The sequence below is a fragment of the Leucoraja erinacea genome, chromosome 6 (assembly GCF_028641065.1).
Source record: "Leucoraja erinacea ecotype New England chromosome 6, Leri_hhj_1, whole genome shotgun sequence".
Classification (NCBI taxonomy): domain Eukaryota; kingdom Metazoa; phylum Chordata; class Chondrichthyes; order Rajiformes; family Rajidae; genus Leucoraja; species Leucoraja erinaceus.
In genome coordinates this window covers 59,729,732-60,703,949 of record NC_073382.1, presented here as the reverse complement: position 1 = coordinate 60,703,949, position 974,218 = coordinate 59,729,732, and the positions used below count along the sequence as shown (strand labels likewise).

Sequence of the window (974,218 nt, the reverse complement as noted above, 5' to 3'; positions counted from 1 at the left end):
CACTTTAGTTTACAGTCATGTGTACTGAGGTACAATGAAATGGTTTTGCTGTGTGCTATCCAGTCCTAACCTTGAAGATGAAATACCATTTGTATGGGCATTCACTGGCACATGGTGTCAATGGCCCAGATATCGCTTGGTTAATACATCTATTCCAACTTACCAGAAAGATCATTTTAACTTCATCTTTCCTGATCTGTGACTCCCTAACAAGAACGAATGATCTTTTCAACTTATACACACTGAACTGTTTTTCTCCCGTTATGTACTATGTTTACATATCCTGTTGTGCTGCAGCAAGCAAGAATTTCATTGTCCTATCTGGGACATTTGACAATAAAACACTCTTGACTCTTGATTACTAATACTTTCAGGGCATTTTCTGACATAACCACAACAGGCAGTGTGCTAAAGGGAATAGATTATAGGACTCAAAACAAACGTTCTGTTTCTCTAAAAAACAAAGTAAAAAAAAGGAAAATTAAAAGGAAAAAACAGAAACAACATCAACCTCTCCCAAAACCAGCATAATATCACCAGAGAATTGTCACTCGATTCCCCTCACCTTAAAGATTATATGGTCAGAATATGTTGATTATAAAGCTATCAAAATTACAGTTGCTCCTCATGTCAATAAGTGGGTAACCAAATGGAAGGTGTCCTTTATAGTTTCTCTATCAACATCCTCTCTCATCATTCCAATAATTATAAGCTACCATTTTGGATGATTTTTGTCTATCCTGACGTGGTGGCCATTGATTGAGAAATGAAATATAACCTATAAGATTATAAATTTTAGATAATATTCTTCCATTCAAATAAATTATCTGATGTTGTTTCATTCAGTACTTTGATAGTTGTGCAGAAGAGTGGATGGAATGCTGGCGCAGCGGTAGAGTTCCAGCCTTATAGCGCCAAAGACCCGAGTTCAATTCTTTTTTTTTTCTTTTTTTTTTTTTTTTTTTTTTCTTTTTTTTTTCTTTCTTTTTTTTTTATTAGAAGTTAATACAGCGCAAAACAGTACAGTGGAACCTAATTTTAGGTGCCAACTATGTCATACTGTAATCCATTCTATGTACAACCTCTAGTTTCATGTTTTGAGAAGGAAGTAAGCAAGACAAGAAAAAAAAACAATAGGAAGGGGAAAAAGAGGAAAAATAGATAATAGAGATTAGAAAAACGTGAAGTGTGTATATAAAAAAAAAGAAAAAGTGGAAAGTAGAAATAGGAGAGAAGGCCCCATGAAAGAGAAATTTTCAAATCTGTATTCGGAGATGTAGATCTATCCGCGTCATGAACTGAAATCAGCAATCTTTATGATACTGCTGCATCACATGATTCCAAAAAGTCGATGAAAGGAGACCAACTCCTTAAGAATTGGTCATATTTATCTATTAGTCGGAGTCTCATTTCTTCAAGGCGTGCTATGTCCATCATATTCCTAATCCACATTTTAACAGTTGGTATAGTTGTATTTTTCCAAAATTTAAGTATCAATTTCTTTCCAATTATTAATAATTTAAAAAAAAACATTTTGGTCTTTATTTAAATTGATATCTTCTACTATTATTCCAAATATAATCCATTCCGTTTTAGGTTCTATTCTTGACTTGAAAAGCTTTGTAAATATATCGTTCCAAAATGTATTCAACTTTGTACATCCTACAAATGAATGTGTTATATTAGCGTTTTGAAACAAACATTTATCGCATCTGGGAGAGACGTTTGGATAAAATTTATTCAACTTCGTTTTTGAATAATATAGTCTATGTAATAATTTGAATTGTATTAAATTATGTATTGCATTAATAGAACAATTATGTGTGTTCATCAGATACTTTTCCCATCTATCCTTCGAGATCTTTATCATTAGCTCATGTTCCCAATCTTCTCTTAGTGCTTCTGTTGAGGGTAATTCTCTATTTAATATATTATTATAAAAGTATGATATTAGTTTTTGTGAATCAGCCTTAATATTCATTGCTTCTTCTAAAGGGTCTAAAAATATAGTTTGAAATCTATGTGTATATTTCTTCATAAAGTCACATACCTGTATATATTTAAAATATTGATTATCCTTCAATTTAAATTTTAATTTTAATTGTTGAAATGATAACAGTTTGCCCATTTCATACATATCCCCTACTTTCCTAATCCCCAGCCTATCCCATTGTTGATATGTGTTGTCGATGAGAGAAGGTTTGAATGCGGGGTTGTTCAATAGTGGGGTTAGTACTGATAAATTATTTAATTTCAAGGATACTTTTATTTGTTTCCAAATTCTTATTATATTGTGAATAATTGGGTTCTTCTTATATATTATACTATTCAATTTTATCGGTGAGAGCAAGATCGATTCCTTTATCGTGTGGATAGCACTCCTCTTTCTCCATTCTTATCCACACCAACTGCTGAGTGGAACTATCCAACCAGTACATTATGTTCTTAATATGGACTGCCCAGTAGTAATACATAAAGTTAGGTAATGATAAACCCCCAACTTCTTTAGGTTTACACAAATGCTTTTGTTGAATTCTATGTGCTCTGTAATCCCATATAAAATTAATGATAGTAGAATCTAGTTTTTTGAAAAAGTATTTTGGAATATATATTGGGATCGCTTGAAACAAATATATTAATTGTGGTAAGAAAGTCATTTTTATAACGTTAATTCTACCTATCTAAGAGCGGGAGCGTTTTCCAAAATTTAATCATATCATTCAGTTTATTTAATAGTGGCACAAAATTGGCACAAAATAATGATTTGTGTCTTCTCGTAATTTGAATACCCAGATACTTGAATTTTTCTGTTGCAATTTTCAAAGGGAATTTTAGTAAGTGTCTCGAATCCTGTGGTTTTAAAGACATAATTTCGCTTTTATTCCAATTAATTCTATATCCTGAAAAAGAGCCGAATTCCTCAATTAGTATTAATAAGGTGGGTGTATTAGCAATATATAAAAGGATATCATCAGCGTATAATGAAATTTTATTCTTTGAGTCCTTAGTGTTATATCCGTGAATATTTGGGTGATTTCTAATCCTTTCGGCCAGCGGTTCTATCATAAGGCCAAATTGCAATGGTGATAAGGCACAACCTTGCCTATTACCCCTTGATAAGTAAAATTTTGGAGATAGCATATTGTTAGTTAATATTCTTGCCGTAGGTCTATCGTAAAGTAGTTTAACCAATCTAATAAAATTCTCTCCCCTTTTAAATTTTTGGAGTACCTTGTATAAATACTGCCATTCTAGCTGATCAAATGCCTTCTCTGCATCCAGTGTAACAACTGAAATATCTTCATTGTCCTCATTGTGAGAGTACATTATATTGAAAAGCCTTCTCAAATTATTAAATGATTGTCTTTTGGGTATAAATCCCGTTTGATCCGTATTTATTAAATTGTTAATATAATTATTTAGTCTTCTAGCTAGAATCTTTGCTAAAATTTTCTGATCAGTATTTAGAAGTGAAATATCTCTATAAGAACCCGGTTCATCTAAATCTTTATCTTTTTTTGGTATGCGTTATTGTTCCTTCTGCAAGGGTTTCTGTAGTTTATTTTCGGTATAAGCCTGCATGTATAAATTGAATAATCTTGGTACAATTGACTCCTGAAATCTTTTATAAAATTCATTACGAAAACCATCTGGTCCTGGGGTCTTCCCATTTTTCAATGAGTTTATTATTTGTTTTATTTCTTCACTAGTTATCCATGCTCCTAATTGCTCTTGTTCTAAACTATTCAATTTTGGGAGATTGCAATTATCTAAAACATTTGTAATTTTACTAACATCTGTATTTTAAATGTATATAAATTATGATAAAATTGGGCAAACCTCTTATTAATATCCTTTGGCAGTGTTAGAAACTCACCCTTATCCAATTTAATTTTAGTGATAGTTTTTTCCTTTTCTTGTTGCTTCAGTTGCCTCGCAAGTAATTTATGTGGCTTATCGCCAAATTCGAAGTGTGCTTGTTTTGAAAATTTGGAATAATCTTATTACTCTTGTCGATAGTATTCTATTGATTTTATATTTCAATAAAGTTATCTTATTATGTTTATCTATGGTTGGGTCAGTTGCATTGTCCAGTTCTAGTAATTTTATTTCCTGTTCTATCCGCTGAAGTTCTCTTTTATTTTCCTTATTTTGAAAACTTTGGTAAGAGATTATGACGCCGCGAATATATGCCTTGAAGGTTTCCCATAATAGCGGTGCAGAAATACCCGGCATGTCATTTATTTTGAAAAAAAATGTGTTTGTTCTTTTATATACTCATAGCCCTGCGGGTTATTTAATATATGTGCGTTGAATCTCCAAAAAGGTTTTATACCCAGCATTCCCTCAATTTTAAGTATAAACGTCAATGGTGAATGATCAGAAATAATACTATTATGATATGATGGTTTATTAGTATACGGGATTAATTTTGTGTCCAATAAGAAATAGTCAATTCGTGAATAAGTTTTATGAACTGAATGGTAAAATGAATATTCCCTACCACTTGGATTTGCTATTCTCCAAACATCAGCTATGTTGTTATTTTTTATATAAGTATTTAAAAATTCACAGGTCTTAGTTTTAACAAGATGCTTCCCTACCTTTATTGATTTATCTAAGTATGGGTCTATAACACAGTTAAAATCTCCCACCATTATTATATTTTGATAATTATGCTCTGCGATTAAATCTATTATTTTCTTTAACAATTGTGGGTTATCAAAATTAGGCGCGTAAATATTAATCATAGTTAATGGTGTATTGTAAATTTCTTCCGTGACTATAACGTATCTTCCCTCTTTATCAGATATGAATTTATTTAATTTAAAAGGTATACCCTTCCAAATTATAATGGCCATGCCTCTTGCTTTAGAGGTGAATGAGGAGTAATAGGTTTGACCTATCCAGTTTGCCTTTGAACTGATCTGAGTTTGTTGTTTCAAATGTGTCTCTTGTAGGAAAGCAATATCCATATTTAATGATTTTAATTGTGCCAGAATTTTACCCCTCTTAATTGGCTCGTTCGCACCTCTGATGTTCCAACTTCAGAAAATGAGACCTCCGATATTTATTCGACTATTATCTTGCATTGGCTATTATTACCAGACTGTATGATTCATGTGATGCAGCCAAGTACCTCGGAATCCCGATTCCAGAGTTGTCCTTCATAATTTCTGCAGTAGTTTTACATCTCCTGACACTATTAAACATAATTAAGGGAAAGAGAAAAGCATAACGTAAAGTGTTGATAAAAATTGTTGTCATACAACACATAATTGTGAATAAACAAAAGAAGTGAGTGTAATTCATCAAAAAAGCGATATCTTACAAAAAAGCCACCAATGGTAGCTCGGATTGTTTTTAAATTGACCTTCGTCGATGAGATTATGCACTAGGCCTTATAGAGTTCCAGCCTTATAGCGCCAAAGACCCGGGTTCAATTCTGACTATGACTGTTTCTAGGGAGTTTCTACTTTCTCCTCGTAACCGCATAGCTTTCCTCCAGGTGCTCCAGTTTCCACCCACATTCCAAAGGCATACAGAGCAGGTTAATTGGCTTTGGTAAAATATTGTAAATTGTCCCTAGTGTGTAGGATAGTGCTAGTGTACGGGGTGATCGCTGGTTGGCGCGGATTCAATGGGCTGAAGGGCCTGTTTTGGCCCGGTTCTCTAAACTAAACTAAAGTTCTCACAAATGCTCAATGAATGAGGCACCTTGCAATAACATGAACAATAAAATCAATTTTTGATACAAAAGGAGGCAGCATGTTTGCAAAATGCACTCACATCAGCAACAGAAAACCTTAGTCGTAAAATGAGATGAAAAAGTTCTGTTTACTCAACTGTGATAAATCTTAGCACCAATGAACTCTGAAATGGTGGGATTATTGGTAGCCTTTATTTCTTACTTTCTTCCCCGGTGATTGCATTCTGCAGAAGTTATTTAGTGCATGTTCTAAAGGGGCGTTTCTATTACAAAACTTCTGATGAACGGTGCTACATCAATAAACTAACTCGCAGTCTGTTGTGGATTTCTACCGGAGATATAGATTTATCTATTTCAAGAGTTCAATTAATTTCCAGCAGGTATGTCACCTGAGAAGGCCCTGTAGAGTAAGCTGAAGCTTGGTTCGGCTGTGCTTTGTTTGAAACCTGCTTGTTCATAGCTGACGCATGTATCATTGCAAAAACAAGGTTAAAAATCTCAAACTGGCAAACATTCGTTTTTTCTGGCGATCTGCTGGTTGCAGATCTTTAATGGGATGGGATTGATAAAGCAATTAAGTACCTGCCCTAGAGCTGTAAACTTGTTGAGTTCGGTTGACATTACCCTAATTTTAGGTGAGACATTTCCTTGTCATGCAGACGACACTTTGATGAGCTCAAATCCCACTGAAGCAGAAAAATGTCACTCTCAAATCCAAGTGAAGACCTAATGTTAAACAGCTCCAAATACTTACGGCCATTCACTGGGCCTTCAACCATTATTGAAATAAAAATAGATATGGCATCAGAAGGTCACAGCAAGTCTAATCGTAACCTCTTGCACCACCAATCTCATGCTTATCTTTAGAAGGTACACTTAGGTGCGGTACTTTTCTTTATTTCACATATTTATGGTTAATTAATGACTAAAATTGCCATGTGCTTTCAAATACATTCATCATTTAATGGAGATGCGAGGAATTTATTTAGCCAGAGGGTGGTGGATCACAGATGGCTCTGGTAATCATTTTTAAAGATTTATAGGTTCTTGATTAGAAAGGACATCAAAAGTTATGGGGGGAAGGCAGAGGAATCGTGTTGAGAGGGAAAAATAGATCAGCCAATAGACTCGATGGACCGAATGGCCTAATTCTGCTACTTTGTCTTACAATCTTAATTTATTTTTACTTTTTGGGAAGCAATTATTTATGTTTTAAATTATTTCTGGCACAACCAGAAGGGGTTTGATGGTAGCTCAACAACTGCAAGATATTCGGGTAACAGAAGGGTGTCGATCCGAAATGTCACCCATTCCTTCTCACCAGAGATGCTGCCTGTTACTTCAGCATTTTGTGTCTATGTTTGGGTAACATATGGCTTTCCTGGTTGCAGATCTTTCTTGAGATTCACAAAGAAATTAAGAACGACATTGTGGTGTGGTGAATGTGGTAATGCACACATACAATAGTAGACCACCTTAAAATGATAACATTTTCAGCACAATGCATGAAAGTACTGTGCTTCACAAAAATATATATTTGTGTGACATTTACAGTCAACGTGGAAGCACTAACACTCAAAAAACTGTCACAAGTTCCTTGGGACCTCAGTGGCATGGACTTGCTCTTTCCTCACCTCAACAGCTGTCAGATATTCGTTCAAGGGGATCTCTGACATCAAAGATAGACACAAAACGCTGGAGTAACTCCAGAGGAAAAGAACAGGTGACGTTTTGGGTCGAGACCCGTGTTTTCACCAAGCTGGTTGAGCAGCCGATCACATTCACACAGTTTTCTGGGGAAATGCCCAAATTTTCCAGTGTAACTGTGGAAAAGTGTGACAATACGCCGATGAACATTGAAAACTCAAAGTCGCAAACTGGGTGGGGGGTTGCTGCTAATTCTCCAACTGTGCTTCAATGCTGCACTCCTGAAAACCACCCCACCACTAATGTTGGGGGAATCTAAGCAAGTATCGTGCATCAGGTTGGAACTGAAAGTGCTTGGCCATGAATATCAGTGAGCGGTTGGTATTCAGATGGATTTAATTAGTTGTGTTTTAATGTGATTACAATTTTTTTTTAAAGGAAATTCAATTTCAATTCAATAAAATTAAGGTAATGACAATGGCATGTACGAGGCTTTTAGGCCGACATATGGATGTGCATGGAGGGATATAGATCATGTGCAGGCAAATGAGATTAGTTTAGTCTGGCATTATTCATGTTGGGCATGGACATTGTCAGCTAAAGGGTCTGTTCCTGTGGGTTACTGCTCTGAGTATGTTCTACATAATTGTTTTTGTTGCTTTAAGCATTTGTTTACTGACTTGATAAGTCTGGATAGGTCATCTTTCATGGCTGTTAATGTTCCTCATCTTTAGAGAGTCATTGTCATACAGTGTGGAAACAGGCCCTTCAGCCCAACTTGCCCACACTGATCAACATGTCCCATCTATGCTAGTCCCACCTGCCTGCGTTTGGCCCATATTACTCTAAACGTATTCGTTCCTTAAACATTATAGCGATACTTGCCTCAAATACCTCCCCTGACTGCTCACTCCATAGACCCACCATTCTTTGTGCGAAAAAGTTACCCCTCGGATTCCTATTAATTCTTTCCCCATCACCTTAAACCTATGTCCTCTGGTACTCTATTCCCCTACTCTGAGCAAAAAGACTCTGTGTTTACCTGATTAATTCTTCTCATGATTTTGCACGCCTCTATAAGATCACCGCATAAACCTCTTGCACACCAGGGAATGGAGTCCTAACCTGTTGAACCTCTCCTTTATCTCTTCCCCGAGTCCTGGCAGTGTCCTCGTAACTTTCTCAGAACACACATTCAGATTCTCTTCCCCTCCCAATAGGATTGCACAATGTTGTGAAAGCCCCTTTTCATGCCTGGAGCCTCACGACAAGGGATCCAGCTGACTGCACTAGCACTCATGATTCTGATCATACCTGGTAAACCATAGCTTGATACTGAAGTCAGAATTGAGCAATGATCAGCCATGATGTAAGAACACAGGCTGGAGAGGCCGCAATGCCTCTCTTTTACAGTGTATTCATCCAAGAATGGACCAGGAAGCTTAAGAGATATCAGCATGATTTACAAAGCAAAGAAAGTTTAAATTGAGTTTCAAGCTTTATGGCCCAAACACAGGCCATGGGAAAATGGGAATAGCTGAAAAGAGGCATCTTGGTTGGCAGGCACGAGTTGGGTTGAAGGGTGGCATGGTGACGCAGCGGTAGAGTTGCTGCCTGCGCCAGAGACACGGGTTCGATCCTAACTACAGGTGCTGTCTGTACTGAGTTTGTACGTTCTCCCCGTGACCTGCATGGGTTTTCTCCAAGATCTTCGGTTTCCTCCTACACTCCAAAGACGCGCCAGTTTGTAAGTTAATTGGCTTGGGTTTATATACTTGGTGTAAGTGTAAATTCTCTAGTATGTGTAGGATATTGTTAATGTGTGGGGATTACTGGTTGGTGGGCTGAAGGGCCTGTTTCCCCGCTGTACTGTATTTCTAAACTAAACGGCCCTGTTTCTGCCCTGTATGATTCTATAATGGAGCCAAGTCCCTTTCTGTGCTTTGTTGGTATAACAGTTGGGAGCCACCTCTCAGAGCTTGCACGAGGTCAGACCTGGGTTGGAAGCCCCTTCACTTCCATGAAGATTCAGGATTATGGATTTGAATGAGAGGGCAAAGCCCTTTAAAAAAAAAAAAAAATGTAGTTTAATGTTTTAATTATTTGTGCCTTTGGGTATTTTATTAATTTCTATTTTTTCTTTAATTACTTACTTAAATTTTAGTGCATAAATGTCAGAGACATATAGAATTTGTTTTAAAAAAAAATGAAAGCTCTTACAAATGGATAAGTTCTGCCCCCAGCTTTGTTTTTGCTAAAACCCATCACTGGGGTGGTGGGTGAACACCTCTGCACTACAGCTGCCCTGGTCTCGGTTATGCTCAGATTGTGCTGCAGAACATGAGCAATAGCAGTGAGATGGGCCAGGGTCAATGCATGGAGAATGTTTGGGTGGGGTGTAGTCACCTGGCTGCTTCTTGTTTTATCAATGGCTCTATGTTTTTTTTTAATGTCACATGTCAGTGAAGCACCCAAAATGTCACCCGTTCCACCTGTCCAGAGATGCTGCCCATCCCACTGATCTACTCAACCAGCATTTTTGTGTCTATCTCTGGTGTAAACCAGCATCCACAGTTCCTTCCTACACGGTGACATGCATTGTTTTTGCATACAGTTCTCACAAGACTATCCCTGTACATAAACACAATCCCCTGGTTAGTACAGACTGTACAGACCAGCCCACTGAGTCCATACACAAGAGGCGCCATCTCGGCACCATTTTACAATCCCAGCTGTAGCTGGCCACAAAGGACTGTTGCAACTGTCGCCTCCACCCATTGGTCCCGTGACCTTTGTCCTTCTCCTCTTCAGCTCTTGTTTCCCAGGGGGTGCCTCCTGCAACCGACCTCGAGGGTGTAGAAGGTGAGACCCCCCCCTCCCCCGGTCTACTTACCAGGCCCTTTGTCCAGCGTCCGCCACCATTGCCATCTCCCTCCACCTCCCACCACCTCCTCTACGATTCCCGGTCCATGGAGCAAGCAGGGGCTGATCTTGGCAGCCTTTTTTTTGTTATTGAGGAGAATCATTGATCTCTGAAATGATGCAAGAGGAAAAGATTTATTGTTGGCAATCAGGAAAGGGAATGGACAGGTTCCTGCAGATGGACAACAACTTGAATTATAAAATGTGGAATGCTTCTCCAGGTTCGCAGTCACTGTGGGTTTCCAGGGCTTGCTTTGCTGCATACATTCATAAGTGATAGAAGCAGAATTAGGCCATTCGGCCCATCAAGTCTACTCCACCATTCAACCATGGCTGATCTATCTCTCCCTCTCATCCTCCTGCCTTCTCCCCATCAGCCCCGACGCCAACTGCATTTGTTGGAACAAAATTATTGCACCTAAAACACATGTTTTTTTTTATCCACGGGCATCTGTGAGTGTAAACCTGGGCTCAGAATGGAATGCACGATGTTGAAATAGCACTATTATGCTGGACCATATTTAGTTCCTGTCTTCCTTTCCATTACATTTGCAATCAAAGCTTAATGAATCAAATTCCATAGAGCGTGGAAACAGGCCCTTTGGCACAACTTGCCCACACCGACCAACATGCCCCATCTACGCCTGTCCCACCTGCCTGTGTTTGGCCCATATCCCTCTAAACCTATCCAATTTGTGTACATGTCTAAATGTTTCTTAAATGCTGCTCTTAGTACCTGCAGAAACTACCTCCTCTGGCAGCTCATGACATACACCTGCCACCCTTTGTGTGAAAAAGTTAACCCTCACATTCCTGTGAAATCTTTCTCCACTCACCTTAAACCTGTGTAGTCTGGTGCTCGATTCCCCAACTCTGGATAAAAGACTTACTTACCCGATCTATTCCTCTCATTATTTTGTACATGTCTGTAAGATCACTCTTCATCCTCCTGCACTCCAAGGAATAAAGTCCTAGTCTGCTCAACCTCCCCCTAGAGCTTAGGCCCTAGAGTCCTGGCAACATTCTCGTAAATCTTTTATACAAACTCCAGTTTGACACCTTTCCTATAACATGGTGAACAGAACTGAACACAATATCCTAAATGTGGCTTTACTACTGTCTTATACAACTATAACATAACCTCCCAACTTCTATATTTGTACGTACTGGATAGCACGTAACACGTAACAGAAGCTTTTCACTGTACCTCTGTACACGTGACAACAAACTAAACTAAACTACTTAGTGTAGACACAAAAAACTGGAGTAATTCAGTGGATGAGCCAGCATCTCTGGAGAAAAGGAATAGGTGACGTTTCAGGTCGGGACCCTTCTTCAGAGCCAGATTGTAATTGTAATTACAATTACAATTACAATTACAATTACAGAACCCCCTGAAAAGTTGCATGTGGGGATTTATTTGAAGTTTGCACAAATAAATTTTAGTTCAGAGACCAGGATTAGAATGTTCTATTTACAAGAGCACAAAGCCAATACAAGGATCCGTGGATAATAAGATCCCATGAAGACAGAGCAGTGAGAGTAAATGAGCACTAGTACCAGGAAATTGAATTTCACCTTCTTAGTGCTCCAAACTGTTGTGTTTTGCACAAGAAGGTGGGAATTTAGATGAAAAGACACTTGAAACATGCTTAGGTGCTTTAACCCAAAGGATGTACACAAAAACTAGACTTATGTGATTCCAAATATGACCAGGTTCAGTTTACTGCTGTTTCAGACACTTTGATGTGCATCTGTCTGGGAAGGATGTCAGTTCTTAAAAGCGTCAAAATCCCGAAGCACTGAGCAGACCAGGCAGCATGTGGAGAGTGAAACGGCGTCTACACTTCAAATTGAAGTCCCTTCATTTGGAATTTTAATAATCTTCCTCCATCTGAATTGTACCCCCCTCACTGCGCGGAAACAGGACATTCGGCCCACTTAGTCCACGCCGACCAGCAATTCTCGTACACTAGCACTATCCTACACACTAGGGACAATTTACAATTCTTACCAAAGCCAATTAACCTACAAACCGGTATGTCTTTGGGGTATGAGATGAAACCGAAGTACCCGGGGAAAGCTCATGCGGTCACGGGGAGAACGTCCAAACTCCATACATGCAGCACCCATAGTCAGGATCAAACAAAGGTCTCTTATTTATTTTTGGTACCTAGACAAAAACAATGATTTGAGTACGAGGTACCAACAACAATATTATGATGAATTTAGATGAGAGGGAAATGTGATCCAGGATACTTGGAGAAAATCCAGTGCTCTGTGTCAGTCAGTAGCACGAGATCGCTGACATTCACTCGAGCAGATGGACAGATCCTCTGTTTCGTGTCCCATCTGGAAGACAGCACCTTTGACAGCACAGCATGCAATTTCTTCACCTTTGCAATGAAATATCACCTTAGATTAAGTGCTCAACTCTCTGGAACAAGACATGAACTCACAAACACATGAGCAGTGAGCCAGACTGGCATTTCTATCACACACACACACAAAAGTTAACCCTGGGTGTTGAAATTCAGGGTGAAAAGTAAATATAGCTGACCAAAATATAACCTTCCATTTTGTAAATGAGTAAGCCACAATCAATACACTAAATATAAGCAAGTTAAAAACAGAAAATTATGGAGTAGTCAGGCGGTAAAGATGGAGATATAAATCAAAGTAATAGTGGGAATTTTACAGTCAATGGAACAACTATAGCTACCTCCATAAACAAAGAAAACTAATACTAAGATCGACCAGTTGGTATGGAATACGTTTCCACTTCCTCACAAGCTCAAAGGGATCCAAAGCATTCAGAAACAGTCAATAAAGAGTTGTGAGGAATTCTTTGACTCAAGAAACCAGAAAGTAAAAGAGTGCCGATATTTAACTAAAGCAAAACAAATTCTGTGGATGCCAGAAATCTGAAGTGAAAACGTAAATTGTTGGATATTCTCAGTAGGCTTGGGGACATCTACAGCGTTATCATTTCCAGTGAATTTCTTCAGCCATGATCATATTGAATGGTGGTGCAGGCTCGAAGGGCCGAATGGCCTACTCCTGCACCTAATTTCTATGTTTCCTTTGAAACTCTGCCAATCCCCAGCTGCTGAAACATTTTACAAGCAAACCAAGGATTGCAAAATACAGGTGGACACAAAGTGCTGGAGTAATCAGCGATTCAGGTAGCATCTCGGGAGAACATGGATAGGTGATGTTTCTGGTTGTGATCTTCAGACCGATTGTGGTGGGAAGGCAGAAAGCTGAAAGAGAGGAAGGGTAAAGTCTGATTTGTGATAGATGGATAGCTCTGAGGGTGATGCTTGATAGGCAGATGGTTGGACAATGGCCAGATTTGAAAAAAGCAAAAGGTGTGAGATAAGTATAGACGAGGTGACAATTGTGAACCCAGAAGAAGGAATATAGATGGAAGGGTGCAAGTCCAAGGGAAAAGAGGAGGAAGGGAAGGGAAAAAAGAGGGATTGATTGTAGGTTAGTCACCAAAAATTGGAGAAATTCAATGTTCACACCATTCGGTTGTAAGCCACCCATGCAGCTTGCATGTGGCCTTGCTCTGGCAATAGAGGAGACCCAGGACAGAAAGGTCAGTATGGGGAGGGGAGTTAAAATGGTTAGCAGGGAGGTCCAGCAGGCGTTGGGAGAGCGAACACCAGTGGTCAGCAAAGCGTTCTCTGAGTCCATGCTTAGTTTTGTCGATGTAATGGAATAACGAATGTTATAGTTTCACCAAACACGCCTACTGGATCTCCATTGCTAACCATTTTAACTTCCCTTCCATTTCCATAATGACCATTCTGTCTTGGGCCTCCTGCATTGCCAGAGTGGGGCCACACAAACAGGAGGAACTACCTCATATTCTGCTGGGGTAGCTTACAACCTAATGTGTGAACATTGGATTCTCCAATTTTATGTAACCAATCCTGAAGCAGCCCCTCCTTTTTTTATTTCCCTTCCACCCCTCTTCTCTGGGCCTCAAATGAACGTGCACCTATTTCTCTCCTTCACACTTCCCTTGTACCTCTATTCCTCCCTCTGGCTTCACAATTCATACCATTTCTATTGTTATACCTTTTGCCATTTCATCTCTGGCCTTTGTCCAACCACCTGCCTATCAAACCCCCTCCCCCCCCAACATCTATCCCCACTCAACTGTATCCATCTATCACTTGTCAGGCTTTATCCTACCCATTCTGTCTTCCAGCTTCCTCCTCCCACCCTCACCACAATTAGTCTGAAGAAGGCTCCTGATCCAAAACATCACCTATCATGTTCTCCAGAGCACAGTTATCTTACGGAATCTATCTCTCCAATAAAAATGGGTACTGATGTGCAATGAATTTAATTCATCTGATCTTTTCAAAACATCTAGAATTCTAAACTAAACATAAATCTGTAAGATGCTGCCTGACCTACTGACTTACTCCGGCACTTATTTTGGTAAACCAGCACTTGCAGTTCATTGTTTCTTCAAAACGTAGGGGAATCAAATCAATTGAATTTACATTGTCATAATCACACCATTTAAAGTATTAATTTTATTTTAATTCTGAGCAGATTCTTTTTATAGACATTTTATACAATCGTCTGACAGATATTCTTTGTGGTTTGAAAATAAATCAATAAGACTGCTGTTTTGATGTGTATCATTACTGGATGCTGTAGTGGTAATGATAACAAAACTGTTGCCATTCACTATTAGCATACCAAGGAGCTGACTGCGGCCTCTGGATTTCTGTGCATGTGTATTCTGATGCAGAAATACCGCTATTACTTTCACAGATGCAATGCACCTCCATAGACTGTTGGTGACATTGTTCTCAATTGGTTCAATGGTTCATATTGTCATGTGTGCACTGAACAGTGTAATTCTTTTTGCATAGATCGCACATGCACCAGTCGCCATATTTTGGCGCCATTTACAAAAAGTTCCATGTTCACACAACGTGCTCATGGACTGTAGTGGCTCCCAATGCAGGTGAACCCCAGGCTGCTGCAAGACCCCCTCCATTTGCTTGGCCCGCAAACGAACGTCCTTCTCCTTGCCCGATCACCTTTGTGACCAGGGGCGCCTCCATGCAGCCGACTTTGAAGGCACTGGAGGCATTACCCTTCTCACCCTTGACTCCAGAACTGCTCCACCATGTTTGAGGCAAGAAATAGAGAACGTTTCCCAATCGAAAATGGAATTTGATTATTGTGCTTTTAAAAGAAAACCTCCCTGCTCTGGGAGACGATTGTGTAGGAAGGAACTGCAGGTGCTGGTTTACCCGAAGATAGACACAAAATGCTGGAACATCTATGGGTAGAAGGAATGGGTGACGTTTTAGTTCAAGACCCTTCTTCAGACTGAAGAAGTCTGAAGTGTCTATCTGGTAGAAGACTGGTTAGTTTAAGCTAGTTCCTCATCTTTGGATTATCTTCATCATCCACGGCAATCAAAAGACACCACTTGAATTCACCAGCAAAAATCTTGCCGTATAAAGTGCGTGAACGTTCGATGTGCTAATGCATAATTACTGCTTGGGAATCTATCTCTCCAATAAAAATGGATACAGGGTATGTACGGTATATGCAATTAATTTCATTCATCTGATTATTTCAAAACGTAAGGAATTCTAAACCAAGCATAAATCTTTTTTTAAATGACAGTGATATTTCATTGTGCAGACATATTTGTAAACTCCAATCTTTACCGAATTCTTTCTCATTTGAGAAAGATAATCTGCAATTCTGCATGTGGGAATAAGAATGGAAGAAATAGAAGTGGTAGAACATTTGGTCCTTCAGGCCTTGCATAAGTTCATAGGTTCTTGTTCTGTTCAGTGTCACTTTCCTGCACTAACCCTACATGAACCTTCAATATTTTTAAGGTGGTTGATTAAAAGCTTGATTGAACAAAACTGGAAAAAAATAGTCAGAATTGTTGCTGCTCTGCACAAAGTTTCTTTCCACCTCGACTAAAAGGTGTTATTGATTCTGATTAAGAATTTTTGCTGATGTAGAGCTGTGTCATGCTTTCAGACTGACGGGACGGGCCAGTAAGACAAAACCAGGAAGATGTGGCCACTTACAAAAGGCCACTTTGCAGCAGATTTGCTTTTGTATTGAAAGATAGTAACAGGTTTTTAAATATCGGTGTTGCTTTGAGTTCAACTCCAAGCTTCTGGAGATGATCAGATGTCCTGTGCATCCTTGCAGATGAAGGTAAATGGATGGTCAATAGAAGGTGGGAAGAAGAACAGCAGCAAGGCATTTATTCAGCAAGTGGGCTAAATTAATTTGAGGGATTTGTGATCATTACAGAGAGATGATATTTAGTAAGGCAACATTGGAGACCACCATGGAGAAACAAGTAGAGCTGGAAATTAAATCATGTTAGAAGAAAAAGACCAATAATAATTGCTACAGGTGATTTCAATTATCCAGAAATAGATTCAGATCAGAACAAGGTACCGCCAAGGGAAATTCAGGCAGGAGTGAGAAGAACAACTTAAATGGATTAAAACATGACACCCTTTTAATACTGAAAGTAGCAGTAAAGCAGCTGTTATTATGGATTATCATTTAGTAAAACCAGCTAGAAGTCTGTAGTAATATAAATGCACCAAGTGAATAAAATATTTATTTCCTAGTTTTTTTGCCAAATGTACAGAGGTGGCACAGTGGCGCAATGGTAAATCTACTGCCTAATGCCACTTAGGAAACCTGAACGGAAACCTCTGTGACTGCGTGGGTTTTCCCTGGGTGCTCCAGTTTCCTCCCACACACCAAAAGCATACAAATTTGTAGGTTAATTGGGTTTGGTAAAATTGTAAAAATTGTCCTTGGTGTTTAGGATAGTGTTAGTGTATGGGGTAAATGCTGGTTGGTGCAGACTCGTTGGGCCAAAGGGCCTGGTGTTAGTGTGTGGGGTAAATGCTGGTTGGTGCAGACTCGGTGGGCTAAAGGGTCTGTTTTCATACTGTATCTCCAAAGCAATGTCTGAGGAATATTGAATGTTTAAATTATATAAAAAAGGAATGCAACAATAATATAGTTGCAACAATATGAAGGATATATACAATTACTATTATTCTACAAACATCCACAATTAAGAAATGACCCTCCACGTACTTTATTATTGGCATTAATCATGTTTTAGGAGAATTGAATAATGCGGCACTGTGGAAAGACCGCATTCATCAGGATACTGTTAAGTACCAGGCTATAATTTGAGCTAAAGACAGATTCTGCAGTTTATTTAAATCTGCAGCAAACTCAAGGTTACTCTGTCAAAGATCTCGAAATACAATGACAATAACTGTAACCTAATCACTTTTCCACTTGTTCTCAGCTTTTGATTAACTGCGTCCATATTTTGTACTTGAACAAGCTGGGACAATACTAAAACATTTTTAGTATTGCCTGCAATTTGTGGCCACAAGTCATATATCAAAACTGTTGACCTTGAACAGGAGTAATTCAGGAAATAAACCATGAGGAACACCAATGTACACCTCTCCCTTGAATTTTAACTCGCCATTTCGAAAGGATACACAAATCTTTCTGCCAGTAATCTTGTTCAGCTTTGCAACTTGCCACTCCATTCACCACAGACCATTTTTAAACTGAGCCACCATGATTGCAATCCCACTTCAAGATCATGTATATTTTGTTTGGAAATAGAATGTGGAAACAGGCCACATGTCCACGATGACCCGTTCACACTGGTTCTGTTATCCCACTTCTCATCCACCCCCGACACATTAGGGGCAAATTAAGAAGGTCAATTAATCTACAAACCGTCATTAGAATCTGGGAGAAAACTGGAGCACCCATAGTAAGCCCATGACATTACAGGGAGAACATACAAACTCCATATAGACACAGCATCTCTGATCATGGTGGAACCCAGGTCTCTGGTGCTTAACCAGTTGCGCCACTGTGCTGCGTTCAATTTATGAAGATGTTAAATACAAAAGGTCACTGGATGGGATCCACTAAGAATTTTTTACCATGCTGCTAACAACCCACTTTATTCTGCAAGTCAACCAATTATGTGTCTCTTGTAAAGCTTCTTCATTGAAATGTGCTTCTTTTATTCTCAATACCAGCTTTTCCAGCAAACTACATTAACGATCATATTGAAATCTGACTGTACCAGTTCCACTCTGAGCTAGCTTTGTCATAATAGTTTGAAACTGCGTTAGGGAGTTGAAAATGCAATGATTCTGATTGAATTATAATTGTTGCAGAGCTAAAGCAAGCAACCGCCTCTGACATGTACAGCTCAAAAGCAAGTGGTCTTTCTGAAGCAGCACCACTTCACCCTCTGCTGAGCTGCTAAGCTTCTCACTTCGATATTTTTGGTGGATTTTGGAACTGTTACATCAGTAATACTAATGCACTGGTGAACCAAGTGCCTTGTATCATGAAAACAAATCTCAGAGACCTCTTCTTGTCACAGAATATTACAAATTGTTGCAGTGTTGCAGCTGATATTGCTGCTGCCTCACAGCGCCAGAGACCTCTGGTGCTGCCTGCATGGAACCAAAAAAAACCCACAATCCCAATCTATTTAAATTTAAAGGTTAAAAATTTAAAGGTTTAAAAATTAACACACACTGTAGGTGCCAAAATGGTGCAGCAGTAGAGATGCTGCCTTGCAGCGCCTAAGACCCAGGTTCGTTCTTGACTACGGATACGGTCTGTACGGAGTTTGTACGTTCTCCCTGTGACCTGCATGGGCTTTCTCCGAGATCTTTGGTTTCCTCCCACGCTCCAAAGACGTACAGGTTTGTATGTTAATTGGCTTGGTATAAGTGTAAATCTGTCCCAGGTGTAATTAGGATAGTGTTAATGTGCGGGGATTGCTTTCCCGGCATGGATTCGGAGGGCCTGCTTCTGCATGGTATCTTTAAACTAAACTAAACTAACATGTTTATAGTTGTTGCTTGCAAACTGCTTTCTGGGTTTGCTGAATTAATAGGTGAGAGATAAGCGTGCATGATCCAGAAGCCATTGCTGAGATTGGTTTTATAGGTTGTTCATGGTTGAGCATTAAATATCCCAGAATATCTGCCTTTTCTACGTGGTAGACAAAATGGACGAAGCTGATGGCTTCACCCTGATATTAAAGAATGCAAATCAAGGCAGGTTAGGACATGACTCTTAGTGCAGAGAATCAGGAGGTAGAATTGAGCTGAGTGAAATGTTGGTGTTACATGTAGCTCACAGCAGCTCTTATAATAACCGTAGGATCGATAGAGTTGAACACGGGACTTTAGGGCAGCATTGGGTCATAGTGTCATACTGTGTGGAAACAGACCCTTCTGTCCAATTTGCCCATGCCAATCAACATGCCCATCAACACAAGTGCCACCTGCCTGCATTTTGCCAATATCCCTCTAAACCTGTCTTATCCGTGTATGTGTCTAAATATTTTTTAAACGTTGTGATAGCACCTGCCTTAATTACCGAGTGTTAAGGTGGAGCTCGGACTGCTACAACACTGGGAAAGAAAATACAAGTTTTACTCTTTGTACAGGCTACTTTTGTCTCTTCACTGGCTGCACACCCCTTGAGGCAGAAACAGATCATAAGAAGATCTCCCTCTAACTTAACTGCAGCAGATAAAGAAGAATTAGATTTAGTAGTTGTGGGTGTTGGATTGATTGACACTTGCTTCACACATTGATCCTTTGCTGTGAAACAACACCTGGACAGGTTGGACTTCTTTGCTCTCTGAGGATAGAGTAGAGCTGAGGGGAAGAATCGAGGGGCAGTGGCGCAGAAGTAAGTACAGTTGCACTTGATTGTGACTACGGGTGCTGTTTGTACAGAGTTTGTACGTTCTCCCTGTGCCACATGGGTTTTTTTCTGGGTGCTCCGATTTCCTCCCATTCTCCAAAAAACGTGCAGATTTTTAGAGTAATCGGCTTCTGTAAATTGTCCCTCTTGTATAGGATAGAACAAGTGTACGGATGATCATTGTTCAGTGCGGACTCTAACTATCATCCAAAGGTTGAAAGGTTTCAAAGGTCTGTTTATTGTCACTTGTACCAATTAAGCTACAGTGAAACTCGATTTACCATACAGCCATGCTAAAAAAAGCAACAAGACACACAACTACATAAAAGTTAACATAAACATCCACCACAGCGGATTCCCCACATTCCTCACTGTGATGGAAGGCAATAAAGTCTAGTCTTCTTCCCTCTTCATTCTCCTACTGTCGGGGCAGTTGAACCATCATCTGTCAGGGCTATCGAAGCTCCGGCAGTCAAAGCCCCCCTGATCAGTGTGGTCGAAGCTCCTGCGGCCCTGGAGCTCCCGAAGTGGGTCCCTAACCAGGGACCGTTAGCTCCACAATGTTATGTCCGCAGGCTCCCGCAGTTGGAGCTCCCAAGGTCGATCCCCGACGGGGACTGCCAGCTCCACGATGTTAAAGTTCTCAGGCTCGATACTTTTGTAGTTGTAGGTACAGTGGCAGTGGGGTCGCCATGTCGTTGTAGGTAGTCGAGGTAGCCGTAGGTAGCTTTAATTAATCTCCTTTGTTGACCGGGCATTTACATTGGCTCATTGGGGAAAAAGTCATAAGCACAAGTTTTCAGAACCAAGGAAAACCAACCGGTAATGTTAAATGCCCGCTAAACTTCACAGCTGTGTGTCTCGGGCTTATTAAAAGTTGTCTGACTTCTTAAAAGTGTCCCCACTATTTCTCCCCCCCTCCCCGCTCTTTTAAAGGACTTACCGTACACTGTGCTAGCCGTCCTTAACCTTCCTGTTCATCGCGGTGTGTGTCTGGATCACCTTGGCTTTGCACCGTGTGAATTTCAGACAGCGCTCCCCCGCTTTCCCTGGCCCCCGCCTTTGCAATGTGTGTGTGTGTGTGTATGTGTGTTCCGCTCTGACGGTCGCCGTTCCAGTTCGTGGTTTTTCAGGCGAGTGCCGCGAGCTTGAAGGTCGCAGGCAGTCTGCTGAAAAGTCGCCTAGGTGGGACAGGCCCTTTAAACATACATTTAACACATAACATAAAACGTCAAAGAAGGAAAGGACGAAAGACTGTTGGCGAGGCAGCCAATGCGGCGCCACCTGGTGGTAATAGATGCTGCACATTGTTAAATTCGTTTGTTTTTGTTTTATAGATGGTAGCATGGAAAAAGGCCCTTCGGAACTAGTGTACGTTAGTTTATTGGTAGGCGCTGACTCGGAGGGGCGAAGGGTCTGTTTCCACGCTGTCTCTCTAAACTAAACTAACCAAATTCTCCCAGGCTGCAGATAATCAGGTGGCTGCTCCAATCTAACTTCAGCCATGGCTTCCAGCTTGCTGCTGCATTCCCTGAGATGATTTCCTCCACTGGTCCCAGCTGCAGAGAGTCTTTTGAAGGGATGCAGACTGGTCTTAATTTAGCTTGCTTCAGTGCCAGCCGCTCGGGTTGCTTTCCATGGCACTGCACTGAGCCAACAAACAGAGCACTTAGCACCAGATGGTCATTGATAATGACTACACAGCATGGATTTCACGTGTAAAGGTGTGCATTAGCCATGCATCACACTCTCAGTGCTCGTTTTCGAGTCCAATCCAACACAGCCTCTCCGCACTGTTCCCTCCTGCCGCACATTTCAGTCCTCCAGACCCAACCCTGTAGCTTCCACCATCTAACACATTTATTAACTGAGCTAAAATGTACTCCCTTCAAATTACTTGTGTATCATATTTTGAAAGTCAAAATTAAATGAGCGTTCCCTTTCAACCTGATGTGCCCAGACCCAAGAATCTTTGTGAGTTGTGTTCTCCAATTTCTTCCTTGTAGTCTTATTATCCTTCTCATTAGTCTCTGCTTTTCATTGAAGCTCCTGTCATGTTCTACAGCTCGCTTTTGACTGTCTGAAAAGGGGTTTTGACCCGAAACATCACCCATTCCTTCTCTCCAGAGATGCTGCGTCCCGCCGAGTTACTCCAGCATTTTGTGTCTATCTTCGTTTTTGACTGACAGCTTCACTACAGGGCAATATTCCGTTAGTCATCACCATTGCATTGGCAGCTTCTGAACTACAGTTCCTGCACAAACTAATTAGTACAACGAAAGGAAACGATGCAGATTTAATTGATATTTGGCAGCAAAATCACTTCATGCAGATTCCACAATACCGTCAAGCATTCTGCAACAACCTCCAACAGCACGACAAATAGAATTTAGAAAAATAACGATTCTTCATTCTACAAGTTTCCTCCCGTCTTTTGTTTTGCACTTAAATGCGACTTCAATTATAACATGTTCCCCATGGTCTTGCTCCATTCTTTACTTTATCAGCTGAACCTCATCCTCGCCCTACACGTACACACACATGTATGTCAATAAGTTCTTCTAAAGCTTACCTTCCTTGTCTAGTTCAGTAAAAAAACACTGTCAAGCACTGGACCAACTAAACTTTATTTTTAGATTGAACAGCAAATTCCCCTATACGAAATCTAAACCACCACGGGTTCGATCCTTGTCTCTGCCTGGCCAAGCCCTTCAGCCTCGTGCAAGCAGACACACTCCAAAAAGTCACACAGTCCCAACCGTTCCTCCAGAAGATCGACATCGATCTAAAATAGGGCTACCTTTTATAGGTCCACGAACCTTGAGGGGCCGAACTCCATAGGGGTGGTCTCTTTACAGTCCAATCAAACATATTAATTATATATTAATTACATCAATACATTATTGACAGTTCCCCAAACCAATTACAGAGTCTTCCATACAATGTTTCTGGCAGAAGCTTCTGGAAGGAAGCTAACTAACTGAATAATGCAACATTTACCCGGGAACTCAAAACAATCCTGCCAGGATGTAGCCAGAGTGGAGTGGTCGTGGTCTAGCACGATATCACACGATATAACGGGGGTAGAGTAAAGAGTTCCCACGGTACTCGGCAATTCTGTCATTTGTGCGAGTGACTTGTCCGTCTCCCGATCTTTCCCGAATGAACATCGTGGACTGTAGTGTAGTTAATCACGTGGCACAAATGATGTTACTTTGTTGTCACACACTCTATTCGTTTTTTTCACCCGAGCTCTTTAATGAGCTGAAGAATAATCTGTTTTTTTAGACAAATGTTGTTTGGTGTGATGCACCTTCTCTCAATATGTGCAAGAAGTCGTCTTTTTATTTTGTCAAATATGAATAAAGACTGTATCTCACATTGACCGTGATTATTGTGTTATTTTATGATCTACTGAGAGGTGAAACTTTCAGTCTGAAGAAACTTTCAGCCCGAAACGCCACCCGTTCCTTCTCTCCAGAGATGCTGCCTGTCCCGCTGAGTTGCTCCAAGCAACTGGTGTCTATCTTCAAAGGACTGACCAGGACTGCCTCGCTCTCTCTCTCTCTCGTCTGTCCATTCTCTCTCTGTAAATGCTGTCTGGCCCGCGGAGTTCATCCATTCACGCCTGTGTGAGAGGGAGGGAGGAGAGAGAGAGAGAGAGACGCACACACAAGGTGGATGCGAAATCTTACCTGCCTGTTTCAGTGACAGACACCCACCGCCAGTAAATGAAGACACCCCCATCTTTCAGACAAAAAGAGACACACTGACATTAATGAAATGCTTAGCTAGTTTTATTAGATTTGTATGTAAATAGCAAACTGGCTGGATTCACTCTATCCAACTTCCGGGTTCACCGTTGGCAGGAGTTCCCACGGTGACCGCAAGAGTTACTACCGATATCGCACGGGACACTTCGTTCATAAAATGTTGCAATGCTTAACCACAAGTGCACAAGACACTCTTGGACAAATTCAAACATGTTTGAATTTTCTCCCGAGTACCCAAGGTACACGATTAACTGCCGTTAGCGCCACGGTGGTCCACGAATGCCGTATTGTTACCGCACGAGGTTCCCACGATGTCAAACTCTGGTTACCTCTTGCGTCAAGTCGCACCGTGAAAAGGGGCTTTAACGCGTTTGCCAATCAACAAGCAGCAGGATAACTGTCTTGCAACATTATTTACATTATTTACAATTCCTTTGCAGCAATCCAATCGTATCAATGCATTTAAGTTTATTTACAGAATTTAATGCATATTATCAATTAAGGGGAAATGAGAACACCTGGATCTTTCACCATCCTGCAAATCAATCTGAGGCTCAGACTGGTCGGCGTCATCCACAGTCTATAGATTTCCACTGACAGAGGTTAAGCAATTCTGACAAATGCAGGGATCCTCCATTTTATGGTGTCTTTAATTTGGTCAATATAAACATTCCCCCATTTTATCATTTATGATAACTTTCATCATTAATGATAACCCCAAAATACAATGACGACAGCTTCACCTTCACTCTAACAAATGTTCTAACAAAAAGTTGCTGATGTATTTTCCCAGAATTTCATCCAGCTTCCCGAGTTTTCGCGGGCGTAGCTTCATGATTCCCATCTGATGAATCTTCACCTCCCGAGTTTTCAAGTGCGCGAATCCCATCCATCAATCTTGATAGTTTATCTGTGCTTGATCCATAATAGTATAAAGTTCCTAAGAGAACCTGGGATGAAGTAAGATAACAGTCCATACTTTCACTGATACTTTTACAGTGATGGAGATGTATCCATGCATTCCTTCCATCCACTTTCACTGCTGTTGGAGTCATTAGAAGAACCTGGTAAGGCCCCTCCCAACGAACATCCAATCCTTTCCTCACCCAATTCTTTATAAGGACATCGTCTCCAGATTTCACTTTAATGGGAGTTGCTAACAAAGGTATCCCACTCTAGGCTGCTCTTACTCTACAATGTGAATCCCTTAAAGCTCTGGTCAAAGCTAGAATGTAGTCGGTCATCTCCGCAGTCATATGGTGGAAATTGATTATTTTCATCGCATTCTGGTTCCAAGGTGTTTTCATGGGTATACCATAAACAATTTCAGCTGGGCTTAATCTAGATTTTCCTGCAGGCATGACTCATATGAAATAGAGCTATTGGGAGGAATTTAATCCATCCAAGTCCAGTCTCCACCTTTAATTTGGCTAGTTTTAAGGTCTGATTTGTCCTTTCTGCAAGAGGTTGATTTGATTCTTGGGCATCCAGTACCAACATTTAAAAACCTTCTCCTCATGCTTGTTCTTTTTACAATCCATGTTCTCGGGTTATCTAAATCTAAATGTTATTAGTTATTTATGTTATGACATTGGATGGAAGCTGCATACCAAATCTCGTTGAGCTTATGTGCAACGACAATAAAATATATTATTATTATTATTGTTATTATTATTATTATTATTATTATTATTATTGACAATAACTTCCTTTGCATGTCAATCCCATTGCCCACCATTGATAGCAAGTACTCAACTCACAAGCTCCCAAACTTTCAGCCTCTCTCCTTTTAACTCCACTTTTAAACTTTTAAAACAAATCAAAATCTTTGATCAAGCTGTTAACATGATTTCATTTTCTTGTTCACTGCTACTTATGTTCGTTAGGATGCAAACTTATGGAACTAAAGGCTGACAAGTCCTCTGGATCTGATGGCTTGTATCTTAGTGTCATGAAAGAAGTAAGAGAGGAGACAATGGAAATATTGGTTGTAATCAATGAAAATTCCATACATTGTGTAGAACACCTGGCATGGTAAAATGCTAGAATCCATTAATAAGAAGTCAACAACCTAGATCATCAAACAGTATCGCCACAGATTTATTGAAGGGTAGTTATATTTGACATATTTGCGAGAACCTTTTTGAGAATGTAAAGGGGCTGTCCCACTTGGGCGACCTAATCCGCGAGTTCAAAAGAGTGTCTTCGACCTTCAAGCTCGAGGGCACTCACCTAGAAGGCATCGAGCTGGATCGACCATCCGTGTTGAAATCGCGAGCTGGATCAACCGACCGCACACACACAAACACATCGCAAAGGTAGGGGCCAGGGAAAGCGGGGGAGAGCTGTCTGAAATTCACACCTGCGATGAAGAAGAAAGTAAAACGGCTGCACAGGAACGGTAAGTCCTTTAGAGAGCATGGAGGGGGAGAGAAGGGGGGTAGAAGACACTTTTAAGAAGTATAATAAAGTTTAGCGGGCATTTTACCTACCGGTAGGTCTTCCTTGGTCCTGAAAACTTCAATGAGCCAATCAAAATGCCCGGTCAGCGAAGGAGATTGCCTATGGCTGCCATCGACTGCCTGTGACTAAATAGCGACCCCACTCCACTGCTCTACGAGTTGAAAAGACCCATGCCAACCAAATTTTACTCATGGAAAATGTTTTCAACATGCTGAAAAATTTTCCGCATCCTAGCTGGGGGCATGAGTATTCGGGAACTTCCCTTGAGCATGAAGGAGAGTCCCAGCAACCTCAATGGACCTCCTAGGACCATGTGTCGACCATGCTGCGAGGTTGAAGACACTCTCTAAACTTGCAGATTAGGTTGCCCAAGTGGGACAGCCCCTGAACAAAAAAGATCAATAAAGGGAAACAAATAGAGTTCGTGCATTTGGATTTCTGAAAGTAATTTGATAAAATGTGCCCCTAAGAGGTTATTGCATTAGAGTGCACAGAGTTGGGAGTAATTGTAATTGGTAAATGGTAATTAGAATTGTAATTGTTTTATAATGTAATAATGTAATTGGTAAATGGGTAACTCACGGAGAACCAAGAGCTGGGAAAAATGGATCAATTACTGACCAGTGGGGTTCCATAGGAATTGGTGCAAGAGCCTCAACTATTTGCAATCTATATTAATGACTTGAATGAAAGGACTCGGGGGAGTGTCACCAAATTTGATTTTGCAAAGAATGAGTGGATGGGCAAGTTCTAAGCAGAGTACAAGGGGAGTACAAAATGCTGGAGTACCTCAGCAGGTCAGGCAGCATTGTTAGTGTACAGGTGACAGCTGGTCAACGTGGATGTGGTGGGCTGAAGGGCCAGTTTCCATGCTGTATCTCTAAAATCTAAAGTAATGAGACTTGAGGAGCATGAGGAGAGAACAGGAATGTAATGTAGATGCCAAGATTAAATCAACTATTATCTTATTGAATAAGAAAGCTGCCCCTATTGTCCAACTTCTGTTCCTGTTTCTCATGTTCTTGTAGTCTTAGCATCAACGTTGTTTCAAGCTCCGAAAAAGTGGAAGACTACACGTTAAAAATACTTTCATTCCCTATCAGTTTGAAGTGATACTTCTCTTATCTAGACTAACAAGAATGTCAAATACCCCTTTAGGTCTGAATAAGTTGGGCAGGGATTGTATTATATTAACTCAGCTGAAATTCTTAGAGAATAATTGTACATAAAATTATCTGAATCAACTGCATGGCACAGCCTCAATACATTCTTTAGACCAATACATATGGTTTAAAAGGAATCATTTTTTCATTGGTTAGCCATATTTTTTTTAAGTGGTTTGTATGAACAAGGTAGAACTTTTAACAGATCAACAAGCAAGATGCTGGGGAATTGTTTCACCAACCATGCAAATTTATAGCATTTCCATCTGTAAGAGTCCATATTTGTCTAATCAAATCCCCTTCTGTTATAGAAATATGTCAAATTAACATACACACAATGCATTTGACCCATTTCTTCAGCGCACAAAAAGAAATTGCTACTAAGATAAAAAAACATCCATCTGGTTGCTGTTTCCCTAATTTCCACCACATCAAATAACATCACAGGGTGGCACAGTGGTGCAGCGGTAGAATTGCTGCCTTAAAACGGCAGAGACCCGGGTTCAATCCTGGATACGTGTGCTGGCTGCACGGAGATGGTCTGACGGGTGCTGGCTGTGCGGAGTTCCTGTGACCCTGTGGGTTTTCTCAGGGTGCTCTGGTTTCCTCCCACACTCCAAAGGCATACAGGTTTGGAAGTTAATTGGCTTTAGTAAAGATTTTAAATTGTCCCTAGTATGAAGGATAGTGCTAGTGTATTTCTGGTTGGCACAGATTTGGTAGGCCCAAGAGGCCTGTTTCTGCACTGTATCTGTAAAACTAAACTGAATGAAAATGTTTCAGTTGCTTTTTGGTCTGTAATTTGTGGTCAGCACCACTCCTTTTATAGTTCCCCGTGAACTATATCCTGCTATTGTGCACCATCCTTGACAACCTTGTCTACATAGTGCCCATTACAGGTGGATTCTGCCGTGTCTTAACAGGACCAGCATATGTGTAGGAAGCAACTGCAGATGCTGGTTTATACCAAAGATTGACACAAATGCTGTAGTAACTCAGCGGTACAGACAGCATTTCTGGAGAAAAGGAACAGGTGATGTTTCGGGTCAAGACCCTTCTTCAGAGTCTTGAACAAATCTGATTGAAGAATCCTCACCGAAGTAACAAAATCTAAACCAGAAACTTTAAACTGTATTTTTTAATTCAATGTAATTCAATGTAAAATTATGGATGAAGTTAGGTGAGGATGAGAAGGATGGAATGACCAAAGAGGGGAATAAATTCAAAGAGAAAACATAATTGTGGCTTTAATTCTTCCTTTAAAAAAAATAACAGTTGAAGTAAAACAACAATTGTGTTTTTTTTTTTTCATTGAATCTTTTATCTTTATTTCTGAAGGAATGAATCTCCATCATTACAAAATTAAATTTTCAGTGTCAGTGAGGCCATTGGAAATAATTAAGGCCTGTGACACCATTAAAATGTCACCTCCATTTCAATGAACAAGTCTCAGCTTTTCGAAGATGTTTAATAACTAGGAGTCAAGTCTTGAAACACCATCTCATTTGTTTTAATGTCAACTTGATCATTGATTTAGTTCTTAAAAGTGTGATAAAGAAATCATTATTATTTCGAACTTCCTGTTTAGGCACAAGAACGAATTATTGCAAATAGTCTCCAAACTCAAAAGACTTGGTGACATTATTTATGCACTATTATTGTCTATTTTATTTATTTATTTTTACATATACACTGATTTTTTTTTTTTTGTTCATTATGGGTTTTAATGATTACTATGTTTACATATCTGTTGTGTTACAGCAAGTAAGAATTTCATTGTTACGTTTCGGGACGTACTCAGACCCCATTGTTACATTTCGGGAAGTATTCAGACCCCTTCACTTTTTCCACATTTTGTTACGTTACAGCCTTATTCTAAAATGGATTAAATTCATTTTTTTTTATCATCAATCTACACACAATACCCCAGAATGAAGAAGCAAAAACAGGTGCTTAGACATTTTTGCAAAGTAATTAAGAAGAAATAAATGAAATAGCACATTTACATAAGTATTCAGACCCTTTGCTATGACACTCAAACTGGAGCTCAGATTCGTCCTGTTTCCATTGATTATCCTAGAGATTTTCTGCAACTTGATTATAGTCCAGCAGTGGTAAATTAAATTGCATGGACAAGATTTGGAAAGGCACACACCTGTTTAGGTAAGGTGCCACAGTTGACAGTGCATGTCAGAGCAAAAACCAAGCCATGAAATCGAAGGAACTGTTCGTTGACCTCCAAGACAGGATTGTTTTCCGACACAGATCTGGAGAAGGTATAAAAACAATTTCTGCATCATTCTTAAATGGAAGAACTTTGGAACCACCAGGATGATTCATAGAGCTGGCCGCCCGCCCAACCTGAGCAATTGGGGGAGAAGGGCCTTGGTCAGGGAGGTGACCAAGAACCCACTGGTCACTCTGACAGAGCGCCAGAGTTCCTCTGTGGAGATGGAAGAACCTTCCAGAAGGACAACTATATCTGCAGCACTCCACCAATCAGGCCTTTGTGGTAGAGCAGCCAGATGGAAACCATTCCTCAGTAAAAGGCACATGACAACCCGCTTGGAGTTTTCATAAAGGCACCTAAAGGACTCTCAGACCATAAGAAACAAGATTCGCTGGCCTGATGAAACCAAGATTGAACTCTTTAGCCTAAATTGACCCTGTGTTAACCTACATATGACAAATAAAACCGAACTGAACTGAATGCCAAGCATCACACCTGGAGGAAACCAGGCAACACTCATCACCTAACCAATACCACACCTACGGTGAAGCATGGTGGTGGCAGCATCATGCTGTGTGGATGTTTTTCAGTGGCAGGAACTGGGAGACTAGTCAGGATCGAGAGAAAGATGAACGGAGCAAAGTATAGAGAGATCCTTGATGAAATCCTGCTCCAGAGCATTCTGGACCTCAAACTGGGGCAGAGGTTCACCTTCCAACAGGACAATGACCCTAAGCACACAGCCAAGACAACACAGGAGTGGCTTCATGACAAGTGTGAGAATGTCCTCGAGTGGCCCAGCCAGAGTCCGGACTAGAACCCGATCAAACATCTTTGGAGGGATCTGAAAATAGCTGTGCATCAACGCTCCCCATCCAAACTGACAGAGCTCGAGAGGATCTGCAGAGAAGAATGAGAGAAATTACCCAAATACACATGTGCAAATACAAGAAGACTTGAGGCTGCAACCGCTGCCAAAGATGCCTCAACAAAGTACTGAGTAAAGGGTCTGAATACTTAGGTAAATGTGATTTTTTAAAAATACTTTGCAAAAATTTCTAAAACCTTTTTTTAATCAATTTTAGAATAAGGCTGGAACATAACAAAATGTGCAAAAAGTGAAGGGGTCTGAATACTTTCTGAATGCAGTGTATGATAATAAAACACTCTTGATTTTTGATAAGCTCTGCTCTTTTCTTATTAGATATAACCATCTCCCATCAATGGAATGTGCAGGAAGGAACAGCGGATGTTAGTTTAAACTGAAGATGGACACAAAATGCTGGAGTAACTCAGTGGGACAGGCAGTATCTCTGGCAGTCTAAAGAAGGGCCTCGACTTGAAACATCGCCAATTCCATCTATCCAAAGACGCTGCCTATCCCGCTGAGTTACTCCAACATCTGTGTCTATTTCCCACCAATGGAAGATGGTCAGGGAATATAATGGGAGCAGTAGATTGTGCTGAGCTCTCAGAAGAAACATACCTTAATTATTCATCGCTATGCTGGCGCCACTGACATTTGACATGTGGAGTTCACGCATTAGGCATTTAAAACAAAAATAAAACTACCAGATTTATTGCAGCCGGTGGCTGGGCAGAGCCAACAGGTGTTTGTTTGTATGTTGTTCAACCAGCTGTTCGAATCTTAGATTAGCACGTTGGTATACCGGGCGACAGCAGATCATGCAAAGCTCATGCACTGTTCAAATGCAACTACATATAACTACATACTTGTGTAGGCAGCCCAGAGCAAAGTAGCAGCATTGCAGCAACAGTCAAGGGAAAGCCTGAAGATAACAATCATTGAATTGGAGATGCTTTGGCCAGTTGCAGCAGAGCTGGAAAGGAGAGAAAATGAGGCAGCAAACCTGTATTGTTCGAAATACGGAATAGACGTGGAGTTTGTGGAGTGATGTTATAAGGTCATAAGGAATGGGAGTAGAATTAGGCCATTCAGCCCACCAAGTCTACTCCACCATTCAATTATGGCTGATCTATCTCTCTCTCCTAACCTCATTATCCTGCCTTCTCCGCATAACCTCTGACACGCATACTAATCAAAAATCTCTGCCTTAAAAATATCCACTATAATTACTATAATATAATTATTATAATGTAATTATAGTAATCCTCGCCCACACCAGCCTGGTATTGAGGCAAATGTTCATGTTTTCTATTAATTCGTGAACTAAAAGCTGAATAAATATTTAGCACACAATGAAAAAGTTACCAATTGCATGAAGACAATGACTGATTAACCCTCACACCCACCCTTTCCTTGCATCCATCCTGTTCTGCTGCCAATTGAGAAGGAGATTAGGCATTAATTAACATTTTGGACACAGGTGGTTTAATCCATAATTAATTTTGGAATAAATTAAACTTCAATGTAATATTAGTCACATAGCAACAGGTTTAGAAAATGCATAATGCAGAATAATCAAAGCTATTTCTGTCATTAAGTAAGCCCATCATTGAAGTAGTATAAGACACTTTACTGTTGCAACATATTGCAGCTGGAAAGGCATATCAAAACAAAATCAAGGAAAAATAATCAGTCACAAAGCATATTTTCATTGTAAATATTACATCCTTGAACTGATGTGAGCATAAACTGTCATAATTAATGATTGCTCACTAACTTCATAGCTTGCAGCAGAATTTGTTTACTCAATTGTTTAGTAGGTACAGGATTATATACTCAGTGCTGAAAGCACGGTAGAATTAATGAGTCTTTTTGAAGCCGTGTCAGATTGGTACATTGCAGGAAATATCTCAAGATGTTGACAGAGTTATTAATCAAGTAACATAGATGCACACCTACGGGCGTTAGGGGAGGAAAATAGGTGGGTTTAGAAGCATGCCTTCAAGGGGTTGAAAATGAGGAGCTGAAGGATTTTGCAGTTGAAGGCTTGATCACTATTAATGGGGCAAGGAAAACCCAATGGTGAGCAAGAGGCTAGATGAAGCAGTACAGGGATTTCAGAGGGTTTTGAGGCATGAGGAGGATACAGACATTTAGAGTGGAGAAGGGTAGAGTGAGCAATGCCACAGGACTTAAAAACAAGTTGAAGAATTTAAAATATGATGCGCTGCTCGTATCTTTGTTATTTCACACCCTGGAGCCAATGTAACCCAGTGGGCATGGGATTGGTGTGCACATGAGTATTTATAATTATAGGCCAATCAGAAAAAAATGATGGTACTGTCACGTTCAAGAGAACTGCTGCCTCACAGCTCCAGTCACCAGTTTTATTCCTGACTTTGAGTGCTTTCTGTGTGGAGTTTGCATATTCTCCCTCTGACCACGAGGATTTCCTCCAGATGCTCTGGTTTCCCCCTACATCCTAAGGGTGTGCAAGTTAATTCATTTTAATATCCTCCATTGCCAAAGTGATGCCACACATAAAATTGAGGAACAGCGCCTCATATTTTGCTTGGGTGGCTTACAACACAGTGGTATGAACATTAAATTCTTTAATTTTAGTTAACTTATACTTACATTCCTCTCCACCCCTTCCACTATTAAATGTTGGTTAGTCAGTTCCACAGTTTGTAATGATGTAAACCTCTTGGGGTCACACCATTCCTAGCTAACAGTCGATTAGCTAACCTGAACTATCCTGCCTGATATCATCTGTTACCGGCCCTGATTTGTCCTGCTCATTTCTTGCTTCAACTTCCTCCCCCCTACAATCAGTCTGAAGAAGGGTCCCGACCCGAAACGTCACCGATCCATTTTCTCCAGAGATGCTGCCTGACCTGCTGAGTTACTCCAGCATTTTGTGTCTTTCTTTGGTATAAACCAGCATCTCCAGTTCATTTTATATTACCATAAAATTCCCCCAGTGTATAATACATTGTGGGAAGTGGGGGTGGGGGGGGATTGGTGGGAATGTGTGGGGAATAAAATGTGATTAATGCAGCATTTGGAGCTAACATTGATCCAAACCAAGGAGGATTGGAGCTAACATTCATCCAGACAAAATGAAGTTGGAACTTGCATTCATTCCAACCAAAGATTGGAGCTAACATCCATCCAGTCCAACAATCTAGAAATGCTGTAAATGTCAACCGAGTCAAACATTGCTGAATCATTTTCATGTGGGAACGCAATAACCCAAAAAGCTTAGTTGTATTTATAGACAACTTTGCAAGCCATCGCAAGAGTGTTTACAAACAAAGCTTGACACTAAGCCACATGGAGAAGTGAGTGCAGGTGGCATTTTGGTACAAAGAGGTAGTTTGTAAGGAGTGTGGGAAATAAAGCTGCTCTGATAACTTTTGATTATTTTGTCACATAGGCATTCAACGGGAATTTAACTCACCAACGTGCCTTAGGGATGTGGGAGGAAACCATAGCATCTGGTGGAAACCCACATGTTTATGGGCAGAACATGCAAACTCCACACAGGGAATGCCATTGTCAGGATTGAATCCAAGTCCATGAAGCTATGAAGCTGCTGCACCACCAAGATACCTAGAAAAAGTAAAGACAAGGATATTTTGAGCAGAGACGAGTTGAAAGAGGGGTAGAGTTGAATTCTGTTCAAGAAGGAACTGCATCCGGTAGGCGGCGCGCCTCTCGTCATCAGCGGCCTCTGCAGCCCGTCCGCGTTTTTATTATTTTTTGTCTATGTTTCTATGTAGTTTTTGTTATTTTTTGTTGGGGGTGTGTGTGTGGGGGGGTGGTGGGAGGGAGGGGGTAACTTTTAAATCACTCCCTGCACGGGAGACCCGACCTTTTCTTGTCGGGTCTCCGTTGTCGTTGGGGCTGCAACGAGGAGCGGCCTCCAACAGGAGAATACCGGGGACTCTGGTGCCGACGACTCACCGTCACCATCGCGGAGCTGGCCGAGTCCAGAGCGGGTGGAGCGGTGGTGGAGCGCTGCTGCTGCTGCGGCCAAACCTCAGGAGATTCGGAGGCTGCAACTGCGGGTCTGGCGGACGGCGGCACCGGGAGCCCGCGGGTCCCTGGAGTGAGACCGCTTTTCAGGGCTCGCGCAACGGCGACTTCTCCCGCCCGAGTTGCGGGGTCGAAGAGCTCCTGGAGCGGGGCCTGACATCACCGCCCCGTGCGGCAACAGCGGAAATTGGAGGAACAGCACCTCATATTCCGCCTGGGGACCTTGCGTCCGGATGGCATTAACATTGAATTCTCCCAATTTTGCTAGCCCTTGCTGTCTCCTCCCCTTCCTTAACCCTTGCTGTCTCCTCCCACCCTCCTATCCGCCCTCGGGCTCCTCCTCCTCCCCTTTTCCTTCCTTCTCTCCCCCCCACCCCCCGTCAGTCTCAAGAAGGGTTTCGGCCCGAAACGTTGCCTATTTCCTTCGCTCCATAGATGCTACTGCACCCGCTGAGTTTCTCCAGCAATTTTGTGTACCTTAGAGTTGAATTCTGTTCTGGAGCTGCAAATAGGTTGATTTTATGTTGATGTGGGTATGTGAACCAAACACCATCTTGGTACCAAACATGGTACCAAACTTGGAAATACTCTAATTGAGTTTTAGAAGAAGTGGTGAAGGAAGGGAGAGCAATGAACAATATTTAAATATAGTAACAAATATAAAAATGAGACATTAAAACTCCAGAGAGCTTCAATATTATTATCTACGGTGTGAAATAAAATGTTTTAATCCTATTTCCAAAAGTAAAATTCAGAATACTTCTGTTTCCCATCTGCATTCGGCTACCTATTTATAAAGACATGACAGCTGCTGGTGTCACATCAATTGTCATGAATTTGCAACATGTTTGGTTCTGTTGCAACACTAATTAACACTTAACAAACATAAAAGTACATGATTTATTTTTGTACCTATCAACATGATGCTGACTCAGTGTTAGTTGAAAGATCCTACAGTTTGTTGTGCCAGTCCTTACAACAAAATGTTTTGTATTTGTGTTAAGTGTTGCATAGGTCACTTGAGTTAGTTTATCTTTGCATTACCATATTGTGAGTCAGCGCGACCATATAACGTACTATTGAAAAGAGCAGTGATCCATATAATCGAGTTAATAATGACCAAGCCTACATTCTCTCATAGGTTTTGGACAATTCATTCTTTTTTCTCATACTCTGGCATTCTGAATGAATAATCTATTTGTCAACTTATCTGACTAACATGGATCAATAGTGCATCTATTCAATTATTGGATTGTGTTGAAAAACACCAGAAATCCTGTTATTAACTTTAAAGGAAAACTCACTTCGGCCTCCAGTTGCATAGGGCAAATTCCTTTGGCATGCTGAGATTTTATGTGCATTTATTTAAACGCACGCTTTTAACATTTCTTTAAATGTATTCCATTGAGCTATTTCACCCATGGAATTCAAAATATACACGTTTAATGATTTTTATCTTGGGGTAGATTATTATTTTGAGTGACTTTGGAGTCAAATGTTCAGAAAAGTGGTTTGCTCCAAAACACAATCTTCCAGAAATGGTATTGTTCCCTTTAACATACAGTAGTCACCTAACTGGTCACAGGTAGGTAAAGTCCTGTGAGGATAGAGGCAATGCTCCTCTCCGCCGCCTCCGCGCATTCCATTCTCTAGGCCCTCACCCCCTCATCTTCACCATGGACGTCCAGTCACTCTACACCTCCATCCCCCACCAGGATGGCCTCAAAGCCCTGCGGTTCTTCCTCAACCAGAGGAGCAACCTATACCCAGCCACTGACACTATCCTACACACTGGGGACAATTTACAATTTACAGACACTCTCCTCCGCTGATCCTTACCCTCAATAACTTCACATTTGACTCCTCCCATTTCCTCCAAGTACAAGGCGTAGATATGGGCACACGCATGGGCCCCAGCTACACCTGCCTCTTGGTCGGGTACATCGAACAATCCTTGTTCAATACGTACCAGGGCCCCATCCCCGACCTCTACCTCCGTTACATTGACGACTGCTTTGGGGCCACCTCCTGCACCCACACACAACTGTCTAACTTCATCCACTTCACCACCAACTTCCATCCGGCACTCAAATACACCTGGACTATTTCCGACACTTTCCTACCATTCCTTGGCCTCACTATCTCCATCGCAGGTGATAGACTTCTGACCGACAAAATTCTTGAATGCTCCTCTCTGCTTCTTTTTTGCAAAGTCCACTCAAAACCTAGCACAAATCATTCATGCCCCGGGGCAGGTGTGCTGTTTGCTGGAGCTGGTGATTGATTTGTCCTTCACTGTATATATCCTCCTGTGCTCTGGAGAGCCTGTCAGTGCTTTTATTGTCCAGTTTGATTTGCCATGCAGAAATTACAGTTGTCAATTGGGATGTAGCATTCCCAACAATAATCTTTTTATTCTGTTGATATGAGAAGAAGGAAAATGAAGAAAAGATAGATTAAAGGCTTGATGGAGGTGAACACAGAATTAGATGTTCCTTTCAAGTAAATTGGATTTGTAAATGAAAAATCATTATAGACTGTTCAGGACATGAGAAGCTCAAGCAAAAGATCTTCCTGCTGAAAACCAGGCTGGAGTATGAAAGGAACGGTGAAAACATTCTGGCCTTTTCTCCCCCAAACTAACAACGTTTTCCCTACAGTCAGTCAGAGCCATTGGTGCTTTCAATTTGTTGGAATTACATTTTCTTCAGCTGATACTTGGTGATTTCAGAAATAAATTTTCAGATGGGACTCTGGAGATTTACTTTACTTCATACTTTAAACTTTAGAGATACCGCGTGAAAACAGGCCCTCCAGCCCACCAATTCCATGCAGGCCAGCAATCATCACGTACATGACCACTATCCTACACACTGGGGACAATTTACAATTTACAGAAGCCAATCTACCCACAAACCTGTAAGTCTTCGGCGTGTGGGAGGAAAGCATAGTACCCAAGATAACCCATGTTGTCACAGGGAGAATGTACAAACTCTGTACAGACACACCTGTAGATCTCGAGGGAGGGATGTCTGCTGCCCAGAGGTGTATGGATCCGGTGTAGGAACAGATATAGTTAGATAGGATGAAATATCCCAGATAGGATATTGATGCATTTCAAAAATCCTCTCTTCAAATTTCTAGCAGTATGCTAATCATTAACGGTTTGTTTTTACTTCTACGTTTAACTGTAACTCAAAATGCCCAGGTTGGCAATATTAGGAGCAATGATGAAACAGCACAATCTTCAAAAAAAACACATAATGTTTTTCAAGGGTGTTAACTTGTTCATCACTCATCTCAATAGGTTGCATTTCCTTATTTTTGCTGAGAATAAGTTATTTTGTGTTGCTACTTGGTTAATAAATAATAAGATTAAACGAGAACTTACCAGTTTGAAGTTTGATCGTTAGTTTATGAGGAGTAACGTTGAGGGATTACGTGAAGACCCCGCCAGGACGCATGCGTGTCATTCTTCAAAGCAGTGGTGTAAAATCACAGATAACTGTAATGACTAAACATAATAAGATTAGAGAAGAGATACCAGTTGAGTATATGATCAAGGGTGGGAGCGGAGGGCACGTAATCCCTCAACGTTACTCCTCATAAAATAACGATCAAATTTCAAACTGGTAAGTTCTCATTTAATCTTACTATTTTACTTCGGAGTCACGTGAGTGAATACGTGAAAAATTTAAAGCTCTGTGATTTCATGCCATGGATTAGACATCAATACGATATTGAAAACCCAACGATAAATATATTAACACCAAATTATAGCCCCTATTTATGGGGTAAATTATATTACAGAACTTAAAATTGTTTCTGCAAATGTTCCAGGTTCAATGACTGGTTTGTTATAAAATCGTTGGAAAGTTTTCTCCGTTGACCATCCTGCTGTCTTGAGGATTTGGTCCATAGGAACATCCAACTTCATAGCTGCCGATGTAGCTGCAGCCCTGGTGGAGTGAGATTTAAAATGCTAGTGTCTACTCCAGCCTTTATTAGGACCTGTTTTAGCCATCTGGAGATGGTCTGGACTGTCACTGTTTTGAGTGGCTGTTTGTAGCTGATTAAAAGTGACATTTCTTTCCCTCTGATGATCTTAGTATACTCCATATATAATAGTAAGTGTGTTACAATACAGAGACGATCATCTGTTGGGTATCCCCTGAATTCTGTTTTTATGCCTGGTGACCCCTGTCTGTTCTGTTTGACTAATTCATTGATGTGAAAAGTTAAATTTCCAGATGAAATAGTCATGTTGTCCAGCCTTAGTTTCTGTAGTGACTGGACCCTATGTGCCGTGACCAAGGCCATCAGCATGACTGTTTTCATAGTCAGTTTCTGTAGGGACAGAGCTGTAGCTGGAGACCATTTTCTTAACATGGTCAGTACAATGCTCACATCCCATATTTGGGAGTACCTGGTTCTTGGGGGATTAACATTAAAATGCCCCTCATGAGTTTGGTTACCGGGGTGTGTCCCAACAGAATGCCGCTCTGTTCCTTGCCACAGGTATGTTGACAGAGCACGTCTGGCGCAGTTGATGGCACTATGACTGAGCCTCTCACCGTAATGGAGGCTTGCCAGGAATTCCAGAACAGACGGGATGTTCATAGATCTGTGGGTGATGTTTATTGTTGTGACAGTACTTCCCATTTCTTGATGACACCAAGTCCTGTTTTTTGGTGGACTGTCTGTGGGCCGCTGAAATAATATGCACTGTTCGGTCCGTCAGTCCCAGGTGTAGTAGAGGTGCTTTCAAACTCTGCAAATTAATAGGTTTATATAATTATGACATGGGTAACTTCCCCTTGTTGCGGGATGAACCAGTAAATTAGGTCTATAATGGATGGTGATGCATGGTTCTAATACCATGTCGAGTATCACCGGGACCCATGGTTGAGTAGGCCAATCGGGTACTATCAAAATACCAGACACGGAGTCTTGCTGTATATTCCTAAATACCCGACTGATGAGGCAGAAAGGAGGGAATGCATAAATAAACAATCCCCCAATGCAGCGAAAATGCATCTGTTGCCACTGCCCCAGGTTCTGGTTCCCATGAACATAATTCGATAGCTGGTGTGAGCCTGGATGCGAATAGGCCACATTTAGCTACAATTTAATACTCTTCTTGAAAGCATAACATTGCAGCTTACAGACAATGGGCGATAGGTGCAGGAGTAGGCCATTCAGCCCTTCGAGCCAGCACCGCCATTCACTGTGATCATGGCTGATCATCCACAATCAGTACCGCGTTCCTGCCTCCTAGCCATAACCTTGACCGCTATCTTTATGAGCTCTATCTAACTCTCTCTTGAAAGCATCCAGAGAATTGGCCTCCACAGCCTTCTGAGGCAGAGCATTCCACTGATTCACAACTCTCTGGGTGAAACGTTTTTCCTCATCTCTGTTCTAAATGGCTAACCCCTTATTATTAAACTGTGGCCCATGGTTTTGGACTCCCCCAAACATGTTTCCTGCCTCTTGCATGTCCAATCCATTAATAATCTTATATTTCAATAAGATCCCCTCTCATCCTTCTAAATTCCAGTGTATACTAGCCCAGTCGCTCCATTCTTTCAACATATGACCGTCCTGCTATCCCGGGAATTAACCTTGTGAACCTACGCTGCACTCCCTCAATAGAAAGAATGTCCTTCCTCAAATTTGGAGTTCAAAACTACACACAATACTCCAGGTGTGGTCTCACTAGGGCCCTGTACAACTGCAGAAGGATGTTGTTACTCCTACACTCAACTTCTCTTGTTATGAAGGCCAACATGTCATTAGATTTCTTCACTGCCTGCTGTACCTGCATGCTTACTTTCAGTGACTGATGAACAAGGACACCCAGATCTCCTTGTATCTCCCCTTTTCCTGTGGTTGCCACCAAAGTGGATAACCTCACATTTATCCACATTAAACTGCATCTGCGATGCATCTGCCCACTCACACAACCTGTCCCGATGTTGGGGGAGTCCAGAACCAAGGGATACAGTTTAAGAATAAGAAGTAAGCCATTTAGAACGGAGACGAGGAAACACTTTTTCTCACAGAGAGTAGTGAGCCTGTGGAATTCTCTGCCTCAGAGGGCAGTGGAGGCAGGTTCTCTGGATGCTTTCAACAGGGAGCTGGATAGGGCTCTTAAAAATAGCGGAATGGCCTACTCCTGCACTATTGTCTATTGTCTATTGTCCAAGTCACCCTGCATCCTCATAGCATCATCCTTACAGTTAACACTGCCACCCAGCTTTGTATCATCTGCAAATTTGCTAATGTTACTTTTAATCCTTTCATCTAAGTCTTTAATGCCTATTGTTAATAGCTGTGGTCCCAGCACCGAGCCTTGTGGTACCCCACTAGTCACTGCCTGCCATTCTGAAAGGGACCTGTTAATCCCTACTCTTTGTTTCCTGTCTGCCAACCAATTTTCTATCCATGTTAGTACCATACGCCCAATGCCATGTGCACTAATTTGGTTCATTAATCTACTATGTGGGACCTTATCAAAGGCTTTCCGAAAGTCCAGATACACTACATCCACTGGCTCTCCCTTGTCCTTTTTCCTAGTTACATCCTCAAAAAATTCCAGAAGCTTACTCAAGCAAGAGTTCCCCTTCGGACTGCTGTTTCGGACTGATCCTGTTTCTGCTATCCAAACCTGCCGCTATTTCATGTTTTATAATTGACTCCAGCATCTTCCCCACCACCGATGTCAGGCTGACTGGTCTATAATTCCCTGTTTTCTCTCTCCCTCCTTTCTTAAAAAGTGGGATAACATTAGCTACCCTCCAATCCACAGGAACTGATCCTGAATCTATAGAACATTGGAAAATGATCACCAATGCGTCCATGATTTCTAGAGCCATTTCCTTAAGTACCCTGGGATGCAAACCAACACCATTTCCTGCCTAATGTGAATTTCCTTCAGTTGCTCTGTCACCGTAGGTCATCTGGCCACTAGTACATCTGGAAGATAGTTTGTGTCTTCCTTAGTGAAAGTACCTGTTCAACTCGTCTGCCATTTCCTTGTTCCCCATAATAAATTTCTGTCTCCAAGGTACCCACATATGTCATAACAAATGTTTTTCTCTTCACATACCTAAAGAAGCTTTTACTATCCTCCTTTATATTCTTGGCTAGCTTACCTTCATACCATCTTTTCTCACCATATTGCCTCTTTAGCTAACTTCTGTTGCTCTTTAAAAGTTTTCCAATCCTCTTGCTTCTCGCTCATCTTTGCTATGTTATACTTCTCTTTTATTTTTATACTGTCCTTGACGTCCCTTGTCAGCCATGGTCGCCTCTTACTCCCCTTAGAATCTTTCTTCTTCTTTGGAATGAACTGATCCTGCACCTTCTGTATTATTCCCAGAAATACCTGCCATTGTTGTTCCACTGTCATCCCTGCTTGCGTCTCTTCCCAGTCAATTTTGGCCAGCTCCTCCCACATGGCTCCATAGTTCCCTTTGCTCAACTGTAAAGCTGACACTTCTGATTTTACCTTCTCCCTCTCAAATTGTTGTCAAATGTATCATATTATGGTCACTACCTAATGGCTCCTTTAACCTCGAAATCCTTTATCAAATCCGGTTCATTACATAGCACTAAATCCAGAATTGCCTTCTCCCTGGTCGGCTCCAATACAAGCTGTTCTAAGAATCCATCACGGAGGCACTCCACAAACTCCCTTTCTTGGGGTCCAGTACCAACCTGATTTTCCCAGTCTACGTGCATGTTGAAATCTCCCATAACCACCGTAGCATTACCTTTGCGACAAGTCAATTTTAACTCTTGATTCAACTTGCACCGTATATCCAGGCTACTGTTTGGGGGCCTGTCGATAACTCCCAATAGGGATTTTTTACCCTTATAATACCTCAGTTCTATCCATACTGACTCTACATCTCCTGATTCTGTCACCTCTCGCAAGGGCCTGAATTTCATTCCTCACCAACAGAGCTACCCCACCTCCTCTGCCCACCTGTCTGTCTTTTCGATAGGCCGTATACCTATTCTGTTCCCAGCCCTGGTCCTCTTATAGCCCATGTCTCTGTAATTCCCACAACATCATACTTGCCAATTTCTAACTGAGCCTCAAGCTCATCCACTTTATCTCTAATACTTTGTGCATTCATATATAACACTTTTAATCGATTACTCACCTCATCTTTCACATTGATTCCGATTTTGCTTGTCCACACTCTCCTATCCCTTCGTGAGATTTATGCCCCGTTAATTCTGGTGTATTTCTTAACTTTTCCTATACTCTCTTTCCCTTTAACTCCATCCTTGTATTTCTAATTTGCCTCCTGCTCCTTCCCCCCCCCCCACTTTTTCACTATTTAGTTTAAACCCACCAGTATCAGAGGGTAACTAAGCAGAAACAGTTTCCATTAATAGTTGGTTCAAGGACATGGTGGGCGAGGGCTACAGTGTTGACTTTAATTAGCCCTTTTATTGGAAAAGAATGGCAATGATTGCCAAAGATACACTGCTCAGTCAGCAGCAATGCCTGCCTGCCACTGAAATTATTTGTTCACATAAAATAATTTGTTTTGAAAGACTCAGCTGGACGGGGATATTTTTCACTCTTCTACCCCGAGCACTGCACTGTGGGCTGTCTCTTTGAAGTACTTTGCAAACGTTGTTTTATCTCTAGTGGCAGCTGTCACTTCACATGCCTGCACCCATATCTTTGTGCCACCTCTGTCTACCATGAAGGTGCCTCATTCTTGATGTATTTTGTAAAGTATGTCTAAAGCCTCCGTGTATATAAAGGAGATTCTGTCACAACTATTCAGATCTATTTTTGATGAGGTCAATGCATATCAAGTTTTATTTTTCAAACTGTGATGCTCTAGAAATAGAACAAGGAGAATCATGAGAAATAATTAATCATTGTACATATTCAGGATACTGAGATGCAGTATTATTGCTGCTGATCATTCAAGACCTCCTTTTGTCTTCCTGAATTAAAGTTATCAAACATCAGTGCATCTTTGTAAATACATTAAATGGAAATTATGCCTCAACATTTGCATTTTACCTTAGGTTTCATTAAAGCCAGAGTAAAAGACAGCTCCATTGCAATTTCTTTCTTTATGCTTTGTACTTAAAATAATCATTCAGTGTACCATTACTTGCTAATGCACACAAGCTTGAAGTTTAGATGATGACTAATTTAATTGACATTTCAAAATAAAGGAAAACACATTGGAATGCAACAACTCAATTTCTAGGGAGACACCAAGATCAAAATAAATCATCTTGCAAACTCTGAACAGCTTTGACAGAATTTTGTTATTCTGTTTGGAGACAGAAGATGTATTTGACAAAATCATCAAAATTTAAGCAGCTTGAAAGTGATAATAATGAAGACTGATAATGTTGCTCCTTCAGCTACAAGATGATACTTAGCTGCACGTACATTGCAATTGCTACAACTGACCACCAGATCAGATTAGTTTATTATCATATACACCAGAGTGTACTGAAACTCCTTATATGCATGACGCTCACAGATTAAGCAGAATGGACACGGTAGTGATAAAGACAACAGTAACTACAATGAAGAATGCAAAACAACAGAATGGTGCAGGATTGTAGGCAATCTGAAGTAGTAGAAAAAGAATTAAAGTACAATAGCAAATAACCAAATGAAACAGGAATAAATTATGTTACTTCAAAAAAGCACCATATTGAAATCTAGGATTCGATCTCTTAAATCTGAGAGATACTGAACCTTTTTTATGCAAGTTCAAAACTCAATAATATTTTGATTTGAGATTATTTAGCTATTGTAATAATGTTAAGTTTGATTTGAATGATCAAACTAGTCAATGCTATTTAGCGTGTTTTCCGTCACATCATTGAGTAACTTTAAAGCTGCAATATGCTTTAAATTTTGATTTTGAACAGTCTTTACCAGAATTAACAGCTGAATGAAAAGATTAATCTTTAGTAATGGTGTAGCATGTGATGTTTCAACTTTTTTTGATCTCATTTAAGTACAATTGTGATGTATTTATCCACATGCAAGGATTGTCTCTTCATTTGGGGTCAATTGCAAATCAGCAATCCCAGGATTTTAGGGATAAGAAGACGAACAAAATAGACTCCATCCAGAGGGAGAAAAAAATGTATTCATGAGGATTTCTCTTGTAAACATGCAACAACAGAAAAATTGACATGAAGAAAGTCAGAACAAGTGTAGTCAAAGGGCAAGTAGCTGCAAAGAACCTGCAAAGCAAAACATAAAAGTTTGGATAAAAGGCATTTTTACGTTGTATAGATTGGAAATGATGGCCATGATCTTCTACAAGGTTTGGTTCTGGGATTGCTATTGATTAGCATTTTTAGAGACGTTGAACTCTGGGTTCAATGTGCAGGTTTAGGATTAAAATATATACGGTGCTGGAGTAAACAGTTTTTGGATGTAAGGAAGGTACCTGATTATAATCAATACTGAGAGTACTGCAACAAAGTAATGGCTCTGGTTTTACAGGATTTCACCCAGTAAATGCTGGCAGTTTCTCATGTGGCTGCATGTAACCTCAGGATTTTGTGAAAATGTCCAAGTCTCAAAATTGCACAACACTTCAGTGCTGGTCACCTACACTGAAGGAGAACAGTGTTTAGTTTAGTTTAGTTTAGTTTAGTTTAATTAACTCTATTGTGATCCTGTGATCATGTGGGTTTCATCTAGGTGTTCTGGTTTCCTCCTACATCCCAAAGACGTGCAGGTTTGTAGGTTACTTGGACTCTCTAAACTGCTCCGAGTGTGTAGAGAATGGATGAGAAAGTGGGATATCAGAGAGCCAGTCTGATTAACAATTGGCATCGTTTCCATGCTGTATCTCTAAACTAAAACTAAAAGGTTAGATATGAAGAAGTTATCTACTTTTATTTACAATTACATAATGTGTATTGCGATTTTTATCAAATAACGATAGGCACAAAGTGCTGGAGTAACTCAGTGACTAAGGCAGCATATCTGGAAAAAAAGGATAGGTGATGTTCTTCAGACTGGAAGAAGAAGGGTCCCATTCTGAAATATCACTTATCCTTTTTCTGTGGAGATGCTGCCTGAGCAGTTGAGTTATGCCAGCTCTTTGTGTCTATCTATCTATATTACTAAAAGTCTGTTCTTGACCGGTTTTGGCCATCTGTGCTGCGATTTCCGAAGAGAACGCCACCACCTACGGCCGTAATTTTTGGCCACCTTGCTCAAAGCCCCCCTCCGTCACATGTGTGCCGAGGATTTTTCCCGTCGATTAAAAATAACAGAGATATTAATGTTTTTACAAAATTTCCCATTCTCTCTGCTGCCCCCGCTGGCGGCAGGGGGGAGGGACTATAAAACCAGGAAGTGGTGTGCCTCATTCACTATTCAAGATGGAGGAAGGCAGAGGGTCACGTTTCTCTGAGCTGTGAATAACACTGAACACATGTCTACTCAAATGTAAGTGCCCTTAGTGGTTCTAAAATGCTTACAGAATGTGTCTATTGCTTCTAAGCTTGCAAAAAATGTCTATTGGTTCTAAAGTTTGCAAAAAAATGTCTATTGGTTTTAAAGCTTGCAAAAAAATGTCTATTGGTTCTAAAGCTTGCAAAAAGTGTCTCTATTGGTTCTAAAGCTTGCAAAAAATTTCTATTGGTTCTAAAGCTTGCAAAAAGTGTCTCTATTGGTTCTAAAGCTTGCAAAAAAATGTCTATTGGTTCTAAAGTTTGCAAAGAAAATGTCTATTGGTTCTAGAATTGGTACTAGTGCTCCAGAAAGTCCCCGCCCCTCCCCACTCCCCTCCCCTCTCCCTCCCTCTCCTCCCTCTCCCTCTCCCCCCCCCCTCCCTCCCTCCCCCTCCCTCCCTCCCCTTACTACTTACTGCAAATGGTGGCGTGGGAGCTTTGGTTTGAAGTTGAAAGGCACTACTTGCTGCAAATGGTGGCTTGGGTGCATTGGCTTGAAGTTGAAAGGCACTACTTACTGCAAATGGTGGCATGAAGTTGAAATGCACTACTTATTGCAAATGGTGAATTGGGAGCTTTGATGTTGAAAGGCACTACATGCAAATGATGGCTTGGGTGTGGCTTGAAGTTGAAAGACACCACTTACTGCAAATGGTGGCATGGTTGCTTTGGCTTGAAGCTGAAAGGCACTATTACTGCAAATGGTGGCTTGGGTGTGGCTTGAAGTTAAAAGGTACTACTTACTGCAGATGGTGGCTTGGGTGAAATGGCTTGAAGTTAAAATGCATTACTTACTGTAAATGGGGGTGTGGGTGCATTGGCTTGAAGTTGAAAGGCACTGCTAACTGCAAATTGTGGCTTGAAGTTGAAAGGCACTACTTACTGCAAGTGGTGGCTTGGGAGCTTTGGTTTGAAGTTGAAAGGCACTACTTACCGCAAATGGTGGCTTGGGTGCATTGGCTTGAAGTTGAAAGGCACTATTTACTGCAAATTGTGGCATGAAGTTGAAAGGCACTACTTCATGCAAATGATGGCTTGGGTGTGGCTTGAAGTTGAAAGACACCACTTACTGCAAATTGTGGCATGAAGTTGAAAGACACTACTTACTGCAAATGATGGCTTGGGTGCTTTGGCTTGAAGTTAAAAGGCACTACTGTAAATGCACTTCCTGTTTGCACTGTATATTGATTTTAGATAAAACGCTACCACTTACGGCTGTGATTTTTGGCCATCTTACTCAGCCCCCCTCCGCTGAGCAGGTGCAGAGAATTCTTCCCATCAATGAAAAATAAATGTGTTATTAGATTTTTTTTAAATGTTGAGAATTTCTCTCCTGTCAATCACTCCATGAAAGCCACACCTTTTCCAGTGGGGGGGGGAGGGAGGAGTTATAAAACCCGGAAATGTGGGTGTGGCTCAGTCTCTGCAAGATGGAGGAGGGAGAGGTCACGACTCACTGTCTTTAGTGGCTTTGCACCCTACTTCAAATGGTATGAAACTGCACTTGAATTTGGTGGCCATGCACCCTGCTAGAAGTGGTAAGAAACTGCACTTGAATTTGGTAGCCTTATACCCTGCTTGAAATAGAATTTCAAGGATTAGCCGTGTCAACTACCAGCCCACCAGCCGTGAGTGAGTGAGTTGCCAGCACAACAGGCTTGATTGATTGAGACGCCAGCCCAAGAATCCATTTGGCGCACAATTTGCATACTAGCCCTCTGGAAACCTGTCCCTTCAGCCCACAACACCCATACTAGTGCTCCAGAAAGCCCCCCCCCCCCCCCCCCCCCCCCCCCCCCCCCCCCCCCCCCCCCCCCCTTCCCCCCCCCCCCCCCCCCCCCCCCCCCCCCCCCCCCCCCCCCCAACTGGCCACCAATATATTAGAATTGGTGGAGAGGTGGAATAGTGTGTTGGATGCCCAGCCCTCCTGTGTGATGCTGGGACCCAACTGGTCCCACTTAGTCTAGTCTTTGTTATAAACCAGCATCTGCAGTTCTTTGTTTCTGGGATGTAGTGCAAGCCTTTGATAGGACCATTGATTAATTCATTGTATTAAAATATTAATATTGCAAATGTATTATGATCAGCTAGTTTTTACATTGACTAAGGACGTTATATTCAGTACATTGTATTTAAACCAGTGTATTTATTGCTTTTACAAATAAAGAAGGGCACTTAACTTCTCAAGAGAATATGAGAATGTTTTCATTCCTTGATGCTGTGACCCCATTGAAATAAAAACCATTTGTGCACCATTATTATCCATAAACCTGCTGAAGTTGAACTGATGTCCATCATATCTGAATCAGTTGTAGTAATGGAGAAATTGCTTTTATTTCTAGATATTGGTGAAAACAATATAAACCTATTGGATGTTGCTGCACTGGAAATTGCATGGAGGATATTTATTTCCATAGAACACGGACAAGGTAGGCAATGTGGTTTTCTAGACAATTATTTCCTGCTCTTTCTTTTGCTAAGGGTTTTCTGCCTTGTTGCTCATGAGTTGTCGCTTCTATTGGAATAATCTATTGAGCTTGTAGTTGTTGCATCAATGTCACTGGAATGGATATCATGCAAGAATCATCTTTATTGCCATCAGTATTACTTTGTTTAAACATTTAGCCCAAAATGTAACATAGAAGCTGGAGGCTAATTTCTGGCTGTTTGCTATGAACTTACTTCAATTCAAAAGATTGATCTGCAAAATATCATTGAATTCCCTTCTCCATTTTAGCTTTGTTCTGAGAAAGTGCCTGCGTAGCATTCGTCTGTACTGAAAGTACAGGAGAGTTACCGATCAGCCGACAAATGAACTGAGAGGTTGTTTCGCAGGATTTATAGTTCACATTTATTGTTTGGTAATATGATTCCATAGGTGAGATGACTCTTTTTGCAGGGTAATCGGTTTTGCAAATAATGCAATACATGATGACACTTTCAAATGAAGTTCCTGCAGAATTATGGAATTTAACATCTCAAAACATGTACATATACATCTTGTACGTGTAGCATTTCAAATGATGTACTGTACTGATATTGGTTTGCAATCATATGCGGTTGAGCCATGCTTTGTTCTGAAGGACAGTGCCTTGCTTTGCTCGATATAATTCCTAATATTGATAAAGATAGTTATGATCAATTCACTTGAAAAGCTGCTTCAGTATTCTGTAAAAAAGTAAGGACTTGCTTTGAAAAGCCTGGGAATATTTTTAAAGCAATCTTCTTGGATTAATGCAATTAACCAAATACTGGTGGATAACGTTACAATGTAATTGTTTATCAAATTGCTTTGCATACAAGTAATATCTGTATAGTCAGTGCATTTAAGACTCAATCTATTGCCATTGATTCTATCATATTGAACAGAAACGCAGATCGATAGCACAATCTAATCCCATAAAACACAAATTCCCTTGCATACTCCACTTTTTGTCATCCATGCGTTTTTCTGTATTCTGTATTCACAGATGGATGAGCCCTCGTCAGATTTATTCCATGGTCTCTGTCGGAGCAAAAATGGAAAGGCCACCCTAAGTTAGTGTTCGAATTACAAGTGATATAATAAAACTGGTGCACACCAGGAGACCAGTCAAAGCTCATCTCCCAAGTGTGGCTTTGGGACAGTTTTTATATTCTCAGATGGCAAGATTACTCAGAAATTTGACTAACAATAAAATGAGGTCTTGCACAGAAAGTTGACAAACAGTAAAACGAGGTCTTGCACGGATTGTAACTCAGAAAGACTAAATTATTTGATGAACAGAATGAGATGATTATCCACAAATCTAACTTTGTTAACAGTAGATCCAATTTTTTGGTACAATGATGGGTGTACACAGTAACATAATCAATGAACTTCCTGAAACTTGGATGTTACCACTGCTGCATTCCATGTCTCCATTTCTAGGTTTTGTCTGCGTATCCCTGTCACCACATTAGTACAATCCACATCCCAATTTACTAATTATTAGCAGGTACACAAAACTACTGGAGAAACTCAGCGGGTGCAGCAGCATCTATGGAGCAAAGGAAATAGGCGACGTTTCGGCCCGAAACGTCGCCTATTTCCTTCGCTCCATAGATGCTGCTGCACCTGCTGAGTTTCTCCAGTACTTTTGTGTACCTTCGATCTTCCAGCATCTGCAGTTCCTTCTTGAATACTAATTATTAGCACTCACTATTCTTTACATCAATCTCAATTGGAATCGTCTAATATGCAAAAAAAACCATCTTATATTATTCTTCAGAAGCTTAATGTACACAGTTTAAATGGAACTGATTGTAGCAGAAACCCTCTCAGATATTTTAAAATTTTGAATTCTTCAGCTGAATGGAGATTTGTTCTGGTGTTTTGCCAAGTCTCGCAGCAGTAAAGTTCTCTCACACAGCTAGCCCTGTGTGCTGTGTGCTATAGAGCAAGACTTGCACACTTTCTACAGCATAAAGGCCTTTGTGGGCTGTTGTAAAATGAAATGTCAGGTGGAATGCATGTCACATGGGAGAGAGAGTGGTGGGAAAGAAGACGAAGGCAAGACCTTGGAAAATTGAATCAGAAAATTGTGAGTTATCAGGAGCATGGCAGAATGGAGGATTGTTCAAAGTGGGATCAGGGAAAGGAGAGACGAATGATCAGTGGAACGAGACATCAGTGAAGGAGATCACTGGAGTTCAGGGTTGGGGTGGTCAGACAAGCAATTGAGAATGGTCTGTTGGGTTGTCATGTGCTGGGTAGGGTCTAGTAAGCATGCAGACAAGGTTTAGTCTGCGAAGATGTGCTTAGATATGATATATTGCACTGGCATTTGATCGGGCAAGGGTAAATGTGTTTACACAATTGTATAGTAGCTGCTTAATGGACATGGAATTGGACAGGGTCTTGCGATTCAATATGCAATCAAGCAAGGTCTGGCGTACACACAGCATCAGGATATTGAACAAGGTCTGGCCGTGAGAAAAGTGATTGGATTTGAATGATGAGTGGGAGGTAGTCCAGTTGTGATCTTCTGTGGCAAGGATCTCTGGCAGAATGTGTGGTGTAGAATAAAGATGATAACAAAAGCCAAGGAAACTATTCAAAGAAGGACCGTCTGCAACATGACACACATGCACAAGGTTTTGTTTGCATGGGAACAAATCGGATCGGGTTGTGTCCCATTCATGAAGCAAACCTCAATACTTCACCAAAGACCTGCTGTACTTTTAGTGCTCACACTAATGTGCGACTTCTATTCACAAACTGAGATGGCACAAGTGATATCAAAGCATTTGATGTCCAGCAATTGTATTCATCATAGGGATGGTGATTCAGGCTCATGTTTCAAATGTGCACGACAAGCATACGAAGGATATCAAAATCGCTCAGATAGCACACACAAATGTTCCAAGAGAGAAGTTCATAGCAGACATTTTGCCATGTGACAGACAGGAATATGCGTTAAAATGTGACTGATGTCGTAAAATTCAATTGTTTATATCCATTCCAATGTAGAAATAACTACAAAACAAAACTAAGAAACTGGCAATGTTAACAGAAGAGACGGAAAGAAGTCTGTTCAAAGTCATAGAATTAGTGGCAGCACTGTTGGGTATTGTCTCAATCTGCAAAGAATAACAAACTAGACCTTAGAATGGAAGTACCACACTGAATACTTTGTACGGATGAATGATTTGTAAAGCTTTGATTGTGGATAATTGAATACTGAATAGTTTGTTTCATTTGTAGGTATGTTACAAAACTTACCTTCAGCGGCGCTGCAGTTCTGTCACTGGCCGTGTGCGTTACTTTGGCGTCTTTGAGGAGGGGGGCGGGATTAAAATGCTTCTACCTGATGCTGAATAATCGTTCCGACTGTCGTTCTCTGAATTTTTAAAAAAAAACCGCAGGACAAATTAATGGCTGGAGTAAAATAAAAAAGCGACTTCTAACGCCATCAACGCCAACAACGGGACGGATCTCACGTATGGGACAAAACATAATATGTCGTCTATTTTACATATTAACTTGCTTCTTAGGATTACTTTAATCAAAATTTCATCGGCGAAAATGTCATTATGTAAATATACGAACCGGCAGTGTTTTTCCTGCCAATATAGGGTTTAAATTCACCGCAAACCACAACGTTCCAATCGACCGCGTTCCACAAAACCCCACTCGCAAGATGATTAAAATGGCCATTAATTTACGGGAATTAAACATTAAATTCCTTCCATTTGGCCTATAAATTCATGACAATGAGATTTTAAAATCATGTTATATTGTTAATTCTTTTGTGAATGTTATTTGGACACTTAGGCTATTTAAAAATTGGATAAGAAATTCTTCTTAAGAAATGGATAAGATGGAGCCTTCCTTTGGTCTCTGGCACTAATGAGTCTGTTTCAGTGATTTTCTTTGAAACTGCTGACCTCCTTCCTAGTGGTTGCATGCCAGCCAGTCCATCACTGGCACAGGTTCCCAGTTTTTTTGGGGCTAGGCCTGGATGCTGGATGTGTTCCTTGATGCGGTCTTTGAACATTTTCTTTGGGCGCCCTGGGTTCCTTTGACCCTGTGACAGAACTCCTCCGTACAGCAATTGACCAGGCATACGGGATTTATCTGGATCACATGGCCTGTCCATCAATGCTGAGTCGTTACTATCATTGCTTCGATGCTTGTGAAGCCAGACTGGTCCAACACTTCGACGTTGGTCAACCTGTCTTGTCAGTGAATGCACATGATGGACCGCAGAGAGCGCATGTGGACAATCTCAAGCAGGTGGATGTGTTTCCTGGTATAAGGTCCATGTTTCACATCCATACAGCAAGCTAGAGAGTACTGTAGCTGTGTAGACGTTCATCCTAGTTGGCAGCTTGATGTTGTGGTGGTTTAACACAAGTGCTCAGTCGGCCAAATGCTTGACTGGCCTTGCTGATCCTGGTCAATGTTTCCTTGTCCAGCGAGCCATCAGAATATATCATGCTGCCCAATAATTTCCGGTCCTTGATCCTGCCACAACCATGAAGTATGCCACTATCCAATAATCACCCTCACTTAAGGGTCGTGAGTACCTGGCATGGTCTGCCTGGGGTAGTGGTTAAAACAGATATGTTAGTGGCATTTAAAAGACTTTTGGATAGGCATATGGATATGCAGGGAATGGTGGGATATGGGCTATGTGCAGGTAGATGAAGTGATGGTCTTGGCATCGTGTATGGTGCAGACATTGTGGGCCGAAGGGCCTGTTCTTGTGCTGTTCTGTTCTATGTTCTGTGTATCCGCTCAGCCTCTCCAATCTGTCATTATAGCTGTTGTCCCTCTTCGCAAAAATAAAATTGGGAAAAAAAATGTGAATGCCTTTACACCCTTCCACCAATAAGATGACATGAAATTAACACTATATTCCTTTTACTCATATTTTTAAATCAATGAATCCGTGCATTTTTTTAAACATGTTGTTATTTTTAATGTTTAAATCGTTATTTCTAAATTTTTAGTTGAATGTACTTTTCAATCATTTGCACATGTATTTATTCAACAGGAAAAGTATTTAAAGTTATTTAAAAGATTGTTTGCAGGATTTACATGAACATCTTTTTTGAGGCAAGGGTCAAGATCAGCTTGACAGCGAGATCTGATACAGTCCATCCATTTTTAGTTTTAATTTCATCTACCTGTTTGAGAATAATATTTATTTGTGTTTTCTTGGTTATCTCCATTGGAAAATCATTCTGTGCAATCTTCAATATGAAGGCTGTATTCTGACAACTTGTGTCTGAATTCGTACATGGTAACCTTGACAACACATCTGCAATCACATCTTGTTTTGAAGTTCTATTTTTGACAGTCGTCATATTGAGGTGAGAGAGTGGTCACCTATTTTTGACTGTGTAATCGCACTCGAGCTGAAAGTGTGATCACCTTTACACGCCTAATGTAGCCATTGTCTGTGTTAGCAATATCTGACCAAGGTTGCCTTCTTTGGCACTTGCGACTGTTTTGTAATCATTTTGATTATGCAGGAAGTAACTGCAGATGCTGATTAACACCTGAGATGCTGGAGTAACTCAGCGGACAGGCAGCATCCCTGGATAGAAGGAAAGGCTGATGTTTCGCATCGAGACCCTGCCTGATTATGTAGATAGCAATCTATCCCTGACACAATAAACTCTGAAAATCTAGTAACCAATTGTTCAGATATTCCTATTGTTTGGTGGCCAGCTCCATTTAAACACACCAGGGCCCCGTTTCCCACACCCGATAAACTCTCTGGGGCCTTCTTCCCCACGTTCCATTTAAACTCACTGGGCACTCTTTCTTCCTCTTCTTAAACTCATCTGGTTCATTTGAAAATGCATTATGCTTCAGTGTATCCCTGAAATAAAGTGACTTTAAAGTTTATGGAATAATACTAGGAGTAATATCCATCAATCCAAAAACCTGTCAATCTGGCACCACTCCGGCTCCAAGAGTGCCAGATTATTTGAGTTGTGCTCTAATACTTTGAGAAGATCTCGCACTGTAAACATAATGTGTGAAGGAAGTTCATATATTTGCCTCTGTTAAAGAGCAGCCCAGTGGTAGAGTTGCTGCTTTCCAGCGCCTGAGACTCGGGTTCGATCGTGACTATGGATGCTGCCTGAACAGAGTTGGTATGTTCTTCCTGTGACTGTGTGGGCTTTCTCTGGGTGCTTCAGTTTCCTCCCACATTCCAAAGGTGTACAAGTTGGTAGGAAAATTGACGTCCATAAATTGTCCCTAGTGAGCATGATCAAACTAGATTCAGGACTGCTCATTGACCGGCATCGCCTTGGTGGGCCGAAGGGCCTATTTCCATGCTGTATCTCTAACTTAAACTAAATTCAATAAAATATTGCTGATCTTATCCATGTGCATATGGCAACTCAAGACTGGTGAAGACTTTGACGTATGAACTATACATATAAATCATGTGAGGCACATACTGTTCTTGATGTGCCATTTCTCAAGCTCAGTGCCACTTTGCGGCCTTCAATAGCTGAACAGTTTTGTGTCCTTTTCAGTGCTTTGAGCATAATATTTTTCCCTAATCACCATGGATTCCATTCCCAAAAGATTAATTTCATTCCAGTTTATCTAATTCTTCACTTACCTGGTTTTCAATATCTATGGGAAATGTTGAGGCTTACACTGTATCTCTTTTCCACCTATCTTGGAACAATTAAGGGCCTTATATTCGTTAGTATCCATGCAGGTAGCCTGGAACATTACTACACACTGAACAAATAATATGCCTGAGTTATCTCATCCTAATCCCTCAATCAATCTTTGACTATCAAAGTTGGCAAATTACTGCAATCAGGACTGTAGCGGCCGATTTTTATATAGTTCGAGAAATTAACCCTCTAGCTGCTAAATGGATGAGCATGGTTAAGGGGAATGTCTTCGAAACGCATGCGAGCTCACCCACAGAGACCTTTAGAGCTTCTTCAAAGATAAGTCTTCCAAAACACAGTATTTTGATGAATAAATGCATTATTGTTGATAGAAAATAGTAAGATACATCCAAATTTCTTCCGACTCATTACTACAATCTTCATCGAACTCCAGCTTATCGTTTTAAACATTAGAAAACTCCTCGTGTCTTCATTAAACTTCGCATGATCTCCTTTATACCTTGCATGGTCAAAGGGTAAACCTTCTCCATGGTCCTCCAAACTGAAACTGCGCAAGATACATAGCCCAAAACACGCCCAAAAAGACGTCATAAATCCCACCCACAATATAAAGGGCAGTTTAAAATTTAAAGGCACATACAATCATCAATGACATGCAAAACAAGCCAAATGGCCACTACATACCGGCCCCTAATTGTTCCGAGTATATAATGAGGCAATTACTAATAAACATCAAAAAAGTAGCCATGAAGGCTTAACATATATCAAAAAACAAAAGGTCAGGGAATTAAACCCCGGTGGACCCTCGTCAGGAAATTGAACCCCGGACTACTGTGTGACAGGTGGGAATATTAAACACTATACTAACGAGGAAAAAATAGTCTGCACTATATATCCGCAATCAGTATTCTTCATCGGCTCTTCCATCTTCACTTTTGTCTTCTGGAAGCAAGCATAACTAGGTTATTAATCTTATTAAAACACTGGTTTAAATTTAAAGTCATCCCTTGTGCACCAAACCCTTAAAATCAGGCATGATACCCAGTATATAGTCCAAAACATAATAGTCCAATGTTTTGACAGCATGAAACTTCTTCCTCCATGCCCGATCAATTCATAAATGTGTTGTAACAGTAATGTTGAAGTGTGAAAATCCTTCAAAAGAATAACAGGATCTTTAGCAATAAAGTTCACCATTAGGTTTGATTTAATGTCTGGATCATTAGCAGAGATTTCAAATCCCAGCTCAAGCTTTGCCCATTCTCTATCTGACTTACAGAGAGATTTTAGTTCATTGATCCATCTCTTTTCACTTAAGAAACAGTTCACTGTCAGTTCTCTGGAAACCTCATTCAGAGAATTTTCTTTTGTGTTAACATATTTCAATTGTACAACATTAGTAACTCCTAATGCTCTTTCCATTGGCAGGTCGTCTTTGTCCAAATCCAATTCTATGGTTTCTTTGGCTCTATCATCCAGTGGAATGCTTTCACAATTATCGCCGTTCCACTTGGAAAGTGTGAATAGAAACATAGAAACATAGAAACATAGAAATTAGGTGCAGGAGTAGGCCATTCGGCCCTTCGAGCCTGCACCGCCATTTAATATGATCATGGCTGATCATCCAACTCGGTATCCCGTACCTGCCTTCTCTCCATACCCTCTGATCCCCTTGGCCACAAGGGCCACATCTAACTCCCTCTTAAATATAGCCAATGAACTGGCCTCAACTACCCTCTGTGGCAGAGAGTTCCAGAGATCCTCCCTTATTGCAAAGAGAAGTCAGTTCCACTGGGAGAATTGCTTCCTGCTCAGTAGACATGGATTTTAAGCAATCATCCTTGGAGAAATTATTCTTCAAAGAGATTCTTGCTTCATGAAATTTAGTATTCTCGCCAAACTTGCGTTTCAAAGTCTGGGTATGTTGCTCTGCCATACGACGATTATTCGGCAGACTAACATTTTCTTGTTTGAAAGGTAAGTCTACACAAAAGTGTCAGTCAGTCTTCACTGAGAAGTTCAATATCCATGATCTTCAACTCTTCATTGGACATCTCTTCAGATTCCTTGCTGGTACTTTCATTAAAGTCATGATGGTATTGCTTCATCACCGGCGTTTCTAATTCATCAGTAAATATTTGATTAACAGCAATGGCAGGACAGTTCCTCTGATTCTCGTTTTCATCGTTCCTTTTCAAGGAGCCATACATAACTCATCCAAGTCGGGTTTTCATAGCATACGGTTCTTCACCTTGGCTCCTAACAATCTGTATAGGTTCCAACACCTTTAAAACATTAGTTCCAATAAGTAGATCAACACTAGAATTTATTTCAGATATCTCGACATTCTTCAGGTAAGGCCATTGTTTCAAGTCTTCATGTCTTGGTATATTTTGATGACTAACAGGCATAGTTCCATGTGTAAACACTTCAGATATTGGTATGAAATTATCTTCATCCAGACTGGATATCTCCATACTCGTAATGTAATAACTCGTGCTCTCTTTATCTTTAGTCATGGTGCGTAATCGAATCTTAGTCTCTTCTGTGATGTTCAGTCTTCTCTTCAGGTTTTCTGTGCAAAAGGTAGTCGAACATCCGCAAATCCCAAAAAAGCATATGTTTGCAACACTGTATTCGTCTTGATATTCCTTACCTGTACTGGTAAGATAGAAAAGTTACAAGCTTCAATCCCGGCCCCAATATGAACAGTCACTTCAGGCGAGGTGATAGCATCACTAGTAGTGGGCTTCTTCTGTTCTGTTTGCTCTGGTTCATCGTCTTCTATTTGCTCTGATAGCTCATCATCTGTTTGTTCCAGTTCTTCTTCCCAATACTCTGGTAGCTCTTCTTCAGTGTGAAGTGCTTCAGGATGATATTGCTTGCACTTATAACAAATCATATCACTCTTACATTCTCTCACCATATGTCCTCTTTTCAAACATCCAAAACAGATTCCCTTCTCTTTCAAGAAATCCATATTTTCTTCATAGTCTTTCATCTTGAATCTTCGACACCATCTTATGGTGTGACCAACTTCAAACAACAACTTCACATAACAAACAAAATGCTATTTGCTTGCTAGTAGATACATTTATTTTCATTCCATCTGTCATTTCCACAGGTCTGGTTGTGATAGCAAAACCACTTTTCTTAGACAATAATAGACAATAGACAATAGATGCAGGAGTAGGCCATGCGGCCCTTCGAGCCGATTCAATGTGATCATGGCTGATCATCCCCAATGATCCTCCAAACTAAAACTAAAAACTAAGCTTCTGCGTAAGAAACATAGCCCAAAACACGCCCAAAAATACGTCATAAATCCGACCCACAATATAACAGGCAGTCTAAAATTTAAAGGCACATGCCATCATCAATGACATGCAAAACAAGCCAAATGGCCACGACAAGGACAACCAGGGTAGTTTTATTTAGTGATACACTAAACGTTTTATCTGATTTACATCATTACTTCCGTAAATATATTTCAAGCTCAATATACTCCTCATCAGTGGATTCCGGATGTACATATCTGGATGTGCATCTTGCCCTTAAATTGAGCAATCTCCTGCTCTATCGATGATCATGTGTAATGACATTTTAACCATGCTTATGTCCGATAACCATTCTGCTTTCCACTATTGTAACCGTTGATAAAAGTTACTGTATCACAATTTTTAATTGTTTCAATAAGCTTCAGAGCTGTGTCACAGCAAGCTGTGAGAGCTTGCTGTGAAAACTTTCCTTCTGAGGAATAATGTGGCACAGCGGGAGAGTTGCTGCCTTACAACATCAGACACCTGGACTTGACCCTGACTATGTATGCTGTCTGTACAGAGTTTGCACGTTCAGCCTGTGACTGCATGGGCTTTCTCCCAGTGCTCCTGTTTCCTTCCACATTCCAAAGATTTACAGGTATGTAGATTAATTGGCTTCTATAAATTGTCCCTAGTGTGTAGCATAGAACGTGCACGGGTGATCATTGGTCGCCACTGACTTGGTGAACTGAAGGGCCTGTTTCCACGCTGTATCTCACAACTAAACTAAACAAAACACACTACTGCTTTTGACACCTACTTTGGATTGAAACTTGAACGCCAAGGTTATGCTTCCATTTCCTGATCGTTTTGTGTTACCCTATGTGCAATGAGTTGCTTCTGTTACACTGATGTGCAGTTCTCTGGAAGTGGCGGTGCTGCCTAAGCAGCTGCGGCTCGCCTGCAGTCCATTTGTCTTTTTTCTTTTTGTCTGTTTTTTGTCTTGTTTGGAGTATGCTTTTGGTTTAATTTTAGTTGTGTATATGTGGGGGATGGGGGAAACCTTTTATCTCTTCCTTGAACGGGGACCTGACCTTCTCCTTGTCGTGTCTCCATTTTTGCTGGGGCCTAACATCGTGGAGCTGGCGGCCTCCAACTGGAATCGATCTGATGGCTCCGTTCGCAGAGCCTGTGGACTTACCATCATGGAGCTGGCTGACTTCGGAGGCTGTGGTGGCGCTGTGACCCAACTTCGGAGCTTCGGAGGCTTCGGCCGCAGGCCCTGTGGACGTTAAAATCGGGAGCTCGCAGGTCCCTGGTTGGAGACCGATTTTCGGGTGCTCCCGCAACGGCAACTTCACCCGCCCCGAATCGCGGGGTTTGAATCGGTCCGTCGCAGGGCTTTTCATCACTCGGTGCGGCTTAGTCGGCCGGGGGAATTACCATCGCCCGCCGGGGGCTTTAACATCAAGATCCTCGATCACCTCGATGTTTGACTGCCTGACCGCGGGAGAAGAACAGGGAAGAGATAAGACTTCTGCCTTCCATCACAGTGAGAAGGTGTTTGGAGATTCACTGTGATGGATGTTTGGGTGAAACTGTGTTAATTGTGTGTTTGTTTTTTCTTTTTGCTGTTATGACTGCAGGGAATGAAATTTCGTTCAAACTTTTGTTTGTTTGAATGACAACAAAAGGCATTCTATTCTATAGCAGCAATTCGCACCAGTCTCACCAGGTTTTGTAGATGCTGCTTTGGGAAGTGAAGTAATGGCTCTGTGACTGATTTCTGCACAGCCCATTGGGCTCTTTGCAAGGAATAAATCAGAACGGCCTTTTGCTCTTTTATTCTTTAACAATTACTCCAACATTGTAGCAAAGGTACCAATGAAATCTGAGCATCCCTCCTTCTTTCCAGCAATCATTCTCCAAGCTAAATACAGGCATCAATCTACTTGAGAGGTAGAAGTCAGCCTTCTGTTCCTTGCTTGAAATTCACATATAGATTAGCTCTCAACTTGACTTTCTGAAGACATAAGTGGTTTGCAGGCACGACTCCGTAGGCACTTTCAGCGTTGGAACCAATGACAGATTTTTACCCTTTGAAATCCAATGTCTTCACAGTAAATGGAGCCATTTGCAAGGAATTCTATTTCACTTCACCATGAATACATCTTGTTGTGCAGCCTTCGGCCATCCCAAAGTGCTTTAGAAGAACCACTTATAAAGTGTACTTATTGTTGGAATATTGGTAATTTTGATGTAACCAGTATTGATGCATCAAGTGTAATGGAGTCTATTGCAACCACCAATTGTTTCCTAACATGATTCTTTGAAGGAACAGCCGGAAATATTAGGATTGTTCCAGCCAAACAATTTCTCACGTAATATAAGAGAAATCCCATCAGCTGAAAAAGTTAAATGTCTTTGCGTGCTGACTCATTGCAGGTCAAAGGTGCTTTATTGTCACAGGTACAAACCCACATTGAAATTCTTGTTTGCATACTGTTCAGTTAAATATTGCCATACCTAAGCACAATCTCCGAGTAGCAATGTGCACAGAAACAGTCCACCGAGCCTGCATGCAAGAGACGCCACGTTTTGGCCAGCTCCAAACCCAGGCCAGCTCTAGGCTGTTACAGGGCCTCCTCGGAAGTGTGGGTCAACCTGCGGAACAATGTCCCTCTCCTCGCCCATCCATCTTTGCACCCTGGAAGCGCCTCCCACAGCTGATCGTGAGGGCACAGTAGGCCAAACCCCGGTCCGTCCCCTACCGGCCTTGCTTCTTGCCCAGCGCCAACTCCATCCTCTGGTCTTTGGGCCTGCTCGATAGCTTCCCCCCCTACAAGCCACGGCATACAAGCACCCAACCCAGGCAAACCCCAGGCTGCTGCAGGGCCTCCAACCATTGCCTTCCTTGGACATCTGGATCATCCCGCAAATCAACGTCCCTCACATATCCAGTCCACCTTTGTGCCCCGAGGACGTCTCCCACAGCAGACCATGAGAGCGTAGAAGGCCAGACTATATTCCATCATTTGAAGAAGGGTTTCGGCCCGAAACGTTGCCTATTTCCTTCGCTCCATAGATGCTGCTGCACCCGCTGAGTTTCTCCAGCTTTTTTGTGTACCTTATATTCCATCATATTCTATCTTACTTACGTATTTCTAAGTTTAACATACACCTGTGGGTCTCTTCGTAATAAACCTAACAAATAAACATAGTTCTGTCATGATTATATATTAACATGGGAAACATCCCACAATATTTAGAGAAAACTTAGGTCGGTTTAGTTTAGTTCGGTTTTGTTTCGTTTAATTGAATTTGGTTTAGAGATGCAGCGTAGAAACAGGCCCTTCAGTCTACCGCGTCCACGCCGACCAGTGATTCCCGCATACTAACACTATCTTAGACAATAGGTGCAGGAGTAGGAAATTTGCCCTTCGAGCCAGCACCGTGATCATGGCTGATCATCCACAACCAGATACCTTGACTCCGCTATCTTTAAGAGCTCTGTCTAGCTCTTTCTTGAAGACATACAGAGAACCAGCCCCGCCACCCTCCGAGGCAGAGAATTCCACAGACTCACAAGGTTTTTCCTCATCTCTGTTCTAAATGGCTTACCATCGGGAACATGTTTCCTGCCTCTAGCGTGTCCAAACCTTTAATAATCTTATATGTTTCAATAAGATATCATCTCATCCTTCTAAATTCCAGAATATATGAGCCAAGTCGCTCCATTCTATCAACATATGACAGCCCGCCATCCCGGGAATTAACTACGCTGCACTCCCTCAATAGCAAGAATGTCAATTTGGGAGACCAAAACTGCACACAATAGTCCAGTTGTGGTCTCACCAGGACCTATTTGCTCCTCTACTCAACCCCTCATGTTATGAATATGCCATTTGCTTTCTTCACTGTCTGCTGTACCTGCATGCTTACTTTCATTGACTGATGAACAAGGACCCCCAGATCCGTTGTACTTCCCCTTTTCCCAACTTGACTCCATTTAGATAATAACCTGCCTTCCTGTTTTTGCCACCAAAGTGAATAACCTCACATTTATCCACATTAAACTGCATCTGCCCACTCACCCAACCTGCCCAAGTCACCCGCAATCTCATAGCATCCTCTTCACAGTTCATACTGCCACCCAGCTTTGTGTCATCAGCAAATTTGCTAATGTTACTTTTAATCCCTTCATCTAAATCATTAATATATATTGTAAATAGCTGTGGTCCCAGCACCGAGCCTTGCGGTACCCCACTCGTCACTGCTTGCCATTCTGAAAGAGACCCATTAATCCCTACTCTTTGTTTCCTGTCTGCCAACCAATTTTCTATCCATGTCAGCACCCTACCCCCAATACCATTTGCTCAAATTTTGCCCACTATTCTCCTATGTGGGACCTTATCAAATGCTTTCTGGAAGTCCAGGTACATAACATCCACTGGCTCTCTCTTGTCCATTTTCCTAGTTACATCCTCAAATAATTCCAGAAGATTAGTCAAGCATGATTTCCCCTTCGTCCACTCTAGGGACAATTTACAATTTAACCAAGCCCAATTAGCCTAGAAACCTGTCCATCTTTAGAGTGTGGGAGGAAACCAGAGCACCTGGAGAAAACTGCGCAGGTCACAGGCAGAACGTACAAACTCAAAACAGACAGCATCCGTAGTCGGGATCGAACCTTGGTTTCTGCCTCTAAGGCAGCAACTTTACCACTGCACCATTGTGCCACCCCACTGTGCCACCAGACATTGTAAATGTAGGGTAGAAACTATGTGAGAATTTAATGTTCTTACTAAATTTGTGTTAAAAGTGTACGTCATTAAACCATGCTGTGCTTATGAACTTGCCTGATAGAAACAGCACCCTGCCGTTTTAACAGCAATTTTTGGAATCAAGGCATTGTCCTCTTTTTAGCCAGATACAACATTTTGAAGATATATGGTAGCTAATAACAAAGGGGACATTTAAAAATGTTCAGGCAAGTCATTTGTCAGCACTGCAGTCTACACAGAAACGGCTGGTTTGACTGCCCTGGAGTTACAAGCAATGCCATGTGTGATAAGTGTAAAATTTCACAGGACTTTACACCATGGTGAGTTACAACCCAAAAAGTTATACGTCAGAAAACAAACTGTGAAAGAACAGGATGCTGAAGTCAATTTTAGTTAGTTTTCAACAAGTTATTTTTGAAGGGATAAAGATGCCTTCTGGCATTTAGTTTGTTCGCAATTTAATCCACGGTGTGGTTTATTTGAATTGTAATTTAGCTTTCTCTTTTTGGCATCCAATCTTTCAACGATGGAATAAAACCAGGTGATGAGTGCTGCTTGTTAGTCACTGCTGCCCTGTCTGAACGAGTTGGGGAAATGAGTGAGGGCAGTAGGCAGAAAAGGAAAACCCTGCTGAGACTGTGTGATGGAAGACGTGAGACAACTAAGGAAATAGTTATGGAAGTAATCTGCAGATCTCCACAGATACCACCTGATCTGTGAAGCATTGCTAATATTCTCTTTTATTCCTGAATTCCAGGAACCACGTCACATTTCCAGTGTTCTCATTCACCTCCCTTTGGTTGCACTCCTTCTCATGAACTGGCAACAATTGGAGCACAGTACCCCACAATGTCTGTACCAAACAGGATACCAAGATAAACTACTCTCATCTGCATCCATTTCCCTCCATTCCTTGCATCTACAAGCGCCTAACAAAAAACCTCTTCATCACCACTATCATATTTGCGTCCGCCATCATTCCTGGCAAAGCGTTTCAGGCACTTATTATAACGTTTTGCACTGTTCAGTAACAAGCCATTTTAACTCTTACAAAAGTGCAGATTCTCAACCCATAAAAAAAGGCAGGATGGTTATAATTCATGAAACTCAACTCTGTTTTCTTATGAGGTGAACCTAGAAAATACCAAAAAGTCTGGGCACGTGCAATTGGACAGGTGGGGATTCCGCCAAGTTGCACTTTGGGCAGTGAGGTGCTGCCGAGGAAATCCTGAATGTGTCCTGTAGCCATGGCTGGATCTTTGGGTGGAATGCCTGCTAGTTTGCTAAAAGACCAGCATGCCCCCACAGTTTAAGATTAATGAAGAAACAAACGGTGCCTTGTGTAAGTTTAAACGCAGAACAGATGCTTGCTGATTATGTACATATAGGAAATGACAGGACTGCACTGCTGTGGAGCAGGTGAATTTAGAAAACAGCTGTTTCCTTGTCCCTGAGACTGATTCATAATGTTATACAACATGTCACAAATTCCCTTCGGGGACGATATAAAAGCCGGGGGGGGGGGGGGAGAAAAGCAATGTCTGGCTGTTGCCGTCTAACGATTCTAAAATATATTCTGTCAGGAAACTTGTTTTCAACAGTTCCCATATTTTGGCTTTATATTATTGCCTTCAGATCTCAGGCCATGTTAATTTTGATAAATTCTTGCGTTGCGTATTTACCACAGCATTCACGTCACATTGAATTTGATTGAATGGTCAGATGTCGGGAACATTGTTAATTTGCCCTCATGGTTGATGGGTGGGAAGAGGTCTTTTGGACTCTGCAGCTGGTTTTATCAACAAGCGGATGATTAAAAATCCAACTGGTAGCAGAGGGCTAATGCAGTTATTGATGTTTTCTGCAGGGAGTGCAGCTCGGTAATTCAACATGCTTGACCTGGTGTATGAAAGGTATTTCTAACCAGATATGTAATTGTTTCAGAACTCGATAGAATACGAATCATTCTGATTTAAACTTACTGTGATTGCTGAAACTGCAAAATCAGGCATGACATACCTATGTCATTTTCAATCAATAATACGTGGGCAGATCTTTGATGTTGATTTTCATTTAACTATTTTTTTAAATTTCTGTGCCTGAATTTCTTGACTAATGCTATTTGAATGAAAGAGCATAATATTTAGGCAGCACAGTGGTAGAGCTGCTGCCTCACAGTGGCAGAGACCCACCTGGGTTTGATCCTGAGTACAGGTGATGTCTGTGAGGAGTTTGTACATTCTCCCTGTGAATGCATGGGTTTTCTCTGGGTGCTCCGGTTTCCTCCCGCATTCCAAAGACGTACAGGTCCGTTGGTTAATCAGCTTTGGTAAATTAGCACAAGTGTGCAAGGTCAGGGGCTGAAAACCCGGGGGGGGGGGGCAGAGGGGACACGTCCCCCCCATGTTTTGAGAGATGGGGAACATCCCCCCCCTCCCCCCAAGTTTTTGTGATCCCGATTTTAAAATCTCCGCTTTCCGCGAGGCAGTGGGGGTGGGACTGATGATCGAGGGCACAATGATTGGAGGAGGGAAGGAGTTGGGAGGGGGGGGGGGGGGGAACCTGAGGAAAGAGTGCGGCGATTGGAGGAGGGAGACATGGCACAGACCTGTGCCTCATCCACAGGCAGGATCGATCCCAGCCGGGTCTCCAGCGCTGTCCCGAGTGCCCCCCCCCCCCCCCCCCACCAGAGAGTGGCCAGAGAGGTCGGGAGTCAGGCTCTACCTGTCCCGCCAGGTTAACCTCCTTGGCTTGCGGGAAATATGGCCAGCGCGGAGAAGCAGCGCTGGTGTTCTGTCAGTTCAGACAGGGCTGTAGTTAACCCGGTGAGACAGGCAGAGTTGAGATTGAGCCTCCGAAGCCTCGAGCGTGTGTGTGAGTGTGCACATGCGCGCGCGGCCATCAAAAATTGTGTCCCCCTATCCCCTCCATGTTTTGATAGCGAGTTCTGCTCTTGTGCAAGACGTGAAAGTGAGATAACATAGAATTAATGTATGGGTGATCGATGGTCAGCATGGACTCCGCGCGCATAAGGGCTTGTTTCAACGCCAAACTAAACCAAACCAAACCAAAATGTGTGAGGTGTTACCTTGAAGACAACTGTGCTTGGAAACTTCTGATATTTGGTCCATTTATTCTTCTGCACTCAGTTAAAATATTATAGTGAGGTCAGAAAAGTGGCAGCAAATGGTACATGTTGGCTTATGTACTTGCCTTTATTTTGCAGAATAGTCTCGTTCAGCTTGTAACAAGAACTGTCAGATACAATAGGAACAAACAAATGAGAAACAGAAAGACAGGGCCAAAGATTAATGACACTATGTTTAGTAAAATAAGATCATTGCAATTTGGGGATTCTATAATACATTGCGTTTGAGTTGCCAGCTCTTTGACCATGCTTTTGTCTTGCTGGCCCAGGAATGCCACTGCAAATGTTAGCACCACAACAACTCAAAACTTGACAAGGGCATAACTGAGAAATGCTAAAACCGGCCATGGGGAACACCTGGCAAAATGCATTAGTCAATACAATCGCACAATTGTCGGGACATGAGGAAGAACTTAGAGTCATACAGCATGGAAACAGGCCCTTCAGCCCAACTTCAGCCCGACCATCAATCACCCATTCCCACTAGTTCAATATGATCCCACTTTTGTATCCACTCCCTGCATACAGGAGGGGGGGGGGGGGAATTTACGGAGGCCAATGAACTGACAAATGCCCACGTCTTTGGGATGTGGGAGGAAAATGGAACACCTGGAGGAAACCGAAGCAATCACAGGGAGAACGTGCAAACTTCACACAGACAGCACCCAAGGTCAGAAACAAACCCAAGTCTCTGCTGCTGTGAGACACCAGCTCCACCAGTTGCACAATTGAATTGGGTCATATCTCTTTATTGACTATCGAAAGGCATTATGTGCATTACAGAGACAGAAAACATGAATGACTAATACCTAAAATACAGTAGATGCAGCCACTTTTCTATTGTGGCGTTTTTTGAATTGGCAGTTACTTTTAGCAGCTGACAAGCAAAGACTATCTATACAATTAATGTTTGACCTCTTTAGTCAGTGGGTATATACACATTTACAGCATGAGAGGAACAGGTCGGGTAAACACACAATCTCTTGTCCAGAGTTGGGGAATCGAGAACCAGCGGACATATGTTTAATCTGAGGCGGGGGGGGGAGAAGATTTAATAGGACCCTGAGGGATTAATATTTTACAAAAAGGGTGGTGGGTGTATGGAACGAGCTACCGCAGGACACTGTTGAGGCAGGCACCATCGCAACATTTAAGAAACATTTAGACTGGTACATGAATAGGATAGGTTTAGAGGGATATGGGCCAAATGCAGGCAGGTGGGACTAGAGTGGATGGGATGCATTGGTTGGAGTTGGCCGAAAGGGCTGTTTCCACACTGAATGACTGTGTGTTCACCTTTCCCAGCATGCTAATCTGGATATTAAGATATGGAGGGCAGATCTTGATTAACAACAAAGAGGAACCACATTTGACCTGGCATGTACAGCCACAGCAAATAAAACAGCTGCGAGGATCTCAACATGTGGAACAGCATTGGGAGAGCTGGGACGCGCAATGAAGGAATTGTTGACATTTCAGGTTGAGACACTGCATCAGGATGAGAGTGGAGCGGGAAGGCAGCCAGTAGAATGAGGGGAGAGGAAAGGATGAGTCAGGGGGCCAGTAGATGAAAGGTGGTCACGAAGGGTGAGCAGTGACAGGAGGACTCACACAATGCATGTTGATGAGAGGAAGAAAATGTTTTTTTTAGTCAGAGTGCTTTGAAGAGATTTTGCAGTGGATTTAGTCAAATTGAGACACAAAAAACTACAGATGCTGGGATCTGGACAGAAAACAAAACTGCTGGAAGAACTCAGCAGGTTACAGCCAAAGTTAAGGCCATTGATTTTCTTTGCATCAATTATGCAATTTCCATGAGAGTTGAGCACTGCGTGATGTTCACCTGGCCACAAGGGAAATCTATAAACTTTGTCTCAAGGAGCAGCCATTGTTTAACACGCCTAGAAATAACAGGATTCATAGAAACATAGAAAATAGGTGCAGGAGGAGGCCATTCGGCCCTTTGAGCCAGCACCGCCATTCATTGCGATCATGGCTGATCGTCCCCAATCAATAACCCGTACCTGCCTTCTCCCCATATCCCTTGATTCCACTAGCCCCTAGAGCTCTATCTAACTCTCTCTTAAATCCATCCAGTGATTTGGCCTCCACTGCCCTCTGAGGCGGGGAATTCCACAAATTCACAACTCTCTGGGTGAAAAAGTTTTTTTCTCATCTCAGTCTTAAATGGCCTCCCCTTTATTCCAAGACTGTGGCCCCTGGTTCTGGACTCGCCCAATATTGGGAACATTTTTCCTGCATCTAGCTTGTCCAGTCCTTTTATAAATTTATATGTTTCTATAAGATCACCCCTCATCCTTATAAACTCCAGTGAATACAAGCCTAGTATTTTCAATCTTTCCTCATATGACAGTCCCACCATCTCAGGGATCAATCTTGTGAACCTATGCTGCACTGCCTCAATCACAAGGATGTCTTTCCTCAAATTAGGAGACCAGAACTGTGCACAATACTCCAGATGTGGTCTTACCATAACCCTATACAACTGCAGTAGAACCTCTCTACTCCTATACTGAAATCCTCTTGTTATGAAGGCCAAAATTCCATTAGCTTTCTTCACTGCCTGCTGTACCTGCACGCCAACTTTCAGTGACTGGTGTACAAGGACACCCGGGTCTCACTGTACCTCCCCCTTACCTAACCTAACCCCATTGAGATAATAATCTACCCCATTGTTTTTGCCACCAAAGTGGATAACCTCACATTTATCTATATTATACTGCATCTGCCCACACACTCAACCTGTCCAGGTCCCCCTGCAACCTCCTAACATCCTCTTTGCAGTTCACACTGCCACCCAGCTTTGTGTCATCCGCAAACTTGCTAGTGTTGCTCCTAATTCCCTCTTCCAAATCATTAATATATATGGTGAACAGTTGCCCCAACACCAAGCCTTGCGGCATTCCACTCGCCACTGCCTGCCATTCTGAAAAGGACCCGTTCACTACTACTCTTTGCTTCCGGTCTGCCAACCAATTTTCTATCCATGTCAACACCCTACCCCCAATACAATGTGCTCTAATTTTAGTCACCAGTCTCCCGTGCGGGACCTTATCAAAGGCTTTCTGAAAGTCTAGATACACTACATCCATTGGCTCCCCTTCATCCATTTTACTTGTCACGTTCTCAAAAAATTCCAGAAGATTAGTCAAGCATGATTTTCCTTTCATAATCCATGCTGATTTGGACTAATCCTTTTACTGCTATCCATTGCCAAAGGCCCTGTCCTTCGAAACTGGAACCGGCCAGATCAGCCCACGACTGAAACCCCAAATAACCAACAGCCAGGTCCAGACTTGGTGACGTCCTAACTTCATGTTTGGCCCTGGTACGGTTTCCCAGGCTCCAGATTCAACCTAACCCTATGACTCCCCATTGACCCCAACTGGTCCCCATCACATCCAACAGGATACAATGTCTAGCCAGCTACTACTGATGACCAGTGGCTTTCCCTCATCCACTAGCATCCATTGGCGGCGCGACTCACCCGTTGCAGCCTGTTTGTCTTTTTTTAATTTTTTGTCTAGTTAAATGTAGTGTTGGTGTTTTTTAATACTGGTTTTAAATGTGTATATATGGGGGGCGGGGGAAACTGTTTAAAATCTCTTCCCTGTCCGGGAGACCCGACCTTTTCCCTGTCGGGTCTCCGTTGTCGTTGGGGCCTAGCACCGTGGAGCGGCCTCCAACCTGAACGACCCGGGGGCTCGGGAGACTGCGGAGCTGCGGACTACTCACCATCATGGGGCTGGCCAGCCTTGGAGCGTGGGGAGCGGTGGTGACTCGCTGCTGCGACTCGATTCCTGGGGCTCGGAGGCTCCAGCAACGCAGCCGCAGGTCCGGTGGACTGGGACATCGGTAGCTCGCGGGTCCGGGTGGAGAGAGACCGATTCCCGGAGCTCCCGCAATGCGACTTCTCCAGCCCATGTCGCGGGGTTGGAACGACCCGGAGCGGGGCCGTACATCGGCCGGCGCGGCTTCATGGCCATGGGACATTAGCGTGCCCGCTGGGGTCTCCAACATTGTGACTTTTAGACCAGGAGCGGGGCCGTAAATCACCCGGCACGGCCTAAAATGGCCGTGTGACTTATTACCACCCACCTGGGGCTTCGACATCGGGAGAGAAATGGAGAACAGGGGAGAGAAAAGACTTTGCCTTCCATCACAGTGGGTTCACTGTGATGGATGTTTGTGTGAATTAAATTGTGTGTATGTCTGTAGGAAATTGTCTTTGGTTGTATGGCTGTGGAAACGGAATTTTGTTTGAGCCTCACTGAGGCTCAAATGACAATAAATATTGTATTGTATTGTACCAACCCACTCCATCACACCCAGCTGTGATCTAGGGGGCTATGTTTTAGCTTGCAGTGAGTGAAGAAATTATCCCATCTTATTGACTCTGCAGTGAGTGAAGAAATTATGAAGAACGTTTGTCGGCACTGGGTCTGTACTCCCTGGAGTTTAGAAGAATGAGGGGACCCTCATTGAAACATACAGAATAGTGAACGGCATGGATAGAGTGGATGTGAAGAGGATGTTTCCACTGGTGGGAGAGTCTAGGACTAGAGGTCATAGCCTCAGAATTAAAGGACGTTCTTTTCGGAAGAAGCTGAGAGGACATGTATTTAGTCAGAGAGTGGTGATTCTGTGATATTCTTTGTCACAGAAGGCTGTGGAGACCGTCAGTGGATATTTTTAAGGCAGAGATAGATAGATTTTTGATTAGTACAGATGTCAGAGGATATGGGGTGAAGGCAGGAGAATGGGGTTTGGAAGGAGAGATAGATCAGCCATGATTGAATGGCAAAGTAGACTTGAGGGACCGAATGGCCTAATTCTGCTCCTATCACATGACCTTATAACTTGCACGGTGGGGTTCACCAGTCAGTGTCGACATGACGGAAGCCTCGGGCCAGAACCTTTTTGTTCCAACTTTCGCCCCCTATTCCAATCAGTCTGAAGATGGGTCCAGACCATAAAATGTCACCCGTCCATTCCCTCCCAAGATACTGCCTGACCCAATGAGTTCCTCCAGCACTTTGAGTTTTGCTCACAATTCTAGCATCTGCAGTTTCTTACGTCTCGGGTTCCACCGGAATTTGGTTTTGCTCCAAAATATAGTGCCTCTAGTGGATTTAGACTGTATTGACCCAGTCTAATGCAGGGAATAGAGAGTTGTGTACATTGATCCCACACAGTGCATTGCTTTCACTTGGTCAACTAAGTCAGATGTGAAAGGGTTAAAATCTGTCATGAATTTGAGACATTTTGTTCCAGAAACCAATTACACTCCTGTTCGTAAATAAGATGGGATATGACATGAGAGATTGCTTAAAGCTCTTAGCTTCAATGTCAATAAATGGATTCAAGGTTTGTACAATCAGGTTTTCATTTCATTGTACAGTACCGTGTTAAACCACAAGTAAATGCGGTGAAATCATTTGCATCTTTTATGCATCCCATAACTTCACATACAGCACACGGCTTAATAGGACCTTGATTGGGCCAACTTGGCATATTGTGTGCAGTTATGGTTGGCCCATGACAGGAAAGGCATGAAGGCTTTGGAGAGGGTATAGAAATCTCGGAATGCTTCCGAGATTAGAAGGTATTAGCAAAAAAAGATGTTGGACAAACTTGGATTGTTTTCTCTGGATGACTGAAGGGAGACCTGGTTGAATTATATAAAATTAAGAAAGAAATAGATAAGGTATACAGTCAAAACCATTTTCCCAGTGTGGAAAGGGGGTATAGATTTAAGTTGAGAGGGACAACATTTAAAGGAGATGTGTGCCAGTTTTTTTTATACACTGAGAGTGGTAAATGCCTGCCAGGGGTGGTGGTGAAGGCAGATATGATAGTGGCATTCAAGAAGCTTTTAGATGGACATGTGGATATGCAGAGAATAGAAGGATTTGTAACACGTGCAGCTAGAGGAGATTTATTTACAGTAACATGGCATCAGATTTGGCACAGACATTGCAGTGCTGTTCTGTTCTATGTTCTCTGTATACAATCACTATTTCTGTTTTCTGAAACCAACAGTCGAGATAGGAGACCAAATGTAGATGTAGCTGGTTTGTTTCACATTTCTTAAATTGCAGAGTTCACCTCATTTGAAAGGACACAATAAGCCTTTTTGCATAGAAAATAACAAAAGCATGCTCCCATCTGGCAAAAAAGACTTTTCAGATCAAGATTTTATCTCTGGCAGATCAAGTATTTTCTTAGAAAGACGGTAATACCCAAGGATGTATCAACTTAACTTTTTGTCCATTCTTCCCCATCTTCCAGTGTTACCTGGTAGAAACTATGTCCCAATGTTTGTGACCGAAACCAAGTGTACATGAGGTGATTGTATTGTGGAGCACTTGTTCTCTGACTGCAAAAGGCCACCTTTTCTGATCCTAATAAAGATACTATAGAAATGCAAACTGTTTCTCATAATACAAGGTTTTACCTGAGTTGACGTGGACCATCACGGTTGAAAACTTGATATATAACCAAATTATAAACAGCAATTGTAGGTTAACCTGAATTATTGTATATTTTGATTTTTAATTTCCTGTTTTTATTTTATTTTATTATGAACAGCAGCCTTTGTATATGTTGTAGAGTTCAGCTCTCTATCAGAGAACAGGATCCAATTGTTATTGCAATAACTGAATGTCTTCAGTGGAAGCATTATTAACTTTATAAAGTTAAGTATAATTCCACATAGTTTTTCTTCAAATTCTCACTCTGTATCTGTAAAAATTATGTCATGCTTTGGTTTGAATATCTGCTCTTAGATTCAATTTTCCCTGTCTCAACCTAATCAGACACATAAATCAATAAAAAGTACAATAAGGCTTTGAACAGTATTGATTTTTTTGGATTGAAAGATACAGAACTGAAAGATAGTTCACTGAGTCCACGCTGCCCATTGATCAGCCCTTCACACTAGTTCTTTATTATCCCACTTTCGCACTAATTTTGTGCCTTAAACACTGGGGACAATTGATTAGGCTACAAACCTGCACATCTTTGGGATGTGGGAGGAAGCCAGAGCGCCCGGAGGAAACGCACGAAATCACAGGGAGAGCAAAGATCATGGAAACGGGTCCTTTGGCTCACAGAGTCCACGTCGACATTGATCACCCGTTCACACAAATTCTGTGTTATCTAATTTCTCATCTACCCCCTACACATTGGGGACAATTTACAGAGGTCAATTGATCTACAAACTGCCATAGGGATGTGGGCAGAAACCAGGGCACCCCGAGGAAGTCTATGCAATCACAGGGAGAACGTGCAAACTCCACACAGACAGCACCTGTGGTGAGGATCGAGCCCGGGTCTCTGGCACTGCGAGGCAGTAGCTCTACCAGCTGCACTACTGTGCTGGTATTAGAAACAAAGAAACATAGAAAATAGGTGCAGGAGTAGGCCATTTGGCCCTTCGAGCCAGCACCGCCATTCAATATAATCATGACTGATCATCCAAAAACAGTACCCCATTCCTACTTTCTCCCCACATCCCTTGATTCCGTTAGCCCAAAGAGCTGTATCTAACTGATGAATTGATGAATGCAGGTGAGATCCCTTACACAAACTTAGAAACCTCTGCTGTCGATACAGCAGCTTGATGAGCCTCAATTTTCAGGAGTGTAGACTTGCTTCAGTTCCTCCACCTACACTGATGAGAGACTGTGCTGAAGGGCTGATGCTGCAGTCGTTGGTAGTATTAAATAAGAGGCACAAAGAAAGGGCAAGCACAAAAATCATCTTTTCCTGGGAGGAGATGTCAAACTGTCATGTTAAAATGTGCTGAGAGCCTCGGTGCTTATAGTTGCTGTGGCAACTGTTGTGCCATGTGTCTGCACTTATGTGTTTTTCTGTTGATAATTGCAAATGTGAACAAGTGCCAGGTTGCACTTTACACCTGCTTGGCATGTAGCCCTGTCTTAATTGGATGCACTGAAGCTGCAGAAAGAATATTCCGGGATTTAAAGCAAATTGACAGGTGCTGATGCTCAGACCTTTAACACCGCAATTTAGATAACAAGAAGACTTTGACCTGCCTTTTATTTCAACAACACTAACAATATTCCATCTGTTTCTAGAAAGCGCAGCCTTTAAAAGTGCAAGGCTTAATGTAACAAATAGTTAATGCATTCACTATTTTGATCTTCTATTTGCCTTCAGTGTTGCACACTACAAACAAAGAAAAATACTCCTATTTTTCAGTGAACATTTGATGCTTTATATTTGTAAACAACATCGATTTAAAAGTTGCCTCCTTTGGTTAACTTTGTCATTGAACATTGTGGAGTAAATAATGAGAAGGAATCAGAAGTACATCTCCTGATGATTGAACTATAGGTGCCATAGACTATGATAACCATGCCCACAGTAGAGTCAATCGATTTCAGACAAATAATTGCATGATCAATCAGAATTTGAACAAGTATAAACCTATAGAGGTAGCACAGTGGTGCAGATGTAGAGCTGCTGCCTTATGCCCGTCCCAATTAGGAAACCTGAACGGAAATCTCTGGTGATCTTGCCCGCGACCCAAGGTTTCCATGAGGTCGCCAGAGGTTTTGGTCACATTGGTTGAAAGTGGTTTCCGCATGGTCGAGGCTTCATCTAGGTTGCTTTGATTGTTTCAACAAAATCAAAACCGGCCTCGACTAAAAATACGTTGCCGTTTGGTCGAAGACAGTGGAGTGGGGTTGCTATTTACTTACAGGCAGTCGAAGGCCATCTCCTTTGCTGACCGGCCATTGATTGGCTTATTGGAGTTTCCAGGACCGAGAAGACCCGCCGATAGGTAAAATGCCCGCTAACTTTATTAAACTTCTTAAAACCAAAGATCCTATAGCAAGCAAGATAGTCCACTCGATGAAAAAGATGTTGTATGGTCATGGGCAGATTCATGGGTAATTTAAGGCCCCATTTCCACACCAAAGATCCCATAGGATAATAATGTGGAGACGGAAGCCGGTTACAGAAACATCCTCATAAAAATAAAAGTTATTTGGTAAAACTCTTCTCCTCATTTTCAGAATTTAAATTTATTAACACGAACTGCACCCCCGCAACGTTGATTACACTGCGAGTCGGGTCGGGTCGGGTTACGGAATTGGATGAAAAAAAGGACCACGTTCCGTTTCATTGCGTACTACATGTCAGCCCATTGCATTTAGCAGGAGTGGTCTATCTTGTTCTGCTATAGGATCTTTGCTTAAAACTGCCTCCATTGCTTCTCCCCTTCCCCTTCTCCTCCCTTCTCTCTCCCCTTCTCTCTCCCTTCTCTCTCTCCCTCTTCCTCTCTCTCCCTTTCTCTCTCCCCTTCTCTCTCCCCTTCTCTCTCCCTTCTCTCTCCCCTCTCTCTCTCCCCTTCTCTCTCCCCTTCTTCCCCTTCTCTCACCCCCCTTGCGCTCTCTAAAGGACTTACAGTGCTTCGTGGCAGCTGTTTACCTTCCTCTTCATCGCGCAGACAGTGCTCCTCCGCTCTCCATGGCCCCCACCTTCGCTGTGTGTGTGTGTGTGTGTGTGTGTGTGTGTGTGGTCGGTAGCAACGAACCTATGGGATTTTTGGTCGGTAGATGCAGCTCATCCAGGTCGAGGTTTTCCAGGCAAGTGACCAAAACCTCCGGCGACCTCATGGAATCCTTCGGTTGTGGGCAAGGTCACCAGAGGCTTCCGTTCAGGTTTCCTAAGTGGGACAGGGGCATTACAGTGCCAGAGACCAGGGTTTGATCCTGACTACAAATGCTGGCTGTACGTTCTCCCTACATGGGCTTTCTCTGGGTGCTCCAGTTTCCTTCTACAAGCCAAAGACACACAGGTTTGTAGAATAATTGGTTTTGGTAAGTTGTAAAAAAAATTGTCCCTGGTGTGTGTAGGTTAGTATATGGTGTGATCACTGGCTGGCATGGACTCAGTGAGCCGAAGGGCTTGTTTCCACGGTGTATGTCTAAAGTCATAAAGTCTAAATGTCCAAAGATTGCAATGTTTAAAAAATGCCCTCTCCCCAAACGTTGTGTTAAAATGGTGATAAGTGATGGGGCTGGGGTTGGGTATGTGGTAAAGTATGTTTCGGATATCGACATCCCTCTTCACCTTTCACAGAGATATTATTTTGCAAACAAGTGACACGTTTTTTACAGAGCCTTGCCCAAAATGGGCACAACTTTTACTCTGGGCAATCTACTTTCAGATACTATGCCAGGTTAGACTGTATTTGATTTAATAATTTTAATTAGTCGTTCATTTTTTGTTGATATATTTTTATTGGTGCTTATTTCATTCATAATTACTACACCGAACAGTGCAGCACAAGAACACGGTGTCTGTGCCCATAATGTCTGTGTCAAACATGATGCCAAGTTAAACTGATCTCCCCTGCCTCCACATAATCCATATCCCTCCATTCCCTGCATATCCATGTGCCTATCTAAAAGCCTCTTCGGTGCCATTGTTACATCTGTTTACACCACCGCCATCCCTTGTAGTGCTTTCCAGGCACCCACCAAACAAAACATGCCCATCGCCGTTACATTTTCCTCTTCTGATCTTAATCCTACGCCTTCTAGTCTTTAACAATTCCAACCTGGGAATAAATAGTTCTGACAGTCTATCCGCTCATAATTTTATAAACTTCTATCAGGCCTCCTCTCAGACTCCGATGCTCCAAAGCAAACAATTCAAGTTTTTTCCAACCAAATGGCATTTGAGAAAAAAAGCAAGAAATTGATTTCCTTGGAGATACCAGACATCCAAGTTTTTAAACCCTACTTGGAAGATATTAGTGGCAAACAATCCTCAATGTTTTGAAGTTTAAATTACCCTTGAATATTTGTGAATATCGTGAAAATGCAGAAATGTTGAAAGATAATGCAATATAGTAGGAAATCTAAGACAAGGACTTTGCTGGCCGCCAAGGAGTTTTGTGGCCAGGATATGTTCTGGCCCATCCTTATTACTTGATCACATTGTCCAACACATTGACACCATTCAGGGCCTTGCCTCCCCATCTCAAATCCAATGACCAACTCAACCAACAACATTGGCCTTCGAGCTGCTGAGAAGGAAGATATTGAGCATTGATATTGAATCCCAACTACATGAATTTGTGTAATTTTTGTCTGGAGGGCTACAAGGAGCTCTGAGGGTTTTCTTCACAAGTATCTGCCATGCAGGATTTATAAAACCGTGTGCTTGTTAACTCCAAGACAAACCATTCTTCGTTCTTTATCAAATGAGATTTGTTTGTGAAATGATTCCCATCAGCAACTACAACCATTATGCATCTTGCCTTCAAGAGGTGCAGACTAGTTTTAAATGGTGTACAATTGTAACAATTTTGAGGCTCCACTGATGTTTATCTAATAAGTTGTCAGTAGGGAAACAGTCTGTTGGAGGAACTCAGGGGGTCAAAAAGCATCTATGACGGTGAAAGGAATTGTCTATGTTTTGTGTCGAAAACTGTGAGGGGCGAGTTCACAAGTTCTAGAAGTAGAATTAGGCCATTCTGCCATCAGGCCTTTGTGTCTACTCCGCCATTCAATCATGGCTGATCTCGGATTCCTGATCCCATTTTCTTGCCTTCTCCCCATAAGTAATCAAGAACCTATCTCTGCCTTAAAAATATCCATCGAATTGGTCTCCAGAGCCCTCTGTGGCAATGAGTTCCACAGATTAACTACCCTCTGACTGAAGAGGTTTCTCCTCACCTCCTTTCTAAAAGAGCGCCTAAATGAGTGTTGGCGTCATGCTGAACACATTATAATGTACAAAAAGCACATAATTTGGCATGCAGTCTGCATGCTACTCACTGGGTATGAGTTATCATTGCTTCACAAACCCCAAACCCCTTTGCAGGCCTCAGCAATATTACCCTCCAGTAAAGCCAATGATAAAAATTAATAATCTTTAAATAGATTTATAACAATCTTCCTGCAACTTTAAAAATCCATCCAATGAAATAAAACCATCAACATTTTGATGAGAAACAGAAATAATCTCTTCAGAAAGAACGTCCAAGTATTCAGATAAGAAAAATATTTAACTATTAATTGGAAAATCTTGATACAATTGCAGAACTGTTGGAGTCAACTTCGCAATCAAAACTCTAGTCTCTGGTTAAGGTGCCTTGCCACAAATATAAAGGATAGCCAATGCCATATTCTGCAGAATTGTAGTATGGTAGGGTACAGGTAACTGTTTGGTCTAAGGTGTACCAGCTCCTTGCAAAGGTATCAGATTAATCTATCTGATCTAATTCAAGTAAACTTTCTCCCAGACTTTCTCAAAGGCTTGTGAGTACTCCATGAAGTATAGAGGCCAGAAGAGATATGATACTCCAAATGCGAACAAACCAGCATTTTATGAAGTTTAGTAGAACCTGGTTGCTTTTGTAGTCTGAGCCTCTGTTTGTAAAGCAAATATATGCACTTGTGTACATATGAGTGCATACACCTTAATACTGAGATATATTTTGCATGCTTAATGATTACGTTTTATTAAAGATTGATAGCTTGCCTCAGTTGCTGGAGTGCAAACTTTTCTCCTGGACTTCATATCGTTAAGGCTGTTTCCAGGCCGTTCTGAAGCAATGTTGCATTGTCAATGGCAGTATATTTGAATTTGTATGGATGAGAATTTAAGCATGTCGGCATAAAAGCTTCCATGCAAAATTCAAAAGCAGAGTCATTGCTCCAATATAATTACTCTCTCACTCGAAACAAGGTTAATCAGATGAAAATCATATTTTTTTTCATGGGACTTTCTTGTGCACCAATGGAAAATTGTGACAAAATAGTGTCGCAATTCAGTTCTTTAGATGTACAGCACTTAGGAACATTGAGAGGATGTGATTATACACCATGAAATTGCAACCTTTTCTCATCTTTGAGCTGAGTTCAACCCATCCAACAAATGAATGAATCACCCTAACGAGGTATGCTCCATATTCTCATTCAAAGCCCATGTGAAATGTGAGCACAGTTGGATTTAAATCCATTTGAAGTAAAAAATATATATTATTTTCAATCAACTAACAACTTAGATGGATTATATTGTAACTGTTAGAATTGGTAGGTTTTCATTTCACTGAAGAATGGGAAAGGGATTCTGTATATTAGTTTCTTCTAGTTATAGTTACACATTAATTATTTTTTTGAAGTGGCCAGTATGTGTTGTGTATATACATCTTTTTAAGCTATTGAACAAACTCTGAGGTACTTTTTGGTGGAAGCTGGTTTGGTGAGGACATGTGCTCCATCTGAATGTTGGCTCATTGTTAGCTTTTGCTAGTTAGTGCAAAGTCTGACATTTAATCACAAAATACTGAAAGGCAAATAAAAAGCTGCTAATAAACAGATAGCAGCCCAGATTTAGAGCCTTAATCAAAGCCAAATCATTCAATATGGTTTAAATTTATTTGCTTAAAAGTTTAGTTCATTCTGGTAATGTTTTTTAGTATGTATCACTATTCTGAATGATGGGATATTTCTGTTATAACTTATTCTGTTATTATTTTGAATAATGAAGGGCCTGGATAGAGTGGATGTGGAGAGGATGTTTCCACGAGTAGGGGAGTCTAGGACCCAGGCCCATAGCCTCAGAATAAAAGGATGTACCAGTAGAAAAGAGATGAGGAAGAATTGTTTTCGTCAGATGCTGGTGAATCTGTGGAATTCATTATCACTGACAGCTGTGGAGGCCAAGTGAAATTGATATATTTAAGGCAGATATTGACAGATTATTGATTAGTAAGGGTGTCAGGGGTTATGCAAGGACGGAGGAGAATGGTGTTAAGAGGGAAAGATAGGTCAGTCATGATTGAATGGTAGAATAGATTTGATGGGCTGAGTGGCCTAATTCTGCGCATAGAAATAAACATATTTTAAAAAACACTAGAGATAAATCATATGTCTCTGCAAAGCATAAATTAATTAAAGTCAGAATTGAAACAATTACACACGAGTTCAGAATTTATCTTAATTAATATTCAAAACTCTCTTCATTTTCTTTGACGCAATCACATTTTTTGTTTTGTTTTTCACCCCAGTTTCACCCAAAATGTTACACTTTCAGCCTTTATTCCAATGTCAGGCTTTGATCAGTGCATCATACAAAATAGTGGAACTGCTCAGTAATCAATATGTGCATTCCTAATGATCAGATCTGGTACTCCGAAAGTGAAATTAATGCAATTGTTAATTCTAAATGGTTGATTTTTATTTCTGGGTTATAAATTTACCAGTGACAAAAATAAGATGTCATTTTCTAAGAAGGCTGGGGGATATGGACAATATTCTCATTTGTCAGTTCAAACCAACAGCAATCTCTAATGGTCTTTGATTTTAGGATATATCAGTGTTTTCAGATAACATTCATAAATTGACTTTGTGTTTCTGCTAAAACTGAATTTATGAAAAAGTAGTTACAATGGAATGTGGTTTCACATAAATTTTATATTAAGGCCAAATCTATTGTAATCAATTTAACCAATTGTAATTCTGAAGTGCCAGAGTTAGAATACCACACAAGGGCTGCAAGGTGGGTGAAACAGTGAGAAAAGAAGGGTCTCGACCTGAAACGTCACCCATTCCTTTTCTTCAGAGATGCTGCCTGTCCCACTGAGTTACTTCCAGCATTTTGTGTCTATCTTTTGGTGTAAACAGATATAGCTCTTAAGACTACCAGAATCAAGAAATATGGGGAGAAAGTAGGAATGGGTAACTGATTTTGGATGATCAGCATGATTATATTGAATGGTGGTGCTGGCTTGAAGGGCCAAATGGCCTACTCCTGCACCTATATTCAATGTTTCTATGTTTCTAAACCAATATCTGCAGTTCCTTCTTACAGATAAATATCAGTGATTGCTTAGAATGGCAAAATTTGACGACAATTAAGTAAATCCCCGATCTCTTTTGCCACTTATTCGCAATTGTTTCATGTGAATATCAAGAAGTTTTTTTATAAGAGAGTGCAATTGTCCTACCAAAGACTGGTAAATCCCCACATCATTTGGATTCAAATAGCATTCAATATAATCAAGCTTTCAGTCATTGTATGATGAAAAGTTGTTTGGTATTCACCAAGTAACAGAATATATATTGACTAATTTTAGAGTGAATAATTTTAGATTTTATAACGTCACATTATATCCATGATATCCTTTCTATGCAACAGAATGAGTCAAGAGTGTGTAATTGTTGTATGTACCAGCAGTGGTAAAATTAATTTCTTACTTGGTGCACCTTAACAGACCAGTTGACGCAATAATAGAGAGATAAATATATAATTATCAATAATACAATCATTTAATAGTAGTAATACTAGGTAATCATAGCAGTTTATTAACTGAAGTCTGTCGGGCAAGCAAAGTTACAGTCTATAGAAGACGATAGCTGCTGAGACAGTGGTTAGTATTGTCAAGTGTTCAAGAGCTTGTGGTTGCTGCGAAGAAGTTGTTATTAAATGTGGTGGTCATGATTTTCAGGCTCTTGTGCCTGACAAGGGGACATGACTTCAGAATTAAGGGACTGAAGTTTAGGGGTAACATGAGGGGGAACTTCTTTACTCAGAGAGTGGTGGCTGTGTGGAATGAGCTTCCAGTGAAGATGGTGGAGGCAGGTTCGTTTTTATCATTTAAAAATAAATTGGATAGTTATATGGACGGGAAGGGAATGGAAGGTTATGGTCTGAGCGCAGGTATATGGGACTAGGGGAGAATATGTGTTCGGCACGGACTAGAAGGGTCGAGATGGCCTGTTTCCGTGCTGTAAATTGTTATATGGTTATATGGTTGTGCTTCTTCCAGATGGTAGTAGCGAGATGAGAGTGCGACTGTGGTGGTGTGGATCTTCAATGATCAATGGCTACCTTTTTTGATGCAGTGTCTCCAATAAACGACTTTGATGGTGGAGAAGGCAGTACCTGTGATGGATCAGGCAATGTCGACAGCTCTCTGTCCACCTCCTTTGTTTTTTGGCGTATGAGGTCTCGACCCCAAAATGTCACCATGTTCATGTTGTCCAGAGATGCTGTTTGACCCATTGAGTTACTCCAGCACTTCGTATTTTAGTGCAGGTTCAGTCAGTAGATGAGGGGTAGATGATTGTGCTTACCCACCAAGATCTATGAAATCCATGAGAAAATTTCTGGCAAACGTTGTCCAGCAAGATTGAAAGTTTCATTGGAATCCCTGACTTCTTCACACATACATCGTTTCCCAGTAAGATCTAGCCCTTCATATCCAATAGACATCCTAATGTTCCCGTTTGATAATTTATTCATATTATAAATCAGAATAGAATGCGTGCGTGTGTTTAAATTTCAGGCCCTCATTTTCGCAAGTGCATCATTGTTCTTGTAATTTTTATCTTCTGACTCCAGATGGCCAGTAAACTCTGCTCCATGTGTGTTACTAAATTTCATTTATTAAGCCCAATAATCAAGTTATGCGGAAGCTGAAAGCCTTTTATTGCATTAAGAACAGAAATTTTTTTGTTGAAAATAAAAGCCCCAAGTTCAATCCCTGCACGAGTCAAATCATCTTTACATCACATTTTCAAATATTCTGTAAAGCGCATGTAACGTGCTTTACTGTATATTAGCATGCGTATCACCTATAACATGCCATGTTTTCTGACAATGTAAGTTATGAGCAGAACATTAACAATAATGTATGCATTATTCCATTCCTACCTGGCATTTGTGCTGTTCAAAATTGTTTGAAATTGGAGCTGTGCAAAGAGCAAGTCAATGTATATGTAGAGGATTGTCCACGAGACCCATTTGTTTTGCACAATGTAGACACCTAGAAGAGGTAAAGACGAATTTGAGCCGCATTTTAATCATACCTTCAAAATAAATACCATGATGTCGACCTATGAAAATTAATACCCTTCAACAAAATCTGCGCCATTATATCAATTATATTATCTATAATAATAAAATTGAAAGTGTAAAGTAGACTACCAGAGTCTGAAAAAGGGTCTTGACCCGAAACGTCACCCATTCCTCCTCTCGAGAAATGCTGCCTGTCCCGCTGAGTTACTCCAGCATTTTATGTCTATCTACCATAGTTCTGTTGTCAGCTGTAGTGGCTGCTTATTGAACAAGTGAATTCCTCCAATAGATAGAACTGGCTTTGCACTGAACTCTTTATCCTTTCCTTATTGAGGGACATCAGATGTGTTCCTGATGAACGGACGCAGTTTTTCAGTGCCATCGTGAATGTTTCTTCGCCATTTGTGCAATCGTGTTCTAGACATTCACAGGAGTCGGTGAGAATTACATTTTTGCAAAGGTGATTTAAGAACATCTTTGAATCTTTTTCTCAGTCTATCCATCAATGTTATTTTTCCTGAAAGAGCATGTCTGTTTCATAGTCCATTATTGAGCACATAATCAATGTGGCCTGTCCATCAGATTCAGCTGAGTGTAACGAGGATCTCATTGCTGGGGCGATTAGTCTGGGCGAGGATGCTGACATTGCTTTGCTTGCCCATCTTGTGGATAACATCCCTCCGGAGCTGTGAGGCATTGGCCAGAGGTGGTCTATAACTCGACGGCACAGATGCACAGCGGTAGAGTTGCTGCCTTACAGCGCCAGAGACCCGGGTTTGATCCTGACTACGGGTCCTGTCTGTACAAAGTTTGTATGTTCGTCGCATGGCCTGTGTAACTTTTCTCCGGGAGTTCTGGTTTTCTCCCATACTCCAAAGACGTACAGGTTTGGTAAAATTGTTACTTGTCCCTAGTGTGTGTAGGATAGTGTTAGTGTGTGGGGATCGCTGGTCAGTGTGGATTCGGTGGGCCAAAGGGCCTGTTTCTGTGCTGTATCTCTAAAATAGCCTAAACTACGCTCAGAAGGTGTACCTTTGACTCAAACCAGCATTTGCAGTTCTTTCCTATACTCAGAAGGGATGGGAAGATGAGAAATAAAGCAAGACCAAGGATAATTGAATTCAGAAATATCTGAATGTGTTAAGTGACGGAATTAAATATTTATCAACTATCATGACTGAAGAAGTGGTCTTATGCCCATAAGGTGATTTTTTTTAAATTCTGTTGAAATTGGATGTTGAAAATGGAATCGACACATGAGTTTAGATAAATAGTTTTCGTTTTGGATTTAGAGACACAGCATGGAAACCCTTCGGCCCATCAAGTCTGCATCGACCAATCATCACCTGTTCACACTAATTCTATCCTACACACTAAGGACAATTTATAGAAACCAATTAACCTATAAACTTGCATGTCTTTGGAATGTGGGAAAGACAGCACTGAAGGTCAGGATCAAACACGAGTCTTTGGCACTGTAAGACAGCAGCTCTACCGTTGCACCACTGTGTCGCTATTACATCATCATCATACTTAATTACTTTCCACACACTCATTGGGATGTATTATTAATGTAAGCATGGGCCATTTGTGATAACAGCACCCCAGAGGTTTTCCAAAGAAGAAAAACAAGTTAAGGAAGGATTTCAGGGAATAAAGTCATTGTTGGTGATATGGCAATGTAGATTTAGGAGCAAAGCCAGAAGAATTGAACCCTAATAATTGGAAATGTGAGGGAGCAGCTCCTTTAACTGTATCACTGTACCAGGGGTCACAGCTTAAGGATAAAGGGGAAATCCTTTAAAACCGAGATGAGAAGAACTTTTTTCACACAGAAAGTGGTGAATCTCTGGAACTCTCTGCCGCAGAGGGTAGTCGATGCCAGTTCATTGGCTATAATTAAGAGGGAGTTAGATGTGGGCCTTGTGGCTAAGGGGATGAGAGGGTATGGAGAGAAGGCAGGTACGGGATACTGAGTTGGATGATCAGCCATGATCATATTGAATGGCGGTGCAGGCTCGAAGGGCCGAATGGCCTACTCCCGCACCTAATTTCTATTTTTCTATGTTTCTATTTTAAGGAACAGATGACTCGGCAATATGATACATTTCCGATGCAGAATTAAAATACAATCTTCTATGCACCAGGGTATTTAGTAAGTATCACTATGATTCAGTATAATCTGTTGCATGGTCCAACCAAAATGTTCCATAACTTGAAAATAAATTGATGCTGGCAACACACAATATTGGTCTCCTGTCGAATCTTCTTACCAATGTGCTGGCAATTAGTGCCGGCTAGATGCAATTTAGGTTAGTTCAGTTCAGTAAATTTCAGTTTAGTTCAGTTTATCTTAGAAATGCAGCTTGGAAATGGAAGCTGAAATGAGAAATGCACAAATTGAGAAATCTATTTGCCTGTAAATAAACGTTTGCCATGTGCCCATGGACAGGGCATACTGACTGGTGAAATGGATCATGATCACTGGAAAAATATTCTTGAGCTATTAAATAATTCTCCGAAAATAATTCCCTGTATATTGCTGAGTATTACAAGCTCACATTCAACACAACAATGGGGAAAATATTGTATTGGCTGATACACTTCACAGAGCATCATCACCAGGGATTAGTATCAGTAATTTTATACGTTGGAACAAACCAATGCATCATGAAACTCTTCCAACTGGAGCTGCATGTTGGGACCTTCAAGCCATGCTGTGGACTATCTGCATTAGATGCAATTTGGGGTTGTCATTCAGGGAGAATGATCGCGAGTCAGGGCAGTGATGCCTGAATGTCTCCCTTTACGTTGACTTTGAAGGCAAATTAACTGCACAAGGAAAAGTAATATTCACAATATTGGTAGGTACTGATCTTAACTAGCAAAGAGCTAGCCAGTTGCTCAAGCTTGTTTTCTTTAAAACCTTATGTCGATGATAATAAATTAGTTTCTCCAAAATCTCTCAAAGTGTGAAATTTGTTTGACACATCAAAGTGAGGCAAGTAAGAAATCTGGACCTCAATTGTGGTTCCACCATTTGTGGACCTTTGCCCATTAGAGATGATCTCTGAAGGTTACGTGTCCATGCTCTATGCGTTATGCATGATTATTTACAGCGTTTTCCATCAACCTCTACTGGCAGTGTTTCGAAACATATTCAGATAATGTTTGCTCGGTTTAGAATTGCAATCATTATGGTTACTTATGGTGAAACATCTGTAGAATTTGCGAAGGCATGGAGTTTTCAACCCCGATGGCTTGATAGTTGTATCTACAATCATATGTCAAGCTATGAATACTGTCAACATTTTTAACAAGCTGTAAAGAGTGCACTGCTTCTGAATCTGCTGGATTGGTACAAAGTACCAAGTTAAAGAGGCAACTAGTTCCTATTGCAGATACACGTGCTACAAGGTTGATATTCTATTGAAGAAGAGACGGGTAGATTGATTGGAATAAATGGTCGTCTGAGATTGTGAATTGTTGTGGTATGTACTGTAAATCACCAGTCCACCGTCCCAAAGAGTACAGAGCAAGAATAATGGCTGCTGATCCCATTAGTCAAACAAAGGTTGGTGATCTTAACATTGGACATCAGCACATGACGAATGAGTTCCTGCTGTGATTGTGGGCGTTTGCAGTAAACAATGAAACATCTTTTTTGTGAGCAGAAAGATGTGAAGCGATCTATGGTCTCGCTAAGTAAATATCATTACAGTGGGCAGTAAGGTCACATGAGTAGCTTTATTTATTTACTATGTTCTGCAGAGTTCTTGAAAGAGCTTCTATGCAACAAAAAAAATTATAAAACAGTTGGTCTCCCTTAATTCAGTTTACGTGATGTCGAAGTAAATTTCTCCTTTGTAACTATGCTTACAATAAAATAATTGACACAACCATGGAGAATTTATGTAAAATTTTAAAGATCCTCAAGAACCAAATCACCATGTTGGTTCTAACAGTGGATTAGTCCCTTGATGAGTCTCTGAATTGATACCACCACATGTCATACGACAAAGCTAGAATTTTCAGCCTACAGAATTCCAGCAGGTTATTGATGGTCAGAATAGCTGGTTCCACTAGTTGAGTGTGGAAGCCAGGAGGGGCAGAAATGGTTCCTTCAACCACTGCTTGTGATTCATTTTCATGGATTTTTCCTGGACCCAGCACACGGATGCAATTATAAAGAAGGCACATCAGCGACTCTACTTCCTGTGAAGATTACCGAGATTCGGCATGTCGAAGAGGATTCTCCTAAACTTCTACAGGTGCACGATAGAGAGCATTCTGACTGGTTGCATCGTGGCCTGGCTCGGCAACTTGAACATCCAGGAGCGAAAAAGACCACAAAAAGTTATGACCACTGCCCAATCCATCACCGGTTTTGACCTCCCCACCGTCGAAGGGATCTATCGTAGTCACTGCCTCAAAAAGGCAGCCAAAATCGTCAAAGACCCACACCATCCTGGACACAAACTCATTTCACCATTGCCATCAGGAAGAAGGCACAGGAGTCTACAAACTGTAACGTCCAGGTTCAGGAACAGTTTCTTCCCTACAGCCATCAGGCTATTAAACACAATAAGCTCTGAGCTCTGAACTGCAAAAAAATGATATTATTATTGTTAGAGGGCTTATTATTGTTAAGGGCTTGGACACGCTGGAGGCAGGAAACATGTTCCTGATGTTGGGGGAGTCCAGAACCAGGGGCCACGGTTTAAGAATAAGGAGTAAGCCATTTAGAACGGAGACGAGGAAACACTTTTTTCTCACAGAGAGTGGTGAGTCTGTGGAATTCTCTGTCAGATGGCGGTGGAGGCAGGTTCTCTGGATGCTTTCAAGAAAGAGCTAGATAGGGCTCTTAAACATAGTGGAGTCAGGGGATATGGGGAGAAGGCAGGAATGGGGTACTGATTGGGGATGATCTGCCATGATCACATTGAATGGTGGTGCTGGCTTGAAGGGCCGAATGGCCTACTCCTGCACCTATTGTCTATTGCACTATATTTATTATTTATTTAACTTTTTCTTTTTTTCTCTCTTCCCCCATTCTGCACTATGTTTACACATTCACATATTCTGTTGTGCTGCAGCAAGTAAAAATCTCATTGGCCCATCCAGGACATATGACAATAAAACACTCTTGACTTGCTGTTCAAACTCACCCAAGACCCATCAGTTAATTCAACCACAAATTCCCCATTGATCGACAAAATGATAACAGATACACGCAACCCCTTCCATTCTCAAACCCTCATTACCATCACATGAAACCTTGCTGGCATCGGAATCCTTAATGTCACCTTCTGCCAGACTCTGAATAAATATTGTGTAGGAAGGAACTGTGGATACTGGTTTAAACCGAAGATGGACACCAAATGCTGGAGTAACTCAGCGGGCCAGGCAACATCTCTGGGGAGAAGGAATGGGTTGAGACCCTTCAGATTGAAGAAGACTTGTTAGAGGGCTTATTATTGTTAAGGGCTTGGACACGCTAGAGGCAGGAAACATGTTCCTGATGTTGGGGGAGTCCAGAACCAGGGGCCACGGTTTAATAATTTATCCATCACTGATGAACAACCAGCCAACATTAGACTTGTACCTTACTGTCAAAGTGAATGTTTTGTTTTATGCATCTTTTGACAGAAGAATTAGTCATGTGGATGTGAACAAATAAAATGGCACAAATACTGAAAAACAGTCCTGTTTTATGACGGTATTATCTTGAGTAAACAATAGCCAGGAAATAGCGTGAAAAGTCCTTTATCATACAGCTGTAAGCACACACACAAACAAAAATCGATCGTTTCTGTAGTGGAATAGGATTGTGAGGATTTAGACTTTAAATCACACACTTGACTGGACAATACCAGACCCAGCACGGGTACCTTGAGAGTATTATTTCTGGATCAGAAGGGCATGACATGCCTTGATTCCCTGTGCAACACTTCCTCTAGTCTCGCTTGGTTGACTTTGTTCAAAGCGCAGCCACCCATCCTCTCCCCTCCTTGACATCATCCTTCGAACCACTCACAACTCTGACCTCCCCTCCATCCAAACCAATCCCATTGCACAAAAGAACACATCAATCCACCCCACCCAGAATTATTTCAATGGAAAACCTACTTCGCAAATAAATGTAACCTCATAGCCTTATGGTGTACATATTGGAGCAAAACACAATCTGTGGAAGGAACTAATCAAATCAAGTAACATCTGTGGGGTGAAAGGGTTTGTCAATGTTTCAGGTCAATGTTTCAATGGTCCTTTATTGTCACGTGTACTGAGGTACAGTGAAATTTGATTTACCATACAGTCATACAAAAAAGCAACAAGATACAAAACTACATAAAGATTAAACATAAACGGCCACCACAGCGGCATATGAGAATCCCCAGGGCCCAAAGTATAAGTGGAGTCGCACAGCCATCAGTTCAATGTCCAGGCCACACACATGCTCCTTCACCGTGATGTGACCAGAGTTGTACCGACCGCTGCAGTCCCAGTCCGCATGAACAGTTGGAAAGCCGTCCACACTCGCACTAGACTCCAGGATGTCCTCATGGAGCGATGACCCCTCAAGCACTGAGATCACTGCACTCATGGCAATCCCACCGAGTCCCCACCAGCGCAAGCAACACGTCCATCTTGTTTTCCAGCGACTCACATTCCTCACTGTGATGGAAGGCAAAACGTATCCCTTCTTCCTCCTTTTCTCTCGCGGTCAGGGTATTCAAAGCATCCGAAGTCGGAGTGATCGAAGCTCCCGCAGTCGGCGATCGAAGCTCCCGTGATCGGGGCGGTTGGAGCTCACGAGATTGATCCCTAACAAAGGGATCGCCAGCTCCCAGATGTCAAGCCGCAGTGCAGACTGACACGGAAAAAGTTGCATCTCCGTCAGGTGAAGAGGTTAAAAAAAAATTCCCCAACAACCCCCCCCCACCCATCTCCCACATAATCCAAAATTAAAGATGCATTAAAACATACAAGTAAAACAAACTAAAAACAACAAAAGAAGAAAGGGATGAGACAGGCTGCTGGCGAGGCTGCCACTTACGGCGCTACCCATCGAGGCCCTGCATTAGGACTGAGGGTGGAGTGGAAAGATAGTCTGTATAGAAAGGGGAGCAGGAGTGAGACGGGGGCAATTAGAGGACCGGGGAGGGGGGGGGATTGGAGAGAGGGTGGAGTGGGAGATAGAGTTGGTGAATGATAGTTTGAAGCAGATGGAGACAGATGAGGATAGGGGAGGGTGAAGGTGAAGACAACAAGGAGATTGAGTAGGTGGTAATAGAAAGGCTCCTGGTGCTGGTATGTAATAACTAAGTAGGCAATAAATATAATTGGAACAATTAGGGGAGAGATGATCGGCAGATATAACCAGAACCAGGTACATGGGTGAACAACAATTGGTGATGGGGAGCTGAAGGTGGGAGATGGGGAGGAGGTGGGGTGTGGGAAACGTGACAAGAGTGTATGTATTGGACTTTGTTCAGTTGGACAATGTAACCTTGTCTTGCAGCCAGCAGAACCTGCTTGTCCACAATTAGGAATATATTTTGACTTTGAGCTGATGCACAAGGAGCTACAGGTATTATATTTTCTGCCGTGCTTAAGTCGAAAGCTTTTATTCAGCCTTGGCTCATGCTTCATGTTTCTGTTGTTAGATCACTTTTAAACGATTTAATCTCCTGCCCACCCTCACACCTAACCGCTCACTGGAATTGAAATCCCCTCCCTCAATGGTTATATTTTTAGTCTACAGCAGACTTTGCTTACCCTCTAGCTTATCTGTGATAGTGAAAGACATTTTAACAGACAGAATTGAGTCTCGCACATAATAATTTGCTTGGGAGATCTGAGGAATGGCTTTCAATTGCCTGGCTTTGGTGGGTTTACTTGGAAGTAGTCTTTCAGCATCATACATACCAGGGTCATAAGAACACACAGCCATCTGACCTGTCATGGTTCAAATGAAATGGAAAGTCGTGCAACATTGACAGAACTCTTCTCCTGTGAAGAGAAGGATAAAATCCTCTCCCTGACCAACGGACATAATAGTGCCCATGTGAGTAATCAAATAGGAACAGGAAGTCCTCAAGTATCATGGTAAAGTTTTCCTCTTCAATCAACATTTGCAAGGAATCATTTATTTTTCCCATTTTTGTTCACCTTTTGTTTACAACTTGACTGTGCCATGCAAACTTACTGATGACGACATTTCAACAGTGTCCAATTATCTGATAGCAGTTTTGAAATACCTCGGAGAGAGAAAAGATAGGCTGCAGTTCCATCTTTTTTGACTGACGGTATATATGCCGTGGGTTGCAGGAGATGGAATGAAAATGGCTTGGTCATCGTTGTCATCAGGAATATTCAAAGAACATGGAACAGTAAATCACAAGAATAGGCCATTCGGCACAATGTCTGTGTCGAACATAATGCCAAGACTATCACTTATAACCCACATCCCTCCATTCCCTGCATGTCCTTATGCCACTCCAAAGGTTATTTAAATGCCATTATTGTAGCTGCTTCAACCACCACCACCCCCGGCAGGCATTCACCGCCCTTTATGTAAAAACACTTGCCATGCACATCTCCTTTAAACGTTGCCCCTCTCAACTTGAAATTATGCCCTCAAGTATTTGTTTTTTCAACCCTGGGAAAAAGATTCGATCTGCACCCTATCTTTGCCTCTCATAATTTTATATACTCATGCCTGATCTATCATTTGCGAAATTATAAATGATAGAGACAACCTCTTGTACTTCCGGTGGCGCTGGTGCCAGCAGCCTCCACCTACAGCCCGGTATCTTTTTTGTTTTTTTGTTTATTTTGTTATGTTAAAAGTGTATTTTTTTGTGTTTTTTTGTGTTTTTATGTGGGGGAAGAGGGCACGGTGCGGGGGATACCGTCCTTCAGCCGCTTCCTGGTGAGGACGCGACTATTATTCGAGTCGCGTCCCCCCCCCCCCCCCCCCCCCCCCCACAGCGGCCTACCTACCTGGATTGGCGCGGCCTTTCCTGCCGGGATCGACCGGAGCTCCAGCAGCGGCGGGACAGCGCTGGAACATCGCGGGGCTGGCGATGCCTTACCGGGGGTCGCCGTCTGGAGCCCGGAGTGCTGGACCTGCTGCACCAACATCAAGGAGCTGCGGTTTGCAGAGCTCCCAACGCGGGCGGCGCTGATGGACAGCGCGGGGTCCTGTGACTCTGCCCAGCTCGACCTGCGGACTCAGGAGCTGCAGACTCCGGCAGCGGGAGGCGGCTGATCAGGAGGTCCGGGCCGCTGAGGAGGAAGATGCTCACCGTCGGGGCTCGGCGTCGGCGTTCCACCAGCCCGGCGTGAGGGCCTGAACATCGGGCCACCCGGGGCGGCGACTGCAGGTGCTCGGAAGGCCCCGACTACGGATGGACATGGAGGGGAGGCTGGCTGGACTATGGTGCCGTCCTCACCTGGGTGCCATTTATGTTATGTTGTGTTGTGGACTTTTTGTGTTCTTTTGTTAAATTTTTAATTCAATTTCAATTTTATTTTTTTAATATGTTTTATTATTTATTTATTATTTATTTTTATTATTTTTCTTGTGATTTTTTTTAACGATACTGATGTACGGGAAATTCATTTCGTTGTCTCAAAGTGAGGCAACGACAATAAAATTTGAATACAAGAATACAAGAATACAATCAATTTTTGTTTGTGTGCGTGCCTGTGTGCATATACGAGTTGTGGAGAGTTTGAGAAATAGTTTGTATTCATGCATAACTGGTTATATTCCTTCCTAATTTTAACAAAGACCCTGTTGCTCAGCACTCAAAACTTTTTAAAAGCATCTAATGTTTTCTCAGCAACAATTCCATTAATCCCACATTAGAGAAAGATGAGACAATTTTGTCTGTTCTCAGAAGCAGGCTGAAGAAGTAACTGTGCAGAATAATGCATGAAATAACCAGCAGGTATTCAAAGCTGAAGGTGCTGCCTGACTGAATTGGCATCTTTGTTTCAAAAAAGGGCACTGCATGGATAACCGATAGTGGGTCCTCCTCTCCCATACCTGATCTATAATTGCATTCGAGAAATAGTTTGTTTTGATGACCAACTGAGTATATTAAAAAGCACTAAATTTAAGAATAGATCTTGGGAAAATATTAAACACTCATTAGGAAATAGGAATCAAAATTACCTTGTCGCATTAGGTCTAACTGTGGGAATCATATGTAAGTTCTATACATAAACAATCTGGATACAGAAACCAAAAATGTAAATTTATTACAATTCCTACAACACAAAAAATGGAGACAATAACCACAAAAAATTGACAGAACAATCTCAATTGACCAAAAAGGATTTACAATGATTATTCAGTTAGGCTACCAATCGTGAGTGGAATTTTGTGATGATAATTGTAATGTGTTGCACCCAACCTGAATAATATGCACCACAAATGTCACAGTGCAAGGAAAATGACTGGGAACTTTAAAATGGACCTTATGTAATCATCAAGATGACAAAGTGATTTTAAAATGTTAACTAAAGCATAAATTGTAAGAGTCAGGCCAATAAAATGTAAACCTCCAGATGTAATGCTATGGTTTGTTATTCACAGGGGAAGGAGGGTAATATTTTGAATACTGATTCAAAAGATATAACAAATCGCAGAACACTGCAAAAAAAAAGCAACAAAATTAATCCCATCTGTAAATTATAAAGAATGCAGAGCTCTAGTTCAACAAGCCATCAATGTAAAGGAGGAGATGTATGTTGTTGAATACTTCCCTACACCTTTCGGTGTACAATGGATAAAATGTTGACTGGTTGCATCAAAGCCAAGTTCAGCAACCCAGGAACGAAAGAGATTACAAAAAGTGCTGCACACCACCTGGTCCATCATGCGTACTGACCTCGCCACCACAGAAGGGAAGCAGAGGACGTGCTGCCATCTTCAACAATGACCCACACCATGGTGGCCATGCTCTTACTTCACTCCTACTATTGGGAAGAAGCTGTAGGTGTCTGAAAACCATGGCCACCAGATTCAAGAACAGCTTCTCAATAACCATCAGGCTCTTGAACACAACACAACACTAACTGATGAACGAAGGACTGTCTTGTGTTGCACTAAGGACTTTGGACTTTTTTTACAACAGTATTAATTTATTGAATGTTTTCTTTATTATGTGTTATCTATGTGCATTGTGTTCCAGGCCTGTTATGTTGCTGCAAGTAAAAATGTCATTGTTCTGCTGTTGATACATATGACGATATCAAAACATGATGATATCAAGATACTCTTGATACTATCTTGGCATGATTCTTGACTACTCAAAGCCTGAGGCCTGTTGATTGGAGGTCCTAAAGTTCTTGTATTCAGTAGTGGCTTAGGAGTTGACGGTGCAAAAGACTAGAATTGGGTAGTGCATAGACCAGAGTGGGAGGATGGGGGTGGAGGTCTGGATCTGATGAGAAGACCTGATAAGGGGTTGGTGAAAGAACTGTGCTTGAATGGAGGGGGAATGAAATATCATACAGGAGTTCTGAGGGGAGAAGGAGATAAAGGGAAATGGAGAAGGTGGCAAAAGGGGAAGATTAGAGGGAACCAAAACAGGAAGGGCTGGAAAGACTGGAAGTCAGAATGTCAGATAAAAAGGTAAGAATCATGGGAACAGCCCTGTGAAAAAGGAAGGGAAGATATGGAAGGACAAGGGGGGGGGGGGGGGGGGGGGGGGGGGTAGAATGATGACTGTAACAGGCTTATTAAAATAATGAATGATTTCTGGTGCCCTTTGTAGCTGGAAGATGTTTGCTGGGCAAATGGAAGCTGTCATCATAATGAACAGTCATACAAAATGTAGTACCATGTTGCTGTTTTTATCCTAAGACTAACGGAAATGGTTCCATACCTGAAATCTTTCCTGCATTAAATATAGACTAAAGCAGGATTTCAAAAAATAACAGCAGGAATCCTTTTTCTTTAAACATTGCAAAGAAAAGTATAGGTGACGTTACGTTTTGGGTTTGCTGTTGTAATTCTTGTAATTGATTCAGTGGCCCAGACAAGTTTTCTATCCTTGATGGATTGTGTAGTTTTAGTTTAGTTAAATTTTGTTTAGGTTAGTTTATTGTCACATGATTGATGGACAGTGAAAATATTTTTGGTTGCGTGCTATCCAGTCAGCAGAGAGACCATACATGATTAGGACCATACAGATACTGGATAAAGGGAATAAGGAAGGTATTAATGCACAGTGGATTTGTAAATCACAAGCAAGTGTGCACAAATTGCAAATTAAGGCACCTGGAATGGCCAGAAATGTAGGAGTGATAACGTAACATTAACTCATTGTAAATAGGTTTCCAGACATATAGTAGAATCTCTGGCACACATTCATAAATTAATGTGAACGTCAGAGGGAAAAATTTCAATGGAGATGTGAAAACGTACACCTCCTAATTCAGGGATGGGTGCTTGACAGCTGTTATCAGGCAATTGAATCATCCCACCACAACCAGAGAACAGTGCTGAAATACTATCTACCTCTTTGATGACCCTCAGACTATCCTTGATCAGACTTTGCTGGCTTTACTTCCAGTCATATCACACACATCCATATTTTAACACAAGTACCAGTCATAGGGACTTCTGACCCTAAACAAACATTGTCAGCATAACATAAAAATTTCACTTGATAAACTTTGAAGAAAATATGAATCATATATTCAGCACAAAACAATATACCTGTAATGTTTTCAGAATTAGAAGAGATGTATTCCACAATTTTTCATATGTTGGATCACACACGTGACAAAAAATCCAAAATGGAAAAGACTAACCATGTCTCCACCAACATGTAGAAACTAAGAACTGCAGATGCTGGATTGTACCAAAGATAAACATAAAGAGCTAGAGTTACTCAGCGGGTCAGGCAGAATCCCTGGAGGAAAAGGATAGGTGATGTTTTGAGTCGGGATCCTTCTTTGGCCTTCTCCTGAAATGTTGCTTTTACTTTTCCTCCAGAGATGCTGCCTGTCCCGCTGATTTACTCCAGCACTTTGTGTCTATCACTGGTTGACATTGCACTATCTACCATGGCTCACAGCTATCCCTGTACAATGCCTTGGGAAATGGATTCCAGACATGGTACCCAGGCTCTAAGTTACCTCCAGCCACTGCACCTCCAGTTCCCTCCAATTTACTTTTAGTCTGAAGAAGGGTTCCGACCAGAAAAGTCACCCACCCTCTTTCTCCAGAGATGCTGCCTGACCTGCTGAGTTACCCCAGAACTTTCTGTCTAACTTAAACTCTGAGGCAAATTCAGCAGACAAAAGGAGAACTATTTTTCCATCTTTCAACACCAATATACTTCCCACTGATTCATTCACAACTCCCTGTTAAAATTGGAGTTCTTGATTTCTATTTGTAATCAACGAAAGAAAATCACAGATCTCACATCAATTCTCCCTCTGCGAGCAGCCGAAGCTGAACTATGATTATCATTAATTTTAGATGAATACCATTGCTTATCTGAAATGAAAAGCTCGAGCATTCATTCTCTGTTTAAATTATAGTCTTTTGCAGAAATCAAAGAAATCTTGAATGACATAGAGAGACAACATTTTGCTGAAACACTAACCATGCTAGGACATTTTGCCAGTTCTTTCCAACATTCATGTTAAATATATTCAGTCTGTACCTGCACTTTAATGTGGAGTAAGTTATTGAAGTAACTCAGTGTTAAAAATATTACAATTTAATGGCTGAATTTAATCACTTCATTATCAACCATGCACTTAATCCAGTGTTAAATTTGTTTGGACTCGAGATTTGAGCAGTGAAGGAAGATATCTTTATCTGTAAAAGCATTTACGGTAATGTTATTGGTTGTATGGATTTTGAAGACTTGACATTTACCAGTTCAATAATGACTACATGACAGTTTTAATGTTAAGTATTGACATTAAAAGTATGACTCAGTCGTGACACAAAAACCTAACTTAAAATAAAATAAAGGATAAATAAAGATGTTGCTCGCATGCATTAAAAGTGTAGCTCAGTTCACCACTCCAAGCATTGTTGCCATTCAGAATGCATATAATGACCAACATTAAGCAGTCAATGGGGATTCCTTTCTGGCCTGAAGACATTGCCAGCAACTTGAGTGATCTGCAAACTGTTATTAGCAGCAACAAGCAATTAAACAAAAACTTACTGGGCTTTTAACACTCTACACAATACGATTAAGATCACAGCAGCAGCTTTGGAGAGCATTGTCAAGTATTTTAAAATTGCTGTTGTTTGTTTGGATCATTTGAGATGCATGGTAGGCTTACCCGTATGATGGGTTACAGGATGAACTGCATTCAATGAAAATACGTGTAGGAGTAGGCCATTTGGCCCTTTGAGCCAGCACGGCCATTCAATATGATCATGGCTGATCATCCAAAATCAATACCCCGTTCCTGCTTTCTCCCCACATCCCTTGATTCCGTTAGCCTCAAGAGCCATATCTAACTCTCTCTTGAAAACATGCAGTGAATTGGCCTGCACTGCCTTCTGTGGCAGAGAATTTCACAGATTAACAACTCTCTGGGTGAAAATTTGGCTTGGTGGTAGGTGTCAGAGGGTGGTAGTGGAGGGTTGTTTCTCTGATAGAGGGTTTATGGCCGGGAGTGTGCCTCATGGATCAGGGCTGGGTCCACTGATCTTTGTAATCTCTGTTGATTATTTGGATGGCAAAGCAGTTAACGTGGTTAGTAAATTTGTGAATGACAAAGCTGGTGGTATAGTGGATAGTGAGGAAGGCTATCAAAGTATACAAAACGATATGGAGCAACAAGGGAAGTGGGCCAAGGAATGGTAAATGGATTTTAACGCAGACAAGTGTGAGATGAAGTATTGTAGTCAGTCAGACGAATGCAGGAACTACACAGTAAATAATGTGGCCTAGAGAGTATTGTAGAGTAGTGACACCTTGGGCCACAGATACACAGTTCCCTGCAAGTGGAATAAATAGAGAGGGAGGTGAAGAAGGCATTTTTATGTTTGCCTTCATCAGTAAGAGTGTTGAGTACTAAAGTTAAGGCGTAAGAAGGAACTGCAAATGCTGGTTAACCGAAGATAGACACAAAAAGCTGGAGAAACTCAGCGGGACAGGCAGCATCTCAGGATAGAAGGGAAATTAAAGTATCGTGCTGCAGTTTTACAAGACATTGGTAACTTTGCATTTGGACTATTGTGCACAATTCTGCTGTAGGAAGGATCGCATTAAGTTGGAATGGGTGCAGAAGAGATTCAGCAGGATGTTGTCAGGACTTGAAGACTTGCGTTCCAAGGAGAGGTTGGATCGGCTGTGATTTTTTTTCTCTGGAACATGAGAGGCTGAAGGGTGATCTTTTCGAGATATACAGAATCATGAGAGGCAGGGATAAGGGTAATGCTCACAATCTTTTCTCCCCAGTGTAAAGGAGACCAGAACCAGAGGGCTTAAAATGAGGGGACAACAACTTCATTTAGAGCACATAAGCCACAAACTGCCAGAGGAAGTTGTGGAGGTGGGTACAGTGCTAAGATTTAAAAGACATTTAGACAGGTACATGCATGGTAAAGGTTTGGAGAGATTAGAGCCAAGCACAAACAAATAGGAGTAGCTCAGCTGCAAACACTAGTTGGCACGGATGAGTTCGGCTGAAGGGCTTGTTTCTATGTTTAATGACTCTTTTGACTCATGGGGAAAGACCATATGATCAATCATATCAGTAACAAATGAAACATCAATGTTTTTGAGCCACAGTTTCCAGTGGGCAAGAGGCTCAAAGTCAGAGTGGACAGCTGAAGAAAAAATACAGCTGAGAGAAGTATTCCTGAGTTTTCAGAACAATTACTTTTTCCTGAAAAGAGAAGGCAACAAATATGGAGTTTCTTACTTCTGGGGATCAGTTTGTAGCACCGTTAAAATAAACTCTTTGTCACAGAAATAATTGAGACAGATTTAAAATATATCACACCTTGTTCTTTTGACCCTAAGTGTTAGGTTTGGCTCAATGATCATACTTCCCCCTCTTGGGTTCAGCAGATTAATTTGAGTCACCATTAATGAACAAAATGAGAGCTAAATTGCAGTGGATGGAATGCTAAATCAAAACTCTGACAGCTCTCTCAAATTAATCGCAGAGATCCAATGGAACTTTGAAACTTGATATCCTACCTGAGATTTATATTATAATGTCACTAATGAAGGTTATCTGACCATTATCTCAATACTATATATTGGTCTTTGCTGTATACAAATTAACTACAGGAAATTCATACATTGCAATTATCGTTAAGATTCTCATGCAAGTAACTGCTATGTAGACTTTGGATATCTAGAGATGTAAATAGTGTTCAGTTTCTATACATTTCTTTTTTTCAGCTTGTACTCGCTAGAATTTTGAAGATTGAGGGGGGATCTTATAGAAACTTACAAAATTCTTAAGGGGTTGGACAGGCTAGATGCAGGAAGATTGTTCCCGATGTTGGGGAAGTCCAGAACAAGGGGTCACAGTTTAAGGATAAAGGGGAAATCTTTTCGGACTGAGATGAGAAAAACATTTTTTACACAGAGAGTGGTGAATCTCTGGAATTCCCTGCCACAGAATGTAGTTGAGGCAAGTTCATTGGCTATATTTAAGAGGGAGTTAGATGTGGCTCTTGTGGCTAAAGGGATCAGGGGGTATGGAGAGAAAGCAGGTACAGGATACTGAGTTGGATGATCAGCCATGATCATATTGAATGGCGGTGCAGGCTCGAAGGGCCGAATGGCCTACTCCTGCACTTATTTTCTATATTTCTATGTTTCATTCTTTCCCTCTCTCATTCCTCATCCAGCCATCCTTTATGGAGCTTTGATTTTATGATCCAGAAATACAATCTATTTATGTCTATATTATAAATATGTAATTGGTAGATATGTTCTTGCCTCTAAAAAAGGACACTAAATGCTGAAGTTACTCAACAGATCATACAGCAACTTTGGAGAACATGCAACGTGGTGCAGGTGTAGAATTGCTGCCTTACAGCACCAAAGACCAGGATTCGATCCTGACTGCTGGTGCTGTCTGTATGGAGATTGTACATTCTTCCTGTGACTGCATGTGTTTTCCCTGGGTGCTCCGAATTCTTTCCAGATTCCAAAGACATGGAGGTGTGTGGGTTAATTGGCTTTTGTAAGTTGCCCTGAGTGTGTTGGATAGAACTAAAGTATAGGTGAACTAGAGCATGGGCGAACAGCTGACAGCCAACCATATCATCTCTGGGTGCCCGCTCTACCACCCACCAAATGGAGCTCAGGGCCTGGCAGACATTGACGCAGAGAGAACAACCTGGCTGCTCAACACCCGGCTTGAGATCTAACTATTCCTTTGGTTTATGTTTCATTCGCAAGAAGAAGAAGAAGGTGATCACTGGTCCGTGTGGACTCGGTGGGCCGTAGGGTCTGTTTCCATGCTGTATCTCAAAACTAAACTAAAGTAAGCATGCATAGGTGATGTTTCAAGTTGGTACTCTTCTTTAGACACTGGACAATCCACGTTCTCCAGAGATGTTGTCAGACCCACTGGGTCACTCCAGCATATTGTGTCTTTTGTTGGTATACCAGCATCTGCAGTTCTTTGTTATTACATTACGATCTTGTGCCTTATAGATTGGTTTCTATCTGCCTGGCATACAGCACCATTCCCCTATCTCCAAAATGTGTGTCTAGAAAAGGCACAGTATCTTTTAAACTCTTCTAAACGCTTCACAAAATAGAATAAGGTAAGAACACATGAATAAACATTGTAAATTCTAATGTTCTTAAATTGTACTGTGCTCACCCGAAGGTGAAAATGCACTCAACAACGCATACTGTGAAGCAACTTGTTACTAAGGAGAATATAAAAATGAAACGGGCTTGCAAATTGAAGAATTGGCTGCAATTCTTCAGGGGAAAAAACACTAAAATATTTGATTAAAATCTACATGCTGTGGTGTGCAACATTATATATTATCATAGTTGAAGAGTATGAACTGATGATGAAGCTTTCAAGCTAATTACCTTGTTAGTCAAATCTCACAGTGGTAACAATTTCTGCTGTACCATTCTTTGAACATCAATAGTACAGTAGACAATTGGTGCAGGAGTAGGCCATTCGGCACTTTGAGGCAGCACCGCCTTTCAATGTGATCATGGCTAATCATCCACACTGGTGAACCTACGCTGCACTCCCTCGATAGCAAGAATGTCCTTCCTCAAATTTGGAGACAAAAACTGCACACAATACTGCAGGGGTGGTCTCACTAGGGCGCTGCACAATTGCAGGAGGACCTCTTATACACAACTCCTCTTGTTATGAAGGTCAACATATTAATAGACAATAGACAATAGGTGCAGGAGGAGGCCATTCGGTCCTTCGAGCCAGCACCGCCATTCAATGTGATCATGGCTGATCATCCCCAATCAATACCCCGTTCCTGCCTTCTCTCCATATCCCCTGACTACGCTATTTTTAAGAGCCCTATCTAGCTCTCTCTTGAAAGCATCCAGAGAACCTGCCACCACTGCCCTCTGAGGCAGAGAATTCCACAGACTCACCACACTCTGTGAGAAAAAGTGTTTCCTCGTCTCCGTTCTAAATGGCTTACTCCTTATTCTTAAACTGTGGCCGCTAGTTCTGGACTCCCCCAACATCGGGAACATGTTTCCTTCCTCTAGTGTGTCCAAACCCTTAATAATCTTATATGTTTCAATGAGATTCCCTCTCATCCTTCTAAACTCCAGAGTGTACAAGCCCAGGTGCTTCATTCTCTCAGCATATGACAGTCCCGCCATCCCAGGAATTAACCTTGTAAACGTACGCTGCACTACCTCAATAGCAAGAAAGTCCTTCCTCAAATTAGGGGACCAAAACTGCACACAATACTCTAGGTGTGTTCTCACTAGGGCTCTGTACAACTGCAGAAGGACCTCTTTGCTCCTATATTCAATTCCTCTTGTTATAAAGGCCAACATGCCATACGCTTTCTTCACTGCCTGCTGTACCTGCATGCTTACTTTCATAGACTGATGTACAAGGACCCCCAGATCCCGTTGTACTTCCATTTTTCCCAACTTGACGCCATTTAGATAGTAATCTGCCTTCCTGTTTTTGCTACCAAAGTGGAAAACCTCACATTTAACCACATTAAACTTCATCTGCCATGCATCTGCCCACTCCCCCAACCCGTCCAAGTCACCCTGCATTCTCATAGCATCCTCCTCAGTTCACACTGCCACCCAGCTTTGTGTCATCTGCAAATTTGCTAATGTTACTTTGAATCCCTTCATCCAAATTGATGTATACTGTAAATAGCTGAGGTCCCAGCACCGAGCCTTGCGGTACCCCACTAGTCACTGCCTGCCATTCTGAAAGGGACCCGTTAATCCCTACTCTTTGTTTGCTGTCTGCTAACCACTTCTTTATCCATGTCAGCACTCTACCCCCAATACCATGTGTCCTAATTTTGCCCACTAATCTCCTATGTGGGACCTTATCAAATGCTTTCTGAAAGTCCAAGTACATTACATCTACTGGCTCTCCCTTGTCCATTTTTCTAGTTATATCTTCAAAAAATTAGGATTAGTCAAGCATGATTTCCCCTTCGTAAAACCATGCTGACAGACCGATCCTGTTACTGCTATCCAAATGTTTAGCTATCTTATCTTTTATAATTGACTCCAGCATCTTCCCCACCACCGATGTCAGGCTAACTGGTATATAATTCCCTGTTTTCTCTCTCCCACCTTTTTTAAAAAGTGGGATAACATTAGCTACCCTTCAATCCACAGGAACTGATCCCGAGTATAGAACATTGGAAAATTATCACCAATGTATCCACGATTTCCAGAGCCACTTCCTTAATTTCCCTGGGATGCAGACCATCAGGCCCTGGGGATTTATCAGCCTTCAGACCCATCAGTCTATCCAACACCATTTCCTGCCTAATGTGGATTTCCTTCATTTCCTCCGTCACCCCAGATCCTCTGGCCACTAGTATATCAGGAAGATTGTTTATGTCCTCCTTAGTGAAGACAGATCCAAAGTACCTGTTCAACTCATCTGCCATTTCCTTTGTTCCCCAGAATATATTCACCTTTTATGTCTTCAAGGGTGCAACTTTGGTCTTAAATAATTTTTTCCTCCTCACATACCTAAAGAAGCTTTTACTATCCAGCTTTATATTCTTGGCTAGTTTACCGTATCTCATATTTTATTGTCTTTTTGGTTATCTTCTGTTGTTCTTTCAACTCATTTGCCATTTCCTTGTTCCCCATAATAAGTTCATAGAGTTAACAACGGCTACAAATAGTTATATACCAGTGAGCTTAATGGCTTAATGATAGCGGTTCCATTCTGCTTGCAATTGTGAAAACTACTTATGTTGGAAAATAATTGCAAGTAACTCTGAACTCTTGCTTTTGTTCGGAAGAATAATTCAATCCATATAATTGTGCTCTATTATTTCTTCCCAGCTGCTTTTAAAATGTACTGATTAAAGTCCCCATGGATCAGAAGTCTTATCAAAATTAAACTTAAAAATGATTTTAACATTTAACTTTATTATAACTATGAATTTATCATACTCAAAAAGTAAAACCAGGCTGTTAATTAAAAGCATTTTAATCTGCAGGACTGCATTTAGCAAAATATAGAACACAATCCGTTAACTGCAAAGTAAATGTGTGCTTTTGATATGAATAAGCTTTCTCAGCCAAGCTATCATGGGCCAAATCTTTTAGCACATCTTATTAAAAATACAGCACTAATTGGCATTAATTCAAAAATCTCTCGAAGGTCATTAAGAGCGTGGCAATGGAATCATTATGATTATGAGAAACTGTAAACAACATTGCTGCCTTTAACATGGTTGCTCTCAAAGTGCTTGAAGCTTTTGTTATGTAGGAGTCAAAATGACCACAACGACAGCAGGATGGGAATATGAACAGAATCAGTAGATTCACAATCACATGTTACCCCGTTATTCTAACTTCCAAATTCATCCCCTGATTGACTGAGCAAAGGTAAAACAATGAAAGAATTGCAGTTTTTAGCTTCAGAGATACCGTGTGGAAGCAGGTCCTTCGGCCTGCCTGAGATTCCCGTACAATCAGAAAATCCTACACACATTAGTGACAATTTATAATCTTCACCAAAGCCAATTAGCCTACAAACCTGTACGTCTTTGGAATGTTAGAGGAAACGGGAGCACGCTGTGAAAACCCACAAGGTCACAGGAAGAACGTACAAACTCCATACAGACAGCATCCGTAGTCAAGATTGAGCCCGGATCTCTGGTGCTGTAAGGCAGCAATTCTGCCACTGCACCACTGTGCCACCATTATGAAATCTGATTAAAGTCCAATCACTTTAAGTTGCTGTGGCACTTTGCAAGCTGGTTTGGAATTGGAACCCATGCTGGCACCTCAGACACTTACTTGAATCCATGGCTTAACAAAATGCCATTTAATGAAAGGGTGGTCACATACTGTGAAATGCAGTTTTATTTTAAGACTGTGAAATCAGCATTTAAAGAAACATTAATGAACCTTTACTGAAACAGTAGCTTCTCAGTAAGACCAGGGCATTTTGAGTTTGCTTTCCAAGGGTGAAAAGCCTTATAACCTCAATATTTAATTGACAATCAAATTTAGTGTACATTTTCTGAATAGAATTTGACGAGAAGTAATTATAGTTGAAGAAGTAAATGGAATTACAAGATTTTCGTATAATAGTAACTCCCGAGTCAGAATTAATTAAAATGGGACAGGAAAACATGTCAGTGCCAGTTATACTAAACCAGGACCAAATGCTGGGAAGGTAATTTTCTGATCTGGGCAAACATCCAAGGGGAGGGTTAGTCTTCTCATTTTCTTTATGCATTGACAGCAATATACTAAGGCTGTACTCAGGGTCAATTAAAGAATATTTCACCTGAGCTGTCAGTATCAAAACTAGAGTTAGTTGTTAAATGGGTAAATGCACAGTGAAGTTATTTTTTTTTGCATACAGTTCAGTGGGCTGAATGATGGTGCTGTGGTAGAGTTGCTGCCTTACAACATCAGAGACCCGGGTTTGATCCTGACTATGGGTGCTGTGTGAAAGAAATTTGTATTTCCTCCCACCCTCCAAAGACATGCAGGTTTATAGGTTAATTGGTTTTGGTAAATATTAAATATTGTCTCTGGTGTATAGTACAGTGCTGATGTACTGGGATCGCTGGTCGGCAGGGACCTGGTAGGCCAGAGGGCCTGTTTCTGCACTGTATCACTGAACTGAACTAAACTAAACAGTGAAGCATTGCCGTGCATAAGCACAATCCACGATTAGCAAAATGTACAGAAATAGACCACAGAGACCGCATGCAAGAGGTGCCACGTTTTGCTGCCATTCCGAAGTCTAGGCCTTGTAGAATGGAGCCTAATCCAGGTGAGCCCCAGGCAGCTGTGGACCTCCAGCCTTCCCCTTTGTCTGATCGTCCAGTGATCCAACGTCCCACTCCTTGCCCCTCCACCTTTCTACCTCAGGGGTGCTTCCTGCAGCCGACCTTCAGGGCAAGGAAGGCCCGACCCTGGTTCACACCAATACTGGCCTTGTTCCTTGCATCCGCCGTCGCTGGCTCTCTCCTCTCTGGTCTTTCCTCTTCAGGGGATGAACAGGCATCTTCCTTCTCGGGCTGTAGCCCGCTGGGTCTTCAGTAAAGACATGCAGCAGCTGGTAGTGATGTTGGCTTACAGTGCCAGAGACCCAGTTTGATCCTAACCTCGGGTGCTGCCTGTGTGGAGTTTGCATATTCTCCCTGTGACCGAGTGTGTTTCTTCCAGTTTCTCCTGTTTCCTCACACATCACCTCTGTGAACATTACCCTTAGTGTATTGGGAGGACATGCAAAAGTGAGATAACATAGAACTAGTGTGATCGGGTGATCGATGATCAACAAGGATTCAGTGGGCCAAAGGACCTATTCGCATGGGTTATCTTTCCATCAATTCAATCAATTCCTAAGCCGTATTTAATTTTTACTGGCACACTTCCACTGGTTAGATTTTTATTTCAAATGGGGGTGACCTTTCCCCAATCATCAAATAATTTGCTTAAGTTCTGAGTTCTGAGAAATGCAGTTATTTTTAAAACTACCTCACAATTCATCTCAGTTCTGGAGACTTTGTTTGATTCTTTTGCAGAACAGTGTAGCCTTTAAAGCCTTGGACAGAAATTCCAGGGGGGACAGAGGGGACACGTCCCCCCCCCCCCCCATGTTTTGGGAGGCGGGGGACAATCCCCCCCATGTTTTGTAATTTGGTGAAAAAAACAATTAAAAATCTCTGCTTTCCACGAGACAATGGCGGTGGGACTGATGATCGAAGGTGCCGATTGGACGAGAGAGAGAGACGTCGACCTGCAGGCGGGGGGGGGGGGGGGGGCATGAGATTCAGCGCGGTGATTGGAGGAGGGAGGGAGGTGTCGATCAGAGGCTTTGGTAGGAGGGTGGGACTGAGAATAGAGCGCGGTGATTGGAGGAGGGAGACGTTCTGGTGGAGCAATGATGATAGAGCAGAGCTTGAATCGTCCCGTCCGCGGAGCGTTTCATGGCCCAGCACGGTTTAAAATCGGCCGCGGGATTTTTCCATCACCCCGTGGTCAAATTGCTGCGTCGAGGCGATCGAGGCTCCCGATGTTGAAGCTCCCGCTGGGTGATGGAAGATCCCATGGCAGGTTTTAAGCCATGCCGGGTGATGAAACGCCCTGCGAACGGGCCGATTCAAGCCTCACGATTCGGGGTGGACAAAGCTGCTATTGCTGGAGTTCGGATTCGGTTACCAACCAGGTCAGCTCCCACAGGGCCCAGGGCTGAAGCTTCCGAAGCCTCGCGCGCATTCGCATGCGTGTGCAGCGCCAAGACATTGTGTCCCCCCCATGTTTTGACAGTGATTTCCACCCCTATTCAAAGACACATTATATCACTGACAACAACTCTGTGAACAGCCAACGTGTTGACAGCCTAACTCAGTTTCAGACATACACGAAGAGCACAGATATAGACCCTTCAGCCCACTGAGTCAGCGCCGACAAGTGTTTACCCCATATACTATCCTACACACCAGGGACAGTTTACCAATTTGTACCCAAACCAACTACCCTACAAACCTGTACGTCTTTGGAGAGTGGGTAGAAACCAGAGCACCAAGAGAAAACCCACACAGTCACAGGGAGAATTGAGAAATTCCATACAGACAGCACCCATAGTTAGGATGGAACCCAAGACTCTGGCGCTGTAAGGCAGCAATTGTACCGCTGTGCCATGTGTACAGGGTCTTGGTGAGACCACATCTGGAGTATTGCACACAGTTTTGGTCTCCAAATCTGAGGAAGGACATTATTGCCATAGCGGTAGTGCAGAGAAGGTTCACCAGACTGATTCCTGGGATGTCAGGACTGTCTTATGAAGAAAGACTGGATAGACTTGGGATTGAGAGGGGATCTTATAGAAACTTACAAAATTCTTAAGGGGTTGGACAGGCTAGATGCAGGAAGATTGTTCCCGATGTTGGGGAAGTCCAGGACAAGGGGTCACAGCTTAAGGATAAGGGGGAAATCCTTTAAAAAACCGAGATGAGGAGAACTTTTTTCACACAGAGAGTGGTGAATCTCTAGAACTCTCTGCCACAGAGGGTAGTCGAGGCCAGTTCATTGGCTATATTTAAGAGGGAGTTAGATGTGGCCCTTGTGGCTAAGGGGATCAGAGCGTATGGAGAGAAGGCAGGTACGGAATACTGAGTTGGATGATCAGCCATGATCATATTGAATGGCGGTGCAGGCTCGAAGGGCCGAATGGCCTACTCCTGCACCTAATTTCTATGTTTCTATGTTTCTATTTGCCAGTGTGGTGCCCTGTGCCTGTTGTCAATGTAATGGAATAATGACTGAAATTTGCTATAGATATTACTGCAAATCTATTTTATGACATTTTTGCTATGTAAAGCAGAGTAAACTGCACAATGTAATCCAGACTGTTGTTACATATCATCCCACATAAATGAATAGTTCCCTTTTCCCTTTTTCAAACAGTCCTGTAGCCCCATCTTATGTTAAATGCTCCAGAGCCAATAGTCAGTTTGTTTTCTTAATGTAGTTTAGACCTACAAGTTTCAAAGACAGCAGAACAATAATAGTTAATTGGAAGGTAAAATTAGAATTTTTGTCAAAGGTTTTAAACACCTATTTTCCAGTTTGCATGCATAATGGTGTAAGACATTTCCTAATTGGTAACCCATTGAATTTCACTTTATGCTTACCTTGCATGGCACAGGTCAAAATCTAATCACTTGCTTACCTCACAATGTCACAGGGAGAATGTGCAACCTCCACACAGATAGCACCTGAGGTCTGGATCGAACCCCGGTCTCTGGCGCTGTGAGGCAGCAGCTCTACCAGTTGCACCACTGTGCTGCCCATTAAGTTCCCCTCCATTTCACCTACCCGTTCACTCTATTTCACCCCTTCCCTATTGCCCACCTTCCTGTGTCACCAGTCTAGCGTGTGTGACCACCACAGCAGAAATACTGCATTGGCACCACTCTGATTCCCAATAGGCTCTGAGCCAACGAGACACCAGCTGGGAGTTCAGACAGCAGATGCCGTCTCTCAGGAAGTAAGTCGGCTTTTAATAAGTCTTAAATGGAGAAAACCATCAATTTATGATTTCTTAAAGCAAGGATATTCCTATTTCAGAAGTTCTTATTCACAAGCCTTTGTCGAATGTTAGCTGTTCAAGACTGTAAGAGAGGCAGTTGACACTAAGTTTGTCACTGGGCACAAAGGTAGACACAAAAAGCTGGAGTAACTCAGCTGGGCAGGCAGCATCTTTGGAGAGAAGGAATGGGTGATGTTTCAGGTTGAGACCCTTGTTCAGTTGGGACCTACATGCAGTCTTGTCTTGCTGGATTTTCACAGCAGTACGTTCGGAAGCCTCCTCTCCAATCTTGTGCCAAACAAGGCCAGAGAAGAGACATAAGAGATTGCAGATGCTGGAATCTTGAGCTAAAAACAGTGCTGGGGGAACTGTTGGGACCTGAATCATCTACTGTCCATTTCCCTCCACAGATGCTGCTTGACCCACTAAATTAAAAAAGATGAGCCCCACGATATAAAAAATCCACTGATCTGATAAGGGCAAAATGAAAGGTATCTTAAAAATGTTTTAGTTTAGTTCAATGTGTATATTCATTTCTAAATGTCTGAATCATTGTTTTAATAAATTACTTCAATGTTATAGTTTTTAAAGTCCTCAATCTCTGAATTTTCTTTTCCAAAAATATAATTGAAAGGTTTCTCGCAGGATAGACAATTCTATTTCTCTAATTTATTTCTCAAATCTATACATGTGAAAATAGGCTAGTTACAAGTGTGATCAGAAAGGCTTTTGGTACATTGGCAGAACATTGAGTGTAGTAGTTGGGACGTTGGTCACGTTGCAGTTGTATAAGACGTTGGTTGGGCAACTTTAGAGTGTTGTGTTCAGTTTTGGGCACCATGTTAGAGGAAAGATGTTGTCAAGCTGGAAAGGGTACAGAGAAGATTTACCAGGATGTTGCCAGGACTCAATGGCCTGAGATATAGGGAAATGTTGAGCAGGCCAGGACTATATTCCCTGGAGTGCTGGAGGATGAGAGGTGAACTTGTAGAGGTGTACAAAATCAAAACAGGAATAGATCCAGCAGACGCACAGAGTCGCTTGCCCAGAATTGGGGAATTGAGTACCAGAGAACATAGGTTTAAGGTGTGGGGGGGAAAGATTTAATAGGAAGCTGAGGAATAACTTTTTCCAGGCAAAGGGTGGTAGGTGTCCAGAATGAGCTGCCAGAGGTGGTAGATGAAGCTGATACTATTGCAATGTTTAAGCAAAATTTGGACAGGTTTAGTGGGATATGCGGCAAATGCAGGCAGGTGAGATTAGTTTAACTGGGACATGTTGGCCGTTGTGGGCAAGTTGGGACGAAAGGCCTGTTTCCACGCTGTGAGTTTATAACTCTATGACTCTAAGTTACTTGGAGATGGAGAGGAAAAGGACAGCACAAAGGGGAGATCACGAATAGAGTCAGTCAAACAGAAACAGGCCTTTTGGCCCAACTTGTCCATGCTGACCAAGATGCCACATCTAAGCTAGTCCAATTTGCCCACATTTGGTCCATATCCTTCTGAACTTTTCATAGAAACATAGAAACATAGAAAATAGGTGCACGAGTAGGCCATTCGGCCCTTCGAGCCTGCACCGCCATTTGATATGATCATGGCTGATCATCCAACTCAGTATCCCATCCCTGCCTTCTCTCCATACCCCCTGATCCCTTTAGCCACAAGGGCCACATCTAACTCCCTCTTAAATATAGCCAATGAACTGGCCTCAACTACCTTCTGTGGCAGAGAATTCCACAGATTCACCACTCTCTGTGTAAAAAATGATTTCCTCATCTCGGTCCTAAAAGTCTTCCCTCTTATCCTTAAACTGTGACCCCTAGTTCTGGACTTCCCCAACATCGGGAATAATCTTCCTGCATCTAGCCTGTCCAAACCCCTTAAGAATTTTGTAAGTTTCTATAAGATCCCCCCTCAGTCTTCTGAATTCCAACGTGTACAAGCCGAGTCTATCCAGTCTTTCCTCATATGAAAGTCCTGCCATTCCAGGAATCAGTCTGGTGAACCTTCTCTGTACTCCCTCTATGGCAAGAATTTCCTAACCATGTATCTGTCCAAATGGTGTTATTGTATCTGCCTCAACCCATTCCTTGGGCAACTCATTCCAGATAAGCACCACTCTCTGAGTAAAGAAGTTGCACCTCAGTTCCCGATTAAATCATTCCCCTCTCACCTTAAATCTATATCCTCTGGTTCTTGATTCCTGTATTCTGGGACAAGGAAATTGTGTGTTCATCCTATCAATTCACCTCATGATTTTAAACACCTCCACAAGATTATCCTTTAGTCTCCTGCACTCCAAGGAATAAAGCCCTATTTTGCCCAACCTTGAGTTTTGGCAACACCCTTGTGAATCTTCTCTGCATTCTTTCCAGCTCACTTCCTTCCTTCCTATAGCAGTCTGAGCAAAACCTAACACAATTGAATTAATGGATAAATGAGAAAAGTTAGAAAAAAAAACAAAAAACATAGACACTTGAAGTGCAAGTTGCTGCATGAAACTGAAATGAAAAGGTAAATGTTAGAAATGCCAATAGATCAGATGATGTCTGTCGAGTGAGAAAAACCGGGGTAATAGTACAGATAGATGACCTTACAAATGGATGAACATTGATCTAAAGAGAAAGCAAGCTTGAATCATCTGAATTTGATTCTGAGTTCCAAAGTGTGCAATGTGCTTTGACGGAAGATGAGGTGATGATTCTTAAGCATATGTTACATAGAAACATAGAAAATAGGTGCAGGAGTAGGCCATTCGGCCCTTCGAGCCTGCACCGCCATTCAATATGATCATGGCTGATCATCCAACTCAGTATCCTGTACCTGCCTTCTCTCCATACCCCCTGATCCCTTTAGCCACAAGGGCCGCATCTAACTCCCTCTTAAATATAGCCAAATGAACTGGCCTCAACTACCTTCTGTGGCAGAGAATTCCAGAGATTCACCACTCTCTGTGTGAAAAATGTTTTCCTCATCTCGGTCCTAAAAGATTTCCCCCTTATCCTTAAACTGTGACCCCTTGTTCTGGAGTTCCCCAACATCGGGAACAATCTTCCTGCATTTAGCCTGTCCAACCCCTTAAGAATTTTGTACGTTTCTATAAGATCCCCCCTCAATCTTCTAAATTCTAGCAAGTACAAGCCGAGTCTATCCAGTCTTTCTTCATATGAAAGTCCTGACATCCCAGGAATCAGTCTGGTGAACCTTCTCTGTACTCCCTCTATGGCAAGAATGTCCTTCCTCAGATTAGGAGACCAAAACTGTACGCAATACTCCAGGTGTGGTCTCACCAAGACCCTGTACAACTGCAGTGGAACCTCCCTGCTCTTATACTCAAATCCTTTTGCTATGAATATGAATGTTGGGCCTCATCAGGATTGCAACATTGCAGCCTTCGGGATTCATCAGATTTAACAATTTCAGGCAACTCACTTTCTCTATTTCCATTTAACAAACAGCAAGAGTCCCAGCACCAATCCATGCAGTATACTACTGGTACACACTTCTAACCCTCCACTGATAGTTGTGAAATCCTAAATAAGTGAATCCTTTAAGAATTCGTTCAGATTATATAAAAGGGCAACTAATTTTGCAATAAGTAACTTTTCACTCAACATAGAAGCAAAATATTGCAAACTGGTAGAAATCTGAAATAAAACAAGAAATTATGGAGATAGTAATCTGGTTAAGGTACAAATAACAAACTACTGGAGATAGGGCGGCACAGTGGTGCCGTGGTAGAATAGCTGACTTACAGCGGCAGAGACCCGGGTTCAATCCTGACCATGCATGCTGTTTGTACGGAGTTTGTAGGTTCTTCCTGTGACTTTGTGGGTTTTCCCCACGTGCTCCTGTTTCCTCCAACATTCCAAAGATGTACAGGTTTGCAGGTTAATTGGCATTGGTAAAGATTGTAAGTTAGACAGTAGACAATAGGTGCAGTAGTAGGCCATTCAGCCCTTCGAGCCAGCATCGCCATTCAATGTGATCATGGCTGATCATCCACAATCAGTGCCCCATTCCTGCCTTCTACCCTGACTGGGCTATCTTTAAGAGCCCTAACTAACTCTCTCTTGAAAGCATCCAGAGGCAGAGAATTCCACAGATTCACAACCCTCTATGTGAAATTTTTTTTCCTCATATCCGTTCTAAATGGTTTACCCCTTATTCTTAAACTGTGGCCCCTGGTTCTGGACTCCCCCAACATCGGGGACATGTTTCCTGCTTGTAGCGTGTCTAAACCCTTAATAATCTTAGATGTTTCTATAAGATAACCTCTCATCCTTCTAAATTCCTGAGTATACAAGCAAAGCCGCTGCATTCTATCAACATATGACATCCCGGGAATTAACTTTGTGAACGTACGTTGCACTCCGTCAATAGCAAGAATGTCCTTCCTCAAATTTGGAGACCAAACCTGCACACAATACTCCAGGAGTGGTCTCACTAGGGCCCTATACAACTTCAGAAGGGCCTCTTTGTTCCTATACTCAACTCCTCTTGTTATGAAGGCCAACATGCCGTTCGCTTTGTTCACTGCCTGCTGTACCTGCATGCTTACTTTCAGTAACTGATGAACAAGGACCCCCAGATCTCGTTGTACTTCCCCTTTTCCCAACTTGAAAAATTGCCCTGAGTGTGTAGGGTAGTGCAGGTGTACAGGGTGATCGCTGGTCGGCGCAGGCTCGGTGGGCTGAAGGCTTGTTTCCATGCTGTATTTCTAAACTAAACTGGACTAAACATCATCTTCTGCCTCCAATCACCAAGTCATTTACAGATCCAACGTGTTAAATTGTTCTGGATCCCATGAGCTCCTACTTTCCGTGACAGCCTTCCTTGTCAACAGCTTTACTGAAGTACATGGAGATTACATTAACCGTACCTCAGTAAATTTGCAGACGAGTCAGCCCTCAAACCATTCAGTCAACACAGTCAGAAAGATTTCCCATTAATAAACCCAGAAAGCTGACCCTTGGTCAATTCCTACCTCTCAATGCAGATTAGTCTGTCCGTCAAAATGTCTTATATGGCCATCTCATATTTTCTTCAATTGCATTTTATTATTGAGTATTGATTACAAAATGCACCTTTATGTTTTCAGGTGGATTCGGGCAAACTAAAAAAGATTCAATATCCAAAATATACAAAAGCTTGAAACACTGCAGATGTTATAAAACTGAGATATTAAAAAAATTAAATTAAAATTAAAATTAAATTAATAACATGTAAAATTATTTTTAAATTAAAACTCAGCAAAATTTCACATCATGATTGTCACCATGTATATTTTTTTTATGCTGACTATGTCACGCAGCAAAAAAGCATTTCACTGTACCTCGGTACACGTGACAATAATAAACAAAACTGAACCGAACATCAGTTGCCTTTCTTCAGAATCAAATGCAAGGTCTTCATTGAGGACCATGAGGATGCCAGTACCCTATGTGAATTGGTTACATTGCAGAAATTAAAACAATGACACAAAGGGAATATTGAGAAATAAAATTGTAACTTTTTTAAGTGATTTCATGTCAGTTTTGTTTAAATTGATGTAAAATAACACTCAGGTGGTTGGAATGTTAGCACCTTCTCGCACAGTGATATATCACATGATCATAAGATCATTAGAATGAGGCCATTCAGCCCATAAAGTCTACTCCGCCATTCAATCATGGCTGATCTGTCTCTTTCAATCCCATTATCCTGCCTTCGCCCCATAACTTCCGACACCTGCACTAATCAAGAATCTATCTATCTCTGCCTTACATATATATCTACTGGCATTGCCTCCACGGCCTTTTGTGGCAAAGAATTCCACAGATTCACCACCCCCTGACTAAATATATATGAATTAATAGGATAATCAAGAACAACCTATAGTGGGTGTGTGTCAACATCACTCCTCCAGATCATAAAAATAGTTGAGTCATTTGCATTGTTGCTGCTGCCTGGGTTTAAATATAGCCAGAAGTCATCAAAGACATAAAAACTAAACACATTTTACAGAAGGATCTTGCAGTCCAAATCCATAACTCCCTGACAATGGCAGTTCTTGTAGATAGAATGGTAAAGGAGGTGTGTGTTATGCTTGCTGACATTGGATGGTACATTGAGTATAAAGGGCCTGTCTCACTTGGGTGTCATTTGCACGTCACGCATACGGTGTGCGAGGATTTTGAGAATCCTAAAATCCTGGAGCGCCGTGCGCTACTGCGCGTCACAGCCTGCATCACCACGCCTCAACAGACGCCATGCACACGTAATGCACGGCATACGCATGTAATGCACGCATCATGACATGCACGTCATGCGTTGTGACACGTAAATGATGTGTAAATGACGTGCAAATGACGCCCAAATGGGACAGGCCCTTCAGAGTCAGGAAGTCAAGATACAGCTTTAGAGGACTTTGGTTGGGCCACATTTGGCATGTTGCATGCAGTTCTGGTCGCATTATGAGGGGAAGGATGTGAATTCTTTGAAAAGTGCCTGGATTAGGAGGTGTTAGCAATGGGGAGAGGTTGGACAGACTAAGTTTGTTTTCTCTGGAACGTCAGAGGTTGAAGGAAGACGATGGAAGTTTATAAAACTATGAGAAGCATAAATAGAGTGGGCAATCAGAACCCTTTCCCCAGGGTGGAACGTTCAAATACTAGATGGCATGGAGTTTAGGTGAGTTGGCAACTTTAAAGGAGAAGTGTGGGGCAAATTTGTTTACACAGGGTGATGGATGCCTGCTATAGACTGCCATGTGTGGTGGCTGAGGTAGATATGATAGTGGCATTTAAGAGACTTTTGGATAGGCACATGGTATGCAGGGAGGAAAGCGAGATATGGGTTATGTGCAGGCAAATAAGAGTTAATCTGGACATTATTTTTGGCACAGACATTATGGCCAAGGAGCCTATTCCTGTGCTGCACTAACTGAAGAAGGGTCTCGACACAAAATGTCACCCATTCCTTCTCTCCAGACATGCTGCCTGTCCCGTTGAGTTACTACAGCTTTGGTTTAAACCAATATCTGCAGTCCCTTCCTACACATACTGCACTGTTCTATGCTCTATATTCTAAATTGGCAATTCATTTGGTAACCTTGCGGGTCCGCTTTAAAAGTAATTAACGGCCACACAATAATACGTTGGGCTGAGATGATGACTTTGTCCTTGCAGAGGTGAAGTGTGAGTGACTGCAGTTGACACTCTGGCGTCATTTGCCTAACTGTGGCCTCCATGAACCCTGGTAATACTGGAGTGAATGGGCATCAACAGTTAAACAGTCCAGTGGTTGAAATACTAACTCTCACAAAAGGAAGATGGTTGTGGTGGTGGACATGAATCATCACTGCAGAGTTCTTCAGGGCAAGTTGTTCTAGGCTCGACTTACTTCAGTCGCTTCGGCATGGGTATGTTGGGCCAAAGGGCCTGTTTTTATGCCATATGACTCTATGGCATGCAATGGCCTTATAGATCCCAATTGGATATATTCATTGATGGGTGCAAAAATAAACCAAATTTATAACACCTCAAAAAATGATAAAGTCTATTCCTGCATGTGGCAAGATCTAGTTATTATCCAGCCGCTTGCTGATAAAAGACAAATAACATTCATACTTTAAGAATGTCAAGCAATGGCCTTCTCCAAAAATGAAGAGACTATCCAGTTAACCCTGACATTCAATGAATCATTCAATGAATCATTCAATGACCATTACTGAATCTCCCACCGTCAACATGTGGAGATGATCATTGACCGGAAACTTAGCTGGAAAAGACACATCAATACAATAGTTAAATGAGCAGATCTTGTGTCCTGTGGCAGGGTCTTGTGCAGCAACTGATCGGCTTCTTAATACCTAAGTCACAAGTTGAGCATGTGGATTAATTTTCTCCACTTGCCTCAGCATCGAAAAACTATCAGGAAACTTGACCTGTCCATGATTGGTCAGCACGTTAAACGTTCATTCCCTCCACCAACAGTGCAAAGGGACTGCAACATGCACTAAATATTCAGTCAAAATCACACCCTAAATGCCTAACATATAGCACCCAGAAAGGTAAGTTGGCATGCGCAAGGGAACATCTTGCAGACCTCATGTTCCCCTTCAAGTCATACACCATCCTTATTTGAAAACAAGGGTCTGCAGATGCTGCTTTACCAAGGAAAGACACAACATGCTGAGGTAACTCAGCGGGTCAGGCAGCATCTCTGGAGAACATGGATAGGTGATGTTTCGAGTCGGTACTCTTCAGACTGATTGCAGAGGTACTGAGATAAGAAAGTAATGAAGGGGCAGGACAAAGCCTGGCAGGTCATCTAGGCCTACTATCTGGAACATACCTTCCAAAGCATTGCAGAAGAGCTTCAGAGGTTCAAAAATATGGTTTGCCACCACTTTCTGAAGGGAGTTTCGAATCTGCTTTTGACAGTGATGCAACATAGGAGGTTTTAAGGGTTGTATAGCTTTCACCACACAAAATAGCATCACCTTACAATGACAGGGAAAATCAACTTCTATTTCCCATCCATGAGATTTTGGAATTTTGTGTCCACTTTTGTGCAAAATAAGCTTCAAATGGGGAGAGAATCAAGAAATCAGAGGTTCAAAGGGACTTGGGAATGCTGGAGCAGGATTCCCAAACAGTTAATCTGCAAGTCGAATCAGCAGTAAAGAAAGCAAATTCAATGCTAACATTTATTTCAAGAGGGCTTGTATACAAAAATAGGGATGTAATGTTGAGGCTCTATAAAAGGCCTGTCCCACTTGCGCGTCATTGGCTCGCAAATTACGCGACCTCGTGGTCGCTTGAGGCGTACGGGCACCGTATGGCCACGCGGGGCCGGTTCCCACTTAGAAGCGCGGAGGGGTATGGAGTTGTGCGGGGCTCCGAAATTCTTGCAGTGAACAAAATCTTCGCATACCAAAGGCCTGTCGGGGAACTGACGGCCAAAGTGGGACAGGCCCAAGACCCTGGCGCGACGCAACGTCTCACCTTCAACAGCAGCAGAAGCAGGCCAACGATCGCCGAACTCGGCCTGGGGCTCATGGCCGTTGTGGTCCGGATCCGCCCCCACTTCTACTCCCAGTGCGGGGCCAAGAAAATTGAAGATAGACACAAAATGCAGGAGTAACTCAGCGGGACTGGCAGCATCTCTGGAGAGAAGCAATGGGTGACGTTTCGGATCAAGACCCTTTTCAGACTGAAGAAGAGTCTCGACACGAAACGTCATCCATTCCTTCTCTCCAGAGATGCTGCCGGTCCCGCTGAGTTACTACTGCTTTGTTTCCATCTTCAAATGACGTCACACGCTCCAGATGGCTGTGCATACGCATGTAATTGCACCCAACTTTCGTTCTAATGCCTCGACTCAGCGCAACCACGAGGTTGTGTAATTTGCGTGCCAAGGACACGTAAGTGGGACAGGCCCTTAAGGACGCATTTGGAATAATGTGAGCAATTTTGGGCACCATATCTGATGGAGGATGTGCTGGCTCTGGAGAGGGTCCAGGGGGGTTTGAAAGAATGATCCTAGAAATGAGTAGGTTAACCTATGATGAGCATTCGTCAGCACTGGGCCTGTACTTGCTGTAGTTTAGAAGAATGAGGGGGGACCTCTTTGAAACATGCGGAATAGCGAAAGGCTTGGGTAGAGTAGATGTGGAAAGGATTTTTCCACTAGTGGAAAAGTTTAGGACAAGAGGTCATAGCCTCAGAATTAAGGGATGTTCTTTTTGGAAGGAAATGAAAAATGTCTTTAGTCAGAGGGTGGTGAATCTGTGCTTCTTTGCTACAGAAGGCTGTGGAGGCCAAGTCAGTGGATATTTTAAGGCAGAGATAGATACATTCTTTGGAGAAGGCAAGAGAATGGGGTTAGGAGGGAGTGATAGATCAGCCATGATTGAATGGCGGAGTACACTTGATGGGCCAAATTACCTAATTCAACTCCTATCACTTATGACCTGACGACCTTATGATTTTCACTGTGAAGGAGGAATCCACACATGGGAGACCAAAACCTCCATTGGGACATTCCAACAGGAATGCAACGTGAAGAAAGTTTCAGAGGACCTTAACAGGAAGAAATTATCTTGTAGTGTCCTAACAATTACATAGTCTTCTGCAATTTCAGTGCTCTAAGCCACCCTGAGGTCCAAAACAGGGTCCACAACCTTTTTAGCACTGGCTGACTTGGCCAGTGCTATATTTCATTTAATGACCCCTAAAAGTGGTTGTGAAGAAATGTAAGACCTACCAAGGCCTAACCTGCATAGCATTTTTCTGATAATACATAGCAAGCATTTGAGGATATCCTAGAAAAAGTAATGAGGTGACATAAAGCCTCAATGACAGAATACATATTTTCCGTAATTATCTTGCTCAATCTTGGAGGGAATCAATCATCTTGTCAATCATTAAGCTTTGTGATGAGTGAACAGGATTAAGTTATATGCTTCAGACATGGAGTTAGCCTTGCTTGTACAATTGAGGTGTAAATTTAAAATCATAGCTGTATTTCTTTACTGCCATAAATACATAAATAAATCGCTGTCTCAAAAAGTTCAAGTTCAAGTTTGCGCTTATTCTCACTTAACCAATTAAGGTACAGTGAAAATTAATTTACCATACAGCCACATGAAGTGAAAAGCAACAGTACACAGCCACATAAAATAAAATTTAACATAAACATCCACCACAGTGGAATCCACATTCCTCACTGTGATAGAAGGCAATAAAGTTCAATCATCTTCACCCATGGTCGGGGCCTTTGAACCCTCCGCAGTGCTGCTGCCGACAGTCCGATATTCAAGCCCTCGCGTCGGCATGATGGAAACTCCGGCATCGGGACAGATCGGAACACTCCGCAGCATGGAGATCCCGAATCGGCCTCGTCTTGCCAGAGGCCGCGGCTTCATGGTGTTAAAGTCCACAGGCCCCACGGTTGTAGTGTTTTCGCTGGCGATCCTCGGCAAAGAATCGCCTGCTCCATGCCCGCGGCTTAAAGCTCCGGGCTGGTCCCCAGCAAAAGCCACACCACTCCATGTTGTAGGCCGCAGGGGGGGGACAGAGATGCGACATGGAAAAAAATCGCATCTCCGTGGAGGTAAGTGGCTGAAAAAAGTTTCCCCCGATCCCCACCCCCCGCATAAAACACACCAAGAAACATTGCAACATACATTTAAGACATACTTAAAATAATAAAAACAGAAGGGATGAGAGACTGTTGGCGAGGCAACCATTACGGGCGCCACCCATGTATTAAAATTGACTGCGAGAGTGATCTTTGTAGCTGAAACCTAAATTAAAGTAATAATTTTTTCATAGATATTCAGTGTTTCATAGATATTGGATTGTTTGGGCTAATAATTTGAATGTACAGAAGTCCTTTAAGTCTGCTTACCTGCAAGAATTCTCAATGTGCATTTCTGACAGGCAATACTGTGCCGTACATTCCCAGGCAGAATGAAACGGGTGACTTTGAAGAAAAGCCTCTGCAAAATGGTAACACTCTCTTTAAATTTGAAAGACAGACAGATCTGGGTGGAAGGAAGATGTTAACTCTCCTCCGCTGAGCGTTGATTGACAGTAATCATCTTGTATGTTTCGGTAGATGTGGCTTCCATTACCGGAAGAACAATGACGGCCATTGAGATGAGAAGCAATTGATTTGCAGCAGCACATGATTCACCAGAATATTAGAGTAGGTTCATCAGAAGGGTCAGTGTGGACCATACCTACTCCTGTTACTTACATTCTTATATAATTCTCACTTTTTAATCATTCGAATAGTGAAGCTAAATAATCTATTGAAAAGAAGCATGTATGCGAGATGGCTTTATTGCATCTGTCATGTCTCATTTATGACAGATGTTAATGGCAACCATAAGAGTGATTCTATTTTTAAGTAAATTACTATTCTATTTTCTCGTTCTTAGATTCAACCCTACTTCATTATGCGTGTTCTGCAATTTAAATTTAAAATCATTGCTGCATTTCATTTCTGCCTCAAATGCATATATAAGTTGCTGTCTTAAAAACTGACTGCAAAAGTGATCCTTGTAGCCGAAACCTAAATTAAAGTACCAGTAATAATTTTTCATAAATATTTAGTGTTTAATCACAACTAGAAAGATGGCTTGGGAGTAAAATGTCAGTCTAACCGCAAGGAAGGTTTTACACACAGTTTCAAGCAAGTTTTACACAGTTTTACTCAGAGAGTTTCAAGCAGGTAAAGCACACTGAACCTTTTTTTCTCCCGTTATGTACTATGTTTACGTATTCTGTTGTGCTGCAGCAAGCAAGAATTTCATTGTCCTATCTGAGACATATGACAATAAAACACTCTCGACTTGAGTTCCTTTCAGCTCAACTATCCTTTTTCAGTTCAGATCACATATTTTACAATACAACACAATACAATTTATTTATTGTCATTTGAACCTCAAATGAAGTTCAAATAAAATCTGGTGCCCATGGTAAAAAGTCAAGCAAGGAAAGGCTGGTCTCAACAATCAAGAGAGTCAAGGGTGGTTCTTTGGCATATGTACCGTTGATGAAACAATAAATTTCATACTTGCTGCAGCTTTACAGGCCCGTTAACACAAAACACACAAATAAATATACAGTAATCAATAATGCAATAAATTAATAAGTAGTACTAGATAACCAGAGCATAATACTGCAAACATGTCGTACAACCAAAGCCACATCCATTGCGGTGGATGTTGTGGTTAGAGCTATGCAGTGTTCAAGGGTCTGATTATTATTGGGATGTAGCTGTTGTTAAACTTGGAGGTCATGGTTTTCAGGCTTCTGTAACGATGGTAGTAGTGAGATGCTTTATGCTTTATGCAGCATTCTCGTTGAGTTATTTGTTTCGACGGGTGGTAGGTGTCACTGATGAGGCCAATTCTTTGTTGCCTTTCTATAATTGCCTTGAAAAGTCATCTTCTTGAACCTTTTCCTTCAAGTGAGGCTGCTCTCAGAAGCGGAATCTATGGCATGGGTCAGAAATACTGAAGAAACAGCAGTTTATTTCCAGAATACAAGATGGCATGTAGGGGTAATTTAGTAGGAGTAGAAGTTATTTTTAAAGATGTTATATTTGGGGATCTGCAAAATTCAAAGTATTCAGACCAAGTCAACATGGTGTTGAGAAAAGGATATCATGTTTGACCAATTTAAGGAGGTTCTTTGAACAACTAACATTCTAAGGGTAAAAGGGAACTGGTGAATGTCTGCACTCTTCTTTACACGACATGCCACATCAAAGGTTATGGCAGAAAGATCTAAAGGTACGAGGGAGAATACAAGTATGGACAGAATATAGGAAACGTCGAGTAGGCAAAAATGAGTCTTTTTCTGGTCGGCAAGATATAATAAGTAGTGGGTTGTGAGGATAGCTACTCTGACCTCAACTTTTTATTGTTTCTTTAAATGATTGAGCTGAAGGCACTGAAAGTATGATTGCAAACTTCGCTGAAAGGGAAGTAAGTTGTGAAGAGGGTGTAAAGAAGTTGACAATGGTATCAAGATAAATGGGCAATCTGGCAAATGGATTGTCATGTGGGAAATGTGAAATTGTCCATTTTGACAAGAAAATAATATAGAGACAAACTATCTAACTGGTGGGAGATCATGGAACTGGATCACAGGGAGTGCTGGTGCAAACATTTATACAAGGCTGGTAAGTAGGAACAACAAGCAATCGGGAAAACTAACAAAAGGTGGGTCCCAACCGGAAATAACATCAGTCCATTTCCCTCCAGAGTTGCTGCCTGACCTGCTGAGATCCTCCAGAAATGTGCTTTTTTGCTCACGATTCCAGCATAAGCAGTCTCTTGGGTCTCCAGAATATTACTGGTATTTTCCAAGGGAATCAAATGCAAATGGCAGGAAGTTCTGCTTCGATTCTAAAAGGCATTGATGAGACCACATCTGGCATACTAATATTGGTTTCTTTTTTTGGGGCGGGTTGGAAATATGTCGGAAGCAGCTCAGTAAAGGATTACTAAAGTAAAACCTGTAACAGGAGTCTTATCCTTTGAGGAAAGATTGGAGTTAGGCTTGTATTTGTTTGAATGAGAAGAATATAGAGATAGAAAAAGGGGTTAGTGTTTAACAATGAGGGATCTGCCATTTAAGAATCACGATGTATTGAACTTGTTTCTCTCGAGGAATTCTGGGTCTTCGAAATTCTCTCCTCGAGGTCTAGTAAAAGCATGGTGTTTGAATATTTTAAGGCAGAGGAATGGGTATTTGATAATCAAGGAGGAGAATGGTAAATATCAATAGATAGGCATGTGGAGTTTAGGTTGCAGTCAGAACAGCCATGATCTAATGAAATATTTAGGTTTCTCAGCCTAATCCTGCTCTTAAATCATATGTCTTGTACTCAGACTCACAGTAACACATAACCAGAGGTCATCAAAACTGGTCTACATCCCAGAGTAAAGCAAACAGACCCCCTAGGGTGATATCAATGCTGGGGTCAGAAGGGACACAAACCACTGGAATTTTTCTGGGAGGGAATAAGGAATGCTGACTCCAGCAGAGTCCTCCTGAAAAAATACTTAGAGCACACTCTTGGCATAATGAACGCATTATTTTCTCAGAGCTACCAAACACAGGACTTTGTGATAACATTCCCAATCCAAGCACCGTTACGTTGTGTGATTGGCCACCAGGATGTTTGCATCCCCTTTGCCATGAGACGTTGGACTGATCCACTCTTCTATCCCCATCAGCCTGGTCATAGAACAACAGAAAATCATTATTCAAAGTGTCAAAGGAATTGCAAAGTTGCTTCTCCTCAAACAGCACCTCACAGAGAACCTGCCAACTCAGATGGGTCTTTAAAATCTCCATGGTATCCAGACGGCGCTGGATTCTGGCCAAATTAGCAGCTGTGAAGAAATCCTGGATGTCTCTGCCAGTAAACACCAGAGCTGACTTGATCCAGATTCAGATTCAGATTCAGATTCAAACTTTATTGTCATTGTGCAGTGTACAGTACAGAGACAACGAGATGCAGTTAGCATCTTCCTAGAAGAGAGACATAGAATATGAGCAATAAATACATATATTTACATGCATACAATCATAGTAGTGCAAATTTTTTTTTCTAGTGGAAGGAGTGCCCGGGGGGGGGGGATTGATTGGCAATCACCGAGGTACAGTGTTGAGTAATGTAACAGCCGCAGGGAAGAAGCTGTTCCTGGACCTGCTGGTCCGGCAACAGAGAGACCTGTAGCGCCTCCCAGATGGTAGGAGGGTAAACAGTCTGTGGTTGGGGTGAGAGCAGTCCTTGACGATGCTGAGCGCCCTTTGAGAATGATCAGGAGAACCAAGAGGTAATTGACTGTAAACACACGGTGTCTTTGGTTCAGAAATTGCACCATGCCTGAAGGAAAAAAAGCCTGCAGACACCAGATGGCTGAGAAAACCCATGACTTAAAGAACAGGTGGGGAGAGGCAAGAGGTCCAGCAGTTTGCTGATAACTGTGAAGCGCATGGATTCTTCAATATTGTCATGTTCCTCCACAGCCCAAATGCTCAATGACCCATAACACTGAGATTAGAACAGAAGGTACTTTTCATGAACAAGGAGGCAGTTAGCTGCCCTGGAAGGACCTCTTCCAAGAATCTCTCAGCCTTCATCCTTGATGTTAACCAAGTGAACTATCCCGTCTATCCGTCTACTGCCCCAGACCAAAGAAAGCTGAAAATTACCATATAATGACCAAGAAAGAACAAGACCTTGGGAGCAGTCAGTTATACAACCCAGCAATAAAGGACAAGTTAGCAAGAATATGGCAAGATAGCAGATGGTACAGAATTACCATCCAACACGCATTGTTGAAATAGTTTATATTCCTGCAGAAGATACTGATTGAAAACTGATTGGAGCTTGATTATATGGTGATGATAAAACAAAACATTCTTAGTTTCTACTAGGAAGCATTTGCTCGGTTGAGATTGCAATGCTTTTGGTACCTGGTGACAGTAAGATGTTACAGACATTCATACACTCTGTTCACACTATGTTTGTGTGCAACAAAGATTGTATCTGTCTCTGTTCAACAGTGAGAATATTCAAGAATCACCAGAAAAACAAAATTTGTACATAAGTGAACTTGGTATCAAACTTCAACATGGATATTTAATCTTTATAAACTGCAAACAATCATGGATTTTAGTTACAAAATGAAGTGAAAATAATAGTGTCGTTCATAAAATTGAAGGATTTAACCTTTATCAATAACCACGAATGATATCTGTTACCGTTTAGCTGGAGGGTGAGGTGACGTCGGTCAGACTGAGCAAAGCTGACTTTAGACCTTAGAAATGCATGGCAATTGTGTTTTTTTGCTGGAGAGACAACTTCAAAAAGCAACCTTCCATTCAAACCTCTACACTGCAGTTCTGCAAAATGCCCTTTTTGCTGTGGGTCATTCCTCCACTTTCTATCATGCACATGTTGTTCCTTTCTTCATCTACATATGAGAGGAAATGAGTTGGGTTCAGAGCAATGATAATATTGCCCTTTCAGTTGACCCCCAACTTGTTACTTGCTCAGGTTCAAAGTGCAATTGAACTTCAACTCTATGTTCAATGAAGGCATGAAGATTGAGTCTGAGTATAAATTAGCAAACAAAAAGGCAGATCCAATGTAGTCTAGCAGAACCAGCAAACATAATGGAGTAGAGTTGAAGTTCAAGTGAGTTTATTGTCATGTGTCCCTGTATAGGACAATGAAATTCTTGCTTTGCTTCAGCACATGGAACATAGTAGGCATTTACTACAAATCAGATAAGTGTGTCCATATACCATAATATATATATGTACACACATGAATAAATAAACTGATAAAGTGCAAATAACTGAAAATGGGTTATTAATAATCAGAGTTTTGTCCGAGCCAGGTTTAATAGCCTGATGGCTGTGGGGAAGTAGCTATTCCTGAACCTGGTTGTTGCAGTCTTCAGGCTCCTATACCTTCTACCTGAAGGTAGCAGGGAGATGAGTGTGTGGCCAGGATGGTGTGGGTCTTTGATGATACTGCCAGCCTTTCTGAGGCAGCGACTGCGATAAATCCCCTCGATGGAAGGAAGGTCAGAGCCGATGATGGACTGGGCAGTGTTTACTACTTTTTGTAGTCTTTTCCTCTCCAGGGCGCTCAAATTGCCGAACCAAGCCATAATGCAACCGGTCAGCATGCTCTCTACTGTGCACCTGTAGAAGTTAGAGGGAGTCTTCCTTGACAAACCGACTCTCCGTAATCATCTCAGGAAGTAGAGGCGCTGATGAGCTTTCTTGATAATTGCATTAGTGTTCCCGGACCAGAAAAGATCTTCAGAGATGTGCACGCCCAGGAATTTGAAGCTCTTGACCCTTTCAACCACAACTTTGATATAAATGGGGCTGTGGGTCCCCCTCCTACTCCTTCCAAAGTCCAAAGTTTTGCTGGTGTTGAGGGCCAGGTTATTGTGCTGGTACCATATGGACAGTTGCTCAATCTCTTCTCTATACTCTGACTCATCCACATCAGTGATACGCCCCACAACAGTGGTGTCGTCAGCGAACTTGATGATGGAGTACGCACTGTGATTGGCTACGCAGTCATGGGTATAGAGTGAGTACAGCAGGGGGCTGAGCACGCAGCCTTGAGGTGCTCCCGTGCTGATTGTTATTGAGGCTGACGCATTTCCACCAATACGAACAGACTGTGGTCAGTGAATGAGGAAGTCGAGGATCCAATTGCAGAGGGATCCAATTGGAGAACTTAAACAACATCCACTTCAAAAGGTTTACTTAGAGTTATGTAACATGATAAATAGTGGAAAGTGTTGCTGAGACTCGAGTTTTATTATGGAAGTGATTAGTTGTTCATCTTTGTTTTATTCCTCTCTAAACAGACTGCCTCTGGGTGTGGTGTTGCTCACTTCAGTGAGGACAACGAAGATACATAAAAGCATACTTTCCTTTGGATATGTTGAGAATGGAGCCAACTTTTGCTGCAGGTGACAGGCAGGTGTCAGTTAGTCGCCTTCTGCCTTCTATCAATGACGTTAAACATGTGTAAGAAAGAACTACAGATGGTGGTTTCAACTGAAGATAGACACAAAAAGCTGGAATAACTCAGCGGGACAGGCAGAACCTCTGGAGAGAAGGAATGGGTGATGTTTTGGGTCGAGACCCTTCTTCAGACTAGGTAGGGATAAGAGAAATGAGAGATATAGGCGATGATGTAGAGAGATAAAGAACAATGAACGAAAGATATGCAAAAAAGTAACGATGACATAGGAAACAGGCCATTGTTAGCTGTTTGTTGGGTGAAAATGAGAAGCTGGTGCGACTTGGGTGGGGAAGGGATAGAGAGAGAGGGAATGCCGGGGTTATTAGAGAAATCAATATTCGTACCACTGGGCTATAAGCTGCCCAAGCAAAATATGAGATGCTGTTCCTCCAATTTGCATTTAGCTTCACTCTGACAATGAAAGAGACCTTGGACAGAAAGGTCTGTGTGGGAATGGGAAGGAGAATTAAAGTATTTAGCAACCGTTAAAATATAACATATAAATCCTGGGGGGGAACTGTTCCCCCCCCCCATGTTTTGTGACCTGGGCACTACAGCCACTCCCAGGTCAGCTTGCCTGCCTCGGGACTGGCTGTAGTGCCCAGGTTGGCTGGCATGTCTGGCTGTAGGCCCAGGTTGCCTGCGTGCCCCGGGACTGGCAGCAGTTCCCAAGTCGGCTCGATTGGCCCAGGTCTGGCTGTACCACCAAGGTCGCCTGCGTGCACCGGAACTGGCTGCAGTTCCCACGTCGCGAAAACTAATTGAAAAAAAACCCACCTGCGGGCCGGCTGATTTTGGGTTACAGGCCGGATCCAGCCTGTGGGCCATAGGTTGCCGATCCCTGTCCAAGATGTGCCCCTCCATGTTTTAAAAGCGATTTCCACCCATGACCTGACGTCACGCAACTCCAACCCAGCAGAAACTCAACCACAAAGAAAAGTTGTTCTATATGGTGGTTTATTGAATGTTAAACATTCCAGAAATATTGTCAAGATCTAATGTTAGTAGACACAGAAAGTGTAGGACCCACCAGAGAATTGTCAGGAGGTCCAAAATGTAATTAACTACAAACACACGGCATCCTTGGTTTGGAAATTACACCACAACTGCAGACACCAGATGGCTGAGAAAACCCTTGAACTTAAAGAATAGTTGTTGGGTGAAGAGAGGGCAGTGTTCCAGCAGTTTGCTGAAATTATGAAGCGCACGGATGCTCAATGTCTAAATGTTCCAGGACTCAACACTGAGAGACGAGAACTGAGGATACTTTTCATGAACACAGAGGCAGTCAACAACGTTGAGAGGATGTAGCAATGGTTCAGCACGTCACTGAGCATCCTTGGAGAGTGGAATAGACTTAATAAATGGTTTCCAAATAAATGGTTGACAATTATTTCTGATCAACAACCATGTTTTGCCAGAGGATGTAGACTCTACTTTCAACTTTCAACTTTAGAGATACAGCATGGAAACGGGTCCTTCAGCCCACCAAGTCCATGCTGACCAGCGATTCCCCATACACTAAATGCAAATTAACCTACAAACCTGTACGTCTTTGGGATGTGGGAGGAAACCAGAGCACCTTGAGAAAACCCACGTGGTCACAAGGAGAATTTACAAAGTCTGCATAGGCACACCCATAGTCAGGATCCAACCTCGGTCTCTGGCGCTGTAAGGCACCAACTCTCCTACTGCTCCACCGTGCTGACGGGAAATGTTAACTGGAAGATGATTTGGATGATTTAAAACACATCTGTACCACAGGTTTTTCTATATTATTAAACATATTTTGTTTTTGCCTTTTTGCAAGCACAATCTGCAGCAAAAGTACAGGAAGATTATTTTGAGACAATGATTCTGCAGTGCTTTGAAAAGCTTACTAATTTCTAATGTCTGTAGACTGTATTGGTTTGGTTTCATAACTAGCAATGGTGGTAATGGTGTTTATTGCACCTCAATTCAGAAGATGTTACAATATCTTCCGAAGTGTCCTCAGGAGAACTGTAGGACTTGGATGCAATATTTCTTGTATCCTGTAACTCACTTTAGGAGCAGCATGTATGCAATATACTCTGAATATTTGGGCTTTGAAAACAATTCCTGCATGGTATAAAGTCGGTTATGATTCAGAGATGTTGTTCCCTGTCCTAAACCAATGAACCAGTCTATTTATTAAAATAATACAGAAATAATCTTCAACTCAATGTTAAATCAGTGCTTAAATGGTAATGAATTGGACAACTGTGGAACAACAAAAGATAAATTCAGCCACAATTTAAAACTCATCAGAGAGCCATTTTGTTTTTAATTGCAAGAAAGCATAATTCTCCAATATTGTTAAATTTTTATTATGGTATAAACTCACAATTTTCTATTGAGCCTGAAGGTGATTTTTTGTTAATCAACAACATTGTTTATCTTGTTCTGCACCAGCGGCAGCTCTGGAAATACGATGCTTCCAAAATATGGATTTACAAATGTCAACTAAGCCACATATTAGAAGGGGATTAAAACATGTTTGTGTGTCATTTGCCATTGGCATCCAGAATGATTTCCCCGACTCTACCTTCTTTTTCAATGCAGTTGTATGAGCGTCAGTTCACGATAAACACGTTCCATAGGAATATGCTAGTCCATCGATTCAAGAAAGTACTACAAGTGCCAGAGACCGATATGATTTTCCATCCATGTAAACAACATAAAGGATTTTTATTTGTCAACCTGACCCACATCCAAATGCGAGATGTTTGAGGAGAATCAATATTTTGATTCCCCTGAGGCCAAACTGTCATGCATCGAGAAGTTAACGCTAGCTCAGAGCTACAACTGCTCCATGAGATCTACTCGTATTCTCTTAAAATCTACAGAGATGATTGTTTTCTTTTGCATCGGGAGTAAGGTTCAGTTTTGTTGTTGATCCTTTTCCTCATGAAGCATTAATGAAGTAGATGATTCTCAGTTGGGTCTCGACAACATCTACCTTCTGAGAAAATATTACCAACTGAAGGCTGCCACAGGCAGCCCGGAGGCTGCACCACTTGTGCTGCAGATCTTACCATAGAGCTGCAAGGTTTATAAGCCCAGGAAGGTCACCATCGCCGAGCTGCCTTTGCTCACTGCTGAAACACATGAATATGGATTTTCCTTTTGCAAGTCCATTATTGTCACCTTACACTCCCAACTCAACCCAATTCTCAACAGTGAAGCCTTCCACATGAAAATGCTGTAACACAGGGTGTGGAGTTTGAAAAGATACTTTCAAGGAACCAAGAAAATGTAACTTCATAGAATTCAAGACACCATACATTATCTAATGCATGCTCCCTTATGTCATTCACCTCTGAATGGAGATGCTGTCTCTATGGCAGGCTGGACCCAGCACAAGTTCTCTGGGTACCCCTGCCCCAGAATCATTCATATTATTTTAGTTCCCCAGAATTAAGTCCAGAATTGATTGGTGAAGCAGAGGAATTCTGAATTTTGTTAGTGCCGATGTGGGCAAATTCCAACAGTTTTGTTTTTTTGTAGTTTAGAGATACAATGCGGAATCAGGCCCTTTGGCCCACTGACTCCGTGCCGACCAGCGATCCCTGTATACTTGCACTATCTTAAACAATTGTGACAATTTACAATTTTTACCGAAGCCAATTAGCCGACAAACCTGTACGTCTTTAGAGTGTTGGAGGAAACCGAAGCTCCCAGAGAAAACCCACGTCGTTATAGGGAGAACGTACAAACTCAGTACAGAAAGCACTCATAGTCAGGATCAAACCTGGGTCTCTGGTGCTGTAAGGCAGCAACTCCACCTCTGCACCACTATGCTGCCCTGTGCAATTCTCTGCAGAATAGCCAGCATTTGGTATTAGTACTGGCATTGGTTTATTATTGTCACTTACTGAGGTGCAGTGAAAAGCTTTTGTTTGCGTGCTAACCAGTCAATTCAAATCATATTGTACATGAATATAATCAAGCCGTGCTCAAATACAACAGGTGGTGAAAAGGGAGAAATGCTAGAGTGCAGAATATAGTGTTGGAGCATCATAGCATTACTGTCACAGAGAAAAGGTCTAATGTTTACAATTAGGTTGGTTGGAAGATTGGGACTACACCCTAGCTGATGGAAGAACATTCAGTAGTCTGATAACAGTGGGGAAGATATCCGTCTAAACCTGTCCTATCCATGTACCTATCTAAATGTTTCCTAAACGTTTCGAACATGAAGATCAAATTTACGGAGATGGAACGAAAGTGTTTTGGGATTTAATGGGGACAAGGGAATGGAAGAGGAAAAGACAAAGATGTTCCTAATGAAGCTGAGGCAACACAGCCAGTAATACTAAAGTATAGGGTGGAGCATTTTAGAAGGGCTTGATGTAAGAACAGAGATTGAGGAATGGGGAAGTGGAGTGGAGAATTTCCTTTGGGAGTGATTATCAAGCCAGCATGTCAAGGACATAGAAGCGCTGTGTCTTTTGTAATGGTACTCATCCATTTGACAGAATGGCACATCGAAATAAAATAGTAAGATTAAACGAGAACTTACCAGTTTGAAGTTTGATCTGTATTTTATGAGGAGGAACGTTGAGGGAATACGTGAAGAACCCGCTTCCAACGCATGCGTGTCATTCTTCAAAGCAGCGGTGTGAGGTCACAGAAACCTATAATGACCTAACATAGTAAGATTATCAAAGAGATACCAGTTTTTGATATGATCATAAGAGGGTGGGAGCGGAGGGCACGTATTCCCTCAACGTTACTCCTCATAAAATACAGATCAAACTTCAAACTGGTAAGTTCTCGTTTAATCTTACTATTTTACTTCGGAGTCACGTGAGTGACTACGTGAAGATTTCAAAGCTCTGTGACCTCATGCCGTGGAACGAGTCCATGCTTCACAACTGCCTTGGGTATTGGGAGAGAGCATCATTAGTAATTTTAAAAACACACTTATACAAAGAGTTGTGTGGTATAACGAAAAAATATATAAATTTTTTAAATTGACAATCATAGCCCTGTAACCTTTCGGGCAAATTATATTGTTGAACGTAAAATGTCACGCATGCGTTGGAAGCGGGTTCTTCACGTAGTCACTCACGTGACTCCGAAGTAAAATTACACAGCATTATTTCACTTTCCAGTCATGTGACACGTATGTTTTGCTTGAGCAGCTCACAACCCAGCCGTATGGTGGATTTCTCCAATTTCAAGTAACCGCCACATTCCTGCATTTCCCCACCCTAGTCATCCTGTTAGTTCAACTGTGCACATTCTTGTATCCCTTCATTGTCACCTCTTCCCCAGCCAACAATGGGCCATTATGGCCTCCACCCCTCCTTGGTAACCTGTGCCAGCCCTACTTTATGCTGGCCTTTTCCTACCTCCAGTTCATTCCCCTCTACTTTCAGGGTGAAGAAGGTTCCCGATCTGAAATGTCACCCATCCTTTTTCTCCAGAGATGCTGCCTGACCCGTTGAGTTACTCCAGCACTTTGTGTCTATCTTTGGTATAGACCAGCATCTGCAATTCCTTTCAACACACTGTGTATTAATCACACTTACCAGCACTTACTAGCATTTTAATCTAAGAAAGTCACAGGTGCCATGTGTGGTCCATGAGCTTGTATGTCAACAGAAGGCTTTTAACTCCAGCCAGGAGCAGTTACATATGTAAAAGCTTTTGGTGGGTGCCTTTGCTTTGGAATGGGGATTTAAGTGACAGTCGAGATTGTAAGGACCTTTTGATGGGGTGACACAGTGGTGTAGGGGTGACACAGTGGCTTAGTGGTAGAGCTAATGCCTTACAGCGCCAGAGAATCAGGTTTGATCCTGACAATGGGGCCTGACTGGACGGAGTTTGTACTTTCTCCCCGTGGCCGGCGTGGGTTTTCTCCAAGATCTTCACTTTCCTCCCACACTCCAAAGATGTACAGTTATGTGTTAATTGGCTTGGTATAAAATGCAAAATTGTCCCTAGTGTGTGTGGGACAGTGTTAATGTGCGGCAATCTCAGGTCGGTGCGGACTCGGTGGGCCGAAGGGCCTGTTTCCGCCATGTATCTCTAAACTAAACTAAACTAAACATCTTACATGCCTGTTTCCATTGGTGTGTTACAATTATATATCGCGGGTCAGCTGCCAGACAGGGATTTGGCAAGCTGTCAAGAGGAATGATGGAGAGACAGAGTTTAATGTCAACGTGGGTCAGTAATCCCATGAGGAGCTAATTTAATTGATTTGGATCATGTCACAAAGGGACTGCCAAATGACTCCCTGGAGGATTCTAGATGTAATCATATGATGGAAAGAGAAACCATTGCTAGAAATACCTGGACTGTGAATGCCGAGCAAGCATGGAACAAGACACGGTCAGACCTAGGAGCTGGGTATCAATTGTGATAATCACTTAAATGCATTAAAAAATTGCAAAGGATTGTGCTTCAAACAGAGCTTGTCAAGGTTTCCACCATTACCCAAATCTCTTTGGATAATTCTTTAATCATGATGAAGAACAAAAAGCATGCATTTTTCCCGTCTTGACCCCATGAAACAAGGATCAGGAAAGCTTCTTAACATTATCCTTTTATCATTACAATTAAATGCCAGAAAAAATACCAGGTAAATGTACTGTGTCTGTCAGCTAGGATTTATCAATGAAAAGGTTAGAGCAATTTAAGCAGCTGAATGTTACAGGGCTGTGAGCATGGATGAAGCCAAAGGCTTAATTATGTTATGGGTCAAGACACTGTGTATTCTTTCAATGTGAAACCAGTGTTTCCTGGCATGAAGCAACAATTATCTGCTGGCAGACTTTACAAATAATACTAAGTTGTAATTGTATTCATTGTTAATTGTTGTCTTAATTTCTTTCCTTGTTAATTTACATCAGCATCAAACTATTATCAAGGCAATACAATCTTAATTTGCCAAATCATCCAGATTTCACAGCATTGGCAATGCATGACACAGGTGAAGGAACATAGCTGTCCACTCAATGGTTATGTCATTTCACCCTATTACAGTTTGTTCCATCCATTGCTCTCCCCACCGTCTCGACTACTTAAACCAACTCGCCTTCTTTGGCCCAAACCCTCCTATCTTTTCTAACTCCCCCCCCCCCAAACCTCCACCCGTAACTAGTTTAGTTTAGTTTATTGTCACGTGTACTGAGGTAAAGTGAAAATCTTTTGTTGCATGCTAACCAGTCAGCGGAAAGATAATGCATGATTACAATTGAGCCATCCACAGTGTACAGATACTTTTTTGATGAAGGGAGTAAAGTGAATCACATTTAGTACAAGATAAAGTCCAGTAAAGTCTGATTAAAGATAGTTTAAGGGTCTACAATGGATCTACTGACTGAAGAAGGGTCCTGACTTGAAATGTTGCCTGTACATTCCTTCCACACATGCTGCAAGACCCGCTGCATCCAGCACTTTATGTTTGGCTCAAGATTCTTGCAATTCCTACCTTGTCTAACTTACCCTCTTTCTCTGCTTTCATTAAAGCTCTTTGTCCCAAAATATTAAATGTTGGAAGAGAGGCGAGGACGAGACAAAGGCTGGCAAGTGTTAGGTGGATACAAGTTAATTAACATATGGTTGAACAAAGCCAGAGATGAAAAGACAACAAATGGGAGATAAGATAAGGATAGAAATGCAAATTGTGAAAGCAGAGGAAGGAATATAGATGGAAAGGGATGAGGGAAAGGAGAAATGGGTGCATATTCAGGTGGACCATTGAGAAGAGAAGGGGAAAATGAGAGGGAGGAGGGTCAGCGTTAGTACCTAAAATCAGAGAATTAAATGTTCATACTGTTGGGTTGTAAGCTACCCAAGTGGAATATGAGGTATGGTTTCTCTAGTTTGTGTGTGGTTTCACTCTGGCAATGGAGGAGGTCCAGGACAGAAAGGTCAGTATGGTTAATGGGAAGGGGAGTTAAAATGCTTTGCAGCCGTGAGATCCAGCAGGCCTTGACGGACCAAGCACAAGGGTCTGGCAAATGCGGAACTGGTCTTCACTGCTATAGAGGAGGCCACATCAGGAGCACTGATTGCAATGGACAAGTTCAGAGGATGTGCACGTGAACCTCTGTCTCTCCTGGAAGGTCTTCTGGGTCCCTGGATGGGTGGGTGGGAAGATGTGAGAGATGAGGTATAGTCCCAACTTCCCTTACCTGTATCTGCCTATCACTTGCCAACTTCCCCTTACCTGCTATCCACCTGTTACTTCCCAGATTGTGTTGTGCCCCCACCTCTCTTCCAGGTTCCCCCCCCCTCCACACCACAATCAGTCTGAAGAATTGGGTCCCAACCCAAAATGTTGCCCAACCATGTTCTCCAGAGATGTTCCCGGACCCTCTGATTTCCCCAGCACTTAGTATCTTTTTTTATAAAACAGCATCTGCAGCTCCTTATGCCTTTATTTTTCTTCTCCCTGTCCTGACATCTTCTTTGTTGTAATCTTGAGTATTTTCTTGTGATTTGAAGCATCCTCAAACACAGTTAAAGAAAGCAATAGGAAAAGGCCATACATATATTCTACCAAAACCTTTTATTTCACCAACCAGTTTTAGAACCAACCAATTTATTTTGGGAATACCCATTTTCCTTTTGATAGACACAAAATGCTGGAGTAACTCAATGCGACAGGCAGCATCTCTGGAGTGAATGAATTGGTAAGTTTCGGGTCGAGACCCTTCTTCAGACCAAAACGTCAACCAGTCCTTCTCTTCAGAGATGCAGCCTGTCCCGCTGAGTTACTCCAGCATTTTTCACTATGCGATAAGTGTGGAGAATACTGAAATGCAAGGGCAGTTTGAGATAAAGATGGAGGCAGTGTTGGGGCTCTTGAAGAGCATGAATGTGGATACATTTCCAAGATATGATGGGATCTATCCCAAGTTATTGAGAGATGCAAGAGAGGAGATTCCAGGAGCGTTGTTATTTGTTCAATGACACCGGATAGAAGTATATAAAATATGAGGCATAAACCTTTTTCCCCAGAGTGGAAATGTAAAAGACAAGATAACATAACTTTAAGGTGAGAGGGCAAAGTTTAAAGGAAATGTGTGGGACAACTTTTATATACAGAGGGTGGTGGGTGTCTGAAATGTGCAACTTGAGGTGGCGCTGGAGGCAGGTGTGATGGGGGCCTTTAGGAGGCTTTTAAATTGGCACGTGAATATGCAAGTTATGGAGGGATATGGGTTATGTGCAGATTGTTGAAATGAGTTTATCTTGGCATCATGTTTGGCACAGACATTTTGAGCCGAAGGGCCTGATCCTTTGCAGTACTTTTCTATGTTCTATGTTCTACATATGTACAATTTTCCTGTAACCAAAGAGAGGAGACCGAGAGCAGCACAGACCAGAAAAGCCACACAAAAGTTTCCAACTTAATTGCGCCAGAAAACAAAAATTCCTGCAGATACCTTTTGAGTACAAGCACAACAACAAAATACTGATCGTGATAGACTAATATTTCCTGTCCTCAAAAATAAAGCTGCTTGTGCCTTTCAATAGGGAGACAAACAGTTGATATTTCTGCAAGAACTCATTAGATTTTCTGACAATTACTTTATTTATCTATTTATCCTCCACCATTGACATATGTCTGGGTTTCTCCTGAGCTCTCATTACTTGCAAAGCAAACTGATGTGTCACTTAACAGAAAGTCTCAATTCAGATACCTTGTTGACAGTGTCAACTGGCTGGGCTGTGCAACGGCCCACTCCGATTAAGTCGATGACAGACTGAGGTAGTTGTTATGGACACATGTCATGGATGGCTCCTACGTTCTTCTGTTCCAATCAGACATGGAAGACATTATAAACCAGGCACACACTTCTAAATATGATACGACACAAAAAGGTACATGGAAATTTGAAATAAAATTAAATTTAAATTAAATTAAATTAAATTAATCAAATTTTGTTTCAGCCATTTCATCCATCTGTATTTTTACATAGCAACTCTAAGCAGCAACTCTAGCCCTTCACCACTGTGCCGCCCCTGTTATTAAAGCCTATCCCCCTGTTAATAAAGCCTAAGCCACCGGGCATATTCACAATTCGCTATTCACATGCCATGAAACAGACAATGAAGCATGATATGCTTCTAATTTTCACATTAATCCAGATGAATTATTAAATCCTGAGGCAGGCTCTTAATCTAACATCTGTGATTTGGCTAACAGCTTTAAAATTTCAAAAATATTGGCATAAAGTTCACAGAAAAGTTCACCGGCCTTGAAGGAGCTTTAGTCAGAAGGTGGTGAATCCATGGAAGGCTGTGGCGGCCAGGTTAATGGATATTTTTAAGGTGCAGATTGACAGATTCGTGATTAGTTGGGGAGTCAGGGGTTATGGGGAGAAGGCAGGAGAATGGGGTTGAGAGGGAAAGATAGATCATGATTGAATGGGCCAAATGACATAAATCTGCTCCTATATAATGAATTTATGAACTTATGAAGAGATACCTTCTCTGATGATTGATGAGCTCAGTGAATCTGCGATCTTGCTTGAACACATATCAATCCCATATTAATTATGTAAAATATTCATGCTACAAATGTTATGGTTGGGTGCCAAAGAGCTCCAGAGATTGTAATAATGTCAGTTTAAATATTGGTGTGTAAAGCTTGCAGTAGCAGCAGGATCATGTTTGTGTTTTTTCAGGAGCCATACAGGCAACTAAATGGACAGCACTGAAAATGCTTCCTCACTAACACATCGAGAAAAACTCATATTTCAGTTTTGGCTTACAAAACAGTCCAAACAATTTACATGCACCGTTTAGTCAGAATTGCTGTCTCTATCATTATATTGTCAAGCAGATATGTTGAGCACACTCTGACTAACTAGCAGTAAAATAAATGGCAATTGTGTTCAATTTATCTACCTGATATCTTATGAAAAATGTAATTGGCGTGGAACAGGGAAGTTATTGTTTCATACCTTCGTTGAAAGATTGCACCTTTGATCGTGCAATGATCCTTGTCAAAAACACAAGAATGTCCACTTGGTTAACCTACTACTCATCACCAAAACTACACCACAAAGCCACCATTTCCTATTTTCTGAGAGAACCGACCAGCACAGCACAATCTAAGAGTTATTATTCTTTCTCTTCTATTTCACACTGTGGACGATTAAAGAATCTGCACGGAACTTTCCAATGGAGCTGTTCCAGCAATTCAAGCTATCTTCAAATATGTTTATTAAGTTGTGGATTTCAGCATTATTGAACCCATAAGTATGACAGTAAGTTGTTCCACTACCTCAGCCATTTGGATCTGCACAGAAATAAGGTGAAGTTATTTTAAAATTCAATGTTTGTTAAGCTGAATGATAAACAATAATCACAGATTCAGATTCAGATTCAATTTTAATTGTCATTGTCAGTGTACAGTACAGAGACAACGAAATGCATTTAGCATCTCCCTGGAAGAGCGACATAGCAAATGATTTGAATAAATAATAATAAGTGTCCGGGGGGGGGTGGTGATTGGCAGTCACCGAGGTACGTTGTTGAGTAGAGTGACAGCCGCCGGGAAGAAGCTGTTCCTCGACCTGCTGGTTCGGCAACGGAGAGACCTGTAGCGCCTCCCGGATGGTAGGAGGGTAAACAGTCCATGGTTGGGGTGAGAGCAGTCCTTGGCGATGCTGAGCACCCTCTGCAGACAACGCTTGCTTTGGACAGACTCAATGGAGGGGAGCGAGGAACCGGTGATGCGTTGGGCAATTTTCACCACCCTCTGCAATGCCTTCTGGTCGGAGACAGAGCAGTTGCCATACCATACTGTGATGCAGTTGGTAAGGATGCTCTCGATGGTGCAGCGGTAGAAGTTCACCAGGATCTGAGGAGACAGATGGACCTTCTTCAGTCTCCTCAGGAAGAAGAGACGCTGGTGAGCCTTCTTGATTAGAGTAGAGGTATTCAGGGTGGTGAATCTGCAGAATTCATTGCCACAGAAGGCTGTGGAGGCCCAATCAATGAATATTTTTAAAGTGGAGATTGATTGATTCCTGATTAGTAAAGCTGTCAAGGGTTTTGAGGACAAGGCAGGAGAATGGGGTTGAGAGGGGAAGATGGATCAGCCATGACTGAATGGCGGAATAGACTTAAAGGGCCTAATGGCTTATTTCTGCTCGTTTAACATGAACTTATGAAGAGCTGCCTTCTCTGATGAATGATGAGATCAGTAAAGCTGAGATCTTGCTCTAACACATAGAAACATAGAAACACATATCAATCTCACATTAATTATGTAAAATATTAATGCTACAAATGTTTTGGTTGAGTATCATATAACATATGAACTTCTGAACAATAAGGGAGATGATCACATTATCTTTAATCAATTCTTATCTGACCAGCAAATATACAAACTGGTAAGTGAGAAGCAAGTGGAGCCCACTCAGCCCCTTGCACTCCTTTCTATCTGCACTTCCTTTTCCCCTTTGTCTTTTAAGAATCTAACTCTACTTGAAAAAGATTCAAAGACTCTGCTCTGCTTCTGCTTGTGTTTGAGGAAGATAATTCCCAAGACGAACAGCCCTCTGGATGAATACAAAAAACCTGAACACTGTTTTAATCGTGACCTCTTTATTAGATCCCTTAAAATCATTCAAGTTTTCTCACTTCTGTGAGTCTGGCAGATACAAACTTAAGTAAAACATAGTACTGGAGGGACTGATGAGTCTGAAGTAAATTTTGACCCAAAATGTCATTCATCCATTCCCTCCACAGATATTGCCCGACCCCCGACCTGCTGGGTTTCTCCAGCACTTGGCAATTTGCTCAAGATTCCAGCATCCGTGGTTCCTTGAAGCAAAGAACATGCATCAAACATGGACAAATGGGACTAGCTTAGATGGGGCATTCTGATCAGCATGGACAAGTTGGGCCGAAGGCCCTGTTTCTGTGCTGTATACCACAAACTTAGCTTGGTTAACCTTCCCCCCTATACCTTAAACCTTCTCTGAACTGTGTCCAATGCACTAATATCCTTCCTTATACAGGGAGACAATACTGTACACAAATTCCAGATGTGGTCTCATAATTATCTAATAAAACATGCGTAACCTTCCATTTTTGCATTCAATCTTCTGTGCAAGGAACAAAATTACTCAGCTGGCGGTCCTAATTGCTTACAGTAATTGCAAAATAGCCATTTCCAAATCACAGACTAGAACACTCAGATCCCTCTGCACATCAAAGCTCTGCAATTTGTTTCCATTTAGATAATATGTGTTGTTTTTTTACTCTGCCAAAATGGTCAATTTCACATTGCCAGAGACCCAGGTTTGATCCTGATTACGGGTGCTGTCTGTACGGAGTTTATATGTTCTCTCTGTGCCCTCATGGGTTGCCTCCGGGTGCTCCGGTTTCATCCCACAGTCCAAATATGTGCTGGTTTGTAACTTAATTGGCTTCTGTAAATTGTCCCTACTCTGTAGGATGGACTGGTAGACTGGTCGGCAGGGACTCGGTGGGTAAAGGGCCTGTTTCTGCGCTGAATCTCCAAAGTCTAGTCTAATGTTGCAGGAATTCAGCCACGTCTGCTGCCTCCAAATGAGCACCTGATCCTATTTCTTTATTCTGCCTCCATTTATTTCACTGAAATTCTGTTTTTTTCTCACCTCCAAAGTTCATATCCCAAACTGATGAGATTCTCCTGCCAAGGCTCATGTAGAAGCCTTATTGAGCAAATCGTGTTCAGCAGTCCCAGGACAACTAGGATTTTAAAATGCTCTTTTGTATTGGGACCCATAATTTCCTTTGTGTTTCATGCTACCCCACCTCCAGGTCCAGGTTGTCATTCCCAAAGTCCTTGAGATCCTGGCCGTGATAATCTAATTCCCATTGGCCCCGAACTTCCAATAGTCACATGGTCCCACCATAAAGGGTCCAGGTTCCTGTGCCATTTCCCTGCTCATCCCCTAAACATGTTATCTCCCAAGACTGCAAAGAAAGCTCCAATCTTTAACACCCAACCCAGCCCAACTAAACTGCAGATGTTGTTTTATGCCAAAGACATAACAGAAAACACGCAGACACTAAGTGCTGGAGTAACTCTACGGGTCAGGTAGCATCTCTGGAAAAGAAGGATGGGTGACATTTTGCGCAGGGACCCTTCTTCAGACTGAAAGTAGAGGGGAAGGAGCTGGAGGTAGGAAACGGCTGGAACAAAGCAAGGCCGGCAACCATGTGCCTATGTACCCATATACCCAACCATGTGCACAACTATGTACCTGGTTGTGGCCAGGAACAACCCACTCCTCACAGACAATTACTTGAAGTCTACACTACCCTGTCGACCTATCAACCCTGATCTCTGACACTCCACAACCGCCCCAAAGCAATCCAATCTTTCCTGCAAACCCTGATCAGTAGGCAGTAGTAGGCTCCCCTGGGTCATAACTGACCATGGGTGATGCATCCTAGTTGTTGGCTGCGTGCTCTAAACCTTGGCTAGAGCAGTGTCGCTTGTGGCTGAAGAGACCAATGTGGGAGCGACAGTCTCTGTCGCAAAGGTCACATTTGTGTGTGGTCTCTGGTTTGTTGAAGTTGCTGCGCTCCTTTCTGCGTGCGCTCAACAGTTTCTCTTCCCCCGTTTTGGTTCAGGGTACCTCTCCACCTCGTGCGGTCAGCTGCAAGGCTCTCCCAGGACCCTGATCATTTATTAGCAAAATATGATTCAATAAATCTATTTTAGCAAAGTCACATTAACATAATTAGCATTTTGCATAACTGCTAACTGCTGCTTCACTGTGTTTTCTTGGTTTGTAGAAGAATCAGCACATCCCACAAATAGCCTTAGATGGTACTTAAAAATGGTACTTCGAAATAAAAGCTCGCATCACACCTCAGCAACCTGATAATTGGAAATTTCAATTAATAGAACAACATTTTCTGACTTTAAAAGAGTAAAAGTTTGGGCATAAACATTCAAAGTTTCATTTATATTACTAGTTTTAAATCAAACCGTTTTCAAGAGGAGAATTGAAAAAAATGAGTGGTTAAATATAACATTCTTTTAAAACTAAACATTTTAAAGACTTTCCACATTTTGTCAGGTGTTATCAAGAACCATGACTACAAGAATGATGACTGTGAAAAGTGAAGAGCTAAAGAGTTTCATTCATATGGATCCGTAATCACAGGCTAATTAAGTTTAGAGATACAGTGTGGGAACAGGTCGTTCATCGTTCCACCCGATGAACATGCCCATCGTTCCACCCCGACCATCAATCACTCCTACACCAGTTCAATATTATCCCATTTTTGCATCCTACACAATTTTACTGAAGCCAATTTTACAAAAGCCACTTAACCTACAAACCTGCATGTTTTTAGAATGTGGGAGGAAACCAGAGCACCCGGAGAAAACCCACGTGGTCACAGGGAGAACGTACAAACTCTGCGCAGACAGCACCAGTGGTCAGGATTGAGCTCTCCTGCTGCGCCACTGTGCTGACCAGCCTGGAAGTCTCAACTTCAATGTAGTGTAGAGCGCAAACAACTCACTACATTAAACTAAGAGAGAAACATGCTGCAATTTGAAACGTTGCAATTTATATCTAACCTTTAGGTGAGTGGGAATTTTTCTCACATGTGCCAGTTTTAAGATATTAATGCATATTAATTATATACAAACAAAGGCAAACATCCATAAATGGAGAAGAAATTTTAACCTTAACATTGGTGGCAGGGTGGCGCAGCAGTAGATTTGCTGCCTTACAGCGCTTGCAGCGCCAGAGACCCGGGCTCGATCCCAACTACGGGTGCTGACTGTACGGAGTTTGTATGTTCTCTCCGTGACCACGTGAGTTTTCTCCAAGATCTTCGGCTTCCTCCCACACTCCAAAGATGTACAGGTATGTAGGTTAATTGGCCTGGTGTATGTGTAAATTGTCCTTAGTGTGTGTTGGATAGTATTAATGTGCGTGGATTGCCGATCGGCGCGGACTCGGTGGACCGAAGGACCTGTTTCCGCACTGTATCTCTAAACTAAAAAAAAACTAAAATTAAAAACTATAGTAGTGATCAAAAAGTTAAAAATATGTCTGCAGTTCTCATCAGTAACTGATTGGGAGAAGGAAAAAAGGAAATGTCCTTTGTCTTATTCAAATGGTAAATTACATTAACATGATAACCAATTGATTGCTATAAAAATTGGGATATTTTATATTGGGAGCAAAATGCTCTTTGTTGGGAGATTGCTAAGCAGTGAGATTTGACTTTATTATTTATTCTACTATTTTATATCTTCATTATTATTTCATGCACACATACAAAGTACTGTCATCTGAAAAGCTCACTCGTTTTATCAAGAAAAAAACTAAATCATTTAGGAAAATTCAAAAGCATTCTATTGGAAGGTCCAAGATTTTATGACTTAAGATTTGATGTGAAAGTAACAGTGAAATTTAATAACCCCCGTTGTACTGAACAGCTTGGTCAGCTTGCCCGTTACAACACAGGGGCCAGGAATGTGCTGAAACCCTGATGCTATCAACCTGACCTGCAGCTGCTGGACAGGCTGAGTACAGAGACTGGGCAGAAAAACTCCAATCTGAGGGTTAAATACACTGGCGACACAAGAAACAGCAGGTGCTGGAATCTTGAGTGCTGGGGGAACATCTCAACGTCTGTGGAGGGAATAAATGGATGACATTTTGGTCAGGAATGCCCTGACACAACACGTTCATAAATTAATAAGTTGAAGGAGCAGAATTAGGTCATTCGACCCATTAAGTCTACTCATTAAGTCTAATTATTTAAAATAAAACTTGCACCAAAAGCAGAATGGATCATTTTTGGAATATCGGAAGGTAACCCCGAATTAAACGTGTTTCAAAAGAACTTACTTAATTACGGGCTAATAATGGGAAAAAAGCTTATACTCAAATTTTGGAAAAATGTTCCAATACCAACAATAAAAATGTGGATTTCAAACATGTTCGAAACACTACACTTGGAAGACTCCTCCTAGCAGGCAAAGCAGACCACTTCCAAAAGACGTGGTCTGCATTTATGGAACTATTACAAGCATAAGGTGCAATAGTAATTTAAAATATAAATGGTACCAGGATCTGGTAACGGGGGGTATAAAATATATATTTTTTTAAAACACAGTTGGTATATCCTTTTTTTGCGAGTTTTGTGTTACAATAGAGTGATTGTTTTTCCTTTTGTTTTCTTTTCTTTCTAGGGTCTTATTTCCTTTCTTTACTTCCTTCTCTAACTTCTTCCCTAAGGGGCTTTCTTCTCCCAACACTTTCCTGCACCTTCATGATTCTTGCTAACTTTCCTTACTTCTTTTATTTCTATCTTTTTTAAAGCTCAAAAAACGAAGTGGTACAACAAATGTAATAAGATATATCTGATGTGTATTATTGTAATTTACTGTACTTCTAATTAGAAAAAATAATAAATAAATAAATAAAAATAAAAAGTCTACTCTGACATTCAATCATTGCTGATCTATCTTTCCCTCTCAACACAATTTTTCTTCCTTCTCCCCATAACCCCTGACACACGTCAAGAATCCATCAATATCCACCTTAACAATATCCATTGACTTGGCCTCCACAGCCTTCTGTGGCAATGAATTTCACAGATCCACCACCCTCAGACAAAATAAATTCCTCCACATCTTTCTAAAGATAGGTCCTTTTATCTTGAGGCTGTGCCCTCTGACCCTAGACTGTCCCACTAGTGGAAACATCTTCTCCACATCCACTCTGTCCTGGCCTTTCACTATTTGGTCATTCAATTAGGTTCCCCCTCATCCTTCCACATTGTCTGTCCATTCCCTCAGTAAATGCTGCCTGACCTGCTGTGTTCCTCCAGCACTTTGAATGTTGTTTGAATATACTTCACATCCAGCGGCTCACCTTTAGATATGTACAGATGTTTTTCTATAAAAATGTAACAATCTGTTTAATGGCTGGGTTTATATTCCTCTAATGACACATAACTTTCCCAGCCTCACAAATGAACTATCGAAACAAGGATCACAATCCTCTAGGCAGCGGGATTTTAACATATTTTGTTCTTAATTTTTCTTTGGTAATGATTTTGCCTCTATTCTAATTTTATCTTTTTTTTCTCTGTTTGTTTCTGTACATCTAATTTCATTTGAATTCAACCCTTATCCCATGAAAGCTTACATTTATGCTACAAAATAATTCAAACTGGAGGATGAAAGAAAGTTAAACAAGAAGACATGGGCATTATGCACCCTCAATAAAAGCTGCTGAAGTTAATGAAATATCTCACTTAAAAAAGAAGTAAAGAAAAATGAATTATTAGTATCTACGGGACAACTTTCTCTCATTTCTTGCAGAAGAAAATAATGACTGCTGGATCGTATAACAGACAATAGATTGATAATAGAGAAAGTAAATTGGAACGCCACAGTAGTAATCATCACAATATTGCAAGGTTCAAGGTTCAGATTGTGCGTGGTGTAAGTATGACAAAGGCCAAGGTAATAGATTGAAAACAGCCTTTGTGACAACTTGAAATTGAAATTAATTAAGGTAACTTGGAAAAACACCTTGATAAACAGGGAAATAATGAAGGAATTGAAAAAAATCATGTCAAATTAAAAAAACATATTACTCTGAAGCAAGTTAATTATGCTGCACCATGGATGTATAAAGAATTGAAAGGAGATTTGTATCTTAGGTAAAAGGCATTCTAGGTACTGAGATACCAAAGGAGGGAAGAGCAACAGAGAATATGGAGGTGAATTGTAAAGAAGAGCTTAAACACAGTCCTATACTGTGAAAATCAAATTTTCAAGAAATATAATGAGAAAATAAAAAAGTGTTTAATAGTAGCATAACTCACGAGTAGGCCATAGTTTCGAAAGTCTACTCCATCATTCGATATTATGGCTAATCTCTGACTCCAATTCTACTATTCAATGTGATCAGTGTAACCCATGATTCTCATAGGTACCTTAAATAGTAATATTATGTGATACACACAGAGATAAATACATCCCTTCGCTTTTCAACACTTAGTTCTCTTTTAACAGTTTAAACAATTATGTTTTTCTATTCTCTACACAAAATTAGATAATTTCCCACTGCCTCTTCTGACTCACCATCTATAATGTGGTTGTCCACTCACTTCGCCTGCAGCTTTGCAACTGTTATGTATACATTACACTCTCCACTCATCTACAGCACTTCAAGTCCCCCTCCCATTCCGTATAGCACTTCAACTCCCCCTCTCATTCCGTATCCGACATTTCAGTCCTGGGCCTCCTACGGGGCCAGAGTGAGTCCCACCGCAAATTGGAGCAGCACCTCATATTTTGCTTGGGTAGTTTACACCCCAGCGGTTTGAACATTGACTTCTCCAATTTCAGGTAGTCCTTGCTTTCTCCCTCCTTCCCCTCCTCTTTCCAGCTCTCCCACAGCTCACTGTCTCCACCTCGTCCTTTCTTCTTCCTGCCCTCCCCCCACCCCCATTTCGGTCTGAAGAAGGGTCTTGACCCGAAACGTCACCTATTCCCTCGTTCCATAGAGGCTGCCTCATCCGCTGAGTTTCTTCAGCATTTTTGTCTACCTTCGATTTTTCCAGCATCTGCAGTTCCTTCTTAAACATCTATTTACATAGTTTAGATTAGTTTAGAGTTACAGCCCACTGAGTCCACACCAACCATTGACCACCCTGTCACACCTGTTCAATGTTTTCTCACTTCCTCATCCACTCCTTCCGCACCAGGGGCAATTGTACTGAGGCCAATTAACCTCCAACCCCACATGTCTTTGTTCTGTGGGAGAAAACTGGAACACCTGGAGGACGAACATGTAAACTCCACATGTGCGCTCCTGAGGTCAGGATCGGACATAAGTCTCTAGCTTTGAGGCAATAGCTCTATCAACTCTCCCAAAAGTTACAACTTCCCAACACAAAAATTACCTTTCAATGGTTTGTCTCGGTTTTCCATCCATTTGGCAATCCTGATAGCAACTGGTATATTACTCAGTCATAGAAATAAGGAATTGCAGATGCTGATTATCACAAAAGGATACAAAGGGTTGTAGTAACTCAGCAGGTCAGACATTATAGCAGAACATAGAAATTACGGTGACAGGAGTAGGCCAGAAGGGTCCCTTCGAAATGCCTGCACCGCCATTCAAGAGATGCTCATGGCTGATCATCCGCACTCAGTATCCTATACCTGCCTTCTCTCCATCCATGACCCCCTAATCTTAGGGAGTGTTTGAACGGTTCACCTTACTGATTCCTGGGATGTCAGGACTGAATTATGAAGAAAGACTGGGTAGACTTGTTTTATACTCTCTAGAATTTAGAAGATTGAGAGGGGATCTTATAGAAACTTACAAAATTCTTAAGGGGTTGGACAGGCTAGATGTAGGGAGATTGTTCCCGATGTTAGGGAAGTCCAGGACAAGGGGTCATAGCTTAAGGATAAAGGGGAAATCCTTTAAAACCGAGATGAGAAGAACTTTTTTCACGAATAGAGAGTGGTGAATCTCAATACTCCAACAGAGGGAGTTAGATGTGGCCCTTGTAAGGCTAAGGGGATCAGGGGGTATGGAGAGAAGGCAGGTACGGCATTTTCTGATTTTGGACGATCAGCCATGATCATATTGAATGGCGGTGCAGGCTCGAAGGGCCGAATGGCCTACTCCTGCACCTAATTTCTATGTTTCTATGTTTCTATGATCCCCTTAGCCACAAGGGCCACATCTAAATCCCTCTTAAATATAGCCAATGAACTGGCCTCAACTACCCTCTGTGGCAGAGAGTTCCAAAGATTCACCATTCTCTGTGTGAAAAATCTCTGCAGAACATGGATAAGTGACGTTTCGAGACAGTTCAGTATGAAGAAGGGTCTCTATCTGAAACGTCACCTCTCCACGTTCTCCAGAGATGCTGCCTAACCTTCTGAGTTACTACCGCACTTTGTAACCTATATTGCATTATCCACATTTCCATGAGTCCTAATCTTATAAATTTGTTTGAACAATGGGTTCTTAATCATCCTGAGCAGGAAAGATATGGAAGGGAAAACAGGGGTGGGTGCAGTTTTTGATTAAAGAGAATATTGCAGAATTGGATAGAGAAGTGGTGCTGGATGATCAATTGCAGAATCTGCTTGTTTAGAATTAATAAGCAACAGAGGTGTGACTGGACTATTGGGACTATTTAACCTACGACCCTCTGATGGGAAGAACATGTGCAGAGAAATTGCAAAGAAGAGCAGAAGTTATTCAGGAATAAAGATGAGGAATTTCAATAATCCAACAATAGAGGGATATCTACAAAGTAAGGAGAAAAGAGGAGGAAGTGTGTGCTCACAAGCATTTTCTTAATTTCATGATACTGACCTTTCAAGAAAGGTGGCATTGCTGAATTAGTCTTTTAGAAATAAATTAAATAGAGTGGAACAAATATCGTGGAACAGATATTAGAAGAAGGGTCTTGACCCAAAACGTCACCCATTCCTTCTGTCCAGAGATCTTGCCTGCCCTGCTGATTTACTCTAGCATCTTGTGTCTACCTTTGGTGTAAACCAGCATCTGTAGTTCCTTCCTACAGCATCCTGGAACAAATATTAGGATGGCATAGTTGCACAGCAGTAGAGTTGCTTCCTTACAGAGCTAGAGACCTGGGTTCAATCCTGACTATGGATATTACGGCAGATGTTCACCTGCACTTCCTCCAACTTCATCTATTGCATCCGCTGCTCTAGATGTCAGTTGCTCTACATCGGTGAGACCAAGATTCAAGATTCAAGATTCAAGAGAGTTTATTGTCATGTGTCCCAGATAGGACAATGAAATTCTTGCTTTGCTTCAGCACAACAGAATATTGCAGGCATAAATAATACAGAACAGATCAGTGTGTCCATATACCATTGGATATATATACACACACATAAATAAGCATATAAAGTGCAGTAGGCTAATTAAAGCTCAGATTTTGTTTGAGTTGAGTTTAATAGTCTGATGGCTGTGGGGAAGCAGCTATTCCTGAACCTTGTTGTTGCAGATTTCAGGCCCCTGTACCTTCTACCTGAAGGCAGCGGAGAGATGAGTGTGTGGCCAGGATGGTGTGCATCCTTGTTGATACTGACAGCCTTTTTGAGGCAGCGACTGTGATAGATCCCCTCGATGGTAGGGAGGTTAGAGTCGATGATAGACTGGGCAGTGTTTACAACATTTTGCAGTCTTTACCGCTCCTGGGCGCGCAAGTTGCCGAACCAAGGCACGATGCAACCGGTCAGCATGCTCTCTACTGTGCACCTGTAGAAGTTCGAGAGAGTCCTCCTCGACATACTGACTCTCCGTAATCTTATCAGGAAGTAGAGGCGCTGATGTGCTTTCTTTATAATTGCATCAGTGTTCTGGGACCAGGAGATATCTTCGGAAATATGCACGCCCAGGTATTTGAAGTTGTTGACCCTTTCCACCATCGACCCGTTGATATAACGGGACTGTGGGTCCCCATCCTACCCCTTCCAAAGTCCACAATCAGTTCCTTGGTGTTGCTGGTGTTGAGAGCCAGGTTATTGTGCTAGCACCATTTGGTCAATCGGTCGATCTCTCTTCTATACTCTGACTCGTCTCCACCAGTGATACGAATCACAACGGTGGTGTCGTCGGCGAACTTGATGATGGAGTTTGCCCTATGACCGGCTATGCAGTCACGCATATAGAGTGAGTACAGCAGGGGGCTGAGCACTTAGTCTTGAGGTGCTCCCATGCTGATTGTTATCGAGGCTGACACATTTCCACCAATACGAACAGACTGTGGTCTGTGAATGAGGAAGTCGAGAATCCAATTACAGAGGGATGCGCAGAGACCCAGTTCTGCGAGTTTGGTAACCAGCTTAGAGGGGATGATTGCATTAAATGCCGAGCTGTAGTCAATGAATAACAGCCTGACATATGAGTTTTTGTTGTCCAAGTGGTCCAGAGCGGAGTGGAGAGCCAGCAAGATTGCATCCACCGTTGATCTGTTGTGGCGGTAAGCGAACTGCAGTGGGTCCAGGTTTTTGTCGAGGTATGAGTTGATTTGCTCCATGATCAGCCTCTCTAAGCACTTCATCACCGCAGACGTTAGTGCCACTGGTCGATAGTCATTGAGGCACATCATCTTACTCTTCTTGGGCACCGGTATTATTGATGCCCTTTTAAAGCAGGTGGAACCTCAGACCTCAGAACTGATAGGTTGAAAATGTCCGTAAAAACTGCAGCCAGTTGGTCCGCACAGGTTTTCAGAACACGACCGGGTATACCATCAGGTCCAGGCGCTTTTCGAGGGTTCACCCCTTTGAAGGATCTTCTGACGTCGGCCTCTGTGACTGTGACTGTAATGCCATCACGGCGAATGGGGGCTTGGGAAGGCACATCAGTATTCTCCCTATCAAAGCGCGCGTAAAACGCATTGAACTCGTCGGGGAGTGATGCTTCGCTGACATTTGAGCCGCCTCCTGATTTTGCCTTGTAGGAGGTGATTGCATTCAAGCCCCGCCACTGTTGCAGAACATCCGTCTCATCCTCCAACTTGTAGCAGAAGTCCCATTTGGCCTTTTTGATGGCCTTACCAAGGTCGTATCTAGCATTCTTGACCTCTGTATCTTCGGACATGAATGCCCAGAATCTGGACTTCAGAAGAGTGCGTATCTCATAGTTCATCCAAGGCTTCTGATTGGGAAACACTCAGAAGGCTTTTGTTGGAATGCAGTCCTCCACACATTTCTTTGTGGTGTCTGCAACAACTGTGGCGTATTCGTTGAGGCCCTATGCCGAGTCCTTGAACATTGCCCAGTCTACAGACTCCAAACAGTCCTGGAGTTGTTCCTCAGCGCAAGGGTAGACTTGGCGATCGCTTCGCCGAACACCTCCGCTCAGTTCGCAATGACCAACCTGATCTCCCAGTGGCTCAGCACTTCACTCCCTCTCCCATTCCGAATTCAACCTTTCTATCCTGGGCCTTCTCCATGGCCAGAGTGAAGCCCGCCGTAAATTGCAGGAGCAGCACCTCATATTTCGTTTGGGCAGTTTGCACCCCAGTGGTATGATCATTGACCTCTAATTTCAGGTAGTCCTTATTTTCTCCTCCCCTTCTCAGCTCTCCCTCAGCCCTCTGGCTCCACCTCTTCCTTTCTTCCTCCGCCCCCACCCTCACATCAGTCTGAAGAAGGGTTTTGACCCAAAATGTTGCCTATTTCCTTCACTGCATAGAGGCTGCCTCACCCACTGAGTTTCTCCAGTATTTCTGCCTACTATGTATAGGACAGGTTTGGAGGGATAAGGATCAAATGCTTACAGGTGGTTACACAACTAGTGTAGCTGGGAAATGTTGACCGGTGTGGGCAAGTTGGGCCGAAGGGTCTGTTTCCACACTGTATCACTCTATGACTCCAGAATTGGATTATTCTATAAAAAATAATTGTTTGATGGTTGGTGTGTTCTCAGTGGAGGGATTTACATACTGTAATTACATACTGCCTATTTACATACTGTATCGCTTCAAGGCCATGTCACCATGTTCAGTGGCTGGGTTCTGTAATGCCATGCCTGTGGTTGTAATGGAGGCATAGCCAATCTAGCATTCAAAACAGAGCACAATAGCTACCTGAAAGTAACCGCAGGGTGATAGGGCGACACATTGATGCAGCAGTAGAGTAGCCAGAGATTTCTCCTGGGATCGGATAATTGTTAATTCTAGATAGACACAAGTGCTAGAGTATCCCAGCAGGTCAGACAGCATCTCTGGAGAACATGGATAAATTAACTTTCGAGACGTTTAAGTCTGATGAAGAGTCTCTATCCAAAACAACACCTATCCATGTTCTCCAGAGATGCTGCGGACCTGCTGTTACTCCAGCACTCTGGGTGACATTTCGGGTCAGGACACTTCTTCTGACTTAATTCTATCTCTAAATTGATTCATACTCCCATTGGCTGATTGGGTGCTACATTTTTAAAAAGAATCATCTATACATTATGACACAGCAGAGGGCATTTGGCCCATCAAATTCATGCCAGTTCCTCCATCTCATCTGAAAAGTTTCCCTCTTCTTTTCTCTTTCAATTTTGAAACCGATGATTGATAATGAATTTTCCATCCTTTCAGGCAGTGGGTTCCAGACAATAACCATATCATAAATATAATTGCTGTTCCTCTTGGAACTGCTCATCTTTTAGACTAATATCAACAATGTTTTGAATTGGTATGCCCCTGCAGGCTTTAGAATCAACTAATGGAAACAGCTACCCTCCATCGAACCTTCTCTCCAGTGATGTTGTCTCACCCGCTGAGTTACTCCACATTTTGTGTCTATCTTTGGTTTAAACCAGCATCTGCAGTTCCTTCTTACACACTTCTCTAGATTTGCCTTTGCAACTGAAAACCCACATCCTGAGGATATTTTCAAGGTCTTGACACTCCTCCCAAAATGGATTGTCAAGAAATGTAGAATTTATTTCCTATATACTTTATGTCTTCCACTGTTATAATACGTGTCTAAGGTCTCAACCATTTTCATATTCCTCTTCATAATTTGCTTGTCTTCTCTTATTTTTATATTTCTTATTCATTTAACATTTATTTTGTTCCCTCACGATATTTTTCTCGATCACCTTTTATTAAATTTGAAAATCTTCCTAATGTTATGGTAGTACAATAGCCTCTTCTTTTAGATTACACTGTTCCTGTGGGAATGTATCATTTTGAGTAGTGAAATATTTCTTTACATTTCTTAAATAATGGATCTAAATTGATGCAATCAATGTGTGTGCACGTCAGTCATATTTGGGTGAAGTATACGTAGAACTGTGAAATTGAAAAGATAATTGCTCCTAGTAACGTAATTTAAAAAGTTGGTCCCAACATCACAAATGGATATCCTGCCAAAGTGGGAATGCAAGAGGTCACAGCATTAACCTAAGTTGCAGGAGGCTACGATATAATTATGTGAATCTCAAAAGCTAGTATAATGATGAAAGGAAGATTTATTATAAGTATCACATATAAAGATGCCAGATGCAGCTGCTGGTCATAGATATTTCTAAATATTTTTTTGAAAAAGCTTGGCCTAATTGTAACACTGCAGACAATGAAGATTTAAAGTGGAGTGGAATATAGAAGTGTTGGTAGAGGGAAGAATAAGAATGAGTGGCAGACTATGGCCCATACCCCCCACCCGTTTGTGCAGCTGAACGAGAAAAATGGATGAAAAGGCAAGAGATTGCACCTGATCTCAATGGAGGGCTATTGCAGATAAGTGGTGATGCAATGAACTTGCAGGTTGTCATGGCGAGTGTACATGCATCATTGCAAGTGAGAAAAGGGAAGAATGGATGCCCAAACATCCTGCTGTGTCTGTTCTGCAGCCCAGTTATCATCAGCAGTGTGTGACCTCTCTATTGCCATTCATGTCAATGGGTAATTGACATCAGAGTTTACAGTCCAGTGGGGTACATTCTGCTCTTGAATGTCTCACTTTTATCGTAAATCAGCTTCTCCTGCTAGAAGGTCCACCAGAAGGTTATTCTGTTGAAATGTTTGAATATGTATGGGGCAGCTTATTATAGTGGGACTACTGAGATGAAGTGCAGGGAAGAGCTCTTAGATACTGTAGCTATTAGATCAAAGCTATCTAATATCTGCAAATTTTTGCTTGAATTTGTGGATTTGGACTGGTTACTTGTGCCTGAAAGCACATGTGCAGGCAAAAGTAGCTCTGAATTCATGAATTCAAGCAACATTTAGTCGCTATTTGATAGAACAGTGGAAGTGGATAGATGATCAATTCTTATGCATATGCTCCCAGAAGGTCACAAATGATGTGATTGGAAACATGGCTGCCTCTGCTCTTCTTGGACTGGATGTGGATGACATTGGTTGATCCATTCAGTCTACTTGGCCAATTTGACATAGAATTCATCAATTTTCTTGAGCTGAAGACCTTCATCTAATCCCGTTATGCTTCACAAGCTTTTTTAACATAATACATGAATGATTCAGGGGGCATGCATGATGTAAAACTATCTGTTTTTTCAATAACTTACTCTACTGCCACCCTTTACGAATTCCCCTTTAAGGAATGTGAAGTAGACTTTAACTACTTATCATTCCATCAGCTTTCCTGTGCACTTACCAGAGGAACTGCATAGTGGAGGATTATTACAGGTTAATCATACAAATACGATTTAACCATGATTGCCGTGATCAATTACCCATTTGTTATTTTTGCTAATAACATTATATTTCCTGTTGAAATCCAAATCAGTTCTCAGAGCCTTCTGATTTACATATATGTATTTCGCTGTTTCTGTGCTGTTTTGGTACCTAACTGGGTTCCATGACTGCATGGTGTTCGGATGTGAGTTCCACTCCTCCTTGCTAAGTGGAATCTTTAACATTACAATTCTGACATTTATCCTGGCAAAAGGCAGCTTCTGTAAGCAAATCTATCCCCTTCTAAACTGAAGTTCACAGCCTGACATGTGTCATAAATAAGCAAGTGTGCCAAATATTACCGATTTATCTCCTGACTGCTGCATAATCCATCAGAGACCAAAGGTGGTATTCGCCAGATATTCTTGCCTTCACTCTAACACAATGAATAAGAATACTGCTGGATGATTAGATTTGTGTTAAAGCAAACAGATTTATTTATCTGTAAGGTATTAGACACAGCAGGTGACTAATGAAATAATTCCACTGTGCCCAATTAGAACTAGTTAGAAAACAATACAGATAGTCTATAAAAGGTTAATGTTCCACGGAACAATTATGCAAGAGTTTTGGAGGAACAGACTCTCAGAGACTTCTCAGTGCAATGGTGTGCATGGTAATGTGAAATCCACACATCCAGCTGTCAGTTGGACTGAATTAAAGATTACTGGAAAAATCCAAGGTCTTTCTACAGCAGTTCGGTCTCCAAAGGCAAAGACATTCCATGAAGAATTGTTGCACAGCATACTAATAAGCAATTTGTCACAAATTATGCATGTTCTGCACTTGCTAAAAACCTTAAACAATTGTATGTTTGGAACTTAAATCAATGAATAGGGGACATTTTCCCATGGACAGCTTGACTCTACTTTCAGTTTTGAAGATTCACAAGTAAAAAAAGCATTCACTTTATTTATGATATTTTAACAGAGATTTTTTTTAAATTTGAAACAGATGAAAAACTGCTTTAATCACACTTACTTGCAAATGAATGTACTCCCAGATTTCATGTCCTCCAAAATAAAGCAATCAGATGGGAGATTGCTCAGTAGCTAATATTAAAGGAAGACACACATCTTCTATGTTTTTTATCTTTCCATGTTTCTAAAATATATTTGATGAGCAATGCTATCATCTGATCTGCTGCAATTGTTAACCTCAATTGAAAGAGGAATTTGGATAAGGACAACAAAAACCTCTTCACAGAATATTTATAAATGTCGATTCCAAAGACTGAAGACTTAAGTTAGTACATAAAATGCAGAAAGTCATAGACAACTGCTCAACATTATCAATAAAATTTTGTCCGGAATACCAGAGTGAAATGGGAGGCCTGATTGAAGTAAATAGTTATGAGATACAGAGACAGGGTAGATACAGTTTTCCCAGGATATAAATGTCAAAGACTAGAGGGCATAGGTTTAAGGTGAGATAGGCAAAGTTTAAAGGAGACTGGACCAAGTGGGACCTATTTGGTCCCTGTCACACGGGAGGCTTGGTCCCCCAAAGCAACCCATTCCCCAATGCAATATTCCACCACTCACCCATAGCCCCCAACTGTGCAGGGGCGGCTCATTTCCCCTTATTGACCCTCCCTCATTTGAAACTTTAAAAAAAATGTGATTGCACTTGGCTGCCAGGACTCAGTGTCTTGGGATTGCAACATTGTAGCGGGCAGGGCTACAATCTCATTGTTACGTCATAGCTGCAACTACCAGTGCAGATGGAAGACATTTTTTTCAGTGGGATTTTATAAAATTAGAAATGTTAATAACGTGTAAAATATAACATCAATCTGAACGAGACTTGATACAGTACACCACATGACAATGGTGAGTAAGGGGTCCAAAAATTGTAGTGCTCTCATGTACCGTTTTGGCGTAAGTCAAGTCATGACAGACACTCATGCACGTAGACAAGATGAGAGTTTTAGTAGTATACAGATAAATGTGCAGGGTATGATTTTCACATTGGTGGGTGCCTGGAATGGAGTGCCAGAGGTGGTGGTGGAGCAGGCATGTGCCATCAGGGTAGGAAAGGTAGGCAATGCCTACCCTGACTAAAATGATAAAATGGTAATTACTAAATACAAATAGTAACGGCATGGGAGAATTATGCCTAAGAGATCGATCTCTTAAGTAGACATAATTCTCTGTGCCTTTCAACCGCAGCACTTGCAGCACGCGAAGCTCTGTGCAGCCCATGTGCCGTCAGCGCTGCTTCAAGCCGTCAGATTTAAGCAGAGCGGTGGGGAGGGCAGGAGTGTTGTGAGGGAGGGGGTCAGGAGCATTCCACTTGCGACGCTCCTTGCACAGAGGCGTGCAATGCCACCGCATTGAGGCCGGGGGGAGAAGTAGCTCGGGTGGCTGTGAGCGGCCGCCGGGCCGGACAGCAGTACCAGCCGCCACCTTAGCTCCTTCTGCCAGCCCCCGCTCACCCCTGGCAGCTCTCCGTCTAAAAACCTCTCTCCTGCCGCTCGCTGGCCTCACTCATGTCAGCTGCTTCCCGCAAATCCTTAAATTCCAACAGTGCGATTGCGTTTACTCGGCTGTGGGAATTTAAGGATTTGCAGGAAGCGGCTGACATGAGCAAAGCCGGCGAGTGGCAGGTGAGAGGTGTTCAGACGGAGAGCACTGCCATAGGTGAGCGGGCCGGCAGAAAGCACTGAAGTGGCAGCCAATTCTGCTGTCGGGTTCCTAAGACTGCTCGCAGCCACCCGAGCTGCTTCTATCCCCGGCTACAATGCGGTGGCGCCTGGAGCCCGGAGTGCCGCGGCAGCAGTGAGTGAGTGAGTTACTGGCATTATCCCCGACCCCCTCCTTCTCAACACTCCTGCCCTTCCCGCAACTTTACCCCTGGCACAGACTCTCCACACGCTGTAAAAGGAACTCTCCCCCCCAATTGGGCTCTTGAACAAGTGTTGTCATTCAATAAAATGACAACTGATTCAACTTTTCCCTGTACTCCCGTTTTTCCCACCACCTCTCCACCTGTCATCACCCTTCACCCATTCAGTAATTCAGAATAAAGGAGACTTGGAAGCCTTGGGGAAATTTAATTGTTACTGTCTTTATATTTATTTTTTATTTTTACGGAGAGAACAATCTGCGCATGCGTGGTTTAAGTTTTTTTTAAAAAGCCGACTGACTGCCTACCCTGAGTAATCACTCACAATACAATACAATACCATTTATTGTCATTTGAGCCTCATTGAGGCTCAAACGAAACTGCGTTTCCACAGCCATACAAACCAAGACAATATCATACAGACATGCACACAATTCAATTTACAAAAACATCCATCACAGTGAACCCACTGTGATGGAAGGCAAAGTCTTTTCTCTCCCCTGTTCTCCATTTCTCTCCCGATATCCAAGCCACAGGCGGGTGATGCTAAGTCCCACGGCCATTTTAGGCCGCGCGGGGCGATTTACGGCCCCTCTCCCGGTCTAAATGTCACAGAGTTGGAGCCCCCGGCGGGCACTGGAATGTCCCACGGCCATGAAGCCGTGCCGGGCGATGTACGTCCCCGCTCCGGGTCATTCCAACCCTGCGACACGGGCTGGAGAAGTCGCGTTGCGGGAGCTGCGGGAAGCAATACTACGGCACCTGCCTGAGGTGGAGGAGGCAGATATGTACATCAATATGGACCATGTGCAGGCAGATGAGATTAGTTTAACTTGACATCATGTTTGGCACAGACATTGGGGGTATAGACACAGCCTGTGCCCGTGCTATATTGGTCTATGTAATAAAATTGGATATGACAAATTTCCTGTCTTAAATCATCAACTCATTTTCCATTATTCATTATTCTTGTTCTTTAATTCAGAGTAATTTGCAAATCCTTCAGGCCTGCTTAGGTGACCTTCAAATAAATTATTTTTGAGTTGTGGACGAGGCGCACCAAATTATATAAAATTGCATTGTCAATATTGGTGATTTATAAAAGATGGTTGGCATACCAGACCTCTCACCTTGAACTGTGAGAGTCAGTAATAGAAAAGACAGAAGGAGGGAAAGGGGAAAGAGGAGTATGGTCCTTCTGTGAAATAAAGAGAAGGACGAACCAGCCAAAAGATTGCAGTGGAGGTCTGACATTGCAGTGTGCACAATGTCCATTAAAACATAATTTACATTGGACCTTCCAAATTCACCATTGTTGAACATTTACCAGATTCAAATTCTACTGTGCTTCTGACATTCACTTTCACATTGAGCATTCAGAACATAAGCACATGGAAAGCATTGTACCTTACTATGTGATCAATAGAGGCATAAAGTTATATGGCACAGAAACGGGCCTTTCAGTCCACCATGTCCATGCCAACCTTTTTGCATTCCGTAAAGAAGTGGAAAATGCCACGCTGCCTCTACGTCTGTCCATTTCCTCAGCTAACCCTGTCCATCTATTCATTATTTTGTGCCTCCCTCTTCCAAACACAAATCAATCAAGCTTTCTTTAGAAACACAATTACACCTCCATTGATAGGCATAAAATGCTGGATCAACTCAGCTGGTCAGGCAGCATCTCTGGAGAAAATAATAGGTGATGTTTCGGGTCGAGACCCTTCTTCAGACTGAGGATCAGGGGAGAAGGAAACTAGAGGTATGAAAAGGTACAAACACCTCCATTGAGTTGCTTTCCTGGGTAATTCATTTCATTCTCTCCAAATCATTATTGATGTACAAGCACACTGAAAGCATTCATAACTTACTGATTTTTGACATGAGTTTCCTGGTATTTACATACTTTGGCATGGTGAAAAATATGGCTGGGTCAATCTTGTGATTTATCTTCAAGATTTTGACAGCTTCAATTAATTTGCCCCAAAATCTTTTTTTTTTTTGCTGAAGAAAAAAGAACTTTACAGTTTGCCTCGGGAAATTAAACAATTCCACCAACATAAAGTAAATCATCTTTTGGCTGCATACCAAAAGATTTTAGTTAGAATCAGAAACAAGGAACTTTACAAAAAAAATGTCAAAGTGCTGGAGTAATTCAGTGAGTTAGGCAACATCTCTGGAGAATACAGTTAGGTGACGCGTTGGGTCGGGTCCCTTCTTCAGACTGATAGTGTGGGAGAAGAAAGTTGGAAGAGAGGAGGTCAGGACAAAGTCTGGCAGGTAATGGGTGGATAGGGTTAGCTCAGGAAAAGGACAAACATAGTGGCAGTGTGGCACTTTCTATCTCTTTAAGGAATGCAAAATGTTGGCATGGACATGGTGGCCTGAAATACCTGTTTCAGTGTCATATCAATTTATGGTAATAAAGTTATAAGGTGATAAATAGGTTGATATAGGTGGGGTTGTTTTTTTTGATAGGCGGATTGTTGGACAAAGGCCAGAGATGAAAAGACAGAAGTTGGCTTGAAGGATTGACGTTGTAAATTGTGTAGATTGAGGAAGGAACAGTGGTGGAAAAGAGCAGGAGGGGAAAAATAGGTGTAAATCCAAGTTGGGCACAGGAAGAGAAGAAGAGGGAGAAGGTATATGGGGGGGGGGGGGGGGGGGGGGGGGGGGTAAGAGAGAGAGTGAGGGTTATGTAGTTACCTATATTTAAAGATTATATGTAGGTACCAAATGGTTTTAGTTCATTTATTTTAAATTCTCATTGGGGCAAGGAGCTGGAAATTCACATCCTAATGAGCAGTTAGTAACTGTGTGCAGAAAGTAATTCATTGGCCTCAGTGTTAAGTCTCCAACTGATCACTGGTGGTGGAATTGGTTCCAATAGATGGTTTGAGAGTCCTTGAATGATTTAATACAGTTCATTCTGCAGGTGACTGAATTGCTGTCAGGATACATTTGTGGTGACCTGTATTTCCAGCTGCCTTTTCATAAAGACACTTCACAATTTATAATTGCCACGAGTGTGTGGAAATTCCAACTTGTGATCAGACTTCCATTGGTGAGAGCTGGGCTGTGCTGTGTGTTATAATCTTGCTGCCTCCTCTCCCACATTATAATCCCCATTGCTGGTTTCCTAACTCCACTGCTCATTGTCATACAGAATCGACAAGAACCACATTAGACTGAAGTTCAATGCAAATGAGAACATTATGCTTGATTTCGCTTGCTTCACCGCTACTGCTGCCAACCACTTAAAATTAATACGAAGATCTAGTGAAATCACAGATCAAAAAAGGAACTTGAATGTATGTAGCACATTTTCTTAACCAGATATATGGTTCGGTTGCAGACTGTTGTGAAGAATAAAGACATTAAAAGGGCATTTGGAGGACACTTTGCAAATACTGCAGGTGAATCTTTTGGAGACGCATCAAGCACATATTCTATACATTTATGCATATGGACATTCTTATGGTGCTTTATGCTTATGAATGGAGGTGAGAGACTGATGGACATGTGCACCTTCTGCCTCCCCTCCAGTTCCTTAAACCTACCCACTCCCGTCCCACCCTTGATTGTGCAACGCCCTGATTGTACTCTTAAGGCTGTAAAATCCAGGAATAACTCTTTTCCAATGACTAAAGGGCCTGTCCCACCAGCATGCGATAGTATGCGTCTAGCACGACCAAACGTGGTCGCTTGAGGCGTACGGCTTCGCGGGGCCAGTCCCACTTCGATCGGCGGAGGCGTATGGAGTTGTGCGGGGCTGGTCCCAACAATCCTGCACTGTCCGAAAATCCCGCGCAACAACGTCCTGTCGGCCCGCAACCGCATTGAGGCCGTACGCAGCCGCGTCGAGGCCATACGCAACGTCTTGATGTCGTACGCAGCATCTTGACGTCGTACGCAGCGTCTTGACGGTGTTCACCTAGCGCATGGTGTTGTGCGATGACGTCACCGCCCGGCGTGCCGTTGCGTGATGACATCACCTCCCGACGCCGTGCGACGTCCAAATTCAGTCGGCCCGCCTCCTGCCCAGCTGATTGGTGAGTTTGATGTCCGGACCAGCCCTGCACAACTCTACACGCCTCCGTGGTTCGAATTGGGACCGGCCCCGTGAGGTCGTACGACTCAAGCGACCACGTTTGGTCACGCTGGACGCATGCTATTGCATGCTGGTGGGACAGGCCCTTAAATCTTTCTCTGTTGTTTCCCATTTGAGAAAAAGAGGGAATTGAATCATACGCTGCAAGTCTCCTGATACCATTCATTATTCGGGTGACCGCACTGCCAATGTCATCCATAAGTTACCTTGGTGCTTCCATATCTCTCCAGTCACCGTCAGTATCATCTGCAGTATCGCCCACAGTACTTTGTGCAGATATATCAATCAACGAACACATTGTTGAGCTGGGATGTCCTTTGTCAGTGTTTGGGAGGAGTATCAGTGTGCTGCTCAGTTGCACCATGTTCCTGGATGTTCCAGAGTCCTTGTGATCATTGAACAGCTTGCTCCCCTTTTATCCAACCAATTATTTATTAGTTCTCATCTTAAAGCGATGCTGCTTCTTTAAGAGTATATCTGCATTTTTTAGGGGGTGGTGTATACCTGATGGTGCTGAGAAACATTGATGAATGATAGAAATTTACGCCACAGAGGACCATTTCATTCATCACACCCAGGGCAGCATTTTCCTGGACCATTTTCAAATTATTTTTGCAGTACTGCTATCCTCTCATTTATCTATTCAACTCTTAAAATATGCAATTGTCTTTTTTTTCTCTGGAATAACACGTAATATTCTTGGACATAAATTGAGTCACAACTTTTTCTGAAGCATTTGATTTCTCCAAATGCTAATTTTAACTCAATGATCACTCACTCATCAGGAAGAGGAAGATCGTTACTCAGTCTGACAAAGTCCCTTCATTATTTAGGATTAAATCAATCTTCCCTTGTAAAAATAATTGTGCTATCTCGTCACAGCAACTTTCCCATCTGCCGTACTGCCTGGGTAAAATTGCATTGCAATAAGGACAGGAACATTTGGGAGACAGCATTATGTAAAGGGAAACAGGATTAACGTTACAGGTTGAATACGACTCATCGAACCTGGAAAAGTGAAAAATAACTTTTTCAAAATTTTATTCAAAATTAGACACAAAATGCTGGCGTAACTCAGTGACTCAGGCAGCAAGTTTGGAGAAATAGGTAGGTGACGTTTTGGGCTGGGACTCTTCTTCAAACTTACCAAAGATAGATACAAAATACTGGAGTAACTAAGCGGGTCAGGCAGCATCTCTGGAGAAAATGGGCAGGTAGCGTCTCAGTTCAGGACTCTTCTTCAGAGTTGTATTCACTTAGATTTATTCACACTCTCCAAAACCAGTTTCCCAGTCCTCAGTCAGAAGAATTAATTAATTAATTAATTAATTAATTAATTAATTGATTAATTGATTAATGTTTATTGACCAAGTATTCATATACAAGGAATTTGCCTTGGTGCTCTGCCCGCAAGTGACAACATGACACAGTGACAGTTAGGAATGATACATAAAACATTAAACATTAATAATAAAACATTATTGATTAAACATGTGCATTAAATAAAATACCAGAGCAAAAGGAGGCTACAGATTTTTGGTTATTGAGCAGAGCTACTACTCGTGGTAAAAAGCTGTTTTTATGTCTGGCTGTGGCAGCTTTTACAGTCCAGAGTCGCCTTGCAGAGGGAAGTAATTCAAAGAGTTTGTGACCAGGATGAGAGGGGTCAGAGATGATCTTACCCGCTTGCTTCCTGGCCCTTGCAGTGTACAGTTCATCAATGGAGGGAAGGTTACAGCCAATAAACTTCTCAGCTGATCGGACGATTCGCTGCAGCCTCTGGATGTCGTGCTTGGTGGCTGAGCCAAACCAGACCATGATGAAGAAGGTGAGGACAGACTCTACGATGGCCGTGCAGAATTGGACCATCATTGCCTGTGGCAGATTGTGCTTCCTCAGCTGCCGCAGGAAATACTTACTCTGATGTGCCTTTTTGACTGTGGAGTCTATGGTAGCCCCCCACTTAAGGTCCTTGGAGATGATGGTTCCCAGGAACTTAAAATACTCCATAGATGTGATTGTGGTGTTGTTGGTGGTGGGTGAAGTCAGGGGAGGGGGAGCTCTCCTAAAGTCTACTATCAATTCCACTGTCTTAAGGGCATTGAACTCCAGATTGTTGCTATGGCACCAGGATGCCAGTGTGTCACTTCCTGTCTGTAGGCAGATTCCTCCCCATCCTGGATCAGTCCAATCAGGGTTGTGTTGTCTGAAAACTTGAGAAGCTTGACAGAGGAGTCAGTGGAGTTGCAGTCATAGGTGTAGAAGGATCCCAACCTGAAATGTCACCTATCCATGTTCTCCAAGAATGCTGCCTGACCACCTGAGTTACTCCAGCACTTTGTGCCTGTTTTTATTTCAGATTGCTATCACCTGTATTTTTTTATTTTTAGTAATTTGCCTTGTAAACTGTTCCTCGTGTACAAAGGCTTTATACCCAACACTGGGCTTAGAACTCTAACTAGTGTGGCCTCCCCGGCTTTCTGTATCACAATCAGTGTTTTTATGTTCAATGTAGCAATGTTATAAAATTTTGAGATTTAAAGAATCAAGTCTGCAATCGACATCTCCTTTGGCTGTGGCTTGAATGATGTTAGTCACGTCTTTGTCAAACAAAAATCTATCAATATTAGTTTAGTTTAGAAATACAGCTATGGCCCACTGAATCCGCACCGACTAACGATCTCCGTGCACTAGTTCTATCCTACAGACAATGTGGGAAGCCAATTAACCTACAAACCTGCACGTCTTTGGAATGTGGGAGGAAACTGGCACACCCGGAGGAATCCCAGAGAGAACGTGCAAACTCCGTACCGTCAGGATCCAACCCAGTTGTCTGGTGCGGGAAAGCAGCAAATTTACCACTGGGCCACCGCAATATCCTCCATCAACATATTTACTCAATCCTCACAGTTCATCAATTCTACATCAATGCCTTCAATTCAGAAGTAGAAATGCACCCATCACTGACCTCTGAGGCAAATACCATTAAACCCTTCTTCAATCTTCACTCATTCCTTTCGATCCATAAAACATGAATCCAGGCTGCAATGTTTTCAGTCAACCAAGCACATGACAAGTTTCATGATAATCTAATTCAACCGCTCTGGAAATGAACATGTATCACATTCATTGCATTTGTTTCAAATAGAAAATGTCCTTGGTATTGGTCTTTGACCGGCTCACTCCTTTTTCTTACACTCAATCTGAAGGAAATATTAACCTCCAAAAATGGATAGTTATGGGCCTGTCCCACTTAGGTGACTTTTTAGACGACTGCAGGAGACTATGCAGTTGCCACATGGTCGCCACATGTTCGCAGGTGGTTGCCGGGGAGTTGCCTTCATGGTCGTGAGGAGTTCCCGCATTCTGGGAACTCGTCGCGGCCTCATTATGGTCACCGTGAATTTTCTAACATGTTGAAAAATTATCGGCAGCTAGAATGAAGCGGCCATGGAGGGTTCCGAGAATTCTCGAGCCGTAGATAGGTCGCCAGTTGGTACTAATGGGTTGCCAGGAGGTCGAAAGTTCTCGGAGGTTCTCGTAAGTTGTAGCCGGTGGTGACCGGTGAATTTCATTGGCTCATTGGGAAAAAAAAGGTTAGCAGTAGTTTTCAGAACCGGTAATGTTAAATGTCTGCTGAGCTTCACAGCCGTGTATCTCTGGCTTCTTAAAAGTTGCTCCACTCCTTCTCCCCCCCCCCCTCTTTTAAATGACTTACCGTTCACAGTGCTTTAACCGTCTTTTTACAGCGCCAACCTTCCTGTTTTAGACAGCGCTCCCCCTGCTTGCCCTGTCCCTGCCTGCATAACGGGCTGGTGAAGGAAGCAATGTATTGTGTGTGTGTGTGTGTGTGTGTGTGTGTGTGTGTGTGTGTGTGTGTGTGTGTGTGTGTGTGTGTGTGTGTGTGTGTGTGTGTGTGTGTGTGTGTGTGTGTGTGTGTGTGTGTGTGTGTGTGTGTGTGTGTGTGTGTGTGTGTGTGTTCCACTCTGACAGCAACTTGACAGTCGCCGGCAGTCCGCTGAAAAATCGCCTAAGCGGGACAGGCCCATTAGGGTTTAGAAGTTGTAACCTGAACCCTAACTTTCCAGTAGAACATTGGTCTTGATTTTGTGTATTTCTCATCTTACCAAATTCTTTCATCCTTACACAATCGATGAGTTACGTCTTCATCCTGTCTTCATTGATGGGACGGCGGTGGAGAGAATCTAAAATGTCAAATTCCTGGGCATGCATATCTCTGAAGATCTATCCTGGACCCAGCACAATGTGGCAATCATAAAGAAAGCCCTTCAATGCCTTTGCTTCTTTAGAAGATTGAGAAGAATCAGTATGCCGATGAATACTTTGTTGAACTTCTACAGGTGTACAATGGAGTCCATATTAGCTGGTTGCATCGTGGGCCTGGTTTAGCAACGAATTAAAGCCCAGGAATTAAGAAGATTGCATAAAATGGTGAACACGGCCCAGTCCATCACAGGAATGACCTCCCCACCATCGAAGGGATCTATAGGATTTGCTGCCTTTAATCAGTCAGACAATTATTGGATCAGATCATCACCACACCACCCTGGCCACACTCCTGCCATTGGGAAGAAAGTATGGGAAATTAAACTGTAAAGTTTAGGTTCAGGAACAATTACTTCCCAACAAACATCAGGCTGTGAAACACGACAAGCAAATAAGCTCAGGATTTCATTGTTCCATTTCAGGACAAATGACAATAAAACACTCTTGACTCGAGTTTCTTAAATATGTTCCAAACTTTATGTATAGGAGCTATTCTTCAACTCATATTCAACTCAGTTGAATAAAGGGGACTCTGGGGCCATGAGGGAGGAGCTGGCTGGAAAGATACACTAGCAGGGATGACAGTGGAACAAAAATGGCAGGTATTTCTAGGAATAATACAGAAGGTGCAGGATCATTTCATTCCTAGGGGAAAGAACGATTCCAAGGGGAGAAAGGGGCGACCATGGTTGACAAAGGGACGTCAGGGACAGTATAAAAATTAAAGCGAAGAAGTACAATGTAGCAAAGATGAGCGGGTAGCAAGAAGATTGGGTAATGTTTAAAGAACAACAGAAGATAACCAAAAAGCCAATACGGGGAGAAAAGATGAGGTACAAAGGTAAACTAGCCAAGAATAAAAAGCAGGATAGTAAAAGGTTCTTTAGGTATGTGAAGAGGAAAAAATTAGTTAAGACCAAAGTTGGACCTTGAAGACTGAAAAAGGTGAATTTATTATGGGGAACAAGGAAATGGCAGATGAGTTGAACAGGTACTTTGGATCTGTCTTCACTAAGGAGGACACAAACAATCTTCCTGATATAATAGTGGCCAGAGGATCTGGAGTGACGGAGGAACTGAAGGAAATCCACATTAGGCAGGAAATGGTGTTGGATAGACTGATGGGACTGAATGCTGATAAATCCCCAGGGCCTGATGGTCTGCATCCCAGGGTACTTAAGGAAGTGGCTCTAGAAATCGTGGATGCATTGGTGATAATTTTCCAATGTTCTATAGACTCAAGATCAGTTCCTGTGGATTGGAGGGTAGCTAATGTTATCCCACTTTTTAAGAAAGCCGGGAGAGAGAAAACAGGGAATTATAGACCAGTTAGCCTGACATCGGTGGTGGGAAAGATGCTAGATTCAATTACAAAAGATGAAATAGCCGAACGTTTGGATAGCAGCAACAGGGTCAGTCCAAGTCAGCATGAATTTACGAAGGGAAAATCACGCTTGACTAATCTTCTGGAATTTTTTGAAGATATAACTAGGAAAATGGACAAGGGAGAGCCAGTGGATGTAGTGCATCTGGACTTTCAGAAAGCATTTGATAAGGTCCCACATCGGAGATTAGCGGGCAAAATTAGAGCACATGGTATTGGGGGTAGAGTGCTGACATGGATAGAGAAGTGGTTGGCAGACAGGAAACAAAGTAGGTATTAACGGGTCCCTTTCAGAATGCCAGGCAGTGACTAGTGGAGTACCGCACGTCTCGGTGCTGGGACCGCAGCTATTTACAATATACATCAATGATTTGGATGAAGGGATTCAAAGTAACATTAGCATATTTGCAGATGACACAAAGCTGGGTGGCAGTGCAAAACTGTGAGGAGGATGCTATGAGAATGCAGGGTGACTTGGACAGGTTGGGGGGGGTGGGCAGATGCATGGCAGATGAAGTTTAATGCAGATAAATGTGAGGTTATCCACTTTGGTAGCAAAAACAAGAAGGCAGAGTACTATCTAAATGGTGTCAAGTTGAGGAAAGGGGAAGTACAACGGGATCTGGGGGTCCTTGTACATCAGTCTATGAAAGTAAGCATGCAGGTACAGCAGGCAGTGAAGAAAGCGAATGACATGTTGGCCTTTATAACAAGAGGAATTGAATATAGGAGCAAAGAGGTCCTTCTGCATTTGTACAGAGCCCTAGTGAGACCACACCTGGAGTATTGTGTGCAGTTTTGGTCCCCTAATTTGAGGAAGGACATTCTTGCTATTGAGGGAGTGCAGCTTGCACTTTTGCTATTGAGGGAGGTTTACAAGGTTAATTCCTGGGATGGCGGGACTGTCATATGCTGAGAGAATGGAGCAGCTGGGCTTGTACACTCTGGAATGTATAAGGATGAGAGGGGATCTCATTGAAACATATAAGATTGTTAAGGGTTTGGACACGCTAGAGGCAGGAAACATGTTCCCGATGTTGGGGGAGTCCAGAACCAGGGGCCACAGTTTAAGAAAAAGGAGTAAGCCATTTAGAACGGAGATGATGGAGGTGTTGCATTGCTAGTCAGGGAAGATATTACAGCAGTGCTTTGGCAGGATAGATTGGAGGGCTCATCTAGGGAGGCTATTTGGGTGGAATTGAGAAGTGGGAAAGGTGTAGCAACACTTATAGGGGTGTATTATAGACCGCCAAACGGGGAACGAGAATTGGAAGAGCAAATATGTAAGGAGATAGCAGAGGTTAGTAGTAAGCACAAGGTAGTGATTGTGGGAGATTTCAACTTTCCACACATAGACTGGGAAACACATTCTGTAAATGGGCTGGACGGGGTTGGAGTTTGTAAAATGTGTGCAGGATAGTTTTTTGCAGCAATACATAGAGGTACCTACTAGAGGAGGGGCAGTGCTGGACCTCCTGTTAGGAAATGAGACTGGACAGGGGCGGAGGTATGCGTTGGGGAGCACTTCGGGTCCAGTGATCACAATACCATTAGTTTCAATATAACTATGGAGAGGGTCAAAACTGGACCTAGGGTTGAGATTTTTGATTGGCGAAAGGCTAACTTTGATGCGATGCGAGATGATTTAAAAGGAGTGAACTGGGACATTTTGTTTTATGGGAAAGATGTAGAAGAGAAATGGAGGACATTTAAAGGGGAAATTTTAAGAGTACAGAATCTTTATGTTCCTGTTCAGTTGAAAGGAAACAGTAAAAATTGGAAAGAGCCCTGGTTTTCAAGGGAAATTGGACATCTTGTTCGGAAAAAGAGGGAGATCTACAATAATTATAGGCAGCATGAAGTAAATGAGGTGCTTGAGGAGTATAAGGAATGTAAAAAGAATCTTAAGAAAGAAATTAGAAAAGCTAAAAGAAGATATGAGGTTGCTTTGGCAAGTAAGGTGAAAGTCAATCCAAAGGGTTTCTACAGCTATATTAATAGCAAAAGGATAAGGAGGGATAAAATTGGTCCATTGGAGAGACAGAGTGGACAGCTATCTGCAGAGCCAAAAGAGATGGGGGAGATATTGAACAATTTTTTTTCTTCGGTATTCACCAAGGAGAAGGATATTGAATTATGTGAGGTAAGGGAAACTAGTAGAGTAGCTATGGATACTATGAGGTTCAAAGTAAAAGAAGTACTGACACTTTTGAAAAAATAAAAAAGTGGATAAGTCTCCAGGTCCTGACAGGATATTCCCTAGGACATTGAGGGAAGTTAGTGTAGAAATAGCCGGGGCTATGACAGAAATATTTCAAATGTCATTAGAAACGGGAATAGTCCCCGAGGATTGGCGTACTGCGCATGTTGTTCCATTGTTTAAAAAGGGTTCTAAGAGTAAACCTAGCAATTATAGACCTGTTAGTTTGACTTCAGTGGTGGGCAAATTAATGGAAAAGATACTTAGAGACAATATATATAAGCATCTAGATAAACAGGGTCTGATTAGGAACAGTCAACATGGATTTGTGCCTGGAAGGTCCTGTTTGACTAATCTTCTTGAATTTTTTGAAGAGGTTACTAGGGAAATTGACGAGGGTAAAGCAGTGGATGTTGTCTATATGGACTTTAGTAAGGCCTTTGACAAGGTTCCTCATGGAAGGTTGGTTAAGAAGGTTCAACTGTTGGGTATAAATGCAGGAATAGCAAGATGGATTCAACAGTGGCTGAATGGGAGAAGCCAGAGGGTAATGGTGGATGGCTGTTTATCGGGTTGGAGGCAGGTGACTAGTGGGGTGCCTCAGGGATCTGTGTTGGGTCCTTTGTTGTTTGTCATGTACATCAATGATCTGGATGAAGGTGCGGTAAATTGGATTAGTAAGTATGCAGATGATACCAAGATAGGGGGTGTTGTGGATAATGAAGAGGATTTCCAAAGTCTACAGAGTGATTTAGGCCATTTGGAAAAATGGGCTGAAAGATGGCAGATGGAGTTTAATGCTGATAAATGTGAGGTGCTACACCTTGGCAGGACAAATCAAAATAGGACGTACATGGTAAATGGTAGGGAATTGAAGAATACAGTTGAACAGAGGGATCTGGGTATAACCGTGCATAGTTCCTTGAAGGTGGAATCTCATATAGATAGGGTGGTAAAGAAAGCTTTTGGTATGCTAGCCTTTATAAATTAGAGCATTGAGTATAGAAGCTGGGATGTAATGTTAAAATTGTACAAGGCATTGGTGAGACCAAATCTGGAGTATGGTGTACAATTTGGGTCGCCCAATTATAGGAAGGATGTCAACAAAATAGAGAGAGTACAGAGGAGATTTACTAGAATGTTGCCTGGGTTTCAACAACTAAGTTACAGAGATAGGTTGAATATGTTAGGTCTTTATTCTCTAGAGTGCAGAAGGTTAAGAGGGGGACCTGATAGAGGTCTTTAAAATGATGAGAGGGATAGACAGAGTTGATGTGGACAAGCTTTTCCCTTTGAGAATAGGGAAGATTCAAACAAGAGGACATGACTTCAGAATTAAGGGACAGAAGTTTAGGGGTAATATGAGGGGGAACTTCTTTACGCAGAGAGTGGTGGCGGTGTGGAATGAGCTCCCAGTGGAAGTGGTGGAGGCAGGTTCATTGGTATCATTTAAAAATAAATTGGATAGGCATATGGATGAGAAGGGAATGGAGGGTTATGGTACAAGTGCAGGCAGGTGGGACTAAGGGGAAAAAAATTTGTTCGGCATGGACTTGTAGGGCTGAGATGGCCTGTTTCCGTGCTGTAATTGTTATATGGTTATATGGTTATGAGGAAACACTTTTGGTGAATCTGTGGAATTCTCTGCCTCAGAGGGCGGTGGAGGCAGGTTCTCTGGATGCTTTTAAGAGAGAGCTAGATAGAGCTCTTAAAAATAGCGGAGTCAGGGGATATGGGGAGAAGGCAGGAACGGGTTACTGATTGGGGATGATCAGCCATGATCATATTGAATGGTGGTGCTGGCTCGAAGGGCCGAATGGCCTACTCCTGCACCTATTGTCTATTGTCTATTGTCATATCTGTTTCGTATTATTTCATGTCTTATGAAATGACGAATCAGACCTATTTCATCATTGTTAAAATAGAAGCTAATTTATAAACATATATTGATTTATTTCAAATTTGAGAAATTTATTCTATTTACACATCACATGCTGAGAGAATTGTCACCTTCCATGGGGTAATGTCTTCCACATGAAATAAATCTCTCTTAGGTCTTAAATCTTTAACCTCTTAGGTCACTCGTCCTTTTCAGACTGCTATGAATTTTTGAAGGAGAAAAAGAAAAACATGTTTGAGTTTTGTGCCAGAATTCTTCCCCTTTGAAATAGTGTTGAATCGCAAGCCTTTCAGGGGAGAGCCCCATTCTTATTATTTCATCAAAAGGGAAACTGCCATTTCTGGTTTTGGCTGTTTTTACGTAGAATGGCTTATTTTCCACTAATAGATCATACAGGTATCTATAAAAAAAATGGATGTTCCTTTTGGAAGGTGATGAGGAATTTATTTACGCAGAGTGTGGTGAATCAGTGCAATTCTTTGCCACAGAAGGCTGTGGAGGCCAAGACAATAGATATGTTTAAGGCAGAGATAGATAGATTATTGATTAGTAGGGGTGTCAAGGGTTATGGGGGAGAAGACAAGAATTGGGTTAGGAGGGAGAGATAGATCAGCAATGACTGAATGGCAGATTAGACTTGATGGGCCGAATGTGATAATTCTGCTCCTATCACATGACCCAATTACCACTTATTTGAGCCTAAAAGCAAGAACTGGAATAAAAGCTGTAATAAATGCAGATGCACAGCAATGTTTAGATTTGTGTCTTATCCAAGAAACTTTGAACTGGAAAGGATTTCATTTGATGTTGGTTTTTGTGGAGATTCATGCAGGGATAACTTACAGATTATAATTCTGGAAATTTACTATATTAGGTATTCACAGAAATGGAATTAATTTCATTAACTTTAGTTTTCAGATTAAGCATCTTTTAGATTTTAAGGTGGTTAGTGTAGGTAGTTCTTTAAACATGACTGGAATTGAAGCTGCGATGCACCTGGAAAGTTGCAGCATAAACCTAATAGGTTTATTCTTCTTTTCACAAAAAAAACACACGCTAGCCATTTTAAACGTGCTGCTCCTTTTGATGTTTCTGAAGCATAAAAAAAAGGAATCTCAGGTGCATTTGACACAAAATCACTATGTGCTGCCTTCATTGTTAAACATGTAAAAAAGAAGATAGACTCTACCCAGAACTGCTGAACTTTGTAATATGCACAACAATGTGAATATGCTGATGACATCCTAACTTCTCATTTTAGATTAGGAGCCCCTTGACTCTACAATCTGTGTAACACAACAGATGCAAAAATCCAGAGTGTTGCACCTTGCATTGCAATGTTCTGTACAAACTTCTGTGCAGTTAGGAAATATCCAGGGATATTAGTCAGGAAGAAGAAAACCAATGCAGTGGTAATGATGACACAAGCTGAGGTGTAACATCCACATCATTTGCTTTGACTGTGTCACTAATGATAGTTGCCTGTGATGTGTTGAACCATTTCCCAACTGTAAGAGATTCAAACAAATGATCTGTGGCCAACCTTTGACTTCCGATGTGTCTTCCAGCAGTTACTGTATTCTGCCAATTATGCGCTGCTGCATTAAACAATGTTCCCATGGCAATAAGATCAGTGATCTGACTGCCTGAAACCATATCACAGTGTGGTGCACAAAATGAAGGATATTGAAATTCAAATTCAAATAGAACAGTTGAGAAATGCACAGGGGGTCCATCAACAGCTGGAAAGGGAAGAAACCTGGTGATATACCAAATGCACATCAGAATGGGTAATCAGAAGGTAAGTTAGTCTCTTTAAAGGAAATGAGCAAATTGAAGTGGATGGGTGGGCAACAGGATTGAGCAATGAAGAGTGAAATGTCCAAATCATTTTTTCAGTAAAGCTGAAGAACGAAGTCAACAGCTGAATTGTACCTGATCGGAGGATGTAGAATTATGAGAGGCAAAGATAGACAGTCAAAACCTTTTCCCCTGGGTGAAAAAGCCAAAGACTAGAGGAAATAGCTTTAAGGTCAATGGGTCAAAGTCAAAGAGATGTGTGGGATGTTTTTCTACACAGAGGGCCTTGAATGCCTGGAACATGTTGGCAGGGCTGGTGGAGAAGACAGATACAAGTGTGATGTTTAAGGGGCTATTAGATAGGTACCTGTATATAGACAGAGGCTGATTAGGGATAGTCAACGGTTTTGTGTGTGTGTGTGTGGTGGGGGGGATCGTCTTATGAATCTGATTACGTTTTTTGTAAACTAACCAAAAAGGGTGATCAAGGCAAAGCTGCAGACATTGTCTATATGGATTTCAGTGAGGCATTTGATAAGGTTCTGCATGGTATCTTGTCTCAAGATGTTTGTCTTTTCAAATCTGGCCTTTACCCAAGCATCTATCCACCAATTATTCGCCAGGCTTTGTTCCATCTCACCTCTCTTCCAGCTTTCTCCCCCCAACCACAATAAGTCTGACGAAGGGTCCCGACCTATACCATCACCCATCCCTGTTCTCCAGGGATGCTGCCTTACCCATTGAATTACTCCAGCACTTTATGTCAATCTTTGCACTGTATTCGGTGTTCACAATGGAGGAGCTAAATGCAGCTTGGGTGACAGCTTGGCGATACAGCAGCGTTCAGTTGGTGGCGGCAACACTAATCTTCTCATTGCCTTCTATTTTAATTCATCATCCCACTCTCATTCTAACCTTTAAGTCTGTGATCTCCTGTATGGTTACAATGAGGCCCAACACAAGCCTAAGGCACATTGCTTCATCGTCTGTCTGGGCACGCTACAGCCTTCTGCACTCGAGATTGAAGTGTTCGACTTCAGATAACTTCATTGCTGTCTACCTCAGTTGTCCATCTGCCTGACCTGCTGGGCATAACTTTATATTCTGTATTTTGCGACTCCCACGCTCTTTGGTCTATGTTCCTTTGTCCATCTGTTAACAGTTTCTAGAGTTTATTTCCATGGCCCTCCTACTTTATTCTATCAGAGGCATCCCTTTCCCCCATCCTGCATAATATTTACCAAGCTCCTTTTGCCCACTTCCCATCTATGATGAAGGTTCCTCGACACAAAATGTCAGCGTTGTTTCTTTTCCTTCACTTGCGGCCAAACCTGCTGAATATTACCAGCTTTTTCTGTTTTTATTTGACCACAATTTTCTTGCCGAATTTTGTAACCACGTTGGGATTATTTTTTCCATTCCAAGTGCTTCATTTTTACAAAGAAGTGTATTATGTAATATTATCAACCATTCTATTACCCTCATCGATCTTGTCTATTACAGCTTCAAAGAAATTCAATCACAAAGTCCATGAATAATTTTCAATAAACATATCTGTGCTGATGTTTATATATCAATGTTTTTCATATTGACAATTAATTTTTCTCCAGATTATTGATTTACAAAGATTCACCATCATCAGCTTTAGCCTAACAATCTTGCAATAACAGAGTAAATCTATCTGCCTTCCTTGAAAGAGAGTAAAGGTATAACATTTGCAACCTTCCATCCTCTGCCATTGCACCAAAATGCAAGGAGAATAGAAAGATTGTCATCAGAATCTCTACAACTTCTCTCATTTTTTCCTCAAAAAATCCAATCATAATGATTTTTCTAACGATTTTTGTTAATCTTTGCTGGACTTTATTTTTGTGCTATCCAACCTTCTCCTTCACTATAGCAATTGTGGTGTCCTCATTTTGTACCTCAATCATGCCCTCTACCTGCACAATAGATCTTTCTTTTGTGCTTTAATGGTCACACCACTACACTGTCTAACAATGTTGTATTGTGCATTGTGAAGTCTGCTATCTATTTTCATATTCTATCTTTAACCTCATCTCCTATCTCACTTCTCACTTATCATCAGCTTGGTTCTCTTGTGTATTATGAACCTAATCTTTGACAGAAGCTTTCTTTTTCTACTTCATTTTAATCTTTGTCTTGTGTCATCAATAGTGTTGTAAATAGTTTCCTCTTCACACTCCAACCCCCCTACCACCTCCCACACACAACCTTAGTAGAGTTTCAATTAGCCCAAACTATTGCCTCTTTGAAGACCTCCCATTTTTAATTTTTGTGATTAGAGTCGTTGATCCCCTTTCAATTTGTGGAGATTAAACCCACAACCATATATGAGTCTAAAGACGGGTCTCAACCCGAAACATCATCTGCCCCTGTTCTCAGGAGATACTGCCTGCCTATAATGAGTCGAGTCAGACACACACCAAGATACAACACATGTTTATTAAAGTCCACTTACAGTATTGGTCTGCAGGACATTACAGTAACTAGCAGCTACTCAGACTGACTTACGTAAGTAAGCTTTTGGTAATATGAATCACATATTAGGCAGAACAACTACTAACAAGCACTACAATTTGATTAGTAGAAAATACCTTTCCTTGTAGAAAACATCTTTCCTTGTAGAAACAAAAGAAAGCACAGATACGTGGGAACATGATGGCTAAACAATATAGGAGCCGGAACGTTAATAACACATAGGGAAAGCATAGATAGTTACACAAAATCACCATATCTAACGGGTGGCCTGCGAACCCGCCCAGCACGTGTGCGGTACGAGTCCGTATCTCCTCCTGTTACCGGAGAAGTTACCGGGAGGGAACCGGGGATGTGGCCGGGGACCCGCCGGGGAGGAGGGTAGGCGAGCTAGGCGCCGGAAGTCACGGCGAGGCCGAGGAGGATACAGTCTCTGATAGTGGAACAGCAGGACCGGTTGTGGGAGGTTGTGGGACGGTACACAACACATGAAACCTCTGCATGTGGAGTCGCAGGACGCGGATCCTTCACTGGAAGGAGATGTTGACGGTTGCGTCTGTAAATGTTAACCAGGCAGGAGCGTGGTTCTTTGGCAGGGCCGTGGATGTGACCCAGTAGTCCTTGTTGGTCTGGAGGTGAACCACCTTTCCACTGGTGAGAGGTTTATGTGGCTTACTGGATTTGTCGAAAAAATATTTTTGTGGATCGCGCTCGAATTGTATTTGTTGCTGGACCTGTAGATGGAGAACAAACTTGTGGCTGCAAGAGCTGCTGGGAAACAGGCAGGGGAGCACGGGTTTGGCGAGACATCAGTGATTGGGCTGGGGAACCCAGTATGGGATCCTTTGCAATGTTCCTTAAATTGAGCAGGTCTAGGTAGACGTCCGATTTAGCAAAGTATGAACGCTCCATTAGTTGTTTTGCGCTTCGGACGGCTCGTTCAGCGAGTCCGTTGGACTGCGGAAACTCAGGGCTACTGGTAATATGTCGAAAGCCCCATCATTGTGCAAAGGTTTGTTGGAGTTTGTACATTCTCCCTGTGATAGCAGCGATTTAATCTGGATGCTCCAATTTCCTTCTACATTCCAAAGATGTGCATGTTTGCAGGTTAATTGGCTTCTGTAAATTACCCTCATGTGTAGGATAGGATACGGGTGATTGGCGTGGACTCGGTGGGCCAAAGGGTCTGTTTCCATGCTGTATTTCTAATCTCTAAACTAAACTAATCTGATGAAAGACCATATACACGATTTCCCTCTCCATGGATGCTGTCTGATCTGCTTGATATCTCTCGCATCTTCTGTACATATTTAACTACTGCCCATAAATTCAGAATGGGAGCAATTAAATAAAGCTTGTAATGAGAAAACTGCAATGAATGGATGCAGTCATCTCCAAAACTGCATCCACTTCTGAAGGGGAGGATGGTGTGGGTGGTGATGAGAATAGCTTCAGATGGAATTCCTGCCATCCCTTGTTTGTGGAGGATTCCTGGGACATAAAGCCATTCTATTTTTACCTGATTCAAGGGAAACAATAGGATTATTTTGGACTCTAAAATATTAGGTAAACCCTAGTCCTATTTCTCAAGTATGTCTTGATTCTTGGCACAATTATTCACGAATGGAACTTCCTTGAATACAGTGATATCAGCCAGTTCAATCCAACCATCACCTTTACCATCCCTTCTACAGGCAATTATATCTTGCAGAATTTTCACCAGTAATAGTATTCAAAGTCCTCCAATTAAACAACTGGTATGATTAAAAAAACTTTGTCTTGGGACTCCATTTAGGAGCCATCCACTCTAAGCTTTTTTATGGTCACTGTCTGAACTGCACAAACTGAGCTCACCCCATTTAGAACCATAGCAAGTTCTTGACCATGCACCAAGTTTCAGCTCTAATATGTTTCCATCACTGGCCATCATCTTCAATGTTAGTGAAACTCCCACCTCCGACCTGCTGCTGAGACTCTAATTTATTCCATTTTGGAATACTCTCTTTTAAAACTATAGTAATATCCTAATTAATTAGGCATTTCCTGAAACATTGCAGAAAGAGGATTTTTGTACCAAATAAAAAGTGAAGTACTTCAAATACGGGAAATCTGGAACAACGATAAAGGAACCATTGACTATGCACCTACAGAGTACTGAACCTTTTCAACCCTCTAGTTTCTTCATATCTCTAGTTTCCCTCTCCCCTCAGTCTGAAAAATGATTTTGACCCGAAATGTCACCTATTCCTATTCTCCAGAGATACTGCCTGAATGTTCAATCAATCAATCAATCAACCTTTATTGGCATCTTGCAAGCAACAGTTGTACAGTGCAAAATGAAAAGACATTTCCCAGGGAATAACGGAGCATCGCACATGAAATTTAAAACGTTTCACACATAATAACACTAAAAACAATCCAGTCCCTGATGGAACAGTATAAATAGTTAAAAGCAGGTAAAACAACAACGTTAAAATACAGTAAAACCAATCATAAAAATGTCGGGGGCAGCTGATTTGAGTGGCCAGTGCCAGTTATTAAAGTGGCCAGTGCCAGCCGCAGAATAGAATAGAATAGTTTATTTATTGTCATTGTAACATGAACCATGTACAACGAAATTTAAAAATGTCAGCCAGTCAGTGCACCATTCAAACATTTCTAAAAGCTAACGATACATACAAGATAAAATATTAAAAGATAAACAACTAAAATAAATATCATGAAAATAGCACACATAAACACCCAACCCTCCATCCTTCTGTCGATTTCACAGTGTACCACAGTCCCTTAGTCTGTATCGCCCCTGCGTTCCTTGGCAGCTACATTTAGTTCTTTTATAGCAGTGGGGTAAAAACTGTTTTTTAGTCTGTTCGTCCTTGTCCTTGTAGATCTGTACCATCTGCCTGACGGCAACAGTTCAAACAGGGAGTGTCCGGGGTGGGAAATGTCCTTTATAATACTCTGGGATTTTATGATGCAGCGGGAACTGTGTAAGTCCTCCAAGGTAAGGAATCAGCTGACTGTGAGTACAGAGTGACTGTTTAGCAGCCTCACAGCCTGTGGTAGGAAGCTGTTTAGCAGTCTTGTAGTCCGGGCTTTGATGCTGCGATATCTCTTGCCTGATGGCAGGAGATCCAGGTGTATGTGGAGGGGGTGCAGTTTGTCCTTAGCAATTCTCTGAGCTTTTTTCAGACAGCGGCAGACAGAATGTTGATCTACTCCAGAATTTTGTGTTTATCTTTGGTGTAAACCAGCAACTGCACTTCGTTCCTACACCTACAGAGAGTCCATGGTTTTGATTTGTACTCAGAACTATAACCCAGAAGGCAGAGTATTTAATTTTAATTCTCTCATTGTGATATGGAGTCATTTTAAATCTTTATCACAAAGTGCTGGAGTAACTCAACGATTTAGGCAGCATCTGCAGAGGACATCTATTGCCATCTATTCATGTTCTCCACAGATGCTGTCTGACATGTTGAGTTCCTCCAGCAGTTTGTGTTCTACGCAAGATTCTAGCATCTGCAGTTCCTTGTGTTCCAAATCTTCAACTGTTGGTTCTATTCACAGATATTGACCATGTTGAATTGTGTTCTGCAGATGACTGTATCTTTGCTCATTGCATAATTATGCACTGCCCGATGAAAGACTTTATATAATGCTGGGTATAAAGTGTCACTCAATGCCAAAGCGGTTCGATGTGTAATAAATCCTGTCCCTTTAAGACCATTTTATCCATTGGAGAACAATTATTTTCCACAGATTGACAGTTCCTAGTTAAGTCTCTAAGTCCTCCTGAAAATCACAAGCCAACAGGGGTGTAAATGATGAAGTAAAACCAGCTATGGCTTAGCAGCAGACTTCAGACTTTGGATTTCAGAGAAAAAACAGCGTGGCACCAGGCCCTCTGGCCCACTGAGTCTGCATCAACAGTGATCACCCCATACACTAGCACCATTCTATGCAGTAGGAACAATTTACAATGTAAAGAAGCCAATCAACCTGCAAACCTGTACGTCTTTAGAGTGTGGGAGGAAACCGGAGCACCCGGAGAAACCCCAGGTAGTCACAGGTAGAACGTACAAATTCTGTAAAGAAGGCATCTGTAGTCAGGATATACCGGGGTTTCTGGTACTGTAAGGCAGCAACTCTACCTCTGCGCAGCTCTTAACAACAGTAGTTCTAACAACATTGAGGGCAAGGTCACGTGTTTAAATCACACTTCGGGGACATGAGTATTTAAGCTAGGCCATGATTTCACTGGTGTTATGTGGGAATGCTCTATGTCAAATGGACTTTGAATCAAGGTACATCCTAAACGAACATCAATTATTCCCTGATACTAATGAAAGATCAATGTCCTGACCAAGATTTAATATCTCAACCAAAACCAACTTGAATTATTCAATCAGTTACCGAGCTGATTATTGAGGAACCTTGATGTATGCAAATGTATTTTCATGCTTCCTCCGACTGGGACTTGATTGGCCATGGTGCAACTCAACATCATAAAATTATGAACACAACTAAATCTATGCAATCTTATTATTAATATTTTCATTCCTTTTACAAAGAAGTGCAAAAATATGTGATGAAGTACACCATGCCTATATATCCTAACTGTTCAGTAATAATTGACTCATTGGCTTACGTATTGATTTATTTATTTATTTTTATTTCAAACAATATTTCAACATTTTGCTCACTTGTTATCTGAATATATCCAGATATATATTTTTCTGCTCGTTGAAATGTCCTTGCTGTTGAAGAAACAAGGAACTGCAGATGCTGGTTTACCATGGAAAGACACAAAAGGCTGGAGCAACTCAGCAGGTCCGGCAGCACCCCCGGATAACCTAGATAGCTAACGTTTTGTGTTGGGACCATTCAAATTAAGTTTAGTTTGATTAAGGTTCCCAACCTAAAATGTCACCTATCCATGTTATCCATGGGTGCTGCCTGACCTGCTGAGTTACTCCATTGTTTTGTGCCTTGCACTTGACCAAAGCCAAATTTGGATTTTTAAGCTACCCTTCACAAAACCCAATGAGTGGCATAAAAGTTAACTGAACAAGTTATGAAATAAGTTTGGCTTCAGTTGCTGGAAATAAACACATGAAAGAACATCAGTTGGGGGGCACTGTGGCCCAGCAGTGGAGTTGCCACCTTACAATGTCAGAGACCAGGGATCGATCTTGACAACAGGAGCTGCCTGTAGGGAGTTTGTACGTTCTCCACGTGATCCCGTAGGTTTACCCTGCATGCTCCCGTTTCCTCCACCACACGTGGTGACGTAAGGTTTATAGGTTAATTGGCGTACAGGTATATAGGTTATTTGGCTTCGGTAGAGATTGTAAATTGTCCCTAGTGTAAAGGATAGGGCTAGTGCAGGGGATCGGTGGTCAGCGGGGATACGGTGGGACGAAGAGCCTAATTCTGCGCTGTATCTCTAAACTACACAAATCAGCCACACAGCTGCATGCACCTCTGCATGTTCATGAATCAAGTACATAGAAGTGAGCATATCAAAATGTGAAGGTAGACAAAAATGCTGGAGAAATTCAGCGGGTGAGGCAGCATTTATGGAGCGAAGGAATAGGTGACAGTTCGGGTCGAGACCCAAAACATCACCTATTCCTTCGCTCCATAGATGCTGCCTCACCCGCTAAGTTTCCCCAGCAATTTTGTCCACTTTCGATTTTTCCAGCATCTCTAGTTCTTTCTTAAACATATTTAAATGTGATGCACGTCTAGCTGCAGCTACCAGAGACAAATATGCTGCGTTTGTCATCACACCGGTGGTTGGTACAGTGAATCTGGCCAAAACAGTTTTTTTAAAGATTTTGGAGCTATATCATGAAGGTGATTTGAACAAATGCCATATATTATCTCATAGTTGGCCAAAAGTTTGTATACCTTTTGAAGTATAAACTCTCCTGAATGCAAAGAAGTGGGGAAATACAATGAAGTTCAAATGGTTCCTTGTTAAATGCAGCAATACAGAACATTGCAATTCGTACTTGCAGCAGCGCTGCAGGTTTTTAAACACAGTGCACTCAATAGATAATATCATGAACAAGCATTCAAAAAGATATATTAAATAAGTTGGAATATGTAAAGGAATATACGTGGTATATTCTGTCTGAAACATTCTTTTCTACTTAGTTAAAAATAAATATTTTTATTGTTTGTGTGGATTATGTCAATCTATTGAAGCAGTTTTGTAACAATTGTATGTCTACAACAAATAAAGGATGTGAAGAAAATAAATGGTTTACCACTGGTATTTGGAACATTTTTGAAATTTGAAGATTGCATTTGTTTGGATAATCAAAAATCCAATTTTCTCAGAAAGCATCACCAGAATACCTTTTTAATTGGCATCACTGATCCATGTTTCTCTTTATTTGATTTAGCCGAAATAAGACATTGCCATTATCAGAATATTAGTTTTTATTTTAAAAAACATCTGATTTTCACCTGTTATTTGAAGCGGCGTTAAAATTGCTTTATTATCAGAGCGGTATGTTGTTCGATAACCAAGAAGATTATGGTGAATCATTAACTAAAATCATTGTTTTGGGGGGGGGAATAAAGTGGAAGATATTGACACGATTGCGGTCGATGCCTTCTTAAATCTACTTTGCAATGGTAACATTTCAGTGTGTTCATCACAGCGGGTGGATTTTCAAAGCAGCATGTTCCTCGCTATCACAGGAACTATGAGCAAACTAGTTCCCAAGACACAGATAAAATCTTTTAACAACATTGCTGCAAGTCACAAGAATGCAAATAATAGTTAAAGACTAATATATTTCTCCTCTGCTTCCCATTCCCCTATTTTCTACATTTACCCTCTGATCCATTGGTTGACAATTAGTGCACACTCCATGTCAGTGTTCGTGGTTGTGCCGGGCACAAATTGAACTTTCTTTTACAGACAAGGCCATGAAATTGAAATGTCACTGGAGAACCAGCAAAGGAAGAGATTAGGTATCAAAGTGGCAAAGGCACACTTTTTAGAAGGTCATTTTCCTTCACAAAGTTGGAGGAGCAGAGAGATTGATTGACTGGTTGACTATCTGGTTGGCAAGTGAAGGCAGCTGTGCATTGGTATAGCTGAAGTTGTTTGGTTTTGAAATGTGTTTACTTTCATGGGTCCAGCAGTCACAGCTAATGGACATGATGCTGATTTGATTTCACAGATAGTTTAATTGGTCTTTACTTTAGCATCGAAGATAGACACAAAATGCTGGAGTAGGACAGGCAGCATCCCTGTAGAGAAGGAATGGGTGATGTTTCGGGTTGAGACTCTTCTTCAGGCTGAGAGTCAGGGGAGAGGTAGACGCAGAGATAAGGAAGGGTAAGGTGTGAAAATGAGACATCAAAGGAGATGCGGTTCTAGGAAAATTTAGAATAGATCATTGTTAGCAAGATGAAGGTGACAACGAAGCATGCAGAGATCTTTACTTTAGAGATACAGCACAGAAACAAGCCCTTCGACCCACCAACTCCATGCTGACCAGCGATCACCCCATGCACTGACACTATCCTGCACATTAGGGACAATTTACCATTTACAGAAGCCAATTAACCTACAACCCTGTACGTCTTTGGAGTGTGGGAGGAACCAAATTCCCAGACCAAACGCATGCAGACACAGGGAGAACATACTAACTCATAAAAGACACCACCTATAGTCAGGGTTGAACCCTGGTGTCTGGCGCTAGACAGCAGCTCCACCGCTGCGCCACTGGCCCACCATTAAAATTATAGTGCTTCCGAATATAGCAGTGAGAGGCATAATTTTCTTCATGTTCTCATGTCTACCATCTCCTAATGCTTTTACTACATTCCGTTTTTGATTTTCTCAATTTCTGCTGTATTTAGGAGTCTTCGACTGCACAGCATTGCATATTTAAACTGTAACCGAGAAAAGAAATGCACAACCATATTTGCAGCTGAACTGAGTACTGAGGATGTATATGCAACCAAGAACTATGCCTCATCAATCATTTTACGCCTTAATCTTCTTCTTCTTGCGTATGGCGTGCACAGCCTAAAGTTGTAGGACAACTTGTTCTATTTCATCGTACAGGTGCACAACCTTTTATCCGAAGATCCAAATAACGAAAACCTCCGAATAGCGACATTTTTTCAGTCCTTGAAGAAAGGTCCTTGAAAATGTTCACCGAGGGCGGCCCGCAGAGGTGACAGCGGAACCTCCGGTCGGTCCTCGAAGAAAGGGGAACTAAAGCCCCATTCATAAAAGAGAAGGTGAGGGTATATTGCGCGGGAGGGTTAATAATTGACAATCTGCTGCTGCCTGCCCACTGAGGTTAAAAAGTTCCCATGGTAGACTCACGATACACAGTGTGTCGTGAGTCTTGCGTGGGAACTTTTTTAACTCAGCTTGCAGGCAGCAGCAAATTGTCGCTCCCTTCAGTTTCACCCCACCTACACCCCTCTGCTTCCCGGCCATGTGTGTGACCTCTGCCCTCCCCTCTCCAGCTCCCCGCGCATTGCACCGGCGCGGGGGCTTTGCACTGTCTTCACGTCGGAGCCAGTGCCAGTCACCGGAGACGTCAGGACCAACAGGACACCGACCCCCAGGCCCACTGCAAGCACGGAGATCCCAGAGACCCACAGCCAGCAGCAGCCCAGCCCCGCTCCAACTCCAGAGGAACACGCTCTCCGCTGTCCCCGTAGGGACAGAAGCTGATGGCTCGGGCTGTGACGTCTCCGGCGACCCCCCTGTACAGGAGCTGAGACTGGGAACTGTGGGGTTGTTTGAGGGAGGGGGCAAGGGCGGTACAGTTCCCAGTCTCAGCTCCATTCTAGGGGGTGACCGGAGACGTCAGGACCAATGGGACACCGACTGCAAGCACGGAGATCCCATAGACTCACAGCCAGCAGCAACTCTAGCCCAGCCCCGCTCCAACTCCAGAGGAACCCGGGTTGCGGATGAGGGGGCGCAGCTCGGGCTGTGGGCGAACTGCCACTTGGCGCTGTAGCGGCGCATCGGGGAGCGGGTTCCTGTTGGTCCTGACGTCTCCGGCCGTCCCCCTGGACAGGAGCTGAGAGACGTCAGGACCACCAGAAGCCACTCCCCGATGCGCCACTACAGCGACAAGTGGCAGTTCGCCCACAGCCCAAGCTGCGCCCCCTCATCGGGACACCGACCCCCAGGCCCACTGCAAGCACGGAGATCCCAGAGACTCACAGCCAGCAGCAACTCTAGCCCAGCCCCGCTCCAACTCCAGAGGAACCCGGGTTGCGGATGAGGGGGCGCAGCTCGGGCTGTGGGCGAACTGCCACTTGTCGCCATTACGGCCCATCGGGGAGCGGATTCCTCTGGAGTTGGAGGGACAGGAAGACACAGCGGCTTTTGAGAATGGTGGGCAATCACTTCCAAAGTTCTGCCCACACACTCAGTACACCTCTCCTACACTTGTCTCCCGCACTAAGATCATCTCGCAGAGAAGGATCCCAGCCTAACCGTCCCTATTCTCTCCTATTCTGCAAGAAAAACCTACATTGAAGACTCAAACTCGCGATCGAGTAACTGCCGGGATCGAGGCGCAAACTCGCGACCTTACGGATACGAGCCGAGCACTCTACCACTGAGCCAGCCGTTAAAATCTACGCTAAAAATCTTCCATTCCGAAAACCGAAAAATTCTGAATTACGAAAAGTGTCTGGTCCCAAGGCTTTCGGATAAAAGGTTGTGCACCTGTATTTGATTGTGCACGCCAGGTTGATTGCATTCGTTGAAACAGGCGGACCACGTGAAGGTTGCAATCTCCCACCCCACATGCCTTAATGGACAGCAAGTAGAAGAACTAATGGAATCTACACTGGCAATACGTTTGGGATAAAAATGTAGGAAGGATCTGCAGAAGGAGCTGCCTGTCCCGCTGGAGTAACTCAGCGGGACAGGCAGCATCTCTGGAAAGAAGGGATGGGGAAAAAGTCCCAGAGATGCTGCCTGTCACGCTGAATTAATCCAGCTTTTTGTGCCTATCTATGTTTGGAATATAGCTAGCTTGATGAAATAGGATGACAGGAATTAATTGTAAAGTACCAGAGAATGGGATTCTAAAGGAAGTTACCGATTGGCAGTGGGCAGAGCAAATATTGTAAAGTGCAGGAGATTGCGACCTTTTGTCCAATGCATGGAATGTGGAGATGTTTCTGAGTGACCATGATGATTTTGAGGAAGGATGCAGAGGTCAGGACAAGATAGACATCAACACCAAGTGGAAGGCAATGTTCTTGGCAGTAACACAGGAAGTATAAAAGGCAGATTTATCAGCAACACAAACAATGAATGGTATCAATCACAAGAATACTGTAAAAACTTTGACGAGGCATTTTAATGCAACAGCTTCATAATTTGTAGAGTTTAGATTTAGTTTAGTTTATTGTCACATGTCCTCAGGTATAGTTACCTATAGCTTTTTTCTTGTGTGCTCATAATTTACTATGTTTTTAGAGCAGAATTAGACTATTTGGCCCATCAGCCCTTGTAACAGCGAAGAAATCGAAGGTAGACACAAAATGCTGGAGTAACTCAACGGGACAGGCAGCATCTCTGAAGACGCTGAGTAAAAAAAGGTCACCATGGAGTTACTCCAGCATTTTGTGTCTATTCACGGGATAACTATTGCCTGATGCTGCTGACTCGGTGGAAATCCTGTAGATTCCAAGTGAAATGACAGGCACCACAAAGTAATGTATCGGTGAAGAAGCTGTGTCTAACTGTGGCCAATTATGTGAAACAGCTGATACTGATGGAGAAATATTGTCTGGACCCATTGTGGCTGGACAGATATCCATAGACAGACAGACAGACAGACAGACAGACAGACAGACAGACAGACAGACAGACATATCCATGGACAGACATACAGTACCATAATAATGCTATAATAATGGCATGGTACCAGTACATGTACAAAACCTAGTGAGCCACAATGAACACCAATGCATGTGCTCATATAGTGGGATTGTTGGGTACAACTTGTATCAGAGATCAAAGTACAATCATTTTGCCTGAAACTTGTTCCTTTGGTCCTTAAACCTCAGATCAAGCAGGAACTGCACAGATTAGGAATGGACAAGCTGTTGGTGAATTAAATGATTGTGTGATACCATTAGCTTTGGCTCCTAAGAGTGGACAAGATCATGCGAGGGGAGATACAAGGGATTAGAGATGCTGGAATCTTGAGCATCTTCTCTTGGAGAGAGAAGGGTCCAGACCCAGAACATTATGTCCATTTCCTCCATAGATTACGCTTGACCTATTGAGTTCCTCCACCACTTATTTTTTTGCTCAAAGTGTCACTCTGCTCCTTTCGCCTCTTTGTACACTCATCTCCCGTACTCAAGTCCCCCATTTCCATTTTCCACCCGCTGTCTCTCCTCCCATCACCCTTACCCCCCCCCCCCCCCCCCATCCTATCCTCTTCCACCCTCATTCCTCCTCTGGCTTTACATTTCACTCCTCCTCTCCTCTTGATATGTGATACCTTGCTCTAACCTTTTCACCTCCAGCTTTTTATCACTTATGGGTCTGTCCCACTTAGGCAATTTTTCAGAGGAGTGCCGGCGCGCACCTGAATAACCGGGAACTGGAACGGCGACTGTCAGAGTGGAACACACACACACACACACACACACACACACACACACACACAACACACACACACACACACACACACACACACACACACACACACACACACACACACACACACACACACACACACACAACACATCACAAAGGCACACACCAGGGCAAGCGGGGGGAACGCACACACACACAAATTCCCATGGTGCCAGAACAAGCCAAGCGTGATACAGGTGATACACACACACCGCGATGAACAGGAAGGTTGGCGCTGTAATTAAGACAGATAAAGCACAGTGTATGGGAAGTCCTTTAAAAGCGGGGGGAGAAGGAGGGAGAAGGATTGGAGACAACTTTTAAGAAGCAAGAGATAAGCAGCTATGAAGTTTGGTGGACATAAAACATTACCGGTCGGTTCCTTGGTTCTGCAAACTACTGTTTACCTTTTTTTATCCCCAATGAGCCAATTAAATTCACCGGTCAGCACCGGCTCCAACGTACAAGAACCTCTGACCTCCTGGCAACCCACTTGGACCTCCTTGCGATCCACCTCCGGCTCGAGAATTTGCGCTACTCTCCAAAGCGACTTTAATCTAGTCGCCGCTAATTTTTCAACATGTTGAAAAATTCTTGCCAACCACAATGAGGCCGCGACTGGTTCCCAAAATGTGGGAACTCCTCATGACCATGAAGGCGACTCCCCAGCAACTATCCACGAACATGTGGCCACCATGTGACAACTACAAAGTCTCCTGCAGTCGCCTAAACAGTCGCCTAAGTGGGACAGGCCCTTAACTCCACCAACTTCCCAATCAAACACCCTCCTCACACGTATCCACTATCACTTGCCATACTTTCTATCTACCTCAATGGTGACCCTCAGAATATCCTTGATCAGACTTTACTGGCATTACCTTGCATTAAACATTATTCCATTATCATGTATCTATACACTGTAACTGGCTTGATTGTAATCATGTATTGTCTTTCCGCTGACTGGATAGCACGCAACAAAAGCTTTTCACTGTACCTCTGTACACGTGACAATAAACTAATCTGTAAACTATAAGCACCAGGGAACCAACATTGTAATGATGGCATACAGCAAATAAGAAGAAGAATTCATGGGAATCTCGGATTCCTTCAATGAACACTTTAGGGATGCCTGAAACACTGCTACTGTTGAACGCAGGTTAAGGAAACATGTAGATCAACTAAATTTATAACTGTCGACAGTGTAAATATCCGACTGGTATATAATTATGTGCATTTGAATGGTTACTAACAGAAAATAATTACTCAGAGATCTTCTTTACAGGAAAGCAAGGTAGTATACGTTGAATGTGCATGTATACCTTTAACAGATACGTGTATGGTATTGTGTGATTTTTGATAAGCTGCTGTTGTTCATCTTTTGTTTAAAAACAAATTCAATTTATTTTGTCTTACTGAACAGCAATACGAAGAGTCTTTGGACAACCTGATATTTTGTTTTACTTCAGTTCTTGCTTTCAAGTTTGCATTATAACCTGGCTACTTTGGTGAATTTTTTTTTAAAAGCGCAGCTGATGAAGCATTGAAAATCTATAGCCTTTAAATAAATAGGTAATATTAATTCCCATTATTTACTCCCCTATCTTTTGAAGTCATAGGAACAAAATTAGTTATTTTAATGAGGGTGTTATAAGTTTCACTGTGAGAGACTATGATTGGTGTTATTTCCTTCTCTCTCAGTGGGGAGTTTGTATGCATTTCTCTCAGTGGGAGTCTTATATGCCACTGTCTCAGTCAGTGTTGTGGTGCTGCTTTTCTCTTGCTCAAAGAGTGTTCAGGGTGTTACATATCCATCCCTCACAGTGGGTTGTTTTTGTGTGTCTCTCTCAGTGGGAAACATAGGGGTGTTATATATTTATTTCTTGGTCATGGAGTGCTACAGCTGTTTACTGCTTTGCTCTCAAGGATGAGAGAGTCACCATTGTTTTTCTAAGTTAGGGATATATGAGACTCGATTCCATAGTGTCAGACATTGGACATAGGGGTACCGTCTGCTCCTCTGTCACACAGGTGCCATTTACTGCTCCGATGAGTGCCAAATGTAAAGGTGTTGCATGGTTCACTAGCTCACTGTATGTTTGCACGCAATCTACTGTGTAATATCCCTCTCTTCCTTGTGAAGCATGTGGGTATCGTGTGGGCCTGAAGTCTACCAAAAGCCTCACAAACGCCAAAGTAAATCACCTCAACTCTGCCTTAAATGGGCAGCTCTTTATTTTGTTTTTAAAGAGCCCTCCCGTTCCAGATTCTCTCACAGAAACAAACACTATCTTTACGCCCACCCTTTCAAGACCACTCATTCAGGATTTTATGTTCCAATCAAGTCCCTTATCATGAATCACACACATTTTGCAAGCAGGAGCAGCTAGTGGTTAAAAAGTCAAAATACATAATGGGATAACATGAAAGTAGTGCAAATGGGTGATCTATGTTCAGCGTGGACTTGCCAAAGGGCCTGTTTCCACACTGTCTTTTAAAAAGTCATGTACTCATCCTGGATCTCAAAACAAAAACCTTCACAATAACAATTTGTCAGCTTTCCTCATCATTTGCTGTGCCTGCATGCTAGCACTTTGCAAATCATATGCTCAGATACCCAGATCCTTTTATGGCGATCAAGCTTGAAGCTTGGGAGTATATAGGTTATGTGTCTGAGCACAAGATGCTGTTTTGGAGATACAGCATGGAAGCAGGCCCTTTGACTCAACGAGTCCACGGCAACCATCGAATACCCATTCACACTAGTTCCATGTTATCCCAATCCCTAAGGGGCAATTTACAGAGGCCAATCAACCTACAAACCTGAATGTCTTTGAGATGTAGGAGGAATCCAGAGCACCTGGTGGAAACCCACGTGGTCACATAGGGAGATCGTGCAAGTGCGACAGATGTAAATGTGCTACGTAGTGTATATATAGATGGGCCAATAGAGTCTGACTTTACACTGCTTTCATCTGTCCAGGATTACGTCAGTGTAATATTTCCACCTTTAAAGACACAATTTGTGCCAAATTCGCTATCATTCAACATTAATTGTGATGAAAGTGAAACTCACGATTTGCAAAATATTAGTTTCAAACTGTTACTGTGAATAATTAAACCTATAAGTGTTACATGGACAATTTTGTCAAATGCCAAACATCAAAAGCATTTGATTTGATAAACTCTGCAGGCAACTGTGATAACTTTGCTTTGTGTTATTGGCTCAAAGAAAATAATGGCCGAAAAAGAGTCAATGCTGAAAGATCACAGTAAAGTCTCCATCCCACATTGGATTGGATCACTGAATGTTGTGATACTGCAATTTACGTTTCATAGAAACTAGGTGCAGGAGTAGGCCTGTGCACCGAATATGATCATTAAACCAACTCAGTAATCCCGTACCTGTGGCCATAAGGGCCACTACATGAACTGGACAACCCGCTTGGCAGAGAGTTCCAGAGATTCACCACTCTCTGTGTGAAAAAAGTTCTCCTAAACATAAAAAAGCAGCTTTGACCCCTTGTTGATAAACTCTGAAACATCTTCCTGCAACTGTGATAAGAATTTTTGCTATAAGATCCCCTCTCAATCTCCTAAACTCTAGAGATATGGCTCAAAGACAAATCCCAGGAAATCTGGTGCTCGCACTCCCTCTATGGCAAAAAGAGTCAATACTCCAGGTGTGGTCTCACCAAAGACCCTATACAATGCACTGAAAGATCACTGCAGTAAAGTCTCCAAATCCCACATTCGCTTTCTTTTGGATCACCTGCATGCCTACCTTCAATCACTGGTGTACCATGACACCCAGGTCTCGCTGCATCTCCCCCTTTCCCAATCGGCCACCATTTAGATAATAGTCTGCTTTCCCGTTTTTGCCACCAAAATGGATAACCTCACATTTATCCACATTATACTGCATCTGCCAACATTTGCCCACTCACATCCAAGTCACCTTGCAGTTGCAGAACCTTTGCATTCCTTGCAACTGTATGAATTATAAACATGCTCCTAATTCCACCAACTAAATCTAAAACACATTTGACTTTGTAACAAGTTGGCCTGTATCCACAATCATCAGTTGCATCATGCTGATAAATATTTCATTTAAACAAACAGCATTGCAACCTAAAATGTTTCCGTAGTATACGAGTTAAATTATTTTTAAATTACTGCTTGTAAAGATAGGGCACATTTCTTGAACTGGTCCCAGCCTTGACTAGTATGAACAAGTGATCTACTTCAGAAGGAACACAGCCTGTTGGTTCAATTTATAGGACCATGAGGAGCAAGTGTTATTTTCCATACTCTCCTAAACCTACATGAACTATTGTTCTATGATGCTTTAGCAGTAAAGAAACACTTCCTCCCAGCTCTCCCCCTCCCCTACCCTTCCCCCTGCTCCAAAAGATAACACTTCCTCAGATCCAAATCATCCTGTAGCAAATCTTCCTCCAACCTCTACCATGTTGCTTGCCTGCTGAAGACAAATTAGGTCATGTTTCGCAATATGACATGGAACATAGAATGGTAGAGCAGAGTGAACAGTTTTGGGTCCCATATCTGAGGAAGGATGTGCTTGCATTGGAGAGGGTCCAGAGAAGGTTTACAAGAATGATCCCAGGAAAGATTGGCTTCACATATGATGGGAGTTTGATGGCACAGGGCCTGTCGTCACTGGAGTGTAGAAAGATGAGGGGGGACCTCATGGAAATGTACCAAATAGTGAAAGGCCTGGATAGAGTGGATGTGAAGAGGATGTTTCCACTAGTGGGAGATTCTAAGACCAGAGGTCATAGCCTCAGAATAAAATGATGTAGTTTTAGCAAGGAGATGGGGAGGAATTTCTTTTGTCAGAGGGTGGGAATTTGTGGAATTCATTGCCACAGAAGGCTATAGAGGTCAAGTCAATGGATATATTTTTTGAGGTGGAGATTGATAGATTCTTAATTAGTATCAGGGGTAAAGGGGAGAAGGGAATGCTGTTGAGAGGGATAGATAGATTTTCCATGAGTGAATGGTGGAGTAGACTTTTGTGGGCTGAACTCCTATCACTTATGAGCACCGGAACGGGCATATTGCACCACAATGTTTGTGTCGAACATGATGCCTAGCTGAACTGATCTCTTCTGCCTGCACATGATCCATATCCCTCTATTCTTTGCATTTCCATGTGCCTATCCAAAAGCTTCTTGAAATGCCACTATTGTGTCTCTCTTCACCATCACCCCTGGCAACGTGCTCTGGACTTGTTGTCAGGATAAAGGCCACCCAAGTCCACAGAACACTGTTGCCATCTCTCCTCGTCTGACTAACATGTTCCTGGCTTCTATTGCCAGAAGAATCCGTTTCCCAAAACATTTTTTTTAAATTGTATCCCGAAATTAAAATAAAATCCATGAACTATTTTTATTTAAACCACTTTTGCCTTTGCTCAATGCAGAAAAATAGCACAGCGGGTCATAAACAGCTCTGACCTACCGTGATTACAAGCAGCATGCCTCATTAAAGCCAGAATGGTGGATCTCCTGTGGAGTCTCTTTTGAGGCTATGTTGCTGTTAAAGTATCATATAATATTGGGCTGAATTTCTGTCTACTCATGAGAAAAAAGCAGAAATATCCACCATTTCCCCCCCAAAGAATTGCTCAAGGACAAAACCAGAAAAAAAAACATTGATTCCTGTAACTATGTCTGACTCCAGCATTTTTTTTCTCTCTCTGCTCCATCTTCCCGTCTTTCTGTTCATCTACCAGAAATGTGTGGGTGGGAGAGAAAATGAGGAGCTGGATTCAGAGTTAGATTGGGAAGAGGGAAGCACTTGGGGGAGATATACTCAGTGAGGTGAAAGGTATTGGTTTCTAAGCATATTTTAATAAACTCAACCTGCATGGGATTCGGGTATCAGGCTCATGCTTGACTCCTGCTAAAAGTGCAGCAAGTCAACAGAAATCTTAATTGATAATAAGTCAAATTAGACGAGTGTATTGTCAAATACATAAGTCTGGTGAGTTACAGGTACAGTGAAAAACTTGCTTGTAGCAGCATCACAGACACACAGACAACATAATTATACATAAATTGTATAAAACAGTGAAAAGAAAAATACATCAGTGTAACTACACAATAGAAACAAATCCATGGTAGTGCAAGAGATGGTCCGTAATATTATGTTGCTCAGATAGGATTATGATTATGCAGTTCAAGAACCCAAAAGCCCAAGAAGTGTGGCTGTTCCTGAGCCTGGTGGTGAGGAACTTCAGGATTTTGTATCTCCTGCCTGATGGTAGCAGTGAGAAGAGGGTCTGGTCTGTTATCCATAAAAGATCAACCCCCCCCCAAATATTTGACTGGTTTCAATATATTTACAGAGAAATCTATTTACATGGTGACCAATGTATTCACCTGAGTAGTAAATGGAGACAAATTGAACTGCAGATGCTGGAATCGTGAACAAAATACAGTGCTGGTGAAACTCGGCAGGTTAGACAGCATCTGTGGTGTGAATAGACAGATTGACCCTTCTTCAGATTCAGACAGGAAGAAGGGCGCTGACCTGACACGTCATCTGTCCATCCCCTCCACAGATGCTGTCTGACCGACAGAGTTTCTCCAGCACATTGTTTTTTGTTCACCCAAAGCAATTGGAAAATGTTATCCCATGGCATTTGAATAATTAAAAAGTTGGACGTTAAATGCCATAATATATCAGAAGGGTGGAAGCATAATTCTATTGTTCCACCACTTTGTCTCCCTACCAATATTATTGTGATCACACATTGCATTAATTATTGTCATCACACATTGCCAAATGTGGCCTTACCAGCACCTTATAGAGCCTCACCATAACATAGCATCCCTGTTTTTGAATACAAGCCCTCTTGAAATAAATCCGAGCATTTAGTTTGCTTTCTTTACTACCAATTCGACTTGCAGATTAACTTTTTGGGAATCCTGCACCAACGCTCTCAATTCCCTTTGCATCTCCGATTTCTGGATTTTCTCCCCATTTAGAAAATAGTCTACGCCTTTATTCGTACTGCCAAAATGCATGACTCCACACGTTGCTACACTGTATTCCATCTGCCAGTTCTCCACCCACTCTCCCAACTTGTCCAAGTCCTTCTGCAGAGTCCCTGCTTTCTCGACACTACATGCCCCTCCACATATTTTGTAGCATCTGCAAACATGGCCAAAAAGCCTTCAATCCCCTCGTCCAAATCATAAATATCAATCATTAATATACAATGTGAAGAGTGGCGGCCTTGTCATAACTCATCTCACAACTCTTCATTTACCAATATTACTGGCGGCAATCAAATGAAAATGTTAATCAAATAAAAGACAAATGAATGCATTTACTGGAAATTTGTAATAAAATGAAATCAAATTCCAAACAACTGGAAATATTAAGGAGAACAGGCAGCATGTTTGGAGAAAGAAGTTCAGGTAACATTTACGATCAATTAATTTCCAATAAAAAGTAATCAGTCTGAAACATTACCTTCATTCTTCTCCATATTCTATTGCCTGACCTGCTAGTAATTTGCAGCAGTAATCAGATATTTCAGACTTAGCTTGCAGCTCTGACTATTTATTTCCATGCAAAAACATAATGAGAAAAACCCATGTAAGGATTCAAACAAAAAGCTGAAGTTCTTTCAAATGAAGCTCCAAATGGAGTTATATATTTTGAGCAAAATACAAAGTGTTGAATGAATTATATATCATTATATAAGGGACAAATATATCACTATATAAATGGTGTTAAGTATTTGATCAGTGTGTATTTAATAATAACTCATAATGATGCATGCAGCAACTTGACTTATCTAAGTTCCAATCTCTTAAAGTTAGTTAAGTGGCCTCTGAGTGCCAGCACTAGATCTTGCTCCATACCTCCTCTCTGTTGGCTTGTCAAACAAAGAAGGCGATTAAACAGGAGAGGGTTGAAAAAAAACATACATCAATACAAGTACTTGTCACTTTTCAATATTCCATATTTGTCTCGTTTGCCTGCTCAAGAGCATGGATTAAAATCAGGTAGAATGCAGCAAAGAATTGGACTAGAAGTGTGTGAGTGACTGGCATTATTTAAAATACCCTGCTACAGGTCCACCAACAATTTTCTGGCAACTGATGGTCTGGCACCTCCTTTAATCCAGAGAAAATTACAACAGCAATGCATGCAACGCGTACTCTTTCAGGGAGTGTGCCTCCATCCTGATAGTTAATTGTTTACTTGGATATTTCTTTGTTAATTGTTAATTCTTTATTTAAGTTTCTAGCAGTCCATGGTGCTTTTTAGAGACACAAGAGAGGTATAATTAGTGGGTCTAAGATGTAAGAGGCTGCAACGTGAATTGGATAGGCTGGATGAGTGGGCAAATGCATGGCAGATGCAGTATATTGTGGATAAATGTGAGGTTATCCACTTTGGTGGCAAAAACAGGAAAGTATTATCTGAATGGTGGCCGATTAGGAAAGGGGGAAGATGCAACGAGACCTGGGCATCATGGTACACCAGTCATTAAAAGTAGGCTTGCAGGTGTAGCAGGCAGTGAAGAAGGCGAATGGTATGTTAGCATTCATAGTAAAAGGATTTGAGAATAGGAGCAGGGAGGTTCTACGGCAGTTGTACAGGGTCTTGATGAGACCACACCTGGAGTATTGCGTACAGTTTTGGTCTCCTAATCTGAGGAAAGACATTATTGCCATAGAGGGAGTACAGAGAAGGTTCACCAGACTGATTCCTGGGATGTCAGGACTTTCATATGAAGAAAGACTGGATAGACTCGGTTTGCACTCGCTAGAATTTAGAAGATTGAGGGGGGATCTTATAGAAACTTACAAAATTCTTAAGGGGTTGGACAGGCTAGATACGGGAAGATTGTTCCCGATGTTCGGGATGTCCAGAACAAGGGGTCACAGTTTAAGGATAAGGGGGAAATCCTTTAGGACCGAGATGAGGAAAACATTTTTCACACAGAGAGTGGTGAATCTCTGGAATTCTCTGCCACAGAAGGTAGTTGAGACCAGTTCATTGGCTATATTAAAGAGGGAGTTAGATGTGGCCCTTGTGGCTAAGGGGATCAGGGGGTATGGAGCGAAGGCAGGTACAGGATAGAGAGTTGGATGATCAGCCATGATCATATTGAATGGCGGTGCTGGCTCGAAGGGCCGAATGACCAACTCCTGCACCTATTTTCTATGTTTCTATGTTTCTATGTTTCTATGTATGGTTGAATTATTATTACGTGACATCTGTTGGTCCGGCAAAATGGATAAACTGGCAAGACTCTGGAACCAAAGGTGCCGGAAAATCGATGGTGTACCTGTATTCTATTTCTGCAAATGGATCAGCTGTGACATAGAATATAAGAGCAGAGATGTCATGTTGCAATATAAACCACTGGTTAGGCCACACCTGAAGTATTGTGTGCAATTCTGATTCTCACACTATAAGGATATGCTTGTGCCGAGATGGTGCAAAAAGGTTCACCAGGATATTGCCTGGATTGAAGCACTTCAGTTTCAACTTGCAATGTGGTGACACAGCCTAGTAGCGGTAGAGTTGCTGCCTTGCGGCATCAGAGACCTGGGTTCAATCCTGACTACGAATGCTGTCTGTACGGAGTTTGTATGTTCTCCCTGTGACCGCATGGGTTTTCTCTGGGTGCTCCTGTTTCATCCCTCAGTAAAAAGACGTACAGGTTTGTAGGTTAATTGACTTCGGTAAAAAATTGAAAATTGTCATAATGTGAAGGATAGTGCGAATGTACGGAGTGATTGCTAGTTGGCGTAGACTCGGTGGGCAGAAGGGCCTCTTTTTGCGCTGTATCTCTAAAGTCTAAAGACTAAATCATATGGAGAAACTTAACAGGCTAGGTCCTTGTAGCTGAAGAGGCTAACCTAATAGAGGTGTACAAAACTTTAGTTTGTAACAATCTTCTTTCCCATGATGGGGGTGTCTAAAACAAGAGGACAAAGGTATAAGGTGGGAGTAGAAGGTTTTGGTGAGTTCTGAGAAGGGATTTGATCACACAAAAGAGTAGTTGAAATCTGGAACATATAATCAGTTAGTTACCTAATTGTAGCAATGTTACAAAATGTTGAGATTTAAAAAATCTGTAATTCGTCCCATCAGATAAAGCATAAAACGAAGTTTAATTTGACACCTAATTCACTTTCATATCTTCAGTATTAAAAAAGTTATGGCCATTTTCATACGGAAATTAGCATCTTGTTCCCTATTGCTTTTTCATTCGGAGCTTAACACAAAAGCTGTGATCGAAAACAGTGAAAAACCCATAACTTTCTTAAAAATTAAGAGAACTGAAAGACATTTTCAGTTGTTATAGATTGAAGCATTCTGAAACAAATATGAAACAATCTTACTTAGATGACTTGAAATTAAAGCATATAATTAGTTAGTTACCTAATTGTAGTTAATTACAAAATTCAATTACAGGTGCACAACCTTTTATCCGAAAGCCTTGGGACCAGACACTTGTCGGATTTCGGACATTTTCGGATTTCAGAATGGAAGATTTTTAGCGTAGATTAGGTAGGTAGCGCGGGTGGCTTGAAAAGTCTGGAGCAGCTGCCTCCTCCCCGGAGACCGGGAGAATCATTGCATAAATGTTAGTCAGTTAGTTTGTGGGGATTTTATGTGGTGGTGGTGGTGTAGGGGTGAAGGGGGAAACTTTAATTCTTAGTCCCCTACCTACCTGGTCGGCGACTCCCAACCTCGCGGAGCTGGGGGCTCCGTCCGGCCGCGGGCGGCGCCGGTTGTAGCTCCGACCCCGGCAACTCTACCCCTGGCTGCGAGGCGGTCCAAATCCAGCGCGGCCCGCGGCCGGACGTCCCAGCTCCGAGAATGTCGGGAGTCGGCGGCGTCGCAGCGCTGGGATACCAGCGGGGAGCGAGCAATGCCTTACCGGGTCGCCGTGCGGCAAGCTCCGGAGCGCTGTGGGCCGCCTTCTTCCAACATTCGCGGAGCGTCGCTGGATTTGGAGCCGCGGAGCTGGGGGCTCCGTCCGGCCGCGGGCGGTGCCGGTTGGAGCTCCGACCCCGGCAACTCTACCCCTGGCTGTGCGGCTCCAAATCCAGCGACGCTCCGCGATGTTGTGTGTCGGCGGCCACAGCGCTCCGGAGCTTGCCGCACGGCGACCCGGTAAGGCATTGCCCGCACCCCGCTGGTATCCCAGCGCTGCGACGCCGCCGACTCCCGACATTCGCGGAGCTGGGGCGTCCGGCCGCGGGCCGCGCTGGATTTGGAGCGCCTCGCAGCCAGGGGTAGAGTTGCCGGGGTCGGAGCTACAACCGGCGCCGCCCGCTGCCCCACCGGCCACAGCGCTGCGGAGCTTACTGCATGGCGACCCGGTAAGGCATTGACCGCTCCCCGCCTCTCCGACCAGGTAGGGGACTAAGAATTAAAGTTTACCCCTTCACCCCCCTTCACATAAAAGCCCTCCAAACTAACTGACTAACATTTAAGCAATGATTTACAGATGTTTAAGCGTCTCCCGGTCTCCAGGGAGGAGGCAGCCGCTACAGTAGTACAGACCTGGGTTGACCGTGGGTCGTTTTGGGTCAGGTTTGGCGCCAAACGCGAGCTTTGGTGCGCAGACGACATCTGGAAAAAATGGCCGGTTTTCGGAGCTTTTCGGTTTCTGGAACACCGGATAAAAGGTTGTGCACCTGTACTAGATCTAAACATCTATCCATTTCCTAAGAATAGATTAACATTGTTAAATAGCCTAAGTGTCCAAATAACATTCACACAAGAATTCACAATATAGCATAATTTTTAAATCTCATTGTCATGGGTTTATAGGCCAAATGGAAGGAATTTAATATTTAATACCTATAAATTAATGGCCATTTAAATCAACTTGTCTGTGTGTTTTTCTGGAATGCGATCAATTTGAATGTTGCGGTTGTGGTGACTTAGTCCCCCATTTCTGCAGGAAAAACACTGCTGGTTCGTTCGGGGAAAAAAATCCGTTGTCGTCCTTGACGGCTTCAGAAGCTGATTTAAAAATCACTCCAGCGATTAATTTGTCAGGTGAATTTTTTTTTTAAATGCACAGATCGGCCCTCGGAACGATTCTTTAGCAAACGCTTGCACTCCAACAAAATATAATCCAGGACCAGAAAACTGTGTTTTTAACCCCCCCCCCCCCCCAAACGCGCCCCCAGGAATCAGTCTGGTGAACCGTCTCTGCACTCCCTCTATGGCAATAATGTCCTTCCTCAGATTTGGAGACCAAAACTGTACGCAATACTCCAGGTGTGGTCTCACCAAGACCCTGTACAACTGCAGTAGAACCTCTGCTCCTATACTCAAATCCTTTTGCAATGAAAGCTAACATACCATTTGCTTTCTTTATTGCCTGCTGCACCTGCATGCCTACCTTCAATGACTGGTGTACCATGACACCCAGGTCTCGCTGCATCTCCCCCTTTCCCAATAATGCCTGAGAAGGTGGTGGAGGAAGGTACGTTCACAACATTTAATAAGCAACCAGTCCCAGGACTCGAAACATCTAGGCATAGAAGTCGATGAACCAAATATGGATAACTAGTGATCAATACTGATAAATATAATGGTCAGCAGGGGTAGGGTGGGGTGAAGAGCCAGTTTCTGTGCTACACAACTCTATGAATCCATGACTCTAAAAACATAGAACATAGAAAAAACATAGAAAAATAGATGCAGGAGTAGATCATTCGGCCCTTTGAGCCAGCACCGCAATTCAATATGATCATGGCTGATCATCTAAAATCAGTACCCCGTTCCTGCTTTTTCCCCATATCACTTGATTCCTTTAGCGCTTAGAGCTTGAAAACAACCAGTGAATTGGCCTCCACTGCCTTCCACAGATTCACATTATGTGCATGCATTCAATTATGACATGCACAAGATATGTGTAAATCCAATATTTATTTTAAGTCTATGCGTGAAGAAGAGACTAGTGAAGAGATAGGTTCCTGCTAATCCTTCTGGAAATTGGGAAATCCAACTCAGTAGGACCAAACCTTAAGGAAGTTCAACTTAAAATGGGGAAAAAAATGTTTGAGATCTTTAATGGTGAAAATGCTCACCCTTTTATCAAAGAAAATCATCACCTTACCAAGGCTCAAATAAAAGGCTTGTTATCTGAAATGTTAAAACCATGTCTGCTGCTTTTAACATTTTCTGGTTTAGAAATCTGGTTTTTGAAGAATATTTTTTGTCTATCCAGAAATATTGTTGTTATCAATGTAAATTTTGCAGCCACAAATTTAATACAGCAACATTTTACTAGATCTTTCGCATTGTGACATCTCAAATTAATGTTCAAAGTTTAGTCATATAAACTGCGACCGATGTCATGAACATCAATTAACATCAGTAAGGTCATTGAAAGCAGACTCTCTCTTCTACTTTCACTGACTTTTTATTTTAATTGCTGATTTGTTCTGCTGATGGCTTTGAAGATGTGTTGGAAAGGTGTATTTTGCCCTTGTGCGTCGTCGATAGATAAATCATTACATGGTTTATAAAATACCAAGAGATGTTAACAATGATATATAAATGCTAGTAGTTGCAAAAAAAATGGGCTGTGGAATGCAGTTTTTCAAATGAATCTAAATATTTAAGCATTGATTCCAAAATCGGCGGCATTGATCTTTCGTGGATGATCCCAAATTAAGTTGTCAGGGCAATTCTGATGAATATTTATAATTAAATCTTGATCAACATATTGTGGCTGTACTAATCCCTAAATGTTTTGTAATTTGTCTATGCCTTAAGTGAGTTTTTTTGTTACTTTCATTATTTATGGTACACTTTGTTTTGAAGGCAGAATTGTAATGCTTTTGACGGTGGTGTATCTCACGTCCCCATCTTAGCGACACCTCTGTGGTGCAGCAATAGAGTTGCTGCCTTACAGTGCCAGTGACCCGAATTTGATCCTGACTACAGGTGCTGTCTGTACGGAGTTTGTACGTTCTCCCTGTGACCTTGTGGGTTTCCTCCGGGTGCATGGTTTCCTCGCACATTCCAAACACGTGCAGGTTGGTAGGTTAATTTGCCTCTCTAAATTGTCCCTAGTGTGTGGGATTGGAATGGTGTATGGGGTGATCGCTGGATGGCATGGACTCAATGGGCCGAAAGACCTGCATCCACGCTGTATCTCTAAAATTAAAACTAAAGCTAACACACCAGTCATTTCTAGTTCATTTGTTTGCAGTCTGCTTTGCTTCATAACATCTGCTCCATGGAGCAGCAGAAAATTTAAAGATTCCACACGTTGTTCTTTGCATGCTGATTACTTGAACTGATTTTCAGCAGTTCAATAAGGCCACCTTCTTAAGGGCAATTAAATTCTGGCTCAGCCTGTGAAGCTGATGTCCCTTGAATGAATTTAAAAACACATTTGCAGTGGAGACCCACAAAGTGTGCACTTTGGGTTTCTGAGGGAATGATGTAGGTGCAGGGGATTGAGGCAAAGTGCCTTATCACCATTAAAACCACAATTTAGATAAACTGGAAAGAGCACTGAGAAAATTTACAATAATGTTGCCAGGACTTGGGGGGCTGAGCTATATTGAGAGGTTGGGCAGGCTAGGGATATTCATTGAAGTGCAGGAGGATGAAGGGTTGTCTTACAGAGGTGTATAAGATCAGGAAGGGAATAGATAGGGTGAATGCACATAGTATTTTACTGTTTAGAAGGGTATGAGCCAAATGCAGGCATGTGGGACTGTATAAATGGGGTATCTTGGTCGGTATGGGCAAGTTGGGCCAAGGGGATTGTCTCTGTGCTGTATGAGCCTATGATTAAAATCATGCCTAGCAAATAAAGTGCTTTGTGCATGGTAATAAATGACTAATTTATACCATTTAATAGAGATGTTTTGTGGGTCTGCGAGACAATAGCTGTAGTGATTAACCTGAATGCAAGTTATACTTCAACATTTATTAATTGGAATTTGAAACAGCTTTATTCTTTCATTTATTTATTGATTCTTATAAATGTCTAGAGGAAGTTTCAAATACTGAATGAGATAATAACAGTATTTTTTTTACTCTACAATGAAATAACATCATGAAGAACTTAGTTAAAATACGGGCTCTCAGTCCAAAGCATACTGATTAAATCTTGTCTCAATCAATGACCTTCTTTCAGCTTCTTGTGCCGAGTCTCACTGGTTTTGCCCTGGTTTTGTGATGCCGGCACTCATATCTCGCATGCGTGTTAAGACATAGAACATTTCACAGAAGGAATGGAGACAGCTTGAGCCTACTTCAGACATTTAAAGAAATTAGCATTAGTACTGGGGAAAATAATGGGATATTAAAACAATAAATGTCCAACACGTGATGTGAAATATCCAATGATACTGATGAAGATGCCCATGGAAAATATGGATGAACGGGATGTCATATTCCAAAATTCCAATGAATTTAGAATGGATCATGCAGAGTGGATTCAATGCAATAGTGCTTTATTTGTCACGTGTGCAACTGCACAGTGAAATTCTTTTTGCATATATTACACATACGGGCGCCGCTATTTTTGGGCACAATTATTCAGTATAAACCTACCAAAGGTGAGGAGCGAGAATAAAGAGAAAAATAGGCCAGTTGACCAATAGTCAGAAAAATGAGGAAATGCATTATTAAGGGAGTGGCAGCAGCACAGTTCAAAAATCTTAACATGGTTGGGCAGTGTCAACATTAATTCATGAAAGGGAATTCATGTTTGATAAATCTCTCAGCATTTCCTGAGGTTATTATTTATGGAACAGATAACTGATGGCCTGTGAATGTACTGTATTTGGACATTCAGAAGGTGCCACACAGAGAATTTTTAAATTAGAGCCCACGGTATTGTGGGGTAGTATATAGGCAGGGATTAAGGGATGGATGGAGGACAGAAAACAGAGTGCAGATATAAAGATATCATTTTCCCATTGTGAGCTGCTGCAAGAATTGATGCTGTGGCCCCAGCAATTCTCAATCAGCATCAATGATTTGAATGAGAGGAGCAAGTGTGATATGGCCACATCGGCTGATGATACAAAGCTAGGTGGCAGTGTGGGCTGTGAGGAGTATGAAGAGGGGCTTGAGAGGCACATGTTAAGGGAGTGGGCAAGAAAGGGTGCATCATGGAAAAATATAAGATCATGTATGTTGGTGGAAAAAATTATCTTAGAGGATGGTTGCTGAATATAATCGAGACTGAAATTGTCAGATGTTTCAATATTTAGGACATCAAGGAACATTGGGCTAACGTGGGAAGGTTATGCTGAGGTTTTGTTTGAATTGATTGAAAGATACTACATGGAAACGACAAGGAGACCTGAGTTCGATCCTGACTACGGGTGTTGTCGAAGCGGACTTTGTGCGTGACTGTGTGGATTTTCTCTGGGTGTTGTGGTTTCCTCCCACGTTCCGAAGACGTGCAGGTTTGTGGGTTAATTGGCTTCTGTAAACTGTACTTAGTACGTAGGATAGAACTAGTGTGCGGGTGATCGTTGGTCAGCGGCATGGATTCGGTCGGCCTGTTTCAAAGCTGTATCTCTAAAACTGAAATTAATACATGTTGAACAATCATTATTACCTGCCTCTAAACAAACTCTTGTGGGCTGTTGCACTGCTGTTCAGTGATGTCTGTTATGGATTGTCACGCCTGCTTGAGTTGTCATGATCCAGAGAATCACTGATCTCTGTGCAGGAAACATCTACAGCTCAATGACAGATGATAGCATCTTCATTTCTAATTACCACCAGACATGAAAAATATCTTGACCTCAACTAAATGTGTTTTCTATTTTTCCCTTTCAAGCTCAGCATTTTGCATTTATCAATTCTAAGTACCAAAAAAAAGCTAAAGAAATAATGACACACAAGATTACTTTTTCGGAAGTTTCACAGAGTTGTGAATGTAAAATATTTGACATATAGTCATACAGCACGGAAGCAGGCCCTTCGGCCCAGGTTGCCCATACCAACCAAGATGTGCCTTCTACGCTAGTCCCACCTACTGTACCTGCAATTGGCCCATATCTCTCTGAACCTGAATGGAAGGAACTGCAGATGCTGGTTTACACTGAAGATAGACACAAAATGTTGAAGTAACTCAGCGGGACAGACAGTATCTCTGAAGAGAAGGAATGGGTGACCTTTCGAGTCGAGACAAGAAGGGTCTCAACCCGAAACGTTATCCATTCCTTCTATCCAGAAATGCTGCCTGTCCCGCTGAGTTACTCCAGTATTTTGTGTCCATCTTCCCTCTGAACCTTCATTTATCAAACTAACATTTAGGTTGAATACAACAGTGCACTTTAAGTCTGCAACCCAGCAGCATAAACATTGCATTCTCCATTTTCAGGTAACCTGCTCTCTCCTTCTCACTCCTACCCTCTACCCTGGTCCTCTCCCAAATATCCCTCTTCCCACCATGCCAAGCCCCCGGCTCTCTATCGTCTTGTATCCATCCCCTTCTCCACATATACCATCTGCCCATCCTCCTCCCACACACTCCTCCCACTGGATCCCCCTAGCATATGAAGAGCGTTTGACAGCACTGGGCCTGTACTTGCTGCAGTTTAGAAGGTTGAGGGGGATCTCATTGAAACTTACAGAATAATGAAAGGCATAGATAGAGTGGATGTGGACAGGATGTTTCCATCGGTGGAAGAGTCTAGGACCAGAGGTCACTGCCTCAGAATTAAAGGACGCTCTTTTAGAAAGGAGTTGAGGAGGAACTTATTTAGTCAGAGGGTAGTTAATCTGTGGAACTCAGTGCCACAGAGTGCTGTGGAGGCCAAGTCAGTGGATATTTTTTAAGGCAGAGATTGACAAATTCTTGATTAGAACAGGCGTCAAGGGTTATGGCAGGAATATGGGATTAGGTGGCGGAGATTAGCCATGATTGAATGACAGAGTGGCTCAATTGGATGCATGGCCTAATTCTACTCTGATAACATGAACTTGTGCACATATCTCTCCAACTCCTAATGCCCACCCCTCCTCTCCCTCTGTCTCCTTATTTGATTCCACTCTTCACTTTTCTATCCTATCAATATTCTGGAATCTGCAGCCTTTTGTTCTCCACATCACTTCCCAACCTTTGTTGGTATCTCTAACCTTCCTTTCCTCACCTGACAGCTAACTGTCAATTAACACCATAGCTATAATCATGAGTGCAATAGATCAGGTAGATGCACAGAGGCTGATGCCCAAAGTAGGTGAATTGAGGACCAGAGGACATAGGTTTTAGTTGAAGGGGAAAAGATAGGAAGCTGAGGGGTAACTTTTTCACACAAAGGGTGAGGAGTGTATGGAACAAACAGAGGTGGTAGTTGAGGCAGAGACTATCCTAATGTTTATGAAGCAGTTAGACAGGTACATTGATAGGACAGCTTTGGCGGAATATGGACCAAATGCAGCAGGTGGGACTAGTGTAGCTGGGACATGTTGGCTGTTGTGGGTAAGTTGGGCCAAAAGGCCTGTTTCCTCACTGTATCACTCTATGACTCTAACATCTCCTTGCCAGTATCCACCTATCACTTGCTGGGCTCTTGTCCAACCCCTCTCACCACCTGTTTACACTGGCCAGTCCAGATGAAGTCTTGACCTGAAACATTAACTGTTTATTTTCCTCCACATATGCTGCCTGCCCTGCTGAGTTCGTCCACCAGCTCTCTTTTTAGCTCCACATTCCAGAAACTGCAGTTTCTTGTGCTTCCAATGCCCTTGGGTATAATTTTACTTAACTATGAACTACACAGAGTATTATAATTTAATAGACTGTCATAAGAAATTGGTATAAACTGTCTATTAATATCCTGAAGCTGTGAAAGCCATTTTTTAAAACAGGAATAACTGAAATTTCTACAATTGTTTTAGATGGAATCTGCCATGTGCCAGGTCAATAGACAATAAACAATAGGTGCAGGAGGAGGCCATTCGGCGTTTTGAGCCAGCACCGCTATTCAATGTGATCATGGCTGATCATCCCCAATCAGTGTCCTGTTCCTGCCTTCTCCCCATATCCCATGACTCTGCTATTTTTAAGAGCCCTACCTAGCTCTCTCTTGAAAGTATCCAGAGAACCTGCCTCCTGAGGCAGAGAATTCCACAGACTCACCACTCTGTGAGAAAAAGTGTTTCCTCATCTCCGTTCTAAATGGCTTACTCCATAATCTTAAATTGTGGCCCCTGGTTCTGGACACCCCAAACAACTGGAACATGTTTCCTTCCTCTAGCGTGTTCAAACCCTAACCAATCTTATATGTTTCAATGAGATTACCTCTCATCTTTCTAAACTACAGAGTGTACAAGCCCAGCTGCTCCATTCTCTCAGCATATGACAGTCCCGTCATCCCGGGAATTAACCTTGTAAACCTACACTGCACACCCACAACAGCAAGAATGTCCTTCCTCAAATTAGGGGACCAAAACTGCACACAATACTCCAGGTGTGGTCTCACTAGGGCTCTGTACAACTGCAGAAGGACATCTTTGCTCCTATATCCGATTCCTCTTGTTATAAAGGCCAACATGCCATTTGCTTTCTTCACTGCCTGCTGTACCTGCATGCATTCTTTCATAGACTGATGAACAAGGTTCCCCAGATCCCGTTGTACTTCCCCTTTTCCCAAAATGACGCCATTTAGATAGCAATCTGCCTTCCTGTTTTTGCTACCAAAGTGGATAACCTCGCATTTATCCGCATTAAACTTAATCTGCCATGCATCTGCCCACTCCCCCAACCTGTCCAAGTCACCCTGCATTCTCAAAGCATCCTCCTCACAGTTCACACTGCCACCCAGCTTTGTGTCATCTGCAAATTTGCTAATGTTATTTTGAATCCCTTCATCCAATCATTGTAAATAGCTGTGGTCCAGCACCGAGCCTTGCGGTACCCCACTCGACACTGCCTGTCATTCTGAAAGGGACCCGTTAATCCCTACTCTTTGTTTCCTGTCTGCCAACCATTTCTATATCCGTCAGCACTCTACCCCCAATACCATGTGCCCTAATTTTGCCCACTAATCTCCTATGTGGGACCTTATCAAATGTTTTCTGAAAGTCCAGGTACACTGCATCCACTGGCTCTCCCTTGTCCATTTTCCTAGTTACATCCTCAAAAAATTCCAGAAGATTAGTCAAGCATGATTTCCCCTTTGTAAATCCATGCCGACTCGGACCGATCCTGTTTGCTATCCAAATGTTCGGCTATTTCATCTTTTATAATTGACTCCAGCATCTTCCCTACCACCGATATCAGGATAACGTCTATAATTCCCTGTTTTCTCTCTCCCGCCTTTCTTAGAAAGTGGGATAACATTAGCTACCCTCCAATCCACAGGAATTGATCCTGAGTCTATAGAACATTGGAAAATTATCACCAATGCATCCACGATTTCTAGAGCCACTTCTTTAAGTACCCTGGGATGCAAACCATCAGGCCCTGGGGATTTATCAGCCTTCAGTCTATCCAACACCATTTCCTGCCTAATGTGGATTTCCTTCAGTTCCTCCGTCACCCCAGATCTTCTGGCCACTACTATATCAGGAAGATTGTTTGTGCCCTCCTTAGTGAAGACAGATCCAAAGTACCTGTTCAACTCATCTGCCATTTCGTTGTTCCCCATAATAAATTCACCCTTTTCGGTCTTCAAGGGTCCAACTTTGGTCTTAACTAATTTTTTCCTCTTCATATACCTAAAGAAGCTTTTACTATCCTGCTTTATATTCTTGGCTAGCTTACCTTCGTATTGTCTTTTTGGTTATCTTCTGTTGTTCTTTAAACATTACCCAATCCTCTTGCTTCCCGTTCATCTTTGCTACGTTGAACCTATTCGCTTTAATTTTTATTCTGTCCCTGACGTCCCTTGTCAGCCATGGTCATCCCTTTCTCCCCTTGGAATCGTTCTTCCTCCTAGTAATGAACTGATCCTGCACCTTCTGTATTATTCCTAGAAACACCTGCCATTTTTATTCCGCTGTCACCCTGCTAGTGTATCTTTCCAGTCAACTTTGGCCAACTCCTACCTCATGGCCCCATAATCTCCTTTATTCAACTGTAACACTGACGCCTCCGATCTACCCTTCTCCCTCTCCAATTGTAGATTAAACCTGACCATGTTATGGCCACTACCTCCTAATGGCTCATTAACCTTGAGGTCCTTTATCAAATCTGGTTCATTACATAACACTAAATCCAGAATTGCCTTCTCCCTGGTAGGCTCCTATACAAGCTGTTCTAATAATCCATCATGAAGGCACTCTACAAAGTCCCTTTCTTGGGGTACAGTACCAACCTGATTTTCCCAGTCTACCTTCATGTTGAAATCTCCCATAACAACCACAGCATTACTTTTGCTACTTGCCAATTTTAACTCCTGATTCAACTTGCGTCCTATGTCCAGACTACTGTTTGGGGGCCTGTAGATTAGTCCTATTAGGGTCTTTTTATCCTTACAATTCCTTAGTTCTATCCATACTGACTCCACATCTCCTGTTTCAATGTCACCCCTTGCAAGGGACTGAATTTCATTCATCACCAACAGGGCAACCCTAACCTCCTCTGCCGACCTGTCTGTCTTTTCGATAGGAGGGAGACCCTTGAATATTCAGTTCCCAGCCCTGGCCTTCTTGCAGCCATGTCTCAGTAATTCCCACAACGTCATAGTTGCCCATTTCTAACTGAGCATCAAGCTCATCCACTTTGTACTTTGCGCATTCATATACAGTACTTTGACCTCCGTATTCACTTCCCCCATCGCACCGTTCGCAATTGGCCCTGACCTTACTCTGTTGTCCCTTCTCGAGCTTTCCTTCCCATTAATTCGAGAATCTTTTGTAATTTTTTTGAATTTTTCCTGTAGCCACTTCCCCTTCAACTCCATCTTTATACTCCCAATTTGTCAATCCCTCCCCCCCACTATTTAGTTTAAACCCACACGTGTAGCCCTAGCAAACCTGCCTGCCAGAATGTCGGTCCCCCTCCAGTTAAGGTGTAACCCGTCCCTTTTGTACAGGTCACCCCTACCCCAGAAGAGATCCCAGTGGTCTATAAATCTAAATCCTTGCTCCCTGCTCCAGCCCCTCAGTTTTACCATTGGGTATCACATGTGAAACATAACATTTGGGCAGTGAACACAATGCGTTTAGAACGTACAGGCACTCCCCGATTTAGATTAATAGACAATTTATGTAAACTCGCACGTACGTAAGCAATTCTTTCAGCCCACTGCTTTATTTAAGAGTTGTGTGTCTCTGTAGCAGTGCCCTACTGTGCATGTGGACATTTCCGCAAGCCAGTCAGCTGGTTTCATGGGTGCTCCCATGTGCTCTCTGTGTCGGAGCTTCCACCTGCTCTCCGTGTCATCCCACGGGTCTCCGTGTTGGAGCTCCCACATGGTCTCCGTGTCGGAGCTTCCACATGGTCTCCGTGTCGGAGCTTCCACATGGACTCCGTGTCGGAGCTCTCACATGGTCTCCGTGTCGGAGCTCCCATCTGCTCTCCGTGTCGTAGCTCCCACATGGTCTCCACAGTGGAACTCTGATGTTGTCTCCATATGTGGGCTCCCACGTGGTCTCCGTGTCGGAGTTCCCACATGGTCTCCGTGTTGGAGCTCCCACGTGGTCTCCACAGTGGAACTCTGATGTTGTCTCCATGTGAGGGCTCCCACGTGGTCTCCACGTCGAATGGTAAATTTACATGTGCGGTAGCACTTGTTTCCAAATGTCGTAACATCTGTCTAACACAAGGGTCTGCAGGACAGAACCCTGATGTAAATCGGCGAGCATCTATATTTGGCCAGAAACCACCTTACCTTCAATGGTTATTCTTCCTTCCTCCATCAAACTGTCTGTTTACATCTTTCAGTTGTTAACCTGAGGTGGATGTTCTACAAAATCTAAACTGCAGAAACTTACATCAATTCAGTCTGGCCCGTGTTGCTGGTGTAATTGGTTCTTGCTTCTCTGACCAAACAACAATCACAAGAGCATTCATGGAACTCAGATTTATTGTAAATGTTTCACAGACAACTATTTCCAATGGCTATACGGCTATACGGCTGAAATCGTGCAAAATCAATATCTGAGAAATATAAAGTAAAAATAGAATAATATTTGTACGTTCTGCATACTGTGTGATTAGGAAACAATTTAATTCATTGATTTATCATCAGGTGAGATTTCATTTCTCTCTCCACAGATGCTGCTGCAACTGTTTTTCTATTTCCAGATTTATAATGTTTTACTTTATTGTGTTAATAATGTTCATAATGTTTATGTTTACAGTGTTAGCAAATATAGAATTTTCTTTTAAAGTTCATTTTTCAAAGTTATTAAATTTGAAGAGGTGACATAACTGCAACAAAATGCAACATAGTCATAGAGACATAGAGCGGAACAGCATGGACCAGGCCCTTCAGCCCACCTTGTCCATGAAGACCACGTTGGCATCCTGGGCTTGGCACATTTGACCTCATTTATCCCATAGCCCTCTCAATCCTTTTGGAGGATATTTACACTTGCAGCATTAACTTTAAGTATTAACAAAAGCCTTGCCTTGCTCCTCATACTTATGAATCAATGTGTCAGTAAATATTTTCCCTGGGAAAAAAAAACTTTGAGGGAAAAATTGGCGATTCCTAATGAACCAGCTGCATAATTACGTTATGTAATTTTCTGTTGCATTTGTGTGCTTAGAATTAGTCACCACCATGTTGCTGTGACTGGTGATTCACTGTGACTGGTGATTCACTAATAATTTACCACAGAGAAAGGACGCAAAGATTATAGTGTCCACACATATAAAGGCAAAACGTAAACCGCTGTTGTGACATTTAAAGGAAAGATTGATAAATGAGAGATAAAATAATTACCTGAAAATGAATGGAAAAATACTTACAATTCCACCTATTGCTGCATGTGATGTTTAAACTACACATGTGCTTCTTTAGCCCTCGTTGTGCAACCCAAAAAAACCCATACCTTCCTCCCTCAAGTGTTTACCACTTAAATTCATTCATCTTAAAGCCCCGTATTAACAGTAAGTTGCATTCATGCAGTATCTTTGGGTTGATAAACATCCCTCAACATTTCACAAAGGAACAACAGATTTTGTGATCACACCGAACAGTCTTTCTTGATTGGCAACATGGTCAGAGCTTGAGTAATCATTGAACAACTGTAATTGTTATCTTTCATAATTTCACATGATTACATGTTATTAAGCTCCGCCCCTTTATAGTGTTTTGATAATTTAACTATTGGCTTAACTTGCCGTGATGTTGTAAAGCACGAGAGCTTGTGAACGCTTTTGTCTATCTGTCTGTCAAATGCAAAAATCTGAATGTTATGGGTGTAACATTAATGTTAAGACATTTAACCATTAATCATATTGTCTGTAACTGGTGACTTGTCTGACAGTGAAAAAGCTATTACTGTTTACAGCAAGATAATTTACCCACCCCCAAGAATTATATTTGTACAAAAGGGTAGAGCCAAAATTATCCCCTTGGATATTTTGCAAAATCTGATTTAATCGGAAAGAACAATTATGTGCAGGTAAGTAAATGATGATCTTGGCATCATGGTCGGCACAGACATTGTGGGCTGAAGGGCCTGTTCTTGAGCTGTATTCCTCTATAGACACAAAATGCTGGAGAAGCTCAGTTGGACATGCAGCGGGACTTTGTCACCCACCCCTTCTCTCTGGGGATGCTGCCTGTCCCGCTGAGTTACTCCAACATTTTGAGTCTATCTTTGATTTAAACCAGCATCTGCAGTTATTCCCTACACCGTATTCTTCTATGTTCTATGTTCTAATGCCTCAAAAAAATAGCATGAACCATTTACGATAAAACAAAACTTCATTCACACTTCTTCACCAAGCAGTCATTTAAAAAGTAAACTTGAAAGTAACCCAGTTGATCGGTCCAGATTTGTGGATACAGGAGACATTAATATTTCTTCAGGAAGGCCTACTTCATAGACATTAAATGATCTCCTTACCACAGTTTCCATCTGACTTTCTGAGTGTTTTCAGCATTGAGTATTTTTCTTTTGGATTTCCAGCATACAATGTTTTAGCCGAGAATCATTTAACATTCCAAAGTGATGAAAAATAGCCTGACCTATCTAAAACCACATGAAAGCTGCAAGCTATATCCACCACATTCTTTGCAAATCTTAATTTATATGGTTGTGCTGGTTCATTGTTTCTACTGGACACTTCAAGCCATCAAATGCATATTTGTGATGTTTCAGAGTCACAGAGAAACAAGTTTTATTTTAGTTTACTTTATTATTGTCACATGTACCGAGGTACGGTGAAAAGCTGTTTTGTTGCAGTCGATGAATGGGGAACCGGGGTACAGGTACCGAAAGGTACAGTGAAAAAGCTGTTTTGTTGATAGATTATACATGATTACAATCAAGCCGTCCACGGTGTATAGATACAGGATAAAAGGTATATAATTTAGTGCAAGATAAATGTCGATAAAGTCTATTAAAGATAAATCAAAGGTCTCCAATAAGGTAGATGCAAAGGTTTGGGCACCATTCCTGCCGGTGAGAGGGCGGCTCAGTTGCCTGGTAACAGCTGGGAAGAAACTGTCCCTGAATCTGGAGGTCTGCATTTTCAAACTTCTGCACTTCTTGTCTGATGGAAGAGGGGAGAAGAGGGAGTGACTGAGGTGACACTGGTCCTTGATTTATGCTGGTGGCCTTGCTGAGGCAGCGTAGCATGTAGACGAAGTCCATGGAAGGGAGATTGGTTTTTGTGATGACCTGGGCTATGTCCACAAATCTCTGTAATTTCTTGCGATCTTGGATGGCGCGATTCCCAAACTGTGCTGTGATGCATCCCGATAAAATGCTTTCTATGGCACGTTAGTAGAAATTGATGAGAGTTGTTGGGGACTTGCTGAAGGAAGCCTTCCAAGGAAGTAGGGACGTTGGTGTGTTTTCTTGGCCATTCCTTCAATGTGGCTGGTCCAGGACAAATTGCTGGTGATATTTATTCTTAAAAACTTGAGCTTCCAACCAGCTCTATTCTGGTGCCATCAATATATTTATGTGCATGTGTACTAGTTTTCTTCATAAAGTCAAACACTACCTCCTTGCTATTACTTCCATTGAGGGAGAGGTTGTTGATTTGTCACCAGTTAGCACAGCTCTCCATCTTCTTCCTGTAGTCTGTCTCATAATTATTTGATATCTACTCCACTACGCTGGTGCCATCTGCAAACTTGTAAATTGAGTTGGATTGGTATATGGCTGCACTGTCATCAGTATATAAGGCTCACATAGGGGGTTGAGAAAGCGTCCTTGAGGATCATCATAGAGATAGGGGATGAAAATGGACAAAAATGCTGGAGAAACTCAGAGGGTGAATCTATGGAGCGAAGGCATTGGTGACGTTTCGGGTCGAGATCCTTCTTCAGCCTGATGAAGGGTCTCGATCCGAAACATCACCCATTCCTTATCCCCAGAGATGCTGCCCGTCCCGCTAAGTTACTCCAGCATTTTGCGTTTATGAATAGGAGTTTGACATACGTGTCCTTCTTATCCAAGTGCTCCACGGATGAGTGTAGAGCCATGGAGATGGCATCAGCCAGGGACCTGTTGTGGAAATGCAGATACATGAGCAAAACACAAACTGTTGGATTAACTCAGCAGGTCATGCAGCATCTCTGGAGGACATAGAAAGGCGATGTTTTAGGTTGAGAGCCAAAGGAGGACTTTGTTCTCTTTCAGAGGAATGTCTAACAGTTTACAATGATTACCTACAGAGCCTCTACAATTCAAATCAGGTCCTATCAACATGCCTTTTGATATTAAAGTTGGAGTGAAGTTGGAATTAATCATCTTTTTGCTTCAGGTGTTTGTTTGACACCTGTGATTTATTTTGATCATCCAATAATTCACCCCATTTTATTTGGTAAAAGGACTGTCTCGGTGTTATTGAATTTGGATCATTGGGTTTGTATGCAATGATCTTTAATCCAACACCGTCCACTAAATTGTATGCAGGTGACATATTATATTATTACCCTTTGTATCTTTTGCAAGATGCACCAAAGAAAGGTTTTTAGATTGAGCCACATAGTCTTGTATTTGCCAGCATTACATATCTAAAAAAAGTTGCTTATTGCAATTATTGCAATTATTTCTGGTCAAATCACACCATTCTGGATACTTCCAGTCACAAATCACTCTGATGCTTTTAATTCAATTTCTGTATTGATCACCCACTGGATGACACCATTCCATATGCAATGAGAATTGCTCAGGAAATTAAATAACATTGTTGGTCCCTTCTAATACATCAGAGTGTTGCTGCTTCAGATTAGGTGTCCTGCAATGTTTATAATGTATCATTTTTCCTTGGCTCCCCCGTCAAATGCCACACTGGATGTATCCGTCTCACTATGATGAGTCCCACCCAATCACATATCTGCTCAATATCCCGTTGAATTACTGCAGCACTTCGTGTCTTCCTCTACTTGCTTTAGAAATATAGAAAATAGGTGCAGGCGTAGGCCATTTGGCCCTTCGAGCCAGCATCGCCATTCAATATGCATTGTGGTTGATCATCCAAAATCAGTACCCTGTTTTCCTTGATTCCATTAGCTCAAAGAGCTCTATCTAACTCAATCATTGCAAAAGTAAAAGCAGATTGCCCAATGAGCTGCTGCTGTGCAAAAGTCCCAAGGTGCCCTTGTAGTAACATTAAACTTGCATTCATATATTACAGTCATAGGCTCATGCAGCACGGAAACAGGCTCTTTGTCCCACTGAATCCTCACTGACCACCAATCACCAATCCTCAGGTCTCTGGAGTGAGTAATAAATTCACATCTGCCTGATATGTGAGAATTCGCCTTCCGTGCCCAAGGCTTGTCTCATGTAATTAATGGCACAAATCTAATTTCTTATTGTCAGGTAACTTCTGCACTGTTTATATTGTGCTTTTCCTGAGATCTTTCAACTTCTAAGATTTATCTTCTTTTACATTATTTAGTGTTGCAGTTGGATGTAGATTATACTTCTTTATGCAAGTTATGTGTTGCTAACTGCAGGGCTGTCGCATGACATCAACTACATGATGGCCCCTTATGGTTTCTAAACTCTACCTGAATGGCCTCATTGGTTATCCTCCCACCTTTCAACAGTAATGGATTCCCTACAGTCTGTTGAATGATCAGACCCACACATAGAGGTTATAACTCATAGTCTTTATTGCAGTACAAGCGGAGGGAACACAACATGCCTTCATCACGGTGGTCTGCATCAAATCTAAAGAGAGAGCGTGACGCACTGGCTACAGGACCGGTGTGCCCGGGGTAGGGATGAAGATCTGGCCTGGACTACATCAGCAATGTGTAGCATGCATAATCTGTGAGGTGTAAATATAGTGATATATAGTAAAGACATACTAATCTTCCTCTTAAAGAATTAACTCCTAATAAAATAGATATGATAATTGCATGCAAAATATAGGTACTACTGATTACATAAAGTACATATAATATGTGTAAGTAAGCTGGAGGGAAGTTCAAACGTAAGCCCTGTACTTTAGGGTGGGCTTGCAGAAATTACACCAAGGCGGTCGTGACCCTTTTCGGTTTGTAGACGGACCACCGGTCTCTTGGCTAGTGGTGGAAGTGGTCTGCCTGTCTTGTCATACCACCTTTTTTGAACGTTACGCTTTTGTTGTAGTCTGGACTGGATTTCGGATGGTAGGATCACAACACTTCCAAGCTAACCACTTTCAGCACAGCCTTTGGACGTTACAAATTCCTGCGTTTGCCATTCGGCATAAGCTCGGCAAGTGAAATATTTCAGCCCACTATTGAACAACTATTTGCAGGTTACCCATGCCCCATCATTGTTCATGACATTCTTGTCGCTGGACAAACATGACACAAACTTAAAGAAAGTTTTGGACCACGCCAAAGAGATCAACCTCAAGTTCAACCCCCTAAAGTGCAAATTCAGAGTGTGAGGTGAACTACTTGGATCATGTGTTCACCAGTGACGGCCTCAAATCCAATCCATCAAAGACTATTGCAATTAATGAGTTACCAGCACCCACAGACGTGCTCAGCCTGCAGAGATTCCTTGGCATGGTAAACTACTTGGGGAAATGCATTCCAAATTTCAATGAACTATCGGCCCCACTGCGCCAGCTTCTTGTGTATGGCATACACAGCCTAAAATTGTAGGACAACTTGCATGTCATGTTGATTGCATTCGTCGAAACAGGGCAGACCACGTGAAGGTTGCAATCACCCACCCCACTGCGCCAGCTAACCCACAAAGACACTGTTTGGTCCTGGCATACACAGCAGCAGAGGGCGTTTGACACTCTTAAACAAAAAATGTTGTGCCCCCACCCTCACCTACTTTGATGTTAAGCTACCTGTCACACTAAGTTGTGACACCTCGCAGTGCGGTTTAGGAGCAACTTGCCTCCACAATGACGGCGACAGCAACAGGCCTCTTGCCTATGCTTCTTGCACCATGACCGACATGGGACAATGCTACGCTCAGGTTGAAAAGGAGCTGCTAGCGGTCGCTTTTGCTTGCAGGAAGTTTATTGACTTTATCTTCGGAAAAACGGTCAGGATTGAGACTGACCATCAACCCCTAATCAGTATTCTGAACAAACCGATACACGCTTCTCCAGGATGCCTGCAACGTATGTTGCTACAGCTACAGAAGTATGACATTGTTCTAGCTTACAAACATGGCAAGGACATGCACCTGGCTGATACCCTGTCGCATGCTCCACAGCAGACGTGCGAGAAAGCATTCACGGCTGAAGACGGCTTAGTTGTCATGACGGTCTCCAATGTTTCTTCATCCTGTTTGAAGGACCTGGTAGCCCAAACTGCAGCTGACGATACCTTACGATCGCTCTCCTCCGTCATTAAGCATGGGTGACCAAACAAGCAATACAGATTACCACTCACATCCGGCCCTTCTTTGCCATTCGTGATGAACTAGCACTACAAGAAGACATTATCTTAAAAGGCCACAAAGCTGTAATTCCTGCCTCACTACACAGCAAATACTTTGATGCTATCCATGCAGGACACCCAGGCGCAGGGGCAACAGGGGCGAGCGAAAAGCATGTGTTTCTGGCCTGGCATGGCTGATTATATACGTGAGAAAGTAAAGTCCTGTGCAGTGTGCAACAGTTTGGCACCACACCAACAAAGGAGCCACTTCTCTCACACCCGGTTCCTGACCTCCCATGGTACACATTGGCAACTGGCATTTTTGAGTGGCATTCAATTCAATTCAATTCAATTCAATTCAATTCAATTCAATTCAATTCAATTCAACTTTAATGTCATCGCACAAATACAAGTATGAGTACAACGAAATGCAGTTTTGCGTCAGTCCGTAGTAGTTGTACATAAAGAAAACAAAAAAAATAGAGAGGGAAGATACAGAATAATCAGGAAATACAGAATGATTAAACAAAGGGGACGGAGGGACCAGAGAAATCTATCGTCGGGACTCCGAGTTCAGCAATGTGATTGTGTTGTTGTAGAAGCTGTTCCTCATCCATCCTAGTACGTGACCTGATGTGGCGCTCCTGTACCGTCCTGTCCCTGATGGGAGGATGGGCGGTAAAACAGTCCATGGCTTTTGAGGGGTGTGAGGGGGTCTTTTTGATGATCTTCCCAGCCCGTCTCAGACACCGTTTTGGGGGTGGCCTCCTCTGGTCTGGGTCAACATCCATGGCGGGGTGCGGGGCATCCAATGATCGTTGTGCTGCGCGGTTTTCACCACCCGTTGTAGTGAAAACTCAGCCAGCAGCATCTATGGAGCGAAGGAAATAGGCTCAGGGGTGGGGGTGGGTGGGGACAAGAAAGGGAAAAGGAGGAGTAGCCGGAAGGCTGGAGGGTGGAGGAGACAGCAGGGGAGCTGAGGAAGGGGAGGAGTCCGCATCCCCAGTGCAGCTGCGGAGCCACCGGGAGGTCAGCAGTTATTGCGGACCCGGTAGGTGTTCCAATGAAACGGAGATCGCCAAACCTCCGCTTGTCTGAAGGTGCTGACTATCTATGTAAAGTGACAAGTGGTGTACCATGGGATGCAGGGTAAATGTTGGCCAGTAGTGTGTCCCGTTGGAGGGTGGCGAAACACGGGGATTGTGTTGCTCGCGGTGAGTCCCCCCTGCAAGTCGGGCTGTGAAGCATGGGAGTTCCTGAGCACAGGGAGCCCTGTTGCGACCGGGAGGTCAGCGGTGTTCAGGTGTTATCGAAACGAGGAGCCCAAAGGTTATTGACGCCTGGTCCTCACCATAAGAGTGCTGAGAAACGAGCAGCAGTGCAGCAGCATCTATGGAACCAAACGTTTCGGGAAGCAGGTGGTCAGGATACTGTCTATGGTACAGCGGTAAAAGTTGGTCAGGATCTGGGGGGACAGGTGGGCTTTCTTGAGCCTCCTCAGGAAGTAAAGGCGCTGCTGCGCCTTTTTGATCAGCTTGGAGGTGTTGAAGGACCAGGACAAGTCCTCCGAGATATGTACTCCGAGGAATTTATCCCCAAACCTCTACCTCCGCTACATCGACGACTGCTTTGTGCCACCTCCTGCACCCGCACACAACTGACTGGCTGTCACCACCACTTGCGGACTGGACCATCGCTCGATTCCTTGACACCTCACTATCTTGCAGGGGTGATAGAATCTGGGGGACACGGTACACTTCCTCCCACTGACTCCCACTGGTTGTAGACGCGCTCCACCTCAGTCCCGTTTATATGGATGGCGGTATGACTGCCTCCTCTGGTCTGCCTGAAGTCAACAATAATCTCCTTCGTCTTTTTGGAGTTGAGGATGAGGTTATTGTCGGCACACCAGGTGGTCAGGTGCTGGATCTCCTCCCTGTAGGCTGACTCATCGTTGTCGCTGATCAGTCCTACTACCGTGGTATCGTCAGCAAACTTAATAATGGCGTTGGATCCGTTCTTTGGGATGCAGTCGTGGGTGAAGAGGGAGTAGAGGAGAGGGCTGAGCACACAGCCCTGTGGCACTCCGGTGTTCAGTGTTATAGTGGAGGAGGTGAGGTTATTGACCCTAACAGACTGTGGTCTGTTAGTGAGGAAGTCCAGTGTCCAGTTGCAGAGGGAGGTGGAGATGCCAAGTCCACTGAGTTTGGTGATCAAGCTGGCGGGGATGACGGTGTTAAAGGCAGAGCTGAAATCAATGAACAGCAGCCTGATGTAGGAGTTGTTGTAGTCCAGGTGGGTCAGGGCAGAGTGTAGGGCCGCCGATATGGCGTCCTCTGTAGACCTGTTGGTCCGGTAGGCAAACTGGTGGGGGTCCAGTGTGGGGGGGAGGCAGGCTTTGAGGTGAGCCAAGATCAGCCGCTCAAAGCACTTTGCAATGACAGGGGTGAGTGCCACTGGGCGGAAATCGTTGAGACTCCCTGTAGCTGACTGTTTGGGCACTGGCATGATGGTTGATGTCTTGAGGCAAGTGGGGACAACACCCTGGGCCAGTGAGAGATTGAAAATGTTGGCGAGGACTGGGGATAGTTGTCCAGCACATGCCCTAAGCACCCGGCCAGGGATGCCATCGGGGCCGGCAGCTTTGTGCTCATTCACCTTGCTCTGTGCATCTTGTACAGCAGAGGTGGAGAGGCTGAGAGGTTGTTCATTCGGGGGTGGAGCAACTTTAATGGCTGGGGTTTTGTTGTCCCGGTCAAAGCGAGCATAGAAGTAGTTTAGCTCGTCAGGAAGGGAGGCGTTGTCTGGAGGAGGGGTGTTAACTTTCTGGTAATCGGCAAGGGATTTGATTCCTTGCCACATGCGCCTGGGGTCAGAGTTGTTGTGGAAATGCTCCTCAATCCGCCGTTTATGATTAAGTTTTCCCATTTTCAGATTGGCCCTGGATGAGCTGTATCCCTCAGCGTCGCCAGATCTGAAAGCGGCATCGCGAGCCTTCAGTAGGAGTCTGACCTCCCTGCTCATCCACGGCTTCTGGTTAGGGAAGGTCTTTATCTCCTTGTGGGTAGTGACATTATCGGTACAGAATTTTATATAGTCCAGAACTGTTGAGGTGTACGAGTTGATGTCCACTTGTGAATTGGAGGTGGACTGAGTAGCAAAGAGACTCCAGTCTGTCTGCTGAAACTGCTCCTGTAAGTCAGAGACAGCCCCCTCAGGCCAAACCTACACTGTCCTCATGGTAGGTTTCACACGTCTGATCAGAGGTGTGTATTTGGGGAGCAGGAACAGGGAGAGGTGATCAGACTGTCCAAGGTGGGGAGGGGGAGGGCTTTGTAGGCTTCAGTGATATTAGTGTAAACTAAGTCCAGAACATTGTTTCCTCTGGTTGGGCAGGAAACATGCTGATGGAACCTGGGGAGTACAGTTTTAAGGTCGGAGTGGTTGAAATCACCCGCAACAATAAATGCCCCCTCTGGGTGAGCAGATAGATGTTTGCTGATAGCAGCTTGCAGCTCTTCCATTGCTAGCCTGGCATTAGCGTCCGGGGGAACATAGACTGCAGTGATAACAGTTGATGTGAATTCCCTGGGCAAATAGAAGGGCCTGCACTTTAACATCAGGTATTCCAGGTCAGCAGAGCAGTGACTACCAATCTTAACAACGTCCGTGCACCATGTGTTATTCACATAAATGCATAGTCCGCCGCCCTTGGTCTTACCGGAGTCCTCCACTGATCTGTCGGCCCTGAAGACAGTGCGTCCCTCCAGCTCAATGGCGTTGTCTGGGATGTTGTCCTTGAGCCATGTTTCAGTGAATACCATGGCGTTGCAGTCGGCGATCCTTCTGTGTGTGGTGATCCGCAGCCTTAGTTCATCTATTTTACTCACCAAGGACCGGACATTCGCGAGGAAAATGCTGGGCAGAGCTGGCTGGTGAGTATTTGATTGCAGCCTAGCTCGATGGCCTCCCCGCTTCCCACGCCTTTGTTTGCGGTTCCTGCGCCGCCTCCGGACACTTCCTGTCGGGGGCGCGGACCCGCTAGACCACGGTATCCTGGTGATCTCCGGCGGCAGATGAAAGTCGCTTCTGGGGCGCGTTGTGCAGAGACGGCCGAGCTCCAGGAGCTCCTGACGGCCGTACAGAGTCTTCGCTCCAGTGCTCCGGTCGAAAACTAAGGTAATCATTAACAGAAAAAAAACTAACTTACAAAAACTACGGAGACGCAGAGCCTCGCGTTGTGCATGCGACGCCATCTTGGAATCCATGTGTAGGCAAACAATACCTGGTTCTAGTCGACTCGTATTCCGGATGGTTTGAAATTGATCTACTCCATAGCCCCACCTCTGCAGGGGTAGTCCAGAAGCTGGCACGCCATTTCTCTGTTCACGGGTCTCCGTATGAGTGACTGTCTGACAATGGCAGTCAATTTACCAGCCAGTACTTCAAAGACTTTGCTATACGCTGGGGTTTTCGTTACATCACCAGCAGCACCGAATACCCACAGTCAAACGGGCTGGCTGAACGTGCCGTCAGGAGTGCCAAACAAGTGATGGAATGATCCCACAGAGCAGGATCAGACGTATGCCTAGACCTGCTCAACCTACACAACATCTCTCGTGACCCTTTTCGGGTCTTCAATTGGAGGCGTGGGTTCGTATCCCACTTCTGACCATGTTGAACGATCAGACACACACATAGAGGTTATAACACATAGACTTTTTTGCAGTACAAGGGGAGGGAACACGACATGCTTTCATCCCCGTGGTCTGCATCAAATCTGTAGAGAGAGAGTGATGCATTGGCTACAGACCCAGTGTGCCCAGGGTAGGGATGAAGATCTGGACTGGACTGCATAAGGAATGTGTAGCATGCATAATCTGTGTGGTGATATATGTATAGTAAAGACATACTAATCTACAGAATCGTACAGTCATACAGTGTGGAAACAAGCCCTTCGGCCCAACTTGTCCATGCCGACCAACATGCCCCACCTACGCTAGTCCCACCTGCATGTGTTTGGCCCATATCCCTCTAAACCTATTCTATTGATGTACCTGTCTAAATGTTTCTTAAATGCTGCAATAGTCCCTGCCTCAACTACCTCCTCCCACAATTCGTTCCATACGCCCTTAACCTTCTAAATCTGTCCTGTCCGTGTACATGCCCAATTTTCTCTTAAATGTTATGATAGTACCTGCTTCAACTACCTACTATGGCAACTTGTTACATACACCCACTACCCTTTGTGTAAAACAAGTTACCTCTGGTTCCTATTAATGTTGATTATCCTTGATTAATATTGAATATCCTTGATTGATAATGCAGTGCCAGCTTCTCTTTTCATATCCCAGCATGCATAATTGTGCTACATCTTGTTGTATTGCATTGCTATATCTTGCAGTGTTATGCAGCATGACCTAACTATTTTAGCAACAATGTCATATCCTCATGTATTAATCAATGCACACTGGTGTTACAATGATTCAAACCCGTCTTGCATTCCACCCTGGTGCATCTCTAAATAAATAAAAATAAGGACCAAGGAACTGATTGTTAACTTCAGGAAGGGAAAGAGAGAGAGACTGTGCACCTATCTGCATCAGTAGGATGGGAGATTGCAACCTTCACGTGATCCGCCCTGTTTCGATAATCAAATATGATCAAATTGAACAAGTTGTCCTACAAATTTAGGCTGTACATGCCACACGCAAGAAGAAGTGGGCATTATAGGGAGTGAATAATTTCAAGTTCTTGGACAAACACATATCTGATACTCTGTCCTGAGTAATAACAAAGAAAGCTCATCAATGCCTCCACTTCCTTAGAAGTTAGAAAAGATTTTGCATGACACTGAATACGCTATTGATCTTCTACATGTATATGTGGCGAGCATACTGACTGGTTGTATCACGGTTTGTTTCAGTAATTCAAACACTGAAGGATGCTGCAGGAAGTGGTGGACAAGTGATAGTGACCGACCATCATCGAAGAGATTTACAGAAAGGGCTGCCTCAAGTAGGCAGCTGATGTCATCAAGGACCCACTCCACCCTGGGCGTGCTCCCATCTTGCTGCTATCATTGGGGAAATTGGAATCAGGAGCTTGAGCACTGTTAGCTATGGTTTAAGAACAGCTTCCAATCAACTATCAGGCTCTTTAACCGCTATAATCACAACCCTACCTCAACTCCAAACTATTATGGACTTTGCACACAAGTTGCACTGCATACTTGACTGGCACTTTTATAGTCTGGTTTACCTAGACAGTGCACAGTGATGTTTTGGAGATCCAGCGTGGAAACAGGCCTTCCGGCTCACTAGGTCTGCACCGACCAGCGATCCCCGCATATTAACACTATTCTACACAAACTAGGGACAATTTTTATATTTACTAAGCCAATTTACCTACATACCTATACATCTTTGGAGTTACTGCCTTACAACGCCAGAGACACGGGTTCGATCCTGATTGCAGGTGCAGTGACTACATGGATTTTTTCTGGGTGCTCCGGTTTCCTCCCACCTTCCAAAAAGAAAAATGCAGGTTTGTAGGCTGATTGGCTTCTGGAAATATTGTCCCTATAGTGTGGGATAGAACAAATGGGTGATCATTCGTCAGCATGGACTCGGTTGGCTGAAGGGCCTGTTTCCTCACATATCTCTAGACTAAACTAAAAATTTATTTATTGCTTATTCATTTGTGGTGTGGTTGCATTAATGTGTCAGTAAAACAATGGCAAGGAAAAAATTATGTTTCCATTGCATGCAGCGATAAAACATGCTTGCCTCTTGACTCATCATTGTAATCAATACATTTTTTTGGTATTGATCTTCATTTGTACTTTATAATACATAGCTGCTTTCTACAAATTAGTCCAATACTTCTCAAATGCGCAGACTTGGCTTTGTTTCATAGAGGTTTTATAGCGAATGAAAGTGCATTGCAAACCTATAAAATAAAAAATAAACTGAAAGGCAAACGCAAGAATATAAGAGCAAGGTGGGACCAGATAACATAAAGAAGTATAGAATGTAGAAGAGTTCAGTACACAAGCCCGGCAGTCCTTGATGCCTTGAAGGACCATGTGTCAATTTGAACCCATCTACCCTGCACATCTTGGCTGAATAAGTGCATGTACTGTGCAATTGAATTGAGGTGTTGAATCCATCATAAATTGTGATCAACATTTCTTTCCGTGCAGGGCGCAAGGCTTTGAATTATGCGCTTCAGCTCAAACGATACAGAACGCGCAGCAATGCCATCCGTTAAATTGCAATCCATGTCTGACTTTGCAACATTATATCTCCGATATAGCCTTGGGAAACCTGTTCATAGCAGACATGGTTGAATCATTCTTGAAGAGAAAGCATTACCTATGACATTGTTGGGAGGTTATCGTAGATTATTAAATGCATTCAGTTCCCATTCAATAGTGAGCAGATTTCCAGCATTTTGCGGGCGAGGCTTTCCACATTGTTTTGTAGGATTTGGGAAGATGATTATGATAATAATGATCCCCGTCTACTGATACTCTACTCCACCTAGCAGAGCTGGTCCTTACCCTTAACAACTTTTCGTTTGACTTCTCCCATTTCCTCCAAATACAAGGGGTAGTTATGGGCATGCGCATGGGCCCCAGCTATCCCTGCCTCTTTGTAGGGTACGTCGAACAATCTTTGTTCAAGGCGTACCAGGGCCCTGTCCCCAAACTCTACCTTCGCTACATCGACGACTGCATTGGTGCTACCTCCTGCACCCACACACAACTCACTGACTTCATCCATTTCAACACTAACTTCCATCCGGCACTCAAATACACCTAGACCATTTCTGACATTTCCCTACCATTTCTAGACCTCACTATCTCCATCGCAGGTGATAGGCCACTGACCGACATCCACTATAAATCCACTGACTCCCATGGCTATCTGGACTACACTTCTTCCCACCCTGCTTCCTGTAAGGACTCCATCCCCTACTCCCAATTCCTCTGTCTACGCCGCATCTGCACCCAGGATGAGGTGTTCCACACCAGGGCATCGGAGATGTCCTCATTCTTCAGGGAACGGGGATCCCCTCTTCTACTATAAATGAGGCTGTCACCAGGGTCTTCTTCTATACCTCGTAACTCTGCTCTCTCACTCCCCCCCCCCCCCCCCCCCCCCCCCCACTCGTAAGAAGGGCAGAATCCCCCTTGTCCTCACCTTCCACCCTACCAGCCGTCACATACAACAAATAATCCTCCGACATTTTCATCTCTTCCAATGGGATCCCACCACTGGCCACATCTTCCCATCTCCTCCCCTGTCTGCTTTCCGCAGAGACCTCATCCTTCTGTAACTCCCTGGTCAATGCACCCTTGCAACCACAGAAAAATCCTACACTTGTCGCTTTCCCTCCGCCCTTGACTCCATTCAAGGACCCAAGCCATCTTTCCAGGTGCAGCAGAGGTTCACCTGCACTTCCTCCAACCTCATCTATTGCATCCGCTGTTCTAGGTGTCAGCTGCTCTACATCGGTGAGACCAAGCGTAAGTTTGCTTCGGTTTGCATTAACGTACCCGATCTCCCAGTGGCTCAGCACTTCAACTGCCATTCCAAATCCGACCTTTCTATCCTGGGCCGCCTCCATGACCAGAGTGAAGACCACCATAAATTGGAGGAGCAGCACCTCATATTTCGCTTGGGCAGTTTACACCCAGCGGTATGAACATTGACTTCTCTAACTTCAGGTAGTCCCTGCTTTCTCCTCAGCCCACTGTCTCTGCCTCTTCCTTTCTTCTTCCCCTCCCCATCACCACATCACTCTGAAGAAGGGTCTCGACCCGAAACGTTGCCTATTTCCTTCGCTCCATAGATGCTGCCTCAACCGCTGAGTTTCTCCAGCATTTTTGTCTACCTTCGATTTTCCAACATCTGCAGTTCCTTCTTAAACATGATAATAATGATGATACTGATTTATAATGATGATTATTGTCACACATATCCATGTACATAGGTACAGTGAAATTCTTTATTTTACATACAATCCAATAAAATCATACTATAGGTAAGCACAATCATAGATAAATACAGGTCCAATTAATGCAGTGTCGTAGTTAACTTCACCGAGCCAATACACAGAGTTGCCACATTTCTGGCGCCCACAAATTTCAAAGTTCTGAAGCGTACAGTCTTATCTTGGCCTTATCTTGTCCTGTTCTCCTGGCTGCACTAATCCTCTCCTCCATCCGCCACCACCTTGTCCAGTGTCCACCACCATCACCAACTCCCTTCACCCTCCTTCCTGGTTCCCGGTCTTCATGGTCGAACAGGAGATGAGCCTCGGACAACTCCAGGTGAGTTCCCGGTTCCACGGTGGGCAAGCCGGCCTGCTGTCGGGGTATGGCCATGGATTGTCAGGAGCTTCTGCCACCTCTCGTGGATTGTCAGGAGCTTATGCTGCCTTCCTGCATTGTGCCATAATTACTGTCCCATTGTCTTTGGCAACCATTACAATGTCTAATTAGGTTCTGTACATTGTACATTGTAGATAAGGGTGGAGGTTTATTCATTTATATGCCTACTTGGGCATTATTCATGGTTGTAGAATTACTTTAAGGGCACCAATAATGACACGTGGTACACAAGTAACTTTACACTCTCTACTAAATTCCAAAACAATATCCAGAGTTAATGTATGAATTGCACTCAATGTCAAAGTCATGCAGCTTCCACACATGGTGAATCATTCATAACACGCATTGTGCCACCACGTCCCCTTTAAGCTCTGCTCCTCTCCTGACCACAGGCAAATGAGCCACAGCCATGTCCAATTAAGGCTCATTGGACCAATTAACCCAATACTACAAACCCACCTCTTATAAACTCTGGAGTCCAGTGGGAAAGGGAGTGAAAAGGTTGTGGGGATGTTTCTGGATCTGCTTGTTGGCCTTCCGATGTATAGTCCATTAGGTAAGTTCACTGTACTGTGAGCTTGTGCCATGGAGTTCATTATGGATTTGGTGTTATGACTGATGCTGCTGTACATGCAAGTTACAGCCCCAGCTGCTGCTGCTTGGAGTTCTGAAAGGGAATTGATATGGGACTTCTGCAAAGAGCCATTTTTGTACATGTTCTTAAAAATTCAAGTTAAATCCATGTCATCATGTGATAGAACTATCAATTTAATCTTCTCAAACAAAATATTGATCTTTTAATTATTATCTCAACAATCCCCATTCTATTTTATTACCAACCATGTATCCAATCAAATACTGATTCTATCCTTTCCAAAGAGGCCAAGTGTCACAACTAATTGCTTTTGCTTGGAGGTTTTTATTTCTCTCTGCATATCTATTGGCAGTGAGGAAGAGCTTTACATTGAGCATCACCCAAGACCTCTTTAATTATACATCTACATCCTTGTTTGTGCTCCAACTGTCTCATCATTTGTGTTTCTCTCTTACTTTGCAACCACCTTTTTATCCCCCTTCAGTCAAATGGAGCTAAATCCTACATCTCAACTGAGAGCTAAAAGTTCATGAAATCGAGCACTTTGAACTCGTTGAATGACAAGAGACAGGACAAGAAAATGATCACTGACTCTTTGTGACCAATGAAGTTTGAACCTTTCATATCTCTATTTCACATATGAACTGCATAAAAAGGGTTGTGTGCACTGGCAACCAATGTTTCTGCATGCGTTTAGGATTGCAATCAAAGACAATTTTCCCCAACTCTGTAACACTTACTCAGATATTGAGCATTGTATACCATTGATCCACTCCACCTTGGAGTAACAACTTTGATTTTGCTTGAAATGTTAGTTTGCCCTTGATTAGGTTTGATTATGATTGCTTCATATTGACTAGAAAATTACAGTGAATGATCACTAATAACACCCCTACTTTTTTTTTTCCTCTTTGCCTTTTCTTCTTTTGAAGAGTATAATATGAATGACCCATTGTGAATTGTCTACCATATATTTACTTCAGAAGTGATGTGTTATGCCTTCACTTAACTGTTCAAAATATTTTTGAAATTTGGTTAGCCCCTTTTATGTTTGTCAAGTGGCTGGTGAAATATTGTAAATGATTCTCACAATAGTAGAAGTCCAGTTCAAAAATTATTTATGGAAATGCAACCAAAGAATGATCCGAATGGCCTACTCCTGCACCTATTTTCTATGATTCAATTGCAATAGTTGTGTTCTCACTTTTTCAAAAGGTTCTGCGTTCAACTTCCTTCTGATAAACGTGTTTGTGTTAAGTGTGTCATGATATATGGGCTGCACTGGCAATGGGTAAATGATGGGTACGAAGCATTTGTGATCTGACGGAATGGAAAAATGAACTCGGGAAGTGTACTCTAGTGTTTTGATTCCCATTACGCTGACTTGCATGATGGCACACAGAGTGAAGGCTTGTCTATCTCCGAGGAGGCATTAATTCAGAGGTTTATCTGTCTATCCAGAGACCATCATGACCAGGTGGCATTATTCTGGGCTGCTATGCATCATTAACCTGGTGCCCTAACCCCCAACATTAATTTTCAAGCAGTACCATAAAAACAAATCAACAGATCAATACTTGCATGTTAGACACAAAATGTTAACATAACTCAGCGGGACAGGCAGCATCGCTGGAGAAAAAGAATGGGTGATGTTTCGGGTCGGAACCCTTCGTCAGACCTCTCAGACATTCTGACCCGAAACATCACCTGTTCTTTTTCTCCAGAGATGCTGCTTGACTCGCTGAGTTACACCAGAAGTTTGTGTCCGTCTTCGGTATAAATTAGCATCTGCAGTTCTTTCCTACAGCACTTGCATATTATTGGGTTCTTGCTTTTTGTACATTGGCTGCCTATTTTATCTATATAAAAATATTTTGTTTCAATTAGCTCTGATATGCTTTGGAGTGTGAATGGTGCTTGTAGACGGTCACTTTTGATTTCTAAAAGTGTGGATTTGGTCTGTGCTACTCTGGTAGAGCTCATTCTTCATTTGTTATTCTCTTCTACTTGTGTGACTGAGGTCAATGTGTGTTTGATCTCCTCCAGTCAGAGCCCAGGGGATGTGACCCAGCTCTGAGAATTAGTTTTGCCTGAGGCAGAGTACCTTTTTAAACTCTCCAGGGGCGATCTGTGCTGGTATTTTACGTTTAGCCGTGCAATGCTGTTGTCACAGGGACGAAGTCGAACATTTTGGGTTCTGTTTCTTCTACCTTTTTGAACTGGCTTGCTTGATTGAATTTTCTCTTTGCATTTCCCACATTTATCATGTTTTTCCAGTAACATCTTAATCTACACCTCTGCATTAAAATGGCCTTAAGCAAAGTTGGATGTCGTGACCATACTACCTTAACCCTCCTCTCCTTTCTTGAAAATCATGAGAGGAATAGATCAGGTAGATGCAGAGTCTCTTGCCCAGATTTGGGGAATCGAGGACATGGGTTCAAGGTGAAGGGGAAAAAATGTAATGGGAATCTGAGGGGTATCATTTTCACACAAAGGGTGGTGGGTGTATGGAACAAGCTGCCAGAGGAGGTAGTTCAGTCTGGGACTATCCCAATGTTTAAGAAACGGTTAGACCGGTACATGGATAGGACGGGTTTGGAGGGATATGGACCAAACACAGGCAGGTGTAGCTGGGACATGTTGGGCAGTGTGGGCAAGTTGGGCCGAAGTGCCTGTTTCCACACTGTATTACTCTGACTCCTTTTACAGTCTTTGACATGGGCAATAGCAGCCTCCTCCATCTGCTATCAAAGTTCTCTAAACTTTGGCTCGTGAGACTCTTTGGCTTCTGGTGACCATTGCATCTAATTTAAAGTTCTCATTTCCTATTTTTAATTATTTCTGGGTCTTGGACTGTAGTGTACTTGCCTGTTGTTCAACGATGTTACAAAGTAGTCTGGAGCAATGAAGGTAACTCCTAAACAATCTTGACGGCATTTGGGGTTTGGCTTATTACCTGATGGCAATGGACGCAGATGAGGTTATAGCTTAAAGCGCCGCCCCCCCCCCCCCCCCCCCCCCCCTCCCGCCCCTCGGTGATTTGGAGCTAACCCACAAAAAACATCTCACCTTGTGTGTGCAGGCTCCGGAGCAAGCCTTTGAGCATCAGTCATGGTGTCGGCACAGCACAGAAATGGTCCCTTCAGCCTAACTCGTCTATGCCAACTAAGATGGCCAAACTTGGCTAATCCCATTTGCTTGCATTGCTCCATTTCCCTCAAAACGTTTCCCATCTTTTACCTGTACACATGTCTTTCAAATCCATATACCCACCACACTCGGTGTTTAAAAGTTAGTTTAGTTTATTGTCACATGTACCGACTGAGGTAGAGTGAACATTTTTTCCTGCATACAAACCAGTCAGTGGAAAGAAAATACAATCAAGCCATCCACATTGTACAGATACATGACAAAGGGCATAACGTTTAGTGCAAGGTAAGGTCAGATTAAATATTGTCTGAGGGTCTACAATGTTAGCACAATACTGCTCTCTGGTTGTTGGTAGGATGGTTCAGTTGCTTGATAACAGAAACATTTCTTCCCCAAAAAGCAATACCTCGCACTTGTACGAATTAAACTCCATGAACCATTTCTTGACCCATTTGCCCAGCTGATCAAGATGCTGCTGTCATTCTCTAAATGTCATCTGTAAATTTACTAATCATTCCTTGTATGTTCTCAACCAAATTGTTGACCAATCTTTGGCCAGTGTTCTATCCTCAGCCTTAGGATAATATTTGCTTCCTTTCTTGGCATAATTATTATATAGATACAATGTGGAGACATGCCCTTTGGCCCACTGAGTTCGTGCCAACCAACAATCATCCATAGACTTGTTATATCCTGCACACTAGGGGCAATTTATAGAAGCCAATTAACCTACAAATGTGCACCTCTTTGGAGCATGGGAGGAAACTGGAGCACCCGGGAAAAACCCATACAGAGCAGCTTCAGCAGTGGTCAGACCTTCAATACTTGGCATTGTGATCTCTTGATTAGACAATGATATAATCTAGCATTGTTTGGATCGAGAATATTGGCATGCCTGCATCTCAGACTAAATAGATGATGATTATGACAAGACAATGTTTCCAACATAATCAGGAGAAAAACTCTGTTGGAGTTAACTCCCCATAGACCTTGCCAATCAAGTTGTGCCAGAGGATTGCATCTATTCTTACCTTGGCATTACAGATTGCTCAGGAGGGCCGGTTTGTAATCCTCTGAGATACAGGCCTGGGATTTTTCATGGTCTGAATAGAATATTCTGCTTATTTCCCTGTTTCTCATTAAATGGGTACAACCAGACCTGCTGAGTGCTGAAAGCATGTTCTGCTATTATTACCTCTGCTTCAGTTTCTTCGTGATTGTTAAACTCTCATTTTCATCCGAATGTGAAGAAAAAAAAATGGACCCAAAAAAAATGTATGTACCAAGTAAGCAGATTATACTTTTCCAGGCGAAGGTACCAAATTAAATGTGTGAGCACCAGCAGAATGGTCAATTAGCATCACTGGAGAGGAGATGGGGCAATGAGCAAGGATTGAAGAGAGTAATTTCATGCCATGTTTAGATATTAAGAAATATCTTTAATGTCAGATTTTACATGCATTTGCATTGAACCAGGTCTGATTAATAATAAAAGGGTGCCATAACAAAAGTTGAAGCTCTTTCAGCTTTAAGTTTGAATTCTCTTGATAGTAAATAGTGGCAGTGAATTGAGATGAACAGGATACAGATTAGCATAAATAGGTTACTGACAAAAAGGGACACGTGTTGCTGGAGTAGCTCAATGGGTCGGGCAGCATCTCTGGAGTACATGGATAGGTGTTTTGAGTCTGGACCCTTCTCCAGTCTGGCGAAGAGTTCCGACACGAGACAACACCTATCCTTGTTCTCAAAAGATGTTGCCTGACCCGCTAAGTTACTGCAGCACTTTGTGTCCTTTTGTGCAAACGAGCATCTGCAGTTCCTTTTATCTGCATAGGTTATTGATACTATCTTAATGACATGTGTAGGAAAGAACTGCAGATGCTGGTTAAATCAAAAGTAGATACAAAATGCTGGAGTAACTCGGCGGAACAGGCAGCATCTCTGGAGAGAAGGAATGGGTGATGTTTCGGGTCACCTATTCCTTCTCTCCATAGATGCTGCCTGTCCTGCTGAGTTACTGCAGCAGTTTGTGTCTACCTATCTTAATGGCAATTTGAAATGAACATTAACTGTAATGCACATTATGTACACCTTCAACTAAGCCACTTACCATTTTTACCAGGTAATCGGAAGCAGCCTTCTTTCAGTCTACGCTATTTTTGATCCTGGTTATTGTAAATTAATAACCTCTTCATGCTAAGGGGTGGTGGGTATATGGAATGAGCTGCAGTGAGAATGGAGGAACTGTTTGAAGTAGGTACTATAGCAACGTTTAAGAAACATTTAGACGGGTACATGGATAGGACAGAGTTAGAGATATGGGCCAAAAGTAGGCAGGTGTTGGTCAGTGTGGGCAAGTTGGACCGAAGGGCCTGTTTCCACACTGTAAATAACCTCACATTGGAGCCCATGTGTGATCAGCACTTGTGATGTTGTGAAGTGGACTGAATACCCAAAACATCAAACGGTGCTCTTTAGTCTGAACCAGTCTGAAGAAGGGTCTTGACCCGAAATGTCACCCATTCCTTCTCTCCAGAGAAGCTGCATGTCCCGCTGGGTTACTGCAGCTTTTTGTGCCTGCAGTACTCTTTATAAATTCTGGATGACCTGTTGCATGTTTACAGGTTTTGTTGTGCTAACTCAAATGTCTAGCTTCTTTAACTTTATTTTCAGTATCTGAAGCAGCAATCCAAAAATTGTTATCCCATTACTTTTATCCTTAGCTTGCTTTTAATAACTTGAATACAAGCATATATGCAGCCAACTTTAAAAGTGTGAAAAATGTTGAAGCTTTTGGACAGGGCTTTGTACCAATTGCTTTTGCACTGCAGGCTGCTTTTGATGTTGTTTTTTTTTCCCCCCTTAGCAACTCGTCACTGATTTGCCTTTTATCCATTTCAGTGCTGAGGTCTTAGTTATGTGAGAAGATACGGTGTCATCACCAGGTTTGTGATACTCACTTGGATGATGGGGAAGAAAGAGATGAGAGTTTTTGGTCAGCTCCACAGGCTGTGAAATTGATTTGTACTTTTTTTTTCTAACCCCTCCCAGAAGGCAGTCTCTTCGACTGTCTTGGTTTCCAGTTAGGTAGAAATATTACAGGCGGATGTTGATGCAGGAAGCTAAAATGGGTGGGGAAGTTGCAGAGAACAAGTGGCCAGGAGGATCAGCACTTTCATGAATGAGGGCAGAATGGATGGGGGAAAAAAACGGCTTTAGGAGGTGGAGGGTTCGATCCCTAATCCAAGTCTAGTGGATCTTTGAATGGAGTTCAGGCTAGTTTGGAGATACAGCGTGGAAACGGGCCCTTCAGGCCGACCAAGTCCGGACCGACCATCGATCACTTCTACACTAGTTCTGTTATCCCACTTTCGAATCCTACACACGAGGGACAAATTTACAGAAGCCAATAAATCTACAAACCTACATATCTTTGGTGTGTGGGAGGAAACCAGAGCACCTAGAGAAGCACATGTGGTCACAGGGAGAATGTGCAGACTGTGTCTGGGAGTGGTCAGGGTCTAACCTGGTTCTCTGCCGCTGTTTGGCAGCACCTCTACCTCTGCGCCACTGTACTGCCCACGGGTGGGGAATGGGAGTGCTGATCGCAGAGGGGAATGTAAGGAGCAAGGTTTTTTTCTTAATCAAACAAGGAACAAAGTTGGGTGGGTGAGCTGAGATGAAATTTGGCTCCTTTGCCCCACAATTAATGATGAAAAGGGACTTTAATTCCATAAACAATGTCCTTTATCTTCCATATGTCTCAAAAAAGCCAACCATGGAACACAGCTGACATCTCATCCATTCTTTCTCATTGTATTATTCAAAAGTTTTTTAAATGAATATTTAAATGGTAAGCCCACCTCTTTGGACCGACTCCTGACTAGCAGACTCCTGCTATGCTTGGCTTCTCTCTGTGAAGATAGATGTGGTCTGGGTTGATGTTTTTAAATGTGTACATATCAACGCAGGCAGGTGAGACTAGTGTGGATGGAGCATGTTGGTAGGCATGGGCAAGTTGAGTCGAAGGCCCACTTTCCACACTATGATCTATGACTATTTTGTTATTAGGTTTTACCCAAGAACATTTTAATTGATCTAATTCCAATGATGCAAATCTGGATTCCTAATCATTTTGACAAATATAGAGGCGTGGGATTGGGGAAAATTCTGTGATGATATTTCCAGATCTGAGCGCCACTATTTTAAGATGGTAGCTCAGTGTGTCATCTTCACTCCTTCATTGCACTGCTATCAACTGGAATCAGACTATGCCCAGACCCTATCTTTTGACTTTCCAACTTTCTGCTATTCCACGACACTGAGCCCCAGTTCTCTGAAGTGAAATCTTTTGATACACCCAATGGAGGCTGTGACCCTGATCTTCACCAGGACTGCTGTGAACCCAGGCTAGTCATCTCCCCATCCTCAGCTCTCTCATTGTCCTACCTCAGCCGCCAGGCCTTGATGCTAGATCCTATTCAGTGTTAGAACATTGCACTGCAATTTCAACACAACCTTTCTAATCCCCAAGCATTTCCCCTAATATAAGCTCAGTTTTCACTTTCATTTATGTGGAAAGGGCAACGGAGTTAATATTTAGTTTAATGTTGAGTACAGCGCAAAAAAAAGGCCATCCCCGCTCACTAACACCGCCCCACACATACTTGGGACCATTGACAAAGTTTACCAAGCCAATCAGCTTGCAAGCCTGTACATCTTTGCAGTGTGGGAGGAAACCTGAGCTCCTGGAGAAAACCCACGCATGTCATGTGGAGTAAGAAAAAGGTTATTGGCTTTTAATATATTTTCAACATGCTATGATTGTGTGAGTATTTTAATGTTAAAAACAAAATACAGCCAAACAGGGCAGTGCTCTTTCTGTTAATTCCGAGTTTTATTCAATAGTTTTTTTGTATCTCAAAAATTACACAACTGATGACACAAAATGTAGAAGTAACTCAGCGGATCAGGCCGCATCTCTGGAGAACACGACTAGATGATGTTTTGGGATGAGACCCTTCATCAGACTGATTATGATGGGGGGTTGAGGGAGGAGGAGGCTGGGGAAAAAATGGGGGTAGTACTGTATTATTAAAATGATTCACTGGTGAAAGGACAATAAGCATATCCTTCAGATTTGGAAGGTCTACACTAGACATCCAATGAGACAAAATGTATATTTTTAATCGGGAAGACTACATTTGAAAGGTTGGTGTCACTGAGCAAAATTGAAATGATCAACCTCCACCAGTTATTCTTCAGTTTATAAAGAAACTTGCTTGATATGGAATTTCAGAATAAAACAGATTTAATCCTAATGTAATAATGTAACAATTGGTGCTGATTATTCAATATTCAGTAAAAAATTCCCAGGTGACAGACTGTTTTTGCATTAAGGTTCATATTGATTGAGCCTGAGAACTAGCTATCATGGTGATGAGACTCCGAAGCTATTGCCATGGAAAAGAATTAAACCCTGTGTCATTGATAAATGGGAGGAGGAGGTTCCTAGTTAAACCCTGCTGTGACCAGCTGCAGTTTTCCTTGCTTTGTTTCCCAAAATCGACATTAATGAATGGTTTTAGTGTATAGACATTGTCTAATCATATGGAGCTGTCAACAGTGTAATTTACACCTGTACTTCCTCACTACTTGCTCTTTTAACCTTTTGGAATTGCATGCCATACTGACTCGAGAGACCAAAGTGAAAAATGTTGTAGAGACACAAGATGCTGGCATCTGCTGTAAATATAAAGGAGGGAAGCTGAAGGAACTACACAGGTCGGACAGCATCTATTAAGGGAAATGGTCTATTGACATTATGGGTCAAGACTTTACATCTAGACTGATAGTATAAAGATAATAGAGCCCATACAAAGTGAAGGAGGATGGGGCAGGAGTGCACAGGTGGATACAGGTGAAGAGGGGCTGGTTTGCAGAGACGGAAATGAGATGGAGACAGTGATAGAAGCTGGGAGCTGATGAGGAGAACTGAATATTCATTTGGCCAATAACTCAATCATTTGTGGAATTTGTATATTTAAGTTGCCAATCCCTCAACGGATAAGGATCTCAATGAGCCTTCACTGCAAACAATACCATATTTGTGCTGTGTAGGAAGGAACTGCAGATGCTGGTTTAAACTAAAAACAGACACAAAGCTGGAGTAATTCAGCAAGTTACTTTGCTTCTCTGGAGAAAAGAAAAGTGACATTTCAGATTGGGACCCTTCTTCAGACCTGCCTGATTAAAATTTCTGCACTGGTGCTAATCACCCTATTGGGTGCGTTAAAGTAACTTGTACCGAAGATGTGTGCACAAGTGGTGGTGGACACTGACTGACGATGTCACCTGTCCCTAGAACAGAACAGCACTGGAATAGGGACTTTGGCCCACAATGTTTCTTGCAAACACAATGCCGAGACCATCTCTTGTCTACCTGTGCATAATCCATATATGCCTGTCCAAAATGCCACTAATGTATCTGCTTCAACCACCAATCCTGGCAGTACATTCCTGGCACTCACCAACCTCTGTGTAAGAAGTTGCTCTATACATATATTAAACTTTGCCCCTGTCAGCTTAAAGCTCTGCCCTCTAATATCTTATTTCCCATCCTGGGGGGAAAATGTTCTGACTATCTACCCTATCGATGCCTCTCATAATTTTACATACTTCTATAAGGACCCCCCTCCCCACAACCTCTGGGTTCCAGAGAGAATAATTCAATTGTGTCCAACCTCTCCTGGTAGATAATACCCCCTAATCCAGGCAACATTTATGGTAGATGTCTTCCAGAGATGCTGCTTGTCTCACTGAGTTACTCCAGCACTTTGTTTTATTAAGTCAGCATCTGAAGTTCTTTGTCACAAGCATGTTTAATTTTAAGTCACTGTGGCACCTGCACAGGTTTGCCCCATAGCCTGAGGAACATTCTCCAAAATCCAACAAATTGAATTCCACCTACACAACTAAATCGAGAAGTGTGGCTGCTTAAAGAACAGCGATGGAAAGCTACCAGGGAAGAGGCTATAAACTACCAAAATGCTCCTAACATTGCAGGAGGCTGAGTAGAGCATGATCTTGGAGAGGGTTGGAGGGAAGAGATGTTGTCTACTGCAGAATCAGGAGATCCTCCTGAAAAGCACCTTGCAGCGTTGCTTTTTTCTGTTACTGTTGGCTCCAGAACTGATCACCTGATTAGTAGAAGAATCTTCCTATCTCTGATCGTGGTTAGTGTCATGTGCCTAACAACATGGCTGCCGGCATCACTCATGATACAATAGATTACTTGTACATTGGACGCTTATTGCAAAAACGTTTGCCTGCAAAACCCAAATAATGGTACCATGCATTCATTTCAGAGTATGGTGTTCCCCAGATGGCTCGGTAGCTAAATGTATGAATAGGAGTCCACATTCCTTACCAGTAGTTTATGCTTAACTAATGGAGCTGAATTGGAATGGTGCTGGAGAAACTAGGTGGGGCAGGCAGCATCTGTGGAGGGAATCCACAGGCAACATTTCAGGCCGGGGCTCTTCTTTAGAATGATTGCAGGAGGAGGAAGAAATCTGGTAAAGCAGTATTTGCTCAATTAGAAAGGCAGTCAAAAAACATTCAAGTCTTCCACTTGGGGAAAATGTGCATCTGTAGCCACAAAAGGAACGGAAACTGCAGATGCTGGTTTACCGTGGAAAGACACAACATTCTGTGGCATCCCTGGAGAAGATGGATAGGTGGTCGAGTTGAGGAAAGCTGCCTGACCTGTTGAATTACTACAGCTTTTTGTGTCTTGCCTTCACAAATAGATGATGTTATAGACTTGATATCCTTATCTTGCCCTAATTTGGTATCGGTCGCCAAATCCAAGGAGAAGATGTATGGATTTTTAAAAATAATTATAAATAAAAGCACCACACTTATTTGCTGCTCAGAATACTGGCAACTTTTTTGATCGTTTAGTTTTTGATAAAGTTTTTTTTTTCAGGTTTACTTTGTGTTATAGTAATGTTACCTTTGCTCACATATATCAAAGTTCACGGCAAAGGTTGAAAGCGGAAAGTAATTGACCTGTGGTTGTTGTGAATGCAAGACCAGGATGGGTTCTTTATGGGGTCAGAAATACATTGTATCTCAACAGTGATGTGCCTTATTACAGAGAATCCATCTGCTCAGTTCTGCGTTGCAGTCACTCTCAGCAGGATAAAGGACCCCCAAAGCCAAAATGATACTGCCGTAAAACTAGAGTATGAGACCACACAATGGAAATGTTTGAATAAATGGGACAGGGACACAATTGCGAGAACACAAGTGATTGAGGTCGATTTTGCCTTGACTTTCCTGTTCTGATTGGAAATTCCAATCATGTTTATCATCTACCAGCGCTTAATGAATTGTGTCTACACACTGCACAATTCCTATATGAAAATGGATAGGTGACATTTTTGGTTGGAAACCTTCAATTTCCAGGCAAAATTATAGGGTCCTGACCAGAAGCCTGTCCATTTTCTCCACCGATGTTGCCTGACCTACCTGCCTGACAGCATTCTGTGTCGTATCTTGGTATAAACCAACATCAGCAGTTCATTTTTATTACAATTGCAACATGCATTTTTAGCTTGGTTCAGAACTTGAGGAAGGGTTTCGGCCCGAAATGTTGCCTATTTCCTTCGCTCCATAGATGCTGCTGCATCCGCTGACTTTCTCCAGCATTTTTGTGTATCTTTGAGGAGAGAAAATGCAGCTTTGAGAATGAAGAAAGAATTAATTTGTTAATGTCAACTTTTTGCTACTTTTAATCTACTTTGGCAAAACTTTATCCTCAGTTTTCATTATCAGTAGTGTAATGTCTAGATCTACATATTCGTGACTCCTCTCAGCACCGCCCAAATGACTCGGCAGCAGAAAGACATCTGTTAAAAATAAAACTGACATAAAATCACTATTCTTTCAGCTGATTATCAGTTTAAGGAGAATGTGATACCTTGGATGATCATTGTGAGAGGAACAAACACATGTTGTTCTTTTGGTTGATGTTCTATAAATTTGAAGGAAGTGTCTCTGAGTATTTCGTGAAGATGTTCTAAATTTACTTTTTCAATCGGGTGAATTAATTTGGAACATAGCACAATGACAACATTCTCAAGTGTTTTGCTACTGAACATTCTTCATTTAGTTCCATTAAAAAGCTGTTTCTACCTCCAATTTGTTTATCCGAGATTGTTGGACTGCAAGGACTTGTGAATGAAATTGTCCAAAGTGTGGTACAATGAGTAATAGTAAAACACCAGATTACATTACACAGTGCCTAATTTGCAGTGTCCATTCCTTACCATACAAGGCCTTGGTGAATTTCCTCCTCTGTAATTTCCAGACTTGCTGCATATGTACAGCTTTTATAGCCCCCAAATAAATGTCCTATGGGTGCAGTCATATGTGTGTCCTGCCAAGAGTTGGCCTTAAATAGACAATGCTGGAGTAACTCAGCAGGACAGGCAGAATCTCTGGATAGAAGGAATGGGTGGGGTTTCGGGTCAAGACCTTTCTTCAGACTTAAGAGAAGAGTTTCGACCTGAAATGTCACCCATTCCTTCCATCCAGAGATGCTGCCTGTCCTGCTGAATTACTCCAGCATTATGTGTCTATCTTCAGTGTATTTGCAGTTCCTTCCTCTACAAGAGTCACCCTTGCTTAGTTCCAACGATCCAAAATTTTAATTCGTGTTTTCCTATTGTGAAAACAATTCTTACATTTTAGTGAATGTTCTTAGGTGATTTTCCACATGCAGCTATTGGAATTTTTTGTGTCGGGCATAATATATGCGACTATCAGGAATATATTCAACGATGAAACAAATGCCGGCAGATCAGGCAGCAAGAAAGGGATCTGTAGGGAGTTGACGGATAGGGTAGACGGTCAAACCGTTTCTCGGAAAGTTTTTATTTTTCACAGGGTGGTGGGTGCCTAGATCGCACTGCCATAGGTGATGGTGAAGGCAGATATGATGGTAGCATTGAAGAGACTAGAGAATAGGGACATGTGTATGCAAGTATATGAATTATGTGCTGGCAGATGAGAGCTGGTCTTGGCATTATGTTCCACACAGTCATTGTAGGTTGAAGGGCTTGTTCCGGGGCTGAACTGTTCTATATTTTATGTTTTATGTGCAGCCAGAGGAGATTAGTTTAACTTGGCATCATATTTGATATGGACATGGTGGGACAAAGGGTTTGTACCTGTGCCGTACGGTTCTGTGTTCTACTTTGGATTTACAGCATCTGCAGTTTTCAGTCCGAGTGTGTGTCTGTGCTGTACCCAGGATTGCTTGTTCTAGCATAAAAGATAGTTTGGACTTTGTGCATAATTGGATCTTCATATCCCCATACCAAAATGAAAACACACATTGAACAATTTCTGTATAATTGCTAAATGAAACTTCTCTGTTCAAAAGTCACCAGACACTGTTAAATATCTTACACTTTACATTTTGAAACACAAGCAGAATGCAGTAGGTATTGATTGAGCAGTCAATATTTACACTGACCTTGTGTTGGCATCCTTTCTCTAACATTAGGGCAGCTACAAGCATCTTTAGAAATTGGATTTTCAGTGCAAAAAGAAGTAACGGTTTAAATTTGTGTCCAAAGTATAACATTTAGGGATAGGGTGCAGCATTTTTTTAATGAAAATAAATGAATAAGTTTTGATGGGGGCAGCAGTGGTGAAGCTGGTGGAGCTACTGCCTCATTGCGCCAGAGACCCAGGTTCGATCCTCATTTTGGGTGCTATCTGTGTGGAGTACGCAGGGATACGGCGTTCCCCTACACTTCAGTTTCCAGTTTATGTCTAATTTCTGTGCTAGAAGGGAGTCGGTTGTTAAATAGGGATTTTTTTAAAAATTTTATTTTAAACGACCATGGATAATCATTACGAGTCACCACTGCACCAGCCATGAGACAAATGATTTGTTAACTACCACTGTTAGCACTTGTTAACACCCAGTAGTTAACACTTAGTTGTGCAATGTGTCATTAATACATCAATCCACATTCCTCAGTAAATGTAATTGTGTTTTGACCAAGTATTAATGACGCTGGTTTGACGGTCTGAGGAACGATAACTGGGGTTTCCAAGAGATATTTATTCAAAAGTTCGATTTCCAGTATACAGGTTCTGTAGACACGTCTGCCCATAACAGTGGTCAGCACTGAACTAATGTGCGCAAGCAAAAACCATGCGAAACAAGCGACCCCTCCCGGGTCATGTGACCGCGGCTTCCGAACGCCGTGCTCGATCTCTGCATACGCGAGCAGGCGCCGCTACATGGCCCCCTCAGAATCCGCAGTATGGAAACGCACGGGTAAACGGACAGTTCGACCGGAACGCGTAGTCTGAGGTCGCGGGGCGAGCGTAACATTAGGGACCGGCAGAACAGGACCGGAGGGACGCGAAAATCGCGAACGAGGGACGGGCGTAACAAAGGGGACCGGAGAAACATGACTGGGGGTAACGGGTGCAGAGGGCGGCAAAACGGCTGGTGGACGTCCTCTACGCATGTAGTAGCCACTGTCACTGGGCTATCCTCGTGTGCTGACTTAAGGCGGCTCACGGAGACAAACTCCTCCCTGCCACCCATGTCCAACGTGAAAGTTGTGACACCAGTACTGAGCACCTTGTACGGACCCTCGTACACCCGCTGCAACGGCGAGCGATGAGCATCTCTACGGAGAAAAACATAAGCACAATCCCGTAACAAAGTAGGCACGTGCACCGAAGACGAACCATGCCGGGAAGTGGGAACCGGGACCAAAGTGCGCGCCCGCTCGTGAAAGTCCACTAACAACGCTGAAACCAGGACTTGGTACTGGGAGACAGGCAAGAAATCCCCGGGAACTCTCAAACCCGAGCCCTAAACCAACTTGGCCGAGGAAACTTTGAGGTCCCCCTTTGGCGTTGTTCTTATGCCTAGGAGGACCTAAGGTAACTGGTCGACCCAATCTGGGCCATTGAGTCGAGTTTTCAACGCGGACTTGAGGTGCCTGTGGAAACGCTCAAGCAACCCTTTGGATTCTGGGTGATGAGCGCTAGTCTGATGCAGCTTCGCGCCATACAGCTGTGCCATACTGCACCACAGGGTGGACGTGAACTGGGGCCCACGATCGGTAGTAATATCTGAGGGGACCTCGAAATGAGCGATCCAATTGGAGACAATGGTCCTTGTGCATGCCTCAGCGGAGGTATCCGTTAACGGTATTGCTTCCACCCACCTGGTAAACCTGTCCACAGTGGTCAGTAAGTTAGTAGCCCCGCGCGAACACGGCAAGGGACCGACCAGGTCGACATGGATGTGCAGGAACCTGCCGTCTGGGACGGCAAAATCCTGGACCGGCGGGTGCATATGTCTCTGCACCTTGGAAGTCTGGCATGAGATGCAGGAATGAGCCCATGCTGCAAACTGCTTCCTTAACCCGTGCCAGACGAACTTCGCCACGACCAAGGCAGAGGTGGAGCGAATGAACGGGTGCGCTAGGCTGTGGATGGTGTTGAAAATCTGACGCAGCCAAGCAACTGGGACAATGGGACAGACTTTGCCCGTGGAGACGTCGCAAAGGACTTGCACGCCGGCGGCGCCGCAGCTTTAGTCCTGAGTCAGCATTGCGGTAAACCTCCATACCGGCATCTGCCTGTTGGGCTGCGGCCAGCTCCTCGTAATCAACACCTAGGCTAAGCGCTGAGACTTCGGGCAGCGCTGGACGGGACGACGCGTCAGCCACAACGTTCAGCTTTCCTGCCACATGCCGAATATCAGACGTGAATTCGGAAATGTAGGCGAGGTGCTGTTGCTGTCTGGCAGACCAGGGGTCAGACACCTTGGTCAAAGCGAACGTTAGCGGCTGTGAAAGCGCACCCCTCCAGGAAATAGCAAAAATGGCGGATCGCTAAGTAAAGTGCGAGGAACTCCCAGTCAAACGCTATAATTCGGGGGCTCGCAGCTGCCTGCTGAAAAATGCTAGCGGTACCCAGCGACTACCTACACGTTGCTCGAGGACAGTGCCTACCGTGACGTCGAAGGATCTACGGTGAGGGCAGTTTGGGCTGACGCCCTAGGGTATTCCAGCATAGTGGCATTGGCCAATGTGGTTTTAGCCCCCATCGAACCCCTTCTGTGCCTCCTTAGACCAGACCAGTTCCATGGGCTTACCGGCCAGGCATTTGAACAACGGCAGCATGACGGGACAAATCGGTGGTAGAAGTTAACCATCCTGATAAACTCCTGTAGGCCCTTGACAGATAGAGGCCTCGGGAAGCGACGGATAGCGTCTATCTTCTCGGGCAGCGGCCGTGCGACGTGGCAGGTAATGTTGTGGCCCAAGAATGAAATGGAATGCAATCCAAACTGGCACTTCGCAGGGTTGATCACCAACCCGTGTTTGTGCAGCCGTTCGAAAAGTAGTCGGAGGTGCCTGACGTGCTCTGCCTGTGAGCTGCTGGCCACCAGGATATCATCCAGGTAGATGAAAATGGATGGCAAACCCCGGCCGACCTGATCCATTAGCCTATGGAACACCTGAGCAGCGTTCTTCAAGCACAAAGACATTCTGAACCATTCAAAAAGGCCAAAACTGGTCATGGTGGCCGTTTTAGGGACGTCGTCGGGGTGGACCGGGATTTGATTTTACCCGCTGATAAGGTCGATCTTCGAGAAGGCCCCACCTTCCAGATGGGCTGAGAAATCCTGGATGTTCGGGACTGGGTACCAATCAGCTGTGCTTACTGCGTTCAAATGCCTATAATCACAGCAAGGTCTCCAACCCCCCGGACGTTTTGAGCACCATGTGTAACGGGGAAGCCCAGGGGCTATCCAACCGCTGGACGATCCCTAGGTCCTCCATAAGCTGGAACTCGTCTCGTGCGATGCGCAGTTTATCGAGCGGGAGGCTGCGGGCGTGGACCGGTGGGCCCTTGGTGGGAATGTGGTGGACCATGCCATGATGGGGCACGGCCCCGTCGAACCGGGGCATGAGCAACCCTGGGAAGTTGGCGAGCAGGGCTGCGAAAGGTTGCTGGATCTCAGCTACCTCGTCGAGTTGCTGTAAGGGCGTTGACGGGTTGCGCGGCTTGGCAGGGAATAGGCCCAACACGGGGACCATGCGTCCACCTCTCACATCGATTAACCGGGAGAACGCGTGCAAGAAATCGGCCGCCAGGATCGGTTGGGCGACGTCAGCAACGATAAACTTCCACCTGTACTGGCGGGTGTCGAAATTTAGGTTCGTGGTCCGCGTACCATAAGCGCGAATATCACTCCCGTTAACGGCTGAGAGGACGGGTCCTACCTTACCGGCACGAATATCTCGGGGGCTCGGAGGCAGGATATTAGCATGGGCACCGGAGTCCACCGGGAAGCGGTGGCCGAAATGGGCGGACGTAGAGGCGTTTGTTTGGGCCAATCGCGTTCGCCTCTATGGACGATTGGCTGGGGCATTTCCCGGATACGAGCAGGGGCTCCAACATCTTCGAGTCCGTATAGTTGGTGGTAGAAGCACCATCTGCGTTGACTGTAGACCGCTGGCCGCGGCGATTCTTCTTCGGCGCTGGGTTTCTTCCTCCTCCCATCGATGTTGGCTCGGTTGCACCCGTTTGTGACCAGGGGACGGGTGAATGCAAAACCGATTCTGCGGGAACACTCTCTTCCTGCATAATTCTTCTTGTCTAACGACGGCTAGACAGGTCGGGGTCACAAATTTGGCTGTCTGAAGAACGACAACTGGGGTTGCCAACAGATCTTTATTCAAAAGTTTGATTTCCAGTATTCAGGTTCCTTAGACACGTCTGCCCACAACAGTGGTCAGCGCTGAACTAATGCATGCAAGCAAAAACCGCGTGAAATAAGTGGCTCTTCCCGAGTCACAAACCCGTGGCTTCCGAACGCCGGGTTAGATCTCTGCGTACCCCAGCAGGCGCCTCTACACCGCGTTTGAACAAAATTCCCAGGAGAATTTCTTAACCCAGTCATTGAGGCGGGGCTGGATTTAGATGAAGAGAGGCCCTTGGCTGTTCCACTTGCTAGGCCCCTCCCAATCCCCCACCCCCAGGACTAGAGGAAGATGGTCCACCAGATTGACACAAATTTGCAGCCGAGCGTGGCCAATGAGATAAGGGGCTGCAAAGCTGTGCTCGTTTATTTATTTATTTATTGCCAGTGTTAGTGCTGAGTTATTGGCTTAAAACGCTATTATTCTGAAATGGAGGGCAAGGGAAATTACTGAAGGGTTGTTTAGAGACTACAGTACGTTGTGACAGCATATGAAAGACAGCCCTATGTCAGTCAAAAATATTATACACCTTGCAGGGCTCTTTTTTTTTTTTTTGCCTGTCGTCACCCGGGAAACCTTGGCAGCTTTAAGTTGCCAAATGACAGTTTAGGTGGTCATTTAAGACAGCTTGCATGAGGCAAAAGATAATGTACTCGGACCAGTCGGAATTATGCTCAAAGAAACATTCACATTGTTTCTGCTTCAAATAAAGTGATAAACTAATCATATTAGCCAATCAAGGCATGATATGTATATACCACAATGACATGCAGCAAAATTATAATACAGTATCTCAACTCTTTTTACACATTACAATTAATGCAATTTATATTATTTCTTTCCACTTCCAACCAAAAATGTGGTTTGATTATTCAGCCTATGATCAACCTTGGTGAGACCAAGCGTAGGCTTGGCGATCGCTTTGCACAACACCTCCACTCAGTTCGCAATAACCAATCTGATCTCCTGGTGGCTCAACACTTCAACTCCCCCTCCCATTCCAAATCCGACCTTTCTGTCCTGGGCCTTCTCCATGGCCAGAGTGAGGCCCGCTGCATATTGGAAGAGCAGTGCCTCATATTTGCTTGGGTAGTTTACACCCCAGTGATATAAAGATTGGCTTCTCTAATTTCAGGTAGTCCTTGCTTTCTCCCTCCCATTCCCAGCTCTCCCACATCCTATTGTTTCCGCATCTTCCTTTCTTTTTCGTGGTCCCCACCCCCACCCCCGCCGACATCAATCTGAAAAAGTTGTCTATTCCTTCGCTCTATAGATGCTGCCTCACCTGCTGATTTTCTCCAGCTTTTTTGTCTAGCAATTGGATCCAACCACAGGCCACATCTTCCCATCTCCTCCCACGGCGGCAGGCGTGGGCACACCGCGACGCCCTGTGTCTTCCTTTCAAGGGAGATGCTAAAAATGCATTTCGTTGTCTCTGTACTGTACACTGACAATGACAATAAATTGAATCATTTCATTTCATTTTCATTTCATGTTGGCTTTCCGCAGAGACCGCTCCCTCCGTAACTCCCTGTTTGTCCCTTCCCAACCAAACCACCCCCTCTCCTGGCACTTTATTAGTTGTGGAGGGAATGGATTAGGAGTTGTGGAGGGAATGGATTAGGAGTTGTTTCGGGCCAGGATTCTTCTTCAATAGGAAGGAACTGCAGATCAAAGATACTAGAATATTTGCTGCCGATCAGGCATCATATTCTTCTGATTTAAATCTGAATTCCGATGTTATTGTTATCCTATTTGTCAATTTTTTGTGCCCGATTATTTGGCGGCCAATCAACCGCTGTCTCTAAGGGGATTGCATCCAATCGACCAGCTTCCCTTAATTCCCGTCCAATCAACAAATCTGTCTCCTCCCATCCAATCAGCCGCTGTCTCCAAGAGCATTCTGTCCAATCACATAATGCGCTGGTCAATCGGCAGCCAATCAGACACAGTGTCCGAGGGGCATTGTGACCAATCACCAACCTGCTTCCCTCACTGAAGCAGAGATAGCTGCAGCTAACAAGGAGAGAGGGAGAGATGCAAGAAAGCAGCTATGACATAATACACAATAAACTATATTACAAATACACAAACAATTTGTGCATTCTTGTACTCTTACATGGGTATGACAGGACATTAACCCATCCACCCAACCCCCCCCCCCCCCCCCAAGTTTCCTTCCCAACCTCAGCCTCACAGACCTTAGCGTACCCCTAATTCCTACAAGCCATTTCCATCACTGATTGAAATGCAGGGATTGAAAGAAAATGGCCTATATTTAGGATATGAAACATTTTAATGTTTTCAGATGACACCACTTCTTGCTCCCACTTCCTAATCAACTCTGTCCCATCCACCCACCATTTTCTCCATCAATGCACCTCAAGTTTAAGTGTAATGTATACCGAGGAGGTCAATTATATGACAGACCAGGTTAATGGTAGACAATCTTTAATCACTGCATTAATTAATGGTGAAGGATCAAGAACATAGAAGCATAGAAAATAGGTGCAGGAGTAGCCCATTCGGCCCTTCGAGCCTGCACCGCCATTCAATATGTTCATGGCTGATCATCCAACTCGGTATCCTGTACCTGCCTTCTTTCCATACCCCCTGATCCCTTTAGCCACATGGGCCACATCTAACTCCCTCTTAAATATAGCCAATAAACTGGCCTCAACTACCTTCTGTGGCAGAGAATTCCACAGACTCACCACTCTCTGTGTAAAAAATGATTTTCTCACCTTGGTCCTAAAAGACTTCCCTGTTATCCTTAAACTGTGACCCCTAGTTCTGGACTTCCCCAACATCAGGAACAATCTTCCTGCATCTAGCCTGTCCAACCCCTTAAGAATTTTGTAAGTTTCTGTAAGATCGCCCCTCAATCTTCTAAATTTTAGCGAGTACAAGCCGAGTCTATCCAGTCAATCTTCATATGAAAGTCCTGACATCCAAGGAATCAGTCTGGTGAACCTTCTCTGTACTCCCTCTATGGCAAGAATGTATTTCCTCAGATTAGGAGACCAAAGCTGTACGGAATACTCCAAGTGTGGTCTCACCAAGACCCTGTACAACTGCAGTAGAACCCCCCCCTGCTCCTATACTCAAATCCTTTTGCTATGAATGCTAACATACCATTCGCCTTCTTCACTGCCTGCTGCACCTGCATGCCTACTTTTAATGACTGGTGTACCATGACACCCAGGTCTCGTTGCATCTCCCCCTGTCCTAATCGGCCACCATTCAGATAATAGTCTACTTTCCTGTTTTTGCCATCAAAGTGGATAACCTCACATTTATCCACATTAAACTGCATCTGCCATGCATCTGCCCATTCCCCCAACCTGTCCAAGTCACCGTGCATTCTCATATAATCCTCCTCACAGTTCACACTGACACCCAGCTTTGTGTCATCTGCAAATTTGCTAATGTTACTTTGAATCCCTTCATCTAAATCATTGATGTAAATTGTAAATCGCTGTGGTCCCAGCACCGAGCCTTGCGGTACCCCACTGCCTGCCATTCTGAAAGGGACCCGTTAATCCATACTCTTTGTTTCCTGTCTGCCAACCAATTTTCTATGCGTCAGCACCCTACCCCCAATATCATATGCTCTAATTTTGCCCACTAATCTCCCATGTGGGACCTTATCAAATGCCTTCTGAAAGTCCAAGTACACCATATCCACTGGCTCTCCCTTGTCCATTTTCCTCGTTACATCCTCAAAATTCCAGATGAGTAGTCGAGCACAAGTTCCCCCTTGTAATTCCATGCTGACTTGGACCGAATCTGTTACTACTATCCAATCCTTTGCTCTCCTCTTCCAGGTTTTCCTTGTTGATTTGGTGAGAATAAATGGGTTGAGGATGCATGCTTTACAAATGAGCGTTTCAGCCGTTCTTGATTTGTTCACATGGCATAGTTGCAGTTCAAACCAATTCAATAAACATTTCCTAATGTTGAAGCATATAAATTCAGTGTCATCTCAAATTGTCTGACCTGGTGGGTGGTGGTGGAACATCCAAAGTATTTAAAGTGGAGATGGACAAACCGTTGATATTCTGACCCTAATAGAGGGCTGTGGAGAAATGTCACAGAAGAGCAGTTCAGGCCAGTGTAGATCAGCCATGAGCACATTCAATGGCAAGACAAGTTTGAAAGAACTGATGGCCTACTCGTGCTTCTTTATTCTTTTCTTCTTGTATTAAACAGGCACAGAATCTATACCAATCAATAAGAGAGGCACAGCTGCTCATAAGCAACTGTTTTGTGTTTTGACTGAGAAATCGCCAATTTACCTTCTCGGTCAACAGCAAAGAGGCAACCAACAGCTAAGTGGTCTGCAATGACCTATTGGAAGCTACTCGGAGATGTGCCAAGACTGAGATATACCTTAATGTAGAGAAACTAAACTAGTTTTGAGAAACAGTTCAGTTTAGGGAAACAGACCCTTGGACCCAGAGAGTCCATGCCAAACAGTGATCACCCGCGCACTAGTTCTATCTTACACACGAGGCACAATTTACAGAAACCAATGAACCTACAATCCTGCATGTCTTTGGAATTTGGGAGAAAACCGGAACACCCAGACAAAACCCATGTGGTCACAGGGTGAATGTACAAACTCTATACAGAGACCACCCGTAGTCAAGATCAAACCCAGGTCTCTGCCCATGTAAGCCAGCAACTCTACCACTGTGCCTCCACAAAGGATGAACATGTAACATTTCTTCAAAATATCAGATTTATTTATGTAACAACTTTCAATGGTCTCAGCAGTTTTTTCAAATCCAAAAAAGATGGTATGTTGTAAATAAAAGTAAAGCCCCATTCCATCTGTAGGATCAATGGCTTTGGTGGATGTATTGAGAAGGGAATGCTGGCTCTGCAGGTCCCCCCCCCCCCCCCCCCCCCCCCCCCCCCCCCCCCCCCCCCCCCCCACTCCAGTTTCAGTCAAAAACCACTGAGTCAAGCACTTGCTCAACTAATCTTTATTTTGACAAAACACAAGGCAGATGGTGAAGGGAAGGGGTAGTTGCTTTGTAAAAAATTGATTCTGTCAGTTTGCATCTTGTAACATTCACCCATTGCACTTGCATCCTCAAGTTGTTGATTAGTTAGATCTTAATCAGGTTAATGGGAAATGACGCGGAAGAGAACTCGTGTGCTGCAGTAGTTGTCTATTGTCTATATAACAGCAGACTGTTGAAATCAACACTACGTTAATAAGCAATTAGTAAGGCCAAAAAAAGGAAAGCAAAACTTTGCTCATTCTATCTGACAATTTTGGAAATTATTTTGGGCTAAGTTATTTTTAACAAGTTTGTTAATGCTGGAGGAACTGACCCTTCAGACTGTCGTCCTCGGGAGATATAACTTCTAGATATTCTTTAGTCATGTTCTATCTCAACTCCTCTTCAATAACTGTATGATCACTTCTGTAGTGTATCCAAACTCTCAAACTTCTATATTCAATTGAGTGTTTGGTTCCGAGTTCAAGTAATCTGCAGAAACTTTTTTTTTTTTTTTTAATCTCTCCCTTTCTCTTGCAAGATGGTTCTTAAAACAAATACTACATAGCCTCTCTGGTCTTATTTTATCATCTCCTCCCTGACTGCAGGACTCAATCAATGACCTTTTGATGTTAACTGAAGGGCTTATCTTCAGAATATATACTGGCACCTTGCGTTTTACGTGAAGGGTACGTGCTTGAAAAACAGCGCGCAATTCAAAAACATGAAAATGATACATTTTTGCAGAAAGCTGTCGGCTGTAAAATTTGAGTGTGAAATTTAAGAGGAATATTCCAAAAATGCGAGCCAGTAAATCAAGCTTCGGTATTGAAGGAACACGCACTTTATTTCAAAACGTGTATAAATCAAGCAAGCGAAAAACACGAGGTGCCTGCATTCCGATATTTACTTCATTTCAATTGTTTTTTTGTTTACCTTTCCTTGCAGACCTTGCCAGAGGAACTGGTAAGGGGCACAGTTATAACATATAAAGACATCTAGTCAAATATGTGGATAGAATAGATTGGGGGATATGGGCCAATGGCAAGCAAATGGGGCTTTTTCTAGAAAGTATAGACCAGTTTGGTCGGAGAGCATGTTTCCTTGGTCTTAAACCTCTCTAACCACACCAGATTGGCTCTTCCCTCATCATTTGTGCAAGATTGTATCCTATTGCATTGATCTGCAGCTCAGAAAACCTTGAGTCAATGCTAAATAATGAGACAATCTACTTTTCATCACTTGTTTCTTCAGCTGCTCTTTCATCATTATCTGCTGATCTCAGCTTCTCTATAAAAGTTTAAGCATGACGAGGGAAAGAATAGGTCTCCCTAAAGATCAGCGTGACTGTCTTTGTGTGGAGTCACAAGAGATGGGAGAAATACCAAAGGAATATTTCTCATTTGTTTTTACTGAGAAGCTCATGGAAGCTAAGTATTTAAGGCATGGGAGCTTACCAAAGAGAAGGTATGGCAGTTTTAAGGCACATTAAGATGAATAAATCCCCAGGATATGATCAAGTGAATCCTTGGAGCTTGTGGGAAGCTGGGGGGGGGGGAAATACTGCAGAGGCTTTTGCTGATTTTTGCATCATCTTTACCACAGGTGAAGCTTCAGCAGACTGATGAGTGGTTAATAGTCATAGGCTCACAGTCACACAGTGTGGAAACAGGCCCTTCGACCCAAGTTGCTCACACCAACCAACATGTCCCATCTACGCTACCCCATCTGCCTGCGTTTGGCTTGTATCCCTCTAAACCTACCCTGTCCATGTATCCAAGTGTTTCTTAAATGTTGTAGTACCTGCCTCGACTACTTCCTCCAGCAGCTCGTTCCAGGCACCCACAACGTGTGTAAAAAAAAAATAATAATAATAATAAATAGAAATAAAAAGTTAGCCTCCGGTTCCTATTTAAATCTTTCCACCCTCCCCTAAACCTATGTCCTCTGGTTTGCATTCCCCTTGTCTGGACAAGAGGCTCTCATTATTTAAGAAGGGCAGCAAGAACAATCCAGGAACAAGGTCTATCAGCAGAGTGGCCGTGATCCTCGGCCCCAACTTTGTATACCCAGTACACAAAATTACATTCTCACTTTATTGAATCATCAGAAATAACGTATTTGTCAATGGGTTCTTCAGATATTTGTTGATATCGGTGATTATATTTGCCGGCTGGTTTCCTTATGCATTGCCTTGATTCCAAAGTCTTGCTTTGCTGCCGACAAATAGTTTCTCCCCTCGGCTCAGCATCGACTCGAGAGATCTCAATCAACAGTGAAAAGCATTAGAGTCTAGGCATGCAATGGGTGCTCCTTCAAGCCAGAAGAAAACACAAGTGTTCATTGCCACAATTACCAGTCCCTGCTTAACTTATTTCCCACTTTAAAATAAATGCAACAGGCATGTAACTGCTTCTTGTGCAGAAGCAGCACTTGCAGCATCCAATTCTTTCAGCTGTGGTAAGCACTGAAAATTGCTTGGTTATTTGTGACTGGAACAAATACAAATAACTTCATTACCTGCTCTTATTGAACCGACAAAGAAAGAAAAATGCAAGTCCAACGGTTGAAATAGCACTGGATTTTTCTTGTTACCAAAACCATTTTTAGCAATCGCCTTCAAGCAATTCTCCCGAAAGCAAGTTATTTTCAATAAGAGGCCTCCTGTCGTCATGGTAATTCAGGTGGTCTGTTATCTCAACTGAGCAAGAAGGCTTTATACAAAATGTTTTTGTTGTAAACCAAGGGGAGAGAGGTTCTTTCTTATCCCTACTGCATGTGATATCACACTGATGAGATCATCTGACAGATTAAATGGGCTAATTGAGTTATTTGTTTGTACAAAGAGATTGTGGCCTTGGCAAGAAGAGACAAGCCACCAATGAGTGGAAGAAGACTTTAGGCTAGGCAATGACATTTTCTAAGTTTTTGCTTTCAAACTTTCCTTCCAAATGTTAACACTAAGCTTGCACAAAAGGAAATAAAAATATATGAATTGAAAAAAACTGCAGCACCTCTTTGGATGCACATAAGGTACAGAATCATTATCTGAAAGATGCATTTGTGCAATTCATCATATTAAATAAATACTAAATCTTGAAGCATCTGATGAAATCATTTGGCGATTATGTGGAAGATGCCTCTGAGTCATTTCACTTGGTAAATTTGACAACATAAGCGTTTTCTGCATTTTCACAAAGGAGCATTAATAATTTAATTCAACTGAGAAACATTTGCATTACCTTTTTCAAAACATTCCTGACGTTTTCAATGTACCGTGCAAAGGATTTTCTTCAGAAAGTTGTAATGGGATGTCTTGCTAAATGCTCGAGTCCGACTAGGACTTTTTTAAATTTCTGGATTTTTCACTGAATTAAATATATGCAAATTGACATGATCTCTCTTGCATAACTTCGTCATGATAGAAATACGTGATGCATTTAACCCTGTTATTATTGGTACCAGTTAATTGGCTGTTCACCAATTGAACGATCAGAAAACTGAGCCTTCCAAGGAGATTGAAGAAAGTCTAAATGGTTTGTCATGTGAAAAAAAAAATACAAAGGAGAAAGAACTTGCATTGTCAAAAACATCATGATTCGTGTGTATCAGGGGATGTAGAATTTGATCTACTACTTGCTAGTATCATTGTGTTCTGTTGGTATACCCGACAACATAAACCTGTGTCTCATGGTAATTAATTCTTATTGATCCTATGGAAGAAATTTGAAGCGGTTTGCTGTGCTATGACATATGGAAAGTCTGAGGCCTTTCTTCAAGAAACAGCAAGGCCACTGACAAGGTTCCACATGGTAGGCTGCTCTGGGTGGTTAGATCGCATGGGATCCAGGGAGTGCTAGCTGACTGAAGAGAGAATTGGCTTCATGGAAGGAAGCAGAGGTTGATAATAGTGGAAGGTAGTTTTTCATGCTGGAGGACTGTGACTAGTTAGTGGTGTGCCTCGGGAATCAGTACTGGACACAATGCTGATTGTGGTTTATAACAACGATTTGGATGAGAATAATTAGTATGTTTGCAGGTGACGCTCAAGTGGGTGGTATTGTAGAGGGTGAAGATGGTTATCAAAAATTACAGAGGGATCACTTGCTGGGCAAGTGGGCCAAGGAATGACTAATGCAGATAAGGGCAGGATGTTAGATTTCGGGAAGTCAAACCAGGGTAGGAACGTCACAGTAAATGGTCGGGCCCTGGGGAGTGTTGTGGAGCAGAAAGGTCGAGGAGTACAAGCGCATCGTTCCATGAAAGTGGTATAACTGAGTGATAGGGTGGAGTGGCCATATTTGGAATATCATGTTCAGTTTGGTTCTCAATTCTATTGGAAGGATGTCATTAAGCAGGAAAGAGTGCAAACAAACAATTTACGAGGATGTTGCCGTGAGGGCCTGAGCTATGGGGTGAGGTAGGCCAGTCTGTGACTTTATTCCTCGGTGTGCAGGTTGCTTATCGGTAATCTTATCGAATTGAAACCTTGAGCAGAATAGGATGAATGCAAATTGTCTTTTGCCCAGAGTAGGGGAATCAAGAACCAGAGGACATTGATTGAAGGAGAGAGAGGGAAGATTGAATAGGAATCTACGGCACAGCTTTTTCCATACAGGATGCTGGGAATATGGAACGAGCTCCCAGAGGTAGTTGGCGCAGGTACTATCACAACATTTAAAAGACATTTGGACATGTACATGGAAAGGAAAGGATTAGGCGAACATGGGCCAAATGCAGGAAAATGGGACTCGTGTAGATGGGGCAATCTGGTTGGTGTGGGAAAGTTGGGCCAAAGGGCCAATTTCCATGCTGTATGATAGAAACTCCACACTCCACAAATAGAACATAAGAAGGTTATATTGAAACATTTCCCTAATTATACTTTTAATAGAACATCGAAGGATGCAGAAAAAGAGTGGGATAGCATATGGAGGATGTTGAAGGAGGTTGCATTGTTGTGATGTGTTGGGACTTCTGGGATCCTTTTTTTAATTAGTGAAGAAAGCTTTTCACTGTACCTTGGTGCATGTGACAATAGGCTAAACTAAACAAATGTTTCCAGTACCTTTGATGGAGAGACTGTAACTCAGCCGAATGGATGACAACCTGTGCATTTAAGGACACTTCATTTGCAGGGAGCTTTATGTATTATGTGGTTTTCTGCACTGCCAGTGTGCAGTGGGTATTGGGAAACAAATGACACTTGGAAATTCAATGATGACTTACTAGAAAGCTTGTAGTTAAGAGAGAATATCCAGAAAGATTAACTTCCCATGGAGCTATGAACAGGAACATGTGACTGAATGGTCACAAAAATCACAGTGGGTGTGTGGACCCCAACCTGTGGATTTCCTGCTGCAGGAGGTTTAGTTATCTCACCAGATCTGGCAGGTTGAGTGCAGAACAAGATGTGTAGGTAAGAACTGCAGGTTCGGGTTTAAACCGACGATAGATATAAAATCATAATTGTAATTTATTAGCCAAGTAAATTTTGCAACATTTGGTTTGCCATGCAATCATAACAAAAGCAACAAAACACAACTAGCTAAAAAATGGACATAAACATCCACCACAGTGGCTCCTCCACATTCCTCACTGTGATAGAAGGCAATAAAGTCTTATCTTTTTTTTTCGGGGCATTCAAACTCCTGCAGCTTGGAATTCCCCAAATCAGTCACTCACCAGAGACTGCTTGCTCCATGATGTTAAAGTCTGCAGCTCCCACAGCTTGGAACACCAAATGCCGATCCCTGGTAAAGATATCGCCCGCTCCAAGATGGCAAGTCCGTAGGCTCTGTGGTTTTGGAGCTCTAGAAGCCCCAAGCAAGAGGCCGCCAACTCCACGATGTTAGGCCGCAGTATCTAACAATTTGAGGAAGGACATTCTTGTTATTGAGGGAGTGCAGCGTAAGTTTACAAGGTTAATTCCCGGGATGGCGGGAATGTCATATGCTAAGAGAATGTAGGGGCTGGGCTTGTACACTCTAGAGTTTAGAAGGATGAGAGGAGATCTCATTGAAACGTATAAGATTGTTAAGGGCTTGGACACGCTAGAAGCAGGAAATGTGTTCCAGATGTTGGGGGAGTCCAGAACAGGGGCCACAGTTTAAGAATAAGAAGTAAGCCATTTAGAACAGTGACGAGGAAACTCTTTTTCCTCACAGAGTCTGTGGAATTCTCTGCCTCGGAGGGCGGTGGGAGCAGGTTCTCTGGATGCTTTCAAGAGAGCTGGATAGGGCTCTTAAAAATAGTGGCGTCGGGGATATGGGGATCAGGCAGGAACGGGATACTGATTGTGGTTTCATCCATGATCACATTGAATGGCGGCGCTAGCTCGAAGGGCCAAATGGCCTACTCCTGCGTCTATTGTCTTATGACATGCAAAATGTTGCATCTCTGTTAAGGAAAGTGACAAGAAATCACCCCACCCCACTCACCACATAATACAAAACTAAAAATAAACTAAAACATTTTTATGACAAACTAAAAACACAAAAGAAGGAAAAGACAGACAGAAAAGACAGACCATTGGCAAGATCGTTGGAGTAACTCCGCAGGGTAGGCAGCATCTTTGATGAGAAGGAATGGGTGATGTATCGACCCAAAATGTCACCCATTCCTTCTCTTGAGGTTGAGTGCAGTGGCAATCTGCGTTCCTATTTAAAAGACACTTGGATAGGTTATTTTGAGGATGTAACTAGGAAAATGGACAAGGGAGAGACAAGGATGTAGTATACCTGGACTTTCAGAAAGCATTTGATAAGGTTGCAGTGGGAGATTAATGGGCAAAATTAGAGCACATGGTATTGAGGGGTAGAGTGCTGACATGGATAGAAAATTGGTTGGCAGACAGGAATCGAAGTGTAGGGATTAACGGGTCCCTTTCAGAATGGTAGGCAGTGACTAATGGGAGACTTGGTGCTGGGACCGCAGTTATTTACATTATATTAATGATTTGGATTAAGGGATTCAAAGTAACATTAGCAAATTTGCAGATGACACAAGGCTGGGTGGCAGTGTGAGCTGTGAGGAGGATGCTATGAGAATGCAGGGTGACTTGGACAGGTTGGGTGAGTGGGCAGATGCATGGCAGATGCAGTTTAATGTGGATAAATGTGAGGTTATCCACTTTGGGGGCAAAAACAGGAAGGCAGATTATTATCTAAATTGTGTTAAATTGGGAAAAGGGGAAGTATAACGGGATCTGGGGTTCCTACTTCATCAATCACTGAAAGTAAGCATGGGTACAGCAAGGAGTGAAGAAAGCAAATGGCAAGTTGACCTTCATAACAAGAGGAGTTGAGTACAGGAGCAAAGAGGTCCTTCTGCAGTTGTACATGACCCCAGTGAGTCCACACCTGGAGTATTGTGTGCAGTTTTGGTCCCCTAATTTGAGGAAGGACATTCTTGCTATTGAGGGAGTGCAGTGTAGGTCGACGACGTTAATTCCCGGGATGGCGGGACTGTCATATGCTGATATAATGGAGTGGCTGTCTTGTATACTGTGGAATTTAGAAGGATGAGAGGGAATCTTATTGAAACAAAGATTATTTGTTTGGACACGTGAGAGGCAGGAAACATGTTCCTGATGTTGGGGGAGTCCAGAACCAGGGGCCACAGTTTAAGAAAATGGGGTAAGCCATTTAGAAAGGAGATGAGGATAAAAATTTTCAGAGTTGTGAGTGTGGAATTCACTGCCTCAGAGGGCAGTAGAGGCTGTTTCCCTGGATGCTTTCAAGAGAGTTTGACAAAGCTCTTAAAGATGGTGGAGTCGAGGGATATGGGGAGAAGGCAGGAACTGGGTACTGATTGTGGATGATCAGCCATGATAACATTGAATGGCGGTGCTGGCTTGAAGGGCCAAATGGACTACTCCTGCACCTATTGCCTATTGCAAGGTATGGAGAAATATGAGCCAAATGTGGGCAAATGGGATGAGCTTTGATGGGACATGTTGGTCAGCATGGGTTAGTTGGACTGAAGGACCTGTTTCTGTGCTATGACTCTCAACTAGTCAGCCTTCTTAACTGCAGCTCAGCATGTCACACATGCATTTAGACCAGGCCACAAAGGCCCTCACGGGTGTTGCCGAAGATTATTTCAGCTGTGACTGCCCAGAAGCCAACTGCTCCCCCTCGGCCTGCTGAAGCTGCTATGTGGTAGGATGAGCAAGGCGAAGTGTAAACGTTGTTTGCAGCTCAATGATGCAAAGATTATGTGATACTTTAATGTCACATGTTCTAGGTACAGTGAAATACTTTGTTCTGCATAGAAACTGGTGAAATCAGACAGCAGACCTCGCCCAAGCAGGACGCGCGCGTCGCCATGTTTCTGGCAATAACAATTAGAAAAATTCACCCAACAGACTATCTTCTGTCTGCTTCCTCACATGGCCCACCATCTGATCCCCTCTTCACTCCCAATGGCCATCCTCATTCTCTGTGGCCGGTGGCTCTGAGACTAGTTCAGAGTCTGCGGAGGATGAGCTGAACCTCGGGTTGGATGGTCCATCCTCGGTGAGCGAGTCCTCAGTCCGCGGCGGGTGAGCCTTGGTCATCTTCACGGTGGCCATCTTCACGGTCTTGTCCCCTTCTTGCCGTGGTACTCGTGGCGTGTGGCTCGCAGCTCGTGGACTTTTGTATTATCCCACCAGTCACTGGACATTGCTGACACACCCAGCAGTTATTTTTATTCATCTCTAATTCCTCTTGAACAAAAAGCACTGCTGAGATATAACAGACAAATTGAAAGGCAATGACAATAGAGGGTCAGATGTCACATATTGGCTCCAAACAAAATCAGAAAAATCACAGAAATTTGAAATGAAAAGACGGGCCAAAATGCCAGAAGCACTTCACGGGCCAGACAATACTCTTGGAATGAGAAACAGAAGAAGTCTCTGAAAACTTTTCAACGTGGAACATTATATCTTTCTGCTTGACCTGTTGAGTGTTTCCAGCCGCCCTTATTATTTTGCATAGAGCCTAGACTAGGAAAGCAGATGTCTTCCTTAAAGGAAGTCATTGGACTTATGGGTTTTTACAACCGAGTTGTTTCATTGCCATCATTACTGACATTTGCCTTTCAAATCCAAATGTCAGTTTAGCTTGGATCAGATTAGTTTATAATCATAAACACCAGGGTGCAATGAAATTCCTTGTTGGTGTGAAGCTCATGGAGTACACAATATACACGGTAATGATAGATATAACAATAAATGCAATGGTGATTGTAGAACTCGGAATGATGCAGAAATTGTAATGCAATCTGTGGTAATGAAATGAAAATAGTAAAGTGGAAAAACTTAACTGAATGAGGTAGAGTAAGGGTACAGAGCAGCACCGTTTGAGTTTAGAGATGCTGTATGGAAATGGGTCGTTCAGCCCACTGAGTCCATACTGACCAGCACTCACCCCGTACACTACCACTATCCTACACATTGGGGGCAATTCAAAAATTTACAGGAGCCAATTAACCTACAAACCTGCACGTCTTTGGAGCGTGAGAGGCAAACGGAGCCCTCGGAGAAAGGAGGGTGAACGTACAAACTCCGTACAGACAGCATCCGTAGTCAGGATCAAACCCAGGTCATTGGCGCTGTGCGACAGCAGCTCTACCGCTGTGCTACCTCTACGGAAGGGAATGAGAAAGAGGTGATTTGCTTGGGAATCTGATGGCTGGGAATCCTGTATCTTCTCCCAAAACATAAAAGGGAGAAAAGGAAAAATGACCATACGTTCAGCCTTCCTGATTCAATGCACCGTGAAGATGGACTGAATGGAAGGAAGTGATAAGCCTGCAATGGACTGGAATGTGTTCACCACAGTCTACAGATTCAGGCAGTCGAGAGCCGAACAATTCCCTTACTAGGTCGAGATGCATTCGGGCAGAAGTTCTTTAGCCAGGAATTTCTCATGGATTCAGTGCTTTCTGCCCATAAGGAATTTACTTATTGTCACATGCACTGAAATACAATGAAAAGCCTTTTGTTGCATGCCATGCAGTCAGAAGACTATGCATGATTATAATCGAGCCGTCCAGTGTACAGATACAGGAGTAGAGGTTTAAAAGAGGAGAGATATTGTAATGAGTGATTGCAGATGGGCTTTTGGGACCAGCATGCAGAGTGGCTTGGCTTGTGCGTCATTTCACTCTCTCCTTATCCAGAGGGTGGTGAATTGGTGGGATTAATTGTCACAGACAGCTGTGGACACCGTCATTGAGTATTTGTAAAGTGGAGATGGACCAAATTCTTGATGAGCAAGGGCGTAAAAGATTATGGGGAGAAGGCAGGAGAATGCGTTTGAGAGGGGAAAACAGGTCTACCTTGATCAACCAAACGGCAGAGCCGACTCAATGGGCCAAATGGCCTAATTCTGCTCCTATGTCCTATGAACGTGTGAACTTACGAAGTTTGAGGGAATCCTTGTGGACACGCAGAATGACATGGCGAGTGGCTTTAAGCTGTCAACCATCTCTACAGCAGCTCTCTTGATGTGGATAGGATTGTGTTCACCACACAATGTCTCCCTCCACCTTTCCCACCCCCCACATCTTTAGGCCAACGATCAACAACTTTCATGCTGTAAGTAAGGTCTAGGTTGCTGCTCTTAACACCATGACACAAGGTATCAAATCACTTCCTTGCACTCCGGCTCATCCAGCTGATGATGGAGATATAATTGGCAAAGATTGAATTGGCACGATATATGGCATGAATATCATGGGTTTCCAGGGACTGCAGCAGGGGCGTTTGCACATTGCACCAGTGTTGGGTCAGGATGGAGGAAATGTGATGGAAAATTCTACCCAACAGAGGTTTTGCTGGTCAGGAAGTCCAAAAACCAGATGCAGATGGAGGCCCCAAGGCCAAGGTCTATGGATTTTAGTGATGAGTATCATCAGTAGTATAGTGTTGCATATTAAAGCTATCATCAATAAATTACTGCAATAATATAGAACCATGTGGCCTAATAGCATGAGCCTCTTGATACTCACCTGTTGGCACAGTAGACAGTAGGTGCAGGAGTAGGCCATTTGGCCCTTCGAGCCAGCATCACTATTCACAGTGATCATGGCTGATTATCCACAATCAGTACCCCATTCCTGCCTTATCCCCATATCCCCTGACTCCGCTATCTTTAAGAGCTCTATCTAACTCTCTCTTGAAAGTATCCGGAGAATTGGCCTCCACCGCCCTCTGAGGAAGAGAATAACACGGATTCACAACCCTCAGTGTATAAAAGTTTTTCCTCATCTCCGTTCTAAATGGCTTACCCCTTATTCTTAAACTATGCCCCCTGTTTCTGGACTTCCCCAACATCAGGAACATGTTTCCTGCCTCTAGCTCAGTGGTTCTTAACCTGGGGGTCTTGAGCCCCTCTGGGGGTCGTTTGGGGCTTTGCCGGGGGTCATGAAGGGGACACAAATAACATATCAATTTGTTGAACCCATGTTTAGGAACCTAACAAAGGTACATACCACTTACAGTATTTTGTTCACGGATGCGTATACTGGAGCCAAAAAGGTTAAGAAACATAGAAAATAGGTACAGGAGTAGGCCATTCGGCCCTTCGAGCCTGCAGCGTCATTCAATATGATCATGGCTGATCATCCAACTCGGTATCCTGTACCTGCCTTCTCTCCATACCCCCTGATACCTTTAGCCACAAGGGCCACATCTAACCCCCTCTTAAATATAGCCAATGAACTGGCCTCAACTACCTTCTGTGGCAGAGAATTCCAGATATTCACCACCCTGTGTGAAAAATGTTTTTCTCATCTCGGTCCGAAAAGATTTCCCCCTTATCCTTAAACTGTGACCCCTTATTCTGGACTTCCCCAACATCGGGAACAATCTTCCTGCATCTAGCCTGTCCAACCCCTTAAGAATTTTGTAAGTTTCTGTAAGATACCCCCTCAATCTTCTAAATTCTAGCGAGTACAAGCCGAACCACTGCTCTAGCTTGTCCAAGCCTTTAATAATCTTATGTTTCAATAAGATCTCCTCTCATCATTCTAAATTCAGAGTATACAAGCCCAGCCACTCCTTGAGAAATCAACTCTCTTGTTATAAGCCATGTGCAGAGTGCACCCTCGTGTGAATTATCACTAACTGCTCTGCCACATGTCGCACCTTAATCAACAAGGTTGGTATTAAACCTCTCAAAAGTTTCTTTCAAAGACCGACATCATTTCTATGGAAAACAACTATTCACTGCAGCTCAGTGGAGCAATTATAAAGCTGTCAATTTATAATAAGATTACCAGTGAAATTCTGGTGACTTAGCTGTAGCAGGGTTTCACTGATGAGTGTCGGAGCGTTCAGGAAGTGTCTGCCCTCGGTTATATCCCAACATTGAAATTAATGTCACATTAGCATCCTGCCCCTCTTGCATCTGATTCCCGTTTGCTGACTGATGTGCTCTCATTAAATATGAAAGCTGAGGGTTTGCACTTTGTTTTACTGGCAAAGGTGGTTTTAAGCCAACGACAAATAATAATTGTTTAAGAAGGAACTGCAGATGCTGGATAGATGCTGCCTCACCCGCTAAGTTTCTCCAGCATTTTTGTCGACAAATAGCAATTTCTGTTTTGACCCCCACAGCCCTCTGAGAAATAGATCAATTTTTGATGTGGTGGAAATTGTACCTGGCACAATATCCTGTTTTTCATGCAACTCCGAAATTTCCCAGGTCACACAGAGAGCGCAAGGGCAGCACATTTGCGAAGAGGTAGAGCTGCTGCCTCAGAGCGCCGGAAACCAGGATTAGATCCTGACCTCGGGTGCTGCTTGTACGGAGTTTGCACGTGACCACGTGCATTTTCTCTGGGTGCTCCGTTTTCCTCCAACATGCCAAAGACGTGCGGTTTTGTAGGTTAATCAGCTGATTGATGATCGGTTTGGACTTGGTGGGCCAAAGGGCTTATTTTCATTCGGTATCTCTAACCTAAATTGAACTAAGTTAATGACAAGCCTGCGCTTCAGAGCAAGGCAAAACCAAACTGTACCAGCTACTGTATGAAATCATGGTTAAATCATCTGATCCGACAGCACTGTTGTGATGATTCCACCACATTCAATGTTTGTACCATTGGTTTAATTCAAGTGACCAAATGGAATCTGTGTCAAACCTTCCAGACTAATGTCCGAGCACAGATTATCCAAGTAGCTGACGCACTTGTTAGGAGAGCTGGGGAATTTGTACAATTTTGCATGAATGCCATGCAGCTTCATAACAGAGCCATCAAGTTTCATCACATTGTTATATTCCCCCCAAAGTGCAGAACACAGAGGTTGGCAGACAGATGGTACTGTAATCTCTCATTGTTGGCTCCTCAGCCTTCACAGTCAATAGGGAAGCCGCATGCTGAATTAATAGATTCCATGCGACCTGATGCAAATCATCTTTATATTAATCCTGTATTTACCGCAAGCTGGTCAAATGTATTCACTCAAGGAATTTTGTCCCCTCTAAACTCTAATAGAGATAGTGTCAAACAAGCAGATTGCTAGTGGCTGACGAGGTCATTTGCTGCCATTGTTAATAGTTCCACAAAGGAACACTTTAAGGAGCCACCATGTCTCTATCAAAGTTGTCACAAAGCCATGGGGATGGTTTTATTGCTTTGATAAATTAGGACAAGCTCTTCGGTATGCTTCAGAGTAAATTTAAAGACCTTATTTCTGTTAAGAAATTGAATTGGAAACAGGCAGCAAAAACGAAATAAAATAGTGTTACAAGGTTATCTTGTAGCAAAATGATATTAGTTGAAAATCAGGTACTTTAACCCTATATAAAAAATTGTCTTATGCCAGCTTGTTTTTTAAAGACTCAGAACTGGGATACCAAGGTGTATTTGAATGTTGTGAACAGCAGTCAAACAACAGCTCGTGCTGTTTGAGATAAAATTGCATCCTCATGTAAAAAGGTGTTGGATTACGAAACATCATCTGAACATATTCTCAGGTGTGAAGCTGTCGTGGATGTGTGTTTTATCACCTGCAAAGCTTTGGGAGCATTTAAACAGGTATTGTCCAATTCATTCCCAAACGAAAATTGGTTCATTATATTCTTCCTGTTCCTGAACATTGTGGTTAATTTGCGTCATAACATTTCAGCATGTAAAACAGAAACCTTGCGAAGAAAATTACTGTGATGAAAATTCATATCCTAAAGTACATATCCTAAAGTATTTTCCTTGCCAATACGAAAGTTGATCTCCAACAATGTAACCGTTTCCTGCTCCTCCAGACAGCTTTTCTCAACGTGTCAGGAGCAACTTAAATATGAGCTTTTACATGGTTTAGTGGTTTCTTCATAGGCCATGGTAATCCGTTGAATGTATGCCAACAATACCGCATTGTGGCATTATATAATAAAATCACTCTTGACATGCACACACTTTCTAACAAAAAGGTGATTAAGAGTTGACCGTCTTCCTACATTCTTAAATTGAGGAGCTTGAGGGGATCATCAAAACTGTATACTCTCTGGTCAATGTAACCATCGATACCGCGTTGTGGCATTTTACGCATTGAGCAATTGATGGATCCTACTGTGATTGCTCATTAAAGGAACTTTTATTTTAAAATACTTAATCAGTTTTCAAAGCGAGACCATGAAACAATTATACTGAAGCAACAAATTCTAAAACCAGATGCATGTAGTGACAAGTTTAATGTTTTATTTTAAATTGTATTCACATACCAGTGAGCTATATATTTGAATTGCATTCAGCATATTGGGATTTTGCAAACTTCCTTGTTAGATGCAAGTTGGGTTTTGACAGTATGTCATCATTGAAATCAAAGCCTTGGTCAATGACATTCAAATGTTTTGTGTTCAGCCAAGAAATTCACTCTGGCAAATGTGCCTTGCAGATGCTTTTAAGGTTTTTGTCTGCAGTGTGCTGTTAAATTAATGCATTTGAGTGCAAATTCGTTCAATTTCCTCTGTGCATTGGTTTATTTGAAATTTTCACTTTTCTATAACATGCTACAATTCTATACATTTAATCCCAAAATATAATCTGATGGTTAGATTATCCCTAAAGCACGCTGTTAATGAACTGAATCGGTCAATTGTGTGTGTTATAATCCATAACTAAGTCTTAATCATAAATTTCAGAAATATGATAACTGCATCTGTTGGAAATAACAGATTTCTTGAATTACCATCTTACTTGGACCATCTTTAAACATTATGTTTATTTACAGTAAAGACTGGAACAGAATTTAACAGTAGATGCATATAATTGTTACAGTATTCTATTAACCCCAGATCACTTAAAAAATATACTTGCAAGAAATTTCCTTTCTAATGGTTTACCTTTTCATTCTTTTGACTTTTTTCTGCTGAATGCTAACCCACCATTACTTTGCAATGTTTACCTTATTTTAGCTCCTTCCCTGGATTAAAGAATGGCACAATGTTTGGTGCCTCCCTTCCTCCACACCACATATTCCCAGTTTCTTCTTTGTCTGACAACTACAGAGTCGTGACAAGAACAAATGTCAGAGGATTAATGATAAGGTACACTGAATTAATGTTCTGTTTTTAATTTGAAAACACAACAGGGAGGTTTGTTGATTTGACACATGTTGCCAGGTCACCAATTCATTCTGTATCACTGGCTTTTAAAAAAAAAATCATTGTCACGAAGTTCTGGAGCGACACTGAAACAGGCCCTTTGGTCCAACACGAACATGCTGACCAAATTGCTTAACCAAATTTGTCCCTTTTGCCAGCGCCTGGCCTGTATTTCTCCAAACCTTTCCAATCCATGTACCTGTCTAAGTGTCTTTTAAATGTCAAAATTGTACTTGCCACTGCCTGGCAGATAGTTCCACGTAGGCACCACCCATTATGTGGGAAAATAAATTATCCCTCATATCGAAACAAAGAACTGCAGATGCTGGTTTATACCAAAGATAGCCACAAAGTGATGGAGCAACTCAAAGGATCAGGCAACATCTCTGGAGAAAAAGGATGGGTGAAGGACAACTGAAGAAGGGTCCTGACCCGAAATGTCACCCATCCTTTTCCTCCAGAGATGCTGCCTGACCCGTTGTGTTACTCCAGCACTGTGTCCCTCACGTCCCCACCTGTTACACTCCAGTCGATCCAGCTTCCCCTTATAATTCTAGACCCAGTAATATCATCGTGAATTTACTTGCACTTTTTAAAGTTTAGTGACAGCAATGCACCTAGAACGCTGAACAATACACAGTATGTGGCTTTATCAATGTCTTGTGCAGTTGTAACACGATATCTCAACTTGTGCACTGAATACTCTGACTAATAAGGCGAGCATGCCAAAAGCTATCTTCACCATCCCATCTAACCAAGCTGTCATTTTCATTGAAATATGTAACTGCACCCAAAGGTCTCTCTGTTCTACAACACCCCCCAGGCCTCTGCTAAGTATTGTGCAAATCCTGCTCTGGTTTGTTCTTCCAAAATGCAACAGCTCTCATTTAATTGAATTTAACTCCGTATGCCCGCTGATCCAGATGGCTAAGGATCCATTAGATCATTTTCACTGTTGACTATACCACCTCTTTCATTATTTGCAAACTTGCTAATTATGGCATCTATGCTTACACCCAAACCATTAATATAAATGATGAACAACAGTGGACTCGGCACCAATCCCCTGCGCTACACCACTTATTACAGGCCTTGTTACAGGCATCAAAACTGTAAGCCTCAAAGATGCTAGTTAGCCCAGAAGCATCCTTTATAACGTTTTTAATTTGCCCATATCCTCGTCCATATCCACCAAGAGTTATTAACCTTTAAATGCTTCCCCTCCATATCTTCCTTTAGCTCTGTCCTCTTCCTTTTTCTGATATTGTCTTCATTCTTAATGCACTTCCTTTCCCTGCACTGGTGCTACCCTTTCAGTTACCAGGTTGCAACCCTTTTGGTGTGCTCTTTGGTCACGGCCCTCTCCCCAAAAAAAGATGTCAACATTCTGACTTTCAACCATTTGAATGCCCTGGAAGCAAGCCTATGAATCTGGGTGGACCAGACAAATATTTAAAATGTTGATGGTATTCTGTTATCGTCCTCTTCATGATCAAAACTAGAAAATAGGAGAGGCGATAAGCTGATGGAGAGAGTACAGAGAGCATTTATATACCTTGGAGTGCAGGAGGGTGATGTTTGTACACGTCTATGTGTACAAAATCATGAGATGAATAGATCGGGTAACTGCACAGGGTCTGTTGCCCGGAGTAGAGGAGTCGAGCACCACAGGGAATGGGTTTAAGGTGAGGGAGGAATGATTTAATAGGAACTTGAGGGGTAACTTTTTCACACGTGTGGTGGGTGTGTGGAACGAGCTGTTGGAGGAGGTAGTTGAGGCAGGTCCTATCACAACATTTAAGAAACGGTCAAACGGGTACATGGACAGGACGGGTTCAGAAGGATATAGATCAAATGCTGGCAGTGGGACTAGTGTAACATAGAAATTAGGTGCAGGAGTAGGCCATTCGGCCCTTCGCGCCTGCACCGCCATTCAATATGATCATGGCTTGAGGGGTGATCATCCAACTCGGTATCCTGTACCTGCCTTCTCTCCATACCCTCTGATCCCTTTAGCCACAAGGGCCACATCTAACTCCCTCTTAAATATAGGCAATGAACTGGCCTCAACTACCCTCTGTGGCAGAGAGTTCCAGAGATTCACCACTCTCTGTGTGAAAAAAGTTTTTCTCATCTCAGTTTTAAAGGATTTCCCCCTTATCCTTAAACTGTGATCCCTTGTCCTGGACTTCCCTAACATCGGGAACAATCTTCCTGCATCCAGCCTGTCCAACCCCTTAAGAATTCTGTAAGTTTCTATAAGATCCCCTCTCAATCTCCTAAATTCTAGAGATTGTAAACCAAGTCTATCCAGTCTTTCGTCATAAGACAGTCCTGACATCCCAGGAATCAGTCTGGTGAACCTTCTCTGCACTCCCTCTATGGTAATAATGTCCTTCCTCAGATTTGGAGACCAAAACTGTACGTAATACTCCAGGTGTGGTCTCACCAAGACCCTGTACAACTGCAGTAGAACCTCCCTGCTCCTATACTCAAATCCTTTTGCTATGAAAGCTAACATACCATTCACTTTCTTTACTGCCTGCTGCACCTGCATGCCTACTTTCAATGACTGGTGTACCATGACACCCAGGTCTCGCTGCATCTCCCTTTTTCCTAATCGGCCACCATTTAGATAAAGTCTGCTTTCCTGTTTTTGCCACCAAAATGGATAACCTCACATTTATCCACATTGTACTGCATCTGCCAAACATTTGCCCACTCACCCAGCCTATCCAAGTCACCTTGCAGTCTCCTAGCATCCTCCTCACAGCAAACACTGCCCCCCAGCTTAGTGTCATCCGCAAACTTGGAGATATTGCCATCAATTCCCTCTTCCAGATCATTAATATATATTGTAAATAGTTGGGGTCCCAGCACTGAGCCTTGCGGTATCCCACTAGTCACTGCCTGCCATTGTGAAAAGGACCCGTTTACTCCTACTCTTTTCTTCCTGTTTGCCAGCCAGTTCTCTAGATGGGACATGTTGGTTAGTGTGGGTGTTGGGCCGAAGGGCATGTTTCTACACAGTCTGATTATGACTCTGACTCTCTCTAGCCACAGCTTGCAATTAGTTTTAGTGATGCAGTGCGGAAACGGGCCCTTCTGCCCACCGAATCCACGCTGCCCAGTGATCCCAGCACATTAACACTACCCTACACACACGAGGGACAATATACACACACACACCAAGCCAATTAACCTATAAACCTGTATGTCTTTGGACTGTGGGAGGAGACCGAAGATCTTGGAGAAAACCCATGCCGGTCACGGCGAGAACATACAGACGGCACCTGTAGTCGGGATTGAACCCCGGTCTCCGGTGCTGTAAGGCAGCAACTCTACTGCTCCAGTTTGCAGGTTCACATCAATTTCCACTGTTGCCACCTTGCAGTGCTGCCAATCAAATATTAATCATTGGCATGCTGAAAATTATTGACTTTTCTTCCTCCAAGGCTAGTTCAACAGAAGTTCATGTGTATCAATATCACATTGTTTCTTTCAGTTTGCCCTTTCGAAAAATTATATTAGCAGGTTCAGAACTCCATTCGAAGTACAAGGAAGAAAATAAAATAAACCGCCTCATTCTTCAGACACTTTCCTCTGAGTCTAATCCGCTGCCAACCAGATGAAATGATTGAGTGTTTTCAACCGCGTGTGAGCCCCGCAGTTCTAGATCAGCTTTATGTCGTCTGACACACGAGCAAACGAGTTCCAGATCAAGGCAAATGTGGCACCAGTGGCGAATACGGGATTGGAAGATGGAATGGAGATGAGTTTAGTTTTGTTTAGAGATACGGTACAGAAACTGACCCTTCGGTTCACCAAGTTCAGCAGCGGCACGGTGGCACAGATATAGAGTTGCCACCTTATGGCGTCAGAGACCCGGGTTCGATCCTGACCACGGGTGCTTTCTGTATGGAGCTTGTACATTCTCCCTGTGACTTTGTGGGTTTTCTTCGGGTGGTCCGGTTTCTTCCCACTTCTCAAAGACATGCTGGTATTTAGGTTAATTGGCTTCTGTACATTATCCTTGGTGTGCAGAACAGAACCAGTATGATGGTGATCTCTGGTCGGTGCTGTCTCGGTGGGCACAAGGGCCTATTTCCACACTGCATCTCTAAACTAAACTAAACAGCCGGCTTTGCTGCATGGTGATTGTATTGGTCACTATGTTTAGAGTTTAGTTTAGAGATGCAACATGGATACAGTCCCTTCAGCCCACTGAGTCCATGCCAACCATAGATCACACTAGTTCTACATTATCTAACTTTTGCGTCCACTCCCTGCACACACTAAGGTTAATTTACAGAGGCCAATTAATCAACAAACCCACATGTCTTTGGGATGTGGGAGGATACCATAGCATCCAGGAAAAAAAACGCAGACCGCACCCAAGGTCAGGAGCCCGAGTCTCTGGCACAATGAGACATTGACTCTACCAGTTGTGCCACTGTACCACCCAGTCAGTGCTAATTGTGCTATTCTATAGCTGGACCCTTTAGTTGGCTAGTATCATGAGCCAGCAGCTCTGGTTGTGACTATCTTGAATGACGTGGTGCTGGCCCACAAGTTTTAAAGGCTACAATGTGTGGCCAATTGAACTTTTATAACTGAGGATAATGTGGGACACTGAGAGAGAAACAGAAGAGAGCATGCTCGTTTTTCCTTCCATGATTTATTATGTAAAAGAATATGTGTGTTATGATTGTGTTTATAATTTGTTTGGTTGTTTTGGTGTTTGTCTTTTGCACAAAAGTCCGCGAGCATTGCCACTTTCATTTCACTGCACATCTCGTATGTGTATGTGACAAATAAACTTAACTTGACTTGACTCGATGGAGTGCTGGAATCTTTGTAGAGAGGAAGAGAGGACAAAAGATACCCAAATTCTGCAGGACATATGGAGATCCTCCAGACCTACACTTAAATGGAGATACGAAGTACTGGAGTAACTCAGTAGGTCAGATAGCATCTCTGGAGAAAATGGACAGGCAACAATTTGGGTCGGGAGCTGCCTTCAGTCTGAAGAAGTGTCCCAACCTGAAATACTGAATTACTCCAGCAATTTGTAACTTTTTTTCGAAATTAGCACCTGCAGTTCCTTATGTGTACACACACACAAATTACTTTGCAAATAGGCCACTTGGCAAGACCTGACCAGCAATTTTACATCCACTGCAAATTCCTTACCAACTGACGTGATGCCCAAATAATTGGTGTAATCAATCCAAATGATATGGCCCTTGCCAATAATCTCTATCTAATTAATCAACAACTGCGAATATTTTAGCAGAGCAATGGTAAAAAGTAGAATAGTTGTTTTTCCAACAAAATGTGGAGCAGTAATTATGATACAGACATGCTGGTGGGAAGGGGGAAAGGTCAGGAACTCCACACCAGTTCAACCGGTAAAATAAATGACAAATTTCTTCAAGATTATATCATTATTTTTTTATTTATTTTTTAAGCTTGACACAGTGCCACTGAATTAGAGTAGGTGGTTGATGGAAAACCAGAAACACTTGACCAATCAAAAGAAGATGTTGCCTTCGCGTAAACTAAATCAAACAGGATGAAAAGCTGTGGCTGCCGGCTGGGATTTGGCTTTTATCCATTAAAGGATGGATGAGGGAGCAACTTTAACAGTATGTGAGTGGCAGAATAGCGTCTTGTAAAACTGAACAAGTTTCTCTCTCGTGTGACTGCATAGATGTTAATAAGTATGTGGAGTTTCTAGTGTTCACTCCTCCAACAGCATTCCACCTTGTATTAAGTTAAGGAAACAAGAGCATCTAAGTGCAACTTGCTGGCCCTGATTTTCACTTTCTGGAACCCATTGACATTCTTTGGCATTTTTTTTGTGGAGAGGAAATGTCACACATTTTGACAATGTGAATTTAAAAAAAGTGACGCAAGGATATAATTTTGAGACAAATTCAAATAGAGCCTGATTAGCTCAGCCAGCAAATCCCGTGTGTCTATTCATAGGAGGCATCTGTTCATTTTCCAATTGGTACTTTTGTTAGATTAGATCTCCGTGACTGCATAACACTTCTTTTGCTATTGCATTCCTGATGAAGGATTGTTTTCAAACATTAATTTTAGGCACCGGGCGATATTTGGCACTGCGTCTACTAATTACAGAATAGTTCTTGGTAATGGTAAATACTCATTATTAAAGCCACAATAAGCAGAGTTGCCAGTGAGTACTGAGGCTGTTATGTGTCTAGCCACTTCCAAGAGAGACCCGAAGATTTGCAATATCCCACAGTTCACGATTAATTGCAGTTTATGATATGCCTTTTAAAGAGAGTGAAATGCATTTAACTTCTACATGACAGAGCCCAGAGGCAGAGGAGGACCCGGCTTTTCTAAGATGATGGGTTTCCTCATGATTGAACACGTTGCTGAGCTCTCTGGGGTGATCTTACAGACTCCACGTGACATTTCAGAGGTCTACAGCAACAAGAAGTGACTCCAATGACTGAACACCTAGCTGGCTTGTGACCAAAGCTGGTGAATCGCATGCGGTGGCACCTGGTATCCTATCAATTGTGGTGGTTTCTGTTTGAGCCTGTCCATTGTGAGAGCTGCATTAGCAGCACCATAGTAAACACTGTTTTACTGGAGGTTATGAGGGCTTTTCATTTTTGCTCAAGAGTCCAGGGTATAACATGCAGGAATGTAGAACGCTGGCCGATTGGGTGTGAGAGAGCACACAGGTGAGATGCTGAAGTGATACTCACTCAATCTGGACCACTCTTAAACAATGTGGCAGTACTTAGTTTCATACATACAGCATGGAAACGGGGCCCTCGGCCCAACTTGCCCTGGCCACCAACGTGCCCCCCATCTTCCCTGGTCCCACTTGCCTGTATTTGGTCCATATTTGTGGGCAGAACACCAAGGCAAATTCCTTGTATGTGTGAATACTTGGCCAATAAACTCCATTCATTCATATCCCTCTAAACTTATTCTGTCCATGTACCTGTCCAAATGTTTTTTAAACATGTGATGGTAGCTACCTCAACTACCTCCTCCGGCAGCTCATTTCATATACCTACCACCCCTTATGTAAAAAAAATTGCCCTTCATATTCATAGTAAATCTTTCTCCCCTCACCTTAAACCTATATCCCCTGGTAGACACAATGTTGGAGTAATTCAGTGGGACAGGCAGCACCTCGCGAGAGAATAATGGGTGATGTTTCGAGTCAAGACGCTTCTTCAGACAGTCATGGGAGAGTGAGACATAGAGATAAGGTGTGAAAACACAGATCAAAGGGGATGAAAATAAAGGAAAATGTAGAATGGTTCATTGTTAGTTGTTTGGGAATGTTAGTTTACCAGTGCTTCCATAGATGATGAACTTGCAATACTCAAGTAGATTGTGTTTCCACTGAGGGGCCATTAAAGAGTTATATTTTCATTTGAGACAACAGCACTCTCAACTGCAGGTTCATTTTTATTTGTCATCAGTGGAAATATTGCTAAAGCAATTTGGAGCATGTAATTTCCCAGAATTTCCCACATGACATATTTCTCTCACCGTACCCTACCCTCGGCCTACACTGTGATGACCTTATTGATTAGTTGTACTATGCAGAACGATCGATTTTGAAAGAAGGTTTGAAGGTCAACCATTTATCCCCATCTCAGCTGAGGAAACTGTGCTTTATCCACAGAGGAAAAAAGCAAACTTAAGATTTAACAAGGTGGAAAATATCTCAAGACAGCAAATGTCACACCAAGCAAACACATCTTCCAGCGGGGTGTAGCCAGAAGTGCAGTCAGCAGTCTAATGTTAGCAGCTCTATCACAATGCAGACACCTCTGCACATTAATTATGCTGGTCGGCTGAGAGAGGGATAATGCTGTGAACCATAATAAAATGCTTTTCCATTGCATTTGAAGAGAGGATATGTTTTCCTAGGTCAGTCACGTCAATTGATCGGAAATTGAACGTTCCATTGATTGCACTCATTTGAGCTGGAAGTGCAAATATATATTTATATTACTAAAAGTAAGATCTTGACCACTCCCTGTTTTTCTGTTTCATGATTTTTGAAGAAACGCTGCCACTAACGGCTGTGATTTTTGGCCATCTTCGCGCAGGATAAGAGGAATTTTCCCATCGATGAAAAATAAAAGAGTTATTAATGTTTAAAACATGTTGACATTCTCTCTCTTGCCCCTGCTGGTAGGGGGAGGGACTACAAAACCCGGAAGTGTTGTACCTCACACTGTCTCTGCAAGATGGAGGAAGCGAGAGGGCCACGTCTATCCGAGCTGTGAATAACACATGAACACGTCTACTCAATTATGAGTGTGCTTAATGTGGTTTGAAAATGAAAATGTGGTTGCTTTGAAATGCTGCACTGCAAATGGTTGTTGGTGGTGGTAACTACTTTGAAATGCTGCACTGCAAATTGTTGTTGGTTCCAGTAACTGCTTTGAAATGCTACACTACAAATGGTTGTTGGTGCTGGTAACTGCACAACTTCCTGTTTGCACTGTATATTGATTTTAGATAAAACGCTTCCACTTGAGGCTGTGATTTTTTTTTTGGCCATCTTACTCAGTCCCCCTCCACCCATCAGGTGCAGAAGATTCTTCCCATCAATGAAAAATAAAAGTGTTATTAGTGTTTAAAAAAATGTTGAGAATCTCTCCTGTCAATCACACCATGAAGGCCACGCCCCTTCTGGTGGGAGCGATTATAAAGCCCTGTGGGTGTGGCTCAGTCTCTGCAAGATGGGGGAGGGAGAGATCATGACTGTCTGAGCTGTGAATCAACTGAACACACCGAATGTCTACTGAGCAGTGAGTGTGGTATTTATGTTGCATTTTGTGTGGTTTTATGGTAGTTTTACCCTGCTTGAAATGGTATGAAACTGCACTTCAATTATTTTGCCTTGCACCCTTCTTGAAGTTGTACGAAACTGCACTTGAATTTGGTGGCCTTGCACCCTGCTTGTTATGGTCGGAAACTGCACTTTAATTCAGTGGCCTTGCGCCCTGCTTGAAGTAGTAGGAAACGGCACCTGAATTTGGTGGCCTTGCACCCTGCTTGAAGTGGTATGACACTGCAATTGGATTTGGTGGCCTTGCACCCTGCTTGAAATGGTAGGAAACTGCATTTGAATTTGGTGGCCTTGCACCCTGCTTAAAATGGCATGAAACTGCATTTGAATTTGGTGGCCTTGTGGCCTGCTTGAAATAGAATTTCAAGGAATAGCCGTGAGTCAACTGCTCGCCCACCAGCTGTGTGAGCTGCCAGCACATCAGGCTTGAGCGACAGAGCTGTCACCCCAAGAATCCAGTTGGCCCACAATGTCCATTCTCAGCCCCTTCAGCCCACAATACTCATACTAGCACTCCAGAAGCCCCCCCCCCCCACTGGCCACCAATATTGGAATTGGTGGAGAGGTGGAATATTGCGTCGGGTCCCACTTAGTCTAGTACTTGACTTTACTTGTTAATGATCATTCAACAAGATAGTTTCATATTTCAGTTGTGTTATCTGTGCAGCATGCATTAGATTTTATTTCAATTTTACATGTTATTACTGGTGAAAGGTTTACGCAGAAATGGGTTGAAATTCCCTTTTTGAGATTTATGGGTCAAACAGTAGCACTTGTTGGTACACTTCTGACCTGCCGTATGCATCTGTACAATTTTGCATGCAGTGGAATTTTATTCTACATGCATTCATTTTGCATATGGCAATGAGGGCAAACACAATCGTAGAGAGCATTTTTTTTTTACTACATTGTATTGTATTTTAATGACCACACAGCCAGGCTGGTGGAATGTTACATGTTTACAATATACAGAATTATATTAATTGATGGAGCTTCCACCTTTTATGGCTTGGCAAGAACATTTACAATGTAACTACATTGTGTGGCATTCTGACCAACAATTCTTTTTAATCGTGTAATGAGGCATAATTGACAAAAAAATGTATTTACAAGATTTGCGTTGTCAAAAGAGAGAATACCCAGGTGTCTCCAAAATCATTGAAATATTAATTATAATATTCCTATGATAAGTTCTTAAATGATTGCTATTTTAACAGCAGTTGTGCATAATGGAAAAGTAGCTGTCAAACGATTCTCATACTAGTGAAAGTATTAAGGAAAGTGCTTAGCATTTAGTAGTGAATAAACGAGATCTGTCGTTGAAGCCTGGCTATTCCATTCTAAACCTTTCTTTTTCCATTAATAGGCTAAAATTTTTGGAGTTGGTATAATGTGGATAAATGTGGTATAATGTGGATATCCATTTTGGTGGCAAAAAACGGGAAAGCAGACTTATCTAAATGGTGGCCGATTGGGAAAGGGTGAGATGCAGCGAGACCTGGGTGTCATGGTACACCAGTCATTGAAGGTAGGCATGCAGGTGCAGCAGGCAGTAAAGAAAGCGAATGGTATGTTAGCTTTCATTGCAAAAGGATTTGAGTATAGGAGCAGGGAGGTTCTACTGCAGTTGTACAGGGTCTTGGTGAGACCACACCTGGAGTATTGCGTACAGTTTTGGTCTCCAAATCTGAGGAAGGACATTATTGCCATAGAGGGAGTGCAGAGAAGGTTCACCAGACTGATTCCTGGGATGTCAGGACTGTCTTATGAAGAAAGACTGGATAGACTTGGTTTATACTCTCTAGAATTTAGGAGATTGAGAGGGGATCTTATAGAAACTTACAAAATTCTTAAGGGGTTGGACAGGCTAGATGCAGGAAGATTGTTCCCGATGTTGGGGAAGTCCAGGACAAGGGGTCACAGCTTAAGGATAAGGGGGAAATCCTTAAAAACCGAGATGAGACTTTTTTCACACAGTGGTGAATCTCTGGAACTCTCTGCCACAGAGGGTAGTTGAGGCCAGTCCATTGGCTATATTTAAGAGGGAGTTAGATGTGGCCCTTGTGGCTAAGGGGATCAGAGGGTATGGAGAGAAGGCAGGTACGGGATACTGAGTTGGATGATCAGTCATGATCATATTGAATGGCGGCGCAGGCTCGAAGGGACGAATGGCCTATTCCTGCACCTAATTTCTATTTCGTCGGGTCCCACTTAGTCTAGTACTTGACTGGTAATTTATTGTCGCCATGTTTCTAACTGTAATGCCTGTATAGCCACTGACTTGGCTATCTGGCCACATTGTAATGAGCTCGTCTGACCCTGTTCTTTACCATTCACCATGGCTGCAAAGCACTAAGTGGAGCCGTCAGGATTAATTTAGCTGTAATCTGCATCCTCTGCACATGAAATGGCCAGTTATTTACTTGCAGGATGTGGGTAAAATTTTTGTTTAGGAAAGCAGTCACTTTCAGAGCTGAGAAAAATCTGCTATTTCACAGTAATGTTCCTGTATTACATTTCCATTATGACCCACTAAAATATAGACATGAGATCTTGTGAAGAGCACTGAGCAAAATGCTTACCTTGCACAAGTCAATTGAGCACATTTATCTTCTCCACTCATGGGAAAGGCAAGGTCTTAGAAGAAGCATGAGCCCATTCATATCGCTAATATTGAAACAATATTGAATATTATTATTTGGTTGCTTGCCACAGACAGCTGTGGAGGCCAAGAATGGGCATTTTTAAAGCGGAGATTGACAGGTCCTTGATTAACAAAGGCATCGAAAGTCATGGGGAGAAGACAGGAGGATGAGGGGGAAAAATAGATTGGCCATGATTGATTGCTGGGGCAGACTTGATGGGCTGAATGGCCTAATTCTGCTCCTATGTCTTATGAGCGAATGTTTGGTTATGAAAAAGGCATGAGACCTTTGAGCATTGTTAATCTTAACTTTTTATAACTAGGTAAACAAAAATGCTGGAGAAATTCAGCGGGTGAGGGGCAATATCCATGGAGCGAAGGAAATGGCCAACTTTTTCGGTAGAAACCCTTCTTCAGACCCGAAAAGTTGCCTATTTCCTTCGCACCATAGATGCTGCCTCGCTCGCTGAGTTTCTCCAGCATTTTTGTCTACCTTCGATTTTCCAGCATCTGCAGTTCCTTCTTAAACTTTTTATAACTAGTTTCTGCTTTGTCTCATTACCAAAACCTGGCCTGAGTTATAGCGAGGGTCAAGGTGTTGGTGTTAGACCAAGTGAAACATTTCCGCTCCCACTGGTTGACAATCTTTTCTAAAATGTATAAAAATGAATCCAGTTGTGAAATTATAATATAGTAACTCTAGTGATCTCAACAAAGGTTAAGTGTTGCAGTATTGAAGAAGTTAGTTGAAGACGGCTAGAACACCTTTGATATTGTTTTAGTTGTGTACATTATTGGTGAATGTTATCTTGGTGTTGGTGTTGAACATATCTGAAGCACAGTTCTTTGTAACCTTACATTACACTATGAGTATTGGAAATAGAGTAGAGAAAGGGAGCACAATGCTGATTTATTTGATCTGAAGTGTCTTTCATGTGAAATATCAGAATGCAAAATAAACTGTTCAGTGAAGCAAAAAATAGCTTGGCTGATACTTGAATAAATGCAGCAGAATTCTACTATCTATTTATCAAACATCAACACTATGTCCCAGCTTTAACGATGATACAATTGGTATCTCTTTCACACATTTATCCCACAACTAGAATATTAACCTTAAATTGTTTGCCAAACTATTTGTATGTAAGAAGAGGGCAGAAACACGAATGGACTGGCAACAATTGCTGCAGGGATTTTGTACTCTACTGTCGAATTCAAAGTTGTATTGTTAGATAAATGGTACACCACACCATAAAGGTAAGAAATATGTGGGTGTATTAGTGGGACTTGCTGAGAATTGATCCCCTCAGAACTAAGTGCTTCTTTTCTAGTGTCTAGGTGTAATGACCGAGACCACCCTGGAGGGTAACTAGTCACAATGAAGTACAGTTGTCGATTCAGGGCATGACAGATGAGAATTAAAGAAAGTTTTATCTCCTTTTGTTAAACTTCCCTCGGGGAATTTGGAATAGACAGTGCTTCTTTATTTAAGTGAGTCCTTTGGTCAATTTGGGCTTAGTGTTGCAAATCTGATTATCCACTCAGGGAGGTATTGCTTGTCATGATCGATGTTGCTGAGTTGAGAGGAAAAAAAACACTTCTTTTGATATGGGAATGATCATTTTAAATGGTTGCTGTGGATTGCTGCTTTGCCACCAAACAAGTTCTGACCATCTTTTTCCACCTTGGTCTTGAGTCGTTAACTATCAATTTACACTTTAGACTTTATAGATACAACGCGAAAACAGGCCCTTCGGCCCACTGAGTCTGTGCCACCAGCAATCACACCATACACTAGCACTATCTTACACACTAGGGGACAATTTATAATTTTACCTCGGCCAATTATCCTACAAATCAGAACGTCTCTGGACTGTGGGAGGAAACCGAAGCACCCTGAGAAAATCCACGCAATCATAAGGGGAAAGTACAAACTCTGTACAGACAGTACCCATCGTCAGTAAGCAAATCTACAGCTGTGCCACTGCACCTCCCTCAATAAACCATGGGCGCCCAGCACACTATGATAACATTAGTCCCATCCTTCCACACTACTACGTGTTCCACAATACTACGGGGGGATCTTTTCGAAACTTACAAAATTCTCCAGGGGTTGGACAGGCTAGATGCAGGAAAATTGCAGGGGCGAAATGTAAAAATGTAAACCCGGGGTTGCACCCAATCAGCTGCTTCCTTTGGTCCTCTTCCACCAATCGGAGGCTTCCACCAGACTCCTTCTCTGGAACGTTGCCGATTTTGGTGTCGGGTAATCCTCCCCTCGCACCAACGGTGATGTGGCCCTTGTGGCTAAAGGGATCAGGGGGTATGGAGAGAAGGCAGGTACAGGATACTGAGTTGGATGATCAGCCATGATCATATTGAATGGCGGTGCAGACTCGAAGGGCTGAATGGCCTACTCCTGCACCTATGTTCTATGTTTCGATGACTCACCAAGAGCATTGAGTCAGGAGACTGCCTCATAATATATTTAAAAATTGTCTCTCGCCAAATTGTTCTTCTGTTCCTATGATTTTACATGTTAAATAATTTTACTCATGTAAACCTTGTCCTACCAGTGTATGTGCTGTAATGCCACCTGTGGCGAAAATTTGTCATTGCATTGTTAGTTAAGTTTTTTTTTTATTGTCGCGTGTACAAAATTTGCAGTGAAATTATTTTATTTGTGTGCTCTCCAATTTTAAAAACTCAACATGAATGCTATTGTGGAAACAGACCCTTCAAAACCTTTCAAGCCATCCACGGTGCAAAGATAAGGGGTACAGCATTCAGTGCAAAGATATAACATTGAAGTTTGATAAAGTCCAATCAAGAATGTTCAAAGGTCTCCAGTGCAGTGGATGGGAGGTCAGGACAGTTTATGATCTCAAACAACTGAAATTTCCATTGACAACAATTTAAGGACAGAAGTTTGAAAGCAGTTTTTATTGACAATTTAAATAATGATCTTTAAAAGAACAACAAAATTATTACTCTGTATGCTGGTGTCATCACTCCCTTCACGATTACATTAATTCATGTTGTATGATCGTCACTGAAATGGCCTGCAATCATTGGCCAAGCCTCAGTTCCTTTGAACTGAGTGGGTTATCAAACCATTTAAGAGGACAGTTGAGTTTCAACCACACGGCTCCCATTCTGAAGATGTTGGATGGACAAGGTGAAGACAATATATTGTAATTCTAAAACGTCACCATTACCGGTGCTGTGTCTTTCAGCTAATTTTATTTTTTAATTGACATAATTCAATTTCCCCAATGTGATTTGAAACAATGCCCTGTGTAACAATGCCTACAGTAAAGCAACCACTAAATGCATGGTGCAATCCCCAGGATAACACAAGTGATTGGGATTAAAATACAAATTCATTTCGCATCACAAAGTGCGCTGACTGCATTATTCAATCAAAGTATAATACAGAGAGGACCAGTAGGGTAGCCAGTCTGAGGAAGGGTCTTGACCCAAAACGTCACCATTCCTAACCAGGGATGCTGCCTGTCCCGCTGAGTTATTCCAGCATTTTGTGTTTATTTTCGATTTAAAGCAGCATCTACAGTTCCTTCCTACAACCTGTAGTGTATATCCTGATGTTAAAAGCGCTCTCTTTTAAATGGGCATTGCAATATGTCTTTGGATGGAGATGAGAAACATTATCTTGAAGAAATAATTTATAAGCCTTAAGCAACAACAGTAACACAGACATTGTGTAAATCAGTACTCATGAAACAAGGGCAAGATTGTAATCACGGGAACTTTAATCCATACATAGGTGGCATGAGTTGCATTAGCTGTAATAATGTGGCTGACAATCATGGAGTATATAAATGATAGCTTTTAGATCGCTATGTTCTGGAGTCAATGAATGAACAGGTTATTTCAGATTTTGGTTTTGAGTAATTATAGAATCACAGGGTCATAGAGTTGCACAGCATGGATACAGACCCTTCGGCCCAACTTTCCCACCCCAACCAACATGTTCCCATCTACACTAATCCCACCTGCCTGTGTTTGGCCCATATCCCTCTAAACCTGTCTAAAGGTTTCTTAAATAAATATCCTAAGAAAATATTAATTGATGATCTCCTGAAGAGTTATTTAGGATGTCTAATAGGGCACAATTGTACATGAAAATGTAAAGCGATTTAGTTCAGTCTAAAATCAGTCTAACATTTTAGTGGAGAAACACGAGTAGAGGCAGGAGGTGTGAATTGTCCTGTGTGTAGACTGGGAAACTACATGGTAAGAAATAATGCAACACAAGTATTGATAGCATTAACATGTAGTTCATTAACCAGGGCATCAATCCCTTTCAAGGCATATCAAAAGCAGACCTTTTTAAGAGAGGATAAAGAAAATAATAAAGGAGAAATTATTTTGGAAGTAAGGAAGTTATGGATACATTTTGTAACCAGTGGATGTGGTGCAGTCCTTTGATAAGATATCGTATAAGAGTAATTAGAGCACAGTGTTAGGGTAATATACTAGTTATGATGAGGATTGGCTAATAAACAGAACACAGAGAGAAAATAAGATAATTTTCAGGAGATCATGTAGGCTTAGGTGGACTGAATGGAGATGTTCAGCGAAACTATCGCCGACCCTGTGCTTGGTCTCGCCAATATATATATATTTATGAGTCCACACGTGGAATAGTGGATCCAGTAGAGGAGGTTGGAGGAGAAGCAAGTGAACCTCTGTCTCACCTGAAGACTGTCGGGGTCCTTAGACAAGAGTCGAGGGAGGAGGTATTGGGACAGGTGCTGCATCTCCTGCAGTTGCAGGGGAAACTACCTGGGGAGGGGGTGGTTTGGGTGGGAAGAGATGAGGTAACTAGGGAGTTGCGGAGGGAACAGTCTCTGTGGAAAGGGATGGAGATGGGAAGAAGTAACTAGTGGTGAAATCCCATTGGAGTTGATGATAATGTCAGAGGATTATGTGCTGTATGCAATGGCTGATGGGGTGAAAGGTTAGGTTGGGGGAGTGGGGGGGGGGGGGGGGGGATTCTCCATGTTGCGACTGGAGGGAGGGGGAGCAAGTGGAACTGCAGGATGCTAAGGAGACCCTTGTGTGGCTTATTGTATTTGAAGATGGTATTATCTTATTATCTTATTGGATTTAAAAGCAAGCAAAAGCTTTTCACTGCATCTCAGTACACATGGCAATAATAAATCAGACCAAACTAAATAAGGAACTAAATAGTTTACTCCCACTTCAGTTATTGTGAGTTATTTTTTTCCCCTCTCAGCATTACAATTTATTTTGAGTGAAAATTGAGATTCCACTGTGAAACTACGTGCTGTTAGAGTTGAAAAGATAGGAAAGAATAAAAACCCAAATAACCTCACTACAGCACAGATCAGTGAATTAGTATTCTTACTCGAAGGCTGCTGGGTGCACATGGCTTGATCATTTACATTGGGAATTGAAAGAGAACACTTTTTTATTGCCGGTCCAGTTTTGACATCTTTGGCTTTGAAAAATAAATTTCCTCCCTCTGTTCATTTTTCAGCAGAAACTAATCTAAACAGGACAATCAAATGTCCAAAGCTTACAAATGTACAAGGAATGGTGAACAAAACCGAAACTCTCTTTAATTAAAAAAAAAAAAAAACTGAAAATGCTGGAAAGATTCAGAAGGACAGGCAGCATGGTTGAAAGGAAAGGCAGAGTGAACATTTCAGTCAAACAACATTGAAAAAGCACAGAGCACTGGAGTGTCTCAACGGGTCAAGCAGCATATGTGGAGGGAATGGACAGGCAATGTTTTGGGCCGGGACTCTTCTGTGTTATTCCAGCACTTTGTTTTGCTTAAGATTGCAGTTGCTTGTGCCAACATTTAAAAGCCATTTAGACAAGGACTCTGGTAAAAATGATTTGGAGGCATCTGTTAAACACAAGAAAATGGAACTAGCTTGGATGGGCCTCTTGGTCAGCGTGGAGGGAGGGGGGTGGGGGGCTTACAGAGGCTAATTAACCTAAAGCCCCTGTCCCACTTTCACAACCTAATTCGTGACCTCTGACGCCCTTAAACGACCTAAAAAAATTAAGGTCGCAGTAACCTACGACGTCCTACGACTATGTACAACCTCCTATGACCTTCCACGACTATGTGTATGACCTCCTATGACTATGTTGAAGACCTCACATGACAATGTTGAAGACTGGCTTCGACCATGTATGTTTTACTGCTGTTTGCAGTAGCCCTTTTGCTTCAGCAGCCTTTTAAGAAAGGCAGAAGGGGACGAGCAAGGGTGAAGAGGAAGCACAAGAAGAGGTCTCAATGGGTGGATGGAGATGATGTGATGGACTGTCCCAGTACACCAGATGACTGGAAGAGAGTGGCGCTGAGCTCTGACAAAAGATTGAACTTTAAGCGCGCATGTGGAGCAGTGGAATGGCAAGCATGTCATTCTTGTCCCTGTCCCTGTACCCCTCATTTTCCTTTTCGTACAGGATGGCATTCTGCTGGAACCATTCCTCAAGGTCCCCCTCCTGCTGCCTGGTGATGGTGTAAGGCATAACCTTCCTCCAACCCTCCCTCACCACCAATGGGGCATCTGCCTCTGATGCTGTGTCAGACACAGGAGAAAGGGCTGCTTTGCTGCCTTCAAATGAGGCAGTGAAGGATGGGGTTGTGGTGGAGACATATACTACCACCCTGGTCTCCTCCTCGGGTCTTTCATGCAGGGCTACCTCCTCCTGCACTATCACCTCCTGTGGCATCACCTCCTGCCACTCCTCCTCCTGGGCGGGCAACACCTGCATAGCCATTTCTTTTTAGGGTTGAGCCCTCCTCTTGCGCTGCTGCCTTTTGGTGCCATCTCTAAAACACAAGTCTCCTCTCCAAAAACCTCTCCAGCTATGAATGAACATGCCTTGTAGTGACAGAGGTGACGTTCTGCTGTTTAAGTAACCTTTTTTTTCTACTGACCATTTTTTCACCCCGGAACCATTACCTTTGTCTGCCTCTGACTACCGACGATCACCTATGACTAGCATCACCACCTACTACGACCTACCTACGAGTAAAAAGTATCAATTTTTTTTTTTCCATGCTGTCTTTTTTTTTTACTCGTGGACTTTTTTTTTATCAGGCTAGAAAAAACGCCGCGACCTACTTGATGCCACGAGTACCTAAGACTAGCATCATGACCTACGATCTACCTACGACCTTGTGGCGACCATACTGCGAGTACGAGTCGAGGGCAAACGCGGCATAGGTCACGAATTAGGTCGTGAAAGTGGGACAGGAGCTTTACAACCCACATGTTTTGGGGACATGAGAAAAAACCGGGGCACGTGGAGTGAATTTACATTTTGGGTCACTTTACTCACTGACGTGGGAGAATTCCCTTAATATAGTACAACTGAGTTCCATATTGGGGTTTCTTTAGTTTCTAGATACAGTATGGCCCTTTCACCCACCGAGTCCAGTACTGACCAGCGTCACCCGTTTCAATTCAATTCAACTTTAATGTCATCGCACAAATACAAGTACGAGTACAACAAAATGCAGTTTTGCGTCAGTCCGTAGTAGTTGTGCATAAAGAAATAAAAAAAATAGAAAGAGAGAAGATACAGAATAGTCAAAAAATACAGAGTAATTAAACAATGGGGATGGAGGGACCGGAGAAATTTATCGTCGGGACTCCGAGTTCAGCAGTGTGATTGTATTGTTGTAGAAACTGTTCCTCATCCTACTAGTACATGACCTGAGGCTCCTGTACCGCCTCCCTGATGGGAGGAGGGCAAACAGTCCATGGTTGGGGTGTGAGGGGTCTTTGATGATCTCCCCAGCCCATCTCAGACACTGTTTTCGGTGGAGGGCATCCATGGCAGGGAGCGGGGCACCAATGATGTGCTGCGCGGTTTTCACCACCCGTTGTAGTGCCTTCCTGTCCGCAGCAGTGCAGCTGCTGTACCATACCGTGAAGCAGGTGGTCAGGATACTCTCTATGGTACAGCGGTAAAAGTTGGTCAGGATCCGGGGGGACAGGTGGGCTTTCTTGAGCCTCCTCCGGAAGTAAAGGCGCTGCTGTGCCTTTTTGATCAGCTTGGAGGTGTTGAGGGACCAGGACAAATCCTCCGAGATGTGTACCCCAAGGAATTTATAGCTGGAGACGCGCTCCACCTCAGTCCCGTTTATTAGGATGGGGGTATGACTGCCTCCTCTGGTCTGCCTGAAGTCAACAATAATCTCCTTCGTCTTCTTGGAGTTGAGGACGAGGTTATTGTTGGCACACCAGGCTGTCGGGTGCTGGATCTCCTCCCTGTAGGCTGACTCATCGTTGTCGCTGATCAGTCCTACTACCGTGGTATTGTCAGCAAACTCAATAATGGCGTTGGATCCGTACTTTGGGATGCAGTCGTGGGTGAAGAGGGAGTAGAGGAGAGGGCTGAGCACACAGCCCTGTGGCACTCTGGTGTTCAGTGTTATAGTGGAGGAGGTGAGGTTATTGACCCTAACAGACTGTGGTCTGTTAGTGAGGAAGTCCAGTGTCCAGTTGCAGAGGGAGGTGGAGATGCCAAGTGCACTGAGTTTGGTGATCAAGCTGGCGGGGATGACGGTGTTAAAGGCAGAGCTGAAATCAATGAACAGCAGCCTGATGTAGGAGTTGTTGTAGTCCAGGTGGGTCAGGGCAGAGTGTAGGGCCCCCGATATGGCGTCCTCTGTCGACCTGTTGGTCCGGTAGGCAAACTGATGGGGGTCCAGTGTGGGGGGAAGGCAGGCTTTGAGGTGAGCCAAGATCAGCCGCTCAAAGCACTTAGCAATGACAGGGGTGAGTGCCACTGGGCGGAAATCGTTGAGACTCCCTGTAGCTGACTGTTTGGGCACTGGCACGATGGTTCACACTAGTTCTATCTTATTCCACTTTCTCATCCACTCCCTACACATTAGGGGCCAATGTTTTACAGAGGTCGATTGACCTACAAACCCACACAATGTGGGGGGAAACCAGAGCACCTGGAGGAAGCCCGTGCAGTCACAGGGAGAATGTATGAACTCCAAACTCACAGCACCGATACACCTATATCTATACCTGTATAGCTATATAAATATCTATATAGTTACTCTTCTTAACATGTCATCTCTTTTTAAATAATGTAATATAACTCTTCGTTAACCAGCACACCGTTCAGGTCGGACAAGTGACAGACAACAGAGCTTTTACTATTCAATCCTTTCCCTGGAAACTAGAGTACGCTTTGCTCTGAAGAACCTCTTTTAAAATGTTATTTTGTGCCAATGGTTCAGGGCATTTTTCAGATGTCATTTCATAAAATGGCAAAAAATAACTCTAAGAAAGTGGCAGATGAATGCTTGTGATTGTGTATTTCTTCCTTGAATGCAGAAGAATGCCGAGGTTGAGCACAATGTGGTCAAGGTGTTGACATGAGGGATCTATACCAGCAAGAATTTGACGTCAGTTGCGGAGCCTTGAAAAATAAACCTGCAAATGACGAGCCTTTAGGTGCTGGGAGGCAGATGCCTTGTTGAATGTGTGGAGGAAGATGTGAATTATTTGTTATCACGACGCAGTGATGTTATAATTCTGAAACTGATTATTGAAGGGGGTGAAGTTATGGCACGACTGACAGACCGTTGCTTTTAGTCGATCTTACTCTACATATTGTGAGTTGATCATGGAGATGTTGTTTTTTCTTTGTATTGGCACCCTTCCAGATTCCCTTGGAATAGTGTGAATTTATCCTTTAAAGTCAATGTTCTAACTGGTGGAGAAAGTAAGCAGGATGCAACCATTTGCTTCATTTCAAATTTTTTACAGACTATAGACAGAATTATTTTGATCCAATTTTCAACTCGCAATTGAGGATTAAGTTATGGTCTTCATGATCTGACAAGATTGTATCATGCATGCACTAAACATGGCCATATTTGCTGTATTTTCTCATCAGATACTTAACCAGACTTGTCTCATAGTTTCCTTTAAAAAATTATATCCAACTCCCCTTTTCCCTTTGTCCAAGTCCAATACATGTCCTTATCTATCATGCCAGTTATTTTTTTTTGTTGAGCTCGTTCGTGTTGCATTTGAATTGTCAAAGTCTTCTCTCTGACTTTGAAACACGATTGAAATAAATTTCAGCACAAATATATTTACATCCTGGGAAATTAGTATAAATGCACAAGAAGAAAAAAACTGAGGCTTCAAAGCAATTTTTAAAAATTTGACCAATGTTTCATCTCAGCGATTGTTTGGAGTGTGAACATTAGGTCCAGTATCAAACTTTATTGTCGTGCATACAGTAAACTCCTTTATTGCTCTATTTCTGAATGCTATACAATAAGAGCATTAAGAGGAGGAGCAGCCTCTAAGGAAGTACTATACTTGGGTCTCCCATAGATAAAGGGCCTTTAAGCAATGCGTTACATGGTCATGGTTTATCAGAGAGACTTATAAAGGAGTTGGTTGTATTACGAGAGTTTTACGGCCGTATTTTAATTGCAACATGAATAGAGCTCTCCTCTCTTTTATCTTTTAAAACTTTGCAGTCTGCTCACTCAGCACCATACATCAATTTCTAACCAGGAGGTCAAGACAGTAAAGGCTTCTCAATAAAGAGCAATCAATGCTGCTCTATGGTTAACTGGCAGGGGCTGTGATACAGGTCGAGTCATCCATTCAGTGGAATTTTTATTTTTGCCTCGAGACAGAGCGTGGTGGGGAAAAACGATGATCACCATCTTACTGGGGCAGTCCTGACTGAGAGAGAGAGAGTCTCTTCACACATGCCAAATGTAAAAAAAAACAGACACTAAGCTCTCAGATCCTTGAACTTTATTGATGCTTCTGTGCCATCTACATTTAGAGCTTTTATTGTCACATTAGACTAAGTGGGACCCGTTGGGGCCCATGTTCACACGGGAGGGCTGGTCCCCCAATACAATATTCCACCTCTCCGCTAATTCCAATATTGGTGGCCAGTAGGAAAGGGGGGGGGGGGGGCTTTCTTAAACGCTGGTATGGCGTTTAAGTATCGGGAGAGACATGGAGAACAGGGGAGAGAAAAGACTTTGCCTTCCATCATGGATGGATGTTTGTGTGAATTAAATTGTGTGTATGTCTAGGAAATTGTCTTTGTTTGTATGGCTGTGGAAACAGAATTTCGTTTGAGCCTCACTGGGGCTCAAATGACAATAAATTGTATTGTATTGTGTTGTATTGTATGGGTATTGTGGGCCAAAGGGACTGGGTTCCAGATGGCTAGTATGGACAATGTGGGCCAAATGGATTCTAGGGCTGGCAGTTCAGTCACTCGGGCCTGGTGGCCTGGCAGCTCAGTCACTCAGGGCTGGTGGGTTGGCAGTTCACTCACGGCTATTCCTTGAAATTCCATTTCAAGCAGAGTGCAGGCCACCAAATTGCCAATCAACTCATTGCATTGTCATTAAGGGCTAACAAATCATTTATTGCAAGTACATTGCAGACTTACAGTTCAGTTGATTCACAGCTAAGAATCACAGTTATGGACTTTCCCTCGCGATCTTCCAGATTGACCGATTCACTTCCAGGCATCCGGAGTTTTATTGTCCTGCCGCCCCCCCCCCCCCAGAAGGGGCGTTACCTCCATCATGGTAATGTACAAGCGAGAGGACCAATCAGCTGATCTCAAGACTTTTTAAACACTCATAACTTTTTTATTTTTCATTGATCGGAAAAATCCTCGGGCTGCCTCAGCTGAGGAGGACTGAGTAAGATGGCCAAAAATTATAGCGATATATGGTGGCATTTTTTCTAAAATCAATATACAGCGCAGACAGGAAGTGGTCAAGATGAGACTTTTAGTTGTATGGATAGATGTGTGAAGTGCTAACACATTGAAGTTCCTTACCTTGCAGACAGTCTAGTGGAGTATTACCATACACCCGATCCGTGATTAGCAAGTGGACAGAAATACTATACTGATCCCGCATGCAAGAGTGTTTTGGCGCAATTTTCAAAGCCCACGCTCTAGTTCTTATCAGCGGCCCTTGTTCATTGTGAATTGAAATATTTTCCTGATCCATAATGGCTGGAGATAAATTAATTGGAATGTCTTTGGTTCGTTTTGTTTCATCTCCTTGGAGTCGGAGTATACTTGTGTTCAGCATAAATAATTGTGCTTCCACGCTTTTTAAGCTCATTTGTTGTGAACATTTTAAAATGCTGTCTCTTGGCTCGAAGAATATAAGACGAGTGCCCAGTTTTCAGGCGTGAAAATATGCCGTTGCTTTAAGCACAGGTTCGATATTTTTGCAAATTGCTTTTGAGACCTCCAGCAATGTTTCTGATACATTATCCAGCATGTTCTATTTTATATTAATTTGTCCCAAAAAATCATGGGAATGAGGAACAAATGTTACCTGAAATTTCAACCGAGGTGTGTTTGATACCAAGAGAGGATTTGTGTTCAGGAGCAAGGATGTCCTACTGCAGTTATACAAGGCCCTTGTGAGGCTACACCTGGAGTATTGAGTGCAGGTTCGGTCTCCTAATTTGAGAAAGGACATTCTTGCTATTGAGAGAGTTCAGGTTCACCAGGTTAATTCCCAGGATGGCGGGACTGACATATGAAGAAAGAATGGATCAACTGGGCTTGTATTCTCTGGAAATTAGGAGGATGAGAGGTTATCTTATAGAAACATATAAAAATTCTTAAGGGGTTGGACAGGCTAGATGCAGGAATAATGTTCCCCATGTTGGAGTCCAGAACCAGGGATCACAGTTTTAGAATAAGGGGTACGCCATTTAAGACTGAGATGAGGAAAGACCTTTTCACCAAGAGAGTTGTTAATCTGTGGAATTCTCTGCCACAGAAGGCAGTGGAGACCAATTCACTGGATGTTTTCAAGAATGAGTTTGTTATGGCTCTTTTGGCTAATGGAATCAAGGGATATGGGGAGAAAGCAAGAAAGGAATACTAATTTTGGATGAATAGCCATGATCATATTGAATGGCAGTGCTGGCTCGAAGGGCCGAATGGCCCACCTGCACCTTTTTTGTATGTTTCTATGTTCCATCATGACGAAATGTGTCAGAAGGAACTGCAGATGCTGGTTTAAACTGAAGATAGAAAACGCTAGAGTAACTCAGTGGGCCAGACTGGAATAGGTGACGTTTCGGGTCGAGACCCTTCTTCAGTCACCTATTCCTTTTCTCCAGAGATGCTGTCTGACGCGCTGAGTTACTCCAGCTTTTTGTGTCTATGTTTGTGTTCTAGCATGAGTTCTTTACGTAGAAGCCTGATACATTGGGTGGTCTCAAAGAGACGATTAGAAATACTGTAGGAGCCACCATTTATCATAATCAGGGCATCTTCTATTCAAAGAACATGTTGTGTCCTGTGCTTGAAATCAGTGGGAAATATTTGTGTCACCATACAAGAATATACATAAATATCAATGTTTCTATCCCTCGTACTGCAAAGTTTGTGGGTGAAGCTTTACAAACTGTTTCTTACCTACGGAAGGGTAACACTGGCTGAAACAAGCTACCCATCAAAGAATAATCTTCACTTTTTCCTGTATTTGTTCTATAAATGTGAGTGTCTTTGGGCATTGCTGGCATTGATTTCTTAAGCCAACCCATTCTTGGAAAGATACTGATAACTCAAGCCAAACACAAAGTGCTGGAGGATCTCAGCCAGCCAGGCAGCGTCTGTGGAGGGAATAGACGGGTGATGCTTTGGGTCAGACCCCTTCTTCACACTGATTGTAACGTGGGGTGGGGGGGAAATCTGGAAAAGAGAGGTGGGGGAGCAGGGGCATAGAAGTGGGGAGCAGAGAGTGTAGAGAGAGGTGGGGGAGCAGGGGCATAGAAGTGGGGAGCAGAGGGTGTAGAGGTGAGGTGGCACAGTAGCATAATTATAGAGATACTGCCTTACAGTGCCAGCGACCAGGTTCGATCCTGACTATGGGTGCTGTTTGTACAGACTTTGTACTTTTTCCCGGTGCTCCCAAATTCCAAAGAAGCACAGGTTTATAGGTTAATTGGCTCCGGGTAAAGTTGTAAATAGACCCGACGGTGTGGGATAGAGCTCGTGTGCGGGGCAAACACTGGTCGGAATGGTCTCTGGGACCAAGGGCCTGTTTCCATGCTCTCTTTCTAAAGTAAACTAAACCAAATAATCAGAGCGTGGGGCACAGAGGTGGGGAGGTGAAAGAAAGATGGTGTTACTTTCAGGGAGGGTGTTACTTGAAGTTTGAGGTGATCACCCTTTTTAATTACTGCTGTCAGAATTTGGCTGGCACTACTTTTGAGAGACAGCACGGAGACGGGCCCTTCAGCCCATCGATTCCATGCCAACCAGCGACCACCCTGTACACTAACACCATCCTACACACGAGGGACAATTTGCAGCTTTTTACTGAAGCTAATTAACTTAAACCTGTACTTCTCTGGAGTGTGAGAGGAAACTGGAGCACCCGGTGAAAATCCATGCAGTCACAGGGAGGACGTCCAATCTCCATACAGACAGCACCCATAGTCAGGACCAAACCCAGGTCTCTGACTGTGAGGCAGTAGCTCTACCGCTGCACCACGGTGCTGCCCCACCAGCACAACGAGTTTCAGAGCGTTCCTGGATTTCTTCTTGTCAACCGGCACCTGCACTATGCTTTACCTCCCGGCCTGAACGCAGGTCACTTTTACCCAGTGAATGACCAAACCTTCTCACTCTTCCTGCATAAAGTCCCAGAGTTCAGTCCTTGGAGCTCTGGAAGCATGTATATGCAGGGTTTGATTTCGGATGATGGTTAGGGCTAGGGTGAAACAGGTGGTTTGGAATAGAATGGGGAATGATCAGGAAATCAAAACCACAGCCTTCAGCAACTGATGTCAGTGGTCAAAGTAGGGATAAGGGCCTGTCCCACTCGGGCGTCATTTGCGCGTCATTTACACAACGTCATTCACGCGACGTCATTTACGCATCATGACGCACGATGCGCGTGTCATGACGCGCACGTAATGCACACATGGCATGTATTATGCGCGCATGGTGACGTAGGCAGTGACGCACGGTCACACTGGGATTTTGGGATTCACAAAATATTCGCGGGCCACCTACGTGACGCGCTAATGATGCCCAAGTGGGGCAGGCCCTTTATCGTCATCTCTGTGCTCAACCAAGAATGGTGAGGCTTGAGAAATAAGTAGGTTGTAAATCAATATGGATTGTGGAATGAAGAGGCCTGTGTGAAAGTGTGAGCGTTCCATTAGTTATGGGCTCAGCAATCGTGAATTGTACCTTTATGCCATTGAGTGATGCCTAAAGGGCCTGTCCCACTGTACGAGGTAATTCAAGTTTTCCAGAGTTTTCCCCTGATTCGAACTCGAAGAATGTCCTTAGTTGGTCTGTAGGAGTTCGTGGATGTCACGTAGCGACTCATACGAGTAAAAAGTAACAATTATTTTTCATCAAGTATTTTTTTTTACTCATGGACATTTTTCACAGTGTTGAAAAAACGTCACGAGTTTATCGGATTTGCCGAGTACCTACCGTTACTCGTACGAGCCGCGACGAGACCTTCACAAACTCCTACGGACCCACTACAGACATTCTCCGTGTTTGAATCGGGGGGGGGGGGGGAAACTCAGGAGAACTCTTAAATTACCTCGTACAGTGGGACAGGCCCTTGAGCTGTATCAAGCCCTTTGTTTTTATTCCAGCCACATAACATCTCATCTAGCAAAAGCATAGAGAATATGTCACTGAGGCTTACTCGTATGTTCAGCTGATTAAACTTTAGTTAGACTTTACAGAGACAGCGTGGATACAAGCCCTTCAACTTAATGAGCCTGGGCTGCCCACACGCTATCCTACACGCTGGGGACAATTTACAATCTTGAACGAAGCCAATCAACCTGCAAACATGTATGTCTTTGAAGGTACACAAAAATGCTGGAGAAACTCAGCGGGTGCAGCAGCATCTATGGAGCAAAGGAAATGGGCAACGTTTCCGGCCAAAAAGTTTCTTTTGTGAAGATTTTCCAGCATCTGCAGTTCCTTCTTAAACACATCTTTGAAGTGGGGGAGGAAACTAGAAGACCCGGAGAAAATCCATATAGTCACAGGGAGAACGCACAAACTCCGTACAGACAGCTCCCGTAGTCAGGATCGAAAATAGGTCTCTGGTGCTATAAGACAGCAACTCTACTGCTGTGCCACCCCTGACGTGTGTCTATCTGAACGGCTTGCAATGTGTGTAAGCGGGTGAGACATGGATCTGAGGCTTGCAGCAGTGCTATTGTGTGAGGGTATATGAAAATACAATACGAGCCTGGATCTCCAACACTCGGTGAGCTGAAGGGCCTGTTTCTGCACTGTAACTCTAAACTAAACTAAAGATGCCAGCAGGCATGTGAAGTGTGAATGTACTGCTTGAAACATCATGTGAAACCAGTACTGCCGTGGATGGGAGACAGTAGTTGAAGTTGCAGATGCTGATCTGGTGAAGTTCCTGAGTTTATTGAATCACCACATCCAGATCCTTTGGGGTTTGACTCAGTTATCAGGTCCTTCTGCCATTTGGCACATACTTGTTGGGCTCCCAAACCCTCTGCACCCATTTCCTCTCCACTCTCTGCACCAAACTCTGACACACACACACACACACACACACACACACACACACACACACACACACACACACACACACACACACACACACACACACACACACACACACACACACACACACACACCACACCCACACCCACACCCACACACACACACACGGCCTACCCCTGTGTTGCAGTCCTTGTGTCTCCCAGGGCCGTCGCAACATAGAACATAGAACTTTAGACATCCGGTGGCGCTGTTGCTAGCTGCCTCCACCTTCAGTCCGGAATCTTTTTGGTTTTTTTGTTATGTTTGAAGAGCGCTTTTTGTCTTTATGTGGGGGGAAGAGGGTATGGTAAGGGGGATACCGTCCTTCAGTCGCTTCCTGGAGAGGATGCGACTATTATTCGAGTTGCGTCCTCACACCCCCCCCAGCAGCCTACCTACTGGATTGGCGCGGCCTTTCTGGCCGGGACCGACCAGTGCTCCAGCAGCAGCGGCGCAGCGTTGGATACATCGTGGGGCGGGCGATGCCTTACTGGGGATCGCCGTTTGGAGCCCCAGTGTGCTGGGCCTGCTGCACCGTCATCGCGGAGCTGTGGTTCGCGGAGCTCCCAACGCGGGCGGCGCTGATCAACATCGCGGAGTCCTGCGACCATCCGGCTCGGCCTGTGGACTTCGGGAGCCGCGGACTCCGGTGGGAGGTGGCTGATTTGGAGGTCCGGGATGTTCACCGTCGGGGTTGCATCGTTCCCGGCGAGAGTGCCTGCACATCGACTGCGAGTGCTCGGGAGGCCCCGACCATGGGTGAACATCTGGGAAGATCGGAGGGGAGGCTGGCTGGACTATGTTACCTTCCTCAACTTTGGTGCCGCTGTGGGGTTATGTTGTGTCGTGGACTTCTGTGTTTGTGCTTTTTAAAAAATTTTAATTTACATTTCTGTAAGGAAAATCCATTTTGTTGTCTCTGATGAGATAATGACAATAAATTGAATACAACAACAGTACAACAACAAGAACAGTATAGGACAGGAACAGGCCTTGTGGCCCACAATGTCTGTGCCGAACATAATGGCAAGTCCAACTCTTATCCACCGACACATTATCCATATCTCCTCATTCTCTGCATATTCATGTGCCTAGCAAAAGGTCTCTTAAATGCCAATATTGTGCTTGCCTTTGGCACCACCCTTGGCATCTCATTCCAGCTACCCTTCAATTTTTGTGATAAAAAAATCTTGCCCCAAATTTTCAAAGGTCTTTTATTGTCACATGTGCCAATTAAGGTACCGTGATATGTGCATTACCATGCAGCAATATAGGGGGGGGGGAAAGCAACTAGACAACATTATAAAAGTAAACATAAACATCCACCACAGTGGATTCCCCACATTCCTCATTGTGATGGAAGGCAAAAAAGTCCAATCTTCTTCCTCTTTATTTTCCTGCGGTTGGCACAGTCGAACCATTCGTCGGGGCGGTCGAAGCTCCTGTGGATTGGAGTTCTCGATGTCGGTCTCTCACCAGAGACCGCGAGTTCCATGGTGTTAAGTCCACAAGCACCCACGGTTTGAGCTCCGAGGTCAATCCTTGGCAAAGGGGTCAGGGGGCTCCGCGATGTTAATGTCCCGTAGGCTCCCCGCGGTGGAAATCTCAAAAGTCATTCTCCAGCAAAGGCGGCGACTCGATGTTGGGCCACAGTTGGAACGGAAATACGATACGGAAACAAATCACATCTCCGTCAGGGTAAGAGATTAGAAAAAGTTTCCCCCAACATAAAACAAGCTAAAGAACACTAAAAACATACATTTAACCCACACTATTAAAGCACAAAGCAGGAAGGGACAGACGGACTGTTGGCGAGGCAGCCATCGCTGGTGTCACCCGGTGGAAATATATCCCCACAAATGTCCTTTAAACTTTGCCCCTCTCCGCTTAAAGCTGTGCCCTCCAGTATTTGTTCTTTCTATCCTGGAAAAAAGGTTCTGAATGTCTACCCAATCTATGCCTCTCATAATGTTATATACTTCTATCAGGTCTCCTAACAATCTCCAGCCCTCCAGCGAAAACAATCCAAGTATGTACGACCGCTCCTTGTAGCGAATATTCCCTAATCCAACCATCATTCTGGTGAATGTCCTCTGTACGCTTCGCAAGGGTTCCACATCGTTCCTGTATTGGGGCGACCAGAACTGCACGCAATACTTCAAATGTGGCCTAACCTAAGTCCTATAAAGCTGTATGATGACTTCGTGACTCTTATCCTCAGTGCTCTAACCTCTAAGAGTAAAGGACCTGTCCCACTTGGGTGTCATTTGTGCATCATTTACGCAACACCATTTATGCGTTCAGACTAGCTTGAAGCAATGCAGGCTACCTTTTATGGAGTTGATCCCCTACTGAGGCCATAAGCTGATGGATGGTGTGATTATTATAAAGAGCAGGCAAAAGGGAATCACAATGTTGGCGGCTCTCCTCACTCAAAGAGGCAGACAATATCGAAATCCATGCATACCGTATAACACTGGTAATGTAATGAATTATGCCCTTGTCAGACACACTGTGGGTGGAAAAATCATTTGTGGGAATCCAAGCATCCACTGGCATTTTATAATTAAATGATTATAATGTTTGCATGATCTCTCAAAGGCCGAACTGAAATAGAGATTAAATGGGTTGTCGATTGTATGCTTGAAAGAGACTTTGTCAAATGACAATTGATGTATTTTTTAAAGGTCTGTTCAATGACTTCAACAATCTCTAAATGTTGTGAAATAATCATTGTAATGAATATTTACTGGATAGCTCTAGTTTACTGTTGAAACAAGGAACGGCAGCTGCTGGTTTACAAAAAAATGACAAAGTGCTGGAGTAACTCAGTGAGTCAGGCAGCATCTCTGGAGAACATAGAAAGGTGACATTTTGGGTTTAGTCTGAAGAAAATTCCTGAACCGAAACGTCACCTACCCATATTCGCCAGAGATGCTGCCGACCTATTCTGCATGACCTACTCCAGCACTTTGTCTTCTTCTGCCGTCAAGTTTCTTGATTGTTGTTGAAGCTCGTACAAGCAGTTGTGAAAAATATCTCATCATACTCCTGACCTGAGCTGGGAGGAAATGAACAAATATTGTGGAGTTAAGAGCTCGAGTGTTTTATTGTCATATTTCCCAATCAGAACAATGCAATACTTACTTGCAGCAGCATAATAGAAAATGTAAACAATATAATAAATGAAAACAAAAGTCAGCGCACACACATTCATACATACATTTAATCAAAGGGCGGATGAGCTCCTAGCGAGCCAACGGCCATCCACACTTCAGTAGCAGTTGCGATCACTGTCGTACATAGCATTGTAAGGAATGATGATAATGCGCACACCAATATAAATATATATGAAAACCAAACAAACAAACAATAATAATGCAAAATGACAAATCCAATGCCATAGGATTCTTAGCCTCCACCTTGGTCCTGTAGCCACATGACTACTCCAATTCAATTTTTGGCCAATGGTAACCCCAGGACATAGATAGTTGGGGTTCAGTGATGGAATGCCATTGAATGTCAGGGATGGTAACTGGATAGTCTCTTGTTAGGTATCATCATTGGTTGACGTTGTATGTCATGAATGTTGCTTGCCACCATTCAGCCCAGGCCTAGGTATTGTCCAGGTCTCAGTGCACTTGGTCGTGCACGACATCATTATCTGAACAGTCATGAATGGTGCTGATCATTGTGAAACAGCTGAAGATAGTTGGGCCGAGGAAATTACCCTGAGGGACTGCTGCAGAAGTTCTCTATTGCTGTGATGATTGATCTCCAACCACCATCACTGACTTAAGGTCATAGAAACATAGAAACATAGAAAATAGGTGCAGGAGTAGGCCATTCGGCCCCGAGCCTGCACCGCCATTCAATATGACCATGGCTGATCATCCAACTCAGTAAACTGTACCTGCTTTCTCTCCATACCCCCTGATCCCCTTAGCCACAAGGGCCACATCTAACTACCTCTTAAATATAGTCATAAGGAATAGTAAAATTAGGCCATTTGGCCCATCAAATCTACTCTGCCATTCAATCATGGCTGATCTATCTCTCCCTCCTAACCCCATTCTCCTGCCCTCTCCCCATAACCTCTGACACCTGTACTAATCAAAAATCTATCTATCTCTACCTTAAATATATCCAGTGACTTGGCCTCCACAGCCTTCTGTGGCAAAGAATTCCACAGATTCACCACCCTCTGACTAAATACATTTCTCCTTACTAAAATAACGTTTTTTAATTCTGAGACTATGACCTCTAGCCCTAGACTCTCCCACCAGTGGAAACATCCTCTCCACATTCACCCTATCCAAGCCTTTCAAGAAGTACGTTTCAATGAGGTCCCCTTTCATTCTTCCAAACTCCAGCGATTACAGGCCCAGTGCTGGCAAACGCTCATCATAAGTTAACTTGCTCATTCCTGGTACAAGGTATGATTCCAACTAGTGGAGGGTTTTCTGTTGACTCCAGTTTTTCCAGGGCAGGATCAAGTGGTGCCTTGATGTCAAGGGTAGTGCACTCACTTCACCTTTGGAGTTCTGCTCCTTTGTCTATGTTTGAACAAAGGACGCAACGAGGGGTGGAGCTGAGTGACTTTGGTGGAACCCATAATGAGCGCCTGTGAGAAGGTTGTTGCTAAGCAAATGTAACTTCATAGCACTATCAATGATTCCTTCCATCACTCTCCTGGTGATCGAGAGTAGACAAATCTATATATCCATAAAACTCTGGGGCCATCCGACCGACTGCCGTCCGGCGCCCTTCCTGCCTTTCAATTTGTGCCCGATACTCGCAGATGTCCAATCGGAATGGCCGATGCTCGCAGATGTCCAATCGGAACGGATCCATTTGCATGTACGGCTGCCGGCTGCATTTCTTTCTTTGATTCATTGCCACGCCCAATCCAGACGCTCAATCTCCGAGATCTTTTCCATTTCGGTAGAGATTTCACTTTTCTTTCTAAGTATCCGCTCCTCATTACATTTCGTCGTGTTGAAGTGCATGTTTTTAATCAAACCCTTCTCCCCCCCCCCACACACCCAAGTGTTTCAAAATTAACTGGCTTCTCCATTTACATGTCAGCTTCCAACACACTTCGAAACAAAGTTGCAAGACAGGAACACTCTGAACTTTGCACTGCTGCAGCAGGCAGGGGAGGTGCCATTGGATTTTTTTTTTTAAATCCACTGCTGAGGGAGGCAGGGCAGTGCTGGAATCTTACTTTTGGGAACGGCTTCAGTTCCATTGGAGGAGACGGGTGCATGGTGGAATATTGGGTTGGGGGATCACACCATTGGGGGAGCAGATCTGCACTTGGTCTAGTGGACAATAATTGGCTACGTTGGATTGTATCCTGCTCTTGTTGACGGGATATAACTGGGTATGATAGGGTTACAGCCATACAATAACCACTTGGACAATGACATGACATGTTCTGGAACACAAGTGTTCAATAATACTGCTGGATGGTGGTCAGGGCCCACAGCCTTTACTTCATTCAATGTTTTAGACTTTAGAGGTACAGTGTGGAAACAGGCCCTTTGGCCCACCAAGCCCACGCCGACCAGCCATCATCCCGTACACTCACACTTTCCCACTATTCTTTCCCTCACAACATGAGGCATGCCTTAGATAGGCACAAAAAGCAGGAATTATTCGGCGGGACAGGCAGCATCTCTGGAGAGAAGGAATGGGCGACGTTTCAGGTCGAGACCCTTCATCAGACATCTGGACCCGAAACATCACCTATTCCTTCTCTCCCGAGATGCTGCCTGTCCCGCTGAGTGACTCCAGCAATTTGTGTCTATCTTCGGTGTAAACCAGTATCTGCAGTTCCTTCCTACTCATGAGATATACCTTGTGCTGCTGCTGGTATATCCTCCTGTACTCCTCATTAAAGAACAGTTATTCATTTAGTTTGATGATGAGGGTAGAGCAGGTAATACAGATGCTGATCAAGCAATACCTTGCAAAAGGGTCAAGCTACACATTTTTCATTATCCAATGACCAATTCATCAGTCATGTGTGGAGAACTCTAACATCAACCCTAGGGCAACATTTAACCTGCAGAGTTTTTTTTAATGACTGTATGGTGTGCTGGCACCTCTAAAAAGTTAAACATCATTACTTAGTTTTCTGGGCACATAACATGTATATTTATTTTTCATGCCTAATGGCAGCATTTTGACAATTATTGAGCTTTTTGGATTGAATTTGACAAAATTGTTTTGGAATGGCACATTAAATCAGAAGTGTAGGTGAAGCCAATGGGTGTTTTGTTGTAGGGAGGTTTGCATTGCATAGTTCTACAGGGCACGAGGCCTTCATTTTTATGATTTCTAACTTAGGGGTCATTTCATCATGTGCTAAAAGGCCTTTGCTTTCTGTCCTCTGCTCATTCAGAAAAATATCAGTGTCATTTTAAGTCTTGATTTAAGGCCACGTGTCTGCAGGGAGTGACTTTGGGTGTGCAGAGGAGGATTGGAGAGGTTGAATGTGAGTCAAGTGCTGCATACTGATGGAATTGTGGTGCAGCGGTAGAGTTGCTGCCTAAAAGCATCAGGGACCCGGGTTCAATCCTGATTACGGTGCTGTCTCTATAGAGTTTGTACGTTCTCCCTGTGGCTGCATGGGTTTCTCTGGGTGCTCCAGCTTCCTCACATATTCCAAAGATATGCAGGTTTGTAGATTAATTGGCTTCTGTAAATTGCCCCTAGTGTGTAGGATGTGAAACTGGGATAACATAGGACTATTGTATGGGTGATCGTTGATCAGCACAGACTATGTGGCCTAGCCCAAAGCTAACAATGGCCCATTTCCTTTATCATCATTACTTTTTTTTGCATATCGTTCATTCTTTTGTTCTATATCTCTCTACATCACGATCTATATCTCTTGTTTCCTTTCCCCTGACTCTCAATCTGAAGAAAGATATCGACCCAAAACGTCACCAATTTCTTTTCTCCAGTGATGATGTCTGACCCGCTGAGTTACTCCAGCTTTTTGTGTCTATCTTTGGGTGAAACCAGCATCTGCAGTTTTTTCCTACACATATTGAGTACAGAGGTTATGATATTATGTAACAGTTGTATAAGGCATTGGTGAGGCAGTATTTGGAGTATTGTGTTCAGTTTTGGTCACTGTGTTTTTGAAAGAATGTTTTTAATCTGGAAAGAGTGCAGGAAAGATGTTTGCAAGACTTGATGGTCTGAGCTACAGGGAGACGTTGGGTAGGCTAGCACTTTGTTTATTTGTGTGCAGGAGGCTGATGGGTGATATAGAGAATTATAAGATCATGAGCAGAATAGATGGTGCGAATGCACAGAATCTTTTACCCAGAGTAGGGGAATCAAGAACTATGCAACACCTCGCACTTCTCTGTATTAAGTCCAGTGAGTATGAGTTTTGTGCATCTCTTATTAAAATAACTAACTCACAAAGACTAGGAATATAAACCAAGTTTAAAATAAATCTATATTACTAAAACTCTGTTCTTGACCGGTTTTGGCTTTCTGTGCTGCGGTTTCCGAGAGAACGCCGCCACCTACGGCCGTCATTTTTGGCCACCTCGCTCAGAGCCCCCCTCCGCCGTATGTGTGCTGAGGATTTTTCCCGTCGATGAAAATTGACAGAGATATTAATGTTTTTACAACATTCCCCATTCTCTCTGCTGCCCCTGCTGGAGGGAGGGTGAAGGACCATAAAACCAGGAAGTGGTGTGCCTCAATCAGTCTCTGCAAGTGGTGTGCCTCAATCAGTCTCTGCAAGTGGTGTGCCTCAATCAGAGCTTTGAATGACACTGACAAATGTCTACAGCACTGTGAGTACCCTTAATTTGGTTTGAAAATGAAAATATGGTTAGAGGTAAAAAAAGCACTGCCTGCAAATGGTTGTTTGGGTTTGGGTTGAAGTAAAAATACACTCTCTCCCCCCCCCCCCCCCCCCTCCCCCTCCCTCTCCCCCCCCCCCTCTCCCCCCCCCTCCCCCCCTCTCCCCCCCCCTCCCCCCCCCTCCCCCCCCCTCCCCCCCCCCTCTCCCCTCCCCTCCTCCTCTCCTCCTCCCCCCCTCCTCTCCCCCCTCCATCTCCTCCCTCCCCCCCCCTCCCTCTCCTCACCCTCTCTCCCCCCCCCCCCCCCTCCTCTCCCCCCCCCTCTCCTCCCCCCCCCCCCCTATCCTCCAATCCCCCCTCCCTTCCTCCCCCCTCCCCTCCCTCCCTCCCCACCTCCCTCTCCTCCCCCCCCCTCCCTCTCCTCTCGTCCCCCCTCCCCCACCATCCCTCCCCTCCCAAACTCCCCTCCCTCCCCCCCCTCCCCCCCCCATCTCCTCTCCCCCCCCTCCCCCTCATCTCCCCCCTCCCCCCTCTCAGCCCTCCCCCCCTCCCCCCCTCCCCCCCCCTCTCTCCCTATTTCCCCCTCTCCCTCCCCCCCCCCTCCCCCCCCCCCCCCCTCTCTCCCCCCCTCCCCCTCCCTCTCCCCCCCCTCCCTCCCCCCCTCTCTCTCTCTCTCCCTCTCTCTCTCCCCCCTCTACCCCCCCCCCTATTCCCTCCCCCCCTCTCTCCCCCCCACTTTATCCCCCCCCCCTCCTCTCTCTCTATTAGCGTGAGTGCAGGAGGGGGGGGTAGTTAGTGTGTGATGCTGCAGGCCGCCTCCCCCCCACAACCGCACGTTGGTGGAACAGACCCAACGGGTCTGCACTTGGTCTAGTCTACTCTTAAAAATTGATAAAGTGGTGGAATCATTAAGCTTTTTAGATTATTAGTTATTATTCTTCATTTCATCATCTGACCTTGAATAACTGTACAGAATTGTTCAACATGATAGAACCATGAAAATTGCTTTCAAAGTTCCTAAAGATAGTTTCTCTTATTCAATATAGTAACTGTATAATCCTCAGATTGTATCAGTAATGATTAGTTTTCTTCATTAGTTCGGGTTATGTTTGAGTTTTGTATCAAAGGTTAAGGTTTGAAGGCTGGAAAATGGTGTTGAGAGGGAAAGATAGATCACGAATGATTGAACGGCGGAGTAGACACAATGGGCTGAATGGCCTAAAACTGCTCCTATGACGTGATCTAGTAGTTCTGGGTCATTATATTTGTTAAGAGGCAATAACCCCTTTGTAACTGATGCCATGAGAATGTGAGGAAATGAAACAAAGCATCAAAATCCTCAAAATGTATAGCTAAGGCAACTGAAGATAGCTTCATAGTGGTAGTTTTACAACACTAGAGCTATCTCCACTTGCTATACTAATACCGTAGCACACCAGATTATATAATTGCACTAAGGGAATAAATGTAGCTATTGATTTCTGAATCAACTTCCACTTATAATTTGAATTAAATCAATTAAAATGACTGATGGAGACTTGGTGTTAAATTATTTAAGAGATGGCTTTCCAAAGTAATGTTATTTATTCTGTATTGGTATCAGGGTCTGAAACATAGGGTTGCTCAGTTAGTGCAGAGACAAAGTTACTGTTCATTAGCGATCATCTGATTTGAGTATTACACATGTTGATCCATCTTCATCAGTTTGGTTTCATATGTTTAGGTTAGAGATAGTGCAGAAACAGGTCCTTCAGCCCACTGAGCCTGACCAGTGATCCCCATATACTAGTGCTATCCTACACACTGGGGACAATTTACAATTTTTACCAAAGCCAATTAACTGACAAACCTGTACATGTTTTCGAGTGTGGGAGGAGACCAGAGCAGCCAGAGAAAACCCATGCGGTCACAGGGAGAATATACATACTCTGTACAAACAGCAGCCGTAGTCAGAATAAAACCCAGGTCTCTAGCGATGTAAGGCAGCAACTCTACTGCTGTGCCACCCCTGAAGTTAGTTTCTGCAGAGTTTCTCTTGAGCCAGAGGCAGAATTACAGTGTCCGTTTTAAATAGTTGTTTTTATTTATTGCACGTAGATGAAACACCAGATGTTGGGATTGATTTTAATTGAGACAATCGACAAGCTTAGCGACTGTAAGGTACACAAAAATGCTGGAAAAACTCAGCGGGTGCAGCAGCATCTATGGAGTGAAGGAAATAGGTGACGTTTCGGGCCAAAACCCTTCTTCAGGCTGATGTGGGGGTGGGGGGAGGGAGAAGGAAGGAAAAAGGGAGGAGGAGGAGCCCGAGGGCGGGGGGATGGGACGAGACAGCTCGAGGGTTAAGGAAGGGGAGGAGACAGCAAGGGCTAGCAAAATTGGGAGAATTCAATGTTCATGCCATCCGAACGCAAGCTACCCAGGCAGAATATGAGGTGCTGTTCCTCCAATTTCCAGTGTTGCTCACTCTGGCAATGGAGGAGACCCAGGACAGAGAGGTCGGATTGGGAATGGGAGGGGGTGTTGAAGTGCTGAGCCGCCGGGAGTTCAGGTAGGTTATTGCGGTCTGAGTGGAGGTGTTCGGCGAAACGATCGCCCAACTTCCGCTTAGTCTCACCGATGTAAATCAGGTGACATCTAGAGCAGCGGATGCAGTAGATGAGGTTGGAGGAGATACAGGTGAACCTTTGTCGCACCTGGAACGACTGCTTGGGTCCTTGAATGGAGTCGAGGGGGGAGGTGAAGGGACAGGTGTTGCATTTCTTGCGGTTGCAACGGAAAGTGCCCGGGGAGGGGGTGGTACGGGAGGGAAGGGAAGAATTGATAAGGGAGTTGCGGAGGGAGCGGTCTTTGCGGAAGGCAGACATGGGGGGAGATGGGAAGATGTGGCGAGTGCGGGGTCACGTTGGAGGTGGCGGAAATGGCGGAGGATTATTTGTTGTATTTGCCAGCTGGTGGGGTGAAAGGTGAGGACTAGGGGGACTCTGCCCTTGTTGTGAGTGCGGGGATGGGGAGAGAGAGCAGTGTTGCGGGGTATGGAAGAGACCCTGGTGCGAGCCTCATCTATGGTGGAGGAGGGGAATCCCCGTTCCCTGAAGAGCAAGAACATTTCCGATGCCCTGGTATGGAACATCTCATCCTGGGAACAGATGCGGCGTAGGCGGAGGAATTGGGAGTAGGGGATGGAGTCTTTACAGGGGGCAGGGTGGGAAGACGTGTAGTCCAGATAGCCATGTGAGTCAGTGGGTTTGTAGTGTATGTCAGTCAGAAGTCTGTCCCCTGCGATGGAGGGGTCAGAATTCTGCCCCTGCGATGGAGACTGTAATGTTGTCGGTCCATTCCTCCTTGCGATGAGGGGCAGCCGCTGTGTAATGTGTGCAGATTCTTCTTTGTGGTTGTTACTAAGTCCAGTGAAAAATCAAACAAAATCTTTATTGCTGGAAGTTGACTCAACTCGCAACAGTGGATGGTACAAAAATGGTACCTGAACTTCTTAAAGGTACACTGACACTCATATAAGCCACACATGCAGGCTACGATCACCCAACCTCCAAGTAAATAGCGAGAAGAGGTTTCAGAAGTCAACAATGAGAGGGAGGGGTCTGGAGCAGGGCAGCCTTCCTCTTCGGGCCAGGAAGAACTTTCTTACAACTCAATGAAAGAAACTTATGGAGTTTCATGAAAGTATTTTTCTTTCTGTTTTCACAATAGTTGCAAACAATTTGAACTCAGACAAACTGCTGTGGTTCCCGACATAATCATTAGTTACAAATACAACAGTCCTCTGGAAGTCACACATTTTCAATTAGTATCAATCTATGAACTTCCTGCCTATTTTTACAACGTTGCATAATTGCGACATCCGACTGATTCACATGATGATCGGCAGAAGTGGCATGAACATGAGCTTGGTTTTACTTTCAGACCATGTAATCTTCTATGAAACTTTTCAAAGTTCAAATTATCTCTTGCAAGCTGTAATCCAGTTATTTAAATAACACACGCTTTATCCTCTATGGTTTTTCTGACTGAACCGCTCTGGAGAGAAGGAAAGGGTGATGTTTCTGGTCAAGACCCTTCTTCAGACTGAAAGTCATGGGAGAGATAAAAAGTATAATGTAGAGATATATACTGTAGAACAAATGAATGAAAGATATGAAATAAAAGTAACAATGATAAAGGAAACAGGCCATTGGTAGCTGTTTGCTTGGTGAGACCGAAAAGCTGGTGTGACTTGGGAGGGGAGGGATGGAGATTGAGGGGAAACTGGGGTTACTTGAAGTTGGAGAAATCAATATTCATACCACTGGGTGTAAGCTGCCTAAGCGAAATATGAGATGCTGTTTCTCCAATTTGAGTTTAGCCTCACTCTGACTATGGAGGAAGTTTAGGACAGAAAGGTCTGTGTCAGAATGAGAAGGAGAATTAAAGTGTTTAGCAACCAGGAGATCGGGTAGGTCCAAGCGGACTGAGCGAAGGTGTTCAGCAAAACGATCACCCAGTCTATGTTTGGTCTCACCGATGTATACATATCTTGTCCACATCTTGAACAACGAATACAGTAGATGAGGTTAGTGGAGGTGCAAGTGGACTGAAAGGACTGTCGGGGTCCCTGAACAAAGTACACCACTGGTTATGATGCTGGAGAGCTGCACCCCAGAAACCAATGCAAGAGGGTTGGTAGAATTGCATATTTGATTAGACCGTGCTTTATAACACAGCAGGAATAAAATATGAAGATAGACACAAAGCTGGAGTAACTCAGCAGGACAGGCAGCATCTCTGGAGAGAAGGAATGGGTGACATTTTGGGTCAAGACCCTTCTTCAGACTTACAACGTGATTGAATTAATCAATAAGCTTCAACCAACTGCTTTGTTAAATTCATCTCCAAATTATTTGATGGTAAAACACTGCCAAGTTGATCTCCTGTGCCATTGCAGGTTCATTTCCTCTCATTTCCTACTAGATACCTTTGCTGTAAATCTCCCTGCTCTAAAATTGCTTCATTCTGTGAAAGATATATTGAACAAGCAGTGCGGGCAACAAATGCTTCTTTATGTGACAACACCTGCCCACTAGACGATTCTACTGCACAGCAGGCCAGAGGTATTATATGCAAATGAAGCGACTTGGCACAATCTGTTCACTCAAACCCCTTGGGGGAGGATGAGAGTCACGGACCAGTTGGGTGGAATGGCATGACTCTGTATTCCTAACACTACTTCATATTATTTAATTTATACAACATGCTTTGATTTGCTCCTGTTTTCGCAAAATGAAATCCTTTTCTTATTTAGCCTTGAATTTCATATTCATTGAAGACCAATTGATCAGTTGGCCTGCAGAGTTCCAGCTGATGATAATAGGGGTCTGAGATAAGAAACCATTTCATTTTCCAGCTTGAACACTTCTTGATTCGATAAGCACAATGAGCATTTTTTTTGTTCAATGAAAATGCCATTGTGCCAGAGAGTTTGTAATGCAGCAGAATTTGGATTCAATTGGAAATAGCCTTTACTGGCAATAAAACAGGCGCACAGCAAACATTTGAAAATGTATATTTCAGGATCTGGCTATTGCTGACAAGGTCAACATTTGTGTTTCTCTGATGATTGCCATTGAGGAGGTGGTGTAGGGCTTCCTTTTTGAACAGCTCTCGGGCTTAGAATGAAGGTAATCCCATAATTGAGTCAGCAGTTCCAATATTTAGGTCTGGCATTTAGTTTAGTTTAGTGATGCAGCACAGACACAGGCCCTTCGGCCCACCAAGCCCGTACCGAACGGCAACCCTCGCACATTGACACTATCCTACACACACCAGGGACAATTTTAGATTTATACCAAGTGTTGTGAGATAAATGAAACTTTCACTACTCGTAATTAACTTAACTTTATTTAAGCTTTAAGCAACTTATTTCTTTAATACATAAACTCAGAAACGTCTGGCAAACATGGCTGATTCCGCAGGCTTTTCCCGCCCAAAATACTTTGCACATGCGCACACTCCGGAAATGTCCTGCACATGCGCACACTCTCGAAGAGCTCCGCACATGCACCCACTTCACCAAGCTAATGTATTGTGTGCAATTTTGTTCTAATTTGAGGAAGGACATTATTACTATTGATAGAGTGCAGCATTGGTTCACCAGGTTAACTCCCGGGATGGCAGGACTGACGCATGATGAAAGAATGGGTGAACTATGCTTGTATTCGCTGGGATTTAGAAGGATGAGAGGGCTTCTTATAGAAACTTATAAAATTCTTGAGGATTGGACAGGATAGATCCAGAACCAGGGATTGCAGTTTAAGAATAAGGGGTAGGCCATTTAGGACTGAGGAAAAATGTTTTGAATGCCAGGAGACAGTGTATTGATAAGGGGTTGGTATTCAAATTGGCAGGTTGTCATAGTGCCTCTGCAGAGATCCCTCAAGGACCTGTGTGGAGCCATTGATCTTCTGTTACCAAGATTTTCATCCTAATGAGCCTGTCCCACTAAGGCGACTTTTTAGGCGACTGCAGGAAACTATGCAGTCGCCACATGGTCGCCACATGTTCATGGGTGGTTGCCGGGGAGTCGCCTTCATGGACGTGAAGAGTTCCCACATTCTGGGAACTAGTCACGGCCTCAATTTGGTCGCCGTAAATTTTCAACATGTTAAAAAATTAGTGATGACTAGAATGAAGCCGCCATGGAGAGTAGCGAGAATTCTCGTGCCGTAGGTCATCAAGTCAAGAGAGTTTATTGTCATTGTCATGTGTCCCAGATAGGACAATGACATTCTTGCTTGCTGCAGCACAACAGAATATTGAAAGCATTAATACAGAACAGTTCAGTGTGTCTATATAGCAAAGACCATATATATATATATATATATAAACATAAATAAACAGATATAGTGCAATAGGCTGTTATAGTTCAGAGGTTGTTTGATGGCAAGTTTTATAGCCTGATGACTGTGGGGAAGAAGCTGTTCATGAACCTGGATGTACCAGATTTCAGGCTCCTACCTACTACCTGATGGCAACGGAGAGATGAATGTGTGGCCAGGATGGTGTGGGTCCTTGATGATGCTGGCAGCCTTTTTGAGGCAGCAACTGCGATAGATCCCTTCGATGGTGGGGAGGTCAGAGCCAATGGTGGACTGGGCAGTAGTCACAACTTTCTGCAATCTTTTCCACTCCTGGACGCTCAAGTTGCCGAACCAAGCCACGATGCAACCAGTCAGCATGCTCTCTACTGTGCACCTGTAGAAGTTCGAGAGAGTCCTCTTTGACATACCGACCTCCGTAATCTTCACAGGAAGTAGAGGTGCTGATGTGCTTTCTTTATAATTGCATCAGTGTGCTGGGACCAGGAAAGATCCTCGGAAATATGCACGCCCAGGAATTTGAAGTTCTTGACCCTTTCCATCATCCCGTTGATATAAACGGGATTGTAGGTCCCTATCCTACCCCTTCCAAAGTCCGCAATCAGGTCCGCACCAGTTTTGCTGGTGTTGAGAGCCAGGTTATTGTGCTGGGAGCATTTGGTCAATCGGTCGATCTCTCTTCTATACATCTTCTATACATCAGTGATTTGTCCCACAACAGTGGTGTCGTCGGCGAGTTTGATGATGGAGTTCGCACTATGTCCGGCTACGCAGTCATGAGTATAGAGTGAATAAAGCAGAGGACTGAGCACGTGGCCTTGAGGTGCTCCCGTGCTGATTGTTATCGAGGATTACACATTTCCACCAAAACGGACAGACTGGTGGATGGTCTGTGGATGAGGAAATCGAGGATCCAATTGCAGAGGGATGCGCAGGAGGTCCTAGTGGGTTGCCAGGAGGTCGATAGTTCTCGTATGTTCTTGTAGGTTGTAGCCAGTGCTGACCGGTGAATGTCATTGACTCATTGGGAAAAAAACGTAAGCAGTTTTCAGAACCAAGGATACAATACAATACAATACAAATTTATTGTCATTTGAGCCCCAGTGAGACTCAAATGAAATTTTGTTTACACAGCCATACAAACAAAGACAATGTCCTTCAGCATACACACAATTAAGTTCAGAGAAAAATCCATTGAACCCACTGTGATTAGGGCTTTTTCTTCCCCGCTCTTTTCTCGCAGTCCAAGCCCCAGGGGCGGTGATTGAGTAAAGGTCATTTTAAAATGATTTACGGCCCCGGATAGACAGAGTTGGACCCCCGGTGGATGGTGAGCTTTTGGCCACTGAGAGTAGGGATGTAATTCAAACAAGGGCACATGACTTGAGAGCTAAGGGGGAAGGGACTCCTCCCCCCGGACCCGCGAGCTCCCGATGAGGGGGAACCGGACCTGAGGCTGCGTTGCTGGAGCCTCCGAGCCCCAGGAGTCGAGTCGCAGCGTGCGGGCTGGACGTCCCTGCAAGGCTGCTGGTGCGAAAGCAGCGAGTCACCACCGCTCCCCACGCTCCGAGGCCGGCCAGCCCCACGATGGTGAGTAGTCCGCAGCTCCGCAGTCTCCCAAGCCCACGGGTCGTTCAGGTTGGAAGCCGCTCCATGCTAGGCCCCAACGACAACGGAGACCCGACAGTGAAAAGGTCGGGTCTCCCAAACAGGGAAGAGATTTTAAATAGATCCCCCCCCGCCCCCAACATATACACATTTAAAACCAGTATTAAAAAACACCAAACACATTTAACTAGCCAAAATTAAAAAAAAGACAGACAGGCTGTAAGGGCCGCTGCAACGGGTGAGTCGCGGTTATATGGTAATATTAAATGTCTGCCGACATTGTTGTCTGGCTTCTTAAAAGTTGTCTCCACCCCTTCTCCTCACCTCTTTTAAAGGACTTACCATACACTGTGCTTAAGCCGTCTTAATTACAGCGCCAACGATCCTGTTCATTGCGGTGTGTGTCTGTATCGCCTAGGCTTTGCACCGTGTGAATTTCACTAAGAGAGCGCTCCGCCGCATGCCCTGTCCCCCACCTGCATAACGGGCAGGTGATGTGTGTGTGTTCCACTCTGACAGTCGCCATTCCAGTTGCCGGTTTTTCAGGTGACTGTCGGCAAATTGACAGTTGCTGGCAGTCGCCTGAAAAATCGCCAAAGAGGGAGAGGCCCATAATGATAGCACTGAACAGTCTACAAAGTAGCCAAGATCCTGTTACTCAGGATCCTAAAGTTCACAGGCCAAGGAGAAATTAGATGATCACGAGGCATGGTGACATGAGAATTATCCAGGGGATGATTGGGTTAATATATAAGGAGTGTTAAACAACTGAGCCTGTACTTTTGAGAAAGCTGAGGGTGGATCTCACTGAAACCTGCCGAATAATGAAAGGCCTAGATAGAGTGGATGTGGACAGAATATCTTCGGTGGAGGTTGTTCACTAATTTTGCTTCTGAGCCTTACGGTCTTCTGGTACGTTTGAACCAGAATATAAAAGTTTACAGTATTGATCTCGTATTGCAGCTAGGAATGGTAGCAAATTAGAGCAGAGAGAGGTGGTGGGAGTGCGTGAGACAGTGTGGTCAACATAGTAGACACAAAAAGCTGGAGCAACTCAGCGGGACAGGCAGCATTTCTGGAGAAAAGGAATAGACAATAGGTGCAGGAGTAGGCCATTTGGCCCTTCGAGCCAGCACCACCATTCAATGTGATCATGGCTGATCATCCCCAATCAGTACCCCGTTCCTGCCTTCTCCCCATATCCCCATGACTCCGCTATTTTTAAGAGCCCTATCTCGCTCTCTCTCTTGAAAGCATCCAGAGAACCTGCCTCCACCACCCTCTGAGGCAGAGAATTCCACAAACTCTCCACTCTCTGTGAGAAAAAGTGTTTCCTCATCTCCGTTCTAAATGGCTTACTCCTTATTCTTAAACTGTGGCCCTGGTTCTGGACTCCCCCAATATCGGGAACATGTTTCCTGCCTCCAGCGTGTCCAAGCCCTTAACAATCTTATATGTTACAATGAGATGCCCTCTCATCCTTCTAAACTCCAGAGTGTATAAGCCCAGCTGCTCCATTCACTCGGCATATGACAGTCTCGCCATCCTGGGAATTAACCTTGTAAACCTTCGCTGCACTCCCTCAATAACAAGAATGTCTTTCCTCAAATTAGGGGACCAAAACGGCACACAATACTACATGTGTGGTACAACGGCAAAAGGACCTCTTTGCTCCTATATTCGATTCCTTGTGTATAAAGGCCAACATGCTATTTGCTTTCTTCACTGCCTGCTGTACCTGCATGCTTACTTTCATAGACTGCTGTACAAGGACCCCCAGATCCCGTTGTACTTCCCCTTTTCCCAACGACACCATTTAGATAGTAATCTGCCTTCCTGTTTTTGCTACCAAAGTGGATAACCTCACATTTATCCGCATTAAACTTCATCTGCCATGCATCTGCTCTACTCCCCCAACCTGTCCAAGTCACCCTGCATTCGCATAGCATCCTCCTCACAGTTCACACTGCCACCCAGCTTTGTGTCATCTGAAAATTTGCTAATGTTACTTTGAATCCCTTCATCAAAATCATTGATGTATATTGTAAATAGCTGAGGTCCCAGCACCGAGCCTTGCGGTACCCCACTAGTCATTGCCTGCCATTCTGAAAGGGACCTGTTAATCCCTACTCTTTGTTTCCTGCCAACCACTTCTCTATCCATGTCAGCACTCTACCCCCAATACCATGTGCCCTAAGTTTGCCCACTAATCTCCTATGTGGGACCTTATCAAATGCTTTCTGAAAGTCCAGGTGCACCACATCCACTGGCTCTCTCTTGTCCATTTTCCTGGTTACATCTTCAAAAAATTCCAGAAGGTTAGTCAAGCATGATTTCCCCATTGTCAATCCATGCTGACTCGGACCAATCCTGTTACTGCTTTCCAAATGTTCGGCTATCTCATCTTTTATAATTGACTCCAGCATCTTCCCCACCACCGATGTCAGGCTAACTGGTCTATAATTCCCTGTTTTCTCTCTCCCGCCTTTCGTAAAAAGTGGGATAACATATCCTCCTTCTGTGTCCTCCTTCTGTCCAGAGATTCTGCCTGTCCCGTTGAGTTACTCCAGCATTTTATGTCCATTTTCAGTTTAAACTAGCATCCGCAGTTCCTTCCTACACATTTGATCACCATAGTTCTGTGTTAATACCAGTGAGCTGACGAGGAAGCTGACCCAGGATTCATGCACCTGTTCACCATCCAATGACCCGTGCTGGTTTGAAGTCTTTGCTGACTAATTTGTCTGCCAGTGGTAATTATCTAAGTGCACACACAAAGGATAGCATTTGAGAAAGATAACAAATAAACTCAGATGCCTGTGGAATGATTCTCCAACATGAGTCAGCACCTACAGGATGTTTATTGCTCTAATAAATGGTTACAGAAGGAAGAGATCTCTGAAGTAGCAGAATTGTACTTGGGAATATATAATTGCTGTTCACAACCATCACATTATTTGTATTGATTGATTTGTTTTGTTCCTTGCCCTGCTCTGTCAATACAAATGATTTTAAATGATTTGATTTTGCTTGGTGAAAAACAAATGAAAGAAAATGCATGAAAACAAAATGCTTGATCTTTGTCGATATGATGTCATTATGTCATAAGTGATAGGAGTAGAATTAGGCCATTCAGCCCATCGAGTTTACTCCACCATTCAATCATGGCTGATCTATCTCTCCCTCCTAACCCCATTCTCCTGCCTTCTCCCCATAACCCCATATGTCGTGTGACAACCACCTATAATCAGAGTCGGGAATGATTTTTCTCTTTGTGAACAACTGCTAAAAGGCTCCCAGTATTTAAAAAGGAATATCCTGGTCGAGATGCAATCACCTTAACAGTGCCAGAGTATTTCATTAGTCCTTCAGCAAACCATTACAACTCCAATTATCCCAAAGAACCAGTTACCGTACTGAAATATTAAATCCTGTTGCAACTAGTCCCATGAAATGAGACATAGAATATTTGTATCAATGGGGTAAAATCGTCCATGATTACCAAAGAATTCTCTCACCGTGATATCGTATTTTTCAGTCTTTTGGGCAGAAATGTGATCCTTCACCATCTGAAATACTTGAACGGGTCACATAAGGGATTGGAACTGAAAGTCTATTTGACCTATCATAGAGTCATCGTCATACAGTGTGGAAACAGCCCTCTTGGTCCTACTTGCCCATGCTGACCACGATATTACATCCACAAAGATCCACCTGCCTCCATTTGGCCCATATCTCTCCAAACCTATCCTATCCATATACCTGTCCAAATGATTTTTTTAATGTTTTGATAGTACCTGCCTCAATTATCTCCTCTATCAGCTTGTTCCGGACACCCACCACCCTTTGTGTGAAACTGTCTTGAATTTGTGCTGCTCGGAGCAATGTTGCCTAACTCCTCAATGTTTCTGGGATTGGAGGAAGCCATTACTTGTGAATAATTAAGATGAGAGGAAATCCTATCAAGGGATGCTGCTTACTGTTGTGAAGATTCGCTGTCATGTAGCAGGAGGAATATTTCCACTTTTCTTCTGTAGATTTTCTGATCTGAATCCAAGCTGGACAATCTCACCACTCACCAGGCCAGAGGGCCTGGATTTTCTGCTGCTGTTTGGAAGGCTGTAGCTTTCTTCAACGGAGTGATGCAATGGTAGAGTTACTGCCTTGTAGTGCCCGAGACCCAGGTTCAATCCTGACTACGGGTGCTATTTGTTTAGAGTCTGGATATTCTCCCTGTGACCACATGTGTTTTCTTCCTACACTCCCAAAAGATGTACAGGTTTGTAGGTTCATTGGCTTCTGTAAGTTGTGAACTGTCCCTGGTGTGTAGGATAAAGCTAGAATACAGGGTAATCACTGGTCATTGTGGACTCAGTGGGCCAAAGGGCCCGTTTCCACATTGTATCTCAGCTGGGATAGGCTGGGTTTATTTCCCTTGGAGGAGAGGGAGCAGAGGGAAGACCTGACGGAGATAGATCAAATTAGGAGGGACATAGACAGGATCGATCATGAAAATCTTTTTTCCCTCAAACAAAGACCAAGTCTAAAATCTATGAGGGCATAAATTTAAAATTGGTCAGATTGAGAAGGGAATCTGAGGACAATCTTTGATGTGCCCAGAAGGTGTTTGCAATCTGAAAAGAACTATCAGAGCGAGTGGTGGAGGCACTGCATGAGTACTTAAGGCATCAACATATTAAAGGTGTTTAATCCATTAAAGACCAAGTATTTGTAAATGGGATTCGTATAGATGGTCAGCATGAGCATGTTCTGTGCTGCATTTCTCAATTACCCTGTTAAATGAAGCAAGATTAGTGTGGTTCACAGAGTTTGATCTTATCCTCAGTTGCTCTCTGTGTAAAGTGTGTACACTTTCTCTGTGACCGTGTGGATTTCCACCAGATGCTCTGATTTCTTTCCACATCCCAAAGAACACTGGTAGATTAAACAGCAACTGTAACTTACCATTTAGAGTTGGCGTCAGGGAAAAATAATAAAAGGGGAGTTGATGGCATGAGGGAGAGACGATGAGTTACGGGGGTAAAGGGAAGGCAGGAGAGGGGAATGGAACTGATGGGATTGCTCAGCTTGGAGCTGGCATGGTCAACCTGCTCCAAGAGGAGGATAAGAAGGCAGTCAACACAAGGCCAAATCTACACAGGGTCTTATGAGTGCAGCCCTACTACAGATATATCAGCAAGGAGCAAAGTGCCACGCGCTTTGAATAAGACATCCTCATTGAGGTAGTCCATATGCTCCATAGTTTCAACTGCAGATCCATGTGAGGAATACTATGCTCCTGCCGGTTTGCTCACAATATCCAAGGCCACCATATACAGGGGTTTTCCATGCTGGAGATGGAGGTATCTGTGGTGGGTCCCATTTAATGGGCCGTTGCCTGTGAGAGGTTATGTTATCTATTCCTAGAGAGATGGATAATCTCAATCTCCTTGATGGGCCCACCCCTATCTTGATTCATCTCCATCAGCATCGTGATTCATCTCCATCTTTATGAATCTCCATCTCCTTAATGAATCCATCGCCATCTCTTATTGATAGAAACTTAGAAACATAGAAAATAGGTGCAGGAGGTGCAAAAATAGGTAATGGATAATTTCAATCTCCCTGTAAGGAACAATAGGCAAAGTAAGTAGTAAATATGGACTTCCCATTGGTGCCATATATCATCAACTTTACTCGCCACATTCCTAGAGCAACTAATGAGCATAAAAGTAAAGAGCAAATGGAAAAGATTTTTCCCAAAGATAGACACAAAGTGCTGGAGTAAATCAGCAGGACAGACAGCATCTCTGGAGAGAAAGGATGGGTGACGCTTTGGGTCAGGAACCTTCTTCAGAGGGAAGGAGCCGCTGGAGATCCCATTGAGAGATGCAAGGGCTGGTAGTAGGGTGAACCAGAGTAATGCCTCCAGCACCTTCAAGGCCGGATGAAGGAGGCACCTCTGGGACTCGAGGATTGCCGGGCGAGGAGAGGGCCATCAGTTCATGGGCCGAAATGGTCGAAGGTGATGGAGAAAAGTCCTGCAGAGGAGCCTGGGGCTTACATGGATCAGGAACTGCTCCAGTAGACCCAGCACACTGGCGCACTTTGGACTGTAGAAACTGTAGAAACTACGCTAAAACATGGCGGTGCCTGCAGGTGTAAATATGCAAAAAGGAATTTAATTGTGTCATTGCATATGTGACCAATAAAGCACCAGTGAACCACTGAGCATCAGTAGATTGAGAAACCTCAATTCTCAGCATTCTAACAATGGCTCGGTTAGGTGAGGCAGGTGTGAGCCATGTCTGTCAAACAGAGCACACCCTGGGGGAGATGAGTTTTAGGTTCTTTTTTTTTTAAAAACACAAAGTGCTGGAGTAACTCAGAGGATCAGGCAGTATCTCTGGAGAACAGGGAGAGGTGACGTTTTGGGTCAGAACTTTTCTTAATTTATTCTCTTTCGTGCCTCTCACTTTCTGTCTTTCAAGTTCATCCAGCTTGTTTTCAATAGCTTGGATGTTTGCCAGGAGTATCCTGGGAATGGGAACTAGCAACACAGCTTGTGCTGAATAGTTGACTTTCAGTGGAAGGAGCAGGAGTTGCCATAAGAAGAGGACCTCGAGCCATGCTGGGCCTCGGTGGCAATACCTTAGATACTGATATTCAGACGAGCAACCCTAAGAAGCCCTTAGTATATGTTGCACCGTGGATGAATGATGCACAGTGGTAGAGTTGCTGCCTTACAGAGCCAGATCCCTGGTTTGATACTAAACAATGAAGGAATAACCATATAACCATATAACCATATAACAATTACAGCACGGAAACAGGCCATCTCGGCCCTACAAGTCCGTGCCGAACAACTTTTTTTCCCCCTTAGTCCCACCTGCCTGCACTCATACCATAACCCTCCATTCCCTTCTCATCCATATGCCTATCCAATTTATTTTTAAATGATACCAATGAACCTGCATCCACCACTTCCACTGGAAGCTCATTCCACACCGCTACCACTCTCTGAGTAAAGAAGTTCCCCCTCATATTACCCCTAAACTTCTGTCCCTTAATTCTGAAGTCGTGTCCTCTTGTTTGAATCTTCCCTATTCTCAAAGGGAAAAGCTTGTCCACATCAACTCTGTCTATCCCTCTCATCATTTTAAAGACCTCTATCAAGTCCCCCCTTAACCTTCTGTGCTCCAGAGAATAAAGACCTAACTTATTCAACCTATCTCTGTAACAATAGTGGGATATGGGCCATGCGCAAGTAGAAGGGATTAGTTTAATTTGGCATTGTGGTCAGTGCAAACATGGTGGGACCAAGGACCTTTTCCATGCTATTGGTTGGACAGCCAGAGTGATGATCAGTTACTGGAATTGATTGTGGAAGAACACAATCAGGCTGGAATTGGGTCGGAAGGAACTGCAGGTGCTGGTTTAAACCGGATAGAAAGCTGGAATAACTCAGCGGGACTGGCTGGAACTCAGGAGAGAAGGAATGGGTGACGTTTTGGGTCGAGACCCTTCTTCAGACTGGTTAGGAACAAGGGAAAGGAGAGACATAGTCTATGATGTAGAGAGATAAAGAACAATGTATAAAAGATATGCAAAAAAGTAACGATGAAAAAGGAAACCGGCCATTGTCAGCTGTTGGGTAAAAATGAGAAGCTAGTGTGACTTGGGTGGGGGCAGGATGGAGAGAGAGGGAATGCCGGGGCTACCTGAAGTGAGATATGTCAAGGGATCTCAAAGGTGAAAGGGCTAAATTAAAATGTTAAAGGTAATCCAAGCATCAAACCATGAGGCAATGTACCAGGTTACCAGGACCTTTTTAACGTGCAACTAACAGACATGTGCATTGTGGAAGTTTGTTTCTGCGTGAGTATCTTGTGCAATTCACCAACTACACGTGCAAAAAAATATTTTAAGTGACTGATGCGTGTTGAATATTGTTTGATGCCAAAACACGTGTCCGGGTGTAAGCACGCAGGCCCTTCAGTAAAAATAATGGCCCGTGTAATCTTCACACTAAAGTAAATATGCTTGCTTTCAACTTAAATCCTGACCTGTTGCTCATGAAACATCGCACTACACAATAGAATTTCTCGACCAACGTGCCTTAAATTTGTGCAGGTTTGGTTATGCTGCCCAATTCTTTCTGTATAGTAGTTCAACAACCACATCATTTTGCGACCTAGGCCAGATAAATATATACTTTCCACACGTACCTTCTTAATATGTGATTTGACTGGTGATTTGAGTAAACAGGAGATGGGGTAAGCCTTAACGCACACCCTTTGTGCTTTAGTGAAGCAGTTCAGTGAGCACACAGGGAAACGGCTCACACAAATTCATCTGTGCATAATAAAGCAAAAAATAATAATCAGGTTGTGTTACCTGCATTCAATGGTTTGGTTTAATTAACATAACATAACCCCTCTGTAATCAGTGCAAAGCTTAATCCAGAGCTGCCTCTCCTAGCTGTCTTCAAATTTTTGAATACCATCTGAAACGGCTCCATGAGACTAACTCGGTCATGACCCTTGCATATTTAATATCAATTAGACTACAGAAGAGGCAATGAAAGTATGCACTTGTTTAGTTGATCTAAAATTAAGTTATCTTTCATTGTTTTTAATTTGTTCCACCTTCTGAAATTGAATCTACACATTTTAGCCCTGCTATTCTGCTGAAACAATTGTAGTGTTGTGAACATAAATTATATTGCTTCTGCCCCCAGTGTTTAGCCCCCCAGACTCAAATATAACGAATATTGATGAATACTGTGGATAAAAACTGATGGTTTTGATGCAAGGAAAAGCATGAAAAGCAGTACAGCTGCTGGATCTGCAGCCTCACTGCGCCAGAGACCTGGGTTTGATTCTGACCTGCTTGGAGTTTGCACGTTCTCTTGTGACTGCATGGGCTTCCTCCGGGTGCTCCACTTTCCTCCCACATCCCAACGATGTGTGGGTTTGTAGGCTAACTAGTCCTTATTAATTGCCCTTCGTGTGTAGGGAGTGGATGAGAAGGTGAGATAACAAAACTAGTGGGAACGGGCAGGTTTACATTAATAAAAATGTATAATAGTTTTAAATGGCAAAACATATACAAAAGACGTGCACATAAAATATGGAAACAATAAAGAGGCACAAATGCAGAAAATATAAAATGTAAAACATAAGATTAGGAGAATTATAATATAAAATTAGAGAATTCTGCCAGTAAGCAAACAGATTTAGTGTGTCTCTGGAACTCTAGCCCTTGTAAAGTAGTTCAGCTTTCCCCCGGATATTCTGCAGTTATCTGCTCCAGAGGTTGATCCTTGAATTACTGCACCTTTGTTATCCCATCTGTTTTCTATTCAAACAGAAATGTTGAGACAACTTTACTGCTCCATTAAAATGTGAGAGATTTTAAGATGGGCTTTATATTTTTGAATGCTCAAAATATATTTAATTTTGTTTTTTTCACAATAATTCTCCTAATGTAGCTGCAAGTTTCTTCGCTCGGGTGTTGTTTCATTATAGCTTGTTTTGCAGATTATAGTAATTACTCTTTTAGTGTTGAAAAGTTATTTAACTGCAGTCTTGTCTTTCGATATGAAATTCTGCAGCAATAACACACTTTTGCTGCTAATTCACTCTGAAACTGGTGGAGAAAACCTTGAGAGGAATAGATCAGGTAGTCTCTTGCCTAGAGTGGGGGAAGCAGGAATAGGTTTAAGCTGAGAGAGGAAAGATTTAATAAGAATCTGAGGGGTAACGTTTTGTCACAAAATGTTGTGGGCGTATGGAACGAGCTGCTGCAGGAGGTAGTTGAGTCGGGTACTATCGTAACATTTAATAACATTTAGACAGGTACATGGATAGGGCAGGTTTAGAGGGATATTAGTCAAATGCAGGCAGATGGGACTAGTATAGGTGGAATACGTTGGTTGGTGTGGGCAAGTTGGGCCAAAGGGCCTGTTTCCACGCTCTATGACTGACTGTGAGAAGCTGCCCTTCATTTTAAACTCAAACTTCCAAGAAATTCCTGATCGTTGTCCTGGCATAACAGCAGTTCAGGTTTTGTGATTAGTAACATGTGCCTCTCCACTGTAGCCTTCTGAACTGTTCAATGCATTTACAATTTCTATCCTTTTCTTCCCTCCTGCTTCTACTGTCTTTGGCAATGAATTCCACAGTTTCACTAGCCTCTGACTAAAGAAATTCCTCCTCAAATTTCCAAAGGTATGTCCTTTTATTCAGAGGCTTTGGCCTCTGTCCTAGACTCGCCCACTAGTGGAAATATTTTCTCCACATCCATGCTACCCAGGCCTTTTACTATTCCGTAGGTTTCACAGAGGTCCTCCCTCATCCTTCTAAACTCCAGCAAGTACAGGTCCAGTGGCAGCAGATGCTCATCATATGTTCACCCAATCATTTATTCTTTTGTTTACATATTTGACTAATTTCTGAGGAAATTAGTGAAATTGTTTCAAACAGAATCACCTCCGATCACTAATCAAGCTGACACAAACATTGCGTATTTTATTGTGCTTGAGTATTAGTATATTTTATGTAGTCTATTATCCGACCTAATTGGATAGTATCCAAATCAAAGCTTTTTACTGGACCTCGATACACGTGACAATAATAAACAATACGATACGATGGAACTTTATTTATCCCTGTTGGGAATTGATCTGCCAAAGTTCATGAAACACAAAATACATGAAACATGAAATTAAACTGACAAGTGGAAAGGATTGGGGGTGTGCAAAGATTGGGAGGGGGGAGTCAGTCTACCCCATGACAGAAGGGGGAGCAGTTGTACAGTTTGAAAGATAAACAGTTGTACACCTGTACAGCTTGAAACATAAACCTAAATGAAGTCCAGAGTATCATGGAAAAGTTAAGACATGGCTGAGAGTTTTGACAAGAAGATGTGTTAAAATAATGTTTCAAAAGTGAAAAGAGAAATAAAAACGGGGAACAGATTTTGGACAAATCACAGCAAGTGGGGATGGCGCAGCTCGAGGCTTGTTCATTATCAGTGCGGTTACAGACGTGAGTGGACGCTCAAGGAGAGAAGCCAGTTGTGAGGTTGTCATGGTACATTGTCTACAATAGAACAGGTCTCACACAAATAAACATCACAAAGATCTTTCTTCTGCTTGCTCTGCCTTTGGAGAGACAGCAGGGGGTTACGTTTGAGTGGGGAACATGTGGATTGGGATTCTTGGAAGGTCAAAGTCAGTTGGTGGAAGGCAGTGGGGAGGTGCACAAATGAGGCTCATAGGATAGTGGAAGTGAGAGGTGTGGAATGAATGAATAGAAAATGTAAAGGCAGCCCATTTGAAAGTGGTTCCTTGTGACAGAATCTATGGCTTCGGACCCAGTCAAACAGATCTGGCATGCACAATTGAATTTGAAGTAAGTGTACTGAATGTCATTGCATGTATCTGCAAGTGCCCACTGATTGTGTAAACCCATCACATGTAAAGGATATGGAACCATTTTGCATTGTACATATACTATGCAAAAACATAATATGGCACAAATACTAAGATTTAATGAAAGGTTTTTGCGTGCTAGCCAATTAATTCAGATAATATTACACTGGAATACAATCAAGCCATACACAATTACAACAGGTCGGACAAAGAGAAAAATACCAGAGTGTAGAATATAGTTTTTAGTATTATAATGTTGTAGTTCCAGAAAAAAAAATCCTGTGTCTGTGTTGAGGTAGGTTGGAAGATTGGGACTGCACCTAGATTATAGAAAAAGTGTTCAGACGTCTGTTAAAAGAGAGGAAGAAGCTGTTCCTGAGTCTGGTTTTACATGCTTTCATGCTTTTGTCTTCTGCCTGATGGAAGCACGGTGAAGAAGAAATGACGATGTTAAAAGGTCCTGAATTATGTTGGCTGTTTACCCCACACAGTGTGAAGCGCAGATGGAGTCAATGGTGGGGAATCTGGTCTGGGTGATTGTATAGATACATAGACAAGAGGTGCAGGAGTAGGCCATTCAGCCCTTTGAGCCAACACCGCCATTCAATATGATCATGGCTGATCATCCACAATCCGTACCCCATTCCTGCTTTCTCCCCATAACCCTTGATTCTGCTAACCCAAAGAGCTCTATCTTACTCTTTTTTGAATACAGAGAGTGAATTGGCCTCCACTGCCTTCTGTGGCAGAGAATTCCACAGATTCACCACTCTCAGTTTGAAAAATGTTTTTCTCATCTCGGTCCTAAAAGACTTCCCCCCCGGCCGGATTTACCTATAAGCTAGACAAGCTTAAGCTTAGGGCCTCGAGGTCTAGGGGGGCCTCCGGCCAAGGCAGGACACCTACCATTCAACTCTGGGCAGGCCCCCCTCTCTATCTCTCTCTCTCCATCTCCCCCCACTATCCATGTCCGGGCCGCCGGGCTCCGCTCGCTCCTCATCCTCTGGCACGTCCTCCCCCCTGCACATGCGCACAACCACGGCCAGCACATCATTGGCTGCCCCCATGCGCACATGCGCACTGCAACGGCAACTGGTCGGCGCTGGGCACTTTCTCCCTTGCTTTGAATTGTGGGAGATTTGGCCACCATGGCTGTCCGGTCGCTGCCTCGCCGTCAGTGCTGAAAACCAATGCTGAGTGGGCCTCACAAGTGGAACAGCTTAGGGCCTCTCTTCATCTAAATCCGGCCCTGCTTCCCCCTTATCCTTAAACTGTGACCCCTTGTTCTGGACTTCCCCAACATTGGGAACAATCTTCCTGCATCTAGCCTGTCCAACCTCTTAAGAATTTTGTAAGTTTCTATAATCTCTACCTTCTAAATTCTAGTGAGTACAAACCGAGTCTATCCAGTCTTTCTACATATGAACGTCCTGACATCCCAGGAATCAATCTGGTGAACCTTCTCTGTACTCCCTCTATGGCAAGAATGTCTTTCCTTATTGCGGATGTAGGCAAACGGCACTGTATCAAGGCTGTCTGGGAGGCTGGAGTTAATGTGCCTCATGACCAGCCTCTCAAAGCACCGCATGATAGATTTGATAACATTTCTAACGCATAATATTCTCTCACATAGTACTCAAGTTTTTGCACAACTCAAAAGCATTTCTGTGCCAAGAATTTTGAAAACGAATTATTAAGAAATAGGATGCCAATACACATCAAGGAAGATTGAGATATTGGACATGATTAGTATGTAACAGGTTGCACCTTTATACTTGCAGAGCATCAGAGGCCATCAATTGAGTAGAGAGACATTGAAAGCATGTATTAAGCTGAGGTGAAAGGAAGCGGAGAAAGGGTGATGTTGGAGAAGTGGATATTAAAAATCTCAAAAGTAATTTTGAACAGATAGATAGAAGTTCTCTGAGTGACAAGGAGTATTCTTCCCTCAGTTATTACCGCTATAACCAATTACATTAGTGTTAGGAGAGGTTTGTATATAAACCAAATAGCTTCTGTTTGCTTGCAGAATATGAGACAATGCACCGTGGAAGAATCCTTTAGTGAAGAACATAATAATATCTGAAATGTGATAAATGAACAAACTACTATTATTTCCAATGTGATGTGGCATATCGTTGTGAAAACCTATTTAATTTTATATTTAGGTTGCAGAACATTGTGAATGAATCATTCTCCAGAATTCTGCTATTTCTCCTTGGGTAAGTGATCAAAGTCTTGATTATTTGTGAACCTTAATGTACTGGCTACATTGTTATTGAAGCAATGCACGAACAATTGGTTTGGTTGTGTGCTCACTAATAAAACTTCAGTTGAGCTTAAAGTTAGTGTGGTTGAAGCTTTGTCCATGCCTAGGGTCTAATTGTGGAATTGGGAATGGGTGGTGGAAAGAGGCAGGAAAAAAAGGTCTTGCTGTTGGATTGACATATAACTAGGTGACCAGGAGTGTTAGTTGAGGGCTCTATGGGTGTATATGATGTATAGTGATTGATTGGGGTGGGAGGAAATGAGCACATCAGGAACAAGATTGGGGACACGAAATATTGAATGAGGAGAGAGGCAGGGTAAGTGCTTTTGGTCAGCTGGAAACTAGGGGGGGGGGGGGGGGGGGGGGGGGGGGGGGGGGGGGGTGAGGGGGCTGGTCCAATCAAGGATATTTGGAGGGAAGGTCAGTGTGTCAGAAAGGCTCCTTGGATCCGCTGCAGAGCCAAACAACCCGGCGTGCCAAGAGCAACCTGTCAGGCGGGCCACACCACCAATAACACCAGTGGGCACACCACAGGGAACAAAGATGGACCCGGGAGGCCGGCGGGCACCTTGTGGGGCGGCTGGCCTGGTTCGTCACTGTGAGAAGATAAGACTGTACTAAGAAATTCTAAAACGTTGTCAGTGCCAGAAATGTGGCAACTCTTTATGTCCCACCTGGTTGAAGTCTGCTGAATTATTTTACTGGATTGTATGCAAAAACGAAGAATTTCACTGAACCTAGATACATGTGATAATAAAGTATCATTACGGGAGAATGAAGGACCAAGGAAGAGATTCAGGAGTCAGAAGAAATCAGTGAGTTTGAATTGTTGGTGGTGCTTGTGGAATTGCAGTTCATGGCTGTCAAAAAGGCCAAATGTAAATTTGTGAGTTGCCTTTGCAGTGTTCCAATCCAACACTGTGTGGTAATAAACACATTAGTCCTGGTATACACAGTATCAGCATTTATCAGAATGATTATGCATTATTTCCCTGCAATGCACAAAAAGGATTGTTGCGGAGGGGATAGTATGGCCCAGTGTGCAAGTGATGCAAATGTTACGTCTGGCTGAATCATGGCTGTGGTGCCGGTAATATTTCTGCGGTTATTTGACTTGGAAATGGTCACAACTCAATACCAGTCCTAAAGATGGATTAATTCTCAAACACATAGCAATGAAAGGCGCAATGCTTTTCATTTGACTTTCCAAGTGTAATTGTTTGTGTTGCGTGTTTACTTTGGGGAACTATAAAGTAATGTTTTTCAACATAAGATTAAATCACATCTGTTTCTTTGCTGATTTAATGATTAGGTTTTGTTTGCTTGTTGAATGAATCTTGTAAAATCATCCCAAAGTCTGAAGAAGGGTCCTGACCCAAAACGGTACCTATCCATCGGATAGACACAAAATGCTGGAATAAGTCAGCGGGTCAGGCAACTTTTCTGGAGAAAAGGAATAAGTAACGTTTGGATCGAGACCTTTCCATGTTCTCTGGAGAGGCCGGCTGACCCACTGAGTTACTCCAGCACTTTGTGTCCTCCACCCAAATTGTGAGAGCAATTCTGGTCATCCCATTACAGGAAGGATGTAGAGGCTTTGGAGACGATGCAGAAACAGATTACCAGGGTGCTGCTTAAATGAGCGGGTATTAGTTATAAGAAGGGGTTGGACAAATTTGGATTGTTTTCTCTGGAGGGTAAGAGGCTGAGGGTTGACTTGATCTAAGTACATAAAATCATGAGAGGCATAGACAGGGTAGACAGAACATTTTTGCCAAAGTGGAAATGTCAAAGACTAGGGAGGTTTTTGAGATTTTGTGGTTACAGGGGGCAAGTTTAAAGCAGATGTGCAGAGCATGTTTTTTTACATACAGTGATGGATGGATGGATACCTGGAACGCACTGCCAGATTTGGTGACTTAACCAGATGTGATAGTGGCTTTTAGAGTCATAGAGTGAAACAGCATGGAAACAAGCCCTTAAACCCAACTTGCCCACACTGGCCAACTTGTCCCAGCTACCCTAGTCCCACCTGCCAGCATTTGGTCCATATCCCTCCAAACCTGTCCTATCCATATACCTGTCTAACTGCTTCTTAAATGTTGGGATAGTCCCAGCCTCAACTCTCTCCTCTGGCAGCTTGTTCCATACACCCACAACCCTTTGTGTGAAAATGTTATCCCTCAGTTTCCTATTTAATATATTTTCCCCTTCACCTTAAACCTACGTCCTCTGGTCCTCAATTCACCTACTCTGGGCAAGAGACTCCTTGCATCTACCCGATCTATTTCTCTCATGATCTTGTACACCTCTTTAAGATCTCCCCTCATCCTTCTGCACTACAAGGAATAGAGTCCCAGCCTGCTCAACCTCTGCCTAAAGCTCAGACCCCCTAGTCCTGGTAACATCCTCGTAAATGGATGGTTAAGAGGCTTTTTTGATAGGCACATGGATATGCAGGGAATGCAGGGATATGGATCAAATGAAAGTTAGTTTAACGGCATCTTCTTCAGTACAGGCATTGTCTGCCCCATCCCCTCTTCCAGCTTTGTGCACCCCTGCAAAAATTCTGTCCGACCCGAAACGTCACCTATCCATGTTCTCCAGAGAGAACCCGCTGAGTTATTCCAGAACCTTGTGTTGTTTTTAGTGAGCCGAAGGACCTGCACCTGCACTGTCCTGTTCTATGTATGTAAGAAGGAACTGCAGATGCTACTTTAAACCGAAGGTAGACACAAAAAGATGGAGTTACTCAGGGGGGCAGGCAGCATCTCTGGAGAGAAAGAATGGGTGATGTTTCAGGTTGAGACCTAAGGGTCTCGATCCAAAACGTCGCCCATTCCTTCTCTCCAGAGATACTGCCTGTCCCGCTGAGTTACTCCAGCTTTTTGTGTCTATCTGCTGTCCTGTTCTATGTTGTATACATTCCATGTATAACCTGCCTCAGACTGGTGCAGAGTGACTGCAGTTGGGCACGTTGCTACAACATCTTGAGGCAGAATTCACTGTAGATGGAAAGTGACAATGATGCCATAAGGTGACGTTCTTGCCCTGCAGGGTCAACCTGCTTCATTTCCTTCCACATGCACTGCACAGATTTTATTATGTTGCAGTATTTATTTGTCATTTAAATGACACGGGGATACAGTTTGACTAATACTTTTCCATTAAGAGAAGCAGTCACCATGGTTCTGTTTGAAAAGTTACTTTACTGGCTTAATATTTTATTCTTCTGCACCACTTCCCACAACTCTATGTGTAACCATTTCATAAGTATTACCATTCACGCCGGGTCTTATTCAGACTGAGCATTACTAATCAGGGAGAGAGTGAAAAGGAAATATCATCTGTCCTGGCACACGCATAAGACCGCAAAATTATATTCTGTATCTGTGAAGATATTTCATTTTATTTTGCTTCCCAAAAATTATTGTTACATTAATTATATGTGAATTAAAGAACACCATTAGCACTCTATACACTGCTGTGTGATGGTGGGTGGGGGTAGGGGGGGTTGAAGTGGCTAGTCAATCCTGCAAAGGTTACTAAATCTCTTCAGCAAGTGATGGCATCAAAAAGGACAAAGAAGGTAGACAAAAATTCTGGTGAAATTCAGTGGGTGAGGCAGCATCAATGGAGTGAAGGAAATAGGCAATGTTTTGGGTTGAAACCCTTCGATTTTCCAGCATCTGCAGTTCCTTCTTAAACAAAAAGGACAAAGAACTGAATTAGTCTCCGTCAAAAATGTTTCCCTTGGAAACTTAGTAACACTGTTTCAAGCCAGGCTAAAGTACAGGTGGAATTCGACAGGTCAGGCAGCATCTATGGGGGGAAATGGACAGATAACAAGACTCTTCTTCAGACTGATGGCATAGTGGAGAGAAAACTGGAGAAGAAAGTAAAAAGAGAGTAAAGCGTGGCACAGTGGCGCAGCTGGTAGATCTGCTGCCTTACAGCACCAGGGACCCAATTTTGATCCTGACCTCGGGTGCTGTCTCTGTGGAGTTTGCATGTTCTTCCTGTGACCGCGTGGGTTTCCTTCAGGTGCTCTGGTTTCCTCCCACATCCTAAAGATGTGCGGGTTTTGTCAGTTAATTGGCGCCAGTAAATTGCCCACAATGTGTGGGTTAGAGGTGGAATCTTGGGGGAATTGACAAGAATATAGGTAAAATAGAGTGTGTGAATGAGGTGTAAATGAATGTGAATAAAATAGGGTGGTTGGTGTGAACTCGATGAGCCAAAAGGCCTGTTTCCATACTGTATCTTTCTGAGAGGCAAGGGTGGGGCAAAGCCTGACAAGTGATAGGCGGATGCAGGTGAAGAAGGAAGATCGGCAGATGTGTGGAGATAGTGACCAAGGCAAAAGGTGAAATGGAGATAATCGGGGGCTGACAAGGAAGGAAGAATGTAAAGCAAGAGGGGTATGGCTGGATGGAGAGAGGGGGAAGAGGGAGGATAAATGGGGAGTAAAGGACTGAGAGTAGAGAGGGATGGAAGTTGACCAGAAGGAGGAGGGGAATGTAACAGTGTAGAGGTGAGGATGGTTGAAAGATGTGCAGGGGGAGAGAGAGAGAATGAGAAGGGAGATTAGGAAATTGGAGAATTCCGTTTTTATACCATTGGGTTGTAGGCTATCCAGCAGTAAATGAGGAGCTATTCTTACAGTTTACACGTCCTCACTGGTAGTGGAGGAGGCCGAGGATAGAAATGTTGGTACGCGAGTGGGAAGGGAGTAAAGATGGTTAGCATTCAGGAGCTCCAGCAGGCCTTGGCAGACAGAATGCAAGTGTCTATTGGGTCTACGCTTGGTCTCGCCAATTAGAGTGAGCCCCTCTCTCACATAAAAGGGTTGTTGGGTAATCTGGAGTAAGGGAAGTGATGTAGGGGCAGGTGTTATATTTCCTACAGTTGCTGGGTAAAATCCCAGTGAGGCTAAGGGATTGGGGGAACCAAAGAATTACACAGAGAACGGACTCCAGGAAATGGGTAAGGATGGGAAGGTGTGACTGGTGGTGGGATCATGTTGAAGGTGGCAGAACTGTCAGAGAATGGCGGCTTGGACGGAGATGCTGGTGGCGTGAAAGGAAAGGATGAGGATAATTCTATCCTTGTCCCATCTGGATATAGATGGGGAGAGAGCAGAAGAGACAAGGGAGAAGGCTCCATCCACAACAGCTGAGGGAAGCTAGTTTTACTGAAGAAAGAGGACCTCGGATATTCTACAGTGAAAAAGCATCGTCCTGGGAGTAGATGCACTGGAGACGGAGAAAGTGAGAGCAAGGTTTGTTGTCCTTGCAAGAGACTGGATGGGGGGGCCGTGTAGTCAAGATAGGATATTTCTTAGGTGTCATAAGGACTTGATATATGGACTTGGATAAAGATATAATGCAATCTTGACTTGTTCAGGATTGCAATGTTTTGAACAATAACCGTAAAGTGAATAGTTCATATCTCACTTGGGATAAATAATAAACGAAATTGTAAAAACTACAGATGCTAGATGTCTGAAATTAAAACAGTAAATAACTAAGACATTCAGTAGGTCAGACAACTGAAGAAAGAAAAAGGTCATTTAACATTTCAGATCAAAGACTTTTGTCAGACTGGGTAAGAGAGCAAATGGGTTAATACAATGATACTTTATTGTCCCATGTATCTTGGTACAGGGAAATGCATTGTTTTGCATACAATACACAAAGTATGCAATGAGTCGCCACGTATAGGCCACAGACAAAGTTACAAAAATATTCATTATAGTCCCGATGGTCAATCGTGTGTGTGTGTGTGTGTTCCGTATCTCCACTTTTTATGTAATTGTTGAAAAGTTATAAACGGAAATGAGGAGACGAAAGATGTCACTGAAATAGCAGACAGATTCTCTTGTCTGACAGATGTTCCTAATGCCACCCAACAAGGTGCTAATTCCCAATTATCAGAAAGTGAAAGGTACTCAAAGACTTGTCAAACACTCATTGATGTTTATCCAGATGACATGAACAACACTTTGTATACAGAGCTTCAGCAGTTCCATTCATATGTTCTTCATAAGTTTAAAACAACCAAGAAAACATCTTTCACTCACATGGAACTTTACAACACAATTACAGAAGACAAACTAGAGAGTGCCTTTCCAAATGTTGAAATTGCCTTAAGAATATTTTTAACATTAATGGTCACCAACTGCACAACAGAGAGGTCTTTCTCACAACTGAAACGTATAAAAAACCCAAATAGATCAGTTATGCTTCAAGAAAGACTCAACTCACTGTGTATATTAATAATTCAAGTAGACATTCTGAGAAGTATTAATTTTGAGGATGTTATCAGTGATTTTGCGAAAATGAAATGTAGAAAAATGCCTTTCAGGTCATGAATATTGGAACTTTGATACATTTAACTTGTGAAATATTAAAATAGATGTTGTATTGCATTTTTGTAGAACTTTATGTTCTTTATTGGCTTAGTTTGTACAGTATATTGTGTTATCATATGAATGCATTTTTGTACCGCTGCAACCTGCATTGTATATCTGGTCAGACATGTCAACAACTAAAATGGACTGGATCAGTGTGGAAAGGAGGGGGGCACCAAGATTGGTCAGTGCTTAGGGCACCAGTGAGCCTTAATCCGCCCCTGGGGGGAGATGTTGTTAGAGCAAAGGGAATATCTGTGATAGGATGATGCCGAGGTTGCTTTGAGGATAAGCTGTTGATGACTTGTTGGGTTAACTTTAAAATAAATAGTACTTCACAAATTATTATTATTATTATTATTATCTTATTATTTTAAAACTATAGGCTGCTTTTCATTTCAACATATTCAAAATGGTCATATTTTCCCTACATAACCCATTTGATGCACTGTATGTAAAATACTTTAACATAATTCTTGACAACATCTGGAGTTTTACTAAAGTAAAAAAGTAATTATGTGCTGGAAGGAACTGCAGATGCTGGTTTACACTGAAGATAGACGCAAAATGCTGGAGTAACTCAGCGGGACAGGCAGCATATCTGGATGGAAGGAATGGGTGATGCTTCGGGTTGAGACCCTTCTTCAGACTGATCTGAACAAGGGTCTCCACCTTAAAAGTCACCCATTCCTTCTCTCCAGAGATGCTGCCTGTCCTGATGAGTTGCTCCAACATTTTATGCCTATCTTTGGTAAATTATCATATTGTTGTGAGATGCCCAAGGAAACTTCTGTGGTTCCTATTGACAGGAATCAGAATGGCCATTTTTTAGCAATGATCACCAACTCAAGGATTGGAGCACTACTAATTTTAATTGATGCTTAGTAACGGAATGCGCTTTGAATAGTCACAAGAATAACACTTGTATTTTTTAATTTTTAAGATGTTTTTACACGTCCTAAGTGTCACTAACTGTGAATGTCAAGTACTTTTAGAGGCAGTCAGTAACACTGACACATTTGACAGCTGGTTAGCCTTGGGGCAAGCTTCACCGGTTGTCAAAGCCTTTCTGTCAGGACAGCCAGCTGCCTGTGCTGAGGCAGCCTTATGCTGCACTGAACCCTGACTAAGTGCTAGGAACCCAGTTCCCAGCAGGAGACTGCGACCAGCAATTTCAGGGCAACAGAAGATCTATCTAAAGGTGCTGCAGCAGCCCGCGTGGTGGATTGATAACCATGTCTTTAATGTATAGAAAAACAACGGATGTATTATGTATAAAATCTTCCACATTCTTTACCAGGTCGCTTCCTCAATGAACTTGAAGTATATAAATTATTAATTTGACTTGTTTCATATCTAAGATTACTTACAACATATCGTTAATTGAAATTAAAATTTTAGAGCTGCATTTTTTATTCCTAAAATGGAAGATGTGAATGCAAGCATTAGCAAATAATAATGGTGTTTCTTTTGCAAAATAGAGTTGTTGAAGTGTTTATGTGCAGACTTCATTGCAGATGATCTTCAGGTCAGTGCTATACACTCGACTATAATCCAGATAGTTATGATTAATACTCTTTATCTCTACACAGAAAAGTAACAAACAAAATAATAAAACAAGGGCACCCTTACAAAAGTGAAACATGATTCTCCTTTAGTATTTTTCAGCAGCAGAGATAGCATTCATCTAATCATTCCCCAAATACCGGCCCTATTTACTGTTGTAGGTAGGTTGAATGGTGCATAGCAGTAACTTATTTATGACTGCAGGAATGAGTGGATGCGCAATGATTCCAGCTCAGTCCCTGCTACAAATGAGTCAGTTCTGGCTAAAAAAAGGGGAATATCTGGTGCAAAGTGTTATTAGTAGTTAGCACTATTTCCATAAAACACCCCCCACCCCACCCACCCCCCCCCCCCCCCCCCCCCCCCCCCCCCCCCCCCCCTCCATCTCAGACATCTACACCACGCGCTGCAGGACCCCACCCACCCCTCAAAAACTTTCCTCCCCCCTCCCATCTGGCAGAAGGTACCAAAGCATACAGTCCCTCTCATCCAGACTCTGCATCAGCTTCTTCCGCCAGGCCATCCGACTCCTCAGCGCTCAGGGACTGAACTGAATACACCCTCCACCCTCCCCACTCTGCACTGCACCCTTGGCACACTTGGTTTGTGTACATTGCACTCTGTTGCACTGTTGTCTACTGTCCTGCGTTACTGTTTTGTACATTTTCTATTTACTTTGTTGCACTTTAGTCAGGAAGGTTTGCACCATGTGTATGGCGTAGTATATCTATATATGTAGCATGTTGTCCAATTGTGTTCTATGTAGAACCGAGGTTCCAGGGAAATGCTACCTCATTGCACTGTGTACTTTGTATATGGCTGTAAAGACAATAAACCCTCTAGAATCTTGAACTGTGCCAGAACTTTATAGCTCAACTTTATATTCATAGTGGAAAGGGGTTAGTATGTGCACCTACTTTGTCCTACTGATAAGTCGATCCAGCATAAATGCAGCTACAAGTTAGTGTATTGAACCGCAGAGGATTCTATCTTTTTTAAGAGAGCTTTTCTTTGACATCGTTTTGATACCTGGCTCCAGGTTCTGTTTCCATTTATCCTGCAACTGCAGGACCTGTCTGCAGTTATTTGCATTAATGTTGCACCTCAACAAGAACCACTTGGATTTATTCAGCACCTTGCACACCGCGAAGCTTTACTGAGGCTTCATCAAACAATATGTGACACCGAGCCACAGATGGAGACATCAGAGCAACAGCTTTTTCTTTTAACGTCTTTTTGAAGAACAAGGGATCAGGAGCCAGAGATTTTGAGAGAGAATTCCAGAATATAAAGCATGTACAATTAAGATCAATCGTGAAACTATTCAATTCAGAGATGATCAAGAGAACAAAATTGGAGGAGTACAAATATCATAGTGGTTTAAATGGCTTGTATGGTTTATAAGAAGAATAAAGTGGAATAAAGATATGGAGGCAATTGAGGGGGTTTAGAGACACAAGAAACTGCAGATGCTGGAATCTTGTTTGCAACATAAAGTGCTGGTGTAACTCAGTGGTGCAGGCAGCATCTCTGGAGGACATGGGCAGGTGATGTCTTGGGTTGGGACCCTTCTCCAGACAGAGGGTCCCATTCTGAAACCTCATCTATCCATGTACTCCGGTGTCCTCCTGGAACAGGGGCTGAGAGATTTCCAAGGATGTTGCCAGGACTCGAGGGCCTGAGATATAGGGAGAAGTTGAGCAGGCTAGGACTTTATTCCTTGGAGCGCAGGAGGATAAGAGGTTATAGAGGTGTGCAAGATCATGAGAGAAGTAGATTGGGTAAATCCCCAGAGTTGGGGAATCAAGGAGAAGAAGAGGATATAGATTTAAGGTGGAGGAAAGATTTAATAGCAACCCGAGGGGTAACTATTCTACACAGAGGATGGTGGGTGTATGGAATGAGCTAGTTGAGGCTGGCGAGTAGTTGAGGCTGGTGCTAAGATAATGTTTCAGAGACATTTGGACAGGTACATGGATGATAGGTTTAGGGAGTTATGGGCCAAGTGGGACTAGTGTAAATGGGGCATGTTGGTCGGTGTGAGCAAGTTGGGCCTGTTTCCACGCTGTATGAATGTATGATGCTGGTGTAACCTACCAAGTTACTCCAGCGCTTTGTATTCTACAGTGGGAAGTTTTAATTGGAAACCAGTAGAGTTTTATGCATCCAGCGTTGTAGCATATATCAGAACTGCTTCGGCATTGTGTTAAACCCTGATCAAGAATGTATGTATATAAAATGATTAGTTCAATATTTCTGGGTCATCAATTAGATTTATTTCCCTTCCAACTGATTCAGCTTCTTTTTCTGGGATGTACCACGGGTGTTTGTATTGGTTGTGAGTTTCTGTGTTTGAAATAATTGTTAATGGGCATGAAAGTTTACATTAGATTTTGTCAGTGTTTATTTTATCTGCTGAAGCCCATTTGCAAATCAAAAAATATAATAATTTATGTGGACTGGTGCAATTGAATATTGCTTAAAATTACTTCTATTCATTTGTGCAGTCTTTCATGTGTATAATGTGATAAAAACAAAAATAAACACAAAATGCTGGAGTAACTCAGCAGGACAGGCAGCATTTCTGGAGAGAAGGAATGGGTGACGTTTAGGGTTGAGATCCTTCCTCAGGTTACGATCAGAAACCAATGTCATCCATTCTTTCTCTCCAGAGATGCTGTTTGTCCCATTGAGTTGCTCCAGCATTTTGTGTCTGTCTTCAGTTTTAAACCAGCAACTGCAGTTCCTAATTACATATAATGTGATGAATTTGATCTGGAAGTGCGGGCAGATTTCCGGGTGGATCCAATTTCCAATTAAATGTTTTGAATAAAACAATGAAAATACTGCCGTATATTAACTTGTGCTGTACCAAATTTGTACTGGAAATTCCAATGCATTGATTAATCAACTGAGTTGAAAACACTCAGCTGAAACTCCTGAAAATAGGGCAGTACAAAAGAGCATGAGCTTTTCCCCCCCACTCTCTTTAGCAATGTTACAAAATTTTGAGATTTAAAAATCAAGTCTGTAATTTATCCCATCAGATAAAGCATAAAATGAAGTTTAATTTGACACCTAATTCACTTTCATATCTTCAGTATTAAAAAATGTATGGCCATTTTCACTCGGAAATTAGCATCTTGTTCCCTATTGCTTTTCCATTGACTTAACACAAAAGCTGTGATCGAGGACAGTCAGCCCATAACTTTCTTAAAAATTAAGAGAACTGAAAGAAATTTTCAGTTATTATAGATTGAAGCATTCTGAAACAAATATGAAACAAACTTGCTTGGATGACCTGAAATTAAAGCATATAATTAGTTAGTTACCTAATTGTAGCTAATTACAAAATGCAATTACTAGATCTAAACATCTATTCGTTTCTTAAGAAAATATTAACATTTTTAAATAGCCTGTGTCCAAATAACATTTACACAAGAATTCACAATATAACATGATTTTAAAATCTAATTGTCATGAATTTATAGGCCAAATGGAAGGAATTTAATGTTTAATTCCCATAAATTAATGGCCATTTTAATCATCTTGCGAGTGGGTTTTTGTGGAACGCGATCGATCGGAACGTTGCGATTGCAATGAATTTGAACCCCATATTGGCAGAAAAAACACTGCCGGGTTGTATGGGGCCAAAATCACTTTTTCGCCAATGAAATTTTGATTAAAGTCATCCTAAGACGCATTTAAATGTAAAATATACGACTTACCTTATGTTTTGTCCCCTACTTGAGATCCATCCCGTTGTCAGCGTTGATGGCGTTAGAAGTCGTTTTTTTTATTTTATTCCAGCGATTAAATTTTACCGCAATTTTTTATTTTAAAACTTCCGAGAACAGAAGTCGGGACGATTTTTCTGCATCAAGTAGCAGACCGAGAAAATATATCTCGGACAGGCAGGAGAAAACGTCATTTTAATCCCGCTCCCCTCCCCTCCCCTCAAAGGCGCCAAAGTCGCGCACACGGCCAGTGGCAGAACTGCAGTGCCACTGAAGGTAAGTATTGTAACATACTTACTCTCTTTGTCACCACAGGATTTCTTCATAAGGTGCTTTCTGTATAATATTAAGCAACACCACTCTGGAGCTGGACATTGGGTGAAAGATGTAAAGGGCACTGCACCATTTCTACCAGTTTTTGGTTGAAAAACTAATCCCAGATTATAGTGGGTGGGTTAAAAACCAGAGCACAAGATCAGTATTGGAAGATTTAAAAACAAGCAACTGCAGATGCTGTTTCACAAAAAAAGGCTACAAGGTGCTGGAGTAACTCAGCGGGTTCTCTGGAGAACATGAATGAGCTAAGTCTGAAGCATCCTGAAACAAAACATCACCTATCCATGTTCTCCAGAGACGTGTACACACTCTGTGTTGAATTCATTGCAATAGATGACGGTGAAGGCCATGTCATTGGGTATTTTTAAAAGCGGAGATTGATAGGTTCACGTTTAGTAAGAGTGTCAAAGTTTACAGGAAGAAGGCAGGCGAATGTGGTTGAGAGGGGAAAATAGGTCAGCCGTGATCAAATGGTGGAGCAGACTTAATGGGCCAAATGGCCTAATTCTGCTCCTGTGTCTGATGGTCTTATGGTTTGTATTTGAAGATTCTTCATTTCCTTTGTCTGTGCCTGTCTCTCTATTTGGCTGACATATTTCCCAGAACAGATCCTAGCTCAATATGAGAGATCTTCTGGAGGATCCATATTCAGATCTCAGACTATTTATGGAAAAATTGTTTAAGATCTGGTTTCTTGATTATGTAAACCATTTCATGTGTAGTAATCCTCACATGTGTTAGATTCGATCCACGGTCATAGTCATGCACTCCCTGAAATTTTGCTCATGGGATAGTGTAATGTGTATACAAATTTGTTTGTCATGGTTTTTCCTGGTGTTAACAGCTGCTGTTGCACTTGTATGCAGTTCATCCCAATATGTTTTCCCGAGTGTATATTTTAAACTGAGCTTTCACCATGTGCTTGGTTCTTAAAAGGGTTTAGCATTGGTACCTTAGCAGATGGCATCAACTTCAATATTGATACTGAGATGAGCAAATCGTTTGCAAAAAAAACATTCCTACTTTTTCATTCTTTGTTTATTGTGTGGATGATTTGTACCCACTATATGTCATTCAAATGACCAATTCTTCATTGGTGTATAATTTAGGATTGAGTGAACAGTCAAACTATACTTGCTCTGTAAATTTGCTAAATTCTGGATATATACTGGTGCTAATCATTGATACAAGTTACCAGTAAGTATTGCACTGCCACCATTCCCTATTTGCACACCCCATCCCCCTGTCAGCATCAACATTCTTCCACCTGTGTTGTCCTTTTCAGAATCCTACCTGTGATCAAACAACTCCTCGCAATCTTGTCTTATTCAGTTTTCACTGGGAAGAAAATTCTGTTTCAAAAGCCCAAAGAATGCAATAATAAAGTAGAATAAAAGAGCATTCAACTATCAAAAATAATTGAAAGCGTACGAAGAATTCTCTTTTGCATTAAGTATATGTTTTTTTAAGTCAACTTAATTTCAGCAAACATTTGTTCTTTACAAAATATTATTTTTCTCAATTTTTCTTCGTGGCTGAACTTTGAACACTCTGCATTTACTCGTTGGCCACTTCAATTTCTGGGATACATTTTTGATTGAAGGGGAATAATAAATTATATAACGGCACAAAACTGATGGAGATAGTAATAACTTTAGACAGGAGAAAATCTTTAGTCCAATTCCCCCTCTCGGTTCATTTCCTTGAAGGTTTGTATTAGGATCTCTTATTTACCTATTCTCCCAATGATCTGTTCCACATGTGTGATACTCAGTTGCAAGCAGACTTCTTTCTGGATTTGCTATTTTCTTTGTTGCTCTTAATTTGTGAATTTTATCTTGCGCTTCAATTACAAAAATGACGGGACAGATGTTTGGAACCAGTGTGCCCCAAAAATTCTATTATGTTAAACATACCTATTGAACCCACTCAAGATAAAATAATTATGGAATCCATCTTCCTTACTCTGTCGGCTAAGGTAATTCTGGGATCAACAGAGTATCCTACTTGAAGTAGAGAGACAATGAACCAGTAATCCCTTCAGAGCCAAATATGATCATAAATGAATGCTGAACATCATTATGCATAATCCCTTATTTTTTAACAGCCTGCAATGGGAGTCTTAAAGACTTGTCCAATGAAACCCGAAGATTTCATCTGGGACCTAAATAGTTTCTTATTTAGCATAACATGGACCAGGCATTTTTAGCCTGCCTTGTTCCTAGACAAGTTGGCAGAGGTTATGGAGAGAAGGCAGGAGAATAAGGGTTAGGATGGAGAGATAGAGCAGCTATGATTGAATGGGGGAGTAGACTTTATGGGCCAAATGGCCAAATTCTACTCCTATCACTGATGATCTTATGATTACACGTAATTCCCTGCTTGAGGCACGAAAGTGGAGGAAAGACACAGGGCTTATGAGGGAATAACAAATATTTCTGATAATTCTTTGGCTCTCTTCTTTGTATCAATTTTTGGTAGATCACATGGGCCAAATGTTATCATCCTGATCATCTTCGTAATATAATTTCTACTCCAGTCAGCTGTTTCTTGAGTCAACTTTTCATGAGTCAGTGAGTCATCAGTTCCAGCCAGCAATGTATTCCAGAAACTCACTAAATTTGTGGGAAATAACTGCCTGGAGTTCAAACTATTCCTACTCTTACATTGTTCAAACAATTTCCTTGGTTTCTCCCAATTTGGTAAAATGATTTATTAATTGCCACACTAGCGGAAACTTTTCAGAGACCTTTGTCACAACTGTTGTAAGTTTCTGACTATTAACTATTGACATTTCTGAATAGATATTTGTTTGAATTAGGATCATTTTGTAGTTTTCGACAACTTCTTTGAGATATCTCTATGGTATGATAATTTTCACAACATTGGAGGAAAGGTTCATGCTTTGAGACTACGTTCTCAATGGTTCCTTATTATCACATGTGCCAAGTATAGTGAAATTATTATTTTTTTGCATAAAGTTCAGTAAAATTATTGCCATACAAAAGTCCAATTCCAGTTTAAGTAAAGAAGTACAGAACAGCCCACTGGCTCCATGTGCAAGTGTCGCCAGGTTTTGGTGCCTTTTTCAAAGAACCAGCTACAGCTGGCCATACGGTCAGTTGCAGCCGTCGCCTTCATCCGGATCACCCAGCGAATAATAAAAACTGATATCTAAGTGGATGTACGTGACGCAGGATTGCCTTTGCATCATTAAGCTGCCATTGTTGAGTTAAGGAATACCCTGTCTCTCTTGATCATTGCTCCATGATTCCAACTCTGGAACAATGGGAGAAGGCAGTTCTGTGAGCATTCCAGCTGTGATTGGTGTTGTAGCCCTTGTATTTGTACCAAGTGCGGGAAACAAATCATTTTGTGTGATATTGCAAAACAATACTTGTGAATTTTGGTGAGCATAAATTAAGTTGCAGGTTAATGATAAAAGATAAGACTTCATTTAGTGAAAAACAGAATTAGGAAATCTCACGGGATTCAGATGACCTGCTGCCAGTTTAAAATGCGGCATAGTATGAAAAAACAGTGTATTACTACCATTATATTTTCTTAAGAAGTTCAATATGTGTTGCTTGTAATGTTTTAAACATTAAAGTTACTTTTTTGTGAGGCATACCAGTTCTTGAAGTGAAAATAGAGTTTGAGAAATGTTGTTGGTGTTAACACAAAAAGGAGCATTGGTGAGGATAATTGTCACATGAACAGCTGCAGATTACAGTGTTTACACAGTTGGCAAACATTTTGCTCCCTTCTCTCTGAGAGATTGAAAGTCTCAATTTTCCTTCCCTTCCCCCATCCAAACCTGAAGACCCACATCTACATTTGAGAAAAGGAATTTTCACAAAATGGAACTAAATAATGCCACTGAGGATTTTCTTCAATTAAAGCATGGAATCTCCCCTGCAGACCAATTAATGGTGGATGACTGTACTAAAAGATCAGTTGAAGAAGCAGCTCTGAAAGGAGTTGCAGGGGAAAAATAAGTTAGGATTTATTTTGCCCAACCCCCACCCTGTCTTTTCTCTAATGATTTCCTCCCCCTTTGCAACCCCTAGCAAATGCTGAAGGATCTTATGCAAATCCCATATTAACTGAACCTATTCACCAATTCATTCCTGTAGTTTTACATCTGAAAGAATGTTTAACTTTTCACTCCGCTATTCACAGGCAGTCCTAGAAACCTTAAGTCTGTTTGAGATTAGCTTGAAAGATAATACATAGGGCTTGTATAGGTCTGTAGCTGGCTTCATTCTTGGTCACAAGGCAAAATAATATAGGCCAGCAGAAAGAAAACTTTTGACCAAAGCATCTATCCTCTGAATATAGTCCACATGGTACATTTTCATTATTATGCATAAGCAGAAAAGCCCTTTGTATCTAAGTTGTTTAAATGGGTGTCTTGTACTGCAGACATATTCAGTTTTCAATCAAGATTAATGAAAAAGATAAGTTAGTTCCTTCCCAGCTTAAACCAATTTATGATGTTCAAAATTACAATGACTTGGTCAAAAGAAAAACATTAATACCATACCAGACTATATTTTTAAAAGATATACTTGACAGATATGTACAGCCACACGAAGAGAGACTGGGGAGGGAGGGGAGTCTTTGTAAGCTTCTCCAAAACAATCAAGATATATTCAATGTTTTTAAAGTCTTTATTTTCATTCAGGGAGAACCCATTCTCAAATCTCAGCTGCAGGTCTCCTAAATTAGAGAACACCAGATGTTTAACCTGATGCAGCGTGACCTTTCCCAAGACAAGTATTTTTCCTCTAGCTTATAATTCAACGTTAACAATGTGCAGGGGGCAGATGTGATTGGCAACATAGCTTTGCAAGTCATCAGTTTCACAGTTTTGCTCCCTTCCATACACGACGCCAGCAAAGTACTTTACAAGATATTTCACGCCTTTTAATTAGCTTTCACTAAGATTCCGTTATGGATACGAAGTGGCAAATGAATGATAAACAGCTGGAATTCGTATAATTTTGTCGAAAGGTTAAAACAGTGCAATGTTGAGGTAGAAATATGCAATATCAACTGATGGAGCTGGTTAATAGACTAATAATGTCACTAAAACAACAATACTGATTTCACTAATGCCTTCAGAGACTACTTCTGTTCAGCTTCTTTTGAAACCGCAGATTTGCAAAACTATTCTTCTGAGACAGCCGAGTGTCATACAATAACAATTGAACAGCAGGGACCTATAGCCTGCAGTTATTTATTAAAGCACTACCAATGGTACAGCTCATGGGAGATAGTTTTTAAAAAAAAACTCGCGGTGACCATGTGATACTTGTGACAGCCTTAATATCATTTTTTTACAAAAGTGATATTTGTTAAAGACTGCCCAAATGCAATTTCCCCCCTTTCCCTTCTTGTGCCTTGGTATGAGCCGACATTAGGCTACATGTGTGCTTGTCATTCTGCAACATGCAGGGATTGGCTGCTGCCCCCCATTCATTTAGCGAGTGAGTGTATGTATCTGAAGCTTGGATTCAGCCGAGTGTTTGAGTCTGTGCGGGGAGCGCTTAATGCTTGAGAAGGATCTACATCTCCTGCGCAGTTGTTGTCTGATTAGTTCTTGCCATGAAGCACGTTGCATGATGGTGTTCAAAAGGACACGAAGGGGAAGCATTCCTATCAACTGCAGCACGGTTGTGGGACAGCCGCTGCCTTCGGAATGGTAAGACTGATTCGAGATCAAGAGTATTGTCTCTGATGTGAGAAACGGCGAGGAGCACACTGGTGTGTTGCCTGTGTGCCGCTGCACATTCCTGTGCCAGTGTGATATATGTAGGGTTTTTGCCCCTTGAAGATGCTGACACCAAACTACATGTAGTAAACCGGCGAAGAACCCCTTGTTATTTTAACTGGAATGGCAAGTTTCTTCATTTAGTAATACAAGCATATTTTACTGCCGCCTGCGCTCGCCTTTTACTGCAGCATCTTAAAGCTCGTAATTCTGTAACGTGCCCTCCTGAAATAGGTAGGTCATGAGTCAGAAAGTTAGTGTTTTTCAAAACGATGGCTTGTTTTGGCTGCAATTGTGGATTTTTTAAAACATGTTAGAATCTAGTGCATTTGTGTGCTGTGTTGTAGAACCGATGCAGCAAATCTTAAATCTCCAGTCAATAAACACGAGTCTGCAATTAAACTCTTCTCCCCTCCTGCCCTTCGTGGATGTGCAATGCTGTGTTGACTTGTTGTACAGGGGGGGGAGGCGGTAGATTAAACTTCATGAAGCCAAAAGGGAGATCAGGACTTTTAGGCATTTGTAGCAGTAGCAGGGTGCTTCTTGGATTAAAAACGAACATGTTTTGTAATCTTTTCCAAAAGGGTTGTGTACGTATCACACATTTAGATTCGCCCCTTCCTCTCAGAGTCAATGGTCTGAGATTAAAAAGTCTGAGATGCAAAGTTACATTGATTTCTTTCCTACCTTCATTGAAGTAAGTCTTTAAGCAAAAGGCAGGAGAGAAGGATTGGGATGAATTCTTCGATTCCAAGTTTGCCAGTCGCTGTGTGCGAAGACCAGAGAGAAATAAGTGATGCGTTTGTGTACTCAGTCATGTTAGCTTTATTATGTTAGCTTTGCTAACAGGTTTTAATCTTGCTTTGAAGATCGCGTCAGGGCTGCCTGTAGAAAATGCAAGAATTGATATTTTGGCATTTTCTGATGAGCTTACTTACTCGCGGTGAATAATTGTGTTTGTGTGTTTTGCACTTCCCCCTGACGGACAAAAGGGAAGCCTTTGGAGGTCAGGACGAGGAGGGTTTGCGAAACCAGCGCCGGACAATAGAGAACTGTTGTTGCCCGCTCAGTCTTTCCTCGTCTGCCCAATTACATCTCGACGATTAGGCGAGATTTGCCTCGCCAGCGTGCGCTTGTTGCTTTGCAACGGTGGAAGCAGAAGTGAAGTGGTCATTCAGTGTGTGATGGATTCATTCCCCCACTGTCCGCGGACCTGTGTCTAACCCCGGCTGTGTCCAGATGGCTGGGCAGAGCGGCTGAAGATTTTAAACCTTCCTGCGTAGCTGATGATTTTAAACCTTTTTCTGTTCTGACACGACCATGCAGCTAAGCAACCGGCTGCTTCAGGCGGAAGGGGAGCAAAGTGCCGGCTACCAATACCTGCCTTGTATAAACAAAACAAACAGCACGGCGTTTGTGAATCTTGCCGTCGTCCCAGCCCCGTGTGACAGTATTCATGTGCGTCTCCCCTCGGCTCCTGCCTCCCTTCGCATCTGTGTTGAGCTCTGTCTCTCGGCCTCTCTGTCTCTCGGCCCTTCGAGACTGAAAGGAAATGGTAATCATGATTAATGGGAGAGTTCTTCTCGCACTGTAGATTTATTTGCAAAGTGGCACATGCTGATTCCATCGCCAGTGTTGATTAGAAGCGGCAGCGCTATGACAAAGCTGCTGAAAGATTTATTTAGCAGAGGGGCAGCTGCTTGCAGCGATCAAGCCCGGCAGTTGTGTGCAATTGGTCTCATCATGAGACAACAACAGGTCCGGGTTTAAATGTCCGTGATCCGCAGGAAGAAAGTTGCAGCACCTTGGTACTTCACCCCAAGTGATGAAAGACAGCATGCCTTTAATCATAGAAGTTGGTCTCAACACAGCGTACAAGAGGTAGGAGCTGATCATTAGGAAGCAGCGAGACTCAATGGGGGTACAGAGTGAAAAGGAAATTAGCATGAGTATACTTTACAAGCCTGGGAATTAAGATGCCTCATTTAATTTACTGTTCTGCGTGTTGGGGCTTTAACTCTGGAGCTCTGTCTATCAACATTAATCATGCCTTTGAAAAGGCATTATTGATAATTTATTGCATTGATTAAATTGATCAATGTATAAACAAGCTTTATTTTAAGTTTTGATTTTTAGAGAAAAACATTATGTTATCGTTCTGATAATTGGACCAGAAGATACATTCACAGTTAGTGCCTCCCAGTGGTGTCTAGAAATTGCATCATTACTGTTCAGGAAGTCCAGGATTTTGTGCTGAAATTTCTAATTGCAGTGATGTTAGCCAGCAAGCAACTTGCTGCTACTGCAGTGTCACTAAAACTGAAAGGGAGCATGTTGAAGTTTATTGGAAACCTATGTGGAAATAGACTTGTCAAATGCTTCCACGCGAGCCACACTTTATACCATACTATCTTGACAGAAATGGTATACTCTTGCACAGATATCTAATTTCCTATTGCTTGCTTATACCTGAACAAATGTTTTTCCAATGTGTAGGAAAGAACTGCGGATGCTGGTTTAAATCAAAGATAGACACAAAATGCTGGAGTAAGTCAGCGGGACGGGCAGCATCTATGGAGAAAAGGAAAGGGTGACATTTCAGTCTAAAGAAAACCCATGTTTTTCCAATGTTCTGGTTTCTACAATGTTGAGCCCTTTCATGATCATAACTTATGTTAATTGATATTGAGTATTAATTGACAGCTGTCATTTTAGATTGCAGTTGTGTCTGATCCCATTGCTAAAGCATGGTTTTAACAAGGTGTTAAATAATAGTTAGGAATAGGAACTCTGGACGATTTGCTCCTTCATTCAGTTGTGTTGGATGTTATATCCCACATTTTCCTAAAATACGATGAAAGACAGACCGATTTGATTAAACCACTTACAATAATACACAATGTAGTAATTCTCTAAATCACGAGGAGCAAGATTCCTTCACACTCTTTGAACGTTAAGAACATTCTGTTCTTTTAACACTGCATCTTTAATTTGGATGTTTTATGGTTCCCAGCAAAGTTAAAACAGTGCCCAAAGGTTGTTTGTTGCTGCTGTTTACCATAGATGTTATTTTAATGCAGGAATTACATTCTTAAAACTAAATGACGTTCTAAACAAAGTCAGTGATATTGCGCAGGTTGAAATTTCTGAGCTGTTGGTTATGCGTAGCATAGCTCTAAATCTCCAGTATTCGAGCGATATTCAAGATAATGGTGGTAATAGCTAAAGGATTTTGTTTCGGCTGCATACATTTTCTGCATTTTTGTTTTGTGCTCAGGAAATTCCTTTCTCAATTCTAAGGTTGCATATTTGTCTCGTCAGGAGTGGTTTACAGTAAATAGATAAAACAAATCCTTTGATAACTCTAGGTAAGGTTCTCCACGGGACCTTATGCAGGCCTCAATTATGCTTCAATTTCAGCCAACAGAATCCAACTGAATGGACACATTCACACTTTAATTAGCAACGTACATAAATACATTGCTTTAATGTTTAAAACATAGTAAATAAATGAGCATTAAAGTTTGCCCTGCAGTATTCCTGTGGTGACTAAAATTTAATTCGGAGTTACACCTGTCATCATTGCAATAGTTTTCATCTCCGATAGAATCTAACTTTCTGATTCTGTAATCAGTACAAAATGATTTTCTTTCCGCGAATGTTGGCTTTCATCTATTGATTGATTGGCCAGAAGATGCTAATTTTAAAAGTGGCTGCAGGAGAAAGAATATGGTGCATATATTTTAAAAGTATTTCATTAATTCCTTGATTAGAAATTATCTTTAATTTTCATTTGATTTTGCTTGGAATTGGTGGATCGGTAAAAATGTAATTCCAGAAGTGAATTTAGAACTAATTGAGTCGTCATAATTTTCTCATTATTTTGAAACTTTGCCTGGTTAATTACCAAATTGAATTATATTAGATGTTAATATTGTGTTATTAAAGTAAAATAATTTCCCAGAGTTTCAAGAATAGATGTGGCGTGTTAACCAAAATGATCTGCTTGTGCACAACATCCGTTAATCTGAATTTCTACCTTCTGCATTTTTTTAGTTACTAAAATTATATCAGTGGGAAAATGGATACCTGTTTTTACAAAATGTTAAATGGTCAGCTAGACATAGCTCACAAGACCTACACCAACCCCAAACCAATTAGGAGCAGACACGGGCATTCGATCCAATTTGTGATCCCAGCTACAAAGACAGATGTGTACAGCAATTCGTTCTTCCCCCGTACAATTAAAGCATGGAATAATCTCCACCAAACTCTAGTTACCCAACCAGATGCAACTAAATTTAAAGTAGCACTTTCTTCCCAATAACCCTTTCTGGCTTAATCCCTCCCTTCACTACCTCCAGTTTAAATTCCAGTAGGAATATTTTGGAGGACCAAGTAACCAAGAACCAAGAATAGAAGATTAAACCTTTATCACGCTTGGAGTTTGTTAAAATCCAACTTGTGCAACAAGGATAAAAGTATAGACACAAAATGCCGGAGTAACTCAGCGGGACAGGCAGCATCTCTGGAGAAGGATGGGGGAGATTTCTGGTTGAGACCTTTCTTCAGATGAAAAGTATTCCATGATTAGGTGAACTGATTTTAGGCAGCGTTATAAAATAACCTCTGTTTTGATAATAAACATTCCATTACTTATTGAGAACGCAGGATGTATTCTGCGGGAAATTAGCACATTGCTTGGTCTTTTATTGATAGTGAGCTAATCTCTGAACAAGGAAGAGAAAACTCAAAAACTAACCCAAAATATTGTCCATCCACAGACTCTGCTTGACCCTTTGAGTACCTGCAGCAGTTTTTTTTCCTCAAGTTTGCAGCATCTGCATCTCATGCGACTCAGAAGAGAAAACATTCATATTTCTAACGATCCTATAGTTTATATAATCCTATTTGTTTTATACGGTTGCTTGATTGAAAATATTGTTTCCATATCCCATCAGTAATATTATATGGAGTGTTAGAAACTGCAGATCATACTCCTCCAGGCAAGAGATGAGTTGTGTCTGACATTTATTATATTTCTGAACAATGCATTGTTTTCTCCTTTGAAATCTCCGGTGTTACTTTTATGATATTTAAAACCAATAACATGGTTGTTGACATTTTAAAACTCAGTTTTCTTTTGCATCATTTGAATCAAAGTAATATAATCAAAGCCATTCATCAGAATGGAGCTGCATCTTAAAAGCATTCGCAACAGTCTGACTAATGATGCCTTAAATGTTTTTTTTATAAAAGTCCCAACAAAGAACTTTTTAAAAGGTAGGGTTTGCAAAAGACCTTTAGGGAACTTATGAAAGCCAATAGTGCAATTCTCTAAACTTGTGCAAACCTGTACCAGACGTCTCAGTATGTTTTTGCAACGGCATGAAAGGGTATGTCATGTCATAAAGTACAGAATTGGTTTGATTAATTATGAATAATGGGAATCCAATCCGTATAGCCTTGCCTGGGTCATAGAATATCTTTTCGGATAAAATGGAGTCTTTAAATGCAAGCATGTTATCTAGTTTGTAAGTAGCGATATTTTCATCTAGCTGACCCCAGGAGATGCTGTGAGTCATGTAACCTACACATTTTTGGAAAATATGGTTACCCTCTCATTTTTAATATTCGTACAAGAACACACAGTTCTCAATGATGTGTAACTGGATTGAAAATAATGAGCTTGTAAGCTTTATCATTTCACACCAGGCTACATTTCAAATATAGAATCATTGAGTGCGGAAATAGGCCCTTTGGCCTCATGTGGATGCTGAGCAATATGCCCCATCTGAGCTAGTCCCGTTTGGACTGGGCTACATCCACTACTCTTAGCATTTCTTGGGGTCTTAGGCAGAGCTGTTGCCAAACCAAGTTGTGATGCATCACAATACGATGCTTTTTACAATGCACTTGTAAACGTTGGAGTCATTGGAGACATACTAAGGGTTGCACAGTGGTGCAGCGGTAGAATTGCTGCTTACTGCCCCTGTCCCACTTAGGAAACGTGAACGGAAACCTTTGTGGACTTTGCGCCCCACCCAAGGTTTCCGTGCAGTTCCCGGAGGTTTTTGTCAGTCTCCCTACTTGCTTCCACTACCTGCAACCTCCGGGAACCGCACGGAAACCTTGGGTGGGGCGCAGAGTCTCCAGAGGTTTCCATTCGGGTTTCCTAAGTGAGGGGATTACTGCACCAGAGATCTTGTTTTGATCCTGATCACCGGTGCTATCTGTTCGGAGACCCTATATTCTCCCTGTGACCACAGGCTTTCTCCAGGTGCTCAGCACAACTTCTGTGAATTGCCCCTCGTGTGTAGAATGCAAGACTGCAAAAACATTGAACTAGTGTACGGGTGATCGTTGGTAGGAGCGGACTCAGAGGGCCGAAGTTGCTGACTGTATCACTAAACTAAAAATAGTCTTCTGAGGAAGTAGAGGCATTGATGTGCTTTCCTGGAGGTAAATATAAAAATTAAATGATGCCTGGTTTTGGCATGCTAATTTAATGGGTCTTCACATTTTTGATTTAATGAAATTCTTGCTTTGCTTCAGCACACAGAACATAGTAGACATTTACTACAAAACAGATAAGTGTGTCCATATACCATAATATAAATATATACACACATGAATAAATAAACCGATAAAGTGCAAATAACAGAAAATGGGTTATTAATAATCAGAATTTTGTTCGAGCCAGGTTTAATAGCCTGATGGCTGTGGGGAAGTAGTTATTCCTGAACCTGGTTGTTGCAGCCCTCGGGCTCCTGTACCTTCTACCTGAAGGTAGCAGGGAGATGAGTGTGTGGCCAGGATGGTGTGGGTCTTTGATGATACTGCCAGCCTTTTTGAGGCAGCGATTGTGATAAATCCCCTCGATGGAAGGAAGGTCAGAGCCGATGATGGACTGGGCAGTGTTTACTACTTTTTGTAGTCTTTTCCTCTCCAGGGCGCTGAAATTGCTGAACCAAGCCATGATGCAACCGGTCAGCATGCTCTCTACTGTGCACCTGTAGAAGTTAGAGAGAGTCTTCCTTGACAAACCAACTCTCCGTAATCTTCTCAGGAAGTAGAGGCGCTGATGAGCTTTCTTGATAATTACATTAGTGTTCTCGGACCAGGAAAGATCTTCAGAGTTGTGCACGCCCAGGAATTTGAAGCTCTTGACCCTTTCAACCATCGACCCGTTGATATAAATGGGGCTGTGGGTCCCCCTCCTACTCCTTCCAAAGTCCACAATCAGTTCCTTGGTTTTGCTGGTGTTGAGGGCCAGGTTATTGTGCTGGCACCATATGGACAGTTCCTCCCACACTCCAAAGAAGCATAGGTTTATAGGTTAATTAATTTCTGTAAATTGTTCCTAGTGTATCGGATAATGCTAGTGTACTATCACTGATTGGCGCAGACCCGTTTCTGCTAAAGAGCCCATTTCCATGCTGTACGTCAAAAGTCTAAGCTAAACCAAAATGTGAAGTGAAGAACAGAGCTTGTGCTTCAAAACAACGACTTTTCATCAGAAATGCCTGTCTTTGGATGAGCAGTAGTGGTGAGCTAATCAAAAAAGCAAAATAACACAGATTCTGGAAATCTGAAATAACACAAAATAATGACATTTCTTAACTGACAGCACCTGCAGACAAAGAGTAAAAAGCACTGATTTATGATTTCATTTTCACTTCTGGTAGAGTAAATATTATCGTCAACTTTATTTATTCGAACATGAATCATGTGCGTAAACTGAACTAATTGCTGTAATATGTTTAAGGTGAATCAATGGAAAGGGGAAATGTTCGTTCGGTTGTGATTTCTGCGTGTGGTAGTGGATCCTGGTCGGTGGGTCTTAAAATCATCATCCTGCTGCTCTGAACAATTGAAAACATGAGACAGTGGATCTGATTAATTTAGTGTTCTAATCCCTAAGCCTTGTGTGGCAAACCGCTTTGCCAGTTATCACTAAAATCCATTTCAATTTCACGCAATCTTGAAGCTACGGCCAAGAATGTGTGCCGACATGTCTACTTCCTCAGAATACTCAGAGGAAGCTTGTCGTGTGTTCAAAGACTTACCTACTTCTGCAGATGGGTCACAGAAAGCATCACAGCTTGGTTTGGCAATAGTTTTGCTTATGGCTGCAAGGAGAGTTGGGGGGTGCATCCCTGTACGATACACAGACCAACTGCCCACCCTTGACTCCATCTACACTTCACACTGCCGCAAGAAAGAAGCCAACAGGAACAAGGACCTTTCCTGACCCAAAACATTGCTTATATGTGATCGTCAGAGGTGCTGACTGACGCACTGAGTTACTCCAGCATTTTCTGTTCATAACGTCGTAAGGTCATAAGTGATAGGAGTAGAATTAGGCCATTCTGCCCAACAAGCCGACTCTGCCATTCAATTATGGCTGATCTATCTCTACCTCATAACCCCATTCTCCTGCCTTCTTCCCATAACCTCTGGCACCTGACATCAAGAATCTATCTCTGCCTTAAAAATAAGTATAACCACACCTGATCCTACTTTTGATAAACTGTTGCAGATTAATTCCTTTCAAAAGGGTCACTAGATGGGAAAAGTCATGACTTGCCCTCGCAAATGCAGGAACATTGAGGTGACTGTAAGTAACCCATCCAAACTGGCCTTAGCTAAAAGTTCAAAGCAGCAGCAGACTATACGAGTTGGTCATGTGGATTGACTAAGTGAGCCATGGATTACTTTATGGATGGATTTAGTGCAGATAAAAAAATGAATATTTCAGGTGAATAAATCAGATTCTGTGGCAACAACAATGGTGTCGTTGGGCAGGATATTTTTTGCAAGGTGGATGTAGTAATTTCAACAGCAGCACTTGCAACCAGTGCAGATTGTTTATATAAGATTTTATGGTTCTTTCATTTCCAGTCTGCAAACATCACAGAGCGCAGGTAAGCTGCTTGTAGTCTGTAAAGCATATGAAGTCTTATGTTCCTCTGGGAACAGCTGTGACTCCCATTTTAAGTTTTTTTTTGTGTTAATCCACTTCTCAAAGAAAAACATACCGAGGTATATGTAGTTGCAGTCTTTCTCCTGAGGAACTTGCTTGTAGAAGTCATTATGCTGTTTGTTTTTAAGTATCTTGAGGTTCCCTTAAGATGAACATAGCTCTATGAGGATTCATTCATTCATTCGCATTACCTGCATGATTCTTGTATCCTTTACAGAAAATTCAGAATAGAGCAGTGAAACATGATTTGAGAAGGAGAAGGTTAAATCGGAAATGTCAGTGATGCAGTTGAACAAAGGGGACTATGAAGGCATGAGAGAGGAGCTGGCCAAGGTAGACTGGAAAGGGATCCTAGCAAGAATGATGTTGGAACAGCAATGGCAGGAATTTCTGGGCATAATCCGGAAGACGCAGGATCATTTAATTACAAAAAGGAAGAAAGATTCTAAGGGGAGCAGGAGGCAACCGTGGCTGACAAGGGAAGTTAGGGATAGAATAAAAGTAAAAGAAAAGATGTGTAACACAGCAAAGAGTAGCCGGAAGCCAGAGGATTGGGAAACTTTCATAGGAGGAAATAAAACAGGCAATACGGGCTGAAAAGATGAAGTACGAGGGGAAGCTGGCCAGGAATGTAAAGAAGGACAGTAAAAGCTTCTTTACTTATGTTAAGGGAAAAAGAATAGCAAAGGCAAATGTGGTCCCTTGAAGGCAGACACGGGTTATTATGGGCAACAAGGAAATGGCAGAAGAGTTGAACAGGTACTTCGGATCTGTCTTCACTAAGGAAGACACAAACAATCTCCCAGAAGTACTGGAGGACAGAGGATCTAAGGGGGTCGAGAAACTGAAAGAATTTTTCACCAGGCGAGAAATAGTATTGGGTAGGCTAATGGGACTGAAGGATGATAAATCCTCTGGGCCTGATGGTCTGCTTCCCGGAGCCCTCGGGGAGGTGGCTCTAGAAATAGTGGACGCATTGGTGATCATTTTCCAATGTTCAATAGATTCCGGATCCGTTCCTGTGGATTGGAGGATAGTTAATGTTATCCCACTTTTTAAGAAAGGAGCGAGAGAGAAAACAGGGAATTACAGACCAATTAGCCTGACTTTGGTGGTGGAAAAGATGCTAGAGTCAATTATTAAAGAGGTAATAATGGGGCATTTGGATAGCAGTAAAAGGATTAGTCCAAGTCAGCATGGATTTATGAAAGGAAAATCTTGCTTGACTAATCTTCTGGAATTTTTGAGGATGTGACAAGTAAAATGGATGAAGGGGAGCCAGTGGATGTCGTGTGTCTGGACTTTCAGAAAGCCTTTGATAAGGTCCTGCACGGGAGACTGGTGACTAAAATTAGAGCGCATTGTATTGGGGGTAGGGTATTGACGTGGATAGAAAATTGGTTGGCAGACAGGAAGCGAAGATTAGAACGGGTCCTTTTCAGAATGGCAGGCAGTGGCGAGTGGAGTGCCGCAAGGCTCGGTGTTAGGGCCACAACTGTTTACCATATATATTAATGATTTGGAAGAGGCAATTAGGAGCAACACTAGCAATTTTGAGATGACACAAAGCTGGGTGGCAGTGTGAATTGTGAAGAGGATGTTAGGAGGTTGCAGGGTGACCTGGACAGGTTGAGTGAGTCGGCAGATGCATGGCAGATGCAGTATAATATAGATAAATGTGAGGTTATCCACTTTGGCGGCAAAAACAAGGGGGCAGATTATTATCTCAATGGGGTTAGGTAAGGGGGAGGTACAGCGAGACCTGGGTGTCCTTGTACACTGGTCACTGAAAGTTGGCGTGCAGGTACAGCAGGCAGTGAAGAAAGCTAATGGAATGTTGGCCTTCATAACAAGAGGATTTCAGTATAGGAGTAGAAAGGTTCTTCTGCAGTTGTATAGGGCTCTGGTAAGACCACATCTGGAGCATTGTGTCCAGTTTTGGTCTCCTAATTTGAGGAAGGACATCCTTGTGATTGAGGCAGTGCAGCGTAGGTTCACGAGATTGATCCCTGGGATGGCGGGACTCTCATGAGGAAAGATTGAAAAGACTAGGCTTGTATTCATTGGAGTTTAGAAGGATAAGGGGGGGTTCTTATAGAAACATATAAAATTATAAAAGGACTGGACAAGCGAGATGCAGGTAAAATGTTCCCAATGTTGAGCGAGCGGAACCAGGGGCCACAGTCTTAGAATGAAGGGGAGGCCATTTAAGACTGGGGTGAGAAAAAACCTTTTTCACCCAGAGAGTTGTGAATGTGTGGAATTCCCTGCCTCAGAGGGCAGTGGAGGCCAAATCACTGGATGGATTTTAGAGAGAGTTAGAGCTCTAGGGGCTAGTGGATTCAAGGGATATGGGGAGAAGGCAGGCACGGGCTATTGACTGGGGACGATCAGCCATGATCTCAATGAATGGCGGTGCTGGCTCGAAGAGCCAAATGGCCTCCTCCTGCTTCTATGTTCAATGTTATGTAAACTTTATTTTTACGAGAAAGTCAGTAAAGACCAGAATTATTTTGGTAACCTGAAAAGGCATAAACTCTGCATCTTTTTATGAAGCTACTGTATTTATCTCATTGTATGTGCATGACAAGGTGACAGACTGCCAGCCCATGTACACACTGAAATCCTCATTATTATTGCGCTGTGTATAGTATATTACTACTTAGCAAAATATAATGCACTTCACTGCTGCCCCTAGGGCTATGATTTGTAGTCTACTGCAACTTGCATATGACTGAAAAATGATGCGTTATTAAGATGTGCTAAATGTCACGTGTCATTAGCAATGTTTACACATGCTCATTATATGTTGCTACTTAGCAATGTCAGTCCACCACTATTCTGCTACCATTGTTCTGGGAGTTTTTTTAAGTGGTTTGTGTTGTTTATTTAAATCCCGTTCCCTTTTTGTTAAGGAATGTGAAAATGAAGAACACGATGGAAAATCAGTACATATTCAATTTGATCAAACCATGGGTTTATAACTTGGTGTTAATAGACCTAACATACATTTACTTTGGTACTTGACATCAATTTACATTGTGGTGATTTGTAACTCTAATAGTGTCAGGGCACTGGATGAGATAATTATTCTCCCTGATCTAGTAAAGAGAATTCCATTTAGACCTGACTTGCTATTACAGACACTCTCCGGCTTGCGTAAGGGTTACATGCCGCTGATCCTTGCGTAAGTCAGATGTGTAAATGCTGCTGCACATGTGTAAATTTATTGTTCGACGCAGGGACCATAGGGGAACTCTGACACTGAGACCAAATGACCATCAGTGGGCTTAAAGAATTGCTTACGTAAGTGCGAGTTTACGCAAGTTGCCTTTTACAAAAATCTAATTTTAACAGAGATCTGGGCCTTTTGGTCAGGCTTTACATCATTGTTATTGTTGCATAATACCACAATTATTTGACTATCCAAAGTGAGAAAGAAATAGGACTTTTAAGCCATCAAAGTTCATCCTCAATGCTTGGAGACTCCTTGTGAACACATGTTCATAAGATCACATGTGATAAGAGTAGAGTTTAGCCCATGAAGTCTACTCTGCCATTCAATCGTGGCTAATCTTTCTCTCCCTTCTAGCCCCATTCTCCTGCCTTCTCCCCATAATCTATGACATATGTACTAATCAAGAATCCTATCTATCTCAGTCTTAAATATATCCACTGATTTGGCATCCACAGCCTTCTGTGGCAAAGAATTCCACAGATTCACCACCCTCTGATTAAATAAATTCCTCATCTTCTAAAAAACAACGTCCTTTAATTCTGAGGCTATGAGCTCTAGTCCTAGGCTGTCCCAGTAGTGAAAACATCCTCTCCACACCCACTCTACCCAAACCTTTCACTATTCTGTACGTTTCAATGAGGTCTCCCCTCATTCTTCTAAACTCCAGTGAGTACAGGTCCAGTGCCATCAAACTGTCATCATATGTTAACCTACTAATTCCTGGGATCATTCTTGCAAACCTCATCTGAACCCTCTCCAGAGCCAGCACATCCTTCTTCAGATATGGTGCCCAAAATTGCTCACAATATTCCAAATGCGGCCTGACCAGCACCTTATAGAGCCTCAGCATTACATCCCTATTTTTTTGTATACAAGCCCTCTCAAAATAAATGCTAGCATTGAGTTTGCTTTCTTTACAAACTTTGTTGAGATACAACACTGTCCAGTCCCTATTCTTCTGGAACCCTCATCGTTATTGTTATTTTGCCACCCTCCATACAAAAATCGCAATCTCTTGTCCTCAATTCTCCTCCAGCTATGTAACCTTTTCCAACCCTAAATTCATTTACCTTCTACTATCTGGGCTCTAAGCTCAAATTTCCTGCCCACTCAATATTGACCATCTCTCCATTCTCCAGCCTTAAAACCTATTTCTCTAATTTTAATATCTTGTTATTTGGTTGCTGCCAATTGTGACTGCCGATGATTCTAAGAATTGCTTTTGGATATTTTCCAAGGAAAAGTTCCATTGGAACTTGATTGTACATTCTCTTGGTGATAATTAGAGGTGTGTGCTAATATTTAGCAGTGATTCCCAGCCGATACTGGCTCAACTGATACTTGATATAATCCATTAGCACGGGTAGATTCTCTTACAATCTATCCTTGAATTAAGCTTCTGTGGAATTGCTACAGTTCTGCTACAACCCAGTACAGCTGGCTTCAAAATCGCCTCCTCAGTTACACCAGAGAGTATGAAAGCAATATGTTTTCGAAAGTGATTCTGTCAGCTATCTGCAAAATCTTAATCTTAGTAGTAGTTAAAATCAATACAAAGCCAGCAAACTTCACTGTGTGTAGAATGGAACTGCCGACGCAAAGTGCTGGAGTGCTTCAGACTGAAGAAGGGTCTCGACCCTGAAACGTCACCCATCCTTTTTCTCCAACTTCACTTCATTCCATGCTGGTACATAGACATGTTTAAGTAGGCAGATGGTTATTTGGTTGGTGGGAGTGACTGAGCAAAGGATGGCTATCACTGGTGCAGACTTGGGCTCTGTATTTCCAACATATTGCTGTATGTTTGCAGTTGCAAGTGGGAGGTTTTGCTTTGATATTTCCAAATACTCTGATGCCTTGGCACTGTGAGCACCTATTAAAAGCTGATCAATCTTTGCAGCTAGCATCAACTTGTCCTGGTGGCAAGGCCATTAGAAGACTGAAAGGGATGGACTGAGCGAAGGCATGTAAAAGCTGGAGCAGGTATTCACAGCATTTCATCTACCAAATGTTATTTTCAGTGCATGGATGAAATACATGGTAGCTCCATTTTGACAGATTATTTGGCTTCTTGTGATTTGCAATAGGGAAGAATGCAAACAGGTTTTAACTAGCAGTGATTTTTGAAATGCAGCAGAAATTCATGTTCAGGTTGAAAGTTCTTAGCAGCAAATTGTGGCAATGATTGACAAAAATGCTAGTTTCTTCGCACCTCGTTTCTTCTTCCTGTCATATTCCCAACCTATTAGGCGATTAAAGAAAATCCAGTGGATTATTATATCAATTTTGCAAAGGCATTACACTGTCATTCCAACCTTACATTGCTTTTATTTAAATTAAATAACTGGTGCTGACACATAGAATTTACCCTTTGGCCATGATCTTGGAATGGGATATGTCTTGCTCATTCTTCCAAAGCCTCTTATGCCCCTGTCCCACTTAGGAAACCTGAACAGAAACCTCTGGAGACTTTGCGCCCCACACAAGGTTTCGGTGCAGTTCCTGGAGGTTGCAGGTGGTTGCCGGAGGTTGCAGGTAGTGGAAGCATGTAGGGAGACTGACAAAAACCTCCGGGAACCACGCGGAAACCTTGGGTGGGGCGTAAAGTCCCCAGAGGTTTCCGTTCAGGTTTCTTAAGTGGGACAGGGGCATTACTCCTGCAAGATTTAACCGATGGAAATTGGGAAAGATGCAATGGACTGTGTTAGTGCATTGTGCTGTGGAAGGGGCACTGTTCTGGGTGCCTGGAAACATTAAGTTACCCCTCCTGACAAGTTTGGAGCCGTTATTACTTTGTTACATGATACTTGTCACCCACCATAGTAGCATTATTGAAACGGATTTGTTTTGGAGCATTACACATATTCAGTCTCTTGTAGTTTACCTTTGGTATTATCAGAATATGCTGCATGTGATTGTTAATGTATGCAGCACCTGCCTTTTGTGTGTGGTAAACTACCTTTTACAAATGAGGGAACAGCAAATTGATATTCTGTGTTGCTGTTGTTCGCTGAGCACAAATATATATCACCGCAGGACAGTTTTGCTGTCATTTAATTTTTTTTCTTTCTGGATTCTACCTTTTTTTTATCTGTCTGTGTCAAAGGTAGTGAGCAGGCTTGTACTATTTTTGGTTAACTCATATTCCACAAAAATAAATGTATCCAACATTTTGGTATAGCTTGCTGAGATCTTGGCATGCCGAATGTTCCTGTGCTTTGATCTTTGTACAGTTTAACAAGGCTATTTGTAGTGTACCACATTGATTTTAATGTGGTACACCACAATTTTACCCTCGGTGTACATTGTCCAGAATGGAACAAACGTTGCTTTGCATTACCACTTACTGCATCAGTTTTTTTTTTGAGATGTAACGGGGCCTGGCTATTCAGCATGAAAGGGCTCTCTGTGACATGACTGAGCATTTAACTTGGTTACTCGTGGATATGGAAAACTGCCTGGAGTTTGGCACAAATTGACTGTGTCGCTGAGACCGCAGATGCCTGGTGAAGTGGATTTGTCAATTGTACTCCACCTGGTTGCTTGCTGGAGTGCGATTGTTAAATCTCCTGTCCTCTGCCCGTCTGGGTGCTGCCAGACAGCATCAACAGAATGTTTCACACCACTGATCGGATCAGAACTGAGTCTTTCTCCCATCAGCTGCACAGTTCGGTCTAGATTAATTCTTAGTTTTATTTAGAGATACAGTGCAGAAACAGGCCATTCAGCCCACTGTGTCCGCGCCGACCAGTAATCCCTGCACACTAATGCTATCGCACTCGCATACTCACACGACAATTTACAATTTTACCAAATCAATTAACCAACAAACCTGTACGTCTTTGGAGTGTCGGAGGAAAACGGAGATCCCAGAGAAAACCCACACAGGTCACGGGGAGAATGTAGAAACTCCATACAGACAGCACCCATAGTCAGAATCGCTTGGGTCTCTGGCATGGTAAGGCAGCAACTTACCACTGCGCAACCTGCCAATCCAGCGGGTGTGATCAGGAACTGGAGGGTTTCCCGAATGTTGCCTTTCTAACGTGCAACCTCTGGTAAGGTTCCAGTACCCTGGCTGCTGGCTTAGATCTGAGAATTCAACTTGACCTTGTATGCATCAGCATTAGATAGTACCTGTCATGTTTTTGTGAATGGCACTCATCGGGACTGCGGTGTCTCTTTCTGTATCTCCAGGTATCTGCCAAGTATGGAGTAGGGCACACCATTCACCTTCATTTACCTTCGTTCAGGTCGATATCCCTATTCATTAATATATATGCCTGCCATTCTGAATCCGAGGAAGGGTCTCAACCCGAAACATCACCTATCCATGTTCTTCAGGGATGCTGCCTGACCCGCTGAGTTATTCCAGCGCTTTGTGTCTTTTTATTCCAGCCTTTAAGTCGAGGGGCCAGGTGTGAAGTGTATTGAGCTCAGCACTGCTGAGCTTTACCCTTGTGCTCAATGCTCAGCCCAGCAGCTAAGTTGGGAGGTCATGTGCTGGCTTCCGACCTCCAAAATGATCCATACTTTTACACTGCAAGTGAAGAAAATGCTGTTCAGTGCAATGCTGACGAGAAGCAGGATCTAGTCCTGTATTTTCCAGCTTATCCTTTAAAAATAATAACTGCACTGTATGATCATAAAGCATGAGAGGAGAATGGTGCAGAATTTCTTCTCCAAAGAGATTCTCTAAATAATGTGGAATTGTTGTCTCGGCTACGCTAAATCAACCCGCTGAAATGAACCACCAAGATGAGTGATGTTGAATATTGCATGATTCCTAAAAGCTGCTTTCTTTATTTGCAGCTTGTAGTTGAAGTCTTTCAGCAGTATAATTCAGAGTTTGTCTGCAATGCTTTTATCATTTTGATAAGTTGCTTTAAACTGGATTTGGACAAATAATTGTCAACTTACGGGTTATTTTGGAGAAAGAGCTGGAGATTGCATTATAGCTGGAGGATGTGGAGAACGTATTTTAAGTAGAGTTGCAATTTATGATAGAACAATAACAAAATTGTATCAAAATCTTGCTATAAATGTGTGTGTTTCAAAAATATATCTGAATAGCACAACGGAGGCTACCCTATAATGGAACACTCAGGCAATGAGAAAGTGATTTGCAGCATCATTTTCAGTCACAAATATTCTTCTGCTGTAGCCACGGGGTAAATAAGCTGTAGTGGCAGTTTCCTCGCCGTTACCGCAAGACTTCATGGTAAAGGATTGTATTAGTGTTCAGATAACCAGCTGGAAGCTGGACAAACAGTTCCATCCAAGACCACAAGAAATTGCAGCGAATTGTGGATGCAGCCCAGTCCATCACGCACGCAAACCAACCTCCCTTCCATTGACTCCATTTATACCCACACTGCCATGGCCAGGCTAGCAACATAATCACGGATGAGTCGCACCCTGGCCACTCCCTTTTCATCACTTTCCCATCAGACAAAAGGTGGAGAAGTGTAAAAACACACACCTCCGGATTCAGGGACAGTTTCTTCCCAGGTATTATTTGGCAACCGAACTATCCAACCACAACTGGAGAGCAGCCCTGAAGTACTGTCTCCCTCATTGGAGACCCTTGGAATATATTTGATCGGACTTTACTGGCTTTATCTTGCACTAAATATTATTCCCTTATCATATATCTACACTGTGAATGGATGGATTGTGATCATGCATTGTCTTTTCACTGACTAGTTGGCATGCAACAACAGCTTTCCACCGTACCTTGGTACACATGACAATAAATTTAGCTAAACCGATTACCATTTCCATTCTCATGCTTGCACAGCGCTGCAAGAGACACAAGAGAACAGAGCTGGAATTGAACCACCGTACCTTGGTCAGGCACACATGACAATTCTGTGGGTGACCATTTTAGCTAAACCGATTACCATTTCCATTCTCATGCTTGCACAGAGCTGCAAGAGACACAAGAGAATGCAGATGCTGGAATCATGAACAAATCACAAAGTGCTGGAGGAACTCAGCAGGTCAGGCAGGAGCATCTGTGGGTGACCATTCCCTCACCAAATGCCTGACCTGACTTCCTCCAGCACTGATTTGCTGAAGGTTTCCATCTAATCTTTTATTTGTGTGATGGGTGTATGGAACAAGCTACCAGAGGAGGTAGTTGTGGCAGGGACTATCCCAACATTTAAGAGACAGTTAGACAGGTGCATGGATAGGACAAGTTTGGAGGGACACGGATCAAACAGTCCTAATGGCCTCTGAGAAGAAACTCCTTCTCATCCTCGCTGTTTTCTCAGCATGGCAATGGAGCCGTTTTCCTGACCGTAGCAGCTGGAACAGTCTGTTGCTGGGGTGGAAGGGGTCCCACATGATCTTGTTGGCTCTGGATTTGCACCTTCTGATATACAGTTCCTGCTGGGGGGCGAGTGTAGTTCCCATAGTGCGTTTGGCCGAATGCACTACTCTCTGCAGAGCCTTCTTGTCCTGGGCAGAGCAGTTCCAAATTGTGATGTTTTCAGACAACATGCTTTACACAGCCGCTGAGTAGAAGCACTGGAGGATCCTCAAAGACACTCTGAATTTCCTCAATTGCCTGAGGCGGTAAAGGCGCTGCCTTGCCTTACTCACCAGTGCGGCAGCGTGTGATGTCCATGTCAGATCCTCTGAGATGTGGACTCGCAGGTATTTAAAGCAACTCACCCTATCCACAGTATCCCCATTTATCTTCAATGGTGTGTATGTCCTTGGATGTTGTGCCCTCCTAATTCCACGATCAGCTCCTTAGTTTTTTTGACATTCAAGAGGAAGCTGTTGTCCTGACACCAGAGTGCCAGATCAGCCACCTCCTCCTGGTAGACCATCTCATTGTCATCGGAGATCAGGCCCACCACCACAGTGCCATCAGCAAACCTGATTATAGAGTTGGAGTTGAACCTAGCCACACAGTCATGTGTGTACAGGGAGTACAGTAGGGGGCTGAGGACGCAACCCTGGGGTGATCCTGTGCTCAGGGTGAGGGACTTCGATGTATTTCCTCCCATCTTGACTACCTGGGGCCTGGTGGTGAGAAAGTCCAGGACCCAGGCACACAAGGGGGTGTTGAGCCCCAATTCCAGCAGCTACTCAGCAAGTCTGGTTTGAACTATTGTGTTGAAAGCTGAACTTGAGTCAATGAACAGCATCCTCAGCTCCCCTTCTGGCTGTCAAGGTGAGAGAGAGCAGTGTGCAGAACCTGGGAGACCGCATCATCCATGGATCTGTTCAGATGGTATGCGAATTGTAGCGGGTCCATGTTGCGAGGGAGGAAGGCGCAGATATGTTTCTTGACCAGCCTCTCAAAGCATTTCATGATTACCGAGGTGAGGGCCACCGGACGGTAGTCATTCAGACAAGCTGGGGAGGCATTTTTTGATGTACAATGATGCATCTTTTGAAGCAGGCAGGGACCACGGACTTGACCAAGGAGAGGTTGAATATTGTCGTGAACACCGGAATTTGCAAGAGAAAAGCTTAAAGTTTTCAGAAACATATGTCTCCTAAAGAAATAAAGTACAAGGAAACACACACAGGGAATGGATGAATCAAAACATAGAAACGCTAATCTGAACCTGCATAGCTTAGTTTATTGCTTTGTGGCAATTATAACGCTGGAGGAAATTGTATTTGATATGATTTTGTGTTGAAGAATGGATAGCTGAATATAGCCTGTTCTTCGGCCAGAGGTAGGCGGCGCGACTCTCGTCAGCAGCGGCCTCTGCAGCCCGTCCGCGTTTGTATTATTTTTTGTCTATGTTTCTATGTAGTTTTTGTTATTTTTTGTTGGGGTGTGTGTGTGTGGGGGTGGGGTGGGAGGGAGGGAGTAACTTTTAATCTCTCCCTGCACGGGAGACCCGACCTTTTCTTGTCGGGTCTCCGTTGTCGTTGGGGCTGCAACGATGAGCGGCCTCCAACAGGAGAAGACCGGGGACTCTGGTGCCGACAACTCACCGTCACCGTCGCGGAGCTGGCCGAGTCCGGAGCGGTGGTGGAGCGCTGCTGCTGCTGCTGCTGCGGCCCGACCTCCGGAGATTCGGAGACTGCAACTGCGGGTCTGGTGGACGGCGGCACCGGGAGCCCGCGTGTCCCTGGAGGGAGACTGCTTTTCAGGGCTCTCGCAACGGCGACTTCTCCCGCCCGAGTTGCGGGGTCGAAGAGCTCCTGGAGCGGGGCCTTACAGCACCGCCCCGCGCGGCTTGGAATGGCTGCGGGACTCTGCGAGCGCACGCCGGGGGCTCTAACACCAAGACCTGGTGTGCGACCTCGCACCACCCGGCGTGGCTTTAATGGCCGTGGGACAATCGCCATTGCCAGCCGGGGGCTTTGACTTTGACTCTGACATCGGGGGGGGGGAGAGTGCAGTGGAGAGATAAGTTTTTTTTGGCCTTCCATCACAGCGATGTGATGGATGTTTATGTAAATTATGTTGTGTCTTGGGTCTATTTGTTTGTAATGTATGGCTGCAGAAACGGCATTTTGTTTGGACCTCAAGGGGTCCAAATGACAATTAAATTGAATCTTGAATCTTGCTCTTTCTCTATGGCACATTCTTAAGCTGTGAAGTTTATGCTGAGTTTGAGACAGAATTCAAGTGAGATATAATAAACTCTGTAATTTAGCTTTGGCTAAGTTAAATTATAATGAGATTGAGATAAGGAATAGGATGTGTGTGAAGGGGAGTATTTGCTTGGAGAGGAAAAGAATCAGATTGATGGATTTGTTTATAGAAAGTTGAGGAAGCAGATGTAATTCTGATGTAATTGTCTGAGTTGTGAATTTACGCTTTGTTCTGTAATATTTGTAAAAGGCGTTGGAGAGAGATTGGAAATACAGCTCCCAGAGATAGGAGGAAAAGGGGCTGCAAAGTAGAATGAAGCTGCATCCTGACACCAATCACTTATTAATTAAGTTGACAGATTTACGACCCATGTATGCTTGGTTGGGAGATGTGTGTGGGATTTGAACTTAGAAACTGTAATTCAGCAAACTCATATAATTAATGTTTTAATACATAGGTAATAGTATTTTAAACTGTGTAAGCTTGTAGTGAAACAATTTATGAAATGTATTGTGTCTTAGTAGGACTGTAAACATTAGACTTTGTTTAGATTTATAGAAATATCTTTCTTCTTGGTATGGAAAGTATGTATGACTTGTGTGATCATTGTATTACATATGTATCTTATATTTTGAGGAGTGGCCATTTATAATTGAGCCTACTGGGGTTTTGCTGTGTTGAAATAAAATAATTCTAAACAAAGTTATACCACAGGCAAACGAAGGTTGTAAAATGAGGCCAGGGAAGGGGATCATGTGACTGATGTTGTAAATCACCGGAAGGACTCAGATGATTGGTTACTATTGGTCATACCCTCTGTATCTGAAACGTCTAATACCTATATAAATGCCATGAGTTCTATCAAAGTTACTCTTCTCTGGACCCGCCCCAGAGCATCAGCTCTGTGTCGGAAGGTTCAGAGACTGGTCTCAGCTGAATAAAGAATCGATTTCAACATCCTCAAGCATTTGAGTCATTTCGATTCCCCTTGACCATCCCGCGCACTAAGCACTAGGGGAACCTGCATCCGTGCCGCCTCTGACGTGGACTCGCCCTGGTTGAATGGATTTAAAAACATCCGTTTTAATCCCTGCCGTATTAAGGACCTGTTTTCAACCATCCAGTTTTGTCTTTAGATTGACAAAATAACTCAGTTTAACACGAGTTCGTGTTTTGATGTCTACATAGCACATCGTGTATGGCCGATAGTGCCACGTCGGTGTCCACATGCAGTGGAATGTAGACGGCTGTGACGATCACTGAGCTGAACTCCTGAGGAAGGTAGAATGGGCGGCATGAGATTGTCAGATGCTCCAGGTCCAGTGAGCAGGAACGGGAAAGCATCTTGATATTTCCAGGGTTGCACCAGTTGTTATTGGTTATGAAGCAGACTCCTCCACCCTTGGATTTCCCAGATGCTACTGTTCTGTCAGCACAGTAGACAGTGAAGGACTTGGTTGGGCAGATTAACTGATCCGGCACCAGTGAGGTCAGCCATATTTCGGTCAGGCAGAGTATGTTGCAGTCACTTATGTCCCGCTGGAATCCGATTCTCGCCCTGAGGTCACCCAGCTTGTTCTCCAGGGACTGGACGTTCGCCAGAAGAATGCTGGGTAGAGGAGGATGAAAGGCTTGGGCTCTCAGCCAATTCTGAATCCCCCCCCCCCCCCCCCCCCCCCCCCCCCCAATGTTTTCCCCCTGGTTTTCCTTGGAGCCGCACTCCCATTGTTGTTGCCGTGGCGCTCTCTGTTGGCCATGCTGGATCGGTGAGTACAACATTCAAAAAGTCTCCATTATCGCTAGAGTTTAGGTTTAAGAGAGTTTCCCTGTCATACTTTGTTAGTGCTAGGGAGTTGGTACTTAGAAATAAATTAAAAAAGAATACGCAAGTTAAAAATACGCACAGTTTCCGCGGAGCTGCCACGACGGCGACTGGACAGGGCCGCGCCATCTTACAGCTTCCACACTGTATCACTCTATGACTATCTCAATCGTGGCTGGCTGATTGAAAATAAGCATAAGTCAGCCTGAGTTTTTGAGCTCGTTGGTATGGCGATATTCTCTTCGGTAGACTATTGCAGCATTTTGATCTAGTGACAATAAATAATCCGCATATTTCTAAGCCTGCAAGGTGTATTAGTGAGAGAGGAACTTGGCAGTTTATTACATTGGTTTCCTGCCCATCGACCTTCTGGAGTCCATCAGTTTGAAAGATGCTAATAAACAGGCATTGATTAGCATCAGTGCACTGTGCAGATGGTGTACACTGTACCATTATGAGAGTTGGAGGAGATGAATGCTTAAATTGATGGTTGACATGTACTCAACTGGGCTGCATTGTCCTCAGTTTAGTTCAGAAGTTACAGTGTCGAAACAGGCCTTCCTGCCCACCAAGTCAGGGATGTCAGTACACTCGCACTATCATGCAATTTACAATCTTTACCAAGCCAATTAACCGACAAACCTGTACGTCTTTAGAATGCAGGAGGAAACCGGAACACCCAGGGAAAACTCGCGTGGTAACTGGGAGAACGTACAAACTCTGTACAGACACCAACCGTAGTCAGGATTGAACCAGGGTCTCTGGCGCTGTAAGGCAGCAACTCTACAGCTGTGCCAACGAGCGCTATCCTGTTGCGTCGAGCTTCTTGCACTGTTGAAACTGCACACATCCCAGCTGGTGAAGTGAATTCCAATTCAGTTGTGGCCTTTTTCTTGGAATGTGCAGGAAAGAACTGCAGATATTGATTTAAACTGAAGATAGATACATAAAGCTGGAGTAACTCAGTGTGACTGGCAGCATCCCTGGAGAGAAGAAATGGGTGACGTTTCGGGTCAAGACCTTTTTTCAGACTGAAGAAGAGTCTTAGACATCACCCATTCCTTCTCTCCAGAGATGCTGCCTGTCCCGCTGAGTTACTCCAGCATTTTATGTCTAACTTTGGCTTGTAAGGTTGGAGACTCTTTGAGTCATGACATGAATCACTTGCAGCATATCTGACGGACAGCAGTAGCCACAATGTTTATACAGTCGGACAAGTATGTTGTACCCATTACCCCAAAAACCATGATGGTAACTGACTGGATGATGGCAATATCATTTGAATGACGGAGGGAGGTCGATTTCAGCAAAATATCCCCATCACGTTTAATTATAATTTCCCCATAATGTTTAATTTTCATTCTCAAGATCACTGTATAGTCAAAAGTGTTCATTAATACGGTTGGTCATTAATTACAGAGAAACAAGAGCAATATTTCACTGCTATCCCAAACAAAACTATCGGTGATCTGCTTTTCAAACAGCAGTATGCCCTTGCCCCTTGCATCCATACTAGCAAACAAAGAAGTCCAGGACTGAATAATAGATTTGGAAACAAACAATCTGTCGGTACACTCACCACATGGGGTTCAACAGCAAAGCCCAGTCTTGTTGTGATTTGTATTCCCACCACTAGTCCCGGTGAAAGGCCATTTCCGAACCTGTACCAAATTATTTTTTTTTGATGCAGTATCCAGGATCCCAATGATTTTGATAAGAAATAGAAGATTGAGGTGAATATTACAAGATTTTTAATTATAGAGCCTGCTTTAATGTAGCACCTATTAAGTTATAGCAAAAAGTGACACGGCTTTTTGCTAATTAATGGAACCCTTTCCTGGAACTTGTTAACTCTCTCAACTTGTTTCCGGACTCGGAAGAGGACTGAGTGCACTCTATCACTGCTCTGTCTTATTGCAGCTGCTATCCCCTCAACACCCCCCCTCCCTCCCCACACTTTTTTTTTCTTCTTCGTTTTTTCGTTTTGTTTATCTTATCGTATTTGTGTGGATGTGTACGTATGTGAGTGTTGTTTGTCCCCGTTTGGTCCCGACCTGATTCGGGTGGATCGAGGGTGGGTAAGGGTAAGGGTTTTGAGAGTCGTTTACATACTGTTGTACAATTATGTCCTGACTATCACTGTCTGTTATCATTGTATGTATGCAAATTGCTGTGAAATTCAAAAATTCAAATAAAAAGATTTAAATTAAAATAAAAAATGATTGCAATTTCCTAGAGATTTATACATATCAAACAATTGTATATGTTTTCAGCCAGTCCAGTATTCTCAGGTTTCCGGAATCTCATTGAAGATAGACACAAATGCAGGAGTAACTCAGTGGGTCAGGCAGCATCTCTGGACAAAAGGAATCGGTGATGTTTCGGGTCGAGACCCTTCTTCAGACTCCATCTCGACCTGGGTCTCGACCTGAAAGGTCACCTATTCCTTTTCTCCAGAGATGATGCCTGACCCGATGAGTCACTTCAGCATTTTGTGTCTATCTTTGGTCTGCAAATCCTTTTGAATTCCAATTTTGTCCATCTCCGTCAGAGTCTTGTTTGTTTCCCGATTGCCTACCTTTTGTTCTTCTAAACTCTTGATGAGTAAAGCTCTTCCTACACAATTATTATCAGACTAGAACTTGCAGAAATTAAACCAGTGAACATTCACTGCAATATTCCCAAAGCGAGACCAGCCTTCTGTGAGTGTGAAACCAAAAACTGTGGAGTTCTCCACATGTGGTTTCACCAAAGCCTTGTAAATTGTGGCATGATGTATGTACTCTATTAGTAGAGGATAATGCGTCCTGCACCTTCTTCATTGATCACAGCGTGGGCAATTTGATCTCATCAATGTGTTTTAATTTTTTTTCAATGCATCATCATTATTTATTTTATAATCTCTCAACTAAATTCAATTCCAACTTAATGCAGCCAACCTACTTCCCGATGCAGTGCAATTGGCTTTATTTAAGATGCTCCGACATTCGGGCATCACTTTCGAACGTGGTGTAAAATGTTATCATCGGTATGTGCTGGAGGATTTGGTTGACTCATTTCATGGAAACAGTATAAATAAATTAGCTTACACAATGTGAACTTGTTCAAAATCCATAATTAAATGCATTGTGACTGGCGTGAGGAGCTTCTAGAGAAATGTGCACGGAACTTGGGATCTTTATCCTTCAGGAACAATGGGTAGAAAAGGAAATGGGAGATTCCCAAAAGATACAATAACTAATGAACAAGAAATAATTCTTGTATTATAAATATTTACTGATGAATATGTGAGCTGCTCACCCTAAATGCTTATTAGCTTTTGAATTTAAAGAGAAAAAAATTATTAAAAATTACCAAGAAGGTATTAGAAATTACCAAGAAGTCTGATGCAGACAGAGATTAATGCTAACCACATGACAAAGGAGATTTTTTTTTTTTTACGCTGGCAAATTGAATTATGATCAATAGGTCATAGGGTCATAAGTGATGGGAGCAGAATTAGGCCATTCGGCCCATCAAGAATTATCCACCATTAAATCATGGCTGATCTATTTCTCCCTCCTAATCCAATTCTCCTGCCTTCCCCCGATAACCCTTGAATCCCATACTAATCAAGAATCTATCTCTGCCTTAAAAATATCCATTGACATAGATTGACCCATCATATAGGTGTTTTGCTGTATGCAGAAATTGTCAAAGGATCTGAGAGCAGCAAATTTGATCTACTGTTAAGGAGGAGATAGTGGGATGCCTCAATGTGGACATACATATTCTTAAGTATGGTTCATTCAGAATAGAGAATACCCTGCCTGGGTAACTTGGGAAGCCTAAATATAATGGGACATGAGGATCCAGTCTAAATATAAATCAGTGTGGAACGCAGAGGAAGGGAAATGTTAAAAATGAGTAATGCCATTAGATAGTTAAGTCTGTGATAGTTTCCATAGTAATTAAAAAAAGGTTTTAAAGCTTGTTGATCCATACACTATTCTCTCAAATGAAAGTTTTGAGGTTGAAATCTATTGTAATGTGACCTTATGCTGCGAAATTTTCCAGCGTGCAACGGAACAACTGTTTGCAGAATTTCCCTGTGCCATCGTTGTTGACGACATCCTAGTTTATGGCTGCGATATGACCGAACATGATGCCAACCTACGTAAGGTCCTGGACCGTGCCAGTGATTATCAATTTAAAACTGAACCCTCTGAAATGCAAGATCAGGGTTCCCAAAGTCACCTACGTAGGTCATGTATTCACCAGCAATGGACTAAAACCTAATCCGCTGAAGACTGCAGCAATCAACGAGCTGCCAATGGCAACTGACGTCACCAGCCTACAACGATTTCTAGGCAGGGTCAACTACCTGGGAAAATTTATCCCCAATCTCAGTGAATTGTCAGCCCCTTTTCATCAACTGACCTGGTCCTGGTACCCAAACCACCAGCGAGCTTTCGAGACACTGAAACTCCAGCTGGCAAGTGCACCCACTCTGTCTTACTTCAATATCAACCTGTCTGTCATAATTACCTGCGATGCATCCCAGTATGGACAAGGCACAGCATGCCTGCAGACCTCCTTCAACGGCTATGTCATGCCAGTATCCTACGCTTCATGCACCCTGACTGATACCGAACAGCGCTATGCGCAGATAGAGAAAGAACTGCTCGCCGTAGTTTTTGCCTGCTCCAAATTCAAAGTCTTTATTTTCGGCAAAACATTTATGGTAGAGACTGATCACCAACCATTGGTCACCATCCTGAGCAAGCCGATCCATGCAGCCCCAGCAAGGCTTCAACGCATGATGATGCAGCTTCAATGGTTCGATTTCCGCATTGTCGACAAAAAAGGTAAAGACATGCACATCACAGATACTCTATCTCGAGCACCACGCGCTACCAGCGAACAATACCCATTTGAACAAGTTGAATTCTCCGTTCTGAAAGTTTCCTACGTTCCAACTGACCGCCTGCGCTGCTTCACCGAACAAACTGCCGCAGACAAAACCTCCCAGCTACTAACTTCAATCATCAAAGGAGGGTGGCCAAACAAACAGTCCAACACTCCCTCTGAACTGTGACCCTACTTTTTGGTACGTGACGAATGTGCTGCAGGATGGTGTGATAGTAAAGGGTCACAAGATGGTAATCCCCCCCCCCCTGCGAAATGAGTATTACGAGGAGACCCACGGTGGCCACCCAGGCGTTGAGGCCACCCTACAACGCGCTAAAGAAATTATCTACTGGCCCAGATTGACCGAGTCCATTCGGGACAAAACAGAATCATGTAAGAGGCAAGCGCCATATCAGCAAAAACAACCCCTGCTGTCCCAACCTGCCCCCTCTCTACCATGGTCATCCGTGGCTGCCGATATCTTCGACTGGCACGGGAAGCACTCTCTCGTGTTAGTGGACTCGTACTCGAGTTGGTTCAAAATTGATTTTCTATCAACCATCTCCTCCGAAATAGTCATCCAGAAACTCCGGCAGCACTTCTCCGTACACGGCATTCCAGCCCGCCTCCAGACTGACAACGGGACATAATTCACCTGCCAAAAGTTCAAAGACTTTGCCAAGCGCTGGAACTTTAAACACGTCACTAGCAGCCCAGAATACCCACAGTCTGATGGACTTGCCGATCGCGCTGTTCGCAGCGCTAAACAACTTATGGAACGCTCCTATCTGGCCAAGTCCGATGCCTACCTGGACCTGTTGAACTTGAGAAACATTGCCAGAGACGATGTTTTAGGCTCTCCAGCCCAGCGCCTGATGTCCCGCCGAACGAGACCTCCGCTGCCAGTGACACAGGATCACTTAAAGCCCAACGTTTTCAGCCCTGCTGTAGTACAAAAGCAAGTACAATCCAGTCGAGCAGCACAGAAACGTGCCTACGATAAAACCAGCAAACCACTTAAGCCACTGATCCAAGGCCACAACCATCAACAACTCCTTCCAGTGAAGGAACGACGTCCGGCACTCCAGGGTCCTGACGCACCTCCATTGAACTTTAGTGATCGCTGTTCCAGCCGTTCCAGTACCTGCTGCTGCTACTACCCAACGCTCCCCGCGTCAGTCTGCTCCCCCTTCCCCTTTTGTAACCGGTTCACCGGTACCACCGCGATGGTCTTCCCCTACAGTCTCTCCCCAGAGGCCCCCGGGCTCACCCAAACCTGCCCTTAACCTTTCAGAGGAAAAGGTTGATGAGGCAGCTCCTTACCATACTAGGATGGGCGGGTTAACAAGCCGCCTGGTAGATATGGCGATTATGTGTAACCCCATTATTATTAGATTTGGCATTTTGCATTTAACAATTTATTTACTCATTGTAGTGATAACGCTTTATCTACTTTTCACTTATAGAAGAAGAGATGTAGATTGGCTATAGCATGTTAGCCAATTAGAATGCTTAGTAATTATAACCCCGCCTAATTATAACATTCATCGTGTTAGATCCTGCCCACTGTCTACCAGTTAGAGTAGCAGTGTGAACGTGTGATGACCTACTTAGTAGTTAATGACCTGATCAATAAAGATGCTTGTGTTTCAACCTGTGTGAGTCTGAGCTCTTTACAAGATGGTTGTGCTTTGAAATTGCCTGGTTGAAGTCGGCAAAAGGGGAAAAAAAGCATTTGCCTCGCCTCAGCACATCATCTTCCTGACAATTTTTCCTGATTTATCAAGAAAAAACGAACCATTACATGTGCAAAATCTTTACTTTTTAAAAATACGCACCACTCTACTAAATAACTGGACCATGAGGGTGAAATACTGTTTGAATACTATATGTACCATGTTTTCATTTGCACTTTTTTGTGGACAAGCATACTGAAATGTGCACGCATCCAACATTTAGAATTTCGAATGATTTACTACAGAATTATGCCAGTCTGCCCATCATGTTTGTGCTGACCCATCAACAACTATTTAACTGCACAACCTCCCAGGTTATTTTGCAACAGTGCAGCAAATATTACCTTCTATATTTCTAAGTTTGTTCCTGGAAATATTTGCATCTTCTGCATGATATCAGATGAGGAAAAAACAATTGTAATTTTGTATGCACTCCCAGATGTGCATAGAAAAGATGACAACCCTGAACCCCTCTGTTTTATTAGTTCACCATGAGACCAAGTAGATAGGCAATAGCTGAATGACATAAAAATTAGCTGAAGTAAGCTATATGCCACTTTGCTACTTCTGTAGCTTTTTAATAGAATCAATTGAGGGTTGGATTACTTTTTTATTTCAGCAGATGTGCATGCCCTCTTTTACGTAGGCTGTACCAAAGCAATATTAATTGTGTCTGAAAGAAGCCATCAATAAAAAGTCATTTCAAAACTAGAAAGCAGTGTTATTCTGGTTGTGTTTATGGTTGTCTTGTCAGAATAATCTTGTCATGTTGACATTTTTCCCGATCAATACTCCAGATTTACACAGCCTGACAAAACGCATTGTCTATCGTGACTGCCCTGCCAGATTTTCTTAACCTGCAACAGCAGCAGAAATTACAAAACAGTAATCGTATACTCATTTCCTCTTCCCCGTTAAAGACCAAAACGAGTGCAATTGACAAAAATCACATTTCTGTCATAAGAATATATACCAGTGTATCATCTTTTTGTTCAGGCATGTCCTGGTGTTGAAATGCCAGGTGTTGGGTACAGCAGCTGAATAATAGCACACCTTTCTATCTGATCTTATTTTGCTTGATAATCATAACCGGAACACAGGAAGAGTAACCATAAATCTCTTAACGTGCGGCTTTTTGTTCTAACCTAGATTGGATTGCAGGTGCAACCCAGTAAATGTGCCCCTTTCACAAGCCTGTAAAATGTCCCCCTGTCACATTGTACGAGCTCTGCAGATGAGGTCACTGCTAAAGTACGCTGAGGTGAATCGAGTGTGTTGCCAATGAATTGAAGTTAATGCACAGGGTTTAACCGGGCACGAGCCAATGTACTTTTCACCTACTGTCTCTTTTTTATTAACATCATCCGTTTCACATAAGAAACCAACCAATCATTAGGTTTGAGTAAGGCATGCTGGGATTGAATTAGATTTTCTCTTTATTGGGCTGAAGTCAATTAATGTTGATCTACATCTGAGAGCGAGTGGATGGTCTAGTTACTTCAGTTGGTAGCTCTCACAACTATGGTTGAAGATTTGAGGTAAACTCAGTTAGTCTGACTATTAGCTTGGGATTTTATTATTATTGAATAAGCCCTGTTCTGTATCTGTGCATCTGATGTCTATGTTATAGCTTATTTTGCAGGTAGAGTAACTTGAAGTAATGGTGTATTGGAAACCCATGTTCAATGCTACTGATTTCTAAAAGACTCCCCCATATCCTACCTCCAACTGATTGCATTTTAATATGATTGCTATTTGCAGAGTCACTTCTACCACTGTAGGAGTGTACTTATCAGTTTTCTGACTCACTGTTTTGTGATTCAGTCAGTTACCCCTGTAATTTCACCCCTTTAATTTCTTCTGTATGCTGAGTGATTTCTGGCTTCTTGCCCATCTCTGCTGTTCACTGCTCCCCAACTTGTGGCTATATCCTCAGTGGCATTAACCTCAAAGTCAGGAATTCCCTCCACAAACTTCTCCCGACCCATCTTAATTTATTTTTAAGGCCTTCTTTAAAACCTGCCTTGTCAATGTAAAAGAAGCCTGTCTTTTCTCATTAATCAATGAAATCATTGTATTTTTCAGCACAGAAGGAGGTCACCTAGCTTAACGTATCCTGGGCTTGTTTTGTTAGATTTATTCAGGACTAATTGCACAGCTCTGTTGAATATCCACAGCCAAGTGCCTTTCTTCATTCGAATGAAGCAAGTTAAGTTTATCAAAAAGGACGCTCTCGGTGAAATGGATGTAGTAGCATCAGAATTATTTTGTTGGAATTTAGTTACAGCTAATACATGGTGAAATGCTTTACTCTGTGGCTTTGCATACAGGGAAATGTAACATAATACATTGATATTTTAGCTGGAGGGAAGCTGCTGCTATTGTGGAGCTGAACATTCACTTTTTGCAACGGTGGTTGAACAATCCACTGTTTTTTCCATTCTAATTGCCATATTGTCTTGGCATTTTGTTACAGGTCCACCATAGACTTTCCAACCAATTATGATCCGGCACTTCCTTTAATCCAGACAAAATTACAAGAACACACTTGAAATCCCCCCCGGAAGTCCCCCTGAAAATGTGACGCCTCGGCGTGAGGCAGCCGATGTCAACATCATCGGGACTTCCACGGCCGATCGGAGGGTCCAATTTGCCTCCTCAAGCAGATCCGTTCCCATCGCTGGCTTTGCAGGCCCGTATCCTCCCCCCCACCAAGGCGGTGACCTCTGCTGGTCTAGTGAAACGGTGGACCTGTACAAAAGTCAGGCTTTTGAGCAGACACCCAGCAACCGATTTTCACTTTCTCTGTGTTCATCAGTATTATTTCCTTAACATACGTGATTCTGTTAGTAGCTGCCATGTTCGATTAGGGCTCAATACAATTAAATAATTCTAATTTCCAAATTGTAGAGTTTCTGCAGGAATTTCTCAATTCAATGTTAGTTTATTCTGGGGTTCCTGAGCATAATTAGTCAATTGAGGCATTACTAGGAATTACAGATTGTAGTGTAAAGGGCCTGTGCCACTTGGGCGTCATTTGCGCGTCATTTACCTGACATGCTAGAAATTGGGTGGCGCGCGTGGTGAGGCGTGGTGGCGTATGCAGTGACGCGAGATAACGCGCGGCACCCCAGGATTTTGTGAGGCCCAAAATCCTCGCGCGCCATCTGCATGACATATCCCTTGCGCACGCTGACGTACTAATGCCGTACGCTGATGTACTGACGGCGCACGTGTAGCGCGTTGGTGATGCATGGTAACGCACGGTGACTCACAAGCGTTGCCTATGCTAATTTATTGTGCGTCAACGTCCGTAACCATGCGCCGCCCGTACGCCGCCGGTGCACCATTTGCGCGTCATTTGAACACCGCATTACATGACCACCCAGTACAGAGCGCGCGTAGTTTTGAAAATTTTTCACCATTGTATCTTTGATTTTCACTGGGAAAGTTTTTGCCACGGAGATTGGACTAGGTACGAACGACATCGCAAATGGCGCCCAAAGGGGGCAGGGCCATCAGGGGCACTTGGTGCGTGACTGTCGTACTGCTAGACGATTTTAGCACAACGGTCGCGCGTCAGTCACTACAGGCCTGTCGCGTAAATGGTGTGCAAATGGCGCCCAAGTGGGACAGGCCCTTAAATACTTAGTGCATGCATCCTGCTGAGATGCAATGCCTCTTCCCCATTTCACCAGTATAGAGCCAATCTCCAAACGCATCTATTTAGTCACGATTTGTTGGACAATAAATTGATAAAACGACATTGGGAAAAAAGCCCTCGACTGATGTATTTTACAAATTTAAAGATACACTGGAGAGAAGCTGAAGTTCTTTGCTGATAGAATCCAAGAAATCCCAGAGGTGGGCGTTCAATAGAAATTTAATGAGCATGGGCTGCCTTTGTGTCACTTGAAGCAAGTCCAATTCCTTTCATCTGACACCTATTTTTGTTGAGGGGAATTAGAGCAACATATATTGAATGTAATGAACTGGTTCATTAAATTCTCTTCAAAATGATTTTTGCCTTTTAACTCTGTGAACCCTAATTCTTCAGTGAAGTTTGAACATTTTCAAATTTAATGCATGGAATATGATGCCATATTGTAAATCCCAAAGTATATAATACTAAATGATAGAATTAAAAAAAAAAAATACAACTTTTATGAAGTCTGTGTTTTTTTTTTTTTTTTTTAATGTAGGTTAGTAAAATTGCAAAATATTTTATGTGGATATGCTAACTTCATATTAAAGTGAATATTTACATTATCCCCGAATTTTTTAAAGCGTATCAATTTTGCTTTGAATATATTCTGTGACTAATGGTGAGTGAGCAATCAATGGTTCTGGTTCTTACCCAGAAGAAAACCACGTGGTCAAAGGGAGAACATGCAAACTCCTCAGAGATAGCACCCGAGGTCAGGATCGAACTCGGTCTCTGGCGCTGTGAGGCATATGATTAGTTTATCACTCAGTGATTTGTATTGTTGCAATATCTCAAAGTGTAAAGTTGGGGAACAGATTTCACTGCACCTTAGTTGTTTAAGTGACAATAAACGTGGACTTGAACTTGAATATTGAACCATGATAATAGACAATTGACAATAGACAATAGGTGCAGGAAGTAGGCCATTCGGCCCTTTGAGCCAGCACAGCTGTTCAATGTGATCATGGCTGATCATCCCCAATCAGTACCCCGTTCCTGCCTTCTCACCATATCCCCTGACTCCGCTATTTTTAAGAGCCCTATCTAGCTCTCTCTTGAAAGCATCCAGAGAAACCGCCTCCACCACCCTCTGAGGCAGAGAATTCCACAGTCAATATACATACATGATGTATGACGATGCAATACAGCTGAAGCAGCTTGCATTCAAACTGTCTGGATGATGAGGAATACTGATTGGGGTACTGATTGTGGATGATCAGCCATGCTCACATTGAATGGTGGCGCTGGCTCGAAGGGCCGAATGATCTACTCCTGCACCTATTGTCTATTGTCTATAATAGTGAATTAATTTTATTTCATTATAGATTCTGCAGAGATAAAATGTGGCACATGTATGTTTAGGGAATGGAGGGATTTGGACCATGCATAGTCAGATTAGTTGTGTTCAGAGAAGCAGCATGGAAACATGCCCTTTAGCACACCAGTCCATGCTGAACATTGATCACCCGTTCACACTGGTTCTATGTTATCCCGCTTTCTTATCCACTCCCTACACACTATAGGTATGTTACAATACGTACCTTCAGCGGCACTGTAGTTCTGCCACTGGCTGTGTGCGCAACTTTGGTGCCTTTGAGGCGGATATTCACCAAGGAGAAGGATATTCACCAAAGAGGATATCGAATTATGTGAGGTAAGGGAAACAAGTAGAGTAGCTATGGAAACTATGAGATTCAAAGAAGAGGAAGTACTGACACTTTTGAAAAATATAAAAGTGAATAAGTCTCCAGGTCCTGACAGGATATTCCCTCGGACATTGAGGGAAGTTAGTGTAGAAATAGCAGGGGCTATGACAGAAACATTTCAAATGTCATTAGAAACGGGAATAGTGCCGGAGGATTGGCGCACTGCGCATGTTGTTCCATTGTTTAAAAATGGTTCTAAGAGTAAACCCAGCAATTATAGATCTGTTCGTTTGACGTCAGTGGTGGGCAAATTAATGGAAAGGATAATATATATAAGCATCTGGATAAGCAGGGTCTGATTAGGAACAGTCAACATGGACTTGTGCCGGGAAGGTCATGTTTGACTAATCTTCTTGAATTTTTTGAAGAGGTTACTATGGAAATTGATGAAGATAAAGCAGTGGATGTTGTCTATATGGACTTCAGTAAGACCTTTGACAAGGTTCATCATGGAAGGTTGGTTAAGAAGGTTCCATTGTTGGGTATTAATGGTGGAGTAGCAAGATGGATTCAACAGTAGCTGAATGGGAGATGCCAGAGAGTAATGGTGGATGGCTGTTTGTCAGGTTGGAGGCCGGTGACTAGTGGGGTGCCACGGGGATCTGTGTTGGGTCCACTGTTGTTTGTCATGTACATCAATGATCTGGATGATGGTGTGGTAAATTAGATTAGTAAGTATGCAGATGATACTAAGATAGGTGGTGTTGTGGTTAATGAAGTAGATTTTCAAAGTCTACAGAGAGATTTAGGCCATTTGGAAGAGCGGGGCTGAAAGATGGCAGATGGAGTTTAATGCTGATAAGTGTGAGGTGCTACATCTTGGCAGGACAAATCAAAATAGGACGTACATGGTAAATGGTAGCAAATTGAGGCATGCAGGTGACCAGAGGGATCTGGGAATAACTGTGCACAGTTCCCTGAAGGTGGAATCGCATGTTGATAGGGTGGTAAAGAAAGCTTTTGGTGTGCTGGCCTTTATAAATCAGAGCATTGAGTATAGAAGTTGGAATGTAATGTTAAAATTGTACAAGGCATTGGTGAGGCCAATTCTGGAGTATGGTGTACAATTTTGGTCGCCTAATTATAGGAAGGATGTCAACAAAATAGAGAGAGTACAGACGAGATTTACTAGAATGTTGCCTGGGTTTCAGCAACTAAGTTACAGAGAAAGGTTGAACAAGTTAGGTTTTTATTCTTTGGAACGCAGAAGGTTAAGGGGGGACTTGATAGAGGTTTTTTAAATGATGAGAGGGATAGACAGAGTTGACGTGGACAAGCTTTTCCCATTGAGAGTAGGGATAATTCAAACAAGAGGACATGATTTGGGAATTAAGGGAAGTTTAGGGGAACAGAAATTTAGGGGTAACTGTGTGGAATGAGCTTCCAGTGGAAGTGGTGGAGGCAGGTTCGATTTTATCATTTAAATATAGGATAGGTATATGGACGGGAAAGGAATGGAGGGTTATGGCCTGAGTCCAGGTAGATGGGACTAGGGGGAAATAAGTGTTTGGCACGGACTTGAAGGGCCGAGAAGGCCTGTTTGCATGTTCTCCCTGTGGTTTTCACATGTTTTTTTTTGAGGTGCCCTGGTTTCCTCCCACAACCCAAAAGCATGCAGTGTTGTAGGTTAATCGGGCTCTGTAAATTGCCCCCAGTGTGTAGCAATGTTACAACATTTTGAGATTTAGAAAATCAAGTCTGCAATTCATCCCATCAGAAGAAGCATAAAAAGTTTAATTTGACACCTAATTCACTTTCATATCTTCAGTATTAAAAATGTTATGGCCATTTTCATAACTTTGAAATAGCATCTTGTTCTATTTCAAACAAGAACATTTGAAACTTCAGTGTTAATATCTTACACTAAATGTTGGATCTTTTATCCATTATCTGTGCTTGTTATCTTGATTGTTTTCAGGTGTAGTCTTTTCTTTGACTGGTTAGTGTGGAAACTGAAGCTTTTCATTGCACCTCTGTTCATGTGACAATAATAAACTAATCTGAACTAAAACTGAACTGAAATAGATTTGCAAAGCAAAAATATGAACATGCAAACTCTGCACAGACAGCACCCAAAATCGGGATTGAACCCACGGCTCTGGCACTGAGACATGTGGTTAGTATATCTTGGCATCAAATTTGGCATGGACATTGTGGGCTGAAAGGCCTGTTCCTGTGCTGTAATTTTCTCTGCTCTATACAATAACTGTGTCCATTGGCAAACCTAGATGTGATTATTGTTAGTTCACTAAGCATCCATATACTCCGAAGCTGGTACGTAACATATCTTCTGTAATAATGATATGTATTAATATGTACTATTTGTCAGAATCAGTTATTTTAACCCAGGTTTGACCTACTACTGAGGTATGTTTGAAATATTCTGAGCCCAACTTTAGTTTTTGCATATGTAATGTTGATGAATTTGAAAGAGTTCAAACCACGTGACAAGAATGGCTTGGGAAATTCAATGTGAAAGTCCTGAAAGGAGTTCATTTTAACAGACTCTCCATTTCCCCAAAGAAACGAAAATCTATCTCCCGTGCCAAATGAAGATTTCATTAATTTAGTAACTAATTGTCATTCTGTGGAGCCCTGCTTTATTTGGGAGTCCTCTTGCACACTAATTGTTCCCTGCAAACAACATAATTTATGCTCCCATCAATCGTGAGTACTGGAATTTAGTGCAGTTTGCAAAGCCAATTTGGGAGAATCTCATCTAGAAACAGTTATTCTTCACTTGGTGATGCTTAGTACTTAGTAACATCTACTCTTCTAGTCTTAACTGCCGCATAATCATATTGTAGATACTAAGAAGTAGCAACTTCCAAGTGTGAGTGGAGTAATGGATCACCGAAACATTCCAAGTCCCCATAAGAACTCCCAGTGATGGATCTGTGCAGGAGATTGGTTCAACATTAATGATAATGAAGCATTAGGCAGTTGGAAATTGTCTCTCTGTTAATGTTTTAGTGTTTTATGTTTTATTCTTAATGGTTTACTGTATGTCGTGTTGTTACTTGCGAGCAGAGCAACAAAGGCAAATTCCTTGTATGTGTGCATACTTGGCCAATAAACGTATTCATTTCCCTTCGTGAAATTTGAAACTTCAGTGGTAATATCTTGCACTAAATGTTGCACCTTTTATCTATTATCTGTGCACGGCTTGATTGTTTTCAGGTGTAGTCTTTTCTTTGACTGGTTAGCGTGGAAACTGAAGCTTTTTATTGCACCTCTGTTCATGTGACAATAATAAACTAAAACGGAACTGAAATAGATTTGCAAAGCAAAAATATGAATATTACTCCGGATGGATTACAATTTAAATGAATAGATTCCTGTGAAAGTTCTTGCAATTTTTGATATCGTTCTTTATAAAGGAACTGGGTGAATGGACACTGATTATAAATGAGACTGAAGGTTATACGAATATGATATGGAGATAGTATTGGTGAAACGCACAAAGGAATCCTGTTTCATTTGAGTAATGGGATTTTGGAAAGAATGGATTGCATCTGGAAGCATAAAATAATGCGCTCTGGTATATTATGATGGTTCATGTTGTAATATTAGAATAATGAAGATTGTAAAATTGAACCAATATGGATTATGATATTAGATCAATGCTGGCATGTCACTATGTTATTTTGGAAGAATCTTTAATGTTGCATTTTGTCCTGGAGAATTTACTTGCAATTTTCTGCTACCCCGGTAACATTGGAAATTGGAGTAGTTCCATGATTTTGTAAATTGTTTCATGACCATTTTGGAAGTAAATAACCCTTCCCAGTGAATATTCCATTTTTTTTGGTTATATTATGAGAATATTATGAAAAAGAAGCTGATGATCAGATATATATATTTAGTTTTTGTTTGAGTGTTTGCAGGAAGTTAAGTTGCTGGAAGTGGCAGCATTGTTAATTGCTTCCACATAATGTTGCCTAAACTGAGGCAGTTGTGTGTTAACCAATCTTTAATTGTCTTTGGCTGGTATGATGGATATCGAGGCTTTTGCAGAAAATAAACTCTACTTCTACTTATATAATGCAATGCTTTGCCACTTTGATATCTGCTTCCAAGCTGTGCAAATACTCCTATAACACAGGAACTGTTAATTCACCATTCAAAACTATTTAAATGTGGGTTTTCAAAGTACCCATTTCAAAATAATCATATAGCATTTCCTGTGAGGAAACTTTAATTCTCTTGCAGATACTATATAATCATCTCTGAAGAATAACACACCTGCAGTAACTGAATGTAACCCAAAGTTCTACAAACTAAAATTAAATATGGTTCCTATTTCCAATGTTAAGAGCTCCCGGGAGCGTAAATACCAATTCATGATTAAACAAACACGACAGAATATTCTCAATCATTTGTAAATATCCATTTCAGAGCCATGAAATTGAGTTTGTTTTATGTTGTAAGAACAATTTCCGATCAAGCAAGTTGCGGGTTTTTGTGGCTGTTTCTAAGACTGTAAAACCCAAATCCTTTCAGGATATTGCAATGAAAATAAATTTGCAAACTATTTTGTCTATAGCATCCCTGCAAAAATTATAGGTGCACAACCTTTTATCCGAAATTCCAAATAACGAAAAACTCCGAATAGCAGACATTTTTTCGTTCCTTGAAGAAAGGTCCTTGAAGACGTTCACCGAAGCCACTCCCCAATGGGCCGCTACGGCGACAAGTGGCAGTTTTCCCACAGCCCGAGCAGCGCCCCCTCATCGGGACACCGCCCCCAGGCCCACTGCAAGCACAGAGATCCCAGATCAGCAACTCCAGCCCCTCTCCAACTCCAGAGGCACACGCTCCCCGTAGGGGCAGAAGCTGATGGTGTGCAAGGTACGTCTTGTTCTTGGGGTGGCGCAGCTCGGGCTGTGGGCTAACTGCCACTTGTTGCCGTAGTGGCCCATCGGGGAGTGGATTCCTCTGGAGTTGGAGGGACAGGGAGACACAGCGGCTTTTGAGAATGGTGGGCAATCACTTTCAAAGTTCTGCCCACACAGTCAGTACACCTCTCCTACACTTGTCTCCCGCACTAGGATCATCTCGCAGAGAATGATCCCAGCCTAACCCTCCCTATTCTCTCCTATTCTGCAAGAAAAAAACTACATTGAAGACTCAAACTCGCGATCGAGTAACTGCCAGGATCGAGGCGCAAACTCGTGACCTTGCAGATATGAGCCGAGCACTCTACCACTGAGCCAGCCGTTAAAATCTACGCCAAAAACTTCCATTCCGAAAGCCGAAAAATTCCGAATTACGAAAAGTGTCTGGTCCCAAGTATTTCGGATGAAAGGTTGTGCACCTGTATTTTTTTAATCTTCCAGTGTAAATGATGGTAGATTCAAGAGTTGAGAGTCAATAATGTTTTATTGTCATATGTCCCAGATAGAACAATGAAATTCTTACTTGCAGCAACACAACAAAATATTTAAACATAATACACTGTAAACAATATAATAAACACGAGAGAAAAAAAGCTCAGTCTGTGCGTGTGTATATACACATACTCACAAATATACACGCACGCACACACACATCATACATATATACACACACACACACACACACACACGCACGCACGCACGCACACACACACACACACACATGCTGAATGGCTATTGGGAAGAAGCTCTTCCTGAACCTGGACATTACAGTTTTCAGGTTCCTGTACCACCTTCCTGATGGCAAGGGTGAAATGAGTGCACGGCCAGGGTGGTGCAGATCTTTGAGGCAGCGGTTCCGCTAAATCCCTTTGATGGTGGGGAGGTCAAAGCCGGTGATGGACTGGGCAGTGTAAGTATGGCTTGCAAAGCCACCTTTTATCTCCCAACCCACATTGCTCTTGGGGAAAATGGAGGTCAGCAGTGTTCCTGTATTTAAGGCAATTCTCCTATAGTGCTTTAAGTAGAAGCTGTAGAGTTTGACACAGCTGTGACAAAAAGGTTTCTAAGTCAGGATAGTAGTTGAGTGAGTTGATTGGTATGGAATGACTTGGCTCCAACCCCTCATTTGATCAAAATACTTGACTAATGGTGAGGGTGAATAGTTTTACAACACATTTTATAACGTCTGGCATCATTTTGCTGGGTAGTAATTGGTCAGCTTTGGATTGTTGTGGTTAAGACGTGCCTTGGCCATTGAAGAGGTAGTTGCAGGAATGCGGCAACACGACTGGAGACTTTGCTTGTTGGAGTTCATCTTCAACCAAGCAGGAAAACATTGAATTCTCCAATTGATGGTAATCTCTGACAAACCCACCTCCCCTTTCTCACCCTTCACGTGCCCCATTCTATTTTATGCCTTGTGCAAACAACCATTGAATTAAGAAGTAATCCGTTGAAAATTGCAAGCGATACAGTCAATAAAACTGAATAGAATCAGTTCTGGGGTATATATTTGATTTCAGTTCTAAGCACTAATTGGCTCTTCACTGCTCCAACCTGTATGGCAGGTGGTGAGTACCTCAGCAATAAACCTTCTTGCCTCTTGTTTAGCTCCAGTGATCAAAGACTAACATCTACAAGAGAATTGTGGAATAGCTTTGCAAAGGGGGAAGTCAATTGGCCAACTGAGTGTGAGCTGGCTCTTTTGAAGAGAAATCCAGGTTTATCATTGTAAATGTCTCTCCAAGTGTTCAGCTTATTTCCTTTTTTTTGCGGGTTGTTTCTGAATCGGTCTCCTTTATCCTAAAATCCAGCCTATTCCAAATCCTCTTTGCATCTTGCATTTAAAATACAATTCTCGCGTCTTTGGGCATTTACACAATTACTTATTCTGTGGCCTTCATTTTTGATCCACATGAAATATAGGAGAAAAAAAATCTGTCCAAAACCATTTATAACATGTAGAAACAATGAACTGCAGATGCTGGTTAATACGCAAAAGGATACAAAGTGCTCGAATAACTCGGCAGGCCAGGCAACATCTCTGGAGAACATGGATAGGTGACATTTTGTGTCGAGACCCTTCTCCAGACTGGGTCACCTATTCGTGTAAATTGCTCGTTCTAAACTTCCCCCCCAGTCTAGTTTCAGTCAAAAACACGGAATCAAGCACTTGAACAACTAATCTTTATTTTAACAAAGCACAATTACAATCCAACTACTGTACCTATCCCATCGCAGGTTCGATCCTTGTATCTGCCTCATCAAGCCCTCTAGGCCTCGCTCAAACACTCCAGAAGGTCACGCAGTCCCAAGTGCTCTCCCAGAAGATTGACGCTGGACCTCGTAGTAGCGGACTTTTATATGTCCTGGGTCCTCGAGGGGCCGAACCACATGGGGGTGGTCTCTTAATAATCCAATTACAAATATTGATTAACCCCATATATAACAGACATTTCCCTAACCCAATAATACAGCAGCTCAATACATTGTGTTCAAACAGGACTTCTCAAGGAAGCCAACTTAGAAACATTTACCCTGATCTGCAAGAAACCCAGACAAGGCTCAATAACTCATTCAATCAACGCTTGGCAAAGGAGAATTCTGCAACATTATTTACAATTATTATCAAGGTGTATGTCTGATTTGCAGCCATCCAATCCATTCTATGCATTTTGCACCTAATTAACAGGGTCTGCAGATGTTCTTATTTTTTCTTGCAACTTGCATCTAGGCTCTAGACACACTGGCACCACTCCACAGCTTGTCCCAATTCTGCAGAGAGCAATTGCAATTTGACCAAATCTCCCATCAACCCTGCAGCTTTTACCCCCTTTTAAAGTTCTACCTCTCCAATTTGGCCAGGATTAACATTCATATTCTCCAGAGATGCTACTTACCTGCTGAGTAACGCCAGCACCTTGTGTCCACTGTATAGTCATGGGTGGCTTCAAAAGTACATTAGACTGATAAGAAATAACAATTCTTAAAGGTGTGGGGAGAGAGAGAGAGGAATCTTGCACTGACATAGAGTGAACATTTATACGTATGTCAGACTTTTGAATTTCATGATATTATCGTAGCTCGTTTGTGTGATCAATCAATCAATCAACCTTTATTGTCATCTTGCAAGCAACAGTTGTACAGTGCAAAATGAAAAGACATTTCCCAGGGAATAGCGGAGCATCGCACATGAAATTTAAACAGTTTCACACATAATAACACTAAAAACAATCCAGTCCCTGATGGAACAGTATAAATAAATAGTTAAAAGCAGGTAAAACACAACGTTAAAATACAATAAACCAATCATAAAAATGTCTGGGGCAGCTGATTTGAGTGGCCAGTGCCAGTTATTAAAGTGGCCAGTGCCAGTTATTAAAGTGGCCAGTGCCAGTTATTAAAGTGTCCGTGCCAGACGCAGAATCAAGTGACTGTGAGTACAGAGTGACTGTTTAGCAGCCTCACAGCCTGTGGTAGGAAGCTGTTTAGCAGTCTTGCAGTCCGGGCTTTGATGCTTCGATATCTCTTGCCTGATGTGGAGGGGGTGCAGTTTGTCCTTAGCAATTCTCTGAGCTTTTTTCAGACAGCGGCTCTGGAACAGTTCTTGTACTGAGGGTAGGGAGGCGCCAATGATCCTCTCTGCTCCCCTCACTACCCTCTGCAGAGCCTTCCTGTCCGAGCAGTTGCAGGTCGAGTACCGCGTATTTATGCAGTACGTGAGTACAGACTCCATCGTACCCCTGTAGAAAGTCCTGAGGATGTTGGAGGGGAGTGAGGCCTGTTTTAGTTTCCTCAGGAAGTGCAGTCGCTGATGGGCCCGTTTGACGGTCCCAGTGGTGTTCCTGGACCAGGTGAGGCTGTCTGTAATCTGCACACCGAGGAACTTTATGCTCTCCACTCTCTCCACTGCAGTGCCACTGATGTTGAGGGGTGTATGCTTTGGCTGCGCCCTCCTGAAGTCGACAACCATCTCCTTCGTTTTGTCGACATTTAATTCTAGATGGGGTATTTGTAACGTGTGGACGGCCTGGTAAAATAAGAAAGTTGAAGTTGTTCAGCAGGTCAGTCAACAGCTGCTGGGGAGGAAGGTAAGCTTTAAATTTCCAGTTGATTGAGATTATCGACAAGGATGTGAAGCTGAGGTGGTTCTGTGGTTAGCACTATGTGCTTTAAGATAGATCCTCAGCCATCTTAGTTTAGTTTGAGTTTAGAGATCCAATGTGGAAACGGGCCCTTCAGCCCAGTCCACGTAGACCAGCGATTACCCGTTCACTAGCTCTACGTTATCCCACTTTCTTTGCATCCACTCCCTACGCACGATGGGCAATTTGCAGAGGGCAAAATCACCTATAAACCAGCACGTCTTTGGGATGTAGGAGGAAACTGGAGCACTGGGAGGAAACCCGTGTAGTCAGACGGAGAACGTGCAAACTCTGTACAGGCAGCACCCGAGATCAGGTTGGAACCCGGGTCTCTGACGCTGTGAGGCAGCTCCTTTGGCTTGTGTTTTTAAAATGGCACAGCTTGAAGTCAATTGAAGGCTAATTGCTGTTGCCAAAGCATCTTCCATGAGTGGCAGCTACATGTCAAACCCTGAATTATGACATGAAGGAAAGTCCAGGTTCGATCAACCACACTGACATGATTGACTTGATTTCACAATTGTGACACTGATGTTTTTAATAAGTTGTTTAGGTAGGGTTTGTTCGTTGATTATTATGATATTATACGAGCTATGTGTAAATATTATATGTGCATTGATATGCAGCGTTTGAATAGACACAAAAGGCTGGAGTAACTCAGCGGGACAGGCAGCATCTCAGGAGAGAAGGAATGGGTGACGTTTTGGGTAGAGACCCTTCTTCAGAATGTTGCTTGCACTATTTCTTGATTTGCGTATCCTGGCCAAATACATTGTATTGGAAGCAATATCTTAACATCATTTCTGATCTTGAAAACCTTTTCAAAAAGTTGTGAGCACTGCCCAGTCCATCACCGGCTCTGACCTTCCCACCATCGAAGGGATTATCAGAATAATCAGAGACCCACACCACCCCGGTCACACACTCATTTCACCCCTGCCATCGGGAAGAAGGTACAGGAGCCTGAAAACTCTAACATCCAGATTCAGGAACAGCTTCTTCCCTACGGCCGTTAAGCTATTAAACACTACAACTTCAAATAAGCTCTGAACTACATAGACTATTATTGTTATTATCGCACTATTATTGTTTTTTGTGTATTTTTTGATTGTGTGTGTATTTTATATATATACTAGACCAAGTGCAGACCCGTTGGGTCTGTTTCCCCAACAGCGTTTGCGGGGGGGGGGGCTGCGGCATCACACTCCCATTAACCCCTACCTAAACACACCGGTGGGGGGAGGAGGGGTGAGAAGAAGGGAGGGAGGAGGAGGAAACGGGACAGATTTGGGAGGGAAAGGAGAGCAGGGAAGGGGGTGGGGGAGGGGGATGGGGAGAGATATGGGGAGGGAGGGGAGGAGGGAGGGGGAGGGAGAGGGGTAGGGGGAGTGATGGAAGAGGGACAGAGGGGTAGGAGGAAGGGGGGGGTGGAGAGAGGGAAGGGGGTGGGGGAGTGAGGGTGGGTGGGAGAGGGGTGAGGAGAGGGATACATAGAAACATAGAAATTAAGTGCAGGAGTAGGCCATTCAGCCCTTCGAGCCTGCACCACCATTCAATATGATCATGGCTGATCATCCAACTCCGTATCCTGTACCTGCCTTCTCTCCATACACCCTGATCCCTTTAGCCACAAGGGCCACATCTAACTCCCTCTTAAATATAGCCAATGAATTGTGGCCTCAACTACCTTCTGTTGCAGAGAATTCCACAGATTCACCACTCTCTGTGTGAAAAACGTTTTTCTCATCTCGGTCCTAAAGGATTTCCCCCTTATCTTTAAACTGTGACCCCCTGTTCTGGACTTCCCCAACATCTGGAACAATCTTCCTGCATCTAGCCTGTCCAAACCCTTAAGAATTTTATACGTTTCTATAAGATACCCCCCCAATCTTCTAAAATCTAGCGAGTACAAGGCGAGTCTATCCAGAGTTTCTTCATTTGAAAGTCCTGACATTCCAGGAATCAGTCTGGTGAACCTTCTCTGTACTCCCTCTATGGCAACAATGTATTGAGCATTGGGCATTGTGACATCACACGATGGAACGTGCATCAGGGGATGGGTCTGGTGCTGCTTCTATGGGTGAGAAGCCAGTTTATTTTTGAAATATTGGGTGGGGGGGGGGGGGGAGGATTTGATTAAAAACGTCACACGATGGAAACAAATCGAAAGGCAGAAAGGGCTCCGGACGGCAGCCGGTCGGATGGCACGAGAGTTTTATATATTAACTAGACCAAGTGCAGACCCGTTGGACATTGTGACATCACACGATGGAACGTTCAGCGGGTGCTGGTGCTCCTGCAAAGGCATATGTAAATGATTCCATTCCGATTGGACATATGTGAACATTGGGCATTGTGACATCACACGATGGAACGTTCACCTGGGGCTGGGGCTGATTCTATGGGTGAGATGCCAGTTTTTTTTTTTTGAAATATTGGGGGGGGGGGGGGAAGAAGGATTTGATTAAAAATGTGTACATAAATACGACAAAATGTAATCTGGAGTTTCTATAAGATCCTCCCTCAATCTTCTAAAATCTAGCGAGTACAAGCCGAGTCTATCCAGTCTTTCTTCATATGAAAGTCCTGACATCGCAGGAATCAGTCTGGTGAACCTTAACCATATAACAATTACAGCACGGAAACAGGCCATCTCGACCCTTCTAGTCCGTGCCGAACACGTATTCTCCCATAGTCCCATATACCTGCGCTCAGACCATAACCTTCCATTCCTTTCCCATCCATATAACTATCCAATTTATTTTTAAATTATAAAATGAACCTGCCTCCACCACCTTCACTGGAAGCTCATTCCACACAGCTACCACTCTCTGAGTAAAGAAGTTCCCCCTCATGTTACCCCTAAACTTCTGTCCCTTAATTCTCAAGTCATGTCCCCTTGTTTGCATCTTCCCTCCTCTCAGTGGGAAAAGCTTATCCACGTCAACTCTGTCTATCCCTCTCATCATTTTAAAGAACTCTATCAAGTCCCCCCCTTAACCTTGTGCGCTCCAAAGAATAAAGCCCTAACTTGTTCAACCTTTCTCTGTAACTTAGTTGCTGAAACCCAGGCAACATTCTAGTAAATCTCCTCTGTACTCTCTCTATTTTGTTGACATCCTTCCTATAATTGGGCGACCAAAATTGTACACCATACTCCAGAATTGGCCTCACCAATGCCTTGTACAATTTTAACATTACATCCCAACTTCTATACTCAATGCTCTGATTTATAAAGGCCAGCACACCAAAAGCTTTCTTTACCACCCTATCTACATGAGATTCCACTTTCAGGGAACTGTGCACAGTTATTCCCAGATCCCTCTGTTCACCTACATTCTTCAATTCCCTACCATTTACCATGTAAGAGGAGAGAAGTGGGAGAGTGGGGAGGAAGGGGTAGAGAGACTGGTGGAAGAGGGACAGAGTGGTAGGGGAATGGGGTGGGGGAGAGAGAGATGCGTGGCAGAGGGAGAGGGGTGAGGAGAGGGACACATAGAAACATAGAAATTAAGTGCAGGAGTAGGCCATTCAGCCCTTCGAGTCTGCACCGCCATTCAATATGATCACGGCTGATCATCCAACTCAGTATCCCGTACCTGCCTTCTCTCCATACCCCCTGATCCCTTTAGCCACAAGGGCCGCATCTAACTCCCTCTTAAATATAGCCAATGAACTGGCCTCAACTACCTTCTGTGGCAGAGAGTTCCAGAGATTCACCACTCTCTGTGTGAAAAATGTTCTTCTCATGTCAGAATGACAGTTAGTGAAGAATTTGAATAATCGCTGAGCGTTCTCTATGGCAACAATGTATTTGAGCATTGGGCATTGTGACATCACACGATGGAACGTTCACCGGGGCTGTGGCTCCTGCAAAGGCAGATGTAAATGAATCCATTCCGATTGGACATCTGTGAGCATCGGGCATTGTGACATCACACGATGGAACGTTCACAGGGGGGCTGCTTGTGTGGGTTAGAATCCAGTTTCTTTTTGAAATATTGAGGTGGGGGGGGGGGGGGTGGGGTGTAGGATTTGATTAAAAAAGTACTTAAACACGACGAAATGTAATGAGGAGCGGATACTTAGAAAGAAAAGCGAAATCTCTACCGAAATGGAAAAGACGTCGGCGATTCTGCGTCCGGTTTCGGAGTTGCGGAGAATCAAAGGAAGAAACGCGGCCGGAAAGCCGTACATGCAAATGGATCCATTCCGATTGGACGTCCGCGAGCATCGGGCATTGTGACATCGCACGGCGGGAACGAATCGAAAGGCAGGAAGGGATCCGTACTGCAGGCAGGCGGACGGATTTGACTTTTATATTATAGATAGATAGATAGATAGATAGAAGATAAGATATATATATATATTAAATGCAGAAGAGTCAAGAGAATTGTTTTATTGTCATATGTCCCAGATAGAACAATAAAATTCATACCTGCAGCGGCACAACAGAATATCTAAACATCGTACACTGCAAACAGTATAATAAGTGAGAGAGGAAAAAAAGGTTCAGGGAGTATATATACATATACTCACAAATAGACACCTATGTAGATTGTATGTGTAGATATACTCACTGAACCTTTTTACTCACTTGTTTATTATACTGTTTGCTGTGTACTATTTTTACATATTCTGTTGTCCTGCTACAGCTATGAATTTCATTGTTCTATCTGGAACATATGACAATAAAACACACTTAATCCTCTTGACTCTTCTCCATTTGATATCCCATTTCTGTGCACACGGAAGTTGGTGTTTGCTTGTCATCCACCTGCTGCTCACCGATGGGGTCAGATGTCTGTAAAAGGGTTTGGACCTTTTAATGCATCTTGCGAAGGCTGATTTTGCTTCTAGGTCCATTTTGTGAATTCATAAATAATTTTTACCTCCTTATCTAAGACAAAAGACGTACACCATGAACAGCTGCGTGACTGCACATCTACCCCAACTTATCCATCACCCACAATTAGGTAACGGTTCTGAATTGTTTGTAATGGACCAGAGGCCAAAACATGTACTGCGGTAGATTTGCCTCAGACCTTCACAAAGAGGTTTGACGTTACTTTATGGTTGGGCTAAGTGTACAATTGACGAATACTGAGCAAAAATTGTCAGGGTGTAAGGCTTCCATTATTGAAACTATAGATTGAAGTTCAGTTCTGTCATTTTGAGAAAATACATCACATTAATTATTTTTGTAGACTTTTTTAATCTTTAAATATGTTGAAACAAATACACTTAGCTGGAAATTTAATGGCGATATTTATTCCTTACAGTGATCACCTGTTGTCTTTCGTGAGACAGACTTTAAATGCAATGTTTTAACTGTAAATCATATAAAATATAAATTATAAAATATCATAAATTGATGCTTTGATGAAGGGCTATGGAGTTATTTGCATACATATTTAAAATCAGGGGCTTTACATTTTTGTAATCCATTAATCATAGCTGCGTGATTGCTATTTTCCAACCAAACTTTTGTATTATAAGCACATAGTTGTACCAAACAGATTAAATATTTAATTTCATCCTTGTACAGATTTATTATCGTAGTAAGATTTTGATTGTCTGTCATTTGTCTTGGCATGGGTGACCTTTCTAATTCCTTAATCATCTTGACATTTTTATGATATTTTTTGAGATGGGTATTAAATTAATTTTTCTGTCATAGTATTATTGGGTTGCCATAAGCAACATTTCTTGTGATAAATAAAGAACGTGGCATTTCAGCCTTGCCCTGTTTTCTATTTCAGTCGGAGGCTGAGAATGTAACATCTCCAAGAACCAGATTTATTGGGTAGAGTCACCATGGAAGAGGTTGTGTAAGATCTTTATGTTAATGCAGGAAGAAAGATGCAATGAAATAACATTATTTATGTATCTACTGCTCCTGCTTTGAGGGAGGGAAGGACAAACAACCTTAGGATCTGGAATTTTCTGCTGAAAATTTAATACTGAAATATTGTCCATAAATAATTCATGGAATTTGCCTGTATGGGAAAGAAGTGTACAGAAAACTATTTTCTTTTTGCGGGGGGGGGTGCAATTTGAAAAAGATGGAACATATAGTGGATAGAGAATTTAAACACAAATCTCGATACATGCAATAATATGGCTTTCAGTGAGTATATTTTATAAACTCTATGACTGTGCCCAGTTAACCAAGTCGTAAATTGAAGACCCATGAGCAGAATTGGGTCATTTGGGCGATCAAGTCGACTCAACCATTCAATCAGGTATTTTTCTTTCCTTCACAACCCCATTCTCCTGCCTTCTCCTAATAATCCCTGTTACCCTTATTAATCAAAAATCTGTCAATCTACGCCTTTAAAATATCCATTGACTTCGCCTCCACAGATTCACTACCCTTAGACTAAATAAATATCTCCTTTCTAGAGCAACATCCTTTTATTCTCAGGCCATGGCCACTGGTCCTAGACTCTCCCACTGGAAACATCCTCTTCACATTAACTCAATCCAGGCCTTTCACTGTTCGGTAGGTTTCTATGAGGTCCCCCCCTCCCCTCATTTGCAGACTTCATTTGCAGTAATTTGGTGTAAGAAGCAATATGCCTGTGATCTTGCCCCTGATTAGTAACACTATCGTACTGCTGGCAGGTTCCACTCTAGCTCCAAAATTTCATTCCTCAATGTCTGAGGCGAAATAATTAAGAAACTAAATTAATATTTAAAATGTAAGGAGTGAACTGAAAATTTCAAGAGGAATGAAAAGAATTGTACCAGTTACTGATTCATTGTCTGAGATTTTGAAAAGAGGCAGCAAAGTGGTGCAGAGGTCACTCGGTAATGAATGTCCAGATGATGGAATCTAGATGATATGCGTATTGTGAAAATAGAAGCACTTGAGAAAATAGGAGCAAGAACAATCCTTGATTCCCTACATCTGTCCACATGCTGAACATGACCATGGCATATCTGCCCCAGATCTCATCTTTTCTTTGTCAGGATCCCTCTCTCTGCAACACTCCCCTGGTCTCTACCATTCACTGTGAAAGTCCTGCCCTTGTTTGACTTCCCAAAATGCAACAACTCGTGCTTATCTGAATTAAACTCCAATAGCCATTACTTGGCCCACTTGCCCCGCTAATCAAGATCCCACTGGAATTCTTAGTAACCACATTCATAGTTTGCGATACCAGCCTATGTTGGTGTCACCTGCAAACTTACTAACCATGCCAATTTATAGGTGTGGCGGCGCCTTGTGGCAGCTGCTCGACTGCATCCGTCTGTCTTTTCCTTTTTGTTTGTCCCGTTTGATGTATGTTTCTGGTTTTAGTTTTTATCTGTGTAAATGTGGGGGGCGGGGGGGGGGAATGGGACTTTTTAAACATTTAAATATCTTCCCTGTACGGGAACCCGACCTTTTCCCTGTCGGGTCTCACTTGTCATTGGGGCCTAGCACTGTATCGCGGCCTCCAACCGGAATCGACCTGGGCCTCCAGCCGCAGAGCCTGCGGACTCACCATCGGGGATGTTGGCCGGCTTTGGAGCGTGGAGAGCTGTGGTGGCGCGTGGCTGCGACCCGGCTTCGGAGGCTCCAGCCGCAGGCCCAGTGGACGGTAACATCGGGAGCTCGCGGGTCCCTGGTGGGAGATCGCTTTTCGGAGCTCCCGCAACGGCAACTTCTCCCACCCAAATCGTGGGGTTGAAAACGACTCCGAGTGGGGCCTTACATCGTTTTAACGTCTGCGGGACTTGCCATCTCCCGCCGGGGGCTCCACCATCAAGACCCGGAGCAGGGCCTTACATTGCCCGCCGGGGACCTTAACATCGGGAGAAGAGTAAAGTACAGGGGAGAGGCAAAAGACTTTGCCTTCCATCACAGTGAGGAGGTGTTTGGAGATTCACTGTGATGGATGTCTGTGTAAATTGTATTAATTGTGTGTCTTGGTTTTTTTCTTGTTCTTATGACTGCAGAAACAAAATTTCGTTTGAACTTGGGTTCAAATGACAATAAACAATATTGTATTGTACTTTGTCATCCACTTGCCTGTACTGCCGACCCCTTCCTGAACTTCTGTTGTGATTACTCACCTTTGCACATCCCTTCTTCCTTTCACATTCAATGTCAACAACTTTCACCCAACTGCACTTTAGTATTGGAATTTCCTCCTTCTCATCCTCCAACTCTTTGAATCCCATCACTATGACCACACTTTAGGTCCTTTTTGAGAGCATTGTCCATAATTTTGAAAAAAAAATTAACATTGCATATTAAGCTTTTCACTGTACCTAGGTACATGTGACAGTAAATAATAATTGACTGGGGCAGAGGGCGGCCAAATAATATGGTCAAACTTGGAAACACTCAATTTTGGATTACATTTATTTAAAATGTTTGAAATTTTATATTAGCCCTGATTTCCATTTATTTTATCTTGGCAGACATTGTCATGCTACTTTCAAATCCCCCTCTAAGTTCTCCCTACCCTTACCTAGTTCCAAATATTTAACAAAGGATTCATTGATTAGACATTCAACCTCTGTCCCTAATTTTGTCACATCATACTATTGGTCAGAGCTACTATTCTTGTTAACCCTGTGTAACAATGATGGTCATTTCAGTTAATAGCCATGCACTGTTTAGAAGTTGTATTGAGTGCAACCGGACCATTATGCTCTTTCATATTGTCCATAGACATGGACTAAACATCCAAACCACGATTGATGCAAAAGACATGTAAGTTACCAAAGAGCAAGCCACACAAATGTACTGTTTATGTCAAAAACTATGTTATCATTCATTTGGCCGAGACAAAGTTCTGAATTGTATCCGAAAGCTGAAGGAAACATTTGACTAAAATAAATTGGGACCAATTTGCACACATCAGCAGAAACAAAGATGTGAACCCAACCCAATGAATTAAAAATGCTTTATAGAATAGGTGGTTCTCCGAGAAGGGTTCCCTTGACACTTGTTTTGATACGTACGGAATTATACTATTTCAATAAAATATTATGAAATTTGCAGTATCTGAGAGGACCATTAAATTATTAGGGAGCAAATCAGTTTTGTGGTCCATTGGTAATTTCATTTAATTCTGCATGCAGGTTGAAAATTGTGTATTATTAAAATGCAAACCTTTCTAAATGGATTTATTATAACATTATATTCACAATACAATGCAGCTGAGGGGTTAGCTAGTCAGTTTCATTTGTGAATACTTTATGGGCAAATGCACCAACAGATGCAATATTAGTTTAAAAATTTAAAGTTTGCCAAGTTTGATTAAAATGTCCACATACCAGAACTTACTCCACTTTATGAAAGCAACTGGCTTCCTGAAATTTTTACAGCATTACAAAAATCAAAGCCTTAAAGAAGAGCATTAAAAAAAAAAAAAAAAAAAAAAAAAATGAACTCTTTTTCAAACATTATGTTGCAGAATTTCACTTGTCTTTTCGAATGCTTTTAATAACTTGGCTGTAGGTTTCAAACCTAAAATTCTATATTTTTGAGAGACCATTTGCAAACTACAAAAGTATTAGCATGGGAAGTGGCAGGTACAGTTGCCGCAGCATAACATTAACTGAGAATCTACTTGCAAGACCTCAGGAACTCCATATTATTTGTGTTATATTCTGCCTACTTTTGTACTTCAGCATTAGCTTATCCAGACTGCCTGTTGCTGTGTGCTGTACCTAGGTACATGTGACAATAAAGTTGTCTTCCTTCAAATGGCGTGCACAGCCTAAAGTTGCAGGTCAACTTGTTCTATTTGATCTTTTGTTTGTGCACGTCGGGTCGATTGCATTAGTCGAAACAGGGTGGACCACGTGAAAGTTGCAATCTCCCACTCCGACAATAAAGTAACATTGAATCATTGAATTGTATCTGATGTTGCTTGGGTAGAAGTTTGAAAGCAGTAAGTAAAAGGATGAACGTTCAAAGTTTTAAAAAAAAATGTTTATGACTAACGACATTATATCAAATATGGAGGGGAAAAAAAACAAAATAAAAGTTTATTAAAGCAAAGGTTTTATCTGTGGTTCAGAAATTGTATGTTTCATTTAAGCATCTTCAAGTTAAATCATTTTAGCTTTGTATTGATCATTTGGGCTTGAATCTACTGCAAGTTCAATTGTGCAGTTGCTGTGGTAGAATCTATGCTTGAGGTTGATCAAGTTTCTGTTTTCATTTTCTCTTTTCCTGAAAACAATGGGTTAAGATGACTTGACTTCGGTATTCACACTTGTTATAGTATTTTTCCAATCCGTCGTCAGGAACTATTTAACCAGTACGGAAACAGGCCCTTTGGCCCACCGAGTCAGTGCTGACCTGCGATCCCCGCACACTAACACTATTCTACGCACACTCGGGACAATTTACAATTTTACTGAAGCTATTTAGCCTACAAACCTGTACTTTGTAGTATGGGAGGAAACCGGAGCTCCTGGGGAAAACCCACACAAGTCACAGGGGAAGCGTACAAACTCCATACAGACAGTAACGGTAGTCAGGATCGAACCTGGGTCTCTGGCGCTGTAAGGTAGCAACTCTAACGCTGCGCCACTGTCGGACTTTGCATTATTAAATTTCAGTCATCAATAGGACTTGCCTAAATTTTCTCTCCCCTTTTCAAAACAGCCAACAGAAACTATTTAACTTCCCACTTCTAACCATTCCATCTCCAGTTATTCTGGGAAGATCGTGATCAAAAGTGACTTGTCAAGTAACTGATGAAATATCAATATTTTTGTACGACAAAGTGAAAATGCACACACATTGCAAGACATTGTTCATTGACATGAGAAGATGAAGGCTGGTTTTCAGGTAGCCTTTCAATGAGAATATTCGAAAATATGTGTCGGCATTCTTGGGCAGAAGCACAGGAAATTCCAGATTCATGGAGGCTTTAGTCAGAAATAAACAACAGGCTGGGTTGGGTAAGCCATGTTGGCTGAGAACTGTGGGAAGATTGCTGGCAATGGATTTAACGGGTGTCTGATGTGGTGGAATTGTTCTGTCTGAGCCTTCCAGCCTTAAACACATTATGCAGTAGTCCACTGGTATTCCAAGGGGAATGTGAAACAGATAATCAGCATGGCTCGGAAATCCGTGACAAGAAGTGCAAATTCTTTATTCGTTTGTTCATATACAGTGCCCTCCATAATATTTGGGACAAAGACACATTTATTTTTTTTGCTTCTACGCTCCACAATTTGAGATTTGTAATAAACAAAATCACGTGGTTAAAGTGCACATTGAAAGATTTTATTAAAGAGCATTTTTATTTTTATACATTTTGGTTTCACCATGTGGAAATTACAGCTGTGTTTATACATAGTCCCTCCCATTTCAGGGCATCATAATGTTTGGGACACATGGCTTCACAGGCATTTGTAATTCCTCAGGTCCTCAGGTGTGTTTAATTGCCTCCTGAATGCAGGTATAAGAGATCTGTCAGCACCAAGTCTTTCCTCCAGTCTTTCCATCACCTTTGGAAACTTTTATTGCTGTTTATCAACATGAGGACCAAAGTTGTGCCAATGAAAGTGAAATAAGGCCATTATGAGACTGAGAAACAAGAATAGAACTGTTAGAGACATCAGCCAAACCTTAGGCTTACCAAAATCAACTGTTTGGAACATCATTAAGAAGAAAGAGCGCACTGGTGAGCTTACTGATCGCAAAGGGACTGGCAGGCCAAGGTGATGACAGAAGAATTCTCCCTATAAAGGAAAATCCCCAAACACCTGTCCGACAGATCAGAACACTCTTCAGGAGTCAGGTGTGGGTTTGTCAATGATCATTGGCTGCAGAAGACTTCATGAACATAAATACAGAGGCTACACTGCAAGATGCAAACCACTGGTTACCTGCAAAAAATAGGATGGCCAGGTATTAGTTTACCAAGAAGTACTTAAAAGAGTAACCACAGTTGTGGAAAAAGGTCTTGTGGACAGATGAGATGAAGATTAACTTGTATCAGAGTGATGGCAAGAGCAAAGTATGGAGAAGAGAAAGAACTGCCCAAGATCAAAAGTATACCGCCTCATCTGTGAAACACGGTCGTGGGAGTGTTATGGCCCAGGCATGTATGGCTGCTGAAGGTACTGACTCACTTATCTTCATTGAAGAGACAATCTCTGAAGCTAAGGAGCTGATTGTGGATTTCTAGGGCACAACAACCGAGGATGTACACGCCACTGCGGATAAATGGGTCTACTGTGGATAGGGTGAGCAACTTTAAATACCTGGGAGTCAACATCACAGAGGATCTGACATGGACAACACACACTGCCTCAGTGGTGAGAAAGGCAAGGCAGCGCCCTTACAACTTCAGGCAGCTGAGGAAATTCAGCATCTCTCTGATGATCCTTCGATCCTTCGATCCTTCTACTCGGGTGCTGTAGAAAGCATCCTGTCCGGTAACATCTTGATTTGCTTTGGGAACAGCTCTGCCCAGGACAGGAAGGCTCTGCAGAGAGTAGTGCGTTCGGCCGAACGCACCATGAGAACTACACTCCCCCCTGCAGGACCGATGGGAAGCAGATCCAGAGCCTCCGCTGTCACACTGCAAAAACAGAGAGGATGAGACGGAATTTCTTCCCACAGGCCATCAGGAATGTAAACTCTAATCTCACCAGAGACTAATTTACTGTTGTGTCTTTTTTTTAAATGTAAATACTGGTTCTACTGGTTCTGTTGTTCTATTGTTTTGCACAATCCCATAGGCATTGCCACTTTCATTTTACTGTATGTCTTGTATGTACATGTGACAAATAAAGCTGACTTGACTTGATGGTAGTCGCATAATGAATTCTGAAGTGTACAGACACATCCTATCTGCTCAAGTTCAAACAAATGCCTCAAAAATCATTGGCAGGCCGTTCATTCCACAGCAAGACAATAATCCCAAACGTACTGCTGAAGCAACAAAGGAATTTTTCAATGCTTAAAAAATGGTCAGTTATTGAGTGGCCAAGTCAATCACCCGATCTGAAACCAATTGAACATGACTCTTATATGCTGAAGAGACAACTGAAGGGGACTAGCCCCCAAAACAAGCATAAGCTAAAGATGGCGGCAATAAAGGCCTGGCAGAGCGTCACCAGAGAAAACACCCAGTTACTGGTGATGTCCATGAACTGCTGTAATTTCTACATGGTGAAACCAAAATGTATAAAGATGGCCTTTATTAAAATCTGACAATGTGCACTTTAACCGCATGTGATTTTTTTTTCTATTACAAACTCAAATTGTGGAGTACAGAGGCAAATAAATAAATGATGGGTCTTTGTCCCAAACATTAACGGACACTAAGTCAAATGGAGCAATATTTTATGAAGAATCCATGAGGAAATTGAAGGCGATGGTTTTGTCTGCCAACTGTGGCACATTTAATGAAGTCTCTTTATATTAATTCCTCTTCTAACGGTTTATTCGGTAACAATGTACTGTGGAATGTTATCAATGTCATCCATGAAGATTGAGGACAGTACTCAGTAAACTTGGCCTGTTTCTGTTACATATTCCATCTCTACTCTAATATTGTACATAAAAATACACTTTTAGGACTAATATTTGAATGCTAAGAGACTCTAGTCTTTGTTTGAACCAATGTTTATAATCTTTGTGTACCATTGTTAGTGCCATTGTAAGCAGACCCTTTGTGATATTTTAAAAGTATAATCCTGTTGTGTTTGACGGACTCTATGTTGAAGTTGAAACGTACAGTATTGGCTTAGAAATGTGTTTTTATTTGAAGAGGTGTGTAAAACTGATACCACATGGAGACCCACGCCCATTTAACTTGGCCTTTTCATGTGTTAGTCCACAAATTTCATGCGTGCACTTTAGTTTTACGTGACAATTGCAATCTTTTTCCCATTAAATTGGGTTAAGCACTAATCATTTCAAGAGCCCTGCACATCCACTGAAGCTAACCATGACTAATTAACATACAAGCAAGGGGATCTGATGATTACATTATTCCATTGTTTGGAGGGCTGCCAACAGAAATGGCAACACACAGTGATTTTAATGACACCAAGCTTCAGAGGTTGGTGGATGTGATGGTCAGTGAAATTGCCTCCTGTAATGTGCTGAAGTCCTGGACTGATCCATAGGCCAGGAACTGCAGATGCTGGTTTATAATGAAGATAGACACAAAATGTTGGGGTAACTCAGCGGCCTCCTCTACTTTCAGACTGAGAATGTTGCTCCGAACCGAAACATCACCTCTTCTGTTTCTCCAGCAATATTGCCTGACGCGCTGCATTACTCCAGCATCTTGTGGGTTTCAGAGGCCAGAAAGACCCTTTACATTGACCTTTACCTCTGCTGGTAGTGCAGACCAGCCGTCAATGTCTCGCGAGAGCTCTGCCCACAGAAGGATCTCACCATTAGCTTAGAAGACCAAAACCTCTGGCTGTGCTGCAGGATTGTCTGCTGAAGATGAGAGAGGAGATGAATTGGAAAAACTCTCGAGGGATGGGCGCTCTAGAACAGATACTCTTTTGCCCACTCTTCTTCCATATTATCTATAAGGGAGTTCTAAACATTTGGCCACTTACCTGCTTCTGTTCCTGCTGAACTTCCACTTTTTCCATAGCTACAGTTCCAGATTTGCTGCGATGAAAGTTAATCGGACTGTTTGGATTAACCTAAACATTTTCCACCATTTCTGGTTTCAGTCTTTGGATCCACTGTCATGTAACCAGCTTCTTTCCAGCTTTTTTTTTGCTTCTAAAAAAAACTGCAAGAAATCAATGATCCTGTAACTAGCGCAAGACTTGACAGCTGCTTTTCCAGAAATGGTTCAAGCTGGGAGATAAATCTCGGCATAAAATGTGAATCAATTACATCAAGTGTTTCAATAATGCATTGAGATCCCTCAGTACCCTCATCTTGAATGGTCCCAGAGGATGGATCGTGATCTGCTTAAACTCCAGTGTGGAGTTGGCTGATGAGGCTCTTGCACTGGGCATCCTGGCATTGACTATAATGTTTCCTGGTGCCGTCCTGAATGCTCTTTCTCCAGGTAAAAATCCCTGGTTCAGGACTTTTTCAAGGAGGTTTGAGCACATGCTTGAAACATTCTCATGGTCTACCAGATTGAGCTCTTCCCATGACTAGAGCACAGAATGATGTGTGTCCTTTGGCAATCTGCTGTCAGACATACCAATAATGTAACCTGTTCAATGTAGTTGACTGAATATCATCAGGACCTTAGTTCTTGGGAAGAAAGATACAAAATGCCGGAGTAACTCAGTGAGTCAGGCAGCATTCTTGAAGAAAAATGATGTTTCGGATCAGAATGGAATGTTGATCGTATCAAGTACCCTTTATTGTCATTCAGACTTTTCAATCTGAACGACATTTCGTGCCTTGCAGTCATAACATAGAATAAAATAACAAAAAACACACAATAAACACAGTTAACATCCACTACAGTGAATCCACCAGGCACCTCCTCACTGTGATGGAAGGCAAAAATCTTAAAGTCCTTGTCTCTTCCCTCCTTGTTCTCCCTCTGCGCTGGGGTGATCTAGGCCTCCAACGTTGTGACCCCGCCGGATGATGGTAAGCAGGTCCCGCGGCTGAATCCGTGCTCCGCGAACGGGCTGGTTCAAACTCCATGGCCCGGGGCGGTTGAAGATGCGAAGCTCCCGCCCTCCAGTCCAGCGGACGAAGCTGTTGTTGCGGGAGCTCCGGAAAAACAGGTCACCAACCTGTGGCCTGAGAGCTCCCGACAATGTCGTCCACTGGGCATGCAGCCGAGCGTCCGAGGCTCCGAAGTCGGGTCACCAACGCCGCCACAGCCCCGAAATTGGGTCGCCAACGCCGCCACTGCAACGCCACCAGAGCCGTGAAGTCAGCCAGCCTCATGTTGGTAAGTCCTGGCTGGCTCTGCCTCCGGAGCCTCGAGGTCGGTCCCAGTTGGAGGCCGCCAGCTCCACCATTAGGTCTCAGCGCAGACGGAGACAGGGGATACGACAAGAAAAGGTTGCACCCCCGCCCCCCGAAGACACACACCACACACCACACACACACACATACACAACCTAAATAGACTAAAATTAACTAAAACAGATTTCAATATCAATATAAGTTTTATTCGTCACTTAGTGAAATGAATTTGCCAGCAGCGGTACAATGAAAAAAACACACAAAAATACAATAAACTTTTTTAACACAAACATCCACCACAGCATTCATCACTGTGGTGGAAGGCACAAAATGTGGCCACTCCTCCTCCATTTGCCCCGTGGTCGGGACTTCAACCCTCCGCAGCCGCCGCTGCGGGCGTCCAGAAGTTCAGACAAGGCAAAGTCCAGATAAAGTCGAGGTAAGTCCTGAATCGTTGCTTCCCCACCGGAGACCGCGTCTTCAGGTTGGTGTAGGCTGCAGGCCTGCGGTCGAATATTTAAAGCTCCCGCCGCGCCGCAGCCAGAAGCACCGCAGACCGCAGGGCCGGCAGTCAGAGCTCATCCCCAGGGATCCCCAGCGAGGGACCCCGCTCAGAATGGTAAGTCCCCGCCGCATCCGCGGTAGAAGTTGGCCGCTGGCCTGCAGTCGGAGCTTCTTCTCCTCCCGGGTCACAACGAGGGATCCCAAGCTACGGACGCAGCGCCAGCTGGAGCTCCGCAGACCGCGGCTTCTGGCTGCCGCGGGCCAGCAAACGGAGCGCTCCCCTCCGGCGACCCCCGGCAAGGGCTCGCCCGCTCCCGACGAGAGTCCGCGCTGCGCCCACTGCTGAAGCCCCGGGCGCTTCTCCGGGAAAGGCCGCCCGATCTTCGATGTTAGGCCATGGGGGAGGCGACATGGAAAAAGTCGCCCCTCCGTGAAGGAGGCGACTGAAGTGGTTTCCCCCTTACCCCCCCACACAAGACACACAGAGAGGCATTAAGAACACACATTAAAACGCATTAAAAAGATTTAAAAAAGTTGAAAAAACTAACATGCTGCTGGCAGAGCTTGCAGCTTGTTTACAGCGCCCCCACCGACCTTAAGTGATTAAGTTGTTGTACCTTCTGTTGTACCTTGAAGACTCTCAAGTTTTGTACAGACATAGAATAAGAACACAAAACTACCAATGATCTCTGGTCTTGCCAAGCTGAAGGCAGGTTTAGTTTGGTTCCACTGAAAACCCCGTCTTTCACTGCACAACTTTTGCAGTCGATTTGCTGACATCTGACGTAAAAAAGCTGGAGGAACTAATTGGTAATATTCAAGTTAGGCCTAATGGGTTAAAATCTGCAGGGCCACCAGTGATAGGAAAGCATTCCACTTCAAATGGCAGTTAAAATTCAGAGCAGGGTATTTCAGCACTTTTCATCATTGATTAAAATATTAAACGGCATGAAGATCTTAATGATGCAACTTAATGTACAAAATCAATGAGTGTTTTTGTTCTTCTTGTAACATTCCTTTATTTTGTTATTTTTATTCAGTATCGAGTTAAGTAAGCTAAAGCAAAAAAGTGCCGCCTGTAACACGCCACAGATCAATTGGCAGGACACAGAGAACTGGACCAATATGTACACACTGGCTAAAGGCTTCCTGTGGTGAACTGTATAGTTGGCTTGGAGATAAAATATTCATTATTTAATCAGGGTGAGAAGACTACTCGTTAGTAAAATAAATGTGTTTGTAATTCATGGCGAAATGAGTGCAATGTTATGAACAGTGCCTCTAAGTATTGGAGAGAAACCTTTCTGCATTTTTTCATCAAAACCTTCCATCACGTTCTGCCAGCAGCATGTTAGTTTTTTCAACTTTTAAAAATCTTTTTAATGTGTTTTAATGTGTGTTCTTAATGCCTCTCTGTGTGTCTTGTGTGGGGGGGGGTAAGGGGGAAACCGCTTCAGTCGCCTCCTTCACGGATGGGGCGACTTTTTCCATGTCGCCTCCCCCGTGGCCTAACATCGAGGATCGGGCGGCCTTTCCCGGAGAAGCGCCCGGGGGTTCAGCAGCGGGCGCAGCGCGGACTCTCGTCGGGAGCGGGCGAGCCCTTGCCGGGGGTCGCCAGAGGGGAGCGCTCCGTTTGCTGGCCCGCGGCAGCCTGAAGCTGCGGTCTGCGGAGCTCCAGCTGGCGCTGCGTTCGTAGCCTGGGATCCCTCGTTGTGACCCGGGAGGAGAAGAAGCTCCGACTGCAGGCCCGCGGCCAACTTCTACCGCGGATGCGGCGGGGACTTACCATTCTGAGCGGGGTCCCTCACCATGGACCCCTGGGATGAGCTCTGACTGCCGGCCCTACGGTCTGCGGTGCTTCTGGCTGCGGCGCGGCGGGAGCTTTAAATCTTCGACCACAGGCCTGCGGCCTACACCAACCTGAAGACGCGGTCTCCGGTGGGGAAGCAACGATTCAGGACTTACCTCGACTTTATCTGGACTTTGCTTTGTCTGAACTTCTGGAGGCCCGCAGCGGCGGCTGCGGAGGGTTGAAGTCCCGACCACGGGGCAAATGGAGGAGGACTGGCCACATTTTGTGCCTTCAACCACAGTGATGAATGCTGTGGTGGATGTTTGTGTTAAAAAAGTTTATTGTATTTTTGTGTGTTCTTTTTCATTGTACCGCTGCTGGCAAATTCATTTCACTAAGTGACAAATAAAACTGATATTAATATTGAAATCTTTATTTCATTAACTCAATGCGGGCAGCACGACAACTCAAAATGGCTGCCACCACACAATCTGACTGCACACTCAATTTGCAACTGGGGTAAGCGACATGTTGAGTACACAATTGACCCACCAAGCTTTGTGGCAAGAATACCAGAAACCAATAGGTGGGTCTGTAACAGAGGCAGCATTTGGCATTCCCTGATCCGCAACTTGCGGAAGATGTTGTTGTCTTCTTCAAGTACTGAATGCCTATCCGTTGTACAACCAACACCCTATCAAAGATATCCCTCTATTTATTTCTCCCCTGAGCCTGCCATCAAATGATGTGATGTGTAGTCTATCTTCTGTACAAAAATTATTTGGGACATAATTATGAAGAATTTTACGTAACCGACTTAGGCGAGATGAGGATATATCATTGATGGCAAAATGTTGACAGCATTCAGTCTGCAACAGTGCCAAGGTCTTCCCACCAGGAGCTGCACAGAGATCGAGAACAGTGTGACCAGGCTGAATATCCAGAATGAGTACTGGAAGGAGTGAGGCAGCATCTATTAGATAATATTCCAGCATTCTTAAGCTTCCTTATCTCGCAAGTTTAAAACATGTCGTATCTCCTCTTGGAAATGTGAAACATTTAAGGTTTAGGCTAACGGATAGACACTGTTTAGTTTCCAGGGAAAATGGGGATTCTCGTCCCGATTCACCACCAGCCAGTGAAGGATCAGGACAATATTCAGACATTTGAAATTTGCAAATGTCTGAATCTCAAGATTTGCAAGTCGTGAGGTAAATTCCAGATTCCGCGTGGTTTTCAGCCTGCCTTTGGTGTGCAGCCCGGCCCCTGGCTGTCCCTGCTGCCGTACACAAAGTATTTTGCCTGCTGCAGTTCCATCTGATGGATCACCTTCTCCACGTCCTTGAAACTTTTGAAACCCGTACACGCCCCGTAGAGGACGCCGACACAGACAGAGAGCCAGAGGTTGCCGAGCTGTGGGCCGCAGCCCATGTCCAGTTTCTGCAGTGCCAGCTGAGCGCCTCAGACACTGGGCCGAGACAAAGCCAATGTGAGCGTCCCTCTGGGGCAGCCGCCGCCACTCGTCCAGCCGCTCGCATAAAGTCTTCAGGCAGAGATGATGCTCGGATGTCAAGTGCGCTCTCCCCTATCAGTTTTGAACCCGACCCGTAACTCTTATACGGCGCGCACTCAGCCAATGAAGTCGAACATTGGCGACTTTGTATATTACCGTAATTATACGGCCAAGCAAAGCAAATGGTGCACTGGCAGGATCATGGCTCACATTGGAACCAAATTGTGCACCGGCCAAGGACAAGAAGGACAATGCCAATGGTATGATGACCAATTAAGAAGCCGTGTTCCTCCAGCAAAGATTGAGAACCTGACCAGAACCAGACCAGAACCAAGCAGTTGGACACCCCGGTGCCGAATCGTGTGGGTACTGGAGTGTCTGACTTGCCCCTCCCCAGGAAGGTCCGCCAGACTAACTCCCCGCCGATCTGCCTGTGGTCCCTCGTTGATGGACACGTTGCAATCGTGGTATTCCTCCAAGCCGAGTCATTCAGGAATAGAGACGTTCAAACTGGAAAGGGGGAGCGTGCACATAAAGACAGAGATAACTATACACAAAACTTCTCCCTTTGTCCTGTGGTGCAGCACCACCTGCTGCACAGGAGGAGCAACGGGTCCTCCCACCCCACACGGTCCACCAAACATCACAGGTAGTAGAAGTGGGAAGAAGTCTTCATGGCCTCTGTCCTTCCTAGCGCGATTGGAGCATACAGGGAGATTTCTTCCCATACATTTAGTAATCTGAACGACTTTCCCATAATTACTTTACTTGGCATCCCAGACAGTTTGGGCACCGCAGCATCTACTGGGGCCAAATACCATGTACATGATGATACCCTGGTCTGCATTCATTATCTCAGCTTCTGTAGAATTGAGTGAGGACCTCCCCGCACCCCCACCCCACCGGCCAGAACTAGTGACAGCAGGGCAGGCCATGGACCCCGGTCAACTTCCCCGCTCAACTTCCCCTCTCTTCTCCCAATGACTTGGGCAAAGTTAAAATCCCCTCGTATTTGCCAGTTGTACTCTGTCTTCTACTTGAAGCCTGCTTGGGAAAAAAAAGTGGCATTTTGCATTCGTGTTTAGAGTACCAAGTGCCATTGGTCTCCAGGTCACTCCTTGTTTGATTAATTGGCAGCAGACAGCATCCATACTGCTTGTTTACACTTGCCCCATTCCGCGAGGAGGAAGAATATGCAAGATTATTGCTATGAGCATGCTATATTAAGCATTTATTTGCTCCTGCTGTTATACCTGACATAAATTACAGAGTGGGACTGTGGACTAATTGCCTTATTTAATACTGTCGGGTTAGACCACAGGAGGTTCAATAAAGTGAGGACACAGACAATTGGCAGAATAATCTGAAAGGGAGATGAGGAGAATTTGTTTTATACAACTGTTGTTATAATCTGGAATGCATTGTATAATGGTAGCACATTCATGAGTAACTTCCAGAGATGAAGTGGATGTGTGTGTGGATGGGGGAAAGTTGCTGGGTTGAGAGGAAAGAGCAGGGAATCTGAAGTAATTGGATAGTTCTTTCAGAGAAACAACACAATGAGCTGAAAGACCTCAAGGAACTGGAGGCTGGAATCTTAAGTAGAGCACACAGTGCTGGAGTAACCTAGCAGGTCAGGCAGCACCTCTATAGAGTGACATAAAGCATTGGAGTAACTCAACGCGTCGGGCAGCATCTCTGGGGAACATGGATACTTGGCGTTTTGGGTCGGGACCATTCTTCATGCTGATTGTAATAAGCAGAGGGGGTGGGGGAAAGATGGGGACAGGACAAGTTGCATTGCCTCCTGTGCTGTAAGATTCCATGATTCTGAATATCAGGTTTTCTTCCCCAATTGTATGAAATAAATCATTAGTTTTATTTCTGCTTTCTGCTCAATGGTCAAAATGTAATCTCTGTATGAGAATGGCGTCTTTACCTTAACACTGATAAAACAACAAAAATATATGTGGAGTACTGAGTGAAAATGGGTGCAATGAATACCCAGGCAAAATGCTTTTATTAGTCTTTATCCAGAAAAATTATAACATGGCCGTAATATTTAATTAATACGTGTACTGTCAGGGTTTTGTCACTTCTTCAACTTTGGTTTTGTTGTGATAGTGAAAGAACGGTGTCCTGCATTGTTTGGGTGCAACAACTAATGGTTTAGTTTAGAGATACAGCATGGAAACATGCCCTTTGGCCCATTGAGTCCGCGCTGACCAGCGATCACCCATACACTAGTGCTATCCTATACACTAGGAACAATTTACAGAAGCCAATTAAACCTGCACGTCTTTGGAATGCAGGAGGAAACTGGAGCACCCGGCGAAAACCCAAGTGCTCATAGGGAGAACATACAAACTCCGTAGAGAGAGCAGCCGGAGTCAGGATCGAACATGGGTCTCTGGTGCTGCAAAGCAGCAACTCTACTGCTGCGCCACTGTGCCACCCCTTTGTGTATGGTGGCAACAACACTTTCTGGAGCTTTTGAGAGGAAGGCCGGTGGTACAACTTACAAGGATGGGACGTTTGAGTGTGGATCTTAAAATGTAGGGTGACAGTCCTTGTACAAGGGAACTATGTACAATATCAGCAAGGATTGGTGCCGAGCATGGCACTGTTGTGAAGAACTATTTTCGATTTTATCAGCTGATGGAACATAGTAAAGACGTGTCAAATCATAAGCTTAATTTGGCATTTATCTGCCAATGGCTGCACATTTTGGTGTGATTTTATTTTTGTGTATCCCCTTGCAATTGTCAAGAATGCCTCTCATGACCAAAGTGTAACTGACATCTGTAACGTGCTACTTTTTATTCATTGGACATAATTAACAGTCACAGTGCCTGGAGGGTAAAGACTATCCATGTATAAAAATGTGAACTGAAACTGTCAGTCTGCACATAAGTAAAGATGCATTCTGTTCAACAGCGGTGGTGCTGTCATCTTGGTGTTTTATAGATATCCTTGCCTATCAGTAGATGAGGCATCTCCAGAAAATGTGAGTTTAGGCTTTGGTGATAGTTCTCTTTTCTCTAAAATCAGAAGAATCTCGATTCAGATGTTGTTTCTGTCTGTGTGGGTTTTAGATGCTCCCATTTCTTCCCACACTCCAAAGACGTACAGGTTGGTAGGTTAATTGGCTTTGGTAAAATTGTAAATTGTCCCCAGTGTGTAGGACAGTGGTAGTGCACTGGAGGATCACTGGTCGGCTCGGATTTGGTGGGCTGGAGATCCTGTTTCCACGCTGTATCTCTAAAGCCTAATGTCTAAAGGTGGTTAGGTTAGAAAAGATTCCAGGGCACCATTATGAAACGCACACAGGTCATTCCCCATGTCTAGCTTATACTTCGTATCATTGAAATAGTTGTTCTGTTCACTCTTGCATTAAAGTTTGTTGCAGCACGCTACACTGTTTTATTTCCTACATTACGAAAGGGACGACTCTCCAAATGTATTTCTTTGCCTGTTAAGCAACTTAAGGATGTGCAAGGCAAAATACAAAGCAATTTTTTCTTTAAGGCAAATTCTCAATGTTCCATCAATAGGATGAAGACATTTGTGAAGGTTATGGTCGATTTTTTTAAAATACAAGAATTTCCCAGGTTGATTATGTCTTTTTGTGAAAACATTTTTAATTTTATTTTCTTCATATTTGTGGTAATATCCCTTTAGGATGCAGAGTTTATTGATTACACAACCTCACCACACAACAACAATAAAACTTCAAATTAAATGACATGAACATTGTCATCACACTTGTCTTCAATTTTCTTTTCATCTTTTCACATAAATATTGCATGGTCCTTCCATGTTTAAAGTAACAAAATGATCAAAGATGTAAGAGCGAGAGAGCTGACAAGATGACAATTAGATAAAATAAACAATATTCTTTATTTTCTGTTTCTGGATGTAGTTTTGGAGATATTAGTTGAATGGCAATGTTTTATCCAATGCTAACAAAATAACAAAAATCAGCAAGTACAGTAAACCCTTGTTTCAACGGACCTCATTACAATGGATTTTGGTTAATAGCAGATGGACCTATTGTCAACTGCTGACACCACCCCCAGCTCGCACCACACCCTAGCTGTTTACAGCCCCAACTAGCCACGTTGCCCCTGGTTCGTACCAGCTTCCCGGCTGTTTCCAGGTCTGATTGCCCACTCCACCCCAACCCGCTCCACCTCCCGGCCACTTCCAGGCCGGACCGTCTGCCCCCACCGCCGGCACACACAGCTTCCTCAGCTGCTTCCAAGCAGCACCTGCCACCGCCAGCTGCACTCTAACTGCCCGCGGGCCACGATCATTGACTCCACCGATCCTCTCCTCGCACCCGGACACCGGCAGGCTGGGACCATCAACTCACCTGGATTCCAGGCCCAGTTCCGGACTGAGAGACTGAAGAAGGGTATGATCCTTGTTCAAGAGAGAAGCTACCTAAACTGCTGAGTTACTCCTACACTGTGTCCTTTTGTGTATTAACCAGCAACTACAGCTCTTTGTTTCTACTACTTATACAATGATAATACCTGACTCAATTATAGTGGGCAGTCGGCAATAACGGACACCTATGGTCTGTTTTAATGATTGTTTACTGTCATAGAAATGTATTTCTTGTTATTTTGCGTGCAGTCTCATTGGTTTTGTTTTTGATTTGCGGCATCTCTAGTTCTAATTAGGTTCTAATTTTGATTCCTCAGACACCAAAGAATTGAATTAAATGGTTAGAATATTCAATAATAGTAGAGTCCAAATGTAATAATAACAAAATTATATCTGCTTAGACTGGATTGCACTAATAGAATTACATCCTTCTGTTTTCTTGGGTTACTACGATCTATTGCAATGCATTGGTAGACAAAAAATGCTGGATTAACTCAGCGAGACAGGCAGCATCTCTGGAGAGAAGGAATGGGTGACGTTTTGGGTCGAGACCCTTCTTCAGACTTATAAGAAGCTCTCCTCTTTCTACAAAATAATGCAATGCATTTATGGCCTCCTCTATGACATAAATAAGACTATCTTGAAACCATGCAATCCCGTGGTGTTGGTGATCTCAGACTGACCAGACATAGAGTTGTAGGATCCCCATTATTATTTCCTCCCCCCTGAGATAAGGAAATGTCCCAGTGTTTGCAACCATGGGCAAAACCCATGGCCACGAAGAACCAGGATGAGTTGGAGAAGTGTGACTACTGTCAATAGAATGGAATATTAGTATTATCTTCAAGACAGGGAATGAGTGAAATTTATTTGAGGTAGGGGAAAGTAAATCTCAAGCAAAGAAAACTGCATCTGTGTTGAAAGCAGTCTGCACAGATGTATGCTATTCCTCAGACTTTGTTCTCCTGGATTCACACTGCACGTCCCAAATCCTTAATATTGCATCTCTCTGAACTGGATTAAAATGCAGATCCAGGATGACAATTGATTCGATAATAACCGTTCATGGTACTTATACTGCCATTTCTTTTAACGATAAGCTGTGAAACCAAACTTGGGAAATTATTAACTTCCCTTTCAATGTCTTTAAAATAATAGGAGGGGGATTTTGAAATCCATGCCCAACATTATCAGCAGGGGCGGAAGGGTCGGGCAGAGGTAGTTGCTGCCTCGCAATGCCAGAGACATGGGTTTGATCTTGACTTGGCGTGCTGTCTGTACGGAGTTTGTACGTTCTCCCTGTGACTGCCTGGGTTTTCTCTGGTGCTCCGATTTCTACCCACACTCCAAAGACATACAGGTGTGTAGGTTAATTATTTAGTTTACTTCAGTTTAGAGATACAGCGCGGCAACAGGCCCTTCAGCCTACCGAATCCGCGCCGACCAGCGATCCACACACATTAACACTATCCTACGCACACTAGGGACAACTTACACATACAGCAAGCCAATTAACCTACAAACCTGTACGTCTTTGAAGATCTCGGAGAAAACCCATGCGGTCACGGGGAGAATGTACGAACTCCGTAAAGACAGCACCCGTAGTCGGGATCGAACCCGGGTCTCCGACAGTGCAAACAACTTGGCTTTGGTAAAAATTGTAAATTGTCCCCAGTGTGCTAATGTACGGGGATCGCTGGTCGGCACAGACTCGGTGGGCCAAAGGGCCTATTTCCGCGCTGTATCTCTAAAACTAAAACTGAACCAAATTAGCATCAGTCATTTTTAGCTTTGTATGCCATATTAGGGTGGTTATTCTGTGGCTAGTTTAAACTTTCAAATGTTACATCTTTCCATATTTTACCCATATCTGCATTTCTATAGGAAACAACTGCAGATGCTGATTTAAATCGAAGGTAGACACAAAATGCTGGAGTAACTCAGCGGGACAGGCAGCATCTCGGGAGAGAAGGAATGGGTGACGTTTCGGGTTAGATTGAAGAAGGGTCTCGACCTGAAACAACACCCATTCCTTCTCTACAGAGATGCTGCCTGTCCTGCTGAGTTACTCCAGCATTTTGTGTCTACCTTCTGCATTGCTATAAATTTGAACATGCATTAATGCAGTCAATTATTTTCCATCCTCTATTCTTTGCCCTGGAGCATTTACAACAGGAACACATATGTCAGGCTGTTGTTCATCGACTAAAAATTTTCGTTCAACATCATCATCCAAACTCATTGTCAAACTCCAGGAGCTAGGTCTCTGCTCATTCCTATGCAACTGGATCTTCAAATTCCTCAGCGGAAGACCTCAGTTGGACTGAAACGGGAACAACATGAGCGGAACTCGCTAGCAAAACATGGAGGGGACGGGGGACACAATTTTTTGGCGGCCACGCGCGCATGCGCACACTCACACACGCGCGCGCGGCTTCTGAGGCTCAATCCAGCGATAAAAGAAGCTGAACTCTGCCTGTCTCACCGGGTTAACTGCAGTCCTTTAGTGGTGTGGAGTGGCGTGGAGGAGTGTGGACTTCGTCCTGCACTAAATCTTCGTGCGCCACCGGCCTGTCGTGTAACTGATGGCTAAAGTGGGACAGGCCCAAGACCCTGGCGCGGCGCAACGTCTCACCTCCAACAGCAGCAGAGGCCAGCAAACGATCAGCAAGCTCAGCCTGGGGCTCACGGCCGTTGCGGAACCGGATCCGCCCCCACTCCTACTCTCAGAGCGGGGCCAACACGATTGAAGATAGACACAAAATGCTGGAGTAACTCAGCGGGACCGGCAGCATCTCTGGAGAGAAGCAATGGGTGGCGTTTTGGGTCGCGACCCTTCTTCAATACTGAAGAAGAGTCTTGACCCGAAACATCATCCATTCCATCCATCTATCTTCAAATGACGTCACACGCTCCAGACGGCTGTGCGGATGCATGATGTCGCACGCGACCGTCACGCGTCAGTCACTTCCGGCCTGTCGCGTAAATGACAGCCAAGTGGGACAGGCCCTTAAGAATTTCATTGTTGTGGTCCTGGTGCATGTGATTATTAAACAATCCTAAATTCACTTGACTCTTGCTCAGTGTCGTGTCAAATTTCAATACTCTTTAAGGATTAATTCCCAAGTCAATTTATTAATTGCACAACTCTGCGTCGGCAAAGATTCAACTTAATTGCAATTTTATCAGGAGGTCCACTTGGAATCCCAGGATGCTGGAGTAATTCAGCAGGTCAAGCAGCATCTGTAGATGAGATGGATAGGTGGCATTTCTGGACTGAAGAAAATTCCCTACATGAACGTTGCTTATCCATTTCCTCCACAGATACTGCCTGACCCACTAAGTTACTCAAGCACTTTGTGTTTTGCTCATGATTCCAGCCACCGAGGTTCTTGGTGTTTGATTGGAATCAGTTGTGTGTCAAATTTAGATTTCCTTATCTTTCTAAATTATTTGTGCACACAATGGGCTGAATTGTGCTGAATCTTTGGACTAGCCTCCTGCATATTTCCTTTGTCCATTTCCTTGTGCACCTTCCTGATTTAAGTTCCAGTTTCACTGCTGCAGCCATTCACCAAGGACCACAGGTACTGACTAAGCTTCGGATGGCCGATCTTGTAGATCAGCCCCACACTACTGTGATCCTTTAATAGCTTGCTGGCTTCTGAGTTTAAGAAAACTCCTGACTTCCATGTCGCAGTGTGCAAGTGCGGAAATCAGTGATGCACTGACAAGCAGTTTCTTCAGCCAATCTTTCTATTTGGTTCTGCCAGCAGCATTATCTTGCATTAATTTAATCATTTGACAAGAATTGATTTGCTTGTAAAGTTGAACTTGTGCAGTAAGTTTGATTTATTGTACAATTGAGTCATGTGTAGTTTAAACAAATATTTATCTTAGATTTGCAAAGCTTAAGCATATGAAATCAAAATTTTGAAATCGCTTATCTTAATCTTTCTAATTGTTTGTTTATTCAACCTGGTCATGATGACAAAGCATGTCTATTAGTGCTATCTATTTAGTTTTCAGTCCACGTCAATATGGACCGAACATGCAGTATACTGCATTCAATTTAATTGCAATTTTCACATAATCTCAAAGGCATTGCTAATCTACAAGACGAAAGTGCCCTTTTTATTTCTGCATGTAAAGACTACCAATCCTTGTTGCAAATTTGCTGTTGTACTTTACAATGGTCCTGTACCTCCACGATTGGCCTGCTGATGGCAATTATGAATGAGATGAGAACTCTATCTCAATATGTCTGATCACACAGTGCAGACTCGTGTGGCATGGGCTGACGATAATACACAGTTTGTTGAAAATGATCACAGGAGTGAAGTTTCTGAACGATGGATAGGGAAACCTCTCTTTTCAATTCACTGCCCTTTCCTCTCACCTTCATCAGGGATTATTGAGAAGATATTAAAACAAATCCAGGAAAGAATAACAGGATTGAGTGCTGCTGAGTAGTAGAGGAATCTCATGGATTTATGAAGGGATAATTACATTTAATTAATCTTGGAGTTGGTTGAAAAATGTGATGAGACAAATTAAGGTGTACGAGTTATATTTGCACTTCCACCCCCCGCCCCCCATATCCCTTCCCCTTCATTTGTCTTGTCTCTCTTGCATGTTCTCTGAACACTGAAAATACCGCTTAATTTTTTGCCTGGAATATTAGTTTTCTGCAATTGGATTTTTACCCTTTGAATTGTAGTAATTCCAGTGGCTTGACTCCAATGTGTGCTGTGATAATCCCTCTAAAGACTAAATGATATTTGGATGATATTGTGGTTGGAAAAAAAGAAGTTCATGCATGCAAAAGCCAGTGATGCTTGCATCCCTTGTGAGTTGCCTGATCTTAATGAACTTATAAGCCAAAAGACAACAGCAATCATCGTCCTACCCAAAGGACTACTTCGCCTACTGTTAATTAATCCATCAGCCATTTGAGCTTGATGAGCTGGTTAGAGCTCGGGAATATATTGTGCTACAAGCCCTGCCTCACTCTCAATCCATAAAATATTTTGAGCCATCAATTTCCATAGGTAATATTGAATTTATGTCCTTATTCAACACTGGAATTCAATGATACTCCATCTCCTGAGAAGTAAGTTAATCTTCTAAGAGTACTCCTGAAGCATATTTTCTGGAAATGGTGATAAGAAGTTGAGATTCTGATATTAGTCATTTTGAAAAGGGTAATAGCAATGACATTTGTGATGAACTATCATGAGAATACATTGCGGCACAAATTATACCTTCGCAACATAATTGCTTAATGTGTTGGTAAATGGAACAGATTTTAAGGACCTTTTGTCCTTGGACGTGAAAATGCTAAGAGTTATTTTCTGGCAATCATGGATAATCAGAGGCACTGCTTAATTGTTTCTATGCTTGGGATTTGCTTTGCAGCAGTACTTATTCCAGCATTGAATCTGGTGCAGAGGTGACAGGAGATGCTGCTTTTTTGGATTGGATTGGATTCAATTTATTGTCATTGCACTTTTCAGTGCAACGGAATGGTTTAGCCTGCAGTCATAACATAGAATAAATAACAAACACTCAACACAGTTTAAAGTCCCAAAGTCATTGTCTCTTCCCTCCTTGCTCTCCTTCTGTGCTGAGGCAATCCAAGCCTCCGATGTTGTGACCCCGCCGGGTGAGGTTTTCCCTCCAGCTGTAGATATTTAAGCCAACTCACCTTGTGCAAGTTGGTGTGTTCAGTGTTTGTAAATGAATGCGTACAACACAATAAGAGACAGATATGCAATATTAGTTTTTTGATGTAAAAATGTCCATCTTTTTTTGTTAAGAGGCTAAAACAGAGATTTTGGGGGCAGTTTGTACATTGATTTACATAACCACTATATTCACCCAAACATTGTTTTAAGCTGTATTTATATAAACCAAACACAATCAAATGAATAGAAGTTTAGGGCATCTGGTGGAGCTTCTGAGACATTGTAGAGACATGAAGGTTAATTGGCCTCTGTAAATTGCCCCTAGTGTGTAGGGAGTGGATACGATAAAGAGTTAACTTGGAACTAGTGTGAACGGGTGATCGATGGTCAGCATCTGGACTCGGTGGGTTGAAGGGTAAGATTCCAAGTTGTATTTTTCAATATTGTTGGCAGGGTAGCTGATGTGCTGAAGTTGCTACATGCAAATCCCTGCAACCATATTGCCATTTACTGTCAGGATCCTGATGGTTTTTGGCTCAATCGTATCTTCTTCTTCTTTCGTATGGCGTGCACAGCCTAAAATTGTTGGACAACTTGTTCTATTTGATCTTCCATTTGTGCACGTCGAGTTGATTGCATTAGTCGAAACAGGGCGGACCACGTGAAGGTTACAATCTTCCACCCCGGCTCAATCGTATGAATTGTAGCTGTTGTAATACATTGCTGAGAGGTGGGGAGTACTGGATAATTTGCTACAGGAGGCGGTTGCACCCGTTTTTTGTGTGTAACTCAGTTTTGGAGATACAGTGTGGAAACAGGCCCTTTGAGCCCACTGAGACCAACAATCACCCCTACACTCTTTCTATCCTACACACTAGGGACAATTTACAAAAGACAGCTGACCTACAAACCTGTACATCTTTGGGTTGTGGGAGGAAAATGTAGCACCCGGGAAACAGAGCACACGTACAAAGTCCATACAGACAGTACCCATGGTCAGGATCGAACCCAGGTCTCTGGTCTTTTGAAACAAAAACTCTACTGCTGCGCCACTGTACCACCCCTCACAGTAAACCTGTATTTATTCGGTCCGAGACCAATTTTTATCACTATCAATCACTTGGGTAACGGGGTACAGGATATTGTGATGAAAGAACCTCAGCATTTGACCTGCTCCCAATACGAGGGGAAAGAATGTGTACAAAGTCTGTAGACACGGGTCTTCTGGCCACACGCCGTGGTATAGGAGACCTTTTAGGAGGTGATGCGGCTAGAGGTGCGGGAGGAATTGAAGCAACTGTGTTGTAAGTGGTAAGGGAGTTTTGATAAAGGATCACTATTCTTTGTGCCTATTGATGAGAGTCCCATAGGCTGTCCTTGCTGCTACTGGGATTAACAACGCTTCCCTAGACTAGATATGTGCGGAGAGTGAGAGGGTGAGGATGTAGTTTGTGTGGTACATGTAGGAACCCATGATATAGGTAGAAATAGGCATATGGTTCTCTCTAAGGACTCCAAAAATCAAAATTCAAACATTTGGCCGTTTGGATATTCCTTGATCAATGAATATTAACTTTAAACATTTTTTTCCTTGGATGCCATTTAACCATTTAAGGTCCTTCTCAATTTGTACGTTCATCATGAGGGATACAAAAACTGCTAAAGATTGCACCACCCTTCTCCGTGGAGGTCATGCTCAGAGTTGGTAAACTTAATCTAACAGAAAACTAGAGGGTTCTGAAGAGATGTTCAAAGGGCGATCAAAGGAAAAAGTTTTTTCTCACCTCAGTCTTAAATGGCCTCCCCTTTATTCTAAGACTGTGACCCCTGGTTCTGGACTCGCCCAACATTGGGAACATTTTTCCTGCATCTAGCTTGTCCGGTCCTTTTATAATTTTATATGTTTTTATAAGACCCCCTCATCCTTCTAAACTCCAGTGAATACAAGCCTAGTCTTTTCAATCTTTCCTCATATGACAGTCCTACCATCCCAGGGATCAATCTCGTGAACCTACGCTGCATTGCCTCAATCACAAGGATGTCCTTCCTCAAATTAGGAGACCAAAAAACAAAAGAGACCAAAACTGTACGCAATGCTCCAGATGTGGTCTCACCAGAGCCCTATACAACTGCAGAAGAACCTCTTTACTCCTATACTGAAATCCTCTTGTTATGAAGGCCAACATTCCATTAGCTTTCCTCACTGCCTGCTGTACCTGCACGCCAACTTTCAGTGACTGGTGTACAAGGACACCCAGGTCTCGCTGCACCTCCCCCTTACCTAATCCCATTGAAACAATAATCTGCCTCCTTGTTTCTGCCGCCAAAGTGGATAACCTCACATTTATCTTTATTATACAGCATCTGTCACGCATCTGCCTACCCACTCAACCTGTTCAGGTAATCCTGCAACCTCCGAACATCCTCTTCACTGTTCACACTACCACCCAGCTTTGTGTCATCTGCAAACATGCTAGTGTTGCTCCTAATTCCCTCTTCCAAATCATTAATATATATGGTAAACAGTTGCGACCTCAACACCGAGCCTTGCGGCACTCCACTTGCCACTGCCTGCTATTCTGTAAAGGACCCATTCACTCTTATGCCTCTGTCCTACTTAGGAAACCTGAACGGAAACCTCTGGAGACTTTGCGCCCCACCCAAGGTTTCCGTGCGGTTCCCGGAGGTTGCAGGTGGTTGCCAGAGGTTGCAGGTAGTGGAAGCAGGTAGGGAGACCAAAAACCTCCGGGAACTGCACGGAAGCCTTGGATGGGGCGCAAAGTCTCCAGAGGTTTCCGTTCAGGTTTCCCAAGTGGGACAGGGACATTACTCTTTGCTTCCTGTCTGCCAACCAATTTTCTATCCATGTCAAAACCCTACCCCCAATACCATGTGCTCTAATTTTAGTCACCGCTTTCTGAAAGTCTAGATACATTACATCCACTGGCTCCCCTTCATCCATTTTACTTGTCACATCCTCAAAAAATTCCAGTAGATTAGCCAAGCATGATTTCCTTTTCATAAATCCATGTTGACTTAGACTAATCCTTTTACTTCTATCCAAATGCCCCATTATTACCTCTTTAATAATTGACTCCAGCATCTTTCCTATCACCGTAGTCAGGCTAACTGGTCTGTAATTCCCCGTTTTCTCTCTCGCTCCTTTCTTGTGGCGATCTAACCAATTTGACCATGTTGTTTCTCACCTCTTCATGAATCAATCTTGTGCAAGGCATAACCTGAAAGACTAGGCCACATTTGTCATTGGAAAAGGTCTCTAGACATCTGGTTAGCATCAAGGACATGGCAAATAATATCCACATACACTATTTCATGGTAGCGCCCCATGGATCACTATCATTATTAGTTTGAAGGTTTATTACCTACTGCATGTAATGAGGCATGTCTATTCAGAATCAAACAATGACGTCAAGTTTGCTTTATTGTCATATGGAGTGGCTGAGCTTGTACACTCTGGAGTTTAGAAGGATGAGAGGGAATCTTATTGAAACATATAAGATTATTAAGGATTTGGATGCGCAAGTGGCAGGAAACATGTTGGGGGAATCCAGAACCATGGGCCACTGTTTAAGAATAAGAGGTAAGCCATTTAGAACGGAGATGAGGAACAACTTTTTCACACAGAGAATTGTGAGTCTGGAATTCTCTGCCTCAGAGGGTGGTGGAGGCCAGTTCTCTGGATACTTTCAAGAGAAAGCTAGATAGGGCTCTTAAAGATAGCGGAGTATGGGGTTATGGGGAGAAGGCTGGAATGGGGTACTGATTGGGGATGATCAGCATTGATCACATTGATTGGCGATGCTGGCTCGAAGAGCCGAATGGCCCACTCCTGCACCTATTGTCTATTGTCTATTGTTCCCAGACAGAACAATGACATTCTCACTTGCAGCAGCACAACAGAATATGTAAACATAATACTCTTGTAAACAATATAATAAACAAAGTTCAGCATATACATAATGCACACACACTCATTCACTCACTCAATCACACACACACACACACACACACACACACACACACACACACACCCCCACCCCCTCACACACACCCACACACACACCCACACACACACACCCACACCCACCCACACACCCACACACACACACATTAATCTCACACACACTCACACATTCTCACACACACACACACACACACACACACATTAATCTCACACACACTCACACATTCTCACACACACACACACACTCGCACTCGCACTCACACCCACACACACACACACACATTACATAATGCACACACACACTCTCTCTCACACACACACACCAATCACGCACATGCACACACACACACACATACACACACCCACACACACACACACACACACACACACACACACACACACACACACACACACACACACACACACACACACACACACACACACACACACACACACACACACACACACACACACACACACACACCAATCACACACGCACACATACCAATCACACACACACACACCAATCACACACACACACACACCAATCACACCAATCACATACACACACCAATCACACACACACACACCACTCACATATATACACATCAATCACACACAATGTAGTTCAGTTTATGTGGAGGCAGTAGGGAAGAAGCTGTTCCTGAACTGGGGCATTATTGATTTCAGGCTCCTTTTTCTTTTTCCCAAAGGCAGGGGTGAAATGAGTGCATGGCCAGGGGAGCGTGGGTCTCTGAAGATGCCAGTTGCCTTTTTGAGGCAGCAACGTCTGTAATTCCCTTTGATGGTGGGAAGGTCAGTGACCGTGATGAAAACCTCTTTCAAACTCACCAACCCAATCTTTGGGAACTTGGGGCATGGTGCAATATCAAAATAAGCACAGAGTATATTGTTGTCTCTTGGGATGATGTAACTGCGAGCGATAGCAAATAGCCCATGGAGGTAAATTATAACCAAGCAGAGTGTGTGCACAACTCCCACGGTTTTGCCCTAACTGGAGCACCTAGAGGAAGCTGGAACAGTGGCAGGGAGAACATGTATACTGCACACAGACAGCACCAGGGGTCAGAGTTCCTGGGTCCTTGCCACTGTGAGGAAGTGGCTTTATTAACTGGAACCGTACCACCCAGGAAAATATAACCTCAGGATAAGGAGCTGGGAATTTTGGACGGTCATTACATTTTTCTTGTGAAAGAGTTGTACAATTGAAAGAATTTCAATGTCTAAAGCCTGTGTTTGCTCAGTGAAGTATTTTCAAGGCTGACATCTGCGGTTTTGGATGTTAAAGGGAATCTGGCTTGTTGGGGCTTGGGTGGCAAAATGAACAGGATCCTGCCTGGCTTTATGTGCACTCATCATGGGGCATGCTTTTTATTATGCTGTAAAAAATGCTTCGTAAATTGAGAAGTGCTTTAGTGAGTCAATGGCATCCAAGCAAAAATGTGTAAATTTCATATTCATAAATCAAGGAATACCCAAACTGTCAATGCTTGCATTTTGATTTTAAATTTCCATGTCGAACTGTCTATTTCTAACTATATCGTAGGTTCCTACATGGACTCCATCAACTAGAATCTCTCTCTCTCTCTCTCCCCTTTACCTCTCCCCCTCTCTCTCTCTCCCCCTCCCATTTCTCTCCCCTCCTCTCTCTCCCCTCTCTCCCCCCTCCCCCCCCTCTCTCCCCCTCTCCCCCTACTTTTCCCTCTCCCTCTCCCCCCCCCTCTCTCTCTCCCACCTCTCTCTCTCTCTCTCTCTCTCTCCCCCTCTCTCTCCCTCTCTCTCCCCCTCTCCTTCTCCCAAGGAGACATTCTTAATTCCAGCAGCAGCGAACACAGCCTTGTCCTAATCAAAGTAATGAACAACTCTTTAAGAAGCTGTCCATTTGTGAGTTTCCAAAAGTATTTACAGCATGACTTTGACAATTATAAGGTGTAAGAATGTAATTAAGAGCAACACAATTTAGAGTGATGAGCTATTGGCAGGTAAAATTGAGATCATTAGGTAATTAAAGTTAGATTGCTTATGCACCTGCTTGGTATGTTACAAATCTCCATTCCCACTTTCCTGGGAAAATGACACCACTATTACACCACTATTAACATGAGACGTTGCAGTTATTCATGTTCCTCCACTTTTAAATAGGCTTCACTTTCTGAGTAAATTGATAGTGTTTTCTACACCACATATTGTTTACAGTGAGTCTGTGGTGCAGTTGCAACCAAAGATACTAGATGAGCAAGATAGACCACTCCTACAAAATCCAATGGACTGACGTGTAGTACGCATCGGAACGCAACGGAAAGTCACTTCCACCATTTTAGGAATAAGACCCCGATCCCCGTTATGCCTCTCACAGTTTAATCCATGTCAGTCCATTGAATTTTGCAGTTTATCTTGGTCTATTTTTGCCTTCTATGATAGACCATTATGATCTTTGTTTATAATAAATAAGGTGCTTCTTTATAAAAAACATTTTTAAAGGGAAACTGCGTATAAAATGGACGGCAATGTGCAATGAAAGGTCTCTGGACCATATGCATTCGATGATCTTTGGTTTAGTGTTGTGGGGGAACGGTGTGTGTGTGTTTCTGTGTGTGAGTGGCAATATAGAGATAATAGATTTCAAAGTTCCTCATGGATCAGAAGCAACTTTGATTTAAAGCAACTCATGGTGTACATGAGCCATTCTCATGATGTACAAGCGATAAAGGCAATTATATTTGCCTTTATATTTTGCCTATAAGATATAAGGAACATAAGCCAATATATTTGCCTATATTTATATATTAGAAACTCGTATATATTATATATATGATGCACACACATATATAAATGTGATATTGATGTATATAATTATATAACACACATATTTCCCTAGTTTCTTATATATATACATAGATAAACACATATATTCATTATGTATATATATGATGCATATATATGTGTGATATATATGTATATAAATATATAACACACACCTATGTATATTTTTCTAGTTTCTTTCTTGTGATCTCTAATTTGTTGAACTTTTTTTTCTTTCATTCAACCTCTCTCTCTGAAATTGAATTGAATTGAATTGAATTGAATACCTTTATTGCCATTCAGACCTTACGGTCTGAACAAAATTTCGTGCCTGCAGTCATACATACAATCATACAATAATAAACAACAATAAACACAAATTAACATCCGCCACAGTGTATCCTCCAAGCACCTCCTCACTGTGGTGGAGGCAAAAATCTTAGGGTTACTGTCTCTTCCCTCGTCTTCTCCCTCTGCGCTGAGGCGATTCCCCACCGGGCGATGGCACAACAGTCCCGCGGCTCACCGAACCCCACAAACGGGCCGCCTCAAACACCACGGCCCGGGGTGGTCGAAGCTGCCGCCCTCCAGTCCAACGGACACAGCCGCTGGCCCGCGGCTGAACCCAGGACTCAGGACACCGCCGCCAGAACGCCGTCCCAGCCACCCGAGCACCGTTCCAGCCCCAAGCCGGATCGCCCTCACGTGAGTGCCGTTCCTCTCTCGAGCTGGGCCACTCCGACGAGAGTGCCGTTCCACATCGAGCTGGGCCACTCCGACGGGAGTGCCACAGCCCCTCACGGGAGAGTCTCAGCCCCTCGCCAGGCCGCCCTTACGAGAGCGTCACAGCCCCTCACGGGAGCGTAGTTCCAGCCCGAGCTGGGTCGCCTTCACGGGAGCGAGCCCAGGGTGAGTCCTGTCAGGCTGCCTCCGGAGCCTCGAGGTCGCCAGCTCCGCCATTAGGCCTCAGCGCAGACGGAGGCAGAGAAGGGGGAAACGACAAAAAAGTTGTATTCCCCCGAAGGGAGCGACAGCAAGCCCTGTTTCAAAACCCCCCCACACACACATAAAAACAACCTAAAAACCAAAAACATAACTAGACAAAACGAAAAAAAACAACACAAAAGAGTAAAGACAAACGGACTGCAGGCGAGCCGCAGCCATTCACCAGCACCGCCAAATCTTAATTTTGTGAATAAAATATAAATGAATACATGCCAAGATATTTTCATTCTATATTAGTGTAAAGGAATATAGTGTATACATACCTACATTGATGCAGAAGTGCGAGCTTTAGACATGAATGCTATGCATTGCTACCATAGTTTAGTTTTTAATTTAACATATTTGAGGTAAATCTAACATATATTTGAGGGAAATTACCGTATTTCCCGGCAATGAAGACGCATCACCATTTGAGTTGCTAAATTTTGAAAAAAGGATGGCGGGACAGGATCGAGGGTTTGGTTTAGTCCAGGGATCCGCAGCCTTTTTTGTATAGGGGCCTGGACCCTCCAGGACTAGCTGCAGTTCCCAGGTCACACGCGAGCCCCGGGTCTAGCTGCGGTTCTGCTGTCCGGTCCCAGCGGTCGCTCACAGCCACCCGAGATACTGAGTGAGTTTTTAATGTGAATATCTCATAACAAAACATTTGTGGGTTAGCAGTATATTGCATCAATCCACTCAGTTTTAAATAATTCTACAGCAAAATTCATAAAAAAGGATAACACTTTTTATTTCTGTCATTTATGGTAAGATTTACATCATTCATTGTTTTATGTGTGAGATATACAGGATGTCCAGAAAAGACGGCAGTTCTTTGACAAGTACTCCGTAGTTCGGTGTCGGATATCTTGTCAACGAGTATTCTGGACTCACTGTCGACATCTGAAATTACAGTAAAATATCATATAGAATTAACATAAGAACAAATCTGATTATAACTACATAACGGCAGAATGGATGAAATGTCACTTAAATTCAATTGTTTTCAGGGATGGGCAGAAACATGAATATTGAAGATGCATTTTTCCTCTAATAGGTCAATTTATCTTAAATGTAGAAGAGCTTACAATACCATGCTGCCTTACAACAAGAACAAAACTAAAAATGTACAGCAGTGTAAAAATTGATACCTTTATTATTGTTTAAGAAGGATCTGCAGATGCCTGAAAATCGAAGGTAGAAATTCTACCAGCTTTTTTGTCTCCCTTTATTATTGTGGTAAGTCTAGATCAATAAAATAAGACTTTCTAATAACTTGCTCATGTACCTAAACATCTTATATAATATAATACTTTGTCGGGATCATACAAATAGAATATTATACGTTTGTCACCATACATTGAGAAGGAAATTAAGGCTTTAATGTGTGTTCCTCGTGGCTTGTCGTTGTTCCCATAACACCATTTATCATGTACTTTAAACACCATTGACCCGTGTACATTGTGTATATTTAACACCATTTATCCTGTGTTTTAAACACTATTTCAAACTGGCTTAAACACAAGCCGATTCGGGATCTCCGCGGCTTGGAGGTCCCCAATCGGCCGCCTTCTACCGGAGACCGGGGTTTCATGATGTTATAGGCCATGGGCCGGCGGTCGGAGCTCTTCTCCGGCGAGGAATCCCAGACTCCATGAGGGAAAGTGCACGCTGCCCCCGCAACTAGAAGCTCCGCACACCGTGGCTTCAGGGTGTTCTAGTCCGCGGCCAGCGATCAGAGCAATTCTTCTGGCAACCCCCGGCTCCGTGATCTGTGCTATAGGAAGAGAGCGTGCAGGCCACACGACAGAAAGGTTAAATGGCTTGCTACGCTTGTAGATGTGGATGCCATGACAGAAAAAAATTACCCATGAGCCCATGACTACTACGGCTTTTTCGTCAAGTGGCCTATCTTGCTCCTCTAGTATCTTTGGTTGCAACTGAATGTACTTCTTTCAATAGCTGAATGTACATCTTTCAATAGCTCAACTCAATGGTGCTGTCAGTAAAAGCTTTTTAAAAATAGAGGACCAAATGTTGCTGGAATTAAACATCATAGGGAAGGCCTTGTGAGATTAATTGTTTATTCGTAAGCTAAGGGCAGCACAGTGGCACAGCTGGTGAAGCTGCTGCCTCACAGTGACTGGCTCCCTGGTTCCATCCTGAACTTGGCTGCTGTAAATGTGGAGTTTGCACGGACTCCCTGTAACCACGTGGGTTCCCTTGGGTGCTCCAGTTTCCTCCCATGTTCCAAAACAGGTGAATTGGCTTCTGTAAATTTCCCTTGGTGCATAGGGAGTGGGTGAGAAAGTGGGATAATGTAGAACTGGTGTGAGGGGATGATCGCTGGATGGTGTGGACTCGGTGGGCCAAAGGGCCTGTTTCCATGCTGTATCTCTAAACTAAACTAAAATATTGTTTTAGGTAAGTTGTTGAATGTGGAAGCTGATAAGAGTGCAAGTGCAAATGTTGCCTGCTCTTCTGACTTTTGTTTAAATACCCCAGGTCAAGATTAGTGTTTGGTATTGTACATTGTGATCATGGCTTGCTTTGCTTTCACATCCATGCTGTACAGATGAATCAAACTGTACCATTAATATTGACACGTCCTTCCCAGAAATGGTTGTTATCTGGTTGTGATTATTGATTTTATTAAGTTCTTTAATTCATAATTTGAATTCTCTACAGTCACCTGTCGGGGTTGCTTCAGATGTTTAGCTTATGCATGTTAGTTTGGTAAATAAACCAACCTATATTTTTCTCTTGAATTCTGCAATCTATTCAGCTGTAGTAAAGTACAAACGTTCCTTGTATGCACAACAAGGAATACAAAATAATAGAGGTGCTTGGAGGAGTGGCTGTTTCGTCTGTAAATGGTTGAGTACTTAAGAGTACAATGGGACTATTTAGTAGCAAGGGCTGCATTTAAAGTGGCTGTGTGTGTCGGTGTGTGGTCCTTTCTATTGCAAGTTGTGGCTCTCCCATGGTTTCTATCTTTACTAAACCCCTTTGTCTGAGTTTCCAAATGGTATTTGTCACATAACCGCAGGCTTTTCATGGAGAGAAATATTTTCCTTCATTTGCAGTGCCCTGCTAATGATGTTAAAATAGTCAATGTGAGAGTGCACCAGCAGCCCCCGTACATGTTATCAGCTCTTTATTAAGGATATCAACTTGATTTTCAACCGAGGATCAGCAAAAGCCACTCAGATTGCTCTTATCGGTTTTCTTAGTCTGTCTTTGGGATTCTGATTTTATTTTTGTAATATAGTCATTGAAGTGCTATCTTGTCATGTCTGTTGCTCTGGTACACAAAAATGCTGGAGAACCTCAGCGGGTGCAGCAGCATCTATGGAGCGAAGGAAATAGGTAACGTTTCGGGCCGAAACCCTTCTTCAGACCTGTCTGTTGCTCTGTGCTGATATGACCTGTAAGCTGGAGAATGCGAGGACCATGGTTTGCGAGTTAACCTGCAGCGATTTGTCCTAGTTCGAGACTTAATGTTCATGTTGTGTCCTTGCTGAAGTGATTCCACCAGCCAGATAGCAACAGCCACATTGCCTCAGCACATCAGCTGGCATGCAATTTTGTGAATGACTATCGCCAGTTGAAGTGTGTAACTGAAGCTTGGATGAAGAACAGCTAGCACCTAATAAAAGCATTGTGATCCTGCGGTATGAATGTTAATTTCTCCCTGTGACCACGTGGGTTTTCACCAGGTGCTCTGGTTTCCTTCTACACTCAAGACGTACAGGTTTGTATGTTAATTTGCTTCTGTAAATTGTTCCTAGTGTGTGGGGATCGCTGGTCGTTGTGGAATTGGTGGGTCAAAGGGTCTGTTTCCGCGCTGTATCTCTAAACTAAACTTTGGCAAGATTGAATTATTTTTATGGAATGTTATTGTCTCAGGATATTTAATATATGATCTGTGGCTCACAAGCGGGTAACTCAGCAGAAAGAATGGGCTCATTGGGTTTATTAGTGTTCTTGCACTATGATAATGTGCTCTATGACTGTAATAACTTGTTACAAAGCTAATAAAATGTATGTAGAATATATTTGGCATCTGGTAAGAGCATAGATTTTTACATTACATTCTCTTAAATGGTGTATCAATGTCTTTCTGCAAAGCACATAGCAACAAAGTACACGGTTTAACAGCTGACAGTTTGATTTCTCGGTCCCATTCTTAATTTGGTCACATTTCATATAATACATAAACCACTTAGATATTGTGAGTTAGCCACTTAGTGTGGAAAGAAAGCATCGATAATCTTGCCTTTGAAATTAATCCCTCCATGAATCACGTTGTTATGGTGAGCAGATGGCAAATGTAGACTGAGTTTCTTAGTTTTGCAAAGGTATCAGACTATATTTAAAAATAAAATAAGCATACAGTTTTCCTGCATTACTGGTTGCAGATTGTGATTGTTGTTCCATTAAATAACGGCCCGTACTTTGCTCCGGCCTCAGACCCTGTAGACCAAAGATCCTATAGCAGAGCTATAGGATCTTTGCTGTAGACCATGCAACGGGCTGGATAATGAAACTGGTTCCATGGAGCAGGCGAGGTGGGTTAATTACATCAACAATACAGTTCTGTCATGCAAAACTGATAGTGATGATCACCAGCACCAATTGACCGGGGACTCTGTGAAAAGTGTCATTAACTTTAAACAAATTAATTTAGCTTTATAATTTAAGAAGCTCACAGTCGGCTGATCGACACATGCCTCCTGGAACGCTATCTACTGTTTCTATCCTGGGAACTCGTCTGTCCTTTCGGGTGAGGCAGAGTGTCACTTGCACCTCATCAGGTCATAAATGACAGGAGCAGAATTAGGCCATTCAGCATTCTCTGTCCCAGAGAGCCATGTGTTGTTGAATGTTTTCAAAACTGGAACAGGCACATTTTTGGTGTATAGGGCCATTGGGAGGTTTAGGGAACCAAAGGTCAAGCCCAGATCACCCGCAATCTGATCTACAGGTGTATCAGGTTCAATTGGTTAAGGTCTTTATTTCTGTTTCCCTGTGAATCTTGTTTGGTTTAGTCTGGAGATACAGCACAGAAACAGGCCCTTCAGCCCACAGAGTCCGTGCCGACCAGCGATCTCCACATATTAACACTATCCTACACAGTCTAGGGACAATTTAACATTTATACCAAGCCAAAGTGTGGGAGGAAACCGAAGATCTCGGAGAAAACCCGCGAGGTCACGGGGAGAATGTACAAGCTCTGTACAGACAGCACCCGTAGTCAGGATTGAACCCTCTGGCGCTGAAGGCAGTGTAAAGCATGCAACTCTACCGCTGCGCCACCATGCCGCCCACCTTGTGTAGGAATGAACTGTAGAAGGGTCTGAAGAAGTGTCTCGAAACCAAAACGTCATCATTCCTTCTCTCCAGAGATGCTGCCTGTCCCTCTGAGTTATTCCAGCATTTTGTGTCTACCAAGGAACTGCAGATGCTGGTTTAAGCTGGCTTTTAGATTGAAGAAGGATCTCGACCCGAAACATCACCCATTCCTTCTCACCAGAGGTGACGCCTGTCCCGCTGAGTTACTGCACCATGTTGTGTCTATCTTCCTGTAAATACTGCTCCTTACTTTCAGTAATTAACAAAACTAAAACTGCATTTAACTTGCCGAAAGCGACAAATATGTTCTCCACAAGGCTATGTTTACTCATGAAATACTCAAAAGCATTTCTGAAACAAATTAGCTGAGAAACCTGAAGTAAAATGATCAACATAAACAAATTGGTGTGATAAAGGATCAGCGCAGACCAGGCACAGTGGTGCAGCGGTAAAGTTGCCGCCTCACAGCGCCCGATACCCGTGTTCAATCCTGACTATGGGTGCTGTCTGTACGGAGTTTGTATATTCTCCCTGTGACCAACTCCAGTTACCTCCCACATTCCAAAGAAGTGCAGGTATGTAGGCTAATTGGCTTGGTATCATTGTAAATTGTCCATAGCGTGTTTAGGATAGTGCTAATGTAAGATCGGAGTGGACTTGGTGGGCCGAAGGGCCTGTTTCCACGCTGTATCTCTGAACTAAACTAATCACAGACCAATTATCCAAATTGCAATGTGGAGATACAACTTAGCATAACAATGGATGCTGTGAAGTGAGTCAGAGTTCGGTGGAACAGAGTTGAAACGGAGAAGAGATCATGTTGTGGAATAATGTAAAGGGAACATAAAAAACATGAGTGTTATGTGTGATAATTGAGTAGGAAGCATAAGAGACAGTGGATACAGAAGAGGATTGCAAGTAATGATGTGAGAATAAAACATGAGGTCGATATGGTGTAAGTGATAAGAGGAATTTCTTAATTTTAAAAGTAGAATAAGGTTTGGAATGGTGAGGCTAAGATTTAAATAACATGTTAGACACAAGATGGAACATTGTGAACGAGGGTTGGTTTGTATGCAGTTCAAAAAGGGGGATAGCAATTTGTTCTTTGCTGCCAACTACAATTAGACATATCATTAACTACCACTTTACATTCCTTTTGCTGAGTTTTGCAAGAAGACGGTAAATTAAGAAAAACCTACTTATCGGAAAATAAGGTAGACAAAAATGCTCGAGAAACTCGGCGGGTGAGGCAGCATCTGTGGAGTGAAGGAATCGGCGACGTTTCGGGTTGAAACCCTTCGAGCGAAGGAATAGGCGACGTTTCGGGTTGAGACTCTTCGAGCGAAGGTAAAGGTGACGTTTCGGGTCAAAGGTGCGTGGCCATGCCTGCGGCTTTGTGCAAGATGCAGTACAGCCAAATCACCTTGCAGGTACCGGAGGTAGAAAAAAATACTGGAGAATCTCACTTCAGCATTTTTTTCCTACCATCAATTTTTCCAGCATCTGCAGTTCTTTCTTAAACATTCCAGGTACCGGAGATGACGGATGTCTGCGGGCTGGAGGATTGAGGAAAAAAAAATGCCTGCGGGCCGGATGATATCGGGTTATGGGCCGGATTCAGGGCCGGATGCAGTATAATGTGGATAAATGTGAGGTTATCCATTTTGGTGGCAAAAACAGGAAAGCAGGAAAGCAGGAAAACAGGAAAGCAGACTATTATCTAAATGGTGGCTGATTGGGAAAGGGGGAGATGAAGCGAGACTTGGGTGTCATGGTACACCAGTCATGGAAGGTAGGCATGCAGGTGCAGCAGGCAGTAAAGAAAGCGAATGGTATGTTAGCTTTCCTTGCAAAAGGATTTGAGTATAGGAGCAGGGAGGTTCTACTGCGGTTGTACAGGGTCTTGGTGAGACCACACCTGGAGTATTGCGTACAGCTTTGGTCTCCAAATCTGAGGAAGGACATTATTGCCACAGAGGGAGTGCAGAGACGGTTCACCAGACTGATTCCTGGGATGTCAGGACTGTCTTATGAAGAAAAACTGGATAGACTTGGTTTATACTCTCTAGAATTTAGGAGATTGAGAGGGGATCTTATAGAAACTTACAAAATTCTTAAGGGGTTGGACAGGCTAGATGCAGGAAGCTTTGTTCCCGATGTTAGGGAAGTCCAGGACTTTATTTCACAGCTTAAGGATAAAGGGGAAATCCTTTAAAACCGAGATGAGAAGAACTTTTTTTCACACAGAGAGTGGTGAATCTCTGGAACTCTCTGCCACAGAGGGTAAAGTTGAGGCCAGTTCATTGGCTATATTTAAGAGGGAGTTAGATGTGGCCCTTGTGGCTAAGGGGATCAGGGGGTATGGAGATCTCAAGGCAGGTACGGGATACTGAGTTGGATGATCAGCCATGATCATCTTGAATGGCGGTGCAGGCTCGAAGGGCCGAATGGCCACCTCCTGCACCTAATTTCTATGTTTCTATGTTTCTATTCAGCCTGGGGGCCGACCCCTGCTCTAGATGCTGCCTCACCCGCTGAGTTTCCCCAGCATTTTTGTGTATCAGAAAGTAATGTTCCCCAGTTTCTGACAATCGGTCCATTTTTATAATTCCATGAGAAATGGTCTGTGCATTGGATGAATGTTTCCACTTGTATGAAACCTGTGTGTGAATTGATGTTTAACGTTGCTGTGGCAACTGAAGTTAATGCAATTAGCTTTTTGAATGACGTTGTGTGTTCAAGTGTAAAATGATTATCGTGAAAGGCATATAAGGTTGCAACTTATTAGTTTAGGTGACTTCAGTTACCCACTTTCACTTTCTTCTCAGATGATGGCCACATCGAAATATTGCTCCGTTATTTATTTTGAAACATGATTTATATCACCACTCGTATGCCATAGAAGATCCCTCTCTGGCTGTGAGTGGGAGGTCAGTGTGATTCCTTTCTGGAATGATATTGAGCCGCCTTGCATATATTTTACACACTACTTCACCTTTTTACTGCAGCCCGGCTGACTGCAGTCCAGCCTGTTTGACTGAATCTTGTTTCCCGCTCCACGATGGGTGAAGTTCTATTTTCAGATTAAATTAGTCGCTGACATTCACGAACAGCGCATTTCTTTGGATAATATGACACTGCTCTGATTTTTATCACTCAATTAATTTTAATTTGCCTTTGCATGATTTGCTGGGGTTTGGCATCTGCTGGAACAAATTTAAAGCGCACCCAAAACCAATCGAGCATGATATGACCCAAATCTAAGCACATATCAGGTTGCTCGACTTCAATGGTAAAATCAGACACTGAGAAATGGAAAAGGAATCCCGTGTAAAATTCATTCCCCTGGCCACTTGCAGGAAACTACTCTATCATGTCCCACAACACGGAAGCTTTAAGCATTAACTAAAGATCTGGCCCGACCTGACCTGATCCAAGAATGAGGGCAGATGGATGCAAAGTGCTGGAGTAATTCAGAGGGTCAAGTAGCATCTCTGGAGAAAAGGGATGGGTGACATTTCGGGTCGGGACGCTTCTCACTGGCTCAAGAGGAATTATTCTATATGAATAAGTATTCTGAAGAAGGGTCCCTATCTGAAACGTCACCCATCCTTTTTCTCCAGAGATGCAGCCTGACCCGCTGAGTTACTCCAGCACTTCGTGTCTCTCTTCGGTATAAACAGCATCTACAGTTCCTTCCTAGACAAGAATGAGGGCATGCGTTTTTGATACTCCACCTGACCTGAACCATCCTATGGTGCGCTGATTGGATAAGGGACTCAAGTTAAAACTAGTCATACCGCTGGTCAATGCCGTTGCAACAATGGATTCTATTCATGGTGTGCAAAGTAATTATATAGGATGGGTAGTTCCACTCAGAATTTACTGTAGAAATCGCTGTTTGTAGCACTTTCTCTGTGCATTAGTGTTCATGATTATGAACCATCCTCCAGTTTGTTGCAGTTATTTCCAAAGGTACCTGTCCAACTAACTACTGTTGATGATTGCATATTCATGTGATAGGAGTAGAATTTGGCCATTTGGCCCATTGTCTACTCAGCCATTCAATCATGCTGTCCTACCTCTCCCTCCTAACCCCATTCCCCTGCTTTCTCCCCATAATCTCTGACATACTGATCAAGAATCTATCTATCTCCACAGCAGCCTACACTTCTCTTCATAGATTCCAAGTGTATAGATATGTACTACCAGGCATTTCAAATCAGTTGTACTAATCTCCCCACAATCGAAGATATCTATTGGAGGCACTGCCTCTAAATGACAGCCAGCATCATCAAGAACCACAGCTTTCATGCCCACGCTCTTATTTCACTCCTGTCCACAGTAGCGCAAGGGCGGCACAGCGGTAGAGCTGCTGCCTTACAACGCCAGAGATCTGGGTTTGATCTTGACTGCGGGTGCAGTCTGCATGGAGTTTGTCCGTTCTCCGTGTGACCACTTGGGTTTTCTCTGGGTGCTCCACTTTCCTCCCCCACTCCAAAGATGTGTAGGTTAATTGACTTTGGTAAAAATTGTCGAATTGTCCCCAATCCTGCGGGGTAAAGCTGGTGTACGGGGTGATTGTTGGTCGGCGCGGACTCAGTGGGCCAAAGCACCTGTTTCTGCACTGTATCGCTAGAGTAAAGTATAAAATCGGGAAGAAGGTATAGGATTCTAAAAACTGTGATGTCCAGATTCAGGAACAGCTTCTTCCCAACAATTATCAGATTATTGAACACTACAACTAATGTCTGAGCAATTAACTGCCTTGATTGCACAAGGAACTTGGTGTTTTGCACTATATTTGTTCATTGTTTCAATATATTGAACAACTGTTTAATGTGTTTCTGGTGTCAACAGAGTACTATGATAACATATCTGTTGTGGTGCAGTGGTACGGCCTCGCGGGGCCGGTCCCACTTCGATCGCCGGAGCTGTATGGAGTTGTGCGGGGTGGGTCCCGACATCGCGCGGGGTTCCGAAAAACTGACCATGTTCAAAAATTCCGCGCGGCAACGGCCTTCCGGCCCGCAGCCGCCTCGACGCCGTACGCACTGCCTGGACGGGCGTGCGCAGTGTCTCGATGCCGTATGCAGCGTCTTGACGGTGTACGTCACGTGCAAACTTCGCTCGAACTTCACGTCACTCACTCGACCTCCGCGCGGCCCCCGCTTCTGGTTTGGTCGCGCTTGCCGCATGCAGGTCGCATGCTCGTGGGACAGGCCCTTAAGAATGTAATTGTTCTGTTTCAGGACATGTGACAATAAAACACACGGCTCTTAAATCAGTAAGTGTAAGTCATCAGCTTTGAATTTTTTGTGAAATTTCATGGGATAGAACCTATCCACTTGATGAGAATATCCTTGGACAATGAATAATTATCTTTTAAAAAAGTGCAGACTTTCCATGAAACTTGAATTTTATTGTAAAGTTGCTGTTGGTTTGCCGTTATTGAGCTCAGATCTTGACTGATACATAAGCAGACTCCAGGGAGATGAGGGTGAGCAATCAAATTTAAAAAAAAGAGCAGAAGGGTGCACAGCTCAGACTCGAGGGACGCGCTGGAATATTAAAAGGTCTCCAGTGACACAGCCTGGTGCTGCTGAGCTCTCTCTAGCTCCTACTTTTCACACAAAGAATTCTCACTGCAATCCTCCTTCTTGTGCTGAATCACAGGATGCTGATCAAAGTGGCAGCTGCTTAGTTAGTCCTGCAATCTGCTGTGCTGAAGTCCTCCTCACTTCATGCACTCAGGCACTCCATTCCTCCCCTGCACTCTCTCTCTAACTCCAGTCCATTGTCATTTCCTAACTTTTCCAAAATAATTCCTCTTTCATTTATTTGGCGTATCTTTAAAAAAAAAGTTCCAGTTTCGTTTCTCCATTGATGAGATAAAATGTATCTCTGGATAAAGCAATGGTGTGTTCACAACACGCTCCATTCCCATTCTTGCACTTATATTTGAGTGTAAGTGAGCCCATGAGGGGTCTGCTGTTATAAATAATAAGCTAAACTGCAGAAAATGATCATGAATCGTTCAGCATCGCCAAGGACTTCTCTCACCCCAACCATGGACTGTTTGCCCTCCTACCATCCGGGAGGCGCTACAGGTCTCTCCGTTGCCGAACCAGCAGGTCGAGGAACAGCTTCTTCCCGGCGGCTGTCACTCTACTCAACAACGTACCTCGGTGACTGCCAATCACCACCCCCCCCCGGACACTTATTATTATTTATTCAAATCGTTTGCTATGTCGCTCTTCAAGGGAGATGCTAAATGCATTTCGTTGTCTCTGTACTGTACACTGACAATGACAATTAAAATTGAATCTGAAATCTGAATCTGAATCTGAATCTGAATCTGAAATCTGAATCTGAAACATATTAGACCTAATAAGCCCTTTTTTAAGTCAATTTGCACAGTGTGAGCATTGGTGTTAGTCATAGGCTTAAACCAGGTTTGGATTTTGTAGTGGGTTTTTTTCTTGGATTGTGTTTTTTGACTTGGGTTTGAGATTTGACAAGTTTATGAGAATGGTATGTTCAAATTAAAAGGCACGCTTCTACTTAATTAACATTTATTAACTATCAGAAAATATTAGGGAAGGAGGTTTTACTTTATATACTTATACTGCCCTGATTAATGACCGGAAATCTGCTGAATGGAATGTCTGCTTATTGAGTAACAAACACCTAATACTTTACACTTTACAGTAATGCAATAAAAGACCTGCTTTTGCCTAATTTTAAATCTTAAATCCAATTTCCTCTGCAACAAAATGATCTGGGACCTCAGTTTAAAGGACAGGTGCTATTGTGCAAGCATTTAAAAGGGGATACAGAGATTTTCGATATTGCAGAACAAAAAATATTTTCAGTTTGTGGTTACGGTATGAAAATATTCTATATTCTCTCCATTAATATACCCATCAAGATCCTGGAATAAGATGGGTTGTTCTCCATTTCCAAGGTGCACCACCTGTGCACCAGGATAAATCTCACCTGACTGAGATTAATTGAGTTCAATGACCAAACGTTCAAAGCTGACACCTTGCTCATGATCACTAGTAACCTCCTGTGTGCATTGGAGACATGGACAATACAAAGTCGGCTACTCAAAGTACTCTAGATATACCAGCACTCCTTTTTCGGCAGAATTATAAAAAAACAAACACAGTGTTAGCGAACTAATATCAGCATCCTTCCCGAGTGCTAAACACACAATTTTAAGGTTATAATCATGTTCGAATGCACTTTGATGGATAAACTGTATCACCCTCATGCCTGATGCCAGACTCCTGAACGTTAACTCTACCTTGTGCTCCATCACAACAAGAGATTTTCAGGAGAATAGAAAACACTTAAAGAATGTTTGCGAAGCCCTGTTGAAGAAATATAACATCCTCTTTGACTGATGGGAATAACTGCCGATCTTTGGAGAAAACGTTAGAGTTGCTGGCTTACGAATCGAGAGACCCATGTTCGATCCCGACTATGGGTGTTATCTGTCTGGAGTTTGTACGTTCCCCCGCGACCATGTGGATTTTCTCCGGGTGCTCCAGTTTCCTCACACGTTTCAAAGACATGCAGGTTTGCGGGTTAAATGGCTTCTGAAAAATTGTTGGAGTCGTCTTGATGGGCTAAAGCGCCTGTTTCCACTGTATCTCTTACGCTAAACTAAACTAAACTTCTTCGTGGCTGGACAAAATGGAGTCATGGAGTGAAACGGCCTAAATATAGGCCCTTTGGTCTAACTTGACCAACATGTCTCATCTACACTAGTCCCATATCCCTTCAAACCTGTCCTATCCATGTACCTGTTTCATTGTTTCTTAAACATTACAATTGTCCCTGCCTCAACTACCTCTTCTGGCAGCTCATTCCATACACCCACCACCCTTTGCCTGACAGAGTTACCCCTCAGCCTCCTATTAAATCTTTTTCCCTTCAGTAAGTTACTGAACAGCAGAAGGCACTAAGTTGGGAGTATGTAGAAGCCATGCAGATACAGCAAAAGGAGCAGACAATGGTTCAAACAACCCACCTTCTGCCCCATCTGTGACCATCTCTGAATTTTACATATGATCCTCCAGCCACTTCAAAATCCATAGAAGAGGAGTGTGAAAGCAAGTCATCATCAGTGCTGTGGAAATGTGTAGGAAGGAACTGCAGATGCTGGTTTAGACTGAATATAGACACCAATTGCTGCAGTAACTCAGCGGGACAGGCAGCATCTGTGGAGAGAAGGAATGGGTGATGTTTCTGGTCCAGACCCTTCTTCAGACTGGAACTGCCTAAGACGGAGGAGCAACAAAATTCAGTAAACCTCACTGTGGGCATTTTGCAGGTTTTCAACAGCAACCTAATGGAAGCTCATCACTCAACGTGCTTCGGTCATGGATCGTCAAGAACTCCTGATTCATTCTTTCGTTAGTTAAGGCTGAGTATCTATTGCTTAAGGTGGCATTCTTCATTCTTAATAGATCTTTTCCAATTATCGTTTCTGCTCCAGGTAGAATAGCTTTTACCTTTGAATGCTTAAGTTGTCAGCGAATAGTATCAAAGGATGCTCCGGTTCACACTAAGCATGAATTACTGTGCTCAGGAGCAAAGTGGCTTTGATCCCTCTTAATTGCCAGGTTGAATGCACTCTGTTGGCAGCATTACCTCATGCGGGCAATGCATTAGCTACAGTGTTTTCCACTGTGCAGCAATTTATTTGCCAGATTGAATAAGGCAAAGAACGGGCAAAATTCCCAGGCTTCAACAGAGACTTAGCATCTGCCCGGGATTCTGTTGGGAAGTGCAAATAAATGAAGGGTCTCCTCGAAGCACTGTGGGCAGTTAACGACGACAATCACTTGAATTAATGCAGCCAATTTAACGCAGCCAAACATCCCAAAGCCCTTCAGAGGAGTGATGTGTGACATATAAAGGACAATGAGGTGCAGGCTGATGATCAACATGTTAATATAGTCAATGTTTTAAGGACCATCTTAGAGGGAATACCAGATTTCAGTAAAGGACACAAATTCCATGTTCTACGTCTATGAATGCCCAATGTATGTGTACGCCTCCATACGATCAAGATCCCATAATTTCTACAAACAGCAGGAATTTCCTCTCGCTCTCCACTTTAAGTTATTGTTCTCGCTAATCGGTTTTGTGTGCTTTTGGTGTCGTTCATTGGAGGTCATTGTGTCTATTTTCTGATAAGTAAGCTATAGAGGTGGATGTATTTGGAATGTTTAACGGACAGGGGAAGATTGAGAGTAACATGGGCCAAACCCAGGCAAAGGGATGGCCCATATCTTGAATGGACATCTTGGTTGACATGAGTTAGGCTGAAGGCCTTGTTTCCATGTTATACGAGTCTATGATTTGAAAGCGTTGGATCGGACTTCCAGACATGCATGTGGCAACTACCGGCCGAGCTATTGGCAGCCGACTCGTTTGTGCTCTGCTGTTGGGGAGCAGGACGTGGGTGTGAAAGTATTATTGGTGGAGATGAGGGGCACCTTGGAGATGGTAGGGAAGAAAATGGAAGAAGGATTAAACAACAGTTTGGGGGAATGGAGTCTCCTTTGCTATGGAGCAGCACAGTTAGGTTGTGTAATGCAGTAAGACGCAGTGTTGTCAATAGTTTGCTGCCACAGCGATCATTGAGGCCACAATTTGCATCTAGTGCACTGAGACTTCGACATTTACATTCTGCGCTGTCTACAAAAGGGCAGCACTTGTAAATCAATGCAGGGAGACGTTAGTGAAAATTAATGCCTTGGTGAAGACCTTCAAGTCATGTATCGTTCATGATTTTCTGCCTAATGTGCTCCTTGTACGACGAGTGAAGATTAAAGGTCACCCCATTTGGATCCACTTCCTGTTCGTAAGTCAGAAACATGAACTGCACAAGTCGATGATGTCATTATCTATGGGAAGTCACCCAAGCACTGTGGTGAATTATGACAGGAAACGCCCAATCCCATTTCTCAAAGGATGAGACTTCTTCTGACAGTAACCCGATCCACTTAAAGCATTCACGAAATGTCCTGAACGTGTCGTTTGCAGTTAAAGGAACAAGTACAAATCATTTTATCACTAATCTGATTTTGTGGGTTATGCATCTGGTAACAAATTGATGTGATTCGAATGGATTATAATTCCAAGAACCTAATACAGGAAGGGCAGGCATAGAAACAATGTCATAACCTGGTCAGCTCTCACCAATTGTACTGCCCCATCAAAAGAACTGTGGTACCTTAAATATATATATATATTTTTAGTAAATTTATGACAGAAAAAACCTTCTAGTTCTGTAATCCATGAATATAATACTAAGAAAACATGGTTATTTCTTCTAATTAATATCAATATGATCTAAATATCTACACAGTTGCATAATAGCATTTTTGTGACATTCTCTCCCTCTGTTATTACCCATTTCTCCATGTAAACCATAAGGAATAGCTAGTGTTTGAAGTTCAAAGGATTCCAAGTCATGTTCTTCTGCCTGAATTTGACATTTTCTAGTTTATTTAGTTGCTCTTGGTGTCTGTTCGTGTATTTAAATAAAATACTTTCTGAGGTTTTCACTGATATTCAAAGCTTGACATGTCATATAATAGTATTCCATTCATCATTGTGCATTACCATTACATCATAAGATTCAAGTGTTTAATTGTTTAAGAAGGAACTGCAGATCGTGGAAAAATCAAAGGTAGACAAAAGTGCTGGAGAAACTCAGCGGGTGCGGCAGCATCTATGGAGGGAAGGAATAGGCAACGTTTCGGGTCGAGACCCTTCTTCAGACGGGGGGTGGGGGGGCGGGAAAAATAAAGGAAGAGGCGGAGACAGTGGGCTGTGCAAGAGCTGGGAAGGGGAGAGGAAGGTGGGAGAAAGCAAGGACCACCTGAAATTGGAGAAGTCAATGTTCATACCGCTGGGGTGTAAACTACCCAAGCAAAATATGAGGTGCTGCTCCTCCAATTTATGGTGGGACTCACTCTGGCCATGGAGGAGGCCCACGCCAGAAAGGTTTACATTGGTACAGATAATTAAACAATGAAATTCTAACTTGCCACAGCATACCTGGCCTATAAATGCAATACACATAGTTAATACATAACAAACAAATTCAATCAATTAATAACCACAATACAAGTGCAAAAAATCCAATGTCCTTAATGCAACTAAAGACAATCCATTGGTCCATAAATTGAGTTTAGTGCTGTGTCATGCAGTGTCATGTTCAAGAGCTTGATGGTTGTTGGGAAGAAGATAGTCTTGAACCTACTGGACATAGTTTTCAGAATCGTAATAGCTAATTGTGAAATAGCCCCTTTCAGCCCTGTCTTTGTCACAAATAAAGTAAACCCTTGCAAAAACGGACCCCTATATCGCGGATTTTGGTCCTGAGAACCTAATCAATTTCTTCAGTTAAGGAAATGCAGAGAGTGATTCAGTATTTGCACTGAGATTTCCTGCAATTCCACTAGTTTCTGGACACTTTGCCACCAAGACTACTGTGGGATGTTGAGAAGAACCTTGTAGACATTACTGACAATCATGTAGGACGTTAGACAAAAATGCTGGAGAAGCTCAGCGGGTGAGGCAGCATCTATGGAGCAAAGGAATAGTTTTGGATGTTTCGGGTCGAGACCTTTCTTCAGACTGATGTGGAGGGGGGGGGGGGGGTGCAGGAAGAAGAAAGGAAGAGGCGGAGACAGTGGGCTGTGGGAGAGCTGGGAAGGGGAGGGAAAGGAGGGAGAAAGCAAGGACTACCTGAAATTGGAGGTCAATGTTCATACCGCCGGGGTGTAAAGTGCCCAAGCGAAATATGAGGTGCTCCAGCATTTTTGTCGATCTTCGATTTCTCCAGCATCTGCAGTTCTTTCTTAAACATTGTGTAGGAAGGAAAAGCAGACGTTGGTTTACACCGAAGATAGTCACAACGTGCTGGTGCAACTCAGCTGGTCAAGCAGCATCTCTGGAAAAAAGGAACAGTCTTAGGAAGGGTTCTGACCCGAAAAGTCATCTGTTCCTTTTCTGCAGAGATGCTGCCTGACCCACAGAGTTGCTCCAGCACTTTGTGTCTATCTTACTGACAATTGCATTGTTTTCATTAATATTCTTGGAAATCTCAATCTGAGATTGCCTGTTTGCCTGGTATAAAATAAATGCATTCTCCTCATTGCAAGAAAATGGGCATATCCCTGTCCAAGGAAGTATAAAGGCAAATTGCTGGACACAGTCTTGGGGCGGCCTGGCACATACGTAGCAGTGGTGAAGGATGTCCAGCTGAAATTGCATCTCGCCAGAAGAAACAATTGGTATGCCGTCCATTTTTTGTCCGGTCCAGGCCATTCCGGCAATTCGAGTAACAGGATAACCTGTCGTGTTGTGGAAGAAACACCAGCACTTGGTCTCAGGCCAACAGATTTACAAAAAGGGGTGGCCCAGTGGTGCAGCAGTGGAGTTGCGGCCTTGCAGCATCAGAGACCTGGGTTCAATCCTAACAAGAGGTGCATTTTGTATGGAGGTTGTTCGTTCTCCCTGTGACTGCGTGGGTTTTCTCCGGGTGCTCTGGTTTCTTTGCACACTCCAAAGACGTACAGGTTTGTAGCTTAATCGGCTTTGGTTAGTCGTAAATGCAGGAGAAGACTCTCACAAGCTGCAACAAAACGTGGTCTTGCACCCAATACAGCAAAGACACAGGTGATGAGGATCCACTCCAAAACCACCAACACTATCTTTATGCACAGCACTGCTCTAGAGGAGGTAGAAACATTCACGTACCTAGGCAGTGTTGTGGACATCACCGGAGGGTCAGAGGCAGGCATAAAAAGTAGAATCAATAAGGCTAGGGTGATGTTTAACATGCTCAGGAAGATTTGGAGCTCAAAACACATCTCAATCAACACCAAAATACGCATCTTTAACTCAAAGTGAAACAGGTGACGCTGTATGGATCAGAGACATGGAAAAGAACAAAACACACTACAAACAGGCTGCAAACATTCATTATTACCTGCCTTAGGAGAATACTTAACATCTGGTGGAGAGACAAAGTAAGCAATATGGACCTGTGGACCTGTGGAAAAGAACAAGACAGGTGCCCATTGACTTACAAACTTGAAGGAGAAAATGTAGTTGGATTGGATACACCCTCAGGAAACCTGCCCCAAACATCACCCCTGAAATGGAACCCCCAAGGAAAAAGGAAAAGAGGTCGCCCAGGAACAGCTGGAGAAGAGGTGCCCAGACAGAAATGTCTGAGAGTGGGCTCAACTGAGGAGGTCTCGAAAGAACTGCCAACATCTGAGTGAGGTGGAGGACATTTGTCAATGGCCTATGCTGGTCTGCACAGACCCGTTGAGCCAAAGGGACTGTTTGCGCGCTGTATGTCTAAATCAAAATGCTTAAAGATATTTAAAATAGCCATTAGATGACTATTTTAAATGTAAAATGAAAGGATGAATATATTACTGTTTATAAATAACACATGAACTAAAAGGCCAACTGCACAGTGCATTATTGAATGATGCCTGTTTTGGATATTATACACACATAGCTTTTGTGTGCTAATTATTAATTCTAATCGTACTGGAATCTGTTGCTCTTAAAGTTCCATGCCCCATTTTACAAATGGCAATACAGGAGCTCAGGAACATTGCCTTCCTTAGTGGGCGTTCGCCAAATAATTTAGGAATGACACTGATATTGCCGATGGCAAGTTATTTGCCTTCTCCATCACATTGATACATTTAGTGCAGCTAATCCTATTATCAGAAGGAAATAAACATGATAACGGAAAAAGGATTCAATATTTTTATCTTCTATTACAATCTGAGAACCCATAACATACATCATTTTTATAACATTACCGATAACATTTTTTTTAATGTACAAGCTTTACCTGTGCAAATTATTTATTTTAAATGAAATTAGTTTGTTTTAAACACATTCATTTCAAAATCAGATTTTTTATTTTTTGAGATGTAAGTCATTGGTGTCTGATGGGTCTTGGAACCTGCATGTTGAGCTATTCCATGTCAGAAGAAACATGAATTGCTCAGGGAAGAAAATGGATTTGTGTCATGCTTTTCAAAACCTCATTCGATCCCTAACCAATGAAGTGGTTTTTTTAAGTGGAAATCAGTTTACATACAGCAATATCCCACAATCATCAATGAGATCATGATCTATTTTTCGTGATATTGGTCAAGCGACAAATCTTGACCAGAATGCTGAGTTGAAGTGTCATGCTCATTGTATTTTAATTGTGCCATGGAATCTTTTATATTGAACAGTCTACACTAGGTGACGCATTGAAGTCCCTGGAGTGAGACTTGAACCTTGGAGGGGAGATCATTATCAAATGAGTCTGCATGTATATGCAAGGTCTGTTAGGCATCTTTTCATCACCTGTACAGTTAGTGCCTTGTGTGAAATTAATAATTATTTTATAGTGAGTGAATAAGATGCATTTAATTCATAGTCTTTACGTCATTTGGTGTAGTTTATTAGTGTTAAGATATTATAATATATATTTATAATATATATATTTATAATATATATTATAATATAGTAATATTAGTATTAACCGTCCTGACTAGAACTCAAAAATGTTTCAGGAAAGAAACTTGCTGCCTGCCTGCCACTTGTAACATGTGAATGCTAAACTTCACTTCCAAAATTTTCTTCCACTCAATTCAACCAAACTGGCGTTTAGTAAATGACTGCAATGTGAGTGTGTTTCTACCTAGCGTGTTTCGCGTCTGTAACTAAAGATGAATTTTAACCTCAATATTTGTTTCCCTGGGTGTTGATTTAAAAAATACACAAGCTCCTTTATAAAAAGCTTTTTAATGTTTTTAGCTTCGCAACACAATGTTTTGATGCAGTGTTTCATCCAGTGAAGGCAGAGAACGGATGGTGGGAGGATTGCTTACAACTAACTAAATTTAGATTCCTGCTGCGAACAAAAAGAATAAGATTTTGGATGTTTAATGTACCAGTGAGACTGCAAGTGTAGTGCCACTTGAGAATATTTCCATCAACATGGAATTAAATGTTTCAAGTGAAAAGCCCATATCCCATAAGAAAGGTATCACAAATCACTCCTGACTGATGCTGTACAAAGACCATCTTTAGTACAGTGACAGATGCATTCAGCAGAATAAAACAAGCTGGATACATCAGGTTTAGTAAACCTGTAATGAAATAGGTGTGATGATAACATACCGGGAGCTGGTCCGTATCTGCAGCTGTTTATATTTCAGATGCCACTGTTTCTTTAGGTTAGTTATTAACTAATGCTGTAAGTTTAGATTTTGCAAGACTTCCAAATATTCAGTCCAAAATTGAACTGGTGAATGAAATTGAATGGGAACCTGAGGGGTAACTTATTTACACAAAGAATGATGGGTGTATGGAATGAGCTGCTAGAGGAGATAGTTGAGGCAGGTTATGTGATTTTTAAGAAACATTTTCACAGGTCCCTGGACTGGAAAGGTTTAGAGGGATATGGGCCAAATGCAGGCAGGTGGGACTCGTGTCGATGGGGCATGTTGGTCGGCATGGGCATGTTGGGCTGAAGGGCCAGTTTCCACACTATGATTCTATGCTCCCTTTCAATCAGCGCAAGGAACGCAAAAATTCCATGTCATTAGTACATGAAACATTGCAATAGACTGAATGAACTGATTGATGTGCTATTATCAGTGTAATATGCTATGAATGTGATCGCGTGCAAAAAACATCTGCAGTTCCCCACGATGACCTTGGTCACCTTTACTGGTTTGATTCAGAAATCTGCTTGTTCTGTCAAGGACACAGCACATGAGCCTAATTACTTGTAACTTGTACATTATCAAATTATAAGAGGGTTTTTCACTCAAATTAGTAAAAGAACATGGTTACGCCATGTGCAAAGCATGAATTTTTCAGTGTTCATTTTTCATTTCATTCAGGGATTTTTTTTAGATTGTTATCAGTGACAAAATTGAATCACTAAATAATTTGAACAGATGCGTCGAAAAGCCCAAATAAATTACAATCGGTGTTACAACAGTTATGGACCATTTGAGGCTTTACATAAATTATTCCTTTGGCAAAAATTTCACGTTTGTTTTATAAATTTTCTCACCCCATTTCTTGTCTTCATCCTTCCAGTTCACTGCTGTCAACCTGCTCACCAACGTATCCAATAAACAAACAATTTAGGTTAGTGTTCAGTGTGGGTTTTTTGAAAGCCACATGTCGTATTCCTAAAGCAAAATGTAAGTTTTATTTGGTTCATGTTTATTGCTGGTATGAAGATATTATTAGTAGCAGAAATTTTATATCGCAGATTCCAGGTTGGCCATTTGTGTTTCTTTCAGTCTTTCAGTAAAAAATCTCCTCATTCAAGGTTTACCCGTGTGTGATCAGTAAGCCTGAACAACCGGATAAAGAGCGGACTTTCACTTTAGTTTGATCCAAGCTCCACACTACAGTAAACATGCTGAATTGAAATCTGAACCTATCCAATATTAATCTTCTGGGTGAAATTCCCATTATTTGACAGATATTACAACACAAGAATGTTATCAGCATGAGCAGCTTTAGGAGTTCAGTCTGCATTAAGAATTTTGGAACTTGTCATTCAGAACAACAGGCACAATGTTTAAAGTGCACAATAGATGCCAGATCACTTTCAGTTTGTGCTCTGATCCACATTCAGATATGTAACGTAAATTTTGCCAACCTTTTGGTTGGGAAGGAGGTCCGTGCAAATATTATTTACCAGACAATGCAAATAGTCGGTAGATTGTAACTTTAGTCAGCCAGAGGTTTGCCTGGTCCTTTTCGCTCTGTTCGACATCCTCCAATTTAGCATGAGAAAAACAAGGAACCCATTCTTTTTTCATGTAGTCGTGCCTTCTTCCAAATTGAAGTTACTTCCAGAATGATTACCGCAACTACCAAACCATTTTTAACAGATGAAAGCTGGTTACGATCACTGTGAACGAACTCAAAGTGGTGCCAGTCAATCTCACAAGCAAGAGATCAATTCCCATAACGTTGACGTTACCACTAACCGAATGCTGAAATCATTGACATCATTCATCTTGTGCATCGTTTGCTTATACCCAAAAGGAAGGATAGGGGTAATTCACTCATCTAGTCCATCTGCCAATGCATGTATTAGGAATAGAAGCAGGATCCTGGTCCATCTAGCTTTCTCCACCATTTAATAAGATTATAGTTGATTTGAGTGAAACCTCCACTCTGCATTCCATCCCTACCCATCGTAACTTTTAACTGCCTCTCACCTTACCCGCCCACCTCAGTCTTATTTATCAAAGAATGTACAGGGCTCTCACTTAACTTTTTTCCCCTGTTGCCAGCCAGGCAACCTTGGCAGCTTTTTAGGTTGCCAAATGACAGTTCAGGTGGTCATTTAAGACGGCTTGCATGACGCATGCGATAATGTGCTCGGACGAAGTGCGTAGTTACCAGTCGGAATTATGCTCAATGAAGCATTCACATATTATTTCTGCTTCAAATAAAGTCACAAACTAAACATATTCACCAATCAAGACATGATATATACCACAATGACATGCAGCAAAATTATAATACAGTATCTCAACTCTTTTTACACATTACAATTAATGCAATTTTTATTATTTCTTTCCACTTCCAAACAAAAATGTGATTGGATTATTCAGCGTATGATCAACTTGTGTCAATAAATCCTGGACCATGATAACATATATGCTTAACCATGCACACTACAGATTGATGCAAGCATGTTCTCTGTGAAGGACCGAAAATTATCATGACATGGCCATAGCATGGGTCGTTATTGCTATTGGTACAGAAACACTATCGCTTCCCACATAATTTATCTACAACAAAATATACATATACAGGTTGCAAAGAATTTTCTAAAGGCAAATGCAGCAAATTTTATGATAATAGCTGTTAAAAACTGACTATACCCATCTGACAGGTTATACCCAGTTTGTAAGCAACAAATTTAAAAAATTTTTGTTGATAAACGCTTTTTCCATCATTCCACCAGAATTAACGTTAAAATTTCAACTGAAATATCTCCTGACCAAATTTGTGATGTATATGACTGACTGTAGAAGTAAAACCTGGATAAATCCAACATTTTGTTGTGAATGTTGCTCATTAAATAACGACAGTACTGATATTCCATATTAAGAACATTGATTTGCCGTTATAATGTATTCTGTAATAACGTGTCAACGGTAACAGTGACAATCGAACACTGCGGTTTTAATGTTTCACATGTTCATATCTGTATGGATTAAAACAAATACAGGTGCACAACCTTTTATCCAGAGTTCCGGAAACCGAAAAGCTCCGAAAACCGGACATTTTTTCCAGGATGTCGTCTGCACACCAAAGCTCGCGTTTGGCGCCAAACTTGACCCAAAACGACCCACGGTCAACCCAGGTCTGTACTACTGTAGCGGCTGCCTCCTCCCCGGAGACCGGGGAGACACGTAAACATCTGTAAATAATTGCTTAAATGGTAGTCAGTTAGTTTGGAGGGCTTTTATGTGACGGGGGGGGGGTGAAGGGGGAAACTTTAATTCTTAATCCCCTACCTGGTCGGAGAGGTGGGGAGCGGGCAATGCCTTACCGGGTCGCCGTGCAGTAAGCTCCGGAGCGCTGTAGCCGCCGACTCCCGTCATCGCGGAGCTGGGGCTGCGGGCGTCTGGCCGCGGGCGGCGCTGGTTGTAGCTCCGACCCCAGCAACTCTACCCTGGGCTGCGCGGCGCTCCAAATCCAGCGCCGCCCGCAGGCCGGACGCCCGCAGCCCTAGCTCCGCGATGTTGAGAGTCGGCGGCAACAGCGCTCCAGATCTTACCGCACGGCGACCCGGTAAGGCATTGCCCGCTCCCCGCTGGTATCCCAGCGCTGTGGCCGCCAACTGCCAACATCGCGGAGCTGGGGCTGCGGGCGTCCGGCCACGGGCCGCGCTGGATTTTGAGCGCCGCGCAGCCAGGGGTAGTGTTCGCCGGGGTCGGAGCTCCAACCTGACGCCGCACGCGGCCGGACGCCCGCAGCCCCAGCTCTGCGATGTTTGGAGTCGGCGGCCACAGCGCTCCGGAGCTTACTGCACGGCGACCCGGTAAGGCATTGCCCACTCCCCGCCTCTCCGACCAGGTAGGGGACTAAGAATTAAAGTTTCCCCCTTCACCCCCCCCCCCCCCCCACCACATAAAATCCCTCCAAACTAACTGACTAACATTTAAGCAATGATTTACAATGATTCTCCCGGTCTCCGGGGAGGAGGCAGCCGCTCCAGACTTTTCAAGCCGCCCGTGCTACATACCTAATCCACGCTAAAAATCTTCCATTCCGAAATCCGAAATATTCCGAAATCCGAGAAGTGGCTGGTCCCAAGGCTTTCGGATAAAAGGTTGTGTACCTGTAATAACATTGGGATTTAAAACATATTTGATTGCTTTCTGTTATCAAACATATTCAATGTTCGCTCTGAAGACATTTCCAGTACAATAGGGTCGGGGGGGGGGGGGGGTGTGTGTGTGTGTGAATCAGGGCAGGATGGATAGGCGATGGTGGGTGGGGGGGTTTGAGAAGGCAATCGGTGCGGAATGGATGGATTGAGGCAGGTGAATTAGTACGTGTTGGTTGGAGTAGGTAAAATTGTGAGGGGAGAGCGCGGGGGATGACAGTGGGGTTGAATGGGGGGATCTGTGCAGGATGGATGGGGGAATCAGTGCAGGATGAAGGGGGTATGGCAGTGCAGGATGGATGGGAAGGGGGGGTCAGTACAGGATGAATTGGGGGACCAGTGTAGGATTGATTGGGGAGGGGCAAGAGAATCAATGTGAGGTGGATAGGGAGATCAGTGCAGGATGAATAGGGGGGGGGGGGGGGGGAGTATTTGAGGAAGGGAGCAGACGGGATGTGAGTGAGTACTGAATAGAGGCTGGAATGGGGATCAGTGCGGGATGGAGAGGAGGGGTCTCAGGATAAGGGGGGTGGAGGGGGGCTTACAAGAGAGAGAGAGGAAGGGGCAGAGGAGGTAGGAAGGTGCACACTCACACACAAGGCTTCGGAGGCTCAATCCAGTGCTAAATGCAGCTCAACTCTGCCTGTCTCGCTGGGTCATGGCGGGACAGGCAGAGTTGAGCTGGGTTAAACGCTACTTCGCTGCGCTGGCTGTGGGCCTGGGGGCACCGCTCCCGTCTGACTCCCGACGTCTCTGGCCACCCCCGGGCGTGGAGGGGGGGGGGCTCTCGAGTGGGGACGGGGATGGTCCAGTGGCGGTTCAGCAGCGATTGCAGCGCCGGAGAGCCGGGATCGATCCTGGCTGCGGTGCGGGTCTGCCGAGAGTGTTTTGGCATGTCTCCCTCCTCCAATCACCGCACTCTATCCTCAAACTTTCCTTGCCTTGACATTATGTGGAAGAGAGTCTCAGAATGACTAGAATGTCCAAAACCAATTCCCAACAGAATTGTGCTCTCCTCAAGTTATATGAAAAACCCAAACACATCATTAACTGGGATTCTCCTTGCTGTAAGGCCCAGCCCCTTCCGAGTAGTTTCGCAAATTCCATTGACTAATTTTCATGCATTGACTTTTAGCTGACCTTCACCCCTTCCCCCACATAAAAAGCCTTGTGAAACTCAAAGAACTACAATCTTGGTCAGAGGATGTTTCCACTGTGCATTCATCCTTGAGTTGTCCAATCCAATTTCTCTCTTGGAACTTCACCCGTATTACTGCCCCTCCCAATTGTGTGAAATAGTTTCACCTACAATCAAAATATATTCTTAAAAACAAATGAGTATGCCCCTGCTGTCTCTTTCTGGTAGAATTTTAATTCTTACTTTTTCTTTCTCACAGAAATGTTGTCCCAAACACTGTATTTGATTTCAAGAGAGGCTTTCAAGCATCTGGCTCTGTTAGACTGTATTGAGTAAGTTTTGCACTGTTTAAGCTTTTGACATTGCAAAATGGATAGTGTGACACGCATTCCTTTTTAATAAGCTGTCCCTGAGTTCTTCCTTATGTTTGTGACATACAATATAGGACACACTTTAGTACAGGGGAAGCCCAGTGTGCAAGTTATTTCTGTAAAAAACATCAGTGTGTGTGACCATTATTAGGGTGCAGACAGACATTGTGTCCATTGAGTTCCCACAATCAACCAGAGTCCGTCTACGCAACCCGAACCTGACTAACCAATGCAAACTAACAGAGCACAGTCTGAAGAAAGGTCCCGACCCAAAACGTCACCCATCCTTTTTCCCCAGCCTGATCCGCTGAGTCTCTAGCACTTTATGTCTATCTTCTGTAAATGCCAGCGTCTGCAGTTCTTTTCTACAAACCACCGTATCTGTTGGGTTTGTTTAGGTGTGTCTATTCTGCTGAAGCATTCATGTATAGGTCTGAAGAACGGTTTCGGCCCGAAACGGTGCCCATTTCCTTCGCTCCTAGATGCTGCTGCACCCGCTGAGTTTCTCCAGCATTTTTTTGTGTACCATGTATAGGTCATGTTCAGCTTGAGCAGCCTGGCTCAGTACTTTATTCAGTTCAACTTGACTGGTGTAGCTGGTTGGCAGCTCTGTAAGGCAGACACTTGGCCAGGGGATAGAAGGGGATCTTGACTTGGGGTGGGAGGTTGGTTCTCTAGGGTTGATTTGGAGTTTGACTCACCGTCAGTGTCAAGGGCATGGATGGGGAATGATCCCAGGCTCAGGGAATGTTTTATTTTTCAGACTCCTGATTCAGGTTTGCCGTGGAGTCATAATCACATTATGACATCTGCCATGGGTGGTGGTGGTGGTGGTGGAGGCAGACATGATAGTTGCATTTAAGAGGCTTTTAGATAGCCACATGGATATGCAGGGAAAAGAGGCCAATGCATTGAGCAGGCAGATAAGAGTTGGTCTTGACACCAGACTCAGCACAGACATTGTGGGCCAAAGGGCATGTTCCTCTTCTGCATTATTGTCTATTCTATGAGTGAAGGAGGCATAGTGGTGCAGCTGATAGACTCACTGCGTCACACTGCCAGACACCCGGGTTTGATCCTCATCTCATTTACTGTCCATGTTGGGTTTGCACGTTCTCCCTGTGACCATGGCGGTTTCCTCCGAATGCTCCGGTTTCCTCCCTATCCCAAAGACGTTTGGGTTTGTACTTTAATTGGCCTCTGTAAATTGCCCTGAGTGTGTCGGGAGTGAATGCGAAAGTGGAATAACATAGTTTAGTTTAGAGATACAGCACGGAAACAGGCCCTTCGTTCCACAGTGTACATGCCGATCAGTGATCACCCCATACACTAGCATTATCCTACACATGAGGGACAATTTACAATCTTTACTGAAGCCAATGTCTTTGGTGTGTGGGAGGAAACTGGAGCACCCAGAGAAAACACACGCAGTCACAGCAGGAATGAACAAACTCTGTACAGACAGCAACCCAGGCAGCCCCAAACCCCAATTCTACTGCTGCGCCACCATGCCACCTCTAATGTGAAGAGGTGATCGCTGGTCGGCTAGACGCTGTGGGCCAAGGGCCTGTTTCCATGCAGTATCGCTCAACTAAAAGGATGAAATTCAAAAGGTGAGTGGGGGTACAACAAAAGAAAGGGCAGAGAGGAAGACCAGAGATGGGGTGGAGGTCGTGCATGATTAGAAAGCACATCACGATGAACAGAGCAATGAACCATGCTGCATATAGTGTGTGGCCTTTACAAAGAGTCTGACGAGCAGCAGACTTTATTCACTATGGAACAGTAACAAGATATTTACAGTAGAGATGAATCAAGGAGGTGCTTAAAAATTTATGAGATATATTACATAAAACCATATGCCTCCTCCACTTCTGCATTAAAAATGTAAGGTAGTTCGGCATTAAGCATTCCATTAGCCAGAGTGTTTTCAGGCAGCAAATTTTTATAACTATTATATCAGTGGGAAGAAATTTATATCTTCAAAATATTTGGTATTCCTAATGATGCCATCAAATCTCCCAATACACTGCATAAAATAAGAGCTGTTTCCAATTTATTACTGCGAGGTGTGTCCTCTGAAACATCCTGTGAGCGCAACACCCTTGCAAACAAACCGCATGAACTGCCAACACATGAATTGTGCATCCTGAAAAGGCGCTGAGTAAGGGCAACAGGGCTGTCTTTTCTCTTGCCGTCAGAATATCAGCTGGCAGTTGACACCCCTGAAGCATTCAGTCCAATTGTCAGGCAGAACCGTGCATGCCCTCTCTACCTTCTCTATCCCTGCATCCCCCATCCCTCTCCCCACATCCCCCTCCCCACATCCCCCTCCCCCGCCCCGCTGCCCAGGAAGTAGCACATTTTACCTTGAAGAGGTTAGGCGGCAGCTCCCAGCCACTTCATCCCATTTACCCATGCACCATGGCCCCACCACTGAACACCAGGCCATTCTCTCCAAGACTCACAGATCCCAGCATTTCAGGAAAACTGCTCTTCGCAGCCTCCAAACCAAAGATACTAGAGGAGCAAGATAAACCACTCCTACAAAAAGCAGTAGTAGGTCATGGGTCATTTTTTTGAGCCATCTTGGGAATCAAAGATACGAGAGGTTTGTCTGTCATGGTGCTGTTCTGCTATGAAGTGCTTAAATTGACAATGTAGGTGACCCGACCTGTCTTTCTGCAGGTTCCCCACTAAAAACAAAAGGTGAGCAAAAAATTATTACTTTCTGTCGTGTAGCCTGCCCGATCTCTTCCTATGGCTCAGATAGTCGAGTCCTAGATAAATAAAGTACAGGATAAATGGTGTTAAATGTTCACAATGCACACGGATCAATGGTGTTTAAATACAGGATAAATGGTGTTAAATGTACACGGATCAATGGTGTTTAAAATACATGATACATTACGTTAAATATACATGGATAAATGATGTTAAATGTACACGGATCAAGTCCTGGCAACATCCTCGTAAATCTTCTCTGCACTTTCTCACTTAATGACCGAGTATTTTCTTTGTTGTGGGAGGGCAAAGTTTGTCACATAATTTCTTTCTGCCTCTCTGATCTCATACAAATTCAGCTGAACATTTTGACTCTGTTGCACATGTTCAGCTTCTATATCTAAGGGAACAACGACATGCCATGAGGAGCACACATTAAAGCCTTAATTTCCTTCCCAATGTATGATGACTGTAACCATATACAATTCTATTCTTATGATCCCAACAATGTATTATATTATATATAATTTAATTATATATAACATAATACCCCCACAACACTGATCGTAGAATGCATATGGTCCAGAAACTTTTCATTGCTCATATTTTCGCTCATATTGCTCATTTTATACGCAATTTCCCTTTTTGTTTAAAAAAAAGAAACAGGATTGTCCTTATTTCTACCTATTCTTGACCCACTGAAGTAATCCCATATCTCCACTCAATTGCGTCTCTCCTTATCCAGCCCCTTCCCACCTGTTAGCGGGACTATACCTTTTTGTTGTTTATTATTAATGTTTAAACATACCTGTGGTGCTGCTGTAAGTGAGAATGTCATTGTTGAAGACATGTGATAATAAAACACTCTTGACTTGACACCAACAATATGATGGCCTTAACTTGGTTCCTTTCGTTTTGTGTCTACATTTGCATACCTGTGGTCACACCTTCATCAAAGTAACTCCATAACACCATCAAGGGCGTACGCGGTGATTGCTGGTCGGCACGGACTCGGTGGGCCAAATGGCCTGTTTCCACGCTGTATCCCTGAAGTCCAGAGTAAGGTCTAAGGTCTATTTAGCCTATTTAGTCTGTATATGGGCCAGTGATGTGCTGCAAGTCAGATTTTCATTGTACTTATGTCTTACGGTGCTTGTTATAAGACAATAAACTTGAGATGACGACTGAAAATGTTAGGTAATATTATTACACAACAGATGCATATGTGGCAAGTGGTGTCATAAGATTGACCAAGAATATCTGCACAATGTCAGTATTGCTAAGAATAAATTCTAAGTTGAAATTATTATTAAAATCAATGTTCTTGAGCCAAAAAAAACAACTGTATTTCATGTAGATTATCTATGCTTGAGGGTCATAGGCATCATGTAAAGATATAAATATTCCAAAATTGTACCTTTACTCTGGCAGGATACAGGAATATATTTCTGTGGGATTTGCATTACTCATTTATGAAGCTTTTATCATGCCAAACGTGATAACCTTGGTTTCAATGTAGTGGCAAGTCAGCCAGAATGACCTAGTAAATACTGGGTAGTTGTACAATGGAAGTATTAGAATTATTTTTTTAATGACATCTAGTCATTGATTAACCCTTTAATAATGGATTAAATTTCAACCAGGAATATACTGTAAGCCAGTGAGCTGAACCAGTTTATGTTTCTGTAAGATTACTCAGACCTTCAGTAAATACTGAAATGTTTCCACTTTGAATTAAAATTTTCATTGCACTGAAATAACTCAGCAAGGAAGATAAAACTTTATCGCAGGCCCTGATTGAAATCGATTATCTCTGTAATGAAAGAATGCTCAAAATCTTTCAATACAGCTGAGAACAAGTGGAATAAATTAAATGTCAAGAACCTCATCTCAGCTTTGACTTCATTTCTATAGTATGTCTTCCTCAACCCACAGTCTAGAATCGGAAATCCTTCTCAAGTCATAGAGTGATACAGCATGTAAACAGGCCCTTCAGCCAAACGTGCCCACACCGACCAACATGTCCCATCTGCACTTGTTGCACTTGCCTGCATTTGGCCCTTATTCCCCAAACCTGTCCGATCCATGTACCTTTCTAAATGCTTCTTAAACGTTGTGATAGTACATGCCTAAACTACCTCCTTGAAAGCTCGTGCCATACACCCACCACCCTTCATGTAAAAAAAGTTACCCGGCAAGATCCTTTTAAATCTTTACCCCCTCACCTTAAACCTATGTCCACTGGTTCTCTATTTCCCAACTCTGGGCAAAAGACTCTGTGCATTTACCCAATCCATTCCTCTCATGATTTTGTATACCTCTATAAAACATCTCGAAAACATTACCCCTCAACCTCCTGTGTTCCAAGGAATAAAGTCTTTGCCTGCTTAACCTCTCCCAATAGATAAGTCCCTCAAGTTTTGGCAACATCTTCATAAATCTTCTTTGCACCCTTTCCGACTTGACAACATATTTTTCCTGTAACATGGTGACCAAAACTGAACACAATACTCCAAATGTGGCTTCACCACCATCTTACCTAATTGCAACATGACCTCCCAACCTCTACTCAATACTCTGACTGATGAAGGCCAATGTGCCAAGAGCCACCCTAATGCCACTTTCACCGGTGAGCCATTCGTTGCCCCGAGGGCCTGTATATTTCTCCTCTGCCGCCACTGACTCTACACAAATGTTGCCAACCTCTTGGAGCAAAAGGGCACAGAGGCACTGAAGACCAACTTCTCTAATTTCTCAGCTTCCAAAACTTATTGGAGCAGAAATTTCCCTTGAGTACTGCATCAATATTTATGTGCTACCTGAGTTCATTGTATTTGGAAAAGTGATTGCAGACGTTCTATTTGAATCATTCATGCATATACACAGGGAATACAGCTAAGTGTGCAATGTTTCATTTTGGAAAGTCTAACATGGGCAGGACCTATACAGTGAATGGTAGGGTTCTGGGAAATGTTGCAGAGAAGAGGGATCTAGGAGTACAGGTCCATAGTTCCTTGAAAGTTGCATCATAGGTAGATGGGGTGGAAGACATGGTCCATAATTGCAAAAAAAGGGACTGGTCAGTTAATATAAGATACATGGATATTTCTTCTCTCAGAATTCACTGCCTCCAGGGGTGGCAGATTCCAGAAAATTAGATATATCTGAGGTGGAGAGAGATTAATTTTGGTTTAGTTCCATTTAGAGATATAGCACCGAAACTGGCTCTTTGGCCCACCGAGTCAGCACCAATCAGCGATCCCTGTACACTAGCACTATCCTACACTCTTGGGACAATTTACAATCTTTTACCGAAGCCAATGAATCTACAAACCTATACATCTTTGGAATGTGGGAGGAAACCGGAGCACCCGGAGATAACCCATGCAGTCACGGGAAGAACGTCCAAAACCGTACAGACAGCACATATAGTCAGGATTAAACCCAGGACTCTGGCGCTGTAAGGCAACAATTCTACCGCTGCGCCACCCTACCGCCCAATATATGAAAGAGTAAGGAGTTGAGGGCCATGGGGAACTGGCACAGGAAAGGATTTGAGATCAGCATACATCAGCCGTGATCATATGAAATGACAAGTTAGCCTTTGCCAAGGGGGGGGGGGGGGGGGGGGCAACTCCTGCTCCTATTCTCTTGTATTCTTGCATCATTCCTAACTTCCAGGTTACGATGCCTAGATATTGAAGTCAGGAGCAAGCTAACCTGTAAAGCTGCAGTTAGCCAGAGGTTCAACTGCCAACAGAACATAAATATTTTCCAGATGTTGAGCTCCGTGTATTGGGATTTTCTCTACTGGTGAAACAGCAAGTGACCTTACCATTCAACCTTTAACCTTTAAATTTGGTTTGACATGCCCTTTTTTTTTATTGCATTGTGGAATCTTATTCCTTAAAAGCAGGCACTGCACATGATTTATTGGTAAGGGCTGAAATGTTACTTTATTATTATAACAATGAGGTTGATATTAGCTAATCAGTTTCCTGATTATGTAGCACACATTTGTGCTCTGTTCAGACTAACTTTTGATGTACAATACGCATTTTGCCTTTATAGCTGAGTTCTTAAATTTCAAGAACATGGTCAAAACCTTTGCTTGAACCTACAGTATGTGTCATTTGTGAGTGCTTAATATCAACATTGTGGAACATAAAGGTTGATGAGCTTAGTACAACTCTTATGGTTATTTCCAAAATATCAAATTGACAACTATGCAAACATTTTACAATGCAATGAACAAAAGCCTGCAAGTTAGCTATAATACAAATTCTGTTCATGTTGTAATGAAATAACTTGCATATAGATAATTATATTTTGAGCTCGCGTTGCCCCAATGCACCCAACAGCCAAAGAAGTACGACACTGGGTAGCGATGGCAGCCTCGCCAACGGTCTGTCTGGCTTTTCATCTTTTTTGTTATTTTTAGTGTGTTTTATAAGTTTATGTTAATGTTCTCTAGTTTGTTTTATGTGGAGGGTGAGGGTCGGGGAAAACATTTTTCAATCTTTCACTTTGCGATGCGATAGTTTTCCGAATCGTATTTCCAGTTGCTCTGCGGCCTAACATCACGGAACTAGTGGCCTTGCTCGAGACTGTCTTTGAGCCCCACCGCAGGGCCGTGGACTTGCCATCAGAGCCTGCGATCCCTTGCCTGGGATTGACGCTCCAACCGTGGCCTGCGGATATCACCATCGAGGAGCTCGCAGTCTCGGGTGGAGACCAATGTCGAGAAGCTCCAAAGTCGCAGATGGTTCGACCATATAAACCATATACCATATAACAAATCATATACCAGCCCCAACGCGGGGTCCAATGGTCCGGCGTGGGAAGTTGAGATCCCCCCCCCCCCCCCGATGCGGGAGCTTGATCGCCCCAATGTGGAGGGCCCGACTGCCAGCTACGGGAGCCAAGATCGTCCTGACAACGGAAGGCTCGAGGCCCCCGACCACGGGAGAACAAAGGAGGGAAGAGATTGAATTTTTTTTTTCGCCTTCCATCACTGCAGAATGTGGAGGAGTCACTGTGGTGGATGTGCATGTTAAAATGTATTTTGTGTGTTTTGTGTGGTATGACTATGGCAATTCAAATTCCTCGTATGTTGCAAAACATACTTGGCTAATAAAGTATGATTATGATAAGTTGTCAAGCCATTGTTGCAACATGAGAAATTTACTTTAGTTTAGAGATACAGCATGAAAACAGGCCAGTCGGCCCATCAAGTCCACGCCGACTAATGATCACTCGCACACCAGTTCTATCCTATACCCTAGGGACAATTTACAGAAGTCAATTCACCCACAAAGCGGTCACAGGAAGAACATATACACGTGCGGCGGCAGGCAATGAACTTTTGTAACTTTGTCGGTGCCTAAACGGGGCGGTATAATTACTGCCTAGATGAGGTCAGCTACATAATTTTCCTGGGTTGAATGCAAATCAAATCATTTCACTGTACCTGGGACAAGCGACAATAATCATTGAATCAACCACCTTTGTGGTCTAAGGGGGATAAACCTGGCTGGTCAGGGTGAGCCACTGCTGCACCTCCTTTCTCACAAGCTGGTTATGAAACAACAAGCCTTTCCCCTGAAGTATTGATGTGCTTGGATAAATCTGAGGCTGCTATTCCTATTTTAATGTTTAACACTGTTGGATTGTTGTGAGATCTTCAGTGGTAATGCAATAAATGAATCTTTCAGGTTTCTAACAGACGAAAAATTAAAAAAAAAACATGGAACGAGGAACAATCTCTGATGTGAAGACTGAAAATTAGTTATTTATTGCAGAAGTTCAGATAGGAAATGACATTGCTAAGGCTGAGACCCAAATATGCAGTATTTTATGCATATGCGTAAAGGAAGTAAAATTTCAAGGCTTTAGCTCGTCATCAACTTTGGATAGAAGATAGACACAAAATGCTGGGGTAACTCGGGCAGCATCTCTGGATGGAAGGAATGAGTTATGTTTCGGGTCAATACCCTTCTTCAGACTGCAAGTAGAAACATTGGATAAATCGTTAGGAAGGGACAATAAATGTCACTCATGCCCACATCACCAATCAATGTTTTGTAATCTCTGTAAGAATCAAGAAATATTTAATTTGAGACGTGTTACCAATGTGTGCCTCATATTGCTTACAGCTTATGAAGTGTTTTTTGAAGTTAGTTTGTTGAATTGTTGGGGAAAGGCTGGCATTCCTGTGCAGCAGGTTCCAATGAACAGCAATGTGGTCATGATTAGACCTTCTGACACTATTTTGCCATCAAGGTTGAAGACTTTTGTCCAGGGCAGTTGGGAGAATTCCTCTTGAAATAGTGATGTAGCATCCTTTATAACCATGAGGGAGGGAACAAAGAAGGTGTTAGCTTCACATTTCATTAAAAGGCAAGAAATTAAATAAACTCTTGTAAGAAAAATATATAATTAAGAGCAAAGAAATTAGTTTCAAATAAATTAAAGAAAAAGCTTTGATGTACTGATTACCAGAATTAATAGTTGGGATTGAGTTACAGTACTTCACATGTTATGGCCCAACTGATTTTATGTTTCGCAGAAGTCAACAGAGTTTATTCTATAGTTTCATGTTGCAGAAAATAGGTTAAAATTACGTGCTCTCCTGCTGTATAAATTCATATTAGTGGAACTAAAGTTTGGACAAGGAGTACAAAGTACAGCTGCTTCTCCATGGATGTCTCCAGCATTAGATATTGATGGTGAATATTTACCTCGTTATTTTGCAAATAACGATTGAAGAGTCAAACTTGTAATTCCACCACAACTTTCAGATTCCTTCACAAACCAGTTTAGAGTCTACACTATTGCAACCCGTCAAGTGACGAACTGAATTGTAATTCACATTAATGTTTCTATCATTCTGATCATAAGAAGGGTCCAATTATCCTGCAGACAGTCCAAGCCATGACTGTTTAATTAATACTCTGCTACTGCACAGCCAGTCAAATGTATACAATTAGAAAACTCTTTATTTCGGATGCAGATTGCTTCAATTACATAGATTCTTTCGAGGTTCTCAATGGAGTAAAGTTTCTGGAATGGAAATAGCTGTGATGGCAAAGTTTTACGTCTTGATGGAATTAATTATCACATGAATATAAACATCAAGTTTGATCTACAATTAGAAATGACAGAACAATAATGGACATATATCAGTATTGCTTTTGTCAGAAGCGTTTGCAGGTCTGTTTTCGGACACAATATTTCTGACATGGTGATGGCTGTGTCTGAGTTCAGGAAATTATAAATTCCACTGTTTCATTAAATTGCCACACTTTGTTCAGATGTCGATTTTAAGTAGGTTGAAGCTTAGATCTCATATTAATGATTTGCAAACCGAGTTGATTTGTTTTGGATAATTAAGCCAATTCTGAGGAATAAATACTAAGTGTCTCGTTTTCACACCTTACCCTTCCATATCTCTGTGTTCCCCTCTCCTCTGACTGTCTGTAGAAGGGTCTCGACCCGAAATGTCACCCATTCCTTCTCTCCAGAGATGCTGCTTGTCCCACTGAGTTACTCCAGCACTTTGTGTCCATCTTTGGTGTATTAACAGCATCTGCGGCTCCTTCCTTCACAAATACTGAGTGGTGTTGATTGATGCTTTAAAGCTGATATGGAGGGAGCAGCCATCTATGACACAAAATTGAATCTGTTGAATAGGTAGCTGAATATTAATGATGATATGTTATTTGAATTTACTGAAGAATTTATTCAAGCCTTCAAATAATTATTTGTTTCATCAACAGTGAATGGAAAAATTGGTTTGAAGTGAACACTGATAGGATAACATTTGGTATGCATGTTTTGCAGTGGTCAGGGTTTTGCAGAGGTAAATATGCTTGCAAAAGTAGATAATTGTGGAAAAATGCGGATTCGTCAATTCTTGAATGTGCCTGTGTTTCAAGTTTTGACTACATTTTTGAATCAAGTTTTGTGAATCAAGATTTTTTGAACATATGGCAATGCTTAAAGGAAGACTGTGAGAATTGAGCTTTCATACTTGAACAGTTCGTAAATATTGCTTTCAGGGTTGCCCTGAGGAAGATTTGTGTCGAGATATGTAAATCAGATGTTCCCGAGCATGACCCCACTGAGCTATGTACCCTTGAGCTCACAGTGTAATTTGGTCTCTGTCCATTCATGGGCAACAAACTTTCCCTTTTCAACTTTCTATGTATCCTAGCTACTGACTTCCATTCACCGGGCTCTTTGTTCCGCGTTCAATCTGTTGCAGCCCTTGAACTTCATCTGTCGTTTGATTTGGTCTTCAGCTCTCACTCAGTCATATATCCAAACATTCAACAGGTTTCCTTCCCGCAGTGGGAATCACAGTGGGGGAGGAGGCACTGAGGTTGTCTGTGATGACAATCACAACATAAATATTTTAACAATTTCATGAATAGATTATTAATGTTCGTGGTTTTAGAAACTTCTGGAATCTTGAAGCATGTCCTATCACAAATTAAAAATATTTAGCACTTTTTTAAAAATGCACTCAATTCATGCCACCAGCATAATCAAAGATGAGTTTCACCCATCAGGCATGAGGTACGGAAGTGTGAAAACACATATCTTCAGATTCAGGGACAGATTTCATCCCTATCAAACAATCCTATCACCAACTAGAGAGTGGTCTGCCTTAGCGTCGATTTCATTGGAACGCTCGGGCAATCTTGAATTGGACTTTACTGCACTCTATCTAGCACTAAAAGTTATGCTCTTTATTCTGTATCTATGCACTGTCGACGGTTTGATTGTAATCATGTAAAGTCTCTTCACTGACATACACGTGGCAATAAACAATAAACTGAACTAAACTAAACTGAAATTCAAGGCAAAAATTTGTTGGGCCATTAGGCCCCTGTGCTCACAATGTCCTCACAATCCAATTCAAGATCTCTGCCTCCCACATTGTCAGAGTGAGCGTAATCGCAAATTGGAGGAACAGCATCTCATATTTCGCTTGGGCAGCTTACAACGCAGCAGCATGAATAATGATTTCTTTAACTTCAAATAACCCTTCCATCCCTCCCCCACCCAAGTTGTCCTCGCTTCAAAGTCGTCTTGGGTCTCATTGTCTGTAACTCGCTTTCACCTAGTCCGTAGCTAACAATGGCCTCTTTCCTTTATCATCGTTTATTCTTTATCATCAACTAAGGAATAGTAGGGGTAAAAAGACCCTAATGGGACATCTGCAGGCCCCCCAAACAGTAGTCTGGATTTAGGGTACAGGTTGAATCAGGAGTCAAAATTGGCATGTAGCAAAGGTAATGCTATGGTTGTAATGGGAGATTTCAACATGCAGGTAGACTGGGAAAATCAGGTTGGTATTGGACCCCAAGAAAGGCAGTTTGTGGAGTGCTTCCGTGATGGACTCTTAGAGCAGCTTGTATTGGAGTCTACCACGGAGAAGGCAATTCTGGGTTTTAATGTTATGTAATGAACCGGATTTGATAAAGGAACTTGAGGTTAAGGAGCCATTAGGAGGTAGTGACCATAATATGGTCAAGTTTAATCTATAATTGGAGAAGGGTAAATTGGAGGTGTCAGTGTTACAGTTGAATAAACGGGATTACAACTATGGGGCCATGAGGGAGGAGCTGGCCAAAGTTGACTGGAAAGATACCCTAGCAGGGATGACAGTAGAACAAAAATGGCAGGTATTTCTGGGAATAATACAGAAGGTGCAGGATCAGTTCATTCCAAAGAGGAAGAAATATTCCAAGGGGAGTAAGGGGCGACCGTGGCTGACAAGGGACGTCAGGGACAGTAAAAAAATAAAACATAAAGTACAAAGTAACAAAGATGAGTAGGAAGCAGGTGGATTGGGTAATGTTTAAATAGCAACAGACAATTCGGGGAGAAAAGACAATACGGGGATGAGGTAATCGCGGGCACTGGAGGAGGGAGATGGCAGCCCGGCCATCAAGGGCTCTTAAAGATAGCGGAGTCAGGGGACATGGGGAGAAGTCAGGAACGGGGTACTGATTGGGGATGATCAGCCATGTGGTCAGAATGGCGGTGCTGGCTCGAAGGACCGAATGGCCTACTCCTGCACCTATTGTCTATTGTTACTTTTTTGTGTATCTTTCTATATATTTGTTTTATATTTCTTTATATCACCATCTATATCTCTTGTTTCCCTTTCCCCTGACTCTGGGTCTGAAGAAGGGGCTCGACCCTGTCTAATCTTCAATTCAATACCTTATACTCTGCTCTCCTGCTTGGCTTATTCACTTACAATTAACAATTAATGATCCTTCAGAGTTAAAGCCGTTGCAGGGAAACTTGATAAATTCATGATTTACAATTTCTAAAACATTGGTTATAAAATGCTCCATATCTGTAATTCCATGTAATCAAATTCCCATTGAGTTTCCTATCTTAATTGTTATTGTTAGTCCTAACAATATATTGAGAAGTATATTCTGTACTCTGTATTTTCCCTTTTGCTTTAACTATTATACTTGAGTTTGACGATTGTAGTTATGTATAGAGTTATCTGATCTGACTGGATGGCATGCAAAACAAAGCTTTTCACTGTACCTTGGTACGTGACAATAATAAGCCTAATCTAACCTAAATATACTGGAAGAATCATACAATTTGACTCTCAAATAAACATAAAAAGGTAGAGGAACAAAATTCAACTCTCCTGGGCACCATGAACCAATAGTTGATTGTTGTATACTTGTACAGTGGTTGTTCCTTCAGTAAAGACAATTCTGCATGTTTAACTCAGAGATACAGCATGGAAAATGGCCCCACAGCCCACCGAGTCCACGCTGACCATCAATCACCTGGTCACACTAGTTCTGTGTTATCCCACCTTCTCATCTACTCCCTGCACACCAGGGGCAATTAACAGAGGGCAATTAACCTACAAACCCCCACATCTCTGGGATGTGGGAGGAGACTGGAACACCCGCTCACAGGGAAAAGCTGCAAACCACACACAATAGACAATAGGTGCAGGAGTAGGCCCTTCGAGCCCCTGAGGTCAGGATCAAACCCAGGTCTCTAACGTAGTGATGCAGATTCTCTGCCAGCTATGCTATTGTGACGCCTGCCAACATAACTGCCAAAATATATGGTATGAGTGAAGTTGCTGGTGTTGAGGTGCTTCTAATTCACGAGATGCAGAGATCACTAGCAAGAGGCTCAAATTGTTCAAAATGAACTTTGAACTTTTCCTGTGAGCCTTGATTGCTGCCTCCAGTCGGGCTGTCTTCTGACTGTGTGAGTTCCACCAACTTTGAAGAGATATCCAGCTGGGAATTGAAAGGGCTTGAGCTTCATATCGAGAAATCATCTATTCACTGCATCAGCTGAACACTGGCTGCTAAAAATTAGCACTGGCATAAATTAGCACTGAAGTGATTAGGTTTGTCCTTGAGCACGTTCAGTTTTTCTGAGGGGAAAAAATATCGAAACATGCATTGTTAAGATTTCAGACTCAGGAATTCAACCTTTTAAGTCTCTCTGTCTCTACGTCTCTTTCTGTATGAGTTATGCTTTGATCATGTCTTCAACCACATGATCGAATAGTGCTTTATGCAGTTGTGTTCTGGTGTTGAATCCAACATGGGGTTCATGGGGAGGGCAGATACTGACTTGGGTTCTTTAACTGAGGAATCTGTTCACTGCCAGAAGTTTATTTATTTGGTTGTAAATTGTATGGCTGAAAGGAAAAAGGCACGAATGAGATAAACTATATTTTAATGATTTGAGATTGGTTTAATATTAACTATTTAAAAATGTCTGGTCAACTTTATTTCATTTTAATTTTTTTTTTTTTTTTTTTTTTTTGCATGTCAGGCACATTCCAGGCATTAAATTAAATATTAAAAGCTTTGACACCACAGAAGGGTAGGGGTGGAGTTTTGCCAGTTGGCATTGGTCTCAAGGTAACTCTCGTATACGGGGGTGATTCTGGCTCGCCCATGATACCTGATACCATCCTCAGAGTCAACATGTTACAGTTCAGCATCTGAGGACCACAGCAAAGGACCGCCCAACGTTGAGGGGCAGGGTTCCGTGGTCAGTATTGAACCCGGGTCTCTGGCGTGTTAGGCAGCAGTTCTACACCTGCCCCACTCTGCTGCCCAGTTAGGCTGCATCTGTGGAGAAACATCTATTCTGATGAAAACTATTTAGATTGAAACATTGTCTGTTTCGCTCATCACAGATGCAGGCGGACCAATGATTATTTCCACCATTTACTTACTCCTTTTATTTCAGATTTGCAGAGTGCTAGCAGTTTTCTTTTGCATCACCGATTTTTTGATGGCTTTAGTTTAGTTTAGATCTCAGTTTAATTTACTTTAGATATACAGCGTGGAAACAGCCCAGTCAAGGCCGACCAGCAATCCCCATGCACTGGTAGTATCCTATACACTGGGGACAATTTACAATTTTTACCAAAGCCAAATTAACCTACAAACCTGTGAGTCTTTGGAGTGAGGGAGGACCCACGAGGGGAAAACCCACGCAGGTGGGGGGGGAACGTACAAACTCTGTACAGACAACACCATGGTCAGGATGGAACCCGTGTCTCCAGCACTGTAAGGCAGCGATTCTACTGCTGCGGGTTTCGTTTCCAAAAATGACTGGATTCTGACAGAACTATGTGTAGTCTAAGCAGGGGTAGATTTGTAGAAGGGAATTAATAAAGGTACTGCGGCATGATCTGAATCTTCTGCTGCAGTGATCTTAACAGGCACTGCACGCTCAGACAAAGTACAATTTTCAGTTTCATGTTTCAGTTCATTACAGTGAGATGAACTGAAACTGATTTTTACAACGTGAAACTTGATACAAAGTAAACCACGCTTTTAAACATATTAAAGTTACTCCGAAAATACAGCTCACCCATGAAGGAATTTTCAGTATTTTATGAAAAGAACTTAAAATTGATCCTTGAAATTAAAGTGTTTGATGCCATTACAACAGCGACGACAAAGTATCTTCTGCCTGATAACGATGATCATCAACAGCTGCTACCCTGCAATTAATTTAGAGGGAGGTGGAAAACTCTCAGTTTTAATCCTTCAGGGAACAAATAAACAGTGACTCGAACTTCTATACTGTAATGTTTGCTGGCATTCATACCTATTCCAGAAGCCAACTAATTTATTTTGACCTTCGTTGATAATTATGAGCAATATTAATCAAAATACCTTATTTGCAGGTATCTACAAGCTTAGCTCCAATGGTTTTCAACACGACAACACAACACAACCTCATTCTCAGGATTGTTTTGAACTGAAACTCTCATTAGTGGTAATGTGTGCATATAGAATATAGTACCAGCCTACACGCTGTTTAAACTATGGTAGACACAAGAAAATACAGATGCTGGTTCACCAAAAAAAAGACACAATGTGCTGGAGTAACTCGGTGAGTCAGGCAACATCCCTGGAGAACATGGTGACATTTTTGGTCAGGACCCTCCTTCAGATTTTCCTTTCTACGTATTCCTTTCTACACATTTTGAGAGCATCCTCCTCCTTCAGACTATCATAAGTATGGTATGCTGTACTAGCTGTGAAAGGGATATTTTAGTAAAACCTTTTTCATACTTTCTTTACTTTAACACACTAGTTTAGTTTGTTGTCACGTGTACCTATGTACAGTGAAAAGCTTTTTGTTGCATGCTAACCTGTTAGTGAAAAGACTATACATGATTACAATTGAGCCGCCCACAGTGTAGATACAGGATAATGGAAAATCATTTAGTGCAGGATAAAGTCCTTTTAAAGATAGCATGAGCAGCTCAGGATCACTCCTGTTGTTGGTAGGATGGTTCAGTTACCTTATGGGACTAATGGGACTTCAGTCCCACAGGTAGTGTGCTAAACATGGCTTTAGTTTCTTCTTGCTCCTAATAAGTAATTTACTTATTTGTGGTTAATTATTCTGAGTAATCTTTTCAATGTTCTCTCACTGAAAAATATCCCTCTGCTGTCACCAGATATACTGTTGAATGCGGATTAGGGACCTCCAAACGGACTGCAGGGCGATGGATCAGAAAGCCTGAGGGACACTTGGGTTACTTTGATCTTCCTCCTTCAGCGTTAGCACTACAGATTAGCAGCCAGTCATCGGATCCATCTGAGCCACACACTGTGCTGGAATCAAAGAATAGCGTAGAGATGCCGGATAGTGAAGGATGATAACTCAATGTGATTTAGCACCACAATAATATTCTATTGCTAATGTTACACTGGTGCAGATAACAGGACACTCATTCTGGTTAATGCTGGTATAGTGGTGCTGCGGCAGAGTTGCTGCCGTACAGAGGGTTCGATCCTGACTGCGGGTGCTGTCTGTACAGAGTTTGTCCATTGTCCCTGTGACCTCGTGGGTTTTCTCCGGGTGTTCTGGTTTCCTCCCACATTCCAAAGACATCTGGTTTATGGGTTAATTGTAATCTGTAAATTGGCTTCAGTGTATAGGATACAAAACTGGAATAACATGGAACTGGTTTACAGGTGATTATTGGGCATGGACTTGTGTGGCCAAAGGGCCTGTTTCTGCACTATATCTCTAAAGTAAACTAAACTGGTAGCTTAATGTGTAGGACGGAACTGCAGATGCTGGTTTACATCAGAGATAGGCACAAATGCTCGAGTATCTCAGCAGGACAGGCAACATCTCTGGATCGAAGGAATGGGTGATGTTTTGGGTTGAGACCTCTTCTTCAGACAGTTATTCAAACTGGTAGCTTAAATCAGTCCAGTAGATAGAGTGCCATGTGTTTAGTGCGGGTTTCCCATGATTTGCTTCTTTGGTATAAAACGCAGGAAGTACTTCACCAGTTTGTGGATTTTCTCTCTGATTTAACACATTTCACTATTTCAGTAAATTGCACCACTGAACACTAGGAGCAGGCAGTAGCATCCAGGCAGACTAATGTGGTTGGCACTAAGCTGCCCTCTCTGAAAGGTCGTGGCATGAAATTTGGTTTAGCGTGAAAGCACCAGAATGTTTGGGGAGCAACAAGCCACCTGCACCAGACACTGGGTACCAGTTTAAACTTGAGCCGATCTTTCTGCTGTCTGCCAGAAACATGTTGGCCTCCCAGCAGAGCGAGATGTCCATCAGGAATGTTGCCAATTGACCTATTCCAGACTGCAGGAATACGTGTTGAGGGACTCGCTGAAGCTTGGTGCAGCCAACGCCAAGCCTCTGTGGGGGAGGACCACAGTCTAGGGTCCTTCTGCTGCTCGACATTGTGGTCTGGTGCAGACACCCCTCAAACAAGGGAAGTGATATCACCCGCAGGGGGCCACAAGAGTGCCAATGGTGCTGGGTATACGGATAGTTTGCGAACACTACCGAATATAACAATAGTGAATGTATAGTCGCTGAGAATGTTGGAAGAGTTGTTGCACTGTCCTTGTCTTGTTTATTTTTTTTATTCGGAGTAACGTTTATCTTTGGAATTTTTAAAATATGATCTTCCTGCAGCAACTTGGACACCTTTGCTCTCTCCAACCTATTTGGTGACGCCCTGTATCGCATAGGATCTTCCAACAGTAATTCAGCAGGAAAGCTTTGACTGCCAATTACATTTCATATCTCCGATGAACAGCCAGACAAAGCTTTCAAACACTCTGTCATAAACATCCTGTTAACATTTTGAATAATTTTTAACAATTAAAATGATTTACATGTTTAAATGGCGGCACCGTGGTGTAGCGGTAAAGTTGCAGCCTTGCAATGGCAGAGACCCGGGTTCGATCCCGACTACGGGTGTTATCTGTACGGAGGTTGTACGTTTTCCCTGTGACCTGCCATAGGTTTTTTCTGGGAACTCCGGTTTCCTCCCACACTCCAAAGGCGTACAGGTTTGTAGGATAATTGGCTTAGTAAAACTGTACATTGTTCCTAGTGTGTGTCGGTTAGTGTTAGTGCACTGGGTGATTGCTAGTCAGTGTGGCCTCAGTGGGCTGAAGGGCCTGTTTCCGCAGTGTATCTCTAAACTAAACTAAACCTTGAAAACAAATGGAATATTGTAGTTAATTTAGAGAATTAGAAAATGTATATTACCTGAAAGTTCCTTTTATTAGCTGGAGCTGTTCATTCCTTTGAGATAAACAGAATGGCTGAATCTGTGCCAGGTCTGTGACGGGTTCCAACATTGGTCCACAGCTGGCAAACATCCAGCGAGGACCTTTCAAGAAATGTTGAAACTTCGCAATGGTTCAGAAATCGTGAGCATCCTGACCAGGCTCAGGAAAATGCCAGCCTTTGTGCATTGAATTAACCGCATTCCTTTTTAGTTAGCATTGCCAATGACTGCTCAGGCCTATTCTTCTGGCACTCTTTTGCTTTCCAACTTGAAGAGCGTTTTTAGGGGACATTCTTTGCCCATGAGAGCATGACGAACAAAAGGAGAAATAAGAATTGAGAAATAAAAAGAACGAAACAGAAAAGGTGGTGGAGAGATGGTTTTGTTCAAACCATTCAACTTTTCTCTGTGGCCCACATGGAACAAGCAGTTTGCTGTTTATTTTATTGTGAAACGCTGCCTGAGTTTCTCAGCTGCCCATTGAAATCTGTTCAGATCAAATGTGAAGTTGGCAGCTCGATCATTCACTCCCGCTTGTAATGTATAGTTTGATTAAGTAGTTTGGACACAGTGCAGTAAATTGTACAGTATTTAGTTTTCTATCAGGATGAAATATTCTAGCGCACATTAAAAACATTATGTTATTAAAAGCTACATTTCTCAGAGTTGAAGATTTAAAATATTATGTAGAGGTTAACATAAGTAAACAATTGCAAGTTAAATGATTTTTTTTAAATCATCAGGCTTACTGCATTTTCTATAATTCTGTTATAATGGTGCTTTATAAAATTAAGTTGTTAAAGTGCCGTTTGGAGGCCGCAGTCTCACACTAGAACTGTGTATCTTGGAGAAAGTGAAAAAACTTGCAGGAGGCAATTCCACAGTGGCTGAAGTCCAAACGCTTGTTAGAAGTTTGAAGAAAAGCGCAGCAAATGTTTCCAATTCTTCCATTCCTCCCACTGAGCCAGTTCTTTGTGATCGTGATAACTTACTCTCACTCTGATTTTGTACGTTCTTTGCTGACTGGGATGGAATCTGCTGATTCTGCTCATTCTTCTATGAGGAAGTTGATAGGACAGAGAGTCGATGTGATGATGTGTGTGGATGGATGGTTTGGGAGGTGGTGTGCTCCTCTATCATTTACCCTGGGCTTCTGAGTGCTCCCCACATATGAATAGATGATCCCAGATGCACTTTCTCCACTATGAGCCGTGACGGCCAGTGATTCTGAGAAATTAGTGGGGATCTTGCATTTTATTCAAGGGAGCTCTGAGATAATTTTTGAGTTTTTTTTCCCTCTAAATTCGCAAACCTCAGTTTAATTTATTGTCACATGTCCTGCGGTACAGTAACATACTTTTGTTGCAAGCTGACTAGTCAGTGGCAAGACTATACATGATTACAATTGAGCCATCCATAGTGTACAGATAACAGAAACATAGAAAATAGGTGCAGGAGGAGGCCATTCGACCCTTCGAGCCAGCACCGCCATTCATTGTGATCAATAACCCGTGCCTGCCTTTTCCCCATATCCCTTGACTCCACTAGCTAGTCAGCTCTATCTAACTCTCTCTTAAATCCATCCAGTGACTTGGCCTCCACTACCCTCTGTGGCAGGGAATTCCATAAATTCACAACTCTCTGGGTGAAAAAGTTTTTTCTCACCTCAGTCTTAAATGACCTCCCCTTTATAATGATAAAGAGAAAAACACAAACAATGTTTCGTGCATAAAGTCCAGTAAAGTCCAATTAAAGATAGTTCAAGGGTCTCCAATGAAGTAGGTAGCAACTCCTGACTGCTCCCTAGTTGGTGCTGGGATGCTTCTGTTGCCAGATAACAGCGTTCTCTCCAAGAGAATAGTATTCTCTCCAAGGCCAACAACCCCAACGTTAAGGCCCAAGTTCTGCACAGCCCTCTCTTCTGGACAGGCCATGCTATTGTCAAATAGCTATTCAGGGGGTCAGGAATGTTAGTGACGGGATGGATAGAAATCTGTGAATGCCATCCTTTGTGGGCGTCCGACGACTAATTTAGGGATTACACTAATATTGCCGAGGGCAAGTTATTTGCCTTCTCCATCACATTGATGCATTTAGTGCAGCTAATCCTATTACCAGAAGGAAATAAACATGATAAATGGAAAAGGATTCCATATTTTTATCTTTGAATGTTAATTGGCTTCTATAGATTGTAAGTTGTCTCTAGTGTGTAGGATAGTGCTAGTGAATGGGATGATCGCTGGTTGGCGTGGACTTGGTGGCTGAAGGTCCTGTTTCCACACTGTATCTCTAAAGTCTAAAGGACACTTATTGCATTGATATTAAGTGTAAAGGAATTTGATACTTAACTCACATTTGAGAAGGAGCATATAGACTTTACATGGGGAGAAATGACTGATATCAGTGCAGTCAACCAATTTCCTCAATAGCTTTTCAGATCAAATCCCAAAATCCGTCAAATTTAGCAATGAAGAACTCTAGAAAAAAAGAGACAGCGATAACATAGAAAAACATGAAGTAAATGGCATTGTGGAAACAACCAGTGTGCTTGTCACTGAAGTTGCAAGTTGTGGCGGGAACTGGCAGGAGTCCAGTCGAAAACTAGTCGGACACAGGTTGTGTGCTCTAGACGTGTTTATTCTTCTGCATACAGCTCCTTACTCCTCAGCAGACACGGGTATTGCCCGGCCTTAATTAACAACTCAGATACCGACCCCATGACTCGCGCCTCCCCCACCAAGACGCCTCCCCCTAGAGCCGATGGTTCGTCGTGACCTTGGGTTGCTACCAGGTGCTGCCACATGACCACCCCCCAGAACCAGAGGCACCGAACCGCACAGGACCAAGGACACGTCCCGGGGGCTTGGTCGGTTCGGGAGAATCTCCGAGAGTCCGGAACGGTGGACGCCCGCGACGGGGAGGTTGAGCCCATGGACTGGCTCGCTCAGGTCCAAGTGGGCCGGTTTCAAACGAGACACAGACACCGTTTCACGGCGGCCTCCCATGTCCAAATCAAATGACTTGTGGGAGTCACGGCGAAGAAAAACGCACGGGCAGTCCATCAGTGGCAGCGGCACATGGGAAGGGGCCAATCCATGACACGACGTTGGGATGGGAGATAGGGCGGATAGTGCAGTTAATAAAAACAGGATAAACACATATACCTTTAAAAATTAAAATGACCATATCTAAAATAGGCCTAAAAATTGAAATAAAAACAAACATTCAGACCGAACAGTGGCTTTGCTTTGACAAGTGCCTAGCTGTCAAAGTATGGGCGAGGTTAGGTGTGTTGGTGTATGATATATGGGGAGGGGACACAGTCTGTTAACCAGTCTTATTGCCTGTGGAAAGAAGCTGTGTAGCATCCTGCTGGTTTTGCAGCTGCTGCTCCTGTACCTCTTCCCAGATGGCAGAATGGAGAAGATGTGGTGGGATGGGTGATAAGGGTCCTTAATAATGGAGATGGCTCTGCTGATGCTCCGCTTGTGATAGATCTCCAACAGGAACAGGCTATCTTCACTATCCTGTTAAGTTGGTTTTGCTCATAAGCCTTGCAGCTCCCAAACCTGTAGGTTGAAAAATGGCATGAATAGAGAACTCAGTGGCTTCAGTGTTTATAACTCCTGAAATGACTGGTCATTCAGACTTGCACTTGGTTTGTGTTGTGCCACTTATGAAGATTCAATGTACGATGTAGACAGGCTGCCGTCTAATGGGTCTACAATTGCTGTTAGCTCTTTGATTGATATCCAGCCTTCAGCAGAAGCTTTTTGTCTTGTGGCTTCTGACAACCACCACACACTCAGATGGAACAGTTCCACATTGCAGCCTGTTAGTTATAATTTGTTTGAATATTTTCAGAAGAAGGAAAGCACACAGTTCAATTAGCTTTGCTTACATAAAGTAACTTCAGTCTGATATTCCCACCATAGGGTAGCTGCGGATGTATTTAGCTTAAAATTATTTTTGGAGTGTTATCGAGGATCGTTGCTGCCACGCCTCAGTGGCTCAGCTCTCCAGAGCTTGACTGTAATTATGAAACACATTTGGATAAATCAGGTGTGCTTCATCAAGTCTGGTACAGCATAATTTACTAAATCTGTGTGGGAATCCTGTTGACAGTACAACTTAATCTAAAATTTATGCGGCTACCCTGAACATTCTTTGGTGTTTGTAACTGGCAGGGCTGCTGTGCATTGAACTGAATGAGGCCTCGCTGTTACAGGCCGCCAGCATGTCCCGATCTTTGCCTGCAGGGAGTTATTTATCATGGGCTTGCAAGATTCAGCCACAGCGTTTCTGACAGAAGTATTATAAATACATGCAGGGGAGGCTCCTATATACCAGCCAAAACCAAAGGGCCGGACAAGCAGAAAATGCTTTAATCATGCTTTCATGTACAATTATGCATAACCTATGATTTGCAGCTCCCAGTTCTTTTACAAAGTGATGTTTCTCTATTTTTATGTCTTCATGTAACCACCCACATATCAGAAGAAACATAAATTAGCACCATTAATCTAAATGCACATATTTAGTAAAAAGTTCTTGACCTGAAACACTAACGCGATTTCACTCTCTGCACATTTTTAAATTTCAGCTTTTCAGTATCAGCCCTTTTTTTAATTGCTTTTAAATACAATTTTAATTACCTGAGCATAATATTGTTCTGGGCCTTAGACTTTTTAAATTGTGAGAAACAGATAGATAAAGACCCTTCGGCCCAGCGAGTCCACAACAGCCATCCCCGTTCACACTGGTATGATGTTATCCCACTTTCTCTTCCACTTCCCACACTTTCGGGTAACATTTTAATGAGGGCCAATTAATTTGCAAACCCGCATATCTTTGGGATGTGGGAGGAAACTGGAGCACTTGGAGGAAACCCACGAGGTCACAGGGAGAACGTGCAAACCCCACACAGACAACTCCACGCGCCAGATGTCAGGTTTAACCCCAGGTATATGGTGCTGTGAGGCAGCAGCTCTACATGCTGCACCTTGATAAACATTCATCATGAGTGCTGGGAAAGTAATTAAACGTACTCGAATATGCTGGGTTGGATGATTGTGGGTGGGAATCCTTCCTGATTTGCAGGTCTTCCAGTGTCATGTTTGGAAGTAATGTCATTCATGGAGATACTTCAACTAAGGGAATCCTAAAAATCCACAGTAGATAGTTAGCTGACTGTTGGCAAGGCCAGGCACAGGGATCAATAAACAGACCGTCAAAACGTGTAAAACAAGATAAAGGTTAACCACCATTTTTCAGTATGTTTAGTTTGCTTACAATGAGTTATCATCCTAATTAAAATACTAACTATGTCCACTGCATGTGGAATAGTGGAGTAGCTGTTTCACAGGACCAGAAACCCTGTTCGATCCTGATCTTGGCTCCTCTTTGGGTGGATTTATCACCTTCTTAATTTGACCACATGGGTTTCCTCCAAGTCTGCTGGTTTCCTCCCATGCTCCAAAGACATGTTTCTTTTTTTGTTTAATTGCCATTGTCAATTAACCCGAGTGAATTGTAGAATTAGGGGTGGGGGGGGGGGAGGGGATTTAATGAGGAAATACAGAGAGATTAGATTAATGTAGGATTTATGTAAATGAGTGATTGATTGTCAGTGCAGATTTACTGGGCTGAAGGCCTGTTTCTAGGCCTGTTTTAATGCAATTTTCCTGGACACTCCCTCTTCTTCCCCTCCCTCATCAGGCAAAAGGTACAGAAGTGTGAAAACGCACACCAGAGTCAGGGGCAGTTTCTTCCCAGCTATTATCAGGTAACTTAACCATCCTATCACTAACTAGAGAGCGGTTCTAACCTGCCATCTACTTCATTGGAGATATTTGGACTTTAATCAGTCTTTACTGGACTTTATCTCGCACTAAACGTTATTCCCTTTATACCTGTATCTGTACACTGTGGACAGCTTAATTAGAATTATGTTTAGTCTTTCCACTGACTGGATAGCACGCAACAAAAAAGCTTTTTACTGTACCTCTGTACACGTGACAATAAACTAAACTATATAGATGTAATAATGAATTATTCGGTAACTCACTATTTTATGTTTGTACAGCTAGACGGGCTGTTCGTACTTTGATGGAAATGAACACAAGCCGTCAGGATATTTCAATAATCCATGTGATGTTGTAATATCCCTTTTAGATTTAAAAAATAAAATCTACTCATAATAATATATGCAAGAAATACAATTCAATCAGTACATCTTTCTTTACATTCATTGTGTCATCACAAAAAAGCATTCTACTTACAATGCATCAATGTCACTCCTGTAGCCTTTTGTTGCCCCTTATTCCCATTACCCATCTGCAGTTGCAGTGAATGGTTAAGAGACATATTTATATCGTGCCATTCATGACCTCAGCATGTCCAAACCTCTTCACAGTCAACGAGGCTTTCGTTTGAAGTGGTACTGTTGTGGTAATGTTAAAGCTTAACTTTAATCTTAAAAAAACATTGATGTCCCACAGACAGCAATGTGATTACCACCAGATAATTTGTTTTAAATTTGTGGTTGAGGAATCAATCTTGGCCAAACCGCCAAAGTTTCTGCTGCACTTCAAAATCCCAGGATGATTGGGGCCCCCCAATTTGCATCTGTTTAACATGTGACCATTCCTTTTCCCCACCACTGACATCCTTCCCAGGTTTATGCCTTCACTCGGTGCCTTCAAACCCAAGGCGACTCTCTCCAAAGTGACATTTAGCATAGTCATCGCTAAGGTTGTGAGAGTAGCTGGGCCTCTCTGAAGGAATTCCTTGAGATAAATTCAAACAAACCTCTGAGAATTTCACTACTTGAACAAATGAGTTCTGCAAGTGCTTGATTTCAAATTTTAATTCACACACGTAAGTGACAGGAAATTGTTGATATATTACCATTTGAATTCCTCTTGAGGGTAGATGGGGATAGTGGACGGATGGTGGATAGATCATACATTTAGTTTAGTTAGTTGTCATGTGTACCGAGGTACAGTGAATAGCTTTTTCATTGTGTGCTGTCTGGTCAGCGAAAGACTATACATGATTACAATCAAGCTGTCCGCAGGACACATGATAAGGGGAATAATGTTTAGTGCAAGATAAAGTCCAGCAAAGTCTGATTGAAGACAGTGTGAAGGCCTCCATTGCTATGATGTGTGATATGTAAGTCGTATTATTAAATTGATTTTGGCCCAAAATATGTAGTGAGATGAAAGAGTGCCACATGAGCTAGGGAAAAGAGGAGGAGGTAGCAGCATGTGGTGTGGAGTGTACAGGAAGAGAGGTGTGAGGAGGGGGAAAGATGATAGCCATTGTGGTATGGGATGGGGGGAGGACAAGGGCCAGAGTGTGATGAGAAAGGGGAAAAATGAGGACCAATATGGTGAGGAAGGAGAAGGAATTTACTAGCACGAGTAAGATTGCTGGCGTGAGATGGGCAGAAGAGGGATAAGAAAAGGGATAGGAGTTGCTCTCTGCACCTACGTGGACACATTGAACTGCAGATCTGAAATTTGGTTACTTTGGTCAATGAAAGCAAACATTTGAAGCAAATTTCAAAGTGCAAATGTGAACGGCCTATACCACAGAGGATGATTTTCTACTTTGAAGTTGTTATTATTGGGACTTGATGGACCAACAGTCTGAAATAAACTTAAAGTAGACATAAAATGCTGGAGTAACACAGTGGGTCAGGCAGCATCTCTGGAGAAAAAATAATAGTTGACGTTTCAGTTCGAGACCCTTCTTCAGACTGAAATTATAGGTGGGGTGGGGGTAGGGGGGGGGGGGGGGGGGGGGGGGGGGGTGATTAACTGGAGGTGATAAAAGGCCAGAAAAAAATCTGGGCCAGCAACAGGTGATCTCAGGGAGGGTGGAGCCCATAATGGCCCTTTGTTGGCTGGGGAAGATGTGATAAGAGGGATACAAGGATGCGAACAGTGGAACTGGTAGGATGATGCGGGTGGGGGATGGGCGATAGAGGGTAGTGGAGGAAATACAGGAGTTACTTGAAATTCAATTCAAACTTGAAAAGTCTCAACTGGAGTGGTCTTTGTGAGATCCAGGTGGTAATAATGTTATCACCACACATCTGTTGTCTGGTTTGGTAGAGGATGCATGAAGAGAAATGAAGTGTAATCTTGCTGCGTTGCTTTTAGATTGTATGTATTGCATTGTGTATCTGAATGCCACTTGTCAATGGTCTACAAATTCTTCTGAAGCTTTATCAGTAACTCAACAGGACAGGCAGCATCTCTGGGGAGAAGTAATGGGTGACATTTTGGGTCGAGACCCTTCTTCATGTTTGCTTCATATCAGGCAGAGATCTCTGTGCTAGTAGATTATGGATTGTGATTTTTGTTGCAGTCTTTAGCTACCAGATGGACACGCTCATTTTATATGTAAAGTGACTGATTGTATATTTACAATGATTGTTTTTCTAATCGAATATGTTTCTGAATAAGTCATTGCATTTTATTTGGCTTTAGTGTTGTGGGCGCTGTGGGTTATAGGGCTTATCTAAATTCTGATTTCTCAAACAAAGCGATATTCAATTTTGATCTTCCATATTTAATTTTGTAACATAATGAGTCTAATTGGTCAAGCACATCCTGTCCAAATGGAACAACAGCTACTGGATTTGAATATGTCAGGGGTATATAATCAGTCTTTGTCCTTTTCCTCCCATGTATATACAGTTTAGATTGGATTTCTGTCATGTACATGCAAGATTTATGGGACAGCAAAGCTGCTCGTCTCAGAAGAGTAATTTGATAGTTATCTCACAGGTCGATTAACATATAACTAAAGCACAACAGGAGCACCATTTGCTAATTTCCTTCTTATAAATGTCACCACTGTTGGGCTCTGTAACCATGATGGCTTCAAGCACATTTATTTGAGCTGATCAACGTATTCATAAAACATAGCATGGATATTAGTGCAGGTTTTCAGTGACTGTAGGTTGTCATTAACTGCAGGATTTGTTAATAGTCCACATTTTCAAATGATGGAGATATTTTGGAGTGATGTTCATGAAAGAGGACTAAAAACATCCCAATATTAACCAGGGTCAACGAGGGACTTTAGGAAGAGAAGAGCCTAAAACAATCTAAAACTGGGCATCATGGTGGTGCAGCGGTAGTCACTGTCTTACAACGCCAGAGACCTGGGTTTGATCCTGACTACAGGTGCTGTCTGTACGGAGTTTGTACGCTCTCCCAGTGACCGCATGGGTCTTCTCCAGGTGCTCCAGTTTCCTCCTACACTCCAAAGACGTGCAGGTTTGTAGGTTAATTGGCTTCGATAAATATTGTAAATTGTCCCTTGTGTGTAGGATAGTGCAAGTGTACGGGGATTGCTGATTGGCACAGACTCGGTGGATCAAAGGGCCTGTTTCTGTGCTATATCTCTAACTGAACTAGAAAGAAAAAACGAGAAAAAGTAAAAAAGGAGGAGGCTGACATGTTCTCTGCATCTCAGCAGCTTAAAATAAGTGGCTATAGAGACCGTGGACATGATGGTTGTAATCTACCAGAATCTTCCATGCTGTGGAGAAGACTTGAGAAAATTGGAAAACCACAAATGTAATTATTTAAGAAAAGGGAGACCGAAAGCAGGAAGTTAAAGGTTGAGTAGTGAAAATATGTCATTGGCAACATTTTGGAATTCTTGATTACGGAGGTATTAACAAGGCATTTATAATATTATAAAATAATCAAGCAAAGTCAACATGGTTTTCTGAATGAAAAAACACATTTGGCAAATTTGCTAGTTGTTTGAGGATTAACAAGAGGGAAATGGATAACAGAGCCTGCAGGTGGAATACTTTGCAAATAAATGTATTGAGGTGCTGCATAAAAGATTACTATTCATAGTAAGAGCATAGATTTTGGGTGATACATTGGTATTGATAGGGTGATGGCTAACCAAGAGAAAACATGGAACTAGAATAAATGGATCGCTCAATGTCTGAATGATAGTTAGTAACCAGTTGACGCCACTGGGCTCAGTGATGGAATTTCAACCATTTATAATCTATATAAATAACTTGGATGAAGAGATCAAGTGTACCGTAGCTAATTTTACTGATGATACAAAGAAAGGCGGTGTAGCAAGTTATTAAGAGAAAGCAGATAATTTATGAAGAAATACAGATAGGTTAGGTGAATAAGCAAGCAGTCGGCTGGTGGAGTTTAATGTGGAAAAATGCAAGGTTATCCTCTTTAGATGGAAAAATGAAAAAAATAATCTGTGGAGTGAGACAGCAAAATATTATGTTTCGAGATGATCTGGGGGGCTCATAGTATGTAACATAAGTCAACATATAGGTAGGTGCAACAATTAATTAGTCAGAATGATTTATATTGCATACAAGTAGAGAAGTATTGTGGCCATTTTATTGAGTGCTGGAGAGACCGCAGTGTGAGTGCCACAAATGGTTTGCTCTTCATATATACTTGCACTGCTTGCATTTGAGCCAGTGCAAAGAAGACTGTTTGATTTGTGGGATAAAAGGGTTGATGTATGGAAGGTGGTTGATGAGATAGGGCCTATTGAATTGTTATGAAGTGTTTCATATTATTCAAACATCCTGAGGGGGTATTAAATGGGTGGGTGTGAGAGGACATTTACCCTAGTGGGGTATCTAGAACTATGGGTATAGTTTCAGAATAAGATGGGTTCATGAATTTTTGGAACCCACTACTGCAGTGATAAGGTTCACTACTTTAAAAATAGACAACTGTAGGGAGCTGTAGAGGCACGACTTCTTGAAATATTTTACTTCTCTCGGGAGTTCATGAATCCTTGGGATCCCCTACTGCAATGATAAGGTTCACTACTTTAAAAATAGACAACTCACAAAAATGTTAGGTAAACCAACTCAAGCTTTACTGATCATCAGCCGGTGGAAGTGACTGACGGGGATACACCAGTCAAGTAAGCAAGTGGTGTTGAGGATTTTATCGAGTGGAGAAGCAGGCATGAGAGGGGTGATTATCCAACTTCTATTCCAATTCAGGTGATAAAATCACAGCAGGAAATCAATATCAATCAATATCAGTTTTATTCGTCACTTACACAGAAAGTGCAAGTGAAATGAATTTGTCAGCAGCGGTACAATGAAAAAGAACCCCACAAAAACACAATAAAAAAATGTAACACAAACATCCACCACTAGACCCCAGGCCCAGGAGGCTGCGTCAGCTGGAGCTGCAGACCGCGGCTTCAGGCTGCCGCGGGCTAGTGAACAAAGCGCTCCCCTCCGGCGACCCCCGACGAGGGCTCGCCTGATCCATGACGATAGTCCGTACTGCACCCGCCGCTGAAGCTGCAGAGCGCTTCTCCGGGAAAGGCCGCCCGATCCTCGATGTTAGGCCACGGGGGAGGCGACATGGAAAAAGTCGTCCCCCCCCCCCCCACACAAGACACACAGGGAGACATTAAGAACACACATTAAAACACACTAAAAATATTTTAAAAGTTGAAAAACAAACACTGTGCTGCAGGGCTGCCAGCTTGCAGCGCCCCCACTGACCGACAAAACAGATCCTGCACCAATAGGCAATCCAACCATGCCTGTCATTTGTGAGACTTATCTCTGCACAATTTAGCTCAAAACCATTCCCTGCGATATTGCTGAAGGAATAGAGAAAGCAATAGAGTATTTCCTTAACTGATAAGGTTCATGAATGGAAAACAAACAGCAAACGGACAGAGATGAAAGCAGAATTAAAGGACGCAATTCCAGTCAAATCAGGCACAGAAAAAATGGGAATGAACAATTAAGAGGGTGGTTGATGAAATATAAAGGAATGTATAAATAAGGACCTGCGGATGCTAGTTGACAAAAATGAGACAGAGTGCTGGAGTAGCTATGGCATGTCAGGAGATCATAGATAGGTGACATTGTGAGTCGGGACCCTTCTTCAGACTGGAATGTTGGGGAATAAGGAATGTAGGGAACAAAAAGCCAACGTTACTGATTTGATAGTTTTTTTAATTAAAACTCCGAAGGAATAGCCTTTTTAGACGCAAAAAAAAAGAATCCCTGTGCCCAAGGCATTGGCTGGCATTCATGATTCAATGCAGTGTGAAAGGTTACTTGGGTTTGTAATGACAATGTTTAGCAAGAAGTTTAAAGGATAATTAAAGCAAAATGTAACAAAAAAGCTAGGCTAATAAGTTGTATGAAGTTAATGGATGAACAATGACATCTGCATCGCATTTTGAGTGTTGACATTAACTGTTCATGGAGCTGCTAGACTCATTTCTCGCAAAGAGTAGCAAATGCCTTGCTTTTGTTTTACCAACTTGTTTTGTGTTGAATAGGTCATTGGTTAGTTTAAGTTAACTAATGTCAGTATTATTTTTGAGTTTTGGTTCATGCAACACAATTATATTTCATTCCATTATTGATGCACATTCAGTATTTTTTCTTCTCTGCACCAGAAAATAATGTCAAGTCCTTTATTGCTTCCTGTTTCCTTCCCACCTCCTCAACCCACTCAGCTTAATGTGAGTTGTTATGGTTTCTGTTTCCATCATGAATTTGGAATTTGAATTCTGCAGCCTTCTCACTTTGAAACCTTTAACGGTGAATATGATTAGTTTAGAGATACAGCATGGAAACAGCTCCTTTGGCCCACTGTTGCAACCAGTGATTCCTGTACACCAGCAGTATACCACACACTAGGGCCAATTTACAATCTTTACCAAAGCCAAATTAACCTACAAACTTGTACGTCTTTAGAGTGTGGGAGGAAACCGGAGTACCTGGGGAAAATCCACTCATTCACAGGGAGAATATACAAACTCCATACAGACAGCACCCATAGTCAGGATCGAACCTGGGTTTCTGGTGCTGTAAGGCAGCAATTCTACCTCTGCACCACTGTGCGCCTCTAATGACCCAAATGAATGTTGGCCAATCCCATTATAGATCTCTTGCACTTAAAATTTAGACAGAAATACAAGTTTCAAGGCGGCTGTGGTGCAGCTGGTAGAACTGCTACCTGACAACGCCAGAGACCCGGCTTCGATCCTGACCTTGGGTGCTGTCCGTGTGGAGTTTTCATGTTCTCCCTCTGACCGCATTGGTGTCCTCCAGTTTCCATCCACATCCAAAAGACATGCAGGTTCGTAGCTGAATTGGCCTCTGTAAATTGCCCCTGATGCATAGGAAAGTGACAGAACTCATGTGAATGGATGATCAATGGTCGGCGTGGACTCGGTGAGCTGTATGGCCTGTTTCAGTGCTGTATCTTTAATTAACTACTAAAAGATGGTTTGAGTGTTATTCTTGTTTCTCTGCTGTTTATCAGATCAGTTTTGTGATGCTGTAGTTTGATTTTTTTTCCAGATAGATGCAGTCCTTCACTTTGTAGCAATTTTCCATAATCATCCATGCGCTAAGTGGCAAGTGAGCTTTCCGTCATGTTGCCATGCGGTACCTAAGCAAGTGCCTCTGCCTGTGCATTACCTAACTAGCAAGTGAGCTTTCCGTCATATTGCTGTGCATGTCTTGCATCATGCTTGAAGGCATAAAATTAAATACCATGCTAATTCGCAAGTTGTATTTCTGTTAATCTCAATTACCTGTACAATTATTTCAACTCTTAATCCTAGAAATTTGGATTTCACCCTTATTTGCTGTGCTGAATGGGTGTTGCTTTTAATTCCATTGCCCAATAAGAGGACCCTTTAAAAATCACAATATGTGAAAGTGCGAGCTTTGAACCATGTCGGTCGTATTAAAAGATGGCCCTCACAATTCCTGGGAAGCACTTGAGAGCCACGAAGATGCTTTTCCCATGGCAGGGGGAGCATCCGAAGGCTGACATTGAGATGTGGGAATATTGAAAGGAGGGGCTTTAATATGTGTGGGCAGCCCTATCTCCTATCATCCTCCAGACGGACTTCTGTACAGTGGGTGGCCCCACACCACTGCAAGGCTCTGGGGTCAATGTTCATGCAGGCATTTGGAGCCTCTGTGGAATAAACACTGGGAGACCCAGCAATGATGTTTCAATCAAGTGGAACAATGGAGAATCGGGCAGGCAAACGCATCAAGCAACACATAAGTGTTTCAGTCAGGATCCTCTGACAAACGACTCCGCAGTGAATAGCTGTGGTGTCTGCTACTTACTTTCATGGGAGTTAAAGTTAAAGGTCATAGGTTGCACATTAGAGCTATCTGTAAGTCAGAGATGAGTTTTACATATGTTGATGCTGTTATCATCTACACTTATGTTGCTGAGGTGAAATCCATTCTCTCTTTGGGCAGGACTTCATTGCACATGGACTCAACATATGTGTAAAATCTTTTATCTGTGTGATTTATGTATTTAAGCACAGATACTGTGTGTTCCAATTTCTAGGTTGTGGTTTAGTTTAGTTTGGAGGTACAGCGTGGCACACCGGGTCTCGCCGACCAGCGATCCCCATGCACTAGCACTATCCTACACACAAGGGACAATTTACAATTGTTTTACAAAAGCCAATTAACTTACAAACCTGTGCCTCTTTGGAGTGTGGGATGAAGCTGGAGCACCCGGTGAAAACCCACATGATCATGAGGAGAGCATACAAACTCCATACAGACAGCACCCAAAGTCCGATTCGAACGCGAGTCTCTGGTGCTCGCAGCAAGGCAGCAACTCTACCATTGTGCCACCGTGCGGCCCTGTGATGTTGGACTTCTCTCTTGAAATAGCCTCGTCTGACTGAAGTTGGGCTGCATCAGCTCGCACTATCCCTGACCCTCTCCAAATGCTCCCCTCAGTTTCCTGTGCCTGTGATGCCAGGCACCATTGCTGTTTTCACCTGTGTCACCCTTTATATAGAATAGAATAGAATAGTTTCTTTATTGTCATTGTAACATGAGCCATGTACAACAAAATTTAAAAATGTCAGCCAGTCAGTGCACCATTCAAACATTTCTAAAAGCTAACGATACATACAAGGTAAAATATTAAAAGATAAACAACTAAATAAATATCACGAAAATAGCACGCATAAACACCCAACCCTCCATCCCTCTGTCGATTTCACAGTGTACCACATTCCCTTAGTTTGTCTCGCCCCTGCGTTCCTTGGTGGCTACATTTAGTGCTTTTATAGCAGTGGGGTAAAAACTGTTTTTTAGTCTGTTCGTCCTTGTCCTTGTAGATCTGTACCGTCTGCCTGATGGCAACAGTTCAAACAGGGAGTGTCCGGGGTGGGAAATGTCCTTTATGATGCTCTGGGATTTTTTGGTGCAGCGGGAACTGTGTAAGTCCTCCAAGGTAAGGAGAGGGCAGCCGACAATCCTCTGGGCGTTGTCAATGGCCCTCTAGAGCGCTTTCCTCTGAGCCGCTGTGCAGCTGGTGTACCACACGCATACACAGTATGTTAGTATGCTCTCAATGGAGCACCGATAAAAGGACAGCAGCAGCACCGATAAAAGGACAGCATACTCTACTCTGCAATGTGTGGAGGAGGCATACTAATGTGTTTACATTTTATTGAAGACACTTTTCTGATTTTAAGATGTCTGGTTGTAGCAAAAACACTCTCTGATATCGATAGCCAACTTTTGGACATTATCGACAGATGATAACGTTTGACCTTTATCATTTGACATTCATGCTGAGCTGAAGAATTAACTTTTGATCTGATGTTTAAATATTTTCTTCTATTCAAACACAGTTATGGGGATTGATTGATTGATTGAAAGATCCAGCATGGGAACAGGCTGTCTAGCCCACTGAGTCCACACTGTCCCTCAATTTCCCGTTCACACTAGCTCTATATTATCGCACTTTCTCATCTCCTCCCGACACATTAGGGCCAATTTAGAGAGGCCAATTAGCCTACAAACTCACATGTCTGAGATGATGTTTGCATCAGTCATGCTAGGTTTCATGAATAGAGGTTCACTTGGCTAATTTCCTCCCAGTGATGCTTATGTAACATTGGATCATAGTCTGATATGAAGGTTGCAATTTTCAATTATCATTAGGAATTAGAGGTAGACAAAAAAGCTGGAGAAACTCAGCGGATGAGACAGCATCTATGGAGCGAAGGAATAGGCGACAATTCGGGTTGAGACCCTTCGGTCAGTCTGAAGAAGGGTCTTGACCCGAAACGTCGCCTATTCCTTCGCTCCATAGATGCTGCCTAACCCGCTGAGTTTCTCCAGCTTTTTTGTCTACCTTCGATTTTTCCAGCAGCTGTAGTTCTTTCTTAAACATTATAAATTGGAGTCAGTTCAGCAGATCCTACTTTACATCTTTTTCTTGATGTTGTGTATAGGTATAGTCAGGATGTGGTGACCTCTGTTAGGTTGTGGACTTTTTATTTATCTGTTGAAGGAGCCCAGGGGCCCATAAACCTGGTTTATGGTGTTAATACAGTATTCAGATGGCATATGCAGAAAATGAGTATCCTTTTAACAGCAATGTTAGTATGTACCCCTGTAACATAGTTATTTCTAATTTGTGTGGAAATAGTTGGGACAAACACATATTCACAAACTTCAACCCACATGGATGCACAAAGTGAACTCCTGTATTCTCTGTTCCAACAACAACATATTTAGCCCAGAAGAGAGATCATTACAAAAAGATATTTAACTATCACTGCGGCTGTGTTTCACATAAATATTCCTGTGATTTGGTTCCAGGATAGCATTACTTGGCATTGTTACAGTTGTACTGTTGCATTAGCTGTTGGAGTGTTGGATTTCAAGATCAATATGGAATTGTTTTCCTTTGCTTCATGAGGAACAGGTTTGCAGGGAGCATTTTAAAATATGTATTTGCAAACATTTGACTGCCAATCATTGTGGCTGTTGTTTGCAAGTTGTTTTTTGGCAACAGCAACAATTTCTGCAGGCACAAACTGAAACAGTAAAGAAATTGATGATTTCTTTCACGACTTCCAGCTCTGTGATGAGAAGCATTTTGAATTGAATTGTAACATCCACGGCAGGCATCACATGGGTAATTGTTTTTAAGGCGTAATACAAGAACATGACCTGACAACTGCTCTTTAATGAAAATTGAGTAAAAGCAGCTTTTGAAATTATATTTAGGAATTCATTTGATAACATTGAAATAAGTATGACAATGTTCAAGAAAGTTCTTGCTGGAGGCATGGTACACAAAATATTTTTACTCCATGGTATTTTTACTTCACAATTCAGGTTATATTCCCACATTAAAATAATTCATGCCCAGACCCATTCAACTCTGCCGAACATGAATGGACGTAAATCATCCACAACCTCAAGGAAATACATAAAAATTAGGTAACTTGGAGAAGTTAATGGCAATGTCTTGAGGCAGCCCATACTACAGTCGAGGTGGCATGGTTGCGCAGTGGTAGAGTTGCTGCCTTACAGCACCAGAGGCCCATGTTTGATCCTGACTCTGGGTGCTGTCTGTACGGAGCTGATACATTCTCCCGATGTCCGCGTGGGTTTTCTTCCAGCGCCTGCTTTCCTGCCAATGGCGTACCGGTTTGCAGGTTAATTGGCTTAGATAAAAATTGTAAATTGTTCTTAGTTTGTAGTATATTGCAAGTGTACGGGGTGATCTCTGGTCATTGCAGACTCGGTGGGCCAAATGGATCTGTTATCTCTAAAGTCTAAAGGTGCTGCATATTCTAAAATATATGAAGGTAGATAAATCACCCAGCCTGATCAGGTATATTCAAGGAGACTCTGGGAAGCTGAAGAAATTGCAGGACAGATTAAGATATATATGACTATGACTGAGATATATGAATCATTGGAAGCAGGGGAGGTACTGGAATATTAGGACAGGAGCTAAATGTGTGCCTATTTAAAAAGGACTGCAAAGGGAAACCTGGGAATTATACACCAGTATGCCTAATATCTGTGGTTGCAAAGTTACCGGAGAGGATTATGAGGGGTAAGGTATACATGTATTTGAAAAGAAAGCAGGGATAGTCAACATGGTTTTGTCTGTGGCAGATCATGGCTACTGGTCGTAGTTTACCTGGACTTCTGCAAAACATTTGATATTTTTCTGCATGGTGGGCTTCTCTGAAAGGTTAGATTTTATGGGATCCAGTGAAAGCTGGCTGACTGCATACGGATCGTTAGTAACTGAAGGTGATGATGGAAGGTTGTTTTACAGACTGGAGGCCTGTGACTAGCGGTGTGTCCAATGGGTTGACACTGTTTGTCATCTATATATACGATTTGGATGAGAATGCACAAGGCATCAATTGATCAAAGCGATCAATTTCCCTCATATCGTATCGCATGATTAGTAAATTTGCAGATTACATCAAAATAGGTGGTATCGTAGACAGTGAAGATGGTAATCAAGAATTTCAGCAGGATCTTGTTGCGCTGGGTGACACTGCATGGCATTCACTGCCCGGTCTTCAATAAAGTAAATTCAATTGGTCCCCTGATCGCGCTGACACAGGAGTAAGCTCCACCACCCACTGTCCTGTTATCCATCGCCCGCTGACCCACTCCGTTCTATGATCTTTGCTCTTGAGCTGGTCCCCTCACTGTGTGGTCTACAGTGAAAGACACTGCAGTGAATGCCATGCAGTGTCACCCAGAGCAGCAAGTGAGGCCATGTCCTGCTCCCAGCGGCAGTCAGAATTTAAGGAACGGTGGCCGCTCGCAACTACTTCCCTCCCCTGCCACAATGGGTGGCTCCGTGAGTGAATTGCTGTCATTATCCCCGACACCCTCCTTCTCAACGCTCCTGCCTGTGCTGACCCGGGCCAGACTCCCCACCCGCAGTGAAAGGAACTCTTTCCCCCCCCCCAATTGGTCCCTTGAACTAGTATTGTCATTCAATAAGATCACAACTGATTCAACGTCCCGGTGTGCTTTCGTTTTTCCCACCAACTCTCCACCTGCCATCACCCTCCACCCTCCACCCATTCAGTCATTCAGAATGGAGGAGATCTGGAAGCCTTGGGCAAATTGAATTGTTACTTTCTTTATTTTATTTTTTATTTTGAGCGTGAGAAATTCCATGTCCCGCCAGCCTTTTTTCAAAATTTACCAACTCAAAATCGGGATGCGTATTCGACGTAGGTGCGTCTTCATTGCTGGGAAATATGGTAGTTCCCTGAATGTAGCGTTGCAGATAGAAAGTTGATGAAAAAGGCTTTTGGCATGTAGTCCTTCATCAGGGAATTAAGTATAGAAGTTGGAACATTATAACGTCTATTGTGTCACAATATCAATTTAACAAATGTGGTATGAAGACAAAGATACAAGCAACGAGAAAACATTTTAGAATTCTAAATTTCTGGCCACAAGGAAGGCACAGACGAGAAGCATATGACCATCAATTAATTTAAGAAACATCATAATTAAATTTAGGGACTAAAGTTAATAGCATCCTCGAGGCAACACATAAATATTTGTTATTGAGAATAACTCAGCCCATAAAAACAGATATTTTGTATATAAATCAATGGCACTCTCTGGCTGCTGCATTGCTATAATGTTACCAACAACTTTTCAGTAGCATTGCTTTTTATAGGTTAGGAAGTTGTCCATTAATCCAGAAGGACAGAATTGAAGACACATCTGGTTGAAGAAGGGCCTCGACCCAAAAACACCTTTTCTCCATAGATGCTGTCTGACCCACTGAGTTACTCCAGCCTTTTTGTGTTTTTCTTTGGTTTAAACCAGAATCTGCCGTTCCTTCCGACATATATCTGGTTGGTGTTGCTGAAAAGCTAGTGGTAAACTCACTGTTCCATCCAATCAGCTAACATATTGAATTACTAATTTTACATTTCACAATGACAATAGTGATTCATGAGGATTTGCCCAATCCAAAGTATAGAATCTCAGCATCAATGACATTGAAATTCAACCGAAACCTAAAAGGGGGGGGGGGGGGGGGGGGGGGGGGGAAATGCGCTGCTCATTTATGCTCCGTTTAATAACCTGGTTGGGGAAGGGTCAGCAAAAGTGATGGACATAAAAGATTGCAATGGGATGTCCAGCAAAACCAAAGGGAATTAATTCTGGATTTAAAATATTTCTAATAATTTTTGCCTTTTAAGATTAGGAGCTGTAATGTTCAAAGACTGAGTAGAAAGTGCATCATTAAAATTTCAGTTCGAAGTGAAAAGTCAACATTTAGTGAGTAGCATTTTATCATCTGTTTTGTTTCTGCTCTGAAGGCACCAGTCTTGGTTTATTGCTGCAGATTATTCTGAGCAAAATTTATTTGTTGAAAATCTGCAATAGACGTGGCTTATGCAGCCATGAAATGGTCATGGTAATGAACTTCTGATTGCTTTTATGAAGGAATTTAATTTTGACTGAAATATAAAAATATTTTGAGGCTCGCAAATAGAGGCTCTTGATTACAGGGTTATACCCATTAATCAATAAAAGCTTTATGGCTGTCAAAAGTAGCAGACGGCAATTTAGGTTAACAAAGAGACCTTTTTTCCCCACAAGAGATTGCTTGTTTCACCGAATCCAAAACATTTTTGTGTCAAGTATTCTTTTACTTGTGCCTTGAATTGACGGCAAATTTTTGAAGAAGGTGCCAAAGATGAAAGCCTCCATTGCCGAGTCACCTAGGAATATCTGAATGAAGCTTCTGTTTGGCTGTCGTGTTTTGTCAAATGTCCCAGATAGAACAATGAATTTTTTACTTGCAGCAGCACAGCAGATTGTGAAACCATAGTACTCTGTAAGCAATATAATAAACGAGAAAAAAAAGTTAAATGTGTGTAAAAATACATATACATACTCACATATATACATATACACACATGCACACACATGCACACATGCACACACATGCACACAAATAAACAAACAAAAAACGAACAAACAATAATAATGCAATAATAACAATAATACAGGTGCACAACCTTTTATCCGGTGTTCCAGAAACCGAAAAGCTCCGAAAACCGGCCATTTTTTCCAGATGTCGTCTGCACACCAAAGCTCGCGTTTGGCGCCAAACCTGACCCAAAACGACCCACGGTCAACCCAGGTCTGTACTACTGTAGCGGCTGCCTCCTCCCTGGAGACCGGGAGACGCTTAAACATCTGTAAATCATTGCTTAAATGTTAGTCAGTTAGTTCGGAGGGCTTTTATGTGAAGGGGGGTGAAGGGGTAAACTTTAATTCTTAGTCCCCTACCTGGTCGGAGAGGCGGGGAGCGGTCAATGCCTTACCGGGTCGCTGTGCAGTAAGCTCCGCAGCGCTGTGGCCGGTGGGGCAGCGGGCGGCGCCGGTTGTAGCTCCGACCCCGGCAACTCTACCCCTGGCTGCGAGGCGCTCCAAATCCAGCGCGGCCCGCGGCCGGACGCCCCAGCTCCGCGAATGTCGGGAGTCGGCGGCGTCGCAGCGCTGGGATACCAGCGGGGTGCGGGCAATGCCTTACCGGGTCGCCGTGCGGCATGCTCCGGAGCGCTGTGGCCGCCGACACATAACATCGCGGAGCGTCGCTGGATTTGGAGCCGCGCAGCCAGGGGTAGAGTTGCCGGGGTCGGAGCTCCAACCGGCGCCGCCCGCGGCCGGACGGAGCCCCCAGCTCCGCGGCTCCAAATCCAGCGACGCTCCGCGATGTTGGAAGAAGGCGGCCACAGCGCTCCGGAGCTTGCCGCACGGCGACCCGGTAAGGCATTGCCCGCACCCCGCTGGTGCGGAGCTGGGGCGTCCGGCCGCGGGCCGCGCTGGATTTGGAGCGCCACGCAGCCAGGGGTAGAGTTGCCGGGGTCGGAGCTACAACCGGCGCCGCCCGCGGCCGGACGGAGCCCCCAGCTCCGCGAGGTTGGGAGTCGCCGACCAGGTAGGTAGGGGACTAAGAATTAAAGTTTCCCCCTTCACCCCTACACCACCACCACCACATAAAATCCCTCCAAACTAACTGACTAACATTTATGCAATGATTCTCCCGGTCTCCGGGGAGGAGGCAGCTGCTCCAGACTTTTCAAGCCGCCCGCGCTACCTACCTAATCTATGCTAAAAATCTTCCATTCTGAAATCCGAAAATGTCCGAAATCCGACAAGTGTCTGGTCCCAAGGCTTTCGGATAAAAGGTTGTGCACCTGTAGTCTATATCGTTCAGAGCTTAATTGAGGTTGTAGTTTTAGAGATACAGTGCAGAAACAGGCCCTTTGGCTCACCAGGTCTGCGCCAGCCAGCGATCCCCGCCTATTAACATAATCCTACACACACAAGGGACAATGTTTACATTTACCAAGCCAATTTACCTACATACCTGTTCGTCTTTAGAGTGTGGGAGGAAACCGATGATCTCGGAGAAAACCCACGCAGGTCACTCACGGGGAGAACGTAGAAACTCTGTACAAACAGCACCCATAGTCGGGATCGAACCCGGTCTATGGCGCTGCAGGTGCTGTAAGGCAGCAACTCTACCGCTTCACCACCGTGCCACCCGTGCACCAACGTGCCGTGTTTAATATCCTAATGGCTGTCGGGCAGAAGCTGTTAATGAACCTGGATGTTACAGTTTTCAAGCTCCTGTACCACCTTCCTGATGCCATGGGTGAAATGAGTCTGTGGCCAGGGTGGTGTGGCAATCAGAGTCGTTGTACCTCGTCTCTGAAAAATCTACAAATGGTCAAATAGCATGTGTGTTTTTTGTAATAAAGCTACAGATGAAAACAAAATGTGAGTGCATGCTAGAGTATCAAATCACTGGCACCCTGGCACACTATTCATCAAAGGTTTGAATGTCTCTTTGACCTCGCAAACCATTGGCCATCACAGTTTAGCAGGCTCAAAGTAGAAAGGAGGACACGGGTTGATGGTTAAAAGCGAATGAAAACTGCGAGAGAAATTCATCCATTTCAATGCTGACAATTAAGAATAACAGAGAACAAAGTGTTGGAAATTATGTTGGTGAAGATTACCCATTCTCCCCTGCAGCTCAAACAGCTTATCAACATGTCTATGTTCTCCAAAGATACTGTCTGCCCCACTGAGTTACTCCAGCGTATTGTGCCTTTTAAAAAAATATACATGCCTATACATATTCAGTGAGCAGCTGAACCAAATATTCCCATGTTTAATCAGCTGACCCCAGCTCACAGGCCATTGGGGATACTCTTTCAAATGCACCGAGAGAGAGAAACTGCTGTAGTACATTTTGATGACTTGAAATTTGTATTGTACATTACTCTGATGCTTCTGAAGTTTGAGAGCTTCCCTTGTGGGGTATGAAGATAAGTGTCATCCCTATATAACACAGTGCTATGGCTGTCTCATTGAGGTGTACCTTGCAGATCTCTTGTGGTTTCTCACAACTTCCAACATTTAGCCCAGCCTGTCCAACCTGGGCAGCAACTCTGTCTTGTCTACCACAAGACAACCAACATTCTGCCTGGGTCAGGGGACTTGTTAATTAAAGGATCCTGCAGTGATGTGAGGTACAACAGGCGCAGCTATGATTCCAGAGGTGCCAGGGTGATAAACAAAAGTGGTTATAGGAGGCCTTTGTGCTCCTGGCAGGCAGTTATAAGGAAGGTCACAGTTAGGACATGAGTGCAATACAGTGCAGCCAAATGCCTGCTCCTCGGGACTAAGGGAAAAGTCGACAAAGTCTTCTCTACTTGAGTATGACGTTTGGCTGACCCCCATATTGCAACAATAAGCAGTAAACTGAGATGTGGCAGGGATTAGCAACCCATAAAAAAACCTGAGAAAGGAAGCAGGAATTCACCGTGAACTTGATCTCCATGGACAAAGCGATCAAGCCACAGGTATCAAAGGTATTTTATTGGTCACATTCAGATACACCGAGGTGTAATGAAGTGAAATGCTTTTTGCCATTTTGCAGCACACAAAGAAAGAATACAGACATAACACCAATGAGAGTCTTAAACACAAAGAACATCCCCCCACAATGGCTCCCACCATTAGGGAAGGCACAAAGTCCAGTCCCCAACCCTAGTTCACCCATAGTCAGGCCTATTGAGGCCTTCACAGTTGCCTCTACGGAGGCCCGATGTTCCTGGCCGTTCTCGCCGGGTGGTGGCGCTCCGGCGTCGGGAGAGTCCTCACAGCGGCATGGGAACCCTGGAACGGCCGCCTCCGTACTGGAGGCCGCGGCTTCCGAAGCCAACAAGGCCGCGCCGGTTGGAGCTCCACAACATCGCGAGATCCCAGGCTCCCGGTGTAAAGTTCAGCTCCGCCGCCCGCAGCTGGCCGCTCCGCAGCTCCGCGATGTTGTTCCCGGCGGTCTCAGCTCACCGAAGCTCCAGCGCGGCGACCCAGGCAAGGCATCGCCCGCTCCACGATAGCGCTCCAGCGCTGTGCGGTCCGCGACAGGAAACGCCGCTCCAGGCCCGCTGGTAGGCCGCGAGGACGGGTCGAAGCTGCAGCCTGGAGAAAAGCTGCCTCTCCGACCAGGTAGGGACCCTGGAAGGCAGTTTCCCCCTTCCCCCCCACACAAAAAAGTCTAGACATCCAAACAAAACACTTTAACTAACTAAAAATAAAAATAAAACGGTGAAAAGACAGACAACTGCTGGCAGGGCAGCCATGCACAGGACAGCGCCCCCTTATCCTGGTGAGGGTGTATTGGATGTTGCAATAGATTAAAGCTGTGAGAATAAAGACTGGAGCATGACACTTGGCCCTTTAAATTACAGTGTCATGAGAAATGTGGTGAGTAGAAGCTGGTTGTGCTATGAGTAAATTAGAATAGAATAGAATAGAATACATTTATTGTCATTGCACGATACTGTGCAACGAAATTCCATTGCATCTCCTTCGGTTTAAAAAGAACAAATACATCAGCCATTGACTCACATATACACAAATCAGTAAAAAAATAATAAATAGGTAATAAAATATTTTAAAAGGATATTTCGCATTATCTTGCACCCCGAATTATATTGTGCTTCCCCAGTGTTCTCTGTTAGAATTAAGTTATTTTATCTCACATGGGTAAATGTTTGATCCATGACTGTCATGGGTCAAACATTGAGGTTGAAAATCATACTGGAGACATCTCGAACTTTGCACAATGTTGATGTTACTGGGTGGATGTAGGGGAGAGACAGTTTTACATCAGTAAAAGGGAGACAGACAAAAGTTCTGCTGAAAAGTCAGGAGTTGATTTTTCCATTCGGCATGGAGCAACTTTAAGCTGTGTGAAGGAGTTGCTAACTCCTTTGTTTGGTTGTGTGGTGTTGACGGCGATTGCCTGGCCTGTAATGCCTCTACAGTTAAATTATCTGTTGACACTTTACGTAAAAGCTTGAGAAGAATCGCCAATTGGACAAGGTAGCAGAGGGTTAATGGTGCCTCTTGAACCCTACGCCAGGAATAAATCAATGTCTTTAGCAGGAGGCAGAGGATAAAACTGTAAAATTACTTTCTATTCCTGTGTTCTTTTAAAGAATTGTAGGCTTGGAGTGGGAAGGCAATTGGATTCATGCACTTATACTTTGAATTAACATAGAAAATAGGTGCAGGAGTAGGCCATTCGGCCCTTCGAGCCAGCACCGCCGTTCAAAATCAGTACCCCGTTCCTGCTTTCTCCCTATTCCTGGATTCTGTTAGCCTTAAGAGCTATATCTAACTCTCTTAAATACATCTTTGATACATCATGAAACATGATGAATAGATTTTGAATACATTTTATCATAATGTATTGATGTTGAACACATTTATTAAAATCCCGATCAAAAAGTTTCGCAATTTGTTTAAAGCAGTTCAACATCTATGCTATAAGGGTAAAGAAAGAACATTTCCATTTCTAATATTCGTGTTATAATGTCCCAATGAGTCATTTTAAGCAGAAAGTAAACATACTTAGTGTGATGTTGCAGTTGAATTCTTAATAAGATTTCATTACTTGAACTACGTTTGATTTGTAGGTTTGTACACTTCACTGAATATCATTTAAATCTGGTCCGACTTGTTCTCTTTGTTGTAACTGAGCCAAACAGAGGATGCCTTTGAAGAAACAGGCCAAGTTTAGTTTGCAGCTCTTGTCTGTTTTGTCTGGTTTCGACAGAAATCCTTAGATTCATCCATGGTAGCTGTCAGCACTTTAAGATGAGAGTCAGCACTTCAAACCATGAAAATGTGTTAGTATTTCATGATGAAAGTCAGTGGGTTGGATCCTAACTACGGGTGCTGTCTGTATCGTGGATAGGGGAGAACCAGTGGATGTGGTGTATCTGGACTTCCAGAAGGCTTTCGACAAGGTCCCACATAAGAGATTAGTATACAAACTTAAAGTACAAGGCATTGGGGGTTCAGTATTGATGTGGATAGAGAACTGGCTGGCAAACAGGAAGCAAAGGGTAGGAGTAAACGGGTCCTTTTCACAATGGCAGGCAGTGACTAGTGGGGTACCGCAAGGCTCAGTGCTGGGACCCCAGCTATTTACAATATATATTAATGATCTGGATGAGGGAATTGAAGGCAATATCTCCAAGTTTGCAGATGACACTAAGCTGGGGGGCAGTGTTAGCTGTGAGGAGGATGCTAGGAGACTGCAAGGTGACTTGGATAGGCTGGGTGAGTGGGCAAATGTTTGGCAGATGCAGTATAATGTGGATAAATGTGAGGTTATCCATTTTGGTGGCAAAAACGGGAAAGCAGACTATTATCTAAATGGTGGCCGATTGGGAAAGGGGGAGATGCAGCGAGACATGGGTGTCATGGTACACCAGTCATTGAAGGTAGGCATGCAGGTGCAGCAGGCAGTAAAGAAAGCGAATGGTATGTTAGCTTCCATTGCAAAAGGATTTGAGTATAGGAGCAGGGAGGTTCTACTGCAGTTGTACAGGGTCTTGGTGAGACCACACCTGGAGTATTGCGTACAGTTTTGGTCTCCAAATCTGAGGAAGGACATTATTGCCATAGAGGGAGTGCAGAGACGGTTCACCAGACTAATTTCTATGTTTCTATGTTTCTATGTATGGAATTTGTGCGTGCTCCCTGTGACCGTGTGGGCTTTCTCCAGGTTCTCCAGTTTTCCCCCACACTCCAAAGACGTACAGATTTGTAAATTAATTGGCATTGGTAAAGTTTGCAAATGGTCCCTAGGGTGCAGGATAATGCTAGTGTATGGAGATCGTTGGTCGGCATGGACTCGGTGGGCCAAAGGGCCTGTTTCCGCACTGCACCTTTAAACTCTCCTTGAGTTATTGCCCCTTGACAGACCATTGGGTTCAAGGATGACTGGCGTCCACTTCTGTTATGTGGGTTCTTCGGTGGATGAAGAGTTTGATGTGGGATCTGTGACTTTGCCACAGGTGGGATCAATGGTGCTTGACTGGGAAGGTGAGTGAGCTGTTTAGAAATGGGAATAGTCCCCGAGGATTGGCGTACTGCGCATGTTGTTCCATTGTTTAAAAAGGGTTCTAAGAGTAAACCTAGCAATTATAGACCTGTTAGTTTGACTTCAGTGGTGGGCAAATTAATGGAAAAAGATACTTAGAGATAATATATATAATCATCTGGATAAACAGGGTCTGATTAGGAACCGTCAACATGGATTTGTGCCTGGAAGGTCATGTTTGACTAATCTTCTTGATTTTTTGAAGAGGTTACTAGGGAAATTGACGAGGGTAAAGCAGTGGATGTTGTCTATATGGACTTTAGTAAGGCCTTTGACAAGGTTCCTCATGGAAGGTTGGTTAAGAAGGTTCAATTGTTGGGTATAAATGCAGGAGTAGCAAGATGGATTCAACAGTGGCTGAATGGGAGACGCCAGAGGGTAATGGTGGATGGCTGTTTGTCGGGTTGGAGGCAGGTGACTAGTGGGGTGCCTCAGGGATCTGTGTTGGGTCCTTTGTTGTTTGTCATGTACATCAATGATCTGGATGAAGGTGTGGTAAATTGGATTAGTAAGTATGCAGATGATACCAAGATACCAAGTTGTGGATATGAAGAGGCTTTCCAAAGTCTACAGAGTGATTTAGGCCATTTGGAAGAATGGGCTGAAAGATGGCAGATGGAGTTTAATGCTGATAAACGTGAGGTGCTACACCTTGGCAGGACAAATCAAAATAGGACGTACATGGTAAATGGCAGGGAATTGAAGAATGCAGTTGAACAGAGGGATTTGGGTATAACCGTGCATAGTTCCTTGAAGGTGGAATCTCATATAGACAGGGTGGTAAAGAAAGCTTTTGGTATGCTAGCCTTTATAAATCAGAGCATTGAGTATAGAAGCTGGGATGGAATGTTAAAATTGTACAAGGCATTGGTGAGACCAAATCTGGAGTATGGTGTACAATTTTGGTCGCCCAATTATAGGAAGGATGTCAACAAAATAGAGAGAGTACAGAGGAGATTTACTAGAATGTTGCCTGGGTTTCAACAACTAAGTTACAGAGAAAGGTTGAATAAGTTAGGTCTTTATTCTCTGGAGCGCAAAAGGTTAAGGGGGGACTTGATAGAGGTCTTTAAAATGATGAGAGGGATAGACGAGAGTTGATGTGGACAAGCTTTCCCTTTGAGAATAGGGAAGATTCAAACAAGAGGACATGACTTCAGAATTAAGGGACAGCGGTTTAGGGGTAACATGAGGGGGGACTTCTTTACTCAGAGAGTGGTCGCGGTGTGGAATGAGCTTCCAGAGGAAGTGGTGGAGGCAGGTTCATTGGTATCATTTAAAAATAAATTGGATAGGCATATGGATGAGAAGGGAATGGAGGGTTATGGAATGAGTGCAGGCAGGTGGGACTAAAGGAAAATAATTGTTCGGCACGGACTTGTAGGGCCGAGATGGCCTGTTTCTGTGCTGTAACTGTTATATGGTTATATGGTTATTATGCAATCCTTGCACAGTTGGCGTGAGGGTATCACTTGTTTCCATCATTGAGACTTGAGGAATTCAGTGCCTTCCCGGATACATTTTTTTCTATTTTGCCCAGTCTTAGGTCAGGAATTCATATCAGTTACTGAGAAGATTACATTTTACTCAAGCAGACTTTTAGAGCATCTGAAGATAGACACAAAGTGCTGGAGTAACTCTGCGAGTCAGGCTGCATCTCTGGAGAAAAAGTATGGGTGACCTTTTGGGTCGGGACCTTTAACGGACTATCCTTTCTACACATTCTATTCGACACATTTTGGGAGCAGCCACCTCTGTCTCTTGGGATTCTCTTCCCATGGTGGAGCTTGCAATTGAGTGCTTGTTTTGGGGGCTCTGGCATCGTACCCATGGATGATGTGGCTCACCTAATGAAGCTGATGAAGTAGACCAGATCTTACATATGAAGTGCGAATCAAGGTTTATCGAGGCCTAACCACCAAACTCTACATCTGTCAAGACTTGAAACAAGCTTTCATATGCTTCACTGTGCGCTTAGACAGTCGGCACTGCAAAAAGATTTATAGCTACATTTTACAGTTTCTACACACTGCCAGCTATTAACAGCCACCACTGATTGCATGGCACTCAGGCACAATTCCAAATCATCCAAAATAACTGCATGACGATCACTGATGTGCTGACGCATTATTTTGTAAGAACTGCTGCCACACGACTGGAGACATTAACAGTTAAGTGGTAGTAGTTTGTTATGGCCACATCATTTCAATGTCAATGGAAAAGATAGTGAGGTCAACTTGACCCCAGGCTGCCTTTGACACCCTAAAGTTGTACTTTGGAATGTCATGATAATTCAAGTGTAAATGTGATTGTGTGCCGTGACAGCATGAAGACAGTGTAATTGCTGTCAAAATAACAGACTTTGACGTGAATGACAAACTTTGTACAGTTAAATGCCAGCTGGACTGTTTTGTTTTTTGCGTTTATGTGTATGTGGAAATGTGTATATGTATGTGTATATGTATATATATGTGTGTGTGTATACGTGTATATATAATATATATGTATGTGTGTGTATGTGTGTGGGTATGTGTGTGTATGTATATGTTAGTGTGTATGTATGTATATGTGTATGTATGTGTATATATGTGTATGTGTGTATATATGTGCATAGATAAATGTGTATGTGTGTGTGTGTGTATGTGTGTGTGTGTACTTGTGAATATATATACACCAAACATATTTTCTCCCGTTGTGCTTCCCCCTCCTTCATGGCGGTCCCCTCATGCCGGGTTCCCATTGTTTGTTCCCCAACTGCGGCGTCCTCACTCCACATGGTCCGTCCTCGTCCGTCCGTCCGTCGGCACCGCACCGACCTCTCCACTATTACCGATGGGTTCCTTAAATTGAACTCTGTAGCACTCCACCAATCACATTCTTCCAATCTGAAAAAGACTAATTTATTCCAACTCTCTGCTTTCACGGTTAATTTTCAATCCATGCCAGCATACTCCCGCCAATATTATGAGGCTGTCCTTTATGTGCACGCCTCATGCCAAATGCTTTTTGAAAATCTAACTACACTACTGCTTCTCTATCAACTCTCCCTGTTACATCCTCAAAGAACATAAGCAAAGAAATCTCCCCATGTGATTTGTTCCTTCCTCTTCGATTAAACATTTTGCCAGCAATAGATGTGAAACAAATTAGCCTATAATTCCCCACCCTTTGTCTTTCTCCTTTCTTGAACAAGGCAATCACATTTGCTTTTTTCAATCCTTTTGAACCCTCCTGGAATTCAGAGACTTCTGTAAAATTTCAACCATGTATCCTGCACTCTCTGTAGCCACTTCCTTTAAACCCCTAGACTACAAGCCATCAAGTCCTGACAATTTGGTTGCCTTTAATCCAGTGGGAGCAATTCTTATGTTCATCCATGTTATTTGAAATAAGCCTGCCCGTGATCACTGCGACATCCTCTATAGTGAATAATTATACTATAAATTGATTTGCATGTATCTGCTTATTGTTTTGCTCCATAATGTTGAGTGGAATTTTATTGAGGAATATAAATCACCAACTTGGCAGCGCTGGCATCAAATTGATGCAAGCTGATTGACACCGCATCTGTCGATCTGTATTTTCCCAACAAACCTCTCCCCCTCACTTCTTTACACTTGTTATCAGCCCACTCCATTTTGTCCTGATGCAGGGTTTCAACCCGAAACGTCAGCAAATCTACCCCCACCACCCCACACAAATGCTGCTTCACCCGCTGTTCTTCCAGCAGATTTCTTTGCTGCTCCAGTGTTCAGCACTTGTAGTCCCTGTGTCAGCATTTTTCCAATAACTATTGGCTTCAGATTCTTGAATGCTCTGCTCCCTGAAACATAATACAATGAGGGACTTGGCTGGGGGTGGAATAATATATAAACATTTGGAGAATAAACCATCTCTCACATTACCTCTCCTGATCTCTCCACCTGAACCAAACTGCCAGCATAGTACTTGTCAGCAGTTTGGTATTTCGTCCGAAGATGGACACAAAATGCCGGTGTAGCTCAGAGGGTCAGGCAGCATCTCTGGAGAAAAGAAATAGGCGATGTTTTGAGTTGAGACCTTTCTTCAGACTGATTCAGGGGAGAGGGATACTGGAGGTATGAGAAGGTACAAATGACAAGAAAATGAAAGGTATGAAAAGAACAAATCAAAACAAGCAAGAATGATCAATGAAAAGTGGAGCCCACAATGGTCCATTGTTGGCTGGAGAAGAGGTAATAACGAAGGGGTTTCCTCCTGTTGGTTTAACAAGCAGACATATTTGCAGTTACCCCATCTGTGAAAGGCAATAGAGACTGCTGAGTGGATTGTTTATTGTCCTAGTAAAGAGGCTGTCACACTTGGGCGACCTAATCCGCGAGTTCTGGCGAGTTTGCCCTCGACTCATACTCGCATCATGGTCGACACGAGGTCGTAGGAGATCTTCGTAACTCTCCTTCATGCTAGAGAGTGGTCTCCGCGTACTCGAGTCCTCAGCTAGGTCGTGGCGTATTTTGAAACATGTTGAAAAATGCCCGTGAGTAAAAAAAGGTTGCCATGGAAAAAACCTTAGCTTTTTTTTACTCGTAGGTATAGTCGTAGTAGGTCGTAGTAGGCTGGCATGTTACTCATAGGTAATCGAGGGTAGTCGAAGGTAGTCGTAGATAGTCTTCATCATAGCCGAAGGGAGGTCAAAGGAGATCAAAGGAGGTTGTCTTCACTCCCCACTATTCAGTGTCCAATTTTCCCGAAGGTAGTCGAAGCTAGTCTTCAACATAGTCGAAGGAGGTCTTCTACATAGTCGAAGGAGGTCTTCAACATGTCATTTTTCCAAACTCTCCTAAACTCTTCTAAACTTGCCAATTAGGTTGCCCAAGTGGGACAGCCCCTTAAGATTACTTGCAACTTCAGTGACAAGTACACTGGTTGTTTCCTCAATGCCATTTCATATTTTTCTATGTTACCACAGTTTCTTTTATTCTAGAGACCTTCATTGCTAACTTTGACGGATTTTCTTGATTGTTCAGAAAAGTAATTGAGGAAATTGGTTGACTGCACTGATATCAACCATTTCTCCCCATGTAAGATCTATATTTTCCTTCTCAAATATGAGTTAAGTTTCAAATTCGTTGACACTTAATATCTCTACAATATGTGTCCTTTAGACTTTAGAGATATAGTGTGGAAATGGAACCTGCAGCCCACCAAGTCCACACCAACCAGCGATTATCCCGTCCACTAGCATTATCCTACGCACTAGGGACAATTTACAATCTACAGAAGCCGAACGTTCAAACCAGCACGTCTTTGGAGCGTGGGAGAAAACCGGAGCACCTGGAAAATGCCTGCGCGTTCACAGGAAGAATGTGCAACCTCTTCAGACAGCGCTTAGGATCAAACCCGGATCTCTGGTGCTGTGAGGCAGCAACACTGCCGCTGCACCACTGTCCTCTGCCCAATATATTGATGTAATCACAAAGAAAGTTAATCTGTACTTCTTAAGACATTTGAGATTTGACATCCCATGATCGAAGGGATCTACAGGAAGTGCTGCTTCAAGTATCATCAAAAACCCATACCACCTTGGCCACGCTCTCATCTCACTGCAACAATCTGGAATAAGGTACGGGAGCTTGAGAAAGTTACCTCCAGGGTCAAGAATAGCTTCTTCCCATCACCCATCAAGCTTTTGAACCTCCCTGCACAATCCCAACAACAACCCTACCTCTGTGCCAAACTGCTCTGGATTTTATACAGATCGTATTACGTACTTCAGCTTGCCCTATGATGTTGATACATTAATGTACCTGTAGTGCTGAAAGAAATAAGAATTTCATTGTTCTGATTCTGATGCATTGACAATAACCATATAACCATATAACAATTACAGCACGGAAACAGGCCATCTCGGCCCTACAAGTCCGTGCCGAACAACTTTTTTCCCTTAGTCCCACCTGCCTGCACTCATACCATAACCCTCCATTCCCTTCTCATCCATATGCCTATCCAATTTATTTTTAAATGATATCAACAAACCTGCCTCCACCACTTCCACTGGAAGCTCATTCCACACCGCTACCACTCTCTGAGTAAAGAAGTTCCCCCTCATGTTACCCCTAAACTTCTGTCCCTTTAGAATGAGACACTCTTGACTCATGTTCTCCAAAGCAACAGGAAATGCATTGGAATGGTTGGTTTTCTGTGCTGTGAAATTTTAGAATTCAGTGTAAATTACTTCAGACTCTTTATCAGAGGAAGATTTATAATACATCTCTCAAATTACACCTTCAAAGTGCGGCAAGTTAATCAATCGTGGCTTGTCCCATCAGCCACACATGGAGTGTTTACCATTTTGCCTTTCAAAGTCAAGGAGCTTTATGCAGAAATTGGTGGTGTAACTCGCGATAAGATTGTTCTCGATGAACTACCAGGTTATTGGGTCGGAGAGGCACATTCCAGACCTTTGGTTGTGAGAGCTTACTTAGATTTAAAATGTCGAGCCTGTGAAAAATATTTGAGCAAAACCCTAAATAATGTACTTTACTATATGTGTCATGTGCTGCCTATTTTGCAAGTATTATCTCTTGCTGCTATGATTAATAGAACCTAGAACATCAATGAGTGCAGAACTGGATCAGGTCCCACAGCCCAGGATGGCTGTGATGAACATGACACCAAATTAAACCAATCCCTTCTGGCTGCACATGATCCATACGCCTCCCTATCCATGTGCTTATCTAAAAGCCTCTTTAAAAGCTACTGTTGTATCTGCTTCTATCACCTGCCCTGGCAGTCCTTTCCAGGCTCCTATGACTCTCTGTGTATTAAAACAAAAACGTAGCCCCGCACATCTACTTTAAAGTATTCCCTCTCTTATTTAAATATATGCCCTCTGGAGTTTGACATTTCCACCATGGGAAAATAACTCCGAATGTCGACCCAGGCTTTGCCTCTCACAATTTTATAAAGTTCAATCGGTTCTCCCTTCAGCCTTCGATACTCCAGAGAAAACTATCCAAGTTTGTCCAACCTCTCCTTTACAACTAATATACTCTCTAATCTAAGCAGCATTCTGGTAAATTGCTTCTTCACCCTCTACAAAGCCTCCATATCCTTCCTGTAATGAGGGGACCAGAAATGCACACAATATTCCAAATGCAATCTAACCAAATGTTATAAAGCTGCTAAGTGACTTTCTGACTGTTACCCTCAATGACTGTTACCCAGACTGATGAAGGCAAGCAGGTGTATGCCTTCTTTATCGCGTTATCTGCTTGTGTTGCAATTTTCAGGGAACTGTGTACTTGGACTCCAAGACACCTCTGCACATCAATGCTGTTATGGGTCCTGCCATTACTATCCCTGTAACTTTGACCTCCCAAAGTTCAACACCACACACTTACCTGGATTAAACTCCATCTGCTATTTCTCCGCCCGTATCCGTAACTGATCTATATCCCACAGTGTCCTTTGAGAAACTTAGAATTACCCGTGTCAGCATAAATCAAGTACCTTTAATAATGAATCCGTTTATGTAAGATGATAACAAATGGGCTTCACTTCAAAGAAAGTCAAATGGGTCAACAATGAAGTAAGGTTAAGCCTAAAAGTCTTGAAAATCAACTGTACTGCAGGTTCTATCGTTTGCAGATGAATAAATCTACGTATTTGAAAGTTTGATGTAGGCACCACAATCTGATGGAGCGATTCTTCTATTATCGCTGTGCATCTGATTTCACTGTTTCAAACACTCTCACTGAGCTGGAAAGGGTCTGTTCTCTTCCTGTACTGGAAATACAGCATTACTTCATTTCAGAGCAATTGTAGTCTGCTGAATTTCCAGCAGGACATAATTTGTTGCAGAAATCAATGCCGTTATATTTAATTTGAAAAAAACAAATGATTTTCATCCACTTGGTCCTATCTTTTCCCTCTCCAGTGCTCTGCAGATGAATTTTGAGGCCCTTCTATACATTTCTAATTGCAAAATGCCTAACAGTTCAGATACAGCATCACAGGGAGCATCCTTAACACTAAACGGCAACCTTTTTTTCCTGTTACATTTGCAATGTTGAATCTCCACATAATTAGGATTATAAGACGTACAGGTTTGTAGGTTGATTGGCTTGGTAAATGTAAAATTGTCCCTAATGTGTGTGTGATAGTGTTAATTTGTGGGGATCGCTGGTCGGTGTGGACCCGGTGGGCCAGGGCCTGTTTCCACGCTGTATCTAAACTAAACTAAACTAAACTATAAGACAGGAGCAGAATTAGGCCATTTCGGCCCATATAGACTACTCCGCCATTCAGTCATGGCTGATCTATTTTTCACTCTCAACCCCATTCTCTTGCCTTCTCCCCATAAACCTTTGACACCCTTACTATTCAAGAATCTATTAAGCTCCACTTTAAAAAATAACTAATATCTTGGCCTCCATAGTCGTCTACAGCAATGAATTCCACAGATTCACAACCCTCTGGCTAAAGAAATTCCTCTTGGTCACCATTCTAATGCCCCTGTCCCACTTAGGAAACCTGAACAGAAACCTCTGGAGACTTTGCGCCCCACCCAAGGTTTCCGTGTGATTCCCGGAGGTTTTTGTCAGTCTCCCTACCAGCTTCCACTACCTGCAACCTCCGGCAACCACCTGCAACCTCCGGGAACCGCACGGAAACCTTGGGTGGGGCACAAAGTCTCCAGATGTTTCCGTTCAGGTTTCCTAAGTGAGACAGGGGCTTAAAGGTGTGTCCCTTTATTCAGAGGCTGTGCCTTCTGGTTCTAGATTCTCCCATTACTGGAATCATCCTTTCTATGTTCTCTCTATCTAGGCCTTTCATTATCCGGTAGGTTTCATTACATTACATTAACACAATCATACCCAGGATCATTGTCATACACTTCCTCAGGACCTCTTGGGCTCCATCAGCATTGCATACATTTCTTACAAGTTAGTCTTTCCGATTTTTCTTCTATTTAAATTGATATATCATTTAAGGGTGAGAAAAGCTATGGGTTCAATTGATGACATCTTTACGACCTAAAATATCAGGCTGCTTGTTTGCTCCTGGTTTCAGGCTATTGGTATTCCTTCAAACTGAAACCATTGCTATTTAAGAGTCAAAAGGCATGTCCATACACAACCACTGACCTCCTGAAACCGAATCTCACTATTTTAAATTGCTGGCTGAGGTTGTCTACTTGTCATTTTTAAGTACATCTATCTGCAACTTTCAGATGTTATAAAATTGTCATATAAGTCTGACAACTCTTTGGGTGTTATATTTTCATGTAAAGTGCAAATGATTACTAAAACTTATTGAAGCCGTAAATTAATAGAATGGAATTTGCAGTAAAATTATGGGTTAAATTTAAGCCAGGGTTCCTGTTGCGATTGTTAATACCGGCATTTAACTTGGTATGATAATGGGAGTAGTGGAAGGAAGAAGTATTGTTGAAAGGAATATTTACACCTCGTTCCCCAAATGTTTAATTAATATTGCAGAGATTTCTGCCTCCATTGGATTCCTCTGCTCCTGAATGCCAGAGGTTGGGGGAAAACCAGGCAGAAGGATATAAAATTATCAGGCATGGATCGAGGAGGCAGTCAGAACCTTTTTCCCAGGATGGATATATCAAAGATTAGAGGGCATAGCTTTTTGGTGAAAGGGGCAAAGTTTTTAATACAGATGGTGTTGGGTGCCTGGATTGTGCTGCCAGGGGTGCTGTTGAAGGCAGATTCAATAATACAATACTATACAATAATACTTTATTAGCCAAGTATGTTTTGCAACGTATGAGGAAATTCATTTGCCAAGTCAGTCATACAAATAAAAGGCACCAGAACACACAAAACACATTTTAACATAAACATCCACCACAGTGACTCCTCCACATTCCTCACTGTGATGGAAGGTGAAAAAAAAAAGTAATCGCTTCTCTTTGTTCTCCCGCGAGCCTTCCGTTGACGGGACGATCTTGACTCCCGTAGCCGGTGGCGTTTGGGCCCTCCGCGCCGGGAATATGGATATGTAGGGAATGGAGTGAAATGGATCATGTGCAAGCAGATGAGATTAGTTTATCTTGGCATCATGGGTGGCACGGACATTATGGGCTGAAGGGCCTGTTCCTGTGCTGTTCTGTTCTATATTCTTTGCTCTGTGCTCTCTTTTATATATATAGTGAGTTGGCCTCAAACTCTCATTATTAGTCTGCTTGTTCAATGAAGTTCTGAATGAGCAAGTATTTGTGGGCACTCTTTAAATGCTGCTAGCCTTCCGTGGCCACACAAGGGTAAAGTTCATTTATATTGTGAGAATTCATACTTGCTTCTGCCAGGTCTTAAGGTGTGCTTGTGTCAACATAAATCAGGTGGCTGGTATCAAAACAATAATATCCCTGAGTTCCTTCCCAGGATCATCAGTAAATCATTTAATTCATCTCAAAAAGAAGAAGCATTGCTGTATCTATATCGGTGGGAAAGCCCGTGTGATCACTGTCATGCAATTGGACCATATGTAGACTTATCGTGATCTAGTTTGCCTCTGTAAGATGGTCCCCAGCAAACGCAGAAAATAAATATAAAAACTGCTTGCTCTGTATCGGACAGGAGAAAACTTACTGCACACAATCAATAACCTGCTTCAGTGTGCACCATGAGAATCCTCACATCAAAGTGCACCCATTCGGCACATTTGCAGTTTGATGAAATATGTCTCCTGGGCTCCACTAGAGAGCCTTCCAACTAAAAATGTATCTGTAATAATAGTATGTGAAACAAGGAACTCTACTCATAAAGAGGAAAGGACTTAACCTTGACAGTATTTCCTTTCATGTCAACCTGAATGAATAGCCATGTAAGTCTTAAACGTTGCCCCTTTAGCTTATATATTTGCTTTTTATCTTCCTTGCAGAATATCCCTCACAGCTAATTATTGATGTTGAGAACTCAAAAGAGCAAACCATGGATATAAAAGAACGTAAACCCTACCGATCTTTAACTAAAAGCAGACGTGAGAAAGAGCGGCGGTACACCAGTTCTTCAGTGGAAAGCGACGACATCAAAATGCCTCACAAATCCTACAGCTCCAGTGAAACGCTCAAAGCTTATGACCAGGACCCAAGGTTGGCCTACAGTAGCCGTGTCAAAGACTTGGTTCATCAGGAATCGGATGAATATAGCAGACCAGGTATTTTCTTTTTCCAGTTTGTGTTTACTATAAATTATGTACAAAGTACAAGTATAAAGAGTGAAACCAACCTGTTCTGAGGAATAATAAAATTGCAAGAACTAAGATACTGCAAAAATATATATCATAATTTACACTGGAAAGAGATTTTACAATGCGTAACTCAATGTGCTTCTCAGGTGAAAATCGCTTGATAAATATATCCCAATCCGAAAATCTCTTACATGTGTGTTAACATGTATCTATTATGGGAACTAGCACCTTAACATAAGATAAACTATCGTAGTTTACAGTATGTCTGATGAACAATGGCTTGTTCATCAGACATAGGAGCAGAATGATGCCATTCGATTGTGGCTGATCTATTTTTCACTCTCAAGGCCATTCTCCAACCTTCTCTCTGTAACCTTTGACACGCTTACTAATCAAAAACTTTAAAAATACCTAATGATGGTCTGCACTACCGTCAGTGGCAATAAATTCCACAGATTCACCATCCTCTGGCTAAAAAGAAAAAATCCTCTTCCTCTCCATTCTACCATGGACTATGGGTAAATTGGTGAGATAATTGTGGAAAGATAATCCTTGAATAAATGCAGGCTCGAATGAAGTAAGGGTCTTGCAGTTGTGTACGAGTAGTATGGTTGTTAAATGATAATGATTAGAGCAGGAAATAGAAGAAAGATATCAAAATTAATACTGATTGTTACAATTAAGTTATAAGAAAAAGTACAGTGACAGCTAGTATTTTTTTAGGGACAGTGCACACTTGTACTATGTTCCAGCACCTCTAAAAACATATGAGTTAGATTGATGTACGGCAACCTAAAGCATTGCACAGACTACTTTCTGCAAACCAGCATCTTTTTGTCCACTAAAAAAGCACCGATCGTAGGTAATATGGGACCTTTCGAATGCAGACACAGGCAATATTTCAAATAAAAATATTTATTAAAGGCCATGTGATAAAGAATCATATATCCAAGTTTGCTATTGACACAAAGATTGGTGGCATTGTCAGTAGTGTAGATTGGAGCATAAAATTGCAGAGTGACATTGATGGATTGAGTGAATGGAAAAATCTGTTGCAGATGAATTTCAAGACAGGTAGGTATGAGATTGTCCATTTTCGATAAAAATGTATAGATCAGACCAATTTTTTCATGGTGAAAAGCTGTGAATGGTGGAATTCCAAGGAAAGTGAAGGCTCCATTTACAGGCACTCCCCGACTGACAAAAACGCCCACATAAGAAAGCAATTCTTATGCCCACTGCTTTATTTCCAAGTTGCATGTCTTGATAACAGTGCGCGACTGCGCATGCGGCCATTTCCGCATGCCAGCCAGCTGTTCTCATGGGTGCTCCCACGTCAGTGCTGCCATGTGAACTCCTTGTCACAGTTGCCACGTGGTCTCCACGTCGGAGCTCCCATGTGGTCTCCACGTCGGAGCTGCACCGTGGTCTCCACGTCGGATCTTCCCCGTGGCCTCCGCATCGGAGCTGCCCGTGGTCTCCACGTCGGAGCTGCCCCGTGGTCTCCACGTCAGAGCTGCCTCGTGGTCTCCACGTCGGAGCTGCCCCGTGGTCTACATCAGAGCTGCCTCGTGGTCTCCACACCGGAGCTGCACCGTGATCTCCACGTCGGATCTTTCCCGTGGCCTCCGCATCGGAGCTCCCGCATGGTCTCCGTGTCAAAGAGTAAATTTAAGTGTGCACAGTAGCACTTCCGTTTCCGACTTTCATACCAACTGACTTACACAAGGGTCCGCGGGAGTAACCCTTATGTAAGTCGGGGAGCATCTGTACACAGCTCACACAATTGAATTAGTTCATGACTAAACAAAAAATATCACTAAACCAATACGAGTAGTATTAATTATTGATCTAGAATAAAACATGAAGAAACATTTTATATATCCTTTCAAGTTTAGTTTTTAATTCAGCGTGAAAACTGGCCCTTCTGTCTATCGAGGTCGTGCAGACCAATAATCAACAGTACTTTAATTCTATCCTACACACGAAGGTCAATTTACAAAACCCAATTAACCTGCAAACATGCACGTTATTGGAAATGGAAGGAAACCGGAGCACCCTGCGAAAAAACCCACACGGTCACAGGGAGAACATACAAAGTCCATGCAGACAGCACCCATAGTCAGGATCAATCCCTGGTCTCCAATGCTGTAAGGCAGCAACTCTACCGCTGCACCACTGTGCCACCTTGGATAAACCTCTAGTTATACTGTATTTGCAAAAGCATTTACTGTTCTGGGTATTCTTAATTGACATATTTATTGGCTTTGGAAAGAAATTCAATGCAAATTCCTGTGAATATAAATTACACTTGCATTCCCCAGTGTATAGGAAGTTGAAACATAACTTAAAACTGAGAATTTAACAATTGTGACAGAAAGTTGCAGGAAATACAGGACATATTTATATTAATGGGGGAGTTTAGCACACAGGCCTTCAGAGAAAAGAAACGTTCTTCACTCATATATCAGCGGAATGTGGAAAATGGCCCCAATGAAAGCAATGGACGTGAGCTCAATTAATAACATTAAGTTTGAAGTGGGAAATTCTTTACTGCCTAAGACTGTAAATGGACAGAGAGCCAACACAGGAAAAGATGTGGACCAGCCGTGACCTTATGGAATCGCAGGTTTGAGAAGATGACCAGTTTAATCCTGGCTCTGTATTCCAATGAAAGAATATGGTACATCTGACAGATCAAACAAATAATCCTGCAAAACCATGCTGTAGATAAGCAGGATCATAGAAAATACTAAAGTCCAATGATTGTAGTGTAATAGTAGACTTCACTGAGACAACACACAGAGTTGGCATGTTTCTAGTGATCACAAAGTTTCAAAGCACTGAAGAGTACGGTCTTATCTTGGCCTGAAATGCCCATTGCCCTGGTGGCACTGATCCTCTCTTCCCTCCACTGCCATCTTCAAAATGGCCCTTTGTCCAGAGACCAACCACCATTGTTGACTCTTTCCTCTCTGGTTCCTGGTCTCGGGGTCAAGCAGGAGATGAGCCTTGGATGACTCCAGGTGGGTTCCCGGTTCTGCAGCTGCTGAGCCAGGGAGCTCCAACCACCCCATGCGCCTTGCTGGGAGCTTCATGGGTAACCCTAACTTACAAGACTTTGCATCTTACTGGGAATTTATAGAGAATAAACAGCGGCCATTGAAACATATTTGAGTGGGTTTAAGGTAATATGAGAAGTTTAACTGAAATTCTTTCTGGCTTATTTCTGGCTCTGTGTTCTAGTGAAAGAATATGGTACATCTAACAGATCATACATTGAGTAAGGAACATAGTTTGGGCTCAGACAGGATGCTGGAGTTTTACATCTGCAGATTTATCATGAACAAGGTAGATGGAATCAAAGCTGCAGGAAACATGATGGATTATAACAGGAGGAAATAACACAAATCTCAAGTTTGTTACAAATTACATTTGCATCTATGACAGTAAAAATTCTATTTTGACTTTCTGTGGATTGATTACAGTGAGGAATAAAATTGCTTAAGTATCCCATTTTAATGGAGGTTGTTGTCAAATAACGAAACTACTTCTGAACTGAAAATATGGATTTCATTTTAAACGAAGCCAATCGCAAAATGTGTTTGCCAAATTTTCATTTGCACAAATTTAAATCAATAATTTGACATCTGTTTGGACTTTTGTAAAAGGCACAAAATGAGATTCCATGAGAATTGAATGAAACTTGAACAATTAACTAACAGAGCAATCTGCTGAGCCATCCAAACCAATCTAGAATGAAGTATAAAAATTGACCATCTCTTTACTGTGAAAAATTACATAAAAATTGTAACTGTAGCATGTGAACATGTCAAATAATTCCAAGTCTAGAATTTCCCCCAGGGGGAAGTATATTGGATGGAGTGAAGAGACTGCAGACTTAATTTGACTGCCAATCCACAATCAAAGCTCCCAAAGTTTGACACAAAGCTTGCATCTAGATTTTAAATCATCGGGACATAAACCTTGAAAAAGACTATTCATCTTTTTTGAGCTTATTAAACTGTCATTTCCTCAAACGATGATGATGACAGTGATGATGATGCTTTATTGTAACGTACTTGTGTATCTAGGCAAAGTGAAATTCCTTGTTTTGCTTACAATCCTGCAAAAGACATACTATAGATAAGCACAATTAGAGAAAGATCGAAAGTGCAACGATTCCTGTGTAATAGTAAAGTTTACTGAGTCGGTGCACAACGATTTGCCATGTTTCTTGTGCGCACAGTTCTCAAGAGTGCAGCATCTTGGCTTAAAGGCCCGTTGTACTGGTAGCACCAATCTTCTCTTCCATCTGCCGCCATTTCGAAAACAGCCCTTTATCCGGTTATCGCCACCAACCCCCTCCACTCTGCTCCCCATTCCCGGTCTTCGGGGCCGCGCAGGAGACGAGCCTCAGACAACTCCGTGTAGGTTCTCGGTTTCGCGACTGGCCAGCCAAGCTGCTATCTAGGTATGGAGAAGGGAGCTTCAGTCGCCCCTGTTGGGAGCTTCACGGGTAATCCTAACTTGCAATACTTTGCATCTTACCGGAATTTGCAAGAAAATAAACAGTGGGCAGTGAAAAATGTTTCAGTGGGTTTAAGGTAATTTGAGGACAGTTTTACTGCAATGTATTGCCTGCAAAAAAAAATAACGGCGGTCATAAAATGCATGAATTCGGGTGGTTTCACCGAACACGTACTTTTGAGATGCGGACAGCTTGGTGAAATTTTGTTTCCAGGTTGACTCTTGGTCAAGTGGATCAGCCAAGATTTATTCAGCTCGGAATCATTTTGATAGTTTTTTCTCTGCTTTGTTCCAAGGTCATTATTCCCTCTGAGCTGATCAATGGGTGTTTTTATGTTGTCAATGGCTTTTTTTTTAATCATTCCCATAATAGAATGCACTAAACTGCACACTCTACTCTTAAATATCGTTGAGCCAATGTTCAAAACAAATCCATCATTAATTCCTTTGCATTCTTTGTCCCTTACTGAAAACTCCCGAAAATTAGTTGTAAAGCTACTGAATTTTGAAACAAAGAGCTTTTTGCAGCTTTCCATCATGCCAGTAATTTCTAAGAATTGGACATGTACTACGTAATTTTTTAGAGATTACAGAGTAGAAACAGTCCCTTCGGCCCACTGTGTCGATGCCAACCACCATTCACTCGTGCTATGTTATCCCACTTTGGTATCCTACATACAAGGGGCAATTTATAGCAATTTATAGCGGCAATCTACAAATTGATCAAAAACACTGATGCCATTTTTCAGTTTTTCATCACTTACGTTTTTCCAGATCAATATGCATCTTACTTGTTGCTGAAAAAAATTGCATTTAAAATAAGCTCGATGATGGAAATCTCTAGTCTGTTCCATCAAACGCAGATAGAAAAAAACTCCTAATGATTCATTGGCTACTCCTGTTGAGTTATGCCCTTTCTAAAAGGGCACTGAGGACTCAGGGTATGAAATCAATTTATCTCACAGCACTTATTGTGAAGAAGTTTGATCTTTAGACGTTTGCGGCAGTATGTTTTTTTCCATCATAATTTATGACAAAACTTTCTGGAGACAACTGCTAAAATTGAGATTCATAGCAGCTAGAGCATTTAGAGCATGCAAAAAAAAAACTCAAAATGAATGTTGATGGTGCCACACATCAGCAAAATTAACCTGAACTAGCGGTTCAAAAGGACGCCAGAACTGCTGAACCCTTGGAATAATCATTGAATGCTAATTGTTTATTTTGCTCCCTTTCTAGAAAATAAACCAGTATTAAGCAGGTACACACCTTGCTGGTTTATAATCAGTATCAGACTTGAAGAAGACTATATTTTAACATCTTGTTTTCATTTTATCGAGGGAGACCATATCTGCCATAGCCAATTCGGGTGACAGGGAGATGAAGAATATGATAAAGAGTGAAAGATTTATCTTCCTTCCTTTCTCTATCAAATTTCCTTTTATCTCTGTTCCAAAAGATTAAATCTTTATTTCTCTTGATTTTATATAGACAATGAGGTCTGTAGCTTTTAGCACAGCTGGAAGATAGTACACTGAACAAAATTAAACTGATTCCGAGCTTGACATCCCCATATTTTTCTTGAGAATTGCTTTGCTAGTGTTGGAAGTGAGCATGATATATTTTCATTTTACACATGAAGTGGTGTGTGGAGGTCAGTTCAGGAGCATCTAACTGGTTGAAGATAAAAGCTACCTACTGAAAGGTTCAGTCACATTTAACCAATTTCACTAGAAAATAAGGCATTGTTTGCATAGGACACATGTTATTAACATGAAATCGGACAGGGATGAAAGAACCTGTGAACTGAAAAATGTCACCCAGCTCTGTGGTGAGTGTTGTGAAAGTAGCATCTCGTCCTATAGGTTTTATGATATTTCTGCCTTTGCGCATGTTGTTACATTAGAGTCATGGAGCGATACAGCACAAAAATGTGCACGGTGGCCAGGTCCATGCTGACCATCAATCACTCATTTACGCTAATCCTATATTCATTCCTTTTCTATATCTAAGGCCGAGGAATTCTTATGATCTGGTATGTGCGTGCAATACGGCACATGCACGTAAATCAATAGCCTATACATGGCCCATAAAGGAATGGTATAATATCTTGTGATCTGTAAATTGGATTCATACAGAGTTGTAGAGCACAGAAACGGCCCCATGTCCATGCCGACCATTTTGCCAATCTACAATAATTTAATTTGCCTGCATTGCGACCATACCCTTCTATGCCTTGCCTGATTATGAATGTGTCTGGATGCCTCTATAAACGTAGTAATTGTATCTGGTTCCATCACCTCTTCTGAAAGTGCATTGCAAATATTAACCATTCTCTGTGTAAACAAAAAAATCTCCTCAGATCCTCTTTAAAACTCTTTCCTTTTGCATTAAATCTATGCTCTCTTGTTTTTCAAACCCTTTCTGTGGGAGGGAAAACAACTTGAACTATCTCCCCAACCTTTGCTCCACATAATGCAATATACTTCTATCAGGTCATCCCTCTGTCGTCTTTGTTCCAAGTCTGGCCTCTACAGTCACTCCGTATAACTAACATCCTCCAATCTAGGCAACATCCTGGTGATTCTCCATGGTACTCTCCACAGTGCAATGACATCCATCCTATACTGACCAAAACTGTATGGAATATGCCAAAAGTAGCATAACCATTATTTCATAATGGTTGGAAGTTATGCTACAACTTTGTTTCATGCCCCAATCTATGAAGGCAGGTATGCCATATGCCTTCTTTACTACCTTGTCAACCACTTGTGCTATCATGTTCAGCGAATTATAGATTTCAACCTCTTGGTCGCTCTGTTCATCTCCATTCCATATTGGAATTACTGCCATTTATTATAAATACCCAATCTCTAATATTTGTTTTATTTTGCAATGGACATTGTCTTACGTAATGCTGCTGCCATACATTTTGCAAATGATGCACTGTTGCTTCATTCTGCTGATTCTTATTATCAAATGCTTCATTTATGTTGTTTCGTTCCTCAGCTTAGCTTTCCAATCCAGCTACATTTGTCACAATCTTTCAGGCTGAATTTGATATCTTAACAAAAACGCATCTTGACGGTGACATGTGTTTTGGTTCTTTCCTCTACTTGCACTTTCAAACTGTTGAAATGCAATGTGACAAGCATTGCTTGCATACCTATTGATTATGATGCCCCCTCTTTTCTTCCATGCAACACCATTGTACATTTCAGCATTTGCCAATCCCTCTTAACAAAGGTCAGCCTTGGAGATCTTGTGGGTCAAACTTTGCATGGCACCGCGGCCTTGCTGAAGTCTGTGCAAACAGGACATTATTCACACACTCTGATATATTGACAAATGATTTTCACAAGGAAATTTGCCCAGCACTGTACCTGAAATGTATGTGGGAAATCTTTCCTATCTTCATTCTTTTTATTTACGCCTTTAGTGCTGAAACAAATTTCATCCTTCAATATCTTTTATCCATCTTTAGTTTAGCTTTGTTATACTGCACGGAAACAGGCCCACTGAGACAGCGTCGGCCAGTGATTCTCATACACTAGCATCATCCTACATACTAGGGAAAATGTTATTATTTTACCTAGGCCAATTGACCTACACACCTGCACATCTTTGGAATGTGGGAGGAAACTGGAGCAGCTGGAGAAAACCCACGTGGTCACTGGGAGAACGTACAACCTCCTTTAAGACAACTTAAGGGGTTGGACAGGCTAGATGCAGGAAGATTGTTCCCGATGTTGGGGAAGTCCAAGACAAGGGATCACAGCTTAAGGATAAGGGGGAAATCCTTTAAAACCGAGATGAGAAAAACTTTTTTCACACAGAGAGTGGTGAATCTCTGGAACTCTCTGCCACAGAGGGTAGTTGAGGCCAGTTCATTGGCTATAATTAAGAGGGAGTTAGATGTGGCCCTTGTGGCTAAGGGGATCAGGGGGTATGGAGAGAAGGCAGGTACGGGATACTGAGTTGGATGATCAGCCATGATCATATTGAATGGCGGTGCAGGCTCGAAGGGCCGAATGGCCTACTCCTGCACCTAATTTCTATGTTTCTAACATGCGTAGTCAGGATTGAAACTGGGTCTCTGCCGCTGTAAGGCAGCAACGTTACTGCTGCGCCACCCCCCATCTGTTTAAGTTGATATTTTACTCGCCGCATCTTCCAGTAAAATAAATCTTTTGTCCAAAGTTTGACCTCTTCGCAATCTATGACATCCTACCTTTGAACTGTCACCTCTCACTGGATGTGTGCAACTGGAGGTTTTATCATCTGACCTTCTTTCTCCAGATAACTATCCCAGTTACCTTCAAAAATTATGATCATCATTTATTTACACTTTTGCGTTCCTTTGTCTTCCTTCACTGAAAAACAATCGAACAATGTCCACAGTGTTTCCGAGCCACTATTCATTCTTTGCCGAAGTTCATCCAGGTTGCGAAGAAGCTACTATTTAAGAAACTGTTCGAGGAATAGGAACATTTGTTCAGTACTATCAACAATAAATAGATATATTGATTCACCACAGTTATTTATGTTGTTATCTCTGGTGCTGAGGTAAAGTGGGGAACTCTGCAACAATAGTAATCTTAATTAAGTAAGAGAAAAACATCAGCCTGTACAAAGCCAGTGTATTTTTTTTTTTTGATTTGCTGAATGTTGTGTTTCAGGAACAAATTTTTCTCTGCGCGAGTTGGGCCTGACTGAAGCAACACCTCATCTCACTGCTGGATATCATGCAGAACTCGGTCTGCCTCACCGTGGATATTCCCTGAGCACAGGCTCCGATGCCGACACAGAGACGGATGGAGTCATGTCTCCCGACAATGCTATGAGACTCTGGGGGAGAAACGTGAAATCCTCGCGCAGCTCCTGTTTATCCAGTCGAGCAAATTCCGCACTTACTCTCACCGACACTGAGCATGAGAATACAGAAAACGGTAAGAAGCCAAAGGCAGACTTTTATTCCCCAATTTTTTAATCGTGGTTGGTCATTACCAATTGCACTGCAGTAGTACCTGTTGATTGATGCAGTTGAACCAGACTGTGCAGTAATTTTATTGCAGCCTCTGAGCTATTTCCATGTTCCAGAAGTTTTTTTTCCTCTGAGAAGCAACATGATATCAAACACATCATCACAATCCCTGCATAGGGCTTCTATTACAATGAAAATAGTGTGCCTTTTGCTGTCTTCTTCCCTGGGCAAAAAAACCCAATGTATTTTAAATTGAAGGAGAAGTTTATGCTCTATCATATATACCGGTACTTGATGATATTATGTCCTAAACATTTAGTGAATAGCCTGCTCAGTTTATTGAGGTTTGGTTGTTTTCACTTTGTAATAATACACATTGTTCAATGCCTTGCAACTGTATCTTTTGACTGGTGGCAGACCAATATCCCTCTGGGATAAATAAAATGGTACTGTATTGTATTGCAGCACAGTAGCGCAGCGGTAGTGTTGCTGCCTTACAGCGCAAGAGACAAGGTTCAATCCTGACTATAGCTAATGTCTGTATGGAGTTTGTACCTTCTCCCTGTGACCTGCATGGGTTTTCTTCAGGAGCTCCGGTTTCCCCCCATACTCCAAAGCTTACGAGTTTGTGGGTTAATTGGCCTGGTAACATTGTAATATTTTCCCTAGCGTGTGTAGGACAGTACTAGTGTGCGTGGTTGCTGATTGGTGTGGACTCGGTGATCGGCCTAGACTCGTTGGGCCGAAGGGCCTGTTTCTGCACTGTATCTCTAAACTAAACTCGACTAAACAATGGCTAAAACCAATAGGTTATATGGATGGGATGTTAAATCAGCCAGCTCTCTCCTATATTGGCGAGATAGCAGTCCTTTCTCTTTGCATTTTGTTCCCTCCATCAATATTATGCAAATACACTGCTACCTCTTTATGCTGGAATATATACAACCTTCTACTTCAACCTTCATAAAGGCACTTTGAATCTCAATCCTGCCCCTCCAATGAATGTTTAAACAGCTCATCGATCAACCTGCCCTTTGATCATCCCACATTTTATTCAATATCAGACATTTCTCCTCCCATAATTCTGACACATTCTACGGGCATGGGTTTTTCTGCTGAATGGCTCATTGATATTTCTAAAAATCAGGCACTGTGAATCCATTGAGGTATAAGTCTTTTTATAATTACAGGTACTAAATGCGTAATGTAGCAGCACAGGCATGTTGAATTATTCTCTTTCCCTGAAATATTAAAAAAGTTAAATTCAATATTTTAATTTTTATAGAAACTGATCTCAAGTTAATCAATACCCTAGAAGGAGTAGACTAATCCTGGCCATTAAAATAGATCAAATCGCCATTCCACCTTTCATCCTACACTATGTGATTTATGCATATCTGAGCAGCAGTAGACCCTTCAGACCCTAAAACTTGCCTTTCATTGGCATAAATTAAACCTTTCCTGTATGCTTGCTTATCAATTCATTTAGTTTAGGTTTTAGTTTAGTTTAATGATGTAGTGTGGAAACAGGCCCTTTGGCCCACAGATCACGCTGAACAGTGATCCCCGTACACTATCATTATCCTACACACTAGGGACAATTCATTATTTTTTCCAAAGCCAATTAACCTACAAACCTGTACATCTTTGGAGTGTGGGAGGAAACTGGAGTACCTGGAGAAAACCCACGTGGTCACAGAAATAACATACAAACTGCACCCATAGTCAGGATCGAACCTGGTTCTCTGGCTCTGCGCCACTGTGCCACCTCAAAATATTAAACTCAAAATTCAAATTTGCAATTGAGCCAACATCAGTTGTTGTTTGTAGAAGAACATTTTAAAATTTCCACCTTGGAATTATTTCCTCAGTCCACTCCTGTAATATCGGGCTGTACTATTTAGTCAGTGTTTCGCAGTGCTCGGCCTCCCAACCAGTGGAGACATTTTCTCTTTGCTAAGAACACTGCTCTTGGATACTTCACCAAATTACCTGCCACTGTTTCAGACAAATCTGAAAGCTTAGACAACATCTGACATTGCAATTTCAAGCCACTTACTTACTACCCATCAAAGCTATCTTTGGAGCTAGTTTAGTCGCTTTCAAAGAGTCCTGTCATATCTTGATTCCTTGTCCATCAATCGGAGAACTCTCGGAGCTTTCAATCTTCTTGCACTCTATATCTTCATTGCATTAAATACTCCTTTTATTTACCTTCCATGATGGTCTATATGTGTTTGCTCGTCGTTCTTTTCCACTGTAATAGTTATTTCTCATTGCATGCTTATGAGTAGATCTTCAGATTTTGTGGTACACAGCAGTTTGGTTAATGGTGATCATAATGGAAGAACATATCAAAGTAACAAACATATTGTACCAATTAAGTTATGTTGAATATTTATACTACTCCAGGTCATCACTAGTGCTTGTTAACACATTTTTGATAACTCTGGAAAGACTTTATAAGGAAATTGCGTTTCACGTGGAAATTGACAGATTATTTTTTGGTGGTACAATGGGAAATGTGGTTGAACTGGTTGCTATAATAGCATATAGATAAGACTCGAGCCAATAACTATATTCTGCTCTTAAATGAATGGTAAAATTAAAAATATCAGTCGAGAGACCATGGAGATGGACCCTTCAACCCAACTTGTCCACACTGACCAAGTTGCCAACCTAAGCTCGTCTCATTTGCTTGCATTTGGCCCTTTCCAATCAATCAATCAATCAATCAACCTTTATTGTCATCTTGCAAGCAACAAGTACAGTGCAAAATGAAAAGACGTTTCCCAGTGAATAGTGGGACAACTTCCCCACAATACCTTTTCTTTACATGTATCTATCAACATTTATTTTAAAGTTTCCTTTTAAAGTTTTTTAAAGCTTGAAATTGTACCCGTCTCTAACACTTCCTCTGGCAGCTCATTCTGTGTACCCACCACCCTCTGTGAAAATAAATTCCCCTCGGGCCCTTTGTAAATCCTTCCTCTCACACCTTAAATGTATATCACCATCTGATTCCATCTGCCCATTTCTCCCTTAAATGGTTTCCATTGTCACTTTCCTTACTTAGCAGATTCCACCTATTGTAGTCTTTGCTTACCTGTTCATCCCCTGCAGCCTCATTCTGCATCTTCACTCCCCTCCTACCTTTACTCTCCCCTCCTCTCACCGTGCTCTATTTGCCTCCACATTTTCCCTTTGTCCACCTTCATCTATCACATTTTCCCTTTGTCCGCTTCCACCCGTCTATCTCTGCCTCCATCCCGTTTCTCCCCAGCTGTCTCCATCTCCCTCTGATTCCTCACCCCTCCTTGGCCCACCTATCATCTTCCGCCCCCTCCCTCTCCAGTCCCTTCCTTCTGTTTCTACCGCCCACCTTTCCTCTCCATTCTCAGTCCTGACGGAAGGTCTCAACCCGAAACATCGACAATTATATGAGTCAATAAATCTTGGACCATGGTAACATATATGCTTAACCATGCACACTATAGATTGATGTAAGCATGTTTTCTGTGAAGGACCAAAAATATCATGACATAGTCATCATAGCATGGGTCGTTATTGCTATTGGTACAGAAACACTCTCGCTTCCCACATAATTTATCCACAACAAAATATACAGGTTGCAAGGAAATTTCTAAAGGCATTTTATGATAATAGCTGTTAAGCTATGAGACCACACCTGGAGTATTGCGTACAGTTTTGGTCTCCTAATCTGAGGAAGGACATTCTTGCCATAGGGGGAGTACAGAGAAGGTTCACCAGACTGATTCCTGGGATGTCAGGACTTTCATATGAAGAAAGACTGGATAGATTTGGCTTGTACTCGCTAGAATTTAGGAGATTGAGGGGGGATCTTATCGAAACTTACAAAATTCTTAAGGGGTTGGACAGGCTAGATGCAGGAAGATTGTTCGCGATGTTGGGGAAGTCCAGAACGAGGGGTCACAGTTTAAGGATAGAGGGGAAATCTTTTAGGACTGAGATGAGAAAAACATTTTTTACACAGAGAGAGGTGAATCTCTGGAAATCTCTGCCACAGGATGTAGTTGAGGCCAGTTCATTGGCTATATTTAAGAGGGAGTTAGATGTCGACCTTGTGTCGCCCTTGTCAACATCGGGAGAAAAATGGTGCAGGGGAGAGAAAATACTTTGCCTTCCATCACAGTGAGGAGGAGATTCACTGTGATGGATGTTTGTGTAAATTGAATTGTGTGTGTGTCTTGTAGGAATTGTCTCTGTTTGTATGCCTGTGGAAACTGAGTTTTGTTTGAGCCTCACTGAGGTTCAAATGATATGTAATAAATATTAAATATTCAATTCAATATTCAATATTCAATATTGTGGCTAAAGGGATCAGGGGGTATGGAGAGAAAGCAGCTACAGGATACTGAGTTGGATGATCAGCCATGATCAAATGAATGGCGGTGCAGGCTCGAAGGGCCGAATGGCCTACTCCTGCACCTATTTTCTATGTTTCTATGTTTCTAAAACCGACTATACCCATGTGACAGGTTAAACATTACACTAACTGACAAGAGATGGCCAAAGGACATAACTGCAGCAAATGTTCTTTTGGTAATATGTTTTAAGGTGTCAAAATGTCACATTACCGGACATTCAGATTAAATGTACATGTTGTGAACCGCAATGAAGATACCCAGTTTGTATGCACCAGATTTTTAAAAAAATTATTGATTTTTCCTGTTTCCATCATTCCCACTTCAGAATTAATGTTAAAATTTCAACTGAAATATCTCCTGACCAAATTTGTGATGTATATGACCGACTGTAGAAGTAAAACCTGGATAAATCCAACATATAGTTGTGAATGTTGCTCATTAAATAACAGTACTGATACTCCATATTAAGAGCATTGATTTGCCTTTAAAATGAATTCTGTATTAACTTGTCAACGGTAGCAGTGACAATCGAACACTGCGGTTTTAATATTTCACGTGTTCACAATTTAATTAATCCATCTTTATGGACTAAAACAAATAATAACATTGGGAATTAAAACACATTTGATTGCATTCCGTTATCAAACATAGTCAATTTTCGCTCTGAAGACATTTCCAGCATAGTAGGGTCACAGAGGGGGGCTGTGAATCAGTGCGGGATTGTTAGGGGAGAGCGCGGGGGATGTCAGTGGGGTTGAATGGGGTGGATCAGTTCTGGATTGATGGGGGAGTATCAGTACAGGATGAATGGGAGTAGACAAATGCTGGAGAAACTCAGCGGGTGAGGCAGCATCTATGGAGCGAAGGAAGTAGACAAATGCTGGAGAAACTCAGCGGGTGAGGCAGCATCTATGGAGCGAAGGAAATAGGCAACGTTTCAGGTCAATCCTTCTTCAGACTGATCCCCCCATTCTTCTTGAATGGGGGGATCAGTACAGGATGGATGGGGGGGGGGGATCAGTGCAGGATGAATGGGGAATCAGTATAGGATGAATGGTGATCAGTACAGGATGAATGGTGGGATCAGTACAGTGTGGATCGGAGGGTCTGTGTAGGATGAATGGGTGGTTCGCTACAGGATGAAAGGAGCGATCAGTAAAATATGAATGGGGGGGTTCAGTACAGAATGGATGGGGGGGATCAGTACAGGATGAATGAGGGGAACAGTACAGGATGAATGGTGGGATCAGTACAGGATGAATGGGGGCGGATCAGTACAGGATGAATGGTGGGAGGCAGTGGGGGGAGGCAGTGAAGGATGGATGGGAAAGGGGGTGAGTACAGGATGAATTGGGGGACCAGTGTAGGATGGATGGGGGGTGCCAGGAGAATCAATGCGAGGTGGATAGGGAGATCAATGCAGGATGAATAGATGGGGGGGGGAGCACAGGGGATGTCAGTGAGGACTGAATAGAGGCGGGAATGGGAATGTGGAGAGGAGGGGTCCCAGGATAAGGGGGGCTTACAAGAGATAGAGAGAGGGTGGAGATGGGGTTGAAGGAAGGTCAGCACTCATCGGACAGGGATGGTATCATCGCCCCGCTGCTTTGGCCGTCCCTGTCCACCGCCAAGTGCCGCCACCAAAGGGAGAAGCGGTTGGGATCTCATCGCCACCGCCTCCCCTCCTCCACCAGCCAACAGAAGGTGCGGGGCCGAGTGGTGCAGCTGCTTCAAACGGCGGAAGGAGGCCTCCCCCTCCCTCCCTCCACCCGGCCTGGGCGAGCGGGAGGGTTTGTTTTGAAAGCGGCATCGCCGTTAGCGGATTGGTAAGCAGCAGCCGCTATCAGGGCGGGCGGGCAGGCGGGCGGGCAGGGTGCTGGAGGAGGAGGAGCTGCTATCGCTGCCGCTGTCACTGCCAAAGATCCGATAGGATCTTATAGGATATTTGGCCGCTGCTGTGCGGGGTCCGTCATTCGCACCGACCCTTCGTCACCCCACACCCCGTATCTTTGCCCTGCACGACAGTCGTCGCCAACACAAAACCTCACATTCCTTTTCTCCAGAGATGCTGCCTGACCTGCTGAGTTACTCCAGTATTTTGTGTCTATCTTCGGTATAAACCAGTATCTGCAGTGCCAGGCCGGGCAAAATGACTCGGCATTTAGGTTGCCCAGCGGCACTTTGGGTGACCATTGGCACCTGGGCAACCGCTAAGTTCGAGCCATAGTGATGGGTCATTAAATTCATCAGACCAACGTTCCACAGCTTTTTTAACATTGGTGGTGAGGGTTAGAACATATAAATTCAGCCATTTTTATGAGCATCAACAGAATGACATATCAGTTAACACTGTAGTTATAGTTTTCCTGTTTGAAAATGGATATTCAATCATTGAGAGCATTAGAGAAGGGCTCTGTACTTGACCCCAGAATTGAAGAGAAACTCATAGTAAATCAAGGCCTGGAAATAACTGAGTTCAATGTAAGTTTAAAAAAGGCACTAGGATGTTATTGGGATTAAGGAGGACTTGGTGGTTCCATCACAGTACATTAATATAACATGTGAGAAAGCTGTTTATGATCTCCTAGATACTTGATCTGAGAAATATCCTGAATTCTCAATTAACTAACATGTGACCTCAGTTAAGAAGGGTAGGAGGAATACACTGGGAAATTTTAGACTGGCCAACAGAACAGCACAGGAACAGGCCTTTCAGTCCAGAATGTCCCTACAAACATGATGGCAAGTTAAACTAACTCTGCTGCCTCCACTTGACCCATATCCCTCCATTCCCTACATATCATGTGCCTGTCAAAAGCCTCTAAAATGCCACTGTTGTGTCTGCCTCCACCACCACCCCTGGCAATGCATTTCAGGCACCCACTGTTCTCTATGTAAAATATAGTTTTGAAAACAAAAAATGTACAAGAATCTGTTGTTGGGAAGTGACAGGAAATATAAATGGGTATGATCAGCAAAGACCCATCAGATTTGTAAAGGGTAAACTGAGAATAGAGAAACAGTAGGCCATTTGGCTCTACAAGCTCGCTCTGCTACTCAGTACAATCATTGCTCATCCTCTTTCTCAATATTGTCTCACCCCCAATATTGTGGTAACTTTTGAATCCAGAGATCTCTCTAATCTCTCCTAATCTAGGGAAAGACATTTTTGCCATAGAGGGAGTACAGAGAAGGTTCACCAGACTGATTCCTGGGATGTCAGGTCTTTCATATGAAGAAAGACTGGATAGACTCGGATTGTACTCGCTAGAATTTAGAAGATTGAGGGGGGATCTTATAGAAACTTACAAAATTCTTAAGGGGTTGGACAGGCTAGATGCAGGAAGATTGTTCCCGATGTTGGTGAAGTCCAGAACAAGGGTTCACAGTTTAAGGATAAGGGGAAATCTTTTAGGACCGAGATGATGAAAACATTTTTCACAGAGAGAGTGGTGAATCTCTGGAATTCTCTGCCACAGAAGGTAGTTGAGGCCAGTTCATTGGCTATATTTAAGAGAGTTGGATGTGGCCCTTGAGGCTAAAGGGATCAGGGGGTATGGAGAGAAGGTAGGTACAGGATACTGAGTTGGATGATCAGCCATGATCATATTGAATGGCGGTGCAGGCTCGAAGGGCCGAATGGCCTACTCCTGCACCTAGTTTCTATGTTTTCTATGTTTCTAACTCCTTGTGTACATTCAGCAACTGGGCTTCCATCACCTTTGGTGAGACAAATTTCCATGGGTTCTTGTGAATCATTTTAGATAGAATTTCCATTCTTCAGACTGTTGAAAAAAAGGGGGTCACCTGTACTCACTTGCCCACCTGCATTTGATACATTTACTCACTCACTCAACTTACGTAAATTAACTTGAAGCTTCTTTGCATTCATCTCACAGCCCACGATCCCACCCAGGCTAGTATCGTGAGCAAGTAAAAAATATTGCATTTGCTTCCCTCATCCAAATCATGAGCTGGGGCCAAATCCCTGCATTAGCCTATCAGTCACTACCTCCCACCCTTAGAAAATCTCATTTAATTCCGCTCTCGATCAATCTGTTTCCAGTCTAAGGTAGAGTGCCATTCCCATTCCAATATTCTCTAATTATTTAGTTTAGATTAGAGATACAGTGCGGAAACAGGCCCTTCGGCCCACCGAGTCAGCTCCGACTAGCGATCCCTGCACATTAACACTATCTTACACCAGGGACAAATTTCACATTTACACCAAGCCTATTAACTTACAAACCTGTCTGTTGTTGGAGTGTGGGAGGAAACCAGAGATTCTCGGAGAAAACCCTCGCAGGTCATGGGGAGAATGTACAAACTCTGTATAGATGTACCCATAGCCAGGATTGAACCCAGGTCTCTGGTCCCGTAAGCCCTGTAAGGCAGCAACTGTACCGCTGGGCCACCATGCCACCCTTTTATTTATTACATACAAACTTATTAAAATTCAAATACTCCACACCCATTGGTTGTCCTTTAACTATTCTACTGTTTGCATCCTCAAAAGCTCCATCCATTACATTAATTAAAAACAACTTATTTTACATAAGCCCTCATTGCCTTTGTTTAATCCTAATGATAATTTATGTGAACTGTTCCCATCCTTTATAATAATCTAGCATTTTTATCTCTAAGAAATATCAGTGAATTTTGCCCATGTAGCTGAATGAATAGAGTTTATACAGGCTTTTAGAGGCATTAGATTCCATGTGATACTGTTTCAAATAAAGACTTGTGAGCACCAGAGGCAAACAATTAGCTTGGGTAGATAATTAGAAGGTGAGAGAGGGAGAATGGGGATAAGTGATATATGGTCAAGTGCCTTGAGGCCTCAGCTATTCACAGTGTTTATGAACCACTTTGGAAATGGAACAAAGGATCAATTGTTTAAATCAAGGCTGTGGAACAGCAGTCGAGCGATGGAAGCTGAAAGTTGCAAAGTCACACTGGCAGATCAGATATTTGTGCAGAGCTATGTCAGTTGAAGTTCAATGTATAAGGAGAGTACACAAATAATAAGGCAGTTAGTTGTAGGAGGTTTCAACTTTTCACAACATTTAAATATTTAGAAGAGCACTTGAAACATCATAGCATGAAAGACTATGGGACAAGTGCTGAAAAATGGAGCTAAATGTTGATTGGCACTTGCTGGTTAGCACAGACTCAGTAGGCTGAAGGGCCCATTTCTTTGCTGTATGACTCTATAATCGTGACCAGTATGAGGTTATTGACTTTGAATCCAAATGGGATACTTCAGAGTTTATATCAAAAGCCAGGATTTATGGATGAGCTGTGAACATCTGGCACATGTGATGAATAAATCTATCTTGTATCTTGTATCTTGTAAGTATGTTGTTCAAAGTACATTAATCAATAATCACAGAGAGGTACATAAATAACTGAAGGAATTTCTACAAAGCTAAATATGGGTTATGAATAAGACTACAGCTCGGAGTTCAATACTATCATCCCCTCCAAACTTGTCACCAAGCTCAGGGAGCCGGGTCTCCGCGCATTCTTTTGCAACTGGTTCCTCAACTCCCTCATCAACAAAACATAATCAGTATGAATAGGCAACAAAACTTCCTCCTAGATAACCATCACCACAGATAACCATCAGTACATTACAGCTGTGTACTGAGTCCCCTGCTCGACTCACTCTATACTCATGACAGTGTAGCCAGACACAGTTCCAACTCCATCTTTAAATTTGCTGACACCATTCTTGTAGGACCAATTAAGGTAATAATGAGGCAGAGTATCAGAAGGATGCTGATCATCTATTTGAATGGTGCAAGAACAACTTTGCTCTCAACATCAGTAAGACCAAGGTACTAACTGCTGACTTTAGAGAGGAAGGCCAAGTGTTGTCTTTGATGGGTCTGTGATGCAGCGAGTCAAAAACCAAGTTTCTGGGCATGCATATCTCTGAAGATTTGGAACCAAAACATTGAAGCAATCATAAAGAAAGCTCATCAATGCCTATATATCCTTAGAAGATTGAGAAGATTCTATATAGTCTCATGACCGTCTATCGGTGCACGGTGAAGAGTATATTGACTGGTAGCATCACAACCTGGTTTGACAACTAGGATGCCCTGGAACTAACACCTTACGAACTAATGCCTGACTAACTCCTGCCTCCACCATCGAAGGGATCATAGGAGGAACAGGCACAGTGTCAACAAGGACCCACACCACCCTGCTCTCATTTCATTCCTGTCATCAGGACGAAGCTATAGGAGTCTGAAAATGGTGACCCCCAGGTTTAGGAACAGCTTCTTCCCAACAACCAAGAGTCTATTGAACACTGCAAACACCAACTAAACTTTGAATTACGAACTGTCTTTGTTTCACTAGGGATTCCAAAGATGTGCAGGTTTGTAGGGTAATTGGCTTCTGTAAGTTGCCTCTCCTGTGTAGGATGTAAAAACAGGATAGTGTATGGGTGGTCAATGGTCGGCATGGGCTTGAAGGGCCGAAAGCCTTGTTTCCACGCTATATCTCTGAACTCGAAACTCCAGACTTTAGTTTTGTTTTACACTAATATTGTGTTTTATTTATTAAACTATTTTTTGTCTGCTTATTACATTATCTACTGAGCGCTATGTTTACAGACCTGTTATGCAGCTGCAAGCAAGAATTTCATTGTTAAATACTCTTGACTCTTATAAAAACTGTTCATCCCTTGAGTATAAAATATTAAGAGGCGATGTAACTGAAGTGTTGAAGGTAATTGAGGGATAGAGAGTGTGTCAAGTCAAGTTGTCACATCTATAGCACATTTAAAAAACAGCTCTCGTTGGCCAAAGTGCTTTACATTGGTGGACAATTTTGATAATGGGGGAGTCCAGAACAAAGATGCCAAAGTCAGAGAACGGTGTCAAACATACGGACAGTAGATATTATGAAGTAGCCACCAAAAAGCTGTTCATATTGAATCAATCAAAATGTTTATTGTCAAATTTTGTACGCATCTCAATGCTGTGATATATTGTGCTCTGATTACCCATGTAGATGTGTGAATATGCTATGATCCTGTTGCATAGAATAGTCATGAGCAATGCCTGCTTTGTAACTATTATTATTCTTCAGCTGGACATTGATCACGTCGAAGGGTTGAGTGTTATGGGCCTGTCCCACTTACGTGACTTTTTCCGGTGACTGTCGGCACCCGTCATAGGTCGTTGCAGGTCGTCAGAAATTTTCAACATGTTGAAAATTTAGCAGCGACCAGAAAGACGCTACGACTCTTTGGGTGACTGAGGAGACTACTTACAACCATACAGGCGATATGTCGTGGGGTGAAGCCTGTATGGTCGTGAGTGGTCGCTCAGAGAGTCGTACCTTGTTCTGATCGCTGCTGCAATTTCAACATGTTGAAACTTTCCGGCGTCCTGCTGCGACTATGACGGTGCCGGCAATTTGCGTAAGTGGGACAGGCCCATTATGCCGTGCAAATAAACCATATACAATTTAGACTGTATACATGCATGGCTAGTAATTAGCCTTTAGATACTTGTAGCTTGCATAGTGCATAGAAAACTATTGGCAAATTAGAAGTCCCAAAAAAGCTTATCAATGCATTTACCCAGTTTTATTTCCGGTGTTAGTTTCTTTGCCATAAATTTAACCTGGTAACTTGGTCCTTCAGATAATCAGGCAGGCTGGAATGAGCAGGAAAGATGGAGAGATGGGTGCATGATGGCAGTGTAGTAGTGAGCTTGAGTGTTCACTCACTGCGTGGGGCAGGAGCGATCCTGGTATTTGAGGAGTACATTCCCGAACTTTGCTATAATGAAGTCACTGGCGATGATGAATGCGGCATTGTGTCAAGAAAGTTGATGACCAAATACAATGCATCCTGTGCCAACTTGGCATTGACTTGGGGTGGTAGTTAATAGTGCATGTGATTTGTTTCCAAGGCATAACACTTAACCCATTTTATGGCCATGTGTTCCAGTTCAGGTGAGCAGAATTGAGCGAAGACTATCACATCAGTGGTAATGTTGAGGGTGCCCAGGTCTACTCCCTCCCACCAGTATCCCGTTGTGCCACCATTTCTAGTCAATCTGTATTATCAGTAGTGCAGGACCAAACCGTGAATTGTAATAGAGGAGTCTGATCAAAAAGCAGACACTGCTACCTTTCCCCATGTCTGAAGATTCCATTTAGCTTTAGTATATTGTCACATACCTAGGTACAGTGAAAAGCCTTTGCTGCTAGCTAACGAGTCAGCAGAAAGACAATATATTAGTACAATTGAGCCATCCACTGTGTACAGATACATGAAAAAGGGAATAACGAGAATAACTTTTAGTGCAAGATAAAGCCAGTAAAGTTTGATCACGGAAAGTCCAAAAGTCTCCAATGAGGTAGATACTAGTTCAGGACTGCTCTCTAGTTGTGGAAAGATGATTCAGTTGCCTAATAACAGCTGGGAAGAAACTGTTTATGAATGTGTTTTCACATGTCTATGCCTGTTGCCCAATAGGAGAGGGGAGAAAAGGGAGTGGCCAGGGTACAACTCGTCCTTGATTATGCTACTGGCCTTAACGAGGCAGCGTGAGGTATAAATGGAGTCAATGGAAGGGAAATTGGTTTGTGTGATGGTCTAGGCTGTGCTCACAATTCTCTGCAATTTCTTACAGTCTTGGATATAGTTGTTACCAAACCATGCTGTGATGCATCCTGACAAAATGCTTTCTATCACATCTGTAAAAGTTGGTGAGAGTTGTTGGGGGCATGACAAACTTCTTAAGCCTTCTAATGAACTGTTGGTGTGCATTCTTGGCCATTCAATACGGATGGTCCAGAAGAAGTTGTTGGTGATATTTACTCTTAGAAACTTTGGAGCCGTCAATGTAAACTGGGGTTTGTGTACCACTTCGCTTCCTGAAGTTGATCACTATCGTCTTTGTCTTGCTGACATTGAGAAAAGGTTGCTGTCCATACAGTCGATGGATAAACCCTCAGGTCCTACAGCAGGGTCAGGGGAGTTATGGATGGACCATGTTTCAATGAAGCAAAGAACAGAGCAATCCCTGATCTCACTTTGAAACAGCAGCCTCTCGCTAATCTCTTGAAGTGTATAAAAGTCATCCTTGATGTCTACTAGAGAAGTATTAATTAAAAAAATAATTATATTATTCCATCTGGAGTACATTTGTACGTTCCATAAATATGATCTCCCGTTGTTTCAGCATCATGAGGCACCTGGTCTTCAACAGTTTAATCACCACCCCCCCCCCCCCCCCCCCCCCCCCCCACATCAAATAAAAATTGAAAAATCTAAAATGTTGAAATAAAGAGCAGGAATCATTACAAATACATGGCACATCTGCCAACAGATAAGACGGGCTAGAATTTTATATATGGACCATTAGGAATGAAAAGTAAGTGAGTATTCAAATGAACTGAATAAAATGAAAAATGGGGTGCTCTAGATGGAAACTTTAATAGGTGAAATATTCAAATAGTTTTATTCAACAGTAGTAATGAAATGGAAACGGGCAGAAAATGCACGAAGATAATCCCAATAAGACAATAAAAATTCATTAAAGGGATAAAAGTGCATGAAAAATTAATGAGAAAACCTGCAAATATTGGAAATCTGAAATAAGAATAGAAGCTATTAGAAGCTGCATGTGAAATTTAGGGAGTGATTTAAATAAGTTGTTAAGATGATTAAGGGAGTGAATATGAAGACAAGGGGTGTAACTATGATATGATTTGAGTCATGGAGCATGGAAACAGGTTCTCTGACCCATTATGTCCACGCTGTTAATCAGACACCCATTTGCATTAAAGAAAGACACAAAATGCTGTAGTAACTCAGAGTGTCAGGCAGATCTCTGGAGAACATACATCGGTAACGTATTACACTATTTTAGCCTAATTTATTTTATTTGCACTATCTTACTCTATTTTAATCCGTTTACATTGTTCTCCCCACATTCATATTATCTCCCGCCAAATTCTGGCACTCACCTACGCACTAGGGGCAATAGATTGTGGCTAATTAACCTACACAACCACATATCTTTGGGTAGCAATGTTACAAAATATTGAGATTATAAAAATCAAGTCTGCAATTTATCCCATCCGATAAAGCATAAAAACTGATTCACTTTCATATCTTCAGTATTAAAAAAGTTATAGCCATTTTCATACTCGGAAATTAGCATCTTGTTCCCTATTGCTTTTCCATTGACTTAACCCAAAAGCTGTGATTGAGGACAAAAGCCCATAACTTTCTTAAAAATTAAGAGAACTGAATGAATATGTCAGTTATTATAAATTGAAGCATTCTGAAACAAACATAAAACATCTTACTTGGATGACCTGAAATTAAAGCATATAATTAGTTAATTACCTAATTGTAGCTAATTACAAAATTGACCGTTGTGACGGAAATAGTAATAAATACCCAGACTGCCTTGAAAATTCAAAAATGTGATATTCTCAAGATCAGAACTTTAATATTATTGTATTATATGCTGTAAGTCCATAACAGATTGGTAAATAAATTACAATTTCTAACAATAGGCCAAGTCTTTATGGAGAAGATCAGTTGCTAGCTGGTACATTGGCATATCATAATCAGTAGCATCATCATACTCCTCAGATTGTAATCAATAAGCAAGTCTGTACACCTTGTTTTTCCTCAACTTTTCAATTTTGGCATTGTAAACTACAGGTTTTTGCTCTTCAAACCATGCATGACATGCCTTTCTGCCCACTACTTTCCCATTAAGAATGTCCTGTTGATTCCATTTCTTAAGAAAAGGATATTTTTTAAATAGCCTAAGTATCCAAATAACTAATCCCATTCACACAAGAATTCACAATATAACATGATTTTTAAATCTCACTGTCATGAATTTATATGCCAGATGGAAGGAATTTAATGTTTAATTCCAATAAATTAATCTGGAAACATCCACTCAATATAATCAAAATAATAATTTTTTGCACAATACTTGTGGCTAAAATTGTTGTGTATATTTAGTATAAGAATATTGACTATGGATAGACAATAACACAAAATATAGACGATTTAGAAGCTCTTATGACATGATTGTCCAAAAAAAAGAGCTTTTAAATCATCTTGCGAGTGGGTGTTTCTGGAACGCGATCGATTGGGACATTGCGGTTGCGGTGAATTTGAACTCCATATCGGCAGGAAAAACACTGCTGGTTCGTATGGGGCCCAAATAACATGTTTACAACGTAAAATTACATTAAAGCCATCCCAAGAAGCAAGATTATATGTAAAATAGACGACTTACTCTTTGTTTTGTCCTGTCATTACGACCCGTCACGTTGTGGGCGTTCAAAGTCGCTTTTTATTTTAATCCAGTTATTAAATTGTCCAGCTATTTAAAAAAAAAGGTAACGGAATTCCGATCGATTATTCTTCATCAGCTAGCAGACCGAGGAAATCCCTCCCCGACAAGCAGTACAAAACTTCATTTAATCCCACCGCCACCCCCCCATGTTCTCCAAAGATGCTGCCTGACCTGCTGAGTTACTCCAGCACGTTGTCTCCTCTTGTGTATTAACCAGCATCTGTATTTATTTGTTTCTATAAATGTTGGGGGGGGGTGGCACTGATGGCTGCAAAATGTCAGGAAAAATATTGAGAAACATAGAAACATAGAAACATAGAAATTAGGTGCAGGAGTAGGCCATTCGGCCCTTCGAGCCTGCACCGCCATTCAATATGATCATGGCTGATCATCCAACTCAGTATCCCGTACCTGCCTTCTCTCCATACCCCCTGATCCCCTTAGCCACAAGGGCCACATCTAACCCCCTCTTAAATATAGCCAATGAAGTGGCCTCAACTACCCTCTGTGGCAGAGAGTTCCAGAGATTCACCACTCTCTGCGTGAAAAAAGTTCTTCTCATCTCGGTTTTAAAGGATTTCCCCCTTTATCCTTAAGCTGTGACCCCTTGTCCTGGACTTCCCTAACATCGGGAACAATCTTCCTGCATCTAGCCTGTCCAACCCCTTAAGAATTTTGTAAGTTTCTATAAGATCCCCTCTCAAAAATTCTAGAGAGTATAAACCAAGTCTATCCAGTCTTTCTTCAGAGAAGAGAAATGAATGGAGAATTCTAGGCATGCCAATTAGACGAGGCAAAAAAATGTTTGACAGCATATAATACAGAATTATTAACGTTCATTTTCAAAGGGAGGAATATTGTAAGTGGAGAACTATTCAGTAATGAGCTGGTTCTCAATTGCTTACTTGACATTAACTATCAGTGCTGAATGAAGAGTGGGTAAGGCTCAACAGCTTCAATCTGACAATACCAAGCTTTTTATGAACTATTTCTGCATTTCCCTCTTACTAAGTCATTGAACCATTTTGTCTCCTGGGAAAATAACATAACATGTCTGTGGAGATGATGCATAATGTTCACGAGCAAAATACAGACTGCTGCATGAGCTCAGTGGGTCAGCAGCCACTATGGAAGCAAAGAGATAGTGGACATCTCGTGTTTGCATCAGGATAGGGAGTGTGGAGGCCATGTCAATGGATATTGTTAAGGCAGAGATTGACAGATACGTGAATAGTACAGATGTCAGGGGTTCCGGGGAGAAGACAGAAGAATGGGGTTGAGAGGAAAAGATAGATAAGCCACGATTGAATGACAAGAGTAGACTTGATGGGCCAAACAGCCTAATTCTGCTCCTATAACATGAACATAAGATTGGGAGTATAGAGAGGTAAGAGGGAGGGGAGAGGCAAGGGCAGGCAAATGGGTAGAACCAGCTGAGGAGGGAGATGCTGGGCAGATGGAGCTTAAGTGGAAGGAGGGGGGGAGGGGCAGGGAGTGGTGTATCTGGGAGACACCAGTTGGGTGGTGGTAGAGAGAGATAGAGAAGGAGAGTAAAACCCAAGGTTGGTAGATGGAGCCAGTTGGGGGATAGGGGAGGGTGGAGTTGGAGGCAGAGGTGGAAAAGTGATAATTGAATGGTTCAGCAACCTGTGTTTACCCCCTCCTTTGGCTGCATTCTCGGTCTCAGAGACTAGTCCGTACACGAGCAGAGAGAGCTGCCCAGCCACAGATCTTTCAGAAGAAGGATCCCGACCCGACACCTCTCCATGTCCTCCAGAGATCATGAATGATCTGCCAATCTACTCCCAACATTTATGTGCCTTTCAAAATATTTACTGGAGCCTTGGGCGTATTTTTTGTAATTTACAGCACCTCGAGTGTAAGTACCATTTGATTTGGTGCCTGTTACACAAGTAGATCTCTAATGCCACAATAATCTATGACGTCTGACGTGACAAAATCGTGAGCCAGGTCCACCTCCCAAGTGGCCAGTGATAGACAATAGGTGCAGGAGTAGGCCATTCGGCCCTTCAAACCAGCATCGCCATTCAATGTGATCAAAGCTGATCATCCCCAATCAGTACCCCGTTCTTGCCTTCTCCCCATACCCCCTGACTCTGCTATTTTTAAAGCCCTATCTAGCTCTCTCTTGAAAGAATCCAGAGAACCTGCCTCCAGAGAACTCTGCCTGAGGCAGAGACTCGTCACTCTCTGTGAGAAAAAGTGTTTCCTCGTCTCCGTTCTAAATGGCTTACTCCTTATTCTTAAACTGATTATGAAGGGGGCATCACATCCTTGCCTTCTGCATCACACCCAGAAATGTGAAGTTCATTCAATAAACATCCCACCCTGCCACTGGACCCACTGACTGAATTCAGTGGTGGCTCCAGAATGTGGGAGCTGAGGACAGGATGCACTTTACATCTGATCCCTCAGCTGGTCTATAGGTGGTGATCCCAATGATTGAAAGTAGACGATGACCCTCTGTGAAATGGTAAGTTCTTCTAAATGTTTTAATATACTTTTCTTTATTTCACCTTTTTTATATATTATGGTAGGTTAGGAATTTTTTAATAACATTTATTACTTTTAAATAATTTAATGTACATTTATTCATAGCTATTTAAATGTTTTGCCTGTCTCTGGATATCAGATATTTAACAATAACAAAATACTTTTGACAGCAGTGTCAGGCAAACTTGGGGATAGAGCAGAGTGTTTCATTGCCTGAGCCCACTTGTCACATGTAGCAATCTTTTTCAGTTCACTGCCTTTGTAGAATTTATGTATAATCATTGTCAAATTTTTGTTCGAGACTATTCGAGACGAGGAAACACTTTTTCCTCACAGAGAGTTGTGAGTCTGTGGAATTTTCTGCCTCTGAGGGCAGTGGAGGCTGGTTCTCTAGATACTTTCATGAGAGAGCTAGATAGCACTCTTAAAGATAGCGGAGTCAGGGGATATAGGGAGAAGGCAGGAACGGGATGATCAGCCATGATCACATTGAATGGCGGTGCTGGCTCAAAGGGCCGAATGGCGTACTCCTGCACCTATTGTCCATTGTCCAATTTACAGGGGTTTGTGTGTGTTGTCTGAGACCATGTGCTTGTGATGCTACTGAAACAAGCTTTTCATTGTACCAGTAGCTCACCGTCCTTTTGCATATAGCAAAAAAACTTGACTTCGTCTTCATGTGTTACCATTGAGTGGAGACTCCATGCAGTCGATTTCATCGGTATCTCGACAGGTCAGTGTGGTTGCAACACTGAGGCAGGAGTCACACACCTCTGCCCCAACAAAGAGATAATACAAAACTGTACGACAGTTAGAAGGAATCTTTCAGTAACGAGGATCTTTAACCTTGACCAAATTATCATTATTAAAATGCAAAATACAAAGAATATTGTGATAGAGAGAAAAAGATCAGATGGATTTTTTCTGATACGCAGAAACATTCAGATGTATTGAGATCTAAGACTGGAAACAAGTTTTTACCCCACCAAGATGAGTGAGACGCCAGAAGTTGCAGAAACCAAAGTTATATTTGTCTTCAATGGGGTTGTTTTTTTTATTAAAAGCAGGAGAATGGAAAAGAAATAGAACAACCTTCCTGTAAAGCAGTGACCAGAACCGCACGCAATATTTGAAATGCGGCTTCACCAAAGTTTTACAAAGCTGCACCATGACTTCCTAGTTCTTATTCTCCGACCAGTGAAGGCAAACATATCATGCACCTTCTTTACTCGCTACTTGTGGTGCTACTCTCAGGGTGCTATGGACTTGGACCCCAAGAACCCTCTGTACATCAATACTGTTAAGGACACAAAAGGATACAATGTTCTGGGCTAACTCAGTAGGTCAGGCAACATCTCTGGAGGACATGGATATGTGACGTTTCGGGTCGAGACCCTTCAGACTGAAGATGTATATCGACCCATAAAAACACCATCTGCCTGAACTGCTGTATTACTCCCGCACTTTGCGTCCTTTTGTATATTAACCAGCATCTGCAGTTCCATGTTTCTACAATGCTGTTAAAGAACCTGCCATTAATTGTATACTTTTCCTTTACACTTGACCTCCCAAAGTGCCACACCTCATGCTTGCCGGGTGATATGTACAATATATAACAAAAATAATTTATTTTAGGAGTGGCCAGAGTTGATAATAAACGCTTTAAGTGTTGAAGAATGAGTCTGATTAAATGAGGATTAATTGAAGCTAAGAAGTAATGACTTTTGATCGGAGTTGCAAGAAGTCTGTTGTCCTTTAATTACTGAGGGAAACTTGATTTCTATTGATCCAAATAAAATGGAAGATGTCAAGTGATTTGTTGGTTGTACTCTAAGGATGCCAAAAGTTTTAAGTGGTACGAACATGTGACCTGAAGGAAGTTAATCAGCATGGAATGAAACCACCCCTTCCACCAACAGAATAAAAGTAGGAGAATATGTATTAAATGTAGCAAAAATAAAGTGTGTTAAAAAGGAATGAAAGCACTGCAGACAAAAAACACTGCAGATGCTGGAATGTTAAGCAAAATACAAAGTGCTAGAGGGACTCAGCAGGTCAGTCAGCATTTGTGGATGGAATAGACAGGCGATGTTTTATGTCCCGACCCAAATCATCATCTGCCCATTGCCTCCACAGATAGTGCCTGACCCACTGAGTCTCTCCAGCTCTTTGTCTTTTGCTGAAGAAAGCTATGCCTATTGGCAGTGATGAAAGGCCATTTAAAATCTTTGTTGGATCTCCACTCAGGCATTGGGGTTATCCAAGCAGTGACAGGTAATTATCTGAAGTATTCAAAGGCAGAACTCCTTCAGTGAGAACCGTAGAGACCAAGATCACTGGGTTTATTTAACAAGGCTTTTTTTTTGTAATTGTTTGTCAATCATGCAACCATATTTCACTAAAATAGCCCAGACAAAAAGGAAGATTTGCTTTATCTAGCCTCTGTTTGATTTATTGTTCCTTTAAAACCGGAAAGGATAGAAAAACAATTTGCACAGGCCTAAAAATAAATTATACTGAATCCAATGAGTTCTGGTTAAACCTAAGTGGGATGTAAAAACTGATCTCTTTGAACTCGAGTCGGTGTGAGGATCTCTGGGATTGTCTTGGCTGGTTTGCAAGGAATTTTTAGGAGATTAGTTGGAGAGAGAGAGAGAGCGCAAAGATAAATTGTTTAAAAATTTGAATGGATCGTTTATACAAATGCTGTCACAGTAAATTCAAGGTAGAGAATTATTGTGGATCAAATCAAGTTTAATTGCACAGGGTTCGGTAAGTGGCTGCAGTGAAAGACCCTGTGTCAAGCCAACCCATTGCAGTAGCCGGAATTTATTAGAATGCAACTATTCTGAGACCAGCATCAACAGTGGTGCAGTTGGGGGAGCTGCTGCCTCACATCGCCAGAGACCCGGGTTCGATCCTGACTTTGGATGCAGGCTGTGTAGAGTTTGCCCGCCCTCCCCGGGACTGTGTGGCTTTCCTCCAGATGCTCTGCTTTCTTCCAACATCCCAAAGATGTGCAGGTTTGTAGGTTAATCTGCCTCTGTAAATTTGCCCCTAATGTATCGGGAGTGGATGATAAAGGAGGATAACGTAGAACTCGTGTGAAGGAGTGACCACTATGAAGGTCGGCGTGGACATGATGTGCCAAAAGGCCTGTCTCCATACTGTATCTCTCAGCTAAAATCGTAGAGGGCTGGTGCAGAAGAAGTGAGTGGTTACATTTCTAGCCGCCAAAAGATAAAAAGTGAAAAATGAGTTTAATTTGTTGTATTTCATCTATGTTTAGTGGAGGCTGAAATGATGAAGGGGGTCACTGAATATCAACACAAACGAGTATGTGTAGAGGAAATGTAGGCAGTAATTAATAGTAATCGCACAACATATTTTGTCTTTTATTTATAAAGCATATAGTTCCTCGCTGGAAGGTGAGGTATATCTGGATCTCCAGAAAATGGGTGGGCATTTTTGAAGTTGTTGGAAGTTTATTCATGCCTAAAATTATTGTCTGAGCAACTGAAGCTAAAATATTTCAGAAGAAGTAAAGTAAAAAGATTGCAAAAGATAATGATGTTCATTTTTCCAGCTGATGGTCTGATCTGAATGATCTAATTTTCTCTGGGGAGATGTGGTAGTTTTTCAGATTTTTCTTAAATGTCAATATTTTTAGCCATGCTACACGGCATTAATGCTACACGGGATTTGAGGCATAACGTTCAGGAAAAAAAAAATACTCTGTCAAGGTGACGGCTTGCAGTTATATAAAGGAAATGTTAGTTTAGCAGGCCACACTGATTGTCGATGCCAACTTTGGTATACGCCATGTGATGAACTGAAATCACAGCAAAATGAATCCAACAGCATCTAATTTATGGGCTAATCTATTTCTCATAGATTGTGATATTCATATTGTAGATTGGGAAGATGGTTGTCAAAAATTGCAGCAGTATTTTGATTGGTTGGCCAGGTGGGCTGAGGAGCGGTTGATGGAATTAAATACACAGAAATGTGAGGTGTCGCATTTTGGGAAGACTAACATGGGCAGGACCTACACATTGAATGGCAGGGCTCTGGGGAGTGTTGAAGAGCAGAGGGATCTGGGAGTGCAGGTGCATAGTTCATTGAAAGTGGTGTCATAAATAGATAGGGTGATCAAAGAGGCTTTTGGCTCATTGGCCTTCATCAGTCAGACAATAGAGGTTGGGGGGTCGTTGCAGTTACATAAGACATTGGTGAGACCGTATTTAGAGTATTCTGTTCAGTTCTCTGCATCATGTTATAGGATAGATGTTGTCAAGCTGGAAACAGTGTAAAGAAGATGTATGAGGATGTAACTCAATGGCCTGAACTATAGGGAGAAGTGGAGCAGGCTAGGACTCTATTCCTTGGAGCGCAGGAGGATGAGGGGTGATCTTGTAAAGGTATACAAAATCATGTGAGGAATAGATCGGTTCGATGCATAGAGTCTCTCGCCCAGAGAAGGGGAATCAAGAACTATTGGACATTGGTTTAAGGTGAGGGGGAAATGATTTAATAGGAATCTGTGGTGTGACTTTTTCACACAAAGGGTAGTGGGTGTCTGGAATGAGCTGCTGGAGGTGTTGTTGAGGCTGGCACTATCGCAACATTTCAGAAACATTTAGACAGGTACATGGATAGGACTGGTTTGGAAGGTTATGGGCGAAACGCAGGCAAATGGGACTAGTGTAGATGGGACATGTTGGTCCATGTGGGCAAATTGGGCCGAAGGGCCTCTTTCCACCCTGTGTGACTATGACTGCATGTTCCTATTTGTGAACCATTTCCTGATGGCTACAAATGCAATGCCTATTTTTGTGTGACAAAGCTGCCTTTGTTTCTTATTAATTTAAATAATCCTATTTAAATACTTGGTTTTATGGCGGATTGTAAAAAAAATATATGATTTACCAAAAGGTGGAAATGGTTTGACCTTGTATATCAATTGCAAAAAAACCCGACATTTTCAACTAAAGAGTGAGACATTCAACTAAAGAGCGACATTTTCAGTCTACAGAGTGATTTAGGCCATTTGGAAAAAATGGGCTGAAAGATGGCAGATGGAGTTTAATGCTGATAAATGTGAGGTGCTACACCTTGGCAGGACAAATCAAAATAGGACGTACATGGTAAATGGTAGGGAATTGAAGAATACAGTTGAACAGAGGGATCTGGGTATAACCGTGCATAGTTCCTTGAAGGTGGAATCTCATATAGATAGGGTGGTAAAGAAAGCTTTTGGTATGCTAGCCTTTATAAATCGGAGCATTGAGTATAGAAGCTGGGATGTAATGTTAAAATTGTACAAGGCATTGGTGAGACCAAATCTGGAGTATGGGGTACAATTTTGGTCGCCAAATTATAGGAAGGATGTCAACAAAATAGAGAGAGTACAGAGGAGATTTACTAGAATGTTGCCTGGGTTTCAACAACTAAGTTACAGAGATAGGCTGAATAAGTTAGGTCTTTATTCTCTGGAGCGCAGAAGGTTAAGGGGGGACCTGATAGAGGTCTTTAAAATGATGAGAGGGATAGACAGAGTTGATGTGGACAAGCTTTTCCCTTTGAGAATAGGGAAGATTCAAACAAGGGGACATGACTTCAGAATTAAGGGACAGAAGTTTAGGGGTAATATGAGGGGGAACTTCTTTACGCAGAGAGTGGTGGCGGTGTGGAATGAGCTCCCAGTGGAAGTGGTGGAGGCAGGTTCATTGGTATCATTTAAAATAAATTGGATAGGCATATGGATGAGAAGGGAATGGAGGGTTATGGTACGAGTGCAGGCAGGTGGGACTAAGGGGAAAAAAATTTGTTCGGCATGGACTTGTAGGGCCGAGATGGCCTGTTTCCGTGCTGTAATTGTTATATGGTTATATGGTTATAATGTTGCCTGGGTTTCAACAACTAAGTTACAGAGATAGGTTGAATAAGTTAGGTCTTTATTCTCTGGAGCGCAGAAGGTTAAGGGGGGACCTGATAGAGGTCTTTAAAATGATGAGAGGGATAGACAGAGTTGATGTGGACAAGCTTTTCCCTTTGAGAATAGGGAAGATTCAAACAAGAGGACATGACTTCAGAATTAAGGGACAGAAGTTTAGGGGTAATATGAGGGGGAACTTCTTTACGCAGAGAGTGGTCGCGGTGTGGAATGAGCTCCCAGTGGAAGTGGTGGAGGCAGGTTCATTGGTATCATTTAAAAATAAATTGAATAGGCATATGGATGAGAAGGGAATGGAGGGTTATGGTATGAGTGCAGGCAGGTGGGACTAAGGGGAAAAAAAAATTGTTCGGCATGGACTTGTAGGGCCGAGATGGCCTGTTCCGTGCTGTAATTGTTATATGGTTATATGGTTATATGGTTAAAGGAAACTTAACTGTGTTTTTTTCTCACAGTTTACAAAAAGTAGGTTTTAAAGTGTTATGATGCATCAAGGGTCTTAACATGTTGGTATTGAAAACAGTGTGGGATAATGTCTGACTGGCTTTTAAATGTTTAATTCTGATGCTGTAAAATTGGATGTGTTGTTCACTAATTTACAACCAGACTTTATATTATTTACATTTTGTAATTGGAGGGAGCGTAAAAAGACTTAGCCCAAAAGAACACAAAGTGCTGGAGTAACTCAACAGGTCAGGCAGCATCTCTGGAGAACATGGATAGATGACACTTTGGCTCTCGTTTCAGGCAGCACAGTGGCACAGTGGTAGACTTGCTGCCTAAAGGGCCTGTCCCACAAGCATGCGACTCCATGCGGTAAGCGCGACCTAACGTGATCGCTTGAGCCGTACGGCCTCGCGGGGCCGGTCCCACTTCGATCGGCGGAGCCGTATGGAGTTGTGCGGAGCTGGCTCCGAAAAACTGACCGTGTTTAAAAATTCCGCGCTGCAACGGCCAACCGGCCCACAGCTGCCTCGACGCCGTGTCACTCACTCGACCACCGCGCGGCTCCCGCTTCTGGTTTGGTCGTGCTTGCCACATGCCGTATGGCTCAAGCTACCAAGTTAGGTTGCGCTTGCCACATGCAGGCGCATACTGGTGGGACCGGCCCTTTAGGTCGCGCTTGCCGCATGCAGGTCGCATGCTCGTGGGACAGGCCCTTTACAGCACCAGAGACCCAGGTTCGATTCTGACTGCGGGTGGTGTCCGAAAGTAGTTTGCATGTTTTCCCTGTGACCGTGTGAGTTTTCTCTTGGTACTCCGATTTCCCCCCACATTCCAAATATGTGCATGTTTCTAGGTTAATTGTAGGTTAATTCTAGGTTAAAAAACTGCCCCTAGCGTCTAGTGTGTGGGTGATTGTTGGTCGACACGGAGTCAGTGGGCCTAATGGGCCAGTCCCACTTAGACGACTTTTTAGGTGACTGCAGGAGACTATGCAGTCGCCACATGGTCGCCACATGTTCGTGGGTTGTTGCCGGGGAGTCGCCTTCATGGTCGTGAGGAGTTCCCGCATTCTGGAAACTAGTCGCGGCCTCATTATTGTCGCCGTGAATTTTTCAACATGTTGAAAAGTTAGCAGCGACTAGAATGAAGCCACCCATGGAGAGTAGCGAGAATTCTCGAGCCATAGATGGCTCGCCAGGAGGTCGGTTCTCAGAGGTTCTCGTAGGTGGTAGCTGACCGGTGAATTTCATTGGCTCATTGGGGAAAGGTAAGCAGTAGTTTTCAGAACCAAGGATAAATGACCGGTAATGTTAAATGTCCGCCGAGCTTCACAGCTGTCTATCTCTGGCTTCTTAAAAGTTGTCTCCACTCCTTCTCCCCCCTCTCCCCTCTCATTTAAGGGACTTACCGTACACTGTGCTTTAGCCGTCTTTTTACAGCGCCAACCTTCCTGTTCATCGCAGTGGGTGTCTGTATCACCTTGGCTTTGCACCGTGTGAATTTTTTAGGCAGGGCAAGCGGGGGGAGGGGGGGGTGCGTGCTGTGTTAAAGATTCACACGGGCTGGTGAAGGAAGCGGTGTGAGTGTGTGTGTGTGTGTGTGTGTGTGTGTGTGTGTGTTCCACTCTGACAGTCGCCGTTCTAGTTCCCGGTTTTTCAGGCGACTGCCGGCAACATGACAGTCACTGGTAGTCAGCTGAAAAATCACCTAAGTGGGACAGGCCCTTTAGGGTCTGTTTTCACGCTCTATCTCTAAAACTAACACTTACGTACAGAAAATAATATTATAACCAATTATGGCATTCGGAGTATTATTAAAATAATTAAAATAAAATACTGACTGGCTTGTTTATATCCAAAAGTACTTATTAAAAACTCAGATAGTTTATGACAGAACTCTTTTATCCTCTCTACAATGTCACCTTAATTCTTCCCATACTGTTTGATCAACAACAGATGTAATTAATTCAGAAACGTTTTAATGGAAGGATTTAAAATTATTGAAGTATGTGTGCAAGTTGAAATGATTGTAAAATAAATGAGAAGGGAGGTTTGGAGAAATTTCCTCGCAAAAATGTCTGTTTAAGAATGAAATACATGAATTGGAGTCTGAAAGGGATATTAAATAAATAAAGGAAGGAAAGATGCAGTGGCAGGGAACCTGACAATCCCATGGGATAGGTTTGTGATTGCTGAAACTAAATGTTGGCATTGTCTCATGGATTGTTTGAACTACTTCTGTGCTGTAAATGTTTAAGACGTATGGACTGTAAGCAACATTTCATTCCAGCATGCAAGTATTGAGTCATAGTCATTCAGTGTTAGAATGTGTCCTTTGGCCCAACTTGCCCATGCCGATCAACATTCCCCATCTACACGTCCCACCTGCCCGCGTTTGGCCCATATCCCTCAAAACCTGTCCTTTCCATGTACCTGTGAGATTGATGGGTGTGCTGAAGAGACAGCATGTTGATGGACTGTAAGGCCTCATTGGTTGTATGGAACTAGAGAAAGATGAAAATACTTTGATCATATTTAATGTTCCTCTGTTGTGGAATTCTTACTTTAAAAGCTCCTTCGTATTGTGTGTCTCACAGTGTGAAGGATGCACACCTGTTGCCAGGTTTCTGGCAGTTCTTATTCTACATTGAACTTTGCAAGTGCAACCATTCCCAGCACCTTCTCAACCTCTGACCTTCCTTCCCCTTGGCTTGTGATGGAGAAGCTGAGCGTAGTTTCTTGCTATCTATTGCTGACCCTTGCTAAACAAATTACCAGTTGGTTCAGTACAGTATTGAGTTGGTGAAGAAATGCATCTTTGAAAATGCTTTGATAGAACATAGCTAAACCTTTTATTTTCGAGATACTGCACCTAAATTGGCCCCAGCCCACCCAGTCCACGCTGACCAATGATCACCCCCTACACTAACACTATCCTCAACACTAGGGACAATTTTATAATTTTACCAAAGCCAATTAACCTACAAACCTGTAAGTCTTAGGAGTGCGGGAAACCCAAGCACTCGGAGAAAACCCACAAGGCCACCGACCGAGAGAACGTACAAACTCCCTACAGGCAAGACCAGGATTGAACCCTGATTGAAATTTGCCGACAGGTTTCCACTGCTTCATCAGACTTTACTGGCTTTACCTTGCACTAAACATTATTCTCCTATCATGTATCTACACTGTAAATGGCTCGATTGTCGATTGTATTGTCTCTCTGCTGACTGGATAACGTGCAACAAAAGCTTTTCATTGTACCTCGGTACACGTGACAATAAACTAAACTGAACTACCCTTTTTGCTTGACACAAACAGTAGTTTGCTCTCAATAAACTCATTATTTTTAAGAATGTAACTAAACATACCATTAATTGTCCTTAAATTTGCATCAGAGTGTTAAGTCTGCTAATTAAATGTGTAAGTACATTTTTAATGATAATTATTAATAGAATGCCAATCAATCCCATTCTCATTTAAGCAATTCCTGCATTTAATTAACTGCTACTTGAGAGTGTAAGGAAGAATTAATCTTTCCTTGAATCACTTCATACTCTTCACCTATCCATTCTTTGATTCTCCTTATTTCTCTTTCGATCCCATTACGATTTACCCTCCTCCATTCACACTCGTTCTCTTTATAAGTTACCTTGCGAAGGAACGTTACACTGAAACATGGTGAAAACTCTGTGCACAAGCCAGCAAGATGTCTACAACATTTAAAGTGTGGATGGCATAGCGACACAGTAGTTGGTACTGTTGCCAGATAGTTGCAAAGATCCAGATTCAATCCTGGCCTCGGCTGTGTCCATTTATAATGTGCATATTCTCTCATGACTTTAAGTTTCCTCCAGGTGTTCAGATCTTCCTTATCCCAAAGACATGCAAGCAGGTTAGCTGTCCACTTCTCCATCACTGTAAAATACCATTTTAAAGGTTGGTGGCAGGAGTGAAAAAGCTGAGTTAAAGGGCATGTGAGCATGAATAGGTCACACGGAAATAAGTGGGGGCACAGAACTGATGGGAATGCATGGGCAGCTTGCATGGACTTGATGGGTCATATCCATCACTTCTATATCATTAAAAAAAATATGCAAAATAACTATGACAATTTTTTTTAAATCATGCAGCAAGCTCAACAAAAGGGCTGAGAAAAACTGGAAGATACATTATTTTCATTGAATGGGGATAATTTATCATGCTTTTCAGTAACTGGTGTGGAATGCTTTCCCATGTCCAAGCCAAGAATCAGCATCAAATATATAAAGGCTATACACAGAGGGGTTAAAACGCATGCAGGTCCATAATTTGGATAAAGCACCCTACTATGGCAGTGATATCTCCATTTCTAACATCTTCTGCTCTAATGGTCTCTGAGCATGATTAAGATGTCAGATATGTTTAACACTGGAACATTAACTGTATAAGCATTCTTAGAACAAATCCTTAGTATTTGTTGTATTGGTGCTTGAGTAAAATTAATTCCCTAATATTCAGCTATATCTCATTGCTCCCTGTGAATTGGTGAATTATCTTTGATCTTCACTTCAGCAGCACAATGTGCAAGTGATCTTTTGTTTTAATCTGTGTGAATTAATGCCCATGATAATCTTAAATGAAGCAATTTCATTGTTGTGCTTGGGACCCATTGGAACAAGATCAATGGATCATGAGACGTCAGGACTGTTGCAATCAAACGTATAACTCCTGCTTCAGACTGGTGTGTGATCTGGTTGAAGGATTGTGGCACGAGAAGCAATCAATTATCACATTTTTTATTCAATAAAAAGATTCTTAATTGACCAGCGACTGATCTTAAAGGAATGTGAAAGAAAACTCAGAAGACTGGGTCTCTGCCTGCCTTTACGTAACTGGGTGTTCAATTGCCCCATGTACAATCCTGAATCAGTTGAAATTGATTGCAACATCTCCTCCTCACTGACCATCATATGCACAAGGCTGTGTGCTCAGTCCCCAGCTCTACTCTCTCTGTGTCCATACCTGTGTAGCCAGACTCAGTTCCAATGCTATCTTTAAATTCACCAAAGATTCCACTGTTGTTGGACAAATAACGCGTTCCTTGAGGTTCCTTTTCATGTTCATAAATTAGAGGAGCAGAATTAGGTCATTTAGCCCATCAAATCTACTCCGCCATTCAATCATGGCTGATCTATCTTTCCCTCTCAACCCCATTTTCCTGCCTTCTCCCCATAACCCCTGACACTCTTACCAATCAAGATTCAGTCAATCTGTGCCTTAAAAATACCCATTGACATGGCCTCCACAGCCATCTATGCCATTGAATTCCATAGATTCACCACCCTGTGACTAAAGAAATTGCTCCTCATCTCCTTTCTAAAGGTACACCATTTTACACTGAGGCTTTGGCCTTTGGTCCCAGACTCTCCCATTACTGGAAATATCCTCTCCACATCCACTCTATCCTGGCCTTTCACTATTCGGTAAGTTTCAATGAGCCCCGCCCCCTCATCCTTCTAAACTCCACTGAATACAGGCCCCGTGTCATCAAATGCTCATCATATGTTAACAAATTCATTCCTGGGATGAGTCATAGTACAGGAGGGAGATCGATAAACTACTTGAGTGGTGTCTTAACAACAATCTTACACTCTCAACATTAGCAAGACCAAGAAGCTGAAGAAGGGTCCCTACCCAAAACGTCACCCATCCTTTTCCTCCACAGATGCTGTCTCACCCGCTGAGTTACTCCAGCACGTTGTATCTAAAATTAAATGCTGCTTATCACGCCAAACCTTCCAGCAGCTGCTTGCATCAATATTGAATAATTAAAATAGATCAGATTTTCTAAGCTGCTTTGTACATGAATACTTGCAGTGGGTTACACCTCTGAACGTCTCGGATCAGGACATTTGCTTCTATTAACATCAGCCTCGCTGGCTCCGCACTTTGATAATCAGAAGGGTGGGTCCTCTTCATTACCAGCTAAGTAAAGAGCAAGAAGTCAACTATCATCAGTGCTCTCTGTATATTGAGCAGACTTTGAAATTTCCACTTGGAATAACTCCACTGAGATTGGTGTGAGATGTTCCAGGAGAATCTATCATCAGTGAACGAATAAAGACCTACACTGGTGGTGAGGCATTATAAGGCCGCATACTTAAATCATAAAGGGCATGTCCTACTTGCCGATTTTTTTTCGGCGACTGCCGGCATCATTGACTGACGTATCAGGGCACCGAAAAATTTGCGGTGTGATATGGCGGTGACGTGTTGTGATGACATATGACATGCGGTGTTTTGTCAAGTGTCGTAACATTTTTTGTCGCTGCTGCATTTTGAAATGTTCAAAATCTTTTGGAGACACTGATATGACGCCAAGTGGGACAGGCTCTTTAGCTTTAACTGCAGAATATGCTGTCACACACCAAATAGCAATCCTTTTTTTAAAATTATATCTATATATTGTTTCCCAAAAATTAACACAAATTATAATTTTGCATTCATAATGATTTTTGCCTAGTGTTTAATTATTTGTGAAATGGATTGTCTGAATTATGAAAATTTAACAAATGCAAACTATCGAGAGGCCTTCAAAACTAATCATAAATTAATTTTTATGATGATCATGGTATGACTGACAAGGGCAGCACTTGTTGTGCTTCGCTAATTGCCTTTAGGAAGCTGGCAGTGAATCAACCTTTTGACCAGCTGCAGTTCTGGTGAAGGGACTTCCACAGTATGGTGCAGGCGACAGTTCCAAGATTTGGACCCAGTACCGGTGAAGAGCCAGTTATAGGGCCAGCGAACGGAGAGCTCCCCTCCGGCGACCCCCGGCGAGGGCTCGCCCGCTCAGGGGCGGAAACCCTGGTGGGGGGGGCAGGGGGGACTTGTCCCCCCTCTGTTTTGAGGGTGGGGCATGATTCCCCCCCATTTTTTGTAATCCGGATTTTAAAACCCGGTGAAATCTCCGCTTTCCGCGAGTCAGTGGGGGTGGGACGGTACACAAAAATGCTGGAGAAACTCAGCGGGTGCAGCAGCATCTATGGAGCGAAGGAAATAGGCAACGTTTCAGGTCGAAACCTTTCTTCAGACTGAGAGTGGGGGTGGGACTGCTGATCGAGGGCGCCGATTGGACGAGAGAGACGTCGGTCAGCAGGCAATAGGGCAGGACATGATGATTCAGCGCGATGATTGGAGGAGGGAGGTGTCGATCAGAGGCGGAAGTAGGGGGGTGGGACTGAGGATAGAGCACGGTGATTGGAGGAGGGAGACGTGGCACAGACCTGCGCCTCATCCGCAGCCAGGATTGATCCCGGCTCTCCGGCGCTATTCCATCCCCACCCGAGTGCCCCCCACGCCCGGGGGTGGCCAGAGACGTCGGGGGGTCAGATGGGAGCTGTATCCCCCAGCTCAACTCTGCCTGTCCTGCCAGGTTAACCTACAGCCCTGCCTGGACCTGCGGGAAATATGGCCCAGGTTTACAGCCAGCGCGGAGAAGCAGCGCTAGTGTGCCGTCAGTCCAGGCAGGGCTGGAGGTTAACCTGGCAGGACAGGCAGAGTTGAGCTGCATTTAGCACTGGATTGAGCCTCCGAAGCCTCGTGTGTGTGTGTGTGTGCGCATGCGCGCGCGGCAGTCAAGAAATTGTATCCCCTCTGTCCCCCGGTCCCCTCCATATTTTGATAACGATTTTCATGCCTGGCCCAGTCTACAGACTCCCAGCAGTCTTGGAGTTGTTCCTCTGCCTCCCACGACCAGCTCTCTGCAGTCCTCACCTCTGGGGGTGCGCTCTTCAGCACTGCCTGTATGCAGGTAGAAGCAACACCGCTGAATAGTTGGATTTTCCGAAGTGAGGGCGAGGGATAGAGCGATAGGCGTCTTTGATGGTCGTGTAGCAGTGGTCGAGGGTGTTTGATCCTCTGGTGCGGCAGGAGACTTGTTGATAGATGTTTGGGAGTGATTTTCTCAGGTTGGCTCTGTTGAAGTCCCCGGCTATGGTGGTAAACGCCTCGGGGTAAACTGTTTGGTGTTGGCCACGGTGTGCTGCTCCTCCAGTGCCAAAGGGACGTCTGTGTAGGGTGGGATGTAGATCACGGTCAGGATGATGGAGGTGAATTCCCTTGGTAGGTAGAAGGGGCGGCACTTCACCACCAGATGTTCGAGGTGCGGAGAGCAGGAGTTGGACAGAACTGCCACGTCTGAGCACCACGAAGAGTTGACTCGTCTTAATGTGGGGCTTAGACTTTTGCCTCAGAAGCAATGAAGCTACAACTGAGGCCAGTTGACAAGCAGGTTGATCCCTTGGCTATCGTCCACTCTTTCATAAATGTTCATAACCCATCGGCATTTTGCCATCACAGCAGGGAAAATGAACAGTAAATAATCATCCTGATCAAACATGAATGCAACGCGGTGGAAGAAGTCAAACCAATGCTGTGACAGGCAGAATGATTCAGTAAGTGCACTAAGAATGACAAATAATTACTAATGCCACATTTTGTATTAAATTCGAGAGGGGAGGTAATTGAATTGTGCATATGTAAATGATTCAGCATTTGAAATTTCGAAAGGTACCTTGTGAAATATTCTGGAGCAATCATGAATATAACATCAGCATTTCACTGTAGCATAGTCTTATGCTGAGGAAAGATTAGCATAATCTATAGGGGTCAGATCCACTGAGTATATGCACTTTGTGCAGTTACATCAAAAGTATTGATCATGGCTTCTCCACTTTGCACTCCCCATGTTTTTCCTGATTGTGAAGGTTAGTTTTTATCCTCTTCAGTGTTGTTTCTCTAATGTGTTAGACAATGCAGAACTGCAGATTGAAGTAAAAGGTTTCACAGAGCATGAAATATTGGCATATTTTCAAAGATTTATGAACATTTGTCATAAGCTTGTACAAATAGCAAATAATTTTTCACAAGACTCTTCCATGGATAAAAATAATTGAAATATTAGATCCCTTGGTGAGGTTTTATCTTGGATGTCATTGAATTAGAGAATATTCTTCAAATTCCCCTTTGCCAGGGAAGCAAGTTAATGCTACTTGAGTCAACAAAGAGGAATTTGGGATTCACTGGATTACCATGCTTATTATTTTATCAAGTTAAATTGGCCTCTGGTGTTAGGGAAGTAGTTTAGTTTATTGTCATGTGCACCGAGGCACAGTGAAAAGCTTTTGTGTGCTAACAAGTCAGCAAAAAGTCAATGCTTGATTACAATCGATCCATTTAGAGTGTGAAGGCTTTTTTGCAATTGCCTCCCTTCCATTGGGAATTATTGTGAAGATGAAATTGGTACACCAGCATTAGGATTTGTATTTGACTATCTTCTAAATGGGGGAGAGAATCCAGAAATCGGAGGTGCAAAGGGACTTGGGAGTACTGATGCGGGATCCCCAAAAAGTTCATCTGCAAGTCCAATCGGTAGTAAAGAATGCAAACTCAATGCTAGCATTTATTTCAAGAGGGCTTGTGTACAAAAACAGGGATGTAATGTTGAGGCTCTATAAGGCGCTGGTAAGGCCGCATTTGGAATATTGTGAGCAATCTTGGGCACCATATCTGAGGAAGGATGTGCTTGCTGGCTCTGGAGAGGGTCCAGAGGAGGTTTACAAGAATGATCCCAGGAATGAGTAGGTTAACCTTTGATGAGCATTTGTCGGCACTGGGCCTGTACTCACCTGCACTGTATATGTCTGTGACTGCAGACTAAAGTTACAAGTACCATTTTTTTGTAGATAAAATCATGGCAAATATTTGAACAAAATAAACAAAAACACTGCTGGAAATGGTTAGCAGTGGCATTTAATAATCAGGCGGCATTTGGGTAGAGAGACACAGTTAATGTTTAATGTTGATGATCTTTCTTGAGAAATATTTTCCTTCAGGTTTGCAGCATCTGCAGATTTTTGCTTTTGGATTAAAATGCACAATCTGAATATAATCTTTGCATGGAATTTCTACCTTGTAGCTCAGCCTGAGAATTATTTTTAATTTAAATCTAGTGTTTCATTTAAGGAATGATTTTAATGTTTGCCTTGGTTTCATTTGCTTGCAACCGTTACTAAATACTAAAGTTCCTGCTGCAGTTGAGTAAAATGAACTTGTTCTGGCTTCAATGCAGCTCTTCCCTTATTTGGTTAGCTGCTGTAATCTATTCCACTCATTCAGACAGCCAGCCTTCAGAATATCTCACCTTCTTCTATAAGAAGCTGTTTTTAATTCTTGAGGGCGTCAAAAATAACGCACCCTCGATAATCTTCACTCTCACTGTTTCATGATAGCATTACGTAATACTTCAGAATACCTTCTGAGCATCCAAGTTTGTTGAAATGGCTTGTCCATTCTTTGTCGTTAAAGCAATGAAGTCATGTACTATTCTGATCGTAGAGAGCAGTTGAATAAAAAAGTTATCTGTACTGCACAGCTACATTTTGCTATAATCAGATTTCTGGAATGGCTGTCTGCTGAATGCAAAGTCGACACGATGAAAAATGAGCCTGTGTCGCCTTGTCTTATGATTGATTGTGACAACTTGCAACCTAATCCCATCATCATCTGTGCAAACCAAATTACTCCCAAGAACTTGGCTATTCACTGTCCCGGGATGGAAATCTGTTGTGGTTATGCTATGAGTGATGTTTTCATTTAGAGATACAGCACGGAAACAGGCCATTCGGCCCATCGAGTCAATGTCGACCATCCACCAACCATTCGCACTAGTTCTACGTTATCCCATTTCCTCATACACTCCAGACCCACTGGGGCTAATTTTACAGAAGCCAATTAGCCGACAATCCCGGATTTCTTTGGGATGTGGGAGGAAACAGGAGCACCCGGAGGAACCCCATGCAGTCACTGAGATAATTTGCGAACTCCACACAGACAGCACCTGAGGTCAAGATCGAACCCGGATCTCTGGCGCTGTGAGGCAGTAGCTCTACCAGTCGCGCCACAGAGACTGGCAATGTGCTTTGTATCAGAGTTTTGCAGTACTGGGCCCTATCTGCAATTGTGTAATTTAATAAAAAGCTTCTTTCTCTGTGCTCTTTCCAGCTTAATAACATCCTTCCTATTGGAGGGTGGCCAAAACTGAAAACAATTATTCAACTTTGAGAATGCTTGAGTTAGGTGAACTAACAGCCAACCAACATTGTGAAATTGACTCCACAAGCATGAGGATCTTATGTAACACTGGCCAAAAGCAAACCTGACAGTGAGGCCTGGGTAGCAGGCATGGAAAGCACAGCAGGAGGCTAGATGAGACTAAAGCCGATGGGGAAGGCAGTGCATGTAGATGGCCCACTGTGCCCACATGCTGTGCACCTTGGATTTATTTTTTAATCCATGTTCTTATCTGGAGAAGCAAGGAACTGCAGATGCTGGATTCTTATGTAGAATGCAAATTGCTAGAGTCACTAAACAGGTTAGGCAGCATCTCAGAAGGATGTGCGTAGGTGATGTTTCAGGTCCGGACACGAAATGCTATCTATCCATGACTGAAGGTGGGTCCCGGCACGAAACATCATCTATATTTTCCAGAGATGCTGCCTGACCTGCTGAGTTACTTCAGCACTTTGTGTCCTTTCATGTACTCCAGAGATGCATCCTGACCCACTGAGATACTCTGGCCCTTTGTGCTCTGCAAATGTTCTCATCTGCTTTATGTGAGACCAAACCCTCGTCACTTTGTGCAGGCTTCTGAAACTGTAAACACAGCGACACTAGTCCCAGCCAGTCACCAGAACCAGGAAACCATAACACAGAAACGAAGCTGATAGTAAGCTGTCAAGCATGCCTCTTCAGAACAAATGGAAATGATTGATGTCAGCAATTTGAATAAATAAACCTGCATTTTTTCTGCACAGAAATACTATCGCCATCTGCAAAATGTACTGTGCAGATTGACAGTGCCAGGATGAGAAGTGGTGGGAAATGTAAAGTGAATAATATTGAAATGATTTCAAAGCGATTTGGAACAATTTTGAGGTTATAATGCGATTTTTGCTTCACCTTTGCAACTAAATGCAGCATCAAATATCTTTATTATATTACTGCCCTATAATCACCTACCTTTCTAATTTTACTCGTGCTTTACACAGAACTTTTCAACGATTATTGAATTGCAAGGGATCTCTTTTCTCTCCACAGTAAAGCTCCAATAATCTACCTTGCTCAGAACTTTGGTTGTGCCAGAATCTCAGATTTTCTGAACTACTTCCAGATATTTCCATTAATGACCCAAACGCACTTTTAATTTACCTTTTTTCAGATGTTAAAGAGCCACCTTATAATTTTTCCAGTAAACCAGTTAAGTTTAAAGGGAGCTCGGAAGTGTAAAAGGAAGCCAGAGTCTTGTGAATGGATAGGTTGCAAGGGGGTAGGGACGCTGGTCAGTCAAAAAGGAATGCATCAAGCATCGCCTGGAAGCTGGATGTTGAACTACCGGGATTTCTGAAGGGTTGGATAGCAGATTGTCGGAGTTTTACTGCACCTGGATTTGCTCCTTTAACTGAGGCCCTTAAACTGATCACACCTGCCTGCACATCATCCATATCCCTCTATTCTCTGCACTTCCATGTCCCTATCTAAAGGGTTCTTCAATACCTCTTTCATATTTGCCTCCCCCATCACCCAGACAATGCTTTCCAGGTCCCCATAACCCGCTGTGTTATGCCCCTGTCCCACTTAGGAAACCTGAACAGAAACCTCTGGAGACTTTGAGCCCCACCCAAGGTTTCCGTGCGTTTCCCGGAGGTTTTTGTCAGTCTCCCTACCAGCTTCCACTACCTGCAACCTCCAGCAACCACCTGCAACCTCCAGGAACCGCATGGAAACCTTGGGTGGGGCGCAAAGTCTCCAGAGGTTTCTGTTCAGGTTTCCTAAGTGGGTTTCCTAAATTGAATCTGACAGGGGCATAAGAAAACTTGCCCAGCACATCCCCATTAAACATTCTTATTCTCACCTTAAAGCTATGCCCTCCAGTGTTGGCCATTTTCACCTTGGGAAAAAGGTTCTGACTGTCTACCCTATCTATGCCTCTAATCATTTTATATACTTCTGTCAGGTCTCCCCTCGATCTCCAACCTCCTCCTGACCTTGGACTTAATTTGTTAATTGGCAGGACAGATTATCTTGATGCCACGTGTGATCGTAAATATGTCTCTTATGAATACTTCTTGACATTGATATACGTTTCACCTGAAGCCATCCTACCTACTTCTCACTTTAAATGTTGCAGGTTAAAGCATGTTAATAATATCTTGAAAGGTAAATGTAGATGAAATCTTCTGGAAGATTGGAATTTTTTACTTGTACCTTTCAATCATTTTGAACTTTATTGTGTATCAAATAATTTGCTCAAAGGAATGTGAAAGTAAGTGAAATTTAACCCCAGCATATCAAGTAACAATTGTAAATCTATTAACGAAAGTGTAAAATACAACCTTCAAGAACAGTTGAGAATTATGGAGTCATGCCAAAGCAAGCTACTAACATCACAAGTTACTGTCTGTTTCAACAAATTTCAACAAAGAATGGGAAAATTATATTAGTGCTTATTTTTGTTTTGCATTTACTATAATGTTGAATGTCAATATTGGTGACTATTATTGATACCAGAAATAAGCTCTATGCTTGTATAAAGCTGGTGTATTTGTATCACAAAGGAAGACACAAAGTGCTGCAGTAACTCAGTGGGTCAGGCAGCATCTCTGGAGAACATGGATAAGTTACATTTTGGCTCGGGATCCTTGAAGACCCGAAACATCACATTTTCCAATCTGACTCTACTCCAGCACTTTGTGTCTTTCTTTGTAAACCAGCTCCAGCAGTTCCTTGTATCTCATTTCTACCTGTCTCATGTAGAGGCTTGAAAGCAGAACTTGTATTGTTGCAACCTAACCACTTCATTGCAAGAATCTATGTATTAGTAAAATGTGCATACTTGAAGTATTTCAGTCATCACGTTAGTATTCATTAATTATTATTAAGCCAGATGTATACCAATTACAGAGCAGCCTTTCCGTGTAATATAAATAGATTAGTTTTTGATCTGGTGAGGGAGAGTTGGTGAACAGTTCTCGGCTTCTCGTGTTTCCCTCCTTTGGGGCAAATTTCATTCTCATCGCAGATTGAATGTGCGTGACACTGTCGTATTCCCTATTAACATGTCCTTAAGGATCATATTTGCAATAAGTTAGTAAGTGGTGATGTGGCTGTGTGTGCATGTTTATGCTTTTCAATTTTATTTTTAACATCATTGCACTGATAACATGTCTGGTATTATTCGCTTTCCCGTACTTGTTTTATTTTTGTTCCTTCTTTCTCTTCCAGTTTTTTTTTCCATTTCCATTGAAAAATTTAACTCGTATAATGTATGCTCTTTCTTTGATTCTGACAGACTTGTTTAAAGATAAATATTGTTCCTTTTTTCAACTCAGTCATTTGCAGGGCATGGAAATTGTCAATAATGCTGACATTAGTTATCCATCTTTATTTGCCCCTGAGCTTAAAGAGTCAGTTAAGAAAAAAGGATGTCGGGGGTTATGGGGAGAAGGTAGGAGATTGGGGTTGAGAGGGAAAGATAGATCAGCCTTAATGGAATAGCGGAGTGGACTAATTCTGCTCCTGTAACTTATGAACTTATGAAAAAACACAAAGTGCTGGAGTAACTCAGTGGGTCATGCAGCATCCCTGGAGAACATAGCTAGGTGACATTTCTGATTGGCCATCTTTTCTGACGCAGTTAACTACATGTGTAGGAAGGGACTGAAGATAGACACAAAAAGCTGGAGTAATTCAGCAAGACAGGCAGCATCTCTAGAGGGAAGGAATGGTGACTTTTTGGGTCTATTGCAACAATCCAAGTTCTGCTTTGAAGCCTGTACATGATACGTGCTGCCTGTCCCGCTGAGTTACTCCAGCATTTTGTATCTATCTTAAGTTAACTACATATTGAACATAGAACCAGATCCTTTAAAACAGACTGCCCTTTCAATTTTATGTTCATAAAAGAGTGTATTTTGTTTGTCTTTACAGTAGGGATGAGGCATGTTTAGTCAGTGTTTCATGCTTGGTGAATGTTGTCCCCAGGGATAATCATCTGTTCTTTCAGTGGAACGTTACAGTGACTCATGGGTGCATTGCTCGACGAGGTATGTCCGATCACTAACATCTTCTGCAAAGACCCAGCTCCCACTGTCACAGCCATCCAGCAATATGACATTGTCATCTCTGAATGCATCTCTGTTTAGGCTTTCCCTGTCAGCCACGCTCAGTTGCTCAGAAGTGTGTTGTGTATCTGCTGGAAGGGTTTGTCACTGCTGATAAAAAACAAACTGAAATAAATTCACAAATGTACAATTTTGCAAAGTGCCTATAATAATATGCAGCCATTTTAATGTCTGATTGTTCCAGCATTTAACTTGAGACTTGTTATCTAGTCAGGTATTTTTATCCAATGATACTATTTACACATTTCAGCTTCATATCACATCACATTGCTCTGAAGAGTCCTTGTGTAGATATTTTTCTGTACTGATAAAACAGCAATGTAAACTTGACTTGACCCATGCTTCAGAGAAGTAAACAGATTATGATGCGATTCCAACTCTCTTCCCAGCCATGGAAGAAACTACAGCAAAAAATGAAGCCTTTTGGTTCATTACATTTGCTGCTGAGCTAAGACTTCAATAGGCTATCGACTTTAATTCCACCAATGTACTCTTTCATTTAACCGTACATTTTTATTCTGAAGCTTAACAAAGTATTTCTTAATAGTTGACCTATTTCCTGCCCGCATAACTGTGTGAGCATTTTGACTAAAGATTCTGCTCTGCGTTTGTTTCTTCCGTCCTATGGATTTTGAGTTGTATCAAACATGGGATCTGATGCAGGTATACATTAACGACTGTAATTGTCTGATGAAGAGATGTGCAACTGATGCCACATGGAAGAATGCAGAATAGGCAGTTCAGTGCTGCCATCTTGTACTGCAGTACATAATCTTGCGCTTTCTCGTAATAATGACACTGGTGCAGTTGGTAGAGCTGCCGCCTCACAGCGCCAGAGACCCGGGTACAATCCTGACCTCGGTCTGTGAGGTTTGCACATTCTTCCTCTGACCACAACTTTCCTCCGGGTGCTCCAGTTTCCACCCACACCCCAATGGTGTGCAGGTTTGTAGGTTAATTGGTCTCAGTAAATTGTCCCAAGTGTGTAGGGAGTGGATGAGAAAGAGGAATAACATAGAACTAGTGCAAAGGGGTGATCAATGGTCAGCAGGGACTCGGTGGGCTGAAGGGCCTGTTGCCATGCTGTATTTCTAAACTAAAGTAGCTGAACACAGACACTTCCTCTCATTAGTCTGACAACGCTATCATAACTCTGCTCATGTTTGTTGCTGATTGATTCCTCCTGTTGGCCCTTAATCTTGTAGTTATCTAATGATGTAGGAAAGGCACAAAATGCTAGAATAACTCAGTGGGTCAGGTAGCATCCCTGGAAAACATGGATAGGTGATGTTTTGGCTTGGTACAGCTTTTGCAGACTGATGAGTCTGAAGAAATATAGAAAATAGGTGCAGGAGTAGGCCATTCGGCCCCTCGAGCCAGCACTTCCATTTAATATTATCTCCTCGAGCCAGCACCACCATTAAGATGGGTCCAAAGCAGTCTGAAGAAGAGTACTGACCCAAAATGTCATCTATCCATTTTCTCCATAGATGCTGCCTGACCCGTTGAGTTACTCCAGCATTTTAGTTTAGAGATACAGCATGGAAACAGGTACTTCGGCCCACCGAGTCCGAACCAGCGATCCCCGTACATTAACACTATCCTACACACATTGGGGACAATTTACAATTATTTGCAATTATACCAAGCCAATTAATCTACAAACCTGTACGTCTTTGGAATTGTGGGAGTAAACCGAAGATCTTGAAGAAAATACACGTGGTCACAGGGCAAATGTTACAAACTCCGTACAGACAGCACCCATAGTCGGGATCAAGCCCGGGTCTCTGGTGCTGAATGCGCTGTAAGGCAGCAACTCTACCGCTGTGCCAGTATGCTGTCTTTTTTGTGCCTTTCGTTGATAAACCAGCATCTGGAATTCCTTGTTTCCGCCATGTAATGTTCTGGATTTCTTTAAGGTTGTTTGGAGGAGTGTTACAGGTGCTGTTGGACTTTGTACTGACTTTTTAGATAATGTGGTAACCAGCTGCTGCGAGCAGCAAACGCATTAGCCCGTTCACACTACCTTTATGCCTCTTCCCTTTCACATGACCCAACGTGCAATTTGCTTGTCGATATTAGAAGAGCAGATTGACAGTGAGGGTAAAAGCACACTGAAATTAAAATATCCACTACCGGTTTGGCAGGTAGAAGTCAATGGGAATGGAGTAGTACCAAGTGCATGGTTATGCCATCTTAACTCAAGTTACATCAAGTTTATTGTCAAATGCACAAGTGCGGTGAAGTACAGTACAATAGAAAGCATCACAGCCAGGTAGATCCAGCTGCTATGCAGGACATAATTATACGTGAAATATTATATTTGGGGGAGCACAGTAGCAAAGCGATATAGTTGCTGCCATTACAGCAACAGAGACCTTGGTTCGATCTGGACTATCGATGCTGTCTGTGCGGAGTTTGTACATTCTTCCTGTGACAGTGTGGGTGTTCTCTGGGTCATCCGGTTTCCTCCTAGAAAGAAGTACAGGTTTGTAGGTTAATTGGCTTCGGTAAAAATTGTAAATTGTAGGACAGTGCTGGTGTAAGGAGTGATCGCTGGTTGGAAATAGAGCCTGTTTCCCGAGTAGTTTCCCAGTTAGATTTTGCTCATAGGGCTAACGGAATCAAGGGATATGGGGGGAAAAGCAGTAACGGATACTGATTTCGGATGATCGGCCATGATCATATTGAATGGCGGTGCCGGCTTGAAGGGCCGAACGACCTACTCCTGCACAAATTTTCTCTGTTTATATGTTTCCGTGCAGTATCTCTGTATGTCCATATGAAACAGGGAAAAGAAAAAGACTGCATGCAAAATACATTAATGCAAAATCACAAGATCGTTCAAGAGGTGATCCATGGTGTTACATTGCTGGGGTGGGATTGATTGTGCAGGTCGGTTCATGAACATAATGGCTGTAAGGAAGTAGCCACCTCTGAACCTGGTACTGTGGGAATTCAGGCCTCTGTACCTCCTGCCCAAAGGTCGCAGCAAAAAGAGGGCGGACCCCGGGATGGTGGGAATCTTGATAATTGATGCTGCCTTCTTGCAGCAGAGCCTTATGCAGATGCTTTCAACAGTTATCCACAGCTTAAAGATCATTGTGACCAGTTTTGGGCCCCATCTCTGAGGAAGGATGTGCTGGCATTGGAGAGGGTTCAGAGTGATTGGGTAAACATGTGATGAGCGTTTGACAGCTCTGGACCTGTACTCACTACAGTTTAGATGGATGAGGAGGACCACGTGTAAATCAAATCAATCAATCAGTTTTATTCATCACATTGCACATAAAGTGCAAGTGAAATGAATTTGTCTGCAGCGGTACAATGATAAAGAACACACAAACACAATACAAATGTAACACAAACATCCACCACAGCATTAAACACTGTGGTGGAAGGCACAGAAATTGGCCAGTCCTCCTCCATTTCCCCCGTGGTCGGGACCTCAATTCTCCACAGCCGTCGCTGCCAGCGTCCAGATGATAAAAGGACAAGGTAAAAGTCCAGGTAAGTCCAGGCACTTCCTCATCGGAGACCGCGGCTTCAGGCTGGCGGTCGAAGATTTAAAGTTCGCGCCACAGTCAGAAGCACCGCAGATTGCACCGCAGACGTTACAGCATACGTAACTTCATCTTAGCACTTTACTCTAAAAGTGAGAGAGAAAGGGCAGGGAGGCTTCCTGTTAACCTAGTGTGCATAGCTACAAAGTATGACATAATCTATATCCTCCCTCTTAAAGAATTAAATGTCAGTACAAAACCATTGACTAAATAAGGTATGCATAGCAATTGATAATAAACTGGAGGAAAGTCAAACATAGCCCGGGTACTTCACGGCGGGCTTGCAAACATGTCCAGGATGTGTGCGATAAAGACCATCTCCATTTTTCCCCACCGGGGACAGAGGCGGTGGCTTCACAGGTGAGGGAGACTGAATCAGCATTCCCGGTGATGAAACAGGGGACTGGTGCAGGCAGAATGGGCGTCGCCACTGGCAAAGCAGCCATTGCAGAAGTGGGTAGTTGTGCTGGTGTAGGCGGATCAATGCCGCTGGACACGGACGGAAGTACACTTGGACGGTCTGGATAATACGGAGTTGGAGCTGGCTCATTCACAAGCAGGATGTGTTGACGGTTACGCCTGTAGGTGCTGCCATCGGCACTGACCAGATATGAGCGTGGCTCAGAAGCAGTTCCAGAAATTACACCGATATGGTCATGACCTTTGTCGGTCTGCAAATGAATCACCTGCCCCTTGGTTAATGGTGGCAGTGGCCTACTTGTTTTGCCATACCACTGTTTTTGAATGTCACACTTGTGTTGTAAACTGGACTGGACTTCCGATGGTGGAACCACCTGTGGGATCAATGCCTGATCCGCCACAGGCACCATGGCTCGGGTCTGCCTCGACAATAAACGTTGAGGGGGTGAACCCAAAATGGGGTCACGGGATATGTTGCGTAAGTTGAGTAGTTCCAGGAACACGTCGGAATTAGCTCTATGAACGTTCCATGAGCTGTTTGGCACTCTTGACAGCCCGCTCAGTTAGTCCATTCAACTGTGGATATTCAAGGCTGCTGATGATGTGGCGAAAACCCCAGTGTGCAGCAAACTCCTTGAAGTGTTGGCTAGTAAATTGACTGCCGTTATCAGATAACAGTATGCACGGAGCTCCTTGGCGAGCAAGCTTCGAAACTACCCCGCGAGAAGTGGGGCTGCTAAAAAAGTCATTGTCGAACCATCCTGAATACGAAGCGACAAGTACCAGGTATTGTTTGCCATGCCACTCAAATACGTCAGTTGCCACTGTAGACCACGGGAGTGCAGGTACCGGATGTGAAATAAGTGACTGCTTTTGTTGATGAGGTGCCAAGCTGGTGCACATTGCACAGGACGCCACATTCTCTGTGATGTATTCGGCCATGCCAGGCCGGTAAAATATGTTTCTTGCCCGTAGGACGGTGGCTACAGTGCCTGGGTGCCCTGCATGGACAGCGTTAAAATACTTGCTGTGCAGTGAAGCAGGAACCACAGCCATGTGTTCTTTTAAGACAATACCATCCTGTAGCACTAGCTCATCACGGACGGCAAAGAAAGGTCCAACTGGCAGCGAATCGTTGTAGTACTTGTCTGGCCAGCCGCGCTTAATGACGGAGGCGAGCGACCATAAAGGACTGTCAGCATCAGTGTGGGTAACCAAGTCCTCCATACAGGACAAGGGAATAAAACACACAGTCATTGCGACAAAGTCATCATCTGGCAAGGAAGGACCCTCACAGGTTTTCCGGGGTGCACGCGATAGAGTGTCAGCCAGGTGCATATACTTACCATATTTGTAACTCAGAACAATGTCATATTTTTGAAGTTGCAGCAGCATCTGCTGTAGGTGCACTGGAGAGGCGTGAATCGGTTTGTTAAAGATACTTATCAGAGTTTGGTGGTCAGTTTCAATTGTGACCGTTTGTCCGAAGATAAATTTCTTGCAGGCAAAAACAACCGCCAACAGCTGTTTCTGAATTTGGGCATATCGTCGTTCTGTGTCAGTCATGGTGCGCGAGGCATAGGCTTATTGCTGTTGCCATCATTTTGAAGACATGCTGCGCCTAGTCCATGTTGTGAAGCGGGCAAGTCAGTGTAATCGGTCGTTTAGGATCAAAGTAAGCGAGAGTAGGAGCCAAGACATCTGCTGTTTAAGAGTGTCGAACGCCCACTGCTGTTGCTCGTGCCAGGTCCAAGCAGTGTCTTTGTGTGTAAGCTGGCGCAAAGGGGGCTGATATTTCACTGAAGTCTGGAATAAATTTGCTCCCATCTGTGGGTGCTGGGAGCTCATTGATAGCACTGGTTTTCGCCGGGTCAGTTTTTAGACCCTCTTTATTAAACACATGGCCTATGTATTCCACCTCACTTACCCTGAATTTGCATTTTTGAGGGTTTAGCTTGAGGTTGATGGCCTTGGCGCGATCCAGGACCTTCGTCAGATTAGCATTGTGTTCTTCAACAGTTCGTCCCGCAATGAGGATGTCATCCACTGCAATGGAGCATGGGTAACCTGCAAACAACTGCTCCATAGCTTGTTGAAATACTTCACTAGCAGAGCTTTTGCCAAAGGGCATGCAAAGAAATCTGTAATGCCTGAACGGTGTGCTGAAAGTAGTTAACTTGGGGGAGTTGTGTTCCAGCGAAATCTGCCATACTGAACTCTCGGCATCTAGTACTGTGAATTAAGTTGCCTCAGCCATCTGCGCTGCAATCTCATCCACAGTGCGCATGGGAGTGAGGTCATTTAATGGCTGTGTTTAAGTCCTTAGGATTGGATAGAGTGGACTTGGAGAGGATGTTTCCCCTGTGGGAGACTCTCGGACCAGAGGCCAAAGGGTCAGAATAAAAGGACGTACCTGTAGAAAGGGGATGAGGAAGAATTTCTTTAGTCAGGGTGGTGCAGCTATGGAAGCCAAATCAATGAATATTTTTAAGGTTATGGGGAGAAGGCAGGAGAATGCGGTAGAGAGGAAAAGATAGATTAGCCATGATTGAATGGCAGAGTAGACTTGATGGGCCGAATGGCCTAATTCTGCTCCTTTGACATGAACTTACGAAAATAAATTGTGGTTTGAGGGAGGAAACGGTTACTTCCCCCCTCAAGGTCTGTGGATACCCTCATGGTTTCAGCAGCAGCGGTGGTCATAGTCTGGTTCTCCAGTCTTGGTGAGCACCGATGTTTTTGTGCCCACAGAGTGTGATCTCTCCACATTAGCAAGGACGCCTTCTGCCCTGATATTCCACCAGCTCGTCCCACAAGCGAGAAGGGAATGTGTCAGTGAGTGCCATGCAAAGTGTTTCAGCGATGCCTCGCCTTGATTGAGTAGTAAGCTGTCAGATCCAGGTGCAAGTTTGCATCATAGCTAAGGGCGAGATTAATCTGTTGTGGTGATTTATTTTTACAAGGCTATTTCAGTTTAGTTTATTTTCACATATACCGACTTACAGTGAAAAGCTTTTGTTGCGTGCTAATCAGCCAGTGGAAAGACAATATAGAGTATACAGTGTATAGATACATGATAAGGGAATAACATTTAGCGCAAGGTAAAGGCAGTAGAGTCCGATCAAAGATAGTCTGATAGTAGTACAGGACTGCTCTCTGGTTGTGGGAGAAAGATCAGTTCCCTGATAACAGCTGGGAAAAACTGTCCCTGAATCCAGAGGTGTGCTTTTGCACATTGTCTACTTCTTGCCCGATGGAAGAGAGGAGAGTAGAGGAGTGGAAGAGGAAGGCAGTGAACTGTGCAGTGTGTGAGCCCTGGCATGCAATATGCTGTTTGAACTTGCAATCATTGATCGTAAGTACATGTGAGAGGTCAGTGAACATCTCGCAGCATTTCACCCACATAGTCAGCCCTTGACGTCAGGCATTGATCTTCACAGTCATCTGTGCCATTACCTTTGCAGATTTACACAGAGATCATCCTGATCCCGTACAAAGTAAATCACACACCACATCCTCCTGCATCCATACTCCCTCTGGAGTGTTTGCAATCAAGGGACCTGATCTCTCCTGTGCAATGCTATTCTCGAGTTTTTCAGGTCACCTTCTGTTGTAGAATGCCCACCATTAACTGTTGCAGCCACTGTGCAGATGTCCTTAGAGAGACAGGATTAGCTTCAGGGGATGAATTTAGCTTGAAGCAGTGCTAACCAATATGTTTCCTTCTGAGGATCTGGCAAAGAACAGCTTGGTAAGTGCACTGTGTGAAAGCTGTTGGGTATTGCTGCTCAGTAAGGCAAATAACGGAGGGAGATGCATCCTTTATTGAAGATGATTCACTCTCAACAGCTGTGGAAAGCACTGTGCTATAACAGAACCAATAGCACAGGGTACACACAATTCTTAAAGGTACACAAAAACACATACACACCAGAGTATTCAGGTGGTCATAACAATTTTATAAATGAGTGGGCAGCACACAATAGATCACATTAGGCGGCACAGCAATAGAATTGCTGCTCTACAGCGCCAGAGACCCGGGTTCAATCCTGACTAGGGGAGTGCTGTCTATATGGAGTTTGTATGTTTTCCCTGGGAATGTGGGGGTTTTCTCCGGGTGCTCTAGTTTTCTCCCACATTCCCAAGATGTGCAGGTTTATTGGTTAATTGGCATCCGTAAATTGTACCCAGTGTGTAGATTAGAACTAGTGTACGGGGTGGTTGTTGATTGGTGCGGACTCGGTGGGCTTAAGTGCCTGTTTCTGTGCTGTATCTCCAAGGTAAACTAAACTAAGCTAAATTTGCACTGCTGAGCATTGAGATCCCTATACCATTTAGTGCAGGGTAGGTTATTGAATGGAGCCATAAATTTGTTCTGACAGCTTTTATTTTTGAAAATATATTTTATTACATCCTTTAAATTTTGTTTTAGTTTAGAGATACAGCGCGGATACAGGCCCTTCGGCTCACGGAGTCCGCGCCGACCAGCGGTACCCACACACTACACACACTGGGGAACATTTACAATTATAACAAGCCAATTAACTTACAAACCTGTATGTAATTGGAGTATGGGAGGAAACTGGAGAAAAACCCATGCAGGTCACGGTGAAAACGTACAAACTCCGTACAGAGCACCTGTAGTCATGATCGTACCTGGGTCTCTGATGCTGTAAGGCAGCAACTCTACAGATGCACCGCCCACATTTTGTTTGAGTGATAATGCTAAAGCTTCCCCCTCTTCTGATTAACTTACTAAATAGTTTCAACTATCCAGAGATGATCCGCCTGAGAGTCCCCCCCCCCATCACAGAAGCCAGTCTTCAGCCAACTTGATCCACGCCCTATGATATGAAACAGCAATGGCTACGGTACCAGATAACATCTGAGTTGCAGAACTGAAGATATGCACTCCAGAACTAACTGCACCTTCAGCTAAGTTTCCAGTACAGTTACAACACGAACATCAACCATACAATGTGCAAAACTGACCAGATGTTTCCACACTTCCAACATGGCTGCTGTTCTGATCTCCTCATTACTGGAGGGATGTGGAGGCTTTGGAAAGAAGTTTACCAGAATGCTGCCGGGATTGAGTGGTATTAGCCACAAGGAGATGTTTGACAAACCTGGAGTGTTTTCTCTGGCATACTAAAGGCTGAGGGGAGACCTGCTAGAAGTACATAAAATTATAACAGGCCTAGATAGGGTAGAGTGGTCTGGACCTGTTTTTATTCCCGTGTGGAAATGTCAAAGAACAGCGAATGTACTATCTGGCATGGTGGCACATTGTTTCAGCGCCGAAGACCCAGGTTCGATCCTGACTGTGGGTCTTGTCTTCAGGGCTGCCAACATTGGGTGAGAGTTGAGAGTAAGAAATTGCGAGAAACCAAGCCCGAGGGAGAGCATAGCAACCGGGGGGGGGGGGGGGGGGGGGGGGGGACTGAGGAGGTCCCTCTGATGACATTTCCTGCAGTAGGCAGCATGGAGATTCTTTTGCAATCATCACTATTGTATTAGACACAGTGAGAGTCTGAAGAAGGGACTCGACCCGAAACGTCACCCATTCCTCCTATCCAGAGATGCTGCCTGTCCCACTCTAGCATTTTGTGTCTATCTTTGGTGTAAACCAGCAGTTCTTGCCTACACATCACTATTGTGTATATCGCCAATTGTAATCGGTTACAATTGTGACGTCCTTGGAGCGAACTCTCATCTCCCTTTCCCAGGTGTACAGTAGAAGAGGTGGATGTGACTTTGCACATAAAGGTTCTCGCGGCAAACAATTGGAACTCGACTGGAGCTCCTGTTTGAATCCTTGTTCGGTTGATGACTGAAGAACCTTTGTCGATCAGGGCCAGCAGCAGGAATGGACTGGATCATGTGCTGTGGAATGGAATCAAGAGCATGTGTAAAGTCATAGCTGTGGAGCTGTACAAAATGCTCTCCCTCTCCCCCTCTCCCCCTCTCTCTTCTCTCTCTCCCTCTCTCCCTCTCTCCCTCTCTCCCTCTCTCCCTCTCTCCCTCTCTCCCTCTCTCCCTCTCTCCCTCTCTCCCTCTCTCCCTCTCTCCCTCTCTCCCTCTCTCCCTCTCTCCTCTCTCCCTCCCTCTCTCTCCCTCCCTCTCCCTCGCTCTCTCTCTCCTCTCCCCGCTCTCTCTCCCCCCTCTCCCTCTCTCCCTCTCTCCCTCTCTCCCTCTCTCCCTCTCTCCCTCTCTCTCTCTTTCTCCCTTTCATCCTTTCTCCCTCTCTCCCTCTCTCCCTCTCTCCCTCTCTCCCTCTCTCAAGGAAATCTCTCCCCCTCTCCCCCTCTCTCCCCCCCTAATAGCCTGAACTCTACCATCATCTGTTCTTTAGTTCTCTAGTTCACATTTGCTCTCCAGGAACCTGCAGATCTTTATTTTCTTTGCTCCCACTTCCCCCTTCAACTCCTCTCCCAGTGTAGATAAATCTCTTGCAGCGCTGATTTCGACAACTACACATCACTTAATGCTATAGTTTTCAATGGGCTGCAAGATGTTCACTGGACGAGGACTGCACCAACAGAATAGAGTACATTACCACTAAATTTATACGGAACATTGAGCAACTGCATGTAATATATTTTAAAATAAATGCAGCAAGCTAAATCCATTTTTATGTTTCATCTTTCTTAATTTTTGGCCTACTGAAACACTGGCTTGTAAGGAAATCATTTATTTGAGCTCCTGCTGTGAATAAAATAGGCCACTGCAACAGAGGAGAACTCTCACTCTCCGCATGATACAAGGTTGACTGCAGCTTGCAGTTCCCTGAATCTTTATCTGCTTTCAGTAGAGCATTTGGACCACATGCCAAGCAAGTTTTGACAGCTCGTCCAGCTTCCCTCTCTCCTGACAGAAACTTGATTAGCTTTACTCAAACACCAAGTAATTTTCTGTCAAAAACCTTCTGATGAAGGACTTTACTTAAGGAATAATATGCCTCTGAAGTGATTGAGATACACAGATTCAATGTCACACTGAGAAGGTGTTGTTTAAATCAAAGCCAAGTCTGTCTCCAGACAACTTCAGTGTTTTTTTCCCCATACTCTTTCTCTCTCTCTATCTCTCTCTCTCTCTCTCTCTCTGTCTCTCCCTCTATCACCGTGTGTCTCTCTGTCCCTCTGTCTCTCTCTCTCTCTCTTAGTAAAAAACTAGGTTGTTCACTGAATTCTCAAAGGAAAATAAGAAGTGAATCGATTGACACTGATGACTGAGGAGGAGGTCAGACTATTGAATACTTAATGCGTAACTGGGGCTTGTGTCCCTGCGTGTTTTCTCACCTCCAATTCTCTGCGCTGAGTTTTCACAGTTCACAGTCAGCCCACTGAAGGACATGACAAAAAGATGTGACGATAAAGCAACAAAAAAAGTTGCAGGCCAATTTACAGCTCCAGAGCTGACTGTAGCCATGGTGAAATAGGCTCTGCATGTATTGAGTGATAGAGCCGTACATCACGGAAACAGGATCTTCGGCCCAACTCACCCATATTTACCAAGATGCCTGATTTAAGCTTGAACTTGACACGCCATACATTTATTATGTACCTGTCCAAATGTCTTTTAAATGTGGTCACTGTATCTGCCTCTGGAAGTTCCATGCACCCAAAACACTATGTGCGAAAAAGTTGCCCTTCAGGTTCCAAAGAAGGGTTTCGGCCCAAAACATTGCCTATTTCCTTCACTCCATAGATGCTGCTGCACACGCTGAGTTTCTCCAGCATTTTTGTGTACCTACAATTAAATCTACCCTTTCTCACTTTAAATCTCTGCCCTCTAGTTCTTGATTCACCTACCCTGGGGAAAAGACTTAAACATTCACCCTATCTATTCCTCTCAAGATTTTATACCTATATAAGGTTATCCTTCACCCTCCTGCACTCTATGGAACAGTCCTTGGCTGTCCAAGCTCTCTCTCTCTATAGCTGATGTCCTTCAGTCCTGGCAACATCCTCATAAATCTTCTCTGATTTCTTCCCAATTAAATGACATCTTACCTATAGTGTGAGTCAAGTGTGTTTAATTGTCATATGTACTGTCACTGGAACAATGAAATTCTTGCAGCAGCTTAACAGGCTTGTAAACAGATAAATGTAATAAACAAAACAGAAATCACAAAATTCCCCTATTTTCTTACGATGGTAGGATCAAAGTGAGAGCGTTAGGGTGATGTGGGCCTTTGATGATATTAGCTGCCTTGTTGAGTCAGTGCCTCAAGATCCCTTCAATTGTGGGGAGGTCAGTACCTGTGATGGACTGGGCCTGGTCTACCGCTCTCTGTAACCTCCTTCGATCCTGGGCATTCAAGATGCCAAACCAGGCTGTGATAGAATCAGTTGCGGGTGCTCTCTACCGTACACCTGTGGAAGTTTAGCAGAGTATTCATCAACATGCGTTATTAAACTTCATTTTGTAATTGAAACAATGTCCTGGGCCCAGGACAGATATTCAGAGATATGCACGCCCAGCAAATGCATACCCACTATTCGTCCCACAACTGTGGTATTGTCGGTGAATTTAAAGATGGCATTGGAACTGTATCTGGCAACTCAGTCCTGGGTATAGAGTGAGTAGAGCAGGGGACTGAGTACACAGCTTTGCAGTGCTCCTGTGCTGATGGTTATTGAGGAGGAAGTGCTAGTGCCAGTTCATGTTGATTATGGCCTAATGTTGAAACATGGTCACCAGACTGAATGCGATGTAAGTGCAGCCTCGCCAAAGTCTCGTACATAACTGTAACATAACATCCCAACTTCTATACACATTTCCTTGACAGATGACGGCCAACATGCCAGAAGCCTTCTTCACTACTCTGTCTACTTGTGACACCAATTTCACGGGAGTATGTACTAGTACTCCAAGATCCCTCTGCTCCACCACGCTCCCCAGGGTCCTGCCATTAACTATGAAGATCCTACCCTGGTTTGACTTCCCTAAATAACTTCCATTTGCCATTCCTCAGCCCACTTGCCCAGCTGACCAAGATCCTTACGCTATTCTTGACAATCATCTTCACTGCCTATAATACCACCTATTTTATTGTCATATGCATACTTACTAATCATGCATTCTCATACAAATCATTGATATAGATAACACACAGCAAAGAGCCCTGTACCAAACCCATAGGCTGCCGACTAACCACAGGCCTCCAGTCTGAGAAACAACATTCCACCATCACACTCTGCTTTCTACAATGTATTCTGTACCCAGTTAGCTAGTTCTCCCTGGATCCCATGTAATCTAACCTTCCAGAGCTGCCTACTATGCAGAACCGTATGAAAGGCCTTGATATAGATTATGTCTATGTAAGCTGTGTCTAATGATGATTAATATTTCTCAGCCAGCACTCCAGCAATTTCTTCCCACAGTGTTCTTTGATATATCTGATCAGACCTGGGAAATGTATTGAACCTCATATAGCTTAGGACATCCAGCACCTTGACTGGAATATGGACTGTCTTCAAGACATCCCCATTAAATTTCCCAAGTTCTCCCGTCTTCAAGTCTTTCTCCATGATAACATTAGAGGAGAAACATTCATTGGGGACCTTGCTCATTTACTGCGGATCCACATATGGATGACCAAATTGGTTTCTGAGAGGTCATATTTCCCCCTCCAAATCTTTTTTTCCTTAATATATTTACAAAATCTCGTAGGATTTTCTTTAATCTTATCTGCCATAATTATCCCCCTGCTCCTTTTTGCTCTTCTGTTTTCCTTCTCGAGTATTCTGCTCAATCCCCTATATACCTCAAGGGTACACTTGATCCCAGCTGCCTGAACAATGCCTCCTTTTTTTCTAACCAGAGCCACAATTTCCCTCATCACTCAGGATTCCTTCCTCTTACCAGCTTTGCCCTTCACTCTGACAGGAACATGCAGACTTTGAACTATTAGTAAAACACTTCTAGAAGCATCACACCATCCAGTAGTCCCTTTGCCAGCAAACAACCTACTCCGATCAACTTTTGAAAGTTTAGTTTTAGTTTTGTTTAGTTTATGATTGTCACGTGTACCTAGGTACAGTGAAAAACTTTTTGTTGTGTGCTATCCAGTCAGCAAATGGCTGTACATGATTACAATCAAGCCGTCCACAATGTACAGATAGAGAATAAAGACTGCGACGTTTAGTGCAAGATAAAGTTCAGTAAAGTCCAATTAAGGACAGCGCAAATGCTCCATTTCCTGTCTAAGTTGGTCTTTTCCCATTTAGAGCTTCAAATTGTGGACCAACCCTCTCCTTATCCTTGACTATGAAGAATTAGAATAGTTGAATCATCCGGTAAAAAACATGGTGAAATATTAGTAAGAAGGAACTGCAGATGTTGGTTTAAACGAAATATTGACACAAAATGCTGGAGTAACTCAGCAGGACAGGCAGCATTTCTGGAGAGAAGAAATGGGTGACTTTTGGGTCTTCAGACTGAAAAAGGTGAAAAATTAGTATCTTTGTCCTCCCAGGGGAAGGACATATTCTACGAGAGAGTTCGTTGAACAACCAAACCAGATCCGCTGTACCCAGAGCTGCTTTTGATCCTCAGCTTGACATGAAATTGTCTGCATGCTGATCATCAATTTCTCACCAAAGGCAAGGAGAGCCAGCAGAAATTATTTGATGCTCAAGATAATGAAGCTGTGGTTTAGGATGAGAGTCATTTTTCAAGTAATCATGCTATGATTAGGAGGCAATGGATTGTGCTTATCAGAGGAGAAAATGTGCAATAGCTTTCTGACAGAGTGTTTGAATAAAATTATAACTATGGCTGACACCAATAGGTATTGTGAGGGAGACATTTCCTTGAGCAATCCAACATATTTATGCAGACCATGATGGAGAATCATTGAAATTCCAGATGCTAAATAAGGTTCGATACTCCAGAAGCACTGATTTGAAGGCACAATAGGTTGCAGATGCTGGATTCTGGTGCACGAAATAAACCACTGAGACAACTCAGCAGGTGATGTTTAGGGTCAAGGCCCTGCATAAGGAATGTGGAAGATAGCCAGCAGATAGAAGTGGGCAGCACGGTGGCGCAGCGGTAGGATTGCTGCCTACTGCGCCAAAGACCCGGCTTTGATTCTGACTACGTCTGTATGGAGTTTGTATGTTCTCCTCATGCCCGTGTTTTCCCCAGGTTTCCTCCCACACTTCAAAGAGGTACAGGTTTTGTAGGTTAATTTGGCTTTGGTAAAAATTGTAAATGATCTCCAGCATGTAGGATAGTGTTAGTGTACCGCTGGTCGTCGTGGATCGGTGCTATTTCCGCACTATATTTCTAAAACAAAATCAAAGTCAGAGAGAGGGGTGAGATGGAGGCTGCAAGGTGATAGGTGGAACCAGATAAATAGGGAATGGTGGACATTTGGGGAACATACATATAAGCTAGATTCATGCAGCGTTGGAACAGGCCTTTCAACCCACAATGTCTGTGATGGGCATGATGCCGTTGAACTAATCCCTTCTGCCTGCACATGATCCATATTCGTAGGCGGCGCGACTCTCGTCAGCAGCGGCCTCTGCAGCCCGTCTGCGTTTTAATTATTTTTTGTCTATGTTTTTATGTAGTTTTTGTTATATTTTGTGGGGGTGTGTGTGGGGGGGGGGGGGGGTGGGGTATGAGGGAGGGAGGGGGTAACTTTTAAATCTCTCCCTGCACGGGAGACCCGACCTTTTCTTTGTCGGGTCTCCGTTGTCGTTGGGGCTGCAACGAGGAGCGGCCTCCAACAGGAGAAGACCGGGGACTCTGGTGCCGACGACTCACCTCACCGTCGCGGAGCTGGCCGAGTCCGGAGCGGGTGGAGCGGTGGTGGAGCGCTGCTGCTGCTGCGGCCCGACCTCCGGAGATTCGGAGGCTTCAACTGCGGGTCTGGCGGACGGCGGCACCGGGAGCCCACGGGTCCCTGGAGGGAGACCGCTTTTCAGGGCTCTCGCAACGGCGACTTCTCCCGCCCGAGTTGCGGGGTTGAAGAGCTCCTGGAGCGGGGCCTGACATCACCGCCCCGCGCGGCTTGGAATGGCCGCGGGACTCTGCGAGCGCACGCCGGGGGCTCTAACACCAAGACCCGGTGTGCGACCTTGCACCACCCCGCGTGGCTTTAATGGCCGCGGGACAATCGCCATCGCCAGCCGGGGGGCTTTGACTTTGACTCTGACATCGGGGGGGGGGGGGGGGAGAGTGCAGTGGAGAGATAAGTTTTTTTGGCCTTCCATCACAGCGATGTGATGGATGTTTATGTAAATTATGTTGTGTCTTGGGTCTATTTGTTTGTAATGTATGGCTGCAGAAACGGCATTTCGTTTGGACCTCAAGGGGTCCAAATGACAATTAAATTGAATCTTGAATCTTGAATCTTGAATCCTTCCATCCCCTGCATTCTCATATACCTATCTAAAAGCCTTTTAAAAGCCACTGTTGTATCTGCTTCCACCATTACCCCTGGAAGCATGGTCCAGGCACTCAGCGTTCTCGTTGTACACATCTCCTTTACACTTTATAGAAACTAGGAACTGCAGATGCTGATTTACAAAATCAGATATAAATTTCTGGAATAACTCGGTGGGTCAGGCAGCATCTCTGGACAACATGGATAGGTGACGTTTCTTCACACTCAAAAAGTTGAAAGAAAAGTCTAGCCTCAAAAAGTCTAAAGAATGGACCCAACCCAAAACATCACCGTTCTATATGAAGCTATGAATATATGAAATGCCAAAATAGCTTATCTTTTTACAGAAATAGAGGCAATACTCTTTAGTTAGCAGTGAGCTACATTACAAAACAAAATGGAGCAAAGAAATTGATTATGCGAGAAATCCCCAATGTTATTGAGGGAAAGAAAACCAATAAATGGAGCTGAGACACAGATCACCCAGAATCTAATTGATGGAACATGCTCAAAGGGCTGAATGGCCTGCCACTGTTCAGATTGTAACTTATTGAATGGGTAGTGGTGGTAGTATATTGTACTCCTTTACTGCTACATTCATTGTTTGTGTGTGCAAGAGGAGGTGACAGAGATACAGTGAAACAGTGTTCTTGCCCACCCTTTGAATGTCTTCATATCAAATACTGCTTTCAGTCAGCTAGATAAGAAAACTATGACCTGTGGATTAGATAATATTAACCAGTCTCCACTGAAATGTTGTTGTATTTTACTGTGCGTGTATCCTATTCAGGGGTGTATTGCTTGCTCTTTGTGTATTGCTTGCTCTTTCTCCGCTCAACATCAGAATGTCAGCCCATGTAGTCAGCTTATGCAAGGCTGGATGATGAATCCAAGCATATTTGATCGTGTTTAAGAAGGAACTGCAGATGCTGGAAAATCGAAGGTACACAAAAAAGCTGGAGAAACTCAGCGGGTGCAGCAGCATCTATGCAGCGAAGGAAATACGCTCCATAAAAATTCGGGCCGAAACGTTGCCTATTTCCTTCGCTCCATAGATGCTGCTGCACCCGCTGAGTTTCTCCAGCTTTTTTGTGTACCATATTTGATCGTGTCCTGACTGATTGATCAAGTGGTGAACATAATTCATGCATATTTTTGAAGGCTTCGAACTCAGATGTTTTATTTGTTTTATATGAAGAATGACAGCCTTGACAGGGTTTTGTATCTTTTTTTTATTTTTTATTATTCTTTTTTTTTTTTTTTATTTTTTTTATTTGTTTATTTGTTCCGAACAAGTAAAGACATAAATAGGAATAAATAACAACAACATAATCGAAGTAGTCAAACAATTGGACATTCCAGGCAATATTTGCAAAGCAATGAAAAGCATAAAGCAAAATTTAAATGTCCAACACTTTTTCTTTACAAGCTCAAAAAGGAGTGAGAAGAAGAATAACTTATTTAATATCACCCCTTCTCCCTAAACCCTTCTTCCATATTTAATAATTATCTGCAGTAAATTGTCTTAAAACACCTTTCAAGAATGTCATCTGGGTGACATTCTTTTCGAGGATTTCCGCACATATTTGAAAAAGTGAGTTGACCTTATGGCATTTAGCGTTAAGAAAAGGTTAATCCTGAGTTAAGCTAATGATTAGTTAGATTAAACTATGACAGCAAGATCAAAGGGAGGTAAACTATTAGTTCACAATGCACCAGACTGTGTAGTAAGGCACTCACGGGTGTTCCAGATGGGATAATGGAAGCAAAAATCGTCAAGAGTATGGTGTTGTCATCTCTCCCGGAACGGAACAATGACATACTTGTAGCAGCACTACAGATATGTAAACAAAGTACTCTGGAAACAGTATAAGAAAGAACAAAAATAAGCTCAGTGAATATAAAAGAAATAAACAAGTAATGATAGTGCAAAGGCAAATACAATGTCCTCTAAGTCTATGTAGTGTTTAATAGTTTAATGGTTGTTGGGAAGAAGCTGCTCCTGAACCTGGACGTTACAGATTTCAGGCTCCTCTACCTTCTTCTTGATGGCAGGAATGAAATTGGAGTGTGGCCTGGGTGGTGTGGGTCGGTGATGATGCTGGCTGCCATTTTGAGGCAGCAACTACTGTAGATCCCTTCAATGGTGGAAGGTCAGTACCAGTGGTGAACTGGGCAGTTTTCACTGCTTTTTGCAATCTTTCTTGTTCCTGGATGTTTGCATTACCAAACCAGTAGACGTTGAAGAGAATATTAGTCAACTTGCTGAATCTCCTCAATCTTGAAACTAAATAGTCATTGATTGGCTTTTTTTAAGATTGCATCAATGTACTCAGTCCAGGACAGATCTTCAGATATACACGATCAGGAATTTTATTCGTTTTTTGACTCTCTCCACCACTGTCTCATTGATGAAGACAGGTTTGTGGATCTTTGTCCTTCCTCTTCTAAATCTACAACCAGTTCCTTGTTTTTACTGACATTGAGAGCAAGGTTGTTGCTCTGGCACTATTCAGTCAGTTGATTGATCTCCCCCTTGTACTGTACTTTGACTCATCATCATCCATAATTCGTCCAACAACGAGGGTGTTGTCGGCAAATTTGAAGGAGTTGGAACTGTATCCATGGTTCTATGCGAAAGTGGAATCACTCAAGGAATACAAAGAATTGACAACGATATCAGACTGGCTCCCATCAAAGTAGTTGATATGGTCTCTTTTGTCCCAAATTGCATTTGTGATCTTTGCTAGACTGCCAGTGTACCGTGATAGACATTGTACATGAGAACACCCTGAAATTGCACACGAGTCTGAGGGGCCGCATCACTTTATTCCAGGAAAGGGAGGAAGAACTTTCTTGCAAGATGACAAATAATTTTCTGCTGCAGTGAGAAACATAGAAACATAGAAAATAGGTGCAGGAGTAGGCCATTCAGCCCTTTGAGTCTGCACCGCCATTCAATATGATCGTGGCTGATCATCCAACTCAGTATCCTGTACCTGCCTTCTCTCCATACCCACTGATCCCTTTAGCCACAAGGGCCACATCTATCTCCCTCTTAAATATAGCCAATGTCACCCCTTGTTCTGGACTTCCCCAACATCGGGAACAATCTTCCTCAATCTTCTAAATTCTAGCGAGTACAAGCCAAGTCTATCCAGTCTTTCTTCATATGAAAGTCCTGCCATCCCAGGAATCAGTCTGGTGAACCTTCTCTATACTGCCTCTATGGCATAAATGTCTTTCCTCAGATTAGGAGACCAAAACTATACACAATACTCCAGGTGTGGTCACACCAAGGCCCTGTACAACTGCAGTAGAACCTCCCTACTCCTATACTCAAATCCTTTTGCTATGAATGCTAACATACCATTCGCTTTCCTCACTGCCTGCTGCAACTGCATGCCTACTTTCAATGACTGGTGTACCATAACACCCAGGTCTCGTTGCATCTCCCCTTTTCCTAATCGGCCACTGAAATCTTCATGCAGTGCTTCACAAAATAATCACTGTTGCAAATAGTGCAGGTGCAGCTGACATACACTCCGCAAGGGGAAGGAGATAGTTATTGACTTCAGGAAACAAGATGGTGCCCATGTCCCAGTCAGCATCATTGGAGTGGAGATGTTCAGATGCTTCCTGTTTCTGGATGTAACGATTACAACTCACTTGCCATGGACCAACCACATTGAAGCTATCGTCAGGAAAATGCCACTTCCACCTCAGAAGAGGGAGGTTTGGCATGTCTCCAACCACTCTCACCAACTTCTACAGATGCACTGTAGTAAGCATCCCACTGCGTTTCTTCACAGCTTGGTTTGGCTGTAGCTCTGCCCAAGACTGCAAGAGGTTACAGAGATTTGAGATGAAATGTCCAGTCCATCACACAAACCAGCTGCCTCTCTCTCTCACCCCCCCCCCCCCCCCCCCCCCCCCCCAGACATCGACCAGATAGATCAGCCATGATTGAATGGCAGAGTAGATTTGATGGGCTGAATGGTCTAATTCTGCTCCTATGATCTTATCAACATAATATTCCCACTGGAGTATGGAATCATTGTCCATTGATATCACAAAAGGCAAATTAATTACAGAGACCATTTGATTCACAATTTATTTATTTCACTGAAATCTGTCAGCCCTTCCACATTTTAACAGACCTATGATTGATTCCTTAGTTTTTGCATCGCTGGTTCCAAAGGCCTTGGATTCAAGACTTGATCCAAATTGAACATCCATCACCCAGCAACCAGTGAGTGCCACTCACCTGCCCAGGGGCAGTAATACTGATCTACTGTATTCTTATCCTGCCAGACAGGGCATCAGCAGCAACCTTCATCAAAATCCCAATGCAAAATGCCGTAGTAACTCAGCAGGTCAGGCAGCATCTCTGGGGTAACATGGATAGATGTAATTTGGGTTTGGTACCCATCATCTGGACGGTCTTAAGAAGGGTCCCAACCCGAAATGTCACCTATCCATGTTACTCCAGACATGCTGCCTGGCCTCCTAAGTTACTCCAGCACTTTGTGTCCTTTTATGTAAACCAGCATCTCCAGTTCCTGTGGCTTCATCAAGGGTCAGTATGATGGCACACCGGTAGAGTTGCTGCCACAGCACCAGCGACCCGGGTTTGATCCTGACTACAGGTGCTGTTTGTACGTTCTCCCTGTAACTGCGTGGCTTTTTTCTGGGTGCCTCGGTTTCCTCCCATTCTCCAGGTTCGTACAGGTTTGTAGGTTAATTGGCTTTGATAAAATTGCAAATTGTCCGTAGTGTGCAGGATAATGTGGGGTAAATGCTGGTCGGCGTGGTCTTGATGGGCCGGAGGGCCTGTTTCTGCGCTGTATCTCTAAAGTCTAAATCTAGGTGGGAGTGGTGGCAAGGGGGAAGAGTGAAGTGTGTGTGCTCTCATTCTTTATCCAGTAAGAGTATCAAGTGATTATTAGTCACGTACAGATCTCATTGAAAACCAGGGGCTGCCTCATCGTCTTCAGCTCCTGTGTTTCTGTGATGTGTTAGCGTAAACACTTTGATAAGTACAAGCTTTGGTGTCTGAATAATGCTTCTGAAACTGATCTTATCTGAGGAAGAATAGAGATGACAGCAATGTCTTGAGAATACCAGTAATAGGAGGGGAAGTGCATCAATTGAGATCATGCTTCAAATAAATAACGTGTAATTTTACCTGCCTTCATCGTGGTGTGTGGAGACCTGGAGAGAACAGTCTGCTCATTATCTCCCACGGATGTTGAAGAATATGCACTGATATCACATTGTTTGTGGCCCTGCCACAGATTAGAACCATGATCACCCTTTCGGAGGTGGGAGAGTGCTGAAATGCAACTGGCTGTTTGGATGCCCATTTCCATGGGAGGTTGAAAATAGAAGAGTGGAACAGAATAATACCCCATGGGGCATTTTTTTTTTAGCCTGCTATTGGCCTATTCTCGCCAGGTAGATGCCAGGAATAACAAGGTTTGATAGGTTTTAATTTGCATGAATGCCAATGGCCCCTTGTCGATGTTAAGTGGAATTAATGTTTTTTCAATTATTTATTATATTTTGTACAAGAGTTGTACAAGAAATACTTGTACTTGGAGTATTAGGTTCAGTTTTGTTCACCCAGATACCATTAAGCTGGAACGGGTGCAGAGAAGATTTATGGGGGTGTTGCCAGGAGTTGTAATATCCTGAGATGCAGGGAGAGGTGAGGCAGGCTTAGATTGAATCCATTGGAACATATGGGGCTCAAGGCTGATCTTAGAGAAGAGTATGAAATCATTGGGAAAATAGATAGGGTGAGGGGTTTTTTCAGGTTGGGGGAAACACGAATTAGGTTTAAACTGAGAATTGAAATATTTAATGAGAACCCAAGGGGCAATCGTTCATATGGTAAATGGTGGATATATGGAAAGAGCTGCCAGAGGAAGTAGTTGAGACAAGTGCAATAAAATTTAAAAGACATTTGGACATGTACAATAGGAAAAGAGGGATCTGGGCCAAGCACAGGTAAATTGGACTAGCATCTTGTTTGGCACGGACATGTTTGGCCAAAGGTCCAGTTTTCATAATGTATGACTCTTGGACTGACTTGAAAGATGCAACAATAAAAATCAAACACAAAGTCAAGCTAAATGCAAAAAAATCATCTTTTTCAACGTGTCTGGTTCTGTTTAATTCCTATATTTTTATAACCATTCATTCCTAAGAAAATTTAGTAAAGTAAAAATATTTTCAAATACATTTTGTCATTGTCATACTTGTTTCTTACTATTTTGCCATTGATAAAGAATAGAACAGTAACGTGGAGTATATTAGTAGGAGACGGCTGTATCCATAATCCTGCTGACTGGACAAGGATTTTTAAAATGTTAGGCAAACATAACATAGAAACATAGAAATTAGGTGCAGGAGTAGGCCATTCGGCCCTTCGAGCCTGTACCGCCATTCAATATGATCATGGCTGATCATCCAACTCAGTATCCCGTACCTGCCTTCTCTCCATACCCTTTGATCCCCTTAGCCACAAGGGCTACATCTAACTCCCTCTTAAATATAGCCAATGAACTGGCCTCGACTACCCTCTGCGGCAGAGAGTTCCAGAGATTCACCACTCTCTGTGTGAAAAAAGTTCTTCTCATCTCAGTTTTAAAGGATTTCCCCCTTATCCTTAAGCTGTGACCCCTTGTCCTGGACTTCCCCAACATCGGGAGCAATCTTCCTGCATCTGGCCTGTCCAACCCCTTAAGAATTTTGTAAGTTTCTATAAGATCCCCTCTCAATCTCCTAAATTCTAGAGAGTATAAACCAAGTCTATCCAGTCTTTCTTCATAAAACAGTCCTGACATCCCAGGAATCAGTCTGGTGAACCGTCTCTGCACTCCCTCTATGGCAATAATGTCCTTCCTCAGATTTGGAGACCAAAACTGTACGCAATGCTCCAGGTTTGGTCTCACCAAGACCCTGTACAACTGCAGTAGAACCTCCCTGCTCCTATACTCAAATCCTTTTGCTATGAAAGCCAACATACCATTCGCTTTCTTCACTGCCTGCTGCACCTGCATGCCTACCTTCAATGACTGGTGTACCATGACACCCAGGTCTCGCTGCATCTCCCCCTTTCCCAATCGGCCACCATTTAGATAATAGTCTGCTTTCCCCCGTTTTTGCCACCAAAATGGATAACCTCACATTTATCCACATTATACTGCATCTGCCAAACATTTGCCCACTCACCCAGCCTATCCAAGTCACCTTGCAGTCTCCTAGCATCCTCCTCACAGCTAACACTGCCCACCAGCTTAGTGTCATCTGCAAACTTGGAGATATTGCCTTCAATTCCCTCATCCAGATCATTAATATATATTGTAAATAGTTGGGGTCCCAGCACTGAGCCTTGCGGTACCCCACTAGTCACTGCCTGCCATTGTGAAAAGAACCCGTTTACTCCTACTCTTTGCTTCCTGTTTGCCACCAGTTCTCTATCCACATCAATACTGAACCCCCAATGCCATGTGCTTTAAGTTTGTATACTAATCTCTTATGTGGGACCTTGTCGAAAGCCTTCTGGAAGTCCAGATACACCACATCCACTGGTTCTCCCGTATCAACGCTACTAGTTACATCCTCGAAAAATTCTATAAGATTCGTCAGACATGATTTACCTTTCGTAAATCCATGCTGACTTTGTCCAATGATTTCACCACTTTCCAAATGTGCTGCTATCCCATCTTTAATAACTGACTCTAGCAGTTTCCCCATTACTGATGTTAGACTAACTGGTCTGTAATTCCCCATTTTCTCTCTCCCTCTCTTCTTAAAAAGTGGGGTTACGTTTGCTACAAGATACAACATACTCTATAAAATATTGTCCAAATAAAAAATGATGTTATTTTATCCTTCTGATATGTTTAAGGAGTTTGACAGATTCTTGATTGGTTAGCGTATTAGGGGGTTATGGGGAGAATGGGATTGAGAGGGAAATATAGATCAGCCTTGATTGAAGGGCGGAGTAGACTTGATGGGCGAAAAGGCCTAATTTTGCTCCCAGAACTTACGAACTCATGCAATGTCTGCATACTTGACATATTGGATTCATTTAAGTAACAGTTTTAATATTCGCATCCCTGTTTTCAATTCTCTCCTTGGCCACATTCTTTGTTTTCTCTGAAATGCTCAGAAATATCTGCACTCGTCCAATATTTGTCTCTTGGGCCTCTTCAGTTTTAATGACATCAACCTGCAAATATGCTGAGCTCTAAAATGTCCTTCTTTAATCTTTTTGCTTCTCCCAACTCTTTTTCCTCCATCAAGACTTTCTTTAGAAGCAACCTCTTTGAAGCTTTTGTTCTTCTACCCTATCATCTCCTGCCATGACTTGGTGCCAAATATTGATAGGTGATACTCCTGTGAAATACTTTGCTATGTTTTACTGCGGTAAACGATGGTGCATACATTCAAGTGCAAGAGTTCTTCATTCGCTGTAAATTGCCAGGGAATATCGTGAAGAAAGGAAAGTTGAAAGGTGGTGTAGAAATTCAAAGTTTTAATTTGTCTTTATTCTTTCAACTAGACCTCTCATTCACTGAAAAGGTTAACAGTTTAGACAATGGGACCTTCTGTTCCCCGCTGTGGCAGTGCTGGGCCAAATGGAATTTAGTGACTGTACTCAATCGAGATGGGGCGGGACAGTAATGCAGTTGAGAGAGTTGTTGCTTCACTGTGCCAGGGACCCAGGTGCATTCTTGACCTCGGATGTTGTCTGTGTAGAGTTTGCATCACCATGACCCTGTCATCACGTGAGTTTCCTTCGGGTGCTCCGTTTTCCAAAGACGTGTGGGTTTGCAGGGTAATGGCCTCTGTAAAAATTGTTCTGAGTTTATTGGAAGTGGATGCGAAAGTGAGATAACAGAACTAGCGCGAATGGATGAACATTGGTCGGTGTGTCAGTGGGCCGAAGGTGTTGTATGTTTAAAGACTTTATCAGCAAGGATTCAGGAGGAATAAGTACTTACAGCATGTAAATGGAGCAAGATACATTAATAGCCTACACATGGCCCCATGTAATATCTAAAATATCTGAACAAGTAATTCTCCATTGCATCATATAGCCTTATTAGTGGCCTTCATAATATCCTGCATGATGTATGAAATAAAATGGGGTTTTCACTGAAATTGGTGCATGGATTTCCAGCACGTCCACACTTCAGGTTTGTCATATCCACCATTCTCTTTCTGTTTGTCCATTTTGCTTTTTGCTTGCCTTTCTCATTGCCTCATCTCCAGTGCTATCGCAGTGCCACTTTGAAAATTGATCTGAAGTAAAACAAGCAATAAAAAAAGGAAATATGCTAATCTAAGCAAACAAAGTGTCTCTAAAGCTGCCAATGCCAATCTGCTGGTTTAGTAAAATGGGAAATTCTGAATGATCAAAAATAATCAAAATAAAATAGCAGAATTGAAATCATCGGATTTCAGAATTGCTTAGAAACATATTTCAGATGCCTTTTCCCCAGTAGGTAACATCTTTAATCTGCAAAATAAAGTCCTAAATGAAAACAGTTAAACTAAAATACATTTCACAATGACCACATTAAATCTCATTGACTTATCTGTTTTCTCATGAACCATGTTGGTTATGTTACCTACTTATTGTATTAAATACAAATTTGTGTTTTGTGTTCTTAGTATTATTTTTTTTCATAATCACAAAATGCTTACAGCACAGAAGGAGGTCAATTGGTCCCTCAGGTCCACACCAGCATTGTGCGACATCTATGAATCCAGCCCTAGGCTCCTTCCATTTTTCCCATGTTGAGAAACTTTAACAGATCCCGCTGCGGCACTGTGGGTCAGCGGTAGAGTTGCTGCATTACAACACCAGAGACCCGGGTTCGATCCTGACTATGGGCGCTGTCTGTACGGAGTTTGTACGTTCCCAATGATTAGCGGAGTTCTGCAAGGGTCGGTGCTGGGGCTGCCACTCTTCACGTTTTATATTAATGATTAATATTAATATTTGGACGAGGGGATTGAAGGCTTTGTGGCCAAGTTTGCGGATGATGCGAAAATAGGTGAAAGGGCAGGTAGTGTAGAGAAAGCAGGGACTCTGCAGAAGGACTTGGACAGGCTGGGAGAGTGGGCAGAGAAGTGGCAGATGGAATATAGTGTAGCAAAGTGTGGAGTCATGCATTTTGATAGTAGGACTAAAGGCGTGGAGGTGATCGCTGGGCGGCGTGGACTCGATGGGCCGAAGGGCCTGTTTTTGCGCTTTATCTTAAAGCCTAAATATATAAAGGCTAAAGTGTTTTGAATGTTACGACTGAATCTGTCTCCTCCCCAACCTTGGATATTACATTCCAGACCCTTATAACTTGATACATAAAAATAAATACATTGTGCAACTTTGATGATCATACCACTCACCTTAATTTGAAGTTCCCTGGTTCATCACTCATCCAGCAATGGGAACAGTTTGTCTCTCACTCTTGTCTATCTGTACCTTTCATGATTATAAATTATCAGAACTCTTTTTGTCCAACGAGAACTGTCATTCTATTGACATGGCAAATGAGTCATCCCTTGAGTCAGTTTGGTAAATATCTTCTGAGCCTTCACCATTGCTAAAATATGGTGTCCAAAAATTGTTGTGATCTTGCCACTGTTTTATTAAAGTTTGTCATGATTTCCTTGAACTAGTACTCTATACCATCACCTCTGAACCCCAAGTACAATTTCTTTATCACTTTTGTATGGCCATAGAGACATGCAGTGGCCCAACTTACCCAACAAATCCCATCTTACACTCGTCCCACCTACCTGCATTTGGCCTATATCTCTCTCAGCCTATCCTATCTTTGGACCAGTCCAAATGTTGTTTAAACATTGTGTTAGTACCTGCCTAAACGACCTCCTCCAGCATCTCATTCCATACACTTCCTACACCTTGTGTAAAAAAAGCTACCCCTCAGGTTCCAATTAAATCTTTCCTCCCTCACCTTAAACCCATGTTCTCTGGTCCTGGCTCTTTCTCAACCTCGTGCACCAACGTTAATGAACTTAACACATTTGGTCCCAACCTCTTTGTTCTTGTACCCATTACAGAACTGTGCCCTTGTTTATGTTGTTTTTTATTTTCGCTGCCAAACACCTCGCTGTTCTCACCATTTTACTTCATCTGCCATCTCCACCCCCATTCCACCAGCCCGCTAATACATCCTTCATGTTATTTTATTGTCCACCTCACAGTTCACTCGGCCTCCAAGTTTTGTGTCACACTCAAATTTTGAAATTACGCTCTCTGTAATTATGTCCCAATGTCAACTCTTGGTCATTCAACGCTTGCCTGGAGTCGAAAAAATAGCCTTTTGTTACGCTACTACTCTCTCTTTCCATTGCCAATTTTCTATCCATGTTACTGTACCCTCTTTTATTTCATGATCTTTAATCTTGATGACCAGCCTATTGAATAGCATGTTAACAATTGCCTTTTGAAAGTTCTTATCTATCCAGTAATGCAATTCCCTTTTCACTGCATTCTATTACTTTATCAAAACGCTCTTTATTTATAAACAATTTGCCTTTAGCACATCAATGCTGCCTTTCTTTAATGATTCCCCATTAATTAAGTGGCTACTAATCCTGTCCTGATTATTGTTTCTTGGATTTTGTTCCACCAACAAACTAGTCTGCACTTGTTCTGTTGACCTGGCACACTTCTTTAGACAAAAGGGTAACATTTGCAATTTGCTACCATCTGTATGTGAAGATGTTTAGAAGGCTCTGTCCAGGGTGTACAGTTTCTTCCATTCGTCCTCTCGACAATCTAGGCTGCACTTGAAATTGCCATTTTACATGCAGCCAACCTTTTAATGCAAAACACAAGTTACTCAAGGAACTGAGCGGGTCAGGCAGCATCTGAAGAGGGAATGGATAGGCTATGTTTCAGGTCTAGTCTGAAGAAGGGTGCCAACCCGAAACGCCATCTGTCAATTTCCTCTTTAGATGCTGCCTGACCTACTGAGCACCTCCAGCACTTTGTGTTTTACTCAGGATTCCAGCATTTGCAGTTCCTTGTGTCTGCATTTTTAATACATTTCTCAATTGTCAGTATAACTAGAATCGGTGGAGTTGCAGCTTTACAGCGCCAGAGTACCAGGTTCGTTCCGGACTACGGGTGCTGTCTGCACAGAGTTTGTACGTTCTCCTATGACCACATGGGTCCTGATGCTCCGGTTTCCTCCCACACTCCAAAGATGTACAGGTTTATAGGTAAATTGGCTTCTGTAAATTGTAAATTGTCCCCAGTGTGTAGGATAGTGCTAGTGTACGGGGTGATTGCTGGTCGGCATGAACTCGTTGTGCCGAAGGCCCTGCTTCCATGCTGTATCTCTACAGTCTGCTGTCAGACATTTGTCATGTTCTTTTCATTTCTTGTGGGTTTTTTTTTACTTCCCCTCTGAACTTCCTATAAGTATCTGTCTCACGCTCCATTTAGATGCTCTTTTTGTTGTCTGCCCTTCGGTGCCCAGCGAGTTTTCCTGTCAACAGAGGATATTGCAGCTGCCTCACAGCTCCGATGACCCTTCTTCAACTCTGACCTAGGGTGCTTTCTGTGTGGAGTTTGCACACCCGCCCTGTCTCCTCTGGGTGCTTTAAATTTGTGCGTGTAGAATCTGTTGGGACAGTCATGGGAAATGAATTGGGAAGGATTGTTGTACAAAATGGATGATCGATGATTGCCACAAGCTTGAGGGGCCCGGGGGCCTGTTTCTGTGCTGTATGCATGATTTCAGCAACAAGACTTGAGCAACAATAGTAACCAGGAAAGGCATGATGTCTGTTATCTGCAAATAACAGTGGGAGCACGCACATTATTTGCCATGGGCGGATTCAGTCCGTTTAAATTGAGTTTACAACTCTTCCACTCTATCAACATACCCCGCTATTGCCAATGTTACATTCATGTGGCACATTAATGCTGTCAGTTATTGCAGAGTTACAAGTGATTCGGTATTATGAGTAATTGCTTGTTAAAAATTGACGGAGACTGTGCAGACACATGTCAGATATCTTGAAATCTACGCAAAAAATAAATTCCTTTCAGCATTTAATAAGCATGTCAAGGATTACTGCCATATGACGGGGCGCTAAAAAAGATTGGACTTTGCGACTGCGTAGTTTGTTTGCGGGGAAATGGCCATCCGGAAAGCAAAATGCTTTTAAAATTGTGATGGCGAGAGTTCAAAGCATGCATGTCCCTGTCAGTAAAGGGCAAGGCAGGTAGGGGTAAGGAACGGAGGCAAACTGCGGAAAAAGGAGGCGTGAATCAGGTCTAGGCAAATGGGATCAATGCATTCCTGGAGTAGCAAAGAATGAGGAGCATACATGAGGAGAAGGAAATCAGAAAGGCAAAAAGCGGGCATGAGATAGCACTGCCAGATAAGATTAAGGAGAATCTTTAGGCCCAGTGGTATGAATATTGATTTCTGTAACTTCAAGTAACCCCGGCATTCTCTCTCTCTCTCTCTCTCTCTCTCTCTCTCTCTCTCTCTCTCTCTCTATCCCGCCCCCACCGAATTCACACCAGCTTCTCATTTACACCCAATAAACGGCCAACAATGACCTGTTTCCTTCATCGGTGTGACTTTTTTTGCATATCTTTCATTCATTGTTCTTTATCTCTATATCATTAGCTCTGTCTCTCGTTTCCCTTTTCCCTGACTAGTCTGAAGAAGGGTCTCGACGCGAAACGTCACCCATTCCTTCCATCCAGAGATGCTGCCTAAGGAGAATACAAAGTGATTTTATATTAAGGAAACAATTGCAGCCAGAGAGTGAATAAGGCCCATCAGAAACCAAAGTGATCACCTATGGAGCTGCAAAAGATGGGCAAGGTCCTCAATTAATATTTCTCCTCTGATTTTACCACGGGTAAACACATGAAGATGGGGGAACTTGGGAAAGTTAATGCCTATGTCTTGAGGACAGTTTGTATTAGCGTTAAGGGAGTGCTGTATCAGAAAATCAGAAAAACTGCAGATGCCAGAAATCTAATTTTAAAAAAAACAAATGTTGGAAACATTCGACTTGTCTGGCAGCACCTGGGGAAAATGAAACGCAATCCTCGTATCAGAACACTTCAAGTCACAAACACTTCATTCATCAGTCTTTAGGGCAAAGGAAATGTTTTTGGTTTACTTAATGCAAGTTTGTAGATTACTCTAAAATGGTACATTCAGCAGTAATTTAGCGGGTGATAATTGATGCAGATCTTATCCATTGATCTACATTGGTCGTGATGAATTGGGACAAGGAACAATCCTGCATTTCCTCTGTTCCCCACTGTACCAGCCACATAGATACTGCCACTATGGAGGCGTCAAAGATTGGCTCTCTCTCCTGGTGAGTGACTCACCTCTGATGCCTCTCCATAGTACAAGTCAGGAATATACATGAGGAAAAATCTTTTCACCCAGAGAGTTGTGAATCTGTGGAATTCTCTGCCACAAAAGGAGGCCAATTCACTGGATGTTTTCAAGAGAGAGTTAGATATAGCCCTTAGGGCTAATCAAGGGATATGGGGAGAAAGCAGGAACGGGGTACTGATTTTCGATGATCTGCCATGATCATATTGAATCGCGGTGCTGCCTCGAAGGGCAGCTCCCGCAGCTATTTTCCATGTTTCTATACAAGAGTACTCTTCACCTACCTGCAATTTCAACAACATTCAGGAAGCTAAATATCATCCAGGGAATAGCAGTCCACTTAATTGAGATTATTTCCACCATCCTCAAAGGACAGTTCCTCCATCACTCAGGTATTGTGGCCGCAGTATGTGTAATGGTCAAATTCCATATCAGATACTTACCTGCCTTCCTCTGAAAGAATCTGCCATCGCGACTACCTTTTCCGAGCAAACTGCTCAGAAAAGGGCAGTAGATGTAAAGGAATATAACTACCAACTGGTTCTAAAGTCCTCCAAATTGCTCATCGTCCTTTCTTGGAAATGTAGCGTCATTCCTTCACCATCTCTAGGTCTTAATCTACGACTATGATGGTTCGAGGCAGCAACTCGACACTCCGTCCTCAAGAGCAATGCCTTGCCAGCAATGCCAATCCCACAAAAAATGACCATGCGAAGATAAAATGAATGGGCAATAAAAATTGCTTTCAGGAAAAAATATTACAATTCACTTGACAACTGTAAAAAATGATGCCTCAGTTTGAATTTTATTTGAAATACAAGATTTAGAAGGGCAGCCAGCTTAGTAAATATTTACTCTGTAAAGGTCTGACTCTTTCATTGTCGATGTCTCAATTTAGTTGGATGATCTTTTGAATTATCCCTGTTACGAAGCCAGCCAGAGAAAATTGGATTTTAAATAAACTAGTATGAGAAGAAAGTGTAACATTTTGTTATAAGAATGGACGATTACTAAAGTGGTCTTAAAAAGAAATGTAACTTGGAGAACTGTGGTCATTAAGTTACCACCATTGGTTGGTGCCCGGCTAGAGGATTAGATTTTATTGTGAAATATCTTGGGGTTTGGGAGAGCTAATGCGTTTTAATGCAGAGATAGCCCATTGGTTATTTTTTAGTACCTGCATTTGAGAATTCTGTGCAGTATTGGTTTGACATAACTGCAGGATAGATTATTCCACTACGACTGGTCTCTGAGTAAAATTCAACGTTTACTCGTGTAATTGCTGATTTGCCTGCATTGTCTGCATTGCCTGCATATTGGTAGTAAAAGTGACCATTGCCACACAGGGGAAAATAAATCAAAGGCAACATATGAATAAACAAACCTGTTACTGTATTCGACATGCAATAAGTACGGCTGGATAAAATCAGAATTCTCAGACATTGGTATGCAGTTGGTAGCCATTTGACCTTTGTGCCTATGGTGGTGAAAAATGACCAGACATGCCCAGCCTTCTAGCTGTAGAAACAAAGAACGGCTGATGCGGGTTCATACCAACAATAGACACAAAGTGTTGGAGTAACTCAGCGGGTTAGGCTTCTAGCTCCCAGTTAATGGGCCTTGTAGGGTTTGCACATGGAATCAAATATTTTTTATCAATATTAATAAGAACATTGATGTCAACCACAAAGGTTAACAATCTGCTGGAGCAACTTGGCTGATTGAGCAACATCTCTGGGTGGAAAGAAATGGTCAATACTTCGAGTTGAAACCTGTAACGGTACTGGAAGTGGAGAAGGGGGCGATAGGCAGAATGTAGAGGAGATGGGCGAGTAGTGAGACAGATGGGAGGATGAATGGTGGACCGAGAATGGGGAAAGAATGATGAGCATATGGGCCGGATGGTAGAAACAAGGAACTGCAGATGCTGGTTTATGGGGAAAAAAAGGACCCAAGTCAGAGGGTCAGGCAGCTTTTGGATCTAGACCCATGCCCACATTCTCCCTGTGACCACGTGGGTTTTCTCTGGGTGGAAAAAGATGTGCAGGTTTGTAGGCTAATTGACTTCTGTAAATTGTCCCCAGTATGTGGGATAGAACTGGTGTATGGGTGATTGTTGGTCAGCGCGGTCTCGGTGGTTCGAAGGGCATGTTTCCTCACTGCACCTGTAAAACTAAACTAAATATCTAATCAAAAAGAAGGCATAACTTTAACGTGATATTTGAATTTGAACATTCAAATGAATCTGCTTCCAAATGCATCATAAATCCCACTACTACAGAATACCTCTCTATCCCGCTCATTTATAGTAAGTCCAGGAATTGATGCCTTACAGATCCAGAGACCCGGATTCGATCCTGACTATGATGCTGCCTGTATGGAGTTGGTCAGAAGGAATAGGAGTAGAATTAGGCCATTCAGCCCATCAAATCTACTCCGCCATTCAATCATGGCTGATCTATCTCTCCCTCCTAATGCAATTCTCCTGCCTTCTCCCCATCATCTGTGTCACCTGTACTATTCACCTGTACGTTCTCTCTGTGACCACGTGGGATTTCTCCAGGTGCTCTGGCTTCTTTCCACATTCCAAGGATATGCAGGTTTGTAGGTAATTGGCTTCTGTAAATTGTTCCTAGTGTGTAGGATGGAACTAGTGTATGGGTGATTGTTGGTTGGCACCAACTTGGTGGGCTGTACTGTTCTATGTTGGCAAGAAGCTGCCAAAAATAATGTAATGTAACATGCTGTTTCCACTCTGTATCTCTAAACCAAACTAAGAATGAGGATAGAATTAATCAAATGGCCCAGTACCGACCCGAATTCAGAATGTGGCCAAAGTGCTCCCAGCTCCTTGCAAAGGCTCCTCAATAACATTGAAGAACTGAGGTCCTATTTGTGTGAGCAGAGGCTTGGGATCAGTCCCATGCACAGCCATTCCAAGCTAGCCTTAAACTTCCCTTATTTTATCAGACAACATTCACACCTGTGCCAATTTGCTCGATGTATCCACTTCCTCCACTAGGCCTCTTCACTGGCACTCTTGGATTTACCATCTTTATCCCTCTCATTTGTAGTACTGTAAGTCCAGGAATTGGTTAATTTAGAAAGATCCCTCTCTTTAACTGTTAAAATAGAGAGAGTACAGAGGAGATTTACTAGAATGTTGCCTGGGTTTCAACAACTAAGTTACAGAGATAGGTTGAATAAGTTAGGTCTTTATTCTCTGGAGCGCAGAAGGTTAAGGGGGGTCTTGATAGAGGTCTTTAAAATGATGAGAGGGATTGTCTGTTGATGTGGACAAGCTTTTCCCTTTGAGAATAGGGAAGATTCAAACAAGAGGACATGACTTCAGAATTAAGGGACAGAAGTTTAGGGGTAATATGAGGGGGAACCTCTTTACGCAGAGAGTGGTAGCGGTGTGGAATGAGCTCCCAGTGGAAGTGGTGGAGGCAGGTTCATTGGTATCATTTAAAAATAAATTGGATAGGCATATGGATGAGAAGGGAATGGAGGGTTATGGTATGAGTGCAGGCAGGTGGGACTAAGGGGGAAAAAAGTTGTTCGGCACGGACTTGTAGGGCCGAGATGGCCTGTTTCCGTGCTGTAATTGTTATATGGTTATATGGTTATATGGTTAACGTTTCACCGTTATACCGACAAAAATGTTTTGATGGGTACAGGCCTGAATTAATCGGCGTTTTGAAAAGATTGCTGCATCGGTTGTACTCTAGCCAGGTTTCTGATATTTATCACTTTTAAATGTCGGGGACAAATCCAGACTTTGTGGAACAGTGAATGTTACTGATGTGTTGACTTGTAAATCTTGTTGACAGTAACACCATAGGGACTTAGACAACCAGGTTCCCACCGCATCCTGTTTGTGTTTGCCTGAATAGCTTCTTCAGAATTTCCTTTCAGCTCACATCTAACTTTGAACATTCATGATCGAGGCCCTCAGTTTCTCACGACTGACCGTTTTCTTTTTTGTCTCTCTCTGCCCATCACCATCTTTCCTCTCCTTCCAGTCACGGCCCAGCATTCCCCTCGGCCCAGCATTGTAGTCATGCCTGGGCTTTAACCCTTGGTCAGTGAGAGGTGCAACTGCCCGATAAGGAACAGCATCAGGTATAACTGGAAATCGTTCATCAGCCTGACAATGCAGGGTAAGAAGTGCACGGTAGGCAGAGTTAACTGACCCCACAACCATTGAGATAAATAACAAAAGTGCTGGAGTAACTCAACAGGTCAGGCAGCAATTTTGGAAGGTATGGATAGGTGATATTTCAGGTCAGGATCCTTCTTCAGACAGATGGAGTAGGGGGGAGAAAGCAGATTCAGTCTGTCAGGAGAAGATCAGTTGCCCTACCAGGACAAGATGCATCGCATCAGGATACGTCCTTTTGCTCATCTATAGAACTTGGAGAGCTTCATCATGGGCATGCCTCATCTTCACAGATGCCATAGAAAGTACAAATGCTGAAGTGCTTTCTTGATCACTGCATTAGTGTGAAGGGACCAAGTTAGATAGCTGGTGGTATGATTGCCTAGAAACCTGAAGCTGTCAACTATTACTGCAGCAGCTCCATCGATAAGGATGGGATGTGTTCAGCACCCACTTTCCCTTCCTTACGTCAATAAATAACTCTTTCATCTTGTTGAGGGATAGATTGTTGTTGTGACTGAAAGAAAGTTTCCAATCTCCTGTACACTGTCTTATCATTGTTGTTGGTGTGGCCGACAACAGTGGTATCATCAGCAAACTTAGAGATTGAGATGGCATTATAGTTTTCTTTGGCACCTCGTGCTTCAGTCTCTGTAAATTGGCAGCAGCAACAGCAGCAACAGGTATTCCGATGTACCAAAATGAGGGTGCGGGATGGTGATAAGCATACCTGATCATGGTGTTGCAGTGGTCTAGAAGTTTAACACCCCCATCTTCATTCTAGGTTGAGTTCTCAGAATTTAATATTAAAGTTAGAATTTTAGGTAACTGTATTCCCTGACTGGCTCCCTCCCCACTCTTCCCCCTCCCTCTCTCTCTACCACCCCACCTCCCTCCTCTCTCCTCCTAACTTCCCTCCCTCCCAACTCCCTTTCCCCCTCCCCCCCTCTCCCCCTCTCCACCTTTCACCCTCTCTCTCCCTCGCCTCTTCCCCCTCCCTCTCTCTCTACCACCCCACCTCCCTCTTCTCTCCTACCAACTTCCTCCTAACTTCCCTCCCTCCCCTCCCTCCTCTTCTTCCGCCTCCCTCCCCCTCTCTCTCCCTCCCCCCTCCCCCCCTCCCTCCCTCCCTCCCAACTCCCTCTCCTACCCTCCCTCTCTCTGCCTCCCACCGTCCATCCCTCCATCCTTCCCTCTTCCTTTCCTACCCTTTCCTCTCCCCTTCCTACTTCCCTTCCCCATCCCTACCTTTCTTCCTTTGCTCTTTCCTGCCGTATCTCACCTCCCTCCCTCTTTCCCCTCCTCCTTCCCTCCCCTCCCCCCCCCTCCTTCTCTCCACCCCTGCAACCCAAGCCCCCAGATGTGGCTTCAGGGTTTTCTGTTAGTTTGTTTCCTTTTTGTCTTCTCTCTCTCTATTTACTGTTTTCTAAAGTAATTGCCACCTCGACAATTTTAGGCTGCACCTTATAATTCCCTCACTTCTCTTCTCCCTCTGCAACTTAATACTCAGTTGCTTTCTCGCTTTTTAATCCAAGGTCCATGACCTGAAATCTTGACTGTTTTTCTCCCCACTGATACTATTTGACCTGCTGACGCTTCCAGCTTTTTTTGTTCTTGTAATAAATTATACCTGTCCAGATGGTTATTAATGAGTCAATTACCACGGACTCAGTTTCTTCTTATCAAATGAATTTAAAAAATGTCGTTGTTTACTCCCATTCAATATATAGTAATTTAAGACCCTATTAGCTAGAATTCTACTTGCATGCAGAAATAAAGCTAGCGAGAGTAAAAGACTATTTGGTTTCAGAATAACAAGGGGCGAAGTTGATTGTTGGTGTCTTTTATTTTTTAAATTTGATCTGAGCTGTGTGATGATAATTGTTTACAATAGAGAAGCAGCTGAACGAGGGATGAGAGGAACAGAAAGCAAAGAAAGGAAAATAAAAGTAAGGTGTGTCAGAAAATGTTAACAACCCATGTGAAGTGAACTTCATTAGTGTTGAGGAAATGATTAAATAGTTTACGTCAAATTAAATATTTTTTAAAGATGAAGGTCAAAATTTCAGAACATCTGAAGAAGCTTTGGAAGAGCTACCACTGGACTGTTGATGAAAAGAAAAGGGGTTAAATATAGTGAGGTTTGTCGCACTAAATTTTATGAAACGTTAACCATTGGAATGCTTGGGGAGGAGCAAATTGAAACATTGGCCATAGTTTTCCAAACATCTTTTGAAATGGATTTATGCCAAATAACTGAAGAATAACAAATATTCCAACATATAGTGAAGATACAATGAGGAAACAGGCTGTTTGGCTCAACCCGTCCCTGCTGAGATTTGCCATTCATTTTGGCATGTGGCCTTTCCTTGCTGTGTCCTCAGTGCTCTCCATTCCTTATTTCCCACCCAATCTAACGTTGACTGTTGATATGGTTTCTGCTTAATCATAAAACTTGCTTTAAGATGGAGTGGGCGCCAGAGGAGGGAGATGGCAGCCCTGCCGGCAGTCTGTATCTCGGATCACATTCTCCGGGCTCTGCAGCCTACCATCGCTGGAGCTGGTAGCCGCCTCAGACTGTCGTGAGCCCCACAGCGGGGCGCGGACTTACCATCAGAGCGGATCCCTTACCTGGGATCGCTCCCACCACGATCACCGTGGACTTACCAACAAGGGCACACAGACTCGGGAGAGGCTAGTCGGGAGCTCCAATGCCGCGGAAGGTTTGTCCAGCCCCGACGTAAGGTTTGATCGCCCGGTGCGGGGGAGCTGACATCCCCCGGATGCGGTAGCTGATCGCCTCGACGCGGAGGGCCCAAACGCCACCGGCTACGGGATTCAAGAGCGTCCCGTCAACGGGGGGCTCGAGGCCCACGACCATGGAACAACAACAAGGGAAGGACTTGGAACTTTATTTCGCATTCCATCACAGTGAGGAATGTGTAGGAGTCACTGTGATGGATGTTTATGTTAAAATGTGTTTTTTGAGTCTGTTGCTTTTTTAAATTGCATGACTGACCTGGCCAGTGAATTTCACTACACAATTGGTGTATGTGACAACAAATGAACTTATGAACATATGAAGATCACTTAGTGGCCTCACCTCTCATTGTCTCTTGACCCTCGGTTCACAAGATTCCTCAACAAGTAATCAAATTTAAGAAATTATTTGTAAGGAAGCAAAGCACTTTACGACGCCTAATGCAAGATTGCGTTGACGCATTAGTCACTGGCAAATACAGTTCATGGCAGGTAAATATAAGGCAATAGATTGTGAAAGGAATTCCAACAAAAGGAACAGTAATAAAATGGCAGCACAATGGTGCAGCGGTAGAGTTCTGCCTTACTGCACTTGAGATCCAGGTTCGATCCTTACTACGGGTGCTGTCTGTATGGAGTTTGTATCTTCTCCTGTGACCTGCGTTAGTTTTATCCGGGATCTCCGGTTTCCTCCCACTCTCCAAAGACGTACAGATTTGTAGGTTAATTGGCTTGGTAAAATTGGAAATTATCCCTTGTGTGTGTTGGATAGTGTTAGTGTGCGGGGATCACTGGTTGGTATGAACTTGGTGGGCCGAAGGTCCTGTATCTGCGCTGTATCTCGAAACTAAACTGAGCTAAACAGTAATAAAACACAAATACTGTAAATACGCAGCAGGTTGAGCAGCATCTGTGGAGATGCCATGACAGTGCTCAGATTTCAGGACGATGATCTTTCATCAGGACAATGACCCGGGGATGCACGTACTTTAAAGGTCAACGACAATTAGAATAACCCATTAAAAGACAACTGTATTAGTCAAGTTCTTTGGATGGAAGTTTAGTTGACAATGCAGCCATGTTTGCCCAAGTTCACTGCCTTTACAAGGTAATCTTTTGGCTTCAATTTGATGTGATGGCTTGTTATAGCACTTCAGAGGGCAATAATCACAAAGGCCAAGAGATACATATTTGGTGGACTCGATAAAGTACAATCAGTCTCCATCTCGAAGAGAAAATGGTTATAGTAAGTACAAAAAATTGGAAAATACTCTCTGGAATAAAAAAGTTAAGGGGAAGCTAAAAAGGTTTTCAAATGTCTGAATGATGTTGAGAGATTAATTGTGTTTTGTGTAGTTAGATAATTAAAAATAAAGAGGTTTCTGTGGGAAAATATCATTGCAAGTATGATAGGGGAAAGCCAGCAGCGTTTTGGAACAAGTGCAGCAACCTTTTGCTACAAATGACTATTCAAGTCGGAACTATATTGTAATTTAAAAGTGAATTGAATAAGCTATTTTTATGAATAAATCTTAAAAGGGTGGAAAGATAAGGATTAGAGTTAGTGCTGGTACAGACAGGCACAGTGGGTCAGTACCAACCTCCTGTGCTGTAATTTCTATAAATAATATCTCAGTCTGGGAATTTTCTTCCTCGAATGAAACTGTGCATTGCATTTTCCAACAGCAGCAGCTGGATGTACTGCATGCTTTTAATATGGCCTGACCTTCACTTTGAATTTACAGCTCCAAACAGCTGCACAGAACAGCTGCAATTTGCCCCAGAGGAAGCAAATTCATCTCAGAAAAATAAATCCAAAATTTGGGATCACAAATCAGAACATTTTTTATGAGTGTTCCCACAATAATGTGGCATGGCCAAAGGAACACTGGAAGAGAAGAAGGTCATTTAGCTCTTTGAGATCCTGACTTCAAACTTTGGAGATGCCTCGTGGAAACAGGCCCATCGGCCCACCAAGTCCGTGGGGACTAGCGCACACTGGCAATAACCTATACACTGGAGACAATTTACAATTTTACCAAAGTCAGTTAACCTACAAACCTGTATATCTTCACAATATGGGAGGAAACCTGAGAACCCACATGGGAAAACATACAAACTCCGTACAGACAGCACCCATAGTCAGGATCGAACCAAGGACTCTGGTGTTGTAAGGCAGCAACTCTGTCACAGCACCACTGTGCCGCCCCATCCATTCATTAAGCTGTTGCCCTTCATTGTCATTATTGATCTATGATATAACCACTGTCTTTGTTCCATAAAACTCAACAGCTGGTCAAACACAAATCTATCAGAGAGTCCAGATATAGGTAGAGGTTTATTATTGTCATGTGTACTGAGGTACAGTGAAAAGCTTTTCTTTGCATGCTATCCAAATAGATCAGATATACGGTACATAAATACAATTAAGTCAAACACATGTACAATAGGTACAGAATGCAGAATATAGTGCTCAGTATTGTAGTGCATCAGTTTCAGCGACAAAGCTCAATGTTGGCAAAGGGGTAGAGGTGAATTGGACAGTACCTATCTTATGGAAGAACCATTCAGTAGCCTGATAACTGAGGGGAAGAAGCTGTCCATGACTGATGTGAGCTATCAAGCTTCTGTACCTTCTGACTGATGGGAGCAGGGGGAAGAAGGAATGACCTGGGTGGGTCATTATGGTATTGAAGGAGATGATGCAGTCCACCAATTCCATGGTGAAGAAGAAACATCGATTCATATTGTTGATACTATTTGTCTTTCCACGGATATTGCCGGACCTGCTGCGATTTTCTTCTTTGGTATCAGATTTCTAATATTAGCAGTTTTTTAAATTTTAATTTACTGGTTAATTCCATGCTACTCCTGGTAGAACAAACCAGTTAATCCTGTAAATGAGTTTCCCTCATTCCTCTCATTGTCCCTTTTGAAAGTCCTAATTGACCTTGTTTCTTACTCCTCTTACATCACCAACACACTGGGTAAAACAGATTTGCCTTTGTCTTTTGGACATCATTTTGAAATGGCATCCCTAGTCCAGGAAGCATCAGTTCAGGAGACCAACTTCTCCATTTACCCTAATGATAACACCCAACTGTAATAAGTCTTCTCTCCAATTTTTGCTCCAATGCGATTAATTTCAGCTCCAGCAATCTCAGAGTTCATTTAAAAAAAAAACACAATGTGCTGGAAGAACACAGCAGGTCAGGCAGCATCTCTGGAGGACATGGATAGGCAATGTTTCAGGTTCAGACTATTCATCAGATGGATTGTCGTAGGGGTAAGGGGTTGTGGGGTTACACCAGCACTTTGTGTCTTTTTTTGGAAACGAGCATCTACAGTTCCTTATGTCAGCACCTTACATTGAATTTTAATGATTGACGTAACATCAGTTGCTGTTTACCAAAGATTTCCAAACCTCTATCACCTTTTGAATGTTGAGGAGCTGTGCTGGTATCAGCCCTCATGTGCCAATGATAATATAATGGAGACTGGCTTTCAAGTGTGTTTTTTTTTAAATCATAACATAAAGTTAAAGGTTGTTCCACTCAGGGCAAAGAAGATTTGGAGTAATGTGAGAAGTTTTGTACCCCATATCTGATGAGAGACATGCTGGCATTGGAGAGGGCCCAGAGGAGGTTTACGAGATTGATCCCGGGGATGATTAGGTTAACGTACGATGAACATTTGAAGGAACTGGGCCTGTTTAGAAGAATGAGAGGTGACTGCTTAATGAAAGACCTGGATAGAGTGGATGTGGAGAGGATGTTTCTGCTTGTGGGAAAAGTCTAGGACCAGAGGGCAAGGAGAAGAGACTGGAGGGCAATGAGATCAGTGAAGAATTCTAGTAAGCAAGGGTAATTTGAGATTAGGAAGGAGGAAGTATTGGGGCTCTTGAACAGCATTAAAGTGAATGAATCCACAGGGCCTGATGGGATTTATGACAGGTTATTGAGAGAGGCAAGGGAGGAGATTGCGGGAGCCTTGACAAAGATCTTCTCTAGCCACAGTTGAGGACTCGGAGGACTGGAGAATACCCAATGTTGTTCCTTCATTTAAGAAGGGAAGTAGAGAGTATCCAGGGAATTATAGGCCGATGAGCCTCACATCAGCGTTAGCGAAGCTATTCAAGTGGATTCTTTAGGACAGGATATATTTCCATTTGGAAGAGAATTAATTAATTAGGGACAGTCAGCGTGACCTTGTATGTGACAGATCATCTCTTATTAACTTGATTGAGTTTTTGAGGAGGTGACGAAGGTGATCGATGAGTGTGGGCAGTGGGTGAGTATAAGAGTCAGGAAGTCATGATGCACCTTGATATGGTTTTGGTTTGGTTGCATTTGGAATATTGCGTGCAGTTCTGGTCGCCCCAATGAAGTGATGAGATGCATAGATAGGGTGTACAGTCAGAACCTTTCACCCAGGATGGAAACATCAAATACTATGCATAGCTTTAATGTGAGAGGGACCACGTTTAAAGGAGATCTGTGGGGCAAGTTGTTTTACATAGAGGGTAGTGAGTGCCTGGAGTGCTTTGTTGGGAGTGGTGGTGCAGGGGATAAGATAATGGCTGTTAAGAGCCTTTTGGATAGCCATATGGATATGCAGGGAATGGAGGAATATGGATTATGAACAGTTAGATATGAGATGGTCTTGGCATCATGTTCAGCACAGATATTGTGGGCCAATGGGCCTGGTCTTGTGCTGTACTATGTTCTAGTGCCATATATTACAATGATTCAATAAATTAAATTTGGTCAGGTTAACGCCACCCAACAAGTAATTTTTGTACCACTCAAGTTCAGTGAGTGTTCTTTGAAGAATATGTTTTCAAGTTATAAAATGCCAATTTTTTAATAAAATACATTAACGACATTAGAAATAATTTATTTCAAATTGAACAAAGCCCCGGGTCTTCTGATCCTGATGAGTAACTCAATATTCCGAATGGCAGATATTAATTTGTTTTGATATTAAGCCAAAAATACCGGGTGAAATAAATTCCACAATCACCTTCTTTCCCAAATCAGGAATTAAACTGACTTCACAATACTGTAAATAATAGGAATTAGAACTACTTTCTGTTGAAGGTGGTTTGATTTTACTTAGATCGAACGTTTCAGGAAACATTTATCAGACTGAACCTGAATAGCAGAAGGATTATGTGACTGGCCATTAGAACACCTGTGATAAACATCTGTTTAAGAAAGAACTGCAGATGCTGGAAAAAATCAAAGGTAGACAAAAACGTTGTAGAAACTCAGGGGGTGAGGCAGCATCGATGGAGAGAAGGAATAGACGACGTTTCCAGCTAGACCTGAATCGTCGCCAATTCCATCTCTACATACATGTTGCCTCACCTGCTGAGTTTCTCCAACATTTGTGATAAACTTCTCATTGGTTTCCTCTAGAAATAAGTGCTTGGTTGCTGTTTGTTGCCATTACTTCCAAAGTAAGGAAATAAGTGGCCCCTATCACTTGCTCAAATTTCAATGTCTGTCTTACGTGCACTAAAAATGATCCAGCACATTGGAGTCTAATGCTCCTGGTTTATTGTGCCTTTGAAACAGGGCGGCCCAGTGGCGCAGCGGTAGAGTTGCTCCCTTACAGTGCCAGAGACCTGGGTATGATGGGTGCTGTCTGTACGGAGTTGGTATGTTATTTCTGTGATTGCGTGAATTTTCTCCTGGTGATCCGGTTTCCTCCTTCACTCCGAGGACATGATGGTTTGTAGGTTAATTGTCTTTGGTAAGTTGTAAAAATTGTCCCCATAGTATAGGATAGTATTAGTGTACTGGGTGATCACTGATCGACGGACTCAGTGGACTGAAGGACCTATTTCCGCGCTGTATCTCTAAAAAAAACTCCCATAGGCATTTAATGGAGGTGCATCACTATCCTCTTGATCTATACAAAGGGGTGATCACTTTTCAAACCTGGACTCTCATGTGCTTTCAAGTATTCCTAATTTTAACAATAGACAGTAGATCTTGACCAAATCCTTTTAGAAATTAACGTTGCTTGATTCATGATCAAATTGTGCAAATTGAAAGTTTACTTCCCTGATTATACAAGAGGGAGAAATTAATGTAACAGATTTCTCCCCTCAGAGCTAGTTTGGATGTAATGGGCCGAATAGCTTCTGTATGTGTCAGCCAGTGTTTTATTTTATAGAAGTTTCAAATCAGTGTGAAGGAGGGATGAAAAGTCTCAGATGCACTAATCTGGAAATTCAAAATTTAATTAAAATTTTAAAAGAGTCTGAAGAAGGTCATCGACCCGAAAGCATTTTTTGTCTATCTTTGGTATAAACCAGCATCTGAGATTCCTTCCTGCAAATTAAAACCTTCACAAGTAGTCAGTGTTAAAGTCTGGATGCTAGTGGGAGTATGAAAAGTGTTAATGTTCTTTAAAAAATTCTGGATCGAGAGACTAGGCCAAGTTTGAGCCAGTGTTGGGTCAAATGTAACCTGGTGTGATCGGTTCAAAGGATAGCCAGAGTTCTGAAGAGAATTCCAAGCCATGTCATATTGCATTTATTGTCAATCACACCACCATTTCTAGCATGTAGTTAGTGTTAATTCTGTCGGGCACTGCAACACTTCTTTTAAGTTGAGAAACATCCCGTGAACAAAAATGAATGTTGTCCAGAATTCTTTGCTATGTTTTTGTTTAAAAGGGAACTATAAATCCCAAACCATGTAACCTCCTATGCTAAGTGTGTTCGTGATTGTGTAATTCGAGCCTACAGAGCACACTCCACAATTACTTAAACCACTGTTCCTGCTCAAAGTAAGAATGCCCGCAATGATATTGCATATAAATGACAAAATACACTAATGGATAGGAAGGATTTAGAGGGGCATGGGTCAAATGCAGGCAAATGGGACTAGCCCAATGTGCCAACTTGGTCTGCATTGACAAGGTGGGCCGAAGGGCCTATTTACGTGTGTACAACTCCATGACTTTATTTGGAAAGCAGTCTTTGGTGGGCATCATTGCACCACACAAGCATTTTTGAAGGAGAAGACACACAGGAGGAAGGCTTCAAGGTTAACAGAGCCATTCTCTGCATCTGTTATGCTAATACCCCTGAGAAAACACTGAACACGGAGAACAGCTCAGCCTAGACACTACAGCATCTGTTTGGAGTTCATTGGCTGCAAAATAGTATGAGAAAATGTGAGGCTTGTTCCATTTGAAAACAACAAATTAGTGGTATAATATCCAGTGGTAAGGAAATGTCCACTTTTTTTACGTCTTAAGGGAGTGTGATTTTAATTAAAGACTGTGTTAACCCTGACATGACTGTCTTCTGAAGTCATGAACTTCTTCCCCTTTTGCTCTCATGGGATCCAGTTACAATGGACCCTCCCAAGCCAACCACAGAGAGTGCCTTTGCTTTCATTGAAGTGTGGCCACTCTTGGCTCTCTTCCTCTGGGATAAATGCCAATTCTGCCTGAGGAAAAATGTGTCCTACATTCATTCTCCACACCATGTGAACAATCGGTCAATGCTTCTGCCAGGAGAGCAAAAGAGTTGCAGCCCATTCTGTGCAGTTAATACTCCCCAGATAAGCTCGTTAGAGGCTGTGATCTCGAGAATTATTTTATCAGCCACTGAATCAAAATGCCAAAGGTTAATACTTCATGGAAACAGAATCTTTGACTCGCCATGTCCATGGCAATCAATGTGAACCCATCTATTCTAATCCCATTTTCCAGCATTTAGCCCATAATCTTTAATGCCACAGTGGTTCAAAGTTTTCATCTCAATGGTGCTTAACTGTTATGTGTGCACTGCACTGTGAACTTTTGGCATAGATCACACATGCATGTGTCACCACATTTTGGCACCATTCATAAAAAGTCCAAAAATCCGGTCCACGCTTTCAATGTACGCCCGCGGCTCCCAATCCATGTAACCCCCAGGCTGCCTCTGTCACCCTCAACCATCTTGGTGCCTCGGGGGCACCTCCTACAGCCGGCCTTGAAGGTGCTGGAGGCTTTACCCCAGGCACTCTCCTACTGGCCCAGTCCTCGCGTCCGTCGTCACCAGTGGCTCCCTCCTCCTCGGCTCTCCAGTCTTCGAGGCTAAGCTGGCAGACTCCAAGCATCCCCGTGCAGGCAGTGACCTTCTTCACAGTGGTGGCCCAGGCCTGCCACCGCATGGCCGTGGGAGGCTTGGTGACTGCCCTCTACAGGCCATGGCCCGCCGGATCCATTGACTGGGTTCCAGCTCCAGGACACATCCCTGGAGCCTTCTGCCGCCACACAGAACCTCTGAACCTCTGCGTCCACTATCCCAACAGATTGTGCACCTTCCGGGTGAAAACATTCTTCCTCAGATCCTCTCTAAACCTCCTACTCTTTGCTTCCCTGTGCCCTGTATTTGTTGGGGAAGAGTTTCTGGCTATTTACAATTTCGCTTCTAATCATTTTGTATATTTTAATCAGGTCTCGCTCAGTCTTCCCCACCTCCAAGGAAAACAAACCTGGCTTATTAAATCTTTCCTCACAACTAAAACTTTTCCCAACGCTTGGGTAAATCCCAGGTTAATCTCCTCTGCACCCTTTCTTATGCAATTATGCCCTTCCTATCATTCGGTGACAATCGACATTTACCAAAATTGTGAATTATGAAATATAGGAATATATTAACCATTTAGCATTAAATAAATATGACATCAGAATTTATCGTCATTAGATAATGCATTTTTTAAATCCATTGTAGTATTATTTTTGATTCCTCAGTATTAAGAAAGTTGCTATCAATAAATTGTTATAATCATTGATATTAACTTACAAGATTGGATATTCTGTTGTGGAAACTTGGTTATTGTGCAGGGATAGAAGGGCCAATAAGGAGGTCTGGAATTGTGAAAACCACTGAGTTACTCCAGCACATTGTGTTATTGTTTTGTGAATATCACTTAACCTTATTGCCAGTTAACTACGCATAGAACATTACAGAGCTTTCTACGAAAACCTAATGCACTCAGAATTAACATTGCTGTGAAGGTCTCGATTCTCTTGCCATAAGTGCAACACACTCAATTCAGCCATTTTCATCAGCTTCTAAAAGTCTTCCCCTTATCTGGAAGAAATCTTTTTAAAATACTTGGTTGACATTTTTTAAGCTTAACTCAGTACATAATTACAGAATATGTCTGCATCCTTTCCAGATAGATAACTGATAAAGGATGTGACGTGATATTAGAAATGGCTGAACCATGATTGCACAAACAAAGATGTCCTTCAGCTAATTTTGTCCTACTGAACAAAAATAGCAAACTGCAGAGGACAGAGCCATGGCAAACAAGTGGACCTTGCAGAAATATAAACAGCAGCTTTTCCCATTGAAGCCCTCCAGCACTTAATGTCTGAACAAGGGTCTCGATCTGAAACGCCACCCATTCCTTCTCTCCAAAAATGCTGCCTGTCCCGCTGAGTTACTCCAGCTTTTGTGTCTATCTTCAGCAGTTCATGTATGTTGCGGTAATTCATTTCATTTTACAGAATCTCATCAGTGTAATGTCGGCAGGGAGTATTCTCACCTCTGGGTCAAAAGGTTGCTTGGTCAGGTTGTACACTGGAGACTTGAACACTCAGCACCTTGGCTGAAACTCCAGGATCAAAGAACTGCTTCATTGTTGGAAATAGTCTTTTGGATAAGATGTTGAGCAAAGCTCCCGTTTTCTCTCCATTGGACATAACCCGTATTTTGAATGAAGATGCTAGTTAATACACAAATGGGCACGAAGGTCAGGCAGCTTCCTTGGCGAAAAATGAATTGACGACATTTCGGTTCGAGTCCGAAGAAGTCATCAGAGTCTGAAGAAGGGTCTCAGCCCAAATCGTCCACCTATTCATCTTCTCCCTGGATGCTGCCTAATGTGCCGAGTTACTCCAGCGCTTTGTGTCCTACCCATATTTTGAAGTATGTCTGGGAAACTACCCCTGAAGTTCAAGCCAATATTTTTGCAACAATGGTTAGAAATGAAACATTCACTTGGAGGTAAATGCCCAGTGAGTTGTGCTAAATGCACTAAACAGAAGCATTATCTCATTGTACTCTGACTTTGTCCTTTATTCTATTGATATTGATGCAATGAATTGTGGAAGCAGAGGTCAAGATGACAATCTAATACTTCTACCTACTAGACAATGAAATTCAAGGCACTCATCTGGTCATTATTACAATTCTCTGCAAATTGTGTCAGTGACTATACTTCAATAAATATTTCATCACCTTGACCTTTGCTTCCAAAATTCACTTCGGGATATCTGAAGGTAGTGAAAGGTATTTAAAGAATGCAAGTTTTTAAGCAATTAGTTTTCCACTTGAATGTCAAAACAAGTGATTGATAAGAAGTTCTGTACTCATTTTAATTTTGTTGCTCACTGAACAGCAACAGAACCAAGTTGACATCCTCATAGCATCCTCCTCACAGTTCACACTGCCACCCAGCTTTGTGTCATCTGCAAATTTGCTAATGTTACCCTTCATTTTGCTAATGTTACCCAGCACCGAGCCTTGCGGTACTCCACTAATCACTGCTTGCCATTCTGAAAGGGACCAGTTAATCCCTGCTCTTTGTTTCCTGTCTGCCAACCAATTTTCTATCCAAGTCAGCACTCTACCCCCAATACCATGTGCTCTAATTTTGCCCACTAATCTCCTATGTGGCACCTTATCAAAGGCTTTCTGAAAGTCCAGGTATCCGACACCCACTGGCTCTCTCTTGTCCCTTTTCCTAGTTACATCCTCAAAAAATTCCAGAAGATTAGCCAAGCATGATTTCCCCTTCGAAAATCTATTCTGTCTCGGACCGCTCCTGCTACTGCTTTAGCTTGCTAGTTGTCTTATCCGAGACATTCCATCATTCTAGCATACATTTCCTTTTGATGTTGATGAAGGGACGGCACCTTTGAGCCTATTTCAACCAGAGAAGTCTCCGGACAGCATGCAATGCGGTAGGAATGTCCTATGGGATTATTCATGCAATTCCCAGTTATACTCCGTCAGCAATAACATTCACACTCACTCCAATTGAACATAGATTGAATGATGTCAGGATTGCCCAATTTGCAACTGATTAGTATCCATCTCAGCAACTGTCAGACAGTTAGTTAAAGCACATTATACCAATATTTAATATAGGCATTGTGTTGATTGTTGCAAACAAGAACGATACAGAGTGCCAATAAATGTTCACTGGATAATGACTTATACAACATATATCATGAAGTTGCAAGTGTGTGCGTCTACTTTCTTTGCTGGGAGCAGAGGAAATACAGGATAGGGTGGCGCAGTGGTAGAGTTGCTGCCTTACTTACAGCGACAGACCCGGGTTTGATATTGACTATGGGTGCTGGTTGTGTGGAGTTTGTACGTTCTCCCTGTGACTGCGTGGGTTTTTTCCGGATGCTCCGGTTTCCTCCCACTCTCCAAAAACAGGCAGGTTTTTGGGTTAATTGGCTTCTGTAAAATTCAAAACAGTTTTTGATGTGTATTATAGTGATAGTGTACAGGGTGATCGCTAGTCGACACGGACTCCGTGGGCCGCAGTGCTAGTTTCCACGCAGTACTGTATCTCTAAAGTCTAAAGGCAGACAGATTAGTTCAGAGCAGGGACATCCTTTTTGTGTCACCTTACCATTGTTTTCTGGCGATTTGAATTGATGCTGACTAAGGTGGATCTAGATTGCCTGCCACCAGGGATGTTCTTCACGCACATATTCATGGAGTGTGAACACAGGTTACAAGGTCAGTTTATTGTTACATGTACCAATTAAGGTGCAGTGAAATTTGAGTTCTGGCTCATCACACAAAGATTGAAGTCTCGTCATTTAATGGGGAAAATAAACTTCATATTTGACCAGAATTCACTCCATTGAGAATCAAAACGACAGAGTGCAAGTGCAAGAGCAGGTGTGTGTGTGTGTGTGTGTGTGTGTGTGTGTGTGTGTGTGTGTGTGTGTGTGTGTGTGTGTGTGTGTGTGTGTGTGTGTGTGTGTGTGTGTGTGTGTGTGTGTGTGTGTGTGTGTGTGTGTGTGTGTGTGTGTGTGTGTGTGTGTGTGTGTGTGTGTGTGTGTGTGTGTGTGTGTGTGTGTGTGTGTGTGTGTGTGTGTGTGTGTGTGTCTCTCTGTCCGTCTGACTAGGTATTTACCTTGATCAGCCTGAAGAAGAGTCCCGACCTGAAACATGACCTATCCATGTTCTCCAGAAATGCTTTACCTCCCCTCCCATTCCCATACTGACCTTTCTGTCCTGGGCCTCCTCCACTGTCAGACTGAGGCCAAACACAAATTGGAGGAACAGCACCTCATATTTCGCTTGAGCAGCTTACAACCCAGCAGTATGAATATTGATTTCTTTAACTTGAAGTAACCCTTGCTCTCCATCCCTCCCCCATCCTAGTTCTCTTTATATGTTATCTTTGTATGCCTCGTTGTCAACTTCCCGTAGCTAACAAGGTTCTATTCTCCATTTTCTTGAGCTTCGGCCCCTTTCTTCCCTCGTTGTCACACCTTACCCTTCCATATCTCTGTTTCCCTCTCCCCTGACTCTGGAACTATCGTATTCAGTTTTGCTCACCGTGCAATATGAAATATGTCACTAAGCTGGAAAGAGTGCGGAAAAGATTTACAAGGATGTTGCCAGGACTAATGGGTCTGGACAAACAAAATACTTTATTCTTTGAAGTGCAGGCAGATGAGGGGTGACCTTATTGTGGTGTATAAAATCATGACAGGAATAGATAGGGTGGATGTGCAGAGTCTTTATTCCCAGGTTCGAAGGATTAAGATTTAGAGGGCATAGGTTTAAGGTTAGAGGAGAAAGATTTAATAGGAACCCGAGAGGCAACTTTTTCAACCTAGAGGGTATATGGAACAAGCTGAAGTAGTAGACACTTACTATAACAACATTTCAAAGACATTTGGACAGGTACATGGATTGGAAAGGCTTAGAGGAATATGGGCCAGGCACAGGTTAATGGGAGTAGTTTAGAGGAGACATCTTGGTCAGCATGGGTAAGTTAGGCCAAAGGGCCTGTTTCTATGCTGAATGACTCTACAATTCACGTACACAGATCCAGGCTATTTTAATGGACACTTCATGATGGCATCCTCGCCAACGGTCTGTCTGTCCTTTTCGTCTTTTTGGTTATTTTTAGTGTGTTTTATAAAGTATGTGTTTATGTTCTCTGGTTTGTTTTGAGGGGAGGGGGTAGTTGGGGGTAACTTTTTTCCAATCTCTTACCTTGCCGGAGAGGCGATTGTTTTCCGGATCGCATCTCTGGTCGCCCTGCGGCCAAACATCATGGAGCTGGCGGCCGTGCTCGAGACTGACTTTGAGCCCCTCCATGAGGCCATGGACTTACCATCGGAGCCTGCGATCCCTTGCCTGGGATCGACGCTCCAACCGTGGCCTGCGGATTCCAATATCGAGGAGCTCGCAGTCTTGGGTAGACACTGATCTCGGGTAGCTCTGCAGGAGGTTCGACTAGCCCGGCGCGGGGAGGTGAGATCCTCCCCGATGCGGGAGCATGATCACCCCGACACAGAGGGCCTGACCGCTGGCTAAGGGAGCCAAGATTATCCCGTCCCCGGAAGGCTCAAGGCCCCCGACGAGGACAAAGAAGGGAAGAGATTGAACTTTTTTTCACTTTCCAGCACAGTGAGGAACAGGAGTCGCTGTGGTGGATGTTTATGTTAATATGTATTTATGTGTCTTGTTGCTTTTTATTGGTATGACTGTACAGCAAGTCAACTTCCTTGTATGTTGCAAAACATACTTGATGAATGACGTATGATTATGATTATGATGCGCTCAGCATTCCTCTACCCCATTCACACAATGCAAATGGCCATCCCAGAAATATCCACATCACAACTTTGGCAGGTCCTGAAATGTTCTAACAATTGGATAGATTTCAAATAGAATAAGTCACAGACATCTTTGAAGATCAATTTGTCTGCTGTTTTATTGCAAACCAGGTTTGGAGAATTAATTACCGTCTAAAAAGAAATAGAATTCCATGAGTTCACTCAAATTAATTTGTCACTCTCCTGTCAAAGTGAACCATCAACTGGTAATAAGAGCAAGATGTCCAAAATTGTAATCGCTCAGAAAACCACAGGCCTGTACTAAGTTTTCTCTGTTGATACAGTACGCATAGTGAAATTAGAAGATATCTGTAAAGCATGGCAGCCTTAGTAAAGGAAGCTGCATTTTTTATATTTCCAAATCCCCCCCGGCCTGGTGGTGCAGTGGTAGAGTTGCTGCCTTACAGCACTTGCAACACCAGAGACCAGGGTTCAATCCCAACTTTGTGTGCTGTAAATACGGAATTTGTTCGTTTTTCTCGTGACCGCGTGGGTTTTCTTTGAGCTGATCGGTTTCTTCCCACACTCCAAACATGTGCAGGTTTGTAGGTTAATTGGCTTGATATAAGTGTAAATTGTTCCTAATGTGTAGGACCAGTGTTAGTGTGCGGGGATTGCTGGTCGGTGCGGACTCAGTGGGCCGAAGGGCCTGTTTCCGTCCTGTATCTCAAAATAAAACTAAATCTTTATTCAGAATAAAATATATCTACAAAGCAAAATCAATGCAAAAACTCTTCAGGCATTCTCAGCATCTACATATGCATTAGTGTCATACTTAGTAGTATTCGCATCTGTGTTTAAGAAAAACGCCCATGCCACTGTTGTGGCCCTCTGGGATGCTATCCATTCCCTTGTTTGAGGGATGTCCCCATCTGACTCTGCCCCTCACTGTCCAAATCAACACCTTAGTTTAGTTTACAGATACAATGCGGAAAAAGGCTATTCCGCCCGCTGAATCCACGCCAACCACTGATCCCCATATACTAGCACCATCCCACACAATAGGGACAATTTACAATTTTTACTGAAGCCAATTAATCTACAAACCTGTTGAAGAAGGAACTGCAGATGCTGGAAAATCGAAGGTACACAAAATTGCTGGAGAAACTCAGCGGGTGCAGCAGCATTAATGGAGCGAAGGAAATAGGCGACGTTTCGGGCCAAAACCCTTCTTCAGACTGATGGGGGGTGGGGGGGGGAGAAGGAAGGAAAAGGGGAGGAGGAGGAGCCCGAGGGCGGGCGGATGGGAGGGTGGGAGGAGACAGCTAGAGGGTTAAGGAAGGGGAGGAGACAGCAAGGGCTAGCAAAATTGGGAGAATTCAATGTTAATGCCATCCGGACGCAAGGTCCCCAGGCGGAATATGAGGTGCTGTTCCTCCAATTTCCGCTGTTGCACACTCTGGCAATGGAGGAGAAACAGGACAGAGAGGTCGGATTGGGAATGGGAGGGGGAGTTGAAGTGCTGAGCCACCGGGAGGTCAGGTTGGTTATTGCGGACTGAGCGGAGGCGTTCGGCGAAATGATCGCCCAACCTACGCTTAGTCTCCCCGATGTAAATCAGCTGACACCTAGAGCAGAGGATGCAGTAGATGAGGTTGGAGGAGATGCAGGTGAACCTTTGTCGCACCTGGAACGATTGCTTACAACCTACAAACCTGTACGTCTTTGGAGTGTGGGACGAAACTGGAGCACGCGGAGAAAACCCAAGCAGTCACTGGGAGAACGTACAAACTTCGTACAGACAGGATCAAACCCAGATCTGTGGTGCTGTAAGACAGCAACTCTACCGCTGCACTGTGGTGCAGAAGAGAAGCTGTATCTGTGAAATCCCCAACAGGCTTTGTTTTTCTCCAATAACATTTAGAAAGGAAGAGGTGCAACACTGTAACAGGAAATGAAAGTCAGTTCCACAATGGAAAAATACCTTAAGGAACTTGAGATATCTGGGGAAAATAGCACCATTGTAGGAATGTGGTTCCTAGTGCAGAACGTGAAGCACCCTGTCAGTGCACTCACAGCGGACACCTATATGAAAGACTGCAAACCAGTGGTCAACAAACAGTAAATCTGTGCAGCAACTGGCATTTCCAATAGAAAAATATTCCCACAACACCAGGAATAACAAGTCCAGCAAAATAACAATGGAGGAGAAAGGAAGTACAGAAACCATTTAACAGTGACTTTAACTTGTTAACACCAGAAGCAAGAGTCTTTATAGTTCATCTAGACTTTATAATTCTTGTTGGCTTTATGTTTTTTTAAGTGATGCATTGATCTTATGTTGTTTTATACAGTGAAGTTCAGATGTTCCCTGAATGTTCTCACTGACCTGAGGATTTTTTATGGTTGACAGCTACATGAAGTGGGTGAATATTAAGCAACTCTGAGGATCTTTCCTTGCTGTTGTTGGCTGACCTTAATAACGCACACATTAATACCTTGGAGACAGGCATTTGTAACAGCAGGGTTCTTTCATGCTCATTTTTCATGTCATAAACGTCAGCTGGAGCAAAAAGAAAAATAAATTACTATATTGTAAAGCTGACACAGAATGATTGTAGCCCAAGATGACTCAATATAATTTGCCAATCTGCAATGGTATTTCTCTGAGAACTCAGGATGCATTCCCAGGAACAAGAGCACAAATGGAATCAACACTGATTGGAGGCATCATCTCATCAAACATGGAGAGCATTCCTGACAGCCAGTTCCCTCAGCACTCCACACTGTGGCACAGTCTGTTAATACCAGAAAGCTTCAGCAAATTCAGCAGCTCCCTGGGGTTTGCTCAATGGTTGGCAGGCACTGTAGCACAGCTGGTAGAACTGCTGCCTCACAGTGCCAGAGAACCTGGATAAACCCTGACCTCGGGTGCTGTCTATGTTGAGTTTGCAAGTTCTCCCTGTGACCGTGTGGGTTTCCTCCGGGTGTTCCTAATCCCCCCCCCCCCCATCCCCCACATGTGGGGGGGGGACAAAGGTGTGCGGGTTTGCAGGTTAATTGGCCTCTGTAAAATTGTCGCTAGTGTGTGGGGAGCAGATGAAAATGTGAGATGACACAGAACGAGTGTGAACGGGTGTTCAGTGGTTGGTGTGGACTCCGAGCCGAAGAGTCTGTCTCCACGCTGTACCTCTGAACTAAACCAATGTAAACTAGTGTGGAGAGACTCAGTGACAGGCTGAATGAATTGTGCGGCCGAAAGAATAGCGTGGCCATTAACAGCTGAAGTGTGGGACTCTAGGCTGCACTTTCACATTATGTAGAATGTAAAACTGTACAGCACAGGAACAAATTATTTGGCCCACAATGTCTGTGCCAAAAATAATGCTAAGATAAACTAATCTCATCTGCCTGCACAAGATCCATATCCCTCAATATACAGAAATGAAAAACTGTGAATGCTGGTTAATTCACAAAAGGACACAAGATGCTGGAGTTACTCAGCAGGTCAGGCATCATCCCTGCAGAACATGGATAGTTGACGTTTCAGGTCTGAAGAATGGTCACCTATCCATATTCTCCAGGAATGCTGCTAACCTGCTACTATGGTGCTTTGTGTCCTTTTTCGTCCATATCAATGTGCATATCTAAAGGCCACTGTTGTATCTGTCTCCACCGTCACCCCTGGCAGCGGGATCCAGGCACTCACCACCCTCACTTGCCCCACGCATCTACTTTACATTTTGCCCCTCTCACCATAAAGCCATGCTCTCTCGTGGTTGACATAGACTGCTCCATCTTTCCTGTCCAAAATCGAAACTGGCACTTATGAGTGCATCAGGCATCAATTTAAAAGTCGGCAATGAAGGAGGGTCCAGAAACTGCAGACGTGAATGATCAGGTAACTTATTTTCATCATGGAGTTGATTAGGATATAATGTTGTCCAGGGTCACCAGGAGAAGCAATGATCATCATACAGTCGTGCCCTGGAATATTGGAGCAGGTGTACACTAGTTAAACGTTGAAATCAGGAGGGCATCACTGATGATGCAAAACTCCCTCGGCATGCTCCACTGAAGTCTCAGCAGAAATGGTTGCTCAGTTAAATGGGGAAAGCTCTCAGCAACAGTGCCAAAGAAAAACAGAGAGAGTGAGAGTGTGTGTATTGTTTAAAGGAAGTTATTAAACAACATTGTCAAAAAATTGATGATTACATTATTGGTGGAGAAAGTAGGAAGATGTTAAGAGAAGGAATGATCCTTATTGTTAATATATATATAAAAGCTTGTGTAAGTATAAAATGCGTTTGTCCATGCCACATTTACACACAAATACTCCCACTTGTTCTGTAAATCTTTTATCTCGCATAGAAGCGGTCGAAGACTATAACTCTCAGGTATTTATCTTGATTATTCAGGGAAGTAAGGATGCCCAAGGTTTTTAGAACATCGGTAGATTCAGGTGTGAGGCCCAAGAACTGATGGATTGCAGAAAGAAGCTTTGAGCAAGTGTGGTGATGTAACCCTAAGAACAAGGAACTTCCATTGCATATAACACTTACAACACATGACTTACATAAATGGAGCCAAATGTACCTCTTCTTTCCCTCAGGAGAAATTTTATTTCAACACTTTTCACAGCTAATCACCATCTTTACAGATTCAGTATGTTAACATACTTCCCTAGTCGATTTGACCTTCTCAATTGTCTACATGTTCATGAGTTCTGACTTGAATTGCAACATGCCATGACTTTTGAACAGTATTTAACTCTGTATTGAATTATGTTTTTTTGCAAAACATTCGTTCAACCATTTTCCATTCACGGAAAAGATCAATTTTATGTCTTTACTGGTTCATTCTACCAGTATCGACATGTCTCTGACTTCAATCCATTTTGAATGTACAATTAGCTCAAGGAAATATTTTTCCCCTTTGTGATGAACATTAACATGGACTTTGCAAATGACCATTTCAACTATTTCCATGATCCTACAAATTGACTTGCTTGGCACTTCATTTTTTTTTACCAAGTTTTAGCTAATACAGAAACTTACCTTCAAATTGACAATTCAATTTTGTTTGGCAGATGTCTTGCCTCCAATCTTTCTCAAGATTCAAGATTCAAGAGAGTTTATTGTCATGTCCCTGATAGGACAATGAAATTCATGCTTTGCTTCAGCTCAACAGAACATAGTAGGCATTGACTACAAAACAGATGTGTGTCCATTTTCAATATACTTGAATTCTCCTGAAGATACTTGAAATCAGTTCCAATTAACCATTCCTCGTCAGTTCGTAGTTCAAAGCAACAACTGTAGAATGGTTGCAGAGTGCAATTTGGACACATTCCATATTCACTTCTGTCACTGGCCCTCTATATCACCAAGTCTTGCTAAATTATCTGAGTAACCTCATTGACTGTTACAGGGAAATTAAGTTCAACAAGTTGCAGTGTGAAAATAACATTTCTCTGACCAATATCTAATCTTTTCTGCTCCAAGTCTTTAAAAATGTGTCCTGATTAAATTTGATGTTTTCCTAATTAAGGACACATGACCAAACTGTTTGTTGTATGATTCCTTCCCTATAATGAAATAGTGTGTCATCTCACCAATCTGCATATCTGTTTGCTGTCTGTTAATCAGAGTCTAAAAGGCTTGCTGTTCTATATTACAGTTGCTTGTGCCACAGATGTGTACAAAGCATATTTGTGCAGCAATGCAGTAAGTATGGAAGAATATTACCAGAATGCTGCCTGGATTAGAGAGTATGAGCTATAAGGAGAGGTTGGACAAACTTGGATTGTTTTCTCTGAAGCACAGAGGTTGGGGGGGGGACATGATAGAAGTATGTAAAATGATGAAAGGTGTATCTAGGGTAAACAGTCAGGACCTTTCTCCCGTGGTGAAGGGTCAAAAACTAGAGGGCATAGCGATAAAGTAAGAGGGGGAAAGTTGGGGGAGATATGAAGGTGGGCAGTTTCTTTTTACAGTGTGGTGGGTGATTGAATATTTGTTTTAAATAAACCTTTTATTCCCAAAGCACCATTGACTTGGATCACACGTTGTCGTATGTCCATTTGGCCACATGGCTACAAGATACATCCCGGTTGAAGGCAGGGATGCCGAGCCTGATGCACACACTGGCTTGGGCTAAGCTGCTGCAACTTTCGATGAGCTGTTTCTGTCATGTTTGTGCTCTTGTAAAGAGCTGGCAGAGTGGCCAAACGTCTCTGATCTCCACGTTGATGGGCTCCACTAAGCGCAGGAGCAATGGATGTTTTTCTTGTCAACCTGCCAAGTAAGGCCGTAACACTGCAGTGTTTTGTGGCAGATGATTTGCAGAGCAGTGCAGTTGCTAATGGTGACAAATTAAGTTGAGCTGTCCAACTTCTCCTGTCATGATTACGCCATGGTTACGCCACTGTAGTTCAAATGTGATGAATAAACTAGGCAAGTGAAGACGGGTTTCAATGCCTGCTGATATGACTGGACAATATTTTCATCAAATCTTTGCACAAGAGTTATTAACTTGGTCTGCTCGGAGTTAGAGACAACATTCTGACAACATCTGCTGTGTAATTCCATTTATATCTGCCAGCAGAGATTTGGCCAAAGCACTGCCTTTAATGTCGGAAGATTGCTAGTTTTTAATTACCATCAAAAGACAAAATTGTAAAACATGGTTTACATGATATACAGTATGGTTGTCAATGCTAGACCTTGCTTACTTAAGGGCCTGTCCCACTTACCCAAGCTACTCGCGAATTCTCACGAGTTTTCCCCTTGATTCAAACTCGGAGAATGTCCGTGGCAAGTCCGTAGGAGTCCGTAGATATACTGTAGCGGCTCGTAATGCCAGCCGTAGGTGCTCGGGGCATCAGATAAGTCGGGACATTTTTTCCAACATGACAAAAAAGTCTACGAGTTAAACGATAGTCGGGAGGAGGAGTTCGTAGATCACAAAAATCTTGATTTTATTTTAAGGTCCTTTCAACTCGGCAGAGGACTCGGGAAAGTGGGACAGGCCCTTTACAGTATCTCAAAGCAAGTCTTGCTCCAAGGCTTTTGCCCTTTGGGCTGCTAATATTGCAAGTTGATAATGATGTGCTTACAATGTTGAAATAACAAATTAATTTTTCAGCATTGACCTGGGTTTTGTCATGAATGGCAAAGGCATGACACTTGCTACTGACCTCAAAGACAACTGCACACAAAGATCAGATAAAATTTGTGGCATTATCTGCACCTCAGCCAATCCACCTCATGACAGCACAGTGACACAGCAGTAAAGTGGCTGCCTTACAGCGCCAGGGACACAGGTTCAATTCTGACTATGAATGTTGTCTGCACAGAGTTTGTACGTTCCCCCTGTGACTGCATGGGTTTTCTCCGGGTGCTCCGGTTTCCTCAAGCACATGTTAGGTTATAGGTTAATTGGCCTCTACAAATTGTTCCCAGTGTGTAGGATAGAATAAGTGTACGGAGTAATCGTTGCTTAGTGTGGATTCGGTAGGCTGAAGGGAACAGTTTCCACGCTGTATCTCGAAAAAAAACAAAAAAACTTTAAAACTTTGTTGATGCCATGCAGCACTTTAAGGAGATTGTCAATGTCCAGTCATGGCGATGTCACCAAGCTATTTGAGCAACTGATCGTATTAAATAATTCTTAAAGCAAGCAAAATGGGGCGGCATAGTGGCACAGCGGTAGAGATGCTGCTTCACAATGCCATAGACCCGGGTTCAATCCTGAATAAACGTGCTGTCTGACCAGAATTTGTACATTCTCCATGTGACCATGTGGGTTTTCTCCGGGTGCTCTGGTTTCGTCACACATTCCAAAGACATACAGGTTTATCGGCTAATTGGCTCTGTAAATTATCTAGTGTTCAGGATAGAACTAGTGTGGTGGGGATTACTGGTCGGTGTGGACAATTTGCACATTACAAAGGAATATATCTGACGCTCAGTGATTTTTCTAGGAAGATGCGACCTCTAGGTTGACGAACGGTAAAGGGGCTGTCCCACTTTGGGGCCCTAATTGGCGAGTTTAGAAGAGTTTGAAAAAATGACATGTTGACGACCTCCTTCGACTATGTTGAAGACCAGCTTCAACTAACTACGACTAGCTACAACTAACTTTGGGAAAATTGGACACCGAATAGTGGAGAGTGAAGACGACCTCCTTCGATCTCCTTCGACCTCCCTTCGACTATGATGAAGACTATCTACGACTACCTTCGACTACCCTCGATTACCTATGACTAACATGCCGACCTACTACGACTAAACCTACGAGTAAAAAAAGTATCGATTTTTTCCATGGCGACCTTTTTTTACTCGCGGGCATTTTTTAACATATTGAAAAAAACTCTGTGACCTAGCTGAGACCTCGAGTATGCGGAGACCACTCTCAAGCATGAAGGAGAGTTACGAAGACCTCCTACGACCTCCTGTCGACCATGCTGCGAGTATGTTGAGGGCAAACTCGCCAGAACTCGCGGATTAGGTCACCCAGGTGGGACAGGCCCTTAATCAACTGATATTTTAAACATTTCATCAGAGAAAACATCAAAGCGATTGTCATAGTCATAATGGTACTTTATGCAACATATGCGAGGCATTTGTACAGTAAATGCAAAAAAAAAGATTGAAAGAACAGTTTGCACATTTGGCTTAATACCTCCTTAAATGACTTTCCTCCATAAAATCATCAGAATTTAATTTCTTAATTATACAAATTATTTGTAATTCTTGATTATTCTGTCTGTACAATAGTGAACAGTCATTAAAGGGTTTTGAGGGTTAGTTGGTAAACCTAAAACCAATCAGCTTTAAGGTATCCTTAATTCAATGTGGTGAGATTGCTCTGGTTAAGTGCAGAACCCATTTGGTAAATCTGAAGAAATCTTTCTGTAAAAATACACCAGCTGTTCCTTTTCTCCAATCAAATTTCCCCCCCTATTTCATCAAGTAATTAATGGACACGGTGCTGTGTTCAGAGACAACATCTCAGCTAATAGGTTGGATGATGTAATGAATTATAACAGTAATATGAGTGTAGTGTTTTTATAGCTACCAGCGAGCTACTTTATAGAACCCAGAGACAAAATTATTGAAATCATTTCCATGTATCTGCTATTTTTATATTGTGCCTTCTGCAGATAATTTAATTATGTTTAAAATATATTTTCTGTAAATGCAAGTCTAATGGAAGACCTCAGCAGATAAAAAGTCTTGCAAAATGAATGCATGACCCATATAGCAATATTAGTAATTGATGTGACCAATTATATTATGATTTTTTTTCCTGCAGATTTCCATTCTGCAAGAAATAATGCATCACTATATAAAAGATAAATTTAAAAAATCCAAATGCTCTGAATGAGATGTCCCAGGTTTAAAATTCATTTCCAAAAATGAATGTTCAATCATTTCCAAAATATGCTTTTAAGTGCTGTTATTATACATCTGCACAGCCGTCCTTTGACTATGCATTATACCTGATCACCACAGGAGTCTCAGCTGTTTCCATTTATACAGAAAGACAATTAATTAAGGTTGGACTGAACAGATGAAACTGCTTGTGCGGAGTGTCAGGTTGCAACTGGGGCTTTTAGGGCTTGTAGTTGCTTGAGAGACTTACAGGCCAGCTCTCCTGAGAATAGCTGTCAGGAATTCCAGACACAGCAGCTGGCCAGAATAATCTTAAGACTAACAGTCACTGGTTATGTTCATGCAACGACTAACCAAACAATCTCTCCCTCTATCTTTCATATTCATTATTTCATGGAGATTTATTTTTGCAAGTTTCTTGCCTGCTTTGATGAATCACACAAAGAATATACATCATTTTTGAAAGGTGAGATGGGAGTCTTTCAATGCTTTTTCCATACTGTAATATTTTAATGTTAACAATTTTCTTGAATAATTTATGTTGCGTTATTTCACATATAATGAATTCCTGTGTGTATAGAACTATCAAAATCCTTGCAGAATTAAACTGGACTCAAGTCTATGAGGTCTTGGTGCTTTCGTTCTGCTCTTTTTGTTTTATACTGTATTCATTAACTTTGGGTGTGGATACTCTGCTCACTCATAGCTGCAATAAAGCTATAGGGAAAACCAGCTGGCTATAAACTGAGATGGATTGAATGCTGTTGTTTTTATCCTTGTCTTGTACTTGTGAGATTTTGATTCTATCCCAGTACAGATTAGCTGGATAGGATTACAGAATACTATGGTTTTGAGGCTTATGAAGAAACAATAGCTCGCATTTTTTTAAATAACAGAATTATGCAACAGATATATAGTAAGTATCTGACCCATAACTAATGCTGTCACAATAGGTCAGGCATTCAAGTAGCAACATGGTTTGATTTTGGCCGAGGGCAACAGGGTCTTCGCTTGTTGTCTTGATTTGATGAAGGCGTTACGTTAACATTAGTTCCACCTTGAGAAGTTCAACGTTCACTGGCCTACATGCGACTCTGTGATGTCTGATTGTATGGTTGATTTAGCAACAGGAAAGAGCCGCCACATCAATCACTGTTTTATTCACATCCCTCATCTTGCCAATCCAATTGTAACGCAACAGGTAGCATGAAGGAATTCTGTCCGCCCAGAAACTCACCCTGGCTCACCTGCCTTTGTGTCTGGGTACCTGGTTAATATGCTTGTCAGTCGATTAAATGAATGAGTCTAAGATGCATCAGCCACAATTCTTTATCAATTCTGTTTAAATTCAAAGCTTGTTTACCATTGTATATTTGTCTTCTGCACAAGGGCATGCTAACAAAAGCAAGTTAGCTGGCGAAACAGTGTGTACATTTGTAAATTCTCTTGATTACAAACCCAGTTGTTTAACGTTGTTGAGGGAATTCATGCTGGAGAATCGAAGGTTCACAGAAAAGCTGGAGAAACTCAGCGGGTCAGCAGCATCTATGGAGCGAAGGAAATAGGCAACGTTTCTGCGAAATGTTCTGACAGGGGGGGGGTGGGTGGGGACTTTCTTGTCCCTTTCTTGTCCCCACCCACCCCCACCCCTGATCAGTCTGAAGAAGGGTTTCGGCCCGAAACGTTGCCTATTTCCTTCGCTCCATTGATGCTGCTGCACCCGCTGAGTTTTAAGTGCAGTTGTTTAACTGTTGATTTATCTGGGCAAGGTGGAATCTGAGTGTTATGACATGTACTGATCTTGTTAGTGGTAAATTTGCCATTATTTGTGCAATATAGGATTCCTATAGGTTTTGATTATCATTAATCATGGTCCTTTCAATGTTCAATATAGGATTCCTGCCACAATGTCCTTTCAATTTCAATTTTGCCACTCCACTTCTAAAACATTGTTATTAAGTTCATTTGTCTACATTATTTCTTCCTAAACATGTGCTTTCACGGTTTTCCATGTCACTTCCGAACTGTAAAAACAGAGCATGAAAACAAAATGCATATTCCCCAAGATATCATTCCAATAGGATCATAAATTGCAGTATAACAGGTGTCTCTTTTGCCATTGGCCTTTGCCAATAGTAAATTGTCAAGCAAAGATTTCTATTTTGATCCTTGTCCTTCATAACTTTGTATAATTCTTCATTTTCAAAGTGGCAATACATCAAAATGATTTGGTTGTCTCTGCCTAATAACTCTCAAGGTGAAGAAATTCTGATAGATTATCCTTTCACTCTCCTTGGAAATTTATTAATTCAAACCCCATTTATTACCAATTCACCATGGAGAATACAGAGAATGTGAAGAGTCAGAATAAATAGATCTTCAGAATGGAAATATATAACTTGTGGAGTGTCCCAAGGATCAGTTCTGAGGGTGACAGAGTGTAAGGTTTCCAGGTTTGCTGATGACATGAAAGTAGTTACGATAGTCGCATTTAAGGGACTTTTTGATAGGCACATGGTACAGGCAGGGAATGGAAGGATATGATCATGTGCAGGCAGATAGAGTTGGCTTGGCATCAGGTTCGGCACAGACATTGTGGGCCAAAGGACTTGTTCCTGTGCTGTACTGTTCCATGAAGGTTAAAGGATACAGCAGGGTGTGGAGAGGTTGAATGAGTTAAGGGCGGCATGGTGACACAGCAGTAGAGTTGCTGCCTTACAGCACCAGAGACCCGGGTTCGATCCTGACTGTGGGGTGCTGTCTATATGGAGCTTGTACATTCTCTCCATGACCACATGGGTTTTCTCAGAGTTCTCCGGTTTTGTCCCTCACTCCAAAGACGTACAGATTTGTGGGTTAATTGGCTTCAGTAAAATTGTAAATTGTCCCTTGTGTGTAGGATAGTGCTTTTGCACAAGATGGTCTCTGGTCAGCGTAGGCTCAGTGGGCCGAAGGGCCTGTTTCTGCACTGCATCTTTAAAGTCTAAAGAGTGGGTGAAAATCATGCAATATCATGCACTTCTTTTAAGCAAGTTGGGCCGATGGGCCAAATGGCCTAATTTTGCTTCCATGACTTATGAACTTATGAACATTACTTCACAGGATTCCATGGAGTTATAGAGCTGTGCAGCACATACACCGGCCCTTCTGCCCACCATATCCATATCGACTAAATTAGTCTGCTGGCTTAGTCCCATTTGCCTGCATTTGGCTCATTTCTCTCCAAACCATATCCATATATCTGTCCAAACGGTTTCTAAAAGTTATAATTACAATCTCATTTACCTTTTTAATAATCTATCCTTCAAAGATTACACTATCTCCTTATTATTCTTGCAATAAATTGAAACATTACAATTTGGGACATACTTCTACTGGTATTGTTCCGAAGTATTCAGCTTAACTTCTCTCTGAATCAAACTTCATCAGCCACCTAACATATATCTTTAAGCACCTGATTGCTAATGAGGTTGTCTTGTTGCTAATTTGCCATCATTACCAAACATAAATAAATGACGAGAAATCTGATTTGCACCCAGATATAAAGTTGACAGAGAGCCAATTCTGCTGGCCTGAACCTTTGCCAGATCCTTTTACGAGCAGCCTCCAGAAATTATTTTCCAAGGATCTCTGTGTTCAGTTGCTCAGTGCCTGGTACAACCAGTGGGGTGCCTGAGGGAAGCAATTTGACGTTTGAGTCATATCCGCACTCAGATTCCCACACCACCATGCCTGCTTGTGTGCCTTGGATGACTAAAAGAAGCCAGTGTGGATATTGGGATCCCACATAATTATACTATGTGTACGAAGGAACTGCAAATGCTGGTTTAAACCGAAGATAGACACAAAAAGCTGGAGTAACTCAGAGGGTAACTCAGCGGAGGAAGGAAGCAACGTCACCCATTCCTTCTCCCCAGAGAAGCTGCCTGTCCCGCTGAGTTACTCCAGCAATTTGTGTCTATCTTTGGTTTAAACCAGCATCTGCAGTTCCTTCCAACACATCTATTCTTTCCTGCTTTGGTATCGATCTTCATGATTCCAAGGTGTGACATACACAGACATGAGAGATGGAATACAAAGTACATTCTGCAGCAAATAAATGTTTAAAAAATGCAATAACGTACATAGTTGGCAGAACTATTACACTTAGAAATTACACTTGTCGCATGCTACATTTGACAACAACGCTTTGTTCAGTTTAGAGATACAGCATGGAAACAGACCCTTATGCCCACTGAGTCCACGCCGACCATCCATCACCTGTTCACACCAGCTCTATGTTATCCCAGTAGGGGCAGTTTCACAGACGCCAATAAACCTACAAACCCACATATCTTTTGGATGTGGGAAGAATTCACAAGTCTAGTGTCAACTGTGGTCAGAATAAAGGGACAATAGTAAGTAACAATCATTTCAAACATGCAAGTGCAAAGTGCTGGTGATTAAATGAATTTCAGCTGTAACAGGATGTTCATTATTATTCCACTGTGACTTGTTTAAATTTGCTGTGATTGATATGTGATAAGCAAGTAAAAAAATAGGAACAGCATTTAAAAAGGTGGTGAAGATGTTAATAATGACCTGCGGGCATTAAAATAGCATTAAAAGAGCTTCATCAATGGAAAACAATCTGGTGTTGGCATTACTCTAGCCCAGTCTGCAGAGATGAATAGAGAGAACTCCAGAAGCCTTTTAAAATTATTCTTTAACATCCCATAAGTGCAATTTTCTTGCTGCCATTGCTGACAGCAGTGCAACAGAGATTAGCATGTCAGGTTGAAGCGATGGTGCTTTAACATCACACCAATGATGACTTCAGTAGCTGACAGCCAGAGAATGAATGCACATAATGATACCTGGTGCAGAGTTAGATCTTGAACTGTACTGAATTTGTTGGGTTGGCAGTGAGGGACTCTAGAATTAATGCCAGATCTTCATAAATGGTGAGCAATGAATTACTCATTGTTCTTGCTGTTGATCTTTAACCAATGTTCCCTGCTTGAAAATGTAATTGAATGAATAAGATACGGACGGTTTTCAACTCGGATGCTGCTTATACTGAAATATCTTGCGAATACCGTCAAATGCTCATGTGAATAATGAGGCATTTGGCACACATTGCAGGCTTGTGCTAGAATTAAACAGTAATATAATGGTGTCCGTTATTGGTGATTGTCTGCTATAACAGAGCGAGGGGGGTAAAGTTTAACCCAATGTGTAGGAAGGAACTTCAAATGCTGGTTTAAACTGAAGATAGACACAAAAAGCTGGAGTAACTCAGCAGGTCAGACAACATCTCTGGAGAAAAGGAATAGGTGACGTCTCAACCAGAAACATCACCTATTCCTTTTCTCCAGAGATGCTGTCTGACCCGCTGAGTTACTCCAGCTTTTTGTGTCTATCTAAAGTGGTTGGGAGGGTGTTAAACAAGCGAGAATTTGCAGTCCGGGAAGCCGCAGAGTACCTGGCCCCACACGCGGTGCGCTGGGGATGGGCCCGATACTCACACCACTGTCGTGCTGCTTGCTCTCTCCGCTCCTGCAACCGAAAACACGCCACGTGACACCAACTCATTTGGCGGAAGTGGGGGGCTGTGCAACAGGAGCCTCGGTCCAATATAACTGAAATACACTATAGAGAGGTCCGTTATTGCAAGGATTTCCTGTATTGCTGCATTTTGAAGGGCCACGTGAATGGATATGAACGTTTTGAGGGATATGGCCAAATGTGGGCTGATGGGACGGATTTAGCTGGGCATTTGGTTGGTATAGGCAAGTTGGGCTGAAGGGCCTGCTTCCATGCTGTATGAGACTATGACTCTCACATATCCTTCATGAGAACAAGACCTTGTTTGACCACTGAGTATTGTTTGTTGGGGAGTTGATTATTGAAGGGATCCATGTTCCAGTTGCCCCCACCACCACACTTGGATGAGCTGAGGCACCCTGAAGTGACCCATGCTGCTCTCAGCAAGGGTAAAGCATTTCAGGCAAAGAGTGGTGTAATTTAAGGTGGGAATAATATTTTTAGCACACAAGAGGAAAAATAACAAATGTAATGATTGTTTAACAAACAGTGCCATTAATAGATTGAGGAGATTTAGGGCTCAAGGTTTGAAATTCATTTTTCCGTCATACTCTGGCTGTGTTTTGGAATGAGTATAAATGCTTAAACAGTGTAATATACCCCTTTAAAATAACAGGTGGAATTATAGAAATATTGTCTTTGTTTTTGCATTTGAAATATTTGCATGGTGGTTCTCGTGTTTAATGTAGTAACAATAGGGACTCAGGATTGTTAAAGAGGCTTACTTACTTTTAATAAAAAATCCAATGGACGCTAGTGCTCTAACTCTCAGGCCCTGTTCCCCTGTGTGTAGGAACATTTTTATCTATAGGATTACATAACCGCTACAACTGATTTAAGTCACAGGATATGAGCATGAATGCACTCCTTTTTCTCCTCAGGGGTATGTGGAATGCAGCCAGTAACCACAAGTTTAATCTGCCGCTGGCTTTCAATAGATGTCCTCCAGGTGTCAGAATTTGCATGTGAACTGTGTTTTGCTGTGTGTTACAATAAAGAGCGGCTCACTTTTTGGAGCAGAAGATTATGGGGGGAAAAAATGTTTTCTTCCACAAGCTCTAAATACACCATGGGTTTTGAGATTGAGGTTCAGTCTTCAGAAACCCCAATGTCATGGGATCAGGAACCCTGGCAGACCTGCTTCTTCCACTGGCCAAAAGTGATCAAACTTTGCTCTCATGCACTGCAGAATTCCAATTATCACCAACAACTCTGAATGCCTTTGTATCCTTTGGCTGCTGCCTCTTCTGCCACATTTCTGCACAATGATTGTATCACCCTGACATGGAAGTCTCACTTCAACATGTTCTAAACCCAAAATGAACTTTTCCAACTATTTTATTTCTCAGTAGTACACAGGGGACATAATAGTCTCACCTCCCTTGCTGACTCGTCTGTAAATTCTTCTGCTGGATTCCGTTTGCTCTGTTCAATTAATTTCAATTTTGTGAAAAGAGAATTATGTGAACATGCTGCCAAGGGAGATGGAGGCGGACATGATAGGGTATATAAGAGGCTTTCGGATATCCACGTGGATATGCAGGGAAGGGAGGGATCAGAATCAGAATCAGAATACATTTATTAGACAAGTATGTATACATACAAGGAATTTGACGGTGCATATTCCTTCGCATTGATTTCCCCATTGCCACCGCTTTGCGGTCCACTCTGTGCAGTTGAAAGCCAGCCCGTTACAGCGCATTGTCCGGGGTTGACTCGCACAGCCAGGTCTCGGTGAAGCACAGGGCAACGGCTCGAGAGAAGGTCCTTGTTTGTCTGGTGCAGGAGTTGCATTTCGTCCATTTTGTTGTTGAGGGAACGTAGATTTGCAAGGAATATAGTCGGGAGCGGTGAGCGTAATCCTCGTTGCCGGTGTCGGACGAATGCTCCAGAGTGCTTCCCCCAGGTCCTCCTCCGTCTCACAGCCTTGGACATAAACACAGCTCTGCTGACAAGTGTGTCCAAATCATCCAGTGTGCACTCTGAGAAAAACCCGGAACAATGTTTGGAGGAACCGAATGTCTGATATTAATGAGTTCCTCTCTTGTATATCATGTGCAGGCAGAGAGGATTAGCTTAACTTGGCATCGTGTCCGACACAGACATTATGGGCTCATGGGCTGGCAGGTTCCGGTAGTGTATAGTGTTCTTTGTAAAGTACTTCACCATGCAGTGAAGAGGTTAGTGGTGAGGAGAAGGAGTTGTGATGAGGGTTTAAATGCAGAGAGATTGAACTTATTCACACTGTGAACTACAAAGAGATAGCCAACAGGTCAAGAGACTGGATGATGTTGATGAGAAATCTTGATTAGATCATAATGTGGGGCCATTGAGAGATCTGGTTTCCATATCATAAAAATGTATGGAGGCACGAGAGAGGATATAAAAATGATATAAGAACAATGGCTGATGAACAGGCCCTTTAGCTTTCAATGTCTGCACAACAAAGGGGAACGGGGGGGCGGGGGGGAGAACTTGTGCAACTTTGTTGACGTGACAACTTGTGGACTGCCCAAGTGAGGTCTGCTATATGATTCTACCTAGTTGAATGCAATACCATGCATTTCACTGTACTAGGTACATGAGACAATAATGTGTAATTGAATTGAATGATGCCAAGTTGGATTAATTTAATCTGCCGGCACATAATCCATATCCCTCCATGTTCTGCATATTCACATGCCTATCTAAAAGCTCCTTGGATGCCATTTTCGCATCTGCCTCCACCACCGCCCCTGCTCGCACGTTCCAGGCCCCAACCTCCATCTATGTCAAAAAACCTCTCTTTTAAACTTTGCCCTTAAAGCGATCTCACCTTAAAGCTATGGCTTCCACCCTTTGACTGCCTATCCAATCTACGCCTCTCGTAAAATTTTATATATTCCATCGGGTCTCCGCTCAACCTCTGACGCTCCATAGAAAACAATCCAAGTTTATCCAACCACTCCTGATAGCCATCCCTGAAGATTCACAAAGCTGCTCTCATATGTAGAAGAATTCTTCCAAGACGAATCCCATGAATCTGAATAGCTGAGGGTGGTTGTTGCTGCAGTATGTTTGTTGTTTGCAATCAACATTTCATTCCGATTCTGCTTTTCACACTCGTGGAACATGGTAAAGTAAGAAACATGTTTTATACATATCTTCCTACACTCTCAGTGGGAATTTACCGTAACTATTGAGAAGGTAAGAAGTGATAGAAGTAGAATTAGGCCAGTCCCATCAAGTCTACTCCGCCATTCACTCATGGCTGATCTATCTCTCTCTCCTAACCCCATTCGCCTGACATCTCTGCATAGCTTCTGACATCTGTACAAATCAAAACTCTATCTCTGCCTTAAAAATATCCATTGACGGCCTCTTCAGCCTTCTGTGGCAAAAAAAGCATATAAATACGTCTGCAAAAAAGAAGCAAAAAGATCATGATCTTGTCCTTTGTCACTTGTACTAAACGTGCATTAATACAACAATAGTGTGTTATGCTGCATTTCGAAATCTGGTTCCATTAAAGTTAGTGGCATCAACTTGTACATCGAGCCAGTGTTATAGCACTAGATTGCAACCTGTTCTGGCAGTTAAACACTTTGATAATGAAGTCCCATTTGTTAGTATGTAAAGCTTGTGGCTTCCTTACATTTATATGTGTTGTGAGTTTTTATTTGTTGGCTTCGGACAAGGTGGTCCATTTGTGATATTAAAAAAACGGCAGCATCCACCACCCAGTTGACTGTTATTCCAGCAGGGACAAAATTTAGATTCCCTTTGAAAGTCTTTATAGTTCAGTGATCTAAGGGCTGGAGCCATACTTATTGACCTTTTTGATTCCCTTTAGCTTCAAGAGTAAACACTGCCTGCGGCAATCACATTGCTGACAACTACTGAGTAACACTTCGTAGCACAAATACACAGAGGCCCAGACATCCCACGAACAAGCAGCAGAAAGTGCCTTTGAATTTCAGTAGCTTAATGCTAGGGAACACCCTCTGACCCCTGGAGAATTTAAGTTTGATGTTCCCTCATTTTGGCTGATTGGTTTCTTTCAAAAAGCGTATTTTATTAAAAAGCATTAAATGTTCTGTGGCTCAATTTGACACAATCTGTAATGTTTGGTAAGCAATCAAGGCCTACCGTATATATTCATATCAAATTATTTAATACATTCTGATTTCAGTTTGAGTAGGTCAGATCACTAGCACTGCCACTTGATTCTGATTGGAACTAAACAAGGCTAACAATTTTGTTAAAAGGCCACTATCTTCCTGCACATCATTGCATCAAATGCAAGTACTGCTTTCATCTTCAAATTATGTTCAACAAGCAATCATCAAAATATTCTTTACTTCCTACAATAGTTTTCCAGTGGCCTTCAGTTTACTAAGATACAATCAGACATGCATGCATTTTTGAGTTTGTATTTAGTGTAGGTTTGAGTTCATTTATTGTCACATGTACCAAGGTACAGTGAACAGCTTTTGTTGCATGCTATCCTGTCAACAGAAAGACAATACATAATTTAGTCTGTAGAAGGGTCTTGACCCGAAACTTCACCCATTCCTTCTATCCAGAGATGCTGCCTGTCCCGCATTTTGTGCCTATCTTCGGTGTAAACCAGCATTTGCAGTTCCCTCCAACACATGATTGCATTTAAGCCATGCACAATATACAAATACATGATAATGGGTAAAATGTGAATAACATTTAGTGCAAAATAAAGTCCAATCAAAGATAGTTTGAGGATCCCAATGAAGTAGATAGTTGCTCAGGACTGCTCTCTAGTTATTTGTAGGGTGGTTCAGTTGCATATAACAGCTGGGAAGAAACTGTCTCTGAATCTGGAGGAGTGTATTTTTACGCATCTATACCTCTTGCCTGATGAGAGAGAGAGAAGAGGGGGTGGCCGGGGTACAACCCGTCTGTGATTATGTTGGTGGTCTTGCTGAGGCAGTGTGAGGTGTAAATGGAGTCAATGGAAAGGAGATTGGTTTGTGTGATGACCTGGGCTGCATCTACAATTCTCTGCAATTTCAGGAACAGCTTCTTCCCCACTGAGCAGTCCTTCTATAAGCTCAGATACTGTTTGATTCAACCTCAACCCTGTTGTGGACATTGGACTTTGAAAGTGTCTATGGAAATGTTGTGCCACAGTCAGTGGCGTAGCGTGGATGGGGGGTGGGGGCCAGAGGGGCGTTTGCCCCGGGCGCTAATTTTTTAGAGGTGCAAAAAAATTGTTGGATAAAACAAAATTATAAAATGGCAAAGAATTTTGTTCTAAAGGCACGCTGCACCTTTGGCAGCCTTCCCCGGAATTATTGTAATAAAATGTAAATTTTTTTGCCATTTTATAACTATTTTTATCCAACAATTTTAACCAACCAGCGATCTCCCAGCTCCGAGGCCAGGCCGCCGCTGTCGTAGCCGCTACCGCCATCCCAGCCGCTGCCGCCACCGTCCCAGCTCCAATGCCGGGCGGCCGCTGCCGCTGTCCCAGCTCCGAGTTCTGGTCGCCGCTGCCGCTGTCCCAGCCGCCGCTGCCGCTGCCCCAACTACAAGGCCGCCAGCTCCATCATTAGGCCTCGGCGCAGGCGGAGACGGGGGATACGACAAAATAAGTCGCATTCCCCGAAGGAAGAGACCAAAAACGTGTTCCCCCCAACACACTACATAATAAACCAAAAATCAACTAAACAGGACAAAAGAACACCACAAAAAAAGAGAAAAAAAACCAGACAGACTGCAGGCCAGCCGCAGCTGCTAAGGCAGCACCGCCATCTTTTTGTTACGTTGAGAAAATAAATACAAAATTTGGATTTATAACAGCTCATGGACCATGGCTAGCCGCTAATGAGGAGGCGCAATATTTTAAACTGCCCCGGGCGCTCAAAACCCACCCTACGCCACTGGCCACAGTTGCTGAGAATTATATTCTGAACTATGTATTTCCCCCTTTGCTCTACCTATTGTACTTGAATTTGACTTGATTGTATTTATGTATCATATTATCTGATTTGATTAGACAACATGCGAAAAAACATTTTTCAAAATGCCTGGGTACACATGACAATATTAAACCTAAACCTAAATGTGAAGCCCAGTTTTCTTTACACCGTGGAGAATTGGATGCATAAGCTCACCTGCAAATTCAGGGAAAGCAGTAAAATGTGGATAAAAGCAACTGCAGATACTGGTTCACAACAAATGCCACAAGTTGCTGGTGTAACTCAGCTGGTCAGGCAGCATCTCTGGAGAAGGGAACTGACGAAGGGTCCAGACCCAAAACGTCACCTATCCATGTTCTCCAGAGATGCTGCCTGACCAGCTGAGTTACTCCAGCGCTTTGTGCCTTTTCCAATGAAAGCAGATCTGACCACATAGAACGCTTGATGGGTGTCAAGGCAGGAGAATGGCATTGAGAGGGAAAGCTGGATCAGCCATGACTATGTGGCGGAGTAGACTTGATGGTCTGAATGACCTAATTCTGCTCCTTTGACGTATGTTATGAACTTGTTAGAGACCTTGGATTGACTCCTCGTGTGGAAATGAGAAAATCGGGCAAAGCAGCCTCTCTTTAACAATTATTAAAGGAGATGGCCTGACGGGATAAACAATGTTTTAGTTGATTATAATGGCACTGCCGCAGGATTGTTTCATTTGTTGCAGAATATGCAACAGGGAGATTGCCCTTATTTAGGGCAAATAAAGGCTTCTCGTGGTAAAAGTGTGAGATGTTGGAAGGTCATCTATCCCTCTTGAAAATGGAAAAAGGTCTGCCGGTACAAGTAGGAAGTCAATGATGCGTGCGTTCCTCTCAAATGCACATTTTTCTTCTACATACTTGGGGGAGTGGTATTTCCACACTCCCTCCACCCCTTGGTTTCAACAGCTGAGAATTCCAAGCAATTAGGTTTTTGCCTATACCTCATGAGATTGCAGTGGTGAGTGTATGGAATATTCTGCTGTGTAGAGTTGGTGCATCAAATGCATAGAGTGTGAAGAATATGTGGTTAAGCTGAGAGGATTTAAATTCAATAAAAAATTAAAATTAAGTGGAAAAGCAATGTTCTGGGATAGGAACCCTCTTCTGTTGGTCTCCTGCCCAGTTCTCCTTCAGCCTCCCCACCACTTGTTAGAACCTCTGTAGCCTGCGACCCCCCAACCACATTCACCCTCTTCCCTACCCCACCACTAACTTTCCTCCCAACCATCTTGACGACTAGTTTAGACCTTCTCATTTCTCGTGGCTTTGGAATTAGCCAACATGTTCCCCGCCTTCCTGAATTTTCATCCCTACACATCTGGTGTCGAAACAAGGAACTGCAGATGCAGGTTTTCAAAAAAAAAGTGCTGGAGCAGTTCAGCAGGTCAGGCAGCATCTCTGATAAACATGGATAGGTGATGTTTCGGGTCAGGACCCTTCTTCAGACTGATTGTAAGGGGGGAAGGGAGAGGGGTTAAAAAAGATGGAAGAGAGGAGGAATAGGATATATTGCGTCAGGTAATAGGTTAATACAGGTTAGTGGGGGGGGGGGGGGGTTGGTAGGCGGATGGTTAAATCTTTCCCCGCTCACATTAAAACTGTCCTCTGGTTCATGATTCTCCTACTCTGGGTAAAAGATTCTGTGCATTTACCCTGTCTATTCTTCTCATGATCGTTTATACCTCTATAAGGACACCTCTCATCCTCCTGCGCTCCAAGGAATAAAATCCTAGCCTGCTCAACTTCTCCCTCCACTCAGGCCCTCGAGTCCCAGTAACATCCTCGTAAATCTTCTCTGCACCCTTTCGAACCAAACAACATCTTTCCTATAACATGGTGTCAAAAACGGTACACAATCCACTATACATATAGGCAACTTGGGTGTCAGCAGTGAATCTGAGCGTGTTATTTCCAAATACAACCATGTAGATCAAGCTTTGGTATTAAAGGAACAAGCGTGTTATTACAAAAAGCATAAATCAAACAAGCCATAAGCCACAAGGTGCCTGTTTGTCAAGTTTGGTTTAGTTTAGAGATCCAGCGTAGAAACAGGACCTTCAGTCCATCGAGTCTGTACCAACCAACAATCACCCATACACTCGTTCTATCCTACACACGAGGGACAATTTCCAGAAGCCAATGAACCTATACCTGCACGCCTTTGGAAGGTTGGAGGAAACCGGAGCACCTGGAGAAAACTCACGCGGTCACAGGGAGAAGGTACAAGCTCTGTACAGACAGCACCCATAGTCAGGATTGAACCCAGGTCTCTTGCGCTGTAAGGCAGCAACTCAACCGTTGCACCACCGTACTGCCCTATCCTTCTTAGTGGTGTGGTCAAATGGGAAGATGGCGGTTCACAACCATGAGTAATCATTAACAAACAAGTTCCTGATTGTGCTGAGAGCTATTTAAACTACTAGGCAGAGAGCAACAAGGGAAGTGCCTGAGCAGTGAGGCTGAGGGACACTGCAAACTGAGAGAACATGTGAGGAAAGGGCTGCATGAACCTCTGTTTTAAACTACCTAAGGCTATCTTCTCCTCGAGTGCACAATGCTGACTCCAAACTGGAGAATAATGTATCTTTACTTTTTAAAATATTTTTATTAGAAGCAATGTACAATCGTATACACCGTGGCATATAACATAATACATTTTGTGTACAACTTCTTGTTTTAAAATTAACAATAGAAAAATAACAAAGCAAGAAAAAAAGAGAAATGTATCTTTACAAGAGGCACATGTCAACAATTGTTGGAACCCCAAACTTAATCAATTCTGCACCAACCCAAACAGGGAAGTTAGGAAGTAAATGAGTAAACCAGCTCAGTTTGAATGTTTTAAAAAAAATCAAATACTGAAAATCTGAATTGATCAGCTGGAGGTCAATAAGTAATATTTTTTTCCCAGTAACAATGACTAAAATCCACCTGATTCTCTTTAGTGAACTGAACCAAACTGAATCTTTTCCAATGATTTCAACTCTTCAAACACATATATATCAAATCTCATAAATTCAGGAGAATTTGCAGTATTTTAATTTATATTAAGCTAAATATATTCAGTATCAAAAGTATTTCAGTCTGTCTGAAGAAGGGTCTCGACTTGAAATGTAATTTGTCCAATCCGCTGAGTTACTCCAGCATTTTGTGTCTGTCTTTGGTATAATAAGTATCATCTCGCCATGCAGCAGTTGCGAACAACACAGAGAAATATGAAAAACAATGAAAAATCAATAGAGGCAGTTTTCAATTGGTATTTGTCTTTGCATTTACAACTGTTGTTGTTTGCCACTCATGCTACAGTTATACTTGGAGTGTCGATCCATTTGTCTCATTATGTGTTCTCAGTGTTTTCCAAGTCCCTCATTTTCATCTGTGTTTTTGTTTTCTTGTCTCATTCCCAGGTCCTCCCCTGCCTTGCTCCACTGCTTCATCAACCCCAGTGGAGCAGTACAACTCCCCTCCCCCTCCTTCTGAAGTCCATGAGAACCAGCGAATGTTGCTCAGCAGTAAGATGACACAGGCAAACCCAGATTCAGACTCAGATGAGGAGTTTGTTCCCAACTCTTTCTTGGTTAAAACTGACTCTGGAAGCCTGTATGTTCCCACAAATGGTGAGTTGAATGTATTTGCATTATTTACCGTGAACCTGCCTTCTTTCTGCCTTAATGCTGTGCTCTAATATAAATTCATGCTGTGTATATTGACAAGTAACACAAAATGCAACATCATTATTAACCATAAATAATTCCAATATACTACCAACACACATTGTATTTTCATATTGGCCACAGTCTTTGAAAATTGCAAATGGAACTTACAGTGTAAAATGGTTCTGTCTCCATTATTGTACCTGTAGTGTTTATTTAAAAAATGAATTCATTCTAATTATCATAGTCTGCAGTCAATCCAAAGCACCTTTTACATAACATCAAGAAAGTGCAGTGACTTATCAAGTACTTAATGTTACGAAAGTTGCTGCTTTTCCACAGAAAGCCATTGGTCCACTTAAAACAGACATTGATTGGTGTGAGCAATTGGTTTGAAGTTTCTAAGCAAATTCTAATTGGGAATATAAAAATAGTTATTGTTTCCATGCTACACCAACAATAACAATTTGCATCTGCCGCATTGTTCTTGGGTAAAAGAGGGCCTCTGAATGTACAAGGTATTAAGTGTTGATGTTATTCAAAGATGATTTGAAGGGAACAAAGAAATATTTGGTTGCTATCGGTTTATTATTATTGTCATGCGTACCGCAATACAGCAAAAAACTGGTTTGCATATTATTCAGGCACAATACATGAATATATCAAAACAGTACAAATGTGAAAAAGAAAGTGCAAAATATATGCAGCTGCTGCAGAGACCATGAAATAAAAGTTCAATTCCACAATGAGGTAGATTGGGAGATCAGGAATATATTCTTGGCGTTCAAGAGGTTAATTCAGGAGTCAGACAACAGCATGTTATTGATCAATGTTCTTGATTCTGGTGGTATGTGCATTCAAGCTCTTGCATCTCCTGCCTGATGGGAGAGAGGAGAAGAGAGGGTAACTGGGTGTTGATGGCCCTTGATTATTTTGCCTGCTTTCTTGAAGCAGTGTAAAGTGCAGATAGAGTAAATTGGGAAATGTGATGGCCTGTGTGATGTACTGGGCTGCAACCAAAACTCTCTGCAATTTCTTGCGATCTTGAGCAGACCAGACGCTTTAGCAAGCTGTGACGAATCTGGATAGGATTCTTTCAGCTGTGGAAATTGGTAAGAATCATTGGAGACATGTCGAATTTCCTCAGACCGAAGGAAGTAGAGGTGCATTTTCTTTGCCTCGCTTTCCTGTGCTTTTTTCACGAGGGAACATTGTGTAATCATTATTACTTTTTGTGCATACAGTGGCAATCATGTTTCTTACATTTGAATGGGGATCACGCTTCCAAAATAATTACTTGACTTCTAAGCTATACTTGTTATTTTCTGAAAGGCTTGGCATAAAAGGCAAAGGCTTTTTTCTAAATTACTGCATTATTGCCTTCCAATAATAGGGCAAAAACTAATGTAGAGTTGAAGGAGTGGTTAATGCAGTCAGTAATGCCTCAAAATAGCTGTGAAGATTTTAAAAGTAGGTACAATGTCTTCGATATGAAAATCAATGCAAGTGGATAAAGATGAATGGAGCCTGTGCAGGTTAAGACTTTGGCAGCAAGTCCTCGAATAGATGATGTTTTTGAAAGTTGGCGATGAGAAGAAAGTTTGAGAAGTGAAACCTTGAGGTGATAGCGAAAAAAAGCTTTCATCAGTGCTAGAGTAAAATGTGCAGGAGCCTGAGATTTAAAAAATAAATGGGCAGAATTGAGCTGAACACCAAGATTGTGGACCAAGGTCTTCAGAAGGAATGGACAGCCAATAAGACTTGAGGCTGTTGATGTTGGCAGGAGCCAGAAAGGCTGCTGATAATCTGCAGGAAAGCACAACATGGTAAGTCGTAATGTTGGATCAGAACTTGATTTGATTTTGCTCCATTTGTCCATTCTGCTCTTGGGCTGATATATGTACCACATGTGCAGCAAGATCACACGAAAATGACTAATAATAATCACATTCTGATCTTGGTGACGTGGTTGAGGAATAATTATTGACCAGGGCACTTGGGAAACTCTGTGCTGCATGTCTCTGCTCATCTTAACTGGATTCTGGTTAATGAGCTATGATTCCAGAACCTCATAGTTATTACTGTGTTTATTACTGATCAAATTTATCTGCTCATAGAATACTTTTCAGTGATGCCTTGATCACTCCACTCCACTGAAATATATTGCCATCGTCAGATGCAGATGCATGGCAGATGAAGTTTAATGCAGATAAATGTGAGGTTATCCACTTTGGTAGCAAAAACAGGAAGGCAGATTACTATCAAAATGGCATCAAGTTGGGAAAAGGGGAAGTACAACGGGATCTGGGGGTCCTTGTACATCAGTCTATGAAAGTAAGCATGCAGGTACGGCAGGCAGTGAAGAAAGCGAATGGCATGTTGGCCTTTATAACAAGAGGAATCAAATATAGGAGCAAATAGGTCCTTCTGCAGTTGTACAGAGCCCTAGTGAGACCACACCTGGAGTATTGTGTGCAGTTTTGGTCCCCTAATTTGAGGAAGGACATTCTTGCTATTGAGGGAGTGCAGTGTATGTTTACAAGGTTAATTCCTGGGATGGCGGGACTGTCATATGCTGAGAGAATGGAGCACCTGGGCTTGTACACTCTGAAGTTTAGAAGGATGAGAGGATATCTCATTGAAACATATAAGATTGTTAAGGGTTTGGACACGCTAGAGGCAGGAAACATGTTCCCGATGTTGTGGGAGTCCAGAACCAGGGGCCACAGTTTAAGAATAAGGAGTAAGCCATTTAGAATGGAGACGAGGAAACACTTTTTCTCACAGAGAGTGGTGAGTCTGTGGAACTCTCTGCCTCAGAGGGAGGAGGCAGGTTTTCTGAATGCTTTCAAGAGAGAGCTAGATAATGCTCTTAAAAATAGTGGAGTCAGGGGATATGGGGAGAAGACAGGAACAAGGTGCTGATTGGGGATGATCAGCCATGATCACATTGAATGGCGGTGCTGACACGAAGGACCGAATGACCTACTCCTGCACCTATTGTCTATTGTCTATTATCACCCAGGAAACACTATTAAGGCAATGAAAAGAAACTGGTGCTGTGGAACCACACCAGCATCAGCAATTATTTTCAAGAGTGAAGGGAATAACATTTCCAAGAGACATGTTAGCAATTCAGAAAGAGATAAAAAGCTATATTTCTATTGATAATGGTACCCAAAAGTAGAAAGTCTTTACAAAGTTGTTCACAGAGCAGTCCTGAGCTACCATCTACCTCATTGGAGACCCCTTGGACTATCTTTAATCGGACTTTATCTTGCATTAAACGTTATTCCCTTTATCCTGTACCTATACACTGTGGATGACTTGTTTGTAATCATGTATAGTCTTTCCTCGAACTGAATAGCAAGCAACAAAAAAGCTTGCTATTCCTCGGTACACGTGACAATAAAACTAAACAAAACAGAATCAATGTCTAAAAATGGTTGCTAAACCAAATGGAAACCTTAGATTCACCCTTATCTAAGCACCTAACAACCTGGTGCCTCGTCCCATCATGATCCTCCTCTCCCTCAGCATTTTGTTTAGTTTAGTTTAGAGATACAACACGGAAACAGGCCCTTCGGCCCGCCGAGTCCGCACCGACCAGCGATCCCCGCACATTGACACTATCCTACACACACTAGAGACAATTTTACATGTACACCAAGTCAATTAACCTCCAAACCTATACGTCTTTAGAGTGTGGGAGGAAACCGAAGATGTCGGAGAAAACCCACACGGTCACGGGGAGAACGTAGAAACTCTGTACAGACAGCTCCCGCAGTCGGTATCGAACCCGGGTCTCCGGCGCTGCAAGCACTTTAAGGCAGCAACTCTATCATTGCGCCACCGTGGCTATATCTTGCATCCCATTCATTTACACCTTAAACCTCCATCAACGCATCTGTCAAGACTACAGCAGATCTGTGCTCACTGTAATGCCTATGATGATGCAGGTTGGCCGCATTGTTAATTGGAAACGCATTCAGCTTAGTAAATAATTGCTCCCGAACTGGAATTGATAGTTTACCTGATCTATTGTATTGCTGATATTCAGATTTAAGAAAATTCCCTTTTTTAAGCAGAAAAACTTATTTTAATTCCAAATATTGGCCACCTATCTGTGAATTACAGATTGTGAAAATACGATTTTTGGTACATTACCAACTGTTAACTGAATGTGAGAAGATGAATTGAATGTTCAATAAGAATAAAACATTCCTATAAAATGATTCAATCCAACGCTAGAGACTTGATTTAATTGGTTTTCAGAGAGGATCAACTGTTGATACATCTCAGAACATCTGGATGGTTCTTTAGCTAAATCCTAGTTCACTGTTAATATCACTTCATTCAATATTTCATTGGTTTTGCTTGACGTCCAAATATCTTTTTTTGTTTCTAACATAATTTACCAATTTAGAAATTATTTTGCTTTGGCCAAGTCATCTGAAAGTCTGATGTTTAAAAAGATGCATGCCTCTTATTAGAAGTGGATTTTTGGATATTAGACTTAAAAAAAGTCTATTTCTCTGATCATATGTTTTTGTTTAAAAGGGATTTGAGACCATTCTGACACTATTTAGAACATTCTTGGCTGGAGCAGTATTGAACTAGGGGGTAGATACAAAATGTTGGAGTAACTCAGTAACAGGCAGAATTCTGGAGAGATTGAACGAGGGGCCCTGATCACATGCTGAAGGAAACAAATTGCTGTTCATTCTTCCTTTTCTCTGGAAAGATTCCCTAACATTGTCCTCATTTCTATAGTATGGACCACCTCTTAATCTATTTGGACTTGTTTTGTAATGTTAGTACTAATGTGGGGTTTTTTTTGCCGAGTCAATGGCAGAGACTGAGGGGTGACTTGATAGAAGTAAATACATTTATGAGGCCTAGATAGGGTAGAGAGTCAAACCTTTTCCCCCAGGGTGGAAATGTCAAAACCTAGAGGACATAGGTTTGAGGTGAGAGGGTCAAAGTTTAAAGGTGAAGCGTGGGGCAAGTTTATTTACACTGAGAGTGGAAGATGCATGGAACGCGCTGCCAGGGGTGGTGGTGAGACAGGTACGAAAGTACTGTTTAACAGACTGTTGGTTTGGCCTCTGCACATCCAGGGAAGTCACATCCAGGGAAAGGAATGATATGGCAGATGAGATTAGTTTTTCTTGGCATCCTATTCAGCACAAGCATTGGGGTCCAAAGGCCTGTTCCTGCTGCTGCCATGTTCGATATTCTATGTCTTGTACAATTTATGTATAATATGTTTCTGTGTATTGTCTGAGTCTATGTGTGTATTCTGCTACTGCAAGCAAGCTTCTCAGTAAACCCCACTGTGCGTGCATATGACAATAAACTCGACTTGACTTGAAATAATTCCACATACGGGATTATCAAATCAAAACCGGAAGGACCTAGGTTTGGGTCAGCATATAAAATTAAAAGAAACTCAACAATGAATTTGCCCAATTCCAGATTAAAGGTAGGCAAATTGACGAGTGGCTGACGAATATGCTTGAAGGGATCAATTTGGTTACCCAAGCGTTAATATGAGGCTGTATGGCTTCCTTTTGCACAAAGTTATTAACTGAGTTAACTCAGCTTCAGGAAACCCAGCAGGTGGAAAGTGGTGCAGGGCTATACCATGAAACAAGTGCCTGTACAGTGCAGTTTATAGGACTGCAGGACTGGGAATGCTTCTCAGAATAGGCCTTATGATCCCTCAAACCCACTCAGCAACTCAGTGAGACCATGGCTGATCCTTTCCCTCAAGTTCCCTTACCTGGACCAACAATGAATAGGGGGGTGAGGAGGCCATTCAGCCCTTTGTGGCTGCACATCATCCATTAGATCATGGCTGATCTCCTACTCCAACACCATTGTCGTACCATGTACATACCTCTTGATCCCTCTAACATCCAGAAATCTATCAATCTTCGTTTTGAACAAATTACGAAGATCTATGACCTTTGGAGTAAGACAATTTTGTTCTGTCTCAGTATTTAAGGGCCATCTCCAAGACTAAAACATTGATTTAGGTTTATGTTTATTCGATTTAGGTTTTGGTTTATTAATGTCACATGTGCTGAGGTACAGTGAAAAGCTTTGTTTTGAATGCTTTCCAACAGATCCAATGAAACATATATAGATACAATCAGTTCAAACTCAAGTACAATAGAATAATGGGGAAGGTACAAAGCGTAGAATATAGTTCTCAGCACTGTAGCCCATCAGTTCCATAGTCACTCTCTCATTGTCACCTCATTCTACATTTTCCAGCTAATAATAGCTCAGCACCTACTTTGCCAAACACTATTCAGCACTGTATTACTTTTATTGATATCACATTTTTTTCTAAATGTTTGAATGTGCAGGTCCATTTTCCTCAATCAGTTTTTACAGAAAAATCCACTCATTCCTCAAGTTCATCCAGTGAACAAAAGCTGCTTTAGTTTATTTGCTCAAGCACAGGGACACAAACAGCACACACAATCCTGAAAGTGATATCAGTAAAGCCCAGTACAATCTCAGCCAGACCTGTCTGTTTGCACTCCAATGAAGGTGAACACATGATCTTCTGCCTTCACCGCTTACATGCCTGAATGTTTATTTTCTGATTCGCATGTAATCAGCTCATCAAAATCTTTCAGTGCACTTTAAAAAAATACTGTGTTCATCCTCTTTGCTGCCCGTTGATTTCATCCATTTTTAACAGACTCTGCATTCTTTTATATAGTTGGCAGTCAAACACAGGTGGGCTGAAGGGCCTGTTTCCACGCTGTATATTTTAATTAAGTTTTTTTATTGGAGGGAAAAAAATAAAATTCACAGTACATCTGATGTATGGCATTACATTTTCCTCTATTTTGTTTTTTATAAATAATAATAATAATAATAATAATATAAACAAAATAACCCTAACCCACACTCCCTAAACACCCCTTCGCAGCTTATTTTTTCACAATCCAAATATATCACAAAATCAAATGCACTTTTTAATGATAATAAAGTAACAAACTCAGAATGCTTAATGTCAATGCCCTTCAATAGGTAGTTCCTTTACCCTAGTATGATGGTTTCCCATTTCAGATTTTCACAGTCAGTGCTAAGGCTTCGGTGGGACCGCAAGATTCTCCTACGGGCCAAAAGTGATGTAAATGTAATTATCAGACTGGGTTGTATTTGTTTTATTATTTACAAACAAAAACTAATCTCAATGCACTAAGTGGGGGAAGACCAGAATGTATGAGCTAGATTGGCTGGAGAGAACGAGCACCTGTCACAGTATATTTAAACAAAACTAATCTCAATGCACTAAGTGGAAACAGAGTAAGGTAATTCTGCTATAGACACAAGGAACTGCAGATGCTGGCTTACAAACATATTACAAAGTGTTGCACTAACTCAGCGGATTAGGCTGCATCGCTGAACAACATTAAGGCTGGCAACATTGGGTGAGAGTTGGGAGTGAAAAATTGCGAGAGACCAAGCCCGAGGGAGCATAGTGACCGGGGGGGGGGGGGGGGGGGGGGGGGGGGGTGGGGGGTGTCCCCCCTCCCATTGGTATAGAGCTTTTGCATTTTTCAGCTTGAAATCGTACAATCTGGTGCATACTGTAGCGAGTCTTTTAACTTACACTTAAATGTAATATTTATGCTTAATTGTATCAGCTATGAATAAGGTTAGGCTAAATTACATTCCTAATTACATTCCACAGTAGAGCCAGGCTCTGATCAACAGGTGCAGCACATGAATGATCTTAGTATATTAATGTATGGAAATCAGATTATAATCAAACACTTGGCCCATGTTGACCAACCTGGGTCTCACTGCACACCTGGTACTACTCCTAACCCTGATTCCAGTTGCATACCTTCTCTCATTCCTGACCCTGAGTCCAGCCTTACACCTGGCCCCCTATTCTACCATGATCATAGCTGCTTACCTGCTTAGATTCCCAGTGCTGAACACTCCCATAGTCCCAGATTTGACTGCACACCTAGTACTATTCCAGACTTTGACTCTGGATGCACACTTGGCCTTCCCCTTAGCCCCTCTGCACTGACAATATATTTTGCCCACACATAAAGCCCCATATCTGATCCCCTGGACTTAAACCATTACGTTCAAGTCCACAGGTTCTTATCTAATGCGATAATCTTTTATGGGGCACTTCACAGACCAAATTTTGCATAACAAAATTTGCTACATCCATTGGCTTCCTTGTTATCTAACATGCTAGTTACTTTGTCAAAGAAGTCATCAATTGGTTGAACACAATTTCTCATCCATAAAATTATACTAATTCAGCAATATAAGTATTCTGTTACCGTTTCCTTCATTTTCCTAACAAACTGTCCCGAAGTCATTTTCACCTCCAATACTTTCAGTATTTTGCTGTCTTCCTCTCAGCTGGGACTTTTCCAAAATGCAAAGTTGAATAACTATATATTTAAGCAATATTATTCTATTAAATGTGATCTTGAGAGTACATAATATTTTATGTGGTATTCATAACACAACAATGATAAAAGATCTGTTTTAATTGCACCTACCAACATGCATACATTATTATATTACAGTTAATATGTACCGAGGGCAAATTTTTGTTCCAATGCTCCCCACTCCCAATTACTTTTACATTGAAGTGATTGAAATCCAATTGAAGTTTAAATGGCATCAGAAAAATAAAACCTCCGAAATGGATGATATTCATTGCGTGGTTGGTGAAGTCAGTATCAGCACAATTACTATATTAAACTTTGAATCTTCAAATGTCCTGGTTCAAGCTAAAACTAAAGACAAATAATAACCTCCTCACATATTCCACTGCAAGTATCTCTGTCACTCCTTTAAAATATGCCCCTTCTTTGAACAAGCTCTAAAACATCGCATCTGAATCAATTTCCATCTGATTACACTCCTTGAGGATGTTCATCTGCGTGTTCAATTAATAAAACGAGATTGGGAAACATTTCTATTCAACATGTCAAAGGAATTGGGGGGGGGGGGGCGTTAGAAATAGTTAGTGATGTAATCAAACATAACAGTTGAGTGGCAAATGACAATAGTGCTACCTTCCCAATATTTAACTGAAGGAAATAATGGGTTATCGGGGCTGGATGTTGTGACAGACAGATTGACACCTTACATGTCATTTTAATATTACACTTATCCCCTGGATATTCCGGATTAATAAATTAAGGTTCTGTCAACTAATTACAAATCAGGCTAATTACAAATCAATAACATTAGCCAACTCCGAAACACGAAGCGCTGAGCATTGGGATCCAGACATCAATGGACAACTGGGATCAGTTCCCTGCTCACATCTGGCAGTGTTCTCTGAACCAGGGGCCACGGAGTGTTATTGAAAGTGGGGGGAGTGAGTGATCGCTGGCCTTGGGGGTACCCGGTGTGGGTGTGGAGCAACCTAGGGGTGGGAGGGTTTGGGAGAGGTGTGTCCTCCCCCTCCCATAATAGGGACTTTTTGAAATTTGATGTATGAAAATCATGTTTTAGTGCATTGTAGAAGTATGATTTCAATGTTTTTTGTTCGAAGTATTTTTAAGAGATAACTTTTCAAGGGATAACTTTTTCCACACAATGGGTGGTGGGTGTATGGAACAAGCTGTCAGAGGAGGTAGTTGAAGCAGGGACTATCCCAACATTTGAAAAAAAAAACTGTTAGACTGATACATGGATAGGCCAGGTTTGGAGGGATATGGACCTAAAGCAGGTAGTGTAGCTGGGACATGTTGGCGGGTGTGGGCAAGTTGTGCCAACAGGCCTGTTTTCACACTGTACCACTCTATGACTAACTTGTACCTCCACCATACATGAATGCTTCAAATCAAGTGGTCGAGTTTGATTTCCATATACTCAATCATGGAAACATAGAAAATTGGTGCAGGAATAGGCTATTCGGCCTTTCGAGCCAACACTGCCATTCAATATGATCATGGTTGTTCATCTAAAATCAGTACCTCTTTCCTGTTTTTCCCCATAGCCTTTGATTTCGCTAGCCCCAAGAGCTAAATGTAACTCTTGAAAACATCCAGTGAATTGGCCTCCACTGCCTTCTGTGGCAGAGAATTCCACAGATTCACAACTCTCTGCGTGAAGAAAGTTCATCCTCATCTCAGTCCTAACTGGCCTGCCCTTTATTCTTAAACTGTGACCCCTGGTTCTGAAATCCCCCAACATCGGGAACATTTTTCCTGCAGTTACAGTAAGTGAAAATCTAGCAGGCAAGCAGGATGCTTTCTCCAACCACCCCTATTTGAAGGCCACTATCTTCCATCGTTTCTACCCAGTGCTTGGTACTTACTTACAGCAGCTATTGGTTGTCCTCCAGGATGCACTTGATCCATGCAGCCTGATCCATGCTGGTCGCCTGGGCGAGTTCGGCACAGAGATTCTCATGACAGCGGCGCAACGCTTCCGACACCACCGATGGCCCGGGACTCTTGCACTGAGGCTGCTCCATGGCCGGTGCTGCAGCGAGCAACTTGCCATCCCGGCAAACCCTCGCCAGCCCGGCAAACGCTTGCCAACCCCATCCGCATCCATCCCCGCCAATGCTTCTGCTTCCATCCCTCCCTCAGCCCTGGCTCTCCAACACCCGCGGCCCATGCAGTTGATATGAGCTTTGAAATTTTCGTTGATCACAAAATTTCTCACGACAGAGCATGAGAAATTTGTGATCATCGTGAGAATTTGGGCAAATGTGTGATTCTCACGCTCAATGCGAGAGAGATGACAGCCCTGCAACATTGATAGGCAACATTTCAGGTCTCTGGACTTTAAAGATACAGCACCGAAGGAGGCCGTTTGACCACCAAGTCCATACCAATCCCCCATGCACAAGCACTATCCTACACACCAGTGACAATTTGCAACCTTTTTACCAAAGCCAATGGTATCCAATTTACAAACCTATTTGTCTATGGAGTGGGGGAGGCACCCGGAGAAAGTCCACCTGGTCACAGGGAAAATGTACAAATTCCATATAAAAGTTTTGGACCCTTCTTCAGACTGATTGGAGGTGGGGGAGAAAGTTGGAAAAGAGGTGGGCAGGGTGTGGGACAAAGCGTGGCAAGTGATAGATGGATACCAGGTGAGTGGGAGTTGATTGGAAGATGAGTGGACAAAGGCTAGAAATGAAACAGGAAACAAAAGGTTCTAAGATGAGGAAAGAAGAGGAGTGAAGTGAAAAGCCAGAGGGAGGTATATAGATGGAAGAAGACAAGGGAAATGGAAAAAGGAAGGCTGCATAGTGGGAGAAACGGGTCCAGACCAGAATGAGGCACAGGGAAGAGAAGAGGGAAAAGGGGACGAGGGGGTGCTACCTGTGGAATGTGGGATAGCTATCCTGGTGGCCTAATCAATGATCATCCATCATGTAGACACAAAAAGCTGGAGTAACTCAGCGGGTAAGACAGTGTCTCTGGAGGAAAGGAATAGGTGACTTTTTGGGTCGAGACCCTTCTTCATCCATCATGCAAACTTACCAAAAGGTGTTGGATCAATGCTAAATGCAAATTTACTGCCACCATGTCCACGATACAGTTGTGGCCACCCTTCAAAATGTAACTCATTGGCTGAAGTCACTGGAAAGGATGTGAAAGGTTCTGCATAAATGCAGGCCTTCCCTTAATTCTTTTAGGAGAATCGACATTTTCAAGCGGCATCTATAGGAAGCTAATGTTGAACGCCAACACTGAGCAAATTTTAGGATCAACCTGACAAATAGTTTAGAGGTCAAAAAAGCATGAAAATAAGCTGTTCATTTATCTAATTTGATCTCCTGCTACAAAAATATATATTTTCGAAAAATATATATTACCATGACAAATCCAGGCATTTGCATTCATTCACCGCCCAGTAAATGGACCTTTTAATTTAATATTCAGCCCATTGTCCGGGGATTTCTTAGTGATGGTTCTTAAACCACTGAGAGCATGTTATCTCTCCTTACCTCATGTTAACCTGTTTTATGTAAGCAGTAAAAATCAATTACACAAGATGCACAGCTGTTCAATTAAACTTTTGGGAAGTTCGTGTAGGTTCCTCCAGGCTTTTCTCATGACAGGTTCTGATCACAGCTCTTAAACGGATTCAGTAATTGCCTGCATGGTGCTGAGGCTGCTTGATTGTGCCTTTTCACCTTCCCTCCTTTTAAATTCTTCAAGTCAAATCAAGCCGAACGTGATGCACAAGTACAATGAAAAGCTTGCTTGCATCGAGGGCGGCACAGTGGCACAATGGTAGAGTTGGCGCCTGACAGCGCCAGAGTCACGGGTTCGATCCTGACTACGGGTGCTGCATGTACAGAGTTTGTACGTTCTCCCTGTGACCCCATGGGTTTTCTCCGGATGCTCCGGTTTCCTCCTGCATTCCAATGCGTGCAGGTGTGTAGGTTAATTGGCTTCTGTAAATTGTTCCGAGTGTGTAGGATAGAACTAGTGTATGGGTGATCGCTGGTCAGCATGGACTCAGTGGGTTGAGGGACATGTTTCTACGCTGTATCTCTAAAACTAAAGCAGCATCACGGACTCATAGACTCGGACAACACAGAGGTATAGTTACTCCAGCTTTTTATGTCTGGCTTTGGTTTAAACCAGCATCTGCAGTTCCTCCCTACACACAGATATAAATTATACGTATATAGTAATCAAGACAGTGAGAAGAAAAAAACTGGAAATAAAAACACAACCTTAGTGCAAAAAAACTAATTGGAAACAAATCTATGTTCGGACAAGAGGTGATCCATAGTGTTCTAATACTGAGATAAGTCAGTTCAAGAACCTGATAGACAAATTGCTGGAGTAACTCAGCGGGACAGGCAGCATATATGGAGAGAAGGAATGGGTGATGTTTCAGGTAGAGACCCTTCTTCAGATTGAGTCTGATGCACAGTCTGAAGAAGGGTCTCGACCTGAAACGTCACCCATTGCATTTCTATCCAGAAATACTGTCTGTCCCGCCGACTTATTCAAGCAATTTGTGCCTACCTGGGCTTACCTGGATCAGGGGCGCTCCAGTACCTCCAACGTGTGGACCAGACTTTAGATTGAACTGTTTCTGTTTCTTTGTAAATGGTGAGAAAATATGGTGACTGTGCATTTATAGGTTGTGCAAAAGAATGTCACTGTGCTGTGCATACGTAACAATAAAGAAACATTGATTGAACCATTGAGATCGTTTTTGTGGTATCGCTCAATAGGTGTCCTAGTTCACTCCTGTGTGTTGACTCATCACCATACGTGATTAGGACAACAGCTGGGGTGTCCTTGGCCAATTTGTAGGTGGAATTGAAGCTGTGATTAGTTGGAAATTCATGGGTATTAATAGAAAGGAAAATCAGGGGACAGAACATGCAGCCAGCCACAAGGTACACCAGTCTTGATGGTTAGTGAAGAGATATTGTTACTGAACTGTGACAGGTACTTGCTATTCTGGTAGCCTAATCAATATTCTTCAGGATAACACAGGAATAACGTGATGGTCGGTGAGGAAGATTGATACTTGAATCTGGGCTTTTCAGAAATCTTTTGAGGTAAAGCTGTAGTACGTTGATTTGTGGAGAGATACAGCATGGAACACACCCTTTGGCCCATTGAAACCATGTTGACCATCAAGCAGCAGCCTTTAATAAGGTAGCACTATTGTCATTTGCCACAGTTTTATTCTCTCGACATTTTCATCTGCTTGCTTCAGTTTGTACTACAAACATTACATTCACCTACATTGTAGGAGCAATTTGTGGTGGGCATTTTTTGCATACCAACACACTCATCTTTGCCAGGGTGCGAGAACACATGGGAAATTCAGTTGTTTGTAATTCAGTTGAAATTCAGTGTGCAATCTCCATCGAGACATTATTAGAGGTCAGGATTGAAGTTGTTTGGCTGGAGCAGTGAGGCAGCAGCTGTACCACCAAGCCACACAAAACTTGATGAATTACTGGTAAATCCACTATACCAGTATAAATCATCCAATTTAGAAGTAAAATAACTTCTTTACTTTATTACCTGTGTAATAAGTGAAGAGCATTTTCACTGAAATAGCAATTTCATTTTTCCTAAAATATTGGGATCTTATATTTCTGTACCCATTTATAATCCATCAGTTAGGTGGAGTTTTGACAACAGTGCAGGACCTATTCAATTAATGCACCTTGTTCTCACACAACTCTTTGGTTAGAGTGATTCTAAACATATGCTATTTGTTGGGTTATTTAGCTTCTGTAAATACCCCCAGTGTAGGTGGGAGGATCGCAGGAGCTTGGTGTTAGTGAGCATGAAAGAAAATGGGTTATGGGAATGTAAGTTTTAGGGAGGTATTTGTTTAGTTCAGAGATACAGCATGGAAACAGGTCCTTTGGCACAAATACCATTGATCGTCTGATCACACTAGTCGTAGAGTAAATTGCTCACTTTCTCTTTCACTCCATACATCGAGGCTATTTTTACAGAGGCTGATTAACTTACAAACCTGCACGTCTTTGGGATAGGCGAGGAAACCGGAGCAAGGGTTCCCAACCCGGGGTAAATTTGTCGATTCTGGATTTGTTAAAAACAGTATTTTAAAATTTCCCCTTTGTCGCTAGCTTTATTATGATGGAAGTGTCAACTCAAATTACTGAACAAAACAGGGTGGGGGTAAATTTACTTTTGAAAAGGTGCCAGGGGTAAACGGGACGAGAAAGGTTGGGAACCCATGACCTAGATGAAAGCCACACAGTCACAGGGAGAGGGTGCAAACTCCACACAGACAGCACCCGAGATCAGGATCAAACCCGGGTCTCTGGCGGTAAGAGGCAGCAGCTTTACCAGCTGCGCCACTGAGCTGTTGGGATTGCTCTGAGAGCTGGCATAGACTTGATGGGCTGAATGGTCCCTTACATGTTGTTATCAAATATGAAAGTTAACAAATTCCTGCACAAAGCTCTGAAAATGGTAAAACATTCAGAGGTGCTGGGTGACGATGTGAATTACATTTCCTATATGGGATTAATCCCAGTTATGGAAAATGAAATTCAAGGAGCATAATTAATTGGAGCAGGGTGATTTGCCTCTTATACTACCACACTCTAGATAGTGGAATTAAAATAAAACACAGTAGTATTTTCTTTGTGTCAGAAGCAGTATTTAAGATAAAATTGAAAATGTTCTCATGATTATTTTACTTATCTTTCGATTTAAAATCCATGAAAGACAAATGTGTGTGATGTAGAAACAAGGAACTGCAGATGCTTGTTAATATACAAAAAAGACACAAAGTGCTGGAGTAACTCAGCAGGTCAGGCAGCATCTCCGGAGAACATGTACAGATGGCATTGCAGGTCAAGACCCTTTCAGACTTCTGAAAAACTGTCTCGACTCTAAACGTCAACTATCCACATATTCCAGAGATACTACCTGACCCGTTGAATTACTCCAGCATTGTATGTCCCCTTTAATGTTTGTGAAATTGGCTTTAGCTCTTTGTTGACTCAATCAAACCTAAACCCCATTATTCTGCTCTCCCCACATACCTCTGCATCTCCCACTCATTATGATTTTATTCTTGAGGCATTTTGAAAAATAACATGAATTCATAGCATCCAAACATGCTGTCAATGCCAAAATGTATTGTATATTTTAATTGTCCAAAACTGTTAAAAATGTACCATATTGTTGCCTCTGCTGTGATAAGTTCAAGACCAGGTAAGAATGTCAATTTTCCTCCCTTGAAACATGGTAATTTTTTTACAACGGTCCAGTTGTTACCAGTCCTGTAGTTATTTTCATTTAAATTCACCAGCTACCTCGATGGGATCCACTATGCTGTCTCGGAATCGATAGTTCCGAGCTCCAGCTGTCAGTTGTGTAACCTACCATACCCTTATCTTTTTCTCAATTATTTGTTTTCAGTCCAACCCACGATAAGCCTATGTTTTATGAATTTTATTTCTCACCTTTGTAATCTCTTAGTTATAATTTTAAGTTGCATTGAATATTTTCAACGCATATAGTTTGTGATTCAGGGTGGGAAGGGGATTGAAATGAATGGATACATTTTGCTTTTTAAGAGGTCCTCTTGCCATATTGTTGTATTGTGTAACAAAACAAATTGTAGATTCATAACTTCTATAAACAAGTCATGTGGTCCATCTTCAGAGAGCATAAACAGGTATTCATTGTGTTTCTCTACAGAATCCTATTGCTTCAGCACATCACCAATTTAACCCTCCCTATAACTGAATTTGATAATGTTCCCAGAAATCCACAACATGTATGATTTGTTCACCATTGTACATATAAAAATAAAATTATGATCTTCATTGTAAGGCAGTGCAATAATGCAAAGATATATCCAACTACATGTTATTTTTACCAAGTTACAAATGGTACAAAGAGGCCTTCACGTACATTAGATTACTATTGAAATGCAGTTTACCAATTTTGGGTCCAGAAGAATCTCATTCAGACGCGTGAAATATTGAGAGTGGTTGACATTAATCAGATTGTAGGAGACTGTTTTGTCTGAAAGGAGAAACAAATATGGGGCGCATAGTCTTTTAATCTTTAGTCTTTAGAGACACAATGCGGAACTGGCCCTTCGGCCCATCGAATCCGCTTCGACCAGCGATCACCACATGCACTGGCACTATCCTACACACTAAGGACAATTTATAATTTTACCATAACCAATGTGGGAGGAAACCGGAAGAAATGGTTAAAATCCATACGGTCACACAGAGAATGTACAAACTCCATAAGGACAATGGGCATTGTCCTTATGGTGCTATTAGGCATTGTCCAGTGGTGCTATTAGGCAATAACTCTAGCGCTGTGCTACTGAGCTGCTCCAATAGTCTAAAATTATGAGGCTAAAATTATGGGGCATAAAATTCCTGAAATTGTGGGACACATTCAGTGGAATAGGTGATGGTCATTTACACAGAGATAATGAGAAATGCTTTATTCAGAAGAATCATTGCAGTTCTCTGCTCACTGACAGTAGATGCTCTGAATCTGTTCAAACCTGAAGCAATTCAATATTTGGACTCTAAGGGACGTGAGACATCGTCAGCACTGAGGACTCGTACATGATCTTATTGAATATTGAATTGAGCTTGAAGTCCCCAGGTGTGTGCCACCGTACTTAAACCGATTTGTCTGTAAATTCCTTGCCTTAATGGCATTAAAAATGTGTTAAATAATTATTGCTGTGCACACTGTTCAACTTCAAAATTCAAATCCATTTAAACTGACGAAAACAATATAACATGTTGTCTAGCCCTGCCAACCATTGATGAAATGTTCAATCATTATGTTCAATTCTCAGTATATTGTGCATTTCTGAATACTCGTTTGAAACCAGACCAGATTGTTGTTAAAAGGAAGCAAATAGCGAATATTCCTTTGTAATGTTAAAAGTATCACTGCAATCCCAGAAAAGCCTCTGACTGAATTGGGATAAAACATGTATACAGCCATGGCCTTCAGCCCCTAGTTCCTGCTGCTCTGCCAAAGGGCAAAAGGTCTCTCTGCAGCAGATGGATCAATAATTATTCAGCCCACAATGCATTCTGCATTGAAATACAAATAGTAACATGGAACCATGTGTGAGTTCCGACCTTCTGATGAAGTACATACATGGGTCACCGCCCACAAATAAACAAACCAGTTTTAATTTATGTAATTCAACAACATAAAAGACTAATGTTCCTTATCACATTCTCTTTGCTGCAAAACAGCGAATGTCTCGGCAGATTGAGTAGTCACCAATAAATGTGCTTCCAGATGATTTGCTTTTAGCCTTTTAGTTGCCTTGGGGGTGTGCCTTTATTTTTTAACAATCAATAGCAAACCACTGTGTCTACAGCTGTCGAATCATCCTATCGACAACTAGAGAGCAGCCCTGAGTTACTATTTACCTCATTAGAGACACTCAGACAACTTTTGATCAGACTCTACTGAACTTTTTCTTGCACTGGACGTTATTCCCTTTACCATGTATCTATACACTGTGAATGGCTTGATTGTAATCATGTATAGTCTTTCCGCTGACTGGTCAGGACACAGCAAAACCGTTTCACTGTACCTCGGTACATGTGACAATAAACAAAGCTACATTGGTTGATTTAATTGAACTTTTTTTATGTTTGCTTATTATAATCTGTATTGAGTACTGTGTCTACAAGTCCGTGGTGCTGCTGCAAATAAGAATTTCATTGCTCCATTTTGGTATGACAATCAAACTCTTGACTCTGGACAAAATTCTTAGTCAAATGGTCCCACTCACCTAGAAACATAGAAACATAGAAATAGGTGCAGGAGTTGGCCATTCGGCCCTTCGAGCCTGCACCGCCATTCAATATGATCATGGCTGATCATCCAACTCAGTATTCCGTACCTGCCTTCTCTCCATACCCTCTGATCCCCTTAGCCACAAGGGCCACATCTAACACCTGTGCTGTCTTTCGTTAGCTTTCTCTTCCAGGTCACTCCTCTTCTCTCCTTTATGTCTATTCTCTGTCCTGTATTCACTCTTCCTCCTTCAGTTCTTCTATGTTTAGAGTATTTTGTTGTTGTTCATATTCATGGGTATTGAGAGGCAATAGATGTGCATATGCATCTATATTGCAGTTCAATTGAGCAGGCTTGCCATAAGCCTGGGTATGAGCAGATATTAGATGGCAGCATAGTGCAATGTGCGAGGCTTAATGGAGTTTGCCCAAGAAGAAGGCCTTTCTCAATTGGCCTCAATCCCTCCCTTTCTCCAAGCCTTTTCTTGTGCTAAAAATTAGATATACAAGAATATTAAAAAAAATCATGGGAACAAACAATGGGGTGCAGCCTGACTGGTAACCAGCAGAAAGTATCATGCAAACATAACCTATTTGTTTTTGTGCTGTTGCATTCTATAATTCTGTGAAATGAATCCCCCGAATTTACTTTTTTAATTATTATTATTGCCTTTGCTTGCAATTTTCTTTCTCACAAATATTTTGTTTTTGTTATCATTCAGCTATAGAATCACAGAATTGTTGCAGTACAGAAACAGGCCCTTCAATTCATCAAGTCTGTACCGACCAAGCACCCATTTACACTAATCCCATTGTACTCTCCCTATGCCCCCCCCCCCCCCCCCCCCCCCCCCCCCACTCTCAGTGTTAAAAAAAACTTGTCCCACATCTGCATGAAACTCTCACCTTCTGTTATGCCCTCCAGTTCTGGTCATTCTGATTGTCTACTGACTGCCCCATCTATTCCCCTCATAATTTTCTATCGTCTCCCCTCAACTTCCTATATTTCAGAGAAAACAATCTAGGCGTATCTAACCTCAGTGTAGCTGAAACCCTCTAATCCAGGCAGCATTCTGGTAAACCTCATCTGCACCCTCTCCAAAGCCTCCACATCTTTCTGGTAATGAGGCAATCAGAACAGCGTGTAATAATCTTAATGCAGGCAAAGAGTAGGAGTAAACGGGTCCTTTTCACAATGGCAGGCAGTGACTAGTGGGGTACCGCAAGGCTCAGTGCTGGGACCCCAGCTATTTACAATATATATTAATGATCTGGATGAGGGAATTGAAGGCAATATCTCCAAGTTTGCGGATGACACTAAGCTGGGGGGCAGTGTTAGCTGTGATGCTAGGAGACTGCAAGGTGACTTGGATAGGCTGGGTGAGTGGGCAAATGTTTGGCAGATGCAGTATAATGTGGATAAATGTGAAGGTTATCCATTTTGGTGGCAAAAACGGGAAAGCAGACTATTATCTAAATGGCGGCCGATTGGGAAAGGGGGAGATGCAGCGAGACCTGGGTGTCATGGTACACCAGTCATTGAAGGTAGGCATGCAGGTGCAGCAGGCAGTACAGAAAGCGAATGGTTTGTTAGCTTTCATTGCAAAAGGATTTGAGTATAGGAGCAGGGAGGTTCTTCTGCAGTTATACAGGGTCTTGGTGAGACCACACCTGGAGTATTGCGTACAGTTTTGGTCTCCAAATCTGAGGAAGGACATTATTGCCATGGAGGGAGTGCAGAGACGGTTCACCAGACTGATTCCTGGGATGTCAGGACTGTCTTATGAAGAAAGACTGGATAGACTTGGTTTATACTCTCTAGAATTTAGGAGATTGAGAGGGGATCTTATAGAAACTTACAAAATTCTTAAGGGGTTGGACAGGCTAGATGCAGGAAGATTGTTCCCGATGTTAGGGAAGTCCAGGACAAGGGGTCACAGCTTAAGGATAAGGGGGAAATCCTTTAAAACCGAGATGAGAAGACTTTTTTCACACAGAGAGTGGTGAACCTCTGGAACTCTCTGCCACAGAGGGTAGTTGAGGCCAGTTCATTGGCTATATTTAAGAGGGAGTTAGATGTGGCCCTTGTGGCTAAGGGCATCAGGGGGTATGGAGAGAAGGCAGGTACGGGATACTGAGTTGGATGATCAGCCATGATCATATTGAATGGCGGTGCAGGCTCGAAGGGCCGAATGGCCTACTCCTACACCTAATTTCTATGTTTCTATGTTTCTAACTAAAGTCCTATGAAACTCAATATGTCTTCCTGACTGTTATATTCAATGCCCCTAGCAATGAAGGCAAGCATACCATATGCCTTAACCATCCCATCAACTTCAGTGAGCTATGAATTTGGACTCCAAGATTCCTCTGCACATCAATGCCGTTAAGGATCACACCATTAACTGTAAACTCTATCCTTGCATTCAACCGCCCAAAGTCCATCACCTCACACTTGCTCGGGTTAAACTCCATCTGCACTTCTCTGCCCATTTCTGCAGCTGGTCTATATCCCGCTGTATCTTCTCTCAGCATTCCTCACTGTCTGCAACTCTTCCAGCAAACTTACTCACCAACACATCTACATGTATGTCTCTGTCATTTACATGTTAATTTATAAATACTTACAAATATATATCCCACATCTCCCCATCTCCCCTAACCTTCAGCTGCTGATATTAACCATGCCTATACCCAACTTAATGTCCAGGTCATTCATATATTCATTTATAAATATTTACAAATATCTATCCCACATCTCCCCAATTATCCTAACCTCCAGCTGCTGATATAGACCCTGCCTATACCCTACTTAATTGTTACTCAAAGAATTAGTGCTAACTCATCAACATTTCTGTTTATTTCTTCAGTTTATTATTTGAATATGTTTCGATTTGTTTTTGCAAGTTGCTGAAAGCAAAATAATGTGTTTAAAAAAAAACTCTTAATTTTCTTATTTAGACTTTTGAGATTAATTGAAATCATTAATTTCTAAACAGAACGTGGAAAATGTTTGGTGCTGGCATCATTAAATTCCTCAAACCCACTGTCATCTGATACTCTTGCTTAAGGGAGTAACTGTTCTGTCAGATTCTAGGCTTCTGATTTTGCAGTAATCATACACAAATATTGACTTCAGTCAAGGTCTACAGCAGTAATTTGAACCAGCAGCTGAAGATGTCGGCAAGCATGAATTGAATCTCCAAACCAAATGCCAAGGCATTGTTGTATCTGCAAGGTCATATTTGTAATCTGAGGGGAACAGCTTATTATAACCAAACAGAAATTGTGTTCAACACTTTACTAAAATACTTTGGCAAACTCGTGCTCGGAAAAAAATGCAAATCTATTTCATTATTTCTTCTAAGGCTTTGTTTAATTCCTGTTTTGTAACATCAGATTCCTCATCAATATTAATGACATACCTCAATTCAATGGCATATGTGAAAGTGACATTTTGTTCAAAAGCATAAAAGAAATCCAATATGTTTAGCTGTAGCTGAGGTGCACAGGGTGAAATGACACTCCAGTTTCTTAATATTACAGTAATTTAATTGTTGTGGTGTTTTAATAGAAATTTACCCCAAAAATTAGATTATATATGACAATTATATGATTCCTGTAATATGTTTCATTGAAATTCTCTAACAAAAAGCACCCTTGGAGAGAGATTGTGATTATAAATCTAATATCTAATACGTGAAGTTCATGCTATGTGCGAAGCTGAATGGGAGCTGTATGTAGCAGCAGTTCCTGATCTAGTGTCACACTAATTCAGGAAAATATCACAAAGTCCAGTTAAAAAGTAATGGGGGGGCTTTTACCTACATTCATGTGAGAGAACCTTTCCAAGATGGTTCCTAGAATTGCAGCTGCCTTGTCATTGCAGCTGCAAAGCCCAGGAAGCTTGTTCGAGCCTTGAAGCACCTCTCTCCGTGGCGACAATGACAGAGCCATAGATATAGCTGCCATAAAAGTGAAGGAGAACATCGGGACGATTTGTATCTTTAGCACATGTATCACATTGCCCTTCCCCTCTCACATCTGCCCTCCCCCAGCTATGTCTGTCACCATAAGATCACAGTTTGTATCCCTCCCGTGAATTGTGTTGAAGGATTGCTATGAGATATGAGACATTACATAATGGTGTTAAAAACTAAGGATGACAGATGCAAGGAACTTTACAGCAATGGAAAAAAGAGCCGCTACATTCCGTCTTCTTGCAAATCTGCAATTGGGTTTACTCTCTTTGTGAGTTATAAGACTACATTAAGGCTCTCGCACTTGACATCTAATTTCTGTTGATACGAGTCAGGCATATAAGACATGTCTAATGTTGGGTACATTTCAGCGGTGCTGGGTGGAATCATATCCAGTTCTGCTTGAATCTATTTTTTCCATAGACATGAATCAACTTGAAAATGATCCGAGAATAAACTAGTGTATATGTGTGACTTACTCATAAAGGGTGTGTGCTAATGGGTGCAATTTTGAGGCACAAACAATCAAGAATTACCACTTTTCCCCTCTCCCATCAGGCAAGAGGTACAGTGTGTGAAAATGCACACCTCCAGATTTAGGGACAGTTTCTTCCCAGCTGTTGTCAGGTTTCTACAGCTATATTAATAGCAAAAGGATAACGAGGGATAAAGTTGGTCCATTAGAGAGTCAGAGTGGGCAGCTATCTGCAGAGCCAAAAGAGATGGGGGAGATATTGAACAATTTCTTTTGTTCGGTATTCACCAAGGATATTGAATTATGTGAGGTAAGGGAAACAAGTAGAGTAGCTATGGAAACTATGAGGATCAAAGAAGAGGAAGTACTGACACTTTTGAGAAATATAAAAGTGGATAAGTCTCCAGGTCCGGACAGGATATTCCCTAGGACATTGAGGGAAGTTAGTGTAGAAATAGCAGGGGCTATGACAGAAATATTTCAAATGTCATTAGAAACGGGAATAGTGCCGGAGGATTGGCGTACTGTGCATGTTGTTAAAAAGGGGTCTAAGAGTAAACCTAGCAATTATAGACCTGTTAGTTTGACGTCAGTGGTGGGCAAATTAATGGAAAGGATACTTAGAGATAATATATATAAGCATCTGGATAAACAGGGTCTGATTAGGAACAGTCAACATAGATTTGTGCCTGGAAGGTCATGTTTGACTAATCTTCTTGAATTTTTTGAAGAGGTTACTCGGGAAATTGATGAGGGTAAAGCAGTGGATGTTGTATATATGGACTTCAGTAAGGCCTTTGACAAGGTTCCTCACGGAAGGTTGGTTAAGAAGGTTCAATGGTTGGGTATTAATGGTGGAGTAGCAAGATGGATTCAACAGTGGCTGAATGGGAGATTCCAGAGAGTAATGGTGGATGGTTGTTTGTCAGGTTGGAGGCCAGTGACTAGTGGGGTGCCACAGGGATCTGTGTTGGGTCCACTGTTGTTTGTCATGTACATCAATGATCTGGATGATGGTGTGGTAAATTGGATTAGTAAGTATGCAGATGATACTAAGATAGGTGGGGTTGTGGATAATGAAGTAGATTTTCAAAGTCTACAGAGAGATTTATGCCAGTTGGAAGAGTGGGCTGAAAGATGGCAGATGGAGTTTAATGCTGATAAGTGTGAGGTGCTACATCTTGGCAGGACAAATCAAAATAGGACGTACATGGTAAATGGTAGGGAATTGAAGAATGCAGGTGAACAGAGGGATCTGGGAATAACTGTGCACAGTTCCCTGAAAGTGGAATCTCATGTAGATAGGGTGGTAAAGAAAGCTTTTGGTGTGCTGGCCTTCATAAATCAGAGCATTGAGTATAGAAGTTGGGATGTAATGTTAAAATTGTACAAGGCATTGGTGAGGCCAATTTTGGAGTGTGGTGTACAATTTTGGTCGCCTAATTATAGGAAGGATGTCAACAAAATAGAGAGAGTACAGAGGAGATTTACTAGAATGTTGCCTGGGTTTCAGCAACTAAGTTTTGAGAAAGGTTAAACAAGTTAGGGCTTTATTCTTTGGAGCGCAGAAGGTTAAGGGGGGACTTGATAGAGGTCTTTAAAATGATGAGAGGGATAGACAGAGTTGACGTGGATAAGCTTTTCCCACAGAGTAGGGAAGATTCAAACAAGGGGACATGACTTGAGAATTAAGGGACAGAAGTTTAGGGGTAACATGAGGGGGAACTTCTTTACTCAGAGAGTGGTGGCTGTGTGGAATGAGCTTCCAGTGAAGGTGGTGGAGGCAGGTTTGTTTTTATCATTTAAAATAAATTGGATAGATATATGGACGGGAAAGGAATGGAGGGTTATGGTCTGAACGCAGGTGTATGGGACTAGGGGAGAATACGTGTTCGGCACGGACTAGAAGGGTCGAGATGGCCTGTTTCCGTGCTGTAATTGTTATATGGTTATATGGTTATATGGTTAATTGTACCATTCTGCGAACAGGTAGATGTGGTCCTAATCTATTCAGAATCCACTGTGTTCCCCGCAAAATATTACAGATAACCCTCGTTATATCGGACAATAGGGAGGGTGGGGGGTCGGAATGACCATTGTCCACAATAACTGGGTACGTGGGTAAATGCGTATAGTATTGGAAAAACAGCCAATATACCAATCACAATCACAAACACAATCCCAATAATACTTTATTGACTAAGTTACGTTTTGTGCAACATATGAGGAATTTCATTTGCCAAGTCAGTCGGCCTCTGTGACTGAGACTGAAATACCATCACAGCGAATGGGGGCTCGGGAAGGCACATCGGTGTTCTCCCTATCGAAGCGTGCGTAAAGCGCATTGAGCTCATCTGGGAGTGATGTTTCGCCGACATTCGAGCTGCCTCCTGGTTTCGCCTTGTAGGAGGTGATTGCATTCAGGCCCCATCACAGCTGCGGAACATCTGTCTCATCCTCCAGTTTGGAGCAGAAGTCCCTTTTGGCCTTTATGATGGCCTTACCAAGATCGTATCTGGACTACTTGTAGACCACTGTATCATCAGACATGAATGCCCGGTGTCTGGTCTTCAGAAGAGTGCGGATCTCAAAGTTCATCAAAGTTTTTGATTGGGAAACACTCAGAAGGTTCTTGTGGGGATGCAGTCCTCCACACATTTCTTAATGAAGTCTGTAACGACTGTGATGTATTCGTTCAAGTCTGTTGCCGAGTCCTTGAACATTGCCCAGTCTACAGACTCCAAACAGTCCTGTAGTTGTTCCTCTGCCCTCCTACCCCCCCTCCCCCCACTCCCACGACCAGCTCTGTACTGTCCTCACCTCTGGGGGTACGTTCTTTAATTGCTGCCTGTAGACAGGAAGAATTTACCGAAGTGAGGGTGAGGGATAGAGCGATAGGCATTCTTGATGGTGGTGTAGCAGCGGTCGAGGGTGTTTGGTCCTCTGGTGCTGTAGGAGACATGTTGGTGGAAGTTAGGGAGTGATTTCTTTAGGTTTGCCTTATTGAAGTCCCCAGCAATGGTGGTAAATGCTTCGGGGTAAGATGTCTGGTGTTTGTTGACCACGGCGTGCAGCTGCTCCAGTGCCAGATGGACGTCTGCCTGGGGTAGGATGTAGACCGCGGTCAGGATGATGAAGGTGAATTCCCTCGGAAGGTAGAAGGGACGGCACTTCACTGCCAGATGTTCGAGGTGTGGAGAGCAGGAGTTGGACAGGACTGATGAAGATGACCATTTATTATTTCAAACTAAATTGGCAGTAGGCCCACCTTCTCTATCATTCCTCATAACTGAACCTCTTTATCCTAAAAAATCTAACTCGTAAATTTCTCTAGACTGTGTCTAATGTAAGTACTTAGTTCCTTGCTGATAGAGGCCAAAGCTGTATGCAAGACTCTATGTGTGGTCTCCCCAATACACTGTGCAGTTGTGTAAGGATGGAGAGCAATAGAAATGATCCGAGGTGGCCGTAAATGTGAAGACGTCTGTGATATGTGGGAGTGGCATGGCAGTATAAGATGAAAAAGTAAAGGGATAACCATGAATGTGGTTGGTTGTGTGAAGGGGGAGATTAAGGAAAGATAGTATGACAATAATCTCAGAGGACAGAGAACATGATGAATGGAGATGAAGTTACAGTTCATTAGAGGTGAAACATAATCCACATGCAACAGCTGTCAGTACATTAGAAGTAAGATACTGCTGCACCAGCTGTGGATGGGAAATTAGTTTATGTGTTTGTGGAATACAATTTGCACTTATAGAAAGTAACACAAAACTAAAATCAATCTGTTCTTTGAGCTCGGCAAAATGATGTAATAAATGCCTGCAGCAGCTTAATAATTACACCAAATTTATGAAAGAGAAATCAAAACAGATTAACAATAATGTTGTACGAACAGTAAAAGGCATTTAGCTTCTCTAACTCCAGTATGAGTTTCCATGATTGCTGTACTGACTTTAGATTTATTAGAGGTGCAGGCATGGGTGCCTGAATTTTATTAGAAATTTCTTTCATTGAAGGCAAAGCAGAAACTACCAATGAATTCAACTCTGTCTCAGTCAACAGAATGTAGGCAAGGAGACCCACTCCAGCAGGCTCTATGAATAACAAGGTGGAGATTAAAGTGTAAGATTGTAGAAATAGATTGTTATTTCTAAAAGGTATCAACTGAACTGTATTGAAGGGGAACGGGGTTTTGTTTTTCTGTTGTAACCTGTTTTGCTGAAGGGTCCATTGTTTGAGTAGATCATTCACTGTTTCTCTCTGAAGTAAAACGGGAGTAAGTCTGAGGTCATCCTTCTCGGCCCCTCGGACTCAAATCAAAATTATAGCAGGCAGCCTTGGATGCCTTACCCCATTACTCAAACCTCACGACTCAGCATTGAAATTTGACAAACAAGTCAATGCTGTGGTAAAAGCTAGTTTCTTCCAGCTTCGGACGATAGCTAAAATAAAACAATTCCTCCAGTTTGATGACCTCGAAAAGATCATCCACACATTTATCTCCTCCCGCTTCGATTACTGCAACTCCCTTTACACTGGCATCAGCCAATCTTCCCTGTCCCACCTGCAACTGGTCCAAAACCCTGCAGCGAGACTCCTGACGGGCATCCGATGAAGAGACCACATCACCCCGATTCTGGCCTCTCTCCACTGGCTCCCTGTGCGGTTCCGAATAAATTTCAAGATCCTTTTTTATGTTTACAAAGCTGCCTCCACCTACATCAAAAGTCTGCTTACCCACCACACCACCACCAGGTCTCTCAGATCAGCCGACTTGGGGTTACTGAACATCCCGCTGTCTGGGAATAAGCTCAGGGGCGACTGCACCTTTGCGGTTGCAGCTCCTAGACTGTGGAACAGCATCCCTCTTCCCATCAGAACTGACCCCTCCATCGACTCTTTTAAGTCGAGACTTAAAACTCATCTTTACTCTCAAGCCTTTCTTGACGTCCTCTGAGGGAGGGCTATATGTATGTATTTATGTATGTACTTAATCAATGAACCAATATTGTATAGCATTAGTGCCTCCACCAATGTAAAGCACTTTGGTCAACGAGAGTTATTTTTTAAATGTGCTATAGAAATAAAAGTGACTTGCCTTGACTTGGCTTGAAGTATTCATTCCTCAGAAATTCTACTTTAATATCAGTTTTGTGACTCTTTTAACGGGATAAAATTATGTCAGGGTAATCGTGATGTTTGGTGGACTGTGTGGGGTGGGAGGACCTGTTGCTCCTCCCGTGCAGCATGTGGCACTGCACAGGACAAAGGGAGATGTCTTGTATATAGTTATCCTGTCTGTCAACAGTGATTTGCAGCTATTTTAGAGATGTCTTGCTGCCAGCATTGAAGTAGTGTAATAAAGATTTCTGTTGTACATTGAAGACTCTCAAGTACTTGTGCAGACCCAGAAGCCAAACACGAAAGTGGTGTCAGAAGTGGGATACTTCGGTTTGCATCCAAAGACCCAGATAAGAGCCTATTTTTTGTTTTTTTTAAAATACATATTATTTTTAGTTCTGTAATGAACTCAAACTAACATCTCTGCAATTCGCTCGTTTTGATCGCGAGTGTGAAAGGTGGTCGTCGTATTTAATGTGAGCTGAGTTTTATTTTGAAAGTATGGCAATTACGACTGACTTGAAGAAGAAGGCTCTCTTGTGTTCGTCGATGTCTCCCGAAACATTTGCACTGCTTTGAAATTTACTTACAGAAATAGTAACTGAAGCCTCATATGCTGAAATCACAACAGGTTTGCAGCTGCATTTCGAAGAAAGTCGAAATTTCCTTGCAGCTCGCTTTGATTTCTACAGGACGGTGCAACAGGAAGGGCAATTGATTACCAAATTTCTTGCTGAACTTCGCACCAAGTCAAAGGCTTGTGATTTTAAAACTCAATGCTGCGAAAAGTGCCAAGATAATGCGTTGCAGGATCGACTGGTCATGGGCTACAGGCACGCATTCATCCAGCAGTTGATTCTCAAGGAATCGGACGCCTCATTGAAGAATGTGCTGCAGTGTGCTAAGATGGCCGAGCTGCTGAGTAAAGAACTGCACAAAATGGCTGGCGAAACAGCATCGAAGCTCCCTCAGGACGTGTATACAGTTCATCAGACTCGTCCCCAAAGCCAGAAACCATTTGATCAACCCAGAGCAAATCCGGAGAAGGTGGGACAGTTTCAGAAGAGCCGTCCCCCTGTGGGGGGAGGATCAAAACACTGCTACCGGTGCGGCTTGACTGTTCATCATCACCGTGAGTATATCAGGTCCGTTTGTTATGCCTGTTACCGAAAAGGTAATCTCCAGGCAATGTGTCAATCAGTAGGAAAGCTGAGAAAGGGCAAGAAAGCACAAAACACAGTCGACCAAATTGAGGAGACCATTCCTATTGAAGTGCTCGGTTTGTCTACGATCACGGACAAGACGAGGATTTCGCTGCGGGTCTCAAACGTCGATTTACAGTTCCAGGTGGACACTGGTGTGGCTGTGTTGCCAGTGGGTCAGGACATCTAGGAGAGGATCTGATCGCCGAAACTGAAACGGAATTCTCTGCCACAGAAGGCAGTGTTTTCACGATTCACTATGTTTCAAGAGGGAGTTAAGGGGCTGTCCCACTTGGGCGACCTAATTGACGAGTTTAGGAGAGTTGAAAAAATGTAATGTTGAAGACCTCCTTCGACCTCCTTCGACTATGTTGAAGACCAGCTTCGACTAGCTACGACTAACTTCGGGAAAATTGGACACCAAATAGTGGAGAGTGAAGACGACCTCGTTCGATCTCCTTCGACCTCCCATTGACTATGATGAAGACTATCTACGACTACCTATGACTACCCTTGATTACCTAGACTAACATGCTGACCTACTACGACTTAACCTACGAGTAAATAAAGCATCAATTTTTTCCGTGGCGACCTTTTGCTATTCGCGGGCATATTTCAACATGACTACTCTCAAGCATGAAGGAGAGTTGCAAAGACCTCCTCCGACCTTGTGTCGACCATGCTGTGAGTATGAGTCGAGGGCAAACTCGCCAAAACTTGCGGAGTAGGTCGCCCAAGTGGGACAGCCACTTTAGGCATAACTCTTAGGGCTAATGGAATCAAGGGATATGGGGAGAATGCAAGAATGGGATACTGATTTTGGATGATCAGCCATGGTCATATTGAATGGCGGTGCTGGCTCGAAGGGGCAAATGGCCTACTCCTGCACCTATTTTTTATGTTTCTATGTTAAACAATCCTTCTCACTATCCACAAACTAACAAACATTACATCCTACATTGACATCCAATGTCGGGGATATGACAAGCAACAAGGGTCCCAACACCAACATCTCCACTGCAGCACTGATCACAGACTCCCAATCAGTTATCTTCCACCGCCAACCACCCGCTGCTTCCCATCACCAAGACAATTTTAGATAGCAATTTGCCAGCTCATCTTGTACCCATGTGCCTTAGCCTTCTAGACCAGCCAACCATGAAGGATCTTCACATAGACAACATCCCCTGCCCTGGGTTCATCTATTTTCTTAGTTAGCCAAGGGCATTTCGTTAAATTAACGTTTCATAGACATACAAATTGTTGTTGTAATCCACGTAAAGGACAATAGCTGAGAACATAAAAGGTAGAGTTTCCACTTTTGGCATAATCAGCTATTTCAGCTTAAATTTTAAGTAAAATTGCTGATAAAATTGTAAAATATCCTGGACTTCACTGCCATCGGCCCGTGGTCCCTATCTGCCGCCATGGCCACTTTGCACTCAAACCTTCCCCTGCCAGATCCGGAAGCCAGGTACTTCCTAGTCAGTCAGTCCACCAATAAAGGCAAGAGACACAGAGTGCCAAAAGTGTGCCTATAATAAGGCCTGCTCATAGAACTTCCCGGAAACTGTCAAAATATTTAAAGGGTGTTACATTGGCGCAGCAGTGGAGTTGCTGCCTTGCCGCGCCACAGATCCGGGTTTGATTTTGACTCTGGGTGCTGCTGTCTGTACAAAGTTTATACATCCTCCCTGTGACCACGTTGGTTTTCTCTAGGTGCTCCAGTTTTCTCCCACACTCCAAAGAAGTCCAGGTTTGTAGGTTAATTGACTCTGTAAAAATTATAAATTGTCCCTAGTGTGTGTACAATAGTGCTAATATATGGGGATCGCTGGGCACGCAGACTCGGTGAGCGGAAGGGTCTGTTTCCGCGCTGCATCTCTGAACTAAACTAAACTATTTATAAAATTAAAGAATTGTAATTTTTAAGGATTATTTTAATTTATTCTAAGATAATGAGAGATGTAGACACGGTAGACAGTCAGAACTTTTTTTCCCATGATGGAAATGTCAGACTAGAGGGCATAGCTTTAAGGCAAAAGGGACAAAGTTTACTGAGATGTGCTGGGTAACTTTATTACACAGAGAGTGGTGGGTGCCTGGAAAGTGCTGCCATGGGTGGTGGTGGGGGCAGATCAGATAGTGACGTTTAAGAGGCTTTTGGATAGGCAGGAATATAGACCATGTGCGGGCAGGTGGAGTTGATTTATCTTGTCATCATGTTTGCCACAGACTTTGAGGGCCAACGGACCTGTTCCTGTGCTGTATGATTTTTTATATCCTATGTTCCAAAAAAAGAAATGAACCAAAACCACTAAACAACAACATTAAATAATTAAAACCATTGACAAACACCAAGGGATAACATCACTTATTTCCAATTGCCTTTTCCCCTGCCACTCTACAATTCCCTTTGAAGCCAATGGGCTCATGGATCCCACACTAGGTTTGACGTGGTATAAGAATGGTGAGATGGTGGAAACTGCCTGCATAGTGGAGATTTTTTAATTCTATGAGACGTTGCAGGGATTTCCCCACTAATTCCAGCCCTCTCTTTTCCCCTGAGCTTCCGTTGATCATTGGCATGAATTAGTGCAATTTGTTCACATTGTTTCAAGAATTAATTTTGACTTAATGTTGCTTGAAATTTAAAAAAAAAAGAATCCTTCACCCTGAAGTAGAGCTGGCTTGCAGCACGATTGTTTAAGCTAGCACAAAATATTATGTTCAATTACACTGAACATAATCTACATTTATAATTCCAATTTTTTTCTTCCATGGATGCCAATTTTAGCTGAAACAGCCAGAAAACTCAGCACAATAGAGCAAGAACTCAAGCCCCAATGTGCAGTGATCCAAACCAGCTCTAAGTGCGTTAAGCACTCCCAAAAGCTGAGTATCTGAATCTCCAGTGTGAACATTTGCTTTGACATCTGGTTGCATTGGCCCAGAGGGTAAAAAAACTGCTGGGACCTTAAATATCTGTATCCTTCAACTTGAGTGCCTTCCGGCATTAGCATTAGTTCAGGTGGCAAACAAATCAATTAAGAATGTCATTACAGCATACAGTTGGCACAAGCAGTGCAAGAATTTACATTCATTACACGTATTATTTATTTCATACAGAACCCTCATGTATTATAGGAACTGCTGCAGTATAACTAAAGATTAATGAATCTAATGTGTTTGTGTTCAAACCTCAAACGTCGATACCATGGTGAATTTTTTCCAGAGCACTTATTTGTATGGTTGCAAACGGGGAATTAATTTTAAGATTACAACAATAATAAATATTTCTAATGTAGCGTTTCTTTGCCCTCTACATGAGCCGCGCCCCAGGTTCGTAAACTTTAATTCCCTTATAGGTGTTAGTTAACCCTTAATTTAAGTATTTATGCACTCTTTTAATTTGGACAATTGGACACCTTTAATTTCAATATTAAATGGTATACCCTACTGTAGAAACAGTTAAAATAAATCAACTGACAACTATGTTCCAATGAATTACCTTCACATTTATTCTATTAATTAAAATAAAAAACATGTTGGTCAGGGAAATACAAAATGAAATATCAATAACCAAAATATGGTGTTTTCCTGGTGTTTCTCACGCTGATATTCAAACAACAACACTCAATAAATCAATCTTTTATAGTACCTTTAAGTATTAATTACTATGTGGGCCCACACACTCACTCACACAAGGCGGCAACATGAAAAACAAAACAAGAATAACCCCACGTTGCAGGCCTGGTCGAAGCTGGAGAGCGTCGCGGCCAAATACAGTTGAAGCCGACAAGTGCGCAGTGCAGAAGCTCACAAGATGGCGGGCGAAAGGCACGTTGCTGGTGATGACGGGTGGCGGGCGAATGGCGAGTTGCTGGCGAGTTGGCTGACCTGAGAGGACCCCATGTGGCAGAAATCTTCCTTCTCCCTCGTTGTCTCCAGGGCTCAGCTAACCGCTGCTCTCACTCTCCCCATAATCACAAAGTCCAAACAGCGACAGTCTTTAATCCACACCTCCGAGCTGAAGGGGTAGCACTAGGCTACGGCTAACTACGCTAATGACGGAAGGCAGCGGCAGAGGAAAAGTCTTTGAGCTCAGCAAGCCGCTGCAGCTCACAGTCCAATTACCACGTTCTCTGTAAAAGTCTTTATCTTACCTCACCGCGAGGACCGAGTAGGACAGTCAAAACTTATTTTTCCCAGTCTCTGTTCTTCGTATTTCTCTCTGCTCCGCCCGCGGACTTCTTCTGTCTCTCTTCCGTTCACCGATTACCCACAATCCCCAGCTCCCGCCCCCAAACCAATCACCACACAGGAAAAATGATCTAACTCATTAACAACAAATCAAATGCATTTAAATCCATCCACATAGGTTGTATGCTGTTTACCGCACATGTTCACCAAGTACACTGCATAAAACTATTTAAAGGGGCAGTAGTGCATATCAATGTGAACCAGCTAGTGACATTAAAACACATATTCACAGCAAAACTTATATAAATCTCTTAATAAGAAAAACTAATGAAATAGTCATGGATATGAAGTTACACAGGGCTACACTCTCCCCCTGCTAAACGTCTGATGTCCCTATCAGGCTAACCTACTGTGCACTAAACACATCTGCTTACTTGGGCTCTATAGATGGATTCTGAACTTAACGTTAATCTTGGTTCACTAGTGTCTGTGGTCTCTGTGTCACAGCATATTTGAATAATCAGGCCTCTATAAACTATCGTCACAGGTCTGTCAGTCGGCTGTCCAAGTTTGTCATAACTGAGGCGTAGGACAGGTTTCACAAGCCGTTTGGCACAGGGTGTCTGGGAGGACTCAGCAACCACAGCCGAGGTGCTAGGGGTAGGGACGTCTCCCTCCCCCAGCTCTGTGTCCACCACAGAGTCTTGGTGTGGCTGTAAGGGTTCTTCCAGATCTTCTGTTGCTACTGGCAGTTCATCCACTTGATCCTCCTCTTCAGGTGAGTCATGATCATTGGAGCAGACGCTGATAGCTGTATCTATCATGACCGGACCATGTCTGTGTTCAGCCTCCAGGCCTTGGGTTTGCGGACGTAGACAGAGTTTTAGCTGGGGTAAGAAGTAATTACTCTCCTCTTCAGACTCTGAAGTCTGGTCCTCTTGACTCACATGTTCTGGGTTTTGGGCTTGACACTTTACTTTCTGTGCTCTGGTTACTGGTTTATTTGGTTGTGTTTTCCTCTCTGCAGGAGTAGGCAGTCTTACCAAGTAACCAATGGGAAGCAAGTGATCTCTGTGCATTGTTTTCACTATGCCTGTTCCTCTCTCTGGTTTCACACGATACACCGGAAGATTGGGCAACTGGGCTATCACCACATAGGGCAAGGGGTTCCATCTGTCCTGTAGCTTGTGTTTTCCAGTGATGCCAAGATTGCGAACCAGGACACGGTCTCCTTCTTGCAATGTCTGATTTCTCACTCTTGCATCATAGAGTCTTTTGTTCCGTTCATGGTTTTTGGAAGCTGCTTCAGCTGCTAGCTGGTAAGCATCCCCGCAACTCTTTTTTCATTTTGGCCACATATTGGTGATGCTTAAGACCATCCTCTTCCTCCCAACCAATGCCAAAACACAGATCCACTGGTAGCCGCGCCTCTCTCCCGAACATTAAAAAGTAGGGTGAGTACCCTGTTGCATCATTTCGGGTGCTGTTATAAGCAAATATGTTGGCTCCATTTGGGCTTTAGAGCTGGATCAAGGGTGCCAAGCATGGACAGGAGAGTACGATTGAATCTCTCAGGTTGGGGGTCTCCCTGAGGGTGGTACTGAGAGGTTTCCGACTTGCGAATGCCCAGCATGGTCAGGAGCTCTTTGATAATTTTGCTCTCAAAGTCGCGACCCTGATCTGAGTGGATGCGTGCTGGCAGTCCGTAGTGAACAAAGAACTTTTCAAAGAGGACTTTAGCCACGGTGAGGGCCTTTTGATCTTTCGTCGGGAATGCCTGAGCATACCTTGTGTAATGATCTGTGACGACCAGCACATTGGCAATGCCTTTGGAGTCGGGCTCAATAGAAAGGAAATCCATGCAGACCAAGTCCAACGGTCCATTACTCATGATCTGTTGCATAGGGGCAGCTCTGTGTGGAAGGGACTTCCGGGCCACACATCTCCCACAGTTCTGGATGTAGGTTGCAATCTCAGAGGTCATTTTGGGCCAGTAAAATCGGTTTCTGACAAGCTCTGTGGTTCTTTCAATGCCCAGGTGACCAATGTCGTCGTGCATTGACTTCAGAACCATTGATTTGTACTGAGCAGGTAAGATAAGCTGACTCGCCTCTCTTCCAGAGGGTCTCTTAATGACTCTGTACAGGAGGTCACACTTTATCCGAAGCTTGGAACTTTCTTGCTGCAGCAAGCCGACATCAGCATTTGGATGTTTAGGAGCTGGGTCACATTTGCCTAGCTTCACTTAAGACATTACCACACTGATGACAGGGTCTAATCTCTGGGCCTCTATCAGTTCTTTAGGGCTCAACTGCTCAAGCTCATTGCCCTCCACTTGAGTGAGGTAGGAATAAACAGCAGGAATAGCATCGGGGGAAGCAGCTAATGACATCAAAACAAATATCACAGCAAAACATATAAATCTCTTAATATGAAAAACTAATGAAATAGTCATGGATATGAAGTTACACAGGGCTACACTAAAAAGTGTTTTTTTGAAAAAGGAATAGGATTAATGATTTTTCTTTAATTGGATTTTGCATTTTGACTAATGCTATTAAGTAAAATGCAAACCGGCAACACAAAAAAAAGTAAATAATGAACGAGCTGATACCTAAAACAGAACATAATGTAAAAGTGCATCCTTTCCTCTGCCATATTTAATAGTTGGGAGGTTCCAGCAATGGGCTGTCACATCATAGAGCAGGGACATAACTATCATGGGGCATGTGTAAAATATTCCATCTAATATTGCTACCAATATTAATTTCTTTTGATTGTCAATAAGACATAACTAGTTCTAGAAAGAAATAGCATTACTTCTTCGTTTGCTAAATCGTCTAAAGTTCATGAAACATTAATTTGAACAAACAGACCTGATTATGTCCAGTCCGTCTCTGATAATTGTTCATTATTAGTTATTCTTCCTAAATCATAGCAGTGATGCCAAGTTGATGCAACAGGATCCTCTGTACTATAAATTCCTATGATTCCATGAGCTCTGCTCCTTTTCCTGGTTCATTGTGTCTAAAATGCAGTTGCAAATAAGAGTCAATATAGAGGAGCAATCAGTTCGACAGGAAAATATAGTTGAAAGGTCAAACCATTTAATTCACAGCTAAGTACTCTATTCATCTTTTGAAGTATATGACTGGCAGTCCAGTGAGCTAATACATGTTTGATTCTGCTATTGGTCATCTACCTGATATGGAGATGAGAAATATATATTTTAATAGTTGCACTCCATTAAGAATTTATCTGAACTGACCAGCAAATACCATTCATCTGAATCGTAGGCAGTGTAAGAAAAAGACTACAGATCAGTTGACTTTCCTGTTAAGTACTATATATTTAGTTATGGACTGGGGTTCCAGTTCAGTTTATTATGAAGGTTAAAGGGAAATAACTTTTCTGTATTTGCTATATACTTATTGTTTATCTATATTACTAAAAGTAAGTTCTTGACCACTTCCTGGTTTTCTGTTTCATGATTTTTGAAAAAACGCTGCCACTTACGGCTGTGATTTTTGGCCATCTTACTCAGAGTCCCCCTCCGCTGCGCAGGACAAGCGGACTTTCCCATCGTTGAAAAATAAGAGAGTTGTTAATGTTTAAAAAATGCTGACATTCTCTCTGCTGCCCCTGCTGGTGGGAGGGGGAGGGACAATTAAACCCAGAAGTGTTGTGCCTCACTCAGTCTCTGCAAGATGGAGGAAAACGAGAGGGTCACGTCTCTCTGAGTTGTGAATAACACAGAACATATGTTCAACAGTGAGTGCCCTTAATGTGGTTTGAAAATGAAAATGTGGTTGCTTTGAAATGCTGCACTGCAAATGGTTGTTGGTGGTGTTAACTGCTTTGAAATGCTGCACTACAAATGGTTGTTGGTGGTGGTAACTGCTTTGAAATGCTGCACTGCAAATGGTTGGTGGTGGTGGTAACTGCTTTGAAGTGCTGTTTGCACTGTATATTGATTTTAGATAAAATGTTACCACTTATGGCTGTGATTGTTGGCCATCTTACTCAGTCCCCCTCCGCTCATTAGGTGCATCAATGAAAAATAAAAGTGTTATCAGTGTTTAAAAAATGTTGAGAATCTCTCTCCTGTCAATCACACAATGAAGACCACGCCCTTTCCGGGGGGAGGGATTATGAAACCCGGAAGTGTGGGTGTGGCTTAGTCACTGCAAGATGGGGGAGCGAGAGATCACGACTGAGCTGTGAATCAACTGAACACACTGAATGTCTACTGAACTGTGAGTGTGTTGTTTATGTGGTGTTTTGTGTGGTTTCATGGTGGTTTCAAGCTGCTTAAAATGGTATGAAACTGCATTTGAATGTGGTGGCCTTGCACCCTGCATGAAATGGTATGAAACTATATTTGAATTTGGTGGCCTTGCACCCTGCATGAAATGGTATGAAACTGCACTTCAATTTGGTTGCCTTGCACCTTGCTTGAAGTGGTATGAAACTGCACTTGAATTTGGTGGCCTTGTACCCTGCTTGAAGTGGTCGGAAACTGCACTTGAATTCGGTGGCCTTGCACCCTGCTTGAAGTGGCATGAAACTGCAATTGAACTATCAAGGAATAGCCATGAGTCAACTGCTCGCCCACCAGCCATGAGTTAGCTGCCAGCGCATCAGGCTTGAGTGACTGAGCTGTCACCCCAAGAATCCATTTGGCCCACAATGTCCATACTAGCCCTCTGGAAAGACCTCTCCCCCCTCCCCCCCCTCCCCCTGGCCACCAATATTGGATTTGGTGGAGAGGTGGAATATTGCGTTGGGGGACCAGCCCTCCTGTGTGATGCTGGGACCCAACAGGTCCCACTTAGTCTAGTATTCACTATTTTTAACAAGCTGTTGGGAGTTCTGGAAATCAGCACATTTCCTGCAGTCATGGGTGCAAGGCATGGGTATCCTCTGTCTTTCTGTGGATAAAGAACAATATATCTGGTAAACTGGGGCAGCACAGAAAGGGCAAAACTTCTTAGAGTGGAGAGTGTTTTATTTCCAAATTACCTGAAACGGAACAATGAAATTCTTACTTGAAGCAGCACAACAGCTTTGTACACATAGTACTCAGTAGATTCCACAACAAACAAGAGGGTAAATAAAATTTTAAAAGACATATATCATGCAAAAACAGCATTCCATAACATGATGGTTGTTGGAAAGAAGCTGTTCCTGAAACTGGTCATTATAGATTTCAGACTTTTGAACCTTCTTCCCGATGGCAGGAGTGAAATGAGAGTGTGGCCAGTGTGGTGTGGGTCTCTCATGATGATGACTTCCTTTTTGAGGCAGAGCACAGAAGCAGCAGACACAGCTCAGGAACAACCAGTGATGCAGCAAGCATAGAACGCGCCACCATTATATACAGGACTTGAGACTGGGACTTCTAAGAGAATATTGAATTGAATTGAATACTTTATTGTCACATGTGACAAGCCACAGTGAAATTCTTTGCTTGCATAGCGTGCCAAATTATGCAAATAGTCACCCATAAAGGGCATTGACAAAGTTACAAATCCCTCCCCCCGCGTCAGTTCCCCCTTTGTTCTTCCCCACCTCCGCCCTCCCTCATGGGGTCTTCCATTGTTCTTCATGGTGGCCGGGTGTCCATTGTTCAACCCCCCTCCTCACGGCGGCCCTCCCCCACGCCGGGTTCTCCTTTGTTCCTTCCCTCGTCAGCGACGTCCTCACTCCACGTGCTTGTCCTCGTCAGTCCGTTGGCGCCATCATCGGCCGCCGGGTCCTCTCCGGACGCCTCTATGACGCTGACCCAGGCCCCAGCCACAGGCTCCGCCGACCCAGGCACTGATGGCAGCAAGCTTTGTCGACCTGCGAGATCCCACCGCCGACCCAAATACTTCCTGGCATCAGTCATGGCATGGAAAGAGAAGATCTAGGCAAATTCCCATTCCCAATGTTTCATGCTTTATAGTTTAACGATTACATTAACACAGGCACTGAACAGAACAAATTGCAGTTAATCTTAAATTGCATTATCTGAATACGGTACAATGAATTTCAATTAAGTTTGCACAATGGACTGCTTCAACTGATTCATTGTTATCCCTGTGTATTGTGAGTTGGATACATCCTTCTCAACAGTCAAGTGATGATTATGTGTACATGAACTTTTGCTTGCACTGGTAATTTATTTGATATACTAAAAAAATAATCTCAATGGCTAATCATGTTGACTATTTCTCATGTACCAAAACTATACAGAGAGGTTAATCTGTATCCTCTGTTTGGTGGTACGAGAACAAACATTTGGGCAGCTGATGAGAGAAATCGGGATAACATCTAGAACCAAGTTAGAAGCAGCAAATCACACAAATACTATGAAATACTAGTGAAGATATCATATTTTAGTCTTCATATATCTCTTAATTGCCTATGAAGTACTTATGTTCTACAACACTGATGGTATTCCAATAGCTGGTGCAAGGGCTGCACGGTGGCGCAACGGTAGAGTTGCTGTTTTACAGCGCCAGAGACTCGGGTTTCGATTCTGACTTCGGCTGCTGTCTGTATGGAGTTTGTACGTTCTCCCTGTGACTGTGTGGCATTTCTCCAGGTGTTCCAGTTTCCTCCCACACTCCAAAGCCGTACAGGTTTGTACGTTAATTGGCTGCGATAAAATTGTAAATTGTCCCTAGTGTGTAGGGTAGTGCTAAGGTGATCGCTGGTCGGCATGGATTTGGTGGGTCAAAGGGCCTGTTTCCTTGCTGTATCTCTAAAGTCTAAAGTAAAATGAGATACAATAAAGAATGTAACCCAATCTCCATTAAGTTCAATTCATATTCATTATGTCCTCACTTTACAGAATTTTTCTATTTGTTAAATTTGGCCAAGGTTTTGCAGGGAAGTACCTGCGGGTTTTATGCATAAATCCCAGGATGTTTGTGACTCCTGTGCTTGCTTTTGCAAAAGAAAATCCCAAATGTCCAAACACTATTTGCCAGGGAATCCCCAATGGCACTCCAATGCTGTGCTCCATATTGAGATCAGCAGCAGACCGCACTGTTGTGGCAATTCCCTCCCACATGTGCAACCCACTCAAGTGAGCTACACCACCATAGACCAAACCCAAGAACACATCCCCATTCTTCGAATGTAGAGAAAGGGCTGCAAGGGACAGAGCGTTCATTTTTGTGAATTGCATTGGATGATTATAGGATTTTTTTGTTTTAAGGTGAATTTAGCTACTTCACACTTTTCAAAACCAAACAGTAGTTAGTTCTTTCAGTTGAATATTTTGTAATGCAGGCGATTCCCACATTATGGAGTCATTGTGTCCAGAGAAAATGGTCCATATCACATTTTTCCATGACATGAAGGCACATCATCTGCACATGCTTCCAGTAATGCAAATTGATAATGAACTACTTTTTGTTCATTATTTATTTCTTTTCACATAAATTCCGAATTAGCAAATTTTATTTTTGTGGAGTGATTTGTAAATTCCGTAAGGTGGACTTCCAGTTTCCCGAACGGTATAGTTTCTTTGCGATTTGATGGTTAGAAACATACATAATTTTTGACTGGGAAAAACAGTTTTGCTGGGTATGTGGGTTAATCAATAAAGTTATTCCCAATGTTTTGGAGATAAGATTCATTCCCAAGAAATCTTTATTAGTTAAGGATGGAGTACACAGAACAGTGTTGGGTGCAAGCAGATTGCTACCATCAGCAAATTTAAGGCCATTGGCTCCAACCTGGTTATTCCTGCAATGTTTCTTTAGTAAAAAGCTTTTTACTGCTTTCTTTTCTTTTTCCCATTTCACTGGAAGAAGCCTAGTCAAAGCCCAACACTGAAGTGCAGCATCATTGACATTCAACTTTTATCATCTGAATAAATATTATTGCATCAGAAATGTCTCTTTTAATTAACTGATGCCCACAAAATAAGTGTGATTCCCAGATGGTTTGCATTGAAGTCTGTTATTGTACTTTGTAATTAACTTGCAGCCAAATTTAGCACACAGTTGCATCCAAAGGCTTCTGCTATTTTGCTCATTCTTTTAAATTAACACATCTTTCTTTTCATCTTTGCTTATTGGTGTTTGCACACTAAATAGTTGGAAGACTTTGGTAACCATTACTTAAAAGCCATACATCAATTCAAAATCTGGTTTCACAGATAAATGAATACTTTGTCAGCCTTACAGATGAAATGTGCCAAGATTTGTTGGTAACAGCAAGGTGACATTCAGTATGGGTTTTTGTTTTCATCTTTTCCACTCTGAATAGTTTTTAATGCAGAAGTTTTAGAAACTCATAAAGTGAGTATCGACAGTGAATAAGTTCAGTAGAAAAAATTCAGATAACCAGTACTGGGAGCTCTCTGCAGACTAACAGGTGTGAATTTCATACTCCTGGTTCCAAAGCCTATCCCTGACCCCACTGTTATCAACAAGCCCATTCAGGATCAGAGCTCCAATTTTCCCCCAACAACCTTGATTCTGCTGTTGACCATTGTGATAAGCCTCCATCCACATCAGCGTTGATGTGAGCCGTTGATTCTCATGTGTATGACGAACACTGGTGAGATATTCCCATTCATAACCTCAGCAGAAGATTAATGGTTAATGCAGATGCTGGTTTAAACCAGAGATAGACACAAAATGCTGAAGTAACGCAGTGGGTCAGACAGCATCTCGTTCACTATTAATTATTTTAATTAATTAATCAATCAACCAATTAATTAACTAATTAATCATCAATTAATGATTGATTGATTGAAAGATGCAGCATCAAAACAGGCTCTTCAGTTCACCGAGTCCACGCTGCCCATTGGACACACTAGTTCTATGTTATGCCACTTTCCCACCCACTCCCTACACACTCGGAGCATTTTACAGAGGCCAATTAGCCTACAAACCCGCACGTCTTTAGGATGCGGTTGGAAAACAGAATATCCAGAAGAAAGAGATGCGGTTATGGGGAAAATGATTAAACTCCATTCAGACAACATCTGAGCTCAGGATCGAACCCACCACTGTGACTCCCTACTGCGGCTTTATTGCCTTGGTCTTCATGGAGTTGCGCTGGAACCACCTTCATGTCACCATTTGAATACTCTCAACTTCCTCTTCTTCTCCCCCGAAAGAAAATGAACGCCAGCGGTTGAGGAGAGACCTGTTAGAAGTATATAAAATGATGAGAATCAGAGATAGGGTAGACACAACCTTCTTCCCTGGGTTGAAATGTCATAAATTAGAGGGCACTGCTCTAAAGTGAGATGGGTACATTTTAAAGGAGATGTGCAGGGCACGTTTTTTCACACAGAGGTTGTAGGGTGGAGGCAGATACGATAGTAACATTTAAATAGCTGACAGATAGAAACATGGAAGTGCAGGAGTCAAGAGTGCTTAATATTCATATGTGCCTAAAATTAATTATCGTTGAAAACAGCGACGCAGTGGTGCTGGTTTCCGACGGGAACGGTGACGGACGCACCACACATCTCCAGTTCCTGCGGACTACCGCTGCTGGCAGTATAGGATTTTGATGTGTGTGCTTTATCATCATTCCTTATCATGCTACGTACGACAGTGATGGCAACTTCTACTGAAGTGTGGATGGCCGTTGGCTCGCTAGAAGCTCATCCGTCCTTTGACAGGTCTTGCTTTTGGCTCTGCTGGGGGTCCACAGCCCCCTCCTCACCTGGCACACTAGATGGGGAGACGGTTTAGTCGCCGATTATCCGACCATGGAGCAGGTAGCACGGGATTACATGGTACCCGTGGCGGGGGGGGAACTCCCCCTGACCTGACCAATGTCTGCAATTCTGGTTGAAGTTTGCCAGGTGAGGAGGGAGCTGTGGACCCACAACAGTACCCAAAATGGAACAATGAAATGATTACTTGTGACACAATGTACTGATGGTGCATTGTCTAGACTGTTGGAAAGAAAGTACAAGATAATTAGAAACATGGGTCAGTCCATTCCAGCATCATGCAGCGGGTCTAAGCCAGGAATGACCTGGTGGCCATTTGCTCTTCTCTGCCAGCTGGCATCAACACTTCTGCAAAGTAGGAGCTGATGGATCAGGTTTCAGCTTCGATGGAGGTCAGGCAAAGACTGTGCAAAATCTTCATACATCTCAGGAGACTCAGGCCCAACCTGTGCTTGGATATGTCTGTGGATTTTCATACAACTCCTTTAGTGCACTTGCTCTCCTCTTCATCACCTCTCTCTTCAGATTCCTGCAGTCCCCAAGATTTGTGCTTTGCTGTTAACTAGGATACAGCAACCAACAATCAAATATGTAATCTTGATTACAGACAGCAAGGGATATGGAACGTGTGTAGGCAGATAAGATCAGTTTAACTTTGTTCAGTTTGGTTTATTGTCACATGTACCAAGATACAGAGAAAATCTTTTTTTGCCTGCTATCCAGTCAGCAGAAAGACAATACATGGCAATACATGATGACAATACATAACTTGGTATTAAGCTCAGCACAGACCTTGTAGGCTGAAAGGCCTGTTCCTGTGCTACACTGTTCTATATTGTATATAATTGAATTATTGGATTATTTTTTTTTATTTTTTTTTTTTTTATTTTATTTTATTAGAAGTAAGCACAGTCATATGGCACCAAAGTGCCTAATATATATTTTCATAATACATTTTATGTACAACTTCTTTTTTTTTTTTGTTACATTGAAAAAAGATGAGAATAAGAAAAAGAAGTTAGATAGTAAAGGATAGAAAAATGTGAAATATATAGTGTGTGAAGAAAGAAAACGAGTAAATGAAGAAAGTTGAGAGAGAAAATAGTGAAAAGAAAAGGAGATCATTATTTATAGTCTTGACCAACCCTCGTCCAGTCCTGAAACAGTTATTTTTTACAATTGTGTTGCACCATATGATTCCAAAAAAACGACGAATGGAGACCAACTTGTTATGAATTGGTCTGATTTATCCATTAGGAGGGAATTATTGGATTATTAATTAGGTTATTTACAACCGCATATGTTGTCATGTTGAGGTATAATTTAATGATTTTATTTTTTTCATACCATATAAGATATTCACTTCTCTCTTTTGGCGAGGTGAAGTTATTGGCTAAGAACATCATAGAAACATAGAAAATAGGTGCAGGAGTAGGCTATCCGGCCCTTTGCACCAGCATTGCCATTCAATACGATCATGGCTGATCATCCAAAATCAGTACCCTGCTCCTGTTTTCTCCCCATATCCCTCGATTCCTTTAGCCCTAAGAGCTATATCTTGCTGTCTCTTGAATACATGCCTGCCGGATAATAATTTAGGTACAGATATTTCTAACCATGTGCCTCATTGTGTTTTCTTTTCAGGTCCCTCGATCAATCCTCCTCAGAATCACTCACTGCTCAGAACACCCCCTCCTCCAACGTCGCATCCCCATTCCCTAAACCAGCCACATGCCACTTCAGTGAACTCATTGAACAGGGGGAACTTCACCACACGCAGTAATCCCAGCCCCAGTCCGGCTGATCTCCCTCCCCCTCCGGAACCACCTCCCTGCATCCAGGAGCCTGCCCACATGCAGGACAACTGGCTCCTCAACAGCAACATCCCCTTGGAGACCAGGTAAGCGGCTCTGCCAATAATCTACGGGAACTGCTGCAGTAGTTTTACCACCGATTTTGTGGAATATCAAATAATGAAAGCGTGTAAACAATCTGAAATCTCTCCATTTCACATTTCTTACAATCCGTTTAAATTTGTATGTAGAAGAGAAGTAGAATGAGATTGTATTTTTGAATTATACTTTGTTTGAATATATGACCTGGAGTTTCTGCTGAACATTAAAAAAAAAAGATACCTAGTGCTGGATTAATTCAGGGGGTCAAACAGCATGTCTGGAAAGCATGGATAGATAGGTGGAGTTTCAGGTCCGGGCCCTTCTGCAGAACGATATGCTAGTTTTACAAAGTTATGTTCAAATTTCCATACAAACTCATTGGGTTAAACCATTGAATAAAGTTTGCCGTGAGCAACCTTTTCAATAGAAATTGATTATTGATTACAACATTGACCTGGAATGACTGCTAATTAATAAACTGATTTAAACTGAAAAGGTGTTAAAATAATTGCTGCATCGGATGGATCAGTTTCCGAATCAGTCATCCGAATAGGGACTCAATTGAATAGATATTAAAATAATTTGAAGTAATTGTCAGTGCAAACAGACCTGGGTGAGACTTCAATTAACTGTTAGCCTCTTGCAATCTTTGCATGGATTCACATATCCTTGACTGTCTTTATGTCTGCAATTCTGGTTGAAGTGTGATAAACAAATCCAAACAGTAAGAACCAGTGTTTATGGACACAAAGTGCTGGAGTAACTAAGCGGGTCATCAGCATCTCAGGAGAAAAAGAATGGGTGACGTTTCGGCTCAAAACATTCAGACTGAATGTAGAGGGGGTTGGAAACTGGACGTAGAACAGTGTTTAGTCACTGTGATTACCTCATGAAATGACAAGTTTTATAAGCAGGGGTGAAGTGGGCAGAAAGTCCAGAATAAGTGGTAATGTTCTTTGGTTCAAGTTCAACAACTTTTTTTCATTATATTGCTATTCATTATATTGGTATTTGGGCAGAAACCATGCAGAGACTCCAGGTCAAAGGTGGTGCATTTAGGGCTCATTCATAAAAAGTAATTTTATCCTAACCATTTTACCATAATACCTTAAAATGATTAAAATGCTGATCTGAATATCACAATTTAAATGGGACATCAGTAATTTATCTGTCATTTCTATTACTATCATAGCACTGATGTCTGCATTTAATCTTTCAGCCATTTTGCTGTTTTTTGATTTTTTGCTCTCTCCATTCACTATTTTATTCATATGCAGCTCATTGGCTTCATTCATATTTCCATCTGAATGTAGAAATGTAGCAAAGCAGACATTCCTAGAGAGTTTGCAGGACAACCTAATTGAGATGGACGTTTTTACCTCTGCTCGACATGATGATGGTTACAGTGATGGGTATGTGATGCTTCTTGCTGGGTGTGATGGCTTCTGTGCTCAGTTCTTCCTGTTTTAGAGTTGAAATCTCAATTTATTTAATGTCCTGTCTCAAATTCGCCGACGATTATCTGTCTCTTAGCCAATGATATAACTTGATAGTATAATGTGTTTTCAATTTTAAATGTCCCAATTTTGTTATTTTTTTATTAGAATTGAGCATCTAGTCTCTTACTGGGTGTGATCTGAGCACTTCTGTGCTCATAGTTCTTCCTGTTTTCAGTTGAATCTCAATTTACAATGCTGTCTTTTGCCGACTATCTGCTCTCTTAGCCAATCTAACTTGATATGCAGATGTCATTATTTTAATCAAAAGCTTTTGATTTTTAGCATTTTCAGACCTTGTCTAGGATGTCTTTTTCTACGAGCTAATTAGAATGTGTTCAAAGAAGGACCATTTTATGTGCTCTGTTCTGATTAGTTCTGTTAGAGAATGTTTAGATGTGATCCTGCAGTCTTTTGGGTGCAGGACAACCTAATTGAGATGGCATTTTTACCTTGCTCGACATGATGATGGTTACAGTGATGGGTATGTGATGCTTCTTGCTGGGTGTGATGGCTTCTGTGCTCAGTTCTTCCTGTTTTAGAGTTGAAATCTCAATTTACAATGTCCTGTCTCAAACTTCGCCGACTATCTGTCTCTTAGCCAATGATAACTTGATAGTATGTCATTATTTTCATCAAAAGCAGTGATTTTAGCATTTTATCCCTTGTCTAGGATCTGTCTTTTCTACGAGCTAATTAATTGTGTTCAAAGAATCACCATATTTTGTGGATGTGTTCTGATTAGTTATGTTCAGAGAATGTCTGTTTTATAGATGTACTCGTGGTCTTTTCTGTACTGACTGAAATTGTGGGTGTTAGTTCTAACTCTGGACCTGGCAAGAACTGATAATGACAGTAAAATATGTCTAATTGCAAACTTGAGAATGTCACTCAAAAATTCTTCTAATCTTCTTGTCCTAATTGCAACATCACTTTTGTTGATTTTTTTTACTCCAGTTAATTTTATAACCCAATTTTGCTGTCGCCATCTATTTTTCCTGAGTTCATTTGAAGATTTCCAAAAATCCAAATTGCAATCTAACTTGGTTCTGATGAAACAGAAATGCAGTCAGGCAAACCTTTGTGAAATCTGGATAAATCTGTGTTGTTAACATCAAAGTCATAACATTTGCACATTCCATTGAATTTAATTGACACTGAATGACTTCCACATTGGCAGAAAGTGTCTTTAAAGGGCTTCAGAAAGTTCCAGGAGCTAATAAAATTGCAGCTTGGATGTCACTTGTAAAGCACTCAAGCTTTATTTCTGTTGTTATATAACATTTTCTGAACCCTTTGACTATGTTATGGCTTTATTTAAGTGTCCATTACTCTCTATTTCCTCAACCGTATTATTGAAGCCATTTGTAGTTTTTTTTCCTCAGTGGCACTTCTCACTGATCTTTAAATATTGCAAATTTCTGATTCTTTCAAAAGCTTTTCTTCCCCCCAGTAAAAACGGATATTCCTTAATGTGCTACCATGCTAATGGACAGTTGCACACACAGCCGTTTGCTTGTAAATTTGGACTTAATTTGTTTTACATGGGAGAACGCAGACAGCTTTAATTGCACTTCTGGGCCTCTCATAATCCCACTAATTATGATTTGACATCTGAAAGCTACTATTTGCAGTCAGTCACATTGTTAATACAACAGTGCCGTTAACTTTCAAGCTAAAGTGGTGATTCATGCTGTAATACTCACACTTCATTTTTTGATGCCACCGATCTATAATCAAACAGTTCACATTCTAACCAGACAATTATTTTTTAATTTGAATACGTTCCAAACCACCAGTTTACATCTTTGTACATTTGTGGAAGAGACTGTCATCTGAGTTTTGTCTCTAATGCATTTTATTTTTAAAAAGCACATTTATAAAAGTTTACTACCATAAGAACTCCTATCTGGAAGTACGGGAATAGTTCTTTCTCACATGGTGCAGGCAGTTGAAGGCAGTAGTTCACAGTCACCTTGCCAACAGCAATTGGGGATAGGTAATAAATACTAGCCATGCAGTAACATATATGAATGTAAAATTGAAAAGATTACTTAATTAGTGCAAGCTTTTTCATTGAACGAACTTGCCTTGAGGTAAAGAATAAATTATAGGAACTTCTCCCAGTTATTAACCTGTAAGTATTTGCATGTTCTGGTGCATTTTAGTTGAGTTCAGTGTTACAGCATGGAAACAGTCCTTCGGCCCACCGAGCCCAGACAGATCATCAATCACCCGATCATACTAGTTCTGTTATCCCACTTTCTCATCTGCACCTTACATACTCGGGCAATTTTACATAGAAACATAGAAAATAGGTGCAGGAGTAGTCCATTCGGCCCTTCGAGCCTGCACCGCCATTCAATATGATCGTCCAACTCAGTATCCTGTATCTGCCTTCTCTCCATACCCCCTGATCCCTTTAGCCACAAGGGCCACATCTAACTTCCTCTTAAATATAGCCAATGAACTGGCCTCAACTACCTTCTGTGGCAGAGAATTCCAGAGATTCACCACTCTCTGTGAATCTCTCATTTTCAGAGGCCGATTAACATACAAACGTGCACGACTTTGGGACGTGGGAGGAAAATGGAGCACGCGAAGGAAACACACAGGGAAAATATGCAAACTCTGCACAGACAGCACCCGTGGTCAGGATCAAACGCGGTTCACTAGGGTTCGGGCAGCAGATTGTTCAGCTGCAACACTGTGCCTTCCTTTAGGGGTGAATACCTGTTCTTGAGACAATGACCTGAAAAGTCCTGCAGCAGAAAGCTAGATGTCTGGAAGGCAAATGCAGACAAGTTGCCAAAACAAAATACCTGAACAATGGCCTTTATAAGACAACTGCCTTAAAACAGAAAACAAGCAGAATACTGTGGAGGCAGGAAATGGAAAATGAGAACAGAAATTGCTGGCAATATTGAACAGACCACACACAATCTATGGAGGAAAAATGTTACCATTTCAGATGAATGAAGTTTAATCAGACCTGAAATTCGTTAGAGAAGGAACAAATTTTAAGTTATAGAAAAGAGGAGGAAGGGGGGACAAGCCAAAAAGTAAAACATGTGATGGGATGAAATGCCAGAAGGATTAACTGACTGAAGAAACCTAGAGCCAGTTAAGAAAAGCCTAAATGAGGTGCAAATGTAGACTGATTATCTAAAATGCTGTAAATCTGGAACAGAAATGATTGTCAATGAATATTGTTGCCAGAAAGCAGTAATGTGCTAAAATGGAAAGTGTGGTGCTGTTCTCAAGCTTTATTGGAATAATTTAAGAGCTTGAATTCATAAGGACTTTGGTTGGAGAGTTAAAGTGATTGTCAAAAATCCAACATTCTTCAACTTAATTTGGGCTGTTGCTACAGACAACCGCTAAGTGTTCTTTGTTTGTAATGTTTTGCCGAGCAATGAAACGCTCGATTTTACGCCACTTAACCTAGCTACTTGTGCATTCTGTTTTTCCTCATGGGATGTGAAGAATTCAAATTAGGTTCATTTTATTGTGGAAAGTATCAAGTACAGGTCAGACGTATCCTCGTTGAGCTGCTGTATTTGAATTGGGCCGAGGTCACCAGAGAGATGCATCACAGAGCCAAGTTCACAAATTATAGGAGTAGAATTAGGCCATTCAGCCCATCGAGCCTACTCCGCCATTTAATCATATCCACTGACTTGGCCTCCACAGCCTTCTGCGGCAATGATTTCCACAGATTAACTACCCTATGTTACTCTAGCCAAGAGAACTACTGCACAGAAACAGGCCTTTGGTCCAACTCGTCCATGCTGACCTAGATGCCCTATCTAAGCTGGTCCGTGTAAGCTGGCCTGTGTTTGGCCCATATCCTTCAAAATGTTTCCTATCAATGTACCGAATTTCTACATGTAGTTATTGTACCTGCCTCAACAATTCCTCTGGCAACTATACCCACCACCATCAGTGTGAAACAGTTGCCTTCCAGGTTCCTGTTAAATCTTTCCCCTCGCACCTTAATCCTATGCCCTCTAATTCTAGGTTTCCCTGTCCTGGGAAAAAGACTTTGTGCATTCATCTCTTCCTTTCATTCCTCTCCCTTAAGGGTCTGTTCCACTTGGCGTTTTTTTCAGTGACTGCCGGCATCATTGACTGATGTATCAGGTCACCGAAAACGTTGCGGCGTGAAGCGGCGATGGCGTGGCGTGATGATGTATTGACGTGATGGGCTGAATGACTTAATTCTTCTCCTATAATTTGTGAGCTTGCCTTTTGAAATGTTCAAAATCCAGCGGTAGTCGCCAAGTGGGACAGGCCCTTTAGCTTCCTGCACTTCAAGGAATAAAGTCCCAGCCAGCCCAACATCTCCCTGGGGCACAGGGCCTCAAGTCCTGCCAACAAAATTGTAAATCTTCTCTGCGCTCTTTCCAGTTTAGTAGAATCTTTCCTATAACTGGGATTGTGTATAAAAGATTTGGCATGCAGACACATTATAAAAAGTTACTTTCAACTCAACAACTTTGGTTTCTAGAACCTTAATGCTTTACGCAGAATATCAACCTGTTTTCACCACTCTTTGGCCAAACATGGATATAACAGCCTCAGCACCTCCGAATAGTATGTTAGAGGAAGGTCTTTCTTAGACTAGTGAAGTACCTCTTAAGGACTGCTCTACAAAGAACTTTGTTCAATGAGATTGTGAGGAAAGAAAACATTCAGGTCTCCTTCACTCTGGAGAAGAGTTCTTTCTCTGAATATTGTATGGATCTTAGCATCAAGGACCATAAGGAATGCCAGCACCTCTTAATGGACACTGGGTAGAGATAACCTCACAAAGTACATTAACTAAAAGGGTCTCTGCACTATACCCACTCAACAATTGGTACTCTTTATGTTCCAGTAGGCACTCATAGAACTATTTCTCACAGGAAAGAATGTGCAGCTTAATTGAAAACCTAGCCTTTCAAAGAGTCACAATCATAGAGACATACAGCATGGAAACTTGCCCACGCCAACCAACAAGCTCCATCTAGGCTAGTCTCGCCTGCCTGCTCTTGCCCCATATCTCTCTAAACCTACCCTATCCATGTACCTGTCTAAATGTTTCTGAAACACTGTGAAAGTACCTGCCTCAACTACCTCCTTCGACAGCTTGTTCCATACATCCACCACCCTTTGTATAAAAAAGTTGCCTCTCAGGTTCCCATTAAATCTTTTCCCCCTCACCTTAAACCTATGTCCCCTGGTTCTCGATTCGCCTACTGTGGGCAAAAGACTCCGTGCTTTTAACTAATCTACTCTTCCTAGACTGATATGTTACTCTTTGTTATTAGTTGGGTTGTTATCTCAGTCACAGAATCGGTAAAAAAAGTATTTGAAATATTTTTTCACTCTGACAAAGAAAAGGCTGTTGACAACATTGTTGCTTCCTGCAAATTCCATTCCATTAGCTGGGATTTATCCTGCTGGTTCATGGTTCCAAATGCATATCAGCCGGTTTGCACCATCACTGGATTCCACATATATGTCCAACACCAAAGTCCTGTCTTGCTGACAGTTCCCAATGTTTGGTTTAATTTAGTTTAAGTTATAGATACAGCCTGGAAACGGGCCCCTCAGGCCACTGAGTGCACATTGACCATCAATCACCAGTATACACTTGTTCTTTGTTATCCCATTTTCTCATCCACTCCCTACACACATTATGGGGCAATTCACAGAGGCCAATTAACCTACAATCCTGCAAGTCTTCGGGATGCGGGAGGAAATTGAAGCACCCGGAGGAAACCCTTGTGGTAACAAGAGGAACGTGCAAACTCCATGCAGACAGCACCCGAAGTCAGTATCGAACCCGGGTCTCTGACAGTGTGAGTGTAGTGTTGGAGAATTATCCATGTGACCCTGTACAGAGTAGATTTTGTTCATAATCTGCGAGCTCCAGTAGCTTCCATGAAGATTATGCGATTTTGGAGCAAAGTGGAAGATTTTATTTTGTTAAATGGCATGTCTTTAAAGTTACCTCATTTTAGTTCAGTGTTTCGAATCGCTTGTGATTTGGTAAAATTTTTCCCATTGTCTTTAAATGTTGCATTATTTTATTAATTACTTTAATTTTAATACTTTCTATCGGGCTTTTGCATCTGGCAAAACTTTTAATTGTGTTTTGGTGGGAGTGTCAAGATGGTTACTGCCACAATATTTGAGGCCAGGAAAATTTGGGGCCAGAGAGAGTAAGCAAAATCCATGGGCAACAATTCATTAGAATTCATTGTGGCACCTTTCATTAGAGCTTGAATCCTGTTTCAAAACACCTAATTGTAAAGTGGTGTGGAACATTCTGAGGTTATTAAAGCCATTAGGTCGATCTAATTCATTCTTCCACAGTAAATGAGATTAGTTTACATACAAAATGCCTTGGACTGCTTTCCCACCAAATGCAATTATTCTTACAAAAATAAATACGCAAATTAGTTAGTAAACGATAGCAAAATTGGGTTTATCCATGTCCAAGAGAAGTTTACTAACACTTTCAAGACTAGTCTTTGTTGTGAAATATACTTCAGAATAAATCTCAGAAGTTAATTCATTTTATTATTTTGAATTAGTGCATAATATAATTCAACCCCATGTTATTACGAGTCGTACATTTGTAGAGAATTTTCAATTATATTAAGTATTGTGTTAAAGTAAGTGAGAGTAATTAAACAGAGAGACACAGCGAGTAATCATGATCTGGACGTCTGCAACCTCTGATAAGTAATCTGTCTTTATTTGTTAGGCACTTCTTATTTAAGCCTGGAACTGGATCTTCTCCACTGTTTTGTACAGCGGGTCCTGGTTACCCCCTCACTTCGAGCACCGTGTATTCGCCTCCACCTCGACCCTTACCCCGCGGCACATTCTCAAGGTCTGCGTTCAGCCTGAAAAAGCCCTACAAATACTGCAACTGGAAGTGTGCGGCCTTGAGCGCCATCATCATTTCCGTAACACTCGTGATTTTACTTGCCTACTTCATCGGTAAGTTCTTTGCAAATTTGTTATTCACCTTGTTGCATAAGGCACGATTTCTCGCAAATAAATGATCCCCCTTCGGTATTGCTGTAATGTGACTAGATTTCTGCTGCAGGTTGTATGGTCCTGCAATTAGACTTGCATCGTGTTTTTTCTAAGGAGAGCAGCAGAAAAAACTGATGGAGGCTCACTGACGCCTGTGTGTGTGTGTGGGGTCTCGTCAAATGTTGGTGCTGGCCAACTCTCTGCCTCTAAGTATAAGATCAGTTTGGCCTTTGATCTAAAGTAATTTCGCGTATCATAACATTTATTCATAAAATGCATTCAACATTCCTCCCTTTTATTATTCCAAAAGGAAAATGTGAAGTGGAAAGTGGAATTTGACTTTGTTTTAATCTTTTACACATCATTGTTAAGGTCGGTAACAGACAAGAACGCCTCATTTTGCTTCAATCAGTACACTGTGTTAAGTTTCTCTCAACCTTTGCAGACAGAAGACAAAGTCCCTGCTACATGCTGGGTTTTTAGATCGCATCCTACTGGCAATTGGGGTGTTGCAATTGACCACAGTAGCACCACCATGCCAGGTCAGTGAGAGGAAATGCTGCAGTCATTTGATGGCCAAGCAGTAATTGCTGCTGGAAGATGTGTTTAAATCAGATGCAAAGTGTTTAATTCAGAGATACAGCAGGGGAAACAGGACCTTTAGGCCCATCATGTTGACCACCTGTTCACACTAGTTCTATCCTATCCCACTTTCGATTCCATTCCATACACATTAGGGGCTATTTACAGAGGCCAATTAAACTTCAAACCCGTTAGACACAAAGTTCTGGAGTAACTCAGCAGGTCAGCATCTCTCCAGGGACCTGGGTGCAATACTGACTACAAGTGCTGCCTATACAGACTTTGTACGTTCTCCCAATGACCTGTGTGGGTTTTCTCCGGGATCACCGGTTTCCTCCCACACTCCAAAGACGCACAGGTTTGTTGGTTAATGGGCTTGGTATAATTGTAAACTGTCCCTAGTGTGTGTTGGATAGCGTTAGTGTGCGGGGATTGCTGGCTGACGCGGATTCAATGGGCCGAAGGGCCTGTTTCCACGCTGTATGTCTAAACCAAGCTAAACTAAAATCTGAAATAAAGCTTGGATCTGATCCAAACTCTTTTTGTCTTTTGGAGGCAAGTTAACTAAGAAGTGATTTAACCCAGGGTTCTATGCAAGATCATCATTGGAATGGTGCCAACAATGCTTGCATGATTACATCAGAATAATTACTCTATATAAATGCTGGAATATTGAAAGTATTAAGTTATTAAACTAAAATTAATCATTCTGTTCTACTGCAAAAATATTGAAAATGAATTTTCAAAACCAAGGCCAATGACATGATAAAATAATTAATTACAATCTCTCCAAAGAAAGCAGGTCACGAAATACAGTATTTTAACAAGCCACTCTGTTTTGTCAGAAGGTGGGAGTGAGGAAACGCAGATAGTTTAATTAAGACTTGATTTGTTAGACTGTGCTTGAATTGTAGGATGCACTTCAGAATACGAAGTGAGCTAGTCAGAAAATATTTTATTAACATTAAGCTGGATTTCTTTTTAAGTTAACCAGCATATTTATTTCTGCCAGTGGTGAGGGGAACTGTTTAAGCCACTAAATACTTTCAAATGTGGTTTAATGCAATTTGACAGCTCTTTGAGTTGTGACTCTATTGAGAACCGGTCAGGGTGAGGGCATCTCCAACTCTCAACCTCATGCAGCCCAGTGTAAAGGTTCCACCAGCCCTGACACTGTCCTGAACAACATGCCGGGCTAACTCATCAAACCACAGTCCACTGCACCAACCAATATTCCAACACTCTGATGAATTTGCTCCCTGCACAGGTCACCATTCTCTAATCCCACCTGTTGCTACAACCTTTTGCACCTGTCACTGTTTTTCTACTCCTTTGTTCTATCTCTCTATCTCTCTATCTCTCTCTATCACCCTCTCTCCAACTCTCTCCATCTCTCTCAATCTATCTCAATCTCTCTCCCCCTCTCTCTCCCTTTTTTCCCCCTCTCTCCCCCTCTCTCTCCCACTCCACATGCCAAATTCCCCTCCGAGCCCCCATCCTCCCACCTCTCCTCCTCCCCTCTTCCTCCTCCTCCCTTCTTCCCTCCTCAGAGCCCGGATCTGACCCCAGCCCCAATCCCTATCAGGTTTTCACCATCTCCCGCCCCGACCTCCCCTTTTAAATGCCAGGCAATCAGTCCTCTGCAGAGAACTCACTTCCGTACCCCTACACCCACACCTCAACAAGTTCTGAACCTGTCATGATGCTGAGCTCTTCTGCCTGGTCTCCCCCTCCAGGCTAATTTCTCTGGCAAGGAGTCCTCACCCCTCCAGTGATGACCCCTTCTCCTGTCTCCACCATTGCTCTTCTTCATCAACTACCTCTGTTCTCTCTGGCCCTTTTTATTACCAACTGCTGTTTCCAACTGGTGTGATTTCTCCGCTCCCCTTACTCACTCCAATCTCACTCCATCTGAACGCACAGCCCACCGATCATTCAGTAAACAATCCCAACATTGTTATCAAATCCGCTGACAAGGGAGGTGCCAGATGGACCTCCACCATGCTGAGACCAGGTGCCAGCTCTCTGACACCACCTCAATCCTACCCCTTGAACATGACCCCACAGATGGACACGAGGCCACCATCCACCAGACTGTTACTGATCTCATCACCTCTAGCGATCTCCCCTCCACAATCTCCAACCTTGTCGATCCCCAACCCAGCACTGCTCACATCTATATCTTTTCCAACATTCGTAAACAGGACTAAACAGGACTAAACAGGACTAAACAGGACTAAACAGGACTAAACTGTAGACCCATTGTTTCTGCCTCCTCTTGCCCCACTGAACTCATCTCCAAATACCTCAATTCTATTTTGACCCCCCTTGTCCAATATCTTTCGACCAATATGCGAGAAACCTATTTTCCAGCACGGGGTGATCAGTGGTCAGCACGGAATCATTGGGCCGAAGGACCTGTTTCTGCGCTGTAAAAACTGAAAAAAAACTCAAATGCATATAAAATATATGAAATTTGATATTTATGGAAGTAATAATCTGCAGAATGCAAGGCAAAAATATACGTTTATCTGAAACTGGAAGTAGTTTTAGGCTAATGTTGGGCATGGTTTGATGTATAGATCATGATATGTCAACTCGAACGCATATGTGATATAATAAAATCCCACATTTCATCACACTTAATTTTCAAAAATTAAATATGTATTTAATATATCCTCTATTAAGCACCTGCCACACTATTTTTGCCTATGTGATTATTCTGTGAAAACAAGTGCTTTAAAATGTAAGTGAAATAAGATAGCTAATATTGTTCGTTATCTTACCATTTGTATTAGTGAGCCACCTTTGACCATATATTTACAAAAATAATTATTTTTTTCCCGTGTGTGTTTTCACGATTAAGTGTATTGTCAGAGATTGAACCAGGAATAAATATTGCCCATAGATGTATATTTATTGTAAATTGGAATATAAAAGGTTATTTCACTCTATGAATAAAAGATCGACTGTAGAATTTGGGAGCAACAGTTAATGCTGTGTACTGAAATATAAAACATCCCTTTGACATGAGATGGTTAGATCAGTCATTTGATGATTAAATCAAAGTCAATTGTCACCTCCACTCAGTTTTTGGCCTGCTTGCTGACAGAGAAAACAAATTACTAATTCTCTCTGGCATCCTGGGTCTAACCAATAGTTGTGAAGAAAGATGCATGGCTGACATTTTTATATTTTAGCCTCTTATTAGTGCTTGTGTTTCCCATTGTACATATCATGCTTTGAATCCCATACAGTTATATGATGATCATGTTCTGTCAAATTGTTTCCCAACGTGATAATGAAACAAAATGTAATTATTACAGCTATTCCTGTACTCTGGGCAAAACTAATGTGAACGTTTTTATGCTTGATAGATTAGCATATCGCACGCAGTCAACTGCAAAAGACAGCTCGTGTTACATTGGTGTGGTCCAAAATCAGCAGCTTGCCAATCACTGAAGTCATTTTCTTCAAGCTGTCTGAGCAGATTTAACACTAAAAGCTGAAAGAAGGAACTGCAGATAGGCCCAAAAATCTGTAGTCACTCAGCGGGTCAGGCAGTAAGTTTAGAGAAAAGGAATAGGTGACTTTTTGGGTCGAGACCCTTCCCGAAACGTCACCTATTCCTTTTCTCCAGAGATGCTGCTTGACCCTCTGAATTACTCCAGCCTTTTGTGTCTATATTTAGCAACGAAAGATTAATTGTGGCTTTCGCTATTAAAAACGTATCACGTTACATTTTTCCAGTGAACTGTCACCTTTGCATAGTTTGGACAAAATAATTTATTTTTCATTATGCACTTTCAAGATTAAATATACTTCAAGTTAGACTGTGCTGAGATATATGGCCATTTCTGTTACATAGAATATTGCACTTTATCTTTTGTTCATCTCTAACAAAAGTTAATGCCAAGATATTTAAGACAAATTCATTTACCGCAACAACCAAAGCCGGGCTTGTTTTAATTTTACATTTAATTTCACGTATGATAAATGATTTGGTTGGAAATTTATTACTGTACTCTGGTGGCCAAACCAAGCCAGCAAGCTTGCAGAAGAAACCTGACGTGAATTATTATTCTCTGCTGTGTTTTGTTTGTTGGGGTTTGTACTACCTTTTGCTTCTTTTTCTCCCAGCAATCAGTCATGGTCTTCTCATCCTGAGTGCTCTTTCTCTTTCTCATTCCATCAATCTGTCACAAAGGACCTTTCTCCATTGACCTTGTGAATTATCATTTTGTTGGTCTTCGTTTTGCTGTGACACTTTTTTTTTCTGCTGAGTGCAGTTGTTGTCCTGCCTATCCAGCTGTGTGATGAATTAGCAAGGTGATAGGGCTAACAAAAGAGCAATAGATTCCCTTAAGTCAGAACACATTGGTGTTTAATGCACTGTTTACTGTAAAAAAAAATAATAAATTCATGTAGTTCTGTTCCCTGATGCACTGATAAATAACAATTTCCCCTTGAACTGCTAACTTTTGATTAACAGAGTCATATTGTTGCTTTATTGGTTGCAATGCTGGTAGCAACATTGCAGCAAAATACTGCTTTCCTTCAGGTGCTCAGCAGCTCAGGCAGTAATTATGGAGAGAGAAACACAATTCAGGTTGGGGACCCTTCATTAGAAATGAAAAAGTGAATTCTAATGAAGGCTATGAAGCATTAACTCTGTTTTACTTACAAGAGATTCTGCTTGATCTACTGAGTATTGCCAGCACTTTATATTTTAGATTTCCAGCATAAGTAGGATTTTTTTTTAATGTTCAATTTGCTTGAGTTGATTTGGTGATCTGACGGCAAATGCATTTTAATACACTTCAAATAAATAGATTAATAATTTATTCAAAAGCGTGCACCAACAGACTCAGGAACAGCTTCTTACCCTCTGTTTATCAAGTTTCTGAACGGTCTTTCAATAAGCTAGGGTACTGTCCGATTCACATCTATCCTGTTAGATTTTGTCTGTGGAACTGATGCACTGCAATGCTGAGAATTCTATTCTGTACTCTGTATTTTCCCCTTTGCTCTACCTATTGTATATGAGTTTGGCTTGATTGTATATGTGTAGAGTATTATCTTATCCGATTAGATAACATGCAAAATAAAGCATTTCACCGTACCTCGGTACATATAACAATAATAATTCTAAATCAAATAATCTATTAATTGAAAATATTAATTATTAACTGCTGGCTAATACAGTAATTTGGGCTCATTTTGTGCCCTATTCAGCCAATTGTTTCAATCCCATGAGCTTCAAATTCATCTGGCACTCCTTTGAGAGACTTTATCAACTATCTTCCAGAAATACATATAACAAAATCCATCGGCATTCTCTAGCACCTTTTTGAAATAAAATGATCACGTTTTGTCAGACACAATCTGCAATCTATGCTGCCCCTTTTAAATCAACTGAAAATGTTCTGTATTCTAGTACTCTGTTGATTCCTGTAATCTCCCAACAGCAGATGTTAAATTGATCAGTTTATATTCCATTGGTTTTCCAATTACCGTGTTCTCAATTAGCAGAATGCCATTCACAGTTGTCCATTATAAAGGGACTCTACCTCTTGAGACCTTTGGAAGTTTAATGTTAGGGTAGCTATATAATATTTAGCTGACTCCTTCAAAAAGTATCAGATAGAAACTGTCTTAGCCTAGAGATTTGTCCGACTTCTGTGCCATTATATTTCTCACAAGTTACTTTGTTTCCATTAAATTTGATGACTCTCTGACTGATTCATTGTGATATTTTCTCCAGTATATCATCAATTTCTTCTGCCATAAAGACTGACTTTACATAATTATTCAAAATGTTGACTATTTTCCATTCACAATATGTTCATTACAGTTTTTTAAGGGCTGCACTTTAGGCCTGTCTACCCTGTCCATTTTCCGTAATATGTTGAACCTTTGTACTGGTTTTTGATGTTGCAAATTTCCTTTCATCTTTTAGATTTGTCTCTCTGTTTTGTCACCGTCCTGCTCCTCCAGTCACAGGGTCCTGTGGTGGCTTGTGTGCCTTTACTTTTAGTTTAATGTTGCCCGTAGCTCTTCAGTTATCCAAGGTTGTTGTTCTTGACATGAAGTGCCTTTGCTCCTCTTTAAGTATAAAGTTGTCCGAAGAACCTCCCATTGCTCTTCTGTTGTTTCAACCATGAATGAGTTTACTCCTTTTAATCTGGGCTGTTTCTTGCATAGCATTCAATTAACTTCCTTGATCAAGGATTTTCTTTCAAAAGTACTTCAAAGTCATTATATTCTCATTGCAAATTTTAAATGATCATGCACAGTTAAAATCGCTCTTTGCTAATATGCCCTACCCACGCTTTGGTTCTACAATACCATCGCACACGCAAAGATTTTGTGACTGCTTGGAAAGTTATCACTGGTCATTAGCATTAAATATGCCACGTTGAAAGCAAAGGAGTAAAAATACTGTGTACAAATAATAAATGTGTAAAAAGAATAGGGTTGAATTTCTAAGTGTTCCTAATTTATATTTGCAAGTCAGGTTATTCCAATTCATAACATGCTTTCTATCAACAAATTTCTATTTTTGCTCCATGTTTGTCTATCTCGCTGCATTTATACGTGTGGTCATACTATCACTCGGGAGTTGTTTTCAGGAGACCTATCCACACTACTTTTGAATAATGTGCCGAGTTGATTCTTGTTCCATCATCTTTCTTTATTGCAGTAATATCATCTTTAATCACATGGGCTATTTCACCTGCACTCTTCTCCATTACCTAGACACCCTTTAATTTGAATGTCGTGCAATCATGTCTGATCTCTGGAGAGCCTGGCGGCATCTCTGGAGAACAAGGATAGCTGGCGTTTTTGCCAAGGGACCCTTCTTTGGATTGATTGTGGTGGGAGGGGGAGGGGGTTAGAGGAGAGGTGGGGGCGGGATGGGGTCTAGCAGGTGATGGGTGGATATGGGTGAGGGGGGTTTTGGAGGGTGGATGGTTAGACTGGGGCCAGAGATGGAAAGACAAAAAGTGTAAAATAAGGAGAGAGGATACGCTAGTTGTGTCGCCGTAAGGAGACGTGTGGATGGAGAAGGAATGGGAGAGGTGCGTGTGAGTCCAGATGGGGCACAGGGAAGAGAGAGGGAAGGAAAATAAATAGGGGGGCTGTCGTGTATAGTCCGTGGAAGGGTCCCGACCCAAAGTGTCACATCCAGGGAAATGCACTATGTGCTGGAATAACTCAGCGGGTCAGGCAGTATCTCCGGAGAAAAAAAGAAAGGCGGTGTTTTACGTTGGGACCCTTAAGAAGGAATATTGAGTAGAACCTGAGAACTACTTGTGCATTAACATTAGCACCAGTAATTTCCTGGGTAAATTATTTAGCTGCATTGTTGTCATTGTCTAAATATATATATTTTAAATATGATAAGTCAGGCAAAAGATGCAAGTGCTTCAATATTTTTTTTATTGCTGAGAAGGAAAACAAGAAAGGATTTTTGGAGAGGAAATGTGGAGATTCAAGCCTGTCCAAAGATTAACTGCAGGTGTCTTGTGGAATCAGACACTGTAGGTGAGCCAGGGATGGAAAGGAAGTCAGAGCTCATGGCGACATTATTTTTCTGTGAACAGAGGATGCACTCCTACCTTTTCAAACAAGAAATAATGCAGAAAGTGGCTTGTGGTTCAAGCCTCTCCGACCACTTCCACTTGTGGACATATTCAAACCCTGGAAAAAATCCTCAATCAGTGAGCAAAATGTAAAGAAGGGGTCCGACCAGAAATGTCATCCTTTTTCTCCACAGATGCTGCCTGACCTGCTGAGTTACTCCAGCGCTTTGTAACATTTTATGTCATATCAGAGTCAGGGGATCAGGGGATATGGGGAGAAGGCAGGAACTGGGTACTGATTGTGGATGATCAGCCATGATCACATTGAATGTCTTGAAGGGCCAAATGGCCTTCTCCTGCACCTATTGTCTATTGTCTATTGTCTATTATCACCTATTTGTTCTGTTTACATGTATACTTCTCTAAAATAAACATTTATTTGCCACACATCCCCTAACCTGCCCCTTTGGCTAATTTTTAATCCCTGTAGTTAATGTTATAAATTCCATCTAAAGAAGAGAGGATGTTTCTGGGGGAGAGTGACGTTCGTTGTTCATGAGTTGGTACTTCACAGCATAGTTTCTGGGGTGGAATATCTCATGACTAGCATTGAGCCTTTAAGATCCTAACCATCTAAATGGTTTAAAGGTTTCTTCATTGTCCCACGTACTAGGTACAGTGAAATGGTTCTCAAAGCCACTGACAATACCGGAACCACGCCAACACAATAGTCATGGTGCTAACTTAGAACTTTGATTTGCACACCATAAAAATCAGTAATTATTCCCAATCAGTTGCCCTCTCTCTTCTATAGCAAAGGTATAGAAAAAAACTCTAAACCAAAGAGGCCATAGGTTTAAGGTGAGCGGGTAAAGATTTAATCAGAACCTTGGGGGGAATTTTTTTTGAACAAAAGGTGGTAGGTATATAGAATGAACTGCTGGAGAAGATAGTTGAGGCAGGTACTATCACAATGTTTCAAAATCATTTAGACAGGTACATGATTAGGATGGGTTTGGAGGGATGTGGGCCAAAGGCAGGCAGGTAGGGCTAGCGTAGATGAACATGTTGGTTGGTGTGGGCAACTTGGGCCGAAGGGCCTGTTTCTGTGCTGTATGGCTCTATAACTCACTACCAAAGGTTAATTCTTTGTGAAAAGAATAATAATTACCGTTGGATGTATTATTGGGCTTGCACGCATTGGACAGTGATAAATAAAGTGAAGGGTACCTTCTCCCATGGAAAAAAAACTAGACTTTACTTGGCTGTTGTTCAAGGTCACATTTTTGAAAAGCAATATTTTTTTTAATTTGGAGAGGCAAACATATTGCTGAAAACAACTATGACAGCTTCATGATTGATTATTGCAAAGTACAAAAAAAGCCAGTGCAAGATAAGTTCCAAAATTAAATACTTACCAACAATTCTTCTATGACAATGAGAACAAATAACATTTAATAAGATAGCGCTATCCTATTTACTTTTGTTTTCTAGGGCATTTACTTTTATAAAGTTTTGAAATGATTATGCACCAAATATGGATGCCATTCCATGGCTCCCTGAGAAAACAAATTGTTCATGTTCAGATATATGTATTACAGACTATGCCCTAAAAATGCCCTAATCCCACTGAACCAAACCATTGGACTCCTTGAGATTGTTCCACAAATTGTGCAAACCTGCGTTAAGATGCTGCACTTTTCTGCTCCTGTTTAGTGGGCAATTTACACTGCGGTTCTTTCAAGGAAGGGCAGATATATGGGTTGCAAAACTTGCCATTGAGAGTCGAACCTGGGCCAGGCTCACCAACTCTTGCTGATCCCATTTACTCTCCTTCCTAATCAAGATTGCTATCCATAAATAACCATCCATTTTGGGTTCCTTGTAACACATCAATGAAGCTGTCCTTCAGCGAAAAGGGAAGTTGTTTTTGGGCAAAAGTGCACCAACTGTACAACTGCACAGTTTATGTGTGCAAAGCAACAACTGTGCTGTGCTTTGCATAAGAGTAGTGTCAGGTTATGTAAGAGACAAAGGAAAACCTCATTACAAGTAAACAAGAAGATTCTATTAATATCATAGTGTTAGAAGTACAAAGTAACGGTGCGGGGATTGTAACCTTTGTGAAGAGCCATTTGTAAGACTGATTTTGATAGTAAACTCTGTGCTGTTTTAAACCACATGTGACACTGCTCACGTTTCGTACGTTTTTTTGGAGCAGACTAGGTTACAGAGAGTTGCAGATAGTGCAGTCCTTAAAATTAGTAATGCCCCATACCAAGCTCCCTCGGTGTACTGTACATCAGTGCCTATTTTGTCCACGACTCCTGCAGTGTACCAGCCAGAAAAAGATGACTTTTCTCATTGCTATCACAGCCATGCACCTGTTTGGCCTAAACTGGCACCTGCAGCCGATGGATGGGCAGATGTACCAGATCGGTGAGAACAAAGCCAGCAGTTGGCCTGTGCCAACGGACGTCACATTGTCTCCCTCTGGTGGCACAGGTTTAGACTTGCCTGAAAGGAAAGGCAAAGGAACCAGTGAAGGTATGGTCTACTCTAAGCATAATCAATACTATGAACCTGCTCTTTGAATCTTCACTGTCCTTTATGTTTAACATTCAAGGCTTTATTTGTTGGTTGTATTGGAAAACTTTACATGCAATGTTTCCTTTTAAGATCTTTCTGCCTTACTATTGTTGCAAAGCATACTTTGAAAAGGGTTTACAGATTCTCAACATCCTTCTGGTGAACTTCTGTCACATTGATATATTTTACAAAAATAGATATTTCAGCAGAGCACAGTTATTTTATGACCATGAAATCCTCATCTAGAGAGCTGCTTTGGGGACATATTGCACACCACCAGTCAGGCAGGCCGATCTAACTTTTACATTAATACCATATTCCAATATTCAGATGTGAAAACTGTTCAGCAGCACTGAGATTTAAAATTTGGTCGATAGTTGACCTTGAGTTAGATACCTTTCAAAACATTCTTGCATTCCAATGTTATTATAATCCAAGATGACATTTCTTGAATCCAAAGGACTGTGTAACAAATAATTTTTGGTTTGCAATTCAAAATATTTTAATGTAATTCTTTGTCAGGAGGCATGGATTGTTTGAAAATGACAATGTGTCTTAAGGATTGAATGCAGGTCTTCCTGAGCTTACAAATGCCCAAATTATGTACAACTGTACATAAGAGCAGGCGTTTGGGGGGGGGGGGGGATTTGGGGGCCGCTGGAGATCTGCAGCATCTTTTGTATTTCAGACTCGCAAATTGTTCGGGTTATGAATAGTTATCAGAAACAGAACTCTGCTGCAACATGGGGAGGAGCAGTGTGTGTATGTGTCTATATGTCCTCCCCTGTGTCAAAACCCTCATTATTATGGACCACTTTATAACGGATTTCGATAGTAGTGGACAGACCTGCTGACCTCTGCCCCCAAGCTGGGCTGCCGACGCCACCCCCGTCCCGCTCCGTCTCCCCGACCGTTTCCAGGCCGGACTTACTGCTGACCCACATCGCTTCCTCGGCCACTTCCAGGCCACACCTACTGCCACTGCCGACCCTTACCTGCACTCCGGCCGCAAGCGGGCCGCGACCAATGACCCCACCGATCCTCTGCCTCAACTCACCTAGATTCCAGCTCCAGTTCCAGACCGAGAGTCTGAAGAAGGGTCTCGACCTAAAAGGACACCTACCCTTGATTTCTAGAGATGCGGCCTGACCTGTTGAGTTACTCCAGAACTTTGTGTCCATTTGTGCATTAACCAGCAGCTGAAGTTATTTGTTTCTGCTACTTATACAATGATAACCCTCTACTTGGTTATAGTGAGCATTCAGCAATAACGGACACCACTCGCCCGGGGATCCACTGGGTTTTCCCCTAGTCACAGCACAGTTCCATTCCGGAGAACTGTTCAAAACCCAAACAGTTTGTATGAATTGGAAATACATAGCAATACATATATCTAAAGGATGAGCACTGCAGTTCGAAATCACTAAGTTATTTGTAAACTACCTGAAGATATCCCCAACTTGTGCAAGTAGTTGCTCAAGTTTTTAAAATCATTTAAGAGATTGAGTCGTATGTTTGTTAGAAATTGTATCTTCTCTAAAAAGAAGCATAATGCCAGCAGTAAACTAGGGCGGAAGTGATGGTTTTACACGATGTTGGGCTGGATCTTCCAGAGGCCAGACCACTACCCAGAGGTTGTAGCCTATGGCTCCCCCATGCCCACGCTCACCTGGACTAAGCGTAGATCACTTTCGCTGGTCCTCAGCACCGGAAAGATGAGCACTAGCGTCCAGGTGACACGTCAACCTCACGGCATATGTAGAGGCATCCAGAGTGACCAGATCTCCTTTAACAGAAGGTAAAACTGTGGGTGATATATTGTTCTCATCTCAAAGCTTGTCAATACAATACAATATTTATTACATGTCATTTGAACCTCACTGAGGCTCAAACGAAACTCCGTTTCCACAGCCATACAAACAGACAATTTCCTACAAGACATACACACAATTCAATTTACAGAAACATCCATCACAGTGAATCTCCTCCTCACTGTGATGGAAGGCAAAGTCTTTTCTCTCCCCTGCACCATTTCTCTCCCGATGTCGAAGCCCCAGGCGGGCGATGGTAAGTCCCACAGCCATTTAAGGCTGTGCCGTGCGATGTACAGCCCCGCTCCAGGTCTAAATGTCACAAAGTTGGAGCCCCCGGCGGGCGCTGGAATGTGCCGCGGCCATTAAATCCGCACCTGGCGATGTACGGCCCCGCTCCAGGTCGTTCCAACCCAGAGGACGGGCTGGAGAAGTTGCGTTGCGGGAGCTCCGAAAAGCATTCTCCCACCCGGGCCCACGAGCTCCCGATATCCCGACAGTCCACAGGTCTGCAGCTGGAGATTCCGAGCTCCGGGGTCGGGCCACAGCAGCTCCCCACCACCGCTCCCCACGCTCCAAGACCGGCCAAGATGGTGAGTCTACAGCACTGCAGGCTCCGCGACTGGAGCCCCCAGGTCGTTCCGGCTGGAGGCCGCTCCACGGTGCTAGGCCTCAACGACAACGGAAACCCGACAGGAAAAAATGTCGGGTCTCCCGTGCAGGGAAGAGATTTTAAAAAGTTTCCTCCTCCCTCCACCCCCCCGCCCCCCACATATACACAGTTAAAAACAGTATTAAAAAACACGAACAACTACATTTAACTAGACAAAAAATTAAAAAAAGACAGACAGGCTGTAGGGGGCGCTGCAACAGGTGAGTCGCGCTGCCAACGCCAAAGGCACTAAGAAACGCTGAGAAAGAAAGAAAGCTACTATTAAGAAATGACTCCCAAGGCATACTACTGGAATAATATGGATGTATTGGACCCCACTGCAGCAGACTAAGTGAGGTGAGGTTTAGTTTAGAGACACAGTGCGGAAACAGGCCGCCGGGTCCGCACCGGCCAGCAATCCCCGCACATAAACACTTTCCTCCACACATTAGGGACAATTTTCACATTTACCAAGCCAATTTACCTTCATACCTGTACCTCTTTGGAGTGTGGGAGGAAACTGAAGATCTTGAAGAAAACCCAGGCAGGTCACAGGGAGAACGTACAAACTCCATACAGACAGCACCCGTAGTCAGGATCGAACCCGGGTCTCTGGCGCTGTAAGGCAGCAACTCTAACGCTAAACCACCGTGCCACCCCTGATTAGGTTTCAAAGTCTAGGCAGGTCTCCTACTTTAAGGTCCCAATGCCATTCTGGGACATGCGCAGAAGGGTTTTGTTGCAGACACCAAAATGAGCTTTGTGCAGTCAGTACTGCCACCACCATACCTAGCCCTCTCAAGGTATAGAGGACATGCACTGTGGACTCAGCACAAACATCAGAGGTGGACTGAGCGTGATCAGGTTTTCAACGACATCCTGACACACAGAAATGAGTGTTATATGATAGAATTTCAAGATTAGTATCTCAAATGGTCCACAGGATTCCATTTCCTATCAAATGGACAGATGCAACATAAACTTCAAGAGCTCTGATTAGCTGTGATACAACTTAATTCCTGGGCATGCATTGCTTCTGTTTTTCTGTGCTCCAACATGCTTCTGGCAGGGCAAATGATATGGTCACTCAGTCATGGGATGATTGACTGGCTGGAATGGCACATTGATTCTATTCAGATCTGTCACAAAATAGCAGCTATTATTGTCTCTGAAATCCATCCTTAATTGACCACATTACAATATCGCCTCATCAGCACATTGTACTCTGAAGTTTCTTAATAAAATTGAATTCAGGTTGCAGAGCAGGCTGTTGCTTTATAGTTTGGTCTAGATTAGAGAAACAGCATGGAAACAGGCCCCTCAGCCCACTGAGTTCACGCCCACTATCTATCACCCGTGGTGCTGTGTTACCATACAGCATGTTAGTGCAAGCAATTAAGGATGAATTTCCACACATATATATATGTTATTCTTGATCAAATTTGAGTTTGAGTGTCAAAGGATTAGGATTAACTCAAACCATAAATCCATGTAGTCATTCAGTATGATATTCCTTCCTCTAAACTCCCAAATGCCACGTTAAATTTCTCCCAGTTTTTCAGTGACTTCTCATTGTGCAATGTACTGATTGTGGATGATCAGCCGTGGAATGGCCAGTGAATGCCAGTGCTGGCTCCAAGACCAAGGGTATTACTCCTGCACCTATTTTCTATTTATATATCCTCCCACAATGTTTCAAAAACTATTAAAGAGCAGGGTGGTCATTTGATGAAGCCGACGAAAGGGTAATACCAAGCCGAGGCATTACGTTAAGAACTAAAGAGAAAGGAAAGTTTGGGAGAGGAAAGAACTAAAATTTCAGATTCTGAAAAAAAATGAGTGAATGAAAGTAACCTTATTATGTTCATTGCTCTCAACACAGCTTGCCTTCAGACAAGTATCCAGAGGCCGTCACACTCCATTCATAATGCTGAATGGAGTGAAACAGTGAAGCCAAGTTCTTCCCCACAGTCATTGATATTAAAGTTGATGTGGTGAATGAGCCAGAGACTTCAGTGTACAGTCAGCCAGCAAGTCTTCCTCTTAAAGGCAGAATAGAAATGAGGATTCACAGGAGAACTTTTTACTGTACCTCGGAGCACGTGACTATAAGCTAAACTCAATAAACTAAACTCAGTGCCAATTGACATTTTGACGAGCTGCATGAAAAAACAGTGGGCATTTCATCTGATAAAACAACGTTCAGCAGACCTCTACTTCAAAGGTTTGGTTCAATGGAACTCGGGAGCAATGATAATATCATTTCAAAATACTTCTGAACGATTCAGATGCAAAGGCCCAAAGCATCTGCAGGACAGTGTATAACACAGAGGAACAGTACTGGAGAGTACAGCTCTGTTGATATATTACACTAGGCTACAATACTGGAGCATAGGGCTCTGTCTCTATGTGACATTGGGGTATAGCACTGTCACTGTGTACGTGTAAGGGTTCTGTCCTTGAGAACAGTCGGTAAACTGATTTATTGTTCACTCAGAAACTAACAATTCCTCACTAAGAGAAAATGAAAGGGTAATAGAAGTTACAACAGAAGTTCACCCATTTGTAGCCAGTTGCAGGAGATGGGGCCATGAAAAAGCCGGAGCAACAGCAGAGGCAACAGAAATTCTTTCTATTCCAATATTTAATTTTAAGCAAGCCACAGTTTAAACTCTTGGACATTACCTGCACAAATTATTCCGCAGTATTTTAAATTTGAAAGACTCTCCAACAAACCTCCATGATCAAGTACATTTAACACGCGTGTTTTCAGCGTGACATGAACCGTATAGAGTTCTGTGGGAGAATTTGCGTAAAGCTGGATTTCCTTGTCAGATCTCCAGTTACCCAGGCAAGCCCTGTATCAGTAAGATATCTTTGATATCTATAAACATGCTTAAAGAACATTCTATACATTCTAACAGCCTATAAACATGCTTAAAGAACATTCTAAGAGATCCATAGGAGTGGAAGTAGGCCCTTCAGCCCATTGAGTCTACTCTGCCATTCAATTATGGCTGATCTATCTTTTGCTCTCAACCCCATTCTCTTGCCTTCTCCCCGTTACCCATGACACCCTTACCAATCAAGAATCTCTGCCTTAAAATACCCAGCAGATTGACACAGAAAAACACAGGCTGCAGGATACATTGTAGTGGACCCTAACAGAGATTTAAATGCAAACTGCATAGCAAGTACTTTGAAGCACAAATACATTCTATTGATTTTATAAACATCTTCAGTGACGTGTACGGCAGGTCAGAGTGCATTTAAGCACAATTTAAATTACCAGCGCAAATTCTGAGTGCGTAGAAGTCTCAGTACTCTCAGGGCACAAATCTTAAGAAGACTGCGGGGATAATCGTGAAGGGATATAGTAGAAACAGAACTATGAGGGGATTTGTGGAAGTAGGGAGATGGGTGGAGAGACTGTGGAGGGCTTCCAGAATTGCTGAGAGAGTTTCAGGCAAAAATGGATACATGTAATAATATCAGAGAAGTGCAGGAAGTATTTGAGAATCCATCAATCACGAGGCAAAGCCAAGGAGGGATTTGGAGGGAATATTTTGATTTAGCATTCAATGTATGCAATATTGCAAACATTTAATTGTAATTTGATGAGAAGTATCACAGAAATGTAGTCTTAAACAGTTCTTCTTCTTTTCGTGTCCATCTTGTTATAAATGTTGACCGCGTCCATCCTGAAAAGGACGGACGCAAGCTTCCGGCGACAATCAATGGAAGCCATCACTAGTCACAATAGATGATGGTGGTAGCAGAATTAGCTCGGGATACTTCCAGTTTCCGGCCCCATGACGTGGATGCTTCTGCTAAGGGGCCATTAAACGGTTGATTGAGTAATACTTTTGGAAATCTAGTTTGTGTATACATGAAATCAAACTGAAGTTAAGGTTTATTACATGCATCAAGATGCCATTAAACTGGAAATTAGCAATGGCCAATGAACGCTTTGTGGGTAGGTCCCCACTGCAAGGTTCTAGCCTTGTCTGGATCCTATTCATTAACTACAGAACCTTCAACACCATAATACTGAATAAGCTCATCTCTAAACTTCTGAACCTTGGCCTTGGAACTTCCATCTGCAACTGGTTTTGGGATTTACTGGCCAGCTGACCTCAGTCGGTCATGCAATTTCCACCACCCTGACCCTCAACACAGATGACCCTCGGGGTTATACGCTCAGTCGCATGCTCTTCTCCCTGTATCCCAAGAACTGTGTGGACAAGTACAATGGCAACTCAAGCTTTAAGCTTTAAGCTTACGGAAGAAGCTCCCGAAGGGCGGCGAGCCGGGGCCATTCCCCGGCAGCAGGCCTGGTTTGCCCACTGCAAGTCGGGAACCTGCCTGGAGTGGGAGCCTCGTCCGAAGCTTGTCTCATGCTCGCCCCCGAAGGCCGGAAAATGGAGAGTCAGCTACGGCGTCAGACGCTGAACAATGGACCGGTAAGAAGAACTGCCGATCTTACCTTCCACGCCCTCAAAGTCGGCTGCGGAGGCACCCCCCCCACCCCCCCACCCCCCTCCCGGGTACGAAGGCTGAAAGTGGTCAGGAGAGGAGATGGACGATGGTTCACACTGATGGAGGTGATGGCTACAATGGGCCTTTACGGCCGGCTACAGCTGGCACTTTGAAGATGGTGCCAAAACTTGACGACTCTTGCATATGGACTCTATCTGTGCTGTATCTATGCATTCTGTACTTAATCAGGGATTGTACTTAAGTATGGCAATAATCTTACCAAACTGCATGCAATAAAGGAATTTCATTGTACCTTGGTCTAGAACCATTGAATCACTAATGCCACAGTTGACTGTCAGATCTAAAACGATGATGAAATGAAGGAGATCAAGAACCTTGTGCCCGGGTGTGGGAGAAAAACAGAGCCTTTCAGTAAAGTGACAGAATTTTTTATGGATCTAAGGAAAAAAAATCGGCATATTTAATTTCTTAAGCATCTGAGAAGATTCTGCATGTCCACGAGAATTCTCTTGAACTTCTACAGATGCGCTGTACAAGGTATTCTGGCAGGATGCATCTTGGCCTGGAATTACAACTGCTTGTCCCTTGACCAGATCAAACTGCAGAGAGTGGCGAACACAGCCCCGAGTGAATAAGGATGCCTGCACCCTTGGCCATTCCCCTCTCTCTCTCTTCTACCTTCTGGGAGAAGATACAGGAGCTTGAAAGCCCAGACATCTAAACTTAAGAACAACCTCTTCCCCACAGCTACCTGTCTCCTGAAACAATCACATATTTTATATCCGTTTCCCAGAATTGCTGTCACATACTGACTAGTGAAAGGTCTGGACCTTTCTAGTGGAGAGGATGTTTCCACTAGTGGGAGAGTCTAGGACTACAGGTTTTAGCCCCAGAATAAAAGGACATACCTTGAGATAGGAGATGAGAAGGAACTTCTTTAGTCAGAGGGTGGTGAAGTTGTGGAATTCATGGCCACAGATGTGAAGGCCAAGTCAGTGGATATTTTTAAGATAGAGATTGACAGATTCTTGATTAGTAAGGGTGTCAGGGGTTATGGGGCAAAGGCAGGAGAATGGGGTTGAAAGGGAGAGATAGATCAGCCATGATTGAATGGCAGAGTAGACTTGAAGGGCCGAATGGCCAGATTCTGCTCCAAGTGATGAACCTATACTCGTAACTCTATTCGGTCATTGTGATATTGTACTTCAATATACTTTTGCACTATTTGGATTTGCACTACAATCATTGTATTTTATTATGCTGAATTCATTACTACTGCATATATATACTGTCTAATCTGTGACCTTCATGTGAACAATGAATTTCATTGCACCCTGGTTGATATGACAATGAACCAAACCTTTTTATCTTCAGTTTCACCTCGGGTAGATTAGGAATTGTGGGGCATGGAGTGGTGAGTGTGGAGGAGAGAAGTCGGGAGTGGAGTGACAATAAATGTCAGAGGACAGAGATGTCAGCAAGTCACATCAGGCCATGAGGAGGGGGACGGCATCAGTGGAGGGGGTTGAAATGACATTTAACTGGAGCGGGAGGCGCTGTCCATGTTTGCCAGGCGTGAGGAAGGTTTCCAGCAGGGAGAGAATGGAGTAAGTAGCAAAGTTAAAGAGGTCCTACTCTGCAGGAGAATTAATGTGCCAGAGCTCATGACTACAGCTCAGCATACCCAGGTCCCACAAAGATGTGCCATTAGCAGGCCTGCACAGATGAACAGTAACTGAGTAGTACCCCAAGCATTCATTGCACACAAGTCCTGTTGGCTGTGCCCCATGGTGTCATACATACAGTGTAGTCTAACTGACAGTGTTGCACAAATATGTTTAGTTTAGTTTATTATTGTCACGTGTACCGAGATACAGTGAAAAACTTTTGTTTACATGCTATCCAGTCAATGTAAAGACTATATATACATGAATACAATCAAGCTGTCCATCGTGCACAGATAGAGGGTGCAAAATTAGTGCAGACATAATGTTCAATAAAGTCCAATTAAAGACAGTTCAATGGTCTTCAATGAAGTAGACAGGAGGTCAGGACCACAATCTAGCTGATGAGAGGACCATACAGTTGCCTGATAACAGCTATGAAGAAACTGGTCCTGAATCTGGAGGTAGGGCAGGAGTTAAGGGCAGCAGTCCTCATTTCATTTCTGTATCAAATAAAATCTTGGCGCTAATTGGTAGTTTCTGGCCTTATGCCTTTGGATGGTAAAGGTTTAATGCACAGAAAGATGCACTGAGATGGCTGGCAGACTATGGCCAGTTTGATTCATGTCCAAAGGGGAGTAATGTTTCACACATGCTTGGTGAGCAAGGATTGGTGTGAGCATGTGTTGCAATCTCCCTGGCTTCATTAGAGAATGCCGCAAGGAGTTTCAGGATTTGTTCAAAGAACACACCTTACCTGCTTGATCTGCCACCATGATATGAGCTCTTAAGGTGACAGTATGTGATGCTCCAAATTGTTGGATTAATTCAATGTTTTAGTTCTACAGTTACGGCAAGGAAACAGGCCCTTCAGCCCGCCAAGGCCACGCCGACCAGCGATCCACACGCCCTAACATTATCCAACACACACCAGGGACTATTTACAATTTACCAAGCCAATTAGATAAACAAACCTGTGCATCTTTGGAGTGTGGGAGGAAACTGGAGCACCCAGAGAAAACCCACGCAGGTCACGGGGAGAACCTACAAACTCCATACAGACTGCACTTATAGTCAGAATCGAACCCAGGTCTCTGGCGCTGTAAGGCAGCGACTCTACCGCTGCACCACAGTGCCACATTATTTAAAAAGTGTACACTGGAGTGAGCACTCAATGCTTAAGGAAACCTACCCAAAAATGAACATGGATCAGCTTCCCATGCACAGAGAATGGGGATGGTTTCACCTGCAAAACGCAGACAAATCTGGGCCATGTGTGTACCATAGAAGAATCCATCCTTTTATTCCATAACAGCCACCTGCTGAAATAGGAGATGTTCTTTCAAGTAACACTTAAGTTCTTATGATATTTCAAGGCTTGCTTTCCTGGTCAAAACCTGGTTCACTGTTCATGTTCACTCAGTACAATGTTGTAGTCATGATTTCAAACAAGACGAATGCTGACACAAAGAACTGCAGAATCTGGAATCCTAAGCAAAACACAAAATTTTGGAATAACTCAGCGGGTCAGGCAGCATCTGTGGAGGGAACGGATAAGTGATGTTTCAGTCCAAAGAAGGTCCAACCCAAACCATCGTCTGTCCATTTTCCTCCACAGATGCAGCCTGATCTGCTGAGTTGCTCTAGCACTTTGTGGTTTGCTCAAAAGTTAAATGCTCATTGACATGAGACATGAGTTAAATGCTAATTGACACGAGAGTTGCCAAGCAACCCTGCAGTCTCTGTGTGTTGTCATGCCAAGCACACAATTCAATAGTCCACCGCACACACTCACATGTGTGGATTGCATTAGTGCACAAATACGCACCTCAACTCAATCCTTCAGTGCATAAAATATACTTTACATGAATGACTTTTAATACAAAATCTTCTCGTCAACTTTTTAAATAATTAATTTTCGTCGCATTAGATCCCATCCTGCTGTATAACTTATATTAGATGTGTAAGAAGGAACTGCAGATACTAGTTTAAACTGAAGATAGACACAAAAAGCTGGAGTAACTCAGCGGGACAGACAGCATCTCTGGGGAGAAGGAATGGGTGACATTTCGGGTCAAGACCCTTCAGTATAATTTATATTGTACAATTCCAAGTTGTGGAATAGTTCAACAAATTTGAAACCATTCAAAGTTTGAATTATCATGAGCAAACTTTGGCAGTTCAGTTTGAAGTAAAAATTGACTTTTGATGCATCATTTGAATCAAAGTCTTTTTCTTGACAACCATTTATTTGAACAACTATCAATGGAGTCTTCTTTATATCAACCCAAAAACCAGGCCATGAATATAACATATGTCAAAAGTCACTGCAAGCTTCAATAGAAGGCAGAAGTGTATTAAAAGGGAAACTTACCTGATATTATTTTCAGTTATTAATAAAATACCAATAACAAAAGTTAGCTATTTTGCAAATCATAACTGACAGCACAAAATTGCAGAGAAACAGGCTGTTGAATATTAATCAAAAATGTAATTACAGACATGCCTTTATTCTGAGTCACACATTAGGATAAAATAGTTTTTTTTTTTTGCTAATGCTCTTGACCTGAACGGCAGATAGTTAGCCTTTGAGAATTCTATATTAAAAAGGCATTCGTAGCAGTTAAATGTCATGCTAAGTGCAAGGTAATATGAATCAAAATAAATAATCTAAAGATAGCAAACCATAGGATTATTCATGTCTGAGTCTGGCTTAATTTTAGTGAAACAAAATTTAATTAAATTCATTTGTAAGCAACATCAGTAGAATGTCACTATTAACTGGATCAGCTCTTTGTGACAATTTGGCTCGGCTTTTAGAAAATCTAAATTGCAAGTTTAAATAAAATATAACGGTCTTTTAAATGATTGTAATAGTAAATCAGATTGCAAAAAAATCTTATATTACACATAGCTGGGTAATAAACACTGCATTTGTTTTTTTGTCTGCATATTTATGAGTTTGCTTTCTCCTCCTTTCTCAAATTCTCTAAATTTGGATTATTTTTGTGCAGTTTCTTCCTTCGGGTTTTGTGGCAGCAATTTTCCCTTCAGTTAACAAGGAAGTACAATTCTCTTAATGTTTTCACAGGAAAAACAGACAATTTAATCCCAGATGACAGCTACATTGATTCAGGAGAAATTGATATTGGGCGAAGAATTACTCAAAAGATACCACCCGGCCTATTCTGGCGCACGCAAGTGTTCATAGATCATCCAATGTATTTGAAATTCAATGTGTCATTGGGAAAGGATGCTCTGATTGGAATTTATGGTCGTCGTGGTCTCCCTCCATCCCACACACAGGTAAATATGGATGGATGGATGGATGGATGGATGAGGGGGGACCTCATTGAAACTTACCAAATAGTGAAATAAAGTGAATGTGGAGAGGATGTTCCCACTAGTGCGAGAGTCCAGGACCAGAAGCCACAGCCTTTCGAAAGGAGATGAGGAGGAATTTCTTTGGTCAAAGGGTGGTGAATCTATGGAATTCATTGCCACAGATGGATGTGGAGGCCAAGTCGATGGGTATTTTTAAAGGAGAAAGTTACAGATTCTTGATTAATAAGAGTGTCAGGGGAGAAGATAGGAGAGTGGGGTTGAGAGGGAAAGATAGATCAGCCATGATTGAATGGTGGAGTAGACTTCATGGGTCGAATGGCCTAATTCCACCTCTATAACTTATGAAATAACATGCACATGAATGGACTTCCTTCAATAGAAGGACTGCAGCCACTCAAGAATGTGGTGTAAGAGCCCACAGAGTAGGCATTAAATGCTGGTCATACGATTGGAGCCAAATAAATTGAAAAAGATAACATACCATTTATTACCAAATATGGGCCCACTGCACATAATTTAGTTTAGAAATGCAGCGTGGAAACAGGCCCTTCGGCCCACTGGGTCCATGTCGGCCATCGATCACCCGTTCACACTAGTTCTACATTATTCCCACTTTCGTCACGACTCCCTATACACTAGGGGCAATTTACAGAGGCCAAATAACCCATAAATAACCTGCACATCTTTGGGATTTCGAGGAAACCGGAGCACCCAGAATAAACCCATGCGATCACAGGGCAAACTCCACCACCCAAGATTAGGATGCAACCCAGGTCTCTGGCACTATGAGAGAGCAGCTCTACCAGCTGCACCACTGTGCCGCCCAATATTTGATGCCTGCAGTCATGACGAAAGCTACTACTTTAGATGCCAGGAATGTAACCTGCAGAAAGCAGACCACAAAATGGTTGTGGGTCCTGCAGCTACATTGACCTATCCTCTGAGGCTGCCTTGAAAAACTTTATTAGGTTATGTCTCTGCTCCCAAGTTTGCCAGCTGATAAATCTTGTCAGTTGTAAATGTTTCTAGATGCTGCTGACATTCCTGAAACACAAAAACTACTAAGAATGAAATACAATGTGAAACATCTGAACATTTACTTTTAAAAAAAACAGGAAACTAAATATTTTAAACACTTTAATAAAATAATTTTAAACATTGAAGACTGTAAACTTTAAAAGAAAGGAAATGAATTTTTGCCTTTCTTCCTTGAGCCTTCTATTTCCTCTGGAATGAATGAAGTGGCATATATTGCACTAGGTCTTAACTTACACCGGATGGAAGAGTTGATTTCCCCATGGTATATTCTGGGGAAACTCAGCAGGGTGGAGCTCAGTTGCAGAGATGATTTCTGAAGATGGTGTCAGGATTCAAGGGCCTGAGCTGTGGGGAGATGTTGAGCAGCTATTGAGTAGGCTGAGACTCTGTTCCCTGGAGCGCAGGAGGATGACGGGTGATCTAATAGAGGAATCATAAGAGGAATAGACACACAGAGTCTCCTGGAATCGTGAACCAGAGGATATTTTAGGCGAGGAGGGAAAGATTTAATTGAGGGTAACATTTTCACACAAAGGGTGGTGGATGTATGGAACGAACTGCCAGAGGTGGGAGTTGATGCAGGTACTATCTCAATGTTTAAAAGAAACATTTAGACAGGTTCATCGATAGGACATGTCAGGAGGGATATGGACCAAACACAGGCAGATGGGACTAATGTAGGTGGGACATGTTGGTCAGTGAGGGTAAGTTGGGCCAAAGTGCCTGGTTCCTCACTATGACTATGACTTTATGACCAACTATTGGTAAGTTTAATACATTAGCTCATAACTAAGTATGGCTGCCAGTTAAAAAGGTAAACACAGTGTAAATAAAAACCTATTTTAGTGTTGAACATGAATCTGTTGTCATCAACATTCAAGAATAGTCTGTGAACTCCTACCTTATGACAGACGTTACAAGGTATTTTAAGCCCGCACCTCCAGACTCAGGAACAGCTTATTCCCCAGAGCTATTGCTGCTCTGAACCGGCCCTGCTGTATTCATGCACATCGCCGGCACAGACATATTTTCACTTTAGACTGTTTTACTGGGGTTTTTTGGGGTGGGGGGAGTTTATAAATCATGTTTCTCGGGATATCTAAATTTTATTAGTTGTTTAAGTTATGACTATCGGATGGAAGCTGCATACCAAATCTCGTCGCACCTATGTGCAATGACAATAAAATATATTATTATTATTATTAGAAATACATTTTACAAATCAACTTATTTTTAACTTTAATTTGGTCACCTGATTGGATTGATTTGGTGATCTGTAAACAAGTATAATCTTGAATACAATTTGGATACAATTTAAACTGGAATCAGCAATTTCCCCAAATCAGGAAACTCCAACAACCATTGTGCCTTTAATCAGATCAGGTCAGCTCAACTCAACTGTCCAAAAATGCAGTGAAACTAATAGCATTTTAAGGCAAAAATGGAATTATGTGATTTTTGTGCTACAATATCCCAACATGGCTGAGAAATATTAATGTGAGTAAGCTAAGAGGTTGATCTGGATCACCAAAACAAAATTATTTTTGCAATAGCAGAGATTGAGTGTAATAATAGCATCAGAGACAAGGGAATAGTTTTAGATTTGTTTGCTTTTTGAGATGCAACGTGGAAACAGGCCTTTCGGCCCAGAGAGTCTACGCCGACCAGCGATCACCCGTACAGTAGTTTTATCCTACACACTAGGGACAGTTTACAGAAGCCACTTAATCTACAAACCTACACGTTGTTGGAATGCAGGAGGAAGCCGGAGCACCAGGAGAAAACCCATGCGGTCATAGGAAGAACGTACAAACACCGTACAGACAGCATCCGTAGTTAGGATTGAACCCTGGTCTCTGGTGTTGTAATCCAACAATTTTATCACTGCGCCACCGTGCCACCTGAGACAGAAGATCAACCATTGTCTATAGTGAGCCATTGTCATCCCCTGCATTGAGAGCCCCGAGGAAAGGTTATTTTGTGCAGTATTTGTACAGTTATTTTTATAGGGCAGATAACATCCAGAGATTCATGTTTACTGTGGTTATTGGGCAGCATTAAGAATAGCATGTTTTGTCATTCTTTTCTTCCTAGTTTGGATTTGTGGAATTATTGGATGGCAGGCGATTGCTAGCACAGGAAACGAGAAGTCTGGAGGGATACCAGCAACACCAACAGAGGACTTTGATCCCTCTGACAAATCGTGAGACTGGATTCATCAGATATCTGGATTCTGGAATCTGGCATTTAGCCGTCTACAATGATGGGAAACAGATGGAGCAGGTCTCCTTTATAACCACTGCCATAGGTAAGTTCTCACTGAAACATAATGATGATCAGGTACATTTACTAATTACAGTCATTACTTTTTTTATACACAATGTATGATTAACCCCTCAAAGAAAATACTCTGGGATCAGCTCTGCCATTACAGAAATAAGAGAGTCTCGTGCTTCTGACAAATTCAAAATACCTAACCCATATATGCTCAGTTATATTTATTCCTAAAACATAACCATTTTATATGTATCTTTATATTAATTCCCATTGACCATTATGCTACCAAGGTTTTAGGTTCAAGCTGAATATGGAAAGATTTCTTATTTTTAGTTTAATCAAAAAGTGTGTGGTTAATGTATTCTTAAAAATAGAAATTCTGCCTGCTTTAATTTCTCTATTTTAACCTGTGGTATTAATCACTAAATTAATTGAAACAAGTAGCTCTATCTTCAAATATCTTTCCCACATTTAAGAGATCCAATAGCTTTTAGATGAGATACTGAATCAACGTTCCAGTGTGTCTCTTTAGGTGAATGTGAAAGATGCCAGAGCATCATTTAAAGAAGGGGAGTGGAGATTTCAACATCTCCTGATCCAAAGACGTACAGGATTGTAGGTTAATTGGCTTGGGTCTGTATACTTGGTATAAGTGTAAATTGTCCCTTGTGTGTATAGGCTTGTGTTAATGTGCGGGGATCGCTGGTCGGTGCGGGCTCGGTGGGCTGAAGAGCATGTTTCCGTGCTGTATCTCTAAAACTAAAAACTAAATATGTAGTTTATAAGGTGCATCATTAAGATCCATCACTGGTTACTTTGACATTGCTGTTTTTTGTTGGAATTCCTGTGCACAAATTGGTTAACGAGGACAATGGCCCTAATTCCTTGGGGAAGCTTGATAATAAGTATTATAAGTGCATTTCCCTTCTTTATGCCTGCAATGCTTTGTCTGCAATGTTCATGAAGGTGGCCCACCAAATGTTAATTAAGCAATTTTAAACCTGCTTTGATTTAAATTTCAGGTTTTTCTTTCCTAATATGCAAATTCATCACATACATTTGTGTAAATTCTGAACCTTAATATGAAACTCTTCCCTAGCTTATGGACCTTTTTATTAAATTGAGATTGATGTCATTTGGGAAAAGATATAGCTACTCACTCTATTGTGAAACAAAAAAAAAACCCTTCTTCGTTGGAACTGTCTACAAAGACAAGACGTTGTGCACAATACCTTGTTCTGTAAATTACCTTTGAGGTCTACCTGACTGCAAGATGATTTACACTCCCCGTGTTCAGTTATTGTCTCATAGACAAATCCCAAGACCAATGTTTAGAGCTTTTTTAATCGCTCTTCCAGCAAACTTCATTGAAGATTAGCCCCCTGGAGAATGGTATTTCCGACGGCATTAGGCAATAAGAATACTCTGCCCGCAGCTGGAGGTTTCTCAGCAGTTCGCTCTGGAACTATTGACACTGTGATAGAGTATAAGAAATATTTAGTTTCAGGTAATTGATTACCTGTAGTTTCGACAGTATTCATCATAACATGATCTTCTAACTCGTCAATCAATTTCCGAGAGAGAGACACGGAAATAACTGGCCTACTTTCTGTCTCCAAACTGAGCTCACTGTTGGAATAATGGGTTTCTTTGTTCTGCTCCCAACAAAACCAAAATTAACTGTGTGGGGACTGCTGCATATAACATTTCACACAGTTTCCAGAATGAATGCAGTCAATGCAAGGTGTAAACAAGTAGGGACACATTGAAGCCTGGATGCTCTGACCTGCAAAAGCTAAACATTTCTGGAGGTTCAACACATTTTGATGCTTTAGTAGCTTGGATATTCACCTAAAAGTAAAGATGAGGTTAACCTAATTCATTGTTACTGAAGATTAAATTTGATCATTAGCACATGTGCAGTTAAACATAAAAATTAAGAAGCAGCTGCCTGCACTTCCTGGCTCCTTCATGTGTGTTACTACCTCAGTAAACTTGCCGGGAGACAGGTTTATGTAATAAATGGAGGTGTGGTGCTTGCCAACAAATTCTAAACTCACCATGAATTATTCTGGTCCACTTCTCTGTTTTTTAAGTACAAATTGTGATAGACTTAATGTTCTGCCTGGCAAGGAAATTTATTTTTATGGGTTTGGGCCTCATTATTGTCCGATTTAAAAAAAATCTTTAATTAGTCACTTGCTCTTTCTTTCTGACTCTTTTTATACCTTTCTCTGATTCTCAACTTTATCGTGACTTTATCTTGGTGTGTTAATTTGGCAACAACAGCAATTCTACCCAATGCAGGTTCAGGCCCTCAGTGATTCACTGCGAATTTATCAGTGCGAGTGGTTGAAGTAACAACCTTTGAATTGATCTTCTCGGTCGATTGAGACCATGCACTGGAATTTGTCTTGAATTATCCCAACTTCCAGTACAAAGCACACCAGCAACCATGGGGAAAATACAACTCTGTTCTTCATTCAACTCTGCAGTCCACCTCTCACCCATCATTTACTGAACAATCGTTTAAATAGAATTCTGTTTCCTTTTAACATTTTACTTTGGTCAATGGCTTTATCTGTGTGATGCCTAATTTATGTTGAATTCTGGAGATTTAGCTACAGATGTGTCTTCGATAGCTTTTTAGCTGCACTGCAAATTAACCACCCCCCAGTGCCGCTTCTTAACCCACAGCCTGCACTGCTCTCAGCCTAAAATCAAAATATTACACTTGTACCAAGATATAGGCCCACCACCGATTTTCCAGCAACTGATGGCCCGGCGCCTCCTTTAATCGGGACAAAATTACGAGAGCGCACTTGAAATTACCCCCCGGAAGTCTCCCGAAAATTTGGCGTCTAGGCCCAGTAAGGCGGCTGATCTCTACCTCATCGGGACTTCCGTGGTCGATCAAGGGGTTGAATTTTCCCCTTGCGGCTGCCGGGGTCTCTGCAACTCCATTCTGGCCGAAGCCGGCTGATCCATTTCCATGTCCGACCTCTGCGGTCGATCGGCAGGTCAAGTTTGCCCCCTCCAGCCGGGGCTCTGTAAACCTGAGGCCCACTTTGCGGGCTGGTATCTCAGTCCCTCAGCGGCCCATGTGGCCGTCCCAGTACCATTGCACTCCTCTGGGTAATCCTATGATAACCAATAATCCAGAAAGACTCTGAAACCAAGGGTGCTGGAAAATTGGTGGTGGACCTGTATTGGAAAGAAAATGAAATGCTTCCCCACAGAGCCGTACACTTGTTGTTGGTCAGTGGGTAAGGTGTTTTCGAACGAAACAGAAGATGATCCTGTTCTGAGATGGAGGGAAAATGTGTCGGCAGAAGGTAATGTAGGATAAAAAGGAATTTGTATTTAGAAAAGAGGAACTTCCATCCCAATAATGCATGTTACTAATCTTTACAGTTCTTGATATATGTTCAGAAAATCTAATGTCGGCCTATGGTTTCACTTCCTCTCAGAGCCTGCAGATGAATGCCCGGCAAATTGTTATGGGAATGGAGAGTGTATTTCAGGAACATGTCACTGTTTCCTTGGTTACATTGGACCAGACTGCGCCCGAGGTAACAGCTTTTTCTTGCAGTAGTTATCAGTCTGAAATTATTTTCCGAATCATGGAAGAATAACTAATCTAATGATTCCACCCTGAATATGTGTAAATGTAAACAATGGTAACATTTAATAATGGGCAAAATGTCTGGTGCTGGACTGGTAACATTAAAGGGGATGTCCCACTGCGTCGACCTAATCCGCGAGTTAAGATTGTCTTCGACCTTCAAGCTCGAGGGCACTCGCTTGAAAAACCGTGAGCTGGATCGACCGTACGCGTTGAAACCGCGAGCTGGATGACCGACCGACCGCACACACACACACACACACACACACACACACACACACACACACACACACACACACACACACACACACACACACACACACACACACACACACACACACACACACGCACAGTGCATGGTATGTCCTTTAGAGAGCGCGGGGGGGGGGGGGGGAAGAAGGAGTAGGGACAATTTTAAGAAGTATAATAAAGTTTGGCGGGCATTTAACCTACCGGTCGGTTTTCTTTGGTCCTGAAAACTCCAATGAGCCAATTAAAAAGGCCGGTCAACGAAGGCTTTGCCTACGGCTGCCCTCGACTACCTGTCACTACATAGTGACCCCACTCCACTGCACTACGAGTTAAAAAGATCCATGCCGACCAAATTTTACTCGCGGAAAATTTTTCAACATACTGAAAAAATTTCAGCTACCTAGCTGAGGCCACGAGTATGTAGGAACTTCCCTCGAGCATGAAGGAGAGTTCCAGTGACCTCATAGGACCTCCTAGGACCACGTGTCGACCATGCTGCGAGTTTGAGTCGAGGGCAAACTCTTCTAAACTCGCAGATTAGGTCGCCGCAGTGGGACAGCCCCTTAAGTTGATTGCCTTGAAATTGGTTTCCATGATACAGTGCACATTGGAATCACCTATAAGGCCAATACACAAAGTGCTGGTTGAACTCAGTGGGTCAGGCAGCATATGTGGAGGGAATGGACAGACGACGATTCGGATAGGGCCAATTGGCAAGAACGTGGTCTGAATCTGTCCGCTGCAATTGTTTATTATTGTGAGTTAATATTATTGGCCCTTGTGCAAAATCAAAGACTGACTGTGTCAAAGAGAGATGAGGTGGCAAGTATACATCGTAGGGTGGAGGGTGATCGAGGAATAGATGCCCTAGTACATCTGCATATTACTTGAAACCAGCCAAAATTCTCCAGCTCCTTTCAGGTGTTCAAAAAGACGATAGAAACTTGTCAGTTAAGAAGCAATCTATAAATTGAGTTTAAAAACTGTTGGTTTAATTTCCAAGGTATCTGATAATATTGAATATATCATCAGATAAACCTTGTAGTTATTACTCAGACCTGACACCTTAACAAAAGAAATGCTCCCTTTTCTATAATGTCTAGTACTTGTCCTGACATGAATTGACAGTCAATGTGATCAACACTGGTCTCATTGTTAAGGTTCGTTTTCACTTCAAACAGATAACAACACAAAAGTTAGTACACCTTGTTTCTTCGTTATTCTTAAACATTGAATATATGGTCAGGAGATTCTTCTTCAGTGACCGCTGGCATGATGGTGCAGTGGTAGAGCTACTGCCTCACAATGCCACAGATCCGGTTCAATCCTGACTACGGTTGTTGTCTGTGCGGAGTTTGTACGTTCCCCTTGTGACCCCATGGGTTTTCTCCAGGCGCTCAGGTTTCCTCCCACATCTCAGACACGCAGGTTTGTCGGTTAAATGGCTTCTGTAAATTGCCCCTAGTGTGTAGGATGTGAAAGTGGGATAACAGACAAATAATGTAAATGGTCAGCGTGGACTTGGTGGGCCACAGGGCCTGTTTCCCCACTTTATCTCCAGATCTGTATCTAAACACACAAAATAGTACTGCCTGTACCTTTGTTCTCTGCTTCTGAAATTCAGCTCCATTAACTGTAGATAAACCAAATCTCAGAACATACAACTCGCTGCCACTATTATGTTTTGGAGAAGCAGTTGAGGAAAACAATGTTCCATGTTTGCAAAGTGAAAGATTGTCCCATTTAAAATATGGATGCATGTCATTAAAAAAAAAAAGATTCTATAACACATCAAAAAGTTCTGCAATAATACCAGGAATGGGATTGGGAATGGAACAGCAGTATTTTGGAAGCAAAAGTGCATATTTTTCCTGTGAGCTTTGTAGGATGGTGTTTTCAGAGGTTTAGCCATTACCTTTACAAGGCAACTAATTCCCATTGGGGAGGTTCCTGAAATCAAAATGAAGCAATGGCCCAAAAGCCATAACTAACATCGGATGAGATAAATCATGAATGCCGGAGGCACAAACAAGCAATGAAGTATTCAGTTGGAGAAAATGAGTTGTATAAGCAATGCTCATGTATTGTCCTACTTAAAACATTCTTTGGCTCTTTCCCAATTATCCTCAAGCTAAATTTAAATAGTTCACTTTGAGTCTATTTGCTTTTGGCCACTAATTTTAAACAAAATATGCTTCAATGTGCTTCCTAATGATTAAAATGTATTAAAACAAGATGATATATCTATATTTCTGCAGGTGAAATATGTCATTATGCCCTTGGTATTGGCAGTACAATCCTTCCAGCTTTTGGAGATCAGTATGTTAATCTGCGTCAAGAATTGTCACCGACCTTAATTGGTACATGTGACAATAAACTGACCTTGAAATCAGATGGGCTGCCTCTCGGCCAGAATGATGTTTCACCCAATCAGCATGAGGTTTCACCCAATCAGCATGAGGAAGTTCCTCTCATGTATGATTTATTTTGGAAATCTACAATCACTTCAATCCACATCTAGTTTGCAGCCTTGTGAAAATCTTTGCTCAGTATTCCACCAAACTCTTGTTTATCCACGATTAGTTCCACCCCTTCCAATTCAAACAAGATGTGATAAACTGATTGGAGCCTGTAATAAACCAGAATTGTTTGAAGATTATTAAACATATCAAGACAAATAGAGGTTGGAACAGAGACCATTCGGCCCATCGTGTCTGCTCCGCCATTTGATCATGGCCGATCTATTTTTCCCTCTCAATCCCTTCTTCCCAGAACCTTTGATACCCTTACTAATCAAGAAGTTATCAATCTCTGTGTTAAAAATACCCAATGACTTGGCCTCCACCGCCATCTAAGGCAATGAATTCCACAGATTCGCCACCCTCTGGCTAAATAAATCCCTCCTCATCTTCATTTTAAAGGTATGTCATTTTATTCTGAGGCTGTGCCATCTGGTTCTAGACTATCTCCGCAAAGTCAAGGGGAAAAGATTTAATAGGACTCTGAGAGGTGCATTTTTTCACACAACGGGTGGCGGGTGTATGGAACAAGCTGCTGGTGAAGGTAGTTGAGGCAGGGACTATCCCAACATTTAAGAAACAGTTAGACAGGTACATGGATGGAGGGATGGAGGAATGCACTTTAGTCTGTTGAACTGTTTTGACTGTTTTACTGTTCGTTTTACAATCCATGTTCTCGGGGTATCTAAATCTAAATTTTGTTAGTTATTTATGTTATGACATCGCATGGAAGCTGCATATCAAATCTCGTTGCGCTTATGTGCAATGACAATAAAAGATATTATTATTTTTATTATTATATGAACCTAATGCAGGCAGGTAGAACTAGTGTAGCTGGGACATGTTGGTCAGTGTGGGCACGTTGGGCTGAAGGGTCAGTTTCCACACTGTATCACTCTATGACGCGACTGCAAACATCCTCTCCACATCCACTATGTCTAGGTCATTCATTATTTGGTTGGTTTTGGTTCAAATGTCTCAGCAATGTATCTCTAAATTAAACTAAACTAAACTAAACTTTACCAGTGTTGATTTAACTTTGATTTGCTTCACAGCATCTTGCCCAGTGCTATGCAGTGGCAATGGACAGTATGTGAAAGGACGCTGTTTGTGCCACAGTGGGTGGAAGGGAGCAGAGTGCGACATTCCCACAAACCAGTGCCTTGACTCCACCTGTGGCAACCATGGAACCTGCATCATGGGGACATGCATCTGCAACTCGGGCTATAAAGGAGAGAATTGCAAACAAGGTAAATGGCCAACTTCACCATTAATCATCCAGTGTAAGGATGCCTGAATGTATACAGGACAGGAAGCAAAGCATTTAATCATACCCCAGACTGCAGCGAGAAGAAATACTGAAAGGTTACATCCAGTGAGGAACAGATTAATAGCCACTGTGCTCTAGTTTGAAAGTGCTTGAAAAAGCAGGATGAAAGCTAGAGTTTAGGACACCATGCAAGTGGAGACTACGTGGTATTCTGCTATCTGTTAAGCCGCGACAAATATTCTTCATCGTTGCCTCATTCCTTGTTGGTCTCCTCGTATGCTGATTAATGGTTAAGAGGTGGCCTCTTGTCAGGATCTTTCTTTCATGTGTAGGAAGAAACTGCAGTTGCTCATTTACACTGAAGATAGACACAAATTGCTGGAGTAACTCAGCGGGTCAGGCAGCATCTCTATAGAAAATGAATAGGTGGCATTTTGGGTCTAGACCCTTCATCACACTGAAGTCTGAAGCAAAAAAGTCTAAAGAAAGGTCTCGACCCGAAGCATCACCTATTCCTTTTCTCCAGAGATGCTGCCTAAACGTTGAGTTACTCCAGCATTTTGTGCTTATCTTCTTTATTTCATGGTCGGGTGATCGATGGTCGGCGTGGACTTGGTGGGCTGAAGGGCCATAGAGGAAATGCAATCGTGTTTCATGGCCCTTTTTCTCTCCAAAATACCCCATTCTTCTGGATGATGCCCGTACACATCACCCATGTAGAAAGCATCCTTTAGATATCAGCTACTCCTGCATTTGTCTCTTTTGCACCATTACCCATCTATCACTTGTTGCCTTGTACAATTTTGTACAATTTTAGCGTGCAAAGTTTTCAAAACTGTAACCTTGTTATGGGTCCTTATGTCGATTTAACATGTTTGAAAGTAATAAATCTTGGGATTTTTTGTATCGACACATTGCATATCGAGGAAACTGCAACTGACAACCAACTGAAGTAAATTACAATTGGTCACAAGCAGATGTCTACATTTATGTTCATCTTCAGTTGCAGCATCTGTACATTACCTCATTACCCATTCTTAGAATATCCCGTCATTTCTTTCATGTTACTTAATCATTGTCATATAATTGTAACATAAATTAATCATCTCTTCCTGTTTCTTTGCCAACAACGGTGATTGGTTCAGGTTTTTACTATCATTGCACTGAAATAACTGGTCTTACATTATATACATTTGTTGTGTGGCACGGTGGCGCGACGGTAGAATTGCTGCCTTACACCACCAGAGACCCTGACTATGGGTGATGCCTGTACGGAGTTTGTACCTTCCCCCTGTGACCTGCATGGGTTTTCACCGGGTGCTCTGGTTTCCTCCCACACTCCAAAGAGGTACAGTGTTGTATGTTAATTAGCTTGGTAAAATTGTAAATTGTCCCTAGTGTGTGTAGGATAGGGTTAGTGTGCGGGGATTGCTGGTCGGCACAAACTCAGTGGGCCAGAGAGCCTGTTTCGTGCTGTATCTCTTAAATAAACTGTACTATAATGTGCCTTTAAATCTGCAGGAAGTCAGAATTTCACTGCTCCTTCCTGCCCTGCTGCAGTGCCTAAAATTGACTGCAAATTTGAACACAATGTGCTGGAATAACTTACGCACCATATCTGGAGAGCGTGGATCAGTGACACTTCGGGCAGGGAAACGTCTTCAATCTGAAGAAGGGTCCTGACCAGAAACAGTCTGAAAAGGGTTCCGACCCAAAACATCAACTAGAAAATGTTTTCCAGGAATGCATCCTGGCCTGCTAAGTTAGTCCAGCACTTTGTGTCCTTTTTTGTAAACCAGCATCTGCAGTTCCTTGTATCTCCTTTGGAAATTTGAAATTGGATTACCAGAATGGAGCAGTTCTGTGCATGTTTTGGGGTCTTTTACTGCGGGTTGGTAGCACAATGTTAATTATTGGGTGAGGTATTTAATCTGTTAGCGCTGCTTTTCAGCATTAAACTCTCTTAAATGACGATCAAACGAGAACACGGCCAACTAGTTCTGCAAACTGTCCTTTTTTAGTCGTATTGCTGTATTGTTCTGCATTCCAGATAATTTAGACACTGCTTTGCTGATTAATTATATGAGTTTGAGTGTAAATGGTATGTCATCGCTGGCAATATGAGGAGACATGTCTTTAGTCAGAGGGTGGTGAATCTGTGGAATTCATTGCCACAGAAGGCTGTGGAGGCCAAGTCAGTGAATATTTTTAAGGCAGAGATAGATAGATTCTTGATTAGTACGGGTGTCAGTGGTAATTTGGAGAAGGCAGGAGAATGGGGTTAGGAGGGAGAGATAGATCAGCCATGATTGAATGGTGGAGTAGACTTGTAATTCTACTCCTATCTTTTATGACTTTATGACCAATAGTTAAATCAACAGATGGTATGATTTAAGATCAGTGCAGCTGAATTTCCTCTGAACTTCCTCAGATGAGATGATGTCCCTGGGTGTGTGTAGCGGTGGTTGATCTGTGTTTGGAGCGTTGGTATCAGCAGCAATCAACCAGACATGGTTATGTTATAAAGTCAATTATGGAGATAAAAATTAAATCTCAGAAATCCGATCAAAAGTGGGTTCCAAAAGATCACAGAATACATCGGCCAATATCCCATGTATATGTAGGATACAGTAATATCAGCCTCTTCAAGAATTTTTCTGCAAGCCAACAGGTTATTCTAAAATTCAGTTCCCCTCTGGGAAAAGGAAAACCTTTTTACATCAAAACAAGAATCGGAAGTAAAATAAGTTTATGTGCAATGTGCACCAGGAAGCAATTTGATGAAAAATAATGCAAACAACTTAGGGTGGCACGGTGGTGTAGCAGTAGAGCTGCTGCATTACTGTGCCAGAGACCCGGGTTTGATCCTGACTACGGGTGCTGTCTGTTCAGAGTTTGTACGTTTTCCGTGTGACCACGTGGGTTTTCACCGGGCGCTCCGGTTTCCTCCCACACTGCAAGGACGTGCAGGTTTGTGGGTTAATTGGCTTCTGTAAATTGTAAGTTGTCCCAAGTGTGTAGGATAGTGCTGGTGTACGGGGTGATTGCTGGTCGGCGGGCCAAAGGGCCTGTTTCCAGCTGTATCTCTAAAACCAAAAGTCAAAACTCCCTAAATACTTTGATGACTTCACAATAATTTCCACTGCTATAAATTAGATTAAAACTTGTTTATGTAGCTGGCTGTGATACTTAGAGCCAACAGATGTACATATCGATCATACTTTATTGCTTTGAAGAATGCCCACACTAATAATTGCTTTCCTATATAAATTACAGAAAGAAACTTATTGGAAATAACAAACAGTTAAAAATGTGTTCTATTCCCAAGCAATTCTACTGTATTTTAGAATAGATTCAGATTCAATTTTTAATTGTCATTGTCAGTGTACAGTACAGAGACAACGAAATGCATTAGAGACAACGAAATGCATTGAGACAACGAAATAATTGATTACTTATTAAGAGCTACTATTTAACTATTTCTTGACCAAAGATTACCATAAAGCATTAAAAATACGTTTGATTTTCTACACACTCACCAAAAGATATTTCTGCAGGTTTTGAATATTGTAAAATACGAAGTGTTAATAACATTGAAAGTCGTGTTTATATTTCCTTTTGAGGATATGGATTTAAAATCATTTCCATTGAATCAATAATAAGCAAACAATTTATATTGATTTGCGTAGAGTAAATTTACTTTGGTCCTTCACAATTAAATAAATTGCCAAAGATTTAAATTTCACAGACCCCTGTTATCCAAAACAAAAGTCAACATAGCCTCAGTCGTTAGAATTTATAAAAGTGAGGCAGCACAGAGGCGCAACAGTAGAGTTTCTGCCGTACAGCGCCAGAGACCCAGGTTCGATCCTGAATACGGATGCTGTCTGTATGGAGTTTGTACAATCTTCATGTGACAGTGGGTTTTCACCGAGTGCTCCAGTTTCATTTTAAAGATGCACAGGTTTGTAGGTTAATTGGCTTCTAGATGTATGATACTAGTGTAAGGGTGATCGCTAGTTGGGCTGGATTTGGTCGGCCGAAAGGGCCTAATACCATGCTATATCTCTGGAAAACTAAAACTAAAACTGAATGGTATTGTGCAACTAAGATTATGCCTTCAGCCTAAGATTCAGCCTGCCTTGAAATATTTACAAAACTGTTCAAGTGAGTTTATTGTTATGTGTCCCTGATAGGACAATGACATTCTTGCTTTGCTTCAGCACACAGAACATAGTAGGCATTTACTACTGTATGTGCACAACTGAGTCAAAGCGAGCAGATTTCATGTTGCAAGAATTAATTAACCGTGCATAAGCTATTTCTTTCAGAGAATCTATGCAAGACTGATGTACCAATCAGAACTTGACACAGCTAGTCTCTAAGATGGTTTTACAAAAAAAAAAGATACAGAGTGCTGGAGTAACTCAGAAGGTCAGGCAGTCTCTCTGGAGAAGACGAATAGGTGACGTTTCGAACGTTGAGAACCTTCTTCAGACTGATTGTGGTAGGGGGTAGAAAGCTGGAAGAGAAGTGGGGACAGGACAAAGCCTGGCAATAGATGGGTGGATCAGGTGCAAGGAGGTTTTGTTTGGCAGTTGGCTGGCGAGAAATGAAAGACAAATAGTATGAGATAAGGATAAGCTCCAGGATAAGGATAGCCTCTTTGAGTTATTCCAACATTTTGTGTCTATTTTTGGTATAAAGCAGCATGTGCAGTTCATTTTTATTACATTATATGGATTGTGCCTAGTTATTTTCCAGTAGTAAGGCTGTTGTATTCTTACCTAAACGTTAAGCAAATTTTGAGCAGCGGTCCCTCCACATTAAAATCCCTTGATGCTGTTGCCATTTGACATTTCCATCCATTCTAAAAATACTTTACAATCCATTTTACCCACAGTATGAAATGAGTAGAAGTGCCCTGTGTGCACTGGAGGATCTATCCTTTAATATCTTTATCACCTTCTTTGAAGAAAAATTCTCGGGAGTATCGCAGCCTTGGTGATTGCTGTGGGACGTGGGTTTATTTTATCACCTCAATTGTTGATTCAATTTGCACCTACTGGCACTCACTGCCAAAGAGAAAACTGTTTCCATGGCAACAGTGCAAGCAATCAACATAGTTTGAAAGACAAAATCTGTAAAAAAAAAATCAACAGCATTTTAAATAAATTGTTTCCCAAATAAAGTAAGTACATTCTGCTTGCATTAATGTCAAAGCTGTCAATATCGAATCTGGACGGTGGTTGTTGTGAAAAGTGGATGTCGGGCATGCTTCGTTGGGAATTACAAGCGAGGATCAATTAAAGAAAGTTACCCTCTGTCATTGACAGTTCTGTGAGATGACCTCGAATTAGTGCGTTCAAATATTGTTGTTTAAAAATTCAAATACACAACATGTATTTCTTACTGTGATACGCAATTAAAAATCAATTTTAATCTTCTGGAGTGAACATTAATAATGACCATTTTCATCAGTTGTCAAATTAATTTCCTGGAGTAAATAATTAGAGTGACTCCGATGACCCCAATTAGCAAATACCAACTTGTTCTGATGGTCTCTATCTCTGGGAGCACATTGAATTTCATTGTCTTCCCAGTGTCGTGCCAAACTAGAGTATTTAACAGGTAAATAACGCATCTGTCTTGGGCAATCCACACTATATCTTTTTTTTTCCCCACCCTAACATCCTACCTACAATTAGAGGGCAGTCCTGAATGATTATCTACCTCATTGGAGACCCTCAGACTATATTTGAATGACTTTGCTGACTTTATCTTGCACTAAACATTATTCACGTTATTCCCTTTACCATGTATCTGTACAATGTGGATGGCTCGATTGTAATCATGTATTGTCTTTCCACTGACAGGTTAGCATGTAACAAAAGCTTTTTCCTGTACCTCGGTACAGGTGAAACTAAACTCAACTAAACTAAACTGAAAAAAAAAAAAGTGGTGGACAAAAATGCTGGAGAAACTCAGCGGGTGAGGCAGCATCTATGGAGCAAAATAAATACGCAACGCTTCGGGTCGAAACTCTTCTTCTGAAGAAGGGTTTCAACCCGAAAGAGTCTGAAGAAGGGTTTCGAACCAAAAAGTTGTCTATTTCTTTCGCTCCATAGATACTGTCTCACCCACTGAGTTTCTCCAGCATTTTTGTCTATCTTCGATTTTCCAGCATCTGCAGTTCCTTCTTAAAAAAAGTGGTGGTCTGGTCCAGTGCATGGCTTCTCCACTGCAAGCAAACAATGCCTCTCAATGCAAGCTCCTCATCCCATCTCCACCCATCTCATCTTTAGCTTTGCCTGACCAATTCTTGAGTCTTGAGTCTTGGTTTGGAAAGCAGCACTGGGCGATATGTTTTAGATCCAAATTTGTGCAACACATGGTCAAATGTGCCCAAAGTCTCAAATGCCAATGGGTCAACCAAAACCGCAAATCCCAAAAAATCCAACCCTTTCACATGCCATTCCATATAATGGGGTAGACAGCTAGAGTCTGTTTACCCACAGCGGGTTTGTCTAAAACTAGAGGGCATAGCATTAAGGTGAATGTCAGGAGGTTATAATATAGAGACATAGAAAAATAGGTGCAGGAGTAGGCCATTCGGTCCTTCGAGCCAGCACTGCCATTCAATATGATCATTGCTGATCATCTAAAATCAGTACCCTGTTCCTGCTTTTTCCCCATGTCCTGTGATTCATGTAGCCCTAAGAGCTAAATCTAACTCCCTCTTGAAAATATCCATTGAATTGGCCTCCACTGCCTTCCGTGGCAGAGAATTATACAGATTCATAACTCTGGGTGAAAAAAAAAATCCTCATCTCAGTCCAAAATGGCCTACCCATTATTCTTAAACTGAGATCCCTTGTTCTGGACTCCCCCAACATCGGGAACATTTTTCCTGCATCCAGCCTGTCCAATCCTGTAAGAATTTTATATGTTTCTATAAGATTCCCTCTCATCCTAAATTCCAGTGAATACAAACCCAGTCGACCCATTCTTTCATCATATGTCAGGAGGTTATAACCTAGAAACTTAGAGTAAGCCAAGGGGATTTCAGGGGTAATTTTTTCACCAAAGTGGAGTTGGTTCCAGAGATGAGTTGCCAGAGGAGGTGGTGGAGGCAAGAGCAGTCACCGCATTTACAAGGATCTGTACAGGTGCTTAAAACGACGAGGCAGAGAGAGATACGGGGTTAATGTAAGCAAGTGGGATTAATATAGATAGGAATGATTGTGGACATAGCAGTGAGCTGAACAGTCTGCTTGTGTGACTTTACTTTAGCTTCTGTTTATAAAAAGAAAACATGCTTCCTTCATTTTGACCTGGTAGTTGCAGCAACTCAAACGTTATGTAGATTTCTTTCTTCTTGTGTACTTCTAGCCGGGGAATTTCCAAGCACAGTTTTTACTCCAGCATAGGCCTAAATATGCTAACTCCCATGCAATAAAGAGAGGCTCATCAGTTTTTCAATGGCCACTTCTTCCTTTCTGAAACCTCCAGAATGAATTGTGTCTCTCTGATTCCTATAATGTATTAATTCTGAATTGCTATCCCTTTTTCCATTCCCACCATGATTTTCAATGCTTCTGAGATTCAGGTAAAATATATAATGTCCAATTTTAAATGTAATAAATACTTTCTTAAATACCCACAACAATCTCCAACCCGCACTCTCCTTCATGAGATTCTGTGTTGGCATCAGAACCGTTAAAATTCCATTTTCACATTTGATTATAAAGATAAATGTCACTTTTCATTATGCGGAGAAAGGATTATTTATTCCTGAAATTGCTGAGACGCTTATATGGAATATTATAAGCTCATGGACTCTAGCTCAGTATATATTATGTAGCCTATCAACTAGTTTCATTTCAACTTTGTTGACGATCCATTTTTGAATGTTCGTAACAACGAATAAGTGCTGACCCAGTGCATATTTTTCATTAACAAGGATTTGGAATTTTAAAACACATCAATGAAGAAATGCTTCTAGATTTGGGAGTGGGGTGAAGGTAACATTGTCTAGATTATCATATTGCTTCACCCTGCCCTCTGACTAAAACAATTCATAATTAGACCCTGGAAACCATGAACCACTTTCCACCACTCAGTGAAGATGGTCACTGATGATGACATTCACCACTACCTTCACTGTGGTGGTACAGCCTTCAGTGTATTAGTACAGTCTTTGGCTGTTTGAGGAGAAGTGCTTAGAAGCAACAGTGGCGGCATAGCGGTAGAGTTGCTGCCTTACAGCGCCAGGGTCCCGGGTTTGATCCTGACTATGTTTGCATCTGTACGGAGTTTGTACGTTCTCCATGTGACCGCGTGGGTTTTCTCCGGGTGCTCCGGTTTCCTCCCACACTCCAGAGACATACAGGTTTGTAGGTTAATTGGATTCTGTAAATTGTCCCCACTGTGTAGGATAATGCCGAAGTATGGGACAATTGCTAGTCGGTGCCGCAAGGGCCTGTTTCCAAGCTGTATCTCTAAAGTCTACATACAAAGCCCTCCAACCTTGCCACCATTTTCACTATCTATGGGCAGCAGTGATCCCTGCTCCTCTTTTGCGCTTTTATGACATGAATACATCCTGTAATCATCTCAAGGCATTGGAAAAATATTTCCAACACGACTTTCATTAAAAACGGCAAATTGACTGGAAAGATGAGTGAACCACACCCTCTGTATTGAAGCCAAATTATTCTGAGATGGAGAATTATTCTGAGATGAGAAAATAGAAGAGTTGGCCACCAGGCCCTTCAATAGTTTCAATACCAGTAATTAGTGGTTCAATTGTTCTTTATTATTACATGTACAGATATACAGTGAAATGTTTTATTTGCATACAGTTCAGTAAAGTATTACCATGCCTAAAGGGCCTGCCCCACTGTACGAGGTAATTCAAGAGTTCTCCCAAGTTTCCCCTGATTCGAACTCTGAGAATTACGGTAATAGCCACTCGTAGGTACTCGGGGCTCTCGTGGACATTTTTCAACATGTTGAAAAATTTTCACGAGCTTACTGCGTTTCCCGAGTACCTGCCGTTAGCGTTACGAGCCGCTAAGAGATGTCCCGAGCTCCGACGTACCCGCTACGTACAATCTACATACTTACCATGAGTTTGATTTTTATTTTAATTCGGGAGAGCTCTTGAATTACCTCGTACAGTGGGACAGGCCCTTAAGCACAAACCCCCGATTAGTATAAAGTGCAGAGTAATAGTCCACTGCAAGAGTAGCCACGCTTGGCGCCATTTTCAAAGTTTAGTCCGGTCCACACACTTGGTCTTCCGGAGTGGCGGCTGATTCAGGCGAGCCTCAGGCTGCTGCAGGGCCTCTGGCAGTCGCTTTCATGTAGATCATCCAGCGAACCGTGGTCCCTCTCCATACATATTTAGCTGTAACATTTATGATGGTAGACAGGTAATTCTGAAGAATTATATATTTGCAATTGGAGTATGCAGTAGCCACCAAGATACCTCAAAATATTAAGAAGGAACTACAGATGCTGGAGACTGAGGACAAGGTAAATTCATATGGAATGTCTAGGCATTTTTGCGGACAGAACCCAGACATCCAAAACAGACCTTTCATTACAGTGTTGAGGGATGTATGTTTGGTCTCATCGATGTCTTCATGTCTTTCTTTGTCGACCAACATCTGCAGTTAATAACTGCTGTATTTCAGTCCACCACCATAAATATGTTGCTGTCACCTCCTTGTAATGTTGAGGTAAGAGGGGACATAATTACATGGAATGTCATCATCAAGCATCCTTTCTATGATCAAGAATAATTGTGCAAATGGAAATATTGCTTAGAATCAGAATTTTATTTTAATCGTGCAGGTGCATTGAATTAGGGGGGGGAAACAAAATCAATGGAATCTATGATTTTAAAAAGTGAACCTAGTATAAGGTAATTTCAAGTTAGAAAATTGCAACTTCATATGTATGACAAACTTTGTCATTATGTGATAGCTGAATTCAAGACGCTTTTCATTTAAAACTCATTTTTTGTTGGTGATATTCTAACCATGGCTGTGTCTTCGTGTTGATGTACTGAACTCCATTAAACCCAGAAAAAGGTTAACATATCGCTGTTGACAGAGCGCTGTGGCGACATCAGCAGAATCAACAGTGCTCCTAAAAGAAACTGGTCTCAATTTTAGCATTGTGCATTTTGTCAGACTCTACAAAGGCTGCTGAAAATGTGAGGCCAGCCACTCTTTCACCTTATTTTATGGGATCCAGCCAAGCCTGGGTTTAATCTGGCCTTTGTGTCAGTCTGGGTACAACACCAGCCACAAGAAGTAAAGTTCCTGATTCAAAAACAGTTACCAGACAATAATCAGATCTGAGCTCACTCACAGGAGTTTGGAGATAATTGCATGCTAACGGAGAACAACTAATTCAGGGTTGAGTGAATACTTGGGGTTATTGTGTAAAATTACATCCAATTTATAGCGCAAAAGCAGACAATTGACCCCAATGGCTTTTGGCATCTTTTATGCTCCACACCCTCCCTCCTTCCATCCAAATCCCTTCAGCACATGCTGTTATATATTTATTCCATGTGTGCTCAACCTCCTTTGAAATATATCCGTGCTATTCTTTTTCTTATTTCAAAATAATGGGAATAAAAAATATAAATCAATAAAAAAACTGTGCAAAAACTCATCATACATTCTCCGTGTCTATAATTCAGTAGTGTCATACTCACTAGTCTAAGCACTTGGCTTTACACAACCACCCTTGCTGCTCATGGCCCCTGGAGTGATATCCCTTCCCTTGCTCAGATATCCCTTCCCCTGCTCAGTCCCTCAAGACCCAGCAGCGCACGGACCCTGTCTGCGCTATTCCCCTCAACTGCTCCATGTCGTAGCCACACAAACCTGGAAATAAGTGACAATTTAAACTGTACTCAAGCTGTATTCATGATTTTGGGCACGGCCCTTTTAGTTCGAACAAACTAACAGCACAATAAAAGGGACAATGTTTCAAGGGCAAATTATTCCTTAAATCATCACTTAAACTGTGTTCACGAATTGGGGCACGACCCTATTCACAAGCTCATAAGTTATTGGAGCAGAATTAGGCCGTTCTACTCCACCATTCAATCACGGTCAATCTATCTTTCCCTCACAACTCCATTCTCCTGCCTTCTCCCCATAACCCCTGACACACATACAAATCATGAAGATTAGTACGAACAATCTTGTAACTCAATAAAAGGGACAAAGTTTAAAGGGCAGTACTCCTGTGGTACTAAAATTACACCTATATCAAGATCCAGAACAAAACCCATCATTAAGGTCGGCCAGTTAAACTAATATGACAAATGCATCTAATTTATCCAACCTGTAACCGTGACCACTCATACAGAGGCCAGACCATTGGCGAGGTAGTGTAGGGGGATATTGACCTCTCATACGCAGGTCAGAAAGATCGGAAAATGCGCTCATCTTCGAGTGTTCCTAATAGTTTAGGTTCGAGGCATGGCCTGCTCCAGACCTATTACAGGGTTCATGCTGAGTGTTAATTGCTTATCCGACAAAGGGCGTGAATTGCTATTCGGTTTCACAAGGGAGCCTCCAATTAAGCACTTCTTGAGGATTAACATCACAGTTCATATTCTCAGCGTTCCATTATACACATCTTGCCCGCAGAAAGTCCCAACCAAAAGTATCATTCTGCACTTTGGCCATTATTTGCATTTCATGCATGAATTTAGTCTTTAAATAAATCACACAATATATAAATTGCGTGAAGTGTGGGAGGCACAGTGGAGCAGCGGTAGAGTTGCTGCCTTACAGCGCAAGAGACCCGGGTCTGATCCTGACTACAGGTGCTGTCTGTATGTACATTCTCCCTGTGACCACGTGGATTTTCTCCAGGTGCTCCAGTTTCCTCCCTCACTCCAAAGAGATTTGTGGATTAAGTGGCTCCGGTAAAATTGAAAATTGTCCCTGGTGTGTAGGATAGTGCTAGTGTATCGCTGGTTGGCTTGAACTTGGTGACTAAAGGGCCTGTTTCCATACTGTATCTCTAAAGCCTAAAGTAAAGTCTAAAGAACTGAATGAATTCACCTGTATGTGTGTGGGAAGTGACCAGAGCACCCAGGGAAACCCTTGTAGTTAGAAGGAGAATATGCAAACATAGCACTGGAGGTGAGGATCAAATCTGGATCACTGGAGCTGGAGGCAGCTGCTTTACCAGCTGCAGCACTGTGGTCCACATCATTCAGTTCAATCCAATCCCACCACCATGTCCCACCAGCCTACTGACTCTCTCAACCTCCACATGCAGTTCAGTAAGAACACCATTTTCCCACTGTCTGCTGGTCACGGATCCCTGACCGGGGCCAGTCTGTGTACACCAGCCTTTACACATGCTCTCCACTCATCCAGTTACTGACTCCTATCCTTTACCCCCTTTACCTTTTATCTGTACATCGTGGATGGCCTGATTGTAATCACATTGACTTGATAGTACACAACTAAAAGCATTTCACTGTACCTCAGTACACATGCGTATAACAAACTAAATTAAACTAAACTTCTGTCTCCTTCTCTGCTTCCCTGATTGTGTATTCAGAGCAGAGAGAGCAAGGTATATGAGAAATAGAGTGGGACAGAAAATATAAGCACGGGACACAGTGACACAATAGACACTCTCAACGCCAGGTTTAATAATAGGTATGTTGCAAAACCTACCTTCAGCGGGGCTGCAGATCTGTCCCTGCCCTGTGTGCGATTTTGGCGCCGTTGAGAGGGGGCCAGGTTTAAAACACGACTTTCTCTCGGCTATTCAAATCGAGGTTGTTCAGCCTACTTAGTTGCTGACGAAAAATCGCTGCGAGGTTCATTCGCTGCAGCTATTTTTAAACGTAATCGTTAATTTAATTGTTATAGTAGGTTAAAAATTATCCTCTAAACCAGCGACCGCCGACAATGGGACAGATCTCATAGAGGGGATAACGGAAGGTAGGTTGTTTATTTTTACATTAAAAAGGGCTTCTTAAGATCCCTTTATACAAAGTTTTATGTTGCGAGTAGCTAATTTGGGGCCCGATTAAATCCCCCAGTATTTTTCTGGGCATATGGGGTACAAATCCACCGCAATGGGAACGTTCCAAACCAGCGCGTTCCACATAGTTCCACAGGATCCCACTCAAAAGCTGATTTAAATGGCCATTAATTTACAGCGATTGAACACTAAATTCCTTCCATTTGGCCTATAAATTAATGTAAATGAGATTTAAAAATCATGTTTTATTGTGAATTCTTTGTGAATGTTATTTGGACACCTAGACTATTTAAAAATGTTAATCTTTTCTTAAGAAATGGATCGATGTTTAGATCTAGTAATTGAAGTTTGGAATTAACTACAATTGGGTAACTGACTAATTATATGCTTTAATTTCAGGTCATCCAAGTAAGATTGTTTCATATTTGTTTCAGAATGCTTCAATGTATAATAACTGAACATTTCTTTCAGTTCTCTTAATTGTTAATAAAGTTATGGCCATGTCCCTGTCCTCGATCACAGCTTTTGTGTTAAGTCAATGGAAAATTAATAGGGACCAAGATGCTAATTTCCGAGTATGAAAATGGCCATAACTCTTTTAATACTGAAGATATGAAAGTGAATTAGGTGTCAAATTAAACTTATTTTTGTGCTTTATCTGATGGGATAAATTGCAGACTTGATTTTTTAAATCTCAAAATTTTATGACATTGCTACTAATAATTAAAGTGGATGGCTTATATTGTGGAATCTATAACATCTATGAAATGGAGAAACAAGGAACAGCAGATGTATGATGAGTGTTTAACTCTACTGGGCATGTACTCGCTGGTGTTTAGGATGAGAGGGGACCTCATTGAAAATTTCTGAATAGTGAAAGGCCTGGATAGAGTGGATGTGGAGAGCATGTTTCCACTCGTGGGAGAGTCTAGGACCAGAGGGCACAGCCCTAGAATAAATGGACGTACCAAAAGCCTAGATAGAGTGGACAGATAGAGTGGACCAGAAATGGACAGCCTCAGAATATAAGGACATACCTTCAGAATGGAGATGAGGAGGAATTTCTTTGGTCAGAGGGTGGTGAATCTGTGAAATTCATTGCCACAGACAGTTGTGGAGGCCAAGTCTGTCCTTGTCTTTACGGCAGAAATTGACAGATCCTTGATTAGTATGGCTGTCGAGTGTTGCAGGGAATAGACGGGAGAATGGAGTTGGGAGGGAAGATAAATCAGCCATGATTGAATGGCAGAGTAGACTCAATGGCTGAATGGCTAATTCTGCTCCTATGACGTATAAACTTATGAAGATGCTGGAATATTGAGGAGAACACAAAGTACTGGAGTGGGTCAGGCAGCATCTCTGGAGCATATGGATAGGCAAATTTTGGGTCGGGACCCTTCTTCAGACTGCTCTGCATCCACTACTTGGACATAGTTCTACCTATCACACGTTTCTGGCGATGATTCTCAAAGTACAGGAAATATCCCAGTCATTTTATTGTATTGCAAAGATGCCAAAAGATAGATATTTCTACTATTTCCTGTAGAATAAAAGTGCATATGAGCAACAGATGTCAAAAATACCCCAACAGCTGTTGAATATAAAAGTATAAATTAAAAGGAACACTGCAAGGCATGCAACCAGTTATAAGAGACATTTGAAAGTATTTTCCTTCATTTTGTTGAAATTTAGTTGTTCATTGGTTTTAATGATATATAAGGTCATAAGGAATAGGAGTAGAATTAGGCTATTCGGACCATCGTCTACTCCACCATTCAATCATAGCTGATCTATCTCTCTTTCTCTCAAAACCCCATTCTCCTGCCTTCTCTCCATAACCTCTGCCACCTGTACTAATCAAGAACCTATCTATCTCTGCCTTAAAAATATCCAGACTTAGCCTCCATAGCCTTATGTGGCAAAGAATTCCACAGATTCGCGACCATCTGATGAAATAAATGTATCTTCATCTCCTTCCTAAAAGAACGTCCTTTAATTCTGAGGCTATGACCTCTAATTCTAGACTGTCCCACTGATGGAAACATCCTCTCCACATCCACTCTATCCAAGCATCTCACTATACTGTATGTTTCAATGAGATCCCCCCTCATTCTTCCAACCCCAACGATTACAGGCCCAGTGCCGACAAATGCTCATCATAGGTTAACCTACTCATTCCTGGGATCATTCTTGAAAACATCCTCTGGACCCTGTCCAGAGCCAGCACATCCTTCCTCAGATATGGTGCTCAAAATTGCTCTCAATATTCCAAATGCGGCCTTACCAGCGCTTTATAGAACCTCAGCATTACATCCTTGTTTTTGTATACAAGCCCTCTTGAAATAAATGCTAGCATTGAGTTTGCTTTCATTACTACCGATTCAATTTGCAGATTAACTTTTTGGGAATTCTGCACCAGCACTCCCAAGTCCCTTTGCACCTCTGATTTCTGGATTTTCACCCCATTTAGAAAATAGTCTACGCCTTTATTCCTACTACCAAAATGCTTGACTCCACACTTTGCTACTATATTCCATCTGCCACTTCTCTGCCCACTCTCCCAACCTGTCCAAGTTCTTCTGCAGAGTCCCTGCTTTTTCTACACTACCTGTCCCTCCACCTATTTTCGTATCATCTGCAAACTTTGCCACAAAGCCTTCAATCCCCTCGTTCAAATCATTAATATACCATGTGAAGAGTAGCGGCCCCAGCGCCGACCCTTGCGGAACTCCACTAGTCACTGGCAGCCAACCAGAAAAAGCCCCCTTCATTGCCACTCTTTGTCTTCTGCCATCCAGCCAACCTGCTCTCCAGGCTAGTATCTGCCCTTTGATACTGTGGGCTCTCACCTTCCCAAGCACCCTAACGTGTGGCACCTCATCAAAGGCTTTCTGCAATCTAAGTAAATAACATCAACTGTCTGTCCTGCTATTTACTTCTTCAAAGAATTCCAGCAAATTTATCAAGCAAGACCTCCCCTTGACAAAGCCATGCTGACTTTGGCCTATTTTATCGTGAACTTCAAAGTACTCTGCAACCTCATCGTTTATAATGGACTCTAAATTCTTACCAACCACCGAAATCAGACTAACTGGCCTATAGTTCGCACTATCCTGCCTTGCTCCCTTTTGGTGCATCGAGGTAATATTGGCAATTTGCCTATCTTACCTTGCATCTAAAAAAATGTGCAAAGAGTTGTAAGTGGGAATGTACTGCTGTTCCTTCACCAATTTTATACCTGATAAAGAAAAATAGGGATGTTCCAACAGAAAGACTGAGAGAAGATGCCAACAGCCGCAGTTCAGCCGAACCTGCGGATGCATTTGGTTAAATCCCTCTGAAAAAGTCTTTGTGTTATGCTCTGGTGCAGTGTGAGAGTAAACAGACCTGCACTCGAGCTTCAACAGAGGCACAGCGTCCTTACTGGGAATGCTGCTCTGTGCACACTGTTCAATTCAATCCCGTTATCTTATAAATGTTGAGGTCATGTCACAAAGTATGCACTGCCCCTGGCCCATGTTTGAACTCAAAGAACACTAATGAAAGGTCAGACTGAACAGTCTCCTGAAAAATGCTCATATCTATTTGTTCAACCATAAAATAAAGCTAGGTGCCAGTCTGCCTCATCAGGTTCATGTGCACTCATTCACTTACCTTTCAATTCATTTTGCCAGTTGTTTTTTTTTTCATTGTCAAGCTCTTTAACACTTTTCAAAGTCTCCCAGAAATATAATTGTTAAATTCTGTTAAAAAGCAATTTTCTTATTTCCTATCATAGAAACATAGAACATAGTTGCAGGAGTAGGCCATTCGGCCCTTCGAGCCTGCACCGCCATTCAATATGATCATGGCTATCATACTAGTTTTGTTCACAGGGCGAGAGATACACAGAAGGCAGACACAGGAAAGACACAAAATGCTGGAGTATCTCAGCAGGTCAGGCAGTATAATTGGAGAAAATGGATGGGTGATGTTTTGGGTCGGGACCCTTCTACCCAAAACGTCACCTATCCATGTTCTCCAGGGCTGCGTTACTCCAGCATTTTGTGTCTTTTATAAGTGATAGGAACAGAGTTAGGCCATTTGACACATCAAGTCTATGCCATTCATTCATGGCTGATCTACCTTTCCCTCACAACCTTACCTCCTGTCAAGAATCTATCAATCTTTACCTTAAAAATATCCATAGACTTGGCCTCCACAGCCTTCTGTGCAACAAATTCCACAGATTCCCCACCCTTTGACTAAAGAAATTCCTCTTTGTCTCCTTTTATTCTGAGGCTATGTCCTCTGGTCTTAGACTCTGCTACTCATGGAAACGTCCTCTCCACATCCACTCTATCCTTGGTAAACCAGAATCCACAGTTCCTTGTTTCTACGGAAGAGATACATAAATGAGCTAATCTTAAAGAGATTCTGTGCCAGGCATTTAATTTAGTTTCATGGATCAAAAATGTATTCTATGTACACAAGTGGAAAGAACAATAATATAATTCAAGAAATATTGATTCCACAATGATGAGATTAAAGTGATCCAAGTAGATGAAGTGAGATGCGTATGAAATAGGTTCACTGGTCAATTTTAGACAGGAATGTAGCAACCATCAGTTTGTGTGGCTCCCACCCTTGTGGCTCTGTTCGGATGGCACATTGGCACAGCGGTAGAGTTGTTGCCTCAGCGCCAGAGACCTGGCTTCAAACCTGACCTTGGGTGCTGTCTGTGTGGAATTTGCACATTCTCCCTGTGACCACGCTGGTGCTCCGGTTTCCTCCCACATCAACAAAGACGTGCATTAATTGTTACATACGTTAATTGGCTTCTGTGACTTGTGCCTGGTGTGTAGAATAGCACTAGTGTGCGAGGTGATCGTTGGTCGGAATGGACTCGGTGGGTTGAAGGTCCTATTTCCATGCTGTGCCTCTAAACAAAACAATTTTGTGGCCTGAAGTTTAAAATTCAAGAGCTATTTTAAAATAAGCAAATGTGCACTTGCACTGTTTACAGTTACGAATTTTACTTTCTCCAAAACACTTCTGAGACCAATGAGAACAATTTGAAAAAAATACCCTGCAGCACAGCAGAATGGCTAATCAGTAGCCTGATCACCAGGCAATCTCTGCTGTTCCTTTATTAGGCAGAAGTGCCCTGAAACAGAAGGATTGGCTTTAATGTCGAGTCTTCACCTCTGGGCTTGATGTTTTGTATCCAACGCAGACAAAAGATTGGAAAATCATGACTGTCAAACCTTGGCAAGGCTTTCTGCTGGGGTTTTTTTAAGTGTTCCTGTGAATACCCACAATAAAAAGCAGCAAACAAAGATAAAGAATTGCCAATAGTAACATCAGTCAATTTGACACATACCAAAATTCACAAAATGAATTGCTCTGCAATGTCTGTGGGAGGGTATCTAAAAGAAAAAGAAACTACAAATACTCAAGAGCTACTTTCCAGCAGAGCCCTCTGACATAACTCCTTGATTGTTGCCTTAAACATTGTGCTTTTATGGAGAGCCTCTCCTACAGTGGTATTCATTTATCATCTGTAGCCATTGCTTCCTGTGAAGCATTTTCCTTGAGGAAAATAATGCGCGTTTTTGGGTCCAAATAAGCTTTCAGATTTAATGTTGTTCAACTTGGCCCCATAATGAGCACAGTTGCTAGGAGACAGACAGTCTTTTGACCTCAGCCTTTCCCAAGAGCTGAAGTTGTCACTCTTCAGTAATTTTTTTTCCCACAGAATTTTGATAATAGTTGATGTCTTTATGACCATCGGAGGTTTTAGGTGGCAGCGTGACAAGGTGGCGAATCCGCTATTTAATTGATATAGTCTTTTTGGGGAAGAACAGTTTGAGTAGAATAGATTTGAGGTGCTGAATTCTGTCATTGTTTTATTCTTATTTTCAGTGGACTGCTTGGACTCATCTTGTTCGGGTCGAGGGATTTGTGTCCATGGGGAATGCCACTGTGCCACCGGCTGGGGCGGACCAAAATGCGAGAGTCCAAGAGTAGCTTGCGAAGGCCAGTGTTCAGGACACGGGACGTTCCTGCCCGACTCAAGGACCTGCAGTTGCGACCTTGCCTGGACGGGCCACTATTGCTCAATTGGTAATGTACCCAACTACTCCAACTTGGTCCTCCAGCACACGACCAGAATAATCTCAGGAGTTTGAAAACAAAAATTGTTTTGCCATGTGTGATTTCCATCCTTTCATTTTCTTCTAATTTCTATGTCCACGTTGATATTGTAAAAACTGCGAAAATCTTTTATGTTGGATAATGCTGAATTAAAACTATGCTAACATTTTTAACCATCAGAGGACAGACAGTAGGTTTAAGGTGACGGTTGAAAGATTTAATAGGAACCTGAGGGGTAACCCTTTCACACAAAGGGTGGTGGATGTACAAAGCGAGCTGTCGGAGGAGGTAGTTGAGGCAGGTACTATCGCAATGTTTAACAAACATTTAAACACGGTTTAAAAGACTGGTTTAGTGGGATTTGGGCCAAACGCAGGAAGGTGGAACTAATTAATGTAAATGGGACATGTTAGCTGGCGTGGGAAAGTTGGGCCCAATGGCCTGTTTCCACGCTGTAAGACTCTATGACTCTCTGACTCTACAAATAAATTGTGCAGGTAGATAAGAGATGGTCTTGCCAACATGTTTGGCTCAGAAGGACCCAATCTTATGCTGTTTTCTGTATCCAATGCTCTCTAACAAGAGAGTAATAACCATTCAGTGACCTCCAGTTGTATTATGGTTGAGTCAGTCAGTGCCTCGAGCTCCAGCAAAGTGTCTCCCATTAACTTCTCCTATGTTTGTCGGATAGCTACCAGATACTGAGGACAGAAAAAGGCACAATGTGCTGGAGTAACTCAGCAGGTCAGGCATCTTCTCTGGGGAACATGATAGATGACGTTACATAGAGTCATCGAGTCATGCAGCACAGAAAACGGGCCCTTCGGCCCAACATACCCATGCTGACATATGCAGTGTCAACCATTTTGGTCCAGCGGGCATTGACCATTTCCATTACATAAACCTACATTACATTACAACCCTCTATCAGCACAAACAAGTTTCACAATGGACAATTTGTTTTTTAAATTTTTAATAAACACATTTTAAGATGGGAAACATTAGGGTAGATCTGGACGTTGCAGATACTGGACTTTGATACAGCACGGAAACAGGCCCTTCGGCCCAACTTTCCCATGCTGACAACACCCCACCTATATTAGTCCCGCCTGCCTGCGTTTGACCCATATCCCTCTAAACCTTTCCTATCCCTGTACCTGTCCAAATATCTTTTCAATATTGCTACATGTCCAAATTTGTCTTGAATGTTGTTATACATGTTATTTTGAGTCGGGACCCTACCATTTCACTTTATTGGGGCACTGGTACTCAAGATTTTCATCATTTGAAACGAATAAACCATCAGAATTTTGAAGTATTAATAATCACATCTAAAACTCTCACAGGTAGACAAAAATGCTGGAGAAACTCAGCGGGTGAGGCAGTATCTATGGAGCGAAGGAATAGGCAACGTTTCGGGACGAGACCCTTCTTACAATACAATACAATACAATACAATACCATACAATACCATTTATTTGTCATTTGAACCTCACGTGAGGTTCAAACGAAATTTGGTTTCTGCAGCCATACAAGAAAAGAACCAATGGTTTTGAACTTAAAGAAAGGTAACTTTGAGGGTATGAGACGTGAATTGGCCAAGATTGACTGGCAAGTAATTCTAAAAGGGTTGACGGTGGATATGCAATGGAAGGCATTTAAAGACTGCATGGATGAACTACAAAAATTGTTCATCCCAGTTTGGCAAAAGAATAAATCAGGGAAGGTAGTGCATCCATGGATAACAAGGGAAATCAGGGATAGTATCAAAGCAAAGGATGATGCATACAAACTAGCCAGAAAAAGCAGCATACTGGGAGAAATTCAGAGACCAGCAGAGGAGGACGAAGGGCTTAATTAGAAAAGGAAAAATGGATTATGAAAGAAAACTGGCAGTGAACATAAAATCTGACTGCAAAAGTTTTTATAGATATGTGAAAAGAAAGAGATTAGTTAAAACAAATGTAGGTCCCTTGCAGTCAGAAACAGGTGAGTTGATCATGGGGAACCAGGATATGGCGGACCAATTGAATAACTACTTTGGTTCCGTCTTCACTAAGGAAGACATAAATGATCTGCCGGAAATAGCAGGGGCCCGCGGGTCAAAGGAGGTGGAGGAATTGAGTGAAATCCAGGTTAGTCGGGAAGTGGTGTTGGGTAAATTGAATGGATTAAAGGCCGATAAATCCCCAGGGCCAGATAGGCTGCATCCCAGAGTACTTAAGGAAGTAGCTCCAGAAATAGTGGATGCATTAGTAATAATCTTTCAAAACTCCTTAGATTCTGGAGTAGTTCCAGAGGATTGGCGGGTAGCAAACGTAACCCCACTTTTTAAGAAGGGAGAGGGAGAGAGAAAACGGGGAATTACAGACCAGTTAGCCTAACATCGGTAGTGGGGAAACTGCTAGAGTCAGTTATTAAAGATGGGATAGCAGCACATTTAGAAAGTGGTGAAATCATTGGACAAAGTCAGCATGGATTTACGAAAGGTAAATCATGTCTGACGAATCTTATAGAATTTTTCGAGGATGTAACTAGTAGCGTGGATAGGGGAGAACCAGTGGATGTGGTGTATCTGGACTTCCAGAAGGCTTTCGACAAGGTCCCACATAAGAGATTAGTATACAAACTTAAAGCACATGGCATTGGGGGTTCAGTATTGATGTGGATAGAGAACTGGCTGGCAAACAGGAAGCAAAGAGTAGGAGTAAACGGGTCCTTTTCACAATGGCAGGCAGTGACTAGTGGGGTACCGCAAGGCTCAGTACTGGGACCCCAGCTATTTACAATATATATTAATGATCTGGATGAGGGAATTGAAGGCAATATCTCCAAGTTTGCGGATGACACTAAGCTGGGGGGCAGTGTTAGGTGTGAGGAGGATGCTAGGAGACTGCAAAGTGACTTGGATAGGCTGGGTGAGTGGGCAAATGTTTGGCAGATGCAGTTTAATGTGGATAAATGTGAGGTTATCCATTTTGGTGGCAAAAAACGGGAAAGCAGATTATTATCTAAACGGTGGCCGATTGGGAAAGGGGGAGATGCAGCGAGACCTGGGTGTCATGGTACACCAGTCATTGAAGGTAGGCATGCAGGTGCAGCAGGCAGTAAAGAAAGCGAATGGCATGTTGGCTTTCATAGCAAGAGGATTTGAGTATAGGAGCAGGGAGGTTCTACTGCAGTTGTATAGGGTCTTGGTGAGACCACACCTGGAGTATTGCGTGCAGTTTTGGTCTCCAAATCTGAGGAAGGACATTATTGCCATAGAGGGAGTGCAGAGAAGGTTCACCAGACTGATTCCTGGGATGTCAGGACTGTCTTATGAAGAAAGACTGGATAGACTTGGTTTATACTCTCTAGAGTTTAGGAGATTGAGAGGGGATCTTATAGAAACTTACAAAATTCTTAAGGGGTTGGACAGGCTAGATGCAGGAAGATTGTTTCCGATGTTGGGGAAGTCCAGGACAAGGGGTCACAGCTTAAGGATAAGGGGGAAATCCTTTAAAACCGAGATGAGGAGAAGTTTTTTCACACAGAGAGTGGTGAATCTCTGGAACTCTCTGCCACAGAGGGTAGTTGAGGCCAGTTCATTGGCTATATTTAAGAGGGAGTTAGATGTGGCCCTTGTGGCCAAGGGGATCAGAGGGTATGGAGAGAAGGCAGGTACGGGATACTGAGTTGGATGATCAGCCATGATCATATTAAATGGCGGTGCAGGCTTGAAGGGCCGAATGGCCTACTCCTGCACCTAATTTCTATGTTTCTATGTTTCTAAGACACACACCAACACAATTTACAAACATCCATCACAGTGAATCTCCTCCTCACTGTGATGGAAGGCAAAGTCTTGTCTCTCCCCTGCTCTCCATTCCTCTCCCGATGCCCGGCGGGCGCTAGCAAGTCAGCGGCCATTTAAAGCCACGCCGGGCGATGTAAGGCCCTTCTCTGGGGAACATGATAGATGGAGTCATCGAGTCATGTAGCACAGAAAACAGAAATACTTCAAAATTCTGATGGGTTATTCGTTTCTTCACACTGATGTTGGTGGGTGGGCAGGAAAAAAAAGGAAGAGGCGGAGACAGTTGGCGGTGGGAGAGCTGGGAAGGGGAGGGGAAGGAGGGGGAAAGCAAGGACTACCAGATATTGGAGAAGTCAATGTTCATACCGCTGGGGTGTAAACTACCCAAGCAAAATATGGGGTGCTGCTCCACCAATTTGTAGTGGGACTCCCTCTGGCCATGGAGGACGCCCAGGACAGAAAGGCCAGATTCGAAATGGGAGGAGGTGTTGAAGTGTTGAGCCGCCGGGAGATCAGATTAAAACTTTAAAAAAACAAAAATCTTAATAAAACCTTCACTGTTATTTATTCTGCTTATACTGCATATTCTGCTTACTTCTCTTACACATTCTTACTTTTCTTTCACTCTTTGGATCTTTAAGCGACCCAAATGTATCGTAAACTTCCATCTATATCTCAAAGGCTGTGGTGGGTCTAATCAATGTCTCTGCAGTTTATCTAAAAGCCTATTCATCGCAGTATTTTAATGGTTACAAGAAACTTTCACTTACTTTAAATTTCTCAGAAAACAAATAAATGTTCTGATTTCTGTGCTGCACTGTTCCATGTCCTCATTTTCTTCTCAATTTCCTGATGTTCCTGATTTTCTTCATCTTAAATTGCCTTCAAAAATTGGAACCATTGAGATTATTTTAAATTAGCCCAATCTGCCCAATTTTCAAGTTAATTTTTAATTGACCTGAGGAATAAAATCAAACAGAGTGCAGAATGGCTTCATGTTGCAAATGCAAATAGAACATTTGCTGCAAAGACTCAGCATCTCAGGTTGGCCGGCATCTGTGGGGAGGAATTAAAAGACAATAGATGCAGGAGTCGGCCATTCGGCCCTTCGAGCCAGCACCACCATTCAATGTGATCATGGCTGATCTCCAAACTGCTGGTGTCTGAGGAAAGAACCCAGACATCATTGTCCATGTTCTCCAGAAATGCTGCCTGACCCACTGAGTTTCTCCAGCACGTTATATCTGAGACCGCCAGAGAATCTCAACAGGTCAAACATCATCTGTGAAGGAAAAGGGACTGATGACTTTTTGGGTGGGGACCCTTCTTTAGAATTAGATACACATTTGGCACAGGGAAAATATCACACACGCTGAGATAAATCACATCCAGTTGTGTCCAGGCCATTTCTATAATCCACCTGGAAGTCATTACCCACATGATCTAATGTGCTTTTATGAGCAAATTGGTCCAAATTACACAGATTGAATGCATTAGCTTTTCTACTGAAATGCTTAACATTTGCTTCATTTGGATAATGTTCCATTGCACTGGGGATGAAAATTAAAAAGTTAACACAACTTTGCACATGTTTCTCCATAACTGAAATCTTAAAACTGTTTGCCCTCTGCCTTCGCATAGCCCATTGTAACCCTTTATCATTTCACAGCTGAAAAGGAACACAATATTTCTGCTCCAAGGCTATTAGCGTTAGCAATTTGCAAACAGCTGTTAGCTGGTAGTTTACAGTGGTGGTTGTTGATCCGAATGACATCGTTCCTTCCCACCCTGCAGCCAAGTGCTTGGCCTACACACAAAGTCTTCTGACGCTAATCAGATTAAGATGAAGGCATCGCTGACCATGAGCAGGTGAACACGATCTGCTAAGGCAGTGCAATATCTCACCAAAGGTATCCCAACACACCCGCTTCCTCAAATACACTCCGATTTTAAAGCTACTATTCCCAACAATTTCGACATTGTAAAAGCCTGCTTTGAATTTGAATATTTATCAAACCAAGATTCTCTTTAATCCTTTTAAAACTTTTCATTGTATTTTTTTGTTTCACTTGCCCTCTCTTGAACTTTTTGCCATCTGTTAGTGAGATGTGTTAACCTTGTCAATGAGCTGTAATAACTGAATGACATTACTGCACCTATTGCAACGTTTCCACAGTTATGTTTTGATTTAAAACTCAGAATATTATGAAATACTGAGCAGGAAAAGATGGTTTGGAGTGAAGGAGAATGTGTGGAATGCTGTCTCTCCAAATGCAGCAAGGCAGAACCTGTAAACTGAAACTTATTAAATCCTTTTCTGTTTTTAAAATCATGCCATGACCAGTGAAATTTACTCTTTCACTGCTTATGTAACCTCCAGGCCTCAATCCACAATATTACATTTTAATTTTCTAACATCACAATTTCTAATGCCATTTATTTAACCCTGATGGTTAGGAATCCGTCTTTGTTTGGTCAAGTTTTGTTCATTTAGCACAGCTTTAACAGAGATAGGCTCATGGAATCATACAGTGGTTAAACAGGCCCCTCTGCCCAACTTGCTCACACCGACCAGCATGTTCTATCTACATTAGTCCCACCTGCCTGCGTTTGGCCTATTACCCTCTAAACCTGTCCTATCCATGTACTTGTCCAAATTTTTTTTATATGTTGCGATAGTACCTGTCTCAGACCTTCTCTGCAGCTCATTCCATTTACCCACCACCTTTTTGTGTGAAAAAGTGTTTTAAAACTTTTGTAAGATATGTTCGGCTACGTTCCAAATGTTTGCCATTTAAGGTGGTCACTCTGATATGCTTCCTGTGTTTCTTACTTGTCTCTGGAAAAATGCAGGGGATCGTTTTAAAACCCATGCCATTTGCTGGGCCATCATCGCTGGTCAGGAAATTTTCACAACTAATTTATTAACTCATCACTAACACTTTAGATTTCAAACGCTCAGAGTAGATTTCTCTCAAGGAGGTGCAAGCATCCAGCGTCTGTGAATATATCTGCTGAGATTGTACTTCAGTACTTTAGAAACCATCTTGGCAAAGCTGATATAAGACCTTTACAACTATCCACAAATTTGATGCCAGAAATATTCAAACTATGATTTGTGTCTCCCAAGTTTTTCTTCACTATTCTGTTTCCCAGCATTTCTTCTTGAAAGGTTTTTTTATTGGCTCTTTAATTATTACCTGCCAATTCTAAAGGGCAAGGCTTTATTAGTACTGTGTTTATTTATTTATTTAATTGCACTATTGCAGTGTTTAAGAGACATTTGGGCAGGTACATAAATAGGACAGGTTTGAGGGATGTGGGCAGATGGGACTAGTGTAGCGGGCCACATTGGTAGGCGAGGGGAAGTTGGGCCGAAGGGCCTGTTTCCACGCTGTATGACTTTTAATTGGCTTAATTCATATCAGCCAGAAGTTTGGATGCGAAATCATTTGTGGAGACTTGATCAGATTGATATAACAAATTGCAACAGATACATAATTCAAATCATTGCATTCAAGCAGTAGAAGTAATTAATCAAACTTCCTTCATCTGAATCATAATGGAAATGTTTGTAATCAAAAACACATGTGCAGATGTAAATGAAGCATAAAACCACAACGCTCTGTAATTAAATTTTGATCATTTAAGAATGATCTGTTTAAATCTGAAAAGCTTTCAGTTCTGGATGGATACCACAATTGGTGCAGGTTGCACATTGTACTTTCACAGAGCATTGAGCAATATTTTTAGTTTTAAATATGCATGTTGAAGATGCAACTTACAGCTGAGAGGATTAGTTGAAGACCAGTCTGAAGGGTCTCGACCTGAAATGTCACCCATTCCTTCTCCCCAGAGATGCTGCCTGTCCCGCTGAGTTACTCCAGCATTTTGTGTCTACCTTCGATTTATTCCAGTTCTTTCCTACACGGATTTGTTGAACTATGTTTTGTGTTTGTCTACCAATAGGCTCACCTTCTAGCATAATGTCAATCTAAAAGATCGTTTTTTTTTCATGATGCCAGGCGCTAGGCACACTAGCTCCCCGAAAAAGAAAACAATTAGATTGATCTATAGCAGCCAATATCATAACGTGAACTGTTATATATGTACTGGCCTCTTTTTGTCCACAAAAAAAGCAATTACTTATTTGAATCACATAACTTCAATTCAGCAGACTAACTCTACCTGTGTTAAAATAGACAATAAATTGTCACAAAATTCCTTTGCTTGTACCCTTAATAAACTGATTTAACAGGCCAATGCTTCAATACTTAATGGAAAGTCTAACATTGTACGATGTGATTTCAGCCCATTACATTTTGATTAAAAATAAGTCAAATGTAACTAATTCTAAGAAAGGCCACCTTTGCTGGAGCTACATTTTAAACGTGTATAAACGTTGAAAAGTTTGATTCTTAAAGGGAAGAAATTTTCAGCATTTTGATCTCCGAAACTCTGATTAAAAAGCTACATTTTAAGAACATTTGGTGCAATATATCAATTATTTACGTTGTCTGTTGATAGATTTTAATTGTTGAGTACCGCAGTGTCTAATACAATTATTTTTCATGCATTTATGTAGTTGCTAACTTGCTTCCTATCTGTTGCAAGTTTGACTTATTTTTAATTAAATGTGAAATTTCATACATTTCCTGCTGTCTGTATCAACCACCAAATTTTATCACCAAAGAATGGTGTTGAACATTAGTTAGCATGAGCTTATAAGCAAAGTAGGTGGACCGTTTATAGATGCCCTCTGTAATCCCTATTTTATTGTAATCTTCTTATCAAAACCTTTTTTGTTGAAAGGAATGAACTGCCAAGGATGCGGGGAAAACAAAATCCCTTTATTCTTGCATGACCAGGTCACCAAACTGCTAGATCTTTGGTAATAATACTGGCATTTTCCTGTGTCTCCCACAGAGATTTGTGCAGTAGACTGTAGCAGCCATGGGATCTGCATTGGAGGCACCTGTCGCTGTGACGAAGGATGGATGGGCAGTGCCTGTGATCAGCGAGCTTGTCACCCACGCTGCAATGAGCATGGGACTTGTAAGAATGGCAAGTGTGAATGCAGCCCTGGGTGGAATGGAGAGCACTGCACTATTGGTAGGACTTGAGAAAAGCACGTTTAATCTATTCATGTTCCTTAGTTTGGCATGAGCAGTTAGCTTAATGGAATTTTAAACATTTGTGGTGAATTTTTATTTGCGAATGACTGTCCATTTGTGGCCAGAAGGGAGGACACTATGAAGCACACTAAAATGAATATAAAAGCAGATATTTTCCATTTCTTTCTTTTAAATAATCAAATTTTGGATCAACAATCATTCAAAAACTATGATGGGATCAATTTTATTGATATTTTAATTTCTAGGGCTGATTTTGAAACAAGTTTACCAAAAGGTCAGTATCAGTCCAGCTTAAATGCCACATTGATCTTTTTTCCATGCAGTCAAAACATATTCAAATCTGGGGGATATGATCGTCGAGTTTATTGTCAAATGCACAAGTACAGTGAGGCTCAGATAGAATTAAAATTTCACCTTCAGCAGCACCACTAGACTCAGACAAAGACATAAATTCAAATTACATACAAACTATGCATGAATTGCACATAAAATGTCTGAAAGAAAGAAAACTGTTCAAAAGGAAAATAAATGCGTGCAAAACACAATTAGGATAAAAAAACAAGTTGCGATAGTGCAAGGGATGGACTATATGGTTCCGTTGCCAAAGTAGGATTAGGATTGTGCAGGTTGGTTCCAGAACCTGATAGTTGCAGGGAAGAGCTATTGCTGAACCTGGTGGTGTGGGCTTGTGAATGTCCTTCTTGATGGTAGCAGTGAGATGAGGGCACAACCCAAATGGAGCGGTTCCTTGATGATGGATACCGTCTTCTTGAGGCAGCACCTCAGGTAGATACATTTGTGGCGGGTGATATAGAAACATTGATCTAGCAATTCAGACACATGGCTGTTTTTGTTTCCGAGACTACTCATATGAAACAAATTATATCTGTGAGGAACTCTGGGCCCAGTCATGCCACTCTGGAAAATCAATCCAAATCATTCTCAATCACTCTCAATCAAATTATTGTTTTTATTTTTTTAAATCACTAGAGATAGTCAGTGGGTCAGGCAGCATCTGTGGAGGGAAATGGACAGATGATGTTTCAGGTCGGAACCCTTCTTCTGATTACCTCTATTTACTTTCCATATCTGTCGCAAACTTAATGAGATAATTCATTGTGCAATGCCCTTTGGACAATTGCTGGTGAAGTGAATTTAGATGCTCCTGCTCTAAATCACAACCCCCGACCCCGTTCACGAAGATGGACTAGAGTGTATTACATTCACTGATGAGTTTCCAGGTCGTGTAGACCAAACATCCATCTTAATTAATTGGTATGCGAAGATCTTATCTTAAAAATCTTTGGCCAAACTAAAACACTTAATACCATAATTTTGTTAGGTTTATTTGCATCTTGCAGGTTTATCAAACATCGATTCATTCTACCTTATACAGAGCACCACTTTCCAAATGCTACTCCGTATATGTTCTAAGGGTTCAAGATTTCCTTTGACATATTGCTATAGTGACCCAGGAAGATGACAAGATTGAAATTAGAACACAAAATGCATAAAATGCTGTACGGTTAAAATAGAGTTAACATTATAGGTCAAGAGACACAGAATGCTGGAGTAACTCAATGGGACAGGCAGCATCACTGGGAGGTTTCGGGTCGAGATCCTTCTTCAGACCTGAAACGTCACCAATTCCCTCTCTCCAGAGATGCTGCCTGTCCAGCTGAGTTACTCCAACATTTTGTGTCTATCTTCGGTGTAAATTTCCTACACCTAATAGGTCAATAACTCGTCAGGGCTGTAACTTGTCACTGCAGATATAGCAGAATAAAGAGGTGAGGAAGAACTAAAAAGAGTCTATGATTGGATGGAAGACATTGATTGAATGATAAAAAGGACAGCGACTATATTGCGGTTTTTGGATAGACAAATGGAGATGCAGGGAATATGCAGCAAGCTATATATTGGTCACCCTTCAACTGGCAGACAGTCTTGCTTCCTTTCCTTTGCATGGCTGTAACTTTATTTTACTCTGGTTCTGTCTGCAACAATATGTGACTTACTTTGCAAATGGGTAAAAACATGTCTTGTTTCTAAGTCATTGACATTTCTCTCTTCTAAATTAGCATAAAATGATGGTTTTGTGTAACTAGACATAACATGAGAATTTATGATTTTTTAATCCAAAAACTTTTTTATTAAGAACAATGTGAGTGGCTTTCCAACTTGGCCTTGCCATTCAATGCAACCCGTTGCTAAACTGTTCACCGCATAGAGGAATACAGGGCAATAAAACATTAGTGAATCCAAATATAAATATACTTTTAATGAACAAGACTGTCCCAAATTATACTATGGGCTGGATTGTTAAATACTCAAGCATTTCCGGATTTTTATGAAGTTTGTAGGATTTCACACCTAGATGGTCAAGCTTTAATTTTAATGTGTACAAAGAAAATGTGCTTCTGTTTCATTTAAGGTACATCTTCGTTGATAACTAAATGCATTGAGTGAGTGATAATTCTGAAACTGAGGGAACAATAATGATATTGCTTATGAAGCTTGACTCATAACAATTATTATCTATATGATTATTTTTGTTGTGCACGTAGCTGATCTTTTTGTTGTCTTGGCATGTTCTCTTCCTCTTCTCAATTTTTAATGACATTGGAGAGATGGTGGGTTAGTAGCTAACCATTCATCTTTCAAAATAACCCAGCATTGAATTATATCATAGATAATCAGTATCGTAATCCCATATATTTATCTGTACTAAATATTCTTCAATATAACATAACCTCATTTAAAAAAGCTTTAAATCCATCTCAAAAATGTCAATAGGCCCCAGATATAACATTCTGGGTGCTAGATTTCTGGATTTTTTATGAACTGTTTGTAGGATTTCACACCTGAATGGCCTAACTTTAACTTTCAGGTTTTGTCCCTTTGTTGTGGACTCCCCGCTGGAGGAAGTAATTACTCTGTGAAATAAAATCCCATTATCGGTTTAGTGAATAGATTAGATCAGTGGTTTTTAAAACTTTTTTTCAGATTCCCCTCTTTGACCAAATAGGTGACCCAATGATAGTTGGCTGCAGACAGTCATTTTATTTTAGAAGCAGAGATTGCAACTAATTTCATTAATATTAAACAATCCACCCGAATGCTGTGCCCCCACTTTGACAAATACTCGATTAGATAACCATAAACCATCAGAATTTAAGCGAATATAATTTACATTTACTTACCTTCTGTTCAATAATAACTTTGAAGGTCGGCACAGTGGTGCAGTGGTAGAGCTGCTGCCTCACAGCGGCAGAGGCCTGGGTTTGATCCGAACATAAAGGTGCTGCCTGTGTGGAGTATGTAGGTTCTCCCTATGACCCCGTGGATTTTCTCCCGGTGCTGGGGTTGCCTCCCGCACCCTAAAGTCATGCAGGGTTGTAGGTTAATTGGCTTCTGTAAATTGCCCCCAGTGTGTGGAATGCAAAAGTGGGATAACATAGAACTAGTGTAAATGGGTGATCGGGTGGGTGATCGAAGGTCAGCGTGACTTGATGGGCCAAAGGGCCTGTTTCCATGCTGTATCTCTAAACTAAGCTAAACTTGTAACAATTGGAATAATTTTAGCAAACCTATTCTTATCCCTCTCAGATATCAATACACCCTTTCTCTTATTGAATGGTGGTATTCTACATGCACTCAGACCAAACCTCTGTATACCTGAAATATAACCACCGATCCTTTATATTCCAATCTGCTTGGTAAATGCAGTTTTCTTAGAACCTCTTTGATTATGCCTGTTCTGTATCATTGTGTAGGCATTCAGAATAATAATTTCACGCACAGATGGAGCGAATCAGTGTTTGAGAAATGATATCCATGTGTCAAATATCAATTCTCCTGATTGTGAATTTATTTTTCTTCACTTAAATGAATTGGTACCTTCTGTATTTAACATTTTGCTAATTGAATATCCTAACAAAATGTTAATTTTTACCATGTGCAAAACATTCCACATCCACTGAACAAAAAAATTACAACTATTCCTGAATTCATTGCTTCTGCCCATATAAAGCTTTCACTAAATCTTAAAACCCCAGCAAATCAGCTTCTAGGTCATCATTATCTTTAAATATTTCCAGACCTTGCGGCTATCAAATGTGAGTAATGACACCCAGCAGCCATAATCCATGAAAAACTGATGTTTGGTCCATCAGCTTCTATGCTTGGTAGTTTAAAAAAGATGGAATCATTTTCATCTTATAAAAATGGTGGATTGAGACCCAAAAGGAATCGTTTATAATTTTATTATTTAACACCTTGTGAAAAGCTGCGTGGAGCTTAAATATTGTTGATATGCACCAGATATCCCAATTTCTGAATTATAAATGAAACTAAAAACATCTTTAGGACAGCAAACCATCCCAAAGCAATTTATGGCACTATCTTCACACAAAATGTGACACCTGGCCACTCAAGGTGATGCCTGTCGAATGATGAAAGGTTTAGTCAAAGAGGAAGGTTTTATGGAGCAAGAAGCAGTCGAGAGTTGAAGTTTAGGCAATGAATCCAGTCCTTAGGATCTTAGTAATTGAATACACGGTTGCTAGATTGGTGAGATTAACTTTGAGGATACATCCAAATTTGAAGGAGTGCTATAAACTGAGTTATCTGTGTAATCTGGATGTTCCTTACCGCAATCATTTTCAAGTGTTTCTTAACGTGCAGTGGAAATACTTGGTATGATGTTAATAAAATTAGAATGAAAGCCATAACAACGGAGAAAAATTGCATGATCCTTTTTTGTGCTATGAATGGCATTGTTGCTCTTGACGTTGTACTTGCTAATGCTTATATCCTACTTTCTTTTAGTTTAGTGTTGTAATAATTGATTGACCTCCAATGTCTCTTAGCTAGAGGAAATCTTCTTCTTTCAATCTCTCCTGAATATCTTGTCTGTTTTCTCTCTCAAGCTCATTATCTGGATAAGGTAGTGAAAGGTACGGTTTTCATTCCTATGCCTTCTGTTAATTTTTTATAGATTGTTTTAAAATGCACCAGTGCGAAGTAGTCTATTTAGTTCTATTTTGACTGATTTGGGGTTATATGTAAGCAGAGAGTCAGTTACTGCAAATTAGATTGCTGAACTTCAGAACAATCATAATATTTCTATTAATAATATACCTGAGAACTGCAAATGTAATTGAAATAGACGTCTAATACCAAAACCCAAAATGCATTACTTCCATTTAAACTTTTTGTCAAGGGTTGCAACCAGAACTCTTGTAAATTGAATGGGGGAAAAAACATTGTGGTCTCATTGCTGCTTCACTTAAGAGCCAACATGGGGAGTATACTATTACTGAATTATTTACAAATAATCCAGACCATGTGAGCTGAGCTCTCTTCTGACAAACCTGAATTGACCCAAGAACATGAGTCCTCGGGGAAGAAGGAGTAAGGAAAGATTTGTTGAAGTAATTGAGGTGCTACACCTTGGCAGGACAAATCAAAATAGGACGTACATGGTAAATGGTAGGGAATTGAAGAATACAGTTGAACAGAGGGATCTGGGTATAACCGTGCATAGTTCCTTGAAGGTGGAATCTCGTATAGATAGGGTGGTAAAGAAAGCTTTTGGTATGCTAGCCTTTATAAATCAGAGCATTGAGTATAGAAGCTGGGATGTAATGTTAAAATTGTACAAGGCATTGGTGAGACCAAATCGGGAGTATGGTGTACAATTTTGGTCGCCCAATTATAGGAAGGATGTCAACAAAATAGAGAGAGTACAGCGGAGATTTACTAGAATGTTGCCTGGGTTTCAACAACTAAGTTACAGAGATAGGTTGAATAAGTTAGGTCTTTATTCTCTGGAACGCAGAAGGTTAAGGGGGGACCTGATAGAGGTCTTTAAAATGATGAGAGGGATAGACAGAGTTGATGTGGACAAGCTTTTCCCTTTGAGAATAGGGAAGATTCAAACAAGAGGACATGACTTCAGAATTAAGGGACAGAAGTTTAGGGGTAATATGAGGGGGAACTTCTTTACGCAGAGAGTGGTGGCGGTGTGGAATGAGCTCCCAGTGGAAGTGGTGGAGGCAGGTTCATTGGTATAATTTAAAAATAAATTGAATAGGCATATGGATGAGAAGGGAATGGAGGGATATGGTACGAGTGCAGGCAGGTGGGACTAAGGGGAAAAAAATTTGTTCGGCACGGACTTGTAGGGCCGAGATGGCCTGTTTCCGTGCTGTAATTGTTATATGGTTATATGGTTGAGCAGAGACACAGCTCATGCTCATGGACAATGAATGCTGGAGTAATTCAGCGGGCTAGGCAGCATCTCTGGAAAACATGGCTAGGTGAAGTTTTGGGTGGGGACCCTTCTTCAGACTCTGGATTCCACAGCACATGCTGTTGTGGTTTCACCTATTATTTCCCTCAGAAGCTAAAGGTTTCCACTGTATGGAGATGTTTTCAGATATTATTCAACATTATTGTGCAAATCTGACAATTAAAAGTCAGAGAAATAATAGACCAATCCATTTGGTTCAGACTTATCTTCTGCTTAACATGAGCAGATCCTGAAAAATAAAGGTGCCTTCCAGATTTGTGTTTCTGATGCAGAATTCCATCCGCTCATTTTAATGAACGGTGAGACCAAGCGCAGGCTTGGCGATCGTTTCGCCCAACACCTCCGCACAGTCTGCATTAACCAACCTGATCTCCCGGTGGCGCAGCACTTCAACTCCCCCTCCCATTCTGAGTCCGACCTTTCTGTCCTGGACCTCCTCCATGGCCAGAATGAGTCCCACCGCAAATTGGAGGAGCAGCACCTCATATTTCGCTTGAGTAGTTTACACCCCAGCGGTATGAACATTGACTTCTCTAATTTCAGGTAGTCCTTGCTTTCTCCCTCCTTTCCCTCCCCTTCGCATCTCCCCCACAGCCCACTGTCTCCTCCTCTTCTTTTCTTCTTCCCCCCCCCTGCCCCCCCCCCCACTCCAACATCAGTCTGAAGAAGGGTCTCGACCCGAAACCTCACCTATTCCTTCGCTCCATGGATACTGCCCCACCCGCTGAGTTTCTCCAGCACTTTTGTCCACCTTTAATGAAGCCAGAAACATTTATCTAATCTGACAACAGATGAATCTGATATACCACAATCATTTACAAAATTGCTGCTGTGATCAGCTATCAGATACAGTTCTTTCAATCTCTAATCTAAACTAAACTAAATTAAATTAAACTAATTTTCAATCAGCGAGTGACATGAATTGCAACAAGACAACCAGCATTTTAAGTACTAATGTATGGATATCCATGTACATATTTAGGAAAGGTTTAGAGGGATATGGGCCAAATGCAGACAGGTGGGAGGAGCGTAGATGGGACATCTTGGTCAGCATGAGCAAGTTGGGACGAAGAGCCTGTTTTCGTGTGGTTCCATAATTCTAATGCAAAATTTGACTCCAAAACATGAATCCATTTCAACAATGAATATGTGTTACAAGACATCCATTAATGCATCAGCTGTTACAGGGACATGGACGATTACAATGCTCCAAATAGAATAGAAATGCAGCATCATGCTGAAATCTGCTTATGGCTACACAAAGAAATGTTCATTCTGTTAGATGTGTATCTGTATTCCTCCCGTCACAGCAAGCCAAAGGCTGGCTGCTGGTGAACAAGGGTTATTCATCATGACATGGATCCCTGACCAAATTCGTAAGCTATGTACAAGTGCACAGCAGGTCTACAATGGGTGCCATGCCACCTCGAGCAGAGTAACTAGCCATCAGTGGCCTTGGGCAATTTTTCACTGCCATTATGACCAGAGGGAAGTGTTCAAGAAGGAACTGCAGATGCTGGAAGATCGAAGGTACGGGTCACCCTGATTTAGTCAGCCAAGTGGATATCGAGATGTGTGCCAATGTGCTACAAGCTACACAATCTGGCCACTTTGAAGATATAGCACCACTTCTGAGGTGAGGCACCAAGCCGGACAACATGAAGAAGGGGAATGAGGAAAAAGAAGGAAGGCTCCAACATAAATGTTCCTATCTGGCTTAGATGATTCATAGGCAATCCATCAGCTGTCCCTCTGTTTACATTTCTCCATCCCTAATCTTGCTGTTGGATAATACAAGAAGTAGCAACAAGAATGGAAATTAAATTCTAATTTCATAACCACTCAATCAGCAAGCAAATAATTTGAAAAAATAATCAAGATTAACCCAATCAGTCATGCACATTATTATGTACCTTTGCCTCTCCTCATGGCCTGCATGTTTTTAGCTAGAAGGTATGGCTTGGCTGGTGGAGGTCTGTTGAACTTTCATGTGAGAGACTGCAGTTGGTCTTGGAAGCTGACCTTGAGCAGCACTGGACCAAGTCCCTGGAGAGAGTCCAGAGGAAGTTTACAAGACTGTAGGGGAATGATTGGGTTAACTTATGATGAGCGTTTGACAGCACTGGGCCTGTACTCGCTGGAGTTTAGAAGAATGAAACGTATTCCTCATTCTCCTTATTGAAACGTACCGAATAATGAAAGACTTGGATAGAGTGGATGTGGGGAGGATGTTTCCACTAGTGTGAGAGTCTAGGACTAGATGTCATATCCTCACAATTAAATAACGTTCCTTTAGCAAGGAAATGAGAAGGGATTTATTTAGTCAATGGGTGGTGAATCTGTGGAATTCTTTGCCACAGAGGGCCGTGGAGGCCAATATATATATATTTTAAAGCAGAGCTAGGTTGATTCTTTAAAGAAAGCAAACTCAATGCTAGCATTTATTTCAAGAGGGCTTGTGTACAAAAACAGGGATGTAATGCTGAAGCTCTATAAAGCGCTGGTAAGGCCGCATTTGGAATATTTTGAGCAGTTTTGGGCACCATATCTGAGGAAGTATGTGCTAGCTCTGGAGAGAGTCCAGAGGAGGTTTACAAGAATGATTCCAGGATTGAGTAGGTTAACATATGATGAGCGTTTGTCGACACTGTGCCTGTACTCGTTGGAGTTTAGAAGAATGAAGGAGACATCATTGAAACATACAGAATAATGAAAGGCTTGGATAAAGTGGATGTGGAGAGGATGTTTCCACTAATGGGAGAGTCTAGGACCAGAGGTCATTGCCTCAGAATTAAAGTACGTTCTTTTCGGAAGGAGATGAGGAGAAATTTATTTAGTCAGATGGTGGTGAATCTGTGGAATTCTTTGCCATAGAAGGCTGTAGAGGCCAAGTCAGTGGATATTTTTAAGGCAGAGAAGGCAGGAGAATGGGGTTAGGGGGAAGAGATAGATCAGCCATGATAGAATGGCAGAGTAGACTTAATGGGCCAAATGGTCTTATTCTACTCCTATCACATGGATTTATGACCATGATTAGTACGGGTGTGACGGGTTATGGGGAGAAGGCAGGAGAATGGGGTTAGGATGGAGAGATAGATCAGCCATGATTGGGGAGAAGGCAGGAGAATGGGGTTAGGAGGGATAGATAGATCAGCCACGATTGAACGGAGGAATTGACTTGATAGGCCAAATGGCCTAATTCTCGTCCTATTACTTTTGACCTGATGACAACAACCACACCACCAATGACCATGCCTTAGCTATCCTACTAATCTGTTTGAAGAGTCTCAACCCGAAACGTCCCTATACCTTTTTTCCAGAGATGCTGTCTGACCTGCTGAGTTACTCCAGCTTTTTGTGTCTACAGTTTAAACCAGCAGATGCCTAGGTTCCTTCTTACACAATCTGTCAGGTTTATGCAATGTCGTGCTATCTCAAGTCACAAAACCAGTAAGCTAAGTTTTCAGAGCAGCAGTCGGCGATTGTTCTCCTTTGCGCAGATATTGCATGAAGCTGGAGGCACAAGAACCAGATGCTGGGATCTTGGGTGAAAACACAAAAGGCTGGGGGAAGTCAGTGGGTCAAGCAACACCAGGGGAGGGAATGGACAGACGATGTTTTGGGTGTGAAGGAAGGTTCCGATCTGAAACGGCGTCTGACCATTCCCTCCATAGATGCTGCCTAACCCACAGAGTTCCTCCAGTCTTTTCTTTATTAGTTTAATTTAGTTAGTTTAGAGATACAACGTGGAAACAGGCTCGTTGGCCCACTGAGACCATGCGGACCAGTGATCTCTGCACACTCGCACTTATCTACACACTTGGGAATTTTTTATCTTTTTACCGAAGCCAATTAACCTGCAAACCTGTACGCCGCTGAAACTGCAGCATCCGGGGGAAACCCACACGGTCACAGAGAGAACGTACAAACTCTGTACAGACAGCAGCCATAGAGAGGATTGAACCCGGGTCTCTGGCGCTGTAAGGCAACAACTCTACCAGGGCACCACCTATTGCACAAAGCTGTTTCTGCAGCATTGTCCATTGAACGGTACATTTTACCGGTATGGTTATAGGGGTGGCCTACTGTTACATGGGGAGGGATTGAGCACCATGTTTTGCACAACAGTCATATCGGCTTGCTGCTGGAGCTCATTGGCTCTGGGCACAATCTTTCTGCCAGACCTCTCAGGACAACAAAAAACAATCTGAAGAAGGGTCTCAACCGGAAACGTCACCCATTCCTTCTTGACAGAGATGCTGCCCATCCCACTGAGTTACTCCAGCATTTTGTGTAAATCAGCATCTGCACTTCCTTCTTACACAAAAAACAATCAGTTGTTTTCTATAGAATAGAATAGAATAGACTAGACTAGAAGAAGAGAATAGTTTCTTTATTGTCATTGTAACATGAACCATGTACAACAAAATTAAAAAATGTCAGCCAGTCAGTGCACCATTCAAACATTTCTAAAAGCTAACGATACATACAAGATAAAATATTAAAAGATAAACAACTAAAATAAATATCATGAAAATAGCACGCATAAACACCTCCATCCTTCTGTCGATTTCACAGTGTACCACAGTCCCTTAGTATGTATCGCCCCTGCGTTCCTTGGCGGCTACATTTAGTGTTTTATAGCAGTGGGGTAAAAACTGTTTTTAAGTCTGTTTGTCCTTGTCCTTGTAGATCTGTACCGTCTGCCTGACGGCAACAGTTCAAACAGGGAGTGTCCGGGGTGGGAAATGTCCTTTATAATACTCTGGGATTCTGCAGCTTAATCCGTAAAAGAAATTTCAGAGCTGAACTAATACACACCCTCGCCCTTTGGGATGGTCCTTTCCTTGTGCACCATGGTGCCCAGTGCCTGACTGCATGCAGATCTACCTTCAATCCCAGCACCTCATGTGCACTGAGCCAGTCTCTGAACTGGTGGCTTAAAATAAAATAGTGGTGTTTCTTCCTCGTGTAGGAAGGTACTGCAGATGCTGGTTTACATCGAAGATAGACACAAAATGCTGGAGTAACTCAGCAGGCCAGGGAACTTTTCTGCAAAAGTGGAATAGGTGACGTTTCGAGTCAAGACCCTTCTTCAGGCTGGAGAGGGATCCCGACCCAAAGCATCACGTATTCCTTTTCTCCAAAAATGTTGTCTGACCTGATGTGTTTCTTCATTGGTGCTGTCTTCACGTTCTTCATCAATTACTTCATCTTCACTGGTGGTCACAGTCATTTTTTGAAACGGGATCATAATTTTCTCCATGGAGCTTTAAATATTTAGGTCATGTGCTCCAGAACCCTTGCACCACTGGGTGTATAAATATTTTCTCCAAATTTTCGAGTAAGCTTTCTGAAATATATGTGCCCTCACATCAACCTCCTTGTAAAGAAAAAATCCTCCCGACAAACATTAATAAATTAATATCTTACAGTTAAACCTCCCGTCAGCTTTCTCAGTTCCAAAGAAAACAACTTCCCCCGATCCAATTTCTAATCAAAACTAACATTCTTCCACTCTTGGCAATGTTCCTATAAATTTCCACTACATGCAATCACATCAATCTTGGGATGTGATGATCGGAACTGTGTGAAGTTACCGTGGTCCAACTAATGTTTTATACAGTTCTATTCTACTATGACCTCATGTTCTATGTTCTAAACCAGTGGTTCTTAACCTGGGGGGCGTTTGGGGCTTTGCCAGGGGTCATGAAGGGGACACAAATAACATATCAATTTGTTGAGCCCATGTTTAGGAACCTAACAAAAGTAAATACCACATACAGTATTTTGTTCGCCTATGCGTGTACTGGTACCAAAAAGAAGAACCACTGTTTTAAATCATAGCCAACAAAGGACTATATGTTGTATCTCACATGACTGCTGTATCGCAATATAGAAAGCTGCCATTCCTCCCAGCAGCGCAAAGCCCGTTACTCCCTATGCCCCTCTCCTTCCTTTTCTCTACCCACTGCTAATTATTTGTTTTCACACATTTGTAGCAACTCTCCTTTTAATTTGCTTTGCCATTAATATACACAATGGAGTAATGTATAATAACCAATTAATTAGAATCAGAATCAGATTTTATTCACCAAGTATGTTTTGCAACATACGAGGAATTTCACTGCCCGGTCAGTCACACAATTAAAAGCAACAGACTCAAAAACACATTTTAACATAAACATCCACCACAGTGACTCCTACACATTCCTCACTGTGATGGAAGGCGAAATAAAGTTCAAGTCCTTCGTTTTTGTCTTCCTCGGTCGGGGGCCTCGAGCCCCCGTTGACGGGACGATCTTGACTCCCGTAGCCGGTGGCGTTTGGGCCCTCCGCGTCGAGGCATCAGCTCCTGCATCGGGGGGATGTCAGCTCCCCCGCGCCGGGCGATCAAACCTCATGTCGGGGCTAGTCGAACCTTCTGCGGCGTTGGAGCTCCCGACTCAGCCTCAACCGACACTGCGAGCCCTTGATGGTAAGTCCGCAGGCCGTGGTGGGAGCGATCCCAGGCAAGGGATCCACTCCGATGTTAAGTCCACGCCCCGCTGTGGGGCTCACGACAGTCTGAGGAGGCCTCCAGCTCCAGCGATGGTAGGCAGCAGAGCCTGGAGAATGTGATCCGAACATTGATCACATCTCCGGGAAGGTAAGAACCTGAAAAAGAGTTTCCCACGATTTCCCCCCCCCCCCACATAAAACAAACTGAAGTACATTAAAACAAACTTTTAACAGATGCTAAAAAGAACAAAAAGATGAAAAAACGAACAGCAGGGCAGCCATCTCCCCGGCGCCCCTGGTGGTCTGTGAGTTAATCTACCAACACTTCTTTAGGACTTAGGAGAAAACCAGAGAACTCACATGAAGCTCACACGGTCACAGAGAGAATATGCAAATTCTACGCCAATAACATCCGATGTCAGGATCAAATATAGGCCTACTGAGCTGCGAGGCAGCAAAACTAACCGTTGCCCAACAATCATATCCCATGTAAATATCCTCTTGCCCCAGATCATGGAATCACTATCTGCTCTAGATGTTTGCTCTAAACTTCACCTCTCATAAACTCTGCTGCCATTTCCTCGTCATCTCACATCTCACAATGCAATTGAAAATACCTTAGATGGGCATCTTGGTCAACTTGGATGAGTTGGGCCAGCGTGTCCATGCTGTATGACTATGACACCTCTGGACCAATGGCCTCGATTACCAGGACGATCACCTCAGTCTTTAATTTATACTCCTGTCAATCCACATCTGCACATCTAACTCATTATTGCTGTTACTTTTATAAATAACTGTTTGCTGTCCAGTTAAATTATTGTTGCAACCTTGAGTCTAGATAATAAATTGCAAAGAATGCAAATCTGAATAGGTTGTTCCAGTTTGATACTGGGTTAATAGAACGTCCCCTTACGGGGTGTGGGGTGGCAGGAGTTATGTGGCGAAGGCAAGAGAATGGGGTTGAGAGGGAAAGATAGATCAGCCATCATTGAATGGCAAAGTAGGCTTCATCAGTCACTCGTTGTATACAGTGAAAGATGCTTGGCTGAATGTTCTGTAATTCATCAATCAGTACATGTTGCGGTATTTTGCACTGATACACTGGTGTTTACCCTTTACTCTTGACTGTCTCACAGCTTTGTAAACTGTACTTAGCTCATTAAATCTACTCTTATTTCAAACACACAGGATAGAACCATTCTTCAATTGCACTGAATTTAGCAGGCTGAAATTTTGCTTATCATTACTTTCAGAAGGTCTCGCATTAACATTTGCATTATCTTAATATAAAATATTAATAACCTCAAATTAAAGATCATTTGAATTAATTTAAAGCACAAATGACATCACATGAAAGTATAAATGAATCCAATTTGGACAACTTGTCTAAAACTGAAAAATGCTGTTGGTGTTTATAAAATGCCCATTTTTCACACTATCGTTTTATAAAATTATTACCACATGATTACCTAGTTGAATGTGATGAAGATTTAAATCAATCTTGCTTTTAAATGCATTTTGTTACCTTTCTCTTCCCCACCGGCAACTTCACACTCAACCTTTACATATTCTACATGCAAACCAATTCATTTGTTTATAACAGCACCTACAAACAGTAATTCATTATAGCCTATTGCCTCAGGCACAACTTAAATTTCTAACCGACATTAATAATACATTGTACATGAGAAAGAAACATTGTCCGTTTATTCAAATAAGCATACCAATTTTCACAAACCTGCAATTTTGACCCAGTTTCCTGAGCATGAATTTCATGAATGAACAGCACATGAATTTCAATCAGAAATGTGCAAAATTTGCAATAAATGTCACAAATGACTTTCAGACATTAGCCTTGATGCAATTATCCTAATTCTGCAGTAAGAGCAGAATTTATATCTTCTAGCTAAAACAAGTCTTGAAATGCTGAGGTGTTCTCTAAAAACTAAGGTTCTGATCACATTGGGTCCAGGGAGAGATGGCTAACTGGATACACAATTGGTTTAGTGGAAGGGAGCAAAAGGTGGGAGTGGACGGTGTTTTTTCGGACTGACAAGTGGTGTGCCTCGGGGATTGGTCTTAAACCCCAAGGTATGATTGGAAAAAGGAGGACTGCCCCGAAGTTGGGGGATGGGAGGAGACAGCAGGGGGGCTGAGGAGGGGGAGGAGACAGCAAGGACTAACAAAATTGGGAGAATTCGATGTTCATGCCCCCGGGACAGGCAGACATCCCCAAACGGAATGGGTGACGCTTCTGTTCCTCCACTTCTTCAGGTGAAGCTCGCTGTGGCCATGGAGGATCACCCATTCCTTCTATCCAGAGGTGCTGACGGAGTGGCTGAATTACTTGAACATTTTGAGTCCACCGGGATGGTCAGCTTGGTTATTGCGGACACTAAAATAGGTGGGTGTTAGGCGAAACGATCGTTAACCTCCGCTTGGTCTCAACTTGAGATCTGCTGACATCTAGGGCTGAGGATGGCAATGAGATGCAGGTACGGTAAGAAATGCAGGTAAACCTCTGTCTGCACCTGGAATGATTGAGTGTTGTAGGCAGATGGATTTAAAATGAGTAGTTCATGAAAATGGGGAGGTAGAAAAGGGAAAAAGTGTTGCCTTCATCTCTTGCGGTTGCAAGGTGAAAGTGAGCATTGTGTTCAGTTCTGGGGGAGGGGGTGGTACGAGAGGGAAGGGAAGAATTGACAAGGGAGTTATGGAGGGAGCGGTCTTTGCGGAAGGCAGATATGGGGGGAGATGGGAAGATGTGGCGAGTGGTGGGGTCACGTTGGAGGTGGCGAAACTGACGGAGGATTACTTTTTGTATGTGACGGCTGGTGGGGTGAAAGGTGAGGACTAGGGGGACTCGGCCCTTGTTGCGAGTGGGGGGATGGGGAGAGAGAGCAGTGTTGCGGGGTATGGAAGAGACCCTGGTGCGAGCCTCATTTATGGTGGAGGAGGGGAACCCCTGTTCCCTGAATAATGAGGACATTTGAGATGTCCTGGTGTGGAACTCCTCATCCGTGGAGCAGATGCGGTGTAGACGGAGGAATTGGGAGTAGGGGAGGTGTTCTCTAAAAACTAAGGTTCTGATCACATTGGGTCCAGGGAGAGATGGCTAACTGGATACACAATTGGTTTAGCGGAAGGGAGCAAAAGGTGGGAGTGGACGGTGTTTTTTCGGACTGACAAATGGTGTGCCTCGGGGATCGGTCTTAAACCCATTTTTTTTTGCGGTGGATGAGTATGTACAAGGTATGATTGGTACATTGGGTAGGAAGGAACTGCAGATGCTGGTTTACAACGAAGATTGACACAAAATGTTGGAGAAATTCAGCGGGACAGGCAGCATCTCTGGATAGAAGGAATGGGTGACGCTTCGGTACGAGACACTTCTTCAGTCTGAAGAAGGGACATGTCCCGAAACATCACCCATTCCTTCTATCCAGAGATGCTGCCTGTCCCGCTGAATTACTCCAACATTTTGTGTCCATCTTTGATGATTAGTAAGTTTGCAGATGACACTAAAATAGGTGGTATCATAGGCAGAGAAGATGGTTATCAAAAGACAGTATGAACTTGAGCATCTGGGCAAGTGGGCTGAGGAATGGCTAATGAAGTTTAATGCAGATAAGCGTGACATGTTGCATTTTGGGAAGTCATACCAGAGCAAGACGTTGAATGGCAGGGCCCTGATGAGTGTTGTAGAGCAGATGGATTTAAGAATGTGGGTACATAGTTCATGAAAATGGCTTCACAGGTAGAAAGGGTGGTAGAAAATGTTGTTATTACATTAGCCTTCATCAGTCAGGGTATTGAGTGTAGAAGTTGTGACGTTACAGTGGTGAGGCTACATTTTGGAGCATTGTGTTCAGTTCTGGTCATCCTGCTACAGGTGCACAACCTTTTATCCGAAAGCCTTGGGACCAGACACTTCTCGGATTTCGGGATTTTTCGGTTTTCCGAATGGAAGGTTTTTAGCGTAGATTTTAACATGTGGCTCAGTGGTAGAGTGCTTGGCTCGTGGCCGCAAGGTCGTGAGTTTGCGCCTCGATCCCTGCAGTTACCCGGTCAGGGCCGGCCTTTAGCCAATAGGACCTATTTCTCCCAATTGGGCCCTGCACCTAAGAGGGCCCCGCGCTAGAGTAATCAAATCAATTGGAGCAAAGATCTTATAGCACGCAAGATGGTCCACTCCTGCGAAATACAATGAACTGACGCGTAGTCTGCACCAGAGCGTAACCTCCGTCATTTCAGTAACCCTGACCCGACTTCAGTTATGCCTCTCGCAGCGTTGCGGGGGAACAGTTTAGGTGTTGTTAAATGTTTTTTATCACTTCCTTTTTAAACGGCACATGCCTTGTACTTTTTAAACGCCACATACTGCAGATGCTGATTAAACCTAAGACAGACACAAAAGGCTGGAGTAAATCAGCGGATCAGGCTGCATCTCTGATGAGGAATACGTGATAATAGGAGGAAATAGGTGATATTTTGGGTCGACTTTTTCAATAGCTGCCATGAGGGGAGAAGCGCTGGCACCAAGAGCGAGCGAAAGCGTGGACAGACGGACGAAAGCAACGTCATAGAGCGGCGTTGGTAGACATTTCGGGTCGAGACCCTTCTTCAGACTGATAGTCAAGGGAAAGGGAAACGGGAGATATCGGCATATCTTCCATTCACTTGTCCTTAGTACCGTCCATAGCTCTTGCTCCTCTTTCCCCCGTCAGTCAGAAGAGGGGTCTCACCCGAAATGTCACCTACAAAGATCTTTGATCACCTATTCTGACCTATGATCGTTGCTTTTGTCCTTTCTGTCCGCACGTTCTCTCGCTCTTAGTGCCGGCGTTTCTCCCCTCAGACTCCGCCAAACAAACACATACACACACACACACACACACACAGCATGTCCGGCAGATCGCTGCGGGCCCAGAGAGAGTAGAGAGGTAGAGGGGGAAGAAAGGGGTAGATGGGGAGGGGGGTGTGAGGGGGAAGGGAGAGGTGCCCTCATGCTCCCGGGGCAGCTCTCCCGTCCCTCTAGTTGCCGTGCTTCACGCACACAGCCCCGGCTTCCGCCCTCCCCCCTCTCTCTAGGAAGACGCGGTGAACAATACACGGAGGGCCGGGCCAGGGGTTGCAGCAACGTTTACAAACCTCGGACTCAGCTCACTCCCGGACCCAGGCATCCGTTCCCGCCACTGGACCTCTCCCTCCCTTCTTCTCTCCCTTCTCTCCTTCTCCCCTCAGACTCTGCCAAACAAACACACACATACTCACACAGCATGTCCGGCAGATCCTTCCTCTCTCTTTTCCCTTCTCTCCCCTCCCTTTGCCGAAACCCTTCCTCAGACAGATAGGGGGGACTGATAGGGCAGTCTGAGGAAGGGTTTCGGCCCGAAGCGTTACCTATTTCCTTCGCTCCATAGATGCTGCTGCACCCGCGGAGTTTCTCCAGCATTTTTGTGAATCCCTAGACCTAGTTCAGTGAGCGTCCACCAAGGGTCACCTGGAGAGGTGACCGCGGAACCTCTCCGGGCGACCCTCAGTGGACGCTCACTGTACTAGGTTTAGGGATTCCTACTCTCCCGGGCAATATACCCTCCCTTTTTTCCAGGACCGAAAATGTCTGATTTTCGGAGCTTTTTGGTTTCCGGAATTTCGGATAAAAGGTTGTGTACCTGTATAGGAAAAATTACATTAAGCTGGAGAGAGTGCAAAGAAGATTTACGAGGATATTACCACGACTTTATGGGGCTGAACAATGAGAGGTTGGGCAGGCTATGATTTTATTCCTTCAAACACAAGAGGCCTATGGATGATCTTACAAGGTGTATATAATCATAAGGGGAATAGATAAGGTGAATGCACAGAGTATTTTACCCAGGATCGGGAAAACAAATAACAGAGGACATTGGTTGAAGGTGAGAGGGACAAGATATAATAGGAACTATGCGGAGAAAATGTTTTATTTCGAAGGTGATGTGTATATGGCAGAGCTGCCAGAGGAGGTAGTTGAGGCAGGTTATATAAACTGCATTTAAAAGTCAATTGGACATGTACATGGTTAGGATAGGTTTAGAGGGATATGGGCCAAACCTGGGCACAAGGGATGCTTAGATAGGGCATCTTGGTCGGTGTGAATGAGTTGGACTGAAGAGCCTGTTTCTGTGTTGAATGACATTCTCTGTGTACACCATGGCATTCAATTTAGAGGACTGGGCACACCGCAGAACCAGTTTTATGCATGCTCTGGCCTTTGCTAAGTGTCAGAGTGGATGGAGGAGAGGTCAGGGTAAAAAATTAGGTGACATGAAATTCACTTATTGGAACTTGTATTAATAGAACAGGATATAGTCATTCTGAAGAAGGTATCCTGACCCGAAACGTCACCTATTCCATCTCTCCAGAAATGCTGCCTGTCCCGCTGAGTTACTCCAGCATTTTGTGTCTATCTTAGGATATAGTATGTTATTGACTAATGATCATGAAGTAAACGTTATCGTAAATTGGCCCGACTAACTATCTGGAATTCTGGCGCCCGTTCTATTATGCTTAATTGTAACAAAATAAGCTGGAGAGTGAGTGATATTTTGAGGGAGCGTTTTCAAATGAACATGAGAAGCAAGAGCCAGAAGATCAGTGGGAATATGTTAAAAGGTGTATTGAAGCGGGTTACATCATCAGATAGAAGCCCAGCTCTGAAGGGAATTATAGATGAGCTAGATAGGGCTCTTGATGATAGCAGTAAGAGGATAAGGGGAGAAGGCAGGAACAGGGTACTGATTGTGAATGATCAGCCATGTTCACATTGAATAGCGGTGTTGGCTTGAAGGGCCGAATGGCCTACTCCTGCACCTATTGTCTTTAAACTATACAAGGAAACAGAAGAAGGGTGGTGAGGTAGTAGGGGAGCAAAACGTTCTGCGCCATAGAATGCAGATGGTGACTTTTTCCACATTTTGTTACGTTACAGTTTTATTCTAAAATGGATTAAATTCTTTTTTTTTATCATCAATCTACACACAATACCTCATAATACAAACACGAAAACAGGTGTTTAGAAATGTTTGCAAAGTAATTAAAAAGGAATAACTCAAATATCACATTTACATAAGTATTCAGACCCTTTGCTATGACACTCAAAATAGAGCTTTGGTGCATTCTGTTTCCATTGATTATCCTTGAGATGTTTCAACAACTTGATTGGAGTCCACAAGTGGTAAATTAAATTGATTGTACATGATTTGGAAAGGCACACACCTGCCTATATAAGATCCTGCAGTTGACAATGCATGTCAGAGCAAAAACCAAGTTATGAAGATGAGGAAATTGTCCGTAGACCACCGAGACAGGATTATGTCGAGACACAGGTCTGGGGAAGGGTATAAAATAATTTCTGCAACATTGCAGGTCCCGGAGGGCACAGAGGCCTCCATCATTCTTAAATGGAAGAACTTTGAAAGCACCAGGACTCTTCATAAAACGGAGCAATCGGGTGAGAAGGGCCTTGGTCAGGGAGGTGACGAAGAACCCGATTATCACTCTGACAGAGCGCCAGAGTTCCTCTGTGGAGATAGGAGAAATTCCGGAAGGACAACTATATCTGCAGCACTCCACCAATCAGGTCTTTATGGGAGAGTGGCCAGAACGAAGCCACTCCTCAGTAAAAGGCACATGACAGCCTGCTTGGAGTTTGCCAAAAAGCACCTAAACAAGATTCGCTGGTCAGATGAAACCAAGATTGAACTCTTTGTCCTGAATGCCAAGTGTCACTTCTGGAGGAAACCAGGCACCGCTCATCACCTGGCCAATACCATACCTACGGTGAAGTATGGTGGTGGCAGCATCATGCTGTGGGGATGTTTTTTCAGCGACAGGAACTGGGAGACTAGTCAGGATCGAGGGAAAGATGAACGGAGCAAAGTACAGAGAGATCCTTGATGAAATCCTGCTCCAGAGCATTCAGGACCTCAGACTGGGGCGGAGGTTCACCTTCCAACAAGACCACGACCCTAAGCACACAGCCAAGGCAACGCAGGAGTGGCTTTGTGACAAGTCTGTGAATGTCCTTGAGTGGCCCAGTCAGAGCCCGGACTTGAACCCGATCGAATATTTCTGGAGGGATCTAAAAATAGCTGTGCATCGACGCTCCCCATCCAACCTGTCAGAGCTTGAGAGGATCTGCAGAGAAGAATGGAAGAAAGTACACAAATACAGGTGTGCCAAGCTTGTAGCATCATACCCAAGAAACATAGAAACATAGAAAATAGGTGCAGGAGTAGGCCATTCGGCCCTTCGAGCCTGCACCGCCATTCAATATGATCATGGCTGATCATCCAACTCAGTATCCTGTACCTGCCTTCTCTCCATACCCCCCGATCCCTTTAGCCACAAGGTCCACATCTAACTCCCTCTTAAATATAGCCAATGAACTGGCCTCAACTACCTTCTGCGGCAGAGAATTCCAGAGATTCACCACTCTCTGTGTGAAAAAAGTTTTCCTCATCTCGGTCCTAAAAGATTTCCCCTTTATCCTTAAACTGTGACCCCCTTGTTCTGGAGTTCCCCAACATCGGGAACAATCTTCCTGCATCTAGCCTGTCAAGTTTCTATAAGATCCCCCCTCAATCTTCTAAATTCTAGCGAGTACAAACCGAGTCTACGAAGACTTAAGGCTGTAATCGCTGCCAAAGGTGCATCAACAAAGTACTGAGTTAAGGGTCTGAATACTTATGTAAATATGATATTCCAGTTATTTATTTTTAATTACTTTGCAAAAATCTCTAACCTGTTTTTGCTTTTTTATTATGGAGAAATTGTGTACAGATTAATGATAAAAAAATGAATTTTACCCATTTTAGAATAAGGTTGTAACGTAACAAAATGGGGAAAAAGTGAAGGGGTCTGAATACTTTCTGAATGCACTGTATGGTATTCTGGGATTGGTTTTGCTGGAGTGAAGGAGACTACAGAGTGACATATAAGTTTACAAAAAAGCATAAGGGACTTTGTTAAATCGGATGGTTACCGTTTTTCCCCAGAGTCGGGGTATCTAACATGAGAAGGCAGAGAAAGTGGCTGAGGTTGTATTACAACATTTAAAAGAGATATAGTCAGGTACATGGATGGGAAAGGTTCGGAGGGATATGGGAAAAAAGGCAAGAGAATGGGACCAGCTCACATAGGCGGCTGGCATGCACAATGAAGGACCTGTTTCCATGCTGTATAACTTTATAACTTTATTCTTGAAAACTTTCAATCAACATAAAAGTAAATATTTATCAACCAGTGAGAAAAAGTATCTGGCAATGGTTTAGTGGAATTCAGTTTAAAGTGAAATCTGACTACATACAACTTTGAGATCAAAACAAACAAAAAAAGTACATGCTCAATGTAAAAATATCCAAGTGAACAATATCATGGAGTTGTTCAAAGTCTCTCGCCACCCACAGCATATTGTCATTGTATGGAAAATGGTGATAAACACATGAGAAATACGTCATTGAGGTTTTTGTGAATTGGGTGAATACAGAGATGAGAACATTTAGATTTACCATTTGAGGTGCCACAGTGGCATAGTGGTAAAATTGCTGCCATGCAGCGCTGGGACCCAGGCTCAATCCTGACTATGGGTGCTGTCTGTACGGAGTTTGCACGTTCTCCCTGTGACCACGTGGGTTTCTGCGGGCGCTCCAGTGTCATCCCACATTCCAATTTGTAGGTTAATTGGCTTCTGTAAATTTTCCAAGTGTGTAGGAGAGAACTAGTGTACGTAGTCTCGGTGGGACAAAGGGCTTGTTTCCACACTGAATTAAACTAAATGGTATATTGATTTTCTTTTAGTGCTCCCCACACCCTTTCAATTATCGAGTGGAAAATGCATGCCACTTTAGCTTGATAGAAATTATTAGATGTCCCTGGACATTTTTGGCCATGGTTTACAAAAGTAACTTCACTCTGATCAATTTTATGGATAGCAAGTGGCAGTTTGGATTGTGATAAATGTAACACAAAACAAAAACTGAGTTTGTAGATCTAGACCTTTGAACAGCTGCACCAAATTTTACATTATTGATATCATTGGAAATTATAAAACATGGAACAGTTCAGCACAGGGACAGGCTGTGCTGAACATAATAAAAGTTAAACGATTAATCCCTGCCTGTATCATTCCTGTAATGGAGTGACCAGAACTGCATGATATACTCCAAATGCGGCCTAACCAAAGTCCTGTAAAACTGCAACCTAACTTCCTGACTCTCGTACTGGATGCCGCAACTGGTAAATCGACCTGCTGATGAACAAACATTTATTTTGATGAATCATTCTTATGTTTATCATGCTTATCACAATGTTTAAAAGACATTTGGACAGGTACATGGATAGGAAATAGGGGGTATAGAGAGAAGGCAGGTACGGGATACTGAGTTGGATGATCAGCCATGATCATATTGAATGGCGGTGCAGGCTCGAAGGGACGAATGGCCTACTCCTGCACTTATTTTCTATGTTTCTATGTTTCTATGAAAGGTTTGGAGGGATATGGGTCAATCGCAGGCAGGTTGGACGAGTGCAGATGGGGCATCTTGGTCGGCATGGACGAGTTTGGCCAAAGTTCCATGCCGTATGACTCTATGCAAAGTTGAAATCTGCCCTGATGTTTCCCATCTTAAAATGTGTGTATTGAAAATTTTGAAAGACTAAGTGTCCATTGTGAAACTTGTTTGTGCTGACAGAGGGTTGCCCAGGTTTATGCAATGGAAATGGTCGATGCACACTGGACCAAAATGGTTGGCACTGCGTGTGCCAGCTGGGCTGGAGGGGTGCGGGATGTGACACCTCCATGGAAACTGCTTGTGGAGATGGAAAAGATAATGATGGAGGTAAGAACCTGTTTCTATTCTGAACCTACAGCTGTGCAATTTAAATCACAGACTCGATAAATGACTTAGGATTGGTATGGATAAATCAACAGCTATTTGTGTTTAAATTGTCATGACTGCAATATTTAGCATTTATGAATATTTAAATGAGTGCAACTCCAAACCTCAACAAGGGCTCAGACAGTCAATCAACAAAATCTATTCCTTCTTCAGAAGTTTTGTTCAAGTTTGCAGTAAGGCACTTTATTGCCAATAAAGAGGAAGGGTCTCCTTACTTTGGTTATAACAGACTTTCTTCAGCATACATGGCAGCATCTATAAATTGTCACTTCCAGGTTCATTTAATATGCCGGGTGACCTTGAGAAATGTACAAATAGCAACAGAGCTGTCATTGACCAAAGCTTTGTGTTTCTGTCGGAGAATCTAACCTGCTCTTGGTCAAGCTTTCATAACAAATGTACTCTGGCCCTTTCTATAGATATGATAAAAAAAATTAAACAGAACTTCAAAAACCACAATTAGCCTCACAGAGGAATGGCTGAGTAAAAACACTAGTAGTACCTCTTGGTGAATAGTTGAGTATTTACTCACAGTACGCATCATTCATAAATGTTGAAACAAGGAAGTGCAGATGCTGTTTTACCAAGGAATGTCATTCACAAATGTCACTAGAGTCTGCTGCCTGATCAGTTTCCCACTATCCATTCCAATCCACATTAGACGTCTCCTGTTTTTAAATGTATCACCAAATGAGTATTTTTCTCCTTTCTTCTTTAAATTTCAATTTGCGAACTTTAGGATCTAGTGATTCTTCCTTGTATTGCCTTGCCTTTCTCTCCTCCTCACCTTGAATTTTGTAAAACCACAAAATTCTTAGAGAACCTTCATTGCCCTACAGTTTACTGTATGGAAAGATCCTAGCTAGTTACACTGTTCAGAGTTTGTATTTCCATCAGCAGTCTGATCTTGACGGGGCCAGAAAGTGGGATGGTGAAAAAATATATTTTGCTTGGAGATATTTTTTCACCACCTTGTAAATATATTCAGTATTTAATTTACCCATTGTTGTAAGCTAATTCATTGTCAGGAACAAGTCCACTGTCGGTCTGCTATCTGTTTATACCATCCTGGTGAATCTATTTTTTGTAAATTAATTTGTTAAAGTTGTCTTTGTTCTTTTTATATCAGATAGCTTAATAGATTGCATGGACCCTGACTGCTGCCTTCAACCTTTATGTCAAAATAATCCTCTATGCCTCGGATCACGGGATCCTCTTGCTGTTATTCAGCAGACTCGCATTCCATCTTCACAACAGAATCTTCGCTCATTCTACGACAGAGTCAAGTTCCTCATTGGCAAGGATAGCACACATGTGATCCCTGGTGAAAATCCTTTTCACAGTGGGTAAGGTCTCTCAGAGAACATCTCTTTTCAAATGTATGAATGGCGCAACTGTGATTAGTCCAAAATATTATGTAAACATTTCCCATTATTCAGCAAAACTGCGATATTCACAGGCATTCAGAATTCCCAATGGTTTACATCTGGCTCATCAGATGATGTTTGGAGTACTACCTTTCAATTCATGTGCGCCCTGGTTCCTTGCTTTGAACTAGCAAAACCCCCAGTTTGTGTAAAACCTCTCAATTTATCAAGCTCACTGGAAAATGTATTAAATTACCATGTAAGTTAATATCCCATCATTGTACCATTATACCATGTACTATTATAGGTAAGGTGAAAGCACAGAGCCTTTTACCCAGAGTAGGGGGAATCAAGAACCGGAGGACATAGGTTTAAGGCGAGATGAGAAAGATACAATATGAACCTTAGCGGTATTTTTTTCACACAGAGGTGGTTGGTGTATAGAACGAACTGCCAGAGGAGGTAGCTGAAGGAGGTATTATAACAACATTTAAAAGTCATTTGCATAGGTGCGTGGATTGGAAAGGTTTAGAGGGATGTGGGCCAAATGCGGGCCATTGGCACTAGAGTAGATGGGACATCTTGGTCGGCATGGACAAGTTGGGCCGAAAGGTCTGTTTTTGTACTCAATGACTCCATGTAACATCTAAAAAAATGAAATTAAAAGTCTGTCGGGCAGTAATAGGAACATCCAATAATCTGGAAAATCTTTCAGTCTGACATAACTGAGATTTACTAGATGTTGCCTGGGTTTCAACAACTAAGTTACAGAGAAAGGTTGAATGTTATGTCTTTATTCTCTGGAGCGCAGAAGGTTAAGGGGGGACTTGATAGAGGTCTTTAAAATGATGAGAGGGATAGACAGAGTTGATGTGGATAAGCTTTTCCCTTTGAGAATAGTGAAGATTCAAACAGGAGGACATGACTTCAGAATTAAGGGACAGAGTTTAGGGGTAACATGAGGTGGAACTTCTTTACTCAGAGAGTGGTGGCGGTGTGGAATGAGCTTCCAGTGGAAGTGGTGGAGGCAGGTTCATTGGTATCATTTAAAAATAAATTGGATAGGCATATGGATGAGAAGGGAATGGAGGGTTATGGTATGAGTGCAGGCAGGTGGGGCTAAGGGAAAATAATTGTTCGGCATGGACTTGTAGGGACGAGATGGCATGTTTCCATGCTGTAATTGTTATATGGTTATAACCACTCCCTTTGGCATGCAGGATTATCAGAGTTTTCCTGTAAAATAAGTATTTGTTTAGGCTCTGCAAATCCTTGTTTCAATTACACTCTGCCAGGGGAGGCATTGCTTGGGGAGAATGATTAAATCACATTCAACTACATTGGCCACACCTCGCTCCCAATTGAAGTGCACACTTAGGAATGTATAATGGAAATAGAAATGTATGAACATCCTGGATCAGATCTAATCATTTGTTCTTGCCGTTTCTATTTGTCTGCCTTTTGGAGTCCCAGACTTACATGCATGTGGTATCAAGTATAGAATCAGATCAATCATGATTTTACACAGTAATGGCTCTGGTTTGAGTGCCTACATGACTTATCCCTGCTCTTATTTCAACTGAAAGAAGGTAAAATTTGTCGGCTTGTTTGGCAGTGGACTCTATACATTGTCCATTCATGGTTCAGCCTTGTTGGAACTCCACAGAATTATTTTAAAGGCAAAATCACCTCTTAGATTCTGCACCGGATCAGATCTGACCACAGACTCCAAGATACACATTGATCTTAAGGGCAATGATTTAGGAAGCAAAATAGTAAGATATATATTTTAAATATATTGTGCTATTATAGTAGATAATTATTTATAAAATAGGGAAAAAATATAAGATAATGAGCCGGATTTAGCTGGCTGTTGCCAATCTTCCTGATTGGTACCATAGTTTCAGATGATCGCGTTTATCTTTTTGTCACTGTTGTTTGTCACTTTTTAATGATTTTGATAATTTTAATAATAACTTGCATGTTAATTATTTTGACCTGTCATTGAATGCCAGGAATATTTTTTAAACCAGAGGAGGTGGTTAAGGCAGGTACTATAACAACATTTAAAAAAACATTTGAAAAGAAACATGGATAGGATAGGTTGTGATGGCAGGTGGGACTAGTGCAGATTGGGTATCTTGGTCGGCATGGGCAAGTTGAGTCAAAGAGAATGTTTCAGTGCGTATGACTTGAGCTTTGGACCAGTATATCATATTAAAATGAAGGCTGAACTATATATCCAAAATAACTCCAAGCCACACACTGTTTTTTTAGGTATACTTGATCTTGAGTCATGGCTAGCAAAGTCAAGGGTGATCGATGTGTATATATGTAAGACAAAGCTTTAAAATAAATCTCTCATTAGAAAGAGGAACAAGCATCCTTTTTAACTGTCATGTTTCGTCAAAGTCAATGCAGTTCAAATGGATTGTCAGAATAGTTAATATAATTTGCTTCTTCAAATTTATCATAGCAAATCTTGAATTGTAACATTATTACATTACTATTACAAAGGAACATTTTCTTTGCAATCACAGGATCTGAAAATATAATTCATTCTGCAGTGTGTTTGCTTAGATGGTGCCTCGCAGAATGCTGTGCTTCATCTTATGATGTTTCAGATGGTTCGACTGTAAAGTGCTCACAAGCTCTGAGAAAATTATTTAGTGAGGACACGGGTCATAAAAATGATGGGTGATGTGATCAGAATAAGGATCCTCACACTGTGAATGCATGAGCAAAGTCAGTTGATGGCAGAGCTGAGATATCACCAAGATGCATGTTGTTCAAGGCTTTTCTGATATTTCTTTTTAAACCAAAGTGAATTCTGTAAAATGTTTTGTAGAAGAACTTATTTTCCTTTCAAAGCCGTGAATCATGTGGATATTATTTGAAATGGCATAACCAGTAGCAGCGAGGGCCACCACACTAAGCATACTATGAATTGCCTAGGTTGCTTTGGCAGCTTGTCAGGTTTACTTTATGTCTTGCTATACTCTGGGACGTCTACACAGAATAATTTCCTCTTCCTCAGCATCTAATGCCACTTGCATAAGCAAGAAATGTCTCCAGCAGTTCAATAGTGTGTCTTTTCAATTGCCAAATATCTAAGTAAATATATTGAGCACAGAGGTTGAATACAGAACTGTCATCAGTTAGCAAAAGGCAAGAAATTGTCGATCATGGAAACTTGAAATTAAAATAGAAAATATTGGAAATATCAGACGGCTGTGGAGGCTAAGTCATTGGGTATTTTTAAAGTGGAGATTAATAGATTGTTGATTAGTACGGGTATCAAAGGTTATGGAGAGAAGGCAGGAGAATGTTGAGAGGGAAAGACAGATCAGCAATGATTGAATGGCAAAGTTGACTCGATGGGCCAAGATACCTAATTCTGCTCCCATGACATGAACTCTTACCACACGTGCCGTGAAATGACCCAGTATTTATTGTCTAATTCAGGAGTGATTGGTCTATTGTCTATCTGTCAGTTAGCTTAATTGTCAAACTCCACATTGGCACCAGTGTGGCTACGGTCCTGGAATATGCAAGGGAATTTCCATTCACATCCCATACCAGTTCAGATCTGGCACATAATCAAATTCAATGAGGGAATATGAGACGAAGGATTCAGAGGGAAGGGGAAAGGTGAGCTAATTAAATAATATTACAACATGGTTTAATTGCTTAAATTAATTTTAATTGTTTTCATTTGTTTTTAATTAACTGTTTTATTGTTCAGGCTTTCTTTAAAAACGTTGCAACGATTTACACAGTGCTAATGTCTTGCAGATGTCTGATGTTTTCAAAGCTGTTAAAATCATTGATAGATAGGTTGTGCAGCCTTGTCTCCAGCATTGTAGATGTCAGGACATTACACACGCTAAAAACTATGTCAGTGCTGCTTGAGCTGCAGTGCGATGAGGATCAGGGATGCTTTCATATCTAACATAGAACATCACGCAGGAACAGGCCCTTTGGCCCACAATGTTTGTGCCAAACATGATGTCAAGTTAAACTGGTCTCATTTGCCAGTAAATGATCCATATCCCACTATTCCCTGCACTTTCACGTTCCTGTCCAAGAGCATCTTAACCGCCACTTTTATATCTGTCACTCACTATTCTCTGTGTAAAAACTTGCCCCAAACCTCTGCACTAAACTTTTCCCTTTTCCACCCTGGGAAAAATGTTCTGACTATGCCGCTCAAAATTGTATATATTTCCATCAAGTCTCCCCTCAGGACAGGATCAAACCCGGGTCTCATAGCAAAAGGATTTGAGTATAGTAGCAGGGAGGTTCTACTGCAGTTGTACAGGGGGTCCTGGTGAGACCACACCTGGAGTATTGCGTACAGTTTTGGTCTCCTAATCTAAGGAAGGACATTCTTGCCATAGAGGGAGTACAGAGAAGGTTCACCAGACTGATTCCTGGGATGTCAGGACTTTCATATGAAGAAAGACTGGATAGACTCGGTTTGTACTCGCTAGAATTTAGAAGATTGAGGGGGGATCTTATAGAAACTTACAAAATACTTAAGGGGTTAGACAGGCTCGATGCAGGAAGATTGTTCCCGATGTTGGGGAAATCCAGAACAAGGGGTCACAGTCTAAGGATAAGGGGGAAATCTTTTAGGACCGAGATGAGGAAAACATTTTTCACACAGAGAGTGGTGAATCTCTGGAATTGTCTGCCACAGAAGGTAGTTGAGGCCACAGTTCATTGGCTATATTTAAGAGGGAGTTAGATGTGGCCCTTGTGGCTAAAGGGATCACTGGGTATGGAGAGAAGGCAGGTACAGGGTACTGAGTTGGATGATCAGCCATGATCATATTGAATGGTGGTGCAGGCTCGAAGGGCCGAATGGCCTACTCCTGCACCTATTGTCTATGTTTCTGTTTCTGTTTCTCTGGCATTGTAAGGCAGCAACTACCATTGCGCCACTGTGCTGCCCTAGCGATAGCAATAATTGGGACAACAATTAGGCACAGCCATAGAATTATCAAGTATGTTTCCATGCCTATTGATATGTTTGTTATACTTTGAGCAGTATTTGAAAGACGGATACCTTTTATAACATCACTAGCATCATAACCAACAGAACGGAAGGTGTCAATACTAAACTGGTTTCAACTATTGGCACTGCGCCTGGCAGGCTGCCAGTCTATGGATGGGTTTGCACTTTGATAAGAAAGCACAAACAAAGGTGGAAGTATAGCAAGCTTCTCCGAGCCTGTCAAGAGGATACTAAGACAGATTCTATACAGCGTGTAGTCAAAGGTTGCTTTGAATGTAACAATTGTGCCACAGTACAGCAGAAACCACAGGATTGGATACAAGATTGCATTGCCTGTAATACACGCCAGATTCTAACAAAAGAAGTGCATCATGTCTAAATTGAAGAAGTGAAAATTATTGTTATTTAGGGAATTAAATTAAATGAATAGGTCTTTTGTTTTCCTTGCATTTTATAGTTTGCTCTTCTTGTGCTGATCCTTGCAGCAGGATGACAAGATAGAAATGAGCATACAAAGAAAGAGATCAATGTTTTGAAACATAAAGACTGATGTCAACCTTTGTGATATTCATGTGCTAATCCGTGGCTGGCTCATTTGTGTGGAGTCCTACATATGCCGCTTTAACAGCAACATTAAATAGCATGTTGAAACCATCCCATATAATTTTAAAAGCCAATGTAGAATATTATGATTCATGGCTGAGAGATGCAAATACATTAAAATGTGTATAGGCCAGGTTTTAAGGCAATGTTCAGAGATTAAATACATTAGACAACTGTTTTTCTTCTATAAAACGTCTGTGAAACTATTTGTTATCTGTAACTGGACCCTGTATTTTGTACTCTGATTTTTTTGGAAGGGCAGAATGCTGCTGCCATAAGAATGTGTTTTTTAGGCTCCTTGCAACCTTCTGGTTGCACAGACAATGGCTCGGGTTTCAGGGTAGGAGTAACATTGGAGGTTTTGCAGGGCACTGGGCATCAACGGAGTGGCGAGGAGAAGAGCCATCAAGAACACCACAGAGGCAGCGGAGAAGGCCTCGAGATGGCTCTGGATCAGGAGAGAAGATGGATCAGGAGAGAAGGTCCATGGGGAGGAGCGAACGCCACCTGAACACAAGTCGTGGTCTGATCAACCACGGCTGGGTCGCCCGGGTGAGGGTGTCTGATGTTGAAAGACCCAATGAACCCAGGTTACATCACTGATGATGTGTTCAGGAGCATCAATAGATGTATTTTTTTTAGCAAAAATGGTGCTATCAGCATTCAACATTGCTCCAGAGTAGTGGAAGTAATGACTGCTCACGTGCAGTTCCATGCAAAAATCAGGAAGTTATTGTCTTTTTCAATTTATTCTGTTCATACTTTGCTACTGCAGTGCCTTGGGAAATGTTTTGTCATGTTGAGTATTGGAGCAAAGAGGCCCTCCTGCAGTTGTACAGGGCCCTAGTGAGACCACACCTGGAGTATTGTGTGCAGTTTTGGTCTCCAAACTTGAGGAAGGACATTCTTGCTATTGAGGGAGTGCAGCGTAGATTTACAAGGTTAATTCCCGGGATGGTGGCACTGTCATATGTTGATAGAGTGGAGCGGCTGGGCTTGGATATTCTGGAATTTAGAAGGATGAGAGGGTATCTTATTTAAACATATAAGATTATTAAGGGTTTGGACACGTTAGAGGCAGGAAACATGTTCCCAATGATCGGGGAGACCAGAACCAGGGGCCATAGTTTAAGAATAAGTGGTAAGCCATTTAGGACGGAGATGAGGAAAAGCTTTTTCACACAGAGAGTTGTGAGTGTGTGGATTTCTCGGCAGTAGAGGCTGGTTCTCTGGATGCTTTCACGAGAGAGTTAAATAGAGCTCTTAGGGATAGCAGAGTTAAGGGGTATGAAGAGAAGGCAGGAATGGGGTACTGATTGGGGATGATCAGCCATGATCACATCGAATGGCAGCGCTGGCTCGAAGGGCCGAACGGCCTACTCCTGCACCTATTGTCTATTGTCTATGAAAGGTCATAATCATAATCATAATTTATTAGCCAAGTATGTTTTGCAACATATGGGGAATTTGATTTGCCATACAGTCATAACAAAAAAGCCACAAGACACACAACTACATAAAATTAGACATAAACATCCTCCACAGCGGCTCCTCCACATTCCTCACTGTGAAGGCAATAAAGTCTTATCTTCTTTCCTCCTTTTTCTTCCGTGGTCAGGGCAATCGAATCATCCACAGCCGGCGATCGAAGCTCCCGTGTCGGGGCGATCGAGGCGATCGAGGCGGTCGAAGCTCCTGCGGCTTGGAGCTCCCGAAATCAGTCCCTAACTTGCTCCACGTGAGCTCCACGATGTTAAGTCCGCAGGCTCCCACAGTTGGAGATCCCCAAGCCGCTCCCCAGCAAGAGCCCGCCAGCAGCAGGGAAAACTTTTGTGGTTCACTCCTCACTATGATCTGCCACCAACTGTAGTCTTGACTCCAACTTCAGACCCAGGGCAAGAGTCACATTGTAGGTGGTATTCATGGTGATATGTACACTATGTAACTCGTTATTACATTGATTGGGTCTCTCAGATTCTCCACTCAAGGAGAGCTGGCACCTCTCATTCTTTTCGTTAGAGATGAGCAATCAGAGTGGCACACTGGCACAGCGACAGAGTTGCTGTTCTACAGCACCCGAGACCTGGGTTTGATCCTGACTATGGGTGCTCTCTGTACGTTCTCCCTATGACCACAGTGGTTTTCTCCAGATGCTCCAGTTTCCTCCCACACTCCAAAGACATGCAGGTTTGTAGGTAAATTGACCCTAGTTTGTAGGGTAGAACTAGTGTATGGGTGATCACTGGTTGGCATGGATTTGGTGGAGCAAAGGGCTTGTTTCCATTGCGTATCTCTAAACTAAACCAAACCTGAAAGAACAACAATCTCTACCTGTGCTTTGTGGGGACTGTAAAATACACATGCACGTTGTGAGTGCCAGCTTCATTTAGACTGCTTTATTTGGTATCATTTAACTTTTCTAGTCATCAGAGTATGACTGCTAATATTGGTTTCCATAGTTATTTAGACTGCCTCCCTGTTTCACTGCATGTCCAGAAGACCTGCTGACCTCTGGTGGCACAAGGCATTCTGTCCTGTTACCTCCTCTTCCACCAGACCCTGCATAGTAGTGTGCTGCAGGTTAGATTTGTCATGTGTATCACACAGTCACCAAGGGTTCCTCACCCCACTTAAGTAGAGGGATATGGGCCAAATGCAGGCAGGTGGGACTAGTACAGTTGGGACATGTTGGTTATTGTGGGAACGTTTTGCTGAAGGGCTTGTTTCCACGCTGTATGATGCTATGACTATGACTCTATGACTGAGGAATGAGGTATATTCATTGATGTCAAAGGGATCAAGATATGTTAGAAGAAGGCGAGAACTGGAAGTGAATGTTGGCACCATGTTAGTGTTGAATTGTGGATCAGGGCCAAAGGCCCAAATGACCCCAAATTAGGGCAACAGTGGCCTAGCATTAGAACTGCTGCCTTGTGACCTGGGTTCGATCCTGACTATAGGTGCTGTCTGTACAGAGTTTGTACGTTCTCCCTGTGACCACGTGGGTTTCCTCCAGGTGCTTCAGTTTCTTCCCAAAAGCCAAAGACTTTCAGGCTTGTAGGTTAATTTGCTTCTGTAGAAATAGTAAATTGTCCCTAGCGTGTGGGATAGTGTTCGTGTTCAGAGTGATCGCTGGTCGGCCAGGACTCGGAGGGCCGAATGGCCTGTTTCTGCGCTGTATCTCTATAGTCTATAATCCAAAGTAGGGGTCGCCAACCTTTCTCTGCATAGGGGCCGGGACGCATGTCCGTGAGCAGATGGCGGGGCACATCCATCACATGTACATATGGATCCCGCCCCGGATGGCAGGTATCAAATCATGTGTTCACGGAAGGTAGCATAAATGCTAGAAAAACTCAGCGGGTGAGGCTGCCTCATGCAATCCTTGCATGTCTCACCCGCTGAGTTTCTCCACCATTTTTGTCTACCATCGATTTTTCCAGCATCTGCAGTTCTGTCTTAAACATGTTCATAGAAGGTGTGCGGCCGTGCCGGCGGCTTTGCGCAGGATGCAGCCAGGGCTAGAGGCGGGCACTCGGCGGGCTGGATCAATACGGGTCGCATTTAGCCCGGGGGCCGTAGGTTGCCGACCCCTGATCTAAAGTACAAGCTTCATGGTTTATGAATTATTCTCTTAGCTACAGTAAAGAGAGTCTGTGGTTCTTTGCATGGGCCCCTCCAGCATCTCCACCAGACTTAATGCATCTCGGAACACTTTTAGTCATTGGAGTACGGACCGAGAAATGAGCTAATCTACCATTGGTAGTGCGCTGAATAGCAGCCTGCAGCCCTCTGTGGGTTAATCAACCATCAAAGTCCTTTTTGAGAGCTGTTCAAATTTATCCATTGCGTTTTTCAGTAAAAAATCTTCAATTTGATTGATTGAGTAAATACACTTGTGTTTACCCTGTTGATCCCCTGTGAATAATATTGCATTCAAATGGCTGTCAATACTATAACTTGTCACATAAAAACCCACTGACAATCTGTGGGCGACGTTCAGCCTAATGAAGGATAAGTGTAATTTGTCAGGTAATGCTAATAAATGTGCTGAGTTCCTCCAGCAGCTCTCAAGATGCTGATCCTTGATGCTCCTTCACGACTGTCCTTCTCTCCACTTTCCCCATCCCAACCTGTCCCATCCACTTACATCCACTTCTCTTTTTCTGGGATATCCTTCTAATGCCAGTATTTATTTCCAATTCCTAGTTTCTCTTAATTTGAAGACAGAATCTTCTTCTATGGTGAAGCTGCTTTCAAAATGTTTAAAGTGGTTAAGAAATATTTGGACAGGTACATGGATAGGATAGTTTTAGAGGGATATATGGACCAAACGCAAACAGGTGGGACCAGTGTAGATGGGGCATCTTGGTCAGCATGGGCAAGTTGGTTTGATGAACCTGTTTCCACGCTGCATGACTCTCTGACTCTAAAACAGGTTTTTTATGGATTTGGCTCGTCAAGAAACCATGATCTATGCACAAATTAGATAGAGTGCTGTCAGCACAGTGGTGCAGCTGGCAGATATGCCACATCCTTTTTCTCTGGAGATGCAGCCTGACCTATTGAGTTATTCCAGCACTTTGTGTCAATCCTTGGTATAAATCAGCATCTGCAGTTCATTGTTTCTATCTACTGCTCTAATAGTCATTGAAGTTTAATTCCTGTATCAGCTTAATTTCTCAGTCATAGTCTCTCATGTGGAGTTTGACTGTAGGATTGCTGCTGAATGTCAAGCAGGCTTGTTCCGGCTATTTTCCAATCTGGATAGTTGTCACCTGCGGGGTACAAAAACATTTGCTGTTTATCAGCTCAACCTGGGTGTTATTTAGCTTTTTTATTTATTTGGGCACAGACTACATGCTGATTTACCAAAGGAATTGCAAATGGAACTGTGCATTATCCGAGTATCAGGAAGCAGCTAATCTTAGTCTTAATGTTTTTTGAAAAGCAATTCTGCATTTAGTGACTTGGCCTGATTAATATTAACACTGACAGCCACGGTGGCACAGCGATAGAGTTGCTGCCTTACAGCAAAATGCAGCGCCAGAGACCCGGGTTCGATCCCGAGTACGGGTGCTGTCTGTATGGAGTTTGTACGTTTTCCCCGTGATCTGCGTGGGTTTTCTCCGAGATCTTCGGTTTCCTCCCACACTCCAAAGACGTGCAGGTTTGTAGGTTAATTGGCTTGTTTAATTGGCTTGATAAAAATGTTAAATTGTCCAAGTTGGCGATATGCATAGTACTGCCCTGCCGACTACAAAATTCAGATGGTTCAGAAAGATTGGATCAGTGATAACATATTTCCAGATGATACAAATATATCTAATTTGTCCCAGTTCATAGAATCAGAGCAAGGATCAGCATTGAGGGAGGCCTTTTGGCCCATTGTGCTAAGCAAACAAGTAGAACTATCCAATTAATTGCACTTTCTTAAGATGAACACAAAGTGCTGGGGTAATTCAGTTGATCAAGCAGCATCTCTGGAGTACAGGGGTAGATAATGTTTTAGGTCGGGATCCATCTTCCACACAAGATTCCAGCATATGCAGTTCCCTGTGTCTAATCTCACTTCCGTACACTCTCAACATAACCTTATATATCTTTCCTCTAAAGAAATTGTCCATTTTTAAAATTGCGTTGATATTGAGTGCACTTCCATTATTTTACGAACAGTACAGAACAAATAACCGTTTATATGAGTGTCAAAAACCCCCACTATATTCTCGTATGCATCTTTAGTGTTGATTTGGTTCTTTTGACAGTCATCTTAAATCTATCCTATTTCATTGTCCTGATGGATAGTCTCGACCCAACATATGAAATATCGCTCTGCCTCTACAGACGCTGCCTGACCCGAGGAGTTCCTGCAGCAGCTTGTTTCTTGCTCCAGATTACATCATCTGTAATCTTCTACCTTTCTGTACTGAAACTGTGCCTACTTGGTCCTTCTATTGCTGAAAATTCTTACTCCTCACTTATCAAAACAATTTACTGGTTTAAGCATATCTACTAAATTTCCTCATAAAACTCCTTTGCTCTAAAATGAACAACCTCACTTCTGCTCATACATAATAAAAGTATAATAAAAGTCGTTCATCTTGGGCAATCTTACAGTACACTTCTTCTGCATCCTTGCTAGAACATAGTTTAATTTCAGACTGAAACAGTGGTTTGGAGAGGTTTTGCATCCTCCTTCACATTGTGCTCCGTTCCATGATTAATGAAGCTGCAATGCGTGGGTGTTCTTTAGTGTTGATGCAAGTTTGATCTTTCTGGCTGAATGGCAAAAGCACTGAAGGCAGCCATTCCCAAAGTAAATAAGTTTGAGAATGTTATAAAAGGGTAATAAACCAACACAAACATAAGCTACATACTGCACATTAAATTGTTCCATCAGGTAACAATTTAGAGATATAAAAGTAGAATTCATTATTACGTGTACATGTTATTTTATAGTTATAAATTCAACTAAACATTTTTCCTTCCTATCTGCAACATGCTTCATTACATGCAATATTTAATATTTCTCCAATCATCACAATGTAATTTTCCAAGGATGTTGCATGGGTTGAAAGCCTTGAGCTATCAGGAGAGATCACATAATCTGGGGCTGTTTTCCCTGGGGTAAAAGGCTGAGAGACGATATGTCTAAAATCAGGAAAGGCTGAGATAGGTGAGATATCCAGTCTGTTTCTCATGGTTGGGGTGTCTAAAGCTAGATGGCAGAGGCTTAAGGTGAGAGAGAGAAGGATTAAAGACAATTCTGAGGGGTAACATTTTCACACAGAGTAGTTGGAATACGTTGCAGAGGAAGTGGTGAGGACTGGAATAGTAACAATATATTAAGAGGTATCTTGACAGGTACTTGAATGAATATGGAATCAATATAGCTGGTGGGATTAGAAGTTAGACATGACAGCCGGCATAATCACGGTGGGTCAAAGAGCCTGTTTCTATGCAGTACCATGGACTGTACACCATGACTATAATAATTTACAGAACTACAAACACATTAAATGCAGTATAGTTTTTGCAAGTCTTAATGGAAACATCTGATAACTTTAGTAACGATGTCATTTATATTTTAACATTTTGATTATTCAGTGAAAATCGAGTCAGCAGAACATCAATTACGCACAATAAAAAAACAGGATTTATGGCAGAGAAGCTAAGTTGAGTGGAAAGAAATTGCACATTTTCTTCACAGATATCATTATGTAAATATTTGGAAGAATTGGCAGCAGGTGGATCCTTTGCAGTTGTATTAGCTTGTTTGCAATGTAATTGCTTTTAGCCAAGGTCTCCTGAAGGAAAATTCTGACTAAATTAGCATTAACTTGTGTTCCTAGGGACTTGGTATATTGTGAGAAGTTGATCTTGCCTCCAGTAAGGACAAGTTACCCTGCAGTAGGCCAGATGCTTGCAAGACAATGTTAATTGTTTTTTGAATGGGGCAAATGTATCTGCCAAGGGAGTTAGCAATTTGCAGATCTAATTGAGCAAAGGCATGGAGACACTGCTGTGGGCTACAGCACTGAAAATGTTTGCTGAAGCAATAATTTATGCCAGAATTGACAGAAGCTAAACTTAAATATTACACACTGTGTGATTATCATGCCATTTATAAACTCTTTAGGGACTTGTTTTAAGTAAATTTAAGATTGGTTGGTAACTCCTGTGGCAGTGGTAGTGGCAAGCAAGGTTAGTTTAAAGTTTTTGAAGGCGAATGGAAATTAAGCCAACTTAAGAAAGGATTTCAGCAACATCTGCAAGTTGCTTTAAGAAAGTTTGTCTCGGTTGTGAATTGTCCAGTTCAATTTGCATGATTCATAGACACATTGGGCAATAGGCCCAATGATGGAAGCACTGCATCTAACCACACTGCCATGCAGCAAATATGCATTACAAAGTATCTCCCATTGCAGCTTGTCATCCATATCAGTGATCTGGATGAGAATATACTAGGCATTATCAGAAAGTTTGCAGATGACACTAAAATAGCTAAAGTCGTAGCCAATGAAAATGGTTATCATGACCATTCCTTGGCCTACTTACCAGCGAGTGCTTAAAAAGACACAAAGTGCTGGAGTCACAGCGGGTTAGGCAGCATCTATGAAAAATGCAGATAAATGCAGAAAAATACAGATTTATGAGTGCAGGCAGGTGGGACTAAGGGGAAAAAAAAAATTTGTTCGGCATGGACTTGTAGGGCCAAGATGGCCTGTTTCCATGCTGTAAATTGTTATATGGTTATATGGTTATATGACGATTTGAGTCAGGACCCTTCTTTAGGCTTGACCCAAAACATCACCTATCCACATTCTCCAAAGATGCCACCTAACCACTACCTTACTCCAGCATTTTGTGTCTTTTTTTGTATAAATCAGCATCTGCAGTTAATTGTATTTGCTGGACAGGTACTGAGATAGGAAAGACTGAGAGGGATACGGGCCTAATGCAGGCCAGTGGGGTTAGCGATGATAGGCATCGCAGTCAGCAAGGGTGAGGTGGGCAGAATGGGCCCATGTGTGTCTTACATTTCAATTTCTATGGTTCTTTGAAGTCTCTTTTGAAAAAGAGATACATTGCAGCATTTGAGAATGAAAGAAAAGATGTAATGGGTGAATGAATTGAAAATGTGGCTACTTAAGGAAAGGGGAGACCAAAGAAAGTAATATCTCTAAATGAAGCTTCAAAAGGAAAAGGGGTAAAATCAGAGAACAGGCAAGAAGTCAGAATATTGCCTGTAAAAAAAAAAATGGAACTGGAGTTAACTTATCCTCAGCGGTAATTTATATATTAGAATTGATTCTATGCAATTAGATAATAAAGCACGCAGAGATAGAGATTACAATAAAAATGTAATTATGGATTTCTAAATGAAAGCTCTGTTTTAATCAATTTTACAGAATATTTTGAAGAATAGCAAAAGCATTAGTCAAGGCAGCGCAGTGCTAGGCTAGAATGCAGCAACATTCAATCAAGTGTCACTCAAGAGATTTCTATTAAAATTAGAATGTACGGAGTGAGATGTCAGGAGGCAAAATGCAGAAAGATTGTTGTTAAAAAGAATGCAACTGTTCAGCATTGTGAGAAGTTTCCAGACTGGCGAAGGTCTCCTTCATTTATCTATGTTCATGCCACTGTTGTTTTCCATGGACACTTATCTGAACTCAAAATTGGAGGCATGCTATTGGAACTATGAGGAATCATACCAAAATGTGGGAAGACCAGCAGACTTTCATCAGGGAAAGACACATGTCAAACTAATTTTCCTGGCGCTTAAGCTAATAGAGTTCATTTGGTAGATGGAATAAGGTGATCTTGGGCTTGATCAACAGATCCAAGATCAAAAGGCTTGGATAGAGTGGATGTGGAGAGGATATTTCCACTATTGGGAGAGTCTAGGACCAGAGGTCATATCCTCAGAATTAAAGAATGTTATTTTAGGAAGATGTGGAGGAATTTCTTTAGTCAGAGGGTAGCGAAACTGTGAAATTCTTGGCCACAGAAGGCTGTGGAGGCAAAGTCAATGGATATATTTAAGGCAGAGATGGATAGATTCTTGATTGGTACAGGTGTCAGACGTTATGGGGAGAAGTCAGGAGAATTGGGTTAGAAGGGCGAGATAGATCAGCCATGATTGAATGGTGGTGTATACTTGAAGGGCTGAATGGCCTAATTCTACTCCTATCCCTTATGATCTTATGATTTCTTATACCTTTGATGGTAAGGATAGGAGTGTGGAGCAAAGTGAACCAGCAATCCAGATTCATACATCACTGAAAGCATTCCTGCAAGATGATGAAGTCAGAAAAGTATAAAACATTGAGCTTAGTTTGTGAGAAAAGGCAGAAAGATGATTGTGTTTTAATTCAGAAGCTTGGTTAAATCACACTTGGTGTACGACATGCACAGCTGTTTTCCATGGTACAACAATTATATTGGCCTTGTGTGAACCAGCAGAAAAGATTAACATCAGAATTTAGCGAGCCATCAGCTGGGCTATGTTTGAAAATTAATATAACCAGTGACTTCATTTATGCAATGCAATAAGAAAGATAAAATGGGAATATGAAACAAATGATTCAACACTAACCTCTTTGAAAATACTATCTTCACATTTGTTGGTGCTGAATGATGTGATGTAAAGACAATTAGGAGTGGGTGGTCCATGCCAGCCCTGGTGGTGACATCATTGTCCGATAAATGAACAGAATAAATACCATGACATTTTCTCCCAATAACATTTATAGAGATTACTTGCTCATTGTTTTAGAATAATAACGATTACATTATAAATTGGTTATAACTCTTGAAAGGCGCCCATAAATAGAATGTATTATTATTATTATTATAACCTTTGTCCACTATCATAAAAGAACATATTTCACATTTTCTGCTCGTCTTGTACTACCAACTGGGTAGAATGCAAAATGCTGACTTCCAGATGGGAACAACCTCAGCGATGATTGACAAGGTTCACTAGCTCACTTTTACTTTTCCCTTTCATCGACACCACCGGCTCTTAGTTTGAGCGACAGCAGAAGTAATGACACTGCAGAACTGGTAACGTTTCAATGCAAAAGACCTTGTTCCAAAAAGGTCTATGTATTTACTGAAAACAGGCTGCTAGTTTGTTAAGTAATACAACCTTGCATGCTCTCATGCACTGAGAAGCATATGTTTCAATAAGATATCATTTTCTAGTTATTCAACATAAAGAACGACTGCTGAATTTGCTAATGAATGCTAAATTCAAACTCAAACTTAATAATTTGAAATTAGTTGTCTTCTATTATCAAGAAAATATTCATCAGTATTTTGGTAATGCCCTTACCAATGTCCTTCCATGTCATGTTATTTTCCTGCACAGTGACTGGGAAATATCCAGCGTAATACATTAGGTAGCATTGTATTGTCAGTTGATCTTGATGCAGTGAAAGGAAGTCAGGCAATATTCACCTTTGGATATGTGTAATGAATACCATATAACTACAGAATTAAGGGACAGAAGTTTAGGGGTAACATGAGGGGGAACTTCTTTACTCAGAGAGTGGTAGCGGTGTGGAATGAGCTTCCAGTGGAAGTGGTGGAGGCAGGTTCGTTGGTATCATTTAAAAATAAATTGGGTAGGCATATGGATGAGAAGGGAATGGAGGGTTATGGTATGAGTGCAGGCAGGTGGGACTAAGGGAAAAAAGTTGTTCGGCACGGACTTGTAGGGCCGAGATGGCCTGTTTCCGTGCTGTAGTTGTTATATGGTTATATGGTTAAATGTATCTGAGAAAGATTTAATGGTGTTTCCCTGGGAATTCTCTTTAACTAGTCACCATGTCTCCATCAAGGACAAATTTCCATAGGACAATGCTATCCGCAGGAGAATTTGGAGGACATCTGTTTTGTTCATAAATAGAACAGTCATAAATCATAACTTTGTAGTAATATATAGAATTGGTTGTTAATATTTGATTTCAATATGTTATTTTTGCTATTTATAGCCATTCCTGTGTGATACGAGGTCAAGTAGAAACAGCAGATGGCACCCCCTTGGTTGGTGTTAACATCAACTTTGTCAACAAACCGCACTATGGTTTTACGATCAGCCGGCAGGATGGCAGGTACGAAGCTTTCTGTGGATATGTCTCTTGACTATATGAATGTTACAACAAAACCGCAAAATGTCCAGTGTGGTGTGTGATGTTTATGTTGCAACACTTCAAACAAAGACCCATATGAAAGGTTACTTGGAGTACAGCGTGCAGTTCTGCTCACCCCATTGCATGTAAGATGTGGAAGCTTTGGAGAGGGTGTAGAGGAGGGTTACCAAGGTGTTGCCTGGATTATATTGTTATCAGGGTGGTACAGTGGCACAGCGGTAGAGTTGCTGCCTTACTGGGCCAGAGAACCGGGTTTGATCCTGACTGCGGGTTCTGTCTGTACAGAGTTCGGACGTTCTTCCTGTGACAACGTGGGTTTTCCCTGGGTGCTTTGATTTTCTCCCACATTTCAAAGACATGCAAGTTTGTAAGTTAATTGGCTTTTGTATATTTGCCCTAGAGTGAAGGATAGTACAATTGTGCAGGTGATCATTGGTCATCGCAGAGTCATTGGGCCAAAGAGCCTGTTTCCACACTTTATCTTGAAACTAAACTAAACTAAGCAACAGGGAGAGGTTGGATAGATGGATTATTTTCTCTGGAATGTCAGAGGTTGAGGGGAAACAATAGAACTATATAAAATTATGAGAGGCGTTGAGAGGGCAGATGGTCAGAACCTTTTTCCCAGGATGGAAATGTCCAACACTAGAAGCATAGGTTTAAGACGAGAGGGGGAAAGTTTAATGAAGTTATGAGGGGCAAGCTTTTAACACAGAGAGTAGTGGGTCCCAGAAAACACTGGCCCAGGGTGATGGTGGGGACAAATAAGATAGTGGTAGCATTGGTGGAGATAGAATCAACGTTAGTGTCACCTCTTCCACAGACAACAATGGACCATTGTGGGCTCAACCTTTCCTTGGTCATCGGTGCGGCTCTGATTTGTTCTGAATCTTTTCATCTCCCTGATTCTCAGTCTGAAGACTCGAAACGTTACCTATTCCTTTTCTCTAGAGATGCTGCCTGACCCGCTGGGTTACTCCAGCATTTTATGTCCATCTTCAGTGTTCCTGACTGATGACCTTGCATCAGATCTGAGTAAGGTCAGAAATCAAGCGTGTAAAAATTGTAGAAATACAGGATGAGGTGGAGGGAATAAATGGGATGTCTATGATAGGGTGGAGACCAAGTCATTGACACCAAGTGAGATGGTGTGGCTGTGAGAGGGGGCCAGCAGGGAAAAAAAGAAAGCTGCCTTGTGCACTTCCAGCAACAGCAGAGATACCGTGAATGGCAAAAAAAAAGCTTGAGAAAATTAAACTGAGATCTGTTGATATGCACATTATGCATATATTACACTATGTACAAGAGGCATGGTGAGCAACACCATGGGATGTCATTTTTTTTTAAATTCAGTCTAAATTTTGCAAAGCAATACCTTAAAAGATAAATGTTGCAGTAATTTTATGAAACTGCATTCTATGCTTGCGGTACATAATTCTGCAGCAAAACAAAATGTTGTTCTATATAGCATGTTAATACACGTGTGTAACTCGAATTAATTCGAGGTTGTGTGCCTCTTGATCAACAATCTTGACCTTTCCCTGGTGCATCTGTTCCAAGGTATAAGCTGTCAAGAAGTTGACAGATGCTGGTGTGGTTAATATTTCAACTTTGCGATTCCTGGCAGGTGGCTCACCTGCCGGCAGGTGACTCACTTGCCAGCAACATGGATCAGAAATTTATGCACACGCTTTGCATCTGCCATTTGTCTGTCCATTTAAACTGATGGTTGGAAAATCATTTGCGTTGTGCAGCTGCACTTCTGGAGCCACAATAGTCCATTGTTGGCTGTGGAAGAGGTGACACTGACTTTGATTCTATTTCCACCAATGCACTTCTGGAGTGTGCAGCAACGATAATCCTCGCCAGGTGGCAGCGCAAAGTTGAAAAATTACACCTGTTGTGTTGTTTCATGTATAGAAGATCTTCTTTTGAAAACAAAATATCTTGTTCTGTCCTCCACATACTAGCTTTGATTTGATGACTAATGGAGGGGTTTCGGTCGCGATACAGTTTGAACGCTCTCCGTTCATCACTCAGGCGCATACACTCTGGCTGCCTTGGGACCGTTTCTTTGTCATGGACACTGTCATCATGAGGCATGAAGAGAATGAGATCCCCAGCTGTGACCTGAGCAACTTTGCTCGTCCCAACCCAATTGTCTCACCTGCACCATTGACGGCATTTGCAGGGTCATGCCCGGAGAAAGGTCCCATCATTCCTGAAATACAGGTACCATATCATTTCCTTATCTATTCCACCATTAACAATGATTCAATGTTACTTTATTGTCACATGTACCCAGGTGCAGTGAAATACTTTGTTTTTGCATACAATATGCAAAGAGTCGTCACGTATCTGGCACCGACAAATAAAAGCACAATTAAAAAAACAGATTATAGTGTTTGCTAATTGCACTAGAGTGGTAATAATGTGAAAATATTTTTCATCACATTACAAAATGCATGGGTAACTGTAATGACTGGTGTTCCCGGTTCAAATCATTGCATGATTGGGGCAGAACAATCATTCAATAGTTCCTTTATTTTCATATGCGGTGAAATTATTTTTTGCATACAGATCAGTAAGATTATAATCCATACATAAGTACAATAGTCAGTTAAGACGTAATGCAAAGAAACAGCCCACGGAGTCTATGTGCAATAGTCGCCAAGTTTTGGCACCATTTCACAGTCCCATCTGCAGCTGGCCATCAATGTCAGTTGCAGCCGCCTTCTCCTTCCGGTCGTCCCGTGAACAGTCGCCCTTCTCCTTGCCCGGCCCATCTTCAGCCTTTGTGCCCCCGGGGGAGTGAAGGTGCGGGTGGTAAGACCCCTCCGGTCTATCTTCGGTTTAAACCAGCATCTGCAGTTCTTCCCTCCACCTCCTTTATGGTATCCGTTCTTCAGGGACCCGGCTCTGCAGTTTCCATCTCCCAGTTCACGGCGGACAAGCCAGGCCTGCTGTCAGGGTATGAGATGAGATATAACCATATAACCATATAACCATATAACAATTACAGAACGGAAACAGGCCATCTCGACCCTTCTAGTCCGTGCCGAACACATAATCTCCCCTAGTCCCATATACCTGCGCTCAGACCATAACCCTCCATTCCCTTCCCATCCATATAACTATCCAATTTATTTTTAAATGATAAAAACGAACCTGCCTCCACCACCTTCACTGGAAGCTCATTCCACACAGCTACCACTCTCTGAGTAAAGAAGTTCCCCCTCATGTTACCCCTAAACTTCAGTCCCTTAATTCTCATGTCATGTCCCCTTGTTTGAATCTTCCCTACTCTCAGTGGGAAAAGCTTTTCATACTCATGAAATTTTCCTTCCATGATGGATTTTAAAAACCGTTAATAAAATGAACTACGATCATAGAAAATCAAAAACGATCACCATATCCTCTTTAACTCTCTGGATTAAATTAATCTATACAATTTAGAGGGATTCAATGACACAGTGGGCTGTTACTTATTCCTTCAGTGATAACGGGTGTCAAAGTCAGAGTTTATTGTTCATCTCTATTTGCTCCTGAAAAAGTAGCAATGAGTTACATTCTTGAAGTGCTACAGTCCATGTATTGGAAGAAGGTCTACTGTTCTGTTAGGGATCCAGGATTTTTTTTCTGATCATAATGAAGGAATGGTGATGCATTTCCAGATCCAAGTAATATCGCTTTTGAGGAGAACACGGAGGTAACGGTGTTTCCATGCACTTGCTCGCTTTGTTCTAAGCAAAGATCACACATATGTGAAGTGCTCATAAAAAAGCCTTGGTGAATTAATGCAGTGCATCTTGTAGATAATGAACCTTCCTCCACGTGGTATCAATAATGGAGGGATGAATTCATTAGTCAGAGGGTGGTGAATCTGTGGAATTATTTGCCACAGAATGCTGTGGAGGCCAAGTCAGTGGATATTTTTAAGACAGTGATGGATAGATTCTTGATTAGTACGAGTGTCAGTGGTTATGGGGTTAGGAGGGAGAGATAGATCAGCCATGATTGAATGGCAGAGTAGACTTGATGGGTCAGATGGCCTAATTCTACTTCTATCACCTTATGAATTCTTAAAGTCATTGATTCCAATCATACACTGTTTGAAGCATCATAAACACAAGCTTATGTCCTCCCAGTTCAAGGGCCTTAGTGTTGGAGAAATAAGTTGTCTGGTTCTTCCAAACCTCAGCCTTTGTTCTTTGCTCAGCTCTCAAGCATTGTGTCAGAATGTCAACATTATTTTCTCATTCATTATTTGCTACAGCTCTCTTTACCTTTTATATCCATAGGTTTTACGTGAGGAGATAAATATCCCAGGTAGCAAAATGAAGCTGAACTACATCAGCAGCTGCACGTCTGGCTATAAATCTGTCATGAGGATCAGTCTGACCCACCCCTCCATCCCCTTCAATCTAATGAAAGTCCATCTCCTGGTGGCTGTGGAAGGCCGACTCTTCCAGAAATGGTTTCCTGCATCCCCTAATTTGTCTTATTACTTCATCTGGGACAAAACTGATGTCTACAGCCAGAAGGTTTATGGACTTTCAGAAGCATTTGGTAGGTTTCATTACATAACTAATGTATTTTTTTGAAAGATAGACACAAAGTACTGGAGTAACTGAGCGAGTCAGACTGCATCTCCAGAGATGCTGCCAGACCCACTGAGTTACTCCAGCACTTTGTGTCTATCTTTGGTATAAACCAGCATCTGAAGTTCTTTGTTTCTACTCCTTTTTTGGGTTATTATTATGGAATTATGGACACATACTCATTTGTATTTAAAAATATGCTCAAGCTGCAAGCTTGGTAAGAGGTAGGAATGAATGCTATATTCTCATCGCACCAACGGGATGCTCCTAAAATGATTGTGCAATCAAAATCTATGTAAAACCGGATGAAATGATACTGGAACAAGTGGGTTACCTCTATATTTATGAATTTATAATAGTTATAGACTAATTCAGCAAGGAAACAGACCCTTCAACCCAACATCCATGCCAACAAAGATATCCCACATTCCCGTTTTTGACCATATCACTATAAACCTTTCCTTTCCTGCCTCAACCACTTCCTCTGGCAGCTCAGTCCGGATAATCACCACACTGTGAAAAGGTTTTTGCTCAGGTTTCTATGAAATCTTTCTCCTCGCATTTTAATCCTATGTCCTCTATTTCTTGATTCGCCAACCATGGGGAAAAAGACTGTGTGCATTCACCTTATCTTTCTATGCCCCTCATACACTTATATAAGATCACCCTCAGTCTCCAACACTCCAAGGAAAAAACCTTCTCCCGAAAAACTCAGTCTCTCAAGTCCTTGCAATATCCTTTAAATTTTTTTTGCAGTCTTTCCAGCTAAATGATATATTCCCTACAGCAGGGTGACCAATATTCTTCCTGAAGGTTTGTTGAGATATTGTTGAAAGGAAACACTCTGATTATAATTTCTTAGATGCGATTTTAATAATGATACCTTCACTCAGCTGGTAAAATAATGATCATCGAGCTTAGTAGTCAATTACTTCAAATGGGATATGAAATGTAATCATCTGAACTGAATAGCTTCATGTTCATGCTGGAACTTAATCAGAAATTGGATTTTAACTTGGCGTTGAGTTTTAACATTTATAAGGTGGAGTTAGTGAAAGATATGACTAGTGACTGTATATATAAATATCACAGAGATTTGGCTTTTTCCAAGAGGTTGGAGCTCCCAAGATTCTTATAGCTATTGTGCTTTCAGAATTATTAATTTGGTGCCTTTGTTACAAATTGTAATTTTAATCTTGAAACTTAAGTTTCATGTGTATAGTCTGTGAAATTTGACCCTGGATCTTTTTCCAATATTTTCCTTCCGCAACGAGACCTCATGCCTCGTTGTGATAATAAATGTGTCCAAGGATGGTACTAAGAACCATAATTACTTCTTCACTATGATGAGGTGACAATGCTCAACTTAAAATGTGTGAAACATCTTCTTCCTGCAAACTTGAGTCTCCTTTCCATCAGGAATTACCATTGCATCAAAAATATTATTCACTCGTGAATTCAAAGAGAGAACTTCTGTATAAACTCCTAATGCTGGTAGGCAAACATTAATAGTGGGTTTTTAACAGTTACTCCTTTCAACCACAACTCAATACAAAAGGATGCTAATCTCAAAGGGTTGCAGCATAGTTACAGATAGAACACAACTCCAGATTCTGAATATATTGGTTTAGGATAGAATCTGTTGGCATTACAATACTATAATCCTATAATCGATAATGTTTTATGTTTAATGTTTTATGTGTAATTCCTAACTGTCACGGTATGTCATGTTGTCACTTGCAGGCGGAGCACCAAGGCAAATTCCTTGTATGTGAATACTTGACCAATAAACATATTCATTCATTCATTCATTCACTATGTGCAAAGTTGGCACAAACCTACATTCTCTCAACTTTCAACTTTTAACTTGGTATTTGTAAATGAATTAGAGCCTCCCTTCAAAGCAGAAAGCAAGGAAATGTTGAGAACCCAGGAACTACTTATGCATTAATATTGGCATCAATAATTTCCCAGTAACTTTTCATGGTAGTCATTATGTAAATATTTTTTTTAATTGCCATAAGTCAGGCAAAATGGAATGCTTGGAGATGCAAGAGGTTCAACATTTATTTGTGGCCGAGAAGGAAAACAGGAAAGGATTTCTGGAGAAGGAATGTAGAAATTAACTGCAGGTGTCTTGTAGAATCAGACATTGTGGGTGAGCCAGGGATGGAAACAAAGTCAGCGCTCATGAAGACATTCATTTTCTGTGAACAGAAGATGCACTCCTTTTTCAATCAACAAATAATGCAGAAAATGACTTGTGGTTCAAGCCTCTCTGATTACTTCCGCTTGTGGAGATTTTCAAACCCTGAAAGAAATCCTGAATCAGTGAGCAAAATGTCACCCATCCCCTTTTCTCCAGAGATGCTGCCTGACCTGCTGAGTTACTCCAGCACTTTGTGTCTATCTTCAGCAAAAATCAAAAGGTCTCCTGAATCAGAGATATGTGGTTCCCTTACGGGATTTTGCCAACCAACTTGCCTCCTGATAGTGGCCATTTTGACAGCCAACAACCCTTGTCATACCTTCCTGAGTTAAATTCAAAACTGGGGAAGTTGGAACTGGGTTTGAGGTTAACATTTTTATTACCCATGGGTGTACAGATTTAAATTTACTAGTATTGAATACTGACACGTATGTGCCTCGTTAACTATTTTTGTGTTAATGAAGTGCTTTACATGTTCAGTCACATACAGAGGAATTGATATTGTGAAAAGCGTGTGCTAAACCTTGCTTCAAGAACAGCCTTTAATAGTTATTTGTTGAAAGGTGACCTTTATCCTCATGTCTGAGTCAAATTCACACTTGGATCTCCCAAGGTGAAAGGCTGGGTAGATATTGGTTTAATGCAGCATATGTTCCAATTACATCAAAGTGCTTTCCTGATGTTTTAATGGGTAAATTTACAAAATAAGTGATTAAATAGATTGGTAAGAATGGGTCTTTTCATAATTTATGGACAGATGACATTTCAGGTCAGGGTCCTTCTTCTGATTGTTGGAGCAGGGGGTGGGGGAGCTGAAAAAGAGGGAGGAGTGGGCTGATACAAATGATGGGTTGATACAAATGAGGTGGTTGATCGGCAGATGGGTGGAGATAGTGACAAGGTGAGAGGTAAAAAAGAGACACATGGGCGTCAAGATAAGGAAAGAAGAGAAGGAGTGAATTGTTAAAAGGATTATTGGTGGAAAGGGTCGGGAGGGGGATTAAAGGGAAATATGGGACTCGGGGAAGGGAAGTGAGCAAACGGAGGAGGGGAAAGGAGCAGGGTGACTGCGGTGCTGGGAGATGAGACAAAACATGGTCCAGGCGAGCGTTTTGCCAAACACTTGCAGACATCTGCCAAGGCCTACTGGATCTCCCAGTTGCTAACCATTTCAACTCCCTTTCCCATTCCCATGCTGACCTTTTTAAACTTGGTCTTGTCCATTGCCAGAGAGTAAAGTGGAAGAACATCATCTCATATTCTACTTATGTATGCTTCCAACCCATGGTATGAACATTGACTGCTCCAATTTCATGTAATATCGCACGACCTGCCTCATTCCTGTGTCCCTTTCCACCTATCGCTTGCCACTTTGCCCCACTCCCACCTCTCTTTTCCAGCTTTCTCCTCCCTACACCGTCAATCTGAAGATTTACATATTTAATATGTAAAAGAATATGTGATTGTGTTTATAGTTTGTTTGGTTGTTTGTTTGTTTGTCTTTTTGCACAAAGTCCGCGAGCATTGCCACTTTTCATTTCACTGCACATCTCGTATGTGTATGTGACGAATAAACTTGACTTGACTTGAACTGTCCCAACTCACAACGTCATCTGTCCATTCCCTCCACTGATGCTGTCTGACCTGTTCCTCCAGCACTTTCCTTTTTTTGTTAAAGAATTGGATATCTATAGTGTCTTATGTCTACGTAACGTGCTGTTTGTCAGTCAAGAAGCAAGAGTGTTTATTTCTAATATTGCACCAGAATGATAACATTCATACTTTCAGGCAAGTTAGATGCAACTACAACAAAAACAAATATACTATAAATTATTAATTATTAACCATATAACCATATAACAATTACAGCACGGAAACAGGCCATCTCGGCCCTACAAGTCCGTGCTGAACAACTATGAAAGCTGGAGCATGATAGTGCAAAAACCAAAATACATGAAGCACTGGTGGTGTAAAGACTGTTGTGATTCAGTGCTGAGATTTGGGATGTGCGGGGTGGTTTAAGAGCTTGATGGTTTTGTTTAACCTATATTCAATTGTGCCCTTGCAGTATCTGTGGGTTATGAATATGAATCATGTCCTGACCTGATACTCTGGGAGAAGCGTACTGCTATTGTGCAAGGCTATGAGATAGCTGCATCTCACCTGGGTGGATGGACCATAGACAAACATCATGCTCTCAACGTACAAAGCAGTAAGTGAATACATAGTACTCACTGCATTGGAAGAAAAGTCTCCTCTTTGTTCATTTAATAAGATTCATGTGAAATAAAACATAAAATGAAACATTTCAAATACGATTTATCTGAAATAAAAAAGGCAAATATGTACATAGATCTGTCTCTGTCATGTATAGTGAGAGGCTATCTTGACAAAAATGAAGGTCTGAAGAAGGGTCTCGACCCGAAACGTTGCCCATTTCCTTCGCTCCATAGATGCTGCCTCACCCGCTGAGCTTCTCCAGCATTTTTGTCTACCTTCGATTTTCCAGCATCTGCAGTTCCTTCTTAAACAACGGCTATGTTGTCAAGGTATTTTCTCTGGAAAGATCATTATAAACATTAAATGGTCTGATCTATGGACAGATGTTCGTGAAGCTCTTTTATTCCTGTTGATTTTATTTCTCTATTTTTAACCATAAAACAGGCTCATGTAAGGACAAATGTTTTGTTCAGCCCTCAGTTTTGGCGAAAGTGTGCAGCAATTGGGGGTGGTGTGATTCCACTCAGTGTCACTCTTCCACAATTTAACACTGAGAGAGAGTGAGGCTGAATGTTTGGGCAGGTGTCTGTCTCCCAGTGATATATCCGTATCAACCCAGTGTGCTGCTGGCTTTGACTTTGCGGTATTGATGAAAGGATCTTTATAAATGAATGGCTCATCTTTGTAAAGGTTGTTGGTTCTAAAGCAAGAAAGAAAGGTAATATTTTCCTGTGGTTATGAGAATCAGAAGCCATGGTCATCTACTAAGTCAGCAGTTTAGCAGCTAAATTCCCTTCACCGCATCCAAGACTGGACCAAATTAAAATTTAAAAGATCCTGAGCTCACCCAATAACAAGAACAAGACCATAATATTATAAAAGTCTGTTTTGCACTTAGTGCCAAAAAATCAACAAATTTAAATTTAAGCCACATAACCCTACAGCACTGAAATGGATTCTCCTTAAGTTAATTTGGAAACTCACAGCAAAGTACAAACAGAATTGCACAAGTCAGACACAAGTGCAATGCAATCTGTAATGGCAAATTTCTAACTTTTTCAGTGTCCAACGTTCCTTTGCCATTACTACACAGGAAAGTACGAGTGATCTTACGCAGACCAAACAGAACAGATCCACCAGTCATTATTTCCAGTTTAATTGGTTATTGAAGTAGTTGTACAAACAAAGAGATGAATGTACCAGGTTTTCTTTATTCTGCATACAAATTGTAGCCTTCTGTTCTCGTCGATCTGGTGAGAACTGTGTACTCTCCACCCCTGTGCCTGGTCTGATCACTCCCAGTCCACTATGCACATATATATATACACCCCTCTGCGCATCTAATGACCGCCCCCCTATGCCTGGAATAATACGGCAAGATATATTTAGATAAAATAATATAATATGCCAACAGTAGCTAGCCTAAACATAAATGGCTCCTGCATAATCAGTACCTGCAACATTATGTTTAAGAAGGAACTGCAGATGCTGGAAAATCGAAGGTAGACAAAAATGCTGGAGAAACTCGGGTGAGGCAGCATCTATGGAGCAAAGGAAATAGGCAACGTTTCGGGTCGAAACCCTTCTTCAGACGTTTGCAAAGAAGGGTTTTGACCCGAAACGTTGCCTATTTCCTTCGCTCCATAGATGCTGTCTCACCCGCTGAGTTTCTCCAGCATTTTTGTCTACATGCAACATTGTCCTGTGTTTTTAATACTGATTGATTTGTTTTTATTTCAATCCTTTTACCTTTGTGCATTTATATTTAAGATCTTTAGTGTATGTCATGAAGAATTTCTTGTTTGTACAATAACACCAGTTCTGATAAGGAAAACAGTGGAAATTATGCAAAGGTGTCAAACCGAACACAGTTGTAAGAATAAATATTAATTGTTATATAGATGTGACATAGGTTAAATGTGTGCTCTACTTTAATTGAATTTCTTGTCCTCCACTTAGCTAAATCTTAAATATTAACTGGCAGTTTTTTTATTGCAGGTATTTTGCACAAGGGAAATGGGGAAAACAATTTTATATCCCAGCAGCCACCAATAATTGGAAGTATTATGGGAAATGGTCGACAACGTAGTATTTCTTGTCCAAGCTGCAATGGGCTTGCAGCTGGTAACAAACTCCTGGCACCGTTTGCTTTGGCTTGTGGATCAGATGGCAGCATATACGTTGGTGATTTTAATTTCATTCGCCGGATATATCCTTCAGGCAATGTTACAAGTATATTGGAGTTACGGTAAGGCAATTTTATGTACCCAGACTAATTTAGGTGAACTTGCCGATATTAATCTGTCACAGAAATAGAGTTAAAATTCATGTGAGAATGTTTTAATAATAGCAGCAATGTGGATGAACCTGTATCATGAACCTGTGGATGAACATTGTATCAAAAATATGAGGAATATGTTTGTGTTGAGCCCCTGTCCCACTTTCCCGAGTTACTCACGAATTCTCCCGGGTTTTCACCTTGATTCAAACTTGGAGAATTACGGTAATAGCCAGCTGTAGGTCCTCGGTGCTATTTTTTTTACTCATGGACATAGTTCAACATGTTGAGAAAATGTCCCGACTTACCTGATGCCCCGAGTACCTACGGCTGGAATTACGAGCCGCTACAGAATATCTACGGACACCTAAGGCCTCCTACGGACTCGCTACGGACTCGCTACAGACATTCTCCAAGTTTGAAACGAGGGGAAAACTCGGGAGAATTCGTGAGTAACTCGGGAAAGTGGGACAGGGGCTTTAGTTTCTATATTAAGCAAAGTCAACCTGACAATGCAGGAAATCAAAATGGAGAAAAAATTGGGGGCTTTAGGCTCATGAGAAATCTAACGGAGGATTAAGGATCACGTCTTTATATGCTTATTTTGGTAACTGTTTAGAAAAACTGAAGAAAATGAAGTGTAAGAAAAATGAAAATCAGTTTAAAGCTTAAATACTGTTCTCTCTATTTAGTTTAAAAGTACTATAGAAATATGCCCATCAGCCCACCGAGTCCACGCCGATCATCCTTCACACTAGTTCCATGTTATCCCACTTTCACATCCATTCCCCACACAATTTTACAGCAGACGATGGGATGTGAGAGGAAACCCACATGGTCATAGGAAGAACGTGCAAACTCCACACTGACAGCACCCAAAGTCAGGATCAAATCCGGGTCTCTGGTGTTGTGAGGCAGCAGCTCTAGCAAGTGCACCACTGTGTCATCCCACATTTATTAATGTTTTATTAGCACCGGGGGGGATTGTGAATACTCTTTTTATTCTGGTGTGTAACACAAAGACCACACCACATGTTAATTTAAGAAAAAAAAAAATCTTCAGGCTTCGCTCTATTTCTTTAAACTGGATCACATTTATAAATCTCCCTGTTATTCTTTTGGAACTTGGTCTGCGAGAGCTATCTTGTGGTAGCCAGAAGTTTGAATGAATATTAGGACCACTACAATATTTATAGGTCACCTCCACAGTTTAGGGAAAGGAATGAGAATTTGTTGCTCAAAGACAGAACTTCCAAACAAGATGCTCGGGTGGATAAATATTGGTTGCCTGAAAACATTAAATACATTTAATTACCACATATCCATTACTTTTTTCACAGCAATACACATCAGGTGACATATTTTATCTATATTTTTCTTTACATTTTTCATGTGCAGGTGAACATATAATCTGAAGCCAATTTTTTAACAGGCACATGAGAAACAGGAAAACTGGTTTCCATTATAGCGTGACAGGAAATCCAGAAGCTATTATACAATAAACAACAAAAGATAATTGAAAGTGCAGATAGTTTCAAGGCTTTTTACATTTTTCAAAGTTAGGTTTAAAATTTATACATTCTGCATCAATTAGATTTTTACTTAACTAATGTTTCCATTTTACATTGTACATTGACACTATTTTCAAAATTAATTTATTAGTCAAGTATGTAAAAAAAAGACAATGAATTTGATTTGCTTTACAGTCATACCAAAAAAGCAACAAGACCCACAACTACATAAAAATTAACATAAACATCCACCACAGCGCACTGTGATGGAAGGCAATAACATATTATCATCTTCCCTCCTTTTCTCCCACGGTCGGGACAGTCGAATCATTCGCAGTTGGGGCGATCGAAGCTCCCGCGTCGAGGCGATCAAAGTTCCTGCGATTGGGACGGTCGAAGCTCCTGTGGCTTGGAGCTCCCAAAGTCGGTCCCTAACCAAGGGACCGCGAGCTCCACGATGTTAAGTCCGCAGGCTCCCGCGATTGGAGCTCCCGAAGTCGATCCCCAGGAAGGGGCCGCCAGCTCCACGATGTTAGGCCGCAGTGCGGACGGTGATACTATACGGAAAAAGTCTCATCTCTGTCGAGGAAAGAGATAAAAATGTTTCCCCAACACCCCCACCCCCCACATAATACACAACGAAAGATACATTAAAACATATATTTAACACCAGACTAAAAACAACAAAAGAAGAAAAGGACGAGACAGACCGTTGGTGAGGCTGCCCTTGTATAGCGCCACCTGGTGGTCCCGCAATATTAACTTTCCCAATGGGGCAATTTCTAAATGACTGCAGTGAAGCCACATTTAATTAATTGCATGACTAGCTCAGAGTTCAGATCAGATATTTATAAGCAGAATGATCCAGTATTGACATTCTAAGTATTGCTATGGTTGGTTGTAGCCAACAAATTACTGAATTAAATTTAATTGAAACCACATTAAATTATTTCATTTTGATTTATAATTCAGATCTGGCCCAAAATATAAAGCAGCTAAATCTTGCAGGGCTCTGAATTTAATGCAAGCATATCCCAAAAGCGGAAGTATATTCGTCACTGACTTATTTCTTGACAATTGCTAAAACACTATTTGTGTTACTTTGGTGAGCAGTCTGTCCAATATTCTGGATGAGAATGTTTAACATGCACTGCCAGCAATTGTTAATGGTTATCTAGCTATACTGTATCTGAATAACACTGCATACACTGACTTTACATCTCAAGGTGAAAGTTAATAAATCCTTGGCATTTGGGTACATACAGTAAACTCAAGTACTTCAATTTATTTGAGTGTAATAAGTGCCATTAATTATGGAACCCATTATTACAATACCATGAAGATACAGCAATTCACTTAAGAATAAAATGATGTAGCTGTTTGTCATACTGCTAGTGAAATCCCTTAACGGGTGACAAGTAGGGTGGGCATCCTTAACAAAATCACACAATAACTATTATTTGAACCTGACACAAATTGTGACCTATCCATGTTCTCCAGAGATGCTGCCTGACCCGCTGAGTTACTTCCACACTTTCCGTCAATCTTTAGCTAATATTTACTCTTTACTTTTGAAAATAACTAGATCAAAAAGGGTAATTTACCGAAGTTTAATATAAAACTGGAGAGTATATCAGAGTATAGTCAATATAGCTATGATTGTGGTTTGTAAACTTTTTGTCCAAATATGTTACTTTTTCTCTGGAAGAATTTGGCTATGATGAAAATGATTGCACAGAAGGTAAATACGACTGGCAGTCAACTCTCACCACACATACGTTTTGCTAACAACCCCTCAATCTATCTTATTAAATCAGTGCCATTGGGATATAGAAACAGCAAAGCATTATTCATGAGTAACGGAATAAACTGAGCCTGCCTCTGAAGTAAAATGTGAGCAGCTACCAAAGTTAACTTTTTTTCAAGTAAAGTGCTTCTTGACAGAATGTAATAAAATGGCAGGAGGCGATATTGCTGACATGTTGAAAATCTAAAAGCTTTTCTTTTTCATTCCCCATTTACAAATGTTTTGTTTAATCTCATGATCTGATCGTTGGTAAACTGTTTTGGTTGTCAATATTCTTTATTACACACAATTTTCTCCAAAACTAATATTGAATCTTTTTTCTATCTCTTCTGTAAATGCTCTCTATCAGAAATAAAGATTATAGGCACAGGTAAGGGAATTACATATATTACTTAATTCTGTTGAAAAGTGAATTATTTGTTTTTTGGAAACATTTTAAGCAACAGTCAAGTGTGAAGTTAGTTGCGGTTCTTACAATGTGATAATGGTAGGTAGAGTGGAACTGTTGTGTAGTTGAGCAAAAATCAGATAATACTGCTGTAGCCATCCATCATTTGGCATATCATTGGAAAATGAATATAAATGGAGTATTTCTTACCACGCTATATTGGCGTTGGCATCTTTGAAGGTCAAGGTACTCAGATATGAAGCTAAAATAGTCTACAGAGAATCAAATAGTATGAAGATGTGAATTCCAGTCAATATCTATATTGTTATTGTCTCACACTCAACACTCAGCAGTAGCCTGGAAGTGAACCCAGCTGTGTTAGACACTGAAGTGGCATTTCATATCATTGAAAGTCATTAACATTTTTTTTTGACTTCATAAGAAGCTATCTTCATGCAAGAGTACCGGATTACATTGTCTTGGGAAATCTTAGGAGGAAACACTGATGTTTCTGGTGCAGTGAAGACGAGTTAAATGCAAATATTTCACACTATCAAAACAATTAAATTGAAGTGGGAAGAATGAGACCCATCATGGAAATAACATTTAATTTAAGAGCATTCCGCCATCGGAACAAGAAGGATTATTATTTTGATCCACAAATTCGTTTTTATTTTTGAGGAAAGTGAATGTATTGTCTGTTCCATTAAGATTGACAGATCCATCAGAATGGACAACAAAACTGTTCATTCCTTTTCTTCACTGAATATTGATTTGAGAATTCTGATTAGGAAGCGTTTGCCCTTGCGATATCAATATCATCCAATAAAATGTTGATTAATCAAATGTGGCTCTTTGGCAACATACTTCACATACAAGATGGCCTTCAGTAGATTTTTCTCTGAAATGAAAATCCATCTAGTTTTGTACCTAGAAACTAATGAAATTAACCAGTTGGAGCTGGAAACTGGGGAAGGACAGAACATCCTTTGTTTTTAGCAAAAATTCACATCTTGGAATTGTGGTTCTTGCAGTTTAAATATTTTGGTTCCTCATAAAAATGGTTGCCAGCGTCCAATAAAATTAAATTCTAAATGAAATTGAACATATTCTCAAGGTTACTGGAAACTGGTGGCAAATAAAATACTCGAAACATTAAAGTCAAGAATGTTTTCGTTTATTGGGCTGACTGATAAGTACACATAAGGTGCTTAAGTACAGGAGGAGATTGATGGCTGCAGCCTGGAAAATTAAGGTGGGAGCAGGGGAAGTATCCTGAATGGAGCTGAGAAGTGAAGCTGGAGGCAAGGACTTGAGCAGTTTGTCAGTGAACACTGGGTGTGAAGTCAAGTCGACTTTATTATCATAAGCACAAGTAAATGGTGAGATAAAGGTACAAAAGCTTGCTTGCTGCAGCATCACAGACAGGCACATTGACTCAGCCAAACACACAAAAACATTATACATCCAATTTCAAAATTAAAGATTGCAAAGTAAAACCAAGACATTAGCGCAAAAACATAATTAGGAAAAGAAAAACAAGTCCACGGTAGTGCATGGTGGACCATTATGTTCTGCTGCCAAGATAGCAATAGGATTCTCAGTTTGAAGAAGGGTCTCAACTCAAAACATCACCCATTCCTTCTCTCCAGAGATGCTGCCTGTCCCACTGAGTTACTCCAGCATTTTGTGATTATCTTGGGTGTCAACCAGCATCTGCAGTTCCTTCCTACATAATACGATTCTGCAGTTTGGTTCAAAAACCCGATAGTTATACAAAAGTAAATGTTCCTGAACGTGGTGGTGTGCAACTTCAGGTTCTTGTACCCCCTGCCTGATGGAAGAAGCATGGAGAGGGCATGACCAGGATGGTGGGGATCCTTGATGATAAATGCCGCCTTCTTGAGGCAGCGCCTCATGTAGAGGCTTGCACTGAATGGGAAGAGTGTGCATGTGACAGACCTGAATGCGTCCACCAATCTCCACAGCCTCTTACCTTCCTGTGCATTGGAATTGGATAAACAACTCCCTATAATTGCAAAACAATTATGTGTTAACAAAATGGAACCATTTACAATTTAGTTTTAGTTCTAGTTTTAGAGATACAGCACGGAAACAGGCCCTTTGGCCCACCAAGTCGGCATCGACCAGCGATCCCCGCACATTAACACTATCCTACACACGCTGGGGACAATTTACATATACACCAATCCAATTAACCTATAAAGTTGTACTTCTTTGGAGTGTGGGAGGAAACCGAAAATCTCGGAGAAAACCTACACGGTCACAGGGAGAATGTACAGACTCCCTACAGATAGCACCCGTAGTCGGGGTCGAACCCGGGTCTCCAGCACTGCAAGCGCTGTAAGGCAGCAACTCTACCGCTGCGCCACCATGGCCGCCCAGATAACAAAAAACTCCCAAATGGTTCTGGGGATATATTTATCACCCCATGAATACAAAAGATGATCCTCCAACACCAGGTAGCTAATGAGAGCTGCAGGTCCTAGCATTTGGGTTATGCCACTCACAGCATCTAATTACCCACTGGATTGGCCTAGATAGATTGGATGTGGAGAGCATGGTTCCAGTAGCTTTATGGCCAAGTTTGCAGTTGATACGAAGGTCGTGGGGGGGGGGGGGGGGGGGGGGGGGGGGGGGGGGCAGGGTGCAGGGAGAAGGACAGGTTAAGAGAGTGAGCACAGAAGTGGCAGATGGAATATAGCGTAGCAATGCATACAGTCATGCACTTGGTAGTGGGAGTAAAGGCATAGACTATTACTAAATGCAGAGAGGATTCAGAAATCAGAAGTGCAAAGGGACTTGTGAGTGCTGATGCAAGATTCCCAAAAGGTAATTCACAGGTTGAATCAGTAGTAAGGCAAGTACAATGTTACCATTCATTTTGAGAGGACTAGAATATAAATACATGGATTAATGCTGAGGCTTTTTAAGGCACTGGACAGACCTCATTTGGAGAGTTGTGAGCAGTTTTAGGCCTCATATGTGAGGATGGATGTGCTGGTGTTGGAAGGGGTCCAGAGGAGGTTTACGAGAATGATTCCCAGGAGTTTAGAAGGACGAGGAGAGACCTCATTGAATGGTCTGGTTAGAGTGGATGTGGAGAGATGTTTCCACTAGTGGGAGAATATAGAACCAGAGATCAAAACCTCAGAATAAAAGGACATACCTTTAGAAGGGAGATGAGGAAGAATATATTTAGCCAGAGGGCTGTGAATCTATGGAATTCATTGCCCCCTCATTGTGTATTTTTAAAGTGGACATCAATAGGTTCTTGATTAGTAAGGACATCAAAGGTTACAGTGAGAGGCAGGTGAATGGGGTTGGGAAGGAAAGATAGATAGATCAACATATTGCATGCTGGAGCAAACTTGATGGGCCAAATGGCTTAATTCTATTCCTGTGTCTTATGGTCTTATGGTCACTAATCTTACCTTCTTGACCTATTCTGTCAGTGACTGACTCTTTACAGATGTCTCTCACAGAGTTCTAGGATAATGTTGGCACGTGCATGTTGAAGACTGATCACAATGGCAACCGAGACAAAGGAATGTCCATTGAGGATGTTGCATATGTCTGCCATCCTCAGTCATAATCTCTGGAGACATTGATGTTCTGACCCTGTATGTGGAGTGTGGTCGTCTGTGAGATGCACCTCCTCATACAATACGCCTTGTGTAGTGTTTGAGATAAGCTAGAAGAAGCCGAGGTTCGAGGTTGCTGCACCTAAGCTTCCAGTGATCTCTGGATCTCATGGTATTGCTGCACAACAAATCTTCTATGAAAACGCTATTCACGACATCTATAAAACAGTAATATTTATTTTCCTGGGATTATAGCTGGGAAGATTTAAAACCCCATCCATCGGTGATCCTGGGCATTGTGTTTGCTTCTGGAAGCTCAAGATATCCATGTCGCCTGGATTAAATATTCAAACTGGTGTTGAATTAATGAAGGATTCGTTTAATGAAGGATTAATATCATCAAATTGGCCAACTTCCTTTCCCACAGGACCTTCCATATGTCAATGGATTGACAGAGAATTTCAGATCCAGATTCTAATAACCTGCCCACAACAGCATCCATTTGCTTCTGAGTTCAAAGTTCCACTCCCACATCACATCCTCCCACTATCTTCCCATGGATACATGGGATTTGATCCTCCAGAATGTTTTGGATAATTGTGGATAGGAAGATAACTAACAGAAACCAACTGAACAAGCTAATTTATACCGAAGATAGACACAAAATGCTTGAATAACTCTGCGGTGTAGTGCTGTCGCCCACTTGTATAATGAGGGGCTGTAATTCCAACACTACTTGCTGAACCTCCATATTATCAGTCAGTTTACATGGAGGTGCAGCCAGTAATTGAAAAGTGAATGGTATTTTGGAACTTATTGCAAGGGGCTTAAAGCATAAGCCTATGAAGGACTTATAGGCAATGTATTATATTTGAAATAGAATTTGAAATAACATGTATAATATTGATCCCTATAAAAGATATATTTCTAAGGGATGCAATATTGTTTCATTAAATTAATTCCTGGCAAGAGAACAATGGAAATATATGGGAAGTCCATGCGGATCACAGTGCATGGTTTGGGGATAAAAAGGAAAGCATTTACATAGCTTTTTTTCCAATTACTCCAGAATGTCCCAATGTCTTTGGCAGGCCAATAATGCCACCTAGGTATTCAAGATACAAGATACAAGATACATTTAATTGTCATTTGGACCCCTTGAGGTCCAAACGAAATGCACATCTAACACAAGGATAAATCTTTACTTTTGGAAGAATGTGAATCTTTAGAGCACTCCACTCCATAATGCTGTGTGTGCTCAGATACTTAATATGCTGTACAGCATAATTGTAGTGGTTTAATGTAGTTCCACAACCATGATCATATGAAGTAATGAAATAGACTAGCTGCTTGCTCTATTACATCTACATCCGTAGCTCTGGTGTACAAAATGGGTTGAGGAAACAAGAAAAGTAGACCAAATGATAGTTGGGAAACTAAGCAATCAGTACAAACATTGTTGACAAAATTCAAACTTCTGTTGTGACCATTTCTATGTTGAACAAATACATAAATGTTCTGTTTAAACCTGGAGACAACTTAAAGCTTAAAATGTGTTTTCATTTCTTTTTAGTACCAGCCTAGCACAGAGGTATTACCTCTCAGTGGATGCAGTGTCAGGGTCACTATACCTGTCTGATACAAGTAGAAGACGTGTCTATAAAATAAAATCCCTTGATGGAGCCAAGGACATCATGAAGAATGCAGTGGTAGTGGCCGGGACAGGAGACCAATGCCTTCCTTTTGATGAAGCACGGTGTGGTGATGGTGGAAAGGCAACTGAAGCCACTCTGACTAGTCCAAGAGGTGAGTTTCCAGCCAATTAGCTAAGTCAATTTTATTTAGTTTAGATTATTGTCACATGTAGTTCCACAGGCACAGTGAAACAATTTTCATTGCATACTATCCAGTCAACTATATGCGATTACATGTGAGCCGTCCAGTGTACAGATACATGATCAAGTGAATTACGTTTAGTGCAAGTTAAAGTCCAGTAAAGTCGTATTAAAGATAGTCCAAGGGTCTCCAATGATATAGATGGTAGCTCAGGACCGCTCTCTAGTTGGTTTATAGGATGGTTCAGTTGCCTGATAGCAGCTGGGAAGATTTAAATGTTCCTGAATCTGGAGGTGTACGTTTTCACACTTCTGTACCTCTTGCCCGATGGGAATGGGAAGATGAGGGAGTGACTGGGATGAGACTCATCCTTGATTATGCCTATGGCCTTGCCAAGGCATTGTGAAGTGTAAATTGAGCCAATGGAAGGGTTTGTGTGATGGTCTGGGCGACGTCCACAATTCTCTGTAATTTCTTGCGGTCTATGATGGAGTTGTTCCCAAACAGTGCTGTGATGTATCCCGATGAAATGCTCTTTCATTGAATTCCTTCCAAGAATTTTGGAAAGGCATGTTTTTTATACTGCATCTTCCGTCTCATCAGGATGATACACATACAGCAGGCAAAATGCACATAACAAAATTCCATAAGGAAATCAAGTCAATTACCAACTATTTTCTTTTGATTGAGGGCAATTGGCCTAACTACCAAAATAATTCCCATTTCTGTGCATCATACCATGGGATCATTGACATCCATCAACCAAACAATTATTGTGTGCAGTTTTGGTCTCCAAATTTGAGGAAGAGCATTCTTGCTATTGAGGTAGTGCAGCGTAGGTTCACAAGGTCAATTCCCGGGATGGCGGGACTGTCATATGTTGAGAGATGTTGAGAGCGGCTAGGCTTGTATACTCTAGAATTTCGAAGGATGAGAGGTTATCTTATTTAAACAAATAAGACTATTAAGGGTTATTAAGAATTATTAAGATTATTAAGGGTTTGGACATGCTAGAGGCAGGAAACATGTTCCCGATGTTGGTGGAGTCCAGAACCAGGGGCCACAGTTTAAGAATAAGGGGTAAGCCATTTGGAACAGAGATGAGGAAACACCTTTTCACACAGAGAGTTGTGAGTGTGGAATTCTCTGCTTCAGAGGCGGTGGAGGCTGGTTCTCTGGATACTTTCAAGAGAGAGCTAGATAGGGCTCTTGACAATAGCAGAGTCAGGGGATATGGGAAGAAGGCAGGAACGGGGTACTGGTTGTGGATGATCAGCCATGATCACATTGAATGGTGGTGCTGGCTTGAAGGGTCAAATGGCCCACTCCTGCACCTATTGTCTATTATAATAACCACAAGAGGACATTTCCATCAAAACAAGCAATTCCTTACAAATAATAGACACAAATGCTGGAGTAACTCAGTGGATTATGCAATGTCTCTGGAGAAGCTGCCCGACCTGTTGAGTTACTCCAGCACTTTGTGAGTATAAACCAGCATCTGCAGATCAAATTGGCAGAGCTTGTTTCTACAGTTCCTTACAAATCAGCTTTGCTCATGCACTCATCTCAGGGCTTGAAACTGTGAGCTTCTGACGGGATGCAGAATTAGCAGCAAATTCCTCAGCATCTCAATGATGACACAGAAAGTTGCATGGAAGGAGTCCTGGAATCTGTTTTTGTTTGGCCTTGGAAAATTCAATGGGTATAATAAGGCGTAATTCCAAAATACAGATATCTTGTCAATAAACATTTGAAACTGTAGGTCATGAACATGGAAAGGACTTTATCACAGCCATGGGCTCAGGAACTAATAGCAAATTAGTTGGCAGGATTATATGTTTAGTTTGGCAGTAGAAACGTGTCAAAAAGGAAGATTAATGCAGGAAAGAAATTCTGCGGAGATTGTATCTTATGCTAATCCACAGGGATCTACACTAATAAATGTTACAGAGAACGTTGTTTCTAATAATCCTATAAAATGTCATAATATCAACAAGCCAGATGGCTGGAGTATAGGGGTTTTGAAGCATTCAAGGGTAACTGGACCAATTAAGCAAATACAGGGAGTAATTCATTGTGGATTTGAGACATAGTGCAATCAAAATCATCGAAGCAATGGTAACGTTTCAACGAAGACAAACAAGATTACGAATAAGGTTTAATGCAGTGAAACTAGTTATTTCTATAACTCTTCTGAAGTGTTATTTGCCGTCTCAGAGAACTGCAGCACATGAACAGGCCCTTCAGCCCACTGAGTCTGTGCTGATCATTAAGCAACCATATACATTTATCTTACACTAATCCCTTTTTTTTGTTGATTCTTCCCTCATTTCCTTCAATTCTTTCATGATTCTTCCACTCACCCACACACTATGTATAATTTATAGTTTCTAATTAACCTACCAACATGCGTGACTTTTGGATACGAGAGTACCTGAAGTGAGTCCACAGAGTCAAACTCCAAACACGTGTGGATAGAGGAGATTAGTTTAACTTGAATCCTGTTCGGTGGGCTGTCGGACATTGTGGGCTGACGGACCTGTTCATTGCTGCACTGTTCTATGTTCTATGATCTTGACAGCACTCCGCGGAGGTCAGGATTAAACCAGGACCACTGAAGCTGTGGATAGCAGCCCTAATATTTATTTTTTTATTTGGGATCTGAATATCATTGGCAAGGCCTGTATTTATTGTCTCTTCCAAAGTGGCCTTGAGAAAGTAGTTGTGAGCCACAGCTTGAATCATTGTAGTTGTAGTGCTTTGGGATAACCCTTATTGAAGGATTTTGAGACATCAATGATGATATATTTCCCAATCAGGATGGGGTGCAACTTGGAGGAAATCCTGTAGGTGGCAGTGTTCCTAAACTCCTGAGGCTCATGTCCCACTTATAGTAGAAGTTGAGGGTCTGGTGTGTGCTGTTGGAATGGACTATGCAAGTAACTGCAGTGCATTTTGTACATTAAACCTACTGTACACCAGTGGCAAAGTGGTTAGGTTCTTTCCTATTGCTTGGCCATTTATCGGCCCTGGCAGGACCCTTTGTATATTTTGCTGCAAGAAGCAAAAGTTGCTTGATTTGCTCATGTAATCATAAGCAAAAATACCCTTCTGATGGAAGGAAGATGATTGATGAAGCAACAGAACATGTTGGATCTGGGACACTGTCATATGGAACTCTTGCATGTAATGTCCTGACCTCCAACAACTTGAACCATCTTTCTGTGTGTGAGGGCTGACTCCAATCATCCAATCCTTTAATGCCCAGTTTTGACTTCCTCGATGCTACACTCAAGTCCCTTGATTTCAGGGACATCACTCTCATCTTACCACTGGGATTCAGCTCTCTGCTCCATGCTGCAGTAGCGAAGGTCTGGAACCAAGTGGTCCGAGGGTAACTCAGTGCTATTTGCTGGTAATGCATTCAACATCTTCTATCAATTCCCTGGTGATTGAAAGTAGACCTGTGACATGGTAATCAGCTGAAGTGGTTCTGTCTGTTTTTTGTCAGAGATTGCAGTGTTCTACCTTGGCTAGAGGTGCACATATTTCAGAAGTTATAGTCATAGCATCATATAGCATGGAAACAGGCCCTTCAGCCCACCTCATTGAATGCCAACCAAGATGTCCTATTTAAGCTAGTCCAATTTATCCACATTTGGCCCACATTCCTCTAAACCTTTCCAATCCATGTGCCTGTCCAAGTGTCTTTTAAATGTTGTTATTGTACTTGCCTCAATTACCTTTTCTGGCAGCTCATTCCATATACTCAAAAGGATTTGAGTGAAAAAGCTTCCCCTCAGATTCTGGACATAGGTTTAAGGTCAACAGTCCTGCCAGTTGACTCCTGACCTTAAACCTATGTCCTTTGGTACTTGAATCCTCTACACTGGGTAAAAGTCTCTGTGTCTTCACACTATCAATTCTCTTCATCATTTTATACATGTTCACCCCTCAGCCTCCGGCGCTCAAAGGTTAACTTGCCCAATTTCTTCCTAAAGCTCAAACCCTCAAATCCAGGCATCAATCTCATAAATCTTCTCTGCACTTTCCAGCTTAATAACATCTTTCCTACAGCAGTGTGACCAAAATTGAACACAATACTCTGAATGCAGCTTCACCAACGCTTTGTACAACTGTAACATAACCTCCCAACTTCCATACTCGATTACCTGACATGGAGGACAATCTATCAAAAGCCTTCTTTACCATCCTATCTACTGTAACGCTACCTTCAGGGAGCTACATACCTGAATTCCTAGATTCCTCTGCTCTACTTCACTCCATCGGGCCCTGCCATTCACGGTGAATTCACGGTGAATTCACTGCCATTCACGGTGCCCTGGTTTGACTTCAGAAAATGAGCACCTCGCACTTATCTGTATTAAACTCTTTTGGCCATTCTTCAGCCCACCTGCCCAGCTAATTAAGACCCTGCTGTAATTTTTGAAAGCCATCTTTACTATCTACGATACCACCTACTTTTGTGTCATTTGCAAATGTAATAATCATACCTTGCACATTCTCATCTAAATTGTTGATATAAACCACAAGCACCAGCATAGAAACAGGCCTCCAATCTGAAAAACAACATTTTACCACCACCCTTTGCTTCTTTCCATGAAGCCAGTTCTCTAACTAGTTCACCTTTCCGCTAGTCTGAAGAAGGGTCTCAACCCCGAAAAGTCCCCCCTTCCTTCTCTCCAGAGATGTTGCCAGTCCCGCTGGGTTACCCCCAGTATTTTGTATCTATCTTCTCTATCCAGGCAGCTGGTTCTCCCTGGATGCCATGTGACCTAACCTTCTAAGGAGTGTAGGTTTTCAATACTGCAGTCAGTTCTGCTTGTGGATCATTGATCCTATGGTTTTGGTGCACCCAGTGCTTTCAGGCAGAGTTTTTGTTTTACATGGAGTGAGCCGAATAAACTGTGGACTGGCTTCCATGATTGGAATCTCAGCTCAAGATGGATCATCACTTCATTTGTCTGGCTGATTTGCCTTATCGTCAGTATCCATGTGCAAAGTCACACCCTCATTCAGGATGGACACCTTCTCGGAGTCTCATGTCGTTTACCTTTCCATCACCATTTCACCATATGATGTGACAGGAGTGCAGACTTTTGATCTAAACTTTTGGCTGTGAGACCACTGTGAGTTTTCTGTCTATGTATAGGAGGCATAACCACCCCCCTCCATTTTTCCTCCCTCTCTTCCTTCTGCCCCACCTGAATGTGCACCCATTTCTCCCTTTCTCCTTCTCCCCTACCCCACTCTATTTCCACATATTCCTACCTCTGGCTTCACATCTCACGCCTCTTCTCTCCTTATTTCTTATCTCACTACCTTTTGTCTTTTCATCTCTTGCCTTCGTCGAACTATCTGCCTTCACCCGTATCCACCCATCACTTATCAGGCTTTGTCCTGCAACCAACCTTCTTCCAGCTTCCCTTTCCCCTACTGCAATCAGTCCGAAGAAGGGTATTGACTCGAACTCGACTTCCCATGCTCTCCAGAGATTCTGCCTGACCTGCTGAGTTGCTCCAGCACTTTGTATCTTCATTTCTATGTATGTCTAATACTGCTGCTGGCACATCCTTCTGCATTCTTCATTCACCACTTGCTTGATGGTAATAGTAGGTTGAAGGACATGGCAGACCATGCAACGTTTGTTTATATTTCAAGTCTGATCCCTTTCAAAATCCATGACGGAACCATGCTGAACTGATTGAACCGACAATTCTGTAATTATTCCTTATTCTCCAGAGCAAACAAAGGTAAGGCATTGGCAATTCTCCAACCATCTGATACTATCCATATATAATTATAGGCACTGACCTCTGCAATGTTTACTCTGCAGCCTTCAATGCATCCCAAGTAGACCTACTGACTTAAGTACAGCCAAGCTATTCACAACTCTTCTTTGCACAGCCAACTCTAGAGTGAAGTATTTGGTTGGGTTGGCTTTTTAAAACTTGGTAGGTTTTTATTGCTAAATGTAGAGATCGTCAAACATTTCTGCAACCGGGAATGTTTGGCAATATCAACGTGTTATGAAATCATGTTCTAATTTTTTTTAATAGCAAGATCCAGATCAAGGGGTCACAGTTTAAGGATAAGAGGGAAATCTTTTAGGACCGAGATGAGAAAATCAAATTTTACACAGGGAGTGGTGAATCTGTGGAATTCTCTGCCACAGAAGGTAGTTGAGGCCACAGTTCATTGGCTATATTTGAAAGGGAGCTAGATGTGGCCCTTGTGGCTAAAGGGATCAGGGGGTATGGAGAGAAGGCAGGTACAGGATACTGAGTTGGATGATCAGCCATGATCATATTGAATGGCGGTGCAGGCCCGAAGGGCCGAATGGCCTACTCCTGCACCTATTTTCTATGTTTCTATGTTTCTATCTACCAAAAATGAAACAGCAGATTTCACTCAGGTACCAATACTAAAGGCAATAATACCCAATAACTGTTACAACTGTGGAAATAGAATGATTTTGAAGAGAACTGCCAATTCTCATCCAGGGTGAATTCTTAAGGCTAAACATAAAATAATGCTTATGATCTGAGTTTTGAAGCTTATTTAATAATTCATTCTTTTTCTCCGCCAGGTATAACAGTTGACAAATTTGGTCTGATCTACTTTGTGGATGGAACCATGATACGCCGAATTGATCAGAATGGAATCATCTCCTCCGTGATCGGTTCTAATGACCTGACCTCAGCACGACCTCTGAGCTGCGATTCAGTGATGGATATTTCACAGGTAAAATGACTATATTGCAGTGTAATCTTGTCAACAAAATGACCATATTACAATTTTTATGAATAATCCACAGGTGAATGATTGGGGTAAGTATTAAATAAAAAAATAAGTGTGAGGCATTCACAGGCTCCCACAATTAGCCATATTAACTTTGTAAACCCTGAAAAAAAGTAACAAGTGGTTGTTTCATAGAGTTTTCTTGAGTTTACAATAACCTTGTGCCAAATGCACCACCGGGGGAGCCGCACGACGGCAGCCTCGCCAACAGTCTGCCTGTCTTTTCATCTTTTTTTGTTATTTTTAGTGTATTCTAAAAGTTTGTGTTCATGTTCTCTGGTTTGGTTTATGTGGGGGGGTGGGGGAGGGGCTAGGGGGAATTATTTTTTTTGTCTGTTACCTTGCTGGAGATCCTAATGTCAGGAGCTGAAGGCCTTGCTCGGGACTGACTTTGAGCTCCACCTTGGGAGCATGGAATTACTATTGGAGCCGATCCCTTGCCCGGGATTGATGCTCCAACTGCAGCCAGCGGATTTCAACATCGCGGAGCTCGCAGTCTCTGGTAGAGATCGAGTCGGGAAGCTCCAGTCGCAGAAGGTTTCGACCAGCACCGACCAGGGTCGATCACCCGGTGCAGGGGGGCCGAGGTTCCCACCTCCCACCACCCCACCGATGCACGAGCTTGATCACCCCGAGTGGAGGGCCAGCTGCCGGCTACGGGAGCCATGATCGACCCGTCAACGGAAGGCTTGAGCCCTCCGACCGCGGGAGAACAAAGAAGGGAAGATATTTAACTTTTTTTAGTCTTCCATCACAGTAGAGGAGTCACTGTGGTGGATGTTCATGTCAAAATGTATTATGTGTGTTTTGTTGCTTTTTAATGGTATTACTGTGGCAAATCAAATTCCTTGTATGTTGCAAAACATACTTGGCTAATAAAGTATGATTATGATAAGTTATAATCATACAGCACGTGAACAGGCCCTTCAGCCGAACTTGCCCATGCCGACCAAGATGCCTGCCCGTGTATGGCCCCTATCCCGCTAAACGTTTTCTTATCCATGTTTCCTTTCCTGTCCAAATGTCCCTGCCAATGCCCTTAGAGAAGTGTTGAAGTATTTGGATTTGTGTAGTACAAATGTTGCACATTTAGCCGGAATAATTAGATTAGGAATCTATACAAATCACAGGATCCTATACCACATAATAATGAAGCCAAGTCCTGCTTTCTCAGAAGTGGTGTTGTCTGATTGGAGCTTGGCCACAGTGGGAACAGACAGCAAATGGAGGAAGATTTCCAATTGTGTTATGGAAATGTATTATGCTAATTTTACCAACATACTACAATGAAACAGCCATTTAAGATTGAATATTTCCGCCAAATTAAGGGTATTCCTCGTGCATGTAATAATGAAAGTTGCATGGAAACGAAAGGCTAAATAAATTTACTGTGGAAATGCAGGTTTTATGAGTAATAACTTTGTAACATACTGAAAACAGTCAAATTTGGCTGTTTGCCAAGTAAACAGGCACAACTGCACTTTTATCACTTGGAAGAATAAAAAGCTTTTCAATTAGATCTCAATGGTATTGTGAAACCACAGGCCATGAATTTTTTTAAAAGGCAGATTTGATAGAAAATGGGTTTCAAATATTGAAAATTCACATTATTTGAAAATAAATTTGCTTCTGATGCCAATGCAAATATCTGGAAAATTGCACGCATTGCGTCATAATGTGTGCATCTCATTCATTATGGTGTTATTTCCTAATTGTTAAGCAGATCATACAGTGGAGTTCATTTTCTCACCATCTTAAAAATATATCCTAGTGGGCCCCATCCCCCAACATGAGGAGGGAGCATGGCATCAGCGCTCACCCCGGGGACAGGCGTCCCCAGTCAATCACCCCCATCACCCCCCACAACAAAAATTATGGAATTTATGGAGGCATTCAATCTTACCCACTGGGGGGGGGGGGGGGGGGGGGGGGGGGGGGGGGGGGGGGGCGGGGTCAAGAGTGTTTTATTGTCATATGTCCCAGATAGGACAATGAAATTCTTGCTTGCTTGGCTGCAGGGAAGAACCTGTTCCTGAACCTGGACGTTACCGTTTTCAGCTTCCTGTACCTTCTTCCTGATGGCAATGGTGAAATGAGTGTGTGGCCAGGATGGTGTGGATCTTTGATGATGTTGGCTGCCTTTTTGAGGCAGTGGGGGGTGTAAATAACCCGGGAGGGGACGGGGGATGTAAATAACCCGGGGGGGGGGGGTGAATAACCCAGCCTACTCAACCTCGTCCTGTAGCTCACACCCTCTATTCTTGGCAACATCCTTGTAAATCTTTTCTGAACCCTTTCAAGCTTGACAATATCTTTCATATAACATGGTGCCCAGAACAGAGCACAATATTCTAAATGTGGACTCTGTGAAAGACTCAAATTTATGGGACTAATTTACACCCCAGATTGAACTGTAAGGTTCCAGACCAAATAAAGCATTCATTCTAATACAATAAATGCACTGTGAAATATTGCCACAATATACAAAAACTATTTAAATGGCTGTATTAACCATGAAAATTGGTAATTAAAGTTAAACAGAAATCTGCTTGCCACCATGAAGTAATGGCAGCTAAAGCATAAATCTTTAAAAATGAACCAATTAACCTTGTTCAAGTACAATAATGGAATTGCAGAATTTTGTTAAAGTTTATGGAGTTTCAACTTCTGCCATACTGTAGATTTTCACAAAGATATTATAAATCTTCAGAAGGATGAAGCATTTCTGAAGTGCTGATTCTGGTAACGGCACATGTTAGCAGAAAAGACTGTTGAATGATGAATGATGATGATATCTTTTTATTTCGAACGATTAAAAAAAAAGAAGAAAAGAAAAGATGAAAATTATATATATACATATATATAATACATAAATACATACACACATACATATACATATATACATACATATACACATATACACACATACATAACATATATGTACATACATAAATTAAAAAATCAAAAGCCAATTTCAACATAATACACATTAGACTAGTTCGAAAAGGGATAGGAAGAAGCCTATGCTTGTCAAGTCCTACCCCCATTCTTCACCATTAACAAATGCAAAATTCAATAAAATAATCTAAACAGACAATTCAAATAAAACTACTCCAATCAAGCTATTAAGAAAAAAAGAAAAGAACAAAAAGAACAAGCACCATTAACATCTGTGAGATTTACATTCTCCTTCCTCATTATTGTACTTTTCAAAGCTATATCTTTTGTATATTTTTTTAAATTGCATTATATTCATACTTTGTTTAATCGTTTCGTCAAGACCATTCCACAAAACCCCCCCACAAATGGAAATACACATGCTTTTTAAATTGGTCCGAGCATAATGCTTTCAAGTTTAGTTTCCCTCTAAAGTTATAACCCCCCTGTTGCATCTGACATGCTGAATAATTCCAACATTTTCCATTTACTCTTACTTGAAATCACATGGAGTCGATTGAAGCCAAACCTGCATTAATACCAACAGTGTGCCCATGGCATGTTCGAGATGGTGGGGGGGAGACATGCAAGACTTACCATGGGATTTTACATTAAAATGTTACAATGTATATATACATTGGTTGACAATGTCCAACACTAGAGGGAATGGCTATATGGTGAGAAGGGGAAGGTTTAATGGAGATGTGCAGGACAAGTTCTTTACACAGTGGGTGATGGGGTCGTGGAACGAACTGTCAGGGGTGTTGGTGGAGGCAGATATGATAGTGATGTTTAAGAGGCTTTAGGATAGGCGCAGGGAATAGAGGGATATGGATTATGTACAAGCAGATGAGATCAGTTCAATTTGGTATCATGTTCAGCATAAACATTGAGGGCTGAAGATTCAGATTCAGATTAAATTTTAATTGTCATTGTCGATTGAAGCCAAACCTGCATTAATACAGAACAAGTGTGCCCATGCATGTTCGCATCTCCCTTGAAGGGGCGACATAGCAAACGACCATGGGATTGAATAAATACAATGTATATATAATTGGTTGGGGGGGGGGGGTGGTGATTGGTGAGACCGAGGTACGTTTAATGGAGAGAGTGACAGGACAAGTTCGGAAAGAAGTGGGTTCCTGGAACGAACTGTCAGGGGGTGTGGTTCGGCAGATATGATAGAGAGAGGCTTTAGGATAGGCGCAGGGAATAGAGGGATATGGATTATGTACAAGCAGATGAGATCAGTTCAATTTGGTATCATGTTCAGCATAAACATTGAGGGCTGAAGGGCCCATTCCTGTGCTGTACTGTTTTATGTTCTATAATAATGGCTGAGTTAACAATCTCAGAGTGAATATCATATTTTAGCATCCACATTTTGTATATAACGGTTCTAATTCTCGTGAATCATGGCTGACATTACGAAACATCTGTTGATTTTTATCCTGCTTTCCCCTCAGGTACGTTTGGAATGGCCCACAGACCTAGCAGTGAACCCTATGGATAATTCCCTTTATTTGCTGGATAACAACGTGGTACTTCAGATTTCAGAAAACCACCAAGTTCGCATTGTAGCTGGGCGCCCAATGCACTGCCAAGTGCCTGGAATCGATCACTTCCTCCTGAGCAAGGTGGCAGTGCACTCCACGCTGGAGTCAGCCACGGCCATTTCTATTTCGCACAATGGAATCTTATACATAGCGGAAACGGACGAGAAGAAGATTAACCGTGTCCGGCAAGTCACGACAAATGGGGAAATATCCCTAGTCGCTGGAGCGCCAACCGGCTGCGACTGTAAACACGACGCCAACTGTGAATGCTACTCAGGAGATGATGGATATGCAAAGGACGCAAAACTGAACGCTCCCTCATCGCTGGCAACGTGCCCCGAGGGGGACGTGTACATCGCAGATCTCAGGAACGTCCGCATCAGATATGTTCGGAAAAACAGGCCATTCCTCAATTCTCTGAATCTCTACGAGGTTGCTTCGACCATTGATCAAGAACTGTATTTATTTTCCATTAATGGTAGTCACCTATATACTCAAAGCCTTATCACCGGAGACTACCTTTATAATATCACTTACACTGGGAATGGAGACATAAGCACGATCAAGGATTACAACGGGAACTCTCTAAATATACGACGCGATGCTACAGGAATGCCGCTTTGGCTGGTCGTGCCGGATGGGCAGGTTTACTGGCTGACAATCGGTGCAAACACTGCCCTAAAGAGCGTCTCCACCCAGGGACATGAACTGGCTCTAATGACATACCAAGGCAGTACTGGTCTATTGACAACTAAAAGCAATGAAAATGGTTGGACCACATTTTATGAGTAAATATATATTATTTTTCTATTTATATTGAATAGGTACTTGGTTTTGCGAATCTGTTTCTCTCATCTCAACAATGAATCTTAAAAAACAGGTAACTCTACTGCTCATCTCACTGGTTGTAATCCAGCCTAGTCTGAATATCACTCAGGAGACAGCAGGGCTGGAAAAAGTCTGACCCAGTTCACCATGTTGTGATATTGAGCTGGTGCTAAGATGTCCAGATGTGGACATCAACTGGAGGAACAAGAAACTGCAGACACTGGAACCCTGAGCAAAACACAAAGTGCTGGAGGATCTCAGCATGTTAGGCAGCATCTGTGGAGGGAATGGATGGGCGACTTTTCGAGTTGGGACCCTACAGACTGATGGAATAGGGGAGGGAAAGCTGAAAAAGAGAGGTAGGGGACAAGGTCTTGCAAGTGATAGGTGGATATGGGCAAGGGGAGGTTTTAATTGTTAGATGGGTGGAGGGAATGATGAAGACTAGAGGTTAAAAGGAGACAAAACGGTGTCAGACAAGGAAAGTAGAGGGGGAGTGAATTGTAAAGCTGGAGAGAGTAATATGGGTGGAAAGGGATGGAGGATGGGAACAAGGGGTTTAAAAGGAAAATGTAGTACTTATGATAGGAGATGAGTATACGAAGGAGGGGAAAGGAGTAGGGTGACTGGTGAGAGAAATGGGTGTGCGGGGCATTATGTGAAATTGGAGAATTTAATGTTCATACCATTGGGTTGTAAGTTATCCAAGTAGAATATACTTTTCCTCCAGTTTGTGCATAGCCTCACTCTGGCAATGGACCGAAAGATCATGATAGGAATGGGCAGGGGACTTAAACTTGTTAGCAAACGGGAGGTGCAGCAGGACAGAGCATAAGTGTTTGGCAAAGCAGTCGCCTAGTCTACGCTTATAATAATAATAATAATAATAATAATAATAATAATAATAATTTTATTTATAGAGCACTTTAAAAACAAACATAGCTGCAACAAAGTGCTGTACATCACTAATCATTGACAAAAAAGTAAATACACACCAAAAATAACAATCAAAAGAAATAGTAGGAAAAGACATGTAAAATAAAGAAACATCAAAAACACCAAAAACAGAAGCAAAGCCTCAGGCATGGTCAAAAGCCAGGGAGTACAAATGGGTTTTAACACTGGATTTGAAGATGGACAGTGAGGGGGCCTGTCTGATGCGCAACGGCAGGGTGTTCCAGAGTGCCGGAGCAGCAACAGAGAAGGCTCTATCCCCTCTGAGCCTCCGACTAGACCTCAGTGCCTCCAGGAGCAGCTGACCAGCTGACCCGAGGGACCGGGCAGGAGCGTATGGGTGGAGCAGCTCAGAGAGGTAATGCGGGGCGAGCCCATTCAGAGATTTAAAAACAAATAACAGTATCTTAAAATGAACTCGAAAGTGCACCGGGAGCCAGTGGAGGGTGCTTGGTCTTGTTAATGTAAAGTAGACCACGTCGGGAGTACCAAATGCAGTACGGTGGAAGGGCTGCTGGGGTCTCTGGAAGGGCATGTTACATCTCCTGCAGTTGCAGGAAAAAGTGCCTGGCGAGGGGATAGGTTGGGTAGGAAAGATGAGTGGTCTTTGCATAGAGCAGAAAGGGGTGGGGATGGGAAGATGCGACAGGTGGTGGCGTTATGTTGAAGGTGGCGGAAATGTCATAGATTGATGCGTTGAATGATGACGCTGGTGGGGTGAAAGGTGAGGACACGGGGAACTCTATCCTTGTTCCATCCAGGAGGAGGGGGAGCCAGAGCAGAACTACCCAGAGGAGGTATAGTGAGGGCTCCATCCACAACAGCAGAGGTGAACCATGTTTTCTGAAGAAAGAGGGCACCTCAGATGTCCCTGAGGGGAATATCTCATCTTGGGAGCAGGTGCAGTAGAGATGGAGAAATTGAGAGGTCCTTACCTTGCACTAAACGTTATACCCTATATCATGTATCTGTACACTGTGGATGGCTCGATTGTAATAATGTATCATCTATTCACTGACAGCTTAGCACACAAAAAAATCTTTTCACTGTACCACAGTACACGTGATAATAAACTGAACTAAAATAACTAAACTATAGCATCCTTGCAATAGACAGGGTGGGAAGATAGCTGTGAGAGTCAGTGGCTATGTAGTGGATGTCAGTAGATAGTCTGGCCTCGGTGATGAAAACACAGAGATAGAGATGGGGAGAGAAGTGTCAGAGATAGTCTATGTGAATTTGAGGGCAGGGTGGAAATTAGTAATAAATCATCTCGACATCCTGTGCCTGTTATTTGACGTTGAATTAGATTATGAAATGCAGATTTGCTGCAGGTCATTTTGCAATGTCTGTCACCACTGAAGACTTGAACAATATTTCCACAGCTGTCTTTGGAAGTCTGATGTAGTTATGTTTTAATGTAAGCCAGACTTACTTATTGCTTTCTTCTTTTCAAAATAAAACAGTGCATAACTTTCAGGGGTCAAAACGCTCATGGTGGCTTCTTTTATGTAGTTCCAACGATATTTGTTAGCACATATTTAAATAAACTTTTAAGATGAAGAAGGTAGAGGACATATTTTTGAATAAGCAATTATAGGTCTTCCTTTTACTGAGATTAAAAAACAGTTTGGCTATACTGTAAAGGGGTCAAAATATAACAATCAAACGTTTTGATTTTCTGAATTCATTTTTTCTTTTTGAATGAATACTGACTGTACTATTTTCCTCAAGTCACAGCTTTGAAATAAGTTGGTCCAAACTCCACCTAAAATAGTCAAAATGATTGGAGTGTATTAGCTATAAGGAGAGGTTGGACAAAATGGGGTTTTAGCTGGATTGTCGTAGACTGAGGGATGAGCTGATAGAACTATATAAAATGATGAGGGGCACAGATAGGGTGTTTAGTTTTATCCCAGGGTTGAAATGTCAAACAGTGGAGGACATTTGTTTAATGTGAGAAGGAGAAAATTTAAAGTTGATTTACAAGACAACTTACTGATAAGGTCATAAGGAGTAGAAGAATTAGGCCATTCAACTCCATCAAGTATATTCCACCATTCGATCATAGCTGATCTATCTCTCCCTCCCAACCCCATTCTCCTGCCTTCTCCCCATAACCTCTGGCACATGTATTAACGCATAGAGGAACCGTGCCTGGAACATATTACCAGGGAGGAGACAGAAGCAGGTACAATTGCAACGTTTAAGAGGCAAATTGTTTTCCAAACCCATAATTGCCTCTCCATGTATGTTTCTGTATGTAATGTCTCAAAATGACCGAGACCCACATGCGATCCTCACCTCGGGCTCTGTCTTTGTGGAGTTTGCAACTTCTCCTTGTGACCACGTGAGTTTCCTCCGGATGCTCCAATTTTCTTCCAAAATACAGCGGGTTTGTCGGGAGTTGGCCTCTGTAAATTTTCCCTAGTATGTAGAGAGTGGATGCAAAATTGGGATAACATGAGTGAACAGGAGATCGATGGTCAGCGTTGACACACTGGACCAAAGGGCCTGCTTTTGTGTTATATCTCTAAACTAAACTAAACTAAAATGGAACAGGGAAGTGTTTCATAAAAAAATATTTTAGTCATTTTCATTCAGTTACATAGTAATTCAAATAATTAGGTAAAACAAAGATTAAACCAAAGCCACATGCAGGGTAAAGTTTAAAATAGCTGAGTTTTATTACTTTTAGGGTACTGAAATATAATTAACTATGTAATATTTTACCCAGAATTAGCAACATATTGCAAACCATATTAAAATGGAAGAATGTTTGAAATTGCTTGGGGTATCAAACCAACTTTTCTTGCTGGATAGTTATTGCTTCTTTCGGCAGTTTTGGACTCACTGTTATGCTCCTAAATAAATGTCGCAGAGAGAAAACCAGTGGCATTGGTAAAGTACTTCATTAATTCAAAGATCCCCAAATGCTATTTTTGAAAATTCTGCTCAGTTTGCTGAAAGTAAATAATGGTTCAAGTTTTGAATTTCTTACGTAAAACATTCCTTGCCTCAAGGAATCTAATCACTGATGATAAATGTAAATTGAATTAGTTCTATTTTCAGTGTCCTTAAGATGCTAGGTAGAAAAGTTCCAATTGAACCTGCACTGCAAATTGGTATAAATTGTTGGAAAAATTGCACATGGTGTGAGATTGTTTGTTGAAAAATAAAAGTTGAAGTGTTTCAATCCAACAAACTATACAAGGAATGAACACAATTACTTTCCACATAGGTATGATAATTATGGTCGCCTCATCAATGCAACTTTTCCCACTGGACGCATTGACAGTTTCCATGGTGACATTGACAGCGCTGTCCGAGTACATGTCGAGACTTCGAATAAGGACGATGTTACTATAACCACCAATCTGTCAACCGCAGGTGCTTTCTATACCCTGGTCCAAGGTAAAGTGCATTCACTAATACTTCCTCTTTCTTATTTATTCCTATTTTGCTCTCGCTTATGGGAGATAATAATTATACCCAAGTTTCATATAGAAATATAGAAACATAGAAAATATGTGCAGGACTAGGCCGTTCAGCCCTTCGAGCCAGCCATTCAATATGATCATGGCTGGTCATTCAAAATCAGTACCCTGTTCCTGCTTTCTACCCATATTCCTTGATTCCGCTAGCCTTAAGAGTGAAATCTCCCTTGAAAACATGCAGTGATTTGGCCTCCACTGCCTTCTGTGGCAAATTCCACAGATTCACAACCCTGGGTGAAAAGGGTTTTTTCCTCATCTCAGTCCTAAATGTCCTACCCCTTATTCTTAAACTGTGACCCCTAGTTCTGGACTCCCCCAACATGGGGAACATTTTTCCTGCATCTAGCCTGTCCAATCACTTAAGAATTTCACGTGTTTCCATAAGATACCCTCTCATCCTTCTAAACTCAAGTGAATACAAGCCCAGTCGACCCATTCTTTCATATTGTCAATGGATGCTCGATGTTTTGGTGAAAGGTGATTGACCTGAAAAAATAACTCTTCATTCGTTCTCCACCAGTGCTGGAGAAAGAAATAGAGTTCTTGTCTCAGCATCAATCTCCCTTCACCATTACAGATTTGTTTTATCATTGTTATGAAACGTAAAACGTATTCTATTGTTTTTTCATATTATGAAACGTAAGTATAATTATTATCTCAGGGAAGTGTTTATAGTAATTTCTGTTTCATGTCATAATACCATATTGATCGTTATTTGCTTCTCTGCTTAGTTCCAAGTCACTCTTTGCATCCATTTAAGGCAGAGAAATTTTAACCAAGGTGAAACGAAAGGCATTAGCTGGTTACAGAAATTGCCCATTTTCCATTTCCGCTGAAGCCAATGAATAGCAAACTAAAAAGGAGCAAATCTAAGCAGTGAATCAGTTCTCCATTTCACAGGTTTTTGCCCTGAATTTGCGGGCCGCCTTTACTCTTTATTTTTGACCTTTATTCTTTATTGATTTGGATCGTATTACGAGGTGCTTGTTTCTGTTGGTTGCCCTTTACATACAGCCTCCTTTCTGCCCTGACTATGACCAGACCACTATTGGAAAATTTGTTGAAGTAATCAAACAAATTTGATTGTGCACTACTTATCTAATCTAAGATCCAACACTCGTTTTTCTCAAAATATATTTGTCATAATAATTATGTCAAAAATATTAAACTTAGTCCTTTGTGTTCTTAGATCAAGTTCGAAATGCCTATCACGTTGCTGCCGATGGATCACTGCGGCTTATGCTAGCTAATGCTATGGAAGTTTCGCTGCAAACGGAACCACATCTCTTGGGAGGCACTGTAAATCCTACAGTCGGAAAGCGCAATGTTACATTGCCCATTGAAAACGGCTTAAACTTTGTGGAATGGAGACAACGAAAAGAGGAAGCCAGGGGGCAAGTCACCGTGTTTGGAAGAAGGCTTAGGGTGAGTAAGACCTGACAAAATGAAACACACTGAACGTAAAACTAAATCCCCCAACAATGCATCTTTTTAACCAACAAATAAACATTGTGGGACATTGAGTTAATGCAGTTGCCAGCCTGAGTAGGGATGAGGAAATGTACTTCATTCTTCTCTTCAGCATGTTTCAATCAAGCACTTAATTATGTCTGAAAACACTTCCACATTTACTGCTCTATCTGGATTCTGCAGCTGTGAATTAGTTAAGTTATGAAGGTTTACACTATGAAGGCAACTTGTCCATTTTGTTTTCAGCTCGGTCTTAAGATAAATACGTAAAAACTCACCGTTAAGTTTATTCTCATGTGCACAAATACGATAACATCTGATATGATGAAGGAACTACATGGTATTGAATATAAATTTCCTGTTTATCAATTTGAACCTATGATTATTTTAGGCTTCTAATTTCAAATAATATTTCAGATTTAACTTTTCATTCTTTGCTTTACATATTAATTCAAAAGCCAGATTTTAACTCTGGACCATTGTAAATAAGTGACCTTTGATCTCATTTCAGAAATGAAGCCAAGAATGTAGCACCTAGAGTTGTAGAGTGATACAATGTGAAAACAGGCTCTTCAGCCCAACTTGCCCACACCGACCAACATGTCCCATCTAAACTAGTCCCACCTGCCTACATTTGGCCCATATCCCTCTAAACCTGCCCTATCCATGTACCTGTCCAAATGTTTCTGAAGCTTTGTGATACTACCTGCCCCAACTAGCTCCTCTGGCAGCTCGTTCCATACACCCATCTCCCTCTGTGTGAAGAAGTTACCCCTCAGTTTCCTATTAAATCTTTCCCCCCCTCACCCTAAACCTATCTCCTTGGGTTCTTGGTTCCCCTACTTTGGGCAAGAGACTCTGTGTTTTGCAGGCCACCAAATTCAATTTCAAAGCATTTCAAGCAGAGTGCAGGCCACCAAATTCCATTTCATAACATTTCAAGCAAAGTGCAGGCCACCAAATTCAATTCCATAGCATTTCTAGCAGAGTGCAGGCCACCAAATTCAATTTCATAGCATTTCAAGCAGAGTGCAGGCCACCAAATTCAATTTCATAACATTTCAAGCAGAGTCCAGGCACCACATTCCATTTCATAGCATTTCAAGCACAGTGCAGGCCACCAAATTCAATTTCATAGCATTTCAAGCAGAGTGCAGGCCAGCAAATTGCCAAACAACTCATTGCATTATCATTAAGGGCTAACAAATCATTTATTGCAAGTACATTGCAGACTTACAGTTCAGTTGATTCACAGCTTAGTATCACAGTTGTGGACTCTCCCCCGCGATCTTCCAGAGTGACTGACACATCCAGGCATCCGGGGTTTTATAGTCCTGCCCCCCCCCCCCCTCGTGGTGATTGACAGGCGAGAGGACCAATCAGCTGATCTCAAGATTTTTTTAACACTCATACTTTTTTTATTTTTCATTGCTCGGTGTAAATCCTTGGGACTGCCTCAGCAGAGGAGGACTGTGAGTAAGATGGCCAAAAATCATAGCGATATATGGTAGCGTATTTTTAGAATCAATATACAACGCAGACAGGAAGTGGTCAAGATGAGACTTTTAGTTATACAGATTGCGATATTTCTTTGCTTAGATGATTTAACTGATTTAGAGGGTATTGGGTATTCGGGGAGTTTGGACAACGGATTGTTTTCTCAGGAGCATTGAGCCTAAGTTGCATTACATCGGGAATTGAACTCCGCACCCTCAGACTAAAAGTCATTCATTCAAATTTGTATAAAGAGACAGAAGAAAAACAAGGCAAAAATATTATCCCCTATCCCCCTCCCCACCATCATTCCCCAGTGCAAATCAACTGTGTATTAGCTGACCACAGAGCAACACCGATGACAATAACAATTGCTGAGGAGTCACTGAACTGGACATTCATGCATTTGTGTCAGTGTCATTGACAAGTCCGCTAAGAGAGAAAGAGTTGTGGAGGTTGGGGAACTAAAATTCAAAACACAAGGCCGACATAAGTGTTAAGTAAGTCTCAAGTGTTGCAGTTAGACCAATATAATTGGATCAATTAGCACCTGCTTGCTATGCGCAAGTTATGCATAAAAATGATCCCGTGCATGTTTCCAGTGCATGTGCCCATTTCTGGTGGATGGCTTGGCAATCAGGGCAGCACCGTGGCGCCACAATCAGTGGCGCAGTGGTCGAACTACTGCCTCACGGCGCCAGAGAGCCGGGTTTGATCCTGACTATGTTTGCTGTCTGTGCGGACGTTGTACATTCTCCCTGTGACCGTGTGGGTTTCCTCCGGGTGCTCGGGAATTCATCCCACATTCCAAAGCGGTGCGGGTTTGTAAGGTATTGGTTTCTGTAAATTGACCCTGGTGTGTAGGATGTGAAAGTGGGATAACATAGAACTAGTGTATGGTTGATCAATGGCCAGCGTGGACTCGGTGGGCCGACAGGCCTGCTTTTATACTGTGTCTCTAAAAACTAAGAAATGGTTAACAGTACATGAACTGGGCATTTCCATCTTCTAATCCTTACGCAATTGATATTCTGCCAACACTATTTGCAAACACAAGCATATCATTTGAGGAGATTAGGTACACTTCTACTAATGGAATAGTTGCGTTCTGAGTATAGAACACACCGTTATATTAATTTGCATTGCTGTCCGAAGCAATTCCAATTTTGAATGACAGAACAGACACAAGAGCCAAATGGCCTCTTCTGCTTCTAATGTTATGGTTTGGATTAAATGAGTGGCATACATTTCCATCTTTCATCAAACACCGCAATTTGTCATGTAATTCTTTAGGATTTTTTAAAGCAAACCCCTGGTTCTTCACCAGATTTTAAGATAATATCGGTCTGGAATAATTGGTTTCATACAACTTGATCCTGACAAAATACAAAATGAGGTGGAATTGATAATGCAAATAGTGCACTGCAAAGTTTTCCTAGCTAACCTTGAGCTGCAGAAAATTAATATTTAGTTCTTTTGGTGTCGAAGAAACTCTTTCACCTAAGTCACTTAGAAGAGATTAAGTTGTTATATGTTCTTCATTTCTTATATGCAGGGTGTTTACGAAAATACTAGTTAACAATTGTTATTTCAAGGCAACAAACTGAAGTTACGCATGAATTAATTTACTGTTCAGTGGATTTCTCTTCTCTCATCAGTTTGGATACGTGAAGTAAAATTACTTTAACTCTGCAATAATTATGTTTTCTTGTATTATTTAAATAATTGTTTAGTGATCTTTGCAAAGGAAAAAATAGTAATCTGAACAATACAATGGCATATTATTATTGAAAGATGGCACAGGTTATGATTGCTGAAACATACAGCTATGTTTAGCAATTACTGAATAGAAGTGACAAAAAATACATTTATTTGAAATGAATCTGAATGTTTTAATTTATTGGAAAATAAATTTGATTTCTAGTTGTTCATTGTTTATGGCATAACAAAGACAATGTAGTTTGCTTTATTATCAGGAAATTGAAAATAAATGAAGTATTGTTACCTGAAGCAATCCACAATGTCAGTCTCGTTCTATAGCTACACCAATTTGGAACAAATGTCGTAAAGATTTTCATAGCAGTTGTATTGATGAGATAGGAGGAGGGGAGGGGGGGTGAGAAGATCAGAAATCTGTGCTTTAATGATGACGTTGATCTGATATGAGCGTCATGAACTTCAAGAGATGCGAGAAATAAAACTATAGGGAGATGTAGTAAGAGCTGGGATACGCATGGTGATGGCAATTTTCCAATGATCACTAATGAAATATGAATGTGAAATTTAGCCTTAAGGAAACTAGACAAATTCCACTGGACTACGCCAAAAAAAAGTGTCACATAATTGAAAATGGACCTAACACAGAGCAGTGCAACATTGCATATTTTTTTCTGTCTCTTATTTCCCATTATTTGACCCCCTGCCTTTGGCAGATCTTCTGGCATTATACTCTTAAAAGAGTCAACAATAATGAACACGCAAAAATTGTCTCCAGCATGCTTTTCAATTTCACTTGTCTGAAAACTGACGCTACACAATAGTTTTAATTCCGCTGATTCCCCTGCAAGATTGCTCCAAGGAGGGCTCGACATTCAAATCACTTTTAGCGAGGTCTATAATCTCCTGCAACTTCAAACAGTTCACCCGTGTACACCAGTGTGTCTGCATGGCTTTGTTTGTGAAGGTCAAGGTCATGATCACTCTCATCTTCCTTGGCTCAGTGTCATTCCAGGCTGCTGATCTCTGCTACATCTCATATTTTGATGCTGACTGCTTCATTAGAGATGGCACTCAAGCCTGAGGCTCAAAGAGAAAATACTTTATCTACTTCTCCCATAGTAGCACGCCTGAGGATTTACCTTCCCTATGGACATCACCAAGTGCAGCTTTTAGTTTATAATTTAGAGATACAGCGCGGAAACATGTCCTTCGGCCCACCGATTCCGCATCGACCGTGATCCACACACATTAACACTATCCTACACACACCAGGGACAATTTACACGTACACCAGGCCAATTAACCTACATACCTGTACGTCTTTGTAGTGTGGGAGGAATCCGAAGATCTCAGAGAAAACCCACACGGTCACGGGGAGAACGTACAAACTCCATACAGACAGCATCCGTAGTCGGTATCGAACCCAGGTCTCCGGCGCTGCAAGTGCTGTAAGGCAGCAACTCTACCGCTGTGCCACCTTGGCCGCCCTATTCATAGGGTATTCATAGGTTGCAAATAGTATTACATCATTCCATGCAGACACTTTAGTTTTAGGTTTGGTTTTGTTTAGTGATACAGCATGGAAACAGGCCCTTCGGCCCACTGAGTCCACGTCGATCATCAATCACATGTTCACACAATTGTTCTATGTTATCCAACTTTCTCATCCACTCCCTGCGCACTGCGGGCAATTTACAGAGGCCAAATAACCAGCAAACCCCCACGTCTTTGGAATGTGGGAGGAAACTGGAGCATCTGGAGGAAACTCACACGATCACAGGGAGAACGTGCAAACTCCACACAGACAGGCAGCATCCGAGGTTGGGATTGAACCCGCGGTGTCTGGCACTGTGAGGCAGCAATTCTACTACTGCACCACTGTGCCACCTTCTGGAACATAAAACATCGACACCTCTTGCATACAGGGTCAATAGACTATTTCTGTGCACGTGCTAATCAGGGATATGCTTAGGTATGGCATTACTTTACTGTACAGTAAGAAAATCAATTCACTTTGCGATTGCACTTTGCACATGTGACAATAAAACCACCATTAAACCATAGACAGGCCCTTCGGCCCACGAACATGATGCCAAACTAAACTCCTGCCAGGAATGTTACTAGGGACGGTCTCCAAGGCCACACATGCATTAGAACATTGTTCCTGCAGGCACCTGTCTTCACCGGCCTCTCTCGGTCACGGTTCACTAAGATGCTTCCTCTAACCGCGCCCATTTTGAAGCATCTTTTCCTTTGGCAGCAACAGTAGCTGGAAGAGTGCTGCTTGTAAATGTGATATATCCCTTCAAGGGCTTGCTGCAGAAATTGCATCCGTTAATCTTCGTGCCGGCATATGCAGGATATTGCAGAGTATGAATGGAGTAGCGTACATTAAAAGCAACAGAGTACAACTTGACAGATGGAAACCCCACAGTGCCTCTTCTGGGAATGTCACAACCTGAGGTTACACCGTTAATGAGACTTTACAAATGGCCTTGGGTAACACACAGTGCTATTTAATGCTAATAAAATGCAGTAAGCTATTTTCAGGCCAGTAAACAATAACAAGATTTAAGCATCGGGGAGGTATTATTCAAAAAAAAGACTCAATGTCTGAAAAGGAAGCCAAGACCAGAATTTTCATTTCTGCCAACCAATTAACAAAGCCAATAAAAATCTGGACAAATAGCTGTGTTTCTTGCAATGAAAAGCCATAATACCCTATCGTGCTTTATGCCTGTGAGGTAACATGCTGGAGTAAAGAACAAAATGGAAGTGAGACATTTGTAGGTGAACTGTTTTGGAAGATTGCTGCTTCTCTCACAATCTGGGCACCGAGTCAGTCAGCAATGAAGTTGTCAGGGGACAAATCATTCAGGAAACAGACAAAAGAAGCTAGAGTAACTCAGCGGGACAGGCAACATCTCTGGAGAGAAAGAATGTGTAACGTTTCGGATCGAGACCCTTCTTCAGACTGGTTAGGGATGAGGGAAATGAGAGATATAGACAGTGATGTGGAAAGATGAAGAACAATGAATGAAAGGTATGCAAGAAGATAACAATGATCAAGGAAACAGGCCATTGTAAGCTGTTTGTAGGGTGAAAATGAGAAGCTAGTGCGACTTGAGTGGGGGAGGGATAGAGAGAGAAGGAATGCCTGGGCTACCTGAAGTGAGAGAAATCATTCAGGAAATTGGGCAAAGCTAACAAGCATAGGAACAAAGCCCAGGAGGAGATTTTCAACTTGACTTGAAAAGCTCTTTGGCAAAGTGTCTAAATTTAACAATGAAATGATCTTCCATCCAGCTGATTTGTTAAATATGTCAAATAGAATTGTGGTGTTCCGATATATTGGATATATACCTTTTTATCCTCGACGTCCTCCATTGTCAGAGTGAGGCTAAATGTAAATTGGAGGAACAGCATCTCATATTTCACTTGGGCAGCTTACAGCCCAGGGGTATCAATGTTGATTTCTCTCACTTCAGGTAGCCCCGGCATTCCCTCTCTGTCTATCCCTCCGTGACGTACCTGAACGACTATCGACCAGTGGCACTAACGCCTGTGGTGATGAAGTGTTTTGAAAGGTTGATTATGGTGCATATTGGTGTAACCTGACTTTGGTGCCTTCCCACACAGTGGGAAACTCTGATTCTGCTGTGTGGGGATGTTTTATGTCAAATTCTATAGTGTGTTGTGTTCTTTATTTTCTTATTGTATGGCTGTATGGGAATTTCATTTCACTGTGGGAAATTCATTTCACTGTGCCATCTGGCACATGTGACAATTAAATGTATCTTGAATCTTGAATATTAACTCCTTCCTTAACAAGAACCTTGACCCCACTACAGTTTGCCTACCGCCACAACAGGTCACGGAGGCTGCGATCTCACTGGCTCTCCACTCCATACTGGACCACTTGGACAATAAAAACACTAACGTCAGGCTGTTGTTTATAGACTACAGCTCGGCGTTCAATACCATCATCCCTGTGTGTAGGTGAGAGGGTAGGACAGAGGTGCCCTGGTTGGGTTATTCCTGGGCCTGGCCAAGCTGGCCATCCGCGAGTCATGGCGCCAGGCAGAAGAGGGCTCTGCCCGAGCCAGCTTTCTGCCCCTTTTCCAGGGTTGATGTTTTATTTTTTACTGTATATATTTTAATATTTGAATAAATATTTTTTATTATACAATTTTTTAAAAGCTGGTTACCAAGCTCACAGAACTGGGTCTCTGCTCATCCCTCTGCAATTGAATCCTCGACTTCCTCATCCACAGACCACAGTCTGTTCGAATTAGCAGAAATACTTCAACCTCATTAATCAGTGCGGGAGCACCTCAAGGCTGCGTGCTCAGACCCCTGCTCCACTCTATACTCATGACTGTGTAGCCGGACATAATGCAAACTCCATCGTCAAGTTCGCCGACGACACCACCATTGTTGGACGAATTACAGATGGTGATGAGTCAGAGTATAGAAGTGAGATCGAGCGATTGACCAAATGGTGCCAGCATAACAACCTGGCTCTCAATATCAGTAAAACCAATGAACTGATTGTGGACTTTGGAAGGGGAAGGATGAGGACCCACAAACTGGGCGTGCATATTTCCAAAGATCTTTCCTGGACCCAGCACACTGATGCAATTATAAATAAAGCACATCAACGCCTCTACTTCCTGAGAAGAGTACGGAGATTCAATAAGTCAGAGAGGATTCTCTTGAACTTCTACAGGTGTACAGTAGGAAGCATATTGGCTGGTTGCATCATGGCCTGGTTCAGCAACTTGAACGCCCAGGGAACGGAAAAAACTGCAAAAAGTTGTGAACACTGCCCAGTCCATCACCGGCTCTGACCTCCCCACCATCGACTGGATTTATTGTAGTCGCTGCCTCAAAAGACAGCCTGCATCATCAGAGACCCACACCACTCCCGGGGCCGGCGGGCGGGCGGCTGTGATGCTGGGGGCGAGGGGCTGCTAAACCCGCAGCTCCTGCAGCAGCTGGTGGGGGAGCGGCGGCTGGTGGGGGAGCGGCAGCTGGCGGGGGAGCGGCGGCCGATGGGGGAGCAACGGCTGCTGCGGCCTCTCGGCTCTGGTTGGTAACAGCTTATGGGGGAGCGGCGGCAGATGCGGCCTCTCAGCCCCAGTGGTTGGCTCCGGGCAGGTCATGCGGGAGAGATTGGCGGCCGTCAAACAAGGCCCGGACCGTGCCCATCGACCCGGGCGGCCTGCGGCATACCTTACGGTAGGGCCGGATTGGCGGCAGCGTCGTTCAGCAGGGCTGGGCTGTCGGTTGCAGACATCAGGTCTCCCGAGGCTGCGTGTGTCGGGAGAAATCCAAAATCTCAATTTGAATCGTCGCGGTTCACCAATGTAGCAGCACCAAACGTGGTGAACGAACGGTTGCTTTATTCGGTGAGATAATAGGTTCGGAATACATATATCTTTGGTCCTCTAGCATATTGTCATTGCTGCTGCAGCTGAGCGAGGGTGTTGTCTCGAGCTCAGCTACCTGTCGACTGGGGTGATCTCAAGTTGAGATATGCTTATGAGGCAGGACACTCCCCTTAACCCCATGACGTAATGTGACAACCCTCGTAACCACTGACGAGGGTACGACCGCAAGTGGTCTGACTATCAGCTGACGCCACAATATATATGCGTGTGTGTGTATATATATATATATGTATACACATGTGAGTACTTGTGAGTATGTGTATATATTCACACTGAACTATTTTTTCTCTCTCGTTTATCATATTGTTTACAGTGTACTATGTTTACATATTTGGTTGTGCTGCTGCAAGTAAGAATTTCATTGTTCTGGAACATATGACAATAAAACACTCTTGTCTCTTGACTCCCCCACCCAAGTCGCACTAGCTTCTCATTTTCACCCTACAAGCAGCTTACAATGGCCTGTTTCCTTTATCATCGTTACTTTTTTTTTGCATATCTTTTATTCATTGTTCTTTATCTCTCCACATCACTGTCTAAATCTCTCGTTTCCCTTATCCCTAACCAGTCTGAAGAAGGGTCTCGACCCGAAACGTCACCCATTCCTTCTCTCCAGAGATGCTGCCTGTCCCGCTGAGTTCCTCCAGCTTTTTGTGTCTATCTTCGGTTTAAACCAACGTCTGCAGTTCCCTAACAGAGATCCCATAAATCTGTCCTCTTCCCCCCCCCTTCCACTTCCCTCCCCTCCAAATTCCTAAGTTTTGAATCTGGTTGGCTATGGAAGAAGATAGATCCCTTCGATGGTGGGGAGGTCAGAGTCGGTGATGGACTGGGCAGTGGTCACAACTTTTTGTAGTCTTTTACGCTCCTGGACGTTCAAGTTGCAGAACCAGGCCACGATGCAACCAGTCAGAATGCTCTTGACCGTGCACCTGTAGAAGTTTAGGAGAATCCTCTTCAACATGGAGAATCTCCATAATCTTCTTAGGAAGTAGAGTCGCTGATGTGCCTTATTTATAATTGCATCGGTGTGCAGGAAAGATCTTCGGAAATATGCACGCCCAGGAATTTGAAGTTATTGACCCCCTCCACCATCGTCCCATTGATGTGAACAGGATTGTGGGTCCGACGTGTTCTTCTGATGTTCTTAATGGTTTCATGGTATAATAATGACAAACTCTGGAGGTTTTAGTCATTAATATTTCAAAGTCCAGGGCACTATAAAAAACTGCTAAGCCAGTCCACTTTTCCCTGAGATTCTATTGCATCTTGGTGTAACTAAGGACCAGGAGTTATGTCTCCTTTAACTAGTGCCCAGTCTGTCTGAACTTTCTTCCCAAACCCCAAGAATGTAGTGCTCACAATGTAATTGTTCTACTACAGGCACATCTAATCCAGACCCTGATGTCCCCTTGTGCCCTACATATTCTTATCCACTGTACACCAGGACCGTTACAGGTATCCAGGAAAGGGTGCAGAGGAGATTCACCAGGATGTTGCCTGGGATGGAGTGTTTCAATCGAGAGGAGAGTGGAAACCTTTCACCACAGCAGAGGATCTTCCACATATCCCCTTTAAACCTCACCCCTTTTCTTAAACTTATGCTCCCTTTTCACCATACGTTGATAGCATAAGTTAGGGGAAAGTGGATTAGAGGCGATCTGAGGAAGATCTTTTTTTCCATCCAGAGGGTGATTGAAATCTGGACTGCCTGAGTGGGTGGTGAAGGCAGAGACTTTCACAACATTTCAGAAGGCACGGTGGCTCAGCGGTAGAGTTGCGAGAGACTTGAGTTAGATCCTGACTGCGGGTGCTATCTGTACAGAGTTTGTATGTACTCCCTGTGACCATGTGGGTTTTCTCCGGGTGCTACAGTTTCCTCCCACACTCTAAAGAAGTTTAGGTCTGTAGGTTAATTCACTTCTGGAAATTGTAAATTGTCCCTCGTGTATAGAATATTACATAAAAACATAGAAACATAAAAATTAGGTGCAGGAGTAGGCCATTCGGCCCTTCGAGCCTGCACCGCCATTCAATATGATCATGGCTGCTCATCCAACTCAGTATCCCGTACCTGCCTTCTCTCCATACCCCCTGATCCCCTTAGCCACAAGGGCCACATCTAACTCCTTCTTAAATATAGCCAATGAACTGGCCTCAACTACCCTCTGTGGCAGAGAGTTCCAGAGATTCACCACTCTCTGTGTGAAAAACGTCCTTCTCATCTCGGTTTAAAAGGATTTCCCCCTTATCCTTAAGCTGTGACCCCTTGTCCTGGACTTCCCTAACATCGGGAACAATCTTCCTGCATCTAGCCTGTCCAACCCCTTAAGAATTTTGTAAGTTATAGATCCCCTCTCAATCTTCTAAATTCTAGAGAGTATAAACCAAGTCTATCCAGTCTTTCTTCATAAGACAGTCCTGACATCCCAGGAATCAGTCTGGTGAACCGTCTCTGCACTCCCTCTATGGCAATAATGTCCTTCCTCAGATTTGGAGACCAAAACTGTACGCAATACTCCAGGTGTGGTCTCACCAAGACCCTGTACAACTGCAGTAGAACCTCCCTGCTCCTATACTCAAATCCTTTTGCAATGAAAGCTAACATACCATTCGCTTTCTTTACTGCCTGCTGCACCTGCATGCCTACCTTCAATGACTGGTGTACCATGACACCCAGGTCTCGCTGCATCTCCCCCTTTCCCAATCGGCCACCATTTAGATAATAGTCTGCTTTCCCGTTTTTGCTGTGTTGTGTACGGAGTGATCGCTGGTCGGCGTGGACTCTGGGCCAAAGGGCCTGTTTCCATGCTGTATCTCTAAGGTATCTGGATGAGCATTGCAATTGCCAAGAAAGGAAAGCTAGAGAGCAAGTGATGGGTTTAATATAGATGTGTACTAGACGGTTGGCAAGAACATGTGGACCACAAGATTATATGGCTCTACGACTAGCTAGTTCTTTATTTTATTGTGATGAGAACAGCAACCTTGTGTTTAGATGCGGGACGCCAACCAGTCTTTATTGCTTTCTTAGCTGAGAGTTGACTTCATTTTTCAGTAATGTCGGTACAAATTCTGACGATGCCCTCCAACAAAAAAGAACTCCCACTGTCGTTGCCACAAATAAGGGCTAAAAACTGTCACACTGGTCAATTTCTCCACAACCTTGGAGGCTAATCTCGGAGAACCTATCAATATCTGTGAAGGTTTATAAAGATTGATGCGTTCAGTACACCACAATTCCAATGGCAGCCTTCTCCTGAAAAAAACATTTGGCTTAGACGGCGAATATTAACAAAATTCAGAACATTTAATCTCTTTATTTACCCCCTTGCAAATGCAAGTAGTTTTCCTATTTTATATTTTATTTCTTATTTATCTTTGAGCTTATAAACTTTCCTTAAATCATCAGGCTTCCAAATAACCTTAGTTGTAAGTGTCTTCTTTCAGATGAGATCTTAAATTGAGTATCTCTCCACCTACTCCAATGAAAATAAAGATTCTACGGAACTAGCTCGGAATAAATAATGGTTGCTCTACCATGAATCACCCTGCGAATGAATTAAATGCTCTGTCCGTGTAATGCATTTCAAAACAAACCACTTATGTCAGGTGGGAGCATCTAGAAACTATGATTAAAATCAACAGGCGTAAAGCCAGGTTTTTCCACCTTTTTGCTCCACTGCACCCCGTGTGCTTGTATGCAGCAGATATATGGAGCTTGATTCCTCCACAGAAGAAAAGGAAACACAATTCTCCAGCTTTTTTATTTTAAATGGGTAGTTGGGAAAAAATCCCCATCAATACTGTGTGTCATATTGTGTGTCATATCAATACTGTTAGATATTAAAAATCATCAACCATCCGCAAGCAGAAACAGGGTTCATGGCTCTGCTCCACATTTCTATGACAAGCTCTTCGCGAACTTAAATGGTAAATGCGTGTGTGTTTTAGCTTGAAAGGACACAAAGTAACTGGAGTAACCCAGCAGGTCAGGCAGCATCTTTGGAGTACATGGATAGGTGACGTTTCGGGTCGAGGCCCTTCTTCAGACTGGTCATGAGTTTGAAGAAGGGGCTCAACTTGAAACATCACCATGTTCTCCAGAGATACTGCCCGCTGTCCTGAGTTACTCCAGCCCTTTGAAGTCATTTTGTGTTTCAACGAGCATCTGTAGTTCCATGTTCCTACATTCTATGTTTTAGCTTGTCCGTTTTCCATTTATTCCCACAGGTCCATAGCCGGAATCTGCTCTCTTTGGATTTTGACCGCGTGACGCGAACAGAAAAGATATATGATGATCATCGGAAGTTCACTCTCCGAATTCTATATGATCAGTTGGGCCGACCTACCCTGTGGTCTCCAAGCAGCAGACTCAATGGTGTGAATGTGACTTATTCATCAGCTGGTCTGGTGGCAGGTATCCAGAGGGGTACCATGTCAGAGAGAATTGACTATGATCAAGCAGGCAGGATTGTATCCCGAACTTTTGCAGATGGAAAATCATGGACCTACACTTATCTGGAAAAGGTACTGTCACACTTCATTGATATTCCACCCGCTAAGGTAACACCTTTACATTTGAAAAAAGTGAGGCAGCTCCCCACGTTTCCATAAGAGATTAACAGATCTATTGGAGATAGATCTACAATATATCAAGGAACAGCAGATGCTGAAATCGCAACCAAAACACTAAATGCTGGAGTAACTCAGCTGGTCAGGCAGCATCTGTGGAGGAATGGATAAGTGATGTTTCGGGTCAGTATCCTTCTTCAAGAGAGTTCAACAGGGTGGCATAGTGATAGAGTTGCTGCCTTACAGTACCAGAGACCCGGGTTCAATCCTGACTATGGGTGCTGTCTAAATGGAGTCTGTATGTTCACCATGTGACCACTTCGGTTTCCTCCAGATGCTCTGGTTTCTTTTCACATTCCAAAGACATGTAGGTTAGATTAATTCGCTTCTGTAAATTGCCCCTAGTGTGTGGGATGCGGAACTGGGAAAAAATTAGAACTAGTGTACAGGCGATCGTTGGTCAATGTGGACTCGGTGGGCCGAAAGGCCTGTTTCCATGCCGTATCTCTAAACTGAACTATACTAAAAACTTGCTAGTGCAGAGTCATTGATCAACCACTGTGGATCATTATTCTGAACCTTTTTACATTGCACTTAATTGTGTCCAATTTTTTTAAATGACCAGCGTTAAATCTTTTGCATCTCTTAAGCATCTCTTTTGTAAATGAACCAGAATGAAATATACTAAGAGGAAAGAGAAAAGGTCTTCCAAATTGTATAGTTGTGGTCCTGGTCCAATTTATATTTATATGCTAACAAGAGTTTAGGGAATTTCAGTTCACAATGTCATGGAGTCAGAGAGTTACTGCATGGAAACATGCCTTTTGGCCCATTGAATCGACACTGACCAGCAACCAGCCATTTACATTAATCTAATCCAACTTTATTTTCTCCATAAAGCCATCTATTCCCCACAGATTCTACCACTCACGTGCCTACAAAGGGCAATTTTCAGCTGCCAACTAACATACCAACCCGCACATCTTTTGTATGTGGAGGGGAAACCGGAGCACCTGGAGGAAACCCACATAGTCACATGTGCAAGCTCCAAACAGACTGTACCCGAGGTTAGGATGGAACAGGGGTCTCTGACACTGTGAGGCAGTGGCTCTATAGCTGTGCAACTGTGGCACTCTCATATTTACTGGCAGAATTGCACATTCTGCTTTTACCTCCCAAGCCTGCCCAGGTTCATTCCATCTCCACTTTGAAATTGCAGTCAGAATGTGTCACGAAAGGTCTTGCTGTGGAAACTATTATTTCCAATTGGCATTGATCTAGAACCAGCTACAAAGAGTCTGGAATCGGCATCCATGATTTTAATGGTTTGAATGGCTTGAATCAATATCAGTCATTGTGCTGTAATAAGCATCTGATGAGACCTGCCTAAATTGAGCTATAAGGATAATGGAACGTGGCAAATCACATAACCAAATTCTAAATGTAATTAGTCGCGCCCGTGCCTCTCAATGTGTTGGAGGTACGAAGGATCACTTACATGCACATCAGCAAATGGGCATTCTCATCTGAATGCATTTCTTAAATGCCGCTGGAAGACTTTTGTTTCCTGTTTTCAAAACCGTTGTTAAATGTTGTGAAGAAAATGATTTGATGATAAAGTTGCCCGCCTTTCAAAACTGTAAATGAGACAAATTCATTCAGTCACAGCTTCCACTGTGAAACTATTGAACACGGAGCCAATATGGGTCATTTCAGCGAGTGTGTTCTACTCACAATGCTACCTGCATTGTAGACTATCATGGTTTACAATGATTGGAGTAATTTCAAAGGGGCTATATTTCAAACATTACTTAGGTTGTGCTGCAAATTAAAGTTGCCATGAAATTGAATGTATTTACCTCGTAATTATGTAGCCTGTTTATCTAAATTGTGGGTGGCATAATGGCACAGCGGTAGAATGGGTACCTTACAGCGCCAGAGACCTGGGTTCGATCCTGACTACAGGTGCTATCTGTATGGAGTTTGTACGTTCTCCCTGTGACCATGTGGGTTTCCTGCGGGTGCTCTGGTTTCCTCCCACACTCCAAAGATGTACAGATGTACAGAAAGTTGGTTTATTGGCTTTTGTACAAAAATTGTAAATTGTCCCTAGTGTGTAAGATAATGCTAGTGGAAGGGACGACTGCTGGCCGGCGTGAACTCAATGGGCTGAATCGCCTGTTTCTGTATCTCTGTATCTCTAAAGTTTAAATTAATGTAGTGCATTGAAAAAGCAAGGAATAGTTAATGGAATTTATGCAAATCATGAAACATAATAAGTTGCCCTAAAATATAATTTCTTCTGTTTCTCGTAGTCCTCTGTGCTGCTTCTGCACACTCAGAGACAGTACATCTTTGAATTTGACAAAAATGACCGTCTATCTTCTGTAACAATGCCAAATGTAGCTCAGCAAAACCTGGAGACCATTCGTTCTGTGGGTTATTATAGAAACATCTACAAACCACCAGAAGGAAATGCTTCAGTGATTCAAGACTTCACAGAAGATGACCAACTGTTGCAAACTTCATATCTTGGAACAGGACGTCAAGTTCTTTACAAATATGGCAAGCTATCCAAGCTCACTGAAATCCTTTATGACACCACAAGGATTGGGTACACTTATGATGAAACTGCTGGTATGCTTAAGACTGTCAACTTGCAAAATGAAGACTTTACGTGCACTATACGTTTCAGGCAAATCGGCCCTCTTATTGACAGGCAAATATTTCGCTTCAATGAAGAAGGAATGGTGAACGCTCGCTTTGACTATAACTACGACAATAGCTTTCGGGTTACCAGTATGCAACCTGTCATCAACGAGAAACCTTTACCAATTGACCTGTACCGGTACGATGATGTCTCCGGGAAAATTGAACAATTTGGAAAATTCGGCATCATTTATTATGACATTAATCAAATCATCACCACCGCAGTCATGACTCACACAAAACATTTTGATGCATATGGAAGAGTAAAAGAGGTCCAGTATGAAATTTTCAGATCGCTCATGTATTGGATGACGGTGCAATATGACAACATGGGTAGAGTGATAAAACGAGAACTGAAGGTTGGCCCCTATGCCAATACGTCCAGATATGCTTATGAATATGACGCAGATGGGCAATTGCAGACAGTGACCCTGAATGACAAGCCTTTCTGGCGCTACAGCTATGATTTAAATGGGAATCTCCATTTGCTAAGCCCTGGCAATAGTGCTCGTCTAACTCCATTGAGGTATGACCTGAGAGATCGAATTACACGGCTGGGAGATCTACAGTATATAGTGGATGAAGATGGGTTCTTACACCAAAGAGGCAATATTATCTTTGATTACAATTCCGCTGGTCTTCTCACCAAAGCCTATAGTAAAATGAATGGTTGGAGAGTGCACTACCGATATGATGGAGTTGGAAGAAGAGTTTCGAGTAAAACTAGCTATGGGATGTATTTACAATTCTTCTACGCAGATCTGAGCAACCCTACAAGAGTTACACATATGTATAACCATACAAGTTCTGAAGTCACATCCCTGTACTATGACCTTCAAGGCCACCTGTTTGCCATGGAGATTAGCAGTGGTGCTGAGTTCTATGTTGCCTGTGATAATACAGGCACCCCACTGGCTGTGTTCACTGCCACTGGTTTAATGATCAAGCAAATCACTTACACTGCATATGGAGAAATTTATATGGACACGAATCCTGCCTTTCAACTCATTGTCGGCTATCATGGTGGCTTGTACGACACCCTCACCAAACTAATACACTTTGGACGGCGAGATTACGATGTGCTTTCTGGCAGATGGACAGCAGCTGATCACAGTATCTGGAATCATCTCAGCAACGCACTTGTACCTTTTAATTTGTACATGTTTAAAAATAACAACCCGGTCAGCAACATTCAGGATATCAAATGTTACATGACAGGTAAGAATCATTGATTTGGGGTCTTTTACATAATTCATATTTCAATGATTATATGCTTTGTTGCATGTAGATAGTTTGCACATTCATAATCCCTTGAAGAGCTGATGGATGAGCTAATGATATTATCATTACCTTTCAGTATACAAAAGCAAGTCTTAACTATGATCTGCAATTAATTCATTTTGAAAACAAGTTACCCAGGTTTCTCAGTCCAATAGCTAGCATTAAATCCAATGCTAATTGCAAATAATTTGTCGTTTCTTTTCACATTCACATTTTCACATTCACTATTCACATTTTCCAAGTAAAAGATACTTCTGTTTCAGAGAAATGCGTGCCAAATCTGCATTATGCCCTTCAGAGAATCGCAGTCCCCAGGTTACAAACATCCAACACTCCTGCCTACAAATAATCTCCCATGGTATTTATTAAATTCAAAAGTCCGACATAAAAACATATATTCGTTCATATGAATGGCAGAATTGCTTTCCTCTCTCTCTCCTGTTTGAGTAATTGTTCTTTCTTATTATTCCTATGTGCTTTTGATGCCATTCATAAAATACTGTGAAGATATGTTTACCATACTGGGTGATTTTCGGGCTTACGGACAAAATCGACATGGACATTCATAAAAATTGAACCCGTTCGTTACCCAGCAATGCCCTGTAAAACTGATTCCAAAATTTCAATACATTTCAGAATATCAGTACAGGTTCTAACAGGAGAAAAATATTATTAAAAGAATAATTTGAAAATATTCAGAAACAACAAAGTATTTCTGCATAACACAAATTTGGTTGTACAGCAAAGTATGTAACTAAAGGAAAATCAATTCTTTAATAACAGTTGATCATACAAGGGTATTATTGTGATTCTGTAAACTACTACAATCATTGTACAGCATTAACATGATATACCATTGTTGTTACTTCCAAATGGCTGGTAACATTGACTCCAGAAATAGTATCAGTGCTACACAGCAATGCAACATTACAGAGTAGCTGCTTTATTCCACACTATCTCAAGGACAAATTAAAGTTACTGCAGAAGAGCAAATGATTAATTCACATGGAAAATAAGCTTATTGAGGTTTTGTATTGTGTTTGCAAAGAGAAATATACAATTAGCAAAATTGCTTTCCCATTGAAAACAATGACCTAGAAATTTACATGCATAGCACTTTTTCCCCACACAGCATGTATAAAAATGTATAAAAATTGATTTTTCTTTTCTCTGGGGTGGGAATGTGATTTGGCAATTTGATCATAAATTTATAATCTTGAATTGCATTTGTGCTGATAACATATTTTCTCTGTCAGTCGTGTATTTAATGACATTATTCTCTGTGCAACACCCTTTTGTCCCCTCCCATTGCCAAGGAAACGACTCTGTGTGGCTCTTAGGTTGCTCTGTTGTTGGACATTCTCAGCACAACAAGCATTTAATGTGTAGGAAGGAATGGCAGATACTGGTTTAGAAACATAGAAACCTAGAAAATAGGTGCAGGAGTAGGCCATTCGGCCCTTCGAGCCTGCACCGCCATTCGTTATGATCATGGCTGATCACCCAACTCAGTATCCCATCCCTGCCTTCTCTCCATACCCCCTGATCCCTTTAGCCACAAGGGCCACATCTAACTCCCTCTTAAATATAGCCAATGAACTGGCCTCAACTACCTTCTGTGGCAGAGAATTCCACAGATTCACTACTCTCTGTGTAAAAAATGATTTTCTCATCTCGGTCCTAAAAGACTTCCCTCTTATCCTTAAACTGTGACCCCTAGTTCTGGACTTCCCCAACATCGGGAATAATCTTCCTGCATCTAGCCTGTCCAACCCCTTAAGAATTTTGTAAGTTTCTATAAGATCCCCCCTCAATCTTCTGAATTCTAGCGTGTACAAGCCGAGTCTATCCAGTCTTTCTTCATATGAAAGTTCTGCCATCCCAGGAATCAGTCTGGTGAACCTTCTCTGTACTCCCTCTATGGCAAGAATGTATTTCCTCAGATTAGGAGACCAAAACTGTGCGCAATACTCCAGGTGTGGTCTCACCAGGACCCTGTACAACTGCAGTAGAACATCCCTGCTCTTATACTCAAATCCTTTTGCTATGAATGCTAACATACCATTTGCTTTCTTCATTGCCTGCTGCACCTGCATTCCTACTTTCAATGACTGGTGTACCATGCATTTGCCCACCTACCCAACCTATCCAAGTCACCTTGCAGCCTCCTAGCATCCTCCTCACAGCTAACACTGCCCCCCAGCTTCGTGTCATCCGCAAACTTCGAGATGTTGCATTCAATTCCCTCATCCAGATCATTAATATATATTGTAAATAGCTGGGGTCCCAGCACTGAGCCTTGCGGTACCCCACTAGTCACTGCCTGCCATTCTGAAAAGGACCCGTTTACTCCTTCTCTTTGCTTCCTGCCTGCCAGCCAGTTCTCTAACCACATCAATACTGAACCCCCAATACCATGTGCTTTAAGTTTGTATACTAATCTCTTATGTGGGACCTTGTCGAAAGCCTTCTAAAAGTCCAGATATAACACATCCACTGGTTCTCCCTTATCCACTCTCCTAGTTACATCCTCGAAAAATTCTATAAGATTCGTCAGACATGATTTACCTTTCATAAATCCATGTTGACTTTGTCCAATGAATTTGCCACTTTCCAAATGTGCTGCTATCCTATCTTTAATAACTGACTCTAGAATTTTCCCCACCACTGATGTGAGACTAACTGGTCTGTAATTCCCCATTTTCTCTCTCCCTCCATTTTTAAAAAGTGGGGTTACATTAGCTACCCTCCAGTCCTCAGGAACTACTCCAGAATCTGGACCAGTTTATACCGAAGATAGACACAAAATGCTTGAGTAACTCAAAGGGTCAGGCAGCATCTTTGGAGAAAATGAATATAAGACGCTTTGGATCGAGACCCTTCTTCAGACTATTCCCACTTTCTCTGCAATATGCAATTTAGTGATAGGATGGTGCAGTTGCCTAATAATAACTTCTTCCTCGCTGCTATCAGGCAACTATGTACACCATCCTATCACAAACTAGTGAGCAGTCCTCAACGGAGGCACTTGGACTATCTTTACTCGGACTTTACTGGACTTTATCTTGCACTAAACATGCCCTTTATGCTGTATCTAGCCACAGTTGTTGGCTTGATTGTACTCATGAACGGGAGTATAGTCTTTTCGCTGACTGGATAAAACGCAACAAAATAAACTTTTCACTGTACCTTGGTACACGTGACAATAATAATAACAAACTCAACAAACCTAAACTATAAACTAAACCTGGAAGGGTTTTCCTAAGCAGGATCCAACACCAGTACATCCCCTCAGGTACCAAAGCACTCTATGCTGTCCCTTGTTGTGAGACAAACCCCCCAATCATCCATTATTATGCTGTAGCTCCAGGCCCTGATCTCCCAGCCCTCTTAGAATCATTGTGGGTACACAAAAATGCTGGAGAAATTCAGCGGGTGCAGCAGCATCTATGGAGCGAAGGAAATAGGCAATGTTTCAGGCCAAAACCCTTCTTCAGACTGATCAAAGTTTGGAGAAGGGTTTCGGCCCGAAATGTTGCATATTTCCTTCGCTCCATAGATGCTGCTGCACCCGCTGAATTTCTCCAGCATTTTTGTATACCTTCGATTTTCCAGCATCTGCAGTTCCTTCTTAAACATAGAATCATTCTGGTCCTGATTCACAGCTGAACACAGCATGGCCTCTCTGTTGTAATTCATCTTTGCTCAATTTAGTACTTTCAACCAGGGACCAGTCTTATCCATATCCATAACTATCTTAAAACATGGAATTATGATCTCTGTTCCTCAACTATTCCTCCCAACAGAAATTGCAATCAGATTTTACATGAAAAAAATATTTCAGCTGCAAAGGATTGGAAACTATTACACAAGTGTTAACATTTTATCCGCCTATTGTGCTGTTCTGCTAAATTTTTGTTCATGTTCATATGACCACGTAACACTGAGTAAATCTAATGCCAGTGAGTGGTGGTCTTAATCTCAGTAGGCAATCTCACTCAATAAACTTGTCCAGAAAAATGAAGTCCAGAGTACTATAATTTCATCATATAAATCCCACCTGCAGACTTATGCCCCTGTCCCACTTAGGAAACCTGAACGGAAACCTCTGGGGACTTTGCGCCCCACCCAAGGTTTCCGTGCAGTTCCCGGAGGTTTTTGTAAGTCTCCCTACCTGCTTCCATTACCTGCAACCTCCGGCAACCACCTGCAACCTCCAGGAACCGCACGGAAACCTTGGGTGGGGCGCAAAGTCTCCAGAGGTTTCCGTTCAGGTTTCCTAAGTGGGACAGGGGCATTAGCAGATTCAGATTCAGATTCAATTTTAATTGTCATTGTCAGTGTACAGTACAGAGACAACGAAATGCATTTAGCATCTCCCTTGAAGAGCGACATAGCAAACGATTTGAATTAAAAAAATAAATAAAATAAATAAATAAAAATAAAAATAATAAGGGTCCGGGGGGGGGGGGGGGGGGGGGGGGGTGGTGATTGGCAGTCATCGAGGTACGTTGTTTAGTAGAGTGACAGCCGCCGACAGGGGTCATTGGCAGACGTCTACTTGGCATCACTTGCCCTCTTATCTTTATACTTGTCCTCCCTCACACACCTCTGATCCTTTTAATTCCTTCCATTCTATTCTCTCCACAGCATCACTGCCTGCTGAGCTGTTCACCATCTGTATTTTTGATCCTACCCGTGCTTTTCAAACATCTTCCTGGTTTCAAGAGTCTCTTCAGCTCCCATCCCTTCAACAGTGCATTTAATCTTCAGCCTTGAACTTCCCCTTGAATTTTCCTCTTCCTTGCTCCTCCTTGGCATTCATTACTTCACCCTTGATTTAAGACGGCACAGTGGAGCAACTGATAGAGCCGTTGTCTCACAGCGCCAGAGACCCAGGTTCGATCCTGACTTTCGATGCAATCTGTGTTGGTTGCACGTTCTCCTGCGACCACGTGGGCTTCCTATGGGTGCTACGGTTTCCTTCCACATCACAAAGACATGTAGGTTTGTAGGTTAAATTGCCCCCTGTATGTTGAAACATAGATAGAAACATAGAAAGTAGAAACATAGAATGTAGGAAGTGAACGAGAAAGTGGTATAACATAGAACTGGTGTAAACGGGTGAGCAATGGTGGATTCAATGGGCGGAAGGACCTATTTCCATGCTGTATCTCTAAACTAAACACATCTGCTTTTCTTCTATATATAAAGAACTTTAGAAATGCAAGTTGTCTCTGAAAGTAATGTCACTGAATATAACTTCCCATCAAATAGGAACCAACTAATGAATCCCCATTTAATGTGCCATGTATAAAACAATGTACACACCGTAAATGCTCTCCCACCTATTCAAAGGAAGCCAGGGATGGTCATCTATTTTGTGGTATCCTTGTAGTAAAGATGGAGGGTTAGCAGGTGTCAGTATATAAACATGAGGGTAATCGAAGCACAAATGAGATTTTATTATTCTATGTCTAACAGATGTGAACAGCTGGCTACTGACATTCGGATTCCAGCTGCACAATGTGATCCCAGGATATCCAAGAAAGGAAACCTCTGCAATGGAGCCTTCCTATGAGCTTCTGAACACTCAGGTGAAAACTCAACAGTGGGACAACAGCAAGGTAAACATCAATATAATCCATTCTTGCTCAATTGACTCTGTCTATTGCAGGCAACTTTTTTCCCTATTCAGCAGCATGTTTCAGCCTCACCAGGTTGAAACCTCAATTCCCAGTCTCCTCCACCTCTAATTAAATGAAGCTTGAAGCTCTGATTTGATTATAATTCATAGTGGGGAATATAGTGGAACGTGAGATTAGAGATTACATGAGTATACATACCTAACCACTGCTGATTTTTCTCAAGAACTTCATGGATCCCCAGACTAGAGCTGTCAAATATACCACAGGTCAGTTGTTGTGGGTTAAGGTCAGATAGGTTTAACCTTTGTTCATTTACTGCCCACCACACGCCTAGTCTGGCAGCTATACCCAGTGGCATAAGCCCAGCCTAGTCAGTGAAGGTACTATCCAAGCTGTTCTTGATCATTGTCTAACTCTGGATGATGGATATTTTGTGTGCACTTGATATTTTCACTTCTTCTCCAAAGCTCTCTTCAAAATGGTGGTACATAAGATTCATCAACTGGGGGAGAACTCAGTGCTATCATGGGTTCCCTTGTCCATATTTGACCAGATGCCAGGAGATTTCACGTGCTCTGGAGTGTTTGCCGAGGGCTTTCAGGGTTATTTCTGCATCCTACAGTGCCACCCCATCCAGTAGATTTGGCCTGTCAATGGGACAGGATGTACTCGGGATTGCGATGGGGGAATCTGGAGCATTGTCAGCAGCTCCAAAGTGTGATTCATTTGACAACAAAGGTGATTGAGAACAAACTCAATCTGTTAATTGGCTAGTATGTCGGACAACGTAGTACAGGTGCACAACCTTTTGTCCGAAAGCCTTGGGACCAGACACTTCTTGGATTTCGGAATTTTTCGGATTTCCGAAGAAGATTTTTAGCGTAGATTAGGTAAGTAGCGCGGGCGGCTTGAAAAGTCTGGAGCGGCTGCCTCCTCCCCGGAGACCGGGGAATCATTGTAAATCATTGCTTAAATGTTAGTCAGTTAGTTTGGAGGGATTTTATGTGGTGGGGGGGTGAAGGGGGAAACTTTAATTCTTAGTCCCCTACCTGGTCGGAGGGGCGGGGAGCGGGCAATGCCTTACCGGGTCGCCGTGCAGTAACCTCTGGAGCGCTGTGGCCGCCGACTCCCAACATCGCGGAGCTGGGGCTGCGGGCATCCGGCCGCGGGCCGCGCTGGATTTGGAGCGCCGCACAGCCAGGGGTAGAGTTGCCGGGGTCGGAGCTACACCCGGCGCCGCCCACGGTCGGACGCCCGCAGCCCCAGCTCCGCGATGACTAACATTTAAGCAATGATTTACAGATGTTTAAGTGTCTCCCCGGTCTCCGGGGAGGAGGCAGCCGCTACAGTAGTACAGACCTGGGTTGACCGTGGGTCGTTTCGGGTCAAGTTTGGCGCCAAACGCGAGCTTTGGTGTGCAGACGACATCCTGGAAAAAATGTCCGGTTTTCGGAGCTTTTCGGTTTCCGGAACTCCAGATAAAAGGTTGTGCACCTGTACCAGTAAGTAAGTAAGTAAGTAAGTAAGTTTATTGGCCAAGTATTCACATACAAGGAATTTGCCTTGGTGCTCCTCCCACAAGTAGCAACATGACATACAGTGATAGTTACGAATGACTCAGAAAACACTAAACATTAATAATAATAAAACATGAATGATAAAACACCATTGATCAAGCATGTGAACCAGCAAAATACCAGATCAAAGGGCAGCTACAGGTTTTTGGCTGTTGAGTAGAGCAACTACTCGTGGATAAAAACTGTTTTTATGTCTGGCTGTGGCAGCTTTGACAGTCCAGAGTCGCCTTCCAAAGGGAAGTGATTCAAAGAGTTTGTGGCCAGGGTGAGAGGGGTCAGAGATGATCTTGCCCGCTCGCTTCCTGGCCCTTGCAGTGTACAGTTCATCAATGGAGGGAAGGTTGCAGCCAATAACCTTCTCAGCTGATCGGACGATTAGCTGCAGCCTCCAGGTGTCGTGCTTGGTGACTGAGCCAAACCAGACCATGATGGAGAAGGTGACAACAGACTCTACGATGGCCGTGTAGATTTGGACCATCATTGCCTGTGGCAGATTCTGCTTCCTCAGCTGCCTTAGGAAGTACATCCTCTGTTGTGCCTTTTTGACTGTGGAGTTGATGGTAGCCCCCCACTTAAGATCCTTGGAGATGATGGTTCCCAGGAACTTAAAAGACTCCACAGATGTGACTGTGGTGTTGTTGATGGTGAGTGGGGTGAGGGGAGGGGGAGCTCTCCTAAAGTCTACTATCAATTCCACTCTTAAGAGCATTGAGCTCTAGGTTGTTGCTATGACACTTCCTGTCTGTAGGCAGATTCCTCCCCATCCTGGATCAGTCCAATCAGAGTTGTGTCATCTGCAAACTTGAGAAGCTTGACAGAGGTGTCTGTGGAGGTGCAGTCGTTGGTGTAGAGAGAGTAGAGGAAAGGAGAGAGTATGCAACCTTGCGGTGCTCCTGTGCTGATCGTTTGCGGGTCCGAGATGTGCTTTCCCAGCCTCACATGGAGGAAGCTGGTGATCCACCGACAGAGGGGTACAGGCACAGTCAACTTGGAAAGTTTGGAGTGTAGTAGCTCTGGCACAATGGTGTTGAATGCAGAGCTAAAATCAACAAACAGGATCCTCACATAGGTCCCTTGGCGGTCTAGGTGCTGGAGGATGAAGTGCAGGCCCAGGTTGACTGCATCATCCACAGATCTATTGGCCCGATATGCAAACTGCATAGGGTCCAGCAGGGGGATTGTGATATTTTTCAGCTTGGCCAGCACAAGCCTTTCAAGTGTCTTCATGACTACAGAGGTCAGTGCGACAGGCCTGTAGTCATTAAGACAAGTAATCCTTGCCTTTTTGGGTACAGGGACAATAGTGGAGACTTGAAGCAGGCAGGGACAGTACATGTTTGCAGGGACTAGTTAAAAATGTCTGTATAGACTGGTGCCAGTTGTTTGGCACTGAGCTTGAAAGTAGAGGAGGAAACATTGTCAGGTCTCCAAAATGCGAGAAGCTCATTCCCATGCCTCAATTCTGTACCTGTGTCATTACTCTGTGGCCTAATGACTGATAATTAAATAAATAAAAAACATTACACTTTCTTGGCGGATTGCTGAGTTTAGGCTTCTGGATTATTGGCTGTTAAATTAACATTGCTGTCATGCCCTATTTACCCATTTAGTTCACATTTATATATCCACGAGACAAAATAAGAACTTTATTAAAAAGTCAGATTCAAGGTAGTGCGTCTTATAATGTACAAGAAACTGCAGATGTCAGAATCTGGAGCAAAAGCCAAAGTGCTGGAGAAAGTCAGTGGGTCAGGCAGCTTTCTGTGGAGATAATACAGATGACATTTCAGGTTGGGATCCTCCTTTAGTCTGATAAGGTACATTTGCAATGAATGATCATTGAGTGATGGATTAAATGTAATCAAAATTGCGAAACCAATTGATTTTGTAACCTCAAATACAAAAACTGCAACTGGCAAAGGACTCCAATAATAAACATGGAGTAATTCAGCGGCAAGGGGTTTCCCCACCCATTAACTCCTCACTCCCCATTTTATAAAGCCTCTCGTCTATCAGTGCCATGTGCAGACCCATTCATTCCCTGGTCCTCACAGAACAATTAAGGCTCATCTCTACCTGGCCCACTGAGTTACTCCAACACTTTTTGTAAACCAGCATCTGCAGTTCCTTGTGTCTTCTAACTCTAATAATACTTTTGTACCAAATGGCTTCATCCCAGAATCATATACCAAATAAAGGATAATGATACCAAATTACAGTGTGCTGAAGTAACTCAGCGGGTCATGCAGTACCTGTGCAGGGTCATGGATAGGTGAACTTTCCAGTTGGGAGGCTTCATCGGACTGAGACAAGATGCTGGCACGCCCCAATGTATGTAAGGGTTACATTCCGTGAACCCTTACGTGTTAGAATTTACGGAAGTCGCAATCATCATTCCGATCCCCTGCCCGAAATAACTCACTGAGAAGATTAACTGTCTCAGCGGCGTCCAGCTGCATTCGGGGCACTTTCCGTGGCGTGTGGCTTTCTGGGTAAACACCACCGCCATTGCTGGCTTGTTTCCGATATAAACTTGAATGCTCATGTTGTGTTGTGGAAATTACAAACTGCCTTGATTGCACAAGGTACTAAGTACAGAATTGTTTACGAAAGCCTCCCATTGCGTAAGTCAGGGACTATCAGTATATGTTTTTATCCCTAGATTCATCCCATACTGAATTATTAGATTGTGGATTGTTCTATCATAGTTCCAATGATGGACAAAGATAACAACTGAAACATAATCGAAACAAACAACTCCGGTTCACATCCTTTAAACCACCAATATTTAAATTGTATAATCATTTAAATCAACCCAAATGCACTAACCAATTATCATTTCCATTATTGTCAAATACAAGCTTGTTGTTCTAACATGTTAAGTGTTCCCTGTATTTCAAGCAGTTGCAGGTGTGTGTACTTGTCAGTTCACACCTCATTAGGATGCAATTCCCACGCATATTTAATCCCCTTTCACTGGTGTCAGGTTATAGCTTGTAGCACTCTGCAATGACGGCAGTAGCAAACATGTTCCATAAATAAATAGCAACTCAATTATACACTCTTTATGAAGTGTATTTAAATTCTCCTATTTGATCCAATAGAATAGATTCAATAATTATTTTTTAGTCTTGTTCGGTACGAACAGCACCATCTCAAATCCCAAACTAAATCAAAATGTTACAGAAAATGCACACTCTCGACACAATCTTTTAGCCAGGAAACATCAGTGGCAAGTGCTTCCTGCTCACGCCCTCAGAAACTGACAAACATACCTGACGTACTTGCTTTCCCCCTACGTTTCAACTGCCTTTAATACACCTAAAGCAGATGGAAATCAATCTGTATTAGCTCCCAGCCACACCCGCTGAAGGAAGAAGTGGAAAGAGCGCTAACTTGCATTAGAATAGATTGCTTCAAATGAACAGCCGACATTCGTGCAGACATGTGTCAAGTATCCTCCTCTGCTGCAGTTTCCACAGACCTGTAGATAAACTGGTGGCACTGGAATACAGTCACAATCAAAGATACTAGAGCAAGAGCAAGATGGTCCACTTGGCGAAAAAGCCATAGATTCAGGCTCAGTTTCAGATTCAAACTTGAATGTCATTGTCAGTGTACAGTACAGAGACAACGCAAATGCTTTAGCATCTCCTTTGAAGAGCCTTGAATAGCAAATGTTGTTTGTGGGAAATTAAAAAACTGCCTTGATGCATTAAGGTGTAATTACAGGGGGGGGGGGGGGTTGGCCTCCCATTGCGTAAGGGGGGTGATTGGCAGTATCCGAGGTACGTTTTTATCCCTAGAGTTCATCCAGCATACTGAATTATTAGATTGTGGATTGTTCTATCATAGTTCCAATGATGGACAAAGATAACAACTGAAACATAATCGAAACAAACAACTTTGGGTGAGACATCCTTTGAAACCACCAATATTTAAATTGTATAATCATTTAAATCAACCCAAATGCACTAACCAATTATCGTTTTCCATTACCACCCTCTGCAATAGAAGCTTGTTGTTCTAACATGTTAAGTGTTCCCTGTATTTCAAGCAGTTGCAGGTGTGTGTACTTGTCAGTTCACACCTCATTAGGATGCAATTCCCACGCATATTTAATCCCCTTTCACTGGTGTCAGGTTACAGCTTGTAGCACTCTGCAATGACGGCAGTAGCTTGTTCCATAAATAAATAGCAACTCAATTATACACTCTTTATGAAGTGTATTTCTGGTCTTAGAGGTCTCGGAGATGTTGATCCAATAGAAGCTAGAAACATTTTCCACCTATTTTCCCGTCTTGTGGATGGGGTGTACGAACAGCACCATCTCAAATTCCAAGCTAAATGAGCAAAATGTTACAGAAAATGCACACTCTCGACACAATGTTTTAGCCAGCAACACATCAGCTGTGCAAGACCTCCTCCTGCTCAGGCCCTCAGTTGTTGCTGATGACACCAACACTGACGTACTTGCTTTCCCCCTATGTTTCAACTGCCTTTAATACACCTAAAGCAGATGGAAATCAATCTGTATTAGCTCCCAGCCACACCCGCTGAAGGAAGAAGTGGAAAGAGCGCTAACTTGCATTAGAATAGATTGCTTCAAATGAACAGCCGACATTCGTGCAGACATATGTCAAGTATCCTGCTCTGCTGGGGTCGATGACCAGGTTACCGATAAACTGGTGGCACTGTGATCAGTTTTGATGGAATAATGGTGTTGAATGCTGAGCTGTAATCGATGAACAGCATTCTTACATAAGTGTCTCTAAGTGTACATAAGTGTACATAAGTTACATAATAGTAGGTCATGGATAATCTCTTTTTGCGCCATCTTGGGAACCGGCTTTGCGATTACCGTCATGCTCTAGTATCTTTGCCTGCAGCGCCACGTTAGACATGCCAGCGTCGCACATTAATGTTATTATATTAAGGCACATTAATGCCCCATTGTAATCATTTTTGTTTATACACAAGTCTGCGGTCGTGATTAAGCGATTCGAGTCATCTAGCACCATAGCAACAGCGTTCCCGCGTTATCTCCGAAAAGTAATTTCTCCCAATTTTGGACCATGCAATTAATTTAATTCATTGTGCAAACTTTTTTGAATGGGATTGCAGTGAAATATGCACGCACTCTGGGAGCAAAAATGTGGAAAGTTTCCTTGGGTGCTTGCATTCACTCATTAACTTTTATTCACATATATTAAGTAATTAAGAGGCAGGTAATTTGTTTAGATATTGCACACATTAAGTAACGAAATGGCCAATTGTGAAAAAACATGAACAAGTTCTTATTTACTCATTTAAGATTGAGAACATATAATGTAGATATATCTAATTTTGTGAATCAAACAATAAATGGGAAAATGTAATTTAAATTCTAAAACTTCCTCAAGCATAATTTAGACAACATTTAAATGATTTAATGGGACTTCAAAAAAACAAGATCATGATATATGTTAAATTCGAAACTAAACTATGGTAGCAATGTACATCTTTCATGTCTAAAGCTAGCACTTCTGTATCAGTGTAGGTATGTATACACTACATTTTATTACACTAAAAAAGAATGAAAAGAATGAAAACATATCTTGGCATGTGTCCATGGATATTTTATTCACAATATTAGGATTTCATAGAGGGAGAGACAGAGAGAGATTGAAAGAAAAGGATTGCTCAACAAATAATCAGAAGAAATCCCAAGAAACTAGAGAAATATATATATATGTGTGTGCATATATACATATGTATTACTAGACCAAGTGCAGACCCGTTGGGTCTGTTCCCCCAACGTGCGGTTGTGAGGGGGGAGGCGGCATGCAGCGTCACACACTAACTACCCCCCCCCCCCCACGCCCCCCGCACTCACGCTAATGGAGGCGAGGAGGGGGGAGAGAGAGAGAGGGGGGGGGGGGGGAGGAGAGAGGGGGAGGAGAGAGAGGGAGTGCTGAGAGGGGGGTGAGATGAGGGGGCAGGGAGAGGTGGGGAGCAGGGAGGGAGAGGGAGGGTGAAGGGAAGGGGGTAGGGGTGTGTGGAGGGGGAGGGGGGTTTAGGGGGGGGACGGTGGGGGAGGGGATGGAGGGGAGGGGGAGAAAAAAGGGGGAGAGAGAGAAAAGAGGGAGAGGGGGGGAGAGGAGAGGGGGGAGAGAGAGGGGGGGAGAGAGAGGGGGGGAGGAGAAAGGAGGGGGGGAGGAGGGGGGTAGAGGGGAGGAGGAGAGGAGAGAGGGGGAGGAGAGGAGAGAGGGGGAGGAGAGAGTGAGAGAGAGAGAGGGCTGCTGAGAGGGGGGTGAGATGAGGGGCGGGGAGAGATGGGGAGCAGGGAGGGGGAGGGAGGGTGGGGGGGAAGGGGGGGTAGGGGGGGTGTATGGAGGGGAGGGGGGTTTAGGGGAGGGACGGTGGGGGGAGGGGATGGAGGGGAGAAAAAAAAAGGAGAGAGAAGGGGGAGAGAGGAGAGGGGAGAGGATAGAGGAGAGAGAGGTGAGGGGGAGAGGGGGAAGAGGGGGGAGGAGAGGAGGAGAGGGGGAGAGAGGAGAGGGGGGTAGGAGAGCGTGGAGAGAGGGGGAGAGAGAGAGAGGGGGGGAGGAGGAGGGGTGGGGGGAGAGGAGGAGGGGGGGGGGGGGGGGGAGGAGGGGGAGGAGAGGTAGGGGGGGAGGGGGGGGAGAGAGAGTGCCTTTTTACTTCAACCCAAACAACCATTTGCAGGCAGTGCTTTTTTACCTCTAACCATATTTTCATTTTCAAACCAAATTAAGGGTACTCACAGTGCTGTAGACATTTGTCAGTGTCATTCAGAGCTCTGATTGAGGCACACCACTTGCATAGACTGATTGAGGCACACCACTTGCAGAGACTGATTGAGGCACACCACTTCCTGGTTTTATAGTCCCTCCCCCTCCCTCCAGCAGGGGCAGCAGAGAGAATGGGGAATTTTGTAAAAACATTAATATCTCTGTCAATTTTCATCGACGGGAAAAATCCTCGGCACACATGCGGCGGAGGGGGGCTCTGAGCGAGGTGGCCAAAATGACGGCCGTAGGTGGCGGCGTACTCTCGGAAATCGCAGCACAGAAAGCCAAAACCGGTCAAGAACAGACTTTTAGTAACATAGATATATATATATATTTATATATAATATATATATTTATATTTATATACATATATATATCACATATATATGTGTGTGTTTTCACAATACTGGGTCGAAGTGTGACATAAATAAAACTGAGGTTCACAAATAAATTATTTCAACATAATTCAGATTAATCAAAAACCCTCAAAGCGGCAGTACATGACAGGAAGAGATAGTTCATGGTTTGAGAACATTTCATTAATGAACAAAATTCTTTGTTTAACATGTGTTCCTATGCGTTTTTTTACACTTTATGTTTGGTGTCCACCATAACAACCGTTACATGAAATTTAGAAAGTCATTTGTTTCTAAAGCATGATAGCTGATTTCTTTACTTTTGCTGTTTTTCAACATGCAAATGTACTTTCTTGCTATAAACATGGAGTATGTGACCAAACGAGCAATATTCCTGTTACCTACTGAAATGTGCGTTACACGCGTTACACAGTGTCCAAGGGTGGACACCAAAATGAAATTAGCTCCTGTTTCTTCCAGTATTTCTTTTTTTTGTAATTTCTTTCTTATGTTTCTTTCTTGAACAATAGGGCTTTATTCTTTTTGACTTGATATAAAAATGATTTAGAGTTGGAAGCTTTTCCCACTGAGAGTAGGGAAGATTCAAACAATAATAAGAGGGACTGAAGTTTACATAATTTGATGAGTGGTGGCTGTGTGGTATGAGCTATAGCTAGGCTGCATTTAAAAAAATTGGATGTTATATGGACGGGAAAGGAATGGAGGGTTATGGTCTGAGCGCAGGTATATGGGACACTAGGTGAGAGAATACGTGTTCGGCACGGACTAGAAGGGTCGAGATGGGACTGTTTCCGTGCTGTAATGTTATATGGTTAGTTTTGAATAAAACTTCATGGAAGTAATTGTCCATACATAATAAGAGACTGCAGGTACATGATTTGATGGAAATATAGCTACTGCAAAATGCTGGTATTACGCGTGTGATAGTGGACACCAAAAATATTCATTAATTTTGGCATGCAGCAGCTTTTACAGAATCTTGATATTAAGGTTACTTTCATTATCTATTGAGTTCTTCAAACTAGAAAATTTTCAATCTCCTTGGGAAGTTCTTTGGTCTTAATTCACCATTGTGGTGTAACGGTGGTTACTATAAAATAGGGTGGACATCAAGAGTAACCACCGTTACACTCTTTGAAATATGGTCATTCAGAGCACCTAATGCCAAATTCATCAAAAGTTTTGCTTATTACTGTGAAACATGCATCTCTGAAAAGCAATAAACTTGAAAACGTTTAAACTTGAAAATGTTTTGAATTATAATGAAATTAAAGCGGAAATTGCCCCTTTATTTCATTGTCAAAGCATGTCACATTTTTGGTGTCCTAAAATTTGATATTTTTGAGATGCAAACTGGTTGAATCAGGGAATTAATTTAATTCCTAACTTTTTTGTCTCTACTATCTCGAGCACATTTGAGTAACAATCCCTGAAAAAATTAACACCACACTACTTGAAACAGTGATATTGTGGCGTCAGCTAATACACGGACCACTTATGGTCGAACCCTCGTCTGTTGGTACGAGGGCTGGCACATGACGTCATGGGCTAGGGTGAGTGTCCTGCTACTTAAGGTTATCTCACCTCGAGACCTTAGCAGTCAACAGGTAGCTGAGCCCAAGAGAACAACGTCGCTCACCTACAGTAGCAATGATAATATAGTTAGCGCACCAACCTAACGTGTAGAACCTGAATAAACAACTGTTTGAACCTGCCAGATGTCTGGCCTTATTCACCACGTTTGGTGCATCTACAATATGACATTTGTTGTGTGTGTGTGTTTGTGTGTTTGTGTGTGTGTGTGTCATTTTGCCTTTGAAACGTATTTCCTCGAAAACCAGACGCAAAAACGCAGAGATTTTTACAATTTCGGTAAGGATTTAACATGATTTCAGAAATGCACTCCTCTCTAAATTCGGACAATTAATTGCCCAGATTTTGAGTAAAGTTGTTCACAAAACTCACTTTTTAAAAAATAATCACCGCTTGCCAGCTGCTGACATCACAATGCTCACATGCCCGCCAATCCAGGCCCACCTGCCACCTGGCACCGCCCCCTCTCCGCTATGGATGAATGCAGCTGCTGTCAACACGCAAGCGCAATTTTCCACGAGGTACGTTCGCCCACCCACCTACGTTCTTCAAAAGGCGCAGAAAGATCGAGAAAGTTCTGCAGCAAAGATTCTACAGCTCAGCTATAGGATCTTTGTTCTGCAGATCTCGGGGTCAGCGGCGCCTCACGCGCTGAACCTTCTCCTCACTGCCGGTGCAGCTCGTGAAGCCCCGCCCCTCCCATCCCCTGCGCGCTCATTCCAGCTGTGGGATTCCAGAGAGTCAGGACCTAACAGGGATGGCCCTTCTCGATGCTTGATTGCTCTGATATTATTTTAAAGAATTATGATACTATTTGAAGAAGGCCACATTGTTCCTAGTGATTTTTAAGCAACAATTATCCCCAGCCCATATTGCCAAAATATGTATATTTCCTTGCAAAGCAACATGCAATCAGCACAGTTATAGAGGTATACAGCATGGAAACAGGCCTTTCAGCCCAACGCCCATGCAGGAGGAGCCATCTTGAGAGGAGCCATCTTGGGGAATGGCTGCTAACCAGCAGCCGTCCGTTTAATTCATTTTTTTTTTCAGTTTTAGTTAGTTTTGTTCGTTGTTTTTTCGGAGAAATTGTGGGGGGAAGGAGGTAACCTTACCTCTAGGTCCCTACCTGGTCGGTGAGGCAGCTTTTTCTCTGGGCTGCCCGTCGACCCGTCCTCGTGGCCTACCAGCTGGCTTGGAGCGCCATTTCCTGGTGGGGACCGCCCAGCACCTCGGCTTCGGTGGCGGCACAGCGCTGGAGCACCATCGCGGAGCGGAGCGGGCAATGCCTTGCCTGGGTCGCTGCGCTGGATCGACGCGCTGGAGCTCCGGTGAGCTGGACTGCCGAGAGCAACACCTCCGGGCTGCGGGTCTGCGGAGCAGAGCGGGCGGCGCCAACATTAACATTGGGAGCCTGGGAGCTCCAACTCGGTGTGTCCTTGTCGGCTTCGGAAGCCGACAATCCCCTGCTGGGAAGCGGCCGTTCCAGGTGGCCCAGCCGCTGTGAGGACTCTCCCGACGCCGGAGCAAGACCACCCGGCTAGAACGGCCAGGAATATCGGGCCTCCGTTGAGGCAACAGCGGTGGCCTTAATAGGCCTGACTTTTGGGAGAACTGGGGTTGGGGACTGGACTTTTGTGTCTTCCCCCACAGTGGTAACCACTGTGGGGGGGATGATTTTTCTGTGTGTAAGGTACTTTGTTAGGCTGTGTCCAAGATGGCTGTTGGAAGAGAGAGTGGACGCTGGTGTGCTTTAGCTGCCGCTGCTCTCTCTTCACATTGTGTTTATTTTGATTTTTTGATTTTGTGGCTTTGGAGCGATTTCTATCTTTAATTTGTGTATTAATGATGTCCTTAATATTTATTTTTCTCCGACTATATGTTTTTTTTCTCTTCTGTTTAATCTTTGTAAGGTGACCTTGAGATTTGAAAGGCGCCCGAAAATAAAATGTATTATTATTATTATTATGCTGACCAAGATGCTCCATCTACACTAGTCCCACCTGCCTGCGTTTGGCCCAAATCCCTCTAAACGTTCCTAGCCATGTATCTGTCCAAATGTCTTTTAAATGTTGTGATAGTACCTCCTCTGACAGTTCGTTCCATTTACCCACCACCCTTGGTGTGGAAAATATTGCCCTTTATATTCCTATTAAATCTTTCCCTCTCATGTTAAACCTATGTCTCTGGTTCTTGATTCCCTTACTCTGGATAAAATAGAGTATATAGCCTATCCCATCATGTGTTTTTTTTCATTATCAAATGAAAATTACTTTGTCTGAAAACGTATGACTTTGACATAAGATTTAAGTCAGTCAGCAAGTCAATGATTCATTGATTTACTCACAGAATAATGGTGAGACATGCAGCAGTTACATCTAGAAAACAGCAATATAACTACTCATAATTTGCCACAGAACTATCAAACATTGCTTGGAACCAGATTGCAGTCCATTGAGATTGATTGTCACTTCACTTAGACCCTGCTTTGTTTTCAGACTTTTTAATTGAATTAAATTTCAGTGGGTTTTTTCCAAGTGCATCCAATCTACCCCATCAGTTGCTACCCAGGTGGTGAAGATATAAATTGCCCCAGTAGCTTTCATCTATAAATTAGTAAAAAATTATCGTCTCTCCAGGGCTTTTTGCTCTTTTGGGATATCCTGGAAATTTCTATAAAACATAACATTGCTACACAAGCTTGAGCTCATAATAGGTAATCATTCATGTCAGGCAGCTGAAAATAATATTGACTAGTCCTTCTGCTAAAAACACAGCCCAGTTAATTAGAGCCCAATTCATTGATATTTTATAATGCAATAGTGAAGCCACACGAGAGCAGTCAATCTGATAAAAGGTCATTACTTCTCGGGTTTTTTTGGAAAGGTCTTCTAACATTTAAATCCAATATTCCTCACTTAAGCAATTTAACTATAACCGAGACTTCAGTTGAATGTTTGTTCAACAGGAAGTGACTTATTTGGCACCGCAATTCCTTTATCCACTTTTGCCTTGTCAATAGTTATTGGTCGTGTCTCCAATTGCTCATTTGTTTACAAATGCAACAAGAAAACCTTGTGCTCCAAATCTTTTACAAAGGTAAAACTACCACAGATGAACTGTTCTGCCCTTCAGGGATAGCACCGGGGGAGAAATGGCTGTATTCTGAAAGAATAAGGGGACAGTTTTCCTGAGCTTTGACTCCATGAAAGCCCAGGCCAAAAATAAATGTGATGGAGGGGACGAGGCCTGCTTTGCTAGGTTTCTATTTTCCTGATCCACAATCACATAAACATTGAGGGACTGGAAACCTATCCTGTCGATCATCCCGACCACAGTTTACATCCCATCTCAAGCAAACATCCGTCTAGCACTGGAGGAGCCGTATGTTGTGCTCCAGACGCTGTACCCCAACATCTTTCGCATCATAACCAGAGATTTCAACAAGGCCAGCTTGAAGAAATCACAACTAAACTAACACATGCAAGTGTTCTGCAGCACCAGGATCAAACACTGCTTGACCATTGCTATTCCACCATCAGATTCCTATCGCTCCATCTCTCACCCTCGCTTTGTGAAATCTGACCACCTGGCTGTGCTTCTTCCTGCATATAGACAGTGATTGAAAAGCACAGCCTGAGCGATGAGAACAGCACAGAGCTGGTCAGGGGAGGCAGAGGAATGACTCTGGAATGCTTGGAGTTAGTAGACTATCAATGTTTAAGGACTCGGCAACGGACCCGAACAAAAGCGCCACGGTTGTTACCAACTTGTTAAGGAAATGTGTAGTAGTGTGTTCCCACGAATATTATCCTCGTATTCCCCACCCAGAAACTTTGGATGAACAAAGTGGTCTGCAATCTTCTGAGGACCAGGTTGGGCATTTAAGTCTGCCGATGCAGATTCATACAACCTAAAAGGGAACTAAATTGGAGATGAGGTAGACATTCAGTTGCTGTGGCAGGGCTTTCATTCCACCACTTCCTACAAGGCGAAATTAGGGTCAGCTCATATGACAGGAAGGCATAACTACTGGACAAGTTCAATGCATTCTATGCACGTTTTGACATTCGAACACTAATGTGCCTTCTCAGGTCCCCATGGACCCAGATGCTATTGTAATCTCAGTCACAAAGGCTGATATCAGAAGATCTTTCAGGATGGTGAACCCTCAGAAAGCATCTGGGCCTGAGCGTGTAACTGGTCGCATTCTCAAAATGTACGCAGTCCAACTGGCTAGAGACTTTTGCAGATATATTCAGCCTCTCATTACTGAGGTCTGAGGTTCCCACCAGCTTCAAAAAGACATCTATAATACCAGTGCCCAAGAAGAGTGAAGGGCCTGTCCCACTTATGTGTCCTTGGCACGCAAATTACGTGACCTCGTGGTCGCGTTGAGGCGCGATGGTCCCCCGTGACTTCATTCGACCGCACAGCCGTCTGGAGCGCGTGATGTCATTTGAAGATAGACACAAAATGCAGGAGTAACTCAGCGGAACCGGCATGATCTCTGGAGAGAAACAATTGGTGATGTTTCGGGTCGAGACCTTTCTTCAGTCTGAAAGAAGGGTCTCTTTCAGACTGAAGAAGGGTCTCGACCCGAAACATCACTAATTGCTTCTCTCCAGAGATGCTGCTGGTCCAGCTGAGTTACTCCTGCATTTTGTGTCTATCTTCAATTTTCTTCAGATTCAGATTCAATTTTAATTGTCATTGTCAGTGTACAGTACAGAGACAACAAAATGCATTTAGCATCTCCCTGGAAGAGCGACATAGCAAATTATTTGAATAAATAATAATAAGTGTCCGGGGGGGGTGGTGATTGGCAGTCACCGAGATACGTTGTTGAGTAGAGTGACAGCCGCCGGGAAGAAGCTGTTCCTCGACCTGCTGGTTCGACAACGGAGAGACCTGTAGCGCCTCCCGGATGGTAGGAGGTTAAACAGTCCATGGTTGGGGTGAGAGCAGTCCTTGGCGATGCTGAGCGCCCTCCGCAGACAGCGCTTGCTTGGACAGACTCAATGGAGGGGAGCGAGGCACCGGTGACGCATTGGGCAATTTTCACCACCCTCTGCAATGCCTTCCGGTCGCAGACAGAGCAGTTGCCATGCCATACTGTGATGCAGTTGGTAAGGATGCTCTCGATGGTGCAGCGGTAGAAGTTCACCAGGATCTGAGGAGACAGATGGACCTTCTTCAGTCTCCTCAGGAAGAAGAGACGCTGGTGAGCCTTCTTGATCAGAGTTGAGGTATTGTGGGTCCAAGAGAGGTCATCGGAGATGTTGACTCCCAGGAACCTGAAGCTAGAAACATGTTCCACCTTCGTCCCGTTAATGTGGATGGGAGTGTGCGTGCCGCCTCTGGACTTCCTGAAGTCTACAATGAGCTCCTTGGTCTTCTTGGAGTTAAGGGCCAGGTTGTTGTCAGCGCACCATGCTGCTAAGTGCTGGACCTCCTCCCTGTAGGCCGACTCATCGTTGTTGCTGATGAGGCCAATCACCGTTGTATCATCTGCATACTTGATGATGGTGTTAGTACCATGTACAGGTGTGCAGTCATACGTGAAGAGGGAGTAGAGGAGGGGGGCTCTGCACACAGCCCTGTGCAACGCCGGTGTTCAGGGTGAGGGTTGAAGAGGTGTGCTTGTCTAACCTAACAGACTGGGGTCTGTTGGTTAGAAAGTCCAGTATCCAGTTGCAGAGGGAGGGGTCGATGCCCAGGTTACCGAGTTTGGTGATCAGTTTTGATGGTATAATGGTATTCTTGGCCCCGCTCGGGGAGTAGAAGTGGGGCGGATCCAGACCGCAACGGCCGTGAGCCCCAGGCCGAGTTCGGCGATCGTTTGCCTGCTTCGGCTGCTGTTAGAGGTGAGAATTTGCATCGCGCCAGGGTCTTGGGCCTGTCCCACTTTGGCCGTCAGTTCCGTGACAGGCCGTTGGCGTGCGAAGATTTTGTGTGCTACAAAAATTTCGGAGCCCCGCGCAATGTCGTGCACAACTACATACCCCTCTGCGTTTTTCAGTGGGACCGGCCCCGCGAGGCCATACGATGCCCGTGCACCTCAACGCGACCACGATTTTTATGCACTTTACTCTAGCATGTGACAAAAGATCTAGAGGGGAGGTAATATTTTTCTCCGTGGAAATACATTCGGTTCTGGAATGTTGCTTGCAACTAATTCCATGATTAATTTTAAGTTATACAAAGTGCTGAGGCTTCCATATAACTACCTTTCAGAGACCTATGTAAAGCCAATGCCCTTCCACTTTTCTGTGATCTGATGATCAGATTCTGCACTGTTAATGGTCACATTGAACATTAAAAAGTCTCCAGTTGCACATTGACTTCTTTTGATTTTATTACAAAGTATTTATTACAAAGCTATTTTATTATAGCTTTCATTAGTGCAACAATATGATTAAATTGTGAGTAAAATTATTATTAGTAAATATTCCACCAAAATGTTTAATAAATTACCACACATAATTATTTTACTGACTCTCAGAAATGCTAATAGAGTGAATCACTGAATGCAATTTGAAGGTAAAATTAATGTTTCTGTTCTGTCTGTGACATTAATCCATTTTCAAATATGAAGCCAGCAAATAGAACAGTTATGCCTCGTTACGTTTTGGAGATTCATCTGAGCATTGAATAGTTTCTTTTGATAAATCAATTACTCCTCTTTCCTACCATTTACTCTGATGGTTTCACCAAGGGCACAATAACTCTGCCAAAGCCACAGAAAAGCGCAAATCTTAGAGAAAAAAAACAGAGATATGGCATTGGTGTTAGGCATCCAAGTTTGGATTTACACTGTATATAATCTGTGGTCCTAAAACCCAGCAATATAATCAAGATAAATAATAAAATATAACGTACATTTTCACCCTGTATTTGAAGGTCATGAGCTTACCATGACTATAGTTAACATCAAATTCATTCTGGTTTGATATTTCATCCTGATAGTATCCCACTGTGCATTGGCTGATGGGGATTCCAGGGGAAATGAATAAAGATTATTCCCTGTGGTACCTTGTTTTGTCACGAAAGGGGCATGATCATTACATTTGTTAAGTGTACATGCAGACTGTTAATAACCCAGAGACTTCAACGTTATTCATGAAACTGCATTCAATAAACTACATAATGTATTACTGAACTATGAGAAGTTTATCTTTTCTGTGGTCGATGTAAGCTGACATTGAAAATAATTGTAAACCAGCATCCAGGGTTCATTGTTTCTACATTGCAAATAATTTCAAGAAATATATGTCTTGAATTTTCTAATAAACTATAAGCCTATCTGCAGTCTTCTCCTTATCTCTAAAAGCTTTGACAGTATTTTTTCTACTTCTTGCTTAATATTATAATCTGTCTTATTATTTTTTGCCCTTGCCATAGCATATAAATTCAGCAATAGTCAGGGTAAATGCCCACCACAGAATTTTCCAGGGATCTAGGAATGGGCAATACTTACATGTAGCCTCCCAAAGCATGTATACCCTGAGAATAAATTAAAACAATGTGCTATGAATATAAAGTGTCAATACTTTCCAGATTCATGCCTTTCTCTTGTTGATAATTTGATAATTACATATTTCATTGTGCCATTGTAACTTGCAGTAGTATTAGAGAGGATAGCATTCAGTGTTATTATTTGTACATTGAATGGAATCATGGGCTCAAAGACAAATATAAAATAGACACCCATCAAGTCAATGTCGACCAAAACCCACCCATTTATACTAATCATACATTCATCCCAATTTAATCTACTCTCCTTCTCCCCACCGTCTCATCAATTTACCTCAGATTCTACCACTCATCAAATCAGTGGAGGCAATTTACAGCTGCCAATTAATTATCAACTCGCATATCTTTGGGATGAGGGAGGAAACCGGAGCATCCGGAGGAAGCTCATGTGGTCACAGGGTGAATTTACAAACTCCACACAGACAGCACCCAAGATTATAGGTGTCTGTGAACCAGCAGCTCTACCAGCTGTGCCACTATCCTGCCCTTAAATCAATAATACAAATATCTTCTAAAGCTTTTGGAATTAGCACTTACTAATATTTTCATATTGGACTTAAGAAGATGCGCAAATGGTGTCAGGAAGCTGGATCCGTTTTCTTTTCTCGTTGTCAGATTTTCCCCAGGTGCTCCAATAAATAATGTATATATGATAAAGGCTGGACTATCTGCCATTGTTAGATCAATTTAAGCTTCAAACAGTTCCTATCATTCGAAGCAAGAAAATGCTGGAGCAAATCTACAGGTCAGGTAGCTTGCTGGAGAACATTAATAGCTGATGTTTCGGGTCGGGACACTTCTTCAGTCATTCATTGTCCTGAATCCCTACTATTTAACATTAATTCCTCTGGTTGATCTATTAATCTATTAGATCTATTAATTCCTCTGGTTAAGGAATTAATAGATCAAAGCCAAATCTTGATGGCTTTTGACTGTGCACATTTTGCATTTCTTTTCATTTTAAGACTGGTCAATAGTTCAGTCATGTCAGTTCATCGCTAAAGCAAGCAATGTCCTAAATAAAGTTACCAAAGTCTCAAAGGCATCTTCATGTTCAAATGCATTTCAACATGTGACAAAGTTGATCATAATTTTAAATAAAATCAAAACCAGTGAATATATTGATCCATTTACAGTTGCAAGGGCAATATCCTTAAGCAACCTGAAGAGAGAACCAACCCTATCTGATTTGTCTTTGCTAATCAATTACTTTCAGAATGATACAAAAGTAAGATGTAATGTTTATGTATTTTTAAAAAGCACTTGATTAGTTTCATTTCAAATGATTGCAACTATTTCAAGTTAATTTCAAATATCTCCAAATTACTCTAAAACAAAATATTGCAAAATTTGTTGTAAACAGTAAACTTATAAGTTGGTTCATCCAAAGAATCTCCAGTGCAATATAAATAAATAATTTCGAAACCATTCACTAGATCATTAGAGAAAACTTTCAAGGTGAAGACTTTGTTACAGTGCCATAAGTAACGTTAATGTTTCCTGTAAAGATGTTCATTGCTAATGTTGCTTTCTCCTTTTGTTAGTCCATTTTAGGAGTCCAGTGTGTCGTACAGAAACAGCTCAAAGCCTTTGTTACACTGGAACATTTTGGGCAGATATATGGGGGAAGTGGAATTGGGTGTCAGCCAAAAGCACGGATGAAGAAATTTGCGACGGGCGGTTCAATCCTTGGCAAAGGAGTGAAGTTTGCTGTTCGAAGAGGGAAAGTAAGCACAGATATCATTAGTGTGGCCAATGAAGATGGAAGGAGAGTGGCTGCAATCTTAAATAATGCCCTTTACCTGGAAAATATCCACTTCACCATTGATGGTGAGGACACACATTATTTCATTAAACTGGGGTCAGCAGAGAAAGATCTTGCTATTTTGGGACTTACTGGTGGAAGGCGAACCCTGGAGAATGGAATCAATGCTACTGTGTCTCAAATTAATACTGTACTGAATGGAAGGACTAGAAGATACACCGATATTAAACTTCAATATGGTCCGTTGTGTTTAAACACACGATATGGGACAACCATGGATGAAGAGAAGGCCCGTGTCTTGGAGTTGGCCAGGTTGCGGGCTGTGACGGCCGCCTGGACTAGAGAAAGGCAAAGGCTACAAGATGGAGAGGAGGGAATTCGCTCATGGACAGAGGGAGAGAAGCAGCAGCTGCTGATCACCGGCAGAGTGCAAGGCTATGATGGCTATTTTATAAAAACTGTTGAGCAATATCCTGAATTGTCAGACAGTGTAAATAATATCCATTTCATGAGACAGAGTGAAATGGGCAAGAGGTAACAGTAAAGAACTATGCGCCAACCACTTTGCCAAAGACAGCTGCTTATGTGGCCATTTTTCAGGCTGTGTTGTTACAATTATTTTTGAAAACCGTTGCATTGTAATTCTTGCAATGTGCTGAGTTTTTCCCCCCTTTTTTTGACTTCACACATTTTGCATTGAGCAAAAGGTATTTTGCAGTAGTGTGATTAAAGTAAATATTTGCTATTTTCTAATATTTCAACTGTGACTATTGGTTTACAGCCAGTACAAACTGAGAACCGAGAGTGCAGGACACATTACCAGTAAAGAATGTGCCCTCTCAGTGTCCACTTAAAAAAATTCAATGGATTATTATAGACCTCTTTTGTTAATTCTTTGGGACTTCTCATGAGATGCATTTTGATGCAGCAAAGGACTAAATCTGCATTTTATATCGACAAAGAAATTAACAACTTGTGTGAGAACTATCCTGAGGTTCTGAAGTGAATTGGAGAAATATCTCAACCCTTGTGTTTCTAACACTGTATTCTGATTGTGTAAATAAGCAAGGCTGTAAATAAACGCGAATGTAGATAACTTCTAGAACAACAGAAGCGACCCTGAGTAGACTTCAGTAGAAAATAAAATGGTTATTTTGTGTTTTTAATTTTTTACTGATTTCAATCAGAAGTGATATTATAGGTAAATTGAGAGATTGGAAATGTTTTAGTTTGGAGTTGTGTTTTAATTGTATGGGTCCTTTTTTTTTGCTTCTGTTTCCTTTCAATAGTTGTTTTAAGCTTAATTTAACTTCTCTAAAGTTTGATTTTTTATTAAAAGTTAAAGGATACTCTGTTTCTACTGTTTATTCATTTATTATTCGTTCGTTATTTAATTTTAATCACAGTTTTGTTGGGTGGTGCCACATTAAAAGAAAAATCCCACTTGTCGCTGAACCAATGTAGATGTAACTTGCAACAAAAGTCATTCATTCCTATCTCGAACTGAACCATTTAACACTAATTATTGGCTGTTAATTTGTGTTGTTTTCATTCTTTAGGTTTTCAGTAAATGTTTAATGTCCTTTGAATTGGTCTAATGTGTGTTTTGGGGTTGGACGATGTAGGTACATGTGTATTTATAGACATATGTGTATCACAATATTAATATCTCATGATATTGTTATTGTGACCCAGTGTTTTGACCTTAGAAGCATCTTCATAATTATTGCTTTGTTACTGTGCAACTCAAGTATCACAATTATTTACTGTTGAAGATATGGTGACATATGGGGCAGATTTTTATATTTGTTTATTTGGAACTTGAAGTATCATAAATGCTGTGATATGCTGTTAAATGGAAATATTATATGATTCCCCCAAATTTAAAATATTGACCAACTCCTATTTTTGTGTTCTTTTATATTTTTATGCATTTTGTATAACATACTGCAATCATTTTTAGATTATAAGAACACCCAGTCCAGCAAATTTAATGTCTCCTAATAAAAAGTGAATCATATAGTGTGCACAACAAATAAAAACAGCTGTTAGCATTCAGTGGGGGATTAATGTTTGTATTTTCTTATAGTAATTCAATATATATAATGAAAATGAACGAACAGTTAACCCTTAACATGTCAATGAGAAAAACTGTTGTTTGATAGATTTTAAGAAAAACTCCTTTCAATATAACTCTGGAGGAATATTTGTTTACATTTAATGAAATTCCTTTAATGTTGTTTATTTCCCTTATGTTATATCTATATATTTATGTGCTGTGTCACTTGCACTTCCTTATCGAAAAGGACGATCATTATTGATTGTATTCAGCCAAGCATTGAAAAACAAGTGTGTTTAAGAAGGAACTGCAGATGCTGGAAAATCGAAGGTACACAAAAATGCTGGAGAAACTCAGTGGGTGCAGCAGCATCTATGGAGCAAAGGAAATAGCACCGTTTTGGGCCGAAACCCTTCTTCAGACTGATGGGGGGTGGGGGGGCGGCAGGGAGAAGAAAGGAAAAAGGAGGAGGAGGAGCCCGAGGGCTGAGGGAGAGATAGGAAGGGGAGGAGACAGCAAGGGCTAACAAAATTAGGAGAATTCAATGTTCATGCCCCCAGGATGCAGTGCAGTTCCTCCAATTTCCAGTGTTGCTCGCTCTGGCCATGGAGGAGACCCAGGACAGAGAGGTCAGATACTGAATGGGAGGGGGAGTTGAAGTGCTGAGCCACCGGGAGGTCAGGTTGGTTATTGCGGACCGAGCGGAGGTGTTCGGCGAAACAATCGCCAAGCCTCCGCTTGGTCTCACCGATGTAGATCAGCTGACATCTAGAGCAGCGGATGCAATAGATGAGGTTGGAGGAGATGCAGGTGAACCTATGTCGCACCTGGAACGACTGCTTGGGTCCTTGAATGAAGTTGAGGGGGGAGGTGAGGGGGGAGGTAAAGCGACAGTGACATTGAAAAACAACTGATCCTGAGTTCATATCATTTTTGTGAGATATTATTTTCCAATTGCACAGTGCCTTCCCAGCATATGAAGTCCAAGAAATTCATCCTGGATGCAAATATGTACCTTTGGTATCCAATTCTACTTATTGAGGAGCAAAGCAGCAAAGTCATTATTAAATTATTCACATTCTAATACAATTGCAAATTTCAGCATTGAATATTATCAAGATTGAATTAAATATTCACTGTAAAATAACGTTTTATGTGGAATGGTTTCTCCTGGTGAAGCTTTGATGTTGAAATCATCATGTTAAAGTTAGGAGATGTTTGAAAAAGCTACAAGCATTTCGACAGAGAATTTGATTGTGGTGGCATATAAGTTGCGACTATTTAAATCGACAGCTCTCGGGTTGAGTTGATAATGGTACTAGAAATCGGAAATGAAAAGCGAGAGCTATAAACGGTGAGCATTAATCAAACAGCTTGTGAATATCATCCAAATACAACGATTTCCAGGCTCTGACTCAATTACAATTATTTAAGAATATAAATTAAGTGCATTTAAAATATGTGTGTGACATTTTCACGTTCAGCCAACTAGAGTGAGAAAGACTGGTTATTTTGAATTGATTTAACTGGAACCAAAAGGATAGAAACACTGTGAAAACTATGTCTAGGGACAGGTTAAAAAAAATTAAATGATCGTTTTCAATAACCAATTAATGGTTTGGGAACTAAATGTTTGATCTTATTAGAAGTAATTCAGCATAAAATTAAGCCAAGGAGAATGGAAATGAATTGATTTAATTGACTCTGGATGCTTGCGTCTTTAAAATTTGTATGGATCATCCATTGTGCTTTTCCATAAGGGAATAGTGCATAGCTTGAAACATTGAACTAAAGTTCTATATATATATATATATATATATATATCACCTTTAGCATAATAAAGCTCCCTTGGTGATTCTCAGCAGCCTTATCAAATATAATGCGATGGTATAAACCCCTGACTCCCATGGCTACATTGACTACAACAATTCCAACACGTTCTCTTGTCAGGATGTAATCCCTTTCTCCCAGTTTCTCTGTGTCCATCATTTCTACTCTTAAGATAAAGCATTCCGTTTTAGGACATCTGAACTGTCCTTCTTTCTCGGGAAACATGGCTTCCCTTCTGCTGTGATTGATCGAGCCATCTCTCGCAATTCATCCATTTCTATCATCCACTTGCCTCTGACCCCCAACTCCCCACTACCTCCCCCTCCCCTACTTGTGTCCATATGCCCAGCATCCTTCACCTGCTTTTGGTGCGCCAGTCACCTCTCACTTCTGTCTTGCCACACACCCTCGCCCCTTTATACTGACTTTCTCCCCTCTTCACTCAGTCCTGATGTGACTCAGTCCTATGACAGAAGGTAACCATTTCTTTTCACCTGCAGATGTTGCTCAACTCGCTCAGTTCCTCCTGCAGATTTCTATTGGCTCCAAATGCCAGTTTCTAGTATCTCCAAAATTGACGCCAGGCTGACGAAGAAAGTATTAGGCTTGATGACCAAAAATATCTTTTAAAGCATCTTCAAGATAGGTGGCAGTCTGGAAAGGTTTTGGTAAGGACTTTTCTGCATGTGGATCAGGTAACTGAAGGTTCAACTGTTAATAGTGCTGTAATATCATTGCAGGATTATCAAAACGCAAGACAGCATAAACCCCAGATGGGTATAAGGCAAGAAGAGAATACAGCGGTGGAGAAGGGACATTCATGGAGCTGTTTGGAAACAAGGATGACAACATTAAGATCAAGTTGAAGTTTAACTATAATACATTTTAGGTGCACAGAAGCAGATTTAATGTATAAGAAGGTATATATGAGGACATATAAAGCATAATTTTATATGACCTACCATTACAGAGAGATTAGCCAGGATTGATTTGGAATATAATAGAAAGAACTGCAGATGCTGGTTTACAACAAAGATAGACACAAAGTGTTGGAATAATTCAGCCAGTCAAGCAACAAGTCTAGAGAAAATGAATAGGTGATGTTTCGGGTTGGAACTGTACGTCAACTTTCCATGTTCTCCAGAGATGCTGTCTGACCTGCTGAGTTGCTCCAGCATCTTTGACTTGAAATAGCTAAATATATGTCAGAATAAAGCAGTTATATTTATAGAATTGCATAGCATGAAAACAGGCACTTCAGCCCAACACATCCATGATTTGGTCGGCAATGTCTTTTTGAACATCCACATTACAGTCCCTCTCCATTTAAAAAAATATTCATTATTTCCATTTTTTATTTCTACCTATTTGGATGACCTCACATTTTCTACAAGTAATTCTACCTGCCTTACTCTCGTCCACAGTGGGCATGCGCTACCATTTGCTTTCACTTTTCCCTCGTCTTTTCCTTGATGTATCCTGATAATTTCCTTGCAGAAACAAGGAACTGCAGATGCAGGTTTACCAAGGAAGGACAGAAAATGCTGGTCAGGGATGATGCCTGACCTCAGCGGGTCAGGCATCATTATTGGAAAACATGGATAGATAACGTTTCGAGTCGGGATCATTGTCATCCAGTCATTTCTTTCATCGATCATCGATTTTGAAATGGATGGCAACACTCAACTCTATTCATTATCATCTAGCTGGGTAAGACCACACTCACCTGGTTCTACTCTTTATCAATTTGGAGCCAGATTCACCAGCAATCATTTTGCACCTGTGTTTTGCATGCTTGCCTTTGGTATCCCCCTGTTATTTCTCATCTGCTTGCAGGGTCTCAAGAAAGCACAGAATCACTCGTATCACTGTGGAACAGCACGGTGGCACAGCTAGTAGAGCAGCTGCCTCACTGCGAAAGAGACCCAGGTTCAATCCTGTCCTTGGGTGCTGTCTGTGTGGTGCTTGCACAAACTCTCTGTAACTGCGTGGGTTTTCTCTGGTTAGGAAATCCCTGCAAAAGTTCTCTACCACCCATTCCTTTTAAAACATCCTTCAAAATCTATTTCTTTTAGTAAGCCTTTGATCATGTTCCTTCTTATTCACCCGTGGCTCTGTGAAATTGTATTTATTAACTGTTAGGATATTTGATACATTAAGGGCAACAAATAAATACTAGCTGCTGTTCGGAAAGATAAAGAGTTAAAAAGACAAGTCTTAATGCTTCTAAAAAAGGATAATACTTGGAAGCAGAAATAGTTTGTTATCAACTATTCCAAATTGCATTGTATATCAACTAATGACTCTGTTAACAAGCAATGCTGATGACAGTCATTTCTGCATGATGACTCAAAGAAAATTACACCATTGACATTATGTGTAGATCTTAGGTCGACTGGTTCACTTTGAAAGAGGGAACATCAAAGGATTGGATGGTGATGATGGAAAAAGATTATTGCACACATGCCCTATGTGCCGCCGCATCAGCAGCTTTTATTTATTTACTGTATGTGGTGGCCCACACAGTGAATAGTGAACTGGAGCTGAACCGACAGTATTTACTGCTGGAACTTTAATGCCGTACATTTATCTTCATTGGAAATCTGCATATACTCCTAGAGACAGGAGACACTTATCCCCTGGGTCTCTGAGGAAATAAATTGTTTTTTAATATAATATGCCATCTGGTCTCCTATTTGCAGCACAAAAGAAAATGGCTGGTTTTACTGGTGAAATATTTACGTAATGGAATTCATTGTGCAAAGGGAAGGGGGGTTTCCATTCCCAATGTCAGGCTGCTGCTGCTGCATGTAGACTAATCAGAGCTGTCAACATCAGACTGATCCTATCATCTAAGGAACTGCAACTTGCTGTCAAGGAGATTACTTTGTTTTTGCAATCTCTCAGCTTTTCTCTTTGGACTAGCAAGCAAGTTTAAGAATGTCACCTTAAAATGACCGAACATGTGGAGTCCCTAATTATGTATGTGTAAATCCTAATTATGCATGTGAAATCTCAGATGTACAAAATTGCTGCAAAGTTACATTTATCTTGGCATTCAAATCCTGAACATGGTAGATTTTGTTTTTAAGCTGCTGTTAAGCTCCATCAGTCTGGGCACAAAGGACTTCCTATAAATGCAATAGTGCAAATTTATTAGAAGACTTTAGTTTATTGTCACTTGTAGCGAGGTACTGCGAAAAGCTTTTGTTGCATCCTAACCAGTCAGCGGAAAAACAATACATGATTGCAATCGAGCCATCCACAGGTACAGCCACAGAGGTACAGATATATGACAAAAGGAATAACATTTAATGCAAGATAAAGTCCAGTAAAGTCCAATTAAAAATTGTCCAAGGGTTTCCAGTGAGGTAGACAGTAGCTCAGGACTGCTCTCAAATAGTTGATAGGATGCTTTAGTTGCCTGATGACAGCTTGGAATAGTGTCCCTGAATCTGGAGGTGTGCATTTTCACACTTGTGTACCTCTTACCTGAAGGGAGAGGGAAGAAGAGAGAGTGACCGGGGTGAAACTAATCCTTATTATTCTGGTGGCCTTGCCAAGGCAGCGTGAGGTGTAAATAGAGTCATTAGAAGGGAGATTGATTTGTGTGATGGTCTGGGCTGCGTCCACAATTCTCTGCAATTCATTGCGTTCTTGGATGAAGCTGTTCCCAAACCATGCTGTGATGCAACCTGATAAAATGCTTTCCATGGCGCATCTGTAGAAGTTGGGGACATGCCTTCTCAGGGAGTAGAGGCATTGGTGTGCTTTCTTGACCGTTATGGCAGTAATTCAATGTGAAACCACTGGTATTTCTCAGTGTAAATGTCAGGAAATCTGGGTCATTGTCAGTGTACAGTACAGAGACAACGAAATGCATTTAGCATCTCCCTTGAAGAGCGACATAGCAAACGATTTGAAAAAAAAAAATAAATATAAGTGTATTGGCAGTCACTGAGGTACGTTGTTTAGTAGAGTGACAGCCGCCGACGACCTGCTGGTTAGGTAGCGCCTCCCGGATGGTAGGAGGGTAAACAGTCCATGCATCAGTGCCTCATGGAGCCCAACAACAGAGCATCAACTTCTTGCGATTCCTCAACAAGCTGGCGTGTTGCTCAAGTGGTCATTTCACTGCAGGGGACAGTTGTGAGGAATGAAGGTAAATAATTTACATTTTTCAATCAACTGAGTTTATGTAAATTAATTTTGTTTTCAAATACTATGTTTTCAATTTTAGTTTTATACGCTACAGGTTTCTTAAAAATCTGATAAATATATTGTTTTGGAATGCTTCCGAACGTGGAAGACAATTCAGAAATTGGATCAAACCATGTATAAATGTGATTTCACTCCAGTTAGATCACACCTGCAATTTTTTCCAGGTGGAATTCTACCCATCAGGAAAATGCAGCAGGCACCTTGATGCTCTATTTTCTTCGGTGTATCTCACATTTGGCATCAGGTGCTTTCTTAATGATTTCATTTCTGACCTAACGACATAATTCGAAGCTTCAAGCTGCAACCATCTTGAAACAAAGTACAACGAGAAACACTGCATTATTTTGTTGTCTATATTGCCAACATGCCCCTGTCCCACTTAGGAAACCTGAACGGAAACCTTTGGAGACTTTGCGCCCCACCCAAGGTTTCCGTGCGGTTCCCGGAGGTTCCCAGAGGTTTTTGTCAGTCTCCCTACCTGCTTCCACTACCTGCAACCTCCGGCAACCACGTGCAACCTCTGGGAACCGCACAGAAACCTTGGGTGGGGCGCAAAGTCTCAAGAGGTTTCTGTTCAGGTTTCCTAAGGGGGACAGGGGCATTAAAGGGAATGGGTGATGAATCTGTGGAATTCATTGCCACGGACAGCTGTCAGTGGGCACTTTTTAAGGTAGAGATTGATATGTTTTTGATTGGTAAGAGTGTCAAAGGTTACGAGAGAAAGCAGGAGAATGGGATTGAGAGGGAAAAATTGATCAGCTGTGATCAAATAGCAGTGCAGACTTGATGGGCTGAATAGCCTAAATCTGTTCCTATTGGACACTCCGTTAAACACAGGTGATATGATTATGCAAAAAATTATAACCAGGTGTAGAAAATCCAACATTACTGTATGTGTGACATGCTGGCAGGTTTGCTAGTGATACATGGGTGGTTTTAAACTAAAAAGTGGGGGCGGAGGGGGGGGGGGGGTGCGGAGTCAACAACATGGAAGCGTATCCGTGCAGCTAACAGGAAAGAGAATGTAGGAAAGGTCACATTTCAACTAACAGGGCAGGGGGATGGGACCCAATGCAAGGAGTCAGAGGGCCATAAAAGGAGGACAGAAGCAAAAGGTAGATAAGAAAAACTAACCCGAAAGCTTTGTGCCAATACGAGGAGCATTCAAAATAAGGTGGATGATTTGAATGCGCAGTTAGTGGTTAAGGAATACGATATAGTTGGAATTACGGAGGTATGGCTCCAGGCTGGGAACTAAACACGCAGGGGTATTCAATATTCAGGAAGGAAGAGGAGGTGGCATGGCAATGGTGGTTAAAGAGGAGATGAATGCAATAGCAAGGAGAGACATTAGCTTGGATGCTATAGAATCGGTATGGGTAGAACTAGAGATCTAGAGACTAGGGTCCTGAACTTGAATAAAGGAGACTTTGAAGATATGAGACAGGAATTGGTTAGAATAGACTCGCAAATTATACTTAAAGGGTTGGCAGTGGAGATGCAATGGTAAAGATTTAAAGACTGCATGGATGAACTCCAGAAATTGTTCATCCTTGTCTGGCGAAAAAATAAAACTAGGAAGGCGGCTCAACCGTTGCTGACGAGGAAAGTCAAGGATAGTGTTAAATCCAAGGAAGAGGCATATAAATTGGCCAGAATGAAGCGGCAAACCAGAGGACTGGGAGAAATTTAGAACTCAACAAAGGGGTTAATTAAGAGAGGGAAGAAAGAGCATGAAAGAAAGCTTGCGGGAATATAAAAACTGACTGTAAAAGTTTCTTTAGGTATGTAAAAAGGAAAAGATTAGTGAAAACGAATGTAGGTCCCTTCCAGTCAGAGACAGGTGAATTTATAATGGGAAACAAGGAAATGGCAGAAATGTTTAATGAGTACTTTGGTTCTGTCTTCACTAAGGAAGACACAAACAATCTCATGGAAATACAAGCGGACCGAGATACATGGGGAGGGAGGAACTGAAGGGAATCCACATTAGTCAGAAAATGGTGTTAGGTAAACTGTTGGAACTGAAGGCAGAAAAATCCCCAGGGCCTGATGGTCTGCATCCCAGAGTACTCAAGGAGGTGGCCCTAGAAATCATTTTCCAACGTTCTCTCGACTCTGGATCAGTTCCTGTGGACTGGAAGGTTGCCAATGAAACTCCACCTTTCACGAAAGGAGGGAGAAAGAAAACAGGGAATTATAATCCAGTTAGCTTTACATCGTTAGCGGGGAAGATGCTGGAGTCAATTATTAAAGATGTTATAGCAGTGCATTTGGAAAGCAATGACGGGATCGGTCAGTCAGCATGGATTTATGAAGGGGAAATCATGCTTGACTAATCTTTTGGAATTTTTTGAGGATGTAACAAGTAGAATGGATAAGGGAGGGCCAGTGGATGCGGTGTATCTGGACTTTCAAAAAGCCTTTGACAAGGTCCCACACAAGAGATTAATATGCAAAATTAGAGCACATGGTATTGTTGGTAGGGTATTGACATGGATAGAGAATTTATTGGCAGACAGGAAGCAAAGAGTAGGAATTAACAGGTCCTTTTCAGAACGGCAGGCAGTGACTAGTGGGGTGCCGCAAGGCTCGGTGCTGGGACCCCAGTTGTTTACAAAATATATTAACGAGGGGATTAAATGTAACATCTCTAAATTTGAGGATGACACAAAACTGGGTAGCAGTGAGAGCTGCGAGGAGGATGCTATGAGGCTGCACGGTGACTTGGATAGGTTGGATGAGTGGGAAGATGCATGGCAGATGCAGTATAATGTGGATAAATGTAAGATTATCCACTTTGGTGGCAAGAATAGGAAGGCAGATTATTATCTGAGGGTGTCAGATTAGGAGAAGGGCAGGTGCAACAAGACTTGGGTGTGCTTGTACATCAGCCACTGAAAGTAAGCATGCACGTACAGCAAGCTGTGAAGAAAGTTAATGGCATGTTGGCCTTCAGTGTGAGAGGATTTGAGTTGGCCAAAGTGAGTCCCACAACAAATTGGAGGAGCAACACCTCATATTTTGCTTGGGTAGTTTACACCCCAGCGGTATGAACATTGACCTCAAATTTCACGTAGTCCTTGCTTTCTCCCTCCTTCCCCTCCCCTTCCCAGCTCTCCCATAGCTTACTGTCTCTGCCTCTTCCTTTCTTTTTATTGCCCCCCACCACATCAGTCTGAAGAAGGGTCTCGACCCGAAACGTCGTCTAGTCCTTCGCTCCATAGATGCTGCCACACCCGCTGAGTTTCTCCAGCATTTTTGTCTCCTTCAATGGTTTAATAGTGCTTTATTTATCACATATGCAACGGCACAGTGAAATTATTTTTGCATATATTACACTTGCAAGCGTGCCATTTCTGGTGCTGATCGATGCTCAGCGTGGGCTCAGTGAACCAAAGGGCCTATTTCCATGCTGTATCTTGCAATAATCAATTAAAAAAATAAAGTGCTTAGCACCCTTACATCTTCTTTAGGCCAATTTAGACTTTAGTCTTTAGAGATACAGCACAGAAACAGGCCCTTCATCCCACCGAGTCCACACCATCCAGCTATCTTGCACTATCCTACACACTGGGGACAATTTTACAACTTTGCAAAGCAAATTAACCTACAAACCTGTACTTTGGAGTGAGGGAGGTAACCAGAGCACCCGGGGAAAATCCACCTGGTCATAGGGAGAATGTACAAGCTCCATAAAGACAGCACCTGTAGTCAGGATCGAACCCGGGTCTCTGGCACTGTAAGGCAGCAACTCTACCGCTACACCAATGTGCTGCAAGGTGCAGCGGTAGATTTAAGGGTGAAGACAGTCAATTCCATGGAGAAACAAGAGGCGGCAGATGTTGGAATATTGAGCAAAAGAACAAATGCAGAAGGAACTAATTCAGCGGGCCAGGCATCATCAATGGAGGGAAGGACAGTTGATGGTTTAGGTTGGGACCCTACTTCAGATAAGTAGCATTGTTCCACCTAATTTTCGCATGCTCCTTATACTGATTTACAGAGTCACTCTCTTTTTCCTGACTGCTTTACTTTGTTTCAAATTATGGACTTGCCTTGTGGCCTTTGGTTCCACAATTTCCTATATCAGGCCCAGGACCTCATAATTTTGAGATCATCATCCAAAAGTCAGGTAAGCAGGACACATAAACTCTATCGTTCTCTCATCTGTCCTCAATTGTCATTAGGAATAGTAGAATTAGGCCATTTGGCCCATCATGTCTACTCCACCATTCAACCATGGCTGATCTATCTCTCCCTACCAGCACCATTCCCCTGCCTTCTCCCCATAACCACTGACACCCATACTAATCAAGAAGTCAAGGAGTCACCTTGATGGCCACAAAAGTTGAAAGATCCATTGCTCCAGGCTTCTGCTATGTCAGCCAACTGGCTTCATTTTGTTCTCCCAGTAATCAGATGCTCACCTAAAGACCACCCCATTATCCATCACATTTTGTGGAGATGGAATGGCGAGCCACAGGAACAATTGTCAAGTGTGGAACTAAAGTAGCTTGATCACTGGAATGAAAACTCTCTACTGGTTAGAGTCATTCAAAACACAGTAGATGGTGATTGTGCAAACTGGAGATAAATCTTTCAACTCCAAGAACATTGCTGCATGAGAAGCTTGTCCATAACATGTTTAGCTGCTTCATCAAGAACATGATATTAGAAATGTGAATGTTCCCTAATTGCAAAATATTTAATACCATTCGCATTACGCCAGGTAATGAAGCAGTCTATACTTGCATGCAACATGACCTGTACAAGATTCAGACATAGAATGGCAGAGGCAAGTAAGTAACATATATGCCACACAAATGTAAGGTGAACACCGTCTCCAATGAGTGAGCCCAACTACATCCCCTTGATGCACAATTACATTACCATTGCAGAGTACTCACTATCAAAATTCTGTTTGATGCTGCCTTGCCCACTACATTGAAACCACCAATCAGGCATTCCCCTTTGTCTCTTGGCATTAAAACAGTTTTGGGTCCAACTTTCCACTTTCTTATAATTCTGTTTTCATATTTCTGACCAGTCCTACTTGTGGGAGTTAAAATCTAAAAGCTATGTTAAAATCGATGGAGGCTACATTAAGTATGCTACTCGCCTTTAAATAAAATTATTTGCCAGACTTGACCTTCCCTCAACAAATTCACACTGGCCGATCTTAATTAATCTGTCCTTCTGAATGATAATATATACATCCTTCAGAATTGTTCCAATATTTCTCCAGCAGCAAGGTTAGAATGACTGCTCTGTATGTATTTGATCCACCCCTTTCACATTTGTAAACTAGTAGACTTCCAGCCCAAAAGCATCATGTTTGCAGCTGTAAAAGAATAGAAAGCAATGGTCAGAATGTCTGATTTTGCTTATCATTGGAGGCTTCTACCTGTGTTGCAATAGAAGCTAAAACACTAGCGGTGATGACACTGCTTGATCGCTGAATCAATAAATGTGATTGGGAACAGACGCATGCTGGACGCATCCCAAAACTAGATCAGATATATCCAAGGAGTCTGTGAGAAGCTATAGAAGTAATTGCAGGCGCCCTGGCTGAGATATGCAAATCTTCATTAGAAACGGGTGAGATGCCAGAAAACTGGAGGGTGACTAATATGAGCTCTAATGTAATGAATGACTAATGTAATGTAATGGAGGTAACTATTTAAGAAGAGTTGCAAGGAAAAGCCGGACCCGAGGGATAGCAATCTGTGAGTCCTAGTGATGATGTCAGAAATAGAAAGATTTAGCAAACAAGGTAGCCAGGAGAACAGCAAAGAGGGAGCAGTGGTGGATAAACTCAGTGTGGATTAGCTCAGGGAACTGGGGTATTATAACCATAAACAAAATATGACTGAGAGAAGGACAGGGAACTGGCAGTTCAATGTTTCAGGATGCAGACATACAAAAATGATAGAGGTGAAAGTAAGAGAGAAGGAGATGCGGTTTGAAATTTGATGATGGAGGATTTAAAACAGTGCTCAGAGATGATATATTTGGTAGACCTTCCAATGGGGGTTATATGGGTAGAACAGGAAGAGTATGATTACATTGTTGGGAGTGTATGGTGGAATCCCATCCCCACTAATACAAGATAGAAGATACATTTATTTGTCACAAGTATCAATTGGGACAGTGAAATGTGTGGTCGCCATACAGCCATATGAATAATAAAGAGCACAGAACACGATAGTCTTTAACACAGACATCTCCACACAGAGGGATCAAAGCTTGCCACTGTGAGGGAAGGCTCCAAAATCCAGTCATCCTCCTCTGTTGTCCTCCTGTGGTCGGGGGGCCCCAGAACCCCCCCGCTGTCGCCGCTACGGGCGGCCCGATCGCCGGGATGACGGAAGTCTGACGTCGGAACTGGAGGACATCTTCAGCGGCTTGCGCATCCGAATCGGTCACCTCCTACCGGAGTCCGCGGCTCCCGAAGTCCACAGGCTCAGAGAACAGTCGCATCCGTCCAGGAAGTGACTGGGAAACGGTTTCCCCCTCTCCCACATAGAAAAGCTAAAGAATCTGAAAAAAAACAGAAAACAGACAGACTGTAGGCAGAGGCTGCCATCAATGCGGCGCTCCTAGTGGAATAGTTAGTGGGATTTAAAGAAGATGCAGGGAGATAACAGATGGCCTTAAGAATATTAGTGTAGTATTACCGAGAAATATTAACTTCACCAATATTGATAGGGTCACCCATTGTGCAAAAGGTTTGATCAATGTATAGAGAACCCTACTGTAGAGGGTGTCATCCAGTGTTGATTTTGGCCGTCTTTGAAATGTCCATAGATTCCTTTAACACAAAAAAAATTACTTTATTGTTCCTTTGTTGAACATGTAAACAGAGTTAAAATTGGGAAATGCTTTCGCACATGCCAGTGATTGACACAATGATCAGCATCCAAGGTTACCTTGCAATTCATTCAGATTTTTGCGATTAGTAGCATTTCTGAGCCAATTCATTCCCAATTTCATCAACCCTGATGACCCAAGCAGATTCAAATGAACTGGAGGCTTTTAAATTATTGATTTAAAAAAAAAAAAAATTGATATGTTGAAAAATAATCATTTTGTCAACATTAATGTGATAGTTTTACCATTATTATAAAGTCAGTGCAATTCATTTTTACTTCAATAATTTAAATTGGTTCATAACAAGTTTTCAGACTATACATCTTTCTTGAATTTTACTTATATAGACTTAAATACAATTTACAATAAAAAATCAGTTGATGCAGTCCAACTTGTCTATGATGGTGTTGATACTCTCCTGCATCTCCTGCTTTTCAATCTAAATTTCCTCAGCCTTTGAACGTTTGTATCTGTACCTTTTTCTCAAAAGGGACTTTCCACTTGAAAGGTTTTTGCCATTTGCCTCAACCTGTTCCTGTGGAAATGGAATCCTCATTCTAATCACTATCTAAGTAAAGAAATTTCCTTTTATTTTCACCAATACATTCATTAGAAGCTTTTACAATTGATCGTAGTATGGAACTTCTTCATAATGTAAATCTAATTTTCTACCTATTCCGCCCAGACATTCAGACTGTATTTTGATCATTCATTCATTCATGAATGTTCTTGGTTCCCATTATCAGATAAAAGTCCGACCATTCTATCTTTTTTTAACAGCTGTAGACTGTCAGTTCTGGCATTTTCCTTGACTTTCAAAATATTATGGTCAGTTCTCTCCAGGTCAACATTATCATTCTAAATTCTACAACTACAAGCCAGGTGTATTTTTTCCTCAACATAAATTGTACTCATTAGTCCAGGTGAGGTCTCACCAAAGCTCTGTACAATTGCAACAAAACATAGAAACATAGAAAATAGGTGCAGGAGTAGGCCATTCGGCCCTTCGAGCCTGCACTGCCATTCAATATGATCAAGGCGGATCATCCAACTCAGTATCCTATACCTGCTTACTCTCCATACCCCCTGATCCCTTTAGCCACACGGGCCATAGCTCCCGCTTAAATATAGCCAATGAACTGGCCTCGACTACATTCTGTGGCAGAGAATTCCGGAGATTCACCCCTACTTAACCCTGTTGTAATAACAGTCAACATACCATTAGCTTTACTAACTGAATGTTAGTTTGTGCAATTCGTGAACCAGCATACATGGATGTCTTCCACATGCTCATAATTACAAGTTTCTAATCATTGAAAACTTATCCTATTCACCCTCTGCACTAAGTTGGTGGTGCCAACAAAGTTAGGTATATTAAATTCTGTTTTGTCTTCCCAGTCATTAATATAGTTTGCAAATAGCTGGGAACCAAATACTGTTATTGTTGATTCTGATAATGGATAATGACAAAGTAAAAAGAAGAGTGAGGAGGAGGGAGATTGATACACACTATTGAAAGAGAGTTGAAAGTAAGTCTCTCTATCAGTCAAAGTGAGCATGAAGTGTTATGAGGATTATGTGCTTCGGTGTAATGGAGGAGGATGCTGAATGCATGCAATTTGTTCTGGAGACACCACATGCCAACTCTGCAGTAAACCATGAATGAAAACAATTCCATTCCCTTAATGTCCAGTTGCTGTGTGGTCACTGCCTGTTATCTAAGCAGTAGTGCTTTTGTTCTGCGATAATTGCATTTCAGCAAAGACACGCTTGAATGGCAACCCTATAATGAAAGCCATGTTGTCACATACACAAAATGTGAAAGAGCAGACTACTGCCAAGCTGAATGAATGATCACATTGCGTTCAAATGTCTGCAGCAGACCTGCAGTACTCAACAAGATTCATCATGGTCTGCTTGCTATATACTGCACAAGAACAGTGTCACAAAGGTTTAGAAAATAGCATAAGTCATGTGTAGTTTAGTTTACTGTCACGTGTACCAAGGTACAGTGAAAAGCTTTTGTTGCGTGCTAACCAGTCAGCGGAAAGATAATACATGATTACAATCGAGCCATCCACAGTGTACAGATACATGATAAAGGGAATAATGTGAATAACATTTAGTGCAAGATAAAGTCCAGCAATGTCCGATCAAAGATAGTCCAAGGGTCTCCAATGAGGTAAATAGTAGCTCAGGACTACTCTCTAGTTGTTGGTAGGATGGTTCAGTTATCTGATAACAGCTGGGAAGAAACCATCCCTGAATCTGGAGATGTGCATTCTCACACTTCTATACCTTCTATATGTTGTGACGAAAGGCGAAGAATAACAGACCCTGTGATAGGATTGTCCACAAACAACTCAGCTGATTTAAATCACTAAAATCTCCACACCAGAATTGATGATTAGACTCACCTTACCTACTGTGTGTTGCTGACTATCTAGTATCAAATTGAATGCAAATGAAACATGACACACCACACCACATCTGATTCCTCTGCGACAGAGAGGTTGCATCATTGCTGTCCAAAGAGCGGAAGCATCAGCTACATTTGTTTCCTGCTTGGCAGCAGGTTACTCATGCCTGGCATTTTAACATGAGGAAATCCTACTTTTTAATTAACCTCCAAAATTACATGCAGTTTCATTATGAGCTTTAGGTCAACAGTTTTTTTTTTAAAAAAATGTGAGGGTGAGTTTGCATCTTAAGTTATTCCTGATCTTCTACCATCATCTCGGTGAGTTGCAGTTCTTGGTTACCTGAAATGAGGAAGTTGTAGGGTTCCGGTAATATTAAGGGGAAGTCAGGATAGAAGTAAGAGGTGTATGTTTGAACCATCTTGTAAATCAAAACTGCTGGTGGGATGGATTATGAGAAGGAGAAATAGGGGGAGGATTCAAAGGCTGAGAAATGAATAATGTAATTGTGAGGTAATCATAATATTAATGGCAGGGCTTGCACACCATCACTTCCTGAAAGGTGAAACCAAGTGGCAGTTCATGCAACAGCGAGATATCACTTCAGGATGAGCTCAATGAGTTCCACAGGTCAGGCAGCAGCTCTGTTCCTTGTACAGAGATGCTGCTTGACCTGCTGAGTTACTCCAGCACTTTGTATCATTTTATGTAAACCAGCATCCGCAGTTCCTTGTATCTCAATTGATTGGTCGCATCACGGCCTGGTTTAGCAACTTGAATGCCCAGGAATGAAGGTGATTACAAAAAGTGGTGGACACTGTGACACCAAAAAGGCAGTCAGCTTCATCAAAGACCCATATCATCCTGGACATGCTCTCATTTCACTCCTATCATGGGAAGAATGTACAGGAATCTAAAAACCAGGACTGCTTAATTCCAGAACAACTTCTTCCCAATAACCTTCAGGGTCTTGAAAACTACACAGCACGAACCTATGAACTCTGGACTGTCTTTGGTTGCACTAAGGACTTCTGGCTTTTATTTTTGCACCAGTATTGGGGTTTTTAACTTATTGAATTTTGTTTATTATATATTAGCTACATGTATTGTATTACAGGCCAGTTATGCTGCAGCATGGAAGAATTGTTCCATTGTCAGAACTCTTGACATTTGACAAATTGAACTGTTTAACAAAACTGTAACAAAATAGGAATGTCTTTTGTGTTCAATATTCATCCTGCTGTGATCTTCCTAACCTTGAAAACAACTGCTGTGGTGCTTGCACTACATGTCCTATTATGACACACAAATAACTTATTTACATACGGACATCCCAAACTAATAAAAAGAGTGGCAACAACAGGAGAAAGAACAACACCATTATAAAAGTGACACTTTGAGGAATAGAATATTTTGTTTAGCATTCAACATGGACACTTAAGGCTTACATAAAATTTAAGAGATAGCAGAAGTTGGAGAACCCCTCTGATCTACTCCGACATTCAATAAGAGTATGGCCGAATAGCTGAGTCATTTTATAATTCATTTCAATTTAAGAATAAAGGGATATATACCTTTAAAATGGAGATGAGGAATTTCTTTAGCCAGAGGCTGATGAATCTGTGGAATTCATTGCCACAGGTAGCCGTGGGGCCAAGTCTTTGGCTATTTTAAAAGTGGAGATTGAAAGGTTCTTGATCATTAGGAGCATCAGTTACAGGGAGAAGGCAAGAGAATGGGGTGAAGATGGAAAAAAAGATCAGCCATGATCGAATGGTAGAAACGACTCAATGGGCCGAATGTCGTCATTTGGCTCCTATGTCTCATGGCCCAACTCTGCTTCTTGTATCTTCCTCACACAAAGTGCTGCTTCTCACTATTTCTGTGATCTTTAATATATTATATTCAGTTAAATTCCATTTTATTGTCTAGAAAATGAATTGAAAAGTCATGCAATCAAAAATATACTTAACACAAAATAATTTGAAACTCCAATGTGTATCAAATATAAGATCCACTGTTCTAGCTCATCAGCATCTTCCAAGCATAGGCCTCGAAGGACAATAGGCATTAACCACCATGGACAGTTTTCCTCCATATCACACAATGTTCCTCCTTGGAAACATATCACAGTTTTTTCATTGTTGCAGGGTCAACATCCTGAAATTTTCAGTGCTGCATAAATCTTCACCCCGAGGATTTTTCACCAGTATGTCAAAAGAAATTCAGGATGGGAGAGCAGAAGAAAACCATAGCTGGCATATTTTCTGATGTATCAGGTGTATTGTGATGGGAATTCACTTGGTACACTGCAAATCAAACATCCACTGTGATTTCCTATTAGTAGATCTTCATAGAAGATCGATGCCCACGTTTGTAATGGACTTTGCAAAGCAACTTGTATAACTATAATTATAACCTCCTCCTCGTCCACCAAGGAGCTGTAGCACCCTTACTAGGAGAAGGATGTAATTACAGTGGGTGGAAAGTGGATACTTGAATCATAAAAGGAAGGATAAAATAGATGATTTTAAAATAGGAATTGTAAAGTGTTTTTAAACTGGTCCAAGCATACATTGTTCTCTATCCCTGTTCTATACATACTCATTATATTGTTTCTGACAAGCAAAGCCAATAATTAAATATGAAATAAAAATTTACCGGTATTTTTAGTCAGAGCAGAGCCTTCAATGTTATACACTCATCCAAAAGTATTTAAACTCTCGATGGAAGTAAGTAGCCAAAGGCAAAATCTTAAGAAGGATAAAACAGGTATGCCCTCTTGGGAACTGTCGGGGGAGACAACGCTTCCAGTCCGAGCAGCAGCCCCTAGAGATGGGACTTGACCGGCGAGACCGACATCAGGCAGAGCCATAATGGTGGGTGACTCCATTGTCCGAGGTGCAGACTGGAGATTCTGTGGCGGCAGGTGAGACGTGAGGATGGTCTGTTGCCTCCCTGATGCCAGGGTTCAAGATGTCATAAACCAAATTCAGAAAATCCTCGAGAGAGAGAGAGAGAGAGAGAGAGAGAGAGAGAGAGAAGGTGAATAGCCGGCAGTAGTTGTGCACGCAGGCACAAACGACATCGGGAAGAAGAGGACGGAAGTTCTGCAACGTGAGTTCAGAGAGTTAGGAAGAAGACTGAAAAGCAGGACTTCTAGGGTGGTTATCTCTGGATTACTTCCAGTACCTCGTGCTAGTGAGAACAGGAACAGGGAGATAGGGGATCTGAATGTGTGGCTGAGAGGCTGGTGCAGGGAACAAGGATTTAGATTTATAGACCACTGGGATCTCTTCTGGGGTAGGGGTGACCTGTACAAAAGGGACAGATTACACCTTAACTGGAGGGGACTGACGTTCTGGCAGGCAGGTTTGCTAGGGCTACACGTGTGGGTTTAAACTAAATAGTGGGGGGGAGGGATTGACAAATTGGGAGTATAAAGATGGAGTTGAAGGGGAAGTGAGTACAGGAAAAGTTACAAAAGACTCCCAAATTAATGGGAAGGAAAGTTCGAGAAGGGATAAGAGAGTATGGTCAGGGCCAATTGCGAGCGGTGCAAGCAGGGCCGAATTTACAGTCGGCCAAAAGCGGTCAAGATCAGAGCTTTAGTAATATACATTTATGTTATGACATCGGTTGGAAGCTGCATACCAAATCTCGTTGCACTTATGTGCAATGACAATAAAATATATTATTATTATTATTATTATTATTATTATTATTATTATTATTATTAGGGCCTCAAAATCTAGGGGGCCAAGGTATTTTTTTCCCAGAGAAAAAAAAATCCAGAGAAAAAAAAAATTGTAGCCCTATCAGCATTTCCACTTTGACGGAAATTACCCGAAATTCTGGTTCAGGCTCGCTAGAAGTTTTGGGGGGAAAAATTGCGACCATCCGCGCCTGCGCAGTTGGGGGAAGCCGGTGACGCAGTAGTGACGCAAAATCACGTTGACTCTCCGCACGTGCGCAGTGGGCCCGGGCAGGTTCAGATCTCCATTTGCATTCCACACAATCACCTCGATGCCTCGTGTCTACCAAAGATCCTAGGTATCTACTCCAAGTAAGTAGTGGAAAATTGCATTGCTGGAGTGTCCGTTTCTCCGGGACGGGGTGGGGGCTGCGGTGTCTGCGGCGCGGAGTCGGAGCCTCACTGCGTGGGAGGGAGATAGAGGGGGAGGGAGGGGAGAGAGGGAGAGAGGGGGGGTTGAGAAAGAGAGGGGGGGTTGAGACAGAGAGAGGGAGGGGGAAGGGGGAGGGGGGAGAGAGAGATGGGGGAGAGAGGTGGGAGGGAGAGGGAGAGGGAAGAAGAAGGGGGAGAGGGAAAGGGGGATTATCTTTAGTGAGATTGCAAAATTATATTTTCTCCTCCATATGAATAATATCAAATAATTGGAACTGCTTTCTTTTCCTTGATAACAACACTGAAAAATATGTATTCCATAGTTTGCAACTTTCATTTTGCATCATATTTTTAATGTGCACACACTAACACAGTAACAGGCAATCAAATCAAGACACAACACATTTTCTGAAAAGGTTTTATTTACCTCAAAAACTCACAGTATTTTATTTGCAGTGTTTGCATGCTCCTTTATAACATTTTACAGTACAACTTGATTATTAAAACAAGGACAGCTTCAATTCTTGATTTAAAAAAATGTATACAACAATAACCCCAATCATCCCATTCCAACCACTCATTACTCTTGACTCAACCAAAATTATTTCTGAAATATTGGTCATAAATTTGGTGCAAAAATACTCTAAAATAAGGCTCAGAATGCACCAGAGAGCATCTAAACCCCAGGCCACAAAGGTTTTTGAGCTTCGCGCTTGTGATATGCACTGTGTGCACTTATTACATATACATTTTTTGTAATCCTGCCATGCCACCCCCCTTTTTGAAAAGCTTCATACGAGCCTGGTGCATAATATTTTTGACACTTTCATAGGCCTTTCTTACATATGGTGTCACAACGCACTGTAGTCTCTGAACAACACTTCAGTAATTTTCCTTACCCTCCATTTCAGAATAATAGTGTTTTAAGCCGATAACTCGGTCAATTGCGTATGAATGCGCGAAGTATAAGAAATACAGTGGACGAGCTTGAGGTTCAGTTAGAAATTAGCAAGTATGATGTTGTGGGAATTACAGAGACGTGGCTGCAAGTGGGCCAGGGCTGGGAACTGAATATTCAAGGGTATACCTCCTATCGAAAAGACAGACAGGCAGAAGGGGTGGGGTAGCTCTGTTGGCGAGGAATGAAATTCAGTCCCTTGCAAGGGGTGACATTGAAACAGGAGATATGGAGTCAGTATGGATAGAACTAAGGAATTGTAGGGGTAAAAATACTCTAATGGGACTCTTCTACAGACCCCCAAACAGTAGTCTGGATATAGGGTGCAAGTTGAATCAGGAGTTAAAATTGGCAAATAGTATAGGTAATGCCACAGTTATTATGGGAGATTTCAACATGCAAGTAGACTGGGAAAATCAGGTTGGTACTGGACCCCAAGAAAGGGAGTTTGGAGAGTGCCTCTGTGATGGAACCTTAGAGCAGTTTGTATTGGAGCCTAGCAGGGAGAAGGCAATTCGGGATTTAGTGTTATGTAATGAACCAGATTTGGTAAAAAATAACTTGAGGTTAAGGAGCCATTAGGAGGTAGTGACCATAATATGGTCAGGTTTAATCAACATTTGGAGAGGGAGAAGGGTAAATCGGAGGTATCAGTGTTACAGTTGAATAAAGGGGACTATGGAGCCATGAGGGAGGAGCTGGCCAAAGTTGACTGGAAAGAACAACAAAGGCAGGTATTTCTGGGAATAATACAGAAGGTGCAGTTCATTCCAAAGAGGAAGAAAGATTCCAAGGGGAGTAAGGGGCGACTGTGGCTGACAAGGGATGTCAGGGACATTATAAAAATAAAATAGAAGTACAACATAGCAAATATGAGCGGGTAGCAAGAGGATTGGGTAATATTTAAAGAGCAACAGAAGATAACTAAAAAGGAAATACGGGGAGAAAAGATGAGGTTCAAAGGTAAGCTAGCCAAGAATATAAAAGAGGATAGTAAAAGCTTCTTTAGGTATATGTAGCAGAAATAAATAGTTAAGACCAAAGTTAGACCCTTGAAGACTGAAAAAGGTGAATTTATTATGGGGAACAAGGAAATGGCCGATGAGTTGAACAGGTACTTTGGATCCGTCTTCACTAAGGAGGACACAAACAATCTTCCTGATGTATTAGTGGCCAGAGGATCTGGGGTGGCGGAGGAACTGAAGGAAATCCACATTAGGCAGGAAATCGTGTTGGGTAGAATAATGTGACTGAAGGCTGATAAATCCCCAGGTCCTGATGGTCTGCATCCCAGGGTACTTAAGGAAGTGGCTCTAGAAATCATGGACGCATTGGTGATAATTTTCCAATGTTCTATAGATTCAGTATCAGTTCCTGTGAATTGGAAGGTAGCTAATGTTATCCCACTTTTTAAGAAAGGCGGGAGAGAGAAAACAGGGAATTATAGACCAGTTAGCCTGACATCGGTGGTGGGGAAGATGCTGGAGTCAATCATAAAAGATGAAATAGCGGCACATTTGGATAGCAGTAACAGGATCGGTCCGAGTCAACATGGATTTACTAAGGGGAAATCACGCTTGACTGATCTTCTGGAATTTTTTGAGGATGTAACTAGGAAAATGGACAAAGGAAAGCCAGTGGATGTAGTGTACTTGGATTTTCAGAAAGCATTTGATAAGGTCCCACATAGGAGATTAGTGGGCAAATTTAGGGCACATGGTATTGGGGGTAGAGTGCTGACATGGATAGAAAATTGATTGGCAGACAGGAAACAAAGTGTAGGGATTAACGGGTCCCTTTCAGAATGGCATGCAGTGACTAGTGGGGTACCGCAAGGCTCGGTGCTGGGACCGCAGCTATTTACAATTTACATCAAAATTTAGATGAACGGATTCAAAGTAACATTAGCAAATTTGCAGATGACACAAAGCTGGGTGGCAGTGTGAACTGTGAGAGGGATGCTATGCAAATGCAAGGTGACTTGGACAGGTTGGGTGAGTGGGCAAATGCATGGCAGATGCAGTTTAATGTGAGGTTATCCACTTTGGTAGCAAAAACAGGAAGGCAGATTATTATCTAAATGGTGTCAAGTTGGGAAAAGGGGAAGTACAACGGGATCTGGAGGACCTTGTTCATCAGTCAATGAAAGTAAGCATGCAGGTACAGCAGACAGTGAAGAAAGCAAATGGCATGTTAGCCTTTATAACAAGATGAGTTGAGTATAGGAGCAAAGAGGCCCTTCTGCAGTTGTATAGGGGCCTAGTGAGGCCACACCTGGAGTATTGTGTGCAGTTTTGGTCCCCTAATTTGAGCAAGGACATTATTGCTATTGAGGGGGTGCAGCGTAGGTTTACAAGGTTAATTCCCGGGATGGTGGGACTGTCAAATGCTGAGAGAATGGAGCGGCTGGGCTTGTATACTCTGGAGTTTAGAAGGATGAGAGGGCATCTTATTGACACACATAAGATTATTAAGGGTTTGGACACCCTAGAGGCAGGAAACATGTTCCCAATCTTGTGGGAGTCCAGAACCAGGGGGCAATGTTTAAGAATAAGGGTAAGCCATTTTTGAACGGAGGTGAGGAAACACTTTTTCACACAGAGAGTTGTGAGTGTGAAATTCTCTGCCTCAGAGGGCGGTGGATGCGGTTCTCTGGATACATTCAAGGGAGAGCTAGATAGGGCTCTTAAAGAAAGCGGTCAGGGGATATGGGGAGAAGGCAGGAACGGGGTACTGATTGGGGATGATCAGCCATGATCACTTTGAATGGCATTGCTGGCTCGAAGGGCCAAATGGCCTACTCCTGCACCTATTGTTTATTGTCTATTGTCTAAATCTCTAATCCTTAAGATAATTGATGAAAATTCCAGGGGATCATAAAAGCAAGGATGTAATCCTGAGGCATTATAAGGTGCTGGTGAGGCTACATTAGAAATATTGTGGGTATTTTGGGCCCCATTTCTGAGGAAGGATGTGCTAGTTTTGGAGAGGGTCCAGAGGAGGTTTATGAGAATAATCCTGGGGATGATTGGGTTGACGTATAAGTAGTGTTTGAAGACCCGGCCTATACTCGATGGAGTTTAGAAAGGAAAAAAAAAAAAAGATCAGCCATGATTGAATGGAGGAATAGACTTGATAGGCAAAATGTCCTAATTCTGATCCTGTGGTAATTCTGTCTTATGGTGTCATCAGTAAAGTGACACTTTTTCTGTTGAAGAACTTTTTTGTTAAGGGTTGCATATAGAATCTTGGGAACTTTGTGCAACATTTTTGCAATATTTATTTTTCTTCTACTTTGCTTCAGATAAAGGACCAAAGTTTACCATTTTATCTATTTTATCTATTTGCGCGAATAAACCTGGGGATCATTGAGTTGATGATAAGGAGTGTTTGAAGACTCTGGGCCTGTACTCGATGGAGTTTAGAAAGGAAAAATAGATCAGCCATGATCGAATGGAGGAATAGAATTGATAGACAAAATGACCTAATTCTGATCCTGTGGTAATTCTGTCTTATGGTGTCATCAGTAAAGTGACAGTTTTTCTGTTGAAAAACTTTTTTGTTAAGGGTTACATATAGAATCTTGGGAACTTTGTGCAAAGTTTTTGCAATATTTATTTTTCTTCTACTTTGCTTCAGACCAAAGTTTAACATTTTATCTATTTTAAGTATATATACCTGAGGCTTTTTGCAGGTAATGGATTATAAATGAGACAAAGGAAGGTAATTGGGTTTCAACAACTATTCTTTTAACCACTGATAACCTTATATAAAAATACAAATCTAAGACACTCAAAATTCAATTGGAGTCAGATTCAAAACTAATAATATTAGGAATGTCAGAGGGCTGCTCTAAGTTAACGACACTCCAAAGACGTTTCCTTGACTACGGCTTAATAACTGCGAAAAAACATACTTAAATTCTGGAAAAAAATAAGTTCCCACAGTGAAGATGTGGATCACCGAAATGACCGAAACACTACATTTAGAAAAAATTAGGCTTGTTTTGGCTGATAAATCAGACCAATTTTCCAAAATATTGTCTCCTTTCATTGAATTTCTTCAACAACAGAATAGTTGAACACAAATTTAAAACTGATGCTTGGGTTGGGTGAGCGGAGGTAGGGTAGTGGGACATATCTCTGTTTTTCTTTTCTCTTTTTTTCTCTCACTATTTTGTCAGTTCAGGGGTTTTTTCTTCTCTCTTTTTCGTATCTTTCTTCTTTCTCTTCATTCTTTCCTTTTTACTTTTTTTCCCGATTCATTTATCAGTTTATAAAATGTTAAAACTGAAGCAGTATGAAAATTGTATAATTATTATTGTATAATGCTTTCTTCTTGTACAATTGCTTTAATAAAATAAACATTAAAAAAAATATATATATATCATATCTATATATATATATATATAAACTAATAATAATATATATATATATATACACCAAGACATGAAGACTTGATCAATGGCCTTACCTGAAGGATGTCAAGGTATCTGAAATAAATTCTAGTGTTGATCTACTTATCGGAACAAATGTTTTGAAGGCATTGGAACCTATACAGATTGTTAGGAGTCAAGGTGATGGACCGTATGCTACAAAAATCCCGACTTGGATGGGTTATCTATGGCTCCTTGAAAAGGAACCATGAAATCGAAAATTAGTGGTGCGGAGCTAAATGGCGCGCGTCCTAAGCCACCATAGCACCACCGGAAGTCCCCCTGTCTTGGTGTATTTTGACGACCAACAGGTATGGTTCCATGTGCAAAATCTTCAGATATTATTATAAAATTATCTTCATCCAGACTGGATATCTCCATACTCGTAATGTAATGACTCTCTTTATCTTTAGTCATGGTATTTAATCGAATCTTAATCTCTTCAGTGATGTTCAGCCTTCTCGTCAGGTTTTCTGTGCAAAAGGTAGTCGAACTTCCGTGATCTAGAAACGCATATGTTTGCAACACTGCATTCGTCTTGCTGTTCCTTACCTGTACTAGTAAGATAGAAAAATTACAAGCTTCCACCCTGGCCCCAATATGAGCAATTACTTGAGGCGAGGTGATAGCATCTCTTGTAGTTGGCTTCTTCTGTTCCATTTGCTCCGGTTCGTACTCTTCTATTTGCTCGGTAGCTCAACATCCATTTGTTCCAGTTCTTTTTCTTCCCAATACTCTGGTAGCTCTTCTTCAGTGTGAAGTGCTTCAGGATGATATTGCTTGCACTTATAACAAACCATAGGACTTACATTCTCTCACCATATGTTCTTTTTTCAAGCACCACTTTATGGTGTGACCAACTTCATCACATAACAAACAAAATACTATTTGCTTGCTAGTAGATACATTTCCTTTCATTCTATTTGTCATTTCCACAGGTATGGTTGTGATAGCAAAACTACTTCTCTTAGGTTCTGTAAAGACCTCAAACTCACACGGGTTGAAACACAAGCATCTTTATTGTTCAGGTCATCAACTACACAGCAGGTCATCGCACATTCACACTGCTACTCTAACTGGTAGACAGTGGGTAGGACCTTACACTATGAATGTTATAATTAGGCGGGGTTATAATTACTAAGCATTCTGATTGACTAACATGCTATAGCCAATCTACATCTCTTCTTCTATAAATGAAAAGTAGATAAAGCGTTATCACTACGATGAGTAAATAAATTGTTAAATGCAAAATGCCAAATCTAATAATAATGGGATTACACATAGTCGCCGTACCTACCAGGCGGCTTACTATCCCGCCCAGCCCTCGTACGCCAAGGTGCTGCCTCATCAACCTTTTCTTCCGAAAAGTTAAGGGCACGTTTGGGTGAGCCAACAGGGCTCTGGGGCAACACTGTGGGAGAAGACCGTCGCGGGGGTACCGGGGAACCGGTTACAAAGGGGGAAGGGGGTGAAGACCGACGCGGGGAGTGGTGGGGGTAGCAGCTACTTTAAAGTTCAGTGGAGGTGCGTCAAGACCCTGGAGCACCGGATGTCGTTCCTTCACTGGAAGCAGGTGTTGACAGTTGCGTCTGTAGATGGTTCCGCCGACATCGACAAGGTAGGATTCCTTTGCGGAGCCATTGATGAACCCTGGTTTGATATGTCCTTTGTCCGTCTGCAAGTGAACCACTAGGCCTTAGATTAGTGGCTTAAGTGGTTTACTGGTTTTGTCGCAGGCATGTTTCTGCGCGTCTTGATTGGATTGTACGCTCGTTTTAACTACAGCGGGGCAGAAAACTTTGGGCTTTAAGTGATCCTGTCTCACAGGCAGCTGAGGTCTCGTTCGCTGGGACAACAGTCGTTGGGCTGGAGAGCCTAAAGCACTGTCTCTGGCAATATTTCTCAGGTTCAACAGGTCTAGGTAAATGTCAGATTTTGCCAGGAAGGAGCGTTCCATAAGTTGTTTAGCGCTGCGAACAGCGCGATCGGCAAGTCCATCGGACTGTGGGTATTCTGGGATGCTGGTGACGTTTTTAAAGTTCCAGCGCTTGGCAAAGTCTTTGAACTTGTGGCTGGTGAATTATGTCCCGTTGTCAGTCTGGAGGCGGGCTGGAATGCCGTGTACGGAGATGTGCTGCCGGAGTTTCTGGATGGCTATTTCTGAGATGGTTGATAGAAAATCAATTTTGAACCAACTCGAGTACGAGTCCACTAACACGAGAGAGTGCTTCCCGTGCCAGTCGAAGATATCGGCAGCCACGGATGACCATGGTAGAGAGGGGGCAGGTTGGGACAGCAGGGGTTGTTTTTACTGGTGTGGCGCTTGCCTGTTACAGATCGCGCATGATTCTGTTTTGTCCCGAATGGACTCGGTCATTCCAGGCCAGTAGATAATTTCTTTAGCGCGTTGTAGGGTGGCCTCAACGCCTGGGTGGCCACCGTGGATCTCCTCGTAATACTCATTTCGCAGAGAAGGGGGGGATGACCGTCTTATGACCCTTTACTATCACTCCGTCCTGTAGCATAAGTTCATCGTGTACCAGAAAGTAGGGTCTAATTTCAGCGGGGGTGTTGGATTGTTTATTTGGCCAACCGCCTTTAATGATTGAGGCCAACAGCTGGGAGGTTGTGTCCATGTCAGTGTGTTCAGCGAGGCGGCGCAGGCGGTCAGTTGGAACGAAAGAAACTTTCAGAACGGAGAATTCTTCTTGTTCGAATGGATGTTGTTCGCTGGTAGCGCGTGGTGCTCGAAATAGAGTGTCTGCGATGTGCATGTCCCTTTTTGTAGACAATGCGCAAATCGAACGTTGTAGCTGCATCATCATACGTTGAAGTCTTGCTGGGGCAGCATGAATAGGCTTGGTGAGGATGGTAACCAACGGTTGGTGATCAGTTTCTACCATGAAGGTTTTGCCGAAAATAAAGTATTTGAATTTAGAAATAGCAATTGTATCATACTCACATGTAGTGACCGATTAAACTAGCTGAGAATCTATTATAAAGTAGTCAATCCTAGAATAACTATGATATACATGAGAGAAAAAAGAAAATTCATTGTCATTTGGGTGTAAGAATCTCCAAACTTCTAACATTTCAGAGTCAAGTAAAAAATAATTAATAAAACTAGCTGATTTATTTAGAAGCACATGATCAGATGTAGATCTGTCAATCAAGGGGTTCAGACAGCAGTTGAAATCCCCACCCATTATTAAAAAGTGTTCATTTAAATTCGGAAAGGATGCAATTAACTGTTTAAAAAACTCAGGGTATTAAATGCTGTCTGGCCCGCGGAGTCAGTCTCCCATTCATGCCTGTGTGAGAGGGAGGGAGGACAGAGCGAGAGAGGCAGTCCTGCACAGTCCTCAAGGTGAGCGATAGACAACCAGCCTTGCCTGGAGCAACTCAGCGGACAGGCAGCAAAAACATTCACCGACGAGCCCACCTTCCACTCTCCCTCCCTCACTCTCAGCGGGACATGCCCCATCATGAAGAGAAGTTTCCCCGGGTAATTAAAGGATTCACGAAACGGTAGCCTGTCAGGGTTTATTCGCTCCTTTGATCAGAACATAGCTGCCTGCCCTCCAGCGATTCGAACTGCTTTCAATAAATTCGTGAATGACAAGGACAGCCTCTCTTTTGCTTCTCTCCAGCGCTTTTTAGATCTCTGATGAATGGTGACCTTCCCGGGGAAACATCACTTTTGCTTATGAACTCAAAAACTGGTATTTGGTGCATCATCATAAACCTTTTGCTTATAAAGAACACTGGTAATCATCAAAAATCTGCCATATGGATCAGAAATTGTTTCATAATGAACAAACGGAATTGAGGAGTCAATAAAAATAGAGACTCCTTTCACCTTAGCCTGTGAATTTGAATTAAACTGCTGTCCTCTCCAAAACGTGAAGAATCGTTGATTGTCATCTTGCCTTACATGAGTTTCCTGAACAAAGATAATCTGAGCATTTAGTCTGCAAATAACTTTTTTTCCTCTTAATGGGATGGTCAAGCCATTCACATTCACATTCCATGAAAGGAAGTTAATAACTTTATCCATATTGCTTGTAAAAATCATGTGGGATGTCAAGGGTTAATTTCTTAAAGCCTAATAGTTCATGATACTGGAAGAAGAAAAATCTAGGGTGGAGTCAGAAGTGACGACATTTCAGACATTTTTGTAGTTCAGATTTTGCACAAATGAACACTGAATAAGGAACAAGAGACCCCCCCCCACCCCCACCACTCCTGTAAAGCCCCAAACTGACCAATAGACAGTCAGTAAACTACCTAATCCCTTCCCTACCCCCATCTCTCCTAGCAACTGCACCCGACCATTTTGCCACTCCATAGCCATAACATGTTCATTGTTATCATTTGAAAGAGAGAGAAAAAATACAAGCTGGCAATGGAAGGGAAGAAGCTGCTCCTGATGTTACAGTTTTCAAGCTCCTATACATTCTTCCCTATGGCAGGAGTGAAATGAGAGTGTGACCAGGCTGGGGTGGGTCTCTGATGATGCTAGCTGGATTTTTGAGGCAATGACTCTTGTAGATCCCTTCGATGATGGGGGAGGTCAGTGCCCATGATAGATTGGGCAGTGTTCACCACTTTTTGCAATCTTCTTCAATCTTCTTGGCGTTCGAGTTGCCGAACCCTCGTCATCTGTAATGGCTTTACCCCCTCCCCATACTGATCACCACTGAAAGACATACCTTTCATCCAGCCAGATCATCTCCCCTACTTCCCAATCCCCCTCCCATAGTCCAAGAGAAGTTCAGAGGCTCAGAATCATCAAGGGTGAACTCATGGAGTATAAAATTATGAAACATTTTGTCAAAATCTTTTTCCCTTTTTTTGTTAACAAAGTTTATTCAATTATTAAAAATAATATTTACACTACAATAAAACAAACCAGAACCCACCACCATAATACAATACAAACATGTATCCGTAATAAACTACTATACAACTATGATACAATCCTTATTGAGGATACATTCAACACCCTGCGGAGCCCAGCGGTCCCGAAACTCCCTCAGGGTGCCCACAGACAGGGCGTATTCCCTTTCTAATCCCACCCGGGCACGGACGTAACCCCGGAAAAGGGGCAGGCAGCTGGCTCGGGTAGAGCCCTCCACCGTCTGGCGCCGTGACTCGCGGATGGCCAGCTTGGCCAGGCCCAGGAGCAACCCAACCAGGACATCTTCAGCCCTACCCTCTCCCCTACGCACAGGGTGTCCAAAGATGAGGATGGTGGGTGAAAAATGCAGCCAGAAGGCAAGGAGCAGCCCCTTTAGATATTCAAACAGTGGCTGCAGCCTCACGCACTCCATGTAAACGTGGTACACAGACTCTTCCAGCCTGCAGGCGGCTGGCGAGTCTGTGAACTGCGAGAGAAACAGGTTGCAGGAAACACCTCGGTGCAATACCCTCCACCCCAGGTCCCCAATGTAGAGGGGGAGAATCCCTGCGTAGAGGGACCCCCACCGGGGGCCCCCCTCGCGACCGGAAGGCAACACTGACCGCCACTTGGTGTCCGGACGGTGGACCAGGGCGAGGAAGTGCAGGGTGTGGAGGAGGAGCCTGTACAGGACACGCCTCCCTGCGTCTTGGAGGGAGACGAAGGGTGTCGAGGAAAGGCGGCTCAAATTGTGTGAGACCGGCTCCCGGGATGGATTACGGCGCCTGGGTCCGATTAGTACTTCCGGCTGAGCGGGGGCTTGCTCAACCACAAGTACTCCACACGTTTGAGCCCCCCGGTCACCCGATGGGGTGGGACAAGGACCGGCTGCTCTCACGCCCGGGCCGTCACCCTCCGCCGGCGGAGGTGGGGCCCGGTCAACGGCAACCAGGTTCCAGACTCTCAACAAGTCCCTGTAGAAGCCAGGCATCCCCATCAGGACCGCACGGCTGACCCCCACCATCGGGATCCGCGTACCTCGTTGAAGGCAGCGGCTCCGTTGGAAAAAGTGCGTTGCCAGCACGTGCCACCTGGGAGGATGCCCTGAGTACAGGTATCTCTGCAAGGTCCTGAGGCGGAGAGCCGCCAACTTGGTGCGAATGCACACCAGCGACTGACCGCCCTCCTCGATCGGGAGACTCAGGACCGCTGCAGAGACCCAGTGCTTAATCTTTTTCCCTTGGTAGGGTTTCAAAAACAAGAGAGCATTGGGTGTGGTGCAAGTTAGAAAGCCTTTAAAGTGGCTCCAATGAGTAAGTTTTTTTAATGAAATGCTTAATATCTGGTATTCGCTGTCAGAGGAGGTGATCAGATCAGTTACAATCACTTTATTTAGAAGAAATTTAGACAGGTACTTAAATACACGACGCACAGAATGAAATGGCCCTAATGCAGGCAATTGGGATTAGTGTAGATGGGCAAGATTGGCATGGACGTGGTAGGCCAAAGGGCATATTTCTGTGCTGCACATTTCTGTGACTCAAATAGCTCTACTGTGCTGAATAACTTGCCTATTAACTCCCCCATATCTAGTCCACCATCAACAAAGCTCAATTCAGGAATGTAATGGGGTACACTGCTTGACACCCAAGAAGCTTGACACCATGTACCTAATACCATCTCACTTGATAGGCCCACCATCTCCAACCATTCATGCACCCCACCATTGATGCATGGTAACAGCAATTTGCACTATGTACAGAATGCACTGCTGTAATTCATGAAGAATCCTAAGGCAACGCCTTCCAAGCCCTTGGGGCAGCATGGTGGTGCAGCGGTAGAGTTGCTGCCTTACAGCCCTAGAGACACCAGTTCAATCCTGACTGCATGTGCTGTCTGTACAAAGTTTGTACTTCCTCCCTGTGATCACGCCGATTTTCTCCAGGTGCTCTAGTTACCTCTCATATGCCAGAGACATACAGGTTTTGAGGTTACACAAAAAAGCTGGAGAAACTCAGCGGGTGCAGCAGCATCTATGGAGCGAAGGAAATAGGCAACGTTTCGGGCCGAAACCCTTCTTCAGTCTGAAGAAGGGTTTCGGCCTAAAACGTTGCCTATTTCCTTCGCTCCATAGATGCTGCTGCACCCGCTGAGTTTCTCCAGCTTTTTTGTGTAACCTTCGATTCTCCAGCATCTGCAGTTCCCTCTTATAAACACAGGTTTTGAGGTTAATTGGCTTTGGTAAAAATTGAATTGAATTGAATACATTTTTTTATTAGCCAAGTAAGTATGCATACAAGGAATTTGCCTGGGTGCTTTGCTCGCAAGTAACAATACGATATACAGTAGACAATTAATTCAATTCAATTCAACTTTAATGTCATCGCACAAATACAAGTATGAGTACAACGAAATGCAGTTTTGCGTCAGTCCGTTGTAGTTGTGCATAAAGAAATAAAAAAAATAGAAAGAGAGAAGATACAGAATAATCAAAAAATACAGAATAATTAAACAATGGGGACGGAGGGACCAGAGAAATCTATCGGCGGGACTCCGAGTTCAGCAGTGTAATTGTATTATTGTAGAAGCTGTTCCTCATCCTACTAGTACGTGACCTGAGGCTCCTGTACCGCCTCCCTGATGGGAGGAGGGCAAACAGTCCAAGGTTGGGGTGTGAGGGGTCTTTGATGATCTTCCCAGCCCGTCTCAGACACCGTTTTCGGTGGAGGGCATCCATGGCAGGGAGCGGGGCACCGATGATGTGCTGTGCGGTTTTCACCACCTGTTGTAGTGCCTTCCTGTCCGCAGCAGTGCAGCTGCTGTACCATACCGTGAAGCAGGTGGTCAGGATAATCTCTATGGTACAGCGGTAAAAGTTGGTCAGGATCTGGGGGGACAGGTGGGCTTTCTTGAGCCTCCTCAGGAAGTAAAGGCGCTGCTGTGCCTTTTTGATCAGCTTGGAGGTGTTGAGGGACCAGGACAAATCCTCCAAGATATGTACTCCGAGGAATTTATACCTGGAGACGCGCTCCATCTCAGTCTCGTTTATATGGATGGGGGTATGACTGCCTCCTCTGGTCTGCCTGAAGTCAACAATAATCTCCTTCGTCTTTTTGGAGTTGAGGACGAGGTTATTGTTGGCACACCAGGCTGTCAGGTGCTGGATCTCCTCCCTGTAGGCTCTCATCATTGTCGCTGATCAGTCCTACTACCGTGGTATCGTCAGCAAACCTAATAATGGCGTTGGATCCGTACTTTGGGATGCAGTCGTGGGTGAAGAGGGAGTAGAGGAGAGGGCTGAGCACACAGCCCTGTGGCACTCAGTGTTATAGTGGAGGAGGTGAGGTTATTGACCCTAACAGACTGTGGTCTGTTAGTGAGGAAGTCCATTGTCCAGTTGCAGAGGGAGGTGGAGATGCCAAGTCCACTGAGTTTGGTGATCAAGCTGGCGGGGATGACGGTGTTAAAGGCAGAGCTGAAGTCAATGAACAGCAGCCTGATGTAGGAGTTGTTGTAGTCCAGGTGGGTCAGGGCGGAGTGTAGGGCCGCCGATATGGCGTTCTCTGTAGACCTGTTGGTCCGGTAGGCAAACTGATGGGGATCCAGTGTGGGGGGGAGGCAGGCTTTGAGGTGAGCCAAGATCAGCCGCTCAAAGCAGTTTGCAATGACAGGGTGAGTGCCATTGGGCGGAAATCGTTGAGACTCCCTGTAGCTGACTGTGTTTGGGCACTGGCACGATGGTTGATGTCTTGAGGCAAGTGGGGACAACACCCTGGGCCAGTGAGAGATTGAAAATGTCGGCGAGGACTGGGGATAGTTGTCCAGTACATGCCCTAAGCACCCGGCCAGGGATGCCATCGGGGCCGGCAGCTTTGCGCTCATTCACCTTGCTCAGTGCATCTTGTACAGCAGAGGTGGAGAGGCTGAGAGGTTGTTCATTCGGGGGTGGAGCAACTTTAATGGCTGGGGTTTTGTTGTCCCGGTCAAAGCGAGCATAGAAGTGGTTTAGCTCGTCAGGCAGGGTGGCGTTGTCTGGGGGAGGGGTGTTAACTTTCTGATAATCGGCAAGGGATTTGATTCCTTGCCACATGCGCCTGGGGTCAGAGTTGTTGTGGAAATGCTCCTCAATCCGCCGTTTATGATTGAGTTTAGCAGTCCTAATTCCCATTTTCAGATTGGCCCTGGATGAGCTGTATCCCTCAGCGTCGCCAGATCTGAAAGCGGCATCGCGAGCCTTCAGTAGGAGTCTGACCTCCCTGCTCATCCACGGCTTCTGGTTAGGGAAGGTCTTTATCTCCTTGTGGGTAGTGACATTATCGGTACAGAATTTTATATAGTCCAGAACTGTTGAGGTGTACGAGTTGATGTCCACTTGTGAATTGAAGGTGGACTGAGTAGCAAAGAGACTCCAGTCTGTCTGCTGAAACTGCTCCTGTAAGTCAGAGACAGCCCCCTCAGGCCAAACCTTCACTGTCCTCATGGTAGGTTTCACACGTCTGATCAGAGGTGTGTATTTGGGGAGCAGGAACAGGGAGAGGTGGTCAGACTGTCCAAGGTGGGGGAGGGGGAGGGCTTTGTAGGCTTCAGTAATATTAGTGTAAACTAAGTCCAGAACATTGTTTCCTCTGGTTGGGCAGGAAACATGCTGATGGAACCTGGGGAGTACAGTTTTAAGGTCGGAGTGGTTGAAATCACCCGCAACAATAAATGCCCCCTCTGGGTGAGCAGATAGATGTTTGCTGATAGCAGCTTGCAGCTCTTCCATTGCTAGCCTGGCATTAGCGTCCGGGGGAACATAGACTGCAGTGATAACAGTCGATGTGAATTCCCTGGGCAAATAGAAGGGCCTGCACTTTAACATCAGGTATTCCAGGTCAGCAGAGCAGTGACTACCAATCTTAACAACGTCCGTGCACCATGTGTTATTCACATAAATGCATAGTCCGCCGCCCTTGGTCTTACCGGAGTCCTCCACTGATCTGTCGGCCCTGAAGACAGTGCGTCCCTCCAGCTCAATGGCGTTGTCTGGGATGTTGTCCTTGAGCCATGTTTCAGTGAATACCATGGCGTTGCAGTCGGCGATCCTTCTGTGTGTGGTGATCCGCAGCCTTAGTTCGTCTATTTTACTCACCATTTACTATTTTACTTACTTAAAAATAAAACATTATAATTTAAACATGTGAAGAATGAAATAAAATACCACAGTGGTCAATTTTCCCCAGTGTGTAGGATAGTGCAGGTGTATGGGGATCAATGGTCGGTGGGCTGAAGGGCATGTTTCCGCACTGTATCTCTCCAAACTCTCTAAACACACAACTTCCTCCTGCTAGAAGGTCAAGAGCAGTGAAAGCCTGGGAACGCTACTGCCTGTGAGTTGCCTTCCTGGCTAAATACCATTCTGCCTTGAAAATATATCACCTTTCATTCACCAGCATTGCGTCAAATCATGGAACTCTCTGGTACACAAAAATGCTTGAGAAACTCAGTGGGTGCAGCAGCATATATGGAGCGAAGGAGATAGGCAACGTTTCGGGCCGAAACCCTTCTTCAGACCTCCTTCAGAACTCTCTGCCTAACCGTATAGTGGGAGTACTCAAGGGCTGCAGTAGCTTACTAGCACCTCTCAAGGGCAACTAGGGATGGGCAATTAAATGTTTGCTCGCCGTACGAAGCTCAAATCCTTTGAATGAAAAGTGAATTTGTACATTTTTATTACTGTACCCACACTGCCATCTGTGGGTGAAAAGTTGCAAAAGCTACATCAACATCACTTAAGATGGACACAAAATGCTGGAGTAACTCAACGGGACAGGCAGCATTTCTGGACAGAAGGAATGGGTGAGGTTTCGGATCCAGACCCTTCTTTAGTCTGAGTTTTGTATGTCTTCACCATCCCAGCCAATATCAACTCAATGTTTCTTGTCCAGCTTTGGAAGCCAAGGATTGGGAAGCATGATTTCAATCACTATCTTCGTTCATGTATAATTTGTTTGTGTGTGGTTTCATAGTCTTCACACAAGTGCTTGGTATTGTCTACAATTGGCATAGCTAGTCTCTCTGGTCAGATTGATAGGAGTGACATTCTAACCTATCTAGTTTCTTTTTAATTTGCTTCTAAGGAACACAATTAACTCATTTGTGGTTGCGTATATATCACCATCTCTTTTCAATTATGTGTCAAGGTGTGACTTTGAAACAGCAATGTTTTAAATGTTATTGCGAGCTAGATTGAATTGCCTCAGCTAATCCTTCCCCATTTAAGTCATCCTGTTTTCATTGTCAGCGACAAGTAATAGATAGTTGTTCTGTTGCATCCCTCTAAATCTTTCCAATCCATGTACCTGTCCAAATGTATTTTAAATGTTGTTACAATACTTGCTGCAAATGAGAATGTCAATGTTACATTTCGGGACAGATGACAATATAACACTCTTGACTCATGGCCTCACCTTCCTCCTTTGCAGCTTGTTCCATACCTACCACTCTGTGTGTGAAAAGGTTGTCCCTTAGGTTCCTAATAAATCTTTCCCCCCTCACCCTAAATCTATGTCCTCTGGTTCTTGTTCCACTACTCTGGGTAAAACCCTATCCCCCTCATGATTTTATATACCTCGAAAATATTACACTTCAGCCTTCTGTGCTCCAAGGAATACAGTCCTAGCCTGCCGAACCTCGCCTTAAGCCCAGGCCCTCAAGTCCTGACAAAATCCTCGTAAATCTTCTCTGCACTCTTTCCAGCTTAATGGCATCCGAACTGAACAAAATACAGTACTCCCAAGTTTGACATCAACTTCTTGTACAACAATAACATAATATTCCAACTTCTATATTCAAAATGCTGGAGTAACGCAACAGGACAGGCAGCACAGCACCTCTGGAGAGAAGGAATGGGTGATGTTTCGGATCGAGACCCTTCTCCAGTCTGAAGAAAGGTGTCACCCTGGAACGTCACCCGTTCCTTCTCTCCTGAGATGCTGCCCGTCCCACTGAGTTACTCCAGCATTGTATGTCTATCTTCACAGGAAACCAGCATCTGCAGTTCCTTCTTACATATTGTATACTCTATACCCTGACTGATGAAGGTCAATGTACCGATAGCCTTTTTGACCACAAAATCTACCTGTGACACCACTTTGAGCGAATTATGTACCTGCACTCCTAGATCCCTCTCCACAACACTCTCCAGGGTTCTGCCATTCACTGTGAAGGTCCTGCCATGGTTTGACTTCCCAAAATGCAACACCTTGCAATTCTCTGCATTAACTATTCCTGAAGAATTAACTATGTCTGAAGAAGTGTTTCGGCCCGAAACGTTGCCTATTTCCTTCGCTCCATAGATGCTGCCGCACCCGCTGAGTTTCTCCAACACTTTTGTCTACCTTTAACTATTCCTCAACCCACTTGCTCAGCTGAAGCAGGGTCACGAACCCGAAACGTTACCCATTCCTTCTCTCCAGAGATGCTGCCTGTGCCGCTGAGTTACTCCAGCATTTGTGTCTACCTTGTGTCTGTAGTTCTTTCCTGCAGTTTTTCTATTGATTTATTACTGCCACCTGTACTAAGATACAGCAAAATATATTGTTTTACATACAACCCGGGTCTCTGGCACTATGAGGCAGCAGCTCCACCAGCTGCTGTTCTGAGGATCTCTAAACTGACTGCTTCTTTCTCCACAGATGCGTTCTGACCTTTGGAGTATTACTATTAGCATAATCTTTGTTTTAGTTTCGTTTTTTTTTTGAAGATTTTCAAAATCTCCAGAGAGGGAGCAATTCTCATAAATCACTAGATTCACCTCCTCATCAATGTGAAGTTTTATTGTCAGCCTTCCCCGATTGCCCCAGTGATTGTTTTTCCCCCATTGGGCTGTGCCCAGTCCAGTCCTGTCCTGGACACAAGGATGCAGATGCTGGTCCTCACCTGGTTACCGGCCTGGCTGCACTCACCTGTTGCCAGGGGCAGGGTGTCGCGCGCATGCGCGGGCGGAACCGGCGAGGGGCACGCGCAGATAGGCGCGGCCTAGGCGGGTGCGCATGCGCGGGGAAGCGGGCGGCCGGCGCTGCGCAGGCGCGGGTGCGGGCGGCAGGGATGTGGAGGCGGCGGTTACTCGGTCTCGGCGGCGCCGGCGGTCGGTGGGTGAACAACGGCCTCTGCTCCTTCAATGGCCGCAGCAACAGCAGTGACTCCAGGCTGAGCGTCAGCCTCGCGCTGTCAGGAGCGGAGAGGCCGGGGGAGCCTGAGGTGGTCCGGATCCAGGTGACTGTGTGTAGGAGAAGGAGCTGCAGATGCTGGTCCACACCGCCGATGGACACATAAATAAAGCTGGAGTAACTCAGCGGGACAGGCATCATCTCTGGGGAGAAGGAGAGAACCGTGGTCAGCCCTGCGTGGCCCAGGTGGCGGCGACTGGGAGCAGCCTGAAGACGGGCATCAGTCAGTCTGAGGAAGGGCAGGTTCACTGTCCTCCTGATTAATGTTACTGATTGTATGCCCCGTTGTAACCTTCCCCTTCAGCCGAAAAATGATCCATTCTCAATGTCCATGAAATTTGTCTCCTCTGATCTGTCGTTTTCAACACCTTACCCTTCCATATCTCTAATTTCCCTCTCCCCGGACTCTCAGTCTGAAGATGGGTCTCGACCCAACACGTCACCCGCTCCTCTCCAGAGATGCTGCCTGTTCCACTGAGTTACTCCAACATTTTGTGTCTACAGTCTGAGGAAGGGTCCATATTATCCAGGGATGCTGCCTGATCTTCTGAGTTACTCAAGCACGTTGTGTCTCACCCTGGTAATCCAGTATCTGTTGTTCCTTGTTCTACTGCAGTCTGCCTCTTCCTTGTCATCCGTACCTCTGTTCACAGTGACAAGGGGTCGACCCATTCAAAGCACTGATTGTTGGGAAAGTAGTTATTGGAAATGTGCTGAATACAATTCTGGGACATAGGATATTAAGGTACAGTACAGTGCTGCAACAGTGTTCAACAAGTAAGATCCTTTCACAACTGGACAATTGTGTCAAAAGATACATTAAATCAATTGTTTCGAGTTCTGTTCATTTTGAACGAAAAACCTTAGGATGATTGAAAGTATTCGGGAGTATATGCAGTAAGAGTATACTAGCTGTATATTTGTCAAGAAATATAAAAGTCCCCAAGTTAGAACAAGAAAAGCTCCCATTATTTATTAATAACATGCAACCTGATTGAAATATTCCTTATTAAGCTATGCTATTGGAGTTTTTATCGATTTGCTGAAGTCAATGGGAATCAGGAGGAAAACTGTTTTCAGATTTGAATCCAGACCAATGCAAGGGAATATATTTATGGAGATACAAGAGATTGCAGATGCTGAAATCTGGACCCAAAAAATCAACTGCTCGAGGAATTTGGCTGTTCAGGCAGCATGAACATAATGTTTTTGGAATGTTTTAAATGTCCAAATTATCATTACAAACTTTTAATGAACTCCAAGTTTTACAAAGCCAGGCAGTTTTCATTCAAAAATATTATAAAATCTAAATAGTTTCAATGCCCAGCAAAGCTGGGATGTGGGATGTTGCAAGCTGTAAAAAGCTTTCAAGGGAGTCTCTGGGGGTAAGGCTTCTCCAGTGTACACTTGGAGATCTTGCCATTAGTTGGGCTTTGCTGCTGGAATTCAATACACTTTTTAACGGCAAAGTAGGCATCTTGTTTCCATAGCGGTTATGGTTGTCTGGTTTTGTACCAGCAGAATCTTATCCCACATTTAAATCACTTGTCTTGATGCTTGTCGTTGTGAAGCAATAATATTTGTGTCCCGTGCAATGATGATCTTCAAAGATCTATATATAATAAAGAAGTTAAAAATGGAAAGCAGTAGTTTTATTTGATCAATAAAAGGGGGGCTGGGGTGAGAGAATTGATGGGTGGAGGTGAAACAGTAGCAGTTGCTCTTGTTAAGAACAGTGTATTGTAAAAATTTGTCTAGAAATAAATTGCTCATATTTTCTGTAAAGAATTAATATCATATAATGTTGGACGGTGCATATCTTTCTTCACACCAAGATTGTGTCTCATGATTGTTTTTTCCTTCTAGGGATGGATACGGTCTGTACGTGCACAGAAGGAATTTACATTTTTGCATATTAATGATGGAAGTTCACTGCAAAGTCTACAAGTACTTGCACGTCCACATGTAGATGTCAGGTGAGAGAATAAAATTGTCGCTCTCCTGATGATGCAGTGCATTAAGCTTTAATCTTTTTTTACTGTTGCAGATGCAGAGGAATGTTTCTAAATATTGTGTGTGGTCTAACATTTACAATTTTGTTCCAAAAGATATCCCTTGTTTAAAAAGATATCTCTTGTGTTTAAAAGGCGTAAAAAATAATTAGTCGTGCCAAATTAGGTCCTTGACACCTTGCAAATTGCAGGTAAGTGCAGTCATTAAACACAGCATCCTTCCACAAACAAATAAAATCAAGAATTGGTTCATTTACTTTTGAGCGTCAGGTTGTAAGGAGACTTCTCAGCTCCTCTTTGAATTGTGTTGCTGGATCTTTTACAAATATAATTTGCTGAGTGAACCAGGACACAGTGAACTGCAGCCAATTATCTGATTGAAGGCCATGTGATAATGCAGCTCTAAGTTTTTAATTGAAGAATTTGCAGAATTAAGTTCCAAACTATGATTGTTGGATGACATGAGGTTTTCCAAATTCCTGAGATATATTTCTGTTTTGCTTCAGTCAATTACCTTTAAGTTTAGAACGCTTGGTGGGATTGGTGTGCTGAGAATTTCCTCTTCTTGATAAGGAGTTTAGAACTAGGGTCACGGTCTTGAGGACCATTTAATGTAACAACACCCGTCTTCACTCGGGGTAGTGAATCTTGGAGGCTCAATTTTATTCAGGACATGGGTTAATATATTTCTAACGACTAAAGAAATTAAGGCATATAAGATGGGACAGGAAAATGGTGTTGAAATGAAAGATCAGCCAAGATTTTGTTGAATGGTGGAAGAGTCTGGGGTAGTTGACTGATCTACTCTTACTGTTTTGTATGTTCTAATGCTGACGTGCTTTCCTTTCTCAAGCTGCCACTTTTCCTTCTCCCCTAATTCTAAGTCTAGTTCAGTTGGAACCCCCCCCCCCCCCGAGCTCTCTAGATTTACTTAGCACACCTCTTCATCACAGTTCAAAGGTATTTCATATTTTTTCTGCCAATTTTTAATTGAATTGTTCCTAATGTAAAATATAAAGTCGCTTGTGTGTTTTGCAGCAATATAACCTTTGGCAGTGCAGTTGAAATTTGGGGTAAACTGGTACAGAGTCCGCACAAGAAGCAGAATACAGAACTGATAGCAGATGAAGTCAGATTGATTGGATCATGTAATCCTGTGGTATGTATATTTTAGATGCTTATCTGTTGTCGCTGTATTGTACCCAATTTTTAATTCGGAATTAATCTTTTGTTAATATCCATACCAATTGTAAACACTGTTGTAAATACTTACTAAATGTTCCTATAATTTTTTGTACTTTGTGCATTAAGGGCCTGTCCCACTTAGGCTAATTTTTGGGCGACTACAGGCGACAATGCTGTCACCACATGGTCACCGGGGTGTCGCCTGTATGGTCGTCAGTAGTCTCCTCAGTCACCCAAACTCTCTTAGCGTTTTTCTGGTCGCTGCTGGATTTAATGAGCGTAGCTTGACTTCTCCAGATGTGCTGTCGTAGGTTGTCGTCAGGATGGTGTGGGTTGTCGCCAGATGAAGTAGGTTGTCGCCGGTGCTGACTTCGGTGAATTCCATTGGCGACTACCTACGTCAACCGGCGACTGAATTGTCTTGCGTTGTTTTCAGTTGTCGCCGACAGGGTCAGTAGACAACAGGTGCAGAAGTAGGCCATTCAGCCCTTCGAGCCAGCACCGCTATTCAATGTGATAATGGCTGATCATCCCCAATCAGTATCCCATTCCTGCCTTCTCCCCATATCCCCTGAGTCTGCTATCTTTAAGAGCCTATCTAGCTCTCTCTTGAAAGTATCCAGAGGACTGGCCTCCACTGCCCTCTGAGGCAGAGAATTCCACAGACTCACAACTCTCTGTGTGAAAAAGTGTTTTCTCATCTTCGTTCTAAATGGCTTACCCCTTATTCTTAAATTGTGGGCCCTGGTTCAGGCCTCCCCGAACATCAGGAACATATTTCCTGCCTCTAGCTTGTCCAAACCCTTAATAATCTTATGTGTTTCAATAAGAACCCCTCTGATCCTTCTAAATTCAAGAGTAAACAAGCCCAACCTCTCCATTCTCTCAGCATATGACAGTCCAGCCATCCCTGGAATTACCCTTGTAAACCTACTCTGCACTCCTTCAATAGCAAGAATGTCCTTCCTCAAATTAGGGGACCAAAACTGCACACAATACTGCAGATGTGGTCTCACTAGGGCCCTGTACAACTGCAGAAAGATCTCTTTGCTCCTATACTCAACTCCTCTTGTTATGAAGGCCAACATGCCATTCGCTTTCTTCACTGCCTGCTGTACCTGCATGATTACTTTCATTGACTGATGAACAAGCACCCCCAGATCCCGTTGTACTTCCCTTTTTCCCAACTTGACACCATTTAGATAATAATATGCCTTCCTGTTTTTGCTACCAAAGTGGATAACCTCACATTTATCCACATTAAACTGCATCTGCCCACTCACCCAAACTGTCCAAGTCATCCTGCATTCTCATTGCATCCTCCTCATAGTTCACATTGCCACCCAGCATTGTGTCATCTGCAAATTTGCTAATGTTACTTTGAATCCCTTCAATGATGTATATTGTAAATAGCTGCGGTCCCAGCACCGAGCCTTGTGGTACCCCACTGGTCACTGCCTGCCATTCTGAAAGGGACCTGACTCTTTGTTTCCTGTCTGCCAACCAATTTTCTATCCATGTCAGCACTCTACCCCCAATACCATGGGCCCTGATTTTGCCCACTAATCTCTTATGTGGGACCTTATCAGATGCTTTCTGAAAGTCCAGGTACACTACATCCACTGGCTCTCCCATGTCCATTTTCCTGGTTACATCCTCAAAAAGTTCCAGAAGATTAGTCAAACATGATTTCCCTTTCGTAAATCCATGCTGACTCGGACCGATCCCGTTACTGCTATCCAAATGTGCCGCTATTTCATCTTTTATGATTGACTCCAGCATCTTCCCCACCACCGATGTCAGGCTAACTGGTCTATAATTCCCTGATTTCTCTCTCCCGCCTTTCTTAAAAAGTATTAATAACATTTTCCACCCTCCAATCCACAGGAACTGAACCCAAATTTATAGAACATTGAAAAATGATCACCAATGCGTCCACGATTTCTAGAGCCACTTTGTTAAGTACCCTGGGATGCAGACCATCAGGTCATGGGGATTTATCATCCTTCAGTCCCATCAGACTATCCAACACCATTTCCTACCTAATGTGGATTTCCTTCAGTTCCTCCGTCACCCCAGATCCTCGGACCACTAGTACATCTGGAAGATTGTTAGTGTCCTCCTTAGTGAAGACAGATCCAAAGTACCTGTTCAACTCATCTGCCATTTCCTTGTTCCCCATAATAAATTCACCTTTTTCAGCCTTCAAGGGTCTAACTTTGGTCTTAACTATTTTTTTCCTCTTCACATACCTAAAGAAGCTTTTACTATCCTCCTTTATATTCTTGGCTAGCTTACCTTCGTACCTCATCTTTTCGTAGCTTGTCGCCGGTGGATTTAGGTTGTTGTAGGTGTGGTCGTAGGTGGACCCATCCTAATGGGTCGCCGGTTGTCAGTAGCTTGCCGTAGCTTGACGTCGACTAGGTGGTAGCTTGACGTAGAAATTGACGTAGAAATGGACGTAGACATTGTCGTAGACATTGTCCTAGGTGGGTCCAGTCGCCGGTTTTTCTGCGACCTGCTACGACTATGACAGTCGCCGAAAAAATCACCTAAGTGGGACAGGCCCATTCCTGACCTCTGGGTCTCATTTTAATTAGCAATATTTTTACTCATTTAATTGTGAATCGGTTTACTTTTCGTCTTTAATTTGAAATGTCTCGGTGGTAACACCTTCAACTCTTAAGGAAGCAGTGGGTTCAGATTCTATGGCAGAAGCTTGAGCAAACTGTTTACACTGAATTTTCACTGTGATATTCAGGAAATGCTGTACAGGTACTATCATTCAAATGAAATGCTGGTGAATATTTGTCCCTCACACAAGATGAAATAAATGATCTATGTTAGTTTGCTGTGTTTGCAGGACATTGCCATGCATTATTCAACAGCCATGTTCCTCTATAATAGGAACTTTGTTTTATAAACTGCATCCTAAGCAGAAAGCATCCTTGAAACTCCCTGGGGTTTTGAAAGCAGTTGTTTTAATATTTGCTTTTTTTTTGTGATTACTCATTCCTCCATGTTTCTCTTCCTGTTCTTAAATTGTTGTCTTATGGTTATTATTTTGAGCTCCACTGAGTTTCTTAATGGGCAAAAATTAAAGTTTACCTTTCATTATTTTGATGAGGGGAAATGCAGGGAAGAATGAGAACACATTTATTATAATGAAGAACATTGTGCAATAATGTAATAATCTGATGTTTAGCATTTTGAAATTCCTTGAACTTCTTTCATCAGTGCAAGGCTTCATAATCTATTTTTCATAATCTATTGTCTTCAGTTCCTCTTCTGGCCAAAACCTCTTTAGAGATCCTAGCCAAGTCTTCTGTCCTTCGGGACGCGGCTCTCACCTCCTGTCAGAGGTGTCCTTCAACTTTATGTAGCGGCAGATTTTATATCGTTCAAGAGATTACTCCCTCTAGCCACTATAAGAGACTATATGGCTTTAGGAGAATGTCGTAATACGCATGTGAGCTCTCCGTGAGACCTTCAGAGCTTCTTCACAGATAAATCTTCATAACAGAGTCTTTTGATTAATAGTTTCTTTATTGTTGAAGAAAAACAATATGATATTCATCCAACCTTCTTTTCTGACTCGTACACTTTAATCTTCGTCAAACTCCAGCATATCGCTTTAAACGTTAGAAAACTCCTTGTGTCTCCGCAAAACTCCACATGGTCGAAGGGTGTTCCTTCTGCCATGTAGCTCCGAGCTAAACTAAAACTAAGCTTCTGCGCAAGAAACCCAGCACCAAACACGCCCTTGACTACGTAATAAATCTCACCTACATAATAACGGGCAGTGTAAAATTTAAGGACAAATGCCATAATCGTCGGGGGACTTTCACTTCCGAATTTTATGTATTATTACTGGGCAGTGCATATTAAGAATATGATTTATTGGTTGGATAGTTCTACACAACAGACAGAATGGATAAAAATGGAGAAGGAGGATTGTCATCCTTGTAATATAGGAACGATCCTCTTTCCCCCAAAAAAACTGAATAACACAATATATAAGAAGAACCCAATTATATATGGTACAATAAGAATTTGGAAACAAATAAAATTATCTTTAAAATTAAGAAATCTATCACTGTTAATGCCAATAGCGAATAACCCTTTATTTAAACCATCTCTTATTGATAAGACATATAACCAATGGGAAAGTCTCAGAATTAGAAGGATCAGGGATATGTACGAAATGGGAAACCTACTATCATTCCAACAACTACAATTAAAATTTAAATTGAAAAACAACCAATATTTTAAATATCTTCAGATTTGCGACTTTGTGAAAAAATATATACAAGGATATCAAAAAGTAACTCCTGACTTATTGGAAGAAGCAATGAATATTGAAGCTGACTCACAAAAATTAATATCCTATTTATATAATAGTATTCTAAATATAGACCTACCATCGACAGAGGTACTTAGAGAAGAGTGGGAACGGGAATTAATGATAAAAATTACGAAGGTTAAATGGGAAAAATACCTGATATATATTCACAAATGTTCAATTAATGTAAGACATAATCTAATTCAATTTAAAATTGTACATAGATTATATTATTCAAAAACAAGATTGAACAAATTTTACCCAAATATATCCGCCACTTGTGATAAATGTCTAGCCCAAAAGGCAACTATAACACACTCCTTAGTTTCCTGCATAAAACTTTATAGATTTTGGAATGATATTTTTGAAATACTTACAAAATTATTCAAGACAAGAATGGAACCTAATACTGAAATGATTATATTTGGTGTAATGGAAGATGGGAATAAATTGAACACATCTCAAAATTTATTCCTTAACTATGGTTTAATAATAGCAAAAAAATTAATACTTAAATTTTGGAAGGGTACATCAATACCAACGCTTAAAATGTGGATTGCAAGTATGTTGGACACCGCTCATCTCGAGGAAATGCGATTCCTCCTAATGGATAAACCAGACCAATTCATAACGAGTTGGTCTCCATTCGTCGTTTTTTTGGAATCATATGGTGCAACACAATTGTAAAAAATAACTGTTTCAGGACTGGACGAGGGTTGGTCAAGATTATAAATAATGATCTCCTTTTTTTTTCACTATTTTCTCTCTCAACTTTCTTCATTTACTCGTTTTCTTTCTTCACACACTATATATTTCACATCTTTCTATCCTTTACTATCTAACTTCTTTTTCTTATTCTCATCTTTTTTCAATATAACAAAAAAAAACAAGTTGTACATAAAATGTATTATGAAAATATATATTAGGCACTTTGGTGCCATATGACTGTGCTTACTTCTAATAAAATTAAAAATTTAAAAAAATGCCATAATCAATGACACACAAAATAAGCCAAGTGGCCACTACAGACCTTATTAATTTTTACTGGATTTCCTTTCCCATTGTTTGGCAATTTGGACCCTATTTTGAATGGATTTAAAATCTTTGTAAAAAAAAAACTTATCTTTTAGTTGCTGCTGCAAAAGTTACTTGTATCGTCATAACTGTTCTCTCATTGTTACATTGTGTGTGTATATTTAAATGCATAATCTAGAATTTCAGTTCATGATTTCTAAAGTGAATTGCATAGTTCTGAAGAATCTGAGTACAGGTGCACAACCTTTTATCCGAAGTTCCAAATAACGAAAACCTCCGAATAGCGGACATTTTTTCAGTCCTTGAAGAAAGGTCCTTGAAAACGTTCACTGAGGGCGGCCCGCAGAGGTGACAGCGGAACCTCCGGTCGGTCCTCGAAGAAAGGGGAACTAAATCCCCATTCATAAAAGAGAAGGTGAGGGTATATTAACCATATAACCATATAACAATTACAGCACGGAAACAGGCCATCTCGGCCCTACAAGTCCATGCCGAACACATTTTTTTTCCCCTTAGTCCCACCTGCCTGCACTCGTACCATAACCCTCCATTCCCTTCTCATCCATATGCCTATCCAATTTATTTTTAAATGATACCAATGAACCTGCCTCCACCATTTCCACTGGGAGCTCATTCCACACCGCCACCACTCACTGCGTAAAGAAGTTCCCCCTCATATTACCCCTAAACTTCTGTCCCTTAATTCTGAAGTCATGTCCTCTCTTGTTTGAATCTTCCCTATTCTCAAAGGGAAAAGCTTGTCCACATCAACTCTGTCTATCCCTCTCATCATTTTAAAGACCTCTATCAGGTCCCCCCTTAACCTTCTGCGCTCCAAAGAATAAAGCCCTAACTTGTTCAACCTTTCTCTGTAACTTAGTTGCTGAAACCCAGGCAACATTCTAGTAAATCTCCTCTGTACTCTCTCTATTTTGTTGACATCCTTCCTATAATTTGGCGACCAAAATTGTACACCATACTCCAGATTTGGCCTCACCAATGCCTTGTACAATTTTAACATTACATCCCAGCTTCTATACTCAATGCTCTGATTTATAAAGGCTAGCATACCAAAAGCTTTCTTTACCACCCTATCTATATGAGATTCCACCTTCAAGGAACTATGCACGGTTATACCCAGATCCCTCTGTTCAACTGTATTCTTCAATTCCCTGCCATTTACCATGTACATCCTATTTTGATTTGTCCTGCCAAGGTGTAGCACCTCACATTTATCAGCATTAAACTCCATCTGCCATCTTTCAGCCCATTTTTCCAAATGGCCTAAATCACTCTGTAGACTTTGGAAATCCTCTTCATTATCCACAACACCCCCATCTTGGTATCATCTGCATACTTACTAATCCATTTTACCACACCTTCATCCAGATCATTGATGTACATGACAAACAACAAAGGACCCAACACAGATCCCTGAGGCACCCCACTAGTCACCTGCCTCCAACCCGATAAACAGCCATCCACCATTACCCTCTGGCTTCTCCCATTCAGCCACTGTTGAATCCATCTTGCTATTCCTGCATTTATACCCAACAGTTGAACCTTCTTAACCAACCTTCCATGAGGAACCTTGTCAAAGGCCTTACTAAAGTCCATATAGACAACATCCACTGCTTTACCCTCGTCAATTTCCCTAGTAACCTCTTCAAAAAATTCAAGAAGATTAGTCAAACATGACCTTCCAGGCACAAATCCATGTTGACTGTTCCTAATCAGACCCTGTTTATCTAGATGCTTATATATATTGTCTCTAAGTATCTTTTCCATTAATTTGCCCACCACTGAAGTCAAACTAACAGGTCTATAATTGCTAGGTTTACTCTTAGAACCCTTTTTAAACAATGGAACAACATGCGCAGTATGCCAATCCTCGGGGACTATTCCCGTTTCTAATGACATTTGAAAATATTTCTGTCATAGCCCCGGCTATTTCTACACTAACTTCCCTCAATGTCCTAGGGAATATCCTGTCAGGACCTGGAGACTTATCCACTTTTATATTTTTCAAAAGTGTCAGTACTTCTTTTACTTTGAACCTCATAGTATCCATAGCTACTCTACTAGTTTCCCTTACCTCACATAATTCAATATCCTTCTCCTTGGTGAATACCGAAGAAAAAAAATTGTTCAATATCTCCCCCATCTCTTTTGGCTCTGCAGATAGCTGTCCACTCTGTCTCTCCAATGGACCAATTTTATCCCTCCTTATCCTTTTGCTATTAATATAGCTGTAGAAACCCTTTGGATTGACTTTCACCTTACTTGCCAAAGCAACCTCATATCTTCTTTTAGCTTTTCTAATTTCTTTCTTAAGATTCTTTTTACATTCCTTATACTCCTCAAGCACCTCATTTACTTCATGCTGCCTATAATTATTGTAGATCTCCCTCTTTTCCGAACAAGATGTCCAATTTCCCTTGAAAACCAGGGCTCTTTCCAATTTTTACTGTTTCCTTTCAACCGAACAGGAACATAAAGATTCTGTACTCTTAAAATTTCCCCTTTAAATGTCCTCCATTTCTCTTCTACATCTTTCCCATAAAACAAAATGTCCCAGTTCACTCCTTTTAAATCATCTCGCATCGCATCAAAGTTAGCCTTTCTCCAATCAAAAATCTCAACCCTAGGTCCAGTTCTGACCCTCTCCATAGTTATATTGAAACTAATGGTATTGTGATCACTGGACCCGAAGTGCTCCCCAACGCATACCTCCGCCACCTGTCCAGTCTCATTTCCTAACAGGAGGTCCAGCACTGCCCCTCCTCTAGTAGGTACCTCTATGTATTGCTGCAAAAAACTATCCTGCACACATTTTACAAACTCCAACCCATCCAGCCCATTTACAGAATGTGTTTCCCAGTCTATGTGTGGAAAGTTGAAATCTCCCACAATCACTACCTTGTGCTTACTACTAATCTCTGCTATCTCCTTACATATTTGCTCTTCCAGTTCTCGTTCCCCGTTTGGCGGTCTATAATACACCCCTATAAGTGTTGCTACACCTTTCCCACTTCTCAATTCCACCCAAATAGCCTCCCTAGATGAGCCCTCCAATCTATCCTGCCAAAGCACTACTGTAATATCTTCCCTGACTAGCAATGCAACACCTCCACCTCTTGCCCCTCCAATTCTATCACACCTGAAGCAACGAAATCCTGGAATATTTAGTTTCCAATCACAGCCCTCCTGCAACCACGTTTCACTGATCGCCACAACATCATACTTCCAGGTGTCTATCCAGACTCTAAGCTCATCCACTTTTCTTACAATGCTCCTAGCATTAAAATATGCACATTTAAGAAAACCCCCGTCCCTTATTCTCTGTTTATTTCCTTTTTTTCCTTTCTCCTCTTGCGTCCGAGTGCTTCCCATTTCTGCTTCCTGCCTCCCATTCTGTCTACTACCTTTCGCTATTTGAGTCCCTCGCCCCAACCATTCTAGTTTAAAGTCTCCCCAGCTGCCTTTGCAAATTTCCCCGCTAGGATATTGGTCCCCGTCGGGTTCAAGTGCAACCCATCCTTTCTGTACAGGTCCCACCTTCCCCAAAAGAAGTCCCAATGATCCAGGAACTTGAATCCCTGCCCTCTGCACCAGTCTTTCAGCGCGGGAGGGTTAATAATTGACAATCTGCTGCTGCCTGCCTGCTGAGTTAAAAAGTTCCCACGGTAGACTCACGATACACAGTGCATCGTGAGTCTTGCATGAGAACTTTTTAACTCAGCGGGCAGGCAGCAGCAAATTGTCGCTCCCTTAAGTTTCACCCCACCTACACCCCTCTGCTTCCCGGCCATGTGTGTGACCCCTTCCCTCCCCTCTCCAGCTCCCCGCCCATTGCACCGGCGCGGGGGTTTTGCACTGTCTTCACGTCGGAGCTAGTGCCAGTCACCGGAGACGTCAGGACCAACGGGACACCGGCCCCCAGGCCCACTGCAAGCACGGAGATCCCAGAGACCCACAGCCAGCAGCAGCCCAGCCCCGTTCCAATTCCAGAGGAACACGCTCCCCGTAGGGACCGAAGCTGATGGTGTGCAAGGTGCGTCTTGGTCTTGCTCGGGCTGTGACGTCTCCGGCCAGGAGCTGAGACTGGGAACTGTGGAGTTGTTTGCAGTTGCAGAGGGAGGGGGCAAGGGCGGTACAGTTCCCAGTCTCAGCTCCAGTCCAGAGGGGTGACCGGAGACGTCAGGACCAACGGGACACCGACTGCAAGCACGGAGATCCCAGAGACTCACAGCCAGCAGCAACTCTAGCCCAGCCCCGCTCCAACTCCAGAGGAACCCGGGTTGCGGATGAGGGGGCGCAGCTCGGGCTGTGGGCGAACTGCCACTTGTCACCGTAGCGGCCCATCGGGGAGCGGATTCCTCTGGAGTTGGAGGGACAGGGAGACACAGCAGCTTTTGAGAATGGTGGGCAATCACTTCCAAAGTTCTGCCCACACAGTCAGTACACCTCTCCTACACTTGTCTCCTGCACTAAGATTATCTCGCAGAGAATGATCCCAGCCTAACCCTCCATATTCTCTCCTATTCTGCAAGAAAAAACTACATTGAAGACTCAAACTCGCGATCGAGTAACTGCCGGGATCGAGGCGCAAACTCGCGACCTTGCGGATATGAGCCGAGCACTCTACCACTGAGCCAGCCGTTAAAATCTACGCTAAAAATCTTCCAATCCGAAAGCCGACAAATTCTGAATTACGAAAAGTGTCTGGTCCCAAGGCTTTCGGATAAAAGGTTGTGCACCTGTACTATAAAATGTTTGATCTTGGCATCTCACTGTTTCGATTCTTCATAAAATATGGCCATTACTTCCAAGCCTTGCCTTATTTGCCCTTGAAAAAGTTATAGTTAGCTGCTGCCTTCAGACCATATGTTGAAGGTACTTTCTGATTTGTTAGGCAGAGAATTTCAGGATTTTATCCCTCTGACAATAGAAGAGCATTGTTTCATTTCTAAGTTAGGATGGTCAGTTTGTATATAATTTTCTTCAAGTTTATATCACAAACAATCGTGCAATAAGAATGACCCGTGGTAGTAATCAAGATGGTTTGCAAATCTTGTGACCTAGACTCATGGCATTAGCTTAAATCAATGACCAAGTTAACCTGCTTAAACGAAAATTGCCAGACTACCTCAGGCAGCATCTTTGGAGAACATGGATAGGTGATGTTTCAGATCGGGACCATTCTTCAGACTTGGGTGACAATTTGGATCGGGACCCTCTTCCAGCTAACTAGGCCTACGTTGAAGAAGTTCTCCACTGCGTACCATCTAAGTTAACTAGCTTGTTTCAGTTTACCTGGTATAAAGATACCACAAAGAGAAACAAACTATAATCTAATTTGTTTTTTTTGGTGGTCTCTCTTATGGCCTCTTCAGCATGAGAATAGTGTTGTAAACATTGCTCAGATATTTTACTTTGAATACGCTTCATGGTTTATCGTTTCGATCAATGTTGGCTAAAAATGCATAGCAAAATTATCTTAAATGTTTTTATTCTATCATAGGAATTCCCGTTCAAGACCAAGAAAAGGCATTCACTTGAATACATAAGACAATTTCCTCATCTTCGCTGCAAAACGAATGTTTTCAGTTCACTACTCAGAATACGAAGTGGGGCATCTGCAGCTACTCATTCATTTTTCATGGTAAGTTGAATACAATGTGTGCAATTAAACAATTTTACAAATATTTGTTTGAGCTGTCCTTGTATATTGCAAAGAATAAGTGTAATTAAAAGGCAAAAAACAGATGTTTAGAATTTGAAATAAAAACAAATTGCTGGAAATGCTTCTGCTCTTCTCCCATCCAAACCAAGGATAGGGTTCACCATATCCTCACCTTCTCAAGCCTCAGCAAATAAAAGATTATCTTCCATGATTTCCATCACCAGACCTTTTCCCTTCTTGCCTTTCGGCATTCTGAAAAAACTATTCCCTCTGGGACTCCTTGCTTTCCTCGCCTTAACATGGTATTTTCCTCCGCAAATGCAGAAGATATAATACCTGTTCTCACTGCACCTCACCATCTCAGGTTTCAACACTCTTTCCAGGTGACACGGTAACTAATTTGTACCTAAGTTGGTGTACTTGGTGTAGCACAATATTGTCTTCCATAAACTTAACAGAAATTGAGTGACCCTTTTCAGAACTCTTGTGTTGGCCTGTAAGGATGACTTTAAACTCCCCAACCGACTTCCACTCCATCGAGCCCTCCGTCTTCAGCCTCATACATTATTCCACAGAAACCTAATATGTCCAAGTAAAATATCATCTTTTGTTTAGGCACACGGCAACATTAAATTTAATAATTTTGATAACCAGAACAGGCCGACTCTGATGTGAAGTCACAACCTGTAATGCTAACTTCTACGTTGCCATCTCCTCAGATGCCGTTTTATCATCCAGGCTGTTCCAGCATTCTCTTTTATTGCAGATGTTCAACAGTCACTGTATTCTATATCTCATAGTTCTAGCAATTTTTGTTGTTGTTTTGTTTACACCTCTGCACAAATTAGCTGGGATCTTGGATGACAGTGTGGAGCAGCCAATAATGCCACTGATTCATAATTCCAGTGAGCAAGATTTGATCATGATTTCCAGCACTGAGTGGATTTGCATGTTCTCCCTGTGACTATGTGGTTTTCCTCCAGGTGCTCTTGTTTCTTCCCACAACCCAAAAACATGTAGGTTGGTGGTTTAATTGGCGTCTGTAAATTGCCTCTTGTGTCTAGGTGAATGATAGAATGTGGGGAGCTGATGGAAATGTAGAAGAAGTAGAGGCTTAGCGTAGCTTGGTGATCAGTGCAAAAGCGCCTGTTTTCATGCTTAGTTTTTTTTTCTGTGACTCTGATTCCAAATCCTCTTTCAGTCGACAGCAATTTTTAATTCATTATCTCTTCGTTATAGCCATGTGACTCCTTCACTGCTGAAAGGTAATTGATCTGAGTTGTTAACTCTGGTAGTACCCGTGGAAAGAGAAACAAACGTTGAATTTTTCCCTGCTTTATGTTGGTATCAAAGGTGTAAAAAAGATGATCAATTTGTTGCTTATTCACAAAGTCTACTGTCCTGAACCTTGATCTCTATAGGGTGATTTCACGAAAGGTCACTGGATCATAGATCCTCACCCACGTGACCGCAAAATCCAACTGGGGTACAAGCGTCACTTCCGGTACATGTTATTGATGCTGAAAACGCGCACTTTCACACCCGTTAAAAACCGCGAAAACGGCCCGTTTTTGAGCTGTAACTAACTGTGCCAGTCGGGGTGACCGTGAGGCACAGTTATCTTACTTTACAGTCCAGAAGATAGATAAAAACAAAGGTAAATTCAAGAGGGAGCTGAAGGGGCAACAACAGCGGAAGTGGTTAGCGGACATTCGCCGTGGAGATATAAAGATCGAAAATATCGGGAATTATCGCGTTTGCTCGCTGCATTTCATCAAAAGTAAGGCATTATTGACGTTTTATCTTTATTCATTTGTTATATGAAAAGTTGTAAAAGTGAAAAATCCGGCAGTAAAATAAATAAGTAGTTTGGGTGATTGTGCAGGCTTTAAACAAGAAACATTGAGAAATATAGTTTGGCAAATAATTAAATGTCATGATTTTGTCCAATTAACAGCTGACAATTATCCCATTCCTTAGCTTGCATCTGAGTAAAATTTATTTCAAAACGCATTGATAGTTTACGATTATTTAAATGGTAAATGTAGCTTCAGAAGCGTTTTCATTTTGCATGTTAAAACCCACCTGAGAACCATGGGCGATTTTGCAATTTTACTGATGGATTTTTCACTTTTACAACTTTTCATATAACAAATGAATAAAGATAAAACGTCAATGATGCCTTACTTTTGATGAAATGCAGCGAGCAAACGCGATAATTCCCGATATTTTCAATATTTATATCTCCACGGCGTATGTCCGCTAACCACTTCCGTCCGCTGTTGTTGCCCCTTCAGCTCCCTCTTGTATTTACCTTAGTTTTTACCTATCTTCTGGACTGTAAAGTAAGATAACTGTGCCTCACGGTCACCCCGACTAGCACAGTTATTTACAGCTCAAAAACGGGCAGTTTTCGCGGTTTTTAACGGGTGTGAAAGTGTGCGTTTTCAGCATCAATAACATGTACCGGAAGTGACGCTTGTATCCCAGTTGGATTTTGCGGTCACGTGGGTGAGGATCTATGATCCAGTGACCTTTCGTGAAATCACCCTATATTCAAATTTTTATCTGCCAGTGAAGGATTTTTAAAGCACTGAGTAGAATTTTGATTGCTAATAGCCTAAACATAATTCTGAAAGTCGATTTTTATTTGGCACAGTATTTCACAGAAGTAGACATAAAAGCTAATAAAATGCTAATAACAGCTCAATGTCACTCTAAACCAACAACCCGCGCCTGTGTCTCTCTGGGATGAAAACTGTTCTGCTCTCCAACTTTTTTATCTAGTCTGTCTGCTATTATCTAATCTGATCAATGCTCTTCCAGTTTCATCCACCCCTTCCTATTATTGACCTCTGAAGACTGCCCAATACCTGCTGCGCTTTGCAACTTTTCCCAGAATGTTTTTTCAGTTCAGTGGTTCTTTATGGTTCAATGGTTCTTTATTATCACAAGTACAGACACAACATGAAATAGTTTTTTGGTTTTTCAGACTGTTGAGTTAAATATTTCCATAACTAAGCACAGTCCCCGATTAGTACAAACAGCATAGAAATAGTCCACTGAGTCCGCATGCACAAATCACCAGGTATTGCGCTATTTTCAAAGGTCAGTCCAGTCCGGCATTCGGACTCGTGGAGCATCGCCTGATCCAGTTGAGCCCCCAGGCTGCTGCAGGGCTCTAGCTGTCCCCTCCGTCCAGTGAACAGTCGTCACTCTTCTCACTCAGCCAACATCAGCCTTTGTACCCTGAGGGTGTGTGGAAGATAAGATCCTGTTTCGTTCTCTTACCGTACTTTGATCCCACGTCCGCCGTCGTCAGCTCCCTCCCTCCATCCTCCTCTGTGGTTCTCTAGTCCTTGGGAGGGGGGGGGGGGGGGAGGCAAGCAAGAGCCAGCATGGCAGCTTTCCTCTACAGGCTACTGCCCGCCGTTCCTGCCTTTCCTGCCACGCGGTCCGCCACATTTCACGGCAGTGTCCTTGCTGTACCATAGCTTGTGGGGTATTGTTTCAACTACACCCTTTGACAAAAATGTCTTGTTTCTCATTTAGCCTATTGATCATGTGCAATTTGGTCAGTTGTGTTGCCATTGTCATCCTTTTCCGCAAAATCGCTTTGTGTTCTGCCTCCGACTCAAAGCACCTTCGCATTAGTGCATCTCGTCTTTGTCTATTGCTTTCACTTCTCCTTCAAGATCTTTGTATTTTACATTCTAACCTTGTATTGTGCCCCGTCATATGTCTTCACTGTTTTTCAATCCTTTTCTCTGCTTCATGATATATCATTAATGATTACAATTTCAATCAGAAGTTGTCTTTACTAACAAAACTCAGCAGGCATGGTAGCATTTGTGGAGAGTCATTTTATTTCTAGTCGATTAGTTTCTGTTGCAATTTCATCAATCAGAAACATCAAATGTTTCCACAACTGCTGTTAGATCTACTGAGCTTTTATAATATGTAGAACACAAAATGCTAGAGTAACTCAGCAGGTCAGGCGACATCTCTGAAGGACATGGATAGGTGACGTTTTGGGTCTAGTCCCCTCTTCATCTTTTTGCTACTATTTCAGATTTCCAACATTTGCAGTATTTTACTTATGGATTTTGTCTTTGATTTCACTGCTCTCTTTTATCTTAATCTCTCTTTTTATCTATCTTTAATCTCTCTTGCCTTTTTATATCAGAATAGTACTTTATTTGCCAAGTATGCTTTACAACATACGAGGAATTTCATTCGACCTCCTCCAACCTCATCTATTGCATCCGCTGCTCTAGGTGTCAGCTGCTCTGCATCGATGAGACCAAGCGTTGGCCTGGCGATCGCTTCGCCCAACACCTCCGGTTCGCAATAACCAACCTGATCTCCTGGTGGCTCAGCACTTCAACTCCCCCTCCCATTCCGAATCCGATCTTTCTGTCCTGGACCTCTTCCATGGCCAGAGTGAGACCCATCGTAAATTGGAGGAGCAGCACCTCATATTTCCCTTGGGCAGTTTACACCCCAATTCTCCAATTTCAGATAGTCCCTGCTTTCTCCTCCCTTTCCCAGCTCTCCCTCAGCCTACTGTCTCCGCCTCTTCCTTCTTCCTCCCCCACCCTCACATCAGTCTGAAGAAGGGTTTCGACCCGAAATGTTGCCTATTTCCTTCGCTCCATAGATGCTGCCTCACCCGCTGAGTTTCCCCAGCATTTTTGCCTAATTTCATTTTCCAAGTCAGTCATACGAATAAAAAGCAACAGATCGCCCAAAACACATTTTAACATGAACATCCACCACAGTGACTCCTACACATTCCTCACTATGATGGAAGGCGTAATAAATTTCAAGTCTCTTCTATTTGCTCTCCCGCAGTCGGGTTCCTTGAGCCCTCCATTGATGGGACAATCCTGACTCCCGTAGCTGGCAGCCTTTGGGCCCTCCGCATCGAGGCGATCAGCTCCTGCATCGTGGGTATGGCAGCTCCCCGCGCTGGACGATCAGACCCCGGGTCCGGGCTGGTCGAACCTTCCGCGACTTTGGAGCTCCCGACTCGGCCTCTCCCGAGTATGAGCTCTTGATGTTAGGCCCGCAGGCCGAGGTTGGAGCGATCCCAGGCAAGGGATCAACTCCGGTGTTAAGTCCGTGCCCCGCGGTGGGGCGCACGACAGTCCGAGGAGGTCTCCAGCTCCATCGATGGAAGGCCGCAGAGTGCCTGGAGAATGAGATGCGAAAATCAATCGCATCTCAGGCAATGTAAGAAGCTTAAAAAAATGTTTTTCCCCCTATCCCCTCCCCCTCCCCCCACATGACAAACCGGAGAACATTACAACAAACTGTTAACAAACACTAAAAAAATTAAAAAAGATGAAAAAACGAACAGGCTGCCGGTGGCGCTGCCATTCGTACGGCGCCCCAGTCTCTATTACCAGTCACTGATGATGGCTTCAGTGGCTGGCTGATGCCCCTACCACACATTCATGTTACCTGTCAAAATTTTACTTCTGTCTTTAAATATTCCAGAAAAAATTGACTCTGTCCAACCTGTTGGAGTCACTTACCTGTGTATTCCTCTCACCTCACGCCAATCTAATGCTTGCCCACAATTCCTTCAGCTTCCCTGCAATCAAGTTCCGCCTGCCTGCCACGGTGCTGAAGGAGCCTGCGTAAAAGTTAGAAGTTCTGATATTTGTTTTGTATGTGCTCGTTTGGGTGACTGCAGCCACTGAAATAGTTGGCCCTATCTTCTACCTTCAGTAGCTTCCCTCCTGGCTCCGCAAGTCTGCAATTATCTATCTGGTCATTTACAGAAAATCACATTGGATAGCTTCATCCTGCACCATTTCCTTCAAGGATCGATGTTTGATCCCCACCAAGTCATGTAAATGATATTCCTTGATCATATGATCCCCAAACAATGTTTTGAAAGTGATGCTGTTATCTCCAGACTTAGCTGTTCTGAAGATTGGTTAATCTACTTCTTTGCAACCTTCATTAACCTAGGCTTATCCAATGCTCTGCTGCATGGTTTCTTAACTCTGTCAGCGCCTGTGCTGGTTGGTCTGGCTGGCAGTGCCTTGATTTTAACATTTCAATACTTGTTTTCAAATATCTCTGATTCATAGTCAGTACAGCACAGAAACAGGTCATTCAGCCCATAATGTCAGTGCTGAACACGATGCCAAGGTAAATGAATCTCCTCTGCCTGGATTTAATCCATTCCCTGTATATTCATGTGCCCACCTAAAAGCGTCTTAAACATCCCTATGGTATCAGCTTCCACCACCACCTCTGGCAGCATGTTTCAGATACCTACCACTCTGTGTGTTGGCCTTCTTCTTTAGTTATGCTGTATTTAGAGTGGTGTGCTGTTTTGTCCCTGTGCTTATCTAGCTGTGGAATTTCCTACAACTTTTTTAGATACCCAGTTTTAAATAGTTCGACAAAGGGTCTTTGACGAACATTATCTCCATATCGCTTTGCATATATGCCTTCTGACCTACTGAGTTTCCAGCATTTTCTGTTTTGGATTTCCAGTGACTACAGTTTTAAAAATATTAATTCAGTGAAAAGTGGCTTCCCTTTGGTTATTCTGCATCTAAGCTCAGCAATACTGTTTGCAATTCATCATTTTTTTTCTCATCTTGTGTAAGATGCTTCTAAAAGCTTCCTTCTTTTGGTTTCCTGTCCTAATAGTTGTTTTTGTAGCTCTGGCAATTTTTGTTTCATAATGCCCCTCTATTTTTGAATGTTTTCCCACACTGAAGAACCTTTTTAAACTTGTCATGGGAGAATTTCAAAAAAATGTTGCATGATTCTGATTTCCTGGGATCTGACCCAGTTATAAAACTTTCCACAGGGACTTTTTTTTTAATAATATGTACAATTAATTAATTATGCTATAGACTTTTAAGATGTCATACTGCAATTCAGTTTTTATTTTGAAACAACATCAGTATTTTGAAAATATGTAACTGGTCTTAACTACGCTGTGCAGGGGATGATGAAGTTTGGTCTGAAAGTATAAAACTTACCCATTCAGAAGTTGGGTCAACTTTCCAAATAATCTGAGATCTTGGTTGAGTTTGTATTTTGTACTCCATTTTCTTGGAAATATAATGCAATGGTGCAGATTAATTTAGGCTGAAGTGTCTTGAAATTTAGTCGGGTTGCATCACAAGTTGTTTTGAAAATAGCTCTGCCCAAGGCTGAAGGAAATTGCAGAACATTGTGGATAGAGCCCAGTCCACCCCACACACCAGACTCCCCATCATTGACTACATCTACACTTCATGCTGCCTCGGGAAAGTAGCCAACATAATCAAAGATCCTTCCCTCCTTGGTGATTTCTACCTCTCCCTGTTCCAGTCGGGCAGAAGGTAAAGAAGCTTGAAAGTACGCACCACCAGACTCAAGAACAGCTTCTTCACTCCGTCACTGAGCTTCTGAATGGTCCTTCTAAAAGCTTGGGTACTGTCCAATTCACCTTTACCTCATTATATACATTGGAATTTGCCTATATTCTGCACTCTGTATCCTTCCCTTTGCTCTACCCTTCGTTTATTTTCGAGATACAGCTTGAATCAGGCTCTTCGACCCACCAAGTCCACACCAACTAACGATCACCCACACGTTAATTCTATTCCTCACACACACACACACACACACACACGCGCGCACACACACACACACACACAGCGGGTCGAATCTAAGCTGTCAATGAAGACAGCAAATTTTATTTTTTTAACTGTCTTTGAAATGAAAAGTTAATGTTAAGAATTAGTGATGTCAAGTGAGAAATAATTCAATTCAATTCAATGAAAAACAATGGAAAAAACCTGGCAGGCTGGGGGGGGGGGGGGGGGGGGGGGGGGGGGCAGTTGGGCAGGTTGGGCCAGGTGGAGGGGCGGCAGGGGAGGGGAGATTGGTGGGAATGGGCATTGTGACTTCAGCAGCTGGCAAGCGGTGATTTGTTTTTTTGAAGTGAGTTTTGTGAACAATTGTATTCAAAATCTGGGGAAATAATTGAGCAAATTTAGAGAGAAGTGGATTTCTGAAATCATAAGTTACATTCCTACCGAAATATGTAAATATCTTTGCGTTTTTGCATCTGGTTTTCGAGGAGATGCGTTTCAGGCAAAATTATGCTCGATCGATTGATTGATAGATAGATATGGATGGATATGGATATGGATATATAATTTCTGCTACATTTTTCCAGTCCAAATGGAAAGAAAAGGGGGACACCTGTCTCTTAATATTCCAATCGGTTCAACAGTGCAATGCAAAATCACTGTATAATGATGGCTTTGCTGTTGAATCTAACACCATGCAACTTTAACAAAATTTAATTTCTTCTGTAATTTAGTTTTTTTACTAAATGGAGAAGCAACTACTATTTCAGATCAGTGACTGTTCCTCATTAACCTGGTGATGATGAAAAATGCTGAGCAAATTCGATGAAAGGAGAAAGGAGAAATTCTATGAAAGAAGAAACACAGTTGTACACATTTTGACAATGTGTCTTCAACCAAAATCGTTGTGTTTCTCTTTTCGCAAATGCTTCATACCATGAAATGTTAACATGGTTTATTTTGTTGATCAAAAAAATCAATTTAGTAAATGCATGAAAGTCACTTCTTGCTAAATACTACTACTTGGAAATTCAAAAAAAAGGCAAATATATTTTACTGGCAACATTTCACTATTCAACAAATTTGCTTTATTCATTGTTGACTGTGATATTCTTCCTCTTAAAAGCTTTTTAGAACAAAATGTTAAATTGCTGTAATTGTTTGATTCTGCTTTGGAAATAATTGGTTATGGATCTATTGCTTTTAAAGTAACATTATTTGTTGCTTACTGTTAAAATCTATTACTGATAGATTTCAGGTGTTTCCAAAAGATCCTTTTTCTACTTTCTTTGTATTCATTTATATTTATTTGATATATATTTCACAAGATGAAGTAATAATTTTGATTTCATGAAGTTGTACTTGCAATGTAGATTACCTGAACAGCCAATATCCAACTCCAAATCAGCCCCATATTGTTGAGTCTAAATGCACTCATAAATGTTCAAGAGCAGTTGGGAACGAACAATAAATGCCAGTCATTGTAGACCCTGAAAAAACAGGAAATGAAAATCCAAGATTATCTGTAGTGATTGACAGCTTCAACTGAGGGATATTTTATTGACCATGATCTGAATACTGAAATGAATGTAGTGATTATTGACTCGTAAATGGCTAAGTGTGCAGGAAGGATCTGCTAATGCTGGTTTATACTGAAGATAGATACAAAATATTGGAGTAACTCAATGGGTCAGGCCACATGTCTGAAAAAAAGAAATAGGTGAGGCTTCGGGTCAGAACCCTTCTTCAGATTCTTCTCCAGAGATGCTGCCTGACCCGCTGAGTTACTCCAGCATTTTGTATCTATCGTAAATGGTTCAGTTGTTACCAGAACGTAAATCCTGATAAAATGATTATCAGGGAAGTTTTATTACTGAAGCTTGGTCTTAATATTAAAATTTATTTTATTTATCTGCAAATATATTTAAATGTGAACATTCTAAATCACGTTTTGACTTCTTTAATTTATAGAATAATGGATTTGTTCACATACATACACCTACAATAACATCAAATGATTGCGAAGGTGCTGGAGAGCTCTTCCAAGTTGAAGTAAGTACTGCACTGAACTAGCTGTTAAGTAGTCTAGATTGATACTGAAATTGTGTGCATGGTTTTGTTTCAGAATTTTTAATAGTGGAGAAACCCAGCAAAGATGAGTTAATTTAATGAATGAGAATTGTATATGTACCACTCGTACATTATATCTCTTCCAAAATTACTTGGATGTTCGTTGTCTGACAAGTGTGGAACGATATTAAAGTGGGGTTGAATAATGAATACCACAATATGGATTAGATGTTAAATTATGCAATATTATTAGCATGGAAAAATATTATTTTCCACTTTGTCATTTTCATGTCTGAATCCTGCTGGGTACATGTTAATAGGATCAGTTTTGTTCTAATAGATTACTAAGTAACCTGATTACCTAGGTGGCACTTTCTTTACCATGCATACCTATTTCTTTCTACTTGTAGTGCTGTAAATCATTTTGGGAAATACAAGTGTAAAGTCCATTACATGAAAAAATCAGCAGGTAAATTGTTATGGGATATTACATGAAAGTAATGGTTCTTTCTCGCACTTTTTCATCTGTAAAGCTATAAGGTGGCACAAACATCCTATATGGGAATGAGCATGCATCATTATCACCTTGGGGAGATGAAGGAATAGGTACACCACAGCTATATTAAGCTCTGGCTAAAGCCTACTTTGAGAATTGTATTCGGTTCAATCTTTAAATTGTTATTTGAAGGCAATGAGGAACACAAACTGAATATGCACACTTGACAATAGTTACTTTTGGGGCCTCAATAGAAAATGGTGTCAATCACAGAATTAATTAATAGTTGTGGATGTAGCGCAGATCATCAAACAGTTGTGATGTAGCCCAGACCATCGTGCAAACCAACCTCCTTTCTATTGATTCCATCAACATTTCACACGACCACACCAAGGCCACCAGCATAATCAAGGACCAGTCTTTACTTGGGTCAATCCCTATTCTCCCCTCACCCATGAGGCAGGATGTACAGAAGTTTGAAAATGCATACCAGATTCAGGAACAGTTTCTCTCCAGCTGTTATCAGGCAACTAAACGGTTCTCTCATCAGCAAGAGTGCGGTCCTGACCTCCCATCTACCTCATTGGAGACATTTGAACTATCTTGAACAAAATGTTGTACCCATTATCCTTTTTCTGTACAGTGGACAGCTGGTTTGTAATCGTGTATAGTTTATTTCTTTGACTGGATAGCACGCAACGAAAAGCTTTTCACTGTACCTCGGTACACGTGACAATAATAAAGTAAAATAATTAACTGTTTTTCTACTTTAGTTCCATGTGTAAATAGAAATAAATTAATGTAGGAAAATATGCACCACAGAAGCAGTGCAGTAAACTATTTGTATTGATTTGTATTTCCTGAGAGGTGGGAGCAACCTTATGGATGTTTTATAAGAAACATCTATTGTGCAGCTTTTTAGCACCATTTTAATAGTAACAGGGCAGCCACATTGTTCTTTTTTTGAATTTTGGCTGATTGTAATTTTTTTCTGAAATTTATTTTGACATCTTACTTTTCCTGCTAAGTATGCTGCTTCCATACATTAATGTTCTTCCAGTTAAGAAGACAGGAAATTTGCATAATGAACAGTAGGACAGTTGTCATCTGAAAAGAAACAATGGGTTAATACTTTGGGTAAAATAAAACTCATTACAAATGATTTGTGAGTGTTAAGTCTCATTTTGTACTTAGAATGTATCGATACATTGCGTGATTATAGTGCAGATGGAAGCATCAACTCATTAATGTCTGTGCTTGCTGTCACCAAATAAGTCAAAAGTAATTATTGTTTGATTGTACAATTACAGTTGTTTAATGATACCTTGTATTCATTTAATTAAAGATGGGGCCATTGGAGTGAAACATTTCAAGGGGGTGGGGGGGGGGGGGGGGGGTCGGTGTTGTAATTATGCTCATAAAGCTAACCCCCACCCCCCCTTAGTCTAGTTCAGTAAAACACTGAGTCGTCAAGCACTGAACCACTAAACTTTTTGAACGAACAACGAATCCCCTATACGATACCTAAACCACCGTGGTTTCTATCCTTGTCACTGCCTGGCCAAGCCCTTCAGCCTCGTGCAAGCAGACACTTCCAAAAGGTCACGCAGTCCCAAGCGCCCCACAGAAGATCTACAGCGATCCTAGCGGGCAAAGATCAGAGCAGAGCAAGATAGGCCACTCCTGCAAAATACAATGGGCTGACGTGTAGTACACTACCGAGGGGATCCTGGGCATTTTTCACCGCCCATTATAGTAACCGGAGCCTACCTGACCCGACCCGACTCGCAGTGTGATCGATGTTGCGGGGCAACAGTTTGTGTGTGTGATATAGGGTCAGATTCATAATTCTGTCAGTTCATACTTCTTGTCAAGAATAAAATTTGACTCTGGTAATTGTCTTTTTTAATGTTTTTTTAATAATTTATTTTTAAATGGCTCACAAGCAGTGTTTGAGTTGATTTTGTAGTAACCGGAACCTACCCGACTCGCAGGGTAATTGACGTTGCGGGGGAAGTTTTTGTGTGTGATATAGGGTTAGATTCATAATTCTGTTAATACTTGTTAAAGAATAAAATGTTTATAAACACACATACATGAATGTGATATAAATGTATATAATCATATAACACACACAATTATATTTCTTCTGATCCAATGATGAACTTTATTTCAGACTAGACAAGGGACATTAAATAAGAAACATTGTAAACCTCCCCGCAACTTCACACACACTAAGCCTTATCCCACCCCTCAACTCTCAAGGGGCGCCCAACTCATTAATAGGCCATTCTCACGGGGCGACGACGCAAGAGTTAACCAGAGTTGAACATCGTGGGAACCTCGTGCTATAACTGTATGGCATTCGTGGACCACCGTGGCGCTAACGGCAGGTACTCGTGTAACTTGGTGACTCGGGAGAAAATTCAAGCAAGCTTGAATTTCTCCAAGAGTGACTTGTACACTTGTGGTTGAACATTGCCACATTATATGGACGTAGTGGCCAGTGCGATATCCGTAATAACTCTTGCGTTTACCGTAACTCCTGCAAACGGTGAACCCGGAAGCTGGACAGAGGGGACAGAAGGTGAGTAAAAATTGTCTTCTGTGGGATTGAATTTAAAAAATAAAGATTTGCATCCGCATATGGACATCAACTTATTCATGACTTAGGTTAAGAAAATAACGATAATCTTTAAAAGGGACTTTACTGAAAGGTCCCGCATTTTTATGGTCCGTGAGAAATCTTTCACATGTACTTCTTTGAAAGATACAGCTCGGAGTCCTCTCCGACTAGCGATCGATGCCTTTCCGAAGCAGGGTCCGGAACGCTACCAATCAATGTTCTCCAGAGACCCGTGCAAGGAGTGAACTGCATATGCTGGTTTAAACCGAAGACAGACACAAAAAGCTGGAGTAACTCAGCGAGTCAAGCAGCATCTCTGGAGAAAAATAGGTGATGTTTCGGGACGAGACAGATCTTCAGACTCAATTTCGATTAGGATGTCTGAAGAAGGGTTCCGATTTGAATCGCCACCTATTCTCCAGAGATGCTGCCTGACCCGCTGACTTACTCCAGCTTTTTATGTTTTTCTTCCCAGATCTGACTTACCTGCTGAGTTACACCAACATGTTGTGTCCTTTTGTGCGTATTAACCAGCATCTGCAGTTCCTTTAGACATTACCTAACTTCAGATTTTAGAGATATTGTGCGGAAACAGGCCCTTCAGCCCACCGAGTCCGCGCCGACCACCTATTCTTATACACTCCAGGGACAATTTTACAATGTTACCGAAGCCGATTAACTTACAAACCTATAATCTCTGGAGTGTGAGAGGAAACCGGTGCACTCGGAGAAAACCCACGCGGTCACAGGAGAACATACAAACTCCATACAGACTGCACCCATGGTCAGGATCGAACCCCGGTCTCTGGGGCTGTGAGGCAGCAACCCTACCACTGTGCCGCATGTAGTCAGATTTAATAAATTGCTGGTGTTGCTTCCAAAGACAGAGGCATTGATAATATTAGATCAGAATTGCATCTTTCCGCTAATAGAGTCAACTATTAGTCAATTAATAATAGAATCAATTATTGTTGGTGACATTTCACTTACGAATATCAGACTATTTTCGCAGAGGTAAGGGCCAATTAGGCCTAGCAAAAGGTATGAACACTTTTAAACATTTTTTTTCTGACTATTTTGTCAAATGCAAATACAGGGAGAATGATCAAAGTGCTCACATGGCTCACTCTCTTAGAAGTGTTCTGAGTTTAAATGTTCCGTGTATTCCTTCTTAAAGTATAAATTTTTGTGTGGCCAGGGGTGCGATTGAGAACAGCTGGGAAAGGGCGGAGGGGGCGTGACGAATAACAGCGTTTCCCTGGCCATACTATGGCCCATTCCCCAACCGTAACATTAATCAAGCTCTGTCTAACTTCGCCTTCACACCATCCCCCTAGTGACATGGGTTAGTCATCGCTGGGCGGGCTGTGGGCCGAATGGCCTGCCAACGGGAGCCAGAGACTGACACTGAGATCCATTGAGCAACAATTGGCCTATCGGGAAGGAACTGCGGATGCTGGTTTTTGGAGGAGGAAGGAACTGCGGATGCTGGTTTTTACCGAAGATAGACACAAACGCCACCTGTTCATTTTTTCCAGATATGTTGCCTGACCCATTGAGTTACTCCAACATTTTGTGTCTGTGTTCACTATGAACATTGAAGTATTTAATTTTAGATAACTTACACTCTCTCTCTCTCTCCCCCGCCAGAAATGCCGAGTACCGTGGGAACTCTTTATCTACCCCCCCGTTATATCGTGTGATATCGTGCTAGACCACGACCACTTCACTCTGGTTACATCTTGCGTCAAGTCGCCCCGTGAGAATGGCCTATTACAATGAGTCCAAATACACTGTTTCTATAGAAGCTTATGGAAAGTAGTCGGCTAACTGAATAATGCAAAATTTACCCTGGCAGTACAAACAATCCAGCCAGGGTTTCACACTTCAGCCAATCATCAAACAGCAGTATAACTGTCCTGCAACAATATTAACATTATTTACAATCCGTTTGCAGCTATTCAATCAAGACAATGCACCCACAACACCTTAGAGTTTCTCTGCAGAATCCTCATACATTTTATCAATTGGTAGGACATCTGGACCTCACCTTATCTGATGTATTGATCTGGGACATAGACTTCCTGGCACCAGTTTGCAGCTTGTGGCATCTTACCGAAAAAGGCTAACGCCTTGTAGACGCATAAATCCTTTACTATATTTTAGCTCTGTTTTGCCAGGAATTACAGTGGTTGCAGTATATGGAGGAGTAGAATAGAAGACCAGGGTAGTCAAGTTGAGAGGTGTTAGATTCCAACAGAAGGGAAGACCAATGTCATGACGTGAAAGTAGACTGAACTGTCACTGGCAATAAAAGGGAATTGAAAGTTTATCTCTGGGTCAGCCAGGATGCTGAGGTTAAAAAGAGTCTGGCGCAAATTGAGGCAGTGGCAGGTGATAAGATGGAAGTGGTGGTTTGGATATTAAGTTGATGACAGAAAGTTAAGATGTTAGGATATGGGTTATTTGTATTCAGCTGAAGGAAATTATGGCAGGTCCAAGTATAGACGTAGAAGTAGAGAGAGGTGGTAAAGAGAAAAGATATTTACTGTGAGAGAAATTATAAGAATAATTTTATAACAAACAAATAATATTGAAGTGAATATGATTTAAATACTGTGAAAAATGAGATTAATGCAAATTAAATGTTAAATGCAGCATAAATTGTTTGTTTTATTACAGCCTGCAAGCAAAACTGCTGAAAAGTGTCATTCCCATTTTTTTGATGTTCCTTCCTTCTTAACCGTTTCTGGGCAACTGCATTTGGAAGTAATGACAGGGTAAATAGCATTTTAACAATTCACTTGAGTATTTGTTTTGCATTCTGAGTTGAATTTCGACAAACATTGTCACATTTTTTACAAGTGTAAAATTGATGTTATGTAAAAGCAAACTGCACAAATAAGTGACGTGAAAGCGCTGGCAGCTTAGAGGAAAAATAGGTCAGATTAACCCATCATGCAGAGGAACAAATCAGATGTCAGAATATATGTGCTTTTGGTATCATTATCTTTGATTAATTGATCCATATCATAAGAATGGGCAGCACAATAGTGCAGCTTCGAGAACAGTTGCTCAGAGTGCCAGTCTGATATGATTATTAAGGGTTTGGACACGCTAGAGGCAGGAAACATGTTCCCGTAGCCCCTGGTTCTGTATTCCCTGGGTGAGTCCAGAACCAGGGTCTACAGTTTAAGAATAAGGGGCAAGCCGTCTAGAACAGAGATGAAGAAAAACATTTTCACACAGAGGGTTGTGAATGTGGATTTCTCTGCCTCTGAAGGCAGTGGAGGCCAATTTTCTGGATGCTTTCAAGAGAGAGTTAGATGGAGCTCTTAAAGATGGCGGAGTCAGGGGATATGGCGAGAAGGCAGGAATGGGGTACTGATTGTGGGTGATTAGCCGTGATCATATTGAATGGCGGTGCTGGTTCGAGGGGCCGAATACTCCTGCACCTATTGTCTATTATCTATTGACCTTGGGTGATGTCTAGGTGGAGGTTGCACTTTCTCCCTGTGACCAAGTGGGTGTCATCCCAATGCTTCAGATTCCTCCCAGGGACAAGTAGATTGGTAGATTAACTATCCCTTGTACATAGGTGGGTGATAGGGGTTGCCGATGAGAAGATGGGAAGAATAAAAAATGTGGTATTAATGTAGCATTACTATAAATGGGTCATTGATGGTCAGTGCAGACTCAGTGAGCTAAAAGGCTTGTTTCTGTATTATAAGATTTGGGCTTTCAATTATTCTAATTTCACAAGATCCAATAAACATCTATTAAAAGCATTCCTCCTTCAATTATGTCCTATAGTTATTGCAGTTTTCTTCCATTTGTACAATGCTGATGGCAATATGCAAGGAATTTTAATTTCAAGTGTATAAAAACTTAGACTGAGATCATCCATTCACACCCTTGATATTCTAATTTGCTTTACAAACAGGGAAAATATTTTTGGCATGTTCTCAAGATTATAATGTGGGGAATGTGGCAACTGCTATTCGTATTTACTGTACTGCAACTTAATCCAAATCCTTTCCTTGAGGATAATCAATAATTCATGAGAAACAATAAACAGTTGTGTTTTAATAATTTAAAATGTATCACCTAGAGGTTCTTCTGGAAGACTTGAGATCTGTAGCCATTTGGTTCTGCAAAATCAACTTGATCTATCTCTAAATATGTCCATTGCCAAAGATAGACACAAAAAGCTGTAGTAACTCAGTAGGTAAGACGGTGTCTCTGGAGAAAAGGAATAGGTGACGTTTCGGGTCAAAACCCTTTTTCAGACTCTGTCAGGGGAAGGGAAAATTAGATGTGTAGACAGTGATATAGAGAGGACTGAACAAATGAATGAAAGATATGCAAAAAAGTGATAATGATAAAGGAAATAGGCCATTGGTCACTGTGGGCTAGGTGAAAACGAGTTACAGACATTGATTCTTAACAAGGTGACTTAAACTAGTACAGTGACTTAGGTGGAGGAGGGACTGCGAGTTAGGGGATGTAAGGGTTACTTTGTCATTTGGTTATGTCCATTGCCAGTATGAAGGAGGGTCTGCACCCAAAATGTTGCCTATCCATTCCCTTCACTGATGCAGCCTGACCTGAGTTACTACAGGTCTTTGCCTTCTGTTCCAACTGTGTAAAAATAATTATTGGCTGCCATTCTTAAGATCAGGTGATTACAGTGATTCAACATTAGTTAAGACCAAAGTTGGACCCTTGAAGACTGAAAAAGGTGAATTTATTATGGGGAACAAGGAAATGGCAGATGAGTTGAACAGGTACTTTGGATCCGTCTTTACTAAGGAGGACACAATCTCCCTGATGTGCCAGTGGCCAGGTGATCTGGGGTGACGGAGGAACTGAAGGAAATCCACATTAGGCAGGAAATGGTGTTGGGTAGACTGATGGGACCGAAGGCTTATGTCCCCAGGGCCTGATGGTCTGCATCCCAGGGTACTTAAGGAAGTGGCTCTAGAAATTGTGAACGCATTGGTGATAATTTTCCAATGTTCTATTGATTCAGGATAAGTTCCTGTGGATTGGAGGGTAGCTAATGTTATCCCACTTTTTAAGAAAGCCGGGAGAGAGAAAACAGGGAATTATAGACCAGTTAGCCTGACATCTGTGGTGAGGAAGATGCTGGAGTCAATCATAAAAGATTAAATAACAGCACATTTGGATAGCAGTAAAAGGATCGGTCCGAGTCAGCATGGCTTTACAAAGGGGAAGTCATGCTTGACTAATCATCTGGAATTTTTTGAGGCTGTTACTAGGATAATGGACAAGGGAGAGCCAGTGGATGTAGTGTACCTGGACTTGCAGAAAGCATTTGATAAGGTCCCACATTGGAGATTAGTGTGCAAAATTAGGGCACAAGGTATTGGGGGTAGAGTGCTGACATGGATAGAAAATTGCTTGGCAGACAGGAAACAAAGAGTAGGGATTAACGGGCCCCTTTCAGAATGGCAGGCAGTGACGAGTGGGGTACCGCAAGGCTCGGTGCTGGGACTGCAGCTATTTACAATATACATCAATGATTTAGATGAAGGGATTCAAAGTAACATTAGCAAATTTGCAGATGGCACAAAGCTGGGTGGCAGTGTGAACTGTGAGGAGGATGCTATGAGAATGCAGGGTGACTGGACAGGTTGGGTGAGAGGGCAGATGCATGGCAGGTGCAGTTTAATGTGAATAAATGTGAGGTTATCCACTTTGGTAGCAAAAACAGGAAGGCAGATTATTATCTAAATGGTGTCAAGTTGGGAAAAGGGGAAATACAACGGGATCTGGGGGTCCTTGTTCATCAGTCAATGAAAGTAAGCATGCAGGTACAGCAGGCAGCGCAGGAAAACGAATGGCATTTTGGCCTTCATAACAAGAGGAGTTGAGTATAGGAACCCAAAGAGGTCCTTCTGCAGTTGTATAGGGCCCTAGTGAGACCACACCTGGGGTATTGTGTGCAGTTTTGGACCCCTCATTTGAGGAAGGACATAATTGCTATTGAGGGAGTGCAACGTAGGTTTACAAGGTTAATTCCCGGGATGTTGGGACTGTCATATGCTGAGAGAATAGAGCGGCTGGGCTTGTAAACTCTGGAGTTTAGAAGGATGAGAGGAGATCTTATTGAAACGTATAAGATTATTAAGGGTTTGGACACTAGAGGCAGGAAACATGTTCCAGATGTTGGGGGAGTCCAGAACCTGGGGCCACTGTTTAAGAATAAGGGGTAATTCATTTACAACATAGATGAGGAAACACTTTTTCACACAGAGAGATGTGTGTCTGTGGAATTCTCTGCCTTGGAGGGCGGTGGAGGCCGGTTCTCTGGATACTTTCAAGAGAGAGCTAGATTGGGCTCTTAAAGATAGCGGAGTCAGGGGATATGGGGAGAAGGCAGGAACGGGGTACTGATTGGGAATGATCAGCCATGATCACATTGAATGGCGGTGCTGGCTTGAAGGGCTGAATGGCCTACTCCTGTACCTATTGTCTATAACAGTTGTTTTAAATGAAAGCAAACACTAGAGAGTAGAAATAAACTGTTTTCAATTATTGTTTAGGGGAGTGGTAGGAATGGTTTTAGTTACAAGATTAAATGCCATAAGAGTTTTTGACATAAAGCTGGAAAAAAACATTCGTACAGTAAGGGCTGTCATTCGGGGAATGCTATTAATGATCATGTGAGCTATTGATCATAGGTTAGCAAGATGATGGAAGGTAATCTAGCAATAAGGTTACAAAAAGTAGGATGATAGAAGGTTAGAATTCGGAAATCTATTTCTGCAAATTTGGCGTTTGCAGTAGTTCTGACAGCTGACTGGAAAGTACTCTGGAAGTGTGTAGTCCTCTTGGATTCCTCCTCTGTATTATAGAAATTAACAACTCGGAAGGAAGCCATCTGGCCAATGATAGCAAAAAAGACTTGGGTTGTTGTCACTTCCCAGTGCTTGTAACTATGAATGCATTCCTATTTTCTTAGAACTTTGTATACAAATAATATTTACAAAATTACAGTAGGCTGATTCAGAAAACTATTCAAATAACACCTAAAACTCGTTATTCAAACTACCTGTAAATTAAGTAGTTGATTCAGACAATTAATAAAGGTGTGTTCAGAATCCACATTTATGCAAAATTTGGTGTTAGGTAAAAAGCAAAAGGCTGGAGGAACTCAGCGGGTTCGGTAGCATCTGAGGATGGAATGAACAGACCACGTTTCGGGTTGGAACCCTTTGACAGACTTGGGGGGGAGGGAGGGGGGAAAAGGCCTGGCAGATGATAGATGCACATAGGTGAGTAGGGGTTTAATTGGCAGATGGGTGGAGTAAATTACAAAGGCTAGGAGTAAAAAGAGATAAAGGGATATCAGATTAGAAAATTGGGGGATTCAGTGGAAGAATGGCACCTCGTATTCGGATTTGGTTTCTTGGTCCTCCAAAATATTCCAAAGGGAATTTAATGGTATTATATGGACATTGGATTATCCTTTTTCAATTAATTTCTCCCTCTCTTTCCCCTATCCCCCCCCCCCCCCCCGTGCACACATTTTTCTCACCATCTCCCACCACTATAGTTATTATTCTCTATTCTCTGCACTCATCTTCCATTTCAGCTCCTTTCAGCCTTTGTCACTTACTCTACCCATCTGCCAAATAATTGTCTCACCTGTATCCACCTATTAACAATGGTATAAACGTTGAATTCTTAAACTTTAGGTAACCAAACAAAACTCAACCCTTCTTCCTCCTCCACATTCTTCCCTCCCATCCGCCCCCCACCCTTGACAATCAGTGTGAAGAAGAGTCCCGACCCAAAACTTTACCTATCCATGTTCTCCAGATTTACTGCCTGGCTCGTTCAGTTACTTCAACACTCTGGTCTTTTTTAAAAAAACCGGCATCTGCAGTTTGTGGTGTTTAATCTTTTGCCTGTTACATGCCAGGTTTTGCCCCAATCCTACCTCTCTTATTCAGGTTTCTCCCCACTGTTCTATCGGCCTGAAAAAAGCCCTGACCCAAAATGTCGCCTGTCCATTCTCTCGACTGGTGCTGCGTGACCAGCACTTTGTTTATTGCCTAAAATTCCAGCATGCAGTTTCTATGCTGTAATTTAAAAAAAATCTTCAGTGCAATTGTAAAACATTATGGGATTGGGATGCTGGAATTGACTTTGGGTGTTGTGCTTAGACGAGCTGAATATTGGCCTCCAGCTCCTGAAAAGTGTCGTACTTGAAGGAAATAAAGAGCAAAAAATCCTGCAGTAATGTTTAAAAGACAGCACTGCATCTTTCATAAAAAATACATTACTGTTTCATTCTCTGGATAAGAAAATTTGCTTATTTATATTGGGTATGACTGTTCTGGGAGTTGCTAACTATATAGTATCATCCCCTTGTGCTACATCATTGGTCATCGAGCATATGCAAGTAATTTTAGCGGGGCAGTTTTGATGCATATTAGATATGATTCTCCAGTTCATTTTAATTTGTTCTCTATTTATAATGTGTACTATTTGCACATTAATTTGAAATTATGTTGCGTTTAAAAAATACTTACAAATGTGATACTAAATATTCATATTTTGACTGTTTACTTTTTTTAATAAACAAACAATACACATTTATAAAGACTATAATGATTTCCCCTGTTATGCCAGAGCCGGGGTGATAAATCATGATTCAAGTAAAGGTATACAATGTAATTGATATTTGAGGCTTTTGATTAACCGTTTCGGGGATAGTTACTGGGACACAATTATCCAGATCAGTATAACCCTCTAAGAGGTTTAACTACCAAATCCGATGCGATTTAAAATCACCACCAGTATTTTTTTCAACTCTGTTTTTGTATGCTGTATTTTGTTGCAATGGCACAATGGAACTGGCTAATGAATCTTCAGTGTAATTCTCTTGGTTCAAGAAACGTTGGTTGCAGATTTACTTTGCACCAGTTGTCACGTAGAATAGGGATTAAGATTTTAATTGGTTTACAGCTTCATGTGTTTGGGGAATTTTGAACATGACTGAGCTTCTCTGCACATATTTTCTTATTCCCTCGCTGGTGAATAGTTTGAAATACGAAGAAGGTGTCAAGAGGGAAAACATCCTTCTATATAGATCTTGACAATTTGCACCTGTTCTATCCTTATCTCACACAAATTTGTCTGTTCATCTCTGGCCTTTGTCCAACCATCTGCCAATCAAACCCCTCTCTCACCTTTATCTCCTATCATTTGAAAGATTTTGTCCTGTTCCCACATCTCTTCCACCTTTACTCACACACCCTCCCCTCCCCCTTCCCCCCCCCCTCCACACCAGGTCATTCCATACCTTAACATCATGTAACCTGAAGAGTAAACTTTCGGAAACAGGAAAGGTAGATGCTGGTTTACAAAAATATTGTGAATTTGTGTTTTGATTTAAGATACCTTGATTGAAAAACTTCTGTAAATGTTCTTCAGTCTGAAGAAGAGTCTCGACCCGAAACGTCACCTATTCCTTTCTCGAGAGATGCTGTCTGACCTGCTGAGTTACACCAGATTTTTGTTTCTATCTTCAGTTTAAACCAGTATCTGCTGTTCCTTCCTACACATTCTGTAAATGTTTGTTAGATATTTCCCTAATAATCAAATAAAATGTCCTGTCCTTTTTACATTATCATAGTGCAGGAAGAGGAAAGATGTAGAATTTTCAGCAGCATCTCTGGTGTAAACCTTTTCCAATATTAACTTCATCTGGGAATCTGAGATTTTTAAATCTTGGGGGAAATATAGGTAAGCTACTCCTATTTTAACTTTGGGGGTAGTAGTTTAGTAAATGTCTGAAGTCATTTTAAAATGTATCTATAAAATCATTGTATTATTTCTTTAAATGTTTCCTAAGTAACATAAGGTCACATTAGCACATTCGAACATTAATTATTAGCTGGGAAGGGAGTGTAATGTGGAAGAAAAAAAAAGTATTAAATTCAACTTGAAAATAAATGTATGCCATTTTGAGGAGAAGGAAATTTAGTTGTCTTAACTTGAAACGTAGCAACATAAACTAGTAATGTGCTTGAACTGATTCCTCTTCAAATTCAAGTTATGTAATCTCACTTGTAGTTAGTCCCCATGACCACCTTTATCTTTTTTTTGTATTTTATGCCTACAATTTGTACATTTTTTCCTCTGGTTGTTGTGCATCCTCCCTGTGACCACGTGTGTTTTTTTCATGTGGTCCAGTTTCCTCTCACATCCCAAAGATATACAGGTTTGTAGGTTAGTTGGCCTCTGTAAATTACCCATAGTGTGTAGGGAGTGGTCTGTGTGGACTCGATCAGCCGTAGGGTTTGTTTCCAAGCTGTATCACAAAACTAAATGTTATTGCATCAGTCTTAAATAGTTCATCTGGCAGCTCGTTCTATCCACCCATCACCCTCTGTGAAATTATATTGTTTATCGGGGTCCTATACATTTTTTCCTCTCTTATCTATGCCGTCTAATTCTTGATTCATTGGGGTAAAAATGCATGCATTTGCCCTATCTATGTCCCTCATCATTTTATATATCTGTATAAGATCACCCTACAGCCTCCAAGGAATAAAGTCCTAGACTGTTTAAACTCTCCATATAGCTCACGCACTTGATTCCTGGCAACATCACGTAAATCTTTTCTGCACTTTTACCAGTTTAACTGCGTCTTTCCTATAACAGGATGACCAAAACTGAACACAATACTCCCAAGTGTAGTCTCGCCAACATCATGTACAAAAGTAAAATTACATCCCAACCTCCATTATCAATCAGGAAATTGAGGGAGGTCAGTGTGCCAAAAGCCTTCATCACCATCCTATCTACCCGTGATGCCACTTTCAGGGAACTGTATACTTGTACTCCAAGATCTCCCTGCTCTGCAACATTCCCACAGGCCCTACCATTCACTGTGAAGGTCCTGGCCTGGCTTGATTTCCAAAAATGCAACACTTCACATTTATCTAAATTAAACTCCATTAGCCATTCCTCAGCCCACTTGGTCAGTAACGGCATTTTTCCCAACTTTGTCTGATCTTGAAATCACGGCACAATTGCTCATCTTGTTTTTCTTCAGCCTATATCTGTAGCCCAATGGGTCATTAATATTTTTCACTGGAGAAAATTTGGGAAAAGGCAATGCACAGAATGAAGGAGACTACCACTTGTCATATTTCACTAATTAGTATTTTAAGCATTTATTCACACTTCACTAATTACTATTTTAAGCATTTATTCTGATTCTTTATCTCCTATATTCCAGCTAATTCCGAGACCTCCAAATGACTTTAGCAGTGTTTTTATTTTTAATAAAAACAAACGGCTATCTATTTTAAATTTGCAGATTGTGTGCATGGTTTACTTCAACCTAATTGCATTTTCATTTTATTGCCTGTTATTTCTGCTGTTGTAAACTGCATGTTCATACTCTTTAACTGAATTTTTCAGTATTGTTATTTTTTAAAAGCCGAATTAAGTTTATTATTTTTTATTTTGCAGATTGTGTGCACAGTTTATGTCAACCAACAGAAATTTTTGGTTTCAATATTTTCAGAAATGTCTGAAACATCAAGTGCATTCTGTTGATTCCTTTGTTTTTGATACTGTCTCATCCGAGATAAATGGCACCTTGGTTTTGTGAAAGCCCCTTTTGCATTCAGTATCTAATACTGGTTTGTGGTGCAATATGTTAAAGGGAAATCAAAATACCCATTCTCTCATTCTGGCAAAGTTCCTTCGGTACACGTTAATGTTGGTGCACAGCAGATGAATTTGTTTTCAATATCAGCAATCCGCAAATTTAGAATTGAGCTGAGAGTTTGTGTAGAATCTTAAGTATTCTTACGATCTTAAGCCACATTTCAGAGGACCAAATGTAGAGTTTTTTTCTGTTCCACATTCTCTCTTTTTTAATAATGCCAAATTAAATCCCTCAGATTCAGATTCAATTTTAATTGTCATTGTCAGTGTACAGTACAGAGACAACGAAATGCATTTAGCATCTCCCTTGAAGAGCGACATAGCAAACGATTTGAATAAAAAAAATAATAAGTCTCGGGGGGGGGGGGGGTGATTGGCAGTCACCGAGGTACGTTGTTGAGTAGAGTGACAGCCGCCGGAAAGAAGCTGTTCCTCGACCTGCTGGTTCGGCAACGGAGAGACCTGTAGCGCCTCCCGGATGGTAGGAGGGTAAACAGTCCATGGTTGGGGTGAGAGCAGTCCTTGGCGATGCTGAGCGCCCTCCGCAGACAGCGCTTGCTTTGGACAGACTCAATGTAGGGGAGCGTGGAACCGGTGATGCGTTGGGCAATTTTCACCACCCTCTGCAATACCTTCCGGTCGGAGACAGAGCAGTTGCCATACCATACTGTGATGCAGTTGGTAAGGATGCTCTCGATGGTGCAGCGGTAGAAGTTCACCAGGATCTGAGGAGACAGATGGACCTTCTTCAGTCAAATTGGATTGTGTTCCCGTGCCAGTGAAGTGAAAAGCCAAGATAGTTAGTTCACGATTGATAGCTGAGGGGAGAAGAAATGTCTTCACCTCGAGGGGAGTGAATCTTTAAAATTCTCTGCCCTAAGGGCTGTGGAGGCAGTCATTCAAATCCATTCAAAACAAATAATTATTGATATTTATATATTAGGGTAACGGAAGAAATATGGGATTAGTACAGTAAAGTGGGACTGAGGTTGAAGATCTGACGATCGTTTTGAATGATGAAGCTGGTGAAGACAAAATAGCCAACTAAGAAATTTGAAGCATACTTTTCAACAATTCTTTTCTAAAAGCTTTCCAATAGATTTTGTTCAAAATAATTATTGATGAAAATGTATGATACCAGAAATACCAACAAAATGCAATGAAAGTGTATTCACAGAAATATTGTGCTTAGAGTGGTGTATCCCTTAAAAAAAATGTAAATTATCAAATGAATATGCAACATGAAATTCCAAGATCACAGCATACACAGAATTGTTATCCTGTTTGGGAATGCTTTTATTGGCCTATCATCAGTCACACTACACCTGATAACGTATCATCACTGCATGAACTTTTAGTATTATCTGATTTATGAAATACATCCTGAAAATTGTGTGAGTTACTGGACAATTGTAATTTGGTCTGCAAAACAATAATTTGATCTGCATTTGGCAGATGACATGTATGAACATCACTTCCATGCCTAAATGGACGTAACTCAATATTGCATTTATCAATTATTTAGCAATCTTCATATTAGTGCTTTGTTTAAGAAACAATTGTTCATTTTTGCAAGATCTGGTGCATGATAAATGTATGCTGATGTGTACATTAAAAACACAATTGAATTAAACCTGCAAATCATAGTAGAATATCAAAACCTTTTGATATTCTACTACTAGTCTTAAGTGGAAGAACATTGTAAGAACACCTAATCTTAAGTGGAAGAACATTGTAAGAATATTTGTCATTTTTAACCATCTTGAAATTATGTTTATTATTGCTAGAAATATATTCATTTATTTATAGCATGAGATTTTCAATCTGAGGGCGTTGTCAAGTATAGACATTTTATGTTTTGATAGTTTTCTAATCAAGTACAAAAATAAAAATACTCCATTGATTTCTTAGGGCATTCATGCAAGTATATACCTTTGGGCCAGCATTTCGAGCGGAAAATTCCCAAACCAGAAGACATTTAGCAGAGTTTTATATGATAGAAGCAGAACTTGCCTTTACCGAAAACCTGAAAGACATCATGGAGGTAAAGATGCTTTGGCATATCAAGTTGTTCCTGTATTCTCTGTGTTCCCAAAGTGGCGTATTACTTAATCTACTCGGTGCTAAGCAATGGCAGTGCGCCATAATCATCATCAACAATTGCTAAAATATATATTTGAATAATACGTATTTTGCCGATTATGTTCAAGCCTTCAGCACATACGGTGCAATACTAGCAATGTTATCTTGCTTCTGGATTAACTGTGCAAATAATTTTCTATTACTTTGTAACAAAGCAGAACCACAATTTCCTGGTCGAAACATTTAAAATATACTAGACCAAGTGCAGACCCGTTGGGTCTGCTCCCCCAACGCAGCCGTTCCCTACCCGTAGCCCCCATGGGAGACGTGGTCCTCCAACTAAAGCCGTTCAGGACTCAGCAGTGCGGCTGTTTTTAAATGACGTCTTTGAGGCGAGATGCGGGCGCCAGCAGCCGTTATGGTCGCTGGCCAGCAGGAGGCGACAAAATGAGTGAGTGGGGGGGAGGGGGGGGGAGAAGGATTTTATTAAAAATGTGTACATAAACACAACAAAATTTAATCAGGAGTGGATACTTGGAATGAAAAGTGAAATCTCTACCGAAATGGAAAAAATCTGGGTGTGTGTGGGTCTGGTGTTGGCGTAGCAACGAATCAAAGGCTGGCAACCACGTCAGGGAGAAACACAGCGAGCAAGCAGCCACAGAGTTTTAATATTATATAGATAGATATACTCTGAATATACATGGAAAATGCTGATTGCCTTGCCTATTATATCAGAGAGGTTGTTGGATCTGTTTTTAGATGGGTTATTTTTAAACCTACTTTTCTTCAGCAGTGTGTTTGTTTTTTAGTGTGTTCACCCATATTCCTGTGCATTTTTCTTATACCCATTTATAATTCATGAAACCTCACCATGAATCTCCGTTAGCTTGATCCTGACAGCTTGTTTAACCCAAACCTGAGCAATATTTTGAATTCTCAGGTTAATTAAATAAGTTTAGCCATCAAGACCACCCAACACTTACTGTATTGTCAATAGTTTTTTTTTAAATGGAACATTTGAAGAAAGATTGCACATTTCCAACTTTGTGCTCATAAAATTTGTGGAAATATTAAGGTAACCTCACAGCGATTACAACTGCTAAATGCAGCTGTTGCTCTGCTGTGAGGATGTTATCGGCACTATTTGTCACTGTATTAGGACAAAAAAGTGTATGTTTCAACTATATAGATATCAAGATGAACCTGTCTTGCAGTAGACCACTGACTATTTATTTCGTAGTTAATAAAATCATAAATTTTCTTTCCTCGTGATTCCTGAATATTTTTCACTTTGGTTTTCTTCTGTGATATTCTTTGAAAATGTACACTGATTATTGAAGACCTGCTTCATTATAGTTTTCTATTTACTAATAAACATTTCATATTAACCAGCCTCTATATTCTGTGTTTTTCTACCATGTTACATTTTGGTATTTATTTTGATCAAACAAGCCTAGCCTACTGTTTCCAATAACGGCTTAGAGGTTTGTCGGCCTCGGGTCCACTGCTCTTTAAACTTTAATTGAACCAATGTTCCTACTGCATTTTTTTAACTACTCTTCCCTTCAGTGAAAACTTGTGTACTGCCTGATTCACCTCAATTCTCTTGTGGATAGTGGACTTTGTCTATGGAACTGATGCACGACAATGCTGAGAACTATATTCTGCCATCTGTATCTTCCCCTTTGCTCTATCTATTTACGAGTTTGAATATATTTTAATATATCTGACCTGTTTGGATTGCGTGCAAAACACATAGCAATAATAAAGCTTAACCTAAAAAATAATGTAAAATACTAATTTTAAATAGTTTGCCATGTCCTTAAATTGATTCATGCTTTTCTGATTTTTGTATCCATCGTGCTTTTCTTTTACAGGCCCATTTACTGGTATATATCTCAGTTTGAAAGCACTTACTGTAGGCTTTGATTTCCTCTTTTATCTTGTGTATTTCTTTTCAGCATTTGCCATTTTATTTTGTATCTTTTCATTTTACAGCGAATAAGCTTACAGGATTTACTTTCGTATTGTAATCCAATTTGCTTTAATTTCGTCTTTAATTTACATCTTGCCTCATTTGTACGTGGAATATGCATTGGCCTTATGCTAAACACCACTTTCCATATTCCACAGTATAAAATGGACCATAGATTGATGATTGTTCTCGGTATTACTTGCGGTCTACATTGACTATATATTTGTAATTTTCGACAAATTAAAACCAGAAAGCTAAAAGTTTTAAATTAATCTCAGTATGAGAGCACAAGTAGATGGGTTTAGGTTTATTATTATTCATTCATTATTTAGGTTATTATGCATTAAAGTAGGTGGGTTTAGGTTTATTATAGCCATGTGTAGAGAGGTACAGTGGAAAACATTGTTTTGCGTGTTATCAATTCAGACAATATTACACTTAAATACAGTCAAGCCAAACGCAAGTACAATAGTAAGTAAGTAAGTTTATTGTCCAAGTATTCACATACAAGGAATTTGCCTTGTTGCTCTGCCCACAAGTAACAACATGACATACAGTGACAGTTACGAATGACTCAGAAAACACTAAACATTAATAATACTATAACATTAATGATAAAACACCATTGATCAAGCATGTGAACCAACAAAATACCAGATCAAAGGGAGGCTACAGATTTTTGGCTGTCGAGTGGAGCAACTACTCGTGGATAAAAACTTTTTATGTCTGGCTGTGGCAGTTTGACAGTCTAGAGTTGCCTTCCAGAGGGAAGCGATTCAAAGAGTTTGTGGCCAGTGTGAGAGTGGTTAGAGATGATCTTGCCGCTCGCTTCCTGGCCCTTGCAGTGTACAGTTCATCAATGGAGGGAAGGTTGCAGCCAATGCAGCCTCTGCTGATCAGATGATTCGCTACAGCCTCCAGGTGTCGTGCTTGGTGGCTGAGCCAAACCAGACCATGATGGAGACGGTGAGAACTGACTCTACGATGGCCATGTAGAATTGGACCATCATTGCCTGTGGCAGATTGTGTAGGAAGAGGGAAGGAAAAGATACACCTTACAAAATATAGTTCTCTGCATTCTAACAAAATGCTTTGACAAAGTCCATTATTCACATGAGGTAGAGGAGAATCAGACTGTACCCTAGCTTATGCAAGAACCACTTAGAAGCCTGATAATAGAGGGGAAGAAGCTGTTCCTGAGACTGGTGGTGCATGCTTTTAATCTTCTATATTTTCTGCCCGATTGTAGCAGGAAGAAAAAGGAATGACGGGTGGGAAAGGTCTTTGATTTTGTTGGCTGCTTTCCTGAGGCACCGTGAAGTGTTAATGGAATCTATGGTGGAGAGTCTGATCTGTGTGATGGACTGGGCTACATCCACAACTCTCTGAAATTTCTTGCAGTCTTAGGTAGAGCTGTTCCAAAACCAAGTTGTAATGCGTAACCCAACGGGCATCTGTAGAAGTTTATAAGTATTTTTGGAGACGTGAATTTTCTCAGTCTCTTATGGGAATAGAGGTGTTGGTGTGCCTCCTTGGCTGTCACTTCAATGTGGTTGGTCCACAACTGATCATTAGTAATATTTACACCAAGGAACGTGAAGCTCTCAACCAGTTCTACTTCAATATATTTACACTGTTTGGCATGTATTCTACTGCGCTTCCTGAAGGCGATAACTAGCTCTTTTGACTAACTGACATTGAGAGGTTCCACCATGTTACTAAGTTCTCCATCTCGTTCCTGTACTTCATCTCATCTTTGTTTGAGAATTGACCAACCACAGTGGTGCCATTTGCATTCTTGTAGATGGAGTTAGAGCTGAATTTGGCTGCACAGTGGTGAGTGTACAGGGTGTACAGTCGGGGACTGATAACACATCCTTGTGAGGCAGAGGTATTGACAATTATTGTGAAGGAGATTTTGTCACCTGTCATCACTGTGGTCTGTGGGTCAAAGTTAAGGATCCAGTGGCAGATGGAGGTGCTGCTTCCCAGATCCCACAGATTTTGGGCTAGGTTTGGATGGGATTAAACATAGAAAACAGGTGCAGGAGTAGGCCATTCAGTCCTTCGAGCCAGCACCGCCGTTCAATATGATCATGGCTGATCATCCAAAATCTATTAATGTGTTTAAGGCAGAGGTACAGTCAATAAATAAGTGTCTGATGTAGGTAATCTTATTGTCTAGGTGTTCCAGAGATGAGTTTAGGACCAGGGAGTTGCCGTCTGCTGTGGACCTGTGTGACAGTCAGCAAACTGCAGTGGATTGGCAGTCTGGGAGGCTGGAGTTAATGAGTGCATTCCCTAGTCTCCCAAACCACTTCACGATGGTGGATGTCAGAACCATTAGACATAGCAACCTTTTTATTTGGATTGTAAAATCATGTCGGAGTGATTTTCACATTTTTATTACTTTCTCCTAGTAACTTTTCTAAAATCATTCTTCTTCGTCTTTTTTTCTTTCCTATAAAATCCATCACTTAAGCCATCGAAAATGCATTAATCAGCATTTTGTACATGGATAACAATCACTGAACTAGATAAAATATTAATGCCATATTATTTAATACTGTAAAGAGGCCATATTGAGTATGAAATGCAGTAGGTATAGATTACTCAGGAAAAGTGGTGCCTTTTTGATATTTTGTATTTAGTTTTGACGATTGCTTTGCAGCTTCATTTTAATTATACCAAAATCGTACTTAGTCTGCCCTTAATTTTGACTGTTCTTTTCTCCTCCAGGTGATGGAGCAACTCTTCAAGACTATAACATTTGACATTCTTTCTAAATATCCAGAAGATGTTCAACTCTTCCACAAAGATGTTGCACCAGGACAAGAGGTTTGCACATTCTGCATCAAATCTTTATGTTGATATTTTCTTCACCAGTGTTTATAGAAGTGCGAAGATAAAGTTAATTGTAATCTTGTGACGTCAGCAGATAGACAGACCACTTATGGTCGAACCATGTCAGTGGTTACGAGGGCTGTCACGTGAATTCATCGGTTAAGGGGAGTGGCCTAGCACTTAAGCAGATCTCACCAAAGATCCTATAGCAAGCAAGATAGACCACTCCTTCTAAATGCAATGGCCTGACATGTAGTACGTAACGGAGCGGAACGTGGGCATTTTTTCATCCATTTCAGTAACCCGACCCGACTCGCAATGTAATCAGCGTTGCGGGGGAACAGTTTGTGTTAATAAATTATAATTCTGAAAATGAGGAGAAGATTTTTCCCAAATAACTTTTATTTTTACGAGGATGTTTCCTTAACCAGCTTCCGTCTCCGCAATAGTATCCTATGAGATTTTTGATGCTGAGATGGAAGCCGGTTACAGAAATGGGGCCGAAAATTACCCATGAATCTGCCCATGACCGTACTACGTCTTTTTCGTCGAATGATCTATCTTGCTTGCTACAGGATCTTGCAATCACCCCAGTCAACAGGTAGCTGAGCTCGAGACAACACCCTCGCTCAGATGCAACAGCAATTACATTATTACGTCAGAGGACCAAACTATATTTCGAACCTATTTCCCACTGAATAAAGCAACTGTTTATTCACCACATTTGGTGCCGCTACAAACGGTATTTTTTGCCACTATTTTATTTTCTTCTGTGCTTTGATAGGCTTTTGTTAAAAGTTCCAGGTTTAATGAAAGTTTTCCACAGTGAAATACAAAGTAATTGTTTACAATTTTGAATGGTTTCTATTTTTCTTGGAGCTTTGATTGTTTAGTGTTGGTACTGTAAAGATTTATCATGTGCACATGAGAAAACCTGGACATCCTTTGTGTTTAACTTATGAACATTTCTAATCACTTTTTATGGGTCATTACCCAAGAACATAAGAACTTGCATGCAAATATATATTTATGTAGGTTAACCTGTTCAGTTTCTGAGCTAGTATAATACTAAGAATTGTAAAATGATTCAGAGAAACTGTTTCAGATGTAATAACATTGTGGCTACATTAGCAGGATATAGAAACATAGAAATTAGGTGCAGGAGTAGGCCATTCGGCCCTTCAAGCCTGCACCGCCATTCAATATGATCATGGCTGATCATCCAACTCAGTATCCCGTACCTGCCTTCTCTCCATACCCCCTGATCCCCTTAGCCACAAGGGCCACATCTAACTCCCTCTTAAATATAGTCAATGAACTGGCCTCAACTACCCTCTGTGGCAGAGAGTTCCAGAGATTCACCACTCTCTGTGTGAAAAAAGTTCTTCTCATCTCGGTTTTAAAGGATTTCCCCCTTATCCTTAAGCTGTGACCCCTTGTCCTGGACTTCCCTAACATCGGGAACAATCTTCCTGCATCTAGCCTGTCCAACCCCTTAAGAATTTTGTAAGTTTCTATAAGATCCCCTCTCAATCTCCTAAATTATAGAGAGTATAAACCAAGTCTATCCAGTCTTTCTTCATAAGACAGTCCTGACATCCCAGGAATTAGTCTGGTGAACCGTCTCTGCACTCCCTCTATGGCAATAATGTCCTTCCTCAGATTTGGAGACCAACACTGTACGCAATACTCCAGGTGTGGTCTCACCAAGACCCTGTACAACTGCAGTAGAACCTCCCTGCTCCTATACTCAAATCCTTTTGCAATGAAAGCTAACATACCATTCGCTTTCTTTACTGCCTGCTGCACCTGCATGCCTACCTTCAATGACTGGTGTACCATGACACCCAGGTCTCGCTGCATCTCCCCCTTTCCGAATCGGCCACCATTTAGATAATAGTCTGCTTTCCCGTTTTTGCCACCAAAATGGATAACCTCACATTTATCCACATTATACTGCATCTGCCAAACATTTGCCCACTCACCCAGCCTATCCAAGTCACCTTGCAGTCTCCTAGCATCCTCCTATCAGCTAACACTGCCCCCCAGCTTAGTGTCATCCGCAAACTTGGAGATATTGCCTTCAATTCCCTCATCCAGATCATTAATATATATTGTAAATAGCTGGGGTCCCAGCACCGAGCCTTGCGGTACCCCACTAGTCACTGCCTGTCATTGTTAAAAGGTCCCGTTTACTACTATGGTTATAATATATTTGGCTCCTCATCTGGTCATCCAAAGCATTACAGCTATCTGCATGGACAAGTCAGGAACACATTTCACTTCCTCTGTTTGTAGTATCCTTTAATTTCTGCAAAATGTTTTGTATCAAATCGGTAATCTCTTTAAAATAAAATAAGGCGGAGGAATTTAGCTATCGGGAGTATCAACAGAGAGATAGAGAAGCTGTTACGTTTTTGTGTCAAAGCCCTCATTTGCAGGGAATTCCAGAAATAAATAGTTGAGCAAATACCAAGATCAGAAAGGTGTGTTTGTAGTGCAGAAAAAGAACAAAAGAGTAGGTAAATCTAATGCAGTGGTGGGCCATGTGAGTGGTTGGGTGAAGTGATTTATTGACGAGGGATGATGATGCATGAGGATAGTAATAATTATTCATTAAAATACCTGAACTGGCGAGCTTAAAACATTTTAGAAAAGCTGCTGCTCAACTTTCTGTAAAATGAATAATTTTATTTTTTATGTTTTTAGGAGAGAGTAGAACGGATGCTCAAAAATCCATTTCAAGTGTAAGTAAGTTACTTAAACACCTTGGCCATAATGCTTCTTATGAATTCACTTTTTGGTTTTGTTAAAGATATATATTGTTTTGGGTCTTTTCTATTCCACAGATGGCAACTTTTGGATTCATATTTTTACATATTATTTATGCGGATTCCTGTTTGACATTTTTAAATGGAACTTTAGTGCAATTGTAATCGGAGGAATATGATGGTCTTTAAATATAGGAATAGCTAATCTGAATGTTTATCCATGTTAAAACATGTTCAATGTAATTGTAATAATTTAATTTTTAGGCTTTCCTATACTGAAGCAATTGACATTTTGCAAAGAAGTACGGAATCCTTCAAGTTTGAACCCAAGGTATAAAAAAAGGCTTGAACATGAATTTGTGAGCATATGTGCTACTTGATAACTAAAATGTAACCATAACTAATAGACTGCTTTTCCATTGCAACTGCCAAGCGTATTAAGGAAAAAACATTTAATTTAGCAGTACTGCTTTTGTTAATGGTTTGGCATATAGAGGTTTTAATGGGGATAATCTAAAAGATAAGATTCATTCAAAATGATGGTGCATTTAACAATTTCTATTTACTCCCCCTGTGGATCATTTTCTTTAATTATTTTTGCAAACACATTTGAAGAAGAAAAAAATAAACCTATGTTTTCTCACAGTATACATTTGTATACTATATGTGTAAGAAGTATATTGATATTTATTATTCACATTCGATGTTCTTTTTTTAGCTGTATTCACGTCTGCAGATCTTCAGTGTTCTTCCTCGGGCTATTTTCTTTTCTTCATTTACTTTATTCCCATATCAAAATTCTTAGAAAGACATAGACACAAAATGTTTAAGACATTTTGAATGCCGCAGCCAAATGGCTACAGCGGTTTTGTTGGCAGTGCTTGCAATTTTTTTAACACACAACCTATGGGGTACATACCAAAGATGGAGAAGCTGGAGTAACTCAGCAGAACAGGCAACATCTCTGGAAAGATGGGTGATGTTTCGACCGTAATGTCACCCATTCCAACTCTGCAGAGATGCTGTCTGTCCCTCTGAGTTACTCCAGCATTTTGTGTCCATCTTTGGTTTAAACCAGCAGCTGCAGTTCCTTCCTACACTATGGGGTGCATAGACTTGTTTTGTTTATGGGATGAGACCCACTCTCCTGTATTTAGTTTTAATCTGTATCATGCTTTCATATAAGGAAGTCTATCGAAGAATGTTGATTGTTTTGTGCCAAATATTCTTCTTGCGTTGTTTCTGTGAGTGAATTATTTTAATAAATGACTGAGATATTTCTAATTATTGAAGAAAGAACTCTTTCATTTGGGGGTTCCAGACTTGTAATGTGTTAGAAAGACACTTTTGGAAGCATATCCAGTGCATAATTTGGCTTTTTTTTTTTAATAGAGTTAGTCATACAGCAAGGAAACACGCCTTTCAGTCCAACCTGTCCATGCCAACCAAGATGCCCGTATTTGGTACACATCCCTTTGAACCTTTCCTATCCATGAACCTGTTCAATTGTCTTTTTAAATATTGTTATTGTACCTTCCTCAACTACCTCTTCTGGCAGCTTATTCCATATATCCACCACCCTCTGAGTAAAAAGGTTGCCTGTTGGGTCTCTATTACATCTTTTTCCCTCCCACTTTTAACCTGGGCCTTAATCCTATCTGCTTAAAAGACTCCATGCATTCACCCTATCGATTCCCCTCATGATTTTCTACACCTCTATAAGATCACCTCTCAGCCTCCTTGTGCTCCAAGGAATAAAGTCTTAGCTTGCTCAACTTCTCCCTGTAGCTCAGGTCCTTGAGTCCTGGCAACATACTCGTACATCTTCTCTGCACTCTTTCCAGACTAATAACATTTTTTTATTCTAACTTGCACATATGCTATTGGAAAGAAAGGTGTTTCATTAAATGGTGATGTTAACCAATTTGAATCGAGCTAATATAAAATATTTCTGTCTTTATCTGATCTGCAGGAAATGCTAATCTCCAATTGCACTTTAACTACAATATCACATGCATGGGAGGTAGTTTAAGATGGCTAGTCTTTGTTTTTTGAAGTTCTAAAGTTATTTTTAAAGCATTTAAAAAAGTCAATTTAACATTTGGCTAAAATAATGATCTTTATGTAGATTTGAAACGTGATTTAAATCAAATGAGTGGATAGAACTGCCGACTAAATTCGTTAGATCTAGGTACATTAAATTAATGTTGAAATAACTATGGACTGTCATCTTTTACAGTGGGGCAATGACCTACAGACTGAGCATGAAAAGTATCTGGTGCAGCACTGTGGCGATATCCCTGTGTTTGTAATGAATTATCCTTATGACATCAAGCCTTTTTATGCCAGAGATAATCAGGATGGACCTCAACATACAGTAAGCAGCAAGAGTATGATTTATGTTGAGTATGATTGTATTTAACATTACCCATTGATTCATACATTGAAGGGCCGAATGGCCTACTTCTGTGCCTATTGTCAATGTATCTATGTATCATTGATCCTCCAAATTCTGACTGCATTTGGGTATTTTTAAGCTGAATCTTGCCTGCAGCTGATGTGTACATAGCAATCATTTTAATGATTGGAAAATATACTTTGAGAAGCCAAATGAAATAATAAATGCACTGCATTATGTTTCCTTGTTCCCTTTGATTTTAACTGTCTTTGGAAATTAATCTGAACAGCATTAAGATGTCCAGTGGAAATAATGATCGAAAAAGTACTTGCATTGGATGATATCATTGTTGATATGCATCCAAGCCAGGTGTAAACAGGGATAGACAGACTCACTGGATCCTGGTGCAGAGAGGTCTTTGTGGTGAATGAGTCTCGTGGGATGGTCCTGAGGCCTGGCCCCGAGAGCATCTTGGACTGGTTTAGACAAAAGGCAAGGCTGGGCCCAACACTTTGTCACCTGGCAAATTTAATAGTTTTTTTAATGTCTTTAATCATAATCATACTTTATTAGCCCAGTATGTTTTGAAACGTATGAGGACTTTGATTTGCCATATAGTCATACCAATAAAAAGCAACAAGACGCACAAAATGCATTTTAACATAAACATCCATCACAGTGACCACCACATTACTCACTATGACGCAAGACGAAAACAATTTTTAATCATCTTCTCTTCTCTTTGTTCTCCCGCTGTCGGGGGCCTCGAACCTTCTGTTGATGGGACGATCTTGGCTCCTGTAGCATACTATCGATATACAATTCTTTTTACTGTTACATTGTTATTTCGGATTTTTTTTTTTTCTTGCAACCCTATTGTCATGGATTTTCAACAAAAGTATTACGTATCGTAAAACATAAAAATGTTTATGGATGTGATTGAGTCTTCAATTCATTATGAGGGAAACAAGCTTGTTTGGTTATTTATTTCCCTTGAAGCTAGTAGTACAGGACATTTATTTTTAATTACATTTTAGTAAATATTACAAAACTTGAGTTTTGAAAACAATATTATCAGTGGGTTGCAATTTACTTGAGTGGCTTAGTAATGTCTATGTAAGGCATGTTATACATAACCCCTCTTCAAGCAAGAGAATTTGCCTTAATTTGAAGTACAATTTATAAACCTCTGTGTTCTATGGTATTGCTTGCTAGGTGGCAGCAGTGGATCTTCTAGTGCCTGGAATAGGAGAACTATGTGGTGGTAGTTTAAGGGAAGAGCGACTTGATCTGCTGCGATCCCGTCTAAAGCAGTAAGTGTAAATGCCATATGTACTTATTAAACACCAAAAACATTACTTGAATAATATTGTAAGTTTAACAGACACGTGTGTTCATTCTTTCAGGCTTTTATTTAATGTATTGCTTAAGAAAAAAGGTTTTCAACTGCATGTGGGCTGATTGGTGTAAAAAAAAAAATGAATTTTTAGTCAAAAAAATGACAGAATTGATTCATAATTGTTCACAATAATTCAGTGAAGTATTATTGAATGACAATTTTGAACAGTAAGTAAAATCTCAAGAAATGTATGTTTGTTCCTTTTAAAAATAATCTGCCCTTGTCCAAAGTATCCAGTAATCCATTTCAACTTTAGGAAGAAATTGGACATGTTATTGATGGCAATTAACACATCTAGCTTCTTAATTCCCCCTCTGTCCTCTGTGCAACATGTATTACTCTTGCATCTTACAATTTGTAATGTCAACTAACCACGGGTTGTTATATATGACCAATAACCATTAACTAACGCAAGAGTTAGCTCTGCTTTCATTTTGACTGTATTTGAACTGTGCATAGGTTAATAGATTGGAACATTTTCCTTGGTACTGCAAATTGAAACTAGAAATTTCAGTTTCATGTGAGCACTTCCCTCCGACATGAAGTTGAATATTTTGAGGTAGAACACCCATATTTAAACAGTTGGGGGAGGTGATTCAGCTGATGCAACTTTTCATTCAACTTTCATGAATGTAGAATGTTATCCTTCATCTGACGAATGTATCTAAATGAGATAACTTTACTTAAACTAGCTATATTATTTCTCATCACTCACCCCTCGTACATAATGCACTTTTAATTATGCAGTGTTTTTGTGAATTTGAGTAAAGTGGCACTCTATCCGAACTCTTGAATTTTATATAACTAACAAACTTGAATCAGGAGTACTAAAACTAGTTCCATTGTTTTTCTATGCAATCAATGTAATCAACAAAGGGGGACATTGGGTCCATTTCAACAGCCATCGGCTATTGCGTCAATCTTATCGCCCACTCCTTTTCCATGTTCCTCTCTAACTAATGCTCTTTTACACGCTCATCATCTCCCCACTGATCCAAGTGAAGAAATAATTTATAGGAGCCAATAAAGCGCCCAGCATGTCCTTAAGATGTGGGAAGAAACTGGGGCATTCAATAGACAGCCATGCAGTCTTAGGGAGAACCAGCATGTTCTACACCGCCACCATCTCGAGGCATGTAGAACCTGGGTCTCTGGAGCTCTGCTGTGGCGACTTTTGCTTTGCCTCCATTCTGCCCTTTAGAAATATGAACTCTAACTCCCCTGTTTCATATTTTAGGGTTGGAATATAAATATCAAACTTTGAGTGGTCTTTCACGCACAAGCAATAATTTTGAAAAATTGCTGCAGCAATTAAGAATTTCATTGTTCTATCTGGGACATATGACAATGAAACACTCTTGACGTAATCAGGCTATCATGGCATGCAGTGCCCTCCATAATGTTTGGGACAGACCCATCATTTATTTATTTGCCTCTGTACTCCACAATTTGAGATTTGTAATAGAAGAAATCACATGTATTTAAAGTGTACATTGTCAGATTTTAATAAAGGCCATTTTTATACATTTTGGTTTCACCATGTAGAAATTACAGCAGTGTTTATACATAGTTCCCCCCCCCCCCCCCCCCCCCCCCCCCCCCCCCCCCCCCCCCATTTCAGGGCACCATAATGTTTGGGACACAGCAATGTCATGTAAATGAGAGTAGTCATGTTTAGTATTTTGTTGCATATCATTTGCATGCAATGACTGCTTGAAGTCTGCGACTCATGGACATCAACAGTTGTTGGGTGGCTTCTCTGGTGATGCTCTGCCAGGCCTGTATTGTAGCCATCTTTAGCTTATGCTTGTTTTGGGGGTTAGTCCACTTCAGTTTTCTCTTCAGCATATAAAAGGCATGCTCAATTGGGTTCATCCTCTGTATTTCTGTTCATGAAGTCTTCGGCGGACAGTGGTCATTGACAAATGAATACCTGACTCCTGAAGAGTGTTTCTGATCTGTCGGACAGATGTTTGGGGATTTTTCTTTATTATAGAGAGAATTCTTCTGTTATCAGCTGTGGAGGTCTTCCTTTGCCTGCTGGTCCCTTTGCGATTAGTAAGCTCACCACCGCTCTCTTTCTTCTCAATGATGTTCCAAACGGTTGATTTTGGTAATCCTAAGGTTGGCTGATGTCTAACAGTTTTATTCTTGTTCCTCCGTCTCATAATGGCTTCTTTGACTTTCATTGGCACAACTTTGGTCCTCATGTTGATAAACAACAATAAATATTTCCAAATGTGATGGAAAGACTGGAGGAAAGACTAGGTGCTGAGCGCTCTCTCATACTTGCATTAAGGAGGCATTTAAATACACCTGAGCAATTACAAACACCTGTGAAGCCATGTGTCCCAAACATTATGGTGCCCTGAAATGGGGGGACTATATATAAATACAGCTGTAATTTCTACATGGTGAAACCAAAATGTACAAAAATAGTATTTAATAAAATCTGACAATGTGTGCTTTAACCACATGTGATTTTTTTTTTCAATTACAAATCTCAAATTGTGGAGTACAGAGGCAAATAAATAAATGATGGGTTTTGTCCCAAACATTATGAAAGGCACAGTAGATGCATTGTAAGAATTCACAATGTTCTTCTTTTGACCCTGCAATGTCATGTACAAGAATGTATTACATTTGGTACAGAGATTTTTGTAAACCCTAGACATAATACCTTGGCCAGCCTTCATATTGTAATTAAAGATGCATTATCATCCGAGTGGTGAAGTGAACAGTAATTGAATCTTAGAGCTTTCTTGGTTCTCATTGTGACCTGTCTCCAAGCAGCCTTGCTTGAGCAATGAAACCATCAGAGCACTTCAGAGTTGAATGTTTGTGTGTTATTTTTATTTTATTAACTTGAGCATATGAGAGAGATTACTGATTGGCTTCATGGTCAATCAATATTCACAGTGGTTTGGGGTCTGCTGGGGATGTCACGGACAGCTGTGAGAAACTCCCAGGAATTTATCCCGAGCATTACCAATTTCATATACTTTGCCAATCTGTTTTTAGCAAAATAAGTTAAGGTGGAGTGTTTTGTTGTTTAAAAGAGAATGCATATTCATTAAAATTCCATTCATCTGCTTTTTGAAATCACAATGGTTTGGCGGCCTAAGAAAACATAAGAAATGTTTCTTGCATTTTCTTACCAATTCATCGGGCCCTTGTCCATCACTTCTTATAAACCTAGCAAACTCACCTCTGCCTATTTTCCCTTTAATGTCACAAGGCCCTGTTTTGCTATCTCTTTAATGTCACTGGTTCACAAAAAAAAAGATACCACTGTGTAACATCTTGGAGAAAAAGTGAAGTAAAAATGGATTGTGGATTGAAGTAAATGTTTCCTATGCTGTGCGTCCAGGACTTGGAATCTATTTATTAGTTCCAGGGCTCAGATGAGATGCATCAGTGACTCATTGGAAAAGAAGAGGCAGCCCTTATTTAGAGTCATAGAGCATGGAAGCAGGCCTTTTGGCCTAACTTGCCCATGCTGACCCTATCCAAAATGGAGGATTTGGTGCTGGCCACCACTAGAACATGTCATACTGTAGCCATAGCACAATGATCCTTTCAAAGATGTCATACCTTCATACATAATTACTCTAGTATCCCATGCCATCAACCAGCATGGAAATGACCCCTTTGGCCCAACCGTGCCGACCACAATGCTTCATCTACACTATTCCCACCTGCCTATGTTTGGCAGATTTCCCTCTGAACCTTTACTTTCCATGCACCTGTCTTAATTTATTTTAACTGTTATTATAGTACCTGCCTCAACTACCTCTGACAGCTCGTTCCCTATACCCACCACCTTGTGTTCTCCTTCCATCTTTTCAGATTTACAAACTGCAGGTAGTCAAGCATACATGCTTACCTCTGCCCACTCCCACTGAATTACAATCTTGCTATATTCCTTCTTTATTTTGGACACAGAAGAACAGTATTCTGAATGTGGAAGAATACCAATAGAGTGAGGGTTCGCAGTTTCAATTTACACTCATTGCCACCACACCAGCTACGGGAATAACATAAGTAAAATCTCCTTCTGGTGAGATATCATGCATAAGCTTGCCTGCATTGTAGAAAGGGAGAAGGTGCAGATATCAAATCAATGCAGGGTGATGTCACGAGTTTTGTTGCAGAGAGCTTTGATGTATCCTGCAGTGGGAGTAGGGACTAAGCACAGTGGAATGGTTATTGTTTGAAAACGTGCCAAAAATTCAGTATTTAATGTCAAGAAGTCTGGCATCAACTCGGCTTAGGACTTTGCTCATCCTTTGCAGAGTGGAAGAGCATTTAAAGCCCATTTACACACATCTGAAACCAGCCACAATGCAATGTTGCAGCTTTCATCGCTGCACAGGCAGCAATCCATCCAACACTTGGAATACATCTTGAAGCTGTACAAAAATCATTAGGCGTGATCTTTGGAAGACTGGCATCTGGAAAAGTAAAAACACTAACAACAAAATAAATTAAGATATTTTAACATATGGAATTTTCTGGTCAGCTCAGTTTTGTGGTACTGGATTACTGCCAACATTTAAAAAAAAATGTCAAATAAAAAATCCAGTGTATAAAAGTCACTAGTTTGAAATCTATGTCTTGACTTTTGGGTGATTTAATTGAATATCATCCTGTTTACCTTATAACCAATTTTCTTTTATGGCGCATTTCATGATTTTATGTTATTCCTTCCAGTTTCATTTTAGCAATTATTCTCAATACTTCCAACGGTTGATAATTCATCTGGACGAATGCAAGGTTTGCATTCCTGTTTCCTCTTGACAGTTATTCAACAAATTATCTTGCAGCCTCATTTGTTATCTGGTGAAGTCGAAAGCAGCTGCATGTGCTATTGCCTGCTTTTATACTTCAATATCAAGCGTTACTTTGAAATGCAACTGGTCAAGACAAATACAAATGGAATTTTTCTTGATGAGGACAAAGTCTCCCCGCTCTGTTATCTTTTTGAGAAAATTGGTCATAGATTGGATGGGGAAGAGGTCACTATATACTACATGGAACCTGTACGACATGGGACCTGAAATGTCAAATAAAAAATGTATTCTTCAAGTTTAGAAAACTGTGTTGTGATGCGACAGCAGAAGATTGAGCCATACTTTGTTCTGTTGCAGGCATGGTATTCCAGATTCATATCAATGGTAAGGAGTTTAAACTGTATTCATAAAATTGTAACAAAAAAAATGCCTAAACTTCTGATAGAAGTATAATTATAATATCTGTTTTCTTTTCAAATTAGAGCTTTGTTTGAATTCCTGAAATTGACCAATCTACCCACAAGGCCTTGATCATTGACAACTTTCACTTCCTTATCCAGTTCACCGAAACTCTCCAGCTACCTGCTTTCTTCCATTTACCCAAGAAAGTAAACATCTTCTTTGAATACTCATTCCATAAAAATACCTTCCGTCTCTCATCAAACATCTTCATTCCTAGTCTTACTGTTGCCCATTCCTCCCATCTCATAATAATTTATACGCCTCGTGCTTTGAGACAACGCTAAAAATTCTAGTTTATTGTCAACTCTACCAGGGTACAGTTAAAAGCTTTTGTTGCGTGCTAGCCAGTCAGTGGAAAGACAAATCATGATTACAATTGAGCCAGTAGACAATAGGTGCAGGAGTAGGCCATTTGGCCCTTCGAGCCAGCACCGCTATTCAATGTGATCATGGCTGATCATCACCAATCAGTACCCCGTTCCTGCCTTCTCCCCATATCCCCTGACTCCGCTATTTTTAAGAGCCCTATCTAGCTCTCTCTTGAAAGCATCCATAGAACCTGCCTCCACCGCCCTCTGAGGCAGAGAATTCCACAGACTCACCACTCTTTGTGAGAAAAAGTGATTCCTCGTCTCCGTTCTAAATGACTTACTCCTGATTCTTAAACTGTGGCCCCTGGTTCTGGACTCCCCCAACATTGAGAACATGTTTAAGAGGGAACTGCAGATGCTGGAGAATCGAAGGTTACACAAAAAAGCTGGAGAAACTCAGCGGGTGCAGCAGCATCTATGGAGCGAAGGAAATAGGCAACGTTTCGGGCCGAAACCCTTCTTCCGTCTGAAGAAGGGTTTCGGCCCGAAACGTTGCCTATTTCCTTCGCTCCATAGAAGCTGCTGCACCCGCTGAGTTTCTCCAGCTTTTTTGTGTAACCTTGAGAACATGTTTCCTGCCTCTAGCGTGTCCAAGCCCGTAACAATTTTATATGTTTCAATGAGATGCCCTCTTATCCTTCTAAACTCCAGAGTGTACAAGCCCAGCTGCTCCATTCTCTCAGCATATGACAGTCCCACCATCCCGGGAATTAACCTTGTAAACGTACGTTGCACTCCCTCAATAGCAAGAATGTCCTTCCTCAAATTAGGGGACCAAAACTGCTCACAATACTCCAGGTGTGGTCTCACTAGGGCTCTGTACAAATGCAGAAGGACCTTTTTGCTCCTATATTCTATTCCTCTTGTTATAAAGGCCAACATGCCATTTGCTTTCTTCACTGACTGCTGTACCTGCATGCTTACTTTTCATAGACTGACAAGGATCCCCCAAATCCTGTTGTACTTCCCCTTTTCCAAACTTGACGCCATATAGATAGTAATCTGCCTTCCTGTTTTTGCTACCAAAGTTTTGCTTCCACATTAAACTTCATCTGCCATGCATCTGCCCATTCCCCCAACCTGTCCAAGTCACCCTGCATTCTCATAGCTTCATCCTCACAGTTCACACTGCCACCCAGCTTTGTGTCATCTGCACATTTGCTAATGTTACTTTGAATCTCTTCATCCAAATCATTGATATATATTCCAAATAGCTGCGATCCCAGCATCGAGCCTTGCAGTACCCCTCTAGTCATTACCTGCCATTCTGAAAGGGAACCGTTAATCCCTACTCTTTGTTTCCTGTCTGCCAACCACTTCTCTATCCATGTCAGCACTCTACCCCCAATACCATGTGCCCTAATTTTGCCCACTAATCTCCTATGTGGGCCCTTATCAAATGCTTTCTGAAAGTCCAGTAGGTCTTGTATTTACTGAGACTTGCTGACTTTTACAATTATTTTCGTGGTAAGGGACAGTTTCTTTCCAGCTGTTATCTTTATCTTGCACTAAATGCTAATCCCTTAATCATGTATTTGTATACTGTGAATGGCTCAATTGTAATCATGTTTTGTCTTTCCACTGACTGGTTAGCACACAACACAAGCTTTTAACTGTACCTTGGTACAAATGACAATAAATTAAAATTGAACTGAATCTGAACTGTCTAACTTCTGGCCAAAGGCATTGTGCCAACAAGCTGCACCTTGCTTCTTACCTCCACTTATTCTCGTAACTCTGCAACAAGCTCGTGAAATTCTTCAACTGTAAAATTGAGAATATAAGACTGCAATGCATCTTCCTCTTACCTCAACTTTCTCATCTGCTTTAGTTTTGATGTTAAATCATTTTTAATTTATTTTCCCGCCTACTCCCTACATTCTCCAAATTTTCTCTTTCATGTGATCAACCTCCTCACTGTTTGTCCTTCCTGTTAACTGACATTGGTACAGTATCCTTTCCTGTTATCTTTTATATTTAACCTTGGCAAAGCTCGGCAGCGCTGAATTTTAAATCTTCTGTCCATAGACGCATGCACAAACCTGAAACTGAGTTGTAACTCCCACACAATCCATCATTTAGATAACTCCAATGTTGTACAAATTGGGTGGTTTATCATTTTATTTTCTTTAATCCAGTTACATGCATCAAAACTCTTTTTCTTACAATTTTTCTTTTCAAGCTCAACTAAAGGATTTGCTTCTTATGTTTGGACAGCAGTGTACAATACCATAAAGTCTAAAAATGGTTACATCTAATTTAATAAAAATATTTGATTCTGCAATAATTTTGCCAAATAGATGATTTCACAAAGTAGATGTGATCTTACGTAATGCAATTCTCAGCTTTAATTGACACATCACTCATGTTGTTCATGATGCTTCTGCTTTTGAATTTAATTCATTTTTTGTAGGTATGAGGAAGTTCATCAGTTTGGATCAGTGCCACACGGAGGATTTGGAATGGGATTTGAGCGTTATTTGCAGTGTGTCTTGGGTATTGAGAACATTAAAGATGTTATTCCATTTCCAAGATTTTCTCACTCTTGCATTCTATAGTAATTTTTTATAGGGATTAATGATATTTTTTCAAAAAGTTTTCATTTAAATAATAGATTTCAGATTTGCCAACTAGTATGTTTTCGACTGTACAGTATTTTAACTGAAATATTATGTATTTATGTTTGCATTCAATACCGAGGAATGTGAGTAATCTTGTAATCAAGCATCAAAATAAAAAGCATATAAATAAAATGGAAGTAAAAAATCAAAACTGTTTAGTGGTAACAATTATTGGCCTCATTTCTCATGAAAGTTGGAATACTCCATGATATTCCCATTTTATACCCTCTTAACTGCATCAAAATCTTACAGGAAATTCTCACATCAGACTACAAATTAGGCTTGCACTTGAGTGTTGCATTGAGCAAGCTCCATGCTGTTTGAAGTGCTATCTGTCAGATAACATTTTAAGTCTGGAAGGTAAAAGTTCCCAAAATGCTCTTCCAACGGAAGCCCGTGCATATCAGACTTTCTTGGATGAGTAGATGCTGTTGTTGTTGGTCTTATTTAGAGTATCATATGTTGCAATTTCATCAAGGTAAATTTATGAGTGTTCGTAAGCAGTTTATAAGCACTCACAATCCCTCTTGACTCACTGGGCCCCGTTTCCCGCGCTCCCTGTCCACTGACCTAGTTAAGTGGGAAATTTATTTTACTCTTGTGTAAAATCTTATTTAAAAACATTGTGGTGATACATTAATAGGAGCATTATCTAATGGTCTAGAAAATCTACTGTACCTATGCTGGATTTATTATAACACTCAATGTATTTATTTTGTGATTTTAGTACATATTTTATTATACTGTGCACCGTTTGTGCCAATTACATTTATTTTGTAAAAAAAAAATGTGAATGTGAATTATACATGCAGCATACTGTGGCAAAAGCAGCCGTTTGCAAACAATATATACCAAAATAATTTGGAGTGAAGGAGTGTAATGCATTTTTGTAAATGTAGAATTTTGAGAAACGTTAGAAGGATGAAAACAAATGAGCAAAGTGAAAATATAAAGTGAATAGACAGTGTAAGGCCAAAATGGTAATGGCTTTATCGGCAAAAGTGTAGGTGAAAGAATACCAATGAAGCCAGAGTGAAAAGAATAGTCAACTGGCAAATGAGGTTTAAAGAAGTTACAGAAACAGAGTAGGTGAACCCCTGAAAGATTTTTAATTAAGTTCAGTTTTTGAATTTGGTATATTGAATCTTAGGCTTGAGAAGCTAATAAAAGTGATTAAGAAAGGATTTGATGTGGATATTACAATCCATGTTTGACAAAACCTGGGAATCCAGTGAACATAATGCTCAAGGAGTCAATCCTGGTGTTTCCTCAAGGAAAGGGATAGATCAAGTGCAATAGTTGTATGGATCAGTACATGATGCAGACCCAAATAATGTATAGGAAGGAACTGTAGTTGCTGGTTATACACCGAAGATAGACACAAAATGCTGGAGTATCCCAGCAGGATAGGCAGAATCTCTGGAGAGAAGGGATGGGTCATGTTTCAGATCTGAAGAAGGGTCTCGACCCGAAGCGTCACCCATTCCTTCTCTCCAGAGATGCTGCCAGTCTGTTGAGTTACTCCAGCATTTTGTCTATCCCAAATAATGTATTTGTTTTCAACAAATATTGTTTCAGCATCAATTAATCAATGATATTGTTAAAAGTTGCTTTTCCAACCTAAAAGACGAAATTTAAATCTGCTAAAATTAGCATACATTATCAGTGGCAGTTACAAAGCGTACATTTCCTGGTGGACTGTTGGATATGCTGTAAAGCCAAGAAGCTTGTAAACCAAATATTTTCTTCATGTATGAAACCCATCAACATAAGATTGCTTTGAATGGACAAATATAGTTAAACAGAATTTTGCCTAATTTGCAAATCAGGCAACGAGGATGATTTTTTTTCTCACAACGAGCCAAAGATGTCTTTGTTGCCCCTGGAAATAATTTGAATATGATAATTGTGGCATTTTGGTGCTACACAGACGAAGAGCATTTTATATTCCGTTGGCATTATGTGAATCTGCAGGACTAGCCCAATAATCCATTTGACCCACAATGTCCATACTAGCCCTCTGGAAATCAGTCCCTTCAGCCCACAACACCCGTACTAGCCCTCCCCCCCCCCCCCCCCCCCCCCCCCCCCCCCCCCCCCCCCCCCCCCCCCCCCCCCCCCCCCCCCCCCCCCCCCCACTGACCACTGCCTGAAGCCGTCCCCCGGCTGCAGGATGCTCTCCCCTCCCCCACCGGCCCACAACAGCTCCACCTGAAGCCGTGCCCCTCCCCAGGCTGCAAGAGCCGCAACAAAAAAGAATGGACTGAATAAATCTATTTAACATTAAATAGTTGTTATATTTTAAGGGTTATTCACATTTTAAGCTTTAATAAATCCCTTTTCCACTTGCCGTGCCCATCAGCTGCCGGAGAGCCGCTAGGAGTGGATGGGGAAGGGGGATATGAGTGGAAGATGATATGCGTGGGGGGGAAGGCAAGGGGCAGAGTGGGGGGGTGAAGGGAGGGGGGGGGGAATCGGGCATCAACCGCGCCTGTGCAGTTGGGGGCTATGCATGAGTGGTGGAATATTGGAATTGGTGGAGAGGTGGAATATTGCATTGGGGGACCAGCCCTCCATGTGAGAATGGGACCCAATGGATCCCACTTAGTCTAATATATTACTAAAACTCTCTTTTTGTCTTGTGTGATTCATGCTATGAATAACGCCAAAACGGTACACAATAGCGCTAACATTTTTGGGCCACCTTACTCACAATTGTCTTCTGGTGTGTTTTTAT

The 974,218-nt window shown here is 42.3% G+C and overlaps 2 protein-coding genes and 2 pseudogenes across 7 annotated transcripts; 3 read left to right on the top strand and 1 right to left on the bottom strand.

The window, feature by feature from the left end:
* The window catches only part of LOC129698424 (basic proline-rich protein-like), a 228,048-nt pseudogene extending 176,491 nt beyond the window's left edge, over positions 1-51,557 (top strand).
* A 288,973-nt stretch (positions 51,558-340,530) lies between these two features.
* On the top strand, positions 340,531-872,299 carry tenm4 (teneurin transmembrane protein 4). Of its 5 annotated transcripts, none has more exons than XM_055637189.1 (31): positions 340,531-341,555; positions 506,336-506,611; positions 515,854-516,123; positions 632,015-632,224; positions 676,890-677,145; positions 678,454-678,552; positions 685,394-685,632; positions 696,216-696,386; positions 708,147-708,361; positions 711,533-711,746; positions 715,186-715,287; positions 719,167-719,361; positions 738,327-738,527; positions 747,283-747,468; positions 771,045-771,191; positions 772,381-772,597; positions 789,746-789,865; positions 791,875-792,136; positions 794,206-794,473; positions 798,783-798,926; positions 800,933-801,182; positions 804,880-804,900; positions 810,097-810,329; positions 816,973-817,127; positions 821,588-822,465; positions 826,701-826,873; positions 828,146-828,381; positions 841,326-841,622; positions 843,983-845,594; positions 851,142-851,284; positions 870,727-872,299. In XM_055637189.1, exons 2-31 carry the CDS (start codon positions 506,386-506,388, stop codon positions 871,483-871,485), a joined length of 8,499 nt encoding a protein of 2,832 aa, XP_055493164.1. In that variant the 5' UTR covers positions 340,531-341,555; positions 506,336-506,385; the 3' UTR covers positions 871,486-872,299. The 5 variants fall into 5 exon arrangements, with proteins under 5 accessions (XP_055493164.1, XP_055493162.1, XP_055493165.1 ...); XM_055637187.1 differs by having other exon boundaries at positions 678,418-678,552; XM_055637190.1 differs by lacking the exon at positions 804,880-804,900.
* On the bottom strand, positions 403,832-411,655 carry LOC129698423 (5-methylcytosine rRNA methyltransferase NSUN4-like; annotated as a pseudogene).
* Positions 872,300-910,728: 38,429 nt separating the features above from the next.
* On the top strand, positions 910,729-971,632 carry nars2 (asparaginyl-tRNA synthetase 2, mitochondrial). Of its 2 annotated transcripts, XM_055637185.1 has the most exons (14): positions 910,729-911,025; positions 912,846-912,955; positions 914,030-914,150; positions 925,078-925,218; positions 934,824-934,904; positions 940,727-940,824; positions 951,674-951,806; positions 956,562-956,660; positions 959,376-959,413; positions 959,702-959,768; positions 961,677-961,814; positions 963,051-963,148; positions 968,385-968,411; positions 971,274-971,632. In XM_055637185.1, exons 1-14 carry the CDS (start codon positions 910,744-910,746, stop codon positions 971,416-971,418), a joined length of 1,578 nt encoding a protein of 525 aa, XP_055493160.1. In that variant the 5' UTR covers positions 910,729-910,743; the 3' UTR covers positions 971,419-971,632. The 2 variants fall into 2 exon arrangements, with proteins under 2 accessions (XP_055493160.1, XP_055493161.1); XM_055637186.1 differs by lacking the exons at positions 910,729-911,025; positions 912,846-912,955; positions 914,030-914,150; ... (1 more) ...; positions 934,824-934,904; positions 940,727-940,824 and adding an exon at positions 947,715-947,824.
* Positions 971,633-974,218: the final 2,586 nt, after the last annotated feature.

Excerpts from the sequence above, each read along its gene's own strand:
- tenm4 (XM_055637187.1), top strand. The coding sequence starts at position 506,386 with ATGGATATAAAAGAACGTAAACCCTACCGATCTTTAACTAAAAGCAGA. Across the intron at positions 801,183-804,879 it reads ACAAGTATATTGGAGTTACG|AAATAAAGATTATAGGCACA; the intron begins GTAAGGCAATTT and ends GCTCTCTATCAG. Across the intron at positions 851,285-870,726 it reads AACAGTGGGACAACAGCAAG|TCCATTTTAGGAGTCCAGTG; the intron begins GTAAACATCAAT and ends TCCTTTTGTTAG.
- nars2 (XM_055637185.1), top strand. The coding sequence starts at position 910,744 with ATGCGCGGGCGGAACCGGCGAGGGGCACGCGCAGATAGGCGCGGCCTA. Across the intron at positions 956,661-959,375 it reads ATGTTGCACCAGGACAAGAG|GAGAGAGTAGAACGGATGCT; the intron begins GTTTGCACATTC and ends TTATGTTTTTAG. Across the intron at positions 968,412-971,273 it reads ATTCCAGATTCATATCAATG|GTATGAGGAAGTTCATCAGT; the intron begins GTAAGGAGTTTA and ends CATTTTTTGTAG.